The sequence below is a fragment of the Nomascus leucogenys genome, chromosome 3 (genome assembly GCF_006542625.1).
Source record: "Nomascus leucogenys isolate Asia chromosome 3, Asia_NLE_v1, whole genome shotgun sequence".
NCBI lineage: Eukaryota > Metazoa > Chordata > Mammalia > Primates > Hylobatidae > Nomascus > Nomascus leucogenys.
Window position 1 is genome coordinate 28,052,038 of NC_044383.1, and position 1,119,601 is coordinate 29,171,638.

The following is a 1,119,601-nucleotide window of genomic DNA, read 5'->3' on the forward strand; positions in this document are numbered from 1 at the left end:
GACTCTGTCTCAAAAAAAAAAAAAAAAAAAAAAAAACCCAAAAAATAAAATCAAAAACAAAAACAACAACAACAAAAAAACCCTTGATTCACACACAAAAGAAAAATAAGAAACAGGTTTTATAGTATTCTGATGAAATAAACTGTGATATTTTATACAATGAAATATTCTGCAGAACTCAGTAAAAAAAACTCAGATCTTTATTTATATATTGAGAAATATGTGTTAGTATTTTGAATAAAATATTCAGAATAGTTTTAAGAAAATATAACATATTTTGTGTAATAAAAATTTACTCAAAATATTAATATTTATTTTATCCACTCGAGTGTGTGTGTAAATTGGAGAGATAATGAAAATTTACTCAAAATATTATTATTTTATCCACTTATTGAGTGAGAGTGTGTGTGTGTGTGTGTGTGTAAATAAATAGGAGAAGGTATGGAATAATACAATATCCATTGTGATCATTTTTAGGAAGGGGTTGAGGAGAACAGAATTGGTTGAGGTAATCATAGGAGTCTTTAGGCTCACTGATAATATTAAATTTTTTTTACAAGGAACTATATATTTGTGCCTTGTTTGATTGATGAATTGTTTTTAATTGAAGAGTAAAAAATAAAACACATTTTCCATATGTGTGGGTATTGCCCTCAAATTCTCTTTGCATATTAGAGTTCTATATGGTTAACACAGCCGTAATACTTATCAATACCACTTAACAGAAAGGAGATAGTTTGGCACATATTATCCTGAATAAACTTACAGTTACTGAAATGAATGCAGTTTTCTTTTTCAAGTGCATATAAACATCTGTTTATATGTTTTAAAATTTGGCAGTAGGCTGCTAGCAAACTAATGAGGATTTCTTCCCCACGATCTGTTTTTCTGTCCCTTTAAAAATAAACATTTTTTTTTCTACTTTCAGTTATGGGGCTTCCCTTCCAAACTCAAAAACCCATCAAAAATTACCAGTTGTTTCAACATGAAAACCTTTATTAATTTTTCTCCACACCCTTGAATTAATTCTATCTGGATTTGGAGACATAAGCTCATTTACTTTGGCTGAAAAAAAAGTATTTCTCTATGCAAATCAAGATCACAATGAGATACCATCTCATGCCAGTCAGAATGGCAATTATTAAAAATGTCAAAAAATAACATGCTGGTGAGGTTGTGGAGAAAAAGGAATGCTTTACACTCTTGGTGGGAGTGTAAATTGGTTCAACCATTGTGGAAGACAGTGTGGTGATTCCTCAAAGTTCTAGAGGCAGAAATACCATTTGATCCAGCAGTCCCATTACTGGGTATATACCCAAAAGAATATAAATCATTCTGTTATAAAGATACATGCACACATATGTTTATTGCAGCACTGTGCACATTAGCAAAGACATGGAATCAACCCAAATGTTAATCAGTGATATACTGGATAAAGAAAATTTGGGCCGGGCGCGGTGGCTCACGCTTGTAATCCCAGCACTTTGGGAGGTCAAGGCGGGCGGATCACGAGGTCAGGAGATCGAGACCACGGTGAAACCCCGTCTCTACTAAAAATACAAAAAAATTAGCCAGGCATGGTGGCGGTTGCCTGTAGTCCCAGCTACTCGGAGAGGCTGAGGCAAGAGAATGGCGTGAACCCGGGAGGCACAGCTTGCAGTGAGCCAAGATTGCGCCACTGCACTCCACACTCCAGCCTGGGCGACAGAGCGAGACTCCGTCTCAAAAAAAAAAAAAAAAAAAAAAAGAAAATTTGGTACATATACACCATGGAATACTATGCAGCCATAAAAAGGAATGAGATCATGTCCTTTGCAGGGACATGGATGGAGCTGGAAGCTGTTATCCTCAGCAAACTAATGCAGGAACAGAAAACCAAACACATGTTTTCAATTGTAAGTGGGAGCTGAACAATGACAACACATAGACAAATTGAGGGGAACAACACACACTAGGGCCCATCAGGCCATGAGGAGGGAGAGCATCAGGAAGAATAGCTAATGGATGCTGGGCTTAATACCTACGTGATGGGATGATCTGTGTAGCAAACCAACATGACACACGTTTACCTATGTAACACACTTGCACATCCTGCACATGTACTCCTGAACTTAAAATAAAAGTTGAAGAAAAAATATAAATTGAAAATTTAAAAAACAAGTATTTCTCTTTCTACATTGGATTTCTGTTTCTTTCTTATAATAAGAAGCAATGCTTGTTGTAGGTTTTCCAGTTGGGGATAAAAATATCTGGAAAAGGTTAGAAAAATAAGAATATGTAGATGTGTCACTTTCTGTCACAGGTAAATATACTGCTCTGTCCCACTAGATGGGCTGTCTTTCTTTTTAGTTTGTTGCCCTGCTGTTACAGAAATCCCAGTTAATTTAGTCCTTTGCACCCTGATTCTCTCTTAGATCTGTACCCCTTTTTAGGTTCAGTCCTTTCTTCTATCTGATAGAGTTCCCATTTTTAATGGAACTCACCCAGAGTTCCCCAAGATGTGGCATTGGTTTTCTTAGCTGATTCTCTCTTTTATTCCTGATGTGGAATACTTGTGATGGATTATATGGTCAGATTTTCAGTTTTTAATCTTCTGTTCCATTTGAGCCACATCCTGTCATAACCACTAGTTACAAAATCCTCCTTTTCTGTGAACGTTTTGAAATCTGCTCTTCATTCTCCTGTTGCCCACAATAAAATCTCCACTGACATGGTCACTTTCTCCCACAGTTCTCATACCCACAGACACCAGTACATTCTTCTTTGTTGGCCATAATTATATCCGGAGGGGCGGCTACCCTCACTTCTGTTTCCACCACTGACTTTGTCAGATGCTTGGCTCTAACGCGAATGAAATTTCCAGCCGGTATAACTGGTGTTTGTAGCACTATGATGTTTGACAATGTTTGTATATTTTTCTGGCAAGAAAGTCCCTTAGAAATTATCATTAGTGGGTTTTTTGTTGTTGTTTCTATTTCCTTTAAACTTCATCCAAATACTGTACCACGTGTGGGGCCTGAGAATTTTGACAGCTACACGTAAAGATTTTTTCTCCAACTGGAAAGCAAATGGGATTAAAGAAAAAAAAAAAAACTGCTGCTGTTTTTCTGTTCTTAAGAATCATCTTTGTGCCTCTCCCAAGAGATAAGCTGCAATAAGGAAGAAAACACATGCAAAGGCTGAAAATTCCCTGTTACATGTCTCTTTTGCTTATAATTTTTTTAAATAATTCTGTAAAAAATAAGGAAAAACAGCTGTGACAGACACTGCTGTGTGTTCACTATCTGTATTCCTATTTCTTCTTCCTCTTGTGTGTGCAGGTCCATTACATTTTCCAGTTGCCCTGGCAGGTATAGGTGATTGTATTAGTCTGTTTTCACACTGCTAATAAAGACATACTCGAGACTGGGTAATTTATAAAGAAAAAGAGGTTTAATGGACTAACAGTTCCATGTGGCTGGGGAGGCCTCACAATCATGGCAGAAGGTGAAAGGCACATCTTACATGGTGGCAGACAAGAGAGAATGAGAGCCAAGTGAAAGAGGCAACCCCTTATAAAACCATCAGATTCCATGAGACTTACTCCCTACCATCAGAACGGTATGGGGAACCACACCCATGATTCAATTATCTCCCTCTGCGTCCCTCCCACAACACAGGAGAATTATGGGAGGTAAAACTCAAAATGAGATTTGGGTGGGGACACAGCCAAACCATATCAGAGGCCATGCAATTGGGTTCTGGCTGGTAGAATGTAAGTGATGGGATGAGCATAATTTCAGGGTCTCGAACCTATAAAACTTCCCACGTGGTCCTCCATGCTCTGGCTTTCCCACGGCCTCTGAATGAATCATGGGATGATGGCGCCAGATCTAGAAGACGGTGGCAGAGCCATACCATGGAGGGAGCCTATGTCCCTGCATGGCTGTATGGAGCAGAACTCTCATTCTGTCAATTAATCCACTTCAGTCTGGCGCCAGTATTCACAGCCCACCCAAACCTTATTTACTGACTTTATGGTATTAAATCCAAGTTATTTTTTTTTAATTCATGAACTCTTCCTCCCTCATTGTATTGTTCCCATTGGCCAAACCTTGCTTCACCAACATCTCTCCATCCTTGAATGCCATGGTATTACTTTTTCAAGTTTTCATGCTCCCTCTCTAAAGATTTTCTATACCTCTATGAGTTCTTCTTTCAGTGGGGATATTTGTGAAAATCTGTTATCATCTACGTTTGTTCAGCATGCTCTTTTCAGTGTTTAATTCTATTTCTATTGTTTTTAACTAACAATAGCACATTTCAAAATCTGGCCCCAAGCTGTCTCCAATTTTATATTTTTTTACAACATACTCTTCCTTCACCCTGTGTAGTGGTAATAGTGTATGTCTGACACTTCCATGGATATGCCACACTATTGTATGCCTCTCTTTTCTCATATGGGCTTCTATGCCTTTCATTATCAAACTTCTGTCTTCTCAAGGATCACCTTGAGTTTCTCTGAAGCTTTTTCTGTCACTCTCTAAGTAGAATTGGGTTCTCCTTTATGATCTAACAGTAATATCCACTCATCTATACTATTAACACTTTTTGCAATTATTTTTACATACTGTATTTATGCAGCCACCAAACCTGTGAATTCTTCAAGGGCAGGTTTTATATCGAACTCAACTCATTTTTTTTGTATCTCATTTTTCAGCATAGCACCTGCCTGCCACATTAAAGGAATCCAGTGAAGGTGAATGAAAAAATTATGAAATGAAATTATAGTTCACTAAAACTATTTTCTGTATATACCAAAATTTGAAAGGATTTAATTTCCTGGGCTAGACCCAAGCAATCTATGGATAACATACCCTGCTTTTGTCTTCTTCCAAAAATACCAGGAAAGAATTTATTTTTGTTAGTCTGGTGTAATGTGGTTTGATTGGTGGTTGTGATAGACACAGAATGGTTTTGCTTCCAGTCTATACTTCAGGCCTCTATGGAAAGTATTGGGTTTTACAAAGTGTTTGAGCATTGAGGAGTAAGGAGAGATGTATAGGAATAGGATGTCTCCTAGGGACAGAAATTATTGTGAGTACATAATTATAATTTTTATAATTCTCTGATTTCACTTGGGAATCAAAAACCAATATATTACTTAGGGAACATTGACTATAGTAACCAAAAAATTTAAAACCCAAGTAGTTATTTATATCACAGTAGAGAGAACAAGAGAGAGGACTCTATCTATAGGCTTGAGTAAAAGAAAGGAGAGATGGAAATCTGCAACTGAGTAAGGTAGATAAAGATAGAGAAATTTTATTTTACTTCCTTCACTACATCCCTCATTGTTTTAGGATAAAAATTGAGCACATTTCTACTGAGGCTTTATTTTTTTTAACTTTCATTTTAGGATCAGGGTACATGTGCAGGTTTCATATATAAGTAAATTGCATGTCACAGGGGTTTGGTATACAGATTGTTTCATCACCGAGGTACTAAGCATAGTACCCAATATGTAGTTTTTCAGTCTTCTCCCTCCTTCCACCCTCCATCCTTAAGCAAGGCTCCAGTGTCTGTTGTTCCCTTCTTGGTGTCCATGAGTACTCAGTGTTTAGTTCCCACTTGTAAGTGAGAACATGCAATGTTTGGTTTTCTGTTCCTGCATTAGTTCACTTAGGATTATGGCCTCCAGCTCCATCCTTGTTGCTGCAAAGGACATGATCTCATTCTTTTATATGACTGTGTAGTATTCCATGGTATATACATACATTTTCTTTATACAGTCAGTCATTGATGGGCATTTAGGCTGATTCCATGACTTTGCTATTGTGAATAGTGCTGCAATGGACATATGACTGTCTGTGTCTTTATTGTAGAATGATTTACATTCTTTTGGGTATATACCCAACAATGAGATTGCGAGATCGAATGGTACTTCTGTTTTATGTTCTTTGAGAAATTACCAAACTGCTTTCTACAATGACTAATTTACACTGCTACCAGCAGTGTATAAGTGTTCCCTTTTGTCCACAAACTTGCCAGCATTTGTTATTTTTTGACATTTTCAAAATAGCCATCCTGACTGGTGTTAGATGGTCTCTCATTGTGGTTTTAATGTGCATTTCTCTAATTATTAGTGATGATGAGCATTTTTTTATTTGCTTATTGGCCTCGTGTATGTTTTCTTTTGAAAAGTGTCTGTTCATATCTTTTTCCCACTTTTTAATGGGGTTGTTTTTTGCTTGTTAATTTGTTTAAGTTCCTTATATATTCCGGTTATTATACCTTTGTCAATGCATAGTTTGCAAATATGTTCTCCCATTCTGTAGACTGTTTATTGATAGTTTCTTTTGCTTTACAGAAGCTCTTTAGTTTAATTAGGGCTAATTTGTCCATTTTTGTTTTTATTACCATTGCTTAGGTGTCTTTGTCATGAAACCTTTGCTCACATCTGTGTCCAGAATGGTATTTCCTAGGTTATCTTCCAGGGATCTTATGGTTTGAGGTTTTGTATTTAAGTCTTTAATCCATTTTTAGTTGATTTTTGTATATGGTGGAAGGAAGGAGTCCAGCATCAATCTTCTGGATATGGCTAGCCAGTTATCCCAGTACAATTTATTGTACAGGGAGTCATCTCCCCACTGCTTGTTTTGGTCGACTTTGTCAAGGATGAGATGGTTGTGAGTATGCAGCACTGTTTCTGGGCTCTCTATTCTGTTGGTCTGTATGTCTGTTTTTATACCAGTACCATGCTGTTTTGGTTACTGTAGGTGATATGGTTTGGCTGTGTCCCCACCCAAATCTCATCTTGAATTGTAGCTCCCATAATTCCCATGCATCATAGGAGGGACCCTATGGGAGGTAATTGAATCATGGGGGTGCATCTTTCCCATGCTATTTTCATGACAGTGAATAACTCTCACAAGATCTGATGGTTTTATAATGGGGAGTTCCCCTGCACATGCCCTCTTTGCCTGTCACCATGTAAGACATGGCTTTGCTCCTCCTTCACTTTCCACCATGATTATGAGGCCTCCCCAGCCATGTGGAACTGTGAATCCATTAAATCTCTTTTTTCTTTATAAATTACCCAGTTTCAGGTATGTCTTTATTAGCAGCATGAGAACGGACTAATATGGTAGGCTTGTTGCATAGTTTCAAGTCAGGTAACATGATGCCTCCAGCTTTGTTCTTTTGCTTAAAATTGCCTTGGCTATTCAAGCTCTTCTTTGGTTCCATATGAATTTTTAGTTGCCTGTGCTTGTTGGGTATTGCTTAAGAAGCCTTTGTCCAGGCGAGTGTCCTGGAGATTTTCCCCAATGTTTTCTTGTAGTAGTTTCACAGCTTGAGGTCTTAGGTTTAAGTCTTTAACCCATGTTGATTTGATTTTTTCTATGGTGAGAGATAGGCGTTTAGTTTAATTCTCTTGCAAATGGATATCCAGTTTTCCCAGCACCATTTATTGAAGAGATTGTCTTTTCCCCAGTGTGTGTTATTGGCACTTTTTTCAAAAATGAGTTCACTGTAGGTGTGTGGATTTGTTTGTGTGTTCTCCATTCTGTTCCATTGGTCTATGTGTCTGTTTGTACACCAGTACCATGCTATTTTGGTTATTATATCTCTGTAGTATAATTTGAAGTTGGTAGTGTAATTCTTCCAGTTTTGTTGTTTTTGCTTAGGATAGCTTTTGCTAGCCTGGGTCTTTTGTGGTTCCATATAAATTTTAGGATTTTTTTTTCTATTTCTGTGAAGAATGCCATCTGGTATTTTGATAGTGATTGCATTGAATCTGTAGATTGCTTTGGGTAGTATGGACATTTTAACAATATTGATTCTTCCAATCCAAGAACATGGAATATCTTTCCATCTTTTGCTGTCTTCTTCAATTTCTTTTATCAGTGTTTTATAGTGTTCATTGCAGAGATCTTTCACTTCTTTGGTTAATTCCTAGGAATTTAATTTTCAGTGTGGCTATTGTAAATAGGATTACTTTCTTATTTCTTTTTTACATTACTCACTGTTGGTATATAGAATCATATAAATTTGTAAATAGCTTTTTTTCTAATTTTATGAAGAATGTCATTGGCAGTTTGAAATAAATAGCATTGAATCCATAAATTGCTTTGGACAGTATGGCAATTTTAACAATATTGATTCTTCCTATCCATGAGCATGGAATGTTTTTCCAATTGTTTGTGTCATCTCAACTGAGGCTTTCTTTATTAAGAGGAGGAACACACCAAGAATAGGTAGTTAAGGAAAATTCCAGGAAAAAAAGACAGTGATAGTATCCACATTTTATTTTATTTTTAACTTTTAAGTTCAGGGGTACAAGTGCAGGTTTATTGCATAGATAAACTCGTATCATGGGGGTTTGTTGTGCAGATTATTTCATCACCCAGGTATAAAGCCTAGTACTCATTAGTTATTTCTCCTGATCTCCCGCCTTTCATCCTCCACCCTCCAAAAGGCCTCAGTGTGTGTTGTTCGCCTCTGTGTCTCCACATTTCATATGGTAGGTTAGCTTTGGCTAGGAAGAGATGCACCACAAGATGAAATTAAAAACTTTGTATCAACCAACAGGTAATTGTTTTAAGCAATACTGATCTTGTTACTGGTGGATGGTGTCCAGATTCTTGGTGTTTTCAACAAAGAATTGGACAAAATGCACAACGTAAAGAAAGAAAGAAGCAACAAAAGCAGAGATGTATTGAAAAACAAAGTACACTCCACAGGGAGGGAGTGGGCCTGAGCATAGGGGCTTAAGAGCCCAGTTACCGAATTTTCTGGAGTTTAAATACCCTCTAGAGGTTTCCCATAAGCCACTTGGTGTACACTCCATGCAAAGGAAGCAGTGGCCCACAATCAGAGGCTGAAACAAAGTTACAAAGTTACATTCCACATCGCCTATGGGGAAAGCAATCAATCAGAGGTACTTTCAATTTTCCATCTGAAATATAGAAAATGGGGGGTAGGGGTTGCAAAGGGAGTGGCCTCCCATCCTTTTGTTACTTAGGTGTGGAAACTTGGAGTTTTCCTTTTCATTTAATTCTAGTAAGTCAGTGTGTTTAGAGTCAGCCTTTTGAAATTTCAGACACTTGTATCTGGGAAGAATGAAATTCCTTTAGCTAGTAACTGTAACCACTTGGCAATGATGAAGAGAAAGTCCTTGGTTAGATGTTGTATATGTGTCCCAGAGAAATTCAGAGAGAAAAAATAAATGATTCTTGGAAGATCTAGATTCAGTGGTCCAGGTTAAGATTCCCTACAGAGGCAACTACTGTGTTTTGCATCTTTGTACTCTCCAGTTAATTCAAACAAATGCTGAGTGGAAACGGAAAGCTGGTTTGTTATCACTGAACATGGGCGATAATGACTTTGGAATCGATACCTGCTGAATCTTTCTCCCTTTTCTCTTTAAACATACAGATGCTGCTCAATCAAAGGCAGGATTTTTACAAAATGATTGATTTCCTATTTCCCAATACATGTGGCTTGCCTTGCAGCCAATTATGTGAGATACCTTCAACCCTTTCCTGGTAGGAAGAAGGCTGTAAGTAAACAAGGGGGCTGTGTTTTTCTACCTTCATAAGAGTGGATTTCTGAGCTCCCTTCTTTCTGGAAAACTTGATGCAGTATGTTCCACTTCCAGCTCCGCACTGTAAATAACATTTTGACTTTGGGCATCTTGGTGAAATATACTTAAAAATAAATCAGACGGGGCTCTAGGCAAAGATAAATTTGGAAGTGGATACCTGCTATGACTTTATACTCGGTTGCCATAGGGCTATGCAGCCCAAACCATATTCCTCTTTAGGCCATAAAAAATAGAAATGTGTGTTTGCAAATTATTGTGTGGGAATTTTTTTGCCTATTGCTACCTCGTGCATGGGTTTCCTAGGGATGTCAATAGAATGGGTTAGCAAAGTAATGACAGATGGTAGGGAAATACTTCTGAAGTTTTTTGTTTTTATTATTATTGTAATGCAACTATTATAGACACTCAACTGCACCCATTTTTAGCAAGAGATTTTGCCATTAATTTTCTTCACTCCTTAGAGTCCATTGCAATTCCTTGCTCTCTAACAAGCGCAAGTGGTAAGCCCTTTGATACTCTTTCAGACTTTTCAAAATTTGAGAGAAATGACTGTAAGCCAGGCACTCAAAGTGCAGGAGACAAGCTAAGGTGACAAAATGTCTGGTGTGAAAATTGATTGCAAAACTAGTTTAAATTCTCTATCCTTCCCTAAACCCATGTACTTTCGGTTATGAACTTCCCTATTCCTGTCGTCAAGGGGTGGAGATTATTTTCCTATTTCTTGAATCTGGCTTTTGTGACTTGCTTTGCCCAGTAGAATTCAGTAGACAAATAGAAAGCTAGTTTTGAACTCAGAGCTCAACAGGAGTTGCAGGCTAGACTCTGCTTTCTCAGAACTCTGCCACTACCATGTAAGCAAGTCAGATCTATTTTGTGGGAGTATAAGAGATGACATGGACGATAGCTCAATTGTCCCAGCTAAGGTGATCCCAGACTAGCCTATACCAAGCCAACCTGGAAACATATGAGAAAATATGAGAAAGATCAGCTAACAGCAGCAGAGTTGCCTCTCCCAACACATACTGACAAGAGATACCTGGTTGAACCCACCATAAACTGGAAGAACTAGCCAGCTGAGCCAAACCTTGAGTGCTGAGCTAAAGAAGCATGAGCTAATTCAATGGTGATTGTTTTAAGCTATCGAGTTTTGGGGTATTTTTAATGCAGAGATAGCCAACTAAAATATATGATATAATGAAAATGGAAGCAGCTATTGAGTTAGATAGCTGATGTTCAAATCCTGGCTGTAGTATGCAAAAAGCTTGCTTTGTAAAAAATTTAACCTAATTTTCTCATTCAAAAATCAGTGATGATAATAACATTTACATTTGTGTTATTTCTAAGGAGAACAAATTATACGTGTAAAGCACTTAATCCTAAGCATATGATAGCTATTACAATTAAAGAGAAGTAATTATGGGTGAAGAAGTAGAAAGAACAAGAATGAGAGAGGTATGAGAATATCATAGGATAGAGAGAAGAGAAAATAATAGGAGAGGGAAAAGAAAGAGAGAGAGAGAGAGAGAGAGAGAGAGAAAGATTTAAATATTGAAGTAGAATAATCCAGGATATAGAAAATTGAGATTGGAAGACTGGCTTCAGCTTTTTTCTCAAACTGATCCTATGGTTGCCATTTATGTGCATACACCATATTACTAGATTAATAACAGAAAAACAAAGCTATTATTTATTGATCTCATAATATAATTTGGGAATCTTTCAGCTAAGGCCTTCAGAAATAATATTTCACTTAATCTTTCTGGTACTCCTATTAAGTAGTTATGATTGTTATCCTCATATTACCAATAGAAAACTGAGGCTTGGAAAGTTTAAGGGCCTGCCTGAGGCCACACACGTGGTGAGGAACAGGGCCAAGACCTGAGTTCTGAGTGACGATGGGCCCTTAAGCACCATAAAGTACCCCCCTGCTTTTGTAGAAAGGCTGTGTTCAGTGGGTAATCTGAGATTACCAAATCTATCATAATAGATCAAGAAAAGACTCCTCTATAATCAAGAAAGCTTTGTAAATCAGATTTCTTAAGTGCATGTGAAGCTTCATAAATTGGACACATCCTTAATTGCATTGACCAAGATGTTAGGCTCATCTTTAAAACATCAGGGAACCTGATGGGGACTTAGTTGGTTCTTGGTGGCAATTCCTTTGTCTTCATCCTTCTCTTCTCTTAATCCTAAGCATATGATAGCTATTACAATTAAGAAGAAGTAATTATGGGTGAAGAAGTAGAAAGAACCAGAATGAGAGAGGTATGAGAATATCACAGGATAGAGAGAAAAGAAAATAGGAGAGGGGAAAAAAGAGAAAAAAAGAATAAAAGAGACCTTTGCATTAGAGGCAGAACTTGGCAAGTTGGCAGGTACGTATTTTATAGCCATTAATGCAGGAACTAGAATTTTAGATGAACCAGGTAGGAAGCATTACTTTGAATCTGAACTTAGAAACCAGTTACATGATGCTATGGTTTGAATGTTTGTCCCCTTCAAAACTCATATTAAAACTTAATCCCCAGTGTGGCAGAATTGACAGGTGGGGCCTTTAAGAGGTGATTATTGGGTCATGAGGGCTCCACTCCCATAAATGGATTAATACATTCATGGATTAATGGATGAATGAGCTAAAGGATTTATGGGTTATCATGGGAATGGGACTGGTGCGTTTATAATAAGAGAAAGAGAGATCTGAGCTAGCACATGCAGCCACTTCACCCCATGATATCCTGTGCCACCTCAGGACCCTGCAGAAAGTCCCCATCAGCAAGAAGACCCTTAGTGGATGCACTCCCTACACCTTGGACATCCCAGCCTCCATAACTACAAGAAATAAATTCCTTTTCTTTATAAATTACCCAGTTTCAGATATTCTGTTATAAGCAGCATAAAATATACTAAGACACATAATATTTTAGTTAACACCACATTTGCTATTTGATATCTTTCCCCAGCTGGAAGAAAGGTAATCTGAAACAAACTCAGAAAGCCCAAGGGATTTTGCTCTCCCACATTTGAATATGGAAGTAAGAGATCAAATATGTTTTATTTCTTTTTTTTTTATTATACTTTAGGTTTCAGGGTACATGTGCACAATGCGCAGGTTTGTTACATATGTATCCATGTGCCATGTTGGTTTGCTGCACCCATTAACTCGTCATTTAGCATTATGTATATCTCCTAATGCTGTCTCTCCCTCCTCCCCCCACCCCACAACAGTCCCTGGAGTGTGATGTTCCCCTTCCTGTGTCCATGAGTTCTCATTGTTCAATTCCCACCTATGAGTGAGAACATGCGGTGTTTGGTTTTTTGTCCTTGCGATAGTTATACTGAGAATGATGTTTTCCAGTTTCATCCATGTCCCTACAAAGGACATGAACTCATCATTTTTTATGGCTCTGCATAGTATTCCATAGTGTATATGTGCCACATTTTCTTAATCCAGTCTATCGTTGTTGGACATTTGGGTTGGTTCCAAGTCTTTGCTATTGTGAGTAGTGCCGCAATAAACATACGTGTGCATGTGTCTTTATAGCAGCATGATTTATAGTCCTTTGGGTATATACCCAGTAATGGGATGGCTGGGTCAAATGGTATTTCTAGTTCTAGATCCCTGAGGAATCGCCACACTGACTTCCACAATGGTTGAACTAGTTTACAGTCCCAACAACAGTGTAAAAGTGTTCCTATTTCTCCACATCCTCTTCAGCACCTGTTATTTCCTGACTTTTTAAAGAGCGCCATTCTAACTGGTGTGAGATGGTATCTCATTGTGGTTTTGATTTGCATTTCTCTGATGGCCAGTGATGATGAGCATTTTTTCATGTGTTTTTTGGCTGCATAAATGTCTTCTTTTGAGAAGTGTCTGTTCATGTCCTTTGCCCACTTTTTGATGGGGTTGTTTGTTTTTTTCTTGTAAATTTGTTTGAGTTCATTGTAGATTCTGGATATTAGCCCTTTGTCAGATGAGAAGGTTGCAAAAATTTTCTCCCATTCTGTAGTTTGCCTGTTCACTCCAATGGTAGTTTCTTTGGCTGTGCAGAAGCTCTTTAATTAGATCCCATTTGTCAATTTTGGCTTTTGTTGCCATTGCTTTTGGTGTTTTAGACATGAAGTCCTTGCCCATGCCTATGTCCTGAATGGTATTGCCTAGGTTTTCTTCTAGGATTTTTATGGTTTTAGGTCTAACATTTAAGTCTTCAATCCATCTTGAATTAATTTTTGTATAAGGTGTAAGGAAGGGATCCAGTTTCAGCTTTCTCCATATGGCTAGCCAGTTTTCCCAGCACCATTTATTAAATAGGGAATCCTTTCCCCATTTCTTGTTTTTGTCAAGTTTGTCAAAGATCAGATAGTTGTAGATATGTGGCATTATTTGTGAGGGCTCTGTTCTGTTCCATTGATCTATGTCTCTGTTGTGGTACCAGTACCATGCTGTTTTGGTTACTGTAGCCTTGTAGTATAGTTTGAAGTCAGGTAGCATGATGCCTCCAGCTTTGTTCTTTTTGCTTAGGATTGACTTGGTGATGCGGGCTCTTTTTTGGTTCCATATGAACTTTAAAGTAGTTTTTTCCAATTCTGTGAAGAAAGTCATTGGTAGCTTGATGGGGATGGCATTGAATCTATAAATTACCTTGGGCAGTATGGCCATTTTCACGATATTGATTCTTCCAACCCATGAGCATGGAATGTTCTTCCATTTGTTTGTATCCTCTTTTATTTCATTGAGCAGTGGTTTGTAGTTCTCCTTGAAGAGGTCCTTCACATCCCTTGTAAGTTGGATTCCTAGGTATTTTATTCTCTTTGAAGCAATTGTGAATGGGATTTCACTCATGATTTGGCTGTCTGTTTGTCATGATTGGTGTACAAGAATGCTTGTGATTTTTGTACCATGATTTTGTATTCTGAGACTTTGCTGAAGTTGCTAATCAGCTTAAGGAGATTTTGGGCTGAGACAATGGGGTTTTCTAGATATACAATCATGTCATCTGCAAACAGGGACAATTTGACTTCCTCTTTTCCTAATTGAATATGCTTTATTTCCTTCTCCTGCCTGATTGCCCTGGCCAGAACTTCCAGCACTACGTTGAACAGGAGTGGTGAGAGAGGGCATCCCTGTCTTGTGCCAGTTTTCAAAAGGAATGCTTCCAGTTTTTGCCCATTCAGTATGATATTGGCTGTGGGTTTGTCATAGATAGCTCTTATTATTTTGAGATACGTCCCATCAATACCTAATTTATTGAGAGTTTTTAGCATGAAGTGTTGTTGAATTTTGTCAAAGGCCTTTTCTGCATCTATTGAGATAATCATGTGGTTTTTGTCTTTGGTTCTCTTTATATGCTGAATTACATTCATTGATTTGTGTATGTTGAACCAGCCTTGCATCCCAGGGATGAAGCCCACTTGATCATGGTGTATAAGCTTTTTGATGTGCTGCTGGATTCAGTTTGCCAGTATTTTATTGAGGATTTTTGCATCAATGTTCATGAAGGATATTGGTCTGAAATTCGCTTTTTTGGTTGTGTCTCTGCCAGGCTTTGGTATCAGGACGATGCTGGCCTCATCAAATGTGTTAGGGAGGATTCCCTCTTTTTCTATCAATTGGAATAGTTTCAAAAGGAATGATACCAGTTCCTCCTTGTACCTCTGGTAGAATTTGGCTGTGAATCCATCAGGTCCTGGACTCTTTTTGGTTGGTAAGCTATTGATTATTGCCACAATTTCAGAGCCTGTTATTGGTCTATTCAAAGATTCAACTTCTTCCTGGTTTAGTCTTGGGAGGGTATATTTGTCGAGGAATTTATCCATTTCTTCTAGATTTTCTAGTTTATTTGCATAGAGGTGTTTGTAGTATTCTCTGATGGTAGATTGTATTTCTGTGGGATCGGTGGTGATATCCCCTTTTTCATTTTTTATTGCATCTATTTGATTCTTCTCTCTTTTCTTCTTTATTAGTCTTGTTAGCGGTCTATCAATTTTGTTGATCTTTTCAAAAAACCAGCTCCTGGATTCACTAATTTTTTGAAGGGTTTTTTGTGTCTCTATTTCCTTCAGTTCTGCTCTGATTTTAGTTATTTCTAGCCTTCTGCTAGCTTTTGAATGTGTTTGCTCTTGCTTTTCTAGTTCTTTTAATTGTGATGTTAGGGAGTCAATTTTGGATCTTTCCTGCTTTCTCTTGTGGGCATTTAGTGCTATAAATTTCCCTCTACACACTGCTTTGAATGTGTCCCAGAGATACTGGTATGTTGTGTCTTTGTTCTTGTTGGTTTCAAAGAACATCTTTATTTCTGCCTTCATTTCATTATGTACCCAGTAGTCATTCAGGAGCAGGTTGTTCAGTTTCCATGTAGTTGAGCGGTTTTGAGTGAGTTTCTTAATCCTGAGTTCTAGTTTGATTGCACTGTGGTCTGAGAGACAGTTTGTTATAATTTCTGTTCTTTTACATTTGCTGAGGAGAGCTTTACTTCCAACTATGTGGTCAATTTTGGAATAGGTGTGGTGTGGTGCTGAAAAAAATGTACATTCTGTTGATTTGGGGTGGAGAGTTCTGTAGATGTCTATTAGGTCCTCTTGGTGCAGAGCTGAGTTCAATTCCTGGATATCCTTGTTAACTTTCTGTCTCATTGATCTGTCTAATGTTGACAGTGGGGTTTTAAAGTCTCCTATTATTATTGTGTGGGAGTCTAAGTCTCTTTGTAGGTCACTAAGGACTTGCTTTATGAATCTGGGTGCTCCTGTGTTGGGTGCATATATATTTAGGATAGTTAGCTCTTCTTGGTGAACTGATCCCTTTACCATTATGTAATGGCCTTCTTTGTCTCTTTTGATCTTTGTTGGTTTAAAGTCTATTTTATCAGAGACTAGGATTGCAACCCCTGCCTTTTTTTGTTTTCCATTTGCTGGGTAGATCTTCCTCCATCCCTTGATTTTGAGTCTATGTGTGTCTCTGCACTTGAGATGGGTTTCCTGAATACAGCGCACTGATGGGTGTTGACTCCTTATCCAATTTGCCAGTCTGTGTCTTTTAATTGGAACATTAGCCCATTTACATTTAAAGTTAATATTGTTATGTGTGAATTTGATCCTGTCATTATGATGTTAGCTGGTTATTTTGCTCATTAGTTGATGCAGTTTCTTCCTAGCCTCGATGGTCTTTACAATTTGGCATGTTTTTGCAGTGGCTGGTACCGGTTGTTCCTTTCCATGTTTAGTGCTTCCTTCAGGAGCTCTTGTAGGGCAGGCCTGGTGATGACAAAATCTCTCAGCATTTGCTTATCTGTAAAGTATTTTATTTCTCCTTCACTTATGAAGCTTAGTTTGGCTGGATATGAAATTCTGGGTTGAAAATTCTTTTCTTTAAGAATGTTGAATATCAGCCCCCACTCTCTTCTGGCTTGTAGAGTTTCTGCCGAGAGATCCGCTGTTAGTCTGATGGGCTTCCCTTTGTGGGTAACCTGACCTTTCTCTCTGGCCGTCCTTAACATTTTTTCCTTCATTTCAACTTTGGTGAATCTGACAATTATGTGTCTTGGAGTTGCTCTTCTCCAGGAGTATCTTTGTGGCGTTCTCTGTATTTCCTGAATCTGAATGTTGGCCTGCCTTGCTAGATTGGGGAAGTTCTCCTGGGTAATATCTTGCAGAGTGTTTTCCAACTTGGTTCCATTCTCCCCGTCACTTTCAGGTACACCAATCAGACGTAGGTTTGGTCTTTTCCCATAGTCCCATATTTCTTGGAGGCTTTGTTCGTTTCTTTTTATTCTTTTTTCTCTAAACTTCCCTTCTAGCTTCATTTCATTCATTTCATCTTCCATCACTGATACCCTTTCTTCCAGTTGATCACATCGGCTACGAAGGCTTCTGCAATCTTTGCATAGTTCTCGAAACTTGGCTTTCAGCTCCATCAGCTCCTTTAAGCCCTTCTCTTCATTGGTTATTCTAGTTATCCATTCGTCTAATTTTTTTTCAAAGTTTTTAACTTCTTTGCTATTGTTTTGAATTTCCTCCCATAGCTCGGAGTAGTTTGATCGTCTGAAGCCTTCTTCTCTCCACTTGTCAAAGTCATTCTCTGTCCAGCTTTGTTCCATTGCTGGTGAGGAACTGCGTTCCTTTGGAGGAGAAGAAGTGCTCTGCTTTTTAGAGTTTCCAGTTTTTCTGCTCTGTTTTTTCCCCGTCTTTGTGGTTTTATCTACTTTTGGTCTTTGATGATGGTGATGTACAGATGGGTTTTTGGTGTGGATGTCCTTTCTGTTTGTTAGTTTTCCTCCTACCAGACAGGACCCTCAGCTGCAGGTCTGTTGGAGTTTGCTAGAGGTCCACTCCGGACCCTGTTTGGCTGGGTGTCAGCAGTGGTGGCTGCAGAACAGCGGATTTTCGTGAGACCACAAATTCAGCTGTCTGATAGTTCCTCTGGAAGTTTTGTCTCAGAGGAGTACCTGGCCGAGTGAGATGTCAGTCTGTCCCTACTGGGGGGTGCCTCCCAGTTAGGCTGCTCGGGGTTCAGGGACCCACTTTAGAGGCAGTCTGCCCTTTCTCAGATATCCAGCTGCATGCTGGGAGAACCACTACTCTCTTCAAAGCTGTCAGACAAGGACATTTAAGTCTGCAGAGGTTCCTGCTGAATTTTTGTTTGTCTGTGCCCTGCCCCCAGAGGTGGAGCCTACAGAGGCAGGCAGGCCTCCTTGAGCTGTGGTGGGCTCCACCCAGTTCGAGCTTCCTGGCTGCTTTGTTAACCTAAGGAAGCCTGGGCAATGGCAGGCGCCCCTCCCCGAGCCTCGCTGCCACCTTGCAGTTTGATCTCAGACTGCTGTGCTAGCAATCAGCGAGACTCCGTGGGCATAGGACCCTCCGAGCCAGGTGCGGGACACAATCTCCTGGTGTGTCGTTTTCCAGGCCCATTGGAAAAGCGCAGTATTAGGGTGGGACTGACCTGATTTTCCAGGTGCCGTCTGTTACCCCTTTCTTTGACTAGGAAAGGGAACTCCCTGACCCCTTGTGCTTCCCGAGTGAGGCAATGCCTCGCCCTGCTTTGGCTCACACACAGTGCGCTGCACCAATTGTCCTGCATCCACTGTTTGGCACTCCCTAGTTAGATGAACCCGGTACCTCAAATGGAAATGCAGAAATCACCCATCTTCTGTGTCGCTCACGCTGGGAGCTGTAGACTGGAGCTGTTCCTATTCGGTCATCTTGGCTCTACCCCTCCAAATATGTTTTATTTCTAAGCCTTGACTGTTTTCCACAATTCTGAGCTGTCATTTTCTTTACTCCATTCAACACATGACTTTCCTTACCATTACACAAATCAGTGAATACATTTCTGTCCGTGAATTTGTGTTTCAACAAAATTATTTTACACATTGCTAGAACACCAGACTGGTGAGTTTTTGTAAGTAATTTAAAGAATATATAATCATACATACACACATACATATATATAAATATAAAATACATATAATATGTATCATACATGCACACACATATATATGTATGTATTTGAGCTGATTTATAACTTTAAGGTATTTATTTATTACATGGATGAACCCACATTTGAAAATTGCAGTCTTATTGCCTTCAAATAACTTGTAACTCAGAATTGTGATGAAGCACCACAATTTCCAGTAACTAAGAGAAGTCTTACACTGGCAAGGGTTTCAAGTGATCCATCTTAGACAAAATCAAATGTGCTTATAAAATTATCTCCAAAGCTCTTATGCATATCCCAGAGTGTTGTCCTCTCAGAGAAAAAAAGCTTCTAAGCACAGCAGGGTCTGAATTGATGGCAAGACCATTACACAGTTGATTGTAGCAGAACCAAAGAAAAGGGAAAGGCATCTTTCATGTTTTTCAGAATGTGAAAAATCAAATGTAAAAACTTGAGAGTGTTTTAGTCACTTTTCTTGGAAGGGTATCCCCATGACTTAACCAAAAAATATCCTCAATATTCAAAGAACCACAAATTTAAATATACAATTTTCGCCTTCCAGAATGATTTGCCCAGAACCTTCCTCTTTATGCATTATTTATTTTTAAACTCAACTTTTCAACTGACTAAGGAAAGCTTCTTAAAATGAAGACTCCCTTGAAAAGCCACAGCCAGACTTCTATCTGGTTGTTGACTTAATGGCAGCACTATTTTATAAAACCAGGTATCCTTTGAGATGCTGTGACTGCTCCCAAACCATTGCCATTTAGGACAAGGGGCATTTCTTTTTTTAATTTAATTTTATTTTTTTTAAGTTTCGGGGTATATATGCAGGATGTACAGGTTTGTTATGTAGGTAAACGTGTGCCATGGTGGTTTGCTGCACCTATCAACCCATCACCTAGGTATTAAGCCCAGCAGGCATTAGCTCTTTTCCCTGGTGCTCTCCCCCTCCTGCCTTCCCTTGATGGGCCACAGTATGTGTTGTTTGCCTCCCTGTGTCCATGTGTTCTCACTGTTCAGCTCCCATTTGTAAGTGAGAACATATAGTGTTTGGTTTTATGTTCCTGCATTAGTGTACTGAGGATAATGGCTTCCAGCTTCATCCATGTCTTTGCAAAGGACATGATCTCGTTCCTTTTTATGGCTGCGTAGTATTCCAAGGTGTGTATGTACCACATTTTCTTTATCCAGTCTATCATTGAAGGCATTTGGGTTGCTTCTATGTCTTTGCTATTATGAGTAGTGCTGCAGTGAACATATGTGTGTATGTATCTATGCTGGTGAGGCTGTGGAGAAATAGGAATGCTTTTATACTGTTGGTGGGAATGTAAATTAGTGAAAGACCATGTGGTGATTCCTCAAAGACTTAGAAATGGAAATACCATTTGACCCAGCAATCCCATTACTGGGTATATACCCAAAGATTTTCACTTAATTCTAATAACTACCCACTGCAACAGTTATTATTATCCCCCATTTTAATGCATGAGAAAATGGAAGGCAATCACTTTCTTAGGATGGGTGGTACTAAGGAAGTCCTAGCATAGAGATCCCCATCTTCGTCCATCTGGGTCCCAATTTCCTGTTCCTTCCTCCTCATCTTGTTGCCTTTCTGAGTATATATGTTACTGAATAGACTCCTTCTCCCTTGAGAACTTAAGAAGTGATATGAATGAAGTAATCGGATACTCGCTTGTTTCTCACAGTTCTACTAGGAAAAAAATGTGTTTGATCCCCCCTGTTTTCTACTTTGCTATCCTTTTGTCCTTGTTACTTTATAACCCTAATTTTAATACTGTCTGGATTTCTGTTCTACTAAAAAATGCACTTCTTCTATGCAAGTAATCTTCCCACTGCTACCAGAAGACTCAGGTTTTTCCTGTCACTCTGGAAGGCAGATAATAATCCAGTGACTATGTAAATAGCACTGGACACAAAACAGGCCTAGGAAATCAGTGAACCATGAGTACAACAAGAACAATGAAGCTCAAATATGCAGTTATTAATTCACACCATCAGGATTATTGCTTTGTGTAAAGGTATTTTTAATGAGGGGAGATAAACAAAGATTTTAAAAATGTACGCCACTGTAACTCTGGATCATTGATTTTTAATGATTTCCTGGGGGTGTAAGTATGCTCATAAAATTTTTTTGGTAGGGGTGAGATGTTTGTATTACATAAACTGATATGGGCAGAAAGGTCTTCTGCTTTCTTAGAGACAAGGGACATTTATATTATTATTCATTTTTATTTATGTAACTGTTATCATAGACTTCCCAAAGAAAACCTGAGTGCATACATGCATGAGTGTGTATTCTTTTTAACCCCTCTAAATTCCCTTACGTGGAAAGAACACTCTTTGAATTCTAATGTGTAAGACACAAGTCTCTATCAGTGTCTAGCTCTAAGTGTGTGTGTGTGCGCGCTCATGTATGTGTAAAGTGTATGCTTAAAGGCTTGCATTTTTATTTATGCAACACTCAATGTGCTTATGAGACCCAGTGAGTCCTCCAAGAGTTTATAAGAACAGCTGCCTCAGGGATGCCAGTCTTTACTCACTGTTGTGAAATGATCAGCTATACTGTAGTCCTCCTGGTTTCTTCATAATACTTTTGTTTTGAAATACTACAACTCGCTTATGAACATAGCTTGCCGGACTTGGCAAATGGTATTAGGATAACCATATGTATGTAGCTAGAAGTTTAGATAACCTGTCCCAGGTCCTACAAGACATAAGAACCATGAAGAGATCTGACAACAAATCTCATAATCTTCCTGTTGCTCTGAACTGAAGCTTGAATGAGGACAATTATGCAAGATATACAGAAAGAGTCCCTTAAAAACTTGGATCAGACTCTCTATCACTGGAGCAAAGAAAGCCCTTGGTTCAGTCTATAAAATCCAGCAGGACTAGGGCCACATCTAGCTTACTCCCTACTGAATCTCCAGCACTTAGGACAATATCTAGGACATGGTCTTGTTTTAAAATGTTGGTTGTATTATTATCCACATATGGTGAGGCTAACAGATCAGAAGACAATTGTTACTAAAAAGATAGTTTCTTTCTTTCTTTTTTTTTTTTTTTTTTTTCGAAGTTTCGCTCTTGTTGGCCAGGGTGGAGTGCAGTGGCGTGATCTCAGCTCACTGCAACCTCTGCTTCCTGGGTTCAAGTGATTCTCCTGCCTCAGCCTCCCAAGTAGCCAGGATTACAGGCACGCACCACCATGCCTGGCTCATTTTGTATTTTTAATAGAGATGGGGTTTCACTATGTTGGCCAGGCTGGTCTTGAACTTCTGCCCTCAGGTGATCCACCCCCCTTTGGCTTCCCAAAGTGCTGGGATTACAGGCGTGAGCCACTGTGCCTGGCCCTAAAAAGATAGTTTCTTACTCATGGTTCCAAGAAGAAGACAGGTCATGCTATGCTATACAGGAACACATGGGGAAGCACCAGGGTTAGTCAGGAGGCAGGAGGAGTGAGGGAAAACTGTGGGCAAAATTCTTTATTGTGATTTTTGTGGAAAGGATTAGGGGAGGCAAGGTAAGCAGGTTTGGGACTGTATAGTTTGAATAATTTCAGTGGGCTCTGGATTATAGGGGCTGTCCTGAGTTGTCTGGTGCCTGACCCCATGTTGATTAAGGCAGGGGAATATTGGCTTGGCAAGTGAGAGTTCAGTAAAGGAAGTGGTTATGGAATATGGGCAAAAAAAGATTAATGCAACCAGCAATACTTATATATTAAATGAATGAATAAATGAATGAATGAATAGCTGATTGTTGCAACTCTGGGTTATAAACTTTGTTCACATCTTCTCTGACCCCTCTGAAAATGAACAAATGATGTTAAAGAAAGCTGAGTACAGACATGTCCCAAACTTTGCCATTCCAAATGTTATTTGAATTATTCAAGTTAGAGATTGTATTCTCTCCAGAAGCAAATATGGAGTATCTAGGCATGTCTGCATCTAAAAATCAGAATCCCCCAACGCTGACTACATCTAGGTGCTGTGTGATGCTGAATGGTTAATTTTTCTACTCTGAGTCTCAGGTTCCCACCTATCAAATAAGTCAGATCCTCATATTAAGTAAATGTCAGGGGCACTGAGACAAACTGTAAGCTTTCAGAGAACTAATTTGAAGTGAATATTTTAAGAAATAAATGAAAGAAGAAGGTACTTATTTTAATTTCTGGAGGCCTTTCATGACTATATGGTACACATTGAAACCACCAAGTAGTAGCACTGCTATTGGAACTTTGTTCATATAAATAAATTTGCAAGGATAGTTTAATAACATTTGCAATTAAAATTATTCTCCAGCACTGGAAGGATGGCTTTCAATTACATGTAGATCATTGGATTCATTTAATTCATATGACTTGTAAATTTGAGAGTCTGTGCTTCTAAAAATAAAGCCATGAAATCCTTCCTGAATATACACAACTCCATTAACAACTTCCTTAATTAAAATTATCAACAGTAAATATGTCTGATTACAGTTGCTATTTATCATGCCTTATTTAATGTTCCATCTATTTTATATACTATCATATTGGAATTTCCAACTATTACCTTCATCTTCATATATTCAGGCTTAATAGAACTTTATTTAAATTTTGTTTCCTTTTTTAAATGGAAAAGTTTATGCACTGTGTTTTACTCACAAGCATTTATGTTGAATCCAGTAGAAAAAAATTAGTCAAGAAGCAAAAAATAGGCAGTTGGTCAGTCTATGTCAGTAGGTTAGCCTAGTCAAGAAGGATCGTGAAAGGACAGATGCTTAGATAGGCAAGTCCATAGTCTGAGAGGAAAGATGCAGAGAGAATGGAGATAGCAAATGGAAGTGGGCTTTTGGAAGCTCTCAGCTGAATGGGTATGATTGGGATTTGCTATATGTGTAAGAGAGAAGATTTGCAGTGAGCATCTTGTTTCTGCCAGATGCAGAAAGAAAGGTTAATCTCATAGAGAAGCTCTTACTGCCATTTTGCAGCATTGCCGAATAAGTGAAATGGCATATACCTAAGGCAGAACAGCCAAGGTTTGGTTTAAGAGTGATTCTTTGTTCATCTCCAGTGAGATTCATGTGTATTCCATTAGTCAAGTTTGTGTATTTGGCTATGGTTCTCTGGCAGAAACAGGCCTTGTGGCAAACTGGCAAAGGAGATCTGCAATTTAATGACTGGATTTATAAAAATTATTTTCAGATCAGAAAAACATCAAAGTATATTAAGCTATGTTCCTTTCAAGTAAATAATTTATTTAATATCATTAATAAGAGTGCATCTTGAGATGAATAGGAGTGGTCTTTGGATTCAGGCATAGCCAGCCATGTATGGGGCACGGTCACCAGAAGTCTGCTTACATGAGGTTGAAAAAGGTCCCTGGAAGAAACTCATCCTTGGACAAGTGACCTGCAGCTACTGTCTCGTGTTAATAACAGCAGGTGATTGAGTTCATTACAGTACTTGCCATACAAATTACCCTGTTGCCCAGCCACTAGGGAGTTTTGCTTAGGATAAAGAAGAAGAAAAAATAATGCTAAAAGAATATCTCTCTACAATGCCCATGGATCATGGAGCTCAGCCCAGTGTTAACAGGATTGGCATTTCAGCCTCAACAACATTATTGGAGGGATCTGCATTAGCACCAGAGGTTTTTGCATGCTGGTATTAGGAAGAATTAGCAAGGGTTAGAGGAAGGCCTGAGGAATGTGGTATAATAGAAGCCAACAAAAAGATTTTTCAAAGAGGAGCAGATTTTTGACTATGTACGATTACAATACTATAGATATGATACACACACCTCAGTGAGAGGTCAAGTAAGAAGTATATATATGTACAGGATTCCTATATTGAAGAGGAGGTGAAGGGACACTGTCTCTACTATAACAAAAAGGAAGAATAAAGGTAGATTTATCTGGTCACTGGAAGATTAGAATGTATAATAGCAGACATATTCCAGTTTAATTGAACATCAAGTTAGGAAATAACAAGGAAACCCTAGAGATCCTTATTTATAAAAACCTATTTTAAATTGGAGACAGTATTTTTCTTTCAGGAAAAGAAATACTAAAATAAAGAGACTTTTTTTGGGGGGAGATATTTTATTGTTCTTATGATCTTATTTTCCAACGTGCTTCTTCTGTTCTTCCTACCTGTGGTGCTGAATGTCTCAATGTACTCACTTCCTAATAGAGGCATCATTATATATTCCATAAAATCTTGTCAGGTACAATTTAATTCTGAAAACTCATCGAAGGGTTTCTAGCCTCTGGAACTTAAGGAAATCAAGGTGTATTAGGTCTATAATTTGGAAATAAATATAGCCTCAGTCATGAATCTGGAATTTGTTAAAAGAGAAAGTTCCCTGTGAACTGAGAGAAGCACAATCTCACACTTTGTAAAATACAGAACTTTTGGCCAGATTTCCCTAAAACGATATCAAGTATATCTTTCTTTGGGAAATTCCTGGACATTAAAAATTATTAAAAGCAGATCATCAAAGCATGGGAATTATATTTTTATCCTTCATTACTGAATGTAGTTTGGAGTAGTAGCAATATATTATTAGAGTTAATATTTAGAGAGTATGGTATTAGATGCTGGGGTACTAAATGGTAAATTCACATAGAACTTACTTTCAAATGGCTTATTAACTTAGTTGAGAGCAGCTTAATTAGATATTTTAAAACAGAAGTTAATTATCATCTTTACTGATAATTTTAAAGGCTTTAGTGCTTCAGGAATTACAGGGTTGCATTAGTCAGGATTCTCCAGAGAATCCTGGAGGTGTAGGTATAGATGTAAATATATAGATATAGATACACAAACTTATCATAAGGACTTGGATAACATGATTATGAAGGCTGAGACATTCCAGCCTAGGTCCAAAGGCCTGAGAAAGAGGAGAGCCAATGGTTTGTAAGTTCCAGTCTAAATCCAAGTCTGAAGTCAGGAGAAGACCAATGTCTCAGCTCAAGACTATCAGGCAGAGACAAAGAATTTTTCTTTTCTCTTATTTCTTTTCCTTTTCTTTTCTTTTCTTCTTTCTTTCTTTCTTTCTTTCTTTCTTTCTTTCTTTCTTTCTTCTTTCTTTCTTTCTTTCTTTTTCTTAGAGTGAATTCCCTCTCGTTCAGCCTTTTGTTGTATTCAGGCCTACAGCAGATTGGAAGAGGTCCGTCCACACTGGGGAGGGCAATCTGCTTTTCTCAGTCTACCAATTAAAATGTTAGTATTATTCAGGAGCACACTCACAGATACACCCAGAATAATATTTAACCAAATCTGGGAACTCTGTGACCCAGTCAAGTTGACACCTAAACCATCACAGGTGTGAACAGTCATTGAGAAATCAGATACTGAAGGAAGGCCTTACTGAGAAATATTAGCTGGCTGAGTCATGTTCCCTAACATTGTCATTCTAGGTCTAACAACATGCACCAGTATCCACACAGCAGTGAAGTTCTGTATGTGTTTCTAATGCAGTTCTGCCATTTATTACCCAGAGCAGGCACAGACTTCACAGGTTGGGGGCACAGTCCTCCATAAGACTCTCATCACTCCAGATGACAGCTATGTATTCTCAGGCCACCCACACTACAGACCAACCAGCTACAAATTTGAGGGTTCCCACTACCTTCGCAGGTTGAATAATTACCTGAAACAACTCATAGGAGTCAGGAAAGTGTTTTACTTATGATTATAGTTCAACATCCTAACCCCCAATGTAACTGGACTTGGAGATAGGACCATTAAGGAAATAATTAAGGTAAAATGAGCTCATAAAGATGGCCCCCTGATCTGCTAGAACTGGCGCCCTTTTAAGAAGAGGAAAGGACACCTGTGATCAATCTCTCTCTCTCTCTGTCTCTTCATGTGCATAGAGGAAGGGCCATATAAGAACACCGTCAGAAGATGGCTTCACCAGAAAACAACCCTAATGGCAGCTTGATCTTGAACTTCTAGCCTCCAGAGCTGTGAGAAAATAAATGTCTGTTGTTTAAGCCACCCAGCATGTGGTATCTTGCTAAGGAAGCCCAAATAAACTAATACAACATCTACTAATGTTACAAACCCAACAATTATTATTCTAATTATTACTTTACTCTCTCTTATTTCCTCAGCCCACTGCACTTTTGCTTCCATCCACCTTCTTTGTGCTGTTATGGATAAAACTTTTTCTTTGAGCACTTTGTTATTCTGCTGCCTTCTGGCTCCATTGTTTCTACTGAGAAGTAATCTTTTAATCTTATTGAGGTTCCTTCATAAATGATGAGTCATTCTTCTCTTGCTGCTTTCAAGATTTTCTCCTCATCTTTGACTTTCAGCATTTTTGCTATGTGTCTGTTGGTAGACATCTTTGTATTTATCCTAGTTGGAGTTCTTTGAGCTCCCTGGATATGTAGCTTGTTGTTTTTCAGTAAATTGGGAAGTTTATGTCAACCATGAATTCCACATCTAACAAATCTATCTTTCAAAAACAAAGAAAAGAGAAGGACTTAGATAAACACAAACTAGGAGAATTTGTTGCTAGCAGACAGTGATGGTTAATTTTATGTATCAGGTTAGAACTATAATATATGGATAGGAAATTTATGCATATTTGCCTTTCATCTCAACCTTCACTGTTCTTAAGGGCACCCTTAGGTTTGAACTTCTCCACACTCTGTTTAAATGAAATCAGTTATTTTGGGAAGAGATTAGAACCTATCTTTTTAATGGGCTTGTTCTCACCAAGGCAAAAACTTCTGAGCCAGAGATCTGGAGCTGTGGTTGGGAACAATGGCAAGCTTCTCTTTGAGGCACACTTTTGAACTTGGTGCTGAGCACTTGGTAATGAGGAGCAGCAGCAGCCTGAGATCCTCTGGGCCTGTCTCTTCTGATATGGAAGTACCTCTTCACAAACCAGGATATAAATAATCAGAGCCCTAGAATTCTCAACATTGTTGAACTTCTAGTAGAACCTCCATTCCATGAGATAGAAAGGAGGGGGCCCCAACCTCTCAATTGCACTTACTCAGGATTTAGCCTCAACTTTAGGAGGCTTGAGTCAGGATAAAAATAATATAGTCCTACTCTTCTCAGGAAGATAGCCCTACAACTGGGACTGAGAGACAGAGAGAGAGAGAGAGAAAGAGAGAAGGAGCCTTGTGTGTCTTGAGATGAGGGAAGGGGGATAGTTTTGATTCAAGTACCACAGACTCTTGCCTTTCTTACAGAATTTTCATAGTTTTTTTTTTTTAATAAATATTTCTTCTTTTGGCATTTACCTTATGGCCATTTCAAGAAGCTTTACATTTTTAAACTTTATTAGAAAGCAGGGTAGTGGAGGTGCTTTCAGTGTCATTATACCAGAGATTAATTTGTTGTGACCTTAAAATCTTTTAAATTAAATAAAGCAACAATGTGATTAATAAACATCTTGAAATAATAAACATTCCATAAATTATGATGTATAATTATTATTAGTCTATTCCTGCTGACTTTTTTTTTGCCCCAATTTCACTCTTCATATTTAACACTTGGCATTTTTTTCAAGTGCCAACTTGGATCCCTTTAGTAACAATTCTTGTTATCAAACTCAGTTATACTGCTTCAGACTGAGGTAAATACAATTTTTTGTCTCTAAACAAATGATGTCAACCTTCAGCATTCTCACTAGATTTCTCACCTTTTCTCAAAAAAAATCCCCCCAAAAACCAGATAGGCAGAAAGGGATATGTGTCTTTAGATGAGGTTAATATTTGGAGCAAGGGAGAGATGGGAACATGCGTGAGATAGTCACAGAATATGAGTCAATTATTTTAGCAGTAGATTCTTTTTGGTAGGGAGCATGTGAAGTGAAGAAGAAACTGATGGCCTTAAGTGGTACAATGAGGAGTTAAGACAATATTCTGAAAGAAACTTAGGAGCTATAGCCCAAAAGACCAATAGTAAAGGAAGTTTTTCCCAACTATCAAAATCCAACTACAGAACTAACATCTTAGGTGGACATTGTGATTGTAGGTATAATTTCAAATTTTTTATCCCACCCATTCAATAATTAGCTAAGTACAGTGAAAGGCCACAAGTTAAGGCAATCTTCCACATGTAGGCCAGGTATCACTATTAGATGCTATTACAGACATAATACACCTCTCTGTATTAGTCCATTCTCACATTGCTACAAAGAACTACCTCAGACTGGGTAATTTATGAAGAAAAGAGATTTAAGTGACTCACAATTCTGCAGGCTGTACAAGAAGCATGACTTGGAGGCCTCAGAAAACTTACAATCATGTCAGAAGGTGAAGGGGAAGCAAGTATTTCTTATCATGGCAGAGCAGGAGAGAGAGAGAGGAGAGAAGTTCTACACACTTTTAAACAACTAGATCTCGTGAAAACTCACTCACTATCGTGAGAATAGCAAGGGAGAAATGTGCCCCCATGATCCAATCACCTCCCACCAGGTCCCTTCCCCAGCACTGGGAATTAAAATTTGACGTGAGATTTGGATGGAGACACAGAGCCAAACCGTATTACTCTCATTCATGGTAGTGATCACAGCTATAACGTCACATTTACTGTATGTTTATTTATGTTTACCTTCTCACAAATATGAAATTCAGAGGGCAGGAAATGTGTAGTGTGTATTTATTTGTCATTTATATCTCCACTATCTACTTCAATGTCTGGGTAATGGTACAAGCTCAGTACTCATTCCTTGCATAGGTTAGTAGATAGATAGGTAGACAGAAGATGGATAAACTAATAAATGAGTGAGTAGATGTTTTTAAATCACCAATCATCTTAGTTTGCTGCATGTTAAATTTGAGATGTTTGAGGCCTTTTTCCTATTGTCAAACTCAGTGAAGAAAAAAACCTGTATTCCTTTAATTGCAAAAAGACCTTGTATATCTTTCCTTGGAGATGGTATAGCTATCCAGAGGTTAGTGAAGCTCACCAAATGAGAGGTGCCCCTGGAGGCAGGTAAAGGTTTATGTTATCGAATGAACTGACCATGCTGGCTAGGGCCACGTAAGATCATTCTAAGAACTCTATCTTTAAATAATCATTTTTATTCTTAATAAAATATAGATAGCTTCCCCAATGCAAAACTGCTGAGCACTGTTTTTCCAATCCATCAAAGTGTAAAGCTAGTCTATACATGAATCAATTTTGGGGGTGTGCAAAGGGTAGGAAAGGAAACTACCAAGACAAAAATATCCATTAAAAGTGCAAAGTGCAGTAATGATTAGGAGTCTATACATACTCAACCCTCACAAATGGCAGCAACCAAATTTCTCAGTAATCCTCCCTTGAGTAGGTCAAGGCAGAAAGGATTAGCTGAAGGTGAATGGACAGTAATGGAATCTGATCAATTGCTCTCAGTATGCTTTAGACATCTCAAAGTGTCAAAGCAGCTTGATCCAATTGGTTGTGTCAAGGGTTGTCTTGTCAGAAATTCAATTCACGTAAGTTGAGAAACCAAACAAACTTACATTTCTCAAGGGCAAGCTTTGTTGGAAATAGGAAGCAGATACCCTGCAGATTTCAAACAATTTGCATGGGATACATCCTAATATTAATGTTTTCCATTTACATGAAAAAAAATGGTCTCATCTAACACCATGTGCTCAAAGTCTCCTGCTATCTTTAGATCCAGTTATGGTGGGTTTTATCTCACTTAACATTGGCAATCAAGTTTTGTTTCTTTCCTATTTTTTAAGCTCATGAAACCAAGCTAAAGAAGTATTATCAGGCCAGGTGTGGTGGCTCACGCCTGTAATCCCAGCACTTTGGGAGGCCAAGGTGGGTGGATAACCTGAGATCAGGACTTCAAGACCAGCCTTGTCAACATGGTGAAACCCTGTCTCTACTAAAAATGCAAAAGTTAGCCAGGCATGGTTGCACATGCCTGTAATCCCAACTACTTGGGAGGCTGAGGCAGGAGAGTCACTTGAACCCAGGAGGAGGAGGCTACAGCGAGCCAAGATTGTACCACTGGACGCTAGCATGGGCAACAGAGTAAGACTCTGTCTGAAAAAAAAATAAGCATTATCAAATCTTGGGTGTATGCCCACCATAGCCAGATAATTTCTAGCAAGTACAGACTCAGAGATCTAGGACTTAGCAGAAGACTAAACATGCCCAGGAAAGGGGTTCACTCTGGACAGAGCAGCTCTAAATGCTGGTGTTGAAGGAAGCATCACTCTGACTGGCTAACCAGAGACAATGTTGTGGCATAAAATGAAGCAGTCCTAGCTGGGAGTGGTCTACTCTAGAAGATTAGAGTATAGCATATAAAGAGAGACCCAGCACAGAAAGACCTTCATGGATCCTGAGAAGCAGGCAATTAACATTAAAGACAGCACCTTAGCATGACTATAGTTCTAGCAAGCATTTTTATTCCTTCCTTCCTTCCTCCATTCACTGACTCAACAATATTTTTGAGTACCTATTATGTGACAACCACTAGGAATACAATGTGTTTAAAAAGGTGGTTTGTTGCAGTGCCAGTTACGTGGAAGGCTGAGGCAGGAGGATTGCTTGAACTCAGAAGTTTGAGTCCAGCTTAGAAAACATAGTAAGACTCCCATCTCTATTTTTGTTTTACTGTGATTCTTGCCCTCATACATTTTACTATCTATTGGGGGAGATGGGCGTTCTTATAAAAAGCACGCAATAGATGCATTATCATAAACAATGTTTAAGTATAAGAATCAGAATCTCATAGGACTATGAGTGTGATAATAAGAAGCCCTGAAGTAGACTTGTTTGTATGGTGAAGACTTGTTTCGCAGGAGGAGACATGTGAACTAAGATATGAAGAACAAGAAAGAAAATGGGAGCCAGGAGACAGTCTTAAAGGAGGCTTGGGGCTTTCATATGGAAGATAATTGAGCATTTGAAGAATGAAAGGAGGCCAGGGAAGGTGAATCACAGAAAACAAGAAGGAGATTGACAAACGGGCTGAGGAGGAAGCAAGCTTGTGAATCATGGAAAGGATTTTGGTCTTTATTCTAAAATAAATACAAAGATATTGAAGGTTTTAAATGAAATGATGACATGATTGGGTGTGTTTTTAAAAGATGACTCTGATTGAAACCTGGGGAAAGGCTTGTGGATCAGGAGGGTGGAAAGAGAAAGAAAAAAGTGTCCTGGGGGTGGAGGAACTTAGAAAGCTTTTTGTGTTTATTTGTTTTCTGATGAGAAATGATGGCAGTTTGGATTAGGGTGCTGCAGGAGATGATGCAGGGAGGTGGACATATTAGAGGAGGTAAGATCAACAAGAGTGGTGATGGATTGAATGGGGCGTGTGGGTGGCTAATAGAGAGGTGTCAGAATTACTCCTCCTTTATTGCAGAAGTACCTAGATAACAGTACAGTTTACCAAAATAAAGAAGACGAGGTTGGGATGGAGTAAAAGAGAGGATTGAGTGCAGTTTTAGACATCCTAAATATGAATTCCCTTGAGACAATCTAGGAGAGATGGAGAGAAAATAGTTGGACATTTGAGTCTACAGCTCAGAGTAGAGATCTGGGCTAGTCACATAACATTGGGAGTTATTTGCATACAGGTGATTGTTGATGGTGGAAGCATTTGGTGCGTGTCAGACTGCCTAGGGAGAGAGTACAGATAGAGGAAAAAAAAAGCTGTAAGAACCAAGCCTTGAAAACTACCAACACTTAGAGGTTAGGAACAAGAAAATGAACCAAAAAGATACTAGAAGTAGTGGGCAGAGTTATAGAAAAGAAGTCAGAAGTGTGCGTGATATATCACAGAAAACAAGGAAAGAGTATTTTAAGAAGGAGGGAGTGATCAACAATATTGAATACTGGTAAGAAATCAAGTACGATGAGGACTGAAAAAATGTTCATTTAATAGTGACATGGAGGTCACTGGTAACTACAAAGAGCTTTTTTAGTGGAATTTTTGTGATTGTTGATATTGTTTTCTCTCCAGATCAATGAGCCTCTTTCTCTCGCAATCAATAAACCTATTGTCTTGCTGATTAATGAATTAACAAAGAATTTCAGCATAAAGCAAGTTTGAAAGGCAGAAGGTAGGAGGCAGATGAGGGAAGGAAGGAAGAGGTGCTGTGGAGATATTCTAGGAAGTGTGTTAAAAATGCTGATAACCTGTATCCAACTTCCAAAGACTTTTACGCAATAGGTCTAGGGTGGGGTAAAGGAAGCCCTCTGTAGATAGGTCCCATGACCATGTCTCCCAGTATTCTTGCCCTCATAGGGTTCTCCATACTGGCTCTGGGGCTTGTCCATCTGATTGACTTAGGCTAGTGGGACATTAGTGTGAAGCAAGTGAAGGTGTAAGAAGTGCTTACCTGCTGGAGCCTGTCATCTGAGAATGTTCCTTCTTGGAACCCAGCCAGCAATGCTGAGAAAGTCCTGATTGCACTGTGAAGAAGCCCACTGGGGGAACTGTAACCTAGCTAAGCTGAAAGCCCCAGCTGAGCTTGCCGCAAGCAATGACTACTAACTTGTTGAGTGAGGCTATTTTGAGCCTTTCCCAGATCCCACCATCTCTGCCAACCCTACTTGATGCAGAACTACCTGTTCAGCTCACAAAATCACGAAAACATAACGGCTTGTTTTTGTTTTACAACATTAAGTTTTGGAATGCTGTGTTATGCATCAGTGGAAACTGAAAGTGTCCCCATTTTAGCAAACTCCCCAGGTGATTCTAATGATACTTTTCTGCAACATAACGTATTAGCCCATTTCACATTTGCCACCATCTTCTATCCTCTTATTCCTTCTCTCCCTTCTTCAGATTCTGCTCTTTTCAGCTCTCTGAATGGAGGCATGGAAGATGAGAGGATTGAGCAGAAATCTGAAATATTCCCTCACTAATTGACTTAAGTCCAGTAGCCCCTCTTTCCTCATTTCTAAAGTATAGATGGCATCCACTCTATCACAGGGAAAAGTGAGGTGATATGAATGTGGGATCTGACATTCCAAAAACTTAGCTCCCTTTTCCCTGTCACCTGTTTGTTTTTTCCCTTGAAGTACTCCTTAGCATATACATCCAAGCTATTTTACTAATCTTTGACAACCTCCACTTTTATTGTCTTCACAGTTATCTATGCTTATAAACAATAGGGCTTTTTATAGATTGACAAATACAGTACTAACAGGATTTCCAGAGGGATTAGTCTCTTTCCCAAAAATCATCTATACTAAAATGTCATCTTATAGTAAAGCAATCATTTGATGAAGTCAGGTGGGTAGGGGATGCAGGATGAGTGCTCTCTCTCTGCACCTGAAGGTTTCAAGCACTGTAGATTTTGCATAATAGAAAACTTCTGGCTTTAGAGACACCCAGGAGAAGCCAAAGTTCCTATTATGTTTCTAAGCTCTTCTTTTCTGCTTGAACAAGTAACAGCATCACTCACCTATACAAGCTATCAGTAGGAAATTTTGATACTTTCTCGCTCAGGACAAATCTAAAATAAATCGTCAGGAGCCTGCAATGGTACCAGGCTCTCAAACAACTGGAGTCCCCAGGCATTTCTCAGGATGGATAAGGAACCGCTGAAACTCATTGTGTTCCCCCTTCTCCTCTGAGCCCTTGGTGACCTGTTATTGTGGCGGATCGCTGGTTGTTCTGCTTCAGAGTTGCTCATGCAAGTGATTGGAGGTAGAGCACAGGCTGCAACCTAATCAAGCCAAGGGCTGCGCAGCTGGGAATTCACTTGTGTGGCTGGGCTTAGTAATATGCATCACAGTCACACTGGACAGCTCAAGGAACTTAGTGGGGAATTTGGATTACTGGGGAAGTGGGGGAAGGTTTTAGTTTTCTAAAATCACTAAAGGGGGGCTTTGTGAAATCTGCCACCAGCTTGCTAGTAAACCATTTCACACCACTCATTTGACACACAATCCTTTAACAGGTAAGAAGGTGACACGGCTGACATGAGTTAGAGAGAAAGATGGTAGGCAGGATCACTCTAGAGTCTGAATCACTTAAAAATATTTTTTCCTGAAATTTATTCTAGAGGAAAAAAAAAACAACAACAATAGTCCCTTGTTCCCAGGTAGACTAAGAGGTGCTGTAGCTGAATTGCCAGGAAATGCAGATTCCTGGTCCTCATATCCAGAAATTGTAATTCAAAGGGTCTAGGAGGGGCTTAGGAATCTTTGTTTACTAAGCCTGCTTAAGGCAGTGCTGTTGCAAGGGATTGTGGCAATATCATCTGTCTTACTCAATGTCTTTCTCTGGGATACTGAAGGAAGTTTGTTAATAGCATCATCTTCTCTTTGCCTCTACTCTTCACCCTCCAGTCACTGATAAAAAATTATTCATTCATTCATAAGTATTCACTATGTGTAGACCCTATTAGATGCTGAGGATATAGAAATGAATATGACATGGTCCCAATAAAATCATCAGACTACTAGGGAGAATGGACATGTAATCATGAAAGTTTATACAAGACAAGTGATAGCTCCAAAAGCAGAGTGATTAACTCTGCCTGAAACTGTTAAAAAAAAAATCTTTGGAAAAATGATGCTACTCGATCTGAATTCCGTAGGAGGCATGGGAATTCTCCGGGAGACAGAGGTAGAACTCACCTCGTTGCGAAAACACCCTAAGTATCATTTTTCTCCTCATAACAAGTGACACATCTGCATTCCTGGTTTGTGGCCTGGGAATGTGTAAGAATCACCAATGGGGCTAAAACCAAACCAAACAAAATTTTACTCAGGGTGTTGGACACTGTAAGGTACTGCTCATACCTGCCTTCAGGTTTCTAGCGGAGGGCCTTCCACTGTGAGTCCCTATATAGATTTCTGAGGCTAAAGACTAAGGTCTCATTTCCTTCCCTGGGGGAGCCAGCTTCCCATGACTGATCAGTGTGGAGGTTTAAATGTCCAGTTCCCTCATCCCAGATAAGAACAATTCTAAAAGGTCATCTGAGGTTCACAGTCCTGTGGATTGTCTAAGATCTCTGTTGAGATTGCTTCACGGCTCATCTCTCTCTGCCCAATCTCCTTCCCTTTCAGAGATATCACTCTCCAGAGCCCTCCTTAATAGATCCCCTGAACGCTAATCTTTTTTCCTGGGGAACCCATTCTATGACACTGGCCTCCTTCCGCAGAACCCTGTGTACAATTGTTCTGACAGCAGTAGCCAGCATAGTTTTGTAAAGCTCCACAGGTGATTCTGAGGCATATCTCTTGAAGAACCACTAAGTGGTCTTCTCAAAATGAGATCTGAAAACCTCTGGCAACTGAATCATCTTAAGCATGTTTATTAAATGAAGATTCCTGGATCCCCTCCTAGACCCTTTGAATTATAATTTCTGGATACAAAAACAGGGAATCTGCATTTTTAACAAGTTCCTGGCTTTCTTCATATGCACACTGCTGTGTGAAACCACTAAAGCTAATCTCAGGCCTTCATGAATGTATGTATTCTTTCATAGTTAAGCAAATAAAGGAATAGGATCTTCCTCCCTGACCATAAGACTCTCTGCTCCTTGTATCACATGCAGACTTGGGTAAACAAGATTCAGCAAGAGAAATGCTGGGGTTACACCTGGACCAGCTGTTATCCACCCATGCTCAGTATCTGGGTCTCGATTCAGTAAACTCTGGCCATGTGCCAGAAGAGGATGTGCCTTTTAAGGACTTTTTTTTTTTCTTTAGCATCTGAACATTTCTGTTTGGTAGCCCTAGTGCACACTAGGTCTCTGATTTTGATCATTGCATTTTTCCCCGCTGGCAAGCAGTCAACGTCGAGATAGAGGGACATTGCTCAATGTATCCTAACCCTTTCAAATGGAAGCCTCTGGATGATCAAGCATGACTCCTGGCAGCTCTTCCAGGCCCTTTCTCTGTCTTTTCCCCTAATATACATTGCTAATATGTTTTAAAATTATCCCCAGCCATGTTGCCTCAATAACCCTTCCTTGGCAGGCACTCCATTGTCTGAATGAACTGCTAACGTATTTTCCTTCTTACTTCCATCTTTGCTCACTCTTTACTCTTGAAATGAAGAAAGAAAGGAAGGAAGGAAGGAAGGAAGGAAGGAAGGAAGGAAGGAAGGAAAGAAAAAGAAAGAAAGGAAAGAAAAGAAGACAATAATGATAAAAACAAAGGCTATTGCTTCTTTATGTTATTTTCTTCTTCAAATGTTGCTCTAAAGACAGAACAGAAATAGAGACAGGGTGGTACAGTTGTTAGCTAAGCCCTTGATATCAACCTCCCAGGGTTCGAATCCTGGTTCTGTTGCTTACTAGCTGTATGATTTTGAGGAAGTTGCATAATCTCCCTGTTTCTTTGCTTTTTTGATCTGTAAGTTTGAGGTAATAGTGCCTACTGCCTGGATCTGTCATGAGGATTCAGTGAATTCTCACATATAATGAACTTTAAGCAGTACCAGGCATGGAGGAGGTGGTGTTCAATATATTCTATCATTATCATGAATGTGGGCAAATGGGAACCAAGCTACTTGCCTGTTTTTCAATTCTTGGTTCTGTTTGCATCTTTCAAAATTAATTCAAAATGAAACTCATCAAATTCATAAGAAACGGGCAGAAAAGATTTGATCAGAGTGACTTTTCACAGACACCAATAGAATCATGGAGGGCAAATGTACTTAACCCCAGTAAGAACCCAAGAACATGTCAAGATTAAGAGGTTTCAGATTTAACGCCCCTGAAGACAATTTTTTTACCCAAAGCATTAGAGATCAGTATAGGTTTGAATCCTGTGTTGCAAAGCTATCTGGGTAGTTGTGGGCAAATTATTTAACCAATCAGAACCTCAGTTTCATATTTAAATTGAAATCACTCATCTGCTCCTCATTGGATGGTAGTAAAAGGAAGTGACAGGTACATGCCAGCTCTGGCCACAGAGTTGGCATTAATTAAGCATGAGCGAAATCCAGCAAATATTAAGACAGAGGGAGTTGGAGATGCAGGAAGAAGCAGAGAACACCCACTGTGAATGCCAGAAAGGGAGGGCTTAACGCTGGCCCTGCATGAGCCATGGTGCTACAAACCCAGCACGGTCTATTTAACTCCTCTCTGTTTTGATACTCCCAGTGGTGGCTCCCTCAGGAGTAAATACTGAGGGCTAAGAAATGTATTTGACAAGTGAAAGTCAGTGACGGTCACTCTCCTACACAGCAGGCAGCCCCTGGAACAGGCAACTGTGCCACAGTCCCTGGAGGGAATCATAGCAGATCTTATTTTTAAACGGCGAATTTCTGACTGTTCACCCCTGCTTTGAATTCCACACATCATTGGGCTTTAATGAACAAAAGGAGCCGGCCCCAGGATCCCCTGCACAGGACTCATTAAATAGACCTGAATAGATGCCACAAGTTTGCTTTTTTTCCCCCTAGACAATCACCCTGATGAATTACACATATCCACAAGCTTGGGTACATGTCTCCTCCCTCTGGATTACCTTTCACCGTTATCTTCAGAGATATGTGGGCAAAGAGAGATAATTAGCACGTGTAAAAATAAAAACAATGTTTCCTAAGTATTTCCTATGTGTTAACACCTTTATGCTTTATCTTTAATTTTCACAACAGCAAAAACTTAATATAGATAGTCTAGTCCCAATTTTACAGCTGAGGATGCTGTAAATAGGTGCAGAGGTGTATAGTCATTTGTCCTAGGTCACACAGCTAGTGAGTAGTTGGCTGGAATGCAGAAGATAATTTTTTTCCTGGACTCAAGGCCCATGTTATTTCCATCACAGCATGCTGCCCTTCCTTGGAAATCATTGAGGCTGATGATGATAATAAACAGGAAAGAGAGAGAATAGAGTTTCTCTCATTTGCAAGTAGTCCAAGAGTCTCTCTGGTCATTTTAAAACTAGGTTGACTGTTTTGGCCTATAGACTCCCTAAGAATCAAATGGCAAATAAAACCATTACCTAAGGGCCATGCTTGGGATAGTCTTGCAGTGCTTCTTTGGTTATAAACTAATTGAGAGAAATCCAGTAGTGAAGAATTTGTTCTACTTGGCCTCTTGGAAAAACAGAGGTTAAGCCCTTCATTTCTGGCATCGCATGAATATATTTAGTCAAATATTTTCATCTTTGTTATCCAGACGAAAAGGATTCAAACATTAAACAAACATCTACTGAGCATCTGCTGTGTGACAGTTGCCATTCTAGCACTTGAGGTGTATCATTGAATAAAACAGATAAAGATGTCTGTCTTCAATGAGCTTATTTTGTCAAATACTCATAAATCCCAAGGATCAAGGAGTCTTAGAAGAGAGGTTGAAGCGACTAGTACTATGAAGTGAGTTCCAATTTTTGATACATGGGAATAGCAAATATGTTTTATGTTTCCACAGTTCTAGGTGTCTATGACATAGAAGCCAAGAGCTGTTGCAAATGGGTCTTTGTAACATACAAAAAGATGTTCTTTGACACTTGCAATGTGTTCAGTAAAGAAGACAAAGGTGTAAGGTGTGCTTAGAGGGATATGTCTGGTAGCAACAGCAATTCAGTGGTGTACAATGAGAACAACTCTAGGGTTATTTTACACCTAGACCTGTTAAAAAATCACTTGCCTATAGCGACCTGTGTTATGGTAAAAAGAGGAGCTGATGCAAGTCCAAATTCCAACTCTGCCACTCGTTGTGTAACCTGGGACAAGTCAATTGGCCTCTGTGAGCTTTTCTCATCATCCAAGAAAGATGAATTGTGTCTACATCATTTTGATTTCATTTTTTGTGTGTGTGTGTCTTTTTTCTTTCCAAACAAAATGAAAGATGTGCATAGGGTCATACATTTGCATAACTGTTTATAGCTTACGAAGTAATTTTTATCACTAATGATACCAGGGTAAATTTCTTGTCACCCTGCCATCTCCTTTTCTTATCATAACAATTTAGTATTTCCTTTATGTTGTTTCACAGTTTCTTTTCTTTTCCTATTGCAGTAGTGCAGGTTCCCAAAGTCTCACGCCTGGAATGCTGTAATAGCTGAGCAACTTTTTGGCTCTACTCATTGCCTCTTGCAATTCCACCTATTTTTGACAGATGAGTCTAAATTAAAATAGTTCTTTCATTGGAAACCCTATTTTTCTAATATCTCTCAATGTCCTGTGTTATACATAAAATAAAGCACGAAGTTCATATATTAGGTCATAACTTATTTTTCTAGACTAATATGTCTTTACTCGTCAGACACTAAGATTCTCTATTGCTGAATATGTCTCATAATGTCTTACATCAGAGTCTGCTCAGACCCCTCTCATTGAGCAGAATCCCACTTTCCCCATCACTGTGAGTTACTCTTGACTATGTATGTGTCTGACATCTCTGAAACATATAAGAATGTTCTTTTATTCTTATCACTGTCACTAGTGCCTGGTACCAAGTAGGAGTTCATTGAACGCTTGTCAAGTTGAAGAGAAAAGAACATATCAATGCATGTTTAATTGATGAATTGATTGATTCACTCTTCTCAGTGTAATTTCCAGGTATTCTATGAATTTATGAAATTTCTGGGTATTTTTGGAATTTTCAGTTCATTCTTTGATCACATAAAAAACTACATTTCTATGGCATTGTTAGCATCTGACAGATTATCTAATGACATCATGAAAACCACCAAGATGAATTCAATAATTCAATTCTATTATTTGTTTGGCCTATAAATCATTGTGTTTCCCATCATTCAACACCTAACTCATTAGGGACAAACAATAATACTCAACATTGCCTAATCATCTTGTTTTTTAAAACATATAATTATATAGAGTAAATACCTTATCTTATTCTTATTTCCATTTAAATCCCAGGAAAGGAGTATCATTTTATCCTTCTTTTGCAGGTAAAAATTTGAAACAATAATTTAAAAAATTATTCAAACTCATACATTTGTCAGAGGCAGAGCAAGATTTGAACCCAGATCTTTAGAAACCAGTCTGTACAATTATTCAATAAATAAGATGACATGTCTATGTATGATTATCCATTTAGGTTATACTGTCTCTTGTCTTGCTCCCTCAAACAGACATTCCATAATGCTTTCAGAAATTGTTTTCAGATAGCAAATGTTTCTCCTCCACTGGACATCCTTTAGAGGCTCTCCAAGGCCTCCTAATGTTCCAATTCATAAGGACCTTCCTGACATGGGTCCTGCCTTTCCAAACACCCCAGGACTCCTCCACAACCACTCATTCCACTAAATATACCCCATAAGATTCTGTCTTCCTTTGAGTTCTGTTGCCTTTGGGGCTTGCCCCAGGCTCATTGCCTGGACAGTTAGCTTCTCATGGATCAGAAGAATGCATAACCCTCACCCCTCCATCCAGAACGCAGGCCTAAGGGAGGCTGCCTGGAGAGTGTAGCTCACTCCGTGAGTGGAGCCCAACCCCTATTATTTGAAAAAAAAAAAATCATGGTTGAACAGAACACAACCTGACAATATCTTTGTATATGCATAAACATTTCAGTCATTGGAAAAAATATCTTGATTTTGCTTGACAGACATGCAGCATCTAACATGAAAGAAAAGCAAATGTGTGACAGGTTGTAAAATGGAAGGCAATATCGCCTCATTAGAGTTCATTTTAAGTTGGGTTTAAATGATGCTTTGTCATGCATCTAAATAACTTAAGTGGGTACCAGGAATGTGTTTATCATATTGCTTGGAATAAGTTTTTTTTCTTTCCTCCCCTAAATATATCTCTTCTCAGAATTGCAAAGGGGAGAAAGCCTGCTTCCCTACAGGAGGCTGTGAGTGTAATCAGGGCTTTAATGACATTTTCCCCTCAGAGCCTGCCCTTGTTTCCCCTCAGAGTTGCCCCAGGAGTGACTCTGAGCAAGGAAAACTAGGAAAGTCACTGTTCTGATGGTTTCCTTCTTCCTCTTTTAGGCTCGTGTCTCCCTTGGTGTTTTTATATAATTTTGTTGAAAACACTACAAAAGATGCAGTATATGGAGTGGCTGAAAGTGTGGACCCTTCGTGTCAGGCTGCTTTGGTTCTAATTCTGGCTCTGCCACTTAATAGTTATGTGACCTTGGACAAGTTACGTGTTCTTTCTGTGACCCACTTTTTTTTTAATAACAACTTTATTGAGATGTTATTCACATACCATACCATTTGAGATGTACAATTCAATTATTATTTTTAAATTTTATTTTGCAAATGTTTTTAATACACAGATTTTTTTTAAGTTCTGGGGTACATGTGCAGAATGTGCAGGTCTGTTACATAGGTATACACGTGCCATGGTGGTTTGCTGCACCCATCAACCCGTCATATACATTAGGTATTTCTCCTAGTGCTATCCCTCCCCTAACCCCCCACCCCCCGATGGGCCACAGTGTGTGATGTTCGCCTCCCTGTGTCCATGTGTTCTCATTGTTCAACTCCCACTACAAATATGGAACGCTTCACGAATTTGTGTGTCATCCTTGTGCAGGGGCCATGCTAATCTTCTCTGTATTGTTCCAATTTTAGTATATGTCCTACCTAAGTGAGCACACAATTCAATTATTTTTAGTATATTGGCAGGGCCGTATAGCCAACACCACAACCCATTTTACAACATTTTCATCACCCCTTAAGAACCCTGTACCCATTCATTAGCAGTCACTCCCCACTTCCTCTCTTCATTTCCCCCAGCCCTAGACATCCACCAATCTACCTTCTGTCTCTATGGATTTGCCCATTCTGGAGATTTCATATAAATGAAGTCGTGCAATGTGTAGTTTTTGTGACTGGCTTCTTTTACTAAGTGTAATTTTTTTCAGGATCCATCTGTGTTATAACATCTATCAGGGATAGACTTCATTTCTTTTATATCACATTTTTTGGCTTACTCATCAGTTGATGGACATTTGGCTTCTTTCCACGTTTTGGCTATTATGAATAATGCTGCTAAGAACATTCATGTGAAAGTTTTTGGGTAGACATATATTTTTATTTTGCTTGGATATATACGTAGGAATGGAATTACTGGGCCATATGGTAATTTCATGTTTAACCTCTTGAGGAACTACTGGAATGTTTTCCAAAGCAATTGCTTGATTTTAAAGTCCCATCAGCAGTGTATGTGGGTTCCAATTTATCCACATCCTTGTCAACACTCATTATTATTTGTTATTTTTTATTATAACCATTATTGTTGGTGTGAAATGGCATCTCATATGGCTTTTGTTTGCTTTATAAATCATTCTACTATAAAGATGCATGCACACGTATGTTTATTGCAGCACTACTTACAATAGCAAAGACTTGGAACCAACCCAAGTGCCCATCAATGATAGACTGGATAAAGAAAATGTGACACATATACACCATGGAATACTATGCAGCCATAAGAAAGAATGAGTTCATGTCCTTTGCAGGGACATGGATGAAACTGGAAGCCATCATTCTCAGCAAACTAACACAGGAACAGAAAATCAAACAGCACATGTTCTCACACTCGTAAGTGGGAGTTGAACAACGAGAACACATGGGCACAGGGAGGGGAACATCACATACTGGGGCCTGTTGGGGGGTGGGGGCAAGGGGAAGGAGAGCATTAGGACAAATACCTAATGCAGGCGGGGCTTAAAAACTAGATGACGGGTTGATAGGTGCAGCAAACCACCATGGCACATGTATATCTATGTAACAAACCTACACGTTCTGCCCATGTATCCCAGAACTTAAAATAAAAAAATAAAAAATTAGTAGATGTAATGTTTTAAATCAGTTTATATTTATAGAAAAAAATGAGCAGATAGTAATAGTACAGAGGGTTCCCATGTAACTCCCTGCCTTCCAACACACACAGTTTCCTCTATTATTAACAGCTTACATTTGTGTGGTATCATATGAGTTTTCTAGAGCTACTGTAAAAAATGACCACACGCTCAGTAGCTTAAAACAACAGAAATCAACCCTCTTCCAGGTCTCAGGGCTAGTAGTCTGAAAATGAGGTGCTGGTGGGGCCATGTACCCTCTGAAGGCTCCAGAAAGAATCCCTCCTAGCCTCTTCCTAGCTGCAGGTGGTTGCTGGCAATCTTTGGCATTCCTTGGCTTGTGGCTGCATCACTCCCGTTTCTGCCTCTGTCTTCGGCTGACCATCTTCCTTGTGTGTGTGCCTGTGTCTCTCATGGCCTTTTTAGAAGGATACTAGTCATTGGATTTAGGGCCCACTCTAATCCAGTATGACTTCATTTTAATTTAATTCCATCTGCAAAGACTTCATTTCTAAATAAAGTTACAGTCACAGTACCTAAGGTTAGAATTTTAACATATCTTTTTGTGGAACACAATTCAATCCTCAACAGGTATATTTGTTATAATTAATGAGCCAATATTCTTGCATTATTATTATTAGCTAAGATCCACAGTTTATTCAGATTGCCTTAAATTTTACCTAAAGTCCTTTGTCTGTTCCAGAATTCCAGTCAGGATACCACATTACATTTTGTGGTCATATTTCCTTAAGCTACTCTTGAAGATAAGTTTCTTTGTGACTTTGGTTACTTTTGATGACATTGACAGTTTTGAGTACTAGTCAGGTATGTTACAGGATGGCCCTCTATTAGAATTTGGCTGATGTTTTTCTTATGATCAGACTGGGGTTATAGATATTTGGGAAGAAGACCACAGAGTCTTTGAGAGGAAGACCACACAGTGCCATTTTCATTGCATCACATCAAGGGTACATACTATCAACATAACTTATCACTGTTGATGATAACCTTTATCACCTGGATGAAATATTGTTTTTCGGGTTTCTCCAATGTAAAGTTACAAAGACCCCCTCCTTTACTCTTTGAAAGACAGTCACTCCATGAAGCTCACGCTTGGATAGGGGATTTCTCTCACTCTCCTTGTGACCCACATTTTCATCTGTGAATTAGGGCTAAAAATAGTACCTATCAATTCAGAGAGATGAGGTACAGGTTTCTGAGTTAATTATGTAAAGTTCTAGGAACAATTACTTTCACTGGGTAATAATTAATAAACATTAATGATTATTAGCATTATTATCATCATTATGAAAGTTCTTACCACCTTTTGCCTTTTATTATTATAGGTTTGTGTGTGTGTGCCCTCTTCTTAGTACAGTAATTTCCTTGAGTTTAAGCATATATTATTTGAATATTTCCATAATATCTAGAAATGGCAGTGAGTCCTCAATAAAGTGGATGTTCAGTTTAAAAAGTATGTATATGTTATGTATCTATATCAATATATGTCTACATCTTAATAAATCCCTATCTTGTCCCCAGTATCTTTAGCTTGTTAGGTTATTCTAAGAAGAAAGCATCACTTAACTGACCTTCAGTGGATGATGATAGAAATTGAGGGATCCTTATCTGAGGACCACTGCTCCAACATATTCTTTAAACGCTCATGCACCATCATTATAATTTATCTCCTTAGTGGCCCGAATAATTTTTATCTTCCGTTTCCAAGTTCTGAGGGCAATAGGGAGACATTAAAAGATGATGAGCAACTTTATAAGTTCAAAGCGGGTTTTATTGAGGAGAGAAATCCATGGTTTTGGTGGAGAAAACATGTATTAGGTTTACTTAGCTTAAATAAATTTAAAGAAACCACACATATTGGAAATAACTTGTTGAAAAGAAGACAAGAAAAGGAAAGGGAAATTGCAAAATATTCACATTCTTATGACCTTAAGAATGAAATGAGTTGTGTGCGATGGCTCATGCCTGTAATCCCAGCTACTCAGTGGGATAAGTCAGGCCGATCACTTGAAGCCAGGAGTTCAAGACCAGCCTGGGCAACATATCAAGACCCCATCTCTACAAACGTTGTGTTTAAAAATTAGCCTGGCATGGTGGCATGCACCTCTAGTCCCAGCTGCTTGGGAGGCTGACACAGAAGGATCACTTGATCCTATGAGTTCAAGGCTACAGTAAGCCATGATCATATCACTGCACTCAAGCCTGAATAGAGCAAGACTCTATCTCTTAAGAAAATTTGTAAAAACCCACAAAATTATGCAAATGGACAAGTTGCCCAGAAGACCTAATCGTCCCAGTCTTCATATGTTTGTTGCTTTAGTAAAGATGCTTCCTACTCACATTATTATTGTAATGAAAAAACAACAAAAAAAACTCTAATGAAGTGGGAGCAATGTATAGCCCAGTTAACTCTGCCTTATAGGAAGAACTAGAGGAGTGTGGGAGGTGTTGGTGCATTAAAAGTAAATAATAAATATCCTTTGGATTTAGCTTGAAAATAAAAATGAATATACTAAACATAATCAAGAAATTCTTAGTATTACAGACCAGTTGCATTCACTGCTAACTTAATCATGGTCAGTTTTTATAAACAATGCTTCTGTGTATCCATGTGGAGATCATTTGTCCTCCTATCTGATGCCATCATGATTTAAACAGGTTGATAACATGGGGAAATCCATGAAGGAAGCAGGGCTGAGGGGTCCATAGTCAGAAAGCTTATTTTGACCATAGTATTTGGAATAGATTGGAGGAAAGGAGGACTGAAGTAAGGAAATCTAGAGAGTGTTTCAGTCAATTATAAGAGATAATAAGAGACTGAATAAAGCAATGAATTTTTAAAGTATTTTCTTTAAAATTACAGATATCCCTGGGAGAATTAATAGCTTAGGCAATTTCATAATTACGTATTCTAGCTATAGAGATGCAAATGTTAGATTTAGAAGGCATCCCTTCTGTTGAACCGCCTTGTTCATCCCTCTCCATTAAATAAGGAAAAACAGAGGCTTAGAGATGAGGGATAAAATATTTAAGTCTCTAGGAGAATTAGAGGAAGAATTGGGACCAAAACTGAAGGCTATGCCTTCCTGACCAGCCTGTTTTCCAAAATACCATATTTGCCAGTTATAAATCTAGAGGACTGGTAGCAGACTGAAGGAAAGAATGAGGAAGAAACAGGACCCAAGTGATGAAGAATGTGGAATCAGCAGCAATAATTACAATTATTAACTCTTAATATTTTTATATTAAAATAATTAAAAGGAAGAGAAGAGGTCAGAGAAAAATGAACTTTTCCAACTCACATTTTTGCCGAGAGGTAACCCATTAAGCCATCATCATAATTTCCAGCCTATGAAAAAAATGTACATAGAATTATCTTTTTAATAAAAATGGATTTGCCTTGAGACCCTATCCCTTCGTAGGCACCAAATATGGTCTAACATTTTAATTTTCTTTTTAACTTCTCCAAGCATCACTGATTTACAACCAGTCCCTTGAAGAGTGAAATGATCAGAGTTAGCATTTTCTAAACACCATATCTTAGAATGATTATCAAGATTAAAAAAAAAAACTATTCCAGGCCAATGTAACAGATATTATGTGAATAAGTATGACTAAGAGATAGATAAAGTATCTGTATCCATGATGATGACTCCTTTCTGTGTGAACTAGAGATAGTCACATGACTTGTTTCCTTATCCATAAAATGAAAATGATGATATAAACCTGCTTTAGTGGGCATTTATAAAGGCTTATGGCAACATGCTTTTAAGATTGAAAGCTCAATGTAAATCGAATTGCACTGTAAGTTGTTAATGCACTCCCAAGTTCTTTCGGTCATATATTAAAGCATCTTTAATTTAGGCTAAATTAACTCAAGCATTGTAAGAATACCAGCAGAAGGTAGGCTGAAGATTGTTTTATAATGTTTGTTTTGTTTTGCATATAAACATAATATATAGTTGGTGTAGAAATCTGCAAAATTAGAGCCAGACTAAGAGAAGCAGTGAAGCACAATGATTAAGTAACACCTGGCTCTGCCATTTATAGGCAGTTTAGCCCTGTACTTTAAGTAACATCTCTGAGCATGGGCCATTTTCACTCTTTAATAGGAGAAAGTAACAATGGCTCCTTCTTAGAGTTGTGAGAATTTAAGTTCTTGTTGTAAACTGTAAAGCTCTTTAGAATTATTTTTCATTCCAAGTAAGTACTCAGTAAATGTTAGCAACTGTTATTACTATTATTATTTTTCTTACTTTAATGGTAGATGATTTATATAAGTAAATTATGCATACAAGATAGATAACAACAAGGGTTAAGAAGTAGAAACACTTAATAGCCACTTTGAAGCCTTACTCCTCTTCCTGATTCCAAGCCTCTCTATCCCAATGTCCTGAATGTGGTGTATATTATGTCCTTGTTATATTTCTTAGACTCTTTTTAAACCACATTTATGTGTATTCCTCAGCAGTTGTATATAATAAATTTATGCAGGTGTATTCTATAACCAGACTTTTTTTCTCACAGTACTATTTTCCTGAAGTCCATTCAATTGATCCATGGAGTTATAGATCATTCTTCCTCTCTGCTGCATGGTATTCTATCATATTCCATAGAAAACATTTCAAATGAAAATTTATATTGGTTCCAGTGTTTTTGTTGCTTTATTTCTTTGGCTTATAATGTTGCTATTAATTTTCTTGCACATGTTTCCTGAGGTATCAGTACAAGGTTTTCTCTAGGTTAAATACCTAGGAGTAGAATGGTTAGGTTGTAAGGTATGCATCCAAACTTGAACATTTTTCTCTTAATAGTTTGTTAATTATGAATTATTATTTCTCATAATTAGGCTTAGACATCAGTCATAAGTTGAAACTGTTCCAGGGAAAGTGGGAGGTGTGGTCACTCAAACTCATCTAGATAATGCCACATTGCTTTCTAAAGTATTCTAATTTATACTTTTATCAGCAAAGCATTTTAAACAATTAATTAATTAATTTTAATATACAAATAATGGTTGCATACATTTATGTGGTACAATGTGATGTTGTGATCTTTGTTTTCATCATAGGTTCAATCAAGCTAATTAACATATTCACTGTCACACCATTTTATTTGTTTTTGCAGTGAGAATATTTAAAATGTATTTTAGCGTTTTGAAATATACAAAGCATTATTATTAACTTTGGTCAACATGCAGTGCAATAGGTTACTAAAACTTATTCTTCCAATCTAACTGAAATTTTGTACCCTTGATCAATACCTTTCTTTTCCTCATCTTCCCCCTTCCCTCAGCCTCTGATAACTACCTTTCTACTCTGTTTCTATGAGATTGACTTTAAAAATTTTTGCATATAAGTGAGATCAGACAGTATTTGCCTTTCTGTGCCTGGCTTATTTCACTTAACATAATATTCTCTAGTTTCATTCATGCTATTGCAAATGACAGAATTTCCTTCTTTTTTAAGGCTGTATAGTATCCCATTGTATATATATGCCACATTTTCTTCATTCATTCATTGATGGAAACTTAGTTTGCTTCCATATCATGGATATTGTGAATAATGCTGAAATGAACATGAAAATGTGTTATATATTTGATATCTCTATTGCAATTTCTTTGGATATATACCTGGAAGTGGATTGCTGGATTATATGATAATTCTATTTTTTATTTTCTAAGGGACTACTTTACTGTTTTCCAAAATGCCTGTAATAATTTACATTCTCACCAACAGTATGTAAGTGTTCCTTTTTTTTCCATATCCTTGCACAAATACTTATCATTGGTCTTTTTTTCTGAGTTGTTTTTTATTTTTATTTGGATAGAAAATTATGGAGTGCAAGTGCAATTTCTTGTTACATACATAGATTACACAGCAGTCAAGTCAGAGCTTTTAGGTCATCCATCACCTGAATAATGCACATTGTATCCATTAAGTAATTTCTCATAGTTTTTGTCTCTTTGACAATAGAAATTCTAACCGGTGTAAAGTGATATCTCACTGAGGTTTTGATTTGCATTTCTCTGATGATTAGAACCGTTGAACCTGTTTTTCATGTATCTGTTGGCCATTTCTATCTCTTCTTTTGAGAAATGTCTATTCAGATACTTTTTAAAATTTTTTTTATTTTTTTTTTGAAACTTTTATGTTCAGGGGTACCTACACGTGCAGGTTTGTTACAAAGGTAAACTTGAGCCATGGGGGTGGGTTGTACAGATGATTTCATCACTGAGGTATTAAGCCTAGTAGCCATTAATTATTTTTCCTGATCTCTCCCTCCTCCAACCCTCTGCCCTCTGGTAGGCCTCAGTGTGTATTGTTCCCCTCTACGTGTCCATGTGTCCTCGTTGTTTAGCTCCCACTTATAAGTGAGAACATGCGGTATTTTGTTGTCTGTTCATGTGTTAGTTTGCTAAGGATAATGGCCTCCAGCTCCATCTATGTCCCTGCAAAGGATATGATTTTGTTCTTTTCTATTGCTGCATAGTATTCCATGGTGTTTGCTGATTTTAAAAAATGGGTTGTTTTCTTGCCATTGAATTGTTTGAGTTCCTTATATATTCTGGATATTAGCCCTTAATGTGGATTGAAAATATTTTCTCCAATCTATGTGTTGCCTCTTCACTCTGTTAATTGTTTCTTTTTTTGTGAAGAAGGCTTTTAAAGTTTGATGAAATCCCATTTATTTATACTTGCCTTTATTGCCTGTGCTTTTGGGGTCATATCCAAGAAATCATTGCCCAGACCAGCACTGTAGAGTCTTTCTCCTTTGTTTTCTTCTAGAAGTTTTACAGCTCCACATCCTACCTTTAAGTCTTTTATCTATTTTCAGTTGATTTTTGTATAATGTGAGACAAGGGACAAATTTCATTCTTCTGCATGTTTCTTTTAGAACCAAAATAGCCAAAGCAATCTTGAACTAAAAGAACAAAGCTGGAGGCATCATACTTCCTGATTTTAGAATGCATTATAAAGCCATTGTAAGCAAAACAGCATGATAGTGGCCCAAAAACAGACATATTGACCAATGGAACAAAATAGAAAGCCCAGAAATAAATCCAAGTATTTATGGCCAACTGGTTTTTGAAAAAGATGCTACACAATAGGGAAAGGACAGTTTCTTCATAAGAGGCATTTTTATTTTTGGCTACTTTTTGAGTCAACTTTGGTTAGTTAGCAAGATATATTTTTCTAGTAATTGGCAAATTTTCTAAGTTTTCAAACTTACTGGAATAAAATGTTTAAAAAATCTTTATTTCCTTTCATTAAGTTATCAGTAAAAATCTTTGTGTTGTCATTTCTAATATTGTTTTTGTGTCCTTTACTTTTTTTAAATGCTCAGTCTTGCAAAAGTTCAATACCCTGAAAAGGCTAAAAAAAATTAACAAATATTTGTCTTTTTTTTAATCTTCTTTAATTATGGGTGTATTTTCTATTTTTAAAATTTTTGTTATTATTACTACTTTAATTTTTAGTTCATTTTTCTAACTGTATAAGTTTAGTATTTAGTTTAATTTAAATTTATGTTCTTTTCCAAAATATGGATTTAAGTCTTTCTGCCTGTAGATTTCTCTTAAGAATTAGTTTCATCTCATGATGTTTTGTAGGTAGAGTATTTTTGTTGTTGTTAGTTCTAAATTTTCTAATTTATTTTATTTTTCATTGACTTATAAAATCTTTTAAAAATCAGCAAAAATCATTTCTGATTTTTAATCAATATTATTTTTTCAATTACCATTTTATTATATCTCACAATTTTGTGAGTAAGAAATTCTGAAAGGGCTCAGCAGGCAATTTTGTGCTCGTAATGGCTTTAACAGGAGTTAGTCTGATGCTAGGCTAGGGTAGAAGATCCAAGATGACTTCATTCATGTGCCTTGGCATAATGTCTGTAAGTCTGGGTTTAGCCTCTCCCCTCTGTATTTCCATGTAGTCTCAGAGCCTCTCCACGTGCCCTCTCCTGGAAGCTTGGGCTTCTCAAAACACAGTGGTATCAGGGAAGTTGGCTTGTTATAAGGAAGCTCAGGGCTCTAAGTGTGAGTTTTCCAAGGCTCCTGGGTAGAAGATACAAGGTTTCTTATGGCTTGGCCTCAAAGGTCCAAGAACATCACTTCTGCCAGATTCTGTTGATCAAGAACATCACTCAGGCAAGCCCAGATTCAGTGTGAGGAAGATTTAATTCTACCACTCGTTATGAGGAGTAATAAAAAATCTATGGTTCTTCTAGTTCTGTCACACCAATAACCCCAGTGTATCCAACTCAAGGTTCAAGATCTCTCAGGTATGTATATTCTGCACCATCAGGTGCAGATATGGCTTCTCATTTGCTGGTGACCAATGAACTAAAAAGATAAGTCAACTGTCCCACACTCAGTATTTAGTATGCTACCTAGTCAAGATAACCCCCAAAATACTTCTCTTTGAAAGAAGTAAGAATGTGAAACACAGAACAATCACTTGTCTATAGTAGTTCCAAAATCCTAACAATGAGAGAAGTTCCTCTTTTAGACTCTGGTTCTCTGCTCTGGAAGTGGTATCTTTGCACATTTTTTTTCTTCATGGCTTCATTCAGATAGTTATTTTCTGTTTTCCATGATCCCATTTGCTATGTCTACAGGAGAGTAGGTTTAAGTTTTTGAAGTCTGCTTCTTGCTCATGAAAATATGGTAGCCTAAAGAGATTGTTTTAACTTTTGATTAGTCAAATAGCTTAGCCTAGGTTGAATTTTTTTTTTTTTCAATTACATCCTTCCAGCACTTGGCATGCTTCTCATCTGTTTCTTTCCTGTTAATTTCCTGGGCCAACAACTAAATCCAAAGACCCTCTTTTAAGTTCCCAGGTAATTTGTCTTTATCTTTCTTTGCTTCATCATCCCTTTGCTTCTGTACATAGTGACTACTCATAGTGATGGTGAGTAGCTGACACTCCCACACCCACCCTTAATCTGATATTCATGACAAGACTGGGTCTTATTACATGTTTGTTTACAGATTCTCCCAATATTATTTTCTGATCTTTGTTGTCCAGAAGCAGTAGGATTTTTCAAACCCTAGAGATTTCAAATTTATTCCCTTTCTATATTTGCTTTTATTTTTGATTGCAAATTAGCACTTTCTTTCCTGAGTATTTTGTCTTATAAGACTTTGCTAAAAGAAAATAATAGTTGCCAACGCAAACTAAAGATTTTATTCATGCCAACCTCTTACCCTGGAGCTTCCAACTCAATCAGTACATGATTGGATTCCTAGGTACCAAGCCTCAATTTTACCAAATGTTTATCACCATAGGTCATAACTCCATTATTAAAGCTTCTAATATCAGTTTCCTCCCTGCTCACTACACAATTATTAAGCTAATGTCCTACTTGAGGATCGTAACTTCTGTAATAGATAGCATAAGTAATAGTAGGTGCTAAAATAAGCAACTCCCTAAATATCCATAGCTAAACACAACCAAAGTTTATTTCTCATTTATATCACAGTCTAACAAAGTCAACAGGTGAGTAGACTCTGCTTCACTCAATCATAGAGGGATTCAGAGTCCTTCTATGCTGAGGCTCTGTCATTTTTAACATGTGCTTTCATGGTCATCCCAGTATGCTTCAGACAACAAATGTGTGTGTGATGGGGTGGGTGGGTAGAGAATTTGGAGAAGGTAAATCTATTCATAACTGGCTTGAACTGGAAGTGACACATCAATTCACATTCCATAGACAGGAAATACAGAGATCATCCTACCTAAATTCAAGAGGGCTGGAAAGTATACTTTAGCTATGTATGCAGAGAGAGGAAACAGGAAGGTGAACATCTAGCCAGTTACTACCACGAATTTTATGTGTGAGTTTTAGTTATTTTCAATAGGAAAATTGTTCAGAACACCTAGTCTGGCTCATAGCTAAAAATGAAGGTGCATTTTTATTTTCATTATTCTGGATCTAGTTCGAAATTCTAGTTTTTGACTCCCCTGTGATCTAATGGTTCCATAAGAGATTTATGTTTAATTCTCTGGGTAACAGATTTTTTTCTTTCATTTCTATTGTTAATTACTATTTTATGTCATTATGTGAAGAAAATCGGGCCTGTTTAATTTATGTTATTTGGAACCTAATGATGCCTACATTTGGCCTAATATGTGGTCATTAAAAAATAAATGTTACATGAATGATGGAAAATAAGGTAAATGAGAAAATAAGAGGCTTAATTATCAATTACTTCCCATCTCACCTAAATAAAATTCTACTTCTCATAAACTCTAAATGACCTGATCCCTGTCTATCGCCCCACACTTATCTCAATCACTTTCCTTCCACTTACCTATGAAACTCCAGTCACAATGGCCTCATTTTTCTTCCTGCCTTGGGTCTTTGCACCTGCTATTTCTACTGGAAAAGGCCTATCCCTTTTCTGTCATTTAGCTGTAGCTCAAATTTTCCCCTCTGAAAGAATTTCCTAGGCCAACCTAGTAACATGCTATTATAACACCTTATTTTATTCTTTTCACAGCATTCATCACTATCCAAAGTTAAACTGTTAACTTGTTTGTACATTATATGTATTCTCCATCTAAAATGTAATTTTGTGAAAGAGGAACTTTTGCCTTTCTCATTTACTGTTTCATTCCTAATGCTTACTAGAATACTGAGAATATAATAAACACTAAATGAATATATGTTGAATGAATGAATATATAGCTTATCTCACTTTCTTATCCATGCCTAACTCAAGATGCACTGAACCATTCAAAGGCTACTGTTGCTTCTTTCTCTCTCTCTCTCTCTCTCTCTCTCTCCATCTCTCTCCATCTCTTTCTTCTTCCCTGTCTCTCCCCTCCTTCTCTTTCCTCCATTGCCCCATCTTCTTTTCCATGTTTGGAGAAGTGTGTCTTGCTAAGGTGAGATGTGCATTGAAAAATACATTTATCAACATAAAACTTTTGACTGGGATTTGCTGAATGACATTTAAAAAAAGTTTTATTTATTGCTCTATTATCACATTTTATCTTTTTATGTATCTTTATTTCTTATTTTGGTAAAAAAAAAAACAAGAAATGTCTCAGTGACATTGAACCATTTACCATGCTTTTCCACAACTCTAACAGAGGTTTTATCTGTACCATATTCTTCAAAAATATTTTTGGAAAAAAAAAAGAACAATCTATATAAAATATCAGGAAAAAATTGGAGGTTTTCATGCAAATACACTTTTCAAATGTTATACCAGCATTCATTTACATAGACTTGACATCTTGCAATAAATCAGTCTTAATCTCTTTATGGAAGCAATGCACTCAAGCAATCCTGCCTTGGTGACACGATGTTGCAATTGCCTGTAGTATTGGGTAAAAACAATTTTATTCCCCCTAAAACTCATTTTTAAATTCAAGTTTCTATATCTTTAGTTATCTACCTACGTAATTACTTCAAACTAATAATGCTTCATTGAAAAAATAAATTAACATGATACTAGGTCCAACTCACTGTGAAGAGTACATGTCAGAGAGGAGGTAGCAGAGCCATGTGCATCTGTCATGGAGGTGGGGGGAGGATGCAAGGGCTTTTTCCAGTGAAGAAAATGAAAACTGATTCAACCTGTGAGCAGTGTTTTGTAAACATGTCTCATGGGTGAGGGTTGGTGGCCCAGGAAAATTTCCTGTTATTCAGGTCCCTTAAGAATAGTGGGGTTATTTTCAAGATAATCTGTGTGGAAGGGGCCAGGTACTGACTTCAAATTGATGTTCATTTGGAATGAAAACTGCCACAGCAGTTTATGCACATCCTGTCCGACATCCTTTCTGGTCCTGATTGGTCTGTCCAAGGTAGGGTATCTTGAATTCTGTGGAAACTGCAGAATATGAGCCTCATGTTTTACTTGTAAGAAGCATCCTAGCTAAAGGAGGAGTTGGTAGGTTGGAAATTCATATAGGATCCTTAGAGAATTGCCTTTTATTCTTTCTGGGGAGGAGCACTATTCAGTAAAAGGGTGATTTCCTCTGGCATCTATAAGGTTAAAAGTAATTAATGAAGATAACATAACAACAGAAGAATTATTGAGCATGTTTTTTGAGTACCAATGGTTAGCAGGTATATAATTAATATTTGAATGAAATAACAACTATTACGTTTAACACTGAGTGATTACTACATTCTGGACCCAGTGTTAGGCATTTTAACACTTTAACTCCTTCATTCACACCAAGGAATCCATTGGGGTAATTACTATTATTACTTCCATTTTATACAAGAGGAAACTGCAGCTTAGGAAGGTTAAGTAAATTGTCTAAGGTTGTATTGTTACTAAGTTGAGGTTCAAGATTCAGAAATCAAGCAAGGAAACTCCAAGGCTCATACCTTGGATGGATGGATGGATAATAAATGGCAATTGAATGGATGGATAAACGTATGAGTTAATTCTTAAATGGTGTTGGATAAAAGTAGGGGAATCACATGTATTTGAAAACTTGGTTTACATTGATTTTAATAACCTTTCAATTAAAAAGACACTAATTTTTCTCAAAGGTCCAGTTGCAATGCTGTCTTCTATAAAGTGTCTACACTTCATGGACACTGTCAAACAGCTTTCATCTCTCATTAGCACAGAGGAACTTGCTACACACATAGTCACCTGTCCCAGATGAAAAGAGCTGGTGGTCAGTGCTGCTCATTCATTAACACCATCTGAGTGCCAAATCAATGTTTTACATTATTTACATGCCTCTCATTAGAAGCAAGGATAGAACACCATCCAATTCTCAGAGCAAAACACCCCAGAGCTTTCTCACATACAATTGCATATCATATAATGTTAAGGTTTGTTAAAATACCACATGCTTGCAAAATTTTTCAATAATTGCCACAAATATTCACCAGCAGGAGAATGTTTATTCATTTGCTTAATTTCTAACAGTATTTTTCTGCTACAGTAATATTTTGTTAGTCTCTCTGCATTTAATTTGGCATCTGATCAATTGGATTTATGCTTTTTAGCAAACAGTACAGGCTTTGAACATTTAGTATCTCATTCATGTTATTTGTTCTTAGATTTAGTACCCATATAGCCTGTTGGCCATGTTATTTTCTAATGAGAAATTTATAAAATGCCTTGGAGGCTCATTACAGTTTGAGTGTCTTTCTTTCCATTCAAATAAGCTCCATTTTAACATATAGCAATTCTTGCCACTGAATGAATTTTGGCTCTAGAGAACACAGGCTTTTCTCCATAGAGTCCAAGTTGCTGCTGGAACTGACAATGCCAGCCACATATGTGATGTTAAAGCTCACTCTTCTAACCTAAGAAAACTTTCCTTCATTTAAAAATCTTGATATACCTTCTACCTCTCAGTAACTACTGTGAATGTTGATAGCAGGACATTTAGTACTCCTGAAGATTCAGGAATACTAAATATCTTGTAATTCTTGCATTAACTCAACTCTGAGAGTATTACCATTATTCTGTTGAAAAAACTGAGACTCAGAGACATCAGACAACTTGTCAGTTATCATCTAGCTAGAAATTCTAGGGTCTACATTCACGTACATATTCTCTAACTCAAAAATCCCATCCTCTGTTTCTATAAGCCCCCAAAGTACACTGATACCTTTAGTATTATTCTACCTCACTCCAAGATACACATTCCTTATGTGAAGAGATTTTCATAGCAAAAAATGTGTTTTAATGGCTTCAACAGTGGATTTTTATTTCTACCTGTTATTTCTCACAGAATTAACTCTCAGCTGTCTTCCATATGAACACTTTTAAGTACTAGGATATAGAATACATAGCATAATTTCTTTTTCTGCTATTCTACTAACAAAATTCTCGAATTCCTTTATCTGTAACTCTCTTTCTAGTATAGGTTACAGTTCGCCTATCTGTCATGGCCACTTTTCTTGTATCCTCGTCTGCTTCGTGTAATCTGACCTATGCAGAGGAGAACTGTACAAGCATCTTCCTATTTATTTCTGGACACTCTACTCTGGTTAATGCTACTCAATGTAGAATTGTTTTTGTTTGCTTTGTTTGGCTTGGGCACTACATGTCATGGTTAACCCATGTCATTTTTACTGTAGGCTAAGTCCCCTAAATCATTCTCACGTATGTTGCTAAAGAGGCCCTTCTCTTCTACCTTGCATTTTTACATCTAATGGAGAAAATGCTTTGAATCAGACGTTTCTTATGCATCACACTGACTACTTCCAGCCGCTGCTGCAGAGGCCAACTCTGCATGGTTCTGTCCTTCTGCACACAGGGAAAACCCAACAGCATCTCACCTCCTTCCCCTGCCACCTCTCTTGCCCCTCGCACCAGGTTTTTGACCTGCAGCAGAGGGGCACTGTGAGACTTCACGTGGACCCCCATTTGTGCAAATCAGAAATGTTGGGGGGTGGGAGTTAACAGGTTTTGCAGTGAATTTTGACCAATAGGATGCAGGTGCTGATGGATCAATCCTCACCCCAGATAAGCTGTTTGAGATGCAGTTTATGACGCTTCTCAGAAGATGGTTCCACAACATCAGACAGTCTTCCTCCATGGGGCCAGCTCGATAAATGCTCTTGTGCTGGTGCTCCCTCCTGCTCTGCTCCTCTCTCTTTTGTTCACTCCTGCTTTTCTCTGATTGTATTTGCTAATAATAAAATACTTTTATATAAACCTTGGGAAAGGTTTATATAAAAGCTCTACTTTCTGGAAATTCTAGCCTAAGATCAATTTCAGAATTGTTAACGCCTTGGAAGTTTACTCTATTTTAGATTTTAAGCATGCAAGTGTATGAAATATTTTTTTTCACTTTTTTTTTATTATTATACTTTAGGTTTTAGGGTACATGTGCACAATGTGCAGGTTTGTTACATATGTATCCATGTGCCGTGTTGGTTTGCTGCACCCATTAACCCGTCATTTAGCATTAGGTATAAAATATTTTAATTCTTTTATGTAGAATATTTATTCTTATCTTTCTTGATTAAGTGAGAATTTTCAAATATATGATAAAGCATTGAACATATTAATGCTAATTGGAACCTATGTAGTTGGACAACTTTTTAGTGTCAAGACGTCTTTCTAAGCAAAAATCCTTTCTTATGAAGTAGATAGCAGAATGAAGGAAAAGTAGTTCAGCATAGTTAGTACCTATACTGGGTAAAGGTACAGGGGAAATATCATTTTCACTACAAAGATTCCAAATTTAGGCGCATCTAGCAGGATTCAAAGACCCACATATTCTGCTATAATAGGTGCTACTTGCCATTCTTTTGCAGAAATTGTGCTTGCTAAACCATATCAACTTCCAGGATCTATTCTAATTTTAGTGAGGTAATGATATCATCAATGACCATTTTCAGTTTTAGAAAATATATCTGACTATAGACTGCTTACATATGTTAAAATTAACCTTACAGCTTATTAAACATGACCCTTTGCTTAAATAGTATAGCTGGAAAGAACCTTAAATATTTTCCAATTTTTGCTTCTCACTTACACATTTCAAAAGAGGAAACTAAGACCCAGAGAGGTAGAAAAACCTTTTCTAGGTCACCAGGAAAAATCAGCATTAGATCTTGGACCAGATTCCTAGACCCCAGGGCTTTTTCACAACACTAATTTCTGAGCTTTAAAGGAGTAAAGGCTTTTTGTCCTATTCTCAGGAATTCCTATTGGGAATAGTTCATTAAACTGTGGAAATGTGGCTGAGAAAAATACAGTTTGCAACACCTATTTTTGGTATTATAGCACTTTTAAGTCTCTCCTTAACCCTTAAATATAAGTGTCTTCTCTTATCATTATATACCACAATTCACTTAACCCCTCATCTTGACAGCTGTAGTTCAAGATCATATCCTGAATCTCAGCATCCTCACCTTCCCCACCCTTAAACTGTAGTCCAAAATATCCTCATCTCCTGAAATAGCATTTAATTAGTCTCCCTTCCTCCTCTCTTGCATCTTTCTAGAGTATTATCCACATAACAATGGGTGTGATCTTTCTAAAATGTAAATCTGACCATGTCATCCCTTTGCTCAAAATCTCTATATAGCCTCACAATTAAAATTTGAAGAAGGCCTCCAGGCTCTGTATGGTCTTGTTCCTGTCTGCCTTTTCCATCTCATTGTCTAGAACTTTCTCTTCTCTCATTTACAGAAGCCAATATGGCCATTTAGCATTGCTTTGAACTGGCCATTCTTGTCCTTACTTTAGGCCCTTTAGATAATTTGCTTCTTTTGCCCAGAACATCCCTCTCCCAGATTCATCATTTCCTCCTCCATATAATTCAGGCTGTTGCTCACAGCACTTTCAGAGTCCTTTTCTGACCTTGTAACACCTCCTTCTACTGCTCTATTATCTGATTTGCACACTTTCTTTATAGTAATTATCATTATCTGAAACCAGATTATAACAACAGTTAAATATATAAATTTTGTGTGTTGCTTACTAGAATATAAACTCCACGAGGTCAGGGAATTTGTATTGTTTATCTCAGTAAACACAGCACCTAAAGCAATGCCTCATGCCAGAATGGTGATGAATAAATGTTTATTAAATGGATGAATGCATAAAATTATAAATGTTTACTATGGAGAAGTCATTTTCTCCCAACATATGCCATTGTGATTTTACTTCCCGTTCCCCAGCAGTTATATTGTTAACTAATTAAACAATTTATCATTAATAGAGAGTCAATCAGGAAAGCAAGTCTTCATTTCAAGCTATAAGAGTGCATTGAATTACCCTCTACATTAGAATGCTTGGAACCTGAATGCCAAAGCTATTTGGCTGACGTTATTTACTGTTTTTGGACCTCAGAGATGGTTATTTTTAAATGATCTCATAATAGCAGAAGAGCTCCTGGATGGTTTATCATTAATTATATTATTACTTTATGTTCTGTGAGCAATATCTATTTAGTCCCCAAAGCATCCCTGTTTGGGAGCAGAGGGAACTGAAAATTCTTTTTGATAGACATCATCCTGAGTGGCTTCAGTGCATAAATGAGACTCTGGGTATTCAAAGAGCAAGCCTGCTTCTCTCTTTTAGACCTGCTATATCCAGCTTATAATAGTCACTGAACAAATAGTGTAGTGAATCTTCATCTATTTGTATTTCTTGCCTAATTTAAGAAGTTGGAGTTTACCTGTAAGATATTAGGAAGCAAAAGTTTTCTTAATGAACATTTAATGATGGACTGTCGGGGGAAGGGATTTCACTAGGGAGTGGAAGAAACTTAGAGGCAATATAGTATAGTGGATGATTGGATTCAGCCAGAATTAAATCCAAGTCCATGCCCTGCGCTTTCCTGCCAATACATTTGGGGGATCTTAGTGACCTTGCTTGAGACTCATTGTCTTTATCTTTAAAATTGAGATGACAGTAGAACCCATCTCACATGGTGTTGTGATGACTAGAAGGAGACAATGCATGAAAGCAATTAGTAAAAGGGCTAGCACAGTGACGGCACTCTCTATATGTTATCTATTATTACCTTTTTTTTGTATTTTCAGCATCAATCAACAGGTATTTATTGAGGGATGTACTAATTAATATAATGTAATTGGGTAACTAATATAATTAACAGTGTAACTGACTGTCTTCTAAGAGGTTATGATTACTTTGATGAAATAGGGTATGCACACCCTGAATGAAATGTAATAATAAAAACAGCAAATATGGTTAAAAAATATATATATATGATAATAAAAGTTGGATGCAAGAGATTTTTAGGCTAAGATGACCTGTTTTGTCTCACAAAGGAGGACAAAATTCAAGGAGTATTGAAAGAAATGTGAGATTTAAAAAGTTAGAAATAAATAGAAGTAAAGAGATTCTTTGGTGGAATAAATTATGCTAATTTCAAGTTCCTATTATCCGGGTTCATTGCTGTTTATCTTGTGGTTGTTCCTGTTGTATGCAAGCCCCCTTAGAGAATTCCATTCTGGAAATACTTTGTTACCTGATTCTGATAACATATTTCCAAAAATAAGAGAATTGCATTTGTTCAAGAACTTTATTTTACAACATATCTAACACCTTATTTTTGCATATCTGAAGATTCAAGTGTCCCTTACAGTTACTTTTTGTTCATTGTATTATAATGGCTAGTTGAATAGATGCAGTGAATCAAAAGTAAGTATTAGAGACATGAATAAGTAAGCTTGTTCTTCAAGGGAAAAAAAAATGACCCTACTTCTAGACCACACAAAAGAAGCAGAAAGATGAGTGGATTTGATGCTTTTTCCCCTACATTTCTCCTGAATGCATTTTTTTTTTTGCTAGTGCATTACGCTTGTTAAATATTTCAATAAAAGTGGGACTCTAGCACAAAATGACTGCTGTATACCGAAAATGGAATGTTTTACAGGGCTTTTATGGAGTGTGACCTCATTCCATTATTAATAATGCACTTTGTGAGTTTTCTTTCATCCACTGATCTTGTAGGAGCATTGCTAACCTTAACTAATTAATCCTCTTGTCATCTCCATGAAAAAGGTGAGGCATTTATTTAAAGGCTGACTCTGCTATGGTGAAACTTGTGTGAAAACTGTTTGACAGTGTTTGATGAGTGTGTGGTGCCGGGTGACAAGGAGAGCAGACTTTTAAATGAAAATGGCTGATTCAACTTTCCTGGCACAAGCCCCTCTGTCTCACAAGAAATCTGACCACTTTCTTCATATATTCTTATTGGCTCAAATCTATCCCCATCTGTTTGGAAGGCACAGTGCCCAACCAGGCATTGGTCAGATCCTTGGTACTGATCTTGGGAGATGAGCACTTTCTGGGCAGTCTGTATCTCCCTGCCACATTGCATCTGTTTTACCAGATGTCTCACCTCTGGATCCATTGGTATGCCAGCCCTATTGCTGCATGTCTATTTACAGCACATCTGCTGCTGTGTAAATGCCAAGCAACAAAGTAAATGGTAGAGTTGTGTGTGTGTGTGCGTGCGTGTGTGTGTGTGAGTGCACGCGTGCATTGGAATGGGGGTTGGCAGACAACTAGAGCACAAAATTCATGATGCACTCACATAGCATTGCCCCTAAAGGCCTTCTCTTGATGGTGTTTGCTGCAGGCTACAGCTGGGGAACATTAAGACACCTGCCTTTAGCCGTCAAAATAAATGCCTCAAAGTATATTGCTTCCGGAATCAAATAGTGTGTAAGACTTCAGCCTCACAAGTCTGGATCACAAAGTTAAAAGGATTATAACATTTCTCCTAAATGGAAGCAGTTAGTTAGAAGGCATATTGGAGCTCACCTTAATGGTTCCTTCAGGTCATCATTTATTCATTTATTTAACAGATATCTATTGAGTACCTCCAAGGTATGCAGTCCTGTAGTAGATGAATAAACAGCTATAGAGAAATGATACTTGACCTCCACCTGGGGAAACACGATACAAACATATGAAAGAGTTGAGTGATCATACAAGGTAGTCAGTGGTAGGTGTCCAAAGAAGAGTTTCTTGTGGGTTACAGGGAAAAAAGAATGATGCCTTCATGGTGAAGGTGCATTTCCATTACACTTGCCTTAGATAGAAACAGAGAAAATATTCTGGACACAGAGGAACAGCCCCAGAGATGGCATGAAGGAAGACATACATCTATGTTGTATTGTCTTCATGTATAAATAGTGAAATGTATGTGTTTGCACTGTTCAACTCTAGTCTACACTCTAGGGTCAGTTAGATAAAATCTGAAGAATTTTCATCAGAGAGGTATACTCCAAAGTACTCCAAGAGTATTTAGCTAAGAAATAGACTAGCCCAAGAAGGAATTAACACATTCAAATGTGGCTATTTAGTGCTTCATATATCTTTGTCAAAATCCACACCAGAGAGGTTTTTTTTTAATTAGCCTAGTGATATTAGAAATTAGAATTTGGTTAGAAAGATTGCTTGGGCTTTGCCAACCTTTGAGAAATTTAGGAACTCAGCAAACTTTGCAGTCCAGTAACATCAGGGCAACATATGAGTTTCAGAGCCTTCTTGGACTCACATCCTTCAACAACCCTGCCACTTTACTCAATTACAATGTTAGTGGATCCTGTCATCAGAGTTTACTGTATCTACCTTGGAAAAAGCTTTATATGAAAGGTGACTGTCAAAGTACCTAAGAGCAGAGAGTAGGAATTTTCTGACCAAGAGTACAAGTCATAATTTCATGTCAGCTTACCAATGCATGTTTGAACGCTCAGAATTTGCTCTATATCTTGCTTTTGTTGTAATGTGCAAACTGATGTGACACCTATACCTCTCCCAAGCAAACCTCTAATACTGCAGTTTAACCGTAACTGCTCAAATAATTTGATATTGGCTCAACAGAAAACTGACTTCAGTGCATTCTTTAGTGTGAAGAATGGTTAGTAGTTGAGTTTACAGCCAATAGGCAGAGGATGGGCACATGAACCATAAAATATAAAATTCCATAACTCACTGAAAATCATGGTTTACAACTATTGACACTCACACAGGATAATTAAACAACTATGACTAAATTGACAGAGCTTGCTTCCAATCCTTCTCTTATTTCCCCCATCCCACCTTGTATATGTACCTGGCATAAACTTTTAAATCATTGAGAGTCCTAAATTCACTCTTCTCCTGAGGATGGGTTATCTTTTAGCAGTCATGATGCCCTGACATTTGTAATAGCAATTGACATATTTTTGAAATAATGATGGTGCCTTCTTCCTTTTGATTCCTACCAACAGATGGTATTTTAATAGATTCAAGCTACACTGAAGTTTTCTATTCAGCTTCTCAGTTTAAATTTTAGTAATCTTTTATTCTTAGAAACTAAAAATTCAAATTCAGAAAATATGTTCTTTCAGCTTTATTGATAAGGTTTGATAAACTCTGACTGTGGATGTATCTATTCCAGCTCATCAGTCCTAGGGTGCTTTGCTTATTTGTTTGCTTCTTAGTGTTACTAATTCCTTCTGATTTTATGGGGTATTTTTAAACTCCAAGGGAATGATGCAAAGTTGGAATCCAGCTGAAATGCTTCTACCCATCAAATCTTTCAGTAATTCTCCCACTTTTATAGAGAGTTCTGTGGGAATGCTTGGTAATTTCATCTGTAGGTGGGATATTTAAATGAACAAATGCAAGAGAAACGGGTTTTCAGTCGTGTAAATCAGTTCCTTTTCTTTCTCTATGTGCCTTCCCCTTATTTTTTTAAATGTAGTTCTTTTTCCAGTACAAATCATAGTTTCTAAGGACATTAACTGTATGTATATGATCATTTTGTTCTTGAGGAGGATAGCTAGTATTAAAAATTTTGGCAATATGTTGAAAATGTCAAATTAGGTTTACTCGAGGGACAACCATGAAGACTTTGTGTGTGTGTGTGGCATACAATCCTAGAACATGTCATTTAAGGAAATCCCGAAATCACAGAGCAGACACAGATTTAACCCAGTAGTTGATTCCATTCTTGAAATGTTAATCTTGGAACAGTGGCTAATGTGGATGATAATTGTCTTTTTAAATGTGACGATTTTGACAACTATTCTGGTCTATGTTGAAATGGCAGTGGGAAGAAATACTAATAGAGCATGCACTTAAGCTCCAGAAATGATCAGAAAAAGTAGCAGGGGAAGGTGAAGGAAACATGGGATTTTGATTCGTAGACTATTATCCCACCATCATGGAGCTTTAGTCTTCTCATCTTTAAAATAGGAACCATAACAATGATTCCGTTAGGTTGATATAGACAAAAATCAGATAAAACACTCAGGGGACACTGTGGATTGGCACACTCCACATCTATTCTAAATATTTTCTAGCAAACTTACTATACCACAGAGCTGGAAAATCCAAAATCTTCATTTTAGAGACTTGCTTGCAGTTAAGCCTGCAGATGCTACCTAAATTCTGCCACATGGGTACACTTGCATAAAGTTGGGAAGGAAGAAGTGAGAAGTTGGCATTATTCAACCACACAGATGCATTCTGCTTGCAAGAATGAGGGACATAGGCATTTGGTTCTTATGGCAACTGTGGTAAAAGTTCTAGTCACCAGACCCAGAGCATCACAGACTCCAACCCACAGCCTAGTGGGCCATTGAATTTTCCCTAAAACCCTTTTTCTCCTAGTTGTTCTTGCTATCAGTGTAGCATTCACATATAATCCCCTAATCTTCCTAGAAATTGTGATAAGCTACTTAATACCATCTAACAAATCCCTTCCTGTTTAAACTTATGGAAATTAATCATGAGAACTGCAAACACATCCCTAACTGAAGCAATAGCTGAAGAATATGTCGAAAATGATAAGGACACATTAGCTATTTTTCAAAGATAGAATCATATTACAATTGTATTTATTTCAAAGTATAATAACATTATCTTAAGAAACTAACTTTCAGAATCAGATTGTTGGGAATATAACTCTTTAATATGGCTCAGCACAGGTATTTTACTAATAAGGTCTCTATTTCCTGGGTAGAAATTGGATTAAAATTCTTACCAGATATACCTAAAAGTGACTTTATAAGACATGATTTAAACTGCCTTTGCAAAATTTTGACAGAGAGAAAAATCTGGCATAGTTGACTCCATCTTGCTTCTGAACTCCAGGCTGCCCTTGGTCATTCCTGGGCATAGGCCAAGCTAACTTTGGGAAGAATTTAAATCCAACTTTGGAGCAAGGATGATAATGATAGAGACAGGAGACAGCCAAGGGTCCCCAGCGAAACCCCACCTTCAAGCCTAAAACAGCCTGAAGGCTGGAAAATTGGACTGCTGGTCCCAGATGAAGCCCATCCTCTCTCAACGGATACTCTCAGAATAATGCCCACATGAGCACCGGGGGAATGAGGTGGAGCCTCCAGAAATGGGTACCTTTTAGCAGGGCAGGAGCCTGGCCTCTTCAGTTCCGGATCATGGCCTGGGATTCAACTGGTGGGGCACAAGCTTGTTAATAAGGCTCCCTCTGGCTCCACTGAGATTTTTTCTTTTTCCTTTTCACCCAATAAATTTCATTTTTTTTCTCACCCTTATATGTGCCCATGAGCCTAATCTTTCCTAGTCATGTGACAAGAACCCAGTTTTAGCTGAACTAAGGAGAAAGTTTGCAACAATAATACGCCCTTCCTAAAACTAATCCTCTCCCTCTTCTGGAGCTGAAACCCCCTTGTAAGACTAATTAAAGGGCACAAGAATAGGAGGTTTCTGCTAAAATGTAGGTGTCGTTTCTATAATCTGTTATTGCTCAGGAGTCATGTGGCCAGAGGTCACAAGATATGCGATTTCCCCACTTGTTCCTGTAGATAACATCACTATCGTTGAGCCGAAGATTGGTTTTATTAGATGTCTTTTAGACCGATCTCACTTGGACTTGTGACTCAGGACTCAATCAGTCCTGTGGCCCCGCCCAGAAGCAGACTCACCACACAATGACCATTTCCCATACTCCAATGATTTCTTCGCCAATCAAACAGTAGCACCCATTCCCTAGCCTTCTGCCCACCACTATCCATAAAAACCCTCACCATTGAGCCTTCAGAGAGACTGATCTGAGTAATAATTCTCTCCCATGTGGTCAGCCTGGCATCAATTAAACTCTGTCTTTACTGCAATGCCTTGGTCTCAGTGAATTGATTTTTGTCTGTGTGGCAGTCAGGAAGAACCCATTAAGCAATTACATAATGACTCTCTTTTTTAGTTATACTTTATTGGCAACCCCACATCTACTCCCACCCTCACTTGCCCCAATTCACATCTGCAGGAAAGTCTGATGTTTGGAGTAAAAATAAATATATATATATATGTACAAGATACTGAAGAGCATCAATACAAAATATTTGTTTAATCATATAATACTACTGTTGGGGCTCAGAAACAATACCCCAAAGTGTGGTGCTTTGGCATGCTGAGTCCTTTGAACTAAAGGAAATTGGAAGGCCTTAGAAGCAGCCCTACAACCACGTTCTCTGACCTTCTCCTTTCCTCCTGTCTCTTGCCCTTCTTTTTCTCCTAACTCACACGGAAGGTCTCTCTGAAATTTCCTTATCTGCCTAAAGAAAAGTCCTCCAGAAACAATACAATTGTCATGAGTTCCCCCCCTGGGAATCTCATTAACCAGGGAAGATGAACTTATTAGAGAGGAGACTATTCAGGAGGCTGAGTTGGGAGGATTGCTTAAGAAAAGAAGTGTGAGGCTGCAGTAAGCTATGATTTCTCTACTGCACTTCACCCTGGGTGACAGAGTGAGACACAGTCTTTAAACATTTTTTAAATTAAAATTAAAAAAAAAAAAGAGACTAGAGGTCTATGTCTGACACAAATAAGATTTTTCCACAGACTACACCTATTCTGAGGGCTGCTTAGAGACCATTTTTATTACTCAGGAGACATTTTGGCTGCATAACAAGACAACCTTTTTTTTTTTACCGTGCATTTTCTCCCCTCACCCTTCCATTACTAATGTCACTATGCCCTACCTCCTGCCCTGGGAATCTCCAGGCCCCTGTTCCTTTCTGTAGCTCAGGATGCTTTACAAGTTTCAATCATCTGACCCTTTTTTTGAGTCTCATATACATACAAAGTAGAACTCCCATGGGTATGCATGTAATTAAAATGGCTTTTCTCCTGTTAATCTGTCTACCTGTCAGTTTATTTCATAGACTTAATTATCAAACCCTCAAAGGGTAGAGAGACAGTTTTCTCTCCTCTACACCAGCATTCAAATACAGATATTATCTATAAGAAGTTGACCATTAGCCGGGTGTGGTGGCTCACGCCTGTAATCCCAGCACTTTGGGAGGCTGAGGCAGGCAGATCATGTAAGGTCAGGAGTTCTAGACCAGCCTGACCAACATGGTGAAACCCTGTCTCTACTAAAAATACAAAGAAAATTAGCTGGGTGTGGTGGTGCACACCTATAGTGCCAGCTACTCAGGAGGCTGAGGCAGGAGAATCACTTGAACCCAGGAGGCGGAGGTTGCAGTAAGCCGAGACCATGCCACTATACTACAGCATGGGTGACAGAGTGAGACTCTGTCTCAAAAAAAAAAAAAAAAAATGTTGATGATTCAGGAGTATTGGTAATAAGACACAGGCTCAAACAAAAAATAATAGAAAAAAATGAATTTGTTGGTCTTTGCATCTGGCACAACTGAGTGTAGGAACTTGGAGCTCACCTTCACCCTATTTCTTTCTTTATCTCAATTCCAACTACTTGTGGGGAAGATTCCTTCCAGTCCACTATTAATATACTCCCAGAAACAAAATCAAAAGGTACAGTGCCTTTTCTTAAGCTCTAAATGAAAACTACTTGGGAAAATAAATACTGATTACTAAGGTAAAACTCATGCTCAACCCGGGATCAGTCCCTATGGTCTGGGCGTGGCCTGTGCTAGACTAGGGCTGGATCCTAAAGGCATCAGAGACTTTCAGAACTATGGTTGGCTGTCCCAGCAGAAGAAATTTCCCAAAGGAAGTTTGGGTACTAAATAGAAGAAAGACAAAGATCTGCTCCAAGGTATTCCTTAATTTAGAAGAACAAAACGCATTCCCAATGCTCATTCCTATTATAAAATACATCTCTAGGTGTTCCTTTATTATTGAAGATATAATTTCCATATCCCTTACCTACTTATGTCAGCATGTGAATTCCTTTTCTCCGAATGAGATAGTCAAGATATAATCACACTCACTCACTAAAATAAGGGAAATCTAAACAAAAGAACAATACATACTCTCAGATTGCATTTGAGCACCTCTCAAAATACAGGACAATACTATCTGGGAACAGCTTTAGTTTTTAACATTATATGGCCCTTTATAAGCAAAAGTGAGTATCTTATCTCCTTTAATCTTTGCAATAATTCTATTAGGTAGGTAATGATAATGATGAGTATGATGAGGATGATTTTTACCCATTTTATTACAATAACAATTGTTATTATTTCTACCTATTTACAGAGGAGAATACAAATAGAGGTAGGTAACATAGATAGTTAAATTCATAGAACCCTTAAGAGGCAAATAAAGGATTTTTATCTGGGTAATGAGATACCTAAATAACTTGTTTTTTCCACTCTACTTAAAATAGACCAGTCATGGAGGTCAATTGTGGAAGATAAATTGATTAAATCTTCCTGGTGAATTCTGAAATACCTTGAGAACTGCAGATAAAGTGGCATGACTCTTTGGGCTGCTCAATTTAAAGAGAATTACATTGAACAGAAAAACTCAGAGAGCCCACACAAGTACTATTATGTGATATATTATTGAAATGTCCAGATTTCTAACAGTCCACAGGAAAGGAAGCTCCTAGTGTGTCTCCTCCTAGGCTTTGCACATACCAGCAATCATAGGAAGCATCTCTCAAACACATCAGAATCAGGGATGCAGATCACTTCACTGATGTCCCCACAAGCAGAACCTGCCACATTATGTTGATGAGAAATGCTTATCTTGTCCTTGGGTCCCTAGAGACCTACAGATGGTCCTGGACATATGCTAGGATTAATACCAATAAACCCATCTTACACTGAAAATATCTTAAGTCAAGAATGCATTTAATACACCTAGTCTATCCAACATCATAGCTTAACCTAGCCTACTTTAAATGTGCTCACGAGACTTACATTATCCTACAGATGGCAAAAATCATCTGGCAACACAATGCACTGTAGAATATCAGCTGTTTACCCTCCTGATCATGTGGCTGGGAGCTGACTGGGAGCTGGGGCTCGCTGCCACAGTCCAGCATCACAAGAATGTAATACTGCATATTTCTAGCCTGGGAAAATATCAGAATTTAAAATTCAAAGTACAGTTTCTACTGAATGTATATCATTTTTGCATCCTCATAAAATCAAAATAATAAATCAAACTGCTGTAAGTTGGGGACCATCTGTATTTCAGCCTGTCACTCAGATTTCCTTGGAAGTGTGTGTTTAGTCCCTACAGCGTGCCAAACTCACAAAGGAAGTTGTTTTCTGTTATTATTTTTAAAATTTCTAATGTCAGCTTCTCCCCTGATAGTGCTTTCTCTCTCTAGGGATAGCTAAGTGATTTTTGATTCCCCATACACCTCTATTTTAAGTAATGTTTATCACGTAAAAGAGAGAAAAAAAAAAGTCTTGCATTTGTGTTGTATAAAACATTTTCAAACTGTCACACTTCCAGGTCCTCACAACATCCCTGTAAGATGTGCAGGACAGATATGCGTATCTTCCCAAGACTGCTGAAGAAACCCAGACCCCAGAGTAAGTGACTTACCAAACTTCTCTACTTATTTAGTACAAGTTAAGAGAAGCAGTCAAACCTCCTCCACCCCAGTCCCAGACCTAAGCTTTCTCTATAACAAGGCCGGTGGATTTCACATATATTTTTTAATAGGATCCTTCTTTTCAAATAAAATCTGACATTGATGCTCAATATATAAAACAGATGATAAGAATGTTACTTATATTGAGGTCAGAGGACCAAGAAATTCAGCCTCATGATTGCAACTCCTGAGTGTTCTTGCAAAAGGCGTATTGAAATATTGTTTGAGAACCACAGAACTAGCCCAAGTAACCATCCCCTCTGAACCAAGTAACTAGCCCAGGTTATAATCTCCTCCTGTCTCTCTATTCCAATATTGCTGAGCACAGCTGCTCAATTGGGATGCCACAAATGTTTTAAAGATGTGCTAAAATGTTGAACCCCTCAGCCACCAGGATGGTCCAAGAAGCCTAAACCCTCTGGAGTTGATCTTTACCCAGTAACAGCCCTCTCTGTTTACTCCAATGTGCTATACAAATATAATTTATATGTACAAATGGAATTTTCACTGTAGAAAATTTAGAAGCGCTCAGAACACGGAATGCTATTTTCCTCACTAGATTCAAATTAACATCAGTGATATTTCTTGTAATAAGCTCTCCCTTACCTGAATAAGATCATCTTTTCTACTTTTATTTGTTATTGATTGAATGAATCTTTACATTTGTGTAAGGCAGATGTTCTCAACAAAGAGATAGGTTTCCATAAAATTCCTACTTGGCCTTTTGTCTGATGTCCAATTAATTAATCTCTTGGCTGATATTCATTGAGGGCGATCTCAGTTACCACTATGTTTTTAGTAGTTCTTTATATTGCTTCTCTAGTTGTTTTTATCACACCAATGATGCATAATAAAATTCTTTCTTGGTTTCCCTTTAACATTAGTAACTTTTTTTCAGTTTTAGCAAGCCTTTACATAGTCTTCTATCATTATAGAAATACACCACTTCTTCATTCCCTGTTTCAGTTCCATTAAAGAGCCACTATCCTTCCTGCCACAGGGCCTTTGCACATACTATTGCTCACACTTGGATGCCATTCACCTCCTCTCTGTCAAGCCAGTTTTGCTCATCTTTGAGCCTTCAGCTCAGATGTCACTTCCTGGAGGAGCCTTCCTTAATGGTACAGGTCCGAGTGGGCCTTCCCATTATGCACCATATGCCTTTTCTTCATGGCATGTTTTATATTGTAATTTCACATTCATTTGCATATTTAATTATTCCGTGATAGTAGATAGCATGCCAAGTTTTTTTTCACCATTAATTCTCATGCTTGGTACATAGCAGACCCTTAAACAATTGCTGAGTGGATTAATAAAAGAAGTCATTAACTGATGATGGTGATGGTGACAAGAACTATGGCAGGAGGAGGAAGGAGACCAGGCAAATTGAGCCCTTATGTGTCTATTTTTTATTCAAGGCAGAGCCATACAGGAAATCTATTACAAATCTCTTCCTCTTGGGGAGATGAAGGGGATGCAGGAATTAAAGAGAAAAAATGCTACAATCCTAAATATCAACAAAAACAATAATGATGATAATAATGATTTCTAAAAAATCTTCAAGTTATTAACTCAGCTTGATATTGCCCATTTCCCCAAGAGTGAATGAACCTTCTCTGTCCATTAAATTTATAATTGCCTCCCTTTGAAGGGTTACCCCAGGCAGAATACATTTCAATTCCTTCCCTATCTTGCTGTATGTCTTTTTCAAAGCCTCTTTGACTTTCTTTGCATTATATATATTTTTTATTTGCCAAAAGGGGATGAAAAATATCTACATAACTATTTCACAGGATTACTGTTTTTTATCCCACTTTCTGGACTGCAAGTTCAGGAGATGCTGCTGACCTACCCAGGACTTGGTAAGGGAGCCTAGAAAACAGCAAGTCCTTTCTTATGCTGAGTGGCTTCAGGGGCAGAAACAGAGTCAAGTTCTGACCTAGCAGCCTGTGCCCAACACAGCTGATTGTGCAGAGGAGCTTTGGAAGAAATGAAGTGCAAAGCTAGATACCACAGGAAGATAACAAGAGAGAAAATTTCAACAGAGGATGGTGAGTCCCTAATACCAAAGTAATTCCAGAGCTGAACAGAAGGTTCAGCATTCTGTCTCTTTGGGGGGTTTTATTTTATTTCTCTGTTATAATCCTGTTTTCCACAGCCTCTGGAAGAAACATGCCAAAAGCTTTTTACGTAAAAGTCAAAGGCAAACTTTATAATGGAGAGATTAAATTGATAACATCTGAAGGTGATGCTCACCCTTAACATTATAAAAAGGAGAAACACCCAGACACTGTTCCTACCAATCTGATGAAATAGGTAGTATCCACACAACCTATGCAATAGTCTCAATGAAAAAATCAAAGTCTTTTTGTCTGACCAAGCCACTTGATTAAATTAATAATTTATAGAAAATGCAGAGGATAGACAAACTCATTAAGACCGCCACTGGAATGTAATCAGCCAAGTCTAGGATGTAGGAAATTCTGAAGGATTTTCTGAAAAAAAAAAAATCTGTAGAACTCAGGTTCTTCTACATATAATTTGCAAGAATAAAAAAGAAAAGGAAAGCGGGGAGGGGCCATGACAGAGCAACATAAATAATGAAAATTAGTATAAAAAGTCATTCACAGGATAACTGGTGAAATTTGAACAAAGTTTGGATAATAGTTGGAATCCATTCTAGTAAAGTTAGTAATAATAATGTTGTCAGCATTAACAAGTAGTGTTAATTAGATTAATAAAGTTATTTTTAGTTATGATAATGTGTCAGATTAATAGGAGTCATTATGGTCTCAGAAATACAAATAAAATTACATATCTGTATGATAAATACAATTACATAATACGTCATCTAAGGGTCAAAATCAGATTGGTTATATGTTGCTAACTGTTGAAGCTGGATGATAGGCACACAGGGATTTACTATATTATTCCCTCTACTTTTGTATGCTTTTGAAAATTTCTATACTAAAGAGTTAAGAAACAAATAAGCACAATTTTCTAAGAAAATATTAGGGACCAATGGCCAAAACAGCAATAAATCAATGAATTCACCAACAGCTTATGAAATAATTTGTAGGTTCCAAGGGGAGTCAGGGTGGAACCCAGCAAGATGATTTTTTAAAAAAGAAAATGAAGTAATAAATTACCTTTGTGACCTGAAATAAAGGTGGTAATGGCAGCAATGTGAAGAGTTTTGAGAATCAAAGGTAATCAGAGAAAGTGCCTTGAGTAACTAAAACTGCAAAACTGCAAGTACAGTCTTATAATTAACACTGAAAGTCAATTTGGAAGTTAACCATAAATTATTAAGAAGTTTTTTAAAATTCTTTTTTCAAAAGCAATTTATCTTCCATGCCTTATTAAAATTATCATCCATACCTTTTTTTCCTTTCTTTTTAGTGGTAACTTTGTTAGACAAGCCTCAAATTTTACCACTGTACCAAGAAATGAAAGCCAGGATGTGGAATTGGAGCTGGTAATGACGACGTCAGGACAGGTTCAAAGGAAGCCCATCACCTGAGTAAAAATTTATAGCCCTGCTTGTGCTGTGCTGTGAGTTTCAGTTCCGGGCCAGCAAAAGATGTATCAAAGGAAAGAAACAAGGTGTGTGGAAATAGAAGGTAAAAGTTTTAAAAGCCTTTATGAACCAGAGTAAATCTTGACTGGGTTTCATCTCTGAAAGCTGGACTTCCAGGTATAATTATAGGTTAACATTTGACACATTAAGTAGGTGGAAAAAGTGAGACACTAAGAAAGTTTATCTCTAATAAAGCTTAGAAGGCTCCAATACTAGGTTAAGGTATGCAAATGCAATGGGAACGAGACAGGTGACATTATTACCATAGCAATCAGGACCAGGCTCAGTGTCCAGGAGCAAAAATCAGTGATGGAGATGGGAAACAAGCTGGAACACATGCTCTTTCAACAAGGTGTCCCCTGCAGCTCAGTTCTAGCCAATGCTTACCATGCTCAAACACATGCCTTTTGTGCGGTTTTCCCTATTTTTAGGAGCAATCAGAAATCTAGATGGTTGTGTAAAATCTTCCAGTTTTATAATGTCAGCAAGATGTTTAGATTTATAAAATCTCCTTGTGGGCCAACTGTATGCCCATCAAACAAAGCCCACCTGTAGGCCGTGCTCTGCCTGAGAATCACATTTGCGAAACTTGTTCTAAGTCAAACCATTTTTTTTTTGTCATTTTCCTTCTATTGTTTTTTATGTTTAAGTTGGCTCAGGACAAACTGTCATATTTTCCCCTTATTAAATTTATTATCTTAAACTCTGATATCACACTTTAATCTTTCAATGGTGCTCTCAATTTTTTTAAAAAATGTTTCTGAATCCTTCATTTTTGTGTGTGTGTCAAATATTTTCCAAAGGAATATCAAAAAATAAAAATGAACTATGAGAAGAAGTTGGTGGGGAGAAACTGTTGACCAATCTATAAAATGTTTGTATATGCTTCCTTTTCTTGGGCCAATTAGATTTTGGTGCTAATAAAACCCACATGAAACTTTTCATTTTTATATTTTTATGTGAACTTTCAAAGAGTAAATGATTGATAAGATATTTCCCTTATCAGAGTTGAAGAGATTGTGAGCTGTGTATACCCAATACTCTAAACAAACAAACAAACAAACAACTAATATGACTATACCACTGGTTAGCTAATAATACTGTATTCACATTAGATAGTAACAGAATATCTCTGATCTTAACCTTTGGCATACCTAGACATGTAAATTAAAGAAACATTGGAAGTAAGTCTGGCATCACCTTGGTGATTCCTTATTGAGTCTTCAAGGCCATGATGATATAAAATGGGAAACTCACGGATGCATGGGAGAGACACGATATTATAAAGAGAATACTGGGCTGGGAATTGGAAGTTAGCTTCCAGTCCCAGCTCTGTTTCCAACATGCTATAAAACTTCTCTGCATCTCAGTTCATTATTTATTTACTATTTATACATTGCCTATTTTCCAAAACAGATTGGAGGTGGCTTTCAATAAAAACCACTAATGTATCAGAACCCTTTTACAAGGTAATAAGCCAAAATAAAAGAAAAAAGAAAGAAGGATAGTTACAGCAGCAAATCTAAGCTTGGGGAATATACTGTAGCAGCATACAAAACGCTGCTGTGTCATGGCCAGAATCAAGCAAGAAACAACTTGTACCACGATCATCACCCATGGGTCTCAGTTTTTGTATTTACAAAATGGGTGAAAAATGAAAGTTGGATGAAATCACTTTTAAGGTATTTTTCAAGTTCAGGTGTTTCTGTTAAAAACCAATATGTACATTCCTGGAAATATTTCCTCTATTTCTATATAATGAAGCACTATCACAAGCCTTAAGGAAAAATTTGGGATCAAGCAGCTCACTCATAACCTGTGTAACTTTGTAATCAGAGAAGTACATGAATAAATAATAATGATGATGAAAATACTAGCATGGCTTAAAAGGAACGTTAAATTACAAATAAATGAAGGAATACTACAGCACATAGAAGATTTTACCTATAAAAATAAAGGGGCTAGGGGATGAATATTTGTTGATAGAAGCCTGTGTAAGGAAAGGTTGAAACTTATGAGTTCAAGGACAAAGTCCACATGGATGAGGCAAAATATATAATTAAAACTTTAAGACAGAGCATGAAGCCAAATTGAGGCAAGATGAAGCACATAGAGTGAAAAGTCATAGCGTACAGTATTACAATCCTCAGCTGACTGCTGTATTCAGCTGTGCTCATGTACTTTGAATTCAATTACTGTTACTTAATGGGGCCAACTATTAAAGTGCTGGGGAAAAAATGAACCAACCTGACTTGTACATTGTTTCACATTATATCCCTTTTGCCAATCAGTATGAAATGTTTTACTTTAAGGAAACACGTTGTAACAGAACAGAATGTATAACGCTCTTTGAATCCAAATAGAGATATGCAGATAAATAGGAAGAAAAGCATCTGTGACTAGGACTTGATCGGTGTTTCTACCAAGATATCTAAGAGTTTCTATATTGGACTAGACACACTTGGAATGTTCAGGTATACATAGTATTGATTTGGCTATTACTGTGTAGAGAAAGACTAAAAGGCCAGTAAGGTGTAACAAATGATACAGAAGAGTTATGGCCACGAGGAGGCTATCATCTAAAATGACGACTGGGAGAGGGAAGGTGGGTTAATTTTGAAAACAAAACAAAACATGAAAAAGGCATTAGAAGATGGAGATGAAAATCATAAATAAATTCCGAGTGGCAATAGCAAATCAAATAAAGAAAACTTGTTTGCCCAAAAGACAGTTCATGGAAGATTCAAATATTGAACAGCTTTGAGGAAAGGAAAAGGAATTGTCCAGCCATTTCCACTTTCTGCATAAAATTCCTCTAAACAAGTGTTTCTCAACCAGGGGAAATTTTGCCTCCCCAGAATGCATTCGGCAACATCTGGAGACATTTTTGGTTGTTGCAACTGGGGAGGTGCTACTGGCATATAATAGGTAGAAGCCAGGAGTGCTGTTAAACAACCTACAATGCACAGGTGAGACCCCTAAAACAAATTATCATCTGGCCCAAAATGCCAGTAGTGCCATGGTTGAGAATCCAAAATAAAGACAAGACTGCATAGTAAGTTCATCTCTCCTAGAGGCAATTTTCTATGTACCACTCTCCTTCCCATTGCCTAAGTGGAAGTTGTAAATTTTTTGTGTGTGTGTGACGGAGTCTCGCTCTGTTGCCCAGGCTGGAGTGCAGTGGCGCAATCTCGGCTTACTGCAAGCTCCGCCTCCCAGGTTCACGCCATTCTCCTGCCTCAGCCTCCTGAGTAGCTGGGACTACAGGCGCCCGCCACCATGCCTGGCTAATTTTTTGTATTTTTAGTAGAGATGGGGTTTCACCGTGTTAGCCAGGATGGTCTCAATCTTCTGACCTCATGTTCCACCTGCCTTGGCCTCCCAAAGTGCTGGGATTACAGGCATGAGCCACCTCACCCAACCTGTAAATTTTTTTTGAATTCCTTAATGATGTGAGGCCTCTAAGATCCATCTGTTCCCACCAATGTCATCTTTGATACTTAAGCTTAAGTTTGGCTTAACTGTAATCCATACCTGATGTCTTTAAAAGTATTCCCATTTATTTCCTTCTCTTTTCTGTGATTTAGTTCTTTTGACCCCTTATGAATTAGTATTTTGACTTATGAGGCCATGACCCTTTCTCTTCTTTTAGTTGTACTCCTTCTCTGATGTCCTGAATTTTATTGCTCTCAAATGATATTCAAGATGTTTGTTCACTTAAGTGAACAAAAAAACTAATCTGAACATTTTTAGTGTGCAACTAAGTTTCTGAATATTTGAAGTCCTTTTTGTATCTCTCAAGATACTACCTTTATGGCAAATGTAGTCTTAACTATACTAAAATTATGAAAATAGTCATTAGATTTGCGAATACCTTGACTTGAAGGAGATAAAGTGAACCAGATGAAAACAAAAGGACTAGAATCAAAAGCATTGCTTCTAAAAAAGGAGAAGAAATATGTTCTTGTAATCACATGAGGAGAAAGATAGTGGGACAAACAACTGGCTTCAGGATTTTTTTTTCTTTTCTGAGATTCACACCAAATTTCTGCATGCTTCAGGTTTACTTAGCCTAAAATTTTTAGGCCTGAAATCAGTAGAAACTCAGTTGACTCTTTTGGGGGACCTTGTCTGTCGACAGTGTATTTGATTTAAATGGGACAATATTGTGGAAAAGTCTCTGCCCTTTACTAGCTGTTCCAAATGTCAATTCCATCTGAGCCTTCTTCTATAAGGAGAAATTAATGCCTTTTTCTGATATTTTTCCTCATGATTGACATTCACCAGAAATTTCTCCCCAGCTATTAGTTTCATTAACATTATTATTGCATTTGGTTGGCATTCTTTCCTCTACCTAATTCTGTAAAGATCAGATAGTATTTGTTCCAGAGATAAACTTTTCTTTCTCATACACACACTCAGTACACAAGAAGCCCACAGAATCTTACATGGACACAGCCTATGTAGATAGATACAGGCAGAGGGAGAAATTTTCAGTGACAGCCTATACTTCTCACTGATATTCCAGAACAGGGAGAAAAAGGAAATGTTTTCACCTCTGTATAGTAAGTGTTCCTTATTCTGATGACAATAGAAAGCTATTTCATGGACATTACATCTACCCTTTCTCTAGTCTACATGGAAAGCAGAATTACACAGTTAACCAAAGATATGTTGAGAAAGGTTCCTTAAAACACACTGAAAGAAAATTGTAGTAATTTATTAGCTGGTCTCTTAGTGTACATGTATATGTGTGTGACTGCATGCAAATCTGTGTGCATGCAAAAGTGAATGCAATTCACTTCTTTGCTTTTCACAGTGGATCCTGTATTTTAGGATTTGTGAGCTGTCAGAATTTCAATAAGTGAAAATGTCACCCTATTTCTAATGATATATTTGATTAAACCATGCTGATATGTAATAGAGAGTCTTCAGGCCTTTATTGAGACCAGTCAGTGCATAAAATATCTTCTCTACTGGTAACCAATATTTATTGAATGCCTCCTGTGTGTGTCAAGGGTTCTACACATGTTATTTTATTTGATTCTCCTTTGTCTTAAAATTATGAACTCAGGAAATCATTCCTTTAAAGAGAAAAATATTTTCCAGCCTCTTCAAGTTAGGTGGGACCATGGAACTAAGTATGGTCAATAAAATGTGGGCAGGAGTAACATATGCCATTTTCAGAGCTTGTCCTTGGTAACTTCCACATGCCCCTGCCTCCCACCCTTCTCAGTGGCTGGCTGGATGCAGAGAGAATCCAGGAAAGGATTCTGAGACCCGTGATGACTACTGGATGACTGGAGCCTGGATTCCATGGAGGAGAGCTACTCAGGAAAGCTGATGGTGATGATATTAATTGATGAACTTTCATGAGCAGTAAAGTTCAGTAATGCTAAGAACTTAGATGTCATTGCTATTTTGTAGCAGTGAGTATTATTAAACTCGACTAATATAGCAACTGGTAACTGGAAAAAGAGTGCTGCTAAAATGCAAAACTTAAATATGTGGTATTTGCCTTATAGGTTGGATGATAAGCAGCAAGGAAATTGATATTGAAGTCTGATAAGATAGAACTCATATTATTCAGCAGTAAACATTTTGTATAACTATCACTTGCGATTGTGTTGAAGGCAAGCCACATGCTTGTTGAGCCAGCAGCTCTAGTGGAAATAATTAATTAGAAGAATCAACAGCTAGCATGTATTGGATACTACTGGCTGCTTTGACAAGGTATTGCAATATTACAAGAAAGAGATGAACTCAGGAAAATCCTGGCTGGTTTGCAAGCAGAAATGAAAGGAAACAAAGAGAGATAGAAAGCAAGGACTTTATTGCTAGGAAAGCCATCTGCTTCTAGACACAAACAATAAGATGGAATTTTGAAAGGTTTTGAGCGTCAATGGCCAAATAAAACTCAGATTAATAAAATGGCCAAAAACAGTTACCTAATAAAGAGTGTGGCTTCCCATTCAATGTCAGCCACCATTTTCTTAAGAGAGAAAGGCGTAGGGTTGAGGAAACAAGAAAATAAGGGAGGCTTGTAAACTTAAGTAAGTTTCAGAAGGAAATATGAATGTGGGTATTGGCATATGAAACTAATTGTAATCAAAAGACAGTGTCATGGGTTGGATTGTGTGCCCCCCAAATTCATGCGCTGAAGTCCTGGTCCCCAGTATCTTAGAATGTACATTATTTGGAGATAAGGTATTACAGAGGAAATCAAATTAAGCTGTCATTAGAGTGGGTCTCAATACAATGTGACCAGTGTCCATACAGAAGAGGAAATTTGGACACAGACTGGTACAGAAGGAAGACCATGTGAAAACACAAGATGACAAAGCAAGCAAGTGAATTATCTGTGCTGCTTTCTTCAGTTTTGTAAGTGGTAGTATCACTGTGGTTATCCTGACCCTGATCTGCCATTACATATGAGGTTTTGTGGCCGGGGGGGATGGGGTGGTGGGGAAGGAAATAGCTTGTCTCTTTAATCATAGGTAGAAGACCAAGAAGAGCCACATCTAGCGAGGTGGAGAAAGTGTCTCGTTACGCAGCAGTCCTGCTGGATGCAGTGCCTGGATGGAACTTTGGGATGTCTTCCTTGGGTGCCGCTAAATACTTTTTTTTTTTTTTTTTTTTTTGAGGCAGAGTCTCGTTCTTTCGCCCAGGCCAGAATACAGTGGCACGATCTCGGCTCACTGCAAGTTCTGCCTCCCAGGTTCATGCCATTCTCCTGCCTCAGCCTCCCGAGTAGCTGGGACTTCAGGCGCCCGTCACCGCGCCCGGCTAATTTTTTGTATTTTTAGTAGAGACTGGGTTTCACCGTGTTAGCCAGGATGGTCTAGATCTCCTGACCTCGTGATCCACCCGCCTCGGCCTCGCGATCCACCCGCCTTGGCCTCGCAAAGTGCTGGGATTACAGGCGTGAGCCACCGCGCCCAGCCTGGTGCTGCTAAATACATTCTATGTATTGGTAGAGCATAACGGAGACACTACTCTTTGCCCTTTATACTTTTTCATTTCCTTTTGGGCATATAGCCTAACTACCTTTGGAAGCTGCCTTATAGATGGTGAGGCAATGTGAATCAGGTGTGGGCTAAGAAATATCAGGGGAAATGACATATGGTTTTTCCAATTATGGGCTCTAAACACCTCTCACAAAATCTCTCATACGGAATCACTGGCTCGACAGATGAAGAGAATCCTTGAAGAACTCCAAGGACTTATTACGGGAGATCACAACTTATAGAATAGACAAAAGGAGCCCAGGTCCCAGAGTCACTGCTTTAAAGGGTAGCTGCCAAGAAGAACTGTCCAATCTAGGACATTTATATTGACCTTTATGAGAGCAAGAAATAATAAAGTTTTATTCGGTCAAGCCATGAAATTTTAGCGTTTGTTACTGAAGCAGCTAGCATTAATTCTGCTGACTCATATACTTCTCAATAATCCAGCACAATAATAACAATAGCCTTTCAGAGAAGTATCTTAAAGATTGCTAAATTGCTTAAAGTTATACAATAAATTAGGCAGTATATAATGGGTTAATCAAGTCAAAATAGTTTAGTTGTAACCTCAGAATGGAGAAACTTGGATATTATGTCACGGTGTAAACACATAAAGGGATCTTTACAAAGCCATGACAGAAATACACATTTGATCTGTCAATAACACACACACACACACACACACACACACACACACATCTAAAGTTTGTATTCATTTTGTTTTTCTGAACCATGTGATGAATCACAGTGATTTATGTGAGTTAAGAATAAGGGGAAATTACCAACGTTGGAAAAATATTAGTTGACCCTTATCCCTGCCAATTTATAGCAAGTATAATGGATTATGAGCATTAAAAATGAAAAAAGTCACTGCAATGTTAAATGGTAGTTGCTATAGAATATGTTTGAATAAAAAAATTACTAATGAGGCAGCCTAGGTCTCAAGCCAGCTATCCAAATGCCAAGTACAACTGAAATAGTGCTGCAGATCAGGGAGTTAGTAGCAACACAAACACCAGTGAATAGACTTGCCATACCATAAAGAGAGCTGTGTGAGCTAAGTGTGTTACCTGGAGATGGAAGCATTAGGCTATCACAGTTCACAATATGCACTAATGTCCTAGTGAGAAATGTAATCCCAAGCTACTTGCCTAGTTATTTCCGAGGATGACTAATCATACAGGGAATTAAGAAACGAAATACATTAGAATTAGTGTCATTATAGAAATCAAACTGTACTTGTTTAAGGGGAAAAATAACAACCATAAGATTTTTTTTTAACCAAGAGTTTGCACAGATTTATTGGCTGCTTTTCTTTGAATATTGGAGTTATATTCAACCTTACTGACAATGTATTATGATCAGAGAGAATTTTGGATTTTTCTCTTCTATTCAGACATGATTAGGTCCTGACTGTAGACATGAACAATACACAACTAGAAACAAATGGCCCTAATGTCACAAGAGAGAGAAAACAGATCTAAAATGCTACTTCCCATAGGTGTTCATCAAAGCCTGATTTAGTCACTGCCGAAGGACTGTGGGTCTATGCTTGGGTTTATGTTCACTTTTACAAGATATTTCAGCCATTATCCTGATAACAAAGACAATCTTTGGGGATGTTATTAGATCCTTCCCTCCTTTTTTTCCTTCTGTTCTTTTTCCCTCCTTCTTCCCTCCTTCCCTTCCTTCTTCTTTCCCTCCATCCTCCTTTCTTAATAGATGTGAACAATGCTGTAGTTGATCTTTAAAGTACTTTAAATGTGCAGAGGCATTTCAAACACTTTTGTTCCATAAAGATAAAACATTGTTTACATACTTCTAGGACAAGAATAAGCAATATATGACACACGGAAGGACTAGAGGAAAAACAGGCTTTTTTCCTCTCTTATTTTCTTCAATATTTTCTTTTGTCACTCCCAGTCACCATCCTCCCTTTCTGTCTACTCTCCCCTAACGTGTTGTTTTTCCCCCGACTCATAGTTGTAGCGGCACATCTAGGCACTTTTCACTTCTTCCCATAAACTCTCAGTGAGTTAGCAGTAGTGAGGTAGTGAGTTTCTACCTTTGGTTTAACTCTTTTTTTTTTCCATACAGATTTCTCAAAACACCTAGATGAGGCCTTCTCTGATTTTAAATGATCCTCCAATTATGTCTTCATACAGACACAGAGAGTGTCTTCACTCCCATGCAACATTGCTCCTTCTGCCAGCCAAACACTGTGAAAGAAGTTGGTATAGTGAGATGGGCTTTGTGTTATGCTAATCTGAGGTTAAGTCCCAATTCTGCCACAAATCCACTGTTCTTAGACAAATTCCTTAATCTTTGGATCTCTGCTCCCTCATCTACAAAATGTGGATAATAACACTCACCCCATAATAGGACCTGACGTGGCAGATCTCTACATCACAGAATACAATGCATGGGAATTATCTGTGGCAGACTGTCGCCCATCCTAGACACCCAGTGATTATGAACTCCTTGGCAGCTCATTTCTTCTCAACCTTGCAATACCCAGCATCCAGGCTTTTAATTATTTTTGAAAATTTTTCATAACTTCCTACTTCATCAGCTGGGAACTGGTCTTTCTGAATTGCCTTAGTTTTAGATAAAGGCTCTTGTGGGTCCAGGATGGTGGGGAAGTACAATTTGCCTCTGTTTGCCAGCCTAACAAGGATAAATGACTCTATCTCTGTGGTTTATGTTGAATGCCTGATAATGCATCTCCAAGAGAAGCACTTAGCAAGAAAACTCATAAATATGGCCATAATGTTTATTCTAAGCACTCTATTTGCAAGGCCAAGTATACAAATGAAGGATGAAAACAGACAAAATGGGTCACTAACATTAGCCTGTGCTGTTTGTGAGGCAGGTAGTAATAATAAAGGTAGTGTTGTCTCTTAGTGCTTGTTTTTCAGGGAGTTTTAGTTACATAACAAAGATTTATTGTAAGAATAAGAAACTTACTCTCTTCCATCTTAATGGGATGTCTGCTGGTCTGGGAATGCAGGTCATAGAGATGCATTACCAAAAGTGTATGTTTTAGAAGGTTCTTTGTCTCCCAAGCCTTGATATTTGCATAATATATAAAGTCAATTTATACTCCTTAATCATACACAAATACTGCATCTCTTTCCCTTAGCATTCTAGCAATCATGTTCCCACAGGAATGGAATAGAACCTAGAAGTTATTTACCTTTAAAGAGAGACAAATAAAAGAACAGAGAATAACTGATCGTGAAAGTGAAACTCAATTTAATCCACATTGATCCAGAGCTGAATGGAGGATAAATGGTTGAGATACAAACAGGCAGATTTTTGCCTCAACAGAAGGAAAGAAAGAAGGAAGCAAACTAAAAGTGAGTACCCATTATATGTGAACAGGTGTACTTAAAAATGTTCATATTTCATCTCATCCATTTGTGAACTAAAAGTTGCAATTTTACCCTTTAAAAAAAGTAGACAAGAGCTATTTCTTACTTATTATGGTCACTCAGCTAGTGAATGGCATAGTGGTGTTTATCTCAGTTTATGACTGACTCTAAAACTTACACTTTCCATTCTACCATTATATCTCTGTAACCTCAGTTAAAGCTTCATACCTAAAGCTGCTAAAAAAATTAATCAGTGACTGAATGGGTAATAAGTTCCTCATCACCAATATAGGTGCCCAGAACCTGCAGAAACAGAATACTGAAGAAAAGCTCCTCAAAGTGTGGAGGTTGAAATTCTACAATAACTATCATTTCTGTGTTTCTGTGTTCATCTCTCTTCTTGCTACCATTGCTTGTGGTCAGATTGTTGGAAGCTGCATATGAGTAGTGTTTTAAACAGCAACTACAGCAACAGTTGCATCTGCCCTCTATCACTGGGTGCCTTGTCAAGCATTTCATAAACGTTACCACATTTAATCCTCAGTACTTAACGAAATGTTGTTTTATTGCCCCGTTTTTTCAGGTGAGAAAAATTAATTTCAGAAAGGAAAATAAAGTTGCTTGAGGTAGGATATTTCAAACCTTGGATTCTAACCTGGATCTAGGTGACTCAAACAAAGGTATATATTTTGGTCTGTATGTCAAAGATCACAAAATTCTTGGGGTAAAAATTTACAGTAGAAAAAAAGTCAACACTTTCCTTTTGAGGGATTTACTTCATTCAAAATAATATCATCTTGAACAGGTAAACAAAAAGAATGATAGAGGTGCTATGCCTGGTCTTGCTGGTTTTCCTAAATGCAATTAACCTTACACATTTTCCTACTGTTTATCTATCCACCGGGCTCTCCTTTTTATGGTTCAGCTTGTCAGTGTTTCTCTTAAATATGATAAACAGCCTTGCACCTTGCATCTGTCCATCAAGCTAAACAAATTGGTTAGAGCTGCTGGAGGAAAACACTGGTCTTGTCTATTCCTACACACATATATATCACCCTCCTAACATTTGAGAGGCTAGATGTCATTGCCACGTGCAACTGCATTTAGATTTGTTTCCTTAAATACATAAATGAATACATAAATACACAAATGAATAAATGATCAAATAAGTAAATAAATAATCAGAGCTGAGCGCAGTGGCTCACATCTGTAATCCCTGCACTTTGGGAGGCCGAGACAGGCCTATCACGAAGTCAGGAGTTCAACTCCAGCCTGGCTAGCATGATGAAACCCCGTCTCTACTAAAAATACAAAAAATTAGCTGGGCATGGTGGCACACCCCCGTAGTCCCAGCTACTAGGGAGGCTGAGGCAGAATTGCTTGAACCGAGCAGGCAGAGGTTGCAGAGGGCCAAGATTGTGCCACTGCACTCCAACCTGGGCAACAGAGTGAGACTCCATCTCAAAAAAAAAGATAATAATAATAATAACAATAATCAAAACCTCATAACAGTTCCTTCACTTTCATCCCAAAATATGCATTCCTGAAAGGAAAGCCATGGCATGAATTTCATCCATGGAAATTTCTGACTGATTCTCATAATCCCCAGGATTGCAGAGGAGTAAGCTGATGCTTCACACCTGGAGATCGATTATGATGATTTATAAGAGGACAGAAATTTTAAAAGAGACATGGTTCTTTTAAAGGCAGTCTTCAGAGTCTCTTCCAACCCTCTTGCTACCTTCATCTCCTTTCATACCAAATGTCCTGAACAGGGATATGTTAGCTTTTTATATTGCTTTGATAAAAGAAAGGAAGTTGGTTCAAATCTAGCAAAACTGGGCATTTGAAACATCTTTATCATCTTGTATTAGATTATTTTAAAATCTTATTTTCCTTCAACTTAGTCATTAACTTCCTGTAGAGCAATGAGCTAGTACCTGTATTAGGCAAACTTGCTGTAAATTAAATGCATCTTCAAGGTTACTCCTACTCTCTGATATGCCCACCTTCTTATCTCCAACTCTATGTGCATTAGCTAGTAACACAGGAAACAGAAGACACTCTCAAATCAGAATAATTCAAGAAGAATTTAATACAGAGACTATTTACAAACGTGGGCAGAGTTTAGGGAAATCATAGGAGATAGTAACACTCTGCTCTACCTCTGTCATTTCTTGGTTAAAAGGGGAGAAGGGAAGTGGTACTAAAACCAAACAGGAGAGAGTGCAGAGGGACCATAATAGAAATTGTTCTATCTGAGGATGGAAAGCTCCTAAGTGCAAGCTTACAAGAAGACAGAAGATAAATACCAACTACACACTCCTCCTCCTATCTCCTTCAGGGGCTCTTCAATGGACAAAGGCCATAAGAGGCTGGAAGGCAAAAGGACCCATTAATGTAATCCAAACATCAGTCTCCTGGAGTAAAGAGGTGAATGGAGAAGGGTGGAGAGTAGATGTGGACTAGTGAAAAAGACATCACACCACGTCTTCAAATTACATCCAGCAACTTCATATGCACTATGAAACCCTTGTTGCCACAATAGTCCCTCTTTGTTTGAACTACTACAAGGATAAAGAAATTTCTTTCTAATTTTTTGCAGAATAATTACATAGACTCTCACTTACTGCTCTTGTTTCATAGGTGGCTGATTTTCCAATTATATTAAATACTTTTGGAAGGGCTGGGACTACATCTAATTTCTGGAAAAGTCTGGTGCTGTGGAAGACCAAGACCCAGACTGTTGAGATCAGCCTAATGTAATGTGAAATAACTAAACTCTACGTGCTTCTTTACCATGAGTGTATAGATAAAATATCATTGCATTTAAGGAAATTGCTCAAAGCCTCACAGTGAATAAAGTTGAGAAAACATGTAGACTGATTGCAGATTTTATGCATTTAGGTTTTATGGCTTCATTTGCAATCAGAACTCCCCTCCCCTCCCTCCCTCCCTCCCTTCCTTCCCTTCCCTTTCCTTCTTTCTTTCCTTTCCTTCCCCTTCCCCTTCCTTCCTTCTTCTCCTCCTCCTGTTTTTCTCCTCTTTCTTCTTCCTCTTCCCTACCTTCTCTCTCTCTTAAATTTCGACATTACCTCTCAGACTTGAAATTATTTTTGGAAAGGCAGTCTTCACCTTCTACAAGAATTCATGTGGGAGAAGTTGATATTCTACATGAATGTAGCAGGAAATAATAACATCCTGCCTTTTATTTTGAGTCTCCCTACCGTCTCACTCCCTCTAAATCACCGTGTAATCAATCTGAAGCAGCAACATGCAACAGCATTAAAATTAGGGATGTTTGAAGAGGGAATCAGTCTACTCACTCATTATTCTTGATTAATAGAAAATTATCCTGCTAACATTTACCGTGCTATTCATTTGTTATTTGGAAGTGATTAGCCACAAATAGCAGTTAAGAACAAGCCAGTTCTGTGGTTTCAGCCACAGCTTTAATTACCTCCGTAGTGCCTCTTTCTTCAAACACGCCTTCCTCACTTGAAAATAGCTCACACCTTCCCTAAACACTGCCTCTTCTCCCATATCAGCTTTTCTCTTTCAACCAAATCAGTGGCCCTGCTCACTTTTACCCCATTCATGAAGACACGAGAAACCTCAGGAAAGGAATTAGTTTATGGCTTAAAGCTGGAAGAGCTCGGGGCACAGATGGTACTGTTTCCCAGATTTCCCTATTACCTAGCTTCTATCTTCAGCCCTCAACACATTTCTCATTAATTTGCTTTCCTCCAAGAAGAAACCTGAGGGTCTCAGGCCAGATACTGACCTAGCATCACTACTTGCCTCTGAAATCTCTGACCTCTTTCCTTGCTTTCTTTTTCCCTTTTAAACAACCCTACCCTGGACCTTTCTTTTCTGGTCCTCAAGATGCCCTCAGGTTGGCCAATATTCCCTTAGGCATTGCCAGATTGTCCACCTCGATTTCTCCCACCTAATTTTCCTTTTTGTGTATTTTACTCTTATGGAGAATTCGCCTCACTCGGTTGCCTCTTAAGAAAAAAAAAAAAAAAAAAACTAATTTACCCTCAGGTGTTAACAATGACTGAAAATTGGCTTGCTAAAGTGTTAATCATTCTGAGATGTTTGCATTTTGTCACCTTTAAGGCCCTAAAAGAGTGATTATTAGCTCAAACTGTTTATTATCATCATCTCAGAAGATTTTTTAAAACTACCAGTGAATGCCTGGACCTCATCCCTGTCAGAGTTTCTCATAAAACAGATAGGGTGAAACCTGTACCTAAGAAACGGCTCTTGTTAGTAATTTTAGTAATCTGTAACAAGATAATGAGGGAATATATATATATATATATATATATAAAAGGTATTATTTATATACATATTATTTATATGTAATATATATGTATTATTTATATATGTAAAATGTGTGTACACACACACACACACACACATATAGACTTTTTTGTTCAGCTGGCCAATGTAATTCCCTTACATTCATGTTTCTTTTTTTGGGTGCTCCTTCTTTCTCCTCCAAAGTTCAAAACTTCTGCCTACTGTTACCAGACCATTTTTTTAAACTCATTTCAAAGAATCATTCAGGAGGAGGGTACCTTTTCCTGTACCCTATTCCAGGACTCTGCATTAGGATGTGTAGGAATCTGCATTTTAACAAATTTTTGAGACTAACTAATGCATGCTTAAGTTTGAGAACCACTCACCGCACTAGGCAAACTCAAGAGCAGACCTACCAAGATTAGAAACTGATTGGATTTAGTGCTAATTCTTTCATTTCTCCAAGTTACCTTGCAGTGACTCATAGATCCCAGATATCAAAATATATGCTAAACTTCATCTTTGACTTATCTTAGAGAGTATATATATATATATATATTAAATATGGGATACATTTAATGAATTGTTCGATATGATATTTGCATTGCCTTATGTCCAGCTATGTTTTATTCACCTCACCATTTAATTTAACATTTATCCAGCATCATCTAGCATAAGTTACTGCCTAGCAATAAATGCAAACAGATTCACTTCCCTCGAGGAGCTTAGGGATCAGTCAGAGAGAATGATGTGAATGCAACTAACACAATGCAGAGTGTGATAAGTGCTAACATCAAGATCTGGAACAAGAATAAGCACAAGAATATTCCAAAAGACTTTATCTGAAAAGGATAGCAGTTGAGTTGGGACTTGAAGAATGGGCTATTTTACAATGGGCACCTAGAGCCCAAAGACAGACAAACTGCTGAGTACCAGGATGGGCCTTGGCTCATGCTGTTCCCTCCTCCCCAATGGCTGTTAACGCATTGGATCTTTCTGGTGAATTCTTATTTATCCTTCAAATCCTTGCTGTGGTTCTGCCTCCTCTATGAAGCCCCTTGCTTCCCTTAGGGTTCAATACATCACCCCTTCTTTGCTCTACTACTTAACTTGCAACTGCTGCTATGCTAAAAGCATCATGCTAGTTTCAGTTATATAGAATGATTTATATACATAATATACATATGTGTGTATATATATATATACACACACATATAGAACTGCCTCCACACTAGATTGTGATCAGCTTGGTAGCAGAAACCATGACTTACTCATCTTTGATTATTCAGCACTTAGCAGACCACCTGGTATGTTGAATATGGATGTAATACATGTTTGTTGATTTAAAATGTATATTGTAGTAGTTGAAAGCCAAACTGACTGGTTTGTATGCTAAGTCTACAACTTGATCGCTATGTGAAATTGGTAGTAAATAACTGAAAATAGTAAATACCACTGATATTGATATTTGACTACCTGGAAATAGTAAATACCACTAATAGTGAGATAAGGATAAAATGAGTTAATACATGTAAAGTGTACAGGAAAGTGGTTCATTGTTAGTGTTCAATAAGTATTTTCTAAGTATTAATTTGCTAATAATTTTTTGTTCTTAGTAAAACTGAATAGATCTTTCTCTATATCATTCTCCATGGAATTCATTTTACTCTACTACTTACACATTGAAGTGCTAGGACAAGTGGCTATCCACAAATGCATCTGTGACATCTTATTTTGATATAGGACTGCCATTCCCAGCACTTAGAGTCTTTTATGGATATTGTCTTGAGTCACTACACAGCATAAGGCATCTTATAGCCAGTGATATAGTGAGGTCCAAGGGATTGTCACAAGCTACCCAATGAATCAATGGAACAGCCCAAGCCAGACTCTAAACTTTTCAGGTCAATGCCACCTGCTCTACTACTAAGGACTGAGAAATTTTCAAAGTGACTCTTAACTGTCACACTACATGTTTTCCAAGCGGATACATTCATAATGTCAATTTCACCTTTCTAAATGAATAAATGGAGTTTTTCTCCACCTGCAATATAGAGCAGGTTATGTTAGCTTTCCTTTTCTATTACTGGAGGAAAGCTCTGAAGCACTGGCTGGCATAAGCTGTCTTGCAGAGGACACCATTCAGTCCACCAATTCAATCCCTAAAGCAGAAGTTCTCAACCTGGGGTAATTTAGCAATGTCTGGACACACGTTTGGTTGTCACAACTGGAGGATGCTAGTAGCATTCTAATGGGTAGAGGCTGGGGTGCTGCTAAATATTCTACATGTACAAAGCAGCACCTGACAACAAATAGTTGTGCTACCCAAAATATCAGTAGTGCCGAGGTTAAGAAAATGTGCTCTGGAGCCAAGTTGCTGCCTCACCTGAGCATGGGTTTTAAGAAATGATATACGTTTTAAACATCTTAAGTGCTAGCTCAGTTTGAGTTAGTAAAACTCATGGGAGGAAAAGATTAAACAAGGTGGGAGGTGAGGTTAATAAAGAAAGGCACAGAGGCTTGTTTTTGATAACTGCACTAACTCTATTTGGATGCTTTCAGCTTTCTACATCACAGCACCCAATTTTCTACCTTTTCCTGGTGACAGATACGCTGCACAGTCATTTGACTCTTGGTTTCAATGGTAAGGTTACACAGCAAGAACACTGAGCCTTAAGAGAAGCTTTGCGGATTCTGTGGTCTGACCCACTGCCCTTTAATAAGACCAAGTTTCCTTTGTGACTTTTAGTTGGCGAGAATTGGGATAGTGGGAGCAAAAGCCTAGTTTGATTCATTTCGTTCTCTAGTTTCCTTTACAATTGCAAACGTCACAATGGAAGGCCCGAGGTGAGAAAAGAAGCAGGCATCAAATTGGATAAAATAACAAAGCAACTGAAGTCACAACCCCTTTCCTCCCCTGCTACCTTCCTGAGATAGTCACTTAGTTTTCTGTCTACGAAGCAAAATCACCTGATGGCCCCCACACCATCTGAACTTAACATGCATGTCACATTTTAGAAATTATTGCTCATAATTCCAAAGAATCTGACGTATCTTTTTATAGAGAGATTATTTTAATCTATTAAACCCAAAGTATATGAATTAGCACTAGGTGTGGACAAATTGTGTTCATGAATTGATGCTTCAGAAGAATTTGTTAAGAAGAAAAAATATATGAAATAGTTTGTTTTTGCAGCTAAACTCTCCTCAGTACCCCAAATTTATAATATTTACTATTTACCTAGTTTACAAATTTGTTTAACCTACAATGAGACATTGCTTCTCAGAGAAATTTAAATTTATCTCTGGAATTTTGTTCTTAATGGATAATTAAAAGTGTAAGTTTTCATAAATAAATTATGATCTTTCTCTATCAGGATATATTTTTCTATTGTGATTTACCTAGTGTTCTATAATGCAGATTTGTGGATGCATGTTTGGAGATTCAATCAGCAGAAAGGTTTGCAGATGTTTAAGTGGATTTCCTTTCTACATAATCCTTTTGCTGCCAGGTTATTGGGAGCAGCCTCAGTGGAGATAACCATGAGCCCAGTGATTTCTGAAGGTTATTGCAAGTACGGTATTTCCCTGTGTTAATAAAGGTTAATTCATTTGCTCCTCAATCACTTTCATATCCCAGTACCAAATGCCTGAGCTTCTGAGTATAGTACAGAGATATAAGACAAACTACCCTGTAACATAACAATTAAAAAAAGAAAAAAATTGCTAAAGAAATGAAGGCAAGCTTTCTTTATCAATAATCTGCTTTTTGGCTCAAAAACTATATTGACAAAGTATACCCTAGTTAAGAATTTTTGATGTACTGTAAGTAGAAAAGACCAGCTCATGTTAGCCTAATCAAAGCAAATGATCACCTTTAAAATGGACCTGATTTGCTGGGATAACTGGCTAGCCATATGCAGAAGAATGAAACTGTACCCCTACTTTTCACCATATACAAAAATTAACTCAAGATGGATCAAAGATTTAAATATAAGACCTCAAAGTATACAAATTCTAGGGGTGGAGACAAGATGGCCAAATAGGAACAGCTCCGGTCTACAGCTCCCAGCCTGAGTGACACAGAAGACAGGTGATTTCTGCATTTCTGTTTGAGGTACTGGTTTCATCTCACTAGGGAGTGCCAAAGAGTGGGTGCAGGACAGTCGGTGAAGCTCACTGTGTGCGAGCCCAAGCAGGGCGAGGCATTGCCTCACTCGGGAAGCACAAGGGGTCAGGGAGTTCCCTTTCCTAGTCAAAGAAAGGGGTAACAGACGGCACCTGGAAAACTGGGTCAGTCCCATCATAATACTGCACTTTTCCAACGGGCCTGGAAAACGGCACACCAGGAGATTGTGTCCCACACCTGGCTCGGAGGGTCCTATGTCCACGGAGTCTCGCTGATTGCTAGCACAGCAGTGTGAGATCAAACTGCAAGGTGGCAGCCAGGCTGCGGGAGGGGCGCCCACCATTGCCCAGGCTTGCTTAGGTAAACAAAGCAGCAGGAAGCTCGAACTGAGTGGAGCCCACCACAGTTCAAGGAGGCCTGTCTGCCTCCATAGGCTCCACCTCTGGGGGCAGGGCACAGACAAACAAAAATTCAGCAGGAACCTCTGCAGACTTAAATGTCCCTGTCTGACTGACAGCTTTGAAGAGAGGAGTGGTTCTCCCAGCATGCAGCTGGAGATCTGAGAATGGACAGACTGCCTCCTAAAGTGGGTCCCTCACCCCTGAGCAGCCTAACTGGGAGGCACCCCCCAATAGGGACAGACTGACACCTCACTCGGCCGGGTACTCCTCTGAGACAAAACTTCCAGAGGAGCTATCAGACAGCTGAATTTGTGGTCTCACGAAAACCCACTGTTCTGCAGCCACCGCTGCTGACACCCAGCCAAACAGGGTCTGGAGTGGACCTCTAGTAAACTCCAACACACTTGCAGCTGAGGGTCCTGTCTGGTAGAAGGAAAAATAACAAACAGAAAGGACATCCACACCAAAAACCCATCTGTACATCACCATCATCAAAGACCAAAAGTAGATAAAACCACACAGGTGGGGAAAAAACAGAGCAGAAAAACTGGAAACTCTAAAAAGCAGAGCACCTCTCCTCCTCCAAAGGAACGCAGTTCCTCACCAGCAATGGAACAAAGCTGGACGGAGAATGACTTTGACGAGTTGAGAGAAGAAGGCTTCAGATGATCAAACTACTCTGAGCTACGGGAGGAAATTCAAAACAATGGCAAAGAAGTTAAAAACTTTGAAAAAAAATTAGACGAATGGATAACTAGAATAACCAATGGAGAGAAGGGCTTAAAGGAGCTGATGGAGCTGAAAGCCAAGTATCGAGAACTACGCGAAGATTGCAGAAGCCTCGGTAGCAGATGCGATCAACTGGAAGTAGGGGTATTGCTGATGGAAGATGAAATGAATGAAATGAAGCAAGAAGGGAAGTTTAGAGAAAAAAGAATAAAAAGAAATGAACAAAGCCTCCAAGAAATTTGGGACTATGTGAAAAGACCAAATCTACGTCTGATTGGTGTACCTGAAAATGACGGGGAGAATGGAACCAAGTTGGAAAACACTCTGCAAGATATTATCCAGGAGGACTTCCCCAATCTAGCAAGGCAGGCCAACATTCAGATTCAGGAAATACAGAGAACGCCACAAGGATACTCCTCGAGAAGAGCAACTCCAAGACACATAATTGTCAGTTTCACCAAAGTTGAAATGAAGGAAAAAATGTTAAGGGCAGCCAGAGAGAAAGGTCAGGTTACCCACAAAGGGAAGCCCATCAGACTAACAGCTGATCTCTCAGCAGAAACTCTACAAGCCAGAAGAGAGTGGGGGCTGATATTCAACATTCTTAAAGAAAAGAATTTTCAACCCAGAATTTCATATCCAGCCAAACTAAGCTTCATAAGTGAAGGAGAAATAAAATACTCTACAGACAAGCAAATGCTGAGTGATTTTGTCACCACCAGGCCTGCCCTACAAGAGCTCCAGAAGGAAGCACTAAACATGGAAAGGAACAACTGGTACCAGCCCCTGCAAAAACATGCCAAATTGTAAAGACCATCGAGGCTAGGAAGAAACTGCATCAACTAATGAGCAAAATAACCAACTAACATCATAATGACAGGATCAGATTCACACATAACAATATTAACTTTAAATGTAAATGGGCTAAATGCTCCAATTAAAAGACACAGACTGGCAAACTGGATAAGGAGTCAGGACCCATCAGTGTGCTGTATTCAGGAAACACATCTCACATGCAGAGACACACATAGACTCAAAATAAAGGGATGGAGAAAGATCTATCAAGCAAATGGAAAACAAAAAAAGGCAGGGGTTGCAATCCTAGTCTCTGATAAAATAGACTTTAAACCAACAAAGATCAAAAGAGACAAAGAAGGCCATTACATAATGATAAAGGGATCAATTCAACAAGAAGAGCTAACTATCCGAAATATATATTCACCCAACACAGGAGCACCCAGATTCATAAAGCAAGTCCTGAGTGACCTACAAAGGGACTTAAACTCCCACACAATAATAATGGGAGATTTTAACACCCCACTGTCAACATTAGACAGATCAACGAGACAGAAAGTTAACAAGGATATCCAGGAATTGAACTCAGCTCTGCACAAAGTGGACCTAATAGACATCTACAGAACTCTCCACCCCAAATCAACAGAATATACATTTTTTTCAGCACCACACCACACCTATTCCAAAATTGACCACATAGTTGGAAGTAAAGCACTCCTCAGCAAATGTAAAAGAACAGAAATTATAACAAACTGTCTCTCAGACCACAGTGCAATCAAACTAGAACTCAGGATTAAGAAACTCACTCAAAACCACTCAACTACATGAAATCTGAACAACCTGCTCCTGAATGACTATTGGGTACATAATGAAATGAAGGCAGAAATAAAGATGTTCTTTGAAACCAACGAGAACAAAGACACAACATACCAGAATCTCTGGGACACATTCAAAGCAGTGTGTAGAGGGAAATTTATAGCACTAAATGCCCACAAGAGAAAGCAGGAAAGATCGAAAATTGACACCCTAACATCACAATTAAAAGAACTAGAAAAGCAAGAGCAAACACATTCAAAAGCTAGCAGAAGGCTAGAAATAACTAAAATCAGAGCAGAACTGAAGGAAATAGAGACACAAAAAACCCTTCAAAAAATTAATGAATCCAGGAGATGGTTTTTTGAAAAGATCAACAAAATTGATAGACCGCTAACAAGACTAATAAAGAAGAAAAGAGAGAAGAATCAAATAGATGCAATAAAAAATGAAAAAGGGGATATCACCACTGATTCCACAGAAATACAATCTACCATCAGAGAATACTACAAATACCTCTATGCAAATAAACTAGAAAATCTAGAAGAAATGGATAAATTCCTGGACACATACACCCTCTCAAGACTAAACCAGGAAGAAGTTGAATCTCTGAATAGACCAATAACAGGCTCTGAAATTGTGGCAATAATCAATAGCTTACCAACCAAAAAGAGTCCAAGACCTGATGGATTCACAGCCGAATTCTACCAGAGGTACAAGGAGGAACTGGTACCATTCCTTCTGAAACTATTCCAATCGATAGATAAAGAGGGAATCCTCCCTAACACATTTTATGAGGCCAGCATCATCCTGATAGCAAAGCCTGGCAGAGACATAACCAAAAAAGAGAATTTCAGACCAATATCCTTCATGAACATTGATGCAAAAATCCTCAATAAAATACTGGCAAACCGAATCCAGCAGCACATCAAAAAGCTTATCCACCATGATCAAGTGGGCTTCAGCCCTGGGATGCAAGGCTGGTTCAACGTATGCGAATCAATAAATGTTATCCAGCATATAAACAGAACCAAACACAAAAACCTCATGATTATCTCAATAGATGCAGAAAAGGCCTTTGACAAAATTCAACAATGCTTCATGATAAAAACTCTCAATAAATTAGGTATTGATGGGACGTATCTCAAAATAATAAGAGCTATCTATGACAAACCCACAGCCAATATCATACTGAATGGGCAAAAACTGGAAGCATTCCCTTTGAAAACTGGCACAAGACAGGGATGCCCTCTCTCACCACTCCTATTCAACATAGTGTTGGAAGATCTGGCCAGGGCAATCAGGCAGGAGAAGGAAATAAAGGGTATTCAGTTAGGAAAAGAGGAAGTCAAATTGTCCCTGTTTGCAGATGACATGATTGTATATCTAGAAAACCCCATCCTCTCAGCCCAAAATCTCCTTAAGCTGATTAGCAACTTCAGCAAAGTCTCAGGATACAAAATCAATGCACAAAAATCACAAGCATTCTTGTACACCAATCACAAACAGCCAAATCATGAGTGAACTCCTATTCACAATTGCTTCAAAGAGAATAAAATACCTAGGAATCCAACTTACAAGGGATGTGAAGGACCTCTTCAAGGAGAACTACAAACCACTGCTCATTGAAATAAAAGAGGATACAAACAAATGGAAGAACATTCCATGCTCATGGGTTGGAAGAATCAATATCGTGAAAATGGCCATACTGCCCAAGGTAATTTATAGATTCAATGCCATCCCCATCAAGCTACCAATGACTTTCTTCACAGAATTGGAAAAAACTACTTTAAAGTTCATATGGAACCAAAAAAGAGCCCACATCGCCATGTCAAACCTATGCCAAAAGAACAAAGCTGGAGGCATCATGCTACCTGACTTCAAACTATACTACAAGGCTACAGTAACCAAAACAGCATGGTACTGGTACCACAACAGAGACATAGATCAATGGAACAGAACAGAGCCCTCAGAAATAATGCTACACATCTACAACTATCTGATCTTTGACAAACCTGACAAAAACAAGAAATGGGGAAAGGATTCCCTATTTAATAAATGGTGCTGGGAAAACTGGCTAGCCATATGGAGAAAGCTGAAACTGGATCCCTTCCTTACACCTTATACAAAAATTAACTCAAGATGGATTAAAGACTTAAATGTTAGACCTAAAACCATTAAAATCCTACAAGAAAACCTAGGCAATACCATTCAGGACATAGGCGTGGGCAAGGACTTCATGTCTAAAACACCAAAAGCAATGGCAACAAAAGCCAAAATTGACAAATGGGATCTAATTCAACTAAAGAGCTTCTGCACAGCAAAAGAAACTACCATCAGAGTGAACAGGCAACCTACAGAATGGGAGAAAATTTTTGCAACCTACTCATCTGACAAAGGGCTAATATCCAGAATCTACAATGAACTCAAACAAATTTACAAGAAAAAAACAATGCCATCAAAAAGTGGGCAAAGGACATGAACAGACACTTCTCAAAAGAAGACATTTATGCAGCCAAAAAACACATGAAAAAATGCTCATCATCACTGGCTGTCAGAGAAATGCAAATCAAAACCACAGTGAGATACCATCTCACACCAGTTAGAATGGCCATCATTAAAAAGTCAGGAAACAACAGGTGCTGGAGAGGATGTGGAGAAATAGGAACACTTTTACACTGTTGGTAGGACTGTAAACTAGTTCAACCATTGTGCATGTCAGTGTGGCGATTCCTCAGGGATCTAGAACTGGAAATACCATTTGACCCAGCCATTCTATTACTGGGTATATACCCAAAGGACTATAAATCATGCTGATATAAAGACCCATGCACATGTATGTTTATTGCAGCACTATTCACAATAGCAAAGACTTGGAACCAACCCAAATGTCCACCAACGATAGACTGGATTAAGAAAATGTGGCACATATACACCATGGAATACTATGCAGCCATAAAAAATGATGAGTTCATGTCCTTTGTAGGGACATGGATGAAACTGGAAAACATCATTCTCAGTAAACTATCACAAGGACAAAAAACCAAACACCGCATGTTCTCACTCATAGGTGGGAATTGAACAATGAGAACTCATGGACACAGGAAGGGGAACATCACACTCCGGGGACTGTTGTGGGTAGGGGGGAGGGGGGAGGGACAGCATTAGGAGATATACCTAATGCTAAATGACGAGTTAATGGGTGCAGCAAAACAACATGGCACATGGATACACATGTAACAAACCTGCACATTGTGCACATGTACCCTAAAACCTAAAGTATAATTAAAAAAAAAAAAGTATACAAATTCTAGAAGAAAACATAGGAAATACCATTTTCAACCTTGGCCCTGGCAAAGTATTTATGATTAAGTTCTCAAAAGCAATTGCAACAACAAAAAAATTAATAAGTGGGACCTAGTTAAAATAAAGAACTTCTGCATAACAAAGGAAACTATCAACATAATAAACAGACAATCTAAAGAATGGGAGAAAGTATTTGCCAACTATGCCTCTGACAAAGGTCTAATATCCAGAATTAATAAGGAATTTAACTCAACAGTCAAAAGACAAATAACCCCATTAAAAAGTGAGCAGAGGGGCCGGGCAAGGTGGCTCACGCCTGTAATCCCAGCACTTTGGGAGGCCGAGGCAGGTGGATCACAAGGTCAAGAGATCGAGACCATCCTGGCTAACATCGTGAAACCCCATCTCTACTAAAAATACACAAAATCAGCCGGGCATGGTGGTGGGCGCCTGTAGTCCCAGCTACTCAAGAGACTGAGGCAGGAGAATGGCGTGAACCCGGGAGGCAGAGCTTGCAGTGACCTGAGATCGCGCCACTGCACTCCAGCCTGGGCAACAGAGCGAGACTCCATCTCAAAAAGAAAAAAGCAGACAGAGGACATGAACAGACGTTTTTCAAAAGAAGACATACAAGTTGCCAACAAAAATATGGAAAAATGCTCAATATCATTAATCATCAGGAAAATGAAAATCAAAACCACAGTGAAATATCATCTCAGAGCAGTCAGAATGGCTATTATTATAAAGTCAAAACATAACAGATACTGGGGAGGCTGCAGAGAAAAGGGAATGTAAATTAGTTCAGACACTGTGGAAAGCAGTTTGTAGATTTCTCCAAAAACTGAAAACAGAACTGCCATTTGACCCAGCAATCCCATTGCTCGTTATAAATCTGTATTAGTCAGGCTTCTGTAGAGGGACAGAACTAATAGGATAGATATATATACATATACAGGGGAGTTTATTAAGGAGTATTGACTCACACAATCACAAGGTCCCACAACAGGCCGCCTGCAAGCTGAGGAGCAAGGAAGCCAGTCCAAGTCCCAAACCTGAAGAACTTGGGAGTCTAATGTTGGAGGGCAAGAAGCATCCAGCACAGGAGAAAGATGTAGTCTGGGAGGCTAGGCCAGTCTAGCCTTTTCACGTTCTTCTTCCTGCTTTTATTCTGGCCACACTGGCAGCTGATTAAATTTTGTCCACCCTGATTGAGGGTGGGTCTGCCTTTCCCAGTCCACTGACTCAAATGTTAATCTCCTTTGGAAACACCCTCACCGACACACCCAGGAACAATACTTTGCATCCTTCAATCCAATCAAGTTGACACTCAGTATTAGCCCTTACAATAACCAAAGGAAAATAAATCATTGCAGCACTATTCACAATAGAAAAGACATGGACTCAACCTACATGCCCATCAACACATAGGCTGGTGGATTGGATAAGGACAATGAGGTACATATATACTATGGAATAGTACACAGCCACAAAAAGAATGAGATCATTTCCTTTGCAGCAGCATGAATACAGCTAGAGGCCACTATCATAAGCAAATTCACATAAGAACAGAATACCAAATCCCACATATTCTCACCTATAAATGAGAACTAAACATTGGGTACGCATGGACATAAAGATGGGAATAATTGATACTGATGCCACTATAGATGTGAGAGAGGGATGGGGGAAAGTGCCCAAGCCTGAGCTTCATGCAATGAACCCATGTAACAAGCCTCACATGTACCCCTTGAAGCTAAAATAAAAGTTAAAATTGTTTTTTCAAATTCTCACTTCACTCAATTCCTCACTTCACTCAAATGCCATCATTTCATTCCTTTTACTTCACTCAAATATCATGTCAAGGCCTTCACTAGCCACCTATCTAAAGCTGAACCTCCACTCATGAAACTTCCCACAACATTTCTGTTTTCCTGTTACACTTAACACACCTACCATACTATTTTAATTATTTATCTTGTTTACTTTGTATTTTCAACATCTGAATATAAGCTTCATGAGGGCAAGGATCTTTTTGAATTTTTTTTCACTGCTGTAACTACAATGCTTAGATTAGTGCTTAGAACATAGTAGATGCTCAATCAATAATAACTGAATTAAAGAATCAGGACACAATTCTGCTTCATGCAACTCAAAGGCAAGTTAATCTGGGATTTACAAAAGACAAGGAAACAGTCAGAACTTTGGAAGCTTCTCTCTGTGGGTTCATAGGTTCTCCCTACATGATCTTCTCCGTGTCTGGGTCTTTTGTGCTGCCTCGTTTTCCTTGATTCATCGTGTGAAAAGTGAGTTCCTATGAACTCAGTTCCATCCAAAATCTCAACTAGATTCTCCAGACCTGCATGCTTCTAGAAGAGATCATCGGATTGACCAACACTGGGGTAAGGTGTTCTCCCCTTGTGGGCAATCAACAGTAGCTGTAGGAATGGAGTCACAGAATGCAAACAGGGATCCAAGGGAGCATACGTAAGGATGTGGGAAATGGTTTATTTCATAGATTTTGAGATATTTTCCAGACTCACATTTATACCCTTTCACCAAAATATAGAGATACTCACAGCAAATAAGACAGGTTTAGAAAGAAGATGGCTTTCTCTACTCTGGCCTTGTATAAATGAATAGAATCCTCTGACAAAGAGGGTTCTATAAGAAAAAAAATCAGATTCTGCATAGCCACACCCTGGGGGATACAGTCTGAAAGAGCCAAGTCTATTAGTGGCAACCAATTTTCAATGCCTTAGGATAGTATTTTTCAACCCTTAATTTGTGTGTGCCCCTTCTCATTTAATGTTCTAACACCTCATGGGCAGTCTTCATGATGTAGTATAATCCTACTTGTATTAGCCAATTGAATGTGCAAATAAAATACAAGGAGCTATTAAGACTTAAGTAACACATTTAAACAATTTTGCATTTTAGAAATCACAACAGTATCTATACACAGTCAAAAAATAATAGTACACCTATGTGTAAGACTTGCTTCTTTTGTTGGCAGACATTATTTTACAGCTATCTCACAGTAGTTGTGCTAGTTCAGAAGGTCTGTGGCCAATAGGTTGGGAACTACCACAAATATACTCACTGTATTCAGGCCTTCAAACAATTTGTTCACTCTTTCATTAAGTCAATATGTTCTTATATGCTTACTTTTTGCTAAGCACTATGCTAGTGGTGCGTAAGATAGATGTGGTCTCTGTCCACAGTAAAACGTACATGGTTAGCCATTATTCGTTAGTACTCTTAGGCCCTTGGATGATCATTATAATTATATAACATTTAAAAGTAAAATAATATAATAATCTCTGTTCTTCAGATAAAGAAAGTGGGGTACACAGTTGTTCAATGATTTAGCAACATTTATACAGCTCATAAGTGATATAGCCAGGACTTGGACCTCTAAGACTCACAAAGGAAGCAGTTACGTGAAGGAGTTTTTAAATACAATGCTCTAAGTTTTCTAATATAGGATTTTACAAAGTTTTACGGAAGCTCATAGAATAGAGTGACAATCTGCCAATTCCTACAATAGATAGGTGCAAGGAAAGCATGACATTTGCAGAAAGAAGAGGGTTTGCGTCTCAGTCCATCCGCAAACAATTTATTTGACCTTCGACAATTGCTCAACCTCTGAATCTTGTGTATGATTTTTTTTCTTCAGAAAAAAAAATGAAAACAACACATTGCTTTTCACACTTTGTTTTGGTCTTTGATAAATAATAAATATCAAATATTTGCCAGACATTATGTTTAAGAATTACAGGACTATATTATGGAAGTGCTGGTGTAAAGTATAGACTCAATAATTATTAATTTTATTTCTAACTTTTGTTTTCCTAGAAAACTCTGAATTTATGGAAGTAGGAACTTGGAGAAAAGCTTTGGCATCTTTTTCAGGAGTGTTCATTTCACTTTGGTGTCTCTGGGACAAAGAACAGTTTTGACTCATTTCTGTGTCCTGGCTGTCTTTAGTTCACTGATCTGTAACAGCCATAAATATTAGTTTGGCCGGGTGCCCTGCAGTCATAAGAAGTGAGGGGTAATTTTAGGTCTTGACTACTCTGTCGGCAACAAAAGCCTTAATTGGCAATCAATGTGTGTAAAGCCATTTAGGAAAGAATGAATGGGCTGCACGTGGCCACAGGCTGCTCCCACAGTGGGATCACAGGGAACTTGTGCGAGAATCTGATGTTAGAGGATGTTTTACAGCTCCTGTTCTCCCTGCTGGAAGGACAGCTACCTTTTCACAGAATAGGTAAGACATTCTGCTAACTGTTAACATTACCATCATCCCCAACTCTGACATTTCTTACTAAATGAATACCAAGGATGAAGGATAGTGGGTTAAATCTTGAAATGGTATTTAAAGGGGGCCTGGGTTCCAGGCTCAGCCCTGTGTAATTTGTATAATTTAATTAGCATCTCTGGACTCCATTTTCTCCCTTTCCAAATGGAGGAAATGTGTATTGGAGTTGTCTATGCTCGTTGAAAATGATTATGTACTACAACAACAATACATCAGGATATTCATATGTGGACTGCTTTCTGCATTTAGAAGACAGGCGGGCTCTAGGCATATGTTTATACTGGCATTTTCTTGTTAATTAATTCTTCATCCTTTTCTATTTGTGGTCAGGTAAATCTTCCTTGTAGTGCAGAGGAAGGGATAAGGTTTAAAACAAAAGGGATAGGTTTAGCATAGTATGAAAACCTTTGAAGTGTTAGAGAAAATACAAGGAGGGTAAAAAGATTTGAAGGAAACTGGGGGTTTTGCTGATTGTGTTGATGTTTTTGATTCTGTCTGCAACTAACTCAATTGGCAAACACATCAGGACTCTGGGCTAGAAGCAGTAAGGGGGAAAACAGATCTCTGTCAATTTCTCTCCTCAGGGGACTCAGATTCTAACTTGAGAAATGGAACAGATGGGGCAGAGGTGCCAAGGTAAGAAAAATAATCCCCTCCATTAGGCAGTGTATTCTTAAACCAGAAAAGTGGCATGGACATTGAGTTCAGATGTAGGAGATACGGGGTGACAAGGGAAAGAGTCTCAGTGAAGCCAGGCCTTAGAGGCAAGTAAATGTGATTCGGCTTGTCGACAGATGAGAAGGCATGTGCATTCCAAGTGAGGAGTAACCTGAGCTAAGAGGCATAGTTAGACAACCACAGCTGGATTGAAAAGTTCTTGTTATGAAATAATGGCGATTAGTGGGGGGAGCGGGGAGGGAGAGCATTAGGAGATATACCTAATGCTAAATGACGAGTTAATGGGTGCAGCAAACCAACATGGCACATGTATACATATGTAACAAACCTGCACATTGTGCACATGTACCCTAAAATTTAAAGTATAATAATAATAAAATTTAAAAAAAAGAAATAATGGCGATTAGATGAAAGGTATGTATTAGTCGCCTTGGAAGTTATTTTTAACATTGAATTTAAAGAAAGTCAGCTGAAAGTCAATGCAAATTATTGATGGCTGTGGCTAAGGTGGATCAGCCCTGAATGTGAAGTAGCCAGTGCAGTGGCCTTCATTACCAACTCTCCCCAACCCACCCTCCTTCTTTGCTCTTCACTTCCATCTTCATGAGACCAATAAACATGACCAAAATTGCCTTTAGAAGAATTTGAAAGGAGTTCCATTTGCTGTTGGCCCTTCTTCCAGGCCTACCAGGTTTGTGGTGGCCTTACACTGTCTTGCAGCATCCCCTTGGGGTAGCGTCCCATATCCCTGTCCTTTATCACCTGTTGAACTTCAACTGTATCTGTACTGAAGCTTCCACTTGTATCCCACCTCTGTTTTCTAAGACTCCAGTTGGCTAAATTGATAAAATGATTGAGCTAATGGCTCCGAATGAATTCAAAAGAGAGAGTTAGACTCCCCCCACTCCCCCCACACACTTTTTAGACACTAGATGTCAGGTTTGATTCTGGTCACTAGAAGTAGTTCTTTTGCACAAATCCAAAGAAGTAATCCTAATGGTAAGAAATACAAGCAGCACAGGGGGATGTAAGGGACCTTTCAGCTTCACCAGCAGGTGAATGCAGGAGATGCTGTGCTCAAACTGTATCCTAACTTGGAAGTCTTGCTACAAATTTCTCCCTATGAGAAACACTACTCCCTTTCAAAGGTCAACTAAAATATCGCCACCCTTGGGAAGACTTCTTCAACACCTAATAATAATTAACTGCTTGTTCTCCCTATCATCTTTAATAAAACTATTTCTCTTATTATATTTAAATTACAAATGAGAAAAACCAAAGTTTAAAGCAGTTAAGGACATGTTCAAGATCACGGAGGTAGTAAATGGTTAGAGACATGGGGTCAAAACTCTTTACAACCAGTTAATCCATTAAAATTTTATCTCTTCCTCCTCTGAGCCCCTGAAGCATTTTGCTTGTGCCTTTATTATAATAACAACTAGAACAGTCTGTTTTGGACTATATAAAGTGTATACTCCACAGTTGGCCTCAATATATTACAAACTCCTTGAATTTAAGTACCATGTCTTATTCATCATTTTATCACCCATAGTACCTATTGAGTACCTGATAAGAATAATGTGCTCAATAAGTTTCATTTGAATTATTGAAAACAAATCAAGAGAAAGCATGACAAAAATTTCCTTAAAGTTGTCATTGTTATTTTTTTCCATATTCACCTGTGGGTGTCTGTGTGTGTGTGTGTGTGTGTGTGTGTTTAAGATTCAGGGAAAACTTACCGGCCTATGTTCATGTCAGATGCCTGTGACTTTGCCTGCTGTGAATAGTATGGAGGTAGAAAACACAGCAGAAATCGGTCCATGAAGCCACTGTTATTTTACTTAGGAAATAACCCTGAAATATCTATGGGCTGTATCCATAGAACTCCCAGAGAACAAAGCCAACCGCATTTCTAATGTATGTCCCTGACAGGATTCCCTCCACATTTATTATTTAGTGTAAATTATATGATAATGGTTTTTTAGCTTTCTCCTCCTGGCTTTATCTTTTATATAAAAAGGAATTCAACCCTAACTCCAGTTGTTTTCAGTAAGGGGTAGGGATTTTAGAGGAATTTTAGCTTCCCTTTCTCTTCTGCAGTAAGCACTATGCAGATAGGTTTTTCAAGATCAAAATGCATCTTGATGCAGGTTCAAGAGCAACTTCCTTCTTCCCAGCTCAGTAAAGTAAAATACCCTTGAAAGATGTCTGTGGCCTTTCCTTGGCCTGAATTGCCAATCTAGACAGTCACTTTCTAGAATCAAACCCTGAGCCAAACATTATTTACCCACCTCTTGTTTGGATGCTAGGTTTATTCCAAAACCTCCTTCAGCTGAAAAAGTTATTTTGAATCTGTGTCTAGGAGTATAATCTCCCCACTTTCCCCAGGAGCTCTCCAACTCTTTCTCTTAAGCTAAAAAATAGATACATTCTAGCACTATGCATAGCACATTGTAGGTACTCACACCAGATATAGCCACGCTTTATTTCTCTTATGCAGATTAACAAATTCACCAAATGTAGGTCACCTTCAAGAGATAGCAAAAGGAAGGCCCAAATCAGTTTTGTTTTCATTAGTGCTACACTTTGCTTCTGTCCAATTCAGGACCCACACATCTTTAATTCATATGTATCGCAGGCTAATAAGCAACAGAGAGATGGCTTAGCGTATAGGGTCTGGTGTCAGAGAACCTGGATAAAATCCCAGCTCTGCAGCACGTTACCTCTGGAAAATCAGAAAAGTTACCCAACCTCACTGAGTCTAGGTTTGTAAAATGGACATACTGCAGTGGCTGCCTCATAAGGCTCTTGAGAGGGTTAAATAAGAGAATGACCACAAAGCACTTAGCACACTGTTCTATACAGTTGAGTTATCTCATAGTGTGTGTGTGTGTGTGTGTGTGTGTGTGTGTGTCTATTTTTCTATATTGCCCAGGCTGGTCTTGAACTCCTGGGCTTAAGTGATCTGCCCACCTAGGCCTCCTAAAGTGCTGGGATTACAAGTGTGAGCCACTGCACCTGACCTCATAGTGTTTTTATCATCATAATCAAGTTCTTCCCACGTCAAAGTGAAAAGGCAGCACGGGCTTGACTCCCTTTCTCATGTTACCTTGTATTAGATGTGTGGGCTCAGGTAAGTCCCCAAATATCTCAGAACCTGAGTCTTACCTTCTCATGTGTAAAATGGTTAATAATAATAACCACTTCATTGGGTGGTCATGAGCACTGGGTACTAATGTTTGTAAAAATCCTTAGCACATAGTCTGACTACACTAATGCACTTGATAAATATGATCATTAAAATTTATTAGCAGGTATATGAGTGTCATATCATTATTAGTAGTAATATCATAGTATTATTAGTATCATATTAATATTATTATTATTATCATCACATTATCATTAGCATGCATATGAGTATCATATTATTAGTAGTAGCAGCAGTATCATATTAGTATCATTATTATTAGTAGTATCATATTAATATTATTATTATCACATTATTACTATCAGTCAGTTGTATGCTTTTAGGAACAACAGCAGACTTCTCTAGAACATCCATCTCTGGCTTTCCTTAACTTTCCAAATGGTTTTAGATGCTGAACACCTAAAGCAGCACACCAGGTGGCATTATTTTGCCACTGGAAACACAATGCCAGTGTGTGAGCAGAGTGACCAGCCATTTGGCTAAAAATATTTCCATGGAAACCTGCAACTGAGCTTCTCAGTCCTGGGAACTGTTCTCCTCCCTCCCTCTTTCTTTCACTCTCACATATTGAGTATACAGGCATCCGCCGCTAATGAATAGCAGGAACCTTGATCCTAGGTTTAAACAATCCTCTCCTAAATTTATCTCTCTTCTGAGAGTTTTTTGGGTTCTTTTCTTTTCTCTCCCTATTTTAATTTTGTTGGGAAGACAGGTACCCTGCTCTGACTCAGTGATAGGCATCTCTTGTTTGTGACATGGTACTTTAGGGTTAGAGAGGAAAGACATTTGTACTCACTCTCTCTGCTTTCTCAGACTCTGTTTGCTTCTCAGCAAATAAATGTCTGCTTTGTAACCCTTGCTCCCCAATGTGTACACACACATAAAATTCTCTTTTTTCAAACACATGCTTCCCTAGATGACTAAAAACTTATTAGACAATAACTTTTTCTGCTTTACCTCCTGTCTCTTTGATTGTTCCTTCTCGTTAATTTTGATGAGCTCCTTTCCTCCATGCTTATGAAAGATTTCTTCCAAATTCTACCTCCTTCTTCATAAATGTACACTTCCCCCAAGATCCTTGTCTTTATGAATAGATCCACTCATTTTCTCAAGCCAGTAAGCTGGACAGAGCCCTTGAATTCTTATTCTTCTCCATCAACAAAACCACACACACACACACACATGCACACACACACACATACACACATAAGAAATCACTAAGTTCTCACTGTCTTATTTCTTGAATCCATATATATCTCCCTATTTTTATTACCCTAGTACAGGCCACCATATATCTTACCTGAATTACTGCAACAGCCTCTTAATTTGTCCCCCATTGCTAATCTTATTTCATATCCTTCAAATTCGTGTCCATAGTTTAGCTAAAATGATCTTTCTAGAATGTACGTGTGATCTGTCTAGAGCACCATTTAAGCCTCCCAATGCTTTCCTTGCCTCTCTAGCTTTTATCCGTCACCAAGCCCAAACTCCACATTCTGACCATAATGGGTGCTTTCTAAGTTGCACCATGCCATGATCTCCTGTTTCTATACATGCCGTTTGCTCTTCTTTAAACCTCTCCTACTTGTTTACTGTTATCTCCGTGTTAAAATGCTCATCATCACTGGCCATCAGAGAAATGCAAAACAAAACCACAATGAGATACCATCTCACACCAGTTAGAATGGCCATCACTAAAAAGTCAGGAAACAACAGGTGCTGGAGAGGATGTGGAGAAATAGAAACACTTTTACACTGTTGGTGGGACTGTAAACTAGTTCAACCATTGTGGAAGTCAGTGTGGCGATTCCTCAGGGATCTAGAACTAGAAATACCATTTGACCCAGCCATCCCATTACCGGGTATATACCCAAAGGACTATAAATCATGCTGCTATAAAGACACATGCACACGTATGTTTGTTGCGGCACTATTCACAATAGCAAAGACTTGGAACCAACCCAAATGTCCAAAAACAATAGACTGGATTAAGAAAATATGTCACATATACACCATGGAATACTATGCAGCCATAAAAAATGATGAGTTCATGTCCTTTGTAGGGACATGGATGAAACTGGAAATCATCATTCTCAGTAAACTATCGCAAGGTCAAAAAACCAAACACTGCATGTTCTCACTCATAGATGGGAATTGAACAATGAGAACACATGGACACAGGAAGGGGAACATCACACTCTGGGGACTGTTGTGGGGTTGGGGGAGAGGGGAGGGATAGCATTAGGAGACACACCTAATGCTAAACGACGAGTTAATGGGTGTAGCACACCAACATGGCACATGGATACATATGTAACAAACCTGCACATTGTGCACATGTATCCTAAAACTTAAAGTACAATAGTAAAAAATAAATAAATAATAAAATAAAAATAAACCATCCTCACCTTCCTCAAAGAACGTAACTTCACACACAACATAACCAGCTCCTTGTCCTGTGGGTTGCAGTGGAGAAGTTGCTTCCTCCAGGAAGCCTTCTCAATATGCCCAGGGTTTAATCTGGTAATCCTATGTGCTCACAGACTTACCCCATGAGAACATTCATCTACATTGTAATTGCCAGTCAGCTTTCTGCATTCTTCACTGTAAAATTATTCATGATGAATAAGAAGGAACTATATTATTTTTATTCATAAATATAGATATAGGGGTGTGTGTGCATGTGTGTGTGTGTGTTTGCCTCTGAGATTCCTCAGCACTGTGATTTGTTCCACCTTGGTAAAAAAAGGGAAAGATGTGAAGAAATAAAGGAAATGGTCAAAGAAACCTAATCGAACCTCACAGATAGGATGAAGAGACAGATGCTGTCACACAGGATATCACCAAAAAAAATCATTTACTAATATCTACTTGGATTTTATGCCTAGAAATTCTTGGCTGCTTGGTTTACTTTATAACTGCTAAGTTTTCATTCTTTTTCTTGCTTGTTTTTAATTACCTGACTTTTAAACAAGTACATTTGTAGTTGTATTAGTTGAAATTTCAAGCATACCTGTAAATAACATTAAATGCCATTTTGCTTGTGGAAAATATTGTGAGCCTTTTCCCCTCACATTATTTGTATTCATTGATGCTGTACTCAACACAACAGCAGTGTCCACACTTTGAACCAAATGTTCAAATGATCTTGTGCTTATATCTCCAAAAGCACGAATTCCTACCTGTTAAGTTGCAATTATATCCTATTAGCATAAGTGTTTTAATTTTGAATCACTGTTTTTTCAGTCCCTAAATACATAATTGGGGGAGGGGCACCTAACGAAAAGCTGACAACAAAATGAATCAAAATTTAGCCATCTTCCAGAAATTAAAACAGATCATCGACAATATGATAATTGGTCCAAGTTAGGTGCTTCAGTGTGCTTGGGTGATAAAGAGTTACGACTGGTGACAATTCTGATTATTAGAGCGATGACAATGATGATGATGGTGATGATGATGATGATGATGGTAGTGGTGATAACGGTGACCATAGCCAACATTTTATAAGTTCCCATAATATGCCAGGCAGGATGAGACACCTTTTTACATTGATAATTTTCTTTCATACTTATGATAAGCCAGAAAGAGAGATGCTTTCAGTATTACTATGATTTCTGTTTTACAGATGAGAAAACTGAGATTTGTAAATGTTAAGTAATTTGGCGAAGATCTTGCAGCTAGTTATAGGTTGGGAAGAAATCAAATTCAGATTATTTAATAAAAAAGACCTTGTGTAAGACATCATGCCAAGGAAATTCTACCAAAGTGAGCTTAATACTCATGGGGCCCTATCATCTTCTATTTAGATTTGTCAACTTTAGCAAGCAACACTATTTACTTCCTTTTTTTGTATTTTGCTCACCATTACAATACATTATGAGACTTCAGCTCTAGAAAGATCTGAGGAAGAAAGAAGCAGTTTCCTTCAGGGCTTTTCTTATTTCAAAAATAGAACACTTTGTTTAAAAATGCAAACACAGTACCTGACTTTTTTCAAAAGTTATTATACCAGATGCCATTTGTAACACATGATAAACAATTAAGCAAGACTCTCTGAATAGACCATTAACAGGCTCTGAAACTGTGGCAATAATCAATAACTTACCAACCAAAAAAAGTCCAAGACCAGATGGATTCACAGCCGAATTCTACCAGAGGTAGAGGAGGAGCTGGTACCATTCCTTCTGAAACTATTACAATCAATAGAAAAAGAGGGAATCCTCCCTAACTCATTTTATGAGGCCAGCATCATCCTCATACCAAAGCCTGGCAGAGACACAACAAAAAAAGAGAATTTTAGACCAATATCCTTCATGAACATTGATGCAAAAATCCTCAATAAAATACTGGCAAACTGAATCCAGCAGCACATCAAAAAGCTTATCCACCATGATCAAGTGGGCTTCATCCCTGGGATGCAAGGCTGGTTCAACATACACAAATCAATAAATGTAATCCAGCATATAAACAGAACCAAAGACAAAAACCACATGATTAGCTCAATAGATGCAGAAAAGCCCTTTGACAAAATTCAACAACCCTTCATGCTAAAAACTCTCAATAAATTAGGTATTGATGGGACGTATCTCAAAATAATAAGAGCTATCTATGACAAACCCACAGCCAATATCATACTGAATGGGCAAAAACTGGAAGCATTCCCTTTGAAAACTGGCACAAGACAGGGATGCCCTCTCTCACCACTGCTATTCAACATAGTGTTGGAAGTTCTGGCCAGGGCAATCAGGCAGGAGAAGGAAATAAAGGGTATTCAATTAGGAAAAGAGGAAGTCAAATTGTCCCTGTTTGCAGATGACATGATTGTATATCTAGAAAACCCTATCCTCTCAGCCCAAAATCTCCTTAAGCTGATAAGCAACTTCAGCAAAGTCTCAGGATACAAAACCAATGTGCAAAAATCACAAGCGTTCTTATACACCAATAAAAGACAGACAGAGAGAAAAATCATGAGTGAACTCCCATTCACAATTGCTTCAAAGAGAATAAAATACCTAGGAATTCAACTTACAAGGGACATGAAGGACCTCTTCAAAGAGAACTACAAACCACTGCTCAATGAAATAAAAGAGGATACAAACAAATGGAAGAACATTCCATGCTCATAGATAGGAAGAATCAATATCGTGAAAATAGCCATACTGCCCAAGGTAATTTATAGATTCAATGCCATCCCCATCAAGCTACCAATGACTTTCTTCACAGAATTGGAAAAAACTACTTTAAAGTTCATATGGAACCAAAAAAGAGCCCGCATTGCCAAGTCAATCCTAAGCCAAAAGAACAAAGCTGGAGGCATCACGCTACCTGACTTCAAACTATACTACAAGGCTACAGTAACCAAAACAGCATGGTACTGGTACCAAAACAGAGATATAGATCAATGGAACAGAACAGAGCCCTCAGAAATAATGCTACACATCTACAACTATCTGATCTTTGACAAACCTGACAAAAACAAGAAATGGGGAAAGGATTCCCTATTTAATAAATGGTGCTGGGAAAACTGGCTAGCCATATGTAGAAAGCTGAAACTGGATCCCTTCCTTACACCTTATACAAAAATTAATTCAAGATGGATTAAAGACTTACATGTTAGACTTAAAACCATAAAAACCCTAGAAGAAAACCTAGGCATTACCATTCAGGACATAAGCATGGGCAAGACTTCATGTCTAAAACACCGAAAGCAATGGCAACAAAAGCCAAAATTGACAAATGGGATCTAATTAAACTAAAGAGCTTCTGCACAGCAAAAGAAACTACCATCAGAGTGAATAGGCAACCTACAGAATGGGAGAAAATTTTTGCAACCTACTCATCTGACAAAGGGCTAATATCCAGAATCTACAAAGAACTCAAACAAATTTACAAGAAAAAAACAAACAACCCCATCAAAAAGTGGGCGAAGGACATGAACAGACACTTCTCAAAAGAAGACATTTATGCAGCCAAAAAACACATGAAAAAATGCTCATCATCACTGGTCATCAAAGAAATGCAAATCAAAACCACAATGAGATACCATCTCACACCAGTTAGAATGGCCATCATTAAAAAGTCAGGAAACAACAGGTGCTGGAGAGGATGTGGAGAAATAGAAACACTTTTACACTGTTGGTGGGACTGTAAACTAGTTCAACCATTGTGGAAGTCAGTGTGGCGATTCCTCAGGGATCTAGAACTAGAAATACCATTTGACCCAGCCATCCCATTACTGGGTATATACCCAAAGGACTATAAATCATGCTGCTATAAAGACACATGCACACGTATGTTTATTGCGGCACTATTCACAATAGCAAAGACTTGGAACCAACCCAAATGTCCAACAACGATAGACTGGATTAAGAAAATGTGGCACATATACACCATGGAATACTATGCAGCCATAAAAAATGATGAGTTCATGTCCTTTGTAGGGACATGGATGAAACTGGAAACCATCATTCTCAGCAAACTATCGCAAGGACAAAAAACCAAACACCGCATGTTCTCACTCATAGGTGGGAATTGAACAATGAGAACACATGGACACAGGAAGGGGAACATCATACTCCGGGGACTGTTTTCGGGTGGGGGGAGGGGGGAGGGACAGCATTAGGAGATACACCTAATGCTAAATGACGACTTAATGGGTGCAGCACACCAACATGGCACATGGATACATATGTAACAAACCTGCACATTGTGCACATGGACCCTAAAACTTAAAGTATAATAATAATAAAATAAAAATAAATAAATAAATACAAACACTTAGGTATAATTTACTTTTACATTCAAATTCTTAATTTGTATCAGTCAATTCATAATTCCTCATCAGTCTTTTCCAAATTATTTACCTTCTCTATGCCTCCAGATTCTGATTTCTATAGTTGAATAATATTATTAGCAAGCTTACTGGGTTTTCGTAAGATTTAACAGAGATAACTTAAGCAAAGCACTTAGTACCATGTCTGGGACATATAGTAGGCACTCAGTGAAGGCCAACTATTGTTATTATTAGAACTTAAACATTAGAAACTCATTTTATAATTTACCCTAAAGGCAATTAAACATTCTATAAGGTGATTTCAAAGTTAGAGAGCAGCTTGTCACCTATAACTCCTTTTGGTGGTTTGTCATATGTCTCAATAAGCCACAGCCAATTGTCCTCCTTCAAGATTTGTAAGCTTAAATAAATGGTATATCTGGCATTGCTTTCTTAGTTTCTAATTAGCTATAAAAGGCTAGTTCTCCTTCTGCCTAGCTTGCTTATGTAACCATGGAGCAGAGAACAGAAAGCTACTTGTAGAGATGTTTCTACAACAGCAGCAATAATTCTGTGACAGTTGTAAAATTTGAATTTCCGGGTCCAAATTTCTTTTTTTTTCATACCTCATATGCATTAGGGTGCACGTTTTTTTCTTAGGCTTGGTGTGTATGACATACATACACATGCGCACACACAAATACATAAGCATTTTTTTTCTGCTTTTTTGGATGCCTGTGGGAGCCCTGTGGCATAGTTTCTGTATAGCTGGGTCTGGGCTTGACTCTTTCCATCAGAAATTTTCATCAACAACTCTTGACTTTACTAGCTGCTACTTGGCTTCATTGTTAGGCTATTTCCACATCGATATGGGATGATTGTGAAAAATCAGGAGCTGTGGCAGAGATAGTAATACACACCTTCCTTTTACTTGCAGTTCAGGGCTGTGTCATTAGTTCTAGACAGTGCACTGCAGAAGGAAGTGACCCATGTCACTCTCAGGCTGATGCAGTGAAAAATTCATGCTTGAAGTCCCCCATGCCCAATATTATTTTATCTACAGCACTGACTCAGAATTGTTCTACCTGCAATATTGACAAAAGAGGCCATGTGCCCCCAATGGTACAGGTCCTTGATGATAATTTTAATCAGGCTGGACACATAAGTCACCATGTGGTGAACTTCTTAGAACTACGGTGAACTTTGTGTAAGAGAGAAATACAGAAATAAATCTTGTGATGTTAATCTCTAGTGATTTGGGGATTTTGTTATTACAACAAAAACATATTCTATCTTAACTAAAATGAAGGCTATCAACTTGATAGCTTACAAAGCCTAAAGCCAAAGGTTGTCTCTCTCCATTGTTTTGCAATGTATTTCATAGGATTCTTATAGGCCCGTTTGAGTAACACGATGATTCCTAAATCATCAATGTGACTGATATGGATGAGTAATCTGAGTGTCTAGTCCTATGTGATGATCCACACCCTACTTGGAGAAGAAAGGATCTGAATATACTCAACATCATCAGATGGACTGGAAAGGACTACTCTCGAATGATGGAGGATTAGTTATCCAAAGCATGCTATGTTTATATAGTGGAGCTCTGATAGTTTCCTGAGACCCATCTCTTCTTGGCCTGTAGTGATCTTGCTCTAATAACAATACAGTGAAGAGGAATAATATATTTGCTTTTTCTAAAGTGCTTGAGTGACAGTTTGGATTTTTACTTTTGATCAAACGCTTTACTAGAAACATGAACCACACAGTGGGGATTGGAGAATGTTGTTAAATCCCAAAAGATACACCTTATGTTTTATTTTCTTTTATCAGCTACATGCAATGCCTCACCTTCAATTCAATTCAAAAAACCCATAAAGAGAACTTGCTAACTAAAATACATTGTGTTGAATGGTGTGGCACAGTGGCTGCCAACCCTTTTGACACTAGGGACCACTTTTGTGGAAGACATTTTTTTCCATGGACTAGGGGTGGGGAGGATGGTTTGGGGATGATTCAAGTGCATTACATTTTTTGTGCACTTTATTTCTATTATCATTACATTTTATATAATGAAATAATTATACAACTCACCATAATGTAGAATCAGTGGGAGCCCTGAGCTTGTTTGCTTGCAATTAAACAGTCCCATCTGGGGGTGATGGGAAACAGTGACAGATCACCAGGCATTAGATTCTCACAAGAAGCGTGCAGCCTAGATCCCTTGTATCCACAGTTCACAATAGAGTTTGAACTCTTATGAGAATCTAATGCTGTCACTGATCTGACAGGAGGTGGAGCTCAGGCAGTAATGTGAGTGATGGAGAGTAGCCGTAAATGCAGATGAAGCTTCACTTGCTTGCCTGCCACTCACCTCCTGCTGTGTGGTCCAGATCCTAACAGGGCACGTATCAGTACCAGTCCATGGCCCAGGGGTTGGGGACCACTGGTGTGGAGGATAGGGCCAGTGGGACAAAGCCTGAGAATAGTTTGATTAAGATAAGCGGGAACACAGAATAAGGAATACTTCCGATTTTTGGAAGAAGAAAATCTGAAAGGAAAAAGAAGAACAAATGGGATGGGCCCTGAATAGTTAACATGATGTCTACAGCTAGAAAATGGATAAAATGGCTTTCCAGCCTCAGAGACCAGCATGGGAAAGAAGCATGAGTCTTTATGGTTGTTGGTGCCATGGGAGAATGGTCCCAAAGTGTACTGGATGGGCAGGAAACAAATGATAGGCTAAAAGGGTGATTGAACAGAGTCTAACAGGGACTTTTACAGGTATTGGGATGGATTTACAGAATTCAGGAAAGGCTGGTAGAATGCCCCATGACTAGCAATAGCAAAGAAATAGTTAAGTCAGATAATCTGGGACAATATTGGCACTCAGCAAGTTAAATTGGTGTTTGTAAGACAGAGTTTCTCAGGTCTTTTAATATACTGATGTAAACTCTGAATCTCATAAAAGTGGAATCTAATAATGTAGCATTTCCAAAATGCATTTGACCATGAAACTTTTAAAATACAGCATCTCTTCGTACTATATAGAGATCGGTGATGCGTATCCAGGAATGATGGCTTGGCATAAACTCATTTATTCTGTTTTGTTTGACTATGTATTATATACTTACATCATCTATTTTAAGCTATTGAGAACAAGAAGTTTCCTTCTGAATTCTTTTCTATCCCATAGCACTTTATTGCTGGTGGGTTGTAGATGGTGAGCAAAGAAGAGGCCTCTATCAGAAAGGGATCAAAGAGTCAAAGTAGGGCATGGAGACATACAGGTAAAGCTGAATTGTGGGCAGTGGTGTTATTGAAGAACAGTAATCAGAAAGGTACATGGTACTTCTGAAAAAATGAAGCCACATGGAGAAATCAAGTTAGGAGTGAAAGTTGTAAAAAGACCTTTAGGATGGTGTGGTAGCCACACACAGAAAATGTGGCTGGTTTGCCAAAGCAGTAAGCAGCTTCATGGGACAAAAAACAATAGTGTCCTTTTTTATGGCTGCATAGTATTCCATGGTATATAACGTACCACATTTTCTTTATCCAGCCTATCATTGATGGGCATTTGGGTTGAGTCCATGTCTTTGCTATTGTGAATAGTGGTGCAGTTCAGGGACATGAATGGAGCTGGAAGCTAACACAGGAACAGAAAACCAAATACCACATGTTCTCACTTATAAGAGGGAGTTGAACAATGAGAACACATGGACACAGGGAAGGGACCAACACACACTGGGGCCTGTTGGTGGCAGAGGGTTGGGAAAGGGAGAGCATCAGGATAAATAGCTAATGCATGTGAGGCTTAACACCTAGGCGATGGGTTGATAGCTACAGCAAACCACCATGGCACACATTTACCTGTGTAACAAACCTGCATGTCCTGCACATGTATCCCAGAACTTAAAATTCAATTAAAAGAAATTTAAAAATAACAATAGTGTCAATGAGGATGAATGGAATTTATCCCCCAAAAGCATGTTCCTTTTCATGTCTCAGGCTCCTTCTCCCATGGCCATTTATTTTTCATCCTAAATGCATATAAAATTGAGTGTTGTGCTTACCACTGTATTTTCTGAAAAACATTGTAACTGGTGGAAAACCAATAATCATTTGCGAATGACTGAAGAGTAATGTAATAGTTTATCAATGTATTACTCAAAGATTCAGTGAACAGAATATTTACTATTATTTGCACAGAATGGTGTTACCTACTCCCTTCTCCCATATTTTATAAATAACAAAAGTAAACTAGAGTGTGGAGGATGCCAAAAACAGTGTTTAAATGACTGAAACGGGAAATCAGAAAGGAAGGATGCCTTTTGAAATATATATAGTTAAAACAGGACAGACATTCTTTAACTAGTACGCCATATGCAGTGTATGCACAGAGTACACACAGACAGCCAATATTTTCTATTCTCTCATCTCTCTGTCTGTTCCAGATCCCTGCTCAGGAACCCACTGTGGGCCAATCAACAGCTTCCCAAAAGGAGTCAGGGAGTTCCAGAAGCTCCCATTCCAGTGCCAGCTGAGAATCCATTTGGATAATAACAGAGTAAAAACTCTGGTTTGGAGAAAGTTTCTGTAATGTTTTTCTTTTTCTTTTTTTGGTGGAAGGGAGAATAAAGGAGGATATTGCCTGGTAAGCATGCAAAGAAAAAAAGTCACGCCAATTTCACTAGAATTGCCCAGAACCTCAACTCTGGTGAACTGCAGGTGACAACACTTTACACTGTTTACATGGTTGGGGCTTCCTTGCAAACTGCGCTGACCCCGAGATGATTGAACATTTGGAGTAAAACCCTTGATGTAGTTCATAAAATTGGATTCAAATAAAAAGTTTAATGTGGAGTCATTCGAAAATAACACTAAGAGCTCTTCCCTGAATTCAAAAGAAAAAGCAAGGAAAACATGTTAGTCTTAGCAGGAGCCAAGGCTGTAGGTGGGGGAAGGTGGAGAGGACAGTGTTTGGGTTTTACTTTTCTCTTATGGAAGAATAGAAGATGGATGGCTTGATGCCTGAGGTAATTCAGTATGTTTCACCAATTTGGGGATGGTCATTTGTCCATACTTAAGTCTCAGAAATTATGTTGAAACATTATAATTTCTGTAAGCTGGGAATGTTACAATGTGGTGGTTGTCATTGCCTGAGCATGCACAAACTTGGTCGTGATTCCTGGTGGCATGATTAAACAGACAACTGCAACCCCTTGACACTTAATTCCAGAAATCATTTAAGAATCACTTGAAAAAGGAATATATTGTTGTTGTCCTTTCGATAACCGAGTGTCTTCTGAAAACCTTTCATTGTCACTTGCTGGCAATACACAAGGAACAGAACTTCCTGAGTGAGCATTAGCAGCACAGAAAAAAATCTGGGAGATAATGGTGGAGCTCTGTTAAGAAATGCTACATCATCAACATTGTTAACACATTTAATGGCAGGAAGGATTATATTAAAAGAAAATATATAGATAGTGATGACTCTGAGTCGGAGTGATTCAAAAGAATAAAATTCTGGATGTGAAGAAGTTTAGGACATCTTAAACCTATTTATTTTATTTTATTACATATACACAAGACTGATATAAGATAGCAATCAATATCTATATACGTTTAAAAGATCCATTTCAACAAGTATTAAAGTATCAATCTAAATGAAAATGATACATTGTTTTAAATTTTAATTGGCATTATTCTTTCTTAAGTGTGCATTTTTTAAAATAGCTTATCTGGCAACTGACAGTGTCTTACATTCCATAGAAAACAGTAGAACAGTAGATTTCTTTCTCCTGAATGTTGTCTTCCTGACATTAAAGATGCCAAAGGCAGTTGCAGATTAAACTGGGGTTGTGGCACAAGTTGTGACCCATCCATCCTGTTCTCCCAGAATCAGAACTGTTCCTACTTGACCTTATCCCTTCTGCTAGGAACATCTTGGCTTCAGCAAAATCACCACCCACCCTGAGAACGAGTTCCCATTAAGCCATCAATGTCCATGACCCGATATGCTACCTCAGCTATATGAATCAACTGCACTGCCTGTTTCACCACTGGCCCAATGGCAAGCAGCTGCCACCAAATTCTCCCTTTTTCCCTATCCTGCTGAAGGTTAAGTTTCCATACTTCTAGATCACTCTAATGGACTATCACAAAACTTTTCCATTAGAAATGTCTTATTGTATGAACACACTCCTTTCTACTCCAATTGCTGTTATAAAGTTGAAATTGAATTGTACGAGATTATAGAGAAGTGCACACACTCACATACACACACACACACAACCACATGCACTCACACTTCCCTTTTTTTTCTCCTTCCTTTTATCATAGGAGAAATAATTCTTAGGGCTTTCCACGTTCAACTTTCATTTTTCTCTCCTTATTACCAAAAGGCAGTAGCACTTATGCTTAAAAATAAACTAAGATTTATCCATAAATGGTGATTTTTTTTGTCTTTGAATAGTTTCCCTGCTTTGTCAGCAAATTAAGTGTTTACCTGCAGTCCTTCATTGCATTACCAAGTTTAAAAAATCACTCCTGCCATCACAGTGAAGAAAAATGATGACTACAAAGAAATAATTATTAGAAACTTGAAATGAATCATTCTTTTGTGATCCTGCACAAAGACTGCATATCTCCCTAAGGGAGATGACCAGAGAAATATTTAAGTCTGTCTCTTTCAGTTAACATTTTTATCTAGAAATTGACCTAAGGCTGAAAAAAAGACAGTATTGAGTCATGAGCTAATTTTGTTATTGTTATTTGAAAGATCTCAGGGAAAACATGCTGATATCTACAGAGGAAGAAATGTGTCTGAAGTTTATGATAGTTATTTTTTAATGATAAAAATGAAAAATTCAGCTTTTTAATGTTCTCTCTTAAAATACTGAGCTGCAGACCCCTTGAGATAAACAATTTTATGTGTTCAGTTACTTTCACTGTGATTAGGTCAATAATCTATCAATTATTGCAATTGTCTCAGGGTAATGTGAATAATTAAATTTTTTACATAATAGAAAAATAAAAACCTTTAAGTTTATAGCTGACCAGTAGCAAAGTTAATTTAAGTTATATTAACATTTCCCTACCTTAGTAAAAAATGTAAATGAAATATAATTTCACTTCTCATTGATAATAGCATTGTTATAAGCATAAATTACTATATATTCTGGGAAATTGCTCTTCCTTTCTGGTCCTCAGTTTCTTCATCTGTGAAATAAGGAGAAGGGTTAACTAGGACAATTTTAAGGTCATTTCATGCTTTGAGAATCTATACTTTTATTCTGTTGGAAACATTAACATTTTAGGCTGGGATAAAGCCATCGGTCTTCTTCTCCCTTATGTCAAAAACTCCAACTGAGAGTGTGTTTACAGGTGAAGTGGTAATAACAGCATAGCTAAGTCTGACATCTATACAATCTTTGTGAAGTCACCAATTCTGGGTCACAGTTTCCTTATCTGTAAAGAGGAGCAACTGTATGAGGGGTTCATAAAGCTCTAAACTATTATTTTTAATGACACAAGTTTAAACACACAGAAGTCAGTGGAAATTGGAGACATTTTTAGACTCTTTGGCTTACTCTTGTGGAAAGCAATTCTAAAGTGAAATCACAAGTGATATTCTAAGCAAACTTCATCTGTGGCATACAGGTAGAGAGTAAAACTTATGTTGTACTTCCTCCTGCCCTTTCAATGCTTGCCATACTAATAGAACTCAGATCTCTCCTAATGTTTGCATCAGTAAACTAGTGCATTAGCAAATACACATCAAGTGCCTATTTTATGCAAGGCATAGTTTTAGGAGTTGACATGCCTATCACAGAGGGACACAATCTGATCAATTTATTCAAACTAAGCTTAGGGACTCCTAGGAATTGTTTCAGGTTACTTTCAGCAGGGAAACAATTAGAAGCACAGATGACCCTTCTGGTAGTGGAAACTCTGCTCCCTTTGTGATTAACGGTCCAATTAACAAGGCTAGTTTAGTTGTTACCATAGAATTATTTGCAGGTGCAAGTATTTGTGAAGGTAATTATAAATTGGCTTAGATTTTCCTGGTCAGGAACAATCATATACATGTATTTTTAAGTTATGCTGGTGGGACCATTTGGGGCAGAAAAATATTACCTAAGTTCCTAGGATATTTGAAACCAACAAAAGAAAATGATTTTTTTAAAAATATAACACCAAAACTCTCTTGTATTTAGATCAAAGGAATATTTAGAAACTTCCCACTGGTTATCGTCTTGACACTTTAAATTTTTTTTCTTCTAACATATGTAAATATCTGAAGTTATATAATCCCCATAATACTGGCTTATATTATTACTTCCACTTTGAGTTTAATTGTTTAGTACTCATGTGGCACATAGGATTTGTAAATCAGTTTACAATAATTAATTTGTTGAAGAAAAACACAGATGGATATTTTGGTATTCAAATTATACTGCACCTTGGTATTTTCTTTAAATAGGTATACACATATATTACCAAATTGTTTTATAATTATGAAAATTATAGTTATTTTTTTAAACCGACTTTCTATTTCCACTAAAACTCTATCATTTTACTCTTCTAAATATGATGTATTTTGGCAAATAAATATCAACAGCTGCAACTTTATAAATTCCTCGGTATCACAGACATTTATGTAAAAGCATTTTTCCACAGCCCGTCCTTCACCAAGGGGTTATATTTTGCAGGCATTTAAGAAGATTCTCTTGAACAAATAAATGAATGAATAAACATGTTCTTTTTTCTGACACTTTGTTCCATTTTTACATTGCTTGATGTTTATGGGCTCTTTTTCACATCTCTGAACCAGGCATTCCTGATCAGTAATAATGTATGTTACCACCTGTTTCTTTACCCTTTCTCTCTTCTTTAGATACATACAGATATCATGGTATAGTAAATCCCATAAATGTTAAGTGACACTGCACATCTAATGATAAAAACAGCTTAGCTTGGAAGAAGAGAACATAAATACAAGCATACCTTAGAGATATTGCAGGCTTGGTTCCGGACTACCACAATAAAGTGAATATTGAAATAAAGTGAGTCACAATTTTTTTTGTTTCTCAGTGCATTTAAAGGTTATGTTTACACTATGGTATAGTCTATTAAGTGTGCAATAGCATCATAGCTAGAAAAGTCACATATATACCTTAATTAAAAATACTTTATTGCTTAAAAATGGTAACAATTATCTGAGCCTTCTGCAAGTTGTAATCTTTTTGCTAGTGGAAGGTCTTCCCTTGATGCTGATGGCTGCTGACTCATCAGGGAAGTGGTTGCTGTGGCAATGTCTTAAGGCAACAATGAAATTTGCTGCATCAATTGATTCTACCTTTTGTAAAAGATTTCTCTGTAACACGTGATGCTGTTTGACAGTATTTTACCAACAGGAGAACTTCTTTCAAAATTAGAGTCAATTCCATCAAATCTTGATGCTGCTTTTTCAATGACTTTTATCTAATATTCTAAATTTTTGTCATTTCAACAATGTTCACAGCATCTTCACCAAGAGTAGATTCCATTTCAAGAAAACACTACCTTTGCTCGTCCATAAGAAACAACTGCTCAATTATTCAAGTTTTATTATAAGATTGCAGCAACTTAATCACATTTTCAGGCTCTACTTCTAATTCTAGTTCTCTTACCATTTCCACCACATCTGCAGTGACTTCCTCTACTGAAGTCTTGAATCAACAAGTCATCTATAAAGGTTGGAATCAACTTATTCTAAACTTCTGTTCATGTTGATATTTTGACCTCCTCCCATGAATGTTGTTAACAGTATCTAGAATGGTGAATTCTTTCCAGAGGGTTTTCAATGTATTTTGCCCAGATCTATTAGAGGAATCACTGCCTATGGCAGCTATAACATTATGAAATGTTTTTATAAAAATAATAAGACTTGAAGGTTAAAATTACTCCTTGATTGGTAGACTTCAGAATGGCTATTATTTTAGTAGGTATGAAAATAATATTCATTTTCTTATACATCTCCATCAGGGCTCTTGGGTTGACTAGGTGCACTGCAATATGCAATAAGATTTTAAAAGAAATCTCTTTTTTTTCTGAGCAGTAGGTCTCAACAGTGGGCTTAAAATATTTTATAAATCATGCTTCATACAGATGTGCTGTCATCCAGGCTTTATTCATCCATTTACAAAAGCATAGGCAGAGCAGATTTAGCATAATTTTTAAGGGCTCTTGGATTTTTGGAATAGTATGTGTACATTGGGCCCCAACTTGAAGTCACCAGCTACAATAGACCCTAACAAGAGGCTCAGCCTGTACTTTGAAGCTTTGAAGCCAGGCTTTAACTTCTCCTCTCTAGCTATGAAGGTTCTACATGGCATCTTCATATAATATAAGGCTGTTTGGTCTACATTGAAAATGTGTTGTTTAGTGTAGCCACCTTTATCAAAGATCTTAGCTCAATCTTCTAGATAACTTGCTGCAGTTTCTCCATCAGCACTTACTGCTTCACTTGGCATTTTAATGTTATGGAGATGCCTTCTTTTCTTAAACCTCCATAAATGAGTTATTTGAGAAAATCAATACAATTCATAAACCTCTAGTCAGACTAATGAGGAACAAGAGAAAACACATATATAAATTACTATGATCAACATCAAGATGAGGGAAGATATTACTAAAAATTCTTAAGGCATTAAAAGATTAATAAAAATATTATGAGAAATGTTATGTCAATATATTCAATAACTTAGATGTAATGGACAAATTCATTGAAAGACATAAACCACCAAACTTGCTCATGAAGAAAAAGATTAACTCATAGTTCCCTATATATATATATGTGTGTGTGCGTATGTGTGTGTGTATATATATACACACACACACATATATATATATAAAGTACATTCAATGAGTAGTTAAATTCTTTTCCACAATAAAACTCCAGACATAGATGGTATCACTGGTGAATTACAGCAAGTATTTAAGGATAAACAATACTACTCTATATAAAATTTTTCCCCAAGTTGAAAAGGACAGAACACTTCTCAACTAATATAATAAAGCCATTACTCATATAATGAGGCCCATAATCAGCATTACTCAGATACCACAATGAAAGATATTACAAGAAATATATATATCAATAACCCCCATGAACTTAGACTAAACAATTCTCTTTAAAAATTTAGCAAATCAAATCCAACAATATACAAAAATGATAATACAAGACAAAGGGTCGGCAGTGTTGGGAGCAGTTATCCTGGGAAGGGAAGAACGATTTAACATTCAAAAATAAATTAATGCAATTTGCCTCTATCACAAAAATGAAAAAGAAACACCATATGACTACCTCAATAGATTTAGAAATAGTGTTTGACAAAATCCCACATTCATTTTGATAAAACTACAAGAAAAGCTAGGAATAAAAGGGATCTTCCTCAACCCTAATAAAGAGAATCTACAAATGCCTACAGCTAACATTACACTTAATATTCAAAGACTGAATACTTGCCTTCTAAGATCAGGAACAAAGCAAGAACTTAATCATAAGAGCAATGGAGTTTCAGACAAGGTTGAATTATCAGTCTTGACAAGTCTTCTTTACCAATGTTAGGGCCCTAATAGACATAGAAGATGAAGTTGAAAGTGTATTAGGTTCCTCTCAACCTGCACAGTTTGCTGAAGTGTTTCTCTTTCCTTTGTTAGAAGAGAGTAGCCCAACCCTCCTTGAAGATCATAAAGAGGCTTTATTTGAGCAGTTGCCTTACAAGCCATCACTCAGACAAGTGAAAATTATAGAGTGAATATACAACAAAATGCTTGAGAAACAACCAGCCAATGTGTTCTGTAGGAAGGTTCCAAAGATATTTCATTTGCCAACATGACAAAGAATGTGCTGATGGCAAATACATCAACATCATTGAGAATCTCAGTGGTAGCTCTCTACTCTGTAGGACAGAGGTGAGAGTGGAAAATTCTGATACAGAAATGAGTTCTCTGATAATAATGAGCATGATAAAGTCCCAAAATAATAGAGGCCAAGTGGCTATACCTAGCCATCCAAAGCAAATAGACACAACTAACACAACGATGAGCAAGACCAGAGTGGCAGTCACAGAGGCCCAAGTTAGAAAGAGCTATGGGGACATTTAATAGAGCATGATATCTCTAGAGGGAAAATAGATGAGTATTTAACATGGACATTGCTTAATTTATATGATTAAAAGAAATCAAGGATGGATGGGCTAAATGCTAGTGGTAGCTACACCAATCTAAAAAAATTATTTGACTAGTTTCAAGATTTGAGATATTTTTCATACTGAGAACACTTTGAAGAAGGACTATGAACACTGTTGCAAGGAAATTCCGAAGTAACTTTCCAAAAAGATCTGTGCTCATTTACTCAGGTGAACATCATTGGAGGAAGGGAAATATTCAGGATTATGAGCATTAGACACATGGATTGCTGGACACATGGTCTGAATTGTCATTGATGTTGCTTAGAGGGGGATATATAGGAGCCAGATAATAAGTGAAATTCTGGCCTAGGTCTTAGTTAAATCTGCTCCAGTAGGTTTACAGAAAAATTTGGTGGTCATTTTCCCAGTTCTGAGATGAATGTTTGAAATGGACATATATGTAGTTGCCAGCATTTGCTATGGTTTGAATGTCTGTTCCCTCTAAAACTCATGTTAAAATTTGTCATTCTGATGGCATTGGAAAGTGGGACTGTTAAGAGGTGTTTAGTCATGAGGGCTCTGCCTTCAGGAGTGGACTAATGCCATTAGTACAAGAGAGGATTCTCCTCCTCTTGCTCTCTCTCACTTTCTCTTGGCCTGTTCTACCTCTTACCATGTGAGCACCCAGACTTCTCCCCCTTTAAAGGATGCAGCATGCAAGGCCCAAACTTGGATGAAGAGAATAGCCTCACCAGACACCAGACCCGCTAGTGCCTTGACCTTAGACTTCCTAGACTCCAGAACTGTAAGCCAATACATTTCTGTTCTTTATAAATAACACAGTCTCAGGTATTTTACTCCAGCAACACAAAACAGACTAAGAAAGCATATCAGTAATGGTTCTTTGGCCTAGGTAAAAAACAATTATCGTAAGTTAGACTAAATGAATATCTTTAAAATCAAATCCTTCCTACCCAAAAAGATAATAAAAAATAATACTGCATCCTAGGTGAAATGAGATACATAGTGCCACGCTCAAAGATATAGAAAAGGTCCCAGCCAGAGCAATTAAGTAAGATAAAGAGATAAAAAGCATTCAAACTGGAAAGGAAGACGTTAAGTTGTCCTGTTTGCAGATGACATGATCTTATATAGAAAAAACCCTAAAGACTCCACCAAAAAATTATTAGAACTAATAAACTAGTTCAGTAAAGTTTCAGGATACAAATAAACATACAAAAATCAATAGCATTCCAATACATTGAAAACAAACTATCTGAAAAAGAAATCAACTTACAATGGCTACAAAAATATAAAATACTTGGGAATAAATTTAACCAAGGAGATGAAAGACCTGTACATTAAAAACTAGAAAATAATGGTGAAAAAATTGAATAAGACACAAATGAATAAAAAGATATCCCATGTTCATGGATTAGAAATATTGTTAAAATTAATCTGGTTAAAACTTCCATAATATCCAAAGTGATCTACTGATTAAATGCAATCCTTTTCAAAATTATAATGACTATTTTTTTTACAGAAATAGAAAAAAAATTCTAAAATTATATGGAACCACAAAAGACCTCAAACAGCCAAAGAAATTTTGAGCACAAGGAACAAAGCCAGAGGCATCACACTACCTGACTTAAAAATATACTACAAATCTATAGTAATCAAAAATAGCACGATGCTGGAATAAAAAGAGACAGAATAATGGAACAGAAGAGATAGCCCAAGAATAAATCCACCCATTTTATGGTCAGTCAATTTTGCAAAGGTACCAAGGAAACACAATGGGGAAAGTACACTTTCTTCAATAAGTGATATTGAGATAACTGGATATTCACATGCAGAAGAATGAAGTTAGACCCTTACCTTATACTATGCAAAAAAGCCAAATAAAAATGAATTCAGACTTAAATGTAAGACCTGAAACTGTAAAACTGGTAGAAGAAAACATAAAGGAAAAGCTCCATGACATTGATGTGGGCAATGATTTTTTTATATGAACCCCAAAGCACAGAAGACAAAAGCAAAAATAGACAAATGGAATTACACAAAACTAAAAAGCTTCTGCACAGCCAGTAAAATAATCGACAGGGAGAAGAGATAACCTAAAGAATGGAAGAAAATAATCTGTAAGCCATACATCTGATAATAGATTAATATTGAAAATATATAAGAAACTCACATAACTCAATAGTAAGAAAACAAATAACCCAAGCAGAAAATGGCCAAAGGATTTGAGTAGACATTTCTTAAAAGAAAATATATGTAACAAACCTGCACATTGTGCACATGTACCCTAAAACCTAAAGTATAATAATAAAAAAAAAAAAAGAAAAAAAAGAAAACATACAAATGACCAAGCTGTATATGAAAAATGCTCAACATTAATCATCAAAGATATGTAAATTCAAACCACAGTGAGATACGGTCTCATATCTGTTGGAATGGCTGATACATAAAAGACAAAAGGAAAGTGGTAGAACGGACGTGGAGAAGAGGAAACGTTTGCACATTGTTGGTAGGAATGTAAACCAGTACAGCCATTATTTAAAGCAGTATGGAGGATCTTCAAAAAATTAAAAATGGAACTGCAGTATGCCCTAGGAATCCCACTAGTGGGTATATATCCAAAGGAAATCAGTATGTCAAAGAGATTTCTGCACTCCCATGTTTATTGTAGCACTATTCACAATAACCAAAATATGGGATCAACCTAAGTGTTCATCGATAGATGAATGGGTTAAGAAATGTGATCTATATACACAATGGAATACAATTCAACCATAAAAATAATGAAATCATGTCATTTTCAGCAACATGAATGAACTTGGAGGACATTATGTTAAGTGAAATAAGCAAGGAATAGAATGACAAATATCACATGATCTCATTCATATCTGGAATTTAACAAAGTTCATCCCACAGAAGTAGAGTAGAATGGTGATTACCAGAGAAGGAGGTGGTTGAGGGGCGATGTTGGTAAAAGGATACGTAATTTCTGTTGGATAGGAGAAATAAGTTTAAGAAATCTATTGTAAAACATGATGGGTATAGTTAATAAGAAGACATTACGCTATTGAAAATTGCTAAGAGAATAGATTTTGAGTATAGTCACAAAAATGAAAAGTATGTGAGAAAATGAATGTGTCATTTCACAATGTACACAAATTTCAAAAGATGTTGCATGTGATAAATGTATATAATTTCTATGTGTCAATTAAAAACTATGTTTTTAAATTTGAAATAAAATTAACAAGAAAAGACAACGAAGGGAGTTAGCCTTTGTTATATCTTTATTGAATTTACCACTCTAGTCTCTAAGAACAATATGGATCATAGTATGTGAAAGTAGGTTACTGTAAAATTAACCAGGTAGTAGTATCAACTGCAGAGTTACATCACCTCCTGCTTGTAGGATGTGGGCGCTGAACCAATGAATGTTTATGTCTCATCACCATCAGGAAGGAGACTCAGAAGCAGGCCACATTTATGTGGTAAAGACAATATACACTTATGGTCTTTCCTAGGATTATGTTAACACTCACACCTGTAGTCATAACATGTCCAAGCATACTTGGATCATCTGCACATCCTGCAGAACATCACATTGATACACCATATCAGAGGCATTACTCTAATAAGACTGAAGGAGTGGCAAGATGTGGCAAATTGGAGGCTATAGTCAGACATACATGCTCCAAAATGGTGACATCAGTGAAGTTTTTAGGGATTTAGTAGTCTAGGACATGTGAGGTCATTCCCTTCATGGTAAGAAATAGATTATACCTCCCACCAATCAGAAACTAGCAAAATGATTGATAGGCCTCTTCATGTTCTGAAGGCAGCACATTCCACACTTGGAAATACTATTCTGACCCATTTACCTGGTACTGTGATCATTTTCCAGCTTGAATAAGGCTGACAGAGAGAAATAGCTCTACAATTGGTCTAGGCTGCTATACAAACTATCCTGTCACTTGGTCTGTATTAACAAACAGACCCTAATATATTGGGGTACAAGTTTCCATGTAGAATTTATGATAAGTCCAAATAGAAGAATCACAACATAGACTGCTAGGGCTCTGGGGCTAGTCTATGCAATCTGCAGCAGAAAACTACACACCATTTGAAAAGCACAAGATATGCTACTAGGCCCTGATAGAAAATGAGCCTTTAAGCATGAGACCTCAAGTGACCATATGACTAGAGATGCCTATGATAAGTGAGTTATTTCAGACCAACTAAGCATAAGGTCAGGTGGTCCCAGCAGCAATCTATTGTACGATTGAAGTGATACATCTGGGCTGGAGCACTAGAAGGGCCAGAGGGCATAAGTAAGCTATGAAAGCAGCATCCCAGATCCTCATATTTTCAACCACTGTTTCACTGGTGCCTCTCCATTAGCTCACACTTATGGCCATATCAGTATTCTTTATTATCAAAAGAGAAAGGAAAAATATTTGGCTGTGTTCGTGGATAAGTCAGTTTAGTGTGTCAGTGAGAGCTGAAATGTACTGCATGTGCACCATAACCCCACTCAGGAGTGGCCCTGTAAGAGAGCAGTGGAACAAATTCTTCTCAGGGCAAAGCCCTGGGTATTGCACCTGATCATCCAAGTATTGTGGAATGAGAAGTGACCTGAAATAATAATGTACATGGACATACAGGCAATGTCAAGTGACCTGGATGGTTGAGCAGAGTTCTGGAAAGAGAAAACCTGGAATAGCAAAGGCAAGGAAACTTGTAAAGAAGAATGTAGATAGATCTATGTGGGTGGACCCATGTTGTATCATATGTTGAAGCCCACCAACAGTATTCACTATATAAAAAGCACTGAACCTAGAAAAACATTTCATGCTCAGGTTTATGAAGAATCAATATTGTTAAAATGTTTATACTTCTCAAGACTATCTATAGATTCAATACAATTTCTATCAAATAACTAATGTCATGCTTCACAGAATTAGAAAAACTATTGTAAAATTAATATGTAACTAAAAAATAGCCCAAATAGCCAAAGCAATCCCAGGCAAAAAGAACAAAACCACAGGCACTCCTACATTACCTGAGTTCAAATTATACTGCAAGGCTACAGTAGCCAAAACAGCATTGTACTGGTACAAAAAAATAAACATACAGACTAATGGAACAGCATAGAGAACCTAGAAATAAAGCAGCATACACACAACCAACTGATCTTCAACAAAATTAACAAAAATTAACAATGGGGAAGGGACACCCTATTCAAAAAATGGTGCTGGCAAAACTGGCTAACCATACGCCGAAGAATGAAACTGGACCCATAACTGTCACCATATACAGAAATTAAGTCAAGATGGATTAAACACTTACACGTAAAACTTCAAACTATAAAAATCCTAGAAGAAAACAGAAGGAATACTCTTCTGGACATTGACCTAAGCAAAGAATTTATGGCTAAGTCCTCAAAAGCAAATGCAACATAAACAAAAATTGACAATTGGGACTTAATTAAACTTAAGACCTTCTGTGCATTAAAAGAAACTATAAGTAGAATAAACCAACAACCCACAGAATGGGAGAAATATTTGCAAACTATGCATCTGACAAAGATTAATATCGAGAATCTAGAAGAAACAAACACATCAATAAGAAAACAAACAAAAAAACAAAAATGGGCAAAGGACATGAACCGATACTTTTCAATAAAAGACATACAAGCAGCCAACAAACAAATGAAAAAACGTTCAACGTCACTGATCATCAGAGAAATGCAAATCAAAACCATAACGAGATACCATCTCACACCAGTCAGAATGACTATTATCAAAAAGTCAAAAGATAACAGATGCTGGATGCAGTGGCTCATGCCTGTAATCCCAGCAGTTTGAGATGCCAAAGTGGATGGATCACTTGAGGCCAGGAGTTTGAGACCAGCCTGGTTAACATGGTGTAACCCCCTCTCTACTAAAAAATTCAAACATTGTCCACTTCAGTGCTGGCACAATGGATATGTAAACAGAGCAGCATGATAGTGTGGTGGTGCATGCCTCTAATCCCAGCTACTTGGGAAGCCGAGGCAGGATAATCACTTGAACCCAGGTGGCAGAGACTCCAGTGAGCAGAGATCATGCCACTGCACTCCAGCCTGGGTAACAGAGCAAGACTCAATCTCAAAAATAATAATAATAGATAAAAATGTTGGAAAGGTTGCAGAGAAAAGGGAATGTTCATATATTGTTGGTGGGATTGGAAATTAGTTCAGCCATTGTGGAAAGCAGTATGGAAATTTCTCAAAGAACTAAAAGTAGAATTACTATTTGACCCAGCAATCCCATTACTGTGTATACACCCAAAGGAAAATAAATTGTTCTACCTGCACTCACATGTTTGTTAATAGCACTATTCACTATAGCAAAGACATGGAATCAACCTAAGTGCCCATCAATAATGGATTGGATTAAAAAATTTGGTATGTATACACCATGGAATACCATGCAGCCATAAAAAAAACAAAATCACATTCTTTGCAGCAACATGGATGTAGACGGAGGTCATTATCCTAAGTGAATTAGTGCAGAAACATTACAGCAAGTACCACATGTTCTCACTTATAAGTGGAAGCTAAACACTGGGTATGGGTGAACATAAAGACAGCAGCAATAGACACTGGGTACTCCAAAAGAGGGGAGGTGGGGAAGAGTTGAAAAACTATGTATTGAGGACTATGTTCATTATTGGGAGGATGGATTCGATTGAAGCCCAAACCTCAGCATCATGCAATATATCCATGTAACAAAGCTGTACACGTGCCCTCTGAACCTAAAATTAAAAAAAAACAAAAAACAAAAACACACTAAACAAAGTATAGATGGACGTGGCATGATAACATAAGCCAGCCTCTGTCACTGTCCACATCAATGCTGGCACAATGGATATATACACAGAGTAGCATGATAGTGGAAGTGGAGGCTATACATGAACCCAAAAGAATAGGCTGCTACTGTCCAGGACTGATCTAGCACATCTACATGGGAGTTTCAGTGTGTTTTATTCACTGATCTGGGATCCTATGTAACACTGCACTGAACCAAGGGTATCACTTTTCAGCAAAATTTATACTGCACTGGGTACATCATCATGAGAACTACTGGCCACATTACATAGTACAGAGAAAATTCTTACACTTGTGCCAAAGAAACCTATAAGAAAATATTTAGAGCATCGTTGTTTGTAATTATTTTTAAAATTGGAAATGTTGACAGGAGAGTGGATGTGTATCCCAGTCCCTACATTTTCAAATATGCACACCCAGGAATATTACAGAACTCCTAAGACAAATGAGCTACATGTGCAAATGTAAAAATGGGGAAGAAGCCATAGATCTGATAGAGTAGTGAAATGACCCTGTAAAGACACAGTTGAGTTGAAATGATAGGGATGCAACATGTATTTTAACTCAACATCCACTTCCTGGTTGTTTTCTGATAGGCAGAAAAAAATAGATCCAAGAAACAGGTATAAATAGAAGTAGCTCCACTTAGCATTGCTCTCAGTGACTGAGTTTAGGAATTTGTGCTTCTTTTCCCTGTTACTAAAGGATCTGTTGGTCTAGATGTCTGGTCCCTGGAAAGGGTACAATTCCATCAGGTGGCACAGTAAGGGTTCCACTGACTCTTAAGTTGTGACTCTTACCGTCACTTTGAGTTTCTCATGCCGAGAAATTATCAAGGACAAAAGCAGTCAGTATTCTGGTGGTGGTAATTGACCCCGGTCATCAGTAGGAGGTAGGAGCTGCTACTACATAGTAAGGACAGAGAATATGCTTGGCATTACTGGTCCTCTAGGATGTCTCTTGAGAGGCTGCAACGTGCATTTTTAATAGAAAATGTGCAATTAGAGCAGCCAAAGATTGATAAGGACATGACAGCCAAAAATTAAGACCCCCTTTAGAATGGAAGTTGTGTTCACCTCTAGGCAAGCCGTCTACACCAGCAGAGGTGCTAGCTGAGGGTGAAGGGTATATAGAATTGTTGGTGTAAGAGAAGGATGATAAAAATAAGTTTGATCTAGACATCTACTGCAGCAGGAGAGACTGTAGTTGTTCCTATGCACCTTTAGAATTCTCTTCCTGAACACATCCTTGTCCATTCATATGCCACACTCATAACCCTATAGTCACTTCTGTTTACCACACTTTAAAATATTTGGTAAGTGCTCTTCAGTAATATAGCTCTATCAGTAAACATTAGGTATATGAGACTTATCCTTTTTATATTGGCATCTCTAGCTCATTTGTCTTAGGAGTTACATAATATTTTCAAATGTACCTACACTGGAATACACATCCACTCTCAATATTTCCAATTAAAAAAAAATTACAAACAATAATGCTCTAAATTTCTTACAGGTATTCTTTAGCATAAGTGTAAGATTTTTCACTACAGAATATACTCAAAATTGGAACTTATGGATATTTCGCTACACACATCTTTAATTTTTTGGATACTACCAAAAATGTTTCCAAAGTAGTTGTACCATTTGATATTTTGATGAGCTGTGTATAATAGCTTATGTTGGTCCTCCTCATCATTTGCATTTGATATTATCAGATTTAAAATTTTTGCCAGTCCTCTGGGGGCAAAAAGTCTTATCCCCGAGGATTTAATTTGCATTTTCTGGATAACTAGGGAAATATTTTTATGTATTTATTTTGTTAAGATTTTTGTGAAATGAATATTAATATTTTCTAGTGATATGTATTAAAAACACCTTTACACAATCAGTGGCCTGTTTTTTAACTTATTTTATAATTTTTTGGTACAAATAAAATTATTTTAATGTATAAACAATATCAATCCTTTCCTTGTAATTTATGCTTTGTGTGTGTTGTGAAAACAATTTTTCATCTAAGGATATGAAGGCACAAATTGGCAATATCAGTAATAAAACAGAGGATATTTAGACCTGCAGCCATCAAGGGAATAAAGGGGATAAGAGATAATGAATGAATACTACAAACAACCCTATATAAAATTTTTCTACCTTAGACTAAATGAAACAATTCCTGGAAAAGTACAAAATACCACAACTCACCTAATATGAAATTTAAAAATTGGATAGCCCTATAACTATTATGGAAATTTAACTCAAACCTCTTGAGAAATAAATCTCCAGGCCCAGATGCTTTCACTGGATAATTGTACCAAACATTTAAAGAAGAATTAATACTTATTCATATATAATTTAGCAATATGTAATAATAATTATCTACCATGATCAATTTGGGTTTATTCTAGTGATTCAAGGCTGGCTTGGTATTTGAAAGCCATCACTGTAATCTACCATATTAAAAGGCTACAGAAAGAAAACCCTATAATTGTGTCAATGAACACAGAAAAGGCATCTGACAAAATTCAGCGTATGTTCACAATAAAAACTCTCAGAAAACTAGGAATAGAGGGGAGCTTCTTCAACTTGATAAAGGATAACTGTAAAAAGTTGACGCCTAAAGACTTTTTACCCCCAAAGATTGTGGAAAAAAAAAGGATGCCCAATATTCAACATAGTACTTGAATTTCTAGTCGGTATAATAAGGCAGGAAAAGGATAAGGATATGACAAGATTGTCTATATAGAAAATCCTCAGGAATCTACAAAAATTAAACTTCTAGTATTATAGATGGTCACAGAATATGAGATCAAGACAAGCCAATATGATCACAGGATATGAGATCAATATATACAACTCAAGTTTATTTCTATATACTAGCAATGAACAATTTATTGGTTCCTATAAACTGAAATTTAAGACACATTACCACTTACTGTTAATCAAAAATAAAATACTTGGATATAAGTCTAACAAAGACATGTAGTACTTGTATGGTAAAAACTAAAAATATTGATGAAAGAAATTTAAAAAACTAAATAAATGGAGACATATATCACGTTTATGGGATAAAAGACTCAAAAAAGTCAAAATGTATATTCTCCCCAAACCGACATGCAGGTTTAAAATAATTTATATCAAAATATAAATAATGGCCAGGCACAGTGGCTGACTCCTGTAATCTCAGCACTTTGGGAGGCCGAAGCGTGTGGATCATCTGAGGTCAGAAGTTCCAGACCAGCCTGGCCAACATGGTGAAACCCTGTCTCTACTAAAAATACAAAAATCAGACAGGTGTGGTTGCACGCACCTGTAGTCCCAGCTACTAGGGAGGCTGAGACAGGAGAATCGCTTGAACCTGGGAGGCAGAGGTTGCAGTGAGCCGAGATTGTGCCACTGCACTCCAGCCTGGGTGATAGAGTGAGACTCCATCTCAAAATAATAATACTAATACTAATAATAATAACTGTGTAGATATAACAACATTATTGTAAGTTACATATGGAAAGAGGACAAATGGAATAGAACAGCCTAAAACAATTCTGGGGGAAAATGAATAAAATGGGGGACATCCTCTACTTGATTTCAGTACTTAGTATATAGCTATAGTAATCAAGACTTCATGGAATTTGTGGAGAAATTGATACATAGATCATTAAACAAAACAGAGAACACAGAATTAGTGCCATACAAGTGTGACCACCTGATATTTGACGATGGTATACAGTAATTCATTGGAGGAAGGATAGTCTTTTCAAAAAAATAAATGGTGTTGCAGCAATTGGATATCCATAGCTAATAATAATAATAATAATAAATCTTCAACCTAAACATCACACCTTATATAAAATTAAAATGCATCATGGATTTAAATAGGAAATGTAAAAATATACAATTTTTAGAACCTCATATAGGAGAAAATCTTTGGAAACTAGATTTGCTGAAGAATTCTTAAATATAACACCAAAAGTACAATCTATAAAATAAATAAATAATTGGCAAGTTGAACTTAATTTTAAAAATTAAAAACTTTTGTTTCTCTGAAAGAGGATTAAAAGACAAGTTACAGACTAGGAGGAAATATTTGCAAATAACATAACTGACAATGAATTGATACCATAATATATAAAGTACTTTCAAAACTCAACATTAAAATGCAAACAATTCAATCATGAAGAAATATTTCACTAAAGAAGATATATGGATGATAAATAGGCACGTAATTTTTTATACCACTAGCTATGCGGTAAATGCAAATAAGAATATGATAAACTATCACCACATACCTATTAGCATAGTTCCTATAAAATGACAATACCAAATGTTGATGATGATATGGAGAAACTGGATCTTTTCTACATTGCTGGTGGGAATTTAAAATGGTACAGCTGGGGTGGAGCCAAGATGGCCAAATAGGAACAGCTCCGGTCTCCAGCTCCCAGCCTGAGTGACACAGAAGATGGGTGATTTCTGCATTTCTGTTTGAGGTACTGGTTTCATCTCACTAGGGAGAGCCAAACAGTGGATGCAGGACAGTCGGTGAGCCGCACTGTGCATGAGCCAAAGCAGGGCGAGGCATTGCCTCACTCTGGAAGCGCAAGGGGTCAGGGAGTTCCCTTTCCTAGCCAAGGAAAGGGGTAACAGACGGCACCTGTAAAACCGGGTCAGTCCCATCCTAATACTGCGCTTTTCCAATGGGCCTGGAAAATGGCACACCAGGAGATTGTGTCCCGCACCTGGCTCGGAGGGTCCTATGCGCATGGAGTCTCGCTGATTGCCAGCACAGCAGTCTGAGATCAAACTGCAAGGCGGCAGCGAGGCTGGGGGAGGGGTGCCCGCCATTGCCCAGGCTTGCTTAGGTAAACAAAGCAGCCAGGAAGCTCCAACTGGGTGGAGCCCACCACAGCTCAAGGAGGCCTGCCTGCCTCTGTAGCCTCCACCTCTGGGGGCAGGGCACAGACAAACAAAAATTCAGCAGGAACCTCTGCAGACTTAAATGTCCCTGTCTGACTGACAGCTTTGAAGAGAGTAGTGGTTCTCCCAGCACGCAGCTGGAGATCTGAGAATGGACAGACTGCCTCCTAAAGTGGGTCCCTCACCCCCAAGCAGCCTAACTGGGAGGCACCCCCCAGTAGGGACAGACTGACACCTCACTCCGCCGGGTACTCCTCTGAGACAAGACTTCCAGAGGAACTATCAGACAGCTGAATTTGTGGTCTCACAAAAACCCGCTGTTCTGCAGCCACCGCTGCTGACACCCAGCCAAACAGGGTCTGGAGTGGACCTCTAGTAAATTCCAACAGACCTGCAGCTGAGGGTCCTGTCTGGTAGAAGGAAAACTAACAAACAGGACATCCACACCAAAAACCCATCTGTACATCACCATCATCAAAGACCAAAAGTAGATAAAACCACAAAGATGGGGAAAAAACAGAGCAGAAAAACTGGAAACTCTAAAAAGCAGAGTGCCTCTCCTCCTCCAAAGGAATGCAGTTCCTCACCAGCAACGGAACAAAGCTGGATGGAGAATGATTTTGACGAGTTGAGAGAAGAAGGCTTCAGACGATCAAACTACTCTGAGCTATGGGAGGAAATTCAAAACAATAGCAAAGAAGTTAAAAACTTTGAAAAAAAATTAGACAAATGGATAACTAGAATAACCAATGCAGAGAAGGGCTTAAAGGAGCTGATGGAGCTGAAAGCCAAGTATCGAGAACTACGCGAAGATTGCAGAAGCCTCGGTAACAGATGCGATCAACTGGAAGAAAGGGTATCGCTGATGGAAGATGAAATGAATGAAATGAAGTGAGAAGGGAAGTTTAGAGAAAAAAGAATAAAAAGAAATGAACAAAGCCTCCAAGAAATTTGGGACTATGTGAAAAGACCAAACCTACGTCTGATTGGTGTACCTGAAAATGATGGGGAGAATGGAATCAAGTTGGAAAGCACTCTGCAAGATATTATCCAGGAGAACTTCCCCAATCTAGCAAGGCAGGCCAGCATTCAGATTCAGGAAATACAGAGAACACCACAAAGATACTCCTCGAGAAGAGCAACTCCAAGACACATAATTGTCAGTTTCACCAAAGTTGAAATGAAGGAAAAAATATTAAGGAAAGCCAGAGAGAAAGGTCGGGTTACCCACAAAGGGAAGCCCATCAGACTAACAGCTGATCTCTCGGCAGAAACTCTACAAGCCAGAAGAGAGTGGGGGCTGATATTCAACATTCTTAAAGAAAAGAATTTTCAACCCAGAATTTCATATCCAGCCAAACTAAGCTTTATAAGTGAAGGAGAAATAAAATACTCTACAGACAAGCAAATGCTGAGTGATTTTGTCACCACCAGGCCTGCCCTACAAGAGCTCCTGAAGGAAGCACTAAACATGGAAAGGAACAACTGGTACCAGCTCCTGCAAAAACATGCCAAATTGTAAAGACCATCGAGGCTAGGAAGAAACTGCATCAACTAATGAGCAAAATAACCAACTAACATCATAATGACAGGATCAGATTCACACATAACTATATTAACTTTAAATGTAAATGGGCTAAATGCTCCAATTAAAAGACACAGACTGGCAAACTGGATAAGGAGTCAAGACCCATCAGTGTGCTGTATTCAGGAAACCCATCTCACGTGCAGAGACACACATAGACTCAAAATCAAGGGATGGAGGAAGATCTATCAAGCAAATGGAAAACAAAAAAAGGCAGGGGTTGCAATCCTAGTCTCTGATAAAATAGACTTTAAACCAGCAAAGACCAAAAGAGACAAAGAAGGCCATTACATAATGGTAAAGGGATCAATTCAACAAGAAGAGCTAACTATCCGAAATATATATGCACCCAACACAGGAGCACCCAGATTCATAAAGCAAGTCCTGAGTGACCTACAAAGGGACTTAAACTCCCACACAATAATAATGGGAGATTTTAACACCCCACTGTCAACATTAGACAGATCAACGAGACAGAAAGTTAACAAGGATATCCAGGAATTGAACTCAGCTCTGCACAAAGTGGACCTAATAGACATCTACAGAACTCTCCACCCCAAATCAACAGAACATACATTTTTTTCAGCACCACACCACACCTATTCCAAAATTGACCACATAGTTGGAAGTAAAGCTCTCCTCAGCAAATGTAAAAAACAGAAATTATAACAAACTGTCTCTCAGACCACAGTGCAATCAAACTAGAACTCAGGATTAAGAAACTCACTCAAAACCTCTCAACTACATGGAAACTGAACAACCTGCTCCTGAATGACTATTGGGTACATAATGAAATGAAGGCAGAAATAAAGATGTTCTTTGAAACCAACGAGAACAAAGACACAACATACCAGAATCTCTGGGACACATTCAAAGCAGTATGTAGAGGGAAATTTATAGCAGTAAATGCCCACAACAGAAAGCAGGAAAGATCCAAAATTGACACCCTAACATCACAATTAAAAGAACTAGAAAAGCAAGAGCAAACACATTCAAAAGCTAGCAGAAGGCTAGAAATAACTAAAATCAGAGCAGAACTGAAGGAAATAGAGACACAAAAAACCCTTCAAAAAATTAATGAATCCAGGAGCTGGTTTTTTGAAAAGATCAACAAAATTGATAGACTGCTAGCAAGACTAATAAAGAAAAAAAGGAGAAGAATCAAATAGATGCAATAAAAAATGAAAAAGGGGATATCACCACTGATCCCACAGAAATACAATCTACCATCTGAGAATACTACAAACACCTCTATGAAAATAAACTAGAAAATCTAGAAGAAATGGCCAGGCGCGGTGGCTCACACTTGTAATCCCAGCACTTTCGGAGGCCGAGGCGGGCGGATCACAAGGTCAGAAGATCGAGACCACGGTGAAACCCCGTCTCTACTAAAAATACAAAAAAAATTAGCTGGGCATGGTGGTGGGTGCCTGTAGTCCCAGCTACTCGGAGAGGCTGAGGCAGGAGAATGGCATGAACCCAGGAGGCGGAGCTTGCAGTGAGCCAAGATTGCGCCAGTGTCCTCCAGCCTGGGCGACAGAGCGAGACTCCGTCTCAAAAAAAAAGAAAATCTAGAAGAAATGGATAAATTCCTCGACAAACACACCCTCCCAAGACTAAACCAGGAAGAAGTTGAATCTCTGAATAGACCAATAACAGGTTCTGAAATTGTGGCAATAATCAATAGCCTACCAACCAAAAAGAGTCCAGGCCCTGATGGATTCACAGCCGAATTCTACCAGAGGTAAAATGAGAAACTGGTACCATTCCTTATGAAACTATTCCAATCAATAGAAAAAGAGGGAATCCTCCCTAACACATTTTATGAAGCCAGCATTGTCCTGATACCAAAGCCTGGCAGAGACATAACGAAAAAAAGAGAATTTCAGACCAATATCCTTGATGAACATTGATGCAAAAATCCTCAATAAAATACTGGCAAACCGAATCCAGCAGCACATCAAAAAGCTTATCCACCATGATCAAGTGGGCTTCATCCCTGGGATGCAAGGCTGGTTCAACATACGCAAATCAATAAATGTAATCCAGCATATAAACAGAACCAAAGACAAAAACCACATGATTAGCTCAATAGATGCAGAAAAGGCCTTTGACAAAATTCAACAACCCTTCATGCTAAAAACTCTCAATAAATTGGGTATTGATGGGATGTATCTCAAAATAATAAGAGCTATCTATGACAAACCCACAGAAAATATCATACTGAATGGGCAAAACTGGAAGCATTCCCTTTGAAAACTGGCACAAGACAGGGATGCCCTCTCTCACCACTCCTATTCAACATAGTGCTGGAAGTTCTGGCCAGAGCAATCAGGCAGGAGAAGGAAATAAAGGGCATTCAATTAGGAAAAGAGGAAGTCAAATTGTCCCTGTTTGCAGATGACATGATTGTATATCTAGAAAACCCCATCCTCTCAGCCCAAAATCTCCTTAGGCTGATTAGCAACTTCAGCAAAGTCTCAGGATACAAAATCAATGTACAAAAATCACAAGCATTCTTGTACACCAATCACAGACAAACAGAGAGCCAAATCATGAGTTAACTCCCATTCACAATTGCTTCAAAGAGAATAAAATACCTAGGAATCCAACTTACAAGGGATGTGAAGGACCTCTTCAAGGAGAACTACAAACCACTGCTCAATGAAATAAAAGAGGATACAAACAAATGGAAGAACATTCCATGCTCATGGGTTGGAAGAATCAATATCGTGAAAATGGCCATACTGCCCAAGGTAATTTATAGATTCAATGCCATCCCCATCAAGCTACCAATGACTTTCTTCACAGAATTGGAAAAAACTACTTTAAAGCTCATATGGAACCAAAAAAGAGCCCACATTGCCAAGTCAATCCTAAGCCAAAAGAACAAAGCTGGAGGCATCATGCTACCTGACTTCAAACTATACTACAAGGCTACAGTAACCAAAACAGCATGGTGCTGGTACCACAACAGAGACATAGATCAATGGAACAGAACAGAGCCCTCAGAAATGATGCCGCATATCTACAACTATCTGATCTTCGACAAACCTGACAAAAACAAGAAATGGGGAAAGGATTCCCTATTTAATAAATGGTGCTGGGAAAACTGGCTAGCCATATGGAGAAAGCTGAAACTGGATCCCTTCCTTACACCTTATACAAAAATTAATTCAAGATGGATTAAAGACTTAAATGTTAGACCTAAAACCATTATAATCCTACAAGAAAACCTAGGCAATACCATTCAGGACATAGGCGTGGGCAAGGACTTCATGTCTAAAACACCAAAAGCAATGGCAACAAAAGCCAAAATTGACAAATGGGATCTAATTAAACTAAAGAGCTTCTGCACAGCAAAAGAAACTACCATCAGAGTGAACAGGCAACCTACAGAATGGGAGAAAATGTTTGCAACCTACTCATCTGACAAAGGGCTAATATCAAGAATCTACAAAGAACTCAAACAAATTTACAAGAAAAATACAAACAACCCCATCAAAAAGTGGGCGAAGGACATGAACAGACACTTCTCAAAAGAAGACATTTATGCAGCCAAAAAACACATGAAAAAATGCTCACCATCACTGGCCATCAGAGAAATGCAAATCAAAACCACAGTGAGATACTATCTCACACCAGTTAGAATGGCCATCATTAAAAAGTCAGGAAACAACAGGTGCTGGAGAGGATGTGGAGAAATAGGAACACTTTTACACTGTTGGTGGGAATGTAAACTAGTTCAACCATTGTGGAAGTCAGTGTGGTGATTCCTCAGGGATCTAGAACTAGAAATACCATTTGACCCAGCCATCCCATTACTGGGTATATACCCAAAGGACTATAAAGCATGCTGCTGTAAAGACACATGCACACGTATGTTTATTGCGGCACTCTTCACAATAGCAAAGACTTGGAACCAACCCAAATGTCCAACAAACGATAGACTGGATTAAGAAAATGTGGCACATATACACCATGGAATACTATGCAGCCATAAAAAATGATGAGTTCATGTCCTTTGTAGGGACATGGATGAAACTGGAAACCATCATTTTCAGTAAACTATCGCAAGGACAAAAAACCAAACACCGCATGTTCTCACTCATAGGTGGAAACTGAACAATGAGAACTCATGGAGACAGGAAGGGGAACATCACACTCCGGGGACTGTTGTGGGGTGGGGGGAGGGGGGAGGGACAGCATTAGGAGATATACCTAATGCTAAATGACGAGTTAATGGGTGCAGCAAAACAACATGGCACGTGGATACATATGTAACAAATCTGCACATTGTGCACATGTACCCTAAAACCTAAAGTATAATAATAAAAAAATAATAATAATAATAAAAAAAGAATCATTGGATAGGATTTCAACTTTCTTCTAAATAAAATAAAATAAAATAAAATGGCACAGCTACTCTGGAAAATAATTTGGCAGTTTCTTTAAAAAACATACAACTGAATGTACTCTTACCATGTGACCCAGAAATCACATTTCTGGGCATTTATTCCAGATAGATGAAGATGTATGTCCATATAAAATCTTGTACATGATTGTTGATAGTAAATTTATCTACAAAGCCCCAAACTTAAACTAATGAAAATGTCCCTGATGAGGTCGTTAAATAAACTGTGATTCGTGCAGTGTTTAACCTACATGAATAGTGTTAGCATGTAACACTACTCAACAACAAAAACGAATGAACATTTCATACGCACAACTTGTATGAATTTTAAAGGCAATATAGAGTTTTTTAAAAATCTCATCTAAAAAAGGTCACATTCTATTCCATTCCATTTACATAAGATTCCCCCAATGACAAAATTATAGAGATGGAAAACAGATTGGTGTGGTTGCCAGGATTTAGGACAACCTAACCAAAGAAGCTGGCTATAAAGAAGTAGTACGAGGGAGATCTTTGTGGTCATGGAATAATGATGCACTGACTTTCTGTGACATACACAGCAGTGAATGTAGGGCTTTGCTAAAAGGAAAATAAAGATAGAGAGGGAGAATTATTGTCTCATTAAGCAGATGATAATTGCAATTATTCACCAATAATTACAAATCACAAATGAGGATTACAAAGTCAATTGGGAAACAATTTGGCTATAAATACTCGTATTAAGCAGCCTAATAAAATCCACTTTGCTTTAGAAACTTCCACTCCTGTTTTTGTCAAGTGTTTTCTGGAAGTGCAAATTTTGATGAATTATTCATGTCAACTTGCAATTCAGAAAAAGGAAGAAAGCAATGTACTATAATAAGCATGTTGATGGCCGCAAGATCTTCTGATGGTAATAATATCACCTACGATTCAATTGCACAGTTTTCAGGTCTTCCTAACCCAAAATAATTATTTCATGCAATATTCACAATACCATGTAATATTAAGCAAGGCAAATATTAGATTACAAAATTTACAGCTAAGGAAAATATAGTATATATAAAGTTATAATGACAGCCCCAAGGTCTTACAGTTGGTCACTGGAGTAGAATCCGGGTCTGCTTATTTCCAATGATGAGACTTTTTTTTCCTCTAAATCACATTGACTCCACTGTTTATTTCATTGCTTTTAGTTTCATATTGAAAATTGAACTGAAATCACAACAGAATTTATTTGTTCCTATAAACAGTAAGTACAAATGTCGGTAGGTACGATGGTTTGATCTAGTGGTTCAGCATATCAACAAGAACTTTATTTCTTTCTACTGTTCACTTTCTACAGTGCCTTCTTTTTGTGCTAAGAACTGCTCATTCTATATCACAGCATAACTATCAATAGCTTCCAGCAGACAAAGAGAGGAAGGGAGGGAGGAAAGAAAAATGAGAAGGAGAGAGAGACTATCACAAACACAAATCCTAGACTTAGGTCTGATGAGCCACTGTAGTTTAAGTTGCATTTTCATATCCAATCACTGTGACTAAAGATATATGATGCACTGATTAGATTCAAGCAATGTTAATGACCATTTCTTTACCAATCCCCATGACAAAGCCCTAATCAATGTTGAATGCATTAGAGCCCAGTTCTGGAACTAGAGCAGAGCAAATCCTACCTAAACTCAACCAAGTAGGTGCTATACAATGATGTGGAGTGATCATTCCCCAAAGAAAAATCCCAGTGAAAATAGAAAATGAAGTATGAAATGGGGAAAAGATAGTTTCTCCAATAAACGATATTGGGAAAATTGAATGTTGAGATGTAAAAGTATGAAATGGGACACTTACCTCACATCATGTACAAAAATCAACTCAAAATAGATCAAAGGCTTAAACCTAAAACGTGAAACAATAAAACTCTTAAAGGAAAACATAGGGGAAAAGCTTCTAAACATTGGATTGGGCAAAATTTTCTTGAAGGCTATACTAAAAGCACAGGCAACAAAATGGACAACTGAAACTGTATCAGACTAAAAAGTTTCTGCACAGTGAAAAAAACATCAACAAAATGAAAAGGCAACCTATGGAATGGAAGAAAATATTGCAAACTATATATCTGATAAGAGGTTCATATCCAAAATATATAAGGAACTCCTACAACTTAATAACAAGAAACAAATAACCTGATTAATAAACAGGTAAAGGACATGAGTAGACATTTCTCAAAAAAAAAAAGACATACAATTGGCCATTAGGCATATGAAAAGATGTTCAACATCACTAATCATCAGGAAAATGCAAACCAAAACTACAATGAGATACTACCTCACACCAATTAAAATTACTATTTTCAAAAAATAAAGAAAGAAAAGCACATATTGGTAAGGAGGTACAGAAAAGGAACCCTTTTACACTATTAGTGGGAATGTAAGTTAATGCAATCACTACAAAAATAAATATGGAAGTTATTCGAAAAATAAAAAAAATTATTTGATCTAGCAATCTCACATCTGGGTATAAATCCAAAATAATTGAAATCTCAAAGAAAAAATGGTACTCCCATGTTTATTGGAGTGTTATACCCAATAGCCAAGATATGTCAACAATCTAAGTTTTCATCTACGGATGAATAAAGAAATGTGGTATTATGTACAATGGAATATTTTTCAGCCTTAAAATAAAGACATCCTGTCATTCGTGACAATGTAGATGAGTCTGGAGGACATTAGGCTAACAAGCCAGGCACAGAAAGACAAATACTGTCTGATCTCACTTACATGTGTAATTTAAAATAGTGAAACTCATAGAAGCAGGGAGTAGAATAGTGGTTGCCCAGGGGCTGGATAGAGGGGGAAATGGAGAGATGTTGGTCAAAGGGTATACAATTTCAGTATGCAAGATGCATAAATTCTGGAGATCTAATATGAGTACAGTTAATGATATTCTTTTGTGTACTTGAAATTTGCTAAGAGAGTAGATCTTAAATGTTCTCACCAAAAAAAAAAAGAGAAAGAAAATGCTATGTGTGAGGCGATAGATTTGACTGTGATGAACAATTCAGAATATAGATATAGATAGATATACATCTCAAAACACGAGGTTGTACACCTTAAATATATACAATTTTTATTTATCAATTGCACCTCAATGATGTTGGAGAAATAAAATGGAGTTCAGTAGAAACGAGTGTTGGAAAGGTCACAAATGAATGTCCATTCTACCTCCAAAAGTGTCACTCATGAAACAACAATGAGCAGAACCTAGAGGTAGCTATACATGGATCCAGAACATGAAAGTTATGGTCTACAGCTGGGAATGATAAGGTTATGAACGTACATTTGTTGTCATATAAGAGATTTGAAATGGGCTAAAGATTGGGAGTCCAGGTAAAAAGTAGTTTGAAATAAACTACTTCTTGTAGTTTGAAATAAGCTATGAGGTCAGTGAATCTTTGGTGATCTTTCATATTATACCTACACCCATCTCCTCATTATTTTGCCCCATTTTGATAGCTTTTTCCTAATATTAGGTAGTACTGGTATTTAGCCTGCTAGCTAACTATTGATCCTATCCAAATCCATCTGGCTGCAACTCTAGCTGTGTGATCTTATAAAAATTATTCGATTTCCCTGGGCTTCAATTTCCTCTTTTAAACATTTAGTGGTTTCATAAAATTAGTTATAAAACACTTCATAATCTCTCTAAAGTCCCTTCCAGTATTTGTTTATTCACTCATTCTTTTATTTTTGAGACAGAATCTCACTCTGTCACCCGGGTTTGAGTGCAGTGGCACAATGACTGCTTACTGCAGCCTCGATCTCCTGGGCTCAAGCAATCCTCCCCACCGAGCCTCCCAGGTGGTTGGGACTACAGGCACTTACCACTATGCCTGGCTTCTTTTTATTTTTTTGTGGAGACAGGGTCTCGCTATGTTGCCAGGCTGGTCTCAAATCCTGGCCTCAAGCAATCCTCCTGCCTCAGGTTCCCAAAGTGCTGGGATTTCAAATATGAGCCACTGCATCTGGCCCAGTTTTAATATTCTGATAACTTTTCTGCTCTAGAGATGCCTTTATTCCCAGATGGGAATTCTGGTTCAAATATTATATTCGATTTTGCATGTATGAGAGAGAATGGCAGGGAGACTTGGGCTAGAAACCTCTATTTCCTATTTTATCATACACCACTGTTTTGCTTGGGTAGAAGAGGAATTGAAGAACTTTTTGAAATTTGAAACTGACCCCAGTCTTCTCTTGTCCAGCTAGTAGCAGGCAAAAGATTACATATAAATAAATTTCCACTTTTTTACCCAGGACTTAGTTTAGTTTTTGCCACATTTGGTAACTTACTTAAACAGTGGCTGTTACTTTAATTGAACATGTTCACTTTCAAAAATTTTTGGTTTGACAATTTAATCACCAGCTCTGATCATGCATCTAAACTTTTGCTGTTACTAACACTTCTTCCATAAATAGCATTTATAATTTTACCCATATATCTTTAGAATCAATTTTGAAAAGTGGAATCACCAAGTCAAAGAGGAAACACATACGTTCTTTTGCTAAATATTGCCAAATTCTCAACCATAAATTCTGTACCATTAAAGTATGAGATATCTGTTTCCCCATAACTTCACAAATAGTGTATGCTGTCAAACTTTGGAATTAGAGCCAGTAGGTGAGAAATTACATTGTTTTGAAGTTTTAGTTTGCATTTCCTTTATATAAGTGAGGTTGAGCATGGTTTCATGTGATTAAGAGTCATTTCAGTTGTTGTTTTTTTTTTTTCTATAAATGGTGTTCACTTTTTAACCCATCATCCTACAGGGTAGTTGAGTTTTTTTGTTTGTTTTATTAAGTTCTTTAAATATTGACTCTTGTCTGTGACAAAAATGCAAATGTTATTATTTCCCGTATTTCATTTGTCTTTTTGCTTTTATTACAGCTTATTTCTCTTGGAGTTTTTTTTTTCATTATCATGTAATTTATATTTCTTTATTCAGAGGCCACTTAGGGTGCTGAGGTAATGGCTTTCTGGGGAGGTAACATTAAACCATTAAACCTGAGAGGCCTCAAAGTAGGGTGGCTAATCATCCAGGGTTGCTAGCACTAAGGGATTTCTCAGGAGTGGGACTTTAAGTTCTAAAACTGAGGAAGTCCGAGGTGAACTGGAATGAGCCAGTCACTCTATCTGAAAGTTGAGGTGGATTGACCATGTTTTGAGGCTCGGTAAGAGTGTTCTGAGTTGCATAAACATCAAGGACAAGCCTTAAAGCAGAAAAGAACTAAACATTTTCTAGGTAGGGCCTTAAGACCATTGTAGAAAGAATATAGCAGAGGAGGAAGGAGGTAGCTTAATTAGGTAATTAAATAGAACTTCTAGAGATGAAAACTGCAATGTTTGAAATTAAAAATACACTGGGTAGGATAAACAGTGGGTTCAACACTAATCAAAATAGGATAGTGAACTTGAAGGCATAGCAATAGAACCATCTATAATAAAACCTCTAGAGAAAAAAGACTGAAACACAAATGAACAGAGCATCGGGGACCTTCAAGCAGCCCAACATATGTGTAATTGAAGTACTGGAGTTCCTGATGAGAAGTAGGGGTTCAGAAAAATGTTTTAAACAAATAATGGCTTTAATTTTTCTAGGTTTGATGAAAGCTATAAACCTGTAGATTCAAGAAGCTCAACCAGCCCCAAGTATCAGAAGCAAGAAGAAAATTTTATTAAGGCATAATGTAACTAAATGGCTTAAAATAAAGAGAAACTCTTCAAAGCAGCCAGAGGAAAAAAACTATAAAGTTGTGCTGTCTTCCTTAGATTGTGAAATGTTCAATTCCACACACCATAGCCTTGGGAAACCATAGGAGACAGAGGTTGGGGTCCTCTGGAACTAGAGAACATTGTTTTACTTCCCAAGTTGTATTCAGAATGTAACAGAATATCAAATATGGACCATGGATTTTTTTAAATTTATTAAATATTTCTCCTTAGCAGGGCAGGAACCAGGGTAATCAACACATCAGGCAAATTTTAAGGGGTGCCAAAAAAATTGAGATAAATAATATTTTCATGTAATATTTTTAAGAACTAAAATGAATGCAAGAAAATCCATGATTATCAAAATATCAAAATTTGTATTTTCTGACCCTGAAAAAAGAAGATAATTAGATAGAAGGGCCAGATCATGCAAGTGGGAATAACTTGCATTTATTCTAAAAGCTTTCATATACTATTGACAGGCTTTAATACAAGTGTTACTATTCATTCTTGTTATTTGGAACTTGTTTCTCTGTCACTGATAGAGCATTGGCTTTTTTGAATCTTTGCACTGCAGTCTATGAGAACCTTTATCTGTTATACTGAATCTCTTCTTCTCCACTTCAACTAACCCACATGACATCTATTGCAAAGGCCTGCACAAACGGTGATGAAAAATCCTTGTTGGATAAACAAATGGCAGAAGGATTGAAAAGTGGTTCATGCTTCCTACACGTCAGTCTTTAAAGGGCCTTCTCAAGGGAAATAGCTGATAGGAAAGCTTTTAAAGGCCAGAAAACCCCTCCAATGTAATACATAGCCTTTAAATTTATAGAGCTCCATTTTTCTATGTCTCTTCTTAAGGTTCAAGGGGAAGTATTTATAGGTTTACCCTCTAATAACTAGATATTTCCCATGTTGTTGCACCTTTTTAACTTAAAGTGTAATAACAAAATGGTCTAATTATTCTGTCTTCGATCCCTGTGTACAGTCATATTCTGTCAAACCTCTTTTCAGACTCCTTAACAATATATTAGGTAAATTCTCTGGTTTTAGTTATTAGAAAAGTCACTGAGCCCAGAACGACTTAAGACTGCAGTCTCATATCACCCACCCCCAGGAAAGGCCTCACTATGGAGAACTTGCAGTGTGAATGGGATGTGGGGTTTGATTTTAGATTCTCACACTCCAACACCTTAGAGAAATATTTGGTTCTGGAATATTTCCTCTCTCCTCCCACTTCTATGTCTAGCCATCTGTGTAAGCAGGGGATAGGAGGGAGTAGAAAAGGAGGAAAGGTATGGGTGGGGGAGGTATCCTATCTTACTCTGACTCAGGTTAATTCCATCTGTTGCTGATGTTATTTACCAATGTGGTAATTGCTGCAAGTATGTGAATAGTTGTCTTGAGGTAGGAATTAAGTTTCACTCTGGCTCCTGCCATTGGTAAGCACACAAAGAAAAACTACTGTTATCTTCTTTCAACACTGAGATTTCCACAAACCCACTTCTCTCTCTCTCTCTCTCTCTCTCTCTCTCTGGGGTTTCCATCTCTTTCAGGAGCCCAGTGGGCAACCTCACAGCCCTTCTTCTTGTTCTATTCAAGAGTTTTTCACTTCACTTGAAGGCACAGGGGCCTGCTGAGATGCTGTTCTGTATCTTCCAAGGGTAGAATTCAGGCATTCTCTCTAGCATCCATTTCCTCACACATCTGTTTGCTAACATCATCCAGGTTTTCTTTGCAGAATGGCTCTTGTTTCTGCCACCACATTATTGTGCAGCACCTCTGTGGTTTGACTTTGGTTTGGATTTACTCTACTTTGGTTCTAGAGCTGGGCTTTGATTATTCAAAAGCAATCCACCTTAATTTAACTCTTTGCCATGGAAACAAAGTTGGGTTATGAGTTCCAGTCTTCTCCTTCCTATGTTTGCAATCCAATGACTCCAAATTGTTCTGTTGATCTGGGAAATTCTGTCTCCAAATTTCTCCAGGGTGAGAAGCAGTCTTTTGTCTCTTTGGAAACTCTCCCCAAACTCCAGTAAATAAATGCCAGGCTCCGCCAAGAAATTAAGATTCATTCTCTCTCCTTTCTATGCCTGCAGATTCCATATCTGAGTAATCTAGCAGAAATGGGGTGAGATGTCAGCATGTCCTTTTTGTAGACACCCAAATTTCCACTCATTTGTAGAGTTTGGGCTCCCCACTGACTTGGCTTTGGATGAAGGGAAGTACCTACACCCTCCATGGGAAGGAGGAAAGGTACTATAGATTCTCCTTTCCTCTCCTCTCCCCAGTCTGGTAGCAGGTATGGACTATAAGGAAATCAGAAGGAACAGGGAGTAAAAAGAGACGAGGGTGAAGCAAGGGACTAATAAAGGCACTGCTAGTCCATAAAGACTCTATTAATGAATTAAAGAGCAGTATTTCTGCTCTGGAAGAAGATAGCCCATGTGTACATGGCTAGGTTAACAGAGGTCAGGCTGCATTTCAGTCCTTATTACCCTCTTGGCTTTGCACATTTGGACAATAAGCAACCTGCACAAAATAACTATGGGCTGTGGTCCTGATACTGCAGTGATAATCAGAGATACTGGGGCAGGTTTGGCTACTGCTTAATAAATATGAAAGAAGAGGGTCTGGCCTCAACTATAGTTGCTGTGTTCTAACTGTGTCATTCAAGTGAGAAGCCAAAGGAAAATTTTCACACAACTTCCTTCTGAATAAATATAATTACTTACAATTGAACATTGTGTTCAGTGATTTGTGTTGCTGCTTGGAAAAAAAAGATTTTAAAATAATATCCAAGGTTAATTTGCAAAGAGAAGCTATTGCTTATAATAATTGAGAAGGAACCTGGCACTTAATAAAACAAAACTATATTTTGAGAATAAGTCACACTATCTTTACCTAACATACTCAAAATAGCAGGAACATATTTTAATTAAGAGAACCAAATTCTGGAACCAAATATAGAATGCACTAAAAAAGTCACACACACACACAATAGCTTGCCTTTAGCCTACTGAGAATTGTATATAGCCAAATCTCCTTGATTTTTTTGATGTTTTTGGTTTGTTGATTTAGAAAAATTTATTTTTTATTTTTCTTTTTAAACAATGCAGATGAAAAGTTACTCATATTCTTTAGTTCAAGACAAAATAATCATCAGTTCCTCCATGATTTACTTATTAATTATTCTCATGTTTCTTCATTCCAGATTTATTCTTCCCCCAGCAACAGGCCAATATTTTAATGAGTTTAAAATATATCTGTGAATGTTTACATATCTTTGGAAAATGCATATATTGGGGAAATATTTTACATGTTTAATTTTAATTATGTTAAAATTATTTTATATCTATATTTTTATAATTATTTTATATAAAGTTTTGAAATATTTATATATAATATTATAGAATTCTTTCTATTCATCAGTTTTGCATTTTCAGCACTGTTATTAAGATAATTCACTTCTATTGTGTATGCATGACTATGTGTATGTGTGTGTATTATCTTTACTTCCACCTGCAACAGAATACTTCATAGTTTGCATTTATCACATTATGGTTATTCTTTATTTTAATAGTGTATTGCCTCCAACTCTGCACATACTGATCTATGTCTCTTTGTGAACCTGTGTAAAGCTTGGACAGCTGTGTCATAGGATATGTGCATACTGATTGCAACTAAGTACCACCATGTTGCTCTCCAGAATGCCCACAATTTTCTACACCCTCACCCCAAAGAATTACGGACTTTCTACTTTTGCCAACAAATATCACCTTTACAATTAGCTTGCTGTGTCTGTCTTAAGGGGGCTTTCAGGAGACTAAGTCTAATCAATGCAAACGGATATGTATATTCTCAGAGATCCCTGAGAAGAAGTTGTGATGAAGACAGCTGTAAGGTGTGTAGATAGATATAGAGGGGATACGAACATTGTTAATGAGGCTGATACCAATTGAATAGGCTAAATAGATGGTGAGTTAATAATATGAAAAGAAACTAGTTGTATTACTTTCTTCTGTTTTTTTAATTAAAAAATTTTATTGTGTACATTTAACGTAAAGAACACAATGTTATGGAATGACTACTGATCTCTTACTCTCTTTCAAAATCATATTCTGATTATCACAGTTGCACACGCTTATTACAGATATTGAGAAACTAAAGAAAAGTAGGACAATAAAAAATAATGGTTTTATTCCAGGTGTAGTGGCTCCGGCCTGTAATCCCAGCATTTTGGGAGACTGAAGCAGGAGGATTGCTTGAGCCCAGAAGTTCAAGACCAAACCGGCAATACAGTGAGACCCCATCTCTACAAAAACAAGCAAACAAAAGAAAACAATTAGCCAGTCATGGTACTCTGGAGGCTCGGGTGGGAGAATTACTAGAGCCCAGGAGGTTGAGGCTGCAGTGGGCCGAGATTACACCACTGTACTCCAGCCTGGGCAACAGAGCAAGACCCTGTCTCAAAAAGAGAGAAAAAAAAAGAAAAGAAAAAGAAAAATTTGTACCATGTTTCTTATTAAGAAGCAAGTAGGCCGGGCACAGTGGCTCACATCTATAATCCCAGCACTTTGGGAGGCACAAGCTGGCGGATCATGAGGTCAGGAGTTTGAGACCAGCCTGGCCAATATGTTGAAACCCCATCTCTACTAAAAATACAAAAATTAGCCAGGTGTGGTGGCATGCGCCTGTAGTCCCAGCTACTCAGGAGACTGAGGCAGGAGAATTGCTTGAACCTGGGAGGTGGAGGTTGCAGTGAGCCAAGATCGCGCCACTGCACTCCAGCCTGGGTGACAGAGCAAGACTCTGTCTCTAAATAAATAAATAAATAAATAAATAAATAAAATAAGCGATTATTCTGTTCTATGATTTTACAATATATTCTTGAGATTTCATGACATATATTTTCTGTACTTTACCAAAAATATGTTTCATATTTGATTCTGTATAATTTAAAGCTTTTCCTCCAACATCATTTTAAAATGCTACTTCATTTGTTACATTGTATGGATAATGCCAACTTAAATCTCCATGTTGTTTTTGAACTTATAATTAGAAGTTATGGTGATGATGATAAATCCCTGCAAATCTGTAATTTATGACACTCCATGTAATAACAAACAAAGAAGACTTTTGCCTCTGATGTCACTGCTTGATCTCTCCCTTGATGCAAGAGTAGTGGCAACGTGAGTTCTTAATCAACTTGCTTTCTAACAGTCCAACTTTAAGAAAGTTTGATATCTAGATTAAGGTTTTCATTCACATTCTTTAAAGAGAATATAATTGAAAATGACGGAGCAGGAAGTCATGATGGAGTCTGAGGATGAGTCTCCTGATTTCACCTGATAGCATGGTTAGGGAATCATGCCATTAAAGGAGGTGGGAGGGAACAGTTGAAAAAACATAGGACTTGTTAAATTTCCCCTTGGCATTAGAAAGCAGACAGGGTTGTCAGCTTGTCTAAACTTCCCACTGAGAAAAACTGAACGACTTGGACAAAATTCCCTAAAAATCTTTCTGAACTCACAGGAGAGCTAACAAGGATGTGAGAATTTTTAGGGCCAACACTCCAGAAAGCAGGGAAGCCTAAAATGATGAGCCTAACAGTTGGCACTGCATTTCTCTTTGAGGCAGTTGCTGATTTTAAAACAGCAGCTGAGAGGCTACAAATCTAAGCCTAAAGTGGAAGCCGAGAGTATTGGCATTCTTACAGGTCTGGGGGTGAAAATGGAGTTCAGGAGCTGTCAAAAAGGAGGAGTCTTTGCTTACAAATAAGATTTAATTGGGGCCCAGAAGGATTGCGTTGTAAAAATAAGTATTATCCGGATACAAAGTAGGTTCTACAAGGAGTCAAATTTAGCTTTGAAACAGCTCAAATCATGATGGGATTAAAGTACTACCCATTCCAAAAGTCCTGCTTGCACTTTTATCTCTAAACTATGCAATGCAGAATGTCTAGCATTCATTAAAAAAGTAACAAAGTGTATCAGTCAGGGTCTGGTTAGGAAACAAAACCAAGCAATGTATTTCAGTAGAAATAATTTAATATAAATAATATTTCAATGAAAATTGAAGAAACGGCCAGGCACAGTGACTCACACCTGTAATCCCAGCACTTTGGGAGGCCGAGGTGGGCAGATCACGAGGTGAGGAGTTTGAGACCAGCCTGGCCAATATGGTGAAACCCTGTCTCTACTAAAAATACAAAAATTAGCCGGGCATGGTAGTGGGTGCCTGTAGTCCCAGCTACTTAAGAGGCTGAGGCAGGAGAATCACTTGAACCCAGGAGGCGGAGGTTGCAGAGAGCCGAGATTGCACCACTGCACTCCAGCCTCAGTGACAGAGCGAGACTCGGTCTCAAAAAAAAAAAAAAAAGAAAAAAGAAGAAAAGATAAAAGAAAAAAAGAAGGAAAAGAAAATAGAAGAAAGGGCAAAAAAGAAAAGAACACTGAAGCATCACAAAGTCAGCAAATGCAGAAGCAACTTCTTCACTTACAACTGGTGGAGGAAGGGAAAGAGGTTAGAAATATTAAAGCAGAGACTGGAAGAGAGGACCCTCAGAGATAAAAATGGAGACATTAAGAGGTGTTTGCCGCTTAGCTGCTGGTATCGCTGAGCTTGAAAGAGGATTCTTGAGGGGTTGAAACCCAGATTTCTCCAGGAAGTAATGCTGAGCAGCCTCAATAGGGATGATTCTGTGTCTGTCTGAAAAACTGAAAACTGGAATCCGTTGCTGCTACTTAAATGAACACCTGACCTGGAGTGAAAATAACATTGTTAAGATAATACTGATAGGAACATGAAGAAAACGAAGAGAACAACCTTTCTGCCTTCTCCAACCTTCCAGTCTCCCTCACGTGTTCTTTATTAGCAGATCCTAACATGGAGCCAGTGGCAAATTAGAAATGATTTTGCAGATTCTCACCCTCAGGGCAAAGTATAGAATTATGGGATTGAGACTGAGAAATTATAGATCAATAATTGCCCCAGCAAGCATGTAAATGAACACAATTGACCAAGTGCAAGTGAAAAACCAGACAGTAGAATAGAGTTGGAGGAGATCCAGGTATTGGAGTTGTCTAATTATTTTCAAATAACTGTGATTAATACATTCAATAAATAAAATGACAAGATACAAAGAATTTTGGTGAAGAACTGGCAATTACAAGAGCCCCTCAAAAGGAACCCAAAAAGTATAACTGAAACTAAGAATTCAAGGAAAGTTCAACTTCTGATTAAGAAGTAATATTAATCATAATTAATAACAGAAAGACATAAAAACACTCATATCCATCAAACTGTTGAGAAATCAATTAAATAAAACAAATAATGCACTATTTTCTTTAAAGACATTAAAGATCTGAGGACAAAAGGAATCTAAAAAGCTAGGCTTTGTCATGACGAACCCTTCCTAGGACGGGGTGGGGGAGGAACAGGAGAAAAGCAAGTCTATAACCAACTTTTGAAGGACGTGTATTAGCCTGGAGAATTTCAATCTGAAAGATTCCCAGATGTAAAAACAATTCTTTCTGCCTAACAATTATCTTACAAGGGAATTTTTCTGGGTTAAGGAGGTGATATTTTCCAACTTCTTTAATAAAGCAAGCATAACTCTGATAGGGAAAATCTTACAAGAAACAAAACCCTTAATAAAATATTAGCAGATCAACTCTCATAATAACAGAAAATATACTAAATCATAAAACAGTGGGTCTTACCCAAGGAATGCAAATTTATGTCAACATTCAATAATCTACCAATGTAATTCATCACAATAAGATATTAAAGGAGAAAAATCATATGAACACTTCAATATATGCAGAATAAAATATTTGACAAAATTTAACCCCCACTGATGATAAAAAAAAACTCTCAGCAAAGTAGGAATACAAGGATATTTCCTCAACCTAAAAATGTATAATATTTAAAATATGGTAATAAGGAATTAGAGATTTCTATATGTGAAATATATATACATATAAATGGTAATTCACATATATAAAAGAAATAAATTATATAGAGACTGGAAATGAAGATATACATTTCTCATTATTCATAGATATAATTGTGTATGTTAAAATTCAAATGAATCCAAAGATAAACTACTAGAAATAATAAAATAATTTGCCAATACTTTTGTCAGAATCAAGATTATTTCACAAGTATCAATTGCATTTCTATGTAATAGAAATATGATATTAGAATATGAAATCTTTAAAAACTGATACTACACACAATGGCATAAATCATCTAATTACTTAGAATAAATCTAACATAAGGAAATGAAGACCTCTAAACAGAAATCTATGAAGTATTATTGAGAGAAATTAAAGACCTAAAATCCTGGTAGCTATGTTTATGAATAAGAAGACACACTACCAGCAAATTGTTGTTTATTTCCAAATTGATCTATAGATTAAATACAAAATTGGATCAAAATTCCAAGAGAATTTCTTTGTAGAAATTTAAAACCTAATTCTCACTTTTATATGGAAATCACAAGAATTCATAATAGCCAAGAAAATCTTGAAGAGAAACAACAAAATCTTAGACTTTAAACTTCTGCAATAGATAGCAAGTTATTGGTGCAATGATACACAAATCCAAAAAGACCAATGAGAAATATACACGTCCTATTAGTTCTGTGCCTCTAGGGAACCCTGACTAATACAGATTTTGGTACCAGGAGCGGTTCTAGAGGAACACAATATTAAGGATGGAGTTATTTCATTGGTTTTGGGCTTTCTGGAGTTGGCTGCTTAATATAAGACCCCAAAATGCCAAAGACTCTACTTTTAATAGTATGGAGAACACTGATAGTCCTTGGCATAAACTGTTTAGAGAGTTATGCAAAATAAATCCATTTGACACTCCTGATACACTGCTCATGAGAAGCAAGGAGTTTAGTGACTCTATACATAATACCTTTAACCATATGTAGAGAACGAACGAACATAATGAAGCTGGTTGGTTGCTCCTAAGTTATTGGACAAATTGATGAAAGAAAATGATGAACTCAGGGATTCTGTCTCACAGCTTCAGAAGCAGACACTGAGCCTCAAATCTGCAAGATTGCCCTGAGTGAGAGTTTTATCTCCAGTAGAGAAAGAGCTGAAATTGTGGAAAAACAAACACAAGCTTTGATCATGCAAGTGGCTGACCTGCAACAAAAGGTGCTTGCACAGCCTCGCCAGGTGTCTCCTGTTAAAATGAGGGCATTGACTGGAAAAGAATGGGGCCGGGCATGGTGGCTCATGCCTGTAATCCCAGCACTTTGGGAGGCCGAAGCGGGCGGACCTGAGGTCAGGAGTTCGAGACCAGCCTGACCAACATGGAGAACTCCAGCTCTATTAAAAATACAAAATTAGCTGGGCTTGGTGACTCATGCCTCTAATCCCAGCTACTGAAGAGGCTGAGACCGGAGAATCGCGTGAATCCAGGAGGCGGAGGTTGCAGTGAGCCAAGTTTGTGCCATTGCACTCCAGACTGGGCAACAAGAACAAAACTCCATCTCAAAAAAAAAAAAAAAAAAAAAAAGAAAGGCACCCGGCAACTGGGAATGGGGATGTGGGATGATTCTGAAGAAGCTGGAGACATGGAGTTTGCAAACTCTGATAACTTTTTTGCCAGAAGAAACAGCTTCCCCATCCCCAGTAGTGGCAACATCCCCTCCCTGACCCATGCTGTCATCAGCGTTTCCACCTTTGTATGAGGAGATAAACTCTGTGCTGCCTGAGGCAACAGTGATGGCCCCTCCCCCAGGCAGTTTCCAGGCAAAATAGTGTTGATTCTCCTCAGGAGCCACCCCCAACACCCCTGTTTGCTTCTAGACCTATAACTAGACTAAAGTCCTGATGGGCCCCTAGAGGTGAGGTTGGGAGTGTGACCCATGAGGAGGTGTGCTACACTCAAAAAGAACTGCTTGAGTTCTCTAATGCATAGAAACAGAAATCTGGAGAACAGGCATGGGAATGGATGTTAAGAGTATGGGATAATGGTGGAAGGAACACAGAGTTGAATCAGGCTGAATTTATTGATTTGGGCCCACTAAGTAGGAACTTTGCAGATAATGTTGCAGCTTGGGGAGTTAAAAAAGGTTCTAATAGTTTATCTGCTTAGTTAGCTGAAATATGGATTAAAAGATGGCCCACTATGAGTGAGCTGGAAATGCCTGATCTTCCTTGGTTTAATGTAGAGGAAGGGATCCAAAGGCTTAATGAGATTGGGATGGTAGAGTGGATGAGTCACTTTAGACCTGCTCATCTCAGCTGGGAAAGTTCAGAAGATACACCCTTGACCAATGGCTTGTGAAATAGATTTGTGAGGGCAGCACCTGCATCTCTGAAGAGCCCTGTAATTGCTCTTCTCTGTATGTCAGATCTAGCAGTGGGAACAGTAGTCACTCAACTACAAAATTAAATACAATGGGAATAATTTGATCCCCAGGTGGCAGGGGCCAAGTGGCAGCACTCAACTGGCAAAGGCAAGGTGGATGTAGCTACTGTAATGAACAGCAGAGATAAAGCAGCAATCAGAATAGTCTGACACATGTAGAGCTCTGGCATTGGCTAATTAATCACAGTGTTCCTAGAAATGAAATTGATAGGAAGCCTACTGCATTCCTACTTAATTTATAAAAGGAGGAAACTTCTAGGTTGAATGGACAAAAGACTAACTTGAAGTATAAAAACAGAGAATCACAGCCCTCTCAATCAATTTCCAGGCTTGAGCCAGTTTACAGACCCAGAACCCCCTGAATGAAGGGGAGGCCAGGTCCTTTTGAGGAAGGACCCCACTACATTACTAATAATTTACATAGTGGATCTTTCTCCCATCCTTCCCAAAGGAGACTCCTGGCCTTTTACCAGGGTAACTGTGCATTGGAGAAAGGGAAATGATCAGACATTTCAGGGACTACTGTACCCTGGCTCTGAGTTGATGTTGATTCCAGGTGACCCAAAACATCATTGTGGTTTTCCAGTTAAAGTGGGGACTTATGAAGATCAGGTAGTTAATGAAGTTTTAGCTCAGGCCTGACTAAAAGTGGGTCCAGTGGGTACCTGGACACTTCCTATGGTCATCTCCCCAGTGCTAGAATGTATAATTGGCATAGACATACATAGTATCTGGCAGAACCCCCACACTGGCTCCCTGACTGGTAGACTGAGGGCTCTTATGGTGGAAAAGGCCAAATGGAAGCCATCAGAGCTGCCTCTACCTAGAAAAATAGTAAATCAAAAACATTATCGCATCCCTGGTGGGATTATGGAGATTAGTGCCACCATCAAGGACATAAAAGATGCAGGGGTGATGATTCCTACCACATCCCCATTCAACTCTCACATTTGGCCTGTTCAGAAGACAGATGGATCTTGAAGAATGACAGTGGATTATCATAAACTCAACCAAGTGGTGACTCCAATTACAGCTGCTATACCAGATGTGGTTTAATGGCTTGAGCAAGTTAACACATTTCCTGGTACCTGGTATGTAGCCATTGACTTGGCAAATGCCTTTTTCTCCATTCCTGTCCATAAGGCCCACCAGAAGCAATTTGCCTTCAGCTGGCAAGACCAGCAATGTGTCTTTACTGTCCTACCTCAGAAAAATATCAACTCTCCGGCTTTGTGTCATAATCTTATTCAGAGAGACCTTGATTGTTTTTTGCTTCCACAAGATATCAAGAAAGAGGCACAATGCCTAGTGGCTATTTGGATTTTGGAGGCAACACATTCCACATTTGGGTGTGCTACTCTGGCCCATTTATCAAGTGACCCAAAAGGCTGCCAGTTTTGAGTGGGGTCCAGAACAGGAGAAGGCTCTGCAACAGGTCCAGATGTGCAAGCTGCTCTGCTGCTTAGGTCACATGACCCAGCAGGTCCAACGGTGCTTGAGGTGTCGCTGGCAGATGGGAACGCTGATTGGAGCCTTTGGCAGGCCACTACAGGTGAATCACAGTGGAGGCCTTTAGGATTTTGGAGCAAGGCCCTGACATCTTCTGCAGATAACTACTCTCTTTTGAGATACAGCTCTTGGCCTGTTACTGGGCTTTGGTGGAAACTGAAAGTTTGACTATGGGTCATCAAGTTACCATCTGACCCGAACTGCCTATCATGAACTGGGTACTTTCTGACCCATCTAGCCATAAAGTGGGTCATGCCCAGCAGCATTCCGTCATCAAACGGAAGTGGTATATATGTGATCAGGCTTGAGCAAGTTCTGAAGACACAAGTAAGTTACATGAGAAAGTAGTTCAAATGCCCATGTCTCCACTTTTGCCGCCCTGCCTTCTCTTCCCCATCCTGTACCTATGGCCTTATGGGGAGTTCCCTATGATCAGTTGACAGAGGAAGACAAGACAAGAGCCTGGCTCACAGATGGTTCTTTAAGATATGCAGGCACCACCCGAAAGTGGACAGCTATAGCACTACAGCCCCTTCTAGGACATCCCTGAAGGACAGCGGTGAAAGGAGATCTTCCCACTGGACAGAACTTTGAGCAGTGCACCTGGTTGTGCACTTTGCATGGAAGGAGAAATGGCCAGATATGTGATTATATACTGATTCATGGGCTGTAGCCAATGGTTTGTCTGGATGTTCAGGGACTTGGAAGAAGCATGATTGGAAAATTGGTGACAAAGAAATTTGGGGAAGAGGTATGTGGATGGACCTCTCTGAGTGGTCAAAAACTGTTAAGATACTTGTATCCCATGTGAGTGCTCATCAGTGGGTGACCTCAGCACAGGAGGTTTTTAATAATCAATTGGATAGGATGACCCGTTCTGTGGACACCACTCAGCCTCTTTCCCCAGCCACCCCAGTCATTGCCCAATGGGCCAATGAACAAAGTGGCCATGGTGGCAGGGATGGAGGTTATCCGTGGGCTCAGCAACATGGACTTCCACTCACCAAGGCAGACCATGCTACGACCACTGCTGAGTGCCCAACTTGCCAGCAGCAGAGACCAACACTGAGCCCTCGATATGGCACTATTCCTCAGAGTGATCAGCCAGCTACTTGGTGGCAAGTTGATCATATTGGACCTCTTCCATCATGGAAAGGGCAGAAGTTTGTCCTCACTGGAATAGACACTTACTCTGGATATGGGTTTGCCTATTCTGCACACAATGCTTCTGCCAAGACTATCATCCATGGACTCACGGAATGCCTTATCCACCATCATGGTATTCCACACAGCATTGCCTTTGACCAAGACACTCATTTTATGGCTAAAGAAATGTGGCAGTGGGCTCATGCTCATGGAATTAACTGGTTTTACCATGTTCTCCATCATCCTGAAGTAGCTGGATTGACAGAATGGTGGAATGACCTTTTGAGTTCATAATTACAACGCCAACTAGGTGACAATACTTTGCAAGGCTGGGGCAAAGTTCTCCAGAAGGCCATGTATGCTCTGAATCAGCATCCAATATATGGTACTGTTTCTCCCATAGGCAGGATTCATGGGTCCAGGAATCAGGGGTGGAAGTGGAAGTGGCACCACTCACCATTACCCCTAGTGATCCACTAGCAAAATTTTTGCTTCCTGTACCCACGACATTCTGTTCTGCTGGCCTGGAGGTCTTAGTTCCAGAGGAAGGAATGCTGCCACCAGGAGACACAACAACGATTCCTTTAAACTGGAAGTTAAGATTGTCACCTGCACACTTTGGGCTCCTCCTACCTTTAAGTCAACAGGCTAAGAAGGGAATTACAGTGTTGGCTGGGGCGATTGACCTGGACTATCAAGATGAAATCAGTCTACTACCCCATAAGGGAGGTAAGGAAGAGTATGCATGGAATACAGGAGATCCATTGGATGTCTCTTAGTATTACCATGTCCTGTGATTAGGGTCAATGAGAAACTACATCCAGGCAGGACTACAAATGGTCCAGACCCCTCAGGAATGAAGGTTTGGGTCACTCCACCACGGAAAAAAAAAACAAAAAACAAAAAAAAAAGGACCTGCTGAGGTGCTCGCTGAAGGCAAAGCAATACAGAATGGGTAGTAGAAAAAGGTAGTCATCAATACCAGCTACGACCACGTGACCAGCTGCAGAAATGAGGACTGTAACTGTCATGAGTGTTTCCTCCTCCATTTCTTAAAAACTTGTTTGTGCATGTATACACTTGTACTAAGAAAATATCTTCATTTTATTTCCTTTTCCTTTATCATGTGACATAAGATTTATTGACTTTATATCAGCATTTAAGCATTGTTAACTTTATGTAATAGCATTTGGTTGGGGATTGGTGCATTTCCAGTTGTATAGTTGTATTTTGTTCGGCGTAATAATGACCTTATTATTGTCTTTATTTGAAGATTATGTATTATCTCAGGATATGTGTATGGGTTCAAGTTGACAAGGGCTGGACTTCTGATTGTTAATACTGAGTGTCAACTTGATTGGACTGAAAGATGCAAAGTATTGATCCTGGGTGTTTCTGTGAGGGTGTTGCCAAAGGAGATTAACATTTGAGTCAGTGGGCTGGGGAAGGCAGACCCACATTTAATCTGGCGGGCACAATCTATCAGCTGCCAGTGAATATAAAGCAGGCAGAAAAACATAAAAAAGACATGATTGGCCTAGTCTTCCAGCCTACATCTTTCTCCCACGCTGGATGCTTCTTGCCCTCAAACATCAGACTCCAAGTTCTTCAGTTTTAAGACTCAGACTGGCTCTCCTTGCTCCTCAACTTGCAGAAAGCCTATTGTGGGACCTTGTGATTGTGTAAGTTAATACTTAGTAAACTTCCCTTAATATTATTACTTAGAGAACTAATAGGATATATATATATATATATATATCCTATTAGTTCTGTCTCTCTATGGAACCCTGACTAATACATATACCATATAGGAAACAATAGTATCTGCTCTCCATGTAGTTTTCAAACTCAGTCTCACTACAAAACTACAAAACCACAACAGTAATTTCCAATGGATGCTACATTTCCATTGGATGTACATTTTTTAAAAATTTCACTTTTGAATCCAATAATTTCCATGAGCTTTCAGTAGCACATTGAGCATAAGAAGTTAATTATATTTCCACTGAGATACCCAGGATGATAATGTTCACATATATGTCCCCTAGCATTTGGTAGAACTCTGCCTCTAAAGATGATTTAAGAAAGCTAATCAGATCTGGGTGATATTAAATGGACAATATTAAATTTACTCTAATAAAAAATTATAAACAAACTTCAGAATTTACTGTTAGTAGTAAATTACTTGTTACCTATCTTCTAATTGAAGATGAAAGTCCAATTATTTGAAACATCAACACTGAAAATGATTAGTTCTCAGTGGAAAGTATGCTGTCATGAGCTTCAGAAATAAATTTTCTATATGCAAGTTCTGTATTCAATAGTTACTTATTATCTGACCCTAAATATGTAAGAAAACTCCTGTTTTACTCAATTTGTACATATGTCAAATGGAAATTAGTTAAATTTAATTCCCTCCTAGAATGAGTGTACTATGTCAATACAAGCCAACAGCTCATAACAGTTTCTAAACAATGGTAAATTTTGATTAAATACTAGATTTTATGTTATTAAAATATTAATCATAATAATTTAAAATAATTTGTATAATTTGTTAGGTACAACCAGGAAAGTGAAGTATGAAAGAAGATACTGAAAATAAAAGTTGGGAGAATTCTGAAGCACTTCATTTGCACCAACAAAGAATTATACTTTTATGTTCTAAGTAGTTTAGCAGTTAAAATATTTTCTAACCCTGGTCTCCAAACTTTTTTATTTATAGCCTCATCCCTAGCCATCCCATATTCCCTGAACTTCCAGGTAAAGTTAGCTAAACCTGATTTCACACTGCCATTGAACTTTGTTCTAATACTGATAGCTAAAACATATTCTAAGATTCATTTACAGATTTGTTTTCCCAGGAAAAGTGAGTTTTTCAATTGTAAGGATAACTGCTTAGATTTTTTCTATCCATTCCATAAGGTTATTTCTGGTTTGTTTATTACTATATGTCTAGTGTTTAGTGCAGTGCCAGAAACATAGAATGCATAAAAATTTATGAATTAATAAATAAATCTGTTTTCAATACCAAAAACATATTTGCTCCTAAAACCTTTTATGGAGTGTGTCAGTGACAGACAAAAGAGTATAAAGATAGATAGATGGCTGGATTAAGTTAAAGTTTATACTAAGGGAGAAAGTTACCTCACCCAAATCTGTACCAGAAAAGTTTAAAATGTTTGAGAGACTCCAAAAAAAGAGGATACGAAACAGCATATAACTCCAGAGTTACTTTAAATAATATTAGTCTCTGGTTTTACTTAGTTTGTTTTATGATATAGAATTAAGATTTCTACACATTACATTAAAAACATTTGGCCAGGTGCAGTGGCTCACGCCTGTAATCCCAGCACTTTGGGAGGCTGAAGAAGGCAGATCACAAGATCAGGAGTTCGAAACCATCCTGGGCAATATGGTGAAACCCCAGTCTCCACTAAAAATACAAAAATTAGCCAGGCATGGTGGTGGGCACCTGTAGTCCCAGCTACTTGGGAGGCAGAGGCAGGAGAATCGCTTGAACCCGGGAGGCAGAGGTTGCAGTGAGTCAAGATTGCACTGCTGCACTTTAGCCTGGGCTACAGAGCGAGACCCAGTCTTAAAACAAACAAACAAACAAAACCATTTACTTATTTCTCACCTACATGGAATAAAGGATTTGTCCCTACTGTTTAGTTTTGCACATGTTAAGTCAAGTAGTTTCAGAATTTCATTATATACAACTTTAGAAATAAGATTTTTTTTAAAAAAAAACCCCTAGAAACAACTAGTAAGCATTTATATTATCTATGTTTGCTATTTCTTGAGCATTACATCCGTCTTGCTGGGGTCAGGACCATATGTTCTTAATATTTTGACAGTACCTTACAGAAAATTAACAAAAATATGCTGAATAAAACCTACAGAACAGTTAAAAGCAGAGATGTTTTAATTTGTGAAAACAGAAGAGCACAGAGTTTATATTTTTGAGAATAATTCTTAGGTTTTACTTTAAAATGCCTGTATTATCCCATTAAGACATATGGGGCAATAGGACTAGGAAAATCTAAGAGTGATCATAATGGAGATTTCCACTGATCAATAGGATCTGGTAGACACAGAATGTTGAGTCCAAGATAAATAGCCAAGACAAATAAAGTCAAGTGAGTGTCCAAAAGTTTCCAGTATCCAGAAAGTCAAAGAGTTAGTAAACATTGTATACTAATAGCAATTTCATTAGTATACATTGTAAAATCTGGGTCACAGACCGAGGCATTACTTTCTTCTTTGTTCATACTCTTTGCTTAGTGAATGCAGCTTGGGTCAACAACTGTTCATCCATCCATCTAACCATACAATCATTTGCTGAGTAAGCATTGGTTGATTATCTACTAAGCTTTAAAGACTAAGCACTAGGGGCCTAGGGATTGGTAACATAGACACCTGTTTACCTTCAAGAGCTTAAAGGCTAGAAGGGAAATAAATTGATTAAATTATCAGTCATCATAAAATATGATAATGCCATGACAGGGGCTTCATATAAAAAAAAGAACAGGAGTAAATTGCCTATTCTAGAGAGGATCAAAAATGAGATTTTGTCTGAGTGGAGAACTAGAAGATATACAGGAATTGGCCAACTGAATAAGTGAGAGAATTTTTCAGATAGAAGGAACAGCAATTGAGGGTGTCAAGAAGATGGTCATCAGCCTGAGGATGAAGACTTCCTCTTATGTAGTGTAGCTCCAGAGAGTCTGAGGTCACCTCAAGACCTACACCAAATGGAAATATGGATGCAGCAGGTAGAAGGCAATTTTACTTTCTTATTCTTTATAATTATGAGGAAATCAGAGAAGTTCATTGTAGGCCAGAATACTGATAGCAGCCCTCTCAGGAAAGACAAGTGAATACCCTTGAAATGATTGACTACTACTGGCCAAATGAGAAGTCAAGAAAATTTCAAACAAATTTTGGACAGATACTTGGGTTGTTTTATATAGAAGAGTATCATGGGACAAAAGAGCCAACATTCACAAAATTCAGGCTCAGGGATAAGTGGCACTTATTTTAGATAATCTATATGATTGAGCTTCTTGATTCTCCAAAGTGTCTGAGCCAACGTACACTTGAGATATTACTGCTGGAGGTATGCACAAATGTACTGGCCACTGTATTAGTCTGTTCTCATGCTGTTAATAAAGACATATCTGAGACTGGGTAATTTACAAAGAAAAGAGGTTTAATTGACTCACAGTTCCACATGGCTGGGGAGGCCTCACAATCATGGCAGAAGTCGAGTGAGGAGCAAAGTCACATCTTACATGGTGGCAGGCAAAGAGAGCTTGTGCAGGGGAACTCCCATTTACAAAACCATCAGATCTCATGAGACTTATTCATTACCATGAGAACACTATAGCGAAAACTGCCTCCATGATTCAATTATCTCCACCTGGCCCCACCCCTGGCACATGGGGATTATTATAATTCAAGGTAAGATTTGGGTGGGGACACAGCCAAACCATATCAGACACCAACCATTCCTTGGTGCCCTGAGTTTGCTTCAAGCACATGGATCAAGGAAAACCCTTATTTCAAGACATCTTCCAATCCTATTGATCTCATATGAGAAGGACAGAACTCTGTAAAACTACACATACTTATTCCCAGAGGTTCACAGCTACTTTTAGCTGTCTTTGATAAAATGATCCAGCAACCCTGGACTATTGCCTGCCTCAGGGCTCTTCTGCTATCTCTGAAGACCTTCCTGGTAGATACAAGAATTATGTTATCATATCAGGAATCACTGTCCCAAATTAGCTCAGAGTAAGCCTATGCAACTGTATTGGGTTCTATGCTCTGCTGGTGCTGATGCTGAATTCCAGTAAAATTTTTCTCTAGAATTGACTCTAAGCCACCTTTACCTCATGATATTTATTGCCCAATTTGGATTTCAATATTTCCAGACTGAACATTTACAGCATGTAGATTTAAGAGAAATCCTCACCCAGATATATATATTGAAGAAAACAGAATGCCTATAAATTTTTTAAATAAATGTGTGCTTGAGTCTGCAATGCACACTTGGTCTTATCATTTCTTAATTTTTTTGTGCTAATCTATTTTTTTATGAAAAATAAGTATTTTTCAAGACAAAAACTGTTTTGGTGGAAAGACTGGCATTGCTTTATATTTTTATAAATTTCTTTTATGCCAGGCTTAATAGAAGACACCTGGACTCTTAAATTTGCTTTTACATTCAATCTGATATATGTTGTTTTATCTGAAGTATACAAAGAAAATAGGTCCTCATATAGACAAGTATTTTAGGAGGAGAGGACCTTATGGAATCCCTGAAAGAAGACCCCAGGGCCTTCAAAGCACACTTTAGAAATGTTGATTAACCCACAGTGGGCAATGAGTATTTACTGAATTTGGAGAAGAATGAAATAAACCCTGACATAGGAGGAAGAAGAGTCAGAGAGAAGTGATTGTAAAATTTAGGCAATGCTAACATAGAAGCAGCTTTCCTTCTTCTTCTCTTCCTCCTTTTCCTCCTCGTCCTCTTCGTTCTCCTCCTCCTCCCCCTCCTCCTCCTCTTCTTCTTCCTTCTCCTCCTCCTCCTCCTCCTTCTTTCTGTAGGTTCTTCTTTATGGTACAGTTTATCATCCAGGAGGAAATTAATGTCTCTATTTTTTCCCCCTTTATCTAATCATTTGATGGTTTTGTTACACTTACATGGGCAAAGATACTGGTGAACATACAGCATCATTCATTAGACAATAACGTACTTTTTAGGGCACAGATTCTACATTGTCCTCTCCTTAGAGAGGGGCAAGACTATTCTTTGAGTATTTAGATTTAAATGCACTTAATCTTATTTTAAAATATACATGAAACATCCTAAGTGGTTCATCTCTGTATTACATTCTTATTTGTTCATATTCGTTGAGTAGATGAAATCTGTATTTGTCATTTACCTTCTGTCACTACACCAAACAGGAAGTTAGCACGGTAGAAACTCATGAATAAGTGTAACATTCAGCAAGCATTGGTTGAATTAGAAGATTAAAGCGTTGATTTTGAAGATGAATCTCTCTACCCAGACATATCCCCATGTCTAAATTAAGCTTAAACCTTAGTGTGGGGCTTCTTTGTTACTTTTGAAAGAGCATGAATAAGGTGGTGTCACACCCTGCAGCATTGGCGGGGACTTCAGCCACTTGGCACCCAGTCCTATTCCGTGACATTCTGAAATGATAGATGTTTATTCCCTTCATTTCCAGCAGCTACAAGTTGGCTGATAAAAATGAATATAATAGTAACTCTCAAAAGACTTTGGAGCTAGAAATTTTGTACTTTGAAAACATTTGATGGGGTTTAGAAAAATAATGTGTACAGAAGACGTTATTAATAATAAAAGTGAGGAAAGAGATGAAACATTTCTAAATACCACAGCTCCTTTGATAGGGCTAGTTCAAACCCACTTCATTTAGATATATGTTTACCCTTTATTTTTAAAGTATTTAATAGCACTAAGTGCTACTCTCTTTACATGAAAGTGAAAATATTAAAACATTTTCTCTACATCCGGAGAGACAAAAGGGCACTAATCACCTACAGGCAAAACTAAATGGTATCACACTCCAAAATATGCCTAAAGAAATTTGTTTGTTTGCATGTTTTGGCAAATGTATAAATGGTTGTTAGTCTAAGATAAATACAATTTATTCTGTCTTTTAAACTTGCTTATTTTTTGAAGATCCATTTATTTCTTCCAATGCTGTATTTCACTTAGAACCATTGGATCCATCTTTTCTAAGTGTCCTTTGTTTATTGACTATTTGGACTTTTACAATAATGATGTTTTCATCTTTGAATTTCCAACCCACCAATAATGGACTAAATTATATACTGCTAAGTTTCTTCAACTACATAAAATCCTTGTAATGTTTTTATTTACCTTCAGTAATAATATTCAACCACTCCCGTGGCATCACCTTGGAGGTGGAGCCATTGGCAGCCATTTAGGTAGATAACTCACTTTTAGAGTTTTGATTTTAAAAATATGTAAGAAAAATACCTGTTCACGGCCGGGCGCGGTGGCTCACGCTTGTAATCCCAGCACTTTGGGAGGCCGAGGTGGGCGGATCACGAGGTCAGGAGATCGAGACCACGGTGAAACCCCATCTCTACTAAAAATACAAAAAAAAATTAGCTGGGCGTGGTGGCGGGCGCCTGTAGTCCCAGCTACTCGGAGAGGCTGAGGCAGAAGAATGGCGTGAACCCGGGAGGCGGAGCTTGCAGTGAGCCGAGATCGCGCCACTGCACTCCAGCCTGGGTGACAGAGCGAGACTCCGTCTCAAAAAAAAAAAAAGAAAAATACCTGTTCACCCAAACATCTCATACAGACATAAGATACAGGTAAGGACAAATTTGGTTAGGAATAGTGTTCCAGATTTGCTAGGAATCTTGAAATATCATATAGAATTTACCTATTTATTCAACCAGCAACTGTTGCTAGGTGCCTGTTGTAGGTATGATAATATATTGAAAATTGTACAAATTACAATAAATCACAAGACTTTGTCCTGGAGGGACCTATAATAACATACAGAAAAAACATTCAAACATTTTAAAAGTTAAAAAAAAAAACAAACAAAAACAAAGAGCAGCAAGACTACATTGCTTGTTTAAAGTAGAAAATTAGAAAAGGTGACACGTTCCTCTTAATTCTTATCTCCACAGTTACAAACAAACAAGTGTTACAGAAAATGCATGTTTCTGATATTTTAATTTTTCTAGTGTTGTGTTTTCTTGGTTATTGTTTCTTTCTAATCGTAACAAATTTGCTGCACGTTTCTATTGAAATGATGTATGTGAAATAGTCAAACTCACTGAAACAGAGAACAGAATAGTGGTTGCCAGGGACCGTGGGGAGAGAGCAAGGAGGAGTTGCTAATCATTGGGCCTAAAATTTCAGTAATCCAAGATAAATAAGATCTAGAGGGGTGCTATATAGCATTGTTCCTATAGTTAACAATATTATACTCTAACTTAATATTAAGTGAAAATGTAGATCCCATGTTAAGTGTTCTTGCCATATTAAAACAAAAATAAAATTTTTAAAACAATGTAGATTCAATTACCACCTATATGCTAATGATTTATATATGTCTACACATATACATACATATATATACACATACACACACATACATATATGTGCACACACACACATATATCTTTAGCCCGTATCTCAGTCTTATTACTTAGCCTTATCTCTTATCCATTAAAAATTGCCAGATATAGTGGGGCATTTGCTGAATAAATTATCTGATAAAATAAATGAAGTAACTGGCACTTCCTTCATAATTTTGACTAACAAGGAAGCACCAGCTGGTGATTCAGAGGTGAGTACGATATTCTGAGAAAGCACCATAAAAGGGCAGGAAAGAAACAAAAGAAGGAGACAGACTTGTGCTCTATATTTGGGAAAAGCAGATTTCAACATATTCAGAGAACATTATAATAGTACCCTATAGATACGGGCTATTAAAGGAAAAAGATCCCTTGTCTCATCCAGCCGTATTTACTGAGTGGCTTTTATGTACCCACTGTGCTAGGCACTGTGACAATTTCAGATAAAGAATGAGAAGCCCTAAAAAATGAATTTCTGACAATAAAACTGATCACAAGAAAGCTGATCTCAAACACCTTCCAACTCCAAGTTTATGTGATTCTCTAATCCTTCCTGTGGATAAGAGGTTCCCACAAAGTGAGGGAAAAGAAACATTGTTGATCTGCAAGAACTGGAGATTTTACAACCCATTCTCCCTTAAAAACGTATAACCTATGACAGAAGCATGCTTCAAACAGAATATTGGTGTTAGACAAGGTCAATATCACTAAATTTCATTTAAGATAAAGGTTCTCTTACTGTGAGGTTATTCATAAACATTTCTTTCTTATCTGCATGAAACTTCTCTGGGGTAAAAATATTTATTCTATAATTTTAAATCATACTTTGTTTAAAAAGAACATATAAAGATTAAAATTTGGAAAGTATAAAAATGTGTAAAGCACATGAAATAAAAAGCATAAAGCAGGTATATTGATAAGTAACCTGTAATTTCACTACCTTCCTACAAATATTTTTATATTTCATTCATTAAAAAATAAACTGGTAATATATGTTGCAGATATTTCTTTATTTTTAAGTAATAGTATTATGTTTTATACACTGGATATAGGTCTATGCTCTGAGAATGCAATTTTTATTCAGAATGTGAACCAACAACAATGGCTGAGAAATAATAATAATATATTGCAACACGAATCCAAAGAGAAATTATTTGAAGACAGTTTGTTCTTTCAGATGCTAGCACCAATAAACAAAGTTGACTCTATTTTACTGAACTGTGCAACAGTGAATACAATCTTAGCTTTCACTCACTCACTGAGCATTTATTAGGTGCCTGACATGGAATTGAGCATATCACATGTTCTGTATACTTTTCCTGAGTTCTGAAGGACCTTAAACCAAATTTAACCACTTGAAAGAGAGAGATGGGGATTGACAGAGCATGGCCTAGAGTTCCCTTGGTCTAGGTAGATAAGGTAAACTGAGAGCAACAAAGCCTTTCCATTTTAGCTGAATTATCTCAAGGGTGATTCTCACATGCCTTCAGGAATCACTCATTTCTAAGGCAAGATCAACATCAGTTGCTAAAACTAGGCAAGTTGGGCTTGTCAAAGGGAAAGCCATTGCATAAAGGATGGAGCTCTGAGTCAGGCTGAGCGATGCTCTTAGCCATGCAAACAGCTGTGTCTTTCTGTTCCTTCATTCCAAGGCCCCTTTTCTGAGACTATCACTAAACTTGCTTATTCCTTTTTAACATGCTATTCATTACTCCAGTAAAGGCAGATTTTTAAAGGAAAACATGCCAACCTGAGAGGATGGAGGTTATATTCCATTGATCATAGTAAGGAATGTACCTAGTTTGAGAACCATTTAAATTGGATGAGTTCCCCTATTCAAAGGCATAAAATATTGCAGGAATGATGAGGACGAAACATGTGTAGGGGCTATTAAATCATTCTCGTAATGGTGGGAGCAAGGATCTGTGAGGAGACAGAAGAAAACAGAGGGACAGATCTAGAGAAAGACAGTCCTGCTAGCATAGCGTAAGCAAGGCAGATCAAAGAGAACCTGCAAAAGAAATGACATTTGTGTAGCTAAGGGACATGCTCCAGAGCTGGTTACGCTGAGTTGGTAGTGCAAAGGGAAGGTCCAGGTCCTGCTGAATAGACACCACTGCCTTGGCTCATTCTCCCTCATTCTTGTGCCTCCACTTAGTTATTCATCGTTTTTCTGGAAATCTTGAGTTACTTGCTCCTCCAGTGTTCTCATATCGAAACCTGACTTTCAGTCTTAGAAATTATCAGTAGAATGCAATACTTAAGGATGTGACTCTGGACCCCAACAATCCTCAGTTCAAGTCTCAGCATTATCACTGACTGACTGTGATTTTTGGCTAAAATTGCCGTGCCTCCATTTTTTTTTACCTGTAAAATGATGTTAATGGTACTATCCAATTAGTTCATTGTGAGGACTAATGAGTTAACACATGAAAACAAGTTTAATACTACTCAATACTTAGGAAAGTATCTGATAATAGTCACTCCTCAATGGATTTTGGCCATGGTTATGACCAATTTTTGTAGTTTGTATTCTTGTTTGTATTCCCCACTATAAAGTAAGTTGCATGAAGACATGGGCTTGGGTGTTTATTATTATAGGGCTTCTCAAACCTTCATAACCCACATACTCCCTTTCAGTCCATACATACAAACCCTCTCAGGATTTTGTTAAAGACAAAGTCTATCTCAATAGAGTTGGGTTGGACTAAGTTTCTGTATGTCTAATAAGCTCCAAGGCAGTGAACTGTCCATTTAGTTAGATTAACAACACAGTAAAAATCAAAGCCACCTGACAGCTAGGAATGCAAATCCTGGAGGATTTGGCCAGCACCACACTCCTACTTCCTTCTGCTTTGGTTCCATGGAGTGAGCTTTACACTCTATTTGAAGATGGCAGGAATGCCCATGCCGCTCCTTCGTTTTGCTCCTGTAGACAGGTAAAGTCAGTGTCACTGCAAGAATAAAATCTCAAATCAGTTTCTCTGTGTGGTGAGTTTCCCAGACTCCTGTTCCAGTGTCTACTCATTTCATCAGGTGGCCAGAGACCCTGGGGGAGAGAGACTGAGTCTACTCTGTAAACTGTAGTCAAGTGGGTTTTCCCCGTTTCTTCCGGTCCAGTAAATAGATGGACTTCCGAGCAGTGGCTGAGAAGCTGGTTCTCTACCAGAAAAGCAGGCACCTCTTTTGGTTGTACATGAAGTTCTTTGTGGGTTATGAAAACCACCCAATCACCAATCTGAGGGATCAAGGAGTATCACCAGAACGTGGGTCCACATTTTTACAGATTCCTATTTGATGGCTTGTGAGTAGCTACATAGTTTTCCCACTATTAGTATTTCCTTTATGGAACTAGGCAATACTGATTATGTAAGGATGGTAATCATACATGGTGGGCAAAAGATACTGCACAGATACTCAAAAATGGTTGGTTATACATACAGGAACACAAGTGAGTGTGACTGCCTATGCAAAAGCCCTTCAGGAAGGCTCTTTTGATGATTGTAATGCCCAGTGTCTTCTTTCTCTGAAATCACACTACTAAAATAGTCTAAATAATTAAAATTTGGGGCTGGGTGTGGTGGCTCACACCTGTAATTCCAGTACTTTGGGAGGCTGAGGTGGATGGATCACCTGAGGTCAGGAGTTCAAGACCAGCCGGGCCAACATGGTGAAACCCTGTCCCTACTAAAAGTATAAAAATTAGCTGGGTGTGGTGCCACGTGCCTATAGTCCCAGCTACTCAGGAGGCTGAGCCAGGAGAATTGCATGAACCTGGGAGGCAGAGGTTGCAGTGAGCCAAGATTGTGCCACTGCACTCCAGACTGGGGGACAGAGGGAGACTCTGTCTCAAAAAAAAACAAAAATAAAATAAAATATTTAAAAAATTAAAATTAGATGTTTGAGCACCATTTTTAAAAATGTCTTATTGCAGTCTACTGTTGTTTTTCATGTTGTTAAAATCTAGTTTGCAAGACTGGACTATACTTCTTTTCAGTAAGTAAAGGATACTTTGCCTGTCTCATTCCTCTGTCAAAATGCTATCTTAGTGCTGGATGCCCAAAGTACTCAGTGAAGAACTGCTGCACTTGGGGATATAGTTACTACCTTCTTCTTGGACATTAACAGCAACTAGTTTTGAAGTGACTGAGACTGGAATCTCCAACTCTTCCCTATCGTTAAAGGAAATAAAGGCCTTCTAGGGTACACTATGTAAAAATTGAATTAGACCAAACCTGCAGAGAGCTTTTCTGTTTAAGAAAGCCCAGCTGTGTAAGGCTTCTCACCTTAGGGATTTAGGACCCTTGGCATATAGGATAAATGGTGATCGAGTAACTCTTTGTCTTTGAAAATGCCATGTGAGAATTTGATAAAACATACCAGATAAATTACATGATGTGTGTGTGTGTGTGTGTGTGTGTGTGTGTGTGTGTGTGTGTGTATGAGAGAGACAGAGAAGTGAGACACAAAAAGTAAGTGGAATAGATACATATATATATAAAATATATAATAATATATAATTGCATATATCATCACATATAATACACATATATAAAACTAAAATCACTTCTTCTGCAAGTCCAAAAGAGAGAATGTAAATATAATGTTATGATTAACAGGTTACTTGATAGAAAGATTATGTTTAAGAGTACCAGTAAAGCAGGAATACCAAATAAATGACAGAAAGTGATGAAAACAATTTTAAGCATCAAAATTTCTTGGAGAAACTCAGGTCTACATTGGCCTTTCTTCAGCTAATTTTATGACTTAGTTTTATCTCAGTTTTTGTTTTGAATTATATATGGTCCTCTTTTTAGTGATAAGTGCCAAAATTATAAGACTATGAATTTTCCTCTGAATAAGATTTTGGCTGCTTATGTTGTATTTTGAATCAACTATTTTTAAAATGTTAGTTCTAAGAGATCATATGGATCAGGATCCTCATCTGTAAGAGGAAAAAATCAGAAAATCGAAGCCAGAAAGTGACTTGACCAATATCCCAGAGTAGTTTCCAAAATATATACAATTATGCTTGGTAAAAATATAAAGCAGAAAAAAAAATCATCATTGTCTTTTGACTGTCTTTTGGAGGACATAATAATATATTAATCCCTACAATTACAATCTATTGAGCTATTGCTATTTTCAAGGAAGTTCTTTCTTAAGCAAATAAAAATGAAAAATCAAGCAAAAAGAATGGAAATAAAAAATTAAGCCAATAAAACAGCAACATCTGAGCTTCATTATTTCTAAATAGACAATTAAGGTAGATTCTAAAAACAAAGGCCAAAGTTGTTTTTAGTTACCTAGATAATTATTGCTTTTTCAGAAGTATTTTGGCAGTGTAGATCTAAGCTTCCTAGGTTATATAATTTAGGATGTATTGACAAAATTAGCTATTTAATTTCCTTCCTTCAATGTCAGTTTTAAGAAGAAACTGCTGCATGATTATACATTCATAACTAGAAATTGGTTTTGAAAAATCACAAACTACTTTATGGCAATTCATTCCTTTTTTGTTATACAATCCTAATCATTATTATTGGCATATTCAGGTTTTTCCCTTTGGAAAGCTTAAAGAAATCTCAAAGAAACTAACTTTATAGAGTTGACATGCCCTTTACAAAGTCTCATTAGGTGTCTCATTTGAAAAATATGAACCAAATGAACAAAGCACAGTTTTAATTTTGTTTCATTAGATTGTGAAGAGATCAACATTGAATTAATTAGTGTTAACTACAACATGCTTCACTAATATCCTGCCAACACAAAAATTTCCTACAGTGCCAAGATGAGAGACATGTTCAGGATGATAAGAGAGAAATGTAAGTGAGTTGATGCAATTATTACAATTATTGCTGCAAAGAGTTTTAATTGAAAGGACATTTTGCATTTTGGGGGTAATAAGTTCAATTAAGATCTTTGGCTAGATATTTAATTTACTTTTAACGGCATAATTCATGTTGAACAGATGCAAAATAATTATTAAAGCATATTTATTGTTATTATGCACACAGGCTATAACATCTTAAAATGACAAAAGAGGGACTTTTGAAGGGTAATGCAGCCACTTAGCCTCTCATTGAGTTGCAGTGATGATAAGTTGGTAAGAAGCCTTGGATAAGATAAGTTACCATTTACGTGGTGAAGAGGTTGTCCTTAGCAGAAACATCCTGTTGGTAAGGCTTTGCCTTCAGGTATATTATGTCTCTAGGCATTTTTAAATTGGGCACCTTTTCTTAGTAAAACACCTGTTGTATATGTGATGAAGTTTTTCAGCAATGGGAATGTTGTGTTCACTCTATGTGTTGCAATATAAGTCCAAACAATGTTAGCAAATTAGTGGTAACATTTTGTCCTCTGGAGTTCCTAGGGAGCAAAATATACATGCCAATAAAAAAGAGGCACAATGCAAACTGCAGAGCTAAATAATATATATTTGTGTATATGCCACATAAAAATTACACATTGCAGTGATTTCTAATGATTTTCCTGTGCCTTAGAACCACATCCAAAAAAGAACTATAATTCAGTCCTTACTCCTGTCAAATGTCCTCTGTGATACTACCAGCTGTCATTCAAAGACAGCAGTGACTTAAATGGCAGAGATGCACCCACTTTACAGACGAAACCTTTAAATATGTCTTGATTACTTAGTATTTGCAGAACACATGCCTAACATTTTGGGAAATGAGGGAAAATTCCATGACTTAGCCCATTTTCTTGAATTTTTAATGATATGTTCAGGGACTCAAACACATTATTATAAAAAAATAAGGTAGAGGGATCACCTGAGGTCAGGAGTTTGAGACCAGCCTGACCAACATGGAGAAACCCCATCTCTACTAAAAAAAAAATACAAAATTAGCCAGGTGTGGTGGTGCACGCCTATACTCCCAGCTACTCGGGAGGCTGAGGCAGGGCAATCGCTTGAACCGAGGAGGCAGAGGTTGCGGTGAGCAGAGATCGTGCCAATGCACTCCAGCCTGGGCAAAAAGAGCGAAATTTCATCTCAAAAAAAAAAAAGAAAAAGAACATAATTTGCATTTCTCTGATGATTAGTGATGTTGAACTTTTTAAAAATATATTTGTTTGCTGCTTGTGCTTCTTCTTTTGAGAAGTGTCTGTTCATGTCCTCTGCTCACTTTTGGAGTTGTTTTTTATTTGCTCAATTGTGTAACTTTCTTACAGATTCTGGATATAAGATCTTTGTTAAATGCATTGTTTGCCAATATTTCCTCTCATTCTGGAGGTTGTCTGTTTACTCGGTTGATAGTTTCTTTTCCTGTGCAGAAGTGCTTTCATTTAATTAGGTTCCACTTGTCAATTTTTGTTTTTGTTGCAATTGCTTTTGAGGACTTGGCCATAAATTCTTTGCGAAGGCCAATATCCAGAATGGTATTCCCTAGGTTTTCTTCTAGGATTCTTACAGTTTGCAGTTAATCTTTAATCCTTCTTGAGTTAATTTTTGCATATGGTGAAAGGTAGGGGTCCAGTTTCATTCTTCTGGATATGGCTAGCCAGTTGTCCCCGTACCATTTATTGAATAGGGAGTCCTTTCCCCATTGCTTATTTTTGTCGCCTTTGTTGAAGATCAGCTGGTTGTAGGTGTGTTCTTTCATTTCTGGGTTCTCTGTCCTTTTCCATTGGTCTATATGTCTGTTGTTGTACCAGTGCCATGCTGTATTGGTTACTGTAGCCTTATATCATAGTTTGAAGTCATGTGATGCCTCCAGCTTTGTTCTTTTTGCTTAGGATTGCTTTGGCTATTTGGGCTCTTTTTTGGTTCCATATGAATTTTAGAATAGTTTTTTTCTAATTCTGTGCAAAATTATAGGGGTAATAGGAATAGCACTGAATCTGTAGATTGCTTTGGGCAGTATGTCCATTTTGATAATATTGGATCTTCCAATCCATGAGCATGAAATGTTGTTTTCATTTGTTTTTGTCATTTATGATTTCTTTCAATACCAGTGTTTTGTAGTTCTCCTTGTAGAGACTTTTAATCTCCTTGGTTAACTGTATTCCTAGGTATTATACTTTATTTTTTTTGTGGCTATTGTAAATGGGACCGTGGTGTTGTTTTGGCTCTCAGCTTGAATGTTATTGGTGTGTAGAAATGCTACTGATTTTTGTACATTGATATTATATCCTGAAACTTTACTGAGGTCGTTTATCAGTTTCAGGAGAATTTTATCAAAATGTCAGAAAGATAACAGATTCTAGCGAGGCTTCAGAGAAAAGGAAAGGGACACTTATACACTGTTGGTGGGAATGTAAATTAGTTCAGCCACTGAGGAAAACATTTTGGAGATTTCTCAAAGGACTAAAAATGGACTTACCATTTAACCCAGAAATCCCATTACTGAATACTGAATATATACCCCAAAGAAGATAAGCTATTCTACAAAAAGGATACATGCCCTTGTATATTCATCACAGCACTATTCATAATAGCAAAGACATGGAATCAATCTAGGTGCCCATCAATAGTGGGTTGGATAAAGAAAATGTGGCACATATACACCATGGAATACTATACATTCATAAAAAGCATGAAATCATGTCCTTTGCAGCAACATGGATACAGCTGGAGACCATTGTCCTAAGGGAATTAATACATGAACAGAAAACCAAATACTGTGTGTTCTTACTTTCAAGTGGGGGCTCAACATTGAGTACACATGGACATAAAGATGCAAACAATAAACACTGGACTAGAAGGGGGAGGTAAGGAGTTGGGCAGGTGCTGAAAAACTACCCTTTGGGTGCTATGCTCACTACTTGGGGTAGGGACCATTTGTCCTCCAAACCTTAGTGTCACACAGTAACCCCATGTAACAAACCCACACACGTACCCCCTGAATCTAAAATAGCAGTTGGAATTATAAGCTAAAAAGAAAAGAATTTTATGCTAAGCACTTCCATGATGTGAGATGACAGTCAACCTTGACTTGGACAGTTTGGGAAGTCGTCAATGAAGGAGTAAATTGTAGGTGCAGAAATTGGATAGGCAGGGGGATGGAAGAATGTTCCAGAACAGGAAATGATAGGAGGATTGGAGGTGATTTTGACATGCTTATGAGACAGTGACTAGAAACAAATTCTCATATGGAGAAGTAATATAATATCAGATGGATAGGGTACAGGCTATGAGTTATCTTGGTGGCAGATAGGAGGAAACCAATATATGAGGAATAACAGTCACCCTGTGATATTCTTAAAAGACGGGTTCTAATTCAAAAGCATAGCTCCTGCCTCAAAGTGAAGCTTTTTAAAAGTAAGTCATTGTCAAGATAGACTTAGGCTTTGGGATTTGCTAAAGCGAAGTCTCCAAGAGTTTTCATCCACAGCTTAGGGTTGAATTTCCAAACCTGATTTCCCTGAAGAAGAATGGCATAGAGTGCTCCAAATTTCTGCAAAATAAAGACATTTTTCCGAAAATATTGTTGAAGGGATACAATGGCCCCAGGGAATTGGGACCAATATGATTTGTTTAGAAAGAATTTGAAAATATCTTGGTTGGTGTGACTCGAATAATGGTAGAGGACTTCCACCATCACACCACACCACCACTATTGCCATCACTTTAAAAGCCAAATTGAAACATCAGAGTTCTCAAAATTCTATAATTTGGAGAATGATCAACTTTATAAAATTTTTTATGCTTATGGATGCTAACAATGAAACAAGTCTTTATTTAGTAAAAAGATCCTAAAAATACTAAAAGATGAGATGGCAGCCCTATAAAAAGGGAATTTTATATCCACAGCTTCATATACTTTAGAACACATAAAGAATTTGGGAATATTTTAGTGTCTACTTTAAAATTATGAAAAAATATTTAAATATTTGTGGACTGCTCAAATTTAGAAAAAGTTAAAATATAGCTTTAATAAACAAAATATAACTATAATATGTAAATTTTTATATAACTTGCTAATTTTATATGCTAAATTTTCATTTATTTTTAAAATTATTATTTTTAGAGCAGTTTTAGATTCACAGAAAAATTGAGAGGAACTTACAAACATTTCCGATATATCCCCTAACCCCATATTAACATCTCCTGCCAGAGTGGCACATTTGTTGCATTTGATGAACCTGCATTGACACATCACAATCACCTAAAGTCCGTCAGTTCACTCTTGCTGTTGTACTTTCTTTCGGTTTGGACAAATGCATAATGACATGTATCTATTATTATAGCATCATACAGAGTATTTTCACCACCCTAAAAATCTCCTGTGGTCTATCTATTCATTTCCCCATTCCCAAACCCAACTCCTGGCAAACTGTGATCTTTCTACTGTGTTCATAGTTTTTCCTTTTCTGGAATGTGATATAGTTTGAATCATAAAGCATGTAGCCTCTTCAGATTTGCTTCTTCACTTAGTAATATACATTTCAGATTCTTCATGCCTTTATATAGTTTGAAAATTTATTTGTTTTGGATGCTAAATGTTCCATTGTCTTGATGTAGTACAGTTTGTTTATTTGTTCACCTACTAAAGGATGTGTTACTTGTTTCTATGTTTGGGCAATTATAAATAAAGCTGCTCTAAACATTTGTATGGAAGTTTTCTTGTGGACATAGTTTTAAAATCCTTAGGGTAAATATCAAGGAGTATAATTGCTGGATTGTGTGGTAAGAGTATATTTAGCTTCATAAGAATCTGCCAAACTATTTTCCAAAGTGGCTGTACCATTTTGCGTCAACCAGCAATGATGAGTTTCTGTTGTCAGGCATCCTTACCAGCATTTGGTGTTGTTAATGTTCTGTATTTTGGACATTCTAATAGGTGTTCAGTAGCATCTTATTGTATTAATTTGTATTTATTTTCCCGATGACATATGTCATCCATCTTTTCTTATGCTATGGCATTTCAGTGTTTAGAGACACAAATACTTACCATTGTGTATTGCATATAGTATTCAGCACAGTAACATGCTGTACAGGTTTGCGACCTGGGAGTAACAGGCTATACCATATAGTCTATGTGTGTAGTAGCCTGTACCATCTAGTTTTAAGTATACTCTAGATGTTTGCACAATAACAAAATCACTGAATGATGCATTTCTCTGAATATATTCTCATTATTAAGTGATGCATGACAGTACATATATATATACAGTCATGTATATATAACAAATATATATAATCAAATATGTCATTGCTATCATTATTTTGAGCAAACTGTTATCTGTTAGATCTATTAAGAATAAGAAAAATAAGTTTTTATTTTACTTTCACTTCCTCAATGCTCTTCTTTTCCTTAGATCTGAATTGCTGACCTATATTATTTTTTCTCTAACAAACTGATCCTTAAATTTTATTTTTAATTGAAAAATAATTTTATACATATATATATAATGTGATGTTTTTATATATGCTTATAATGTGGAATGAGTAAATCAAGCAAATTAACAAATCCATCACTTCATAGACTTATATTTGTGGTGAAAATATTTAAAATCTACTCTGTATTAGTCTGTTTTCATGCTGCTGGTAAAGACATTCCTGAGACTGGGAAGAAAAATAGGTTTAATGGACTTACAGTTCCATGTGGCTGGGGAGGCCTCAATCATGGTGGAAGGCAAGGAAGAGCAAGTCACATCTTACACGGATGGTAGCAGGCAAAAAGAGATAACTTGTGCAGGGGAATTCCCCCTTTTTAAACCATCAGATCTCGTGAGACTTATTCACTATCATGAGAACAGCACGGGAAAGACCTGCCCCCATGATTCAATCACCTCCCAACGGGTCCCTTCCACAACACATGGGAATTGTGGGAGTTACAATTCAAGATGAGATTTGGGTGGGGACACACCAAATCATATCATACTCTTTTAGCAATTTTGAAATATATGGTGTATTATTATTTATTATAGTCACCATTCTGCACAATCTATCACTAAAGCTTATTCCTTTTGTCCAACTGAAACTTTGTACCCTTTGACCATCTCCCCTTTTCCTTCCACTCCCTCCCTCAGGCTCTAGTGACCATGATTCTACTCTCTACTTCTATGAAGCCAGCTTTCCATATTCCACATATAAATGAGATCAGATGGTATTTTTCTTGGGCCTGGTTTACTTCACTTAGCATAATGCCCTCCAGATTCATCCATGTTGTCTCAAAATAATAGGATTATCCACCTTTTTAAAAGCTGAATGTTATTCCATTATATGTGTGTACATGTATGTGTGTATATAATATATATACATTACATATATGTTGTATTAGTCCATTATTGCATTGCTGTAAAGAATGACCTGAAACTGGATAATATATAAGGAAAAGAGGTTTAACTGACTCACAGTTCTGTAGGCTGTACAGAAGCATGGCTGGGAAGGTCTCAGGAAACTTATAATTGTGGTGGAAGGCAAACGGGAAGCAGGCATATCTTCACATGGCACAGGAGGAGAGAGAGAGAGAATGGGTAAGTGTTATACACTTTTAAACAACCAGATGTCATGAGGATTTGCTATTGTGAGAACAGCAAGGGGAAGCCTGTTCCCATGATCCAATCACCTCATACCAGGCCCCTTCTCCAACATTAAGGATTACAATTAGACATGAGATTTGGGTGGGGACACAGAGCCAAACCAAATTTTATAAATATATATATAAATATATATTATATCTATAATATATATAATATATATCTATAATTTTATAATTTTATAATTATATCTATTATATATTATATCTATATAATATATAATATGTTACATATTATATATTTTAGATATAATATATATTATATATTTTAGATATTATATATTATAGATATAATATATAATATTATATTTATATATTATATATAAAATAATATATATATTACATTTTTTGTTTGTCTAATAATAGACATCTAGGTTGCTTCCATATTTTAGCTATTGTGAATAATGCTGCAATAAACATGGGAGTGCAGGTATCTCTTCAGCATACAGATTTCAGATTTTGGGGATATATACCCAGAAGTTAGATTACAGGATCATAGGAAAATTCTATCTTTGCTTTTCTAAGGAACCTCCATACTATTTTCCATAATGGCTTTATTAATTTACATTCCTACCAACTGTGTACATGGGTTTTCTTTTCTCCATGCTCATGCCAACAGTTGCTATCTCTCATCATTTTTTTGAAAAAGTGTAACAGCCTATCAGGCATGAAGTGATATTTAATTGTGGATTTAATTTGCATTTCCCTGATGATCAGTGATAATAAATATTTTTTATGTATCTATTGGCCATTTGTATGTCTTCTTTAGAGAAGTGTCTATTTAGGTCCTTTGCCATTTTCTTATTTTTTTGTTTGTTTTCTTGTTGTTGAGTTATTTGAGTTTCTTATATATGTTAGATACTAGCCTCTTATCAGGTTGATGGTTTGCAAATATTTTCTTCAACTCTGCAAACTGTCTCTTCACTCTATTAGTTGTTTCTTCTGCTTTTTAGTTTGATGCATTTCCATTTGTTTTGTTTTTTATTTGTTTGTTTGTTTGCTTTTTATTTTGTTGCTTTGGCTTTTGGGTTCATATCTAAGAAATCTTTGGCCAGACCAATATTGTTAAGTATTTCCTGTGTGTTTTCTTCAAATAGCTTTACAGTTTTAGTTAACAATTCTTGCAAGGCAGGTTTACTGACAACAAAGTTTCTCAATATTTTTTTTGAGACAGTCTTTATTTATCCTTCTCCTTTGAAGAATAAATTTACAGGGTACAAAATTCAAAGTTGATAGCTTTATTCTCTCAACACTATGTTCACTCCACTGTCTTCTTGCTTGCATGGTTTCTGAGGAAACATTAGATGTAATTCTTACCTTTATTTCTCCGTAGATATGGTAGTTTCTCTTCTCCCCTGAGTTCCTTCAAAATTTTATCTGTATCTGCAATTTTCTGTAGTGTAAAGATGATAGGCCTAGGCAGTTTTTTGTTGTTGTTTTATTTTTTGACATTTATTTTGCTTAGTGTTCTGTGAACTTCCTGAATCTGTGATTAATTTGGAGAAACTCATTCATTATTGTTTCAATTATTTTTTCTGTTTCTTTCTCTCTTTATTGTCCTTCTGGGATTCACGTTATATAAACATTATAACTTTTGTAATTAGCTGTTCTGTTCTGTTGTTGTTGTTACTGTTGTTTTGGTATTCATTCTCTTTGTTTTTCAATTTTTGATGTTTCAATTAATATATCCTGAAACTCAGAGATTATTTTCTCAGCTGGCTAGTCCCCTAATAAGCCTATCAAAGTCATGATTTCTATTACAGTGTTTTTACTTCTAGCATTTCTACTTGATTCCTTCTTAGGATTTTCATCTCTCTGTTTAAATGTCCATCTCTTCTTGTATGCTGTCTACTTTATTAAATTTCTTAACACATTAATTATAGTTTTGTTCAAATTCCAAATTTGATCATTTCAATATACATGCCATGTCTGGTTCTGATGCTTGCACTGCCTCTTCAAATTGTCTTTTTTGCCTTTTTGTATATTCTGTAATTTCTGTGTTTTGTTTTGTTTGTTGTTTGTTTGTTTTGATAGATGGGCATATCATACCACGTAAAAGGAACTGCCATAAATAGGCCTTGAGTAATGTGGTGGTGAAGTTGTGAGGGGAAGGGAAATGTTCTGTAGTCCTATAATTAGGTCTCAGTCTTTACCAGGCCTAGAACTCTGGTCTGTGAAATTCAGAATAGTTTCTCATTTTTTTCCCCTTAAGTGGGACAGAATGGCTAAAGCAGGCTGGAGTGTTGGGCATTTCTCTTCCCCCAGGCTCGTTGGGCACTGATAATACCTGACAAATTAGGCTCCACTTAACTAGTTTCTTCTGAGGAAGAACCTTGTTAGGAAGAGTGGCATACTCTGGCACATTTCACAATGGTTCCTTTTCCTTAATGGAAAAAAAAGAGGATTTTTTGCCAATATTTACTGTGAAAACCTGACTGAGCTCCTGGTGGTATCATTCACAAAAGGATGGCTTCCCCCTATGACTGGGTCCCCCTGGAAATTTTAACTCAGATTTGTCTGTCCACACTGAGCTTTCAGCAATTCATCAATTACAGTTCAGGTTTTCCTACCCCGACAATGCTTCCCTTGGCCACTTTCCCTCCTGAGTCTCTGCTCCTTGCATTTGCCTGTCTGTCTCTCCAGTCTTGGGGACAGCAGTTTGCCCCGTGTCCTCACTCTATAATGGATCTAGAATCGTTCATTTTTCAGTCTGTTCACTTTTCAACTTGTTGCTAGGATTGAGTAGTGCAACCTTTCTACATATGGAATCAGGAACTTGATGTCAAATTTCATTTAACTTTACTTAGCTGTAGTAGCAGTTATGTTCTTTGCTGCTTTTCTTCCCCCCAGGAAAAAAGCAATATTAGTCCCGTTTTATATATTAGATTCCGTCCTACCTCTATGACTTAAAACTGACCAACTTCCACATTGTTTCTTTGTTTTGAGACCCTCTCCTTCCTCAACCCACCGCCATTTTGTATCTTCCTCTTTAACTTATATGTTAGAATACATATATTTATTATTTTTCCTTTTAAATAAATGAATGTTTATACCTCTTGCTATGTTTTTAAAACTAATGGTTGAGTGATTATTATTTTTATAATCTTAAAAAATGAATTCACTAGCTACTTACCTGTGAAACTACTCATTTGTTTTGCTCCAAAAAAGACACCCCCTCTTTAGACATTAATAGTAGAAAAGATATTTATTTCTCCTTTTCTTGTAAATAGCACTTTAACCAAAAGAAACACGGTTACAAACACACCCTCATGTACTTTGTAAGCAAGCTTCACATCCTAATTTTAAAACAGAAACTAACTTCCATACATAGAGTAGATAACTGCCTAGAACCAGGTTTTTATTATCTATCATCATCCTTATTAAAAAGGACAAAGGGTTTTCCCATCTTCTGTGTGTGCTAAGTATCATCTGACAGAGTCAGGAAATAGATCTGAATTCCCAGAACTGCCAAGTGGAGGGCAGACAGAGGACTCCATTCCCACGTCTGCTGCCATCCCCTTTCATCCTGGCTGTGGCCTTCTTTTGGCGGTTTGCCATCACAGAGGGTCAGAAACTAAAGTCAGCTTCTGAATGTAATGTCTGTGCTCTGTTTACGACATTTCACTCATCATAACAAATGGGACTTGGTCGACCTCATTGTATTCTGAAGCCATTCCTGGTGGGTTTCATCATTTAATTCTTTGACCAAAAGTACATTCCTGAATATATATCTGTCAGGATACTCCTGCTGAAATGCTGAAAATTTAATCCTAAGTTAGGTAGACGCTAGAAATGGAACTTTAAAAATAAATTAACTGCATTTTAGGGTGTTAAATTCTAATTTTTCCCCTTTCAGATGAATCATTGACTTGTCAGTCTATAAGCAGTGTATCATGCCTCTCAGATTGCTCTGGGTGTCTTCGACAATTAAATTCTCAGTCCATACACTGCTAATGTCAATATTCCTTTTTTCTTCTGTGTATCACCATCTCTCTTCCTGTATTAGAATCTATTTAAGAAAAGTATTCCATCTTAATTGACTGCCATCGCCCTTGTGTAAACCTTCTCTGTCTTTCCCCTTCCTTCACCTTATGAAATATGTCTTTTAAAAATTCATCTATTCAATATATATTAACTGGTTATCACATTTCTTTTGTTTTTCAAGTAGAGTACTTCAAGTTGTTGTTGTTGTTATTTAATAATTACCTTTTGCTCACATAACTGAAAAGTACCAAGAATAGCCTCATGTGTGGGTGTACCTAGGGTATGGGAGAGAGGTTTACAATGATCTTATCTCCTTTCTCTAGCTTCATCTCTCTCTGTCTGTCTCTCTCTTTCTATCATTTCCTGTGATTACAGGCCCTGCTTCTTTGGGAGTATTAGCCCCAGTGTCTTATTTAAAATGTTTTATTTTTCCATGCAATGGGGAGAAAATAGCCATAAGATGTTCATCTTGGGTGTCCTTAGAGCTTTGACTCTAGAATAAAAGAACATCTTTCTCCAAGCTCTCTAAAAAATAGGGCTTAGTCTTATACCCATCACTAGGTTTAAAGGGTCCAAGAACAGACACAACAGAATCACATAAAATGAGTCCTATGTGGCTCCTAAAAGAAATAATTTTAGAAAACACATTACAAATGGGCTTATAATATTAGACCCTGGCATACAGAGGTAAAAGACATATCTGTTAAGGAACGTGTATCTGTGGAGGAAGCAGACAAAAACAATTCTAATTTTCTGTGATAATTACTTAATATCCTTATGCTCAGAGTGTTCTGGGAGTGCAGATGACTGCAAACCAGAGGAGGGATCACAAAAGGATTCCTGGGGGAACTAAGTCTTGCAGAACGCTTAGGGGTTTTCCAAGCAAAGAAAGTTGATGTGGGAATTGCAAACATTTGTAAGAACATGAGAAAAATATTGCAGACAAGAGATCCTGATGTGGTCTAAGATCAGCAAGCAGTTCTGGGTTAAAGGGGAGGGAGCAGAAGAGGGAAGAGAGAGAGAGAAGGCTGAAATTGGAGAGGTAGACAAAAGCTAGATCTTCAAGACTAAAATTCACAGCCCTAAAAACAGCATGCTACAGGGAATCATTAAAACCTATAACATAATCATATTTATGTGTTCATAAAAATAAGTCTAGGAACGGTAGAAAGAATGAAACTGTGTGTAGGTAAAAGGAGGGCAGAGAGAGCTTTCAAAGGGCAGCTGTACTGATCTCTATGAGAATTTACAGGGAAAAGGAGTAGCTGTCAGGAGGGGACTTGAAGACAAAACTCGGTGACATATTGGGTAGGTTAGGACAGTACCTACACTGGTGTCTAGGTTTGGAAGGATGATAGAATAGGGGAGGGATGATAGAATGAAATCAAGATGAAAAAGGCTGCATAAGGGATAATATTGACTAATTACTTACTGTAAGTCTGCTCAACAAGCCTGCTGCCCTTTAAACTACCTTAAGCAACTACCTTAAGCAAATATCATTTGATATTCCATTTTTTCTTCCTCTGAATTTACTGAAATTCAACATCTTTTAGCCCAGAAAAACAAAAACTGAATTTTACATCATGATTTAGTCTAAAACTAAGGCCATGGCTAGGTCCAAAAATCAGTGCCACTCAAAATGGTATGATGTGTAGGCGGATGTAATCCTGGATCTGATGGAGAGCTCTGACAGAGAAATCCTGGCAAAGAAACAAGGACACAAAAGAACTGAGCATCTGGCAGAAGAGGTCATGCACTTTAAGTTAGTTATAGCCAAAGATGCAGAATGCACTGATGATTTACAAATGCAATTAGAAAAATGTGAAGCCGGCCAGCTTTAAATTGTGGATTTGCATGTCCACCTGTCTTTCTTTTATATGCATTTCATTCTTTCTCCTCAAAAGCACTTCTTTCTATTTTAAAGCTTCTCATCTCAAAGCTTCAGGTTTTGGAAGAAAGATTAAGCATGAGACAGCCGACACTAATTCAGTTCTCTTTAATAAATAGAAGTGGTTAAAATAAATAAAACCAAGAGTTATTGAACTTTTCTTTCTCTTAGTCTTTCTCTTTGTTTTTACTCCTGTCTCTCCTCTCCTGCTCTCTCCCAATTTCCCTTTCACTCTTCTTGGTCAAGATATTTGCTTTCTTTACAGAATAAACAACTAAAGTCCTCATAGACTGACTGCTTGCCTTGACATTCCACAGAAAAGGCAGGCCATTAATCATGACGTAGAGTCACCTGAACTACTCCTCAAAGATGAGCAAGAGAATAAGGAAGCATTTATAGGATGATAGATCATTGTCACTGATTCCCGCCTATGGGGACAGAGGGCCATACCGTTCACATGAAATACCATTGCAAAGAAGCAAGGATGAAATCAGCCAAATCTTCAGCTGATATTCTCCGAGCTACAGCTAAGAAACCTAAGGAAAACCAGTTTCTGAAGCCCCAGTGGTACCCCACCACCCATTAAAAAAAAAAAAAAAACAACCTCCTTCCAGCTCCTTGACTATTTGAATCCATCTCTGGCCTCTTCATTTCATTAGTCCTTAGCTCTTCTCAAGGTGTCCACATACTAGGCCCCTCTCAGTCTTCTCCCTTTTGAATATATCAACTGATCTTCTTGCCCATATCCTTTGGTCAAGGCCAGTTCAAAATGTACTTCCTCCAAACAATCTCCCCAAATTATCTTTACCTTAATAACATCTTTTCCAATTAAGAATACTTTGAGGTCGTATGTGTAAAACTACACCTTTCTATGTGTAACTGTTTGTCTACTGTTCTGCATTATTATTCTAGCTCATTCATTTGGCAGCTATGAGACGAGACACTTGTATATGAGTACAAGCTCTGTGCTAATCACTGGTGATACAGTGTGTATTAAATGAGATATGCTCCTACATCTCAAGGAATTCATAGCTTAGTGGGGATGCACTAAGTAAACTAACAACATTCATCCAGGGAGATACATTCTAACTGGAAATACCTACAAGATACTATGAGAGCTCAGAAGATGTGTGTGAATTTCAGACAGGAGAGTCAAGAGAGGCTTCCTGGAACATATGATGCCTCAGATAAGTTTAAAATGGACAAGAAGTGTTAGCTTCTGGGAGGTAAAAGTGAGGCACTGCAGAAGACTTGAAGCAAGACAAGATATTGAGGGAAATTTGAGCAGTTTGGCATGGTTGCAGCAGAAAATGCACGTAGTCAGTGGTGAAAAATAGGCCCAAGAGAATCCAATAGAAGGGCTCTAATTTTTAAATACATCAAAATTTTGAAATACATCACCTAGGGAATTTACTAAGCAATAGATGCCTGGCCAGGTCCAGGAAACTTGGTTCCGTGGGGCTCAGTATCCACATTTTTAATAAGCTGTCTTTATGAAGCATTGTTCTGGATCTTGAAAAGTATTGAATGCTAAGGCAAAGACTCTAGAAAAGGATTCTGAAAGATTTGAGGAGCCATTGAAGGGTTCTATGTAGGAGAAAGACAAGATCCATGTGTTGAACAGAAGTTGACATAGAGAGGACCCAGACTGAAGACAATTTGGAAGGCAATTTCAGCGATCCATTTGCTACATTTATACATGATAAATATTACATCTTACTGCTACTTTTTTAATCCCCCAAAGCAGTGTTTCTAAACTACATCATATCACGATGCCCTGGGATGTTGGAAAATAAAAATTCCTGGGCTTCATTTCTTACATATCAGAATCCCTGGGGGGGGTCCCATTGATCTTGCTATTTTCACAAGTTCCTTAAATGAGTCTCATGTACCACAATGTGTCTCTAGAGCATTGCAGAGTGAACTGGGTTGGTACCTTTCAAACCACCCCTTTAGGTGAACACAATGGGCTCTAATCTGAATGCTTTCCAGCATACAAGCCAGAATTCATAACTTCCGCATCATCCCTAAAGTCTTTGTGTCATAATATTGTCACCGGAATAGTATCTCCACATAGCAGGTAGTTGCTATCCCCATAGCAGTTAAAAACAAAACAAAACAAAATGCTTTTCTGCAAACTTTCTAGGCTCATGATAAAAGAACAGCAGCCTCTGAAATTTACATGGAAGTAACCACATATTAAGATGTATCTTTGAGAAAAGCTGCCAATGCTGCTGTGAAGCCTAAGAAGCTTTTCGCTAAAACGAAATCAGGTAATTCGTTTTGAATTAAGGTTAAGCACTTGGCTTAGTTCTCTTTCATTTTTCTGCTTGTAAATCTCTGACAAAATTAATTAAGTGGGTGTTTAAAACTGGCAGCCACCCTGACACAGGAGACCATGCGGCAAGCTGGGTGTCGAAGGTGAAATTAGGACAAAAGTTAGAATCTGCTGTTTGGGAAAAGCAGGCTGCTTTTCCTCTTCTCCCCTTCCTCATCCCTCAGCATGCCCACAACTGGCTGCCAAGATCTCCCTTATTGAGTGCTTCATCCCTGAGTCCCAGAGCTGACTTTTTGTTTTTTTCTGTTATAGGTAAGTAAGGTAGGACAAATGCATAAATAATAAAAAGGAAGCTCAGCCATTTCCACTCACAAGGTTAACTGCATGCACAGTTGCAGTTGATCTTACAATCAAAAGCCAGACCGAGGCAGAGTGTTCAGGCCAATGACAGCAGAGAGCCTGGCCATAGCGGCAAGAATCACAGGTGCTGAGATTCCATCAACTCCAGGCACTAGAGCAAAGACCCTTGTGCTAAAATTAATCTCTTTTCCTTGCTCCCTCCTTTTCTCTATGCTTCCTCTCACCCTTCCTTCCTTCCTTTCTTTCTTACTTCAATATTAATTAAACACCTATCATGTGCTATTTAGGCAACTGAACTGTTTAGGCAAAGTGAACTGTTTAGGCAAAAATCCCACCCCCTTAGGGAGCTTGCATTCTAGTGGAGAGAACAGATGATATACAAGTAAAACAATTAACGAGCAAAGCAATTATAGACTGGGACACATGTTACAAAGTAACAAAACAGAATGTCCTGGTGAAGGATAAGAGAGGGGGCCTTAGGGTGGAGATGGCGAGGAGTACTTTTAAACTCAGACATGTAGCATGACAAGGAGCCAAGAAAGCTTGTGGAAGAGGGTTCCTGGCAGTAGGGAGTGTGAGTGGAGGCTCCTGGCATTATGCTTCCAGGATTTGTGTGGAACTTGTTAGTCTCTTGAAAACAATCCACTTCTATTCTTTTTCATTCCTTTTCAAAAAAAAATTACATTTTCTAAGCGTTCTAAGTGGAAATTTCACAGGGATGTGTAAAGAAATCTCTGGAATGAAGAGATTGCTTTCATCCTTTTTTCTTGAACGTTTAAGACATGAGTAACTGGAGTGGGTAAGGATCAAGTCTCCTTCAAAAACACGAGTAGAAGAAGTCGGTGGCAGCAAAGCTGTTCCCTTGCCATAATTACCCTTCTAAGTCCTATACTCAGCACAATCCCTCCTAGGGTTGACTGCCAGAAAGAGGGAGGCAATCTTGTCATCTGCAGTGATAATACGGGCTCAGTTATTCGAGTCCTTGAAATTTGTTTGACCTGAGGATTAAGGCAATTTAAAGCACAATTTGTTTTTGTTCTAGGGTGAGGTTGTGGGGGTCCTGAATACTGAATTGTGGCAACTTTGAAATACCAGCTGGACCCTGATAGGACCAAGATTGGTACAACCCTTTGATGCTCTGATTTGTGCCTGTCACCTCATTGCAAGGTGATGTGAGTTGACACCAATTAGCTGGTGTGCACAAAAGTCGTCTCTTTCTTTAGTTAGCAGTAACTGTAGAGTGTCATGCACCTCTTCAAACATGACAAGTGAAATACAACTCATTGCCTTCCTTAATGCACATCAAGTCTGACAGGTGGTGATTTACAGGAAGATGCTTGAAAAGCGGAAAATATGACTGGCCACAAACACAGAATCAGGGATAATAAAACCTCTCGATGTTTGGACTAGATAAAATAACCAGGCAAAATGTAAGTGTATTACTGCCCAAAGTGTGAACTCACAAGGTGCCTGTAAACATCCTCTATATCTTAGGGGACTCATTGATGTAGGAAGAGGTACAACGCTTCCCGGATGATTCCCGGGGCTGAAGTCTTTCTTGTGCAGAGAAGATTGACACATTAACTGACTTCCAGAGAACATGTAAGTTTATAGCCTTCAAAAGCTTTCAAAAATTGAGAGCATTCTCATAAAGAAGCAACAAACAAAAACCTAAGAGTGACTTTGATGACCACCGTTTTACAATTTATAAATGTGTGTATTTGTTTGAAATCATGAACCTCAGTGCATAAAAGCAGGAACATGCATCATAACAAACACTATTTTATCATGCCTCTCATTGCCAGAGCTGAACTAAAACCCTGCTATTCCATGCTCTCTCCCAGCCTAGAAACTAATGGGATCTCCCATTTCCTTAAGATCCCAAGAGTCCTCAACCCCAAATTCTTTTCAATTCATGCCTCCCTATGCAAACTTCTCTTTATGAAATTACATCTTGTAGTTATACTGGTCCTCCTCTTATTTATAATGTGACACCTACTACAAAATTTTATGCAGTTTTAAACAGAATAAATGTATATTAGAAAGACAAAGAAAGATTTCCCCAGGAGATATTTTAAGGTAAAGAAAAACCAGGTGAAGAAAAATATATATTACATAACCCTGTTTTTTTTTAAAGACTATATATTTATATACTCATTATGTTAATGGAATATGTTAAAGCCCAATGAGGAGGAACCTTAAGCTTTTCCTTTTGTATACTTCTGAATTTAGAACATTTACAATTAGCATGTATATGCATGTATTGATTATGTAAACATATATAGATGTATTTTACTAACAAGAACTCAGGATCTGTAATGGTACCTCGGAAGACCATAAAGAACGCAGCATTTGTTTGTTCATAGTACTAGCTAAATAAAGCTATAAGAAACAAAAGGAGACAAAATGAGTCAAAGGAAAAATAAGAGTAAAAATGGACCCAACATAATGTTCATAAGACCCCCGCCAAATTCACGAGCCTCCACCAAAATCCCAGAGAACCATAACTCAAGGGAAAAGTGATTTACATATCCAACCTGAACCAGTTTGTTGAAAAGAAATAGACTAGTCAATGACACGTCCTCCTCAGTCTTTTTCAATACTTACAGGAGGAGGTTTATCCTTTATTCCAACCAGCTTGAGTAATGACATGTTTAACTGGAGTCAGAACAGAGCGACACTCCAACTCTTAAATTCAAACTCAAAAACTCAGTTGATAGAAACGATATTTATGACCCGTTGCCTGAAGGAATGACAATTCTACCACTTCCTTCAATCAGCATTCTCTAAGCATGTTTTTGGGACATAAATTTCACAGCATGTCCAATGAAGAAAGAAGTATTTGGTCACTCAAGTTTGACAAATGCTACATATTATATTTCTTCCTTCCCACTCCTGGAGATTCCGAACACACATGATGTACAAAAACCTCTGATAACTTATAAAGGAAAGAAAAAGCTTTTAATTTATTAACTTATAATTTTCCAAACCTATTTGATAAAGAGCGATTTTTATGTAAAATCTTGTGAAACATACTTGAGACACACTGTTCCAGCTATTCCCAATGTACTTCTAGTTTGTAACCCCCAAAACATCTAACTCAATCCTGTTGCTTTGCCTATTCTACCTGCTACTCTAAAGAACTGCAATTACTAAACTGAAATTCTTCCTGATGCTTTCTACCTCTTTATATCTATGAACTTTGAAACTTGTTATTTTGATCAATGGGGAATTTTGTTGTTGTTGTTGTTTTTGTTTTTTTGAGACAGAGTGTTGCTCAGTCGCCCAGGCTGGAGTGCAGTGGCATGATCTCGGCTCATTGCAAGCTCTGCCTCCTGGGTTCATGCCATTCTCCTGCCTCAGCCTCCCCAGTAGCTGGGACTACAGGTACCAGCCACCATGCTCCACTAATTTTTATGTATTTTTAGCAGAGACGGGGTTTCACCATGTTAGCCAGGATGGTCTCGATCTCCTGACCTCGTGATCCACCCGCCTCGGCCTCCCAAAGTGCTGGGATTACAGGCGTGAGCCACCGTGCCCGGCGTCAATGGGGAAAATTTTTAAATTTTAGCTAGTACTATAAATAGGCACAACGATGAATTTCTTTCATAGATTTTTTTCGAAGATAATCCTCAAAAAATCCTATAAAGTGAGAACTGTTGTTCCTAATTAGTGATGAGAAAAAGGGCCTGAAGGAGTTCAAATAACCTCACTCAAAATAACAGAGTGAATACATTACAGAGCTTGAAGTCAAACCTAAGTTCCTGGGCAAATGACTTAACCATCATTTAAGCTCTGCATCTAAGATAATCCATGAAGGACAATTCTCTACCAGAAGTAGTTTGACTTGTAAACACTTTTCTATTGTTTGGTTTTATTTTTAACATTTTGTTCACTGTGTGTTGTAAAATGGGTGTGCTTCTCTCTTCCCATTGGTGCCCAAACACCTGCAGCCCAAAGTGTGGTCTAGCGGATGTACAGGAGCTCAAGACATCTCTGTGATGGACCAATCTTACAAAGGCTCTGCCTGACATTTTTACTCTTATTTTCCTTTGCCTCATTTTGCCTCATGTATTTCTCATCAGCTTTAATTCTTTTGATTGTCATGCTATACAAATATAATGTGGCAAGGTAATAGGAGCATGGTGCATCTCTTACACTTTCTACACATCCCTTCACTGTCATAGACTTTTTCTCTCCAGCTGCATCATCATAAAGTATCATCAGGAAAATGAGCTGGAATTGAGTTCTAGTAATAAACATACTTTCTTTACTAGAGAGCTTTACCTCTAGTCAATTAGCATACAGTGTATCACATGGGAGAAAATTTGTCAAGTGCTCAGTTTGTCATCGACAGATAAGTAAAAGTACTTAATGTAAATCGCATTTCCAAAATTCATTTCACTTAGCACGGCTCAGGAAGGACCTTGAGACTGCAATCTAAAGATAGCAATGAGTGAGTAACATGGTGGCACTTTCCATTTTTATGAGCATCTTTCTCCAGAGAGCACTTTGCAGTTGTCCTATTTACTCCTCCTCGTTACACTCGTTTGGTTGCCCCAATGTGTTAGGAGAGCATTGAAACCCGAGCAAACGTTAGTAGCAGCTCCCCAGAGCACACTGCTTACACTGTGTTAAGAGCCCCGGCTCAAACCAAGCTCAAACAAGCATTATTTGCCCTGCCTAAGGAAAGGCCCGCATTTCAAAGATGGTTGCTCATGTCAGAAGCTAATCTGGTTCACCTGGGCAGCAGGATAGCACATGACCTCGTGGTCATCTGTTCTAGTTATCAGAATAACCAAACTGAAGACCAGATTTAGGGTACAAATATTCGACCGATATTTAAAATACAGATAAACACCAAAAAGAAGACATACAGCACCAAAGCAGTCTTCTGGGCCATGGCAACCTGGATGAATTATTTCCAGACTTGAATATGTACACACACACATACACACTGTATGAATGTATGTATGCATACATGTTTGTGTGTATATATGTGTGAATGTTAGCTTTACAAATCAATCCCAGGAGTGAGGATTCCACACTTCCACTCAAGTACTTGGTAGACTTGTATTACTATTTCCCCAAATATGGCCCCTTTCCCTGGAGGAAGATTTTATTTTCCTACCACCTTGAAGTCAGGCTTGGCTGTGTCACTTGCCTTGGCCAGTGAAATATGAGGAAACTGATGTGAGATACTTACATATGAAAATGTTAAGAGCCGGTGCATGATTCACCATGTTCTCTTTTTTTCCTCTCCATGACAACTGCTCTTGTTAGCCTAAGCTTTAAAATGATGACAATGATGGTGCAGTAGCAGAGCACCCAGCCAGCCCTCTGTGGACATGTATGGTGGGCAAGAAATAAACCTTTGTTGTTTAAAATCACTGAGATTTGGGGATTGTTTGTTATCAGCATTACCTAGCTGGCACTTACTGTTACACCACCTTAACATAAACCGGTTACAATCAACTCAAAATGGCCATGCCAAAGCTAAAGGAGCTGTCACTTAAGAAGGTCATACTAGAGAGCCAAAAAGAGCTATGCTAAAAATGATGATCAGCTAGTGAGGTGAGCTGAGGGTGGTTCCCATAAAAGGCCATGAGTTGAAGGTAAGATCTTGGGTTTTGCTTCTCCTGTGACATAACGTTTCGCTTAGCTTGAGATGCTAAAACAAATTTCCATAGACCACATGGTTTAAACCACAGGCATTTATTTCTCACGGTTCTGAGGCTAGAAAGTCCAAGGTCAAGGTGCCAGCAGATTTGGTGAGGCCCCTCTTCCTGCTTTGCAGTTGGCCACCTTCTCATTGTATCCTCACATGGCAAAAAGTAGAGAGAGGAAGCAACTCTTCTCAGCCTCTCATCATGAAGACTACATACTCATTGCCTCACTGAAACCTGATTACCTTCCAAAGATCCCATCTCCAAATCCCATTGCGGATTAGGGTTTTAACACGAATTTAGGAAGAACTAAAACATTCAGTCTATAGCACATACATTCTAGAAATTTAAAAGTGCTTCATTTTCATTAATACAGTGATGGCCGGGCGCGGTGGCTCACGCTTGTAATCCCAGCACTTTGGGAGGCCAAGGCGGGCGGATCACGAGGTCAGGAGATCGAGACCACGGTGAAACCCCGTCTCTACTAAAAATACAAAAAATTAGCCAGGTGTGGTGGCGGGCGCCTGTAGTCCCAGCTACTCAGAGAGGCTGAGGCAGGAGAACGGCGTGAACCTGGGAGGCGGAGCTTGCAGTGAGCCGAGATCGCACCACTGCACTCCAGCCTAGGTGACAGGGCGAGACTCTGTCTCAAAAAAAAAAAAAAAAAAAAAAAAAAAAAAAAAAAAAATATATATATATATATATAGTGATATCCTGCCATACATAAATGAGTGGTGTCCAAAAAATTCAAAGTTGTAAGATGTGGTATTGTATTCTTGCAAGGGTTATCTGGCCTCTGCCTACCTTTATTACCTATATTTACTACCTATAATTACCTGGCCTCTGCCTACCTTTCACATTCCCCTTCCTTCACTTCATAAGAGAAGAACTTTTGATGTTTTCTGCTTGGGAATGAGCTGTGCAGAAGTTACGTGCTAGTGGCCAATTGCATCTGATACTGTGTTATCATGAAGGTCATGGGATTTCTTGTTTCCTGAGATACAAACACTGAAGTTTAATCCAGAGTAGGTTGTCTTGATTTGTTTTTCAGTGTTTTCCATTTTCTACTGTTCTGCAATGTTGTTACTGGGTATTGTGTCATCTGAACAATTTAAGAGGCTGAGTATTCACTATAAAAAAAATCCCCTTAAATGGAGTTTAAAGTTTGATACATTTATAGTGGATTTAATATCTTTATTCTAATAAAATTTAAATGTAGTCCACGTTGCTACATAAATAAAAATGACCTGACACCGACTAATTATTTCCACCATCACCAGAAATCATTTTAAAATAGAAGCTGTAATAACAAAAATAATATTGATCATATAATAAAATTATTTGAATATCTTGTACTTACTCATCATTCAACACATACTGATAAACAAAACAAGACGAAGTTTTAGTAACTAACTGAAAATCACAGAGCTAGAACAAGATTGTGACCTAAAGCTGTTGTCCTGTCTTAGTCTGGCCTTCAGATATCCAGGCAAATTTAAATACTTGCAAACAAAAGAGATGCCATTTCTAAGCCTTCAGAGAGCTTATGATATCTCCTGGTATAATAGTCTCTAAGGAACACCTTTATGAGAAGGAAAAGAAAAGGGAGCATGTTTTGTTCTTTTAATCTATCCATCAGTCCACAAGTTATTAAGTCCACAAATACGTATCAAACACTGACGATGTGACAGGTGCTATGCTAGACATTGTGCATACTGTGCTTAACAACAACAGCTAATATCTCAACCCTGTAAAAAGTTAGTCTTGTGAAATAGAAACTAAATGTAAATAAATAAATGGATAACGACATAAATGAAATCAACACTGTTTGTGATAAGGGCTGTAAAGGGAGTATACCACGGGCACTTGTGGTTGCGGGAGTTGTGTGGGTGGATGGATAGGGCTGCAGTCACACTTTAGAGAGGGTAACAGGCAAATCCTCTCTGAAGAGGTGATATATCAACAAAGCATTGTAGGATAAAGAGCCAGCATTGAAGAGCAAAGTAAATCAAAACCTGCAGGAGAAACAGCAAGGCTCTGAAGTGGAAAAGGCTTTGAAAGATTGAACATAGGGGAGGGGGTGTCAGATGAGCCAGAAAGTCAACAAGGACCACTTTCATATTAAGTGAAAATTAGATGAGTGTTTCTCAACTTGGTAGAAAAACACCCAGGATTGAAAGAATATTCAAAAGAAGTGTTTGACATAGTTAGGAGGAGCTAGTTATGGCCAATAAATCCAGTTAGATTATATATGCCAGGTGCCTAGGACACAGTCCAGTGCTTAGAAGAGCTCTTTTCAGCCTTTCCCTCCCCTTCTAACGAGGCAGATCTCTTTAAATTGTTTGCAGGACATCCTCGTCTGGGGCCTGTGCTGGCTACTTCAGCCCTCTACTGCCCTTCAACTAGAGAGTCCTCAACATAATCCCAAAGACCCCAGAATGCCATCTTTGCATCATTTTGCTGTTCTAGCTTGCAAATAATTTGAGCCAAAAGCTTGCATGCATTTGGCCTATATATCAGTAATCTTTCTTACAGAATACAACTGTGTTAAATATTAAACAGTTTTACAGAAAAATATTTATAAAAATTCATGCCCCATAGCATAACCATTTATATCTCTATACACATATAATTTTACATAGTTGTAATCAGTGTTCAAATACAGTTGTGTGGCATTTTAAAAATTAACATCTCTTGTAGGTATTTTTCATGCTTCTGTAGTTTCGACAGTCATCACTTTTACAGCTGTATATGTCTAAGAGGCATGTGTTTAATAGTTAAATTAATTTTTAGTTGAGAAACATACATAAAATCCATGCATTTTCCTAGTCTAAATGAGTTCCTAGGTCCTTCTCAATATATTTTATTATTCTTCCATGTTTCTAGATCACCTGTGACCTTTTTAAATAAAAACGAAAATTAAAGAAAAATTATCCTTTAAAATTATTTTTAAAATATTCCTGACATTCAAAGAGATTTTTCTCTCTAATTAAAAAGTAATAATTTCTATGAAGTGTGTCTAACTTACTTTGTTCACTTTTTTTAGCTTTACTACTAAAAATCTCTACTGTGTCTTTGCCCTTCTCATTAATCTTGGCTCTTCCTTGGTTCCATTTTCATTAGACTGCAGACCCGGACTAGCTAATACATTGATTGTATTTCCTCACACTTTTTTAGTTTGAATCTTTTTCTTTAGGGCCTGAAGTTTCTTGGACTTCTTCCTTTTGAAAAAGAAGCATGGCTGTTTCTTCTTTTTATTTTATTTTTTCAATAGAATTAGGGTGACTTACCCTTTAAAAAATGTGGAAAATATGGGGAATTTATGGAGCTCCACCCCTTAACTACACCTAGATTTAATTTGTTGGCATAAAGTGATCCTTTTCTTTATGCATGATATGTACATAGCTGTAATCATGCTGAAATTAATTTTATATCACTTTCCCACTTAGCCTGACCTAAAAAGCATTTTCCATATTATTACAATTTTTTCATAACCAACATTTTTAATGGCTACATAATCTTTCATTGGTTGGTGACATAATGGTTTTGTTAACCATCTCCACATTCTGTGTTTTCTAAATCTGTGTGTCAGTCTTGTTAAAATTCACTTGTTTACCATAAAAGCAGAAGGCATCCTTAAAGACTCTTAAAGCAGTGTCTCCATTGTCTCCTGGGTTGACGCTGTTTTTCAGGTGTTTGCATCTTATTTATTAGAAAGCATTTTCACTTTCTCCTAGCTATTTCTTTTCTCTCCTGCCCGTTCTGCCTTCCAACACAGCTTGGAATTCCCTGTGACAAGCATTTGATTTGATTTTCCTCTTGTTACAAAGCACCTTCTAATCTGTCAGGAAAGCTCATGCCTGACATTGCTTACCCCATGAACTGAAGCCTAGCAGGCATCAATGACTGTCAAACACATCATAAGCCCTGTAAAGATGGGCCCAGAGGGCCTACACATTCAGAGTAAGGGAGAGGGAGAGTGGAGGAGGGAGACAGAGAATATAGGCACACTCCTCTGTGAGAGAGGAAAAGAGTGATGATTTTAAAAAGTCAAAGGGCAGCTTTGGTTTCTAGAAGAAACATTCTGCAGTGAGAAATGCCTAGGAATAAAATTGACTCCCATGATGGATTGTTACACGTGGATAAGGAGATCTGGAAAATGGCATTGGTTAAACACCACTATCCATTCAGTGCATTAATGAGACAGCTTTCAGAATTCACTTGTATAAAGAGGACTATCAATATTGGAAAAGTCCAGGGGTGCTGTGGCAGATTAGAGCAGGATGAATGCTTGCTGAGGGGATGGGTATTTTTCATGCTGTTCCTCATTTTCCTGCATGCCACCATCAAACTTGGCAATGCCCAGAAGCCTGAGAAATCCAACCTCATGCTTGCAATAATTGGATGATAATTTCCTTGAAGCAAATGTGAAGAGCACCAGTGGATTATGCACTCTCATCAGCTTTTGAAGCTGACATGACATGCTGGGGATACAGGTTCCATAAAGCCCTCAGAATGAAAACATTTTATTGTTCAAACAGATGTCCAAAGACCACGCTGTATTTGACCAGAATTTTTTTCTTGTTGCTGTGTTATTTTAATAAATAATAGACATTCATTTATTGTTCACTTATTCATTCATTTATACATACACTACTATGGATTTCACAAAGGATTTGAGGCAGTTGCTAGAACGTCATTAGAAAAGATTACTAGGTTGTTTTCAACAGAATGAAAAAAAAACCCAGCTTATCAGTAGTGAAATTGTTTGCACTGTGATGAGATGAATTTTATTGGTAGTCACTACAGTGTTCCCTCTACCAGCTTAAAATATATTGTTATGTGTTATATACTTAACATACATTCCGTAAGGTCAATGTGTATGTTGCCCGCTAATTATGCCACAATAGACAATTTAGATCTAAGAGCAATGTAAAGACTTTTTAAATCATGAAATTCCAATTACATATATGAATTAATCCTTGTACCCTCATGAAACTCCATTAAATTGTGAGAAAGTAAATACAAATAAATTATAAATGTATAAAGGAACAGACCAGAGACAGTATTTCAAGTTTTTAGAATACTGGAAGTGGAGGAAGGGATTAGTTTTCTTAAGAAACCTGAATCCCAAATGCTTGCACAAGTGGAAGATAATTAGGACAAAGTCAATGAGACCTCCAGAATTTAGAGGCACCAATACCACAGAAGATAATAGTGAAGCACCAGAAAAAAAAGTGGGGACACTGGTAGGAAAGTCAGTACCCTGATCCATTCTCTCTTCCACCTGGCTGGGCAACCTCACTTTCTCCACTGCAGCATGGGGTTTATCTGTAGAGATTTTAAGTCATAGAGGTTTCATTCTAGAGAACACTAGGTGCAGCACACAGTGGCAGAGAGACAGTGTGGTAGAAACAAAGAGGTTAAGATGAAGTTACTCCAGCCACCATCCACAAAGTTTTTCCAAGAATTCTGGGACTGACCTCATACCTAACAATTACTCCCCATCCAAACCCGGGCCTGACCTTGGCTGAAGATAAGTAAAGCCTTTTGTTTCATCCCTACAGAACAAGAATACATGAGAGAAAAAGACTCAGAGATATGGCTAATTGGTATTTCCGTAAGAGCAATTCCCAGGTTTCCCACAAATCACTCAACAATTTCTACCCATGTTCTAATCAGCTATGTAATGCCCAGTCTCTAATAGTAATGCCCAGTCTCTAATAGAAGTTTTCAAACACCAGGGATAAAAATAAGTTTATAAAATATTCTAGATAACAAACAAACAAGCAAACAAGGTCAAAGACAAAAGAACAGATATTAGAATAATATAGGATTTTTCAGTAGCAACACTAGAAGCTGAATGAAAATGAAGCAATGCTCTCAAAATTCTGAGGAAAAATTTAGTTTTGACCTATGATGCCATACCCGGCAAAATTCTCAGTCAAGCATGAAGATAGCAAATAACGCTTTCAGAAATGTTTCAGGTCTCAAGATTCCCTCTGATGCCTTATTCTCAGGAAATCACTTGAAAGTGTGCCTCTCCTAAATTAGGGCATAGAGCAAGAAGGGCAAAGGCACTTTGTCCAGGAAATACTGGATCAATCACAGGAGAACTGTAGAAAAATCCCAAAAGTTTAAATATACCATTCAGAATGCCACCAGTCTAGAGTAGAGGTGGAGGTTGGAAGGCACAGGATGGAGGACTGTTTCAAAGGGAAAAAGAAATACTTGCTTAGCTACTACAGATAAAAGTATTCTAAAGGGTTCTATACGTCTTTTGTCGAGTTTGCAGAAAAATGGTGATACCAGTATATTGAAAACTAAGCAAAATTTTATATAAAGGCAATTATTAACTGCAATATAAAAAAGTAATACCAGTCAGAATATGTAATCACAGTACTCTACAATTGAACAATACCATGTATCATACAAATACAGTAAATATATTTTTAATTTAACCAAAATTGGATTGCAATAATATTGTGTAAATTGAGTGAAGAAGAGAGGTGTTCAGAGAGGCAGAGTATAAGCCTGCTAAATCATTATTTATCACACAACCAAAGCCCAGATTCTTTAACAGGTTCTTTTAAATACCATCTTACTAAGACAATGCATGATTTCCCCATGGTGCCTGTCCTTTCTCTCTGCAAGTAGTAATAATCAATACTTGTTCAATCACTGGTGTGCTCCAGGTGAGCTTTGGGTGGAGCTCATTGACACTGTCGATTTCTTTTGTGCATGGAAATTTCCTAGGCTGAGTACAGAAAAGTTTCCATGTGAACAAGAGTCACTTTTCTCTGACAATAAATACAGTCTGACTGGGATGAGGAGTGCTTCAGCCCAAGCAACACACTTGCTTCTTCCATCATGTTTAGGAACTTGGGTTCTGGATTCAGATTGTCAGATATCAAATGCCCACCCCACTGCCTATTGTTTCTCTAGTTACCTAATCTCCCTACATCTTAGTTGCCTCATCCTAAAGCTTGGATTATCTTAGTCCCAGCCCCACAAGGTTGCCATGTCACTTAAAAAAGAGACGATGATCATGGGTCAAATGGTATTTCTGGTTCTAGATCCTTGAGGAATTGCCACACTGTCTTCCACAATGGTTGAACTAATTTACACTTCTCACCAACAGTGTAAAAGAGTTCCCATTTCTCCACATCCTCTCCAGCATCTGTTGTTTCCTGACTTTTTAATGATCGTCATTCTAACTGGTGTGAGATGGTATCTCATTGTGGTTTTGATTTGCATTTCTCTAATGACCAATGATGATGAGCTTTTTTTCATATGTTTCTTGGCCACATAAATGTCTTGGATCTAGAACCAGAAATACCATTTGACGCAGCAATCCCATTACTGGGTATATACCCAAAGGATTATAAATCATTCCATCATAAAGGCACATGCACATGAATGTTTATCGCAGCACTGTTCACAATAGCAAAGACTTGGAACCAATCCAAATGCTCATCAATGGTAGACTGGATAAAGAAAGTGTGGCACATATACACCATGGGATACTATGCAGCCATAAAAATGGTTGAGTTCATGTCCTTTGCAGGGACACGGATGAATCTGGAAACCATCATTCTCAGCAAACTAACACAGGAACAGAAAACCAAACACTGCATGTTCTCACTCATAAGAGGGAGTTGAACAATGAGAACACATGGACACAGAGAGGGGAACATCACACACCAGAGCCTGTCTGGGGGTGAGGGGCTAAGGGAGGGAGAGCATTAGGAGAAATACCTGATATAGATGGTGAGTTGATGGGTGCAGCAAACCACCATGGCACGTGTATACCACTGTAACCAACCTGCACTTTCTGCACATGTATCCCAGAACTTAAAGTATAATAATAATAATATAAAAAAAAGAGGTGATGATCATGAAGGATCTAGCACAGTGCTTGGTGCATTCCAGTTCTCAACAAATGTTTATTACTATTAACCTCATCCATTGCCCACAACAGCACTTTGAATGAAGGAAGTTTAAAATTACGTGTGTAGAAGAGAAGTTTATTTCATGTCTTTTGAAAGTACCTAGCACCTAGTAGGCATTCCATACATATTTTTGAATGAATGGATAAAACTTACTTTGTAATTGCTTTGCCCATGGAGTTGAGTATCAATTCTGTTTTTAAAAAGTGAAAACATACTGGGCACATTCAAAGTTGTCTTCTAGTATAATAATAGCTAATGTGAATAAACAAAATTTAGGGACATATTTTTAAACTTGGGGTTACTGTCACATGAGGGATGTATCTATGGTATTGTCAGCTACTGAATTTTTAGAGTAATTATGTGTCATCTAATGTCTTTTGCTGAAAATATATTGCTTTTGCTGAAAACTGGAAAATATTTGTCTACCCTAATGTGATGCTACAATCTCTTTTAATGGTGAAACTTCCAATAAGAATTTCTACAAGTCTTATCAATAGGTGGACTATTTTTACACATGTTCACCCACTAAAATGTCACTTGTTTCTAAATAAATTCTTTGCTTACAGTTTGAAAAAATATATCCCTCTATCATTCTTTTGAGATTTGGGAAGGAAGATGTCAAAGTCAGCAAGATACACCCTCTGGCAGCCATGATTTGGAACATATTGCAACAATCAAATATGACATAGTTAACAATCTATCTGGCTCAACCTGAATTCTGATATGCTAATAATTGATAATTTGGTGATGCAGAAGACAGTATGCAGATTCCCTAATGCTTCAAACACTCAGTGAAGCTTCCTTCTAAGCTATTTCCATTTCACTCTGTGCCCTAACTCCATCTTGGAATAATATCTTTCACAGGCTTTCAACTTTGTTTTACTCTTGTTACACAAGACAGTCGGGAGTTAAAAGGATTTAAACTGATCTATATGTCTGTGTTTGTACGTATACATGTTTACATGTTTTTCTGTCAAAATATCTCTAGTAAAATCTCACCAATGTGGGTTTTTAAAATATAATTTACACAGTGCCTTGCTTGAAATGCTACTTTTGATTTATGTGTGAAAAAAATTCAACCAAATTAATCTGCAGCAGTGGCCCTCAAACTTTTCTGTGTGTTCAAATGAACACACATCTGAGAACACACACATAAATCTGAGTTTAGAAGTTTTGATGCTGAGACTGCACCCCATTCCAATTAAATACCTGAGAGTAGAAACTAGTAATTTTATTTATTTATTTATTTTGAGATGGAGTCTCACTTTGTCACCCAGGCTGGAGGGCAGTGGTGTCATCTCAGCTCCTTGCAACCTCCACCTCCCAGGTTCAAGTGATTCTCCTGTCTCAGCCTCCAGAGGAGCTAGGACTACAGGCACGTGCCACCACATCTGGCTATTTTTTGCTTTTTAGTAGAGATGGGGTTTCACCATATTGGCTGGGCTGGTCTCAAACGCCTGACCTCAAGTGGTCCACCTGCCTCTGTCTCCCAAAGTGCTGGGATTACAGACGTCAGCCTCTGCACCTGGCCAAAACCAGTAATTTCTGTTTTCTGAAGCTTCCTGACAAGTTGATTCCAATGCATAGTCAAGTCTGAAACCAGCGATCCAAACAGACTACTCTAAGAGCAATTAATGGGTTAACAGCACTATCTGGGAGCTCACGAAAAATCAGAGTCCTAGGTTCCTTCCTAGACCCCAACCTACTGATTTAGAAGCTTATCTAGACCCGTGCTTTCCAAACTTTAATGTGCCTTCCAATGACCTAAATATTCTTGTTATAATGCAAATTCAGAGTCAGTTTTCTAGCCATGGGGCCTGAGACTGCATTTTTAACAAGCTCCCAGGGGCTACCCAAGCTGCTAGTCCAAAGACTATGTTTTGAATAACAAGGAATTAGCTACTATAGGAGGAATCATCTTCTTCAGAACAGGGGGACAGGAGGGTTATGGGAAAGACACAGTCATCACATCCTCCAATTAAACAAGGATAAAAGTAACTACAGTTTTAGGCAACGGCTACGTACCAGATGATGAGCAAAGATGATGAGATGATCAGCTAAGATAAGATTAGCTTATAGAGCTTTCTCTACAAGCTCTATGAGGAAGAACTATGGTAATTTATATTTAAAAAATAAACAGGTTCATAGAGGTGAAGGATATGGCTCAAAGCTGAGCATTTAGGCCTGTGTTTCCATAACAAATGTTTCCTCTACTATATCAAGGGATCTCAGGCTCTGTGGTGATTAGGAATCAACTGATGTGCTTATAATTTATGCTTATGCCACAAATTATAAAATCTTATTCAGTGTGGTTGAGGTGAGGGGACCCAAGAACCCATTATCACCCCAAGAGATGGTCTGAGTCCCTTCTTAAGTTTCAAATGATGACATCCAGGCAACAGGGTAGTAGTGTAAAATGTTCCTCAATGGAATGTGCCAAATTAATCCAGGAGGATCTCTATGTAGCAACACTTTATTAATGTTGGTAATATACAGTTAACTCTATATACTTAAAGTAACAAGACATACTATTGAAATGAATTTTTCAAGGGATGAGGTTCTTAATTTTTTTAATACATGGGAAGACACCGTCACTGTGATTACCACTCTGGGACATACAAAATAAGTGTAAGAAACAGCACGTCTCTAAAAGCCACTTTTACAGGAGACGGATATAAAACCATAAAGCAGTTAAATAGTAACACACGGTGGCATATGCTAGATGCCAAATGAACGATAGAGGCAGCACTCATGATGATAGCAGCTGCTACATATTGAATGCTTATTATGCGGCAGATGTTTTACGCAAAGTGCCTCATTCAATCACTACACTCTATATAAAGTTATAATTAATATTCCTATTTTACAGATAAGGAAGAGGAAGCTTAAGGAGCTTTGTGATTTTCCCACAGACTCACTGATATTAAATGCCAAACTGGTATTCTAAGTCTAGGTCTCCAAATGCAATACGATTTCTGCAATGCCTTACTGACTCTCTTACACCACACAGTCTCCTCGGTATTCTTGTAAGTCAGTCTAGAAAACATGCAGCCACAGAGAAAGCTTCATGGGGACATTTTACATGAGCTGTTTCTGTAAAGACCGTAGGGATTTAGACAAGTAGAGAAGGAACAAAAAAGGGAGCAGAGTCAGGAAGCATGGGGTATTTAAGGTGGATAAAAATAGCTTGTTTGGGGGAGGAGTAAGGGGAAAATAGATGAGCTAAGGCTGGATATGAAAGACCTTCAATATCAGTCTCAGGGATATTAGTCTAAGGTCGGTGTGGTCTCGTGGAAGTTTTTTGTGGAGGAAGAGAAATGATGACCACGGAGTTTTCATAAAATGAATGAGACTCCAATGTGATGAATGGCTTGTAGTGCAGGAAAGAAAGGGGTTTGTGACATATTCTAACCAACCACATTTGAAGATGAGAGAGTCTAATCTAAGATAGTGGAAATAGGACAGAAAAGAAAAGGATGGATATGAAGGAGATTTCAATGTAGAAATTGCAAGGACAACATCACCAGCAATATTGGGTGAATATGATACCTTTTATACATTTATTTTTTAACAGTTGAGTACCCTACATTGCCTTAGGCACTGGTCTAGGTGCTGAGGATAAACACACACTGACACACACAGACATACAACGCAAGGATATAGCTGTTAGAAACAGTTGGTTAGAGGTACAGATAACAATATGAATGGACCTTAAAAGCACTGTTAAAGAAAAAAAGTAAGATACATTTGTGATTTATAACACAATATCACATTTATATTAAAGTGCATGTAAATTTTTTAAGTATACATTTTGCAAGAATAAACACAGATGAACGTACACATTAAGTATGTCAGAGTTATTATTTACAGAGGTAAAGTGTAAAATAGAAGGGAAAATGGGCACTAATGGGGAACAGATTATTAAATAAGAGAGCACGTGTGCAGACAATTAATGATACTCTGTCATGGATTGAGGAATGTAACTAATTAGTACCACTTAGAGTCTAAGGTACACTCAAACAAAAAGGTGAATAAGATTTTTATCATATGTTCAAAGGGTCACAGTCTATTGTAGAAGATAGGATGTTCATTAATTCAATGCATATATTTAGCTGCTTTTTACATATCAAGTACTCCATTAGATGCTGGAAATTCAAAGATAGAGTTTATGGGACAAAGAAGCACACAATGGCAATGAAATGTGAGAAATAATCATATATATATATATATATATATTGCAGCATTTATGGATGCACAGAAAAAAGAGCCATCTGACCCAGACAGAAGATCAGTGAAGGCTTCCAAGAAGAGCTAAACCTGTGCATAGTTTTAAAGGATGATATATTAGTTTGCTAGGGTTTTTATAACAAGGTACCAGACTGGTTTTCCTAACAGAAACTTATTTTCTCACAATTATTGAGGTTAGAAGTCTGAGATCAAGATGTTGGCAGGGTAGATTTCTCCTGAGGCTGCTCTCCTTGGCTTCTAGACGGTCATTTTCTGCTCTCTGTGTCTTCATATGGTCTTCCCTCTGGGCATGCCTTTGTCCTTCTCTTCCTTCTCTTCTTATAATTAAGGACATCAGTCATGTTGAATTAGGGCTCATCCTAATAACCTCATTTTAACTTAATTACCTCTCTAAACACTCTTTCTCCAAATCCAGTCACATTCTGAGGAACTGGGGATTAGGACTTCAACATATGAATTTTGGGAAACAGAGTTAAGCCACATGAGTAAAAATTAAATGATCAATTCTGCTTTACCAAACATAAATCTTCCTATGGAAAGCTTGAGATATGGACATCATTAAGTCTTGGGATGTTGAGTGTTGAGCAAGGGCAGCAACAGAAAATATGAAATGAGCACTTGAAGATATACAATTGGACACCTGCAGTATGAACATTAAAAAGCAGGTGAGGAACAAGAATAAACAGGACCAGAAACAGGGAAGAGGATACATAGTTGGAGAAATTCAAGCTCAATTTAACTGCATTAGGATCTGTCATGTAGAGCAGAAACCTGGAGGCTTTACTAAAAATATTTTTGACAAAAGAAGTAAAGATGATATAAAATTACTTCTAAATTTATATTTATAATGCTGTGTCACAAATTCAAAGGGCACATGTAAATGGACATTTGAAACAAAAAGAGAGAAATTTCTGGAAAAGATTTCACATAGTAAGAACTAAATAGTGGGTCTGTAGATTGTTTAAAGATTTCACGAGTCTTAGAAACTTTTGGATATCTGCATTCCCATAAGTATCGCCAAACTTGATTTAATTAGACTGAAGTATGCAAAAGCAGAGAGGCATCCCTAAAATAGAGTTCACTTTGTGTCAGAAGAATTTGTTGTGAATTTATATTATATGTTTACAAACTCTTCTCTTTTGACCAATTATCCTTAAATTATATGGTTCAGCATGAGTTTATATAATAGGAACATTTCAGAATTTCGTGGTTTACAACTTGAATATTTTTTAACAGGAAAGGCTTTGGGAGGAGTTCTGCACTTGCTTAGGTTATGTAAGCTGCAGAGAACATTGCTCTCACCCTAAAACTAAGAAAAATGTAGATATATGCAAGCATAATTTTTGAGCCCATCAGAGTTGAATTCCAAAGGATGGCAAAATCTAAGATTTAGGACAGAAGAGCTATTTTACCTTTGGTAAAGCAGGAGAAAAAGACGTGGAAGTCATAAAAGTAAGTAAAAAAAGAAACTGTATTGATATCTGAAAGACCTAATGTGGGTGGTTGAATAATACCTTCACTTCCTCTGCTGAGTATGTCTACGTCTTAATCCCCATAGCCTGTGAATATGTTAGATTACATGGCAAAGAATTATGGTTGCAGATGCAGTTAAGGTTGTTAATCATTTTACCTGGAGGTGAGGAGATTATCTTGGATTATCTGGTAGACCCAGTATAGTCACAAGGGTCATAATTGGAAGATGGAGGCAGAAGAGTTACAGTTAAAGATGCTACCCCTCCTGGACGTGAAGAGGGAGGAAGCAGACATGAGCCAAGGAATGTGGGTAGTCCCTAGAAGCTAGAAAAGGCAAGACAATAAATTCTCCTCTAGAGTCTCCCGAAGGAATGCAGCCCTGATGACATTTTGGTTTAAGGGAATGAGACCCATTTGAGACTTCTGATCTTTAGAGCTGTACAACATTAAATTCGTGTTATTTTAAAGCACTGTGTTATGGTAATTTGTTGCAGCAGCAATAGGAAACAAGTATGCCTCCTATAGGTTAGTATGACAGGTTACAATCTTGGAACCTCACACCCAAGAAGAGTCTATACTCACTCACCATTTGTTTTACACAGACCTCTGCCACGTGTTCATGTGAAAGACTGAGGACATGGGAGACCTGAGGGAGTCTCTCTTGGTAGGATAACTGTGTAGGTTCTTACAAGATTTGTGGGTATAAGCAGTATTTTGAGAAACCCATTGCATGCTGGGACTTATATGAGTACAAGGTGATGATGGGTTGCTGCTGGGGCAGAAACAAAACATGATCTAGTCCTGACCTTCACAGATACACAGATAAGAAGCAAAACCCAGTGGGTACTGGGGGTGAAGAAAGACCTACCCCTGCTGTGTAAGTCTACTTTAAAACAAGGAAAAAGCCATTAACTAATGAGCAGGGTAGGAAATCCTTGTGTTCTCAGTCTAAGCAAATTTGGCCACTACTAGGGAAGGCATAAAAAACCTGCCCCCAACACCCTACATAGACACTAGGCATAAATTCTCAGCTGTTGTAGAGGGGAAGAAAACTCACTCATACCCAGGATCACGCACTAAGACAAAGCAGAATCTGCTACTGTCGGGGAAGACCGAGAATCTTGTCCTTCCCACTCATCTTTCCAACAATACATGGGAGAGTTTAGTTGCCATCCAGGAAAACGTAAAGAGCCCAACCTGTGCGTTAAGCCCCGAAATCAGGAGAAATTGGAGGTTTCCTGCCATCAGGGAAGGGGTAATAACATTGAAATAGCCTGAGATTTAGGCACATAGACCTGCCTGCCTAATACAGAGGTTGAAGAACCAAGGAAGGAACCAAGAAAACTTCCTGCCCAATTAGGAGCTTTTCACTGAGTAATGATGAGCTGCACTTTACCACTGGGGGATTGGCGAGAGCTCAGAAACAGAGACTCACCACAGCGTCTCTGAGAGCAGAGAGTAAAGAAAGAACACTAAGAAAAATCTAGCACTTTAGGCCTCAAAATAAGAACAAGGTAATATCAGTCCACAACTGGCGGAATTGGAAACTTGCGGAGCGCTGACAACAACTATAGCAACAGCAAAACCCAAAACAATTTAGTCACCAACTGAGTTGACTCAACCACCATACTAATAGGCTAAGAAAAGAAAAAACATTCTGAATGTAAATAAAATTTATCTCAGCCTTTTCTGTCCTTTTAGAAATAATGTTTGGCCTTCAATAAAATGTTACAAATACACACACATATACACACACACAGATACACACACCAATAAAAAAAGTCACATTGCAATAAATAAAACAATTGACAGAGAACACGAACCAAAAATAATATAGCACTTGAAACTATTAGAAAGGGACTTTAAAATTGTTATGATTAAAATTATGATAAATACGATTGCAGGATCTAGTGAAAGAGATAGACAACATGAATGAACACAAAAGGAAATTTCAGAGAAATGAAAATCATATATTTTAAAAAGGGTTCAATTCAAATTCCAAAAATAAAAATTACAATCTCTATGCCAATAAATTCAACAATTTAGGGAAAAAATAGATATATTTCTTCAAACACACAAAACAACGAAGCTAACTCTAGAAGAAACAGATAATACAAATAGTCTACAAATATGTCTAATACAAATATGATAATATGAATATGTCTAAGACATATTTAAATAAATGAGATTTATTGTGAAAATTTCTACAATAATGAAAATTTCAAGCCAAAATGGCTTCACTAGAGAAAGATAAATACTTAAGGAAGAAATTACACCAATTATACTCAAATTATTTCAAGAATTGAAAAGAAGGAAAAACTACCCAATTTGTTTTATGGGGCCAGCAAAACCCAATAGCAAAACCAGATGAAAACACCGCGCACACACCCCTATAGACCAGTGTCAGAATATAGATGTAAATGACCTCTGAAAAACTTTCAGCAAGTTGAATCTACCAACACATAGAAAGAATTAACATATCATGACCAAGTGGGGTTTATTGTAGGAATATAAGACTGCTTCAACATTTAAAATTAAACAATCTCTCTCTCTCTCTCTCTATATATATATATATACACAAACTAAAATAGAAAAGCTAAATGCTCTTTTCATTCAATATAGGAAAAGCAACTAAAAATGTAATATCCATGCAGACTGCAAAAATATTTCTGCAAAATGGGAATAAAAGTAACATCTAATACGGGACACCTACAAAAACCTAGAGGTACATTACATGTAATGCTCAATGCTTTCCCCTTAAGATTAAAACAAGACAAAGATATCCACTTTCACCATTTTGTTCAATATCGTACTAGAAGTCAAAACCATCACAATAAGGCAAGAAAAAGATATAAAAACATATAGATTTAAAAGAAAGTAGTAAACCTGTGTTTAAACCTAATTGTTTACATTAAAATTGTCAAGGAATCTATTAAAAAGATACTAGAACTAATACATGGTTAAGAAACATCAAAGAACATAAGGCATTACAAAAAACCAACTGCATTTCAATATATAAACAATGTGCAAAAGCAAATTGAAAGAAAAGAAAAATAATACCACCTAAAATAGCGTCGCAAACCAAGAAATACATAGGGACAAACTTAACAAAATATGTGTTAAACCTGTGCAATGGAAACTACAAAACATCTCTGAGAGAAATTTTTAAGATACCTAAATGAGTGTATCCAAAGACTCAATGTTTAAAAAGAAAAAAATGAAAAGATTCAATGCTGTTAAACGTTAAAATCAGCTATCCCCAAATTGTTTCTATACTAAAAGAAAACATAAGGAGAAAGCTCCATGACATTGTTTTGAGCAATGATTTTCTGGATATGCCTTTAAAAGCACAGGCAACAAAAGCAAAAATAGACAAACGGGGCTACATCAAACTAAAAAGCTTCTGCACAGCAAAGGAAACAATTAACAAAGTAAAGAGACAAGCTGCAGAATGGGACAAAACATTTGCAAACTATACATCCGTTAAGGGGTTAGTATCTAAAATATAAGGAACTCAAACGACTCAATAACAAGAAAACAAATAACCCAATTAAAAATGGGGAAAAGACCTGAATAGACATTTTTCAAAAGAAAATATAAAAATGGCCAACAAGTATACGAAAAAATGTTCAACATCACTGATTATTCAGGCAAATGCAAATCAAAATCATAATGAACTACCACCTCACGCCTATTAGAATGGCTACAACCAAAAAGACAAAAGATAACAAGTGTTGGCAAGGGCGTGAAGAAAAGGGAGCCCTTGCATACTCTTGGTGGGAATGTAAATTAACACAGCTACTATAGATAACAGTATGGAGGTTCCTCAAAAAATTCAAAATAGAACTACCATATGACTCAAAAAACCCACTGCTGAATATAGAGCCAAAGGAAATGAAATCAGTACATTGAAGAGATATCTGTACTCCCAGGTTAATTGCAGCACTATTCCCAATAGCCAAAAAAAATAAAATAAAAAAACATGGAATCAACTTAGTGTTCATTAACAAATGAATGGATAAAGAAAAAATATATATATACAATGTAGTACTGTTCAGCCATAAAAAATAAGGAAATTGTATCATTTGGGACAACTTGGATGAACATGGAGAACATTATGGTAAGTAAGCCAGGCACAGAAACAAAATACTGCATGATTCCATTTATGTGGGGAATCTAAAAAAGTTGATCAGAGAGAAGTAGAGAATAGAATAGTGGTTATCAGAGGCTGAGGCAGTTAGCAGGGTAGGGGTGAATGGGAAAATGTTGATTAAAGGAAACATATTTATAGTTAGAGATATTCAATAAGTTTAAGAGATATTGTACAGTACAGTGACTACAGTTAATAATAATATATTGTATTCTTGAGAAATGCTAACAGAGTGAAGGTTAAGTGTTCTCACCACAAAAATGATAGCTATGTGAGGTGATGCATTTGTTAATTAGCTAGGTTTAACCATCCCACAATGTTCTTCAAAGCATCACGTTGTACAATGTAAATACATTGTATATGACAATTTAACAATAAATATATTTGAAAATACATAACATTTTAGAAGTCCAATAAAAAATCCAGTGGAGGCCTGGCGCAGTGGCTCACGCCTATAATCCCAGCACTTTGGGAGGCTGAGGCAGGAGGATCACAAGGTCAAGGGATCGAGACCATCCTGGCCACCATGTTGAAACCCTGTCTCTACTAAAAATACAAAAATTAGCTGAGTGTGGTGCCGTGCACCTGTAGTCCCAGCTGCTCAGGAGGCTGAGGCAAGAGAATCACTTAAACCAGGGAGGCTGAGGTTGCAGTGAGCCAAGATTGCACCACTGCACTCCAGCCTGGTGACAGACCAAGACTCCATCTCAAAAAAAAAAAAAAAAAAAAAAAAAAAAAAAAAAAAAAAAAAAAAAGAAAGAAAGAAAATCCAGTGGACTTTTGTAAAAAAAAAAAAAAAAAAAATTAATGAACTGCTTCTACATTGTATATAAAAATGCAAAGAAAAGGTTTTTTTGAAAAAAAAAAAAAAGTTGAAGGATTTGAATACCTGATTTCAAAGTTTAATATATGTTTACAGTAATCAAGACAGTCAGGTATGAGAGTAAGGGTAGACAAATAAATGAAATAGAACAAAGAATACATAAATAAACACAAATACACACACATATAGTCAGTTGAATTTTGAAAAAGAAACCAAGATAGGCTGGGCACGGTGGCTCATGACTGTAATCCCAGCACTTTGGGAGGCCAAGGCAGGCAGATCACCTGAGGTCAGGAGTTCGAGACCAGCCAAGCCAACATGGTGAAACCCCATCTCCACTAAAAATACAAAAATTAGTTGGGAGTGGTGGTGCATGCCTGTACTCCCAGATACTCAGGAGGGTGAGGCAGGAGAATTGCTCGAACCCAGGAGGCAGAGGTTGCAGTGAGCTGAGATCGTGCCACTGTACTCCAGCCTGGGTGACAGAGTGAAACTCTGTCTCAAAAAAAGAAAAAGAAAGAAACCAAGATAATACAATGGTAAAGAATAATGCTTAAAACAAGTTGTGCTGGAAGAGATGCAAACAAATAAACTTTGACCCTTAATGTAGCATAATATGTAATAGCTAAAACTGTAAAACATCTAGAAGAAATCATAGAAGGAAATCTTTGAAACTTTGGCTTTCATAAAAACTTCTTAGATAGCTCAACCATAAAGAAAACAAATGATAAATTATACTTTATCAACATTATATTTTTCTCATTAAAAGAAAATGTTAAGAAAATAAAATGGTAGGCACAGACCAGGAATAACATACTAGAAAAAAAACACTTTGAATATTACAAAATGACATAAAATTTATGAAGAATTCTTAAAATTCAATAATAAAAAGACAAAAGTCACATAAAAATGAGCAAATGATGTTAATAGAGGCTTAATTAAATAAGATATACAGAGGACAAATAAGCCCATAGAAAGAGACTAAACATCTTTATTATTAGAAAAGTACAAATTAAAATTATGAGATTCTACTTCATGCCTACTGGAATGATTAAAGTTACAAAGACTGACAACATGAAGTGTTGACAAGGCAGTGGAGCAACTGGAACTCTCATATATTGCCCATTTTTTTTTAATGAAAATGCCTGACCCATTTTGTATTTGTAAATTACTTTGTAAGTTAAACAAATACTATATGACTTAGCAATTACATTCCTAGGTATTTATCCAAGACTGATAAAAACATATTTATATACAAAAACCTGTACAGGAATATTCATTTCAGCTATACTTATAGTAGCCAAAAATAGAAAAAACTCAAATGTCGAATCTATACAATGTAATACTACTCAGAAAAATAAAAATCAGTAATTTCCAGGGGATGTTAATGGAGGAAGAATGAAAATATTCTGTCTCAATTAGAAAGACTGTTATATACATTTGTTAAATGTATATAATTTTGACATTATATAAATTAGTATACTAATATAAATTATATACATTTGTCAAAGCACTGGACTCTTAAAATGGGTGAATTTTATTACTACATTTTTTAAAAAATGAACATACATTAGTTAGGTTGCATTTTCTGTGCTTTAAAGCAAACTATTTTCTTAGTTTTGTTGTCTAAAATGAAGAGATTCTAGAACAGATAAAGTTATGTTATCAATGGCTATTACTTATTTATTATATGCCAGTCACTTTGCTAGCATAGTAGATATAATGATGTGTGAAACACGACGCCTGATATATAAAACACATGAATGAATATGGTGGCTTATAGTTAATACAATTCAGTCAATAAGAAGTCACTCTGCAGAAGGATGATGAAGAAAAGTTCTGAAAGAAAGAGGAGAGGTTTTATATGGGAAATGGCAAGGCACAGCATTCCATAGAACTAATATGAGCTAGTTGAAAACAGAACAAGTTATTTTCTAGGAATAATGAAACTATCAAATTTTCTGGGGTAGAAGGTTTCTTTATAGAAACTGAAATATAAGGCAATAATGTCTTGATAAGTCCAAATTGTAGGGGGCTAAGGGATTTGAAATTTTCCCTAGGCAATGGAAAGCCATTATAAAGATCAGTCTAAGACAGTGAGGAAACAGAAAGGCCTCTTGGAAAACAACTGTTTTGAAATGAGGTAGTGGCAGTGGAAATGGTAATGAAGGTATACGTTATAAGGACCAAGAAGTGGAGTTAAGAAGTGACTGATTGGAACTTTGGTGTTTGTATTAGTCAGAGTTCTCTAGAGGGACAGAACTAATAGGATATATATTCATCCTAATATATATATACACACATATATATGTGTGTATATATACATGTATATATTAACTATATATATATATAAATGTATAGAGAGAAACAGTTAATTAAGGAGTATTAAATTCACATGATCACAGGGTCCCACAATAGGCCACCTGCAAGCTGAGGAGCAAGGGAGCCAGTCCAAGTCCCAAAGCTGAAGAACTTGAAGTCTGATGTTCAAGGGCAGGAAGCATACAGCATGGGAGAAAGATGTATGCTGGGAGGCTAAGCCAGTATATCCTTTTCACGTCATGTGTTTGTGTGTGTGTGTGTGTGTGTGTGTGTTTTGTTTTATTTTGTTTTGTTTTTGCCTGATTTATATTTGCTGACAGCTGACTATATGGTGCCTACTCAGATTAAAGGTGGGTCTGCCTTTCCCAGCCCACTGACCCAAATGTTAATCTCCTTTGGCAGTACCATCACAGACACACCCAGGAACCACACTTTGCATCCTTCAATCCAATCAGGTTGACACTCAGTATTAACTATCACAGTGTTCTACGATAAGTTAGAATGACCAGAAGAAGGTGTAGTCCCTGGTTATCCATTATCTGAGGTTCTACTTTACACAGCTTCAGTTGCCTGCAGTCAACCAAGGTTGAAAATATCGAAAGGAAAATTCCAAAGAGACAGTTCATAAGTTTTAAATTGCCTGCTGTTCTAAGTAGCATTAGGAAATTTTGAGCCATTCCTCTTTGTCCTGCCCAAGAAGTGAATCATCCCTTTGTCCAGCATATACATGCTGTAACTACTGCCCGTTAGTTGCTTAGTAGCCCTCTTGGTTATCAGATTGGCAGTCACAGGATCACAGTGCTTGTGTTCAAGTAACCCTTATTTTACCTAATAATGGCCTCAAAGCACAAGAATAGTGGTGCTGGCATATTGTTATAGTTGTTCCACTTTATTAGCAGTTATTATTGTTAATTTCTTACTATGCCTAATTTATTAATTAGACTTTATCACAGGTATGTATGTATGGTAAAAAACAGCACATATAGCATGTGGTACTGTCTGCAGTTTTAGGCATTCACTGGGGGATCTTGAAATGTATCTGCTGCAGATAAAGGGGGACTACTGTAATTTCTGAAAGATTGTGAGTTACTTATCTATTTGTTCATACTTAAAATCTAGACTTTTTATTTAATGCGTATAGGAAACTCAATACCAAGCAAGATGTATTTCCCTTTAAAAAATTCTGTAGCAATAATAATGGCAGTTTATGTTGGTACACTATCTTGTTTTATCTATGTTTGTCTTAGTCAAATGACTCTCACATAAATCACCTCATTAATATCTGATTTCTCTGTGAAGGAGTCAGGGTAGAAATTATTGCCTACTTTTTATATGTGAGAATGTGAGACAGAGAGGTTTAGTCATTTGTCCAAGGTCACTCAGCACGTAAGTGTCCAGGCTAGAAGTGGTCCCTTGTACTGTATTTTTGAGTCCAAGATCAGTCTTCTATAGCCAAGACAGCAAACCCAAGGCAGGAGGAGGAAGGGGTGGCTGGGGATGAGCACACAAATTTCTGTGGTAATGTGTCATTCCTTCAATCAGTCTATAAAACAGAAGACAATTCAATAAAAGTGGGTAATGACTTTGCACTTTGTCATTAGGCTTAAATTACAGAAGTACTTCTCATCAGTTTCCAGGAAAGTAAGAAAGCAGGAGGAATGAAAGTTGGAAAAAAAAGTGGGTTTTTTTCTTTTCCTTTTGAAGAAAATCTAAATGTGTGTCTAAATGTGGAATTGCTTTGTGTGAATCACTGACCTCTTAATTACTGATCTCCAGAGCTATTCATCTGCCTGATCTGAGAAAGCCCACTCCAAATGAAGGTTCTTGGGGTCAACAGCTCTCAGAAACTGATCAAGACCCATCCATAGAACCCAAGCACAGAGGTTTGTATTGCTCAACACTAGAATTTTATTTAAGGTGTCTCAGACTTCAAGGAGACCAATAGAAACCTTAAGGTTGTGTATGCCTCTGCTGGTACCTGACACTGCTTTCTTGAATTAAAAAAATCAAATTGGGAAACTCTGGAGGCCTAAATATGTTGCTCCACACTTGACCATAAATTGTATAAAAAATAAATAAAATTAAATTAAAAAGTCATTTAATTATTCTGTGCCTCAGTTTCTCACCTGCCAACTGAGAATAAAAATAATCAATTTCTAACTCTAGTCACTGATTCATTTAATGAATTAAATACCTTACTACATGCCAAGCTTAGTGCTGAGGAATAGCATGTAATAATACAGGTTCTAGCCCAAATGAATTTTAGAGACAATCTGGAGAAATTAATATTAAACAAATAATTACAAAAATAATAATATTTAATATCATTAACAGCTAAAGGTTTTAATGAGGCTTTATAAAGTGAAAGGGCTTCCAGATGTAAGATATAAAATGCTAACAATTTTAAGGGAAGGGAAGAGAGCTACATTTATTCAGCCCCTGCTCTATATTAGGTAGTGTGCTAGGATGCTTATATATATTTTCTAACTTAATCCTCCTCTCAACATACATTATTTGCTGTTATATATGTTTTCCCATAAAAGAACGATGTCTCAGATAAGTTAATTGCCTAAATTTGTCATATCGTGATACGTAAGAACCCAAATTCTGGAGTTAGGCTAGGTGGATACAGATCCCAGATCTCCATCTTATTATCTGTAATCTTGGGAAGTTACTTAAATTTCCCGTATCTTAGTTTTCTCATCCATGAAATGAGAATAATACCAACTTCATGGAGTTGTTGGGAGAATTAAATGAGCTCTTTGTGCCTGGCAAATACAGAGTGCTACATAAATATTAACTATTATATCATTCTTAATAGATAATTTTATGTGTCAACTTGGCTAGGTGATGGTGCCCAGTTGTTTGGTCAAACACCAGACTAGATATTGCTGTGAAGGTATTCGTTTTAGTTGTGATTAATGTTTATTCATTTATTTAGAAACGGAGTCTCACTCTGCTGCCCGGGCTAGAGTACAGTGTTGTGATCTTGGCTCACTGCAACCTCCACCCCCGGATTCAAATGATTCTCCTGCCTCAGCCTCCTGAGTAGCTGGGATTACAAGCACCCACCACTACACCTGGCTAACTTTTGTATTTTTAGTACCAACAGGGTTTCACCATGTTGGTTAGGCTGGTGTCGAACTCCTGACCTCAAGTAATCCGACCGCCTTGGCGTCCCAAAATGCTGGGATTACAGGTGTGAGCCACCATGCCTGTCCTATGATTAACATTTAAATTAGTAGACTTTGAGCAAAGCAGGTTATCCTCCGAAATGTGGGTAGGCCTCATCCAATCAGTTGAAGGCCTCAAGAACAAAGAATGAAGTTTTCTGAAGAACAAATCCAGCCTGTAGACTGCAATATAAAAAGCGTGCCTGAGATTCCAGCCTGCCTGCCCTGCCCTGTGGAATTCAGACTCAAAACTACCACAGGCGACTCTGACCCGAATTTTCAGCCTGCTGGCTTGCCCTGTGGATTTTGGACTCAGCAGCGTCCAAATTGGATACAGCCTATTGGTTCTGTTTCCCTGGAGACTGATTAATACAGGTGGTAAAGCCTAAATGTGAATCCAACTGATTGCCAAGGTCTGTTCTTTCCTTTCTAGTCCATGGCCTCAAAGTTTCAGTCAACTTTCCTGTAGTTCAGCTGGAAGCTGTTCCATCTGTGCTGCCCTCTTTTATGAATTGGTTTAAAAACAAACAAAAGTTTTCACTGAAAAAGCAGTAACAGTCCAGTCAAAAGAGACCTGACTACAGGTCTTTTCTCCTCCCAGTCCAGAATGTTCCTTCCCTGAGGGCTTTGTCATGGTGAATACAGACACATCTGACAAGTTATATTTCTTTCATAATAGAGAGAAAAGTTTAAAATGAGATTCTAGACTTTCATTAGTTTTTCTGCTGCCCTAATTTCTTTTGCTCCTTTGCTTTCACATCAACTGCAGACTTTAATTAAACTGTGGCCAGTCTCCTAAACTTGGCGGAATTTCCAGAAAAAAACAAGGGCATCTTCTCCCAGGGCAGATTTTTCCCGAGCCCTCCAGCTTGCATTTATTCTTCCCAACTGTCTGGATTAGTAGCCAGAAACCTTGCACGTCCTCAGATTGGGTTTCCTCTCTGCCTTTGTTCTCTTCCACTTAGGTTTCACTGAAAGTTCCCTATCCACGTATTACTGCCATGACTAATTCAAAGTAATATTTCATTTTTGGAATTATGGTAAATTACTACACTGGTTTATCATTTTTGATTCTTTTAAAACACTATTCATAGCCACAGGATAAAACCATCATATCTGTATTTATGGACTAAATTAATGTATTCCTTTATTAGAGACAGTGATAAAATGAAAGGTGAAAAGGAAGCATGATCTTATTAGGCTGTAGACAATGACAAATAAATTAGGGAACATCTCAAAATGCTCCCGAAACTCAGTGGCTGTGTGCACTGGCTCTGTTTTACGCACTCATTTTGTGATTGTCAACTGTGTAATACAAACAACTGAAACTTACAGGTAAGCACGGCACTGCTTATGTGACAAGGTTGTTTAAACAAACCAGTATCTTTCTTTACTCAAAAGACCATTTTCCTCTGCAGAGATTCTTCTGCAAGCCGCATCACTGAACCCTTTACACCTTTAAATAATATGAGACAGTTTATAGGAAAAGTGCAGAGAATGATGATGTAAAGACACTACGGACTGAATAAATAAGGAGACTCAGTGGCTGGACACTGACAGGGAAAGAAATCAAAAACAAATGCTGGGTTGGGCAAGTGGGAATATGTACATATCTTCTGCTGAAGAGTGATAACACAAGAATAGAGGAAAAGGATATTGGGAAATGATGGCTGAAGAAATGGCTTTCAACACAAAACAGGCACAATTTGAAATGTCCAGAAAACAAGCAAGAAGAGAGAGAAACCTAAGACAAGTCATCTTCTGAAACTTAAGCAGGATTTGCCTGTATTAAACAGTAATCTTTCCCAAACACTTAACCTCAACTAATTATGGACAAATATATTCTAATGCAAATTAGGCACTGAATGTAATTAATTCAATAAATCCTTATTGAGACTCTACTATGTGTCAGGCCCTCAAGGAGGCACAGGAATTTAACAGTGAACAAGACAGATAGGGAATCTGCCTGCTTGATGCTTATAGTTTAGAGAAAGACGCATTAAATAACCTGAAAATAGCTTATTATATTTAGAATTATTATAAGTTCTCTAAAGAAAGAATGTTACAGAGTATTATGAGTGCATCACAGGATAGGAGTTAACTGGTCAGAAAGCTCAAAATAAACCTCTATGAAACAGTAACATTTTCAAACCTAAAAATGACTCAGGCTTCACACAGGCTGTTCCCTCTGCCCGGAGCTCCTCCTTTCCCTTAATCTGGCCAAGGACCTCTATTGGGAAGAAGCCCATGTTCAGAGTGGCCATGCTTACAGGGCATGAGTGACAAGAGGGGAATGGGGTGAGGGCAGGGGGTGGGGGGACCAGGGAAAGGTTGCCACTGAGACTTACAGATCACGTGAAGAGTTGGAACTTCATTTTTAGTGCAAAGTAAAGCAACTTAAATATTGGAAGCAGAGGAGAAACATGATTGGATTTACATTTTAAAATGATGCCTTCTTTTGAGACTCCAACACTGGTAGAAAAGCAAGTGTAGGGGCAATTTGAAGGTAACCTCAGCAACTAGCTCAAATTGAGAGTCTGTTAGGCGGCAGCCCGTGCCCTGTAAGTATATTAACTCACTTAACCTTGGCCTCCTCACTATGTGACCTATTCAGGGCAGGACTCATGGGTGGGCATGCTACAGCTCAGTGGAAAAGTGCTGGTGCTCAGAGGGCCCCAGACGTGCGCTCTAAGGCTCTGTGGTCTCTGTCTTGAAATTCCTAATAATTTTTATCGTTGACTATCTTTCATAAGCCAAGCTGCATGGGAAAAGAGTGAGTGCTAGAGGGCTTGCGGCCTCAGCCCACACACACTTCACCTCCCCTACCCTCTCTGGATGGGTTCTTGGCTGCCTGCTCCCAGCTCCTTGGTACTGGGGCCCCACCAGGAGTCCCTCTCTCTATCACTTCCTCATGACCACTGCCAGGTTTGCCACTACTCCCTCTCCTGCAGTGACCAACTGTGTTGTGTGTTGGGGCTGGGAAAGGGCTGCATCCCACGTTCATCCTTTGTTCCCAGCAGGGGCCTCTGCAGCAGTGTGTAAGATGGAGGTCAGGCACATGGTGGCAGCCATTCCTGCCCTGGGCTGGCAGCACAATAGATAGTGTGTTTGGTGGGTGACTTGCCAGGGACAAGCCTCTCAATCCAGGTACTGAGCATATCCTGGCACAGAGGTTGAAAGCTTGGAGGATCACCTGTCAGCCATGGAGTGGGGAAGTGGATTCCTGGCACTAGAAATTGATTTCCCTGATGAGGCTGGGGCATGGTGCCTTGGTCTGGCAGCTGGATGACCTGCTGCTACCTTCTGTGGCAGGGTGGGGCTCCTGCACACTTGTGAGAGTCTGCCTGTGTACTTCCTTACCTGAGGGAGTATGACGTTAAATAGCAAAAATGAAAACCAAAAAACACTGAAAAAGTTCTATATCTTAGTACCTTTCATAGTGGTTTATCCTACTCTTTTGAACAAGAGGCCTTGCATTTGCTTTTGTAGTAGGCTCTGCAAATTATGTAGTCTACCCTGCATGCTACTGCTACCTTATTTTACAGATATGGAACCTATTTTGTGTGGCTGGCTGTGCAACATTAGGCAACTTATTTAAGTGCTCAGAGTCAGGCTCTTAACCACCATGTACAACTCCCTTTCTAGAAAGGATACAATTTTGGTTATATTTATTAAGGTGCTATTGAGGCATCTAAGTGGAAATATATAGATTAGATAGATGCATGTATATGTGTGTATATGTTTTTTTAAATTATTTCTTTCTATATGAAATTTAGCTTTGTAATTCTACCTATCTATCTACTTGTCTATCTATCTATGGGTCAGGATTTCAAAAGAGGGCATTAGAAGAAATTATAAATCTAAATTTTGTCTCATGAGGAAATTTTGGGAGCCAAGTCACATGTTCTGATGATAATCATTCATTCATACATTCATTGATTTAAGAAATATAAATTACCTTCTTTCTAGGTACCAGATCCTGTTCTACGTGTTGGAAGAATATAGTAGAGAACAAAACAGATGGGTTAATGCTCTTATGGATTTCATATCCTAGTTGAAAGGTGACATAATAAATACATAACATAGCTAATGGAGAAAAGCAAGCAGGTCAGTGCAAAGGAGCAAGGCAAGTTGCCAGTGTAACAGAGGGGTCGGGGAAAACATGGTATACATGAGCAGAAACCCCTGAAAACAGTAAAAAGCGTGAGCTTCACGAGGAAAAAAATTTCAAGGAAGCAGTTCAGCAATGCAAAGACCCCGAGACAGAAGCTTGCTTGTCAGGTGCAGGGAACAGCAAGGCAGCCGACGTGGCTGGATCAGAGTGAACAGGTGGGACAAGAAGAGAAATGTGGCCAGAGAGGTGATGGCAGGGGCAACAGGAAAATCAACTAGGGCTTTGTAGGTCAAAGTAAGGACTGTCTTGTACTGTGAGTGAGAAGGGAAACCATGAAAGGTTTTGAGAAGAGGAGTCATGTGATTTGACTTACATTTTAACAGACTCACTCTGTCTGCTGTGCTGGAAATAGACCAAACTGAGCTGGGAGGGGGGACAGGCAAATTTGGGGTATCCTGTTAAGAAATGCGGGATAGGATCTATGTAAGAAATGATGCTGGCTTGGTCCAGAATGGTGGCGTTGGACATGCTGAAAAGAGGTCAACTGTAGATATACTTTGAAGATGGAGCCAATAGGATTTGCTGACAGACGGGTCATGAGGAGTACAAGAACAAAGATGACTCCAAGATTTTTGGCCTGAGCCATCACCTGTGACCAGGATGGTTATCGGACCAGTAGGTTTGGAAATGCAATGCCAGGAGCTACGGTGCCAAATCCCTATTAACCACAATAGGGAAGGCACCAGGTTCAAGAGGCTGAAGAAGAGACCCAGAGCCAGCAAACAAGGCAAAGCATTTTACTAGGACTTACATACAAGATAGAGAGTCCAGCGGTGGTGGGCTGGACAAGAGAGGCATCTTACATGCAGTCCAGTGGCGGTGGGATGGGTAACATAACCACTCGGCCCAGTGGCAACAGGCTGAGCAGGAAACCACAGCCACCTGCAAATAGTACGCAGTTTATACAGCACTTTCACTTAACACCCTCCCACTAACGACCTCCACCTGGCAACCTTCATTTAACCCAAAACTCAGGGGCTCCATCCCTTCTATGGCCCATGTTCCATGGGACAGACATGGGGCTCAGATGCTTATGATAGATAAGGAACAAATCTCCAAGTTGGCCACTCCCAGATTCCCTAGCTAGGAACACACATTCAGGTGCACCTGCCACATAGGGTCATTCTAAGAGTATGCTGAAGTTATTGCTCTCAGGTGCATTTACCTCAGAGGAATTCATTTTTGGGCATGTTAGATTTTAGATGCATAATAGATATTGAAAAGGCAGTGAGTCAATGGGTTTTCACATAGTCTAGGTTTCAGGACAGTGGTCCTGGCTGGAGATTAAAATGTGTAGTCTTTAGCATATTGATGGTACTTAAAGCAACACTACTGGATGAGATCACTTAAGAGGAAGTGTATAGAGAAAGAACATATGAATAAAATGTGAATAGCATGCAATATATGGAAGATACTTTAAGGACTCTTTAGTCTCATATCACAGATAGGAAATAGAGGAATGATAAGTGACTTACCTAAATTTAGGTAGGAAATGACGATCAGGTCTCAAACCCAAGGCACCTGGCTTCAAAACATGCTATTTAATATTACTGCCTTGAATACTGTGCGCTCTGGGCACACAGTTTTTCCTCAGCGTTTGTTATTTTCTCCCCAGAGATTGTAAATGTTCTTAGGAATCAGCCCTCCTATGTACAAAGCACCTGGGGGAGGCTGCTGCAGGATAATGACCGTTGTTTTCACATCCTCAGCCCTCTTTATTAGTGGAATCGTCTTTACATTGAGTCTCCTGCCTTGCAAAGTATCCAGGAGGGACTCTGAGAAAGGAGGTCACTGCAGTTGAGTGATTTTGCTGCAGAACAAAAGGATCACAGGATTTTATGCACACCCTAAACCTCAATGTTCCTAAAGTTGATAGCTAATGCCAGAAGGACAGGCATGCCCTAGAGGCTGCTGTGGGCAGTGGGGTACTAGATAGGTAGGAGCATGCACCGGACTCCATGCCCCTGTGAGGCAGGGCAGTCTCCAGCCCACCCTTTCCAGAGGCAGCTGTCTCTGCTTCCTAACTTGGGGAGCCCTATGAGATTCTTGTGTTTGGTTAATTTTAACTGCCTCTCTCTCTCTCCCGAATGCACCAGCTTTTACAGTATTCACAGCTGTTAATTAATATAGACCTCTCTCCTTGAACAGCCCCTGGCATCCATAGTGAAGTTATGGATTTTCTTTCTCAATTGCTCTGGAGTCACCCCAAGGCTCTTAATTTGGGCTATTAGCCGTGGGTGATTTCAAAATCCATATTGATAATGCTGAGGCTGTGTGGGCCACCTGCTGCATGGGCTTAAGTAAACAAGTGAGAGCCTTCTCTGTTATTTCTGCTGCAGCCTGAGTTTTCGGGGCTGCTTTCCCAGAGCTAAGCTGGGTCAGCTCACTATTGTACAAATCCTGCTCAGCAGCTGACTTGCAGAACACAACTGGCTTTTATAATGATAAAAACAACAACGATAATAAGGATAATTAGTTAATATGATAAATTAACAGTCATTTTAGTACTAATTTTAGCTTGAATTAATAACGTATTAATAGTCATCAATAAAATAATTTTAATAAAGATAACTGTTTTTATTAAAATTTATTTAGTGAGTAACTACTACTTACAAGGCACTGTACTAAGCAATTGGTTTTTCATTGACTCCTCATATCTTCACTGTGAGAGCTTTTGTTAATATCACCATTTTGCAGATGAGTAACTTAAAGTTAGAAAGTTTATGCAATTTTCTCCATCACAAAGTAAGTGGCTGGGGCTCAGATCTGCAACTGAGTCCCAAGCCATACTTTTAAACTGTGTTTTCAAATATTCTACTTACAGACTGCTTCCCAACCACTTGAAGGTGTTGGTTAACGTACAGATGATCACACTCCACTCCAAACTCATTTAATCAGAACCTCTGTAACAGACCCCAATATTTATAGAAAGAACAATCTCTTCAAACAATACTGACATGTGGCCCTGTCTGGAAATCTAGTGAAACTGCTTCATCCTACACATTTTACAAGCATAGATGCTCAGACTGGACTGCTTCCGTGTGAACCTCAAATTAATATGTATATTTGATGTACATCATTGACAAAGTAATTTAATCTGATCTGTGCCTCAGTTTCCTCATTTTTAAATGAAAGATAGTGTCAAAATCTACTTTAAGGTGGACGTGGGCAAAATGAGGTGAGTTAAAACCTATCACGGTTTTTTTTTTTTTTTTTTGAGACCGAGTCTCACTCTGTCGCTAGAGTGCAGGCTGGAGTGCAGTGGCGCAATCTCAGCTCACTGCAAGCTCCGCCTCCCAGGTTCACGCCATTCTCCTGCCTCAGCCTCCAGAGTAGCTGGGACTACAGGTGGCTGCCACCGCACCCCGATAATTTTTTGTATTTTTAGTAGAGACGGGGTTTCACCGTGTTAGCCAGGATGGTCTCAATCTCCTGACCTCGATATCATGGGTTTTCTAATAGTGCCAGGCATACAGCATGTGTTATCATCCATACACTGCTCTTTGTGGGAATCAGAGCACAGCAGACTGTTGATCCAAAGCAAATGCCTTTGTATTTTTAATCCTTAAATACAGCCATAGTTTTAAATATGGGTAGAGTAGATGCTTCTCATCTTGATAACTGAGCAAGATTTGCAATTGAAAGCCTTGAGCTGGCATCTTACTGTGCCTCTTCCTATTCTGTGACTATTGTAAAGTCACATTAGCTCTTTTTAACTTAGCTGTAAAATGGGTTAATAGCAGTTACTATGTACTGCTCTGAAGAAACAACAGACATGGAAGTGCCCTTTGCAATGGTGAGAATTGTTGCACACGAATAATTGCTGACTTTGAGAAGCACTAGAAAGAACTCTGTGTATCATAAATCTGTGCCACCTCAACATGCAAGGACTTCTCTAAAGACTTTAGCATCCACCATGGAGAATTTATTATTTGGAGTCAAGGCACTATTTCAGGTTAGAATATAAATTACGAGCATGTCTTACACATGAGTGCCTTCTTATTGAATGAGCCAATAACAGGTGTGGATTGATGGATGGAACAGATATAGACATCACTCAATTTACTTATCTCACATCACAGAGGGACATCAGTGTAGACATGCAGGGCAGGGTGGTCATAACATTTTCCAATGGGAGCTGCTCAATAAATAAATGTACTTGAAGTTTTAAAAGCAGGAAGTTAAGTGTCCCACTTTTTCCTTCATTTGCTTTCCAAAATTGTCATTTGTATGTTTTTTATTTGCTCAAAAGAATCCACACTTAAAGTTTTCTTAGTTTTGTTGTTTTTGTTTTTGTTGTTAGGCCATGACTAGTGTGGGAGTTGATAAATGAGATTATGAAAAATCTAAAGGAAGGAAGTCAAAACCATTCATAAAACTCTCCACACACAGATATAGGCATGTTGATATATTTCCTTCCAAATATTTTCTGTGAAAGTTATTTTTGATCGATAATGTTGCCTTTATTTTTCACTTAATGTTGGTATCATAAGCTGTCTCTATTTTTGAAAATTATTTAAACACATAATTTTATTAACAGTGTAGATGTGGCATAATTTATTCAGCCTACTACAGTTTGACATTTCTGTAATTTTGAATTTTTACTCATTGTAAAAATGGCTGCATTCGAAATGTTAATGTGTAAATCTTCATCTTTATCATTTCTGATTATAATATTTATCTAAAAAAGTTTCCTCAACGGGCCGGGCACGGTAGCTCACGCCTGTAATCCCAGCACTTTGGGAGGCCGAGGTGGGTGGATCACAAAGTCAGGAGATCGAGACCATCTTGGCTAACACGGTGAAACCCGTCTCAACTAAAAATGTAAAAAATTAGCCAGGCGTGGTGGCGGGCGCCTGTAGTCCCAGCTACTCAGGAGGCTGAGGCAGGAGAATGGCGTGAACCCAGGAGGCAGAGCTTGCAGTGAGCTGAGATCATGCCACTGCACTCTAGCCTGGGTGACAGAGCAAGACTCCATCTCAAAAAAAAAAAAAAAAAGTTTCCTCAAAATAGCAATACGTGTTTCCACTTCTTTAAGGCTACTGATATTCCCAACCTACTTTGCAAGAAGGTAGTACCAATCTATACTCCCAACAGCAGTATATTAAAAAGCTCAATTAACCACATCCTTCAGAAAAGCTTCCTTTTACAAATAGTAAAAAGTTTGGGATAATCATACATTTTGAACAAGCAAATCTGAAATTATCTAGTTTTACTATACATTTACTTGCTGATTATTAATCTTGTACATTAACCAGTCTAATTCTAAACCCATACACAGAATTTTGTATAGAAACAAATGGCTCTGCAAATCAGACTGGAACGACCTCAAGTTCACATATTTGTAGGCTATCCAACTGAACTGATCTTTTTTTGTGATTCTCTGCCAATCCCCCTGTAATCCATTCACTTATTCCACAAATATTTAATAAACTCCTACTAGAATCACCTCTTGATTCAATAAATAATTATTGGAATCTTACCATAAGACAGGGAACTAACCAAATTCTAAGGCAACATAGAGCTAAATAAGGCAAACATGTCCTCAGGGAGCATTCATGTAATGAAACAAGAGGTATTCAATGAGTAGTTCCAAGTATGATAAATGTCATGCAAGATAAAGGCAGAATGTCCTGGGAGCATATAATGGGTATATTACATCTATCTGAAATATGAAGGATGAGTCATAGCAGGTTAGCTGAGAAGTAGATGGAAGAGCATTATATCAAGAGAGTACAGCAGATACGAAGAACGTGAAAAAGGAAGGCAGGTAACATCCTTGAGGAACTGGAAGAATGCCAATATGGTTAGAACACTGAGAAAAAGGTGAAGAAGGGGACTAGGTATGGGTGGAGAGGGTGTTCGCATAGTCGGATCTTGCAGGCCATTTACAAGTCAACATTTTGGCCCAAACACTGAAAACAATCAGATGCTTGAAGGCTTTTGAGAAAGAAATGAAATGACTATATTTGCCTTTTCAAAAGGCAACTCCAACTGCTGTTTAGAGAATAAATTGGAAAAGGGGAAGGGCTAACTGGAGGCTTGTTAGCAGATGAATGCAATCCAGGAGAGAGATGATGTGGGCTTGGACTTATGAAGTGACAGAGACAATAGAGAGAAATGGGAATCTTACTATTAATAACTGTAGTGGCAAAGCTTATGGCCATGTGAATCCCCTATATAGCAGCTAGAGAATCTTCTCATCCCTTGCTCAGTGAGGATGAAGGATTGCAGATTCCCATTAATGCTGTAAGATCTTTCTCCACATATTACTTACAGTATAAAGCTTCCCCTGGCTTTTCCTTTCCTCAGGCTAAATAATCCTATTTCCTTTTATCTTAACTCTTAGGATATACCAGTTCAAATTATTTAAATTGTTGTTACAAAATTTATTTTAGGGAGTTGGTGGAAGGAAAGCCCCAAAGCTTTAAAAGGTGAATGTATATTTGCTATTTCCCTATTAGGCAAAGGGCACTTGTGGAATATATTCAATTGGTTATTGTCGAAATGCTTCATATATGTAATAATCTATTAGAAAAGTGCTGGAATTTTATTGTCTATAAAACAATATTTTTATTCCATTTGTTTTGTTATAATTCAAAGAAAATATGACAGGACAGAAGGAAGTCTACAAATGAATTTTTTTTTTTTTGAGGCATGAATACAGGAGTCTCCTCTGTTATAGGTAAAGTTGCAAGACTCAGAATGGTCACTTTTCTGAAATTCCGTCAAGTTATTTTTGTTATAAAAGTGGGGACAGTGTTGATTCCCTAGACACTTCCACTGGCTTGATCTTCAATACTGTGCCCCATTTCTGCTATTCACCTTATTAAAAAAACAGAGAGCGAGAGAGAGAGAAAAGTAAGGATTAAGAAGATACCCTGGGTGACTTTATGCAGCTTCTCAAAATAAAAGCACTATGTATAGTCAATGCATTATGAATGTGATTGTGTCTATATTCATGATTTTTGCAAACATCAACTTAGCCCCAGAAGCTTTTTGTTTTCTAATTCTGCATTCATGGAGGAATCCAGTATTAACCCCATGGCACAATGTTTTTGTTCGATCAGGAGAAACAGGAGGCAGGAAGCCTTCATTCATTGTTTATCTTTTCAACAGCCAGTTCCTTTCTCTTTTACCAAATTGTCAAACTTTGCTTCTTTCTTTCATCTCAAACAGGCACAACTCTACCTCTAAATGGCTTCACAAAATGACTGTGACTTAGTGATTGCATTTTTCCCTCTCATGAGCTAGCTTGCATCTGTTGATTAGACGCTGACTTTGTGAATTCAGAGAGATGAATGCTATAAAAGTCAGAATGATATCTTTTCTGCCCTTTGCCTCATGAATTTGTACACTGACCCCTTATCATAGGTTTCTGTATTGTATTTGATGTTGTCCATCACATTACTTTTGATGAAAGTATGGGCTGAGGGTAACATTCTACCTAACCATGTTAGGCAAGCAGGGGTAGCAGGAGCTTGTCTCCCGTAATTTCACGAAGACACCTCAGCCCTGACCTTTAATTGATTCCCCAGTCCTCAGATGTATCTCCCATGATTTAAAACAATTATTAGATGCACTCAAGATAAAGGGATTTTGTCAGGCTGAAGGAAAGCCAAAACAAGCCTCATGTTCTTGTTTCTTTGCTGTTTGCAGTATTCATAATGCTGAGCAAGATAAAATCACAGAGAAGTTAGAAAGGGGTGTGAGGGAGGGATGGAACGGAGCTTCTCCCATTTCCCTGCCTTGAGCATTATGTATGCCTGTAATGATGAGGGTGGGTCAGAGCACTGAAAACCTGCAGCCACTTCTATCGCTTCCTGCAACCTGCACTGAAGCTTGAACTCTGCTTATTCATTCTCCTGGATTAAATTCTTGTTTATTTATTTGCTATTTATAAAACTGCACCCTTGGCCAACTGCGGGCTTTGGGGAGCAAGTACACAGTTGAAACCAGCCAGTAAGCCACCTAAATGCCAGTATGGCAATCAACTGCTACTATCCGCAGGAACTGACTTAATGACCCCACTTCCTTCCACCAATCAGGGCAGGGATATTTACAAAGATGGGACTTCCTCTGAGCCCTGAGACGAGTGAGGTCAGGTTTCCTTCTCTTAAGACTCACTAATCCTCTTAGAGCAATTCTGTGTTCTTTGTCCTCCTACTTGATTGTTGATAGCCAAGAGAGAAATTCAATTCCTAAAATGTCTGGGGAAAATCTCTTAAATTCAGCAAAACCTTATTAATATAGAGCCTTTTGTACCTAGTCCAGGGTAGTACATGGAACAGGTGAACATTATTTAACTCTTTATTGAGTCAGTGTCTTCTGTGTAAAGGATAGAAATTGCAACTCCTTCTAATCCTTGTCTCAAGGATTTTTAAAGGACAGTTGCCATGGCCTCTTTAACTGAGAAGATGCAGGAGCAGGGAACCAGCCCCAGCCAGTCAATCAACTTTGTAAATGAAGGAAAATAGCAAGCCTTTTGCCAGAATGAGGGTGGTTGGGGAATCTGTGACATTTTTGAAAATGTGGGCTTGCTGTGCTCTATATTTAAAAGACACTACACAAAAGCTGCCTGATGGTTAGTCCTCCATGTACATATTTTCCATTACAACTGTCATTAAGGCTAAAGAGTAATGGTGGATACTCCCTATTCTGGTTCAGCCTCCACCCTCACCCTCCCTACCATGAGTTACACACATACCTGTTCCCTTTCACGCTTCTCCTCACAGTAGTGGATGAGAGGATCAAGTATACATTTAGATTCTGGTACACCATGAATTCAAATCTAGACTTTCTGCCTTTTTGGCTTTGTGACTTTAGACATTTCATTGACAGGTGCAAGGAAGGGGTTTAGTGATCAACGCATGGTGGCTGGTTGATTTTGCCGCTATAATTATAGATGTTACATTCTCTGGGCCTTGGTTTCCTCCTTTATAAAAATTAGGTAAAAAATTTACCAGGCAGGTGGGGTGTGGTGGCTCATGCTTGTAATCCCAGCGCTTTGGGGAGGCCGAGGGGGGTGGGTCGCCTGAGGTCAAGAGTTCAGGATCAGCCTGACAAACAAGGTGAAACCCCATCTCTACTAAAAATACAAAAATTAGCCGGGCATGGTGGTGGGCACCTGTAATCCCCCTACTCTGGAGGCTGAGGCAGGAGAATCGCTTGAACCCAGGAGGCAGAGGTTGCAGTGAGCTGAGATTGCACTCCAGCGTGGGCAACAACAGCGAAACTCCACCTCAAAAAAAAAAAAAATTACCAGGCAGGACTCATATGAAGGTTAAGCAAAATAATGCATTTTGACTTTGACTTTCCCTGACTTCCCAACAGCTACATGGCAAGACATACTCCTCATGTACCCTCATGCACCATGTACCCCATTGGTGGCTATTTCTAGGTTTTATATTGTTATCTGCATACTTATGATCTCAACCAGGAGTCTAAGTTCCTTGAGGGAAGGGAAATTGTCTCTTTCTAGATTAGACTCTCAGAGACCAGTATAGGAATTAATAAGTACTCAGAACTATGGAATGGGTGGGTGGATGGGTGGATGGATGGATGGATGGATGGGTGGATGGATGGGTGGATGGATGGATGCATAGATTAGATGGATGGGTGCATGGATGGACAGATAGATGGAAGAAGAACGAGTTGGGTTTTCGGCCCTTAATATAATCTGAATAAAAATGTTGACATCGTTTCTTCTAATGTTGCTCCAGGACACTCCATTGATATGCCTGTGCCAGAGGTCTCAGTCAGAGCTCCATTTCTGTTCTTCTCTCTTATCCTTTCTCATAGTCATCAGATCTACTATGTTTCTTATTCTTAATATGAAGCTAATGACAGCTAGCTGTCAAGGTAGGGGGAAAAAGGCAATCTCATTGCCACATTAGCACAAAATAGCTAATGACAAACACATTTAGAGATATTTGTGTTTTCATCAATGACAGTGCCTTAACTGAGGATGGGTATATAAAAATGGCTTTTCAGGGCTCAGGGAGCATTTAGAAACTGGACCTTTCTATGGTATCCAGCAGTCACAACCACCCCGTCACCCATCTATCCCTAAGACATTTAAGTATAAAGTTAATTGTGAATAAGAATACCCATAAGAAGTCTCCTTTATTCCTCCTTTGATCAAGAAGAAACCTGTCATCAAGCTGTACCACACCCCCATCAACTTGAAATATACAATTATGAGGCATACTTGGATTTTTGCTTATCTAAGGTGAAGGCTGGAGGGAAGGCTATTCCTGGTTTATTCCTGCAGCCAAACACCTGGTCCTCCATTGACTAGGGCCAGCACACAAGCACTACTATCACTACAACCATGAACATGACCCGACCCAAGATCAGGCCTTATGCTCTGACAGTAGAAGACTTATGGGACACAGGGATGGACTTGATTAAATCCAGACTTTCCTGGAAAAGGCTGAATGTGGTATTCTCCCACACCTGTGTGTATGTAAAGAGGCTGCCTTAGTCCTAGCAGAATAGCCCCTAGAGAGACTCATCTGACTTAGCCATGTGTGACCAGTGCTATGGAGAGGCTTAGCATGCAAAGGCACCATCTCATAAGGTGATGTAACAAAGGCACATTCTTCCAACCATGTTGAATGAGAAGAAGAGAATTTTAAAATCTTCTAGTGTGGCAGCCAGTAAAGTGATTTGTCTAAGGTCATCCCTCTATCAGGGACAGAGCAGCCATGTGTTAATGCCTTTAAAATTTGCATATAGCATTTTCTTTTTAAAATGTGCTTTTGTTACATTTGATTATTTAAAAACAAAATAATGTGTCAGGGAGGGGAGAGTCATACTTCCATTACATAAATAAGGAAAATGAGGATCAGAGTGGCTTTCTTATACCAAACCGACTGATGAACCCAGGACAAGAACTGTTATCCCAGCTCACAATTGGGTGGGCTTTCTGTGTCTTTTGTATTTCCTTTGTTTGGTAGGTTATGTTTTAGTTTTAAAGTATAATGCCACACAAAACATATTATATCCTCTGTTTGAAAGAAGTAGTGCATTAGCAAGAGTCATGATGAGAGGCATCAGAAGCTTCCCTCCTCTGTCAGTATTCAGCTAGCTGACTTTGGCATTCCAGGTCATGGCTCTGGGCTTCAGGCTCTCCACCTTCAACACTGGGGTCATGGGGTGAGTACAAGGTGCTACATGGTCTCTAAGATGCTTTCCATCTCCTTTAAAGAACTGTCACAAGTTTTGTTCCTACTTTGTGCCAGGCAATGCTCAGGCAGCAGGGTCATACATGGGTCTGTCCATAGTCCTTTAGTTGTTGTGAGACCTGTTTCTTCTTTTCTGGTCTCAGTAGAGAAGATAAAAGTTGGCCACCATTACAAACCTGATCTCCCAATGCTTATTTATTTTTGCATCTTATGCTGGAAAGCATCCTTTCAAGAAGGCAGCACAAATATTATAGCCCAAACTTGCAGGTGCTTTAGCAAAATAATTAAGGCTGTGGGGTCTAAAGTGAGATAGAAACGGGAATGAGTCCATGATTCACTAAAATCTAAGAGAATGACCTTCCAAATACTAGTATTAAAGCAGTATTAGTATTAGTAATCAGAAACTGAAACCTGGGGAGGTTAACTGCACCTCACAGCTAAGATATGGCCAGGGCATATCTGCTTTGTGTAATAGGACTACAGAATACTGAACCCGAATACAGGAGTGATGGGAGGAGGGAAGGGAGGCAGCACATTCAATATAATAATTATTACGATGTTATAATTTAGTACTTAAAATACACATTTTATTTTTGTAATATACAATAGAAAAAAAATTCTTACTACAAATTCTGCCAAATTCTTATGACATCTGGGGATTCATGGCACATATCAGATTTTGCAAAGGAAAAGCATTTCTTATGTTTCTCAGATGCAGATATGGACTCGCAAAACTAAGGAGCCCAAAAGTAGCTTTGCCACTGTGGGGCCTTGCACAAGTGGCTTAACCTCTCATGGCTTCAGTTTCCTCCCATCTGAAATGAAAACTTGTACTCTGGCCTTGCAGAGCAGAGCAGAGGTGAGGAGAAAGAACATCCCAGATAACATGGCAGACAGTGGAGTCACTGTTCCCTTCCTCCTCCCAGCGCAGATTGCCCATCTGGTGATCTGTTTTGTGCCTCTCCCTGCCTTCACACCCACACATACACCCCAAGGAAGCCTCTTCGCTTCCCTCTCCTTTAGGCTGGGTGTTGCTTCTGGCTTCCCTGACAGAAGAGGTGCTGCTAATTACTGCCTATACTTCTTCTTCCCCAAAGTCAGGAGCCAGGGATGCCAGCCTCTGAGGTTTGACCTTGCTGTCTCAGCCAGAGTGTTTCCCCAGGCCTAGCCAACAGCAGCACACCTCAATTCAGAAATTTTTGACCTTTTCCCAATGTCTCTTTGTTGGTTGCCTCTGTCCTTTCTAAAAGCTTGGTATTGATGTTTGCCCCTAATAGAGAAACGTAAACAAGAGCTAGATAAAGGTTAACAATACCCAATCAATGCTGCAGAGAGAGGCGGCACAGGGAAGGATGTATTGAAAGGCCAGATGTAAGCAGAGCTCTATTGACAGTTTAATTGCATTTATTCCACCCTCCAGCCTCCTCCCTCCCAGCCCTTATATGTTGAACCAATAACAGGGCTGCCCAATAGTCTTTCATTTCAGTTATGGTGAGTTATCTCTTGTTCTTTTTACTGCACGAGAAGAAAAACTTAAATGCAAATAGATACAGTATTCCTTTCTTAATTTTTAAAAACTCACTCTTTCCCAAATATACTCACAGGTTGTCTATTTTCAGTTGTATTCTAAGTTACTCTCCTGGCCTGTGAAATATGCTCCATCTCCTCCTCACCTTCTGTTAAACTTAACCCACCAAGAAAGCCTAATTCCCCTGCTGGCCTCCCCATGAAGCATGTCTTGAGGCTCCAGCCTACACAAGAGGAATCCCTTTCTCTAATCACAGCCATTCTATCATACGTTCCTTGGATCTGTCTCTCACAGACTAAAATTCTCACCAAAACTCAAAATGTGTGCAAGGCAGGTATTATTAATATAGTTGACAGAGGAGGAAAGTAAGGCTTGAAGGCATTATATGCATTTCCTGTGGCCATACAAAATGTCACAAGTTTTGGAGTTAGAAGTTAATCTTGAGATGTAACTTCTACTTTATTTTCTATCGTTTTATGTACTTAATTTAATTTCTTTTAAAAGCAGCACAAGATTAATTAGTTGATAGCTTGTATCTTAACAAGGAAAGAAGGAAGGAAAGAAGGAAGGAAGAAAAGAAAGAAGGAAGGAAAGAAGGAAGGAAGGAAAGAAGGAAGGAAGGAAGGAAGGAAGGGAGGGAGGGGAGGGAGAGAGGGAGGGGGGAGGAGAAGGGGGAAGGGAGAGGGGAGGAAAGGAAGGAAGGGAGGGAAGGAGGAAGGGGGAAAGGAGGAAGGGAGGAAAGGAAGAAGGGAGGAAGGGAGGAAGGGAGGTAAAGAAAGAAGCCCCATCATGACAATGAATAAATCACTCACTGGCAGAAGACTATGGATAAGGATCAAATCTTTACTAATTAACACCAATATTATTTTTCCTTTATAATAATTTATTTTGTTATAATTCTTGTTTCAATACCTCTGCCTCCCTATTACCCAGCTTATAGTTTTCCAAGAGCAAAAATTATATATTATCTCCTTTAAAAGAAACTGACAGGTAAAAGGCTGAAATTGAAGAAGAAATCATGGGTGCTTGTAGAAGGAGTGTCACTTAGCGAAACAAAAACAAAATTTATGTCTAAACAATTCTTCCTTTACTCTATTTTATAAGATTAGGTTTCTCTACATTTGATTTATAAATTTCGAGGTATAAAAACACACATGTGGCAAAAAATTAGAGGCATCAGAATAAAAAACTTGTGTTCTTTCTGCCTTATCTATCAGGAAGTTTGTCCATCTCTGTACAGCTTGCAAATAGCACAATACATGTCTAGAAACCTCATACCCCATGAAATGTGTACAGAATAATGGTTTTATTTGAGGAGAGATTCTAAAAGTCAGTAACTGCATGGTTCTTTCCAAACATGGGGAGAATGATACCAAGGTTTTTGCTCCCTCCAGAGTAGAGAAGAGGGAAGAGGGTGCCAAGAACTGGGAACCCAATTCATTTTCTGTGTTCATCTCCATTTATATGCTACAAGAAGATAAACAGCAAAATAATGTTGCATTGGGGAAAATTGCATCAATTTTTAATTATGCATTTAATCATCCTCTTCCAGAAGGGCGGGCTGTCTTTCGTGACACTTTTACATATTTGAAAGCAGCACTGTGTGAACACAGAACAAGACATTTGGTTTATTAGATGTCACAGACAATTTTAACTGACACTGATGGGTTGATTCAGGGGGCAAAAGCCTTTTAAGGGGTATGAGAGCCAGACACGAAAGAGACATGCAATACACAGCCTCAGAAATTTTTCTTTCAATTATTCACTTAATTTGCTAAGGAATTTTCTATGAGGTATAATGTTCTAAATGTTAGAAATATATAGACGAAAGAGGGCACCTAGTCTGGAAAAAGTTCACAGTGTAATTATCGAAACAAGTATCCCAATAAATAAATGAAAATACACTGAGATAAGAGCAATATTAATAGACACAGAGAAAGTTGAGATTGTCTTTATCTGAGGTGAGTAACCACGAAGGTTTCTGGCTTCCCTGAAAATATTTGGAAGATTCTGAGCAGGGTTTTGAGGGATAAATATGAGCTTTGAAAGGAAGCAATATGGTATTGTGTGTATGCTTGTGTGTGCCCTTCATATGCCCGGGGCACACTTCAGAAGAGGAGGAGGTGATTTCTGGCTAGAAGAAACAATGCTTGCAAAGGCCTGTAGATATTTTTAAAAGTAATATTGTACCTCTCACAATAGAAATGACCAATGGCAGATGCAGTGTACAGATATTGAATTATGCTTTATAGTTCTGTCAACACAGAATATTTGTTTCTGTAATACAACCGAATGCAATCAAGGTAAGATATCCGGACAAAGCTGAAATTCTTGTGGTTGAATCTGCCTTGACTTCTGAAATGTACCAAAGTGCCTTTACTTCATTTTTATTGTTGTTCCTAGGCTGTATTTATTTATCTATTTTTTGATTGTGGCAAAATATACATAACATAAAATTTGCCACATTAGCCATTTTTAAATACTGTTCATTGGCATTAAGTATATTCACAATGCTGTGTTACCATCACAACCATCCATCCACAGAACTCTTTCCATCTTTAAAACTGAAATGCTATACCCATTAAACAAGCACTCCCCATGTACCATTTCCCCACATCCCTGGCAATCACTATTCCACTTTCTGTCTCTATAAATTTGACTATTCTAGGTACCTTATGAAGGTGGAATCACAATATTTTCCCTTTTATGATGGGCTTCTTTTACTTAGCTTACTGTCCTCAAGGTTCATTCAGGTTGTAACCTGTGTCAGAATTTCTCTATTTTTTAAGGCTTGATGATATTTCATTGTATGGACATAAAACATTTTGTTTATTCATTTATCCACTGATGAATACATGGGTTGATTCTACCTTTTGGCTATTGTGAATAAGGCTGCTATGAACATAGGTGTACAAATATTTCCTCAAGGCCCTTCTTTCAATTCTTCTGGGTACATACCCAGAAGTGGAATGACTGGATTGTATGCTGCTTGTTAAGAGTAATGCTTAGGATATAGCTAAGATACCTGATATGGTTTAGGGTTGTTTCCCCACCCAAAATTCATCTCAAATTATAATCCCCATGTGTTGAGGGAGGGACCTGGGGGGAAGCTATTGAATCATTGGAGCAGTTTCCCCCATGCTGTTCTATGATATTGAGTGAGTCCTCCTGAGATCTGATGGTTTAAAAGAGGTGGTTTGCCCTACACTTTCTTTCTCCTGCCACCATGTAAGACGTGCCTTGCTTCTACTTCACCTTTTGCCATGACTGTAAGTTTCCTGAGACCTCCCCAGCCATGTGGAACTGTAAGTTAAACCTCTTTCCTTTATAAATTATCCAGTCTCAGATTGTTCTTTATAGCAGTGTGAAAAGAGACTAACACAATACCCAACTCTGCTCTGTGGGGAAAAGTCTTTGCATTCAAAGTCAGAAAATAATGACTATCATCCAATTTGTATGATTACTTGCCACACAGACTTGAGTAAATCACTTTAGTACCTCATACTTAGTTTCCTCATTTGACAAAATAGTATGTTGGACTAAGTATTATCTGAATCCATTTTAGCAGTAGCATTCCACAGTTCTATGCATGTGGTAGTTGTGTCTCCTCTTGGACTGCTGAAGGAACGGGACTTGGGTTATCCATTATGATCACATTATATAGCCACATTCTGCCTTGTCCTAGGTAGGTTGAAATAGCATACAATTTGATTGCTCATGAAAGCAAGGATAGCGAGAAGTCTAGTTATAAATGCAAATGTAAACATGCAACATTTAAATCACAGCATATTACATAGTCTAATTATATAGGCTAGTACTTTGTCCTAGAGACCCTATGGCAGTGGTGGTGCAATAGATCAGAGTGCAGCTTCTGGAGGCAGACTACCTGGGTTTGAATCCTAAACCTCCACTAACTAGCTGTATGACCTTAGGCAAGTTATTTAAACACCCTATTCTTTAGTTTTCTGATTGCAAGAATAAAACATTTCCGATCTTTTAGATCAGAATGAGGTATGCCTTATTCTTTCTAACAGTTATGACGCATTCCATTGGATGGATGTAACATAGTTGACTGATCCAGTGTCCTATTGAAAGACATTTAGATTATTTTCAGTGATTGACTATAAAAAAAATCAGTTATTTGTATGTGTATTTGTATTTATTTTCTGAGAATACTACTTAGGAATAGAAACCTAGAGTAGGAATTGAGGGGTCAAATGGTGTGGATGTGTTTAAATTTTTAATTTATTATAGATATATACTAGTTGTACATGTTTATGGGTTATTCTTGGTGGTGGTGTTTTAAGGCAAAATTTGGAACAATTTGTATGCCATATTACCATTTCTGTAAAAAAAAATCATGCATATTGATGGCAAGAAATTGGCAATAGCAGTGACCTCTGGATGGTGAAACTGGGAGACTAGAGGATGGGGATGGGATGGGAGAGCAGCATGCTTTTCAAAGAAAACCTTTTTGTCGTGTTTGCGTTTTCTACCTTGTGCATGTGTTACTTTTACATCAACATAAACTGTTTTAATTAACTAAAAATTAAATGACAGAAAATAATAATATACACTTGATAGTATATTCATAGTATTGTTACGAGTGTTAAATAAATACAATAGCTATAGTGGTGCATGCCACTTGTCCATAATCTGCTTTTATGCTCCTCTGTATGTTATTTGCCCCTTCTTGATAAACTCTGCTTACTTTCCCTAGCAAAGAGTAAATGTTAGAACGTTGTAATCTGAAGTATTCTGAAGCTCTCAGATTCTGTGCCCTCACCTTTATTTTAACCTCAATTTCTCCTCATCTTGTCTTCTTATATTTCTCTTTCCTTCGATCTTTGTCCACATTCATTTATGCTATTTATCTTGATTTATTTTTTGTCTCCCCACTTCTCCACTCATTCTTCTCATTCCTCCTGTTACCTACTGGTCTTTCTCTTACTTTTCTTTGTCTTTCTTCTGGCTCCTACATTGAGATAAGCTCATCCGTACAGGTAAAGCATTTAAGATTCTGAAATAAAATGAGGTCACAGATTAGATGCTGGCTCCTATAAAAGCCCAGGATACTTAGTGGGCATTTGCTGGGATCTTGAGGAAAGGACAGGGAAAGCTTAATTCTAAAACAACCCCAACTACTTCGAAATCCTCTGAAATCCTATATCATTCAGTTTCACTTTTGTCAAATTAGTTTCTTGAGTAAAAAGTAAAAAAGAAAACAAACATCCTTCATTCAAAGCTTTCTGTTTTCAAAAAGAAAGGTATTACATAACTACAAGGCCGTTTTCAAATCTAATAGCAATAACAGTATTTTTTTAAATTGTCTAATATCTATGGTTGTCCATGATTGTCTATAAAATGTCTTTTACAAGTGATTTATTTAATTGATGTACAAGGAAAAGGTCCATCATTACCTTTGGTTGTTCTAAGTCTTTTTTAGCCACTTTTAATCTAAAGCACACCCTCACTTCTCTTTTTTCACATTTGTTATTTGTTGTATAAACTGGGTTAGTTGTCTTGTAGAAAGCTCCCCATTCTGAACTTGACTAATTATTTACTTGTGTATCATTTACTTGTCCCCCATCTCTTGTGGTTTCTACATGGACTGTAGACTGTAAATTAGATTCAGGCTATGTAATTTTGGTAAGAATGTTTCACAGGTGGTGCCGTTCAGATTGCATCCCACCAGGCAGCAGGTAGTGTCCGTCTCACTTTTAGTGATGCTAAGATTGATCTCAGTGAGTTCAGGTGGTGACAACATAGCTCTGCATTGCTCTGTGATTTGCATGCAAAGCCTAGATTGAGAGATTGAGTCATTCATTGAAGTATCATGGACAGTGCCTTTCCGCCTTCAAGGAGATTTTCAATCAATTCTAAAAGACTGGGTGGCTGGATAAACAAACACCTCCCTCCTAGAGTTGATGCACCCTTTAGAGTCCTGAGAGTTTGCAATTTGCAGGGACCGTTCAAAACACTTTACAAATCTTCTATTAAAGATTTGTAAAGTGTTTAAATGGTGCTGGGAAAACTGGCTAGCCATATGTAGAAAGCTGAAACTGGATCCCTTCCTTACACCTTATACAAAAATTAATTCAAGATGGATTAAAGACTTACATGTTAGACCTAAAACCATTAAAATCCTACAAGAAAACCTAGGCAATACCATTCAGGACACAGGCGTGGGCAAGGACTTCATGTCTAAAACACCAAAAGCAATGGCAACAAAAGCCAAAATTGACAAATGGGATCTAATTAAACTAAAGAGCTTCTGCACAGCAAAATAAACTACCATCAGAGTGAACAGGCAACCTAGAGAATGGGAGAAAATTTTTGCAACCTACTCATCTGACAAAGGGCTAATATCCAGAATCTACAATAAACTCAAACAAATTTACAAGAAAAAAACAAACAACCCCATCAAAAAGTGGGCAAAGGACATGAACAGACACTTCTCAAAAGAAGACATATATGCAGCCAAAAAACACATGAAGAAATGCTCATCATCACTGGCCATCAGAGAAATGCAAATCAAAACCACAGTGAGATACCATCTCACACCAGTTAGAATGGCCATCATTAAAAAAGCAGGAAACAACAGGTGCTGGAGAGGATGTGGAGAAATAGGAACACTTTTACACTGTTGGTGGGACTGTAAACTAGTTCAACCATTGTGGAAGTCAGTGTGGTGATTCCTCAGGGATCTAGAACTAGAAATACCATTTGACCCAGCCATCCCATTACTGGGTATATACCCAAAGGACTATAAATCATGCTGCTATAAAGACACATGCACACGTATGTTTATTGCGGCACTATTCACAATAGCAAAGAGTTGGAACCAACCCAAATGTCCAACAACGATAGACTGGATTAAGAAAATGTGGCACATATACACCATGGAATACTATGCAGCCATAAAAATGATGAGTTCGTGTCCTTTGTAGGGACATGGATGAAACTGGAAAACATCATTCTCAGTAAACTATCACAAGGACAAAAAACCAAACACCGCATGTTCTCACTCATAGGTGGGAATTGAACGATGAGAACTCATGGACACAAGAAGGGGAACATCACATTCCGGGGACTGTTGTGGGGTGGGGGGAGGGGGGAGGGACAGCATTAGGAGATATACCTAATGCTAAATGACGAGTTAATGGGTGCAGGAAATCAACATGGCACATGGATACATATGTAACAAACCTGCACATTGTGCACATGTACCCTAAAACCTAAAGTATAATAAAAAATAATAATAATAATAATAAAACACTTTACAAATCTTAATCCATTTATGCTCACAAGAGTCTTCCACATTTTGCAGGTGAGACACCTGAGGTAGTAAAATGTTACAAGTGACTTAACTTGCCAAGATCACATCACTGCCACTGAAAAGTAGCAGTCATGAAGTTCAAACTCAGGAAGTCAGATCTCAAAACCCCACTCTCAACCACTTCCCCTCCCCACCTTTTCTGCATAGGTTACCTCAAACCCAGCTTTTTCTAGGAAGCCAGCCTTGACTGCTCCAGTACTTTTCTATATCTCATGTGACATAATGTAGCACCTAAACTGTAGAATGTCCTGTATTCTGTATTCTTTGCAGAAGAGAGCATAATCTACCTGAAGACATGAGATGGGGAGCCTAGAAGGGGAAAGTTTATTTCAGGCTATTCCTTTCTAGTTTCTCTTGGGGAAATTTACCTTCTATGGGCCTGGTTTCCTGCTTTAATAATATTTCTCTCTTACAGTCTTTATGAAAATTTGATGAAAAACCATAAAAGAACTTTGTAACCTTAAAACAATGTCCCAATATTTTTCATTCATTCATTCATATTATTCTCTCTTCCCCTTTTCCTCTCTCTCTGTCATACACACCCTCTCCATAATTAGATTGTGTCATTCTCAAAGTCCAGGGACCTCCTATCTCTTCCTTTATTCTCTCCCACAACTTCCACACTGTGTTTTTGTTGTTGGTGGTGGTGGTGTTGGTTTTTTGTTTGTTTGTTTGTTTTGCTTAGGACTTTTGCTGGAACATCAGTCACTAAGACTTGCTGAACACTGAAACATTCAGGGGCTCTGTCCTTATTTATCACCAAATGTTTTATTTCCCCATGGACTCCCATGCCAAAGATAACTTAGAAACACTGCAGGTCTTCTGGAGAGTTCTGCAGGCCCTGGAGAGTTGCCATGTCTAGCACTCTTGACAGCATTACATAGAAGGCAAAGAACACCATTTATATTAAAGTCACATTGATTTACATTCTTAGTTACATCATTCACACATGGTAAATGTGCTTCTAATTCATACCCACCCTTGGGCAAGATTATAAGGTTACCTAAGCCTGTGGTGTCTAACCCTTTAACTCATCTCCCTTCCAAATCTGTGTGTGGAATTCCCTTGATTTTCTTTAGGGTAAATTAATTTTTTGATGTGTGTGTGTTACTATAAAATGGAGGCTTATGTCTTATTTATCCCTAGTGCAGATGAATGATTTAACTGAAGTCTTTGAATGACTATAATTTTACACAAGACATTAGCTCCACTAGTAGAAATTTTAAGCATGCTATTGGTGTTAGGGCCAAATAGGAAGGGATAGAATTTGAGACACATAGACATTTCAGAACTCATCAAAGTGACTAAGAAAGAGGCAAGGCTGCCCATTCTACTATCTGTAAGGCAAGTCTATTCTTGACACAAAGATTAAGAAGTTCTGAATAATTACTTCTCTTGTGAACTTTTAGGGACCGCCCATAAAATGAGCTGAGGATAGTCTGAAGTTCATTGCTGTATTACAATTCGAATAAAGCTTCTAAAGGTTATTATTTGCATCTTCACCTTATAAAATAAAACACATAATTGCTATGTGTTGACCATGGTCAATTTAATCAGACTTAGAGAGCATTTACTCAGTAGAGTAGGTCATTTAAGTCGAGAAAGATACTAATGCCTCCTTCCAGATGTTTATGCATAGGCAGAACCATGCAGAGAAATGTAAATGGATGAATGTGAATTCAAATCTTGGCACCATAACTTACTAACGAAAAAGTTACTTAACTTCTTGTACCTCAATTGCCTTCTCTGTAAAGCAGGAATAATAAGCCTAATATTCCAGATATCCTGTTTTATGAGTATTTTTAAAAAGACAATATAGGAATGTACATGGCATACCGTGGTCTTTCAACAAATATCGGTTTCTTTTCTGTCTAAATATACTACAGATTGTGATATTTGTGGCATAAGTGCAAGGCACCATAAGCCTATAGAAAACAAAACAATTTTGACCGAGCGATGTTTCGTAGTAAGACTGTATCATATGTCCTATGTGACCCTTAATTTCATACTTTCTTTTAATATCATTTAATTTTGTATTCTAATGTTCATTAATCTCTTAATTTCAAATATGTAGAGTTTGGTTTTAGAAAAATATCCTCATAGAAAAATGTTTCCAATTCAGACTCTATCATGTCCAGGAATCTTATCTTTGTCCAGTAAGTAGAGATTTCCTCACTCTGGATTCTCTATCATTCTTGGCCTTATTTCATTTCTCAGCCACATCTAGCCAGGATGATGAGATCTTTGAGCATTATTACTTAATGTTACCATGTATCTCCCACAATCAAAGCCTCTGCAACTCCATGGCCTTAGCCTTGTTTCAAACACACATACACACATGCACACACACACACACACACACACATACACAGAGAGAGAGAGAGAAACTGAGTTTCTAATAAGGAGTTAGGTTTTTCATTATTTTATTTTGAGAATAATAATCACTAAACTCCTGGGCTCTCAGTTTATGTTTACTATTTGCAAGACAATATAAATCTCATAATATTTCCTCACTGATTCCTTCTTGTGTCTTTTGTGTTTTTGTTTTTATTTTTGTCTTTTCTCCTCTCTTCTGTTTTTCCTTCTCTTTTTGGATTAAACTCTTTCTCACTGAATACTTAAGTACCCACTTTATGCTCTGCATTGTTCAAACATAACCAGACACATTCTATATTCTTCTCCTGTGTTTCAAATAAATGGTTAAATGTCTGGTTGAAGCACATGGGAGCCCAGGCATCAAAAAACAAGCTCCCACAAAGCTCATGTGGGTGCCCAGAGCCAAAGCTGCATAGCCAGAAAAGACCCTGCATTCTGTCATGCACACAGATGTTTATTTGTTCCTTATAGAAAACAAGGTGAGTAAGTGAACATTTGGGTTCCCAGCACGGGTGCAAACACTTGCTCACTAAGTCTGCATTACAGATGGTCATAAGGAGAGAGTTAATCATGTGAAATGGGCAGGCTTATGCCATTTTGAAAACGTTTTCTGGGCAAAAACGAATTTACCCTTATAGTCGTGTGTACTGAAAGATCTATCTTTGTCTGAAGTAAGGTATCTTATTTTTTTAACTGTTGTCTTCAGCTTCATTGTTTAGCTCTTAAACTATGCTTCCTTGTAATAATACATTTTCTTTTATTATATAAAATAAGAAAATAAGTATAAAACTTGATTTCTACACCTAAGATCTTGCATCAAATAATTGAAAACACAATTCTCTATATTTGCCACTTCAACTACTTGGTTATTTGATTAGTTTACAAATAGATCTGTATTACGGGATTAAAACAAATCTTCCTTTGCCATTTTGTACATTGCTTGCATCCACCTGACTCCAGCTAATAAATCCTTGAGCATGATCATCTAATCCCCTGCAAAGAAATATAAAATCCATGATTCTACATTAAGCTATACATTTGCTTACTGTACGTTGACTTTTCTCTTTGTGCTGGACCCTGCAAAGAGGCAGCTATGATGCAAGGAGAGTCTCTTAACATCCTTGAGCCACAGTTTTCTACTCCATAGAATGGGAATAATTATTTTGAGCCATTGAGGATAGAATTAGTTTTTGTGTAAGCCACAAATCACTATACAAATGTTGGATTGATGCCATTTTCTTTCCTGGCTTATTTTCACTTCTTTTTAACACACTCATATTTTTTTTGAAGGCCCAGGTCCTGAAGACTCTCAAATCCAGTGTTTATTTATGAACACCTACAACCACATGCCATAGTCTTCATGGTCTGAAAAATAAAGTGTATCATGTAATTCCTGCCTCACTTCTTTTTAGTGGCAAGCAAAGAACTGATTTCAAAGAAGTTTAAGCAAATAAAGAGGTACGTATTTGTGTTTATGTGTTTAAGATAAAGTGACTGTCTCACAAAGACCAAGGACAAGGAACTCTGCAGGGCTTGGCAAACAACTAAAACCAGAATGGAAAAGATTTCAGAAACAATTCCAAAAGCACTCCACTTCTGTTTTCTTATCTGCTTCATTCTCCTCTCTTCTTCATGCCCATGCTGAAGGATAATGCTCTATAACTCCCAAATATATATAACCACTGTTGAAGCAAGAACTCTTCCAAATTTCAAGGAGAGAAAATATAACTGGCTCATCTTGGGCCAGTTATTCACTCATGGCCCATGTACATAGCTGCCTCTGTTCATCCCTTTTGGTAGACAGAGTAATCATGGGGTGTGGTGGGACAGCTCTTCTAAAAAGATGGTTTACAGAAGTTACATAAATGCCTCAAAAGTCACCTTATATAATTACATTCTCTTCTGTTGTATTTTCTAATTATTTCAGTTCCCAGAGAGACTACAAGTTTGTATGGCGCCATGTTAAACTAAATAAGAAATATTCCGTGCTTATGTGTTCCCCACACCCACCAAAACACACAGTGGTACTTGAGAAATATTTACTGGTTTATTAAAAACCGAGCATATTAAATAGACACACTGACATGGTCTATATATTAGAAAAATAGCTATATATAATATTAAATATTATATATATTTATATAAATGTATGTTTATATTGTGTATGTATATATATAAAAAAATTTAAGCCAAGACCTGAATGAAAGTAAGCTATGAATCGTTTACTGATTAGTATGTTGGAAGGAAGCAGAAAAGTTGATGTGTCCTTTGAGCTAGATGAGAAATGTGAGGGGAAACAGTCAATGATGATCAGTCTTTCCTATGGACCGTATGTGAGACCTCTCACCTAGTATGCTTCATCACGAAAAATCTTTAGATTGGGGAGAATTTTAAGAAGACTGACAGCCCCTTATAAATATCCATGATTGCTTCTATTTAGAAAATGAGGAATTCTGAACTAAGGCAAAAGGGAAAGAAGGACTGGGGAGAGAACTGTCTTCTTTCATCATTTTTCCAAAGGGAAATTGTAAACATTTTAGTTTTGCTATCCATTTTCATTGACTTTGGAATCTCTGTCTCACGGTGGATTTATAAGACTTTAAATATTCACCACCATAATCCATGCCTTAAAGATGAATTATTATTTTTTAAACAGCATTAAAGTTCAAAAATGGAATAAAAGCTTTGCTCCATGATCAACCAGATTATCTCTCAGAAAAAAGAAATAGAAGAACAAGTCATATAACAAGATTTAGACTTCATGGGGAACACATTTTACATTGTCTCTTTTGAGGAAGAATTTCTTGTATATGTTTCCCTAATCTGAGGGTTTGGTAAAGAAAACTCTGTTCTAGGTTTTATAGTTAACTAGATTTAGCACATTTAAATTTCAGAAATGGGAAAATGATCTGTAAACAAAATGAAATTGCTAGCTAGTTGCCCTTGGATAGGATCCAGTCTGAATAGCATTGGACTTGGATGGGATCCAGTTTGCACAGTAGTAGCTATTGTCTTTAAAAATTAAAATTAATGGCCAACATTTAAAAATCTGGCATTTTCACATTAATTTTTGGAGCTCTAGCTTTATCTTAAGAGATTTACAATTCTATGCAACAACTTGCTGAGTTTAGAAGAGGTTGCCCCCTTTTAATTTTCCTATGTTCTGTTTATCATAGTCCCACGCCTCTGTTGTCTTTGGACCCTGAAGATGCATGCCAGTGATCATTTAATACAGCATTCTTTCTTTTGTTTCTCTTATGACACTGTTAAGTGGAAAGTGTTTTGGCTCTTGTCCCAGCACTCTATTCAAAGAAAGTAAACCAAAGAAAGACTGAGTGACCATATGTTTCAGGAGAAGTGAGAGAGAACATATGTCTTTCTGGAAATAAAGGACACTCTTCCATGTGTATATGTAGGCAGGGAAGTAATATAATTTAAGTCCCCACTATAAAATAAACCCAGGCTGCTTCATCCATTTTCTATTAAACACCCACGGGAACTAGGTCCTTGACTCATAGATTTATTAGACCTCCTCTAATTCTAATACTCAGTTATTCTACAGAAAATTCTAAGTGTTTGATTCACCATTTTGATAAATGTAGCAAAATAATTTCCATGTAGTGATGAAAATAAATGGTGGAAGAAAACAAATAACAGTATTCTTTAAAGAGATGAACACGAAACTAGGGATAGGAACTCAAAGCTGGAATTCAGATCCCCCAGGTCACAGCCCAGGACTATTCCTACTTACCCTGTCTTAGATGCAGTAATCAACAGTAGAAGCATTACTGAGCTTTTGGGGTTTCTAAGCCTCTTTTCACTGAAAAAAAAAAAAAAAGTACAAATCTCTTGAACTTCACAGGAATCTTCTTTTTCATGTTCTCAATGACTATGCATTTTGCAATGATAGTATATATTTTTCTTTCTTCTATAAGCACTTCCCAAATCCCTTTGGAACAGCCATCTCTCTTCTAGGCTCTCAGTGTGTTGAGTTTCTACTGTCCCTGAGACTGTGAACATTTTCTTGGTTTACCAATAGGGTAGGCTTGGTTCTCAAGACACATACTAATTGTGTTTGATGCAAAATTGCCTATTGCATTTTGACCATTAATGATCCATGGTGTTTTCTATTCCTCAAGCAAATACCAAATTGTGTACTTTCCAGGGAAGTCCAGAGCTTCTGCCTTTTCCTGCCTGAAGAAGTTACTTGGGTAGGATTCACAAGGATTCCTAGTTCATCAATTTCATAGAAAACAGAGAAGAGTGCATTTTCAGGGGCCTGTATTTCAAGAAGTCCAAGGAAAAGTCTACAGAAAACACAGAGCCAACATTCCCACTCAGGTCAGAACTAAAGCTCAGAATGAGGCTCTCGCAAGAGAAGAAAACACCAGAAAGTTTAGTGCTAAGAAGCCAGTTACCAATGCCTTACTGTGTGTTTTAAAATGGAGTCATAACACCTTATGAAACTGTATGGGAGTGTCTTTGCTGCAAGAAATACTTGTTTAAAGAAATACTGATCTATTGGCTCTAGGTGATCTCATAGGAATTACTCAAAGGTTCTCAAAAACTAAGATTTGAATTAACAAATGCAAAAAGGCCAGATTCATCTGCTAGAAGTCAACCTTCATTTGGAGAGGGCCTGCAAAATCAAAGCCCAGAATACTGAGGTTGCTAAATAACATAAAATGCACACTGTCCCTTCTATTAAAGGTCCATTAATACAAGACCCATTACTTCATTTACAACTTATGTAAACAAATTTTATTTGTCAAAATAAACATATTAAATGATATTTCAGAAGCTATGTGAAGCAAAAAAGTGGCCATAATTATTTGTAATATATTAAATAAAACTCATTAGCTAAGAATAACAATAAATGGGAAAAACCTCATTTATCATCTTGGAAATGACTATTATACCAACATGGAATAATTTAATTCTTTCAACAATAGTGTAAAAAGAAATTAATTCAAGATGGATTAAAGACTTACATGTTAGACCTAAAACCATAAAAGCGCTAGAAGAAAGCCCAGGCAATACCATTCAGGACATAGGCGTGGGCAAGGACTTCATGTCTAAAATACCAAAAGCAATGGCAACAAAAGCCAAAATTGGCAAATGGGATCTAATTAAACTAAAGAGCTTCTGCACAGCAAAAGAAACTACCATCAGAGTGAACAGGCAACCTACAGAATGGGGGAAAATTTTTGCAACCTACTCTTCTGACAAAGGGCTAATATCCAGAATCTACAATGAACTCAAACAAATTTACAAGAAAAAAACAAACAACCCCATCAAAAAGTGGGCAAAGGACATGAACAGACACTTCTCAAAAGAAGACATTTATGCAGCCAAAAAACACATGAAAAAATGCTCATCATCACTGGCCATCAGAGAAATGCAAATCAAAACCACAATGAGATACCATCTCACACCAGTTAGAATGGCCATCATTAAAAAGTCAGGAAACAACAGGTGCTGGAGAGGATGTGGAGAAATAGGAACACTTTTACACTGTTGGTGGGACTGTAAACTAGTTCAACCATTGTGGAAGACAGTGTGGCAATTCCTCAGGGATCTAGAACTAGAAATACCATTTGACCCAGCCATCCCATTACTGGGTATATACCCAAAGGACTATAAATCATGCTGCTATAAAGACACATGCACAGGTATGTTTGTTGCGGCACTATTCACAATAGCAAAGAGTTGGAGCCAACCCAAATGTCCAACAACGATAGACTGGATTAAGAAAATGTGGCACATATACACCATGGAATACTATGCAGCCATAAAAAATGATGAGTTCATGTCCTTTGTAGGGACATGGATGAAGCTGGAAAACATCATTCTCAGTAAACTATCGCAATGACAAAAAAACAAACACCGTATGTTCTCACTCATAGGTGGGAATTGAACAATGAGAACTCATGGACACAGGAAGGGGAACATTACACTTCAGGGACTGTTGTGGGTTGGGGGGAGGGGGGAGGGACAGCATTAGGAGATATACCTAATGCTAAATGAGGAGTTAATGGGTGCAGCAAACCAACACGGCACATGGATACATATGTAACAAACCTGCACATTGTGCACATGTACCCTAAAACCTAAAGTATAATAATAAAAAAATAAAAAACTTAAAAAAAGAATAAGATGATAATAAAATTGTTAGATAAAACGTTGATGGGAACAGGATATTCTCACAGTTTCTAAGTCTCACTCTAAAGATGTATTTGTTTTTTATGGCTGCATAAAAAATTAATGCAAACTTGGTGGCTTCAAATGACACATGACAAAACAAACAGGGCTTCAATCAATGTGCCAGCCATGCTTAGTTCCTATGGAAGCCAGCTGCAGTTCATTGCCAGATGAGCTTCTCAGGGCCCTTTCACAACATGGTGGCCTCCTTTTTCAAAGAGAGCAAAAGGCCAGGAAGAGGAAAAAGAGAAAAATCATTGTCCAGTAGGGATAGAGTTTCAGTTTTGCAAGATGAAAAAGTTCTAGAGATCTGTTGCATGAGAATGTGCATATAGGTAATGCTACTGAGATGTACTTTAAAACGGTTAAGATAGTAAATTTTACATTATTTGTTTTTTAACACAAGTTTAAAAAAAATTTTACATTATTTGTTTTTTAACACAAGTTTTAAAAAAACAAATAAAGGAAGAAACACAAAACACCTTTTGGTTTTAAGGACTGGTATTGTGGAAGTACATTAATACCAACCATTATTAGGACTCCTGGAAATGTTAGCTCTAACTAGTCTGTGTTGCAATCAGTGGCTCAATTCTAAAAAAAAAAAAAAAAAAAAAAAAAAAAAAAAAAAAAAAAAAAATCCTGGCACATCAGAGAAGGTAAATGCTCCTCTATTTTAAATAATCAGAGATGCCAAAAAATAGAAACGTTTTCCTGGGAGAGATTTGTTACTGACTGTGTGCAAGAATAGGTGAAGATGTCTTAGACTGGTGCTTCTCAAAATTTAACATGCGTAAGAATCACCTGGGATCTTGTTAAACTAGAGATTTGAATACTGTAAGTCCGAGATGTGGTATGAGGTTCCACAGTTCTAACACTCCCAGGTGGTGTTGTTATTGGTGGTTTAAGGCCTGCTGTTTTAGTAGTAAGAACTTAAAGAGATTCAAACAATCAGCAAAGATTGAACTAACTCTGCAGTGTTTACCAATTTCATCCAGTCATAAGAATCATCTAGTGCTCTTGTTAATAACAATATCTAGGCCCCTACCCTGGGAATTATGTCTTAGTTATTCTTCAGTGGAAGTTTAGAATCTGTGATTTTAACCTGATAATTGTTATAATCAGCCAATTTGGGGAAATACTAACTGAATGATCTTCAAGATGGTTTTCAACGTTGACTTTCCATCATTCTGCTTTATTTACTCAGAGAACTAGCTATACAGTAGGTTTTCAACAGATTCCTATCTCCAGCTTTGTTTTGGTATGTTGTTTCATCCCAGGAACATTAAAATCCCTACTAGAAAGAATAATGTCCTCTTTGTTTTTAATAACCAAGAATGAATATTCAATATGCAAACCTGCTGTTATCATCCTGTAGTTAAGTGATTCTGTGAAGCTATGTGCCAATAGCTCGTCCTTTAGACACTGGATACTGTTCACCTGTGGTACAGCCTCCTCCTGTGTGCTTATGAGGCACAGTGTCTGCACACTGTTGTCATCGTCTGCCCTTCTCTCCTTAACTTACCAAGTTTACCATGGCTTTATGTCTTCTGCTCAGGACTTTACACTCTGAGGTTTGTGCCTGCTCTCCCTAGGCCCTCCAGCCCTGAAGATCAGTCCTGATTCTCACCAGCATCAGGTTCAGAACTTCTCAGTCCAATATCTGATATTTGAGAACAACCATATTCATCTCAGTCTTCAGAAAAAGCCAAACTATGATCCAATGAGATTCTCAATTGTAGGCTCTTCAGCACAGCAGTAAAATGTATTCCTTTGAGTATTCTTCAGTCAGACCAGCTGTTCTGTACAGAGCCATGTGGCAGGGCTGGTGGAGTGGGGAAATGAGTCTTCCTTCAGGGTTTAATATTGCTTTTCACTGATTATTCTTGTGTCTCTGTGATTATCAGTACAAATTTCATGGAAATCATTTATTTATTTAACAAATACGCACTGGGCACCTACAACATGCCAGGCATGTTCTGATAGCAGGAGATACTCTACTGAGTAAAAACTAGGCAGTGATGCTGTGCTCATGCGGGTGATGGGTTTTAAGCAAATAGCCACAATAATGAAGGTAAAAGTACAAGCCATTATTAGGATCACGACAGAAATGAATCCAGTTCTTTGAGCGCTATATAACAATGGAATCTGACTTACATGGAGGGTCAGATAATAATAATAGTCAATACATATGGACCTTGTGCTTTGGTATGTATCCTGTACTGTGCTGAATTCTGAACATGAGTGTTCCCAAATGTCCTCAAAAAAGCCATGCAATAGTGACTTCATTTTATAGGTGAGAAAACTGAGGCTCAAAAAAGCTAATACCCAATCACAGAATGTGCTTCTACCAACCATCAACACTTCATGCTGACCACTTACTACATCTTGTGTGGTAGAGACCAGTCTTGCAGTTAGGGTTTTAATGCAGAAGAGACTGCTCCATTCTGCCACCAGTTTGAATTTCCTGCCAGGGTTCCAAAATGCTGATTAACCTTGAGACAAAAGGTAAAATTAAGGCACCGATACCTTACCTGGCTTGAGATATGTGTAGTGTTTACTGTAGGAGATTTAGAGACTAGTTAAGTGTGAACCAGTATATATAGAGGGGCTGGGAAAGGCAATGGGAAATGGCCTTTAACTCAGTACAGGGCAAACACAAAATAAATTCAAATGTAAATTATCACAAATGTTTAACAGCCTGATGGTCAAATCTGAAATAGAAGCACTACCACTGAACCAAATTTTACCACTCTGTTTTATAGGGGCAGCTTTGCCTTTGTTCTTTCTAAATTATCACAGGAAGATTAAAAGTAGAATCCATTTAATGATAAGTACACTTTATACCTTCTTAACCCTTTAAAAAATTAATATTCATGCAACGCATATAATAGTAATTTTGCATTTGCTTAGAACTTTAAGATTTTTCTCAATGGGTTTACTTGGGTCAAGTTTGATCCCCCAAAATCTTGTATAACTCTTCAGTGGCTAAAACCTAAAGAAGTAGAGCCAAGTTCCTAAATTCACAGAGCAAATTAGTCGTCCAGTTTGGGTTACCATTCAAGCTTTTCTATTTTTGATCCTATGTACTTCAAAGTTTTGTTTACAAAATTGCCACAATTCCAACAGACCTGCAGCTGAGGGTCCTGACTGTTAGAAGGAAAACTAACCAACAGAAAGGACATCCATACCAAAACCCCATCTGTACGTCACCATCATCAAAGACCAAAGGTAGATAAAACCACAAAGATGGGGAAAAAAACAGAGCAAAAAAAAAATGAAAATTCTAAAAATCAGAGAGCCTCTCCTCCTCCAAAGGAACGCAGCTCCTCACCAGCAACAGAACAAAGCTGGATGGAGAATGACTTCCACCAGTTGAGGGAAGGCTTCAGACGATCAAACTTCTCTGAGCTAAAGAATGAAGTTCAAACCCATGGCAAAGAAGTTAAAAACCTTGAAAAAAGATTAGACGAATGGCTAACTAGAATAGCCAATGCAGAGAAGTCCTTAAAGGACCTGATGGAGCTGAAAACCATGGCACAAAAACTACGTGAAGAATGCACAAGCTTCAGTAGCCGATTTGATCAACTGGAAGAAAGCGTATGAGTGATAGATGATCAAATGAATGAAATGAAGCAAGAAGAGAAGTTTAGAGAAAAAAGAATAAAAAGAAATGAACAAAGCCTCCAGGAAATATGGGACTATGTGAAAAGACCAAATCTACATCCGATTGGTGTAGCTGAAAGTGATGGGGAGAATGGAACCAACTTGGAAAACACTCTGCAGGATAGGAGAACTTACCCAATCTAGCAAGGCAGGCCAACATTCAAATTCAGGAAATACAGAGAACGCCACAAAGATACTCCCGGAAAAGAGCAATTCTAAGACACATAGTTGTCAGATTCACCAAAGTTGAAATGAAGGAAAAAATGTTAAGGGCAGCCAGAGAGAAAGGTCGGGTTACCCAAAAAGGGAAGCCCATCAGACTAACAGTTGATCTCTTGGCAAAAACTCTACAAGCCAGAAGAGAGTGGGGGCCAATATTCAACATTCTTAAAGAAAAGAATTTTCAACCCAGAATCTCATATCTAGCCAAACTAAGCTTTGTAAGTGAAGGAGAAATAAAATCCTTTACAGACAAGCAAATGCTGAGAGATTTTGTCACCACCAGACCTGTCCTACAAGAGCTCCTGAAGGAAGCACTAAACATGGAAAGGAACAACTGGTACCAGCCACTGCAAAAACATGCCAAATTATAAAGACCATCGAGGCTAGGAAGAAACTGCATCAACTAACAAGCAAAACAACCAGCTAACATCATAATGACAGGATCAAATTCACACATAACAATATTAACTTTAAATGTAAATGGGCTAAATGCTCCAATTAAAAGACACAGACTGGCAAATTGGATAAAGAGTCAAGACTCATCAGTGTGCTGTATTCCAGAAACCCATCTCACATGCAGAGACACACGTAGGCTCAAAACAAAGGGATGGAGGAAGATCTATCAAGCAAATGGAAAACAAAAAAAGGCAGGGGTTGCAATCCTAGTCTCCGATAAAATAGACTTTAAGCCAACAAAGATCAAAAGAGACAAAGAAGGCCATTACATCATGGTAAAGGGATCAATTCAACAAGAAGAGCTAACTATCCTAAATATATATGCACCCAATACAGGAGCACCCAGATTCATAAAGCAAGTCCTTAGAGACCTACAAAAAGCCTTAGACTCCTACACAATAATATTGGGAGTCTTTAACACCTCACTGTCAACATTAGAAAGATCAACATGACAGAAAGTTAACACGGATATCCAGGAGTTGAACTCAGCTCTGCACCAAGCAGACCTAATAGACATCTACAGAACTCTCCCACCCCAAATCAACAGAATATACGTTCTTCTCAGCACCACACCACACCTATTCCAAAATTGACCACATAGTTGGAAATAAACCACTCCTCAGCAAATGTAAAAGAACAGAAATGATAACAAACTGTCTCTCAGACCACAGTGCAATCAAACTAGAACTCAGGATTAAGAAACTCACTCAAAACTGCTCAACTACATGGAAACTGAACAACCTGCTCCTGAATGACTACTGGGTACATAACGAAATGAAGGCAGAAATAAAGATGTTCTTTGAAACCAACGAGAACAAAGACACAACATACCAGAATCTCTGGGACACATTTAAAGCAGTGTGCAGACAGAAATTTATAGCACTAAATGCCCACAAGAGAAAGCAGGAAAGATCTAAAATTGACACCCTAACATCACAATTACAAGAACTACAGAAGCAAGAGCAAACACATTCAAAAGCTAGCAGAAGGCAAGAAATAACTAAGATCAGAGCAGAACTGAAGGAGATAAAGACACAAAAAACCCTTCAAAAAATCAATGAAACCAGGCTGGATTTTTGAAGAGATCAACAAAATTGATAGACCACTAGCAAGACTAATAAAGAAGAAAAGAGAGAAGAGTGAAATAGATGCAATAAAAAATGATAAAGGGGATATCACCACCGATCCCACAGAAATACAAACTACCATCAGAGAATACTATAAACACCTCTACGCAAATAAACTAGAAAATCTAGAAGAAATGGATAAATTCCTGGACACATACACCTTCCCAGGACTAAACCAGGAAGAAGTTGAATCTCTGAATAGACCAATAACAGGTTCTGAAATTGAGGCAATAATTAATAGCTTACCAACCAAAAAAAGTCCAGGACCAGACGGATTCACAGTCAAATTCTACCAGAGGTACAAGGAGGAGCTGGTACCATTCCTTCTGAAACTATTCTAACCAATAGAAAAAGAGGGAATCCTCCCTAACTCATTTTATGAGGCCAGCGTCATCCTCATACCAAAGCCTGGCAGAGACACAACAAAAAAAGAGAATTTTAGACCAATATCCCTGATGAACATCGATGCAAAAATCCTCAATAAAATACTGGCAAACGGAATCCAGCAACACATCAAAAAGCTTATCCACCATGATCAAGTGGGCTTCCTCCCTGGGATGCAAGTCTGGTTCAACGTACACAAATCAATAAACGTAATCCAGCATATAAACAGAACCAAAGACAAAAACCACATGATTATCTCAATAGATGCAGAAAAGGCCTTTGACAAAATTCAACAGCCCTTCATGCTAAAAACTCTCAATAAATTAGGTATTGATGGGACATATCTCAAAATAATAAGAGCTATTTATGACAAACCCACAGCCAATATCATACTGAATGGGCAAAAACTGGAAGCATTCCCTTTGAAAACTGGCACAGGACAGGGATGCCCTCTCTCACCACTCCTATTCAACATAGTGCTGGAAGTTCTGGCCAGGGCAATCAGGCAGGAGAAGGAAATAAAGCGTACTCAATTAAGAAAAGAGGAAGCCAAATTGTCCCTGTTTGCAGATGACATGATTGTATATCTAGAAAACCCCATCCTCTCAGCCCAAAATCTCCTTAAGCTGATTAGCAACTTCAGCAAAGTCTCAGGATACAAAATCAATGTACAAAAATCACAAGCATTCTTGTACACCAATCACAGACAAACAGAGAGCCAAATCATGAGTGAACTCCCATTCACAATTGCTTCAAAGAGAATAAAATACCTAGGAATCCAACTTACAAGGGATGTCAAGGACCTCTTCAAGGAGAACTACAAACCACTGCTCAGTGAAATAAAAGAGGATACAAACAAATGGAAGAACGTTCCATGCTCATGGGTTGGAAGAATCAATATCGTGAAAATGGCCATACTGCCCAAGGTAATTTATAGATTCAATGCCATCCCCATCAAGCTACCAATGACTTTCTTCACAGAATTGGAAAAAACTACTTTAAAGTTCATATGAAACCATAAAAGAGCCCACATTGCCAAGTCAATCCTAAGCCAAAAGAACAAAGCTGGAGGCATCACGCTACCTGACTTCAAACTATACTGCAAGCCTGCAGTAACCAAAACAGCATGGTACTGTTACCAAAACAGAGATATAGACCAATGGAACAGAACAGAGCCCTCAGAAATAATGCCACATATCTACAACTACCTGATCTTTGACAAACCTGACAAAAACAAGAAATGGGGAAAGGATTCCCTATTTAATAAACGGTGCTGGGAAAACTGGCTAGCCATATGGAGAAAGCTGAAACTGGATCCCTTCCTTACACCTTATACAAAAATTAATTCAAGATGGATTAAAGACTTAAATGTGGCCAGGTGCGGTGGCTCACGCTTGTAATCCCAGGACTTTGGGAGGCCGAGGCGGGCGGATCACGAGGTCAGGAGATCGAGACCACAGTGAAACCCCGTCTCTACTAAAAATACAAAAAAAAAAAAAAATTAGCCGGGCATGGTGGCGGGCACCTGTAGTCCCAGCTATTCAGAGAGGCTGAGGCAAGAGAATGGCGTGAACCTGGGAGGCGGAAGTTGCAGTGAGTCGAGATTGCGCCACTGCACTCCAGCTTGGGCGACAGAGTGAGACTCCGTCTCAAAAAAAAAAAAAAAAAAAGACGTAAATGTTAGACCTAAAACCATAAAAACCTTAGAAGAAAACCTAAGCAATACCATTCAGGACATAGGCGTGGGCAAGGACTTCATGTCTAAAACACCAAAAGCAATGGCAACAAATGCCAAAATTGACAAATGGGATCTAATTAAACTAAAGAGCTTCTGCACAGCAAAAGAAACTACCATCAGAGTGAACAGGCAACCTACAGAATGGGAGAAAATTTTTGCAACCTACTCTTCTGACAAAGGGCTAATATCCAGAATCTACAAAGAACTCAAACAAATTTACAAGAAAAAAACAAACAACCCTATCAAGTGGTCAAAGGATATGAACAGACACTTCTCAAAAGAAGACATTTATGCAGCCAAAAGACACATGAAAAAATGCTCATCATCACTGGCCATCAGAGAAATGCAAATCAAAACCACAGTGAGATACCATCTCACACCAATTAGAATGGCCATCATTAAAAAGTCAGGAAACAACAGGTGCTAGAGAGGATGTGGAGAAATAGGAACACTTTTACACTGTTGGTGGGACTGTAAACTAGTTCAACCATTGTGGAAGTCAGTGTGGTGATTCCTCAGGGATCTAGAACTAGAAATACCATTTGACCCAGCCATCCTATTACTGGGTATATACCCAAAGGATTATAAATCATGCTGCTATAAAGACACATGCATACGTATGTTTATTGCAGCACTATTCACAATAGCAAAGACTTGGAGCCAACCCAAATGTCCAACAATGATAGACTGGATTAAGAAAATGTGGCACATATATACCATGGAATACTATGCAGCCATAAAAAATGATGATTTCACGTCCTTTGTAGGGACATGGATGAAGCTGGAAACCATCATTCTCAGCAAACTATCGCAAGGACAAAAAACCGAACACCACATGTTCTCACTCATAGGTGGGAATTGAACAATGAGAACACTTAGACACAGGAAGGGGAACATCACACACTGGGGCCTGTTGTGGGGTGGGGGAAGGGGGGAGGTATAGCATTAGGAGATATACCGAATGTAAATGACGAGTTCATGGGTGCAGCACACCAACATGGCACATGTATACATATATAACAAACCTGCACGTTGGGCACATGTACCCTAAAACTTAAAGTACAATAAAAAAAATTGCCACAATTTAAGTTAATGAAACTATTTTAATATCCAGACTAGCTTATAGCATAGACATACTTGAAAATGTAATAATTGTATGTAAAATTTTACATTAAAGAATGTCAACAGGCTGGGCTTGGTGGCTCATGCCTGAAATCCTAGCACTTAGGGAGGCCAAGGCAGGCAGATCACTTGAACCCAGGAGTTTGGGACCAGCCTGGGCAACATGGTGAGACCTCTTCTCTACAAAAACACAAAAAAATTAGCTGGGCCTGGTGGCACATTCCTACAGTCCCAGCTACTTGGAAGGCGAAGGTGGGAGAATGACTTGAGCCCATGAGGCAGAGGTTGCTGTGAGCACAGATTGCGCCACTGCACTCCAGCCTGGATGACAGAACCAGATGTTGTCTCAAAAAAAAAAAAAAAAAAAGAAAAGAAAAAAGAATGCCAACAAAATATTGTTTGCTGTTACATAGATTTTGATATATGACAAAGCACACCATGTTCACTGATATGAAGTAGCTGATATGCATCAATTTTGAAATAACAGAATAGCTTTTTTTCTCCCATATTCTATCAGTAGTATAAAATCATGTATATAGAATATTATCTTAAACTTATAAGTTTATGATCCATGTGCTTCCATCCCATAATTGTGCCATCTTTAAAAGAACACAGTTCATGCAAGAAAATTAATCATCATTTAATTTTCCAACTTACATTCTAGGCGATTACAAGGGTGAATCATGGTCGCTTGGACGTCTTTGAAAACTTTCCATTGCTCTCTCTTGTCTACTGCATCATTCTTCAAAAAACCAAACCACCTGCCTTTTCACCTAGTTTACCACCACAGTAATCTCAAGAATTGATCTGGCACCACAAAGTTTTCCCTCAGATTGTCAAATTCAAAAAATAAAGACAAAGCCGACCAGGCTATTCAGAAAAGTAGGGAGGCTACGATTATCATAGATTATATTTTACTTTCCCCCATCACAAGTATGAGAGTTTCACTGAGCACATGTTGGATATTATTCAAGGCTAATAGTACACACAGACTTACTAGGTACACTGACAATGAATCAATATGTTGGACAAGCTTCCCGATGGAAAATGGACACAAGCAGGTTAGCCAAGGAAATCCATTCACATGCAAGTTCAGAATCATATAGAAATAATGACATTGAAACCCTTCTCAAAATGTAGCTTTTGAGGCAACTTTTTATTTTCCTTATCCTGAGATTCTTTGTATTTCACACCCAGTCTTCTACTGGCCACTAGCCCAGTCTTTGTTCACTAGATACAATGGCACTTTGAGCCTTCTCTTGAAGAAATGTAGTGCATTTTGAATGAGAAATAATTATATCATCTGCTCCCTGTTTTGTTTTTAAGCTGCTTCTTAATTTTTGTTTCTATCCCTGTGACCACTTTTATATTATCTTATGCTCATTAGTATTCCCAGAGGCAAATGCTGATTATTACTTGGAAATGCAACTGTTTGAATTCTAAAAGAACCCAAATAAGCATCAGGCAAGAACCGGAACACAGGGCTCATGCCTAGACAGAACTCTAAATTGTCTAGGGTGACTGGTCATCCTGGTTTGCCCTGGCTTCCGAAGAGAGGAGGTTGTCTGGGGTGAGAAACTTTCCATGATAAAACCAAGACAATCCTAGGCAAACTTGTGTGGCTGGTCACCACATAACTGGCTGAAGTTTTTATGAAGGACCCTGTCCTCTTTACCGCCCCTGCACAGCATTCATATTCCTGGGAAGAGGGTGCTGCTTTTTAAAATTTTCCGGCTCTGCTTTTCCTACTCTGGCATGGTTACTGTTGACCAAAAAAAAAAAAAAAAAATCCATTTTCAAAACTGCTGGGTGTGTAATAGGGGGTCCTCACTTTTTGCTTCTTCTTTCTTGAAATGTATAAGATATATTCTCATTCTCACAGAGAGAAAGATACAGGCTAGCCAGAGTGCCAACCAGCCTAGAAAAGCATGGTTCACTCTGTGAAATACAGATTGTTACAGAGCATTTGCTGAAGCGCTAGGCCTTTGCTGGAGGTCCAGTGAGATGTGAAGTCAAAAGATCAGAGTCCTATTTGGACATGGGACTGGCTCTGTGCACTCCCTTAGGTAAATGGGTTATAGATTTAGGTCTCTAGCAACAATACAGCAGAACTGAGTTTTATTCTTGACTTTGTCTCTATAGGTATGACTTGGGGTAAATCACTTCTCTCTAAGCATATCCGTGTACTCATTTGTCAAATGAAGCTGTTGAAGTAGATAATTCTCAGCCATTTCAACTCTGGAGTTTTATGAGAGCTTATCAAGTGACTGGTATAAATCTCAGTATTTCACATGTTTTATGCCATGCAATCCTTGCAATAACTCTCAGAGGTAGATGAGCGTTTGCTTTTCTAGACCCAATTTCCATTATTCCCCATTCTGCTAGGATACTGGGGAGGATAACCTATGGAAAAGATATTTCTTCTTTCTGGATTCTGTTTTAGTTCTGACAGTGAGGAGCAGGAAACTGAAAGAAAGGATGAGAGTGAGGTTTGCGTACTTATTCTCCAGCTCCCTTGTTGTGAGTTCCCCTTTGGATGGATGCGAGTCTTAATGAAAGCCTGAAAGCCTGCAGCTTCTGCCAGCCATCACTCTCCATGCAGCTCCCCATCTTTCTATGGGTTCCAACATTCTCCCTCCTTTATCCTTTAGAATAATGGAAAGTTTTGGGTTTCAACCCAGACCCAACCCAACTTACTAGCAGTGACAGCATGGGAAAATTACTATGATTAAGCTTTTCCACATCAAAAGTCATCCAGTTTAAATTAATTTCACAAATGAAAATATTGTGTTAACAAAGCATTTCACATAGTCCCTGAGACAGAGTAGAGGTTCAGCAGATGTTAATCTTTCTTCACTTCTCCTAAACTTCTTGAATTTCTTTGTAGGTCACTAGTCATAATTTTGTCCAATTTGTGTTCTCTCTACCCTTCTCAAATGTGATTTCTATTTCCCACTGGAAAACAAAGGTTGACACATGTACTATGCACCCAGTAGTTCTCAAACACAACTTGCTGAATGAATAAAGTAAATTTTTGGCAAGGTTTCTGATCAGGATCCAGTTTCCTAAGTCTTCCCCTATTCCAGAAAGAACCTTTTTCAAACAAGGTCACTGATATATACTCCTCAACTTACTTCTCTCCTTTGGACATTCCCACTACTGACACAGCCAGAGAGAGAAACATAAAACATTACAGTTTTTTCTTTACAAAATAGTCATGTGAAATACAAACTTACTCAACTACTAATAGATATTTCTACAAATCACGATTTCATTACCAACCTGAGGCTAGGGATTGATAATAAAGAACAAAACAGATACAGATATTTTGATTCACATCTTCTAGGGTGATTGAAATCTTCCTCTCAATCCTCCTGACTAGGAAAGGCCTGTAGAAAATTACCATTTCATGGCATAACTTTCCCATCTCATCTTTGCTGCAGATGCTGCTAATCTCCAGCAAAGATGAGATGGGAAAGTTATGCCATGATATCCTCTGGATGGGTCCTTTAATTAACTATTGTCATAAGTAAGGATTAAACATTTTGTTTTCCTCCAAGATTAAATTAATTCAAGACCCATAGGTTGCTCACTTCTTATTTTTTAAATAAGTCTCAAAAATTTGGGTTGTTATAAAGGAAAATTGAAGTAAAGAAGATATCAAATTGAATACAAATGAAAAAATAATCTGTGAATCCTCAGTGCATTATTCTTCTCTCTATAGTGAATGTGGGATTTATGGATAACTAAAAGCAATAAGAAAAATATCTTCTAGTTTCCTTACAATGTGTTAGTATGTTAACTGAATTACCCTCTCAGAGCCTCAGTTTCCCTCCTTATAAAATGCAGGAGTTGTATTTGAAGGTCTATAGCATCTTCCCCACCTCCCATCTGAAGAATTTATGATTCTCCCAGATGCTGCCCGGAAGGAATTGTTAGAGTACCATAAAATAGGCACAATACAGACCCACCTACCAACTGGCTCTAAAGATTAAAGGAGCCTCAGCAGTAACTTTCCTTGAAAATGTTGCACATTTAAAATAACTACTCTTGTGAGGAGAGTTCTGTGACTAGATGACTATAGACTTGAGGAAATAAATTTGACCCCCTGCAAGCATGAAACTACTCCCTGTAGGAGAAAGCCTATACTATCTCCATGATCCCCTCTCTTAAGGCACTCTCTGAGTGCTGAGACCTGGCCAGGACATATAGAAGACCCTATCCTTGTTTGAGTTCCCACTTCCTAGCATCTCACAAGAGAGTTTCCTATGAGAGAGTTAATGTTGTTCCAAGCTGGTGTCATCTGACATCCAAAGATTCCTCTGAGGATGTATTGTCAAATCGTTTACAACCTTAGGGAGTGGTGTATAATTGTTGCTATAAAGTAAGGCACTGCAATAACCTTGGGAATTTGAAATCACTACAGGAAATTGAAGAGTAAGTTCCTCTTAATAAAGCAGTGCACAGCAAGATGCCGAGGAATGAAAAATTAACTCATGAAGCAGTTGTTGCTTAGCAGGGAAGAGAGACCACCAGCTGCAAGAACTCAACAGGGTAGGCTTGAGATACATTTTTCCACCAATAGGCCCCTGGCATGACACCAGGGTGGGAGGGTGACCCTCAGGGTCTGGCAGGAACAGATGAGGCAGGGTTCCAGGCACGGAGTCCCCAGGACTGGGGGTGCAGAGCCCCCCCAGGGGGAGAACATGGCCACTGCCCCAGAGACCCCTAAACGGGGGAGGGGTACATGCAGGGCATAAGGGGATATGGGTATATTACATAAGGGGAAGTGGGTATATTACATTCTGGATGAAGAATTTTGAAAACAAAGTGATTCCTCTGGCTTAAGCAGGGAGGCAGCAAGCTGTGGGAAATAAAGGCTCCAAGAAGCAGAGTTCACCTAGGCTTTTCCGTTATGGTTTGGTCTTTTTTGATGAGACCCAGATTGTGTCCTGTCAGCCTCAGTGTCCCCTGAAGTAAGTCTAATGTTGGAATGCATGATGACTTTTCTTTCCCCGACATCTGGAGAGAAAGATAATATCTCTTGTGCTATATGTGTGAAGTCTACAAGAGAGAAAATATGTAAAGCTTGGGCACGGAGGCACTACCTCAATACAAATTACAATGTTGATGTGACAGCCTTGCTGTTCAAAGCACTTTGTATGCGCCTTATTCATTCTTAATGATTTTTTTTTTCATTAAAAATAGAGCAGACAACCTGTCTAGGCAAAAGAAGGTGAAAACAGCACTCAAGCAGAGTGGTATTGTCCTGAAGAGACATGAATGTCTCCTCAGGACGTCCTAGATGCATTTTTCTAATTTTAATGTGTTGTGGGGAAATACCCAACCCCAGGGAAAGTTGATGTCAGTGGGCTTGGTACAGCTATTGCTTTCCAGCACAATCTTGATTATTTCACCGACTTCATCCAGCCCCTCTAGACCACTTGGGTCTCCAGTTCAGTGCATTACTAGATACTGTCAACCTTTCTCCTTGAGCAAATGCCACTTTTTTTTCCTAGCCCCAGAATCCTTTGCTCTCCCACTCTAATATTTTGGTTTCCACCTGCTCTATACTATTAGAAGCAACAGAGCTGGTTATTAGCATAGGCTCTGGAATCAACCCTGATATGAATGAGTCCCAGTTCTGCTATGTACAAGCAAGCTACTTAATTTTCCCCAGCATTAGTCTTCCCATTGTTAAAATGAGGAAAAGTATTGCTACAAATATTAAATAAGACCAGCTATGCAAAACATGTAACAGAGTTCTTTGTATAAAATAATATCAATGCATTTTTTCCTATAATTATTTTTGTTACTGGATGCCTATTTGGACTGGCTTCTGGTTTGCATTTTGAAGCCTTCCCTAAAATATGTCACCTTCTCTCCTCTCCTTCTCTCTGATTTATCCAATAAGCTCTTAACCCAGATTAAATTACTTAAACTTTCTAGATCTCTACTCTCTCGTCTGTAGAATGGGGAATAATAACAGTTATTCTCTCATAGCTTCTGCTCCTGTGCTCAGTGGTCTCATCCAAAACTCTGCACCACAACCTTTGCCTTGATCTCATATCTTCTCTCCCAGGAGAGTCAAAATGCAAAAGACAGCTTGTCAAATACCTGGAGTCTTAACTTTTCTAGACCAAACAACATAGTTTCATTTATTCATTTTATTTTTATCTGTTCCCCAGATGAAATTATTTCTAAGCTTTTCCCCATCCTACTTCTCTCCTCTAGATGTCTTGACTGCTCTATGTACAACCTTTCTATAAGGTGCTAAAATTATATACAATACTCTCTTAGTCCATTCCAGGTGGCTATAACAAAATACTTTCAACTGAATAATGTATTAAAAATATAAATATATTGTTCACAGCTCCAGAGGGTACAAATTCCAAAATCAGGGTACTAGAAGATTCAGTGTCTGTTGAGGGCCCGTTACTCACAGATAGTGCCTTCCATGTTCCCTCACATGGTGGAAGGGGCAAACAGTCTCTCTCAAGTCCCTTTTCTAAATGCACCAATCTTATTCATGAGATCAAAGCCCTCATGACTTTGTCACCTCCTAAAGCCCCTACCTCTTAATGCGATTGCATTAGAGATAGGTTTCAACATATAAATTTTCAGAGATCAAAAACATTCAGACCATGGAAAACACTTCCTCCCATAAATGACCAGCCCAAATAAAACAATACCACCTCTTACCTCCTTTGCTTTCTAAAGTTTTCCTCAGATTCTATACATCTTATAGTGAAGCACAGATATCATTAAGGTTTTCACATGTCATTTTATATGTTGCCTATCTTGAGATTTTTTTTACTGCAAAAATCCCTAAGTGAAAACGTTCAGTTTCATCTTCCCATTTCTCTATTTATGCAATTAATACCCTGAACTCAAAAAGTGAGGTTTTGCATTTGTATTAGGTTTCATATAATTAGATTCAGACCTTCATTTCAGTTGGTGGATGTTGTTGTGAATACTGATTGTTTTCAAACATAGTAACTCCTCTCAACATATTAGCTCCTCCTCTCAGCAATTTTTTTTTTTTGGCCACAAATGTGATAAACCCGTTCTTTCCATATTTTTCTCCAGGTCCACTGACAAAACATTTTAGTCAGGACGAAGGACGGAGTCCTGGATCATGCTATTTAAAAACTTTCTCCCAATTTTCATCCATCAAACAACTCCCTTCGGGTTTTTTTGGTTCAACCAGTTTCAAGTCTACCCAATTGTTTTTATGTATTACCACTATTTCTCCATCATGGCCCAACTATGACATAAAACCCTTTTGGCTTCCCAGATGCAACAACTACCATGTTTCCCTAAGGCAGTAATCCACAGTTGTTATAAACTTGAGCACTGGAGTTAGACTAGTGTTCAATTCAGTACCCACCCCTGGCTAGCTGTTGTGACCACGAACAGGTTACATAAGCCGTCTGTCCACAGTCACAAATGAAGAAGCTGAGGTTTCATGAGAGTAGCTACTTTATCAAGGTAATATTGTTTCTGTGCAGATGTAATATGATAAAGCATATCAAATGCTTACAAGCAACCACTTGTATGTAATAGTGACTTGATAAATATTCATTATTTTTCAATCCATAAACAATGTAACTTGACCAAAAAGGATAAAAGGAAAAATCAGGTTACCCTGGCCATATCTTTGCTGACTTCTGCCACAAATTTGTTGCTTTTTTCTAACATCTGTGCTCCTTCATAGCTCTCACCTCTGTTGGTAATCATATATTCACTCATGATTACTTATTTAAAATTATCTCCTTCATTTAATCAGAAGCTCCATGAAGACAGCATCCATGTCAACTTTTGCTCAGCACTGCCTCTCCAGTATCTTGCACAGTGCTGGACAGGTACTCAGTGCATACTGGTAAATAAATACATAAATTATCTCTGTTAAATTTGTATTGATAATACCTCAGACACAAGAATGGTCAATGAAAAGCACTGTTAAACGATTAAGTAAAACTTATTTCCCTACCCTACCAACCACACCACATGGCTCTGAACAGATCAGCTGGTCTGATTAAAGAATATTTAAGGAAATACATTTTAATGTTGTGCTGAAGAGACTAAAATCAAGAATCTCACTGAATCATAGTTTGGCTTTCTCTGCAGACTGAGACAGATATGGAAGACCAGAGATATTGTACAGAGCAACTCAGAACCTGATGCTGGTCAGAATCAGGGCTGATCTTTTTGTGTCTGGGGAGAGCAGGCACCAACCTCAGATTGTAAAGTCCTAAGCAGGAGATATAAAGCCATGGTAAACGGAGAACTACAATAAGGAGAGAAGAGCAGAAGATGCCAACAGTGTGCAGACACTGTGCCTCACCAGCACATAGGAGAAGGTGGTACCACAGGTGAAGAGTGTCCACTGTCTAAAGGACCAGGTATTGGACTGAGATGAGAGTCACCCTCAACTCCACAACCTCTTCTATCCTGTGTTACCTTGAGCAATGCATTTGGCTTCTATGGACCTCAGCTTTCTAGTCCACACAATGAAGGAACTAATATAAACTTCACAGAGTTGTTATACAGATAAGATTACCTCACTTCACGAAATCATTTAGCTACCAAGTGATAATAGAAGGTGTATTAGTTCGTTCTCCCACTGCTGCTATAAAGACATACCTGAGACCGGGTAATTTATTAAGAAAAGAGGTTTAATTGGCTCACTGCGGACTGCGAAGGCTTCTGCTTCTAGGAAGGCCTCAGGAAACTTACAATGATGGCAGAAGGCAAAGGGGAAGCAGGCACGGTTTTCACATGACCAGAGCAGGAGAGACAGAGAGCAAAGGTGGAAGTGCTACACAGTCAAAGAACCAGATTTCGTGAGAACTTACTCACTGTCACGAGAACAGTGAGAGGAAAACTCCCACCCATGATCCAATCACCTTCCACCAGGTCCCTCCTCCGACACTGGGGATTACAATTCAACATGAGATTTAGGTGGGGACACAGCCAAACCATATCAGCAGGTTTACATATTCAGCACTTATCTTTGTAATTAAGAAATAAAAGGGAGGATATTTCGTTATTCCTTCTGATAGCAATCTTACTGTCACAGGGACAATAAAAAGACAAAAGAAAACAGAAGAAAGTAGACAAAATGATTTTAGGGGAAAGATATATGTAATTAATAGCCAGCCATATGGGAAATACAGAAAAATAGCATCATGAAAAGATCATGATGATCTAGCTAGTGTTTCCCAAATTTACCGAATCATAAGAATGTCTTTGTTAAACACGCAAGAGTTAGACTTCCACGCCAGATGAACTAAGACCCAATCTCCAGGGAGGAACATAGAGAGCTGTATTAAGCATACCAAGTGATTCCAGCACTGTGGGAGGTCAAGGAGAGCAGATCACCGGCAGTCAGGAGTTTGAGAGCAGGTTGGCTGAATGGAGAAACCCCATCTCTACTAAAAATACAAAAAATAGCCCAGCATGGTGGTGCATGCCTGTAATCCCAGCTACTCAGAAGGCTGAGGCAGGAGAATCGCTTGAACTTGGGAGACGGAGGTTGCAGCGAGCTGAGATAATGCCACTGCACTCCAGCCTGGGCGATAGGACCAGACGCCATCTTAAAAAAGAAAAAAGAAAATCCCAGGTGATAATTATAAACCAAACAAAATTGAGAAATCCTGTTTAGTTCAATCTTTTCTAATTACCTGCAAGCCCTCAAGTGTGTTCCACGTACCAGTAGCTTCAACATCACCTGGGGACTGGTTAGAATTTCAGCCTCACAGGCTGTACCCCAGAGGCCTGCAGACTGCACTTTGAAAATTGCTGCACAACTTTGTTTCTGAGGAAATCTTTTCCCTTCCCTTAACACTTTATTTCATTTTTTCTTTAAGGAGTGAAACATTTGCCTTGCCTTGGTGCTCTGGCACCCCTCCTTTCCTCCACAATTTGACCATCGTAGGTTTTATTGAAGGTACTGATCAGTGTTAAATCATCTCAGTTATCTGTGATACCCTTTAGGAGCTCAAAAATTCATTATACTTGTAACTGCACTAAAGTAAAATTTTACCTACAGTGATTCAATAATCGAATGTGAAAGCTCTGCCAGTTACTTAAAATGAAAGACATTTCTGGATGTAATGTCTTTAATTTGTAATGTTTTATTATCTCTCTGTATCAGAGAGGGTCCTTCCAAGAAAGCAGCAGTCACTATATGTATTTAGAGTTTTAATTGAATAGAGGCAGTTCATGACAAAAGTTATGAAACATCTAAAAAGCCATATGGAAAAGTGGGGCCAACCTGATTTTAGCCACAGAAAAAAGCCATTACCATTCCAAGGGTACAAGGAAAAAAAGTAGAGAGCCAGAGCTATTCGATGCCAGGGCTGGTGTTACCCAGTGAAAACAGAAAGTGTGACAGACCTTTAAAACAATAGGAAGAGGGAGGAGATACAGTCACTGCCAGAGATACTCACTGAGACAGAGAGACTGGGGGAAACACTGTGACTTCTCCTTTCCCCTTGCTGTCTAGCTTCCCCACAATGCCTTCCACTGGCTGAACCAAGTTGAGAGACAGTTGACTCGGAAGTCTACAAAATGCAACTACAGAGAAGTGCAAGGGGATAAAGAGATCCAATAGCAATCAAGACATGGACAGGAAAGAAACTAGAAAATGAACAGAGTAAACCCAAAGAATGTATAGGGTGGCAATAAAGAAAAAACCAGTAATTAATGAAACAGAAAATCACAGCAAGAAGAAATAATCAACAAAACCAAATAAGTTCAATTCTAAAGTTAACAACCCAAAGAAGAAACTGTATCATAACCAAGATAAAATGTTCAACAGATTGAATAGATGAGAGAGAAAACAGGGCAAGGACTGGCACAGCTTAGCTTTGGTGTGATATTGCTGTAGAAGAATGCCATTTACGAATTTTTTCAGTGAATGCTTATTGAGCACCTGCTATGTGCTGGCCCCTGTTCTGAGCAATGGGAGAATAGAAATGAGAAAGAAAAGACAAGACATAGAGTTGGTGTTCAAATGAGGAAAGGCAGGCCTGCTGTGGTGGCTCATGCCTATAATCTCAGCACTCTGGGAGGTCAAGGCGGGCAGATCACCTGAGGTCAGGGGTTCAAGACCAGCCTGGCCATCATGGTAAAACCCCATCTCTACTAAAAATACAAAAATTAGCCAGGTGTGGTGGCAGGCGCCTGGAATCCCAGCTACTTGGAAGGCTGAGGAGGGATAATCTCTTGAACCCAGGAGGCGTAGGTTGCAGTGAGCTGAGATCGCCCCATTGCACTCCAGCCTGGGCAAAAAGAGCAAAACTCTGTTTCAGTAAATAAATAAATAAAAGAAATAAATAACAAATGAGGAAAGGCAGACAAATAACAAATAAACCCACAAATAAATAGTAATATTAACTGTGCAAAAATTTAAAACACGTCGATGAGACTGATTATGTGGCTCTTTTAAATTGTGAGTAGGTGGGATTGTGGGGAAGACACATATTTAACCTGAGATATTGACAAAAGAGACCATGCCTGTGATGCTCTGAATAAAGAACTTTTCAGATCTGAAAGACAGAAACAAGCTTGACATATTAGAGAAACAGAAAACAGGCCAGTGTAGTAAGAGCAGTGGGCAGAATGGAAAATGAGGGAGAGAGTTAGATGAAGTCCAGATTGTACAGAGATTTATAAGTCCAGAGACCTTTTCATTCCTGGGTTGTGAGCATTTTCCTTTACTCTAAATACAATAAAATGTCATGGAAGGATTTCAAACATGGGAATAGCATAAATGACTTCTTTTAAAAATGTATCTGGATGGCAAGTATTGAAGGTAGGTCCTAAACTGCTGCTGCATTCATCTATTTGGGAGATGATAGTGGCTTAGCCCAGGTTAGTTGTCTAGGAGATGGGAACACATGACAAGATTTAGATAATGGAGTGCAAGGAGACACTGTGGGAATTAGAAGTGGGTTCCATTTGGAGGGCAAGAAACAGGAGGAATCAAGGTAAGAGATGGATGATTTGAACATCAAGGGCATGCATTACCAATGAGGTGATATTGCCTTCAAGAAGGTGAAATATTTGTGGGGGGTGGAGGGACAAGAATATCTCACTCTTTTGTATGTATAAAGCATAGATATTCATAATACAGTAACAGGTATACAGTATATCTCTGATGTTAAAACTTCATGGGGGAGATCAATATGGAAAAAAAAACTTTAAAAACTGGGGATAGTGGTAATAATAAAAAAAATAGAAACATTGATCTAAGGGTATTGTGGTGCAATTTCCTAAGATGGGAACACATGGGCAGATGCAGGATGAGGGTTCTCTTTTGAAAACAGTGAACTTGAGAAGCCCATGAGACATCCAAGGTAGACATGCCAAGTCTACCTTGGCACATTGAGGTTTCTAGGGAAAAGAAGGAAGTAGATGTTCAAATTCGTGAGATTTGTGAACAAGTGTGACATTTAAAACTGAAATGACTTTGAAATAATCCACTTGGGAACGTGTATAATTAGAAAAAAGAAGGGAGCTCAGATGATAGCCAGGAAAGCCTCTAATGTTTAAAAGTCAAGCAGATAAGGAGAGCTAGCAACAAGCCTGAGATGACACAGCCCATGTGGTAGAAACAAAGGCATAAATCATGGAAGTCAAGAAAAGAAAGTGCTTCCAGAAGGAAGAAATTAAGTTGAATACCGCAGAGGTCAAATAAAAGTGGAGAAAGCTCACTACCTGTGTTCACATCCAGACAACTCTGATGAAAGCCATCTCTGCATGGTAGGAGCTACACTCTGATTGGTATGGCAGGACAAAATACAAGGGGAGAAGACTGAAACAGCAAATACAACATAACTCACCCTAGAGGACTTGCTTTGAATAGGAGCACAGACTGGGCTTTAGCTAGAATGAAAGTGGATTCAAAGGAAAGCCTACCCCCAACATCTAGGATGAAAGATGCTAGAACAAGTGTGTTCTGTGTTAGGAATGTTTGATTGGAGAGTGACATTGAAGATGCAGGAGAAAAAACAGGATAATTCCAGTTAAATTCCAAGTATTGGTAAAAGCAAGATATAAAAATAGGTGGCTGAAGTGGGATGAAAGAAAGATTATTGGCGGTCAAGGGGATGAGAAAAAAATCTGCTAAATGTACATTGAGATAATTGAAAATTGTCTCAGGAATAGAGGTGGAAAAGAAGACAATGAACCAGGCATTAAAAAGTTACCAGTGAATGAACGAATAATATGACTGCAGCAGGATATCTGGCAAGATCTTACAGCATGATTTTCACAGAAACTATGGTTTTGAAGGAGGGGGAGAGGGTGGTTTATAATTGGTTATCTTCATGCTCTGAAGTTCTTGAGATAAAAGAAATAATGTGTCTCATGCAGCTCTCTTTAGGGAGATGATGTGTAAGGGAACATCTAGATTTCTGTTATGGCAAGAAGGTGATAGAAAAGTTTAGATAAAGGACCATGGATATAGGGTAGTTCACAGCTAAGAGATCATGATTCCAGGGAGCGCAGTGAAAAAGTTATGTGGGAAATCAGGTGTAATTAGTAATTGTAGAGTGTAGGATGAAGGAGTCCTTGCAATTAATTTTTTAAGCGTGGTGAGGACAGAAGAGAACAGGGGTAGGGGGCATGATTGGATTAGCTTTAGGAATCTCCCCTAGGGAGATGGTAACCAGGATAAGCTGGACATCTTTCTGGATGCTCAGAGGACATGGAAAGCAAAGAATGACCCAAGGACAATTCAGGGTTGCTCTCTGAGACAGCTATCACATCCCAGAGAGCACACAATATGGCAGGCAGCACAGAGATGGAAGCAGGATCTGGTGCTGATGATCATCATAGCTCTGAAGTCCTTGCAGTTGTGGCAGCACATGTGGCACTGGTCACTGTTTATCTTTAATGAGACATGTCCATGGTGAAGGAGACACTGGAAAATAATGAGTGGGTTTCAAATATTTAGCTTGGAACACTTTATTCAAATAAAAGTTGACATAAAGGACAAACACAAAACAGTACAAACCACACCCACTTTTATCCCTCAACTCCAAGACTCGAGGGGATTGGAGAAGCATGCTTTATACACTCCTAGACAGTCTGATCTCTAAACATTTTCCAAATCTTGTATCTTATATTCGGTGTTGATATTATTCACACTGTTCCAGCTACTGTCTGCATCGATGACATATGTGGTAAAGCCTCACTAATTTTGAATAATGAGACTAATATGATTTAGTAACAAAACCAAATTACAGACGTTTTGTTAACAAAATGCAATTTTATTGCTCTCAAGTAGAAAATATATTAAACTGAGCTATAAATGGATATTGTTAAGCTAAATGGAATAACTTTATATAAAATTAATACTCACAATAGGCCTATATAACATGGTGATGTATCACAAACAGTTAATCCTTTAACAGAAGAGAAATAATTGCCGTGGTTGAGAAATTGAAGGCTGAGCAAAATTTATTGAGTCCTTGGTTTTCAAAGACACTACCTGTAGTTTAAAGTCTCCCTTCAACATAAGACCATGAAGAATCAAAGGAAAAGAAATTATTACAATATTTACTTGGTAAACAAAGAGTACAAAATTATTGAAAATCCGAAGTGAATAAGGTTGGAGGTAATAAGACCGTTAATCATGGCCTTTGCAACAACATAGATACAGCTGGAGGCCATCATCCTAAGCAAACTAATGCAGTAATGGAAAACCAAATACCATATGTGCTCACTTACAAGTGGAAGCCAAGCATTGGGTACACATGGACATAAGATGTGAACAATAGACAACAGATAATATAAGGGGGCAAGGGAGAGGGGAAAGGGTGCTAAAACTACCTGTAGGGTACTATGCTCACCTTCTACGTGACGGGTTCAATCCTACTCCAAACCCCAGCATCACTCAATATACCTTTATAACAAATCTGCACATGTACCCCCAGAATCTAAAATAAAGGTTGGAAAAGACAAAAGTAAAACATACACATATTTTAATGCCAATGAATGCTAATGAAAAAGAATCGTATATTTGGGTATGCGTCTTTGATGATAGTCTAAGACAGTGACTTAAAGAAAAATTGACAGATGCTGAATTAAGTAAGAACAGATAATTTATGTGGGTGCAGGAGTCCTAAAAATTTTAATAATCTAAAGCAGAGCAGATCAATCTTTAATGTGATTATGAATCACCTGGGGATTCTGCTAAAATGCAGCTTCTGATTCCACAGGTCTGGGATGAGACCTGTGATTTTTACATTTTTCATGTGATGCAAATGCTGTGGGTCTGGGGCCATGCTTTGAGTGAAAAAGTGCTAAAGTGCATGCAGACTTTATGTGAGAAAGTTGAATAGACATAGTGCAGCAGTTCTGATATTGCATATTTTTGTGGGAAGATGGAGGAAAATTTTAAGACTATTATATTATGAAATTTGTGCATATGACTTACCTTTACTGAGTAGGATGATTCCCTAATGTCAGCCCATTGTTTGTTTTCTCATCCACATCTCCACTAAGCACTAAATAAGGGGCATTTTGTTTTAATGTATTAGGCAAATTATGTAGACAAATTAACTAAAGTATTTCATAACCCAAATACCCTGATGTTGACATTGGCTCCTGCAATTGGCTCTTTTTACATTAAAAAAGTGTTCTTTTCGGGTGAATTTATTTTAGTTCACCAATATCTTTTGGTTAGTAAAAGATATTTTACTCGCCTAAACATACTTTCACAAAAATGAGTTGATTCATTAAAGAGTAAAGTCAGTAATTCCTCTTTAGAATCATATACTCATAAAATTTTACATTTAGCAGATTATTAAAGTGTGTGTCATCTAAAATTCTCATTTCTCAGATAAGAATATAGAGATCTCAGTGATGTCATGTGCCCAGCATCACACAGGAATGTAGAGCAAGAATTAGTATCCATATCTTCAGTTTTTCTTTGAACTTTTAAAGGAAAATATGGGCCTCAGTGCCTCTTTACCTTAAACTCAAATATTGCTTATCTTATGAAATTTCAACAAATTAAAATCCCCATAATATTCTTCATTAGCAGATTTTTTTCTTCAGTTGAAAGGAAATACATTAAAAAAGATCAACCAAAAATATTCTACCCAGGAAAGCAGTCTTTTAGAAATGAGGGAAAAATAATAACTTTCCCAGACAAATAAAAGCTGAGGGACTTTACTATCACTATATCATTAGGGCTGTCCTACAAGAAATTCTATAGGGAGTTCTTTAAACTGAAGAAAAGGTCTTCTAATTAATAACATAAAACACACAAAAGAACAAAACCCAGTTGTGTAAGTAATATTGAGCAATATTCAGCATACTCTAGTACTTGTAGTGATGGTATGCAACGTAATTTTATCCCTAGTATAAGGGTTAAAGAATAAAATTATTAATAACAACCACAGCTAAAATAAACTGTCAAGGGGTCCACATAAAAAATGTAAATTCAGACATGAAAAAACAAAATTCTGTGGTGGGGGAGTAAAAATACAGAGTTGTATGCACCGAAGTGAAGCTTTATTAGCTTGAAACTAAGTGTTATAAGTTAAGATATTCTTTGTAAGCATTATGGTAACCAAACAGCAAAAATCTGTAATAGGTGCACAAAACATAAATAAAAATTATTCAAAATATACCACTATAGCCTTGTAATACATTTTGAAATCACATCATGTGATGCATCCAGCTTTGTTCTTTTTGCTGAGGATTGTTTTGGTTATTTAGGCTCTTTTTTGGTTCCATATAATTTTAGGATTTTTGTTTCTATTTCTGTGAAAAATGACATTGGTATCTTGATAGGAATTGCATTGAATCCATAGATTACTTTGTGTAGAATGGTCATTTTATTGATGTTAATTTTTCTAATCCATGAGCAGGGGATGACTTTTTATTTTTTGCATGTCGTCTTCAATTTCTTTCATCAGTGTTTTGTAATTTTCCTTGTAGAGGTCTTTCACTTCCTAGGTTAAATTTATTTCTAGTTATTTTTTTGGTAGCTATTGTAAATGAAATTGCTGTCTTAATTTTTTTCTCAGCTAGTTCATTATTGCTATATATAAATGCTACTGATTTTTGTATGTTGATTTTGTATTCTGCAACTTTACTTAATTTATTCATCTGATCTAACATTTTTAGATGGAGTCTTTAGCTTTTTTCTAGATATAAAATCATGTCATCTGCAAAGAGGTAAAATTGACTTCCTCTTTTCCACTTTGGATACCTCTTATTTCTTTTTCTTATTAAGTTGCTTTGGATAAGACTGCCAGTACTATGTTGAATAGGAGTGGTGAATGTGGGCATTTTTATCTTCTTCCAGTTGCAGAGGAAAGGCTTTCAGTTTTTCCCCATTCAGTATGATATTAGCTGTGAGTTTGTCATATATGGCTTTTATTATGGTAAGGTAAGTTCCTTCCATTCTTAGTTTGTTTAGAGTTTCTTATCATGAAGGGATGTTGAATTGTGTCAAATGCTTTTGTTACATCTATTTAGATAATCATATGCTTTTTCCCCTTAATTTGTTGATGTCTCATATCATGTTTATTAATTTGCATATTGTTTATATTGAACCATTTTTGAATTCCTAGGATAAATCCCACTTGATCATGGTGTATTATCTTTTTCATGTATAGTTGGATTCAGTTTGCTAATATTTGGTTAAGGATTTTTGCATCTATTTTCATCAAGAATATTGTTCTATATTATTTTTTGTTGTTGTTGTTTTTCTTGTGTCCTTGTCTGCTTTTGAAGTCAGGATAATTCTAGCTTCATAGAATGAGTTAAGGACCCCATGATATGATTTGGCTCTCAGTCCCCACCCAAATCTCATCTTGCAGCTCCCATAATTCCCACATGTTATGGGAGGGACCTGGTGGCAGATGATTGACTCATGGGGGTAGGTCTTTCCGGTGCTGTTCTTGTGATAGTGAGTAGGTCTCATGAGATCTGATGGTTTTATTTTTTTTTATTTTTATTTTTTTGAGATGGAGTCTCGCTGTGTTGCCCAGGCTGGAGTGCAGTGGTGCAATCTCGGCTCACTGCAAGCTCCGCCTCCCGGGTTCACGCCATTCTCCTGCCTCAGCTACTCCAAGTAGCTGGGACTACAGGCACCCGCCACCACGCCTGGCTAATTTTTTTGTATTTTTAGTAGAAACGGGGTTTCACCGTGGTCTCGATCTCCTGACCTCATGATCCACCCGCCTCGGCCTCCCAAAGTGCTGGGATTACAAGCGTGAGCCACCACGCCCGGCCAGATCTGGTGGTTTTAAAAACAGGAGCTTCTCTGCACAAGCTCTCTCTTTACCTGCTGCCATCCAAATAAGATGTGACTTGCTCCTCCTTGCCTTCCTCCATGATTGTGAGGCCTCCCCAGCCATGTGGAACTGTAAGTCCAACAAACCTCTTTCTTTTGTAAATTGCGCAGTCTCAGGTATGTCTTTACCAGCAGCATGAAAACTGACTAATATACCCCAGGTCTTCAAATTTTTGGAATAGTTTGAGGAGAATTGTTGTTAGTTCTTTGTGTATTTTGTAGAATTCAGCAGTGAAACCATCGGGTCCTGGACTTACCTTTGTTGAATAACTTTTTATCTTTGTTAGATACATTTTTATTACTGTTTCAGTCCCATTACTTACTATTGGTCTGTTCAGGTTTTCTATTTCTTCCTGACTCAAACTTGGCAGTTCATACGTGTTCAGGAATTTATCCACTTCCTCTTAGCTTTCCATATTAGCATATAGTTTATTCATAATACCTTCTGATGATGTTTTTCTGTGCTATCAGTTTTCCTCTTTCCTTTCTGATTCTATTGATTTGTGTCCTCTCTTTTCTTCCTGATTACTCTAGCAAGAGGGTTATCAATTTTATCTTTTCAAAAAACCAACTTTGTTTCATTAAATCTTTGTATTATTTTTTAGTTTCTATTTTATTGAGTTCTAGTCTGACCAGTATTTTTTCTTTCCTTCTACTAATTTTGGGTATGGTTTATCCCTGCTTTTCTAGTTCCTTGAGGTGTACAGTTAGGTTTTCTTTTAATATCTCTACTTTTTGATGTAGGCATGTATTGCTGTAAACTTCCCTTATACCACTGCTTTGGCTGTATCTCATTGATTTTGGTATGTTGTGTTTCTATATTTATTTGCTTCAATAGTTTTTAAATTTTCTTCTTCACTCAATGATCATTAAGGACCATGTTATTTAATTTCCATGTATTTGTACAGTTTCCAAAGTTCTTCTTGTTATTGCTTTCTAATTTTATTCCATTGTGGTCTGAGAAGACACTGGATAGATTTCCATTTTTTAAAATATTGTTTTTACTTGTTTTGTGTCCTACCATATGATCTCTACTGGAAAATGTTCCATGTGCTGAAGGAAAGAATGTGTATTGTGTATCTGTTGGATAAAATGTTTAGTAAATGTCTATTAGATCCATTTGGGGCAAAGTGCAATTTAAATCCAATGTTTCTTTGTTAATTTTCTGTCTAGATTAACTGTCTACTGATGATAGTGGAATGTTGATGTCTCCAAATATTACTGTATTGGATTCTATCTCTTCTTTTAGATCTAATAAGGTTTGCTTTGTATATGCTGGTGCTCCAGTGTTAGGTACATACACGTTTAGAATTGGTATATATAGTGACTTCATTGATCCCTTTATTTATATTTAATGGCCTTCTCTGTCTCTTCTTCATGTTTTTGACTTAAAGTCTCTTTTATCTAATGTAACTATTTCTGCTCATTTTTGGTTTCCATTTGTATATAATATTTTTCTTCATCCCTTCACTTTCACTCTATATATGTCTTTACAGGTGAGATGAGTTTCTTATAGGCAGCATAGAGCTGGGTCATGTTTTCTTATCCATTCACCTAGTTTTTATCTTTTAATTGGAAAGTTTACTCCAATTAAAGATTATTATTGATATGTGAGGGCTTGTTCCTGTCATTTTATTAATTGATTTCTGGTTGTTTTGTATATCCTTTTTCTCTTCACTTCTTCCTTACCTTATTCTTTTCTCCTTTCCTTCCTTCCTTCCTCCCTTTCTCTTTCTTTCTTCTTTCTTTTGTCTCTCTCTTTTTTTCTTTCTTTCTTTTTCCTTTTTTCTTCTTTCTTTCTTTCTCTTATTGTTTATCACAGTGGCTTGGTGGTTTTCTGTAGTGGTGATATTTGAGTTCCTTTCTTCCTTACATGTGTATTTGCTCTACCAGGGAGTTTTATACTTTCCTGTGTTTTCATGATGGTAGATATTGCTCTTTTGCTTCCAGGTGTAGGACTTCTTTAAGTATTTCTTTTAGGGCTGGTCTAGTGTTGATGAATTCCCTCTGCTTTTACTTGTTTAGAAAAGTATTTCTCCTTCATATGTGAAGGATATTTTGGCTAAGTATAGTATCGTTGACTAGCAGCTTTTGTTTTTCAGCTCTTTGAATATATCATCCCATTATCTCCTGGCTTGCAAGATTTCTGTTGAAAAATTTACTGTTTGGTCTGATAGGGGATTCCTTATAAGTGACTACCTGCTTCTCTATTGCTGTTTTTAGAACTCTCTATTTGTTTTGACTTTTTACAGTTTGATTATAACATGCTGTGTAGAAAACCTTTTTGTATTGGATCTGTTTTGAGATCTCCGAGTTTCCTGTGTCTGGATATCTAATCTCTTGGTAGACTTGGGAAGTTTTCAGCTATTATTTTGTTAAATAGACTTCTCTAATACATTCTTTTTCTCTTCACCATCTGGGACATCAAAATTTGAATATTTCGTCATTTTATGGTGTCACATTTCTTACACAGGCTTTAAAACTACAAGCCACTGCTCAACAAAATAAGACACAAACAAATGGAAGAACATTCCATGCTCATAGATAGGAAGAATCAATATCGTGAAAATGGCCATACTGTCCAAGGTAATTTATAGATTCAATGTCATCCTCATCAAGCTACCAATGACTTTCTTCACAGAATTGGAAAAAAATACTTTAAAGTTCAGATGGAACCAAAAAAGAGCCTGCATTGCCAAGACAATCCTAAGTCAAAAGAACACAGCTAGAGGCATCATGCTACCTGACTTCAAACTGTACTACGAGGCTACAGTAACCAAAACAGCATGGTACTGGTACCTAAACAGACATATAGACCAATGGAACAGAACAGAGCCCTCCGAAATAGTACCACACATCTACAACCATCTGATCATTGACAAACCTGACAAAAACAAGAAATGGGGAAAGGATTCCCTATTTAATAAATGGTGCTGGGAAAACTGGCTAGCCATATGGAGAAAGCTGAAACTGGATCCCTTCCTTACACTTTATACAAAAATTAATTCAAGATGGATTAAAGATTTACATGTTAGACCTAAAACCATCAAAACCCTAGAAGAAAATCTAGGCAATACCATTCAAGACATAGGCATGGGCAAGGACTTCATGTCTAAAACACCAAAAGCAATGGCAACAAAAGCCAAAATTGACAAATGGGATCTAATTAAACTAAAGAGTTTCTGCACAGCAAAAGAAACTACCATCAGAGTGAACAGGCAACCTACAGAATGGGAGAAAATTTTTGCAATCTACTCATCTGACAAAGGGCTAATATCCAGAATCTACAAAGAACTCAAAGAAATTTACAAGAAAAAAACAAACAACCCCATCAACAAGTGGGCGAAGGATATGAACAGACACTTCTCAAAAGAAGACATTTATGCAGCCAACGGACACATGAAAAAATGCTCATCATCACTGGCCATCAGAGAAATGCAAATCAAAACCACAATGAGATACCATCTCACACCAGTTAGAATGGCCATCATTAAAAAGCCAGGAAACAACAGGTGCTAGAGAGGATGTGGAGAAATGGGAACACTTTTACACTGTTGGTGGGACTGTAAACTAGTTCAACCATTGTGGAAGACAGTGTGGCAATTCCTCAGGGATCTAGAACTAGAAATACCATTTGACCCAGCCATCTCATTACTGGGTATATACCCAAAGGATTATAAATCATGCTGCTATAAAGGCACATGCACACGTATGTTTATTGTGGCCCTATTCACAATAGCAAAGACTTGGAACCAACCCAAATGTCCATGAATGATAGGCTGGATTAAGAAAATGTGGCACATATACACCATGGAATACTATGCAGCCATAAAAAAGGATGAGTTCATGTCCTTTGTAGGTACATGGATGAAGCTGCAAACCATGATTCTCAGCAAACTATCACAAGGAGAAAAAACCGAACATCACATGTTCTCACTCATAGGTGGGAATTGAACAGTGAGAACGCTTGGACACAGGAAGGGGAACATCACACACACACTGGGGTGGGGTAGGGAAGGGAAAGCATTAGGAGCTATACATAACGTAAATGACAAGTTAATGGGTGCAGTACACCAACATGGCACATGTATACATATGTAACAAACCTGCACGTTGTGCACATGTACCCTAGAACTTAAAGTATAATTAAAAAAATAAATAAATAAAAATAAATGAAAATAAAAAATAAAAAAATAAAAATAAAAATAAACCATCTGGGAAAGAAAAAGTATGTTATTCCAGTCCACAATCTTCAATCATACTCCTTTCTCAAGAGACTTGAGTTCTGCCACCTGCTGCAATACTTAATTTTTAAATATCAGTGCAAGAGAATGTTCATTTAATCAAGCTATGTTTTTAAAAGCATATTAACAGCATTTGCAATGACCTGGATGAGATTAGAGACGATTATTCTAAGTGGAGTAACTCAGGAATAGAAATCCAAACATCATATGTTCTCACTGATATGTGGGAGCTAAGCTATGAGGACACAAAGGCATAAGAATGACAAAATAGACTTTAGGGACTTGGGAGGAAGAGTGGGAGGGGGCAAGGGATAAAAGACAACAAATATGGTGCAGCGTACACTGCTCGGGTGATGAGTGCACCAGGTTGTCACAAATCTCCACTAAAGAGCTTATTCATGTAACCAAATACCACCTGTACCCCAATAACTTATGGAAAAATAAAATTTTTCAAAAAGCAAAAATAAAAAAAGATTTTAAAAATTTTTTCTGACTGAGTTATTTCAAAAGAGCTGTTCTCAAATTATTTCTTCCTCTCGAACTAGTCTGTTGTTGAAGCTTCCAAATGTATTTTGTATATCATTCAATAAATTATTCAGTTTCAGAATTTCTGTTTGATTCTTTTTTATGATAGTTATCTCTTTGCTAAATTTCTCATTCACATTCTAAATTGTTTTTTGATTTTTTGTATTGTTTTTCCTGAGCTCTCTTGTATCTTACTAAGCTTCTTTAATATCATTATTTTGATTCTTTTTCCAGGATTTCATATATTTCTCCATTGTTATCTGTGGCTGGAGAATTATTGTATTCCTTTGGAGGTGTCATATTTCCTTGCTTTTTTATGTTTTTTGTGTCCCCATGTTTATATGTACACATCTGGTGTAATAATAACTTCTTCCAATTTTTTGGATTTGCTTTCATGGGAGAGGAGTTTTTCCTGAAGACATATCTGTAGTCCTAGTTACATAAGGAATTTTGTTTTTGATTCTGAGCACGTGCAGTAGTATAGTCTTCATATGATCTATTTGGGTCTAAACAGTATCAGTAATGTTTGTAATTTCCTCAGTGGCTTAGGGTGTGTTTGTTTGTGGAGGCTGTGATGATGTTTTGCTAGGGACAAAGACATCAGGTGAACCAGTCCTCAGGCCCCATTGGTGGCAGCTGCAGGCCAAGCATGCTTGTCTGGACCCCAGCATAGCATATGCTGGCATTGGTATTAGTGGGTACAGGCAGGGGGATTCTTGAGCCTTCATGATGTCTTGCCTGGGTGATAGCAGTGGCAGTGTTGGGCTGGGCACATGTGTGAGTCCTCAGTTCCTGGGCAAAAAGTGTGGCATAAGTGATGGCAGTAGGAGTGGTGGGACAATTCTCTCTCAGGTGGTCCACACTAGTGTTGATGATGGCTGTGATGGGCTGGGTAGGTCAGTCCCCAGGCCCACAAGTGGCATGTGGGGGTGGGTACCAGCTTTTGTGGTAGCAGCAGGTTGTGTGTGCCCATACTCTGGCCTCCTAAAGGAGTGCTCAGGTGCCAACAATAAGTAGGGCATTATACTCCCCAGACCTCCAGATGGCATGTTTGGGCACTGGTGGGTCAGAGTGGAGCCAAGTGAGGTGAGCCTATCCTCAGACCCTCTAGTGGTGCATGAAGAAGCTGGATATGGTAGGCAGGAGTGGGTTGATCTCCAAATCCCTGGTGTAACACTCGGGTTTGGGTGGCAGTGGCTGTGCTGTGGCCTTGCTGCTGGGGAGGGTGGGGTTGTTTTCATTGATAGTAGCTGTAAGCAGGTAACTGGGGAGCTTATGCTTCAGCCTCAGGTGGTGGCTATAACCAGAGTGGCCCTTCCTTAGGTGCTTTTAAATGCATGGTGACCTTGCTACTGAGGGCAGCAGGGTTGTTGCCAACGACTCGTGCTTCTGCACTGGTGGTAACAGCCTGCAGTGGTGTCTGGCTCCAGGAAGGGGATGTCAATAGGGATCCAGGGATGTAGAGATGCAGGTGCTTTTGGGCCCCAGGTGCTATTGTGACCCTGAAATTAACATAGGGTGCTACCTGGAGACCACGTGATGGCACTGCTCCAGACAGGAAGCTCATACTGGGTTCCCAAAACACCTGGAATCTAAGCAGTTACAGCAAAGCACCATCTTGAGAGCTGGGCTCTCAAAATGAGGGGCCACATGGGTAGAGGGGGCTGTACTATGGCTACGATTGCAGGAGTCCATGGTGGGAATATGGACTGCTGGGGGTCACTTACTTACCCTTTCTCCACATTGGGAGGCCTCTTCAGATTCTTAGGTAATCTCAGCCAACCAGGCTGCCTCGCTTCTCTCTCTTTCCTTGTCTTAGGTGTCTCCTGTCACTTCTGTTGAATTCCAGTGTTCTTTCTTGGGTGATCTATTAGAAGTGTGATTGTGTGATTATTTACTCACTATTTTGATTCTTCTTTGTGGAGGAAGTGAATACCAGATACCTGTATTCAGCCATCTTGAAGTCTGATTTTTTTTTGAAATGCATAGTGCATCATGCTGAATAATAATAATTGAGTACTATACATTTCAATATTGCTAAGAGAATATATTTCTAATGTTCTCACCACCAAATAAGTTAAATATTTGAAGTGATAAATATTTTAATTAGCTTAATCATTCCACATTATATTAAAAAATCCTAACAACAGTTTGTACCCCACAAATATCTACAACTACAATTTGTCAATACATAATAAACATTTTTAAATGAATTTCAATGATAGTGGGGATAAACAAATATGTTTGTGACCAATTAACTCTAAATCAAGATAGACTGTGAAAAGTGGAACAAAGTGTAAAGAGAAACAGAAGAAAAATAGATTAAATCCAAAGTTGAAGATCTGGAAAGACCTTCTGGAGGTGATGGTCACTCAATTGCATCTTCAAAGATGGCTGGAACTGTAAGCATCTGTGAGGACCACTAAGTGAACATCAGGTATCTGTACAAGTCCCCATCTCCAGCTACACCACAATCACCAGTGACAGGAGCCACATCTCATTCCTCTTTTCATTGGTCACTGTTCACAGCACAGGCCTCGGGCATAGTGTGTGCTGATGGTGTTTTAATTGGATTATTTTGACTAGGGATGTTTTTGTTGGCAATATTTCTTAGTTTCTTAAGGACAAATTGGTAATAGTTTAATTTCTAACCTGTTACTTAGAAACTCTTAAGCATATCTACTAGAATTCAATACAAACACTCCAAGGACATTAGAGACATTTCATCAAGTGCCATGTTTCCCCCAGAACAAAATGTGGAGAAATGTCATCAACAAAACAGAAAATAAAAGTCAAGTTTATATTCATCCATTACAAAAATATCCTCATATTTATAAGTATATTGTCAGTGTAGAACACATGAGTTTTATGCACCTCTTCATGACATTTTTCTTACAATTTTTTTAGACAGTAAAATATTTGTGCCTTGAAGTATGTCAGGATGAGTGGTTTTAAGGTTTAATGTCCATGTTTATGGTTTAGGTCCATATAAGCCTATGTTCTCAAATATCTTTAACCAAATAACCGTATTGTCTTAGAAAGAGATGTGTTCAGGGAAGATGTAAAGCAGGTTCAGGATGACAGCCTTCCATAGCCTCTGATTATTGTCCACACAGGGCACTGAACGTCCCCAGTAATCTGTGAAATATGCAGAAGGTAAGCTCTCCAGCTTGAGTTCCTTGCCACTTAGCCCTGGTGAGCTGGCTGGGCTCCAGTTCAGGTAATTGCATCCTGTCTGCTCAAATTTCCTTTGCAATTTCAATCAGATATGTTATCCCCCTTAGCATGGCTGCCCAAAATGATAGTTCAGGATTCACTTACAGCTGCTAAACAGCTGCTGTGTTCAACCCAAGAGGTGACTACATTTCAGTAGTGGGTAAAATGATTCCTTGTTATTTCTTTTTTCCATCACAGAAGCATTGTGAGGCTTAATTAATTAAAATGTGTACAGCTTCCAAGGTGCAATTTGTGGTAAAGATAGCAGACATTAAGTATTAAGCATTTTTAAAGAGCTGCACCTGGCTTTCTCTGAACGTGGAATCTAGACATGAGATATTCCTTACACTATGATACATCAAGTTTAATTTCAGTAAAATATTTTTGGAAATGGATATTGGTTGAATTTAGAATTATACAACATGTTATCTCTTTCGTCATTTTAAATGATATTCAGTACTAATGAATCAACCTCCCACTTAGAGTTTCACTAATAAACTTTTCATTGATGGCTCGACGTTACTAATTGTGAGTATGTTGACCTTTTTTGTCCACCATTTCCCCTAATTCTGCCGTATGACTTTCTATGCATGCACCTTACTCATGGAAATATGGAGGTTTTTTTTAAAGCTATCCCAAAATTTAACGTCTTAAAACAATCATCCTTCTATTACATTTTATGATTCCTTACATTTGTAAGGAACATGAAAATAGCTGGGAAATTCTTCTGCTCCACCTGATATTGACTGGTGTCATCTTGTTGTGTTCAGTCGGGGTGGCTGCATCGGACTGAAGGGCCTGCTAGCTTTATTTACGTGCTCAGTCCCTTGGCAGAGTTATATGGAAAGGTAGACTCAGCCAAGTCCCTCTTCATCTAGTGTCTGAGCCTCTGCAGATGGTCTCTCCAGCAACATAGTCAAACTATTACCTGGAGACTCAGGGCTTCAAAAGCCTAAGACGGAAGCTTCCAGTTCTCTTGAATACTAGAGCTAGAAAAGGCACATGTCACCATAATTCTATTTGCTTGATTAAAGTAGTCACAGGCCAGCCCGGATTCAAGGAGAGAGAACAGATAGGTTCATCTCTTATGAGAGAAATATCAGAGAATTATGGGCATCTTTAATCCACATACTGACCACATTACTAATGTTATTATTCATGGTTGTTTCAAAGAGACCAGAGCTTTCCACAAGGGACCCCTCCACAATTAAATATACAGAAATAGAGACAGAGTCAGTACCAACCTTTTGGACTTCACATTGATCTAAAATATCATTGAAACAGAGCAAAAGCAGCTACTTCTTCAGCATTATCACCTGTAAAATGTGCTAACCACAAGAATTCTTATTTCTCTTCCCTAAATGATACAATGCTACTTCTCTGAACTATCATTTTAAGTAAAATTGCAAACAGTTTTAATTCTCCAAAGTGATTTTACACCTGAATACTTAAAATGACTTTCAGTGGAGGTAAATCAGATATTATTTTTTTCCATTTTGCTGTTGACGAAGCTGAAATAGAGAGAGGTGGGAGATTTACTAGGTCTCCAAGCAATGAGTGATGAGTCACTCATTGATGGTCATTCCATTCAGGATTTTATCCACTTTACATCATATGCTTTCTGCCCACCAATATTTCATTCACAATCTAAACATTTTTGATGAGGTTCAAGCTTCTGGCTTGATTACAATGGAGATATTTTTGCAGGAGGGCAAAGCAGCTCTGAAGCTATATTTTCATGGAACGATGTCTAAGTAGGGCTTGCTGTTGCTGTTCCTACTTTATTTTTCCGTGGGCATGGAGTAGGAGAGTATGGCATGATCCAACAATGTCTGGTTTGCGCTGTTTAGACATGTCACAGCCACAGATATAAAGTTGTTCAAGTCTTCTGGATTTTCTCTTCCTAAAGCAAAATGCATTGTCTGCATTATTCTTGCTCCTTTTCTCTAATTCTTCATATACTTCTCAGTCTTGAAGGCTCACCTTAGTTCTCCCAACTTCTCTGAAAGACTTCACTCACTACCTTAGTTTGCATTTTACTCTTACCCATGAACTCATAGAATTTTACAGTCTGGAGTATGCATTATCAGAAATCAATCATTTTCATTCTTCTACCCAGCAAGATGTTTTAAGCACCATCCCTGCGTATATTTCTAGGTTATAAATCACCACGCTGATAGAAAACCAATCACATAGTGATCCTGCTCCACAGAGCTAACAGCATTTCAGGTGAAATTCACTGAGAAATCACTACACACTAGGCACTGTGGACTTCATATACTGGGACTTGACATAGTTTATCTCATTGACATCTCACAACAATCCTAGAGGGCTTTATAGATGGTGCATCTGGAGTTCTGCAAGGTCAAGTCACTTGTCCAAGCTCACATTACTCGTGAGTGGCAGAAAATGGAGTTAAGCCCAGAACTGTGTAACTTCAAAAACAAAGCACTTGGCCATTAGGCTATAGTGTCTTTGAATAATTGTATTATATATGTGCACTTTCATGTATATGTATGTGTGTTTAGTCTAGACAGAATCATCCAGATAATTGTATGGTGACATTTATATTTCAAATGTCATGTGTAGCATAAAAAAGGAACTGTCAACTATTAATAATAACAGTAACCAACATTCTTCCGACACTTTCGCTCTTTTATTGGACTTTCACATACATTATCCACTGAATTTTAAATAGACCACAGATTCCACAAGTCTCAGAATCTTAGGCTAACAAAGTAGTGAGGATATAGTTTCTAATCAAAATATTTGATTAATTTACTAATTAATCTATAAACTGGCATCTTCTCTCTGTTCTTGCAGCCATTCTCTGAGGTGCGTCTACTCATGGCTATAAAAGCAAAATAATGATCACAAATGTAATGACAATACTTTCCAACAAATACATCAGCATTAATATTCTATATGAATTAAATAATTTGATGAACTAATAATTTAATGAATTAAATAATTTAAAACACAATCATATAAGATATGTATTATAATATAATACTATTATTATTTCAGTTGATATATAAAGACATGAGACCTATGTGAGAGCACATGGACACACAGGGGAACAACACACACCAGGGTCTATCAGAGAGTGGAGGGGAGGAGGAGGGAGAGGATCAGGAAAAATAACTAATGGGCACTAGGCTTAATACTTGGGTGATTAAATAATCTGTACAACAAACCCCATGACAGAAGCTTATCTATATAACAAACCTGCACATAAACCTCTGAATCTAAAATAAAAATTAAAAAAAAATATTTTTTAATTTGGGCATGCTAATCTAAATAGGGATATTTGTCAAAGCACACCTACATTTAGGATCTAATTAAATGACTGTCTACATTCCAAATCATGACTTTAAACTTGATTGCATTCTCTTGGACTTAACATGTAGAATGGCTGGGAGGGAACTTGAAAACCAGGAGGTGGAAAAAATCCAAAATCCTCAGTCCAAAATAAGACTCAATTTTTAAATCCCTACAGGTTTTCTTCCTCCTAGCAGCTGACTGCCAAGAATGGAGTGAATTCACCACAGTCCTGCACAAGATTTAATGGGGTAATTTAAAAGTGTGCTGAGAGTTTGGCCCAGGACTTGGTTCTGCTTTTGCTCTGCAGATTTTATGTTGGTGGAAGCAGTTCAGGCAATCCATCATTTGTGCATGGCGATGCCAGTGCCACAAGTCAGTTCTTGGAATGCAGTAAGGAACAATGGTACCAAGTGAGTAGTCCAACTTTGGCAGCAACCTATAGAAGTTTTAAGGACCCTTTGGCTGTGCTTACTGTTCCTCTCAGATAACCATTAGCAGCAAGTGACAGAGGAAAATGGGACTTCCATTCCCTCAATCTGCCCAGACTTTGCTTTTTTTTTTTTCGTTTTTCGCTTACTCTTTATGCATCGATATGCAGATTGCAGATTCACTTTTATAAGAAAGCTTCACATGATATTCCTAATCTGATAAATGTGAGAAATGGTATCTTTAGAGTATTGTGAGTGTTATGGATGAGATAGATCATCTTTTCAAACACTGGTGAGAATTTTTTTTCTCCTTTTCCATGAATTGTCTGTTCATTCCATTAAGCAAAGACCAAAAAAAATCTGTAGTGAGCCAGGAAACAGATATCCACTTCTGATGATTATAGAATTATAAACTGTATAGTAATTTGTCAATAATCTGCTAAAAATTTTAAAGTGCTCATTCCTAACAATTCCATTTCTATGTATTTATCTTACAGACACATTTATATATGTGCCAAATGGCATACTTATAAGACCTTCATTGCCACACTTCAAGTAAAAAATAAGATAGAAAACAGTATTAATATTAATAGATACCTGGTTAAATCAACTATGGGAAGAATATCCACTTCCAGCCATGATGGAGTAACTGACATGAACTAGCTGTCCAATCATAAATACCTATATGACTGGATAAAATATATGAGACAGTATTTTCAGCATTGAACAACAGACAGCATAAGAATGTGATCCCTGAGAGTGGAAAAACTAAAAATATGAGACCCACAATTGCCCAGCCTTCTACGTGGGGATAATCTCCTGATCGTGGTACGAAGAGCTGAAATGAAGTAGGCCATGGCAGACATGCCAAGGTGAAGAAGCAGAAATCAGAATTTGGGGCAGCTGAAGTGGCTGGAATCTATTGCATCGAATATCAAAGACAAAAGGCGAATTATATTCAGAGGGGGCCTCCGTGAATCTACACAGAAGCTACATATGAAACTTCACTATTAAAGAACATTTGGAAATCGAAATAAAATATAGTATCATTTAGAAAAGCACCAAATAATATAAAATACATTGGGATAAAATACCAGATATGTACAATATTTTATGCTAAAACTACAAAAAATGTTGAAACAAATCATAGAACACTTAAAAAACAAAAAAGATAAATCACATTAATGGATTGGAAGTTTAATATTGTTAAGATGTTAATTCTTCTATAATTGGTACATATATTTAATGCACATCTCATCATGTAGACATGAAAATGCTAAAATTGATATGAAAGAGCAAAGGAACTAAAAGAGCACAAACAATTTTGATAAAGAAAGACAATGTTGGAAGTCTCACACTATCAGATTTCAAGATTATAATAAAGCTACAGTAATCAAGACATAGACAAAAGGAACAGAATATAGTTCAGAAACAGACCATACATATGTGGTCAATTGATTTTTAACAAAGAAGCTAAGACAATTTCAATTAAGAAATGATAATATTTTCACTGGGTTCGGTGGCCCATGACTGTAATCCTAGCACTTTGGGAGGCCCAGTGGGTGAATCCCCCGAGGTCAGGCATTAGAGACCAGCCTGGTCAACATGGTGAAATGCCGTTTCTACTAAAAATACAAAAATTAGCTGGATGTGGTGGCACATGCATATGGTCCCAGCTACTTAGGAGGCTGAGGCAGGAGAATCATTTGAACCTGAGAGATGGAGGTTGCAGTGAGCCAAGATTGCGCCACTGCACTCCAACCTGGGCAACAGAGCGAGACTCCATCAAAAAAAAAAAAAAAAAGGAAGAAAGAACATTTTCAACAATAAAGATAGTGAAACAATTTGATATCCACATATAAAAACAAAAAAGAAAAGAAACAGAGCCTATTTCTTAGGTTAGACAAAGATTTCTTAGCTGAGACACAAAACTGACACATACACAATTAATTAAATGAAAAAGCAAGCCACAGATCAGGAGAAAATGTTTGCAACTTACGTATCACGCACATGGCTTGTATCAAGACTACATAAAGAAATCTTGCAAATAAATGGTGAAAAGAGAAACAAATCAGCTTTAAACTTGGGCAGAAGATTTGAACAGGTAGTTCAAAAAAGAAGACATGCAAATGGCTAATAAAAAGATGAAAGGATGTTCAACATCATTTGTCTTTAGGATTCAAATTAAAACACAGTGAGATCTTTTTGAACACGCATTAGAAAGGCTCCAGTGTAAAAGACCAGCCATATCAAGAGCTGGAGATCATGGACAAGGGAAACTCTCGTACACTACTGGCAGGAAAGCAAAAAAGTATACTTTGGACTGATTTGTCACTTTATTAAAAATGTAAATATATAAATAGTTTGCTACCCTGCTCTTTTCTTCCTAGATATTTACCCAAGACAATCAAAAACATATATTCATAAAAGACTTGTACACCAATGTCCATGGAAGATTTCTTTGTGTGATAGCTCAAAGCAGAAAATAAAAGCCAAACGCCCATTGACAGTTGAGTGGGCTAATATATATTTTATTTGTATACCACATGATATGTATGGTATATCTATATAAAGGAATTCTTCTCAGTAATAAAAAGGAATGGACTACTGATACATACAACAAAATTATGTAATCTCAAAATTATGATGCTAAGTAAAATAAGTCATACAAAAACGCAGTATATATTGTAAGATTACACTTACATATTGTTCTATAAAATGCAAATGAATATACAAGTGACAGAAGCAGGTAAGTGGTTGCTTAGCGACAGGGTGGACAGAGAGAGATGGATTCCAAATGGGCATGAGAAAACTCATGATGAAAATACTTATTATCTTAATTGTAATGATGGTCTCACAGGTGTATACATATGTTGAAACCTATCAAATTGTACACTTTAAATATGTGCAGTTTATTGTACTTCAATTATGCTTCCCTAAAGTGTTTTAAACAATTATACGGCCCACAAAGCACATCTTCCAGCCAGAGTGGCCTGGCTGTGGCCCAACAGCTTGAATTCTCATGTGTCAGGAATATCACAAAAGCCAGAAGGACACCATGAAATAAATAGGATTCTGCCACAGAATGATCCAAGTTCGTGTGTCTATGACATGCTGATGGGGAAAGAGAACTTTCCTTCTCTGTGTTATAAGATTTGAAGAAAACCAGCCTTCCAAAGAACTGTTTCGCTGTGGCTGACTGCCTTACCCCACCTTGTCATAAGTTGTTGAGCCATAATTAGTTTGCTAGTGCCAGGCTCTGCAAAGCCAGGGGGACTTCTACGGTTCAACACACAGCTCCTAAAGATTCTAGATGACTTTATATCTGGATCCCTGCTGTTACTAACTGCTGCATTTCAGTGTGTTAGTAGTGGCCAATAGGATTGGCTATAGTCAAATCTCAAGAACTCCTTTGGTTTAAAAGATAAAGTAAATCCCCTGAGGAATGTTCTAGCCAGCCTCAGTTAGCAAGATGAGTTTATCACATCTGGAACAGGAGAAAAAATATTCTAATTACATTCTTTGAATTTTTTATTCCAGGGTCCACTTAGAGTTCTTTCTATCTGGTGTTTCTGCCTTGCAGGGCTGGCTTCCCAGCTTGGAACTCTCATGAAGCCATATCTGATGGCTGGGCAGAAATGTAGGAACTGGCAATGCAGAATAGAATTTGTCTCCTCCAGATAGAGGCACCCAAAGCACAGCAATGCACACTGGCCTCCACCCCTCCTGCAGTGTGCTTCGGCCCTGGCTTAGAGAAAAGTCAGCTGCAGAGGATTCAACACTTTCTCTACTAACAGAATCTATGCCAGTTTGGGGAACAAAGAGGATTTAGTCTCTTTTCTGTCACTGGCAGCCAGATCAACAGGTAACTCAGATATGAGGGTCCTCATATGACATCGTTTGTGGTAGCCTCATGACATCTTCCTAACAATCTTTATTCTCCAGAAAAGCATTTAATTGCATCTTGAGTAGGACAGATTATTTAACTTCTCAGCACCCTATTTTCCAGTTATTCATGCATTCATTTATTCAATGAGTAGTTAATATATAACTACCTACTATGTACAGGTCACTCATGGACTTTTGGTAGGAATTAAGATTAAAATCTATATCTACTAGAAACCAACACAATTCACTTTTCCTTCTATCTTAATAATATAAACTATCTTTTTGAGACATTATTATGCAGCAGCTGTTTTTCATACATTATTCCTTTCCTCACAATGCAAGTTAAGTATTATAATAAGCATTTGGTAGTTAACCAAACAATGGTTAAACAATTCACCCAAAGCTGCAAGCTTTATAACTGCCCAAACTAGAATTTGAACAGAAATTTAGAAATATCTCAAACCCACACACTTTCCACACTGTCAGGCACCTCAGTAGATTACCCAGCCTCTTTTAGTGGTTTGAATATGGTGATGCTTTCCTATATTTTAGCACTTCAGCAAACATGTTCACATCTATTATCCTTGGAACATTTTATTGGGCATTACAATAGTAGGAGTTGTCTGGCTGCATAGGCACTTGGTAAATTCCTATGGTGCAGTTGTGGTTCTCAGTTTTTAAGTTCAGAAATAAATTTTGTTGGGCCAGGCACGGTAGCTCATGCATGTAATCCCAGCACTTTGGGAGGCCAACGCAGGTGGATTACTTGAAGTTAAGAGTTTGAGACCAGCCTGGCCAACAAGGCAAAACCTCATGTCTATAAAAATACAAAAAAATTAGCTGGGTGTAGTGGCACAAGCCTGTTGTCCCAGCTACTCCGGAGGCTGAGGGACGAGAAACGCTTGTGCCCAGGAGGCGGACTTTGCAGTGAGCCAAGATCGCACCACTGCACTCCAGCCTGGGCAACAGAGTGAAAGTCTGCCTCAAAAAAAAAAAAAAAAGAAAAGGAAGAAAAATAAAAAAGAAATCAATTTTGTCCATCATCAACAGTGAATTTGCTAAATGCACAGGAACCTGATAAATAAATAAGTTTAATTTATTACTTAAAAGACAAAATATGCTCAGAAAACAAAGTGGAATAGTGGAATATTGGGCATAATGTTTCATCCACTGCATAAATGTGTATAGTGTTATAGTGTACCAGGCACTAGCATCATTATAGGTGCTAGGGATAAGATAGTGAATGAGAGGCTGGGTGCCGTAGCTCACATGTGTAATCCCAGCACTTTGGGAGGCCAAAGCAGGTGGATCACCTGAGGTCAGGAGTTGGAGATCAGCCTGACCAATAAGGGGAAACCCTGTCTCTACTAAAAATACAAAAATTAGCTGGGTGTGGTGGCAGGCGCCTGAAATCCCAGCTACTTGGGAAGGGAGATAGGAGAATTGCTTCGACCGGGAGGCAGAGGTTGCAATGAGCCAAGATTGCACCACTGCACACCAGCCTGGGTGATAAAGTGAGACTCCATCTCAATAAAAAAAAAAAAAACCCATAGCGAATGAGATCAGCAAGGTCCCTGCTATAAGATAGTGAATGAGATCAGCAAGGTCCCTGCTATAATGGTGATTACGCTGTTAGTGCTATGATTCAGATTGGTAAATGGGAGGAAACTAGACACACAAGTCATGGAAATCCAGCCTTGACTATGTAGTTTGAGGTATCTGTGGGTTAGCTAAGAGGACATTTCTAGGAGAGGCAGTAGTGTGCCAGAGCTGGCTTGCACCAGCTATGAGGAGCCAATTGTTAAATTTTCAAGAATTTTGTGAGCTGGTTGATGTATCAGCCATAGTCAGTATTTTTACACCACGGCAATTGGCAAACTTCAAACTAGGGCTTTTCTTTCCTCTTCCCATGACAGCTGGTTGTTCAAGATTTACCAGCACATCACTGGGTAGAGGCAGAGAGGGCTGGATATGTGGACCAGGAGAAAGATTTTAGCATCCTTGGTTTCTAAATTTTGTATTTAAGTTTAGGGATTGTTAGAAAAACAGGGAACAAAGTCTTGGGATAGAAAAGCTAGCTTTGGAGAGAGTGATAAAAGCAGAGGATTGAGAAAAGAGCAAAAGAAAGAAAAAAAAAGAAAGAAAGAAAGAAAGAAAGAAAGAAGAAAGAAAGAAAGAAAGAAAGAAAGAAAGAAAGAAAGAAAGAAAGAAAGAAAGAAAGAAAGAAACTCCAATGGTTAGTGGAGGAGAAAAATGGAGGAAAAAAGCCCTGGAAGAGATTTAAATGACTCAGGTTTGAAGTATAAGGAAGAAATTTCACAAGAAATGTGTAATAAATTTCTAGAAGAAAATGTTCCACTTTGCTATGTGAATCTTTTAAAAACGAAGTTTAAAAGGTGTCCAGGAATTTCGGTGGCTGGTGTGGGATGAATCGTTGATAAACTTGAACAAAGCATTTTCCAAGAGTGATAGGGAATGAAGTCAGATGCAGAAAGGTGAGAAGTAAATAGGATATGTATTGGAGATTACAAGGATACAAGACCAGACAGTGCATGTCTGTTGACCGGGAACCCCTTTCTTAAAAAAGTTGAATCTTCCTTTTCCAGGCCTCACCCCTTGGATTCCTATTTTTTTTCTTCATGCAGCATATGCCCTTCTGTTAGCATATTCCTTTTTCACATGGAGGATGAAGAAGGCAACAGCTTTAGCTCTGCTGAGCAACCATGCTCCCCTGAGACTGATGGCTCCCAAATCATTGAACCTGGAACTTCATCTGCTTATCGTTTAGGATAGGTTTTTCTACAGATGGCTAATTTCATTTCCCACATGCTGAATTTCTTTCTAGCTTTCTGCTCAGAGGGGAATCTAAATTTCATGCTGAGGGAGTGCCCTGCTCTTACCCCATGAACATAAGCTCCGAGAGAGAATGTTTTCTCTGCTCATTTCTAATTCATAAAATATGCAGCAAGTTTGTGGAAGAGGAGGAAAACTTGACAGTAACCATCCCATCCCAACCAAGAGGGGTGGCCTCATCTGCATGCCTATGGAGAGGGTGTGGTCAAGCTCTGTACCATGATGTTCTGTTACCCAGGTCTCAGCCAGCTGAGCTGAGGATGGACAACTATTCAACAGATGGTCATCTCAAAATCTGGAGAGGGACTTGCTGCCTTACAAAGACAAGCTGAAATAATCAGATTACCTCTCTCTTAAACTTCACTCTGGGACTTTTAGCTTGACTCCTTCCAGCATGGGCTGGAAGGGCAAATAAAAATAGAGAGTATATGGACAGGCAGAAAGAAAAAATCAGAGTAGAGGGATGACCACATGATTCCTGAGAGATACAGAGTGTTTAAGGCTACAACTGAGACTTACAAGAACTGGAACTTTGGAACTGGAAAATTGGAAACTAAGGACAATGTCAAATATAAAGATAATTTACTCAAGGTTTCAGTTTATTACAACAAAAGAGCCCTCCTTAATATTGACATGGATTTTATCCCAGACATTACATTTGCATTTACTAAACACTTACTCTGCCAGATGCATAGAGAATAAGGCCCTATCTTCTCTGTCCTCAGTTCTCTGAGTGGAAAATAGAAAAAAAAAAAATCTGTTTGCTAAGTAAGGTGTCCTTGAAAAAGGGAAAAAGGGAAAATTAGAAACAGCATCTAACATCAAAATTTGGGGGTAGAGTGTTTCTGCAATAATTGAAGGGCAGCCTGATTCTCTATCAGCAAATCGAGGAAGCTCAGTCTCAAATAGCTGGCCACAGAGTATCTGCAGCTTATCTGTGTTTAGAATCATTGGTTCGCCACTTCAGACAGCATAGATCTACTAGCCCATTTGACAGTCTGGTTGGTTTCTCTCTGCTACAAGGCCACAGTCTGAATGCTATCTCCTAGTTTTCTCAAGAGAAACATCTTGAGGTGGCATGGCTAATTCTTAAAAAATACATATTTTGTTCCCTATTAAGAGGCCCAAAACCAATAAGCAAGAATAACGCACAGACTTGAGGCACCTAGATTAGGATTTGGCAAATGGGAGCTAAGTAGGGTGCAAGAATTATCTCACATAATCCTTAAATAGTACCATAAAGTTCCTACTATTATTATTTCCTTTTTTTTGAGACAGGGTCTCACTCTGTGGCCCAGGCTGGCGTGCAGTGTTTCAATCATGGCTCATTGCAGCCTCAACCTCCTGGGCTCAAGCGACCCTCCTACTTCAGCCTCCCAAAGTGCTGGGATTATAGGTGTGAGCCACTGTGCCTGGCCCATTATTTACATTTTGTGATTAAAAAACAAACAAACAAGAAACCTAAAGGTTACTGAGGTTAAGTCAACTTGCTAAGGTCACGAGTCAGAGGTAATGGATTAGGTCCAGTTGTATTTCCACGGTCTTCATTATGACACTATCCAGGAAACATCATGCTTACGTATTCTTATCCAAACTAACTCATATCATTGGCAACAGCAAGATAATCAACAGTGTAAGTTACACTTTCACTCATCACCCTCAGAGTAGCTGTTCTCTTTGGGAAGAACAGTTGAATAGAACAACCTAGAAAATGTGGAATTTAATCAAATAAAGGATAATGCATGAGTAGATATTCAATGTCCTTATCTCATCACACATAAAAATAAAAATGTGTGTGTGTAAATATTAATATTCAGGCCTATTAAAGCAAAAAATGAAGAAAGAAGGAGGGAGGAAGGGAGGGAGGGAAGGAAGGAAGGAAAGAAGGAAGGAAGGAGAGAGAAAGAAAGAAGAAAGAAAGAAAGAAAGAGAGGAAGGGAGAAAGATAAAGAGAAAGGGAGAGAGAGAAAAAAAGAAGGAAGGATGGAAGGAAGGAAGGAGAGAAAGAAAGGAAGAGAAAAAGAAAGAGAGAGGGAGGGAGGAAGGAAGGAAAGAGAAAGAAAGGAAAAAAGAAAGAAAAAAGGAAAAAAGAAAAAAGAAAGAAAGAAAGAAAGGAGGGAGGGAGGAAGGGAGGAAGGGAGGAAGGGAGGAAGGAAGGAAGGAAGGAAGGAAGGAAGGAAGGAAGGAAGGTTTACAATACTTACAGCAATTGTAGAAAATGGTGAGCTGGTCATACTTAATTATACATAATTGAACAAGGTAATATGTCAGTGTTTTCTTTGGTAAACAAAGATGTTGGAAACTTTTAATTATCCAGAAAGTCTCACAAGCTGTGGCTTATAACCCCCCTCCAGGGTGCCAAGGGCTGCACAAAAATAGTTTGTGCAGTGATGGAAACACAGAGTTAAATAATGAAGCAGCACTCCCATCTCTGGGAGGGAAGCAGGACAGCTTTCGAAAGTATTCACTTTAGTGTTGACTGGAGGGAAGAAAGAGAAAAAAAAAATAGGCCTTCCATTCACACACCAGATGTTCCCACTAAACAACCACTTTCAAGAAAGCTAAGCTTGTGCGGATGATGATCACTGTTGAGTTTGGGAGCTCAGCAGCCATGGAAGAAAATTCCTGGAGGGGAGAGAGCTGCCCATTGCTGTGGCATGCCATGGTGTTCTGGCCTTGGCAGGGGTATCCATGTCTCTGTATCTCATGAGCTGCAAGAACCCCTGCCTATCCCTAGGCTTGCAGAGTCCTCTGCTCTGACTCGTTGCTGGAGATGTGCACTGTGAAACTCAGCTGTTCATGTTTGTGGGTGGTTGGGGGAGCTGCCTTTCTTGCTTCTTCAGATTATTACAGTGAAGAAGGGGAAGCTGTCTTACATTGTCCTGTATCTCTTCAGTCTGTAAAGACACTCTGAATCACAGGGATGATGAAGGGATCCTTGTTTTGTGGTCTGATCACTGCAGGATGGTGTCTTAGGTCAAGCTTCCTAGAAGCAGACCCTGACACAGTGATTTGGGGCATGTAGGGCACTTATTTTATTTTGAGATGGAGTTTCACTCTTGTCACCCAGGCTGGGGTGCAATGGCGTGATCTTGGTTTACTGCAACCTTCACCTCCCGGGTTCAAGCGATGATTCTCCTGTCTCAGCCTCCTGAGTAGCTGGGATTACAGGCATCCACCACCACGCCCAGCTAATTTTTGTATTTTAGTAGAGGCGGGGTTTTGCCATGTTGGCCAGGCTGGTCTCGAACTCCTGACCCCAGCCGATCCACCCACCTTGGCCTCCCAAAACACTGGGATTACAGGCATGAGCCACCGCGCCTGGCCAGGGCACTTATTAAGAGAGTGGTGTAAGGGAAAGAGAGAAGAAGGATGAAGGGGAAAAAGAGTGGAACAAGGATGTAGTCACAGGTTAAATTCAGTTTTGACTTGTCTGGCAAGGAACTCTGGAGCATGAATTATGCTGCAGACTTGCCCTGTCAAGGAGTTGGGGTTACTTCCAGGAGAGATGGGGACTATTCTGGGGCAGGAGCTGTGAAACATTAGCACCCAACACTCACAGATGCTGGTGTTGGGTGCTCCACTCTCATTAAAGGAATGTAACTATAAGTAAAGAGAGAAACCAGGGAATTGCCTTCATATTTAACTCATTGTGGCAGCTTGAGCTTGTATATTAAATTCATTACAGAACAGTGTATCTCATTTGATACATACAATGACCTTATAAGGTGGGCAGGGCAGATGTCGATTCTTTTCAGTACTGACTGCTATTTTACAAAAAAGGAAATGTGCCCAGGTTGACTGCATTACTGGCCTAAGTAAGCCAGATTATATGAGAAGAGTTGCAACTAGAACTTAGGACATCCAGCTTCAAGATCTGTGTGCTTTCTGCTATATTGCTCTGTATCTCACATGATAAAAGATGAGAAAGCTTAAATGGTGATAGCAAGCATACAGGTAGTATAGCAAACAAATACTGGAAGAAGTAAATAAGGGTGATAAGAATTGAGCTGAACTCAACAAAAAAAGGCATGCTGGGGAACCACATCTATGCTAGGTGTATTCTATGGTGGTTGAGATTTAGCTGGATAGAAAGATGAGAGCTTTCCAGGCTCAGGTAGTCCAGAGACCAGAATGACCTAGGGTCCATCTAGGCAGAGCATGTGGCCCATTCTGGAGAGGGACTAGAGTAGGATAAGCAATGGTAAACTGTGTGTCCTGCTGGGGGGAGGGCTGTCAGCCACTTCAGCCTGCCTCTCCTCTCACTTGTCTTCCACATGGTTTTCTCTCCATGTACCCAACACACACCCTTCTCTAGCTTTTAAATTTGCCTATCTTTTCTCGTTTTGTTAACTCCCGAATAACTGGTCCTGAGCAGTGGAGAGTTGCATGAAATTGCTTTCCTCCATTATATGAACATAAAGCCATTTAAATTCAATATGCATTTCCTATGAAGCAACAGTAGGGTTTTAGAGAATGAAGATGGTTTAGGAGAGGCCAAGGTACTCAAAACTGCTCCACTCTTGTCTCAAACACACCTATTCATGAGGTTCCCAAGAGTCCCAAGAGGAAAGACAAAGGAAAACAAATTGCTGCATTCCTGTTCCTAAGACCTGGACCACTAACCCTAATGCAGAATGTTTTGAGAAACCTGAGTGAAGGGTGTGACCCAGCCTGGATACTTATAAGGCCTCTTTGCCAGCCTCTCCTCTCCTGTAAGCTCCACTGAAAATCATGGGATCTAATGGCTCAGTCTATTTCATGAAAACACAGAAACCTGCAAGAGTGCATATGAAAGAAAACTCCCTTATTTCTTGAGAGATGGCCACAGCATGGCAGCAGGGTGGATCCTATAACTAGCAAAGGGAGCCCCACCTGGGTCCTAGAAACTAGAAATCAGATCATTCTCTTTTCTCCTTCAGGTAGAAGTGGGGGCAGGGCCATCAGTGGGAAATTTATTAATAATCAGTCCCTAGGCTTGTGTGATTAAAGGGCTTATATAACTGAAGGTACCTATCAATAGTAATTTACAAAACACAGACCACAAAAACAATCCTGTAACAGACAGCCCAGATTAACTCTAACCCACAGGACTGGACCCTGGCCTGGTAAGTTTCCATGGGAAAGGAGGAGCTAAGGAAAACACATGGAGCATGGAGCCTTGCATTGCGTGTTAACAGCTAAGTGTTGGGAGAGCTGCTGCAGAATCCACACAGATATGCTGCTTATCTCAACTGTTATCCTTTTGCCTGTATCTTTCTTTAACTTTTTTTCTGGGATAGGCCTGTGTAGTGGGTTAAATGGTGACCCTACACGAGATATGACCATACAGAACATGAGTATGACAGTCTTCTTGAGAAAAAAAATGGATCTTTGCATATATAATTAAGAAACTTGAGATGAGATCATCTTGGATTAATGGGATGAACCCTAAGTCCACTGACACATATGTTTATAAGAAGGAAGGGAAAATTCACTGAGAAGGTGAGGTGAAGATGCAGGTGGAGACTAGAGTGATGCATTTACAAGCTAAGGAATGCAGAGAAGCTCGAGCAGCCACCAGAATCCACGAGAGAGAAATGAAAGAGATTATCCCTCAGAGACTCTGCAAGGAACCAACCCTGCCAACTCCCTAACTTTGGACTTCTGGCCTCTAGAATTGTGAGAAAATAAATTTCTGTTGTTGTAAGTTACCCAGTTTGTGGTCATTTGTCACAGCACCATAGGAAACTAATGCAGGCTTTTAGTTGCTGTTCACTCTCAGGTAGTAACGACAGAGTGGGTGGATGAACCCCCAGGATGTCCCCAGCCCAGGTACCTCAGCTATCAGGAAACAAGGCCAGCTGTGAATCTAATCTGCACTGAAACTTGGGAGCTTCCACAGTCCATTGGGGCCCGTGATCTTACACAGAAGCTCCTGCCCTGGGCTCATCAGGCAACATCGCTGCTCAAACACATCGCATTAAACCTGACTCAAGCACATCTCAACACCGCTAGGAAATGTGCTCACATGACATCTGCTCCCTTTTTTGGCAAAGGTCTTTTATCAAACAATACAGAGAATGTTTTCAATCATTCCCACATCACAATGAAGACAAACCCTGTTAGTGTGTGTTCACTGAGAAAAGAAAAGAAAAAAAACCCAAAGGTAAAATACCACAGTTGGTACATCCAGAGACGAGCTGGGGCTTTGAGGCTCCACACATTTTAGCAGGTAGCTGACAGGATGTAATTCAATCGTTTTAACTTCATGATACATATGTATGTCAGTGACTTTAAGGTAAAGAAAAGACTTCAGTCAAAAATGAAACTTCAGATGATTAACGTGGAGAACGTTGAATAATATACAAATATTTCTTTCCCCTCAATCAGAGAGATTCTAGATTCTGCTAGTTTCAATTCCTGTCACTGCCATCCTTTTACGCAGAAAACAATTTGGGAGGAGGAAAGAAATGAAACGGTGGCACTTGGGGTAGAAAGAGGGAGGAATTTGAGGGTGTCAGGGAGACTTAAAAAAAGGGGAAGAGAAAGAAGCATGGAATAATTGAAAGATCCTAAAAGATGCAAGGAAATTGCCACATTGTTGATAATAACCATAATAACAAAGCTAATGATAGGCTTTTGGAGAGGGAGGACCTTGCATGGTGTCATATTTGTTATAAAGAAAAGGAGACGTTCAGTTGGCAGGGATGGCTGCATTTAGCAATTTGGCATTCATCCTCCAGCAGCCCACCAGCCACGTCATGGGCCAGCCACTTGTCTCCTACACTGTCCCGGCTCTAATTTTGCTTCTACAAAATTGTTGGTATTGTGGCTTTTCTCTGATGCGCGACAAAAGAACAGGTGTAAATATTAGTGGGGGTGATGGGGTTGGTTTAGGGACTATCTTTTCAAAATTTGTTTCATTGTTTCCTATAGGAGGGAGAAGAGGCACCACTGGGTTGTTGGATGGGTTGGAGTAGAGCCGTCCTGAGGGGCAAACAGGATGCCTTGGGGTCTGAACCTTGCTTTGCTTCGGCCCAAGCAAAGACTTGCCTAGAAAAGCGTGGAAGGAGGGTGGGGGTGGAGAAAATGCTTACTGATGCGGAATCTGCTATACTTCAAATGCTTTATGTTTTTATTTATATTTATTAATGTATTTTAGAGATAGGGTCTCTCTCTGTCATTCAGCTGGAGTGTAGTGGTGTGGTCACAGCTGACTGAATCCTTGATCTTTTGGGCTCATGTGACCCTTCCTACCTCAGCCTCAGGAGTAGCTGGGACTACAGGTGCTCACCACCATGCCTGGCTAATTTTAAAATTTTTTGTAGAGATAGGGTCTTGCTGTGTTCCCCAGGCTGGTCTTGAACTCCTGGCCTCAAGAGACCCTCCCAACTTGGCCTCCCAAAGTGCTGGGATTAAGGGCATGAACCACCATGCCTGGCCAGCTTTATATTTATTATTTTATTTTCTTCACAAGGACAAAAGAGAAAATTGAGGCTTAGGGAGGTCAGAGACTTACCCAAGACCATACAGCTAATAAATGCAGAAACTGGAATTGAACGCAGATCTCTAGCCCTTCAAAGGAGAAATTCTTATTATACATCATGCTCCTGTCGCCAAAGGGAGATGAAAAGCCCTTGATGAGCATAAGGTGGGGAGTGATGACATTAATTCTGAGAGCTCAGAGACAATTCATCTGAAGGAAGAAAAGTTACACCACATGTCAATAAACACTCACAAAAAGCACATACTGGAAATGGAAAAAATTTAAGAGTAGATCATTTTCCAAAGTGGATGGGGCTAGTTTGAGCCTGCTCACCTTCCATTCTATGTCCTCCAAGTCCGAGGCTTCCAGAATTCCAAACCTGAATCCCAAGCCATCACCTTGTACCAGAGCGTCAAGTAGGTACTAAAGTCGAAGGAAGAAATTTTATTGGAAAATTTCCCTTCTGTTTAAAATATTTTCTCAGCACCAGGGATGCTTTCCCCAAGCTAAGTTCTTCAGTTTATGCAGAATCTCTTGCCTTGTTTGATAACCACTTAAAACCTTAATTGGTGTTGTTTTGTTCCAACATTTGTTAACAATGGCAATTACTTATGGATGGTACATTGCCAGCAAAATTACTAAACCAAAAAAGTTTCTCTGCTTTTGTGAAAGGAAAAAGATAAAAGAGAAGCATAGAGCAACATTAGAGCCATTTTCTTTGCCAAGAATCTTGAGTAATGATTTCCTGTATCTTTAATACTTATTGTGAAGGACCGAACAAATTACAGTTTCTTTTTCCACTTATAAAGACCAATAAACCATCCTCTAGCAGATATTATACTACTATAAGTTCCCTTGAAATTATTGTCTGTCTTTGACCTATGAATGTTCCTGTTTTAACTATGCTTAATAATCAGTATTGCAGAACAATCTCATTATGTTTCTTAAAAAGTTTATTAACAGGAGTCTAAGGCAATACCTTGAAATCCACAAGACCTAGAGAACCATTATGAACATCTGATGTGACTTTTCTTTTTTAAAAAATAACTAAGAAATGAATATGTGCTTATTTTAAAAAACTTGAAATGACATAGAAAATAAATACCTTGTCATTGCAGACTAGCATCTTTCTAGCTCATTTCTGACTATCCCCCCAACCCCATTCAACCTCCAGTTCTGTCCCTTCTCCAACTTTCAGCATTCCATTATTTTTCCTGAGAGAAGAGGAAAGGACTATTCTAAATGGAATAAAAAAGTGTGAGAAAATTACACTTAAAAATAGCCAGTGTAGATGAAATTTCCTTTGAGAATTCTTCCTTAACTTTCACCACAACTTTTCCTCTGGGGAATAAAAGAGTTATTCCTTTCCTCTCTTTGTTACCTTTCCCTAAATTATTAAAGCACTTTGTCTCCCAAAAGAGTGTGTGATAGAGGATTGAAAACAACTTACAGGAATGTTCCTTAAATAGTAAGAAGTTCCACCAGACCAGGAATGAAGTTTTGTATTCATATCTGAAATTCCAACATTTAATATAGTACCAGCCACTTGGTTTCTTAGTTTATGCTCAACAAATACTCAAAGAATGGTGATTTTATTTTTATTTTTATTTTTCTCTTTAAGGATTATTTTATTTATTTATTTATTTATTTTATTTTTTTATTTTTATTATACTTTAGGGTTTTAGGGTACATGTGCACAATGTGCAGGTTTGTTACATATGTATCCATGTGCCATGTTGATTTCCTGCACCCATTAACTCGTCATTTAGCATTAGGTGTATCTCCTAATGCTGTCCCTCCCCCCTCCCCCCACCCCACAACAGTCCCCGGAGTGTGATGTTCCCCTTCCTGTGTCCATGAGTTCTCATTGTTCAATTCCCACCTATGAGAGAGAACATGCGGTGTTTGGTTTTTTGTCCTTGTGATAGTTTACTGAGAATGATGTTTTCCAGTTTCATCCATGTCCCTACAAAGGACACGAACTCATCATTTTTTATGGCTGCATAGTATTCCATGGTGTATATGTGCCACATTTTCTTAATCCAGTCTATCATTGTTGGACATTTGGGTTGGTTCCAACTCTTTGCTATTGTGAATAGTGCCGCAATAAACATACGTGTGCATGTGTCTTTATAGCAGCATGATTTATAGTCCTTTGGGTATATACCCAGTAATGGGATGGCTGGGTCAAATGGTATTTCTAGTTCGAGATCCCTGAGGAATCGCCACACTGACTTCCACAATGGTTGAACTAGTTTACAGTCCCACCAACAGTGTAAAAGTGTTCCTATTTCTCCACATCCTCTCCAGCACCTGTTGTTTCCTGATTTTTTAATGATGGCCATTCTAACTGGTGTGAGATGGTATCTCACTGTGGTTTTGATTTGCATTTCTCTGATGGCCAGTGATGATGAGCATTTCTTCATGTGTTTTCTGGCTGCATAAATGTCTTCTTTTGAGAAGTGTCTGTTCATGTCCTCTGCCCACTTTTTGATGGGGTTGTTTGTTTTTTTCTTGTAAATTTGTTTGAGTTCATTATAGATTCTGGATATTAGCCCTTTGTCAGATGAGTAGGTTGCAAAAATTTTCTCCCATTCTGTAGGTTGCCTGTGCATTCTGATGATAGTTTCTTTTGCTGTGCAGAAGCTCTTTAGTTTAATGAGATCCCATTTGTCGATTTTGGCTTTTGTTGCCATTGCTTTTGGTGTTTTAGACATGAAGTCCTTGCCCACGCCTATGTCCTGAATGGTATTGCCTAGGTTTTCTTGTAGGATTTACAAGGGATGTGAAGGACCTCTTCAAGGAGAACTACAAACCACTGCTCAATGAAATAAAAGAGGATACAAACAAATGGAAGAACATTCCATGCTCATGGGTTGGAAGAATCAATATCGTGAAAATGGCCATACTGCCCAAGGTAATTTATAGATTCAATGCCATCCCCATCAAGCTACCAATGACTTTCTTCACAGAATTGGAAAAAACTACTTTAAAGTTCATATGGAACCAAAAAAGAGCCCGCATCGCCAAGTCAATCCTAAGCCAAAAGAACAAAGCTGGAGGCATCCCGCTACCTGACTTTAAACTATACTACAAGGCTACAGTAACCAAAACAGCATGGTACTGGTACCACAACAGAGACATAGATCAATGGAACAGAACAGAGCCCTCAGAAATGATGCCGCATAGCTACAACTATCTGATCTTTGACAAACCTGACAAAAACAAGAAATGGGGAAAGGATTCCCTGTTTAATAAATGGTGCTGGGAAAACTGGCTAGCCATATGTAGAAAGCTGAAACTGGATCCCTTCCTTACACCTTATACAAAAATTAATTCAAGATGGATTAAAGACTTATATGTTAGACCTAAAACCATTAAAATCCTACAAGAATGGTGATTTTAAAAATCACTTGAGGAGTTATTGTAGCGGACATTCATTCTCTGTCCAGCATCCATTCTGCCTTCATAACCATTCACTTATTTCCTTAGGTGGGAATAGGGGAGATAACTTTTCCTATAGTATATGTTGTATAAGAGGAACAGTAACCCCAAATGCTTCTACTCCTACTTCAAAAGCCAGAACAATAGTTAGGGATTTCTTCCCTAATCGTTTTCTTCACTGTTTAGTGTGCTAGGGCTGTCATAACAGTGCTATAGACCAGCGATCCCCCACCTCCAGGGTGGCGGACCCATACCAGTCCCTGGCCTATTAGGAACCTAGATCCCTAGCATGCACAGTTCACAATAGGGTCCACACTCCTATGAGACTCTAATGCAGCCAATCATTACCACCTAAGCTCCACCTCCTGTCAGGTCAGTGGTGGCATTAGAGTCTCATAGGAGTATGAACCCTACTGTGAACTGCGCATGCAAGGGATTTAGGTTGCGCACTTATTATGGTAATCTAATTAATGCCTCATGATCTGGGGTGGAACAGTTTCGATCCCGAGACCATCTCCCCCACCCCTGCCCCCTGTCTGTGGAAAAACTGTCTTCCAAAAAAACCACCCCTGGTGCCAGAAAGGTTGGGGACCGCTGGCTTAAATAACAGAAATTTATTTCATCACAATTCTGGAAGTTAGAAGTTTTAAATTCACTCCTTGTCTTATAAGATGGCCATCTTCTCCCTGTATCTTTTTATGACCTTCCTCTGTACCTGTCTGTGTCCTAGTTTCTTCTTCTTATAAAGACACCAGTCATTGGATTAGGTCCCACCCATATGACCGCATTTTAGCATAATCACTTTATTAAAGACCTATTCTCCAAATACAATCCCATTCTGAGGCACTGGGAGTTAAGGGTTCTGACACATGAATTTTGGAGGAACACAATGCAGCCTGTAACATTCATTGCACAAACAGTGAGCATGGGAGCTAAACTTTATCAGTTGTGGGAACCTACCTGGAATTTTTAATCTTCAGTAACATAAAGGTAGAATTGATGACTGCAGTTCATTCATCCCAGAGGAGAGGTCTGATAAGATGTTGTCTGCTAGAAAAATATTCCCAATCTTCCTGATTCTCATCCCTCCAAAGCTATCTTGGCTTCTGCCTCTTTCCAAGCTAAGTATTTCAAACCTGATTCTGTGAGTTCCTGACAGCCTTGTAATAAATTCCTTTTGTTTGAACTAGCCAGGATCAGTGTCTATTTTCTGCAACTAAGAACCCTATTTGATAAAGTATTTTAAAGACTTTTTCAAAAACCATCTCGATTTGTGCTCACTGACCTCTGAGTATGTTGGGGTTCACCACCCCCATGAGAGGTCCTCAGAAGACACCAAAGCTGATGGGAGATCTCCATAAATGTAGTTTTGGGGCTTAGAGAGTTGAATTTTCACTCATAGGTCAGGATTTGAAAGGGGAAAAATGCCAGTTCAAGGGTAAATGGAACATGGACACAATCTCTGACTTTGGATAAATGGTTCCTCTGGATTTTAAGTCAGACTGACCACATTTCCTGGTTTGCTGGAGACAGCCCTGTTTCATGATACTTTTCCCAGAGTAATTATTGATAGTGTCTCATCCATCCCCAAATGTATTCCAATGTGTGTATGATAAATTATATGGCCACCCTATTTTAAGTGTGTCATGGCCACTGATGTATCCCCAGTATCCAGAACAGAGCCTGGTAGAAAGTAGGTGTTCAATAAATATTCTATTAAGGAAAGAATGGATAAATCAATGAAAGGGGCCTTGCCCCATTATCAGCTACAGATGCACATTTAAATACTTATTTTTTCTTCTACTTGATGCCTCCCGCTGGTCTATATCATTGAGCCAAGAGGTTTTGGAAGGACAGCATCTCCTTATGGAGAGCTCCTAGACACAAAGGAGACATGTGTTTGGAGACTTGCCATATTCCTGTTAGCACCCATGGACACGGTGGCTGCCTCTTTAGAAAGGATGGATTTCAAGACAAGGTGTGAAGCCCACCTGTTATTAAAAAGCCTGCCAAGATCTGAGTTCCACTGGGTTCAGTGTTCCTTCTCCCCATACCTGCCCTCCCCACGCATATTGCCTGGATGAGGCTCCAACTTGATCAGTAGGCAACCAACATGCCACTAATTAGAAGGCACAAGGCATAGTAGAGGATGATTAGCTCATAATGAGCACACGCTGCCTAGAGTTGCCTTGTTACTATTATAAATAGATTAGAAATCTGGGGAGCATCTGCATTTCCCCTCACAGAGGAGACGCTGAAATTGACAAGTTGAAATGCAAATGTGTCAAGCAGAGCTTCATAATTGACAAAGATTAACTTTATTTCTCTAGACCCATCTCTCCCTTCTTCTTCCTTTGGTACCTCCTCCCTTGACAAGTCCCATTTGCCAATGAAAGAAACCCAGCAATTCTCCAACTGAACCATACGATTTTGGAAGGACAGTGCAAGAAAACCATTCTGGCACTCCAAGGACCAGATGTGTTGTTTATGGAGACAATTATGTGCTTCCCAGGTGAGTCTACCTCAAAACCAAGAAAGACAGAATGGTGACAAGAAAAACCATCCTGTTTGCTCTCTGTTTGCTACCACAGCATCCTCCTTTCTCTCCCCATGCACTGTGGTTGGACAGACTGCTAATTGCAGCCAGTTCCTGGGATACTGACAGTAATAACCCTTTGTAAATGAGAGTAAGCAACGAAAAACCTTGCACAGTAGGAAGAATCTTCTGGGAGAGGCCCCAGGGAGGAGAAATGGGGCCTTTTTGGTGGTAAGAGTATCCCTGGAGCCCAGAAGCCATCTGCATGTAGGACACTGGGCACAGACATTTCTGCTGAAGAAGTCTCTATTCTTTGGGGAACAGACCACACATTTCCTCAGGAGCAAATCACTGAGGGCTCCACATTATCTGGTTCATTTTTAATAGCTGCAAACAGTATTGTTCCCCAGACACTAAGCTGTAATGACAGATGGCATGTGTGCCTGTCATGATCTATTTTCCTGTCTTCCCTGGCATTTTGTAAAGAATCTGGATCTTGCATGTACTCTGGAACAGCTCTCCTTGAACCACAGCTCAAGGAAGGCACTGGGAAACCGTGCCCTTAGCATCTCTGGCTATCTAAGAGGCATATTTTTACAAGTAATTGTTTATCGGATATTTTTTTCAATGTGTGTGGACAAAGGAACCCAAGTCAGTGACCCCAGGACCTGGGACTGCACACGTCCTCACGAAACAAAAGCACTATATGGTAAGGGACAGTGAGGGAGAAGCAAATTTTGTTATTAATACCTGAGCTGAAAAACATAAACAAGCGAGGCCAAAGTGGTTTTGTCCCATTAGCATGGCTACGTCCGGGGCACCCACACATGGTTAGAGTGAACATGTGTTAGAAACTGAGCGCTTTCAGTCATTGACTTTATGAGGCATTCTTGGCAACCCTGATTAGAAGAGTCCACCTCTTGCCCCTTCCATACAGTCCAAGCAACATTAGATCAGTCATATTTTTTAAAAAGCAATAAAAGAAGCAATGACTTTTGGGATCAATGTGTAAGTAGTAAATTTTAAACAAAATTATATTCCTCCTGAAGGGGAACTGACGGAGAAAGCATGTCTCTTTAGGTAAATCTGAATTTTTTTCTCTGCAGGTACAGCCCTAAGTGAGACTGCTTGGATAATTTTTACAACTCGAGGCCAGAGAGTGTTATGTGGGCAAAGATCCAGTGCAATAAAACTAGCACTTCTCAGAATCAATTTATTATTTGTGTATTTACCCAAATTATCTCATTTAATCTAGGTTCCAACCTTGGAAAGTAGATGTCGTTATTTGTAATTTATAGGTAAGGAAATTGTACCTTGATTATGTCATTTTACCCCTCTGAGTCTCAGATAATTGAAAAGTGATGGATCCAAGTTTTAGTCTCCAGTAAATTGAACTCTTAACTGAGGTTCTCCATTTTTTGCATACAATATTCCATTGGTTCATCTCTGAATGAACCTATGTCTCATCATGATACATGGTCAGAAATGCAAAGAGCCTGTTGAAGGACACTCTGCTACTGTGAAGAACATGGTGATTAAAGTTTAAGGAACATCAAGATGCATAGTGCCTTGGGAATTAATGGTTGGGTTACGTCTGGTCCCCTTTGGCAGTACTGTTGGAGCAGACGAGAGAATTTTGGCAGGATGTGGTGTAATCCAGATGAGGCATCCTTACAGCTTATGTTGTTCTCTGGCCTTCCTGCCTCTGAATAAGGCTCATCACTTTAAAAGATGAGCAGCCCAGCAGGTGGAACTGGGATGAGCAGCTGTCTGCTGAGCAGTTTCATTTCAGTCCAGTGGGAAAAGCAGGGGCGTCAGGCCATGGGCTGCTAAACAGGCAGGTCCAGAGGGCAGTGGCATGAGGAGGGCTGTGAGCCACTGAAGGATGAGTGTACTTGGGATGTGAGATTCTAAACTGTTCTGGACATTACAAAATATGGGAGCCATATGACTGGCATTACCGTCAGGCTCTCCGCTGTTGCCCAGTGATATGCAGTTCAATCTGTTTTGCATTTTGAGGGAGATGTGTGGTAGTAAGGATCCCACCTTATTATAATAAACATTGGACTCCATCTTCATCTCTGTATATTACCTTGCTTTGTGACTTTTGGAGTCACTTTCGTCTCTGTTTATTGCTCTGCAGATGGGAGTTCTCCTAATACTGCCATGCTTCTGGAATTGGCAATGTGCTTTTCACACCTCTGGAAATCAAAACAAGCCAGGAAGGCAGGCCATGAAGTGTTTTCCTTTTACGAATAAGGTACTTGGGTCCAGAATTACTTGCTGAAAGTTAGAGATCTACTAATTTCCAGCACAGTATTCTTTCCAAGGCACAATCCGTCACCACCTTAACTCATAGTGTATTTTTGTCCCAGATAGCTCGTTGAGTGACTCTCAAAGTTGCAGCTGTTGCCCAGGAAGAAATGAGCAAATTTGGAAGGTGTTCTCACTTCTGTAGATTAAGGTACCTTGTATTATGATAATAGGAGTCAAAGGAGGTGACTTTTACCCAATACTTATTCCTGAACTATTTTAGTGGCAGATAAGGCAGTTACTCTCAAATTTTCATGCACATGAGAATCCTGGAAGAATACAACCCTGGAGTGTTTCCACGGGCCTAGTTATTAGGTCTAGAATTCCCTTAAAGACAATTCTGATGCAAAGAGTGTCCTCACCACTGGTGAGAAACTCTGCATGGAAATAGCTGCAAAGCCAACCACACTCTCTGCCATCTGCCTCTGCCTCAGTCTACTACTGAGAAATCTAACAAACTCATGCTGATGGTGAATACAGTGGCTATATTCTTAGCCATGGCTTACCCAAATGACCGAACTGACTCAGACTTTCTTACTGCTTTATTTCTCTTTCATCTCTCTTAATCCAGGGAAGAAACTTCACCAACCTGGGCATAAAATTAACAAGAAAAACTCAGATCCCATTAAAAAGCAAAAACTAATGCATTTAGAAAATTCATCTTTGGCTTAGGATAGAAATAATAGACATTTTACATTATTTGAAAGCTCCAAACTGTAAAAATCCCTAAAAGAAGTATAGGCACTTAGACCAAGAAAACCCCCTGCTTCTTTTTGAGATACTTAAGTAATATTCTCAATATGTGAGGCAGGAACTTACATAAATTTTTCAAAAGGTCAGTATAACTCAAGAAAAGTTATAGTAAGAATTATACATGATTTTAAAATAAATTCCCAAATCAAAAGAAAACCACCTTTGTTTAGTTCTTTATCTTCAATTTAAGTGCAGAAAATATGATTCCAGAAGATTGAGCCAGTTTCCAAAATATGCAACTAAATTATCAACAAATGATTTCTGGTTTCTTAGATCCATGGAACATTATCACATATTTGAAACATTAAAGACATAAGAAGAAACATCCAACTTACAGCCCTTATTCTGGGTGCCCAGTTTACATTTCCTTATTTACCTGGTGAAGAAGAGCCACCAATAAGCAAAGAACGAAAAAACGACATTTGCTGTTGGTTTCATGCATCGAACAGCTGGAAGAAGGAAAAAAAACAGACACATGTTGTTTTTCTCCTTTTCATTTCTCTTGCTTAAGTCTTCATACCTGACTTGGCGTTCCATCATCTCTACCACTCATTGGGAACTGATATCAAACTCAAAGACCTCGCAACTACCAAGACTTTTGCCCAGAGGTCCCAGCCATATATACGTGAATGAAAAACTTTGACATGGGTTCAAATAGGTCATTTAGTGAAAGCGCTCCATGGGGCAGTGGAAAATGAATAGGCAGAGTAAATCAGATTATTGTTTCCAATTATAGTACTTAGTACCAGAGTAGAAAGAATCTATTTCTCTAGCTATGGAGGTTGGACTTGGCCATGTGATTTTCTTTAGTCAACAGAATGTGGATGAAGATAAATAAAGTGACCATTTTGAACCAAGGCCTTAGAGACATAGGGTTGTTCTACTGGCCTCACTTGGAATTCTACAGTCCACCATGAAAAAACATGCCCTGGCTAGCTGCTGGTCCCAGGATGATGATAATTCATGGAGCAGACTCAAACTACCTGAAGCCTCCTTCCAGATCAGACCAGCAGAGCCTGGTCAGTCCTGATATGTTCAGCCAAACCAGAGCCAACCTAAAGATTCATGAGCAAAAACCAAGTATCTGTTGTTATAAGCCATTCATTGTTTTCCACGTAGCATCACTGCAGCAATAGTTTACAGACACAGTGGATAAAGAAAACTCCCCAAAGAGAAAACTCAGCCACGTATGTAGCTTTCATGTACAAAAATACATTTATTTTCAACAATTTCAAAACCACTGTCTTTTTTTTACAGTAGAAATATTCAAGTGGAACAATAAAACCAGGAACAGTATATGTACATATACTGTATATATAGATATGAGTCATGCATTTGTATTCCAGTGTTTAGTACAAGTATTGCAATTGTCTGCCCCATTTAACCCTTGAAACAAAAAAGCAGGATCTTTAGAAATATTCCTAATACTGATCTATGCTGTAGCCAGCCAGATTTCTCTATATCACATTCTCTTTGTCTCACAAAGAAGAATGGGAAGAACATCCCACAAAAATTAACAGGTACAAAATGTGGCCTTTCCTCCTATATATATACATTGTATCGTTTTCAAAAATAAGTGTGCTCAGGCTAAGCCTGAAAATAAAAACAATGCTTACAGCATGGCTTAACGTGACCCTATTGAAAAAAATTGGTATGTGTAAATGTGTGAAGGGGCTGAGGTGCTGGAAAAGCTAACAGGCTTTGAAAGACACTCACCCCAGAGGCAAGAACTACCTTAAGGGAACTGAAGGCAGACATTTGACTTTAAGGAAGTTGTGTACATCTGACAAGCAAATAGCACAGCTTTGCTAAAATTGCCTTTGACTAATATCACTAAAGGCTAGACCCCTACTTGGCCTGGAGAGTTTTGCATGAACTCATAATTCCACAAATGCCTCCTCCCTTCCAACCTCTTTAACTCCTCCCATGCCAAGAGACATTCACTGGGCTTTACCTAGTGCCCAGGGGACTTTTCTGAGCTCAGAATAGCCTGAGAATTCACCATAAGCATTATGCATTTTCATAGAATCCAATTTAAAAACAGATTGTCATTTTAAGATCCACTGACTGCCTTCTTTAGAAAAAAATATTTTCTCAGACTGATAAATATCAAGTTTTTCCTTTTAGAGAGGAAGCTGTTTTCCCCCATCTGGGTCTCAGTATGAAGCCTCTAGTGGGCCTCTTCTTCACCTTTCATGTCATTCTTGGAACAAAAACGACTGCCATGTTCTATGATGTCACTAGAGTCCTTCCTTTATCAACTGCCCCAGAGAAGCCCCTCCCCCCACCCCCCTTTATATACATAAGTAGAAACCAGCTATGGCATGGACAAGGAGATGCAAGAGTTAAGTGTGACAGACAATAGGAGAGCATCCAAACCCAATGAATCAGCAGGCCTGGCGGGTTGGTCAGCTCTGAGGGCCAGTGCGTAAGCCAACACACGCATCTTTCTTTTTTCTGTTTTCCTTTTTACTAAACATTAAATTATTTCTTAGGAAATAAAAAGCTATTTACATTGTAATTATATACAATAAGCCATCTGTAGCCTCACTATGGACATGCACAAGGCAGGGCCTCTTTCACAAAGTTGTGCACGCTTTCTGCAGCTACATCCACCCCCACCAACCTACTTCCTGCGGATCTAACTGGGAAGTGATCTGTGTTGTATGTGTGTGTGTCCGGGGAAGGGGAGAGTGTTGGTGATTCTGCTGTGGGGATAAGAAGTTCACAAAAAGCCAACCCAACTTAAATTTTGAAAAAAGGGAGACCACAGGGAAAAAGAAAGTCTTTAAGCTACCAATGGCAGAGTAAAGTGAGGAGGCTGTGGGAAGATGCATCCTTTGCTCTTAGCACAAATACAGCCATTTATTCCCTTTGTCTCGTTTCAATCAGCTAAGAATGCCCTTTTCTCCCAAAGCTAGGCATTTGCCTGCTATTTATGAAGGGGCCCTTGGTAAACAAAAGGTAAAAAAGACATTTTTATTTTTTCATAATAATAGTAATAGTAATCATCAAAAATAAAAAGTCAGAAAGGTGGTTGACCACGTGGCTTGCTGGTATTAAACACTAGTGCAGTTGGGGATCTCCTTTGTGCTTTCGCTGTTTGCAATGGTGGCAATGCCTCCTGCAGAGAAGAGAAGACACAGGGAGAAATGGATGTGAGTTCCACAAGGGCAGGGATCTTAGTTTTATTCACTGCTAAATACCAAGCCGCCCAGAACAGGTGCTTAATAGGAATTTCTTTAAAAGGCACCTGGATATTGTTACCTATCAGCTCACTGGCTTATGTCATCCATGTTTAACATATGCTACCTCCCACACTAGCACACAGGTGGGATCAAGACATTGACTGCCATCTTATATTCTACTGATAACAACAGTACCAGCCAATGTGTATTGAAACTTACTATGTAGCAGGCACTGGGCTAATGACATAACAGCATGTCATTATCACAACAGTCTTAGAATTGTTTTTTTTAGGTACTACACAGAAATAGAAATGAATCTTAAGTACTACTACTCCCATTTCACAGATCAGGAATTTGAGGCTGAGGCACAGAGAGGTCACAGACGTAGTAGATTAGCAGAGCAAGAAAAATGGACCCAGGGCTATCTGATGCCAGATTCCACATTCATGTAATTATTAGTAAGGACATATAATACTTTTGCTTTATAGAAAAAGAAGAAAAAGCCCGACAGTAATGGATAGTTGGCTTCATCCCTAACTCACTCAGACTCCAGTATTTCCAATCCTGATTGACTTCTGAGGGAAAAAAAATCTACCAATTTCATGTGGCCAGAGGTGGCAGACAAATTTAAAACATGATTCTGTCACTGTAGGTAGTTGTTTGTCCCCACCCTCCCGTCCAGTAGTGTATGGAGGACAGATGAAGCAGGCGAGTGTTTAGAGGACACAGGACAGACGAGCTTAGTGGAGCAGGAGCATGTACCTATGACTCGCGTGTCCAGCTCTTTGTCCAGCAGCTCCTCAGGCTCCGTAAAGTCACTGAGTGTGATTTTGGGGGCGTTTTCACTTTGGCTCACTGACCCAATCATCTCCTGCTCCTTGTCGTGTTGGACTTGAGCGTAGATGTTAATCCAAGGGATTTTCCTACATGGGACAGGAGCAAAATCAGGTTAAGATCACAGGTGTGCCAAACTTGGGCAGCTGGAAATCCTGGGGGATAAGGGGAGGAAGAAGTATTAATAGGAAGGGTCCATGTCAGGGAAAGATATTGGTAACCCCAGAGACAATGAGGCTACGAGGTCAAGGAACACAAATGCAGCCAGGAACCCAGATGCCCATAGAACTCCCTGAGGAATGCACCTTTTCCTGTGGGTAAAAAACAAGAAGGTATAAACAAAAAGGCAGTTAGATCATAAAACCCTATAAATATTTACCTGGTATTAAGTTTTTAAAGGAGCTGGACTTTGAGACTCTAAGTGTGTACAGAGTGAAAAGACACCTATTTCTAAGGTTGCATCAATTTAATGAATCCACATTGGCTTTTTTTTTATAGTCAAGAAATAATAGATTCATAGCCTTTGCTACAATTTTCAGAGCATCACTTATGGGATAAGTACCTTAAATACTTGGATCGTTTCCTCATCTGTTCAAAGGGGATGACAATAGCTTCTTTTTGGATTTTGGAGATGATTAAGGATTAAGAGAAGCTAAATAGTTCCATTCAAAGACACAAAAGTAGTAGGTGGGGTTTGGAAACACAAGGCAGACTAGCTTGGGGTTGGAGAAGTGAGCGGCTTCACACTGAAATCTTCTTGAGGCATTCATCTTCTGACCCATCTTCATTATCTCCTCACACACTGTGTGCTCCAGCCTCGGGAGACTCCTTTGCATTCCTTTAATCCAGGGCTTCTCCAACATTAACAAGCTTAAGCATCACCCAGAGTCTTCCTTAAAATGTGAATTGTGGCTCGGTAAGTCTGGACCGGATGGGTTGAGATTCTGCAATTCTGCCAAGCTCCCAGGTGATGCTGATGCTGCTAATCATTTGGAGACCCAAATTTTGAGTTATGAGACTCTAATAGAAGCAGCCCTTCAACATCTTGGGGACTTAGAACCAACTGTTCCCTCTGCCTGTAACGCACTGCCCTCTGCTCTTCTCAGAGCTTGGCTTACATGTCATCTCTGAGAGGCTTCCCCTGACCATCCAACTTTCCATTATAAACATGTAACGATGGGACACTGCCTATGTAAGAAATAAATATGGTGTTGGTTTAGGGTGATGTAATAGGCAATGTTTATTGACTTGTTTTCTGTCTTTCTGTCCCACTAAACTAACAGCCCCATGTAGGCAAGGTCTATGTTTTCTATCCTCTCTGCTATCCACATGACTTAGCACAGTGTTTGGCACATGGTTAACATTTATTAAGCATTTTTTGAATCAATGAATAAATTACCTTAAATCCTGTGCTCTTTCTACTTTACTATACTATATTCATCAATAAAAAGATTGTATTTTTATCTTAGAATATCACTTCTAGAAGAGACCCCTCTTACCTCATCAAAGGATGGGGAAATTAGACTAACATTTAGACATTTCACAAAGCCAATTACTAGCATAGATATCACTGAAACTTGGGACATAGGACACCCACCCTAATCCAGGACATCCCATGCAACTCTAAAGGAAAATCACTTTGTTGTCCTTGTGCCAAGTAGTGGTATTCTCAAGCTTCTACATTCCCCTATCTGCTCCAATTCCAAATGATGCAAAATGTGGAAGCACTTAATACGGGTTTCCTGCAGCTAATTCAGAAGAAAAAATCTGAAAATAGGTTTAAAACACATAGTTGCTTGTAATTATTTTTTACATTCAGTTTTCATGTCTTTAATGTTTGCTTTCCATATATTAAAGGAGGTGTCCCCATGACCCCTACTGGTCTAAGCCAGTTTAATATAATTTACAAGAACCCAAAGTGAACAGCATCCATGTGAGGCAGCACACTGGGCTCTCTAAATGTGGTATAATTAAAAATTAATGCTGGCCTTTATATTCTTTTTTATATAAATGAAAATACAGTCTAATAACTTAGATTCCTCCCAATCATAAAAGTACATATTGCTCATGAAGGTTGGGATCAACTGTAATATTTATTAGGTCTGGGGGTGGTTAAACCATTCCTGATCACATAAGTCTGTGTACTTCACAGTTGTAACCAGAGTCAACTGCCTCCCCTTTCCTGCTTTGCTCACAATACCTATGAGGATTTGGATAAACTTGCCCTTATACAGATTATTCGCTTTATTTCAATTTCCAAATAACACATCTAAAAACTGGCATATTTTTCATCTTTTTGCAATCGATGGTTGGAAGAGAATAAATTTTGTATCTCAATTTGCAGAATTTTAAAAATTTGTCAAGTTGCTTTTCATTTGTTAACACATCCACTTGTAGGACTGTTGAGAAAATAAGTCTGAACTCCATTTCTGCATACAAGGAATGTGGGAAATGAAGAGATCAAGAGACATGTCTTGGACCAACATTCATAGAGGTTTAAATAAGAGGAATAATATGGATAGGCTCAAGTCTCCCTCTAAAAACAAAAAACAAAACCCAACTGCAGTTTGTATCTATTTATCCATCTATTATGAGTGTTAGAAGCCTGTAGGAGGAAATTTAGAGAAAGCAAAGTGGGCTTTGGACTATAAGGAAAGCCCTACTAAAAAAAGATTGGAAGGAATATAGAAGCTCAAATGTTTTCCTGGATAGAGAAAAAGCAGATCTTCAGTTATGGAAAGAAATTCTTGTTAGGCAGTCTTCAGAAAGAAAAGCCATCTCATGATGATTTTTAATTATATTACTTGAGATATCAGAAAATAGCAGTCACTATCCAAGAGCAAATAGACTGCGAGAGGCCAGGTGATATTCATTTAAAGGAAGCTTGGGACTCATAGTAATTCTATTCTCTTTTTCCATGTCAAGTGACCACTTGGGATACTGAGATCATTTCCAGTGCCTGGCACACAGGAAGTACTCAATAAATGTTTGTAGGATGAATGAATATCCTAATGTGTTAATACTGGCAATTACAGAGAGGAAGCTTTGGATCTGGAAACTCAGTATGGCCAATGATCTGGACACAGAAACAGAAATGTCTTTACACTAAACTGTGCTGCTCAACAGAGCGTTTAATGGCCAGGTGTTGCTATTTACACTTAAATTAATTAAAGTTAAATATAATTAAAATTCAGTCCCTCAGTCAGACTACTGGCTACTGTATTAGACAGTACAGATGATAGAGCATTTTAAACATTGCCAAAGTTCTATTGGATAGTAATGAAAGAAGCAAAGGAGACTCTGGGAATCCAGGGCTAGGAACCTGACCTCTGTACTTGTTGCAAGCCAGGCACACTTCATGTTGCCATTACTGGGGTTCCATGTGATGAGTGGGGGAAAGGAGACCAAAAAAATAAAAGAAAATCCAAAACAGAATTTCAACCAAAGGGCTTGAGCATTGGGAGTGAAACTTCCAGGAAAAGGAGCCAGAAAAGTAAAGGTTAACTGATGACTAGTTACTCTTAACTGCTATTGTGCAGTTTGATTGGAGTTTATTTCCTGTGGCCTCAGCTGCATGATTCACTGTCAGGGACATAGAAAAAGTGGGCTGATACCTGGGAACTACAAATGTAGAATTTTTTAGAGATGTCAGTACCTGGCATGGATTCGTTATTAAAGTGTACACATTTAGAGATGCCTACATTAATAAGTTGACCGTCTAAGGAGTTTAACAGCATTTATAAAAACAAAACAAAACAAAACAGAAGTTTTTCAAGTCACAGTATAAGTGATATTTAAGTATCCTTACTTTGAATCGACCTGACACAAAAGCCACAAAAGACTCTTTACAGGACTTCTATTGGCCCTTGTCCTCAGTAACTATGCTGCTCTGGGAGTCAGAGATGAGACATTTGGTTTAGTTGATTGTCACGCCCAGCAACCACCAGGCTTCCTCACAATCAAATTCTTGGCTGAGTGAAAAGTGAAATGTTCTTTGCATATAATTGAAGTACATCTATAAATAAATGGGTGTTGCCTTAACCAGGCTGTTTCTATATTGAACCTTTTCTCACTTTGTGACATAAAGGTTTTACCCACCCTTCAAAGGGAACGGGGTATGTGCGTTAACACATCTTAATCCAAGAGGACATGAACTCACATACTGGTCTATAAATTGAGTAGGAAGGTGAATCTCACTCTGTCCTTCTAGAGAGCATGGAGGGTGTTGATAGAATTCCTGCTGCTGAAGCTAATGCTGAGAGGTATATTGAATTAAACTGGTGTTTTTAAGAAAATGAAATAGCCACTAAAGGAGAGATAAGCAGGAAGAAGGGGGCAGGAAGAGTCAGGCACCTTTACCACTGATCTCTACCAAAACCTAAAAGCATTATCTTTAGTTCCTGGAAAGACTCCAGGACTAAAAGAGGCTTTCAAACTCATCTGACATTAATTAATGACATTTTTACTTTACCCAGGCTTCCCAGGGAGCACATTTCTAGGCCACTGATAAAATTTCTGAGGGCCTATTATGTGACAGTTTATGGCACAGAGGGCATCTTTGGCAGACATGTGCTTTGTTATTTATAATAGCATAGCTTTGTTGATTACTTAGTATGTGGCACCTACACACATTTGACATTTAAATCATACAGCAAACCTATAAAATATTATTGCTATTCTCATTTTACCAATGAAGAAATTAAGACTTGGAGAGGCAAATGCAATTGCCCAAGGTTACAAATGCTAAAAGTTAAAACTGGGTCTTATTTCAGAGTTTATACTCTTAATTAGTATACATCCTAGTAGAAGTTATAATTTGAATGTTAGTACAAAATTATTGACTTCAATTTTACGTTTCTAATAAGTATCTTGTTATACCACCCCTTCTGTGGCTTTCAAAAATAATTTCTCAAGACATGTGGAGTTTTGTTCTCCTAATCAATTTCCCTTTAGAATAAGAAAAAGAGGGAGAGGGATGGTAGTTGAATATGTTTAGCATGCAAATTTAAAGAGAGATGCTGAATAGCTGCAACAGGAGATAAAAAAAATGCATCGATGTCTGTAAATGTGTGTATCAAATTTTAGCTGCATTTTCTCTATTTAACCACCTGAATGGATGTTGATCCATATAAAAAGATCTTCTGAATATATAAGACCTTACTTTAGAAGTTTGAGGTTTGAAAACCCCTTACACTTCTCTTGAAGATAATAAATTGATTTCATTGGCCAGTCTTTATTTACCTAACTCATTATAACTATAAATCATAATAGATAGAGTTCAGAGTCTCAAATCCATTTAATCTATGACCCTCAACCATTCTTGCTTTTACCCATTGTCAAACAGAAGTTCAAGGTTAATTTAAAATCACATTCTTGCGATGAGTTTAGTAAAGTTAGTTATAGGAAGAATCATTTGCAATGACCCCAACCCCACTACTAAATTGAGTGATAATAGCACATACCTTTTAAACTTGTAGATCAAAAACACAGCCAGGCCAACAAATACCACTGATAATAGCATAAGCATGGCTGAGCTGCTGTGCCCAGCACTGGAGTCCACCAATGGAGCTGGAAAGAAGAACAGATAAGGAAAAGAACAGATATGCTCACTTGGAAGCTGTTAGCTGGAGGGAGTATTCATTGCAGGAAGGAGGCCACTGATCTCCATCCTTATGTCTAGTCTCCAATTCCCCTGCCTGATATCTGGGTGCAGAAAGTCTGGCTTCAATGATGACAATGGTACCTGAGTACAGCTTCTTAGGGAAAGTAAACTTCTCTGTTCAGCCTGGGGAAACTTGCTAGTTCTTGGTATAAATTGAACAATGTATGTCCAGCTCAGGGGAGTGGAATAAGGGCTCCAATGCTCTTTCTCTTAGATAGGCTGCATGCCTATCACCATAATTACAAGGAGACCATTTGAAATTTTGGGTTAAGTACTAATGCAGTGTTTCATTCTCTTCCTTTACACTGTTCTGATAAAAACCCACTGGATGGGCACATTTGTGACCTACACATTTGAAAAGTCTTACATTATTAAGAACCATTTAGTAAACAGGCTCTCCCAGAGAGCCCAAAGTAGATGCCCAATGGGACATGGATTTTTAGATTTTTTCATAAATAAGCCAACTAGAGTTTGTTCCTCTTTCTACTTTGACTCACACAGTGTAAATTAGAAGGGAGTTTTAAAGTTCTGTGGCCCTACCATCCAAGATTCATAAAATCAGATAATCGTATGAATGAAGAGAGCTAGAGGACTATCCAATATAATCCCAACTGTCACAGACAAAATAAAGAAATATACAAACAAACAAATGACTAAGGCTAAGACCCATGGAAATTGTAGGTTTTCTCCAAGACCATCTAGGGATTCAATGGCAAAGCTACTCCTAAGAAAGTCTTCTTGCAAGATGCCTTCAGAACAATGTGACTGATGTGACCAATCCTTCTGAACCATAACTACAAAAAGGACCCTTCTATAAAGCCACTTTCAGGCATTATGCAGCAGGGTTTCACAAGTCTCTCCTCCTTTTCTCTCTGGGATAACAGATCATCTTTCCCATTTCCCCAGTTCCCAGTGGCACTCACCTAACGTCAGCTGTGTGACATACACAATGACTTGTACCCCCGGCTTCAGCTCAAACTGGACCAAATTTTGGTTGAGAGCATTAAACAGTGTTTCTACAATCTGAAAAAAAAAAAAAGACAGGATGCATGGGGTGACATGACATGCAATGATGCTCCCTCATGGGGTAGGAAACCAAGGAGAAGGTCAATAGGTAAAAAATCACCATGGTTCAATTAGGGATAAGATAGTGGAATATATTTATCAATTTGGTTCTCGCAGCCCTTGGAGCCTTGTGAAACCAAGGAAGTACAGTTGACCCTTAAACTATACAGTTTTGAATTAAGCAGATCCACTTCTATGTGGATTTTTTCAACAAAATGTGGATGGAAAATACAGTATTCACAGGACGTGAAATCTGCATATACGGAGGCCCAACTACTTCTTCTTCTTCTTCTTCTTTTTTTTTTTTTTTAGATGGAATCTCACTCTATCGCCAGGCTCAAGTGCAGTGGCATGATCTTGACTCGCTGCAACCTCTCCCTCCTGGGTTCAAGCGATTCTCCTGCCTCAGCCTCCTGAGTAGCTGGGATTACAGGCGCGTGCCACCATGCCAAGCTAATTTTTGTATTTTTGGTAGAGACGGGGTTTCACCATGTTGCAGAGGCCCAACTTCTTACATGCAGGTTCTGCAGGGCCAACTGCAGGACTTGAAGATGCACAGATTTGGTATATCAGAAGTCCTAGAACCATACTCCTGTGTATACTGAGGGACAACTATAGATGGTAATATTTGCTTATTCTGGAAAGGAGAGTGAGAGACAGAAAGAGACATGCCTACAGTCACTGGTGAATTAGAGCTATAATAGACATAGGTGTTTCATTCAACTCCTAGTTCACTGCTCTTTTATCCATGGCTTTCTAACACTCTAAAAAGACCTGTTATGGGTTCTGATGAAAGAAGTTCAGCCCATCATTAGCTCTGTAATCTGATCAAGTCATACACACAGGGGATGTAGGTCCCTGCCAGGATTAAAGCAGGTACATATACTCCCAGCCCACTCCTCTGCGTTTTCTATCTTAGAGACAACGCAGAAGCTGCCTCCTTTTTATGGGATAATTTTTGTTCTTTACTTTTCCCTAGCAAGTCTCAGAACACATAACATCGATTTAATCACTCTGTAATTCCCACATGAAAGCTGAGGCCGACTTAGGCTGTTGTCCCTAACTCTTATCTCATTGTATGCGCCTTAATATCACAGCTGCTATTCATCACTGTAATTACCTATTTATCTAAATGGATGGATATTGTAGCTTCCAAATATAGTTCACACATGCCACTTGCTATTTCAGAATAAAGAGGTCTTGCAAAAGTGATGTATGCATTAAAAAGCTAAATTTATTTCTGGCCAACTTCAATATGCAACCCTGCAATGCAAGAAATTATTTCTCAGAGAAACTGCAATCACATCTGTACTGCTCAAGGTCTGTGGATGGCTGTAAGTAAGGATGAGGTGACGGCCAGTGAGTATCACAGGGACACGAAATATGTCTGTACAATGATTACCTCACATGAGAGGAAATGTGTGTGATTCATGCCGATTTTCTGCAGCCTCATGCTCACTTATTTCTATTTCACCTGACTTAGCATCATGAGAAAGAAAGGAATGGTGAAACAGTGCAGGCATTAAGACCTCAGGGGGATTAGAGGATGAAAAGGAGAAACGCCAGTCCTGCCATCCCCTTTACTTCCAGGACAGTGTGCAGATCACAGTATAGTTCTATATGCCCATTTGATAAGAACAGTAAATCACAATCCCTTTTGGAAATGTTGCTTCCTTAGTTAAAGCAAAGAGAGGCAATACATCCCTTTCCAAAAAATCGTGTTTGAAAGCAGTTCATTTTCTCCCCAGAAGGAGAGCCTAAAATTGGCCAGGATCTTTAGGGGCCAGTGAAATTTAAAGACAAGAGGCACACAGTCCCAGAAAAAAACAAGGAAATTCAAATTCCCCCCTTTCTTTCTCTCTCTGTTTCTCTCTCTCTCTCTCCTGCTCCCCTTCCCCTGTATCCCAGGAAGAGTCATTGGGAGGGAGACATGAGCTGGCATAGGGATGTGAGACATTGGAAGGAATAATGCCAGGGGTGCCATTCCTTCCTGAGGAGCTGAATGCTCCAGTCTATTTGCACCTGTATTTACTCTGGGTAAGGGTGACTGCTCTTCAAAACCTTAGCTGTTGGGGCAATGGAAGAGAGCCTGTCTCCCTTTCTGGCTAAAAACAGCTTTGTGCCCTCTCAGGGTGTAGGGTGCAGGCAAGGGTCCCAGCCAGATTTACTTTCACTTACTTGTTCCAGGTCCCCTTCATTGCCTTTCCTCCTCTCTGTCAGGTTCTTGGGTGGGAGAATGAAAAGCTCTGCTGAAGTGGGAAGGCCAGGAAACACGGCAATGAGGATCTGGTCCTCTGGGACACTGGTTACCTGCAAAGATGTTCAGACAAAGAGAGGCTGTGGAGGAGCCAGCCCTCCCCAAATCAATGACAAGAGCAGAGTGTGCACAGCCAGATGGCTCATATGAGTTTTTCGAATGCAACTTTTTAGGCACAGGCTCCAATATACATTCAGGCTTTCTTTCAGTTTTTCCCTTAGACCTGCTAGGTAAAATATTAGTTTCACTACCTCCTCTGCTCTTACATACATTTTTGCTGAAACTAGAATTGTATTACAAATGATTTTTAAAACATTATTTGCTGGGAACATTTGCAAAAGTTCCTCTCATATTTTCCATTTTTCTATGAGGGCTAGAGCTTCTGGCTGAAACACAGGCTGGGTGCAAATGAGGAAAAAGAAGTCATAAACAAACATGGGAAAATGCAAATTTAAAGAAAGCTGAGCAATACTTGCTTTCACTTATTAAAGCAGGATTTTTTTTAAAGTGTAATAGCTAATATTGGTAAGACTGCAGTGAAGGAAGTTCCCTCATTTGGGGCTGGCAGTGCTAGAAATTGATACATATTGCCAATTTGTTTTCTGAAAGACTTAATTTAAAGGCCATAAAAATATTCATACCCTTCAGTCAGTAACTGTAACTTGGTGAGTTTGTTCTAAAGACATGATCCAAAATATAGGAAAAGCCATATGCCGGAAAAAATATAACATTACTTATAATAGTAAATAAATGGGAAAACCTCCAGTATTCAAAAAAATAAGTAAATACTGGTATAATCACCTGATAGAATATTATGCCACCATTAAGATGATAATGAGTACTATGAGACAACATAGAAAAATACTTATGATAGCTGCATTCCAATCTATTTCCTTACATTTCTTTGGTTACAACTCTATAAAAATACAAATGTATAGAAGAAAAAAATTACAAAATACTAAACGTTGTTAAGAGGCTGAGAATATGAGTGAATTTTTCTATTCCCGAGTGTTTAGCAAAAGAATGATATTGCTTTTGTGATAAAAACTTAAAAGTAAGCTTCTGTCTGAAGGCAAATTTTTAAAGAAAACAGGATGCTGAGTTCTCCCCTGTGAAGGGTAAGCTTGTTCTTTCCTATGCGTCTCCTGAAGATCTTTTATCCAGAACATCATTCTGCCAATCCAAATATATAATTTGTGAATCAGGTGAAATACCCCCATCCTCCAAAGTGCCCCCGACTATCTCTGCCTGCAGTGATCTCCTCCACGTTAGCCTCCCGCCCCAAACACCTCCAAATGACCATGTCCACTGCATTTCAGAGATATAGCTCATGTCCACCGTGACACATGATTACATCTGTCTGGTGCAGTCTTTTCTCAGATAGATCCTGATATGGTTAGGCTTTGTGTCCCCACCTAAATCTCACCTTGAATAGTAATCCCCAGAATCCCCAGGGGTTGAAGGAGGAACCAGGTGGAGGTGATCAAATCCTGGGGGTGGTTCCCCCATCCTGTTCTCATGATAGTGAGTTCTCATGATAGTGAGTTCTCATGAGAGCTAATGGTTTTATAAGGGGCTTTTCCCCCTTCGTGCTGCCACTCTTCTCTCTCCTGTCACCCTGTGAAGAGATGCCTTCCGCCATGATTGTTAAGTCTCCTGAGGCCTCTCCAGCCATGCAGAACTGTGAGTCAGTTAAATCTTTTTTCTTTATAGATTATCCAGTTTCGGGTATAGCAGTTTGAGAACGGACTAATACAGGTTCTTAAGGTGTGATTGCCCAGATATTTCTGTCTGGGGTCTCATTGTTCCAAAGAATGCTTGACACAGAGTAAAAATTCAATAAATAGTTGCTAGACTGAACAGAAGCAGAGGGGTTGGTTGTTTTCCATTTGCTCAGCTCTGATTCCTATTTGGAATTAGGCTTATGGATTGGAGTTAACTCTCAGGGATGTGACAAAGAAAAGTGAAAGAGCCAGCCTGCAGGGAAGTAAGAAGTAGCAGTCAGAAGCCTAATGAGTCCACCAACCAGGGAGGTATCCTCTTAACACTCTGAGGTGGTTAGCTAGATGCCTCAGCATCCTTTCAAAGCATGATCCTGAGTAGCATCAAGTCCTAATGCCCAAGTCCATAAGGCTGGGGGCCTTTGCTTAACCTTAAAGCCAGTCTCAGGAGGCCAGACTAAGGGGCAAAATGCAGAGAATCACCCAGTGAAGTGAAGGGGCAGGGTGGTGAGTTTATTAGTGCCTTGACTGGTGTGACCCTTTGTCTCAGGAAAGAACAATGTCAGGGAGTGTCAGTCCATCAAGGCCCTTAGAGCGACCTTGGAGCGGTGTATACAGATTCATTTAACCCCTCCAAAGGGACATACGAGTGATTGGTCCTTGTGAGATTTGAGGCCTGAGAATCAACTGACAGGACTGATTATTATTACTGCAATTACCAAGTTATTTCCTAAAAAGCTAGTATGTTTTTAATGAATGTAACCATACATAATACAACCCAATTCTGGATGCCTTGCAACCAAAAACATATGCTATGATCTGAATGTTGTTGCACCCCCCACCCCCATTCATCTGTCAAAACTTAATATCCAGTGTGATGGTATCAGGGTGGGGCCTTGAGAGGTGATTAGGTCATAAGGGTGGAGCCCTCATGAATGGGATTAGTGCCTTTATAAAAGAGACCCCAGGCTGGGCGTGGTGGCTCACGCCTGTAATACCAGCACTTTGGGAGGCCAAGGCGGGCGGATCACGAGGTCAGGAGATCGAGACCATCCTGGCTAACACAGTGAAATCCCGTCTCTACTAAAAATACAAAAAATTAACTGGGCGTGGTGGCGGGCGCCTGTAGTCCCAGCTACTCGGGAGGCTGAGACAGGAAAACGGCGTGAACCCCCGGGGTCGGAGCCTGCAGTGAGCCAAGATCGCGCCACTGCACTCCAGCCTGGGCGACAGTGAGACTGTGTCTCAAAAAAAAAAAAAAAAAAAAAAAAAAAAAAAGAGACCGCAGAGAGCCACCTTGCCCTTTCCACCATGTGAAGACACAGCAAGAAGGTTCTGCCTATGAATAAGCAAAGAGGCTTTCACCAGACATCAAATCTGCCAGCATCTTGATCTTGAACTTCTCCACCTCCAGAATTGTGAGAAACACACTTCTGTTGTTTATAAGCCACCCAGTTTATGGAACCTTGTTATAGCAGCCCAAACAGACTAACACAGCATACATAACAGTCTCATTCTCATCTCATTTTTTCTTTGTTTTTTTTTGTTTGTTTGTTTTGGAGTCTCACTCTGTCGCCTGGAGTGTAGTGGAGCAATCTCAGTTCACTGCAACTGCCACCTCCTGGGTTCAAGCAATTATCCTGCCTCAGCCTCCTGAGTAGCTGGGACTACCGGCATGTGCCACCATGCCAGGATAAATTTTTTTAATTTATTTTTATAGAGATGGAGTTTCACTGTGTTGCCCAGGGTGGTCTCAAACTCCTGAGCTCAGGCAATCCACCTGCCTCGGCTCCCAAAGTGCTAGGATTACAGGCATGAGCCACTGCTCCCAGCCCTCATTCTCATCTCTTTCTATGAACAGTCTCTTTGTAAAAAGATTTGAAGTGTAGTTACTCTTACAGACCACTCCATACAGGAATGCTCCTATGTCATTCTCTTCTATTTATTCTTCTTCCTATCTGTCAGCTCCTTCTCCATGTCCTTCCTGGATCTTTCTCCTCCGCCTTGGGGAACCACCAGCAGTGTGTCTGCCTTGTCCCCCAGCTCCTCTTTGGAGAGCCTAACAACCTCCACAGCCTCTTCTCTTACATCTCTCCCTCCAGCATGAACCTCTGCTTCATCTTCAGATCCATATTTTCAACCTTCCTGGTCATCTTCACCCAGTTGTTTCTCACGTGCTCCAGACTTATATTAGAAGTCAAATCATTATTGTTTCCCAAGTGTGTTTCTCCTACATAGTCCCCATCTTGATTAATGTAAGGCCATCTCCTACTGGCTCTTGTCATCAGAGAATTTCTCTCTCCCTCTCACCCACACTACATTTCCTTAGTCACCAATTCTATTGTTCAACTTTTTAAGTAGCCTTTGCCTCTTTTTCTGGAGCACCTTATATTTCTGGCCTAGATAACTGCAGTGGTCTTTTAGCTGGTCACCTTTTGTGAAATGTCTCCCCAACGATGTTCCCTTCCTACCTCAGCTTATCCTCTGCATTGCCACCAGAATGAGTTACTGACATATAAACCTATTCTCTTACTGAAATAAAAAAAGAATACTTTTCATACTTCCCCGTGCCTACAGAATAGATGAAAGCTTCTGTTGGTCTCTCAAACCCTACACAGTATGACATAACCATCCTAGCTCAATTTTAGCTGCACCTGCCCTTATAACCTACAGACTGGCTACACCAAACTCTTTGCCATTTCCCAAATATGTTGTACTCTTTTTTTTGTTTGTTTGTTTTTTGAGATGGAGTCTCACTCTGTCACCAGGCTGGAGTGCAGTGGTGCAATAGCTCGGCTCATGCAACCTCCGCCTTTTGGGTTCAGGTGATTCTCCTGCCTCAGCCTCCTGAGTAGCTGGGACTACGGGCACACGCCACCACACCCAGCTAGTTTTTGTACTTTTAGTAGAGACAGGGTTTCACCATGTTGGCCAGGATGGTCTCGATCTCTTGACCTCAGGTGATCCACCCGTGTCGGCCTCCCAAAGTGTGCTGTACTCTTTATAGTCCATGACTTTGTACATGCTGCTCATTCAAACACCATCCTGCCCCTGTTAACTGACATTTATCCTTGCAAACACAGTTCAAGTATTCTCTCCAAAGACGTTCCAAGAGTTCAACAAGTATTTATTGAGTTGCAAATCTGTGCCAAGTCTTCATGTCCCTGGATAGCATGAATCATGCTGTTCTCTCTGCCCCATAGAGATGCTGGCCATGCCTCTAGCTTACAGCTGCTTACACATTAGACTTATTTCTACATTTCAATTGACCATGTTTTATTCATCAACATATTCTAGTGCCTACCTCTGAGAAAATGTTTAACAAAACCCTTTTACTTTCTCTAAGGCAAATTTGACCTGCGATTAACTCTGTAATTCTATTACCCTGCTGGAATGCTCTGTTTCCTGGCCTGTAGCCTTCTGAGTGCAATCTGTGGCCAATGGTAGTCTTGTGAGAATAAATGTTTGGTTAAGAAGACCCTCTTGGTGAACAAAGAGACAGACAAGTGCATAATATTAGCAACAACTCAGTGAGTGGTCCATCCATCAGTGCATTAAAGGGATCAAGCCCTATCTCAAACAAATTCATAATAAACATTGGGCCAGTTTCCTTCTTCAAACATTGAACTAGACTCTCTTTTATACTTCTCTTCCTCCTTCTTTAATCCTATAATTCTTTCTTCTTCTTTTTTTTTTTTTTTGACAGAGTCTTGCTCTGTCACTCAGGCTGGAGTGCAATGGCGCAATCTCAGCACACTGCAACCTCTACCTCCCCGGTTTAAGCAATTCTCATGCCTCAGCCACCTGAGTAGCTGGGATTACAGGTGTGCGCCACCACACGCAGCTAATTTTTGTGTTTTTAGTGGAGAGAGTTTTGCTATGTTGGCCAGGCTGGTCTCAAGCTCCTGGTCTCAAGTGATCTGCCTGCCTTGGCCTCCCAAAGTGCTGGGATGACAGGTGTGAGCGACTGCGCCCAGCCTCTTTTCTCTCTTTTTACAGAGAAATAATCTCTATCTAACTGTAGAATGCAGTTTCAATCCATGCCAATGTATCGTGGACCACACCATCTAGTTCTTTTCTTTATTCGCAGGAACTTAAACAAAGACAAAACCAACTTACTTTAACCAGAGCTCGCTTGATGACATTGCCAATATCTTGTCTCCACTCAGGAATGTCAGGATTGTGGTAATCCAGATTAGGAGAGAATGATAAAAGCTGGGACTGGAAATATTCTGCAGGGAGAAAGAGTGTTCAAGTGAGGCTGGGAGAGTAAGAGAGAGGTTGTGATAGGTGTGGAGCTCCACCACCACTGTGCCTTTGGTAAAAGGTCTACTCTTTCACCAGGCTTCTGCTTGAATTCCTCGTTCTCAGCTTGTTTCCTGACTTCTGAAATGAAGTAGAATTTGGTGATTAGAAGTGGATTTGTGCTCCTACCAGTTTTGTTAGTGTCTAAGATCTTAAGCCTTTCTTCCTGTATATTATCTGAAATGAAAGACAAATATGAAACTCCAGAAGGAGACGTCTGCTACTGTAGGCGGTACCATGCAGAGCCAACACAAAGCATTAACAATTTGGGCTTGGTTGGAATGGAGTCTTTTCACTTCTCCTTCCTTAATCCCTTTGCCCATTGTGCTAGAAACTGCCTCTGAGGATTAGAAAATAGGTTGAAACTTTGTATCTTGACCTGGTTGGTGAGTATACAAGTGCATTCACTTTGTGGTAATGCATAAAACTAAACTTGTGCCCTGCACGCTTCTGTATAAAATTTACAATACAATTAAAATGTTTACTTTGAAAGAAACACACAAACCTTCCATGTGCCCCTTGAAGAGCCTGAGAAGCAAGTTTGCAGAAAGGTAGGAAAAGGAATTTACCTGGTGTGAGGCTGGAGGAACATAATCTGATCAGAGGATCATAAGCCTTCACTCAACTTTCTAGAAAACCACAGTGATATTTACATTACATATGTAACCAACCTGCACGTTGTGCACATATACCCTAAACCTTAAAGTATAATAAATAAAAAAAGAAGAAATGAAGAAATGAAATGAAGAAATGTAAAACCAAAAAACCAATTACCATTAAATAAATCAAACTAGTAATGATAAATCTAAAAAAAAAAAAACCACAGTGATACTGGTTGTGTCTAGGGATCTGGGAGAGGTTGTGTGAAATGGCAGTAGAGGCACTTTCATTTATAATAAACTTAAGAGTGGTTCTCCAGGGTTGAGAACAGGATAGTAGTCCTATTCACCACCCTTCTGCCCTAGTCCTAACTTATATTCTTAGCCTTATTAACTAGTTTTGCAGCCAATGATATTCAAATCTCCAACAATCAAGAAAGCCATCTGTTGTGAATAGAGATCATCTCATCAACTGTGCAATGAGTCCTACATGGCAGCGATCATGACTCCTGACTTTTGGAAATTGCTGGTCCTCATCTCACAAAGAGTGTGTCCTGCATATATGTTGTAGATACCTCCCAGCTTGCATTTCCTTCAATTTGTGATACGTGTCTTTGTCTAATGAGAACCCCAAACAAGTTGTGAGGCAGACATAACACAGGGGACAACGAATACCTGTTTGTGGTATACGTCTCTTATAACCTCAATCTCTAGGTCGGAGGTAGGTTTGGAAGCTTCCTGTTGACCTATGTAATTTTCCCAGGGCCTGAGGAATTTCCACCACACTCAATGATTGTAGGGAGAGTGGGCAGAGGAGATTAACTGAGCAGGAAGGAGCATCACAGAACAATTTTCAGGGCTTACCATGAACTGCAATCTCTTTTGTGTCCTGGATGAGGGCATTCCCAGCAGCTACCTGGACTGTGATGGTGTTGGTTCCTTCTGCAAGGAATGTGAAGGAAATGCTGCTGTCCAAAGTGATGAGAGGCTACAAGAAGAAGTAACGATACTCAATTCAGTCTTGTGTGGAATATCAACTTGCTTCCTTTCCTGAAATTCTCAGACTGTCATCCTAACTTGGAAAAGAAAAAAAAAAAACTTTATACAGTTTCTTAAAACTGTGATTATTCTTCCAGTATCTAGGAAGAGTATTAGTATATTTGAAACACATTATAAAATGTTAAATTCTAGAAATAAGGAGAAGACTGGGCATCCTGGATTTTGCATGTCATTCTGCTCCTTCTCCTGGGGCAAAGTAGAAACAGCTTTTGTAACCTGTCCCTGTTGGCTTTGGGAATAGGAGATCATTTCCCTTCTCCTCCAATATCTGGTGTCACTTATATTTTCATCCTATATTTCACTGGATTATGAGACCTTTCTGAGAAGTGATCACAGAGTTATTTACTTCTGTATTGCCCACGCTAAGCACACTTTTTTTTCTTTTTTTTTTTTTCTGACAGAGTCTCGCTCTGTTGCCCAGGCTGGAGTGCTGTGATGCAATCTTGGTTCACTGCAACCTCCACCTCCTGGGTTCTAGCAATTCTCCTGCCTCAGCCTCCCTAGTAGCTGGGACTACAGGTGTATGCCACCACACTCAGCTAATTTTTTTGTATTTTAGTAGAGATGGGGTTTCACCGTGTTGCCCAGGCTGATCTCGAACTCCTGAGCTCAGGCAATCCACCCACCTCAGCCTCCCAAAGTGCTAGGATTACAGGTGTGAGCCACTGCGCCCGGTCGCACATTGCCTTTCATAGAGCAGAAAATATACGTAAATTAGATGCACCGTCAGATTACTGACTTTTTATATTATTATATCTGTGTTTTCCATTACAAGACATTTTTATCATTTTTAATAGGTTAGAAAATACACACATACATATTTGTAATCATTTATTAATCTTTTTCTCTTTCTGTTTTTTCCCCCAATAATCATAACAGATAGGAACTTCTCAAGGATGAAGAGAGAAATAAAATGCAGATATACCTCAGAATTCACAGAGGATTGATTCCAGGACCCCTGTGTATACAAAAATCCATGCATACTCCAATCCCATTGTAGGCCCTCCATATCTGCAGGTCTTGCATTCTGCAAATGCTGTATTTTCAATCTAAGTTTGGTTGCAGATGTGGATCCTGATGATATGGAGGGCTGACTGTATTTCTTGAAAAAAAAAAAAAAAAAACCCACATATAAGTGGACCTGTACATTTCAAACCCTTGTTGTTCAAGGGTCAGCTCTAATTATATATATTTTTTCCTGGAAAGAAGAATCTTGATTAAAAAGCAGATGCTTATTGGAGAGAAGAGAGTACAGATCTTCAGATTGATGAGTCATTATTCAGTGGGCATCTTAAAGTCAGTGCCCTCTCAAAATCTCTATTGTTTGGAAAGTAAGACGTAACAGTTGGAGGCTGATCTAGGGCAGCTGATAAAGAGATGTCACAGGGGCAGATGAGCAGACTCCCTCTCCTTTCTTTGTGTCAGGACAACAGCAGGATGCAGAGTAGTAATGTAGCCAGCTGCGGATGCACAGAGCTGCCTTTTAAGAGGGGCAGGACAGTCCTTCACAACATATCCATGTATGGCCTGGATGCATGTCTACAAAACCCTGCAGAGGCTCCCAGCTGCAGCTTTCAGATGGTGTCCCTACTGTAATACTGAAATTCCTTTCTAGCTCAGAATTTTCAACTGGCCTTTGAAACAATAATTTAATTTCTTCTGCTTTAAAATTCTATAGCTCTGTTTTATGATCAGGTTGATGGCTGGAGCTGGGCAGGATTACAGATACTGTCCTAAGCATCTGACATATTTTCTTTTCTACTTGGTAAACGAAAGAAGAAAGGGAGTATGCAAAGAGATATACTCTTTCCCTTAACTAAGGGCAAACCTCAGAGTTCAGGCATTCTTTCCCATATTTATGACTGGGTGGTGACACACACATGGGTGTGACCTTCTGAATTAGTCGATAAATGAGGTGCTAAGTAGGTTCTGACATGCATATAAAATCCAAAGGGTCAACAGTGGCTGTTTATGGTCCTGTTTGGAGAAGGGAACTGAAGTCAAGCCGGGCTGAGCATGGCAAATGTCAATCAGGGCCATGGAATAAGGGAATAACAATATGTGTGGCACAGAGTCACCATTTCTAGTATAATTAGAACAGTGACTTGAAACTCACTCTGTTACTGTTTGAATCAATATCCTTAGGCAAAGTTTGTCCCCATTCTGGCCCTTACTTCTTTATCTGTGAAATGAGTGGTTTGGGTTAGAGGATCTGTGAGGACTCAGCAATCAGAATCTGTTGCATTGACAAATGGATTTAGGCAAAATTTCTAGTTTCTACTGGTCAGCCCATCAGGTCTTATCTAACAGAAAACCTTCAATTGCTTCATTACCTTTGCTACATTCTTTAAAAAGAAAATGAGATATCTCTAAACACCCAACAGAATGGCTATATATATATAAATTATAATATCAAGTAATATTGAAGATGCAAAACAATTAGGACTCATAGAATTTTGGTGGAAATGTAAAATGGTAGAACCATTTAGGAAAATGTTAAGTTTTACAAGAAATTGCAAGAAATTTTCCCAAAGTGGTGTGACAGTGACAGGAGGCAGCCAAATGCCTAGGCAGAGAGGGGCAGGTACCAAGTGAAACCCCACCTCCAAGCCAAAGACAGTTTAAAGCCCGAAAGCCAAGTTAGAAGTTAAATCTTTGGATTGGATTGAAAACTTGTCTTCCTGTTTGGCACACTTTCTCTGATTGATTCCTATCCTTCCCCTATTTTACACATACCTACCCTTTCCTAGTTGGTTTTCTACACTGTCATGCCCATCTTCGAGTGGTGTCTTCACTTGATCCTTTTTTGCATATTCACAAACCAATCAGCACACAATCCCCATCCTGTGCCTATAAAGACCCCAGACTCAGTTGGTGGAGAAGAAGATGGCCTAACTTCTGGGAGGAGACAGCCTGACTTGAAGTCAGGGAGGAGATGACCTGCCCTTCCTGTCCCCTCTCCAGCTCCCCTCTCTGCTGAAAGCTGTTTTCATTGCTCAGTAAAATTCTCTGCCTTCGCCATCCTTCAACCATCCATGTGACCTCATTCTTCTTGGATGCCAGACAAGAGTTCAGGACCCACCAAATGTGGATACTCAGAAAGACTGTCACACTGGCCCTTTACTCACAGTGGCAGAGGGCAGCTGCCCCACATGACAAGGCAAGGGGCCAACTGAGCTGCTAACATGCCACTGTCCGCAGATGGTGGAGCTAAAGGAGCACTGTAACACCCTCTCTGGGGCTTCAGGATTGCAAGCACCCCCACCTGGGGCTGCTGTGTTCCCCCTGAGGTGACACACCTGGTCTGGCCATGGGCCCTCCATGGAGCTTGCTCCTGTGTCAGTACCCGGAGTGTCTGGCCAGATCCCGCACTCACTCGCTCACATGCTCCCTCCCACAAGGGGTTGAGAATGGTGGACAGGTGGGCCGGGTAGAGGGAGCGCCCCTGCTGCAAGTTCAGTGAAGGGGCCAAGAAAAATCCTCCATCAGTTGTACCATATGTATATTTTATGATTTGACAACTGCAACCCTAAGAATTTAGTCAAGAGAAAAGAAGACACAAGTATACAAACAAAAAAATAAATGTTCATAGTGGCTTATTCATAGCAGCCCAAAACAGGAAACGGCCCAGGAATTGTAGGAAATTTAGTAGGAAATAAATACATACTGAGATATAATATATATATATATATATATATATATATATATATATATATATAATCAGTGTTTGTATGTGTATATATGTCTGTGTATAATCAGTATGGATAAATCCCCAAACCAGCAAATCTAATTTATGATGAAAAAATAGAATAGTGGTTGGTTCTGGAGATTGGGATGGAGATTGACTGAGAAGGGGGACTGGGCTGGAAATTGACTTAGAAGGGGCATGAAAGGACTTTCAGGAAGTTTGGATTACACAGGTTAATGTCTTTTCCAAAACTCAGTAAGTACACGCTGTTGAATTTTGCATTCCATTGTTGATAGGATTTATACCCCCACAGGGGTAAAAGTGTAAAGAAATATTCAACTATAGTTAATGATTTGCAAGCTCAATCATTTAGGACAAAGAATATAGGTGTCTTAAATTTACTTTGAAATGAATAAAGCAACAAGATAGACTAATGGATGTATACAGAAGGATGGACAGATAGACATGTGATAGAAGAAGCATAGCAAATATTAATGATAGACTACAGGTGGTATGTATGTGGATGTTCACTGCACAGTCCTTTCAGCTTTCCATTTTGTTTTACTGCCTTCAGCTATTTCTCATCTTTTCCCACCTATCACCACCAGGCATTTTTCTCCGTTAATAGTTTTCTCTTTAGAGAATCTTCACTACTTCCAGCTCATCTTCTTCAGCTCTCAGTAGTATACATGGCCCTCTCTCATTTTCTGCCCTCTCTTCTTAAGATTCAGCTGGTTGGTGCCATCCTGGGCAATGGAATCTCTTTTGAGAGGAATGGAATTCCTCCTGTCCTAGCAGATTTGATCTTGTCTCCATCTGGCTGTTTCCCTAGGAGATCCAGGGCCCAGCAAGGGTGCAGGGATGCAGGGCAAAGGGAATGCCATCTGAAGTAAGAGAGTATGTGCCCTCCTGCCAGCCAGTCAGGGCACTGAGCCACAGCAAACAAACTGTGCTGAATGGGAACACTTGGTCCCCAGGTGGCAAGCCACACACTCTTGTGCTGGGGAAATGGCAGGAGCTAATTTTGTTTTCAAAATTGCTTTTGTTTCTCATCAGCTGTTACGGCAGCATGGCTGATTTCACCTTCCTTGCAAAGCTGGAACACTCAACAGGATTCTTGAGTTCTTCATCAGCCACTGATATCTGGTGCCCAATGCTAAATTAAATCAATTATTTTAAGGTTCATTTACTCAAATATATTAAGCAAGCAGACACATTTATTAAGCCAGACCTCTGTTAATCCCAGCAAATTGGCCTTTCAGAGCCCCACAAATCCAACAGGCAGCTGGTTGACTTCTCTGTCTCTGTGCTTCATCCAATCTACAGAGCCAGCCCACAATGAGGCCCCTTGGAAAAATACCTCATGTCCTGCCTAGGCTGTGAGCTACATTCCTCCCCACAGAGAATCCCTCATGTGCGACAGGTCACATATTATCCACTGAGCCCGGCAAGAAATCGACAAAGCTCTGTGTGACTATTTAGTTATGAGATTTCCACTTGACTAATGGAACTAAGCAAGCTGCAGGGAAATCTTTGGATGCAGCCTACATCAGTTTCCCAGACACAGTAAGTCAAGTTAATATCGTACACTCTAAAATCTCCGCAATTTAAAATGCATACCTTGATAACAGCTGCCAGTCCCAAATTAGACAGACTATGCAGTCACTATGCTTGCCTTATTTAAAACCTTCAGCAGATTATATAGTAATGTGTGCAAAGTGCTCATCATATGAAGTACAAAGACTGGATATATAATTGTGGATCTACCACGTTTAGAACTACATAAAATCTTAACTACAAAATCTTAACATACAAAGAAATAAAGCAAAATACTATCTATAGGTACCAGTTTTAAACTAAAACTAAACTAAACTAGTGATATAAGAACCAAATTCATGGTTCTATTCAGTTTCTATTCAGGTTCTAGTTTAGTTTAAAACTAAACTAGTAGCTATGGACGCTATTAAAGAAATAAAGCAAAGAAATAAAGCCAAATAATATAGTAAACTAGAGTTTAAAGCTAAAGTGATAGTTATAGATACTATTTGGCTTTATTCCTTTGTCTTTGTGTGTTTTTAATGGAGAAAAATGACTGGTGGTAATAGGTGGGAAAAGATGATAAATAGTTGAAGGTAGTAAATCAAAACTCCCATACTTTTATGCCTATGGGACTAATGTGAAAAGTTGCAGGTTAAAAAAGCACTTTCCCTTAAATACAGATACACAAACATACGCACTTAAATACATCCAAAAACTCTTTGACAGTATCTGTCTAAAGTATCACTGTCCATGAATCTGGTTCTATCTTATATCATGCTGCCCTAAATCAGAATTTTTGTGACAAAAGCAAAAGCATCAATTTTTATCATTCAAAGCCATCTGTCATCTATCTTCTCACCTTTCAGTGTTTTCTCCAACTTCTGCCCAAATGAATCCTTTAACTTTGGCTGAATTAGTCTATCATCCCCAAAGCCTAACCTCTACACAAAAATCCCTCTCTTTCCTCTCTGCCTCAATTCTACTGCTCCTTCCATGTCAGCTTAGGCTCAACTTTGTATATGACTCACTCCATGACCAACAATGTCTGCATATCCATCACTCCCTAGGCTGCTTGACTTAGCCAGTAATTTTACATTCCTATTGCATACCTGCTTTTATCTATTCTTGAATTTTAGCCTCATATTCTCAAATAGATTACATGTTTCTTGAAAGCAACAAATGGAATTTACACTGCTTTGCATTCCACACAACATGTAGCACAAACTACAGGCTCTTAAAAAAGATCCACAAAAGTGCTGATGGAATTTCACATTGCCCACTGATAGATTTGTAGGCACATGAGCCTACAGTTGGATTTCAGAAATTCTTGCTCTTTTCTGTTTGCTTATACAACATATTTGCTTGTCAATTATTGCATATGTGCTCATTGTGCTTTCTTATTGGGGATATAATCTCCTTGAAGGTATGGAGAATGTCATATGTGTTTTTCTATCCCTAATATCAACAAGCAAAAGTCTGATTATAAAGGCAGGATGCCAATTCACTCTTATCAGTAGGATGATTTAATTTAACTACTCACATAGTAACCTAGTCACAGAAACACAAACACATAAAAACAGCCATAAAACATCACCTTCCAAGGTTATTTCCTTAATTGTATTCTCTGTAAAATAGGATAATTTCTATTTCATCAGTGATGTTCTGATAACAATAAAATAATGTGTATGAAGAGACCAGTACACAATGAGTACCAGAAATGTATGCTCAAAATTAGTATTAGTTCCTTTTACAGGTCAGTTTGCTAGTCAAAGGGAACCAAACAGCTCTAAAATCACGGCACTCCCCATATACGCAGAGACATTTCATTCATTTGCCAGCCAAGTATAGTGCTCACTGGATCAACTACTGGGGACCATGGCCATCTTGATGTGTTTCTGGCATGGTGTTAGCAAATAGCACTGCACTGAAAATGCACCTCTTTCAAATGGACCAAGTAAACATTTTTAGAAATTGGAGTGTAATCTGTGGAACCAAGTCAGGTTTTTAACCTAAATACAAATGCTATTAATGCAAATGATGGGCACAACAGTGACTAATACTTCCAAATGCTCCGATGCATTCTAAACACTTTCTATGCCTTTCTTTACTTAATCCTTGCAGCAATACTTGATCATAGATACTACTGTTATTACTCAGACATTACAAACAATAAAACTGAGACTCAAAGAAATTAAATGGTTTGACTTCACTAAAGGCATACAGCAAAGAAGATTCAGTCTGGACTCCAGCCTAGGTTTGTCTTGTTCTGCAACCACTCTATTCTACTGCCTCTCATGTATTGTCATTCTCTTGGTTCTTTGGGAACAAAACCACTTAGTAAGACCTCTGGGACCTGGGTATTTGTGCAGTATTTCATGCTCAAGCTTTTGGATTAAAAATTCCTAACCAAGGAAATACTTCTTGTCACCATTAATTAAAAAACATAAAACTATAATGCCAATATGTAATTTAAAAATGCCCTCTCATAATATGGCATAATATATATGAGGTAGGTAGTAGATAGATAGATAGATACATTGACCGATTGATAGAAAAGTGGAGAGACAGAGAGATACACAGTAGATTTCAAATAATAACTAAGTCATGTTCATATATTACATATTATAGTATCCTTGCTTTAGAGAAATTGATACAAACTCAAGTGACTCATTCAATTTAACATAGATAATTATTATAGAAGTATAAACTAGAATCCCAAATTGCTTTGTTCATTTATTCGTTTTTAATCAAATACCTATTAGACACTGCATGGCATTTCAGGTCTTAGAAACAGCACTCAAAGAAAAAAATAGAGTTGTAGAGAAACATTTTGTCTTCCATTCCTCACAGGCCACTAAGTAAATCACTGTGTTGGTAACAGTTAAGAACTGCCCTTCTTGCACACAGAAGTTTCTTAGAAAAAATCATCAGGTAAATGAGTTAGAACAAGAAAGAATTCTCTGACTTGACAGCCAAACTCTCACATCTGCACAGGAGAAATGAACTTAAAATCCTCCTCTTTCTAACTTCTCCCTAAACAATTTTCTCTTTTTCTTTCACTATGTATATCTGCTGGTCTTTGAAGCAAAATTTTAGATTATGTAACCTCCAGGAGATAAACACCTCTAGCGGGGCAGCTAAAGCATCTGGGGCTGGGGAGAGTGCACGATAAATGGGAATTAGCAGACCCAGGTTTGAGGTCTGGTTCTGCAACTAACCAAGTGCTTGAATTTGGGGTGTTCATCTCAGACAGGGAGCTTAACTTCTCAAATGTGCCAAATACAGCTTTTATTAAATGACCTACACTTCTATTTTCCTGGTGAAGAATAATCCCAGAAATGCAAGTGCATTAGTCATCTATACTGAGAAACTAATTTGAAAATATGAGGCACAAATAATGCAAACAGAAAAGGGTTCCTTGGTCCATGAATCTTGCTCTATATTTTACCAACCCATGCTAAATATAAGTTCTAATAACATCATAAAAAGCATCCATTTATTGAGTACATAGTGTGTGCCGAGTAAATAGTATAGTTTTACTGTATATTTATGCTATACAATGGCATAGTTTTCACAACAATAAAGTTGAGATAGGCATTATTCTTTCCACTTCATGGTGAGTCAATTACATCTTAGGACAAATAACTTTATCAAGCTCTCACACAACTAAGAAGTAGCAGTTCTGGAAACTTAACCCATGAAACCCTAAACCCAAGGTCCATGTTCTCTCCACTATATCGTGCTGCCTCCCTAAAAAAGATCGGGGATAAATTATCTCCCACTTATGCAGGAGTAAGGATGGGGTGAAGTTCTCTTCAGTTGTTATCGACCAGAAACTGAAGATTTATTTCCCTTCTCTTTAGATATCCAGCATTTCCAAGTCTGATGTCGTACCTTACTTAAACTATGGTTTTAAGTTAAAGCTTTCTTTAGGATAAGCAATGCCAATCACATTATGAGTTTTCCAAAAAAAAAAAAACCCAGAGTTTTCAAAACACACACACACACACACACACACACAAACACACGTCTGAGAGTTCAAAACTCCAGGAGGATTCATAGGAAGCCCCTTGACTTTGTGAATTTTATCACCAGTAGGTGACCACATACTCCCAACAAATGTTAAAAATTGCCCATATGGTTATATCAGGGGAGAGGGAAAATAATTATTTTGAAATATACATCAGAGCACTACATTCTTTTTAACAAGGTCTGCTCTCAGAAGAAACTTACAAATCAGAGCCTAAACTGCAGGGGTTTTATAGTCCAACTAAGCTATGGGAAGTAAAATACACAACGCCAGCCCACTTTATCCTTCCATGTGGGAGAACATAGATACCTACCTACAGCCCATTATAGCTAATCTAACCAACCTGAGGGGTCAGGAGAGGGAGAACAAACAAAAACACCTGTAAATGCCTGAGACCTAATCATAGGTTGATAGAAAGCCTCCCCTCCTTCCATATCTTACCACCACATTACTAAAGACTTATTTACAGCCATTCCTTTCACCCAGTATATCATGTCCAGTGATGAAGAAAAAAATTACAAGGCATACTAAAGGGAAAAAACACAGAAGACACAGAGAAAGTATCAGAGTGTGATATAACAGGGATGTTGCAATGACCAGAGAAGAAATTTCAAACAAATTTAATTAATGTGCTAAAAGACTTAATGGATAAGGTAGACAGCATGCCAAAACAGATGAGCAATGTAGACAGAAAGTTGAAAATTCTAAGAGAAAAAAAGAAGTGCTAGAGATCAAAAACACTGTACTTGAAATTTAAAAATGCCTTTGATGTGTTTATTAGTAGACTGAACACAGCTGAGGAAGAATCTCTGCACTTGAGAACATCTCAATAGAAAATGCCAAAACTGAATAGCAAAAAGAACAAAAAGTAAAAAAAAAAAAGAAAAGAATATCCACGAATGAGGAACAACTAAAAATGGTATAAATGCATGTAACGTGAATAACAGAAAAAGAAACAGAAAAAAATCGGAAATAATAATAACTGAGAATCACAGCAAAGTAATGTCAGACACCAAACCACAGACACACAAAACTCAGAGAACACTGAGACAGATAATTGCTGAAAAATCTATACCTAGATGCATCATTTTCAAACCACAAAAAAATCAAAGATTGAGAAAAAAAAACCATGAGAGAAGCTAGAGGAAATAAACACCTTACCTATAAAGGAGAAGAGATAAGAATTATATCCAACTTCTCCCCAGAAACCATGTAAGCAAGAAGAAAGTAGAGAGGCATATTTAAAGGGTTGAGGGAAAAAAACCCCACTAATCTAGAATTCTGTACCCTGCAAAATTATCCATCAAAAGTGAAGAAGAAAAGAATGTTTTCTCAAACAAAGAAAAAATTAAGAAACTTGTCAGTAGATCTGTTTTACAAAAATCATTAAAGTTTCTTCAGACAGAAAGAAATATAGGTCAGAAACTTGAACTACATGAAGAAAGGAAGAACACTGAAGAAGAATAAATGAAGGCAAAATTTTTTGACCCAGCAATCCCATTACTGGGTATATACCCAAAGGATTATAAATCATTCTACTATGTAGACACTTGCACATGTATGTTTATTGTGGCACTGTTCACAATAGCAAAGAGTTGAAACCAACCCAAATGCCCATCAATGGTAGACTGGATAAAGAAGATGTGGCACATATACACCATGGAATACTATGCAGCCATATAAAAGGATGAGTTCACGTCCTTTGCAGGAACATGGATGAAGCTAGAAACCATCATTCTCAGCAAACTAAAACAAGAACAGAAAACCAAACACTGCATATTCTCACTCATAAGTGGGAGTTGAACAACGAGAACACATGGACACAGGGAGGGGAACATCACACACCAAGGCCTGTCAAGGAGGGGTAGGGGGCTAAGGGAGCAATAGCATTAGGAGAAATACCTAATGTAGATGACAGGTTGATGGGTGCAGCAAACCACCATGGCATGTGTATACCTATGTAACAAACCTGCATGTTCTTCACATGTATCCCAGAACTTAAAGTATAATTATAAAAAGAAAGAAAACTATTTTTCTCAATTGACTTAACAGAAAAAAATTTGTTCAACATAATAATAACAACAAGGTATTTGATTATGTATACTTATGAATACATCTTATGTATGTTTACATACAAGTGAAATGAGTGACAACAGTGAGAGAAGAGGGAAGAGATAAGAATTTATAATTATTTTTACTAAAAACCACTCTCACTACTATTGAAGTGGTATAGTGTTATTTAAAATGGGCTTGGGGCCAGGCGCTGTGGCTCACGCTTGTAATCCCAGCACTTTGGGAGGCCGAGGCGGGCGAATCACGAGGTCAGGAGATCGAGACCACGGTGAAACCCCATCTCTACTAAAAATACAAAAAATTAGCCAGGCGTGGTGGCAGGCGCCTGTAGTCCCAGCTACTCGGAGAGGCTGAGGCAAGAGAATGGCGTGAACCCGGGAGGCGGAGCTTACAGTGAGCCAAGATTGTGCCACTGCACTCCAGCCTGGGCGACAGAGCGAGACTCCGTCTCAAAAAAAATAAAAATAAAAAATAAAATAAAATGGGCTTGGATTCATTGTAAATGTATATAGCAAATTCTAGGGCAATCACTTTAAAAAGTTTTTTTAAAAGTATGAGTGATATACAAAAAAAGAAATAAAATCAATAAGGACATAGCTGATTTTAATAATGCCATCAATCAACTGGACATAACTAACATCTATAGATTACTTTATCAGACGACAGCAGAATACACATTCTTCTAAAGCCTAAATAGAACATCCACTGAACTAGACCATATCCTGGGCCATAAAACACATTTTAACAAATATGAAAGAACAGAAATCATACAATGTCTGCTCTCAGAACACAACTAAATTGAGCAATAAATAATTAACAGAAAGATAACTACAAAGTCCCAAAATACATGGAGATTAAAAAAGACACATCTAAATAACACATTAGTCAAAAAATAAATGTCAAGAGAAACTAAAAAGTATGTTCAACTGAATGAAAATTTTAAAAATCTAACATTTGTGGGATGCATCAAAAGTAGTACTTAGAAGGAACTTTATAGCATTGAGTGTATGTATTAAAAAGAAGTATCTAGAATCAGTCATCTAATGTCCCATCTCAGGAAACAAGAAAAAAAAAAAAACTCCAAGGTAAGCAGAAAAAAAGAAATAATAAAAACTAGAACAGAAATCAATGAAACTGAAAATAGGAAATCAATAGAGAAAATCAATTTAAAAAATCTGGTTCTTTGAAAATATCAATAAAGTTGATAAGCCTCTGGCCAGGCTAATTAAGAAAAAAGAGGGGACACAAATTACTAATGTCCGAAATGAAAGAGGGGACATCACTACAAATCTTACAGATATTAAAATGATGACAAAGGGGTATGATAAACACTTCTATGGCCACAACTTTGATAACCCAGATGAAATAGATCAATTTCTTGAAAGACACAATCTGTCAAAACTCACACGGGATGAGAAAGCTTATTTGAATAGAACTATATCTATTAAATAAATTGAATCAGTAATTAATAACTTTGCTAAAGAGAAAACACTAGGCCCAGATGGTTTTACTGGCGAATTCTACTAAACATTTAAGGGAGAAATTATGTGAATTTTCCACATTATTTTTCAGAAAATAGAAGAGGATAAAATATTTTCTAACTCATTTAATCAACCAAATACCAAAATCAACCATCAACCAAATACCAAATACCAAATATAACCAAATATCAAAATCAGGTAAATATGTTACAAGAAAGGAAAACTAAAGATCAATAATTCTCAGGAACAAAGATGCAAAAATCCTCAATAAAACATTAGCAAATTGAATCCAATCACGTATAAAAAAATTATACTACATGACCACTATCAGAATTTATCCCATGGCTGGTTCAACATTTACAAATCAATTAATGTAATCCATCTCATCAGCAGACTAAAGAAAAAAGAACATGATCATATTAATCTATGCAGAAAAAGCATTTAACACAATCCAACACACATTTATAACAACTCTCAGTAAACTTACAATAGAGGGGAACTTCCCCAAGATGATAAAGAATATCTACAAAAAACCTATAGCAAACATCATAGTTAATGGTGTGAAATTAGAAGCTTTCCCACTAAGATCAGAAACAAAGCAAGGACGTTCCCTCTCACCACTTCTTTTCGACATTGTACTGGAAGTCCTGGCTAACACAATAAGACAAGAAAATAAACAAAAGTTATATTGGGAAAGAAGAAAGAAAACTATTTGTTCATAGATGATATGACTGCTTATGTAGGCATCTAAGAGAATCAATAACAAGTAGCAAAAATCTCCTGGGACTAATACATAATTATAGCAAGGTTACATAGCTGCCATTACTGTGGGCTGCTGCCATGGGCTGGGAGGTGAGTGAAGTGTGGGCTGCTACAGTCAAGGCTAAGATATGAGTGAAGAACCAATTGCCAATGAGATGGCTGAAGTGCAAGTGAAATATAAGCTTCTGCCACCTAGGCTAAGACACAAGCAAAATATATATTTCCCACCCACCTGACTATGCCTGCCACTAAAAGCAACCCTGCCCACCACTAAAAGCAACCCTGCCCTCCTCAGTAGCAGGGCTGCAGCATAACCACTCCCACTCCCCAACCTAAGAATCCCACCTGGGGTTTGGAGATCACCCCACCACTGTCTACCACAGCCAGTACCTGCACACAACACCAGGGGGCCTGAGGGTAGGACTTCTTAGCCTGGCTCTGCCTCCTCTGAATCCAGAGGACTCAATCTGAGAGTCCAAGGGTCTCGGAATCACACTGCCTAGTATACCACAACCAGTACCTCAGCACTCCTCCCAGACACCTGAGGTTGGGCCCGCCACCCTGCCACTACCACCAGGTTGGGCCCACCATCCTGCCACTACCACCAGAGCTGGCACGCATCTGTATTCACTAATTGTAGATATGAAGACTAAACCACTAAGCCCATTGTAGCCACCACTAACATCAGTGGGAACTGCTCAAGACACAGAGGGTTATCCTGCCACTGCTACTACTATCACCTACACCACACCTCCTGCCCAAGGGGCACAGAACCCACTCACCCACCTGGTGCACAACTATGACTACCAGCAAGACACTTGGAGGCCCAGGAATCAGTCCAGTTGGGCCTTCTAACACCAAGGCCAACATACACCACCCTGAGGCCCCTAAATAGGCATAATCAGCCCACTGCTGCTATCCTAGGACCCCAAACCCTGGCCCACCTGGCATCCCAGTCCCCAGCAAAAAATTTCCACAGCCTCCACTAATAACTACCCCCAATTCAGCAAGGGAATCACAGCTGCCACTGATTCTATTTAAGGAAAAATAAATCATACAGACACTATACTAATGCATGCACCCAGAATCAAAGCCAAAGTGCCCTACTCAACCAACACTATAAAAACATCTTCAGGAATCCGTACAAAAGCAAATTCAAAAAATTAGAAGTGACCATTACACCAGCTGCACAGATATCAATGTAAGGACACAGAAAACATTTTTAAAAGCAAGAAAAAGTGACAACTCTGAAGGAACACAATAATTCTCCAGTAATAGATCCCAATCAAACAAAACAATTATAAAATCCAAGAAAAGGAATTCAAAATATTGATTTGAAAGAAGCTCTGTGAGATAAAAAGAGAATTCAAAAACACAAGGAAAAGAAATCAGAAGAACAATTCAGGATATGAATGAGAAATTTACCAAAGAGACACTATTAAAAAAATGCAGACAAATTCTGAACAGAAGAACCCACCAAATGAATGACAAAATACATTTGAAAACTTTAATAGACTAGATCAAGCAGAAGAAAGAACCTCAGATCCCGAAAACAGGTTTTTTGAAATAACCCACTCAGACAAAAATTTTAAAGAAATAATTTTTTAAAATGAGCAAAGCTTATGTGCTATATGAACACCATAAAATGAGCAAATATTCAAATTGCCGGTATGCCAGAAGATAAAAAGAAAATGAAAGAATTACAAAATCTATTTAACAAAATAATTGCTGAAACTTTTCCCAAGTCTAGCAAGAGATTTAGATATCCAGATTCAGGAGGCTCTGATAGTTCCAAAAAGATGTAAAGTAAAAAGATCTTCTTTATCCCACATTATAGTCAAACTCTTAAAAGTCAAAGACAAATACAGAATTCAAAAAATAGGCAAAGGAAAATGTCTAGTGACTTATAAATGAACCTCCATTCAACCAAGAGTGGATTTACCATCAGAAATCTTACAAACCAGGAGAGAATAGGATGACATATTCAAACAGCTGAAAGGAAAATACTGTCAACCAAGAATATTATACCTAGCAAAGATATTCTTCATAAATGAAGAAGAAATGAAATATTTCCCAGACAAGCAAAGCTGAGGGAATTCATCACCACTAGATTTGCCATATTAGAAATTCTTAAGAAAATCCTGTGAAAGAAAAATAAGGAAAGAAATCAAGAAAGCAAGAGGGAAAGAGAGAATGAGAGAGAGAAAGAGCAAGAGAGAAAGAGAGAAAAAGAAGGAAAGAGAGAAAGAGACAGAAAGAAAAAAGAAAAGAGAAGAAAAGAGAAAGAAAGACAGAAAGAAAAGAAAGAAAGAAAGAAAGAAAGAAAGAAAGAGAAAGAGAGAAAGAAAAAGAAAGGAGGGAGGGAGGGAGGGCAGGGAGGGAGACACATGAAAATATAAAAACCACTGGTAGAACAAACAAAAAAGGAAGATAAAAGATTCAAATGTTATCACTATGAAAAAGAAAACAAAACCACTATGATAAACAGTAAGAGAGAAAGAAAAGGGACAAAGGTATAAAAAACAACCAGAAATTAATTAATAAAATGATAGAAATAGGCCCTCACATATCAATAACCTTGAACGTGAACAAATTAACTTTCCTCAGTAAAGCTAATGAAATGGATTTAAAACACACACACACACACACACACACACACACACACACACACACACACACACACAGTGACCACAATATGCTGCCTACAAGGAACTCATCCCACCTGTCATGACATATATAGACTGAAAGTAAAAGGATGGGAAAATATATTCCATGCAAATGAAAACTGAAAGTTAACAGGAGTAGCTATATTTATATCAAAGAAACAAACTTTAAGTAAAAAACAATAAAAAACAAAAAAACAAAGAAGATCATTATATAATGATAAAGGGATCAATTCTGCAAGAAGATATCATAATTCTGAACATATATGCACCCAATACCCCAGCACCCAGATATACAAAGCAAATATTAGTAGATCTAAAGGGAGAGATAGAATCCAACACAATAATAGTTGGGAACTTCCACACTCCACTCTCAGGATTAGACAGATCATCTAGACATAAAACAAAGAAACGTTTCACTTAAACTGCACATTAGACCAAAGGGACCTAACAGAGAGCTAGAGAATACACATTCTTCTCATTAGCACATGGAACATTCTCCAAGATCAACCATATGTTAGGACACAAAACAAATTCTGTGAAGTTGAAATCATATCAAGTATCTTCTCAGACCACAATGGAATAAATCTAGAAATCAATTACAAGAGGAACTTTAGAAACTGTACAAATACATAGAAATTAAATGATATGCTTCTGAATGTTGGGTCAAGAAAGAAATCACACAGTAAATTTAAAAATTTTTGAAACAAACAAACCCAGAAACACAACTTACCACCTATGAGGTATAGCAAAAGCAGTACTGAGAGGTAAGCTTATAGCAATAATTACCTACATCAGAAAAGCAGAAGGATTTCAAATAATACAACCGGCAACTCAAGGAACTAGAAAAGCAAGAACAAATAAAACCCCAAATTAGTAGAAGATAAGCGATCATTAAAAAGTCAGGAAACAACAGGTGCTGGAGAGGATGTGGAGAAATAGGAACACTTTTACACTGTTGGTAGGACTGTAAACTAGTTCAACCATTGTGGAAGACAGTGTGGCAATTCCTCAGGGATCTAGAACTAGAAATACCATTTGACCCAGCCATTCCATTACTGGGTATATACCCAAAGGACTATAAATCATGCTGCTATAAAGACACATGCACACGTATGTTTGTTGCGGCACTATTCACAATAGCAAAGAGTTGGAACCAACCCAAATGTCCAACAACGATAGACTGGATTAAAAAAATGTGGCACATATACACCATGGAATACTATGCAGCCATAAAAAATGATGAGTTCATGTCCTTTGTGGGGACATGGATGAAACTGGGAAACATCATTCTCAGTAAACTATCGCAAGGACAAAAAACCAAACACCGCATGTTCTCACTCATAGGTGGGAATTGAACAATGAGAACTCATGGACACAGGAAGGGGAACATCACACTCCGGGGACTGTTATGGGTTGCGGGGAGGGGGGAGGGTCAGCATTAGGAGATATACCTAATGCTAAATGACTAGTTAATGGGTGCAGCAAACCAACATGGCACATGGATACATATGTAACAAACCTGCACATTGTGCACATGTACCCTAAAACCTAAAGTACAATAATAAAAAATTAAATTAAAAAAAGAAATAATAAAGATCAGAGGAGAACTAAACAAAATAGAGACTAAAAAATAATACAAAAAATCAATAAACCAAAAAGTTGGTTTTTTTGAAAACATAAACAAAATCAATAAACTACTTGCTGGACTAACCAAGAAAGAGTAAAGACTCATATAAACAAAATCAGAAATGGAAAAGGAGGCATTGCAACTGATACCACAGAAACACAAAAGATTATTAGAGACAATTATGAACCACTATATTCACTAACAAACTGAAAAACCTAGAGAAAGTAGATAAATTCCTAGACAAATACAACCTACCAAGATTGAATCAGGAAGAAATAGAAAGCCTGATTACACGCCAATAACCAATAATGAGACTTAATTAGTAACAAAAAGTCTCCCAAAAAAGAAAAGTCTATGATCAGATGGCTTCACTGCTGAATTCTATCAAACTTTCAAAGATGAACTAATGTCAACTCTTCACAAACTATTCCAAAAAATTTAAGAGGAGGGAATACTCCCTAACTCATTCTACAAGACTAGCATTACCCTGATACTCAAACCAGGCAAGAACTCAACAAAAAAAGAAAACTGTGGGCCAATAGGCTCGATGAATATAGCATTGAAAATTCTCAATGAAATACTAACAAACTGAATCCAACAGCAAGTCAGAAAAAAATATACATCAAGTTGAATTTATCCCAGGGATGCAAGTATAATTTAACATACACAAGCCAATAAATGTGATACATTGCATCAGTAGAGCGAATGACAAAAAACATACAATCATGTTAACAGATTCAGAAAAAGCATTCGATGAAATTTAACGTTGCTAATGATAAAAAGTCTCAACAAACCAGCATAGAAGGAATGTACCTTAATGTAGTAAAGGCTATATGACAAATCCATAGTTAATATCATACTGAATCAGGAAAAGTTGAAAGCCTTTCCTTTAAAGCCTAGAACAAGATAAGGATGCCCATTTTCACCACTCCTATTCAATATAGGACCGGAAGTCCTAACCAGAGTAATCAGGCAAGAGAAAAAAAATAAAAGGCAATCTAAATTAAAAAAGAAAGAGTCAAATTTTCCCTTTGCTGATGTATATTTAGAAAAACCTAGAGACTCCATGAAAAAACTCTTAAATCTGATCAATAAATTCAGTAAAGTTGCAGAATACAAAATCAACATATAAAAAACAGTAGTGTTACATATCAATTAAAAAAAACATAAGATACCCAATACCATGTACTTTAGCACCATCAAAAATGAAATACTTCTGTATAAAGTTAACAAAATGTATACAAGATCCATGTAGGAAAAACTACAAAACTCTGTTGAAAGAAATCAAATAACTAAATAAATAGATATTCCACGTTCATGGATAGGAATACTTAATATCATGAATATGCCAGTCAAAATCCTAGAAGGTTAGTTTGTAGATGTTGACAAAGTGATTTTAAAGTATATATGGCAAGGCAAATGACTCAAAATAGTCAACATAAAATTGAAGGAGAACAAAGTTGAAGAACTGACTCTACTCAACTTCAAGATCTATTATAAATCTACAGTAATCAAAACAGGTTGTATTGGTGGAAAAAAAAAAAAACAGGAAAACAGACCAATGGAACCAAATAAATAGCCCAGAAATAGGCCCACATAAGTGTAATCAACTGATTTTTGGCAAAGGAGTAAAGTTAATACAATGGAGCAAAAATGGTATTTTCAACAAATAGTACTTGAATAACTGGACATCCACACGCAAAAAAAAATGAATCTAGGCATAAACCTTATGCCTTTAAAAAATGATCTCAAAATGGATCATAGATCTAAATGTAAAACTCAAAACTATAAAACTCCTAGAAGATAACATAGGAGAAAACATTGATGATGTTGGGTATGGCGAAGTCATTTGAGATACAACACCAAAGGCATGATTCATGAAAAAAAGAACTGATAAGCTGGACTTCCTTAAAATTAAAAACTTTTGTCTACAAAAAGACACTATCAAGAAGTTGAAAAGATAAGCCACAGAGTGGAAGAAAATATTTGCAGAAGACATATCTGATAAAAGATTATCCAACAATATACAAAGAATTATTAAAACTCAATAAGTAATGGAACAATCTGATTTAAAAATAGGCCACAGACCTTAACAGACAACTCACCTAAGATGTTATATAGTTGGCAAATAAGCATATGAAGAATTTCTCTAAATAATATGTCATCTGGGAAATCCAAATTTAAACAAAAATGTGATACCATTACATGGCTATTAGAATGACCAAAATCCAAAACATAACACCACCAAATGCTAGTGAGGATGTGGAGCAACAAGAACTCCCATTCATTGCTGGTGGAAATCCAAAATGGTCCAACCAGTTTGGAAGACAGCTTGGTGGTTTATTTCAAAACCAAACATATTGCTACCATAAGATTAAGAGATCATGCTCTTTGTATTTATCCAAAGTAGTTGAAAACTTATGTCCACACAAAACTTGCCCATGAATGTTTACAGCAATTTTATTCATTATTGCCAAAACTTAGAAGCAACCAATATGCTCTTCAATGAGTGAATGGATAAACTGTGATATATTCAGACAATGGGATATTATTCACCACTGAAAAGAAATGAGCTATCAAAACATGAAAAGACATGGAGGAAACTTAAATGCATATTATTTAGTGAAGGAAGCCAATAATGAAAACAGTACATACTATATGATTCCAACTATATGACATTCTGGAAAAGGCAAAACTACAGAGACAGTAAAAATATCAGTGGTTGCCAAGGATTAAGGAGGAGGCAGGTACCAATAAGTGGAGCACAGAGCATTTTTAGGGTAGTGAAAACCTTCTTTTTGATACTGTAGTGGTAGATTCATGTCATTATACGTTAATCAAACCTATAGAATGTACAAAACCAGAAATGAATCCTAAAGTAAACTATGGACTCTGAGTGATAATGATGTATTAATGTAAGTTCATCTATTACAACAAATGTAACACTCTGGTGGAGGATGTTGATAATGGAGGAGGCCATACATGTGTTGAAGCAGGGGATATATGGAAAATCTCTGTACCACCTGTTGATTTTGCTGTGAACTTACAACTCCTCAAAAATGAAGTGTTCTTTATAAAAGAAGAATAGAGAAGAACATTATCTCTGAGGAATTCTCAGCCGAATTTCTCCCAGCTTCTGTCATACGATTGTGGTCATGCTTGACACAGGTGTTGCCATCACCATGGCTGAAGTAGGGAGTATATGGCAAGTCCAGAGTTCGGTCTCTTTTGTTCCTTTCTTTGAGATGTGGCAACCTCAGTACCTTGCCTAAAAAGAATGCTAGCATTTCTAGAACAGTTAGTAAGTATTGATAAGGATTCTTTACCTGTGTTATCTTGTTTAATTTTGACAACCCTACATTTAGATATCTAGACAGATAGGGCTACTTAATCTCAGAGATGCTAAGTAACTTCTTTGACATTATATAACCAGGCCAAGGCCAAAATTAAAGCAAAATGGAACAAATGAAATTTTAGAAATATTGATTAGACAAGCAAGAACATGCAGGTTTGTAGAGTTTCTCAAAGTACTCTTTCTTCCTTAGGATTATTTGAACCTTCCCTAATAAAGTAATGAACTTCGTGTGAAGAGGTATGTTTTATTCAATTTTGTGGGCTCATAGGTTTATTAAGCACCTCTTATTGCCTGCATTCTCAGTGCCCCCTAAAAGACACATAAAAGCTGGAACATAGGAGCATTCAGTACAGATCTAATTTGACACCAATCAGAAAGGGCCAAACCTTTGTGCTATTGCCGAACCACCAGAAATAGGTAAGGGTCCCCAGCTGACTGGGCCACACGACTGCACTGATGTTGACCTCCTTATTTCTTATGGCAACAAATGGAACTCGGAGATGAACATGCTCCACAGGACCTAAGGAAACAGAAAAAAAAAATGCCAGCATTTATATTCTGGATGTGGTCAAACTATCACACCCCTAGAATCTTTTTTTTTTTGAGACAGAGTCTCGCTGTTGCCCGGGCTGGAGTGCAATGGCGCCATCTCGGCTCACTGCAGGCTCCACCCCCCGGGGTTCACGCCATTCTCTTGCCTCATCCTCTCCGAGTAGCTGGGACTACAGGTGCCCGCTACCTCGCCCAGCTAATTTTTTGTATTTTTAGTAGAGACGGGGTTTCACTATGTTAGCCAGGATGGTCTCGATCTCCTGACCTTGTGACCTGCCCGCCTCAGCCTCCCAAAGTGCTGGGATTACAGGCGTGAGCCACTGCGCCCGGCCACCCCTAGATTCTTAATCTTAATTTCTATTAGCATCCCCTGTAATAAAGGAAGGGTCACAAAACCACACATGTTGGGAGGTGTGTATACGCACTTGAAATGAAGCACTGGATATAACAGGGAATTCAAATCAAGTCTCAGATTTTTTGAGTGGCATCTGAACTAAATTTACATCTGATAAGTCTAACCACAGATGCTTATGAACCTCTAATACAAGGACAAAGCTGATTTACTAGACACTTAGCCAATAAATGGGAAGATAAACAGCAGTCTATTTTGTTATTGATGATTAGCCTGTATTGTGATTTAGGGTCAGTGTATTGTGTGGAGGGCTCTTTCATTATTCTTGATTGTTAATGGGTTTCCATCTCCTTCAACAATTGGCCATTGTGCCTCATCATCTGCAGTACACAGTGGGTGTCATTCAGAAACTGGCAAGGCTGTTTTCCAAACAGGGAAAAGTATATCTCCCTAAATCAAAGTAGAAACAAATGCCAGGTTCCCAAATAATAAGAAATCTGCTTGCAGAAAGGTAACCAAGCTTCTCATTTTTTCCCTCAGAAAACTGATATAAGCAGCATGATATTCTAAACTAGCAAGTAGAATATACATGAACACACCCTAGGCAATAAGTGAGGATTTTACTTTCCAAACTAAAATGAGAAGAGGACAAAGCTGATGAAAAAGTGTTAATGTGGCTGGGCGCTGTGGCTCACACCTGTAATCCCAGCACTTTGGGAGTCCGAGGTGGGTGGATCACCTGAGGTAGGAGTTCAAGACCAGCCTGGCCAATATGGTGAAATCCTGTCTTTACTAAAAATACAAAAATTAGCTGGGCATGGTGGCAGGCGCTTGTAATCCCAGCTACTCGGGAGGCTGAGGCAGGAGAATCACTTGAACCCAGGGGGTGGAGGATGCAGTGAGCCAAAATCACACCATTGCACTCCAGCCTGGGGGACAAGAGCAAAACTTTATGTTAATTTAAAAAAAAAAGGTGTTAAGGTATCAGTGTTGCATCTGAGAGGTAAATAGTTTTTTAACACTGCAAGATTTTTTCTTCCTTTTTCCCTCCTTTCCTAACCCCTTCCCTTACTTTCCTATCTTTCTGTCTTCCTCCCTCCTTCTCTTCTTTAATCCTTCCTACATAACCAAATCCAACTAAAATATGTAAATCTCTTCCTATTATGTCAGAGCACATTTTCTTGTTTCCACCATCATCAATTTGATGAGAACAAGTAATTGAAGAGATTTCTATATGAAGTTCTTAAGCTACAACTGTAGCAAAGACACCTCTTCAGCCTGGAGGCCTTGAATTCTTATTGGTGGAGCATTTTTCAGGCCATCTAGCCGTCCTTATTTGCTTCCCTGGAAATTCTGGAGGCAAGTCAGTTCAAAGGGAAGAAAACAGATGAATGTTTCTCATCTCAACTCTTGCACAAATGTACCCATAGGATTTTTTCCTTTATCTTACAAGTCTTAATCCTATGCAGACTATTACCTTGTTCTAAAAATAAGGGACAACATTTGCTCTGCCTTCCTTATATTAATAAGAACATATGAAAGTGTTATGTGGTTGTTTAAAGTACCATATAATTAATGAAAGAACGTCATGATTTCTACCACTACTGCCCACCACCACCACTGCTATCACTGTTTCTGTCTGTCATTGGGTAGAAGTCCCTCTAAGGACTTCAGTGAGCATTCTCCTGAGTCTAACTGGACATATTCTGTGTCATAGGTAATTTTATATTGAAGGGGAAAGTGTTTGGACAGTGACTGCTATTTGGGTGGGGAGAAAAGCCAGGCCAGTGTATGTGCAAAGGATAAATGCTTGAGGGGGATGGATGCCCTAGTTTCTATGACATACTTATTTCACATTGCATACCTGTATCAAAACATCTCATGTACCCCATAAATATATATACCGACTATGTACCCACAAAAATTAAAAATAAAATAAAACCGAATACTTAAAAGGAAGAGTATCTACACCCTGAGAATGCTTTCTGCCTAAAGTTCTCTGCCTTGACCCCAGACATATGGCAGCTCAAGATTTCTCTTAGCAAACACTTTCAACTTTGTCAATTCAGATACACGTTTGGTTGAAGGTTGACTTATTTTAAATAAGGAATTTTTTGTTATTATTTTTGTATGATTTGTCTGTTCATGAGAGTAAAAAAGGCACAAGATATGAGAAAATAATGGATACTCTCATTGCTTTGTTTACTCATTTTTAGGAGTTTACCTAATTTATGTCTCTTTATAGTTTGTGTTTTATTGATCAATGGGGAAGAGAAAGAGGCTGTGGGGAGGGGCTCCTGGCTAGTCCACATCCAAGGAGGGAGATGAAAAACTTCTTTCTCCATGCCCAGATTCAAATCTCTCATTTTTCTCCTGATAGGAAAGGGGCCCCTTTGGGGGATGCTTTTACCTTCGAAGTCACTGCTTCTGTTCTCACTGCTATCCTCCAGAAAGCATGAAGCCCATTCCCCAACACACCTCAAGGGAACCCTGGGATCTTCCACAGTTAAGCAATGATGCAACTATGGTTCATGGCCTTGAGTTTCTTCTTGGCTTTCTGTCACTTGGGGGCCTTGGCTCTGTGAGAGCTGACAGTGTTAGTGACAGTGATACCCAAGAAGATAAAAAGAGACCCCCTTCTCCATAAACTTATGCCAAACACCAAAAGGATGTCGCACTCATGACTTGGAAGACCATCACTCATGGTTGCATTTATTCAGCTTCAGGACAAGCATGTTTGGTTAAAAATAATCCTAAGGAACACTACCATATAGCAGTTTTTAGAGCAAAATTCTGAGCCAGGACCCCTGGGCTTTGATGTGGAGACAAACCAAGGATCAATGAGAAGAGATGAGAGCTGAGCAGATTCAGGAAGGAACAGAGAAAACTCCTAAATTCCTCACTGTCAAATAGTGCCTCTTTTGATAAAAATCTAATAATCCGTGCGAGATTGGTTATTATGGGCAGCTAACAACTACTTTTGTTAGCTAATGGCCCAAGGTAAGGGCAAGAGCAGTCTCCACAATAAAACTGTCTGGAAAATGCAGCCATGATTGATTTGGAGGGAATTATGAGCACGATAAAAGTTTCAAGGAACATTTCCTCGCTCATGCACATAAGCCAGTGTAAACCTGTTCCTTGCTGTTGTGTTTTTTGCCAGTAAGATACATTGGTTGTCACACCCTGAAGGCAAGGCCCACTCTTGGCAGAATCAGAAATGTGGGTGGGCAAGTCCTTGGAATAGAGGAATGTGAAGTTCATTTTCCTTCTTTGTCTTCATTTTTAAATGCAGCAAAAATGTCAGGTATGGAGTTAATAGGAAGTACTTAGTAAATACTCTAATTTACCATGCACCAAGCTGGGTGGTAGGCAGCATTCTACATACTGCCTGGACAGTATGTAGAATGGACCTGAAATTGCTGTCCTTAGGAAGGTCTGCATGCAAGTTGGCCCCAGGCTGGTATCTGGGAACATGGCTCTGGGAGTGTTTCCAGTCAACTGTTAACTGTTAAGAGTGGTTCGCTCTGCCTAAACTGCTCTTGCAAACAGTATGGTTTATTCCCAATGCTTTCCATTGGGAATCTGGAGTTTCAGTATATGCCAGGCAGAGGGTACCTACATGACTGGCCCCCATTTAAAACTATGGGCACTGAGGCTCTAATGAGTTTCTGTTTTTGGCAGCCTTTTTATACACGTTACAACTCATTGCTGGATAAAGGAGTGTCCTGTGTGACTTTGTAGGGAGAAAACTCATGGAAGCTTCTGCCTCGTTTCCTCTAGACTTTGCCCCCTGAGGCTTTTCCCTTTGCTGATTTTGTTTGGTACCCTTTCGCTGTAATGAATCATAGTCATGAGTGAAACTTTAGCTGAGCCCTGTGGGTCTGCCTAGTGAATCACCAAACCTGGTGGTGGTCTTGGGGATACCCAACACATGCACACCAGTTTGATTCTCACAGCCCCCCTTTTAGCTAAGCATTGAAGATAAGACATATATATATATATAAGCAATGATACAGCTATGGTTCATGGCCTTGAATTTCTTCTCGGCTTTCTGTCACTTTGGGGCGTTGGATCAGTGAGAGCTGACAGTGTCAGTGACAGTGATACCCAAGAAGATAAAAGGAGAACCCCTTCTCCATAAACTTATGCCAAACACAAAAAGGATGTGGCATTCACAACTTGGAAGACCATCACTCACAGTTGCATTTATTCAGCTTCAGGACAAGCATGTTTGGTTAAAAAAAAAAAATATATATATATATATATTTTTTTTTTTTTTTTTTTTTTTTTTTTTTTTTGAGACAGAGTCTTGCTCTGTCTCCCAGGCTGGAGTGCAGTGGTGTGATTTTGACTCACTGCAACCTCCACCTCCCAGGTTCAAGCGATTCTCCTGCCTCAGCCTCCCTAGTAGCTGGGACTACAGGCTTGTGCCAAAACGCCCAGCTAATTTTGTGTATTTTTAGTAGAGACGGGTTTCACCGTGTTAGCCAGGATGGTCTTCATCTCCTGAGCCCGTGATCTGCATGCCTCGGCCTCCCAAAGTGCTGGGATTATAGGCATGAGCCACCGTGCCCGGCCAGCATTGAAGATAAGAAATTGGAGGTTTATAAAGGCTAAGAACATTGACCAATAGTAGACATTTAACAAAGGAATGTGATCATAATTCAAGCACAGATCTCCCTTGTTCTAAAGCCTGGGCTCATGAACACCGTGCACATCACCCACCGGGTTTCTGACCCGGTGCTTCTGACACAGAATGGTTGTAGTTGATGTGGTGTGGTTCTCACCACTTTGCCTATCCTATTTATGGCTCATTTGTAGCAGCACTCCACTTCCCCACCAGAACGGAAACTCTGTAAGAGGAGGGCCATATCTGCATTGTTACCTCCTAGTGCCTAGCAGAGTGCCTTGCATATTTTAAGACTTCAACAAATTTTTGTTAAATTAATTAGTGAATGATTGGGTGTTTTGTGTGTGTTTACTATTACAAAAGCCCCATGAGGCAAGGTAGCAGTCAGAATTAAGCCATTTTAAAATTGGAGTTCAGGAGATCCAGAAATGAAATTATTTATCTCATGGCCATGTAACCTAGCATTTTTAGGGACATGATTGAGCTCCATAATCCAGGTCTCCTCTCACACACATCTCTTACCACTTTTGGTCCCTTTACTGGCATTGTGACTGGAGAGCCAGGAGACTAGCTAGCTTACTGTTTGCCAGGGACCTCTTAGGTGTAGGTTGTTTATACGATAGAGTTGATGCCATCACTGAGTTGTTAATAGGAGGGTGCTCCTTGTTTTCACTTAGACTCTTTCAGAACTTATGATTTTCACCATATGTAGCATATGTAAGTAAGAACCAAGGAAGTCTTTAGACCCACGAATATCACTGATACACATGTGGGAAACCAATCCCAGCCCCATGACAACATTTCCTTGACCCGACATCCTAAAATCACAACATTAAAGTTTCAGTTAACATGCATCAAATTCTAGAATAGAAAATACACAAAATGCATCCAGCACAAATGAAATATTTTGGAACACCAACTGTTCTTTTGGTTTGTGCCAAGCAACAGCCAATAGCAATGAAATAAATCTAGCACAACAAAATATTTTTGGAGAGTTCTTAGAATTGTCAAAACAGAATGAACTTGCAGTAACCTTATATGTAAAAATTAATTTTGTGTGTGTGTTTAGTTCTACATTAAAAATATCTAAACGTGTTTCTTTAATCCTTCTCTGGCTCTTACAACACAAATAACAGTTGACTTTGATTTGTGCAGTCTTCATTCATAATAGATTGAGAATGAGCCTAAGACTATCAACCAGATGGCTTATTTCTATCTTTTTCACTTTGAGGATTCTCCAAAAGGAAGAGAGGAGACTTTTACCTGAACGTGTGTGCATGCACGCATTTATATCAGAGCACAGTGGTGCTGGAAAAGGAGGGCCCAGTTGGAAATATGTTACCCGAACTTCAAAATAATCAATCTATTTCAGTACCATAAAACTCAGAAACACAGATGAGTACATATCTACACCATTTGGTTTGGGTAATTGTAGTAGTCACACTGAACCTGGTCTCAGCTCTGAATTTTAGGAAGTCTGAACAGACCAAGTTGCCAACTGGGAAGAAAGGGAAAACGGGGCTGGTGCCTGCTACTTACAAACCACATGCAGGAAGAGGACAGCTGTGTCTGAGCCAAGGTTGTTCTCTGCATAGGCTGTCACCTGGAAGATCCCCGCACTCTTATACACGTGCTTGATGCCGTCCTCAATGGGGCTGAAGTTTGCGTAGGACACAGCAATCCCATCCCCAAAGTCAAGCTGGATGTTTGTCCTTTGGAGATCACCCTGCAAGATGGCATAGCAGATGGGTCAATTTACTTGGTCCAGCCAGACTCCTATCTGATGCTTCCTCCTGTTGCTTCAGCATCAACCTCTGATGACCCATAGTCTTTCCCAAAGGGCTGAAACACCTGCAACACAATGATCACACTCCTATCTGATCCACAGGGTACTATGGGCAGGCACTATGGACCTATTGTCCTCATTGCCCAAGCTCGGGGCAACCTAAGTTGGTATGACACTGGAAATAGTGGGCAAGGTAGACCCTCTGTAAAGTTCTGAAGGGAAGCCAAGTGTTTCACTGACTCCCTCACACACATAGTCTAATTCTCCTTCCGTGTCATAATAACTGCAATCATAGTAGCAGCTAATAGTTACTGAGGTTTCTTTATTAGTGCCAAGCAAGTAGTCTCCTCATAATTCCATATTATAGAAAGTATTTTTGTCCCCATTTGTCTGGGGACAAAAATAAGTAGTTAGACCAAAGTTTCATAGTGAGTACGGGAAGACCAGGTTCCAGACCCAGTCTGGTTTCAATAATAATGCCCTCAGTTGCCATGCTATAGTTGTAATTGCTCCTATTTTGAGTATTTGCTATGTTACCAGAATTATGCTACTCACTTAATACACATTATATAACGTCATCTGCAAAATAGCAGCAGGGATAGGATGGCAATTCCCACTCTACAGATGAATACTGCATACCACCCAAAATTATACCCTTGTTCTCTTATCCTTGAACTTCCCTAAATCTACTTAAGCCTCCTCTTCCCTGAAGCCTTTTCAGATTGTCCCAGCTCACAGATAGCTCTGTCTCTTGGAAAGCCAAGAGCTCTCTGTGTACTACCTGGTAACATGATGCCAATGATTCAGGTGAATGCATCTCACCACCCCAAGCCAACATTTAGCTTCTTAAGGGCCTATGCTGAACCTCATTCTTCTTGCTCCCCATACCCCCACCCCACCATTATATTGGGCCAACACTTTGGATCAACACAATGCACCTGACCACAAAACAAAGATCCTATATGAAGAATAGCATTGCTCTGTTCATATATGAAGATGAGTGATAGAATAAAGAGAGAAATACATCATTTTGGAATTATGAGCCAATCCTTCTGCCCAGTGAATGTGCACTGATCACAGTTTCACTTTCCATCTCTTCCCCCATGGCAGCCCAGATGTGAATGAAATATTGATAGGTGCTCTCTTGCCCCCCACACAATGTCAACTATCCTTGAGTTTATGAATATAAATTAAAGTGGAAATGAACTGGAGGCAATTCAAATGGATAAGATCATGGCTCTTCACACCCATTCAAGAGAAGGTTTTTATAGCTGTGGTCCTGGAAACTCCCTAGTGGAAATGTGATAATGACCTCCTCTGAATCTTAAAGTCCTTTAATTCAAGCACCTGCTGTGAGTGAAGGCTAAGAAATCTGTCAACCCAGGATAAGGAACCCTCACCACCCTGTCCAGTGTGCTCCTGACTTTAAAGGTTTCTGAAGTGCTCGTACTTGTGAAAAAAAGACTCCTGGCCTGTTTTGCCTTCTTTCCAAGATCTCAAGAGCACAGAGCAATTTGCATATAATTTTAAAGGGCTGTGTCAATCAAGCAAGCCTTCCTGCTCTACCACTCAGCAAAGAGTGCCTAAAATGCCCTAGTATAGGAAGCAATTCAACAGCTTATAAAAGAAGCGGACAACAGAGATATTCCCATACTGGAATCAATGTATGTAGTCTGATTTTACTGCCCAGATTTCAGAAGACACTAAAAAGGTGAAAGAATACAGCATCTAGCTGACAGAAAAGCAACTAATACAACATTCTTTATAAAGATAACTTTAAAGGATTTCAATAATCTTCCCCATCCTCATGCTCATACTTTCAAGACCTTGTGAAAGCTTTGTGGGCTTTTCTAATCAGTGGGATTAAGGGTCAGAATAAAGCAAAAGAGGCTCCTAAAAGCAACAGATAAAATTCAAATTTCCTTCCTCTGGCCAAGTTTACAGTTTATGGTCTTATGGTAATAAATATTCTCTCAGCAAAGCAGACTTTAATGGAGACCCTGAAGAATATATCCAGATCTGCATGCTCCAGAGGCAAGTGGGCTCCCACTGCAGACTGGGTCTTTATTGTGGGATAAAGGGAGGAGGGTCAGTAAATACTCCAAGCCCTCTTTCACCGTTGTCTGTCTTCTTTCCAGAAATTTCAGCTTCTCACCATTGACTTTGGTGCAAGGGTCTGTGGGAATGTAAGATCTTCTTTTTCCCTTCTGGGAATGGTCTAGCTTGGAGTTCTGACCTCAGAGACCCAGTTGAGCACCTACCTCCTCCATGAGGATGATGAAAGTTGCATTGTGCCCCTGCTCCGCCACCAGCCGCCCATCGGTTGTCACCACATGGAGGCCCCGAGGGGCTTTTCCAGGGCACATCTGGGCCTTGGCGGTGTACTTCTCCCTTAGCCCATCTGTGCAGTTGTTGGACACAATCCGCCGATACCTAAGTAGAATTGACAATTGATAGTGGTTTGTGTCGATTGTGTTGTTGTTGCTGTTGTGTGTGTGTGCATGTGTGTGTGTGTTATAAAGGGAATGTAAGAAAGCAAGAGCAAAACAGATGCTTCACACAGCGGCCCCTAGAAACCAAGTCTCAAAAAGACAGTCATTTACGGAGCTGAACAAATGCTGAGGACCTGCTATCCCTCCATCTTGGGAAGAGTAGCTCTTTAAACATTATTATTGATCCTACCTGGTGAGCCACAGATTGGATCAGTGTCTAAACCAGACAAGAAAAATCAATGTCTGACTCACACAACAAAAGAGGAGGCAGACTCATTGGACTAGGGAAATGGGAAAAGCAGGTGCTTCTACTTGTGAGGGACAGACCTGTTTCTATCTCCCAGAGGCCATCTCCAGCTTTCTTTGTACCAGAAAGCAGGTAGAACATCAGACTTTTTCTAACTCTGATTAATCACGAGGCTGCTTCCTATCTTCCCTATTCCTCCAGGGCATCATTCCTTCCACCAATGCCTAATAGCCCTTTCTGTGGAGCCACTGGGCTATTTCAGAGAACATTTTTTTCTCCTTGCTAATATTTCATTTCCCACTGAGCATAAATGCCAGATTAGAAGCACAAATTTGAAACTCCTATTCAATCTCACTATCCCACTATGTAAAATTATCTTATACAGGAGGTCAGCATAGGAAAATCACCTGACAAAGCACTGTGACCTTCTGTGACAAGGACATCATTATGTACAATGACACCATGTCATCTTCCTTGCCCACCAACCCCAGCATATGAAGTCAAGCCAAGAGCTTTCCTACAACCCTGATCTGCATGATGGGCATATTTCCAGGCACATGACCATCTATAAGGCTGCACTGAAAAAACAAATGTTCTGGTAAAAAACCACATGCAAGAAACACACCACCACTATGACCATCACCACCATCATCACCAGCAGCATTATTATCACCATCATCATCACCATTACATTTTGTTTTCTTTCACTCACTATGTCAAGAATAATTAACAAATCCATCTATGTTGCCTTCCTATGGTGGTTTCAAAAACAGAGAAATTTACAATTCTTTTTGAATGATATTAGTCTTCCATCATACCTGACATTTTCCCTGGGTCCCCCGTGCCACCCCACTGCTAAACTATACCTCCATTCAGAGATCCCAGGAGATGTTAAGCTAATGTTATATGTCATTATTGTCTCAGATCAAATTATGATATATTTTATTGCATATATACATCTTTTTTGTCAACTGAGCTTATAATGGGTCTAAGGTTATTCTGGTTAACATAGCACCACTTGCCCATATGGTAGCCAATATGGTAGCTCTCCTTGTGGCTACTGAGCACTTGAAATGTCATTAGTGTGACAGTTGAAATGATAATATTTTGGAAATTTTGGGTTAAAGAAAACATTGTTAAAATTAATATCACCTTATTTTTTACATTTTTAATGTGGCTACTAGAAAATCTGAAATTACATATATGCCTCATATTATAGTTAATTTGGTCATCACTGGTCTAGACAGTCAAGATTTGTAATCAATTTATACTTTCTCAGGATGTATAGTTACAAGACACTCAGTTTTCACTGATGATAGGTATTTCAGTGGGTACCATGTCCTAACACAAACTTGATATCATCTATTCTTCTTTTTCAACCTCAATTGGCCATTAACTCAAGCTGGCTGATGATTTGTAAACATAAGCCAACATTTACACAATCTGGAGGTATTGGTAGACATCTGTAGCATATTTGTTTTCTTTTTTTTTAAATTGCCATTCCCTTTCATTCTCCTGAATTATTTTGTTAGCTATTTGGGATTTTGGCATACCTAAGTTGCTTAAAATGTGGTCTACCTACACATGTCACATGATCCTATGAAATGCTTTAATTCAATTCTTTTATAATTCCGTTTTAACCTGCAATCACATTCAGCTTAGGCCCTGGCTGGGAATTTGGTGGCCCAGCTAATAACTTGTGTGCATAATACTCCCTTTCCTCAAACTTCCTGCACTTTGTTCTCTGACACCACAATCTCTTTAAGTTCATGCTGTTGGATCTGCAATTTGAATGCCTTAAGTCCCTAAACTAGACTCCTACAATTAAATAACAGCAAAGATCCTTGAGCCTTAGCTCAGGCTCCAGGAACAGCCCTCCCAGAACTAAACAGTTGGCATGCATTTCAGAGTATCTCAGACCAGTCGGCACTTCTTTTTCATCATATTTTTTCCTTTGTTGACATCAGTTAGGTAGATAGTACCCAACATTATGTTACAACTAGCTGTGACAAAAGCATCGAGAAGATGAATAACTTGACTGAGGTGACAGAAGATCCATTGGGAGAGTTAAGACTGGCATCCAGAACAACTCAGTCCCTTGCTACTCAAAGAGTGGTCCAGGGACCAGCAATATCAACATCGCATGGGAGCTCACAGAAAGGAAGAATTTCACCGTGACCCCAGATCTCCCAAATCAGAAGCTGCATTTTAAAAAGATCCCCAGATGAGTGATAGGCACATTAACATTTGAGAGGTGCTATCTTAGACCACCCATCCACTTGCCAAACCTGTTCTGGGTTATAGAGGCAGCAAAGGAAAGGGCAAGACAACAAATCTTCAAGAAAATGTTTTTCAAGCATCCGAAAGAGTAACTAATACATGAACAAAGAGATAAACACGCATGTAATTTGAGAATTCCTGAAAGGGGTCCTTGACATTTTTATTCCAGGAATTCCTAGAATGGAACTTTTGAGTTTTCATTTTAAGTTTTCAGTGTCAGTGTCAGAGTTTCAGTTCATCTTTCACTTGAGAGTAGTGTAATATCTGCACATCACTTGTATGAATTTAATTCACTTGAGTGTCAAGGAATAAGACTACATGACCTTCCAGAAGAGAAGGATTAACCAAAACAGTAACTATGGTCTATCATAAGTAAATATCGAAAGGTATTGAAATCTGGTAGATCAGAAATCTCTTCGGATGCTCCCCAAATAGATACTCTCAGCTAAAGAACTCCTCATTTCCCCTCAAACGCCATTTGTTATAAACAGATTCTATCTTCACTCCATTGTATTCAATAGCAATGCATTTCCTTTGGTCCTAGTTTAGAGAAACAGGAAAACAGTGAGCTGAGTTCCTGTAGGTGTTTTACTTACCCAGTGCTGTTAAGGTAGCTTTGACCAAGGCTGCAGTCCTTTGATGGGGATGCTGGATTGTACCAGAAAGCTGGGACACACTGGCTCTCCCCATGTCTCTCATACCCATAGTCACTGTCAGGAAAATGAATATTGCATGCTAGTATATATGTACAAACGCTAAAATAACCGCAGGCACACACAAACATATACACGTCCCTATTGCCATCCAGAAAGTCATAACACATTGTTTTAAATATCCCCAGTGATGGCAAATATTCATATTTTGAAAATGAACTTTTAGCTTTATAAATAATTCCATATCATTTGGAGTCCAGTCGACAGAACAAAATAGCAACTTAGCAAACAGAAATTCTAGGTTTAAAAAGGTATTGATATAAATAATGTGGCAGGTACATTGGCTGGGGAGTAAATGTAGAGGATGCTGTTAAAAGTACATTTTAAGTCACAGTAGAATTATTGAAATAAGTACATTACAACAAAGACAATGACTCACCCTCTCTGAAACAAGTATATACATGTCCATTCACATGGACACATACAGCCATTCAAACTTTTCCTGACTAGATAAAACAAAGGCCTCTATTTCCCCAAAAATAAAATTAAACTACACTGTAGCTCTTTTTGTGTGTTTCTTTAAAATCCGAGCCATAATAAAATGAAGAAAGAAAGTCTGCTACGATTTCTTTCCCCTCTTCTCCCTGATGCAAAATGGGAAAGTAACAAAGCAGTGTAGAAAAGGAGGTCCCCTCTCTGAAGTCCAAACGGTGTTTCCCTACTTCTTGGAGTTTCAAAAGACTCCTGGTTATGTAAATGTCAAAGTAGAAGAACAATAAAGTAGGGAGAAGGTATTATTGCTCTTGTAGCCAACCAGAGATCATTGAGGGTAGTGTCACTTGGCAGAATTCATGTTTCTAAGTTAAGCATCCTAGGGTTTTCTGAAACTCACTGATGGGGCAAAATAAACTGGACATATAAATATTAATCCATTAAGTGTTAATAAAACATAAAGCAGCAGAAAATAAGTTGCTTTCTCAGAACCCACAACTCCTTTCTTTTTCTGCTTCCTGCATATTCTTTGAGCCAAGATTTTGTGGAAGTCCAATGAAAACAGAGGCAAATTTTCTTTGTGTATATCTACAACAGGAATGAAGGGGAGAGGGGACTAAAAATTTAAATTTAATTCCACATCTACTTATAACTCACTATGTGCCCTGCCTTGTAAAATAATAATAATAATAATAAAAAACTTAAAAAGGTGTGACAATCCCTGTCCTCAAAGGGTTTTCAGTCTTTGGGGGAGAGAGATATAGCATACCCCAAACATGACCAAAGAACAGAATAAAACTGTATGCAGCACAGCACTAAACAGTAGAGCTAAGAAGAACCAATTGATTAATAAGATCATACACAATAGCTTCGGAGTCTGACCCCACCCCACCTTCTTACCCATCTTCCCATCAAACTCTTAACTGAACACTTCTAGCCAGCCTTTTCAACCCTCTTTATCTTTTTATATGTAATCCCTCAGGCTTGAAGCATTCCACTTTTTTCTATATTTGGTAGTTTCCTACTTATCCTTCTTTAATATCTATGTCATAGAAGGCCATCGCTGGTTCCCCAGACAAAATCTTTGAGGTCATAACCTGTTGGTAACTATAAATGGAAGCTACAAAAGAGCAGGGATAATTTTCAGTTTTTGTTTTGTTTGTTTGTTTTTGGCCAATATGAATTTAGAACAGTACCTAGGACATTTCAGGCATTAAATATTTATTGGGTAAATGAATTCCAATTACATTAGAAAGTAATTGCAGCTGGGCACAGTGATTCACACCTGTAATCCCAGCACTTTGGGAGGCTGAGATGGGTGGATCATCTGAGGTCAGGAGTTTGAGACCAGCCTGGCCAACATGGTGAAACCCCGTCTCTACTAAAAATACACAAAAATTAGCCAGGCATGGTGGCAGGAGCCTGTAATCCCAGCTACTTGGGAGGCTGAGGCAGGAGAAGTGCTCGAACCCGGGAGGTGGAGGTTGCAGTGAACCAAGACTGCACCACTGCACTCCAGCCTGGGCAACAAGAGCGAAACTCCGTTTCAAAAGAAAAAAAAAAATATCCCATTGGATTACATGATTGCATTACATCTATCTCTGCAGGAAGACTGTGAGCCCATAACTGAAGGTACAGTGTGGACTGCAGAGAGTAGCCCCCAGTGCCCAACAGATTCCTGTGGAGTTAATGTGACAAGAATCATGGATTTCTACGTAGAAAGGTGGAACTTGAGATCAGTCTTGATATTGGCATGTTTAAATGAAGCTGGAAGGAAGGAAGAAGAAAGACATTTCTGCCAAGTAAATGTTTTGGACAAGCCTCCTGATTAACTACTGGAGATCTCTCAGCCTGACAGTTCATATGGACTCAGTGTTGTGCCAGCTTGTAACAGCCCATGAGAGCTCACAGTTAACATCTCAGAAATTTTGCAAGCTAATTAATGGTTAAACAAAGCCACTATTTAAAATGAAATTGTATGAAATTTCAATTATATAAATTATATTACAAAGGTAATACTTAAAGCATACATTCTTGATTACTATATTTTATTATTATATATAATATATACTATATTACATAAAAATATTCTATCATTCTATTGTCCATGCTATTGAGGTGCTTTTACATCCATGTATCTGTATGGTGGGAATATTATATAATGTTGTGGTACTAGCTATCTCTCCCCAATTCTGCGTTCACTCATGTCAGGTTGGTAGTTTGAAATCTGCCATGATGGGAATATGTATAATGATCAGCAGATACCATTAATCAGGGAGTACTAATTTGTTTGTTCCCAGAGAGCCAGCAGTTGAATATTTACAAGCACACCGCTGGATCTCTTATTTCTCTCTTTTTTTCTCTCTCTCTCAGACAGAGTCTCACTCTGTCACCCAGGCTGGAGTGCAGTGATGCGATCTCAGCTCACTGAAACCTCCGCCTCCCAGGTTCAAGTGATTCTCCTGCCTCAGCCTCCCGAGTAGCTGGGATTACAGGCACCCACCACCATGCCCGGTTAATTTTTGTATTTTTAGTAGAGACAGGGTTTTGCCGTGTTGGCCAGGCTGGTCTCAAACTCCTGACCTCAAGTGATCTGCCCACCTCAGCCTCCCGAAGTACTGGGATTATAGGTGTGAGCCCATGTTCCTGGCCTGAATTACTTATTTCTAACCATTTTTTATCTGTGGAACTATCGGGCTGTGGTGTATCCTTACTACTTATCAAAAATTCTCCAGTTGTTTTCTGAGGTAAATCTATTGAATGTCCTACTAAACCTAGGGATTACTGGTAATCTATGAAGGAAGGGTGCTCTCTCTCAAGCAATTTTAAGAATGAAAGAAACATCTTAATGGTCTTTGCTAAATATAACCGTGTTTAGCAGTTCTGTTCAGCTCTGCTACCTGTCAGCAATGCAGTAATTTTAAAAGGTGCACCAGGCATGTTGCTTTGCCCCAAAGAGTAAAAAAATCTCATTAATATTTAACAACACTAGTGGAAGCTGGCTGCCTCCAAGCTGTGGACTTCTTCATTAATTTCTCCTAAATGTATATTAAAATATCTCATACAGCCCAACCTCCTTCCCAGCTCTGAAGTCTGCATGATTTAGACAAACAAGCAGCTCCAGCTGTTGCTCCAGCTTCCTGGGGAAAGGCATTTTTCTGTTGAATTGTGAGGTTTGGACAGAATGCACCAGAAAGTTTGATTTGCCTCGGGGAAGTCTGCTGCTGCAGATTCTGCAAACACACACACATTTTCCTTCAAGAAATAAGTCACCTCTGTGTCTTTCTCAACTATAACAGCTTTAGAAGTTCTAAAAGTTTAGGGACAACTTTTTCATTTCCGGGAACCTGTATGTCTTCCAAATCCCATTCAGGGAAAAGGCTTAGATTCTAAAGGAGGGATAGCCAGGACAGTATAGAAATAATAATAATAATAATAATAATAATAATAATAATAATAAAACTCTGCATGCCAAAATAGGAAGGGATACTTTTATTCTTGGATCCAATCTCCTAAGTTGGTAGACTGGAAAAGAAAAGCAAAAAGAGGAGAAATGACTTTGCCAAAGATTGTACACAGCTGACAGTGGCAGAGGTGATAATGGAGACTCCTGATCCCTGTTCAGCATGAGTCCAATCCCATAGGGCACCCACTGGCTCATTAAGGAGGCCCCTAGTCCCCAGGAATGACATTCTGAGACTCTTGGAGCCAACCAAGAAGTCATGGTCTCTTCCAGACAAGCTGCAGGGGCTCTCAGACCACTCACAGCCATATCACAGCCTCCCTGATTCCCATTTCTCCATCCTCCCATCTGCCAGTTGAGAGTCCAGTACTCGTGATCTACAGGCACCCTGTTCCACTTTAGCAGGCAGAATAGCATGGTAGGTTTGGGATTAGGCAGATAGAGGTTCTTGGTAGGCATGGAGTGAGCACTCAACAAACACAAGCAGGCCCAACAGCAACAAAAACAATGGATTAATCATTAACATCATCATTTAGCTAAGACATAAGCCCAAATACAGCCGTAAAGAAAAATTACAATTATATCCCAACTATTTCAGAAAATGCTTGGAAAATCCAACAATCATTCCTCAAATATTTCTCCTAATCTAATGTTTTCTTTAGGTTTATGTTTTCTTAGTCTCTTATTTATTTCTTTGAAGTACTGCCTATTTTCCTTTTCTTCCTCAGCAGGAAGTCTACATAGTTCCACCACCACCTCCTGCAGGAAGCCTTCCATGATTACTTCAGTTCACAGTGATCTTTTTGTTCTCTTTGTTTTGTGTATCTCTAGTACATACAGTCAGAACCAGTGCTGTTCAATAGAACTTTCTATGATAAGAGAAATATTTTATATTAATCTAATATGGTAGCCCCTAACTAGTGCAATGAAGGAATAACATTTTTTATTTCATTTTAATGCAGATAACCACATGTGACTATGATAGCTTTGGACCATAAAATTCAGCATTTAATTATACTCATTATTTTCTGCTATGCTTCTTTTAGTGCAATAGCTCTTTTGTATATTTTATAAATTTTGTATATTTTGTATATTTTGTAAATAACAATGTTGTTTATTGTATTGTTTATCCTCTGACTTGTCCACTGTGGAAACACATCCTTCCTTGTGCTCCATAGGCAGAGTACTCAAGCTTACTCTGGGGAATCACTATATTAATGTACTTTGGATACATCTGAATGTATGTGCTGTGACAGCCCCAAATCTCCTCCCCTGTCTTCTACATCACCACTCAATAAACTTGCTTTGTGGATGCAGTGCCATATGGGACATGGAGGTAGCCAGTAATACATACTAAGACTCAGGACCCTGAAGTCAGAATAATATTATCCTGAATGAATTACTTAACATCTCTGTGTTCCATTCCTTTATCTGTAAAATGTCTGTAATAGCAGACTCTCCTTCTGGGAGTTCATTGAGAAGATTAAGATAATTCATCTCAAAGATACGGTAAAACATCTGCTTACATAGTAGGGGCTCAGTAAAAGTTTTTGTTGAGTGAGAAGTTAGGTGAATGAGTGAAAGAAAAGAACTCCTGGGCATAATCATCTCTGGTTCAACCTGGTTTCTCACTGAACAAGTGAATTCAGGTCTCCTGGAGGGCTACTCCCTCTCACGAGCCCTTGTGTGACTTTAGAGGAGCCCCCTCTTGCACCTTTTCTGACGGCCTGCTGGTCTCTAACAACCTTTACTCTCAATAAGGATTTGTTCTTGGTCCTTCTCCAGTGCCATGATGGAGGTTGCTGCAAAGTGGCTCTCTAGGGTACACTTGAGGCTGGCGGATTTATGAGGCTCTTATGTTGAAACATCGATCTTTATGCAGAATTCATACTTATTATTGATACTCGCTCTGGAGAAAGTTGTGGAAGTGAATGTTTTGCTACAAATAAATGCTTCTGAGAATCTAGAAAACCTCCTCTTTTCTTGCAGAAGAGGGACACAGGTAGAAAATATCTTCCCTCTGTGATTCCAGGTTGCACTCCTCAATTCTTCCACCAAAGTGAAGACATTTAATTCATCCTTCCCAGCCTTTACTCTTCCCTCCCAAACTGATTGAAGTAGGTGATACCCTCTCTCTGCTGTCTCTGAGGCTTGAACTTTTCCTAGATCAATCAAATGAACCTGCCCTGATTTGGCCTAGGGAAACATCTAAATGGACTGTGCATGATAATCACTGGTACTAACTGCACTGGGCATTTCAGATGCCTTAGCTAATAATAATTCCTGCTAGAGAGGACCACTGAGAAGGGGACAAGGCTATATGCCATATGCTGATTCCTAGCATTAGCATTAAAGACCAGCAAACAGACAAACTGTATTTGATGGAAAAACTGTATCTTTTAACCAATCACTATGTTTATTGAAGTTAACTTAAAAACAAGAAGACAATTTCAAATATTCAGTCTCATTGTCCCCCCAAAAATCATTGTAAATAATTCAGAAATTTCGGTAATCAAAAACAACTTCTCCCCTACTCAGTAGTAGTAAAAAAAAAACTTTATAGGCCATGTGATTTTTTTGTTTGTTTGTGTTCTGAGATTATGACCACAAACCCAGCATCAAGCCTTGTCTACTTCTCTACTCTACTCAAGTGGCTCTCCTATATTCTTTTTAACGTGAGGTGTGATTGGCTACAGAAATGCAAACATACACCACCTTATATATCAAAAAAATTCCATAAAATATTTTTGGAGACCATACACCTATTATGATTCTAGTACCAATGGTCAAAACTACTTCATTGAAAATTGTTTTAGTGTTAAGGAAACATTCTACCTTATATTTCATCAGCAGCAGTAAAGCCAAGTCCTTTGGGGATGAGTTTTAATTTTAGAGTAACTAAACTTGGAAACTCTATTTTTTTCTGAAGCAAAATGAATCTAAAATAATAAAGACTTGTTTGATTTATTGAGAAATGGCAGGGTGTGGAGGAGAGAATGTGGAATTTAACTAGATCTGCACTTGAACCCCAGCTCATTCTCTCCCAGGGATGTAACCTTGATCAAGTAACCTATATCCAAGACATTTCTTCTCATTAAAATGGCAATAATAAAGATCCTGACATTACAGCGTCTTTGATCCACATGGTACCTCTACCAGTGCAAGTATGAGAACCACAGAAGGCCTTGTAAAGGCTCCCCCTCACCTCTCCCACCATGCTTTACTTGTAGATGGATTTCAACAGCACTCCCTAAAGAAGGGTTCAGAAATACTTTGAACAATGCCACCAGTATTGAAGTAAATGGATAAGACCCCAAGATACTACTCTGAAAACAGTGCTTATTTGGATGTATAAGCTTTGGTTTACTTGCAAAAATACCATAGGGACCACTTACCCCTAGGGTATAAGAATAACAACAGCAGCAACAGCAGCAGCAATAGGCAGCCTATGTTGTATTTCTGTTATACATCAGTAGGATAAATGCCTTATCTATATTAATGATGTATATTAATATATTAATTCATTTATTCTTCCTTAGGACCCAATGAGGTAGATGTTATGCATTTTTATTTTGCAGCTGTAGAGATGAAGTCACAAAGATTAAGAAAACTTGCCAAGGTCAAAAACTGTGACTATCAGTGCTAGAATTTTTGCCCAGACCAGTAAATGTTAATGGAATTACTGATGACAAAATATTTTACAGTTCTTAATTCTTCTCACTTGTGATGCTACCCAACAATGGGTGAGGGTCTATTATGGCACACAGAGACACAGGAGAACATGTATCACGACAAATTCAAAGACACTGTGCCTCAGTGGAGTTAGTCTGCAGAAGGACATAAGGAAGCCTGAAATTAATATTCTGAATATTCAGGTTGACATCAATATGTCACAAGCCAGAATTCTGAGTGGCCTGCTGCACTCATTGCTGTGACTATTTTTGCTTAATTGTGATTAATAATTGAAAATATTTTTCACAATGTGAAAATATGCTTTGTTGCCAAGGGCTCAAAATGGTCACAGAAAGGACTCTGCCAGTCAAATTTAAATTACATTTAGTATATCTCATTTTCATGAATTTCACTGAAGCCATGCTTTCCCAGGTATGAGTTTAAGGATAAAGAACAGATGGAGAGCAGTCAGAGTCACTCCTCTGGCTTCCAATTATATTCCTAGCAGAAAGTGAGAAACAAAGGATAGTTTCTAGTACAAATGAAGCTAAAAAACCAGCTGGATGGAATAAGGCTGGAAGGAGTGAGGCTGCCATTCAGGGGCAGCTGCTCTGTGCCCACTTGGACTTACTTTGGCTATTTGATGCCAGAGAAGCCCAAATGCAGCTCTATCATTGCCCTGCCCCTCCCAAGTTTAGAGGCCAATGCCCAAGCCCTTAGTTTTGTCTTTTAACAAAGACGAATCTGAGATGGGCTACCAAAATAATCAAATTGAACTTTAGCTTTTTATTGTGATGCAGAGGAAGAATTCATCCAGCTGGGATCGGAGTGCTATGTACCCATTCCCAGAATTGGGGAGTTTTTTGACCCTCCTAAAAGGAACAATGTTCAGAAACATGCTACAACTCTTTATTGAATGTTTACTGCAGGCCAAGCACTGTGGATGCAGAAACAAGGAAAGTCTAAAACTCCTGCATTCCCAGCACTTACATTCTACTGGAGAAAGATAGGTGATAGTAGAACAACCAAAAACATGTTCATTTTGTACGGCAATTAATACTAAGGAGATAATAAAACAGTGCTATGCTAGACTATGCCAGGTATAGGTGAGATTAGGTGGTCTCAGAAGGCATTTCTGAGAAGCTGGTATTTTTGCTGAGACATGAGTGACTCAAAGGTGCCGGCCATACTAAGATTTGGAAGAAATTCTTGCATTTTCTGCTCCCTCTGCTAGGAATGAGCCGGGATTAATAAAGGTGCAGGAGGTGGGAATGTGGTTGCAATACAGTGTACGAGGTAAGAACAGTAAGGAATTTAGACATAAAGGTAATTGCAGGGCCAAATCACCTACAATGGAGGAAACTAAGGAAAGAAGATTAGATTTTACATGAGGGGGAAGATATTGGAATATTTTAAGTGTAGTAGTGATAAGATATGGTTTGAGTTTTTAAAATACCATCTCGGTTGCTGTGAGGAGAATGAATTTTAAGTGACAAGGGTGGACGTGGAGAGAGTTTGATTCCTGGAGTGATACAGACAGCTGCGAGATGGAAAGAAGTGCTTTTAGTTAGAATGTGTTTTGGGGGTAGAAACTGCAAGGACTTGCAGATGGCCTGGATCTGACAGTGAAAGAAAAGGAGAAACTAAGCCCTTCTGGCAACTGAGTGGATAGCTGTGTGTTTTATTGAAACTGGAAAAACTGGGCAAGGGACTCCTTCCAATGAGAGGGATTCAAGAAAAGCTTTGCTTTGGTGGCCTTAAGTTTGATATCCCTGGTAATGAATCAAGAGGAGATGAATGCTGAGTAGATAGCCAGACACATATGTGTCTAACCAAGAGAAGGGGGAGGCCAGAGCTAGAGGTAAATATTTGGAAATTTGGGAGTAATTGTCTATAGGTGAGATTTGAATTTCATTAAGTGAGATTTAAGGTTGTTCTTGATTGCTGTTATTAGGGGGAGCAAAAGGAAATAAGAGAGAGGTCACGTGGAAGTGACCTCACAATGAGAGTGCATGTAGCTGGAGGCCACAGCAAGGCAGTAGATCTCTAACCTCTGTCAATGCCCAGCCCAACTTCTCCAGTAGTTTCCAATACAGCTGCTAATTGCAGATGAGAAGAAGCCCCCCGAGAGATGCTGCTGTGATAGAGCAGTGACCCTCTCTGTGAAAATGCCTCAGCCTGTCCTCCTTCCAGGGATGCAGACTTCCCATCTGGCCCAGTAACTGGGATGGTTGGGCCTACAGGCCAGCAGATACACCTCCTATCTCTGGGTCATGCTTCCTCTCCTAACTTCATCTTCCCCCACCCCACTCCACAGACAGGTGAAGACCTGGTTGGAATTGGTAATGAAATGCCAAACAACTCACCACTCGAAGTCCCAATTGGCACAGACACAGGGTTCTGAGACCACTGATCCTGAGTGGTCTCGGCCCAGGGCACACTGAGCTCCTGGCTTACGTTTCTTGAATATTTTCCTTTCTCCCATGACACAAGGCTCTCCCTTAGAGAGAAATTCCATAGTGTGAGAGACAGAAAAACATAAAAGTGGTGAAATAAACCAGTTGTCAACAAGAAGCATTAGCCTGTTCATTCTCATTTAGGTACTTTATGCAGCAGTCTCATTCTCAGTAATGATCCAGGAGTTTCAAGAATAACAGTGCTAATCTTTTACTACCACATAAAAGGAACATTATGGAAGGTGGGCCCACTTCTACCCTCCACCCACCCAAGCCAGTGATGTCTACATCATCCTGTTTCTGCTCCACCTCCATAGAGAATGTAAGGACTCCAGGCATCTTTGCAGACCACCAGGCATTTGCCCAAATGGCTTCAGTAGCAATTCTAGTGGAAAGGAGCCCATTTCTGGCACATTTTTCACATCATCTTCAGAGGGAAATTGAAGTTGACCCAAAATGTTCCCTCTCTATGATAAATGACCATGCCCAAATCTTAATTCCCAGTCAAGAACAAAGAAATGAGAAGTTGATACAAATTATACGGACCCAGTGGTTCTGAAGAATGCAGAAGCCTGCCTATTTCTCACAGCGGAAAATATCTACCATTGCTAGACCTACCCACCCTGACACCCTTTCTCAGTGGGCCTGTTTCCAGTGCTATGGGTCCCTTATTTCAGGAAAGTCTGAGAAATGCTCTCGCCCTCCACACTGGCAGATACAATGAGCAACTCTTGGAGGCCTTCTTTTAGCTGTAAAAAGCTCATTTCTCCATGGATAGAACTAAACCCCCAGGTTATCATCATCACCTTTCCCCCAGGCAGCTCAGTGACCTCAATTAGTAGATAGGATCCCAGGATGGGAGATGCTTCCTAAATATCATCTGGCCCTACTGGACCTGAGTGTGTTTCACCCTTTTCTCCAAATCCACACCCACATCCTCAGATGACCCACTACCTTCCTCCCCGAAATAGGAAGGCTCAGATAAGACCCAACAGGGCTTGCACTAGCTCCTCCTCCTCAAAGCCAGCACTCCACCTCCCTGGGGTGTACCTGATTGAGCAGGTGCCAGGTCTGATAGTCCTCCTTGGTGCAATGCCGGCTGAAGATAGATTTGTAGTCCACTTTCACCAATTGCCATTCGGAGCGGAGGCTGAAGTGGCCAAAAACTCTAAGTGTTTAGGGGAGGAGTGGGAGACACAAGTGGAGAAGGTCCCATAGTCAGTCACTAATGCACAGAAACTGGGAAGGAGATAAAGATTCACTGCAGCCTGGACTTTAGTTGTTCTTCCAAAGTGAGTTCCTTGAGGGCCATTGAGGAGAAAGCCCACTATCCATACAATTCAACCAACTGGCATGTCATTCACAGTGGGTTTTAAATCAACCATTTTTTAAATTGCAAAAGTAATATATATCTATTACAGGAAGCATTTAAAATATAGAAAGCCCAGTAAAGAAAAAAAAATTGGGACCAGTAGTCCCAAACTCACCACCCATACAAAACCCCTGTTCAGCTTTAGATACACAGCCTTCCCATTTCTCCTTAATGCAAGCACTGGCATTTTGCCTGCCCATGTCCATTAACAGGGACTCAGTTTCCTCATCTGTAAAGTGGATTGTACATATATATGTTGGAGTAGAAGGAGTGAATTTGCTAATTTAAAGTACAACTTTGCCAGCTGCAAAGTCCTAGCTGAATTTAAGTGTGTTAGTTGAAATTCCCACTGTTTAACGCACGTGAATACCTACCCTCCCTCCTCCTTCCTTAAAAAGAAAAAAAAATCACAGCAGACTCATAAAAGGAACTCATATTTATGTATAGTAAAGAAGCACACCATCTGTGACTTAGATAATCAATATTGACCTTTTCAAAGCCCAGCAGTTGATTGCCCTATAAATATGAATGATCAATCGTTTCTAGAAAAATAGAAAAAAAATAAGACTGATCATCCATACTCTACTCAGGTGGCATGTCTTGCAATTACAATGCAAGACATCTATCATAGTGATGTAAACGGGAGACTGATCATGCTGCTAACTTAAAACAACTGAAGTCTTTCAAGGAGTTGGATGGCTTCCATTTCAGCAAGACTTAATCACACTACCAGCCCTGGATTCTCCTCTGCCCAAGTTCAGATACTGTTATGGTGACAACTACAAGATTAACTCTCTTCCTGGGTCATTTTCTTATGCTCTCTAAAAGATGAGGATGCTTATGGGAAAGGTAGAGACTGACAAAACTTGTGAAATGAGGAAGAATATAGAGTTGTTTTTGTAGATCATCCAATTTACGATACATCTCAGGATCAATTTTGAATGTGCTTCAGATAAAAGTTAAATCAAACCTTTTAGAGTCTTATCTAAAAGAAAATTAAGCAGATTTTGAAAGAGAGACAGGATCTCTCCTTTAGTAAAACTACATGGGTTTTATATGGATCTAAGCTCAGCATGAGATAGGAGAAGCTCTGAGCCTAGAATACCCAACATATGCAGCTGACACTGTGGAGCAAAGCAAACCTAACTCCCTCTCCCTGGGTTCTCTCTGTTCTCTTGCATTCTTGCTAAATCCAGTGCTTTCCAAATCCAATTCATCGATGCCAGGTCATCCACTAAGGTATTTCCATTTCTTAGCTCTGAATTCATTTTACATAGAGGTCAGTCAATCCATTTTAAATCTTTAACAAAACAGCTCTCTCTTATCAAACATTTTTGCTTGTTTGAAGAGAGGACAGTTAAACTGATAAGCTCATCAAGGGAAAATGAAACAAACAAACAAACAAACAGTGGGAGGAGACCTTGACAGATATCTCTTTTTTTTCTCTATCCAGCCTTCAAAACTCTTGCATTCAGACACCACTTCCAGCAGTTAAGTCTTCCCTGATTGGAATACTCCTAGTGCAGGATGTTAATGATGCTAAACCAAATATTTCTGCTGACTCCAAATAGTTTAAATGTGCTTCCTAGATCACAAAAGATGTCATGTCAGATTAATCACATTCCTTTTTATTAAAAGGTTACTGGGCAGACAGAAGAGGAAAATGGGAAGCACATGATTTACCTGGATACCAGACATGGCATTTGAACAGGGTCTGTCATAGGAATCTTGACAAAAAGATTGAGAAAATATGAGCCAGGAGCTTGGTAAAATCATGTGGCTGAACAGTACCTAATGAAGACATTAAAATCAACCAAGAGGGAGGTGAGAGTAGTCCGCTGCAAGGTTCTGTCGTCTGCTCTTTCTTGTTCATCATTTTTATTAATGACTTGAAGACATGAAAATAATGGCCATCACTGGAAATTGAATTTTTTGATGACATAAAGCTGGAGGAAGCCCTCAATATGCTCGATGGCAGGAGCAAGACTCAACAAGGTCGTGACAGACTAAAGAGATAGGCTTAATTTAACAAGGTGTGATGTAACCTGGAGAAATGTTAGCTAGATCCTCTCCATGGTAATTACATAAGTACCAGATAAAAGAAATGGGGCTTGGTAGTTTTCAGGTTTAATAGTAATAATAATAGCAGCTTAAGAGTTTCCACACACAATGTGAACACTTCAGGGAGACATAAAATATTTAACGTGATCTTGAAATGCATTAACAGAATTATGTGTATTATCTAGAACCAAAGAGGCAATAACCTGGTTTTTTCTACATTAACCAGATCACCAGGAAAATTGTGGTTGCTTTTGGTTGCTACCATTCAAGAAGGATATAGACTGAGTGTCTCAATCTACAGTACATATTTGGGCTTTGGTAGTGGTGGTGAAGTATGAATCTGCTTAAATTTTAAACAAACAAAAATGTGCTTATTGGCACATATGTACTCATCTATAAATAAAAATCACATATATTTTATCAGATTATTCAAAGGGGTTCATAGTTCCTAAAGTTTAAGGACCACTGAAGAAGAGAGTGACTAAGATGGCACACTGCACTGAATGGTGACCTGCAATAAGATACAACTACTTCCTATTCCCTGGAACTGTGAATGTGACCTTATGTAGGAAAAGCATCTTTGCACTTGTAAATCAAGGGTCTTGAGTTGAGATCATTTTGGATTATCAGGGTGGGCTCTAAATCCAATGACAAGTATCATTATAAAAGACACAAAGATGAGTAGCATGCAGTGAGGAGAAGGCCATGTGAAGATAGAAGCCAAAATTGGAGTTATGCAGCCCAAGCCAAAGAACACCTAGAACTTCAGGAAGATGGAAGAAGCAAAGAATGAATTCTCCCCTAGCGCCCCAGGGGAGTAGAGGCCTGTTGACCTTTTGATTGTGGACTCTAAACTCCAGAACTACAAGAGAATAAATGTCTGTTCTTTTAAGCCACTAAATTTGTTACAACAGCCACAGGAAACTAATACAGGTGGCCATATGATCCAAGACCACTTTCATCTACCCAAAATGCAGTGTAAGAACTAAGGCTGGTTAACCTGGACATGACTTAGGAAAGTGCAGTGAGGGAAGAGCAGCAGGTGGATATTCTAGAGAGCTCTCTTGCATGTAAAAAATAACCAACAATAAAAGTGTGGAAGGTTATAAAGTGTGAGAGAATTTTCTTTCTTTTTTTTTTTCTTTTTGTTGAAATGGAGTTTCATTCTTTTTGCCCAGGCTGGAGTGCAATGGCACAATCTCGGCTCACCGCAACCTCCACCTCCCTGGTCCAAGCAATTCTCCTGCCTCAGCCTCCCGAGTAGCTGGGATTACAGGCATATGCCACCACACCCGGCTAATTTTGTACTTTTTTAGTAGAGACAATGTTTCTCCATGTTGGTCAGGCTGGTCTCGAACTCCTGACGTCAGGTGATCTGCCTGCCTCGGCCTCTCAAAGTGCTGGGATTACAGGCATGAGCCACAACACCCAGCCTGTGAGGGAACTTTCTAACAAAGGTTCTAACAGCAGGAGCAAGAGATGCTCAAAAGTTAGTAAGCATAGAACTTCAAGCTCAGCCTTGATCATTTCCCAGGGTAGATATGGAGCAGCACGTAAGCATCAACCATGTGTACAGCCTAACTGACCCCGAGTCTCTAAGAATGTCCACGTTGTTGGTCTTTCCAACTTTTTGAGATATCCATTACTGATTTCAGAGTGCTCATTTCAGGACAGAACACAAGAATAGGTGCTCAGTCAGGACTTAACAGACTTGTTCAGATTGTTCTGTTTTGCAGTCCTCACAGGTACACTCCTTTCATGTAATTTCTTTGGCTTCTTTGCCAGATTTCCTTATATTGTGTTTCCCAGGTCTTTCCCCATACTGTAAACTGATACACTAATATGTTCACTTAGGAGTGTGCTAGTCTCCTCTCCCGAGAGGTCACTTTTGTGTATCAGATGCAAAATTTTAATCACTTAAACATTCGTAGGATTATAAGCTTTGCTCATTTTCTCAATGGGCCCCAAATAAGATCAGTGGGGTAAAATCCCCTAGCAACTTTCAGACATTAATGTATTCCGCATCAATCCACCCATTGTCAGCTTTAGGAAGAGCAAAGTTCATTGTGGGCCCTTTCCTATGGGGCATACATGACTCAGACACATGGTCTCTTTTGTATAGACCCAGCTTCCCTAATTCTGTTCAATATCACATTAATTCATTGCTCTTCTGATTAAAGCTTATGGAAGCTGAAGAAATGACAGAAACATAGCAAAATAAGCAGGGGATGAAATTAAGAACTAATTCAAATACAAATATTTTTCTTATTTTTTCATGAATACCCAAGGAACAGATGTTAAAATTTACAACAAGATCTGTGGAAGTAAGAAACCAACAGAGAAATTGAAGTGGGCATCATCGTAAACCATGTCCATCACTTTGGAGTGATAAACACTGAGAAGGTCCTCTTGATCTTGAATTAGGAAAAGAGAAAGCCCAGACCGCTTCTAATTGATAATAATAATTTTGAAAATAATCAAGTTCCAGTAAAAGTTTCTCATCTGCCAGAAATACTCCTCTTAAGTTAAGGAAAGCCTGTTACCAGCAAAATAGGTACAGCACATTCCTCATATGTGTAGTAGTACTTTTACGGGGGGAACAAAGTGGTTCATGTATCAATAGAATATTAAAGCCCAAGAGACAGCTAGGATGAAAGAACCAAAGGCATGGAGCATCTTTAAAAGGATACTATAATTCTCAAATCGGGCAATACTTATTTCAAAATGTCCTCTGTGATTCCTCTGGCAACACTGAGCTCTTTGTTCAGAAGCTCAAATGGTCCTGCTATCTCTAGACCAGAGGTTCTCCAACATCTACATCAGAATCACCTACAGGGTTTGTTAAACATAGAATGTCTCACTCCCAGAGTTTCTTATTAGTACATTTGAGGTACCTAAGTACTTGAATTTCTAATTAAGTTCCAGGCGATGCTGATGTTGCTGGCCCCAGGAATGTATTTTGAGAACAATTTACCTAGACCATCAATCTAGAATTTCAGAAATTTCCGTATCTTTGGTGAAATAACTTTTGTCAACTAATTAAAAAGCTTAAGCCTGGGGATACTTTTAGTACTTCTTTGTATCCTACGGAACCTATCAACAGTAGTTGCTTGAAAAAGAATGGCTAATTGATCATTGAATGCCAACAGAAAAAAAAGAAGGCAATTCTAGAGCGTGAAATTTTATTCTCAGGTCTTTGGCAAAGACAAACTAATTCTTAGTGTGGCCAAACCCACTGTTATTAAATCCCACTTCCTTGCAATGACCAAGATAAACTATTTTGACATCCTTTTTCAGAAACCCATTGCTAGCCCCCTTTTGAACTCAAATCATATTTTCACCAACATAATCAAACCCCCATCATGCGAGATAATGTGGGTGAACATTTTGAAAATCACAGTAGACAACAAATGTTTATTACCATCATCATCATTTTTACTGTTGGAATCCTCATAGACTCACCCAAGGACTTTCTCATCAAGAACTTTCAATAGGCTTGGCTCAAAATCCTTTTTTCAAGGTACGTACTAACTTCATATGCTGGGACTTTCTTTTTTTATTTGACATCTTCCTAGTGAGTCTTGCAGAAAATGAACACCTTATATATAAATATAGATGACCACCTGAAAACAGGTAGCCTACCCTTTGGTTTCCTGAGGAAGTTGCTCCCAACCACAGGAACAAAATAAATGAATTCTCTATGCTATTTCTCACTATATAGATTTTCAGAAAAAAAATCAATTAAAATTTATAACTCCCATTTTTCTCTTTCCTTTTACCTTGCCACTTGGATTTTTCATGAGAGTATTTGACAACCACTCAAGATTCACCTTCTTCTTGGACTCTACAAATTTAAGAGGTCATCTCTGTCTTTTTCTAAAACTCTGATTCTAAATGCCTGCACTGCTAACATGACTCTGGTTACAGATGGTCTTCCTGTGCTCTTGAATTGTTGTTAACATATGGGTGGTCTGGGCATGGTCGCAAGAGTACTGGGCAGGGAAATAGAAGACTTGGCTTTTCCTAGACATGGTCTGCCATAAAATTAAGTAGGTGACCTTGAGCAAATCACTTTGTCTCTCAAGGATTCATCTTTTTAATAAAAGATTATTTGAAATCAGTGACACGTGTTCAAAGAATGAGTTGCAGAAATAGCCTACAGGGAATGTGGCCCTTTCAAGACCATTTCTAAGAGTTTATTTTCTTTCAATCCCCATGTCTACCTCAAAGTACACCTCAATGTCTACGTCAAAGCTATCCATCTCCTGGTAACCCTATACACAAAGGATTTATCTATTACAGTCATTCATCTTTGTCTGCACTGGCACTTCTTTCATATAACAGATGCTTAATAAATAGTTCTGGGTTGATTAATGATAGAATTAATCTAACAAAATCATTCACTTCTTCCAAAATTGAGGTAATAGCTTCATCTGCCCTTATTTCTGGGTCAAAGAATGTGGCTGAGTTGTGTATCATTTGGAATATAGAAGGACAGAAACAATCTCAGGCAAGTAACTGCAGCAAATGCTCTGTCCCTTGTCACCCTGGACTGTGCTAGGATTTCCACAAACAAATATGATTTGCTGGGACCCTAAATAACCCACCTCCTTTAATCCACCATTCAGACCTGAGTAAGCCTTTCATGAAGGGGAGTAATTAATTTGAGGGAGGGAGGCGGTTCACAAAAATAAAAGACTTCATTAGAATTCTATACACAGAGAGGGTTAGCTACTCATTAATTAAATGATTTCAAAGGGGATCTCTGTATATAATTGCTATAATTTAGGTGGAAAGAATGCCACACTAAACATAATTAGAGGACTAGATTCTGTAAAGATGTTTTCCTCTTTATAGGAGAGCAGTCCTGGGTTACCTGACTCTTGCCTGCCTAGTCATTTGATTCTTTTGTAGCCTCCCAATTATGCCAACTTTTATGCATAGTTATGAAAGCTGAGAGAAGTTTCAAGAAGAGAATGGTTGACCACAATCCTTCAAGAAAGAATCAGAATTTGTTCCTAGGAAGCCACTAAAAAACGTCGAAAAGGAAGAACAAACAGTGCTTTGGGAGTTATATTAGTGGACTTCACTGCAGGCTGACTATTGAGTGCGTCTTTGATCAAACTCAACTAAGATAATATTGTTGAGTTTTATTTGCCATTGACTCACAACTGGGACGTCCTTCTTTTCTGTCCTCAGAGACTCCAGTGCCTGCAACTCGAGTTCTTCTAACCACCAACTGTCCCATTTCCATCTGCTGGAATAACATCTTCAGAAACAGAGCAGGGCAAAGCCGACTCTGCCAGCCCCTTCCTGAGTTTCTTCTTTCTGTTACTGCCTTGACTGGACTGTCAGTCTTCAGGCTAGAAGCCTCTGCATCAAGAGACGCAGTCTTCAACCTGCTTTTCCTCTGCTTGGGATGGCTTACCCCGCACCTTGTCTTGTCCAACTCCTACTCATTCTGTAAGCCTTAGGTCAAAATATAGGTAGTAAGTTTTGATTGGAGGATAAAAGGGGCAGGAGAAAAGTTTTTCAAATCTAAATATTTTCTAGAGACCATCCTTATTTCCTCTTTAAGAAACAAAATGATTCATAAAGAACTCACGGTTTTGTTTCCATATATATGAGGTCTCTTCCTTTTTCTTTTCAAAGGCATACAAATTTATTAATGTGAGTATGGGCATGGAAGTCATATAGAATATAAAAAACTCTGAAGTTTTTTATTCTTTGTTTTCATCACCACCATTGTATTTAAAATCTCTAATTTAATTGCAAATATTTAAAGAGAATGTGGTTTCAATGATAATCAGCTCTTTGAAAGTAGTCTAGACATTGTATTTGGCTCAGTGTATGGTTAATATGTTGAAATATATTAAATGTTTAGGAACAGGGCCGCACAGCAGGAGGTGAGTGGCCAGGGAGCGAGCATTACTGCCTGAACTCCATCTCCTGTCAGGTCAGCTGTGGTATTGGATTCTCACAGGAGCGTGAACCCTACTATGAACTGCACATGCAAAGGATCTAGGTTGTGCATTCCTTATGAGAATCTAACTAATGCCTGATGATCTAAGGTGGAACAGTTTCTTCCCAAAATCAACACCCGCCACCTGCACTCTCATCCATGGAAAACTGTCTTCCATGAAACCAGTCCCTGGTGCCAAAAAGGTTGGGGACTGCTGCTTTAAATCAAGCTTTCTAATAATGTTATTCAATATTCAAAATCATATTAATCTTTGGACTACTTGGTCTATTGGTTTCTAAGTGAGGTTTATCAAAATGTTTTCCTATGATTGCGAACCTTTCATTTCTCCTTGCATGTTTTATAGTCTTTATATTATATAACCACAGAACTTTACAGGTTTTGAGATTATTCTATTTTCTTGGTAGGTCATTCCTTTTAGTTGTAATTCAAATACTACTTTCCTATTATGTCCTCTCTGATCTTCCCTCCTTGCTTCTTTTCCTTCCTCAGAAGAAAATAAAATCACTCTCCTCTGAATTTCTGTAGCATTTTATCTGTATTTTGGGTATGACCCACAGCACTTCCAAAATGTATCAAAAATCATAGCATAGGTATGTAAGTGTCTTATTCTCTTTGCTAGACTTTAACTTCTTAAAACTTTGCAACTGACATAAGTTATGCTTTATGCATCACAGGTGCTTGTCATATATTTAATTGTCTGAGCGGCTGTAGAATAAAGTGCTTAAGCACAAAAGTGTTCATATTAGATGGCCCAGATGAGAGCCCCAATCCTGGAACTACGGAGGGTTCCTTATACACTTTAAACTTACTTTCCTCATGTGCACAATGAGGATAATAGCAGTATCTAACACAATTTTGAGTTGTATTTTATAGTGATTTCTAAAAATTAACAAATTAATAATTTTAAAAAATTATTAGTATAGTTATATATTATGATTATTTGTCTTTGATGGATATCTAAGAATTTTGTGGGCAGACAGTGTGCCTTATGCTTTTATATCCCCATGATCCATACCCATAAGACTTTGCAAACAGTAGATCAGCAGCTCTCAGTCAAATAACAATAATAATTAATATTACTAGGCCAGTCACGGTAGCTCACGCCTGAAATCCCAGCACTTTGGGAGGCCAAGGTGGGCAGATCATGAGGTCAGGAGTTCAAGACTATCCTGACCAATATGGTGAAACCCCGTCTCTACCAAAAATACAAAAATTAGCTTGGCGTGGTGGCACACACCTGTAATCCCAGCCACTCAGGAGGCTGAGGCAGGAGAATTGCTTGAACCCAGGAGGCAGAGGTTGCAGTGAGCTGAGATCTGCACTCCAGCCTAGGTGACAGAGTGAGACTCTGTCTCAAAAATAATAGTAACAATTAATATTACTAATATTAGTGAGAAATTATTGAACATTGAGGGTATGCTAACCACTATGCATGGATCATCTCATGTTATTTATTATTCCCACTTAACAGATGAGGAAACTGAGGTTCAAAAAAGTTAAATAACTCATCAGACAAGGTTACACAGCAAGTAAATGATGTGTACTTTACAGCCAGGGGTCAAACTTAGGCATTTTCAGCAACCATTCTAAAACAATTCTCAGCAATGTGTGTTTTCAGCAAGGCTGTTACTCTTTTTTAAGTCCTTCATGACTCATTAGCAATCATTTAACTGTGCAGTTTGGCACTGAGGTATGGGCAATGGGATCATCTTACCTCCAGCTCCTAATAGCCTGTTTGCATAAAGGCAGAAATGCCTTGAAATATATAAAACTGAAAGTACAGTTGGAGGAAAAAAGGAGAAATCTGCAGAGATGGGGTTATCTAGAAAGTTCCAATTATGACCCTATTTGTCTCAACATCTAAAGCATCTACTGCATGAGAAATTATGTACTTGACTCTGAGATATGAGTCTTTATTGGCTTGGCCTCCAGTTGGGAATCCCTGAGGCATACAAAAGAACAAACGGAATTATGAAGTTTCAGTGCTGGAGGGGTCTTTAGGGATGAGCTTCTGACCAACCCTCTTCACATGCTAGCTGGGGAAATTAAGGCCTGCTCAAGGACACAAAGAACTGAAACCCAAGTCTCCTGACAGCCAGCTCTTTTTTGCAAGCTGACTGCTCTTCATGGGAAACTTTCAGCTTGCAGGCAGAGTCATGGTGTGCCATATGTGACCACAGCACCATGAAAACTTGAGGAATGCAGAGTAGAGAAGTGATTCACATCCAGGGCTGCAGTTAACTAGGAAAGGCTTCAGCCAAGACTTACTTTCCAGATTTCACTGGCTTTTCTCCCAGGCTCCTGCATCTAAAGGGCACTCTGCATTTTCCAAACTCCATCCTGCCACTCTGTAACTACAGATGTGTGCTACCAGTTTCTTCTAAAACAGAGGATCTTCTTTGATGTGCTAAGATGTGGCATTCCCCTGGACAGCCTTTCCCCTCACTTTATTGGATAAAATGAATCATCAGAATGACAGGGATAAAGATGAAATGAGCATACTCCTATCCAGAGACAGCTTAACTATGCTGCTCATTGAGCCATTTGCGTGGGTGAAAGTCAGAAATACTAGGGTGATAGAGTCTAAAATGGGTTTCATGGGTAGCCAGCAAGCTGAGGGCAGGCAAAGACCCTTAATTTTCAAATAAAGAACCCCTGCTACAAGTGAGGGAAGAAGAGAAATTCTCACATTGGTCCAGAGGTTTCCCTAAATTCATATGTAGATAAATGAACCATAATCAACTGCTCTCCAGTGACCCACTCTGGCTACATACAACTTCTCCCTATTGACACAATGGATTTATTTTTCATTCCTCTAAGCAAATAGTTGAACGTGCTGTGGATTCCGGTGAGTCATACACCATCTCCTCTACCACCTCCATCCAGGACTCAGAATTAGCCATTGCTAGGTAACCACAAATTCCGACTCAATCCTTTCACCCAGCTTCAACTCCTTTTACTGGCTGGATGTCATTAAGTTGAGAGCAAATTATTACAAACCTGGAAAACAGTTCTAAAATGCCTGCAGATTTATGATGAAGTCATTTCACAAAAGGTCACAGGCAACCCTGCTATAATTAAATCTTTCATTAATTTTTTAAATACACAATAACTTACAAATGCAGCATAAATTAACCAGATGACCTTGAAGAAATTATTTAGAGAACTGTTTCAGCAGAAGCCACTATTTAGCAATTTCCTGAAATTTTATTTTACAAGTAGAATTTGTCTATTTCCCATTCTTACCTCTTATTGGGTTCTAGTAATATGTTTATTTGAAATGATTTAGTATTAATTTCATCAGGGCATTGGTTAACACTGGGAAGTGATGGTACACAGTTGAGGCTCTTTCTTCCTCCAGATCACAACCTCAGAGGGAGGGTAAGAGTGACCCACATCATCATCAGGATAAACTCAAATGCAGCCCCTCCCTTTCATTATCTAAGAGATGATTTTTTTAAATGTCATTTCAAATTTACCATTTTGATAAATGATTTCCCTTTTTCTCATTATAAAAATAATGCACTCTCATCATGAAAAATTTGAAAACTAAAAAAATCTGTAGATAAGAAAATAAAAGCCTCACTGGAGGTAATGCTTTTAATATTCTGTGATGTTCCTTTGATTCATTGGCATGTTATTCTTTCTCAGGCTTGGCAAAAAGCAAAAATCAAGCCAGGGTTAGAATCTTTGGAAGTTAGAGGTACCCTGAAGCCCTTAGGCCTTAGCACTATCTATCTCCCCCAATTTTTTTTCTCTCTTTTTTTTTACTTTTTTTTTACACACCACCACCACCACCACCAGCAGCAGCACCACCACCACCATTTAAAAAGCTCAGAATTGGATTATAGAACTTATCCCATGAATGCCAGAGCTGAAATAAACCTCATTCAAAATTGATCTTTCCTCTACTGGGGATGGAAGTGGCTTTTAAAATATAAACTTCTCAACAGTGACCTTGACTATTTTGTTTATGCCCTAGCCCAGCTTCTAGAACTCTTAAAACAGTGCCTGCCTTGTAGTAAGCTATCAATACGTATTGTTGAGTAAAGAAATAATAAATGTTCTTGTAATAGCAACACTTGATTCATGTGGACTCCTGAATCCTCTTTTAAATGTTCCTGTAAGAGTTCAGTTCTCTCTGAAAGGCCTGGCTCCCTATGCCTCCTCTTGCCTCTGCCTCCAAAAGCCCTCCTCCTTTCCCTCCCTCCATGAAGGAAGCTGCTGAGGACAGATTTCAAATCAAAGCAGAAAGAGCATAGTTATGGCAAGGCCAGACATCAGCAGACAACAGCTGCTGGTCTCCAGAAATTCAGGCCACATTCTTGGCTATTGGTGTGTGTCCATACCACCTGATTGTTTTCCCATTAGGGTGTAGATGGGATTAGTGGTAAAGGAGGTCAGTGGCTACAGGGCGAATTGCACTGAGCGAAGGCCAGACATGAACTAGACCTTAATAGAAATAGGCAGGGGATCAACAGCAAGAATCCTGCAAGTGGAGCCTGTGTTAGTTACACAATACAATGATTGGCAAGGTGGTGAAAAGTGACAAAGATTAAAAGACTTGAAAATAAATATGGGGGGAGGAGGTGGATGGAAGGAAGACCGAGAAAGAGACTAAAAAGCATTGGAAGAGAAGAAGCAAAAGGAAGAAAGATGATTTCTAAAATAAATAAAAATAAATCATCCTAGTCCAAACAATTTTGATTCTTTTCTCAAAACTAACTAAATCCCTGTAATGGGCTTGAAAGTTTAAGGTCCATAACTGTAGGTGAGAAAATGTGGTCTGCGAACCTGTAGAAGATGAGTCTGGAGTTGAGAAATGACAGAGACTCTAAGAGATGGAAACAAGGGAGAAGATGGATATTTGAGGTGGGATTTAGACAGGGGGAAAGAGGGATTTTTTTTTTTTTTTTTTTTTTTTGAGACGGAGTCTCACTCTTGTTGCCCAGGCTGGAGTGCAGTGGCACGATCTCAGCTCACTGCAACCTCTGCCTCCTGGTTTCAAGCGATTCTACCACCTCAGCTTCCCAAGTAGCTGAGATTACAAGCGCCCACCACTACGCCCGGCTAATTTTTGTATTTTTTAGTAGAGACGGGGTTTCATCATGTTGGTCAGTCTGGTCTCAAACTCCTGACCTAAGGTGATCTGCCCACCTCAGCCTCCCAAAGTGCTGGGATTACAGGCGTGAGCCACCGCGCCCAGCTAAGACAGGGAAATTTAAAGAGCTATAAGAGAGGAAGGGAAAGAGGGACACTGTTTTCTTATGTCATTAAAATGTCATGACATTTCTCAGTTTCCTACTTTGTGTCAATTCCTGAACCAAAAAATAAAAAGAATCAGAAAAAGTATAAAGTTCAGTACCTGCTCTTAAATAGTTTGCCATCGAGTCCAATAGAATTACTCACCATATATTTGCTGAGCATCACCTATGCACGAGGACAATTATGTTCAGTGCTATGGGAGATAATAAATAAGACACAGTTGCAAGCCTCCTCAATCTTATAGAACAAATAAAAAGCCCTGGCATTCTATCTGCAAAGACAATCCACATGTAAAATAATCAGAAAATAGTGCAAGAATTATTACTGCATTATTGGTACATAGGAAGAGTGCATTATCTGTGATAATGCCAATTCACCATGACCCACCAATTCCACTTCTGGCTTGCAACTCAGAGAACTTCTTCCATGTATGTACCTGGAGGCATACATAAAGATGTGGTAATACTGTTTGTAAGAGCACATAGCTAGAAATAACCTAAATTTCCATTGATAAGAAAATAGATAAATAAATTGTGCATATTTATATCATGACGACATGCCATATAGCATGAAAAGTGCCTGGACCAGATGGATATGACCCCAGATAGATAATATTGAGGGAAAAAATCATGCAGAAGAATATTATTTTTATAAATTATACATTTAAAAAACATATAAAATGATACCACATATATTTCTATGAATACATAAGTGCTAAAAGTGTCAACATATGTTCTAGAAGGGTTTGTGGAAGGAGTAAGGATAATAAGTCTGAGATGGACAATAATGAAAATATCAACTCTATCTGGAATTTCCTGTATATTTTATTTAAAAATCTGAATCAAAGTGATAACAGATTAATATTTATTAATTTCAGGTGGTGGGTATACAAGCTTTGTAATATTATTCTTCGCATTATTCCGTATTTCTTAAATGTCAACAAAAACCTGTAAGACAAAAATATAGTTATGAAATTGCAGATATAGAATCCAAATTGTGAATCACAAATTGAAAATCTTACCAGAGCAGGAGGGCAACTTCAATGAACAAGGAGTGAAATGGGGCAGCCGGAGAGGACATGTGTACACCAGGTGAGGGGTGGGGCAGAAACAGCATACCATGTCCAAAGTGGGCAGTTGCCATGCAGCTTCAGGAGAATATTGGACTACAGGGTGTTGGACTTAGTGCTGCCAGATGTTTCTGATTTTGCAAATGTGGGCTCCATTGGAAAAAGTATACACCAAGCAAGATACATCTGTGAGTCACTGTGAGCCCCATGAAAGGAATTCAATATAAGGAAATGAGAAAGAACTTGGGCTTCCTAAAGAGGTGAGACTTATACGTGGGGTTTTCATAAGAAATGAGGAGTGGTTTTTTTCTGTTTTTATTTTTTTTAACAAAAGCTGAATGTACCATTTGTGACAACACTGGTGAACCAAGAGGACATTATGCTAGGTGAAAAAAGCCAATCATCAAAGGACAAATACTTCATGATTCTACTTACATAAGGTATCTAAAATAGTCAAACTCATAGAAGCAGAGAATAGAATGATAGTTGCCAGGGGCTGGAGGAGGGGAAAATGAAGAATTCTTCAATGCACATAAAGTTCCAATTATGGAAGATGAGTAAGTTCTAGAAATCTGATGTACAACATAGTGCCTGTATTTAGCAATACATTATTGTACACTTTAAAATACATCAAGAGGACAGAACTCATGTTAAATGTTCTTACCAAAAAAAACTCACAAAAGAACAAAATGTAATTTTTGGAGGTGATGGGATATGTTTAGTAACTGCGATTGTGGTGATGGTCATGGGTGTACGTATACATCCAAACTCATCAAAATGTATACATTAAATACGTGCAATTTTGTATATATCAATTATACCTCAACAAAACTTTTTTAAAGAAATAAGGAAACTTCTAAGCTATTTCATAAAAAGCATATTTTCAATACTTCATTAGGCAATGCAATTGGAGAAGCAATTTATAGATAGGGGGAGTATGTTAAAACTGTGTCAAAAATTCAAATGATTTTTTAATATATTTACAATAGATAAAACCCCATGGGCATTCTTGTTCAGGGTCAAATTACAACCCATGGGCCATGTCTGGCCAGCTCTATGTTTTGGATGGCCCACAAGCTGAGAGTTATTTTTACATTTTAAATGGTTGGAGGGGGGAAAGCAAGTGAAGAATTGTATTTTATAACATGCATGTGAAAATTATATGAAATTCAAGATTCAGTGTTCATAAAGTTTTATTGGAACACACAGATGCCCATTCATCTCCATAATGTCTATGGCTGCTTTCACCCACTAGGCTAGAAGGATTGAGTAGTTGCAACAAAAGCCCTGTGGCCAGCAAAGCCTAAAATCTTTACTGTGTGGCCCTTACAGAAGTCTGCTGACCCCTGCTCTAGTTGGCCAAAGTTTTTCCCTGCAAGTGGCCTGTTTCTTGATCATTAGATCACAGAGATTACCAGCATCTCCAATGTTCTTCAATAGAGGTTATTATTTCACTTAATCCTCACATCCACATAAAGAAATGGGAGCTCAGAGCGGAGTGAAGCAAGGCACTAAAGTCACATAGGTGGTAAACAGCAAGCTGAGCATTTTCCCTGGAAAGTGAATCTCCAAAGCCCATGCTCTCAGTCACCACAGCATCCTTCCTCCTAAGCCCACACAGCAATCCATTGATAAAAATAAGCTTTTTCCTTCCAGGCTGTTGCCAGTCCCCAGTATACCCTACCATCATCCAATACCCCCTCTGCAGGCATGGATTCTGCTTTTGTGTTCCTTGGCACAAACAAGAGTGTGCCTCCGAGTTGCTGGCAAGCCTGGTGACAATCCGAAGGTTATGATTCAAGCAGCCAGCCTGAGAGGTGATGACTTGGGAGTTCCACCGGATTTGCCGATTACTCGAACGACTTACTTTGGGCAAAGTAAAATCAGGCTCTTCCAGCAAACAACAGAGAATTGAAAAACAGATCAATGGAAGCAGCTCTGGTTCATTTTCAATGACTTTATCAGATGCAGTTACTAGAGGCTAAACAATGCATTTAAGCTCAGTGCTGAGCCTCTGTGTTGTGCTAAGGCTGTATTTAAAAGAATGATCCCTGCTAGGCATGTGGTCACAGTTTTTTAAGTGGAAAAGGCTTCATTTAAAAAAAAGAAAAAAAACCTCTGCAGCTTTGGGGTTTGCATAATTTTCTAAGCAAAATGATCTTTCTCCCCTTCACTTTGGCTGTTAGTTCTGCTGGTGGAACAATTAATCAGAGATTTATGCCAATTACAATTGGATTTGTAAGAGGAGTCAACAAGGCAATTGGCCCTAGCCAAAAGTATCTGTAGCCCTTTTCACCTCTCACTTTCCTCTACTGTCCAGGCACATTCCTACCACTCCATGTCTGCTCACACTGTTCCACCCACCAGGAATGTCCTTGCTCTCTCTTCTCTGTATAGCCATGAACCCCTTTATAGCCACTCTGTCTTCAATCACATCTTTGATATCTAATGGCAACTAAAATGTTTCCCATACTGGCCAGGCGCACTGGCACATGTGCCTATAATTGCAGCAATTTGGGAGGCTGAGGTGGGCAGATCATTTGAGTTTAGGAGTTCAAGACCAGCCTGGGCAACGTGGCAAAACCCCACCTCTATAAAAAATACAAAAATTAGCCAGGAATGGTAGCATGCACCTGTAGTCCCAGCTACTCGGGAGGCTGAGGTAGAAGGATCATTTGACCCCTGAGCCTGGGAAGTCAAGGTCACAGCGAACCATGACCGCATCACTGCACTCCAACCTGGGCAACAGAGTGAGACCCTGCCTCAAACAAACAAACAAACAAACAACAACAACAAAAAAAAAAACCACATTTATACCATACCTTACCATTTAATCATTAGCTAATTATTTCATGTATTTATCGTACTTCTTCAAATGGATTGTGAATTAACATCAAGAACTAGGTCTGCTGTGACTTGGGGTCTGGCAGCATAGCAGGCACTCATCATACTAAGTAAACAACTGGTATACTGCCACTCTTTCCCCACACACCTTGGTACTCCTTGATTATAGAGAATTATAGTACCTTCCTTTAAATTTTACCTCCAAGCCTGGAGCTTGAAACCCACATTCCTTGCTCTTATTTTGCCTCTTTATGAACATGTGAGCTGAGCCTCAGTGTCCTCATCTGCCCAATGATGCCAATCCTATCTACCTTCCAGAGTTGTCGGGAGATTTCCATAAAATCAAGTTTGAAAAAGTGCTCAATGTGATACCTGGCACAAAAAAAAAAGATGCTGAATAGTCACAAGTTGGCTGCAGGGTCTTCACTGGGTTCCTCCAAATCAGACTAAATTCTCCTTAAGCTTTTTAGACATTCACTCACGGTAAGAAGTGTCTGATCTCTTTCAGGGAAGCTTTGCTTCTCCCTTCTAAGATTTTTTTTTTCTAGGAAGCTGCTAGGTTCTCTTTGGCCCCTATAAAAGTATAGCTAAATCATAGCCAATTGGTTCAAACATTTCTTATCAGGAAAGAATTTCAAACATAGCTTTGAGGATGCAGGAAAGCAGTATTTTTCTATCTGATTCCACATCTCAGTCAAGCTAAAGAAAAGCTCTCTTTTAAGTGCTAATCAAAGGGCAAACAGCCTTTCATGAAATAGTGGACCAAAAAACCACAAGTGCTGCAACAGCCACAGGCATCTCATCATCTGGAGAGCCACTGCCTGAGACTGCAATAGGCCCTCCAGCTTGTCAATCAGCCTGTCCTCAGCCTTAAGTAATAAGAACGGTCACATTTCATTTTGAATTAGGCTAGACTAGATGGTTCCCATCACAGTTACCGGGGGATGTTTAAATAATAACATCTGAAAAGACAGTAGTAAAAAGAGCAATAAAGGTAGCCAAGTCCCAGGCCTCCACTCTGGGGACTGTCTCCCATGTAAATCCTCCTGCAAAGCTACAGTGTTAGAAGTATCCATGTTCCTGGAGCACTGGCCTCCAGGAAAAGTGGAAATTGGGCAGATTCTTGTGAAAGGTGGAGGAAATCAGAATCATTCCCAGTAAGCTCCTCATTCTCTAGCTTCCCTTTTGTGCCCACATGCCATTCCACCCCAAAGCATCATAACCTCCATATAGACACCTCTACACACACATGCAGTCTGCTCTGATTCCTATCCAACCCCAGCCCCCATGATTTGCACCTAATGCATTCTGATCATAGCATTTCAGAATCTCTAGAGATCTATAATCAATTTCCTAACATGCTAGAGCCATGGGCCAGAAAAATCACAACAATCACAACAAAGGTAAGATTTTTAGAAGTCACTTGATTCTTCCATTTAATAATTCATTTATCCAGCACCTATATACTGTTAAATCCTCCATGTTAGCACAAGCCTGGTAAATATATGGCACTGAAAGAACAAGATACACAAAGATCCTCCCTCATGGGAACTTAAAGTCACATGCAGGGATGTCTGTGCACATGTGCACATGTGTGTGCATCCACATGTCTGTCTTAAGGGTAGATGAAGATGGAGGGGAAAGATATTTAACAACTAATACCCTTTGTATTAATATTTATTATCTAAAGTGCTGTGAAGGAAAAAATAAATAAGGCCAGATAACATATAGCGTGGGAACCCATCCTGATCTGGCAGGCTATGAGAACTGATATTTAAACTGAGATCAGAAAGATACTTAGAAATTTAGGTGTTTAAGTAGGGAGGGCAGGCCCATTCTGGCAGATACAAAGAACCTGGGGGCAGGAAGGCACCAGTGCATCAGAAAAGGGTGGTCAGGTCAGGGAGGTTGGAGAAAAAGCCCCAACTAGGTGGTCAATATAGATACTTGTAGGCCATTCTATGAGTTTAGACTCTATCCTAAAGGCAATGGAAAGGCCTCCACGGGTTTTAAGAAAACTGGTGATTTGATCAGATTTTTTAATTTCAAAAATATCACTCTGGATACAGGTCAAATTCCTAAATGTGACCTAAAATCTTTCATAGTCTTACTTCCTTAACACCCAGCCACCCTCTTTCATGGTTCTTACCTTTGTTTGTGCTCTTTCCTTTGCCTTGGAATCATTCATTCATTCAACGATTACTGACTTCCTACAACGTGCCAATCCCTGCTTTCAGCACTGAGTTTATATTAGTGAATAAAACTGTTAAAAATCTGTGCTTTCTTGGAACTTAAATTTCATTCTCTATTATATGGTTTTCCACTTGTGAACTGCTATGAAAACTTCCAGACCAACTCAATTGTCACCTACTGTGTGTGTGAAGTCTTCGTTTTCCTCTGCTATCTCCTGGCTGTATAACTAGGGTACCATAGTTGATTACTTTATCCCCACTTACTCTCACCACTTTAGTCTGAGAGCTCCTTGCAGACAAAGAATTTCATTTGCCTTTGTAAAATCTCCTAAGTTCCAACAAGGTCTGATATATATTAGAAGCTCTCTAACTGTTAAATATATAAATTCTCAAAATCAATGGATAAGAGAAAGCAACAGAACCTTAGAGTGGCTGTTTTTTCTCCCTGACCACGTGGAGCTAAAGAGAGAATCAGGGAAGGATACAGTATTTGAATGACCTACTTTATTAATAAGTTTTCAATTCAACGGCAAAGTTAAGCATTCTTATCCCTAAATGGACTCCCTGTCTTCACAGTTCCTACAGAAATATATAATATTTTAAAACTCCTGTTTCAATCTTTGCCATTGCCATTCCACAACTGGGCAACCCTAGTAGGCCAGTTGGTTTCAAAACCATTTTCAAATTTAGAATAGAGACAGAAATCACCTCTTGGCAACCCTTTCAGGGCTTGTCCAGCTATCTGAAGAGTCCTGACAAAATCTGTGTTGTTTTCATAAAAAAGAAACTCTGAATTTAACAAAATGTTAAAACAGGTAACTTGAATTGTTTATACTCGTTTTGATGAATACTTCCAAGATTTATCTTAATTTCATAAAAAGATCTCCTATAAGAAAATAATTATGCTCTATTCTCTAAGTATGTTGATAAGAAAATAAAACAGGCACAGAAGCTCTGTCAAGCTCTTAGGGAGTCTTGGCCAGGAGGAAAGGAAAACAGAAGTGCTATCTCATCTTTTCAGTAAATGGTTTGGCTCTGAGGTCAATCTCCCTCATAACCATGTGACCAGCTAAACTCCATCTGAAGCTGAGAAAAAAATTATTACCATTTAAGATTAGATGAACACAGAACTTAAGCTGTGGCCTTAAACTTGCTAGGGAATACCAGGTCATGTAGAGATTGACATACACGTGATGTTGTTCAAAGTAATGCCCAAAAGAAGATGCAATGAGTTCAAATAGGCCTCATAGACGAGAATGGGGCCAAACTATAAGCTTTGATCAAAATTGCATAAATACAATTACAAAGAATTTTTTCATAACTGATCACTTATTGGCTCCTAGATTGGCCTTTCTTCCAAGTCCATCACCATTGGAAAAAGACTAATTCAAACTATAAAGAAATCTATGTGCACAAAAGTTAAATCAAGAGCAGTGTCCCTAAGAGTAGGAAGATCATACACCCTTCCACCAAACCAGCACAGATGCACGCTATGAGCCCTTCTGTGCCAACCCCACACTATAGCAAATATCCCTTAATTTTGCCCAACAAGACTCTACTCTGTCCAGTGAAGAGCTGAGGTGTAAGGTTCTCCAGCCAATTGGGAGTGGGGGAGGTGGGGGACAGTATTGGTTGGTGGAGGATTACGGTTACCCAGGTTACCCACTCACCATGTACACATGTGCACACATAAACACAGGTGATCAACTTCTAAGATTAAATCTCATTATAAAAGAGTATAGAAAAAAATTTACAGTGAAATAATCTGAAGCGAAATAACTGTGGAGACTGTGTCTGTGTTTGTGTGTGTGTGTGTGTGTGTGTGTGAGAGAGAGAGAGAGACATCTCTTACAATATTTTTCTGATTTCAATAAGTTGACTGTTTTACTCCCTCCATCCCTGCCCCTGCCCCTTATCTCCCACTAGACTGTTTCGGAAAGAGAAAAAAACCATCTAACGATATAAGTTTTCTGTTTGCTTGGGTTTCAAATAAATGGGAATTTGCTATAATTATTTAAATTCTATTAGAAACCTTGACTGTTCAATTAGGACCCTACCCTCTCTAATCCTGGCAGTAGCTTTTTGAGTTTGTAGGTATAAAAATAAGTATTTCCATTTTATAGATGAGGAAATTTTGGCCCAGAGATTGCACCACTTTGGTGTAGGGTTCCCTGGGAAAAATCCAAGGCCTCAATGAAAGTAGAACCAGTATCTCTGGTCTTCTTCCTGTCACAGCAAAAGAAGTACTCACGTCATGATGTGGGTCTCCATTCCTGCCTCCACCAGAGCCCCGTCAACAAAGAGAGGAACCGAAGTGAAACCATACTTGTCCCAAGAATGGCCCTCATCAAAACTCACCCTGTGTTGGAAACAAGTACACGAAAAAGATAGCTGAAAATAAAGCCACACTCTTCTGTAACCATTTTTCAGGTTATTAAATTTTCCTCTGTATCTTGCTTTCTGGCAGTGTGGATTATCAATAGGTTTTAATCTTCAACATCTCCCCATATTATTATGAGATTTGATCAAAACTTTATTTCCAGACTTGGGCGGATACAGCACCTAGAACTGCAGATATATTTCAACACATTAGAATCGACAAACAGCCCAAGCAGGGGGGCTTAGTGGATGGAGTGTCACGTCTCAAGTACTCAGAATGGAACCTGAGGTTCAATTTACAGCACAATCCATTCAGCCCTTGGAGGTTCTGACACAAATTGAGTAAGGCTGGTAGACCCGATGGAAAGGGAGGGGGTTTGTCTTTCAGATCAAACCTTACAAACAGCAATTTTCTATCTGTTCAAAACAGATGTTAGGATCATTTTCCCTCCCCAGTGCCACTTTAAGGGCTTTTAGGGGTGACCACTGAGCGTCTGAGATATTCTGAGCAACACTGCCCCATCTTTCATCCAAAGGTTAAGAGGAAGGTCTGGCACCTTGTAGAAACAGAACCTGCAATGCTTTAAAGAGATGTAACTAGTGGAAGAGACTTGAGCAATTCTGAGTGCTTGTTTCCTTTCCTTTCTTGATATTATCAAGGACCTGTCTGCCCCTTGATTTAACCAGGGGGCATAGCCCAAGGACCATCTCCTCTGAGAAGCTTTTCTCAGCATCCCTTCTTCCCCAAGACAGCCTTAGTTTCTTCATCCTCTACCATAGGATCCTCTATCATAGGTTCTGGCTGATTCTTAATTCTACTCTATTTCCATAATTTAGGATTAAAATTCCCTTCTGTATGTTCCTATAATACCCAGGCCTTCTCCTATCATAGTGCTGACTACTGACTCCTTAACTGATCTTGAATATCTCAACTCAAGATTATAAACTCTGGGAGTTCAGAGATCATGTATGTCTTATCACTGAATAACCCCTTAATAACAAATGTAACACAAATAGATCTCTCTTATAGTGTTGCTCACAGTCTGTGTGTGTGTGTACACACACACACACACACGCAAATTCTAATATATACATATAATATTTATATATATGATGTATATAGTGGTAAATAATATGTCTGATTCTCCCACTACACTGTGAAGGTTTTTTGTTTGTTTGTTTTTTTGAGACGGAGTCTCGCTCCGTTGCCAGGCTAGAGTGCAGTGGCACGATCTCGGCTCACTGCAACCTCTGCCTCCCGGGTTCAAGTGATTCTCCTGCCTCAGCCTCCTGAGTAGCTGGGACTACAGGCACATGCCACCAAGCATGGCTATTTTTTTGTATTTTTTGTAGAGAAAGGGTTTCACCGTGTTAGCCAGGATGGTCTTGATCTCCTGAACTCGTAATCCACCCACCTTGGCCTCCCAAAATGCTGGGATTACAGGCATGAGCCACCGTGCCCGGCCATGATTTTTGTTTTTTTAAAGAGACAAGGGTCTCACTCTGTTGCTCAGGCTGGAGTGCATCGGCATGATCATAGCTCACTGTGGCCTTGAACTCTTCAGCTCAAGTGATTATCCCGCCTCAGCCTCCCAAATAGCTAGAACTACAGGTGTGTACCACTGGACCTGGCTAATTTTTTTTAAAAAAAATTCATTTTTGTAGAGGCAGGGTCCTGCTTTATTGCCCAGGCTGGTCTCAACCTCCTGGCTGCAAGCAATCCTCCCACTCGGCCTCCCAAAGTGCTGGGATTACAGGTGTGAGCCACCATGCCCAGCCTAACCTGTGAGTATTTTTTTTTTAGGTCAAACACTGTACCATTAATTCTTCTATTCTTAGTACTTAACAGAAAACCTGGCATATAGTTGATACTATATAGATGTTAAATGAATACACGAATGAAATAATAAGGAATAATGACGGACCCTCTTTAAATCTATCCAATCATTTCTCAAGCATGAGTAATACCGGCACTCATAAGTTGGGTGTGAATTACCACCCCATTAGCAGCCAGCCTACATGGTTCACTCTCTACTCACTTACTTCTTTGTCCTTCTATCTCTCTGTCTCTCTCTGTTTTACTCTGTTTTATCCTCTCTGTCCCAATGTACAGATTAAAAACAATAATAAAGTCAATCTCTTAACCCAGCTAGAGTAACCAGTCTCTCAGAACAATTTTTGCATTCATGGTATACCTTGATCCATGCTCACGAATGAAATGCAGATAGTTTGCCATAAACATCTTTATGAGTTCCTAAATTGTCATCATCTGTCTTGAATTTTAAGGACTTGATTATTTCAGCCTTTTAAAAAAATATATTGAAGTCTAAATAATCATTTAAACTAGCCCCAAGAAAGCTGGGCATATCTAAATGGCTTTTCATAGAAACAGGTTTCTCATTTCAAAAGTGAAAACATGTATAATTGGGAATGAACTTTACTTTTCTTACCATGTATTCCATCAGTTCCTAAAATAATCATAGTTGTTTCAGAGTGTGTCATGTCCACTAATAAGTCAACTCTGGCCAATAAGTCCGGAAGGTAAGAAAGTATTAGTTGGGTTTTTTGTTTGGTTTGTTTTGGCGACTTTGGGCAAATTGGTTATTGTCTTGGCAGATGAAAGCCAAAGTGAATTTAAGGCCTCTCTCTGTCTCATTCTCAGGATTTCCTTATCAATAAAAGGCTAGCATAAGCCAGGTGCAGTGGCACATGCCTGTAATCCCAGCACTTTGGGAGGCTGAGGCAGGTGGATCACCGAAGTCAGGAGTTCGAGACCAGCCTGACTAACACGGTGAAGCCCTGTCTCTACTAAATATAAAAATTAGCCAACCGTGATGGCGCATGCCTGTAATCCCAGCTACTTGGGAGGCTGAGGCAGGGGAATTGCTTGAGTCTGGGAGGCAGAGGTTGCAGCGAGCCGAGATTGTGCCATTGCACTCCAGCCTGGGCAACAAGAATGAAACTCCATCTCAAAATAAATAAATTAATTAAAAAGGTCAGCATTAGCAGAGCAAATTGCAGTGAGTGCCATGAGCATTGCAGGGAAGGAGTCGTCTTCACATCACTGCCATAATGAGCAGGGCACAGGACAGCCATCTTTAGTTTATACAATGAAGAGAAGACCCACAGAGAGCAACACGGAGAGACCATCACAGCCTTCCAGTATTGAGATAAGACCTCCAAAGCAAAGCTAAGTCCAAATGGGGAGAGAAATTGTAGATGATCAAGGGCCTGCTACATGAAATGAGTTCACACGGAAGGAGCAAAATCCTTGCTAGAGGAAAGAGTGGATTGGCAGATACCTAAAGAAAGGATGATAAATGACAAAGTCCAGGTAGAAAAGGTAGCATAGACAATAACTGAAGCCCAAAGATGACATAAGTAAGCACAAGCAAGTGGGCAGGGCTCTAGAGCTAGGGCGATCTGAGATCAGTGATTTCTAACACTTTATTCTCACACTGAGGCAGTTATGAAGAACAAAACTCCCTAAAGAAACTCCAAAAAAAAATTAGAAAACTTAATCTCTTAGTTATCAAATATTTGGGTCTGGATAGGCTGCCATTTGTGAAACTTATTATTATTATTATTATTATTATTATTATTATTATTATTTTGATGACTAGAAGTTTTCAAATATCCTGAGGTGGCATATTGTATATTGAATTCCATATTCAATGGTATCCCCAAGGGATGTACCTTCTCCTCCTCAGGTCAATAGCTCATTAATGGCCAAGACAAAGGAACTGTGAATTCCTTAATAGCTCCACAGGTGAAATCGCAATCAGTAGGATTGCCAATACTCAGGCAGACAGAAGTAAAATTCCAATTGATCTCCAAATAGTGGCAACATAGGACTACAGAATCAAAGTCAAATAAAATGAATTTATCAAAATGTTACTGATGCCTACTACTATGTGCCTGATCTGGCACTGACCTCAGTTCTAGGGATACAGAAATGAACAGAAAAGGAAAGGTCCTAGCTTCCACGGAACTTACTTTCTAGTGTGAGGAGATGAACAATATGGAAATAAATCAATGCAAAACTATGAGTTAGAAATAAATATCATGGAAACAACTAAAATAATGTGATTTGATAGTCACCAAACAGCTACTTTGTACTAAAAATTTAAGCAAGCTCTTTCTATGTAGGTGACATTTAAACTGAAATCTAAATGATAAGTGGAAGTATCCACGTAAAGATTCAGGAGAAAACCATTACAGAGGAAAGGTCTAATACGAAAAAGCTGCCCTGTGAGAAGAACAGAAAGATGGTCAGTGGCTGTAGCTTAGTGTGAACAGGGATTAATTGAAAGAATTAGTAGAAGAAAATAAGGCAGAAGTCAAATCATGAAGGACCTTATTTTCAGTTGGAATAATATAATTTGATTTAAGCTTTAAAAGACAAGTTTCACTTCTCTGTGATAAATGGATTGTCAAGACCCAAAGTGGATTCAAGGAAATGAGTTGGGGAGGGGTGGTAATTTAAGAGACCACACCAAGATGGGGCTTGGATGAAGATTATTATAGTGGAAAAAATGGAAATATTTAGGTTATTTCTAGAGATGAAGTCAATGAATTTGGTAATAAAATATATAGAGGTTGCGTGAGCAAAAGAAAGAAATCATGGAAAATATTAATTTGGGGGAGTGTTAAACAATTGAGGGGGAAATTAGAAGAACAGGAGAAGCAGTTTTTTTTTGTTTTTGTTTGTTTTTGTTTTTGTTTTTGAGACAGAGTCTCGCTCTGTTGCCAGGCTGGAGTACAGTGACTCGATCTCGGCTCACTGCAATCTCCGCCTCTGGGGTTCAAGCGATTCTCCTGCCTCAGCCTCCTGAGAAGCTGGGACTACAGGCGCTCACCACCATGCCCAGCTAATTTTTGTTTATCATCTGTTTGTTTCTGTTTTGGTCCATGTCAGGATTGATGCTTTTTGGGCTTCCATACTGTAATATTGTTGAGAAGACCTTTGGATGGATAGATCTAGATTTCTCATCATAATTAGGGATGTAAATTTGGAAGTCATTTATAAGACAGAAACAACTTAAAGCAGAATACTTGATACAAAAAAACAAAAACACCAAGACCTACAAGTAGAGAAATGAAATTAGCTAATAAAATATACAAAGCTGAAAAGAAACTGGAGTCATTGGTCAACTACAAGTTAAATATTTTCTGGCAATGCCACTATCGTGAGAGGTAATCAGGCCACTGTGAGTGTAGGATGTGCTCACAGATATATTACAAGCATAAGAAAAGAAATCATCCTTCAACCCAATCCTAAATACTATGTTCAATTTTAATAATTGTAGAGAAACTAACAATAAGAGTAATTAAAGGTAAAAAGCAAATGGCTCTAGAAATAGGTTATATGAATTTTAGGCAGCTTAGGGAAAAGGAAGAAGAAAAACTGAATTAATTACCATTGCATCTTAATTTTTGTAAATGAGAAAGTTTCCAAATATTTTAGAGGGCTATTTATCGACTACCAAAAAGGGATAATGTCAGTGAAGGATTAGACAGAATGTAGTTAGATAGGTGGAACTATTAATTATTTAACATACAGATAGAATAAAGGAGAAAAGATTTCCATGTGACCTTCTAAAGAGAACAGCCAAATATTTGTGGATAAGAATATAAGTTCCCAAGTACACAGTACCATTCAACAGTGTATCCCAGCCCCTATTCTAATGCTAGATAAATAATATATGCTCAACAAATATGTATGCAATAAATGAACAAATGAATAAAATCTGTCTTGAGTTGCATATCATGTCATTTCCCAGAACTTAAAAAGGCTTTTCTAGCCTAAGATATTTCTAAGAAATACATTGAGGTCCTTCCCAGCTGTACTTTTCTAAAAATCATATGTAATTCTGTAGCAGGCTTATTCTGCATAGATCTGAGTGGCAGATTACAGGTCAATGCGCAGAGATTACAAGTAGATTTATTATTTCTCAGCATGAAAAACAATCTTTCTAACAACTAAAGCCATTATACAAGATGGGAACTATGTAAGATGGGTATTTGAAGGTCAATTAGCACTGTGATATTCTGGTAAAGTGAGGTAACTTTTTGGGGGTGTCACAAAAGTATCAGCTATACCAGGTATAATACTAGTTTAAATGACTTCTATAAGACCTTTTCCTACTTCAGGTGTCTATGACTATGATACTAACATGACATAAACTAAAAGGAATAGTATCTGCCAATAACAATCAGAATCCTCCTCAGAAGTCTCTAGCACAGAAATAGAGAGCTACAGTGGTCATTGAGAATCAATGTTCCTCCCTCTGGTAAGGTATATTGCTCCATTTCATTTTATCCCCAGTACACGAGGTGGTAGCATTTTAGCCACCTGGAAGTTCTTCAGAACAGCACATGCACTTTTGCTTTTCAGAGGCATGTATTGTTTGGAACTATTGTTTTCATTTGAAAGTTTCTCTGAACAAAATGCTAGCACATACAACCAAGGAAACACAAAAGGCCAGGTGATGTTTTCCTTTCTGTTTCCAAGAACATCCCATTGAGAGACACTGACAGCTTGTCAGGGCTAAGCAAACAGTCACACCCCTGTCTACCTGCCCATTAGGTGCTCTGCCGATTGTGAGTTTTCATCAGATCTCTGTATTCAGTGGGGGCCCATTGTTTATCTCACTCTAATGCTTCTCAGGTACAAAGGAGATGGAGGGTTTCCCTGAAATAGCACTTAGTTCTAATCTCCATGCATCCAAATGCACATGGTCACAAACAGATGGATTCATTTGTATGCTGTTTTGCGTTCATACCTATCTGGCTACCTATCATTTCAATTTGTAGGAAACAACATGCCTTGTTAGCCTAGCTAAAGTTTCCCCAGCTTTTCAATTATTACTCTTATTTTCTCTTAAAGGCGATGTAGCTATTATTTAAATCGGAGAGCCACTACATCCCAGTGGGTAATCTGGTGTCTTTTTCCTATTCAAATATTAATATATATACATCTGTATATAAAACAAGGTCAGTCTGAGATCTATGACAGAAAATGGCAATGAACTGATTACCTAACCTATCTTCCTCTTAAAATGAGCTATTTGTTTACCTTAAGGGTTGCCACTTAATTAGAAGCTCCTAGTGAAGAAAAAGCTGGCTTAAGTTTCAGAAGCTTGTATCTCACAAGCAGGAGACAAAGTCAACAATTTCATAAGAAAACATTGATGATAATAACAGTGCCAAGCCCTTACAAAACACTCACTTAGCCTTTGAAAGAGGAGTGCAAAGGATAATTCCCAAATGAGTTTGTTGTTGTTGCTGCTGTTTTCTAACACATATACTCAATAGCTGGCATTTAGCCCCTTCGAGGGGTTGCTTCAGAGAATGGCATTCATAGAAAGGCAAGTAAGCAAACGTTCAAGAAAACATTTGTAGCATTTATGACAAATGGCAGTATCAATATCCTATAAATGGAGATAATGCCATTTCAAAAGCTTAGTTTGAAAAATCATTCTTAATACTTTATAAGTTAGAATAGTCAAACAAATGGAGGGTGATATTATCATTGTTATTATAAGAGGAAATTCAGTGGCAGTGCAGTTCTTTTTTTTTCTGAGCTCTATAAACATTTTTACCATGAAAAGAGATATTACATTGAACAAGGGAAAACTCAAACTTAGTAGTGATGACTTTGAGAGCCATGATTGGTCCTACATAAATATCCCTAAATGAATATTGAGTAATTTTCCCAACTTGGATGGTTTCCTTCCAGGCATAATCAGACAAGTACTCCGTTTGGAAGTGAGGCAGTCTTTGGAGATAAACTTTTGTGGATCAGACTGAATGGTTAGATGTAAGGATGCTAATATTTGACAAAACCAAAACTCTCTTCCATGTACTCTTGCCATGTCAAATATGCTCTTCTCTTCTACCACCAAAAGGAAATGACAAAAATAAACTCTTTCTTTCCTCAGCACAAGGAAACTTCTGCAGAATGCTTTTAAGAATCAATGATTAAGTGCGTGCTAGGTCCCTACCATAATCAAGGAGAGTGATGGCCAAGTTTAAGGGCTGGTTGCTAGCCCCTTCTCCAGGACTTATAGGGAAGAAACCAGGCCAGCTAAATCTGTCTGTAGGACATTTATCAGCTCTCTTATGAAGATTTAGATGGAAGTTTTTAACATGATGGGAGCTAAGAAACATTGCCTTGCTTGGTTTAAAAACAAGCTTGTTTTAAGACCCAAGCTGTCTTCTCTGAGAGTGCAAGTCCTACTCAGTCCACAATAGAGATAGCTCTTTCCTCTATAGAGGCAAATGGGTTTTGATAGCAGAAAAAATTACCTACCAGACCAACTTTAATCCCTTAAACTGGCATGTAAGTTCGTCTGAGTCCTATCCACCTCTTTTTACATTTTTTATCTCAATCAAATAGTCCCCAGAACACTCCCTACATTACTTGAATTTTGGACTTCAGTCAAAGTTTCTTCTTTCCCTGGCTTGCCTCTCACCTCTCCTGTAACTCCTGGTATCCTTCTCTCAAAAGTCAGCCCTCATGTTACCTGCTGCAGGAGGTGACATGAGGGCTGACCTTTGAGAAAAGGATGCCAGGCTCCTTACATACCAGGCTTCAGTATTCCAGCAATACACACAGCTGGCATCCTTTAGCAGACATTGCTTTCACTTCTAGTCACGCACGTACTGCCTAAACACCTTATCTTGAGTATAATCTTCTGGAGAGCAGGGACTATGTCATAAGCCTAGGTGTGCTTGTTATAGTATACAGAAAATTAGGCCGGACGCGGTGGCTCACGCCTGTAATCCCAGCACTTTGGGAGGCCGAGGCAGGCGGATCATGAGGTCAGGAGATTGAGACCATCCTGGCTAACACGGTGAAACCCCGTCTCTACTAAAAATACAAAAAAAATTAGTCGGGCGCGGTAGCGGGTGCCTGTAGTCCCAGCTACTCGGGAGGCTGAGGCAGGAGAATGGCGTGAACCTGGGAGGCAGAGCTTGCAGTGAGCCAAGATAGCGTCACTGCAGTCCGGCCTGGGCGACAGAGCAAGACTCCATCTCAAAAAAAAAAAAAAAAAAATTAGCAGCCGGAACAGAAGAGCATCCATGACAGAAATCTAACTTGGTGCTGCCAGGTATACATGTCTAGCCTTGAGAAAGGTATTTAACATGTTTGCTTTTTGATGCCATTATAAGTGGGTAATAAAAAGGTACCTACATACATAGGTTGGGCAAGCATTACATGAGATAATTCATGTAAATGGTTTAGAACAGTGCCTGGAAAGTAATAATCCCTTAATAAATACTATCATTAATATCAAGCAATTCTAGTCTTTGTATACTACCAAAAAACTATATAAATCAGTAGTAAAAGGATAAGAAGCAATTACATTGGGAACTTTTACAAGCTCATCCTTGAGGTGGGAGAGCGCTCCTCTTACAAATGGCTCCATGCATCTTTTCAACATTTATATGCACAATCTCTCCATATCATAATGGTAGAACTATTTCACTATAAGCTAGGTTGAGCTTTAAGAAACTGGTAATATTTGATCATTTTTGATCTAAAAATGGTGATTTCATATGGTTTCACTTAAAATGGTCAAATTGAGAGAATCCTTCTTAAGTCCTTGCCAAAAGGACTGAAGCTTGGATTTGGCATTAGGGAATTCTAAGCCTTTCATGATTACAGTCTGATGCTTTCCAGTAAAATTCTTACTCTAAACTTGTTTATCCCCCAATATCTAAGACTTGGTAGTTAGGCTAGGGTCTACCTTCCTGCCCATGTGAATTCGACCAACTGTACTTTAGATAGGATATTCTCCACCCACAAATATTCACTCTTCCAAATATTCACTTTGCTGAATCTGAAGCCTGAAATTCTTTCCCTTCAGGGCATAAATACACACGGGACTCATCCATTCCCTGCCAAAAACACAAAACAACAACAGCAACAAGTTGTCATCATCGTTGTCGTCGTCGTCGTCATCATCATCATCATCATCATCATCATCATCTATTCTCACTCAACTCTGTCCTTGTGGAAGGTCTTGCATATACACCGTCAGCTCCATTTCACAATCTTACTCTTTGAAAGGAATAACCTATACTGACTCTATTTCATTTCATTGTTTATCATCCATTCAGTCGCTCATTCATTTATAAATCTATTATAGTCTCACTTTCATCCCCACCTGTTTCAATTCTACTCTGACAAAAATCATGAAAAATCTCCTTTATTGCTTAATCCTAGGTTGTTTTTTATTCCATAACTGACTTGATCTGATTGTAGAATTTGATGCTATTAACCACCCCTTCAGCATTCATGAAAATATTTCCCCTTAGTTTCTATATTTTGGCCATTTCTCTTTAGTCTGTCCCATAATTTCTTCCTGCTCTCTGAATATTGGTTTTCAGCAGAGTCCATAGGAGTCCCTGGTTTCTCCTTGTACCCACTCTCTTGAGGCATTGAGCCCATTACCATAGCTTTAACTACCACCTAGTGTTTAATGACTTCAAAGCTGAAGTGTCAGCCTAGACCATTCCTGAACTTCAGATGAATATATTTGACAACTCATGGCCATTTCTGCTGAAATATTCATAGAAACCACTAACTTAACTTCTCTAGAACTGAACTCAGTATCTGTTACATGTACCTAACCTTCCTCTTCCAATTACCATCTCTCCTATTTTGGATTACTGATCTTGGCTACTTGAACTGCAGGTCCTTCCTGCTGTCTTCTGCCTTATCTGACCACTCATTACCACCCACCCCATTCATTACACCTCCCCATCTGAATTATTTGGCCTACTATTGCTGCTTATGAGTTAGATGATGTAAAGGCTATTAAATGCATGGATGGATATATAAATGGATGAGGAAATGTACAAATGGGTACAAAACCATGCAGAATAACTCATCACAATCCTCTCCACTAAAAAGCTGCTCATTATCTCATTAATAGGGTAGGGAGCTCTCCTTACCACAAATGCCTGACTGGCAGAGGTGTGTGTTTCATGGCCACGAGGGCGCCACCCCAGTCTAGGAACCAGACATTGTACTCTTCATCAAAGATCTGGAACAACAACAACAACAACAACAATCATAGCAACACCTTACATTTGCATAGTGCTTAACAGTTTACAGTCTTTCATATATATTGTTTCATCTAGGTTCTGAGCCTTCCAATAGCACTACCAGATAGTTTTGCAAGTATTATCTCCATTTGATTGATGAGGAAATGGGCTCACAGAAAACAAATAACTCTCCCTAGGCCACTCAAGTTGCATTTCCAGGGCTCTTTCCACTACTAGTACTGTGAACCAGCATGCTACATGAAGGTGAAGCAACAAGGTGCATGCTCAACTAGGTAACCCAATGGAAGTATGACTTTGAAGAAACTTCCCTATTTTTCTAGCTAAGTTACTACTCAGCCTTCTCTTCTTCCTGATCTATTCAGATGTTTGCTAATTTGTCAATGGTCTGTGTTTTATAGTGTTGTTCATATATTATCTAGGAACTTAAAAGACAATTTCCTACCCACTATGGTAAAACTAATAACTGATATAGCTACCATCTCCCTGCAAGTTGGATGAAGACCCAAGTTGGGTGTCTATGAATCCCTACTCTAAGTGGTCATTGAAACACAGTACTTCCAGGGACCTAACATTATTCATTCTTTATTTCATCTATTTGTCTGTTACTTACCCATCCATTCACTCATTCATTCTCTTATTCAGTGTTACATCCAACCGTCCATCCCTCCATCTACCCGTAGGCATTTTCTAAGCACTGACTTCAATACAAGGTTCCAAGTTAAGAGAATTTCAGACCTAAGCCCACATATATCAATGCTTATACCAGATATGACTTTTATATCTCCAACCTTAAACAGGAAAACTATTTCTCCAGCACAGAACTAATCTCAACTGTAGATCTTCTAGGGGAAAGTATGCTTGGAGAATTCCTACAGCACTTAACCACTGATGGTGGTTCATGCGGCCTAGATGGAGAAGTTGGGATGGTGAGTTAAGTGAAGAGGGCTAGAAGAGGATGAGGAGATGATACAGTCAGATTTAAAGGGTGAATGTGTAAGAGGAATGGGGCCTCCTATATATATGCCCCAGGGAACCTTAGAGAGCACAGTAGTTTCTCAGTCCTAAACCTCTTTTTTTACATATTTATCTTCAAAGAAAAGAAAAATGTCCCTATTAATGATGAGCCCCAATGCACAAAGGACCTAAGGGTGATTCACTTATATTCCAGATATAAACATAGACTGAGTCTGCAATGCTAGGCTTTTCTCTCCAGAGCTTAAAGGGTGGCTCTGTGATAAGCCACATAACAGAGATGCTGGGTTGAACCCTAAGAATGAGGAACACAGGAAGAGGCACTGGGGAGGAGGGAGAAGTTATCCTTATCCTTTCCTCTTGATTTTACCATCTGGCCACTGCTCATTTTTGCCCTGTTTAGTACTGGAGTGAAAAAGTAGATTCCTTAGCTGTTTATGAAAGAAGGAAAGAAAAAGCAGTGACAACATTGGTCAGGTGAGCTACTTCTTGAGGTAGAGAGACCTCCCGAGATGGTTTGTCTATGAGGAGATTTTGTACCAGATGAGTTTCTATTCCAGCTTCCACCCTCCTTTGGCTCTCATAATAGGTTATTTTACATTTTGAAGGATATGATCTTATTTATGTATCTGTTCCCCAGCCACCTGATTATGGCCTTGTGGGTAGGAACCTTAACGTATTATTGACTGTGTGCCATGCAGTACTTGACATAGATGCTTTTGTCTCATAGGTACTTGTTAATTTTTACAACGCTGGTAGTGCTGACACTGGTGGCAATGGGGATGATGATGATGATGGTGACGACAATCTTCACTAACGGATCCAAACAGGAACTTGTCTAACAAGAGTTCATATGGTGACTCTACCTTTACCATCAAGATATTCATTGTCTTTCTCTTGTCTTCTCCACGGAGAAACTGTCTCACTTTTAAGACTTAGTAAAATGCCACCCCTCCTTGTGATGTCTTTCCTGGTTTCTCCAGCAGGATCAATTCGTCTCTTTTCTTTGTATGCTAACAATGCCACTAAAATATTATTATCACCCTGAACTATAGTTAGCTAGCTACGAACCCATTTCTTCTATTTAATTTTGAGCTTTTTAAGGAAAGGGACTCCAAAGTATTCAATTACCTCCTGGAGCCTGACACCTAGTTGACACTGTATAAGTCTATTTGTCCAATATAGTAGCCATAAGAGAGTATTTAAATTTAAATTAATTAAAATAAATAAAATTAAAAATTAAGTTCCTCTGACACAGTAGTCATATTTCAAGTGGTCCATAGCTGCACGGACAAGCACAGATACAGAACTTTTCCATCATCGCTGAACATTCTATTGGACAGCATTGCTGTAAGTGTTTGTAAAACTGAATTAACATTTCATGCAGTCATATATCTGTTTCATACTTACTCATATATAAGCATATAAGCTGTTCCATACTTACTCAAGACAGTCTACACAATACTTAAACAACCACTGACTTCCATGGCTTTGTCAGTTTTAATTCTAATCCTTGCATTTTGTAGATACAGAAACACATCCCCAAAGGTGAAGAGACCAGCTTGCCAAGAACTCTTGGCACACTAATGATAAAAACAGTTTTATCAGTTGTATCCCCAGCAACCAGCACAGTACTTAGCATCTGGACCTGTTACATACATATGGCTGAAGGAAAGAATAAGTGAACTGGGAAAATTCCAGTTCCTCCTATTCCCTGCCCAATGCCCTTCTCATTTTACCCCATTATCCCTCTAACCTGCCAGCCAATTGACCAAACTGAACAGCTGCTTCAAACGTTTTGAGACTACAAAGTCATAATGAGGCTGAGAATCTATAGGATGGAGAGAGAGATTGGTAGAACTTACTCTAAATGCCTCCTCCCTTTTTCTCAATTCACCCAGTTACCTGTCTCCATGTGTTGCCCCCATCGGAGGAGATGAACACACCAATATCAGTATATGAGAGCTCCGGGCCAATGTTGCCTGAAACATAAGCAGATCATTTGAGATTGTTAGGAGTTTACCAATTAAGTGTGCTTGGGGCTGAGGGATGGGAGAGCAGAGAGCAAAGGTTTTCTAAGTGATATTTATAGCTAATTTGTGCAGTTTCTTTTCTGGTGTCATATCAAAAGCCCAGCAGGACGAAAAACCCAATATGGGAAAAAAATCTAAATAGTATGACAGAAATGCATCATTCAATGACATGAGTCAAAGACTGAATATCGATTAGTTCAGGTCTCTTGAATTATTCACTCTGTATACCAATAATCTCTTACATTGCTCCTGACAGGTGTCCCCTGAAGGAAGCAAAGAGTGGAAGAGTAGACACATATGGAGAAACTGGGCATAGGAGCCTGAGAAAAAAACTGGTGTGTGTGTGTGTGTGTGTGTATGTGCATAACTGTGTGTCTGTGTGTGTGTTTGAAACTTGTCAGCATGTCCTTTGAGTGCCAGGCAGTTGAGTGACCCAATGGTACAGACTACGTAACCTAAATTATACAGTGCCCAGAAGAAGATGACCACACTCAGCATACCATGGCTATCAAGCATGGCAGGAAAAGAAGTCACCTGGCTTATGCCTAGACCAACCATACTTGCTGCTTCCATCCCTTCACACTCTCCTCTCTGCCCTTCTTTTTCTTCCCCTGGCACTCCATCACCTTGTGGCTACGCTTATTAAAAAGAAAGTGGTCAAGCTTTTCTAGTCCATCTATATTGATTTAGTTTTCCCAATGGGCAGCCCTCTTCTCAGAGCCTAAAAAAAGGCCCCCAACCTAATAGTGCTCAATAAATAACTGTGGAATGAATGAATGGGAAAACAAATGATTGTATCATGTTCCAATGTTGATGTGCACTTGAGGAAGTTCTGACAACCAGGAAGGAACCCTAAACATGTAAGAGTTTATCTTACTGGCTGATATTTTTTCTTTAAAAATAGCAGGAAGTCCCTCCCTCCCTCCCTCCCTCTCTCTCTCTCTCTTTCTTTCTTTCTTTCTTCTTTTCTTTTCTTCCCTCTGTGGCCCAGGCTGGAATCTAGTCGGCCCGCTACAGACTCCCTGCCTCCGGCTCCCGTGATTCTCCTGCCCCGGCCTGCGGACCGCCTGGGATTGCCGGCGCGCGCCACCACCGCTGCCTGCTTTTTCTCCTTTGGCTGGAGGCGTGGTTTCGCCGTGTTGGCCAGGCTGGTCTCCAGCTCCTGACCCCGAGTGCTCTGTCCGCCTCGGCCTCCCGAGGTGCTGCGACTGCAGACGGAGTCTCGCTCAGCTCACTCGGTGCTCGGTGTTGCCCGGGCTGGAGTGCGGTGGCGTGGTCTTGGCTCGCTGCAGCCTCCGCCTCCCAGCCGCCTGCCTTGGCCTCCCAGGGTGCTGGGATTGCAGTCCCTGCCCGGCCGCCGCCCGGTCTGGGAAGTGAGGAGCGCCTCTGCCCGGCCGCCCCGTCTGGGAAGTGAACGCCTCTGCCCGGCCGCCCCGTCTGGGAAGAAGTGAGGAGCGCCTCTGCCCGACCGCCCCGTCTGGGAGGTCTACCACGAGGCCAGAAGCAATGTGGGGGCTGGACGTAGTGGCCCACGCCTGTAGTCCCAGCACTCTGGGAGGCCGAGGCGGGTTGATCACTTCAGGCTAGGAGTTCGGGACCAGCCTGGCCAACATGGCAAAACATATGAAAAATACAACAGACAAACCAACCAACCAACCCAGTGACAACAAAACAGGTCTACCCTGGAGTCATACTCTAATTTTTTCTATTTTCCTCCCTTTCTGATCCTTTATCCCACTCTCTTTTTCTTCCTCTTCCTTCTCCTTCTTCTTTGTCAAATAGAGGATTGAGTTATTATCATTGATCCATATAAAGCCCCTTTCTCATTTATTTTCTTTAATTCCCACTCCCCATTTCTATTCCCCGTCTTCCCATGTGCAACCTTCCTAATATGTTTGATACGCATCTTTTTGTTTGTATGTATTTTTAGAAAATGTTTATTGTTTTGTGTGCAAAAAAATTAATAATAAAACTAAATTTATGAGAAAAAAATAAAAAAATAAAAATAAAAATAGCAGGAAGAGAACGTTAGCTCCCACACATCTGTAGCCTAAATAGGAGCACAACAAAAATGCAATAATGAAAATGTTAATTGAGCTCCTGACATTTAATGCTTCAAGATGAGAAATTAAAGCCAGGCTACAGCTTGTCAAGCTCCCATCAGCATCAGGGAGCACACAAATAGCCAACTTGTTTTGAGACTCAAGTTTCCAAAAATAACCCCTGGGCTCAGGGCTCAGGGCTCAGGGTTCAGGCAGTAGGTGTGGGAAGAGTAGGGAGAGGCTTGGTGAGTAGATCCATGGAGTTCTGTCTGGAATTTGGAATTCAACTCCCCAGATACAGGTTTTAGAAGACACAGGTAAGGAAAGTAAAGGGAAACGGGGAGGAGAATATCAACTCTAGTCGCTTAGTGGTTGTGCTAACCTGGAGCATTGTGTTAAGAAGGATTCTTTGGTTTCGACAGAATAGAATGTGGTGGTGATCAACAGATGTCTACCAACAGCGACAGAGAGAGAGGGAGGCAGGAGCACTGTTGCTCCAGAGCTGTGAATCTTCCATCCCTGGCATGGCTTCTAAGGATCTAGCTTATCACTCCTCACCTTCCTTAGAAGCTGGTTCTGTCAACATCTTTAGCCTCTTTCAAAGCTCGACTAGATGGATTTCGGGGGCCTTACGGTGGTAAGAACCCAAGGCTCACAGTGAACTCTATTTGTGGAAATATCTTCTGTCAATTGAAAAGACCCCTGAAAGAAAATGCTACTGATCACAGAGACCAGAAAGTTGGTTCCCAGATGAAGGGACAGCAAAGATGTACCCAGTAGGAGTTGATCTTTGAACATGTACAGTCCTTAGGTGGCTCTGTGGGTGATTTCTGATAGGAAGAGCTGGAGTTACGGTCTCAGAGGAGGAGGAGTTGAAGTGGAATTGGAGCTCAGCTAGAGTGGCTGCCAACCATGTTAGAAGAAGGGGATGCAGCTGTTGCCCACTTGAGTGGCATGATGAGAGAGGAGGGGGAGTGAGATGGAGAAGAAGAAGAACTGGAATCTTTTCTCACCAACAGCTTGGCTGGTAATGATGGAGGGCCCATTGCCTTTTTGGAAGTTTTAAACAACTTGCTTTTACCCTCATTTCCTCCCAGTGCTATCTTTCTCTGCTCCTTATATATTTTTGAAAAAAAAAAATAAAAGGGAGAGAATTTTGAAGTCCTCTGAGGGCTAGCGACGCTTCTCTCACCACCACTCATGCCAGAGGGAGTTGCTGCCCATACAGGGTGGCTACAGGCTCAGTGGGGAGGAAACTGACAGTATACAATGAACTTGCCCCTGCAGGGGCAGGGGTGGGAAGAGGGCCTCCACAGAAAGAACAACAGGAGGGTGTGAACATTCAGAGTTTACAGGAAGCCTGGCAGGGGGTCTGGTTAGCTGTGGAGCTGGCATGGAAAGGGGCTCAGAGATGGGTCTGGCTGAATGGCTACAGAACAGAGCACTAGAGGTGGAATCAGCGAGAGTGTGGGCTGGGACATGACGCCTGTTTCCACCTGCCCACAGTCTCGTCATCTCTAAATTGAGGAGTATAGTAATTGCCATTTCTACATCATCGTGCAGTTATGCAATCAAGTCAAGAAAAGCAAGCTTTGGATGCTGTAAGGCAATGCGAGGATGTGAGGTCTTTATTACTAGCTTGAAACCACAGCGTTAAGGATATTAGGAACCCTAGTGTTTCTGCTTGCAAAAGGCAATTGCCAAACTCCATACTGGAATTCCATCTGCCTTCGGAGATGTCCTCAACCAGGAGTTAAGAGATGAATCCCAGGGTATGCTTTTATCCACACAGCTTCCCTGAGACCACATCTCAGTGCCAAGTGGGAAAAGGGAGTCAGCAGTGGGAGTGGAGAGAGCCCAGGGTGGCTGACACCTGAAGGCAGGTGGAAGGCACGGATATGGGAAAGGACTCTGCAGGGGCAGGCTCCATGCAGGCCACTGAAGGCATAATTGGCTGACGTCATAGTTATCTTCCTGACAGCAAATAACCTCCCAAGGTGTCCAGGGCAAGCAGGGTAAGGAGAAGCTGGGTATGAAGAGGCACGTGCCAGTGACTTAGCCCTGGCTTTTCATCAGGATCTCATCGGCTGAGTTATATCCCTCCCAAAGATCCAGGGCATGGCAAAAACCCTCAAGAATTACAAGGGGAGATAAAAAGAAATTAGCGATTCTGATGCACATGGACGAAAAAATTCAAAAGTAAATCTTTAATGCCTGTGTGTTTGCTAATTTACAAAGTACTAATTTAGAAGCAATATGCTGGTCACAGGTAATAACAACTACCATTAATCCTACCTTATGATACTCTGTGCACTCTGCTGGGTCTTATAGACACACACTTCCATCTCTAATTTTTAAAACACCCCCACAGTTTTACAGATGAGAAAAATGAAGCTCAGAGTTTAAAAACTAAGCCAAATGCACAAACCTAATAAGTGTCAGGGCTCAGCCTGGAAAGCAGGAGGACAAGGTTCCTGAGTTTCTCTGTGTGCATAGTGCATGCATAGGATTTATGGATTTATTGAAGGAGACGAGCACATTATATTCTTCTGATGTAAGAAGAGTTTTAACTTCTATAACATTAATGATGATAAGTAACATGTACTGAGTATTCAATATGCCCCAGGCACTGTTCTAAGCATTTTACTTATTTATTTATTTATTTATTTATGTATTATTTATTGAGCCAGAGTCTCACTGTGTCACCCAGGCTGGAGTGCAGTGGCACCATCTTGGGTTACTGCAGCCTCTGCCTCCTGGGTTCAAGCAATACTACTGCCTCAGCCTCCCTAGTAGGTGGAACTACAGGCATGCACCACCACACCTGGCTAATTTTTGTATTTTTAGTAGAGACGGGGTTTCACCATGTTGGCCAGTCTGGTCTCAAACTCCTGACCTCAGGTGAGCCACCTGCCTTGGCCTCCCAACGTGCTGGAATTACAGGCATGAGCCACTGCACCTGGCTGTTGTTCTAAGCATTTTAAATTCATTGTTTCATTATATCCTGCAATTCTATTATTTTGGTACTATTATGCCCACTTTGCCAATGAAAACACTGAAGTTCAGAGTGGTCAAGCCACAAAGAACAATGCCTGGCTACACACTAAATATTCAGATAATATTAACTTTTATTATTCATCCCTACTTTTTGATGTAGCTTCCAGTTCAGCCCTGGGCCTCCTGCAGTTCTTGAGGAGAGGCATAGGGTCCAGCAGCCCTTGAGTTGGAAAAACCAGTCCACATGGATTGCAGAGTGTGAGGATCACTCCTCCAGCTAGGGGAACAGCAACAGAGCCTGCCTTCATCTCTCCTCAGCCTGGGCTCCCCGAAGCCAGTGGTATTAACCATAGTTGTTCCCAACCATCTGGGGTTGACAGGAGTTGACTGAAATGCCAGAAGGCTATGCCAGCTGTCAATCTGATGAGAGTGGTTCGTCACTGGTGGTATCTAAAAGCTCACACAGTTGGAGGTTTGGAGAAGGAAGCCATGCCTAGAGAGTAGGAACTCCAGGGACGAGAGCTTTGGATTGATGAGAGAAAAAAGAATGTACCAGTGCCAAAAGTCACTGTGAATTTATCTGCTTTCATTAGAAAAATAAGCTGACCAACACCAGAGCTCTAACTTCTAAGATTAGCAGGCTGCCTTCCTTTATGCCATCAATGCATTCCTGAGAAGGTGTATGGAAATGCAGTGCATGCTAATCAGAGCACACTCCCTGGAGACTTTAGCTTTCATCTCAAAGTTGCTTTATCTTCATTTCTGATTGATGCTCAGTGGACAGTGATTCCAACAATGCAAGCTTAAGTTTTTCTGCCCCTTGCCCTCAGGCTCTCAGCCAAGGGGTTAATCATGTGTAAACAAGCCTTTACATGCACCAGAGACCTCCTGATTAAAAACAGCTCTGGGATGGAACCCTTTGTAAAGAATCATCTGTGTAAAGAGAAAACTACCCCAACTTATATTTGGTGAGCTAGGAAGTTCATATATCATGTTTTCTTAAAGTGTGTATTCCCTATTACAAACAACCATTCTGAATGGTCAGTTTACTTTGAGAGAAACTCTGGCCTCTTGCTAAGCACAGGGGACTGCTCTGTGTCTAGGAGGAAGATGCATGAACCTAGGAATTACAAATGTCTGGAGCTCTTTGCATCTTAGGTTCTTAGATGGGTATTGGGGAACCCTGCATATTTTCTGGGGAGAGTGCTCACAGCTTTCATCTGATGCTCAAGTGAGTCCATGATCCAAAAATAGGTGACAAATTTATTCTAGACACTGTCAGTAAGGAAGACACCCAAGGAATGTTTTTCTTACCTGTAGCCACCACAAGTCCTGGGGCTGTCTCCTTGCTAGAGATTCTTCCTGAGGAATATGGATTTTCAGAGAGCTGCAGGTGCAGATGTAAGGAACAGAAGGGCTAAAATGGAGAAGGAAATAGTTTCATTCTAGAAAATTCCAGACACCTGTACCCCTACCCCACTAGAGATGGGCTTCCCGATGTTCAGCTCCCAGAAACAGCAAGGCATTGGATGGTGAGTCACACAGTTTTGGGCAGGAGATACCCGCACCTGAGATAGCTGGTATGCTCACATTAGAAGCTCCACTGAGTACCTTCCATAAGCCCCCTCTTGCCTCTGCCCCCCAACCACAGTCTCGTGCCTTTCCCTCTCTTCCTCACCCAACCTATCCAAGGTCCAGTTCATGGCTGGCTTTATGAAGCCTCCTTGACCATTCCTTCTAACAGGATGACACTAACATTCTCGCATTTCTGATCTTGACCATCAATTCTGCTTCTTGGAGTTGTAAGGGCCCTCTGGGAGGGGTGAAGAGGGGAAGCTATGTGAACTAGGCCAGGCCCTCCACCTTCTTCAGCCAGATTGTCTCTGTCTCTGTTTTATGTATTTTGTTCTTATTTATAATTTTACTTAAAATATTTGAAGCCATCATCTAAAACCTATATAAGTCTTTGTTCCCTATTTATTCATTTACTTATTCATCTATCCCCATTTGAGTGTTCTTAAAAGAGATTGGGGATTTACAGAGACATATTCTGTACAATAAATACAAATAAGAAGATGAAGAAATAGAAAGAAAGAGAAAATCAGATTAAAATAAGATGAAGCCATGGGTAAGGTTTGAGGGAAAAAAAATTCATACTGTGACCAATTCCTAGAGGTAAGCAGGCATTTATCTCTGACCCTCCTAGTACCCAAAGCAAAATTATATGGAATAAGGCTGAAAATTACAAAGCGAAAGGGCTCCATTTGCCGTATTTACCATTGTAGTCCCAATTTTTAACATAGGGTCTAGAATATGATAAGTGGTTAATAAATCTGTTTGAATAAGTGGCAAGAGGAAACTTTTTGCTCAGAAGAAACATAACAATTTCTGGGACCTTAGAATTGTTTCTTACAGCAGTCCTTATTCAGAGGGCACTGAGGATTGTGGATTTTATTGTTAATGAACCGTCTTGCCTTCTCACACAGAGCAGAAGCACCTGGAGCCAGAGATACCATCTCACACATCATGTCTTCCATGGTGCCTACCTCAGTATTCCATACAACAGGAATCCTAGAAATGCTGATAGATTAACTGTCCCATATGGACGTTCCAGCCTAAGTCCCCCTGGATTCTCAAAGCAACTTTTGCTTGCCTCAACATCTAGCAAGCATTTACCAAAACACAATGCATCATGTTAGTATCAGTTAATAGATGCATTACTACCACTGAGCTGTGCCTGGGACCCTTGAGCACAGGCTCCTTCTCTTATATATTTCTTTGCCTTACTATGAGATGGAGCACATAGTAGAACCTCAGTAAATGCCTGCATAATTCAACTGGGCCTTTCACCCAATTGGTGCTGCAGTCTGAGTCCACAGACCAATGCCCTGCAAGTTTTAGAAAATTACTGCTCTGCACCACCTGAGTTCCTAAGACCCTTTGATGAAACAAAGCCCTTGACACAGCTTCCCCAGCCTGCCCTGTGAGCTTCCCATGAGGCTGAGTGACTGACCAGCAGGCAGTGCACTGGGCTTCCTCTCAGGTCCACATCTGGAGCTTGCAGCAGGCGCCAATCCCTGCCTTTGTTGTAAGTGATGTATGTCTTCACCTGGTCGTCCACCTTCTTGTTTGCCAGAAATATACCTTTGATACCTGCTACCTAGGAAAAAAGGTGAGAGATGGAGAACGATGCTGGGCCAACATGACTTTGGTCTTGGAGAAGCCCCTAGAGAAGCCCCAGAATTTCCCACGGCATGTTGGGGTTCCAAGCAAGAAAAGAAGGAACATGATAGGAAACAGTGAATGCCATGTGGTCTCTGAAAAATGTTAGAGAAGTTCATCTCTGAACCTTATGTCACCCCTAGATGTCCCTGTCTATGCTTACCCATCTGTTTTTTCCCACTTTGCTCATCTCTGTACTTTGTTCCATAGGACTTTATCTTTAATTAACTATTAACATTCCCTCTGAGGTGGGAGTGGCTGACAAGAACTGAAGGAGTTACCCCTCGCAGCAAACATGCGTTTCTGCTCAGGAGAGGCCAGTAGATGGGTATTTCATAACAATGGAAGTTGAGGCACTGTGATTAGTAGTAATGAAGATATCCTGGGGCAGATGATCCAGCTTGGAGGCCTGGCATCTGTCTCTTTCCAGGCCACTAGCTCACTATGTGACTTTGGATAACTCCCATATCAGCTGTGGGACTCAGCCAATGGTCGCTTTGAAATTGGTGGAATAAGCCCTGTTCCTCTTCTTTTTCCCAGTTGGCTGGCAAAGGATCCGTGAGACTATGCAGAGCACTCACCAGTGTTCCCCTGTTTTGAGACTTGCATGCCTTTGATATTTTGCTGGGAAAAGAGCATCACCACAAAACAAGCAGCTAGAGGATTAAAGGAGATTTATCACCCAGAAGGGTTCTAGGGTAAGTACAAATTCTACCCAAACTTTTATTCCTTATATTCTACATGCTGGGCAAGGAAAGCAGATATTTAGAATGACAACGTCCTGCATCAAAGAAAGATTCCCTTAACTCTTTTTCCATAGAAGTATAGCATGTTTCAAAAGCAAATAGCAAATAGCACATTGCCAAAGGCAATTCAATTAGTTCAAATATATATAAACAATAGGTTCAGTGGCAGGTTTTGTGGGTGATACTCAGATACCTTAAAGTTTTAATTGTATTTATCCCCCATTCTTCCAGTATCATGGTTAACTGAGGTTTACTCACTTTGGAGAGAATGCCAGTGGGAGAAAAGGGTAAGAGTTTCACAGAAGTGAGCTTATTTTTTTGTTTTCAAATGACATAATTTAATTGACGAAATAAAAAATCTTCTTTTCTTTTTTTAAGTAACCTGATTGGCCTTGAAAGAGAATGCCAGCCCAAATAAGAATAAACAAACAAACAAACAAATGGACAGAGAATCTCAGGAGGAGAATAGAATTATCTGGAAGGACGCCACCAGGGGAATTTGACAAAGGGCCAACAATGGAATTGATTAGATTCCTACCTGGAACAGTGGGTAGGTAAGCAGAGAAACTAAGGTAGGGGAAGGGCATGATGTCTGAGCCATGCCTTCCCTAGAGACCTCCTCCCTGCCCTAATGGCTTAAAGTCAGGGCCATTTCAGGAAGTACAGCATCTCAAATGCTCATCTAGGGGCTATAAGCCCCTCAGATCACCTCAGTCTTTAAAACCAACTGCAATGGTGCATCTCCTAAACCTGACTACTCATCATTCCTCACCTCACGGAGAATGGAATCTGAGATTCTCTAGAAACTTCTACCTGATGAGGCCTTTCAGTGTTCTGTTTAGCCACAGAGCTGGTGCCTTTTCTGCTAGACCACCAGCTAATGATTCCAGAAAACTCACTCCCCTAAACCAGTTACCCTCTCCCACATGTACCCAGGGCCTTGCTATCCACTTCTTGGATGAAAATATTTGGATCAGACTCAGACACCTTGGCCCCGGTTCAGTTTTTCCTGGGGAGCGGCTGTGGCCCTCTCTGATGCCCCCAGCTCAATGCATCACAGAAAGAATTCCAGCCACTCAGCAACCTCTTGTGATCTTCCAGGTGAGCAGGTTAACAAATTAAACAATCATTACCATTACCATTACCATGTTTTCCCACTGAGCACTTCACCACTTGGACAGGCATTTTCTGTGTGTCCCACATATTCTGAGAACAAAACCAGAGAAATGGGGACTAAAAAGATGTAGAAAGGACAGACTCCCAGGGAACCCACTTGCAGCTGTGAGGGTGTTTCTCCTGCAGTTGTACATAATGCCGCAGCAATCTCCTTCCCGTCTGAAAGAAATGGAACATTTCCCACTTGTGTTTGGATAGTTCAAAGCCCTTACATTATTACTGAATCGCTTTTTGGCTTCATGTCTTGTATAAATGGACTGCGAGTTTGGAGGGTACTTGGCTTTTGTGTGTCCTAAGCCAACAGCTTTCACACTTTTTGACTGCAACCCAAGTAAGAAACACATTTATGTTGCAACCCAGTAGACCCATACTCATATATAGATGTATGTGTACACACGTATGTACACATGTATTTCTAAGACAAAAGTATTATGAAAGACTACGCACCCTCACTAAATGCAATGTAAAGGAACTGGAGAATGAGACGTGCATTTTTACTCGTCCTCATCCAAGGAGGTACATAGCATTGAATTAACTTTAAACATACTTCCTCCCACTGTTGTTTGAAATCAGATGTTTGGCTGCTGCTGATTATTTCAGCAGTCCAGGGAGAAGGGTACCAGCTTGTGATGGTGCCCACAGACGAGGACAATACAAGGTGTCTAGCCTGTGTGGCCCACTTTCCCTCTGGGAATCAATTTGAGTGCAAAGGGAAACTGACAGCAGGCCCCTTGGTGGAATGCTGAGTCCAGGTGGCACGGTCATCTGTTGGTCACCTCCCAGAGACCTCAGGACAAAGAAGCCAGGGCTCTGCTGAGAAATGCAATTACCATGTTCTGCCTTGGGCTGTCCCTAGAGTCCCACCTGTGGTGAGGGGCTGAGGAAGTTTGGTTCAGGGAAAAAAGTCCCTGTGGAGTCTCTAAGCAGCTGTCCTTCTGGCCCGATAAGGGTCTCTGAAGGTCATGATAAAGCAGAGGGAAGATGACAGGCTCTAGGGAGAGGAAAGGCAAGGAAACATCAATAAGATGGGCAAAGAGACCAGAATACTGAGGCTGGCTGGGAAGTTTCTTTTTTTTTTTTTTTTTCAGATGGAGTCTCACTCAGTCACCTGGGCTAGAGTGCAGTGGCACCATCTCAGCTCATTGCAACCTCTGCCTGCTGGGTTCAGGCAATTCTCCTGCCTCAGTTTCCTGAGTAGCCAGGATTACAGGTGACCGTCACTATGCCCAGTTATTTTTTTGTATTTTTAGTAGAGATGGGGTTTCACCATGTTGGCCAGGCTGGTCTCAAAATCCTGACCTCATGATTCGCCCGCCTCGGCCTCCCAAAGTGCTGGGATTACAGGCGTAAGGCACCGTGCCTGGCCTGGAAGTTTCATTTTATCCATCCAGGTATACTGGGTCCAGTTATTTAGTCACTGAAGAAAAGCAAATCACACCCGCGATGAGTTACCACTAAATCCCCATCAGAACAGCTACACACACACACACACACACACACACACACACTCTCTCTCTCTCTCTCTCTCTCTGTCAAACCAAGCAAGTGTTGCTGAAGATGTGAAGCAGCTGCTACTCTCATACCTTGCTGGTGGAAATGCAAAATCCCACAGCCACTTTTGGAATAATTTGGTGGCTTCTTATAAACATATACTTACACTCAACTCAGCAATCCTACTCCTAAGTATTTACCCATGAGAAATAAAAATTTATGGTCAAGAGAATGTTTATAGAAATTTTATTCATAATCACACAAAATTTTAAAAAGTAACCTAAATGGTCTTCAGCTGGTGACTGAAAAACAACCTCTGTCATATCCACACAACAGAATGCTGCTCAGAAACAGAAGGAACTGATGTATTCAACAATGTGGGTGAATCTCAAATGCATTATTCTAAGGGAAAAAAAAGTCAGACTGAAAAGGTTACCTACTGTATAATTCCATTTACTCACCCTCTAGAAAAGGCAAAACTAAGGACAAAGAGAGGTCAGGTGTGTGTTTGTCAGTGACTTTGGGGTAGAGAAGGGTGGACTACAAAAGGGCAATAAGGGAATATTTGGGAGTAATGGAACTGTTCTATGTCTTGATTGTGATTTGTGCACACATTTACACACCAGAATGCACAAATCAAAACTCACAGTACTGTATACTAAAAGGGTAAATTTTACTATACATAAATTATACCTCCATAAAAATGCAAAAAAAAAATGAATAGTGAGAAAAGCCTAAGTGGTTTGTCAAGCAGACATGGATTTCTTGAAATGCAGCACCACTAGCTGTGTGATCAGAGCCAAGCCACTAAATTCTCTGCATCTCTGTAATCTCATAGGCACAATGAAGAATGTGATATTGTGAGAGATAAATAAGAAAAAATATATATAAGTTGTTTACGACTGTGCAATCCAAAACAGTAGCCACTGGCCACATATGGCTTGAAATGTGGCTACAGGAACGAAGAAACTAATTTTTAATTTTATTTCATTTTAACCAATAGAAATTTGAATTGAAGAACTGATACCCAATTCAGTTACTGGCAAACTTTTAAGTTTGTTGAGAATAACTTGGGTATGTGGATCTTCTTTTTTTACTGTAAATTTGTGAAATGTTAAATACCGATCAAGTATTTCTGGTGAAAATTTGGCATATAAATTGAGATTCATGGGACATGTGAAATACATCCAGGATGTTGCAGACTTATGAAAATTAGTATGGAAAAATATAAAATAACTAAATAATTGTTACATTGAACGTATACTGAAATGACATTTTAGATACTTTGTTTAAATAAAAATATTATTAGAATGAATTTTGTCTGTTTTTTACTTTTTAAAATGTGGGAAGCAGAAATGTGGAAGTGTGTATGTAGCTCACCTTATGTATTTATTTGACAGTGCTTGTCTAAGGTATTGCCAGGTATGCTGTGGTTATTACTGTAAAGAGTTATAAGTTAGATGCAAAATATCCAGGAGAGCATTGAAGAAAATGTATCACACTGGCAGCTCAGAGAATGTTGCCATAGTATAACTGTGTATGTTGGAAAGAATATTTGTTTCTTGATTTATTAGGGAGGGTAATTAAAAAGAAATGTAGTTTATACCTGGGGACGTGAAGACACTGCAATAGAGCTCTATACGAAAAGAGTGTTATGAGAATAATGGTAAGCACACACAATAGGCTACATTCACTGTCAATACCAGCCTTGTTTTGAAGGAGTCAGCTTGACACCTCAAAGAAGAGATCGATTATTATTTGGCCTTCATGTGTTATTTTCTCCCATAATTATGTAATTATAGCCATGACAATATTGTACTTTGAAGCAGGAATTTGAGAAAGAACAAGCAGGAGAATCTCTCTACAGCAGGAGACAACTCCAACAGATTTGAAATGGAAATTATCTCAGCCTTGTTAGATTTTGGGGAGTTCAGTGGGGTTGATCTCCATTGGTCCAAGGATTTTTCAGTGCCAAGGCTTGCAAGACGAATTCACAAATAAGGTCTTGCTTTCTTTGTCTCCTCTCCATTACCAAGAAGAGGCTTCAGAGGTCCATGCAGAAGATAGAGTGATATACCTGTGACTTAAATGGTCAAGGTCAGCCCCAAGCCACCTGATATCTGAAAATTACCTAAAGACATCTCTGAACCTTTGAGTCAAGGGGAAACAGGGGTAATGTCCTATTCTAATATAAAGTTACAAATTAACCTGGCACAGGGGCCTACATCACACATGCAAATATTTTCTGGGTATGTAAATATGAGGGGAAAAAAGGTACAGAAATACTAGCCCATAGCATAAATGCCTGAATCTTCAGTCAAGCTTTTTACCAGCATATTTACAATCTTCATCCCCACTGCTCCACAAGGCCACTCAACATTTCATAAAATAGGATTCCTCCTCATTCGACTCTGGTTCTCTTCTTATTTCCAACAATTTGTCTATAATTAAGCCAAACTCATCTCTAAGTCTCTCCAAATTCCTCAAGTTAGAATTATCCTTTAGTGACTCCACAACCTGGTGGAATCACACCTCTAATACAAGTTAGACTGTGATAATTACCCTAATAGAGTCACTTGTATCATTCCAGTAATTATGAATCTCATGCACCAGTCCTAATATCATCAAACAAAATACACTCCATAGAAGTGTGCTAATTTAGCTGAATTGAATGTGAAAACTTAACTGGTTTTCTCAGTTGCATTATTCAAGGGCACTTAGAGTCCAGAAAAGTTGTAGTCTCTTTGCTAACTGGCCATATGGTACATAATCACAGTTTCTGTGAGAATTTCCAGTAAAGAAGGTTAAATTCTAATGACCCCTAGAGACCAATTAAATTGAGCTTTATCTCCAAACCACAGAATATATCTCCAGGTGCAAAACAGCATTACCCTCTAAAAATCTTCTGTATGGTCACAGTCTAGATAATGTCAGGTTCCAATTTATTAACTTGGTATTACATGTTTTCTAGAATCTGAAATTCAGCTACTTATCCAGCCCTCATTCTTGTCCCTGATAAGCATCTATTCCACACAATTAGCCTGGCTAGCTTACTTTCTCACAAATCAGCACCATCCATTCAGTCCTTGGCTCATTCCATTCCTATGTTTGGAATGCCTCCCTCTTCTTCACTATTTCCTCCCCAGAGCAAAAGGACTGATAGAGTGGTAACGTTGAGAAAAAGAACTGCACGTGTACAGCTCATCCCCATACCCCTGCCCCTCTTTTAAGGATCTGCCTGCAAAGATCACATCCTTTTTACATCAATGCTGTGCTGTCATAGTAACAGGCTTCTCTAAGACAGTCTTTGATTTATCATTTCTGCCTGGGACTGAATGGATGAATTCAATTCTGGGGTACAGCATTATCAATCCCAGTTCCTTATGCATAATTTTTAAAAGCAATAAAGCTGTGTTTGATATCCATTTGTCTTGCCCTTTGTTGCTGTCCTAATCGGTTCTAGCATTGGCCAGGTAAATAAGGAACTTTGTTTACTGACTCCCTCAAAACCCAACAAACTTGATTGCAAACTCTCTGAAGGTAAAAACTAAGTCATAACTCTCCCGCCTTCCTCATGGGCTTGAACACAAAGTAGGGGTGTGATCAATCCTGCTAAAATTGAATGGAAAACAAGATCAAGAAAGCTGTTTTTGTTTTTTTTTTAAAGTTGCCCTGTCTGTTACGTCTTCTCTATAGATGCAGTGACACCATGCATTTTTTTCTTCAATAAGACTGAAAACACAAGACCAACTTCAGTGGAAAGAAAAAAAATTGCATGTATCTGGGCACATTCTTCATTTTGATTCATGCCTCATTCCATATCACAGTGTCACACTGTTGTAAATGACCAAGGAGTTTCAGGCACCCCTTCTTAGAATAAGAGCACCATAGTGGCAAACTCACCCACTGTACCAAGAGGATCAGAGACACCAGAATTTCTTGACTGCAAGGTCATCTGCAGCAATGCCCACTCTCCGCTATTTGGGTCTGATCACAGGGACATGAATCATAGTCTTATCTCTATGGCTTTACTTGTACAAACAGGAACTTGGAATGGCCTCAGTCCTGGGAACATTAATCCAAACCCTCCCACAAGATGCGACTTATTGTCCAATAACAAAGTTGTATTTCTGCCTCCGTATGATTAGAGGCGTAGAAATGTAAGCTTCCCAAAGGTATTTACTCCCCTTAGTCATCTCTACTAGTCTCCACTCTTCTGTAAAACAATCTGGAACATTTCCCAAACTGGGACCTTGTTGTTTAAGGGAATTATTTCAATACTTGTCAGTTACTCTCTAAGAAATCAGGGTATTTCTATTGATTTTGTTTTCTACCCAATGACATTCACTCCTTGTTTTAAAAGGTACATTAATTTGCCCCATGCCTTTATGTTATCATCTCTCCGCCTAACAGAACAGGTGCAATCTTAAATATTTCTACCACTCTCAGTGTATTAGTCCATTCTCACACTGCTATAAAGATACTATGAGACTGGGTAATTTATGAAGAAAAGAGGTTTAATTGACTCAAAGTTCCGCATGGCTGGGAAAGTCTCAGGAAACTTACAATCACAGTGGAAGGCAAGTGGGAAGCAAGGTATGTCTCATATAGTGGCAGGAGAGAGAGAGGAAGTGAGGAAGTTCCACACTTTAAAACCATCAGCTCTTGTGAGAACTCACTCACTGTCATGAGAACAGCATGTGAAAACCACCCCTATGATCCAATCACCTCCCACTAGGTCCCTCCCTCAACACGTGAGGACTACAATTCGAGATGGGATTTGGGTAGGGACACAGAACCAAACCTTATCACTCAGTAACTGAGTAGCCATCTTAGATACCAATTTAGGGCTGCTGGGACTTTGACAAGCACTGCTCAGAGGAGACCACTGTAAAGCAGAAACCCATGCATGTAGCCACTCCCACTCCTCAACAGGAAAACTCACAAGGGAACAGCTCACCCAGCTCTGAGGCCACCACCCAGAATAGACAACATATGTCTTTCTGTGAATGATCTCAACCATCACAGTCTGTATGGGTGTGGCCACTGGTTACTGGTGATTATTGGATAATGAGACACACCTTCATTGCTCAACTCAATCCTTCATATCCAAGTGGTCAGTCAAGTTCCTTCACTGGGTCCAGGACTGTCAAAGGTCACATACTGTCACTATAAAAGGTATCACATCTTTTAGGTCACTGAAAGTAGTTTCTTTTTTTCTCTCTTTCTCTCTACAGTTACTACATGGAGTCACTTGGCTTCCTAACTAAATTATTCTTTAGTTATCACACTTTTTTAACAAGCTCAATATAAGTGACACACTTATGTCAAGGCCAGTTTTTTACCTTGCATAGATGTTGGCATCTGGTGGAATCTTAGAAAAACTCTCATTCCCACCACTGATATTTGCTTTTTATTTTCCTATAAAATTTGTTCATAAAACAGGACTTTCCAAATAATTTAAGGCATACAAATAGCACTACTCCCTCCATTCAGGGTCCACAGAAGCAACACAGAGTTTAAAAGGCTACTTAAAAAATCACCTAGGCCAAGTACCTTAATTTCTGTCTAGTAATCAATTGTTTATACATACAAGAATACTAACCTTGTTGAGTCAGCCACTACACTAGATGCAGTGTATCCATCATCTCTCATCTCACAATAATCTCCTTGGTAAATATTTTATCTCTATTTTACTAGAATTGAGGCATATAGAAGTTAAGTCCCTTGCCAAAGTCATACAATTGCTAAGTGGTACAGTTGGAATCTGAACCCAGAACTCCAGGGCTTGTGTTTATACCATTAAAACACATGAAAAAGAGAGATAGACCCAAGGGAAGGACAATTTTGGCTACATACCTCATACAATTCAATAATGATGTTCCCCATTAGACCTCTGCTGCTCTTGATGTTCTCCATGGCCAGAGTGAAGTAAATCCCACGCGTGTCTGAGATGTAGAGGTTGTACGTGTCATTCTGGTTCCATTCTTGGACCGCTGCAAATACTTGGTTCTCATCTGTACTGATAATGTGCATGTCCTGAAAGAAGATGGAAGGCTTGTAAGGCAGCAGATCTCCATATCTCTCTGCCCATTGGGATGCCAAGTAATTACTATGACTTATGAAATTGCTAAGAAAAATCTTGAGTTATAGGCAATGTTAAACAATTCCACGTTGAACCAAGGCTATAAATTATGAGTTTCATGATTTCTGTTCCTTGCTAAGTGACAGAAAAATGGGTGTTAGGGGCTTTGGTTGATATCATTTCCCATGGCTTTCAAGGGTTCACCTACTTTCATTTTTTTATTTTTATACCTAAAATTTAAGAGTTAGTGCCAACAGAGACAGACACCCTTGCTAAAGGAAGCTCACGCATGCAATGAAGAGAGAGCCTATCTTGTCATTAGATACTCATTTATGTTTTTAAATTCTGTAGTATGGTGGTTTGCACACTTTTCTTTAAAATCTTCAGTCATTAGGATTGCCAGAAATGTAGCATGGAGGTATAACCAATGAGTGGGGCTCTAGACCTGCAATCCTGTTTCAATCAGAGCAGAACCACTTGCATCTGTTGTATACAGTGGAATTCTGTGTAATATTTTAGGAGCAAAAGGTAAGGGAGGTTCTGCTGCCAATGAAATTATGTTGAAGATCACTGATATAGAGAAAAGGATACTCAACCTGGAATTTAATGTTGTGGGTCAAAATATAAGCACTGCTGTAAGTAAGCTGCATGATGCTGAATGTGTCAGTCTCTCTGAACTTCAATTTTCTCACCTAGTGAAGAGGTTGGACTACCAAGAAAAACATCTCTTTGGGGACTATTCTAAGCCATCTAAATGTATTTTTTCAATTAAAAATGAAAATAATTTTGCGACAGAGGTGATATGATTATTTCCATTTTACTGAAGAGCAAACTCAGACACACAGAAGTTTACCAATCTGTTTCAGATTATATGGCTATCAAATGGCAGAACCAGGTTTTAAACCTCTGTGGTCTGACTCCAACCTAATGGATGGTTTCCAGTCACTGGATATATCACCTCTAGATTAGAGATTTCAAACTGATGACTCCTGAAGTAAATATGAATCACAAATGTTTAGCTTGGCCACATTCTGTACCGAAAACCAGAGTCTCTGGTCTTTCAGATGGAGTCAGGACCCAAGTTAGGGTCTCAGCCCTCTATATCCATATGTTCTTATGGTCTGCCACTTACATACTGATGTTAACTTCCTGGTCCCTGACACCACTTTAGTTTTAATCTCGGACTGGATCATTTTTGTTTTTTTAATTAAAAAAAATTTAAAGACAGGGTCTTGCTCTGTCTGGATCATTTCTAAATGATCCATAGTAGTTTACAATGCCAAGTAATTTATAGAAGCCCGTTTGCCTGTGTAAGTAGGCACTGTACAAAGATTATCACAAATTTAAGCCCTTACCTAGAGAACTTACACAGTCAGGAGGACATGGATAATCATTTGCCAAAAATGGAAGTAGTTAAAAACTGCATAAACATACTGGTGTATATGCCAAAGAGTAACAGATAGCAGAAGGAAAGGCAACTTTGTTGCTGTGATGGAAAGCACTGGTAAAAGGATGATGGGGGAGTGGAGTTGACTGTAACTTAATAATCAGGCAGGGTCTAGCCTTTACTGTGTTTGACCAACCTTTCCCAGAAACCATTTCAAGTAAAAAGAAACAGCAATGTCTGTAATGTCAGCACCACAGAGAGCTCCTCCAAGATGATTTATAAAGGAGTAAACCCATTTGATTTGGACAACCTGGAGGTGAGAGAAGTAGAAAAGCAAGTTCTGGATCTTCTTATTGAAGATTCTTTGTCAAATCTCAGCCTCTGGCCTTGAACTCTCTGGGTCACCTTGACTAGGACCTCCCTTGCTCATTTGTGCTTACACACCTTGTAGAATTACAGGTTCCTGCTGAGCTGCTTGAAAACGGGAAAAAAAGCTTACTCTTAAAAACCGTGTGATGAAATCATGTTGTGCTGGTGTGGAATGAATGCCCAAGAACCCAGTAGGAGGGGAAATCACAGCTGCAGGAAATACGAATTAAATTCACTTACCCTGTTAAAAATGCAATAGAAATGCCTGGTTTTTCCCAGATGTTTTGGTCATAAAAATGAATGAGCTAAGTTATTTTAGACTAAACTAATGTAAAAGAAATGGGAAAAGAACAACTTAAAACACCAGGGCATGGTCAGGATTAGAGGCAGCCAGTTTCGCTGTGAGTGCATATTAGGTTAATGCTGTCCTGGGGCTGTGTCACCTGGTGAACAAGTGCTCCAGGCTCTGGAGTAAGACTGCTCTCTGGTATCCAGAATTCTGAGATATCTGTTTGATAATTCCTTAATTTGCCAAAGCTAATAAATGACATTACTAAGATATAAACCTACAATTTTATCTTAATTTAAACCTAATCTTAATCAAGAAGCTAACTTTTAAACACTGTATCAGTGGGGATATAACTTTGGTGGGCATCAAAATGACCTAGCAATCTTAATAGCATGCAGACTTGTGCTAAGAACATTAACCTAAAATGCACATAGAGCAAACCTGGCTGCCTCTAATCCTGACCACTGCCTGAAATTATAATTCAGTATGTCTGGAGTAGACCCTTAGATTCTTCCATCTGAACAAGCTCTCCCGATGATTCTGGTGCATCTAAGTCCAGGGAATCACTCTTTGAAACACTCTGAAATATATAACCTTTGTCTAAATAGGTCTTTATGGTTGAATGGGGTCAACCAATAATAACTAGAACATTGAGTCTTCAAGAAAAAGAAAAGCATAATTAGCTAAAATTGGTCCAATAGAGACCTGAACAATAATGAAGCTTATTTCTTGAACTGAGTTACCTCAGTTTAGCTCCATAGCATATGTCATTGCCTTACTTGTTGGTCCTGAGAACATGCAGGGAAAAATTTGGTGATAAAGAGAGAAATCCAAGGAGGAAAAATGCAATAAGAGTAAATTTAGACTGGGACTTTACTAAACTTGGAAATTGAAAAGCATCAGACATAATCACATACATATTTATATTTGGAAAGCAATTATAAATAACATTCCATGTCTGCCCTGCCAAGACAATAATTTGGGAGAGTTATGATTGCTTTTGAAAATAAAACCTGTGACTTCCTAGGTGAACAATGGTGAAAATACTTCACTGATACTGAAACATTTTCTTATAATCTAGGCCTAATGTAACTTTATTCATTATATAAATACCCATGTTATTAAGCATCTGCCATGTGTCAGACAACAGAAATAGAGGAAAAGTAAAACCTGCCCTAAAGAAGTTGTCTTCTGATGGTGGAGACATCACATACTCTAGTGGCCTTTCTCAAATTTGACTAAGTGCTATGATAGAGGTGCTAAAAATGGTGACTGGAGTACAAATGCTTACAGGTGACAATGAGGATGGAACAGTCAAGGAAATGTGTGGGAATCTGTGTCGTATAAAAGCAGTTTTCCTCTGAAGGAGGTGAGGCAGACAGTGGGTACATCATAAGGGGCGCTATGGCACACCTAACTTTTGCCCAAAGAATAGCACAAAATTATCATAAGATTTTAAGCAAGAGAAAGGCATGATTAGAATTCATATATACAGAGATTTAGTTAGAGAGGATAGGGATCCTTGCACGATCAAATTAATTGCGGAAGCATCATGAAGAGGAGACTTAAGAGGGGCAATGCTAGAGGCAGGGAGAAAGGCTTAAAAGGTCACAGCAACAGTCCAGATAATAACTCAGGAGGGCCTGAACCAAGGAAGCCGGTTCTCCATGAGGTCCCCAGGAGACAGACTGGTGAGATAGTAAGGAGGTAAAATCTACAGGGGGAGAAGGGAGTAGGACAAATATATAATGCCTCAGATACATGACTTATGAAACTCCTCTTTTCCTTTATACCACTCATTACAATTATAATTAAATAGTCTCTTACATAATTATTTGTTTGATGTCTGTCTCTTTCATTAGATTATAAGATCCCAAAGAGCATAAACCATGTTCTCTGATGTATCACTTTATCTCTAATACTCACCAGAGTATCTGGCACATGGTAGACATCCAGCAAAAGACTATTGAAAAAATAAATGGAGTATATAAGTAAACATAGGAGAAAGATGGGATATAAGCACTATAAAGTGCAGACTAGCTTAGTTTCCAACCTTGGTTAAATGGGATATATTTAACAGGATCTACATCAAATAGGCAGTTGGATATGTGGTCTAGAGTTCAATGGAGAGATATAGGCTGGGGTTGTAGATACACATATAGTCACCAATATTGAAAAAAAGGGAGGGATGAAGTCACCCAGGAGCCATGCAGAATACAAGAAGAACTTAGGAACATCAACATTTAGAGAGTGGTAAGAAGGGGATCCACTAAAACAAATCATAAAAAAATACTACCAAAGGGAAGAGTATCAACTATGGATTATTTTCATCAGTATCAAATGTTCCAGAATGGTGAAAAGCAATAAAGATGTAGAGGCATCTATTTGATTTGGCATGCAGGTGGCCACTGTAGCAATGGCTAGGGATTCTTAGTGAAATAGTGGATAGATGGATGTAAAGGCAAAGAATATACAGCAGTAGGTTGAAGAGCAAACAGGAAGTGAGAAAAGAGATTAGAATTACAGATAACTCTTTAAGATGTGTGGCCGTGACACAGCAGTGAAGGATAAATCAGTATTTGGGGAAATGTAAAAACTAAGGAAACAAAAGGTTAATATCATTGTCATTATCATTATAATGAATTTTCTAAGACATATTTCCCTTTCCTCTCTTTTATTATTCAAAACAGAATTAACCATATTCTACTGTCAAACAAAAAATGAACCCAGACTTAGGTAAGAAGAGATTTTATTTGAAAAGACTTGCAAGACCTGCAAGCATCTTGAAGTGAAGGCAGAAAAGAATGACTTTTCTGGGGAAAAGTAAAAGAAGACTAGAAATAACTGGGTGTGAAAAGTAGGGTGTGCAGGTGGCATGATCGAGCAATTGAACAGGAAATTTCCTTTGGGGTCAGCTGATTCTCAGAAGGCCTGTTAAGGGGGGCTCTTCCTGATTGCCATGCTTGCTTCAGCTCCCATTGCTTACACAAGCTCAAGAGTGGGTCAAAGTTCAGGGGCCTGAGGAAAGAGAAAAGCTGGTTTTAAGTTTGAGCAAGTCAAATTAGCAGGCATTTTGTCCAGATTGGCCAGTAGGACAACATTTTAGCAAATCATTTATGAGAAAAAGAATGGGAATCTGGTCTTATTTATAGGCAAACAAGGCAGACGTCTGAGTCATCAAGTCATATGGAGAGAGGGGGTCTGCAATAAGCCATTTCCCAAACACGAAAGGGTGCAGAATTTCTTAACCTTGGCTGTTTTCCAGGAGCACAGGGCTCAGGCAAAGATCAACATTTTTACTTCCAACCTGAATCCCATACAGAAAGAAACAAAAATATTTTCTCTTGTAGAAACAATTTATTAGAGTAGTAAGTTAAGAATAGTCCAGAATTTAAGAGACAAAAGAGGGTATATCAGGATCAGAGTGGTAATGTGAGAGTTTAAGGCAATATTGAGTCCAAGGTCAGTCTGGGATGTGATCCCATTATGAACACTGATCTCCATGTAGGACAGGTTAAGAGCCTCAGTATTATTTCCCCCCAGACCAAAACCATTCCTTAGATTTGTCAAACACTTTACACTTGACTAACAATGAGCCATTCATTAAATCCTCACAATTCTGTCAAACAATATTATCCCCATTTCACAGACGTGAAAACCTGGGCTCATGGATAAGTAAGTGGTAGAGGTGGAATGAAAGCTCAGGGTTTCTGCTCATAAGCTCACCTGTCTTTTCCCTAGGTTACCTGCTCCCTATCACCTGCCCCATGCCCTCTGCTGCTGTGTGCTTTTCATGCCTATTGGACTGACAGCACCAACCTGATGCCCAGGGACTGAGTTATGGAGGGCTCAGCACAAGGCTGTGGCTCCTAGTAATGCTCCTCATTGTTAATGGCACTCATTTCGTCCTCTGCCAAACACTCCAAAGCTATGGAGTACCCCAGGAGAGCATATTCTGAACATGTAAGCCGGGAGCAGAAGTGCAAGGGCAATGATGATAGGGAGCTTTTCATGCCTTTGTTTCTAAGCAAGCCACCTAAAAGCATCCACGGCACTGCATGGAACAGCAACACTTGCTTAAAAGGCATTTTCATTTTTAAACAATGGAAACAACCAATCTCCCTCCACACTCTCTGTCCCCACCTCTTCAGCTTTGACTAGGAAAACTTGGGCCAGCACTGGCTAATAAAGGGGATCGATAACCATCCAGCTATTTTCACAGCAGCCCTCATATTAATGAGAAGCTGCTCTGGATGAGGCTCTATAAAAGGGACTAAGTGGATGGCATTCCACCACAATAAATTGCCTCGGGGTTGCTAATAATTAACAGAGTATTCTAGGGTTGTGATCAATTCAGAGCCTCATTTGTCCCCACCTGCAGCCACACTGTCCAGGGGAGTGAATGGTTTGTTTTCCCGAGAAGGTTAAAAATACATAAAAGATGCACAAATACAGAGACAAAATAATCCCTACCTCAGGGAGATGGCTTGGAAAGTTCCCTAAACTCATTTCCTAGGCTTAGAAACATGGGAGACCTTCTGGTTACTGTAATGGGGCATTCTCCTTTAGAAAGAGCCTAACTGTGAATTTCCCCTTTCTAACCTTCTCCAAGCTGGAATACCTCTTTCCTGTTTGGGTTTAGAATATCTGATGGGTACATCCTGCAAACACAATACTATACAATGGTCCCATAAAGCTAATCGGAGAAAGGGTAGAGAAAATGAGAAATTGGTTCCCATGGCCCTTGAAGCTACTTAAAGTGGTCTCTACTGACCTTATCAGCCTCTCTGCAACCCAGTCTCTCAAGATGGCTTCTTAGTTTGTTGAATGAACGGTACTGTCTCTTAAAATTGGGCCTATGCATATATTTTCTATCAGCTTCTCCCCATCTTTGTTTGCAGAATTAACTCCTTTATTTTTCTTGTATAAATTTAAACATCACTTTTTCTAGGAAACTGCCCTCACTACCCACAGTTGACTAAAACCACCTTTTATGCCAAGATGGCCCTTGAACTTCTATAACACTCTCATACCTATCGTTGCTTATTCAGTATCTTTTTTTTCCAGAACATAACATCCATGAAGGTGGGGACCATTTGTGCCTTATTCACTACTCTATTCATTGAGTTTAGTTCACAGAGTAAAAGTTAAATGGAGAAAGAATAGTTGAACGGATGCATAAAAGAGTAAATGAATGAATACATGCATGCATAAATTAATGAATGAATAATAACAACTGGGGGTAGGAAATTATCCACTTTCTCATGCCATAATTCCTCCACCTCCGTACTCATTTAGTCTTTCATAATATGTTCCTTAGTACCAGCTTAGAAACCCAAGTCTTTGCAATATTACACTTGATGTGTCCAACCTGAAATTTTACATCTTTGCAGCCTCATTAAGTGATGCAATTATAACTTGTCCATTTTCACACTGAGGTTCTAAGGTCCATCTCCCTCCAGAAGCCAATGTTCACAAGGAATGGGGTCCCCAAAGTAAGTTTTATGATTTTTCAATAGAAGAGTTAAAATGCCAACATTTGATATTAACATTCTATTAATTTACCCCTTTTTAATTACTCATGGCGGCGGGGGGAGTAGAAACATAGGCAATACATTTCTATTTAGCCTTAAAATATAGAAAGAAGAAAGAAAACCACCAGACTTATCTGTGCACTTTTATGCACACTCATATAGCATCTGTCCTCCTGCTGAGTTTGGCCTTCTATTTGGTGATAAAGCCCTTTGCAAAAGGGAAAGCCCCTCAGAGGAGATTCCAAAGCTAGTGTTCCTTTCATTACTGCCCCTGGGAAATGACCCAAGGTTATACCAGACCTTTGAGTTACAGGAAATCAAAGCTCTTGGCTGGTTCCCAGCTGAGACAGGAATACAGAATCCAGGTTGTGCACTATTAAGGGAGGCCAAACGACTTGGTGGTGAGTGAGTCTAAATGCCAACAGTCCTTCCAAACAGATAAAACTTACTTCCCAGTAGCCCAACAAGGCAGCCTCTCCAACCCTCCCTTTGCCTAGAGGGACCCAGGACTGCTGGTGGTGCATGCAGTACCTTTGGCAACGAGTACTTAGGCAGCTTTATCTGAGCAAAGGTCTCTCTTCGATAAGACACGTAGTAGCTGGCTCTTCCACCAGTTGTTACCTAGATTGTGGGGGAAACACAAAGAGATCAGATGAGGCCACAGATCATGCACAAGTTGGAAAGTATTAGCTCTTCGATCAACAACCACAGTGGGTTTGTAATTACCTTTTAGAGAATATTCCTTGCTGGCTTTGGGTCTCTAATCCCATGGCACTCTGAGTTGCTCCCATTGTATGGTGCTTAGGTCACAGGTGGGCAATGACAACAATCTTTCCCACTGGCAGATTCTCCCTCAGAACAGAGACTGACTCTATTTGGTCACTGTGCTCTGCACGTGGTACATACCTAGTAAGTATTTTCAACTAAAAACAGAGAAGCTAACAATGTGGGCTACACCCATGATCTATTTATTCTTTTTGAATTGTTTATTAATTCATTCCAACCATAACATAATTGTCAAATGTATTTTTCCTGGATCTGAATAATTACTATTGTTCAAAGCTCTCATTATTTTGAAATGTAATCTCACTTCTGATCTAAGCACAGATTTCTTTCCTTCATATTTACAAATCCATGTATTGAGCAGATATTTATTGACTCTTTCCACGTACAAGATACTTAAAAACATCAAAAGTTAGAGGAAGAACTCCAAATTTGAAATTCAGAAATCCTGGGTTTGAGTCTCAACTCTGTTATCTCTGGCTAGAAGGCTCAGGGACAAGCCCTGTAACCTCACTTGTGAAAGGATAGATTCTTAGTGGGAGGAAAGTGGAAACCACGCCAAGAAATGGTCCTCTGGCCGGGGCCTGCTGAAAAGCCCTGCCAACGTGGCACAGCTCTGCAGATGGCTGCTCTCGGCCCAATTATCCTAACTCAGGGGAAATTAATATTCACAGGAGAAGATAACATGGCTTGTTCAGAGAAAATAGCAGGACAACAATAGCAACCAGGCTGCTGCGCTGAGGAGGCAATTACTCGAGGCACATGCTTCATTCTCACTAAGGTCCAAGCACAGGCTGGAGACAGGCCAGTCCTCCCAGTCTGATCCAAACCTGACAGCCATCCACAGGCCCTACTGGGAGCAGAAGAGCTGTAACATCTCTACTGAAGCCACCCATCTCTCCTCACTCAGGGAGGGAGATGACATCTCCCACGCTACCCCTTGCTCTGCACAGATCGGAAGCCCACAAAGCAGGCACCACATGCTGCCAGGTAGAGCATATGTCAGAGTCAGCATGAAGGCAGAGACTTGGAAAAACTTGGTGCAAAGGCTTATGCTGTGAACCAAGAAGAGGGACTGGTTTTCACCCTGATGTTCAGGGATAAACATCTACATCTAATTACCATCACTCTTGCCTTGTATTTCAGCACTTTAAAACTTTTTTTATTTTGATACAACATCTGTTCTGAATCTATATTGTTCTGTATTGGCTTAGAGGTGGGTGTTACTATATTAAGATCAATAGGTTGCTCTGAAGTCTTTTTCCTTTTCCAAATAAGTCTCAAGTGCATAAAATATCATCCTTAGATCTGAACACACAGTCACCATTAGTTCTCACGTGATTGTATATATTTGTTTAATTTGGTTTTACATTTAATTAGAAAACCAACACATGTAAACATACCTGCTAACCCAGAAACTAGGTCAATAGTTTTTAAACTTCAGCATGCATCAGAATCACCTGGAAAGCTTGTGAAAACTCAGACTACTGAGGCCCATCTGCAGAGTCTCTGATTCAATAGATCTGAGTTGGGGATCAAGAATTTTCTAATAAATTTCCAGGTGATGCCAATGCTGCTGGTCTGGGAACCACACTTTGAACACCTCAGAACTAGACTTTTAACAATTTGCATAGACTCTGTGCTCCTCACCTGCCCTGACCCCCTGCCTCTCAGATGTAGATATGTTCCTGAATTCTGTGTTTACAATGATGAGAAAGGTGGGTTTCTTTTTTAATTTGATGTGAAATTCACATACTCTAATAATTTTAAAGTATACAATTCGGTTTCTGTTAGTACATTCACAGTGTATGATCCAGCCAGACTCTCTATTTAGTTCTAAAACATTTTCGTCACCCCCAAAGGAGTCCTTATACCTGATGACAAAGCTTTTATACTCCAAAAATATATCATCTGGTCACCTATCATATGCTTAATAACCATCTCTCTACAGGTCACCCTGAACCTCACCAAACATGTTCTTGGGAAAGCAGACCAGCATCCAAGAAGGCAAGTCCCATTCCTGAATGCTGGCCAGAGATCATCAATTAAAAGGGGCTTCTCCTTGGAAGATCCAGCTGCCTCAACAGGGAACAAAATGATAGGACACTCTACCTCTTATCAGAAGTCCAGGGCAAGGCTGGGAGCATTGGGGTTTCCAAGTCACCAATGGCCAAAAGAGAATAGAGTGGTCCCTTTGACAGCATGATCAGCCCCACAGCCTTAAGAACTCATTCTCCCATGTCTATTATAGCCCTACACAAGCACAGACTCTCTTACAAGCTCACACACAACCCAGGAAAGTTTGTGCTTGAGTAAATAATGAAGACAGAAATTATACTTTAAATGTTTAAATGCATTGTCAAATGGTCCAAAACATAAAGGGGCTATATGAAGGCCACAGAGCCCTGGGGTCTCCAAGTACCTCTGATACCGTAGTATCTCCCAGAGATACCAAGCTTCCTTTGCCCTGACTGTGTCCTTCTCTGTACTTGCCAAAATCCAACTGATGCATTAAACCTCAGTGTAAATCCTATGAGTTCATGGAAGGGTTTTTGAATGCTACCAATTCATTCTAATTTCTCCTATCTCTCAATTACTGAACTTTGTTCTTTTCATTTCTATAGCACTTTCAACATTCACTCTCATGGCACACACATTCCTATAATTATTCTTCTATAGCTTATTACAAGGTTGTGACCTACTTCATTCCTAGACAATGCTGGTTCTGTGGTTTGAATGTTTGTGTCCCTTCCAAAATGAACGTTGAAAATTACTCCTCAATGCAACAGTATTAAGAGGTGGGGCCTTGAGGACATGACTGGGACATGAGGACGATGCCATCATGAAGGGATTAGTGCTTTATAAGAGGGCTAGAGAAAATTAGCTAACCCTCTTTTTTCCCTTTCATCACTTCTGTCATGTGAGGACACAGTGTTCAAGGCACCATCTTAGAAACAAAGACCAAGCCCTCATCAGACATCAAACCTGCAGGTGTCTTTGTCATGGACTTCCCAGCCTCTACAGATGTGACAAATAAACTATGTAGTCTAAATAATTTTGTTATAGTAGCAGAAATGGTCTGAGACAGAAATTGGTACTGAATTGGTATTGGCATTGCTATAACAAAAACCTAAAAATATAACAGTGGTTTCGGAACCAGGTAATGAATAGGCGTATGAACAGTTTTGAAGTGAATACTAGAAAAAATCCTATATTACATTAAACAGAGCATTAAGGGCAATTCTGGTGAGGACCCTTCTTCAGAAGAAGCGGGGAGCTGTAGAAAGAACTTAAGTATCCTTAGAAATTACTTACCTGGTCATGAACAGAATACTTGTAGAAATATAGATGGTAAAGGTAATGCTGTTGAGGTCTTAGATGGAAATGAGGAGTAAGGTATTGGAAACTAGAGAAAAGGTCATCCTTGCTATAAAGTGGCAAAAAACTTGGCTTAATTGTGCCTGTGTCTAAAGATTTGTAGAAGGCAGAAATTGTAAGCGATGTACAAGGATATCTGGAAGAACTATCGAAGCAAATGTGGAGAGCGCTGCCTGGCTTTTTTTGACCATTTATAGTAAAACGCAAGAAGAGAGACATGAATTAAAGACAGAGCTTACAACTGAAAGGGAAACAGAACTTAAAGATTTGGAAAATTCTCAGCCTGGCCATGTAAAGTTTAAAAAGGCAAGTTTGAGAGAGAACACCAAGGATGTGGCCAAGGGACCATTGATAAAATTAGTACAGATAGAAGGCAGCCAGATGCTATTCATCAGAGCAATGAAAGAATGGCCCAGAAGGCATACCAGAGATCTTCGAGGCTGCCATGCTCATCACATGCCTAGAGTGTCAGGGCCTCGAGGGGAGAACAATTTGAAGGGAGGACCCAGGCTCCCATGGGAGGTTGGGGCTGTCTGTCCAGTACCACCTCAAGTCTCTGATCACCACATTCTGGTGCAGCTCTCCTTGAGCAGCTGTGGCTCAAGCAAACCCAAGTTCAGCTCAAGTTGCTGCTCCAGAAGACACAAGCAATAAACTTTGGCAGCATCCGCACAGTGGTAACTTTGCAGGCACACAGAGTACCACAGCTGTGGAAGCAGGGCTACCTCCACTTACATTTCAAAGGATGCCCAAGAGAGCCTGGGAGCCCAGGCAAAGGACCAACATAAGGGTAGGGTCATAGCAGAGTCTTCACTAGAGTGATGCCCAGTGGAGCCATCAGGGCAGGGCCACTGTAAAGAGTCCTCACTAGGGCAATGCTTAGTGGGAGCCGCTGTGGAGGGGAAGCCCTCACCAGACCCCAGACCTGTAGGTGCAACACCAGACTGGGAGAGCTGCAGGCATGGACTCTAATCTGTCACAGCTACTACATGTGCTATACCTACCCAAAACCATGGGTGCAGGGTCTCCTAGAGCCTTGGAGACCCAATCCTCACCCCACGGTCTGGAAGGTGGGACGTGGGGTGAAAGAAAATTATTCTTAAGCCTCAAGATTTAAGGTTGTTTACCCTGTTGGGTTTTGGACTTCACTGAGACTTGTTACTCATTCCTTCCTTCCTTCCTTTTGCTTGCTTTTGAAATTGGAATGACTGTCCCATACCTGTCCCACCATTGTATTTCAGAGGCACATAACTTGTTTGATTTCACAGCCTCGCAGCTGGAGGGGAATCTGCCTCAGGATGAATCACCTTGAGTCTCACCTGCATCTTATTAAGATGATACGCAGATGAGACTTTGGACCTAGATTTTAAAGCTGATGCTGGAACAAATTAACACATTTGAAGCTATTGGGATGAAATGAATGTATTTTGTATGTGAGAAGGACATAAATTTGTGGGGCCATGGGTGGAATGCTATGTGCTGCTTGTTTCTGTCCTCTCCTAAATTCCTGTAGAAACTTAATCCCCAATGCAACAGTATTAAGAGTTGGGGCCATCCAAGAGGTGATTAGGCCATGAGGGCTTCTTCCTCAGGAAAGGAAAAGTGCCTTATAAAAGGGCTAGAGAAAACTAGCAAGGCTTCTTTTTTTTTTTTCCTTTTTGTCCCTTCTACCCTTCTGCCATGTAAGGACTCAGTATTCAAGGCATTATCTTGGAAGCAGACACCGGGCCTTCACTAGATACCTAACATGCTGGTGCCTTAATCTTGGGCTTTCCAGCCTTTAGAACTGTGAAAAATAAATCTCCATTGTTTATAAGCAGAAAGGAACTGAGAGAGCTGTTCTTCTGGCAGATGACCAGTGGATACATAATAATAAAAATAATAAGACAGTCATTAATTGAGCACATTTACCACACTCCAGAACTGCACATAGCCTTTATGAAAATTACCTAATTTAATCCTCATAACAACCCTACAGAGGTTTTGAGTGACTTGTCCAATATAAGACAGATCTGAACGTCAGAAAGTTTGGCTCTAAGCCTGTGCTCCTCCTTCTGTGACTAAGAAGAATCCTCTGTCCATCTTTCTTATTTCACTGCAATAACACAAAAGATTATCTTGATTCCAACACCTTTTGTGAAAAAGTTTAAAAAAAATCTCTGTAATTGACATGCATGTATATGGTTTTGTTTCCTTGCATTCCCGGAAAATCTGTTTTGACACTGGGTCTGTATTTTTAAATTTTATTTTGTGAGACAGGGTCTCACTCTGTCACCCAGGCTGGAGTGCAGTGGTACAATCATGGTTTACTGAAGCCTTGACCTCCCCAGCTCAAGCAATCCTCCCACCTCAGCCTCCCAAGTAGCTGGGACTACAGGCACAAACCACCATACCTGACTAATTTTATTTTTTTATGTTTTGTAGAGACTGGGTCTCTCTCTATTGCCCAGGCTGGTCTCAAAGTGACCAAAGCCACTACCGGGCTCAAACAGCCTCCTGCCTCAGCCTCCCAAAGTGCTGGAATTACAGATATGAGCCACTGCATCTAGTCTGGTGCTATAGTTTTAAAATAATATCTTCTTAGGAGAGCAGAAGTAAGGTAATAAAACCAAGAGTAATAATAACTATCATGCAAAGAATATTTCATACAGGTCAGAAAACTGAAGCTGAGAGAGAGCAACTAATTTGCCCAACATCATATAGCCTTTCATTGTTACAGCCAGAATATAAACCTGCGCTTTCTAACCCTTGCCTACATCTGAACCCTTATAAACCTGGGCTCTCCAACTCTAGTCTGCACCTGAACCCTTAACCAGGAGTGAGCACACCTCATAGAGGCAGGTACACAGCAGGGGGTCGGTATTTATTCACTTACTGAATAACAGATTGTTGGAATTAATCTGCTTAAGCAGAAAGACTTTGAGTTTGGTTTCCTCCATTGGATACTGACTAAAACACAGATGTAGTGAAGAACTCTCAACTCCTGCCTGGTTCCTGGATGGTCAAAGGAATTTATTTTCAAATACATTGCACACCCCTTCAGGGGCAGAGTCCTCACAAAAGCAAGAATTTATTTTCAAAAGATCGCACACCCCTTCAGGGGCAGAGTCCTCACAAAAGCAGGATGATGCATTTGCTGCTTCACAATGTTAGGGTAAAAGCAGGCTGATGCATGCATTTGCTGCTTCTCTGTGATCCTGTGGCTCTCTGGCACACAAGAAAGAAATAAAGTTTAGTGACTATTAATCTGTTTTGATGAACTTTTCTCTTCCTTACAAGCAAATTTGCAGGCATTGTAAATCCCAAAGATTATTACCACTTTTCCTTTCGGTGACACCTTTTATTTTATATTTGATGAATGTCATCCAATTATTTGCTCTGTGCCCATCCGTCATGCTAAACACAGAATTAGCTGGGTCTTTTCCTTACTAATGACTGGCTCGTTAATCTGATTTTCTGGATTTCCATTTTACAGGTTTAATTGGGCTCCTGGCCAGTGAAAATGATTCCTTTGGACAAATGCATTGGCCATTAAACACATCTATCTCTTCTGACTTGTTCCCGCTCTTGCTGTGACCAAGCCTAACCTGACAGATCCTTTATTTGTTCATTTATCCTTGTTTCTGGATGATGGCTTGCCCTGGAGGAAAGACAGAAATCTGTCCCCAGAAATTAGAACCAAAGGGCCTTGAATCATTTCCTAGCTCCCTTTGGGGATTTAGAAGTTGAGCTTATTTCTGTCACAGGAGAAAACTTAACTGTTTCTAGAATTTATAAGAAGACATAGGTAATCTTAGAAGAGAGTCAGAAGCAAATATTTTTGCATATCTATTCTATATTGGGTGCTTTACTTTCATGATATTATTTAATATCCACAACAATAATTATTATTACTATCATTATTGTTAATAGCATTACCAGTACCATACATGGTAAAGATATTAATAATATTTTTGAGCATTTATTATATGCCAACCATTCCTGTTTACACACTAGCCTTCCATTTTATGTACAGGTGGGGGAACAGGTGTAGGAAAATTATATAACATGCTCAAAGACACACAACAAGTAAATGGTGGAGCTGGAATTTGAACCCAAGTTTATCTGACTTCTAAAGGTTTTGCTGGTCCCTCAGGCTATGTGAAATTTCCAAACCTCTATGTGGAGGGGAATGGGTCCCATGTCACTTAATTTCCAATTCCCACAAAATATGTTCACTGATATAGTTTGGATGTGTGTCCACACCCAGATATCAGATTGAAGTATAATCCCCAATGTTGGAGGTGGGGCCTGGTGGGAGGTGATTAGATCATGGGGGCAGATGTCTCATGAATGGTTTAGCAACATTTCCCTTGGTACTGTCCATGTGATAGTGAGTTCTCGTGATATCTGGTTGTTTAAAAGTATGTAGCACCTCCCCTCTCTTCTCTTGCTTCTCCTCTGGCCATATTATGTGTCTGCTCCTCCTTTACCTTCCGCCATAATTGTAAGTTTCCTGAGGTCTCCCTAGAAGCTGAGCAGATGACAGCATCATGCTTCCCATACAGCCTGCAAAACCATGAACGAATTAAACCTCTTTTCTTTATAAATTCCCCAGTCTCAGGTATTTATAACAATGCAAGAACAGACTAATGCACCCACGGCCAAGGCAGATCTTTCTATGTGAGGGTTCCTATCAATTTCCAAGTTCTGAGAAATCAATGCTACATTGTTGCACAGAAGTGCTTAGTATTGCTATGGGAATTTGTGAACAAGAACCATAATTGGGCTTACACAAGAGCTGTTGTATTAATAAGAAATGACATGTGGAAGCTTTTCCAGTTAGAGGATTGTGCTGCATCGAATATTATGTGAATAATCTGTCTAAGCCAAGAGAAATGACCGCCTCTAAGGGTACACCTCAGTTACTTCTCACACTGCCTCTGCAGTGTTTCCTCCTCTTTAAAGAAACAAAAGGAACAGCCAAGATGTTATGATGCACAATTGACTTTTCTAATTCCTTTGCTCATTAATTCAGTTCATATTATTTATAATAAAACTTGACTTTTTGGGGCTTTTCTCTCTCCACTTACATAATTCCTTCAAAGATCATATTTATCTTAAGAACAAAATAAAACAAAACAGGCTTCCAAATATTGGACCATAGGAGTCTATAAACAGCCACAAGTTTCATCAGGAAGTTGCTATATATGTCAGTCTAGCCCTAGAGTCTTATACGTGGATGAATTAGTTGCTTCTGCCATCTTCAGCTGATTTTCCAACACTGCTTTCCTAGGGACCACACTATGAATCAGAATCAAAAGTGTGGTACAGCATTTGGAACAACACGACATCCTATCAGCATGTCATCCCCTCTGTTAGACTGTTTGACTTTGAATTTAGTGTTTGTCTAACCAGTGTTTGCTCATTTTATGTCCTTGAGGCTCTGCAATATTGATGCAGTTTTATCTGCCTAGAAAGAGTGGGTCTATTACCCAACATCACACTATGGCTGAGCCTCCTTTGAAACAGATCTGCACATAAAATCTTTTATTGGTGCCTTTAACATAATAGCCCCCAAATAGTTTCACCAGAAATAGGCATGAGATAATAAGATAGTTGACACTGAAGCCAATATTGCTCTGGGTGTGTGTGTGTGTGTGTAGGGGAGATGCTGAAAGGAAGATGCATGCTGAGGTTGTCAGCACACTCACTGGTCAATAAATACTGACAGCACAACTGCCACTTTCAGCAGCCCTGCCGAGCAACTTCTTGGACCCTTCACTGCCTTTTGTTAATGCTAGTATGGCAGAGAAATGGTGGTGGGCTAGGAAAGCACGGGACAAAGAGTTTGGGTCTAGACCACACACAAGACTGGAAGAAGAATTAGCAATGCCTGACCCTCTGACACTATTCCTTCAAATACAATAAAGGGTCTGGACTCAATCAGTTTTCAATTGCATAGTAAGTAACAGCACATTAGTTGGGATCTCAGACCTATGTTTAAATCCCGCTCATACCACTTTCTGGTTTGGTGAACTTGTACAAGTAATTTAACCTTCCTAATTGTCTCTCGTGGAAAACACAGATATTAGTACTATCAACTGACAAGTTATCATGAGGATCAAATATAATGCAATATAGAAAGAGCTTTAGCCTTGCAGCTGGCACATAGCACGTACTCAATGCATATTATCTGAGCCAGCAGAACTGGAGGCAAAAATGCCTGCACCAGTCTAACATCTTAGAGGCCTTCTGGAGACTGACTATGGTGGCAGTTTATGTATGCGACCTGGAGGCTTCAAGAGGTGCTGGGGTAGCCATGTGTGCCACCTGATCCCAGTTGATCAGGGATAAAGGATAGAAATTCTCCTTGCCCTCAGCCAAGATTAATTCCTAGAGGAAACCACAGATAGAGATCTCCAAGAGACTTGACCATTAATGGCTTCGAGACTTATCTTTGTGTCCTGGCTTTCATGATTTAGATGGAGGGGAAGAAGTTCTCAAGATGCTCACCTGAGCCTTCAAAATACAAGTTCTTTGCACTTTCTCTTTCCTATTTTGTGTGTGTATTTGAGTGGGTAAAAAAGCAAAATAAGGGCAGAAACACAAAAGGACAGATACGAACTTGAATTATCATTATCATCCTAGTGTCCAAAATTCAGGAGCATCTGAAGACTCCCAAATAACGTAATAAGAACTAATACTTTCAGTGTTATAGATAAGAACACCAGAGCTTCGGGGGAAAGAAAAGGAAGGCACTGTCCATGAAACCTCTAAAGAGAAATCTTCAAACTTGCTATCAAAACATTGCCCCCTCTCTGTGCTCAAAAATGATTCTGTTCCTTGTGGACTGTGGATTGGTAGGGTTTTGTTAAAAAAAAAGAAAAAAAGAAAAGAAAAAAAGAAAAGAAAGAAAGAAAAGAGAGAAAGAAAGAGAGAGAGAAAGAAAGAAAGAAAGAAAGAAAGAAAGAAAGAAAGAAGAAAGAAAGAAGGAAAGAAAGAAAGAAGGAAAGAAAGAAAGAAAGAAAGAAAGAAAGGAGAAAGAAAATGGAACTGAGAGGAGGTTAAAGAAGATATTGCAAGAGCTCTACCTTATATGGTTGTCCAATACTTGTATAAGTTTTTCATTCAACTTGATACATCAAATAGCCTAATTCCTTTTTATGGGTGGACATTATGAGGTCAGTTATTTAAATGAAATATACTCAAACTAGATACTAGCCTCTTTCTTTTATATAGTATCCCAGTACTTCAGAAAATAAAATCAAAATGATGAGAGAGGAGAAGGGAAAAGGTGGAAGGTCCTGTTCCTTCACATTATAACATCTGTGATTTTATTTTCAGCTCTATCATTTATTAGACATGGAATTTTAGGCATTGTAACCCATATCTTGGAGTTTGGGGGTTATTTTCAGATAAAAAAGGAACTAGTTGTAGTTATCTTTCTCTCACAGGATTCTTGTGAGTAAACAACGTAATAAAATGCTTTCATGTAACCAGAAAATGCTCTACAAACACAATGATTAGATTGTTATAATAGACCTATTAGGTATGTTCCCAGGAACCCAAGGTTTTAGAAGTGTATTCACTGACAAATTATGCTGTTGATCTATAAATTCCCATCCTAATGATTGCATGGGGCACTGAAATTTGCCGATGTAGCTTCACCTATGCACAGAAGGAAGGGCTAGAGGCAATACATAATGTGAGAAGGAGAAGCAGAAAATGGTGGGCACAGCTATAGAACAGAAACATCTTCAGCCACATGGGATGAATGGCAGGTGCATATAGCTGCTTAGAGAATAATTAATTTTATTGATATGTTCAAAATACTTTAAATATCCTGAAAGGGCAAAGCAAACAAAATCATTCATTTTCTAGAGAATTAGGGATGCTTCTTTGGGGCATGGGATTTCTGGAAGGCTTGGAGATACACGTGAGCTGCTAGATACAACAGCAAAGTTTCACCAACATGGGATTTGCATGTCTCATGAGTGAATTTCGGGAAAGCAGTAGACGGAGTTAAGCCATCTGTCAAGCTGTTTCTCAGAAAACACTGCTGCCTCCCCAAGAGAGCCACGAATATCTGTGAAATGCCAGCTGCTACTTCTTGGAGCTTCCCCATCATGCTCTCCGTGTCATGCCTCTCCTGTCCTCTGCCAGCACAAGCAACATTGTTGGAGGGCCAGGCTCTATGCTTACCATGTAATATGCACTGTCTGCTCTTGCACACAATGACCCCATAAAGGAAATACCAAGAAGCCTGCTTTACTGATAATTTAACTGACATGCATCGGGTATTCAGCTCCAAGGTGGCAGAGCCTGGATTTGAACTTGTGTCTCTAAACCCTGACAATGACCACTACATGGTGCAGCCCTGAATGAGCCTAAAGTGTCTACACCAGAGCCTTTCCGAAGAATAGCTAGTATAGGAGAAGTTATTTGAGGGACTCAGCCTGACCCAGATCAGTTCAGCACCAATGAATTTCACAGTGGCTTGTGTCAAAAGCTTTCTCCTTAATTAAGCTCCCCTAACCCCAATTTCCCAGTTGGAGTTCATCTTTTCTTCCTCTGATTCCCAGGGCTCTTTGTTTGTGGCTTTCTTGTTGCAGTTACCAGCTGTTGTTCCAAATTAGAAGGAAGCGGGTCCTTTTGGGGTCTCTTGCTGTACTGTAATATCTTTGAGGGTAGATAATGTTCTTACTCACCTATAATAGTCTCTTAGTACCTAGTACTCAGGTCATAACAACTGATATTTGTTGAGTACTCTGTGCTATTAGTTTTCATTATTGTACTGAATCTCATTTGATCCGAGCACAATCCTGCTGGTGAGGTCTAATTACACCTTCATTTTAAAATTAAGGAGCCTGAGACCTAGGCAGGCTGCTTTAGGTCATCTTGGTACTAAAAGGTAAGACTTAAAGCCAAGTTCAAAGCTTCTGACTTGCAAGCACAGGCTCTTTTCACTTTGCTAGGCTTCTAAAATCTGTGTTTCCAGAGTCAGAATAAGTAAAATACAAAGAAAAGACAATTGCATGGACTTTTACAAATGGGTAATAATTTTACATCAAATACTCCTTTGTGTGGTTGACGACACCATGCCTTGGAAAATCAGGGGCTATAAAAGAGCTTGCTTTCCTGCAGGAAACAGGGAAGCAGAGTACAAGATGTTCTTCCCCACCCACTGCTGAATCCATGTAATAATTAGGGGTCTGGCCAAATTTAGATCATTCCTTGAACGTTAATCATGTTTAAAAATCTCATTATGGATACTGGCCACCATTCCACTATGTCTTACATTTGTCAATCAGCGAGTACTTGTTCAGCACTTTTGTGACCAGATTGTATTAAGTACCATGGGTCATGGAGCTGTCACCTCATGGAGTTCACCATCTCTTTGGGAAAGCAAACTTAACATACAAGATGTACAAATGACAATATAAGGCCAGTAATAATGCCATGGTATTCAGCAGAGTGAAGATCAGATGCTACAAAAATCCTTTCCTCAGAAGCACAACAGTTTACTCAATGTGTGCTCATGCTCCTTCTACAATTACAGTAAAATCCACCCTCATCCTATCTCCATTTTGTAGATGGACAACTAAGACACAAGACAGCAAAGTCACACAGCTAGCAGAGGGCTGAACTGAAATTTAAACTCATGTTTGTCAGATTCCAGATACTGTAGGCATAAGGATTCTCTTAGATCACCCTCCACAGTGTGACATTCATACACACATGCACATATGTGTGCACATACTCACAGTGTTATATGTAATCTATAATTAAGTGTGATTTATACTCCCACTGCCTTAAGAATAGAGTAGGTTCTCAACACTGAAGGACATTTTATTTGCTGGATGTGATGATGGATTTGAGTTTGGAAGATTTGAGAAACCAGGACCTGAGTGAATTCTTCTACATAACAAATGAAGAGACAGAGAGAAAAGGTAGGGAGGGAACTTGAAGGAAGAAAAGATTACCAGTCAAACTGGAGAGGTTGCAGGGTAGAAGTGCCAAGGTGAGTTGTTGGTACCAGCAGAGGTAGTTTTGGGGAAATGGAAAGAAATAGTGAGTGTGTGTAGACTTTTGTTTGTTTGCTGTGTGTTACATGACATAAACACTCCATTTCTATTTGACATATTTAACAAAAAGTATATGACACTGCTCAATACTCTTATTATTATAATTTTATTTATTGGTTTATCTTTGCAGAGGCAGTTCATAGCAGGAATGAAGTTTTGCTTGAAGAAAATGTCCAAGAGTTATAGCTGAGTTACCAGAAATTTTATGTTTATGCATCTTTTAAGTTATTTATTTTGTCCTTCGTTGTGAAAACTAACAAGGAACCCAGGAACCAAGCCTAGACTTGGATTCCAACCCCCATCCTCACCTATTGGTTATGATGTGTCTTTGGGACAATCATTTAAGTGCTTCTGGACCTTGAAAAAGACAGCCACACTCACGATGTGAGGTCCGACATGTGCTGACACAAAGTAGGGACTCAGAAACGTCACATCGCTTGAGGTCCACAACCACTCACTTCCTTGGTCCTGGTTTCCTAAGCCGAAGGTCTTCTTCAAGCAATATCTTAAGATTCCAAGCTGCCAGTTTTGTGTGTGTGTGTGCGTGTGTGTGTATGTGTGTGTGTGTGTGTGTGTGTGTGTGGATATTCAATGATGCAACATGCATGTTTTAAGAAGCTACTTTGTGTTAAAGCTCTATGTACTTACTCATTGTCCCTTACACAGTTCCTGACCCAACTTGCCTCCAGCAAATAAGAAAGTGTAGGTTGTTCTGACTCTTTCTTCTTTAAGGAGGATAATCATGCAGTGATAGAGAAAGAAGGCTCTGGCACCAAAATGGTTACATCAAAATCTCCACTCCATTGTTTACTGGCTGTGTCATCTTGGGAAAATGGCTTAACCTTTCAGTGCCTCTTCTGTGAAACAGAAGAGTTGTACTTACCACATAAGCTGTCATAACAATTAAATTCACTAATTCATAAGCCTAGCTCATGCTGACCACTTAATTCGTGTCAGTTGTTACTACTAATGTAATTGAATCTCTAAGAATTACAGGTTATTCAATAATAAAGAAAATTAGCCAGGAGGTAAAAACCAGGGAAGAAGGTTTATGACAAATCTTTAAAAATAACTAGTGAGAATGAGAGTGTTTCTTGTATAGGATAGTTACATTCAATCAACTTCTCAAGTACTTGTGGCAGATATCTCAGAGGAAGTAAGGAAGCCAGCTCTTCCACCGCTTCCTGACCCCCTACACAAAGAACACCTAAGAAGAAACTATGTAGCACAATGAAATAATGAATACAATCATATTAAGAGCACTTTGATCATTTCTTCCTGATGAAATCTGGAAACAGCTGCTACCTGGGCAGGCAGTAAAACTGAAAGCGTTTATTCCAGAGAATCAGACAGAAGGCCTTGGGTACAGCCGACTTTCTGTTCTAATTGCATTCCGTGGAATTACCCCTGCACATTATTACAAGGTGTGTCTCTTCCGAGAACATTTTTCTCAGAAGAAACAGGAAGCAATCTTGCCTGGCCTCGAGAGGTTACAAGGCTAGAGGGAGAGGTGGGAAGTGGCTAATTTCATGTTCCCATCAAACACAAGCTGGATTATAAGAAAACAAGGGAAGAGAAGGAGGAAAGCATGGAGATTAAAGAATCAGACAATTTTAAAGTCCAAGAAATGCAGAGAGGGAAAAGCTGATCTTTTTAATGTACTTTTTTGTAACAGATGTTTGCTTGCAGTTCCAAATCTAATAGCAGTTGGTATAGTAAAGATGAAATAGTAGAAGGAAGAAAAAGAAAAGCTAAAAAGAGCGAAAGGGAGTCAGGCTGGCAAACAAGAAGCTAATTCCAGTGCCTTTCCTTCTTCCCTGCTTCACTAGGCTCTGACTGTTGGGTGCAGGCCATATGCCCTGCCACACTGCCTTCCTGACAGTTCTAGGTTCTTGTTCACAGCAGCCCCCTGTTTGTAAGCATTCCTCCCCAGGAAAGTAGGGGTAATCAGGCCTGTCCTTTAAACATCTTCATTGTATTACTTTCATAATCAACTTATAATGTTCTGTTCAATAGACACGGAGACGACCAGACCAAGTGCTTGAACAGCAGCTTGGGCTGTGGAGCTATTCTCTGTGCCGTTGATCACAAAGACAAAAATCAATCCTGGCTAAGGAGGAAGAAGTTAAAAATAAATTGCAGGGATTGATTTCTATCCAGACCTTCTGACTCCCAGTTTAGAAAGGGGGAAGGAAGAGTATGCATGGATCCGCCAGTCATGAGATCGCTTAATAGGACCCAGTCTCAAAAGCAAAATCTAGGGATATTTTATATACTCACACACATAATTGTCTTTTATGTTTTTATATTATTTTATTTTTGTTTCCTAGTAACTATAAAAGATGAAAATCCATCTAAATTGCAAGCTCCCAGGAGAAAAATACTAGTGTTTACCTTGATCTCCAAAATCTCCAAAATGAGGCCCCTTGCTTTGTGGATAGCAGTTACTCCAGAAACATTTGTTGGGAGACTGACAGAATAAGTGAATAAATGAAGTGCCCTCCCTCCTATTATTGTCTCTCACAATTATGTTTATTTCTTCATAGATTTATCATAGTGGGTAATTACCATTCTTATTTATTGGTTTGCTTATGTAGTATCTCTCCCTCTCTCGACTATAAACGCTGTTATGGCAGGAACTGTGGTTTTCTTATTTACATATTTATTTCTTATCTATAGCATAATCTCCAGGGATCATAACTTTCTTATTTACTTTTTGGATTTTTATTTCTTTTTTACTGCATTATCTCCATATTATACCCCAAGTAGATGTAAACGGAATGAAGAAAGGAAGGAAAGATTCAGCAACTTGCTTGAGGAATTAACTACATCCCAAATATCTTTTTTGTTTGATACTGACACTGGAAAAATGAATTGAGGCAATACCTCTGAACAGCAATCCCTTTCCTATGTCTGACTAAATGGAGCGACCTGTAGAGCAAGACAACTTGTGGAGTTTTAGGGTTAGAAGAGAACTTCTGGTGTCATACAGTCCGCTGCTTTCGAAACTTTCTGTGCTGTTCTAAGTTCTGCAAAGATGCCTTGGGGTGTCCCCAAAGGGATGAAGAGTCTGGGTGGGTGGTGAAGCTCATACAGCCCCTCACCCTCTTTAATGTATATCTCTTCTAACTGTATCTATTTTATATATTGGAATGTCTTCAACAATTTTGCCTGGAAGGCAGTTCTCCAAGAACAACAACAGAAGATTTGGAAGCCCTTCTTTAATGTAATCTTTTCATTTTGCCACAAGGAAACTGAGCTTCAGGGAGGGAAGGTGATGGCCCAAGATCACCCAGTGAGTTAATGATAAGGCCAGACTTAAACCCAGGAACGCCAACTCCCTTCACCTGCGCATCCATCCAACTGCACTGTCTCCTTCCAAGAGTCACTTCCCCTTGGGGCACTGACTGGTCCTCAGGTTGATCCCCTGAAGTAAATTAGCTGCTATGAGAACTACCATGATCCTTGCCTCCTCCAGGATATCTTCTTTAATTATAGATCTCCCTCACGCTGGGAAGCACTGTCCTGGAGAGTCTAGCAATTTCTTAAATGCTTTTGAGCATTGTTTATGAACAATGTCTCGCCAAACAGCTTTATCTCCTCATCAAGACAATGCAAAATGAGGACTGACACCTTCTCAGTCCTGTGACTATCACATGCCCTTCATTTAGAACAGTATCAGGAGCATATTAAGTGCTCAATACGAGATTATTAAATGAATGGATGGATGAATGAATGAATGAATCAATCAATCAATCAATCAATCAATACCTCTGTCACAGACAGAACCAGTCACAGTACTGGGTACATAGTAGATCCTCAATCACATCAAGCTGATTGGTTAACATCTGACTCTGCTGCTCTGAAACTCCAAGAAGTCCTTATTCTGGCTGACCATGAGGGGTTTCGGAATTCTTAAAGGATTCTGATTCAGATTATTAAATGCTGCTTGCAGAAATTCAAAATGATTATTTACTCCATTAGCTGGTCATAGAGTTATAGGCAGAGTGATTAAAATTTTTTAAAGCTGAAACTCTGAAATCGTAGAGATATACTCTAGTTAGAATGGTAATGGGAAGAGAACTGGACTAAATAGTCTACTTTTCAGTCAACAGCCCAACTGCCTTCATTATCAGCACTGCTGTTTTTACAGCAGTGTAATTATCTTTAATAGGAGAAGGACCCAAAAAAGGAATTCTCCAGGGAGCTGGGCTTAGCAGAGGGGGTGTGGAAGACTTGCTGGCATGTGGAAGGGAAGGACAATGGGGAGACTCAGTGAGGTCATGACTCAACAGCTCCTCTGAGTCCTGGAATGGAACCCAAAGGCAGCCCCTCCTCCCACTCCGAATGCATAATGCATGGCAAGAGGTACACGGGGAGAAGAAAAGGGCTGGAGAAGAGCAGAGCTGCAGATGTCACGATGATTCTCCACGCTGCCACCCAGTCCCCACGGGGAGCCCCAGGGATGGGTGTTTGAGTAAATCCCCCAAGTATATCTGAGGGACAGCTCTCAGAGGCTCAGGCATGATTATATTGTACTGAATCCCATTAAGCCTTTCTTTGGTTAATGATGCAGAAAGTTTCTGAAATGAAACAAAATTGAAACAGATCCTGAGAAAGAGCCACTGAATAGGGAATGGAGCAAGTCTTTCCAGCCACTAACATCTACCAAGATATGGGCAACATCTGCCTATTTCACTTTTACAGTCACCTAGAAAAGTATCTGGGAATACCAATTATTAGGTGCTAATGCAGAGAAAAATGAAATGAGAAATCAATCATTGTCCTCTTGTGTCATCCTTTATAAACCCAGACAGCCCTGAGGTCATATCCTTGACCTTGCCATTTCCTGAGCTATACAACCATGGGTGATTACCTAAATTTCACTGAAACTTGGTTTCCTCCATAGAAAAATAAAGATAATATCTGTCATATTGAGATCCTGTGAAGATTAAAGTTTTATTAAATAAAATAAAATGCACACATGCCAGACATAAATTTGATGTGAAATAATTGCAAGGTCCATTTTCCACTATAACAATTCTTTCTGTTTGTGGATTGGTGAATAAAATTGGTGGTGAAGTTAGGTAGAAAGAACACTCTAAATAACCACTGCTTTGGAGGTAGGATATTGATTTCCAAATAGTGAAAGTGATTGAGAGTGTATAGCTGATCTCACTCCTTTGAGCTGATGATAGAAACTCTTGTAGTCTCCTGGATAACACATCTGCCTTCCTGACCAGAACTCACAGGCTGTCTCCCACCATATAAGCTTTCTGAATAATTAAACACCATGAGTGCCACCCTTCTTGCAAAATGAACTGCACAGCATGCTTACCACCACCCTTACTTCTCATGCCCATGGAAACACTAATAGCAATAGAAGCTTTTCTACCAAACCACAATAACACAGCCTTCTATGGAGCTACTACCAATAACTCAGGGGTGATACACAAAATGAAAACAATTTAATACTCCTGTGCTAGACATGGCCCATTCATATTTGATTATAAAGGCAAATAGTTACCTTATGTAGCAAATTACAGAACCATTCTGTGAGATTAAAGGAAAACATTCTTTGCCAAATTGACCTAGCAAGCAACAGGTATTGTAACTTCCATGGGGCCTCATTAGATCTCTTGGGAAGAAACAAGTCTTAGTAATTTATAAGGGGCATGCACAGTAGAGTTCTGAATGGAGCAAGGATATTGCCATGCTTAAGGGATTGATGGGCATCCTATAAAGAAAGACCCATTGCTACAGCCTCCCAGTCTCTCCATTATGCTGAGAGGAGCAGGGAACATTGGGGTCATTGGCATTTGGATAGTAACTGACACTGTAAAAGTGGACGGGATGGACTTACTCAAAGAGAAAGTGTATTAGTCTGTCCTCACGCTGCTACGAGGAAATACCAAAGACTGGGTAATTAAACCTCTTAAGAAAGGAGAAAAGGGGTTTAATTGACTCACAGTTCTACATGGCTGGAAAGGCCTCAGGAAACTTACAATCACAGCAGAAGGTGAAGGGGAGGAATAGCACCTTCTTCACAGGGTGGCTGGAAGGAGAAGTGCTGAGCAAAGGAGGAAAAGCCCCTTATAAAACCATCAGATCTTGTGAAAACTCACTCTCACAAGAACAGTATGAGGGCAACCGCCCCCATGATTCAATTACCTCCCACCAGGTCTCCTCCATAACACATGGGGATTATGGAAACTATAATTCAAGATGAGATTTGGATAAAGACACAGTCAAACCACATCATTCTGCCCCTGGCCCCTCCCAAATCTCATGTCCTCACATTTCAAAACACAATGATACCTTTCCAAAAGTTCCTCAAAGTCTTAGCTCATTCCAGAATTAACCTAGAAGTCCCAGTCCAAAGTCTCATCTGAGAGAAGGCAAGTCCCTTCTGCCTATGAGCCTGTAAAATCAAAAACAAGTTAGTTACTTCCTAGATACAATGGGGGTACAGGCATTGGGTAAATACACCCATTCCAAATGGGAGAAATTGGCCAAAACAAAGGCACCACAGGCCCCATGCAAGTCCGAAATCCAATAGGGCAGCCATTAAACCTTAAAGTTACAAAATGATCTCGTTTGACTCCATGTCTCACATGCAGATCATGTTGATGCAGGAGGTGGGCTCCCATGGACTTGGGTAGCTCTGCCCCTGTGGCTTTGCAGGGTATGGCCCCCTTCCAACTGTTTTCATAGGCAGGCATTGAGTGTCTGTAGCTTTTCCAGGCACACAGTGCAAGTTGTTGGTAGATCTATCATTCTGAGGTCTGGAGGATGGTGGCCCTCTTCTCAGTGCTCCACTAGGCAGTGCCCCAGTAGGGACTCTATGTGGAGGCTCACACCCCACATTTCCCTTCCTCACTGCCCTAGCAGAGGTTCTCTATGAGGGCTTCACTCCTGCAGTAAACTCTGCCTGGACATCCAGGCATTTCCCTACATCCTCTGAAATCTAAGTGAAAATCCCCAAACCTCAATTCTTGACTTCTGCGCACCTGCAGAGCCAACATCTCATGTAAGCCACCAAGGCTTGAGACTTGCACCCTCTGAAGCAACAGCCTGAGCTGACTTTGGTCCCTTTTAGCCATGGCTGGAGAGGCTGGGATGCGGAGTACAAAGTTTCCAGGCTGCACACAGCAGGGGGGCCCTGGGCCCAGCCCACAAAAACAATTTTTCCTCCTAGGCCTCGAGACTGTGATGAGAGGGGCTTCTGTGATGACCTCTGATGTGCCCTGGAGACATTTTCCCCATTGTCTTAATGATTTACATTTGGCTCATTACCTATGCAAATTTATGCAGCTGGCTTGAATTTCTCCCCAGAAAATGAATTTTTCTTTTCTCTCACATCATCAGACTGCATATTTTCCAAATTTTTATGATCTGCTTTCTCTTGAACGTTTTGCCTCTTAGAAGTTCCTTCCACCAGATACCCTAAATCATCTCTCTCAAATTCAAAGTTCCACAGATCTCCAGGGCAAAGGCAAAAAGCCACAAGTCTCTTTGCTAAAGCATAACAAGAGTGACCTTTACTCCAGTTCCCAAGAAGCTTCTCATCTTCATCTGACACCACCTCAGGCTGGACTTCATTGTCCATATCACTATCAGCAATTTGGTCAAAGCCATTCAACAAGTCTCTAGGATGCTCAAAACTTTCCCACGTCTTCTTGTCTTCTTCTGAGCCCGCCAAACTGTTCCAACCTCTGCCTGTTACCCAGTTCCAAAATAGCTTCCACATTTTGGGGTATCTTTATAGCAGCACCCCACTCTCTGTAGTACCAATTTACTATATTAGTCTGTTCTCACACTGCTATAAAGAACTGCCCATGACTGGATAATTTATCAAGAAAAGAGGTTTAATTGACTCACAATTCCACTTTGGAAGGGCTGGGAAGGCCTCAGGAAACTTACAATCATGACCGAAGGAGAAGGGGAAGAAAGGCACCTTCTTCACAGTGGGGGCAGGAAGAAGTGCTGAGCAAAGGGGAAAAAAGCCCCTTATAAAACCATCAGATCTCGTGAGAGCTCACTCACTTTTACGAGAACAGCATGGGGATAACCGCCCCCATAATTCAATTACCTCCCACTGGGTCCCTCCCATGACACATTGGGGATTATGAGAACTATAATTCAAGATGAGATTTGGCTGGGGACACAGCCAAACCATATCAGAGAGGGTAGGAAGTAAACAAAGGAAAGGAACCTAGAAAGAACACTGAGGAAAAACGCATTTTTAAAGAGTGGGCAGAGGAAGAGGCACCTGTGTTGGAAAGTAAGATGATATTGGAAAGATCGAGAGATGAGAGGGGACCCTGAACTGTACCTTATCAAGGAAGCAATGAGAGTGCTTCAAGAAAGAAGGAGCAGTCAAGAGGTTCAAATGCTCTAGACAGTTCAACTATGTTAATTATTGAGAGGCATAGTCTAGATATACTTCAAAGATACCTTTGATGAACTTGGCAAAAGCAATTTCAATGTAGTGGCAGAGGCAGAAGTCAGTCTCAAGTGAGTTACAGAGACAGGGAAATGAGAAGATGAGATTATGAATACAGCTAGTGCTCAAGAAATTTGATTGTGAATGAAACATGGGAGACTTACAAAGGGGTGTAGTTTCAAAGAAAGTTTTACCCTACTTTGTTTTGTTATGTCAGGATGGTGGATATTTAAAAAATATTTAAATATTGATGGAAAGTCTAACATAGGGATGAGTAAGCTAAAGACAGGGGAAACAAGAGTGATCAGTAGTGCCAGGTCCCTGAGAAGAGGGATGGAAATGGATGTTTAGACTGAGAAATCTCATTTATATGGGGATAAGAACAATGCCTTCTACTTCACTTAAATAGTTCACTCTACCTACAATAACTGGATACATAGTAGGAATTCAAGAAATATTTGAGAGTCTTTCAAGATTGCCTTGCATTAAGTTACTCCCAAAAGTACAGCCTGAGTCAAGGACTTTTATGTAGTTTATCGTTTTTGTTTGTTGAGGAATGATCTGGGGACAGGAGTGGTGAAACTAGGAAGCAAGAAACAGGGAGGGAGAGAAGGCCATTCCAGGGTGCATTACTAAACGGGTTATTATTGTCAGCAATTAGGGCTCAATCCCACTAGACAGCCTATGAAAACTCATGTAGAATGAGGCTCAGACTTGCCTACCTGACATAAGAGAAGAGTACTGATCCACTAGTTTTTTGTTTTTTTTTTAACTTTTATTTTAGGTTCAGGGTACATGCACAGGTTTGTTATATAGGCATATTGTATGTCATGGGTATTTGGTGTACAGATTATTTTGTCACCCAGGTAATAAGTATCGTACCTAATAGATAGTTTTCTGCTCCTCTTCCTCCTCCCACCCTCCACCTTTAAGTAGGCCTCAGGGTCTGCCATTCCCTTCTTTGTGTCCATATGTACTCAAAGTTTAACTCCCACTTATAAGTGAGAACATGAGGTATGTGGTTTTCTATTTCCGTGTTAGTTTGCTTAGGATGGCCTCCAGCTCCACCAATGTTGCTGCAAAGGACATGATCTTGTTCTTTTTTATGGCTGCATAGTATTCTACTGTGTATATGTGCCATTTTTTTTAATCTAGTCTACCATTGATGGGCATTTAGGTTGATTCCATGTCTTTACTATTGTGAACAAAGCTGTGATGAACACATGTGTGCATGTGTCTTTATAACAGAACAATTTATTTTCCTTTGGGCATATACCCAATAATGGGATTGCTGGGTCAAATGGTAATCCTGTTTTAAGTTCTTTGAGAAATCGCCAAACTGCTTTTCACAATGACTGAACTAATTTACATTCCCACCAGCACTGATCCACCAGCTCTGGATTCCTGGTGCTAAAGTTGTCCCAGAGTCTTGGCACCTTCAAGACTTGCATGTGCACCAGAATAGCTAACGAGTCTCTTGCAAGCATCCTACTTGGGAAGAAATCAGCCCTGGAACAGGGGATCCACAGTGCAGGTGAGGCAAGGTGATAGCAGGTCACCTCTGCGCAAAGCTAGTAGCTGAGGCAAATGTAGCTGGAAGGATGTGAGATGGAGTATGCTCCATACAAAGGCCAACTAAATATCATTACTTTGCAATCAGATCACTAATTTGTGTTTATTCATGGAAGTATTTCAAATACTAACAGCAAACCACTGTAATCATTATACGTATAGGAGATGCATCCAAGCTATTTAAAGAACCTCCATTTGAGCTGGCTGTTGAAAACACTTTTACTTAAGATTCTGAAAGCACTTCAAGAATATTCACCTGAAGATGTCTTTATTGGATTTCTTTTGAAGATTGTCTTTGTAACTTTTTCATTTTGCTTTAAACTCTTGTGTTGTAAATGTGTCCCTAATGATGTAATTGCTATTTATTTAACATTCAAAATCTCTCCCATTAAGACCAAATTAACATCATTTAAAACATCTCCAAATAGCTTTTCTTTGAATAATTACACTCTATTAATTTCTGCCTCAGGGTTTTTTTTCAGAAAGATAATAATTTACTGGGGATACAGTAGCCACATCATGGAGGCTTGTCTACCTTCCATGATGGGTATACAAATCAGGATCTTAGATGAAGTATCAAAGTCCAGGTGAGCTGAGACCAAGATGCAAAAACAGTCTTGAAAGCTAATTAAATCCCAGAATAGTTACATCTCATATATATCATTAAAAGTTGGTTATCAAAGAAACCAACACCATGGAAGCTATGTTGGAAGGTTTTATCATGCACATATGTTGATACATGAATTGAATCTATGAATAATTTAAAAACGAATTTGGAGAAAAGATCTAGTAATCTTTTATGTGATCGGCTTATAAAAATCCTTAAAAGAGGATGTGCATACACTAAACAGTGAGGCTGATTTTTGCATGTGGATTAGCCTCTCAATTCTTGCATTTTGTAGGGCTTTGTAGCGTTCAAAGCATTTCAAAGCCATTATTATCTCCCTTGATCTTCACAACAACCTTCCAATTTAGAAAGGGCAAGTAGCATGATTCCATTCTACAGAGATGAGGAAATCAGTACTCTGAGAGTTTAAGTGACTTGTGTCATATTTCCTGGCTGGTAGGTGGCACATTCCTGATTACAACCCAGGTCTTTAAAGTCAGGGCTCTTTTCTCCACATCAGACCACTAGCTATTTGAATCATAAACTGATGGAGACCAGGGGCAATGCTCCATTGCACCTGGCATACTTCTAGGGCTCAGCAAGTATCTGTTAATTGGCTACCAATACTTGTTAATTGCTAGTACTTCTGGAACATCTCCCAACACTTTATAACAGTACTATTTTTCTATGTTTATACATAGAACTCTTAAAACAGCAACATGTATCCAAGCTACCAACTGGCTTCATTGTAGTACTGGTATCATCCTAGAAATAGTCTGATACATGTTATTGCTCCAACCTCAGAATTCCTTGTTACATAAGGTTTCTTTTTTCTTCACCACATCTATAGAACATTACTGAGAGTTGAAAATACCACTGGGTAGTAAATGGATCTACACAGTGTTACCTGTCCGGTTGGGATCTTTACAAAGGTTCAGGGAGTAGCTAGCTGTTCTGGGTTTGCATGAGTGGTTGTGGGTGCCACAGGTTCGGGAAGCCACTCTCTTCTCCTGGCCTGAATCTGCACAAACCCTCCCAGGCTCAAGTGGCCAACTGTATCTTTAGGGTTCCTACCCTTTCCCTGTGCTCAGTTCCTAAAAATCATGCCCTTTTCCAGAATGTTCAAGTTGCAGCACGTCATCTCACAGGGCACTACAGGCTCACTTAAAACAGTGAGGGAAAAATTTCATTCTGTGCTAAGGCAACAAAGACATTAGGGATGTGGAGAAAGACCTGGCAGAGGCAAGATGACCGTCCCTCTTTCAAATTTTCTGCTTTCTTCTTACCTCTGGAGTACTTTATTTGTATCTTAATTATGGACTTTTTTTCCTCTTGCATTTTAAATTTTCGAAGACTTGTCAGTATCATACCCCTTTTATGAATACAATTGCATGCTCAATGAAAGTTTATTCCATGAATAAATGAACTCTTACCACATTAAAGGCCACCCTCTATGCCATGAAGAGAGTATAGGGCAGGGTTTCACACAATCTACTGCAGACATAATATACACATTGCTGGTGATAGGTTACTAAGGGACTGTTCTTGTTTCTTCATCACATTCCCTAGTAGCAAGAGTAGCCAGGATATGAATCTTATTACTAAAGGAATTTTACTGCAACTGCTGCTAAAGTACAGATTCTCCAGGATAATCACTAGAAACGCTACTCCATAAGGAGAAAAGACAGGATTTTCAACCATCTTGGCTCAGAACACAGAAATCAACTTATTGCTTTCCCCTGCCCCTACAGAGGAAAGCCGATTTCTCTTTTATCCAAGTGGAACGGAGGCATTTCAGGCAGACTCTTCCCTATTAAAACAAGGGCTCTTCTGGGAAAGATTAGCGTCTTTTGATTTTGCTACAAAACCCCAGGTCCCCTACACAGAAAAGAAACTGACAGATTAACAAATTTCACAGCTTTCTGTATATCTCCAGCTCAGCTTGTCCAACAGCAGGAGATCAAACACTGGGTTCCCCCAAGCAAAACCATCAGGATGGCTACCTTTACCTCCTAGTCAATAGGAAAATAAAAGGTGAAGTAGAGACCTTCGAGGTCTCTCTAAATAGTAGGAGCTGTGTGGGTGGTTTATGGACCCTTCTACTGCACATAAGACACAGAATTAAAAATAATATGTCAAGAGAAATAAAATTATGATTGGGCATGAGGCACATTCCTTTATAGGGGCAAACAGGAGAGGGTAAAATTTTTACTATCATGGGAAGAGGCTTAATTTAATGAATGAATATCATTATAAAGAGGTTACCAAGGTTTTTCATTATTTAAACTGTACTCTCAAATGCATATACTGTACATTTGTATATAATCTCTCACTCATGTGTAAATAATTGCACATTAAATATGTGCATCACATTTATTAATATGCAGAGAAAAGACTTGGGCCTGGATCTCACCTGCATTCCACACGGTTCAGCTGTCCACACATGGAAAAGCCTCACCTTTGACCAACGCAGCCAACAGGGCTGCAAAAAGTCAGTGGTTTTCAAATATTTTTTAGCAACAGGATCCTTTTGTCAAATGAAAGAGTATTAGGAAACCTAACATACAGAGCAAACAAAAGCAGAGTTGCTCTGTTTGAGGAGGTGCTGGGAAGCCCAAAGCCCAGCCTTTCCAGGCATCCTCCTCCACTTGGCACATAAGGGTGGGAAAGGATGAAGGGAGAGGCTGGTCTCCTTTGTTTGTGAGTTTGTTTCTTCTTTCTCAGTTATATGTCTCTGTTCGCATTAAAACCAAATATAAGAAATCAATACTTTTAAAAGTTCGAAATTTAAGTAGACAAATTTCTATAGTCATGAAAAAACAAACCCACCAAAGTCTCATCCTCATCTTGCTGTTATTTAACTGCTTAAATTGTAGGAATAAAAAATAATCTGCCTCTACACAGATCCCCTTTAAAAGCCAAACCAGTAGGCATCCGTCAGTGGAACGCACAATCCTCAGTGTCCGGTTCTGCCTTGGCGCTACTCCCTGGGAATGCCACCTTGAAGGGACTCAAGCCTCGCTGCTCTGTGACTTCTTCTACCAAGGCCTTTCTTTGACAGACTGGTAGGCAGGAACAGGTAGAACACCACCTCCTCTGATGCCCTGATACTGTGTTCATATAGCATCTGTGTAGTTTCTCCAATAGAGTAGGAAAAGCTACTCTGTTGGTCTGTGGGTTTTCTGCTTTGACAAAGCCTGCTGAGGCAACTTTACTTCAATGAACAGAATGAAAAAGCTTGCCCTTTTCTAGGCCACAGAGAGATACTGACTACAATCAATACAAATATTACCTTATCCATAAAGCCCATCCTGATCCTCATTTCAATTTTCAAAACTTATACACCCACCCCAAAAAAGATTTTTAAATGACACTGATTTCAGAAAATCATTTGAGATGGTTTCTAATAATTTTTTAAAAAAATACACACACAAAAACAAACAAACAAACAAAAAGAATATAAGAAAGCAGCCAAGGAATAAAAAATGGCCAATGGCAAAGCATAAAAGGATATGAAGAATAACAAAACCATAAGCTTTATGTGAGGAAGCTGCTAAAATTCATAAAAAAATTAGTTCTGTGCTTTCTAGCAACTATAAAGAGGGGAACACAACATTATCTAGATTTAATTAAAGAAAATAGAAAATGTTCAGTTCAATTTTCCAACTTTTTCTACCACTCCACTCCCTCCCACAATTACAAGTGCCCCTTACATAAGAGGTCCTGGTACATTCTGTTCTTTTATTTCCTTAATTTTACCCAGGCCTTCTCCTCTGGGCAGAATGCTCTTTCTCCTTCACCTCCTTAACTCGTACACATAGCCTTCTTTTGAGAAAGCTTGTACTGACCCTCTTCTAGGGTCAGGTGAAAGGCTCTTTCTCCAAGAGCAACATGTGCTTTCCACTAATACAGCTCTCATCATATTACATTATATTTGCTTAGTTATGTGCATTTCCCACTGGGCTGAATGTATTTTAATACATTTAAATGAATGAATATAAAAAGGACAATGAATAATATATTGGGTAATTCCTGGACAGCAGTTTTATAAAAACGCAGAGACATTGTACATTGCATGGTCATTTCTTATGCAGTGAGCAATCGTCAATTAGGCTAAGTTGTCCTGTATTGTTAGCTGCAGAAACAAGATTCCCTTGCTTGAAAAAGATAACTAACTACACTTCCTGAGAATAGGATGGTGTCTTATCTTCTCTGTTCAGTTCAGTTCAGCAAACATTTATTGAGTACCAATAATTATGCTAAGAGCAGGAGAAGCAAGAGAAGCAATGATGAATAACACACAGTCCTATTCCTTTTGGAGACCTGGCTGGGGAAACATAATGCAAATGGGTAAGTACTGCATTGGAGCTTAGTCCAATCCCAATTGAGGATGTCAGGGAAGACTTCCTACAGGAGGTGCTGTCTGTCCTAAATTTACATAATAAATTTGTCTGGTAAAGGGACATCCCAGGCAGGAAAAAAATATATAAGAAAGGCATATAAAGTAAGAAATGGCATAGTTTGTGCATGGAGACTCAAGAGTTTTATGTTTATTGAAGGTTAAAATGAAACAAGGAAGGAATGTGAAGAGCAGTGGTGGGTAAGGAATTCATATGCGACTGATGGAGTAGGTAGGATCCAGGTCACAGAGGTCTTTGTAGACAATGGTAAGGAAATTGGATTTCACCCTACAGGTGATGAGCTGCCACTGAATGTAGAAATATTGATTTAGCCCTGTGACTGGCCGGTGGGGAAGGCTAGTGTTGATCTGGGAGAAGGAAGTCAATTAGTAAGCTCTTATAACATTTCATAAAATATATAATAAGGATTTATAAATGGTTTTAAATAGCCAAATCATAATGATGCTTCTCCCCTTTCCTATTATAAATCACCCTAGAGCAGTAAGAAAAATAAGAAAGGGAAATGCAAACTCTATCCATAATGAAAATCTAACTCTGAAACATAATATATGTGGAAAAGGAGTCATATATATTGTGTTCCACCTGGAGTGGGTCTTATGAGAAGAACCCACTCACAGAGAAAACAATCTTGAGTCATATGGAACCTCAGTGAGAACCAAGAAGGATTCTTGTTAAGCTGAAACAGAGCCCTAATCTATTGCTAAAATGAACCTCCTCAAATAGTTTTTCCAGGAAGAACTCACAGCATTAAAAAATAAGCAATAGTTAAACACATAAAGATAAAAGAAAATAGCATAAGAATGCTAAAATAATATGGGAAAATAAAGACAGAAAGGGACAGGAAAAACAAATAACAGATATGGAATAAAATATGCTTCCATAGAGCAAATAAAAATTGCAAACACACTGCTATAATTTAAAATAACCTGTATGATGAAGAGATCACCTCTATAAGAGAAGAGTTTGAAGCAGAAATACAAGCGCTCAGGGAAGGTATGTTGAGATGAGAGAAAGAGACACAATATAAACTGGCAAAGCTCAGAAAAGAAGTTAAACAAAAACAGGAAAAAGAAAAAATAAAGCAAAAAGAGCCTAGAGAATAATGTAAGATTGTTTTTAATCTCATTTTCCTCAGTTTGCTCAGGGAGTAAAAAAGGATGGGGGAAATTATGGCTCTCTTTTGTCTTTCCTGTCTAGTGTACACATCCTAGATATCCTGGAAGAAAGGAACCAAAACTATAAAACTGAAATAGAAAATATATTTCAAGATATGCCACAGAAACTCTCAAGAAATTAAAAAATAAAGAAAAAATTTCATCTATTTAACAAAAAAATTAATATTCCAGAAGAAAGAATCAGTACATTGTGGCCAACCACAATGCATACACTAACTAATAAGCAATTGGTATCAAAATATTTTTTAAAGGCTTTAAGTATTGAAGTTAAAAAACAAAAATAAAACAACAACAAGATGCCTTAAAGAAAAATCTGAGACTGGTCTGAATAGTAACAAATTATTGGAGTAAAAATTCTCATGGAAAGAGGATGACACATACATTTTATACCCTGAGAAATGATATTAAAACATAAAAAGATACAGACAAACATATTTTCAGCATTCAAGTAGCCTTTCTTGGAAGACAAATTTCAGACAAACAAGAGATAAATGGGAAAAACTGTAGGAAAAAGACTTCTGGGGACAATTGAATATTTTTACCTATAAGACTAAAATCAAAATAAATGCAGGAATTACAGTGCAGAGTAGAATGTTCATGCTCTAAAATGATGATGTCAACAGACTGGGGTTGGAAAGAGGAATCTGACAAGAGGTCATAAACACACACTTTTTTTTCTCCTTTCTTCTTCTGTAGTGCTTCATAAAATATTTAAGTCTAACAGAATTATATTTTACAGCAGTAAGACAAACACTAGGAAATAATTATTCAAAATTAGGTAGTGGAAGAATTAAAGAGAGGGAGAAAATTAGAAATTCAAGGAAATACACTGATTTTGTAATTGCTGCCAACAGGAAATCAATAGATATTGTCCAGAAATAGAAGATTCAGTATGTTATATAAATTTCTATTCATAAAGCTAAGCACTTAGAACAAAAATACAAATACTCAAAATTATAAGACACACAGGAAAGCAAACAGACCATACAATGGGAGTTTTAAAGTAATCATAATTAAACACAAAGCATATACTGTCAGAACTAAGACATATATGTCATATCTGTCAATGCAAATGGCCAAACTCACCTGTGAGAAGAAAAAGGTGGATTAAATGCTGATGATCCACTGATTTGTATTTGTACCTGCACTATATGTAGTTGTTTACCTGCAACTCATTGGCATTCTTTTACCATATTTCAATCTTAGCTAATTGATAGTTGCAAATGATACCATGTAATCTGTGTTTAGTTGATGATTAATGAAATCCAATGTTTTTCTCAAGTTTATTGGCCTTTCACATTATTTGGGGCATTGTTAATCCATTGGTTCCCACCTCATTGATAGTAAAAATAAAGCCTTCAAGGCCCAATGGGATCCAGCACCTCCACCTTTCCGGCCTTATCTCTAAATTGTCTATCTAGGTCTCATTGCAGGTTCCTGCTCATCTCATTGAACTCTGAATATTGGAGTAGGCTGAGGCTCAGTCTTTGGATGGTTTCTCTTTTCTATCAATACTTATTTCTTAGTGGTCTAAGAAATGCCATCAATATGCTGGCAACTTCACAATAGATCAACTCAGCTGCAACTGGCAATTCTGTGGTCTAAAAATGCCATCAATATACTGTAGATTTTACAATGGATACACTCAGCTGCAACTGCTCCATGATCCACCCCCACTCCTGAACCCAGCCTCAAATCTCTAACTGCCCATTCCCCATCTTCATGTGGGCTCAAGGAAGCCAAGGCCTGACAACCTGGCTCCATGCTCCTCTCTGATTGCACTATCTTCTGCCACCCTGTTCCTAGTTCACCACTCAATGAGGCCTTCCTAAGTCTCCCTAAATAAAACAGCAATACCTTTATAGCTTCAATATTCACAGTCCCTGATTTATTTTTATTCATAGCACTTATCATTATCTGATACATTTTGTAGACAGATAATAGTAAAAGATAAATAGAAAGATAGAAAGCAAATATTCATATAATACTGTTTCTAGGGCTTCGTTTTGCTGCTTTACAGATAGCGTTAATAAATATAATCCACCCAGCAATCCATGACGTAGGTACTACAATTATCTTCCTTTTATAGATAAGTCAAATGACGCACAGCTCAAGGTCACACAGCTAAGTGTGGAATGCCACAGTTTCAACAAATGCCAGGTGTTGGGCTCTAAATTATATGTTCTTAAACATTACTCTTCATAACTTTTCATATCTATGTATATATGGACGTTTACATCATACACATATTTTTTCCTATCTTCCACTAAAATTAAATACCACTAAGGCAGAAACTTTGTTGTGTCCACTATCCTAACCCCAGCACCTAGCACCTAGAACAGGGGACCTCACATATACTTGGCAATGAATAAAACTTTATTGAATAATGAAACCACATATCTTTTCAAGGAAAATAAAAATTGATGCTAATTAAAGACAAAACTTCTGTCTACTTCCAGTATAATAAAAAAGGGATGTTTCAGAATAATTTTTAAAAAAATATGTGTATCTGTCTGCAGAGTTACAGCAAACTTTATGGAATACAAGGAAAAATGAAAAAAGTCTGAACATTTTACATTCTAAGTCATGTTTCCAAGAAACAATTCTGGCATATTTAGCATTAAGGGAAGGGAAATCCGACTGGTAAATTCATAACTCACTCCTGTGCTTCCACTGTAAAAAAAAAAAAAAAAAAAAAAAAAACCTAAATGGAAAGGGATGAAGGCCTTAAATGGGGACCATAACAATGAGAATGGAATAAAAGGAAACACTAGAGAAATCACAAAGAGTGATATTAACAAAGGCTGTGGGTTCATTTAATTTGGCAACACAGACTGACTTTGACTGACCTGGTAGGGGTTGTGCCACAAACTGTGTAAGGGTTAAGGTCAAGGGTGACCTGTTGGTTCTGTTTTACTTGTGGAATGTCTATGCAGGGATCTTGAGTTGGTTATTTGATATGGAAGGCTGCAGTACATGGTAGAGGTCGCAGCTCACTGACTTGAAAGTCTTCAAACCTTGGAAACAGTCCTTAAAAACAGGGATTGCTCAGGCAGTGAGTACTAGGTAGAGAAGCAGGTCAAGGGCAGAAACTTGAGGAACCCTAGAGTAGTGACTGGTGCTACGTATTTTGCAATGTATGTGTTCAATAAACAAACACTTATGAATAAGAGAATGAGAGTGCCGTTGGCCTCCCAAAACTTAGAAATACAATCCTGAGATTCTGGATTTTCGTCAAGCTAAAAAACAGGGATTTTTGAAGCCACAGAACCTTCCTGTTTCACTCCTTCATCCAAGATGGTTTTTGAGTGGCTAGCTACTTTTCCTGTATTTTACTACGCCTCAAAAATCTTTGTAACTAAATTATAGAGAGAAGTAACTGTGATGCCTACAATCAGTTCAATATAGCAAATATTGACTGAGCACCCCTGATATGCAAAGACATCTTGTTAGGGCTAAAGGAGAGGGGTCAACTGTGTGTATAAAATATTGTCCCCATTCTCAGAGAGTGTAAAATGCAATTTGGAGAGAAGACAAATCCATTGATAGCCTGTGTGCTAGAGGAATGGTACAGACCATAGAGCTGCAAGGGTTCAGAGGATGGCGAGTCACACTGAGCTTGGAAGTTCATAGAAAGTCTCCTAGAAGAGATGGGATTGATCTGGACTGAAATACCAGGGGTCAGGTAGAGAAGGTCATTCAGTTGCTTAGGTCTGAGCCAACTCAGGGAGTTTTCAAAGTTCAACTTTCCTGTGGGAATACTTTGCAAAACAACTGAGAATAGAAGGAAGGAAAGGCAGAGTGCAGGAAATCAAGGTTGCCGTCAAATGCCATGTTTGATTTATCACATGCATCCTCTGTCAGTCATCTGGTGGAGCACTACCTTTTGTTCCCCTTACTTTTGCCCTGTTTTGTACCTCCTTGTAGTACACAGTAGAGATAACAAGACCCAAAATGTAAAAGAAGGCTTCCCTGGTCTGCCTAAATATGAGTCCCATCTAATTTTTCCTAAGACTCAGTTCTGAGAGTAAACGCTTTGGGACGTGGACATTGAGGAGGTAGTCAGCACTGGAAAGAAGGGGAAAGTTTAGTGAGTAGTAGATATTTCCAGAAAAAGAATCCTAAAGATGCTTAATTTATAGGGGATTTTCATTGCCAAGTTAAACAAGTCACTTTGGGTAGAAATAGAATGTGGCTTTGATAAATTACTTAAAGTCAAATCCCATTAGAAATTTGACTTTAAGTTACTTCAAACCCAGCCCAAGACTAGTCAATTCAGACAGCTCCTGTGCTATAAAATGGAAATCCAATGGAAGGACTCAGCGCATCACTAAAACCAGTAGAAGTCTGGGCTCTCCCCAGAGGACTGGGCCCCTGAAGCAAAGGAGGATGAGTGTCTCAGCTCCACAACTTCACAACCTTGGGAAAGCCACCCTCCTTTTCCTAGCAGGCAGCCAACTTCAATGAGGCATCCTCTGTACTTTCTGTACTCACCTGAATGAAGATATATTCATCCTGGACAACCAGGGAACTGATGTCAATGGAGCGGGCAAAAGGCCCACTTCTAGTTGTCTCGGCGCATTCCTGGATCCTGCAGGTGAGGTAGTGAGCATCTGAAATAGGAGGGCAGAGTGATGCTTAGATACAAGTGAAAATCATGTGGGAGCCCCATGGAGCACACAAAACTCTACTTCATGGGGGAATCAACAAGGTAATTTAAAATAACAGTGAGATTTCATGCTTTTGTCCACAGAATTTATAATAATTCCCAAAAAATCGTAATATCTAGTTTGGGCAGAGAAGTGGAAAAATCGTTCATCTCATATCAGACTGCTGAAAGAGTAATTTGGTATAGCTTTTTGGAAGAACAAATCTGAAATATGTATCAGAATTTTAAAGGTACATATCTTATATCAGTAATTCTAATTCAAGGAGATTCTGTTCTCTCTAATTTTCTAATTAGAGAATTCTAATTCTCTAGATGTTTTCTAGAGAAAGACTCATATTTTCACAAAGAGACAAGGGCAACGATATTCACAGTGGCATTGTTCATAGTAGTGAAAAATTAGAAAGAGGCTCAATGCCTATGAATTAATGATCACTTAAATAAACTAAGATATATGCATACGACAGAGTATATGCTGCAATTAGAAGAATTTGGTGGATACATATGCTTCAACGTGGTAATTTCTCCAAAACGCACTGTTCTGCAATCGTTTAAAAATTAGTTAGCATCATGTGTAGTATGATCCAATTAGGCTTGTGCCATACTGCATAGAACAATGTTTAAAGGATACACAGGAAAATTAGCTATGATTACTTTTAGGCAAAGAAATGGACTCAAGGAAGTAGAATTCAAGTGGGACCTTTGCTTTTTACATTAGATACATTTTTATTATTTTTACAACAAGAATGCATTCACTTCTTACATAACATTTACAAAACTTACATAATTACTTGTAAAAATCTTCTAGAGATCTCAACAGCTGAACCCTCCTCCCTCGCCTCAAGCAACCCAAAAAAGGCACGGTACCAGCTGTAGCTGAATGGGAAATCTTTGGCTCCAAAAGGCATTCTGATTATGACTAGAAGGTTATCCAAGGAAAGGCAATCCATTCGGTTTTTTGCTCTTTAATTAAGGAAAAACTACAGGTGAGTCTCTGTGAAGAATCCACCACAAAAATTTGCTTTAAAAAGATTATTATTCATTTAATGAAATTTAAAAATAAATGATCAAAATGGAAAGTAGAAATCGTTTTAAGATTAAAAGTGGAGAAATCTTATTATCTAAAACCACATGCATTATTACATATGCCTATCTAATGCAATTGTTTCCTTGTATGTGCACGTATGTGTGCAGAGGTGTCAGGGGCTACAGCGAAGGAAGTGCTAGGCAGCAGACAAATAAAAGCAAAAGGCTTACATAAGCAAAAATGTATAACAATTGAGATTAAACTATGGGTACTTTAAATGATCTCTGTTTAAGTAACTGACGGATTCAGCAAATATTTCTTATGCACACACTACATATTGGGCATTGTTTGGGTACTAGGAATAAGGCAGTGAATTAGAGATTTTCCTTTCTAAAAGAACCTTCTGTCTAGGAAGGGGTTTACTCATATATGTAGCTAGTTATTACACATATTAATTTAGAAACATGATGCTACTTTAAGAAATATTTTAATGGGAAACATGTTCATTACATGCTGTACATAACTACTTGAATGTTCGAATTTGAGCAATGCCTGTTTGCTTTGGTAACTATAATCTGACTAGGTCTAGTATTGATTCCATTCGCCCCATCAGCAGTCATCATCTGCACAGTAGCTCTAGCCTCTAAACTTTTCTTTCTTCTGCATCCCATTTGGTTCCCAATCCTTGACAATTCTGCCTCTGAAGTGTTTCCAGAGTTTCTTCTCTTCCCTCCATTACCTGTGCCATTTGCCTGGGACACTTTCTTGTCATCTGTGTTCCTTCTGCACTCATTTCACATCTAGGGTCCATGTGGATGATGAATTGGAAACTGGATGGAGTTGAAACAAGTAGCCAGAGGCATCTCTAAAACCTAAGCCTTGGCTAACACCTCCCAGCATCAAAACCACCACTATTGCTGAGTGAGTGCCTTAGGATACGGCCTGAATAACTTTGTATGACACGGCAGGCCTTTACAACTATCCTAATAAACTGAAATGCTTAAGGGGCCATGCAAATTATGTATGAGAGTAAAATTAGCGGGGGTAGATGATAAATGGTGGCTGGCACAAGGTCTCAGTGTCAGGGATCTCTGAGGAGTGGCGGAGACTACACTCAAATGGCAAACATTCGCCTGTTTTTAAGGGGGAACTGCTCCTCCACACAGAATTCATATGCAAAAATAAGACATTCTGAGTTTCTAAGAAAAGCTAAATGCCTCTATTTTTTAAATGTTAAATTTCCTTGTTTTTACAATTGAGAGCTATTGGGAGGCCGAGGTGGGTGGATCACGAGGTCAGGAGATCAGACCATCCTAGCTAACATGGTGAAATCCCATCTCTACTACAAATGCAAAAAACTAGCTGGGTGTGGTAGCGTGTGCCTGTAATCCCAGCTACTCGGGAGGCTGAGGCAGGAGAATTGCTTGAACCAGGGAGTCAGAGGTTGCGCTGAGCCGAGATCGCGCCATGGTACTCCAGCCTGGTGACAGAGCAAAACTCCGTCTCACAAAAAAAAAAAAAAAAAAAAAAGGTTGAGCGGTAATTTAAATATAAAAGATGGTACAGGCCAAACACCTTGAGGCCAACACTCCATATGAAACCCAGGAGCCACTGTTTTTTTTTTTTTTTCCTTTCCAACTTTTATTTTAGATCCAGGATGCACATGTGCATAGGCAAATTGCATGTTGTGGGGATTTGGTGTACAGATTATTTCATCACCGAGGTAATAAGCATAGCACACGATAGCTTTTCTATTTTCATCCTCCTCCCAACCTCTTCCCTCAAAAGTAGGCCCTGGTGCCTGTTGCTCCCCTTTTTGTGTCCGTACGTACTCAATGTTTAGCTCCGACATATAAATGAGAACATGTGGTATTTGTTTTTCTGTTCCAGTGTTAGTTTGCTTAGGATAATGGCCTCCAGCTCCATCCATGTTGCTGCAAAGGACATGATCTCATTCTTTTTTATGGTTGCATGATATTCCATGGTGTATATGTACTACATTTTCTTTATCCACTCCACTGTGGATGGGCATTTAGGTCGATTGCATGTCTTTGCTACTGTGAATAGTGCTGCAATGAACACACGTGTGCATGTTCAATGATTTATATTCTTTTCTGCTCTGCAATTTGGTCATGACCTTCCTTATAAGGAAAGAGACAGGCTTTCTTACCCTTATTCCCTGACCCTGTAGCAACAGCTTGTCCAACATTCTTTAAGGACAGCCTGTATGTCCCTTCCTTTTTGTCTTGGTTCACAGAGAAAGCCCAGAATGGCCTGGATTTCCACTTCTGGCTGAGAGGAGAGGGGAAGGCAGGCAGCCCAGGCTGTGCTTTGGAGCACATTGTTGCTAGCCCACCAGGAATATTCTTGGAACCATATAGTCTTAGTAATTTACTCCTAGAATAAAGCACTAAAACAATGAAAAGCTGCAGTAAAAACATGTAAAGAAACCACAGGTGTTGACATGGCAACCTGCTTCCTTCTTACCAGCCAGTGTCTCAGAAAGCCCTTTGCACTCACTGGTAATCAAAGATACACACAGGGGGACACCTTATTCCCACACACTGGCTCATTTCCCTCTGGCTATTTACTATTCACTCTCTCATTTGGACACTTTGAAAAAATTAAGCAGTGTATTCGAAGCCACCAGAAACAAAATCAAAACCTACCTAAAACTTGGCCCATAGCAGGTATAATGTTGTGCCAAGCTTGTCCTACTTCTTGGCTCGCTCTCTACTTGCCACTGCTCAGCATGGAATGAAAGGTCCAATTTAACAGGAAGACAGCACTGAAATGAGTTTTTGAAAATCACTTAAAATTTGGTGGCCTTGCCGTCTTAGCTGGACTCAAATATTGGAAGTCTCAATGCTTTTATTTTTCAAAACATAGAGACTGGATAAGTGCCGCAGTGCCCTCTGCCAGGCGAGAACCAAATTAGGGGCATGGGGAAACTAAATTGTCAGGCAGGCCTTGTGGTCAAACAGAAGTGACTGAGGGTCATGGAGGAACTGTGGCTGTCAAGGGTGAGCAGGGAATATCATTTGGTTCAAATCTCACATACGCAAAATGTCTCAAATTAGAATTCTAGACATTACTTCCAAATGAGGCTGAATACAGTTATAGAGATTCTATGATGAAATTCACAAAGGTATTATGACATAACTTAAAATCCCCAAATAGGCTTCCAACAAGTGTGGCCTTCTTATTTGTTTTTTAATAACACCAGATACCAGATAAAATGAAAGTGGTCCAGATCTCTTGAGCATACTCCAGTGGTTCTGAAAGCAAGGACTCTGAAGCTAGAAAGTGCTGAGATCAAATCTGGGACTTAACTATGTGCAAACTGGCCTTGGCCAAGTAGCAGCATGGCTTTTCAGCTGTGAGGTGCAGACAATTTAGTATGTGCCTCTGAGGACTGTCATCAGGATTAAACAAGATTATGCATGAAAAATGCTTAGCACATTGTGGATACATTTTAAAAGATCAATAAATGTTATTTTTTATTATGAAGAGAAAGGGAAAGGAATCCAACTCTCAGCATCTTTTATAGATTCAATTTATAACAAATGTCCTATTTTGTTGTGGAGAATTGAAAGACCATGATATCACAGGTTCTACAGTGAAGTCATATTCTGAATTTAAGTCATTGTTTACCTTAAGTGCAATGGATGTTTGGACAAGAAAAAAAGTATATGGGCTGGACAAATCAGGAGAACTTCAAAGAGGAGGCAGCCCTTGAGTTTAACCTGGATTTGAAATTGTGCTATGTGAAAGGAAATTCTTGAATGGGGGAGTTAAAAATGCACATGGACTTTTACGTAAGCAAAGCTCATGAAATATGTGACATACTTGCATGTTAATGAATTGACTTTGATTAATTCTTATTCTTGAACTTCTATTTTCTATCCTCTCCTTTGAAATATCCTCAAATGAAAAACTAGAAAGAACAGAGAGTAGAAAGATCTCATTTGGATATCCCTAAGTAAAAACCAGAGAGTGATTTCCTAATAGTTAATCTTCATGCTTAATATATTTCTAAATGTAAAATGTCTTCCTAATATATTTCTAAGAGCTGGTGTGGTCACTGCTTCACTTACAAAAATGAAAAGTCAAAGGCTTTGTTCCCTGCACCAGGAATAGAAGATTATTCTGCTATTTGGAAATATGCACCCCTATTTCAAACTAGTTCTACAGCTAGCAGGCCCTTTAGGGAGCATTGTAACATCACTTAAATGGAGCCAGCATCCATGTCTTCTCACCATACAGACGTGGGACCAAGGATCTCATATGGTGAGAAGGGCTGCCTCACACTGACTGATTCATTCCTTTTGTACTAGCTCAAGGTGTATAGAGAAGCTGCAGGTGTCAGACACATCCTGAGGTTCCAGGAAGCAGAGAACATAAGACGGGTTCTTGCCCTCAGAAGATTCCTATGCCAGTGATGGAGACAAGACATTCACAAATGAATATGCCTTAGGATGCTTAGAGAACTGGTGAATGTGGGAGGAGAGATGGAGACAATCTGACGCCCTTAGCATTCTTTTCTTCCTAAGAGGCTGTATTTCTGCTCAAAGTTTCACAGGACTCAGGCAGGCAGCCACAGCCTTTCTCTATTCAGCAAGGAAAGCCCCTCATCTACATCAACAAATTTCACTGTAAAGTCCAGTTCTGGTTCTGCCATACCTTTCCAAAAGGATCACCTCTTTACTAGCAGAAATAAAATCTTAGCCACTTTTCTCTTACTGGGCTGACTTTATAAAGCTTCAGTGAATGCTGGTAAAACTGAACTGAATGACATTAGAAGCCTATACATTTTGTTATGTTTAATTACATGGTGTCCCATGATTATGTTTTGCCTTTGAGAATTACTAAGCATTCAAACTTCCTGGACATCAAGCCTCTTGTCATCTCAGAGAAAAAACTTTCTGTGATTTACTCAACTTCCATTTCTTTGGGTAATAATATACTATTGTCACAAATTGAAAAAGTGAATTAAAATTGTGAACAAAAAGCAAATTCAGCTCTTCAGGCCTTCTCTTAGAGAAATACCCATGAGCTGTTTATTTTATGTAACATTAACTCTCAAATGAAAATAAGTGAAAAGAAGCAGATTCAAGGTAACGCTAAAAGGTTATTTAGCTTCCATCTGCATCCTTTTTCTTGACTGGGGAGTGCAACTAACCTATCTGTAAAGACAAGGAAGGAAGTAATATTGCTGCAAATATCTAATACAGAGCTTGAAGCATAATCGGTTCTAAAAACAAACAAAGGCAACAAACAATAAAAGGAAGCTTCCATTCCTTCTACTGAGTTCATGGATTTTGAGCTTTGGTGAAACTTCTCATCTCCCGTAGGAGAATCCTGGCATTATCTGCCTTCTTGATGGCACAGGAGGCAATCTGGCAGTTACAGATATTTAGAAACCATAGTGACAATGAATATCTCAGCAGTCCTACCATCCCATTCAGGGCTCTTTCCACTGTACCTGCTAAATAAACTGACCCTGAATAGGATGATTATATGAAGATCATGATGACGATGACAATGACGATGACAATAGTAGCGTTTTTGACTGCTCACTCTGTGTTGTTTAGTGTTCTAGGAACTATATGCATTAACTAATTTCATTCTTGCAACAACCCAGGGAGTTACAATTATTATCATTTCCCTGTTATAGCAGAAGAAACTGAGGCACGGATGATTAAGTAATTTGCCTAAGTTCCACAGCTCTAGGAAGTGACAAGAGCTAGAATTTGAACCCAGTTGATTTTACACCAGTACCTGTGATCCTAACCTTTATGTATTTTAAACATGGAAAGAAAACTGGGCTAGGTATTTGACTAGAATCTACACACTCGGTCACTCCCCGTCACTGGCCATCTATGTGACCTTGGGCAAGTTGTTATACAATTTGATGCCTTTTGGAATGTAATATAATGTGGGAATCTCTTATATGTTCTGACTTTTAGATTATGGAATCCTTCTATCAAAGACAATCTTATATATCAATCCATAAAGTGAGTTTTACTCTGCCTTCTGTGGTTGAACAGAAGGCAAGCAGTCTGCAGTCCCATTGCCTTAGCCCCCACTTTGTCCTCATTTTGGCCTCTGAAGTCTTAAAGAGCTGCTAGAGCTCTGAGTTCACACAATTCCAAAGTTATTGAATTAATCAATATTTTTAAAGAGCCAATAATATATGTATCTAGAGCCTAGAATTTAGTCTTCAAAGCTAATAGTTTCACTTGTGTGCCAAGCTCTTTTGATTACTTATGTATGCCTGGAATTTCCGTTAAGAAGTATTAGGCTTTCTCTTGTCTTAGAAGTGCAGTGATTGCTTAATGAGGGATGATGATGAGAAGAAAACAAAGGATGGTGGCATATGTTCTATGGGTTTTGATTCTGCACATTTCTAGAATGTCTAGATGCTTTGAATGTTTTGCCCATGTTCAGGTTCACTTATCACAGTGCCCCATGGGACATTGTACTTGGGAATTTCATGCAGAGGAGCTCACTACTTCACAAAGCAGCCCAGGTCAGGTTATCTTTGGGTACTCTCTGTTGTTACTGCTTTGTTCATTGAACTGAAATCTCCCTTGTTGTCAATTTTACTCTATAATAAGATCATCATTAGTAAACTGATGAAAAAATAAATTATAAAAATACTTCTTACATTTGTTAGTATTTTCAAATAGGTAAAACACCAGATGAGGGATCACAGGAAGGCTAAGAAATTTGTCCAAGGTCTAAATGACAGTTAGTTCTCCAACTTTTATGTCATCAAGTTAATACTCTCTCTATTGACACTCAATTGCCTCTTAAGTGGAGGGTGTGTGCATCCTTCTGTCTGTCGATCTGTGACTGAGTAACTGTGTCAGAGAGAAAGCATGTGCAGGGACATTCAGAGAAAGATGAATTCCAGAAGCAAATGGGAGGAAAAGCCACCTGAATCCTGAATCTCATGACAGAAATAGGATTATTCACACAGTTGTTAACCAAACTGGTTGGCTTTGCCCTGTTTAAACCTTGCCAGGGCAACAAAAATAATTTAATGCTTTCAGCTTAATTCAGGAAGTCTGACTCCTATAGAGGGAGACTACGACTAGGCCAGAGGAGAGATTCCGAGATACAAACAAGAAAAGAGACCAGCTTATGTTGGGTTAGATCCAGAGTGTTGGAGTCAGCTTCAAAGTCAAAATTGTCAATGCCACACCACACAACTGAAAAGGCCATGCTCTGTGCTGCTTCTCTGGGGCTCCTTCAGTCTAGAGCAGCACCATGCAGTATATATTAAAAAAGAAAAGCCACAAACGATCTTTTAAATTTTTCAGTAATCATGTTTTAAAAGTAAATAGAAAAGTGAAGTTCATTTATATGTTTTATTTAGCCCAAAATATTATCATTTCATCATGTCATCATTATAAAAATTATCAAGGAACAATTTTTCATTCATAGTATAATAAATACTTGAAACCTGATATGTATTTTATACTTAAAGCACACCTTGATTTGGACAGCACATTTCAAGGACTCAATAACCACTGTGACTAAATGACTACCATATTGGACAGCACAGCTCTAGCATAACTTTCCCATACCCCATTTCTATCATCCTTTTGGATGGTAGAAACTCATCCAACTCATCCCACAAGATGAGGCTTAGCTATGGCCTCTTCTGTGCAGCCTTCAGTCACTCCTCAGCCATTGCGCAACCCTTCCTTTTGGTCCCCACAGCACTTTTTCCATGATACTTACAGCAGAATCTCCGTGGCCTTTAGCATAACGTGTTGAAACAATGATCTGTGTACATATCTGCCTCTCCCATTAGCCTGTGAGCTACTTGGTGCTGATTGGTCCTTTTTATCTGTATATATCCCGCAGCTCAGTGCAGTGCAGTGTTAATCAAAGTGCAGTCCCCAGACCAGAAGCGGCAGCTGAGAGCTTGTCAGAAATGGGGAGTATATATTTTAACAAGCTCTCCAGATGGTGCACATGCATGTTAAAGTTCAACCAGCTCAGATCTAGTGCGTTGGTTCTCAATCCTACATGTCCTAAAATCAGCAGGACAACTTTATAAAAGGCCAATGCCCAGGACCTTTCCCAGGAGATACTTCATTCATTGATTTGTGGTGGCGCCCAGGTAAGGGTGTGTGTGTGCATGCTTGTTTGTGTGTGTGTGTGTGTGTATGTGTGCGTGTGTGTGTGTGTTTATTCGTGAGGTGATTATAATGCTTGGTTTGAGGACCACTTGTCTTCTATACTTGAAGAGTGTTCCATTACAGAGGAGTGGATTGTGAACCAATGAACAAACATAAGAAAAGCACAAATTTCTATATTAATATTTGCATAGATGCCAGTATCCCCATCTTACTCTGGGAACTACATAGAGCAATATTTAATTGGTGTTTCATGAGCAGATCTTGCTTCTGTTCCCTGAATGAATAAATAAATCATTAATTCTGCTTCATTTTATAATTAGGAAAAAGGAACCTAGAGAGGTTTACTTGTTTCCCTGGATCACACAGCCTCTCAGTGGAAAAACTGGAATTAGAATTTAGGTGTCTACTCTCCACGTCTGCCTGTCTGTGAATAGCTAAAAGACCGTATCTCTTTATTGCTCAAAAAGATAAACACAAATTGCAAACGTGGCTCCCATGGAGATTGAGCAGACAGAGTGGTACCTAATGGCTGCTGGTGCCCACACTTCAGCCAGGGCAGTGTAACCCTCTACCAGGGCTTGGAGAGTCATTCATTTCAACACCCTTCCCAGACCCACCTGTCTGCCTGGGCAGATAGTGCAGGCAGGCTTGGCAAGTCCAGTGTCATCAAGCAAGAAAAGACCTGGACGCAGAGCTGAGGGTACTGGGTAAGTCTGTCTGCTCAGAGTACAGTCCCTGAGAAGCAGGGTACAGGATGTTACCTGACCTCATCACTAATGCTAGTCTCTGGTCTGCTCTACCACCACCGTCACAGTCTGCTCCACCACCACTTGTCCGGGGCAACTAGACAAGCCACTTGACTTCTCCATTTCTCAGAATCATTCCTAAATTATGAGCCAAGTTAATCTAGATTGGGGACCAGGGAAACAGAGCAAAAGCTGCCTGTGCTCAAGAGATGGAGGCTGGGGTCTGAATTAGCTGAAATGAGTCCTAGCTTTTCATCTATCTCTTCCTGTATCTTAAATGTGAAACAAGCAGATAAAAGAGGCAGGTAGAAAGGAAGGTGAAGTGACCAGAGATTGACTGGTACCATCCATATGTGAGACTGCAGCTGGGGGAAATATAATTGCTTCATGAAGCTTTATCATTGTAAACAGGCAAGGATGGCCATAGATGGCTTGGTGTGCAGCATGAACTGTGGCTCAGGAAGCTACTTACCTGTTCCCTCATAGGTCCTCTTCAACCCACCTTCACCAACCTATCTCCATTCATTCTTTTCCAGATTATAACTTACAGGCTTGCACATACCACCTCTCATGATTCTAGGAACTTGCAAGTTTCTTCTCTCTATCCAGAATGCTCAGATAATTTCCTACTAATCCCTAGTACCAAATCAAACATTCTGTTTCTGAGATGGTTCCCCTAACTTGCTTAGGTCATTAGTCACAATCTCATTTATGATTCAACACAATATATTCTCAACTTCATTAAAGTCCTTGTCAAAGTGTGCTAGCAACATTCTAATACTTGTCCATCATTTGAATTGTCCATCATTCAAATACAAGTCTAGAAGCTCCTTGATGGTAAGGATGATATCACATTCACCTGTGTTTCCTCAGTGCCCAGTATATATAGATTTTAAGTAAATGTTGATTGGGTAAAAGTATAAGTAAGCGAATGAATAAATGAATGAATGAGAAAAGCAGGAATTGCTATAGAACTAGAAGTCAGGAACTATGCCTCCTAGCTTTTATTAACCAAAAATATTAATTTTAGTATTTTTAATATGAACATATTTTTCAACATACACACAGTGAGTTTTTGGCATAGAGTTCTGTAAGTTTGAATAGATATATAGACTTATGTAACCACCACCACAATCAGGTTACAGAACAATGACATCATCCTAAAAAATATTTCATGCAGCTTTTCATGTCAAATACTTTCCCCACTCTGGAAACCACCAGTAAATTCTCTATCTATATAGTTTGTCTTTCCCATAAGATCACATAAATGGAATAATACAGCATGTAACCTTTTGAGATTAGCTTATTTCACTCAACATAACACCTTTAAAATTCATGTGTTGTTTCAAATGTAATACTGAGTAGTATCCTATTTTGTAGATGTGCCACAGCTTAATACATTCACTCATTCAAAGATATTTGTTTCCAGTTTTTGGTGATTATTAATAAATCTCTACAGACATTTGTGTACAGGTTTTAATGTGAATATAAACTTTTCATTTTTCTAGGCTAAATATATAGCAGAAGTGGGATTGCTGGGTTATAAGATGTGTATAACTTTATAACAAACTACCAAAATATGTTTTCAGAGTAGCTGTACCATTTTGCATTCCCACCAGCAATGTATGAGAGTTCTATTGCTTTACTTGTGTGCCAGCACTTGATATTGTCATTTTTGTTTATTTTGGTGATAACAATAGATATATAGTGATATATCACTATGGTTTTAATTTGCATTTCCCTAATGTCTAATAATGTTGAGCACTGTTTCATGTGTTTATTTGTAATCTATATTTTCTTTGCTAAATGATCTGTTCAAACTTTTTTTTAATGAGCTGTTTTTTATTGCTATGTTTTAAGCATTCTTTATATGTTCTGGCTACAAGTCCTTTGTTGGATATTGATTTGCATGTATTTTCTCCCAGTGTTTTAACAGTATCTTTTGAATAGCAAAAGTTGTAAATTTTGATGAAGCTTAATTTATCAATTATTTATTTTATCAATTTTGCTGTTAGTGTAATTTTAAAAAACTCTGTCCATCCCAAGGTCATAAAAATTTTCCCCTATGTTTTCTTCTAAAAGTTTTATAATTCTATGTTTTATATTTAGATCTATGATCTATTTGGAGTTAAATTTTTATAAGTTGTGAATCATTGTATAAGTTGTGAATCATAGGTTGAAGTTAATTTTCCCCCAGATGACTGCCCAATTGATCCAACACCATTGATTGAAAATAATATCCTTTCTACACCGAAGGTGTTATATCCTGCAACCTTGCTCAACTCACATATTGGTTCTAGGAGATTTTCTTATGGATACCTTGGGATTTTCTACATAGGCAATCATGTCAATGAGAATAACAAGTTTTATTTTCTTCTTTGCAATCTATATGAATTGTATTTCATTTTTCTTGCTTTATTGCACTGCCTAGGACTTTCAGCATAATGTTGAATAAAAGAGTTAAGAGTAAATATTCCTGCCATTTTACTGCTCTTCGGGGAGAAAGCATTCAGTATCTCATCATCAAGATGACATTAATTTTAGGTCTTTTGTAGATGTCCTTTATCAGAAGTTTCCTTCCCACTAGTCCATTGGGAAGTTATTGTTCTAACTTGCTTTTTTGTTTGTTTGTTTATTTGTTTGTTTTTTCCTATCGCCAATTAGCTATGTGAATCTGGGCAAATTTGAGTTAAACTACCATGTCAGGAAAAACAGTAAATAAAATATTTTTGTATTGTTGATGATGCTCAAATGATGGTAGAGATGTGTGAGTGTGTGAATGCACAAGTGTGAGGCAGCACTCACTACATACCACAAAAGGCATTATGCATTTTGTTAGGGTATATAAATAAAACATGCCCAGATTAAAGCAGTTTTGCTATGTGCACTTTCTAAATAAAGTTGAGTTAGGACAATTTACTAGATTGAAAAAACATTACTTTAGCTATTAAAAATTGATTTTAAAAACCCTAGAATTCCAGTGGAGGATTTATAATGAAAAAATAAAATAAAATAAAAAACCTAGAAGATGGAACAGAACTAATATATTCTATACTTTAACCTAAGTACAGCACATGACATTTATCCCTGTTATATTTCTGCCTGCCTTTATTCAATTATTGAATTCTGGCAATAGGCCAGAAGCTGTTCTATGTGTTTTGCATTTGTAATTTCATAAAATTTCACGGAAGTCCTGCACCATAGGCCTCATCCCAATTTGGACCAGAATTTTTGAACTTTCATAAAATAAATTTTAGCTTAATGTAAGAAACTACATTTTTTTTTAAAGAAGCTGTCCAGCATCAGAAAATAATGTGTCTTAAGCCTGAGCTCACGAAGCCTGAGAATGTACTGTCAGAGGTTTGGGAGAAGGGATTCCTACACCAGGTCAGAACTCAGACCATCCTCCAACTCTGAAATACCATGACCATGACAGATCACAAGTATGGCTTAAACAGGTTGACTTAGGAGGCAAAGCCCACGCAAGAGTTGTCCTGAAAACTGGCCTGTGGGTCATTTTCTGAGACTAGGTATTTGCTGTCCTCCTCCTGTCCTTCTATGCTCCCTGAAACCCCTACATCTCATTCTTCTCCCAGTTTCTTTCTCAGCCATAAGAATCGGATAATATAATTTTGAATCCAGGCTCTACCACCCTTATGATCAGTAATTTAAGTGTGTGACAGTATCTTCTTAAATTCCCAATAGCTCTTCAGTTAAAAAATACATTAAAAAGAGTGTAGGTCATCCCTGGCTGTCTCACCGATTTACATCTATTTAAGGATCAAATGAGATGAAAAGGAAGGAAGGAGGAAAGGAGGGAGGAAGGGAAGGAAGAAGGGAAGGAAGGAGGGAGGGAGGGAGGAATGAAGGAAGGAAGGAAGCAAGGAAGGAAGGAAGGAGAGAGGGAGGGAGGGAAGGAAGGAAGCAAGGAAGGAAGGAAGGAGAGAGGGAGGGAGGGAAGGAAGGAGGGAAGGAAGGAAGGAGGGATGAAGGAAGGAGGAAGGGAAGGGAAGGGAGGGGAAGGGGTAAGGAAGGAGGGAAGGAGGGAGGGAGGGAAACAGGGAGGGAGGGCAGGAGGGAGGGAAGGAAGGAGGGAGGGAGGAGTACAGAGTGGCAGAAATATGGTAACAAATTCTGATTACCTTCTAACTCTTTTAAAAATAAAAATAAATCATATAAAACATATTCCCCATATTTCCCCTGGTATGCATCTATGGTTGGCCTCCAATAGTAGATTTCTCCTGCAGAAAGCACATGCAGTTTTACTTAACAAACTCTGAACGATATCACAATGCCAACAGCCGGGTCAAAACAGAATCACCTTCCATTTATACAACATTTTTGAGTTTCTCTAATATTCATCTTCTATTTGATTAACCTATAATCCTGGGAGGTGCTCCGGGCAAGGATGAGTATTCTCAGGTCACAGAGGAAGTTACAGCCCAGAGAGGTTAAGGAGTTTTTCCTGGTCTCAAGGCTAGAGGGTAACAGAGCCGAGGACCCCAACTCACAGGCAGGTGCTTGCTCTGCTGCACTTCTGCCTCACCACTATTAGATTATTTGGCTCTGTTCTCTCTCAATCTAAGATATGCTAATTATATTTTTATATATTTTTGTTTAAGCTGATTTTATTTTTCCTGGATGGAGAAGAGCCCTCTAAGTATAAACAACTCTGAGAAGAATAAAATGCTTAAATTGTTACAAAATGATGCTTTTTCAGTCCAATTTTGTGTAAGAAGTACACAGCTGCACAAGGTACATAGTGGGTCATGTGTTTAAAATCTTGCAATTTCACTGATAAAAGAGTCCCTTGTTTGTAGGGACAGTATAGAACTTGCTCATCACTTTCTCTCTCTCTAGGGCTTAAAATTATGTCTGACACTTAGCAGTCCATCCCTAAATATCTCGAATGGATGAATAAACAGTTTTGCAAATAATGCCCCATTACATTTTTTGGTAAGGTTGCCTATATAAAGGGTTCATACTTTGAAGCAGGCAGCCCCTGCAATTCGCCATGTGAATGTAAAATACCATGATGAGTTATGGACATTCCTCTTCAGATTACTCTGAAGATGCCAAAGAAATTACAAACAGGAGCCTCAAAATTCATCGCATTAACTCATATCCCCAGAAAATTCATTCCCAAGAGTTTGTTTCAATGAAAAGTCTCCCTTAGGAAAGGACTTCTCACCCTTACTCTGGGAAGTAAGGATGGATATGGCTGTAATGCAGCTCAGAGCTTTTCATCTTCCCAAGATATTAAAATGCAAACTGGGGGAGAACAGAGACCTGCAGGCAGATCTCCCTGGGCCTAGCCTGGCTGTAGCAGAACTCACATCCATCCGTGGTCCGCACCTCCATGTGCACCAGGTCCGCCTCCTTATCCAATCCGGACACCGACCTAAGAAAGGAAGGGAGAGACAGAAGCTCAGTGGCAACACCAATAGCAGATGGCAAAGTGGGACGCACTCAGGGCCAAATGCTACTCAGAAATCCACTTTCTCAAAGAGGACCATCCTGCAGTATGGAAACCAGCAGAATGTGGCCACTGGCAGTCCCCACAATGTGGCTGCTCCTAGGAACTGTCACCTGTAAGGGTCACAAGACGTGAGTACTGAAGGGTCAAGGAGTCAACGATTCAAAGAAAATGGAGAAGAATACAGAGTGCATAGTCATGCTGGTCTACACCTTGCTCCTGGCCTTCTCCATCTTTCACCTTCCCAGAAGTTCTCCCTTCCCCAGTGTCTTCCATCTATCTCCTCTGTTTTAACTTTCTTGACTCCTTCCACCACTTCCTCCTCCTCTGCCCTCCCACTTTACCTGCCTGTTCTACCCGATGGGGAAGACAGTATTGCCTCAGTTTGGGCTGTTTGCTTCAAGATACTCCTTCCTTCCTGAGTTTAATCCTAGGTATCCTTCCTTATTCCTGCTTTGAAAATAACAGAAGTTTGGCAATAGACATTCAAAATCTGGACTGACAAAGACAAAATTCTCCTGGTGAGCAAGGTGGAAAACCTTAAAGGTCCACCTAGAAGATGGAGGCCTGAGAATCCCTACAAATAATCCTCGTGGACCTCCAACCTACCACACATAAAGCCCAGTCAGCTGTCTCCTAAATTAGAGACCTAGGCCAGAGTAAGGCCCAGAAAGTCCACTGAAAAGAGCTGACACACACGTTAAAACTCATTTACTAAAGATCACACAATCCACTCTCTCTGGCAAGCTCTTACTTATAGTCTAATGACTCCGAGTTTATACGCTATTCTAAGATTTGTATTCTGGTTTTCCAGTCTTCAGTAGGGAAGCAGCAGCAAGTTAGAAAAGGAAAGTAGAATTGAAAATGGTGAGAACCAAGAGCTGATACTTGGATAGCAAGAGAAATGGAAAACTTATGAAAAACAGACCTAAGAACTCAAAATCCAATCTTCCATGCCACAAATCCCTACACTTCTCAATAGCCCTGGGGGCATTACTGTAACACAGCACAGTTCAGTGCTGACATCTATGTTGCAGGGCTGAAGGCACCGAAGAAAAGAAACAGGGGCTGATGGCATCCAGGATACTCTGTTTAAGAAATTAAGGCTGCAAGTGGTATGTTTTAGAAAAACTAAAATGATTTTTATTGGTTAAAATAAAATTATTACTTCTTGAAAGGTCGAAATTTAGTTATCTGAAAGTTCATTTATGTAAAATACTTCTTTCCCCAAAGAGGCTGAATAAATGAGGCTTTACTCTAATGGGTTATTTTTCCCAATGATCATTGACATTCTATCGTTTCCTTTTTCTTTACCTCATTTGATCCTAACAGCAAACCCCTAAGGTAAGGAAAGCAGGCATCATTAGTCATATTTGACTGAAGGCGAAATTCAGGCACAGAAAAAAATGGATGTCTGCCTAAGGCCACACAGGGACTAGGTCAAAATTAGAAAGACTTCCTGACTTCCAGCAGGAAGAGCTCCAACGTCCTTATCCACTCATCTCCCTGCCCCTCTCCTTCCCTGGTGAACTCTCATTCCTCTTTCCAAGCTCACTGGGCCTTGCCCCTCCAGCAGTCCTTCCTTCCCTAGTATCACTGGAGAGCCCTTTCCCTGCTCCCAAAGCATCCTTATCCCAGTGGTTCTCAGACTTTACTGCTAATGACAGCCCTGGGAGGTAACTCTGAAATATACAGACGCCTGTGTCTTCTTCACCAGACCAATGAAATAAAAACTTTTACAGATGGGACAAAGGCATCAGTATTTTTTGAAGGTCGCAGGTGATTTCCATGTGCAGCCATGTTTGAGGACCACTGCTTTGCATGGCACAATCAAATCATGTATGCAATTGCTAATTCATTTCTGTGTCTTCTCTATTTGGATATAAACTTTAAAGTAGGATCCTGTCTTATTTATTGTTGAACCATTGGGACCTATGTGTGTAGTACATATTAGGTGATACTGAAGTGTTTACTGAATTAATAAACAACCTGATCTACCTGTGATAATGCCAAAATTTCAATGTAAAACACTTGAGGACAGACACGCAGAGGACTGAGGGCACCACAAGGGACTATATGGATACTTTATTTGGTCTGAAGCCACCCTGTTTATTTATTTTTTTTTTTCAGAAGAGAAATGTCTCATTTTATTAACCCAATGTATCCCAAACATATCTGACCACTGTAATATTTTTTAAATTTTTACTTTAAGTTCTGAGATACATGTGCAGAATGTTCAGGTTTGTTACGTAGGTATACCTGACTTCAAACTATACTACAAGGCTACAGTAACCAAACAACATGCTACTGGTACCAAAACAGATATATAGACCAATGGAACAGAAAAGAGGCCTCAGAAATAACACCACACATCTACAACCATCTGATCTTCAACAAATCTGACAAAAACAAGCAATGGGGAAAGAATTCCCTATTTAATAAATGGTGCTGGGAAAACAGGCTAGCCTGTAACAAGCAGAAAACAGAAACTGAACCCCTTCCTTACACCTTATACAAAAATTAACTCAAGATGGATTAAAGACTCAAACCTAAAACCTAAAACCATAAAAACCCTAGAAGAAAGTCTAGGCAATACTATTCAGGACATAGGCATGGGCAAAGGCTTCATGACTAAAACGCCAAAAGCAATTGCAACAAAAGCCCAAATTGACAAATGGGATCTAATTAACCTAAAGAGCTTCTACGCAGCAAAAGAAACTATCATCGGAGTGAACAGGCAACCTACAGAACAGGAGAGAAATTCTGCAATCTATCCATCTGACAAAGGTCTAATATCAGGAATCCACAAGCAACTCTGTTTCTTTATGTCATGCTGGTACTCTCAGGATTAGAAGTTTCTCAGTTGTTATTCTTCCATTCTCTCCCTATGGTCACTGGCAGAGTAGCATTCAGAGAATTGGCACCATACTGACGAAGCCTGATTGTGGTCAATAAATACTATGCTCTGTTAACAAAGAAAGAAAAGTCTCTGCCTCCTGGGAGCTTAAAACAAGGCAACCAAACCAATAAAACATGCAAAGAAACTCTTCCCTTATCAGGAAGGCTTACTTCCTTCCATCTAGTTAAAATCTCACACATCTTTCAAGGTTGAAAGCAAGAATCAAGTCCTCCTGGAAGCCTTCCCTGGTCATGCCAGCTCACACTGATCTCTCTCCTTTACACTTCCAGAGAACCCAGAATGTAGATCACACATCCTCCAGCACTTGCATTAAGTTGTTCCCTTGAGTTGCTCTTGGCTCACTAGAGTGGACACCTGTGGTTTGGGTCTGCTCAGTACCCTTTCCTGTCATCCTTTATGGAGCTGTCTATCTGACCCCAGCTATGTGCTTTTGGCCAGGCTGGTCAATCACAGCAGCCCATCCCTCTGAAGCCCTGGAATGTCACATGATCCAGTAGGGTCATGAGACATCTTGGCTATGGTGATCAGGTGATCATAACTTAGAAGACATCCTCAAGATTTCTCTTACTGAAGCTGTTAGGAAAGAATTGTCTCTCAAATCTTGTCACCAGGAGAAATATTCCTTGCCTGATAGGAGTATCAGGTCTATAAAAATGATGTACATATACAAAGAGATAAAAAAATTGACAATGTGACAGAGAAATAGAGAGAGAGGTGGTAATATGAAGACAATAGCCAACAGACAGAGAGAAACAGAAACACACAGAGACAGAGAAAGAAACAGAGAGAGACAGGGACAGTTCATGCACATGTGTGCAGCTTCACATACATTCACCACCCTCCCCCCCCCCACGCCAACAAACATATATCTAGAGAATCAGAGAGTCAGAGGTTCACACAAACAGGGAAATGCACTAAGAGACAGATAGACCACTAGACACAGCTAAAGGTCCTTAAATCTGAATCCATTTCTTAGTTCCATCTCAGGTTTGCAGTTTCTTGATACTTACAAGCCCATAGGGTGACTTTGTTTGTGAAGATGTGTGTATATTTATTTGCTTAAGCTATCAATTACAAATAGAATGATTTTTATAAATATATGCAACTCACCAGACAGTAAACTTCCTAAGGCCAGAGACCCTAATTATCTTTCTTCAATATTTCTCCTGAGCTCCAGCACTGCTCAGGATTAGGCTCCCCTTTGGATGAAATGATACGGGTAAGAGATTTGTACTTCAAAACTGCTCTGTCCCTAGGTCCACAGGGGAGGAAATTAAGCTGCTCAGCTGGCCAGAGGTATAGTAAAATAACTTGGATGCTGAGGGTAAGAAGAACATTCTTCACCACAATCTGAGCTGTGGCCTGAGGCCCTCCTCCAGCCCACAGAGGGAAGCCACCACCCACCTTCTGCCATGTTGATGGCGTTAGCCTAGGGCTTTTCAGCGTTGGCACTGTTGATATTTTGAGCTGGATAATTCTCTGTTGTGGAAGATGTCCTACTCATTGCAGAATATTTAGCAGCATCCCTGGCCTCTACCAGATGCAGTAACACTCCTGCACAGTTGTGGCAACCAAAAATGTCTCTAGGGACTGCTAAATATCACCTGGTGGGGATGGGTGGCAGAATCACACCCAGTTAAGAAGCACTGCCTTGGCCGGGCACGGTGGCTCACGCCTGTAATCCCAGCCCTTTGGGAGGCCGAGGCAGGCGGATCACGAGGTCAGGAGATCGAGACCATCCTGGCTAACATGGTGAAACTCTGTCTCTATTAAAAAAATACAAAAACAGCCAGGCATGGTGGTGGGTGCCTGTAGTCCCAGCTACTCGGAAGGCTGAGGCAGGAGAATGGCGTGAACCCAGGAGGCGGAGCTTGTAGTGAGCCGAGATGGCGCCACTGCACTTTAGCCTGGGCAACAGAGCGAGACTCCGTCTCAAAAAAAAAAAAAAAGAAGAAGAAGCACTGCCTTAGCTGGACACGCTTAATTGCTGCTTGCACTCGGCACCTCCCCTGGTAACAAGGCAGCACAAATAGGCATTCAAGAACTGCACTTCCTCACCTAACACAAACTGCTGAGAAGCCCATGAACTTACTGTTATTTAGAGCCATAACAACTCACCAGGAAACTATCTGACATTCATTGGGTGTAAGCAATCAGATCCCTCGTCTTAAAGTCCCAAGTCTCCACTTCTAGAAACTCAGTGCAAGGAAAGTACACACAAATACACCAAGCAAAGAAATACATGATGCAAACATTCACAGTTTTCTTCTTTAAGGAAAACTGGAAATCATAAGGGATAAACTTGCGGAAATGTTTGGGAAAGTATATCTAATAGTGGTGATAAATGCTAATGAGTATTGAGACCATTCCTGTTTCAGGCATTGTGTTCGGTATTTACAAGCATTATCTTCATTAATCCTCAAAATGAACTTTTAAGGAAGCTATCATTTATCTAATTTTCCTCTTCAGTAAAATGAGAATATCACATAGTAACAATTCATTGATATTGAGAGTATACTATGTGTTAGCCATATTTAAAATATAAATGTTGATTTCATTTAATCCTCGCATCAACTCTATGAGTTAGGAATGATTTTTTCTCTACTTAAAAAGGCACAATTAGTCATTAAGAGCTTAAACAACTTGCCCAAAGACATGTAGCCACGAAGCAACAAAACTCAGACTCAAACCAGGCAGGTGGCTTTGAGCCATAAGCTTAACTTCTCCTGTAAGCTGCCTCTCCTAGCCGGTGAGAAGAATGGGATTTGTGCCCATCCATCTCTCCTAGAGTAAGAATCATAAACATCATGCCTCATTGCCTCCCTTTCTCCAACATGTAAGTCCCTTTAAAGCAGCATTTAGGAAATACAAATGCATTCTGTATACATTTTCAATATTGCAGAAAATTTTGGTTCTAGACTACATGAACTGGGAGTCACTCATATTGAAGATAATTGGTAAGAAGGAAAAGTTGAGAATAGATAAAGGAGATTGAGCCAATGGTAGAGGAGTAGTGACTGAAGATTTTTGCAAAGAAACCTTAAGAAGGATTAAACATGGCTGAAGAAAACTTGGGGCTTGGGCTTCACTTTTTTGAGGTCTGTGATGATAGAATGAGATGAGGCATGTGTAAGAGGGGCCGTGACATTGCCACAGGTATTAGGGAGGGTAGGAGAGTCATGCCTGCTCAGATATGCCAAGCGGGTTAATAATTGCCCCTGGCACCTCTTCCCTCTCAAGCATCCAAGTTCCTTCACATTCCTAGGACCAAATTTAGGCCAGGATAGACCAGAAGGCCATGATCAGTATTCAGTGCAGAACTAGCCTCAGGACACATAAAGCTCCCTGTGCTTAATGTCTGCAAAAGAGTAAAGATGAATTTTCAAGCATCCTATTAAAACTGCCCGAAAAAAAAAAAAAAAAAAAAACTCCTAGAAAGTTTCTAGAAAGCATCAGATAGTAAAGATAAATTGTTTCAGTATATATTATTATTGCTAATGTAAACAAGTAATCAATAATGCCTTTATTTGAGTATGCTGTATTCCTACTTTTAATTAAATGACTATAAATTTTACAGGACAAAATAAAGATGTGAAGATCAGGTATGAATTTATGAAAATCCTATGAACATTTAAAAAGTTCACAGCCTGGGCGTGGTGGCTCACGCCTGTAATCCCAGCACTTTGGGAGCACTTTGGGAGGCGGGCGGATCATGAGGTCAGGAGTTTGAGACCAGCCTGACCAACACGGTGAAACCCTGTCTCTACTAAAAATACAAAATTAGCCGGGCGTGGTGGCGTGCACATGTAATCCCAGCTACTCGGGAGGCTGAGGCAGGAGAATCACTTGAACCTGGGAGGCAGGGGTTGCAGTGAGCCAAGATCACACCATTGCACTCCAGCCTGGGTGATAGGGTGAGACTCTGTCTAAAAATAAATAAATAATTTTAAAAAATTACTCAATCATGAATTCTACCACAGGGATTTTCTGAAGACTAACATTCATGACTGGGAAAAAACTAATGTTTTCCAGTAGATTTTTCCAGTCTTCTTCAAGAAGGGAACTAGGATCAGGCCCTCTGTGTAAACTCTTCATCACATGTGTGCAAATAATGATTTTTAGTTTCCACATCTATAAAATGGAAGTTCATAATACCTACTTCCTAGAGTTAGAATAATTAAAATGAGCTAAGTAGTAATCCCTGAGAACAGTGTCTGACACATAGAATGCAGTCTTTACATTTTAGCTATGACAATATTATTTTCTATTTGAAGGACAGGATAAACTAATATACTTTCCTGCCTGTCTTCTTTCCCCAACTCCCCCACTGATACTTCTACATTTGTTAAATAACTAGTAATGGTAGTGTTTTTCAAGGCACTAGATATAAGAAGTCCCTGCTACTAAGAAGTTCAGTTTAGGCACCTTCTCCCTCTCTAGACTGAGTGTACATCGCAAATCCTCGGAGCCAACTCTTCACAAGGCTCCTGTAACAATCTGGTCTCCTCCCCAGTGCAGAAATCTTTGTACTGGGCTGCAATTACCTTTATTCCCCCCTATTAGACACAATGCTTGACCTCACAGGCTTTTACTGGATAGTGTATCAATTGATCCTATTATAGCACTTGGCACATGGTAGATCATCAGTAAATATTTGTTGAATGAATGGTTATAACACTTTCATTCTGTTAGATAAACTTCATAAGCATGGTGTTTGCATCTCAAAGACAAACCATCTTATAGCCAAAAGAGATCTCACTTTCCTGCCTGTGTCCCATGTCATGTTTATCTTGTAGATTGTTCGCCTTCCTGAGGGTATTGTCATTAATTGGATAACAATTAATGAGCTCAATAACAGCACAAGAATCATCTGAAAATCTCCATAATTGGGAGCCCTTCTAAGTTCTGACCAAAGACCAAGAAAGGACGCAGGGAACAAAAGGAAATAGGAAGCCACAGCCAAAACTCCAGGGAAGAAATGCAATCAGCTCCTAGAACCACACACTCACAGGTGCTACTAATAGAAGTGCCAGAAAAGGTCAAGTGGCTTCAAACTTATTTTTAGCAACTTAACCCTTTGTGCAAACAGTCTCCAAATCCTACCATATAAAATAGGTCAGACAGGAACTTCTTGGGAACCACAACCGCTCACCCAGCCACGACAGTCCTCAAGAGAGCTGGATGCTACAACCTTAGAAACATCACAATCCTGTCCAACCCCATTCATGCCATAGACCAGAAACCAACCCTTTGCAAAGACACAGCTAGAGCTTGTGTCAGTGGCCCTAGAATCCAACTTGGAACATTAGTACCAGCCTCTTCATAACACACTTAGCTCTTGGTCTTGGAAGGGAGTGGAAGGACCAAGATCTTTTGTGTTTTTCTTCTTTGTGAGTATTATTTCCAGGGCAAAAACTTTCCCAGGAATTAAAAACACTGAATATTGGGGTATGCATGAGGGAAACATTGAGGGTAAAATACTGATAAGGTCAAAGTATGAATGCTTTATAAACTGATTAGCTAGATTTTAAATTTAAAAATGATAATTTTATTAATATTATTTTAACTGACAGATCATAGTTGTATACATTTATGGGGTACAATGTGAAGTTTTGATATACTGTATGTATATGATGTAGAATGATTAAGTCAAGTTAATTAACATATCCATGACCTCATTTATCATTTTTTGTGGTAAATAAATTTGAAATATACTTTATAATTTTGAAATATACAATACACCATTTATTGAATAGGGAGTCCTTTTCCCATTGCTTGTTTTTGTCGACTTTGTTGAATATCAGATAGTTGTAGATGTGTGGCCTCATTTCCATGCTCTCTATTCTGTTTCATTGGTCTATGTCTGTTTTTGTACCAGTACCATGCTGTTTTGGTGCTGGGATAACTGGCTAGCCAAATGCAGAAGATTGAAACTGGAACCCTTCTTTATACCATATACAAAAATCAACTCAAGATGGATTAAAGACTTAAATGTAAAACCCAAAACTATAAAAAAAAATCCTGGAAGACAACCTAGGAAATATAATTCTGGACATAGAAACTGGAAGATTTCACAATGAAGATGCCAAAAGCAATTGCAACAAAAGCAGAAAATGACAAATGGAATCTAATTAAACTAAAGAACTTCTGCACAGCAAAAAATCTATCAATAGAATAAACAGACAACCTACAGAATGGAGAAAATATTTGCAAACTATGCATCTGACAAAAGTCCAGCATCTATAAGGAACTTAAATTTACAAGAAAAAAAAACATTAAAAAGTGGGCAAAAGACATGAACATACTTTTCAAAAGAAGATACATATGTGGCCACCAAGCATATGAAAAGCAGCTCAACATCATTGATCATTAGAGAAATGCAAATCAGAACCACTGTGAGATACCATCTCATGCCAGTCAGAATGATGATTATTAAAAAGTCAAAAAATAACGGATGCTGGTGAGACTGAGGTGAAAAGAGAATACCTATGCACTGTTGGTATGAGTGTAAATTAGTTCAACTGTTGTGGGAAGTAGTGTGGTGATTCCTCAAAGAGCTAGAAACAGAACTACCTTTTGACCCAGTAATCCAATTTGTGGGTATATACCTAAAGGAATATAAATCATTCTCTCATAAAGACACATGCACGTGAATGTTCATTGCAGCACTATTCACAATAGCAAAGATATGGAATCAACATAAATGCTCATCAATGGAATACTGGATAAAGAAAATATGGTACATATACACCATGGTACACCATGCAGCCATAAAAAAGAATAAGATCAGGTCTTTGCAAGAACATAGATGGAGCTAGAGGCCATTCTTCTTAGCAAACTAACGCAAGAACAGAAAAACAAATGCCACATGTTCTCACTTCTAAGTGGGAGCTAAATGACACAAAGAGGGGAACAACAAATACTGGGGCCTACCAGAGGGTGGAGAGTGGGAGGAAGGAGAGGAGCAGAAAATATAACTATAGGGTACTAGGCTTAGTATCTGAGTGACAAATTAATCTGTACATCAAACCCCCATGACATGAGTTTACCTATAAAACAACCCTGCACGTGTACCCCTGAACCAAACATAAAAGTTTAAAAAAATAAAGGCACACTGAGACCAATTAAAAAAGAAATATACAATACATTACTATTGACTATCATCACCCTGCCGTATCTCAAGCTATTTCTCCACTTCCCATCACAAACTTTCTCCTCCTTTATGTCTTTGTTCAAGCTGCCTTTCCACCTGAAATAGTCATTCTAGTCCACTCTACATATTCCCTGCTTATGGCCCAGCTCAATATTTAGCTTCTATGAAAGCTCATGACCCGGGCTGAATATTAGAATCACTTGAGGAACTTTCCAAAAATATTAAATACCAATGCATAGGCCCTACTTCCAGAAATTCTGGAGTAATTGGTCTGGAGCAATAGTCCTCTCATTCTGATTCTGATTGTAGCAGCTAGCGTCAGAATCTTCTGGTGGGCTTGTTGGAACACCGATGCTGGGCTCCACCCTCAGAGTTTCTGATTCTGGAGGTCTGGGTGAGGCCCAAGAATTTTAAGAAATACACAGATGACATGATGATGATGGTCAAGATTCACACTTGGAGAATCATTAACCAGGAGTCAAGTCCAAGAATCAATAGCTTTTAGATGCTCTTGGGTGATAGGAATGTGAAGTCAGAGCTGAGAATCATTTATTAGAGCCCAAGATAAAATCTCAGACTGTAACAGGTGCTCCTTTCCACAGATCACTAATGCAGCTCAGAGCATAAATTCCAGAGCCAGACCCAGGGTTAGAGTCTCGGCTCCATCACTCACTCACTGGGGGATTCTAGGCAATTTGCTTAACTATTCTATGCCTCAAATTTTTTTCATCGGCACAATGGGGAGGTAATAATGGCAACTTTGTCATTGTTTTTATGAGAACTAATTGATTAAATGTATGTAAAACATTTGGAAGAAAGGCACATGTTAACACTTAGCAGTATGTAACACTTAATATGATAGTGCTCAAAATATCCTAAGTGCAACTAATATTTATAGAACACCTTTAACGTACCAATAATTTTCTTATTAATTTAGATATATTATCTCAATCTTTAAACTTTGAGATAGTAATATAATCTTTTTTTTTCTTTTTTTTTCAGATGAGGAAATGGAGATTTTGAAATTTCCAGTTGTGTAACTATTGACGCAGAGTGAGAAAGAGAGATGGAACCTGGATTCAAGCACAGTCTATCTCACTCCACCTTCAGTGATTTGTACAACTGATTTTTATCTCCTTCTTGATTTCTTTCTTCTTAAAGACAGGCTCTAGATCTGACTAAATTGCATTTTCTTCTAGTGCCTAGCACCGTGCCTCCCTGTGCATTTCTTAAATATCTGTTAAGTAGATGAATAAATACATGAATGGGAACAATAACCCCAGCAGTATGTTTAGGATAAATGTTGAAAAGAGTCCCATAATATGGTGAAACAGATTTCATTCATTTAATTAATCTCCAGGCAATTAACTGAATAAAGTCTTCATTTTATATTATTATGCTGCTATTTTCACCATTTATCCTCAAAGCAGTATTGGAGCTGTCAAACACAGTCATCTGTGATTTGCTTGACAAATGTGATCGTCCTGTGAAAACGCTGGGGCAGCAAGAACTCAGGGATCTCATCCAGCTCAAATGAACACGGCTCCTCTCGTGGGCACTTTGGAAGCTTTCCTCCCAAATTATAAATATTCCCCCTGCCTCTGTCAACTGCTCCCTAGCCCCAGATTCACAGATTTTTAGGTGCAGACACTGACACCCACGTCTGTACTATGAGGTCCTGCCTCTTGTCAACAGCTGAGTAGATCAGGCTACACCCACACACCAAGCTGCATCAAAGAAATTCTTTTCTCAGACATTGGGACTGGTTTATGAGGCCATAACATGAGACTTGGAGCAATTAGTCTTGGATATCTTAAGCTGGTCTTCCAGATAGAAGAGAGAAGCAGAGACAAGAGACAAAAAGAGAACACTCTATGAGGTCCTAGGATAGGGTTCTTCCTAAAGTCTAACTATATGTATTTATTACTTGGATCCTAATACCACCCCCGTGTGTGTGTGTTTGTGCGTGTGTGTATGTGTGTGTGTGTATGTGTGTGTGTGTGTTTTTAATTAAGTCAGTTTCGTGCAACCAGAGAGTCATTACCGATACACCCCCTAGGAAGTTGCTCAGAATATGCACGACCTTAATGAAACCTGGATAGCAATTGCCCCTTCATCCTTCTGGTTTCCCCAGCAAATTAAAAAGTTCCCTGACTAGATTAGTGTTCTTCAAACCATAGGGTTGGGACTTAGCGGGTCATGAAATACACTTAGTGAATCACAACACAAATAATGTTTCATAAAATAGGAGAGACTGGAATAGAAAATATTAGAGTGCATCTCATCTGGTAGACTAAGTACTTTTCATGTAACTTTTGCTTAAGTTATAAAAACACATAAGTTTATATTGGGTCACAAATATGACACAATTCCTACTAGGAAAGAAGGAAGGGAGGAAAACTATATGGTCTAATTTAATCTGATATCTTTATACATTCTATATGGCTGGAACCAAATGCAGCAGCCACATGAAATATTTTCAGGGCACAGCATATGCATGTCAAGAGGCCAATCCCCATGGGTAGAGAAATTCAACTTGACTAAAGAATCTCAGTGAACTGTAGTCATCACCATGTCATATGCTGGCAGTAGCCATTTTAAATGAAGATTTGGTCCCTGGGATTTTATGACTGTGTTAAAGTAGTGAAAATCCACGAAAATTTACCTAAAGACAGCCAAACAACTGCTCTACTAGGAATAGGACCAACAGTCCCTTGGCAAATACTTACTGAATACCTACTGTGTAGAAGCACTCTGGGAACTGTTACACAGCCTACCATATGGCCCATTTGTTTACAGCATATATGTGAGTTACAGCCTAGCATAGCTCCAATGAACAGTTCCACAAAGGGTTGGGGCTTCAAAAGTGGGTATAAAAGAGAGGAACATCTACATGAGGCACAAATCATCTTGCTGGCCCACCAGTTGGCCCTGTGTCTCCTAAAGCAAGTACTTCCTGAGGGCTGCCTGTGCACCTAGCATGGAGTCCAGTGATGATGTGAAGGTCAGGAGGCCAGGGTGGATGGTGGGGTTGGTAAAGTGGAGAGTATGCAATTTGAGAGAGAAACAGGTTTATAAAGGCATAGAGACGACTTAAAGGAAAACAATTAGGAATGAACAAAAATCTCACCACCCTGCAATTCTCAATCTCAAGCTTAGGATAACAGAGTACTTGTGGAGATTTCACTTACATACTGGGCATCATTTCTAACTCACATGTATTTTTAGACAGAAGTTTGTCTCTTCTATAGTCCAGTGGTTCAGAGAGGGGCTTTGGTATCATAGGTCCTAGATTCTAATCTCAACTCTACATTTATTAATTGTGTTACCTTGGGCAAGTTATAGTTTAACCTCTCTGAACCTTCAAATTGATATAACAATCAAAAATCTTCCTGATTTGGTCTTGGAAATGATGAAACGAAATGATGCATGCACACATTAATGAACATGTACACCAGGTTCCAAGCACTTTATGGAACATACAGAGACACACAGGCACACATGTGCACACACACTCATTTCCACACTTCCTGATTACGTAGAAAGTGACTAATAAAAACTTGTGTTGGAACGTAATAGAAAAAGCACTGGACTGGGATAAAGACCTTGATACTGACCACGGTCACACTGACCAGCTGTGTAGTTTTGACTAAGTTACTGATCTCTTTGGGTACAGTCTCTTCCTCTGCAAATTGAAGAGGTTGTTGGGGCTGGGAGCTTTAAGGAGACTAGGGATCCCTTCCCTCTGTGGTCTCTGGTGTTCAGTGCCTCCACAGCTCAGGAGGAAGGGGGCATTATGATTTTCCCCTCTGCACTGACAGCTGTTACACTTTTGATTGTTAGAAAGCCTCCTGTTCCGCTCCACCCATTCTCGTCCGCTTCTTTATAGGGAAACTAATGAAGCGAGTGTATTAAAAGGAAAAGGAACTTCCTGCTGATGAGGTCCCCAAGGTGTCACTCCCCATCAGCAAGGACCACACCCATTAGGAGAGGGCTTCTGTGAACATCCCTGTGCTGCCAGAACCCCCCTGCACCTACCCCTAAGCAGGGACCAGAGGATGCAACAGGGAGGGCACGGGCAGATGAAGGAGCTGCTGGGATCAATGCATGGGAGCTCCCAGTACTTGGTATTTCACAGAGCATGTTCACATTATCTAATGTTAATAGCCTTCATCTTAGGAGGTAGACATCATTGCTCCCATTCCATAGATGAGCAAACTCAGAAAGCTGAGTCACTTAAGATCCTAAGCCAGGTGAAGGCAGAGCTGGGACTCACCCTGGGCTCTGCTGACTGAGTCAGTACTCTCCTTTCAGTAATGCCGGCTTTCCACGCTACCTCTCAGATGAGCCACCATGCCACATGTAATTAGATGCAAGATTATGTGGTACTGACTGGAAGTGCTGGAGGAATTCAGGGAGTTAATTATAAAAAGGCAAAGGGCATTAAGGAGACAGCTTGGAAGGATGGGAGGATGTTTTGTGGAAGTTCTAGAGAAGAAAGAAAAAGGAACCAGGTGTATTTATAGGCTAATAATGTGCAGAAGGGGGAAAAATGTGCTGCCTCGGGCAATTTTCATCAAGTTAATGGATGTTGCCAATTACTGTGGTAACATTTTTAATTGTATCTCAGCTCTGAAGAGAATAAAATCAGAATTTCCTAGTCTTCGCCTCGGGACTGCTAGGGGCATGCATTTTGGTACATGATATCGGCGTAGACAGATCTGACCAGAGTCTACACTGACAGCCCACTTCCTGGGAAAGCCTTACTTACAGCTATCCCAGACTCACACTGAGGTTGGAATAGATGGTAGAAAATGGGCATCTGCTTTACGGGTTCATAGTATAAGTGGGAAGACAACAGGGAAGAGGTTGTAACCATATAGGGACCCCCAGGAAGAAGACAATAACCATAGTAGCCCCAAGGGTAATGTAATGATAGCTAGAGATTTGTGCACTATCTTATGAGAGACATGTTCCTGCGATAACATAATGCTCTGTATGTGTCATCTCACTGAATTCATGATTTGAATAGTGCCTGCCTCCCCTCTAGACTACACGTTTCTTGAAGGGAGGAATCTTGGCTGTTGTGCCCACCATGATAACTTCACCTCCTAGCACAAAACTGGCACTCAATTATATTGTTGAACAAATTATCGAAACTCCGACAAGGAATGTATTATGTTTGTCTGCATTTTATCAATGAGAGACTAGAGACTCAGATGAGCTAAGGGACTTGTCTAAGTCACCGCAGCTGATAAATGACAGCTCCCAATTCAAACACAGCTCACACGGACTTGGCTCCACAGCACATCTGGTGATGCACCGTGCAGGCTTGTCTGGACAAGACATAAAGAGAGGAAAGGAAATGCCTGGCACGTATGAATGAGCTACTCTGTGGCAAGCAACTTATTTCTTTATATCATTTAATGTTAAGAAGTAACCTATAAAGTATGTATTTCACACAAGTTGAAAATGTGAAAAATGAGGTCCTTACTGAAGGAGAGTTTAAGTGATTTTCCCAAGATTCCTCTGGCAGCAGAGAAAAAGTGGGAGGATTGAAATGATTCCACAACCTAACCTCAGGAGACTTCCCTTTACGTCATGGCTTCTCGGAGAGTTACACACACACAGATCAAACTGCATCCTGAAATCACAAAACACTGAGGGAAAGAAAATAAACGTCTAGGGACCTTTATTTTCAAACAAATCCTTTAGGGACCACCTGGGAACAAACTATGACACGAGTAATTCTTTTCTGATGCCACACCCCCACCCAGTCCGAGGTACCAGCTCCCCTGGCAGAACTATTCCCTCTGATCTCTACATCCAGTGGCTCCATGCTTCTCACCCCCATGCCTCCCATGCTCATGCCTCCGCTCCCTGCCCCAGAACTGAAGATAGTTCCCCACTTAGGCCTGCCCTTGCTGCCTAACATTCTGTGCTCTAAAATCAACTACCAGTAGCCTCATGGAAAGGCCCAAGCCCACAGCCAAAAACAGCCCAAGGAAAGAAATGGAATAAATGAAAAGATCTTCAGCAACAAGCAAGGGCATCTTGGGTGGGGCTGCAGAGCACACCAGCATTAACCAGTTAGACCCTCTACGTGTATACCAGACTGAACACCCTGTGTCCAGCGTCATTCTCTAAGCAGGAGAAACATAGGTGAAATAACCCCTTTGCCTAGGCCTGGAAGGGGTCACAATCTAAGTGAACATAGGTATCCAAATCCCCCCAAGATCTCCGCACCTGGAACCTGCACATAGAGCTCATGTCACAAGCCCAATCTTCCTGGTTTAGAAAGCTAAACCTGGCTGATCTGAACAACAGCCAGCTCCAATTAATCATCACTGGTCCTTTCCTGTCTCTTCCTCAGTGTCACCTTGTTCAGTGCATTTTATTATGAGGTAGTAACACCATATAGTAGGGTAAAGTATAGGGTAATAGCCTATATTTTAAATATAGGCTTACACACAAGGCTATTTAATCTACCACCTCACCACCAAAAAAAAAAAGTCTACACAGAAAGAATTGGGTTTAAATCCTGGCCACACTACCCTATAGCTATATGACCTTGACATGCTTCCAACATCTCTGGGCCTCAGAATCCTTGTCTCTGAAGAGGGAATAACAGCAATATTTACCTCACAGGATTATGGTGAAAGTTAAACCAGATAATACTGTGACATGCTTAGCATAGGCTTAGGAGTACTCACTATGTGCCTGCCATCAGTGTTTGTGGTCTTCCCAAGGGATCATCAGTCCTTGATCCCAATTATTGTCACGTATCCTCAACCCCATTTTGCCTGCATAAACCCTGCTGTAGACACATCATCTGGCTACAGGGAGAAACAGGCAAATATTGCCAGATCCTGTTTACATACAAGGCTATTTAATCTACCTCCTCACCACCAAAAAAAAAATGAGAGAGAGAAAGAAAGAAAAGGTTTCCTCCTAAGCCCCAGCACATTCCAGTGGCAATATGTGAAAAAGTCCTGGAAAACAGGGCAAAATGAGCATGCATAGCACATGCATAGCCCTGGCACAGAGCAGTTAACATCCTGTGAGATACTGCTCACGCTCGTATCCATCAGCCTGGGAAGGGCTGCTCAGGGGAAGATCAAGAAGTCACACCCTCTGGGACAATTAAAATTAAAATGAACCTGACACTCTGGAATTCTCTCTTTGGAGTCATTCTGCCTAGTCTGGGGCTGGGGCAAGATCACTTAATAGGCCCTTTTTCATCTTTAATTTCTCTGATTCAGAAAGTTTACAAGATCAATTGCTAAAAGGGCTAATGTGAGAAGATGAGGCAGCAAGCTGCTCAGGGCCCAGAGTCAGCTAACTCCTTAGCTTCTAACTAGAGCCCACAGGGACCCACTTATATAAAGCCCGAGAACTCACCACCTCCCATCCCAAACTCTCTCTAAATAAAGAATTTGAATTGCAACCCAGCAAGAATAGCATATCAACCTCCGGCCAGCCAGCACTTCCCAGGAATCTCAGTAATATCCTGCTTAAAATGCTGATACTTCTGCCCAAAGTAGGGCTAATGAATTCAGAGGCTGCTCTTCTCAGTCTTTACACCAAGAGACCCAGGAACCTTGCATCTTCAAGAGCTATCTGAAGTGATGCAACATGAAAATAAAGCCAATGAGCTTTCAAGCTGCATTAGTTTAAATCTCATTTCTATGTCTTTCTACCTGTGTGACTTTGGAAAAATTACACAAACTTAAGCCTTGGTTTCCTCATCTATAGATGGGGATACAAGAGAGCTTTGTGGGTACAAAAAATAGTTAGAAATAATAAATAAGACCTACTATTTGATAGCACAACAGGGTGACTATGGTCAATAATAACCAATTGTAAATTTTAAAATAATGAGTATAACTGGATTGTATATAACTCAAAGGATAAATGCTTGAGGGGATGGATACCCTTTTCTCCATAATGTGCTTATTTCACATTGCATGCCTGTATCAAAACATCTCATGTGCCCCATAAACATATACACTTACTATAAGCCCACAAAAAAATAAAAATAAAAAAATTTGACAAACTAGAGCTTTGTGAGCATTTAATTGATGTCAGCAATGTGTTTAGCATGGTATCTGGACTTACTAAATGCTAGCTAACATTCACTGCCCAATATGCTTAGTCCACCTGGTGCCAGCACACTGTACTCCTCCAAGGAGCAGGTCAAGATGGACCAATACCAGGAAGCTAGTGTGTTGCATGAGGAAAACATAACTATACACAGACTTCATTTTAGCCAGGATTCTAATAGCTGTTCCATCACATGAGAGTAGTGACAGCCTTTCATTCATTTTATGCTTTTCCTTGTTGCCTTTACTCCCGGAGTAAATTAACCCTCCACTTGATTCCCTCCCCATGGGGAGGCACAGACAGGAACGATGCTGACTGATGACAGTTTCATTGTACCACATGATTCCTAGAAACAGCGTGAAAGAAGAAAAAGTTGACCACTTCCAGGAGTCCTACACTCTCCAAATGGAAACACAGCCCAGAAGGGGAATAGCTCATCCCAACTGGACTGGACAATACCTCTCCCAGGACCCTTCAATTTTCCCTAGCAGGATACTTGCTTCTCTTCTCCCATCACTGTCTGCATATTTTCCTTAATGATGGCAAATTAAACTGAACTTTTTCTGTACAACTGGCTCTGGGGGATTCTAGAAAGCCTGGGAAGGAAGTTTCAATTTGTTCACTTGCTGAGAATGAATTCTGCCTCATATAACTCCTGACAAATTGCCATTTTTAAAGGGTTTGTTAATTTCCAATGAGCAAATGGCACATCAGATATCTTGTTTATTCAACAGATGCTCCTGAGCTAAACAAATGGTTCTTGTTTAACAAACATGGAAACATCTTGTCAGCCTTGCTTAGATCATCCTATTTAACTATCAAGAGAGGGTCCTGTGATTTGTAGAGAAAATATGAACTACCTCTCTCCCATGTGGAGTTCTTAAAAGGGCTGGGACATTGATTCCATTGCAAGAGATGATGTGAGGTTCCTTCATCACAGGCTGGGAAGCTGCTCTCAAAGAAAGAACCAAGGATTTCTCCCTTTCTCTGAAGATGTCACATATTTCTGATTCAGATCTACTTGATCCAGAAACCTCCCTGGTGCTGAATCTGAAAATAGCCTTGAAGGAGACACTCATTGGAGACACCGAGGTGGTATAAAATCAGAATTAAAATCTCAGCTTTAGAGTAAGCCTGCATTGGATCCTGGTTGTACCACCTACTAATTAACTTGGACTGATAACCACTGTCAACCTTAGTTTCCTCAACTATGATATAGGTCTAGTAAGACATGAAAGGTAAAGATGCTGATGATATTGATAAATGTCCATACCTTTTTTCCTAATTACATTTGAGGGAATTTAAATGGAGCAGAACTCAGGAATGAATCTCAGGAGTGGAGAAAGAGACATTGGGAAAAGCCCAGTTCCTATGTCCTCCATTATTTAGAAGGAGTATATGTACATGTTTGATAATGTGGTAGCTCACTGACTCCAGTCAGAAGTGAAATGTGAATAGAGTAGAGCCCTTCCAAGCCTCAAAACTTCAGCCTGATATCATAATTATTTTCAGCCAGAAAGCTATGGATCTGGCTAGCCTGGGGGATAGGTTGGGATCGGGGCGGGGAGGACTTGGAAAGAAAGAAGGGAAAGAGACCAACTTGCCAGGAGTACGCAAGGACACATGGAGAGAGATGATGGCTGACCTCTGTCAAGTCTGAAAGTGTAATGATAAATCCATCTGTTGATAGGTGCAGCACAGTACAATGTATTAATTATAAGAGGGACGACATTTCAAAGGCTCCCTGCTGGAAAGTATCGCAGAGAATTACCTTGGGACAACATCGAAGTCACTGAAAATTAATTTACTTCACAGTATTAGATGCTTCAGAAAGATGCAAAGTGAAGTTGACTCCAGCTGAGCGTGGCAGAGCCAAGCACTGTCTGAAGGAGTTGCGGATATTAACAGATCTAAACTCAGAAAGAGCTGCAGAAGAACTCCCTAGGCATGCTTAATAATCTTATGAAATCTTTACAGCAACTCTATGAGGTAGATGGCATTATTATCGACACTAGGCTGATGAGGAAACTGAAGCTTAGAAAATATGACCCAAATATTAGAGCTTCCAATAGAGAAGCCAAGAGGTTTGTCCCAGAAACATACTCTTGGCCACAGTGAAAAGGTGTTAGAGAGGGTTCAGGAAGTTTCAAAAGTTTTGAGCAGAACTTTACAAGATAAGTGGATTTCCTGGATTTGCCTAGAATTGCATTCCCTGCCTTCATTGGCCTGGCAAAGGGCAGGCTTGACAAAAGACGTGAAGACATACAATCTTATGGCATGTAAGCATAACAGTGATTGGTGTGGGGTATGGGTGGAGAGATTAGGATAGTACATGACTATGAGTTTGGAAAGATGTTCCAGAAATTTGTTATGAGAAGGCATTCTGTGTCATGCTAAAGGATTTGTACTTTAATATTGAGACTAGTTTTATCTATCTTGATTTCCAAAACGATCTATGGTAGATGCTGTTCACATGTAAGAAAATCAGGTGAGCATATTCTGATTTTGAGCAAATCTTAAATAATCTTTAATGAAATCCTGCATAGCAAAAACAATGATTTACATTCAATATATCTCTTTGTGATCTATAAAGGCATCTTACTATGGTCAGTAAGAAATATTAAAGAAGCTGACACATTAGTTGTCATTCCATTGATTTCTATTCATTTAGGAATGCAAGTATGTAAGAATGACGTCATTTTACTGGTAACCTTGAATTGCCTCAAATTTTCAAAAAGAAAATGAGGGTGATAACTCATCAACATCAGTTCTTTATTACTGGCCACAAAATTTTTGTGACACGCTTCACAAGGAATCATGACTCACTAATGTGTCATTATGCTTTAATTTTTTAAAATAATTCTCTCTTGACTTCAGCAGCAGAAGTTTTTAACCAAATGATAACCTCGTTTAGCTGGTGTTTTAGGAAACAACAAGACACCATAAAGGACTGACTCAAGTTTTGGCAGTAAAACTAAAGGCAGAGAAACAGAGATAAAGCTGGTCCAGGCAAAAGAAGAGGAGGACCTGGCTGAAGGAAGTGCCAACAGGGACAAAGAAGATGCATCTAGGGAAGGAGTTTGAGGGCGTAATAAATTCAACAAGGTGGCCAAGAGGGTGTGGGCGGCTGGACCCTGCTGTTCAGAGGGACTGCTGCAGTGAATAAAGGCAGTCTGGAGTTATTTGAGATTTCTAGGTCAGACAATTAGATGGATAGCGATATTGTTAACTAAGATAATTTGAGAAATCAGGAGAACTCATTTAACCAAGTTGGGGAAAGGAGGAGAGGCAGTTCTTACACATTTGGGGAATGGCAATATGTTCTGTTATGGACAGTTGGGTTTTGAGGTACATAGTAGAGCTATCTGGCAGTATTAGAGCCATATCAGGGTAGAGATGTTGTGAGGGGCATGAAAAGTGTGTGTCTGAAATTCTGGAGAGAGTAGTGTGCGAGATAGGGTTTGGTAATATTTAGAGGGACTGGAAGCATTGATGAGAGTGGGGAAATGTGTCTCTTTGCAAGCAAATGAAACAATGAAGACAGCATCCTGGAAACACTGACATGTATAAGATCTCCAACCCAAGAGAAGCCAGCAAAGATGCAGCAGAGGATGGTCAGGAAGGTAAAAAAGAAAAACAAGAAAATCATGATCAAGGAAGGACAAAGACTCCTGAAGGAAGCAGACAACCGTGTTAACATCTGCTGAAGTCAAGTAGGATGAGAAATTAAAGGAGAGCATGGGATTTGGCCATTAGGAGGTGCCTGATGGTTGCAGTAAAGGAAGTAGTGGTGGAGAAACCAGATGGGAGTGGGTTTAAAGGTGATTTGAAGGTAAGGAAGCACATTCACTATAACTAATTTCATACAATTTAGCAATGAAGAAAAGGAGGCAAACAGGAAAGTCACCTGAGTGGAAAAGGAAAAAATTGTGGTTTATTTATTTATTTATTTATTTGAGATGGAGTCTCACTGTCGCCCAGGCAGGAGTGCAGTGGCACGCTCTCAACTCACTGCAACCTCTGCCTCCCGACTTCAAGCAATTCTCCTGTCTCAACCTCCTGAGTACCTGGGAATACTGGCGCCTGCCACCACGTCTGGCTAATTTTTGTATTTTTAGTAGACACGGGGTTTCACCATATTGGTCAGGCTGGTCTTGAACTCCTGACCTCAGGTGATCTGCCTGCCTTGGCCTCCCAAAGTGTTGGGATTACAGGCGTGAGCCACCGTGCCTGGCCTTTTTTATTCTTTTAAATTGACAGATAATGTTGAACATATTTATCATACATAATATGATGTTTTGAAATGTAGATGCACTGTGGAATGGCTTCTTTTTGTCTCTTTTTCAAGATGGAAGAGAAATAATGAGGTTTTCAGTGGAAGAGAATAAGAAATTTGAAGATAGTGAACCAAGAGAGTTAACTGATGAAGCGAAACCCCTAACAGCTGGGAAGAGACAGAATTAAAAGTGTACCTGAAAATTTAAGTTCATAAAGAAGGTACAGCTATTCTTCCAACACCTCAGAGAAATAGGGGGAAAGAGCAAGAACTCTGGAGGGCAGTTCAGGGGCAAAGGAAAGCTGGTACATTTACATCTTGTAGGCTCTACTTTTTTGGTGAGAGAGAAGGCTCAATGATTCCTGGAAGGAAGATGAAGGGAAGGACTGGAGGCCAAGGTGAGTGGTAAAGGAATGGTCATGATTTGGAGGAGCCTGACTCCTCCAAATAGGAGGAATAAGAGGGCAAGCCAGTTAGAGAACACCACCAGGTAGCTAGAGCAAAGGCTGCTTGGCTAACCAAATAAGAAGAGTGGAAGGGAGCAGTCTTGACTGGTGCTGGGCTATTATGATTCTCTTTCTTCCAGAATGACATGACATGCTGTGGGTGCCTAACACAGCAGGCAATAGTGTCAAATACAATAAGGTCTCTAGATGTAACAATCCAAATGTGAGGCAGCAAATCCAAGACCCCACACCAGCTCTGCTCCTGGCAAGGAAAAAGCAGCCTTTTGTGGCCAGTGAAGGGGGTGCCCCAGCCTGTTCCTGATTCATGTTCAGCTTTTCCAAAACCAACTCTCAACCTCTAAACCCAGATCTTTCTCACCCCGTTCATCTCTGCCTCCTCAAGTCTACTGTTTCCCAGTAAGATCACAGGTCTAGAATAGATGCTCCTGCCCTGATTGTTGAAAAAGAGAGAGCTAAGAAATTAAGGTTCACGGGGAAATATTTCAGTAGGGATGGGACAGGGGAAGGCATGCTTCTTACTGTTAATGCAGGCCGTTTGTGCAACATGGTCACAAAATGTCAACCATGCATTTTGCCACCAGATAAGCCCATGCATGAATATGAATTTTTAAAAACTCTGAGTATTAGCTTTTTATAAAGCACAGTGTTTACCCAAGGGACCATCCATAACAGCAGTTAAACAGAGATACTCCAATTCATGGTATTTCTAGGGTCTTGGGAAATAGAAATCCTTTAAGTACCTTTATTCTGCTTCATGGGAGCTACTTTTCAAAGTTTAAATTGTTTATATTTTAGACCACTCACTACCTAAATTCCATTTATAAATCAAAAGAGCTTTTGAGCAATTTGATGGGACTTAAATGGATTAGGAAAGAACAAACATCAAATATATATATTTGGTTATTTGAGTTTATTGGATTTTTCTTTCTTTTTTCTGCTTCCTCTTTTACAAATACTCCAAGTTAGGTCTGGTCTTTTAAGCTTTAGCCTGGAGAATAGGTGTATTGCCAGTAAACGACATGGTGTGGCTGTCTTCTTAGAATGACCAACTTCTGACTCTGCTGGTATTATAACTTCCGTGTTCTAGACCCAGGCTAAGAACATGTTCTTTCTAAAATCACATCATCTCACTCATAACCACTCAACTCCAGCCTCTAGAACTTACACTGAGTATTTTACAATGCTGATCTAGAAGTTTCTACCCCCATCCAATTAGAGTATAAGGCTTTTAGCACTGGAAGGTTCTCAGAGGTCGTCACGTGCAGCTGGTTTTCAAGTTACCTGGGATGAATTCATTTTCCCAGACATTTTTTTTTTGTAAATGCAATAAAATATTAAAGAATGTCAAATTGCTATATGAGTTTCCACACTCTCAATAGATATACTTATCTATGTACTTATCTCATCATAGACTAGTAGCAGTTTGTGAACCAGCACCCAGTTTCCTGACCACACACTGAGTAGGTATGATTCTGGTGCAAACTTCTCAGCCTTTAGGTAAGGAAGCTGAAGTGCACAAGGAGGAGGCAATTAACCACAAGCACATCATTTCCTAATAGGTCAGTTAGGCTGCTAACCAGGGCTACTGATGTCAGCCACAATGACTGAATCACCTCATATTCACTCACACAGATCAAGAGAGATGGATGCCCATCCCCAACAAAGACTCATTACCTGCACACTACATGATTTAGTTTTGTTAAGTATATTTATGTATCTGACTAGGTTCAGTTCTGGTTCCCTGTCATATATACACTATGATGTTTAATTTTACACGTCAACTTGATTGAACTAAGGAATACCTAGAGAACTAGTAAACTATTATTTCTGGGTATATCTGTGAGGTTGTTTCCAAGGAGATTGGCATGTAAGCCAGTGGACTGGGTGGGGAAGATCTGCCCTCACTGTGGGCAGGCATCACTCAATGGGCTGGGGGCCTGGAGAGAACAAAAAGAGGAAAGGTGAATTCTTTCTCTTTCCCTTTTTATCTCCTTCCCTACCTCCTTCTCTGTAGCTATCTCCCTCCCTTCCCCAAAGCTGAGATACCCTTCTTCTCCCACCCTTGAAAATCAGAACTCCAGAATCTCTGGAGTTTGGACTCCTGGACTTCAACCAGCAACCCCCCCAGATTCTCAAGCCTTCGGCCTCAGACTGAGATTCATACCCTCAGCTTCAATGATTCAGAGACGGACTGAGCCATGCCAGCAGCTTCCCTGGGTCTCCAGCTTACAGAAGACCTGTTGGGGTACCTTTCAACCTCTATAATTGCATGAGCCAATTCCCCTAATAAATCCCCTCTCATCCATCTATATCTATCTATCAATCATCCATCCAGCTTTGTATCTATCTATCTATCTCCTATTGGTTCTCTCTCTCTGGAGAGCCCTGACTAATTCACAGACGATTAAGGAAGGCCTTTCAGAGTTCCAGTCTACACTAGATCCCTTGGTTTTACACTCACCATGGCAACCTTTAATCATCTTAAATTGCTCTTATTGATTTCTTCCTGTTTCCTTGCTACACCATAAGTGCTAAGAGGGCAGAGACCATGTCTATTTCACCCACCATTGTTTCCAAATGCCTAGTTCAGTGCCTGGCTCCTAGTAGATGTTCAACAAATGTTCCTTGAACTAATCAATTAATGAGTGGTGAAGTCATGCTCCGGCAGCACTCTGGGGCCATCTGCAGGCACTATGGGGAACTAACAGCATGCTCAGAGCTGCTACCATAGAGAGGACTACAGGAACACCGCAGAGCTGAGCCTGGCTGCATAGGCTACTGGCTGACTTGCTCAGCTTTCTCGATCTCAGTAACTTTAGGCTAACTACTTCTCCAGGATTCTTTCAATAGCCTTTTATCAATACAGCATGTGACACATGAGGATCAGGTCTCCTGGCTGGATTCTGAGCTCTCTGAAGGAAGGGACATGGCTGATGTCTATTCAGCATCCCCACAGTGCTCCAAGTGTGAAGGTGCAAATGCTCTGGTGGAAATACCTCGGAAGGCCCAAACAATTATTTTCAGTCAACTTACTGGTTCTAACTCCACCAAAAACATGTAAAAGCAAATTCAGGGCAACAAATGCAAATAGGTGTGACCGAAAGGCATCACACCTTATCTCACAAGTGGTTATATTTGAAGTTACATACAAAAGAGTTTTCCAAGATTCAATTTGCCTTTTATTAAAGAGAGACAGTAGGGATGGCTGGGAATAACAGGACAAATAAATAACTATTAGTAACATCAGCACAACAGATACAGAGTGGCCACTTTGTCTACACAGTGATTCTGTGTAAGTCACTTTACCTCCCTGGGCCTCAGTTTCCTTATCTGTAAAATAAGAGTGTTTTTAACTCCAATTGTCCAGGTGTCTTAGAAACCAGCACATCTCTCAGGTTCCCAAGGTCGGTAGCTGTTCCAAAAATGGCTGCTGGTTTCCTGCGAACAGCAGGAAGGAAGGATTCTTAGTCATTACACAGCCTCATAAATCATCGGGAGTCCATAGGATGTTTAATATGGAATCAGTTAATTTAATAGTCATTTTGACATAAGGAATTGTTTTCTTAAAGCTAGCACAGGCTGTAAAACCTCAAGTGATATTTTATGGCTGCCATATAATAAAATCATTCAGCAATTAGTGATTAATGACATACAACAGTAACTTCTTCATGGTCACTTCCCCCAGCTGGTATTTCTTTCGTTCCACCCACTTCCCAGTTCAGCAATCATACGTGAGGTGACAAGCCTCCTTATATAACCAGAGTAGATTTCTGAGCCTAATTAGACCATCACCTCCACCAAAAGGTATCTGATGGAGCCTGGCACTGTGGTGGGGCTAAATGAAAGTGCCTCACAAGCATGATCCAGGCCATAGAGGACAGTCAAGAAACTAGGCACTTCCTTGGACAAACAATCAAGGGTGGGGTTCAGTACAAAAAGGAATGAAGTTTTGAGTCTCTAGGTTTTGCTCTTTTTATAATGGGGCTAGCCCTTGCTGGGGAGGACAGGTAAACACTGTGAGCTTGACGGTCTTCCACACCCTTCTACCTCTTACCCTTCTGTCCTTCACTGCACTTTTAACCTTGACCTTTCTCAACCGCTGAAATACTCGACACCCTCCCACTACACAGGGTCCCTATCGTGGCACCCAGCTCTGGTCTACCCTCCCACAAACACCAAAAGTTAAATTTGACAACATAGGCTTTGAACCCAGAAAGAACAATTCTCCCACTCTCTAGCTCACAAACCAGCTCCACTATTTTCTAATTCGTATAACACCACAACCCTAGGAGACAGATTGCTGTTGTTATTAGAACACCATTTCTTTTTTTTTTTTTTTTTTTTTTTTTTGAGACGGAGTCTCGCTCTGTCGCCAGGCTGGAGTGCAGTGGCACAATCTAGGCTCACTGCAAGCTCTGCCTCCCTGGTTCACGCCATTCTCCTGCCTCAGCCTCTCCGAGTAGCTGGGACTACAGGTGCCCGCCACCACGCCCGGCTAATTTTTTGTATTTTTAGTGGAGACAGGGTTTCACTGAGAACACCATTTTTTGAATGAAGAAACTGAGGCCCTGGGTGCCCAAGACACACAGCTAATAAGCAGTACAAACCTACAGTCTGCGGCCAACCCCATACACTGGGCCACTACATTATTCCACCTGCATGCTTCTTAAAAACATAAGTGCAGTAATGCATGCAGTGGACTTAGCACATTGCTTGACATCACATAAGCCCTCAATAAACAATAATATCTTATTGTTATTGCCATTCATCTATTGTTTCATTGTTATTTACCACGATTATTATCAAAATTAATTTTGCCTCTTAGGAAAATGACAAGAATTTGGAATAAATAACTCTCTCCAAAGATGGATGCCACCTGAATCCCCCTCCGTCCCAGAAATTTATCCTAAGTGTTGAGGTGTGGGTGGCTCATGGCTCTCAGCTGAGTCACTCTCTGGAAATTTTCCACAGCTAATGACCGCCACCTCATAGGGTCACACCCCTCCCCTGGTGGCAGCCCACATCTCATGGCCAGTCACTGTGGAGATATAAAGACCCAATCCTTTGGTTCAAGGCTGGACATTTCTGAAGGTCCATCCCAGCTACACAAGTGCTATAGAATCAGCTGCTGCACCTGTATCACAGGCAGCCTCTTTCTCCACCCATGCCGTAGCCCTCATTCCTCAAAGGTGGTGTTGTTCCTGAGAGCTCCTAAGCCTCCTGCACACAACTTTTTTTTTTTTTGAGATAGGGTTTCGCTCTGTCACCCACTCTCTATTTGGAGGTCTATTTTTAAAAGGGGGTCAGGCGCGGTGGCTCATGCCGGTAATCCAAGCACTTTGGGAGGCCGAGGCAGGTGGATCACGAGGTCAGGAGATCGAGACCATCCTGGCTAACATGGTGAAACCCTGTCTCTACTAAGAAATACAAAAAATTAGCCAGGTGTGGTAGCAGGCGCCTGTAGTCTCAGCTATTCGGGAGGCTGAGGCAGGAGAATGGCATGAACCTGGGAGGCAGAGCTTGTAGTGAGCCAAGATCACACCACTGCACTCCAGCCTGGGCGACAGAGCAAGACTCTACCTCAAAAAAAAAAAAAAAAAAAATGGAACACCACTTACAACATCTCTCCCACCCCAACTCAGCCCCACAAAACAAACAAAAAACTACTCAGAGAACTTTCTTCAGTGCTTTCTTACCCTGGGAGAAATGATACCTAAGTCCAGAGCACAGCTTTCCAACAAATGTGTAAATATTATGCTGAATTTGAGCCCTTATTAAAAAACTTATTTGTAAAGTCTATAAATCGGTGGCCACCATAACTTGTGAATTTGTTTCCAAGTAGAACTCTAGTTTCTAGATGTTACACATTACAGGAAACATTTTAAGATTGCAAACGAATTTGAATTTATTTTCTATACTTAAATTGCTTTTAACTTTTTTGTTTGTTTTTTGTTTTGAGATGGAGTTTCATTCTTGTTGCCCAGGCTGGAGTGCAATGGCATGATCTCAGTTCACTACAACCTCCGCCTCCCCGGTTCAAGCAATTCTCCTGTCTCAGGCTCCCGAGTAGCTGGGATTATAGGCATGCGCCACCATGCCCAGCTAATTTTGTATTTTTAATAGAGATGGTATTTCTCCATGTTGGTCAAGCTGGTCTTGAACTCCTGACCTAGGTGATCCACCCACCTCGGCATCTGAAAGTGCTGGGATTACAGGTGTGAGCCACTGCGCCCAGCCTTTTTAACTTTTTAAAATTGCAAACCACATCTTCTAGAATTCCCTGGATTTCCATATTCTCTTTCCAGGACTCACTGCCCCCAGTAATGAATAGCCTTTTAATTGGCCACCTCGTCTCCAGCTCTTCCTTGTGTAATTTGCCCTTCACCCTGCTGTAAAAATGAGCTTCCTGAAGACCAGTCCTGAGCATGCTCTGCCCCTGAGTGGAACCCTTTAAAGGTGCACTGTATTAACTGCAAGATCTTTAGCCTGGCATTTAAAGCCTCTAAGTTATCATTTTAATCTTCTTTTCTAGGCTTATCGGCCTCTCTCTCTCTCTCTCTCTCCAAGCATAGAATCCGAACTTCTTGACAGACTGACCTACTAACAATTTCCTAAACACACCTCATGCTTTTCGGTTTTGGGAACTCTCTTCATTCTCCTTCCTGTGGCTGAAATGTCTGCCATTACCCACCATGCCAGAGGATCCACAAGCATGCACATAAGCTTGCCTGTTGAAACTGAAACCATCTTTCAAACCCCCTCAAATGCCAACTCCTCCATGAACACGTTACTGATGCCACTCCTCTGACATCTCTATCACAGGCTGTACCTGTCACCTGGTACCTAACAATTCTTTGTATCAGGCATTTGTCTGTTTGTCTCAACTTGTCTTTGTCCTACTGTATCAGTTTAGCTTTTGCTGCATAATAAACTACCTCAACATTCAGCAGCTTAAACCAACAGTTACGTATTTTGCCGGTACATCTAAGGCCAGCTAGGATCAGCTTTTCTAGGTTGGGCTCAATGGGAGGCTCTGCTTCATGCTATGAATCCAGCAGAGCTTGGCATCCCATAGAGGGAAAGGCTCAGGTTGCCCTGTGGGTTCATGATGGGGCCTGGGGTGAGGGGCCACAGCTACAGTGCAATGACAGAGCTTCCGCTTGTGTCACATTTGCTAAACTCAGCCAAAGCAAGTCACATGGATGAGCCCAAGTCAAGGGATTGAGGAAGTGCACACTGCATACAGTGGAAAAACACTGAGAGTCACATGGCAACGGGCTTGCATGCATAATTTATTACCTTAGAGAGAGTCGGAAATTGGAACAACCCCTACCTACTGTCCTTCACATCCCTTTGTACGTATACACTGTTCAAAGAGTGGGGACTCAAAAGTGTCTTTTCAATGGAATTCCTAAGTACATCTAAACAGGCATAGATAAAATCAGTAACCTCATTAAAGCCATAATGTTAATAAAAACTACAGGCATTATTTTAATAAAGACTAAGAACAATATAGCATTTTACAGTTACAAAGCATTTTAAAGATTCTTTGCAGCCTGCAAAGCACACTGAAGTATATTATCTCATTTAGCAGGGAATGTATGTATTTTGAAAAGATGCCTGGAGGTGGCAATGTCTTCATTGGTTGGAACAACCCTTTCCACTGTGTATTTCAAGCACGGTGGAGAAAGGAGGGGGTTTTTGATAAGGGGAAACCAGTTTGTACTACTCAAAGGGGAACACCTGGGACTCCACTAATTTGTCTCCCTGGTTTTCAAAATGACCTCTTAACTACCTCCTCTGGTTCTCAAAATCTTGTGTACAAAGGCGTTGCCAGGAGAGCTTGTTCAGATGGAGATTCCTGAGGCCCATGTCCAGATCAGGGATTTCCAGGTAGGGCCCAAGAATCTATCTACATTTTTAAAATTTTTTTTATTTGTGCAAAGTTGTGGGGTACATAATTTTTTACATGTATATGATGCATAGTGACTGAGGATATTTAGGGCATCCCTCACCCAAGTACAATATATTTTTTAAGTATAGTTATTCTACTCTATTCTATTGAATATTGCATTTATTCCTTCTATCTAGAGTCTGCATTTTACAGATGAGGATGAAGAAAGCCAGAGAAATCCTACTAGTGCCCCAAGGCCCGGCTGCCCAGTGGCAGGAGTAGAATTAGCAACCAGAAGTCCTGTCTCCTACTCCAATGCTCTTTCCATTACACTTCAGAGTCCATGAACTGTTTTCTTCTCCCTAACTTGTTGAGTTTCTTTCAGCTCTGGAAAAATCCTAACAAATCTCATTTAAAAAAATGGATGAAGGTATGTTTCCCTCAATAATGTAACTCATGTTCTAAATCTCCCTTTCTTCAAAAGCGGAAAACAGTCATATAACCCAACTCCATTTGTTCTATTTCACTGTCACATCTTTCCATGACACTCATTAAATGAAGATAGCAATGTTAAGAAACGTTAGGAAGCAGGATGGGATCTCAGACCTCTCATTCCCAGTGTCACTTGGAGAAGCGCAAGGCCATCCCATTTTAAATCCCCCAGTGCTTTCAGCCCACTCCTTGGCAATTATTGCACACTGTGGTGCCTTTTATAGATCAGACTGTTTCCAGGGTCCGACCTTTTCAATACTTCAGTCTCCTTGCATCCATCCAAAATGCTAAGTCTGCAGAGCTGGGATCCCCCAGGGGTTCCATCTCTCTCTGCCTCCATTGTGCACAGTTCTGCCCAAATTACTTGACAGCTCTCTTCAACACACTGTTAGGGGAAAAGGTTGGAGAATGTCTGAATATGACATGGCTGTCCAGCGCAGAGATGAGAGGAGGTGGGACAAGCCCCTAATCCATCATCCAGATTGTCTTTTCAAACAGCAGAAGCAGGTGAGATGCCTAAAAGGGGAGAATGTGTCCTGATTTGGAAAGATTTCAGGATTCCTAAATGAGAATTTTGTCCCTCATTGTATTTGTAAGCAATGAGGATTGAAATGGTAGAATACGCTACATTCAGAAATACAGACATGTATAGAGGAAGAAGGCCAGTGCCTTTGACAAGCAATACACTGACAGCTGAAAAAGCCTAATTGCTTGAAGAATCTATTTTAGGCATCTCTTTGAGAACAAAACAGGCTAGGGTGGGAGTGGATGATCCTTAATGCCATTCGCCACCAAGTAAATGAAGGGGTCTATTTCTTCCAATCCAATGCATTAGCACCAAACTTGCCAAAATCATGACCATGTGAGTGTGGCCAGTTATCTTCTCACCAAATCAGGGTGAGCCCACTGACAGAGCAATGGGTCACCAGGTGGCATCCTCCTAAAACAATGGTTTGGGTAGTTTAGCAAAGACCTTAACCATTCAAGCAGTGTCTACACTATGGAATTAGACACTTCAGGGTGGTGTGGGCACTAAGGAAAGATAACCTGGAGACTGTTATACCCATATGTAGCTTGTGTGAAATGAAAAGACCATTCTAGATCAATGATTTTCTAAATATTTTCATTTGCTTCTTTAATGAATGGTCTTCTGTCATTAAAAAAAACTTATACAGAAGTCCAATATATAAAACTAATTAAGAATCTGAGTACTTCTGGCTGGAGCAAAAATGAAGAGTGTAAGAACTTGATCACTAAGCATCCCAAAGCCTTCACTATACCTAATGTAGTACCATAGGCAGTGCATCAGACTACCCATAAGGCTTCCAAGAGCACTGTTGGAGAAATCACTAGACCAGATAATCTCTCATGGTTCTTCCCACTCTAACTTTTCTATAACTCTTTAGTATAAATGAGAGTATATCAATTCAGTGGAATATTCTGCCACTACCAAAATGATCCTTTTGAATACTATGTACATATGCAGCAAACTGTTAATGTTAGGTGTAAGTTTTTTTAAAAGATGTAAAATAGTCATACAATCTAACTGAAATTTTGTGAGAAATTATTTTCATGTGTACAAAACTTAAAAGAGGGTAAGAAAGGAAGAAAGTATTGTGTTAAAATGATTATCTTCAGTTTAGTTTTTAAAAATGTTTAATGCTGTTTTCAATTAAACAAAAATGTATGGTTTCAAAAAATGTACATTTGGTACACGCATTTAAAGTGTACAACTGTATAATTTTTCACCGGAGAACGGAACTTGAGATCAGGATGCTTTAGAAGATTTGCATCTGTCATAAGTCAGTAGCCCATCTATTGACAGATAGTTGCATATAAATGCACTTAAGCATCACAAGAAAGTGCCAAATGTTAATAAATCTTCATAAAACATGAATATAATGCCATTCTCTTGCACGAAAGATGAATGTCCTCTATTACCAAGATAGACAAGTCCAAACCACTTATCTGGCATGTGAGGTGCTTCACAATCTGAATCTGGTCTATATCCCTGCTTTATTTCTCATTGCTCCTCAACGCAAACTTTTTTTTCCTAACACAGTTGCTGGGAGTGAAGGGCAAAATATTTTGTGCCTCAGAGAACATTCTGCACAACTAGAGGGGTGCAGAAGTCACTCACTGAGTAGAAACCAGAGATCTGGCCAACATCTTAGAATGCAAATGACAATTATCCAGCCCAAAATGTCAAAAACATAGAGGTTGAGAAACCCTATTCTAGCAGATCTACTAACTACTCTCCAGACATATGACCTCAGCTTTGATCCAATTGTTCTTCCTTCCAGAAGGATCTATTTCGCTTTCTTACTTGCCAATTCAAACCATTCTTCAAGATTCTTCCATCCTATCTCCTCCCGGAACCCTTTTCTGGGAACACCAGGATGACGTGAGACCTTTACCTTCTGAGCAGTCCTAATACTTCCTTCAATACTCTTTTGGTGCTTTCCATTTCTGGCCATGGTCCCTCTGAGATGTGCAAGAATTTGTCTCAACATTTGCATCACATCTGCTAAAGTACATATGATCTGATACAACACAATCTTTAGTTTGAGGACTTTTGAATTTTATTTAATTTTGTTAACATCAAGCCAGAAATATTTTTCCTCTAAAGATAGTAGTTTTAGCAAGTATCATAATAAGCCATATGCTGATTGCTGGAAAAACAGGTCAGAAATATGAACTCTGACTATGAGGCAATGGGATTTGAATGTTGAAAAAAAGTGCAGATGCTTTCTAACTTGCTTAGTTTCAAAGTGATGCTATGTGCCATTTGCTACCAAATTAACAAGGATAGTCACTTATTCCAATTATCTCCTCTTATTATAAGCTGTTTTATTATTAATTTTATAGCTGGTATTTATTAAGCACTTACTGTGCTCCAGGTTTCTAAGAAGAATGACATTCAGCCAGGAGGGAAAGGCAGGATGTAGCATCTGGTATCCTTTCGGACTCGTGGAACACTGGTCACAAAGGTTAAATGCAACTGCCAAAAGCCACATAACTATTAAGGGCAGAGCTTTTTATTTAGAGCCCAAATATCCCCACAGGTGTTTATCCTTACTCACATCACACTCTTCTAATAACTTGAAGTTTATAAAGCATATTTTCTTTGTAGTCTGAAGAATTTAAGGGTACCAACTAGCAACTATATGTGTCCTTAGGCAAATTACATATGTATCTCAAGGTTACCCTGTTCAGTCATGCCAATCTGAAGAGAGATGCTGTGTGCAACATGTCTTTACTTACAATAGCACCAAAACTGAACATTCATAGGAATAACATTAATTAAAAACATGTAGGGCTAATATGAAGAAAACTTTACTAAGGAATGCACAGAATGGAATAAAAAGACAAACTATGTGGCCAATAATCAAAACTGGATATTGAAAAGAATTCCATTATTTTCAAATGAATGTATAGCTTTGCTGCAATTCTAATCAATAGTCTAATTAGTTGCTTTATGGGGAGGAAGATATTTTGAAACATGACAAGGTGATTCTAAATTCATTTGGATGAATCAATAAGTAAAATAAGCCAAGAATATTTTGAAAAGGAAGAGCTCTATTTTTGTTTTATTTTGTTGTATTTTGCAGAGAGGAGACTTACCCAGCCAGACACTCTACTGTGTTATAAACAACAATTAAACACAATGTGTTCTGGCCACAGGGCACAGAAGACTGACCAGTCCAGTAAAACGAAAGCTGCAAAATGCCACCGACCTTGAGACCTCGAGGGCTCCTAACCTCTGACCAGAGTTTACCTTATGTAAAAAACCATCAGAGGAAACCAGTCCAAAATATGGGCACAGAATTAAGTGAAAAGATGTTCACTGCATTTCATTTTACTTTAAAAAAAAAACAGAAATCCTATAAATCTTAAAAATATCCATTGGTATGGAAAATTATTAAATTATTAAAATGATCAAATTGTTATATAGTCACTAGATGAAATAGATAACTATTAATATGAGATTTCTAAAATATATTGTTGGAAAATGCTAAATATTTTTATATCTTTTATATATATCTAATATCTAATACATATGATTGAATAAGGCAGCATTTCAAATAAAAAAATTGTATTTACATGATCACAGGCTATAGGTGTTTGATAAACATAAAGTAATAAAAAACATTATAAAGGGAAAATGAAAGATTCGATAACATAAATTTTTGTAAGTATAAAGTATGCTAAGAAGCATAATGCAATTAAAAGCCAAAGAATAAATGGTATAACATTGAAACAAAATGAGAGACAATATAAAGAACCCATAATAAAGAAGAAACAAAAACAGATGGTCACATAAAAGAAAATACAATGGTTAATAAATACACTAAAGCATGTCTAAACTCACTGGTCTGATAAGAAATGCAAATTAAAACAAGGAAAACCCATTTTTTGCATATTAAAATGGATTACTTCTTTAAATTAAATGTTTATGTGGTATAGTGAAATGGTATTTTAGTTGTAGTGGAAACAGGTGTAAACTCTTTGGATTTGGCAAGACAATATTTTGATATATATAGTTTGGTAGTCTATTCTAAAAAATAATAATAGTAATCAGACCTTGAACAAATAATTACTTAAATGTTTCTAAAACAACATTATAATACTTACTTTAATAGTAAAATTTCAGAAGATCAATATCAAATAACAAAAGAATGATTACATGTATTATATATCCATAGATTAGAATACAATTCAATACAAGCTTTAAAATGTTTAGAAAGAGTAGAGGATGGCACAGGAGAATGTTCAATTTTATTTTTAAAAGATATAAAATTTTATCAACAATATGATCTGAATGATAAAAATTTAAATATATGTTTAAAATTATACTATATTATAATAGGCAAAAAAGGCTATGAAGACATACTTGATTTTTTAAGAGGTATTTTCCAGGCAGTAACATTATAGGTAATTATTTTCTTTTTATTTTCTTGCCTTCCCTTGAATGATTACGAGATATATTGTGTTTCCAACCAGAAAAAAAAATGGCTAGTGTGTGTCTGCGTCTTTTAAACAATACATTTGTATTTCTGGCATTGCCTCTCCACTTCCCCGACAAGCCTTAGCCACTTTTGCTCCAGGACACCTCTTGGTGGAAGTGTCTCTAGAAATTTTGCATTCCTTCCCAAGTTGTTCCCTGTTTTACATCCTGCTATGGACTGAATTATATCTTTCCAAAAAAAAAAATATGTTGAAGCTGTAACCTCCAAACTAATGGTATCTGAAGATAAGGCCTTTGGGAAGCGATTAGGTTTGGATGAGGTTGGGGCTCTCATAATGTGATGAGTGTCCTTACAAGAAAGTGCACCAGAGAGCTTGCCCTCGCTCTCTCTACCATGGGATGATACACCCAGAAGGTGGCCCTCTGCAACCTGGAAGAGGGCCCTCCCCAGAAACCAACCATGCTGGCACCCTGATCGCACACTTCCAGATTCCAGAACTGCAAATTTCTGTTGCTTAAGCCTGGAACCAGTCTGCGGTATTTTGTTTCGGCAGCCAGCACTGACTAATGTGCAGCCCCAGACCAAACTGGAACAGAATAATAACAGATTTCCTCAACAGGGAAGAAAGGATGGTTTCTCCTGCATGCAACCAATCCAACCTGCATTTTAAACAGCCTCCAAGCCTTCAATTTGGTACCTTCTCCTTGGGTGCTGAGCTCAACATTGACCTCTTCTCTCTCTAGGTCTCTCCGTAGCCCTCCAATTCTCCTACTCCTGCTCATGGAAGTGAACAACTCATCACCACCAACCTATTCAACTCTCCCCATTTTTTAATGTAACATGCAAGTACTGAAGGCAATCTGAGTTCCAGGAAGATGGCAGTAGTCCAAGTCTCTTTATGTGGGGGCTTTCTGACCCACCACCCTCATAGGACAGTAAGGCCCTGAAATCTCACCCACTGTGACAAAAGTAAAGTTTGCTCCCCTCTGCAAGTTTGTTATCAGTGAGTGAAAATAAAGTTAGATTTCACTGTTTCTGAGCAAAATGAGTATTTCTCATGCCCTTTGTGTAATCATCTGGGTGGAATAAGTATTTGGAAGCCATGTGCCTCTAACTAAGGAATCACTGGCCACAAAGCCAGAGAAAGAGAAAACAATGGTGTTTCTGGTGTTTCCATGTGCACTATGGAATTTTTGCTACACTGGATTAGGTGAGTGGATGTGGCTGTCTTTGAATTCCATGTTTAATGCATACAAACCTTTTCAGATCTCCCAAGGCAGGACCAAACATGACTCCCACTTTTCATAGCAAAGAAGTCATTAGCTACATATGCCTCCTACTTCATATAACTCACACGTACTCAGCATAATCATAAAGAGTCTGCCACGTCTTGACTTCTTCCAAAGAGTTGACCATTCTGTCTTGCTCAGTGCCATGGCTAACTACCACGTGCACCTTATGAACACTGCATTTTGGTCTAAGCATTAAGACAGCTCTTCTACAGCCAAGATGCAACCACACATACAGCATGGGTAGCCCCCATCAGCAAAGTAGAAACTAATTTCTGCTTGCAAGCTGAGCTTTCACATTTCCCCTCCTGACCTTGCATGTATTATTTTGAATGTAATGTATTTTTAAATTGCTGCACCATTTTAAAAATGTAAAGGAGAGCTGAATTAAATATTATTTGTGGCATACCCTGGTTTGCAATGGCCTTAAAATCTGATCCCTTATATCAGGTCGATGCCTAAATCCCATTACTTGAGATTGCAAATGACTGTGTTTGCAAAATTGTAGATGCACATTTAGAGGCAGCTTCAAAAATTCAGCCCATAATGTTAACTTTGTTTGAAAAGATCTTGATTTTCCAGGAAGCCATCTCAAGCCATTATGTCTGTTCCTTAACTCTGGCTCTGTCATGGATAATATATTAATAGCCTAAGAATGACTTGGCAGCTGACTCTTCAAGAAACATGGTCCAGGGTTAAAAGAAGTTCCTAAATGAATAGAAGGAGCCCACTTCTGAAGCAAATTATAGGATATATTCCAGAACAGGTGAGATCTACAGAGCTCAAATTCAGGCAAGAGGTGCAAGAGTATTCACTCCAACCACATTATCTCAAGGTAACCATCCCCAATTTTCACTTCCTGCTTCTCTGCCCTTCATCCTCCACCCACAGCTGCTATTAGGCTGACATGGGTGCCTAAAATCCAGGCAATGTGATTTATATTAGTACTTCTAGTGAAGCATTAGTACTAATGAAATTAACACTTCTCTAAATGAGCATGTACATACATGACTTGTGTGTGTATATATACACACACAGATATTTACAATAAACAATATTCTTAGAAAAAGCAATCCTTCCATCAAAATATAAAATAATAAAGTATGACAAAGTCAGGCAATCCCCTGATATTAAGTAAGCCTCACTCAGGTTGAGGATAGGGCTCTGAGGTTTGTTGATCAACTGTCAAATCCCACAGAGTCTGGGCATAGGTGTCAGGAATACCAGAACATAGTGATATTTTTCTATTTCAAGGACACACCCAAACAATGGGCAAAATGAAATATCTAAGGTTGATACCAATGAAGAGAAAACAGAGGAAGTAGTCCAAGACAGAAGTAGTTGTATATAGACAGGAGGCTATGTGTAGACAAAAGTAGAACCTTATGTTCTAAAATAAACAAGCAAACAATAAGGATCAGAGAAAAGCGTATTGGTTATCTCTTAATAATTCTGTATAACAGATTACTACAAAACTTAGGAGCTAAACACAACAAATATGTATTGTCTCACTGTTTCTGTTGGTCAGGAATTCCGGCACAACTTAGCTGGGTGCCTCTGCCTGAGGAGGTCTCTTACAAGGCTTCTATCAAAGTGTTTGCCAGGGCTGAAGTCTCATATGAAGGCTTGACTGGAAAAGGATCTGCCTTTTAACTCACTCATATGACTGTGGTTAGGATTCATTTCTGCATTAGAACTAAGCTGTCAGGCCATTAGTTTCTCACTGGCTTTTGGTTGGAGATGTCCCTCCATTCCTTGCCACATGGGACTCTCAATAAGGCAGCTAACAACATGGTAGCTTGCTTTGAGCAAGTAAGCATGAGAATGCACCCAAGATGAAAACATTGTCTTTTGGTAACCTACTCCCCAAAAAACTCATTACCTCTGCCATATTCCATTCACTAGAAGCAAGTCACTAATCCAGTCTATACTCAAGAGGAGAAGACTATAGACTGGCAGGATTTCCAATCGGCAGAGATCAGTGGAGCCCACTTGGAGGCTGTCTCCCACAAGGAAGAAGTAAATATTAACTAAATAGACTGATGCTGCCATATGTTACAGGTGGGAATATACAACAGAACACAGTTTGGGTGATATTTTGAATGACAGGTTTTAAGATGTTCAAAATGTGTGTGTGTGTATGTGTACATACATACACATATACACATATATACATATATATAGTTTTTCTAGTGTTCTATTTATTTTTAATGTCAACTTTTATTTTAGAATCAATGAGTACATGTGCAGGTTTCCTACAAAGGTATATTGTGTGATGCTGAAATTTGAGAAACAACTGAACCTGTCACCCAGGTAGTAAGCATAGTACCCAATAGGTAGTTATTCAGCCCTTGGCCCCCTCGCACCCTTCTGGTAATCTCCAGTGTCTATTGTTCCCACCTTTATGTCCATATCCAAGGTTTAGCTCCTGCTTATAAGTGAGAAAATGTGGTATTTGGTCTTCTGTTCCTATGTTAATTCACTTAGAATTATGGCCTCTAGCTCCAACCATTTTGCTGCAAAGGACATGATTTCATTCTTCAAAACGTGTATATTTTGATATGATAAACTTATTCTTATAGTACTGATTAAACCAAAAATACTAAACCTTAACTAATATTAAACCCTAACTATTACCAATTCTCCCTCCTCCATGTTGTAAGGAATGTGCACCTAAGGAATATTACACTTAATTTCTGGGGTGGGTGAGGGTGATAGATGGAGGGTTAAGGAGAGAGGGTAGATTGTTTTACATAAGAAAAGCTATGATACTTGGGGAAAAGTGTGTGGGTGTAAGGGGAGTTCTGGAAGGGGGATGGACTGTGGACAATAAATCACTGTGACAGAATAGTTTTAGAGTCCATGAAAGGGAAGGAGAGGATGAGAAAGTAACTCCCATGCTGGTCAGGACAGATACGAACAGAGGAGTTTTAGGAAGACTCGTGTGTTGGTTGATGTAATGCTTCTTTGTAACCCTCTTCAAGAAAAGGTTCAGTAAAAAGCTACTTTGCTGAAATACTTTTAGTGTTGAATTGGGGTCTTATTATTGAAATGTGACACTGTTGAGACTGCAAAAAAATGCAGTCAAGTCTTTATTTAGGATACCTAAAACACTGGTCCAAGAAAATAATTATTGATATTAAAGACCTATGTATACAAATGTCACTAAAACCATTACTTATGATCATCAAAAATGTGAAAATTTTCAATGTATGATAAAAATAAAACAGCAATAAAGCATGTATCTTTGTGTAATAAAATATTGCACAAATTAAAAATGGTTATAAAGATTTTATAATGACACAAAAATTGTAAGGATAGAACATTAAGAAGAGAAAGGCAGATTATACACACTCACATGTATATATTTAGGCTACATATAAAAGAACATATGCATACAAAAAGAGGCTTGGAAAACTAAGAACATGAAAGATTGGAAAGGAAAGACTGTCATGAAAGGGTTTTTAGTCTGTCTTCTTTTTCGTTATCACCACTTTCTCTTTTTTTTATTATACTTTAAGTTTTAGGGTACATGTGCACAACGTGCAGGTTTGTTACATATGTATCCATGTGCTATGTTGGTGTGCTGCACCCATTAACTTGTCATTTAACATTAGGTATATCTCCTAAACTATCTCTCCCCCCTCCCCCCACCCCACAACAGGCCCCGGTATGTGATGTTCCCCTTCCTGTGTCCATGAGTTCTCATTGTTCAGTTCCCACCTATGAGTGAGAACATGCGGTGTTTGGTTTTTTGTCCTTGCAATAGTTTACTGGGAATGATGGTTTCCAGCTTCATCCATGTCCCTACAAAGGACATGAACTTATCACTTTTTATGGCTGCATAGTATTCCATGGTGTATATGTGCCACATTTTCTTAATCCAGTCTATCATTGTTGGACATTTGGGTTGGTTCCAAGTCTTTGCTATTGTGAATAGTGCCATGATAAACATACATGTGCATGTGTCTTTATAGCACCATGATTTATAATCCTTTGGGTATATACTCAGTAGTGGGATGGCTGGGTCAAACAGTATTTCTAGTTCTAGATCCCTGAGGAATCGCCACACTGACTTCCAGAATGGTTGAACTAGTTTACAGTCCCACCAACAGTGTAAAAGTGTTCCTATTTCTCCACATCCTCTCCAGCACCTGTTGTTTCCTGACTTTTTAATGATGGCCATTCTAACTGGTGTGAGACGGTATCTCATTGTGGTTTTGATTTGCATTTCTCTGATGGCCAGTGATGAGCATTTTTTCATGTGTCTCTTTTAAAGGGCACTTCCCTAGGACCTCATGTCTACACACACCAGGAGGGACACACTTTGTTTTTCCATTCTGCCTCCCTTCCCTCATGGCATTTCTGAAAAAGCAGATGAGAAGCTGCTGGCACAAACATCACTAGAAACCCATAGTGTGTAAGCTGGCCTTAAGCAAAGTACAATACAGACCTAGAGCCCAACATACCTACCTTTACACACCAGCCACTTTTCATCCTAAACCAGGCATCATAGCAGATACAGCAGTCTTCAAGATACACATTCCCTGCATTGCCTAACATGGCCTGATATAGAACTTCTAGTATGTCTGTTGTCTCCTTAAGGGTTTCCTAATGCTCAAGCCAGTCCATGTTGCAATCCAAATATCTCAGAAAAGGGGTAAGAATTGAAGTTCCTGATACCTTAGAGTACATTACTTTATCAGTACAATTTCCTGCAGCAATGATAAAGAAGAGGGACATAAAAGGGACTTAATTCTTTCAAGAGAGAGAATAATTAAGGAGGGGAGGAGGGAAATCAGTAAAGAGGATGCATTGGAGACATTCCTTCCCTATTTTGGGATACCATAGAAGTGAATGCCATCAGAGACCAGAGGCACTTTGAGGTCATTCTAGTTACACAGAGAATTCTGGAAGGCCTAGAACACCTATGACTTCATTGGAAAAGATCCCCAAAGAGGCTGAGCATGTTGGGAGAGTGCAGAGCCACAGCAGCAAAGCTGTGAATCACAACAAGTATTCACATTGGATGTGCAAAGGAAAAAAAAATCTTCCCACTGCAGAATATGCCTGCCTATTAAATATCTCCCAAGGGAAGAGTGGAATACTATTCATTTGTAGCTCAGTAGGATATATTTTTTTAAATATTTAAAAAAAAAAACAGAAAAGCTTTTCCCCCATGACAACAACTCTGCCACAGCAGAGCCTAGGAAGAATGAAGGGAATATGTTAAGGACACTTACTCCATTTATGTGCTCTCCATGCAAATTATAATTTCTGAAGCAGCTGAGGTTAAAAAAGTGGGGGGGGGGGCATTAGACAGCCCTGGTGATTACCTGGTGACCAGGTATCAAGTGAGTGGAAGGGTCACATAGAAACAAGGAATGTTCAAGTCAGTTGTCTTTCTTCTTGTGGCATGAGATTGATGACTGAGTCACTCCATGGTGTAAGATTCCTAGGTGACCTATCTTGATTGGATTAGAACATCCAGAATTCATAAAAATATTTCCAGATGAAGCTCTTAGTATTGATGCTAATGAATATTATATTCCATGCTCTGCCTAACCCACAAGCAGGGTGGGGCACTAATGAAGAAGCGAATAATAATGGTAACTCCTTACTACAATTTCCAATGTACTTTCACAACCACTACAACAATCATCACTGTAGATGACAGAACAGATGAGAGACATGCATGCGGTTCATTCTTTCTGTTGTGTCCTCGTCAGAAATCACTTCTGGAGCACAGTGTTCTGCACAAATCCCCCTCTAATCTGCTACTTGCCAACAACTGAGAGTAGCATGGGAGAAGAAACCGGACACTCATGAAGGATCTATCCTTTAGACACTTGCAAATGTCCAGCTTATAAATAACAATATTTCTGCATGGCCACAGGACCAAAGCTGTGAATCACAACAATCAAATATTGTTATTTGTAATATTTCTTCTGAATCCCATGTTCACTCTATGTGTCTACATACCACAAGTTAGAAGTCTTTTTAACATCATCTCTCATTTCAATGTCTTCTTTTTACCATGCCTGCTTTCTGCTCAATGTTTCCCAACCATCCTCAATACCTCTTCCCTCTACACCCTCTCTCCCAAAGAAATCATTTTCATGCATGTTATTGTTTTGTTTTAGTTGATCACTTCATAAGAATTATAAGAATTATGACCCAACAAAAAGTAGAGAACAATAATGTTCAGCTGAGATGTGGATTCTTGGCAATAAATCAGACCCATTCAGTTGTTATCACATGCCCATGGGCATCAGCCTTACCGTACATGAGATTCACATTTGTGCCCAGCAAAATGACAACTCACTTATGTGACATGTTCTTTAGGACTGGTAATAAACATAGTACTTAAATCAATGGAGAAGTGAAATTGCCCAGTGTCCACTTGATACATCTGCTCCTTTCAATAACCTTATGAAATTGACAAGAAAAATACTGTTCCCATTAGATGGATGAAGGAACCATAGTTTAAAGAGGTCCCACTTAAGCCAAGGTTTGTTCAATACCTGGAGAAACGCATATTTTGTCTTTTCTCAAGGAGATAACAAGTTAATATTTACATCTCTAACCTATACAAACCATATCTCTTCAATATAAGTGGTTTAGAGCTTTAGAAAACCTTGAATTCTGTCTTTGGATTAAAAAAAAAAAGTCTATGTAAAATAAGCTCTTTTGCCATGACTCATACGACACCTAAAAGAATAATCACGGTAATTTTTTATCAGATATGGAGAAGTGATCATTACAAAAATGGAATATTCAAAACTACCACTTGGCTAGCCAGCACAGGCATAAACTTTTATATTTCCTTTTGGGAGCATATATGAAAGAAGCACAGAGTGGAGAAGAGACAAAACACAATTATCAGGACCTAGGGACTTGTTCCTTTTTAATGCATAAAGGAAGAGGGTGGATGAGAGCAGCTGGAATCTTCTCCTCTTTCTCTTTGCAAAATATAGGAAAATGTTGCTTCTTATGCACTTAATTTCATTCAGACACAATGGCATGGCTCATCTAGCCCAGTGTGCTTTCCTCCTCTACTAACCTGACTTTCTAGTTGGCCAACTGCCTTATCATCTCAAGAGTTTGTTCCAGAAACAGCAGAGGGCTCTTTCTTTCGTTTTCTTTCTTTCTTTCTTTCTTTTTTTTTTTAAATTCTGGACTTCTGAGTGGTGGCATACTGAGAAACTGGACTACCTCAGCTCAGCAAAGGCTGTAGTTCTATAAGTGAAATAGCAGAAAAACAAATATTTCCTTTTTCTGCCTTAGTCTATTGAAAAACCTCCATAATTCCAAATACAGGCAAAATAATAGTTGCAATAACAGCTACAGATGAAATAATTGTAGGCCTCTAAGGGGCAAACATGCTGGAGATAGTCCAGGTGTTGAGTCAAGAGCAATACTGCCAACTCCCTTTTCTCTCCCAACTACTCTGAACCATGTACAAAAAACAAAACAACACAAAACAAAAAAAACAGTTGATTTTTCATAGAATGCTTAGGCAATCTTCATTTTAAAATCTAAACATAGTTTTGTGGATGCAGAGGGAATGGGTTGAAGCCATTGCTTCCACAGATGTTGGTATGAATGTGTGTATGTACAAGGTATTTGTCACCACCATCCTCAACACACACACACCACATCCCTAAGTTGTGTAAGGCACAAATGGCTATCACATGAGTTTTTAAGGGAGTGTTCATAAGATATTTAAAAGAGATATGGAATGAGTACAACTTCCAACAAAAATTTGTTTTGAGACAGAGTCTCGCTCTGTCACCCAAGCTAGAGTACAGTGGCCTAATCTCTATGATGGCAGTGGCCTAATCTCTGTCACCCAAGCTACAGTACACTGCAGCCTTGGACTCCTGAGCTCAAGTGATCCCTGCATCTCAGCCTCCTGAGTAGCTGGGACTACAAGGGCATGCCATGGTGGCCAGCTCTTTTTTTTATTTATTCGTAGAGACAGGGTATCACTATAATGACCAGGCTGGTCTTGAACTCCTGGCCTCAAGCAATCCTCCCACCTCAGCCTCTCAAAGTACTGAGATTACAGACATGAGCCACTGTGCCTAACCAAACCCTTTTTTTTTTTCATTAAGCATATAATTAAGCATTCTATATACTTTGGTGTATGCCTCTTAATCTCCCTTCCTTTAGCCATCACTTCTGCTAAAATGAAAGCAAGATAAAAGTAAGAAGCATTTTCATGTTATAGCAGGCAAGTGTAAAAGGCAAATTTGTACAAAACTTGTTACAACCAAGGTAAAAATAGTATGCATGCATAAAGGAATACTAATTAATAAAACACTTCCTGATTAGGAGGAAGGGCTTATTTTCCATTTGAAACATGTATTCATTCCCATAAAAGGTTTTTCAAAATATGCCCCACAGAGATAGTTCTCAAGGATTTATCACATGTGACATGAGAAAAGGATTCTGTAGTGAAATAAGTTTGGGAATCAGTGACTTCAAGTTTGGCAGAATTCTTCATTCAGCGCTTCTCCAGAGTCTTTAATATCCTAACATAAATCCTAGTTTCCAGGAGTATAAAATTGAATTATCATAACCTGAATTTATTTGACCACAGAAACTCTTATGAAAGAAGAAGCATTTTGTGGAACTGCTGTTCTCCAGAGTACATTTTGGGAAAATACTGCTTTTTAGAATATATACATAAAATATATGCACTTTTCCAAAAAGAGGGGGTTAGTACATAGCAAAGAGCACCTAATCATGACCCTTCTCACAGAGCTCTTTAAGCCCAGTGCCTCTCAAACTTTCATGTGCACATTAATCAGCAAAGGATCATGTTACATGCAAATCCTAGTTTCGTAAGTCTTAATAGGGCCTGAGATTCTGCATTTCTAACAAGTCCCCAGGTGATGCTGTTGCTGCTATTCTACAAACCACTCTGTGTAGCAAAGGACTGGAACACATTTGTCTGCAAGAGATGCAACTGTCCAGAGCTGTCTAGAGTGCTACACTGTTTGATAATTCTTTATCTAAGAAGTAATGAGTGTGTGGATAGGGCTTACCAATAAAACCTGTTGGGTGTGATGCGTTCATGCATGAGTTGCCACCGTCTTCCAAAGTCCATGGAGCTGTAGAGCTGCAAAACAATGAAGTGAGAATGTAAGTCTCAAGCAACCACTGCTGGGCATGAATACAGATGTTTTCCCTGCACCATCCCAACACCAGAGTGCCCAACACACCCAAGTAGGCATTTATTTTATCCAGATAAAAAGGTAGAAATATGACTGTGCCATGCTTATCATGGTACCTTCTAGCATTACGTAGGTTCTCAATATACATCCAATCAACTGACACTTTTGAGCAGAGTATAAATACACTTCTGATGGCCATCACTGTCTCCATTAGGAGTAAATAAAATGATGTCTTCTTTTTTCTTCAAATTCCATGTAGACTCTGGCTCCAATTAAAACATTTCAGCAACACTTATTTAAAAACTATTTATTATACATTTCTTACACGTAGGACACTCTGAGAGTCACGTAGACAAGAAGAGGCAGATTCTGTGCTCCCAGGAAAAATGAGACTACATATAACAATGCTCATCAGCTGATATATGAGCCAATATTACATGCAAAATATTGTGCTTTTACTTTCATTTCTTATTGCTGTATAGATCATCTAAATGAAATGGAGCTCTTCAATGTCACCAAAAAGACCAGGCTCATTCACACTCCTACGTTTTTGCAAGATGGCAAGGCTAGGCCACTCTTATTATTCCATGTTCGCTTATTTTTTGAATGTAGAGTCTGACCCCTTTATAACACCTTAAGGATAAGCCAGCATCCCTAGAAGTGACTAACTAGCAGTATTGGGTATATTTTCAATTGAATGTCTAGAAGTAAAATATCTGATTCCAACTGCCAATGGAATAATAATAATAATGATAATAATAATAATTCTACCATGTTGTTCTTTCATATACATTTGAGCCTTACAACAATCCTGAAAGGAAGGTAGGGCAGTTATTACTAACTTAAATCCCTGCTCTTCAGCATTTTGCAATCTGCCCAGGCGGAGTTAGTTACCAAGCTTCCACAGTGCCACCACTGTATTTACTGCCTGACTCTAAGAAGTTGTTCATAGTAATCCATTGCTAGTTGGCATGTCTCTCCCCTGCTGGACTATGAGTCATAAGGGGGCAGGGATCATGCCTTAGTCACCTTTGTGCATCAGTAGTTTTACAATGCCATGTGAGAACATAAACACCTCTAACAGGTGAGAACATAAACCTCCTATTTCACAATTAACAAAACTTAATCTTGGAGAAGATAAGTCTTGGTCAAAGAAACTAGGATTTAAGTTTTCTGATGCCTGGCTCAAGTCTCCTTCCATGGAATCATGACCCAAGTTTATCATGAGAATTCCACCATCCTTATGTTTTTCTCAAAAACTTTTACAGATGGGAACATTGAGGAAGCCAGAGTGGCTCTCAAGTTTATAGAAATTAGACCACATGAAGTATATTCCTGTGATCACATCCCCAATATCTGCTCTTCTATAGGGCTGTTCTTTCCAGCACACCACACTTGGATAACTTCACCATCTGGAAAGTTCTAAGTCGATAATCTTACAACTCATACAGAAATAATTTTTTGTACAAACTTCCGGTAATCTCAAAAAAGTTTTGTGGGGCTCAGAAAAGTTTTGACTCATTTCAATTTAATTCAGCAAATATTTATTGAACAATGGAGCCATAAAACTATTTTTGTCTAGTAGAGACAGTTTTATATATGTATATATACACACATATAATTAAATATGTATGTATGTAGGTTTGAGTTGCATTTGGTTATAAAACAATTTGTTGGGAAAAGTGTGGGGGAGAGGACCTCTTCCCACACACACATTGAGACAGATCCCAATTGGTCTATGATCCTGTTTGCAAGAAAGAGATTCTGTTGGTAGAGTGCCTAAAGAGAAAGGTTGGATGGCCTTCAGATTATATCAGCTTAGCTAGCATTGCTAACCAACTGTTGCAAGCTCTGAAAATAAAAGATCTTGAACCCGTTTTATATATATATATAAATATATATACATACATATATACACACATATATATTTATATATTTCTTATATATATGCTAAAATATATATATAATGAATATGCTAAATATATATTTTTATATGCTAAATATATACACAAATATATATATTTATATATGCTAAATATAGATATTTAGCATATTCATTTTATAGATGAAGGTACTGATGCTTGGTGCTGCAAAGTGACTACATCAACTATACAGAAAATATATACATGATTTGGCTGATCACAAGTTTCTACTATACCATACTGACTTTACACTAACTCATAGTATTTATCTAAACTGGGCTCTCAGTACATGAGTAAATACTAACTACAATATATGTTCAATTATGCATGCAAGAAATATCTCACCACCCTTCTAGTCACTTTCTTTATTCACCAACTTGGTGAATAAAACACTACAAAGCTCTACAACCACTAAATTACATAGTACACAAAATCCCATTCAATTGTTTAGGAAGCAAACAGAGTAGCTTCTCCCTGATCTTCACATACACTTACAGACACACCACATCAAAGGGAAAATTGGGGCAAGGGCTAAAGCTCTAGAGGTTGACAGATGGGAAAGATTAACCGGGGTAGAAATTAAACAATGAGACCTCCTGGAAAAATATGTTTTGAGCCAGGCCTTGAGACAACAGGAGCAAAGGTGCCAATATGGCCTAGTGTTCAAGGTTAGCTCTACGAGCACCTTTAAGAAAAAGAAGGGATATGATTACTGTTGTTGGCCAAAAGCGGTGGAGACTGTTTGTCTGTCTGTCCTTCCATCTCCCTGTCTCTCTTTCTATCCCTCTGCCCATCTATTTGTGGATATTTCTATATCTATCTGTATGTATATTTATATTGAGAGGTGGGGAAAAGCAGCAGGTTTTTAAGGACCAGACCATCCCATTGGGAAGAATATATCCATATATTTTATTGCAAAGACTAAGTTTTTCACGTAGGGTTTTAAAAAATGGATCACTCTCCTTCCTATGGCAGGTAGCTGACGGACAGATGCTTAGACTTAAGACATGTTTTCCAATTAAATATAAAAGAGACTTTGGATGGAACCTTCTATAATCCAAAGTTCAAAATCTGCCAGCCCTGATTCCAAACATAGCAAAGTACCAAATTCTTTCAACAAAACCCAACATGATTGTGTCTTCCTCTGCTGCAAACACTTGAAACAGGCCAGGTAAAAACCATGAGGGTCACACTGACACTGTTAGAGTCTCCATCTGCAGGGAAATCATCAGTTCCATCATGGATGACCTGGTGGTGGCAGAGCTCTTGCTGGGTCACCCTTGAGAGCAGCATGGCTCCTGTCCTCTCACGCTCTTTCTAACATAAAGAGAGTGAGAACCTGGGTGCAGTGGCTCACGCCTCTAATCCCAGCACTTTGGGAGTCTGAGGCAGGTGGATCCCAAGGTCAGGAGATCAAGACCATCCTGGCCAACGTGGTGAAACCCCATCTCTACTAAAAATACAAACATTAGCTGGGCGTGGCAGCAGGTGCTTGTAGGGGAGGCTGGGGCAGGAGAATTGCTTGAACCTGGGAGGCGGAGGCTGCAGTGAGCCAAGATCACGCCACTGCACTCCAGCCTGGGTGACAGAGCAAGACTCCATCTCAAAAAAAAAAAAAAAAAAAAAAAAAAAAAGAAGAGAGCGAGAGAGCCACTGCTGATCTCCTCACTCAGGCCTGTTTCACCTCCTGCCTCGCCTATCTCTGGTTTTGCTTTTTCAGCTCTTCAGTTTGACTGATGGAAAAAAAATTAAATTGAATTATCTGCCTGGAGGCTGATTGAGATGAACAGAAAGAGCAGGCTCCTATTCATTAAGGGCTTTGAGTTAGCTACCTTGTCTCTCAATCTGCAGTAAGTTGCTGAGTCTGAAACATATTTTATTCTACCACGAGTTGGATCTCAAAAACCTCTCCACTTACACATCTACTTCTTCATTTAATCACTTATTCATTCAGTCACTAAAAGTGTATCAAACAACTACTATGCTCTAGGAACTGAACTAAGAGCTGCGGTTACAAAGGTCAAAAATGCCACGATCAGTGGAAACAGAAATGCATGCAATTATACTGCCATGCAAAGTATGCCTTGCTATTGATACTAGTTATCTCTGCAATGGCAAGACTGTGGGCAATTAGTATGTTCTTCTTTTCGTCCTCTAGATTTCTTTAAATTATTATAAATAAATATTACTTTTGTAATTACAAAATTATAGGTCTAACATTAAAATAGAAATAAAACGCATATGTCAACATGTAATAGTAAGTATTAGAAGATTATTTAAGGATCTTAAAATTCTCATGACATTATTAATTTAAAAATATGTTATAAAACATGCATTTATTGATATCGATGTTAAAGTATTACAAAAACTTGAAACATATTAGAAGGAAATATGCCAAAATTTTAGCAGTGGTCACCTCTGAATTGTGAGATTACGGGTAATTTATATATTTTTGAAGTTTCCATCATGTTTGAACAATAAATACGTATTATATTTCAATAGTAACTTAAGCCTACATTTTATTCTATTTATATTTTTGTTACAGTAAATTTCTAATTACCATGTGTATATTTATCTCTCAAACTACCTTTTAAAAGGCCATGAATTAAAGTTCTATTTTTTTCATGAGGAAATGGAATTAGACAAAGCAATATTGAATTTTCCAAAAATAGGAAAATGTCCCAGAAATTATCATGGTTACTGTTGAATCCTTCCTTAGACAGGCAATGCATCAGCTCACAGGATGTTTATACAGTCCTGCATGGCTTCAACTCAACACATTTCATGCAACATTAAAATAAAGTGTGTTTTCCAAACAATAAACATCGTTAAAAACTTTCCTTGTTTATACAGTTACATAAATGAGGCCATGTTCTCCTCCATATCCTGCCACATGATACCCTCTATCAGCAAAGATGTCCCTCCTGGACATTACCAGAGACCAATCGAGATCCTCTCCTTTCCCTTCTTTCCACTGTATGTCATGGCCACATATCTCTTAACAAGCACAAATTCAGCAGCAACAAACACAGAGCGAGGACTAAATGAATCACTCGAACAGCTGGCAAATATGAAAGAATGTACTCTTTTCCTTATTGATTCCATTATTAGTTCCCTAATTACATTGGACTGACAGAGAAAAGCATCTGATAGCTGAAGAACTAAAGAGGCAATTTAATCAACAGAATATTCCACAGGAAGAACAAAAGACTGTACCCGGAAAGCCTGTTCAAAGAATAATATGAGATCATAGGAGAATCATAGGCATTGTTATGGGTTGAATTTGTGTCCCTCAAGAAAGATATATAAAAGTCCCAGCACCCACCATCTCAGAATGCAGCTTACACAGAAATAACTTCTTTGCAGATGTAATCAAGTTAAAATGAGGGTGTTAGGGTGGGCCCTAATCCAATATGACTGGTGTCCTCATAAAGAGAAATGTAGGCTCACAAGCAGACAGGCAGGCAGGGAATCCTATGTAAAGACACACAAGGAGAACTCCATGAGAAGATGGAGGATTAGAGTGACACATCTACAAGCCAAGGATGGCTTAAGACATGTTTTCTAAACCAGCAACCACCAGAAGCTAGAAAAAGGCAAGGAACATTTCCCCTAAATGTTTCAGAGGGAGCATAGACCCTAGCTGCCAACATCTTGATTTTGGAATTCTAGCCTCCAGAACTGTGAGATAATATATTTCTGTTGCTTCAAGTCACCAAGTTCATGGGGCTTTGTCACAGCAGCTCTAGGAAACTAACATGGGCATCTCACACCCCCTGCCAGCACTAGGCAGTCTGGAGAGACAGCAATGACAGAGATGCTACATTTCTCTGTGGCTTCCCTGTCACCACCTAGGCATTTAGTTGTAAGGCCAGATTTTTACATCTGTGGCTGGAAGTTGAACCCTCATTTGCCTACATTTCTTTGTACTGTGCATTTTCATCATGCCTCTACCCCCAGGATACTTTCTAAGAAATGTGAATTTATAATGATCACATGAGGGTGGACCAGACTTAGTCAGAAGAGGCAACAAAATGTGACTTCACGGGATCTTTCAGTGTTCAGGTCAGTTTCTCTTAAGCCAGGGTATGTCCCAGGTAGAAGTGAAAGGATGGGCTGAAATAAACTCCTCATAGGAAAGTTAAACTTAATGTATAACTGTGCTGATTCTTTACTCAAACCTTGTGGAGTTTAGGTAGCATTCTGCTGTATTGTGCTTGTGATGGTATTTTGTCTTTCAAACAAAATGAGGCTGGTTCTCTTAGAAATGAGGTCTCTGCCTCTCTTTCCCTGGAGGCACAAGTGTAGAGTAGGAAAGGTTGGCTGGGCTATACGGAGCTGCAGGGAGAATTCCTTAGTTTGTGGTGGCATTTGTAATAGACAGGAAAGAAACCAGAGTCTCACAGCAGCAGGGAGTCCTTTCCAACCTGCATCTTCAGTTCCTTCCTCAGAAAGTCTTCAACGGTCTTGATAACTGGTGGGAACATTTCTAAGCTCAGGGTACACAGACAAGAGCTTCCATCTCCAGCTGCCACCTGACCTCAGGTGATCCACCAGCCTTGGCCTCCCAAAGTGCTGGGTTTACAGGTGTGAGCCACTGCTCCCAGCCGGTTTCATATTAATTAAGCACCCAGCATGTGCAAGGCTCAGTGCCAAAGTGTGGTGATACAAAGGTGAATAGCACAAGGTTCCCTGATCTCCAGAAACTTAAAACTTAGATGGGAAGACACACACATCAACAGGTAAGTGCAGCACAGTGAGGCCGGTGCCAACAGAGGTAGAAGACCACTGAGAACTCAAAGGAAGGAGTGATCAGTTCTGCTGGGTTGGACACAGGTCCATAAGCTGAGTCATGATGGATGAGCCAGAGCTGGCCTGAAGGATATGTCCTTCCCCAAAAATTGTGGCTAAAATTCTGGTCATTAGGAAAGAGTTTGGAAACCTAACAGAAACATTATCTCATCTTCCTACAAAAGTACCATTCACTTGGCCCTGGTTCAGTGTGCATTGGTTTAACTGCCACATCTTAAAGAGAAACAGAGCAGAAGTAGAAAAGGATCCAAACAAGGTCATCTAAAGGATTCAAGTAGAAGGGAAAGAGACAACTCCATAAGAATGTGGATGTTAAGTACAAAATGAGGACTTTAAAATGAGCTGTGACAGCGAAGGCTATAAAAGCGGAACAATGTAGGTAGATGCACATTTGGTTTTCAAATTTCAACACATCTCCCCTTTAAGCCTGAAAGAGGCAATATTGTAACACCAAAAATGAAAAAGTATTTTTCAAGCAAATTCACAAAAATTACTATAAGAACTTGATGGCCGCGTGCAGTAGCTCACACCGGTAATCCCAGCACTTTGGGAGACCGAGGCAGGTGGATCACAAGGTCAGGAGTTCGAGACCAGCCTGGCCAACATGTTGAAACCCCGTCTCTACTAAAAATACAAAAATTAGCCAGGCCTGGTGGCGGGCACCAGCTGGTGTAGTCCCAGCTACTCGGGAGGCTGAGGCAGGAGAATCACTTGAACCCGGGAGGTGGAGGTTGCAGTGACCCAAGATCGCACCACTGCACTCCAGCCTGGGCGACAGAGCCAGACTCCATCTCAAAAAGGAAAAAAAAAAAAAAAACTTGGTGAGAAGGGCAGGGCATTTTATAAACAGTATCAAAACAAAACTAAATTTAAAAAGATAGTTTAAGACTCACAGCTTCCCAAAGTTTTTCATCAAAGCATCTCCAAAAGCCAAACGAATACAGCATCCCCCAGAGAATCTGGAGACTTGATCTTAAACACAAGAGCAAAGATGTTTAGTTCTCTAATAATTCTCACCTTAAAATTCCATGGGTATTTTGTAATCTGTTCTATACTGTGCCCATGCTCAGAATACATTTCTTCATAAATCTTCAGTTAAAGCAGACCCTCCAGAAAAACACTGTGTCTATCATACTCCCTTTTTACCACTGTCCCCCAGGGGTATGTTTTTGAGCTCCAGTTTGAGGAGGATAGGGCCAGTGACAACAAGATTGCTGACACGTGATTAGGAAGCAGTGGTATCCTCACGATAGGGAGCAGGTGCTAATGCTTGGGTTGACTCATTTAATTGTCTCAAGTGTGTTTTGTGCAGGGTGACTACAAGAGGGGACTAGGGTCATTCCTTAGTGCCTATGGCAATTAGAATCCTAGACTTGAATATGAAGAGATAGTGTATGGGCAGGGTTTCCATTTAAGTCTCCTTAATTATATGAACAAGGGGGAGGGAAAGAAACATGGAGTCTTGGGCAGTGTCATCCTTGCAAGAAAGCAATTCTAGCAGACTCTGTCAGTTAACATGGCAGCCTTATTTTTGCCATGGCTTTGTATGATTCTTCAGGCTTATCCTTCTGACTTTGCTCCAATTCATAGGACATTTGTATCTTTGGATGATCAAACCTTCTGTTTCCCAAGTCAGTGTCCTCCTCTCTGGAAGATGTGCTTATGCACCTCGAAATCCATTTGAGATCACAGATGAGGCTTGCCCCATATACCCCAGTGCCTACCCTAGGAAATAGAGTGATTTCCTCCAGTCAAGCATGCAGAAACTGGCTTATACTGACACTGATGTTTACCCTCTGTCAAATGGGTGACACCATGCTCATCTCCCACCTGCCTTTTCCTTCAGTATTTTCCCCTCCCTGACTTATCTTCCAAGTTCCAGCCACATCGGTTCCCATTTAGTTTCTCAAACATGCCAGGAAATCTCTAGTCTCACGGCTTTTGCACATGCTACTCCCTCTAACTAGAACACTCTTCTTCCACTTGGACTTCCTATTTCCATTTGCGTACTGAACTCCTACTCACATGTCAGGCACCATCGGAAATAACACTTCCTAAGGGAAGTCCTCTTTGGTCAATTCCCACCCCAGACAGCACCAGGTCCACTGTCATCTGCTCTCATGGCTCTCCATTCTCTTATTCCACAACATTCATCAAAGCATGAAAATACGTATTTGTATAATTTCATGATCAATGTATATCTTCCTTTCTAGATAGTGGGAATTCCTTCTTTAATAACCCCAAGTGCTTAACACCATGCCAGGTATGGGGAGAGCAGATGTTCAATGACTATTTGCTGAATGAACACATGAATATCCGTTTTCAGATCTTTTAAAGGTCTATTCTTTCTACCTGAAAAAAATCCTCCTTCCTTTTCCAAATTTGTATAAATTTTATCCTTCTCTCAAAATTAGTTCTAATTCTCTGTTTTCCATGAAGCCATCTTTGGCCAAAACAGGTAAGAGTACAATACCAAAAATTATGAACTAGTTCAAAAAAAATTATAAAACTCATAGGAAGTCGGTGAGGAAGAAACAGTATCCTATAAACACCATCTCTCTTTTTCATATTTAATGCCAGTGTCCAACTAGCTTCTAATAACAGGCTTCTCTTGTAGCTCTCTAATTGTTTCTATGTAACTCATCCAAACATCAACCTACTCATTCATTCATTTATGCATCAAAACTCCGGGCTGTCTCTTCAAGTAGATTCGAAGTTCCTAGATGAGAGGAATCCCATCTGAAATCTTAATCTCCCCACAGAAACTGCCACTGGGCTGCTTAACAACATAGGATCAGAGAATCACAAACACGGCCTTAGAGATAACCTGGACAGTTCTTTTCACACATGGAGACTCTAAAACTCAGAGAACCTAAGAGACTTGCCTAGGGTCACACAGCTAGTCAGCTGTAGAGCTGGAATTCGAACCCAGGGGCCCTGACTTCACTCAATGCTCTTTTCACTATACCATACTATCTTTTATGTTACCTACTTGCTGTTGAAAGAAAAACAAATTAATATAACCTCACAGGAAAAATGTCTCATTTGAATATGCTGTGCATGATGGTAGTGTACCTTGAATTTATCTAGCACCTTTATTTACAAATCATTTCCACAATTCCTTTTATCCTCTTTATACTGAAGAGTATTTTCTGAGCTAATAGTCACAACCTCACAATTTACACAGTATTTACTGAAGTCCGTTCTTTTGTCTCCACAGTCCAATTCCCTCAATGATTTTCCTCTGCAATCAGATTTTATTCATTTTATATGTTGCAATTCAGAAATGTCTCATATTAAGCCATACCCTTTGAACAAAAACTGATATTCCTCTATGAGATGATGGGCCCACATTCCCACCCCACCCTCTAACTATGTTTTCTCTTTCTCTAAGGGTTTTAGTTTCACATCACATCCTATTGTTAACATCCACTTTATTGCCTGCTTTCCTGGCCTCCTCACTGTGTTCAATTTGTCCTTAGTTATTTTCCAGGTTCAGATTTGTTTTTCCTTCCCAAAGGCCTGAATCTAAAAGAAGTGAGAAGAACTTAAATCTCTTAGTTTTAGGTCATTTATTTAATTTAAATTACTATCTCTAAGTATCAAAATAATAATAGCTACCTTCAACTTGGAAGAAATGAAAACCTTGCTATTCCTACCACATGAAATGCCATTTGAAACATAATTCCAGGGGGACATTTAAATATCCTCATAATTTTAGTATTAGTAGCAGCTCAGAAAATCTGAGTTCATTCAAATTCAAAATATTATAGGAAGAAAACTTGTACTTCAAAGGCTATTCTTTCAGAGGAGTTAAAAAGGAAAGAAACTCATATATATGGAAGGTTTTCCCTGACAGGCATTTCTATGTATGTTGTAGTGGTTAACTGACACAAAATACATACTGATGGTGATTTCTGTCCACACTTCCTGAAGGAGGACACTGAGGTTCCAAGGGTGTTAGGAACTTGCTCAAAATCCCAAAGTAAATTTCAGGGTATCTGATTCTAAAACCAATGCTCATCCCAAAATCCTTGGCTGCCACTGAGAAATGTTTTCTTTCTTTCTTTTTTTGAAATGGAGTTTTGCTTTTGTTGCCCAGGCTGGAGTGCAGTGGTGCAATCTTGGCTCACTGCAACCTCTGCCTTCCGGTTTCAAGCGATTCTCCTGCCTCAGCCTCCTGAGTAGCTGGGATTACAGGAGCCTGCCACCACACCTGGCTCATTTTGTATTTTTAGTAGAGATGGGGTTTCTCCATGTTGGTCAGGCTGGTCTTGAACTCCTGACCTCAAGTGATCCGCCCACCTCCGCCTCCCAAAGTGCTGGGATTACAGGTATGAGCCACTGCACCTGGCCCTGAGAAACATTTTCAAGGAAACAACCTGAATTGTTGAGAAAGCTCAAAATTATATGCCAGGGAAAAACCGTAGAAACTTGGATTAGTTGGTAGAGAAGACTGAACAATGAGGAAAGATGTTTATAACTGTTTTCAGGTGCAGGCAAAGGTTGGAAGGACAATGAGACATTCTTCCATGTAGCATTGGAGGGCAGAAGCAGAAACAAAAGGTGAAATCTAGGCAGAAGCAAATGTTGGCTTGATGTAAGAAACAATATCCTCTTGGTAAGGATTCCCTGAGGCTGGAAGGAGCTGCCTCACACAGCAGCGAGTTCTCCAGGGAGTAATGTGATGTGTTTCAGCAGAAGATGGATGAACACTTTGATTAAGGGGACATTATCAGGAAATTAAAGTATCAGCTAGGGTTTAAAACAATGAATTCTTAGGTTCCTTTAGATACATAATTTTTGATTCTTCATCCAAAAGCAATAATTCTAGAAACAGAACCCAAGGGAATGTTCACTACTGATGCTCCCTAAACATTTGTAAAACAAACATATATGGTGCGTGTGTGTGTATGTGTGTGTGTGTTGTTTGTTTTTTTGAGACTAAGTCTCACTCTTGTCGCCCAGATGGGAAGGCAATGGCATGATCTCGGCTCACTACAACCTCCAACTCCTGGGTTCAAGCAATTCTCCTGCCTCAGCCTCCAGAGTAGCTGGGATTACAGGCACCCGCCACCAACCCCGGCTAATTTTTTCATGTGTTTTTACTAGAGACAGGGGTTTACCATATTGGCCAGGCTGGTCTCAAACTCCTGACCTCAGGTGATCTGCCCACCTTGGCCTCCCAAAGAGCTGGGATTACAGGCATGAGCCACTACAAATGGCCAAACATACATGTTTTAAAGGTACTTGAATGTTGTGGAAAAGGCCCAGGACTCTGTGTAACAGTCTCTGGTAGATTCATTCAGCCTCCCTGTATCTAAGACCTTTGTAAAAAGGATCCTCAGGTCGGGTGCAGTGGCTCACACCTATAATCCCAACACTTTGGGAGGCTGAAGTGGGCAGATCACCTGAGGTCAGGAGTTCAAGACCAGCCTGACCAACATGGTGAAACCTCATCTCTACTAAAAATACAAAAATTAGCTGGGCATAGTGGCACATGCCTGTAATCCCAGCTACTTGGGAGGCTAAGGCAGGAGAATCGCTTGAACCCAGGAGGCGGAGGTTAAAGTGAGCCAAGATCCCACCATTGCACTCCAGCCTGGGCAACAAGAGCAAAGCTCTGTTTCAAAAAAAAAAAAAAAAAAAAAAAAAAAGGATCTTCAGCATCTTCTTTGGAGAGCTAGGATTTCTTTCCTCACCTCCTAAGTCTAGATTGTCCTTGTTCCTTGTTTTGGCATCAGAATTCAATGTAAATGACAGTTTCCCAGTTTTGTGCAGGAGCCTTGGACACTTCCAGTCTCTCAGAATGTTGTGACCATTAGGTGAGCACAGCCATGCTAACCTGCTGGAGGTAACAGACCATATGGAAGAGAATCCAGACATCCCAGCTGAGACCATCTCAGACCAGCATGCAGCCAACCTACCCAAATGTAAAAGAGAGCCCAGCCAAGATCAGCAGAACTGCCTACTGAACCACAGTTAACAATAAGTACAGCAGTGAATCTAGCTGAGACCAGAAACATCACCCATATATATGTGAGCAATAATGAATGTTTACTGTTTTAAAATTATTAAGTTTTGGGGGAGTTGGTTACATAGCATTAACTAGCTGATACACAGAGTCAGATCCAACTCCTAGCTTCAGCAATGAACTAACTGGGCTGTTTTGAAGAAGACTTTAAATTCCTCAATCTCAGTCTTATGTAAGTAGGGTGAAGGGCTCACTCCAGAATAGCAGCTCTCAAATTTCAAAGTTATCCAGATACCTTGTTAAAAATGTACATTCCAGTATCCCCTCCAGAAAATCCAATTCAGTAGGTCAGGAATAGAACCCAGATGTCTGCGTTTTAACAAGCTCCCAGATGATTTTAATGCAAATGGGGAAGAAGGGAGAAACTCTGTTCAGGTAATTCTTGAGGAAGCTTGGATATTTATGACTAAGTTCATCCCCCTGTCTTCAGCTAACCTCTACCCCTATATCAAATGGGGGATGACAACTAGCTGAGTATTTGAAGCTTCTTAAAGAAGGGAATGTCATAAGCTTCTTCTAGGACTCATTAAAGAAGAGTACCTTGGCCTTAAGACAGAGATCTTTTGACTTCTGGGAGCCCACTCCCAGCCCCATCAGAGAAGCCACGGCTTTGACAAAGGAGATTGGAAGACTGTTTCCACTCAAAACCATTCTAACTGCCAATGCTGGAAGACAGACAGCAAAAAGCACAGCCTCAGCTAAAATGCAGAGTAACAGCTGGACTGTATTCCCTGAAAGTACAATTCATTTATTAGAGAGATAATTAGGTTTCCCTCTAGATACAAAAGGGATATGGTCTGTGCATTAAGCAAAGAAGATTTACTGAGACTGGCCAATTCCTACCCAAAGCCCTCAAACTATGCTTGTCCTTGGAATTTAAAACGGGGTGAGAAAGAAACTTGGGTGGGGGAAGGAAGACAGCGTCTGCTTTGAGACTCTTCTACCCATGGCTTTAATGATCCAAATCAGTGGTTCTCAACTCTGCATTAGAGTTACCTGGGAGTTGTAAATCATATTGATACCTGGGCCCCATCCCAGAAAAATTAAATCAGAATCTCTGGGAATAGAATACCTGAGGTAGTTTTAAAGTTCCCCAGGTGATTCTAATGCAGAGGCAGGGTTGAGTAGCCTTGATCTAAAGCAGAGGTTGGCCAACTATGATCCACCTGTTTTTGTAAAGATAATTTGATTGGAACACAGCCACACTTTCATTACAGTTGAGTTGTTGTGGCAGAGATCTGATGGCCAATAAAGCCTAAAATATTCACTTATCCAGTCCTTTACAGAAAAAGTTTGCTGACCCCTGCTCTTAGGTACCGATCTTGTTAAGGGCTGCTGACAGTGGAACTTTATCCTGAGTGCCTCCTGGCTTGGTTTTGCATCTCTTTGACCTCTAACACCAGGGGCCCAAAGCACATAACAACAATAAGAAAATGTCTAAGAAATACTTATTATGTGTCAGGTGCTAGGTTAAGTGGTTACATCATCCCAGTTAATCCCCACAACCACCCTGTGGAGGACATTTGATTATCCTCATTTTATGGTACAAAAAAATAAAGCTTTGGAGAGGATCAAGTCCAAATACACAAACTAAGCGTGGAAGTTGGATTCAAACCAGGCTGTTTGATTTCATGGCCCATGTGCTCAAATGCCACACCCACCAAGATTCACAAGGTGGATATATGGAGGGCCTGAGCCAGACTGTCCTGTGATCTTGGGTGGGCCACTTCAAGGGGAGGGAGTGGAGAAGCTGCTAATAATACTTACTTTGCAAGGACATGGCAAGACTGGAGATCAGCATGATGCCTAATAAAGTCCCGGGAAACTGTTATTTTGTCAGAGTTTCTTTCCCTGACACATTCTTGACTATATTTCATTCATTTGTTCAACCACTTAATCATTCAGTAATTGAGTGAGCATCTTCCATGAGCCAGGCATAGTTCTAGGTGCTGAGAAAACAGCAGAGAATAAGAATCTGGGAAAACACAGGGTACTGACCCCTGACTCATGGAGTTTACATGGCAATAAGAGAAATGGGCAATAAGAAAACCTACTTATATATACATAAGTAAGCAAATACACACACACAATTGAGTCTCATTATTTGTAGTAGTTATGATCTATAAAGCCACTGCAAAAGCTGATTTAGTGAATACTGACTATTGTTCCTAGGGGAAATACAAGGTTAAATATCTATGAGTCTCTGGTCACAACATTTTTATAAAAGCAATCAATATGTGACATTGTTTTAGATGTTTTCTGTTTAAATAAATATAGTGATTCATTAACATTGAACTCATGGCCAACAGCAAGGAAGCTGCTCTACCACATGTGTTTCTCCACAAGGGACATCACAGTCTCCTTGTGCTCAGGAGCACTAGGAAGCCATTCAACACCATGTCCTGGGCCATTTTAAACAGGGAGATGAGCAACACAAAGAACAAAAGTGCAAAACATGTGGCACAAAATAGACCACAGAAAGGACACTTGTGGACAGCATCAGAGCTGGAACCAGAAGGCACAGTGTTGCTTGTTGAACCTCAGCTGAGTATGTGCCCATCGTGTGGCTCACATTTTTTGCCACTCTCGGCATGTCTGTGAATGACCATGAAAACATGGTGAGTATAGATTTTTAGGCTTACAAGTAAACTGCAGCAGGTAGGCAAAGTCGGAAATAGGGAATTGCAAATAATGAGGATCCACTCATTATTGTATAATGTCATGCAGCAGTAGCTGCTATGAAGAAAATTAAAGCAGAGAAAGCGGATAGAGCATGTCGGTGGTACTTTTTTTATTGTACATTGACAGTTTATACTTGCAAAAGTTTATGGAGTACAAAGTGATATTATGATCCGTGAATACAATGTGGAAGAATTAAATCAAGCTAATTTTCATACAGTCCAGTGGCATCGTTTTTAAACAAGCCAGAGGAGACCTCTCTGAGGAGCTACCATTTGAGCAGAAACGTGAAGGGAATGAAAGGGCAGGTGATGTGGACATCTGAAGAAGTCACCTAGGATGGAAGGATGGGAAGGATACAGACCCACAGCATCTTGAGGAACAGTATGGGCCAGTGTGGCTGGAGCAGAGTAAGCAGGAGGGACATACCAGAGGTCAGGTTAGAGAGAACGCTGGGGACAAGATCACGTCAAAGACAGGTTTTACTTGGACAGGGTCTTGCGGTTTCTGTTTGTTTAATTTCAACTTTTCTTTTAGATTCAGGAGGTACATGTGCAGATTTAAAGGGGTACACTGTGTGATGCTGAGGTTTGGGTACAATTGAAGGCATCACCCAAGCAGTGAGCATAGCACCCAATAGGTAGTTTTTCACCTCTTGGTCTCCTTTTTCCCCTCCCACCTCTTGTAGTCCCCAGTATATATTATTCCCATCTTTGTGTCCATGTGTACCCAATGTTTAGCTCCCATTTATAAGTGAGAACACGTGGTATTTGGTTTTGTGCTTCTGCCTTAATTCACTTAGGATAATGGTCTCCGGCTGTATTCCATGTTGCTGCAAAGGACATTATTAACTTCTTTTTTACAGCTGTGTCGTAGTCCATGGTGTATACGTACCACATTTTCTTTATCCAGTCCACAGCTGATGGGCATCTAGATTGATTCCATGCCTGTGATATTGTGAATTGTGCTGTCATGAACATACAAGTGCATGTGTCCTTTTGGTAGAGCAATTTATTTTCCTTTGGGTACTTACCTAATAATGGGATTGCTGGTTGAATGATGATTCTATTTTGCTTCCTTTCATGCATCAGGGAAGTCTACTGATGCATTTAAAGAGAAGACTGCCCACAGTCTGATTTAGTGACCTGTAAAGGTCACAGGCAACTCTGTGGAGCAGAAAGTGGGGAACCCACAGAGTGGAGCGGCGAGTCTAGAGAAGACTGTGGCTGTCCAAGGGAGAGGGCTGGTGGCTTGGACTAGTGTGTTAGGCATGGAGGTAGGGATGTGGAGGGACTTGCAAAATATTCTAGAGGTAACACCAATAAGATGTGTAACAGAATGACTGTGAGGTCTGAGGAAAAAAGTGGAGTCACAGATAGCTCTGAAACAGTGGGCCCCATTGACTAAGTAGTGGAGGAAAAGAGGAGAACTGATCACATCCGGGATATTTTTTGAAGGCAGAAGTGACAATTTGCTGCTGTACTGAAGTTGGGTTTGAGAGAAAGAGTGAAAGATGACTTCCAGATTTTGAGCCCGCAGAAAGGGGTGTCACTTACTGTAACTTAAATTTGGGAAAGTAAGGAGTTGTGAGGGTGTCAAGATTTGCATGCATTAACTTGTTCTTCAAGTGTGTGTGTGTGTGTGTGTGTGTGTGTGTGTGTGTGTGTGTTTGAGAAGACATAATTATAAAGCAGTACAGGCATCGGATATTCATCCAATACTTACAAATTGTCTATTGTGTGTGCTCTGCTAAGGGCTGGGGATAAGGCAGAAACAAAATACAATCACCCTGGAGGAAACTGAAGTCTATTTGGGGAAACAACCAAACAGGTGACTATTAAAAAGAAAAAGCTCTCAATACAAGTTCCGAAGCTAGAAAATGCCAGGCAATGCTCGAGGCTGCACAGAAAGAGCACTGGAGTGAGATTCAAAAATCCCAGTGTACAGAAACTCCAATTTCTCTGAAGAAAGACATGAGAAAGTATAATTTTGCTGGCCTCAAACACACAGTCAAAAATTTTCAGCTCAGGTGGTTCAGCTGATGATTAAATTGCTTCTAGAATCTCCTTGGGAAGAAAGGGTTATGAGAAACCTAACCAGGCAGGCCCATAGCCACCGTAAATGTAGTGCCATATACATGCCTTGTTGCTCAAAGGGCAGCCCACAGCTATCAGGACCTGGCTTTCCTCCCCATATTCATTCATTCTACCAGCTGATCTTGCCTCCAGATGTGCTTGTTGCTTTTAAAGTGTAACCAAGGGTCACTCTCAGGGAGAGACACCAACAGAGCTAAAAGCCCTTATGCAAGGGAATTGCCTCCACAAACAAAACACAAATTCCTCCAAGGTTTGAGCAAGGGGAAAACAGCTCTCTTGAGGAATATCTCTGTTGAAGGAAGGGTATTTTTTCCTCTGAGTTTGTTTCTACCTTTCTCTCTGGTCCCAGCACCGGCAGAGATGAAACTGAAAAATGAGACAAAATCCTTTCCCTTAGTTCCCTTGGTACAGCAGCTAGAGGCCAGCATTTTCAAAAAGAACTCACTATAGAAATTCAAGAGGGAAATAAACAAAGAAAGTATAAAATCTGTAAAATCATTGCACTTACAAAGCAGAAGTTCCTGACCTTACAATAGCTAAGAAATGTTACTTACCAGGCACACAGGCCTGTTTTGTTACACGTTCGGTCTGAAAGCTTCAAACCCAGAAAACACCTTTGTTTAATTCTTAGGCAGGCAGTTGGTGCACATGCGTACATTTATATATATAAAATAATGAGGCTTGCTTTGTTGTCTCCATTTTGGATGATGCTTGAAGTGGAAACTCCAATCCAGTGGCTATTTGCAGGGTAATGAGGGGGATTGGGGATTGGGGCTGTTGAAGCCTCCCTTGGCAAACAAAAATGCAAAACTCATATGCCTTCAAACATGTAACAGTAAAGACACGGGTTAGGCAAAGATCTGATCTCCTCTTCTCCATTTCCCCTGCCCCATTCTCTTCCTATTTCAGGGCTGTGGGTTCCCATGAAATCAATGCTGGAGTCCTTTTCTAAAGCTAATAACCCTGATAGATGGGCCTACATCCTTGTCTGCCTGCACAGTGACCCCACACCTCTCCAATGTTGGCAACATGACACCTCAAAGAACAGTGAGAGACAAAAGTCAAAGGCAGCTATTTTAATGGACATGAGAACAACAACAACAAAAAAGAGTGTGCCACCTTTTGAGGAAAACCAGCAAGGACACCCACAAAATCACAGTAGGGTCCATGGAATTTACTCTCACCCACAGTTTACTTTTGTGTTATTGAATATCACAAACAATACAGTGTGAAGCACACATAGCTACAGATGCCTCCTCCCATCACTTTGCTTTCTTATTTGACATAAACATTATTGCACAAAGAACACTGAACACTGACAGTGTTTCCATGACAAAGTCAAATTACAAAGATAAACATAATTTGGCTGGGACAGGAGAGGCTGGCTTCTCCTTGGGCCAGTGCCTTCCCATCTCCTTGCCTGCATGAGTAAGTGAATTGGAACTACTCTGCATGTGAGCTTGCCCTCCTGTTTCCAGCTGGATTTTATGGTTTGATAATTTCATACTATTTGTCTCCCCACCATCCTATCCCCATCCAGAGTTCATAATTTGCCAGGAAACTTAGAATTTATTTTCCATTTCTTCCTCACTGCATCGCTCAGCAACCACAGAGATGCCTTGGACTGATTTTGCAACACCCCCCACCATTGTCCCCAGGCGAGGAACGCAAGTTTCTATTGGACCCATCATTTGGATGTGCTCACTCTCTGCGGCATGATTTATAGAAAGGCAGCCTAAATTACAATTTCTCTTACTCTCTGCATTGACTAAAATGCTCAAAATACAGAATTGCCAAGATGGCACGGTACACAGCCTGCGACTCAAACAGCTTACTGCCGATAGCCCCAAGCAAAAAAAAAAAAAAAAAAAAAAAAAAAACACTGCTCTGCCAAGATCACTCAATCCATCAGTGCCAAAGACGGGAAGACCAGGAGATGTTTTCCTAACTCAGAAAAGAGGCTTCCCCCACAGCTCTCCACCCTCCAACCATTGGGAACTCTCTGCTCTCTTTCTTCTGGCTGGGAGCTTAGAGGCGGTCATTGTCATGGGCCAAGCAATTTCAGGAGCAGCAGCCAGCAGACAGGAATTGGGGGATTAAAAAATAAATCTGCATATGTGCTTCTATTTCCAGACCTTGTTTATACATAGTAATAAAAAAATGAAGCCCGTAACTGAATGAAAATAAATAGACCCATATATGTGTGGGCTTTGGTTTCACTTAATTCTGTTGATTTGAGAATGGTGAGAACTCCAAAATTGTGCCATCTCACCAAATAGGAGAGTCTGTGGGAACGGCTTACACTAGTGGCATATAGCCACATTCTCCTATCAGAATGTGAGCCTGAGAAGAGGCAGGTAGTGGGAAAGGTACCTTAAAGTGGGTCATTAGCTGGTAGAGGGGGGAGCATATTAAAACCAGGCCACCCTTGAAGTACCCTCTGCAGACCTCCCACTCTTATTTTTTTTTTAATCCTATTTCTTCTCAAGTCCTTTTTATTATATCACAGCCTCAGTGATCATCAAGGCACCTTAGAAAGTTCTGTTTTAAAACTCCATGTTTGGAAGAGGTGCTCAGAGGATGTAACTCATTTTGGGCTTACTGGGTGTACTTCCAAATCAAGGTGACCACGGTCACAATTACAGTGTCCTTTCCCCACACTCCCAGTGTGTCCCACAATGACATTCTGGATAAAATTTCTAAGAAGTCATCTCTTGACAATTGGGACACATTTTTATTGTCTTAATGACTTAAATTGAGAATTTCTTTTTTTAAAATTAATATTTTTGGAGACATTTTAGGCTTATAGAAAAATGAGTGGAAAGTACCTGAGGTCAGGAGTTCGAGACCAGCCTGGCCATCATAGTGAAACCCTGTCTCTACTAAAAAAAAAAAATACAAAAAATTAGCCGGGCGTGGTGGTGGGCACCTGTAATCCCAGCTACTCGGGGAGCTGAGGCAGGAGAATAGCTTCAACCTAGAAAGCAGAGGTTGCAATGAGCCGAGATTGCCCCATTGCACACCAGCCTGGGCAACAAGAATGAAATTCCGTCTTGAAAAAAAAAAAAGAAAAGAAAAATGAATGGAAAGTAAACAGTTCCCATATGCCCTGTCACCCCACACATTTGTAAAATTGATGAGCCAACATTGATACATTACTAACTAAAAGTCTATAGTTTGCATCAGGGTTTACTTTTTGTCTTGTGCATTCACACGGGTTTTGATAAAGGGATGACATGTAGCCGCCACTGTACTATGATGTGGAATTGTTTCACTGCCCCCAAAATCTTCTGTGCTCTGCCTATTTATCCCTCTTTCCCCACAATCCCTGGCAGCTACTGATCTTCTTACTGTATCCATAGGTTCACCTTTTCCAAAATGTCATAGTTGGAATCATACATTATGTAGCAGTTTCAGATTGACTTCTTTCACTTAGCCATACCCATTTTAAGTTTCCTTTGGGTCTTTCCATGGAAGAACTGCTTTTTGTTTGGCTGGTTGCTAGAATAGGAAGCTTGTAAGCACAGGGCTGGAAGTAGCAGCTTTTAAAATTATGAAATTTCTCTCTCAACTTTCTCCTCTCTTAACTGCAAGCTCTAAAGCAGAATGGAGACACCATGAGAAAATAGATGAAAGCTGGTGGCTTTCTGGTACTTGTAAGGGCAAAACCACAGAGATGGATGTTATATTATGCAGTGTGTATTTATAAATGGGTCATGTGAGTCACCCAAAATTATCCCATCTCAGGGAACATTATTACTAGTTATTCGAATTATTCATTATTAAAATTGGAATGTGTCAGAGTTCAGGTAGAGGAAAAGAGTGCTTGAATTCTAAAACAGCAAAGAAAAGATATACATTCCATTGACTGGTTAATAACATTTTAGTTTATGCTATGGTTTGAATGTGTCCCCCAGAAAACATGTCTTGGAAACTTAATCCCCAGTGCAACATTATTGGGAGGTGGGGCCTAATGGGAAGTTTGGGGCTCATAAGGGTTCCACTCTCATGAATGGATCCATATAGATCATACAAGGGCTTGAGGCTGAGAGTTTGATTTCTTGCCCTCTCTTGCCCTCTCTTTGCCCTTCTACCATGGGATGACACCACAAGAAGACCCTCTCCCGAGGCTGGCCCCTCAATCTTTTACTTTCCAGCAGCTAGAACCACGAGACAATAAATTTGTTTATAATAAAATACCCAGCCTCAGGTATGCTGTCATAGCAGCACAAAACAAACTAAGAAAGTGTAAATACATGCTGATGGCTCAAGTGCCAGTCAATGGGTGCCATCTGAGAATCTAGCAATGGCTAGGCTTTGTGCAATGCATTTGGGCATGGGGATGCCTAAGACACATACTCTGAACATTGCAGTATATGATCTCCAAGAAGAGGGTGATGCTTGCAATAATTATTACAAAGTTAGACATCATGTACTGTGGCCAAGGATATAGATGATGAGTATCATACGAACTCAGACAAGGAAGGGAAATCTTTCTGGATGGGTGACATGTGATGTGGTATCCCTCCACTAATGGCAGAAAGTCCTTCATAAACAATGGCACAGTAACAGCACAGCATAAGGTAAATGGCGGTGACAGTGAGAATCAGGTACCTTATTTGTTTATTGATTAATTGGTACAGAATTCTCAATACTGTGATCCATGGGCCAAATATAGTTTTTATTATTTGTCTGTGATAATTTTTTTGGAGAAAGGAGAGTTGTTTTGGTTTATTTTTATTTTGCTGAAGTAGTATTTTAATGAGTTTGAATATCTTTAGGAAGAAGATATGCTCTCTAATTTACCATAGTGTGAAACTATTCCTACCTATATGATCTTACTGTCCCCAGTGTTCATCTGACATAAACCTGGGGTACAGGGTTTGCACAGAGAATAAGATGACATACCTATGTCATATAGAGTGACACTTCTATGATGCAAACTGTGAATAGATGAAATTGTAAGTTTATAAGCTTATAGTTCATCCTGACAGCAAAGGAGAGCCAGAGAAGACTTGGTAACTTCATTTGGAAGAAACTATTTTATGTGGTCAGTATTTATAAGGCCCTTAATTTAAAAGACTTTCTTTCCATAAAGAACGAGTCCCATGTCTTGGATGTCCAGTGACAGGTATACGGACAGCCCTATGGATACCAGTAACAGAGCCAAAAAGCTTCCTGATGCTGCAACAAGACCATGGCCACTAGGGCTTCGAAATGAGACAGTGGATTTCCTAGAGAGTGATAACTTAGGCTCTGGTTTAGTCACTTGGTTTAAGTAAAGCCACAAAGCATTGGAGTTCTAAGGCCTTAAAATTCAATTGTAAGTAGCTGCTACTGCTGCAAAATTCATGGAATGGAAGGAAAGAGAAGTGAATGGATTTCTATGGTAATCAATGCCCTTTTAATACAGAAGAGAATCATCTACAACCTAGTCCAGAAAAATGAGCCCCTGCAACAAGCTGATCTTTAATTCAGCAATAATTACATTTTCTTTACTTATTCACTTATTCACTCACTTAACAAATGCCTATTGATGGTCTTCTATGTGCAAGGTATTGTGATGGAAGACTCACAATGATGATAAGACAAATTATCTCCAACATGATTCTTATGTGAAAATACAAAATGTGCATCATGGAACAGGGTAGAATAATTGCCTACCAAAATATTTGTGGCACATAGGAGACACTTGATAAATAGCCACGCTTAACATTGATTAGATGAAAGGAAGAGAGGAATGTTCAGCTTCAGAGGGGTGTGATCAATTTCACTGGTGACTGAAGGAAGCCTCATGGAAAAGTGGCATTTGATCATGGAAATATATTAGTAAGTGAGTTGCAGAGGTAAGAGAAGAGATGCAAAGAGGAAGGCTAGCAAATGTTTACAGAAAATAATGCAACTCAAACATGTCTAAAACATGAAGTATATGAAGAGAAGTAGAAATGCTAGGTGGGATCTAGACTGAAAGACTCTAATGCCAACCCAAAGTGTGGGCAATGGAGAACAACTGGCCATTCTCCTATGTGGAATGACATACTATACAATATAGAGTAGCACAAACTGATTTAATGACATTAAGTAATGGTCATATTCTCCCTTCAGTTTTTTCACCTGTAAAATGAACAAAGAGTAGAAATGTCTTCTGAAGAAGGGTCACATATGTAGTTTTGTAGAAATTTTAATCTGGTGTCAGTACATAAAGAAGCTTAAATGGAAGAGGCAAAGAGGGACATTTGAAGAATTAGTAAGCCACTACAGGTGTTGTCAAATAAAGATAAAAAATGAGGTGATAACAATGAAAACAAAAAGGAAGTGAAGACAGTGATAGGACAGCCAGATATAATAATTTCAACATGGAGGACAAGGAAGAGGGGGAAGTCCCAAGATAGTGACAGGAAGAATGGATGGAGCATTGATACGACTAGGGGAGATGAGAAAAAAAAATCAGATTGGAGTTTGGCAGATGATGTGGATGATTTTTAAAATATTTAATAAGTGTAATCAGTAATATAAGTTTGAGAGAGAGAGGTAATAGAAAGTGAGAGAGAGATTCACTTAGAGTATATAACTATAATTAGTCAAGGGAGAATTTGAAGGAGCAACTATATCTATGGCCTCTTCTAGCCTCTCCTGAGGGAGAAAATTCAATTCATTCTTGTTGAGCCTATTGAATTATTGATATATATTGTTTTCAAAAGTTAGGGGAGAAGAAAAACATAAGCTCATATGTAATAACCTTACAATTTAATTGAGAAAAATGTCAAATCCACGTTTCTACATGGAGCAACATAAGATATCTGTTTTATATTTGTTGTTTTCCTGCCCTATGTCAACTTCTGCATCTACCAGCAACCCCTAATTGCCCTGGGACCACTCCTCCTCCAATTAGTTCATGAGATTTGCATAAAACTCTCCCAGACCTTGAGATCTGGATTAGCATATGATCCAGGTCCAATCCAACTGTAGTGGCCTTGGCCATTAGTTTAGGGTGGGCATGCCACACAATGAGAGGCAGTCAGAGGCAATCCCAAGACTTTGTGCTAGAGGAAGGAGCCCTCTTTCCACCAGAGTTACTGAGAGACTAGGACAGAAGCATGGAGTTGATGGCAACCATCTTGCCCCTCTGAGGGGAACGCTGCCTGAGAACAAAAACACCACCAGAAAAGAGAAGCAAAGCACTGAAAGATCAAAACAAGACAGCAACACCGGCGCAACATTTGCTCTTAGACCTGGCTAAACTTGAAGCCAGTTCTTCTCTTGAACATCACAGCTAACATAGCCCATAAATTCACCTTTGGCTAATTCAGTCGAGGTGTCCTGTCACTTTCAACTACCATTCCTTACTCTACACAGCATACAACCACATGTAAAACTTAGAAACTAGGTCCAGAGAAAGAAATGCATTCCATAGGTTACATCAGCCAGAAAACACCCATGAAAGAGGCCAAGTCTTAGAGGCTGGTCCATTGTGCTTTGGCTAATACAATTCTTATTCCACTACAGGGAATATAAAAAGTGATCTCAGTGAGCTCCTCCTAATCAAGGACCTCATGATTCCAAGTGGTAAACAATTGCAAGTTTAGACCCAACAAAAATGTGAGCAAAGTTTAAGGGATAAAGAGTGGATCATAACAGACAAGGATCCACCCTTGTGAAACAAATGAAACTTAAGGAAGAGCATGGCACTTTAGAATGCAGCATTTATTGAGCAACATTTTATGTGCTAGGACTTCTCACATCTCCTATCTCCATATTCTATTTCCAATAATAATAATAATAATAATAATAATAATAATAGAAGCCATAAAGCCCATGAGTGCCTCCCCATTTTTTTAGACTGGACTGTGCCATCTAAAAGTCCATGCTTTAACCATATCCTATGCTGCTAGCAAACTCTTGCAGACTGGCTAATCCAACCAGACTTTGTGGTTAATTGATCCTGTTTCTCATCTCTGAATCAGCAGAGAAGACTCTTTATTGTCAGCACCAGCTGGAAGTGGGAAACCACCTTCCTATTCTTTCACTGCATCTTGGAGTCCTGTGAGTCACTTAAACACAACTGCCCCTCTAAGGCAGGGTCTTTCTACTGGTACCACCACCACTTCCTCTGTGGGGACCTCCATCTCCACCTCAGCTACAAACCCCAATTGTATGATCATTTCATGCAGAGACCAGCAGAAGCAGATGGTTCCCTCAAAAAAAAAATCCCCTTCATTATAACGAATAACTTTGATAATTACCCAAAGTGGCAGAAGGAAATATTACTAGCATGGGAGAATAAGTAAAACTTAATCTTTAAGTGAGATGTAATGGAGTTTCTTGTACTGCATCGAAGTCATTGTTAAAAATGCTATCCTCCAAATCAGTACACTGCTCTCTTGATTCCAAGAGTCAAATCAGTTTAAACATATCTTTCCCCCAAGGCAGTTTTCAAGATTAATAATATTGCATATGTTGTTTTAGGAAACTGTTTTTTAAACTGCAGCTCAGAATAACATTTATTTTGTGAGTTTTGAGTAGGCCAGTCCTCCATTCCCCATAGACACAATGAGTAGAGAGATAATGCAACCTCTGCCAGGACAAGAGATTGTAGTGGCAGACAGAAATAACACTGTCTACACTGGCTGTAGGGTCCACCTTCCAGCCAGCATGATAGAGCCTTCAGCAATCTTCATCTTCTATGATAATAATTCATATAAGAGGGAACACAAAAAAAGTCATCACCACTTGAAAGAAATAGATACCGGTATAAAATTGACAGCTATTTGTTGTTGCTGTTGTTGTTGTTACTGCTATTAGACTACAGACACGGTGCTGAGCCCTTTCAGCTCTACAATTTCTTCAGTGTTATGTGTCTGCTCACTAAAAATCATGTAATATTTTAGGTTTATAAAACATATATATTTATAGGGCCAGGCACGGTGGCTTACACCTGTAATCCCAGCATTTTGGGAGGCCGAGGTGGGTGGATCACGAGGACAAGAGATCCAGACCATCCTGGCCAACGTGGTGAAACCTTGTCTTTACTAAAAATACAAAGATTAGCTGAGCATGGTGGTGTGCGCCTGTAGTCCAGCTACTCAGGATGGTGAGGCAGGAGAATTGCTTTAACCCGGAAGGCGGAGGTTGCAGTGAGCCCAGATCGCGCCACTGCATTCCAGCCTGGCAACACAGCGAGACTCCATCTCAAAAAATAAAATAAAATAAAACAAAATATGTATTTATATAACATTTCTAATATGTAATACATAACATAAATTTAAGTTATGAAACAAACAATACTAACACTTGTGATCCTACCACCAAAAGCTAAGAAGTAGAACCTTACAGCTGGGTGCAGTGGCTCACTCCTGTAATCCCAGCACTTTGGGAGGCTGAGGGGGGCAGATCACGAAGTCAGGAGTTTGAGGCCAGCCTGACCAACATGGCGAAACCCCATCTCTACTAAAAACACAAAAATTAGCCAGGCATGGTGGTGGGCGCCTGTAATCCCAGCTACTCAGGAGGCTGAGGCAGGAGAATCGCTTAAACCCGGGAGGTGGAGGATGTAGTGAGCTAAGATCACACCACTGCACGCCAGCCTGTGTGACAGAGTAAGACTGTGTCTCAAAAAGAAAAAAGATAAAAAGAAGTAGAACCTTACTTCTTCCATTGAAGCTATCCCCATGATTCTTCCTGAACCCAAAAGGTAAGTATTTGCCAGAATCTGGGCTTTATTGTCCCCATCGTCTCTTTGCTTTTAAAAATAATTCTACCCCATAGGTGTGTATCTTGAAACAGGATATTGTCAGGCATTGCTTGTTTCTGAAATTTATTAAAATGGCATCATCCTGTATAAAGCCTACTTTGATGTGATTTTTTTTCCATTCAGGATTGTTTTTCTAAGATCCATCCATGTGGTTAAATGTAGACTTAGTTCATCAATTTTCATGGCCAAATAATATTCCACTTTGTCAATATAATTTATCCATTCTTCAATCTATGGGCATTTGAGTTACTTCCAGCCTTTTTGCTATAACAAGAAATTATGTGTAAACCTTCATGTATGTATCTCTTGGCAAGTGTTTCTCCAGGGTTTATATCCAGGAGTAGGTTGTTCAATTGCAGAATTTACACTTATTTGGCTTCAAATGTACTGCCAGCTTGTTTTCCAAAGTAGTTGTTCAAATTTACACTGCTACCCAGGACATACTAGGGTTCCCACTGAACCTCAACCTCACCCATACTGAAATTACAATGTTCTTAATTTTGCAAGTCTTGTGGGTAATAAATGGTCCCTTACTATAGTCTTAATTTGCATTGCATTGATTACTAATGAGGTTATGCATTTTTTCATGTTAATTTTCTGTCGTAGTCCATTTAGACTGCTGTAGCAAAATACCATAAACTGGGTAGCTTATAAACAACAGAAATTCACTTCTCACAGTTATGGAGGCTGAGTAGTCCCAGATCAAGATACCAGCAGATACGGTGTCTAGTGAGGGCCCATTTGATGGTTCATAGATGGCATCGTCTAGCTCTGTTTGCAGATGGTAAAAGAGGAGTACTTTGATCTCTTCAGCCCCTTATAGGTGTGTTAATCACATTCATGACCTAATCACTTTCCAAAGGTCCCACTTCCTAAATATCATCACCTTGGAGATTAAGTTTCAACATATAAATTTTGGGGGAATGCAAACATTCAAACCACAGCATTTTTTATTAGTGTTTCCTATAAATGGTATGGCTTTTCACACCTTTGGCAATCATTTTATTGGCTTGTCTATCTTTTGCTTATAAACTTATAATATTTCTTTATACAAAATAGATACTTATCCTTTGATAGGATTATGTGCAGCAAGAATCTTTTCCAAGCTTATGGCTTATCTTTTCACATACCATTTTTGGAATCTTTTAATGAGCTACTATTCTTCTATTATAATAAACTTTAATTAATAACATTATATACATTCATCTTATGGCTAGCATTTTTGCATCTTAATTCAGAAACCTCTACCTGTCAAAAGGTATAAAAGATAGTTTCCAAAATTTTCTTCTTAAATGTTGACATTTGTCTTACACAGTTAAGTCTTAAGTCCATCTGAAATTTTGCTTTTTACATCTGTTAACAGGTTCCAATCCAAATTTATTTCTTTCCTATGAATACCCAATTGTCCCAGAATAATAATTAAATAGCCTACTCTATAACCTTTTTTTTTTGCTATGCCAATTTTGTTATATTACGTTGTCATATATATATATAGATATATAGATATATAGATATATATATTCAGATCTGTGCTGGGGTCTCTATTCTGTACCATTTGTCAATTTTCCCATGCCTGTGTGTGTGTGTGTGTGTGTGTGTGTGTGTGTGTGTGTCTACACAAACTAAATAGCAGTACAGAATAAAACAATAACTTCTGATATCTCTTAAGTTAGCAACCCACTCCAACCACACACCCTTTATTCCTCTTCAGGTGAGTCTGGTTTGCTCTTGGACCTTTGCTATTTTCTGTGCATTAGAAAATCAGTTTGATAAGTTCCTATAAGCAGCTGTTGCAATTTTGATTAATTTGTATTGAAACAGAGAAACTTGCAGAGACTTTATGTTTTCATGCTATTGAGGATTCCAGTAAATGTATATGGTGTATTTAATTCATTCAAATTGTTTTTCCTTAGTATCTTTTAAGAGTTTTAAGATTTTTTCAATAAACACCTTGCCCAACTTTTGTTTTATCTATTCTTGTTGGATATTGAAACAAGATATACTGTGTAAATTATTTTTTAATTGTGTTTTCTAACTCATTATTGCTGGGGAATAAAAATACATTTGATTTTGCTTAAAATAACTTAAAATTATTAAGTTTAATAATTTTCCTACAGTTTCTTTTGAGTCTTAAATGTAGAGAATCATATTATATATAGATAATGACCTTTTTCCTTTTTCTTATTTTATTGTGATGAATAAGCATCCCAGTACATTGTTGATTTCAAGCTATGGTTCTGAGTATCCATGTCTTAGTCCTGATTTTAAAAGAGATTGTAATGTTTTACTATTAAAAATAATATGTTATATGTTTTTGGTGGATAATCTTTATTAGGTTAAAGAAGTACTCATCTCCTAGTTTGCTAACAATTTTTTGTTTACTCCTTTGTTTGCTTCCTTGTTTTTCTTTTGTAAATCATTAATGAGTGCTCCATTTTATTCAATAATTTTCATGAGTCAGTTGAGAGACTGATGTAGTTTTTCTCCTTTAACCTTTAGTATACTAAATTCCACTTTTAGATTTTTCTAACATTAACATCTTACATTCTAGAAATAAACCACCCTCAATCATAATGCATTCCCTTTTGTATACACTGCTGGGTTCAGTTTGTTATCTCATTCAACCTTCACATTATGAGGTAGGTGCTTCACAATCTTTTTTTTTTTTTTTTTTTTTACAGCTTGTTATTTAGTAATGATATGACCATGAATAAAGGCAAAACTTGGCCTCAGGTCTGTCTGACTTTAAAGCCCAAGATTTTAATCATCTTCCATGCTTCTCTGGATGCTTTGAAGTTAACAGCTCACAAGAATGCTTCAACATACATTTTCATAGTGTCCACTAGGCATCTATCTAGTCCATTTCTTTCGTTCTTGAGATGATAATTTACTTACGCTTGAATGGTGGACCTTAGAAGTCAACCTCATAGATATGTGTGTGGAGGGAGAAAAGGAAAGGTGGAACTCCTGGCATTAAAATGTTTAAAAACCAGAGGGTGGAGTGTGAATCAAGACTTTAGGCATGTTATTAGGGGGAATGACTAGAAGAGTCTCAAGTTACTATCTTAATAGTTAAGAAGGCCTCCTTAACTCTTTTCCATCCAGACTTTCTTGTCAGAACCCTCAACATTATCAACCATACTGAACTTCAGGACAAGAGAACATTCACCAGGAAAAAAAAATGGCAAGACCTTGACAAACCATCCAATGTCAAAAGAATCCAATCATATTTCCTCCTTACCATGATTTTCCTTCACTTTGAACATGCATTTTTTTCTTGACCTGCTCCAGTTTCCTCACATTCTTTTCTAAGAATAGTAGCCAGAATCAAACATCATAAAGAACTCAGATGAACCAGCAAGAATACCTAGCACTAGGGAGACAGAAGCTTTTGGAAACACAAGTATGGGTGCCATGATGCTTCATCCCTTCCATGCGCTTAAAAATCTGCCCACATTCAGGAGATCATGCTCTAGATGTCAATGTTATGCTGGAAACCCAGAGAACTGGCTGAAGAATGCTCTGAAACTTATGCTCTCTCTAATGTCACTGCCTTGATGAGACCTTCCCTGAACACCCTATGTAAGCTGCAGCTCTTTTATCTTAACTTCCTCTATGCTCCTTTCTTGCTTTATTTTCCTTATAACATTTATGACCAACTAACAATATATGTTGTTAGGCCAACTATAACAATAAATGCAGTAACTTTTTAAAATTTTACAGACGTAAAAAGCTTCACAATGGGAAGGGTTTCTGGTTATGTTTCATGACGTACCCAAGTGCCAAGAGCAGTGCTTGGGACATAGTCAGTGTTCAGTAAACACCGGTGGAAAGAGGAATGTAAATGCAAAAGGACGGTTGGAAAGAGGGGAGGCCATCTCTCACTATGCAACCTAGACTGGGAAATACTTCTCACCACTGTTGGCCACTAGAGTAGGCCCCACGCCCTCAAAATGTGGTGACACACTACCTCACCTCAGATACACATAGGGAGTTTCTTTGGTACTGGAATCAGCAATAGGAGCCATGTAATTAAGATAAATAACTGCGTTTACCTTAAAACATCATAAACTACTCAGCAATAAAAAGGAATGAACTGCTGATAAACACACCAACACGGAGGAATCTGAGAATCACTGCTCAGTGAAAGAAGTCAGATACACGAAAGAAATGCATATTGTATGCTCCATTTGCATACAATGCAAATAGACAAAAAGCATATTACTGTTTCTCTGGGGTCAGAGGAGGAAGGTGAGAAGGACTACAAAGGCATCAGGAATCTTTGGTGAGGGTGATAGACATGTTCCATATCATGATGGTGGTTTCACTAATGCTTATGACTCTCAAAACTCATTGAACTAGATACTTTGAGTTAATGTAGTTTATTAGATATAAATTATTTTTCAATAAAGTTGTAAGGGATAAAATATTGTAACAGGCACAGAGAAGAGCAGATGGGCTTTTTAGCCTGGTTTCCTATCTAAAGAACACCAGCAGTCTGGCTTTTCATACAAAGTCATCAGGCTGGACATCCACAAAGTGTAACATCAGCCGGGAAGTATGATGATTTTCTCTGCCCTTCCCCTTCCTCCAGCCATCACTCCTCCTCCTGAGACTAAGAAATCCTCTAACAGTAACTCATATATGCACCAGCTCCCTTCACCAGCCTCACCGTATAACCACAACAGATACCGTTTATATCACCTGTCACTATACCACTATATGAGGTTTAGCTAACACTCTGTCAGGGCCAAGGCAGGCATAACCCTGAGCGTCTCCCTGGAGAATCTCACCTTGACCCTAGCCTGCCCCTCCATACTCTTAGAAGTGTTTAAACATTAGAAAAGTACCACTGAAAGAGAGAGAGAAAAAAGAAACTGTTTCCAATGGAAAGATTTTTCATTTAAATGCACTTCATTGTGTGATGTATTCCTTTAATTAAAGTGTGTGTCTGGGTGCACTGGTTGCTATTACAGTGCAATCTCTCATGTTTATTGAATGCAAGAGTAGCTGGGGCAATGCAGTGGAAATTCACGTATTAGCTAGAGCACAACTTAAAGCTATACTTCCCTGATCTTCTAAGCTTCTAAAAGGTATATAATCTTCAGAATGATCTTGGTTAATGGCCAGTGTGATAAGATGCCTTCTGTCAATTTGAGTCGGTCTTGTCTGAGAAAAACAATTATTTCTCAAAGACCTTGTTTGACTTTGTCTTTTTGTCTAACTGAGATTCCATCCTTCATCTCTAGCAAAAGCAAAGAACCAGAAGAACACCCAGTTACTAGAGGGTTTGCAAAAGTAGTATAGGGAAGTAGAATTATCAACAATCCCTGCCATTCATATGTTACCTTACAGTTTACAAAGTACTTTCATGTTTCTTCATGAGCTCCTCTTAAGGATCTTGTGGAGTATATATCATTACCTCCCATACTGATTTGGGAACTGAGACTCACAGCACAGTGAGATAGTCAAGTTGCATGGGAAAGAGCAAAGGTGCACTTGAGCCACACCCCTGAATCTGGGTCCTGTGCTCTTTCTGCCACCCCAGAGCTGGGAGTCAGATTTCTGTTCTGATTGTGCCTCAGGGTTTGATTGACTTTGGGACAAATCTTAGATTATGTTTGGGTTTTTATCTCCTCATCTGTATAAAGAGGGAATATTTCAATAGCCTTTCAATTATTAAATTCTAAGTCTCTCTATGTTTCCACAAACTGAGAAATGGGAAGTCAGGGAGAAAGGGAGTTTTGTCCCATGATCTTCTAAAAGAATGGCAAATTTTCTTCCCAGCCAGGGCCCTGTTGTACTACAAAGAAAAGCTACGTTTTCCTTCAGTTTTTGAAAATTATTGAAAAAATGAAAAAAAGTGAAAAAAATTATTGAAAAATTTGAATTATATGAAAATTATTGAAAAAGTCATAAAAAACAGTCAAAACACAGTCAAATATTAATCAATAACTCTAACAGATTAACTGTTTTCCTTTCCCTATAGTTTCTGTCTGGCCTTGCCAACACAAAATCATATCCTCTCACTACAGTTTTTGGGAGTGTTTTTTTGTTTTTTGTTTGTTTGTTTGTTTGTTTTTTACAGGAAAGAAGATCTATCGATCTATCCTTTTATTCTTCTCTGCAGCAAAAATTGTATCTCCTAAATACCTTGTCTCCCCAACTAAATTATAAGCTTCTTGAGGGCAGAAACTCTACATAATACCCCTTTGGATGTGCCTCAGCATTTAGCATTTACACCTAGGATACAATTACATTGAAAGTATGTTTCCTCTGTTTCTTGAATTCTTCCTTCCACAATTTAAGCTCTGCACTTTTCCAGATTCTCCTAAAAAACTAGTTTCTCCTTTGGCTCTGACATGTACTAGCTCCTCCTATTAGTCTTAAATCACTGACTTCTCTATGCCCTGTTTTAAATTCTTCAACTTGGAAATAAGAAAATAAGAACCAAATTTGCCAGGTTATTATGATATAAAAAAGGATAATGCACATGGAAGCACTTAGCACATGACTGACATAGAGTAACTGCTCAATAACTATGCATTAGATCTGAGAATCTAAAACAGTATCTGTCTGTATTCATAGTTCTCCTTAGGCTAAAGGGGAAAAGAGAAAAAGAAAACATGCAGCCAAAACTCAGCTCAGGCCGGTCACAGTGGCTCATGCCTGTAATCCCAGCACTTTGAGAGGCCAAAGCAGGCAGATGGCTTGAGCTCATGAGTTCGAGACCAGCCTGGGAAACATGGTGAAACCCTGTCTCTACTAAAAATACAAAAATTAGCCAACAGTGATGGCATGTGCCTGTAATCCCATCTACTCAAGAGGCTGAGGCAGGAGAATCACTTGAACCCTGGAGGTGGAGGTTGCAGTGAGTTCAGATGGCGCCATTGCACTCTAGCCTGGGCAACAGAATGAGATGCTATCTCAGAAAAAGAAAAAACAAAAACAAAAAACCTCAGCTTGACCTTACCTTCTCAAAACTACCTTTCATTATACTTTCAGTAATATTCAGTAGAGTGGAGAGCATCCTCTAACAACATTGTGCCTATGGAGCACCTCACCATGGACTTCTCATGAGTCAATCCAACAAAAACCATAGCAGGTACCAAACGATAGCTTAAAGCCACATCAGAATGATAGATGCATTGAGAATGGTGTCACAGCCTTCAATTTCAGCCAGGTTTGAATACATTTCCTTGGTCAGAGGCTGTTAAAGTGAAGAAGGAGATCTCTTCATAGCGAGTTTTCATGAGATATCAGTGAAATGCACACCTTCATCCAAGAACAGATTATTAAGTATTTACTACAGGATGACTACTAGGGATTCCCAGAAGAAAAGACAAGGTGTCTTGTTCACTATTGCTCACAGTCTTGTGCAAAATGGAGTGGTTATAATATGAAGTAGTTAATGCTAAGATGGAGATATGTCTGCAGCAACTGTAAAGGACCTAAGGCAGCTTGGTAGAGATCAAAAAAGCTTCCTAAAGTTACTCAAGCTGAATCAGAAATGCTAAACAGAAATCACGCCATGCAATCAGAATCATGCCAGGCCAGCGATTTCTTTGTTCTTGCTTCTCCATTCCTCTCCAGCTACACATCCCCACCCCACCCCATCTTTTAGGTCCACCTTACGTCCCTTCTTTATTGTGGTAAGTCCAGTTATACAGCCCAGAGGGACTTCTTCCCAGGAAGAGGTCCCCATATTTCTGGATTTCTAGCTTATGCCCTGATTCCAAATTTCTCTCCTACCTTCTGAGCTCTTTGAAGGCAGGACCAGGCCAGGGGTTACTCATCATTTTATGTCCAGCACAAACAACCCTGCTTGGTACCTAGTAAGCACTCCTATAAATAACTAACCAATGACTACCTATTTCAAGACATGACAATAAATGTTCATTTCATGAACTGACCTTGTGGCCAGATTTTTTGGGGGGTTGGGGGAGGGGATTCAGAAAACAAGGTCTGCAATTATGGCTCTGAATGTCAGGCAGGTGGATCTGAACCCAGCTTCTGCTGTTTCCCTCACTTTCTTTCCTCTCACAAACTCACACTCACACATTCATCTTGGAAAAGTTACTTCTGCTTTCTAGGATTCTGTTTTCTTATGTTTGTTTGTCTCTCTGGGAGGAGGATGAGTGATGGGTATAGCAATGGTATCTTGTTATAAGAATTAAATGAGATTCTGAATGTAAGGGTTTGGTGCACTGCCTGGAATATAGTATTCATATTAATACCACTGCCTGGTATTAATTGTTATTGTTGTCATTGTATTTTCACCTCAACTAAACTATAAAGATCCTTGCGAGCAGAAATTATATCACATATGTTTCTGTATCTCTCATAACACTTAACACACGGCTGCACAATAAGTAGATTCCTCTTAAATATTAATTAACCAACTAGTTAAAATGCCCAAACACTAGGTAGAACTTCAGGATGAAAGGAAGTCACTAACACTAGATTAGAGTAACTTCCTTTTCTTCTTCGGGGAAGGAGCTTTCACTAGAATGTGAGCCATCACTAGAGTGAAAATCTTGTGCTGGGACTTTCTCACATTCACTTATCCAGTTGGTCAATAGGTAAGTCTAGATCACCCATCCTATGCAGCCTGGGTCAAAGGAGACCAAGTCTTTTCCTTCCTAGAGCTCTAATTCTACCAGGAGTAATAGACATGCCACAGATAAGAATTACCATGCCGAATGATGCCAAACTATTATGAAGAAAAATAAAGCAGGATAAGGGGTGCCTGTTGTAAGTTGAGAAGAAGCTAGATTTTACATAGGATGGTTGAGGAAGGCATTTCCAAAAAGATGTGATTTCAGCAGAGATCTGGAGTTAGCGAGAACTTGAACCAAGTGGATAATCATATCCCAAACAGTGCAAGACAGGACTGTGTTTGTCAACTGGAAGAAGAGCAAAGAAAATTAAGTAGTTGGGGCACAGAGAGATAAGGTCAGAGAAGTGGCAAGGGCAGAGAGAAGTGGAAATTATGTATAATCTTATGAACCATGGAAGACCTAAAGTATACTGAGTGAGATGAGAGCCACTGGAGATTTTTGAGCAAGGATGACATGATACCACTTATATTTTAGTGGATCAGTCTGGCTGCTTTATGGAGAGTAGATGGTGTGTGGATTAGGGAGGAAGAGGTTGTTACGAAAATCCACGTGAGAGAGGGACGAAGGTGACATGGACCAGAAGTGAGTAGTGGAGGAGGAAGTAAAGAGTGTTGTGATTCTGTTTGTATTTTAAAAGTAGGTCAAGACAATTTGCTTAGGGACTGATTGCACAGTATGAAATGAAGAAAAGAGCCAAGACTCCAAAGTATTTGCCCTGAGAAATTAGAAGAATTGGCCGGGCATGGTAGCTCACGCTTGTAATCCCAGCACTTTGAGAGGCCAAGGCGGGTGGATCACCTGAGGTCAGGAGTTCAAGACCAGCCTTGCCAACATGGTGAAACCCTGTCTCTACTAAAAATACAAAAATTAGCTGGGCGTGATGTCATGTGCCTGTAATCCCAGCTGTTCGGGAGGCTGAGGCAGGAGAATCGCTTGAACCCAAGGGACAGAGGTTGTAGTGAGCCGAGATGGCACCACTGCACTCAAGCCTGGATGACAGAGCAAGACTCCATCTTTAAAAAAAAAGAAAGGAAATTGAAGAATTAAACTGCAAGAGGAGGAAATTTAGTGAAAGGAAATGAATAGAAACCCAGTGCTAAATTTTAGAGGAGTGGACTATTTGGCATATTTATAAGATATCCATGTTGAGATATCAAGTAGCTAGTTAAATGAACAAGTCTGGCATTTAGGGGAGAGATCTGGGCTGATAATTAGGACAAATAAGTGGTATGTATAACTGAGAGCTGGATGAGATCATGAAGGGAGTGAGTGAGGGCAGAGATGAAGGAGGTCTGAGAACTGTGCCCAAGGACTCTTCCTTAGAGACGTTACAAAGATGAGGCAGAACCATGAAAGTCTTCTGGAAGGAATAGCCAATGAGGGAGAAGATATAAAGGAGAATGGTGTTCCATCTTGCATATAATTCTACCCCTGCTACTATTCCTCCTCCCCCTACTATACTGAACACTTCACTGGCTAGCATCTACTCAACCTCCAAGTCTCAGCCTTTGTATTTCTTCCTCAGAGAGGAATTCCCTAATCCCCAATATAAGCTTTCTTCCCTTTATCTTATATCACCTTGGTCTTTGCCTTCTTAACACTTTGGGTATGAATCTATGCATATATGTCTGTAATGAATATAATTTTACACAAAAATTTGTGTAATTCCATATTTGTTTCTATGTATATACAATTAATATCCACCTTTAACCAACCTGTTGGCTACCTGAATGCAAAAGCCCTGGCTAATTCTACTCACCCAAGGGTGCATTTGTTGAATGAATGTGAGACTAAACACCAGGTCCTGGGCTAGGTGTATTATATTCATTATTCAATTTCAACTTAATAGCAATCCTGTGGTATTCATACAATTAGCAATCCTGTGATATTCATATAATTTACAGATATAAAAACTGAGAATGAGAAAGTTTGAGTAACTGGTCAAAGGCTGCTTAGTTAATAAGGAACTATATCACAATTACAAAGAAAACTCAGATCTATCTGATTCACATTGAATGCCCTTTCCATATTCACGGTTGCCTCTCCATGGTTATAGTTCAGTAAGTATTTCATGCTGGCCTGTTTAGAGAGGAGCTGATTATGAATGGTGGAAGGGAAGGGGAGACTTGATAAGACTGAACGTTGCATTCTCGATGCACTCCTCTCGCCCCCCCACCTCCCCCCACCTCACTCTATTACCTCACATTCACACACAGCTCTCCACATCTGTCTGTGCTGATTATTCTCCATTTGCCCTCACCCCAAAGTCATTTTCTGACCTCTTCTACTCTATTCTGTACCCCCACAGGGCTCACCCACATGGCTGCATTAGCCCACCTGGCTTCCTTGCATTTCACCATCCTGTTGCATTCAGCCAAAAACAAAAACAAACAGCAGGGATCTGGTAGTTAAGAAGAGGAGAGGAGAGTTAGAGTTCATCTGCCCCACTTCCTATCCTGCCTAGTCCCCAAGTTTCTGGCAGAGGCTCCAATCCCTTTGACTTCAGCTGTTCGGCACCCCTCTACCCCTTAATTCCAGCTCTGTCCAGAAATTCAGTAACATGGTTTCCTGTCCTTGCCCCTTCAGGCACAGGTTCAAAAGCCTCCTACTGCTGCTAGTTCCTGGGTGCCTTGCCATGCCGTGTTGCTTCCTTAAACCCTGCACATCCCTTCGTAGAGAGTCCCTTCACTCATTTCTCACTGGAATTCCAGCCAAGGTCAACCTTCTGCTCCCAGGCAGAGCCTGGCTGGTACGGCATCAAAGCCCATCCCTTCTCTGTCCATCCTGCTCTAGCCCCAACCCCGCCAGGCTTCCTACATAGTCCATGCTGTCAGGCAGACAGCTGCACTGTGCCCACTCTGATTTTATAGCCATCCACTGTCCCATAAAAATCAATGGAACAAAAACTCAGAGAACTTTTATCACACCTGAGAAATTTCCCATAACTGCCCTGAAATTATCCTGGATCTTCTCTGGTTAAAAAAAAAAAAAACAGAGAGAGAGAGAGAGAGAGAAAGGAGGGGGAAAGGGATAAGAGGAAACAAGGAGGTTTGGCATCCAGGTGTAAACTAGTGGTAATTCCCATCTTTTCCCTGACTGGATGAAAAATGAAGTGCCCACAAGGAGCATAGCCTGTCTGAAGACAGAGATAACACCTTGTGTACTGCCAGTTCTAATGGCTGAACTGTTTGCATAAACATTTTCAAAGCCCCAGTTCCCAAGTGCACAGGAGGGAGCCCATGGAATAAATCAAAGCGAGGTCCAGATGAAAAGTTAGGGGGACAGGCGCCCACGTCAAGTTCCCTCCATCAACACGCTCCTGCTAGGATGCTGGGAAAGCACGATTAATGAAAAGTGGTTTGTACAGTTTATGTAAATTCTGCACATTTATCTGACACTAAGTGATTAACCAGTTGCATAAGCTAATATTTATACATAACTTTGAATTGCACAACACAAATTAGGCTCCATTTATCGTGGAATCAGAGATTTTGGAAAAAGCAAGCAGAGTTCAGGGACATTCTAGTTCAATCCCCATATTACAGATGAGGAAACTGAGGCAGAGAAGGGCAGTGACACATCTAGGGTAGGCAAGAGCAAGGCTAAGGGCTGTGTCTCCCACTAAGCTCCTTTATCTGCCATGTTTTGCTATTTTCTGCTAACAAGAGGAACAGGCTGTCCACCCCTCCTAGACTCCTGAACAGAATAAAAAGTAGAGTTTCTCTAAATTCCTTGAGGCCAGAATAATATTATAATAACTAACATTTCCTCAGCTTTCCCTCCATGCCAGGCAGATACTGCAATCTTAGTGGAGTAAATGATTTAATTCTCCCACCATCACTACAAGAGCGATGCCATTGTTAGGAATTATAACAAAGATGGAAAGCCCCGATTCAAGATCCCAGCTGTCAGGGTTTACTTCCCAGTGCCACCATGCATGAGCTGCATGAACTTTTCTGTGCCTGCATTTATATCTATGAAACAGGGATAGTAACAGCACTTACTTAGTAGGGTAGTTGTCAGTATTACATTAATTAATACAAATAAAGCCATTACAATGGTGCCTGGAACACAGCGAGTACTCTATATGATATTCCTTATTTTGCTGTTCCAATTGTGCTCCCTATTTTGTAGGTAAAGTAAGAAAAGCAGAGATATTAAGGAACGTACTCAAGTACATACAAATACACAGATGGTAAGGAACAGAGCCAGGTCCCAATCCAGGCCTTCTGACTCCAGAGCCAACACTCGCTCTCACTGACACCGTCCAGTAGAACTTTCTGCAATGATGCAAAAGTTCTACATTTGCGTTACCCAAGAGGGTAGGTACCAGTCACATGGGGCTACTGAATACTTGAAATGTGGTTAGTGCCGTTGAGAAATAGAATTGTTTTATTTATTCATAATTAATTCAATTTAATTTACAGCCACATGTGTCTACAGGTTTCTGTATTGGACAGCTCACCTCTTCACTACCTTATTCATTCTGTGGCCCTTAAACCCCGGCTCAGTGCCTGATGCAGGGTAGGCATTTCATGTTACTCTCTAGGATATAAATCCTTATTCCTACCTATCTGAGGTTACTGCCATCACAAGTCAGTCTTCAATAAAAGGTTATTCTGCGAAAATGAACCCATAAATGTTTGTAGGAAGAATGAATAATTAAATGCATGAACCTGTCACCTACAGCTAGGTTGAGAAATGGCTTCATATGAAGCAGGGTGAATCTCTTGGTCTCCCCTCCTTTGTCATGATGCAGGCACCCCTTCTCCAGCCTGCAACACTCTTTTATCTGTTCTTCAGGAGAGACCAGTGGGCCAAAATCAGAGGCTACGAAGGTCCTTAATCATCCATCACCTGGGGCCTACCTGGACACACATCTTAGTGTCTGAAAGACAATTTGAAACCTATTGATCTCTCATTTTGATTTTGGCAGTCACATTCCCCACGTGTCCAGGGAAATTTCAAGAACCACTTAAAACAGATCCCACTGTGGGACCTGAAGAATTAAGATGCTTTGCTATGAAGTCAGACATGTCTGTGAATCTCAGTTCTGTTATTTCTAGCTCTGATAATTTGAGTCACTTGGATGCTCTAAAACCCTAGTTTCCTCAACTCTAAAATGGGAACAGTTGTGTCCTTTTCCAAAGGATTGAAAGACATATTGTGCCTGAAGAGCTTAGCATACTACAAAATAACTTGTCTGTGTTCATGAAAGAATGTTCCACCTCTGCTTTCAAGGCTAGAGTTAGCAAAACTGCTTCTTTTAATTGACCTGTCACTAACTGATCCTTCCTTTCAGTGTTTTTCCCTTAAAGGGGCTCTATAGGCATCCTCCCAGAGAACAAGTATATTCAAAGGGTAAGCATGAAGCTGAACCTGACCCCACATCCTTGCATAAGTTTTGCAATGGAAAGTGCTATTTCAAGGAAATGTTTTGGATAATCAACATCACCATCAAAAAACATTTAAGTGCACGTTTTCAAGTGGTGCTGAAGGAAGCATACAGGACAACACAATCCCTGCCCTCCAGGCACACTTCAAAGAACCATTTAGACACAATCTGTTCTCTCTAGAAAATTGCCAGATCAATAATTTTCTCAGTCCTTGCCCCTCTACAGTATTTGATTCTTCTCCAAACTTTACACCATTCTCCTTCCGTGAATTCAAAGGCACTGATCACGCCTGGTTTTCTTCCTGCTTCCAGAAACATTCCTCTTCTCTCTCCATTGCTGGCTCCTGAATGTCTCTGCTCTGTCACTTACTGGCTATGTGACCCGCGAAAACTTACTTAACTATCCTGAACCTTCACAGGATTATCTGTAAAGTTGAGTTAATGATATCTGCCTTACATGGTTAGTCTGGAAATTATTTAGGAGAAATAGAAAAGCCACATTTCCAACTGGATGGAACCCCATCTCCCAACAAACATTTTGGTCTAATAGATAAAGTATAATTCAAAAATCTTAAATAATTTCTGAGCCTCGAATTAAATTCCTGAGTGTCAAAATCAAACTAAGACCTCAAAAATAAAGCAGTATCTGACTCAATAATGACCCATGGTGTTTTGGGAAAGACATCTATGTTCTGGGAACTGATGGGTGAGTGATAATACCTATATAAGGAAAAGACACTTATCTTTATGCCTTATGTGGTAAACAATGGGAAATGAGCCCAATAAACAAAGTTTGAAGTGTTATCTGATACATGATATGGTGCCTTGCAATATGTTGGCCACTATCTGAGCATGCAGCAGCAAACTGTCTTCTGATCAGTGCCTTGGATTAGGGTGCAGGGGTTGGGGGTAGCATAGGAATTGACACACAAAAGAAAATAAAACCCCAAGCTAGCTGTAGCTATGAATATGAGTTTGAACTCACAAAACCTGCACAATAGATGCGGGAATTCCTAGTAGATAAATACACATAAAACTGTCTATGTCCATTGATACTTCTACAGCTCACACAGAAGCAAAAATCAAAACAAAACAAACAAAAAAAACAAACACCACCACCACCACCACCTGTGGGGGATATTTTACAATCCAGGGCACCTTATAATAAAGCAGCATAGACAAGTCCATGTGAATATGGGCTAATATTTAAAACACACATAGCTACACACACACACACACACACACACACACGTACACCCACACAAAAATAAGTACCACGAGGCTTGGGATTAATGAACAAATAGAGGCTAGAATATTACAATTAGATAGCAGAGTAATACACTTAGCACAGTGCTTGATATAGATTAGGTACTTAATAGTTTCTATTCCCACTCTGTTTTCTTCTATACCCTAAATATTGTTTCTAGGATTCTATCCTTGTCTTTTTGTTGGCTTGGGACATTTATTTTTAATTTTGTTGTATTTTGTTCATTCATTCATTCATTCATTCAGCAGGTGAATGCATGACCAGAGCTGAGCTTTAGGAAGACTGTACTTTATGCTACCACCACACTGAATTGTTCATCATTGAAAAAAAAAAAGTTTTTGGAGGACCAGGGGCCAAGTAAAAGGCAGGTAGTCACAGAGAAAGGAAATTCATCTGCCCATCACAAGAGGGTGGCCATATGAAAACCCCTGGGATAAAATAACCACAGGAGAAGGAGCTAGTGGGATGGGGCAGAAAAACCACTTTGGAATCTGAGTCCCATTTGCGGACTAATGGGCTGGACCACGATGATCCCAGAGTAAAAGATCATAAAGCATTCTTCCAAACTCTTTGTATGTGCCTGAATGGCCAAGGGTGGCCTCCTGGGGAATAAACCCTTCTGCCTCACCCTTATATAATGGGGTGTAGATCAGAGTTTTCAGAAGTGATCCTGTGGAGCAAGCGATGCTCATCCTACATAAGACAAGGGTAAAGGAACAGGTATTAAGGACATCTATTTGAAGTTGTGCAGGCAGTGGGGAGGACTTGCTTATGGATTTCAGAGCACAGGACAATATCTGAACAAGGTAGTGAATAAGGGGAAACTATTTCCAACAGGCAGAAATTTAGATGAAGCAGATTTTATTTTAATGTCATAAACCCTTAGCTAATAACTAGAGTTTTCTAAAACTGGAATTTTCTGCTTTCTGAGGATTGAACTCCCGCAAACTGGAAGTATGTAAATCAAAACTACGTGGCAGCTGGTCAGAGCCAATATACAACGGTTTTCAGGGTTGGACCTGTCTAGCTCAAAGATTCTGTATGAACCAGTTAAGAAAAAGTAGAGGTTAAAAGCAGCAGCAAAAATGACTAAAAATAATTTACCAATGAGAGTATATAAAATAAATTTTATACCTAGAAGTATTAGTAAAAACAAAAAAGGGACGGTTTTAAAACAAATGATGTATTTTTTTCTCTCTTCTTTTCCACTTTTACAACAGAGCATGAGGGCATGCATCTACACCAGCAATACGAAGGTTTGCCACCAAGTGACATTGGCACTGCTGAGATGCTGAAAATGTCATCATTCATACATCATCATAACTTCCCCCTTTGTGTATACTTCCACGATAAAGACAAAGACCTGGATCATCTGAGTATTCCTGTCTTTAATTAGAGAACATGAGCCTTGATGAATTGCAAATGGAGTCAGAACCCCAGCTTGTGACTTAACAAGTAAAGATAAGCCAGTCACAGATATCCACACTTCATATTAATCAAGAGCCGATGACTCTCCACTGGGAAACTGTCCTCAGTGATGTACAGTCTCATTAGCCAACTATTACCCAGCAGGCCTCCTCTGCCTGAGACCTCTGGCCTTTCTAGTTCTGAATCTGAAAAACTAGGCATTAAGGAGACTGAAGGTGTCAAAGAATCTTAGCAGATGACTTCGGTCCAGAGAAAGCAACCCCTGAAGTCTTAGAAAGGTTAAAATTCAAAGTAGCAAAGAAGAAGAGATACAAAAAAAAACTGCCCTGAAGGAGAAGGAATTCTGAGTTGGGTTAACCAATTCAGAAGTCAAATCATATGAAAATTGATGTCCTCTGCTCAGCTGTGAGGCCTGGAGGAGACTTCTGCAGAGTTGGTTTATGACAAGCAGAGATGTCTCAACCAAACAGTGCTTAGCACATCTATATAATTTCTCCTGCTTGATTCTCACAGCACACCTGTCATCTTTCCATCATTATTTTCAATGTACAGAAAGTGAGGCAGGTTCAGAGAGGTTAAGCCATCCACCCCACATAACACATCTGGGAAAAAGATAATCAGGGAATTAAATCCAGGCCTTTTGAATCCAAGTCCAATTCTCTTTCCAGAGCCTTGCACTGTCTCTTTCAAGGAAGTCTACTTTCAACTGGGAATAAACTATGAGATTTCCACCAAATTATATGTTCTTCCCAACTGAACCTCTTTTTCCATAACTGACCTGTCATCAGGTATGTATTGAGCACCTAATAAACACCAGGTAGGTTCCTTTCACTGGTAAAATCCCCCTCATCCTCCAACATTCAGCCTTCTGCCTTTCCCATTCTGTACAGTCTACAAAGGCCATTTCCTGCATCATCTCAGAACTTTACTGGGTCCCTAAGGTTCCAATAGCACCATATGTGATTAACAGTTCATTACTTTTTCCATTCTACCAGATTAGACACTTCATTGATTCATCATTATATCCACACAAGCAATGTGTACGATTATTTAAATCCATCAAGTCCTCAGTAAGATTTGCTGAATGAAAAAGGAGGCTCTGGCATGAGAAAATTAGCCATGTTACAGAGCTAAGATATACACATGACAAAGACATTGAAGAAGAGGAGATCTGTAAGTGCTCGACTGTGAATCCCAGATTCTAAAGGCTGCTGAGATAATCCCCAAGGGATAGACCCCAAGAAAACAAAAAGCACACATATGCATCTTCCTCACCCTCAATCCCTGATGTATCTTCTTCTTCTCCCAAGACTGGAAGCATCTACAGTGGGCTTTTTCCTATGATTATAACAGCAGAGGTTTAGAGTCACAGTATTGCCTGATCTAGACTTGATTTCCTGGATGGGATCAGATTACTGATGGAAATGTTAAGTCTCAAAACAAAAGAAACACAATCAGAAATGTTCATATCTAAAGTTATGACACAAATTAGGGGTTCATATGAAATTGATGAAAGGCAAAACTGAAGATTTCCTTTAGGTTTTCAATGGTTAGTTCATATGAAAGAAATTACCTACTGAAACAGCCTTTGTTACTTTAATATAGACAGTTCCCAACTTCCATGTGAACTATGTTAAAAGAAATAGCTTCCTGTCTACATAATAAAGCATAAGTTTCCCAGATTAGCACCCAAATACCTCACTCTCTGACCTCAGAGTAGCTTTCTGATCACATTTCCTATTATTCTCCATCACATTCCCCTTGCTAATCTTAGCTATAGCCCCCTTTCTCCACCTTCACAAGTTTATTTGGGCCGTTTGCACTATCTAGAATATCCTCTCCATGTGCAAATCTCACACCTCTTCCAGGGATCATCGAAAAAATAAATGCCACTCTTATCATCCACACATCCTCGCTGGATCTCCGTCCACTGAACTCTTGAGATGCTAACTTTCCCTCTTCAGTGACATGTGAGGGCAGAAGTTTGTACTTGCTTGACATTTGAAGTCACATTTTGGTAGTAAAGATTTTTTTTTTCTATTATTAATTCTTAGCTCTGAAAATCCCTCTAATTGTTTCAAAATGCTTTCTCACACATTAAGTAATTTTCATATTTCTCAGAAACTAGTAAAATAGTACCATTTTCCAGATTAAAGTTACAATATTTGTACTCAGTCACAAATGACCAGAATATGGCCCATCTTGATAAATGTTCCATGGGCACTTGAGTGTGTGCTCTACTTGTGTTAGCTGAAGTGCTCTAGAGATGTCAATAAAGGTAAGTTAGTTGGTTGAATTGTTCAATTCTTTTATGTTCTTACTGATTTTTCTATTTGTTCTATGTACTGGCAACAAAAACATCAGAAATTTTTTTAAATGCCATTTAAAAAATCAAGTTTATGAAATGTTTAGGAATAAATCTGATAAAAAAAAGAAGTGCAAGATCTATAAGCTAAGAAATATAAAACATCACTGAGTCAAATTAAAAGGAAACCAAAACAAATAAAGAGATGGCTGTGTTCACAAATCAGAAGACTCAATATGTTTAAAAGGCCAATTCTCCTCAAATTAGTCTACTGGACTTTATGCAATCCCAATCAAAATTCCAAAAGCCATTTTTTTGGAGGTAGGGGGTAGAAATAAACAAATTGATTCTCAAATTCATATGAAAATGTGAAGTACCACAGTGACCAAGAAATCCAGATAATGTAGTACTGGTGTCAAGATAAGCAAATAGATCAATGGAACAGAATAGAGTCCAGACATAGAATAGAGTCCACACATATATGGCCAAGTAATTTTTGGCAAAACTGTAGAGGCTATTCAATGGAGAAAGAATAGTCTTTTCCATAAACTGTGTGTTAGAATAATTTGGTATCCATATGCAATAATCATAAACTTTGATCTATACCTTGCACCACATACAAATTTAACTCAAAATTGATTATTGGCCTAAACATAAAACTTAAAACTATAATAGCATCTAGTAAAAGGCAAAATAAAAAGATAATTGTAACACTGACTTAGGCAAATATTTCTTAGATATGACTCAAAAAATATGATCCAAAAAATTGATAAATTGTACTTCATCAAATCTATGAACCTCTCTTCATTGAGAGACACTGTCAAGAGAATTAAAAGATAAGCTATGACATGGGAGAAAGTACCGTAAATCACGCATTTGAAAAAGGACTTTTATCCAGAATACAGAAACACTCTCAATACTCAATAGTAAGAACACAAGTTGCCCATTTTAAAATGGGCAAAAACCATAGAAAACATATAGATAGAAAATAAGTGCATGAAAAGATGTTCAACATCCTTAGTCAATAAAAGAACGGAAATTACAACCACAATGAGATACCAATATACATCTACTAGAAAAGCTAAAATTGGCTGGGTGTGGTGGCTCATGCCTGTAATCCTAGTACTTTGGGAGACAGAGGCGTGCAGATCACTAAGTCAGGAGTTCGAGACCAGCCTGACCAACATGGTGAAACTCTGTCTCTTAAAAATACAAAAATTAGCTGGGTGCAGTGGCGTGCACGTATAATCCCAGCTACTCAGGAGGCTGAGGCAGGAGAATTGCTTGAACCCGGGAGGCAAAGTTTGCAGTAAGCCAAGATCATGCCGCTGTACTCCAGCCTGAACGACAGAGCAAGACTCCATTTCAAAAAAAAAAAAAAAAAGAAAGAAAGGAAGAAGAAAAAAGAAAAGCCAAAATTAAAAAGGCTGGCTACTCCAAGTGTTAGTAAGAATATAAAGCAACTGTAAATCTCATGAATTATTAGTGGAAATGAAAAATAGCACAAACACTTTAGGAAATAGTTTGACATTTTCTTAAAAATTTGAAACTACCTCTATCATACGATCCAGCCATTCCACTACTATTTGCCCAAGAGAAATGTTCATAAACACACTTATACATGAATTCTCATTGCAACTTTATTTTCCTAGGTTCAATCCAAATGCCTGTTAACATGTGGATGGATAAACTAATTGTGCTATGTCCACATAATAAAATATTATCAGTGAAACAATGAAAGAGGAAACTGTTGAAACATACAACATAGATCAATCACAAAATAATTATAAGAGAAACGGGCCATGTAAAAAAGGGTTCATACTTTATGATTCCATTTATATGAAATTCTAGAGAATGCAAACTAATCTCTAGTGATATAAAGATTATCACCAGTTGTGAATATGGTGAGGGGATGAAAAAGGATGGAATAAAAGAATTACAAAGGAGCACAAGGAAACTTTTGAAGGTGATGGATTTGCTCATATTCTTGACTGTAGTGATGATGCATGGGTGTATTCATATCAAAATTTTATCAAGTTTATATATTTTAATTTGTGTAATTACTGAGTATCAATTATACCTCAATAAAGTTGTTTAAAAAATCTGAAGGCAACTCATAGAGTGACCCTAGTTTTATGTTAAATAATGTTTATGAGCATCTAAAAAGATTTCACTCTTAGTGAACACCTTAACTCTTCAATACAGAAATCATATCAAACATTTTTGCAGATAGGTCAGACCTCCTCCCTAATATATACTCTAACCATCCATGCTTCTATTTTACAGCAATTATTGCAATTGCCATCAGTTACTTATTTGATCAGCAGTTCTCTCTGTGTGATAGCAAAGATGGTAACAAAATCCATTATTGCATCTCTAGGTCTTGGTACATGGTAAGTGCTCAATAAGTATCTGCTAAGTATCATGTACTTCACCTGGTATCTGGGTAATATACAGTAGGGTATTGATACTCTCAATGATGTGTGCCGGAAGGGAACAGATGGTTTTTGCTGTCTCTGCTTCTTTTCTTCATTTTCCTTTTCACCAGTATTCACTATGAGAAAATTTGTTTGAGATTTAAAAACGGATATTTGTTAGAATTTGTTAGACTCTGCTATTGAGTAGTAAGCTACTTTGGAGGAAAAAAGGCAAATGTTGGGGCATACTTTTCAGTATCTCTAATGATTAAGTCACGATACCTATAATGGAGATTAAATGAGCTTTTTCCCTGATTATTAAACTGGCATTTTCAGCATCAAAAAAAGGGAAAGACATTGTGCAAACCTAAGGGTAGGTAGATTATATCAAGAGTAATGATCTACTAATGAACTCTTAAAGCTCCCTTCAGGGACTGAAGCCTCTGGGCTAGAAAGTTCAAGAGACCATCTATGCCTGAGATAGACTCAAAGGAGAGTGGATTTCCCAGCCACCTTTCAGCATTTCAATTATGAAAACATTTATGCCCAATATTGACATGATCATATTTGAAGAAATAAAAGTTAACATATCTTTTTTTCCCTCATTCATTTCCCTAGCTGCCTATTAGAAAGCTTCTAGATTACAACCCTGGTATCTCTACCAAACACTTCAAATTAAAGTCTCCATTTTAAAAAGCCTGTTTCAACAACTTACTCAGACAGCTACTGGTAGATCCTGCCTCCGGCACTGAGAGCAGCCAAGGGAGGCATGAGGCAAAATGTCAGAAAAGCAACTACAGGGAAGAGCAACCACAAAGGAAGGTCATTATCCCCTCTACAGTGCACCTTGGCAACAGCGCCGACCAGACGCTCCCCTCTTCCACTAAGTGCATTTGGGAAACAGGCATCTCCTTTGTCAGGAAAGAAGTGTGCCATGAGCAGGCACAGCCCTTGGCCTTAGATATTTTTGTAGGCAATCAGACCATCAGATCTATGATGTCCTTTGATTCTTGTCATGGTCAGTGTTATCAGGCACCCTCTCCCCTGTGACTTCTAGGCAGTCACAAATTTTGATTCTATTTTCAAATCACTCGATAATTTTTCCCTTTCTTTCCAGCCCCACAATTATAACCTTTATACACGTCCTCTTTAACTCTCACTCAGCTCTTTAAATGTCCTAAACACTGAGAAAAAAAAAAAAACCTAATAAATGTAAAACCATTAAATGAAAAAGGTTTCTTTCTAGACTTTTCTTAAAAACCTAGATTTGTTAGGGTTTCATAGGTAAAGTCTGTCTAGGCAAAGCTTTCTCCAGAAAGTTTTGTTTTCTTTGAGTTTTGAAAGATGAGCAGGACTCAGGACTAGCTAGATGAAGGGGGCAAGTAAAGGACTCCTAGAAGAAAGCACGAGTGCCAGGGCACTTTGGTGTGAAATAGCAAGACACATTTCCTGTTGCATGAGTGAATGGAGTGCTTAAAAAGAGGAGGTAGAAAGTTAGGATCCATGTTAAAAGGCTTCATGTGCTGAGCTAACAAAAGTTAGGATCCACGTTAAAAGGCTTTATGTGGTCTCAAAAAAAAAAAAAAGGCTTCATGTGCTGAGCTAAAGGCTTTCACTTTATCTTCCAAGCTAAGGGGAAGCCAATGATGAACTTTAGGAAGATTTGCAACACATTCGGGTCAACCAAACTTTCTGTAACTTCTGGCACGTCTGAGATCTGTTGACATTTTCAAATACAAAGGGAGAACAAAAACAAAATGCCAAAACTGAAACAAAACACGTCTAGCTTATATAAGCAAATAGCCATGGTTCTAAAATACGAGTTTCCATCTGAGACTTCTTTTAGACTCTGATCCCTTGATGTTCTTCCAAGTGGTCTTCATGGTCTGGGCACCATCTTTTTTCTTGTGTCTTCCATGATTTCCTAACTTTGCCCAGGGTCAAGGCCAAAGACCAGCTTGGAACCTTCCTGACCAGGCTCAGGGCCTCTCACATGGATCTGGTTTCCATCTCAGGAATAAGCCCTACCCCCTGCTTCCTTCCCCACACTCTACTGCCAATTTTCCTGGTGGTTGGTTCCATTCCATATGTCTCAGGAACATCTCATGCTACACAGCAGGAAGAGACTTCTACTGTCCCCCTCACACAGGGCAGCAGGGACACAAAGGGCAATAAGACTTTCATTATTCAGCAACCTTGATATGCATATGTCCTATGGGCTGAAATGCATCCCCACAAATCCACAGGTTGAAGTCCTAACCCCCAGTACCTCAGAATGTTACTGTATTTGGAGACTGGGTTGTTAAAGAGGTAAATAAATTCAAATGAGGTTATTAGAGCAGGCCCTAATCCAATATAAGCGATGTTCACATAAGAAGAAGAAATCGGCCAGGTGCAGTGGCTCACGCCTATAATCCCAGCACTTTGGGAGGCCAAGGTGGGCAGATCACAAGGTCAGGAGTTCGAGACCAGCCTGGCCAATATAGTGAAACCTTGTCTCTACTAAAAATACAAAATTAGCCGGGTATGGTGGCATGCACCTGTAGTCCCAGCCACTTGGGAGGCTGAGGCAGAATAGTTGCTTGAACCCAGAAGGCAGAGGTTGCAGTGAGCCAAGATCACACCACTGCACTCCAGCCTGGGCAACAGAGCAAGACTCTGTCTCAGAAAAAAAAAACAAAAAACAAAACAAAACAAAACAAAACAAAAAAAACAGAAGAGGAAATCAAGACATAGAAAGACATAGAGGAAATATCAAGTAGAGGAAAGACAAACATAGAGGAAAGATCTTATGAAGATGCAGGGAGAAGCTGGCCATGCTCAAGGCAAAGACAGAGGCTTCAGAAGAAATCAACCCTGCCAACACCTTGATCTCAGAAATGTATGGCCTCCAGAACCATGAGGCCATACATTTCTATCGTTTAAGCCACTCAGTCTGTGGTACGTTGCTATAGCACCCCAAACAAACTGCTACAACATGTAAACAATATAGAGAACATTTCTTTTCCACCTCCAAGGAGAAACTCTTCTTATTTCAGGACCACAGGGATCAATGGAAACAGGAGTCAAAAGTATGTCCTGGATGCACCGTACCTGGGTCTGTAGATGCCTGGGCTTTCAAGAAGCTGGTGGAGACAAGCAGTTGATTTTGCTTGCTCTGGGACAGGAGGTCCAGTGAAGTCAAGGGAAAGGCTGGTAAGTGTATTAATTTCCTATTGCTACTGTAATAAATTTCCACTAACTTAGTGGTTAAGACAACACAGATTTATTCTAGAACAGCTCTGGAGGGGAGAAGTCCGAAATGAGGTTTATGAGGTTAAAATCAAGGTAGCCAGACGCATTCCTTCTGGAGGCTCCAGGGGAAAAACCATTTCCTTGCCTTTTCCAGCCAGTCCTCATCTTCAAAGAGCTCAGAGCAACCTCTGCTTCTGTGTAACATCTTTCTGTGACTCTAACTCTCCTGCCTCCCTCTTAAAAGGACGCTTATGACTATATTGGGTCCCTCAAGATAATCTGGGATAATCTCTCCATCTCAAGATCTTTAACTTAATCACATCTATAAAGTCCCTTTTTCCCTAGAGTAACATATTCACAGGTGTCCCAGGTGGACAGCCTGGGGAGTTGGAGGTGTTCAGGAGAGATTAGGAACATAGAAATGTCAAAGGGTATTCTTGGGTGGAAACCTAGGTTTTGTGATCCCCATCCTTGACCTCACAAATCTTCCGCTACCACCACCAAGATCACATAATATTTGGCACACCTGGTTAGAGTCTCCCCAGGAGCAGGCCCTAAGCCAAGGACTAGAGTGTAAGTAGTTTATTTGGGAGATGAAAAAATAAACCCATTGGTATTAAAGTAGAGAATTACCCAAGTAAGAGAACGCAGTCAATATGTGGTGCTACAAAGCCAGCTAACTTTGTGGGCAACTAGAGTTTCATTCCATTGGGAAATTCTAGATAAAAAGTATAAGACACATGTCTCAGAGTTACCACACATGACAGTGAGAGAGCTGAGGTATCTATACACCAAATTCTGCTATCTTTGGCTAAGGCTGCTCCTAATTCCCAGGTACTTCTATAGCTTTCTGCATAGAGGGGTGGAGTAGCCTCCAGAGGCTTCAGAGAAAGCCCTCAGGCAAAGAAATGCAAATATTGGCAGTCAGAAATCAGCAGGAGCACACTAGAATAGAAATATCTAGTGGGTATAGGCAGGACATCAACAGTGTCTGCTAACATGGGATTTCTCACAGAAATCAGTGACATGGCTGAGTTTTGCCTCCTTGTTAAAGTGGGTTGAAATAACATAAATATGAGGCAACAGCTGACATCTGCATTACACAGAGAAGAAACATCAGGGGAACCTCAGCTTCTATATTTGCCTTATACGTTATGCCTACAGAACTGCCACTATTACAAGCCCATTCTGCCTCCTCTTCCACTGGAAAATCATCCTTGAACTCCTTGCTCTCTGGCCTCAGTTCGGGACTTCTGTGGAGTCCCCATCTGCAGCATTTCCCTGGTCCGAAGCCAATTTCCTCCCCCATCCCACTCGCATCACATTCTGCTTAGACAGAATATCAATCTGCATTGCTATACATCTCTATTGCTCTTTTGAGTAGATGAAAATACACAGGATAGCATTTCTCTCCACCTACTACTTCCTCCCTTGATTAAAAATGAAATTACAAAAGAAAAATTCCAGAGTGTTATTTTCTCCTTATATTCCACTCCTAGTCCTCTGCCAGGCCCTTCCACTCCATTCCCAGCCATAAATCAGGTAGTTCTGAAATTCCTACGCCCAAATTCACAAGGACAATATGCACGTGGGTACTTTTAAGTAAGAAGTCAATGTTCTATAATTAATTTTCTCCTCTCACATTAAACCTGCCATTCTTTGCATAATCTGAGTGATAAATGCAGAGTCAGACTTCATCTTTCTGACATTAATACCCGTCAGTACTTCAAATGCAAACAATTGTGACATTCGACTTTATAAAAATTACCAAGTGCACAAACTCCGTTTAATTAAACCATTTAAAAGTTGCTTTTGTTACATTTAATGAGTGATATATTATACTGCAATGAAACATGCAGCAATACAAATACTTCACAATGCTTCCAATTAAGACTCACTTCACTTATGCCAATTGACAACACAAGTGTTCCACACTTCATTCAGTTTGTGCATTTTAAATGAACTGGTTAGTGAGAAGGGTGCTTCTTTGCTAATGAGTTTTGTAATCAAGGCATCTATTTTAATTTCAAATTGGCTAGATTGGGGGAAATTGCTAGACTAAATGACTGGTACTAATTAGGATTATAAAAATATTCATCACGCCATGGAATTAACACAGGGGTCTGATTTTCCTACATTTGCATATTGCTTGAGTTTTGGGGAAAAAATCTTGACAAATTGTCTTCTCTTTAGCAAATTGAACAAACACTATATCTGTTTTAGTCCTTCTTTTCATTTAAAGCATAATACATATTCATGATTTGTAAATGAAGTTACATGATTTCAACTCCTCTCTTCATTACCATATTAAAGATGTTGTCTCCATAAGCTTCCTTTAAAAATTTCAGATCATAGTATTACCTATTTAAATGACAAACAACTTGGTTTAATCTATATATTAACTCAAAGATTTGAATAAATTAATGGGTAAAGCAAGCAAAACTGGACAAAATCCCCTTAAAACACAACTGCCTTGTTGTTTATTTTTTGCTTGAGGCAGAATTAATTAGTCCTACGTCTTATCATGAGCAAGCAGTCTGATGGCTTCTACCCTCAAAGTCCCACTCCAGAAACTGCGATCAGCTGAGAAATATGCCATAAGAACCACTGGATTCATTTGAAGGTTTGGTTTCCACATGGCTGATTTTGTGGTCTTACTCTATTGTGCTCTCTGGAGCTGGGGTTCAGCGTAAAAGTGGCCCATATGCAGTTCTATCTTAAGGCAAGGGAAAGCCCACCTATCAACCAGGAAGAGTGGGGTGTGGTGGCTGTACCTCAGCCAAGCCTAGGATAGAGAGCAGGCCAGTCCCCTCACTGGCTGTGTGACCTTGAGCAAGTTAGAATGCCCTTCAAGAGTCATATGCTCCTCTCTATCTTGGAAATAATATCTACCTGGCAGCTACTTATGAAACTTCAACATAATCACGTATATGAGAGAATTTGTCAGTGCCACACATGGGAGGGTGGTACTTCAGGACATGTATCTCTATTTCCAAGGAGCAGCTATACATCCAACTCTGAGTAAAGTAACATGGGGCATGTAAGAGTTCCTAGGCTCAAAGCTCAATGCATTAGAATTGTCAGCACCCCTTGGCTCCAGAAGCATTTGTTTCCATTACAGCTGTCAAAGCAAATAAGCAAATACTAATTCAATTTTGGGATGGAGCCGGAAAATTCATCTGAAAAACTACCAGAATAAATCACTTCCTTAACATCTATCTATGGTGGGTGCCTTCTAAATAATAAATCCTATATTTGTTGCTGAGTTGTAAATAATATAGACTGAGGTTACATCCAACAAGAGTACACGTTTTGTTAGGAGAAAAAAAAACATTCCTAGAATTTCAGAGTTCTAAAGGGACAACAGTGAAAATAACGCTGAAGAAAAGAGAAATCTCAGGCTGCATATTTTAGTTCAGGGAAATTTTCTTCTACAACATACTCCTTCTTGAAAAGGGATTAAATAATGATTTGAAAGGGTTTTACTAAATCAGCTCAATTCACATCTAAAGCATTTTTTAAGAGCACTGCCTTATAACTAGGATAAACATAAACTATTCATGGCATATTACTTTAAAGAATTGTTAATTATGAAAGCAATGTAATGAAATAAAAAATCTGGAAAAGAAATGGTATGCAAAAAAAAAGCCCCACAAACATAGTTCCATCATCTTAACAGACCTAGCTAGTATTTGGAAATATTTCCTTGCATTCTTTAAAATAATTTTTCTCCTTCATTCCTTTTTTCTTCCTTCCTACATTCATTCCTTCCTTCTTTCGTTCCATCCTTCATTCCTTCCTTTCTTTACTTTACCTTATTTTTTGCATACTTGTATTTAAAATTATGTCTTAATATATATTATGTATGCAGTTGTATATATTTATGTATGTAATAAGTAATGCATACAGGCATACTTCATTTCATTGTGCTTCACAGATATTGGGTTTTTTACACATTTAAAGTTTGTGGCAACTACATCAAGCAAGTCTATCAGCACCATTTTTCCAAGAGTATGTGCCTACTTTGTGTTTCTACATCACATTTTTGGAATTCTCACAATATTGCAAACTTTTTCATTATTATTATATCTGTTATGATGATCTGTGATCAGTGTTCTTTAATGTTATCATTGTAATTGTTTTGGTGCACCAGAAATTACACCTATAGAAAATGGTTCACTTAATCCATAAATGTGTGTGTCCTGACTGCTCCATCTACTGACAATTCTCCTATCTCTCTCCATGTCTTCAGGCACCCCTATTCCCTAAGACACAACAACATTCAAATCAGGACAATTTGTAGCCCTACAATGGCTTCTAAGTGTTCATGTGAAAGAGTTGCATGTTTCTCACTTTAAATCAAAAGCTAGGAATGATGAAGCTCAGTAAGGAAGGCATGTTGAAAGCCAGGAGGCTGAGAGTGAAGTCTCTTGCGCCAAACAGCCACACTGTGAATGCAAAGGAAAAGTTTTTGAAGGAAATTACAAGTCCTACTCCAGTGAACACACAAATGATAAGAAAACTAAATAGCCTTATTACTGATATAAAGAAAGTTTTAGTGGTCTAGATACAAGATCAAACCACCCACAACATTCCATTAAGCTAAAGCCTAATCTGGAACAAAACCCTCTCTTCAATTCTATCAAGGCTGAGAGAGGTGAAGAAGCTACAGAAGAAAAGTTTGAAGTAGCAGAAGCTGGTTCATGAGGTTGAAGGAAATAAGCCATCTCCATAACATACAAGTGAAAGGTGAAGCAGCAAGTGCTGATGACGAAGTTGCAGCAAGTTATCCAGAAGATCTAGCTAAGATCATGGATGATGGTGGATACGCTAAACAAGGATGAGCAGCCTTCTATTGGAAGACAGTGTCATCTAGGACTTTCACAGATAGAGAGGAGAAGTCAATGCCTGGCTTCAAAGCTTCAAAGGACAGGAAGACTCACCCAGGCTAACGCTGCTGATGACTTTAAGTTGAAGTCAATGCTCACTTATGATTTGAAAAATCCTAGGGCCCTTAAAAATTATGCTAAATCTCCTCTGCCTGTGCTCTATAAATGGATCAGCAAAGCCTGCATGACAGCACATCTGTTTACAGTATGGTTTACTGAGTATTTTAAGCCCACTGTTGAGACTTACTACTAAGAAAAAAAGATCCCTCCCAAACTATTACTGCTTATTAACAAGCACCTGGTCACTCAAGAGCTCTGACGGAGATTTACAAATAGATTGTTATTTTCATGCCTATTAACACAATATCCACTGTGCAGACCGTGGATCAAATAGAAATTTCAACTTTCAAGTCTTATTATTTTAAGAAATACATTTCATAAGACTATAGCTGCCATAGACAGTGATTTCTCTGATGGATCTGGGCAAAGTAAATTGAAAACCTCCTGGAAAGCATTCATCATTTTAGATGCCTTTAAGAACATTCATGGGAGGAGATCAAAATATCAACATGAACAGGAGTTTGAAAGAAGTTGATTCCAACTCTTATAGATGACTTTGAGAGGTTCAAGACTCAGTGGGGGAAGTAACTGCAGACACAGTAGAAATAGAAATAGCAAGAATAGTAGAATTATAAGTGGAGCCTGAAGAAGTGACTAAATTGCTGCAATCTCATGATAAAACTTGAACAGATAAGGAGTTGCTACTTACAGATGAGCCAAGAAAGCGGTTTCTCGAGATGGAATCTACTCTAAGTAAAGATGCTGTAAACATTGTTGAAATGACAAGAAAGAATTTTAAATATTCCATAAACGTAGTTGATAAAGCAGGATTTATCAGGGTTGCAGGGCTGGAGAGGATTGACTCCAATTTTCAAAGAAGTTATACTGTGGGTAAAAAACTGTCAAACAGCATTGCATGTTACAGAAAAATCTTTCCTGAAACGAAGACCCGTCAATGCAGCAAACTTCACTGTTATCTCATTTTAAGAAATCGCCACAGCCACCCCAGTCTTCAGCAACCACCACCCTTAGCAGTCATCTATATCAAGGTAAGATCCTCCAGCAGCAAAAAAATTATAATTTGCTTAAGGCTCAGATGATCATTACCATTTTTTAGCAATAAGGTATTTTTAAGTTGAGATATGTACATTTTTTAGACATAATGTGATTATACACTTAATAGACTACAGTATAGTATAAAAATAACTTTTATATGCATTGGGAAACCAAAAACTTCATGTGACTTGCTTTATTGTGATATTTGCTTCATTTTAGTGGCCTGGAACTGAACCCACATTATCTCCAAGATATGCCTATATGTATTTAACAGGTATTAATATATACCTATGTCGTTACATGGATATTATGGTCACTATTTTAATGGTTGCATAACACCCCAGTAAATGTATATACCATAATTTAAAGTCCCTTAATGTTGGCAGTAAGTTTCTTCCTAGTTTTTCCCATTATAAATGACTTTGATAAGCATTGTTACGCCTAGAGCTTCCGAACTGAACCATTGGGTTAAAGTTATGAATATGTGTATGTTTTCTGATATATATTGCCAAGATATTTTCCAGGAAGGAAAATTCATTTGCACACCCATCAATAGTATTTCAAAATATAATACCCGACACTGGGTATTATGATTATCGTACAGAAAGTAATACATTTTAAAAACTGAAACCTGTTAATTTTAAATGAAAATTTTTCAAATTGTCTTTATGAATTTTCTAGATTAACTGGGATTACTGAATGTCAATAAATTCTTGTATTTGGTTTAGTCTAGTTCTCTAATATTAACATTTAAAGTATTTCTTCTTCTCTATTGTTTACCTCCCTTGCTACCTTCTCACATTTCTTTTGAGAAAACTTATTTTCTATCTGTTGCTTTCCTAGTTTAGCTGTCTGCATGAAATAAAAAATGACCTAGATGGAGAGTGGCTCCACTGAGGGTGGAAGGTAGTGGCTGAAAAAGCACACAAGTAATTCTCAGATGCCAGTGGTGTTTCTTGATCAGGTTGCTGGTTTCATGAGTGTATTCAGTTAATGAAAATTCATCAGACTCATGAGATGTACACTTTTCGGTATGTATGTTACAATCCCATTTTTAAAATTGAAAGAATGACGCTGAGTTTAAAAGGCCAGGTGCCTTCATACCAGGGTGAGTGGTCAAGATAGAGGCAGAGAATGGAGGGAGCATAAGTGGCCTGGCCTGGTCGGGCAGACAAGAGCTTAAGGTCATAGGGACTTGCAAAGGAAGGGACAAGCAGATGAATTCCTGAGTCCAACTGGAAAACCAGAAATCTAGGATCTGGATTCAAGCAAAGTAGTCAGCAGTGTTATTAACACAAAAAATCAGCACGTACATAAAGACAAGGTCAGCCCATAAAGGAAGCAGATGAAAGAACGCAGGGAAACCTAAGGCTGCATTGCTCTACCTCCTGGAGCACCTGTGGCTGGAGCCACCTATCTTAACTAAAACACTGGCATGGCTGAATTTCTACCATGGCAACATAATTGCTTTGGGAAAGGTACTGTTGCCTGCCTGAGTACCCTTCTTAAAGGATATACATGCCGTATCTTCCATTCATTATTTCAGCAAATGTGATTTTCCCTCTAAGAAATGTATCAGGTTACTAAAATGGACACCAAGAAGGTGAAGAAGAGATCAGAAAGTCTAGGACATCGTATAGAAAAAGCATGCTTGGGGCTGGGCACGGTGCATGGTTCACACCTGTAAATTCGAATATTTTGGGAGGCCAAGGAGGGCAGATCACCTGAGGTCAAGAGCTTAAGACCAGCCTGGCTAACATGGCAAAACCTCGTCTCTACATAAAAATACAAAAATTAGCCGGGTCTGGTGGCGGGTGCCTGTAATCCCAGCTACTCAGGAGGCTTGAACCCAAGAATTGCTTGAATCCAGGAGATGGAGGTTGCAGTGAGCCGAGATTGCATCACTTTACTCCAGCATGGGTAACAGAGCAAGACTCCATTTCGAAAAATTAAAAAAGAAAAGAAAAAGCACGCTTGGGGTGACATAGGCCACCAGAGCCACAGTTTTGCTAAAGGTTGTTCATTCGAACGAATGTTCTTTAAGCAACACTGACATGAATGGAGATCCTTGCTGCCCTTCTCTCACTGAATACAAGTTCATAGCTAACATTAAACCAGTTTTGTCATTCAGAACTCTGCTCAAATAGATCAGTGGTAACATTCAAGTATCACAGGGTATCTCTGATTATGGGCCACACCCATTAGGTGGTTGCTCCACCTCCTGGTGTTTCTATGGTGATGGAGATAGCACACCTCCACTGTACTAATGAGACACCTGTAAGAGCAGTGGCCACTTGCTGTAGGTGAGCAAAGCTAGAGAGGTTTCTCTTAAATAATATATAAATCATTTTTGTAAGAATGGAAAAGGACCTAATAAAAATGCAATATTTTTCTGTAAGTGAAAAGTGCCCTTTAGTCCCACTCCTATTCCTCAGAGGAAAAGCTTCAAAGCCATGGTCATCCCTAGTTAATCCCCAGCAGCTTTATCTCCACCAGGTGAGGAGACAGGAAGCCTGTTTCTGCCAATAGCTACCGAGAAAGTTATCATCGCCTACTAATCCTGGAGGATCTCAACACAATTACATTTTTAATCTGAGGGTTTTAAATAAGAATATAAATGAAAGGCACAGTTTCTTTGGATCCAGCATTCCAGAAGTCAAGTTTACATTTCCTTTTGAATTTTCAGGCCTTCCACAATCCAGACACACTCCAGCACCTGCCCCAGTTACAGTCCAATTGGCAAAGCCTGCGTGGGACAAGCACCTCCTCTGTGCTGGGTCCTGTGTTGCCAGCTACCACGCCTAACACTGCATCAGCTGCTTAACCAGTCTGTCAATCTGTCAGCTACTATTGAACTTGTCGGGTAGGAGGTGATCAACAAAAATCCTTAGCTGCATGCCCACTCCCCAACTATTAATACTATAACAGGAACCCTTCATTATGTGTGCTAGTGTTTCAGAAAGTGCTTTTTACATCAAAATTACGGGCAATTCTAGACCACTGTGGCCCATAAGTGTCTGAAAACAATGGAGTCTGAAATTCCATTGAGTTCATCTCTGATCTCCAAACCCAGCTGTATTTGTTAAAGTTTCATTTTGCCAAGAATATAAACGGTATTAGAGAGCTTTGCAATCCTACCTCTCACGCAGAAAAAAAAATAGCTATTTTCAGCTCTCCATCTCCTACAGAAGGCCCCCTGTGCCAGGATGTATGCATCTGTGAATACATGAGCATGTGCCCATTTTTTTAAAAACTGCAGTCTCTTGTCAAAATGAGGAATGTTTAAACATTCAGCTCTGTACAGCAATGAGAACAGCAGCTATATTTCTAGGATTGCACTGTCTTCAAAACCTATCTCAAAATCTTTCCAAAAGCCTCAGTTTTAATAAGATTATTGAGCCCTCCAGCTAATCTAAACACATCACAATGTAAGCTGTTTCAGTCATCAGTGAGGAAATAGCCTGATGGAAACAAAAGAGAATCCTACCGCTCAAATAACTGACAAAGACACAGCCCTCAAAAGAAGTTATAGAGCTTTGGTTCTAAGATGGAGGGAGGGGAGTAGCTTTTCTTTTGTCATTTCCAATTTGGTCAACCATAACCTATTACTTCCACTGCTTTTTTAAACTTGAAAAATTCTTATAAAATATCTTCAACGATACCCAAGAATGAATCTCTTGTATTTATTCAGTCCTTTTAAATTAAGATGCAAGATGGCAGGAGAATCTACAGGACAGAGAAGGAGCTGGCATGGGAGGTAGAGGGAGTGGGGAAGCTCATAAGATGGTCAGAATAGAAGGAATGGATCAAATGCCCAAATTAAGCTGATCAGAAAGCAGAAAGGATTTTAGTAGACTGGGGTGCATCAGGATTGCAGAGGTATGACCCTCCAGCAAGGTCAAATGGAAGGTACCTTTGCCCCCCACCCCTTTGCAGCTTTGGAGGACTCAGAAGATCTTCCCCACACCCAGGCCTTGGCCAGTATCAGGTAGACATGCTTCCCAGTTAACTCATAACCCAACACCCACATATCAATAGCAGAGTGTGATGTGCATCTCTCGATTTCTAGATGCAATTTTGTTTTATCCAGAAGGTATTTCCTTAATTCTCCAGCAGTGCCTTTACTGAGTGAGATCTACTGGCAAGTCTCCTGTAGCTTTGGGGTAGCATTTGGGAAAGTAAAGCAATTGGATACTGTCCCTTTAAAATATCATTCCATTAGGTCTTTTGTAATACATACAACATAACGAGATAGCCTTACCAACTCTAAAGAAATTGCTAGTGCATTTCATCAAAGGCACAATAATGGAAACATCGATTCACTCCTCACCACAAACATCTCCCTTTGATGCTGCAGTTACCTTAATACTAGCACTTTTCATTTTCTCTAGAAGGAAACAGCTGCCTTCATGCATGCACATCAGAGAAGGCTCTAGTCTGAAATAACACATTTGTATATCAATCTCAACTACACTTGCATTTTCATTTGCTGCTGCACAGCATCACTCTCCTTGACTCTAAACTACTAAATTACCCCCAAAATAAAGAAAAACTCTTCTGCAACCTGGATGACTGGGGCTAGGTGTTTTATGCCATCTCTGCAAGTGTTGCCAGGGGCATCATCTGCTTTCACACATCATTTATTTAAAAGAAGAATGGCCAAGCACTGGTTAGAAACTTTATGGGCCTGAAGAACATTCAGCCACTTTACGCAAAAGATGTCAACAAGAAAGAGTACCTAAGGAATAATATATCTAGAAATGTGCAGTGTGATTAGAAAAATCCATCAACACCCACTGCCACATTTTCAAATATTTTTAACAAGTGAAAGAGCAGCCACCAGGTCTGAAAGTATTTTGAATGCATTATATCCATAAGGGTACTTCATGAGCAACGCCCCAGATGTTCTCAGTGCTGTGGAGATGGAGGAAAAGGATACTCTTAGATACACAGGAGACATATTGCATTTGGTTTATCAAACTCTTGGTATGAGAAGTCTGTTGCCTCTAACCTAGCTTGCCTCTGTACAAATAAAAATAAGCTTTAAGAGGTCTGAGCTTCTTATAAATAAATTACCATCCAACCATTTAATGACATCTGAATAATTTACTTTTTTCAATACTGTTTCAAAATTTCTGGCTATACTAAGCCTCTAAAGTCACAGACTATCTGACATTTGGCTAAGTCTTTCATACAATATCCACTTGATGCCATGAAAGAAATGTATTTGCAGTGGCTTTTCCTCTGCAAATGTCATGTGGGTGTCCTTAGGGGATTGCATTAAGCACCTGGCACCCACCATGAGGCTTGGTTAACGAGACATAGAAAGGTTATGTTGAAATTATTGTTTAAAGGTGCTGACATCACATGAACGCTTGCACACACACACACACACACAAATTCACAATCATATATTCAAATATACACTGAGGAGCAACTGTTTCAGTATTTAAGAGAGCAGACTGAAGAAGGTATTTCAACCAAGGTTGTTCTGTGGATATCTCTATGTAAGACAATGCTCAGAATTATCTGTTTCCTTTCATGATTGATTCCACAACATTATTACATAATAGTTTGGCATCAAGCACTGTAGTAAGATTCTGGAGATGTCAGGAAATACAAAGAGGAAATCACCTAAAATCTCTTTTCTTAAGTATAAGTTGATCAAATATAGAGAGCTACAGAATTTAAGCATCATCCACTAATTCATTCATCTAACGGATAGACACTGAGGATTGATTACAAGATAGAGCTTGTAATCTAGTGAGGAATGCAGATGACCCCAAAAACCAACACAAAATCTCATCTGTGACAAGTGTTCTGAATGAGGGAGTACATAGTGCTATGTAAAAGAACATCAAAAGGGATTTGATTTTGTCAGGGAGTTTAGGGAAGGTGTCCTGAGGAAGTGATGCTGGATCTGAGATCTGACGATGATGAGGCTTACGTTAAAGAAGAGAATTCCAGGCACAGGGAAGGGAGCAAGGGGGACAGGTAGGGCAAGCAACTGAAAGATTCAAGCGGAAGTGATAACAGTGAGCCAGGAGAGAGAAGGAGGGACCAGACCAGGCAGGGGCTGGTAATATCTATTGGGGACTGTGGTCTTTAGTTTGTGAACAAAGAGGAAATGTGAGAGGGGTTTAAGCAAAGGCATACAATCATTATATTTGGGAAATATTTTTTCAGGTTGTAGTATTAACATACTGGAAGAGACTCTAGCAATCGTTCAGATGACAAACGAAACTTATATTTGAGTGGTGGTGGTAACAGAAAGAAGAGGATGGAATCAAAAGATATTTGAAAGTGGTAACAGAAAGAAGTGGATGGAATAAAAAGGTATTAGATCCCATGATTGATCACAGATGGTGAGTTTAGAACAAGGAAATATTAAAGATACTCCCTAGGTTTCTAATTTTGCAATTAAATGGCTAGAGATAGGGAATACTGGAAGAGAGCCAGCTATGCTGGGGAGAGATCTCCAGTTCATTTCTAGAATACATTGAGTTGAGAGGTTTTGAGGCATACAAGAGACAGACAATGCTATGTATGCAGTTGAATATACGTATTTGGAGCTCAAGAAGGAGGTCTTACTGGGGTCACTAGATGTTTAATGTATTTTTAGAAAATAACAAAATGGACTTTGTTTGAAGCTTCCCTTCTATAACTCAACTAAGAGCAATGGTATATTCCAACATCACCAAATCAAGGTGGCATAGTGTGATGGAATATGCCTAGACGTGGAATCTGATAACATGCACTTAAGCCCTGGCTCCTCAGCTTCTAGCTTGGAGGGTTTGAATAAGCACCTTAGCCTTTCTGTACCTTTGTTTACTATGTCACTATAAAATATTATATAAGTCCTACTTCTTTCACAGGGTTGTTTTGAATAAGGTCAAATGAGTAAAATGATAAAGAAAGTCATTTTAAAAAGGTGAAATACAGTGACTCACGCCTGTAATCCCCGCACTTTCGGAGGCCGAGGCAGGCGGATCACGAGGTCAAGAGATGGAGACCATCCTGGCCAACTTGGTGAAACCTCGTCTCTACTAAAAATACAAAAATTAGCTGGGTGTGGTGGTGGGCACCTGTAATCCGAGCCACTCAGGAGGCTGATGCAGGAGAATCACTTGAACCCAGGAGGCGGAGGTTGCAGTGAGCCGAGATCACGCCACTGCACTCCAGCCTGGTGACAGAGTGAGACTCTGTCTCAAAAAAAAAAAAAAAAGGGAAAGGAAATAATAGCGAAATAATAGCATTGTCAATAAGTGAAATATACCTGTCTACATATTTTGATACTTAAGAGCAGAAAGGAAAGTTAGTTGCTGCAGACAAAATCAATGATGAAATGATTTGGGTTGGAATGATGAAATGTCACTGAATTCCCTCCAAAATTTGGATTAAGCAAGCAAGTGATTTCCACATGGTGGTACCTGGATTACAAGATGTGAATGAAAATAGTATTTATTCACCTTTTGATCCAAACTGTAGGCCAGCACCCAGTCCTCTTGCTTGGGATGAAAGAGCAGGCTCTGGATATAAAAGGTGAGCCGATACTTCTGATAGGTCGCCCCTTCGTCTGAGCTGATCAATATGCTGCTCTCCATCTCAGGATCACTGAGAAGCATAATCTAAAGGACAGAGGGACAAATACAGACAGAGTTAGTAGGAAAGAATAAATATAATAACTTTAATCATAAATAAGTCATCTGTATTTGCACACCATAGTATATAAACGGGCATCTGGGCCTCTGTATAAAATACTTGTATTATCTTTTCTCCTGATTTAGTCTCTCATTGTTGAATTGAGGTGAAAATCAGGGGCAAGGCTAGGTCTGCATATAGAAGGAGGTTTCATTTTTTATGTCCATCTTTTAAGTGCTGGGAACATTTTTTGTGGTCTTCTGTCTCCTGACCTTGGGACAGTCATCTCTCTCTCTCTCTCTCTGTCTCTTTCTCTCTCTCTCCCCCATCCCATGTCATTGTTAATCACAGCATTTTTCCTATATTATTCTTTAGTCGTGAGAAGCTCCCTCCCCCACTGCCATGCTGCCATGATCCCATTGTTTGTTTTGTTCTTTCTGAATTGTTTTATGCATTTAATTAAGTGGTTTTATGATTCATTTGTTAGAGATATTTTCCAAAGCATATAGCCCCAAAGGTCCTTGGGCAAATATTGCTCCCACAGAAGGTTTATCTTCTTCCAGTCAAGTGGACAGAAATATTGTAATGAAAAGTCTTTGGCATCAGAGAGACCAGGTTCAAATCTTAACAGTTCTCTGTTAATATTGTATCACCTTGAGAAAGTTACCTAACCTCAGTTTCCTCAATAACAACCTGACTCTGATAATATCCAAACTGGCTTTGAGTATATGGCATAATGTATATTCTTTTTTGGTTGTTTTTTAGTAGAGATGGGGTTTTGCCATGTTGGTCAGGCTGGTCTCGAACTCCTGGCCTCAAGTGATCTGCCTGCCTCTGCTTCCCAACATAATGTATATTCTTAACAGTGATAGCTATGATTACTAGTAAACTGCCCCTCCAGCCAGTGCAATCTGGCTTCTACCTGTAGTACCACCATTACACTGATCTCACTAAAGATATGACTAACTTTTTAGTATTTAAACCAATAAATGCTTAGACAGACTTTTCCATTATGTAAACTCATACCAGCCTTTGATACCATAACAATTCCATCTTTTTTGAAGCATTCCCTTCCAGGGGCTTCCCTAACACCATGTTCATCTATTTGTCCTTTTCATTTCATTTGGATACCCAATTTTCTCTTATTATCCTTTAACTGTGACCACTCCTTAACCCTCCATTTTGACTTTCTTCTTTTTCACTCAATATACTATTACTCAGTGACACTTTCCATTCCTGATTCTTTTCCTTTTCCTTTTGAAAATCATCATCTCCTGGGGAAAACTCCTAAATCTCTGAGTCTCAGTCACAGATTTGGAAGCTCAGCTGCCTGGAAGATGTTTCTATTTAGATGCCCCACAAGCACCTTGAGCTCCAGATGCCCCACAGTGGTATGTGATTCCAGCCCTACTGCTTCTCCAGTATACCCTAGCTCCATGAGTGTTTCCACCAACTATCCATGTTTAGCAAAAAGCCCAAGATGCATCCTTGACTCTGCTTTCTCACCTTCTGAAAGAATAAGTCTGTGAGGCCAGTGTATTTTACTTTTCAATTAACTTTTAACACCAAATCCATTATCTCCCTACCTATTGTGATGGTCTTAGTCCAAAACATGTGAATCTCTCTCCTAGATTACTGTAAGACAACTCTAGCCAGTCTTACCATGTTAGCCTTGTCCCTTCCAATCCATGTTTCACACTGTGGCCAGAACAATCAACCTGTAATACAAATCTGATTCTGACATTCTCTCACTTAAAATCATTCAATGGCTTATTGGATCTTCCTATATTCCAAAATCCTTAAAACGCCCTAGCAAAATCTGCACCCCTGTTTATGTCTTTGGCTTCATCAGCAGCACAACACTTTTGGAATTTATTATCCAGCTCAACTCAACTTCTCTGAGTTCCTAAATAAGCAAGTGAATTTATTTCCTCTTAGAGTTTTTCCTATCTTTGCATATGTTGTCACCAATTTTCTATCATGTAGTCTAAACCATAAGGCCCAGAGTATAAAATATAGCCCCCCAAATTTCCATACCTTATAAAATGAAAGTGTTAACTAGCAGGATTTTTAAAATGTTACCCAGAGCATATATTAGTATTATAAAATAAGATTTAAAACAAATTTAGGTTTTTAAGTGCTAAGATTCATAGTCCTTTCCCTCTTTTATTCCTTTACAGCTTCTAAGACAAGCTTACTTTCTTTTCTCAAATATTTGCTTTGGCTTCATTGAAATAAGTCATCACTAGTTATCAGCAAACTTTTAAGAAATGGAGCAGTATAATAACTTCTTTTCACTCACGTGTGAATAATGCAGGGAAATACTCTTAGAGTAATCATAGACCAAATAACTTCCTCTTCCCATGGCACTATGAAGGGGTAGGGGAAACGGGTCAAAGCACTCAAACTGCCCTTGAGAAAACCTCTGAGGAAGCATCTGTGGTGCTCGCAGAGTTTGAGAGGACGAATATAATGTGTAAGGAGGATTTTTGGCTTATGCCTGTAATCCCAGCTCTTTGGGAGGCCGAGGCCGGTGAATCACTTGAGGTCAGAAGTTCAAGACCACCTTGGCCAACATTGTGAAACCCCGTCTCTACTAAAAATGCAAAAATTAGCTGTGTGTGGTGGTACACACCTGTAATCCCCACTACTCAGGAGGCTGAGGCACGAGAATCACTTGAACCCTAGAGGTGGAGGTTGCAGTGAGCCAAGATCATGCCACTGCACTCCAGCCTGGGTGGCAGACTGAGACGCTGTCTCAAAAAAAAAAAAAAAACCTTTCATAACCAGCCTCACTTGCTCCATATCATGTACCAATGGTCTACATATCTACATAACAGGCAATGAAATTATTTTTCCCCTGGTGCAGAAAAATTAAACTGCTTATTTTATGCAGGTATAAAAAAGCTTCATGCCTATGATTTTAATTAGAAGATAAGGCCAACATTATAAATGAACTTTATTTTATATACCGTGAGTTACAATATACTAAATGAGGGTTACCATTGAATATCTTGTGCAATGTATTTTCTTCCCCTAGCTCTGTTTCTTTCTGTGCACACATGCACACAGAGACACACACAAGCCCACTTGCATACCCAAATGCGCATTAATCCACACGCAACACATAGGTGTGAGCACACATACACTAACATATACAGAGATGCTGCATTTATGTGCACACACACATACAGAAATTTATATATAATAAAGCATATTGACATTGAGTGGCAGTTTTATGGAGCTTTTGTTGGTGAGAGTACATTTTTATTACTACCTTTCTCTGACATTCTCATCAGAAATTATTTGATATACTTTGATATCACTGGTAGTGTCTCTATTCAACTTTTTGAGAAGAATGAAAGGAAGGGAAATAGACACCGACATATTCTGGATTTCTAACCTATGCTGGGCATTTTACCTGGTTTTTTATTAAAATCTCATACAAATCATGTGAAGTAGGTATCATGAGTTATATTTTACAGGTAAGGAAACTGAGGCTCAGGAGAAAAGCAACTTGCCTATTACTCCTCTAATTGCCTCAAAACTCACACCTTCCATGCTCTGTACACACACACACACACACACACACACACACACAATCCTTTTTGAAAGCATCTCTGAGAAACCCGACAAAAATGCAGCTTCACTCATCTCAATCTCTGACCACAGGAGCATCAAGCATTAAAAGAGTAGGAATCTAAGAGGAAGATATAAGTTAGTTGTAGGTGCTCAAAAATAAAAAAGGAGGAGGCCATATTATTTATATAAATATAATCAGAGAGCAAATATTTTGTCAGAAGTTAAGCCTCAAGGTAAAATATGTGTATTGTACATTCATGTACTAAATCTATAAAGAAAATCATCCCATGTCCACTCAAATTTTTCTTGTTACACATGGATTTCAAATCCCAAGGCCTGTGAGGGCAAAGCAGGTAAAGTGAGCAAGTGAAGCAGACAAGGCAAGACAAGGACTGGTGAGGACTGTGTCAAATCGGAAAGTGCACGTCATTCCCTCAAAATATTTAAAATTGGGTTTTTAAAAAACATTGTGCCCAAATTAAATATATCTGTGGACTGAATTTATGGATGAGACATGTGACTCTTGCTAAAGCTGTGATAGTATGTTTCTACAAAAACAGAGACATTCACAAGCTTACCTTTCAATGTATAATTACAGGTATCTAGTGTATAATTTATGGCAACGGCTGTTTAGATATCATGAGTTCTGCATTTATGTGATTTTGCCAATACAAACAGGACAGAGATGCCACTAGAGATTTTAATTTTGTTTTGTTCATCATTCTGCTTTGATTCTTCATAAAGCAGAGGTTTGTCCTGACATGAGAGCTGCAGTGGGTATACGTGTGCTAGAAGGGGAGGAGGGGTTTTTCAAATATGGTTTCGCAGATTGTTAAGGTTATAGGCTCTTAATGCAGATGACTTTAGATCAGGCTCCTCAGACTGATACTTCATGTGTAAACAGAAAGTTACTCAAGGCCGGGCACGGTGGCTCATGCCTGTAATCCCAGCACTTTGGGAGGCCCAGGTGGGTAGATCACCTGAGGTCAGGAGTTCGAGACCAGCCTGACCAATATGATGAAACCCTGTCTCTACTAAAAATACAAAAATTAGCCGGGTGTGGTGGCACGTGCCTGTAATCCTAGCTACTGGGGAGGCTGAGACAGGAGAATTGCTTGAACCTGGGAGGTAGAGGTTGCAGTGAGCCAAGATTGCGCCACTGCACTCCAGCTTGGGCAACAAGAGTGAAACTCCGTCTCAATTATCCCAAGTCTGTTATCTCATCCAGAGAAAAAAGGAGATAGTAATTATACCTACCTCTTAGTACTATTGAAAGGATTAAATGAGATAATGACTAAAGGGGCTTAGCACAGGACCAGGCACATTAAGTACTAAATAATTGTTAACCTTTATCTTTAAATTACCCAGGATAAGGCCGGCTATGGTGGCTCACACCTGTAATCCCAGCACTTTGGGAGCCTGAGGTGGGCAGATTGTTTGAGCTCAGGAGTTCAGAACCAGCCTAGACAACTTGGTGAAACCTCAACTCTATAAAAAAAAAAATTAGTCTGGTGTGGTGGCGTGCACTTATGGCCCCAGCTACTCAGGAGGCTGAGGTGGGAGGATGGCTTGAGCCCGGGCAGTTGAGATCATACCACTACACTCCAGCCTGGGCAACAGAGCCAGACCCCATACCCCCCACCAAAAAAAAAAAATTACCTAGGATAAGAGCACAACTGAAGTCAGAAGTGATGCCAAGCAGATTGGAGACAAATAGAGGTGATTTGGGGATTATTTGCCTCCCTCTTGACTCCCATCATTCCTGAACTTTGTGGAGAAAATTGCAAGAGGTGGGCATAAAGGGGACAGGGGAGTTGCTGTTCAATGGTTATAAAATTTCAGTCACGCAAGATGAAATAATTCTAGAGATATGCTGTACAATGTGCATGTAGTCAACACTCTATTATACATGTAGAAGTGGGTTAAGAGGGTAAATCTCATGTTGTCTGTATGTGTGTGTTTGCCATAATTTAAAATACAGAAAAGTGTCAGGGGGAAAAACATCATATTTCAGTGTTTTATATTTTACATTCACTTTACATGCATTTTGCATTTCTGGTAATATTTTAAGAAAACACACCCTATTAACAAACATGAATACTGCCAAAGTAAACACCAATTGGTAGATAATTGTCAATTTGCTAAACACAATTGCTGCTTTGAATGAACACTCTCATCTCTTCATTAGATGACTATACCCCATGAGGAAACTAAACATGCTACTGCCTTAGGGTGAGAACTGCATACAATCAAGTTCCTATGATTTAGCCATTCACTGTAAATGAATTGTCTGTGTCCAAGATTAGAGATGGACAAGCTTTAGAGATTACCAACATACAACTGGTGCAATAGCTTTTGAAAAAAAAAAAACAAAAAACTTTTAATGCTTTCTGAAGGAAATTCCTGAGAATGTTGAATAATAGTGGTCCTAATTTTAGTGGTATATTGCAAATCGCAAAGGACACTCAGGGAAGTCAGGAGTCAGGCAGGGGCTATGCTTAGTCAGCTTATATTCTCAAAAGCCTGTCAGCTTATCTATGTCTAAACCAGTCAACATTAGTATTGGAGATGTCAAAATCCTCCCCAGAAATCTTTCCACAATGCACCCTTTCCTACTGCTGAGTGAGTCTTACAATATCATTGATGAATATGTCACTTTATTCAGTTGCCTATTCTGTTTCCTTTGTGCAATCTATTAAAATCAAGTGAAAGCTAAACGTTTCTCAGTCTCTCACTCTGCCAGAGACCCAGAAAGTCAAGGAAAACATTCTAGTTCAATGCTTTGGGCATGTTCTCAGAATAGGAGCAAATAGACTTTTCTCTAAATATAAAAAAAGAAAGCCTACAATTTACCATATAATTGAGTCCTAATGGTAGACTTTTAGAGGAGTTAGTGTTCAATAAGAAATAACAATAATATCAATATGAGCTCTTAGAGTATAAAACAATGACAGCATAGCTATCCCCTAAACCCACTGATATAATTGATAAGTTGTTGAATATTGACTTCCATACAAACAGAGCCTACTGTAGATATGGCTTTTACTCACAATATACCAGCATTCATTCTTCGAACAATGGTTCTCAACTGAGGGGAAAGAAGGGGTCATGCCAAGGGGACATTCTGCAATGCATGGAGATATGTTAATTATCACAGCTGGGGGCAGGGGAGAGAGTTCCAGTATCTAGTGGGCAAAGGCGAGGGATGCTGTAAAACATGTGACAAAGCACAGGACAGCAACTCACAACAAAGAATTATCCAACACAAAATGTCAATGATGCTGCGGTTGGGATTATTACATGTAAAATATGTAAACTACATACAAATGTCACGGAACACCAATATGCACGTATGCTTACACACATCCTGTCTCACCTATAGCCACAATACATGCCATTCTCTTTGCCAAGATTAGACTCCCCATCTTTCCATCCTAATCCATTATATTAAGCTTATTTATGCTTGTTCCTCAGGATTTAACATAAGCACACCAACAAAACTGCAGTCATTGAGGCTATTCAAGAAAAAAAATTAAAGTACAAAAATAACAAGAAAACAATCCTATTTAAAAAATGGGCAAAGGACTTGAATAGACATTTCTCCAAAGCTATACAAATGAACAGTGAGCAAATAAAAAGATGTTCAAAATCACTAATCATTAAAGAAATGCAAATCAAAACCACAATGAGATACAACCTCACACTCATGGCTACTGTTTAAAAATAAAAAATAGGCCGGGCGCGGTGGCTCATGCTTGTAATCCCAGCACTTTGGGAGGCCGAGGCGGGAGGATCACGAGGTCAGGAGATCAAGACCATGGTGAAACCCCGTCTCTACTAAAAATACAAAAAAAAATTGGCCGGGCGTGGTGGCGGGCGCCTGTAGTCCCAGTTACTCAGAGAGGCTGAGGCAGGAGAATGGCGTGAACCCAGGAGGCGGAGCTTGCAGTGAGCCGAGATTGCGCCACTGCACTCCAGCATGGGCGACAGAGCGAGACTCCATCTCAAAAAAAAAAAAACAAAAACAACAATAACAAAAAAATAAATAAATAAATAAAATAAAATAAAATAAAAAATCAGAAAATAACAAGTGTTGGCAGGGATGTGAAAAGTTGGAACCCTTGTGAACTGTTGGTGGGAACAAAAAATGGTGCAGCCACTACAGAAAACAGTATGGTGATTCATCAAATAATTAAAAATAGAATTATCATATGATCCAGCTATTCCACGTCTGGGTAATACCCAAAAGTGAAAGTGTCCAGCTGTGTCAATTGCAATTGATGGTCAAGAAAGATGAGTACCAAGAACTGACCATTGAATGTACCATTGTGGAGGGTATTGGTGACCATGGCCAAGAGAGTGGAGTGAAGTAGGCAGACAGTCAGTGTTGATGCAAGTATAAATTGGTGTGACTACTCTAAAATGCAATGTGGCAACATGAAACAAGCCTCTTGCAATTGAAAGCAAGGTCTCAAAGAGAGATATGTTCACCCAGTGCTCATAGCAGCATTATTTACAATAGCCAAAAGGTGAAAGCAACCCAAGTGTCTATCAATGAATGAGTGGATAAACAAAATATGGTATATACTACAATGGAATATTATTCACCCTTAGGAAGGAAGGAAATTCTGACACATGCTACATGGATGAACCCTGAAGACATTATGCAAAGTGAAATATGCCAGTCATAAAGAAAAAAATACTATATGATTGCACTTACATGGGGTACCTAAGGTAGTCAAAATCATAATGACAAAAAGTAGAATGGTAGATACTAAGGCTAGGGGGAGAGAGAAATTAGTAGTTATTGTTTAGTTGGTATAGAGTTTTAGTTTTGCAAGATGAAAAGAAATTGGCAGATTGGTTGTAAAACAATGCGTACTTAACACTACTAAACTGTACACTTAAAAATGGGGAAGATGGCAAATTGCATATTATTTGTATATCCCTACAATTTGTTAAAGTAAAAAATAAATATAAAAATAAGACACAAGACTAGAGATAAAGTAACAGGCTAATGAACACTTTAATCAAACAAACACATACACACCATTTATTCATCCAACCTATTGACTGAGGCTTTACTCCATGCCAGGATCTATTCTAAGGACCTAGATCAGAGCAGTAATCAAACCAGAATGAAAATACTTTCCCTCATAGAGCTTACATTCTGTTGAAGGAAGAATAAACAACAGACAGACAAATAAGTAAAACATGTGGCATATCAGAGGGTGATAAGGCCTTTGGAGTGAAAGAAAGCAGAAAAGGTAAGGGGAGGTGCTGAAAGAGAGGCTGTGTAATTTTAAATCATGTGGTCAGGAAAGGCCTCATTGGGAAGGTAGCATTTGCAAAAGGATGTAGGAGCCCAGTAGGCTGGAACAGAATGAACAAGGTACAGTGTTGGAAATGAGGTCAGCAAGGAAACGCAGACCCAGGCGTTGATATAAGGACTGCGGCTTTATCGCAAGTGACGTAGAAAGTATATGATACACATACAATGAGCAGGGCTGTGATAGGCTAGGGCTTGTTTTTTAATCCTCTCACTCTGGCTACCATGTCAAAGAGAGCATTGGAGGATGTGGGGAAAAAATCAAAGAGACCAGGGAGAGGTTCTGTAATAATCAGAAGGGACAGATGAATGGCCTGCACCAAGGTGGAGCACTGAGGTGCTGAGAGGTGGTCAGTTTCTGGGTGTATTTTTGGAAGAAAGGTTAAAAAGGTCTGCTTACAGATTAGATGTAGAGTGTCAGAGAAAGTGAGGTGACCCCTTAAAAGATTTTTAAACTGTACATTTGTCTCAATGTTTCTAATAATTACTAATTGGAACTAACTCAAATTATCTGATAGATTTGGGGCCTGAACAACTGGGAAAGTGGAATTCGCATTTATGAGATAGAGAAACAGGTTCAGGGCTTTAAAAATAAAGAATTTGGTTTTGAAATGCTTAATACACATCCAAACAGAGATGTTAAGTAGAAGAGGGATGTACAAGGTTTATACTCGGGGAGAAGGCTGGACTGCAGATAAGAATCTAGGAGACATCAGAGTCTGAATAACACTTAAAGACATGAATCCGGAGATAACCATGACAGCAAATACAGATAAAAGAGAGTCTGGAGAACTGAGTTCTATAGTATGTTTAGGGTCAAAAGGATAGGGACAGACCAGGAAAGGAGCCTGAGAGGGAGAAGGAAAACTCAGAGAGTGAGATACTCTTAAAATCAAGGAAAGAAAGTATATTAGGGAAGAGTGTCCAGCTCTGTCAAATGCAATTGATGGTCAGGTATAAAGAGTACCGAGAATTGGCTACTGAATGTAGCAAGAGGGAGGGTATTGGTGAACATGGCAAAGCCAGTGGAATGAGCTAGTCAGACTGTCAGTGTTGATGCAAGCATAAATTGCCATGACCACTCTGAAAACCAATGTGGCAATATGGAACAAGACTCTCATAAATATTCATAACTTTAACCCTGTAAATTCTCTTCTAGGAAACTATCTAAGGAAACCATCAGAAACCCAATAAAAGGTTTATGCACCTGTAGGTTCAATGCAATGTTTTTATAATAATACAAAATTAGAAATAACGACTATATTTGATAGGACAATGACTAAAGTGAGCTAAAGCCATTCAATGGAATATTATGCAGCCATTAAAATGAATTCAAATACTTTTATGACATATGAAAAACAACCATATATTTAAACAGTGCATAAAATGTAGGCTGGACACACATGAAGCATCATCTCAATTTTGTTAAACATTGCTTATATTTCTTGTCTGTACTTATCCATAGTAGATGACTTGAAACAAACATTCACAAGTTAACAGTGGTTATTCCTGAGTGGCAAGATTATGAGTATTTTTTATTTTCTTCTCTATACTTTTCTATTTTCCCCAAATTTTCTGCAGTGAGCACACATTTCCTTTACAATCATAAAACATTATCTGTCTACACACACACATATACACATGCATATACCTTCTTGATAAAACATGCTACGCATTGCCTGCTCTTGGAAAATTTGAAAAGCTAGTAACTATCTATCCACATGGTGAGCACAACTCGTGGTGCAGGACCCGTGTGTCATGAGGGTGGGGTAGTGAAGAAGACAGTGTAGACAGGAAAAACAGCATCTCCCAATTCAGGGAGTGGTGTTACTGACCTCCCCTCTGGAGTAAGAATCTCCTGCCCCAAACTATCCCACGCACCATACACCGAATGGATTTCCCGCAACCCAGCTTTGATCATGGAATCTCCCCTCCACAAGAAACACCAATACTCTCTACATGTCTTTAAAAACATACCCAGCATCTCAGGCATTTAGTGGGCTCCCATGCTATTTTCAGGCTTGACCTCTTCAACATAACCACTTGCTCAAGCCAAGCTGTGCCTCAGAGTTTTTTCAAATCACTGTGCTTACTGCAACATTCCTATCTTTGCCCATGCTACTCCCCTACCTAGAAAGCCCAGCATCCTCCCTGCCTTCCTTCAAGTCCCATTTTAACTCAATCCCTTCCATGAAGCCTCCTGAGTGCTCCAGCTGAATGATCTGTCTTCCAAGAACTCCATCAGCAAATTCATAATCACATTGAACTGCGGTTTTATGTTTAAATATATTGGAAATTTATAAATATATTAATATATTTTAAAATATTGGTTATTTTATGTTTTACTTGTATCTACCTCACTTTGCCACCTTGATATTATGTTCCTTAAAGGCAGGGAGTTTTGGTTAAACAACATTCTCAGGTCTTCTTTGCTGCACTGCGTGAAGCACGTGCTCAATAAATCATGTAATGCATGATTGAGTGAAGGTCACTCAAAGGTTTCCCAGTTTCCTTGACCAAATATTCAGGGCATTGTATTTGGGGCTCATCAGTGCCCTACTAGACAGAGAAGCTAGCTTCATCTCAATAAGGGCAGTCAGCAAAACCTTTAACTGAGGCACTGTCCCTCTGCCAGCCAAGGCATTACCAGTTGCATATGCCGTAATTGGCATTCAGGTCAGTATTCGTCTGCTACTTCATATTATTCTTTTGTAGAAGTTGGATATAGACAAATTTAACAAATTGGTGGCCACATTATTTTTCAACCAGATATTTATTTCCAATAATTTTAAAAAGCAAATCTAACACCAGGAGAGAAGTATAAAGAAGTTTCATAATTCAGAAAAATGCAGGATACAGGATTGGTCTTGAAGTCATTTTGCTTATTTTTGATGTTTTGATTTGGGGCTTTTCTTTGTTTTTTTTCTCCACATTAGGAGCACTAAAGCAAGATGTAAACCCAGACATGTATTTCTAAGATCAGACGGACTAAGGCGCAGGTTAAATAGGTTAAATGAAGACATGTGAATTGGCACAATGTTGTCACAGGCATAGATACATAACCAGGTGTGTTTGGTTTTCAGAAATATCTAATGAATTAAATCAAGATCATCCAAGGTGTTTGTTGCTTCAAGCCTCCAAGTTGCTACTGTGCACATCTGAGACCACAGTGGGACCCCAGAATTAAGAATCACTGTTCCAAAGCCTAAAATCACGAAGGCAATGACTATATGAAAAGATAAAGCAAAAAATGCCCACCAGCATGCCTATTATCTACCACAAAACAAACCTAATTTATAAGCATCTTGTTGAAGCTGCGTAGGAGGAAAAGCCTGAAAAAATTCAAGTGCACAAGAGATGGTAAATGGAAATTAATTGCACAGCATCCATTATGGCTAATTTAAGAATTGCAGATTGTCACTAATACTTATTATTTATTGTATTATCTTTAGTATTTCTTCCAGTGAACATAAAAAAGGGGGGCTTTCATATGTTCACCTGCTAACCCTATTTTTTCCATTGGACCTTAAATTCTTCCTATAGGAAGCCTCAAACTTAGGATATTTTCAGGGATTGCTATGGTTTAGATATTTGTCCCCTCCAAAACTCATGTTGAAACTCAATCCCCTACGTGGCATTTTTGAGAGGTGAAGCCTTTAAGAGGTGATTGGATCGTAAGGATTTTCTGTCCTTACTAATGTATCAAATCCACTCATGGATTCATGGATTAAATGGTTAATGGATTAACGGATTATTATGGACGTAGAACTGGCATCTTTATAAGAAGAGGAAGAGGGATCTGAGCATGGCACATTGGCGTGCTCAGTCCCCCTTGCCATGTGATATCCTGTGTCACTTTGAGACTCTGCTTAGGGACTCCGCCAGCAGGAAGACACTCACCAGATGTACCCCCTTGACCTTGGACTTCCCAGCTTCCAGAACTATGAGAAATAAATCCTGTTTCTTATAAATAACCCAGTTTCATATATTCTGTTACAAGCAACAGATAATGAACTAAAACAGGAACGTAAACCTAGATATCTGGGGAGGATTATTATATTTAGGAGAAGGAAGATAAGCTTTAAGTTACCGTGAGAAAAACAATCTTGGGAGTAAATATACTTAGAAATATCCTATATCCTGGTCTAGTTGAAAGAGCCTATGCAGCCAAGAGCTTCATCATTATTGGTAACGTCAGGACATCTGGGAACATTGCATTGCTCAGTAAGTACTGTATCACATGAGCATTCCTTAGAACTCAACTGCCCATCTCCAGTGACTGCCCACACGTGTGAGGGGCTGGGGCGGGCCCCCAAACATCTAAATGCTAGATGTGATCAACACAGAACAAAGGCAACTTGCTGCTGCAACAACCCTTTGAGACAATGGACCACATAAGAGACCAGGCTGTAATAACCAGTGGTGCCTTAGAGTCCGTTCACCCACGCAGGAACTGTCCTGAGGAAAGAACAAGGGGGACTGATCCCATTCTCCCAGAGGAGAGACATTTAGCTCCCAGAAAAAAAAATGGAAACAATAAGCAGTCAGGCTGTGCAAGGAGTTGGCAGATTTTCAAAGCACTTGGTTGGTCTGTGCTTTTACCCCCAGCTCAAGACACCTGTGCTGCATGCCTTCACCAACAGTCAGAGTTAATTCCTACCAAAGTCTTTGGATTGCATTGCATTTTACAGCTTGCCAAGTTCTTCCACAGCTCTTGTCTCCTTGATCCTCGCTCTACCCTGCAAGGAATGCAAAGCAGGTATTGTTACCCCTGTTTTAGTCCACTGGGGCTCCTATAAAAGAATATCATACCCTGGGTGGCTTACACATACCCAACACTTCTTTCTCACAGCTCTGGAGGCTGGGAAGTCCAAGATCAAGGCACTGGCAGATTCAGCATCTGATGAAAGCCTGCTTCCTTGTTCATAATTAGTGCTTTCTCACTGTGTCCTCATGTGATGTAATGAGGAGAGAGGTTTCTCTGAGGTCCCTTTTATAAGGATACTAATCCCATTCATGAGGGCTCTTCCCATGACATAACCACCTCCTGAATGCCCAACATCCAAATACCCTCACACTGGGGGTGGTTAAAATTTCATATGAATCCTACAATTCTTATGAATTTGGTATGTGTAGGGGTGAATAGCATTCAGTTCCATAGTATCCTCTCTATTAATTTCCTGTTGCTGCTCTTACAAATCATCCCAGACGTGGTGACTTAAACAATATAACTTTATTATCTTACCTATGTGCAAGTCAGAAGCCCAAAATGAGTCTCACTGGCTAAAATCCAGGTGTCTACAGGGCTGTTTTCCTTTCTGGAGGCTCTAGGGGAGCGATGTGGTTTGTCTCCGTGCCTCATCCAAATCTTATCTCAAATTGTAATCCCCACATGTCCATGGAGGAACCTGGTGGGAGGTGATTGGATCAAGGAGGCAGTTTCTCCCATGCTGTTCTTCATTCTCACAAGATCTGATGGTTTTAAAAGTGTGGCACTTCCTCCCTCTCTCTCCTGCCACCATGTAAGATGTGCCTTTCTTCCCCTTCACCTTCCACCATCATTGTAAGTTTCCAGAAGCCTCCTCAGCCATGTGGAACTGTGAGTCAGTTAAACATTTTTCCTTTATAAATTACTCAGTAATTTATAAATTACTGGTAGTTTTTTATAGCCGTGTGAAAACAGACTAATATTGGGAGAATCTGTTTTCTTTGCCTTTTGCAGCTTCCAAAGGCTGCTAACTTTCCTTGGCTCCTGGCCCCTTCCATCTTCAAAGCCAGAGCAGCTAGTCCAGCCTTTGTCATAGCACATCACTCTTGTTCTTCTTCCTCCCTCTTTCCCATTCTCTAGATTACAATGGCCCACCTGATAATCCAGGGTACTCGCCTTATTTTAAGATCAGCTGATTAGCATCCTTAATTCAATCTAGAACTTTAATTCCCTCTTGCCATATAACTGAACATATTTACAAATTCTGGGAGGGGAGGGGCATTTTGGGGAGGTGGTTATTCTGCCTATCACACCCATTCTACAGGAAAAGTAATGCCAGGGCTCAGTGACATGCTACTCAGTGACAAGTGGCTACTTATTGACAATTGGCTACTCAGTGACAATTGATTACTAAGTATTAAGACAGATTCAAATTCAGAATTTTCCCTCCCAAGTTGAGTGTTTTATCCTTCTTGCTGTACTCTGTACTGGTGACATAGCAAAGGAGACAGAGGGCACAGCAAGGTAATGACAAAGAATTAGTGCAAACAAAGGCAGAAAAGAACCAAATAGAAAGCAGAAAGAAAAATGAGATTTTTTTCTTTTTTTAACCTAACAGGTCTTCTCCATGGGTGTTCTCTCATCCTGCCCTACCCACTATCATCCTACTTTTATGGGGTCATCCCTTCGGCTGCAAATTTGACCCCATTATCCCAAAACAAAAGAGCTTGTGATCATAGGCATTTGGGTTTTTTAGGGTGTTTTGGTTGTTTGCTTTTGCTTCCTTTCTCAGTGTGAAGCAGAAGAGAAGGGGACCAAGGTAGCAATTTTGCCAGGCAGGTAGTCTCTGTAATGATCCATCATCCCATGCCAGGTGGTCCCCAGACAGGCAGGGAAGAGAAAAACACAATAACAGTAATAAACAGAGAAAAGGGTCTTCCAGATAACTACATAATGAGGAGCCCCAGCTGCCTCAGCCAGAGAGGGTGGGAAGAAGTAGGAGAGGAAGGACTGAAGAGGTAAGAAATGGAGAAGCCCAAATGTGATGGTTTTGTATTTTGTCCCAGTGACTGGTCTGAGAGAGAGAGAGAGAGAGGGTGTGTGTGTGTGTGTGTGTGTGTGTGTGTGTGTGTGTGTGTGTGTGTGTGTTTTCTTTCCTTATTGCAGAAAGAAAGAAAACAATACCACACAAACCCTCGCAAAGTTTTTGTTGTTGTTAAGGACAGAACAGCACATTTGTCAAAAGGTCCAACTGCCACTTCTGATTTCAAAGCTCCACAAAGGATCCACCCCCATGGTGATTTAGATTAATCGCTTCTCATTAAGAGCCAATAAACAAACCGCATTCAGAACGCTCCTTTCTGCCACAGCCCACTGTTGCCATGTATAATTGCCGAAAGGGAAAGCAGAGGAACACCAGAGAGTTGTCAAGTGTAATTTATAGGTTTTTAAGATCGAATCATTTTCTATAATATTAGATTAAATGACAGTCTATATTAAAGAGGAAATTACATTTCACCTTGCTTTCTTCACTTCCTGCACTCAGCCCATTTTGAGCTAGGGTTTTAGAAATGCTCTAATCCCAAAGCAAAGGGCAGAAAATGTCCTGAATGATGTACCTGAGAAGGATCACCCAATGAATGTCCATGCACCCAGCATTCTGTCCAGAGAAGATGGACAAGAGATAAGTGAGAATATTCTCTTAGCAGAGACAAATTATCTAGGAACCGCTCAGGGCACCCTACACTCTTCAACCACAGCCATGTCATCGGATCCCAGCCACACTCACTATAACTCCAGGGTATTCATTTTGGTGTCTATGGGGGTAACAAAATTACACAGAATAAGTCAGTGATCTTAATGGAATCTCATCACCTTTGGGTTTAGAATCAAACAGACCTTGCTTTTTCATTTGGTCATTCAGTTATGTGGTCAATCATTCCCTCACATTCATTTATTGAGGCTGTAACTATGGGCTAGATTCTACAGTAAACAGGGAACACACAGATGAGAAAGACAGAGTCAAACCCCACCTCCATCATCTATTAACTCCTTGACTTCAAGGCTTCAGTTCTACTCAACTGTAAAATTTAAAAAAAAAAATCACTTCCACCACCACCACCATGGTGGGTTGAGAGGAGATGATGAGAAGGAGAAATAACATTTGGAAAACTCTTGTCACATAATACGTTCACGAATGTTGGGGCTTTCTTTCCCTTCCATGTCCCATGGTGTTTCCGAACAGTTATTTTCAACTGAGATGAGGGCAAACATAGAGAATCAGTTTGTGTAAGGACAAGAGTCCCTCGGGTTGCACAGCTGAGATGTATGCAGTAAAAACAACAATGTAAAGGCTGATAAACACGTTTGCAGAAGGATGTGACATTCTGAAGAACAAGAAAGGAAGAGTGGGACAGTAATCCATTACTGAGACAAACTTGTCATTTGCAATGTCAGATTATAGACAGCCAACTCTTTAGCCTGGAAGTCACATAGTTCACTCACTGGTTCCAATAGAATGTTCCAGCCCCATGTCCCAGAGTGCTTATATTCCTGAAAGGAATCACCTAAATCACAGTTCCCCAAATATCCCACTTTACCATCGTGATGTCATTGCTGCAGTTATTCTTTGTCCTGGAAGGCTCTTTTTTACACTCCATACCCGTAAGTCCTATCACTCCCTCAAGGCCATATCCAAATGCCACCACCTCTAAGAAAGCTCTGTGGATTCTTCCTCAGCCCTCTGTAGTACTTTGCAGACCTTAAAATTACCTGCTTAAGTTACAGTAAAACTGTAAGCTCTTTTGTGGCAAGAACTTTTTCTCATCTTTTTATCCTTCTCAGAGCCCAATTTATTGTCTTTCAGGGAGGGCTCAAAAGATCGACTGCTCTGCTCCATGGTGCCTGCATTTATGAACCCAGCCAGAAGAAGCCCCCAGGTCATCCCTGCAGGAGTCTTGGATGAAGGAAAGGAGTGAAGGCGGAATCTTGAGATGCTTCTTATTCCATTCTGCAGTACTCATCTCCACTCTCACTGCATTCATGGGCCAAAGTAAGTTATGGAGCCAAGCCTGTTCTCATTGAGGGTGAGGTATCTAATCCTCCCAAAGGGAGAAACCCGGTAGCAGGGAATATTTTGTACAAATAATACAAATTTAACTCCTAAGTATATACCCAAAGGAATGAAAAACAGATAAACAAATACACGTGCATGCCTGTTCATAGCAGCTCTATTCACAAAATGTGGCCAAAACATGTGGAAACAATCAAATGTTCATTAATGAATGAATGGATAAACTGATTTTGGTAAACAATTAATATTTTCAGCCATATAAAGAAAGGAAGTAGTGATACATGCTACAATATGAAAAAACTTCAAAAACACTATGGCAGGTAAGAAGCAGCAGAAACAAAAGGTCACATATTGTATATCTCCATTTATATGAAATATCCAGAATAGGGAAATCTGCAGGGAGAAAATGCCGACAGGTGATTGCCAGAGACTAGGGATATGGGGGAATGGGAAGTGACTACTTAATGGTCACAGGGCTTCTTTTGGGGGTGATAAAATGCTCTGGAACTCGATAGTAGTGATTACACCACATCATGTATGTACTAAGTGCCACTAAATTGTTCACTTTAAAAATAGTTAATTTTATGTTATGTGAATTTCACTTCAAAAAAATCTATATAAATAAAAGAACTGGATCCGGGACTCATTGGTTTCAGCCTATCTCATCTACCCAGAAAAACTAGGATGATTACGTTAAGTAAAAAATAGCAGTAAGTACAAAACTAACTCCCACCTAGCTTGTTAAGTCTCCTAATGAAATCCCTCTGCTTAATGGAAAATAATAATAACAGTCAATCTAAACAGGTAGCACAGACCACCACCACCAGGTGAACAGCTACACTGACCCCACAGCCAGCAACTGGCTAGTGAAACTTGTTGCAGGTCTGCTTCCTTTCCGCGATGCCCAGTTCCAGCTCAGGCTGGGTCCTGCTGATGTACGTGACAGTTCCAAGTGGACTACTCTTCTCAGAAACAAATCCTATTGGCCGGGCATGGTGGCTCACGCCTGTAATCCCAGCACTTTGGGAGGCCGAGGCGGGTGAATCACAAGGTCAGGAAATTGAGACCATCCTGGCTAACACAGTGAAACCCTGTCTCTACTAAAAATACAAAAAATTAGCCGGGCGAGGTGGCGGGTGCCTGTAGCCCCAGCTACTTGGGAGGCTGAGGCAGGAGAATGGCGTGAACCCCGGGGAGTGGAGCCTGCAGTGAGCCGAGATCGCGCCACTGCACTCCAGCCTGGGTGACAGCGAGACTCTGTCTCAAAAAAAAAAAAAAAAAAAAAAAAAAAAAAAAAAATCCTATTCTACTTGCCACAAGCTGCTTCTTCCTATTTCTTAAAAATTAATATTATCAACAAGTTTAATTAACAAGCAGAGGCCCCCTCACGCTCAAATGCTATGCCCGAATGCTCTCATTTAAAAAGATGGTATACAGGCACTTACTATACACAGCTTTATGAAGCATGTGTTATAAAAGTATCTCACCCATTCGGCTTTTTAATACCCTTCAATTCAATCCCATAAAATCCCAGCAATATTTAAGTGCTAAAGGTGACTTTCACTATGATATTTATCATTGGATAATGAAAAACGGAACAGAGAGCCTTCAAAACTCCAGGCAACGGAGTGAACAATATCTTTTCTAAGCTTTTAATAATAGGACCACCATTTTCTTCCTAGAAATTACACAGATCTCCAGTGTTCCTTTTGAGATTCCCTCTTGGACGCATAAATTTTCTTAAAAATTTTATTTATTTGTAACCAAACTCCCTATCAGTTGAAGGAAAGTCAGTTGGTTAAATATATATATACATATCTGCCTCCTCCATTCAACTGAAACTTTTTAGGACAACCTTGAACTTCCCACGTGACTAAGAGTCCCCCAATTTTCCTGGCCTTGCCCAATACAGACAGCTATCAGCACACACTGGGAATTTACTCCATGTCACTATTTCCAATGCTGAGTCCCCACTGGGTCCTGTGTTAGGTTGCTATTTTAACAGCTAATATGCTTTTGTGCCATTTATTGCTCTGTATGTCTGTGACCGCATCAGACTATGATATCTCTGAGAACAGTAATTTGCCTGATTTATCTTTCTTATCTCTGGCATCCAGCACAATGTCTGGTACATTGTAGATGTTAATAGATATGTCTAAATGCAATAATAGTTAACCAACTCTGGGAAAACTATTACAGAGCAGAAAGGGAAGTCTAAGATCATCTTTCTCAACTATCCCAACACACAGTGGAGGACATATAACAAATGCAGTCCTCTTTCTAAAATCTCATAGGTACCAATGGTATAATTGTTAGCCAATGGTGGCACCTTGGAAAATGACATCAGCACTGTCTGAAGTCCTTGTGAAACATTGCATTTTCCTGGATCCCACCTTAGACATCTTAAATAGGAATTTCTAACTCTGAGAGCGAAGTCCTGAATCTACCTTTTAACAAGCACACCAATTATTCTAATATATACATGAGGTTGAGCATCACTGTTTTAGAATACCTACAGCAAGGACATCATGATTCTTGCTCCCAGTTCCTTGCAGAATGGAGGAAACTGCCAGTGCCTGGTAGTCCCCCATCAAGGGTATGGCCACAGAGAGCGTGGAAGACTCACAGTACACAAAACGGAATATGTAATTCAGCAGAGCCTTCATCATGATGGGTCAGTTCCTTAGACCCAATGAGAAGTTAAACACTGCAGAAGAAAACTATGTGGCATTGAGGCAGAACTAATCATTTGGGAATTGGGACATTATTTGGTTAACTATCCTCCTCTGAATAATCTTTGATTCCCCACTGCTCTGTCAGAGAGTAGGGTTTCCAATTATTCTTATTGTAACTTCACTACACAATAAGCCCCAGAAGGTGCGTGTCTTTTCCTCTGAAGAGCCTATGTTTTAGGCTTTCTAAACACTACCTGTTTGCTCATAACATGGTTGGGAAATAATTAGCATCAATTGTGGAACAATGAGCTGCTGCTTTCAGGTTCTACATATAGTTTCTGAAATAGAAAATAGCAAGAAATTAGCCATCTCTTTCCTAATTAATGGGCAACAATTCCCATTCCTGTTAATTTAAAACACATTAACACAACTCTAGCTACTTCCTTGCTGTTGTGCCTAGCTTAAGGTGACATCAAAGGGAAACAAAAGCATTTGTTGTCTGTGTGTGCAAGCATTTAGGCTGGAGGAGCAGGGATATAGAAAGGAAAAGTAGACTTATCAGAAAAGAGTAAGCACAGCTCTCAACTTGGTCACAAGGCAGAAAATGGAAGAACTTTCATTTGTTCCTGTACATGGGTGAACAAAAAACTCCAAGAATCTTAGACACTGAGACGAAGAAAAGCCAATATAAGACTAAGGAAAGAAAATACATAATTTCGAGTAGTGCTTTTCAAACTTCAATATGCTCATGAATCACCAAATATCTTACTAAAATACAAATTCTGATTCAGTAGGTATGTAGAAGAGTGTGAGATTCTACACTTCTAACACGCTTAGAAGTTAAGCCAATGCTGCTGGTCTGTGGACCAGACTTTGAGTAGCAAGGGCTCAGGGTAAGTAAGGACTATTGGGAACAGCTGATGTCATGCTGTGATTTTTTTGTTTGTTTGTTTGTTTGTTTGTTTTCCCCAAACACTCATGTGCACCAGAATCACCTGGAGAGTCTGCTTAACCACAGATTTGGGTCCCACACAGAGTGTCCAATTTAGGAAATCTAGAAGGAGCCTAAGCATGTGCATTTCTAATAAGCTCTCAGGTGATGTCAATGCTACTGGTCCAAGAACCACACTTGAAAACCACTGGTGTAGGAGACAGACACTAGATTTGGAATCAGGGGGAACGATTCAAATTGCCATGCTGGTGCTAACTTGCTTAGTGACTTTGGCAAGCCACTTCGTATCACTAGACATAAATGGGGATAATGGTATATATTGGTGGGTTCACTGGTTTTGGTAAGGGTCAAATGAGATAATGTATATGACATACATAGCACAATTTGCTAAGCCCACAAAAGTGGGCACTATTGAACTCCCTTCCTATGGTTAAGATTAGCCAGATGGAGAATGGCTGAATTATAAGAATATCCTGGGATGTGACTTCTCTATAAAAGGCTTCACATCAAAAGCCAGTTTTGTCCAGGGTTCAAAATAATCATGAACCTGCATTGGGCCTCTTGGTCTTGCCACCTCTGATCTACCTCTGACACACAGACTGTTATGTAATCCTAATAGGTTGGTTTGTATTTAACCATGGTGGCTCACAACTGTAATCCTGGTATTTTGGGAGGTTGAGGTGAGACGACTGCTTGAGGTCAGGAGTTTGAGACCAGCCTGGGCAACATAGCGAGACCCTCATCTCTAAAAAAGAAAAAAAAATTAAAAATTTACTGGGCATGGTGGCATGTGCCTGTAGTCCTAGCTACTGATCCTTTCTTAAGGATCACTTGGGCCCAGGAGCTAGAGGTTATACTGAGCTATAATCACAGCACTGTACTCCAGCCTGGGCAACAGAGCAAGACACTGACCCAAAGAAAAAAATAAAAATAAATTTTAAAAAATCAAGTCTCATACCAAGTAAGGCAGTGTTGAAGGTGTGACTGGAACTGGATATTAAGCAAGATGATTTCTGTCCTCAAGAAATTTACAGTCTAATAGAGAAGAGGAAATTCAGTCCAAAAGAACATGTATTAAAGGGCCTGTTATGTGCTAGAAACTTACAGGGAACATATAAGATAGAAAATATGGTAAGAAGCACTAGTGAAGACTAAGAAGGAAATTATCCATAAATAGTAAAAATAACCAGAAAATTAAAAATATTGCCAGTGCCTCCTATAGATGTCTAAAAGGGTCTGTATAGGAATAATTATTCCTCTATAGATGTGCAGGTCAAAAAAGTAGCCTTACTTCAAAACAACAATCGATTAAATATGCTCCTGCTAATAAAATCACTTTGCTGAAATAATTTATATTTAGAAGCCAGCCTTTTAGTTAGAGAGTACTGAGGAAATAGCCATTTGTATATAAGCTTGTGTGTTTCAATTTTCTTGTATATAGGAATCAACCGGAATCTTTGTTGAACATTCAAAATCTTGGCCACATGCTCCAGAGATGCTGATTCTGAAGTTCTGAGATTAGACTAGAAACCTACTCCTCCCGTCCTTTTTAAGACAGAATTTCCCTGGGTCTGAGGAAGGTGAAAATGTGGCTTTTCCCCAAGCCACCTGGGCTAGCCCTTCTATTCAAATGAAATTTTCCAGTAGATTTTCTCCAAAACCAACTTATAAAATATTTTTGTAACTAAACCAGTTCTATAAAAACAGCCTTAAAATTATGATCGCAATCATACTAATACTCCTTGCACTTGCTATGTACCAAGCTGTAAACTAAGAAATCTTATTTACACGCAATGCTTCCTTTAACTTTCCCATGGACCCTATGAATTAGGACTTTTTATTAACCACAATTTTCAGAGAAAAGTCCGGTGAGGTTAAGCAACATGCCCTGGATTATATGGTCACATTATATAATAGTAAGTAATGTTGCAGGAACTAGCATCCAACCTTTCTACCCCCCAAATTTACTGACCTAAACTTAGCTATTTTTTGTCCAAACAGGCAATAGGCAGTATCTCATTGGTTGTGGGTAGTGATCACACATGGCTGTACTTCGGAGGGTAACATTTTGAAAAGGATCTTGAGTGAAGTAAAGGATTAAGAGGAAAGCAGAGGCATAAAGATGGGGAAGCTCAGAAGAGGCCTGCTTGCTCTGCTTGCTGCTGTACTTTCTTCTTGCACAACCTCATCTTATCTCTTATTGTCCTGACTTCTACCTCTGCATCTCAGATCAGTGCTTCCCATGATTCACCTGACACCTTACAGGTAGACTTATGCAGCTTAAGCCAAAACTGATTACAAATTAAACTTTTTGTAAATCGAATCTTATTACTCTCTTAACTCATTACCATTTCACTTTAAATTGATATTCAATGTGCAATCTAAAGTTTCCCTTCTCTCAGTCATCTGCCAAGTGGCTAATAATCTGCAACTGAATAGTAAAATACACTAAGGAAATAAATTCACCATTTTCCCCACCTTTCTTCCTTTTCACACACAGAAACTCAAAGCATACATATTTTATACATCAAAATGTTTATGTAGTGGGTTTTCTTAAAAGGAACACTAACTTAAGCATGCACTTGGTTCTACTCAAACAGCCACAATGAACAAAGATGCAAAACCTAGTCTAAGCCAGACTGCTGCTGTAAGATTCTCCTTATTACCTATCTTGTCTTAAGAAAAATAGAATGTATTTATGAAATGCTACAAGGGATTCCAAAGAGGGCATAAGAGGGCATGAAATTTCTTAAGAAGTAGAAGAGGGAAGTTACATTTAACTTCTTTTCTTAATACTACACACTTTGAACCCCTAAGAGAATGCCTTCTCTGTTAAAGTGTTTCACTCTCTTACTGGGAAAAATAATTCAGTTCATCTATCATTCTCTTGAACAGCCAATTTAAACTGAAAGCCTGACTGCCCAGACTCAAGCTACATTCAAAACTATTTCTCTTTCCCCATGGCATATAGGCAAAAGTTCCTTCCACCACTCATGTCTCCTCACTGATGCTCAAACACAAACATAGTATCTGTGGGAAACATAGCAATTTAAAGACAAAGCAAACATAGCAATTTTAAATAAAACTAACTCTCAATTTTCTGCCTCTGGAGTAGGGTGGTGATTATGTGTGCTGATGGGACCTATTGATTTTTTTAAGCATGAAAAAAGAAATTTTGTGGTTATTGTCAAACCTTGGTCATTCATACAATGGAGAAGACCTAGATGGATGTGTGATCCCAAATGATGACTAATCAAAGCATGTTTTCTACATATTCTGGATGGTGGACTTTTCTGCAACAAATTGGCTTGAATTTGCTTGGGCTACTGTGGCACTAATTTGTATTCCTTGACAAAATAAGTAACATTTAGTGGGTAGCTGGGCGGAATGAGGGTAATGGCAAAAGGAACTGGGAGAAGAGTGACCTACAATAAAATACTTCCCATGGAGACCTCACCAGGAATAATCAATACTGGAATAAAAAAGGGCATCCTGGATATGGAGTAATCTGACCTGTTTGATAACCCCTGAGAAAAGGCAAATCAAATCTTCACTCCTTCAGATCCACAGTAATCTTCCTCTTGCAGATATTCCTTCCCTTTAAGGCACTTCTGTTCAACCCATAAGGCATGTTAGGGTCAAAGTAAAAGAAGACATGGGCAGACATCGAACCAGAAAGTTAATGCCATGAGGGAAGAGCTATATTGAGGTTTAGCTACTATCTTTCCAGGGTCTGGCATCCATAAAATGCTGTGAATCAAATTAATTCATTTGCAAACTCAGTTCCCAGCTGAACCATCTCTGTCTTGATAAATTCCTCATTCTATTCCACTTACCTCCACACTGAGAGTCCTTGCCCATTTTTCTAAAATCTGGCTTCTAAGCCCCTTTATGTTGTTTTTCCATGATGCATCAACATCTGATTTTACTGGTAATGACCCACTAATTTGGCAAAGCCCTCATTTCCATGCTTTGCACACTACCCTTCGCAACTTCTGTCTGGCACAGCATAACCCCGTGGACAGACTTATACAGGTGAGGTCAAGCATAGGTAATGCTCCCTAGGAAATAAGCAGGACTCAGGGGCACTTAAGACAGGACCAGGCAGGGACTGGTGTCCAGGGAACCTGAGTCAGGCAGAAGAGGTGGACAACATGCAGTTGGAAAAAGCATGATAGTTATCTATGTGTTATTTGCTCCTCAATCCCAAAACAACTCTTAGCCTGTTGCCAGTCAACCTATAAGGAGTACATTCTCATTAATTTTTACAATGACAAAAATAGTGCTGGTGTCCAGTCAAAAGGAGTTTTGTTTTTTGAGTACCTATGTCCAAGGTCTTTAAAAACCATAACATCTAGGCTGGGCACAGTGGCTCACACCTATAATCCCAGCATTTTGGGAGGCCGAGGCGGGAGGATCACTTGAGGTCAAGACCAGTCCAGCCAACATGGTGAAACCCTGACTCTACTAAAAATACAAAAATTAGCCTGGCATGGTGCCACGTGCCTGCAGTCCCAGCTACTTGGGAGGCTGAGGCAGGAGAATAGCTTGAACCTGGGAGGCAGAGGTTGCACTGAGCCAAGATTGCACCACTGCACTCCAGCCTCAGTGACACAGAAAGACTCCATCTCAAAACAACAACAACAAAACAAACGAACAAAAAATACAACATCCAGTGCTAGGTCATGAAGCAGGCCCTTGTAAGTACTGCCATTCTGTGAGCCTGTGCGGATGATGTATCACTGCAGCGCCGGTCAGCCTGGCAGCCCGTGAAAGGACCCCGCCTCCGTGTTCAGAAAGCCTTTGTGCTTTTGAATTTATTGTGCCTCCCACACGAGGAAAGAGAATGAAGCTCTTCTAAATCCCAACATTTCCTGAGCCTCCCTCTGCCACAGTTGGAGGATAGGTTCCTAGTGCTATCAGCCCTTCTTTCTGATACCCAGAGAGAGGCGAAATTTCCCCTCAATCCACATAAACTACAGAATGCATGAACCCTGCTGCCTTTCACTGCCATAGAAGCTTTTTTTAAAAAATGTGAATGTCTACCAACAGAGCCCTTCCTTGGCCAATCACATTCCCTCCGGGAAGGAGAAATGGAAGAGCTCTTTATATGTGAGTCAAAGAAAAAGTGATGGGGCAGTGAGGATAAGAGTAGCACATTAGACCACATATCGGTGCGGATTTGTACAAGTCATCCCCTGCTTTTCCTAGAACGTGAGCTGCCATCTACTCTCTCAGTCTTCCATGCCAGGGACCGCAAACAATCTCAAGCTACCACCTCCCAGAGGTAAGTTGAACCTCTGCACAGTTTCATCCATCCTGCTGTCCCCATTCCTGCTACATTTGCCCTCCCATATCACCACACCAAATGACCTCAGAGCTCAGAGGGAGTAAGGCCTTCTACTCCTCTAAGACTTAGAAATTCCACTAAAGAAACATAAACCTATTAATTCCATGTAAAAAGAAGCATGCTCTGATGCCTTTGCTCCCTTGGGCCACATGTGATGGGTTCTTAGGCAGAAGAAGAGGAGAAAGATAATGTTCAGTTAACTTCATACCCACAGGGAGGTGGGGAGAGGCACAGAAATGAGACTCTGAGACATGGAAATACCCTCTGCCAGTGGAAGCAGCTTCTGGTTTTGTTTGAAACCATGGAATCAGCAAGACTACCAACCTACAGGCAACTTCATGTCAAAGCAGGAGATGGGTTGTATTGTTTACAAAGAGTTTTGTGTGCTCTGTCTCCACATGAAAGCTCCTGTGATGGTCTGACTACGACAAAGTGCTTATCGAACAATTTTGTCTTCTGCTGATAACAGGAAAATAGGCTAGCTCCAGTATACCCACACACAGCATGCAGAGAGAAAGAGAGAGAGGACATGAGCCAGGCAGAAGGCAATCTGCTGGGACTCACTGACCCAACTGGGACAACAGCAGAGGAGGAGGGTGCAGAGGGGTCCCAAAGGAAATGACAGGAGACTAAGCACCAAAGCAGAAACAAGAACAGCCGTCCTGTATTTGCAACTCTTTATTCTCAACCCCCTACAGGTGTCTTAAACAGCTTTACATCCCCTCCTTATCTAGTAGTCATAGCTGCCATCACCACCACCTGTCATTTATTGTGCATACTCGATGTGCCAGACACTGCACTAAGCACTTTCATTGATTATCTCGTTTGATACTCAACAGTACCCTACCAGAGTCAGAATTAATATTATCCCCATTTTACAGATATGGAAACTGACATTTCCAGAACTCAACCAAAATAACACCATTAATAAGAGGTGGAGCCAGGACTAGAACTCAGGTCTTCCTGAAGCCAGGATGGCAGCTCTTAAAATGATATCAAATGTCTTGAAAATAACAGCCGCCTGAGTCCAAGCCCATTCCCACAGCACCTGGAAGTGTTAACTAAGCCATCTCAGCTTCTCCAGTGTGACTCAAGGCAAAGTATGTGATGGAGCAAACACAGTTAAAAAAAAAAAAAAAAGTTGGTATTGTGTATGTGTGTGCATGCTTAATTTTGTGAAAAAGTGTATCCTGGTGAACTGAGGTGCCTCCTCCTTAACATTACAAAATAGTTTAAAGTAAACCTTGCATTAAAGTCAACATACATAAGGTTCAAAAATCATAATGGTACAGCTTGATAAACTTTCAAAGATGAGTGAGTGTGCCTATGTATTCACTTCCATGATTAAAAAAAAAAAAAAGAACATTAGGCTGGGCACAGTGGTTCACATCTGTAATTCCAGCACTTTGGGAGGCTGAGGCAGGTGGATCACTGGAGGTCAGGAGTTCGAGACCAGCCTGGCCAACATGGTGAAACCTCATCTCTACTAAAAATACAAAAAAATAGCCAGGGGTGGTGGCACACTCCTATAATCCCAGCTACTGAGGAGGCTGAGGCAGGAGAATCACTTAAACACAGGAGGTGGAGGTTGCAGTGAGCCTGAGCCAAGATCATGCAACTGCACTCCAGCCTGACAGAGCGAGACTCCATCTCAAAAACAAACAAACAAACAAACAAACAAAAAAAAAAAACAGAAAATTAGCAACACCTCAGAAACCCTCCTTGTATGTCCTCTCTCCCAAAAGTAACCACAATGCTCTTCTATTTAACATTGATTAGTTCTATTTTTAAATGTTATATAAACAGGGTCATACAATATGTATTCTTTTTTATCTCAACACTCTATGATGTTTTATGGCTCAATACTCTATGAGATTAATCCATGTTGTTGCTTGCTTATAGCAGTAATTCATTCAATCTCATTACTGTATGGTATTACATTGGATGAATTATTCCACAATTATTGGTCCATTTTGCTGTTGACAAATATGTGAGTTGGTTCCAGATTGTGGCTTTTATTGCTATGACCTTTCTTGTACATGTCTTTTGGCTCACATACATATGTAGTTCTGTGTGATATTATATCTAAGAGTACAATTGCTGGGTCACAGGGTGTGTATATATTCAGCTTTAGGAGACGCTACCGGTTTTCTAAAGTGGTTATAGCAAGTTACATCCTTCTCAGTACTGTATGAAAGTTCCAGTTGCCTCACCTTCTTGCCAACACTTGATATTATCTTTTCATTTTAGCTAATATGTTGTTATAAAAAGATATCTCAAGTAGTATAATTTTGTATTTCCTGATGACAAAGGAAATTGAGCTAGTTTTCAAATGTTTATTGCTCATTAAGATACCTTCTGTGGTGAAATGTCTGTTCAAGTCTTCTGCCCATTTTTTTAAGTTGTCAGTCTTTCTCTTAATGATTTATAGGCATTATTTATGTAATCTAGATATGAGTACTCTGCCAGATACACACACTGTAACCATCTTCTCTTATTAAATGCTATGACTTTTCACTCTAATATAATGCTTTTCTTAAATAATTCTTTATTTCATTTAAGTCCAACATATCAATCTTTTCTTCTATAGTCAAAATTTTTAGAAGCCTATATAAGAAATCTTTGCCCATAAAGAAGTCATGAAGATAATATCTTATGCTTTTCTTGAAAAGTTTTATGGTTTTAAGTTTAATAGTCATATCTGCAATCCAGAAGAAATGCTTTTTGTGGGAGTAAGAGGAGTCAAGATTATTATTTTTTAATATTAGGATATTTAATAGACCTAGTTATATTTTTTAAAAGATCACATTTTCATCACTGCATTTCAGTGTTACCCTTTGTTATAAATCAAGCAACCAAAAGTAGCTGGGTGTGGTGGCATGCACTTGGGAGGCTGAGGTGGGAGGACTGCTTGATCCTGTGAGGTTGAAGTTGCAGTCAGCTATGACCACGCCACTTCACTCCAGCCTAGGCAACAGAGCAAGACCCCATCTCAAAAGAAAAGCAAAAAAATCAAGCAACTATATATATATGTACTCCTGGACTTTTATTCTGTCCTATTGGTCTATTTTTCAATCTTTGTGCTAATACCAAACTTTCTTAATTACCGCAGCTTTAAATAAGGCTTATGTCTAGTAATATCTCCAACTTTTTTTTCCAAGATTCTCTTACCTATTCTTCACCCTTTAAATTTGTTTAAAAATTTTAGAATCAACTTGTCAAATTCCACAGAAAAAGTCCATTAGAATTTCCGTTGAGATTGCTTTGAATCAATAGATGACAGTGGGGGGAAATAAGGATGTTTATAAAATTAATTCTATAAACCATAAACATGGTTTTCTCTTTACTTAGGCCACCTTGAAATGTTTTCAAGAATATTTTTTAGTCTTCTATATTGAGGCTCCACTCAGCATTCATGACTTGATTCATTGTATTACTATATTATTAACATATTTATCACATATTACTTGATGCTATTATACATAGAACTCTTTTACATATGGCCAGGCACAGTGGCTTATGCCTGTAATCATAGCACTTTGGGAGGCCGAGGCAGGTGGATTGCCTTAGCTCAGGAGTTCGAGACCTGGATAACATGGTGGAACCCCGTCTCTACTAAAATACAAAACATTAGCTGGGCATGGCAGCGTGCACCTGTACTCCCAGCTACTCAGGAGGCTGAGGCAGGAGAATTGCTTGAACTCAAGAGGCGGATGTTGCAGTGAGCCGAGAATGCACCACTGCACTCCAGCCTGGGCAACAGAGCAAAACTCCATTTCTTAAAAAAAAAAAAAAAAAAAAAAAAAAAAAAAAAAAAAAAGTATTTTATATTTATTTTCTGTTGCATTGTCTAAAAATAATACTTCTATATATTGACATTATATCCAGTGACCTTGTCATATTCACTTATTAATTCTAAGGGTTTATTTACAGATTCTTTTGAATTTTCCACAGTTATGTTATTTCTTTCCCTCCAATCCTTATACATCTTCTTTCTTGCATTTTGCACTGACTAGAACCTCCATTATAATGCTGAATAAAAGAGGTGTTAGTGGGCATACTTATCTAATCTTAGATTGCTAATCTTAGGAGGGAAACTTTCAAGATTTCACCATTTAGTTTGAGGTTTGCTGTAGGTTTTTGGCTTCTTAAAAACTATACTTTATCTCATTAAGGAAGTTCTCTGCTAGTTGGATAAGAGTTATTATCACAAATGGGTATTGAGTGTTATCAAATACTTACTCTGCATCGATTAAAATTATCACAATTTTCTCCTTTATTATGTAATTGTGGCAAATTACATTTGATTTTTGAATGTTAAAGTGACCTTGCACTCCTAAAATAAACCCAGTTTGGTTGTAATATGTTATCTTTATATTTTGTTGGATTTAATTAGCTAACGTCTTAGGGACTTTTGCGTCTATGTTCATAAAAAGGATTAATCTGTAATTCTTATTTCTTATAATGTCATTCTCAAGTTTTGTGTCAAAGTGATGCTGCCCTCACAATGAGCTGGAAAGTCTTCTTTCTTTTCCTATTGTCTAACAGAATTTCTGTAAGATCTAGTTTTCCTTAACATTTGAAATAATTCACTGGTGAGGCCATCTGGGCCTGACTTCTTGGTGGGAAGACATTTAATTACAGATTCCTTTCATCTTATAAATACTGAACTCTTCAAATTTTCAATATTCCAAAATATTTCAGCAGTTGCTCTAGGAAACGGTAATGTTTGACTCCTAGAAGTCCTGGGAAAATGTGTGAAATGTTTCACTGGTCAGATTCTATCTATGATTCTCCTTCCAGAGCACTGGCCTTTTAAAGTAAGATCTCTTTGATCCTCATACTGTCTAGGCACTACCTCTCCAGTGAATACAAGATATTTTTTATCATTTAAAAAGAGAGAATAAAGATAATCCCTGTCCTTATAGCACGGAGATTTATTGAGAATTTAACACACAGGATAATCTATTAAGATATTAAATTGTGTCTTTTTTTTCTCAATACTCCAGACTCATCAGGCTAAAACAAAAGCAAAGTCTCAATTCCCCACATAAACCCTTCCAGACATCCAGCTAGGCCTTTGTTTCCAAGGCCTGGACTCTTTCCCCTAGTGGGGAGTTGACAGCTTTTTTACTTTGCTTTGGAGCCAGAGCAAGAAGAGAAAGAGGCTTATTCCTGGAAGCCAAAGCTACAATCATTTTTGCTTCTCTATAATCTAGACCTACCCAGGGAATTAAGCCAGGTTGTCCGAGTTTTGGTGTTCTTGTTGAAAAGAGAAGAGTCTAAATCCTGAAAGTTTTAATTTGATAGTAGTAACGAGGGTGGTAGTTCTCAGCCTGATAAGCAATAGCTGAGTGGCAGAAACTCAAATGGGAGTGCCTGTATAAACTGGGAACAAAGCTGGTGGCCTTGAGAACCCTAAAGAAGATGTGCACAGCCTAACTCAACACAGAGACAGTAAAAACACGTTCAGAGTTAGCCTCCTCTGAAGAGACCACACAAACAAGGGCCAGGTGTAGTGAAGACCATTCCCAAATGAAGTGAAAGACATTTTCTATTCTTCCTTATATTATAAAATCAAGCATTTTTACATGGCCCAAGGGTATCAGAGGTGTGCAAATCACAGCAGCTCCATTTTGAATAGGGGCTGAGTAAAATGAGGCCAAGACCTGTTGAGCTGCATCCTGAGAGGTTAGGCATTCTTAGTCACAAAATGAAACAGGAGGTCACAATGATACAGGTCACAAAGTCCCACTGATAAAGCAGGATGCAATAAAGAAGCTGGTCAAAACCTGCCAAAACCAAGATGACCTTGGTTTTGTGACCTCTGGTGTACTCACTGCTCAGTATTTGAGTACTCACTACTCACTGCTCAAAAGTGACCTCTGGTGTACTCACTGCTCAATATTTGCTAATTATAATGCATTAGCATGCTAACAGACATTCTCACCAGTGCCATGGCAGTTTACAAATGCCATGGCAACACCCGGAAGTTACCCTATATGATCGAAAAGGAAGAGGATAGTTTGAAGTCAGGTAGCGTGATACCTCCAGCTTTGTTCTTTTGGCTTAGGATTGACTTGGCAATGCGGGCTCTTTTTTGGTTCCATATGAACTTTAAAGTAGTTTTTTCCAATTCTGTGAAGAAAGTCATTGATAGCTTGATGGGGATGGCACTGAATCTATAAATTACCTTGGGCAGTATGGCCATTTTCACGATATTGATTCTTCTTATCCATGAGCATGGAATGTTCTTCCATTTGTTTGTGTCCTCTTTTATTTCATTGAAAAGACACACGCACACATATGTTTACTGCGGCACTATTCACAACAGCAAAAACTTGGAACCAATCCAAATGTCCATCAATGATAGGCTGGATTAAGAAAATGTGGCACATATATACCATGGAATACTATGCAGCCATAAAAAATGATGAATTCATGTCTTTTGTAGGGACATGGATGAAGCTGGAAACCATCATTCTCAGCAAACTATCACAAGGACAAAAAAGCAAACACCGCATGTTCTCACTTATAGGTGGGAATTGAACAATGAGAACACTTGGACACAGGAAGGGGAACATCACACACCGGGGCCTGTTATAGGGTGGGGGGAGGGGAGAGAGAGAGCATTAGGAGATATACCTAATGTAAATGACGAGTTAATGGGTGCAGCACACCAACATGGCACATGGATACATATGTAACAAACCTGCATGTTGTGCACATGTACCCTAGAACTTAAAGTATAATAAAATATATATATACACATATATATGTATATATACATATATATAAGTGTGTATATATACATATATATACATATATAAGTGTGTATATATACATATATATATATATATATACACATATATGTATATATATGTGTGTGTGTATATATATATATGAAAAGGAAGAGGAACTCTCAGTTCTGGAAATTCCCTGCCCCTTTCCTGGAAAAGTCATAAATAATCCACCCCTTGTTTAGCATATGATCAAGAGATAGCCATAAAAATAGCCAACCAGCAGCCCTCGCTGCTGCTCTGCCTATGGAGTAGCCATTCTTTTGTTTTTTTTACTTCCTTAAACTTGCTTTCACTTTACTCTGTGAACTCAGCCCAAAATTATTTCTTGCATGACATCCAAGAACCCTCCCTTGGTGTCTGGATCCAGACCCCTTTCTGGTAACAAAGGCATGGGGGAGAGAGCCAAAAAGAATCAGAGATGAAATAAATCAGTAAGTCTAGTGATTAAGGGCTCGAGCTCCTGATTTCATTTTTCAATAGAAAAATTGTTTAATATGGCTTATCTTTTACCCACCTGAGTGTTGTGGAGCAAGACAAATCCACACCCAAATCCCTTCTAGTCTTGCCCTTGGGCTATTTGGACCAGAGTCAGTTTGGAGACCCATCAAGAAATTCATTTTCTGAGTAGGTTTTTGGTGAGGGCAGTTGCTTCACAGTCTCAGGGACAGTTTGGCTGGCCTTGACCTCCCTCTTCCCCAGTGGTAATTCCACCCAAAGGATAAAAAATGTCTCTCCAAGCTCCAGTGTTCAGGAGCTTCAGACCCATTGGACGTTCTCTTAAAAGGACTGTCAGAAGAGGAGCCACGGGAATACACTATGGAGTGCAGAGAGTACACCTGCTTTGACTGGACATTTTGTGGGTTATTCTGACTTCGTAATCCCTTACTGATTTCAGCTTAGTTGAAATGAATGTCAACCCAGTGCCAGGCACTGTGTTAGGTGCCAGTAAGCAGGGACAGATAATACATGGTTCTGGCCTTGGGGCATTTATGACTTAGCAGGACACACAAAGACATAAATGGCTGAGCTACAGGAAGATACATGCTAGGGAGGTAAACAAGAGTGCGATGAAAGCATCAAAAAGGGAGTAATCAATTCCACCATAAATGTCTCCTTTACTCCTCCCTCCTCATCTCCTCCAGCCAGAGGTACTAGACTCTGGATTCTGGCAGAGGGGGCTAGAGGAAGAGTATAACTATCACAGCTGGAAGCCATTAATCCTATAGCAGTGACAGGAGAGGCCAGCGGAATGCTGAACACAGAAGGTGGGTCCAGAATACAGTAGCCAAGTTCAGGTGCCATCTGGACCAGGAAAGCAGATCTGGGAAGCTGGGATAAAACCTGAAGCAAAAGGCCTCTTCGTTAGTTAGCTCTCCACAGGCCTTGTCCAGGGAAAGATTGAGAACCATTGAAAAGTGGCTGCAATCCAGCTACCCTGGAACTGCCTTCAACACCTGCATCACGGCTTCCCCCGCAAGGCAGCAAGAAAAATGTTGCACTCTGACAGCCTGCAAGACATTATGCCAGGCACTATGATGCGTACAAGAATGGGGAAAACTCAGTGCCTGCCATAATAGAACTAGCCATATTTATATAGATAGAAACATTAAAAGATAATATGTTGGTGGAAATGTGGGAGGAAACACTGGGCCAAGGTGATCAGGAAGGGACCCCTTGGAAATGACTTCTACACAGGGCCCTGAAGATGGTTAGAATTCAAGTAAGTGGAAAAAAGTTAGGGAGGATCATTTTAAGAGGATACTATGGGCATAAGCACTGGTGCTACTGGGGGAGTGTAAAGGAAACATGGGGAATCTAAATTCAAAAAAGGTCGAAGAGTACAAGTAGGATAAGGCAAGCAAAAGTATTGGGTGTACATTATGAAGGAGCTTTAACCCCATGCTGTGGAGTTTGGCCTGAATCCTACAGGCAATAAGGAGTCACTGGCAGATTTTGATCAGAGTAGGGACTGAATTCTGTCACATAACACTTCTCCCTGAAAAACAACCCTCCCTGACCAATGAAGGCCATTCACTTGGAACATGTCAAAGCCCAGCCTCATTCCAGGTTATAAATTTACCTGCTAACTACTGAGAACCACATCAGCTTGAGAAAGTTTGGGTCTCTCTGATGTATTTATTTCCCAGTCAAAAATTTAAGGCACTAACGACAGTAAAGAAAGAAGCAAGCTGAGGCTGAATGGGCTCATGATGCATAGGGAGTCCTGGAAGTGCCAAAAACACATTAAACTGCAGCAAAATCAAAGGGTAATACCAGAGTCTAAACTCTGTCAATCTGTCATCCTTCACCAGGTCAAGCGTCTACTACTTGGCTGGCTTCCACCTCCACTGGCACCTGCATCCAAACCACTGTGCACTGCTGTGCCTTGTAATTAAAGGTAAAAGCACACACATGCACTGCCAGAGGAGAGAGGCCAAACATGTGGGGAAGCATCATTTGGAAGTGCCCATTAGTGTGGCCAGGTCCATAAAGCAATGGGATTCTGCCATCACTTTGCTGAGTGACCTTCAACAAGCTCCCTTGAGGTGAGCAAGAATTGACTCACTCATTCTTTTTGTATTGACTCAGCCATGGGGAATGAGGCATCTGGCTGGACTGGGGAAGGGTTGCCCTTCCAAGACCCGAACTTACTTTGCTCTAGATTGAAGGAAAACGTATCATATGCACCATCCTTCTTGACTCAGATATTTAATGTTGTTTTGCCTCATGGTAAGTGAAAGTAATGTGAGCTTTCAGCCATGATGAAAGAGAACTTAAACTGACTTTAAAACATTTATTCTATGTTAGTTATTTTTTAAAATAAAACTTAGATTTTACAGTGAACTCTCCTAATGAATTTATATATTCAGCTTCCTGGCATTCAAATTAACATCTACATTTTCTAGAATCTGCTTAATTTCTAAAGTGAAGTCCAATTGCAATGGGAATGCATAAAAACCATTGATCCACGTGGCAAACTCTAACTTACCTTTTGAAGCAAGGGTCCTCAACCCCTATACTGGCCTGGGGCCTGTTAGGAACTGGGCTGCACAGCAGGAGGTGAGTGGAGGGCAGGCCAACATTACTGCCTGGGCTCCACCTCCTGTCAGATCATCAGGCATTAGGTTCTCATAGGAGCATGAATCCTCCTGTGAACTGCACATACAAGGGATCTAGGTTGCACACTTATGAGAATCTAACTAATGCCTGATGATCTGAGATAGAACAGTTTCATCTGGAAACCATCCCCCTGTGCCCCCATCTGTGGAAAAATTATCTTTCACAAAACTGGTCCCTGGTACCAAAAAGGTTGGGGACCACTGTTTTGAAGCCTAGTCAAATGTGACCTCTGCCACATCTTCCTCTAAAGATTCATGGTAAATTCATCAGTCCCTCCTTTGTGTTACCAAAGCACTTGATAGATTATGTTTCCTTGGACAGAGACCAAGTCTGTTCATTTGGTGATCCCTGTACCTGGCACTATGTTGATCACTGAGAAAGTTTTCAAAAACTGTTTGCTGCATTGATAGCAGTCTGGGTTTACTTGCACTTGATCCTATGTTCAACAACAAGAATCCCAAACAGCTTTTATTGTTAAATTCATCTCTGTTTGCCAAGGAGACTTATGTGTGCTCTTAAGCTCAAGACTGTTTCCTAAGATCCTGACACATAAATCCAACAGCTTAACAGCCTTTTCCCCTGGATGTCCCATAGTATCAAACTCAGCATACCCCAATCAAACTGATTATCATTCACCCACCTGTCTCTCTGTAGTCCATCTATATTTTGTTAATATGTCCAGTTCCCCAGCTCTCATTCATTTACCCAGCCACTCAAGTTGAAATCCTCAGAACCCCACCTTAAAATTTTCTTTTCTTATCCCAACATCCAAACACTAATTTGGGTTGATCCCACTTTTCTAGCATTTTCACAGCTGGCCCCTTCATACCTTCCTTCTATACTGCAGGAGTCCAGGTCCTTGTCATCTCTTCCCTATAACACCATGTTAGCCATTTTTTTTTCTTGCTCCATTTCAGACATACAGTTCTATAACCTGTCTTTTTAAACATACATATAATGAACAGCTTTCCATATCAATACACATAATCTTTAATCATTCTATCATGTTCCATCATATGAATGTATAATAGATTAATTTACTGGTAAAACTGTCATGATTAGGCCTTCAGGTGGCAAAAAATATTTTTTGCTTTTGCAAAGCAATGTCATACTGGACTCTATCAGTCTTACCTTTCCCTGAAATCCAGCCTTCGCCCTGTTTCCCAACAGACTTTCTAGGACACAGACCTGATGCAATGACTCCTCTCAAGAAACAAAATCTCAACTCCTGAGCCCTGTGCTGAGCCCAAGACCTTTGCTCACATGGTCCCTAACCACTTTCCCTCCTCCTCTAACACCACATCAGAGGTGCTTTCACTCCACCTAAACCAAGCCTGTTGCAGCTTCCTGAACACACCTTACCTGCTCACAACTCTATGCTACAGCATGTGCTATTTCCTCTGCCCAGAAAACCCTCCCCAACCCACCCCACCATTAGTCCTCAGCAAACCTCTACTGATGTGCTGACTCTGCTTCAATATAGCTTCCTTCTGAGCTTCCTAGACCTGCCGGGCAGAATCAGTGCCTCTTTCCTCTTGTGGCTTGCAACGCTTATCACTCTCCTGGGAATGCCTCCAGAAAAGCAAAGACCCGGGACACAAAAGACACTAAATAAAATTTGATGAATGAATTTTTTTCACTCCAACTAGACCCGTGGTTCTTGATACTGGAAGCACAATAGAATTACCTCAAAAGCTTTATAAATTCCCAACCCTGGACCCCACCCTAGATGTATTTAAACATCTCCTTGGCTGAGGCCTGAGCATGGGTATGTTTTAAAGCTCCTCCAGGTAATCCTAAAGAGCAGCCAGAGTTGAGATCCAATAAAATAGACTCCAAATCTGCTGAAAGCAGTGATACATGCTTTCTAGAACTCAATAGAGTTCAGTGGGTCAGAGCCTGAAATCCTGAGTCAATCGAATCTGAGTTCATAACCTAGGTCATCAGCTTCCTAGTGAGGTAAGGTTTTAACCTCTTAGCCTCAGTTGAACAGGTGCAAAATGGGGATAATTATAATATCTAACTCACAAGAGTCAAAGGACTGCTCTGAGAATTAATCATACAATGATTGGCCCTGTCTCTGGCACACAGTGAGAATGTCACAGGCTATTATTTACTATTGCTTAATAGTCCTCCTCAGTACCCAAACAAGCCAACATTCCCCATGGACATTTAGAAAATACTCATGGACCAACTGAATGTTCCGCTGCTCAGAATCTCTCTCAGCGTCCTTCAACTCCAACTGCATGTACTATAACTCACTGTTAAAATCATCACTGCTAAAGGAAAGCAGTGCAAAAAAATGCCCCTTCCCAGCCTTGACTGTTTTCACAGATAGTATTAAGTCGATTTTGACTTCGTCCACCTCTGCAATCTTAAAGGAAATCACAGTCAGACCTTTTAACTTGGTTATAATTCCAAAAGGAGGATGGAAACTCTTGACAAAAAGACCGAATCTGAGCATAAGGAGGCAGGCTGGTCTACCTCTTTGGCAAGAAGTGGTAAAAGAGTAAACCAGCAAATATTTTTTGGTTGTAAGTCTTAGAATACAAGAGGTATGGATAAAATGAGTGCACTTATGTGCACATCCAGAAAGAGTTTGAAAAAAATTTTAAATCCTCTCACTCAAAAGGTTCAGTAAAAACACAACTTTTAAAATATTGATACTGTACAAATATGCCCAAGCTGTGTGTTAAGCAACACTGAGGGACACAAAAACATACGAGATACTGTCCCTCCTCTTAAAACACCAAACTTGAAAAGTTATCTGCTATCTTTGCAGTCCACAAAGCCCAGATACTAAATTCAAAAATTATTCCAAACCTGATTATACATCATTAATGCCTAGATCTATTGTCTCATACATAGCCTTAACCCTTCCCAGACCTGTAGAATCAGAATCTCCATGGTAGATGAGGTCTGGGATTCAATATTACTCAAGTTCCTTTATGTTCTCTGATGCAATCAATCCATTGGCTGCCATAGAGCTTTGGGAATTAGGGAGAGAAGTTTCATCTGGTGTTAAAACTAGGAGTGAAATAGTGGGGTGTCTGGGAGAATTTCAAAAAGGAGGGAAGGCCGGGCACGGTGGCTCACACTTATAATCCCAGCACTTTGGGAGGCTGAGGCAGGCAGATCACCTGAGGTCAGTTTGAGACCAGCCTGGCCAACATGGTGAAACCCCATCTCTACTAAAAGTACAAAAATTAGCCAGGCATGGTAGTGCATGCCTGTAGTCCCAGCTACTCGAGAGGATGAGGCAAGAGAATCTCTTGAAAACGGGGGGTGGAGGTTTCAGTGAGCCAAGATTGCACCATTGCACTCCAGCCTGGGCAACAGAGTAAGACAAAAAAGGAGGGAAGATTTAAGCTGAACACTGAAAGAGGAATAAGATTTTGATAGGTGGAGTGGACACACATCAGTGGGAGACCCAGCATAAAGATGGGAATGATAATAAATAGCAGAGATGTTAACATTTACATGATTTACATGGCTCATGCCACTTAATTCTCAAATGAACCTTATAAGGCAGTGCAGCAGGCATTGGTGGTTGCCTATATAACTTCCATCAATGCACCTCTTTCTACCTTCCTAACAGAACTTGTATTTTATTACAATATCCCTCTCTGTGTGGGTCTGTGCTTAGAGGAGGCTAGGCTCCACTCTGTCTCCCCTGGTTTACCCTGTCCTGACATGATGCACACATGGTACTCTGCTGGGAGCTCTGAGCTTCTGGAAGCAGTTCCCTCCATCTGAAAATGTGTTGTCTCCTATTCGTCTTCTGTACATTTTAATTTCTGTCTGGGTGTGATGCCAGAACCTCTGTAACCATCTTGTCATCCATCATAAAAAAAAAAAAATAGCCAGAGGACAAAGACCAATGCTCTAGAAGGCAGAGCAGAAAGACAGAAAGGACTTTGTCCTCCATGATGTCACTGAACCAAAGAATTAACAACCTGGAGCTACCTGCCCTGAGACTCTATCATATGAACTCATATGTTTCCTATGCTTCCATTTCAGGCAGAGTTTTCTGTCTCTTGTAGAGCCAAAGCATCACTGCTGATCTAGGGAAGTATTATGATTCTTATTTTATGGAAAGTAGCCTGAGGTATGGTGCAATTAAAATTTGTCCAAGGGGGCCAGCACAGTGGCCCATGTCTGTAATCCTATCACTTTGTGAGGCCAACACAGGAGGATTACTTGAAGCCAGGAGTTCAAGACCAGCCTGGGGAACAAAGCAAGATCCTGTCTCTATTTAAAAAAGAAAGAAAGAAAGAAAAGAACAAAAGAAAAAGAAAATTAAAAAGAATAGCTGGGAGCGGTGGTCCACCTATAGTCCTAGCTACTCTCGACTCTGAGGTAGGGGGATTGCTTGAACCCAGGAGTTCAAGGCTGCAGTGAGCTATGATTGCTCTACTGCACTCTAGGCTTGACAACAAAGACAGACCTCATTTCTAAAAAATAAAAATTAAAAATTAAAATGAAACTTGTTCAAAGCATAGAACTAACACTATAGATCAGGACAAAGAAAAGGCTGAACACATAAGCTGAGAACCACACGATATAGACAGAACCACATTAACACCAGACTAATGATGTAGATGTTCTCCTGTGAACACCTGGAAGCTGCTGAAAGTTTCTGAGTAAGGATTGGCAAGATCAAAGTGGTGATTCCTGAAGATATATAGAAGTGTCACTTTTTGAGGGGATAACTGGGGTACAGCCTGCTTCCTCACCACTTCTTTCTCCCTCATTTCCAGGGGTTGATAGTGCAGGCCCATGTGCCAGCCCTGACTTCAGGGTACACTCAGCATGCATACATTCACATGCAAGCAGCTGTGAGACTAAAGAGAAACAATTTTATAGCTACTTCAGAGAAGAGAGTGGTAGGGAATGCTCCAAATCATTTACAATTTGCTTAGGGTCCAGCTGAGGCAAGGCAGGTTCTCTAGAAGCTATTAATGCAGTCTTCCAAGAAATATAACTTTTTACAACCTTGGGTCTGCAAGGGTGATCTCCTTTGAGCTACAGAATGCTGATGTTCTGTGATTTGGGATCAAGGCAGGGCAGCTGAGACCAGGAAGCCAGCAGTTCATTATTTCAAGCTGAGTTTCCAGAGCTAACCTGCACCCAAGTTTCTGCTCTGACATCAGCTCACTCCTCTCCAAAGGTCCAGAGTGGAGTCAGGAAATCTTTCATGCATATCTATGCTGCCACTGCCTCCCCGGCAGTGATTTAAGACTTGAGGTTCAGGCCAAAGACCACTTTGGATAATTGCATCCTATCTTTGTGCTACTCTTCTTTTGTGACTGTCCTTCTTGTCCGGCCTGGCCTGACTGCTTTAATCAGTCAAGTGCCTCTCCTGCTATTGTCCCTGCATAAGCAAAAGTTGCCCTATAAAAACAGGCTGTCAATAGCCTCCTAGTCTCAGTCCTGAACACTATTCTCAGGCCTGTCTTACAGTCTATCACCTAAGTTGGTTCCAGTGTTTCTGGAGCCTTTCTAGAAGTTGAGATTTCTGTTTGGAGTCTTTTCTCAGCCTTTGCGTGTCAACAGACATTCTCCAATTTGGATTTGTTCTCTTTTTATTCAACCCTGACTCAGACTCTCCTTTGATGTTGCTGCCTTTGGTTGCTCTGTGTACAACTTAGCCTTAAAGGTCTTATTTAAGACCTTATTTATGCCTTTGGGCAGTTTCCCCACCAGAGTCACATGATTTGAAAGCTTGGCCTGGCTGCTTCTGCTGCCAGTGCCCTGGAAACCCTAGGTTTACTGAACAAAGATAAGAGCACCTCAAAGCGCCCTAATGCCAGGGTCTTCTGTAGCTACCTAGCTGCCCAGCTCTGCCTGTACTGTGCAGTGTCTTTCTGTGTAATCTAATAGGAAGATACTGGGCTTGAAGCCAGAAACCTGATCTCCAAAACCATAGTTCTGCCATCAAGTGGCTGTGTAACCTTGAATAAGGGACTCCCCCAACTGAGACTCAGTTTCTTCATCGATTTAATGAAAAGCTTAAACCAGACAAACTTTCAGTCACTTGCCAGCTCCACACTTCTCCAAAGGCTCACCAGATGCCTGAATAAAGGCAATAATTGCCCAGGCTGAGTGTCCATCATAAATGGGTAGATCAAACATGGAATTATCCCCTGTTTTCAAGGGCCCATTGTCCTGAGATTACAATGACGACAAGAGTAATAATAAATAGTATTTATTTACAGGGTACCATGGGTCGGTCACTCACTAAGTATTTGCAAAGATTTCTCATTTAATCCTTCTATCAGCTAAGGAGATGGGTACTAGTATCATCCCGATTACATAGACGAGGAAAGAGAAGCTTATAAGTATTTAATGATGTGCCTAAGCCCCCAGCTAAGAGGTAGAGTGAGGATATCAACAAAGTAGCTTCTTGGCCAAGTGAAAAGAGGCCCTCAGCAACCCAGCCAGCCCATGCCCTATGGGGGCTTCCAAGTGGGAATGCCAGTGCTTGGCACTGATGCTTACTCTTATAAATTATTGAACACTAAAGCATTTTCCAAAGGCTATTTACTGCCCCCATCAACCCCAGTGTATTGTTTGTCCTATGTTTCAGAAAACTCAGCAACTCCCATGACTTCTTCTCTCAGCAGGGAATATTTTTCAGAACTTCTCAGCATGGAGCCATGGCTTTGCTGGACTAGAAGGAAACACATCCCTTTCCACATCTATATTCCTTTTCATGGATTTATAAAGAGATGTTCTAGAGGGTCATGGTACCCATCTAAGCCAGGAGAGACCAATAACACATAGTATTAATTTTTCTTTTATTTTTATTATTACTATGAAGCATATGTTTAAAAGTTGACAATCTGGTTTCAAAACCTGACTTGGCCACTGCCCAACTGGAAAGCTTTCGTCTTTTTGCCTCAGTGTGTCCTCTCTCAAATTAAGAATAACAGTATTTACCTTATACCTTTTTTTTATTAGAACAATGCACAATGTTAGCAATTACTATTTTTTCTGGTTGATTTTTTTTATTATTTCAATCTCTCTGTTAAATTTCCCATTCTGATCGTTTATAGTTTTCTTCATTTCATTAAATTATTTCTCTGCCATTTTCTGGACATTCATGGAACTTCCTTAAAGCAGCTATTTTTAATTCCTTGTCAGGCAATTCATACATGTCCATTTCTTTAGGATCACTCACTGTCCTTTATTTTGTCCCTTTAATGAGGTGATTTCATGTTTCCCTGTTTGTTCTTGATCCTTGTGGCTATGTTTTGGTGTCTGTGTAACTGAAAAAAATAGGTACTTATTCCAGTTTTCACACGCTGGCTTTGTCTGGGAAATTCCCTTAGTAGTCATGCCATCCAGAGATTCTGGGCAGACTGGTTAGCATGGTCCATGGGTGGGCTTGCTATTGGAGTCCTTAGGCTGGCAGGCCTGCAGCCTGGATCCACATGGATGGGCCTGTTGATTGAGTCTGCTGGGATAGGCTTAAAGCCTGTGTCCCCAGGGGCCAGCTTGAAGCCCAGAGACAATGGGGCTGGCCTGTTGCTGAGGGCTTCCTAGGGCTTGAAACCTTTGGGACTAACTCAGTGCTGGGATGCGCCTAAAGCCCAGGGCCACTGGGCTCTGCCTGCTACAGAGCACACAGGCAGATGGGTAAATAAAGGAAGAAACAGGAGGGATGCAGGAAAGGGTTGTTATTGTTTTCATTTTGGAAGTTGAAAGAATTTTGTCTATATATTTGCTGATATAAAGAAGTATAGATTCCTTCTCCCAGAATAGAAAGGCCAGCTACATCAATATGGAGTGCCTGGGAACTGGGAGGTGTCACTGAGCAGGGGTAAAAGCCGAAGGGGGGCTCATTTAACTGGGGAAAAGAAAGTCATACCTACTCTCTGCCAGGTACTCTATATACATTATGCTATTTAATTATTAAAGCTGTTTTGTTTCATAAAATACTATTGTGAGCCCCATTTACAGATTAAACAACTGAGGCTTAGAGAAGTTAAATAATACATTCAAGGCCACACAGCAACTCAAGCATGAGCTGCACGCTCTTTCCTGCACATCATACTACCTCGTTGGGCCCTAGGGGGAAACCAGGAATAATTAAGGAGCTCTAAAGTGACCACCACTTTTCCTACCTCTGGCTGCCCTGCCAAGGAGATAATCACATGCATTTCTCACACTTCTGTCCTCTCTGGTTCATTTCTTTCCTCTGTTTGGTCATCATAAGATGGCCCAAGCCATTTCTCAGAGTTAGATTCATGCTGTGGGATGACAGGGCTGACTGTCTGCATCTGCTCTCAGGAGGCCCTCGACATAGGGCTGCAGCACTGACCAAGGCCTTCATTTGTCACTGAGGCCAATGTCTCAGACTTCCCTGCCAGCTCAGACCCCAACATGTGGGGACAGAGACTTGCTGGCTTCAAACCCACCCCTGAGCCATCTGGCAGACCCAGGACACTTGCCCCTCATTGCCCAGACACGCTCACCAGCAGAGTGTGTACCAAGTGCTGTGGTCTGTCATTCTGACATTGGGCTGGTAATGGGGGCATGAACTGGGGGCGAGGAGCCATGTGTGCCAGTAGCAATCTCTCTGCTTGGTTGAAGAAAAAAAATTGAGTCATTTCTTTCACCAGTGGTGGTGATTGTATTTGTTACAGATATCTCTACCTCAGGGGCAGTGAGATCCATTTGCTATATGGCTGTGCATTGGAACATTAGGAAGAACACATCACCCTGCCTTCCCAAGCACTTTATTAAAATTGCTCTTGCTTGTGATGTTCAGAAAACACACGCAGAAGGTCTAGTGAGGGCAGTGCATGAGAGAAGAGAGGACAGAGTGGGATGCTTACCACAGGCATCTCATCAGTCGGAGAGGCTGGTCGCCAGCCTTCCTGAGACACAGGTCTCATGCTTTCAAGCCCCCGCTCAGAAGCCTGCTATGGCTCCCCAGGTCCTTCTGCCCTGAGTCCTAACTCCATCCCTGGGCTTTTGGGAGTCTATAATATCTAGTCGTACCCTATTCTCTCTCCCAACTTGAAACTGCTAAAACCCACATGCTTAAAACCTCTATACCGTCATTACCTTATCAGACTGCCCTTTCCTTTCCCTCCTTTTCCAAATCCCAAAACTTCTTCCAAATTCTGCCTGATTTTTGCCTCTACCTTTTACCAGCTTTGATTATGCCACAGCATGACATCTTTCTTCAAGCTTGGTGCTTCGTTCACTCTTCTAGACTTGGATACACACTGTCTTCTTTTTTTATTTATTTTTTTTTCAGACAGAGTCTTGCTCTGTTGCCCAGGCTGGAGTGCAATGGTATGATCTCGGCTCACGACAACCTCCACCTCCCGGGTTCAAGCGATTCTCCTGCCTCAGCCTCCCGAGTAGCTAGGATTACAGACACCCGCCACCACGCCTGGCTAATTTTTGTACTTTTAGTAGAGACTTGGTTTCACCATGTTGGCCAGGCTAGTCTTGAACTCCTGACCTCAGGTGATCCACCTGCCTCGGCCTCCCAAAGTGCTGGGATTACAGGTGTGAGCCACCGTACCCAGCTCGCTGTCTTCTTTTTAAAGGCTTTCAAAGTGTAAAACTCCCACGATCTCCACTGGTCCTTCAGGACTGGCTTAGAAGCCCCCATCAATGTTCACTGTGTTCTTATTTTCTCTTATCCAGCCTGACTCTCTCAAGATGCAGATCAATGACCTCTCCTTTGGTTTGCACCCTTGATTTTCCTGCTCCTATCACTGGCTCTGCGTAAACAATTACTGTGTGTCCTCGGCTGCCATTTAACCTCGAATGGAATCCCTTCTCAGAGGCTTTATTGAGCAACTGTGATGGTTAAATGAGCCAGGCAGTGAAATGGAACCAGTATTGTATGTGGCCATCCAGGAATACAAGCTTCCTTAAATCCTTGGTTCAACCCAAATCAGAGTTCACACGGAAGAGGAACAGACATTTTTTCATATTTCTTAACTCTCAAGTTTTCATAATGCTTTGTGAAAAAATGTTTTATACACACCTAGATGCACATATACACACATACAGACACATAAAAACTTCAACAATAGAAATAAAAATGTAAAAAGATATTGAGCAAACATAAGCATCTAAAAAGTACAGTAAGTGACTAATTTTTATTATTCCTCTAAAATGTCTGGATAATCTTACTGCAAATCATTATTATCTTTATTTTTTTAAAAAATTATGATATACTCAATGCAAACCCTAAAGGGCACTTTGGAGAAGAGCCAGGCTATAGGTTTATATTCTTCCCATTTTCAAATAAAATGTAAAAGAAAAAACTAGTAATCATTTTAATGAGCCTTTAAATAAATTCTTGGCCAGAGCACACTGCAGTAATTTATACAAAGAACCATATACATATATTTGCTGAGAAACGGACTTTGTGACTTAAGACTGAATTTCCAAGAACTACTCTAGATTCTTTTTCCTTTAAGTCATGAGTTTGAATGGAAGCACATTCACAGCCATTCCATTGCTGGGTCACACTTGCGAAGGCAGATGGAAACTCCTAGACCAGTGTCTGTCCCCTCATTGATTCTCCTTTCTGCTTTCTTAGCCCTAATGGGGTCTGATACTTTCCCTTTTGGGGTACAAGGGGTCTTTTCTGGTTCTTTTTCTGGATACACCAAGAAGAAACACATTTGGACGTGGAATCAGTAAATGAGGGAGGTTTGGTTCATGTTTTGTTCTTTTCCTTTTTTTTTACTTCTTCCTTTCATACATTTTCCCCTAAACCCATCTCCAAAACACTGCTCTAGCTGCTTGGTAACTATGTTAATTTATGAAGCAGGAAAAAATGAGATGGCTGTGAATTAACAAAAGTGAGACCATTTCTCTCCATCAGCAGAACAATCAGTCTTTCTCAGGCAGTCAGCAAGTCTGGTTTTAAGAGACAAGGAAGAAGATGGGGAAAGAGAAAGTGGCAGCATGCCTCCTGGATAAGGCAGGACATGAGGCTCTTTAAAAATCCAAGCCTCTGGGAGCTGCATCCTCTTCAAGGAAGCCTGAAAGCAGGCAGCTCACAGCTCAGGAGGGGACGCCCAGCAGCCACTGCGGTCAGCACTAGAGGCACAGCCAGGCAGCCAGACCCTGGATTCCAGTCTGCAATCTTGATGCCAGCTCCATCCCAGTAGTAACAATTTTTCCGTTTCTGTAGCTTATTTCTTTCAAACAAAATTACAACTCTCATTTTTTCCTAGATATGTTCTTTATTTTTTGCCATGGAAAAGCTCTCTTATTTGATTAAACAAAAATAAAATAAGCTGCATAGGAGCAATTTGAAAGTCCAAAGAGACACCAACTTTGTTTTAAGGCTATAGTAACTGATACAGCATCTCCTTGCTACCTTCTCCAGCCTTCTCTGTGGACCACAGCAATTCATTCAGAAGCCTATTAGCTAATATGTCAGTTCTGGGACACTTTTCCATTGGTTCTTCACTTGCTCATTGCCTGCCATACCTGCAGCCTTCAATAATAACATTCAAGATTTAAAAGTGAAAAACAAAAGAGGAAAAGGAAACCCAAAAGCCCCAAACAAACAAAAACCTACTTTTCCCTAAAGGTTTGGGGGAAAATATTGATTTCCCCACTTATCTGCTGAATTGATGGGATTCACACTACCAGGGCAATGCCCATTGAAAAGCGGCAAAAAGCAGTCAGCACCTCAGATGGGCTTGGAGCATGGTTTCTGCCACCAGGGGGAGTTATTCTGCTAGTGCATATTCCTTACATCATGTTTGCCTTGGACAAATAAAAATCAAGTGGTTTAACCTGGTCATTCTAACATAAGGCAACATGCCTATGTTAATTCCCCTAATTCGGCATTTACTTTTCTTAAAAAAGAAAAAAAGACTCAACTGAGTCATGTGTTCTACAGTTAAAAATTAAAGCATTTTGAGTTCATGTTCTTTGCAAGGACATGGATGAAGCTGGAAACCATCATTCTCAGCAAACTAACACAGGAACAGAAAATCAAACATCGCATGTTCTCACTCATAGTGGGAGTTAAACAATGAGAACACATGGACACAGGGAGGGGAACATCACACACCGGGGCCTGTCAGGGGAAAGGGGAGGGAGAGCATTAGGACAAATATCTAATGCATCCAGGGCTTAAAACCTATATGATGGGTTGATAGGTACAGCAAATCACCATGGCACATGTATACCTATGTAACAAACCTGCACGTTCTGCACATGTACCCCAGAACTTAAAGTAAATTCTTTTTAAAAAAAATTAAAGCATTTTGCTGGCCAGGCATGGGAGCTAGTGGACAGTATTAAGAATAATTCATAAAAAAATGCTAACAACCCTCCCACCCAAATATATCTAACATGCTAGTTATGCTTCTAAAAGGAGGGGACAGGTAAGTGATCTTTTATCCCCATTTTACAAATTGAGAAGGTGAGGATCAGAGAATTTAAATGACTTCCCAGTGCCATACAGCTAGTTAACAGAAAGGCTTAAAACAGAAATCCTGATTCTTTTCCCAGAAAGCTCATCTCCCAGGGACCCAGCCTCTTGTTTCTTTATCAAGCCATTTGGCCTTTATCATGCTGCTCAACCATTCTGGGCAGTTTTGAATGCAAGTCCTTGGTTTCCCACCCAGGTTCATTTGAAATGAGATTCCAGCTGCAATACCCTTTGGGCTTTGAGAGTGGAGTACTGAGAGGCTGTGGATATCTCTGTAAGCCGTAGAGACACCACTGACATTCAGCAGGACCGATGTGGAATGCTATTTTCCTACCACTTCATATTTGTGCTCACCTTATTCTCAGTCAAGGTTCTCTATCAAATCAGAATTCTCCAGCTGTCACCAGCCTTATGGGCTTGGCAGAGAATACTAGACTAGGAGTCAGTAAACTGCTCCAGCCCCAGCTCTGAGGCAAGTGACTCTATGACCTCAGACAAGTCCCTGAGTGTCCTCTTCTGTTCAATGAGGGTCTGCACAGTCTCTGAGAGCCCTTTAAACTCCAATATGCAGTGAGTCTAAGAATTAAATATGAATGGAAACGAGTTAAATGAGCATATTAGACCAAGGCACATGACCATCAGCAACAAATCTGAGCAAACTGCTAACATCTCAGTGCCAAATATCCATCATCTGTAAATTGCATGATGATCGTGCCAACATCATAGAGTTTCTGTTGAAGTATTAAATGAGTTAATTCATTTGAAGCATTTAGGATATTTTTCAGTACATAGAAAACTCTCAAAAAACTCTAGCTCCTTCTTGTATTATTATTTTTACTGTCATTGTCATTATTATCATAGACACGTGTTGCCTTTATGAATAGAAAAGAGACTTCTATTTCAAAGAACAGAGACTTCTTTGCTCCTTAACAGACGGGTTATTATGCACATGTTATGAAGAGAAAAAGAAAGGCTCACAGAGGAGAGATGTCTGGTTGATGTGTCATTAAGTCAGTGGCCATGAAGGAGGCAGTGTGGTACAGCAGAGCTAAGCTCCCACTCCCTATTGCAACACTTGGTGTCCTCTATTCTGGGTTACCAGAACAGGCAGCGTCTCTAACTCCCTTGCCTGCAGGAGGAGGGCTAAGCATCCCTGGGTAATGATTGTGATGCTCCCATGAAGTTGCATTGGCTCATGCTGATAGAACCCCTCAATTGTGCCAGCAAGTAGTGCTGCTGCTCTGACTTCTACCAGCAGAGCCAGTGTGTTTCAGGGACCCACCTTTTGACCAAGGAATTGTAACTTCAGAAAAGACAGCCTAGGTAACAGGGCTTGGCCAGCCAGCATGTAGTCATATAACTAAGAGCTATGAGGATTACACTTCCTAAGGACTTCCCAACAGGCTACCCAATGAGCCACAGAAATTAAATGTGGATCATCACATGGTACCGCAAAGCTCTCTGAAAAACACTGTCTAAATGGTGGCCATCCAGACAACCTGAGCTGGAAGGGGCTTCAAAAAGCATAGAACATAAACTTGCCATTATACAAATAGAGAAATGAAAGCCCTGGGAGGGAAGTGGCCTATATAAAGACACTGAGTTACTCAAGGGCAAAACCAGAATCAGAGAGCAGACATCTGCCTCCTACCCCTACTCTAGTGGTCTTACCCTACAATGACACAAAAAGTCCCTTTGCCCTGAAGGATCAACCATGTGCTTCCTCTGAGTCAAAGGGAAATCTTTGTAAGCCACACTTGACTTAGTTTATCTCTCACACAAATAGGGGTATCAGTGCAGGTCCCCAGCAAGAGAGTCTACAAAGTGTTCTCCTGTGACTCTAAAGATCACTTTGCAAATACTAACTTTTCACCTGTAGACTTAGTTACCACTCTGAATATGCCACATGCTGCCAATTGGAAACAGGGCTAACAGTAGATTGAGTCCAGCCTGTTAGCCCCCAAACCCTGAACTCCACCTCCTAAATATTTCAAAACATGATGTTTCATATTAAAATCTATATAGAAAAATCTCTTTAAAACTCAGAACATAATAGCAAGGATGTTAACAATAACTGGCTATGCTGGGCCCTCATTTTCACATGACAACAGTCATTTGGAGCCTAATGGCAAAAGGTCCTTTACAGAGGGGCTTCCAAGTCTCTACCTGGCCCACATCTTCCTTGCCATTATCTTCTGGCCCCTGCATGCATCAGAATTTGAGACCTAGGTCTATGTAGGCAGTCATTTTCTTCGGTGCATCTTGTCTGCCCAGGTAAATTGCACATTTCTGAAAGCAGGAAACTCCCTCCCTCACAACATACTTTGCTCAGAGGTAGACATTTTTAAAAGATTGTTCAACAGCCTAAAATTACCTTTCCACCTTTTTGGCCTTACTTTAGTGTAAGAGACTTTAATATTTGTGGACTGAAAATGTGTTGCCCTGCCACTTACTTTCCCTGACCCTCCAACTATCTTGGAAGTCTGGTATTTTAAAATTCTGTGCTATGTTTTGGTTAAAGGTTTTCCAGCATTTTAAAGATAGTTTAGGGTTATGTGTTGTATCCCGAGAGCGACATTGGCATAACCAGCCTCCGACCACACACGCGGTGCCTCTTGAACAGCTTGACAAAAGCAGCTTGCTCACTGTAAGAATCTCACTGGTGATTCCCACTATATTTCTGCAGGGTAGCCTGGAAGTAATTATCCTTCTCACTGGTAAATCAATTAGGAATGCAGGATGTAATACTCCCCTCCTCCTCCAAGAAACTGCTAATCCTCTAACACTAATGAACAGAAAACCCCAGGCAACAGGGTTACCACTAATAGAGTGATGACTACAACTCACCTGGTCTTTACACCTGTGGTAGTGGCACCAACCCTGTGGGAAGATAGAGGTGAACAGGAATCCCGGACCCCCTCTTATTAGCTATTTTCCAGAATTAAGTGTCTATCTGCTTGAGCCTCAGTTTCTTCGTCTGTCAAATGGGGACAAAACTACCAAGCTCAGGAGATTAATAGTAAAACTTAGAATAAAGTGCAGTAAGGAACTTAGCCCAGTGCCTAGAACTTATTAGAAGCTCAATAGACGGAACTCATTAGCCTATACTGATGTCAGACCTTATAGTTTTCATCACACATAATCACACACACACCACACACACACACACACACACACACACAGAGAGAGAGAGAGAGAGAGAGAGATGTACCTCTAACTACAGTAATTTGGTCACATTCTCTGACTGTTAGACCAGTGTGTGCTCTCTGCCATTTCCAATACACTGTCTCCAAAGTTGCAGGTGGCAGTCACTTTGGAGCCAGAGTAATTAGACAACAACATGCCTGCATTTCTCTGTCCACTCAAAGATTCATTCTCAAATAAGCTCGCCCATGGGAGTCAGGCTCCTCTCTAGTTAAGGCACAAAGCCTTCAGCCTATTTTTACAAAGCACAGCAGACTTGACCTTGGCACTTGCCATTCTGCATGGGCCTGAGGACAAGAATCAACTGACCGTAATGAGTTCTGGGAACCCAGGGATGTTTATCTCATGCAAGAGGAAACAGAAGCCGTGAGCTAGAGCTCACTAGCCCCACCATAATGGAGCCACTCCTCTGGGAGGCAAACCATACACTCTCCTGCTTCCAGAGCTAATACACTATTCCTCATCTTCAAGTACCAGATACATTCAGCAATTCTGGGCTCCCATAAGGAAGTTGGGCTCAAACCCAGGCAATGAGTTAACTGGCCAATGGCTGGAGAAAGGCAAACAACCGGGTATACAAAATTCACATCAAATAGTCACAGTGGGTCAAGGTCATTAAAATAATGCTGATGCCACCATGCCACAGAACAGCAGTCTAGGACAACTTCGACTGAAGCAGCTTCATGCATTTCATATCAATACTCTCATTTAGACAGGGAATTATAAAAACCGCTAGATGAAATGATTATACCCTGCTCACAGCCTATGAGAAAGACAGTACTCCCAGTCTAAATCTCAGCTACCTCCAGGAAGCCCAGAATTGCTGAATGACTAATTTGTCCTCAAAATAAACCCATTGGGAAAGCTGCTGTAGATCTACAATTTATAGCAATATAGTCTTGGGGCAATTTATCAAAGTCTATTTTCTTACCCTGCCTACTTTCAAAGTGGCTGGGAGGATTAGAGATCATGTGGATAAAACTCTTAAAAGGGAGTTTAGGATAGTAGCTGCTCAGTTAATGCTACCTGGGATGATTACTGGTAGAAGGAAACTATACACAGGTTAATACCTCTGCTTCCTTCCAACTTAATGGTTTATTAACTATCTGTATTTGGATAATTTTATGTTGTTCAAAAATGTTTAAAACATCAACAATTAGCTTTGGGAGCAACTATATAAATACAAGCTCAATTTACTGTTTTGCCAGGGGCAACAGATCTCATTTGATGTATTCATAGCCTCCAAGGAAAGCAGCAGCCATCTGTTAAATAAATAACTCATTAGGTGAAAAGCAAGTGCTTCTACAAGATGAACTCAAAAATCCGCCAGAGACTACTGCCATTGGCTGACTGATGAAATGGGTTGCTACAGATAATTTAGTTACTAACCAAATCCAAACCATCTTGCCTAACACAAGGTGAGATGAGTATCCATATGACCATAAGTTTAAACTTGAAGACATAAAGAAGGAAACTTAAAAACGAAGCTGCATTACAAGGTTCCAGAGCTCTAGACTAATAAAGAAACAAATAAGAGTATTTTTATTTATATCAAATTTTCATTTTGCCTAAGTGGCTGGAGAAGGGGGATTTCTACTAAGCTGAATATACTGGTTATGAGAAAGTTAGAATGTAGACTATGTGTGCACTGTCAACATCAAGAGGCTCAGATTACAATACATACCACTTAGTAAAATGAAAATGAATCCAATTTCATTTTTCTTGGATGATGAGGAAAGCACTTCAGATCATGTAGGACCCTTATGAACATTAATTTCTTTTTTTTTTTTTTTTCTTGAGACAGAGTTTCACTCTTGTTGCCCAGGCTGGAGTGCAATGGCGTGACCTCTGCTCACTGCAACCTCCGCCTCCTGGGTTCAAGTGATTCTCCTGCCTCAGCCTCCTGAGTAGCTGGGATTACGGCATGTACCACCATGCCTGGCTAATTTTGTATTTTTAGTAGAGACGGGGTTTCTCCATGTTGGTCAGGCTGGTCTCGAACTCCCGACCTCAGGTGATCCGCCCACCTCAGTCTCCCAAAGTGCTGGCATGAGCCACTGTGCCTGGCTATGAACGTTAATTTCTATTGCTATTTTCTAAAAAAATAAATCCATGCCATTGGCCTGCTGCTTATTTTTCCCCAATCTGAGTGAAGAAAATGTCTGTGTGTTTAACTTTCTGGGTGGCAGTGCCTCCTAGATGGGAGTTAACTACACTTTGGTGATGTTTCTCAGACCAGACAACAAAATAGGCCTAACTTCTATTTATTGAGCAATAGTTTCTGTGAGAAATGGCTCCTGAGAGCCCAATGCCTGAACATCACCATGAGGAAGGATAAATGGAGGTGGTATCCCCGTGCCAGTGGTAGCCAAATCCCAACTCTACATTTCTTCCAACCCACAGAATCTGCCTTAATCCATCCCTTGTCTCTATCACTTCTAAGAACTTCTTAGTTGCACTAAGGAGAGTTCAGACTGTCAGGAGTAGAAAAAAACAGCAAAAGACAAAAAGAAACATCATTATGATATTTTCTAAGAGGAAACATACATGACAGATGAATTCCAAAACAGATACAAACAGGTACAAACCTTCGCGAGCCACTTAGGAAAATCCTCACAAAAATGGCCTATCTATCATCTACCTGAAAATACGATTAATTCTGTTGTGGCCCAGATACAAGACAGAGATCAGTGCTGTAGGGCACTTTTCATGTGCCAAATATCCAGTTCTTGCTTCACCCAAAGTGCATATGCCCACTGAGATCCAATATGCTCAAGGCACTTGTGTGGGATGGGAGGAGCACTAAACTAGGAGTCATCAGACCAACTGACAATGCTGCCCCTAACCTGCTGAGTTGGCTGGGTGGGGCAGTTGTCCTCTGTGGGCCTCTGTTTCCTTCTCAAGAAGGGAGAAGGGCAGGAGAAGAACTGAAAACCATCACTGCTGGCTTGATTCAGTCAACTTTCATCACGTGCCCATCAAGGACACAGCACCAAGCTTTAATTCAAGATCATAAAGCAATTTTGAACCCCTACGCTATCACTGTATAAGAAGAAAAGGTGCAAATGATGAGCTGATGCAAATACATCTGACCTGACAATCAAGAGTCCTGGGTTCTAATCCTGGCTCCTTTTTCTATCTGGCTATGTGAGCTTTTTTGGCTTCAATTTTCTCATCTGTAAAATGAGCTTGTTGGCATGGATAAATGATTTCTAACCAAGACTCCATGGACATCTTGAGTTCATGAGCGGGATCTGAGGTGTCCACAAAGCCCTCAAAATGTATGAAAATTTTTGTGGCATGGGCATATTTCTAGAGAGGCCGCCTAGAACTTTAATCACATGTGTAAAAGACTTGCAGTTCAAAAACTGTTAGGCACACTGTTGGTGGGAATGTAAATTAGTACGGCTATTATAGAAAACAGTATGGAGTTCCTCAAAAATTAAAAATAGAGCTACCATATGAACAAGCAATTTGACTACTGGGTATATATCCAAAGAAAATGAAACCAGTATGTCCAAGAGATTTCTGCACTCTCATGTTTATTGCAGCACTACTCACAACAGCCATGATATAAGATCAACCTAAGTGTCTATCAATGGATGAATGAAGAAAATGTGGTACATAGACACAATAAAATACTATTCAGCCATAAAAAAGGAAATCTTTTCTTTTGTGACAACATGGATGAACCTGAAGACATTATGCTAAGTTACATAATCCAGACACAGACAGACAAATACCATTTGATCTCACGCATATGTGGAATCTAAAAGAGTTAGTCTCAGAATAAGATAATAGAATGGTGGTTAACAGGAGTCGAATGGTTAAACGGGAGGCATGTTTGGGAGACATTGGTCAAAAAATACATAATTACAGTTATATAGGAGGAATAAGTTCAAGATATCTATTGTAGAGCATGATGACTATAGTTAATGGCAGCATATTGTTTTCTTAAAAAATGATGAGTAGATATTAAGTATTATCACCACAAAGTAACTGTGAGTTACTGCATTTGTTAATTAGCTAGATTTAACCATTCCACAATGCATATGTACTTCAAAACAGTATGTTGTACAAGTACATACAATGTTATATGTTAATTTAAAAATAGACAAATTAAAAGAAACTATTAATAACCACTCATCTAGGTGAAATCTGTGCTTTCTTCTAGCTCTAAAATCCAATAATTTAAATAATGATACTGAAAGATGTGAAAATGGCAATGCTTTGGGACAGAGAAAAAAGAAACTACTCAAATAAAATCAGTAACAGGTGCCTAAACAGCCAGCCTGATGATCAAAGCTTTGGCACTTGGCTACTGGGCACAGTCTAGGGTCTGAGAGCCCCTAGAGCTAACTGGATCCTTTGGCTATCTATCACCAATGCTGAATCAGAAGTCAACAATTCTGCTCCCTCCCTTTGCTGGGTGTACTTAGGGGCACTGGAGGTGGAGGTGAGGAGAAAGTCTATGGATGCACATTATTCTGCTAGTGGCTCGGGTAAAAGCTGCTCTGCTCTGAGCAGCATAAACAGTCATAATTCTCAGCCACAGTTTGGACTCTATCATGTTAGAAATCAGAGACATCCGCACAATGGTTTGAAGCTCGCTCCTGAGCTTACCTTGAGGAAGAAAGCACTGGCAAAACCACGGGGGAATGCAAATCAGATTGCAACAGGAGAGCTTGGTGGTGCCATTTTTTTTTAGCCTTTTAGAAATATTAAAATGACCTTTAATGTGGTCATTTTGGTGCATGTATTTGAATCATGTCTGCCTAAGTTTCTAAACAGCCGTGCTTTCTTAGCTGGAGAAAGAGCACGTCTCCCCAAAGACAATACACGGTGCAGTATTTGTTTTCTAAAACTGCCCATTGTTCCATAGAATCCAGTCCTCCTCCTCTCAGTAGATTTCCATGGCCAAGGTCTGACCTTATATGATTTCATCCTGGCTGATAAATCAAGAGGAAAGCAGAGAAGCAGAGGTGCCAGAGGAGCCTGGTCTGCCCTCTGCCTCAGAAGCAGCTCAGGATCAAGTTGAAGAAGCCAGGAGCTGCCTTTCTTTCCTTCACGTGGGAGAAACAATCTCCCTGGGAGTAAGGGGTTCTCAAAAAATGTACCAGCAAGAGGAAGCTGTGGAAAGACTCAACTCTGAAGTTGAGCAAACCCATGCTTACATTCTAGATCTGTTACTTACCACCATCTGATTCAGGGTAGAAAGTTACTTCATCTCTCTGAGCTTCTCTTGCAAAATGGGGACCACAATAGTTTCTATCCCATAGATTCATTGTGAGGATAACTGAGATAAGACATAGGTACATAGTTTTACTGGTGGCATTACTATCACTGCTGCTGTCACTATTATTATTATTACTATCAAGCCTGTTGTTAGAATTACAAACAGCATTTATGAAGTTCCCAGCATATAAACCAGGCCTCTGTAAATGGTTTCATGACAACGGAGTTTTTTCCTTAACCTCTAGCCCTAATCAGCACAGCTACCCAGCAGGAGTGCTCAAGACCTACTGACCCAGCCTCTCACCTTCCTTTTGTTGGTTGGATTGACATAGAGGTAACTGAGGACAGTCTTCAAACCCACTTTGTCATTCAGCTTTTCATAGGTGGTGCCATAATCTGTCGACCTGCAGGGAAAAGAGAAAACAGAAAGGGAGCGATCATTTTACCAATGGGCAGCTATGTCTAAAGGGAAGCCAGGCTCTCCCTCGACCAACCAGCACCTTTCTTCCCAAATCATATGAGTGCTTAAAATTGTTCTTCAGAGATAAAAAGCCCCATTAATTTTAGAAGAGCAATTAGACTAATGCATCTGCTTACTACCTAAGCGTGCTCCCCTTTGCTCCCAGCCTTTCTCAGGACCTACTTTTTTGCCCTTTGTGAAGTTGTTTGGTGAAAGGAGCTGCTGGAGACTGCCTGACTCCCATGCTGCTCAGCCCCACGCCCCCCACCCACCCGAGCTCTGTGTGGAGCTGTGGAAGCACACAAGTTCCCGCCAGCAGACCCTCTATATGGGAGTTGTGTGTGGAGGCCATGGGAGCATGGCCAGCTGTCTCCTGAGGTTGTCACCAGGATACAACCAACTTCAACCCACTCCATTGAGCCTGAGGCAAGGGACCCTTGGAGGGGTAGGAAGTGCCCAGAAAACTTATGGGGTCCAATGGCTAAATGAGACCACACCAGGCAGAGGGTTGGATGCTTTACACAGGGACAAAGATGTGGGTGTGTCCAGGGTGAAAAGTCTATGGCACTGGGCTGCTTACAGGGGAGGGGTTCATCATTCCAATGATCCTGCTGGCTACCTGCTCCTCTTTTCCAGCACACTGACCTATGCCAAAACCAGAAGTAGAGGCTCCTTTCTTTCCATCCTGCCTTCCATGGTGGAGGAGGGAGAGAGGGTGCCAAACAGTGGGATTCAAGTAGTTGACCTCCCTGCCATACTGTTCACCAGTCCCCAAACACTGGCCCACAGAGACCTCCCTCCCTTTTTCCACCACCTGTATCATCAGTTCTCACCTCCTCTTCCCGTCATCACTATCCTTGGCTAGACTTACAAAACTTCTCCAACTCAAGCTTTAGAAGGGCACAGAGGTCAATGCATTTTCTCTGTAGTCAACTGATCTTATAGGGGCCTGAAATCCACCACAATCTCAGTTCCCAACTCTGGCTCTGAGCCTTGCTTTGAACTGGCATTTGATGCCCTAGTAACCACCACCCCCAGCCTTTGCTTTGAGCCTTTATCCACCTTCTAATGCTAATCAGTGCTTCCCTGGCCAACAGCTTAGCTTCAGAAGCTTAGTACTTAAAACTATATAAACTTTGTCTTTTTTTTAAGAGACAGGTTCTCACTCTGTTGCCTAGCCTAGATGGAGTGTAGTGGCACAATCATAGCATCACATCAGCCCAATGGCTTGTGCCTCAAATTCCTGGGCTTAAGCCATCCTCCCACCTCAGCCTCCTTCTCAATGTGACGACCCTTAACAGTCACCCCCACCCTCATCCAAGCTGGCAGATTCCTGGTCCCTGGGCCCAGTGTAAACACCCACCTGCACCTCCTCTGTAAAAGCTTCTCTAGCCCTCCTCCCAATCACCGCTCATCTCTTTTCTGCACCAGAACAGTTTTCCCCATCCTTAGGCACCCAAGGCACACTGTACATGCCTCTTCTCTAACTCTTCAATAGTGTCACGATTGATTTCTTTATGCTCTGTTTCCCCAACCACAATGTAAGCTCCTCAAAGAATTAAAGAACATCACAAAACTCCCTTCATAAGAGGAAAGAACATGAATTTTGGGTGTAGCAAAATCTCTGTTTCATCCCTACATCCATAGCTCTCTGGTTGCATGACCATGTGCAAGTTATTTGCACCACTGGAGCCTCAGGTTCCTTATCTGAGGAATGAAGATTCCGGGTGTGGTGACTCATGCCTGTAATCCGAGCACTTTGGGAGGCTGAGGTGGGTGGATCACCTGAGGTCAGGAGTTTGAGACCAGCCTGGCCAAGATTGTGAAACCCCATCTCTACTAAAAATATAAAAATTAGTTGGGCGTGGTGGCACACACCTGTAGTCCCAGCTCAGGGAGGCTAAGGCAGAAGAATTGCTTGAACCCAGGAGGCGGAGGTTGCAGTGAGCCGAGATCACGCCACTGCACTCCAGCCTGAGTGACAGAGTGAGACTCTGTCTCAAAAAAAAAAAAAAAAAAAAAAAAGAATGGGGATAATTTAGTCTCACGAGGCATTTGTGAGGTTACAAAAATATAAGACATGGGAAACCTCCTAACAGAAGGCAGGTATACTAAAATGTTAAAAAATAAACAAAAGTGAAGAGGCATTCATTCATTTCTCCTTTCTCCAAAATGTACAGGACAAAGTTTTACACATTACGCACACTCAGCACGTTTACTGAATAAACAAATATCAATATTTCAAACCCTTCCCTAGGCTACTGGCTCCACATGGTCATCAGTTATGCTAGCTTTAATCATCAGTCCCCCAAAAGCTGACTTATTCTCTGACTCTTGTCTACTGAAGGCACCGAAGCTCTGGGAATCACTCCCAATCTTTCTCCTTGCTTTTCTCTCTACAATGCAGATCACTCTTCAAGTCTTAATGATGCTATTTCCTAAAAAACTTAGACTCCTGGCATCCTTTCCATCATCACACCAATGCTGTGGCTCATACATCATCATGTTTGCAATGATCCCCCAATTTGATGCTCTTCTTCCAGTCTTCTCCCTCCCCCACTCAACCTCCATGCTGTTACCAGGCTATTTTTCTACCCCAGATCTGTCCACCTCACTCCTTGTTAGTAATTGCCCACTGCACACAGTCAAGCTGAATCTTCCAAGCTTAACTCTTGTAAAATCTGGCTTCAACGTCCCTTTCTGGACCCATTCCCAGCCACTTGCTCCTCTGGCCCTTTCTTTCCAGCCTCGCTAAACTTTCCTGAGCATGTCCTACATTCTCACTGCCCTCCGCTGCTTTACACATCATCTCCTTGTCCGAACTATCCATCCCTGTTTCCTCCACTTGGCAAATTTTCCTCCAACCCTCAACATATAACTCCAACATCACCCTCTTCCAGCTTTCCCAGGGGGGAATTAATCACAATCTCCTTTGTGGTCCCGTACTATCTTGTACGCATTTCTGTTTAAGCATTTATCCTATTGGTTTGGCTACACTGTCCTTATTCTGGGATCTCTTCCTTGGCTGTAACTCCTTGAGGACAAGAACCATTTTTTATAACAGCTCCAGTGTCTTGCACCATGCCTGGTACAAAGCAAGTGCTGAAAGTCATAGTTTTTGTATTGTTTTAATTTGTCTTTACTTGTAAGAATGAATGGATGAATGAGATTGTCCAAACCTACTCACAAGTTTTTAACCAACTACTGATGTCTAGTGGTAATTCAACACACAGCAAACAATGCCTAGAAAACACGCTTGAGGCTTTGGATGCTAGCACAATAGTGCAGAAGGTACAGTCTAGCAAGGTCTGTCCTAGGGAAGGGTCTGTAATTCACTTGTAGTAGAATTAAGGTTAAATGACAAATCACCCTGAGCAACTATCCTAGGCAGTGCAAGAGTGGAGATAGACCGTGATCTCTAGAGGCTGACATTTGCATTTTTATTAATCCAAGTAAAATATTTTATAGAGTTAATTACTTCTTAATTCTACACTTTTTAAGGCATAAAGGCAGCATGGTGTGGAGAAAGAACATTGAAGCTGGAGCCTAGAATTCGAGACCCTAGAGCTGATTTTCAAATGCACTCAATGCGTTACCCTGGACAGGCCACTTTTCGAAGGCTGTTAAAAAATTATTCTGACACTGGTTAAAATGATTAAGGACTACTGCAATATGTACAGGGACTACTGAAATATGTACAGGGACTACTGCAATGGGATTTTGCAGTAGGGGAAAGACATAGGGCTCAACTCCAAATAGAACAAGGAAAAGTGGGAATTTTTGATCAGAGGCAGAGGAGAGGTCAGTGGATGAAAAATTGCTAACGGGGGGGGTAATTCTTTGCTACTAATCTAACAAGATTCTGGCTGAATGCAGGCCAGGGTGATCAGATATTACCTAGATTATAGTGGAGGATGAGGACTTTGATTAGCAACAGAGGCTGGGAGATTCTGGCTAACCTGACTTAGAAGGATTCTTGTTAAAATTGGACTCTTGAGAACATGCCCAAGCAGGGAAGCCTAGTTAAAAAAAGAGCTCAGAGGATCCTAACTCAAGTTTGGTTAAGGAAAGCATCTTTATCAAGCTCCATTCCATCATTAACACAAGAGGTTTACTTACATAATCCTAAGGTCCCTTATGGATCTTAAATTTTATTAAACCACCAACACAATGCTAAGTTGTTTTCCAACTAGCATCTTTTCCTCACACTATCTATAGCAAAAGTCTTAGAAGAGCTAAATTCTCAGGGCTCCCTGCAGGACTGATGGAAGTCACAACAAACTTCCTTCTCGAATCCAAATAACTCTCACAAAAGATAGTACGCTGATCATCACATATGGTCTCACTTTCACAAGCTGCATGACAGATTAACACTGACTTTACTATTTTCCAAAAGTGGCTGCTGAAAAGAGGGACTTCCCAACAAAGGACACCCTCTACGTCTCAGCCTTCTCCATGCCTCTGGCAGGTTCTGCTCATTTGGTCTCAGAGGAACAAGTCCTATTTGATGAAGATACCTCAGGGAGCCTGGGAGCTTATGGAACCAACAGTGCCCTCGACTCTGTCCTTTCCAGGATGGCCACTGCACACTGCTCTGACCACAGCATTCTGTGGGCCCACTTGGCCTGGGGTGAGGGGCAAATGGTAGAGAGGTCTCAGTCCCATTGCCAGACACATTTATGCTGGCAGATCTTGCTCTTACAAGAAAGCAAACCATCCTCTCCACTTTGTGATTCCAGGCATCAGCCAGTGGGGTCATTTAGGGAAAACAGGCTCATCTCATCAATTTTAAAGTTAGCCTCCCAAATCTTGACACTAGGTTCATAAGACTGAAATGTTCAGAACACTGGAACCATGACACCAGTGCCCTGAGCCAGCCATGGGCCTGGCACTCTGCCAGTTACCATTCCGAATTGTTCAGTGCACTCAACTAACCTGGAAGGTGGCGCATGAGGTCAGTGTAGCCACAGGGCTCTGGCTCCCGTACCCTGGCTCCAGTTACCCCAACCCCACTCCACTGTCACGTGTGTGTGCACACACATGTGTGTCTCTATTCCTTGTTATTTTTTTCATATGAATTATTTCCAGCATACAGAAAAACACAATGCAATGCCCATCATTTGGCCGCTATTAGATTTAACAAGTGTTTGTGTACATAAACAACACATAACCTTTTTGAGTGTTTCTACATGTACATAAGTGTTATCACATAGGATATATGTTCCGCAGCTTGCTTATTTCACCCAATATTCAGCTTGTGAGATGTATCCGTATTACAAACCTAGTGGTCATTCATCACTTTAACTGCTATCTAGTGTTTCAGCTTCTGAATAAACCATTGTTTATCCTTTCAAACCACTGAGAAGCATTTTTTAAAATTTGCTATTATAAACAATGTTACAACGAACATTCTTATGTGTGGCTTCTTGTGTATTTGTGAGGAAAAGTTTTTCTGGGGTGACGTCTCTGTGTGGGTCACCTTGGGGCATAACTTCTACTTCACTGGCTATTGACAACATCTTCTCCAAGGAGGCTGTACCTCCAAAGAGACACTGCTCCTTGGTTTCACCGCCTGCTCAGGCACCTGCTCATCATCTGGCAGGTCCTGCCAGCTACCTGGCATTCACGCTACTCTTCAGGTACCTGATGCTGACTGGCAGACTGGACATCCTCCCTCTTCAACTTTCTAGAGGTGCTTGGGACTATTCTATGGCATCAACTCCTAGTCTGAGTCCTGAAACTTCACTGAGTTCTTGTCTCATCCAGAGGCATTCAGAAGGACTTAGTGCGGACTGGTACATTGTGGGAGGAACCCCCAGTCTGACCTGCCATACACTTGGTCATTCCCACAGGGCCACTCTCCCACTGACAATTTCAAGAGTGGAGGTGTGAGTTACCATATGCTTTTTACCTACCCAGCAAGTTCACTACTCCTCTAGTGATCTTCGGGGGGAGAGGCTGGTGGCAATAAGAATATGGGCTGCTATTTTAAAAGAAAAAAAAAAACAGAAAAGACGTCCAGTCGATGCAGCCAAGTCATCCTCTCAGTAGAGCTGAACTGCAGCTCAACCTCCCTGTCCTAATGCCCCATTCTGGCCAGAGATAGACACTCTGCCAGCTCTCACGGGGCCATCTGATGTTCTCAACCTGGGTGAGCATATGGTTTTCCTTATCCAGTCACCACTTTCTCCTGGTGTTTACCACCCTGGTCCTCAGCCCTCTCCTCATTTCCTCTCCTCTTCTTGCCCCTGAGCTCTGCAAAATTAAAGATCATTAACCCTGGTATCTTTCACCAGTCAGCAAGTCATCTCCTCAGTGGCCTGCCTTCTGAGGGATACAATCTAAAATTGGCAAACAACCACAGTTACGGTTGTTCCTTTCCTCTCGGCAACTTCTGCATTGCCATGTTTGGCTCATTCCTTTGCATACATTTATCAACCATGGCATCTGACATGGGCTAGGCACACTGTGCTTTGCTTCCCCTTTCTGGCCATTTAAAGTAGCTCTGGCTCAGGTTGGCACACTTTTTTTTCCTGTTAAACAACCAGATAGTAAATATTTTGGGTTTTGTGGACGTCCGCCACAACTACTCAACTCTGCCCTTTTGCAGCTCCAAACAAGCCAAGCACAATAGCAAAATGAAAGGGTGCTTTTGCAAAAGCAGGAGGGGTATGATTTGGTGGTGCTGCTCTAGCTGGTATCAGCTAGAGGTAGAGAATAACAGCCTCTACCTCTATCCCACCCCTGAGTCATGTTCTTACCTTGCTGTTGTCTCTAAGACAACTTCTCAAGATTCCTGCCTGGATCTCTGATACCCTAGAGCATCCTTCCCTGCCTGGCTGCCACATCAGGTCAAACATCTGCCTCTGTCTGGCATTCAAAGCCTTCGTAGTTTACCTGCTTTGCTTTACCATTGCCTTCAATGTCCAGATTGTCTCCTTTTTGACTCCCAGCTCCAGTACTCATTGTACTACAAAGATCTTTCCTATAATTCCCACCCACACCCTCCTCTGCATTTACACCAATTGCACCTAAGAGCTCCCTATTTATTCTCTGAATATACATATGTGCTTTCGATCTTTTCAGCAATTGCTAAAAGCTCCTTAAAAAAACAATCACAAATGAATTTTTTTTTTAATTTCTGAAAGTGCAGAGCACAGTTCTACATAAAGAAAACAAGAAGACTGGAGTAGTACAAAGACAACTGGACTCAGAGCCAGAACTAGCTGTGCAAGCTTTTCATGTCTCAGAACCTCAGCTCAGACAATAGGGTTGTTGTTATTCAGATTCAATGAAGAGTAATAAGATACCTAGCTTAGCATCTGCTAAAAGCCCTTGTTCCATAAATGCTTACGACTGTCATTTTTATGAATGCCCCCGATTGTATTGTCCTCAAGGGAAATCACCTTGTTTTCTTTTTCTTGATTTATACTCCTTACACTTAATAGGGGTGAGGCACATGGATACCCAATAAATCACTAAAGGATCTGTGGACACTGTTTCCAATTGTCACCATAAGTGTATGATAAGACCCAGTTGCCTGGAGAATCAAAAGATAGAACTATGCTTCCAAGTGCCAGGCCTTGGGGAGCACCCACCAGCAGCTCCTTCAGGTGTACTCCACTGAGATACACTGAGGATTGTCAACAATCAAAGACCATAGGCTATTAGGTGCTCTGGTGTGTGGTGAACCGCAGCCCATTCCAAGGTCAGGGTCAGGAGTTCCCACAGCACAGCTCCAGACCAAAGGCTGCTCAGAGAGTTGTGATGGAAAAGCATTGATGTTCCCCTCTGGCCTATTCCACTCCTCATTTTAGGGCCAGTGCCCAAAGTCACATTAATCTGTATCTTTGCAATGGCAGAAGCCCAGCCTGACCACAAATAACCATCCAGATAACTAATTTCAGACCTCAAGCCAAAAGTAAGTCATTTAAATAGCTTCATTCTCCAAGTGGGTTTTTCCCCACCCTCTGCTTCAGAAACTCCACAGGAAGGCGGATGCCAATGCAGAAGCTTACACAGCTCTGCCTGACCTCTTTTTACCCGACTCCTGGCTGCATTGTTTAGTCTCACAAAGAAAGGCACAATGATACAGGATAATTAATTCATCTCTATTTCCTCCTGCCCCCACTATTTGAATGAGAGCCATCACAGGTTCTAAATGCGGAAAATTGGAGGTTCGCTGTCTTTGGAGACCAGTCATGCAGAATTCATGGTTCAGATCAGATAAGTTGTAGACCCACCAGCAGCAGCTTCCCAGCACACGTCTCAGCTAGGACAGAGGCTGAAGTATATGGGGTTGGGCCAACATTCAGATCTTCAGTTTCTTTCTTTTCCTTTCTTTCTTTGGTGTGAACACATTAGTTCTCACTGAAGACCTTCAGTTCCGATAATAGGGTGGTGAGTTGTTATATTTAGGTTTTAAAATGCCAAAAACTCTAACCTATCAGGCAAAGGACCTATTTGTATCATGCATGTAAGGGAAGGAAAGAAGCCCTCCAGAGAAAAGAAAGTGCACAAACAGGCCCATGAGAAGGTATGACAGCCCATAATTCACTGCGTCTCTGTTGATATGAACATAACTGAATAACAAGCATCAGGGAAAGGCTAAATAGAGCATATTACACACACACACACACACACACACACAAACACACACAGACACACAGTACTATACAGCAGCATTCAAGAGTAAGACAGATATCAGAGTTATTGACCTGAAAAGTCTCTGAGACATAATACTAAATATATTACACACACACAGTATATCCAGACACAACAAGGCAATATATTTCCATTAAGTTTATAAGTGTGTAAACAAATACATATAAAATCTAGTGGAAAATATATAAAACTACTAATAGAAGTTACCACTGGGTAAGGAACTGGGGTGGGCTGGAGTCAGGTAGCTAGAAGCACTTGAATTTACTTGTAATGTTGAGATGTTTTCAAACAAAAGTGTATCCAAGTATGACTCATGTAGTTAAAAATTATAGCAATAAAGTGATTGTTACCAAACAGTCACAATGTTAGTCAACAAATTAACACATCTGTAAGAGAACCCAGTTACAGATAAGCTTCTGCATTCAAAAAGGCAACCAACAGAATCATAAGAGGATTCATTTCAGAGTCAAGGAGATTTGGATTCAAATCCAGTCTGTGGAGCCTCAGGCTAATTATATAAACTCATGTTTCATATCTGCTCAATGGGAATATAAATGTTGTCTTCGTAGGATTTTTGTGAAGCTTATATAGCCCTACTATCAGAGGGTTCACTTCACTGTCTGTTGTTGGGCGACACCACGGTAGACCAATAATATTATCACAGGAGGAGAAACTGCCTCATACATTTCTGGGCAAACAGCAGCTGTGTTATAGCTACATAACCCCCAGTGGACAGACTAACGCCATCTCATTCCCACCATATCAGCAGTAAGCTACCAAAAGACGCATGGCAGGATGGGGGACCTGCTACATGTAATCAAAGATAGCCTCCAGCATGTGGCCAACACTTACAAATTAAAGTCTAGGGAAAACGAACCCGACTTTTCCACTAAGTTGTCCTGGGAAAAAAAATAATGAGGCCTACACTAGCAGGTGCTGGACAGTTTTAGCAAGGCATCGCTGTCTAAAAAATAAATATGTTTATCATTTCTCTTTAAAATTACATAGAGCTGGTCGGGGCCCTGTGACGTGTGCACAATTATGTCTGTTGGGGCACATCCAGAAACCTCCAGGATGAAATGTGCAGCCGCCTAATGAAGGAACATGAATAAATAGAGAGCCTTCGGCCCACCTTCCTACCCTCAAGAAACTAAATTCTGTGTCCCACGCATCTTTAAATATTTTCCTTTTCCGTAATAAGCACAATGCCTGCACATGGAAGGCACTCAATGCTTTCATTAATCACTTTATCAATTAATGCAAATATCTCCCCTCCTAGAGTCTTCAGCCCAGGAGAGAAGAGAGTATCTCCTTCTGCCGCCATCCTCCCCGACGGAGCCTCTCATCTCACCTGCCTCTGCTTTCCCAATGCTCAGCATCTTTGTCACTGTCAGACAGCATCGTATCTGCTTTCTGGGACCACATCTTTTTCTCTTTTCTGCTGTTGTTTTATGCCATTATTTAACTTTGTGTGCATGACACTTCTTTCTCCAGACAGAATAAGGTCTCTGAAGTCAAGGAACTACCTTGGACGTCTCTTTTAACCCCTAAATCATGCTGAATAATGCCATGCAGGGTAAATCCTCAAACTGAGAAAATATGTCCCAGGGACTGAAATAGTCACATTCAGACACATTCCCTTCTGACTGAAACTGTTCTGCTGTGAGAAACTAATAGCAAAGCAGATGCTCCTTTGTGCTGGACCAGTTTTACCAGTTGTCCTACTGGCCATCCAGAATAGAAAGAGGGCTAAAGTCTTCTAACACATGGTGTCTTCCAACACAGGCGAGAAGAAGAGGAAATTCCCAGTTTCCAAGGAGTGCATTAGAGCTCTCCTTTTTGAGCCTCTAATACTATAGTAACTTCATCTCCTTTTGGGTCCAGAAACCTAAAACTTCATTTATCTCTTCCTTTGTAAAAATTATGGAGTGATTGCTTGCTCTCTGTGCTGTGTTAGATGCACATCATTTAAAACAATTGCCTATTGGATCCCACATTCTACACTGACTGTTCTTGACAACAGACCCGAGTAGTAGGGCATGAAAAACAATCTCAGTATTTTTTAAGCTTTCTTTTGAATGGCAAAGCAGGAAAAAGCAACTAGCTAGAAGTTGGATGTATTGTCAAGTCATAGAATATGCCTTAAACTATCACAGTGACTCTTAGAGAAGTGTCCCTTTCAAGATCTGAGGCAGCACGCGCCTGAACCCACGTGACATGGGCTGGCTCAGTAGATTGGTTTCCATAGCCTTGGATAAAAGGAATGTCACACCCTAGAGTCTTTTTAAAAAAAATACTGAAAATTTATGGTAGAAATACCCTTAAATTAAAAAAATAATAATAATGCACAAGATAGCCACATCATATAGAAAAACTCAGTTAACATTTTGGTGTATTTTTCTTTAACTCTTGTGTGTTTACAAAATTTGGGGTCATTATTTATAGAGTTTGGGTCCTGATTTTCCATTTAACATAATATTGTAAGCATTTCATATTGTTACATATTTTTCAAAAATATCATTTTATTTTAAAGCCTTACAACATTCTAGTGTATGAATGCATCATAATTTACTTTAACTATCTTCTCTGGCCAGTTGGTCAGTTTCTAGCCAAAATCTTGTATTAAATAACTTGAATGTGTGTTGTCAGACATAAATATTTGTATGTATCATTATTTGTTTCCCTAGAATAGATTAATGTAAGTGCAATTACTAGTTCAAAGGATAAAAATTATCATTAAAGCTCTTGCTATAAAGTGCCTTACAGACATACTCTGGCCAATCTGCACTTCTATTAACAATGTATAAAAGTACCAGTTTCACTGCATGCTTGCAACACTGGGCATTATCATTTTGAAATTCCTGTACATAGATGTTCTAAGATACCAAAGGACATACACATTGATGCCAAAGTGTGATAAAAATCTGAGACCTTTACTGTATCTCCATATCAGAATGTCTTTAACAGTGGTTGGTTCTCAAACTTTTATGACTCAGGACTCCTTTATACTTTTAAAAGTTACTAAGGACCCCAAGATATTTAATTCAAGTGTGTTATATCTAGCAATACATATTACAACAGAAATTACATCTGAGAAAAATTTACAATATTGACTCATTTTAAAATAACAATAACCCTGTTACATGTTAACATAAATAACATAATTTTATTTAAAAAACCATAGTTTCCAAAACAAAACAATTTCATGACAAAACTAGCATTCTTTTACTTTTCAAATTTTTCTTTCAAAGCTCTTTAATATCTGTTTTAATAGAAGATACATGGATTCTTGTATCTGTTTCTACATTCAATCTGTGATAATATCAAATATGTCAGGTAGCCTCTAGTAAACTCCACTGTACACTCATAAGAAAATAAGAGTTTAAAAAGCAGATAACATTTTATTATTATTAGAGAATAGTTTTGACTCTATCCATCCTCTGAAGAGAGTCCTGGAGGCTCCCAGGGGTCACTGGGTCATACTTTGAGAACTGCTGCTCTATGCCAAACAACTCCTGGGTCCCAAAAGGACTGTAACTTACAACATGCCTTTTTTTTATTATTATTAAATCTATGCCCACTCGCAAATCTCCTCTCACTTCAAACCTTTACAGTTCAACTCCAGGCTCCTGTGTAAAGCCCTCTCATCTACCGTGCTCTTCTGTTATCTTTCCTTTCTCTGGTTTTCTATTGTTTTCATATATCTACAGCACAATTTGCCCTGTCCCCTCTGATTTTCATAGTTTCTTGTCCTCACCACAACTATAAGCTTCTTGAGGTCAGGGATCAAGACTCTGGCAGATACTTAGACTCTGTAATTAATTTCTTGGAAGACCGTCACCCTAAATCACCGTGGCATTAAGTAACTAACATTTGCATAGTGCTTTATACAAGATACTTTCTCTTAAAACAGTTCACTGAATCCTCACTATGACCCTCTGACATAGGTATTTTATCTCTGTCTTAAAAATGAAGAAACAGACTCAGAGACATTAAGTGACTGACCAAATGACAATCCTGGAACTTGAACCCAGGTCATATGATTCCAAGTTCTATGCGCTCTACTTCAATGCCCAACCATTTATTTAAACAATGGTAATTGAGCGTCTGCTTCACAAAGTATCACATGGCAAGGGTTTCACTGATTCATCTGCTCAGGGGGTCTCCATGGGCTTTTCCTATTAGAAAGCTATACAAGTATAAACAGGAGAATGCTTGGAGTCAAAATTAGGTTAGAATTCCTGCTCTCCTACCTACTAGCAACACGACACCTAACCTTTCCAGGCCTCAGTTTCCCCATATCTAACATGGGCATAATAATTGCCATCAAGCAATGTTCTTAGGAGGATTCAATGAGAAAACCTACATAAAGCACAGGGCAAGAATCAGCTTAGTTTCTTGACAGGCTTTCATTCCTTCCTACAACTGTCTTACCACCATTCCATTCCCTATTTCTCCTCTGGAAAATAACAATGACTTCACAAGATGAAGACAGCCCCTTCCTATCATCTGAGCGATCTGACTATTGAACAGAAAAACGTATTTTATCTCAGATAACTGGTTCTGGAGTCTTTGGAACAAGAAGGTTGCAGAAGCCAAGGAAAAAAGTATAACTGGAAAGAGAAGACAGGCATTTTCATGGTCAATCCATGCGAAAGCCTGCAAGGGCCTTGGCTCAAGGACGCAGTCCCTCACAGCCCACTGCCCTCAACATATACAGACATTCCTCAAGCCCATGACCTCTCAGAGTCACTGGAATTCAGAACTTTTCCAGAGATGGGTGCTCCCCTGGGTAAAGGGAGTGCTCAACTGGGCAAGTCAAGGTGCTGACAGGAGCCAGAGTCCCAATCAGAAACAGAATGTATCTCAGCCAGTTAACAATCATCAGGACTGGCAGCAACATGGTCCTATCAGCCATCTCCAGTGGCTCACACTTAAGCATTCAGCAGCCCCCATGAGTTATGGTTGATTGGGTTTCTAGTCTTGTTGTTACAGACACTCTTTGTTTCCAACCAAAACAATGCTTCACAGTTTGATTACTCTCTTTCTCTGCAAAATGAGATGGTTGGAATCAATGATCTCAAAAGTCCCTGCCATCCCCAACATTCTATGCATCTGATCAAGCTCCAAATGGCTTCTGGCTCCTTCCAAAATGCAGATCTATGCTCCAAAGATGCAGATCTGTCACCACTGAGAGGCCACTGAGGTCCTGCAAAAACTGCCTAAGTGAGGGCAATGTCTCTGGAGTAAGCATTCAGCTGTTCAAAGGTTTGCCAGCCTCTGCATCACCTAATCTAGGCACCAATGGGAACACTGTCAGAAAGAATAATACAGTCTTAGGGAGACAAGACCATCTCTCACTAGATAACTAGAAAGCAAGGCATGAGCAAGGCCTGAAGGCCAAGGGCTGAAAAACATCATTTGAAATCTAATAACAAGACCACCAGGAAAGGCTGGGCAAGATGACATAGCACATTGGTGAAATTCAGAGATAGTCCTCTCCTGGAGAGATTGTAGGTGAGGGGAAGGTTTGAGGAGGGAGATGGTAGTTAGGAAAGGGGCTCAAGAGTGCTATTAGATAAAACTCTGAGGACAAAGACCCTACTAAGTCTCCAGTGCACACTCCCTGATACATTGCAGGAACTCGATAAGTATCTTTAATGAATGAATGAATGAATGAATGAATGAATAAATAAATAAGGGATAAATGAGTAGGAAGCAATTAAGCCAAATGGAATATATTTGCAGAGTGGTTAAGCACACAAACTTTGAAGTCACAGACATAGTTTCAATGCCTGGTTCCACCACTAGATAGCTGTGTGATCTTGACCAGGTCACTTAACCTCTTTGAACTTCAGTTTTCTCATCTATAAAATGGGCAAAACTATCTAAAAAGTTTTTCCAGGGTTGTTTGATAACTCAAGCAGGCAATGCACATGAAGCATTTATCACAATGTCATGCATATTATAGGCTCTTAATAAATGGTGGCCATTATTAATATGATGATGATGGTGACAATGTCAATGAAGAAGACAATGACATTTATTAGTGATAGAGGAGCTCAAAGTAAAGGAAGGAAGACTTCATGAAAAAAGTAGGCTTTGAAAGAGGGCTGAGTATTGGAAGGTCAACAGAAGACAAAGAGTATGCTCAAAGGCTTGGAACCTGAAAAATGCAAGTATTTTCAGAAGATAATTAAGGAGACTGGGTAGATAATAAAATGTTCTTTCCCCGCCCCCTTCCCCCCACCCCAAGACAGAGTCTTGCTCTGTCACCCACGCTGGAGTACAGTGGCACCATCTCAGCTCACTGCAACCTCCACCTCCCAGGTTTAAGCAATTCTCCTGCCTCAGGCTTCCGAGTAGCTGGGATTACAGGTGCGTGCCACCACACCTGGGTAATTAATTTTTGCATTTTTAGTAGAGACAGGGTTTCACCATGTTGGCCAGGCTAGTCTTGAACTCCTGAACTTGTGATCCGCCCACCTCGGCCTCCCAAAGTTCTGGGATTACAGGCATGAGCGTCCGCACTGGGCCATAAAATGTTCTTACATGGGCATAAGAGGGCGTAAGTTCAGATCAGTAGAATAAAATTATGTGGAGGCTCCTACATATCTGCTAAGAAGCTTGAACTTGTCTTACAAGAAATGAGATAGGAACATAAAGCCTGTCTGAATCTATAAATTACCTTGGGCAGTATGGCCATTTTCACGATATTGATTCTTCCTACCCATGAGCATGAAATGTTCTTCCATTTGTTTGTATCCTCTTTTATTTCATCGAGCAGTGGTTTGTAGTTCTCCTTGAAGAGGTCCTTCACATCCCTTGTAAGTTGGATTCCTAGGTATTTTATTCTCTTTGAAGCAATTGTGAATGGGAGTTCACTCATGATTTGGCTCTCTGTTTGTCTGTTATTGGTGTACAAGAATGCTTGTGATTTTTGTACATTCATTTTGTATCCTGAGACTTTGCTGAAGTTGCTAATCAGCTTAAGGAGATTTTGGGCTGACACAATGGGGTTTTCTAGATATACAATCATGTCATCTGCAAACAGGGACAGTTTGACTTCCTCTTTTCCTAATTGAATACCCTTTATTTCCTTCTCCTGCCTGATTGCTCTGGCCAGAACTTCCAGCACTGTGTTGAATAGGAGCGGTGAGAGAGGGCATCCCTGTCTTGTGCCAGTTTTCAGAGGGAATGCTTCCAGTTTTTGCCCATTCAGTATGATATTGGCTGTGGGTTTGTCATAGATAGCTCTTATTATTTTGAGATACGTCCCATCAATACCTAATTTATTGAGAGTTTTTAGCATGAAGGTTTGTTGAATTTTGTCAAAGGCCTTTTCTGCATCTATTGAGATAATCACGTGGTTTTTGTCTTTGGTTCTGTTTATATGCTGGATTACATTTATTGATTTGCATATGTTGAACCAACCTTGCATCCCAGGGATGAAGCCCACTTGATTATGGTGGATAAGCTTTTTGATGTGCTGCTGGATTCGGTTTGCCAGTATTTTATTGAGGATTTTTGCATCAATGTTCATCAAGGATATTGGTCTGAAATTCTCTTTTTTGGTTATGTCTCTGCAATGCCATCCCCATCAAGCTACCAATGACTTTCTTCACAGAATTGGAAAAAACTACTTTAAAGTTCATATGGAACCAAAAAAGAGCCCGCATCGCCAAGTCAATCCTAAGCCAAAAGAACAAAGCTGGAGGCATCACGCTACCTGACTTCAAACTATACTACAAGGCTACAGTAACCAAAACAGCATGGTACTGGTACCACAACAGAGATATAGATCAATGGAACAGAACAGAGCCCTCAGAAATGATGCCACATATCTACAACTATCTGATCTTTGACAAACCTGACAAAAACAAGAAATGGGGAAAGGATTCCCTATTTAATAAATGGTGCTGGGAAAACTGGCTAGCCATATGTAGAAAGCTGAAACTGGATCCCTTCCTTACACCTTATACAAAAATTAATTCAAGATGGATTAAAGACTTAAATGGTAGACCTAAAACCATTAAAATCCTACAAGAAAACCTAGGCAATACCATTCAGGACATAGGCATGGGCAAGGACTTCATGTCTAAAACACCAAAAGCAATGGCAACAAAAGCCAAAATTGACAAATGGGATCTAATTAAACTAAAGAGCTTCTGCAGAGCAAAAGAAACTACCATCAGAGTGAACAGGCAACCTACAGAATGGGAGAAAATTTTTGCAACCTACTCTTCTGACAAAGGGCTAATATCCAGAATCTACAATGAACTCAAACAAATTTACAAGAAAAAAACAAACAACCCCATCAAAAAGTGGGCAAAGGACATGAACAGACACTTCTCAAAAGAAGACATTTATGCAGCCAAAAAACACATGAAGAAATGCACATCATCACTGGCCATCAGAGAAATGCAAATCAAAACCACAGTGAGATACCATCTCACACCAGTTAGAATGGCCATCATTAAAAAAGCAGGAAACAACAGGTGCTGGAGAGGATGTGGAGAAATAGGAACACTTTTACACTGTTGGTGGGACTGTAAACTAGTTCAACCATTGTGGAAGTCAGTGTGGCGATTCCTCAAGGATCTAGAACTAGAAATACCATTTGACCCAGCCATCCCGTTACTGGGTATATACCCAAAGGACTATAAATCATGCTGCTATAAAGACACATGCACACGTATGTTTATTGCAGCACTATTCACAATAGCAAAGAGTTGGAACCAACCCAAGTGTCCAACAATGATAGACTGGATTAAGAAAATGTGGCACATATACACCATGGAATACTATGCAGCCATAAAAAATGATGAGTTCGTGTCCTTTGTAGGGACATGGATGAAACTGGAAAACATCATTCTCAGTAAACTATCGCAAGGACAAAAAAACGAACACCGCATGTTCTCACTCATAGGTGGGAATTGAACAATGAGAACTCATGGACACAGGAAGGGAAACATCACATTCCAGGGACTGTTGTGGGGTGGGGGGAGGGGGGAGGGACAGCATTAGGAGATATACCTAATGCTAAATGACAAGTTAATGGGTACAGGAAATCAACATGGCACATGGATACATATGTAACAAACCTGCACATTGTGCACATGTACCCTAAAACCTAAATTATAATAAAAAAAAATAAATAAATAAAAGAAATAAAAAATAAAAAAAGCCTGTCTGAAAGGACTAAGCTGTTAGTGATTTATATGATGGTTTGGTGAAGCATATGCTCTAGAGGTAGAAAGATTTGTCAGGAATCAATCTCACTATCCTGGATGAGTGTAGGTTGCAAGAAATAAAAGACAGGGAGAAGAAGCATAATCTGTTTACTGGATATGGTCAGAGGTGAAGAAGAAGGAACAGGTAAAGATATCTTAAAGATACCAAACCTGAGTGCCTGAGAGAATTGTGTTATCATTGACAGAAAGCAGCAGAGCCAGCATCTCTGTAGCACATTATAAACTGACTTTGAGGAAAAAGGAAAACATCCTAAGCTGGGTTCCCTAAAATCAGAGCCCAAGTCTGGGATTTGGAAGCTCAAGAACTATGGTGGGAGTGCTTTGAGGCAAAACCTAATGGGAGAAAGGGAAGCAAGACTGGAAAGAAGCAGAAGACAAACAAGGATGTGGTTTCCTGTGAAGCTTAATCGCCAGGGAGGCTCTGGGGCAGACACCTCACCACATACATGTCCCATTGTAAGGCAAGAGGGCTGGGCTTTTGTACCCCATATCAGCTAGGCATTGGCCATTCTAGATATAGGAAAATGGTAACCTCTGGAGATGGTCACAGCACTCAATGGCAGCTGATGGATGAGTAAAGGAAATGTTGACCTAATGCTTGGCACATTCAGCTCAGTAAATGCCTTCTATTATTATTATCTTGGCATTAGGATAATGGCAAGGTGTTCAAGATATCTGATTGATAAAAGAAAACAATTTTGAGCAAGTACAGTTATCTGCCTGGTATAACCCCTGTCTGGGAGAGTAATTCACTTCCCCTCCATTTCCTGACCTACTTTGTGGAAGCAACAGAAAGCTAAGTAGTTGTCATTTTCTGGGTTATCAACATTGGCCATGCAATTCATTCAAGGTGTGAAAGCATAAAAGAAAAGTTAGGTGCACCTTTCTACAAATGGGGAAAGTTAGGCTGTTTTCATATGAAGCACTGGATGTAGATGGGAAAACTTGCCATGGATGCTCCATTTCTCCAAGGTTCCTGACATTGACTGCTAGCTCATACATCCCTGGCCTGAAACCCTCTCTCCTGGATGGAGCCTACCTGTGATGTTATTCTAACACATCTAGAATTCCATACAGCTGAATTTTCCTTTTATATGGCAGGAATCTCCCTGAAAGGATGTGTGTGAGTCTGTAAGTTTTAATGTGCCAGGGAAGCTGAATTCTCTGTTTAAAAACTATATACTAAGTCCCATAGTGGAGAAGAACACTTAAATGAATATTTCCTCTGAAATATCAGGTCTGTCTAATGTAAAACATGCTTACATTTTATAGGAAGCTGCTGTTTCATTCTTTGGCCCAGAAATCAATCAACAGATGTTTACTGAGAGCCTATGGTGTGAAGAGAGCTATGCTAGATGCTAGAAAAACACAGCATTATTGGGAATAGTAAATAGGCATCCAGGCTAGAGAATAAAGTGAGTGTGGGAATGGGAGGGCTGGACATGCATCTTGGAGATTGTATGCATTGAAGCAACTAACTGCAACAGCAAACAATACCAACATTTCAGTGACTTAACACTATGTTAGTGTATTTCTCACTCATATCATAGCCCAATATGAGCGAGCAGGGTGATGGGGGGAAAATAGGGGCTCTGTTCTATGTAGTGCTTTCGAGATCCAGGCTCCTTTCATATTAGGGTTCTGCTCTCCTCTAGATCTTGGAAATCTCAATTGAATTGGTGAGTCCGAAAATGAATGAGCATGAAGAAAAATGTGGGAAGTGTTTTTGCCAGGTATGAAAGTGGCATCTATCACTTCTAGCCTCTTTGCAGGGGCCAGATTTCAGTCAATGAATAAAGGCTGACAAATGTAGTCTAGTTGCTTGCCCTGGATGAAGAGGGAACAGGTTTAGTGAATATCTAATCAGTCCCTGCCACAGGAATATAACAGTGAGGTTCCACGGTTTTGAAATCAGCATTTTATCTCACACATAAAAAAGCAGTTAATTACTTATGGCCCCCAAGGAAACTTTAAGCTAACTTGAGATACCCAGAAACATACTGTACCTACCAAAAGAAAAAGAAACACGATTTGCTGAGTCCCTATTCTTCATTCATTTTCCAAATATTCATGCAGTGCCTATAACTTGCCTGACACTATTCTAGATGCTCAGAATATCACAATGAAAGGAAACAAACAAACTGTTGTGTTAGGCACTGTATAATAAGACAGATATTTTTACTTTTATCCCAATATTTCAAATAAAGAAACTAGGCTTAGAGAGACCAAGAGATTTTCTAAAATTCCCTGATGTGGTAAGTGGCAAGTCTGAAAACAGGTCGTCCTGACTTTAGAACTCACGTTCTTCAGATACCACACTGGCTCTCAGACAACACTCCATACAGAAACTGGATGCCTTACAGAGAAGCCACCACAAACCTGCACTAAGCCATTCTGTCAAGGGTGCAAAGGAACAGATGTGCAATCATGGAGATTTAACGCTCTATTTTCCACCTCCACTAGAATGAATGAGCTGGACTAAGTGAATGTGAGAAGTCAGTATGGGCTGCAGATATCTGAACGTGGGTCCTCAAAGGCTGGCTGGCAGGCATACGTGGGACTACCCCCAGGCAACCATTCAACTCATAGTGACCAGAGCAGGACTTGCTCAAAGCATTCCATTCCCAGGACCACCCAACAATTGCTTCACTTGCAAGAAAGACTGTATTCTGCACTCACAAAGGAAAAATGAAATAAAACTTTCTCTCCAGTTTCTGTCATTGATCTCTAAAATTCCTCTACCATTCCATAGTTTACCAAACTATAAATGTATGAGAAAGTCAGGGTTGGATGTAGGGGAATCGTACCAACAAAATTAAAATCTTAGATGAACGTACAGCTTTTCAACGTGAAAGTTATCCTGCTTTTAAAGAGAAGTACATTGATAACTTCAACTATCTATAAAATTGCCTTTTGAAGCATCTTATGCATTTTAATGGAACTGCTCTTAGAGGCTGTATATACTGTGATGCAAGAAGGCTTCCATCTCGTAAATGTTCCCCAACAATCTGTCCAGTGCCCAAAAGTCTGTCTTTAAATATTCATTCCTTTGGGTTTGAGATCATTGTTAGAAAAGACAAAATTCTGGGAAAGGTATTAAATAGTCAATGACTTTGTGTGAATTATATTATCAGATAATTGTTCTGTGTGAGGACAGGGCCCTAGGATGGGGTGAAAATATGATAGGCCCACAAACTGTTACCTTTTGGACAGACTGAGAGTAAATCCCTGTCTCCCAAAGCTTAACAAAGCTGAAAGTATTATTGCTTTGACATTCTCGGGGATGAGTGTTTGCCTCAGTTTTGTACATTAAATAAACTGACCTGCCCCTAATGAGTTTCACTGTATGAGCAGCACCCAAAAGAGTGAGCCCAGCATGCTAGAGTTCAGCACCTAGTTTTAAACCCATCACCTGCCCTAAGCTTGCTCTCCATAATTCCCATCATAATTCCTGGTACTCTAGACCAGGGGACAGTAAACTTTTTCTGTACAGGGCCAGAAAGCAAATATTTTAGACTCTCTGAAGCATATGGTCTCTGTAACAGCTACTCAACTCTGCCATTATAGCACAAAAGCAGCTATAGACAATATGTAAGTAAATGAGTACAGTTGCGTGCCAGTCAAATGTTATTTCTGGACACTAAACTTTGAGTTCACCTTATTTCTAAGGTATTACAATGTAGTATTCTTTTGATTTTTTTTCAACCATTTAAAAATGTGAAAACTGTTCTTAGCTCATAAGCAGTACATAAACAAGAAGTAGGCTACATTTGGCCTGTGGGCCACCACTGGCTGACCCCTGCCCACTTGCCCCATCCCTACTGTGGTCTCTCATTACTTCTTGAATCACACAACTGCTGTCACTGACCTTGCAGCACCAACACTCCGCTTTTCCCTCAGACCAAAATCTGCACTCACATTTTAAATTATGCCTTCTTTGAGTTGCCCCTGGCCTCAACCATTCCAGTCCCAGGCCCCTATCCTGGCATTTGTCCTTGGTGGCTAGCATGCCCACTTGATTCGCTATAGCTTTAGTGGCAGGAAATCAGGTAAAATGGCTGTCAAATATTGTGATTCTTTATTAAGGCCAAGGTCTTGTGGATCCTTCCCATTCCCTTAATTCCTTTGCCATAAGACCAGTGAGGAAGTTTGTGTCCTGCAAAGAGGGGAACTGACATCTCCAGCAGCAGAAAAGATGCACCAAACCCATCTGGTCAGTGCAATCTGGCCAGGCCTATGTGGCTATTATCACATTGCCTTAGAGCAACAATTTACCTCTAGGTTGGAAAATGGCAGTAATAAAAAACAAATGGACTCTGGCCACAAAACTCCCAGGAAAAAGGGACTCTGCATAAGGAGAAATGGAAGAAAAATATTTATATATGTATATAAAGAGAGACATTATCTTCTCCTCCAACACATTTTTCTGAAGTTACAAATCTATGCTTTCTATTTATTCCCATTGGAGGAAAAAACAAAAATCCTGAGATTTATGAGCAGTGTTGTTTATTTGTAATCCAAGAACTCTCCTCATACCATATGGTTGGGAAATTTACAGAGAAACAAAGTGAGAGGAAATTGCCTGCTTAATTCAATAGCTTTGGCAAAGCTAGCAGGCAGGGAGAGCATCCGAAATTCTTCCCCCATCATACATGTAAGCGTGTACAGGCATGGAGACAGACATGCCGGGAGCAGAGGGAGCCCTTTCCTTGCCATCAAAGCCAGAACTCAGTGTAGTGGATGAGAACAGCTGATGAGACCAGCTGAGGAAGCAGGAATCATTATATTCTTGCACATCCCTGAGACACAGATGCTATGAAAAGGAAAGGAAAGGAGAGTGTGGGCTGAGGGATGCTGGAGCAGCCAGTTTCTGGACAAAGAAAGAAGATATATGGTACACGAGAGTTCTTAGGAAGGCAAAGTGCATGCAAGTCTCTACAACATTTTATTTTCTCCCTGTTGTTAGTGGGACATAAGAAGTTTCTGATTCAGTCTCTGCTGCCCAACATGCTTTCCAAAGAGAGGCTATCACTCACCATCTTTAAGGGATGGGGCACGAGTTTGCACCTGAGGGCATCTTTCCTCTGCTCTCTACCCTCTACTTTCAGATTAATCACAAATGGAGAGGAAGGAAAATATTTGGGGTTGAAGATTATAAGTGCAAATGAAAATCATGCCCAGATGTGGAAAGGGATTGAAATAGATAAAAACAAAAACGGCATGCTGGGTGAAGGCAGAGGAAAGCCTCAGCTCCAGCCCCACCTCTTTGAGGAAGTCCTCTCTGACAGCTCCTGTCATGGTACTCCACCATCTCTTGAGTGTCCACAGCCCACAGGGCCTGTTCATACCACACTGGAGCCCCACACCTGCTGCCTGCAGTGTTAACTGCTTTTTAATATGCATATGGCTGCTCCTCTGGTTCACTTCCCACTTCTATTTGGATGACTCCCAAACTTTATCCAGCTCTAGCCTCTCCCATGAGTGCCTGTCCCACATTTCCAAATGCTGTGCAATGAACCATTGCCATTTCAATTCCAGGATGCTAAAACTGAGCTCGTCACTTCTCCCATCATCATTCTACTGCACCTACCTCTCCTCCCCCATTTCCTCCCTTCTTCTCCTTTTCCATTCCCCAATTTGGTAATAGGACCAAATCCTACAACTCTTCCTGGTCCAAAACATTCGAATCATCATGACTGTTCTTCCATCCCTCACCTCTAATTGCTGCCAAGTCTTGCTAGCTCAGAAATACCTCGTGCATGGGTCCTTCTTGGTCTCTCCTTCTGTATAATCCAAATTCAACATGATCAGCTGCCTGCCAGGCTGCCTGGGATGCTCTAAGACTCCCCTAGCTTATATTGCTCCACTTCTGAACCTCCTCCTCCTCAGTCCAAGTTTCAGAGTGGTGTCAAATCTGCCTTGCTAAAGCACAGCTAAGAAGCACAAAGTCATTTTCCAGCTCAAGAGCCTTCATGATTCAATATTTGCTGTGAAATATAACTGGTATTCAACACCTTGTCTCCATTCACCATCACCACCACTGCTCATTCCAATCCAGGGTGTTGCACACAGTTGAATCTCAGCAATTGCTTGGTGATTAAATGTTGGTAGATGAAGAATACTGAAAAGAGCAATGCCTTTTTCCCTCCTCTAATGCTATTTGAGAGAAACGCTGCAGTTGAGAGGACCTGTGGGCTTATAAAACTGAACTGATTTGACAGTTACATGTGTGTAAAACAATGATAAGAAAGCAAAGGGTGGAGAGAAGAAAGGAGATTACACAAGAGTTCATGACAAATAACAGAGAGGAAGCTTGGTCAGTGAACAGCCGGAATAATTAAGAACAAGCCCCCAAAAGGTCTGTGGAAAAAAATAGAAAGGCCTGAGCAAGCCAGGAAGAAGTAATTTATTGAGAGGGAGTAGACATAGCTAAACAATGAAATGAATTTGTCGGTTAGGAGTGTTGCAGAAAGCGAGGATGGAACAGGTGCTGGAGAGAGCCATAAATTTGTCACAGGAGAAAACCCGAGGTCCTTATCAAAATGGGTGAAGGAGAGTTTCGGAAGAGCAAAAAGCTGACCAGACTACTAAGCATGGCAGTGCTTGCCTGAGAACGAAATAATTGGAAAAGCAAGGAGCTGTTCACTTTGCTGTTGAGACTGCTAGATTCTTTTCGACATGCAGAGCAGATACGGCAATGCATCTTGGGCATTTGGAAGGAAATGAGCCCTAATTCATAGAAACAGACTCTATGAAGGACCAGTTAAAGGTCTCACACCAGGGGACTGGGTGGCCAAAGTCAGTCAAGGCATAAAGGGGGACAAGCGGGACAAAAGGCTTGTCATCTGTCAGAAACATTGAAAACAGCCAGTACATGCCACTGATAGAAAATCACTCTACAAGTGAAATCAAACTGGAGTGAACTGCACCCTACCTTTCTCTGATCACCAAAGCTGACAAGGCAGACAGCGTGGGGAGTGGACAGAAGAGGCCATTGTTCTTGGTCATTCTATACTCAGAATGAGATTATGCTTTGCACATGGCGATGCCCAGGAGACCGACTACCCTTGGAGATTTAATTCCACAAGTCCCCGCTGAGTATCTACATTAGCCTTGCATTATGTTAATCTTCTATAAACACAAATCCCAACAAGTGTAAACCAAATACCTGCCCATTTTCCTTGGGACCCAAGTCAATTATAAGTAATAACGCAAACAAAGTGCTGTCTGTCAGTAAGCTCACAATCTAGAGTGGGAGGTAGACAATGAACTAGTGTGCTAATAAGTAAGTTCAAAACCTGAAACTATGATGCACAATGGAAATAAACAGGGACCATGACAGAGACTGAGAGAGGGCAGCTCCTTCCAAAAGGAGATTCCATTTAGGCTAAACCTGAAAAATTGAGTCATGCAAAGAGTTAAATAAAGAGCTTTGCAGTGAGAATGGCATGTATGAGGATCCTGGGGAAGAAAGAGATTGATCTTTTTAAGGAATTACAGAAAGGCAGTAAGGCTGAAATACAGTGAGCAAGAGAGAGAGAAGCATGCAATGAGAACACACTATGTGGTACAGCCTCCTCGTTTCACACTGGGAAGACATAAAGTGGGAGGAAAGAACTCACATGTATTAAGTACTTTGTGTCTCAAGAAATAGGAGAAAAAGAAAAAAAAAATTTTTTTTGAGGCAGAACCTCACTCTGTTGCCCAGGCTGGAGTGCAGTGGCAAGATCTCGGCTACTGCAACCTCCGCCTCCCGGGTACAAGTGATTCTCGTGTCTCAGCCTCCCAAGCAGCTGGGACTACAGGTGCACGCCACCATGCCCTGCTAATTTTTTGTATTTTTAGTAGAGATGGGGTTTCACCATGTTGGCCAGGCTGGTTTTCAACTCCTGATCTCAGGTGATCTGCCCGCCTCAGCCTCCCAAAGTGCTGGGATTACAGGTGTGATCCACTGCGCCCAGCCAGATACTATTTAATCACGGCCTCTGCCTTTACCTATAGAAACTTACAGACAAGCAACATATGTGAAACAGAATAGTCAGTCATGCGGCAGATGTTTTTATTGGTCTTGGTGTGGTAAGAACTGTGGGTAAGGTAAAAATCTCACTTCCACCCTCAGCCAAAATAATACCTAATCCCAACTAGCTTAGTGCATCTCCCTAAACACAGCACTGAGCTAGTCCATTATTATTAAGTTATTAGTACACTTACAATCTAGGTGTCCTAACAAGAGAGATGAACAGGCCCTGAATGGACATTTTAACCATCAAGTTGGAATTTTTAAGGGCCACATGTTTTTACAACTTCCAACAATATAAAGTTGTAAAACTTAAAATGAGAATCTTCACAAAATATTCATGCTGACAGTCTACATCTTCATTGAGGGGTCACAAACCTATTTAGAGAAAAATGTGTTTAACAAATAAGGATCAAAGAGGAGCAGCAACTCCATGAAGTTCATTCTCTTTGTGATTTAAATCTTGTCTTTGAAGATCCAGGAGCCAAATCATTACCTTCGGAGGTGCCAGTCACAGTGTGTGTTATGACTGAAAAAGCACCAACCTGGAAGAAAGAAATCTGGGTCCAATGCTAGCTCTGTCACTAATCTGGTTCAGCAAACCTTAGGCAACAATCACTTTTTTGGACCTCAGTTTTATCAGATATAAAATAAAGCATAGGTACTTCTGATTCTGGACAAGAGGGAGTAACAGAGAGTGAATTTACCCTCTCACATGAAACAATTTAAAAACTAATAAAACATATAAAACAATGATTTTCATGTCACTGGACACCAAGACAATGAAGGAGAAGCATCCCTAAGAGACAGTAAACAAATTCAGTAAGGCTTGCAATTGCCTCTTACCACTGCATGGACAGTTTTCAGGCTACATTAGGGAAAAGTAACTTAGGTGAAGCCCAGTGATCTCCCTGAGTTCAGCAGACAGAACAGGGAAGCCTAAGGCAAAGTAGCTAGAGTTTGCAAGAAGCAGTACTGAAAAAGGGACAGCTGCACAAGTAGAGAGAACTCTGGATATACAGAGCGGACTCCCTATCCTACTAAGTCTTCAGCTGAGTAGTGATCAGTGCATGTATGTGAAAAATACCCAATATCAGAAAAAGAACTGCCTGAAAGAATTAGAAGGAACAATTCCAGAAGTTCACACAAGGCCAATAACAGTTAGTGTTACCATAAGCCAGAGTGGCAACCCTCATAAGTCATGGGGTATCAGGTAGAATACCTCAGAAAACTTCCCGCCTCAGTAGTGCGGCAAACCACTTGTAAACCCTAAACAAAACACGTGTAAGAATTCAGCTGTTTCCAAACACATAATCATGTCCCAGAACAAAGCTCAATAAAATTTACAGAAATTTTAAAATATCCAGCACCCAATAAGATAAAAATCACAATATCTGGTATCAGCTAAAAAATTATTTGGCATGCACAGAAGCAGATATCTACAACTCACAAAAAGAAGAAAAATCAATTAATCTAAATCAGTAGTCGTCAACTGGGGGTGATTTCTCACTGTCAGCATCCTGGGAGCATTAGTCAATGTCTGGAGAAATGTTTAATTGTCGTGACTGAAGATGGGACTGGCATCTAGTAGGTGGAGGACAGGAATTCTGCTAAATATCCTATGATGCACAGGAAATCCCCTACAAAAATTATTAGCTACTCAAAAATGTCAATATTACCAATGTTGACAAAACTTACTGAAAACCAAGTCAGAAATGACACAGGTGACAGAATTAGTAAATAAGGACATTAAACCAGTTATTTTAACTTTATTCCATAAGTTCAAGAAGCAAGAGAAAAAAGTGTACATGCAAGTAGAGACATGAAAGATATAAGACACAAATCAAACTTTCAGATATGAAAATTACAATGAATGAGATGAAAAGTACACTAAAAGGGATTAATGACAGATTAGACATTACAAGGAAAAGGTAAATGAAATTGAAAACACAGCAATAGAAAGTGAACAGAACATAGAAAAAATAAGTTTTTTCTATTCATTTGCATACCAAAATGAAACATAGAAAAAAACTGAGGAAAAAATGAACAGAAAATCAGTGTGCTGCAGGACAACATCAATTGTAATCAGAGTCTCTAAAAGGAGAAGGAGGTGTGGGGGTGGGGCACAGAAAAATATTTGAAGAAATAATGGCTGAATATTTTCAAAACCTGGTGAGAACTGTAAGTCGATATCTGAGAAGCACAAAAACTTCCAACCACAAGAATCATGAATAAAACAACATCAAAGCACGTCGTAATCAATTGCTTAACATCAGTGATAGAAACATAAGAATATAGAAAAAAAGATATATGGAATGGAACAAAGCTGTGGATGATAGAAGATTATTTTATAGAAACAATGTAAATGATAAGAAAGTACATTTTTAAATACTGAAAGGAAAAATACGTCAATTAAATTACATTTCTTTGATAAACAAAAGCAAAATAAAGGTTTTCTAAAACATAGATGAAAGAATTATCATCTGTATACTGGTACTACAAGAAAATGTAAAAGAAGTCCCTTAGGCAGAATTATTAGAATGATACCAGATGGAAACATGTATCTACACAAAACAAAGAGCACCAGAAATAGTGACTACATGCATAAATATAACTCTTTCTTAATATTCAAATATCTTTCAAGAATAAACTATTTAAATAAAAAATAATAATGTATTGTGAGGTTTATAACATGCATAGAAATAAAATGTATGCCTCTAATTGTCCAAGGGCTGGAAGGAGAGTATACTGTTTTAGGGTTCTTGTGCCTTTTGTGAGATGGTAAAATGTCACTTGAATGTAGCCTGTGATAAATTAAAGATGTGTACTATAAACCCAAAAGCAACCCCTAACCTGACACAATAAATAGTTATACACAGCAAGTCAAAAAGAAGATAAAATGGGATAGCAAAAAAAAAAATACCATCCAAAAGGAGGGAAAATGGAACAAATAACAATAGGACAAATTGAAAATAAAGAGTAAGGCAACAGATTTAAACCTAAAACATCAATAATTACATTAAATATAAATGATCTAGAACTTTAATTAAAAAGCAAAGATTGTCAGATTGGATTTAAAAAAAAAAAAAAAGCCCAGGAAATCTACCACAAATATAAAATGCCTACACTCCTCACTGGAGCCTTTAAAGTCTCAACTAGATGGTGTCTAAAAGAAATGCACGTTAAATATAAAGACACAAATAAGTTAAAAGCAAAAAGATGGGGTAAAAAATATATACCAATAAAAAAAGAAAAGCATAAGTAGCTATATGAATACCAAGAAAAGTAGGTTTCAGAGCCAAAAAAAACAATTACCACAGATAAAGAGAAATATTTTATAATGATAAAGTAATCAATCTTTCCAGAAGACATAACAATCCTAATGTTTATGCATCCACTAACAACTCCAAAATATATGACATAAAGTAGGGAATAGGTAGGGCTAATATTCAACCATAATAATTTTAAAACAATTGGATTTGGTAAATGGCTGTTGCCCTCAAGGCCCCCAAATGTCTTCCAGCCAACTCAGTCACTCCCCAAGGATCTTCCCATAACTCAGAAACTGAAAGGCTAACACCTGTATAACATAGATCCTCCCAGCTAACACCTGTATAACATGGATCCTCCTGACCCTATTTGTCTTTCTCCACTCTGATTTTGTTTTTCTCTACTGTGATTGATTGTGTCCTGTCATACCAATTGTTAAGTATTTAAAATGCAACCTCTGGGCTTAGATGGAGGTAATCTACAAATTTCCTGCCATTTCCAAGGTTTTATTCTTGCCTTTATTTAAGTTGAGTCAACACAGAAAAAAAGGTGAGTACTGGAGAGGTAGTTAAAAGTAGTGAAATAAGAATGGACAACATCTTCACTTTGCATTGGTAGCACATGTAGATCACATGTTTGTAAAAACATGGAAAACAATGGACTCTTCTACTGGGCCACTTCACATTTTCCACTGAGTACATAAGATCTGATCCTTAACAGGAAAATAGAATGAAGCCCAATTTCTTGGATCAGCCAGCATTTGAGTCTCCTGGTCCAACTACTTGGCCAGTCACACTTTGCTCTGGTGGTAGCTAGGGATTTATGGATTTGATTTTAATATTTAATTTTCAGTTTTATTCTCAGAAGCAGGGGAATAAAAGAGTAAAATCGTTTAAAAGAGGTTAACTGTTACAATTGTATGAGACTCCAAAAAGTAAAAGTAAGGGGAATTATTTTTACAATGCTCACTAAAAGAAATCTATGATGTCTCAATGCTGCAAGCAAAAGGAAAAGAGGTCCTAGGGGAGAGAACAGCTTCCCAACTGCCTTCAAAAAAACATACCATAAACCCAAACTCTTAGAAGCACTCTCATTGGTTTCATGCTGTCTTCATGGGCTTGCCCCTCCCCATGTTGCTGGGAAGGTATGGAAGATAAGAGAGATAACTGGTCTTATACTAAATGTGCAAGCATCTGTACTTAGACACCTCGTGCAGATCCAGCCGCTGCCAGATCTGACAGGTGCAGTAGATCATGTATGACAGATACAGAACTTAAAACATCCACAGAAGCATAAGTAGAACAACAAAGTAATAGAGTTGAGAATAAGTGAGCACAACACTCAGAAGTGGTACCAGCTGAAAACAATCCAGTTCACATGCAATCTAAATAAAATTATGGATGAGAACTACAACCACCAACATCACCACTTGGGGATCTTGAGGCAGACAAGATCACAGAGTGAGCACCCAACAACCTGACCCGGAGTGACAATTCCATCCTTCCTATAACCGGACTAGAAGCTGCATTCTAAGTAACAAGCCACCAGAAGGAAGCCTAAACTCCTCATTGGAGCCTTTACAGCCTTCTAACATCTCCTTCTTCTTTCCTCCATATCAGTAACTATATCTTTAGTTATTCTTATGCACTCCCCCTCCATGCCAGCAATACTGAATGACTCCAGGTCTCCCCCAGATTCATATTTGTTTCCAATCCCAAGATTTTGCTCATGCCATTCCTCTTTCTAGTATGTCCTCTGTGCCTCCTCTTTGCCCAGCTCTTTCCTATCCATCCTTTCAGCCTTAGCTTAAGCTACTCCCACCCAAAAAGCCTTCCCAACCACTGCAGTCCACAATTATCATTTTTTATCCTGAAGTCCTTTAGCATTTATGAACTACAAAGTGTCTATGCCATGTGTTCACAGAAGGTTTTAATCACTGCATGTGAATCTTTTGTCTCCCCAACTAAATCATAAATCCATGTAAAAGAGACACTCTACAATGAATTATTTTCCCTACTATACTTTAGCAACATATTCACTAAATTACTTGCTGAATGAAAAAATTTGAATCACTAGGATTACCAAATACTCTCACATAAATATTACTTTTGGAACACTTTCCTGCAGCCAGCACTGCAACTAAGCTCACAGGCAGGAAAGTGAATAACCTGCATATGTTCTAATCAGAAAGCTGGGCCAAGAAGGTAGTGGGTAAATTGTGGAAAGAAAACCCTCAAGCAAACCTCAAAATTGTCCCCATCAATAAAGGAAAAAACATTTTATTTAGGAAGTCTAGGAACAAATATTTTCCCCATCTTCTTTCAAATGTTAAATTAAACATAAAAAGATGGCAAATAGATTCTGCCTTGCAAGTCATTTCCCATCAATGGCTGCTGTTTTGGGCTCCCACCTAAAGAAATATTCTAATTCTACATCTAGGTTTGGGGGGAATGTAGATAGATAGATAGATAGATAGATAGATAGATAGATAGATAGATGATAGAGTTATATATTATATACACAACTGTATATATTTTATGTAATGTATTATATATACACATATAAATAACATATGTGGTATCTGGAAATATTCTGTGTATCTGCCTATTCTGAACACACATAAACATATATGAAACTAAGCTCATAAAGTAAATGGAATAATTCACCATCATCCCTGTGATAAAGATGTTCAAATGCAATTTCCAGGAATACTGTAAAGAGAGAAACACCACTTAAATAAGAGAAATTTAGAATGGCTACTAAGAGTAAAGGAATGCAAATAGATTTGGCTGCCCACATACAGGGCTAATCAATCATTATGCATCATGTACCCCAAAATAAAAGCCTCCACCTCCATCTCATCGCATAAAACCACAAATCAAGTCAGTCTTACTAGAAAAAGTATTAAAGATGCATTTAAGGACTATGGAGCATGGAGCCAACAGAGAAATTCGAATCCTCTTGTAGCTGCTATCTATTAACAGCAGGGTGTCTGAGACTATCACCTGATATTTATGGTTCCTCAGGTTTTTCAGCTGTTAAATGGGAGGCATAGATAAAATGTATCTTCCATCTCTAGTGTTCCTGCTTGACTTTGAGGATTATTAAGTCATCAGTCACAGAAAACAGATATCACTATATTCTTCTTTTCTTTCTTGCTCTCCCCTCAAAATATTCTCATATCACTGTTTTAACTATTCAGCTTCAGATTATGAAAGCTAAGAGAAATTCTCAGAACTATTAAGGAAAAATGTAGAAATCCTTGGTAGTACTAAGGTGCACTCAGACCTTTCTAAGAATAATGGGATATTCCTCATATGTATGTTCCAGCTAGTTTGATACAGCCATCTGCTTGACATCACATATTCACATAAGTAGGATGGCATGAGAATGGGAAAGACACAGAAAGAAAAATATTGTTTCATGGTTATGCACTCTATATTTGAGGGAAAAAGTTTTTCTCCTAAGCATTAATACTCTGCAAGCATTTAAAGAGATGATGACCATTAACACTGTTCCGGTCCTAACAAAATTAAAGTACATAAAGATGTACTTTAAAAGTCCTGCTGAGTGAGTACTTAATACCGTATTGCCACAAGGGCCACCTACACAGCAGGATCTCTGAGAAGGAAAGGAATATTTTGAGCATTTTAAAAGTGCATCTTGCTCACTTGAAACACAAGTGTGTATGCTCTCTTAAATCTACTAAGTCTTCCTGGCAGCACAAACTAAAATCTGCTGTCATTGAGATCTTTGTTGATAAGATCCTGATAAGGGCATGGCTTTTGATTCCAAAATGTCCAGTAGAGAGAAACTTTTGACAGAGGCATCAGTGTTCCACCAGGCTGTGCCCATGAGAATCTACAAGAGGACCTGAGACAGTGCTCCCTGTGTGGGTGAGCAGCAGCCCAGTCTCCTTGTCATCAGCCCAGCTTCTGGACAAAGATCTGCCTGTCTACTTTATTCCCAGCTCCTGGCATGGTGCCTGCTACTTGATAGATTCTCAGGAACTCTGTTAAAATACTGAATTTAAAGTTTAGTTCACTCACACTCTCCTGACCTCCTACCGTCTTCAAAGAAGCAGAATAAACAGTGTGAGAAAAACAATCTAGAAGCAAAAAATGCAAGAGGTGCTCTGGGCAGAATAACTAGTCTAGGTCCACTAGGATTGGTAGCAAGCACCCCTGGAGGGACATAGGAGGAAAAAAAAAAGCTAGAAAAATACATGGGATCAGATTATGGAGAGCTTTGCTGATGGGTACCTGCTTTTCTACCCAAATAGCTATCTATGAGAATTCAAAACTATTTTAGAAATGTCTTTTTTTCCCTTGAACCCAAATGTTCTGTTAAGTGTGTTGAATTTTGTACCCACATTACCTCTCAAAAAGGTCACCTCCTATCTATACCCAATGGAACCTGATCCTCCCTTCTCTAAGAACAAACTTTCACACACTTCTCATACAGTACAACATGATTATTCTTCCTAAATTCCATCTCAAATACTCATCCAGTTGAAAACCTTCAATAGCTCCCCATGGTCTGCTGACTGCATCCTTTCCCTGGCACCTAAAGCTCACTATGCTGTGTTTTCTCTGAACTTTACAGTACTGTATATAACGCTAAAAGTCTCTGACATAACATACGAATTTTTTTATGTCATAGATCCTAGATGTTGGATTGCTTTATATCAGTGGTTAGATCTTACTTTTCTGTCTCCTCCAGGGTAAGCCAGCAATGAGCAGTCTCAACATGGTTGAGGAATGAATAAATGAATGAGTGAACTGAGTGACAAAAGCATACTTATATTAAATGTCTCCTCTCTCCTCTAAAGATATATATCACCTGCAGGGTTGCAACCTGGAAACTCACGGGCTAAGTCATTCTAAAAATGTTTGACTTGGCTGCCAAGAAGTATTTAGAAATTTAAACTTGAATGATTTCAGAAGGGTAAACAAATGCTTCTGTTGACCATAGGCATTGATAACCCTTCTCTATTGCCTACCCTGGTTTGTTACAGGTGGCTGTACCATCTGTTTGGTCAGTTCTCAACAGACAGGGTAGGAACCTTCCCCCGCCCCCCTATTCCACGGCAGAACAGTGGATGTAGGTAAGTTTCCTGAACCTCACTGAAGCTGTTTGCCACAGGAAAAAGAAAACCCAGGAGTCTCCACGTTTGAGTGAGCAGATTTGACAGCAAAGGCAGAAGGAGTCTATGGGAAAGAGCTTCCTAATTAATCATAAGCTCTGACAAACCTACTTCCCAGCCTCCTTAGAGGAAAAGAAGTTGAATTGGCCCAGCCTGGCTTCCTAATACCTAAGAGGCTCCAAATGAAAAGACCCCCGTCTCCTTTCAGAGCATTCAAAAGCTTAAAAGGGGAACAGAGTAGGACCAACAATAAAAAATAAGATATTCCTCATAGATACCAGCCCCAGTTAGCTGCTTTGAGCGATAACCCTAAAGACTTGACCCAAAGGAGGCATTTTTCTTAGCTCAGACTCTCCACCAAGCTTTTTATGATGCTAATAAATGAGGTAAAGTCTAAGGTTTTGCCTTTAAAAGTACATATTTCAGAGTTTTCTTTATCTTTCTTCCATTCCCGGTGAATCACTCACAGTCTTCACATAGCCTTTGCTCAAAGGCACTTAATCTTCTCATCTAATGACACCGTCTACAGAAAGAAGCCACAGTGTCTCCATTCACCAATAGCCAGATCAATCATGTATCTCTAAGAAAATGAAGTCATACCAAGATGGTTTTTAACTTTACTGAGGGGTGTTGTTAAGACCTCAGAGACTCTCACTGCCAAAAGGCTCTGATAGCTTGTGATTAATTAGGCAGCTCTTTCCTGTAGAGTCCTTCCGCCTCTGCTGTCAAATCCACTCACCCCAATGTGGAGACTCCTTAGCTTACCAGACCCTGTGGCGAACAGCTTCAGTGAAGTTCAGGAATCTTCCCCACATCCACTGCTCTGCTCTGGAATAAAAAAAAATGAAGCTCCTACTCCATCTGTTGAGAATTGACTGGCAAGTGGCACAGCCACCTGTAACCTTAAAATATGTGTCCTTCCTCCCTGTGATTCCATAATGTTGGTCTCCTGGAAAGCGGGATGATTTCTTCCACACTTCACCAAAAATCAGCAGCATTCTCTTTGAAGTGGAAGAGAGGAGTCAAGAGAGGAAATATTATGTGCCAATGAAATAATGAATTAGCATTCCTTTTTCCAGTACAAATGTTCACTAGCTTTTCTGATATCTGCAAAGATGCTATCATCCCAGTCTGTGGCCAGGAGTGGCACTGGGTGGGGAGATGGGAATAAGCAAGAGGACTGGGCTGTATCAAATTGGAAGGTTGACCAAGGAAATAAAAAATCATAGTGTATGTTATGGGTATAGGGGTGGCCATCTGGATGTATCTTCCCTAAACAGGAGTGTTGGGTCAAATCCATAAATATATTTCCCAAAGCTTTCTCTCTCTGTGGGCCTCAGGTTCTTCACTTGTAAAATGATTCTGTAGAATTCTACAGTTCTAGGAGGCCATGCTCCTTCCCCAGCACAAACAATGAGACTATATTTATCAGAATTGCCCTTCAAAACCTTAAGCATTGTAAGGATACTTGCTTCATAAGCTGATGCTCTGATAGTAATTTTTTCCTTTCTCATTCCAAACACTAAGCTCTGCTCTAAGAGTATCTGAAGCCAGGAGATTTCTTTTGACCAAAGAAATAGTCACACTTTTGATCATGCATCAAACCCAAACAAAAAAAAAAATAAGTGACTTGAGAACCACCTTTGCAATAAATCTGGGCATTTCAGAAGCAGTCAGATGTTTCATTCCAAGATGAATTAAGAACAAACCAGAGGTATTAGGTGAATCAGGTGGATCTCTACCCACAATTTGTTGTGAAAAGAAAATCCAGATATTTACTTTACTCTAGAAAACTGAGGTATTAATCAGTGGCAGATCAGTCAAAGGGTCAAAACCCTTTAAAGGAGATTCTACCTCCTAAATTTCACTGTGCATCCACTGAGCAGCTCGTCACCTCTAGCTTCATACCCTATTTGGGGATTTGCATTTTCCCAGTGGGAAATAGGGATGCTTACCAACTGCTGAAGATGCAAAGAGTTTTTAAATCCCTTTCAATCCACATGAAAACTGTGTGAATTCCTTAAGTATTGTTTTCTCCATTTGACCAGTGTGAAAAACTGAGCCCAGAGAGTAAAGTGGCTTCTCCAAAGTCATATGGCCAGTTAGGGATGGAGCTGGTGCTAGCATCACAGTCTGATGTTACAACTCATTTCATAGTCTTTCTGCTTTGCTTGGTTTTTGACGCAAGTTACTACACACTTCTTCAATCATCCGTAGATCAAAGTCTCTGCCTTTATAGCTGCCCATGTGTGTGCTTGTCTATATTTAAATAGAAGCAATTGAAAAGGGAACAATACCCGCCCTTCCATTCTTAATATAAGATTCTTTAATCTGTTACTTTTTTCTCTATTAAAAGAATTCTCTTTAATCAAGGAAAAAGGCACAGACCCTGTGCATGTTGTAGGTTCCCTCACAAGTTTGGTCTTTGCGAATGAATATTTCCATTTAAATGGTCCATCAGTTCAATCAAAATGTTAATATTCTGATTAAAAAGTATCAATTCTATGCATTACTAACAGGCTTCTTTCCCAACTTTTTCCCTCCAGCAAAGCACTGAGCTAGAGTTCACAAATAGACAGGCCATTTTGATTTAAAGAGGACAATTGCACACCATGAAGCTACAGTTATTGATCAGTAGACATATTTCAGGAGATTAAACTACAATCTATATGCACTCATCCATATTTGTATCTCTCACTGTATTGTGCACATAGCTATCAAACAGCTGCTAAGCCTCTGTGTGTTTGTAATGATCAGTGGAACCAGTAAGCTAGCATCTGTCCTTTTAAATCTACATTAAATATGGGTTTCCTGATGTTATCAGGGAATGTAATTCCTTTTTCATACTTTGCTGCATAAATGATGCTGAAGTTGGAGCAAATAAATAATCACAGTTTTGACTCCAAGGCATTATGTCTCAGATTTCAGAGATTATATGTTTTAACAAGTCAGATATGCAGAAAAATCTCAGGAAATTTGAAATATTAGTGTCTTTCTCCCCTGGATATAGAGTGACAAACACGCGGTTTTGAAGTCCCATTGTGACTCATGTTGTGACATTCCCAGTGCAAAATGGATAGCTTGTGAAGCAGGATCAGCTCAGTAACCAACATGTGCTACTTCTGTGCTTATCTGCACTGTCATATTACAGAGTAAGGCAGGGGGTCAGGCTGAGGGAAAGCAGGGTTTCTACTAGAGGGCTGGATAATGTACTTGAAATGTTCTGCAAGAATGTTTCCTTTCTGCAGCAGACGGGGGACGGCCTGCTGGAGGCATTGGCAGAAGAAGTAGCAACCTATGGGATAAGATGTTAGAGGTACCAAGGAATCCCCTGCCCCCAGAATGCTTCTCCCACCTGCTCTGACAATTCTTTTAACACAAAGCAGACTTTTAATCCTATAATTAGGCATCAAACACATGTATTCCTTAAGGGCAGACCACAGTGATAAACTCAATCATGCTTGAGCATCAATACCAACTAGCAGATTTTGAAAGAGAAAAGGAAAGGCAGGGAACATAGAACAGCCAATGGACAAAAGAAAGGTCCCATTGGGGCAAAGGATTGTTCAAGGAATGGAAAGACTGAGGAGGGAAGGGAAACTTTGCTGTCCAATACTTTTTCTCTGTATTTCTATTTTTAAAAAGATGATAACAATGGCTTTTATTGTTAAATCCTAAAGGTCTTTTACAACTCTCATTACATTTTATTTCAGTCATTGGTTCATTTATGCCACATGTGTTAAATATCTAATAATGAAGTATAATAAGGAATATAAGAGGAAGATAATATAGGCTTGCCACCCTCCAGGAAGTTATAGCCTGGTTGGACAGGTGGTACATGGTTATTTAAAATATAAATGAAAGGGTGAGGAAGTGAATCAAAGTGGATTGGGTCCTGAGAGAAAGGATTAGAGCTGTGGAATCCCCAGAAGCTCCAAGGCTTAACACCTCCACCACCCCAATCCCATCCTGAGAAAGAGGTGGGGGATTAAATTCGCCGGACTTCATCACCTCTCTTCTAGCTATCGCCACCCATTGATTCTACCCAGGGCCTCTGTATAGTTTTGTGCAGTTTAAGGCATCCCATCAAGGGGAAGTGTGGGTCTGAAACCCAGCCTGTGCTCTGTTATGCAAGCCGTGAGCCCTGGCTCAGGGCAGCATCTGTCTAGAAGAAAGAATGCCTTTTCTAAATTCAGCGGAAACCTCTTTTGCTCATCAAGTGGCCCTCCTCTCTAACTAAGGGAGGCATCTTTGTCTGGCTTGCACAAAGGCAGTCAATGGGCTCATATTGTCTAGCCCCACCATCTTTTTCATTAGCATGCTGCTGCTCAGAATAATGGCCCCTGAAGATGTCCAAGCCCTAATCTCTGGGGCCTGCCAATATGTTTTTGCAAAAGGGACTTAGCATATATAGTTGAGAGTAAAGATATTGAGATCAGGAGATTAGCCTGGGTTATCCAGGTGGGCCTAATCTAATCATATGAGTCTATACAAGAGGAGAATTTTTCCCAGCTGCAGTGGGTCAGAGAGCGGTGAGGTGAGAAGAACTTGGCCTGTCATTTTTGCCTTTGAAGATGGAGAAAGGGACCATGAGCCGAGGGATATAAGCAGCCTATAATAGCTGAAAAAAGCAAGGAAGTAGATTCTCCCCTAGATTCTCCAGAAAGGAACACAGTCTACTTCACCTTGATTTTAGCCCAGTGAGACTTGTACTGGACTTCTAACTTACAAAACTGCAAAATAATAAACTTCTGTTATTTTATGCCACTATCTGTGGGTAATTTGTTACAATAGTTTTAATAGAAAACTAACATATGTTGATCCATAATAATCTGTCCATCCTAAAGTGCTCCAAAGTTGAATCCTAACTTGTAGCAAGTCTCAGGAAAGACATGTTGCAGTCTTTTCTAACACAAATCTGACCCTGAGAACCACTGAATTTGCTGATGGAGTAGGCTGGGGCTTACCAGAGGTTCCTGGAGATTTGTGATACCTTCAGGGTGAGCCCTTCAAAAACATCCACTGTGGCACTGCTGGCTGAGGTCAATGGTCGAATCTATGCCTATGTTTCCTAGAACATCCAATACATCGTGCAAATCCCTCTAATTCTCTGTATTTAAGCCCTCCATACTTGGAATACATACAGTGCATTCAGACTGAAACATGACTGATAATGGCATAATTTTATGTACTTCCATTCCAAACCACATAATTTTTTTTCATGCTAATATTGGATTATGTTATTTTTAAAGCCCCTATAAAATATTTTAAATGGTCACATCGTATTTCATCATATAAAATACCTAACCCTTATTCTAATTGGGAAATTCTGCTTTTTATTTTACGGATATATCTTTTCATAAATAATACATACAGCTTGTGTGCACATACAATTAAAGATAATAAAAACAGAAGGCAATAGCTCAATTTTTTTTGCAGATTTTGAGTAAATCTTCTTGAACATCAAGTACCTTCTATAATAAACTGAGCCCTTTGCCCAAAATGCTTATATAATGAAATTCTCCATAGCCCCACCCCTATCACCCTCCTTTGCTCATCATAGCACCTTTTATTTCCCTCACAGAATGTATTACCAGCTCTAATTATGTTGTTTTATTAATTTATCTCATTGCTTGTTGTCTGCTTCCCTACAAGCATGTCAACTTGTCAAGGGTAGGGTCCATGAATGTCTTGTCCACATCTGTATCCCAAGGAAATGGCACTGCTCTGGAATGAAGTATGGGCTCAACAAATATTGGCCAAGTGATTGAACAAATACAGTTCTTTGTGAAAATCTCTATGGTTACATTCTTGTTCCTGAGCTAATGGTAAAAAAAAAAAAAAAAGAATTTCATAAAAAAATGCAATTGAAGAATCTGTGTATATTTCCCAAAAGTTGCATTTCACATACGCACTGAGATGATGGTCAAGATATTCAGTACAGGCCCATCTGAAATCCCTTCTGGAAAATGGTGAGGTATGTATGTATAAATAAGTAAACAGATTTTCAAAATATAAGTATTATTCCTAAAGAGACCTCATAAAAAAACTAGTTTTATAATTTAGAGAATAGAGAAGACTTTGAAAACCATCATAATGTTAAATATACAGTTTCCTATGTTTTAAAACTTAGGAAAATGCAGAAAACCATAGAGAAGAAATACTCCATGTGGTATCTGACTCCTTCTCAGGAAATCTTTTTCTTATCACCTGGTACAATTTCCCTTCCTGTCTTCTCTTAGCCTGTTTTCTGTCCTTATATGGTACTCCCTTAAATGGCCTTGCATTGAAATGATTTGTGTACATCTTTCCTTATTTAATTTGAGCCTATTGAGAATGTGACCAGCATCTATATTTTTTTTACTCCTATGACCAGTTCAGGCCCAGACACACAGGGCTTGAAGGAATAACAGACAGCAAGATACATTACTGGGGTGGGGATTATATTTATTGAAAATCTTTTATGGGTCAAATATCTGTGCACTTAATCTTCATGAGAGGCACTGTAAGTGTATCCACTTTACATAAGAGGATACAGGTTCTGAGGGGTAAATAAATTTTTTAAACAAGAAACATTGATCACTGTGGATTGGAAGGAACTGGGGCTGGGCAATGAAAGATGGAGAAAGTGAAAAGGCAAAGAAAGGGTGGAAAGAAAGACATTTAAGACGAAATAATAATGTGGATAACCAGAAGGCATGCTGGATAATGGCGACTGGACTAGGTGAAACAGGGGTTAAGAATTACTAGGAAACAGTAGGTGTTGTGATTAAAAGAGGAAGACCTGGCTGGGTGCTGTGACTCACAGTTGTAATCCCAACATTTTGAGAGGCCAAAGCGGGAGGATTACTTGAGCCCAGAAGTTCAAGACCAACCTGGGCAATATAGGGAGACCTTGTCTCCAAAAAAAAGGAAAAAATAAATATAAATCTTAGCCAGGCATGGTGACCCATACTTGTGGTCCCAGCTACTTAGGAGGCTTGGGCCTGGGAGGCTGAGGCTGCAGTGAGCTGTGATTGCTTTGCTATACTCCACCCTGAGTGACAAAGCAAGATCCTATTGAAAGAAAGAAAAGAAAAGAGAAAAAAGAAAAGCAGAGAAAGAAGAAAGAAAGAAAGAAAGAAAGAGAGAGAGAGAGAAAGAAAGAAAGAGAGAGAGAGAGAGAAAGAAAGAAAGAAAGAAAGAAAGAAAGAAAGAAAGAGAGAGAAAGGAAAACCTAGACCAGTTCATTGCATGTGCAACGTGACAGCATCTGACCATAGTGTGGAGTTTCGGGGGCATATGAAAGAGGAATACTCCTAATTCTATAGTCAACAAGGGTCAGAGCCATGAAAAACCCTATCCAGGCTTCTAACTTCCAACCCAGGCTCTCTCTTTTATAGCATCCTGAGGTATTACTATTTTCTGGAAGGATCAGAAAGCTTTTTTGGGTCTTTGACATTGTGCCTGTGGAAACAGATGTGCTTCTACAGATTAATGTGAAGAGTGCATATCTAGAAAATATTTTGGAATCTGACTTGCTTTGTTAGTAGCCACATGAAAAGGCAGAAACCCAAAGATCAGGGTGACGGCATTAAAATAAGTACCATCCTCCATCAGCCAGAAAAATCAAGGCAAGTAATTAGCATCTGATGACACGTTTATCCAACACAAACTGGCTATAACAGGAAATGATTACAATCCTTAGAATAAATCTCTTTCAGGAATGTTTATTGCCCTTAGTGACTTACAACAGTTGAAGTCACAGTCCTTTTTGTCAGCAGGCTTCACTGTTTTTCTCAAGGAATGTCAGATCTGATAACCATGTCAAGGTGAGAAATACAATTTGCTACTTTATTGGCATTTGACCTTGACGTATGGAGTAATAGTAACTAGGGAAAAAAGACTTGGTTCAGAAACTCTCAGATAAACTTTAAGAGCCTGTGGGTTTATGTTTGGCTGTATTATTTTAAAAACAGCCATTTTCCTTTTGCCGTGTGAGTCTATTTAGCTATTCTAAGGCTTTACCTTCATGTTATAGTGTCTAGAGATTCAAAACCACAAATAACTATACCCATTGTAAAGCTTTGCACTAGCCATCAGCCTAGCACTTATTCAATCAGATAGGCATGCAGGTTTTACAATTTAGAAACACTTCCAATATGCACCACTGAGCCCATGAGACCATCTATTTTTTGTAGACATGGGCAGGCCAGCGGCAATAACTAACTAGGAATTTCATTAGAGCAGCTGGGTCTCACTCACAATTTATAGACTCAAAAGTCTTCAACATTTCAACGTTGACATTTCAAAGGTTTATCTTAAGTAAACATTGATCTTAAGCTCCCAGTAATGAAATACCAACTATCTTTTAATAGTCTACTAAGTTCAGAGACTACATACACTCATCACTTTACAAACATTAACTAATTTAATTATCACAGTTACTTCACACAGTAGACCCTATCATTGTGCAGATGAGAAAGCTGAAGCTAAGACAAGTAACTTGTCCATGGTCACAGAGTTATTTAGTGGCACAGTCAGGATTTGAATTCAAGAGAGATTGCTCATATAACCCACTACTGTAAAACCAAAATGCAAATAAATGCATATGTCCCAAGATGGCATCCTTGATGCAATGCATATCCCACTTCAGAAGTCAGGGTATAATTGTTTTCTTGATTGGTCAAACAACACTCTTGACTTGGAAACATCTACCAACTGACAAACATGATTCCATGCAAAGTAATGAGTAGGTAGAAGGCTTGATTCCTTTCTTTGAAGAGCATATAATCTTTTAAGGAAGATAAGACATGTGACTTGAGGACTTGAGAGTAAGGGAGAGTTGAGAAAATGGAAGACATCATGTACTCAAATGAAAACACAAATTCAGTGAATGTAGGAATGTAAGAAAACTGGACAAATAAGAGACTGTGACCACATAGTGTAATTCAAGGATTCAAGTTATTATAGTAAGGTAGTTCCAAATGATGATGAAAACCAAGATTTGGTGGTGCTGGTAGGTGGCTGCAGAAGAGAGCTGAAGGGTATGAGGTCAGAGACCCAAAGGTGTTCTCTAATGTTGTTAGAGAAGTCATCAAGAAGGATTTCCCAGGATATGATGCAGAAGAGAACTTCAAGCCAGGGATATGGTAAAGAATATGATGAGATATACTCAAGGTTAGGTGTGGAAGTTAAAGGAGTAACAGTAGGCAGGACAATAACCTTCCTCCATTATGACACCTTCACAAAGCTGGAATATTTAGTAGCCATTCCTAATTCCACCCATCCCAATTACATATAAGGTTTACTTCCATTTGTTATTTTTAATAAAACCCTACCATTTAAGGGTTTCCAGAGGGCCCCTATAGTTTTGATGTTCTGAAATTTTGGTGAACTAGTCAGTATACAAACATCAGAAAGTGTAAGTAGTACACATTGGAAAGGCATCAGTATACACAATTCAGAGGGCAGTAAGGCCTATAAGATGTTTATTATAACAGTAAGAATAGCTCTTGGCAGCAGATATTCGTAATGTCAACCGGAATGACGATGTGTGCTAGAGACAAGATAGCAAAGGAAAAATAGAGGTAGAAGAGAAACCCAGAGGAATGGACATGTCTTCTTATTGGCAGATCCAAATGGCAGATATCTAAAACCAAACTAGAAACTATCTGAAAATGCCCAGTATTTTGTCATTTGTCAAAATTTGTCAGCATGACCAAATCATCTTAAACAAGGAAGAGGGTGTGAGAAGGAAGCAAACAAGATAAGCACACGGCATTTTCACCCTTATTAATGTGATTTCTTTGCTTGGCCATGTTCAGGATAAGCTCCCTTCACTGTGTTAGCCTTATCATGGCAGTGAATTTTTAATGGAAATCAACTGTCTAACCGTATTTGTATTACAATAATAACCTGAAAGAACTTGTTTAATATCAGAAGACTTAGTGGAGCAGATGAATAGTTCCAACATGATATCCATGGGATAGAAATTCAATTAAAAACTGCAAGTAGTGCTGGAGAGAGGTAGTTATTGTTCAACACATACCACAGGGCCCTTTGCTGAAGCTCAGCTATTAGCCGAACTGGTTGAGAAATTCTGTTTTCCTTTATGACAATCTGTTAGCTTGTACAAAGTTGAATTAATAAAAACACCAAACTGCCTCTGTGGTGGGAGAGCAGAATGAGGCCAAGGGCTAGCTGCATATTTTATAATTATGGATTAAGTGCATTATGCCAAGCAAATTAAAGATATGCCACAATTATAATAAAAATGAGAGATTGCATATCTCCAAATGGTGACTGTATGATTACTGCATCCAAAAGAGAATGCTGGTGCTCTGCCCCCAAAAGGCAATTGTTTCCGCTATAAAAAAAGGAGAAGGAAATTACTTTTCATGCACTTTCCTTCTGAACAGGTATAACAGTCCTTCTTCTAAAGGTAGTCAGCTCAAAGCTAAATAGGGCTGTTGACCGCCTGTGTTCAGTGCTCAGAACTGGCTCCCACTGCTCAACAACTGTACACATTCCAAGAGGAGCACTTTGGTCTAAGTGGAAGCTGTCAAGCCCATTTAGGAATGAATGGATTTCCAGCAAGGATGATCTGGTCAGCCACTAAGGAAGAATGAAAACCAAGGGTTTTATCCCACTGAGGAAAAATGGGTCCTGGATGAAGAAATTCAGCATTCTGCATTCCTTACTGCATTTCTGCATCAGAAACCCTTGCCATGTTTCTATTTTCTGCCAGCTTTGAAAACAAGAAACAAAAGCCCTTCTTGTGAAAATGACTGACACATTCGTGTGACCTGCTCTCTGCTGCAGAAAGGGCAAAGATTCTTCCTATCTTTCCTTGCTCTTTTCTTAACACATTTACTGTGTGGGAGCTTATTCAAATGTGTATGTTTGTCTGTGTGCTTGTGTGTATGTGTGTGTACATGACTCTAAATCATACTCTGCAAATGGCATATCAGTCCTTCCAGCCATAAGCTTTCACGCATGGCAAATGATGATGCTTTCAGCACATAACACAATTTTCCTTCTGCCAAGACTTCAGCATATTGTGCTTTTCAGAAAACAAACTTTTCAACCCATATTGTTTGTAATGGTGCGTGGGAGTGGACATGAGCGTGCACATTTGGGCAAGCACACCAGACACAGAGGAGACAGAGCTAAAGAAAGGAATCTCAGTGGAAACCCAAACATCCCCAGAGGAGATATCAATACAAGAACCTTCTCCTTCACTCGCCTTTGTTATTCACCCTCTATTTCAGAGATTCCTAAGTTGGCTCATGAACTAACTACATCAGAATTCTTGGGATGTTTGCAAAAAAAAAAAAAAAAAAAAATCAAAATGAGGATCCCTAGGTCCCGTCTCCAACTTTCTGAATGAAAAGCCCTGGAGGATGGGACCCAGAAGCTGACATGTTAGCAGGACTGTAAACCTGCTGCAGACAGGTAATCCTGATGCACACCCACACTGAGACTGAGTCCTCTATTTTCTTCCCTGGGCCAAAGGCTTCAGCATGCAAACAGATTCTCAAAAATACTCAATCAGGAGTATCAGACACAAACTCCTCATTTTCCTAACAGTGAAAAGTCCAGGAATGAAAACTGATTTGCCAAGGTCGCAGGGGAGTCCCTGCTGGAGTTCAGTCCAGGCTGAAGACAATGTCTGCCATTTATGATTTAATGTATAATTGAGAAGTACTTTCCCAATTATGATTATATGCATCCCTCACAGTACATTATAAGTTTCATGTGGCAGTTATTATAATATTTATATTACAGTTGTGGGTAGAGAGACTTGGAGTAGGATTTGATTGACAGAGTGTATGTATACTTTGTGTACTTTGTTCAGTCAGGTAGATGAGTATTGGGCTACATTTGTGAATCAATGGGTCAGTTTGAGCAGAGTAGTCTCAGGGTGTGAGAGAGCAGAAGTCACCTCCTTGCCTAAAGTATAACTGTGTTCCAATCAGTTGAGACTATCACCAGAAATGAGATGCAAAGGGGTAAAACTGAGTCCTCTCAGCAGGAATTGAGAGTACTAAGCAAGTGCATCTCACAATCCAGGATCTGCCCATCACCCCAGGAACTCCCTGCCCTCACCTCGACAGGTTTCCGGGAAGGGCAAAAACAAGATCACCTTTAAGTTGTGTCTCAGGAGCACGTGTACCTCAGGCTCAATTCACAAATATTGATAGAAAGGATTCTAGCAAAGTGGCTCAAATAAAAATGGATCAAGGATTCAAACCCAATTACCAAAGCATAATCTCACTCAGATGGGCACACTAAGAATAATTACTCTCCATAAGAAAAAATGTCTGTTGTAGACACATTGCAGAAGGCTGCATAATTAAATACAGCCACCAATTCTCATTTATCTTTCTGGCAATTTGCATTTGAGGGTCCACCTGCATTGCCAAAGGCCCAGAGCTGGTGCACACAGTGGGGCCAAAAGCCAGAGGCTCAAAATTTTCTAAAGTAGCAGAATTCTTAAAAGGACACTGCACCACTGATGAATTCTGACTCTTAAAATTGGTTTGCACTCCTAGTTTAGTTTAGGAGAGGCCTTTCTGCTTTTCTGGAAAGCTCCCTCTTTTCCCTTTGTGTAACTAAATCCTACCCATCCTTCAAGGTCTAAGTCACAACAGAAGCCTCTGTTCCCTGTACATTGGTTTCTTTGCCTGTAAAACAGATATAGTTCAAGTATTCACCTCTTGGATTACTGTGAGAATTTAAAAAGTTAACCCATGTGTAATTTTCAGACAGTGTATGACACACTGTCATCTCTCATATGACTTCATCCTGTGGTTCCTCTGGGCAGCAGGGGTTTGGTTCTTCTCCAACTACTCGTATCCTGAAGCACAGAGGGTCATCCCTGCCCCCATGAGTATGGAGGGCTGCTCTGCCCACTGTGCTTTCTGCTCACTCCTGTGCTTTGTGTGGCTCTAGTCTCTAGGATTCTGAGGGCTGGTCACCTTAAGTCCTTTGACCTCAACTATAAAAGATGTTCAAGAGAATGGTTGACAACCTAGTCAGAAGAATGCTTCAGAGGTGGGTCCATTGGAAAATTCCTCCCGAGAGGGACACTGAAGTCAGGTAGTAGGATAAGAGAATAATAGAGTGTGGGATGCCTCCTCCCATTCAAATCAGGCTGGGCATAGCCCTGCGAGGTCACACTCAACATGGGAAAATGACCGTATCACAGCCAGGCTCTCCCTCTCCAAGTGAGCCATTTCTCCTTCCCTCCACTACCCTGGTTACCCTGAGGTCTACCCTCTCAGATACCTGCCCTTTGTTCTTTGCTGTCCTCAGACCTAAAGCAACCTGATCCAGTCCTCCCTCAAAAGTCTCTCTCCAAATCTTCCCTCACACTGAGGTACCAGGGGTTGATGGCAGTTTCAGGTGTTACCTTTTTTTGAAGTAATACAATAGTTGTTAACAAGAGAAAAAAAACATTAAACAAATAATGATCTGTCATTTTCATTAAGGGGCTAGCATGGACTCTGGCACAAAGGGCTCAATAAATACCTGTTGCATAAATGCATGCATGAATGAATGAATGACTCTCCACTCATTGTCATTTACTAAAGGTGGATCAGTGTTTCTCTTTCCTAAAGATTAAGATTGGCCAAGAGGTGCAGGACCAATATATAAAACCACTAATGAAAAAAAGAAATATTAATTTAAATGTGTGCTTTTATTTACATATATTTCATCTGCATGATAAAAAATATGGTAAAATGTGCACCATCCTAAGAGAATTGTTGACACTTATAACATGCATCAATTCTGTGAGAACAGAAATAATGATAATGACAGCAATAGAGAGCATTTCTAGAGCTCTTATGCTATGCCATGCATTATTCCAACAACTTTTCACATATCTACTCATCATTTGCTCCTCAGAGCAACTCTACATTATAGATGCCATCATTATGTCCATTCTGACAATGAGGAAACCAAGGTACAATGATGGAAAATTACTTGCAGTAGCTAATAATGATGATGCTCTAGTCTCTAAGCTCTTCAGGGCTAGCAGCCTGCAGTCTTTTGGCCTCTACTATAAAAGATGTTTAAAAGAATGGTTGACAACCTAGCCAGAAGGGTATCTCAGGTAGGAAGCACTCAGGTAATCAGGACTACATAATATGTGTAGTAATTATGCATCCTGATATTCCAACAGAGTCCTGACTTCAAACATTCAACCTAGCACATTTAAACATGGTTCATGGTGTGTTCTGCTTATGGTTTCAGAAGAAATGGTTGGTGATAGTGCCTAGAGGGTCCAACCGAAAGATGCTCTGATGCTTAGTTTTATGTGTTAATTTGACTGGGCCACATGATGCTCAGATATCTGGTTAAACATTATTTCTGAGAGTGTCTGTAAGGGCATTCCCAGAAGAGATTAGCATTTGAATTGGTAAACTAAGTCAGGCACATGGCCCTCTCCAATATGAGTGAGCATCATCCAACCCATTGAAGGCCTGAATACAACAAAAAGGCAAAGGAAGGTTGAATTCTGTCTCTTCCTGACTGTTTGATCTTCAACATTAGTCTTCTCCTGTCCTTGGACTAGAACTCACCCCACTGACACTCTTGGCTTGGACACTCTGGCTTTTGGACCCAGATTGAAGTTTACACGTTGTGAAACTTTTCAGCCTCTAAAATCACATAATCCAATTTTGAATACATATAAATATACATGTAATATATATGTATATAAATATATATTTCTATATTATATTTCACACATACACACATATCCATCTTATTGGTTCTATTTCTCTAGAGAACCCTAATATAGATTTTAGTAGCAGAAATGCAGTGGTTCTAGAGAATGAGTTTTCTGAATTGGTTCTGGTGTTTCTGGAATGGGCTCTCTAATCTGATTAGATTTAAAGGTGCAAATGATGCTTTCCAGTAGTGAAGAGAGCACTGATATAGTCCATGGCATGAACTGAACTGGTAATAGAAACATGAAAAATATTTGCATTGGATATACCTAATCAACAACTTATACAAAGCAAAAAGATAGGTGACTGGGTATATGATACTTTCAAGCATTTTTAGAAAACTAACAAATATAATGAGATTGGCTAGTTGCTCCAATGTCGCTAGAAAAAATGGTGAAATAAAAAGCTGAGCTCAGGGACTCAAATTCCCAGCATCGAGCTCCATATAAATGACTTGAAGGTGTCTATGTGTGCCCTGAAGGAAGCCCTTATCTCCTATAGTCACAGGGCTGAGCCTGCTGAACACCAAACATAGAATCTCACCCTGCCACTGGCTGAGATGGCATCAGGAAAACAGAGCCAGGGGAACTATCACTGGACTAGTTGGACAAAGTCTGGCCTGGAAGCCATGAGTATGGACTAGCTTGATTAAAGGGGTCTCTATCTGAAGTGGAAGATGTAAGTGAGCATCTCTGAAAAACTACATGAAGCGTGGCAGGCGAGTAGTCCCATGAGAACACAGCTTTTCAATAGTGTGGGATTCTGTCAGGGAAGCTGTCTTACAGGCCACATTAGAAAGAGCAACATATCATGCATTGCTTAGGAGTTAGAACTTTGCTCATAGTTTTGGAACTTTGCCATGTGGTGCTTCTCAATGATGTGTTAATATTGTTGATGTGTTTTTAATTAATAGTCTATAGCTGCACATGTTATTTATAAAGAGACATTTCCCCAAGACGGCAGCCAAGACATTCTCCCTTAGTCAGAGAGCACACCCCTGAAGCATTCTGAAGTCAGACTGAAGGTGGAAATGGAACCACCTGGGCTGAACCATGAGGCTCCTCAGCAATTAAAAACAACTGTATATGAAAATATGAAGCAAGAATAGGGGCTCCTGTTTCTAGGAACCACAGGGAGTCAGATTCCTGCATGCTAATGAATACAGAGAAGCTCAGGGTTGTAAAACAAGATGAAACCACCCCTCATTAGTGCTGCATTTGATGGTGTGTAAAAGGAAGAAAATGATCCACTTAAAAAGGGTCTTTAACATTGATGGGTCAATTTTGGCAATTAAGGGATTTACACAGATATCTTTGTACCACATTGAAATGAGCCACAGCAAACACTATCTTCACTCGCTTGTTTAGCTGATGATCATGCATGCCTTTGAAGGTCTATATCCTCACTATCTTTGAGGTCTCAACTCACGTCACCTCCTAGGCAGGCCTGGGACTAGGATGAGGCAAGCAAGCAGGGCATGTAGGGTGCAAAATTTTAAAGAGGCACTTGCAGGACCCTAAGAGTGAATGCTTCCTTAAATATTGTACACTGGGCCAGGTGCAGTGGCTCACGCCTGTAATCTCAGTACTTTGGGAGGCCTAGGCAGGTGGATCACAAGGTCAGGAGATTGAGATCATCCTGGCTAACATGGTGAAACCCCGTCTCTACTAAAAATACAAAAAATTAGCCGGACGTGGTGGCGGGCGCCTGTAGTCCCAGCTACTCGGGAGGCTGAGGCAGGAGAATGGCGTGAACCTGGGAGGCGGAGCTTGCAGTGAGCCGAGATTGCGCCACTGCACTCCAGCCTGGGCAACAGAGCAAGACTTCATCTCAAAAAAAAAAAAACAAAAAACTGTATACTGGGAATCTCACTTTCCTCACCCTAATCCCAGCCTGCTTCCAGTGAGTTCTCCACGACCACTTTAAAAAAAGCACCCCCTCCTCTCCTCTCCCAAGTCCACCCAGTTCTTTCCACACCACCCGGCAGCACTAGCCACATTTAGTTATTACCTGGCTTATTGTGTACTTATCTACTGTCTGTTGTCCCCATTAGTCTGTCCACTCCATGAGAGCAGGGACATGGTCTATCTTGTCCCCACCCCAGGAATCCCTAGTTCCTCACGTGGTGTCTAGGCCACAGTAGCCTTCTAGGAATGAATCTGTTTAATGAGAATAAAACAAGGATGTGAGAGCATCTTATGAGAATGGTATTCAGTGACTCTAAACAACCCAAGAAAATCTTCCTAAACTCTAATTCTTCCTGCTCTTATTAAAAAGTATACAGAACCAGTGTGATGGGTGACTGTTCAAAATTGACATACCCCAAAAGAGATTATGGGCAAAAAATAAAAGTACCTGAGTTAGTAAAAAGTGAACCATAAAATATGAACTCCACCAGTATTAAGGCCACCTTTTCCAAACTGTTGAGAGAAAAAATGGAAATGAACAATGAATGAACGCTTTACATATGAGACACTTAAATTTCAATGAATGTCCAAATTAACCCCCTGTGGTAAACTTTGTCCCCACTTTCCAGATGGAGGACATTAATGTGAGGATGAAAGAGGTTACATAATTTGCATATGAATTATAGCTGATAACTGAGGCATCTAGTTTTCAAAATCAGATTTCTCCAAGCACCAAAATTACTCTTTCACACAGCCTAAGGAAGTATCTAGGTTTTTTTTAACTTGAAGGACTCAGAGTATAAACATAATAGTTACTGATGGTCCTGATGAATAGTTTCCAACTCTGGCTTTTCTAAAAAAAAAATTCCTAGACCCATAAATCTGATAACTCTGTTCTTTAAGGGTAGTCAACATAGGCGATTTGTTTTTCAGAAATGCATATCTTTTTACATGTCTTTTACATATCCATCCTGCTAGCTTTCCAACATAATAGTCATTAACTTCTGTTACATCAACCTCATCTCCCATGCCTTAATCTTTGTCCATTTCTTCTTGTTCAGACTTCCAACCCTCAAGTACCTGAACATGAAAACTAAGTCGAACGTCACTTCGCTTCCTCAAAAGAACCACCTCAATCATGTCCCTTCTCTCTCTGAGACCTTTTTCGTCTTTGGTTCACTTTTCAGCTCTGTCCTATGTGCATTTCTTCTCTCCTTTTATTTTCAAATTTCAAGGATAATACATCAACCACAAGCTGATAAATATGGGGAACAGCCAGAGAACTATTCTCTGACCCCTACATACCTCCTACCCATGAAGACTCATCACCAAGGACAGAGTACTGCAAACAGCCTCTGTGAGTGAAGTACTATCTCGCAAAAAAAGTCTGAGCCTCCCACCCCCAAGCCTGTTCTAAGGCACAGCCTGTGTTTTTTACTGTCAGATGCATTGTGCTCAGCTTGTAGCTTCACGTCAAGAAAAAAATCCATGTTTCTTTAAGGTCCCTCTTGGAGAATGACTTTTCAGACTCACGGGTTTCTCCTGGGTGAAAGCCCAGCATTTGACTGTCTTTCTGTCTTAACTTTCCTACTTCTCTTTGCTTCATCAATAAAAGCAAAGCATCTACTTACAACCGCTAAATACTGGACTCTTCAAGACCTTTTGAGGGTGTCTGCTTTCCTGTCTGAAAAGTGTGCTGGTTTTAGTTCTGGTCCAACCTCTTTCCCTAATAAAGGATTGTTAAACAAGTCATTTCCCTTCTTGGAATCTCACTTTCTTCATCCCTAAAATTTGTAGAGGAGACTTGATGACTTATAGCATGAAATGTCAGTGATCTAGCTGAGAAAGTTCAAAAAGGAAGAGATTGACAAGGGGTCAGGTCAAGATTTGCCATCCAAGGGAAGTGAACATCTCGTGTCCTCCTGTCTGCCCTGGCTTCTGTCTGTGGATTCTGGCCTGCCTTCCTGCTTTCCTGTCTTCCATCTTTCCCTCTTTCCTTCTTTCACACAGATCCTCCTATGTGCCAAACACAGCGCTAGGCAATGAGGAACCATGCTGTGTGAGAAAAACACAATCCCTGCTCTCAATAAATCTCTGTTTCATGGGGAAGGGGAAATAGTACTGAAATAAATAAATAACCCCTACATAAGATGTAAAATAAAATGGCTGCAAGTGGTACTATTATAACAAGTGCTCAACAAGGGACTGAGAGACTGACCAGCCTGGAAACCTCTCTTGGATAGGATGGCCAGATAACACCTCTCTGGGGAAGGGATACTTAAATTGAAGAGATAAAAGATAAAAAAGACCAGACCTGTGAAAAATGTGATTGGCTGGGAGGACCAGGAGAAGGTAGGGAGAAGAATGAGAATATTTCAGACAGGTGTGAATCCCCCAGGCAGGAAAAGCTTGGTTTGTTCCAGAGACTGAAAGAACACCAGTTTGCCTTTGGTGATTTGGGTCCTCTTGCAGTAGCTCACATTATCACCCCACTACTTGCTCTCCTGGGTCTATATAAACTTGGTATATTCACCTTAACACTCAAGCTTTAATAGTGTTAAATTGTGTTTAATAGATCCAAGCATGTCTCTGATGAAAAGACCTTGGAGCACCCAACTGGACCAGCGCTCACTGGCCGATACTGCCCATCACAGCACACCAAGAGGCCATGAAAGAGAGAGAATATCACCCAGTGAGACCCTATGGACAAGCTTTGTTAACCAGGCACCACTTCAGGTATACACTGGCAATGGCAGGGAGCTGAACCCTGAAGGGACTGAGTGTAGTTTTGGTGCCAGTGCACATAAGAAGGTCACTGAGGCTTCCTAAGATGCCTAAGGCTGGATGGGGCCCCCGAGACCATATTCATCCAGTCACCCCAGGGAGGTCATGCACATTGGAGATCCAGGGCTGTGGTTGCAATAGCACTAAGCTCTCCCCTACTCCCATGGGTTCCTAGCAGAGAAAAGTCTTTTTTAAAAAAAATTTTAAGGCTTTTATAAACATGTAACAATTTGTGACACCTCTGGGCAAGATAGCAAAGCCAGAAAACCATACTACATCCCTATGTACTCAAAATATCATATTCAGCTCATTTCATACCCCATACTTTCTAAACATCTTGCCATCAGGAGGTTTAGATCAGGGTAATATTTAAAAATACCCATTCCTGGCACACAGTAGCTATTCAATATATGCTAGCAGTTATGATAACTGCCCCTGAACACATATTGCCCTCACTTGTCCTCAGATCTCCTGGAAATGTCCCTTTTGACAACCCTGATAGGCAATCTGGCAACTGCCTCAAAACAGCCAGTGAGTTTTGACAACTGTGGCATTCTATGTATGCCATTCTCAGTCATCTGCTGTCTGGACTCCAGCACATGCCATCACTCCAAAATATCCATCTCTCCATCCTATATCATCTAGCTGTGATGTAAGATATGCTACAGAGCAGAAAACACCACCACTGCAAAGCTAGGGATAGGAGCAGATAGGGTACCAACAACCAAGTGTCCATATGAAGCTACCTGATGCTTGGAAGACCCATAGCTGCTAGACCTAGGCAGGCTTTCAACAGACTCCTAACCTCAAGATCAAGGAGACTTAAATGGATCCTGCTCCTCCGTCTACCCAACAGACACTTACTGAGCACATACAACACAGCCAGGTGCTATGGGTAACCTCAAGAAGCCATGCACGCTAAGACCAGGTAGCAGATGAGTGGGTAGAAAAGCAGATTTTAAGGGACTCAAAAGGAAGAAGTGAGAGGGTGCTGGGCTAGGATGCTCAAGAACAGCTATGGGAGAAAACAGAACACATCCTAGGTCCTAAAAACACGTAAGAGGAGAGAAGAAGAAATTCCAGAACAAGACATGGCATCAATAAAGGCAGGGATGTTTGAAAGTGAGGCAGTAGCCTGGCTAGAACAGCTCCATAGAGGTATGTGTTCTGCTAGGGATATCCCTAGTTTCCCTCTGAGAACTGGGTTCCAAACTCTGAAGTGAGAGGGTGGAAATCACCCAAGAACCCACTCAAAGCTTCCAGCTGAGAAACCCCTTGATTATGAACAGGGCCTGCCCATTTGTGTTTATCATCCAAATCCACCTGTATGTCTCTCAGCAGATTTTACCCATTTTATTAAAGCCTCAGATTCCCCCTCTGCAAAAAGGAAGAGTATAACAGTACCTACTTGGGGAGGATTTGATGAGATAATTGAGCACAAAACAAGCAGATGTTTCCCCAAATGAATGTCACAGCTTCCTCGACAATTTTTAGCACACATTTCCCATCTCGAGGATGAATTTGCTGCAGTGTAAGAGTAGATTTAAAAGGTGGGAACTCTTAAATTTTAAAAAATAAATCTAAGAAGGAATGTAACTTTTACAAATTAAGATTTTTGCAGATTTGATTTACAAAATATAAATAATACTTCCTGATTCCTTACTTTATGAAAAACAAAACTATAATAACACGGAAAAAACGGAATGAGGGGAATATTGGCATCTGATTCAACAATGCATTATATTTAAAAACACATACAATTCAGTTTATGCATTATGTTTAAAAACACATACAAATGATAAAACAAGTCCCCAACAGATAAACTACAAAATATATGAAAAGTGCATATGAAGAAATACAAGTGGAGAACAAACTGGAGGAAAAAAGTTTTATTCTCAAAAAAAATAAGGAATAAAGTAAAAATTTTATAATAAACTTGTGAAACCTTCATTAAATGTCACTTATCTGCTTAAAATGCTTTCCCATTGTGCCCAAAGTAAAACCTAAACTGCTAAAAATTGCTGACAAGACTCCACAGGGCTTGTCCTCTGCCACCTCCCACACTCTGGACCACTCTTGACTTACTCTGGCTCCTTGAAAAGCCACACTAATGGTAGTGTGGACCATTGAGATTCCAGTCAGACCTGTGCAAAGATCCTGTGGTCCATGTACCATTATGGACTCTCTTTTCCCCACATCTTGAGCTCTTGGTTAACTCTTCCTCATCCTTCAGCCTCAGCTCTGGGCACTTCCCTAATGTTACGAATTAGGGTAACGAATTAGTTATTGAATTGTGTCCACCCCCTCAAAATTCACCTGTTGAATAACTCACCCTGGGACCTCAGAATGTGACCTTATTTGGAAAGAAAGTTGTTGCAGATGTATTAGTTATGATGAGGGCATACTGCAGTAGGATGGGCTCCTCATCCAACAGGATTGGTACTCTCATAAAGTGGAAATTTGGACACAGGCACACATGAGGAGACAAAGGCAGAGGTAAGGTGATGATTCTATAAGCCAAGGTGCTCCAAACATTGCCAGCAAACAACCAGGAGCTAGGGGAGATGCATGCTCAGAGGGAACCAACTGTGCCGACACCTCGATCTCGGACTCAGCCTCCAGGACGGTGGGACATTTCTGTTGTTGAAGAACCCAGTGTTACCGTGTTATGGTGGCCCTAGTAGGCTGACACCCCTGGGAACGTCCTCCCTGATCCTCCCACTGGGTGACATCCTGCCATTTCACTCTCCATGCTTTCCCTTTGACACTTCAGGGAGAACTTGATCAGAGCCTGCCTCCACACCGGGGCAAGCACCAAAGGAGTAGGCTCAGGGGAGGCGTGTGTCGAGGGTGTGGGGAAACACGAGAATGAGTGCCCGAAGTCATGAGACCTTACTGGAGTCCTGAGGGATTAGGGCAAAAGGCAGAGCAATCCTGACAGAAACTGAAGCAAGCTCTCATAGGCAGAACATGTGCTTAAGGGAGTCATCACTGTTCCAACACTTTACCATTATTAACTCAGGACGTCCACTCAGCTGCCCAGCTGTTTTCACTTGTACTTTAGACATGAGAAAGTGAGGCCCAGAGGAGTGACTGCCTAAAGTGCACAGCTAGAAAGTGGCATAACTGGGATTCAAACCCAGGTGGTATGGGCCAGAGAGCATGCTTTTCACCTCTCTGTACAGAGACTCGCAAGGGTGTGCACATTAAGCAGGTACAGGTAACAGGTACGACAGGTACAGAACAGGTAAGCTTCTGTTTGACAAGTCCCTCAGTAGTTATTAAGGGAACTGAACTGAGGGGGAGTTGAGACCTGTTCCAAATCTTTACAGGAAGGAAAGAGACTGGAACCTTCCACACACCTCTCCTTGATGAAACCATAACAGGCAGTGCATTTGGAAGAGTCTTGGTTCTCACCCAGGAGGAAGTGCATCCTACTCTTCATCCTTCACATAAGGCATTGCACCTCGGTCTTCCACTAAGGGGACTGTAGATTTGAGGCTGTTGGGAACCCCAGTGACAACCTCCAACTGAGGCCAGGTCTTATTCAGGGACTATCTTGCAGAGGGTCAAGCATACAGGCTCTAAAATCAGAGGGCTTAGATCCAAATCACAGCTCAAACACCTAGTAAGCACGCCAGGAAAGTTACTGAAGCTCTCTGCCCCTCAGGTTTTCAGCTGTAAAATGGGGATAACAGTGCTTACCTGTTTTTACCTGGTTTATTATAGCAATGAGTTAAACATATGTAAAGCACTTCAATCATTGTCCGGCACATGGTACTTGGTAAGTGTAAGCAAGTATTATTGATGCTGCTGTTGTTATTTTCATTTTATCAGATCAGATGGGCCTGGATATTTTCAGTCAGCAGGAGAGACACATGCTTCTTTGAGTCTGGAGATGCATGATTTCCAGAGATTTCATTATCCAAGTCTTATTCTCATAATTTTACAATAAATTTAGGCATACTAATACCCTAAAGCATGTAAATGCATGTATGCAACATACACACACCACACACACACACATACAGGCTGCAACTAAGTGAATATTTCTCGTTTAATTTCAGAGTTTGGATTTTCCAGCATAAGAGTCTAAGAAATGTACACTTTTTTTGTTGTTGTTGTTGTTTTAATATATAAATGTACACTTCTCAGGCCAGGCGTGGTGGCTCACGCCTGTAATCCCAACACTTTGGGAGGCTAAGGTGGGTGGATCACGAGGTCAGGAGATCAAGACCATCCTGGCTAACACGGAGAAACCCCATCTCTACTAAAAATACAAAAAATAGCCAGGCATGGTGGCGGGTACCTGTAGTCCCAGCTACTCGGGAGGCTGAGGCAGGAGAATGGCGTGAACCCGGGAGGCAGAGCTTGCAGTGAGCCAAAATCACACCACTGCACTCCAGCCTGGGCGAGAGAGGGAGACTCCGTCTCAAAAAAAAAAAAAAAAGTACACTTCTCATAACAAATCTGACAATGTATGCTAAGAGTCTTAAAATTAATCCCCTGGAAGTCTATCTTAAGGAAAAAACTCTAAAATGCATGTAAAAACAAAGATTGAAGTATCTAGATATTAGAACATTTTTTAAGTAGTGAAAAACTGTAAAACAATCTAAATCTCCAAAACAGATGAATACTTGAGTAAATTATGGAACAATACACTATCATGCAAACATTAAAATTATTTTTGCCAAATATTTTGATAACATACAAACTTTTAGTCAAACGTTATATAAAAATAGTAAGAAAACTGTTTATACAAGAGGATCTGAATTACATAAAGATATATAGGTAAAAATACATATATGTATTAAGTATGCATATGCCAAAACATAACAATGATTTTGAACGGAATTTAGATGATTGGTATATTTTAACAGTACTCTTGTTTTTCAAGCTTCGGACAAATATTTTTTATTAGTAAAATTATTACACAAGAATTTAAATATTAACAAAAGAGAAAAATTTAGAGCTCTGGAAACTCATTGTCTCATTTCACAGATGAACTCTTTAAAGCATCTCAATTTTCATGGCTTAGAGCACACAGGCAGACGTGTTTGAAGAGGATGCCAATATGAAGCATCAAAGTTTCAAAGTAAATCAGAATTAGGTCCAGTTCCAAATTCTTCCATTTGCATTGTTACAGTCCTCCCCCACCCACCGCCCAGATCCTCACTGAGGAATGAAATGGGATAAGTTTAAGAAGTCAGGTCACTTCTTTTATCCTCTGCCCCACCATTACAAGAGGCCCGGTTTCCCTATGGAGACTCTACATTTTCAGAATGTCTGACCTTTCTCTGGGTACAGTAAGCCAGTAAAGCCTGGTACTTCATAGCCCCTCACCAGGTAAGACTCAATGACACCAGTCAGCACGTCTAACCCCAATGTTGTAGAATCCATGTTTATATAATTGAAAGCCAGAGATTCTGGGGGGAAAAGTTTTTGTTTCCCCTCAAACAAGGAAGCTCTGAACTTAGACTTCCTGCCTTCCTAATTTTGGATGCATTGAACATCAGATCATTGGACATTCTACAGGGGCTGGCAGATGAATAAGCACACAAGTAAATGCATACATAAACACATTAATTAAGGAATAAATGAATGGGAAAAAGCAGTAAGAACGTCATAACATTGTGCAAACTGTTCCTCCCTGCTTACAATTTCTCCCCATACTAAATCACCCTCGCTAAACACATCTTTCTAAAACACAGCAATTATTCTATGATATCTGTTTACAACCTTTACTCCTTTCTCTCTACTCCACAGAAAAGATTCCAAACTGCTCACTCTGGCACCAAAGTCTTCCACTATATGGCTTTCACTGTCTGGCCAGCTTCCTCCTTGGGTCATCTTCCCTGAACTGCATTCACAATTTCACTCCACTGCCTCCTAACCATTTGCCAGATTTTCCCTGAACATTCTCTCCTCCTGAATTTAATCTGACTATACTCCTTATCTAGCATGCCCATCCCCTCACACCACTCATCAAAGTTCTTCTCTCCCTCCAAAGGCTAGCTCATATTCTGCTCCTGGCATAAGCATCCTCTGATCCTGCAAAGCTAGAATTAATATCTCTCTCTCTCTCACACCTTTGCTTAAAAATTCTGTTATTATTTCTTACAGAATATCATATAACAGTGGTCTCTCTCTCCCTTTCTATCACTCTCTTCCTTTATCTTTCTCTCTATATATACCTCTAATTTATTTATATATATTATTTATATATATTAATATATTATATATTTATATAATTAATATTTATATATCCTAATATATATTTGTATATTATATATTATATATCTAATTAGAGATATATGTATAGAGATAAAGGAAAAGAGAAAGCAATAGAAAGGGAGAGACCACTATTATATGATATTCTGCAAGAAATAATTTATATATCTGCCTCTAATTGTTTATATTTATAAATATACATATAAATACATTGATATGTATATATTTATATATACATATAAATATAATCAGAGGCATATATATTAGTTATTACAGAATAGCATATAATCATATAACATAATATCATAATATCATATAACAGTGGGCTCTCTCTCCCTTTCTATAGCTGTCTCTCTTCCTTTATCTCTCTCTTTATATAAATCATATATATGTAAAGAGAGAGAGAGAGAGAGAGAGACCAACCAATTAGGGGCACCTGGAAGGGAAAATCTTTTCTACATTCTCATATGGCCCACAGTGCCTAGCAAAGATATTGTACACAGCAGGTCTCATTAAATGAATTATACTAACACAGGGTCTGAGTAGAGCCAAATAGACTTACATACCTCATTAGAGAACTTCACTCTGTTTCCTGATGCATTCAGAAAACGCCTAGCACTGTGCTGAGTTCACAGTAAACATTCAAAAGCATGGCTGGGCATGGTGGCTCATGCCTGTAATTCCAGCACTTGTTAAGAGGCCAAGGCAGGAGGATCACTTGAGCCTAGGAGTACGAGACCAGCCTGGACAACATGGCAAGGCTCCATCTCTACAAAAAAATTAGAAATCAGCCAGGCACAGTGGCACATGCCTGTGGTCCTAGCTACTCAGGAGGCTGAGGAAGGAGGACCACTTGAGCCTAGGAGTTCAAGGCTGCAGTGAGCCATGTTCACATCACTGCACTCCAGCTTAGCTGATAGAGTAAGACCCTGTCTCAAAACACACACACACACACACACACACACTCAAAAGCAAATACCAAATAAGTTGAGCAAGGTCTTGGGGAAATAAGGTCAACACACAAAAGACAATCCCATTTCATTTTCTAGTCAACTGCAATAAATATGTGAAAACTGAAATTAAACAATATCTTTACAATCACTCCAAAGAAAGTGAAATACTTAAATAAGTGTACACTTAACAAAATATATACAGATTTTATATGGTGAAAACTATAAAATGCTGATGAAAGAAATCGTAGACCTAAGAGATGTACCACCATGTTCATGGATTCAAAGGCTCAATATACTAAAGATGTCAGTAGTCCAGAAATTCACCTATAGGTTTAACAAAACTCCTATCAAAACCCCACCAGGGTTTTGATTTTGGCAAACAGAGACAAGCTTCTTCCAAAATATATACAGAAAAGCACAGGCCCTAGAACAGCTAAAACAAAGAAGAATAAAGTGAGAGTAATCATTCTGCCTGACATTAAGGCTTACCATATCACTACAATATGAAGAGGATGGTACTGGCAGAGGAATGGACACATCCCAATGCAACAGAATGGAAAGCAAAAAATGTCCCATATAAATATGTACAACTGATTTTTGACAAAGGGGCAAAAGCAATTCTAGGAGGGTAGGATAAACTGCACTCATATGTATTTATCCCAGAAAAATGAAAACATGTTTGCATGAAAACCTGTATTCAAATGTTCAGAACAGCATTATTTTCCATAGCCAAAAACCAGAAACAACCCAAATGCCCTTCAACAGGTAAATAGTTAAACAAATTGACGTATGTCCATACCCTAGACTACTGCTTGTCAATAAAAGGGAAGTATTGATACACAAAAAAGTGCATGAATCTCCAGGGAATTATGCTAAATGAAGAAAAGTGAGAAAAGCATCAAAAGGTTATATACTGTGTGACCCTATAACATTTCTGAAATAATAGAATTTTAGAAATGGAGAACAGATTAGTGGTTGCCAGGGTTTAGCGATTAGGGGTTTTGGGTGAGGGAGGTAGGTGTGATTATAAAATGGCAAGATGAGAGATTCCTGTGGTGACGGAACAGTTCAGCATCATAACTATGAGGGCAGATAGACAAATCTACCTTCCCCACACCTCCACACAAACTCACACAAAAAAATGGGTACAACTAAACCTTAGAGTATCTGTATAATGTTGGTGGATTATATCAATGTCAATATCCTAGAGTGATATTATATTATAGTTTTGCAAAATATCGAGGGGGACTGAGGAAAGTGTACACAGTATCTCTCTGTATTATTTCTTGGAACTGCCTGTGAATATTCAGTTATATCAATAAAATTTGCATTAAAAATGTGTGAACACAAATGGCACACTCATCCCAGACAATTTTCTATAATCACCAACCACCTTTCCTAAGAAGAATGGAGAATTTGTGAATGATTAAGAGCATTCTACTTGCATCTCTTAGTGTGGGGATGGGTTGGGAGGGAGGCATTACAAGAAATAAAAATTGCAGAGATATCATCTGACCAATCATATCACCTTCATTTATGAAGACCCTACTGTTAAAACTTTGGTACATTGTCTAAGGTTCAGGAGAACAGATGTGGAAATGAGTGTCCAGGGCTGAGACAATGTTCACGAACTAAACTGGGAGTTAAAAGTTATTTGGGGAGACAGCAAGGGGCAAGTGAGACAAGCATGGATTTTGGCATTTTACAGACCTGAGGTCAAACTTCATCTCTTTTGCCCACTGTCAGCAAGAATCTCAGGTTCATCATCCACCAATATGGGGTAAAACCCTTGCAAGGTTTTTATAAGTGGTATTTTTATGGTTAAAGCTCCTAGCACATTATCTGACACATAATAACTGATAGCCTCTTAAATAAATATTATAATTGGAGGGATGTTCTTTAAAATTGTAGATATTTAAGTTATCTGTACACTAGAATCCATCAGGAAGTATATGGTATCTATGATGTCTGGTATTCCCAGAACCCTGTCCCGCCCTGCTGCTGATCATCCCAGTCTCTCTATGCATAGAGATGAACAACAGGGCCAGCTGGGCCAGGAAACTCTTACCTACTGAACACAGTTAAAGTTTTGACTTCTTGACCCAAGGGGTCTCTTCCATTTTCTCTTCCAGGAATTTAAATCTCAAAGGAGGCAGTTGTCATCTGATAGCAGCTCACCAGAGTGTAAATCCATGACATCCAGCTGCTATGGTTGCTGGAGATTCCTAGAATTTTGTCACTGCTGGGGTTTTTTTGCTCATCTCTTCTTCCAAATGTTGAGCAATTCCAGTATCCTTCCAACAAATCCTATATCTTGCTTAAGTTAGCAATGGTTTGTTACTTGCAACCAAAAACCTTTATGAATATAAAGCCTTCAAAAGGCACCTGGAAACTATTCCCCAGTTTTTGTTTTGTTTTGTTTTGTTTTGTTTTGTTTTGTTTTGTTTGAGACACAGTCTCATTCTGTCACCCAGGCTGGAGTGCAGTGGTGCAATCTTGGCTCACTGCAACCTCCACCTCCCAGGTCCAAGCAACTCTCCTGCCTCAGCCTCCTGAGTAGCTGGGACTACAGGTGCCCACCACCAGGCCCGCCTAACTTTTTGTATTTTTAGTAGAGACGAGGTTTCACCATGTTGGTCAGGCTGTCTCGAACTCCTGACTTTGTGATCCACCCGCCTCGGCCTCCCAAAGTGCTGGGATTACAGGCGTGAGCCACCGCGCCCAGCCTATTCCCCAGTTTTTGTGTTCTCTGATCCCTGCCAGAACCTAGATTCCTGATGGCCAACAGACCCTCATAAGGCTTATCTCAAGCACAACTCCAGGGGAGCAGCACCTCATGACCACTCTCTTGTGGAACCACTCTCTAAGATCAATGTTAATTGCCCAATTAAACAGCCCTGATGCTGACAGATTGTAAGCTCATTAGTAAGTGCCAGAGCACATTCCAACTATTAACCTTTATGGTTGTCATTATAAAGAGGAGGGAGCAACTATGGATTTCTGCATGAATGATTACGCTCATCACTCTGCTCCAGAAGAAGAAAGACGGGTAGAGGGAAAGGTGGTATGCTGTGGGTGAGTTACCCAAAACAACTTTAGAGGCAAATGACATTTTAGAAGCAAAGATGGCCATAAAGTGCCTTGGATCAGCGGCACATCAGAATCAAGAGGGGAGTTCTTTAAAACTATAAGTTCATAGATCCTGACCCCAGAAATTGATTCAGTGGGATTAGAATAAGGCCCAGGAAACTGACTTTTCTTAAATTTCCCAGGTGATTCTCATAATCCACCTGAATTGAAAATCACTTAGGCAAATATCCAAGGAAACTACTAGTCCCTCGGCCATAGATCTCACATGAAACATGAATGATTGCCAAATTTGTAAGGCCAGGAAAGCATGCTTACCAACATGACAGCAAGAACAAGGGGCTACTGAGAACTGGAAGATCCAGATTGGGGTCCCAGATCTGAAATCACTGACTACCAACCCACTAGGGACTCCAGATCTGTCTGCAAAATGGGATGTTCAATTACACAGGCCTCACATTCCTCCCAGAAATATGAGAACTGTCCCGTATTCATGTGGACAATGACTAAAAATAGTATACAAGTTGAAGACAATAATAGCAGTGAAGGGGGGGAGTCTTTTACAAGATAAACCTTATGTATCAGAAGACAGCTCAGCTTTAGCTTTAACTTGGGCACAAAACATTTGGAAGCAACATTAAGATATAAAAAACTTCCTAAGTTCAGTGATTCTTATAAAGAAATCTCACAGACCTGTAACAGGGAGGAGAGGTGTTTTACCAGTTTACATATTTTCACCCAAATAATGTCTAGGGCAGTGATCTTAGAAGGGAATTTGCCAGAAACCTCCTAATGACATTTATAGACTATGTCCAATAAAGTAATTGGCCACCAAACGATGAGAAAGTAACTATGAAAGTTTGACTACCTAATCTTTATAGTCATTATATATATAAGCAGGAATGGGGTATGTCAAATCACTCTCCTATAAACTTGAAAATAGATAGGCTCTGTGTGAGTTGAATTTTTTTCTTTTTTTTTGGCTTCAAACCACATTCCAAGGGCCCACCTATCATAGTTTTACACACATGGACATCTGGCAGGGAAATAAATTAAGGCCTACCTTAGAGAGCAAGGAAATGCATCCACCTATAAATGTTATTTTAGAAGGGACTGTCTGATCCTGTTCACTTATTAACTTCATTAGAAGGCTAATGAATTGACTGCTGAGAAAATGAGAGAGAGCTCAGGCTGTGGATAGGGATGGGCAGAATTTCACACCCTTTATCCAAACGGCAGGGTTATTTATGATTGTGATAAAATGGTATGGCATTTGGAGGAAAGGGAAAACAACATAAAATAACAATCCACAGACACAATCCATAGAATAGTGTTACATTCTCTCAGCCACTGGACAAAAATCAAGATTTATGCATGCTGTGGTCCTGCCTAGTAGAAGAAAAAAGAGGCATAAAAAGAAGCCCTCTTTGCCATAATAAATAGGAAAACATTAAATCTGTAATCCAGATCTGCCTCTCCAGTGTTCTCATTTCTCAATTCTCTAGCAAAGTAAGATGTCTAAGGGCCCAATATTTAGGGCAAACTCATTTCTCATTCTATTTTTTTTTTTCAGAACAAAGACTTTCATAGATTGTATGATGCTCCCTATGTTTAATGAATTCAAACTAAGTAGTTTAGACAGGTGTTCTGGCTAATGTCTGCCAACTGGATAATATTAAACAGTGAACAGCAAGTTAGCAGAGTATGTTATTTTATTGACACTTGGATTGCAACTTCACCAGCAGATTTTATAAAAGAAGGTGGCTGTGCTCAGAAGCAGTGCTGTTAGCTCAGGAAAGGTATCTTTTGGGTATCATAAATCCTGTGTGTGCTTCCTGTTTGACTTCCCAGTATGGCAGAGACTGTGGACTCAGAGTTGAAAGGGTTTCGAAAGATCATTTCGTCTAATACCTTTATTTGTGAAGAAACAGAAGGATGGCATGAGTAATCTGATTAATTAGTAACAGAGGTGGGCCTAGAACCCAAGCTTCCTTGGGTGAGTTCAGTGGTTGAAAGAGTTTCGAGAGATCATTTCGTCTAATACCTTTATTTGTGAAGAAACAGAAGGATGGCATGAGTAATCCGATTAATTAGTAACAGAGGTAGGCCTAGAACCCAAGCTTTCTTGGGGGAGTTCAGTGATTTCCAATCCTACGTAGGATCAGAATCAACCAAAGAGCTTTTATTTTCTTTTTGAGGCAGGGTCTCACTTTGTCACCCAGGCTGGAGTGCAGTGGCTGATCTCAGCTCACTGTAGCCTCGACCTCCTGAGGTTCAAGAGATCCTCCCGCCTCAGTCCCTCAGTAGCTGGGACTACAGGCACGTGCCACCATGCCTGGCTAATTTTTTAACATTTTTTGTAGAAACGGGATTTCACCATGTTTCCCCAGCTGGTCTCGAACTCATGAGCTCAAGCCATCTGCCTGCCTCAGCCTCCCAAAATGCGAGGATTATAGGTGTGAGTCACCGCACCTGGCTGAAGCTTTTGAAATAATAAATTCCTGAGTAATGACCAGCCTTACTAAATTGAAATCTCTTGGGTAGGGCCCATAAATTTAGATGTTTAACACATTCTACAAGTAATTCTGAGGATGCAACAAGTTTGAGAAATATGCGTGGCCCCACCCTGCCTCCATGTTAATTACTTGGGAGATAGCAAAGCTCTTCAATGGGCTTAGATCCTCCAAAAGTTATATGAAAAGGAAACCAATAAAGACCGAGTTAACACTGTGTTGAAGAAATTGAAAATCAGATTGTACTTTGCATCCTGTACCCCAAATCAGCAGCAGCAGCAGCATCTGGTGTATGAAAACCAAGAAATACGTTAACTTTCACCTTTTGCCAAACACAGATGAGAACATAAAGGGGAAGACAGGAATATTCTCTGTCAAGTAGAAATGCATAATTTCCAGGCATGATGTGCCTAGGAGTCTAGATTTGTTCTGTACCCCATCCTCCTAAAGGTATTAGCATAGTTGTCATCAGGAGCCTGGCTGAGGCTGCTGAGCTAACAGGGTATGAACAAACCATAATTATTATATTAAATACTGACTACATTGACAACTTTTGCATTCCATGCATTATTTCACTGAATTTCCACAAAACCTATATGAGAGAGACTTTATTATCATTCTATTTTTATGGAGAAATAAACTGAGGCTCAAAGAGATGAAAACATTGCTCAAAGTGGTATAGCTAGTAAGCAATAGAGCTCGGGTTCACATCCAGGCTGTTTGAATCCAAGATCTACCCCCTTTAAACACTATATATGCCATCCCACTGTCACCAGGTGTTTCTAGGAACCACGGGAACTACCAATACCTGGAATAGTCTTTCCGTTTTTTTTTTTTTTTTGAGATGGAGTCTCGCTCTGTTGCCTAGGCTGGCATGCAGTGGCATCATCTCAGCTCACTACAACCTCCGCCTCCCGGGTTCAAGTGATTCTCCTGCCTCAGCCTCCCGAGTAGCTGGAATTACAGGCACCCACCACTACGCCTGGCTAATTTTTGTATTTTTTAGTAGAGACAGGGTTTCACCATGTTGCCCAGGCTGGTCGTGAACCCCTGACCTCAGGTAATCTGCCGGCCTCAGCCTCCCAAAGTGCTGGGATTTCAGGCATGAGCCACCAGGCCCAGCTGTCTTTCTTTTTAAGAAGCTCACACATCCCAATGGAAAAATAGGATATAATATATTAAATAGCAAAACAAAATATATTTGCCATATTGCTCTCTTCTCCGATTCATTTCTAGAATTGTATTTTTTATGGAATGAAGTGGGGTGGTAATAATAAACATATAAGTATTTCTAGAGCACAGCCAGTCATTGCAAAATGCACTGTATTTTGTGGATATGTATATATTCTTGCATATGCCTGCTGTTGTTTCCCATGTACATTCATCTTATCTTCCAACCAAATGAAACATTCCTTGAGGATAGCAATCATGACATACTTTGTATCTCCCAGCAATGAGCACAGGGCTGCTTACATAATGGGTGCTCAATTAATATAGGTTCAATTGAAAGTTCTGTGACCCATTCACGAGTTTCCACCAGATTGATTACCACAGCAAGCAAATAGAAGACCGTCCCAATTTTAGATGGAGGATTTCACAGCTTATATCAGCCCAGCCTTTGGGACCTCACATATAAAGAGCCTAGCGAATGGGGTGGAAGACTTTTAATTAACAGCCTAGTAAAAAATGTCATTCCAATCTGCAGTTTTGTTTCCACTAATTCACTCAGATTCAGCAGGAATTCCACCAAGGAATTGGGGTGAGCAGCTGTAGAGGGAGGGAAGCGCATAAATAAATCATGAGTGTCATTAAAATTTGTAAACTAATAACTTCTGGGAAGTCTTAGCAATTATTATCAGGGTTTTCTTGGCAAACAAAAAATTAATAAATTCAAAAGGTCTCCATTTTCTATTTTAAAAAAGCAGCATCCCCGAGAAAGGTCACTGACAGAACAATTAAGGAGGAAATAAGTGGTCCAGACAACAGCTTGTGAACCAGATGAAAAGTCACAAAATCCCCAAGTGGCAGGAGTATGAGACACCTCAATACATGGAAAGGGACACGGCAAGGCGGGGCTGGTGCTAGGATTGGTTTGGGGCTATTGAAAACTTTTGTCAGGTCTCCAAATCCTTATTTAGTACAGTTGAAATGCTAAGCATTGTCAATGATCCAGAAACAACTAAGGCACGCGGTCCCTGCCCTTGAGAAGTTCACAGGCTAGGAACAAATCACCAGTGTGGTGTAAGGATATAAAGCTACTGATAAGCAGAAGAGGAGCCTCCCAACCAGAAAGGAGGGTCTTGGAAGGTCTCCAGCAGGAAGTGCCTGGGAATCTGTACTCTCCATATATATCATAATCAATTATGGTGCACCCTGAAGCCAGGCATACAGGAAGAATGGCTGTGCAGTCTGGTTGCTTTTCTAATAGTAGAATGGCTCCCATACTACTAGGGTGGGTGCAATAAAGCAAAGCTAAGGGTGGGTGCAATAAAGCAAGAGAGGAGAGAGGTGAAGAACCAAGGTCTACCAATTGAAGGGATCATTCTTTGCAAATGATTCCTGTTTCCTCTCATGCCTAGACAACTGCAAATTCATTTAGCTCTGTGAAGACCCTAGTCCAGCAGCCAGAGGAGAGCTCCTGCGCAGACCTCACACCTGTGGACACCTTGCACCTGTGGGGACCGCATACCTGTGGCAACCTCACACCTGAAGTTCCTTTACCATGTATATTTTGTTCTGAAGCTGATCAGTCAGGGACCCTTGATGAACAGTCATGCTTAGGATGGACAGGCAAAAGCTGGAGAATTGCTTGCTAACTCATTTCCCTCCAGAATGGGGTAACTTAAACTTCTTTAAAGTTTTTGTTTATTAGTCCAAGTGCTTATGTCCAACACATACAGGAATGAGTCCAAGAAGCGATCTGCCAATCAGAAACATAAATCCTCACCAGGACATATGTTCAAAAGTAAAGATTTAATAACCTCAAGCAGTGGATTAATTGGCACTATCAGAGTTTCCACTTCCAGAGAAAAGTGACATCCTTCCTCCCTAATTGAGGACCATGAATGCCACCAAGTGAGGCAGAGATGCACGTGCATCCACGAGTGCAGAGGGCATAAATATGGCACCAAGGCATGCACCATATGCAGTTCTCATAGAAATGAGAAAGATGTGGTCCTCCCTTTGAGTCCATAGCACCACCCTACCACATGACAATGGCCTACATTTGTTAGGAATGGAAGAGACATAAATAGGAGGGTTATGTCTGTCCAGCTGCAGAGTTTCCATTTTTGAAGATGGGTATATGACACTGTGGAAGGAGGCTCAGATCAAGAACCAGGGAGTGCTCCTAATCTCAGCCTTATGACCCAGGTAACTCAGGGAAAGCCCTGGGTCCTTTAAACAAGTCAGTCCCCAACCTCATTAATTCTCTAAACATGATATCTTATAGATGAAGTGTTTTTTGACTAAGGGATACCAACAGATGGTTGTGCTAAACAACAAATTTACATAACCACTCTGGTGGTGGTGAAGAAAGAACCTTGGCCACCACCAGTAGAAGAGCACCAAGGTATTCCGGAAAAGAATGTCACAAGGGCACAAGATACTGCTACACAAATTAATGCTTTTAAACAGTCTTTTGTCTATTTAGAAGTAGATGGCCTCTGAATTGTTAATCCAGTGAGGCAAATAATTATATCACATTGCAACCTGACAGGGGGTGTCATCTTGTCATGACAGCTGCTGTTCCAGGCTTCTTGATTGTACAGAACACTGAAGAAGAATCACTGAATTCAATTTCAACTTGGTTAAGCATGTTAGGCCGAATCACGAAGCTGAAAGGGTGCATGTTTAATTTAGTTTCTTTTGTCTGCACACTGTATTAGGAAGGGAGATCATACTGCTCTAGGCTCTAACTATACAATACATCATTATCAGTACAGGAAAAGAGAATGGGAGATACAGATCTTTAGAAGATGCGTGAGAAAGACAGCAAAAAGTTAGAAGACTCCCGACGAGGTCCCAGCAAACTGGGAAACCCCCAGAAAGTTTAGGAGCAGTCCCTTTCCTCAGTCATACTCTATCCAGGGGTTCCTAAGCTGGGGCTTTATCAGGTCCATGAACCTCCTGAAACCTAACACAAAAATATACTCATATATGATATTGATCAACATGGAAAGCCCATAATATTCACCAGCTTTCCAAATCTCCATAAGGTCACACCATACGGAATCTGTGATATGTAAATTTGCTCTGAGTAACTCCCTTTGCTTGGGCCCCTTCTGTGAACCTGGTCAATCTCCACACCCTCCAGACCTGGTCCAGCACTCAGCCGCTCCCTGTGCCTCCTCTCTGGCTCTGTTCTCTCCCACAGACCAGCCTCACCTGGACTTTGCCCTGTGGTAGGGACATTTCTCCACTTGCCAAACTGCATCCCTCCCTTCATGCCACCACCCAGCATGGAGAATCTTTTCTATAAAAGAATATATTTGACTAGATAGAAATTGGTATTTCAATTCTTCCCAACTAGCACAAGGGACAACATTCTAAATCACTCTTCTCCCCTCCCTAACCCCCGACCTTCAACCTCAAAGATCTCTGCTAATTCCTAGAGAATACAGACTATACCCCCTTGGTGTCTTATAAATTCCCTCACATGCACCTCTGCAGCAAGGAATCCTTAAAAACAAAATCAACAACGGAATGAAAACTCTATCCAAACACAGGGCTATGACAATCATTAATAATTACAATTAAGTAAGCACTTCCTACATGTGAGTTACTAGACTAAATGTTTTTATATTTGTTTCGCTTAATCCTTAGAACAGCCCATTCATTAATTTATTCACTAAGTAAACATTTATTAAGCACCTCTTGTGTGCCAAATAATCTTCTAGATGCTGAGAATACAGCACTGAATTAAAGTGAAAAAAATTCCCTCTCTCTACAAGCTTAGATGTGAGTGGGTGTGGGAAGACAATAAACCAACAAGTAAACACTTAGCATATGCCAGCTGGTGATAAGGACCAAGAAAAAAAAAAATGTAGCCAAGTGATGGAATTTGGAATCCTGGGGAAGGACCTCATGATTAGGTGACCTGTGACCAGAGAGGGGAAGGAAGTAAGGTGTCTGCCCTGTCACCTGGGAGCAGTAGGCAGAGGGAAAATCTGAGTGAAAAGGCTCTCAGGAAAAGCATGGTTGGTATGTTGGAAGAATAGCAAGAAAAATGAGGCTAGAGCAGAGACACGTTCTGTGCTATCCCCAATTTATATTCAGGGAAACAGACTTAGTGAAGTGGATTAAATGATAAACTCCCTTAAAAGATATGTCCCCGTCCTAACCCCCAGAATCTATAATGGAACCTTATTTGAAAAAAGAGTCTTTGCAGATGTCATTAAGTTAAGGATCTCAAGATGAGGTCATCCTGGTTTATCCAAGAGAACCCTAGATCCTTCAGAAGGAACATGGCCCCGACGACACCTTGATTTCAGACTTCTGGACTCCAGAACTGTGAGAGAAGACATTTCTGTTGCTTTAAGCCACTCAGTTTGTAGTAACTGTTGTGGCAGCCCTGGGGAACTAATAGAGAGAGATTAAGTAAAATGCCCAAAATAACACAGCTTGGTGGTGGACAAACTGGGACTTCAATCCTGGCAATTGAACACCAGGGTACCCTTACAGACACCAAGCTATATAGTGTCTCTTGGTACATGCTGATGAATACACTGGCTCTTGAAATTGTGAGAAACATCCTTCATAACTTGAAGGCCTCTAGCATTAGGCAAATGGCCTAGGTTCCTATACTTGCCTGGCCTGCTCCTAGAAATAGCCAAACCTTTTCTGCAACATGGAGTAGCAGGAATAGCTGTTTTTCAATATAAAGATAGAATTTTCTGGCTTGTTTCATGATTTGACCAAGCAGACACCACAGGAATGAGGCTTAAAGTATCACACAGCATCATTGTGCTTGGGCTTGAAGGGAGGTTTCTGAGGCTCTAATTCACTGGAAAGTACCGTGTGAGTGGAAATAGTCATGCTTTCATTTGTTAGAGGCATGCTGGTTACTTATACCTCTGCCAATTTTCACTGAGCAGCAAAATTAGGTTTTAGACATCCTGTGAAAATGGAGGCAGGCCTCAGTCGATATGAGCAATTAATCCCTAAATATTTAATAGATGCTGTGGCTGCTCCCTCTTCCCTGGAGAGAAGCTGCCTAGTTCTCTGCAAACAAACAGGTCAGATGAAGAAGCATTTCACACCCCAGTCCCCTCTGCTCCAAAACCCCAGGAAACACTCAGGGCAGGACTTAGTAGGGATGATGATGCAGCCAGATGCATGGCTTTTTGTGACAGCTTCCTGCCCGGTATTGACACATCACAAGGTAAACGGGAGAAAACGCACAACACCTCAAGTCTCATGGACCTAGCAGAGAGGGTGAAGCACCAAGTCCCAGTGACTGATAAGACCCGCTGTCGACCAGTGTGACTGCATGTCAGTGTGGTCATATGGGTGTGCGTATGCACGTGAGGAGGTATAGGCGTGTGTGTAACACACGGGCATTCCCTGTCCTAAGAAACTCCTGGTTTCAGGGCTTTATTAAGGTTCTCTCTGACTTCACTTACCCACATCCCTCTTCTCCCTCATCCTGTGGGCACAATCATTGCTAACAGGGCAAACTTCTCCACTAGGCACAAGAGGTACAGCAGCTAGGCTCACAATAGTCTTAGAGGCCCCAAAAGTGTTTTATTTTAAAATCAAAAGAATAAACTGGGCTGAAACAAGTGTTTTAACACATGATATTAATGTAGTTGTCTTTATACCAATGCAGTGGTAAAACAGACCTTTTAATATTATTTTATGGGGCAAGGGGCCCCTGAAGGCAAAAGTGCCTGAGGATCAGAACATCATCATGCGGACTTGTATCTGTATCTCTTCCCATGTATATCTGTCCCCATGATACTGCCTTCTCAAGAACCACAGCATCTAACAGATGCAAAGGGCTGGAGACAGTCTTTTGGCCAAGACTCACATCCAGGACAAGAATCTCTCCTACAGCAGGCTTCCTAATCAAGAACCTCTACTCGTGCATGTTTATCTGATCTCTCTAGCCAGGCCCCACCTTCTTCAAGTAGAATGAGACACTCCAAAAGCACAGAAGCAATGAGCGGGCCAAGGTGTATTTGCAACAGGTCCCAAAAGAGATAAGCAGAGCAGGAAAGGAATTCACAGGTGGGGGCCATCACTTCCACCTGGAACATTAACCTGAGCTTCCAGGAAGAGAACTATTTTCTGCTCCTCCCAGTCCACACTTCCCAACTGCTTAGCTTGCGTTTCTCATGTGAGCCAAGCCAGGGTGGCTCCTTAAGAATCTCTAATCCGCTTACCTCCAAAGTGAACTCTCAGTCACGCTGCCCAGGTTGAAGTCATATAGCTTCGTCAGGATAAGTATGACCTGCAAGGGGATGGGGATAAGGGCAGAGGAGAGGAACAAAGGGAGGGAAAAAAGGAAGCTTACTTTAGTTTGTGTAACAATATACAATGCATCTCCTATCACCCAGAGGAGGGCTTAGTATTTATCCAGTGAGTTGCAGGGTATTATAGGATCAAGCAAGGGGGAAAAAGTTATTAATTTAATGCATCCCTGTAACTGGTAGCATTTATTCTAATCCTGACAGTGCTTTGCATTTGAAATAAAACATGCCAACAGGAATTAATTGGCTATTGACAGTTGTTTCTCCACATCTGTTCTCCTTCAAGGTCAGACACAGGCCAGCTGGCTTTGTTCACCACCAAGGCCACCCAGAGATCAGATGATAGGCTTGCTTTTGATCCAGAGACGACTCTGATTTACATAATTGGACCTAAAAGGGTAAAAGGGAAGTGGTCCTGATTCTGTCTATAAAAGGGATTCAAAGAGATTTTGTGTTTCCATCAATAGGGCCTTGGCAGGCATAAATACCTGGATGCAGACAGGCCTACTTCCCCAACATCCCCTGATACCATCTGCCTTCGACCATGTATCACCTGCCCCCACTACTATGGAGTAAGAAGATCATTGAACCCCACTGGACTCCACGACCACTTTCTTGATATCAGTTGATGTTAAGTAACCCAAAAGGAAGCTGGATGTATCAGAGAGCTGAGGCTGCCAGTAATCCAGTTTGTGGTTTTCTTAACCAATCTTGGGCTGACCAGTCTGTTCCCATGCGCTTTCTCTAGCTGGGGACTTGGCTGTCAGATGTTGCCCTACCTGCCTCTCATGCATCTGGGCAGTGGCTTACGCACAGTTCCACATCTAAAAGGATGCTAAGCGCGTGCACCTGAATCGATTTTAATCAAAACGCAGGTGCATAGTACACATTGCCTGCCTGCACGCATGATAATCCAGTTACACGTAATTGTGTTTATCTAAATTTAACGCACAACTCATTTCATTTTTTTCAGCTCCTTCCCATTCCACAATTTAACTTCCTCCAGTTCATTTTCACAGCAACCATTAAATTCTTTCTGAGATAATGAATTTCTGCTACCGAGATGGGACTTTACCATTCTAGGTATCCATTTAAGATTAAAGAAAAATAATCAGCCATTATATTGAACATTTTATGTCACTTAACTAACAACAAAATGCTCACTTTGAGATTTATTCTCATCCAGCACTCTACGGGGTCAATCAGCCCCATTTCCATTTCCTCTATATAAACTAAGAAAAAAATTAAAGGCAAGGGATATGATCCATTATGTGCCAAAGGTGACTGGGACATTCGATTTCTCTGTGATGAGGAATGGCAGGTTGGCAACAAACATCATCAATGGCATGGCCATTTGTAGAATAATAGAATTTACCAAGCTACCTGTCCTATTACCACAGCACAAATCAAAGAGTATGTATTAATAGCCCACACCAGTGGCATGGCTATTTGTAGAATAGTAGACTCTACCAAGCTACCTGTCTTATTACCACAGCACAACAGCAAGGAGTGAGGAACCCATGCAAAGAATTGTGCTCTACAGTCACTTAGAGGTCTTCGCCCCTCGCATTCATAACTAGTTTCCTCATTTATTAAAGCCAGAGACTAATAAAGAAATAAACTTATCCATAGCCTCACCAAGTGTCCAGCAAGTTGGACAGATAATTTCTATTTGTTGAATCAGTGTATATGATATACACACACACACACACACACACGCACACACACACACACACCCCAAAGTTCTTCTGCTCTTCATTTGACCTTATTTCATGTACCAAGTCATTCTTAAAGTCATGGTGTAAAAGTATGGGAGGCTATGTGCAGGCCATGCCAAATTCTGGAAAAAGTTAAAAAGCTCAGAACTGATCTACTAGGAATGAGTCAGAATGACCACCTCAGACTCTGCAGGAGCAAGTCAGACCATTTCATTTTTTCCCCAACATCAAGCCTTAACTTACTAACAACAAGATGTTAGTAAGTTAGTTAGTAAGTCCCTTCAGGGGACATGCCTCTAAAAAGTGCAAAATCTACGTAGAATGAAGAAAGAGATGCTGAGGGTAAGAGTTTCACCTAATTAGCAGAGCTTCTAACCACTAGATCTGGAAAACCCTTCTCCTTACTCAAAAGCTTGGACCACCCCGCTTTTTCCCTCCCTCCTTCCATCATTTCCTTTCTTCCTCTATTAAACGACTATGATATTCTGGCCACTGGGCTATACATGGGGGATACAGAAATAAAAGATCCAGATTCTTCCTTCTAGTAGCTCACAGTCTAGTCTAGCAGGGGAGAAACCTAAGAAATGAGCGGGCAATTCCTATACAGACTGATAGGTGCTGTGGTGGGGAATGCAGAGAAAACCGGGGAATGTTGAAGCACCAAATACAGAAACTAGATAAAGAGGTCAGGGAAGGATTCCTAAGGGTGAAACCCAAACTAATACCTAGAAAGAGTAGAAACTAACTAGCTAAAGGGAATGCTGAAGTGTTTCTACACGGAAGAAGCATCGTGAGCAAAGACGCAGGCGTTCTGTAGATCAACCAACCAAGAGAATATTATTCGACTCTCCTTAGTTTCTCCTTCCCCTCAGTAGCTGCCATGAGAACATGCCTCTCAGATCTCCACCTGCAGGAAGGATAATTGACTAAGCACTCCAGCTGTTGTGCTCTGAAATCCATTGCTACCTCTTGCCAAGCCCACACCCCACAAGAGCTGCTCCTGGCCAATGGTTACAAGCAACAGTAATACTAGGTAGACATATTCCTGGGTGATAGGACTCCTCTGATGGGTGACATTGATGCTAAGATCCCCTAACAGCCTTGCTGAACTTTCCACAGAACCTCACTACAGTCTGAGATGCTCCCAGCCAGCCTACCTACCTGCCTGCCTGCCTGCCTTACCCATCTCCTTCACTGGGGGGTCAGATCTCCATCTTCGCCCAGCAGTTGTCCCAGTCTGCCCTGGCTCCTTTCCCATTTTCTCTCACGGGCGTTTTTCCTAATAAGTTTCTCGGACATCTCATTTCATCTTCACGTCTGCTTCTTGGAGAATCCAGACTAATATATCCTTCCACACTTCTATGAATATTACTTCTGCCTTCATGGTAGATGGTTTCAATTTTACCTCTTAATTCTGCACTTTCTTGATCAGAAACTTTTACTGGCTTCCTCTGCCAACGGATGAAATCCATACTCCTTAGACTGGCACACTTAGACTCCACAGTCTGGCCCATGCATACTCTTCTGACCATTTTTTGCAGTTTGCAAAAACCTGTCCTCTGTTTTAAACAATCTAAGTTTTTCAAGGTACCTCAGGTAAGACAAACACATCCTCACATCTCTGCTTTCTTTCATGCTCTATCGTTATATCACTGCCTGTGCCCCATCCTTTCATTATCCCCTGTAATTGCCTACTTGCCTGCCTGATGTTGGAGAAACAGTCGAAAGGAGTATCCCAGACATCAAAAATGTTCTCTCCTGTGAAGTCCTATTTTGCTTAAAATGGAGTCATGCAATTTATCACAAACACTATCTTGATAGTTTCTGAATGTTACATGAGTGGCCTTCTCAACTAAAGTCTAAACAGCTTAAAGCAGGGATTGTGTTTAGTACTTCTGTCTCCTTCACAGGCTCAGCATATTAAAGGTTCTTATACAATAATTGCTTTTGAGTAAATGAGAGATATTGATATTGTGTTGGTAAATCACAGACTTCAGCAAGAGATGCTATTAAGCCAGTCTATTGCTCTCATTTTATAGATGAAAAAATGGAGCCCCAGAAAGGGGAACATGACTCAAGGTCAAGCCTCAGCAATGTCTGACCTTGACCAAGTACCCCCAAGGTAGTGCTCCTCCCATTCCATGAATAAAGCCAGAGCCTAAGAGCCAGTGGGGAGCCTGTTAAATGCTGATTCCATGGCCCACCCCCAGTAAGTCTGACTCGATGGACCCTGAGTAGGATTCAAAAATCTTCTGTGGCAACCAGAGGACCACATTTCCAGAAAGGCTCCAGCACATCGTGGTTCCTTTCCCACCTCTATGCTATAGTGACACTACCCACTCCACCATGGTGAGATACTAATCTAGCAAAACACTGCTTCCTTTACATTGAATTTAACCTTACAAATAAAGCAGGGAGTGGGACACGTGTGAGGAGGACACCTCAGCGAGGTTACACCAGCATTCCCCAGAGGAAAAGTCAAAACACTGAGAATTATAGGATGGAAACTCCTTTTCCCCTGGAGTCCAGCGCAGAAGGATATTAATAGAGCCATGAAGAGATGATAATCTAACCCTCAGGCTTAAGACATTCTATGCCAAGCAAACAAAACCAAGAGCAAGAGAAAGCCTGCCCACCCCAACCTCTCCCACCACTCACAGCCTTCCAAAGGCCACTGGGGAGGAGTGAATTTCCAGGGAAGAACGTTGAAAGTAGATGCAATAAACCCACCTAACAAGCCTGGGGCTGTTAGGCAAGTACTCGGACCAGAAAGAGATGAGAGTGTGGCTCCGGAAACCCAGTCAGCGGATATGGCAGGCAGGATGGTGGAGGGGGTAGTTCTGGATCTACAGCAAAACCTGACTTGAATCCCCTCCAGCTGATGGCCCCAGCATGAGAATGGGACTCAAACTCAAGGAAGAAAAAGCAGGAGCTAACATTAACTGCACTCCTACTATGTGCTAAGTACTACACTGGGCAATTCCCAATCCTCACAAAAAAACCTTTGAAACTGAGCAGGTATTATATAATATCTCCCATTTTACAGATAAACAGAGTCCCAAGGGTTAAGCAAATTGCCCCCACAGCACTCAACCAGCAAGATACAAAACCAGCATCTCTGCCCATGACTGTCTGACTCAACCATGCTTGTTCTGCTCTAACGTGATGCTCCTCTACTCAGTAAGTGTTTATGTGGGCTTCTGTGCAAGACAATGAACAGGAATGCAGAAAAGAGAAAAATGCACCCTTGCCCTCAAGGAGTTTGTCATTCATTCATGAATTCCACAAATATTTACTGAGTACCTCTTATGTGAACTAGAAAGACACCTGCTAAACTCTGCAAATCAGGGAGAGAGATCTAGAGCTCAAGGCCCAGGGGTAAAGATAACTTGTTTTCTTTGTTCTTGGAGAGAAAAATAGGAAACAGAGATGTGTAATGAGAAGAACTAGGCAAACTGTTGGGAGACCCAGGTTTACCAAATAAGCTTTGTCAAATAAGTACGTTTTTGACCTAACTGGCTATAATCCTGGGGGGATTTTAGACAGCAGGAGAAATGAAAATAAATTGGAATAATTCATGAGTAATAGCACTTCTCTCTTCTTACAAGTTATATACAGACATACACACAGAGAGAATAGCAGAGAAGTCTCTCTCTATATGTGTGTGTGTACAGCTGGAAAATTACATTTATGGAAGTACATATAGGTACATATAACTATTTTAAATTGGCATCTCACATCTTATTTGAAATAACACTGCTCATACATCTCTTATAGCTTCTGTCATACTGGGATAATATGATTTCTCTGTATGTCTGTCTTCCCTGTTAGACTGTGACCTCCTTGAGGTCAGAAATCAGGTCTCATTTAGCTCTGTATTCCCACCATCAAGCACAATGGCTGACACATGGCAGGTACTATACAAGGTCTTTTGGATGAATTATAAATACATGGCAGTAAAAGAAGGGATGAGATGATAAATGTAGGAGAGAGGTATGGATAATGTGCTATAAGATTTGAGAAGAGGAAGCAATTAAGTCCAGAAAATGTGATTAACAAAGTCTTCATGAAGGAGGGGTTATATGAGCTGGGTCTTAAAGCATGGTAAGAATTTCTATATACTGAAATGGAGCTTGTCTGCTTTATTTCTTTTTTTTTTTCTTTTTAAATTGGACAGGGGTAGATAGAAAAGAGCAGGGGGTAGGGGCAGCACTCAAGTTATGAGAAAAGCAGCATGGAGATGGAGCAGTATGGGCTGTGTTGAGTGCACCATGATACACGCAGGATCCCCTCAGAGACACGGCAAGGCTGTGCCAAGATGGGAAACAAGGCACAAAGGACAAGGGAAGGGCACAAGAAGGAGAGTGGAATTGCACTTGGTGTAGTCAGTAATGATTTGATTAAAAGCTCCACAAGAGTGAAGAGGGTGGCCAGGTGCGGTGGCTCACGCCTGTAATCCCAGCACTTTGGGAGGCCGAGGCGGGCGGATCACGAGGTCAGGAGATCGAGACCATCCTGGCTAACATGGTGAAACCCCGTCTCTACTAAAAATACAAAAAAATTAGCCAGGCCAGGTAGCGGGCGCCTGTAGTCCCAGCTACTCGGGAGGCTGAGGCAGGAGAATGGCGTGAACCCCGGGGGGCAGAGCCTGCAGTGAGCTGAGATCGCGCCACTGCTCTCCAGCCTGGGTGAAAGAGCGAGACTCCTTCTCAACAACAACAAAAAAAAAAAAAAAAAAAAGAGTGAAGAGGGTGGTGACAATAGGAGATTATATTCTAATAATTTATGTCACCATAAATAAGGTGACAATAAGGGACATAGCTGACCTCTTACAAAATCAGTTGTGCTGTCTTTGTTGAGTATCCACCTCCAATTTTCTTGTCCCTAAGCACCTAGTATCTTCTGCTGTCCCCAAATGCTCAAGCCAGCTTCAGACACACGCAACACCAGCAACTAAGGCCTTTATTCCTCACTTCTTTCATTCACCTATTCCTGCCCAATGCCAAGCACAGTATAAGAATCTTGGTAGTAAAGTGATTTTTTTAATGGTTGCTGTGGTCTTAAATGTGTAGCCCTACTTAACCTGCTGTCTTCCAATATTATCTGTATTTGAACTAACAAGTCCAAGTCCCTGACAGGGTTGCGGAGAGTGATATTTGGTGTGACTCTACACATCCCATTTTCTATGTGAGAGGAAGTGCCCACACTCTGAAGTTTCAGTCCCTATTCCGCCCAAGAATCCTAAATATCTCCTGGTCTAGATTCACTCGCCGAGTTGGATCCAGCCCTCTGCCTCCTGGATGGAGCTTGCAAGGCCACATGGAAAGAATGCAGCACCTGAAACCAGAGGGCTGAACTCAAGACCCAGCCTTGACGCACACTCCTGCAGGCGCCCGAACAACTCATGTATGTTTTCAGAATTGGCTGTGTTTTACTAAAATGGGGTAATGGTACACTTTCCCTGCCACACTCACAGAGTTGCTGATTCAAATCAAATAAGGGATGCCAGCTTGCTTTATAAGCTGTACTGTGCAAACATGAGTTGTAAGTGTGACAATTATTCTTCAGGAGACAAGGGCTTCTAGTTACTCATATTTGGTGGAAATGTTTCAGATTCTAGAGTTGCTGAGCTCCTTCTAAAAAACTGCCCATCCATTCTAGACCCTAACTGCAATACAGGAGGCCGCAAATCAGAGCCAGTGTTCTCTCACCTGGCACCTCCACTCAGCTTTGGAAGGCAGGCAGAAAGCCCCAGGGGATTCCTGTCCTCCGAAAGGATAATGCATAATCTGCAAATTCATAAATCACTAGGACGCTCTGGCCCGTGAGCACATTCAGTGCAGTGAGGACCTTTAATGCCTGTAAAATTTTACTCTGAAGGAAAATTATTTTAGTTCATTAAACCTTCCTAAAATCTTGGTGCCTTTAAATCCATGGGGCTCTCTGCACATCCACCTCTAGGTCCCCTCACTCTTATGACCTCGCTCCTGCCCAGACCTGATAATTCTTTGCTTTCAGCCAAGTGGAATAGGACCCATTGACTTTCTTTACCAGGAATGGTAGACAATTGTAACATAAGAAAGTTGCTAAAACATACACTTCGGGGATTGCCTGCAGGAGTATATTTTAAGTTTCAGCATAGTCTTGTGAGTCTTGGCATCTTCCTCCCACCTAGAGGAGCCTCCCCTGCAGGGAGTAGAAATTAAACATCTATAGTCCAGAACCCAACTGACCCACAGTATGAGAATGTCTGGACACCAACTGGGTGTCCAGAATAAGATAAACAGTGCCCATTGCACACCATGAGTTTACAACCTAGTTGGGAAGACAAGGAATTATTAATAGTACAAGAGATACCAACTTGTCAAGTGTCTGATGCAAGAAATTTGACAAAACTGTTAACCCCTTTCTCTTTTTTTAAGGGAGTATTACCAACTCTGTGACTCAGCATGATTCCTTTCTCATCTTGCCCATAGCAAGCAAACACCGAGTCTCCTGAAATGTGTCGGGGTGTACTACATTGACCAATTTCAGGTCCTCATAATTTTTCCATTCATTTACCAAACTAATATGTATAGCATGCTTCCTTTTTGCCAAGTGCTGAATCAGCAGTAAAGAAAACAAACCAGCCTCTTTGCCCTCACTAAGTTTATATCCTAGCAGAGGAAAAAATAAAAAAATAAAAAAAATAAAATAGGTAACCAATGCAGTAGTCAAATGGCAGTGAGTGCTATGGGGAAAAAATAAGCAGGAAATAAGAAATAAGAGAAATACATTAAAAAGTGCAAACACACAGGGGTGGTTCCAGGGTGGGCTGTGGGGAGTGGCAGGTGGGGAATGAAGGTTCCAGAAGTAAATAAGGAGCTCAGAAGAGGCCTCTATGAGAAACTGACACTTAAAATCCTGAATGAGGTGAAGGAAGAAGTCACATGGTTCTCTTGGTAAAAAACATGTCAAGCAGAAGCAGCAGCAGATGCAAAGATCCAAAGGCAGGAGTGTGCCCAGCGTATCCAAGGAACAACAAGTTAATGAAGCTGAAGGGGAGGTGAGAGAGATATTGAGAGGCTGAGATCTCACTGGGCCTTGAGAAGCACTGTAAGAATCTTGGTTCTTACTCCGAGTGAGATGGGAAACCACCAGAGGATTTACATGGAGAACTTAGGTTTTAACAAGATCACTGTGGTTGCTGTGTTTAGAAAGGCAGTGAGGGGACGAGAGTGGATGAGGAGCCTACTGTAATCATCCAGGGGAAATGCAGTGTGGACTGGACCAGAGTAACAGCAGTGGACTGGGGAGACAGGTGAAGAGGGGCAGGATCTAAATATATTTTAAAGATAGAGCCAAGGAGATTTGCTGACAAATTAGATATGAGGTGTGAACAAAAGAGAATAGTCAAGGACGACCCTCAGCATTTGAGCCTAAGTGACTGGAAGCATGAAATTGCTGTCTCATGAGATGAGGACCGTGAGAGAAGAAGGTTTGGAGGAAAGATTAAAAGTTGAGCTTTAGACATTAATTTCGAAATGCCTAAGAGACATTCAAATGGAGAAGTCAAACATTGAGCTGGATAAATGAGTCTGGGGTTCAGAGAAGAGAGTTTAGGCTACAAATATCAATTTGGGAGCTGTCAGTGATTGGATGGACTTGTAAGGCATGAGTCTAGGTTCAGTCACTAAGAGACCAAGTGTGGATTGACTAAAGCTATAAGGATTGACAGCTGGGGCATGTCAGCATTTAGAGATCAATGAAATGAGGCAGAAAAACCAGTCTGTTTGGACCTCTCGAAATTGGCACAGGGGATATTTGTGTCCTGTGTGAATGCTTACCACATGGTGTTCACTACAGAGACTTTCAAGCATCAGATGGACAGGATGGTGTCTTCTGTTGAGATCACTGAGCCTCTTCCCTCAGTTACCCCTGTGTCTGCTCTGTGGGCTCCTGTATACAGTGGCCATTGTGGCGGAGATTGAGGCTTTCCCTAGGCTCACCATGGAATCTCCCTCACCAAGGCTGATGTGGAAATAATCACTGCTGAGTTCCCAATCTACCAACATAAGAAACCAATGCTGAGTCCCAACATTGTGCATGGTGGCAGGTTGATTGCACAGCACCCCTCTCATCTCAGAGAGGGCAATTTCTTCACACTGGAATTGCTTTCCCTGCCTGTAGTGATTATGCTAGAATCAAATATTTCCATTTCAGATTGCATTATTCACTGTCATGGTGTCCCATACAACATTACTTCTAACAAAAGAACTCATTTCACAGCAAATGAAATACGGTCATGGGCATGTCCGTGGAATTCACAGGTCTTACCATAAACATGATCACCCAGAGCACTTGGACTGATACAATGCTTGAGTAGACTTTTGAAAACTCAATGACCACCATCTGGGAGCTGACACCCATGTGAGGCTGTGGTGCTTATCCTCTAGGATGTGGGACCCACCAAAATATGGTCCAAATACCAAGGTCTGAACATCAACAATGAAAAGTGTGAGTGATGTCTCTCCTTATCATATCCAGGAGGACACCACAGAATATTTAAATCATGTCCCCACAACTTGGGGCTCTGTTAGTAGAGAAGTATTGCTTCCCAAGGAGGGAATTGTCACCAAGAGGCAAAACACCTGTTCGTTCATTCGTTTATTTATTTATTTATTTATTTATTTATTTGAGATGGAGTTTCACTCTTGTTGCCCAGGCTGGAGGGTAATGGCCCAGTCTTGGCTCACTGCAACCTCTGACTTCTGGGTTCAAACGATTCTCCTGCCTCAGCCTCCTGAGCAGCTGGAATTACAGGCACTTGTCACCATGCCTGGCTAATTTTTGTATTTTTAGTAGAGACGGGGTTTCACCGTATTGGCAAGGCTGATCTCAAACTCCTAACCACAGGCGGTCTGCCCACCTTGGCCTCCCAAAGTGCTGGGATTACAGGTGTGAGCCACTGTGCCCGGTCACACCTGTTCTATTGAACTGGAAGCTGAAAGGAATATCCATCTGTTTTGAGCTTCTCATGCTACCACTGAACAAACAGGTAATGAAGGGGTTACTTACCAGCTGGGATGATTTGTTCCTATTGTCAAGGAGAAACAGAGATGATGTTTTATAATGAGGACAAAGAGAATGATGTCTGAAACCTATTATTATTATTATGCTTCTTATTAATTTCAAGTGCCCCTATTGTCTTCAAGTCCTGAAATACAAGTTAACAGAAGACTACAGTGGTAAAGGCAGAACTATTAAGCACTAAGATTCTTCAGAAATGATGGTTTGAATTATTCTATCACACTATGAGGTAGAAATCCTTAACCCTCTGAGGTATTTGCTAAGGGCAAGGAAATACAAAATGGGTAGCTGAAAAAGACACGGCCTATCAACTATGCCTCAGGACTAGTAACAGAAATGAATATAATAGCAATTATGCATATTTCTCCTTGCCTGCTTTATGTGCACATGCACAGAGATGAGAGAAGGCTCAGATTGCGTGTGCATGGAGACTAGTGAGAATGCAGGATTCCCCATTCCACCCCCCATCACCTACTTGCTTTCTGTGTTCTGAATGAAAAATCAGAGTGCTTGACTGTTCTGTGACCCAGCCAGCTGCAGGTTTTCCCCAGCAGGCTTGAACCCACACTGGTCTCTTGAACATTCCCAGGAACTGTTAAAGGTATCTAGGTTGTTGCCCAAAACACTGAAAGAAAGGGGTCCTGGCCCTGAGCTAAATGCCTTAAACCATCTCATAAACTGCTTTCCTGACCACGTTGCTTGGACAGATCTAGGTAGATCACTCCTTTTCTCTTGCTGTCTGTCATGAGGATTGCTGCAGCACTATACTAAGTTCCCCTAATAAAATGCTTTGCACTGATCACCCTGGCGTTTAGTGCTTCTTTCTTTGGAATCCCAACTGGCCAGGTCTTGGTACTGTTTGGGGCACTCCCTTGTGGGAACTTCCCTTCCATTGCTTTTGGGGTAATTCCAGCCACAGGTTCAGCAGAGCAAAACAGATAAATAGATGGTGCCCATAAGTTACTCTCTTTTCTCCTACTCTCTGTCTCTGTTTCTTTTCTTTTATACAAAGAACGTTAGTGTTGGTTAGCTTCACAACTACTTTGGGTTATAAGATATCCACAAAGGATTATAATAGGTCTACAAAACAATTAACATCACCCAGAGAAGGTTTAGCAACTAATGGAACTTGATGAATCTCTTTCTTGATAGAGACTGACAGTATCCTCATGGTATAAGTTGTTGTGGCTTGGTGCAGTGGCTCATGCCTATAATCTATAATCCCACCACTTTAGGAGGCCGAGGTGAGAGTATCATTTGAGCCTAGGAGTTCAAGACCAGCCTGGGCAACATGGCAAGACCTCGCCTCTACCAAAAAAAATAATAATAATTTAAAAAAAATTAGCTAGGCATGGTGGCACACACCTGTGGTCCCAGCTACTCGGGAGGCTGAGGCAGGAGGAACACTTGAGCCCAAGAGGCCAAGGCTGTAGTGAGATGCATTCGCACCACTGCACTCCAGCCTGGATGACAGAGAAAGACCTTGCCTCAAAAGAAAAAAAAAGAAGTCATTGCATCATATTAGGCAGAATCACAAGGTTAAATACAAACAGGAGGGTGGAAAAGAACACTCGCAACAGCCAAAGAAGTAGGCTGTGCTGTTTACTCTCACCCCACAATCCTGCCTATGTATGGCAGGTAACCAGGGCCCTGCAAATTACATTTCTAAAACTCTCCTGTGAGCTCTCATCAAGATTAGTTCAGCCAATGGAAGGCATGAGTGGGGACTGGTGGAGGAGGGAGAAGCAGCCCTCTCCACGTATCTGGCTTCTGATGTGACAACACATCAGCAGCAACAGAGGTGGTGGAAGCAATGGGGATGGGTCTCAGTAACCAGCAGCACAGGCTCCTGGGTTTTTCTGATGCACCTCAGCACACACAGGAGGAACCTAGGTGGGAGAGACCCTTGGCCTCTAGTACTGCTTCCTCTCCTCCTGGGCAGTCATGTGATGGTTCCTGCAGTGACCGATCTTTGAGCAGCCTTGCCTTTCCTCTTTCTTGCTCTTCCAGTCTTTCCAGCACTCTTGTAATCAATTCCTGCATTCAACCTCTTCTTTTAGAAATACTATGCAGCCATAAAAAAGAATGAGATCATGTCCTTTGCAGGGACATGGATGAAGCCGGAAGCCATCATCCTCAGCAAAATAACACAGGAAGAGAAAACCAAACACTGCATGTTCCCATTCATAAGTGGGAGTTGAACAATAAGAACACATGGACACAAGTAGAGGAACAAAACACACCATGGCCTGTTGGGGATTGGGGGGCTAGGGGAAGGAGAACATTAGGACCAATACCTAATACATGTGGGGCTTAAAACCTAGATGATGGGTTGACAGGTGCAGCAAACCACCATGGCACATGTATACCTATATAACAAGTCTTCATGTTCTGCACATGTAACCCAGAACTTAAAATAAAATTAAAACTAAAAGATATCTCAAGTTAGAGGCCCTGGCTGACACAGAACAGGCTGGGAGACACAAGGATATCAAGGAGAGCATGGGTTCTGGAAACCGAGTGAGGAAAGCATTTCAAGGAAGAGGGTGACCAGCTCCCTGTAAAGTGAAATACTGCTGACAGTTTATTTACAAGAAAGATCAAAAATCGACCACTGGATTTGGCTACTAGATGGCCTCAAAGGCCTTCGAACTAACTCATTTACTTAATTTCTTACAAAAATTCTCTGGTGGCTTCTCACTGCCTTTAGAATCAATCCAAATTCCTCATAGCACAAAAGGTCTTTCTCAACCTGGCCCCAAATGGCAGCTTAAACCTCTCCTAGAGCCACTTTCCCAAATGACCACTGAATTTTAGCCACACTAGAATACCCCTTCTCCCATTCAATTTTCTCATACCTTTCCATATGCTCTTCTCCCTCCTCTGAAAGCCCTTCTCCTGTTATCTACCTGATGCTCTCCTTCCTTCTCATGCTTCCAGATCCAGCTCAAATATCAACACTGTGATATCTCAGCTGTTCTCAAAGACAGAACTGATTTTCCCTTAATCTATGTTCCCCTAACTTGTTGTACATACCTCCAATTTTGCTACTCACCAGACTATAATTTTCTATTGGCACATGCATCTCTGACACTAGGTTATATGTTCCCTCAGGACAGGAACCCTGATTTTCTCATCATTGTACTATGAAAGTATTATTAAATGTTTCTTTGATATGGCATCTATTAATCAACAGAGATATAACACATTTCTTGAGTTTAAAGTATTACCAGAGGTGTTCAAGGGAGGAGAAGATGAATCTGAGCTGAGGTGGTCAGGACATCTTCACAGTGGATGAGAGGCTTTGATGAGATCATAAGAGATGGAAAAGTTTAAACTCTCAGCCCTCTCCTTTCTGGGAGCAACGTTTTTCAAGGATTTCTTTTCCTTAGATAAGCTAGTCTGCCAAGCCTTTCCAGAAGGGAGAGCTCAAGGTGGCTTTGAAATAACTTTGAGAATGTCCACAAGAGGGTAAGGAGAAAGGGACACAGGAGCAGGGTGGGAAGATAATGAAAGCAATCTCCCGAAATCAGACCATATTAAGTTTTAAAGAGTTATCATTCTCTAAGGGCCACTAGAGAAGACAAAGATACCTCGTTTTACTCTGTTTCATTTGATTGTACTTCACAGATACTGTGGTTTTCTTTTTAATTTTTCCAAATGGAAGGCTTGTGGCAACCCCATGTAGAGCAAGCCTGTTGGTGCAATGTTTCCAACAGAATATGCCCACCTTGTGTCTCTGCATCACATTTTGGAAATTCTCACAACATTTCAAGCTTTTTTGTTATTATTATGTCTGTTATGATGACCTGTGATGAGTGATCTTTGATGTTACTTTGTAATTGTTTTTTGGGCACCATGAACCGTGCCCATATAAAACAGTGAACTTAATTGACAAATGTGCAAGTTTTGACTGCTCCACTGAACGGTTGTTCCCCATCTCTCTCCTTCTCCTCAGCCCACACACCCCCATTCTCTGAGACACAACAATACTGAATTTAGGCCAAATATCAACCCTACAATGGCCTCTAAGTGTTTGAGTAAAAGGAAAAGTCACACATCTCACACTTTAAATCAAAAGTAAAAATGGTTAAGCTTAGCAAAGAAGACCCATTAAAAGCCAAAATAGACTGAAAGCTAGGTCTGTTGTGCCAGAGTTTGCCAAGCTCTGAATGCAAAGGAAAAGTCCTTGAAGGACATTTTAAACGCTATTCCAGTGAACATACACGTGAAAAGAAAAACAGCCTTATTGCTGATAGGGAAAAAGGTTTAGTGACAGAAGATCAAACCAGCCACAACATTCATTTAAGCCAAAGCCTAATCCAGAGAAAGGCCCTAACGCTCTTCAGTTCCATGAAGGCTAAGAGAGGTAAGCTTCAGAAGAAAAGTTTGAAGCTAGCAGAGGTTAGTTCATGAAGTTTAAGAAAAGAAGGGATGTCCATAACATACAAGTACAAAGTGAAGCAGCAAGTTCTGATGGAGAAGCTGCAGCAAGTTATCAGAAGATCTACCTTGTATCATTAATGAAGGTGGCTACACTATATAATCGATTTTCAATGTAAACCAGCAGCCTTCTATTGGAAGAAGATGCCATCTGGGACTTTCATAGTTAAAAAGGAGAAGTCAATGCCTGACTTCAAAGCTTCAAAAGACAGGATAACTCACCTAGGCTAAAGCCAGTGTTCACTTACCATTCAAAAAATCCTAGGGCCCCTAAGAATTATGCTCAATCTCCTCTGCTTGTGTTCTATAAATGGAATAACAGAGCTTAGATGACAGCACATCTTTTTACAGCACAGTTTACCGAAAATTTTGAGCCCACTGTTGAGACCTACTGCCCCAATAAAAATATTTCTTTCAAAATATTACTGCTTACTGACAATGCACCTGGTCTCCCAAGATCTATGATGGAGATGTACAAAGATATTAATGTTGTTTTTATGCCTGCTATCAAAACATCCATCATGTACCCATGAGTCAAGGAGTAATTTCACTTTCAAGACTTATTTTTTTAAAAAATACATTTCCATTTAAAAAATACATTTCATAAAACTATGTTGCCATAAACAGTGATTTCTCTGATGAATCTCAGCAAAGTAAATTGAAAACCACCTGGAAAGGATTCACCATTCTAGATGCCATGAAGAACATTTATGATTCATGGGAGGAGATCAAAATATCAACATGAATAGGAGTCTGGAATAGATTGATTTCAACTTTCATAGATAAGTTTGAGGAGTTTAAGACTTCAGTGGACAAAGTAACTGCAGATATGGTCGAAATAGCAAGAGAACTAGAATTACAAGTGGACCCTGAAGATGTGTCTGAATTTCTGCAATTTCATGATAAAACTTAAATGGATGAGGAAAGAAAGTAGTTTCTTGAGATGGAATCTATTCCTGGTGAAAATGCTGCAAACATTATTGAAATGACGACAGAAGATTTAGATTATTCCATAAACTTAGTGGATAAAACAGTGGCAGGGCTTGAGAAGATTGACTTCAATTCTGAAAGAAGTTTACTGTGGGTAAAATGCTATCAGACAGCATCACATTCTACAGAGAAATCTTTCATGAAAGAAGAGTTGATCAATGCAGCAAACTTCATTGTTGTCCCATTTTCTGAAATTGCCACAGCCATCCCAGTCTTCACCAACCACAATCCTGATCAGTAAGCAGCCATTGACATTGAGGTAAGACCCACTACCAACAAAAGAGATGATTTCTCACTAAAGGCTCAGGTAATCATTAGCATTTTTAGCAATAAAATATTTTTACTTGAAGTACATATATTTTTTTAGACATGATGCTGCTTAACACTTAATAGATGACAGTATAATGTAGTCATAACATTTATGTGCATGGGGCAACCAAAAAACTTGTGTGACTTGCTTTATTGTAATATTCACCTTATTGTGGTGGACTGTAGCACACAATATCTCTGAGGTATATGTGCATATACTCCTGTACCTAATGGGGTGTAGATGAAAGAAAACACTAAATTTCCAGACAAAATCACCACTTAATTAAACTACAGTAGTTTATACAAGACAGGAATAAATACAGGAAGGGCCAAGGTGGGTATGCTAACATTTTCTGAGGACCTACTAAGTGCCAACCACTGTACTTGATGCTTGATGTGTATTACACAGATAATGAGCATAACCACGACAAAAGGGAGATAGCATTATCCCCATTGCCTAGATAAGGAAACTGTCCAGCTCATGCAAGTAGGAAGAGGCAGGAGTCAGCACCCAAACACAGGTTTATCTATTCCAACGTGATCCAAGGGAGAGATAAGATATATAGAAATTAACAAGCATTAGTTATCCTGACTTAAAAATGGGCCATTGTTAAGAAAGTACTTTGCAGAATTTGGTAACTGAATAAGGCAAGTGACAAATCAAGGAAATGAAAATGCAATGTTGTTGAAACAAGGAGACTGTGAAAAATGGCTGTTGAATAGTGGGGGGTTGTTCTGGTTTTGTGTAGTGAGCCATTAAAAATGAATTAAAAATCCATTCACTCTCATTCCCTAAGGGACTTTGAAAATGAGATGGCCATTCTTGGAAATGATTTAGGTAGCATGCAGCGCAGCAACAGGGGTGGGGCTAAATGACCACACAATTCCTTGCCAATTTCTGTATTCCATGATAACATCTCATCAGAACACGGCTTAATTCTCTCCAAAGGTGTACCATTAGGTAGGAATCTGAGCTCATACCTTTCTGCCTGTTCATTACTCCATCCATCCAACCACCACCAAAACCACCCTGAGAAGGCAGCCAAAGGCAGAAACGGATGTGAGCTGATGGGAGAGGAAACTGGCTGCAATGCCACTAATGTGAAACCTCCAGAGATGATCATTAACACAAAGGAAAATATTAATATAAGTGATCTGTTTCTTTGAGAAAAAGTGAAAGCATTAAACCAGAAAGTTTTGGTGTAGAATCCAGGCTCTGCCACTTATTTTGTGTGACCTTAGGCAAGGGGCTTACCCTATTGAGCCTCAGTGTCCTCATACTAAAGTGAGCCAAGATCACTCCTTTCATTCGGTTGTTGTGAGGATCAGCTAAAGGGTATTGTACTGCCAGGCACACAGCAAGCTGTCAGCATGCATTAGGTTCCTTCCTTTTTCCCTGTCTTTGAGCAAACCAGGTCATTTGCCATTTGAGTGGGGAAATGCCATGTCCTCAAGAAGGGGCATGTCACTTTAGTGGTGACAACTTGAAGCTCACAAAATAAAGAGCAACCTCATCAGTCCTCTCACTGATGCAGAGATAAAAGCCTGGAATTCCCTGCATGCCAATGCTTGCTTTGTGTGGACACGCATTGACAGCCTCCATGATGGGACGATCACAGGTCCATCCAAGTCCATTTTGCCTGGTGTGTGATCCAACCCACTTGTCTCTTTTCATTTCAGGGGCTGTCTCTGCTGGTCCTGCCTGGAGGCACACACACTTCCCTTTCTTCTGCAGCTTCTGTCAGGGGCAGTCTTCCCTCTTGGGTCTCAGGAGCTAAAAGTGCTCCCAGCCAAACAATTTCAGCTGCTGACTCCAGTGAATTTCCTGGGGATCAGCATCTCTCCAGACTGGAAGCAGCCACTAGCCTGAGCTGCTTCGGATGAGGGCAAAGGCAGGAGCTTGGCTAGACTATAAGATGCTTCAGTATCAATACATCTGTTTCATTTGCAGTTCTATCTCCAGCACCTGGGACAGCGCTCAGCACCTCCAGCACCTGGGACAGCGTTCAGCACCACTGCTGTAAATAGTGAATATCCTATCACCAATTCACGATTGGGCATTCATCACAACTCACATCCTACTCAATCCTACAAATTACAACAGAGTCTCTCTTACAGTCAACACATCATGCTTGGTACTAAGGGGATGTAGGGATGAGAGACACAAAGTTCCTGACCTAAGGCACTTTCAGTGCAAGAGGGGAGATACATGTTTATACAACTTCCTGCAAAAAAATTTTGAAACTGGTCTGACTTACACTAGGTTGGAGACACTCTACCCATTGTCTTCTGAGGCTAGAGCTTCACATACATAGAGAAGAAGATGGAGATACCTACTGGGGCTAAATAACAGTGGTTTTAAGTACCAGGTGTGTAAATTTTCTATTGCTGTTGTAACAGATTACCACGAATTTAAAATAACACAAATGTATCATTTCACAGTTCTGGGGGCCAGAAGTCCAAAATGGGTTTTACTGGCTATAATCAAGGTGTTGGTAGGGTTGTGTTCTACATTCCTTGTGGGGGCTCTAGGGAAGAATCTGTTGTTTTTCTTTTCCCAGCTTCTACAGGCTTCCCCCATTCCTTGACTCATGGTCCCCTTCAGTCTTCAAAGCCAACGATGGCTTGTCAGGTCTTTCTCATATGGCATCACTCTGAAAACTGACTTTTCTTCCTCCCTCTTCCCCATTTAAGGACCCTCATGATTACACTGTACCCAGCCAAATAATCCAAGACAATCGCTTTATCTTAAACTCAGCTGACTGCTACATTATTTCCACCTACTGTCTTAATTTCCCTTTGTCATGTGACCTAACACATCCACAGGTTCTAGAGATCAGGACATGGGTATCTTTGGGAGGCCACTATTCTGCCAACTACACCAAGTTAAAGAGTTTTGACTTGACTCATTAAATACCATGAAGATGTCTAATGAGCTTGAATAAGTGAGTGACCTTTTAGGACCTGCACTTTGGAAATGAAATGGCCAGGGGTATGAAGGGTGGATCAGTGAAGATGAAAAGCAGAAAGCCTAGTGAGAAGGATACTGCAATGGTCCAAACATAAGAGGCAGGAAATCCGAACTGAGGCAATGGCAGTGGGAAAGGAGAGAAGGGAGGTGGGAGGGAATCCCTTATGAAAAAGTTGTCACTAAAAACTGCAAATAGAACAGAATAGGAAAAAAAAAAGGTGTCTCAGAGATATCCAAGAAGTTAGCGTAATTCATTTTAATCACAAGTCTGGGTTTGGGATCCAGTTCCAATCCAACACATAGGAGAGGACCATCTAAGTGTCCCATGGCCTAAACCTCATTTCATGCTCCAGGTTGGTTGCGGTGGTTTCCAACATTTCCCCAAACTTGTGCATCCTCCCTGTCTTGGAAACCTGCTCATGGCCTAGGTTCTCCCTGTGCCCTATTTTGTCCTTACTCATCTGCCTATTGGTCCTGTAGGCATGTTTGTTACTGCCTGTCCAGTGCCTTCGGCGAGGCTCCTTTCCTAGATTACTATCTCCTAGCCTCACCCCCAAGTCTCGTCACCTCTTTAGCTCCTTTCACAAGCTGCTTACCTGGATCTCACTTTGCCCAGAATACATGTACTTCCTGAGTTGGCCTTGGTCTAGGTCCTAGCCCAGAACAGCAGATAACAGGGCCATGGCAGCCACATCCCAAGATATAAGAGATAAAGAGCCACCTCATTTATATGGTGGGAAGTTGGGGTAGGTGTAGATTTTAATCTGTCCAAGCTCTTAGTCACATACTTGATTAAAATCCCCAGAGGTTGGTCCCATGTATCACAGCAGAATGACCATTCATTCAAGCAGGAAAGTGCTGATAAATCCCAGGGACATTAGAGGTAGAAAAACTTAGAGAGTATTGAGGGCCATGCCAGACTCTGAGAAGAATTGCTCTCCTCCAGTCTTTTGCAGAGGGTAGCATTCCTCTAGCAGCCTCACCAATATTCCCACCAGAAAGTGATCTGGGTTGCCTAAAATAACATATGCCTGGGTTTGTCTCCACATAACTCCTGAGAAAGGAGCAGAACCTCCAGCGGCTGATGGTGGATGATTAAGAGCCCTCTCTCGTGTAGCCTAGGACATAATAACAAAGAACACATAATTTATTTGTATTGATTCACCAGCACACATTTGATCATATCTCCTTGTCCTTCCTTTTGCTAAGAATCCATGGCCACAGTCCTGAGAAATTTATCTTTGGCAAAATATCTCTGTAAAAGCAAGTTCCTCACATGTCTTAGTTACAGCAAGAGTTCATGCCAGGAAAACTTGCCAAGGAAAAGGGTAAAGGGACACAGCAGTCCTTCTTGTGTGTTGACTCTGGTCTAAACAATCTCCCTCCACGGTAAGAAACAGACAACGTGTGCTTGGGAATTAAGGCCTCAGTTCTGAGACCTGACTGTCAGATACAAATACAGAAACTGAGGACAGATCAGATTCCTGATCTAGAGAAATAAGAATCACAGAGGAGCTGGTCACACTCCAGGACTAAGAGAAGGAATAAAAAATAAGGGGTGGAAACAAATGTGGACCTTGCAGTAGGCTGAAATGGTATGAAAGTGCCCAGGTGTGTTGAACGCTGCTGTCATTCAACCTTGAAGTTTCATTCAAGGTTATTTCATTCCAATAACCTTGTACACAGCACCTACTATGTACCTGGCTCTGCTTCAGATGCTGGAATGTGTTAGACACAGTTTCTTCCCTCTCAAGACTCTCAACATAATGGGGGACAGACAGGCAAGCAAGCACATAACTGATTTAATGTGATTTCTGTGCTAACAAGGGCACTTATTGTGCCAACTCAAGGACATTGGTGAATCTTCCAATCCCATGGTATAGAGGCTCCTCCTACCCCAGAATAGAACAGAAAACAAAGGGAGAAGTCAGGAGAAATGGCTTTGCATTTTATCAAGCCTGATCAACTTAGTGGGCACAGGGGACTTTAAACCTGAGGTTGAATATGTAGGAGGACACCAAAAAGGAGCCATGTGCTTTGAAATTGCTGAATGCTTTGGTGTTCTACAGATAGATGGTAGCAACAGACTCCATTTTTAGCCTATTTAGTTGCTCTGGGCAGTGAGGAGGCATCTAGAAGACTCAAAAAGGAACACAAACCCTCACCAGTGTCCCCAGGAATGTGCACATGCTCTCTTCCTGCCCTTCTCTGCCTGCCAGCTTCCAGCTATCCACTCTTTAAGCATCAGTTCAAGCCCTGTCCCCAGCAGGGAATTATCCCTCATGACCACAGTCCACACTCATCTCTCCATCTGTGGCCCATTACATTTTCTGGTATCTCCCATTCCACATGCTTACCTTACAATTTGACCCAGATGCACCCTCTATTGAGAAGTGGGGTCTATGTTCCTCCCTTCAAAATGTTGTGACTGCTTCAACCAACAGAGTATAAAGAATGCCTGAAGTTGCTGAAGGTACACAGTGTGGAACCTGAAGATGCAGCCAAGAATGCACAAGCCGGAGTAGAAATACTAAGAAAATCTAAGTATTTGATGACATCATCATTTGAGCTGTTGGATCAAGCCTGCCATGAAGCCATAAACATCTAGACCTTTCTGTTCAATCAGTCAATCTTTCTTCTGTTTCAACCCATCTGTGTTCCTGTTGTGCTTAAAATACTTCTCCCACCATTTAAGCCTCAGATCAAAATCACTTCTACAAGGCCTACCATGACTTCTTGAGACAGATTCTGTTGCTCCTTCTTTTATATGACTGTTGATGCATCCTAACATTACAGCAACTTCTTATTGTAATACTAATATTTTATCTTCTCTCACTACATTGTGAGATATTTAAGAGCAAGTGTTGAGCCTCTTGATTTTAGGAGGAGTCAAAAATAGTTCACATTTAATTTTGATTCAAATATTCTAAATAAAATATTGACAAACTCAATCCTTTACAATTAAAAGAGTAATTAGGCATGACCAAACAGAACACAGGGTTGCAGAAAAGCAGAGCATTTTGTTCACAGTAGGTGCTTCAAACACTTAATCCACAGTAAGTGTTCAAAAAGTATCTTCAGAATGAATGACCTACTGTTTTTTCTTGCCTCTTGATCTTTGTTATGAATTGGTAAACCTATAAATAAATATAACCCTACTTGATACATATTAGATGTTTATAAACTTCTGTTAATAAGTAAATATTTATAGGATGTTAGCCAGTTGATAAATTCCAGTTGATGACAGTAATGGAAGTAGTACCAGAAGTCAACATTTACATCTATTTTCTCATTTAACCCTTGCAACAATCTTATGATTACTATTATTCCCATTTTATTCAAGGATGAAATAGAGACTTAGATTAGGTAACCAAGCAAAATCCCATGACATGTAAATGGCAGCACCTAATATATTCTTACTCTAAAAAATCTGTTCCCTCCTAATGTTTCAAATTCCACCTCCTTACTGATTAGAAAGTGTCAATTAAGGCAGCAATTTTGGCACCCCTGAAGTTACCATGACAGCTTGGTGCATATGAGAGCCTCCACTAGAATCTCCATAAGACTAAGTTTAAAGTAAACCCAACATCCTCAAGATAGGATCAGAGACTCAACCTCAAGCCAACTTTCCATTCTAAACCCAGTAGTTAAGGAAAACACAATAAACTGCAGGTCTGATTTCATAGCTGCATGAGCAATCTTGGCTCTGGAAGTGAAGGCCACGTCACTGCCTTCTGCATTTCCCTCCTGCCTCTCCACCCTCCTAAAACCTGAGTTCCACATCCCAGCTGGTGAGCTACTCTCCAGCCCTCAACTTCTCTTCCTCCAGGCCATGCATCTGGCAAGGCTTAGATGTCAGGCCCTAGTTTTCTTCTAAAATTAGAATTTTGACTCAAATGAGTAGGTTGCATGTGAGTAGGAGGTAGATCTGGGGAAAGGGAAAGGGCGCACCTGCCTCCCACTGCCCAGCACACGGAAGGGTCCAAGTGGATGTATTGGGTGTGGCCCTGCTCCAAGGAAAAGTTCATCCTAGAATAACAGCTGAGGAATAATAGAACCAGCAAGCATTTACCTGGCACTTGAAATGTGCCAAGGATTTATCGGGTATTGTGGGCATATGAGAGGAGATGTGAGGAGCTTACTGAAAGAGTGGATAGGTGTGTGGGTGGGAGAGTGAGAGAGAGAAAGAGATGAAGATACATGGGAACCTATAGACAGACATACAGATACAGATCAACATAATATGCAATAAGTAAGAATCTGTCAAAGAGTGATCCACAGACCCCTTGAGCCAGACTCATCTGAGAAACTTACTTAAAAACACAGACCCTGGTCCCTATCTTTCATACATTACATACACTCTAGGAGCAGGGCCTGGAAATCTGCATTTTACAGGCTATCCAGGTGAATCTTGTACACACTGACGTGCACCCCCTCAGAGTTCTCAAGTGACATTGTGTGAGACTCCTGCAAATCCACAAAACCTCAAATACAAAAAAGTCTGTCACCCCCCTGGCCTTTTCTCCAAATACATTTCCATCAAGAATCATGACCTAGTTATTAACCTTTTCCATCTTCACTCATTTTATCTCCAGCTTGGATGGATATTTCTACACAGACATTAAGTTTAATTTGGTCTTGTTTCATTTCATTTTGTTTTTATCATATGGCAAAAAGCTACCATGTAAAAAAGTATCAGAAAAAAACAAAAAGTCCCACAAGGACATGAATGCTGTACTTAGCTAGGCCCACTGAGAAGTGTACTCATCCCTACACACCAGCTTAGAAGCAGGCGTGGTTCAAGTTCACACCTCTGCAAATTTCCCAATTGGAACCCATGATTACTCTTCAGGTAGGTTGACAATAATCAGAAAAATCCACATTCAGCTGGCAGAACCCAGGGCATCAGGGGTTAGAATCTTTCTGAAAACAAGTAAGAGGCCCTGTGGAACTGAGGTAAGCTCAAAGTACAGAGAGGCACAGAAAAGCAGGGGATCCTGTAGCAGCCAAGAACAGGGCTGCAGCTGTGACTCAGGAAAGGACTAATGCAGGACTGGGAGCCTACAGGACCCTCTTCACATCTCTTCTTTTGAAGGAAGGCTCCATCCACCTCTCCCCGAGTCTACCTGGCATCCCTTGGGCCCTCCCCACCTCTTAAGATTCACATGCTAGAGGACCAGCCCCCCCAAAAAAAAAGAGAGAAGGAAGGAAGGAAGGAAGGAAGGAAGGAAGGAAGGAAGGAAGGAAGGAAGGGGGCGGGGGGCGGGCGGGCAGGCAGGCAGGCAGGCAGGAGAAGAAAGAAAGAGAAAAAAAACTGTGCTCTCTCTTCTTCCTAACCTCCAATTCCTAGGAAGGGATTCCAATTGGCTTAACCTAGGTCAGACACACACTCTTGGAGACATGCACTTTTGTCAAGAGGTTGGGTCACATTTACAAACAACTGCCACCAGCTCGGCACATGAATTACAGAAAGAAGTGAGGGGAGGTGAGCCAGTAGGAAAGTTTCCTGGAGCAGAACACACAGCAGTGTCCTGACTAACCAAGTGTGCACAGGTGTGTGTGTATACAGACCTATGTAGGTAGGGCAACCTGCAGGCCAAACATGTTTAATCATTCAAGGCATTAAATGAGAAGTGTTCAGTTGGTGACATGATTGGTAAATCTCAAAGAGAGATGGAGGCGAAGGAAGGTAATGTGTGGTAGAAAGCTCAGGGAAAGCTTCTAAGAGGTGGTAAGGGATAATCTCAGGGCCAGCATGCTTGGCAGAAAGAACGTGGACTTTGAGTTCAGACAGATTTCGGTTCAAATCTTAGCTCTGTACTTCCTATTGTGTGACCATGAGCAAAACACTGATCCCCCCTGACTCGTTTCTTCATCTGCCCACCCCCTTACTCACTTGCCTGCCATCAAAAAAGAGGAAGAGGAGGAGGGGAGGTAAAATAAGAGGGACAAAAGGGAAAAGAAAGGGCAAGAGGAGGAAGGTGGAGGGGAGAGAAGGAGGAGGGGGAGGGGACAAAAGGAGGGAGAGGAGGAAGAGGGGAAGGGGAGAGGAGGAGGGGAGGGGGGAGGGGGTGAAGGTGGAAGGGAGAGGAGGGAGGAGGGGGAAAGGAGAGGAGGAGGGGGGAGGGGAGAGGGAGAGGGGAAGGGAGGGGGGGAAGAAGAGGGGGAAGGGGGAGGGGGTGAAGGTGGAAGGGAGAGGAGGGAGGAGGGAGGAGGGGGAAAGGAGAGGAGGAGGGGGAGGGGAGGGGGACAGGGGAAGGGAGAGGAGGGGGGAGGGGGAAAGAAGAGGGGAGGGGGAAGGGAGGGGAAGGGGAAGGGAGAAGGGAGAGGAGGAAGAAAGAGAAGGAGAGGGGGAAGAATGAGAAGGGGGAAGAAGAAGAGGAGGAGGAGGGGGAAGGGGGAGGAGGAGGGGAGGGGGAGGAGGGGAGGAGGGGGGGAGGGGAGGGGGGGAGGAGGGGGAGGGGGAGAAGGGGGGAAGAGAGGGGAGGAGGGAGGCAGGGAAGGGAGGAGAAAAGGAAAAAAACAATGACTCCTATGATTGCCAATTGAAAATTGAGATAACGTGTCAGCAGCCCTTATTAGGTACTAAATAAAGGGTAGTTTCCCTTCATTTCCTGGAAAGGAAATCCATGGGCCATATCTTCCTCCTTGGCCAGGTCTCTCATGAAGTGTGCTCATAAGTAGTGTGGGCCCCTTCAAGATGACTGTAGATCCACCACTTCCAAGTCGGTGAAAGTACTGAGGCTGTCTGGGTGTTGGAAATAACAAACTTCCTTTGGGCTTGAGGGGAACAGACACTGTGCTGCCCCGGAAGCCAGGAAGCTGGGTCCACGAAGGTGGATACAGGGTCTGGGTATGGTGAAATCTTGGGTGCCTGGGCTGAAGCCTTGGCCTCCCTCCAAACTCTAGCAGCTGTGTTCCCTGTGGGTCTTAAAGAGAGAGGAGAAAAGGATGGAACAAGTAGAAGGAAGTGAAAGTAAGGAGAGACCACTCTAAGCATCACCAACTTATGTTCCAAATGATTCTGCAAGCTAGGTTTTGTTTCCAACGATTCAGCTGAGGAAGCTCAGGCTCAAAGAGGCTAAGGAACCTCCCCAGGTCACACAGCAGCAGAGCTGGGACCTCCAAGCCCTTCCTCTTTCCTCACCACAAAGTGGTTTTTAAAAGTCTGATGAGTCTGGAAGGTGCGCTGAACAGATGCCAGCCCCTGACTGGCTCCATGGGAATAGCTACTAACCCACTAAAACCACAAAATTCCTGCACTTGGGTGTACCTGTGATAGGTGTAATTTGTGTAATGTGAAAATATGCTGCAAGACAAAGAAAAATAATTAGCAAAGTGATAAGGCACATTCTATTTTTCCTTATATTGCAAAGCATAACCATTTGTTAGTGTAAGACCCACCAAAGCAGGATGATCTCTGAAATACAGGGACAGATAGTTTACACATGAAGAAAAGTAGAGAGTGAACCAATGCTGAAAAAAGGCCTGGCATCTTGCTTTCAGCAGATTAAAGAAAAGCAAATTAACTCATTTCTGAAATGCCAAAATGCCATTTGAAATAGTGAAAATTCATTTCAAAGTTATGAAATTTAAGGATATTATAAAGAAACAGATACTCCCATATCCTCCTGGGAATACTATATGCTGGCCCAGGCCTGCCAGGGAGCATTCTGGTAGAATGACAAAGCTATTTATGCCCATTAACCTGCTAATTCCACTTTAGGTAATATACTCTTATATTCCATGGAAGTAATTCAAAAGCGAAAAAGAAAAAAAGCTATTTGTATGGAAATATTTATAACAGTGCTATCCCTCACGGGGAGAAAAAGCAATTAAGCAACCTAAATACCCAATAGCAGGGACGTATTCAAGCAATTAATAGCATATTCTATGATAGATTCTACATCATTACTACGAATTGGAAACTAGAACTACATGGTCTATATTATTATGGGGAAAAATGTATGAATATACATAAGTTATTAATTACAGCAAAAAGTATGCTCATTCTTATTATAGCTATATAGAAATAATACATATGTGTCCACTGATAATCTGGCACTTGGTATTAATGAGATTATATCTCATAAAGTTAAATGCATCATGAAAAATTGTTTTTGTTTTATGTATTGATTTTGCCTGAAGCCTACCTTAAAGAAAAGTGTGTCTATTTAGTATGTCATTGTGGAAATGCAAGTATATAAGTGACAATCAAGATAGAATAGTATTTTTGAATAATTAGGGGTGTGGTGAATTTGATTCTCAATGTCAAATCTTTATTTATATTTAAATATGCCTGATAATGTTATGCTCCAAGATACCCTGTGGGTGACTTTTTTCTTTTCTTTTTTTTTTTTTGAGACAGGGTCTGGCTCTGTCACCTAGCCTGGAGTTCAGTGGCGTGATCTCGGCTCACTGCCACCTTCATCTCCTGGGCTCAAGTGATCCCACCTCCTCAGCCTTCCTAGTAGCTGGAACTACAGGCGTGTGCCACCACTTTTGTATTTTCAGTAGAGACAGGGTTTCACCATGTTGCCCAGGCTGGTCTGAAACTTCCGGGCTCAAGGGATCCACTGGCCTTGGTCTCCTGAAGTACTGGGATTAGAGGCATCAGCCACCGCACCTGTCCCTGACTTTCACATTGTTCTTTACAGTGGTGATAACTGACTGTTAATCTCTGGGGTTTCACTGACAGAACAGCCGTAATCAGGCACAGGTGTCCTCCTTCTGTCAGTGCTGTTCGTCTTTTCTCCTCCTTCAGACTGCAAGCTTCTTGAGAACAGGGATTGTGTCTTCCCTCTTCCTCCACTTCTATCCACAAAGAGCATCTTTGAGGCTCTCATTCACACACTGGGGCCCAGTTAGGACTTGACAATAAAGATAAACAGAAAGGAAGGATCCTAACTACCAATTATATTTGTAATATATAATAATGTGGGAAGACTTAAAAATGGGAGCTGAAGGACAAATAACTAGCTTGCTGTGTTTTATTTTGGCATAGGTCTTGAAGCAAATAAAATGCTCTCCACATCCATTAATTAATAAGTGGTATCTACTATGTCCTAATGATGCAAATGATAAATTTGACCCAGTCCTCCCCAACCCCCAGAGTATTTCACATTTAGTCAAGTTAGTTGTGTAAACGTATTATGACAATATAATGAGAGTGTCTCTGATAGACTGGGAAAGCGTGAGGTACTGTCAGTGAACAAAATTTGACAATCAGGGCAGGCTTCCAGGAGGAGAAAGTGATGTCCAAGTTGAGTTCTAGAGGATGAATAGGGGTCTGACACATAGAGACAGGCATTGGCGGGAGATAGGAATGGAGCAAAATTCCAGGGAAAGGGGACAACGTCTATGAAGGCACAGAGGCATGCTGATCAGGAATGACAGAGACAATTGAAACATGGAGTCTTAGTTCAGGGTTGCTGAGGGTGAGTCAGTGTAAAAGCTGGGCTTTGGAGGAGGGTCTAGTTCAAATATTTTGCATGGCATGTGCCTTTGGAGTGGGAAAGAAGAGCAGGAAGATTGGAGGGAAAGAATATAGACAAGGCTAGTAATGCTACTCACTGCAGGTAGGAAGAGAGGGAGGAAACAGAAGGCAGGTCACTGAACCCCATTTTCCACAAAAAGGAAAGCTGATTTAACTCCCCCCATGTGCCTTGAGACTCCAAACACTGCCCATTCCACTGCTGTGAGTGACTAGCCCCTTAGAAGCTATTCAGGTAAGAGATAATCTAGAAGAGTCTGTGCATGATTAAGAGATGAGAGAACATATACAAATTTCTACTTAAGTTGCAAAGTGACTATGGAATAAGGGGAAAAAAACATGAGTCTTCCTAAACTATTCTTAAAGACCACACCCCCTGGCAAAAAAAAAAAAGAAAAAAAAACTCCCTTAAATATACTTCGTCAGTTAGATAAATTTTTTTCTTTGCCCAGAGAAACAGATTTTAGAATTTCCAAAATGATCACGACAATGGTGGAAGAAATTTTTTTTTCTCAAACCCATGAAAACATTATCATCCTCATTACTATTTTCATTTCATGGCAGAGATAGATTATTTTTCTTTAAAGTGATTCTTGCCAGCCCCTGGAGCATCTTCAGTGGGATCTTCTCATTTGGCGCCATCAGCTCCAACCAACCCGTGAAGAGAGGCTGAGGGGTGTGTGATAGGCCATTAGACCCAACCCTGTAGAGCAGAGAGCCACCCTGTACTGTCCTATACACACACCCAGCACACTGGAAATGAGTTGCTAAGGCTACAGTAAGGAAATGACCCAGGTTCAATCCTTCCACAAATGTTACTGAAGCCCCTTTTGTGATCCCATCACTGAACTGAGTATGTAGATTAGTATATTACTACATAAAGTAGGCCAGCCGTAAATTCATGCAGCATAAAATCTAGTCGTAGGGGTGAGTGAGTCTTATAAACTAAACAAAGAAATAAATATATAATCTCTAATTGCAATGAAGTTTCCTAAATTAGAGAATAATAAAGTGAGTATATCTTTCACAATGTGAAGTCACAAATACCCTTAGCAGATGGTGAACGGGTCGTGGGAACTGTCTGGTCACTTGAAGAAGAGCAGAAGGAAAGGCACTGTGCTCACAGGGAATAGCAGCGGTGAAGGCCCTGAAGCTGAAAATACTTTGGCACATTTAAGAGACCAAAGGAAAGTCAGGGAGGCTAGAGGTGTTGGATAAATCTGAGATGAAGTTGAAAAAATAGTGAAGCAGGCCAGGGCCCAGTAGGCCATGGAGTAAGAAAACTATCCTAAGATGATTTTGGAACTAAAGACCAAGGCCCTGTGTTTTGAAGTTAGAGCTGGGGGCAAATTGCAGTGCCACAGAAAAGAAATAGGTGGGCTCTATGTTCTGATTCTTAAGGACTTAAAATCCATATACCCATGATCCACCCACAGCATCCCCATCAAGAAGGACATGAGGATGAAACCAGTGCATATTCCCTCCAAATACTGCTCTGGTTACCCGTTGGGAGCTTTTGAGCTCTACTGGCTCTGGATGTTTACCTTTCCACGCTAGACTCCACAGCACTGCCTTGCTGTCTACTCATCCAGCCCCTGCTTATAGCCCACACTTAGGGCCCAAGCTCCACCAGGGCCCTTAAGAGCAAAACCTGGTTCCGATGGGAAAGGCCCGTCAGGGGCTGGAGTTTTCAAGCCAAAGTCTCCCCCATCCCTGTGTGTGACTACCAATGTATGACTCACTGGAATATTCCAACATTGTGCATTGTTATTATTTGAGGAAACAAAGCTTTTTATTTTTGGAATCGCCAGCTGGAAGTAGAGGTAGAAAAGGCAAAGGAAATAATATTTGAGTAGAAGAGGTTTCGTTTATTTGCTTTAACTGAAATAATACAACAAAAGCTAGGTCTGAGTTTGTCTACTATTTTGACAGGATTCATAAAGGAAACAAAATCTTGGAAATAACTAAGGATGGACCTAACTAGCAAGGAAGTGATCACTGAGCTAAGGTGTACTGCGTCCTTACTCTGACATTTTAGATACGCAACTGCTGGAATAAGGAAACAAAATCTTGGGAATAACTAAGGATGGGGACTAATTAGTGGAGAAGTGATCACTGGACTAAGGTGTACTGCATCCTTACTCTGACATTTTAGATATGCAACTGCTGGAATAAGGAAACAAAATCTTGGGAATAACTAAGGATGGGGCCTAGTTAGTGGGGAAGTGATCACTGGACTAACATGCACTGTGTCCTTACTCTAACATTCTAGGTATGCTACCACTGAACAGGAGAGTTCTCCAATAGAGATGGAAATCTCCGTCTACCCTTCATCTGGATCCTTTCAGGGTGCTACTACCAAGTTACTTTTTTTCTCTTTGGCATTTCCATGTATTCATTTCTCTTTGTTTTTTCTAGGTTGTCAATTCCTTTTATTTTTGTTTATATAAATGTATGGGTCACAGGTATAATTTCATTAGATGCATAGATTGCATAATAGTCAAGTAGGGCTTTCAGGGTATCCATCATCCAAATAACATATATTGAGACCAGATTGATGTTTTCTGATGCACATCTCTTGGCAGGCCATTCCTTTGTTCTCAAAACATCAATCATTTCCCTGCCTGCAAAAGTCCATAGCCTTCAGCCGAGAGTGTAAGGCTGTCTGTTATCTGGCTGCCACCATCATCTACCCTGTACCGCTCCGCTAAATGAGCCTCTGGTCTCTGACCTGACTCCCTGCGTATGAACCTCTCCCCATGAGATGCTGCTCTTGGGTTACTCCAGAGCTACTTCCTCCCCATCCTGCAATGCTTATCCTAAATTCCAGTCCCTCTCTAGGGATCTAGTGACAAGGACAGAAAGCACATATCTAGGCAAAATCTGTGGCTCTGCCGCTTTTCAGCTGTATGACCTTTGGCCAGACACTTCACTTAAGCTCTATAGCTTCCATTTCCTCTTGTGTAAAACAAGTGTGAAAGCTCTGCCTCACCAGCCAACCGTAAGGAGTAAATGAGGCAAAGCACTGTGTTCCTTCATGTCTCCTGTCAAGTTCCCTCTCTTCTCAGAAACCAGCCTCAATTCCCTCAGGCAGGTTCTGTTCTCTTGCATGTGCAACTTAAAGTAATTATCACGGTGGTGGTTGATTGTTCGAAGGTCCCACTCCCGTGAAGCTGGGACCTCTTTGAGAACAGGCACTCAGGTTTTTCATCTTTGTATTCCCAGGAAATGAACAAATGAATGAATGTGTAAAACATCTGGTCCAGTTCCTGGCACACAAAATGTACCAGTAAATATTTTCCCTTCCTATATAGTCCTTTAGTATGTTGTTTTGTGTTGTAATTATTATGTACATGTCTTATCTCTTTCCCTGGATTTTAAGTTCCTTGACGCTATGGGCTTTTCTTAATCATTTTTAGAATTTTATTTTTTAAATTTACATACAGTACAATTCACTCTTTGTGGTGTACATCTCTACGAGTTTTGACAAATGCATAATATTGTGTAACCATCTGTCTTAGACATTTTTATTTCTCCCTAGGTACTATCGCTCTATAAATGTTTACCAAATAAATGAATAACTGAATGAAGGAAACAATAAATAAACAAATATTTGCTAGGAAAGTTTCCACAATAGCCACCCAGATAGTTCTCAAGGCAAAGAAAATCAGATGATAAGTATGTAACTGCTATACCACCTTTCAGCAAAGTAAATTCCCAATATCTATCAGAAATCTTTTAAAAACACTTACACCCTCTGGCCCAGTATTTCCACTTCCAAGACTATGTACAGCAGAAATAATCAGACGCCCACATGATTTAGGTTTCAGGAAGGTCATAAAGCATTATTTGTAATAGCACATTATCAGAAACAACATAAATAGCCAAATAATCAGGTAATTAAACTGTACTACTTAATATGATGAGACTGAAATTATATTTCTACATTTTACTTTACAATATTGAAATGTCTACTTGTATAATGTTAAGTGTAAAATGCAATCTATAAAACAGTACATATACCATTAACAAGTGTTTAAAAAAATATATACACACTATATAATGACAATGTTAAACATAAATCTTTATATAAAATGTTCATCTAATTTTACAAAATAAATGTACACGTATGTTAACATAATCACCAGTGCGTGACAGGCCATTTCTGTTTCCTTCACTATATGTTTTCAGATTTTCTAATTTCTTACAACAGATACTCCTATTTCTTTTATATTCAGAAGAAAAGTATTATAAAAATAGAGGTGAAAATCCTTTATTTCTGCTTTTAAAATCTCATAACCTTTATTTCATCTCTAGATGACTCAGTGGTGGCTAAATTTCAACATTCAAGATGCGGCATATGGCTCTGCTTAAACAAGAACGTGCTTTCTGTCGGAAGCATGTTCAGAAATAGTCCATCTCACTGGTGGGTGACACATTTCATGCAAAGCTCCAGGAAGTAGCCCCTATCCCAGGGGGCTGAGGCTTCAACATGGTTACATCAGGAGAACGTCAAATAAAGGACACTGTGTACAGTCTGTGGCTTGAAGAGCAACTTCACTTTCATCACTAACAGGCTACATGACCATCCTTAATCTCATATGCTGGAAGTACGTTTTATTCATTTCTATATCCCCAAGCAACTAGTAGAGTAGCTATCCCACACAACAGACAACCAAATAATGCTCATTAAATGAGGGTGGAGATGTCATGAGTAAGAGCTGGAAGGTGGTACAAGATGTGCTCTAAACTATAAAGCAGTCCCACTTGCTTGGAGAACAGGTGTGGCCAACTGCAGCAGTGGCCATGATGTCACACATTCCTGCAACTACACTCACTTCCAGTTGTGACTTGAGCTTCTTCCATCAAGAGTCAATCATCCCAGGCTTTAAATATAGGTTGGCATTTTACTTGTTTTGCCCAAAACAATATGACAGAAACAATGGCATTACAGTTTTGAGCCCAGGTCTCCAGAGACATTGCATGTTTCTACTTGCTCTTTTAGAACCATGCCTAGTCACAAGGAGAACAAGCCTGGGCTAGCCTGTTGGAGGATGAGACACATGTCCAGCTTCCCTAGCACCCCAGCTGACAGCCAGCCAACCCCCAGGAGCAGGGCATGGGCATGACTACAAATGTATGAGGAATCCCAACCAAGACCAGAACAACTGACCAGCTGAGCCCAGCCAAAATTGCCAACTCACAGAACTCTTATGCAATTAATGAAGACACTAAGTCTCAGGAGATGAATGACAAATAGGCTACTATTTCAGCTTTTAAATCCTATTTGTATATCCTAAAGGTATCTAAAACTCAAGACATTTGAAACTGAACCCATGTTCTACCTCCCAAAACCTCTACTGTTCTGTGAATGGCAAGACTATGCTTCCCACTGTATATGACAAAAAATGAAAAATCATTCTTAAATCTTTCCTTGCTTTCTCCCTCATTTTACTATAGCCAACGCAATCAGTGGGTTGATTTTGCCATTGAAATATTTCTCAAATCCATTTACTTCTATCTCTATCACCAGCACGCCTTCAAGTTACCATCAGTCCATTTCTGCTGTGTGACTTTTGACAGGTTACTTCATTCTCTGTTCTCTGAGCCTCCACTTCCTTAATTGTAAAATGGGATAATTCTAGTATCTGCTTCATAGGATTGTGTACATCAAAGTATTCAATAGAATAACTGACGTAAATACTCAGTAGATGTTAGTTAATCTACCTTCATAAGATGGCTGACAGAGCTTCTTTATGATGGGCTCCAGTCTCCTTATCTACTGACAGTTTCCACCACCTCATTTACATGGAAACAACTACAAACTGCCTTTACTCAATGCCTCATTCTCTTTTTTGATTCCAGGCCTTCATACATGTTTTTCCCTCCATCTGAATGTCCTTCCCATCATCCATTACAGGTGAATGCCTATTCTTCAAAACCCAAATCATACATTTACCTCCATATTTTCATTGTTCCCTGTTGCCCCCATTTAGAGTCAGCCATTCCTTTTCATGCTATCTCTGTGCTCTATGCATGCTTCTCCTGTATTACACATTATCCTAATTTATTTATTTCTATCCACTATTTTCTTGTTTACTATTTGAAGCAAAAGCCATGTCTTTACATCCTTAGCCCCTAGTGTCCAGAATATAGTACTTGCTAAATAAATCCTTGGTAAATGGATAAATGAAGATCCACTCTGATGTCCTTCACCAACTCACAAAAGCAGAACGTATCCTGCTTCTTCTGCTTCAGAAGTCCTAGTTCTGTTGGTGCCAAAGTAACTGGCAACCATTTGGAAAATATTTGCTCTCACTCCCCCCACCCAGATTCCAAATTCCAGTTCAAAGCCAAGTGCCTGTCTTCTCGCCAGGGCAGCCCACAGCTTTACTGCAAATGTTTCCCTCAGCTCTCCCCTGTGCATAACCTTAGCTATATTATTTACGACTGTGAACACCATAATATACATTTAAATATGCTGTAAAGGTCAGACAACTGAGCCATACCCCTTCCTGGGAATCCATTTCATATCATGGCAGAGGCAGGTCTTCCAGCCCTCACTCAAACCCAGATTTGAAAGTAAATTATGAAGCCTTTTTTTCTGGTGTGAGGACAACTCCCTCATGCATCACATTCTATGGAATCATCGCTATAAATCCATCTGTTACAAGCTGGGAGAGAAGCAAGTGTTGGAAGCCACAGAATGATTTTTAGCTTTTGAGCTGTCACCCTCATATTCAAGAAGTTCAACTACAAAAATCAGCCTCATGTTTCAAAAAGTAAAGAGAAAAGAGGTGAAGAAAGCACTTGGAGAATGGATGCTGCTCCACCCTCCCCCACAACCTGAGATGCTCTAAACCTAGGATTCTTAGACTTCTAGAAAGCCACTCATCTCTTTTCTTCTTCCAATGTCCTCCAGTTTAGTAACCTCTATTTTTTACCTTGCCCTGATAGTTCATGTTTAATTGTCTTAAATTTAGAGGCTTTAAGAACTCATAAAGGAAATGATTAAATGGCAGATACTCTCCCCAAAGAAATATATAACGTATTCACATTAAAATTTCGACTTCATATCCGGGTGTTCATGAATTCCTCAAGACCTCTCCATGGGCCAAGGAATCCCCAAACAGAATGTACCATATTGTCACTCAGCTGAAAATGGAATAAAAAGTGGTATGTTTTTGTACAAAATGCATGTGCATGCACACGCATGCATGCACACGCATGCACGCACACACACACACACACACATGCACGCACACACACACGCACACGCGCACACACACATACACAGAGCAAGGAGCTTAGTGAAGAGATTATAAAGAGCAGACCATTTCTTAAAAGCAACAGTCCACAAGGGTCTGAAAATGCTTCCTGGGAATCCACATCCTAGGAGATTTTCCCAGAGGCATTCTGAATGCAACAAGAAAACATTTGGGCTACATTAGGATGTACTCTAAAGAATCTGGCTCTTCCCAAAAATTCCCCAAGGTCCAGAAAGTTTTCCAGAACGTGTCATCATCCAAAATGGAAAGGGAGATCTCAACAGCTCAGAGTAAACCCTAAAATGGCAAACACCCCTTAGTTCTTTTCCATGTGTTTCATTATGAAAACCACAAAATATCCAAGATAATTTGTAGGAGAAAGAAAAGGTCACCCATAATCACACTAGCCTCTTACAACTGTTCCTATCTTTATGATTTCTTTGTAGTTGGACAAAATGTAGACCTTTGTACAGAGTTAGGATCAAGTACATATACCATTTTAAACTACTTTTTTGCTGACAACTAACCTATTAATATATTCTCATTTTTCCACAAAGCCTTCAAAATGGTCATTATTGTTATTATGAAACAAAACTTATGTTATTTCCCTTTTAATGCATTTAACATTTTATGCATTTAGCATATTTTCAGTTTTGAACAAGTCCCTAGGATAAATTCCAAGGTGTAATATTACTTAGTCAAAGGTAATAAACAATGTTGTGGCTTTGGGTACATCTTGCAATGTTGGCTTCCAAAGCAATTGTTTTGATTTACAATGCCATTACCATGATTACTCTCATGTCACCCCAACTGAAGAGGGTTCTAGAACTTACAGCATCATAATTCACATTCAGAGACATTATGCTGCTGTTTTTTGAAGCCATATCTATAATCCTATTGTATCACCTGTAACTGATCTTCAAACTTCTCTATGCCTAAACTTACCCTCTGGGCACAAAGGAAGGACACTCAGAGGAGACAGCTAGAATGTTGGAAAGACGTAGTATAGGTGTTTAGTCAGGAATATCCTGTTTAGATTCCTGGCTTTCTAAATTACTAGCCATGTGGTCTTAGGAAGGACACTTGGCCTCTCTGTGCTTCTGCTTTCTCATCTGGAAGTTAAGGATAACTTGGCTTACTTTACAAAAAGTAAAAAAGTGGCCAAAAAATTAACCCCCAAATATTCCAAACTTATCTCCCAACACTTGCTCCATTCCATGGGCCTCATAATGCAGACCAGGGTGATCCGTAGGAAGAGAAGCAGGATATCTGACATAGGGGTTTACAAAATACTAAGACTTACACATGCAAGAGAGAAAAAGAAAGAAAGGAATAAGTAAAGAGGGGAAAGTAAGAACAGGAAGAAGAGAGTTTGTGCAAGGGTAGAGAGTGTGAAGTATGGAGAGAGGAAACCTGGAACCACAAACTGAAGCATGAAGAACATGAGAAGGCTGGGAAATGACAGGAATTGAAGGCCAGGGAAATGTGAGAATGGGTGCTGTGGCTTTTACTTGCATCAGGTCCCTCCCCTACTCTGGATGTCCCCAGATCCCACCATCAAGAAGAGTAGTTACAACTGGTATCCATCCTCAAGCCTTGTCAAATTCTATCACCCACCACTTGGAAACTGACATTTCTCCCTACTACCTCCCATGGTAAGTCCTGACTCCTCAGGGTGACTCTTTGGCCCCACCTCCAATTTCACGAAATTGACTCCAACCCACCTTTTTAAAAAAATGTCTTCCACACTTTTCTAGCCAAAACCACTTTCAAACAACATGTGAAAATTTGAGATTTCCTGACTATTCCTTGCATTTTTCCATTTCTGAGCCTTTGCTCATGTTCCTTCTTAAGGCTTGGATGACTTTCGGTCACCCTCTCAAAATTAGTCAAGCTATTTCATGTGGCTCCTCCTCCATGAAAGCTTCCCAGGCCCTTCAACCGGAATTACTCTCATCCTCTGTGTTCTCAGGACAATTTGCATCTGCATCTCTCCTATAACCCCAATAACATTCTCATTGTATTAGTTATTTATGTACATGTCTCCTTCCTTCTACTCAAGGGTAAGCAATTGAAGTGCAGGGTCCATGGCTTATGGCCCCTTGATGACTCACTGAGTGACAGATGGGTGTTCATTAGGTGTGAGTGAGGTGTATTAGAAAGCTGAGTCAGTTCTATGCAATATCTGAGAATCAACTAAGGGTGACACTCATGGTTTGTGTTCTCTCATGGATCTACTTATCTAAACTCCACTTATTTGAGTGACTAGATAACATCAATGCACAAGTGAATGAATGAAACCTCAGAGTACCTAGAGTCCACCCTTTCCTAAGGCACACAGGAGGCTCACACCAACCAGCCAGTCCATCACTAGTCTTTCCAGTTGAAATCAAGTAAGTTTGCCCAACTCATACCAGATAATTTGGCATCTATTCTGGTTTCCTAAATGGTATCAAATCTCCAAATCTTATTCTATCTCTGCCAGGAGTTTTGCTGACTTCTGAAGATTGAACATCAACTTTCAAAATAAATGCATTAAGATCCTACTTCCATGATGTAGCTCAGCTCATGGAACAGGACTGCACTATGCCCTGGTTGATGGGTTTTACTGCTAACTGTGTGACGGGGTAGAGTCACTTCCTCTATCGTGGCCTCTGTATCTTTACCTGTACAATGCAGATAACCACAGCCACCCTGTCTACTCCCAGGACTATTGTGAAGAATATATGAAATCATGCAAGTGAGGGCACCTTACCAAAGTATCTGGTAGAATAAGGAAGGAAGAAAACTAACATTTGCTTTGGGCCCCTCCTATGAAGCAAAAATCATGAAACTTTCAACAACCTGTTTCATGCCCTCTACAATTCATATAGTCAAGAGTTTCTGAACATGAAATGTAAGGCTGGAAGAACGAAATTCAAATCCTAATTCGGCCACTTAGTGGTCATATGGCCTTGGGCCAAGTTCCTTCATCTTTGCAAAGCACCTGCCTCCTCATCTTCAAAATTCGCATTCTAGAGGTGCTCATCTTCTGGACACTTGTCAGAATCAAGTGAGACGATCCATGTGAAAAAGCTGTGGAAACTGAAAAGCCCTAAGAAATTTCAAGGTATTATTAAAATAATAGAACCGTTTATGCCAACAAGGTAATTAGAGGAGGCGAAGGATGGTATAGCTCCACAGTCTCAGTCTCGTGTGGTAAAAGAGGATGGGGCTGGTCTTTCTCTGGAGCTTGAAATGGCCTTTAGTGGGGAGCTGGAAATCCCTGTGACAGCAGTAAGTTTAGTCAAGAAAGGAAACCTTGGGCCCTGGAGGAGGCAGAGGACTCTCCAGGGAAGAGCTGGAGGAGGAAATGATCAGAAAAATAATACTGCCTTTCATGAGAACCCAGAAGTAAAAAATGGGGTCACTCACCTGCAGTGAGAGCTTGAGTGAGTAAATCAGCCTGGGGACTCACATAGAAACATTAAACGCATTCCCTATAAACAGCAACCCAGAGACAGCCAGAAAGGGAGAGTGCCAATAAGGGAGAAGGGAAAAAGTGCCAGTGATGGGCAACACACAGGATTATAGAAAGTGCTTACAGAAGTGGTTTTCAAAAATATTTCAGCCCAGGAAAACCTTCTTTAAGGGAAAGTTATGTGAAAACCCAATGCATAATACAGGTAAAATCAAGGTGAGCTAGTTGAGGAGAGGTTTGGAATCCCAATGCTCAGTTGCTCAGCCCACAGCCTCTCCATTCCCCTACAGGCAGCTCCTGAGAGAAATCTGAGGAACCCTAAGGGACCTCACAGAGAATCAGAAAGCCACTGACTTAACAGAGTCTTGGGATCTGTAACAGAGAATACCAACTCTCCTCCCTCACCCATCCCCTCTCTTTCTTTTAGAAACAGAACCACTTCTACCAAATTTCAGTCTCCATACAGCTAGACTTCTCAACTTTCCTTGTAACTAGAAGTGACCACGAGTCTAAGTTTTTGTTTGTTTTGCTTTTCACCCAGTGAAATGTGAGTGAAAGTGACACATGCAATTTCTGAGTCACTTCATTAAAAGAAATTTCTGTCACTCTATCAGCATGGATGTGACAATGGGTAGCTTCAACCATGTGAAAAGGACAAACTTAGAGGGTGGTAGAGCAACAAGGTGGATGAAACCTGGGTCTCTGGATGACCTTGTGGAGCAGAACTACCTCCCCTCTCTGGATCACCCATCTACACCTGGACATTGGAGAGAAAGAAATCTCCACATTCTTCAAGCTTCAGCATTCTGGGTTTCATGATAGCAGACGCCTCGCCTATGCTCCAAACTAATCAGGGCCATAGGAGGGAAAGAGAAAGAGTGAAAAAACTCAATTTGGTGTCTCCCACTCTCTACCCTCTCTCTCCAAGATCTCTGAGCACATGACTCCATGGCCCCACGACCAGAATGGTGACCTCTTTGATGTCTGCAAGTTGTCCATAGCATTTAATATCAACAAATTCTGTTTATGCTTCATTTTTCAGGGAACCAGATTCTGTAGATGCTCAATAGGTCTTAATTGGACTCTTGAACCACACAGTGGTGAAACTGAGTATCTTTCCTCTCTTTGTTTTTGCTCCATCCAATCAGGAAGCCAGATTTCATGGTCCTACACACTCCCCACTTTCCCAGCTTTGCTGCTTCCTGGCTATTCCCAGGATAAGTCAATGACTTTTTGGGGGAAATCATAGCCTAGCACCTCTTTCTGTAAATTCCAAAGAGATCCATCAATTCAGGCTTAAAAGTATTATCTCAATTCCAAAAACTATTACAAGATTTTGAAAAATCAACTTTGTATAAACCCTATAAAATCTCATTTTTGTTGTGGCTGCTTTTCAACTTTTCTTTCTTGCTATTTTCTCATCTTGATTGCCTAATAAAAGCAGAATATGGAGATTTTAGGCCCTCCCTTCCTATCACCTGACAGTCTCCCCATCTCTTGGCTTCAGAGAGCCAGAATCTTTGCAAAGCCATTGTTAAATTCTAGGTCATTACCGAAAATAATGTTGAGGTGTATAAAATAAACTTAATGCCTTAGAATATAAAAGCTATTCTAATCACTACAACTAATTACCAAGAAGAATGACTCACCAAAATATTTTAAATGTCTTAAAATATAATAAAGTAAAAAGAGAAAATGTGAGCAATTGCTTAGTGAGCTGGCAATGGGAAGTAGGTCTCAGAGAATACAATTCCCATTTTAACATCAAAGAAGCCAGGATCTTTCAGAATCATTGTAAGTTCTATTTTATCAGTGCTTAAACTTAAGACCTTCAAAAGTGGTAGAAATTTCCAATTTTTTAACAGATCTGAAGCTTGCCCTTGCTGTGTACTACAATGACACTGTGAGTGTTTACATATCTGTAAATTCATGTAAGATTTTGGTGTAAGAATTAAATGCATCCCTCAATGCTTCAGTTCCTTCTTTCAGGCCCTGCTTCAAAACATACATCCCTAGATGAAAGTCCTAAGATGTAAAAATCACGTCAGCAACAGATTCATATCCTACCTTCAAAGATCCCATCTACGCCAAATCGCAATACATCATTCATTCCCACACTCATTCAGTCCTCACTATGTTCACAGTAGCATGAGTGACAGGCACAAAAGGGATATTCACGTCAACTGAGCATTCATCTGTGGCTGGTGGGGAGCTGGCCCTTTAACAGGGGTGATATTTTTACATTCCTCAAAATTACACTGATAAGTAGGCATTCTTACTCCCATTTTACAAGTGAGGAAATTATAGTTTGAAAAGGTTAAATAATTTTTCCGAGGTTGTAATCAAAGATCTGTTGGGCTGCAGAGCCTGCCCACTCCCCTACGCTGCCTTCCTCTAAGAGAAAAGAGAAAGCAGAAAACTGATAGAAGCGACTGTGCCCTAACTTAGTAGCCCAAACTTCCATATGCAATAGGCCCTCTTGATTCCCCCATTTTCACAGATGAGGGAGTCTGGGCACAGAGAGATTAAGTGACATTCCCTAAGTCACACCAACAATGAGTGGCAGAAATGGGATTTGATCCCAGGCCATCTGACTGTGCCCCTTACCATTTACAATAAAGCTGCCTGTCTATACTAGAAAAAGTGAACATACACGCATGGAAAAAGAGCAATAAAATAGTGACTGATTTCTACAAATTTAGGAGAAGGAAGACTCAGTGCTGACTAGCTAAATAATAAAACACTTCACAGAAGCAGCAGTTTTTAAAACCAGTGATATAAAGAGAGGATCAGCCCAACCATCAGGGAAATCAGAAGTGGAGAAGGTGGGATGGGAAGGAAATGTGTTTGCTCAATGATCTGCCAGTGACTGAATCTTCTAACCCAACAGTTGTTAGCCATCCATGTGTTTAGGAATCCTGGGGAGCTATTGTTTCAGATGCAGGCTCCTGTCACCCTTTTCTCACTCCACCCCTATTTGGATTCACTAGGACTAGGGCTAAACTATGGAGGCTGAATTTTTATTACTATTTTCAGATAAATTGTATTTTCAGCACAGTTTTAGGTTCACAGCAAAATTGAAAGGATGGTACAGAGATATCCCATCTACCCCCTACCCGCCTCCCCAACACACACACACCCTCCCTCACTTTCAGTATCTCAGCAGCACCAGGGTGGCACGTTTGTGACAATCAATGAACCTACACAGACACATCATTATACCCAAAGTCCACAGTTTACATTAGGGGTCACCCTTAGAGGTGTGCATTCTTTTGGTTTTGACAAAAGTATAATGACACTTATCATTGTAGAATCGTACAGAATAGTTTCATTGCCTTAAAAATACTCTGTGCTCTGCCCATTCATTCCCCTCTCCTCGCTAACTACTGTTAATCATAGATCTTTTTACTGTCTCCAAAGTTTTGCCTTTTCCAGAATGTTTTACATATATATATATGAATGAAATCATATGGTATGTAGCCTCCTCAGATTGGCTTTTTCATTTAGTAATATCTATTTAAAGTTTCTACATATATTTTCACGGCCTAATAGTGCATTTCTTAAGGCTTCCATCGTCTGGATGTATCACAGTTTATCCATTCACCTACTGACGGGAATCTCGGTTGCTTCCAAGTTTTGGCAATTATGTACAAAGTTGTTATTAACATCCATGTACATTTTTTTGTGTAGACATACATTTTCTTTTTTTATTATTATACTTTAAGTTCTGGGCCAGGCACGGTGGCTCATGCCTGTAATCCTAGCACTTTGGGAGGCTGAGGCGGGCCGATCACGAGGTCAGGAGATCGAGACCATCCTGGCTAACATGGTGGAACCCCGCCTCTACTAAAAATACAAAAAAATTAGGCGGGCGTGGTGGCGGGCACCTGTAGTCCCAGCTACTCGGGAGGCTGAGGCAGGAGAACAGCGTGAACCCGGGAGGCAGAGCTTGCAGTGAGCGGAGATCACGCCACTGCACTCCAGCCTGGGCGACAGAGCGAGACTCCATCTCAAAAAAAAAAAAAAAAGTTCTGGGTTACATGTGCAGAACGTGCAGTTTTGTTACATAGGTATACACGTGCCCTGGTGGTTTGTTGCAGCCATCAACTCATCACCTACATTAGGTATTTCTCCTGATGTTATCCCTCCCCTAGCCCCCCAACCCCCAACCGGCCCTGGTGTGTGATGTTCCCCTCCCTGTGTCCATGTGTTTTCTTTCACTGTTCAACTCCCACTTATGAGTGAGAACATGTGGTGTTTGCTTTTCTGATCTTGTGATAGCTTGCTGAGACTGATGGTTTCCAGCTTCATCCATGTCCCTGCAAAGGACATGAACTCATCCTTTTTATGGCTGCATAGTATTCCATGGTGTATATATGCCACATTTTCTTAATCCAGTCTATCATTGATGGACATTTGGGTTGGTTCCCAGTCTTTGCTATTGTGAATAGTGCCACAATAAACATACATGTGCATGTCTTTATTGTAGAATGATTTATAATCCTTTGGGCATATGCCCAGTAATGGGATTGCTGGGTCAAATGGTATTTCTCGTTCTAGATCCTTGAGGAATCACCACACTGTCTTCCACAATGGTTGAACTAATTTACACTCCCACCAACAGTGTAAAAGTGTTCCTATTTCTCCACAACCTCTCTAGCATCTGTTGTTTCCTGACTTTTTAATGATTGCCATTCTAACTGACCGTGAGATGGTATCTCACTGTGGTTTTTATTTCTCTAATGACCAGTGATGATGAGCATTTTTTCATATGTCTGTTGGCTGCATAAATGTCTTCTTTTGAGAAGTGTCTATTCATATCCTTTGTCCATTTTTTAATGGAGTTGTTTTTTCTTGTAAATTTGTTCAAGTTCTTTGTAGAGTCTGGATATTAGCCCTTTGTCAGATGGATAGATTGCAAAAATGTTCTCCCATTCTGTAGGTTGCCTGTTCACTCTAATGATAGTTTCTTTTGCTGTGCAGAAGCTCTTTAGTTTAATTAGATCCCATTTTCAATGTGTTTGGGTAAATACCAAGGAGCATGAGGGCTAGATTATATGGTGAGCGTATACTTAGTTTTGTAAGAAACTACCAAACTGTTTTCCAAGGTGGCTATGCCATTTTGCATTCCCACCAGCAACAAATAAGAGGTCCTGTTGCTCCATATCTTCATCAGCATTTAGTGCTGTCATTCTTTTGGATTGTCACAATTCTAATAAGTATGGTGTGCTATCAAATTTGCATTTTTAAAAAGAGCTTCTCTGTGATTGTTATGCAGACGACTTGAGGCTTTGAGAAATATGGGGTCTATAGAAGAAAAAAAACCCTTCACACCAGCTTGCAGTTTCTTACATGCATGTTACCAGGACTGATAGTCAACCGGTACTCACTTACACAGCCACGTGAGTTAAGATATTGACATGCTCCAAGGCTCATTAGTAACAAGCCATTGCTCCAAGTTCTGCACGTATCCTACCACCACCCAGGCACCCCAGACCTGCACCTTAGAGCTCCCAGCTTTCCTAATATCCTGTACCAAAGGAGCTAAGGCTTGGCACTGAGAGAGTCTCAGGACCTGCTCCAGCTACAGCCAGAGCCCTTTCTAATTGATGACTGCCTGAGTCCTTACTGGTTATTGAATATATTGAAAATCACCCCTGAAATTACCTTATGGGATTATGCACCATCTCCCAACCTTCCCTGATGACTATCAACACTTCTGGGCTTGTTAGACTTATGATGAGACCTCACTCTCAAAAATGCTAATTCAGTAGCTCTGAGCTGGGACCCAGAAAACTGCATGTGAGTATGTGTTTTTCTTTATTTTGTTTTGTTTTCAGCACCCAAGATATTTTTTTTCTCCAATCTCCCAAGATTCTTATCTTTGGAAGTGTCTTGCAATTAAAAGGGAGGGGGACAATATTTCAACTCAGGCTGGATGGATTTTTCAAGAAAAAGGTAGCCAAGCATGAACTTTTGATATATAGAGATCAGTCTTGAGATGTGAAATTCAAAGCCTGGTCCCACCTTACCTACTGTGTGACTTTAGGCAGTTTACTTAACTTCTCCAAAGCTACCTTAGACATTGCTCTAAAGATTAGATGAAATAAATGTGTGAGGCACATAGTAGTCAAACCATTACAAACAACATTGTAAGTATCAAGCACATTTATGAACTGTCTCTTTAAAAAAAAAAAATCAGCCTTGATTCAGACTCAAGGATTTGCTACTCTCCAAGCAGCAAAACTGGCCGAGGTTGGCTGAGCAAACAGCTTGGCTTCATCAAACCAATGGCAAATGTGGCTCCTATTTATTTATTTGGTGGGCATCCAATCCATATCAAGACTTGTTGTAAAAACCATATTTGGAAAAAATACTCCATTTTGATTCAGAAAACATTTACCTCAAGTACTATCATTAGTCACTAAAGGTTTCATTTTACAGACCTTTTACCTAGGCTAATTATTCTTTTCTGTCAATTTTTAAAACTGCAAATATTCTTAGCCCCGAGTCTTGCATTGTTCTAAACTAAGGAGGAAAAAAATGGGAAATGTCATCTTTCAAGGAATTTCACCCTTCTTAAAAGCAGAATGATTCTTGAGAATCCTGGCCCATCCCATGTCATTAGGGATGAATGCCACCTTGTTGTAAGTGCTAGGCTGCAAAGAGTAGAGAAATGGGTAGATAATGAAATTACTGAACACTCAAAGTGTCAGAGTGACAGGCAAGGGCCATCCATCACCGATTATATGAGACATTTACATGCCGCTTTCCTATCCAGGGACAAAGACTTCAACAAGAATAGTAAATAGTCTGGAGTGTGTCTGTGCAAAAAACTAATAATTTAATGAACTGACAAGCAGCCAATACCCTGAAAGTGTGGTCTGCCTCTGCCCAGAACTTGTTTTACACCCAGGAACCTGCCTCTTGAATGATACAAAATGGCAATGCTTCCAAAACTTAAATTATTCATGCACCACCTTCTTCACAAGCTACATTTATGTAACATGTATACTAAATTTGATGTACTTATTTAAATTGGCCATTCTTTTTTAAATATAATTAATTGACTTTAAAAGAAAACTGCATATTTCCAACAAAATGGAAAAACCGTATCACCTGCCATAAATGCAGAATAATCATAAAAATAATTGTGAAGCAGGGAAATGAAGCCATTAAGGCCTAGTCAATACTGCTCCCTGCTATGGACTCTGAGCCTGAAGTCTGCTCTTTTCTTTCTGAAAAAAAAAAAAAAAAAAAGGAGATTATCAACTTAGGAATGTGTTAAAGACACTCTACCCTAAACTCAAATTTTCTCCTTGATATCCTAAAGGGATTAAAAGCAAACTGAAAAAAAGATGAATTTGCTCATCAAATGAGCCAGTGCTATTTATTATCATATCCGTGTTCTAGATGAACAATTCTTACACTCTGGAAAATACCACTTAGAGCTTTGGCTACAGAAGGTAAAGCATGGACAGGCTTTCACAAATCCAGAACAAACTATGGAACTCCCAGGCCCTACCTATTAAACCCAAATGTGAAAACACAACTGTGCTCCACTCGTCTGGGAGACAACTCACGCAATCTCTCTTTGAGGACTTTCATATGAAATTACTTAGAAGTCATGATCCTTTTCTCCTTTTGATCCCAATAAGAAGGTGCAGCCAAAGCCACATGACAGTTCAGGAAGATTCTTGGGTCCAAAGCAGGGCAAAGCGCTCTGCTAGGGGGGCGTATGACTCACAGTATGGAGAAGGCTAAAGTTGGTAACTAGAGTCTTAGATCAGAAAGCCCAGATCAAAGAATCTTGGTTGCATGTGGAACATGGAATTGGTCAAGTCAGTAGGAATCAAATTAGAGTGTACCAAAGTCTAACCAGCACCAGGATAGCTCCCTGATAGGGTACCAAGAATTGATCATAGAGGATAACTGCAGCTCTTCAGCTCCCAGCATCTCTGGTCTCTTCTGGCCACCACCAACTCCAACTTAGTGGTTATCAACAAGGAAGCTACTGCCCCTTAGGGAGCATGTGAAAAATTTGACGGGGTGTTGAAATACCAGATTTAGTGACAAGGCAGGAATGCCAATCATTCTACACCATGTTGTACCATGAAAAATTGTCTGACATTCCACACAGCTTGAAAATATCCCACAACACATTCTTGTAGGGAAGAACCTGTTTGTCATGAACCAAGCCTATGACCTAAATTCATTTTACATATAAGCAAAAAAATATTTTTGTATAGTGTTAATGGACTGAATTTTCTAGGAATACAAATACTATGTAGATTGAAGGAAGATTGACTTATGAAGAACTTTACAAAAAACTATTCACCATTTTTTATAATTACATAATAAATGTAAATGCCATTCATAGTGTTTGAACTGCCAATAGCACACATCTGATCAGTCTGCCTTTATAGCTCTTATTCATGGTGACTCTATATATAGGAGGAACCATCTGATGACTTCGTTATATCTTCAAGTGTAGTCATACCCGAGTATTTATTGAAATGTATACTATTTTGTTATAAATTACTCCCCTTTTATTTCTGCTTCATATTATAGTTAGGGCATTATGCTGATTTTAATTGTGTGTGTAGGAAAGTTACATTGTCTTCAAATGACATTTCAGTACTGTCAAGTGAGTGTTTCAAAATATTTGTTAAAAAAACGGGAAACTGGGTCTGATATACCTAAGAATAGAGTGCTAAAGAGACCAGCTCCCATTGTGCTGGTTCTTACTCATCTCCATTTACCACACTGAGACCATCTATGGCTTTTCTTAGGGTAGAGGAAAGCAGGCTACTCCTCCTCTCCAAGCTTTAAGTGAGTGTTGGGCTATGGTATCCTGAGGGAAAGGTTGTTTACGCCAAGGAATTTGTTTCTGATGTGCTTCCTCCTGAATCTTCTTGCTACCACAGAAGTCTCTTTGCTGTGGCAGCAAAACCTGTGAGAAGGCATATGCTATATGTTTCCACTGAAGTAACCTCCTAAATCTCTTCCTTTTCTACTATGCTAGATATTTCTCTCTCTCTCTCTCTCTCTCTTTCTCTCTCCCTCCCTCTCTCTCTCTCTCTTTCTCTCTCTCCCTCCCTCCCTCTCTCTCTCTCTCTCTTTCTCTCTCCCTCCCTCCCTCTCTCTCTCTCTTTCTCTCTCCCTCCCTCCCTCTCTCTCTCTCTCTCTCTCTCTCTCACACACACACACCCCCTATCTACCTTGATATCCCTCCTTGATTGTCTGTTTAAATCTTTCTGATGGAGGCTCTGCTGGTCCATTGCCCCTGGATTACTGTAGCTCTTCTTCCTCTGGGATCCTGAAACACTCTCTACTCCATTCCACAGGCATCTGCTCTGGGCCCCAGCACTCCCTGTATTGCTGTTTGTCTTTCCCATCCACAGTGGCCACTTGGCTCTTCATCACTTTGGCTTCATAATAGCAAAAGCCCCAGCCATCAACTCTTGAAGGAAAACAGGCTCAGTGGGGAGTATCTCATTCTTTATTCCAGAGAGCTGAAGAGTGATACACATGCCATATTTTCCAGACCAAAAACCTGGACACGAGGCCTGACAAAAATATGGGTATAGAGTCTGACAATAGTATAAAGTATTTGGAATCATGACTGCTCCAGAAATTCAAAGATGAATGACCCTGTTGGGGAAATCTTAGAAACTCTTCAGAGGAAGCCACCAAAGACAACAGCAGCCGCCTGCTACTTTTCTCTGCCACGAAAACTGAGATGAGAGAAAGGCCAGTTCTTATTCTCCTAAAAATCTGCTGGCCTCTTCTCAGCTTTGCCATCACTGACCTACCACACTCTGCCCCTTAAATTTTGGTCATTCTCGAAATTCTGTTTTAGCCTCCCACCCCATTCCATTCCTGAGAAATTTTGTTGACTCTGACAGTTTCATTGCCACCTAAATGCTAGTAGATCCACAATTTCCACCTGCCATCCAGATGTCCTTCTTCACCTTCAGACCTATAAATCCATTCACCTCCTGGAAGACATCAACCTTTTGAACTACAGGTATACTTCAATCATATGTCAAAATCATACTCATTCTCCTTCCTTTTAGCTTGCTAAGTAATACACTTGCTGCTCTGTCTGTGTCACTGTCTTGGTTCATGGTGTCACTGCACTTCCCAGCATGTAGAGAAAAATACTAAAAGCCATATTACTGACCTCATTGTTCACAAACTCATTCAATCATTGCTAAGTCCTAACAATCCCATCCCCTGTATTCCTACAACTTCAGTCCAGATTTTCCTAATCTTCTTCCTGGAATATTGTAACGCCATGGACCTCAACTTATTCTTTCCTTCTCACAGCTCCCACCCTCCCCAACATCCTACCAATGTCACCCTATTAAGACACATATTGTCAAATTTCATTTTAGCTCCCCAACAAGCTTTCAATGGTCACCCATGATGCATAATCTAAATTCTATTATTTTCTTTCAACCATAAAAAACTAGAAGTATTTTAATCCAGCAGACCTGGGATTGAATTATAGGTTCACGGGTTACTAGCTGTATGACCTTGGGCAAAAGGAAGAATATAGACTCATTATTTTAATTACCCTAATTGTAGAGTCTGTGTATTGTACAGAGTTCAACTTCTTATTCTGCTACTCTAGGTGAAAAAAAATAATCACCCGTGAGATGGGGTTATGTTATCTGGCATTCAAAATGACTCAATTTTAAAGTGACAAGAATCTCTTTTTCTCAAAAATTGAGATAACAATACTTCTCCCAGGTTTGTTGTGATGATGAAAATGGGAATCATACTTGCCTGATTCACATTCCAAGGCTCCTTCTTTGCCCAACCATAATATTGGTGCAGTGAGACCACTTACCAAGGGATAAACTTGGGAAACCCATGACCCCAAAATAACTTAATCCTAAAGTAAGAACACAGACATTGTGTGAGACTCAAGGAGCCCACAGTCTTCCTGGGGAGGAAGAATGTGAAAAAAAAAAAAGTAAGTCTGATATACAACCTACAAAAATATAGGAAGTTAGAGAAGGTAAACCCATGTAAATCCAAGTCATAAGTTTTATGAAAGAGGCTTCTTTCAAAAAATCTTTCAAAGAAAATAATGATAGTAAAGTAGAAGAATTTTAGCCATCTTGATACCAAGAATACTTAAAATTTTACTTCCCAAAGCAGGAAATGTTCCAAAGACCATAAGGATAAATGTTCATTGCATTTCTTCTAACTGCCAAAAATAGTGCAAGCGCTATGAGCAATTCAAGGGGAATAAAACACTCATTGCCTTGAAGGACTGAATGGTCTTATAAAGTCATTAGCATGCTTAACTAGTGAAGCAAAGCAGAATGGAATACAGCCTCAAAGAGGGACCAACAATGTAGTTCTGGAGGATGAGACTGTAAATTGCCTCAAAGCTGCACTGGACAAATAGGCAGCAGTGAGCCAGGTTAGTGTGGAAGCCCTACCACAGATTTTCCAACATCTCCCCACCAAGCCCTACTGCCCAGAGACATCTACCAGGATAGAGATGCATGGCATTGTAGGAGTTTGTCAGATAACTGTCTTTCCCAGGCCCTGAGTTTTGAATTCAGACCAGAACCACCCCAAAAACATGAGTTTCTCTTTGCAAAGAAGGTAGACACTGGCCCAGGCTTCCCTTCATACTTATGCCTCCAATCTAACCCCTTCTTTTCTTTCTGATTTGTTTCCAAAATAGAAATATAACAACTCTGATCTTTTAACTACTGACTTTGTTAGGGGAAAAAAAGAGGTGCATAAAACATAAATATCAGCTCTGACCACCCTACCTAAAGATTCCCAATTAAAATGAGCTCCCATTTTCCCAGAGTTGCAGAGAACCCTAGATGATCCTTAGGGGTCAACAGAAGAACTAATTTTTCTGTTGAGAATGAACTCTCTTCATTCATAACTATTCTGCTTATGAATGGAGAAGGACTGAGGAGACAGGCCCCATGATTCTGTGTGCCTGTGGCTGCTCCAGCTCTAGACCATCTCAGAGAAGCACAGGTACCTTAAGTCATCCTCAGTCATCCACACTGCAGCCAAAGTGAAAAGGTGTCAGATACCAGCACTCCCATGCTCCAAACTGAGTGCTAAAGGCATCCTTAATCCCTGCAGAGCCTGAGTTTCACTTGAACACATAGCCTGATTCTGCTGAAATTTAATCAGAAAGCATGTTCACAATGGTTTATAAGTTTACACTCCACTAATCACCACTGGGCTGCCATCAACTAGAGAGCTCTCCTGAGTGGTCTTAGATCCTTGAACCTCACCGAGCCTCTTTTAACTTATCTGTTAAACAGAGGCAATATCTTACTTGCATAAAGGCTGAACCAGATGGCTTCCTAAGTTATCTTCCAGCTCTAACCAACCTGCATAGCAACCAGGAAATGGGAAGGCTGTTTGTCGAGTTTGACAAAGGACTGACTTAAGCTAAGTTTCAAATGACATGTTTGTTTACAGGGCTCTGACTCCATAACACCTCCAGGAGCCTACAAACTCCTGCAAAATGACCAGTGAAAGAGGAAACTGCCTGTGACACTGACTTCTCCAGCCATCTGAGCCCAGGGTCAGCCTGCCCCAAAATCTAGCCTCCCATTCCACCACAGGCCCCCTCCTCGGCTCATGAAATCCTTTTCTAGCCTTTCTCAGACATACACACCCCCACTGGCCTTGCTTTGATCATTCTTTCACATTCTTTCTTTAGCTCTCAGTGAACCCCGGAAGCTGTATTCCTAACTATGGGATTAAGGCTACCTCCAGGTTCTCCCAGCCCCACTTACTCATCTGTGAAACAACTGGCCAAGGGAATGATGCTGCTTGTACACTATAAAATAGAGAGAGAAAAAAAGTGTTGCCGGTTTTAGTCCTTATGCAAAGTAGGAGTATCATCTTATAAAATTCAAGTAGTCATGGACCTCAATTTCTTCATCCTTAAAACAAAGAAGAGAGGGTTGAGCCAGCTTCATTCAATAGAGATTGCTCATATACTACGCAAAGAACTGTACTCAATTCTGCTAAAGGTAAATGTCATTAGCATTGAGACCATGTTTTGCTCATTTATGTCCCTGTAGCACTGAGCTTGGCATATACTAAGCAGCAGAATACCTGCTGAATTGTCAATCACCAACTCACAATCTCTGCCTTCAGAGAGCTTATACGTTTTTAGGGGAAAAAAAAAACATGGACACAAATAATCATCGTTAGAATAGAAAGTCAGCACCAAGAGAGACAAACAATGCAACAGAATAAATCTTGGAGAGAGATTTGTTTTCATCTGGAGCATTGGAGAAGGCTTCAGGGAAAAGGTGGTATTTGAGCCACTAGATGAGAAAACTGCTAAACTGCAGAGATGGGACCTCGCAATGGTAATCAATCCACCTCGGAGTTCCAACTCAGGACCAGAAGTTTTTCTGCCACCATCTGGAAAAGGATCTCTACACTTTTTCTTCCTTTTCTCTAACCACCTTTCCAATATAGCTAACTTTTTGTTTCCCCTCTTCTCTTAATTCTCCATCTACTAAAAACTCCTACCGGGAAGTGGTTTGTTAATGTTCTTCCTTTCTTTTTGTCTGCCCTAAGTTAATGCGCTTCTAGATAAATACTTGAATTTATGCACCTTACATTATCTTTTCAGCACGTTTTCAGTAATTTATAGGAACCAGGGTCTGCTGCATCATGTTATTCAGTACTGTGGTGGCTTTTAGATATGGTCTGCACCTTGGTGCTTCTGCAGCGGGAGAGAAGCAGTTATAGATCCTGGACAGGCGCTCCTGCTCTTGTCCTGGGGAAGACACCCCTGTACAGGTTAGTTATTGAGAAGAGTTATGGAGGCATTGGCACAGAATCCCGAGTCATTCCACACCATTAAGAAAAGACAGGCTGAGGAAGAGAAAGTCCTGAATTATCCAACAAAGTTGCACCCTGGGACAGCCAACATCCCAGCCAGCCAGAAAAACCAGGCGGGGGAAACAGTGCCCCTAGGATCACACAGCCAGAGGTTCTTTATGTGCGGGTGGGTGGTGGCAGAGGGTTTGGAAGTAGGACAGAGCCCATCCCCACATACAGCTACACTTTCAAAGAACAACAATTTTTCACTGAATGCATATCAAGTTTTTTTTCTGACTAGGCATTGTGCATCCATTGCATCCATTCATTTATTTTTGAATGCATCCATTCATTTATTTTTCTTAGCAATTGTAGTTTTTACATTTCCTGTCAGAGAACTATGTCCTGAGAAGAGGGTCTCCCAGTTGTAATGTTAGAACCCAGTAACACCCTGCCTGACTTGGGTTTTCTAAGAAAAGCTCAGGGCAAAATGTGTTAACCTCTGCCCTGAGTGGAGAGATGAATAAATCCCTGCCCTCCAGGAATCTGATGTCCAGAATAGGAAATAAGATGCCTTTTAAGGACCTTGAGGCTAAATGCACTCAGATGCAAAGAGCTGAGCTGCCTCTGGCTATCCGGTCAATTTTCCTCCCACAGACTCCCAGCACCAATGCCCAGGAGAGTGCTTTCTGACTCACAAGGCACCTACCAGATGCCCAAGGCTGGGCATTACAGAAGGAGGACACGACCTCTTGGAAATGTTCAAGAAAGGCATTTAGAAGCCTGGACCTTGAACAAGGTATGAACTGCAAGTATTTTTTTAAGCTGAATTTGACTGTTTTCAAAAGGGACACACCACATTAGTCATCAAAGGCCTCACCACTTCTCACTTGCTCCCACTTGGCCATTCCACACACAGAGATTATCTCTTTGACTCCTGCCCCCCTCACCCTGCTGAAGAATAACCAGCCACCGGAAGAGGAAGCTGGGAGCCCAGGTGGGGGAAGACAAAGATGTCATTAGGAGGGAAGTTCCAGCTTCTAACAGATGGCACATAACAAATCGGTGTGGTGTAAATGCAATTTATGTGGCCCATAATGTACTCAATTCATCCCCATAAATGAAAGTAAAACCGTACCTCAGCCGACAGGTTCTAGTTCTTACTTATCACTAGCAGTGATAAATCCCACATAATAATGAGAGTTCCTGGAGACACTTTTCATTTCTGGGTAGCTTCAGTTACTCACATTCAAACCACAATTTGCTCATCTTTCCAAAAGCAAGCCTTGCTAGCCACTAATAGATCTGAAATTCATTTTTAACATTAAGTGATTTGAGAAAGTAATACAAACACATAATAGAAAACAAAACACAAATCCAGAAGCACTAAAGGGTTTTCTACGAAAAGCTTTTCTGGCTCCCCTTTCCCTCAACAACAGCTTCCTTAGTGGCAAACAGGATTACAGGTTTCTTACGAACTCTCCCAGAGATCACCCTTGTAGATGCAAAGTATGTATTTACACATCACTTTTATGCAAGTGGATTCATACTATATATACTGCACTGTATTTTTTTTCCTTATTTTACATTAAGGACTGATGGAGATCAGTCCTGATCAGGGGAAATAAATCTTTTGCATTCCTCTTCACAGCTGCATAGTATTCCATTCTATAAATGGACCATAACTGATTTAACCAGTTTCCCACTGACAGACATTACAGTTATCTTTCTACCCTCAGAACCCACAATGCAACAATAAATGGCCTTTTGGCTCCATTTTAGTTTTCTTTCAACTCAACCACTGCCTGATTCAATTACTCCACCTTCCTCACCTAGATTCAGAAACCGACCTCAGGAGAGAGAACATGTATCTCTGCAGAGCTGTAGTTCTCAGCAAAATAAAATTAAATAAAAGCCTCCCTCTCTAGGCCAATCTGAAAGAAGTGGCTCCAAGTAGAGTCTATAAGAATAATAAATCTCTCCTGACACAGGAGCTGGAAGGAGGCTGCCCAGGCCACAGTGATGGGCTTCTCAATTTGAGATGCCGACAGGCTATGTTGAAAGCAGAAAATGGAGTCATATAAATCTGCAATTGTAAGCCCTGTTTTCACAGGTAGAGAGCTGTCTGCTTGTAGCTGGCTCTCATTACCTGGTTAAAAATTGTAATTTCTGTGCATTCTTTTTCCCTGCACTGAAGTTCACTGGGGATTCAGGGCCAGAGTAGCGGGCTGGGTATTCTTTAAGAGGGAATGAAAAAGGTACCAATTATGGAAAAGTGATTTCTTCTTTTGAATCCAACTGCTATGGATGTCATTGTCCCTCTTCATGGGAGAACATCACGATGTTGTACAGGCAAAAATTCTTTCTGGAAAAAAAAAAATTCCACTTGCCCACCCTGCTCCACCAAGAGCATCAGATGGTTAGGCTGGACTTGCAGCTAAGTTCAAAGTATTCACCAGCACAAACTAACAGACCAGCTCATGCTCTCCCCAGGTTGCCTAAAATATGTGTCCTAACTAGAAAGGAGATATCTAGTTGTTTCAGTGGATTCATAATGATTCCTTATGGAGCTCAACAATGCAGACCTAACAGAGGTAACTGTGGCATTAACATGTTTCATTGCAAAGGTCTTTGTCATTCTCCCAAATTATTATTATGCCCTCAACAGAGACTCCAGCATCAGTGAGCACCCATCAATAAGAATACTGGGATCAGAAAAGTCAATCTTACCCCCTACCAGGTATAGCCATGAGCCAAGAACATGATTATCCTCCTCAATCCCACCCCCAGCTGTCTCACATCCTCCTCCTTTGGTGAAACAGATCACAACTGATGAGTCAAATCCTAAAATCCCAAGGTGAGGACTCTGTGTGCTCCTGCTCCTTGCATATAACATCTATGGGATGTCACCAAAGTGGCCACCATTCTTGGTGACTGTCCATGACTGTGCTGCTCTGTCGGTTTGCACTGGTGAGTACTTTGAGCCTAGCTACAAGTCTAGCTTAGCCATCTGATGCTTTTGGTGGGGCAGGATGGGCAGGTGGAATTTCCATAGCATTCTGCAGAGGGCACTGAAAAGCAGGAGTGGGCAGTGCTGCCTTGGGGTGGTGGAAGGTTCTTAATGGTTTCCTACAATGTTCTTAAAATGCTTCTTAAGCCAAGCTTCAGTCCAGAACCAAGTGCCAGGCACCAAAGGAAACTCTGCCTGATCCTGCACAATTCTTCAATTCCAGGAGGTGGGTCACAGACCGAGGGAGTCAGTACCCACAGAGTCAAGGACCTGGTCTCGAATGGCTTGTTCTCACCAGGCACATGCTCTGCACCTGAACCTGAAGCCATTCCTCTCAGCTTCTGCCTTCAGGATTCAATTTTCTTTTTTTTTTTCTTTTCTTTCTTCTTTTCTTTTATTATTATTTTTGGGTTTTTTTTTTTTTAGATGGAGTTTCGTAATTGTAGCCCAAGCTGGAGTGCAATGGTGCCATCTTGGCTCACTGCAACCTCCACCTCCCAGGTCCAAGTGATTCTCCTCCCTCAGCATCCTGAGTAGTTGGGATTACAGGCACACGCCACCACACCCGGCTAATTTTTTGTATTTTTAGTAGAAACAGGGTTTTGTTAGCCAGGCTGGTCTCGAACTCCTGACCTCAGGTGATCTGCCCACCTTGGCCTCCCAAAGTGCTAAGATTACAGGCACGAGCCACCGCACCTTTTTTGTTTTTTTGGCTTCCAATTCCTATATAGATTATCATCGAGATCAAGGAAGACTGTCTACCTTTGACTCCCCAGTGGTTAAAACAGAACTTGACATATAGAAACTAAATAAGCGCTAAATAATGAACGAATGAATGAGCCAAAACCCAAGAAAGTAGTAATTCATTGTGTTGTGAATCTCCAAGAATAGCAGTGATCAGAGATCAGGGACTAAAGAGGATCCTCCCCTCATGCACCCTAATGTTGATATTCAGTATAGATTCACAAAAGCAACTACAGCCTCCAAGAAGTGTCCTGTAAACTCGTCATGTAAAACTCTGAGATTACTAACACCACAGGTCCATGCGCTACCTCTCTTATGTAAAATCGTGTGCATGCATCAGTATGCATTTTTCTGCAAGAAGATTAACCACTTTTACCAGATTCTCAAAGGGATCCATGCCCCCAAGGAACTTCACGTTCACTAACTTAGAAAATCAGAACACCCGAGAACTAGAACAATCCCCACTGCCCTCCCTGAGATGGAATGGGATTGAATGGAGAAGACTGCAGGTGTGAGTTCTGGTGACTAACAAACATCATTGCTCTGCTTTATGGAAACAGAAATCACCAAGACTTAAAGAATCCCTATCCCAGAAACACTCTTGTGCTTGACAGCAAGCACATTCTTTTTTTTCACCAAGTCAACATCATCTCCAGAATGAGCTGCAAAGCCCTGTCAGCCCAAGAAAAAAAAAAGAGGCTTGAAGCAAGATTAAAGAAAGAAATAAGGCCCAATCTACAAGCTAGGAAAACAGGTTCCTCCTATAATGGTGCTAAACCACTTGATTCCAGGAAAGGAGGACAAGAACAAGGTGATAAGCTATGTCAGCCTTGATTCCAGATGCTCTGCAATGAGAAGGAGCCTTTCATCCCAGCCCACATCATGCAGAGTCAGGGAGCTGACTGCTGCCTCTGCACTTGAAGGAGAACTCAGTTCTGAATTTGTCATGGTTATGTTCAGGGAATTACTGTCTGGGTGTATCTCCTTCATCATTGTCCAGAAAACACTCCTGGTCACAAAAGAATTGGCTTCAAAGCTTGATTTTGAAGGGCTGTTACAAACGGGTCAAAGGCTGTTTGAAAACACACCTTGTACCTGCCTATTTCTAGAACAGTTTCTCAATCTTGGCACTATTGACATTTGAGACCAGATAATTCTTGGTTGGAGGTGACTGCCCTGGGTACTGCAGGGTGAATAGCAGCCTTCCTGGCCTCTACTCACTAGATACCAGGAGCACCCTCCCACCCCATCATCAAGTTGTGACCACCAAAAATGTCTCCAGACTTTGTCAAAAGTCCCCTGGGGGACAAAATCACCCGAGGTGAGAACCACTGCTCTAGAGTTTCCCAACTATGCTCTGGGGAACACCAGTTCTGGGAGTCTTTTCTAGTTATTACCTAGAGAAAAACAAGATACTGTGGTCAAATAGTTTGTGAAACCTGGAATTAAACAAAGATAAACAGGACTCTTCCCTGATGGATTTCTCAGATCCTGAAACAGATCAAGGTGCATTGTGAATCTCCAAGAGGAAAACATAATACACAGTATTTTCCCAAAGGCATCTGGCCACAGAATCCTTTTATCTCAGAGCATTTAGGATTAGTATTCCAAAGGATTAACTTTTGGAAACACTTCTGTAAGGCAAAATTACAAATACACCTCTAGGGCAAACACATCCTGAGGAAGGGATGAGGAAGAATCAGCTGAAGGGTGTAAGACAACAGCCCATACACAACTCATCTTTGAGCCCCCAACTTCATCATCCTAGATCTTTTTTTCTCTCTCTCTCTTTTTTGAGACGGAGTCTCACACTGTTGCCCAGGATGGAGTGCAATGGCGCAATCTTGGCTCACTGCAACCTCCACCTCCTGGGTTCAAGCAATTCTTCCACCTCAGCCTCCTGAGTAGCTGGGATTACAGGAACCTGCCATCATGCCTGGCTAATTTTTTAATTTTTGTAGAGACGGGGCTTCATCATGTTGGCCAGGCTGAACTACTGACTTCAGGTGATCCGCCCGCCTCGGCCTCCCAATGTGCTGGGATTACAAGTGTAAGCCACCATGCCCAGCCCCAAGATTCATTTTTTGAGAAGAGGTTTAGACTTTCAGGCTTCAGAAGTCCCAAATATTTTGGAAGATATTAAAACTCTAAATCACCATCAGCAAACACTTATTCCAGGGTAAGGTGATCAGACAATTTCTCCTGTGAGAGCTGGCCAGGTCCAATAGTCTATTGAGAACAGGAAACAACAAGAACACTTGGAGTAGAAAAGAGAGTAATACAGGAGAGGAAGTAAGGAAAGAGGACACCAAAACAGACCTGTCTTAATATTCACATCACAATCCGCACATACGGACATTAGGATGGTCGAGGATATTAGGAAGGCTGTCTTATAAGAGGAATTAGAATCATCCCATGTAAAGTGAATTTAAAATAGTATTATTCTATAATACTAAGTAGATTGTTGTAATTTCTACAGATTTCAAAGATTATAAAATATGAGACCTGGAAAGAATCTTGAAGGATCTAGTCTTGTTTTTTAAACTTGTTTAGCTACGAAAATCATTGACTCAAAACTGCATATGTAAAACACAAAGTCATAATAATTCTCATTCAGTATGGCTGGATTCATGCCCAACACTTGACCATCACCTTAATCTTCTTTGCAAAACCTGAGGAATCTTCCAGAAACCCCAAGCATCTCAGAGCTGTATTTGAAACCCAATTTATCCATTTCACAGTCAGAAGAAACTGGGGCTCAGAAAGATAATGTGATTTGCCCGAGATCCCATAGTTTATCAGTAAGGGAGTCAGGAGAAGAATGAGCTCATGCCTGACTCTTGGCCCAGTGCACTTCCTATCTCAGCACATGTTGGCCAAACATAAGAAGAGTGTTCTAACCCTACAACAGAATGAGTTCCCTTGGAATAGGAGTGATCTCCTCATTCTGTAGGTATCCAAGAATAGGCTGATGACCTTTGTAAGGTGTAGTTACTGCACTGATAAGAAAGATGAACTAGACATCTTTGCAATTTCTTATTGCACATCTTGCTAGCACTACTGTGTCATCCTCCCAGGTTCCAGTGACAGGATACTCAGGGAAGCCTGCTCTAGGAAGCAACACAGCCTCAACAAAGGGCAGACCACTCTCCATTCCACCTGGTTCCCAAGCTCCCTGCCTTCTCTTGGTGGAAGCAGGTCCGCTGAAATGAACAGCAGGCTCAGCGTCGGTGAGCAATGCTAGACAACCGGGAGATACATCCTAAGCCACGTCAACAACTCCAGGCTCAGGAGTATCAGGTAGATTTATGACAGTGCCTGTCAGTCACTGGAAATATCATAAGGGAGGTTTAAAATAATAATGCTGCCTTAGAACCGGTAATACAAATGATCCATGCACACAATGGCATGATCCTGCTCCAAGTTATTAGGTGTGGAGGACAAGTTCAGCCCAAGCACATTTGTGAGTGTGTCTATGGGTACACATGCACACCAAAACACACACACATGCACCCTGTTCTATAAGTAGATACAAAAACCAGCAGTGTATAAAGCTGCAAAGCTCCGTAACTCTATCTTAATTCCATCTCCATTCTTTTATCTAAAGGAGAACACAGTGAGCAAATGATGGCAGAAGAATAGGGCAGACCAAGAGGTGTCCAGAGCAGAAGAGCAGGAAGACTCACCCTGATACCAAAAGGCCAGGACAACCATAAATACCCAAATCAGGCCTGATGAGCAGCAGCAGGATATGGGGGCACCTGCCCATCTTATCCTGTTACATTATGGAATCCAGGAAAGGATAACTGTTATCTGGTAATTAGCAAGGCACAATGATACAGTAAATATACTTAATATACTTTACACTTGCAGCTTTCTATTATCATTTTTCGTTTGTTCTGTGTGGTTTTGTTTCTTGAAAAGTGTGTGTATGTACACATATTTGTGTGTGTTTTCTCCAGGAGTCAACACGCTCTCCTAACACATCAGCTAGCAGATAGTTCAAGGCTACATCCTCCACAAATCCATTACTCCTGAAATGCCCAGAATAAACCTGACCCTACCTCATGCACTCAACCTCTGTGAGAATCAAAGGAGGTGACTGATGTGAAAAGACTTTGAAACCATAGAGCACTGTGACACACATACCACATACGAATACATAACATTCTGTGATGTTGGCAGCTGTGGTGGGGTGGGACAAGTCCTGGCCATGGCATCACAAGGGGTTCCAATCCCAGCCCTTCCACCTACCAGCTATATGACATAAACAAGCTCCTTAACTTCTCTGGCTTCAGATGACTTGCTGTCAACTGTTGTAAAGATCAAATGAGATGCAAAGGTGAGATCTGAGCTATAAAGCGTTCTGCAGAGGTTAGATATCAGCATTACTACTACACCTGCCTACAGAGTTGTCTATCATCTAATCGCCAGTGATACTCATTTTCTGTGCAAACCACATCCATACTGGTATGACAGTACTTTCCATCTATTACTACCAGTAGCCAATAAAGCAATATAATGCATCTTATAAAAATATGACTCTCTGATATTACAGAATATTATTCCTAGCTGTGCTGGAAATAGTAATAATAACAATATTCTACAGCTAGTACCTGTGTGTTATTAGTCTTTCCCTAAGAAGATGGTAAGCTCCTCAGGAGAGATCTTCTCTGACACTTCCATGTCCCCTGAAAAAAGAGGATCATCTGGCAGACACTAAACAAATGTTTGATGATTGTCAGAAGACACAGGCAATTCCCAGTTGTGAACAACTCTAGGGCTGGTCTCCCTCTAAAGGTAATTGGTTTCAGAGCCATAATTCAGCATATTCTAGCAGAAATGGTCCTTATCTCCCATCCCACCCAGAGATCTGGTTTCACACCTCAGTAGCTCACAAAGAGAGCATGTGCTTTTGGAGCCGAGGCCCCTGCAGACCCAAACAGGGGCAAGAACCGGAACTGACCTGTTCATCTAACAAAGCAGCCCATTTGGAAGAGTGAAGAGCTACCAAGGGGTCATGATGCCAGACCAGGTGGGCTCATATGTCACCAAAGTCTGGGCCAGGGGGCCAAGTATGCGTGGTTCAGTGTAGGAGAGGGGTAAGGGAAAGCTGACGGCTGTGTCTAAGGTTTATTAATAGCTTCTCTTTCCACCTCCCTTCCTCTTCACTTTCTCATCTCAGGGTGACCTCCACAAGTCACATCACAAGAGAACATTTATTATTATTATAATTACAGTGATCATATTGGTATGTATGCTCACAGATGCTGCCGAACGTGTGGCATGCTAGTTCTCCTGCATTTCCAATTCACAGTGTCTTGAAGCCAAAAATACTCTGCCATCAAATTACTCTGTTGTGGCTTAAAAAAAAAACTGCCTCCTTTCTCAGGGCAATTCTTCCCAATCCTTCACAAGTGCAGCCAATTCGATTATTTGTACCACCCATCATCCCCTACTCCTGCCCCGCTGCCCCACCTTCCACCTCCCTTCCCCTCCCCATAAGCAAAATAGCAATGTGCATGGCTAATTCACACGTCAAGCCTCCCTCAGATGAATGACAGGTTAATAATGTGCACATCTCCTTAAATAATTCATACTTCTAATAACCACGTTACTCAGCACTGACATACACCACCCTCATCAATCGACATGGGGTAGCATGCGGGGTGAGGCAGGGCAGAGTAGAGACTTGTGTGGTTGGTGGAGATGGGGAATGAAGAGGGCCTCACCTGCCATCCTCATAGTCACCGGGAGGTACAGGCAGCTCTGGGAATATGTTGATCAGCAGAAGCCACTGCACCACATGGGAAAGGAGAGGGCAGGAGACCAGGTGCAGGATCAACATCTAAGGGGCCAATGGATCACTGGGCAGGAGAGAAGTCATTGTTTCCAGGGTGCCAAGCTGTCTTTACAAGGCATCATCTGCATATTTCAGGGGCCAGCAGCCTTCACACTTCCTCCATGGAGTCCCCCTGGATGTCCACACTGGAAGTCCCAGTGTGGAAGATCTTCTTACTCTCAACATTTTCTCTCGTATATTCTCATTTGTTCCTTGCTGCAAATTCCTTGGCCTTTTTCAGTTGTGTGTATGTGTCCTCTCATCAGTCAGGCAGTAGGTGTCCAACTTCCTTATGCCACTCTGCAATGCCTGGCACAGAGCTCAGCATCTCTGGATATGAGGCCAGAGGAAGAATGTTCATTTCCTATGGCTGCTACAACAAAAGACCACAGCATGGAGCTTAAAGACAATGCAACCTTATTTTCTTCCAGTTCCGGAAGTCAAAAGGCCAGAATGGGCCTTGCAGAGAACTAACATCGAGATGTGAGCAAGGCTGGCTCTGTCTGGAGGCTCCAGGGAAGCATCCCTTTCTTTGCCTACCCTCAATTCTGGAGGCTGGTGGCATTCCTTGGCTCATGATTCCTTCCTTGTGTCACCCAATGACTGGCTTCCATTGTTAAATCTTCTGCCTCCTCTCATCACTTGCCTCCCTCTTATAAGGACCCCTGTGATTAGATCAAGGCCCACCCAGATAATCCAAAATGATGCCCGTCTCAAGATCCTTGACTTAAACATGTATATGCAAAGTCCCTTTTGCCATATGGGGTAACATCCACAGGTTCCGGGAATGGAGATGTGGACCTCTCGCAGGGGTGCCTGGAGATGTGCATTACTCAGCCTACCACAGGCCAAGTACCTACAATATGCCCCAGCTATAAAACAGGGTTGCTATGAAGCTAAGGAGAAAAGATATTATAAAAGCATTTAACACACTGCCTGGGATATTAGTGGTTGATGACCGTTGGGTCTCATTATTATTGATAACTTAACACCTGACCAGACTCATCTGACAGTAATGAACACCTACGCCAACCAGGAACTGAGCTGGTGCTTTGATGCATGTTATCTCATTGTATGCTCACTGCAAACCATGAAGTGGATGTGATCATTCCTCTTTGAGAATGAGACAACGCAGGCTGGAAGAATAAGTGACTTGCCCAAGGTCACACAGTTGATAAATGACAGAGCTGACGTTAAAATCCAGATTTATCTGAATAGGCAAATGACAAATGTTCAACCAACACTGCGCCTGAATCCATTATTTCCCCAAATAGGTCCAATGTCAGAAGCACCTTTGAAGCAGAGTAACAATACCAATTCCCAGGCCCACCCCTGGAGATTCATATATGGAACCGGGCCTAGAATTTGTTAATTGGTATACACTGGTTGTACAAACTTTGCGGGTACACATGACATCTTGATACATGTATACAATGATCAAATCAGGGTAATTGGGATATCCATCGTCTAAGACATTTGTCCTTTTGTGTTGGGAACACTCCAATTCTTCTCTTCTAGCTACTTTGAAATATACCATATATTATTGTTAACTATAATTTCCCTGCTGTACTATCAAATGCTAGATCTTATTCCTTCTATCTAACGGTATTTTTATACTCACTAATGAGCTTACCTTCATCCCTCCCTCCCCTAGCCCTTCCCAGTCTCTGGTAACCACCATTTCACTCTTTACCTCTATGAGATATAATCTCACCCCAGTAAAAATCGGTATTTTTTTTTTAACAAGCTATCTGTATAACTCAAATGCGTGGGCAAGTTTGTAAAATAGGAACCTAATCCATCACCCTTAAAATGATATCAGTACCCTCACTGCAGTCACACTGAGCCTTAATCTCTTTCAAATACACTACACCCTGACACACTCACACACAAAATCAGGCAGAGTTTTGCAATAGCAGCATTACTGGCATTTAGGGGCTGCTAACTTTGTTGTGGGGGTTGTCCTGTGCATTGCAGAATGTGCAGCAGCATCCCTGGCCTCTAACCACTAGATGCCACTAGCACTCTCCCCCTAGTTGTGACAAATGTCTTCAGACATTTCTGAATATCCCCTGCAAGGCAAAATTGCCCCTGGTGAAAAACCACCAAGATGGGAGGTAGGAAAGAATAGGTTGCAAGGGCAAAGGCATTGCCTGCTACAGTCCCAGTCTTTGCTCTGCTCACACCCCTCACTGAGCTACAGCAGGTTGGAATGGGGCAGCAGGAAGTGCACAGCCTGGGAATTAAGCATGTTGGGGTCTCATCCCCCTTGCCTGCAGCTCAGTGTGTAACTGGGCAGCTACTCCCAGAGGACAGCCAGGTTCTCAAGGTTCTCATTCACTCATGCACTTGTCAGTAAACTGTGAGCAGGGCCTGAATTTCCCTTGTCTGGGTCTTAGTTTCCTTATTTGCAAAATGATGACATTAAACAGGAATATATCCAGAGTCACCTCAAGTTCCAAGTTCACCATTTCCAGCCAACTCTCCCAACTATGAGAAGGTGAGGCCAAAGGGATGCTTAATTCTGGGATCCCAGAAGGAGGGAATAGCCACAGATATCTGCAATGCAAGATGTACCACTGTGACCTGGGCATGTAGGACACCCCCAAAGCCTCCACCCCCACCACCCCCACCTCCCTCACACTAGAAGCAACTCTACCTCCCCCTTATGTACCTTTTTTGTTCTCTCTGCCTGTCTGCCTGTCATCATATAACAAAGTAAAACTATGCGGGGCTTTGTGAGGTTTTATTTATTTTTTTCCCCTGCTGCTGAATAAGCTTGGGTACTTTTATTTTTATTAAAGCTGATACCGTTAGTGAAGATAATACAGAAAAGTTCTCTCAGTATTACAATTTTTCCTGACCCAGGTTCTTGGAGAAGGATGAGCTGATACAGCGATCTTGGGTAAAAGACTAAAGAAAAGGCTGTGGGTGGCTCTCAGAGGGGGCCATGCAGTATGTTGGGATTCTGGACTGCCCTTTAAGAAAAGATAAAAAGACAATCTTCCTTGCAAACTATATATTTGATGTAATTATTTGGCAAGGGTGCTCTACACAGAACAGACATTTAATTCCATTTGAAATTAATGGTATTTCACTAGCAGAGTGTGACCTGAAAAAGAAATGTTTTAAGCCAACAATAAAAATACCCAAATATTAAGCATAAATGTCTTGTCCCATTTTCCAAAGGCAAATGTAACTGACTTTTAGATGAGGGCTTCCCGCCAGCCCCAACTACCCTTGCAATATCTGGCAACATTTGAGCTGGCCTAGCAGAAAGAACTCAAAATATACATGAGAATTCCCCAACCTTGGGGAGTGTTAGGGAATAGCTCTGTGACCTGAAGGGAGATGTCAGTAAATAGCTCAGAGCTTGCTTCTTCCAGAAAACCTCCCCAGACCACCATGGACCCACAGAAACCCTTTCTGTAGATACCTTCATACAACCACATGTTCCTCACCTCCAGGTGGAATCTTAGTACCTTGCACCTCCCTCCCCCTGCCCAGTGTACGCTCTCCCAGTGTCCTTAGCACCTATAATACTTGGCTGAGTATACTTGCCTACATGTCTCTCTCCCCAGTCACACTGGAATCTTCCAGAGGCAAGTACCAGGTTCATTCACTTCTAGACCCTTAGTGCTCCACACCAACAAGTGTTCAATTTCTGCTTCTTTAATAAAGAAGAGGAAAGAAATACCAGTAGGAGGGAAAAGTTCACATCATCAAGCACTTGCCAGGGTTAAGATGTAGTTATGCCTCTCTGCTTCTACCTTCTTGCTATTCAAGTAAGCATGCTTTGTCTTCCAGAAAAGCAAGAAACCCCTGGCTTTCAAGGGCTGTTTCTTCTAAGCTTTAGAATCCAACCCCCATGGTGTGAGTCCAGCTCTAGAGACATAAATGCCAATGATGTTCTGTCTGCAGAATTTCAACTATGGTGCTGCCAAGAGGGACTGTCTAAATGCCATCCCCAAACTCAAAGCCGTGCTGGAGTCTGTCACTCTGTCTTTACAGAAAGTCCCCAGCTGCACTGTATTTTTCTGTCCTGATTGTCTACAGGAGCACACTGGCCATTGGCTTTCTAGTTCAGTACTCTGTGAGCTGAACATCTCATCTCTTATGCACCAAATCATCATTTTCTTACTGCCAGTGCTGATCATCATCACTGGGTGTCTGTGTGCCTAAAGTCAACAGATGTCTTGCAAGCAGGAAGCCCCTGACTTACATACATCTTTGCATCCCTAACACCTAACAAAGACTTGGCATGGAGTATAGAAAAAGAAATAACACTTACTGAGCACTTACTTGCTTCAAACACTGTGCTGTGTGCTCTGTAAACATTCTCTCATTTATTCCTCAGTGAAGAGGCTCTTTCTGTGCCTTCACCTATAAAATACAGGTGAAGAAACTAACACTCAGAGAACCTAAATCGCTGTGTGCCCAAGGCCAAAGCTAACTAACAGCAAATCTCAGACTGAAACTCAGGTTTCCAACTGCAAATCCCATGTTGCATACCATATTTCATCCCAAGAGTGAACACTCAATAAATGCTTGAGTTAAACTGAATTCCCAGAACACTCCAAAACTGAACACACACACATCCCAGGCTCCTCATAGCTTACAGATGCTTGTTAAAATTATTCTTGACTAACAAGAAATAATTAGAGTCTCTGGAGTACAGTCCATGAGAAATATGTCCTCGGGAATTAGAACATAAAACAAGCCTAAATAGGAATGTCTCAGCTCGTTGGTGAAGTTCATAAAATCACAGAATCTCAGTGCTGAGAGGGACTCTGGAAATCATCTAGTTCAAGCCCATCCTTTTACAGAGAGGTAAACTAAGGTGCAGATGGAAAATGACTTGGTCAAGTTTGCACGTCGAGTTTTAGCAATGACAGGGCCAGATTCCACACTGATCACTCCATGACCCCTTTTTGTTTTCAGATTCCAGTTCTAAATGTCCTGGGTGTTATTTCTCACTACCTGCAGCTCTCAGAAACAAGGCTCGAAGAGGGACTCTTGGTCAAATCTATCTTTCTTGTCAGGTAATTCAGACTCATGGCCACAGACAGAAGCTGCCGCATCATTTCAACAATTAATCACCCGCGAAAGCCATTTCCCACCTCGTTTTCTCCACTGCCAGAAATATTATCCTTAAGTAATCAACACATGGCAGACACCCTGCAAGGGACAACACTGCTTCCTCTTTCCCCAGGGAAATGGCAGCAATGACACAGGTTGCAAAGAAAGAAGGGGCTGTGGCACAGCTGAATACCTCTGAGGCATGGGGGTTAACAACATGGCCTTGCAAAGTTAAGTCATGAATCTCAGAGAGCCTCTAGAAGGAGGAAAGCCCTCTTCCTGCTGTCCCAGGGAAGGGCTGGGACAGAACATTCAGGCAAAAGTAAAGACTGATGTCCCACTGACAGCTGTGAGATTTGGGGTAGGAAGTCAGGGGTGATGACTGCAAGTAAACAGGATATTCACAGTTTATGCTTTATAGGAAGGCATATATCCCATCTTCATCCAGAAAGGATGGGAGATGGCTTGTGAAATTAAACACAACAGAGAACATTACACTATTTAAGGAAAAATGTAAAACGATACTCGAAAACAATCCAGAAGGAACAGAGGATAGGTGCAGAATCCCCTGGAATGGTGCTAAATGCAAATTCTGATTCAGTAGATAGGAATAGGGTGGGAGAGTCTACCTTTCTAACAAGCTCCCAGGTGATGCTGACACTGCTGGGTTTTGGACCACACATTGAGCAACAAACATCTCAGAGACCTGCACTGTCCAGTTCTTGAGGACACTTGAGTTAACAGAGGTGGAGGAAACCAGCCTGGACTGATTCTGCTGACCTAAGCTGGGGCTTCTAGTTTGAGCAGTTCTTGTCACTTCTTTCTCATATACATCCTTTCACACATATCTCAATGTCTCAGCTGGTAAATGAGGAAACTGAAGCTCAGAGAAGTTGACTAACTTTCCCAACAACACACAGCAGTGTCTGCCTCCCTATTCTGAGTTCCTCCTCCTCCACCCTGCTGCCTTCTGCTCTGTATGCTCAGCCCTGCGTCAGCTGGCAGTGGTGTGCTGGTAAATGTTTAAACACCAGCTCACTGAAAGGAAAAATAAAAGAGCCCAGATTTATAGCATTTACCAATTTCCATAGTGTAAATATTCTCATCATGGCCAATTTCTAGCAACTGATGTGCATTAAACAGCTCATAGAATTTCTGACAATTTATCAATCAGCTCTAAAAGTCACTAGGCAACAGCATACCACTGCAGCTGGGAATGAATCTGAGAGTTTCCAAGGGCTCTTGGTGCGTCCCTTGCCTACAAGGAACTCACAGCCTAACTAGAAGGACTAGGAAAGATTAACACACATGCTAGCATGCTGCAAGGAAAGGCCATGCCTCTATGGTGTCAGATACTCATGCACCTGTCCCTGCTGCATGACTGTCACCTCTCCAGCCTCAATGACCTCCTCAGGACTCACATGTGTGCTGCTCCCCTGCTTTAGATACCCACTCCTTCAATGCTCATGTTAAATGCTGCTTCTTCAGGGAAGCCTTGCCTCATACTGTATCTCCCCATGAGATACCCCCACAGTACCCAGCATGCCTTCTTCCAGCCCATTCACACTTGCAATTAATTTACTAATCATTGGTAATGGTTTACTGAACATGTCTTCCTCCCTAAACCATAAGGCAGAGGTCAGGTCTAGTTCATCTCTGTGTCCTTGGCATCTCCCTTGACTCATGTGCCAATATGTGGTTTTTGATGAATTGACTGACCATACATGCAACAGAAGTCTGGTATAAAAAGAGATTGGCAAGGCCAGGAATGATCAGAAAAGACTTCCAGGAAAAGGTGAGAATCTTAGTCTTCAAGGACAAGCAGGATTTAGAGAAATGGAGGAAAGAGGTCTTTCCTGGCAGAGAACAAAGGCACAGTGACGGCAAAGATCATGGCATCTTTTGAAGACTAGGAGAGGCTGGATCAGAGAAGAACAGATGGTGAATGCAAGGGAAAGCGGGGGAATAATATCATGTGAGACAATAAATGATTCCAAGAGGGAAAAAAGGCTTGATCTGGGCTGATGAATGAACCCTCACAGCACCCAAAGTACCCAGCAGACGTTGTTAAGAGTGGCAAGAAAATGACAGAGATTTGGGCTTCAGCCAACCTGGTGGAATTGCTCAGGCTCCTTTCCTGAACTTAATCAGAGACACCAGAGAAGCAAGGAAGCTGACCCCTAGGATCAATGCCAAAACTGTGAGACACAGGGTTCCTGTTGTGGGAGAGCAAGCAGCTGGGAGTATGAGAAGGGCCAGGGCAGTGGACAGGTGAGGTCCAGGGAGACCTGCAGGTGCAGATCCTTGTCCACCCACCCCTGCTGCACAATCCCCTGCCACCACCCCACCAGTCCCCTAGAAGCAGAGTTTCTAAGAGGCTCTCTGAGAAACAATGATAGAAGATTCTGGAAAGGAGGTGGAGATGACAGGCAGGGAGTGCTCCTGTCCAGGTTGCAACACCCAAGATGCCCATCCTGGAGTCATCCCCACACCCAAGCCCCACCTATCGAAACACAAGTCTTAGCCTAAGCATTGGCCCCTCCCTGCACCCAGATACACATTCCTAACTCAGAGAATGAATCTGAGCATCCCAAAAAAACCTTTCAAGGAGGCCAATTGGAAAAAGACAACGGTCAGAACACATGACCCAAGAGGAAGCCAAGGCCAGGGCTCTCAGAGGAGAAAGAGTCAGCCTTGGTCAACTCACTTTCCCTCCCCCATCGTCCTTCTCATTGTATCTAGTGTGATGCAGGTTGCTCGAAGGGGTCAACCAGCACCAGTGGCATGCATGAGAAACTGTCTAAAATCCCTGTTGTGGTCATGGACTACTCCTTATCCTTTCAGTGCATTGGCACTTGCACCAAACTCTGCCCCCTCTATCTGAGAAGTAGTCAGGATATTTTACCTTCACGGCATAGTGAGCAAGGAGAGGCCATGCCCGTGCAAACATCATCTCATGCTCAAGGTCCTCCTGCTGCTTGGTTAGGCTGTCTCAGTGATAGCCTGCCACCCCAAAAGGTCAGCACACTGAGGTCCCGGGGATGAACCCTGGCCAAGATTCAAATTAGAATTCCTTACACTGTGATGTGCACATCTTCTGCCCAGGGATCCCAGGGCCCTTTTAGAGGGTCAGGCTCCAAGCAGAGATTCCATGAGCCACCTCTACTCTTGCACACAGGGGCCCATCTTTCTCACATCAGCACTACTTATTAGCTAACAACATCCACACAGAATTCAAGGAACAGAAAATCTTGATACTGGAAAACAGAGCATCTAACACAGCACTTCTCAGTTTCATGTGCAGAATCCCCCGGAATGGTGCTAAATGCAAATTCTGACTCAGTAGATAGGAGTAGGGCCTGAGAGTCTACCTTTCTAACAAGCTCCCAGGTGATGCTGACACTGCTGGGTTTTGGACCACACATTGAGCAAAAAGCATCTCATAGACCTGCACTGTCCAACATGGCAACCATCAGCCCACGTGGCTATCAAGCATTTGGATTGTGGCCAGTCTGAACTGAGATGAACTGCAAGTGCAAAATACGCACCAGTTTAGAAGGCATACTGGGAAAAAAATGTTAAAGATGACAATAATTTTATATTGATTATACATTAAAATAGTATTTTGGATATACTAGGTTAAGTAAATTATTAAAAATAATTTCAACTGTTTTCATTTTTTCTTTGTTTTGTTTTTTTGAGATGGGGCTTCTTCCTGTCACCCAGACTGCAGTGCAGAGGCTGGATCACAGCTCACTGCAGTCTCAACCTCCCGGGCTCAAACCATCCACCGGCCTCAGCTTCATGAGTAGCTGGGACTATAGGTGTGTGCCACCACACCCAGCTTATATATATATTTTATATATATTTTTATATATTTTTATATATATTTTATATATATTTTATATATATTTTATATATATTTTATATTTTTTTTATATATTTATATATTTTTTTTTTGTAGAGATGGGGTTTTTCTATGTTGCCAAAGCTGGTCTTGAACTCCTGGGCTCAAGCAATCTGCCCACTATGGCCTCCCAAGTGCTGGGATTCCAGGTGTGAACCCCTATGCCCAGTGTTCTTTTCACTTTTTTAATGTGATGACTAGAAAGCTTTACATTTCATATGTGACTCACTGTACTTCTATCAAGCAGTGCTGCCACAGATCCTCCCATGAAATACAGTAAAACCCACAAAACTGGCATCCCCACAGATACCATGGTACTGCTTCTGCGGCCTCGAAATAGGAATCCCCTTTTCCACTTATACACAAAAGTCCCACACTCAATTCTGGAAACACTGAGCTAATCAAAAGCAAACAGATTCCATCTCTATGAGGTTTCCCAAAACCTTTATCTAGCTCCTGCACTTTGTGAACCTGCACTGAGGGGTACAGTGGACAGGGCTCCCAATCTTACATGTCCTCTCTACAGCAGCACATTGATACAGATTTGTTCCTCACGTAAATTCCCAGGTCCCATCCCGAGCCTGCCAAATTGGAGTCCTTGCGAGTAGGTTGCAGCCCAGGAATCTAACTGTTTAATAGTTGGATATTCCTGATGAAATTGTCTTGAAATCACTCATAAGTGCTCTTTGATGACTGCATGAATACCCCTAGTGACAAGGGGCTCATGACCTCATAGGGAGCCTGTTTCACTCTCGGGCAGCCAACACTGCCATAACAGTCATCATTATCATTATCCCAAAGGGCCCCCAAAAGAAAAGTCATCTGACAAAAGTGTATAATTTATAAGACTAAGCCAAGACTTAGGGCTCAGCATGCCTAAACCCTTCATTTTGCAGATAAGGAGCTGAGACATAGAGGGAAAGTCCTATTCAGGTCGCACACACAGACAGAGGACACTTAAGCCTCAGAGTCAGTGCTCACTCCTGACAGCATCACCCTAGACACCAGCAGCTAAATGTCCCTGGCTCCAAGCAGATGTCTCAGACTTCCTGGAGGCTGGGCATCAATTCTTGGTGGATCTCCCCTGGCTCTAACAAGATTTGAAAACTCTTCCCTCCCTTTAGGTACCAGAACAGGATGCAGGTAATGCTTGCCAACTTCTTCCATCAGATGCTGAATCTTACACCTGGGTCCCAAGCTCCTCAGCAGGCATCTCCCCAAACCTAGCCACATTCCCCACAGCAAGGACCATGGCTAGTCTCCATTCAAGGAGTAGGAATGTTCACTGTGGTCCTCCAGATATCTCCTCAGATACTTAGGTTCTGAAACTGTTTCCAGAAACAGAAACAGCCCACAACACCCCCGTGGGCACAGCACCTGGGATGGCCTCCAGAGCCAGCCCTGTGAATTGGCCTCACCCTGGCTTTTCCTCTGGCTGTGGGCTGGTAGGGACCTAACATGCAGCAGTCTAGAGCCCCTGGAGGGAGTGTCATTTCTCCTGAATCTCTGCTCTTCCCTATGCAATTGTGAAGAGCCCACACAGGCAGGTGACTCCCTCAGCCCTGGTGGGGACACATTTCTCACACTACATGATGGCTCCACTTTCTTAAATGCAAGTAAGTTGGCAGTTCTTTGACCCTCTCTTCTGCCACTCATGAAAACAGGAGGGGTGGAAGGTTTGGAAGATAGAGTGGTGGGAGAGGGGAGACACAGAAGCAAGGAAGAAACAAAGTGAAGTCTGTGTCAATATTCTGCAGAGAGGGTGCTGGAAAGTGGAGCTACTCTCTAAGGCCATTTGGATTCGGTCTGCATAGCCAGCTCCACACTCCGCCCCTGCCCACTGTACCTCCCTCTGGGCCCAGGTCTTTACACACTTACCCACACTCTCTGTGTGCTCTCATTTTGCCTCCATGACAGGTCACTCCAGTGTCATTCAGGAGGAGGAGTGTCTCTAATTAGGCAGAGAAAGTAGATGCTTCTTGCATAGAAAATTGGGTTGGAGGGAGCAACTGACTTGTGAAGCTTCTGACCTCTGACTTGTGAAGCTTCTGAAGAGAAAATTCTCCATCAGCAGAAGCTGAACAAACACTGAATGACTAATAAGCACTGCAAGAGAATGAAGCTTCACCAGTTTCTTCAAGAGCCCTGGTGACTTATTACAGGTGCTCTGTTTGATGGTAATGGATACCACACCACTGAAGAAAACAATAGACAGAAAAAAATATTTTTGCTTATCTAATTTTTTGTTTCCTTTCTCCCTGGCCCTGTCTCAACCACAATTTCTCCTTAAATATACTTTGTGTTATAAAATACAATTTAGAAAAAAAAAGTAGGACATAGTTTTTTAATTATAACAAACTCTCAGATTTCTCAAAAACTATCTGTTGTTCACCTCCTTAATACTGAATTCCAATCCAATGTGCCCACTTATCTCCCTCTGAAGAAGGAAAAGTGACTGCTCTAAATGATTCTCAAACTTTAGTGCATTTAAGAGTCACCTGGGGAGCTCCCAGAACAGTGCAGATTCATGGTGCCTTCCCTATGGAGTTAGATTCTGTGCATTTACTTTGGAGCTCAGGAAGTTGTACTTTAAACAAGTAAGACAGGTAATTGTAATTCTAAGGCAGTTCTCCTGTGAACCACACCTTTAGAAGCTCTGCTCTACAGTTCTGACCCAGGTCAAGGAGAATATATTTAGAGGTTTATTTTCAGAAAACGTTTGACTCAAGTGCCAATTCTGCTTATTCTGTTAAACATCTGGGTTCTAGATCCCTTAGTATGCACTGTACTGGAGTACAATGAGCAATGCCTATAGTAAAACTATTCAAAGAGTGGCACCTATTGGCCATCTTTTATACTATCAGCAAGCTCTAATAGACTTATAAATTTACCAAAAACCAAGAGTAGGAGGAGGGGGAGGAGAGGGGGGAAGAAGGGAAGGAGGGGGAGGGTAAGGGAGAAGGGAAAAGGGAGGGAAGGGAAAGGGGAAAGGGAAGGGGAAGGGGAAAGGGAGGGAGGAGAGGAAAGGGGAGGGGAGGGGGAGGGGGAAGGGAAGGGAAGTAGGAGGGGAAGGGGGTGGAGAAGGGGAAGGGGAAGGGGAAGAGGGAGGGGAAGGAGGAGGGGGAGGGAAGAAGGGGAGGGGAAGAGGGAGGGGGAGGAATAAAAACAAGGAGCAGGAAAGGGAGAGGGAGGGAAAGGGGGAAGGGGGAGAGGCCTACGATTTCCAAAAAGATGTACTGATACCTAACTTACCCAAGCTTGCCACAGTCAAGTCCTCTGGAATCAGCATTACAAAATATGTTGTTACTGCAGGCCTGGGAGGTAAGGCTTAGCCTGTATCTTAAGGTGGAACTTTATTGAGCAGGTAGGCTAGCAGTCCCAAGGCTCCTCGGGGCTTTTCATTTACTCAGTGATTTGCAAAGCAGGCCTTGCCACCCTCTTGAGAAGGTCATTTTTTCCATTGCTGCAGCACAGATTAAGTGGACAAACACTGCCCATTACTCAAGTATTTACTGATCATTTTCTCTATGTAAATCCTGAGCTGTGTCAGCACAAGTCACAGAATCAGCTCTCAGAGGGCTTACACTTAAGCTGGGAAGACAAGATGTTGAGAGTCAGAACCACATTTAATCAGAGGGCAACGAGGACTTGGGGATGTGAGGCTAGTCACCAGAAGTATTGAAGGAATGTGAATCTGAGAACAACCACTTTTCCCATCCTTCCTCTAACCCCTGAAACATTAGAAACCTGAAAGATCATTACCCAGGGATTAATGAACCTTGCCTATAATACTGGAATGCAGATAATATTTATGTTAAATCAAACCACATAGTTGGGGGGAGAAAATAATGGGAGAATATGTCACAGAAGGCCAATATGCACCCTTTGGGTGGACACAGAAAGGAAGTTGCCATTTTCTCAAAACCAATTCAAGTTACAATGGAGAATTATACTCCACTGTACACAGCACATCCAGATGTACCGTGGCCCCACATCTTCTTGGACCCAGTGTGTGCTCTCTGCTTTTCCTTCCATCTACCACTTTTCCAAATCCTATCTCCAACATGGCCCATACAGTGGCAGCAAGAGAAAGTCAGTGTGAATGCTCGACTGGCACTGTGAAGGAGGACAGTACCCTCCAACAGTCAGCAGTATGGAGGGCCTTTTCTTGAATGAGTCATTCATTCATGATTTATTTGCTGCTCTGTGCTAGGCACTGTGCCAGTGCCTGGGATACAAGAGTAAACCCAAAGACACAGCCCCTCCTCTTCCCACAAAGCTCACATGAGACACAGACAAGCAAACAAGCACGGTGAATGCAATGTGCCTGGACAGCGGTAAGTACAGATGCCACTATTTGCTCCATGCAAAGGTTCCTCTCACATCCCCACACATGGGAGTGAGGGTGAAGTCTTCAGTACTGACCAAAGAGACAAATACAGATGTGGTGACTGCCTCCGTTCCACCAAAACTCTCCTGAATCACTTTCTCAGCTCTGCTCATGAATACCACAGCAGTCGGACCATGGCCTCACACTCGCAGTTCATTCTGGTCTGATTTAACAGATTCACTGGGTCTGTCCCAGACTTAGTCCCAACTCCCCTCTCTCCCATGCTGACATTTTCCCTGGATCATTTGGGGAACCCTGCTGAATGCAGCAGAATAATGCCAGAGTCAAGAAGAAGTATTGTTTCCAGAAAGTCCAGAAGATAAGGAATCCTCCAAGAAACAAAGCAAATCCCTAACCTCTCTAGCCCCAAAGGGCAAGTTAGTAGCTGTGGATACCAAGATGTTCCCCACACAGGCCTAGATGTGGCAACATAGTAAGGCGGCTAAAAACACAGACTCTGGAGCCAGACTCACTGGGTGGGAATCCCAGGTCTGATACTTATTAGCTGAGTGACCTTGGGAACTGCACTTAATTTCTCATTGGCTCAGTTTCCTCATCTGTGAAATAGCACCCAATTTATAGTTATTACAAAAATTAAATGAACTAATATGTACAATGCACTTTGAACTATTCCTGGCATAGTGCAAGAGCTTTGAGAGTTTTTATTAAATAAAAATAATTGTTATTTCTCCCCATCCAACGGCATGTAGGAAGGTCATCTAGATTCTATGCCAAGAAAGCTATCTAGTCACAACCTCCACTCTACGTCAGCCCTGCTGACAAAGTGCACAGGGGGCTGGCTGGAAGAAGGAACCAACAGTGACTGAATACCTGCCGTGTACCAGCCACTGGGTGTTTTCATATACATTATATAGCACTTAATCTCTCAACAACCCTGAGAGGTCAAAATAATTACCTTCTGTTTTACAGATAAGGAGAAAGGGACTCAGAAATTCCCCTAACCTACTTAAGAGTTGGAGACTAGCTCCATGACCATACAGCTTTGTAAGGCTCCATAAACCTCCTCATTTCCTCATGTTGGTATTTGTTTGTTTCTACAAAAGATTGGGAGTCAGGCCCGTAAGGGCAAGGGGCTTATGAGGAAAAGGAGAGTTGAGGAAACTGTCTTCCTCTCTCATTACACTCAAGGAGAGAGAAATTACAGGGGACAGAGGAAGTATGGTTAAGGTAGAGAGAAAAGACTAGGTTCCACGGGGTCCGAAGGAAAGAAAGGTAAATACAGGGCGCTCCCACAGACCTAAAAAGAGGTCTCAGAGCTTAATAATAGGAGTCTCTGGCTGTTGGTAGAGATTCAAACCTAAGTTACTCCAGCTCTAGGGACCAGCCCACCACCTTCCCTGACCTCTGTGATGGCAGACATCACTGATCCATCACAGCACTCATGCCTTCAGGCCCAAATAGTCTCAGCATTTAGACTCCATAAATCCTGGACAATCCATCAGAGTTGACTACCAGATAAAACCTATTTGTCATTTCTTCACCACGTTGCCAAAGGGAGTTTAAGAAACTCCCTGTCTCTGAAAACTGGAATAATCTACTTAGGGAACTGATTCATATGACACAGGAAACAGGTGAAAAATATATTCCTAGAGCCTGCTGGGTGAATCATAGTTAAGCATTCTGAAAAAACATTACCCCACTTCTATGGACCAGGCAATGCAGTGCAATTAACCATGCTTTGAGAAGCTAATACTTCATTACCTTCTTGGCTCAAATATCTAGAATACTTTATGATTTACAAATTACTATCACTTGACCCTACAACTACCTCACCAGGCAGCTGGGCACCTCAGAATGTGTAAAGCATAAAATTCTTATTAGTTTTAATGGTTTGTAAATCTTTTCTGTAGGCAATCATTTTTGCAAATAATTTCCTTTACAGTTCTCATACCCCTTCTTCCTTTTCCTTATTTTATTGCATCAGCTAGAATCTCAAAGCCTTGCTATTCAGTATGTGGTCTATGAGCCAGCAGCATTGGCATCACCTGGAAGCTGGCTAGAAATACATAATCTGAAGCCCCACCTCAGACCGCTTCATCAGAGTCTACAGTTCAACAGGATCCCCAGGGGTTCACATGCACATTAAAGTTTGAGAAACACAGCACTGCTACTGTTGAAAAGCAGTAGTAAAGGTATCAGGTTTTTTTGCTCTGAATGTAATAAGAATGTATCACTATTTTCATCACTATTTATGAAGTTTATTATAAGTTTTTTAGATATCCTGCATCAGGCCAAAACAGAAAACTATGTAAAATTCATGTATTAGTCCATTTTCATTTTAATGAATTACCAGTACCTTCCACTGGTAATTCATTAAAAAAAAAAGGTTTAATTGACTCATAGTTCTGCATGGCTGGGGAGGCCTCAGGAAACTTACAATCATGGTAGAAGGCACCTTCCTCACGTGGTGGAAGGCACCTTCCTCAAGAGGTGGCAGGAGAGAGAATGAATGCAGGAGGAACTACCAACCACTTATAAAACCATCAGATTTCATGAGAACTCACTATTAGGAGAACAGCATGGGGGGACCCACCCCCATGACTCAATGACATTCCTTGACATGTGAAGATTATGGGGATTAAAATTCAAAATGAGATTTTGGGTGGAGACACAGCCAAACAATATCAATTAATAACTCTGAAAAAATACGGTCTAAAGAAACGTTGGCCACAAGATCATCTGGCTTGTAAGTAACAAGTGGAGCACAGAAGTCCATGCCTGTTCTGCCCTGATGCAGAGTGGCCATCATAAGGGAAAATGGACTAATAACAAATTATTCCCAGCTATCAATACATATTTGTTGAATGAATAAATAAATTTTACTCTACTTTGTTTAATATAATAGGTGTGTTTCCACATAGCTGAATGAACAGTAAATCCTAGATCCTTGAATATTTGTAAGCTACATGATTCAATGTGCAAAAAGAAATCTCTATTTTAAGGTACTCTGTACTAAATCTTCCCACAAAGAGGAAAAAATAGCTTGCTTCATGAAAATGTACTCCCTGATAGATTTTAATCAACAAGTGTTGATTGGGCACAGCTGTGTGCCTATAACTGTCTTTAGTTTTCATAAGTATTCAGAAGATAGAAGACAGTGGTTCTCAAATCTTGCATGCATAAGAATCACCTGGAGGGCTTATTAAACCACAGAATACTCGTCTAATCTCCCACCCTGAGTTTCTCATTCAGCAGGTTTGGGGTATGAACCAAAAATTAGCATTTCTACCACGTGCCAGGGACCACACTTTGAGAAACACTGAAAAAAATATCCTCCCTGCATTTAAGGCAGCAGTTCTCACTTCTGGCTGTATATCACACTCAACTGGAAAGCTGCTTAAAAATACTTACGCCTGGGTCCCTACCACAACCAATGAATCAGAAACTCTGGGGATGGAGTCTGAGCACTAGTATTTGTCACAGATTCCCAGGTGCATTTGTCTATTTTCACATTGCTATGAAGATACTACCTGAGACTGGGCAATTTATAAAGAAAGTAGGTTTCATTGACTCATAGTTCTGCATGGCTAGAGAAGCCTCAGGAAATTTATGATCATGGTGGAAGGTACAGGAGAAGCAAGGATGTCTTACATGGCACCAGGAGAGAGAGAGAGCAAGTGAAGGGGAAGTGCCACACTTTTAAAACCATCGCATCTCTCGAAAACTCACTATCATGAGAATAGCATGGGGGAAACTGCCCCCATAATCTGATCACCTCCCACCAGGTCCTTCCCTCGACACATGAGGATTACAATTTGAGATGAGATTTGGGCAGGGACACAGAGCCAAACCATATCACCAAGCGTTTCTAATGTAAAGTCAGAGTTAAGCAACACTGAGGCTTACGTTTTGGTTGAAGAGATAAGAAAGACATGCAAAGACAGTTCCAGGGCCCTCCACGCAGTAGTATGCTGCAGCCAGCTGGCATTGTTGGAGAAAAGCAAATGTGTTTCCTGCTTCCTAGCTCTGCATTCACTAACACCACATTGTTAGCTTGAAATAACCCATGGCAGAAGTATTTACACTACAGAAATTGGTAAATGCTACAAATCAGGACTCTCCCCCTCCACCTAGAGAACATTGACCAGCACACCACAAATGGTCAGGCAACATGTGCCGCAAAGATGAGGACATGAAATCCCACTAAACTGAGGTGGACAGGGAGGACTTACTGGAGGAGATGGGGCCAGAGATGGACCAAAAGAATGAATAGGATCTGTGGAGAATGAAAGCTATCCACCTGGGTGAAAACAAGAGTTCATGTTCAGAGGTAGGAACAGTGAAGGGACTGCACATGCTTAAGAGAAGGATTCTTGTGGTAGAGGAGTGTTTCCATGAAATTTGGTTTCAGAAGTTTAGAATTTCACATAATGAGTCTCCATAGAAAAGCACACACAAGCAGTGTAGGCCCATGTAGTGGCCAAGCTTATATTTAAGAATCATTAACAGGCAAAAGCAGGCAATGCTGCAACTGCAGCTTGCTGATAAGATACCACCCCAACCCTAAAAGTGCTTCCTAGAGATCTCCTGACTTTGTATCACGTCAACACCTTGCAGGCAGTACCTAAGAGGTACCCCAGACCAGTCCATCCAGCCCCCATTTTCTCACTTCAATGACACTAATCTGTTTGATCCCATTCACCCTCTCCCAGAAGCCTTTAGTGGGGAAATTTGCATCTTCAAAATCCTCCTCTAATTCCCAAGGGGAGATTAGACTGTCAACACCCATTCGGGATCCTGGATACTCTGCAAGAAGCAGAGGGATCTCAGCTTACTGGAAAAACAAGATTTCAGGAAAATAAAAAATAAGGTTTGGGGTGGGGGATGGAAGAGCCTTGTCTAGCCCCTCCCACGAAAGGTCAAAGATAGGCCTGCAGGAGCCATTTCTGCATGCTTCCTGTACTCAGAACACTTGGCCTGTATCTATTTTCTTGCCTCTTCTCTCTCCAGGTATGGCATGTATCTTCTCTCTCCAGATACACTTCATTCCTGTATCTGGAGCGAGAAGAGGCAAGAAAATAGAAAAATACCCATGAATATTTCATGCAGTGCCTCTGCTGACTTTTTAGTTCCCTGAACACCCATTAAAATGCCACTGTAATAATGTCATTGTTTGCTCGTCATTTTCTACCTTGCTCTTAGGAAGGAAAAAAAACCGAAATAATAATTCCTTGGTCTGATTGGGAGGTCACAGGAAATCATCTACCACTTGTACTAAGGCTTTTGAAGATCAAAGGGCTAAACAATCACATTTTCATTTATTTGGCATCATTCAAGGAGGTAGGATTTCCATAGAAGTACATTTTCCAGATAAATGAAGCTTATCCTTAAGCACCAGATTTGTTTTTGAATTTTAACCATTTCAAATGGAAATTATTCCAGAATGGTCTCCACTTCCCTGTTTTCTTCGATAAAACAAATGGAGAAAAAAAAAACATAATCTGTTCTGCAGTACTTCAGCATCCTCATTGTAAAGAGCGTGTATTTTTACCATGCTATCATACATGTCTCAGGCTTACTGTGATATTTAAGACTGCTTGTCTCTGAATCAAGAGCCTCTTACTGATGAGCTTTCTGAAGTCCTAGCTGTTTCCTTCCTATCTACAGTCTGTCTGTCATCACATCATACTCCCATCACAGTGTCTGCCTCTCATGTCAATTTTCCAATCCCAACTTCCTTCCGAATGACAACTTCTTGCTCTAAATTTGCTAGGAACTGAGAAAATTAACACTCAAAGTTTTATTACAAAAAGAAAGTACTATAATAATATATAAAGAAATAGTTACTGGGCTCTGAACAAGGACCAAAGTCAGTATTCTCTGAGAAAAATGTTCAACTTGGAGCACATAAAACTCTTGACATCTTGACTTGGTGTCTCTGAATTGTGTTTGTTTTTTTGTTGCTTCTTGATGCACCCTGGCTAGCAGAGGTTGCCTAAGAAGCAATTCTTAGATAAACGAGGTGTTGTCTAATAATGTTTGATTAACAGGTATACATACAAGTGTTTATGGTTATTCATACGTATATTAAGCACTGACTGTGTGCCAGGTGCTGTAGTGACAAAAGTTACAAAATCCTTTCCATGCTAAGTTCACAGTCTAGCCCTGAGACAAGGCACACAAGACCCCACTCCTGCTAATCTCTTCCACCTCACCACTGACTCTCCTGCTCAGCTGCCATTCTCCAAGCACTCCATCCTGAACACACCAGGACAGGTCCCTCCTCTGGGCCTTTGCACTTTGCTCTTCCCCCACCTGGGATTTTCTTCTGCAGATCTTTGCATGATCAACTACTGTTCTGTCAGATCTCAGCTCACCTATTGCCCCCCTGGGCCCTGTATCTCTAGCTGTCCCTTGCATACCCCCAGTACATTACTTTGTTTTGTTTTTTCTCTAGAACCTTCCAGAATGTGAAAATATTCTGTCCACTAGCATGTTTACCATCCATTCACCCCAGTTCTGTACAAGCTCTCCAAGCACAGGGACCTCTTCTGTGTCAGCCACTGACCCAGAACCCCCAGGACATCTCCAGGCCATGACAGATCCTTGACAGAACACCTGGTGAATCAGCAAATCAGCATAAATAGAACACAATGAGGCAAGTTATGGCAAAGGAGAGCAGAAAACACCCACCTGAGCCTGGGTGTAGAAAAAGATATCTCAAAGAGGTGAGGACTGAGCCAGATCTGAAACAGTGACTTGAGAAAAATAAAACTTGGGCAAAAAAAGTCAGAGGGCATTCCAGATAAAAGATCACATATAATCAATATGCTGAAACTATATACTAAAGTAACCTTCACACGATCTCAGCAGAATATTATCCAAGAATCCCCTGCTCTGTTGGAATGGCAGTGAGAAAAGAGACAAGTCCCTCTTCAGTCATCTCCCCTCCCCAGGGGATTATTTGGCCCTCTGAAGATTCCAGAAAACACTCTCAAATCCTCCGCGTATGAGTTTGCTAAGACTACTGTAACAAAGTACCACCCAGTTTGGGTGGCCTAAACAACAGATATTTATCTTATCACAGTTCTGGAGGATGAGGTCCAAGATTAAAGTGTGGACAGAGTTGCTTCCTTTTAAGGGCTTTAATGAATTATCTTTTCCAGCCTCTGGCCAGCTTCTGGTTGTTTGATGGCAATCTCTGGCATCTAGCTGCATCACCTTGATCTCTGCCTTAATATTCACATGGCATCCTCCCTATATGTGTCTGTGTCCAAATTTCCCCCTTTTATAAGGACATCAGTCCTACTGGATCAGGGCCCACCCTACTCCAGCATGACATTCTCTTAACTAATCCCATCTGCAACAACCCTATTCCCAAATACAATCACATTCTCAGGTGCCAGGGATTAGGATTTCAACACGTAAATTCTAGGGAGACACAATTCAAGCCATACAAGACCTCATGTTTGAAACCAGTTTCCCTAACAGGATCTACTTCTTCAGAGTGAAGACATGTCTGGGTCAACTTAGAACTGTGGAGGCATATCAGCCCTGTCTGGCCACTAAAAAGGGAGCACAGAAAGAATGAACCCTGGGGCTGGAGAAGCTGCTTGGGAGAAGGACTAAAAGAGAGACGTGAGCCCATTCCTACTCGGTGAGGAGACGCAATATCCTAAAGTACCAGCTAGATCATCTAATCACCTCAATGACCCTGCAAGGTCTCAGCTGTCATTTTAAAGTGATGAAGTATAGGGCATCCAGGAGAGGAGACATCCCAAAGCCAGAATGTTCAAAGGCCCGGGATCTTGGAGAGACACTAAACAGATGAGAAAAATGGAGACAAAGTTTCCTCCTCTGCAAAATGAGAAGTTAGACAATGGCCCCTACAGACTCTCCCTACCACCTTAATCTATGGTTCAAGGCTGTGCCATAGTTTATACTGGGTGGCCACTTGATAAACATGTATCAAATAGTTGAAGAAAGGAATAAATGAGCGAGATTATAGCCATAAAGACAAAATGCAGTAACCCTCATTATGGTTACACTCCACCCACCCCTGCAAAAATAAAGTCCAGGAATGAATCTGAGTTAAAGATCACTGCCCTCTGGAAGTACTTAAAATGGAATAATATCATACTCACCGCAACAAAGCAGTCCAAACACACCGAGGGCCTAATTGGGCCTCAATATATATGCAAACGGGTCCTGCCAGAATTTTCCTTGCCTCGAAACACAGATCTCAGACCCTTTCTCCTCATCCAAGTCCTATTCATTGCTGGGGCTTAGTCAAACTTCATTCCTCAGTGTGAAGGCTCCCAAAGGATCTACTCCAAAAAGCAATTATTTTCAGGGCTGAAAATTCTCCTGGTTTTTATGTCCCAGCCTGATGTGAGTTCCTCCTGCAAAGGGCTGAGAAGCTACAGCCAAGAATACAATCAAAGAGAAGGACAACCTGTAATCTTAACTTTCCCTTTGTACTTTAGACAGCCACTATCAGCATCAAGGCGGAGGGGAGGGGGGACCGCAGTGGGGAACTGCAAGTAGAGAATCAAGCACACACCTGTGCTGTGAAACTTCTCCCAGAGAAAATGAAAACACCTCCATTTAATGCTAGGATTTAAGAACAGAAATCTCTTCAGAAATGAGAACTCGAAAGAAAGAAAAGGAGAAAGAAATGAAGAGAAAGTTCACACCCCCAAACTGAATTTCAAGCCACCACCACAAGGCAATATCCAGCTAAGAAAAAGCAAAGGAAAATCCCCCCAACCCAACAATAAAGCAGCAGCCCTCTAAATACACAGGCACACAAGGCATCGGCTCTGTGGCAGAAGCGCAAAATTCACAGTAACACTTCGAAATGCAAAAGCAGCTGGAAACTGTGGCACACAGGGAGCCTGCTCTGCTGTTGTACCTGCCTAGCGTCTGAAGGACAAGTATCCCCTGCCCTGCATTGGAGAGCTTTGCAAATGAGATGAAAATCCACCTGCAGTGAGACTCAGGATGCACTGAGGACAAGAGCTAATGGCAATTATTTAGTTTTAATAACTGGGTAATTGCTGACCGGACCAGCAGAAGCCAAAAGGCCAATGCCTTTGCTTTGCCAAGAAAGCCAAGGGTTAGATGTTAACTGCATACAATTAAATGGACGGCTGCCCTGGTCACCTCTAATTGGGTTGTGCTCCCACATGATGTGAGGACAGAACATTTGGGTCAGGGGGCCTCTGGCAGACCCACCTGGACAGAGCAAGCACAAACTTTTGTGAGCTATAATTGGCTAAAAAAAAAAAACTTTAACTTGGACAACAGCAGCTGTTCAATGCTGGAGTGAGTTAGAGGTCCAAGGGGATAATGGTTGTTGATCTTGTACATGGATATAGATCTTCCAGCTTCAGTAGAAGCCAAGGGACTATCTCCAGGGGTCCTAAAATCAGGTGGAACTGATAGAAGGTCAAGTCCTTAATATTCAGTCACAGAAATCACTAATCCAAATATCAGAATGTTCCCCATACACTAGCACAGAGCATGAACATTCAGGATCCCAGCCAATGCACTGCCAGCAACTTCTAAAGAGAGGTACTTAAGCTCATAAGGGAGCTGTCTTGAAAGTGTCACCCTGACCACTGTCTGAGGATCGGTGCCATCTGAGGCCTGCCTGGATGCCACAAGCAGCCTCCATTCTGCATGCTCTTCCAGGCTCTGCCCCTTGCTGTGGCTTTCTCCACACTTGGGATGCTTTCTCCACTCCCGTTCAAACCCCAGCTGATAGATTCCCAGCTCCACCTTTCACCCACCCTTACCCTGCCTACAAACTCTGTTTATGAAGAAGGTGCTGAATAAGCATTGCCTGCCCTTCCTAGTTATTTACCCCTGCTGAACTCTTTGAGCTCTCCGTCAGTTTCAAACTCAAAGGATCCTTATAGATTATCCAGTCCAACTTTACAGATAAAAATAAACCAAGACCCAGGCAGGTTCCATGGACTACTCAGACATTCTTTTATTTCTATTGCATGTAGAGGAACCTCATCAGTCCAGTATGCTGTATGCTTCTGAAGGACAGTGCTCTTATGTGATCCTATATGCACTTTTTATATGCCCCCATAGTATTTAAGATAGGTGTGGAGAGAAGTAAATCCTTTGTAAACAGCTGTCCATTAGTTCACCACCATGTGTCCTCTTATTCATAGTTCACTGATGGCCTAACTCTAATAATAGTGTTGCGAGGCTCAGAGTGACCTCGACTTCCTCTAACCACATGGACAGGGAGCCACATAATAACTTAATGATTTTATAAAAGAGAAAACCACTTTGGCTGATGTTCAACATGTAACAGGCAGCAAGAAAGGGAAGTAGGGACTGGCTCCCGACTGCCTCATTCCAGACATGTCCCTAGTCAGTCCCCACTCAATAACTGGGTGCACAGCTTTGTGTTGTAAGGGTACTTAAAAGCCCCCACAAAAAAATACTCAGTCCTTGATCTTAAGGACTTTCAGTGTAATGGGGAAAACAGAGAGGAACATTGATCATTATGATTCTGTGTGACAACTGTGATGAGAAAAGGCAAAAATAATATTATTCTACATCATTAAATGAAATTCATATTGCTCTCCTGCCTCACAAACATGTTCCCTGTGATCAAAACTTGGCTGGCCTGAATGTCGATGCCCCCAGCACACCTCTGCTTCTAGGTTTTTGCTCACACCATTCTCCCCACCTGGAATGTCCTCACTCCCATGTAAATCTATCCCATCTTAGAAACTCAAGTATCAAACTGAATCCTAAATTCTTCATGATTATTCTTTTCATGTAGGTTTTCCGTAACTAGTCTGCCACTTTCATTCTGCAATACTTATTTGTCTCTTATGATATTTCCTGTTCAATTCTTATGTCCTTATTCAACTCTCGTGCAATCTTATTATTGATCTAAATTGTAAATTCCTTATTGGTTAAGTCCCAAGTTCTCTTCTCAAGAAAATTCACATATGGATAAGTCCCAGCTACATAGTGAGTGCTCAGTTATATCTTCCTGCAAAATGGATGTATGAATGAGTGACTGAATATGTTTTTGCGGAATGAATGTATGAATGATTGAATGAATGAATATCTCCTTGCAGAACAGCTGTATGAATCAGCGAATGAATGAATGAATGTACCAAATCATTGGTCAGGTTTCAACTGTTGGTCAATAATTCCAGACAAAATCTATCCTCTGCCTGCCTCCTCTCCTTCCTATTACAAACTAACACACATATATTTATATACTATTAATACTATTTTCAGTCAACCAGAAGGAATTCACCGGTAATGCATTAGCCACAGAGCTCTGCTAAGATTAGCTGGGTTATTTCAATTGCACCTATTCTAATTTAATTTCTTCTTTGGCATCCCCCTCCAACCCACCCTGACTCCATCTGGATTATTTTTGTGCTTGGTGAAAAGGAGAAAACACATAAATGAGCTGGCAGGAATAGGGTGTAATTCTAGGGTTCAAATTGCCATCCTCTAATGACTGGAATAAATCTTTATCGATGCAAATAAACAAGATGTCAATATATGGGCACAGAGGTCAGGGCGTAGCCTAGCAGGGCCCCAGCAGAGACTGATTTCTATAATCAGCTTTCATTTATGGATGAATATCCCAAGTTACAAACAAGCTTGATGAGAATCATTTCCTAAGTAAATTTCCATGTCCCAGAACAGGAAGCAAGGCCCCAAGCCCAAACACTGTTCTCAACTCCAAGTCTCAGGGAAGCTTATTTGTCTTTCTATGTATGTCTCTCTCGACTTCTCCCTTAATAGCACCTAAAACCAAAAATGCCAAGGGGGTAAAGCTTTTCTCCCACTATTCTGGACTTTGCCTCTAACATCTGCCATATCTATAGGTATGCAGCAAAAGTCTTGCCCTTTAAAGTTTACAGTATAAGAGCAAGCAATTATGCACAAAGGTGCCCATGATTCCCAAACCTGGCCCTACAATCCAATCACCTGGAGAGCTGGCTAGCTACAGCTGGAGAGATTCTGATTCAGGAGGCCCTGCGTGGGGTCTGACAATCTGATGTTTAACAGGGGCCCCGGATGATTTTGATGTAGCAGACCCATACCACAAACTGGTAGAGAGCAGAGAAACTCAGCGTGATGGAAACAGCATGTGCTTTCGAGACAGGCAGGCCTGGGATGAAATCCCAGCCCTGTCACTTACTACAAACGAGTAAGCTGCTTAACCTCGATTTAAGCACCAAACATTCACAAAATTAGTAGCGCAGTGCCTAGCACATAGCAGAATTTTAGTAAGTAGAACCAGCCCAAATACGGCCCCTGAACTCTACCTCTCAGACTGCCTGGCCCAGGGCAAATTTCACTAAATTATATTAGGTCTACTAAATTAAGACTCTTTACAGGATGTAATTATGATTTAAACCTTTCAGATACATACATTCTCAACTAGGAAAATAAATAGTACATTTGAGGCTTCTGAAAATATGGTCAGCATAATGATAGCCGAAAATTCTGTAGCTATAGGTCAGCCTTGGACTTTTTGGTCATTGATCTCTGAAGAATGTCACAATAATGCTGCCTCATTCATAACATGGTGCCATAACATAAACCCCAAGGACAATGTCACACTAGTAAATAAGATTGAGGATAAGGAAGTCCTTTGGAAAAGCCTACTATAAGGTAATGAAAGTTAGTGTATTTTAAAACTACACTTAGAGAGGAGGGAAAAACCATCAACAAAGTCACATATTAGGATCCTTACACTTCTGTTATCAAAGTTAATCATTCGTATAGTATTAGGAAACGAGCTCCCGCTTAAAAGCTAATTGTTGCTAGCAGCAAATACTTACACTCTTCCTGTTCTTCCTTTATTCAAACATTTTATATTCAGTGCATCTTTCAAAATCCAGCCTTAAGGGAAACTTTCATTCAGGTCTTCAGTGCATTCATTCTCCTCTTGACATAACCTGGCCCAATCATTCTACATGAATGTAGATCACTTTTCCTTTTATATTTCTTGACAAGAAAATTTAAGAAAATGTGCTGGTAAATATCATTTAACCTTTCTCAAACAGTGAAGGTGGCCCTGGTTCCACCCATCAAATGGATTCCTCACTCATAATTTAACAAATTAGAAGGTGCCCTAAACCTTTTTCTGTGGGGAAGACCCAAGTAAATCTCATTTGGATAGATTACCCATGGTTGTCCAAAGTCAATGCCAAATTCTTAAAATATAGCTAGCCAGGTACAACATTTAATTAAAAGGTCAGTCAGTAGAGTGAACATACTCCTACTTCAGTGATAAATTACTAGAAGAGTTTAACAAATTACTTTTGAAGCCAAAGTCCCAGTTTCCATGAAAGTTTGTTTGTTCATCCATTCATTTGTTTGCTTGGTTGGTTGGTTGGTTTGGTTTGGTTTTTGTTCAAAAGCCCCATGAATTCCAACAAACCCTTTCCAAGGTTGTTGAATAACCAATGATAAAAATCTGTCTACAGGCATTTAGGATATATAGAAAATACTTAAACTCTCTATTTTAAGTTCATAGTAACTATCAGAACCTCAACAGTAACTTCATTATTATATACTTCCTCAGACTGCTCTATGATCTTTTGTTTTTAACATAAAATGTTCAGATGAGAGTAATGAATCCCCTTTAAAGGAATCAAGTGCTGATGAAAGGAAGTTATATTTTAATCACTGCACAGATATAACAACAATCACAATGGGACACACCTAACATCCCTAAGATCTTCTTCTCAAATAAATGGAAGAGGGAGGCTAAATATATCTGTGGTCCAGCCTCAGAGCTGGCCCAGCCCACAGCAAAACTGTGAAGTGACTTAAATTTGTCCTTGAAGTCCTCCCACTCTTTTACAAGCAAAGCTTACCCTCAGTGGTGATTCCCCTCCCTTACCAAGTTTGTCAACTGTAGCACCTTACTTGGCTTTGCAATCCAAGCAGTGTCCCATGCTCCAAAATGATCTCTCTCTTTTCCTTATTACACAAAAAAAATGTTTTAGCCAGGTGCGGTGGCTCATGCCTATAATCTTAGCACTTTGGGAGGCTGAGGCAGACGGATCACTTGAGGCCAGGAGTTCAAGACCAGCCTAGCCAATGTGGTGAAACCCCATCTCTACTAAAAATACAAAAAAAATAGCCAAGCTTGGTGGCAGGCACCTGTAATCTCAGCTACTGGGGAGGCTGAGGCAGGAGAATCACTTAAACCCGGGAAGCGGAGGTTACAGTGAGCTGAGATCGCACCAGTGCACCCCAGCCTGGGTGACAAAGCAAGACTCTGCCTCAAAAAAAAAAATGTTTTAAGACTGTGCTTAACTAGAGCTTTTAAAGGAAACTAATCAGAAAACCTCATTCCTGCTGCTAAACTATTACATATATATGTATATATATATATATGTGTGTGTGTGTGTGTGTGTATATATATATATATATATATATATCCTTCCCATTAGCATTTACATTTTTTAAGTGAGAATATAAGAACTTAATTCAATTGAATAAAAACCACAGTGACAAAATCCCAGCCACAGTACAAGGTCATTGTGGGAGAGTATCTCTGGGTAGGAGCGACCTCCATTTCCCTCCTCATATCAGACTACTTAAGTGAGCAGACACAGAGCTATAAATGCACCTTCCCTGCGATGGGATTATTATAGCTTGTTTTCATCACAGAATGTCATGAATGAAAGGGATCCTGATTTTAGCCTCTCATTTCACAGCTGAGGGAATACAGACCCCAGACATTAAATGATTGCCCCAGATGCACAGCAAGATTTAGCTATCTCTCATTCACTCACTGTGCCTTGCAATGGTTTTGGAGCAATGGACCTATCCTAAACTCTCCAGTGTCTACTTAACCCTTACCTCCAATCAAGTTTTGTTTCATCTGGATGAGAGCAATTGCCTCCTAACTAGTCTCCCTGACTTCAGGCTGGCCCATCTCTTGCAGGATGGTCAGAATCCTGTCACTCATCTGCTCAAAATGTTTAGAGTATCCCCATTGCAGGACACACCTATAATCTATAGTAATGCCATTTGAGACCAATCCTACATGATATTCCAGCCTAGGATTTTTAATCTCCCATAAGAGAGAGTCCAGTACCTCCCAAGAAAACTTATAAGCAGGCATTCCTATTAGAAATATATTCCTTATTTTGACCCCGAATCTATCTCTCTGTGGCTGCTACAGATTAGCACCAATTCCATAATCTGATATTGCATTAAACAATATTAATATCTCTTGTACTTGACACCCCTTCCCGCATCTAAAGGCTGCTATCATGTCTCTTCTTTGCCCTCTCTTTCTTGCTGTGGGCTTCTCCCTCTCTTGTATGTCTTCCAATTTGTCCATATCTCACTATGTACCCACCAAGGCAGAAAAATTATTCTAAGTTAAAATATTACAGACACAATATTCCAAACTAAGAAATACATAGTTCCAAGAAATTATCCCCATTCTCATTCTAGAATACAGGTCTATTAAAATAGATTAAGGCTTTGTGAGTTTTTTTGCTTATTGTGTCACAGAATTGACTCATAGTGAACCTTGAGCTTACTGGTTCCCAAGCTATTTAATATTTTACTCATGCTACTAATTCTCTGAAACATCTACCTCATCCTATTTTGTGCAGTTTAATTTTGGGATTTGTAGAACTTTACATTTATCCCTGCTACATTTTGTTCTGTTAGACTTGGCCCAGATCTCTAGTCTATAAATATCATTTTATATCCTGTTTTTGTCTTAGTATTCACTGTCCCATCCTGTCTTCATATTATTTGTACACTGGGTGAATTTGCCATCAATATCTTCACCAACCTGAGGAAAGCGAAGCCTGCATCTCTTAGGTAGACTGGAGGGCAGGACCAAGGACAGGGCCCTAAAGTTGGCTACTTGGAACACTATCCTCAGGTTAACTTTCAGCCGCTGGTCAGTATCCTTTGAGTATAATCATTTGACCAATTATTAATCCATCAGTTTTCCTTAAATACAAATACATTCCATATTTGCCACAAAGATACCATAAGGAAGTTGTTCAGATATGTTACCGAGGTCCATTCTGCTTATTTTTTTTTCTCACCTAATAAGGTCTGTGACCCTTACAAAAGCAGTAAGATTTATGCTACCATGAATTGCTTGCATCAAGCCCTCATTGCATCCCAGTGATCACCACCTCCTCTTCATTATCTTAGTAGCCCCTTCTATAATCTTTCCCTGGGTGATTTTCAAGCCCACCATTCCAGGATCATGGCAAACATCATAGTATGTCATGTAAGTTAGTACTACCCACTAACTGATACTGCACACACCTTGTCTTTGCACGTTTTCAAACATATTGCTTTTAAAATGTGTCTGATGCTGATCAAAAAATTATATAGCCATTTAATAATTTAATTTTTATCATTTGTTGATTTTCAAAGAACAATGCTCATTTTCATTGTTTTTGCAAGGAATCTATTATATAATTAAATAGTACAGACTCAGGAAACACCATTGAGATCATGGCTTTAAAAAATAAAAATCTTTCCATGAGGAAATCAAAGAAATAAAATGAAAAATATTAAATGTATGCAAAATATGAAAAATAATTTACTAAACACCATGAAAAGTGACATGACTGGCCCTGTCCATTGCACTGGCTTTGGAGTCAGCAAAGTTGAATTCAGAAGCTTTTGTTCAGTTCATACTAGTTGTGTAACCTTGAGGAAGTTACCGCCTCTTTTCAAGGCCCATCTTCCTCCTTTGTGAGATATGGATTATCCTAGTACCTCTGCTGAGGGGGCTGAGAATATTCAATGAGAAAATAATGAATTTGTACAGTTATTGACATACAATAAGAACACACTAAACTTGATAGTATTTTACATGCTTCCATTTAAAAGCCACCCTTTATGTTGAACACTTGAGCCAAAGATGCCCCAGTTTTTAAGAAGCATGAAATATGAAGAAGACATAAATATTTAAGGAGAAAAGGAACTAGGAAAACAGCTGATACAGAAGTCACAATCATGTTCAAAGTGATAAAGCATTCCTTGGTGTGGTTCTGGCCTTGCACTTCTAAAGACAAGATCCTTGAAATTGCTTCATTGTAACCATTACACACACACACACACACACACCCTATACCTTCCACAGAACAAGGTACATGGTAACTGCTCAATGACCACACTTGATTAATCCTCAGAGTTGGAAAACAAGAAGTAGAATCACAACTCTCCAGGCTACACAAAAATTAACTGCAGTAGATATGAAGCAGGTTACCCAAAAGCCACTTCCCTGGGAACTGCCTGCTCCCCTGTGGAGTGTTGACCTTCTCACAACCATGCTCCTGCTTCAGGACTCTGCCCATTGGCCTCAGTACATTGGCTTTATGGTGGACACCTGACCACAGCTGGGAAAACTGGATTCCCTCTTCTGGGAATCTGCTGGAAACCTAGTTACACTATTGGTAGAGACCTGGAAGGAGAGTCTAAAGAATCCTTTTTTTTTTTTTATAGACAGAGTCTTGCTCCCTTACCCAGGCTGGTGCACAATGGCGCAACCTCGGCTCACTGCAACCTCTGCCTCACGGGTTCAAGCAATTCTCCTGCCTCAGCTTCCCAAGTAGCTGGGATTACAGGCACCCGCCACCACACCCAGCAAATTTTTGTATTTTTAGTACAGACGGGGTTTCACCAAGTTGGCCAGGCTGGTCTCGAACTCCTGACCTCAGATGATCCACGTTCCCCAGCCTCCCAAAGTGCTGGGATTACCGGCGTGAGCCACTGCACCCAGCAGGAGTCTAGAGAATCCTATCCCTGAAGCCTGGATTTTTCCTGTTCCCTAACATTTTGAGGCTCAGTTTTTTTCCTGAAATACATACAGTATCTTTCCATTAAATTTTCTTTCCTTCCTTAAGTGGATTCCAGACGGTTTCCATTGCTTTTAATTTTAAAAGAAAGGAAAATAAACTGAATTAATATACTGATAATAATGGAAAAAAAATAATACTGATTTTATCGGGCTGGCCCTGTCCATTGCTACACCTGCTGTGGCTGATACAAATAACCAAAATAGGATCTAATCGTTTTATTATTTGCTAGAACAAACTGAACGGGACTCAATAAAGTTCTCTAAGAGATTATAGAATCATGCCATCAAAATATCTCATCCAGATCTATAAAAAGAGAACGGATTTTAGATTCAGACCACATGACATCAGAGGAAAGCCAGAATTTGCCAAAACAGAGACTTTTCTGAGAAGATTCATTGAGACCTCATGACAAACTTAAGAGCCAATATTGGTTATGTGCTTACTACATGCTAGCTACTGCTCTAAGGGCATTTACGTGCATTAACTCATTTAATCCTCACAACAACCATGTCATGTTGGGCTGCTATTATTCCCACTTAAAGATGAAGAAACTTAGGGAATAAGGGAAGAACTTTCTCAAGGTTTCATGGCTAGCAAGGGGGCAGATCCAGGCTTTAAACCCAGTGCTGTTCAAGGTGCACAGCTGGTCTCCTGTCCCAGCTGACATGCTCAGTGTGGAAGTGCTAAGGCAGAGGCAGGAGACTGCCTTCCAGGAGTTATTATGTATTTTCTACTGATGCCTCCTACATGCCAGGAACTGTGCTAGCTGCTGAGAATGGTCTGAGCAGTGTCTCTCTTAAAGAACATGACTCCCCAGAGTTATAGGATAATGCACAGAGCATAGCACAGTATCAAGCAGGCATTCGATAATCAAAATTCAACCTATACACCTCATATGGGAAGAATTTCTTGCCTTCTTGCAATCTACAGTTTAGGTTAGCCTCTCAATAACTCTCCAGGAACTCCATACATCTGTCATAGATTTCTCAGAGTATTGGAAGTATCGGTATGTCTATGCACTCCCCTCTGATTATAAGAATTCATGTGGGTGACTGTACTGTTCATCTACCTCACTAGAGCTGAGAAGCATTCTCAACATGGGTAGACCCTCATTCTACCCATGTTGTTGAGCATTCCCAACATGCTCAACAAATGTTTGTTGAATGGACTCCTTAATGTGACTGATTACTTCCCTAGAAGCCCATCCTCTAAAAACAGAAATCATGGTAGGACAAACACTTTGAGCAGCTGGTTCATCAGCAGAGGTGGGTTTATGCTAAACCAACCATGTTATTTTCCATCCATCCTGGAGGTGACCAGCCAGATGGGGGAGGTGCAGACTGACCACAGAACAATGGACCAACGTTCCCTGGAATTGGCATCATTAGTTTGGGCATTCAGCCACTTGAAGGAAGTGAGCCACCCTTAGTAGAGCAAGCATGAACTTGAATTCACACAGACTTGGAGTTGAATCCCTGCCCTCAACCCAGTAGTTGTGTAACTGAGCAAATAAACCTCTCTGAGCCTCAGTCTTCTCATTTTAATACTTGCTTCTCATAGTCATTCTGAAGATTAAATGAAGATCACATAAATTAGATGTCAGGACATAGTCAATGTCAATACATATGAATATCCTACCCCTGGCTAATGCAGCATATGTCTTTTAAAAGTATATACTGATCCTTGACCTGAAGGACATTATGTTAAGTGAAATAAGCCAGGCACAGAAAGACAAATATCACATTATCTCACTTTTACATGGAATCTAAAAAAATTGAGCTCATAGAAACAGAGAGTAGAATGAGGGTTCAGAGCCTGGGGGAGCGGGTGGATGAGGAAAGGAGAGATGGTGATCAAAGGGTACAAAGTTTCAGCTAGACTGGAGGAATAAGCCTTAGTGATTTTTATACAGAATGGTGACTAGAATAAATAATAATGCATTGTATATTTCAAAATTGATAAAATAGATTTCAAATGCTTTTACCACAAAAAATGGTAAGTATGTGAGATGATGGATTTGTTCATTAGCCTTATTTAATCACTTCACATTGAAAACATTTATCGCCGGGCGCACTGGCTCACGCCTGTAATCCCAGCACTTCGGGAGGCCAAGGCAGGCGGATCACGAGGTCAGGAGATTGAGACCATCCTGGCTAACACGGTGAAACCCCATCTCTACTAAAAACACAAAAAATTAGTTGGGCGTAGTGGCGGGCGCCTGTAGTCCCAGCTACTCGGGAGGTCGAGGCAGGAGAATGGCATGAACCCGGGAGGCGGAGCTTGCAGTGAACCGAGATCGTGCCACTGCACTCCAGCCTGGACAACAGAGCAAGACTCCGTCTCAAAAAAAAAAAAAAAGAAAAGAAAAGAAAACATTTATCAAAACAACACAGCATACCCCATAAATATATACAATTATTATTTGTCAATTAAAACACCACCTTCAAAATAAATTGGGTCATAATTTCTTCCCCCAAATAAGTATGTACTTATCTTTTTGATATGGATGCAATCTAAGTGTCCATCCGTAGCTGAATGGATAAAGAAAATGTGGTATATGCATCCAATGGAGTATTATTCAGCCCTAAAAAAGAGGAAACTCTGCCATTTGTGACAACATACAAGAACCTGGAGGACATTATGCTGAGCGAAATAAGCAAGACACAGAAGGACAAATACTACCTGATCTCATTTATATATGAACCTAAAATAGTCAAACTTATAAAAGCAGAGAGTGAAATGCTGGTTTCTGGGGGCTGGGATGAGGGGGCAAGTGGGAGGTATCAGTCAAAGGATACAACGTTTCAGTGATACAAGATGAATAAATCCTAGAGATGGACAGTGCAGCATAGCGCCTGTGGTCAATGATTCTCTATTATATACTTAAACATCTGCTAAGAGGGTAGATCTTGTGTTAAGAATTCTCGTTACAAAATACTAATAATTAATAAAAAGGGTAGGAGGAAACTTTTGGAGGTGCTGGATAGGTTTATAGCATAGATTATGGTGATGGTTTCAAGAGTGTATACTATTTCCTAACTTGTCATTAAATATTTCACATACTTAAAATATGTACAGCTTTTTGTATGTCAACAATAACTTGTTAGTTTCTTCAAAAATATACTTATATATAAGTATATACTAATAGATCCTTTTAGATGTTTTGGTCTACTTTTCTATCCCCTCTGTTCATCTTTCTCAGTTGGTAGGCTTTTTGATGTAGATGTGACAGTAGAGAACAGCTGTAAGACACAAATGATTAAGAAAGGAAAACCACAGCATTAACTGAGGATGATAGCCGCATTAACTCAGGTTTTTTGGTAAAACCTTGAGTGGGAAACCCCCTTCAAACCTCCAAACTCGCAAAGACCCAAGGCTTGTAGCCACGTTCACCATGCAAATGGAACATCGCTCCTCAAACCTCAACTAATTTTATGTTTAACTTTTTTAAACAAACCGTAACAAATACTAAGTGCAGCTAATCATTCCTTGATTCCTTTGGTATTCTTTGTAATAGCACTAATTACGATAAACACATTTGGAATTAATGTGCATGTCTTATGCATATATCAATTGCATTCTAATTTGCCATTGATTAACGCCTGTGAAGTGAACAACGTGTCTTCACTTTTAATACACCACTCACATCTTACACAGCACAGACTTAAAATGGGTCCCAGGCATGCAACACCCAACCAGCAATCTGCAGAGAAGCAAAGGCAAGAGGGAAACTGCAGGGAGAAGATTCAGCATGTCCTTTACTTCTTAGTGTTCGTGACACATTCTGGGTGTGGAGGAGGAGTCCAGATTCTGCAAACCTAGCAACAGTGTGAGAGGAAATTAGGTTTTGGGGTTAAAAGCATGGGCTTTCGAAACAGACAGACCTAATTTCAAACTCTGGTTCTGCCCCTTATTAACTATTTTGTTTTAAGCAAGTTTCAAAAGTCTATAACATTTAGATCCTTCATTGTAACAGTGGAGACAATAACAGGTTCTCCATAGGATTGTTGTGAGGATTATACAAGAAAAATCAAATGCTTTTCTATTGCTGACATATGGCCTGTGCTTTAATAAAAATAGCATTATAATTAATAATAATCACCATTATTATAATAGAAAAATTACTATTACAACCTGGAAATCTCATTCAACAGATTCACTGGTATAAATCAAGGAGGCCCAGCATGCCAAAAGTTCCCAGAGCACCATAGGGGAGGGAAGGCAGAACAAAGGTGTCTTCTGACAGTCTATTCATTTTCAGTTCTTTGTTTTTTGTTATTGTTTTTTAAGCGGCTGTTTTAGAGGACTGGGTTCAAAGGGAAGATGACGACAGAGGCAAAGAGAATGAGATGGCTGCTCCATCATTCTCCTGCCAGCCACCATGGGCAAGCCCACCAAGGTTTTAAGGGTTGATTTCTTCATCTGCAATACGGACATGATAACGTCCATCTCACAGTGTTGTGAAGATCAAATGAGGTGATGAACTGGGAAAATGCAAAAAGGCCATTATCAGAGTTTAGTATTATTATTGTTGTTAGAATAATGATCATAATCATTATTAACGAATGAAGATTTAGGGAGGCCCATTCTGAAATCTTTTTATTGTAGCTTTATCCTTTAAGCGGATGCCTGAATAAAAGGATGCTTTTAATTTCCTGTTCCTAACCTCGCTTCCAAGTCCTCATATCCACATCTGAACAGACAAGGCAGATTCCTTTGTTTCCAACTCCAGCCTAGTATCTCACAGCAGCACGTTCAGGTTCACAGGGGGCTTAGGGGAGAATATGGAGACAAGAACTCAGTCCACAGGCTGTCCTGAGAGTGAGTCAGTAACACCCACTAATAAAAGGGAACTTCTTGGGCATGGTTAAAAGGGACCCAGAAGTTCACCTCCTTTACCCCCAAGATTATCCATCTGGTCCAGGAACCCTAGCAGAAGGTGAATGCCTCCTAAGGCACATCTCCCCCACTGCCTTCTACTACATCAAGAATGCATTAAACGCGGCCTCCCTGCACTGGACCATGAGACCATTGAGCGGAGAAACCATGTGGACAAAGAAGACTTTTGCATTCCCAACATCAGATATTAGCATACAGTGAATGCTTAATAAATGTTTCCTGAATGATTGTTAGCAGCTTGTAGGAGCATCAGTGAATTTTCTGAGACATGTAAAACCAGGTGCAACTTCGCCCCGCTATGTCAGAGACAGTCCTCTAGGTCATGGTTGCTCTAGTCTACAGATGCAAAGACTTGAGTTATGCAAACACCTGGCACTTACTGGAAGCTGCAGAGACTGACACTCACCATATCCCTCTACAGCCCTAGACTTTAGAGTCTGAAGACCCAAGTTCCCTAACTCAATTGTACAGTGCATTTTCATCTGTTTGAGCTCCAGATTTTTCCTCAGGAAATGGAATAACAATACATGTTCTATCCACCCCACAGGATTATTATGAAATTTTTTAAAGGTAATGCATATAAAATGCTTTCCACTCTGATTTCAAGAATTATTAATGCTTATTTATATCTAAGCTTTTTACACACAGGGCATTCCTAGAATGTGAACTAAGTAATAAACAATAATAATAATAAGTGCTCCTGGTCTCTTTGTGGCCAGTCTTATGGAGTCTCAGCCCTAAGTCAATCATGGCAGTGCAGTTCCATCCAATGGAACATGGAGCCCTGTTCCATCCAATAGATTTAGTACCACCGACTGCTCTGAGTCTCCCTGCGCTTACTGCGCTACACTTACTCTTTGGCTGGTTCAGTTGTCAAGATGTTTGCCCTTATTTTTAGTGTCCAGATGTCTGCTGGATGGGGCCCAGCCCTGGCTCTGATGTTAATACCTCTTGAGGCCCCAGGCCCTGCTGTCCAAGGTCTGCAGCCCAATGTTGTTGACCGAGGCCCAAATTTGGGCATGCATCAAACTGAGTCAAATTCCTGGAGTCATGTTACCACTACCCACTGGACAATGAGTATGGCCACTACCTACTGGTATCCTCCTTTACTCAAGCTCCTTAAAGGTCACTGCCAGGACAAACAGGACCTTAATTTTCCATAGATCCTTAAACACTGTGATTCAGGAGGCTGGTCACACTTCTCAGAGACCCCCTTCTATGCTGCCCCTCTGGCTTCCACGCAGCACACTACTAAAGTTATGACTTGTCACCCAGCACCAAATGGATTACAAATGCAAAAATGTGCACATCTTTTCTGCTAAGGAGACGAGCAAAACCAGTTTTCTGGGAAACTTCAAGAGATGATGGTTTCAGCCTTTCTGCATGTGCCACTGTCCAGCAGTAACAAGGAACCTCTTAGGGTGTCAATCTAAACTAACTTCCACCCTCACCTGGCAGTAACAAGGTAGCACCTCCCCTCCCCTGTCCCCCAACACTATCATGATATAAGAGAAAGCCTGCTAAAACAGAAGGTCAAAATAAGATCCAGAGTCATATAGTACCCAAATGTCCAGGATACAATTTTTTAAAAAAACACTGATACCAAGAACAAGGAAAATCCCAACTTGAATGAGAAAAGACAATATGTGCCAACACTGAGAGGACACAGATGTTGGAATTTTCTGATAAGGAGTTTAAAGTAGCCGTCATAAAAATGTCTCAATGAGCAATTATGCATACGCTTGAAACACATGAAAAAATAGAAACTCTTAGCAAAGAAACGGGAGATATAAAAAAAGAACCATCTGGCAATTTTAGAACTGAAAAATAAAATAACCAAAATTAAAAACTCAAAGGCTAGGCAAAAAAAAAAAAAAAACAGAATGGAAAGAGGAAAGAAACAATAAACTTGAAGACAGAAATATAGAAATTATTTTTCTGAGCAACAAAGAGAAAATGGACTGAAAAAAAACAGAGCATCAGGGAACTACACAAAGCTCTAACAGTTACGTCCTAGGATTTCCAGGAGAAAAAGAAAGTAGAGCGAAGAAACAATAACTAATATTTCCCCAAATTTAACAAAAGACACAAACCTAAAGATTCAAGCAGCTTGACAAACCTCCATACAGGATAAACTCAAGAAATGCACATCAGTTCTTGGAGGCCTCTGCTCCGAGTAACTGTGAATATCTAATGAGACAGATACACCTGCCAGGACCACAATGGCCAAGTGTGCTGTTATGATGGTTGGGCACCGAATGTCAGCATTGCCTTCTGGTGATTAAAAAGAAAAGGTCTGATTGTGCCTGGTGGCTTGTGCCTGTAATCCCAGTACTCTGGGAGGCTGAGGCAGGAGGATTAAGGCCAAGAGTTTGAGAAGAGCCTGGGCAACATAGCAAGACCCTATCTCTAAAAAAAAAAAAATTAAATTATCCAGGTGTAGTGGAATGCGTCTGTAGTACCACCTACCTGGGAGGCTGATGCGGGAGAATCCCTTGAGCCCAAGAGTTCAAGGTTACAGTGAGCTATAGATCGCACCATTGCACTCTAGCCTGGGTGACAGAGGGTGACCCTGTCTCCAAAATAATAATAATAATAATAATAAAGAGGAGGGGAAAGGCCTTAATTTACTCTTTGAAACTGAGATTTCCAAGATGAGAAGCTACAATTATTGTTAATGGAAAGATTAACTTTATGTTAACCTAATAAGGCCAACTAATCGACAAGATCTTAGAAGAAAATTAAGCCCTCAAATCCCCAGAATCTCACCCCTTCTACATTATTATTTCTCCATACATACATACAAACCACTTTCCTTGTCTTGCCACACAGAAGCAAGGAAACAAACAAAAAAATAATAATAAGTGTCTTTTATAAAACCTCTGTGCAATGAATGTTAATCCATTAACCTTTCACTGAGCAATGCATTAGGTACCACCCTGAAGCTGTAATCCCTTCCTGAGAAGTTCATGCCATTATGGAAGTTATCTGGAAGAGAGGCACTAAGAAAGCACCAATTTAATATGTGCTGTGAAGGACAAAGCCAGACTATGAGAACATAAACAAGGGGATCCTTAACCTGGAAGATCAGATAAGACTTCCCAGAGGAGGTGTGTCGAAACAGTACACAGAAGGAGGAGTAAGTGAGACAACAGCAGAGACTCACACGTATTCTACATATTTCGATCACAATCTGATCCAGATAATTTCCTACTTTTGAGAAGCCTTCATTTTATCAAGGGATACAAAACTGCAAATTAATTATTTAACTCAGTAGTACATGAGTGAGGAGAAAGGGAGCCACAAATTTCTAGGACTACACAGTACAGGCAGATTTTTTGAAGGAATTTGTCATAAATAATTAATTTTGACTGCTTCAGTTTTATGTAATAAAAATATCGCTGAGTTTGCCTTTGTTAGTACGCACTGCAAAATTGTAAATGCATACCTTTTTGCATGTTTTAATCATGCCAAGAAATACATTCTATCAACAAAATAAAGAAAATTCTTCCCATTTGTAAAAGGAAAGACTAGCTAATTATTTTGTGGTCCAGGTCTTTCCTGCTCACCATTAAACATACCATATCGCTTTACATACTTACTACACAAAAAAGGTACCAAGTACAATTTTGTTTGGTGGTTGAATACACACAGAACCTGAAAATTAGTACCCAGAAATCCTCCCATCCTACAAAGGTGGGTGAATTCCTTGTCTTATTTTGCTTGGCTTTCTAATGGAAATCCAATCAAATGACTGAGTAGGTGAAATGGGTTTGAGGATGTGGGGACATGTGTGATTTCACTTGCCCCAGTAAAAGCACAGCAGTGACTCCAGATCCTTCAGACCCACTGGGGATCTTCAGAGCCAGAAGCCTGAGGAGAGGATCTCAATTTAAGAGCATCTGAGACTGAACTCCAGAAAGCCCTGTTGACCTCCCCCTGTTGCAGGGACTACTCTGAAGAGCCCTACTCTATGAGATGTAGACATGGCCTCTGTCTAAAGTGCCTTGACTCGTTGGTGATGAAAATGGATAACAGGGTTATCACCTCTCCCGAGCGCTTTCAGTACTCCTGGGAGAAACAGATTCAGGAAAACCCGGCACTGGGCAATATGGTCAGCCTTATCGGAGAGCTGGAGCAGTCATGAACACAGGCCTGAATTTGCCCCGAGGTGGTGAACTTCTATGTGACAATAGCAGAAAAAAACTCAGAAAGAAATTGACCCATTTGCCTGACCTATTTTGAAGATCCCTATTTACTATTCTGCAAATACAACTTCTGTTTCTCTTGTCTCAGGCATTTGGAGAGAGTGAACCAAGATGGTCTTTTCATTTGTCTCCAGTGTCTTGACATCACTCAGACACAGACAGTCCAGATCAGCATGGCCCTGAGGCAGCTGGCAGCAGAGATGAACGTGATGATGCCTGTGCTGGGAAGGCGCTGCTGGAGGCTGAGGTTTGTGTATGCTTGAGTCTGGATCCAGCCATAGTGGCTTCCTTGTGTTTTCTAATGACTTGCAGAGCATCAGATGCGTGAATGCCTCAAAGAGACCACCAGAGAAAACCTTGAAACATTCATCTCTGCAGCTCATGTCCTGGGTTCCTCTGGCTTTCCTTCCAGCTGCCACAATTGGGAGGAGGTAGGATTAAGAGAGTCAGCTGACTCGCCTGTGGGTATTGACAGGGAATTTGTGTATTGTCAAGGAACTTCTCCTATATCTTCAGACCTTGGGTACTGGGAAGCCCTTGCATCTCAAGGGAAAATATTAAGTTGCTATCAGTTCTCAACAATGAATTGTTCTCCATGTGAACCCAACTTTGTCTGTGACCTGAAAGCCATTTCATTTCCCAAGGCCTGTTGGTTTCCTTCTATATACAGTCACACGTGTCTGCCTCAAAGCCCGTGTGTCCGTTCTTCTGCCTTGAGATCCCAGGAGAGAACACAGAACCCATAAAGATCTGTCCCAAAGCAGCTACAGATACTGCAATTCTGCCACAGTCCCCTAAAGATGATATGCAAACTACAAAGAAAGAAAGGGCAAATGGGAGAAGACCACTGGTTCATTTACTTCCAGGATCTTCTAATATTACCAGGTATTTCTAAGAGGCTACATCCATGAACTGCTCCTTCAAGATGAATCAAAAACCTGTTTCTGGAAAGTGCCTCGGCTGGATCAATATAAAATGTCATGGATATGTGGGTGAGTTGTGAACAAAGAAAAAATCATCACATTTAAAATCTGAACTATCAAGTAAGAAAGAAGACAAATAACTAAATCAAGTTTCCCATTGAAAAAGTCAAAGAAAGACTCTGAGATTGAAGTATTTTGAAAAGAAAAGAAAAAGTTCACTTGCTGAGAATATAAAGGAAACAGATTTCAGAAGGACTCACTTCCCAAACAGACAACAGAACAACCATTCAGTATAATATACTGCAAAAAAATTACTGTAATGCCATAGATGTTGGGGGATGCTGACAATAATATCCAAAACCATGACTGTTAAATTCATTGCTGTCAATTTAAAATATACTTCTAAATCTTGACAGAATGAAGTGTCACTTACACTCGAAAACCCAGCCCTCATGTGCAACAAAACACATGTGTCCGTGTTCTTTCCACTTGAGTGTTAATTTCTCTCACGAAGACAATGGAACACTAAGTAGAAAACTTTGCCTTCCACCTAAATAAGAAATCTCTGTTTATAACAAGCTCAGTCCTGCCCCCCTCACCCCACCGTGGCCTCCTGAGTGCCATCTAATCAGTTCACAAGAGGGTCTCACGGAGGGCAAACAACTGGCCAAGTTCAGGAACGACACTCAAGCCTGAGGCCCAGGAACTCAAGTGCTCAAGAATTAGGATGACAAATTTAGTCCAGTCACAGGAGGACAATTAAGAAGGCTGGCTGGTTTGTTTCATAACTGGATTCCTGGGCAGCCCTTGTATGACAACTGTTTAACACCAGCCCAAGGGGGATGAGCCGAGATGAAAGAGAAAATGAGTTCAACTGAGCCTTATTCTGCTACTAAAAAGAAGAAGAAAAAGAAAAGAGGGAGAGATTCAGACGTTTGGCGTCACCTTGGGCTACCACTGTATTGTGTTTAGAGGGCTGCATTTCTTTTCTTGGGGGAGGCGGTGGTCAGATTAGAGGGAAATAGGTTATATTTTGAAAGAAAAGCAGACTGTTGTTAGTGAGCAAATCAGAACCTGTTCCAAGAAACCTGAGTCCTGGCTGGAGCCCATGCTACAGGTAATAACCGTATCCCAAACAAAAATCCTTATCGGAATGCTCATCCCCAAAGCTGACTTCAATTGCTGCCTTTTCATCTCAGCAGCCACCAACAGGCCAGGGGCTCAGCAGCCGCTTTCATTAATTTCCGCTATCACTGCTGATCTTGAAGCTTTTGCCAGGAAGGGCGCCAAGGGCTCTGTCTTTTTCATAGGTAATTTACAATTACAAGGGCCAGTTTCCTTGAACCCTATGGTGAGGCAGAGGGGATTGGGGAGCAAGCTTCTTTCTCTCCTAAAGAAACAAAGGGATTGATAAAAAAAAAAAAAAAAAAAAAAAAAAAAAAAAAAAACAGACGGTGAGAGCTCATGAATACCCCAGCTCTGGCTCCAGCCAGAAATAAACATGAAAAATAATGAAAGTCCTGAAAGTGAACAGCTGAGGACGCATCTCCGGCTGCATTTAGGGGCAGCTCTCAAAAGCCACCTGGAGTTTCCTGAATCCCAAGTAATAACTTTCAAACTATTTTCTAAGCCAATTTTTTGAGAGCCCTGAATGGCTGGCATAAGTGCCAAGAACAATGCAGCAGCACAGCTTCCCTGGGAGCAGCCCGGCCCCCTGCCCAGCCGACAGTCACCAGGCAGGAGAGCCACGTGAAAGGCAAGCGGCAGGGAACAGCCCCCTCTGGGAGCCCTTCTCTTTCTTGATGTGCTTTACCGACTCTTGAATTTACACTCTACCCATTCTGTTCTGGGGAAATAATTTCTAAACCAAATACATTAAAGGGTAGATTTTTTTTAATTAACTGCAAAAAAAATTGTTTTTTTAAAAAGGAGATACCTAACTTGTTAGATGTATTAGTAGTAAGTTAATAACAGGCCCTGCACATACTTCATCTCATTTAATACTCCCATCACATGTAGGAGGTCAGTGTTAATTTTATCTCTGGTGATCAGAGAGATTAAATCTTTCAGTCAAGATCACAAAGCTATAAAGTTCCTTAGCTAGGATCAAACCCAGGTCTGGCTAGCTCCACCCAGAGCCTGCAGATGTATTTTCATTGCAAAACATGGTCTCTCCCATTAAAAGAGAACACTATCAGTGCAAGTTATGGAGAGGGATTTCAGGGCTAAACCCTTCTGTCCAAGTGTGGATCCCTCATGACTCATTCTCACTATGATGATTGATAAAGCCATCATGCCTGCACGAGGCTAGGACCCACAGCCTGAGTAACAATAGCATGCAAAGTCCTGTGCACAGGCACGGTGTTGTCTGTGCTCTTGGTACTTGGTAATTAGTTCTCAGGGAGAAATAGATACTTGGTCTCTGAAGCTCTTTCAATCTACTTGAGAAGACAGGACCAAGGTCCTCTCTCAGCCAAATTACAAAAGCAGCAGTTTGCCTTTGCTGCCAGAGCTTTGCTGTTGCTTTCTCTGCCCTTTGCTCTCTTCTAGGGCTCCAGGCCCTCTCACTACTGTAATTTCTTCTAGAGCTAAAAGGAAAGACCACTGACTAATTCATTCTAACATGTGCAGGACTACAGATATTCACCCTTACAATAAAGAAGTGCATTTCTAATGGTAAAAATTAGAGCACACTGAGCTAGGTAATGGGATATATTTCTAGGGATGAGATCTTCCTGGCATCCCTAAAAACAAACCACAAAAGTAGACAAATTTTGTTTACATTTTAGATTAAGCCAACCTAACACACATCTACTCACACACACAGAGACACAAATAACTTAAAATAGCAATATCTCAACCACCTCAATCCAATTATTGTCTGCTGAATGCTTCCTATTGCATGAGGGCAGATTGCTAAAACAAACAGGACATCAGGACCCTTATGAAGCTTATGATCTGTCCAGGCACCAACATGCATCTAAAGGCATCACTGGGAAACATCATAACCCCAATCTTTTGGTTCCAAGGGGAGGCTGAAAAAAGAACAGCCTTATATAAATTGGGTTAGGTTTGCAGGTTTGCTCAACAAGAGGGCTCCTGGCCTCCTCCCCCACCACAAAACAGGGGATTGAGAAAAAAGAAAATGAAATCTTTGGGCTTCACAGCAAAGCACCAAACCCGGAGCTTCCCAGAGGAAAGCTGAGGGAAAAACACTCCAAAGCTGCTTTATTTAAACACATAAACTATAGGGATCACTTTGAAGGCAAGTCTCTGATCTCTGTATTTCTTAAACCTAACTCAATGCTTGGCACCAAAAATAATGGCTCAAAGCATTTGGTCAACATAGCGAGACCTTATTTCTACAAAAAAAAAAAAAATTAATCATCAGGGCATGGTGGTGTGCATCTGTAGTCCCAGCTACTTGGGATGCTGTGGCAGGAAGACCACTTCAACCTAGGAGTTCAAGGCTGCAGTGAGCTCTGATCTCGCCACTGTACTCTAGTCTGGGCAAGAACAAGACCCTGTCTCTAAAAAATAAAACAATTTCTCAAAGATTTGATGAATGAGTGAATGCACAAATGAAGAAATCACAGAAATTACTATGGACATCAGGTCCAGCTATTTGAGAACTAGCTTGGTGGCCTTGTGCAGGTCCCTTGACCCTCTGCACCTCTGCTAAGGGAGAGTAGTACCTGCCTTCCCCACTTCTCGGGGCTCCTGGGGGCATCAGAGGAGCTCATGGGCCCCAGAGCATTTTCAGCAGCATAAAGCATTCTGTAAGTTCAAGGGTTGTTATTATTTTTTTGCTTATGCCCATGACAATCTACATCAGTTCTTGCATGGAAATCAAATCCATCACTGATTTATCAGCTTATGTACTGCAAGCTGATTGCCCCGACTCTGCCTCTGGGCTCCCACCTCCACTGTTTGCTCAGCCCCTTGACCTTCAGATACCAGAGCCCATGAATGGGGCCTGAAAGAGGCCTTCCTTCTCCCCTGAAGACTGGGCCTACATCGGTCCAGCTATCCCCATCCCTAGGCTGACCCTCATTCTAGATACACCAGGCTATATCCAGCACACCTACACAAGGTTCCCAGCTAAATAGGTCATCTAGATGTTAAAGCACTGCTGTGGCAGACCCCCTTCCCATCCCTGCCTGTTAGCATGGTGATTTTTTTCAGCAAAGTGGAGAGATATCTCTGCCCACAATATGCACATTTTAGCCCAAGATAAAGGCTTTTAAACAACAGCAGCAGCATGCACGCATGCAGGAGCAGAAGCTCATCCCATTTAAGGAGACTGACATGGGAGTTCATCTTTCTAGTAAATTTCATACTGCCCCCACCCACCCCCTTGGGGACACAGCAAAGGCACTGGCACTTGGCATTTTTAACTTCCTGCAGCAGAGCCTGGTTCTGAGTGTTCTTCTCTTGCCAGCATCTATTATAATCTTTAAAAGCAGTGTCGTCCTAGAGTGATCTGCCTTTCAAATGCAAGCACCATGGTTTAGGAACATCGTGTTCAAAGACAACAGAGAACACTGATGTAACAATGGCCCTGACCTCATGCTTCTGTTTCTCATTTTGTACACAAAATGTCTGCTATTAAGCCTCCAAGCTAGCACAATCCTGTTTTATAATAAATGTGACAGCTCCCTTGCCTAAGCCCTTTCTTGCTTACTTTGCACATGTTGGAGCTCTTATCCAACAAGCACTCAAGATGGACTTAACTAAGGGCCAATTAAACACCAAACCAGCAGCAGTAATATAAGATGATGTTCTGTCCTCCAGATATTTACATGAGAGCTAACGCATATTTCTGGAATGTTTGTTGTGATCAGTAAGAGTATTGTGTCCATAATCTCATTTATTCCTTCTAACCCTATGAGATATTCCCCAGTGTTAAAGAAACCAAGGTTTAGAGAATTTACCAAATGTTCCCAAGTTACTGAAAGGGCTGAGATTTGAAACCAGGCCTCTGACTTCTGAGCCCATAGCTGGAAGGTGGGATCAATAAGTCACCACCATGAAACAACCAGAGATGAATGAAGGGCTAAATGGTACCAATTGATGTTCCTCCCTTCATTTGTCCTCACTCATGCTTTGAACAGTGTCTGCTGAGCATCAGGCAAATTCTAGATACAGGGATGAGTGTTCCTGTCCTTAAGTTATTCACAGCTCGGTAAATCTACACAGGCTCACTAACCTGGGCAGCTCCATGGAGCAGGGTTGATTTGTAAACTGGAAAAGCATGTAAGTTCCAGATGTACAGAGGACATAGAGACACATCACAGTGGGCAAGGCAGTGTGATCCAAAGCCTAGAGTCTGGAAGGTGGACTAAAGGTGACAGGGAAACTGAGGCTCCCAAGCAAGTTGAAGGGGAATGTCAGAGTGGGGACAGTCAGGGATTAGGTAGCCTCTTTCGGAAGTGTCCCCGGCAGTGACTTCTGGGATAGAGATGATTTAGAGTTAAATCACAAGCCCTGCTCTTTCTCCCAGAAGGAACATGACTCAGTAAATGAAGATGCAGATTAAGAAGATACATCAATTTGCATCTCTGCCTCGGGCTGGGATCTAAGAAAAACCTTTGAAAAGATAGCCACGATATCCCCAAAGATCATTTATTTTACCCCATGCCAGAGAAGTAGCCGTCTGGAGCACACGTGAATGAATGGAGGGTGACAGTGTTTCTCAAAAGCTCCCTCCAGGGTCCTCACAAGAAGATCATGTCAGCAGAAACTAGGCAAGGGAATGTGGGCTCAGCAGGGACACCAGACAACCAGACAGATTCTGGCTCTCTTTGGGAATGCATTCACTCACACAATTAAACCCTACTCAGTCCCTGCCCTTCCAACCATGATAAATACACTCTGCATCCAATTCAACCTTGGCCCCCTGGCCCCAGACCATAGGGTGATCCACAGGGTAGAACAGAAAGCCTAAACTCAGCATTTGGCTCTGTGTCCCCACCCAAACCTCACCTTGAATTGTAATAATCCCCATGTGTCAAGGGTAGCACCAGGTGGAGATAATGGAATCATGGGGTCGGTTTCCCCCAAACTGTTCTGGCGATAGTGAGTTCTCAAGAGATCTGAGGGTTTTATAAGGGGATTCCCCCTTCACTTGGCTCTCATTATCTCTCCTGCCTGCCCTGTGAAGAGGTGCCTTCTGCCATGATTATAAGTTTCCTGAGGCCTCCCCAGCCATGTGGAACTGTGAGTCAATTAAACCTCTTTTCTGTATAAATTACTCAGTCTTGGGTATTTCTTCATAGCAGCGTGAGAAAAGACTAATATAGCAGTTGTTCACGAAAATGCCCTAAGGGCCCAGCTGAGGAAAACATGGAGAGAAAAGTGGGAGGTAGAAGCAGGGAATGAAAAGAGATATCCCATCTGGTCAGTGGCTGGTATAGGACTTACACTGACAGCTCCTAGGAACCAACCCAGATGGAGCCCTCCATTCACCACAAACACCTCCTCTAACACTTGCCAATTTTCAATATTCTTCTAGAATGCAAGAGATGCAGCATAGTAGTAGAGACGGGGAGGCAGAAGATCAGGTTCTGGTCCCAGCTGTGTCCGTGATTAGCTGTGGTGCCTTTTTCTAAACACATATTCCCTGAGCCTCAGTTTCCTAATCTGTAAAATGCCAATACAAACCGTATATACTTCACTGGACTATTCAGAAAGGTAAATGAGAGAATCATATAAATTGTTCAGAACAATGTCTGGCAGAGTATATGCATACATCTCACATGCTCTGACATCCACTCTTCTCCAGACTGCAAATCTTCACTTAAAATGAATTTTGACTCTTCTTAGAATCTTGTTCATTCCCAATAGCAGGGACAACCAAAAGAAATTCAAGATTTGCTGAGCACCAAGTCTGAGCAAGGTGATTTTCTAAGCAATGCTCATAAATTACATAATTCTCAGAAAACTTGATAAGGTCAAGTTCTCTTGGCCCATTTTACTGATAAGAAAACTGAGGCTCAGAGAGATTAAGTACACTCACTCCGCAAGCTACACATAGTCTGTTGGCAGATTTGGAAGTTGTCATGTGCTTTCCCCTATAGCACACTGTCTGCCTTTTGTTTTATCTCCAAGTTCTGGGCCCAAAACGAGTCACCTCCTTGCAGGTGTGGTAGAAGCAGTGCCAGGGCAGGACTCTCTATCATGACAGGTTCTGTAGTTCCACTCGTGCAGCCTGACACATACGGCACTTGACACTTAATACCTTCTGAAATATGGATACGCCAAACCTCCCTATCACACATTTGTGCAGTTGTTTTACTTTTTTAATGCAAGGATAAAACCTGGCATATGACCCTATTAACCATCATTTTGATAAATTAAGTTCATTTCTTCAAGCCTGAACTAATCATTTTGGATCTGAAGTCTTTCATCCAACATATCCATTGTCTCTCCCATCTTCATGTCACCTACATATTTCTTTCTTTGTCGTTGATTAAATGAAATGTTAACAATGCAGGATCAAGAATAGAACTTTACAACTCTGGAAACCTGTATCTGGCTTAAGAATGCTTCATTAAAAATGTACTCTGGGCATATCATTCCATGAATAACTGATCCAGCCCAGAGGTCTCAGTCTTGAGCCTGGGGTAATCTAGAGAGACTTTTCAAATGCCTTGCTGAAAGTAGGATTCACACATGTACCACAAAACAGAAAATGAGGTTAGCTGAACAACATGTGCTTCTTGTTTATCCCATGATGATTCCTAGTGACTACTATTTGCTTTTCCAAAGTTACACATACCATTTTTTAAATAATCTATTATAGAATCTTTTGCCCAGGATTTTAAACTAGCTCATGAATCTGAGTTCATAAAACTATTTTGAAAATAGGAATAATTGCTTGTCTCCAGTCTTCCAGAACATTCCCATTCTGCAATGATTTCCTCAAATATTACTAGCAATATTATATTACATTATAGTGTGATATCTGGCCTGGGATGTAATTGTTGAGATTAAGAGACTTAAGGCAGATGGAGTCCTCTTATAACTGGGTCACCAGAACTGGTCATTTGTACTTATTATTCCTAATCTACCCCAGGTTTGTGACTTATAGGACTAGTCTCTCAGTGAGCCTGGACTTCCACCATCATTTGCTGAGATCAGAAAATCTAGAGCTAAAAAAGATCGGCCAGATACTAGGATTTTTCCAGGGGTTATATAGAGATGCTCTTTGGGTCTGCAGGCCCTAGGAGAGCCCCATCACAGAAATTAGCCTTTGATTTCTGGTAGGTCAAGGGTAAAAGGCCTTGAGCCTGAGGCAGGATTTATCCCAGCTTCAAGGTCCTCATATTTAGTGCAGTATATCCCCAGGTCTTTGTCCTGACATCACCTAATCTTTCTACTCTCACTTCCCTAACCTGGTTCCCAACCATTTTCTTGGCTTCAATCAACTTCCTATTATCATCCCTGACAAACACAAACTCCCAGAATCCAGATCAACCATAAACCAAGTTAATTCTCAGTCTTGCCTAGGTTTTCTCAGCCCTGCAGTAGAACTAAGTCTCCTCAAACCTCCACTGCCAGTCTTAGAACAGCACTAGAATTGCAAGATCACAGGTTAAGCTGACTTGCAAACTACAAGCAGCGCTGTGACTCTTAAAAATCACTCAGAAGCCTTTAATCTTAGAAGCAGAAATTCTACTTCTAAGAATTTATCTTAAGGAAATAATGAGGGATGGAACAAAGAGCCATAAGAGCAAAATTTCTGAAACAAACTTAAATGTTCAACAATGGAAGATTGGTTAAAAAAAAGAAAAAAACCTGATGGTATGGACAAAAATGGAACAAAATAGATGACAGATAGATTAAATAGATGGTAGATAGATAGATAGATAGATAGATAGATAGATAGATAGACAGACAGACAGACAGACAGATATAACTGTTATATATATAAAGCAGTGGTCCCCAACCTTTTTGGCACCAGGGACCAGTTTTGTGGAAGACAATTTTTCCATCGATGGGGAGGTGGGGTAGGGGACGGTTTCAGGATGAAACTATTCCATCTCAGATCATTAGGCATTAGATTCTCATAAGAAGGATGCAAGCTAGATCCCTTGCCTGCACAGTTCACAATAAGGTTCATGCTCCTATAATAATCTAATGCCACTGCTGATCTGACTGGAGGCAGAGCTCAGGCAGTAATGTTCTCTTGCACACTGCTCACCTACCTCCTGCTATCTGGCCCAGTTCCTAACAGGCCACGGACCGATACTGGTCTACAGCCCAGGGGTTGGGGACCCCTAAAAAGGAGATACACACACACACACACACACACACACACACACACACACACACACGTATATTCTTAGAAGGGATATATGTGTATATGTATATCTATACATAAGTATATGCATATATAGGTAAGTGTGTGTGCATCATATATATATACACACACACACACACACATATCCCTTCTAAGAATATACAAAACTATACGTACTATAAGATCCAAGTACTTTTTTAAAGACATGGAAATATGCAGATGATGACTGGACAGACAGATGGATAGGAAGGAGGGAAGATTTTGGAGGGATGCACACAAAGATATTAATAGTAGTTATGTATTTCTGGATAGTGGGTTTACAAAAGATATATGTATGCTTTTCTATTTTTCCCAAACTTTCCACAAAAGTACAATGAATGTTTATTCTTTTGTAATCAATAAAACAATAAAAATCCATCAACATAGTTACAATACATTCTCTCATTACAACTACATAATTTATTCAATGGTAATTTATTCACCATTCCTTCATGCAGCAAATAATACCTCAACATCTACCACATGAAAGGCCTGTGCTAGGTGCTTAAAAGGATCCACAGAATATGACGTGATCCTCATCCTCAAATTAATTACAATTCAGATTGGGAGATAATAAGTGAACACAAATACTTAAGGCAAAAGGCAATGCCTGCACCATATGGATGGACAGACAATCAGAGCTAAAGCTCAGAGGCCCAACAGGGAATTCAGCAATACCCTAAAAACAGGCAAATGTCAATAACTAGAGATGGTATTGGAGCAGGGAACATACCAGATTGAACAATGGAAGTCTTGCAACCCAAGCAGCCCTAGTCCCAGGTCAACTGGGACTGCTGGTCATGTTCTGGGGGAGAAGCTCTGGAGGAAAATGGGCAGAGGAATGGAGATGGGGCAGGCAAGGCTCATTAAGTGGGAAGAGGGCAGTTTTTTACCCAAAGGATGTATAAATAGGATCCAGATTGCAGATGCCTCTGAAGTCCCAGTGACAACAGAGAGCTATTGAAGATTTCAGAGGAGGAGCAACTTTGGAACAGCAACTGAGCAAACTAGATGGGGAGAAAAGGAATAAAGGGGTGTCCAAGGGAGAGCCCCCTGGGGGCCGTGATATGGTGGGATGGCACAAATGCCTTCCACATGGAACATGCATGAGACAGGAGAAGCTTGGGTTGGTCCTGAGATTTAGGTCATACTTCCCCACTCTCATGGCACACACAGGCTCTACCCAAACCTTATTACCCACCATGTCAGCCTACAGCATGAATCCAGGTAAATTAGCACGAGTTTGGTTCCAAGCAAAAACTGATTGCTTAATAAAGTGTAAAGCCATTTACAAACAAGTGGCCTCATAGTCAGGAAGAAAGGCCAAGCATGAACACTCAGGAGAAGACAAGACCAGATGTTCCTCTAAGGCTCCCAGAGGGGAAGGCATCCGTTCTCCTGGGTACACGTTAGTAACACAATGCCGTGAGCTCTTGGAATTCAGAGCCACTGAAAACTTGGATAAGAGGAATTTGCCTCTGATGGCTCTAGCTGCCAGACTTGTTTACTTTAAAGACCTATGAGCAGAGGGGGTTGGAGCCAAGATGGCCAAATAGGAACAGCTCCACTCTACAGCACCCAGCATGAGCGACGCAGAAGATGGGTGATTTCTGCATTTCCAACTGAGGTACCGGGTTCATCTCACTGGGGAGTGTCGGAAAGTGGGTGCAGGACAGTGGGTGCAGCACACTGAGTGTGAGCCAAAGCAGGGCGAGGCATCGCCTCACCCGGGAAGCACAAGGGGTCAGGGAATTCCCTTTCCTAGTCAAAGAGAGGGGTGACAGACAGCACCTGGAAAACCGGGTCACTTCCACCCTAATACTGCGCTTTTCCAATGGTCTTAGCAAACAGCACACCAGGAGATTATATCCCAGGTCTGATTTGGAGGGTCCTACGCCCATGGAGCCTCACTCATTGCTAGCACAGCAGTCTGAGATCAAACTGCAAGGCAGCAGCAAGGCTGGGGGAGGGATGCCCACCATTGCTGAGGCTTGAGTAGGTAAACAAAGCAGCCAGGAAGCTCGAACTGGATGAAGCCCACTGCAGCTCAAGGAGGCTTGCCTGCCTCTGTAGACTCCACCTCTGGGGGCAGGGCATAGCCAAACAAAAGCCAGCAGAAACCTCCACAGACTTAAATGTCCCTGTCTGACAGCTTTGAAGAGAGTAGTGGTTCTCCCAGCACGCAGCTGGATATCTGAGAACGGACAGACTGCCTCTTCAAGTGGGTCCCCGGCCCCCGAGTAGCCTAACTGGGAGGCACCCCCCAGTAGGGGCAGACTGACACCTCACATGGCTGGATACTCCTCCGAGACAAAACTTCCAGAGGAATGATCAGGCAGCAACATTTGCTGTTCACCAATATCCGCTGTTCTGCAGCCTCTGCTACTGATACCCAGGAAAACAGGGTCTGGAGTGGACCTCTAGCAAACTCCAACAGACCTGCAGCTGAGGGTCCTGACTCTTAGAAGGAAAACTAACAAACAGAAAGGACATCCACACCAAAACACCACCTGCACATCACCATCATCAAAGACCAAAGGTAGATAAAACCACAAAGATGGGGAAAAAACAGAGCAGAAAAACTGGAAACTCTCAAAATCAGAGTGCCTTTCCTCCTCCAAAGGAACACAACTCCTCACCAGCAACAGAGCAAAGCTGGATGGAGAATGACTTTGATGAGTTGAGAGAAGAAGGCTTCAGACAATCAAACTACTCCTAGCTAAAGGAGGAAGTTCGAACCCATGGCAAATAAGTTAAAAACCTTGAAAAAAAATTAGGCAAATGGCTAACTAGAACAACCAATGCAGAGAAGTCCTTAAAGGACCTGATGGAGCTGAAAACCAAGGCACAACAACTACATGACAAATGCACAAGCCTCAGTAGCCGATTCGATCAACTGGAAGAAAGGGTATCAGTGATGGAAGATCAAATGAATGAAATGAAGCGAGAAGAGAAGTTTAGAGAAAAAAGAATAAAAAGAAACAAACAAAGCCTCCAAGAAATATGGGACTATGTGAAAAGACCAAAACTACATCTCATTGGTGTACCTGAAAGTGATGGGGAGAATGGAACCAAGTTGGAAAACACTCTGCAGGATATTATCCAGGAGAACTTCCCCAATCTAGCAAGGCAGGCCAAAATTCAAATTCAGGAAATACAGAGAATGCCACAAAGATACTCCTCGAGAAGAGCAACTCCAAGACACATAATTGTCAGATTCACCAAAGTTGTAACAAAGGAAAAAGTGTTAAGGGCAGCCAGAGAGAAAGGTCAGGTGACCCACAAAGGGAAGCCCGTCAGACTAACAGCTGATCTCTCGGCAGAAACTCTACAAGCCAGAAGACAGTGGGGGCCGATATTCAACATTCTTAAAGAAAAGAATTTTCAACCCAGAATTTCATATCCAGCCCAACTAAGCTTCATAAGTGAAGGAGAAATAAAATCCTTTACATACAAGCAAATGCTGAGAGATTTTGTCACCACCAGGCCTGCCCTAAAAGAGCTCCTGAAGGAAGCACTAAACATGGAAAGGAAAAACCAGTAACAGCCACTGCAAAAACAGGCCAAATTGTAAAGACCATCAAGGCTAGGAAGAAACTGCATCAACTAACCAGCAAAATAACCAGCTAACATCATAATGACAGGATCAAATTCACACATAACAATATTAACCTTAAATGTAAATGGGCTAAATGCTCCAATTAAAAGACAGACTGGCAAATTGGATAAAGAGTCAAGACCCATCAGTGTGCTGTATTCAGGAAACCCATCTCATGTGCAGAGACACACATAGGCTCAAAATAAAGGGATGGAGGAAGATCTACCAAGCAAATGGAAAACAAAAAAAGGCAGGGGTTGCAATCCTAGTCTCTGATAAAATAGACTTTAAACTAACAAAGATCAAAAGAGACAAAGAAGGCCATTACATCATGGTAAAGGGATCAATTCAACAAGAAGAGCTAACTATCCTAAATATATATGCACCCAATACAGGAGCATCCAGATTCATAAAGCAAGTCCTTACAGAACTACAAAGAGACTTAGACTCCCACACAATAATTATGGGAGACTTTAACACCCCACTATCAACATTAGACAGATCAATGAGACAGAAAGTTAACAAGGATATCCAGGAATTGAACTCAGCTCTGCACCAAGCGGACCTAATAGACATCTACAGAACTCTCCACCAAAATCAACAGAATATACATTCTTTTCAGCACCACACCACACCTATTCCAAAATTGACCACATAGTTGGAAGTAAAGCACTCCTCAGCAAATGAAGAACCGAAATTATAACGAACTGTCTCTCAGACCACAATGTAATCAAACTAGAACTCAGGATTAAGAAACTCACTCAAAACAGCTCAACTACATGGAAACTGAACAACCTGCTCCTGAATGACTTCTGGGTACATAACGATACGAAGGCAGAAATAAAGATGTTCTTTGAAACCAACAAGAACACAGACATGACATACCAGAATCTCTGGGACACATTCAAAGCAGTGTGTAGAGGGAAATCTATAGCACTAAATGCCCACAAGAGAAAGCAGGAAAGATCTAAAATTGACACCTTAACATCACAATTAAAAGAACTAGAGAGGCAAGAACAAACACATTCAAAAGCTAGCAGAAGGTAAGAAATAACTAAGATCAGAGCAGAGCTGAAGGAAATAGAGACACAAAAAACTCTTCAAAAAATCAATGAATCCAGGAGCTGGTTTTTTGAAAAGATCAACAAAATTGATAGACTGCTAGCAAGACTAATACAGAAGAAAAGAGAGAAGAATCAAAGAGACGCAATAAAATATGATAAAGGGGATATCACCACCAATCCCACAGAAATACAAACTACCATGAGAAAATACTATAAACACCTCTATGCAAATAAACCAGAAAATCTAGAAGAAATGGATAAATTCCTGGACAAACACACCCTCCGAAGACTAAACCAGGAAGAAGTTGAATCTCTGAATAGACCAATAACAGGCTCTGAAATTGAGGCAATAACTAATAGCTTACCAACCAAAAAAAGTCCAGGACGAGATGGAGTCACAGCCGAATTCTACCAGAGGTACAAGGAGGAACTGGTACCATTCCTTCTGAAACTATTCCAATCAATAGAAAAAGAGGGAATCCCCCCTAACTCATTTTATGAGGCCACCATCATCCTCATACCAAAGCCTGGCAGAGACACAACAAAAAAAGAGAATTTTAGACCAATATCCCTGATGAACATCGATGCAAAAATCCTCAATAAAATACTGGCAAATTGAATCCAGCAGCACATCAAAAAGCTTATCCACCATGATCAAGTGGGCTCCATCCCTGGGATGCAAGGCTGGTTCAACATATGAAAATCAATAAATGTAATCCAGCATATAAACAGAAACAACGACAAAAACCACATGATTATCTCAATAGATGCAGAAAAGGCCTTTGACAAAATTCAACAGCCCTTCATGCTAAAAACTCTCAATAAATTAGGTATTGATGGGATACATTCCCAAAATAATAAGAGCTATCTATGACAAACCCACAGCCAATATCATACTGAATGGGCAAAAACTGGAAGCATTCCCTTTGAAAACTGGCACAAGACAAGGATGCCCTCTCTCACCACTCCTATTAAACATAGTTTTGGAAGTTCTGGCCAGGGCAATCAGGCAGGAGAAGGAAATAAAGGGTATTCAATTAGGAAAAGAGGAAGTCAAATTGTTCCTGTTTGCAGATGACATGACTGTATATCTAGAAAACCCCATTGTCTCAGCCCAAAATCTCCTTAAGCTGATAGGCAACTTCAGCAAAGTCTCAGGATACAAAATCAATGTACAAAAATCACAAGCATTCTTGTACACCAATAACAGACAAACAGAGAGCCAAATCATGAGTGAACTCCCATTCACAATTGCTTCAAAGAGAATAAAATACCTAGGAATCCAACTTACAAGGGATGTGAAGGACCTCTTCAAGGAGAACTACAAACTACTGCTCAATAAAATAAAAGAGGATACAAACAAATGGAAGAACATTCCATGCTCATGGGTAGGAACAATCAATATCGTGAAAATGGCCATACTACCCAAGGTAATTTATAGATTCAATCCATCCCCATCAAGCTGCCAATGACTTTCTTCACAGAATTGGAAAAAACTACTTTGAAGTTCATATGGAATCAAAAAGAGCCCGCATCGCCAAGTCAATCCTAAGGCAAAAGAACAAAGCTGGAGGCATCATGCTACCTGACTTCAAACTATACTATAAGGCTACAGTAACCAAAACAGCATGGTACTATTGCCAAAACAGAGATATAGACCAATGGAACAGAACAGAGCCCTCAGAAATAATGCCGCATATCTACAACTATATGATCGTTGACAAACCTGACAAAAACAAGCAATGGGGAAATGATTGCCTATTTAATGAATGGTGCTGGGAAAACTGGCTAGCCATATGGAGAAAGCTGAAACTGGATCCCTTCCTTACACCTTATACAAAAATTAATTCAAGCTGGATTAAAGACTTACATGGTAGACCTAAAACCATCAAAACCCTAGAAGAAAACCTAGGCAATACCATTCAGGACATAAGCATGGGCAAGGATTTTCTAAAACACCAAAAGCAATGCCAACAAAAGCCAAAATTGACAAATGGGATCTAATTAAACTAAAGAGCTTCTGCACAGCAAAAGAAACTACCATCAGAGTGAACAGGCAACCTACAGAATGGGAGAAAATTTTTGCAATCTACTCATCTGACAAAGGGCTAATATCCAGAATCTACCATAAACTCAAATAAATTTACAAGAAAAAAACAACCCCATCAAAAAGTGGGCAAAGGATATGAACAGACACTTCTCAAAAGAAGACATTTATGCAGCCAACAGACACATGAAAAAATGCTCATCATCACTGGCCATCAGAGAAATGCGAAATCAAAACCAAAATGAGATACCATCTCACACCAGTTAGAATGGCAATCATTAAAAAGTCAGGAAACAACAGGTGCTGGAGAGGATGTGGAGAAATAGGAAAACTTTTACACTGTTGGTGGGACTGTAAACTAGTTCAACCATTGTGGAAGTCAGTGTGGCGATTCCTCAGGGATCTAGAACTAGAAATACCATTTGACCCAGCCATCCCATTACTGGCTATATACTCAAAGGAATATAAACCATGCTGCTATAAAGACATATGCACAAGTACGTTTATTGCAGCACTATTCACAATAGCACAGACTTGGAACCAAGCCAAATGTCCATCACTGATAGACTGGATTAAGAAAATGTGGCACATATACACCATGGAATACTATGCAGCCATAAAAAATGATGAGTTCATGTCCTTTGTAGGGATATAGATGAAGCTGAAAACCATAATTCTTGGCAAACTATCGCAAGGACAAAAAACCAAACACTGCATGTTCTCAATCATAGGTGGGAATTGAACATAAGAACACATGGACACAGGAAGGGGAACATCACACACTGGGGCCTGTTGTGGGGTGGGGGGAGGGGGGAGGGATAGCATTAGGAGATATACCTAATGTTAAATGACGAGTTAATGGGTGCAGCACACCAACATGGCACACGTATACATATGTAACAAACCTGCACGTTGTGCACATGTACCCTAAAACTTAAAGTATAATAATAAAAAAAAAACCTATGAGCAGAAAGTTCACCTGGCTTTCTAATTAGCTTCCTAACATGGACTTACACACAAAGTGGGGAAATCTTTCATCAGACAACTTTCAGATCCATATCCATTTGTTCTCCCTCACCCCAACACATATATAAACACACCCTTCCAATCGCGACAAGAGCATAATTCTCATTCACATAATTCTCATGGTTTCCTGCTGGCAAAGAAATTACTATCACATGAAGAGCGAGAGACAAACCAGCTGATTTCAATGATCTTAAAGTAATAAATACACCCTCATATACATGCATGGTGTTTTTCCAAGTGTCTTTTATATTCAGTGTTCCTTTAGCCTCAAAACAATCCTGGAGGCAGGTATAAATGATCCCATCATTCCCATTTAACGGAGAAGGAGAGGAGCAGAGAAGCAAAGCAATTTAGTCTAAGATCAGATATAGATACAGAATAATGTCTTTCCCTGGGCATCCACCATCCATTCTCCACAATGTTTCCATTCTTTCAGAGGAATACAGAAGTTGAGGAATTATTTCAGAGTCAAGGAATATGGAAGTAAAAAGACATAGCTCCATTCTCGAATTACTTATATTCAATCACATTGACAAACCTATACCCCTAAAACCATTAACCAAAGCCACGTGCAGCACGCACAGGCTAGACACTGAAGTGTGAAGGACAAGCAAAACCAAGGTATGCTTATAATGAGGAAGGAATAAAATAATCAGGATTTTAGAAAAGAAAAAAGGACCTTCTAGACCCATGCTGTCCAATACGGCAGCCATTAGCTACGTGTAATTATGAAGCACTTGGAAGATGGCTAGTCAGAATTGAGATGGGCTTAGGTGTCAAATACAGGATTTCAAATACTTAGCATGGAAAATATATATATTATTAATATTTTTATAGTCATTACCCATTCAAATAAGATTTGGATATATTGAATAAATTAAAATATAGCATTCAAATTAATTTCACTTGTTTCTTTTTCCTTTTTTAACTTGGCTATGAGAAAATTTAAATTGCAGATGTGGTTCATGTTATATTTCAATTGTACAGCACTGTCTTAGACAGTTTCCTTCTTTATTTTTATGAAACAAAACCAGAATTTTTCTTTTTTCCAACATTCTTAATAACTGTAGATAAATAGTCATTTCCATAATGGCATATTCCTGACATTTCTCCCACTTTCCTGGACTTCCCCCAGTTCCTCGGGCCTACTTTGTTCATCACATTGACCTCAGAACTGAGTTTCCTTCTGTTATGGTCTTTACTGAAATTCTCACACTCAACACACCTAATTCCTCAAAGCAGGGGCCCATTGCTGAAGTCTATTCCTCCTTGGATAGGCTCCAGATTTATTTCCTGCAGTAGATGCCATAGGGAAGGGTCAGGGTAGGATCAGATTTCTCAGACTCTAATTATACTTCAGAGGCACCCCCCTACACAAACCTTTCTTCTACAGTGCTGCAGTTCGAACGTGTCTCCCAAAGCACATGTGTTGGAAACTTAACCCCCAATGCAACAGTGTTGAGAGGTGCTTGTCTTTAAGAGGTGATTATGTCACGAAGGTCAGAGCCCTCATGAATGGATGAATGTTGTTATGGAGGGAACGGGTTCATCACTGTAAGGGTGAGTTTGTTATAAAGGCAACTTTCACCCTCTCTTGCTCTCTCATGCTATCTTGCCTTTCCACCTTCAGCCATGGGATGACATAGCAAAAAGGCCCACACCAGGTGGGGGCCCTTTGATCTTGAGCTTTTCAGCCTCCAAAACTTGAGCCAAATACACTTCTTTCTCTTTTTTATTTATTTTTTTATTTTTTATTTATTTATTTTTATTTATTTTTTTTTTTTTTTGAGGACGGAGTCTCACTCTGTCGCCCAGGCTGGAATGCAGTGGTGCAATCTCAGCTCACCACAACCTCCGCCTCCCAGGTTCAAGCAATTCTCCTGCCTCAGTCTCCTGAGTAGCTGGGATTACAGGCACCTGCCACCATGCCTGGCTAATTTTATTTTTGTATTTTTAGTAGAGATGGGGTTTCACCATGTTGGACAGGTTGGTCTCGAACTCCTGACCTCAGATGATCCACCTGCCTCGGCCTCTCAAAGCGCTGGGATTACAGGCGTGAGCCACCATGCCCAGCCCAAGTACACTTTTTTTTGCTTATTTATAAATTACTCAGTCTGTGGTATACTGTTATAGCAGCCCAAATGGACTAAGACTTATGATTAACACAATTCAATATCCTGAGGCTTTTTAAATCTTAAATTTCATCAAACTGCCCAGCTCTGACCTTCTGTTTTCTGCTGTAATTGTTTTCCTTGGATGGTGTGACAATCTCACAAGCACAATATGCAGGTGGTGCCCTCAGAGGTCTCCTACTTGTCACTGCCCCAGGGTTTTGTATGTGATCATCAGGTAGAAGACACTCATAAACAAAGGTAGCAACTGAAAGGGAAAAAGAGAAGGACCCACAAAGAGCCCAGTGCAGAGGACCAGCTCACACAGACAGCTGGCAACAATGCTGGGCGCTTTGTGGGTGAGCTCTAGGTGTCCAGGACTGGAAAGGAAGAAATAATGCTCTGAGTAGGACTAGGAACTGGAGAACAAGGAAACCTGAAGGAGGTCAAAACAGAACATCTCTTTCTTTTTGTTTTACTGCATGCTGACATTTTCTTTTTCTTTTTTTTTTTTTTTTTTACATTTTCTTTTCTTAGAGATAGTCTCCCCTCTGTCACCCAGGCTGGAGTGCAGTGGTACAAACGTAATTCACTGCAGCCTCAAACTCCTAGGCTCAAGTGATACTCCCATCTCAGCCTTCCAAGAAACTGGGATTACAAGTGTGAGCCACCATGCCTGACTAATTTGTTTTTTATAGAGAAGAGACCTTGCTATGCTGCCCGGGCTGGTCCTGAAATCCTGGTCTCAAGAAATTCTTCTGCCTTGGCCTTCCAAAGGTGGGAAGTATAGGCATGAGCCACTGTGCCTGGCCCATGCTGCCATTTTCAAGGCTAGAAGATACTTCTTTTTTGGTGGAGAAGACAATTAGAAAGATGACTTCTTCCTCAGTGGTAGGGAAGCTCTTCAAGTGCTTTCTCTCTTCCAGTCAGAACTGCAGTGCCAGCTGACATCTAACTCACTAAGTGAAACCCTACAAATTGAGATGACAATGGTCCACCATGGAGGGAGATCTCTCCACTGACCTGAGACTCAACTTCAGGGAACTTGGGGGAGATAAAGAAACTCTCCCCCAACCCCAAAACATTCCACAGACAACCAGATCTTAAAAGTCCTGGAGAAATTAAGATGATTTCTTGTCCCAAAAGGACTGCCTGCTGACTAAATGTGGGTCCTGTTTGGTCTCCTTGGTCCTAATGATTTCTTTTAAGTTCAATGCTTATTCTCATTCATATTCTCATCCTCATTCTTCTCTCTCCCCCTCTCCCTGTCTCCCTGTCTCTCTCTCTCTCTCTCGCCCCCCCCACCCCCATGGCATCTTGGGCTAGTGTGAGCTTTGGCATCAGGAAGCCCTGAATTTGAAACTCAGCTCTCCCTCTTTCTAGCAGCAGCATGAACTCAGCCTTACTTCTCTGAGGCTATCTAATGTTTTCATTATGCACCCCATCACTCAACAAAGTTTAACATCTCCTGCAATATTTATTCTTTCATATAGTCAGCAAATGTTCACTGAGGACCTTCCGTGTAGATATCAGACTCCAGAAATGCAGCAGTACCAAAACAAAAACCTTGTCCTTGTGTACCTTATATTCTAGTTTGGGAAAGATAATCCATACATAAAATAAATAAGTAAATTACATGTCCAACAGTGAAAATGTTATGAGAAAAAAATAATGCAGGAAGGGGGACTGGGAAATGCAGCAGGGTACAAATTTAAAAGACTTGAAGAAATTGAGGAAGCAAGTTGAATAGATTTGGGGAAAGAGGATTCAGGCAGAGGGAACTCCACTGCAAGAGCTCTGAGGTGGAAGCAGCAAGGAGACTCCTGTAAATGGGTGGTCAGGAGAGAGATGACAGCAGCACAGGAGAAGATAATCAGTAAGAACTTTGGCTCTACTTGGCATACACCAGAAAGCCAGAGAAGAGGGTGGCATGGCCTGACCTGTGTGTAAGAGAATCACCTGGTGTGATCACACTGCAAGAAGGCTGAAATCGGGGAGAATAGATCTAAGGCTACTGCAATAATCCTAGTGAGAGATCAAGGTGACTACACCAGGGTTTTACCAGTGGAGGTGATAAGAACTAGTCCTTATCTGCTTTATAGTTTTCTACTACTATGTTCTATACATTTTAAAATACACCTAGAAACAGAAATAGTAAAAAGATGAGATTCAAAAACGAAAACAGAAGATCTAGTATTTCACCTACCCCTTCGATGTACTGTACTGTATTAGAGTTCTCCAGACAAACAGAAACAATAGGATATACAGAGATATATAAGAAGAGATTTATTATGAGAATTGGCTCACGCAATTATGGAGGCTGAGAAGTCCCGTGATCTGCCGTCTGCAAGATGAAGAACCAGGAAAGCCAATAGGTAATTCAGTCCAAGTCTGATGGCCTGATAACCAGGGGAGCTGATGGTGTAACTCCTGGAATCCAAAGGCACAAGAACCAGAAACTCCAACGTACAAAGACAAGAGAAGATAGATGTCCCAGCTTAAGAAGAGAGAGTGAATTCTCCCTTCCTCCTCCTTTTTGTCCTATTTGGGCCTGCAACAGATTGGATGATGCCTACCCACCATGGTGAGGGTGGATCTTCCTTACTCAGTCTACTGATTCAATGCTGGTTCCTTCCAGAAACACCCTCACAGACACACCCAGAAATAATGTTTTCCCAGCTATCTGGGCATCCCTTAACCCAGTCAAGTTGACACACAAAATTAGCCATCCCACCTACTTTGGAGAGTACTAAGGTAGCTTACACAAAATAATTGGTGTGGAGTACCAAGCACAGGTGGTAATACAACACGAGCTTAAAGTATACTCATTCCTCCCAACCCCACATATAATTTAGCCTATGACCCATCACCCAGCTCCTCCCTGTCCTCTTGACTCTGGTCTTCCTAATAATGCCTGTGACTTGGTTGCTTGTCTGATTGAAAGTTACCCTCATTTAACTTTCAGCCATGTTGGGAGCTTCCCTACTGGGAAGGCAGCATTGTATGGGCTCAGAGAGAAAGGCAGGGAAGTCTGTGGTCTTGATCTGAATCTAAAACTGGCATGAAACTCCAAAATCCACCATCTAACAACAGCAGAACATGTGTTTCTTCTCAAGCTGGCATGGAATGTTTACCAAGATAGACCACATTTTGAGCAATAAAATACATCTTAACAAGTTTAAAAGAATAGAAATCCTAAAGTATGTCCTCAGACCACAATGGAATTAGACTAGAAACCAATAACCAAAAAAAGATAGTTGTAAAAATTCCCAAATATTTGGAAATTACACAGCACATTTCTAAATAACTTTGGGTCAAAAATGAAGACAAGTTTTTAAATATTTCTAACAAAATTAAAATTAAAATACAACTTATCAAAATATGTCAGATGCAGAAAAAGTAGTGCCTAACAGGAAAAGTATAGCATTAAATGCATATGTTAGAAAATAAGAAAGCTATAAAATCAATAAACCTAAGATTACACCTTAGGGAACTAGAGGAAAAATAGTAATTTACGCTTAAAGCAGGTGAGAAAAAAAGAAAGAAGAAAAATTTGAGCAAAATTCAGTGAACTTGAAAACAGAAAAACAATAGAGAAACTTAATTAAACCTAACACTGGTTCTTTGAAAAGATCAATAAAAATGACAAATATCTCATGAAGATGACCAGGAAAAAAAAGAAAAAAGACACAAATTACCAATATCAGAAATAAAAGACTAGTCATCATTATGGATTCTGCTGACATTAAAAGGATGATAAATTACTACTACAGATAACTATGCTTATAAATTTGATACGTCATATAAAATGGACCAATTCATTGAAAGACACAAACTAGCATACATAACTCACACAAGGAGAAATAAATAACTTGAATATCCCTGTTTCTGTTAAAGAAATTGAGTCAATAATAAACCTTCCAAAAAAGAAATCACCAGGCCTGATGCTTTCACCTATGAATTCTACCAATCACTGAAGAAAGAAATGATTCCAATTTTCTACAGTCTCTTCTAGAAAACAGAAGCATTCTGTAATACCCCCAAACCAGATAACAGCATTGTAAGACAGGAAAACTACAGACGAATTATCTCTCATGAACACACATGTAAAAATCCTCAACCAATATTAGTAAATCAAACCCAACAATATATAAAAAGAATTATATAATGCAACCAAATGGGATTTATCCCAGATATGCAAGGTTGGTTCAATATGAAAATCAACCAATGTAAGCCGCTACATCAACAGACTACAGAAGAAAAATCCCGTGATCACATTAATCAATGTGGGAAAAGGACTTGACAAAATCCAACATCTACCATGATAAAAACTCTCAGCAAACTAGAAACAGCGGGGAACTTCCTCAGTTTGGTAAAGAATATCTACCCAAAAAATGTACAGCTAGCATGATGACATGAGCTAAGCAAAAGAGAAACATCTCACAGAAAAGGACAAGGTGAAAGCTAACTTTTCCCTCAGGTTTACAGGAGGCTGCTGAGGCTGAGAAGTGTTGGGACTTCCTGTTACCACCACCCACATGCAACAAAGATGACAACCTTGTGTTGGGAAGAGCACAGATGAGGAAAGGTGACATAGCACCTTCCTGGGGTAAAAGCTTTCTTGTCACTTTGAAGTTTCATTTTATATGCCTGCATGCACACACACTACACACACACACACTTGAGAAAGACTGGTATATTGCACTGCCTGGCCCTGTGCAAATTTTGGTGTTTGGGGTTTTTTAATAAACTGAATGCATATCTTGAAAATAAATAAAACCTGCCCAGTTACTTTAAATCTTGTTTATCTGAAATCCCACCCATAGCACATCCCATACCCTGTTTTATTTTTCTCCATAGCATTTTCTAACATACTGAATAATTTATTTTGTTTACTATCACCCACTGGAAAGCAAACCCCTTAAGACCATGGGTTATAAATTGCTATATTCCCATCACACAGTAGGTGCTTGTTAATTTTCCTTGACTGAATTATCCAGTTTGTCCTCATCTGGGTTACTTAGGGGCCAAGACCACTTGGAAAGAAGGTTCCTATGTTGGAAGCAGTAGGTCCACAGCTATCCTTCAGCTGTGAGCATTTTCTCAGCAAGAGGGACACTTACTATTACAAGATGGAGGCCTCCTCTGTCTCTTCCTTCCCTAGACATACTGGCTCTTCAAGGAACATGCTGCCAGACTCTGGGAATTCTAACTAGCTCACCTATGACAAGAAAGGAATCCTATCCCTCCTCAGCCTCTACAGCTCTCCCTCAACCTGGATTGGCTTCCTGAGCCAAGAGACCCATATGTGAAGATGGCCTAGAAAATAGCATCATGCAAATGTTTTCATTCAGCAGTAAAATCATTTGATTTCACTCAAGCTTGTCTTTGCAAGGGCAACTGAAGCCAGCTTGACAGAGAATCGTTAAATAGACTAATTAGGAAATTATCTGGAGAGGCTGCGTGGCAGAGAGGGGAAGAGTTAAGCAACTAGAATTGGGCTCTGGCAGTTACTTAGTAGCTGTGTGGCAACAGGCAGGTCAAGGAACCTTTCTGAATCCCCATTTCCTCATACTGGTACAGGTCCGAAATAATGATATTTCACAAGGTTGTTAACTGGATTCAAGGAGATGATGCATACATAAAGTACTTTGTAAAGGGGGAAAAATGAGCCAAATTGTTTGTTGCTACTTTTGATTGTTGTTATTATCTGGAAGAATCACGAGAGTTGGAAAGGGGAGAAACTTATGTGTTGAGGATGCAGTACAATAAGAACAGAAACCTAAAAACTAATGGCAACTTGGTTATTGGAAGGGTGCCATAGAAACATCATGGGAGATATGGAAAAGCAGGGCAGGAGTGGTAATTAACTTGGCCTAAACTAGTTCCATCCTCCTTCACTTCCCTTCCCTTCCCATGTCCTCCAGGCACAGAACTCACAGGACAACGCCCTTAGCTCAAATATCCCCAACTCTGAACTCTCCTCAAGGTATCCCAGAGCCACAATACCCTGGACTCAGTAGCCTGTGATGCTTCCAAAAGTCCTTCCAGCACAACTTCACCATCATCCCCAGAGGCCAGTTCTCACCTTGAATCTGTCTCTACAGAAATGCAAGGCAGAGGAGGGGCCACAACTTGGTGCTGGGAAATTGCCCAAGGCAGGAGCTAGCTCTGGTCCTCCCTGCACTCCCAGTAAGTGAGTGTGGCCTGAGCTGGACTGCTAGGAAGGGTAGCTTAACAGAGCCCTTAACACACAGCCTTCTGGCGAGAAAGATTAGATTTTATGTTAGATTCTGGATTCTGCAGCTGCCCAACTATGTGGCCTCTAGTAAGACGCTTGACCTTTCCAGCCTCAGTTTTCTCATGTAAAGATAAAGAGCACTAAGCTGACAGCTCTCACCACTTAAAAGCACTAAGCTGACGGCTCTCACCACAGTGCATGGCCCACAGTAAATTACAGATGTTCATTCCCAGACTATCCAAGTTTAAAACCTGGATCAGATGTCAATGTGCAGCCCTGGGCAATTATCAACCTCTCTGTGCTTCCTTTTTCTCAATCACAAAACATGGACAATAAAAGAACCTAGGCTTGTTGTGAGGATTAAATTAGTTAATTCATGTAAAGTGGTTAGAACAGTACCTGGCATGTTGTAAGTGCTCAAGAATAATGATAGCTAAGATTTGTTCAATAAAAATAAATAACAACAGTAAATTATTGATGAAGGGACTTGCATACCAAAGAGGTTCCACCCCATCTCACAGGCTCTAGCACATAATAAAAAATTGATAAACATTTTGCAATGGATGATCCTGGAAACTTCCATCTAATCTCCCAACATTTTGTTCCATCTACACACAAATGCCGCTGCTTGGCCAACAGAGGCAGAAATCGCAAATCCATGTTACTGTCCCCTCCTCCTCATGCTTCACATGTTGCCTTTTTAGGGTGATGCTGTCTACTTTTCCCTAAACTTCTTAATGAGAGAGGAACGCAGATGCAATAAGCATTTTCCAAAGGAGTTGGTCTGGAAGAAGCTCCTATGAGCCACAGGAATGGACAATTACAGAATATTCAGTTCAGGACAATTCATTGCTCTGGATGGGGTCGGGGTGGGGGTTTAATCTGAAGATGAGCATAAACCTCATGGATGTGCTGTTCCCTCTGGCTGAAATGTTCTTCCTCACTTCATTCTGGCTTTTCTCAAATATCACCTCCCCAGAGAAGCCTTCTCAAACAGCAACCCCAACATTCTGTATGTATTATGTTGCTTTGCTCTTCTTCATAGGATTGTACATTGCATTTGTTCATTAGTTTATCCTCTGTCTCCTCCGAGAGAACAGCAAAGAGACTTGCCCGTTTTTTTCACTACTGAGCCAGAACAGTGCCTGGTACATACATAGTAGACACCTAAGAAATATGTGATACATGAATAAACGAAGTAAAGGTCCTTCCCCAGCACAGGTGACTGTCAGCACTTTGGCTGGATTGCAAGTTTGACAGCCTCAGCCAAGTGACTTTCTCAAGCTCAGGAGGATGAGCTGGGTTGGGCTATAGGGCAAAGGAAAATGCAGACTCAGGTCTCAGCTCTGTTTTTTCTGAAAGATGGGAAGATGTTGGCTGTCTTTTATCTGTAAAATACACTCAGTGACATTCCATCATTCAATTAGAATGTTAAAGAGTTGCAACAAAATTAATTTGCTTATCACCAGGGAAATTAAAATGTTTGCAAATAAATTCTACCCCTGCAGCCCAATTTCAGGTGGTTGATATATCTGATGTGTTGGCAGCAATAAGAACCAAGAGAGTACTGGGAAAACTAGTTTCTAGCTAGAAGGGAAATTCAGCACAGGTTAAAAAAATTTTTTTTAATTAAAAAAAACAACCAACACTGCTTGCCTGAGTTTGTGTTTTTAATGCCTTCACCAAATTAGACACATTATTTAAGGAACCAAAATGCAGGCTATACAGATAACATCTCACTCTCAAGCAAAGAACAATTCAGACATTAATTGTATCCCAAAATGACTTGAGTCCTGCAATTTAGCACAGAGTTTCAGAGTATGGGCTTTGCAATTAGTTAAGCCTAGCTGTGGACTCCAACTTTGCCACATACTAGCTGTTGTGACCTTGTAATGTTTCCTAAACTTCTCTGAATCTGAGTTCCTCAGCTGTCAAATGGACATCATAAGATTAATCTCATGGGCTGCTGAAAAGATATATAATTGTACATAAAGCAGAGTAGGTGCTCAGTACGGGAAATGTACTTTTATTATTACATGAATGATGTTAAATATTAACAATGTAAAAAAATACTAATAATAAACATAAAAGATAATGTATCCCATGCCTCTAAAGGGATGGTACATATCAAAAAAACAGGGGAGAATTGGCACAAAATCCCACCCAGACTTCAACTTCTTCGGGAGCTTTCCTTGGAGACCTCTGTTCAATGCCCAAGATGACATTCCTGCTATGCAGGGACACAGTGAGGTGGCCTGGAAAGATCTCCAGGAGATGAATGAATTCCATGTGACGCATTCCCAGATCCAAACACCCAACCCAAATCTCCCCGTCTACCTCACTATTTCCAACTCCCTCTCTACCCGCCTCCTCCCAAACACACAGAAGGTGGATGCAATAAAAAAGGAAAGAAGTAACCTGGGAAAGCTTCCAAGGAGTGTGAGGCTGGAGAATGAGTGTGAGAGACTGGAGGGCTAGACAGAATTGCTCTCTAACCAAAAGCAAAAGCGAGGAGATGGGCCAGGTGGCCAAGGCAGAGGAGGAAAAGAAGTGGCTCCACTGCACGCTAATGAGCCTCCATCATAATGGCATAATAGCAGGCGCAGCCCTCTTGCCACTTTCCCTTTTGCAATAGTACTCTGTTTTCCTGAAGTCTCTAGCAATTAAAAAACAAAACCTATATGCCTCAAAAGGGCTTTGTGATTGCCTGAGGAACAGGAGCAAAGCATGAGCTGGCAAAGGCACCCAATGCAGCCTGAGGCCTGGAAGAAATATTATCCAAAGGAAAGAGAGATTAAAATATGGCTGCTAAAAGGAATCCCAAGTTAATGCCGGAGGCCAAAAAACTGATGATGGGGAGAAAAAATGTGGCTAGCCCAGAGCTAGCAAGTTTTGGGAGATTTACAGAAAAACAGGATTTATGACCCAACTCCCCAGCCCAGATCCAAACATGAATTTTTGCTGGCTATATGCACCAAACAAGTTATCAGAAGCAATTTAGCAATCAGCTAAGCGAAGATACATGGACTTTCTCTTCTTTACCAACTTCTTTGGCCTAACATCTCTCATTGTACAATGACAGCTGGAAGAACAGGGAACCTCACTTACCTTGCTAGTCTGGGTCTCGGGAGAAAGGAGGGCCAGGACTAGGGCTGGTAAAATTCTGCGCTTAATTGCAAGACTGTGGTGGCATGCAGTGCTATCAGGAAGGCTGCACCAGGTGACACTCATGCAGCCCATATTCATTCACAGCTGTGGGTGGGCTGATCCGGGGCACCAATTATCTAATTGCTGCTAATGTTCCGTATATTTACTCAGCTGCAAATTTGCAAGATGGGGCCTGACTCACAAGAAGGGGATAATAATGGGAGAGATATTTCCATTTGAAAATTCATGAATAAACAGCAAGAGCCCTGTTTATTAAAATTCAGATGCAGATAAACAATGAGTGTAGTTCCAGGAATAATTGCAGGGTTTCCACAGTTACAGAAAACCAGCCCCTTTGTCAACACTCCATTGTTCTATTTATACCTTGAGAGATATTGCACTGAGTTTCTATAAATACAGTGGAAACTCATTCATCTCAACCCCTCTCACGTGTCAAGTCCAACCTTCTCTGCAATAAAAGATCTGCATCCCAAGTGTATCTGACATCAGGTCTCAAGACTGTCATGAGCAAATCCTTCCTAATATAAGGGATAAAGTAGAACAGGCTTGGAGTGGGCTGGTGATGGGGGAAGGGAAGCAACAGGCATTCTATTCTGATTTCCGAAATAGGCAGCAGGCAGATACATTTTAACTAGCTCTCGGCCTTTGAGTGTTAATCTCAGTGATTAAAGGCAGGTGAAACAAACTGCCCAGGGTATCTCAACCCCTGCATGGGATAGGATCTCATGGTTGATATTCATTTATATATTTTCCTCGAATGTGACTCAGGTCCTCCTCCATGGATGTTGGCCACCTCTCTCCTATTATATGCAAACCTGCATTGTGGTGGTCCTGAAACTACTTCGTTGATTCCCCCTTGCCCCAAAGTACCTAGAAATACACTTTACTACACAGTGTTAATCAGAGAGTCTGGTTCAGTGAAGGTCTTTTGATCTCAATTAGTGCCAAAAAGTCCCCCGATGGCAGGTTCCTGTGCTGTCCCCAGATACTATTAATATTTATAAGAATATCACATTTTTAAGTGTCTTACTGAATGGCTGGCACTGTGTATATTACTTTAAATATAAAATCTAATTATCATACCAGCTCTGTGAAGGAAGTCCTATTATTCTCTTTCTTATGGACTAAAGCATGAAGCACTAAGGTAAGGTGCCTAGATATACAGCTAGTAAGTAGCAGAGCCAGATTTTGTACCCAGAACTATTTGAAACTAGGAAATGTGCTCTTAGCCACTACATCAGTATGTTTTTCTGACTCTTGGACTCAATTCATACTGCTCCTTCTTGTGGATAAGCCTGACTGCCCTGTCTCTATGCGATGCCTCAGATAGCTCATACTTCTCTCCATTAACTTATTAATTTAAGCAACCCCCACTCCAATACCACACACACATGAAAAACTTTAGTCTGTCTCTCTCCACAGTCCCTAGATTGCAAGAGCTGACCTTGCAACCACAGCAATCTTCCATATGCCCACACGTTTAAAAGAAAAAATCATTTTTCTTCTCACGTTTAGAAGAAGTCATTATAGACCTATAGCTTATAGATGTACATGTATACATTATGTATGTGTGCATATACATGTTTATGTAGGTATAAATAAAACACAAATGTACATATGTATATGTGTGTGTGTATGAGCTTCTTATGAGTGCCTCCCTATAGGTAAGGTAAAATTATCCACAGGGAAGTGGGACTATACCAGGAGAGGGACACTGATGCATGCACTGCACCCCTTACCCTCTGACTTCCCATATGCTACGATGGAACCAGGTTCATTAAAGTAGTTTACACATACTGAATTTTAATACAGATAGCTTCTTTCAGTAGTATATCTCTCAAGAAACTCTAGTCTCTGGCCCGGGCACAGTGGCTCACGCCTGTAATCCCAGCACTTTGGGAGGCTGAGGTGGGCAGATCACGAGGTCAAGAGATGGAGACCATCCTGCCCAACATGGTGAAAGGCCGTCTCTACTAAAAATACAAAAATTACCTGGGTGTGGTGGTGCACGCCTGTAGTCCCAGCTACTCTGGAGGCTGAGACAGGAGAATCGCTTGAACCTGGGAGGCAGAGGTTGCAGTGAGCTGAGATGGTGCCACTGCACTCCAGCCTGGCCACAGAGCAAGACTCCTTCTCAAAAAAAAAAAAAAGAAGAAGAAGAAGAAAAGAAACAAACAAACAAAAGAAACTCTAGTCTCCAAACATTTCACAGGTTTCAGAGCCAAAGAAGAGGAGCTTAAACAAGGAATGGCAAAGAGGTCATCCAGGGAAAAAGGAGGGAGACTTTCATACTCACTCGTCAGCAACAGCTGGCAGCCTCGGCAAGAAATCTGCACCCTGTTATTGGAGAGAGATTTCTCTTCACAGTCTCATTTTGCAGATGGTGGTTAAGTTCTAGTCTTTTGACTCGGGCCCAGTACCCCTCTAGGTAGAGGAGATGGCCAATTTTGAGTTCAAATCAAGTGGTCCTGAAGCTCATATCCCCAAAAGTTCTCAACTTCCTGGATCGTTCTCACATTTATTTAACAAATTATTGAACATCCACTCTAACAGGCACTGGGCTAGCTCAATCTATGTTGCTCCCTTAACTTGTGCTCCACTGAGCTGCTGGATTAACTTGGATTCTCCACTGCTTCTGATGCCTACTTCATGCTACTCCTACCAGTCGGGTCACCTGTTATTCCATTCTTGTATACACAAGCAGTGCTTCTCCCACAGCTGAGGTATGTGTTTACAGGAGCCAACCGTGCCCATTCTCAAAACCATTTATCATCGTCATTACATGTCATTATAATTACATTGTTTAATTAAGTAATATGTAAATCAACAGAAGATGACTACCAAAAAAATGTTTCTGTCAAAGTTTAGTTAAATGTTTTGCAAAGACCTGATTAAGGTAAGTCACTTAAAAATGTAGTTGAACCTAATTCGGTATGAGTGGGAAGAGTATAAAATACTGGGAGTAGGGAGAATCTAGAGTCTTTAAATTGCCTTCCCAGTTGGTTTCTACTCCATGAAAAAAAAATCGGGCACTGGAAATCATAGATGATGTATTACGGATGTGAGTTAAACAAGAAAGATAATCCAGAACTCTAATCAGCAGACCAATATGAAAAAAAGTAAACAACAACAAAAAAAAAACAACCTAGGGCCTGCCCATATCAAAAGATGAGCAAATAAATACACATCTCTAAACTTTAAGTTAAAATAATATGTCCAGGGCATTATGCATTTTTTAATGATTCCCCTAAAGTTCAGACAAATTTTTCAATTACCAAGAATTGGTCTCCATCATAAAATACAAACGACTACAATTTATTGAGACATGGGCTATAATAGACATATCTGACGTTGGGAAATGAGGGAAGAGGGGGTTAAGGTAGAGCATTTGAACCAGACTTCTGGTGGAGGAGGAGGAGAGAAGAAAACTTCCAGAAAGGAAAGGGCACCTGTGTACACTCTTAAAGAGGATGCAAGAGCTAGCAAGGCAAAGTAGAGGGGGAGAGTAGGCCAAGCACCAAAACAGCATCTATAAAGGCACATAGTGCATTTGGGGATCTGCAAATGAGTTGGTATGGCTGGAACGCTGAACATATGATGGCAAAGGTGATCCTTTCCACAGTTACTTGCATGTTTGCTATTTTACAGGCACCATGCAAGGATCTGCATGGATGGAACACACATTCCCTAGAGCACTAGGGAAAAACTGGTCCATTACACTTTACAAAACCTTTTCACATTCATTCTGCAGAAAGTCTATCTTCAGAAGGCTCTAAGCAGGTCTGCCTCTGATTTGTTGACCCCTTTACCCATCCCCACCCCATTCCCAGTTTCCCTCCTCACCCAGGACCCAAAGATCTCCCTCTGTAAATACTGTAGTTGAACCTGTAGAAGTCAGCTGGGGCATGGTGACTCATTCCTGTAATCCCAGCTTTTTGGGAGGCTGAAGCCAGAGGATTGCTTGATCCCAGGAGTTTGAGACTAGCCTGGGCAACATAGGGAGCTATCGTCCCTACAAAAATTAAAACAAACAAACAAAAATAGCTGGGCATGGTGGTGCATACCTGTGGTCCCAGCAACTCAGTAAGCTGAGGTGGGAGGATCACTTGAGTCTAGGAAGTCAAGGCTGCACTGAGCCATGATCGCACCACTGCACTCTAGCCTGGGCGACAGCGAGAGACCCTGTCTAAAAAAATAGAAAAAGTCATAGAAGGAAACCGGGATGAGCTATCAGGTCTGGCTGACAACAAATCCAAAACTGGCCAAAAAGCCTCAGAGTTTTAAATAACCACGTTATTCTCCTTCCTGCTCAGTGATATTTACTTCTAAACTGAAATGCTTATCCAACCACCCAAAGGCCACTGAAGTAGGTGACAGATTAGATTACCTGATACACTTCCACACCCTCCAAGAAATTTCCTAGTAATCACAGTCGCTGCTATTTTTTTCCAGCTGGTTGCTGACAATGTTTCAAAATGAATCCTCCTACACTCTAATTTTTACCCTTGACTAGCTGACTTTAATGGTAATCTCCTCAGGTGTGGAACCCTGATGGAGTCGAAAACCTCTCTGATTTCTTTCAGAAGTGAACTTTAGTAGAAAGCAGCTCTATAAGGCCACTTTTTTTCTTTATTTCTTCTTAAAAAAAAAAAAAAAGGATACATGTGCAGAATGTGCAGGTTTGTTACATAGGTATACGTGTGCCATGGTGGTTTGATGCACCTATTTACCCATCCTCTAAGTTCTCTCCCCTCACCACCCACCCTCCAGCAGGCCCCAGTGTATTGTTCCCCTCTCTGTGTCCATATGTTTTCAATGTTCAACTCCTACTTATGAGTGAGAACATGCGGTGTTTGGTTTTCTGTTCCTGTGTTAGTTTGCTGAGGATGATGGCACTGATCATCAGAGAAATGCAAATCAAAACCACAATGAGATACCATCTCACACCAGTCAGAATGGCGATTATTAAAAATTCAGGAAACAATAGATGCTGGCAAGGCTGTGTAGAAATAGGAATGCTTGTACACTGTTGTTGGGAATGTAAATTAGTTCAACCATTGTGGAAGACAGTATGGCGATTCCTCGAGGATCTGGAACCAGAAATACCATTGACCTATCAGGCCACTTTTAAACTTGGTTTTCATTCTTTCACTGCCCTGGCCCTCAACCCTAACCATTTTATCTAAACTGCCATCCAACTGGCTTTCTTGAGAATTCAACTTCTTAATAAAATGACCAAAATTTCCCTTGGACTTTGGGATGCTATTTGTTTAAAATGGTCAGGAAAATCTAACCTCTTGTATAATCAATCGATTTGAAGTGTTCTCTCCCTTACATCAATAAATTTGATCACTTGAAAGTAAGCTCTATAAGGGTAGGCCTTTCCCTGTTTTGTTTGCCATTATTTCTCCAATGCCTAGCAAAAGCTAGGGCAGGAAGTAGGTGCTCACTAAAGAGAAACTGAATGAATGAATGATCCTCACGACAACCCTGTGGAATGAGCAAGCTAGATATTCTTACAGTTGAGTCCAGACTCAGTGAGATTAAGTGGTTTGCTCAGGGTCACCCAGTCTAGCACTCTATTATCTAGTTTGTCTAGTGCCATTTCACTAGACCATGTACCTGAACCCCAGCACCAGAACAGGAAGATTTTTACAGTCTTTGCTTCTGAAGAATTAAAATCAGGCCCCTGAGTACAGTCCAAGGTCCATAGCTCTTAAGATGAAAATGCAAACATTGGAAATGGAGCTCTTGGAAACACCACTTAAAAACTGTATCCTGCCAGGCACGGTGGCTCACGCCTGTAATTCCAACACTTTGGAAGGCCAAGGCAGGCAGATCACTTGAGGTCAGGAGTTTATGACCAGCCTGGCCAACATGGTGAAACCCCGTCTCTACTAAAAATATAAAAATTTGCCGGGCATGGTAGTGGGCAGGTACCTGTATTCCCAGCTACTCAGGAGGCTGAGGCAGCAGAATCACTTTAACTTGGAAGGCAGAGGTTGCAGTGAGCTGAAATCATGCCACTGAACTCCAGCCTGGGCGACAGAGAGACTAGGTCTCAAAAAGTAATAGTGATATTAATTGTATCCTGTAACACAGCTCTGAAGGGAAAAGGAAGGGAACTGGATGGCAGCTACAGAAACCATACGAAAACACAGTGTGTTTCCATTGTGCTCAAACAGAGCAGTCTGTATAGACAGAATCCAATAGACTGTATACACCAGCAGTCTGCACACTACTGCCCATGAGCCAAGTCTGACCCTCCATCTGTTTCAGTAAAGAAAGCTTTATTGGAACACAGGCCCACCCATTCATGTATGCATTGTGTATGGTTGCTTTCACACAATAGCAGAGTCCAGTAGCTCACCCAGTGGCCCACAAAACCAAAATATTTACAATATGCCCTTTTACAAAAGAAATTTACCAGCTCCTCGCACAAACTCACATAATAAAAACATGAGCATCAACAATAGCAGCCGAAATTAAATAAAATATTACTGATGTTCAGAAAGCTGGAAAGGATAATTTTTCTACCCAATATCGAAAAAAAATCACAAAACAAATTTATTCAATACTTGATACCTGCTTAGAAGCCTCTTGTCAATAATATCTACTCTTGCCTGAACTCTTGAATCAGACAGCTATTCCCTTCATTACCATTGCACTTAGGATTAGCAATCAGTGAGAAAGCTACAGAAAACAAAGTTTTTTCACTCTATTTTGAAAGAAAAATCAGAGAAATGCACATTGAATGCAGTGCTACAATAAATGGAAACTCAGCATGCCTTGTAAAATGGTCTAGATCTCATTAAATGATTTCTTGGCTACAATCCATTGGGCTCACCAATGGATTTGAATGGGCTCTCCAGTGAAAGTGACTGTTGAAGGTGCTACCCTTTTGAAAGGAAATAACATACTGGAATCAGAAAAGACAAAGACCGATTGTTAAGAAAACTGATTTGTAATTAAGAGTGCCATTTTCTGTCTTTCAGTTTTGCCATTAATATTCCTTTCAAAATCTCTTAACCCTCCTATGTACTACTTTCTGTATGGACCAAATGGAGAAAATTGGATCCATCTCCTACCCCTCGTCCTCTTTCTTCAAACCTCTTTCCATGATTTGGAAAGGATGTATTAACCGTACTTGCTATGAGATTTTTATAAGACCCTAACAAGTAAATGCTAAACATTGCTTATGTATATTTTCTCCAAGTTCAGATTGTTTTCCAGAGAGGTGGAACTCACAGTAAATAGGAACAAAAGCCAGGGATTTTATCTCCTACAAGAGCCTTAGTCCAAGTACAGGAAATGCAAGATGGAAAACTTTCCACGAATTAAATTCTGGTAACTTCTAAGGGAAGAACTTCAACCTCCTCTTCTTCTGAAGGCTAAGCAATAATAGTCTTCTATCAGTATGAATAACTTCAACTGGAATTCGGAATAAAAATTCAAAGAGGTAAGTCACTTTCTACAGACTTGAAAAGCTTGGGTTGTGGTTGGCTGTGAGATCCAATAGGTCCCTGTCTCTGATATTCACATCCTTTTTTGTACTCCAGGCTAAGGCTGAGCCCCTGCCTTTTATTCTAGGCATGAGGCTGGCTGTGTGGACCGGAGAGCACCTAAAGCCAAAAGACCATAAAGCCCCACCCCATGACAGTCAGCATCAGTTGGTATCACTTTGATCTCTCCCTCCCTACCCACCCTCACTTTAGTCTGGCCCATGTCCCTTCCTTCGGAAACTGCTCTCCCGACTCCATTTTATTCTGATGAGGCTGTCAATTAGAGAGTTCTGCCTCCTCAAGCTGACCAGTAATTGACCCAGAGGTAGGATAGACACATGATCCAAGTGGGGTCAACAATTTCAGGGATAAAAGGAAGAAAGGAAGAGAAAGAGAAGAGATACCTACTCTCCTTTGGTCAATGCAAGCTCTAAATTGCCAGAATACACGTTTCCCATCACATGGAGTCTGCTGGAACATGAATCTAACAATGAGGAAAGCAGCATTGGAAACAGAGAGAGAAAAAGCCAGACTCATAACCACACTGAGCCTCTGGCTCCAGCCATGACTGAAGCTACTTCCATGCTGGATTTTTAGTTAAGTTTTTCATCTGGTTAAGGTTTGAGTTTCATTTCTTTCACTTGTCACTCAAAGCTTCCTGACCAGTACAGGGAATGCACACCTCAGGCCACCTTATTTTCCTGCACAAAGTGATCAGGAAGCAGCATGCTGATGGCTCAGGGCAAACCACTCACTCTTAAAATCACAGCTCAGCATCCAAGCAACCACTTGTGACTCTGAAGCCCAACCTTAGGCATGCTTTGACTTAATTCTGGTCTGTGGCATATTATGTTTGCAATTTGTCAACAGCCCCTTGGATGGGTATTTATTACATTTTTATTCAAGACTAGGTGAGAAAATAATCTGTAAGTATCTCATAATGAATTGCTACTAGAATAAAGCTCATATTGCATCCAGATGCAGTTACCATAACGGGTAACAGCAAATCATCCGTCTTTTAAAATCATTCATATTTTAAAAAATCTATTAGCTCCTATGATTTTCCAACAATCTAGAATTTCCTGATTACCTTTGTGGTTTTTTAATACTTTGTATCTAAATTCTTAGAGGTTTCAAACTGACATTAAAGACCCCATATCATAGCCCCTTTCTCCTCCTTTTACCTAATATAACACAAGGACCCAGCTCTTCAGAAAAGCTGGTCTACTCTTTCCCAAACATGCCATCATATTCTTACTTCCACACATCTCCAAAGGTGGTTTTCTAAGGTCTTTTCAAAGATCTGCAATGGTCTTGCCATTCATCTTCTACTCATTCATCTAACATGCTGAGCCCACATACTTGTCAAGAGTCAGTTGGGTCCCATCTCATCTTTGAAACCATCCTAGATATCTTAGCCCAAAGTTAACTCTTCCCTCTGAACTCATACTTGTTTGCTGTTTGGCAATTACTTGGTAAAATACTGATTCATATTTAGGATCAGTTTTATATTCTTAAGGAGACTCCAGGGAAACAAGTTTTCTAATACCACCAGAACCTACCCCTTCAAGAGCTCTGCAAACATGTCACATGGAGATAATGATGATGGTGATGACATAGCAATGACAACTAGGAAATCTGGGACACCCACAGCTAACGTCCAAAGTATTGAGTCTGCAAGATATTTTGGTGGTCCAGGCTTTTATCCTTTTATACCTAAACCCTTGGGACTTTTCTTTGCAAAACGTCCCAGGAATCAGTGATTTGGGAACTCTGTAAGTTCCTCTGGAAACTAACAAATATAATCAGAAGATGATGGATCCCTTCTCTTTACAGCTATCTGATGTTTCCTCTCTGAACCCCAAATTTTTGGAGCTTATAGTGTAATAGAATCATCTTCCTTTTCCCATTCCCTTCATCCAAATTCCACCTAGCACCTAAGATCCTTTGTTATGAGAACTTAAGGACCCATGCTGCTTCCTTGACTCCATCCCGCAGTGACCCTACTTTCCCCAAAATCCTAGGGAAATAAAGGTTTTCATAGCTCATGATGGGCAACTGATTACACACTTCCCTGTATTATCTAATTGCATCTTCTCATCTCCCCAACTATAATGCCAGCTTCTCAGGGTAGGGATAATTCTTTTGCAAAGTTCTGTCCTTCTCTATGTCCAGCCTAGAGTTACACAGGATAGCCATTTATTCAATAATGGGTCTAATTATGAATGACATCACCCCTCTTTCTTCCAAAATAACTTTTATTTAATTTGTGGGAGCGCTGTGATCATCCATAAATGCATATTTGTGTGTGTGTGTGTGCCTCTGTTAAAGAGAGTGGTCAGCAACAGGTGGAAACATGGGTGTGGCAATAAAGAGGGGCTGTTGAGTATCAAATCAAAACTAAATCCTAACAGCTCTTACTCAGGAATTTGCACATATTAAACTCATTGTGTGCTCAGTGTGCTATATGTAAGTGTACTCAGTCTGTGTGTACACCACTTCGACATGTCCATTGAGTCGTTATTTGCAAAAAAAGAGTGCAATGACCACGAAACAGGAAATCTGGTCTTGGGTCTCAGGCCTTGGGTCTCAGGGCCCATGTGACTCCGTACAAGCCACTAAACTCTGACTCTCAGGTTCCACATCTGTAAAATGGGGCTGGGAATGCCTGCCTTCCTTACTTCACAAGAATGTTATACAAAAGAAATGAGAGAGTGCTTTGAAAAAAATAAGAATGCGACAAAATGAACTCACGTGGTCCATGACTTCCTAGAAAGAGTTACTCCAATTATTTCATGGCCCTCATGAAAACTTCCTTCTCTGAATATAGTACAAAAAACTTAAAAGTCACTCTTTGATAAAGCACAACAAGTGCAGGCAGCATCCATGGTGCTGGGCTTGCTTGGATTCCTAAGCGAAGAATTAAATCAGAGGCAGGACCATGAATATGCTGAATAGCATCATTAAACCAGACCCCTCACTTAGATGCATTAATGGGTCTGTGGATCAACTACTATGTCATAGAGTATGTTCTGGATGCAACATAAAATTAACTATTCATAAGTGATCATATTCAATGCTTATTTACATGTTGGAGGCTCAGCACCAGCCAACTGTTATCTTTGAATACGCCCCCTTGTCATGTAAAGCCAGAAGCACCTGTGAACATTTTAACAGGCTTGGGTGACAGCCCTGGGATCATCCATAAATGCACTCAGATCAAAGCCCATGCCCCAAAACTACAAAGGAAGAAAACACCAACTCTCCTAGCGTCAGTGCACAGGCTAACTCTGATGTAAAGAAAAGGTTTTCTGTGACATGAAGAATGAAAAGAAGACCCAGTAAGTACACCATCAGACCTAAGCAATTTCTCACCCAGGAGAACTTCAGCGCACCAGGCCCTTTCCTTGTTCAAATCTACATGATAGTCAATCTCTCCTGAAAAATCAGCCTCTAGTGGTGTGCTAAGCAGAGCTATGCCCCTTTGGTTTCTCAGCAAGCTGTGTGCACATAGCCTTCAATTCAATTTAACAATTATTGACTCCACACCTACTGTGCATCCAACCCTATGCAAGTCATGGTCATATGTTTAAATGGTATCATGGGCGTGTGAACAATAATATTCACTTGCAGCATTGCTTACTATATCAAACAGCTGCAAACAACATGGATATCTATCAGGGATAGTCTATTTATTTATTCATTTATTTATTTTAAGATACTTGTCAAAGAAAAATTGAATATTTTCAAGGTGTTCCATGTGATGATTACCAAAATCAAATTAATACATCCGTCACCACCCATGCTGGATATTAGATCCCCAGAACTGGTTCAGCTTATAACTGAAATTTTGTATACTTTGTGCAATGTATCTCCATATCCTCCACCCGCCAGCCCCTGGTACTCCCTGCTTCTATGAGTTCAACTTTTTTAGATTCCACATGTAAGTGAGATTATACAGTATTTGTCTTTCTGTGTCTGGCTTATTTCACTTGGCATAATGTCCTCCAGGTTATCCATGTTGTCAAAAATAGCAGGATTTCCTTCCATTTTATGGCTGAATAATATTCCATCATATATATATATATTTTTTATATATATATATAATATATACATCACAATTTCTTTATCCATTCAGCCACCATTGGACACTTAAGCTGTTTCAATATTTTGACTATTGTGAATTAATGCAATGGTTGTCATTTTGAATAAATTTTAGTGCAGCTATTTAATGGAGTATTATGCACAAATATTAAAAAGGATGAAGTCGATCTATATATACGGATCTAGAAAAATATCCAATACAGTGGGTGAAAAAAAGCAAATTACACAGTAGAATGCATGATGGAACCCATTTATTTTCAAAAAGATATATATGTACATACCCATATTACAAATTGCATGCATATGATCACACATGTAGAGAGGAAAGCTGAGGGAGATAAGCACTAAACTTGTGAGGGTGGTTACCTCTGAGGAATGGAACTCATGTTGGGAGGCAGGGATAAAGAATGGCCTTTCATTTTTTATCTTATCCATTTCCATAATATGTGCATTTCTTCCCATTTCTTTTCTACTTCTTTTATAACCACTTATAAGAAATGTTCTTTTTAAATGGTATACTAGATCCTCTTCCCTCCATGGAGCCTCCAATATCCTGACCACTCCCACTGGTAACCATCAACTAAGTTTCCTAACCCCCCAGCAAATAACAAACCACCAATACATCCTTAGGGACACACACACACCCCTCCCCGCTACTGGATTTACAACACTTCTTCTCCCCATTAATTCCTCACTAAAAGATTGAGTTTGCTTAATCTCTCCCTATAAGTGAAAATATCTCTGGAAAGATTCTCCTTCAGAGAGTATATGATTTCTTGTAAAAGAGACAAAAATCATCACGATAAAATTCCATTACACAAAGCTGATCTGAATGTCCCAAACCACTTTTGATAATGAAGTTTGACATGAATCGACAGGAGGCCTTCCTTCATAGCTCCAAAGGATTCTTATTTTCGCTGAAATTTATCGAGCCCTGATCATGACTGCATACTCAACACTTTCCCAAAATACAGAAAAGCTGTTTGGTCTAAGAGTTTCTATGAAATTTTAAAACTAATAAAATACAAGCTACATTTTCAGAGGAACTACTGTTTTCCAAGACCTACAGCAGGCACTTATATCAATAATCTCATATAATCATCACAAAACCCTGTAAGTGAGGTGTCTTCAGTTGCATATGCAGGACTCTGAGACAGAAATGTGCATGTAGGAGGTAAATTAGTGTGGGAGTATCTGAAGGACAAACTCCTGTGTGGGAATGGAGGCTAGGCAGAAGGAGTTAAGCTATGACGTAGCCATAACAGAAGCACATGCCCACCTATGGGGAGCTCTGCATCCGTCCTGCCTTGAGACAAGATGGCCAGGCCTTTTCACCCTTGACATGGACACAGGCTGCCCCCAGGGAGTGGGATAACTTTGGGCTATGCAACCTTTTATACCTGAGTGCAATTCCTAGGGAGAAGCTTAGCTGCCAATACTTAAAGCAGCTGGGGAATGAAGGCTCGTCCTGAGGAAGGGATCCTGGGGATGTACCTCAGCATCTGCTACCTTCAAAACCCTAATATCCATGTTCTAGGAATTAGGACACAGCAACTGAGAGAAATAAAGTAACTGGCCCAAGGTAAGCTGGAGAGGTAGGATTTGAACCATCTGCTTCCAAAGCTCCTTCCCTAATACCCTGTCACTTCTCCAAACCAACAACAGCTCACTCAGGGGCCTGTCTCAGAGAAGGGCAGTTTCTGGCTCTGCATCTCACCTTTAAAACTTGGGCTAAATTTTATGTTGTTAAGCATGTCCCTCTGCCCACCAAGAAGAAAGGGAGAAAAGAATTCTTGAATTTAACGTGAAAAGGAATCTATCAAGCAGAAGACATCTGTCACAATCACAGGAGAGGGGATTTGCTAATAACCACACAAATCAAGGCTCTGTTGTTCTGTAATGATTTCAGCTATCAAGTGTCCTGCATAGAAACCTGTACTCATCCTATGTGTCTTGCTGAAGATCGGTTTGGTTTCAAATGGATGCTTTAAAAAAATCTATTTTCTATTACATGTCCACTCCCCACGTCCTATAATAAACTACCAAAAATAGAAGCTATATAGGATAAATTGGATGAGAGAGGAATGCACATTTTGGCACATGGGGGAAGAGAACAAGAGAGAGAGAAGGGAGGTAAACAAAAGAATCTCCTCCTTGGATAATATTTCCAACCTAGGGACTGACAGCAAATCTTGGATCCATCAATTACCAGCTATAGATCCCTGGACATGTTATTCTTGAAGCCTCAGTTTCCTCAATTGTTAAATGGAGAGTGGTGGTACACCGACGTCACAGGGTCATTGTGAAGATTAGATGAGACAAGGAGTATTCAGGGCTTAGCACTGTGTCCGTATGGAGTCAGCTCTTGGTTATTACTGTCAGGGTTGCTGTCATAATCCTCAACACCCACCCAAAAGCCAAAATGCAGCAGGAAAAGTCAGAGTGAAAGAAAGTGCAGTATATTGGTTGGGTTTTTCTGAATTCTCTGCAAAGTATGTTGGCTTATAAATAGTTTTGCTTTCCTGTCTTTAAAGACATCCCCTAACATGGCAAGTCATCTCTCGGATACTCTCTATCCTCTGGTGCATTTCACAGCTCCCATGGTGTGGCTTGCTGAAATGCCAGCTCACCCTCATCACCTGTGTGTAAACCTCACACATCCGTGAGGGCATCCTCACTTTCCATTCCATACACTGGAGCTCAGCCAATCTGCCTCCTGGCTGCACAAGTGAAGGATAACGAAAGACTAGATTGATGCTTTCTCGTCTGCTGGGGAAAGCAAGGTTCCTGGATCTGCCAGCCCCACAGAGGCTACCTTACTGCTATTAAAACTATTTGTGAATCCCCTAAGAATTGCAATCCCTGAAGCTTATGTGGCTCAAAGAGGCTTCACTGTGTGAGGAATGCCCCTGGGGTAGACTAGTGTTTCTAAGTGTGTAGTCCCCAAGGGACTCCCATCAAAAGTATATGGGTAGCTTGTTAAAAATGCAGATTCCCAGGACTGCTGAATCAGATCTTTGGGCCAGCCCTCAGCCACTGCAGATTTAAACAGATTTCCAGATGATTCTGATTCAACTGAAGTTTGAGGCCCCCAGATACAGAGTTTTCTCACTGGGCTGCAATGAAAGCCCTGCTTAGAGAAGAGAGACATGCTTTTTCTTTATAACCTAGACCACCAGCCTTGGCTATCATGAATCGTTTCTGAACTTCTCCAACCCCAAGCCCTACTGCCAAATATTTACTCAATGGTCAACAAATTCTTATTTAACACTTGAAAATGTGTAGTCTATTAATGTCTCTGAAGTTTGGTGACCCATGGAGAAACGTTTCATTTTCCCAGTTAGAGTGTAAGCTGGACAAAGACAAGAATGATGACTCATTCAACAAATATGGAGCACCTACTGTATGCCCATTCCAGTGCAGGCACCATGGAGGACAGAGAAGTATTAGGTTGGTGCAAGAGTAATTGCAGTTTTTGCCATTGAAAGTAATATAAGCCATGGTCCAACTTTGTAGGAACTGATTGTGTACATACAGAAAACTCAGTCCATCTTGTGCCCCAAAGCCTCAGAGACATTCTGCATCTAAAGCTGCCCTTGACCACTGAGGCACTGTGGCACAGACACATGATGAGAAGGCTGACAGTCAGTTTCTTTCCTCTGTTGCTGCAGGCACAGATCTCCCTCATCCATTCTTCCCTCTGTTATTTCTCCCCAAGGCCTCCCACACTCTGTATCCCCCCTCCCCTTCCCCAACTGAGAAGGGAGGAGGAAAAAGGCTCAATCCCTTCCCCAGATCCTTGTTGAGATGATCCCATCTCAGAAAGGCTGCCAGGTTGCTGACAGACACCAGCCACAAGAGCCTATAGACAATTACCTAACCCCAAATCAAGTCCTGATCAGCTCATGAATATCTGTATGTGTCCACACTGCAGGATAAAAAAAACAAACCCTTGTCTGGGGTGGAAGGTAAAGTATAAAAGGAAATCAAGCTTGGACAACATAGCAAGATCTCATCTCAATAACAAAAAATTAGCCAGGTGTGGTGGTCCACACCTATAGTCCTAGCTACTCAGGAGGCTGAGGTGGGAGGATCACTTGAGCCCAGGAGTTTGAAGTTATGGTGAGCTACGATCACACCACTGCACTCCAGCCTGGGTGGCAGAGCAAGACCCTGTCTCAAAAAAGAAAAAGAAAAAAAGGAAATCAAACACACATTCTATAGTTCATTTAATTAACCAAAATTAACACATAAAAAATTACATGCCACACAATAAGAATATAGATGGTGAGGGAGGGACAGAGCAGCCAATTATTATTTTAGCATCTGCTCCATGTCTAGAGTTAGCAAAAGGAATAGAGAAAAACAAAGGAGGAGAACCGGAAGTGAATGTTGTCCCCAGAGCCAGGCTCAAATGGTCCTGACCAGACAGGGAAGATGAAAACTAAATGGCCCACAGTGGGAGAATGAAAACACTTCCCAGAAGAGGTGATTTAAAGCTTGGCCTGATTTTTTTTCTCTTTAGTTGGTGCTAATCCAGCAAAGATTTTTCTATTTCTGTCTCTTTTAATGATTTTGTTTTTTAGTTTTCTAAACCCACACAAACAACTTCTTCCAATCCTCCCACTGTAGTGTTTTTCATTTTCCTTCCACCTTCACCCCCATCATAGGGGGCCCAGCCTGGTTGCTAATGCAGTGGGCTGGTCTGAGTCTGATAGGTCCAGGGGTCTCCTTGTCACCATGTGGATGGAATTCCTCCATTTGGTTGCTATGACACCATGGTGCTAGAGCTCTTCAGCCTTGTTACCATGGAATCCTTCCTTCCCCATCTTTTATTGCATGTCAGGAGGGCAACAGCACTGCAGGACAAGCTGCCCACGGGTGCTGGCAAAGCCCATCCCCCTGGACACTGTCCTAAAGTATGCAATGGTCTGAGCCTGAGCCAGCTGTAATCATACACCTGAACTAAGCCAAGCTGCAGAAGAGTTTTCCAGTGGACCCTTCAAAAGGTCAAACACATAGAAACAGCTTTGTAAAATCTGTATCCAAACACAAAGTGCTATGAATACACATGGGGGCTCTCTTCCATAAAGGAAGCATTGAGTTATTGCTATTAGGGTCTCGCCTGGTCCCTCAATGCACAGTCAGGGGTCAGCAGACCTTCTTTGGATCATGAATCCATAGGAGAATGCCTGTTGTCCACTACCCTGAAACCCAAGACCTTGTCCTCAACAACTCAGTGTTCTCATGATGATGAACAAGGAGGGAAAAGGAGGAAATGAAAAAAAGAGGGTTTCTGTTTGTACAGTGAACATAAATATAAAGGTTCCTGCAGTACAAAAGCCCACACCTCTGAATCTACATTCTGGATTACATGAAGGTCTGCCTATGCCTGAGGGTGAAGCACTCCAGGTGAAGTGGTAGGAAACCTGGGTTCCAGTCTTGCCTCAACCCTGTGACTTTGGGCAAAGCATTTCTTCTCCATGAGCCTTGGTTTCCTCATCTGTAAAGTATAGGGCTCTGAGAAGATCATCTCTCCAGGCTGTTTCCAAACTGACATTCTTCACCGCTCAGTGGGAGACTCTAGGGATGGGGACTTCTGAGTCATCACTCCTGAGAGGAGCACAGCAGCAGAATGTGGGTTACTGAGGACTGAACCCTCAGATCCACATCCCACTCCCCCACCTTGAGGAGTCCCAGGGTCCAGAGAAGTGCTTCAACCCCAAGAATTATGCCTTTGCAGGTACTGCCATGCAGGCCAGATCTATGCATAAGGGAGTCTCCCAGCTTCCCAGCTACAGGCAAGGGATAAAGGAAACTTCAATTCCTTGGTGAGCCAGACCCAGAGCCGACCCAGGCACTGCAGCCGCTCTCCCTTAAACATCCCTCATGCTTCCAGAAAATGACCCCTCCTGTTCGTTGGACAGCAACCAAACTGAAGAATTTCAAATATAAACATACATTAAGATTAAAGCATGCCAAAAGAGAGGCTGATGATGCTACACAATGGAAGTACCTGCTCTGGAATTAACCAGTTAGCCACAGACAAGATGGGACGGTACAGTTTACAGAGAAATTAGTCTGCTAGTTCAGAAAATCCCGAGCTGGAATTCCTTTTCTCCAGGCCTTCGGTGTTTCTGTTCTCCATGCCTCACTGTCCAGCCCATCAGCAAATGGCACTGGGCCAGGTATTGGGTATATGATGGTGAAGCAGCTGATAAGCCACCTGCCCTGCAAGATGTTATCATCCAGTGGTGAAGACTGACAAAATGAAAAAAATGTCAAGTTGTAATAAACCACTGAGAGATAAAACAGGTGCTAATATAAATAAAGTAGTTTTCCAGTGTAAGGGGAGTCAGGGAGGGCTACCCTGAAAAGGTGAAATTTAAGCTGAGATCTTGTGAACAGTGAGAAGATGAAAGTGTCCCATGTAGAACCAACAGCTTGTGCAAAGGCCCTGAGGCATGAATGATTAAAAGATATAATTCATGGAACTTCCAGTCTACATGAAGAGACAGAAATGCAAACAAACAACCACAAGTCCACACATTGTGGAATGTGGATGGCAACATGGACAAAGTAAGCAGAACTTAAGAGAAAGAGTCCTGATGGCCAAGTTGGCCAGTGGCTGTCAGGAGGGCTTCCTGGAGGAAGAGGTATCTGCGCTGAACACTGAAGGATGAGTGGATCTTGCTGAGTCAGGAGAGACACAGAAGGTACACAGTCCTGGAGGTGTGAAGGGCACAGAGCTTTCTTGGAACTACAAGCAGTTTTATCTACCTGGAGCTCCAGGGGGGAGGAGAGGAGTGATGGAAAGTGAAGCAAGAATGCCTAAAGAGGGCAAGTCATGCAGGGCCTCATATGCCAAGACAAGAAGAACAGGGGCCAAAGTGTGAGTGCCCTAAGTAGGGGGAGCAGCAGGGTGTTAACTGAGTAAGAGGCCACTCTGAGCTATACTCTACCTCGGGCACTTCTGGGTGGCACATTCTCACTTCCTTGGCATGCGTGCCCATCTGAAGGGGCCAGGGCTCATCTCCCACGGGTCACACAGAACCTGCCCTGGGCATCTCCTTGTCAGTGAGGACTCAAGGACTTGCTGCCAATAACTGGCCACAGTGGGCAGGTTCCTGTCAGCACGTGGAGGGAATGGAGCCTGTGGGTATGGAACAGCAGGTAACTAAGGATGCGTCAGAATCCCACCCACACAGGCACTTCCTGAATGGCTGGTGTGGAGGAAATCTGAGAGAGAGGGTGAAAAGAGAGAAGAGAAGAGAAGAAAATGATAGGGGAGGAAGAAAAGAGGAAAGAGAGTAGACAAAAAGAGCAAGAAAGGGAGAAAACTGGAAGTGAGGCTGAACAATCCACCCATTAGGGGTGAGAACGCTCAGAGCTCCGCAGGCTGCTTCTTTCAAGAAGAAAACAGAGGCGGTCCCCACCGCTACGCTCCTGCACGTATCCACACACGCTGCTACTCTCTCTGCCCACGGCTGGCTGGCAGGCGCTGGAGTCAACGTGCTCTGATTCACAACGCCCTCTGCGTCCACCAAGCTCAAAGCTTCTGCGCCACGGCTGGGACCCCCCCTCCAACTGCCCCCACACACACGCAGCCTCTGCCTGGGCAGCTCCCTTCACCCGAATCGTCCTTCCTTCAGAGCTTTCAGCCTCCAGGCTGCTGGGCGAGTGGCCGGCCAGGGTGCAGGGCTTCCTTGCCCCCACAACCCTGCTTCCTTGGAGACCTCCCTGACCCTGCAACTGTTCTAGTTTGGGACCAAGACGGAGGAGGCAATCCAGACCCGCTTCTGGGAGACTCGATAGGGTTGCCATACTAAGTGTAGGAGACCCAGTTAAATTTGAATTTCAGACAAACAACACATAAATGTATTTGTATTTTCATTTGCTAAATCTGACAATGCTATGATTTATGGTCAAAGTATGAAAATCCCTCTTCGTTTTGCTCCAAATCCTTCTCCCAAAGCTAGAGATGTGGATGATGATGATCATTAAATTCTTGGGCTGTTATGTGCAGGCACTGTGAAAGCAAAGCACAGGCTTTATTTGAGAAAATCCTCATGAAAACCCTATGTTTTCAGTACTATTATTGTCCCCCCTTTACAGATGAAGAAGTTGAGGCTTAGAACTTGTCTTAGGGCACACAGCTAGGAAGCAGGGACTGAGATTGGAACCACCAGAGGCAGACTCCAGAGCCTGTGCCTTCCAGCCCTCCACTCCCCACCACCCTCTCAAGACAGGCAGTGGATCCAGACATACCAGTGCAACAGAGTTCTCATGCTCAAATTACTGCCCTTCAGCTTGAAACCTGAGGGCTTCTTCTCTTCTGCCCTGCCCCTGCACGGTAGAGAGCCCACACTTCAGGCTTTCTCCTATCCCCTACCCCCAGTGCACAAACACACTCAGGGAAGAAATTCACATAGATCATTTACACCTTAGTGTGCATTTATGTTTGGGGTGGCCTCTCCCAGGCATTTGAATGTGGGTTGTCTCATTTTAGAGAATAAAGACGTTCCTCATCATTAAAGGAAGCTCAGCCACTGGTATTTGGTATCAGGAAAGGGTTTTTCCATTCATCCAGTTACCCTCTGCATGGAGGCAGCTGCAATAGGTAAGGAGCTCAGAAAGCATCAAAGTATATTAGGCAGCACCCCATTCTCCAAGCCAGATTGGTTGGATGATTTTTTAAAAATCTGAGTCAAGAGTCCTGATCTAAGGAGCTTCCTGTCCAGCTGGAAAGACAGGGCCACCTTGGTGGACAGAGGATGTAAGGCAGGGCTGGAATGAATGGATGCATGGATTAATGCACATATGTATGGACGGGTGGATAAATGGATGGAAAGATAAATGCATGGATGCATGGATGGATGACTGGATGGATGCATAGATGGATGGATGAATTCATGCATGGATGCATGGATGGATGAATAGATAGATGGAAGGATGGGTACATGGGTGGATGGACAGATGAATGGAAAGATGAATGCATGGATACATGGATGGATGGATGGATGGATGGATGGATGGATGGATGGATGGATGGAAAGACGGATGCATGGATGGATGCATGGGTGGACTGACAGATGGATGCATGGATGAGTACATGGATGAATGAATGGATACACGGACAAACAGATGTATGAGGATCCTGAGAAGGGGTGGGTTTGTGGTTCTAAGAGGGACCACCAACTACACAGGGCTCCTCCCAGGATCCTGGATCTTTTCCATCATGTGCAGTGAGAGGTTTTGATGACAAGGAGGGAATAGGGAAGGATGGGTACCGGACAGATAGGAATGGGTAAGGAGAAAGAGCAAAGGAGGAAAAGATGGGGGAGAGGGAAGAGTTGTGTGGCCTTCTGAATCCAAATGGCTCTCCCCCAGGGTTCCTGAGTCTTCCTGGCTATTACCTCAGAGTAGAAATGGTCTCAAAGCGACCCTGGCTTTTCATCTCTGCAATTTACCAACCGTGGGTGTCGAGAGCTCACGACGATTGGTTATTTGTTACTTTATTTATCCAGGAGGCTGGTGCAGGGGTGAGTCAGGAGGCTGAAGTCACTCCAGTCTGAGCCTGCAGCAGTTGGTGATTCCCTTCCACCACTCCCTGTGCTCCCACCCCCATGCCCCGGCTGGTCACCACTGCTCCTGTTGTCCCATTCCCCCACAAAAATTACCACCCTCCCAAAACCAAGACCAGAGAACATACCTATAGAGCCCCTGGTTGCCTCAAGGAAAGCCAGGCCCCTGCTCAGAGCCTCACTTCCAAAGAACAGGCCATACCCTCCAACCTGACCTTCTCCCACCGCAGAGATACTGATGGTGGCCTGCAAGAGAAATTAGAGTAGATGTCCCTAAAGAGATGCCTTTGCTACCTACTTTCATTCCACTTCATTTACTTCCCCCACCACACCATTCCTCCCATGAGCTCCCTCTCTCCTACTGCAGGGCTGCAGGATCTCACTGCCAGTAAGGGGCAGACAAATGGGTCAGGCAAGAGGGAGCCAGGCAATCCCAAAGTGGAAGGAATATCAGCAAAGAAACTCAGAAGAGAAGCAAAAGCTTATCCTATCTCAGCTCTACTGGGTCTCACTAGAGGACATTCCACTCCCTAGAAAACATTTTTGGGGACAAAGGGAAGAGGAAACCAATGACATGTAAAGGGTAGAACTAGGGATGCTAAGTCCTACAATGCACATGATAGTCCTGCACCACAAAGAATGTTCTACCTTCCCAAAACACTAATCGTTGCTCCTACTGGAAATCACTATACAGAACTGGGCCTTATTTCCAAGCATATGTAAGTTTTTTTAAGGGCTTAAAGATGGGGAAGGTGGGCCAGGGCTTGGGCCAGAAAACTAATGCAATTCAATAAACTGGGAGAGGCACTGCTTGGCTGAGGGGTTTAGCAACTGTTCAAACAGACAGGAGGGATGTGATCTGGGTCAGGATATGCTAGGGCACCTCATGCAGGCAACCTTTGCAGCTGCTGCCTTTTCCTCCTGGGTGGGCAGGGAGAGCTGATCCCAGCTTCATGGCCCCATGATCTCACTCCAGAAAAACACTGGTAGATGGTCCTAGAAGCTTCTGCCCACTGTAGGATTCCAGTGGAGCAAGGGAGTAGCAGCCTGGGTGTTAGAAGCAATCCAGGGTGACCAATGAGCTCATCCTTGGACACAGAGCAGCATCCTTTCTCTCTGCCTTGTAGGCAGGGTCTGTGCTTCCTCTGTGCTCCTACAATGCTTAGTTCAGTCTTCTTTCAGGGCTTTTTACATTGCATGTCTGCTATCTATGTATTTGTCTATATTCCAACTATTCATCAACATCAATATCTATTGAGTACTTTCAGGCCAGGCTTGGTGGTATACACCTGTAATCCCAGCACTTTTGGAGGCCAAGGCAGGTGGATCACTTGAGGCCAGGAGTTCGAGACCAGCCTTGCCAACATGACAAAACCCTGTCTCTACTAAAAATACAAAAATTAGCCAGGTGTGGTGATAGCCACCTGTAGTTCCAGCTACTCAGGAGGCTGAGGCAGGAAAATTGCTGAAACCTGGGAGGCAGAGGTTGCAGTGAGCTGAGATCATGCCACTGCACTCCAGCCTGGGTGACAGAGTGAGACGGTCTCACAAAAAAAAAAAAAAAAAAAAAACTGAGGACTTTCCAACCAATGCCTGACATTGTGTTCTTCATATTTAGTAGCTCATTTAATCCCCTCAACTATATCATAAAATTGATATTATCATTATCCTCATTCTTCAGTTGAGACACCTGAAAAACAGAAGCAGTGAAAAAAAAAAACTGCCCACAGATCCCACGAGTGGCCAGTGCTGGAACAGGCCTGAGCAGCAGCAGGGTCCAGTGAGGAGCCACAAACACACCACAGCCCCTGCCAATGTTCAAAGGCAAGGAGTCAGCCTTACATACATCTGTGTCCCAGGGGTGGCTCCCGTGCCAGGCACACAGTGGGGGCTCAAAATATGTTGAACAATTGCAGGAATTAACTGAATGAATGAATGGGCTTCCCCTATTCTGTGTGTCACTATTCCAGAGAATGCAACCAAATCACCAACTAAAGATAGGAACAAGAAATGAAGCAAATCACCACAGTGCTTAGAGAATGGTAACAGCTCCATTCCCTGCCACATGCCAGGCATGCTTTATGAATGGCACCTCCTTTAATCCTCGCAGCCACCCTATAAGGTGGTACCATGCTTCCTGGGTTACAGCTGAGGAAGCTGAGACTCACAGCCCTTTACCAGTCCAGGGTCACATCCCTGGAGAGTGTCAAGACCAGAGGTGCCTCGTGCCAGAGCCATCCCTGAGCCACAGCAGAATTACCACCTTGATTCCTGGAACCTTCAAGATACAGTTCCTGTGTCACTTCTGTGAACTCTCCTGGTGGAGGTGATAGCATGTAAATGTAGACAACATTCTCTGTTACTATAGAACTTTCTATAGACCCCTATTAGAGAGCTTTGCAGGCTTTCTAAGGCTTTCCTCTGAGATGGTTACAACTCAATAAGAGGGCCTTGGTCTTACTATCTTGTATCCCCAGCATAGAGCCCTGAGCCCAGCATATAGAAGGTGCTCACCAAACACATGCAGCAGGAATAAGCAAACTGTTTGGCTGGCTGGACAATAAGACTTTTCATGGATGTGGAGGGACCCATTCCAGGCCTTGCCAGCCACTGGTGCTGCCAGTGAGCCAACTGGCGAGCCTGTCACTTCTAAGTCCTAGGGCCAATCCCTCCCATACCTAGCTTCCCCTCTCCAAGCTGCTGTTTGGCTGGGACAAAAATCAGGTGACAAATACCACTTGGCACTAAAAATTACCCATAGCATCTATACAATGAGCCATCATGATAGCATCAAGGCAAAAGGGTAAAAATACCTTTCTCTCCTGCTCACTCTTCTCTTACTCAAGGCTTCATGCTGAGGGCAAAAATCATCCTGGAAGATACACTGACTCACCAGATAGGTCTTAGCTGGCCACTTCTTTTATCTTCCCCATAAAGAGCAGTTGTGAGGAACAGAAGTGGGCAGGCAGTGAGGATTCATTTCCAAGCATCTACTTTCTCTGAATCCAAAGTACTCGGATTCTTGGGCGCTCTAGCCCTGAGAAGTGTATCCTGTCTCTAAGACCAAGGGGCAAACACAGACTTGTACTCAAACTTCCTATTTGAGTACTGTGCCCCAAATTTAAAAAGGCTTTTTCCTTCTCAAAGTCTTCTTTCATTCCCTGGACTCTTCATGACCCAGGTCCAATGTTACCTTGACTTGAATGGTCCACTGTAAAGTTGGCTGGGGATGCACCAGGTTGAGGACAAGTGTCCCTACTCCTAGGACATTTAAGGCCTGCTTCTGAGGTCTGTGAGGCCCTGAGACAAAGCATGCTTAGATGTCAAGGGTAGGTAGAGGTCCCAGAGTACTGGCTAAAAGCCAGTGGCCCCCACAATGGCCATGATGCCAGGGAAGAGCTGAACAACTAGATAAAATCCTGGACCAGGACTGAGCAAGACTCAGGAGCAGGAAGCAGAGAGCTACAGGGGCTGCTGCATCTGCCCTCAAGAGCAGTTCATGGTTTGCTTCAGGAGCCAGGGCCAGAACCCTCCATCCCAACCTTCCTCCTGGTACCAGACCCACAGCCTCCAAGTTTCCTAACGCAGGTGTCATTTTGGAATACTTTTCTGCCTAGATGTGTTTCTTCAATGATTTTAGCAAAACAAATATGCTAGAGAAAGCTGCATCTCCTGCAATTTGACCAGCAGCCCCCAAACTCTTCCAGAGCAGCCTGGGAGGCAGGATGCATTAACCATCCTATTGCCTACAGAAGTCATTCCTTAAGGACTTGACCCAAGTTCCATAGGAGGCACCCCTCTGCCTGGAATTAGAATGTTAGAGCTGAAAGTACTTTTAAAAATAAAAGCTAACCTGCTGAGGACTTATAAGGCTCAGGCCTTAATTCAGATTCACACAGACTCCTCCAGCAACCTTACAAGGTAGTTACATCATTAACCCCTTTCTACAGGAAAGGGAGCCAAAGTCAGAGAGGCTAAGAAACTGGCCCAGCTTCACAAAGGTGATACGTGCAAGAGTCCAGGCCATGCAGCCCCAGGACCTGGCCTCATATTCATTCATTCACCAACTATTAGACACCTACTTTGGGCCAGGTGTGCCAGGTGAGATGCTCATGAACTAGCATGAAGATTTTTTCCAAGTAAACAAACTGCTTTCTGGAAAGGCCACTAAATTTCACAGCTCTGGAAATAAAAGAGAGCCAGAAAGCACGCAATCGCAAAATGTTCCTACCACCTTGCCTTGCTAAGTTTCCCCACCTCTATAATACTCCCCCCACCAGCCCCTTCACAGTATCACATGGCAGCCTGGAAACAAAACAGACAAAATCTGTCTTCATGGAGACTGCATTCCCACCAGAGGACAGGCAATCAATAGATAAATCATTAAAATATACAATATGCAGGACATTTACCAGAGGAAAACTAAGGCAGGGAAAAAAGGGAAGTATGTGGAGGAGAACACAATATTAGACTGGGTGGCCAGGACAGGACTGAGAAGACACATTTAAGTAAAGACCAGAAGAGGACAGAATGAACCATGCAGCTATCAGGCGACAGAGCATTCCGAGAAAGGGAGCCGTCCATGCAAAGGCCCTGGGGCAGGAGTTTTACTGGGGTATTGGAGAACAGAGAGACTAGTGTAGATGGACCCAGGAAGCTAGAGGAGCAGACAGGAATGGGGTGAGGGTGCAACTGGCCATGGGAAAGACTCTGGCTTCAACTCTGATCAATCCCCTAGTGATGGAGAAAGAACCTAGGCTCGGAGAGGGCTGATGATTCCCTAAAAGCCACACAGGGCTAGAGTGCAAACCAAGGCCCCTAAGCAAAATCAACCTGAACTGTTCATCCCACCAAGCAGTGCCCCAGAGCCTCCTCCTCAGCCCACAGCCCCTGGCAGCCCATTTTGGACTTCAAACAGCTACGGGATGAATTGACGCAAAAAGACGAGCCTGGTGGTGTTCCGTGGGAGGGCTGGGGCCTGGGTTCGCTCAGCAGCCCCCATACTGCAGGCAGGGGAGGGGGAGGATGACGGAGTCGGCCCGGGAAGGGACTCCAGGGTGCCAGGAACCCTGCGGTGCTGCTGCGCTCTCCGGCTCTCCCTCATCTTCAGGCTGGAAAAAGCAACCGCCTCTCCAGAAAGTGGGTTTGTTTACTTGGAGAAAATCCCCATGCTGATTCATGAGCGTCTCCCCATGCCTGCGCTGCAAATAAATAACGTACATTTCCCGTTTTAAAATGGGAAAGCAGGGAGACCGGCATGTGTTACGCCCATGCGCATGCGCAAGCTAGTCTTCTTCCCGGGAGAGAAGGGAACCCAGGCGGAGCTCTGCGGAAGGTGGGGTCTTAGGGAGTTTGCTCTCTGCCCTGGCGCCTGTCCCTCCTGCTCTCTGTTCCCCACAGGGCCTGCCTGGCCTCCTGCTCCTTCTGACGGCTGGTGGTCTGGGAGGTATTTGCTAAGGCTTTTCGTTGCCTCCTTCTTGCTGGTGCTTGAGAGAAGCTCTCAGGAGCGATTCAGAACTCTCCACAAGGGCGCACCTGCAGCTTGTCTGCTTCCTACAGAGCAAAACCTCACAAGAGCCCTCCAGAGAACCCGGTAGTCATGGGCCAAGGCCTCGGCACAAATAATAATAACGCGTGTCAGCATTTTGGCACTTTGAGTGTGCCAGACACTGGTCTGTGCCCCTCACGAGCAGTTACTAGTTTAGCCCTCACAACAATCCTGTACACTAGGTTCTATGAATTATCCCCATTTTACAGATAAGGAAACTAAGGCATGGGGAGGTTAAATGACTCACCCAAGGTTATGCAGTTGGGAAGTGGCAGAGCTGGGATTTGAACCCATGCAGCCTGACTTCAGGGTCCACGGGGGACAGCCTCTCCAAGGGAAGAGGAGAAGGTCGGTGGTCTGCTTCTGGCCAGAGATGAGACTCACTAGGTTGAGAAAAGATGCACTGAAGGCAGGACTAATAAAGTATTAAGTCCTGATGGGGACCACCACCTCTACAACACCACATCTACCACCCTAGGCAGCTGCTCACTGCCCCCGTGTGAATGCTGTTTTATGTGCTTACTTGTATTTACTATGCAACTCTGGCATGGCTGATTCACGCAGCTGTCTCATCTAGGACTCAACAGGGAGCTCCTTGGGGTCCCTGTTCTAGTCTATTTGTATCCCTCTGAGAGGCACTAGGAAAACTCATGGTAGCAATCAGTAAATGTGTGCTGAGTGAATTAACGAATAAATGTGTGAATGAATGAATGAATCCAGCTGGTCCAGATGTTTTAGAGGTCTCCTTTACATACTTTAGGACAGAATACTGCAGCACCCAGGTCAAGGTTTCCTATCTGCCTCCCATGCAGTCTCACAGCAGGACTGAAATAGATAACAATATATGCTCTCTCTTTTTTTCGTTTTATTGCATTTAATCCCATGTTTCAGTTTAATTAAAAAAACACAATAGCTTAAAGTGTTGGATCTTGATACGCTGTGCTTTTCATGAATATTTATCACTGTGGGCTATATAAAATTGAATAATTATTAGCAATTAAAAGAAGGTCAACAGAAGGCTCTCTGAAACCCTCCACCAAGGCAGAGGGAAAGAAATGGAATGCTGCAATCAAGACCCCTCGGCAAGGATTCTGCAGGAAAGAGAAGAAGGTCTTGACTGACAAGGCAAAATCCAGTGCTTAGAAGGCCATCCAAGTCCCTGAAGAAAGTTCCAGAACAGTTTGAGGCAGGGATGTTCTATCCACAAGTCATTTATTTAGATGAATAAAAAGTGGATTTGGTGTAAAGGGGATCCAATTGACAACACAGTGTTCCAGGAGAGGATTAAGACAGGAAAAGTGAGCCCTGGACTGGTTACTCTACCTCTGTGAGTATGTTTCCTTCAATACTACCCTCCCAGTGTTATGAGACAAGTAACTCTATTTAAAGAAAGCATCTGGTAATATTCCTGATTCATAGTAACTGGTGGGTCCCTTCATTTCTCTTTCAAGGTGGACAACGTTCTCAGAAGCCCTAATTGGTCTACCTGGGCCACTACAACAGCTTTTACTTCCCTCCCCACAAGAAAGAGACCCCATTTCTCATCTTATTTAATTTCTACTTTATAAGAAATTCTGAAGGTAGATTCCAAAGTCCTGCACACGCATTAATCACTCAGCAGGTACCCAAACAGATCCCAGGACTCTGCCAACCACTTCTCTCCATGACATAGTTCCTCTTTATGGTGCAAGAAAGTCTACCTCCTTGCAACTTCTCATCCACATTCTAACTTTTGTCCTCTGAGGCTACAGAGAACAATTCTTATCCTTCTTCTGTATAAAAGCCCTTCAAATGTTTAGAACTTTCATTCCCAAAGTCTTCTCTCCTCCAGAGTAAATGAACCTATATTTGTAATGGTTTATTTTATAATAGGGTGCTAGTGTCCTTCCCTGTCCTGCTCTCCCTCAGTTAATGATTCTCTTGTTTGGCTTGGGTTCCAAGACCTGAACATAACACTGGGAGGGGAGGAAACAGAGCAAGGCTTTGTAATGGGCATGTTCCTATTATGTCTATAAGCCTCCATAGTGTCAACTTTGAGGGATACCACAGATGTTGCTGACTCATTTTGATAATATCATTCAATTATTGCAACAATATATTTTGAGCATATCATACTCTACTGGCTAGGAACTACTGAGGTCCCTGCCCTCAGGAGGCTAACAGTAGGGGCAGCAAGTCCTGAGCACATGCCCCATTAGGTTAGGCCCAAAAGAATCATCAAAGAGGCAGGTAAAACATTTACAAACATATGGACACATCCAGTCTAACTCACTTTCCAGCACTGGCCAGTGTCTTTCATCCTAAATGAAAGAAACTCTGACCCTAGGGATTTGGTTACCAGACTCAGATGGTTTTTAATCTTTACTTCTTTTTCATCAATAATAGTCATATTTACTAATATTGACAGAACACTTACTATATGCCAGGGATGTGTACGTGCTTACACATAGGAACATGCTTAATAGCTGCTTTCTCAGGTCTGAACTCTCTAGAAGTCACTTGTGTGAACTGGGTCTAGTTCACCCAACCAGTCAATCCCAAATAACGAGAACCTCCTTGATTAAACAGCGCTTGTTATTACTAAAGCCTAAAGATGTTTTCCATGTGTATTCTTAAAGTACACTCTCTTTATTGTTGATTCAGTGGGTCTATGCCCAGGTAAGAAATTTAGTTTTGGCATCCTCACAATTGTTTAATTGTTTGAAGGCCAGACCATGCACACATGTGTCTAACATTGACATGGATTCTGTCATTACTAGAATGCAAGCTCCTGGGAAGTGGGTGTGCCTCCTGCTTTAAACAAATGTCTGGTCATCATCCTTCATACTTTAAAACACTGCAAAAGAGAGGAAACAAATATTTTAAATGTAATAATGAGATTGGTCCTCTTTGCTAAGCATATGCAGTCAGTCTCTCTCTCTCTCTCTCCCCACCCCCTAATGTATCCAGGAATGAAAATGGATGATCTTGATTTATCCACACTTTCTCCAGAAAGTCACACTCAGAAACAACTGGCTACTGGGGTGGGATATAGGGATATCTTACCGAACAACAGGATAATGGTAGATAATGGCCTCATTCCTGCCACATTTCATCCTCTGAGCCAACTGCTCTGATAGCAAGCCCTGGGGACCAAAGGGTGTTTAATGTTTCAATAATGAAGATGATGGTTCAGGAGGCCTCAGGCAACTTCTCAGCCCAAACCTCAGCCCAACCTTCAGCAACCTTTTCTGCCACACAACAAATGCACCAGGTTCCTGGGCAGGCTGCGACAGGCTGGCTAACGTTAAAGGAACATCCCGAATACATTAAAACACTGCAAAACACACTTGCGTTCAACCTCTCTTTATTCTGTTTCTTCTTCAGTCCTTTTTTAAGGTTGTGTTATATTGTTTTCACTTTAAATGGAACCATCCTAATTCAGTCAAGACTAGAAAACCAAATAATAGCCTCAGGACAGACTTTGCAAAAGAGAAAGCAAACCCGACGGGGGAGCTTGCCCAGCTGCCAAAAGCTCAGGCAACAGGGGAGCAGCCTCTCTCCCAAACATGCCCAGATTGGGTTCGAAATGGAGTCCACAGCCACAGGAGATAAACATGACTTGTCACCACAAAAGGTTGGACTTCTCGGGGTAGTTACAGCCTTCACTGCAGCCTGAACCTTGCTCAACCCGCTTATTCTGTGTGTCCCAGTGACCACTGGATAACCATGATTTGCAGAGTGCTGACAATGACACCAAAGAGGATCCAGACATGACCATTAATCTCATGCCCCAGCCATTGTGATCTGAGTGACCAGGGTCAACTGGCATTATGTAATGGGTGTCTCAAAAGCTGAATTAAAATAAGAGACATCTCAGAGCACAAGAACCTCATATGATCTGGATGGAAGTGGAGAGAAGGCACACACTACCATTTGGCCACTGGAGAGAGAATGAAATCAAGTTAAAATTCAAGATCAAGGTCAAGACCTAGAAATGCACATGACTGAGAAAGAAACAGAAGAAAAAGAGATGAAAGAGACAGAAAAAAGACACAATGCCCTAGGCTTATAGGAGGATTTGGGAGTAACTGTTCTCTTCCTTACAAATCTTCCCCTTTGTTTACTCTCCCTCTGAGTGCAGTAGAAAGAATAAGCCCTGATTCTCAGAAGATCTGGGTTCTCCTCCAGCCTCCAGTCCTCACTAGCCCTGTGCCCTATCACAAGTTAACTTGGCTGTCAGAGCACCTGGAACATAGGAGGCACCCAAGAAATTCCTCTTTTATTCTTGTATTTTACATACTCCTTTACCTCATTTTCTCTCTTGCTTCTCTTGTTCTTACCCATGTTATCATCATTATTCCTTCTATATATTAGCTTTTCCTTTTTTCTATACAATTAGAGGATGTCATCAAAAGTCAGACTTGAAAAAGAGGCTTTTATCCATAACCTAGTAAAAAGTATCCATAACCGCCTATAGCAAACACGATGATTCATAGAGAAATATTGAATGTTTTCCCCTGAACTCAGGAACAAGAGAATTATGTCTACCACCACTTCTATTCAACGCTGTGGGTAGGTCATAACCTGTGCAATAAGGCAAGAAAATGAAATAAAAGGTATTAAATAAAAGATATGAAGACACAAAACACCTCTGTTCACAGATGACATAATGAAAATCCAATTTAAAGATTATACTAGGAACAAAAATTAGAAAATGAAAAATTTTAAATTCCCACTTAAGGTATCACAAAGCATCAGATCCCTGGGAATAAATCTATTGAAAGATGTACAAGACCTTTCAACTGAAAAGTATGAAACACTGCTGAGAGAAATTAAGGAAAATTTAAAAAGGTTCATCTTCCCCAAGCTTACTGACTGATATAATCCTACCCTAAAATCCTAGCAGGATTTTTTTGTGGAAATTGGCAAGTGATTCTAAAATGTTTATGAAAACACAAACAGTCAAAAAGAGCCAAGACAATCATGAAGGAAAAAAAGATAAGATTGGCAAACTTAGATTACCGAATAATAAGATTGATTATAAAGCTACAGTATTAATACAGTGTGATGTTGGTATTAGGATAGGAAAATAGACCAATGGAACCAAATAGAAAGTTCACAAATGGACACACAAGTAAGACGCCGGATTTGCAACAAAGACATCTTTCCAGTAAATGGTGCTGGGCCATTTGGAGTTCTATATGAGAAAAGAAAATGAAATTGGCCCCCTTCGTCACATCAGACACTCAACACATAAAACAAATTCTGGAAGAATCACGGGCCTAAATGTGAACATTAAAACAATAAAACTTCTAGAATAAAACATAGGAGACTATCTCCCTGACCTTGGAATAGACAAAGATTTTATAACCTTAAAAGAAAAAAATACTCAATTGTATTTCATTAAAATTAAGAACAGACTGTAAGAAGATATCTACAATAAATATATCTGACAAAGAAGTTAAGTCCAGAAAATAAGGAACTTACAAATCTAACTTAAAAATAGACAATGCAATATAAAATGGACAAAATACTTGAACAGGCATTCTACTAAAGAATATATCCAAATGGCCATTAGGCATACGAAAAATGCTCAACATCTCAGTAATTGAATTAAAAACCACAATGGGATTTATCACCATACCCAACAGAATGACTAAAATGAAAAACATTTAAAAAAAATTAGGCATTGGCAAGGAAGTGAAATGATTAGAAATCTCATCCATTGCTGGAGGGAGTAGAATCGGTACAACCACTCTGGAAAATTACTTGGTGGTATCTACTAAAATCTACTTTATGACCCAGCTAGTCTACCCTTGGGTATATACGCCAAAGAAATGAGTACATATGTCCAAAAAATGCACAGGAATGTTCATATAGCCAAAAATTGGAAACAAGTCAGATGTCCATGAATTACAGAATAGATAATTTGGATATATTCCTATACTATGGAGAAATAAAAAGAACAAACTAAAGTTATATATATCCACAGGGTTAAATCTCACAGACATAATGTTAACTGAAAAAAAACCTTAACAAAAAAGAGAATACAAGGATTATACATATTAGCTATCTATTGCTGTGTAACAAGTTATTCCAAAACTGAACAGTTTAAAACAACAGATATTTACTGTCTTACAATTTTTGTGGGTCAGGAATGCAGGTACATCTTACCTGGGTCTTCCAGCTCACAATTTTTCACAAGGCATTACGAAAGATGTCAGCCAGGCTACAGTAATCTCAAGGCTCAACTGAGGGAAGATTTGCTTCCCTCACTCACTATGGATGTAGGGCCAAGGGCCTTAATTCTTCATTGGTTGTTGCCAATAAGGCAGCTAAAAACACAAAGGCTTTTCATCAGAGCAAATGAGGAGAGCCAGAGACCACAAAATCAAAATGAAAGCCAAAGTCTTTTGTAACCTAATCTTAGAAGTGATATCCCATTACTTTTACTGAATACTGTTCATTACAAGCAAGTTATTGAGTCCAGTCCACACCCCAGGGGAGGAGACTATACAAGGGTATGAATATTAGAAGGCAAAGGCTGTTAGAACCACATTAGAGCTACATATAGTGGCCATCTACCATGCTATGTTATTCCATTTACATAATTTTCAAGAACAGGTAAAACTTAATAGAAATAAGAACATTGATTATTCCCGGGGGAGAGACTACTGGTCTACAGCAAACATAAAGGAGCCTTCTGGAGTGCTACAAATGTTCTATGTCTTGATCTTGTTTGGCTGCTGAGTAACATCTGTGTAATCATGCGTTGAAACTTCACTGAAATGGACACTGAAACTGTGTGCTAGCTAGCTAATGTATTTCAAATAATTATTAATGTACATTTTTGGGCACACAATGTATAAAGATGTAATTATGCCATCACCAACCAAAAGGGGTGAAGATAGAGCTGTTAAAGAAGCAGAGTTTTTTATGTTATTGAAGTTAGGCTGGTATAAATTTAAGTTAGTTGTTATAACTTTAAGATGTTAAATATAATCCCTATGGTAACCACAAAGAAAATAGCTATAGAATATGTACAAAAGGAGACTGGGTGCAGTGGCTCATGCCAGTAGTCTCAACACTATAGGAGGCCAAGGCAGGAGGACTGCTTGAGCCCAGGAATTTGAGATCAGCCTGGGCAACATAGCAAGATCCTGTCTCTACCAAAAAAATTTAAAAATTAGCTGGGCATGGTGGCATGCACCTAGGAGGTTGAGGCATGAGGATCACTTGTCCCCAGGAATTCAAGGCTGCAGTGAGCTATGATCACACCACTGCACTCCAGCCTGGGCAACAGAGTGAGACTCTGCCTCAAAAACAAATGAACAAACAACAACATCAAAAAATACACACACACACACACACACACACAAAAGGAAATAAGAAATAAACTTACATTTTTTTACTACAAAAAATATCAACTAAACACACACAAAAGAAAATAGTAATGCAGGAAATGGGGGGCAAAAAAGCTGTAAGGCATATGTAGAAAACAAATATCAACATGTCAGAAGTAAGTACCTCCTTATCAGTAATTAACTATAAATGTAAATGGACTAAATTCTCCAATCAAAAGCAGAGGTTGGAAGAATGGATTGTTAAAAGACATGATCCAATTATATGCTGTCTATAAGAGACTCAGTTTAGATCCAAACATGCAAACATATTGAAAGTGAAAAGATAAGAAAAAAATTCCATGCAAACATTAACCAAAAGAGAACAAAGGTGACTATACTAATATCTAACAAAATCGACTTTAAATCAAAAAAAAGTTGCAAACAAGAGGCAAAGAAGGACAATATACATTAATAAAAGGTTCAAAACAGCAGGAAAATGCAACAGTTATGAATACTTAATGACAGACCATGAAAATATATCAAGTAAAAACATTACAAAATTGCAGGGAGAAATAGCTTCATAATAACAGTTGAAGATTTTAATACTTTACCCTCAAAAAATGGATAAAACAACTAGACCAAATATAAGGAAATGAAAGAATTAATACAATAAGCCACTTAGATATAAACATATACAGAACATTCTATTCAGCAACAATGAAAATTAAACAACACACTCTTAAACAAACAATGCAGCAAAGAAAAAATCAAAACAGAAATTAGAAAATACTTAGAGATGAATGAAAACAAAAACACAAAATACCAAATCTTATGGGATGCAGCAAAAGCAGTCCTAAGGAGGAAATTTATAGCTATAAACACTTACAATTAAAAAACAGGAAAGATCTCAAATCAATAACCTAACTTAAGAATATAGAAAAAGAAAACTAAACCCAAAGCTAGCAGACAGGAAAAAAAAAAGGTCAGAGCAGAGATCAGAGAATAGAAAAACACTAGAGAAAATCAATGAAATCAAAAGTTGGTTATTTGAAAAGATCAATGAGACTGACAAACATTTACCTCACTAGACTAAGAAAAAAAGAGAGAAGATTCAAATCACTAAAATAAAATATGAAACTGGAAACATTACTATTGATTCTACAGAAATAAAAAGGACTACAAATGAGTACTATGAACAATTGTATGCCAACAAATTGGAAAACTTAGATAAAGTAGACAAATTCCTAGAAACACAAAACCTACCAACACTAAATGATGAAGAAGTAGATAATCAGAATAGACCTATAACAGTAAGGAAATTAAGTAGCCGAAAATCTTCCAAAAAATAAAAACTCTGGACCTCATGGTTTCACCAGTGAATTCTACCAAATATTTAAAGAACTATCACCAATCCTTCTTAAACTTTTCCAAAAAACTGAAGAGGAGGGGAAGCTCTTTAACTCATTTTATGAAGCCAGCATTAATTTCCCTGATACCAAAGCCAGTCAAAGACACTATAAGAAAAGAAAACTATAGACCAGTATCCCTTATTGACACAGCTGGAAAAATCCTCAACAAAATACTAGGAAACCAAATTTGGCAGCATCTTAGCAGGATTATATGCCATGACAAGTGGTATTTATTCCTGGATTACAAGGATGGTTCAACATATGAAAATTGACCAGTATACCACATTAACAGAATGAAATGCAAAAAAACACATGATCACCTTAGTTGATGCAGAAAAAGGATTTGACAAAATCCACCACCCCTTTCATGATAAAAACACTCAACAAACTAGGAATAGAAGGAAACTACCTTAGCCAGGCATGGTGGCTCACACCTGTGATCCCAGCACTTTGAGAGCCTGAGGCAGAAAAAATGAGCCCAGGAGTTCAAGATCCTGGGCAATATAGTAAGACCTCATCTCTACACACACACACACACACACACACACACACACAAAATATTTAAGTTAGCCAAGCATGGTGGCACACACCTGTAGTCCCAGATACTTGGGAGGCTGAGGTAGGAGGATTGCTTGAACCTGGAAGGCGGAGGTTGCAATGAGCTGAGATTGTGCCACTGTACTCCAGCCTGGGCAACAGAACGAGACTGTGTTGCAAAAAAATAAATAAATAAATAAAATAAAATAAAATAAAAGTAAAAGAATGAAACTACCTTAACATAATAGGAACCATATTAAAAAAAAAAAACCCACAGTTAACATCATACTCAATCATAAAAGACTGAAAACTTTTCCTCTAGGATCAGGAACAAGTCAAGGAAGCTGGCCTTTACCAATACTGTTCAACACAGTACTGAAAGTTCTAACCAGAGCAATTAGGCAAGAAAAAAAAAAAGCATACAAATTGGAAAGAAAGAAGTAAAATTATCTCTGTTTACAGATGATATGATGTAGTATGTAGAACACTCTAAAGTTTAAAAAAGATTGGAACTAATAAATTCAGCAAAGTAGCAGGATACAGACAATAATCAGTTGCATATCATTACATTAACAAGAAACAATCAGAAAAGAAAATTATGAAAACAATTTCGTTTATAATAGCAGTAAAAATAATAAAATACTTAGGAGTTATCAAAGGACAGAAAAGAGTCATCAATGAAAATTATAAAATACTGCTGAAAGAAATTAAAGACATAAATAAATGGAAACACCCTATGTTCATGAACGAGAGACTTAATATTGTCAAAATGTTAATACTATCCAAAGCAATCTACAGATTCAATGCAATCTCTATCAAAATCCCAATGATGTTTTTTGCAGAAATAGAAAGGCCCATCCTAAAATTCATATGGAATCTCAAGGGAGCCTGAATAGCTAAAACGGTCCTGAAAAAGCAAAACAAATCTAGAAGACTTTATACTTTCTGAATAAAATCTTACTACAAAGCTGCAGTAATCAAAACAGTGTGGCACTAGCATAAAGACAGATACATAAACCAATAGAATACAGCCCAGAAATAAACCTTCATATAAATGGTCAAATGATTTTGACAAAGGTGCCAAGACCATTCAATGAGGAAAGGACAGTCTTTTCAATAAATGGTGCTGAGGAAACTTGATAGAAAACAATTAAATACCTAACACCATATATAAAAATTAACTCAAAACGAATAAAAGACCTAAATGTAAGACCTAAAACCATAATGCTCTTAGAAGAAAATTTATGGGAAAAGTTTCACTACATTGGATTTCTTAGATGCCACACCAAAGGCATAGCCAACAAAAGAGAAAAATTGGAGTTCATTAAAATTTAAAAATTTTATATATCAAAAGATGCCATCAGCAGAGTAAAAAGGCAACCTGCAGAATGGAAGAAAATATTTGCAAATCATACATCTGATAAGGAGTTGGCATGCAGAATATATAGAGAACTCCAAAAACTCAACAACAAAACAAGCAACTCAATTTCAAAAATGGGCAAAGGACTTGAATAGACATTTCTCCAAAGGAGATATACATATGACTAATAAGCACATGAAAAGATGTTCAATATCACTAATCATTAAAGAAATAAAAATAAAAACTACAATGAGCTACTACTTCTTCCATTCAGATGACTACTATAAAAAAAAAACAGAAAGTGTTGGTGAGGACGTGGAGAAATTGGAAGACTTGTGTTCTATTGGTACAGCTACTATTGAAAACAGTGTGATGGTTCCTGGAAAAACTAAACGTAGAATTACAATATAATATAGCAACTCCACTTATGGGCATTTCCCCAAAAGAAGTGAAAGCAGGATCTCAAAGAGATACAGGTATACTGTATACCCATGTTCATAGCAACATTATTCCCAATAGCTGAAATATGAAAGCAACCCAAGTGTTCATCAACAGACAAATGGACAAACAAAACGTGGTAAATACATACAATGGAATATTATTCAGCTTTAAAAAGGGAGGACATTCTGACGCATATTACAACATGGATGAACCTTGAGGACATCATGCTAAGTGAAATATTCCAAAGGCAAATGCTATATGATTCCACTTATTAAGGTAGCTAGATAGAGACACAAAGTAGAATGATGGTTATCAGGGCTGGAAGTAGGGTAGAATGGGGAGGAATTATTTAATGGGTACGGAGTTTGTTTTGCAAGATGAAAAGTGTTCTGGAGATGAATGGCAGTGACGCTGGTACAACATTCACTTAATACTACTGAATTATACACTTTAAAATGGTTAAGATGGTAAACTTTTATGTTATGTGTATTTTGCCACAATAAAAATAATAAGTGTTTTAAACCTGTGCACTCTAGTACATGTATATTATACATCAATAAACATGCTGGAGGGAAAAAGCATATAGTAGCTACTACCCTTTCCCCTTCTATACTGAAGATTTGGAGGCCCAGAAAGATGAACTGACTTCCTAAAGTCACAGAGCCACTTTTGAGTGGCAGTGCTCGTTCTTAACACCTCTCTCTGAAGTGTATGTGCACATCAACACAGACACATGTCCAACTGAACTTCCCCGCTGGAAGATAACTCTTTGCTCTCAGAGGGAGGGGACTGCACCTGTTTAATTTGCTTTAACAGTCCTAATGTCAGAATCACACTTGGGGAAAATATCTCTAATATCTGATAAAGCTCTCAGGAATTAGTTCCAACTAAGAGTTGTTATTCCTAGACTCCCTTCACCTACGGTGCCTGTAAATGGTGAACAATTAAAATGCCAATTATTCTGACCCTTCTAATTCAAACTTGAGAAAGTCTAGGTATGATCTGTACTATAGTTCAAGTTTTATGCTGAGTTCAAAAAGTGTTTGCATAATTTTGGGGGAAAATATGCAAATGGTACATTTGGCCCACTTAATCATAGTTAACTTTGATGAGACAGACATCATGGTAAGACAATACAAGTGTATCTCACTGAATCTGAATATCAACATTATGAAGTAGGTACTAATATATATTCATGCCTATTTTGTAAATAAAGACATTTAAATGTAGGGAATATAAGTAACTTGCTCAAGACCATATAGCTAGTAAGAGGATAAACCAGGATCAAACTCTTGTCTCCCTCACTCCAAACCCTGTGATCTTAATTAATTCACTATTCACTCCCCATGTAACACTTAACAAAGAAAAAGAGGAAAAAAAGGCACTTAGTAGTTCTAGATGTGCCCATCATAAATGGTTCTGATAGAATCAATAAAGCAGGTCCAGAAGGGCCCCCTTAGAAGTCAGATCAAGTTACTGTAGGCCCTGGAAAGAACAAGGTTGGATAGTAAAGGCACTTAATACGGTTTACTAATGTGCGTGCGCGCACACACATACACACACACACGCGCGCGCGCGGCTGTTGCAATGAAGTCTAATTGCAGACCTCCAACCAGTAAGGTGCTCATCTGAGTCGGGCAGCCCAGACACTGGAGACCAAATTGAGACCAACCTGCCCACTTTAAATCCTAGGAGTGCCATGAAGGCGCCTTGAACTCAAGTGACAAACACTCCTGAAACTCAGATGAATCAAGGAAAGCTCAGCAAGGTGACACAAATGGAAAGTATGAGGCTTCCTTTTGTCCATCTATTGCCAGATAGGGCACCAGGACAGCAGCTCCCAGAGGAGGTCCACGGCAAAGTGCCCCCAGCTCTTAGAACCCTGTGAAGCACTAAGCTGACACCATCCTACAGACTCGGACCAGTTGTATTAAGAGAAAAGGTGGCTAAATCACATGAATACAACTTGAAATCACAATCAGAATGAACCTATGCAAACAACAATGGCAAACAAGCTGTAGAACAACACAGGATTGGCCATTTACTCTGAGGTTTTGTTCCCTTTTAATGCTCACTTGTTACTTGTCCATTCATTTATCAGCCAGCGTTTGTTAAGAAAAGTCTACTAGACAATATTTTTTAACTGTGAAAAATGTAGCCATTTTTTTTTCTTTAAAAAGGGACATTGCTCATTTATTTCTTGCAGACCATAGAAGCAGACCTAGATCAGGCTGGAGCCTGATCCTTGGGTAAACCAAGATATAAAACAGGGGAACAATTTTCTCTCTCTTGAGGAGTTTATAGTCTAGAGAAAGAGAAGATCAGAGATCAGTAGGAAGAAACAGGATCAAGAGAGGAGAGCAGGCAGGACGATCTCAGGAGAAGGGAGAAGACAAATGGAGAAGGAGGATGATGGGGCATAGGCAGAGAAAAGCAGCTGAGGAGAAGGGTATTGGTTGTGGGGCCCAGCAGGTGAGCTCAGGAAAGTCAGTACATATGTGAGCACAGTGCCTTGCATGTCTAAGTCCATATAAACTAGGTTCAGAGCCTTGTCCCAAATTTAATAACATACAAACATAAGTAGCTCCTATGCACACTCCAGTATCTCCTCACTGAAAGCATCGTCTGTTCTCTTCATGACACCTACCACAATTTTAACTATGTATATGTTATTAACTTGATAATTGTCTCCAACGTACTGTCTCTCTTCTCTCCTCTCTCTCTCTCTCTCCCAATGCCAAGCTGCATGAGAACACAGTTTATATCTTATGCCCCTAATAATTTTCAGCTCTGCCATTTTCTAGCCATGTTACCTTAGGCAGGTTATTTAACCTCTCTGATCCAATAGTCCAAAGAGACTTTGTGAGGATCAAATAAGAAATGCATATAAAATACAGGATAGACCAGCCTGAGAAACACAGTGAGACCCCATCTCTATAAAAAATTAAAAAAATAGTTGGGTATGGAGGCATGCACCTATAGTCCCAGCTACTTGGGAAACTGAGGCAGGAGGATCACTTGAGCCCAGGAGTTTGAGGTTACAGTGAGCTATGATCACATCACTGAACTCCAGTCTGGGCAACAGAGCAAGACCCTGTCTCTAAAATAAAACAAAATACAGGATAGCTCTCATTAAAATTATTCCATTTCCCTGAAGAAATACTGCACAGGAACAAAAGGTCCCAGGTCTACATTCCACAAAAGCTCTTCCTCCTTATGCTAGATGAGGTTTATTCCTGCGGCCCATGGTTAGATTCTCCATTCAAGGATCCAGACAGAAAAATCCTATTTCTGTGACTGCATCCTATTTTATTGGCATTTCATCCCTCCAGGCAGTTTCAATCCTCTCCCCTTTCCTCTTCTCCTCCTCCTGCCTGATGCTATGATGCCACAATCCAGTCTCTGTGACTCGGAGGAAACGTTTCCATGGTGATGAGCAGTGATGTCATAAAGGGGGGATTGTTACAGGGTTGAATAAAATCTGGCACTAGATGCACCCGGCCTCCTTATATAAGAGGGGGCGGGAGACAAGCCCTATCAGCACATCCCAGAAAATGGGAAACCAAATCACCCAGGGGATGGCAAGGAATGACCAGAGGGAAAGTTCCAGTTCTGTCCACCATGCACTACCAGCCCCATTTTGGAAAAGAACAGATTTAATAGATCTCACCAAGACAAGAATTGTTTTTGGTCAAAGGAAATCAAAGGAACAAACAAGAGGCAGTGACCACCGGAGACTTCACCTTTTGGTCTAGGAAAACCCAAGCAGACAGTGTCTACATCCATCAAAGCCCAATGTATCAAATATTTATTGAATAAGAACCCACGGACTCTTCCTTACCAGAGCCTTAGATTGCCATGTGCGTCTGATTGCTCCAAAGACAGGCTATTGTGATTTCGGCCCCGTATGCATTTTAGAGTAACAAGTCTTACCAGAAAAATAACAGCCAGCCCCAGCTTAATTCCTAGAGAAACTAAAACCACCTTGTTAAGAACATTCCTGGAGGAGAGTTTATACTAAGGAGCACTGCACAATGCTGTTTGCCATCTCTGGGCCCTCTAAAAGCAAGCCCAACCTTGGAAAAGGAATGTCTGCCACCAGGGAAACGTGGCTGCACTGCTGGAGGAAGAACTTGATCAGGATGGGCAATGCTTGGAAGTAAAGCATCTGCTGCCTTGGAAAGGCTTGGTCAGGGCAATCATTGTCACAGGCCACTTTTTTTCTCTGACTATCTCTTGGAATTTCAGAGTGACTAAGTGATTGCTACCATTGTGAGTGCCATGGAATAGACCCTGTTCCATAAAAGGTCTCCCTTGGTCCTACAGGAGGCTCTGGGAGCCCGTGCTTTAGCGACTGTATAGTCCCTCATTTTTTCTCTGGGCAGCTGGTTTTCCTGAAGGTTCTGCTCCCAGTGAGCACAGTCCACAGCAGTAGCTAAATGTGTGCAGTGCATGTGTACTTTAATGCCCTTCATCATTATTTATGAACTAACTTCAAAGGGAAGTCATTTCCATCCAGGAAACCTGACATGCTTTTTCATACTGCAACATGCATAGAGATAACTGTGCTTTCTTATTATTCCAGAGAGCAAGAGGCAGTGTCTTCCAGAAGTCGGTGTGGGTAGCACCAAATCATCCACCATGTATGAGAGAAAAGCCAGACAGCTGGAAGGCTCTATTCCCAGGCCACTCTCCAGTCCCCAAATATGTCACCATCTCCCATGCCTCCTTACTGGGCCCATGCTGTCCCCTTGACCAGGAATGTCCTCCACCCCCATCCCATCCCCATAGCCCCCTTCATTGTAAGATCTGGGCCCAGCAAATTGCCCAGCTCCTCTTCTCTGAATGCTTCTTTAATGTCTCTAAGAAGGAATTCCTTCCTCCTTTACTGTCCATCTCTTCCACCACATGAGGGGTTTGGGGGAGCTCTTTGAAGACAAGGAACCCTTCCTCATTCGTATTTGAATACTAGACCCAAGCACGTGCCCCTAGCATCTGCAATACACAGATGTCAAGGTGAATGGGGAGATAGATGCCAAGATCCTTGAGCGCTGCAAATCTTCACTGCCAACTTCAACTACTCCAAACTAAAGTCAAAATTTTAAAAGTAAGCTTTGATGGCTCAAGTGACTAATTTTATGGACAAGGACCCCTTTATGAAATCTAAGAGGAGGAATGTGGTGACATAAGCAGGACAGGGCTGTGAGACACTGATCAAACAGTTTATCCTCCCTGAGCTTCAATTTTCTCATCTGTAAAAACGAAGAATGGTGGAAGTTTGAGCTCAAAGTCCATCTCTAACATTCTAACTCAGTGAAGCAGCCTGTGGCATTTTCACATCCTTAAAGGGAAATGTGTTACACTTCAAGGATAATTCCTCAAGGCACTTTGCTGCCCTCCTGGGTTGATATTTTTCCTTTCATTTTCACCTTAAGCCCCGCTCCTGTTTATTGCTCACAATGCACTCCAGACTGGGGAGGGCTAACAATTTCCCCATGAAGGACACACTGTAAAGACAGATGGAACTGCTGCCTAGTCAAGCTGCACTTACTGCAACGTCACCCCAAGACAGACTGCACCCTCTTCCCCAACGTGTCTGAGCCTACCCTTAGCCAGCCCTCACCCCGCCTCCCCCAACAACCAGCAAAGCTCTTCCCAAGTCATGCCTGAGCCCAGATAATTTCATTATTTTACAAAGGCATCTCTGTGTGCCCATATATCCTGTCATTCTCCTTGTCCATGACAAATGCTTGGCATAAAAGTTACCTTTGGAAATGTGTTAAGGCAGGCAGCATGCACATTCAGAGAGGCCGGGGGTAGGGGGGAAGGCGAGAAGGATGGGGGATGATGGAGATGTTCTCCTTTACTGTGCATCAGAAAAATAAAAGAAGAAAGAGTGGGGGGCTGCCAGGGTGAAGGAAAAAGCTCCTGGTTCATTCAGCAGCAGCATGCATGTGTTCAAAGCCTGTCCTAGTTGCTCAGCAACCCAGAAAAAGCATTTCAGAGAGCAAGAGGCTAATTGGATAAATGAATTAATTAGACATTTCTGAAGTCATTGCCGTAAATACAACAGGCTTGTGTGGCCACTATTTTGCTAGTGAAAATGTCTTCCCATCCCTCCTGAGCTTTGATCCAGAAAATGTGGGGAGCTGGGGAGCGAGGGAGCCACCACGTAACAACATATCAGAGATGCTATGTGGAGAGAGGAAAGCAATGGAGGAAGCCCTGCCTTGGAGGAGAAGTTGAACTAAATGGCCTTCGAAGTGTCTTTCAACTTTTAATATTTGATCAGTTTTGCACTGCAGGGTAGGGAGGACAAGAAAAGGAGTAAATCCCCATTCTGCCAGCCTGAAGGCAACTTAATAACCTGCTTTCCCACACCATCCTATGGGGTTTCCCTCTGCTGTATTTAAAGCAAGCAAGTGCCCATGAAAGGCGATAGACAGCAGTTGTTAGGGAGTTTGTGTGGTGTTGGTGGCTGCTTTTTTCCCTTGCTCTGCTTTGCTTCTCCCTGTTGGCTTCCTTTAATTACAACAGAACCCCACTGGCTGCTCTAATGATGGAGAAGACTCCACTGTGCCAGGAGGGAGCAGGCAAGAGGTGGGAAGGGAACAGGCAGAGTGAAAGGAAGGAAGCCGGCAGCTCCCAGAGCTGGAAGGAGAGACAGTGTGGGCTTCTGCTGCTCCTTCCACTAACAAGTTGCTGAGTGACTCCAGGCAAAAACTCAGCCTCTCTGAGCCTTTCTTTTTCCTCCCATGAAGTAGGGAGAATGGATTTTGTGGTGTTTGGAGGACAATTGATGCCATTGCTAATTACATGTTTCCCTTGCTCAAAATTACTAAGGGTTCCCAGTGCCTATAAAAATAACATGCAAGTTTGCCAGTGGGCTATGCAATGCCTTTGTGATCTGGACCCATCTCTTCCTGCCTCTCCTAGTTCCCAAAAACACTCTATTACTTCTCACCTCCAAGCCTTTACTCATCTTGCTCTTTGCCTGGAAACATCAGAGCTTAAGTAGAAATATTCAATGAAGGCTTCTAGAAAAGAACGTGCCAGCCTAATTGAAAAAAGGCCCAGGAGTTGAAAACCCATCTTAGCCCTCATGGGGTCAGCAGTTCAACCTTGTATTGCTGAGGTCTTGCTTCCCTTGCTGGTATGAATTGGAGAAGTGGGCTCTGTAACTCATCAAGTGAGGAGCTCTCAAGTCAGATGGTCCACTTGGGACTTGCAGCTCTGTCACTCACCAGCTTTGTGACCTGGGTCAGGTATTGAGCCCCACCATGCTTTTATTTACTCATCTTTACAATGTGGCTCATAATAGTAGAAACTTCATCGAGTCACCATGAAGATTAAATGAGATGCTCAATGCAAAGGTTACAGCTCAGTGTTTGGCACACAGTAAGAGTATCCTAATTGTTGTCTATTATTTTTGCAAAATTATGTCATTTTAAAATGAAATAAAAACTGATGTCTTCACCTTCTCCCACCCTTTTGCTCTGATTCTCTCAGCCTATCTGCACTCACAAACTCTGTAATATCTTGATTTCAACATCAATAATACAGTAGACTTAACTACCTTACATCTGGATTTTCCTCTATTTCATTACCCACTCTGAAGCTTATTAGCCATGTGAGCTTGATAATCCAACCTCTTCATCACGGTTTTCTGTTAAAGAGAGATAATAATAACCTCCAACTCATAAAGTGATGAGGGGAAAATGAAATGACACAAATAAAGCACCCAAGACTGGCACCCAGCACACAGCAGACCTTCAGTAAATGCTGGATCCCATCCCCAGAGGCTTCACTTTTGATTCCAATATTGATTTGGATTTCCATCCTTCCACCTACACATACTTCTCTTAGATTTTAAGTTCCCAGAAGGCTGAGATCAAATCTGAACTGTTTCTTGTTCATCATCAATCACAGTACTTAAGTGCAATTAGGAATTTGTTCAAGATATTTTAAAAACTATTTATTGCAGGATGATATGTATCTATCTATCTATCCATCTATCTATCTATATTCCCAAATCATACTACCTTAAATAACAATGATATTAATAAATATATAGGCAATAACAACTCAACTATGAAGTGTGTTTGATCTCAGCTATGAACAAGCAAGTCTCCTCTTAAAAAGGCTTAGCCAAGACTAAGTCACAATGTCAAGACTGCACTGGACAAGGGCAGCTTGCCTGTTGAGGTATGTCACTGATTGCTGGGATGCCCATGATGGTCAAAGAGCAGATAATTTGGCATTACCTATCCCTGCTTCAGGAGAACAAGTTAGGGTGGTGGAGCAAGACACATATCTTTCTCTGGGTGACAGCAGGTATGATTATCTTTATAAATAAATAACATAGCTGTCAAGGGGGAGATGAAAAATACTCCCCTATTTCTTATCCCTGAATATTACAAGACTCGTCCTCATTCCCAACTCCATGGGCCCCTGTTCTGGGAAGAAAGAAAAGAAAATGGTTAGAGATGGGACATGAGAAGGCAGAAGAGAGGAATAAACTAGAAATCCCCAGATTTGCTCAGATGCTGAAGAAGAGAATTTAATTGTGTGAAGAACAGAGCAAGAGGAAGTTGTTGTTTAAGTGGTTCCAGAGTTTCTGTTTGGACAATGAAAAGGTTTTAGAACTATAGTGGTGATAGTTGCATAACAATGTGAATGTAATTAATGCACTGAGTTGTAGCAGTAAAAATGATTCAAATGGCAAATTTTATGTCATATGTATTTTAAATAAATAAATAAAATTTAAAGAGGAAAAAAAGATACAGAGCAAAGCTCTCCCCAATTGCCCCTCTGCTTAAACCAAGAAAAATCCATCATTGTAAGTACTTGACCAACACAGAGAGAAGAGCCAGTCTTTGGCCAGAGCCCATGGCTCTCCTCTCATGGGAGCTTTTTGAGGCTCAGGCATGAGTCAGACAGGAAATAGGAGTCTCTGGACCAGAAAGATGTCTGGACTGGCTTACCTCTCCCTGATGCCAGCCCTAAAAATTGGAAAAATTAGGCAAATAGCACAGGCTCTGATTTCAAGAGTCACCATCCCTAAAACACCTTCCCATACCATCCCCAACTCATTCACCATTAGGATATCAGATTTAAAATGTGAAGGGCTCAGAAAAAAAAAGCGAAGACATAAAGGACCAGTATTAGACCATTTTCCCTAGGTCAGAAAGACCTAGGAAAGTGGAGGGTGCTGGGTAGAGGGGAGGGTGAGGGCCACAGGAGCTCACTTCCCTGCATCCCTTGCTCTTGTTTTATTTCAGGTAAAGGCTGACCCAGCCCCCATACCTGAGAAGGGACTCAGACTCTGGGGTGTTTCCTATTTTCTTCTGTCCCTGGAAGTTCCTCCTCTATCTAAATGTTAACCCATAGGTGGCCATGCTTTACTTGCTGTAAGTTCACTAGAAACAATAGGTCCTACCCAGCTCACAGATAGGCAGGATGGACAGTTAGAAGCAGAATAATAAACTCTCAGTTAAAAAACTGAAACCCACTTTTCAGGAAGCCACCTTAGTAACTTAAAATAAGAAGCAGAGCCACCTAAGACACAGCAATGTGCAGCTATAGATGCAGGTGCTTTGATTTGTCTCATTTTTAGAGTCACCTGCCATTCTTTGAAGATGCACATCTCCACCCTCCTATCATCCTCAGCTCCTTTAAAGGAAATTTAAATCGGGCTGGAGCTGCTGCCGTCTGAGAAAAAAGATATAGGAAGGGCTATTGCTAAGTCCCAGCTCATCCTCTGGCCAGTGCAGGAGTGTCCCCCACTGTGCAGGCATCTCTGCATGGGCCTTTCACAAAGTCCTCCCTCCCCCATCCTGGGGAAGGGAACCAGCAATGTTGGAGGGTGCAGCTTCCTCTCCTCTTAAAAAGCACACACCCTCGCAGGGGGGTGAAAGAATGGCTGGCAGAAGGCAGACCAACTGTGAGGGAGATCAAGCTAATCTCCAGACCTCTTATCTAACAATAACCATTTCCTGCTCATTTTAGAGTATCTTCTACCACAGGGCAGGCACCTTGGCAAGCACTTTAAACTCACTAAATCCTCACAAAGACCAGGCAAAATGGGATTATATCCTGATTTTATAAAGGAGAGAAGTAGGTCTCAGAAAAGTAATTTGCCCAGGTCACAGCTACCTAGTCAGGGGTGGAGCTAAGATTCAAGATCAGGTCCTTCCGACCCAAGCACTACTCTTCTACCTGAAGGGATCCCAAACCTGATGTCTTCCCACTAGTCATCTATTTATTTATTCTTCCCAAGGCTACATTCTGGGGGGAAATTATCTGGACTAAAAACTTAATGGAATACTAATGGGCATCAGAGTGTTACAGAAAGAGCACTGGACTAAAAGTCAGAGAACTGGACATTAATGCAGGCGTTTCTACTATCTGGATGAATTTGGACACTAGACAATCTCTCTTGCCCACATTTTCTATGTCAGAAAAAAGATGTAGTTAGGTCATTATGTGTTCTCTCCAGCTCTAAATATTGTCTCTGAATTATTTATATTTTAAGAGGACCTTAGAGGGAACAATGTTCAACATGAAGAATGGTCCTCTAATTGTGAAGATTCTGGAAAGGAAAAAATAAAATCAAGCAAAAAAGTCCTCCTTGCTCCCCTTCAAAATCACAACATGAGTATGAGCAACTCCTTCTACAATTTAATTACAATATTTCCTTAAGAATATCTGTACATTTATAGTTTATAATGCCCTTTCAAATACATGATTTCATTTTGATCCTTGCAACTATTAAACAGATGAGGAAACTTGAGTCTCAGATGTTGATTGACTTACACCATTTCATAAAGCTGGCAGATATTCATGTGAAGGCTAGTCCTCTAATTTCAGTTTAGCCACAACCAACCAAACAAAAAAACAAAAACAAAAACAAAAAAAACATGCTTATGTATAACCCTGCACTCCATCCAGAGTCCTATTGCAGCATGAGCCCACTCAGGTAACAACTGTAAGCTATCATCATCATCGTCATCATCCACAATAATCTCATTTGAGCACATAATAGACACTAAGTAATCACTGTCAAGGCAATTAAGAAAGGGGACTTGAGGTCAGGCGCTGTGGCTCACACCTGTAATCCCATCACTTTGGGAGGCCAAGGTGGGTGGATCACCTGAAGTCAGGAGTTCGAGACCACCACGGCCAACATGATGAAATGTTGTCTATACTAAAAATACAAATACAAACAGAGCCAAGTCAGCCAAGATCATGCCATTGCATACTCCAGCCTGAGCAACAAGAGCAAACTCCACCTCAAAATAAAAAAGGAGACTTGTGCTGTTTCATCACATATGCCTAAACGCCTACCAATTTCATCTACAGGTTGGACCAGCTCTGCTTAGAAGCATGCAGACATAATACTCATCTGCATACATGTGACCTCTCTGCTATTTTTCTCTCCTCATCTCAGCTCCTGAAAAAAACACACGGATGAGCCCTTTCTCCCCAGACATGATTCTTTCAGCATCCCTCAATCTGCCACTGCAAACAGGTTTGGAAGAAGCATATATTCAGTTAGCATGTGACAACAGTGTTTCATACAATATAATTAACACTGCCCTACCCCATTTCTTTAAAAATTAGTAAGTGCACAAGAAAGAAAACACAAAACAAAACCAGAAGGGAGAAAGGCAATTTTAAAATGAATTTGACTGCAGAAGCTTATGTTCCTGTAGGCATAGTAGATATTAATAATTCAACAAAATATTACAGTAATTACTATACTTTGCAAAATCACAACAGTGCACTTTAGCACAACTCCTACCAATCTCCCTGCAACTTCCATTAACAAATAAAATACAATTCCCTATATTAAATTTGTTGTTTAAAAGCTAAATATTTTATTAGAACTAATATATTTTAAGTAATCAGTCAAAACCAAGAAAATCCCTGGCCCTGTATTTCTCACCCCTTCAAGTGAAATTCCATCTTCACAGTTAGAGCTAAAACTGATTTCAACTCCAACAAGAATACACCAAATGTTAGGGTCTGAAGGCCCCTATTGAGGGAACTGAGGATTACTCAGCTCTCAGGCTCTGCTGGAATCTGATTAGCCTGCCAGAAGGAGAGTGAGAAGGAAAAAGAGTAGACAATTAATTCTTTTGGACTATAAATCTGGCCTACCACATTCAGCTCCAGAAAAAGAAACCATGAATTGTAAAGAGAGGCAAGCGGCAGGCAACCACCAAAAAAAAAAAACACTCCTAAGTCCATCCCTGAGCATGTATATAGCAGGTTAATGACCTCGAAATACAGGTGAACCTCACTTTATACTGTAATTATGTTCCCACAAATTTGCTACATCCAATCTCTCAAGTTCTATTGATTTTGCCTGCTGCAAAAATGCTGCAAAATAAACCACCTAAATCTCAATCACTTATTCTCACAACAATCAATCACTTTATTCTCAGAAATATTCAGAGCAGCTCGGGGTTGGCTGATCATAACTGGGCTCAGCTAGGTGGTTCTAGCTGGGCTGGGCTGATCTAGCGTGGGCTTGGCTGGAAATGGCTATGTACTAGTTGTCTCTCATCCTCCTCCTGAGACCAATAGGTCATGTTTTTCTCATGGCCACCCCAAAGGCACAAGAAAACAGGTAGAAACACACATTCTTCTTGATAACTAAGCTTAGAACTGGCACACTATCACTTTGAACTCTCTATTGGCCAAAGCAAGTCACAAGGCCAAACAAAAAGTTAGAAGATGGGGAAGAAGGTCCCATTCAGAGAGAGGGCACTGCAAAGGTCCCACACAAAGGGAGTTATAAAGAGAAGCGAAGAATTGGAGCTAACGACACAATCAACTACATCTGCCAAATCTTTCTTCAGTGGACTCCTTCTTATCTACCCCCACTGCCACCATCCAAGCCATCATCCTCTTCAGCTACATCCTCTTAGCATTCATCCTTTTTTCCCTCTAACCCACAGGGTGATCAGAGTGATTTTTTAATGTACGTTTAATTTTATCATTTTATCACTCTCCTACTATAAACCTTTTCATGGCTCACCTCTTTACTTTTTTCTTCTTCTTCTTTTTTTTTTTTTTTTTTTTTTTTGACAAGGTCTCACTCTGTCATCCAGGTTAGAGTGCAGTGGCGTGATCGCAGCTCACTGCAGCCTCAACCTCCTGGGCTCAAGTGATCCTCCCACCTCAGCCTCAGCCACCTGAGTAGCTGGGACCACAGGTGCATGCCACCATGCCCAGCTAATTTTGTTTGTGTGTGTATTTTTTGTAGAGACAGAGTTTCTCCATGTTGCCTCTCAAACTCCTGGGCTCAGGGGATCTGCCTTCCTCAGCCTCCCAAAGTGTTAGAATTGCACGCATAAGCCACCATGCCAGGCCATCCCTTTGCTGTTGGGATAAAGAACTAAACCCTTGCTTAGTCCTGCCCATGCCTGCCTGTCTAGCTTCATCTCATCTCTCACCATCCCCCAGCCCCTCTGCTCCAGCCACAATGTCCTTCCTTTCCCCTTCAAATACCTTGCTCCTCCCTGCCACAGAAGCCATATGCCCAGAACACTATGCCCTCTCCTCTGAACCTAATCTACCCCGCACATCTTTGCAATCTCCACTCATCTGCATCTCCCTCTCTGCCCTTCCTAAGTTAAATGTCCCTAGTGTTGTCATGTACCTCTCCATCAGAGCGCTGCTCACCATTACAGACTCAGAATCCAGCAGCACCTGGCACATAGAGGGGACTCCACAAATATGCATTGAATATTGATGTGTTAGTCCATTCTCACACTGCTATAAAGAAATATCTAGGACTGTGTATTTTATATTTAATAAAAGAAGTTTAATTGGCTCATGGTTCTGCAGGCTGTACAGGAAACACATTGGCTTCTGCTTCTGGGGAGACCTCAGGAAACTTCCAATCATGGCAGAAGGCAAAGGGGGAGCAGATGTCTTACACGGCAGGAGCAGGAGCAAGGCGGGAGGCACTGAACACTTTTAACCAACCAGATCTTATGAGAACTCACTCACTGTCACAAGGACAGTACCAAGAGGATGGTGCTAAACCATTCATGAGAAATTTGTCTCCATGATCCAATCACCTCCCACCATGCCCCACCTCTAACAATGAGGATTACAATTTAACATGAGATTTGGGCAAGAACACAGTTCCAAACCATATTAATTGGCTATTGCTGTGGTTTTTAAAAATGATTTTAAATTTTTTTAAATAAAAAGAAACCAAATACCACATGTCCTCACTTACAAGTGGGAGCTAAATGATGAGAACTCACGAACACAAAGGAAGGAACAACAGACACTGGGGGCTATTTGAGAGTGGAGGATGGCAGGAGCAGAAAAAATAACTATTCAGTACTAGGCTTAAATACCTGGATGACAAAATAATCTGTACAACAAGTCCCCATGAAATGAGTGTACCTACATAACAAACCTTCACATGTACCCCCGAAGCTAAAATTAAATAAATAAAACTACTACTTTTTTTTTTTTTGCGACGGAGCTCTGTTACCCAAGCTGGAGTGCAGTGATGTGATCTCTGCTCACTGCAACCTCTGCCTCCCCGGTTCAAGTGATTCTCCTGCCTCAGCCTCCCAAGTAGCTGGAACTACAGGTGTATGCCACCACACCTGGCTAATTTTTGAATTTTTACTAGAGACAAGGTTTCACCATGTTGGCCAGGCTGGTCTCAAACTCCCGACCTCAGGTAATCTGCCTGCCTCGGTCTCCCAAAGTGCTGGGATTACAGGCATGAGCCACCGCACCCTGCCTAAAACTACTTCTTTTGGTTGAGTTTTACACTGAAGGTATTTGGATAACGAGTGTCAATAGCAAATGGCTCTGCAGAGTGTTTAATCTCCCACCTTATACTACTGATTTTGTGTAAATCCAGTTTTAATGCATCAGGCTTCCTCAAGGGTTGCACATCAATAATTTGAACAAAGTCACAGGTATCTTATGTTATGTACCTCCTTTTCCCACCATCATCAGTCCATGAGTAAAAGGGGAGACACATATAATGCCAAATAGCACATGATATAAAATCATCAAGTAACCTAAGTACTTCCCAAATCCAAGAAAAACTTTTTTTGACCCTAGATTTCTATGTCCAGAGGAACCACCAAGCCAATGTGAGAGCAAAACAAAATTTTAGACATGCCAAGAATCTTTTTTAAAAGTAGATCTCCTGATCATCAGAGAAATGCAAATCAAAACCACAATAACATATCATCTCACCCCAGTTAAAATGGCTTATAGCGAAAAGACAGGCAATAACAAATGCTGGTGAGGACATGGAGAAAAGGGAACCCTTGTACACTGTTGGTGGGAATGTAAATTAGTGCAACTACTGTGGAGAACAGTTTGGAGGTTTCTCAAAAAACTAAAAATAGAGCTATCATACAATCCAGCAATCTCACTGCTGGGTATATACTCAAAAGAAAGGAAATCAATATATCAAAGAGATATCTGCACTCCCATGTTTGCTGCAGCACTATTCACAATAGCCAAGATTTGCAAGCAACCTGTCCATCAACAGACGAATGGATAAAGAAAATGTGGTACATATACACAATGGAGTACTATTCAGTCATAAAATGAATGAGATTCAGTCATTTGCAAAAACATGGATGGAAGTAGAGGTCATTATGTTAAGTGAAATAAGCCAGGCACCAAAAGACACACATGGCATGTTCTCACTTCTTTGTGGGGTCTAAAAATGAAAACAACTGAGCCCATGGACACAGAGTAGAAGAATGATTACCAGAGGCAGGAAGGGTAGTGGGGGAGAGGGGTAGGTGGGGATTATCAATGGGTACAAAAAATAAAATGAATGAATAAGGCCTAGTATTTGATAGCACAAAAGGGTGACTAGAGTCAATAATAATTTAATTGTACATTTTAAAATAACTAAAAGAGTATAATCTGGATTATTGGTAACACAAATGATAAGTGCTTGAATGGATAGAGATCCTATCTTCCATGATGTGATTATTATGCAATGCATATCTGTACCAAAACATCTCACGTACCCCATAAATATATATGCCTACTATGTACCCACAAAAAATTTTTTAAATTAAAAATTTTTAAAGGATTAATATCTCCCAAGCACTGGGTGACCATATGATTCATCATCTAAGCCTGGATCTTTTGAGAGTCAAAATACATCCATTCATATTCTATCAGGACAAAAGGTATAAACCAAGACATTCCCATGCATTCTCTGAAAAAAGACTACTTGAGGATATGCCATAGAAAAATGAAAGGCAGCCCACAACAGAGGAATGGGATCCAAAAAACAGAGGCACTCATCCAAGAGTAAAATAAATAGAAATCTCAAGATGACAGAAGGGAAACAGGCCTAGAAAGAAAGAAATCAGTACAAATTAGAATATCTAATAATAATACAACTAAAAAGTTGGAATATCATAGTACTATGATGAAATAGCATATTCTTTATCTTCCTATAAAGAAAATAAAACAAGTAGAAACACACGGTAAAACAGAGTTCTCCATAAGAAATTTATACACCACACTGACATGGCAGAATTCTGAACAATTGTCAGAACAACAGGTAATCTATTTGACCTCAAAGCTCAGGACACTCCTTGTCAAGTGACCCAGGTTTGGTGATAGAGTACGACATCTATTTCTTATTGTGCTAGTAGATTTTGTTGCAGATAATAAAAACAACCAGAATTTTTTAACAATTTCATTAACTTTCATTCACTGTGGTCTTGATTATGTTCAAGTTATTTACTAAGCATGCTCCAATTAGCACATGTCTTATGCTATCTCACACTGTTCTCTGCAATATCTGTCCAACATATGTTTACCACACACAAAATTGTAAGTTTTCTTCGGTGTCCAGTCTGCACCACATAGATTTTTTGCACATGCTGCCTCACTAGGCATATAGTAGGTGCTCTCTAAACACTTCACATGATCTGAAAAGAGTAAGGCAGAGCAATCAATACAGGTCACGACCTGGGGCAAATGTTTTGTTAAAACATCCAAATTACACTCCCATCTGAGAATTTTATTATACCAGATGTGACTTGAAATAAATTGTACATCAGTTTATTCTTATTCCATGTCTGGAATAAGAATCTTGGGGTTCTCACTACCATGGTATGCATGTTAATGGAAGTGTTCGTTTGTACTGAGAAGGCAGAAGAAGGCAAGAGCTGCATCTGGTCTCAAATCTGTTGTCAAAGGGACTCTAGCTCCTTAAGGAATGAAGGAGAGGTGAGGTAAACTAACAACTTGAGTTCATATCACCCCCTATTCTTTTCAAAATGCTTCCATGTGCACCATCTCATTTTTTTAACTATGACATAAAGGGAGCAAATAGGAATTGTCCCCATTTCACCAATCAAGAAATGACTGACCTAATATCACATCTACTTTGTGGTAAGATGAGCTGCACCAATTTTTGCAACTTTTTCATTTTATAGGTGAGGAAACTGAATCCCAGAAAATTCAAATAACTGGCATCATACTAAGCAAACAAATTATTGAATGAATGAGTGAAAGAATGAATGAAAATACATCTTCTTGAAGTAAGACCAAATCTAGGCATGCTTGAAAGAAGCATTTTCCATTTTTTAAAATCACACTTGCAGGCTCTCTCCTTACTAATAATGCACCCATTTAAAACACACACAAACACATTTAAAACATATTTAAAACTGGGGTTTAATCCCAGGGGAAGCTCTGGGAGACCATGAAAGAAACATGTCTCAGAGTTAGCCAACCCCAGTGGTCAAGGGGGCTGGATATTTATCCATCAACTCCCACCAGTCATTGGTAATGGCTGCTCCCTGCTCCCTCACAGGCATTAATTCCTTGACTCTTCCAGCCTGTACCTTGTGTGATCAAAGCAAGCTATAGTGGCCAGGGAAAGCTGGTCCCTGGTGCTGGTGGTTGGAAATCAGGCCAGCATGCAGAGCAAAGGAACACCCCGGGAATACAGGTAGAGTACCAACAGATCTCCAAATGAGAATTAACATTCTTTTTTTTTTTTTGAGACGGAGTCTCACTCTGTCACCCAGGCTGGGGAATGCAGTGGCACCATCTTGGCTCACTGCAACCCCTACCTCCTGAGTTCAAGAGATTCTCCAGCCTGAGCCTCCCATGTATCTGGGATTAAAGGCATGTGCCACCATGCCCAGCTAATTTTTGTATTTGTTTTTTGTTTTTTGTTTTTTTTTAGTAGAGCCCGGAGGTTTCACTATGTTGGCCAGGCTAGTCTCAAACTCCTGACCTCAAGTGATCTGCCCACCTCAGCCTCCCAAAGTACTGGAATTACAAAAATTAACATTCTTATGTTAAAATAGCCTATTATGCTAGGCCCTTTATAGGAATCATCTCTAAGATTCACAACAATCCTGCAAGTCCAGGATTATCATCATTTTACAGCCAGTGAAACTACAGCTTAGAGACTTGTTCAAGGTTGCTCTGGCTTAGGGACCTTCTTATGATAGAAAAGACGCTTTAGAGTTTTGAGAAATCTTTCAAACAAGAGTTTGCTTTCAAGCATGAATAACACTGAAAGCAACACAGTGAGATAAGCAACTCTTTCACCACTAAGGATACCCTCCTCTTCCACTACCACTCTGGAAAAGAAGTTTCTCTGTGTCACCAGCTTCATTGTCTCAGAACTCTTAATGTAGACAAGTTCCCCCACTATGTGTAATCACATTCAGATATGGCAGCTTGAGCTATTTTTCTAGTCTTGAAAATGTTCAACTCAGTAATTGTTCTTCATCTCCCACTGAGAACAGATTTTTAAAAGAAAAAGTTTATTTCTTATGCAGCAGTGTAATCTTTAACCTGATTCTAACCATCTGAATGAGAAACTGCCTACCTGACCATAGATGTCAAAAAGGCTTTTGGGAGAATGTCAGGCATGTGGGACCTGAGAGCCTGTGAGAGACAGCCACAATGTCCCAGGGTGCAGACCCCAGGCCAGCAATAGCAGGCCAGACACTACTCCATCCCTAAGACACTTGTTCTTTACCCAGGCACTTTTAAGTATTTAAGCAAGTATTTATTCTGTTCAACTCAATAAGCACCTATTGACTAACCACCAGATACAAGAGAGCAAGGAAGCAAAAAGGAAGGAAACACAGAAGAGATGGGAGAATCCAGCCTAAGCATCACTTCCAGCGGAATCTATTTGTAGAGTGTTAGTTCAGTCATTAATGGTCTGAGTATCTAACTGCTGAATGAACATGTTTGCATCTACTCCCCTTTCTTCTGTAGGAAGAGGCTGAATGATCAGCCCTCCAGTATTGAAAACTGCCCTGCTGCCAAATGATTATTCATCTATGGATCATCATACAACCCCTACACAATTCACTTACAGGCTACTTTTCATCTTCCCTCCTTCGGAACAATTCCTGGTGCAGCATTGTCTTGTTATTTCATCCTATTTATTTTCACTTCTTTCCCAGGGCAACACTCCCTCTAGTGTCTACGCAGGGCTCTCAGGTTCCACTCTTGGTACACAGGGTGAAGGCAAAAAGGGAACTCAAGCCTACAACTCTATGGGTATAGATCACCACAAAGTAGTGGATTGTACCAGTGTGATAATTCTGGGGAAGAGGCTGCAGATATTCTACAGATAGCTCCAATCCATGTGATATGCCCATTTCACGACAGGCACAAATACAGAAGAGGAGAGGAAAAATGTAACAGTGAGGTCTAGCCCATGACTTTGGCATAGATGAGTCTTTGGCACAAGACTGGGTTGCTTGCCAACCAGCCCCAGCAACCCAGTGTTCTCCAATGTTCTAGAAGCTACACACTTTACTCACTTCCCTCAAGAAGTCTCCCTTGATTAGCTGTGAGTTGTATCATGGATGCCCAATCTGAGAGAAGTTACTCTTCATCTTTCTGGATCCCTTAACTCTCCATGCAATAAAAGCCCTGTAATAATGTTACACTTATTCATAGCTTATTAGTGTAATCATCTAATGAATATGATTCTGTTTCTATTACAAATTCTGAGTATGAATTTCAAGAATACAGGTCCCCACTCATTCACGTCTAGATCCTTTTCAATGTCTACTTTAGCATGACATAAAAGATAGACATGGCAAAGACTCATTGACCGGAAGCATGAACTATAGGAGGTGGTTGAAATGAGCATCTTGATGAGAACTGGGTTCTAGCCAAGGCCTTGCCATCAGCTCACTGGGAAACTTTGAGCAAGTGCCTCCTCCCTCTGCTTCAACATTTCAATCTGAAAATTAAGGGAAGGCCCCTTCCAGATATAAAAATAACAACTAAACTAAAGTATCTTGAGTACTTGCTACAAATGGGTCAGGCACTACTTTTAAGCACTCTGCCCTGTATAGTCTCGCTTAATTCTTACAACAGCCCAAGGTAGAGATACTATATCATCACCCCCTTTTTTCAGATGAAGAAACAGCAGAGAGGGTAACAACTTGCCCAATGTCACACAGCTATTAAGAAACAGAGACAGGACTTGAACCCAGGCACTGGCTGCAAAATCCATTACCTTATTTAGTATGTGGCCTGTTTCAGGTTCCCAGTCTATCTGTTCTCAACAAATCCAGAAAAGGATTGCATTCATGATGAAATCTCTCCACAAATATGAATTCACACAAGTTGTACCATATACCCATACTAAATAATCCCACAACCCAATAGAATCCTTGATTATCCTACATAGCTTTATTTCCAGTTTTTCCCCTAAAGAAGGTTTCTTCTCTTTCCAATGCATGCCAAGTAACAGTCCCCTACTTAGCCAAGGGCACAGTTTTACTGACCAAGAACCCTGCTGGTCCCACTCTGCTGCAGGACCCTCTCATCTCAACCAAGCAGGGATGGCTTCCTCTGATTCCCTGCATGCACTCAATAGCAGAAGACAACCTGTGCAATCCTGAGGTTCTTAGACTCCATAATTTTTTCCAAATTTACTATAGAACATTTATTAGTGTACTATAAACAACAGTAGTTCCATAAATAATTAAATCCAAACTACACTGATCAAAATAAATGAGCAAAATATTCCTGGTTGTGATGTAACTAGGCTTGATTCACTCACTAACTCAAATAACGAGGTGACTCACAAGAGGCCCCCATTAACAATGGTTAGTAAGATACAGCTTGTCCAACATTAACTAGCTTGTTATTCATTGTCTGCAGCCACTGTGGTGGGTGGGCAGGGTGACTATAGAGCATGGCCCAGAACAGAAGGAAAGAATCTATTCCTAAATGTCTCTGACTAGCCTCATATGATACCCATCCTGGGGCCTCAGTCTACCCTACCTATAAAATGGGCACCTCACCAGAGTGAAAACACACAAATCCTCTTAGAAGGAAAATGCTCTGTTAATCTGAGAAGAAAGGAGAAAAATGGGTGGGAAGAGGGGATGGCTTTTCCAAGAGAAAAAAAAATAAGCAGGGTCCAAGGTCGGCTGCCATGTTTCTGTCTAAGCCTCATATCCTCATCTCTATCATGAGTGATTTGATGAAGACAATTCCCAAGTACACTTCCAGCCTTGACATTCTGCAAGTCTCAAATTCCTGTAGTATGTCCCACAGGGATCCTCTCTTCTGCAAGCTCATAGCCTGAAACGATCACTTGACAATTAACCACATATCACCCTATGGCATCTGTCTTGTTGTCATGTGTTATTTAACTTTACAGAAGAGCAGTCTCACATCCAAAGCATGTCAGCAGGACCATGAGGCAAATGCTGTCTCATCCTTCTTTGTCTCCTCTCTATCACACTTCTACCAACCCCACAGTTTCTAGGACAATGCCACATACACAGGAAACACTCAGAAAATGGATGAATGCCTTATGGGGGTGTCCATATGATCTCTGAAGTGCATGAGAAGCCAAGATTGTTAACTAGTCCTTATTTCTATCCTCTTACTAAGTAGCATAGAGTCCCTCTGAATCTTATGTTAACATTCATATATGAAATAACACACCAGTTTTCTACACTCAGTGTTATTAAGAGACAGTGTTAACCTGTTAATTATCTTAGGCCAAAATGATCTTTCCTCTCCTCTTACCCTGCAGCTAAAGTACGGTCCAACTCCCCAGGTGGGTTCAGTATTACTGAGCTATGTACTACCCTACGGCACATGCTGCCAGGCATGGATGAGAAGAACAGAACTCACACTTGATGGTGATTGGAGGGAGGGGTTGCTGTTTTAATTATTTCAGCTCTTACCCTCAAAACACTCACCAAATAATATAAGACTAAAGTAAGTACTAAACTAAATATGACCAAATGTGTGGTGCATTCTGCAAATTCTATAAACAAGTAGAGGAAAAGAGAAATAAATGCTTCTAAGGAAAGTTTCATAGAACCACTGAGTCTGAATGTTGAACTGAGCTATGAATAATAGGTGCCCTTTCATCAAGAAAGAAGGGTACCCCAAGTGGAAGAGACCTCAAGGTGCTTGGGACAATGAAGACGCTGCCCTCGCCAGAATGCAGGAGTCAATCAGGGAAGAGTCAAATCCAAAGTTGGAGAAGTAGACTCGGAACATACATAGCCTTGAATGCCAGGCTAATGGACTCTGGATTTGAATTTAAGAAACCGAAGTTCCTCAAGCCAGAATGTAGACAAAATGGATGAAACACTCCTGGCTATAGTAGCTGTCAAGTTCTGAAATCATTGCTATCCCAAGCAACAACAATTTCTAATTCATTTATAGCCTCTGCTTGATGAGACTTGAGACTGTCTTTCATTCACTCAGTCAAACATTATCAAGTGCCAACCATGTGTAAGGCAAAGCTCCCTCATCTCCACTGACTACCGACAAAGTCAGAGCCCTATCCAGAGCCTTTCCTCAGTTACCCACAACACCAGGAGAATAAACTTGGTTAGCCATATTCGATCCATCCCACAGAGCCAGTTTTGCTTACCAGAACTGCCTAGTGACCCACTAGGCACTCACATTCTGTATTTCCCACCTCCTCCTCCACAAGGCCTCTTTTCTCCTTCAGACTTACTGCAGAATCATCCTTTGACATTTTCTCCCTATAAGGGAAGTGTCTCAAACCAGCCGAGGCCAAAAGAAGGCAGAAAGCGGGAAATCAACAGGTAGGTCAAGCCACAGGCCTTAAGTGACTTAGCCAATCTGTACCTAGCCTTGGATAAACCACTAGTCTCCAGCCAAATCTTTCTATCACAGAGTGTCTGCTTTGTCGCACCTCTCTGTTCCCTATGAGATGATTCAGGGCCCACAGATCGACCAGTTCCAGGATTCCTTCACTGACAATAGATTTACACAGCCCAAGGAAAAAGCAATTTTCCCTTCTGTCCACTGAGCCTTCCTGCCACCGAAGTCACCAACTCCCCTTCCCTTAAATCCAACACCACTGGAGAAGCCACTTCCCGGCATTCCTTCTTTGCCAGCTACAAAGCAAGTTCCAGCCACTGCATTTCTGTAATCATTAAATCAGGCCTCCCAATTAAGGAGTCTGCAACTTCTGCTCACCTTGGAAATCACTGAAGGATCTGAGAAGGAAATCACACCCTGTAATCCAGCCATCAGAGAAATCACAGAGCAGATAAATAGCCTGTTCCCAGCTCCTCCTCTCCCCACGGCCCCTCAGACCAACAATGACCAGGAGCAATTAGTGCCGTTATGTCCCCATGCATTTCCCAGCTACATCTCAACTGAGATGGTTTCCCCTTGTAATACTAATTGAAAACAATTTTTTTTGGCAAAACCCTGAAGAATGGCTTCTGTGGCAGGCTTCTTTATTAAGCCTCCAAAAAGGCAGAATGTATTAAGATATTGTGACACAGGAACTGTGAGCAGGGACGATGAAGACAAGGCAATCCAGCCAAAAGCTATTTGAAAAATCTGTTTGGGAGCCACAATCAGATGATCCAGTGAGTGAAATACAATTAATCTGATCAAATCTGTCACTATTTTGCACATTAGGAGTAAATATTTTAGAACACAGTCCAGCTGAATTAGTTAAGGGTAGGAAATCCTGCCTGGGAGAATCTGTGTGTTACACCTACTAGTATGCTCAGGGCAGGGCGATCTGGGAGGGCCTAGAAATATCAGCATCTCCCCATTTCTCTTCACCAAGATGCAGTGTTGGGCACATTAATTGAGAACTACCTGGCAAGTATTCCAAGCAGATACACTGCAGGGGCAGCAACCTGCAAATTGCTGCCACTTCGAGTGCGCTGCTGGAAGGAAATGAGGACCAATGTCAGGGCAGATGCAGTGTTTTCACCTCGGCACCAGGAATGGGGGGCCCCATGAAGGGTTAATCCAAGGAGGAGGGGGTGTGGAGAAGTGGACTGTGCCTTCACAACTTTCCACTCTCCAGAGCCATTTGCCAACTCACTGAGCAAGCAGGGAGGCTTCTTCTTTCATTTGAAGGAAAAGGACAGAATAATGTGTTTTTCTGTTTCCCTATAAGCCACGGGAACTGGGCTCCCTCTGGGTGTTTGTGAAACACTCTCTAACCCATTAATCACCAGGATTCCAGCTGGAGGCAACTGGAGAGAAAAAATAGCAAATCGCTCCTCTAGAGTAAAGGCTCCAAGGCCAAGTCCACTCACTTTCCAGCCAGAGCACCTGGCAGGCAACATGGTCAGAGGTGGTGCCCAGACCCCATGCCCTCCTGATTCCTTTGCCCAAAGCCCATTGCACTCCTTCTCCTTTGCCCCCAAAGCCATCTCTTCTCAGTCCTGGGACCAAGGCAAATACCCACCCCAAGCCTTGGTCAAAGGTCTCCTCCTGTACCCTCAACCACCTGGGGCACACACTGGACCAATGGGGTGGGCTGAAGGCCCTTCTCCTGCATGTACCACCCTGCATCCCTGACTGTAAACTCAGTCAGAATGGAGTTCAATTTTCAATTTCATAGGGTTACTGAAAACGCTCCCGAAAAGGGAACTCATATCAAGTAATCAGGTGCATCAGAGACACTTGGAAGAAGAGCAAGGAAACCCTCGTTGTGTTAAAAATTAAACTGGTGGCCTCCTGAAGAAGGACATGTCTAATACTCCAGAAGCCAGAAGAAAAGATAAAATTCTCTTTCCATGTCAGAAGAGCCTGGAGCTAAGCCCCATGTTCTCTGTTTTATGGACATCTCCCTCTCCTTTGAAACCAATGATGAAGGAATTTTCCCAAAGTGTCCTTATCCCCATCACTCTTCACCCTGGCTTTTATTTACAACACCTTCTTTTCCTGCCATCAGGAAAGGGCGACGGGAGAAAAATCAACTGGGTAAATGTTGCTGAAACTGGTTTCCCAGTGACTCTCCAGGAGATTTCCTTAAAGTCTCAAAGACAGGGCCATGTGAGTATGCTTCTCCATCTTCTTTACAGAGGCTCACAGACCTCATAATCAAGGATGTCTCTCTCGTATTGCCTATAAAATGTGGTCAGAAGAGACAGGTCCAGCCTAGGGGCTAAAGAGGCAGTTCTTCCCTAGATTGGAGAGAGAGGATAGTGCATGGCCCTACATCCACCTGTGGTGCTCTTGCATGAGCTGTAAGGCTGGCCAAGAGCACAACCAATAAGTCCTGGGGGCTGTTCATACATTGTCCAATCTCACTGCTGTCACCAAGGACTCCAAGCCCAACTGCTCCAGTTCCCAAACCCCTTTGGCCGTCATTTGACTGAAGAGTCATTTCCCCAGGAAGCACGGGCCAGACCTGCCCCTCACCTCTTCTGCTGCACAACTGCTTTGAAGATGAGCAAAGAAGGCCATGCACAGTTAATTGCTATTTGCAGGAAGCATTTTCTCTAAAGTTCCATCTTCAGAGGCTTTGTAAATACTCAAAAATAATCCTTAAAATAAAAGCAGAGACACAGAAAAACTCTTCAGGGAGGGTGAATTTATACTGTCCTAACGTGGCAGTAGTAAAGCCACAGATGTGAAGACATTACATCCTCCTTTTCCTAGGATATATTTACTTCCACACATCCTATCCAAACATCACCAAGTAAGAACCCCAACACACAGACACACACACACACACACACACACACACACACATACACACCCTAATTATCAAACTAAAATGAAGTTGGGATTCACAACCCCTGCTGTCAGAGAATCAACCCTGAGGTCAGAGAATCTCCCCCCAGCACACACATATCCGAGTCCTCTTGGAAGGGACTTGGAAGTCTTCAAACACGAGCCCTGCAAAGGCACACATTGTCCACCCCTCTAGCCAGAGCTGTCAGCCCGAGGCTACGGGGGTCTTCATCCAAGGCAGATGAAGCCCGCCACCGCGCCGCTGCGAAGCTGGACTCCACTTGTCCTTCAAGCCCAGCATGGGCTACCCAGGCTGGGCTGCCCGCGCTGTGCATCATTAGAAACCAAGAAATCTGCACTTTGGTACTGCTTATGTGCTACCTTCTGCGGACCCCTCATTTTCCACTTATTAGATACCCAATCCTGGACATCCCAGGCTCTGTTAAAATAAGGCAAAAATTTCCCAGAGAAATCTTATCAAACACCGGTAATGAAGAGAAATACAAAACGGCAGGGAGTTGCGGGGTGAGTTCCTATCAAATCAATTCCCCAAGGCTGCTTGTACAGACACCCGTCATCCTCCGCCTGGAGCGTGCACCCTCCCCAACGCCAGGTTCTGATCTGAACCATGGAGCCAGAGAAGAGGAAAGGATTTTCCAAATCTGGCTGAAGTAGGGACCGCGGGAGGGAGGGAAGTGGGGGAGATGGTGGGAACCTGTCCCCCGCCTTTTCTTTGCTTGGCTGTACAGCTCTGGGTGCCGGCGAGGTAGGGGGAGCCCCTCCGGGCACGCGCTGCGGGCCCCTGCAGCTGCCAGGCAGGCGCGATGCTCAGTCGGGCGCCCAGTCCGGAACGCCGGAGTCGGCCAGACCGGGTTCAACGACGCCACCTCTCGGTACATCCTTATCCAGGAGAACCCGGTGGCGGGGAAAAGCGGGTAGAGAGGTGTGCAGGAAGCTCAGGGACCCAACTCCGCTCAGGGAGCCGTTTGTGGCGCAGGACGCAATGGTGAAGGCGAGAGTTTTCTGCTCAGCGACTTCCATGTGTCTGTGCGTGCGTGAGGGCGAGCGGTGTGGCATGGGCGCTGGATGGATGCGGAATTTCGCCTCACGCTTTAAACTTTTTTTTACCGCCTCTGCTACGGCTTTCCAGGGCCGCTCCCTGGACTTTGAAGGAGGAAGCGGGGTTACCTGAAGGCCAAGGCTTGGGGCCGACTTGGCCGAGCCTCCCTCCTGGGCTGGAGGACTGCGCGCCTGGAGCGGAAAGCAGCGACCCCGAGGCGAGCAGGAGGCTGGGAGTCCGAATGGCCTCCCGGGTTCCCTTTCGCGTGACGGGAGCGGGGGGGTGGGGGTAAGGGGAGCCCGGGCAGTCGCAGGAATCGGTCTGATCAGCGGCTCCCGCCCCAAGTCAGCCCTTTTTCTCATCCAAGAATTCAAGCACCCCGCAAAGGGGAAAACTGACCCTCCAAGCCAAGTATGGGAGAAAGTGAGCACAGATCCCTCCCCCACTCAAGAGGCCCCTTCCTCCACTCCCCTCCCCGCGGCCTGAAGCCTAGGGTCTCCAGTAAACAAACGCACACAGCGTCTAACAACAAACTCCATTAACCTGTTGGGGGCGTGGGGGGAATCGGACAAACCTGTTATCTCGAAAAGTCGAGGCGTCCCCTGCCTAGACCCCCCAGGAACTATCTGTCCCTCGCTCCTGCCCCCCCATTCCCCTTCGGTGTCAGGAAACAGGCGGACCCGCCGCCGGGTGGGTACTCACGCTGCTGTTGTGTCCCGACCAGTGCACCATGGCTTGGTTGTGGGCCGAGTCCCCGGTCAGCGCGAAGGAGGTGCTGGGCAGCCGGAGGTCTTCAGCCGCCGACCCCACAGCCCGCGGCGCCTTCACCTCCTCCCGGGAACCCTTAGACAGGGGACGGCTTCCTCTGGAACCATCGGCCGGAGCAGTGGCCCAGGCGTCCCCGCGTTCCTGGGTGCTTGGGGGCTGCGCCCGGCGACTCCTCCTCGCGCCGCCAACCTTGGCAGGAGCTGGGATGCCCCGGCCCCGCCGCTCGCCTGCGGGCGACGTCCCTCTGGCTTCCACCTGCATCTCACCGCCTCTGCCGCCGCCCTGCTGGGGCAGCAGCTCTGGTCCGGCCCGGCGCCCCAGCACGGCGGCTCTCCGCGCCGTCTCCAGCTCCTCCGGCCACTGGCTGGCCACTGCCCGCGGCGAGAGTGGAGACAACGCCGGTGGCCGCGAAGCCGGGGCCGCTGGGCGTCCGGGACCGCCTGTCGCGTCCCAAGTGATCTCGGCGCCGGCCAGGACCCACGTAGACAAGAGTAGGAGCCCCGTCCGGACAAGCGGCGCCCCCGGCCAGCCTGCTGGGCGCTCCGTGCGCGCCGCCTCCATCCCGCTGCGGCTACCGCGGCTCGGGCTGCTGAGTGTGTGGCGCCCGCCGAGGTGCGGGTCCGGCGCGGGGGGTGTGCGCGCGCCGGCGAGCGAGCGAGCTAGTGTGTGTAGGGGGAATGGGGAGGGGGCGGCCGGGAAGGAGGTGGCTCCGGCTGGCGCGCCTCGCCGGTCCTCTCCACTCTTCCCTCCTAGCTCCCGCTCGCCCGTTCTCTCGTCCAGATTCCAAACCCGAGGAAAAATAATAATTGCCCCTTCGGTGCTTTCTTTCTTAAAATCAGATTCCCCCCAATCTTCCCCACTGAGCTCCTCCAGAAATTTGGTAAAAAGGAGTAAAAAAAGGTAATAAGAAAATCTTCTTAAAATATGAAACTCAAGCCGGATCCAGGAGGGGCCGACAATAGACCCCAATCCCGAGTCTCTCCGAAATCCAGCCTCCAACGTGCTCCCGGCGAAGAGTTGGGAGCCGCTTCTGGACGCGTTTGGGGGTTTACTCTTCGGGCCTGTTATGAGGGGCGGGAGATGGCGCGCGGGGAGGGTACTGGGGTCTCGGGGGAGAGGGAGGAGGAGTTGTGTGCTCAACGCCAACTGTTCGCGTTCTAGAGCCGAGGGGGAGCCAGGTGCCTCCGCGCCGGGAGGCTGCGCACGGAAGCCAAGCCCGGGATGCACCCGGGACTCTGCTCGCTGCTCCCTGGCCCGGCCGGCTCCCGGCCAAACCCCGCCACACGAGGCCTGCGCCCCCGCGCGGGGGCGCGGGGAATGCGTGCGTGCGCGTGCGTGCGCGCAGGCAGGCAGGCGTGAGGCGAGAGGTTCGCAGGGGGCTGGCGGGCAGACCCGGCGCTGCCGCGTGGGGGCACCTGGCTGAGCCGGGCCCTGAGCGCGGTTGGGTGTGAGGGGGCGCGCGGTTCCGTGCGTGCGCGTTTGCACGAGCATGTGTGCGTGTTAGTGTGAGCGATGGCAAGTGGGACGGGGGCGGGAGGTGTGCGCTTGGCTTTTGGTCGCGCGCGGATCACGCACGGGCTGTGTTTGCATTTCCAGGAGCCTGAGAGTGGTCAAAGAGGCAATGCTGAGAACTAGGCAGGCCGCTCTCGGCAGCCCCCTCCTCTTGGCGCCCCGAACACCCACGGCCCCCACTACTAGCGGTTAGAACCTGATAAAGCCTCCTAGGGGATGAGGGAAGAGGGGCGGAAGGCCCCGGCGGGATCGGGGACTTGCCAGATATTCTCGGTTGAGGGACTCTCCTTGCCCGGACCTCCCGGCCAGAGGTGGGGCGAGAGAGTAGTCGAGATGTCTGCTCTTCCAGGGAGGATCCAGACCTCATTTTGCTGCCTAGGATTTTGAGGTCGTGCCCTCACTCTCACCAGTCCGTTTCTGAACGGACTCAATTGTTTCAAAGGGTCGGCCGCCAGTTAAGAGGGTACTCGGGCAGGAGCCGCGTGGGCTTATCTGGTTCCCAATCCGCCACTGCAGGAATGTAGCTGCGCGCTTGGTGCAGCTGAGACCCTTCGTGACCGTAGGAAGACGGAGACTTTAGGTGGGCTGAAGGGAAGTGAGCTAAACCCAAAGACGACCTCCAGCTGCGGTTTACAGGCCCCAGGACATGTGGTGTAGCCCGCCGCCTCCGAGAAGCCCCTGGGATTTCTAGGGGTTGAAAAGTCTGAGACTAGAGGAGCTACAGGAGGAGCTATTAAGAAAGGAGCAGGCAGGAGGGAGGAGGCTTAGGGAGAGAGAGACAGCCTCCAGCCCTGCTCTTCCCCTTCGGGAGTAGAGTTCCTCCTCTCTAGAAGATGGTTAAAGTGGAGCGAGAGGGAGGGGAATGCGCGGAGAGGGAAGAAAGGTGAGAGGAAGGAATGAAGGAGAAAATAGAGGGAAAAGGGGAGAGGGAGAAGAGAGCAAAGACAAGATGAAGGAGAAAAGGGGCGAGAGAATGGTGCAAAAGGAAGAGAGAGAGAGAGGAGAGGAGGCAAAAGGGCGCCAGGTAAGAGCCAAGAGGGATGGAGGAGGCAGAAGAGGCGCCTGAGAATCTAAGCTGCCCAAGGAAAAAGACATCCAGCGATTCCCGAGAGCCCCCGCCCTCTTGAACTTGCTTTTCCACCAGGTGCCAAAATGGCAATTAGCAACGGGGGAGGCTGGGCCGAAGAACCAAGCCAACGACAACGTCCCGCCCAGAATGGGGCGGGTCCTGGCATCTGTGGGTTTCCAAAGACAGGGCGTAGCGGGTAGTTCCAAGAAAAGTTCCAGCGCCGCAGGCCCAGGTGGGCGCGGGACCGGGCGCTGGACGAGAGCCGGCCATCCGCGAGTTCCCAGCGCCCCTGCCGGAGGAGGCCCGGCGCTGCAGCCTGAGCCGAAGCTCGGGGTTCGGGAGGGACGCGGTGCTGCTCTTCTCTTCAGGCTCTGGGCGGAGGTGCCACAGTATAAGAGATCCGGGCGGACCCGAGGCTCATACAGCCCGGAGGAGTGTAGTCTCCCAAGTCCTATGCGCACTGGGGAGGTGCACCATCCTGTCCCCGCAGCTTCCCGCGGCCTTTGAGCAGGAGCAGTCGGGTGCAAAAGAGGCAGACGCTCTGAGAGGGGCCTCCTTCTCTTTCTTCTGTCTGAAGAAGGCCCTACCCAGATGGAACCCGGGCAGAGTTGGATCCTTTGGATGGGCTTGAGGAGATGTAGCTTAAAAGCTTTTGTTTGAAAACAGACAAAAAAGGAAAGACTCCCGCAAGTGTGACATTTTCACATGCCTCCTGCACCAGTTCGTTTTCTTGGCCTTGCTCCCATCCATTATAGTCCTCTTCCACCTGCACCCTCTCCCTCCTTCACCCTTTGCCTGAAAATCCTTGCCCTCAGCCCTGAGCTGCCCCTGCCCCCACCCCCAGCCCCCTGCCTCCAACCCCCTGCTTCCGAGTCCCCATTAGCCTTCTCTAGTGCCCAAACTTCTCCCAGTAGTTCTCACCTGTACCCACAGTATCCTCTTCCTCACTCCTAGACTTTTTTGCAATTTGACATCTGCTTTTAGGCGACTCAGTCAAAGGCCTACCCCAACACGCCTGACAGCCTCACTCAACAACCTCTTCTTCCTGCATGTGTAAACTTGTCCCATCTGAAAAGGTCTCCTTTGGTCTACATGTACCAGGATCTTCTGGGTCCTCCCTGGCCAGCCTCAGTCAAGCTTGTCTTCTTTTATCCACATCTTAAATTCTGAGTCCCAACCTCCATCATTTCCCCCAATTCTCCGTGCTTGGCTCTCATTCTGTTTTCCCTTTCTCCTTGTCTGAATGAGCCCAGTGATCAGGTGCATTTCTGTCCTACTACCACCTCCTGGTATTGACTCCTGGATCTACAACTTCACCACATCCCCTCTTGAGCTTCACACCTGACTTCCTCATTGCTTCATACGTGTATGTGTTCACCTTGAAACCCATATGCAGCAAAACCTAAAACCATCACCCCCTCATCTTCTTAGTCACCTAGACTAGACACTTGACTTGCAAGCTTGACTCCCTCTTTTGGATCCCCACACCTATAAAAACTCTAGTCCTATTTTAAAAAGTTGTTTTTTTTTTTTTTTTTTTACCACTCCTCTCCCATTCATTCCTAGAGTCACTGCCTTAGATCTGACCCTCAACATCTCTTGCCTAAGGTTTTGCAATAGTTTCCTCTCTTCTCCTGGCCTTCGGTTCTTTCCTTCTCCTAGCCAGCCTCCACACTGGCACCTTCAAATAGAAATGTAAGCCACATAGGAAATTTTAAAATTTCTAGTAGCTTTATTGAAATAAAAAAGAACCAATGAAATTTTTAATTTTTATTGAACTGAAGATACCAAAAATAGTTTCAATTTGTAATCAACATAAAAATTATTGATGTATTTTTACATATTTTTGTACCAAGTCTTCAAAATCCAGTGTGTATTTTATACTTAACAGCACATTTCCGTTCAGACCACCCACATTTTTTCACTACCACATTTCATAACCACATATGACTAGTGGCTACTGTTTTAAACAACACAGCTCCACACTGTTGACAGAAATAGCCTCTTAAAACATAAGGAAGATTATATCATGAATTGCCCTCCTCAAAATTTTTCAACGACCTACCATTTTTATAAAATCCAAACTTCTTAGAATGGTATCCAAAGCTCCATGTACTTGCCCCACCTCCATGAACTTTCTTACTGTATCCCTTAAGCCTGGAATGTGTCCTCTGCCACAGTTTTCAACATGGAAGGGGCTTCATGGGAAGAACCTTTCTTCAGGGAAGAATCCTCTTCCATGGAGCTTGCCTCCACAGCCTCATAGTACTTGTTATCATTATTATCACCATCATCATGTCAACATCATCAAATTCTTTGTCTTCCTATAAGATAGGAGCTGTCCCATATAAATTTGGAATTTAAAAGAGAGGACAAAGGTTAAAGGGGGCTTCCATTTCCCTTGCTGACATAATACCTACTTCAGCTGGGAAAGGCAGGTTGAGAGTGAGGATTAGCCCTCACACAGTCCCCATAGGGTCGGCAACAAATGCCCACTGGGAATGCACTTTCTCACCAGGGCTTCTGTCCCTGTTAAAAACAACTGGAGAAAGCAAACTGTATACTGTAAGTTATCCATGAGATTACGCTAAATGTCACCCAAATAAGTCTTCTTTCAGGTTTTTTTTTTCTTTTTTTTACCATCACAGTGAAATAACACTTTGGGAAACTGTGCTTCTTCTCCCTGACATCACAAATACACACAGACACATACAGAGACACACACACACACACACACACCCCCTTCCAGCCCCTCAATAATCTAATAGATATTTTGCCATCAGCACTCACAGCAGGCACAGATAGAGAGGCATTCAAATGATTCCTATTTCCTTTTTTTTTTTTTTTTTTTGAGATGGAGTCTAGCTCTGTCGCCCAGGCTGGAGTGCAGCGGTGTGATCTCGGCTCACTGCAACTTCCACCTCCCAGGTTCAATCGATTCTCCTGCCTCAGCCTCCTGAGTAGCTGGGATTACAGGTGCACACCACCACGCCCAGCTAATTTTTGTATTTTTTTTTTAAGTAAAGGTGGGATTTCCCCATATTGGCCAGGCTGGTCTCAAACTCCTGATCTCAGATGATCCGACCCCCCTCGGCCTCCCAAAGTGTTGGGATTACAGGCGTGAGCCACCACGCCCAGCCCTATTTCCATATTATATAAAATGTTCAGCACCTCTTACATGAGGACCTAAAAGCAAATTTCTCTTAAAACTTGGATTTCTCTTGTGAAACTGACATCCTTTCTTAAAGGCTCTTTTAACTGTCTCTGTCTTCTCACTTTGTCTTCCTCTTGTCTAAATAGTCACACTGAGTACCGAGTTAACTTGTTCTAATGGTCTTCAGTCAAGATTTTTATCCTCTGCTCCCTTTTTACTAAATGCTGTTTTTATTGTTTGATACTCTTTGATCTTACTATATCTGTGTATTTTTGATAAGCCACTTCACATTCTCTTTAGAACTAAATAGGAAATTAATTAATTGATTAACATCAAACAACAGTCTACATTGTAACTCTCTGAATTTCTAAGGAGGCAAATGATTATGAAACAAAACCTGAAATGCAGACAAAACCAGCCAGATGATCACTGCAATTAGGACTTCCTATCACCGTAGGTCCATGAAGTATCTGTTTTGCTCAATCCTATATCCTTAGCACCTGGCCCAATGCCTGGCACAGCGATGACCCTCAATAAATGTGCAATAAAAAACAAAACAGGTGAATTTAAATAGTAATACCTCCGCTGCAGCTACTAACCACCTGTTCTTTTTAGCATGTCAACTTTCTAAAGAGGCAAAAGCTCTAGGACTTGATTGATACTGCTTTCCACAACACCGTATTGCATGGTATCAATGTTCCTGTTGTAAGCCACAGAAAACAATTCTCCAATACAAATTTGGAGAAAATTATCTTATGAAAAGCAGCCGGGCATGATGGCTCATGCCTGTAATCCCAGCACTTTGGGAGGTCAAGGCAGGCAGATCACTTGAGGTCAGGAGTTCCAGACCAGCCTGGCCAACATGGCAAAATCCAGTCTCTACTAAAAATACAAAAAATTAGCCAGATGTTGTGTTGAGCGCCTGTAATCCCAGCTACTCAGAAGGCTGCGGCAGGAGAATTGCTTGAACCCAGGAGGCAGAGGCTGCAGTGGGCCAAGATCACACTACTGCACTACAGCCTGGGTGACAGAGTGAGACTCTGTGTCAAAAAAAAAAAAAAGAAAAAGAAAAGGAAAAAAAGAAAATTATCTTATGAAAATGATATTGAGTAACTCCCAAAATTGCTGGGGGAGCTGGAAAGCTAGGCTCAGGGGTTCTGCAGGCAGAATGACACCTGAAATCACACCACAGAATTGGTCCTATAAGGACCCTATTACCAGCATCACTAAGCCTAGATGCTACAGCTTTAACAAGCACCATAAGAGTTGAATGCTGAATGTTGCTGCCACCTCCATTGTCACCAGCTAGCCTTCTGCTTACTTTTTTGTATCACTAGCATTGATTGGCCAAACCTAGATCACTAGCCCCTACCCTAGAGATGCAATGAGGAGGCAGATCTGCCTCCTGAGATGGGAAAGTCTCCCACACACATGGAAGGGAGTTCAGATGTTGGGCAGCCACAGGATGAAGCAAGATAAATGTCCACTGCACCCATCACCAAAAAAAATATTTCTTTGAGAAAGAAAGGGACCCTGTTTGCCTTCATCTTGAACTTCTTGTAGAAAACTACACTAAAGCAAAATTCTGACGAGGTAACATTTCACACAACACCTATGTGGAATTGAATGCTTAACCAGGGAAACACTTCTCCCATGGAGAAGGGGAGAATAGGGGAGGGGTGACCATCTGCCCAGTGGTTGTAGGTATAGGAAGTAACATTAAGAATCCTGTCCACAAGGCACCAAATACTTTATGATGAAGGAAAAGTAGAAGAAAAAAAGGCAGCAGAAAGAAGAGGAGAGCAGAAAATAGCTACCTGGAAAACTGGCATTTAATAAGGACATCCTTTAAGTCAGGCAATATGTCTTCTATGGCCATTGCTTCATTTAATCCAGACGAAGTCATTTCTTGGTTCCAATCAGTAGATTAAGAAACAAATATATACAGTTGAAGCAGTGATGCTGGGGGAGATAATGTAGAAGATAATGATGAATGATAATTTATGCAGTGCACTAACTCTTGACTAGAAATATGGTAAGGACCCACCAGCATTCTATTGGAGTGACTGAGAGTCCATACTTTAGAGAAAAATTACCTATGTTTCAATTCCAACCCTACCAACTACCAGTTGTGTGACCTTCGATAAATCACACAATCTCTCTATACTTCAATTCCTCATCTGTAAATTGAGATGTGATAATACTTAATATAGGGGGTCACAATTAAGATTAAATGAATCAATGGCATAAAGCACTTGGAACAAGGTCTAGCGAAGATTAAGTCCTAGATAAATTTAGCTATAAATGTTCTTATTCTCCTGAACAGTCCTGTGGAGGCTACTACTTTGTCCCCATTTTACAGATGAGGAAACTTTGAGTGAGAGAGATTGGATTGCATAGCTTGTGAGTGACCAAACTGAAGGATCTGTCTGATCCAGACAGACAGCTCTCACACAGTGGTCTACACTGTCTTTCTGACCTACGTCCCACAGCATGCCCCAGGTAATATTTACATTTTGGTCTATTTTGGCTCTGAAGTCAGAGTTCTTCCTGCTGCATCCTCTGTCTTGCCACCCAGGAACATATCACCAGGACTAATACTGATGGCTGGTCCTCACTGGGCACATGGCTTCCACAACATGCCTTACAATTTGGGAAGAGGTTGGCGATTTAGTTGGTGACATCCTTCTCTTTAGATGCCATTTACCTCCTAAAGAAAATAAAATTATGGTCGGTGAATTCCAGGCCTGTGTTCAAGTAGCAAGGTTGGGCTGAAGAAGTAAAGTCAGCAATGGAAGCTTAACAAGCTCTGGGAAAGAACATACTCATTAAGCTGCCGAAAGTCATCAGCAACTTAGTGGACATTTTCCCTCTAGTCACATCTCCAAAATAAAGGAAGGCATCAATCTAATGAGGTGGACATAGTTGGAAAAGAAGTTTTGCAGGAAAATAGGTTTTCATTTTATTCTTCTCCCTAATGATTCACAATGCAAAGCTGCATTTCTTAGAGAAAAGTTTGTCTTTTACAGGATGGCTCTTAAATTATCATGGATTCCCAGGAAGTTCTAAGAAAGTTTGGCAAAGCTAATGGGAAGTTCTCGAGTCAAAGTCATTTACTATCCAAGGAGTCCCCTTCTGAGTCAAAGTCACTATCGGAAAAGTCACCTGTCCTCCAGGAATGGGCCTTCCTGGTATCCCTGGTACACTCCATTGCTAGCTATGGAAAGCATGGCCTTGATACTAATGGTGATGGTCTTCAGAGGTTCACAGTGGGAGACATGGGTCAGTCAGGCAGAGAGAGATACATTATTCCATTTTCCCATTCTAAAAGAAAGTATTTTAACATCTTCCCCATAATGTGGTTTTTGAGAAGTAAATTAAAGAATATATGCAAAAGCTAAACCTAATGACAGATCCTCAATAAGTGCTTTTCAACTGAATGAAAGAGTAATGGAAAGAATGAACTTGTACAGAAGACAGAAAGAAGATTTGGGCAATTTAGTTAGAATATCCTTAATAAAAAGCAGGAGGTTATCTAGAATAGGTGAATATGAAGATAGGGAAGTCTAGTCCTTGCTTCACCGGTGTTACTTGAGAGGTTCTAACAAGTCTTATTGTGGTAACAGGGTTATAACTGGGCTTGAGGATTAAAGGAGGCAGTTTACAAGGAAACGCTAAGCAAACTTTAAAGAGCTACGTAAAAGAAGGCATGGGTGTGTTGTTTTAGTTGCCATCAATATAGTTACACATTTCATCTCCTTCGATTTGGCATCTTCCTGACCCAAGCAAGCTACAGTTCTGATTTCTAGAAGCCAGTATATGCTGAAAGTGAGTCTGTTGCACGTAATCTCCCTTTCCTGTTCACACTCTTTATTCTGTGCTTCCCCATCAAAGTTCATAGACAAGGAAGCATCTAATTCATACCTGAATGGTGATGCCTTAATGTACCCTTCCCCAGGAGTATACTATTTGCATTTAAAAAGGCATCACCAACTTGCTACACCAAGTTTAACAAAGAGATTAGACAACCATGGGAAGCTCCAGGCAGCAATGACAGTGAGATCCAAGCAGAATTGACCTCTTCCCCCCAGGTGCCAGTGGCAGGTTAAGGCCTGCATAACAGAGAAGAAAATATAACTGGAGGGGAAAGTGGTTAAAGCAAAAGGAAGAAGAGGGAGGGATGAGAGAAGGAGAAAGAGTAGAGGTGCCTAGGTGGTGGTTATAGTTGTGTTGGGGAGAAGAGAGAAAGTGCAGACAGATGTGTTTTCAGGGAGTAGAAGTGAGACATGATCTCCAGGGAGACTGCAGAGCCTAGTGGTCAAACACAAAGATTCTGGATTCAGAAAGAGTGGCGTTCAAATCCTAGTTCTGCCTTACCAGCTATATTACCTGGTGTCTAACCCGTCTGAGCATCAGTTTCCCCACCTGTAAAATGAAGATATCGGTCGTCCCTCTCTCAAAGAGTTTTTTGAGGATCCAATTACAGAATGTTTGAATAGTGTCTGGTACATAATAAGGACTTAATAATTATTAGACCCCCTTTTACTGTCCATCCCTAACTCCACCACTCCCCCAAAAGAAGTATCTTCCTCTGCCCAATGATGCAGGATTTCCTTCATGAGAGAGCAAACCTTTTAATTTCCCCAGGTGAGATTAGACTTCAAGAGCAAATAACTTCATAGAAATCGCCTTGATGTCTGACTTCAATGCTATGGCTCTGAACAAGAGGTGAATATGTGTCCATCTCCCCCATTTAATCTTCCCAGAGTCCTGGAGAAGCCCAGCGCCCGGGCCAGTATCTCTATTCTACAGGCTGAGACTCTGATGCTCAGAGAGTTAAACCCACCGTCCAGGGCGAATGATGGGGCAGGGGCCGTTCCTAAGAGCAAGAAAGAGGACCCGGGGGGTAGAGAAACCAAGAGGAAGGAGGAGCTCCCCAGAGGAGCAGGAACAGCCAAGTAAAGATGGGGCTGCAGCTCAGAAGAAGCGTGGGACTGGGCAAAGGAACAGGAAAAAACCTTCAGGAATGGCCCGAGGCCACTTCAGCAGCTGCAGGATGGAGAGGGAGATGCACCATGGACGCGTCTGTGACCACCCACGCACGCAGGTTCCGCGACCCGGACCCGTTTGCCCGAAGGAGTCAGAATCCAGAGCACCACGGCGGACCTAAGAGAGATGGCATCCTTGGCAAGTTGTTCAAGTGTGGCAGAGAGAGCAAAGAGGAAACTAAATATAGCCTCAAAACAAACACGCGGTCTACGACGGAACACCCCCCAGTCAGGGCAGCAGAAGGCAGAGTGCGGCCAGGTCACAGGAATCAGAGCCAGATCCCGGATGAGGGCTTTCCTGCTGGAAACCACGCAGCGGCTTCTCGGCCCTGGGAGTCGGGCAGAATCCATCAGCAGTTCCAACTCCAAACTCCTCTTTCCACAGGCCCGGGCGCCCCTCTGGCATGGGACTTTTGCTCTTACTGCTCTTCTCCACCACCTTGCCTGATTCACTGTTATCTTTCTTTTGGTCCTCAGTCTATCTTCACCTCCTTCAGGGAGCCTCCCTTGGCCCCATTGAATGAGTCAGGACGCATCCTTCTCCCCTATTATTAAGGTGACTGCATGTCCCAGTTTAGGTTCATTTTCCCAGTGTAATTACTAATGGCATCCCCTTTCACTCTCGACAGTATCCCATTTTGAGCACTAAATCATGTGATTACCCCATCTATTATATGTCCTCCTGGTACTATACACCTCTTCTTGAAAGCATTCTTATAGTTGAATTTCTAAATATGTTTGCCTAGAGGTTTAATTAATGCCTCTCTCCTCCAGTCTATTATAAGTTTCATCAGCAAAGAGGTCATACCTATTTTAATTAAACTTCTTATTTTGAAATAATTGTTGATTCACATGCAGTTATAAGAAATACAAAAAGGCCAGGCATGGTGGCTCACACCTGTAATCTCAGCCCTTTGGGAGTCCGAGACAGGAGGATCGCTTGAGTCCAGGAGTTGGAGATCAGCCTGGACAACCTAGCAAGTCCCCATCTCTACAAAAAATAAAATTAAAAAATTAGCCAGACGTGCTGATGCATGCCTGTAGGTCCTAGCTACTCGGAGACTAGGTGGGAGTATGGCTTGAGCTCAGGAGTTCAAGGTTGCAATGAGCTATGATGGTCTGCTCTCCAGCCTCAGCAACAGAGCAAGACCATGTCTCTTAAAGGGAAAGAAGAAAAAGAAAGAAAAGAAAGAAGAAAGAAAGAAAGAAAGAAAGAAAGAAAGAAAGAAAGAAAGAAAGAAAGAAAGAAAGAAGAAAGAAAGAGGGAGGGAAGGAAGGAAGGAAGGAGAGAGAACAGAAAGGAAAGGAAAGGAAAGGAAAGGAAAGGAAAGGAAAGGAAAGGAAAGGAAAGGAAAAGAAACAAAGAGATCAGATGTACCATTTATCATTTCCTCCAGTGGTAACATCTTGCAGAAATACAGTGCAATATCACAACCAGAATATTGACAAAGCTACAGAGCCCTCCCATCATTTCAAGAATCCCTCATATTACCCTTTTATAGCCATGCCCACATCCCACCTATCCCCATCTCCTTAATCTCTGGCAACCACTAATCTGTTCTCCATTTCTGTAATTTTGCCATTTCAAGAATGTTATATAAAAAGAATCATACAGTTTATAACCTTTTGGGGTTGGCTTTTCTCACTCAGCATAATTCTCTGGAGATTCATCTAGGTTGCGTGTATCATTAATCTGTTCTATGCTATTACTGAGTTGGATTTTATGGTATGCATGTTTACCTGTTGAGGGACAACTGAGATGTTTCCAATTTTTAACTGTTATGAACAAAGTTGCCATTAACATTTACAGACAGGTGTTTCCATGAATATGTTTTTATTTCTCTAGCATAAATGTACAAGACTGTAATTGCTAGGTGATATGGTAGTTCCCTGTTTAGTTTTTTTAACAAACTGCCAAACTATTTTTTTCAGAGTGGCTGTACCATTTTGTATTCCCATCAGCAAAGTATGAGTGGTCAAGTTTCTCTGAATCTTCTTCAGAATTTAGTGTTATTACTTTTCTTCAATTTTAGCCATTCTGGTAGGTGTGTAGTGAAATTTCATTGTGGCTTTAATTTGCATTGTCCCATTGGCTAATGAAGTTGAATGTCTTTTCATGTCTTATTTGCCATCCATATATCCTCTTAGAGTAAAATGCCTCTTCATATATTTGACCCATGTTCTGATTGGGTTGTTTTTTTCTGTTGAGTTTGGGAGTGCTTTATATATTCTAAATAATAGTCCTTGTTGGGTTTTTGGTTTGAAAATATTTTCTCCAGGTGATAACTTGTTTCTTCTTCCTCTTAATGGGGTTTCTCACAGAGCAGAATTTTTTAATTGTGATGAAGTCCAATTTATAAATTTTACCTTTTATAGATCAATGTTTGGGTGTCATTAAGAACATTTTGCAGCCTGGCACAGTGGCTCACACCTGTAATCCCAGCACTTTGGGAGGCTGAGGCAGGCAAATCACGAGGTCAGGAGATCAAGACCACCCTGGCTAACACAGTGAAACCCCATCTTTACTAAAAATAAAAAATAAAAAAATTAGCTGGGCATAGTGGCAGACGCCTGTAGTCCCAGCTACTAGGGAGGCTGAGGCGGGAGAATGGCATGAACCCAGGAGGCGGAGCTTGCACTGAGCCAAGATCATGCCACTACACTCCAGCCTGGGCAACAGAGCAAGACTCCGTCTCAAAAACAAAACAAAACAAAACAAACAAAACAAAAAAAATCATTTTGCCTAGCTCTAAATCTCGACAATTTTCACCTATGATTTTTTTCTATAAGTTTTAGAGTTTACATTTTACATTTAAGCCCATAAACCATTTTGACTTAATTTTTATATTAGGTGTAAGTCAGTTCAAGGTTTATTTTCTTGGCCTATAGATTTCCAATTACTCCAGTACCATTTGTTGAACAAGCTATCTTTTCTCCGTTGAATTGCATTTGTACCTTCATCAATAATCAGTTGGACATATTTGTGATTTTGTGAGTTTATGCCTGAGTTCCCCTTTCTGTTGCCTTGATCTATAGTTCTGCCCCTCTACCAATACAACACAGATTTCATTATAGTAGCTATATATTAAATCTTGAAATTGAGTAGACTAGTTCCTTCCACTTTGTTTCTCTTTTCAAAATTGTTTTGGCTATCTTAATTCTTTTGAAATAAATGTTTTGTCTTTTGATATACATTTTAGAGTAAACTTGTCGATACCTATAAAGAAAATCTTGTTGTGGTTTTGATAAGAGTTGTGTTGAACCTGTACATCAATTTGGAGAGAACTGACTTATTTACTATGATGAATCTACCATTCCATGAACAAAATATGTCTCTTAAATATTTATATCTCCGTTGTGTTTTTTATCAGTGTGGTGTGATTTTTAACATGCAAATACTATACATGTTTTGTTAGATTTACACCTAAGCATTTCATTTTTTGAGTGATTGTAAATGGTATTAAAGTTTTTAATTTTTGTGCCCATGAGTTCATCACTAGCATATAGAAATACAATTGAGTTTTATATATTTATCTTTTATATCTTGTATCCTGTGACCTTGCCGAACTCACTTATTCCAGGATTATTTTTGTATAACATTTTGGGATTTTCTATGTAACAGTCATGCCCTCTGCAAATAGGGACAGTTTTATCTCTTCCCTTTCAAACTGTACCTGTATTATTTACCTTACTTTCTAAATTGCACTGGCAAAAAATTCCAAAATATGTTGAATAAAAGTAGTGAGTGGATATCTTTTCATTGTTCCTGATCTTAGGGGGAAAGCACTCAGTTTTTCACCATTAAGTATCATGTAAATTGTTGCTTTTTTGTAGGTACTCTTTACTAAGTAATAAAGATCTCCTCTATTCCTATTTTTCTGATTTTTTTTTTACCATAAATTGGTGTTAAATTTTGTCAAATTATTTTTCTGTATCAATTGACATATCAGTTGATTGTTATTCTTTAACTTATTGATATGGATTGGCTTTCTAATATTACACCAGCCTTGCATTCCTGCAATAAACCCCACTTAGTCATGGTATATAAAATCCTTTTCATATATTGCTGAATTCTATTTGCTAATATTTTGTTAAAGATTTTTGTGTCTATATTCATGAATAATATTGGCCTGTGGTTTCCTTCCTGCCTGCCTGCCATCTTTCCTTGCTTTCCTTCTTTCTCTCTTTCTTTTCTTTTCTTTCCTCTCTATCCAGTTTTACTATTATGATAATCCAAACATCATAAAATTAATTGGGCTATATTATATTCCCTCCTCTTATTCTGTCTGCAAGAGATTGTACAGAATTTTTGTTTGTTTGTTTTGAGACGGAGTCTCACTCTGTCTCCAGGCTGGAGTGCAGTGGCGCAATTGTCTCCAGGCTGGAGTGCAGTGGCGCGATCCTGGCTCACTGCAAACTCCGACTCTTGGGTTCAAGTGATTCTCCTGCCTCAGCCTCCCAAGTAGCTGGGATTACAGGCACGTGCCACCATGCTCAGCTAATTTTTGTATTTTTTTTTAGTAGAAACAGGGTTTCATCATGTTGGCCAGGATGGTCTCGATCTCCTGACCTTGTGATCTGCCCACCTCAGCCTCCCAAAAGAATTGGTCTTAATTCATTAAGTATTTTATAAAATTCTCCAGTGAAACCATTTGGGCCTGGAAATTTGCTTTGTGGGTTTTTTCAGTTATCAATTTAATTTTTTTTATAATTATACTACTATTCAAATTATCCATTTCATATTGGGTAAGTTGAAGTCACTGGTGTTTTTTTAAAAGAAAATTGGTCTGTCTTGTCTATGTTGTCAAATCTGTGGTGTAAAATGCCCTAATTATCCTTTTGATGTCTGCAGGATATGCAGTGATATCCTCCATTCCAAATACTGCTATCTTCTTTTTACTTTGTCAGTCATGCTAGAAGTTTGTCAACCTTATTTCTCATTTCAAAGAACCAGCTCTTCATTTCAATGATTTTCTCATTTGTTTTTCTGTTTTCAGTTTCATTGATTTCAGCTGTTTTCATTTTTTTCCTTCCTCCTGCTTGCTTTAGGTTTATTTTGCTATTCTTTTTCTAGATTCTGAAGGTAGGAGCTTAAATTATTGACTTGAGACCTTTCCTCTTTTGTAATATATGCATTTTGTGCTATAAATTGCCCTCTCAGCATTACTTTAGCTGTATCCCACAAATTTTGATACGTTGTTTTCACTTTCATTCAGCTGAAACTTTTTAATGAGCCTCCCTCTTTGAACCATGAATTATTTTGGAGTATGTCTTTTTGCTGCAAGTGTTTAGAGATTTTCCTATTGTCTTTCTGTTACTGATTTCTAGTGTGATTCCATTGCTATAGGAGAATACATTTTGTATGCTTTCAATTTTTTTAATGTGTTGAGGTTTGTTGTGTAGCTGAGGATATGGTCTATCTTGCATATGTTCTGTGAGCATTTGGAAACAAAATATATTCTACTATTGTTGGTTCGGATATTCTGTAAGTATTGACTAGATCCTGTTGGTTGATGATGGTGTTGAGTTCTTCTATATTCTTGCTAATTTTCTGTCTAGTTGTTCTATTATTTGTCAAGAGAGGGGTTGATGTATCTAACTATACTTGTGGACTTTTAAAAATTTCTCCCTTTAATTGTATCAGTTTTTGCTTCACATGCTTTGCAGCTTTTTTGTTTGATGCATACACATTTAAAATTGCTATTCTTAATAGACTGACCCTTTTGTCATTATGTAATATCTCTATCTCTGGTAAATGTCTTTGTTCTGAAGTATACTTTATCTACCATTAATATAGTTACTCTTATTTTCTTTTGATTAATATTTGCATAATATATCCTTTATCATACATTTATAATTCTATTTGAAGTGAGTTTCCTTCAGATAGAATATAGTCATGTTTGTTAAAGAACCCTGCTGATCTCTTTTATTTTGTATATCTAGACCATTTATAGTTAATATAATTAATCATGTGTTAGAGCTTAATTCTGCCATTTTCTTTTTTGTTTTCTATTTATCCTCTTTGCTTTCCATTTTTCTGTTTGGTTTTTCTTACCTCCCTGTGGCTTTCTTGAACATTTTTTAAATTTCATTTTTATTTTTCCATAGCATTTGAATGTATCTCTTTGCATAGTTTTTTTTTTTTTAGTGATTGCTCTAGGTATCGCATTAAATACATGTAATTTATCACAGCCTGCCAGTTTTTCATTTACCAGTTTGAGTAAAGTACAGAAACCTTATTTTCCTTTATGTTCTTTTACCCTCCCCCACCTATGATATAATTATCTTGAGTATTTCCTGTACATACGTTTAGAACCACATCAGAGAGTGTTAACAATTTTTGTTTCAACCATCAAAGATAATATAGAAAACTAAAGAAGATAAGAAAATTTTATTTTATTTACCCATATTTTTGTTTACTGGTGTTCTTCCTTCTTTCTTGATGTTACAAAGTTTCTTCTTTTATCATTTCCTTTACTTTTATAGTATTTCCTGTAGCCATTTATTTAGAGTAAGTCTGCTAACAAATCCTGTTTCTCTTCATCTGAAAATGCCTCCATGTCCTCTTCATTCTGTTTTTAATTGAATATTGACAAATTATAATTGTATATATTTATGAAGTACAAAGTGATGCTATGATGTTTGTATACAATACGGTATGATTGAGTTAAGCTAATTAATATATTCATCACCTCAAATACTTATTATTTATTCCTCCTAACTGAACCATTTTATGTTTTAACCAACATCTTCCCATATTCCCAAACCCCAGACTCTGGTAACTATCATTTTGCTCTCTATTCCTATTGTCTTAATTGTTTTAGATTCCACATATAAGTGAGAGTATGCAGTAGTTGTATTTCTTTGCCTGGCTTATCCCCTTCGTTCTTGAAGGATACTTTTATTGATGACGGAATTCTAGCTTGGCATTTCTTTATATTCAGTACTTGAAATACATCGTGCTGGTTTCTTGTGCGTAGACAATGAGAAATCAGTTGTCATTTGAATCATTTTCTTCCTATAGGTAATGCATCATTTCCTTCTTCCTGCTTTAAAGATATTTCTGGCCATGTGTGGTGGCTCACGGCTATAATCCCAGCACTTTGGGAGGCCAAGTTGGGAAGGCTGCTTGCATCCAGGAGTTCAAGACCAGCAGTGAGATCCTGTCTCTGCAAAAAAAAAAAAAAAAAAAATCAGCTGGGTGTGGTTGTGTGTGCCTGTGGTCTTTGCTACTCAGGAGGCTGGGGCAGGAGGATGGCTTGAGCCCAAGAGTTTGAGGTTGCGGTGAGCTATGATCACATCACTGTAGTCCAACCTGGGCAACAGAGTGAGACTCTGTCTCTTCAAAACAAAAACAAACAAGAAAAAGGAGATCTTCTGTGTTAAGTTTTCAGAAGTTTGCTTGTAACATGCCTTGCTATAATTTTTGGAGAGATTATTCTATTTTGGAGATTTTTAGATTTTTGGGGGAGATGATTTCTATTATTCACTCAACTTCTTGAATATGTAAGTATGTCTTTTTTAAACTAATTTTTCAAATTGAAATATGATTTCTGTTATTCACTCAGCTTCTTGAATATGTAAGTATGTCTTTTTTAAACTAATTTTTCAAATTGAAGTATATTTGACAAAGACTGTATACATTTAAGGTGTATAATGTGATGATTTAACATATATGTGTGTATATATATAAATTCACCCTAAACTAATTAACATATTCTTCACTTCAGATAGTTACCCCTGTCTTTCTTTTTTGTAGGTATGTGGTTTGCCAAATTTGGGAAGGTTTCAGCCATTATTTTTCCAAGTACTTTTCCATTCCTGTCCTTTCTCTTCTCTTCTGGGACTCCTAGAACATTTATGCTAGATCGTTTGTTACAATCCCACAAGCACCTGAGACTGTTATCTTTATTGTTTTCAGTCTACTTTCTCTCTGTTGTTCAAATTGGGTAATTTCTACTTTACAACCTGCAAGTTCAATTAATCTTTCCTCTGTCCCTCTGTTTTGCTGTTGAATATACCCTTTGAGATTTTTATTTTCAGTGATTACGTTTTTCATGTCTTAAACTTCCATTTGGCTCTTCTTTATATCTTCAATTTTCTTGCTTGAACTTTCTATATTTTCATTTGTTTCAAACACATTTGTAATTACTCTTTGAAGTATTTTTACAATAATTGCTTAAAACTCTTCATTAGGTATTTCTAACATCTCTGTCTTCTCGGGGTTGGTATCTATTAATTTTCTTTTTGCATTCAGTTAGGTATCTTCCTGGCTCTTGGTAGGTCAAATGGGTTCTGGTTAAAACCTGGATATATTTAGTATGTAAGATGCTGGATCTTATTTGAGCCTTCTGTTTCAGCTGACTTCTGTTCAGCTCTGGCAGGGGAATGGGAGGGTGTCACCTTGTTACCACCAGGTGGGGGTATATGTCCACATTGCCTCCTGGGCCTCCATTGGCACCTAGATAGGTGGGGCTGGACTGAGGTGAGAGTCCTCTGTCCCCACCAAACCTCCATTCATACCTTTCTGGCTGGGAGGGGTAGGAAGGTGCTCATTACTGCTTCCCAATTGGCCTCCACTGACACAAATGGGTAGAAAGTGGGGGCTTGGGGGGGCACTGACACAAATGGGTAGAAAGTGGTGGGGGGCATTGGTTTCATTACCACTGGGCAGGTGTGAAAGTCCTGACTCTCCACCAGGCCTCCTCTGACACCACCCCAGCAGGGATGCACAGGGTGGCTTCATTATTGCTGGGTGGGAGTACAGGTGCTTTCTACTGACACTGCAGGCAGGGATGCCTCATCACCACCTGGAGCAGATGAAAGTCTCAGCTTTCTACCTGGTCCTCTCTGACACCATTTCTGCAGGGGAGTGCAGCACCTCCTTACAGCCTCAAGAGGGTGAAGGTCTAGCCTCCCACGTAGCCATTGCAAGTATGGGGGTTGGGGGTAGCCACAGTTTTTTCTGTGGTGTTTGGCTGGAGTAGAGCCATTAGTGTCTGAAAGTCCCCTGTCTTGTTAGGCTGCCTCTTTCCTGGTCCTTTGGCTACAGACAGCAGGAATTGTATTGTCTGCACCCACTGGCATTTCTTGGTCACTTGTTTCTTCATCTCTAAGAAAACCCAGGGAACTCACCACTGTGTCATTTCCTTGGGTCTTAAGGTCCCTAGAAAATCTTCCTTCTTTCCATTTTTCAGAGTCCTTTTATGTTTGTTTTATAGACAATGTCCAGGGGTTTTATTGTACATAGCAGAAGGAGTAAAGTACATCTATTCCATCTTCCCAGAACTGATCATATCTATTTTTACCATTATATCTTCAACAGCAAACCAAGTTTCTGGTACACAGTAGAAGACCCTGTGTAAATAGTTGTTAGATTCATTAGAATCGATGAACACAACTAAATCCAAATTAAGTCTCTTCCACATGTAAGCTCTTTGGTGGATCTAGGCTCTCTCCTAGTCTATAAAGGGGCTCCTTTAAGAATTAAGTGACCTTCATTTTCTGTAGCAGGTGCATCCCTGAAGATTTGTGTATCTGTCAAGTTGAGGTAATCATAGAACCAACATTATAGGTTGTGGTAAGGATTAAATAAGGAATCCACATAAGCACTTAGAAATACCTCTGTCAAGTTGTAAGCTCTCAATAAATACCATTATTGTACAAAAAGCTGAATTTTTGTCAGTTGGATTCCATTTCTTACTGATTTGCCTTATCATTCTAGAGGCGATGTCACTTCATTTCTGACTCATTTTCAACTTAGCATGGTCCCCAATGTTTAGTTTCTCAGCCTTCCTCACGGCCTCTGTGACAAGCCATCAGTAATCAACAAATGGACTGGCAGTTGGTGCAGCTAAGGGTCTTTAGAATTCATTGAATTCTGCTGTTCCTTCTTTTGTTCAGCACTTACATCACCCCCTAATTTTTCCGTTTTATAAACTCACATATTTGTTTCTTGAATTCTGCATGTTTGGAATTGAGCATAATTAGCTCTTACATCTACATGCTACATGTTTTATACAAGCTTTCCATTGGATCATTGTAGGTGGCACAGGTATAATAATATCCCTTTTCTCTGCTGATAATTATCATCATAATAATAACAAAAGTGTCTGTTTGTGGAGCATTTATTATATATCGGCCCTTTTTTCAAAGCTTTACCAGCATTTTCTCAATTAATCCTTATGGAAGAGCTGACATACAGGCCCTCTCACTATTCCCATTTTTCTAATGAGAAAATTAAGGTTTAGAGAATTCCATAACTTGATTAAGGTTATAAGGCTACACTGTGTTGGAGCCAGCATTCCAACCAAGGCCTGTTGGAGGCCCAGACCAGGGCTCTTGGCTGGGGAGTGGGATCACCTTCTTCAGCAACAACCACTACCACACAAATCAATAAGATTTCCCCAGAGACACCCTCTTTCTAGAGGTAAAGCAGTTTAAATCCTGAGGAAATCTGGCTCATGGAAATAAAAAATTCAAAAGGCTAACAGGAGGAGGTCTGAGTTCTGCTTAATTGACCTGGTGTAATTATTTCCATTGAATTGCTCTACATCTGGGAATAGATATTTACTAAGCAGACTGGCCCAGTAGTTCCCTTCAGCACCTGCTTTAGTCTGGAGGAAGTTAATTGCATGGAAAGTTTTCATCTAAATCACTGAGTTTCTTATCCCCAACAATGCCAGGAAAACACACACACACACACACACACACACACACACACACACACAAAATGTCTTATGCCAATAAGAGCTTTGCCAGAAGGACTTTCCCTTAGCTCATGGCTGCTCCTGAATGAAAAGACTCAACCCATTTGGGTCTCAGTACCACAGTTATTCCAAATAGCCAGAACAGGCCTCTCTGCACTATAGAAAGCACAGTGCAACAAGCAGTGTGATCTCTGGACCACCCAGACCAAAGAAAGACGCCCCATCTCCACCACCAAAAGAAACAAACTAGGAATAAGAGTCAGGGAAAACATGCTCGGCCAAAGTTGCCTTTTCCTGTTTGTGAACACAAGGAGAAGATAAATTATAGCTTCTGTTAGTAACATAATTACTTTAATTAAAATTTAGGGGGTTGGAAATGTTAGTTCTGAATGTCAGATTTCCAGTGATGTGTGTGAAGCCTGGGAGAATAGAAATACAGCCCTGTAAATAACTAGCATATTATAACTGGAGCAGTGTGTGCTCTTGTATTCACTTAGAGTTAGAACAGCAATTAAATGATAACCAGGATTCCATTCTCTGCTCTCCCTTGTCTCTGCCCTCATTTCACACCCAGGTAACAATTGTATGCACAAGACTATGTGGTGGCTTTCCCCATTCCCCATAAAGCAATAGTCATCCTCCAAAGCTCTTCTCAAATAATTCTTTGAATCCTTTCCTGAAGACTCTGTCCCACAGAAATCCTCCCATCCTAATCAGCCACTGTACAGTACTTGTTTTCTGCACCAAGTGTTTTCTCTCTTAATTGGACTGATTTCAGCTTTGTGCTCCAGCCTGTCATATACAACCTTCTAATTGTGTTGTGTCTCCCTAACAAGATTATAAGCTCTCAGGAGGCACTGAACATGTCATATGAAAGCACAGGCATTTAGAGCTGGAGGGATCTCAGAGCCTATACTGCAGGTGAGAAAACAGGTTACACAGCTATTCAGGGGGCTAAGCTGGCACTAGTGCTCAAGAATTCTAACTCTTAGTTCATTGTGGGTTCCAACCCTGCCCCAGGTCTGTGGAATTGTTGTTGTTGTTGTTCATTTTGTTTTTTTTACTTTTGTAGAGACAGGGTGTTGTTTTGTTGCCCAGTCTGGAGGTGCAATCCTGGCTCACTGCAGTCTCAAATTCCTGGGCTTGAGCAATCCTCTTGCCACAGCCCCTCAAGTAGTTAGGACTACAGGTGCAGGCCACCATGCCTGGCTTTTTATTTTTATTTTTAGGTAGAGACAGGGTCTCACTATGTTTCCCAGGCTGGTTTTGAACTCCTAGCCTGGAGTGATCCTCCTGCACTGGTCTCCCAAAACACTAGGATTACAGATGTGAGCTTCTGCATCTGGTCTGGGAGACCTTTAAATGAGTTCTATCAAGTATCATTTTAGTCAGGCATGAGTGAGAGAGTGTTAGGAGGAGTAAGTTGTGGGGGACTTATCCTCAGACCACCGCCCTCCTTTAAGTAGCTTGGGTCCAATCTCCATTCCAGGGAGCCAGTACCATTAACAGGGTGGAAGGCAAGTGTGTCCATAGAAGGAACCATAGAAGGAAGGTTAGACTGAAAATTGAGGAGAGACTCCTCAATTGAGGCTGACAGGTGACTGGCCAGCTGCTGTTATCAGAAGCGGGTCTACTCTCTGAAGCACAATGAGAATGGCCAGGCTGGCTCGACTTCCCTGTAGCCCCCTGATCTGGCACAGGACCTGGCCTGTACTGAATAAGTTTCTCCAGCACCTCCCTCCTCTCTTTTCCCATCCTTGGTGTCTTAGCTCAGGCTCCTCAGAAGCAGGCTCTAAGTGGCTTATCAAAGATGGTGCAACCAGAGAAACCCATAAGGGAGGCAAGGAATCGGGGAAGGAGGGGGAGGAAGCCAATCAAAGGTGCAGTTTCATGAAAAGTCCCACAGAGGGGAACTTCACCCAGTTCCACAGGAATGCTCTGGAGGGTGTCACCCACAGAGTTGTCCCAACCAGAGGACAGGCAGCTGAACCCTCACACTCCCACACCCTCATGCACTGGCTAAGGACCAGCCAGGGAGGCCTAAGTGCCCAGGCTCCTTATCTTCTTGTGCGGTTGGGCAGAGTGGACTCAAACATAGGCAAAAAGGAGCCACAGGTGCTGCCTCTTAGAAGCTCATGAACACTGAAGAGGTGGGGGCATACAATGGTGACAAGGGATCCAGGGACACCTGGGCAAAGCATCAACAGACAGTCCGAGTGTCAGTCTCACTAGGACACTTTTATGGAGTAAAAAAGCAGTTTAGACATTTAATAAACAAGTAGCTTTGTCCTTTGCTTTCTGGTTTTGTAAATTGGTGGCTCGTGTCTCATTATCTGGACCAGAGGAGGTGGGAAGCAGGCAGGGTTTCCATGAGGGAAAGACCCTCAGGGCACAAGTAAAGGAATATGATGGTTTAAGGAGGAAGGCATGCTGGTTAATACTTTGAAATATTCTCCCACCACACCTACTATGTATGGTAATGTGGGAGTCACTAGGAAGACTGGCTGACAGGCTTCCAGTAACTTCCCAGGGTGGCATTTACCTTGGTGTGTCAGGAGGCAGTGGAGTGTACTGTTTAAGAATGTACATTGATTTTGAAACCCAACCTTAACAACTAGAGGACTGCAAGTCCCTGGACAAATGACTTAACCTCCCTGAGCCTCAGTTTCACTGTCTGTAAAAATGTGGAATGAGAAGAATTATCTCATTGATTTGTTGTGAGGAATTAATAAGGTGTGTGTGTGTGTGTGTGAGAGAGAGATTTAGTAAAGGCATTGCATATAAGCAGTGCTTGCAGCAGGTTGTATTTCCAAACTCCAAAACATTATCTCCCATCCCATATGTTCTTTAAAACCTTGGCATTTTCTTGCCAAGAGGTGAAGTCTATTTCCCTTCCCTTTGAATCTGAGGATAAACCAGAAAAGTTGATAGATCTTACAACTGGTTCACTTGGAATCTTGCTTTTGGAGTCTTAGGGCCACCATATTTGGAGGAAGCCCTAACCAGCTCACATGGAGGGAACATATGGAGGCCTCAAGTCTACAATGGAGAGAGAGATGCCAGTAGCCCTCAGTTGCTCCAGTCATTGTCTGACTGCAACCCAAGCCAGAAGCGCTCAGCCAAAGCCTTTCTAAAGCTCCGGATCCACAGAAACAGTGGGAAACAATAAAATGATTGTTTCTGATTTAGGCCACTAAGTGGTAATTTGCGATCCAGCAACAGATAACCAAAGCAATGCTTTATGAATGCTAGTTATTGCCATTATTATTATTCACCACAGTAATAGGATATCATTCACAGCCTCACAGGTTGTGAAATATGATTTTGTTTTATTCCACTAAGAATGAATAAGGATCTGGCCAGGCGCGGTGGCTCACGCTTGTAATCCTAGCACTTTGGGAGGCCGAGGCGGGCGGATCACGAGGTCAGGAGATTGAGACCATGGTGAAACCTCGTCTCTACTAAAAATACAAAAAATTAGCCGGGCGTGGTGGCGGGCGCCTGTAGTCCCAGCTACTCGGAGAGGCTGAGGCAGGAGAATGGCGTGAACCCAGGAGGCGGAGCTTGCAGTGAGCTGAGATCGCGCCACTGCACTCCAACCTGGGTGACAGAGCGAGACTCCGTCTCAAAAAAAAAAAAAAGAATGAATAAGGATCTCAGGGATGGAGTCTCACTAATCAAGGTCACAGGGGACTGATGTACAGGCCAGAATGCCAATTTATTACCATACTAGAACTGCAAGGGGTTTAAACATCCCATCCTGAGACCAGATCATTTCCTTCATGTAAGAAATTTACTTCCAAAACTAAAGTATAATCAGGTTGTCTAGCAAGCATGAAATGAGAACGAGGAAAGTTACTTATCCTACTAAAGTGATTTGATGGTATCAGGTCAAGGAATGTCTCTGGAAGGAATCTACCTGCTGGCAGGACCTAACAGCCCAGACCTCTGGCCAGGACATCTTTAAATGGCCCTTTGACGGACTCTGACAGCATTGGCTCTTCTGATTTTCTTTTTTCCAGCTTCAATACAGACCAATTCCTTTTCTGATTAGTAGAGAATTTCTTTAGTCCAGTACATATTGACAATGTCCTATGAAAAAAATAAAAGTTTCATAGTGTTCTATGAAAAATAAAAGAATGTCATAAATTCAAGAAATATTAGATTCAACAAAGTGAAAAGGGCTCATTATTACAGCACTTCTCAGAGCCTTGAATATGCTAACTCATCATGCAAACCACCAAAGGGAAGATATGATAGGATAATGAACTCTTCCATACAAACACACTCCCTCACATCTAGATTACAGGGTGATGAATGCTGCATTAAAAACAGCTTCAATCAAGTTGCACTCTGAACCAAAAATTATTCTACTTAAGTGGTCTTTGTATATGACTTTTCTGTCCTATTGAGTTGATTTGATAATTTAACACTGAGAAGATTCACCTCATTTTCCTCTTGTCCAAATTCTCTTGAAGGGGATGGCTCTGTGGCCCTTGAGAAGTATTGGTTCTAGTTGGGGAAGTGGAGCATGCACATAGTAATTCGGGGAAGGTGCTAGGATAGAGATCCAAAGTACTGCAATACCTACTGGAAATGCCAGCGATGGCTTTAGAGACAAGCAGCATTCAAGGTGGGCTTTGATGTCAAAATTGGAGTTTGGCAGGAGTTCAACAAGCAGAATGGAAAAAAAAGGAACTCGGGCTGGAGGAGCAGGGTAAACAGAGACCTGGAAAGAAGCAGGGAACAGAATATTTGGGAAATTGGGCAGAGCACATGGTGATGGAGAGATGAAGCTGGCAATGCAGGAAGAGTCTAGAATGCCAGAATGTCCTGTCAAAGAGGCCAGGCTCCAGGGGAAGGCATGGGGACCTGGAGATAAACTGTAAATGAGTGAAGCATGATTAGGCCTAGGATCTGGGAAAATAACTCTGAAGGTAGTGCATGGGCTGGGCTACCCAGATAAAATAAAGGCAGCCTTAGGAGTTACTGCAGCATTCCCCAGGAAGGTCAGCAGAAATTTGGAAATATATGGTGGCTCCATCACTTGCTTTGTACTTTCCCATGCAATAAGAGACAGGCTATTAGAGCATGTGCTCTTAACAAACAAAACAACCACAACAACAACAAAAAGCAGCTCTGAACTGAAGGCTTTTTGAAAAATCATCATCAGATCATTTCAGACATGCAGCTTCACACAATGACAAAACAAAGAGAAACTGTTCCTTGGTGACAGCACATAAGCAAACACATGCAGCCACCCCTGCAGATAGGAGGATGGGATTCATCCCAGCTCTCGCTATAGGTAGGCATGAGGAGTGATGGTTAATTTCATATGTCAACTTGACTGGACCACAGGGAGCCCAAGATATGTGGTGAGGCATTATTCTGGGTGTGTCTGTGAGAGTGTTTCTGGATGAGATTAACATTTAAATCAGTAGACTGAGTAAAGCAGTTTCCTCCCCAAAGTAGGTGGGCCTCATTCAATTTATTGAAGGCCTGAATATAACAAAAGGCTGAGTAAGAAAGAATTCGCTCTCTATGCCTGATGGTCTTTGAGATAGGACATGGGTCTTCTGCTTTTGGCTGTAGACTCTAGCTCCAACTCAGACTCAGACAGTAGTTATTCATTGGCTCTCCCAGGTCTCCAGCATCTCTCTAGACAGAAAGATTGGATGGATGGATAGATAGACAGACAGACAGACAGACAGACAGACAGACAGACATAGATACCTAGATAGATTGACTGATTCTGTTGGTTCTGTTTCCCAGAAAAACTGTGACTAATACCTGAAGGCACAGCCAAACATCTTTACAGCTATTACATAACTCTGTCTATATATTAATATTACGTCTCTTAATACTTTTCTCTGAACTCTCTCCTACATTGCTGGAGGGATATTCAGTTCTATAGTCCTATAAGCCTGCCTTCTAATGGTGTTCAAAAGCACTAGGGTTCTTGCACACCCTAAATTTTTAAAGAGAAATCCCTGTGTCTTCTGTCTTCATTTATTACAGCTGAGTGATCCTGGTCTAAGCTAGTCTGGTCCTTTGAGGGAGACGATCCAGGCTTGAGCCCAGAGATCTTCTATCACAACAACCAAGAGCACAGTATCTGGTCTCCCAGTCATCCACAAGTCACCTCACAGAAGTCCCAAAGTGGGGAGTTGGACTCTACCCCTCACAGGGCCCACAAAAATCAGTGGCTTGGAGAATGTGAACTATTTTCTCCCTAGCTGCGTCTAGCCTGAGTCAGGAACTTAAATACCTAAGAGGCCCAGCAGGTGGTGCCAATGAGCGGCACCTGCCCACTGGACAACATGATTAAATGGCAACTGACTCTCAAGTGTGGGTCAGGAAGACAAGAGGGAGTGGTAAAGACTGTGGCTAACCAGAAAGGCACGCTTTTTTTTTTTTTTTGAGTCTTGCTCTGTTGTCCAGGCTGAGTGCATGGCGCAATCTCAGCTCACTGCAACCTCTGCCTCCTGGGTTCAAGTGGTTCTCCTGCCTCAGCCTCCCAAGTAGCTGGGACTACAGGTGCACACCACCATGCCCGGCTAATTTTTGTATTTTTAGTAGAGATGGGGTTTCACCATATTGGTCAGGCTGGTCTTGAACTCCTGACCTCGTGATCTGCCGGTCTCAGCCTCCCAAAGTGTTGGAATTACAGGCGTGAGCCACCACACCTGGCCAAATGCATGCTTTCTAAAGGGGACAACACCATTGCTGGCACTGGAATGTGGAACCAGTATTGACTGAGCATTCAATCTTCTGGTAAAACCCTGAAATCTGGGTTTATTTGTAGAATGTCTTCATTTTTAAATGTTAGCAAAATTTAGACTTAAACTCTATACTGATTAATACTGTTCAGACCAAACCAGACACATCTCTTTTCTGCTTTCAGCCCTGGGCTGCTTGTGTGAGGCACCTCTAACATCCCCCTTTCAGAGAGCCTGAGCTTTCCAATACAAGAGTCTGCTTTATTTTGGCAGCACAAAAGTTCCTGAGGCAAAGGAACTCAAAGAGTTGGCTATGTGTTCTTGAAAGAGGTTTTTGGATGCTCTGTGGTAAGATATAACTACAACATGAAGCACAAATTGAACTCTCAGTAAAGAATCCCAACACAAGTGATTTCACAGAGCAGCCTTGGATCTGGTAGAATGTCTGTGGGTCGCCAAAATGTCTGAAGAATTCCTGGAGAAGGAGGATTATGAGCAGAGCTGACATGCAATTAAAACATACCAGTTTGGTGATGCCAGCTGTTGAAATGTTGAATTACAGGATTCTTTCACTGTTCAGACTCTTGCTATCCCACACTCAAAAATCAAAAAGATAATTCTGTTACCCCTCATTACCTGAACCCACTATATAACTCACACTATTCACCCTCAGGAACCAAGTCAAGACTTGCACTTCTCTTTTGGAAGATAAAATGCCCCTTCTCTGAGCACCCCAAGTAGACCTCCATCACCACAGCTGGCTTGGCCTTTCCTTCAGGACCCCCCAGACCCTTCCATGCTCTAAGAAACAAAACAGTCACTCCTGGACCACTGGTAGTGTTGCAGGACTTTTCCTTAGTTCAGCTAAAGACGGAGTTCTTTGTCCCACAGCCATGAAAATTCAGGCTCTCAGACAATTTGAATGGTGAGTGAGACAGGGTTTTACTGGGTGAAAAGGAAGAAAGGGGGAAACATGGACTCTCACTAGGCCAGAGACTCTGCTAGAGCACTTCCCACCAGCCTTTTGAATCCCAGGTTCCACATAGGAAGAGGAGGGGCTATGCTCCTTCCCACTGCAAACAGCACAAACTTCGTGAAGCTCCACCCCAGTGCTCAGGCTGGCTGGAGTTTCTCTGGGGACCCCCTCCCACCTGGCCGTCTCATTACTCACCCTAAATAAGTACATCTAACTGCTGTTAGATTAAGGATAAGGATGAAGTCCAATCTTAACTGCTTCCTGCTGATAGGGGGCTCTGTTTTGGGGAAACGGCAGTCACAGCTTCCCTAGAGGCCTATCTAAGGGTTCCCAGCAGAAGGGGCCATCGTCAGAGGCTCCGGTTGCATGACTGCTCAGAGTTTGATGGCCTGAAGGCAAGGACAGACAAACCAGGTTATTAGAACACATGTATCAAAATGAAACAAGGAGCAGGGTAAAGACAGCTCAAAAATTCTGAGGCCTTTTACCAGTTTGCACAGGGAGTGGGCAGCCAAAAGCCCGACTGTCAAAAAAAACTTTACCCTTTTGCTGGAATGCTGGGCTTCTGGATTCCCTTCCTCTGAGCCAAATCCTAAGCCACTCAGTTTAAGGTTTGGAAAATTAACTCTTTCCAATTTGGAGGATGCATCTGAGGGGAGTGTCCCCTAGTATAGAGACACAATTACCTATCTGTGAAGAGAGGACAGAGGAAGAGAGAGGGAAAAAAGGGTATTTTTTCAAAGGAGCCCCAGGGGTTCAGGATGCATTCTAAAGGGGTACAGACTGAAGATGAATGGCTACCTATCTAGAAAGAAGGGAGCAGGCGTCCCTGGTTTCCTTCTCTTCCTAGCAGATACTCCTAGCAGATACCCAGGGTACATGAGGGAGAGAGGAAAGAGCGTCCTCTTTCACTCTTCCATCCTTGCATCCCTGAGTCCCGGTGACCATGGCTGGTCCCATCGTGAGTGCTAAAGTGGCTTGCACTCACGAAGCAGGGAGGGCCTTGAGAATAGGAATTATTGGCTCTCACCTGTGCCTCTATCCGCCTACTGTCAGTAGCCTTGGAGTTCCCTAGACCTCATTTATGCCATGGATATTAACATGGCCTTTAGCCATGAAGCAGGAAGCTTGGGCTTGGCTTAATCGGCAGCAATCAGCCACACTCACCTGCACTATGCCTTTTAACCTCTGTTGTCATCTGCCTCTGGATCCCTTAGATCAGTTATCCTTCCTAGGGTTTTGACCTGAAGCTTGGAATTAAGTTTGGGACAAAAATGTGCCTCTAAGGGGGTTGCATGTACTCCTTGTCATAAGCCAAATGCTAAGGTGAAACTGTGGAAGTGAGTCCTCCTCCAACAAGCAAGAGGAAAGGATGCCTTGTGGTATACCCAGATAACTGGTGGCTATAGTTATGCTTGCTAAGATTTGGGTGCATGGTGCTTGGCTTTGATTAGCTCCCTTGGTCTTACTTTCCCAAAAAGGAAACTTCCGAGTGATGGGTATCCTATTTATTTCCATCACCTGGCAGGATTTGCATGATAATTGCTCAGAACTAGAATATTGATCCAGATTTTTGCATTACCCATCCCTTTTGTTATTTCTGAGCTGCAGCCAGGGATTGCTGGTTGGTTCACAGGACAAGCAGGGTTAGTCTAAAATGTAGGTGAAAACTTACAAACAACTAATTAGTTTAGGATTTAATGACAAATGTATGGTAAGTTTTGGAACATAATTTCTCTCTCTACAGTCCTCATGTTTGTTAAAAACACAAATCATCATAGAACTGAGTGGTTTGAAAAATAGACATTAGTCTTATACTTGGCCTGATTATTTGAATAAAGTGCAGCAAGAACAATTATTTCTACATAGGCCTTTTGGATTGGCTTTAATGGAAATTTGTTCCACAAGGAATCTCAGATAAGATCTTTTAAAGCTGATCCTAACTATGGGTTTGCATCCTCAAACACCTATGAGTTGGGTGTTTCTCTTCTCTTAAGGTCCCAAGATAAAATTGGAGCTCCTAGACCTGTTAGAAAGTGACATTCTTTACAGACCACAGGTCAGGAACCCTGTACAGGGACTCTGTAGGCAAGGGTATGAGGCCAGTCTCCCCACAGGGCTTTTATCAGCTCCGAAAGTCGAGCTTGACTCCTTAAAGGGAAGCATACCCTTCCAGTCAAAGCCTTGGCAAAATAACTACTTTCTCCAACTGTGTTCTGTTGCAAAAGAAAAACGGATTCTTATTGCACTGAGGCAAACAACTACATTACCATAAGAATACTCACAAATAGTTTCCAAATTCTAGAGAAACCAGGAAAAGAGAAACAAAGATGCTCCAAATTTTAATTACAGGAGTGTATATACATTACTTATTAAAGGCCGTAAATAGTTCAAAATAGGTTTCTTTGACTCTGAAAAAGAAAACAAGGATCAGCAATATTCTAAGCAAAAGTCAAAAAGATTTGCTTCAGCTTCCTGAGTTCAGTCCATTTAGTTAAATCTTGTTTTGCTTGATATTTGTGAACATTTCAGCTCTTTATGAGTCCTGTACATTTTCCTTTATTCCAATGTTACCATCTCTAAAGTTATCAGAAGCCTGTACTTGAGAGCACCTGTTAAAGTTCTATATCTCATTATAAACCATCTTCAAAAACGATTAAAACAAGACAACAATTGTATATGAATAGCAAAATGTCCAGGGTAGTTACAGTTAGAAACATGATTGACAAAGAAGTTTGGTTATCTCCATGGTTTACAATAACTTAACAACCTTAATTATGATTGACAGCATATACTTTGGACATTAGAATTTTTTAAAATCCCATAAAATTTTGGAACATATATTAGCCTTACTCACAAAAATACAGCCTAAAGAAGATTGAGCATCATTTTGGCAATCCCATGTACCTAAACATGTCAAATAATCCTGTTTACCTCTTTTTTTCTGAATGTTTCAGGGGCCCTCTGAAACATCCAAAAAGCCAGACATCAGGAAAGACAATTTTGAAACTGAAGTTTGATTTGGGGAAGCCTGTTAAATATCCTTGAAGTTTAAAACACTTCATATTATGAAATAGAATTACAGATTACCATAAGTTATTTATTTTGCCAAAATGATGACTCAGAAATTTTAAAGAAGAAAAAACCTTTTATAACCCTTTACAAATTTTGCCAAAGAGCAGGTTAGCACCTTAAGAAAACCTTATTATACTTTTATTTTAATGCTCAATTAACAGAAATACCATATAATACCCCTTTTTGAATTTAGTCAACGTCTTCACACAGAGAACCTCTTCTGTAAGATTAATTTCCACAATTCTTCCACCACCTCTTTGAACCTTCAGCTTTTTCCTAATTTAACTCAAAACAATCCTTTAACCTTAGGCAATAGTTTACATTTCCATGCCTTCTTATAACTGTTTACTAAAAAACACATTTTACTGTTCTTACACACCTTGCATGTAAATCTATTTCTAGTAGTTTTAATTAAATCCTAGCAATTTTTAACTTTAAGGTAAAACTTGGTAAGTTGCTTTAATTGTGTGCTAACTGCAGCCAAGGTTTGCCTTCTTAGTTAAGGGCATGGTTAATTCCATATGTCCCCAGGCCTTACCAACTGTGAAGCCCACAAGTCAAATAGTTCTCAAAACCCAAAAAGCAGTTTGTAACCTCAAAACCTTGCATCTGACCTGCGTTTCACCAATAGTCTTTAGCACTACTTTTATTTCTCAAAATTTAAAGTCACATGAACTGAAAGGTACAACAGATTTTATATTCCCTTTAAAAAATATTAGATCCAAGCACTTGTTTTCCTTTAGGCCAAATTATTAAAGCTCTTTTCACAGACATCACACACAGTACATACACAGGCAGGCAGAAGAAAACCCAGTTCACTGTGTGGGGTCCTTTAAGAGACAGAGCTAGGAACACAGGCAGATATTGAACCAGAAAGAAACCTATTCCCTAAGGCAGAATTGCTAAACAAAGCCTCACCACAGGAGTTACAAGCCACGCCCTCAGGATGTAAAAGAAGATGGAGGCTTGATTTCACAACCAAAACTTTGCAGAGACTACACACAAGGATAGTTGATGAGGGCTGGCCAGCAAAACATCTCCTAAAAAAAAAAAAAAAAAAAAAAAAATCTAAAAGTTAACTGATGACAGGGTGGAAAAGAGGAAAGAAAAGAAACACTTTAAAAATGCCTGGGGAAGAACCTCTTATACTTATGCAACATGTTCCTCCACCAGGGAGAAAAGTTTAAGCTTAATTACTGTCTGATGGAGTAAAACCTGTTGGCTGGGGAAGGGGTAGGCTCTGGCAGCTTGTGGCTGGGAACCAGCCGGCCAACAGTGTGGGACCCTTGGGCCACGTGTCCCTGCACTGGCAGGGAATGGGAAGTGGCGGGGAGCTGCTGCTTGCCAGTTAGCTCCTGAAAAAGGAAGGAAAAGGCCATGAAAAGACCCAGGAGTGACAGGAGGTGGGGGCATGGTTCCCCCACATTCAGAAGTCCAAGGATGAAAAGGTTTAGAAGCAACAGTGAGAGGTTTTGAGTCCCCATTTCACTCACTGCTTCTCGAGTCCCACGTTGGGTGCCAAAAATGTTGCAGGACTTTTCCTTAGTTCAGCTAAAAATAGGATTCTTTGTCTCACAGCCATGAAAATTCAGGCTCACAGACAATTTGAATGGTGAGTAAGACAGGGCTTTATTGAGTGAAAAGGAAGGGGGAAACAAGGACTCTCACTAGTTCAGAGTCCCTGCTAGAGTACTTCCTGCCAGCTGTTCTAATCCCAGGTTCCACGCAGGAAGAGGAGCAGCCAGGCTCCTTCCTGCTGCAAACTGTGAACTTCCTGAGGCTCCACCCCAGTGTGCAAGCTGGCTGGAGTTTCTCTGGGGACCCCTCCCACCTGGCTGTCTCAGTAGCCTCTAGGACCTATGGCCAAAATCTGAAAAACTGAGCCTCCATTTCCTCAATAGCAGAAATGCTTCAAATTCTTCTACTATTGCAAAGAAAAGAATCAAGATGAAGCTGTTAATTTTCCAAGGGAAAGCAATCTCAATCTTTATTTCTTGCTACAAGGAGGGTGTCATTCATTTGCCTCCTTGGTGTCAGATACATTCCTCTCTTTTGTCCTGAAAATGACATTTTCCAGACTTCTGGCCAGCTGCCTTCTGGACTAGCCAATGAGAGGCAATATTGGGAGATTGGAGGACTAAGAGAGAGCAGTCAGGGCATTTCTCCCCTTATTTCTGCTTTGATTGGCATCTCCTCCATGGTCCTGGTTCACAGTAGGCAGTTTCTGTTGTCCACCCAGCTCCTCTTTGTTGTTCATCCAGCTCACTCACTGTTCTTTATTGTAGAGTTCATTGTAGCCCAAGCACTATGGTAGGCAAGTGACCAAGGTCAGGCCAATCAGAGAGTAATAAGCTCGGGGTCATGGTGATTGGCTCAGGAATGGCCACATGACATAATTCAAGCCAACGGAGTCAAATAGAGCTGACCCTGGGACTTGTGCTTGGGGAACCAAGTAAGAATAATTTTGTTTTTCCCAGGGCTTGGCACTGTGAAGATGTAATTCTGGAGCTCCTATGTGGAGGGAGACTTTCTCCAAGTGAAATCAGAGGGAGATGCACTTTAGAGAGATGGAGAGAGAGAATCCAAGTCCTGATGGTATTATTTGCATCCCTACAGCTAGCTGGATTGAAAGCTTGTCTGATATTGAATCAAGTTGCTGTATACTTCTGTTTCTAAAAGGTTTTCTGGTTTCAGCAAGTTTGAGTTGGATTTCTGTCCTTTGCAACGAAAAGAGTTCTAATACACCTATAACAAGTAAGGCATGATGTTAGTCACTCTGGAGAATCTCAAGATGTGTGAGCTCTCAGGTAGTTTAGAGAGGAAAAAAAATGGATCCATTACTTGAAGCAGAGGGTGTAATGGGAACAGGAGATAGAGAGGAAACACAACTACTCTACTTCAACTTCTATTTTGCCTTGACCCTTTCAGGGAAAATAATCTTCATACAAAGAGGGTAGGACAAATGTTTTTGCAGGGTCCAGAAATCTGAGATAAATAAGATAGAAGAAAGTTCATCACTGCTTTGAGTGAGTCCAAATCGCTTGTCCCAACTGAGCCACATTGAAGTGAACTTAAAGGACTTAAGGATGAGAATGTCAAGCCACAGGGGGTACACTCTGAAGGATTGTGGGTAATTGGAAATGCATCTGGATTTTTAAAAATAGGTTTTGTTATCTATAGTCCAAGGATATATACTTAATCGTTGAAAAATTAAACTGTTGGTTTTTAAACACAATAGAAAAGACAAGAGCATGGATCCAAAAAGAAGTGAGGCCAAACCACTCCAATCTCTTTTCTCTAATAAAATTATGAGATGGACATAAAAGGGAATGTGACAGATAGAATGTATTCAAATGGCAAAATGGTTGGCAGTCTTTTCTCCTAGTGTTGAAAATTCTCATTTTCAAATGGAGAAACAAGTCACATGATAGTACTACTCAGATGATTAATTGATCAGAGCCAAAGAGTGTTTGATCAATAGAGTAATGAAACTTGGAGGGTGGTCTCCAGGGAAACGCTAGGAGGCTCTATCCTATTTTTAATTATATAGCAGTGATTATAATACTTACTGATTTTTAAATTACATAAATCTAGGAAAGTGTTGTTGACAAAATCAGGACTTAAAAGTTTATAACCAGCTGTAATAATTTACCTTGAAAGCAACAATATAATTTTTAACAAAAAAAAGGTAAAGTCATACATTTAGGTTAATTTTTAAACCTTCACAAGTACAGAATGAAGACAATCTGGATTAACTGCATTTCAACCAAAAAAGATGTAAGTGTTTCGCTTGACCGCAAAATATGATATGATGCCGCCACTACAGAGGACAATGTAGATTTACTCATGAGGGGAAAATGCCCATACTCTTTTGTTAAGTGGATAACAACCAGGGCACAGAATACACACACTTATTCACAGATATTAATAGGAAAAAAGGCCAGAAAGGTAGCAGTGGTTAATTCTCAGTCGTGAGAATACAGATGATCTTATTTTTCTTTGTGTTGTTTCATATTTTACACGTTTGCTTCAATTACTTTTTATAATTAAAATGTCATTTTAGCTTGATATGGATCAAAAGTATAACATGGCTAATAAAAACAAAAGAAATGGAAACTTAAGCTGCATATGTAGAATTATATTTTCCAGAAAACAGATGTTGATCAGTTCATTCCTCTGTACTGGAACAACTACATCAGGGATAATGAATCAAGACCTGAAAACCATGTTTTACAAGGGAATTTGACAATTTGGAACGCATATGGGAGCTGGCAAGGATGTGAAGGATCTGAAGGTTAAAGGAACTGGGGAGTATGGCCTGTAAAGAAAAAATACAATGATCCACATTTGCTTTCTTCATATACATTAAAGGCTCTCATATAAAAGGGGGCAATAGATTTGTGACAGATTGATGATGGCCACAAACTCTTTGACACTCACTCCCTTAAAAGGTGAGAATGTACATCCCCTCCCTTTGAATGTGGATGGTCTCTGATCAACAGACTGTGACACAAGTGACCTTATGCCAGTTTCCAGGCCCAGGCCTTAAGAGACTGGCAGCTTCCACATTCCATATTCACTGGCAACACCAATTCTGATGCAGCCAGTGGCCATATTAGAAGCCTGCCTACACTATGACCACCACGTTATGAGGATGCCTATGCTAGCCACATAGAGGTGCTGCATAAAGTAACTGATGTCTGACCAGCCCCAGATGATCCAGCCATCCTAGTCCAGGCACCAGGCATGTGAGTGAAGAAGCTTTCAGATGACAGCTTCTGGGTGGACCCATATGAAGGATTACAAACAAGAACCACCCAGCTGAGCCCATCAATTCCAGAATCATGAGATATAATAATAAGTCATTATTTTAAGTTATTGAGTTTTAGGATAGTTTGTTACAGAGCAGTAGAAAATTGAAACTCTTGTTATATCTAGCTTGATCTTAGTATAACAAGTTATAGGAGACCCTTGATGGGGTTTTATGTGAGAGAATAACCGTTGATCTTGTGTGATAAGGACTCTGACGATACAACGTGGGATTTATGAGGGGTTTGTGGCACCTGAGTCAGCTCAGGGATGACATCTCAAAGTTTTGTAACAAGCTGCTAGAAACTACCACCTGCAAAATAAGACCAAACCACAAAGATAATGGAAGTTGGCTCCATGCTTAGGGATTCCCACATGGAAAGAGAATCATGAGCAGAAACAGGAAACGTAGGGAAATGGTGGGTGAGTCTTCACTAGCGAGTTGAGACTAGTCACTGGGCTAGTGTACCCGCTGAGGAAAGTGATGGAGCACTTCTTCCTTCTTTGTCAGTAGCGTGCTATCCTACTTTTCTACTTCTATTGATATTTCTTCTCCTGGATATTGAGTCTAAGAGGCATCAGATCCCAAGTTTAGGGGACTTATCTACCCAATGCATGAAAATGAGTTTCACTACAAGAATTCGGAGTTAGTGTCTAGGAGGAGGGAGAAGAACTCCATGCTTCCACAGCATCCTGGCCATAGCAATCCAAAAAAGAGGAGTACCAGAATGTTTTTTAGCATTTTCCCAGGAATGCATTAACTGTATACATATTACATATCTTCAAGACAAATTCTCTCAGAAAATTCACCACAAGAGTATGGTATATTTTACTGCTATATCTACTAGCATATTGTTGAAGAAGCAGCACCTGTTTCAACTGTGGGTTGGCCAAACACGTGGGCGTTATGCCTGACCTTTTTTTTCATCCACAACACTAAGTTTTGGAGTTGAGTCATCATCAAGAATTCTCTAAGTTTTTCCTCCATAATTTTCTTTTGCAATGCCCCTGCTTTTTTCATTCTAAGCATTTATTGCAATGCATAAAATGTACATATCTTTTCTTGTTCTTTCATTGGCTTTCGCCCCACTAGCCTGTAAGTTTGTGAGGACAAAGACTATGTCCTTGTTCACTGCTATATTCTCAGCACATTGGGCTATACCTAAGACAGTTAAGACATTCAGTAACTATTTGTTAAATTAATAACCAGACTTTTTTTTCTTGCTCTGCCTGTTTTTGAGTCCAAGATTCATTTACTGGACACGTATTTCAGAAACTTTCCACACACATCAAACTCAGAGAGAAGGGAGAAATAATGAAACTGCAAGAAACCAATTATCAAATTTTCAAAGTTTGGGCTTGATACATATTCACAAATAACCAAGGGACAGCCACAGTGTGGTAGATTAATAATAAATCACTTTCACTGTGATTAATGTTGCTATTTTACCAAACATTGTCATTTAGTCTCTTTTGACGGGACATCACCAAATAGAGGAGAACAATATGACCACTGTGTAGTTGGACAAACTGTAACAAGGTTACAATCTTTTGAGTGCTGGATATTTCTGTTCTAGGAATTCATATTTAAATCAGATTTTGAACAGATGAAAGGAATGTACAATTAAAGTTAGCTTGAAGAGAGAGACAGGCAATTTTGCTCCCATGGAAAACAACTGGGCCTTTGGCAGATGCCAGTATTTTGGGAAAGGGGGGCTAAAATTGGGAGGGAAGAGCTGTCAGTCTTTGTACCACTTGCAGATCACCAGTAAGTGCGATTCTGTGGGCTTATTACAGCCCAGAGGATCCATGTAGCTTAAGATGAAGATTTCCATATGGTGATGCAAATTAAAACCCTTCTGCAGAGGTGTCTGAAAAGAGCCAATCACTTGGAGAAATGCTCGGAAATTGTTTGAAGAAAGGAAAGTTCGGTGACAGGAAGGAGGCAAAATGTCTTTGGCTAAAATGAACTTGCTACTGTTGTTGCTGAAGACGTTTTAACAGCATTGGGTTCTGAGCCTTGGTCACAGAGAACAAAGCGCTGGGTCTGTTGCTTTTATCACTTAGCACATTTAGCACTAAAAGAGAAATCTTCCCTTCTTCCACTCTGTCTGGTTTTAAGATCCCACCTGATTTTCCTTTGCATCTCTACTATTTTATCTCCTCACTGCAAGGGTGTGGGTCTGTCTTCTGCACCTCAAATGCAAGGTGAGTTTCTTCCTGTTTCCCCTCTAGTTCTTGAATCTAATTTACAAACGACAGCTTGTATGGTGCTTTATAGTTTGCTAAACATACCCACATACCTTGTCTCACTGAGCCTTCATGATAATCTTTTAGGAAACTCAATGAGGAAAGAGAAAAAACATGAATAACTCCTAAGGGTACAGTCATTGGACCTAGAAAGAGCTGCGTTTGATTCCCTGCTCCCTTGCTTCTTAGCTGTGTGACTTCAGCAAGTTACCTAACCTTTCTGTGTCTCAATCTCCCTATCCCAGGCTTTTACTCTAGAAAGTGATACGGAATTTGGCTAAAAAGAATTAGACTCTAGCACCTGACTTCTTGGGCAGAATCTCTACCATTGGCCAGACATTGATCTTGGGCAAGTTATTAATAGTCAACATTTCTGTGCCACAGTATCCATATCTGGAAACTGGAGATAATGATAGTATCTTTTAACTACAAGCTGGTTATTAGGATTAAAGAAGCTAATATGTAGAAAGAATTTAAAAAAAAAAAAACCTGGCATGCGATAATCACTGTGTAAGTTTTACTGTGACAGTCATTATTTCTAAAAATATATTTTTTGACCTGCTAATAAAAGTAACACATCAGCATTGTAGAAATCCTGGGAAATCTCTATCTTTCCCTTTTTAGTTAATTGTTTTTTTAATGAGTTATAGTGAACACAGCTCTAAAATATTCAACCAATGCCTCCTCTCAATAGTACCATACTCTCTCCCACCAGGCTGTCATAAAGTTGTACAAGTTAGAACACAGGGACAGTTACACACTTCTCCATCAACAACAACACACAACCAACAGAGAACAGAATTGAAATTAAGGTGAGAGTTTCTTCTGTGGCACTGGTTGGTTGTTTGTTTACTGGGGCGGCGGGTGGGGTGGCGGGGGGTGGTTGTTGTTGTTTTAATTTGGCCTCTCTGTGCTGCTCTCTCTCAGTAAATAGCCACTCACTTTCAGACTCTTCAAAGATGACAAAGTTTCTATAAAGTGTGATGACCTGGAAAAAGACAGGAAGAAATAAACACCTATAACTTTAACAGGAGAAGGAAGGAGATGTTTTCTCCCTGACCTCCCCTGTGTGACACCCCCTGACAACACCAGAGAGGCCCCCTTGCCCTCTCAATCCACAAGGTGCCAGGCACCCTTCCCAAATGCCAGACATAGCCAAATGGCACACGCAGCCACATTCCTTTGAGCTAGAGGGGAGTGTTTGTCTTAAGGAAATCAAGTATCAGGAACCATATAATTTAACATCTAGCCCAGGACAGTTTTGAGGTGAAAGGGGGGCACAGTTAAGAGTATTTCCAGATGGCATTCAAAGACTGGGATGGGTGGCTACCCCAGAGGTGCTTGTGGGCACTTGTCCATCAGCTGCAGTCCCAGGTCCTGGGTATGCAAATGCTTTGTTGCTGGGGCTTCTTCATGAGCGTGGTGACTCCTGGAACCAAATCCCTGTAGGGGATCCCCCACCCCTTACCCTCCTCCAGATTTTTGTACAATATTACAATGCTTTTGACTATGATAGAGGAAGTAAATGTTCCTCCCAAACAGAAAAGAGGTGCACATTTCCTCATTAAAGAAGGAAGAAATTTTATTCCGGGATCAAGCCTACACTCGGCACAGGCTTCAGAAATATTTGATGAATGAATAGTGTTCTCAAGATCATAAAATAGATAACATCGATGAAGTGCTTTCTCTGTGATGGACACCATGCTAAGTGCTTTGCACATATTGTCTCATTTGATCCTCACAGTAACCCCAGGAAGTAAGAGACATCCTCAAATAACAGATGAGGAAATAGAGGCTTTAAAAAGTTGAGAAACTGTCCAAGGTCACAAAGTTAGTGGTAAGTGGCAACGCCAAGACTCAAACCAAAGTCTACACTTTTAACCACTAAGAACAATAATAAGTAAATGGTAATGACAATAATAACAACAACAACAAACACTGTGCACCAGGCACAGTTCCAAGCATTTTATATATATTCTACAGACTTATATTGTCCCTGGGGCATTAGTGTTACCATTCTACCCCCTTTACAGGTGAAGAGACCACAGCTCAGAGAGGCTAAATGACGTGTCCAAGGTCACACAGCTCTTAAATACCTGAGTGAGATACCAACCCAAGCAGTTGGGTTTGGAGACTCATCCTATGCCACCCTTCTGCTGTCTCTCAACCTTGCTGCTCTGTTACTTATGATGAACCAAGACAACATTGTTTGGCTGGGAATTCTGTGGCAGGACTCTGATGAAATTAACATTCAAGCAGACACTGTCTTTCATTCAATGTAATAAACTCTTATTATACTATTACTTACTTGGTCCATGGAATTGTCAGGGACATAGCAGGAGACAGATACCTTAGCCTTCTAGAATCTTAAAGTCCATTCGGGGCTGAGATTCTGTAAGTGCTATGTGTCTACTGAATACCAGCTAGACCCTGGTAACTATGCAGGGTCCTTCCACATTCCCTGCTTCCTTTGATCTGCACATTTATCCTGAGATGTAGTATTATTTTCCCCTATATTCAAATAAAGAAACAGTGACTTTCAGCAGAGAAAGAGATCCCTCAGCCATTGGCCCTAGTTCTACCTGACCAAAAATTCTCTCCAGGCCACAAATATGGGTTAACCAGCTTCACACATCACAGAAGCACTCACCTTTAATTTTTTTCTTAATATTCTGTATGCGCACACATGCACGTGCACGCGTGCACACAGACACACAGCCTAGCTATTAAGAACTAAATATAGAACTGATTGCTGGGTTCAGTGTTTATTCTAATTCGTGCAGGTTCATAAAGTCCACTTTAGACAAAAATAAGGCTGACTCACATATGTAAAAGAAAATCAGTTCATATTTACAAGCTCCATAAAGCCTGCTGGAAATACTTAGGCAAAAAGATACAGCAAATGCATTTACAGCTTTACCCAAATGTCTCACTAGCAGTGATCTGGAGGAGGTTCAGAGACGGCTGAAAACCAGGAGCTCAAATAATCTATGAGGATAATATATTCTAACTACCAAATGAACAGGGCAATCTGAGAATATTGGATTCAAATGGGTTTTCCTGTGTTTGCAAAACTGCGGCAGAACACACCACAAATGTGGCTTATGACATATTTAAAGGACCAGCCTTCCTGCTTCCAATATTCTGGCAATTCTTGAAATTTCTGGGGGCAGACACTCTCCTTGCACCCAGCGCGGTGCTACTCAGGCACATTATTCATTAAACCAACAAATACTATGCCTCCAGCATTACTTGTGTGTTCAGGGGAAGATAAGAACAGAAATGTGGTTCCACTCTCAAAAAACTTACCATGTGACCCCAATGGATTTAAAACAGAAGTTAGTTGGAGCCTATTTATTGACAGGCACCAAGGCCCACCCAAATTGATTCAAGGAGAAAGAAGATTTGTTGTCAGGAAGGGAAGAATCTTAAGGAACTTAGGTGTAGGGAGCACAGCCAGGCTTTTATCCACTTTTCCCTCTCTCTGGGAGCACCCTCATCTCCATTCTCAAGGCTTCTCTCACCACTTCTTTCTCCCTCCACCTGCCTCCTCTGCATCAATACAACCAGTTGGGCATAAAGGGAGCAGCTGCTCTTGCTCTGACAACAAAACCTTCTGCAAAGGAATCAAGAGACTGCCCAAATGCTAAGAAACACTGAAAATCACTCAAAATCATGGTTTCCCTGGGAAGGAAGGAGATGCAGCACTGGGGGCTCTTGCCCCGTTGACTGTGCCCACAGGGATGGAGCAGACTGGCTCATTTTGCATGGGCTTTGAAGTTGGTTCCCTGAATCTTATTCCCTCTTGGGAGAAGGGCCTTCTGCAAAGAGGCTACTTTCCAAAGAGGGATCATCATTTATAGAAATGTCGGGCCAGGTGCGGTGGCTCATGCCTGTAATCCCAGCACTTTGGGAGGCTGAGGCAGGCGGATCACAAGGTCAGGAATTTGAGACCAGCCTGGCCAACATGAAGAACCCTGTCTCTACTAAAAATACACAAATTAGCTGGGCATGCTGGTGTGTGCCTGTAATCCCAGCTACTCAGGAGGCTGAGGCAGGAGAATCGGCTGAACCTGGGAGGCAGAGGTTGCAGTGAGCAGAGATCACGCCACTGCACTCCAGCGACAAAGTGAGACTCTGTCTCAAAAAAAAAAAAAGTCCACCTGTATGGAGGTCAGAGCTACAGTCACTATGCCTCCCAGGACACAGAAGAAAAAAGGCCTCTGAGGACCTGTACCCTTGAGCCTGCAAGAGAGTACATGGCAATTACACACCTGCCTCAGACCAGAACTTAATGACTTACAATATTATCTACTCTACAAACACTAATGGAGAGCCTGCAGCAAGCCTATGCCTGGCACAGGGGGATCCCGATTTAGGAAACATAGTCACCAATCTAAGGATTCTGGATCCTACTGAAGAGCACAAACACGCCTGGAACCAACCACTATGTAAGGCAGAAGGTGGAGCATGCCTCTAAACAAAGAGAGGAAATTAGCATTTGTTAAAAGACAGCTCTATGCAGGCATTTAAGCCTCCCACTCTCCCTGAAAGACACATGTTAGCGCAGAGAGTTAACTCAGGCTCAGAGAGGCAAAGGACTTTGTCCACAGACACACTGTTAGTAACAGGATTTGGGCCCTGCTCTTTGCAAAACAGTAGGTGGCTTCCTCCTAGAACAATGCATTGTCCACAAGGGATACAGAAGGCCCAGAGAACGCAGAAGAGAAAGTGGCTCCTCAGGGGGAGCGGGCAAGACTGCATTGGCAAGATTTCTAGCGAGTTGGAAGAAGTGTTACATAAAATTAAATACTAATGTACTTTCAACAGTGTGTGGGGAAGCAGATGTTGGAAGATTTGTTTGAAGCAGGCACAGTAGGTGACTGATGATGATAAAGACAGCCTAGGAAGTACCAAGAGCAGACCCCAAAATAGCACTAAATGAGGCCACTTAGTGTAGAAGCAAATAGATCTATATCCTCACCCAGCCCCATATTACAGTGTTATATGGTTAGTGTTTCTAATGATACTTCTGGATTATCAAGAAATTGATGAATTGCACTGACATGTTGTCTAAGGTAACTAGAATGTGCTGTCAGGACTCTCTTTCTTGGCTCTGAATGGATCTTGGGCTAGCTGTGTGGTCTTGCACAAGTCAGTTAATTCCTCTGGACTTCGATCACCTCACTGAAAAAATAAGAGCTGTGACAACTCTAAAAGTCTTTCATTGGAAACAGAGTGATCCTGGAGGGAGAAATCATTCCTGCCCATCCCACCACAGCAGTGCCGACAGCCCTTGTGGGAGGTTGCCACATTCTTCCTTCTGGACCACCCAATCCATATATGGTTGTTCGCTCCAAAGGCAATATCTTACTGCTTCCTCTGTCTGCTCCATTTCCCTAAAGGCCCTTCTTCTTTGCAATAGCTCTCGTTTGCCCAGGTTGTCACTCTTGGTATCATGACCATACATGTTTCAAAATCAGGGGTACTTTGCCAGTTACTAAAAAGGAAAAATATATATTACTATGACAATTTTTTTTTTTTTAGATAGAGTTTCACTCTTGTTGCCCAGGCTGTTGTGCAATGGTGCAATCTCAGCTCACTGCAACCTCCACCTCCCAGGTTCAAGCAATTCCCCTGCCTCAGCCCCCCAAGTAGCTGGGATCACAGGCATGCACCACCACACTTGGCTAATTTTTTTGTATTTTAAATAGAGACGGAGTTTCGCCGTGATTGGCCAGGCTGGTCTCAAACTCCTGACTTCAGGTGATCCACCCACCTCGGCCTACCAAAATACTGGGATTACAGGAGGAGCCATGGCACCTGGCTGGCAAATTATTTTTACTTAATATTTTTAAGGGCACAAGTCATGCTGTTTTTATACTAAGCTAGTTTTGTCATCTAAGGCAATGCGATTTCTACAAAAATGAAAACATGTAGCAGAGAAACCATTGATGCCCCTGGCTTCTACACTGCAGAATGTCAAGACTGAATGCAGGCCTGAACAAGCCATCCCTGTTGTGCTAGAAGCCTTGGCAATGGGGGGAGGGTCTTAGGGTTCATTTTAGTGTCTGTCCCCATTGATTGCCCTATCTCATGTGCAAAGGTCAGGGCCAATCCAGATCAGGAACTGTGATTTGAAGCCTCAGCCCCTGGTTCTGTCCAAAGAGGGTACTTGAAGTTACAGCAGTAGAAGTCCAGTTCCTGGAGCCCTGGAAGTTCTTTAACCTTCAGAGCACACTGTTTATAACCAAATATCCCTAAGGGAGATAAGACCTTAATCCGGGGGTGATAAATAGGTTTCATCTAAAGTGCCAACTTTGATCAATTCAGTAATGTCTGCCTGGAGCCTTGTACTGAGAAAGATTCTTAAACTGTTCCCCAGAGTGATATTCAAAACAGTTAACAATCCACCAATCAGCACAAATGGCCAGCTGCAGTGCTGGCCAACCCTGCCCTGCCCAACCCTCACCCTCACCCCAACCCTTCTGGGATCGTCCAGGCGCCCTGCTGTTTTCGGTGTTAACTCTTTAGTTGCTGGGTCAGCGTAGGGAGGTCCAAAAGGAGCCCTCCAGGCCACAGCTGTTTACCAACTGATGCAGAAATGGTTCGATGTTTGAACCATCTGATTCTAAGCTCAATATCAGCTACAGCTGTCTCCCAATCCATGGGAAGTGCCAGCGGTGAATTAGTAGTGTCAGCCTTTGAGGGGGGAGGGGAAGAGAGTGCGGCATCATGTTGAATATGTATTTTACCTTTTAAAGAATCCATGTTTTTCTCAGTGGATCATGGGACTAGAAACTATTGTATTGTTGGCATTGCGAATTTTGACTGGACACAAATAGAGAGTTGAGAGGGTGAACCTCAAACATATTCATTATCATTATCATTAAAACTTACTAAAGAATCATATGTCTGAAAAAATTTAAATTTATGAAATCAAGCCTAAGGAAATTGAACTTAAAAATGTCATTATGGGGAAAAAAAAAAAAACCCTGAGTGATGACTGAATTATACCAAAAATTTGAAGAACTAATCCTTCTCAAACTCTTCCAAAAAAAACTGGCTATACAGAATAGAATTTCTCATAATGAAAATGGAAATGAAAACCAAAATGATTGAATTTTTTTTAAGAGACAGGGTCTTGTTCTGTCACCCAAGCTGGAGTGCAGTAGCACAATCATAGCTCACTGTAGCCTCCAACTTCTGGGCTCAAGCAATCCTCCTGCCTCAGCCTTCTGAGTAGCTGGGACTACAGGCTCATGCCACTATACCCAGCTAATTTTTACAAATTTTGTAGTCATGGGGTCTCACTATGTTGCCCAGACTGGTCTCAAACTCCTGGCCTCAAGAGATTCTCCCACTCAGCCCCCCAAAGTGCTGAGATTGCAGGCATGAGCCACCAGGTCCAGCTTCAGCTGGAAATTTGTAGGTGCATCAGATAATAAATGATCAAAGAATTAAATTTACTTATTAGAATTTGCTCTATAAAATCATCTTAACAAAAAAATTAATGTTTTTATTATTCTAATACAAATAATTTTATTTACAAACCTGAAATCAAAATGTACTTGGGGGTCAAAATAGCAAGGAACAAGCTTTCAATAAGTCAAACTGGGCTGGGATTTGTCAATGTTTCCTATCATTTTGAGCAGTACCCTGGGTCCTCTCTCACAATTAGGATTTGTGTCACAGTCATGACATAAACCATGTGGCAATTGCTGGGGTGCAGGCATAGGGCATGCCCCCCACATTCCTCCAGCAACAATATGCTGTCACACCTTCCAGGGGAACCCTAATTGAGAATCACCATTGAATTGATACACTGTTCTTGCGAGTGCATGATCTTCCCAATAGAGCAGGAAAAAATGTTTAAGAAACTTTCTTTAAATAGTGAGCCCTTCCCTTATCCCCTTGTGTGCCTCTCCCCCACCCTCTCTACCCTGAGTGATTAAACACCTGTGCCCTGTTCCCTATCTGCTCCCTCACTAGTCTGCTCCATCACAGTCTCTCATTGGACCACTCTGCAATAACATCCTCACCAGGCCTCCTGTTTCCACTCACCCTCTTTACAATCATTCTTCATTCTGTAGCTGGAGAGATCCCTCAAAAACCTAAGTCAAATCATGTTATTCCTCTTCTTAAAGCCATTCAACGGTTCCCTATTGCACGTAGAATTAAGCATAAAATATAAAATCCTTATTCTGGTTTATGAAACGTTTTACAATCTTACCCCTGCCTACTGTACAAGATATATCTTGTACCCTCTCCTGCCTTTCTCCCCTCTTCTCCTGCCTTTCTTTCATTCCTGTAAATTCCCACCATAGATCCTCAGCACTGGCAGTTTCCTCTACCTGAAGCATTCTTTCCCTGATCGTGCCCTGTTTGGCTTCTTCTTGACTTTCAGGTCACAGCTTCTCAGTCTTCTGAGAGATCTTTTCTGACCATCACCCCCAAACCAAAGAAACCACAGTTACTGTTTCATCCTGCTTTAATTCTCTTCATAGCATTACATCACTTTTTTTAATCTGTTTAATATTCGTCATATCCTTCATTACAATGTTAAGCTCTCTAAGAGTAGGGTCCAATTTGATCTTGTTCACCATATGTAAGCACCCAATATATATTCATGAATAGATAGATAATGAATGAGTGAATGAGCAAATGAACATTGGTAGTACCTTAAAGACTGCTGAAATTTTAGGAGCCAGTGCTGGGACTATCAAAGAGAAAAGAAGATAAGCTGACTCTTCCTTCTCTCAACCTAAGATGCTGCTCAAATTTGCCCTTTCCCTCAGGAAGCTTACGCTATCCACAGAGGCTTCACTTCACTGCTTCTATAGCAGTAATATACATTTGCAGTTAACCCTTTTCTCCACGGTGATATCACTGATGCCACTGTACTGTATTATCTTCCACGTTGTATTGCTCTGCCTCTTCATCTGGTTTGAATCTTCCCAACAAGAGTAATCTCGTTGCAGGCTTGAACTATATCTTTTGTGACCTTCAGTTCCTAGTAGGCACCCAGTAAGTGTTTTATAAGCCATACAAGTTCAGGCTTGGGGGTAATCTTAGAGATCACTTTCTCGCAATTCCCATTGTAGTGATAAAAGAGAGCAGAGACCTAAAGACTGAAGTGACTTTCCCAAGATTATGTGGCCAGCTAGAAATAGGACTGGTCCTCAGACTTGGGTTTCCTGTTCCCAGGCCAGTGTCCTTTCTACTGTGTCAGTGGAGACCTTGTTACAAATGCAGATTTCTAGGCACTCCTCTCAGATCTTCCTTAGGGACCTGGAATCAGGTGCCCAAAGTAACTGTGGTGATTGTGACTCCAGGGACCCAAAGATGAGATTGCTTCTGTGCAGGTTGAATTGTATGAAACACCTGACAGTTTTTGACCTCCAAAACCACAATTTCATATTCGATGTAATAATATTCTCTTGGGTATAAAGCACTAAGTATGAATGAGGAAGAGACCCAGGGAAGAGATGATGGCTCTCCAAAAAAATGAAAATGAAAATCTGAGCAGAAGGATAATCAATGGATGCCCAAGTGGAAATTTCATGAAGACAGAGAGCTTCCTTTTCTGGACCAAAGCTGCCCTGAGGTGCCAGGGAAGTTATGGGGTATAACCAGCCATAGCTTTGTCCTCAGCCCTGAAAAGGTTACAGCAATCATAATCGTGTTTAAAGTTGGTATTTTTTTGAGAGGTTGCGCTTTCCAAAGACCACTTTAGGCACAGGTATTAACTCGTCCTTAGAGCAATCCTACTATCATTGTTCTCACTTTACAGTTGAGGGAACTGAGACAGGGAGAGGCTAAGGAACTAACCCAGGGTTAGGGTTAGGAAGTGGTGGGATTATTTCTGCACCCACTACACTATTTTGAAGATGTTCCAGGGAAAATTGGATGACATTTGGCAAGCACTTTGGAAAGTCATCTCCTGCACGAAGTGAACAGTTGAATAAAAGACCTCCAAAGAAACTTCCAAGCCTGGTGTTTTAGGAGTCTAGGATTCTGAGAGAGGGGCTCCGGTAGAAGAATGCTTCACCACAGTGTCTTTTTACCCAAGCACTCTCCTCCCTGCCTTCCTCCTACCTGCCTTTTGTTCAGGCACACAGTGTTCTTGGGTGGAGTTACAGGGGTTGATCCAGGAATGAGGGGTTATGAATTCCCATTTATTCTACAGCTAATACTGTGCTAGGCGCTATTGTACCCACATAAGGCATCATGTGTATATACTCCTCCTAACACCTCTGAAGTAGGTACGTGCCCTCATTTTACAGACAAGGAGACTAAGACATGAGAGAGGGCCCTGGCCTTAGCTCATCAGTGACAGAGCCAGGATGGGGAACATGGGTCTGTTTCCAGAAGCCTTTGCTCTTTCAGCAAAACCACGGAATGCCTAGGAAGGTGGCTGCAGAAAAGAGCTGTCTCTTCCCTGTTCTTCTCCAGTGGGGCCTGAGAGCCCAGTGGAGCTAAAGGCAAGGAATGGAGTTTTTAAATTCTTTGTCCAGGCTGCTGCAAAAGGCAGGTACCTTCCGCACCCTCAGCCCCTACATCAGCTAAGCCCACAATCAGATAAGCTTATCCCTGGATGTTTCAGCATACTATGCCCTATCAGAAGGCATGCAGTGGGAGAAACCATGTGTCTTCCCCGACTTTAATTGATCGACAAACCTGGAAAATCATAAGAGTCTGTCCAGACAGTCCAACAACAAATAAAAGGAAGATCAAGTTGTGCATTAAACATTTAAAATCGGGACCTAGCCCAGCCCTCCCGAACTGTTCTTCTCTTCAGGTGGGATTAATAGAGCATTTGCTGAGCCGTCAGCTCCCCTTGCCACTGAGTGAGAACCACTTCCCTGCAAGGCCCAGGGAGCAGGCACCTCTCCAGCATCCTAGCTCTGGTTCCTGCCACAGCAGGGACAGATGCTGTTTCCTTTACTTCCCTTATAATGATATCATTTACCTTGCGGGTTCCTTTGGCTGGTTTTTGTTTTATATGCTACAGGAGTTCTCAATTAGCCTATCTCCTCTACCATCTGCTGATGAGAATGACGGCATTTGTGAAAAGCAGCTGCAGAGCCTCTTATCCCTCTTTACTTAAAACCAATGAGAAGTAGGTGTGGGACCTGGGCTTCAGACCAGACTCTCTGCTTCTCCACCATGGGGGACCAGGGCTAACTAGCATCTGGGGTTTTAGTATTAGATAAGATACCACAGTTCTGAGGCCAACTCCACTCACTGGCTCCAGCTCCTGAGTCCCCTCTCCGGCTGAGCTCAGTCTGACAAGGCCATGGCCACCCCATTCCCCCTTTCAAATGTCTGCAGAGCAAGGGGCCTGGCACCATAAGCTTGGCATTTGCCCAAGGACTGTGAGGGTGGCAGCCTGGATGGTGTTGACAGGCCCAATATTTTAGCCATGTTTTCCAAATTGTGTTTTTCAGAATATTCATTAACAGATGTTCAGTTTAAGTGTCCCTTGATCAAATAAAATTAAACAATTCCACTCATAGTTGTTTACCCAAGGGAAATGAAAATACACAGCCACACAAGCACTTGTACACAAATATTCATAGTGGTTTTATTCTTGATCACCTAAAACTGGAAACCACTCAAACTTGGGGAGTGGATTCACAGTGACACATCCGTGCAGTGAAATACTACTGGACAATAAAAAGGAAGAAACTACTGATAAACACAACACAGCTCAACCTCAGAAAACATCATGCTAAGGAAAGAAACCAGAGACACAAAAGACAACTTACTGGATGACTCCAATTGTGAAATTCTAGAAAAGGCTCAACTCTAGTTATAGGACACAGATCAGTGGCTGCCAGGGGTTGCACGCTGGGGAAGAGAATTGACTATGAAGGGTCATGAGGGAGTTTTTGAGCTGATAGAAATGTCCTAGACCTCAATTGTCATGTTAGTTACCTGAGTGCGTACATCAAAACTAATTAGACTGCGCCATTAAAATGAGCAAGTTCTATTGTATGTAAACCATACCTCAGTAAGACTTATTTTTTTTAAATCCAACAGGTTAAAACTCACAGGACCTCCTAGAGCCTTTAATATGACATTATGAATTTTATTTAATTATTCATTTATATTTATTTTGAGACACAGTCTCACTCTATTGCCCAGGCTGGAGTGCAGTGGCATGAGATTGGCTCACTGCAACCTCCACCTCCCAGTTTCAAGCGATTCTCGTGCTTCAGCCTCCCAAGTAGGTGGGACTACAGGCACCTACCACGTCCAGCTAATTTTTGTATTTTTAGTAGAGACAGGGTTTCTCCATGTTGGCCAGGATTGTCTCGAACTCCTGACTTCAAGTGATCTGCCTGCTTCAGCCTCCCAAAGTGCTGGGATTATGGGCGTGAGCCACCATGCTTGGCCAACATTGTGCATTTTAAATCTCTGAGGAGGAGCTATAACATCCAAGATTTCCCAAATTCACTTGACAAAGAATTTAATAAAGAATTTTACAAAACACCTGTTACAATCTTGGGGAAACAGGTAAAAACATGCATTAGAGAATTGCCAATTTGGATAAAGCATTGCCCTCTTCATTGTTTCCTTTAAAATTCAAGTATCCTTAACACAGGAGCACATTCAGCCTGACACCTTCGTAGGAACTTGTTTAGGAGGCAATTTCTTGCAGATCGGAGGGCCAGGTGTTAGCGGGAGCACACTGGGTGAGGAAGACGGTACTGGGAAAGGAAGGGGGAGCCAGAACCTGATTGGGCTCCCTGCAAGCTGCGGTTACCCATCCTGAGAGGCAGTCCACCAGATGCCAGGGAAATGAGTCAGAGATGAGTATTGTCCCTGCCCTCCAGGAGCTCAAAGCCTCGCTTACTCTTGTCAGGAGCCGTTCGGTCCCAGGATCCCATTGCCCATGCTGTTGTCCATGATTTTTCTCTCTGGCTTCTCATTGCCTCTTCCTAGGAGAAGGGAATGATTCTCTGGCTCTTGGGTCCTGTACACTCCTGCATACCTCCAGCCAAAGTGGTGACCAGCTCTAATTGGCAGGCTGTCCCTAGGCTCACTGATCACCAGAAGGGATCCAGCACTGGCCTGGGGAGTTGTGGTGGGTGGCAGCAAAGGGAGAGAGTCTTCTACCTCATTTCATCTCAAACCATGTCCAAATCCAAATTCTCCCTACCGCGGGAGGGGCCTGCCCTGTGGCTCATGAGAAAACCAGACAAAAGCGAGCATCACAGGGACAGCTGCAAGGAACACGCCTGCTTTATCAAGTGGACAAAGCTGTGTCCAGCCAGCTCTGCTCCTGCTGCCGCCTGTCTCCCTCCTTCCTCTCTCATGTCTCCCTGACATGGCCCGCTGGCCCCTGTCCAGAAACAGCTGTCTCCAGGGAAGCAGAATGCACCTCCAAGATTGGGACCCCTAAACTGTCTGATTCCAGAAACTGAGCTCTTAATTGCTGCACTGTACTCTTAAGTTCCATCCTCCGCCTCACTGAGGAAGGAGGCAGACCCGGGAGTATAACAGACTCTCCTTGCCTTTTTCTATATTCCATGCACCTTGCCATCATACAGCCACATAAGATCCCTAAGCTTCCGAGGCTTAGAAACAAAAGTACACAGCAGACTGAGCCAGAAGCAGTAACACCGACTGCCCTACATCTCTAGCTCCCCTGATTTCTCAAGGGCTGTGGTTAGAGAGGGCAAACAGAGCCCCAGGACATTCTCTGAAACACACCAGATTCAAGGGAATTTTGTCAGGCTGCCCATCACTTTCTACACCTGGCTCTGAGTGAGAGATTGGGCCCACCTCCCTCTATAGGAGCCCACATAGTCACACTGACTTCCCTCGGCTCTGTGGCTGCCAGGACTTGGACCATGACCTAGGCCCACAGTGAGATGTATCCATCCCAGACCTCACACATGAGCCAGGAACAAAAAGAATGAGGAATGGCAGAGGGTTTGGCGGCAGGAGCAGCCTCTAGTTTCCGGGGTGGCGGTGCCTCCAGGGTTAGCGAGGAGAAACTGTGGTGTCCTGTGCTCAGCAGTGCACAATGGTGTCCTCACCAGCCTGGTTCTGTGACATTGGCAGCAACTGACCTCCTAGTTTTCCTAGATCCTGGTAGCTTTGTGAGGCTGATTCTAAAGCCTCCTTACAATTCTTTCTCTAATATGCTTTAAATCAATCTCATTGCTACTGAGAATGCTGACTCCCATCACGTGCAATAAATTGCCTCTAAATTAGCAGCTGTCAAACTTTTTGGTCTCAAGACCCCTTTACACTCTTGTTTTTTTGAGACATAATCTGGCTCTGTCGCCCAGGCTGGAGTGCAGTGGCACAATCTCACTGCAACCTCCACCTCCTGGTTTCAAGCGATCCTCCTGCCTCAGCCTCCTGAGTAGCTGGGATTACAGGCACCCACCACCACACCTGGCTAATTTTTGTTTTTTTAATAGAGACGGTGTTTCACCATGTTGGCCAGGCTAGTCTCAAACTCCTGACCTCAGGTGATCCACCTGCCTTGGCTTCCCAAAGTGCTGGGATCACAGCCATGAGCTATTGTGCCCAGCCCCCTTTACACTCTTAAAAATTAAGAACCTCAAAGAATTTTGTGTGGATTATATCTATTGATATTTACCATATTTGAAATTAAAACTGAAGCATTTTAAAAAGACATTAATTCATTAAAAACAATAAACTTATTGTACCTTAACATAAACGTGTAACATGTTAATATAAATTAGGTGTTTTTTAAAAAAATAACTATATTTTCAAAAATTTAAAAAACTAGTGAATTGAGTAGCGTTGTTTTGTTATTTGCAAATCTCTTTATTGGCTGGCTAAATAGAAGTCAATTGGAGTCATATGTCTGCTTCTCCATTCAATCTGTTTTGATTTCACACATCATGTAGCCTTTGGATAACTCCACTGTTCACTCATGACAGAGATTTTAAAAAGACAAGTGTTTTAGCGTTATGATAAAAAATAACCCATATGAGTTTCCAGAACACACTTTAAGAATCACTACTTGAAACCTTCCAAACTAATTTAAAGGCCTGACAAGCCTGCTAAAGATCAGGGCTGAGCTTGTTGAGGAGTCAAACGGCCACGGCACTTTACTGCTGATGAGAAAGTGGGAATACTGGCATCAAGCAGAAGCAATCACACCCCATCCCCACCAATTAGTTCCAGGAGGACAGTGCACCAATTCTGTTTTGTTCACTGCTCTATCTGCAGAGCCTGGAACCCCTGGTGGGCACTCAATAAGCATGTGTTGAACAAATGGTTGAAATAAATGCATGAATGTATATGTGTGTGTGTGTATATATGTATGAATATATAAAGATTATATCAAAAAAAAATTTAATAGAAAGATAAAAGGGCAGTACAGAGACCTTGAGTGAAAAACCACATCCTGGAACACCCAGCCTCCGGAATAGCAGCCAGACAGGCGGCACCTTCACAGCCATCGCTGTACCTCGCTCATCTGTTACCCTTGTGCCCCTCAGCTGCTCCCCTTTGTTGGGTAAATGATCATAGAGTGAAGAAATGGCTTCTTCTTCAAGCACCGCTCCTGTCACTTGTGACTATCAAGTGGTTGTAATCCTCAAAGCTATAGAATTTGTGAAGAGGCCAAGAAATTATCTAGTTATTTCCAATTTCTTTCTTCACCACAAACCATTATTTCAAATGGAACCCTTACACCACCCAATGCAGGAGAAAGCGAGGTCTTGCCCCAGATGAGGCAGGAAGGGAAGACCAGAGCTGGATGGAATCTGCCTCTGCCTCATCTTCCCCCTCTCCCCACTAGGCCCAGCCCCATCCCAGGAGCCACTAGCAGCCACAGCCCACCCCAAACACACCCAGGAGGCACACATCCACGGCAGCCCCTGCTTCCAGGTGGGCTAAGGCTCGACCTCATTCCCATCCCCAGACTCTGTAAGATACCCCTTGTGTCCTTAAACATTTCCTATTTGTTGCTTAAGCCAATTTGAGAAGAGTTTTGTCACTTGCAGCCAAAGTGGCCTTAATCTAGTTACTGGGCTCTCCCAGGTCCCCTAAGCTCAGCACTCACCCAAATGAGCCCTGCTGGGAGCCTGTGAGCTGAGGATGGAGGAAAAGACAGCAATAACAACCCATGACCTCTAGCTGACCAGCATGTTCCAGCCTATAGGGCAGGGGTCTTTCATGCTAGATGAAATCAAAGTTAACCCCTTTAACTTTCTTCCAGCAAATGAAAAGATGGAGAGAATTTACAAAAAGAACACTCATTTTTGGCAAGATCTAAATGTAATTATATCTCAGTAGATCCATGAGAAAATTAACAAGAGCCAACCCTTTGCACAAGGCATGCTCTGATTTCATGCCGTCAAATTATTTTTTAAAGGGCATTAATATCGCAAGCTGATGACTTTTAGCCCTGAGCAAATGATGCATTTTAATGTTTCTTTACACATAGCTCTCAGCCCAAGTGAAGCTGTCTTCGGCAAAGCATTAGCAAACATTTACATTTCAAAACTCAACAGAAGGGTTGTTGTATTTCTTTTCATTTTTTTCATATATGCCCTGACAGATAAATCATATTTCACATGTTAAGTGGTGTGTAGCATTCCGTTTCTAACCCCTGGCAGATCATTAGAAGATAGTGGCACCTACTTTTCAGGCCTAAAATCTAAAGATTGATTTTGAAAGGAAGGAAGAAATACAATGGCATCATCGAACACCGTTACTTTCATGGCAGGCAGGTTCTTTTTGAAATGATAGCGTGTTTTCAGGTTTCTTTATTCCTCTGCGCGAGGGAGGGCGCCAGACATTTGGTGCCTCGTGCTATGTGCGGGTCACAGCAGGATCATCAGAGCAAACAAAGCCCAGTGGTTAATGTTTTGTTTTCCAGGTGGAGCCTAAGCCAAAATGAGCGAAACTAGGGATGAGTGAGGATTAGGATCAATAGCGAGTAGGGGCTCATTTTTCATTTTATAAACTCAAATGGATTCAGAGTTGCAGAAATCAAGGTCTTGAGCATGCAGTCAGGAGCTGTTGCATTGTAAGTCATCTTACAGTACAGTCTAGACTCTGGAGCAAAGTTGTCAAACGTAACCTAGTGTAATGGTTTGAGCATGCAAATTCTGCAGCTGGAAAGGTATGGGTTCAGTGAGACCTTGTAGAAGCTACTGCGCCTCTGTAAACTTCCACTTTTCCATCTGTAAAATGGGAATAAGATGTTTACCTGTCACTTTGGCTTACTGTTAAAATCCAAGGTGATAATCCATGTGATGGGGGTTGGCATGGCCCCTGGCTCATTTTACCAACACAATAAGAACTGCAGGCTCTTGTCATCCTTCCTTTGTAAAAGAAGCTTCCCATCCAGGCCACTCCACTATCTTCATTGCTTGTGTTTACTTCTCTCCTCAGATCGACTATGCACCCTCCTGCAAACCTTGCAAGCCCTTCCAAGAAGAATTTGAGCTAATCCTTTGGAGAAGAGAAACAATAATAACAACAGTTCTGAAATAGGATTGGAGTCATGGGTTGTATAATTCTATACCTTTACTAAAACTCGCTGAATCATACATGCATAGTGGAGGAATTTTATGGGTATGTGAAGTATACCTCACTAAAAATAAAAGAATAACCGAAAAGGGAAAGTTGCAAAGATTCGAAGAGATTAGTTGATAAAAATTAACAAATAGGTTGAAATCCCCCATTCTTGACTGCTCCTCTCATATCTTTTTTTTTTTTTTTTTTGGAGATGGAGTCTCGCTCTGTCGCCCAGGCTGGAATGCAGTGGCACGATCTCAGCTCACTGCAAGCTCCACTTCCCTGGCTAATTTTTTTTTTTTTTTTTTTTTTTTAGTAGAGACGGGGTTTCACAGTGTTAGCCAGTATGGTCTCGATCTCCTGACCTCGTGATCCACCCACCTCGGCTCCCAAACTGCTGGGATTACAGGGGTGAGCCACCGCACCCAGCCCATATCTTTTATACAAAGGCCACCTGACATGTCTGCTTATCTCCCTTAACCCTTCTGCTCTGTGTCCCTTAGATGGGACAGCCCATTGAGACTCGTAAAGCAGGAGACCCACCTCGTCTCCCTCAACAGAGGAAATCTGCTATCCTGTTCTGGCTCACCTTTCCCTCCCCAGGTGACATTGATGAGAAGGAAGTCAGTGGACATGGATGAGCTGGGGAGTTCCATGAAACTCAGACTTGGGTCTTGTTACTGAGTTGGAGGAGAACCGTGAGGAACACAAGGTCCATTTTACCCAATGTTTGTGTGAGCTGCCCACTTATCTCCCACACACTCATTTCTCCCAAATATTTATCCATCTTGCTTCTTCTTTGGGTGCACAATGGGCCCCAGTTAGCAGTAATGGAGATGACATTCTCTTGAAAAAAATGCCATTTGCTGTGATGTTTGCTGCTCCCATTCTTTTGAGAGCAGCAGACATCTGGATGTGGCTGCAAGATGGCTCTTTGACATCCCCAAGTCATCTTTCAGGTGCAGAGTGTCTCTGCTCCCTCTTCAGTCTCCATCACTGACCCACTGAGGTGGGCGCAAACCAGCTTATATCAAGGTGACCATAAATGGAAAGAGAAGACAGCCCTCCTAGGTATTTGCAGAGGACACACCAACCTTCTCACCTTTCTAGAAGCTGCCCATGGCTCTGCTCTCTACTCTGGAACCCCACTACAGGTCCTCTCCCTTGCATTCACATTGCACCCTGGACTCCAACTCCCACTTCCCACAGCTTTGCTCCTTGCTTGTGTCCTACTGAGTGTTCTCAGGATAAACAAGGTAGTTTCTTGCTGGGGTTTTTTTAACGGCCCCATCAGCGAATTTAACACAAGGCAAAGGAAAATCACCAAACCAACATTGCAAATAGAAAGAGCCTAAGAAACTTCTCCCAGATTCTGTCTGTCTAAAGTTTCCTTCCCTGTGTGACTTCTTGATGAATGGACACCTATCTCCTATAGACCTCTGTCTGATTATCCTCTTCTCCCTCCAGCCAGGGCTCTCTTCCCAACAAATCCCCTCTCCTAATTGTTAGCTCATAATGAGATTAAGTGTCTAAGGAGTTTCTGGCCTCTGTGCCCTCTAACTAGGTCTTTTCTGCCTTTGTTGATACCTCCAGCTCCATGTCTGCATCCCCATTACCCAGAACCCTCTGACTGGAAGGCATGGCAGCCATCTCTGGAATCCCAGGGGCCAGTCCTGCACCCCTGCTGTATCAGTCCATTTTCATGCTGCTGATAAAGACATGCCTGAGACTGGGTATTTATAAAGAAAAACAGGTTTAATGGACTCACAGTTCCACATGGCTAGGGAGGCCTGACAATCACAGCAGAGAGGGAAAGGAATGTTTTACACAGTGTGAGGCAAGCAGAGAATGAGAACCAAGGGAAAGGGGTTTCCCCTCATAAAACTATCAGATCTCGTGAGATTTATTCACCACCACGAGAACAGTATGGGGGAACTGCCCCCATGATGCAATTATCTCTCACTAGGTCCCTCCCACAACACAAGGGAATTATGGGAGCTACAATTCAAGATGAGATTTGGGTGGGGACACAGTCAAACCATATCACCTGCTTTCTCCAAACTGATGACAGCCCCATCTGATGTTCAGGTGTCCAAAACAGCTCCTACCCTTGTTGAGAGTGTGCCCATTACCCCATCACCCAGGTGCCACCAAGGAGTACCTGTCTGGGTTCTCAGCAGGCTGGAGGAGGCTCTCCAGTCACACACCCCTGAGGGGTCAGTTCCAGATTCCAGGAGACAAGCAGTGAGCAGTTTTCCTTCAGCCTCTCATCATCTCAGCTCTCCTCCAGAACAGCTTAGGTACAAAGCCCAGGGTGATCTGAGCATGCCCTACCAGTCTTCCTCATGCCTTCCACTTCCAGCCAGCCGTGGACCAGCTCACTCATAGCCCTCTGCCTCCCTCTTGGGTCTCCCCTTCTGAGGAGCTGCTGTCTGTTCCTGCAGCTGCCTCGGCAACTCCTGGAGAGTGGTTTGTAGCCAGCACCTGCAATCGCTCAAGACGGGTCTGCCCTGAAGGCCCATCCCCACAGCAGGTGCAGGGGAGGCTGACTCACCCATAACTCCCGCTAATTGAGCCTCTGCACTCCCCTGGTTTCATTGGGTTCTGAGTAATTATGAAAGGAAGACCTCAAGCCCTTGCTGTGGAGTCTCCATTGGCTGGTGAGTTGTGAATGGGGAGGGTCTTATTGATTGGGTTCTTATTGGAGCCCTGATTTCTCCTTTGACTGAAGGATCTGTCTCAGGAATGGCAAATATAGGATTCAGAGGCTGCCTCTCACCCCTTCAGTGCCTGAAACAGACATCACTAATGGATCTCAGCACATTCTCCTAGCTCAGTATTCTTTCCTGCACTGCACTCCTAGCAGCAGCTATGACGGTGGCTGCACTCAGTGGGTGACCTCACTGGCCTCCCTGCCTGGGTGTGAGGTCCTCTACCATATGCTGCCTGGGATGTGCACATACGAAGGCATGATTTTTTTTCTGCCCTCAGAGAATCTATTATTTAGTTGGGAAAAAAAAAACAAGATCTATTGGGTTAAAATGATTTTTTTAAAGAACTAGACATTTGGGTTGACTAATGCTTTTTTTTTTTTTTCTTAATGGAAGGAAGGCTAAAGTATAGTGGGGTAACCAGGGATGACCAATACTTAATGAATGCCTGTATGAGGCAGGATAAGACCTAGATTTTTCCCTAATGGTAATCAGTTAAGAATGTGGGAGACACCTTGGAAACAGCGACTGAATCACACAGACCCAGTTTAAATTTCAGCTCTACTACTTTCGAGCCACGTTACCTCCTCTTTCCTAAGTCTCAGTTTCCCTGTCTATGAAATGGGAGTAACAATATCTGAAACATAGGGCTGATGTATTAAATGAAAAAAAAAAGTGCCAAATTCCTACCTGTAGCCCTGGCCTCTCCCCTGAGCTCTGACTTGTAAATCCAGCTGCCCGCCGGGCCTCCCCAGGTGGGAGCCTGCAGCATCACACACTTGCCATGGCCAAAAGAGATGCCAGTTCCCTCCTGAGCCTGGTCCTCCCACAACCCTTCTCCTCTCATTCAGTCTCACCACCATCCACACCCCAAACCTGAGGGTCCCTTGATTCCCCCCTTTCTCACCCACATTGCCGGTATCAGTCCACTAGTAGCCCTGCCAGTCCCAACTCCAATGATGTCCTAAGTCCATTTGCTTCCTTCCATCTCCACCAAGGCCACTCCAGGCTCTCTGGACTTTGCAATGGCCCCTCCCTCTACTGCACCCACACCTGTGATCCATGGCCTGTTCCTCACACAGCATCCCAAGGTAAGACAGGTCACACTACCCGCTGGCTTGGACTCCTCATATGGCACTTGGAATAAAACCCAGACCCCCTTCCGTGACCTCCACAGTCCTACCGAGGTCCTACTAAGCCTCAGCCTACCTTCCAGACTTGATGTCCTGCCACACACTCCGTGAAGGACTGATTAAACAAATGCCTGCGTAATATGCATTAATCTCCATCTTCCTTTGCTTTCTCGAAGAAAAATGAAAACATTCATATGGCACCTCAGGGTTGTCCTGATAGGGATCTGAAGTTTACCCCACCCTGCGACCTCCCTGATCAATGGAAAAATTAGGGTCATCGTCACCACTGCTAGTCACAGTTTTCTACCTGGGGCTTAAGCTTTGTCTTCCAACATCGTCCGTTCTTCTAAGTTCACACTGTTTTCTTTTCATTGTGCACCTATGTGCCACCACACCGCAGAAAAAGCAGGCAAAGCAAGACCTGCGGAAGTAATGAAAACTCTTTGGTGCCCCCTTGTGGTCATGTCTAGTTAGCCGGCGCAGACGGGACTGTAGGCTGCTCTGGGGTCTCTGCAGAGCGGAGCCTGAAGCTGGAAAAAGAAGTCCTTCCAGGTGCCAATCTTAGAGATGTACATCCTCCACCCCCAGGAAGAGGCATCCAGGTAGAAATGCTTGACAGTCAACTTATTCCTGATTGTTAACATAAGTATAATGATTCCTGCCCAACCACCCGAGGAAGGGTATTGTGAAGCTATACCATGAGATCTGTACTTTTTCTGTTGCTTTAAAAAAAAAAAAGTGTATTCCAGTACTCAATCTTCACAAATTCTACAATGTTTCTCCTGCCTCTGCACCCTTGTCTGTTCCTACGAACTTTCTGTAATCCCCAAATGAGTCAGGCAGGATGGGAGTGAAGACGTGCTTGAGATAATGTTTCTGACAAAGAGGTGCCATATGCTGCTCGGCGTCATACGAAAATGTACCGGAGAAAATGTCAGCGGCAAGACTCGGCAAGTGGTGAGGCAGAAAGTGGGGGTGCTGCCATCTCCTCCCCCCTCACACCGCGCCGGGAAGCTCGACAGCAGACACTGGCTTCTGGCATTGACAAAGGAATGGGAGACCGGGTGAAAAGTCAAGTATCTGTGATTATGAAAATTAACCCTAAACTCCTGAGTTTCCAACTCTTTTAGAATTCCTATCTGGAAGACATTCACCTTTGCACCCAAGCCTACCGAAGTGTTTGTACCAAAGAGGTGCTTAATAAAGAGGCAATGTATGAATGAGTGAGTTAATAAATGAGTGCATAAACCTGATTTCAAGGAAAGGTTGGCGATGTCTACAGCCTCCCACTCTGAAGCTGCTTGCTTGCTTGCTTTCTATTTCTTTTTCTTTTTCTTTTTTTCTTTTTTTTTTTTTTTTTTTTTTTGGAGTCTCTGTCACCCAGTCTGGAGTGCAGTGGCATGATCTCAGCTCACTGCAACTTCCGGCTCCAGGGTTCAAGCAATTCTCCTGCCTCAACCTCCCAAGAAGCTGGGATTACAGGCACTTGCCACCACACCTGGCTAATTTTTGTATTTTTAATAGATACTGGGTTTCACCATGTTGGCCAGGCTGGCCTCAAACTCCTGACCTGAAGTGATCTGCCTGCCTTGGCCTCCCAAAGTTCTGGGATTACAGGTGTGAGCTACTGCACCTGGCCCTGAAGCTGCTTACTTTCTAGCCCTACCCAAGCCCAAGGACACTGTATCTGTCTCCTGTAAGGCTCAGCTTTTTCTACATGTCTTATTTTGAGTACAGTAAAAAAAAGGATCATGGCTGATTTTGTCATAAATGCCTGGAGCCTTTAAATCCCTCTCTCTGCACAGCTAATTTTGCATTGTCTGCCTATCACATGGTTTTAATCTGATTAAAGAAAATCTGCCTAACAGTAACAGTGAAAATGGACAACTTTTTCTTCCAAATAAATAGTTCTTAACTCTGGCTGACGATTACAATGGGCTGGAAAGCTTGTACACACATAAACACACACACACATACACACACACACACACACACACACACACCAACTGCCAGGCCCCATCCCAGACCTATTAAATTAAAATCTCTATGGCTCAGGACCTGGGCATCGGCATTTTTGAAATCTCCTTAGCTTATTCTAATGTGCATCCAGGGCTAAAAACCCCTTCCAAGAATGCGCTGGCCTTTGCCCAGAGAGCACAGACTCACCAATTATAAATGAAACAAAAGCAAGGTTTTATGTTGCCTCCTAGGCACCCTCAGGCCCAAGCAAAGAAAAAAAGGAAGATTCTCAAGCCCAGGAGTGATAAAGAGTTCGGTGTTCACTCCTTCTTGGATATCTTGCTTGTTAATGGCCAAGAAGGGGAGAGGACCCCAAAAAGCTGGATCTGCCTTGACCAGGTTGAACAGAGACAGCAATTTGGGAGGAGGTTCCAGCAGATGTGATGGCGTCGGCATAGGCTTCAGTGTGGTCGTGACAGTGCAGTCTGGCTTGCGTCATGGCAATGGGGAAGGGAGGGTGGGTTTGGGGGCACTAACTGGGTGGAAACTGGGCTTTCAATGCAAATAGCCAGACATTCAGGGGATGCTGCCCGTGCATAAGGAACCCACTGTTCATTTACAATTATGATTTCAAAAGCCACTCATATATTTCACACACGGCACATAAACCTAAATTCAATCTGCTACATTGTAATTTCTTGCTTTTAATTTAGGGCCTCGGGGATTTAGCTAATTTAAGGGACAATCTGGTGATGAAGAGGAGACCATCTTTTTACAAAAACATCATTAGCATAAGGCACTGCTCCCCAAATTTAGAGCCCAGTGGTGACTTTCCAAATCTTACCTGTACTTGAAGAGCCTTCTAAGCTCTGCACCTGAATCACATAAAATAAAGTCCATCTACCAGGTAGCAAATCATGGCAATGTCCATCTCTTATTTTCCACCAAACCGTTTGTTCATTTAAAGTCTCTGTGCTCTTAAACATTAGATGGCAGCCTTTGAAATTGCAGAAAAAACATGAGCACGATTCATCCCTTTACTGTGCTCAAACAGTGATCTGAGCGGCGTCCTGGTGGTGCTCCGAAAGAACAGCCGTCCTCGCTTCATCAACAAGCCCCAAGCTGAGATCAGAAGTCCCACCCCAGGCTCGGGTACCAATTGCTTGTCACTGACAGACAGGAGTATCGACAGACCGGTCCTTTGTGTCTGATGGAAACATGAGGGAGACAGGCTCAGGGAAGTGGAGGCACTGGCTCAAAGGGAGAGAACGCTGACTGGAGTTTCTCGTGATTGCATCAGCCAGATCCAAGCAAGTGCTCTGAGCCTGAGCGTCCTACACAGGGCAAGGCCTTCAGACGAACTTTTGACCATAGCGAAGAGTAAGTTACAGTCACCAACACTGATTTTCTGAGAGCTTGTCACTGGCATCTACTGCAAAATAGCCTGGGCTTTCAAAAAGCATCACTTCCCTTTGTCTCACCCTCAACTCCGCATCCTCACCTACTTCCCCCTCTGTCCTTCATAAGTGCCTGCCACATAGAGGACACTCAATAAACATTTGTAGGAAAGTTCCCAAATCGCAAATAAGCAACCCTCCATTAGAAAGCTAACCCAGGCGGGGCGTGGTGGCTCACACCTGTAATCCCAGCACTTTGGGAGGCCAAGGAGGGCAGATTGCTTGAAACCAGGAGTTCAGGACAAGCCTGGACAACATGTCAAGACTCTGTCTCTTCAAAAAATACAAAAATTAGCCAGGCGTGGTGGTGCACACCGACTACTCAGTAGACTGAGGTGGGAGGATCATTTGAGCCCAGGAGGTCAAAGCCACAGTGAGCTGTGATGGTGCCACTGCACTCCAGCCTGGGAGACAGAGACCCTGTTTTAAAATAAAAAAAGAAAAGACATCTAACCCATAAAACAAGAGAGAAAGAAATCCAGCATACATTCTCTTCTTTTATGGGAAGATTTTTTGTCCAGAACGCTTTTACCCACTGTAAGCACTCACTCTTAAACAATCATAAACTCCCTAAAGAGTGAAGAAAACAGGCGTTGCTGAAGCACTGTCTGCACATGGCTGAATGGCCCTGAGGCCCCAGAGTGGGGAGCAGGAGTCTTGGCACCGCCCTTGTGATTAAACAGTTCAGTGAGTGAAAGCCTCCTATGTGTAAATCCTGGTAATTCTTCCACTTCCTTCTTCTACCAAAGAGTGGGATTTAGTGAAGAAATCTCAAAGACAGGAAGACAAAGATGAACAGGAGGTAGTCTCTACTTTGGAAGAACTAATGTGGAGATGGAAAAGATGGGTGTTTGTTTATTTGCTCAATAAAGCACCTGCTGAATATCTGCTGTGTGCCAGGCACAAAACAGACACGGTCTCTACCACATCAAATTTAGAATTTATGGAAACACAAAGGAATCCACTCATCTCTCACAGACAACTGTGAAACTGCTTCCGAGGCAAATGTGAAAAGGGAGATGTACCCAGTTAGAAGCGCCCATGACAGGGAGATGGAGCCAGCTAAGAAGTATCCATGGCACGGAGATGGGGCCCAGTGAGAGGTGCCCATGACACGGACATGGAGCCTGGTCAGGCACTCAGCAGAACCCAGGCAAAGGACACTTGAACAAAGGTCTAAAGGATGAAATGGAGATAATGTGGTGAGAGGGGTTGAGACGGTGTTCCAGGCAGTGGGAACCATCTACACCGGAGCTTGGGGCACTATGCAGAGGGGCCGCCAGTGAGGCAAGGAAAGCTGGTGAGACCAGGACCCTGAAGGCCCTCACAAGTCTTGTAAAAGTAGTTGGGGATTCTCTCCTAAGGGAATAACATTAGAATTTTATTGGGGGAAAGGTGCCGAAGTGGGGATTGGAGGTAACCTAATCAGAACTGTTTTTAGAAAAGATGACTCTGCTGCTTGGAGAGTGGATGGGAAGAGGCCACAAAGATGTGGGCCAGCCAGGACAGGGGTTCCATTTATGTAACCATTAAGTGGAGTTGGGAGCTGGCCTTCTAGGTAATCACTGAAGATGAAAATCACACGTAATTAACATTATCCTCAAAAATTCCTTAGCCATTAAAAATCAGTAAAGTGACATCTCCAGTAGGCCCAGCCCAGCCAGCATTGGAATCGATCACCAATTCCTTGATGCAGCCCCCGATTAAGGTAGCTGTGTTTGGGGTCGAGGTTGTAAGATATAGATTAGATAAGCTAGCTAGCTAATGGTTGAACACTTGGTTGAACGCTTGGAGAGATGATCCCCCGCCTGGAAGGCTGTGGGAACCAAGCCTGAGCAAGGAACAGCAGATTCACACCTTTGATTTCACATTCACTGCAGGGTACATTCTCTGTGAGTGCATTAATCGGCTTGGGCTGTCATCACAAAATGCCAGGACTGGGTGGCTTACACAACAGAAATCTCTTCTCTCACCATTCTGGAAGCCTAAGACAAAGATGTTAGCAGGGTTTGTTTCTCCTGAGGCCTCTCTCCTTGGCTTGCAGATGGCTGCCCTCTCACTGTGTGCTTACCTGGTCTTTTGTCTGTCACCATGTGCATGTGCATCTCATCTGTCCACATGCATCCCTGGTATCTCTTTGTGTGTCCAAATATCCTCTTCTTATAAGGGCACCTGTCACCGTGGATTAGAGCTCACCCTAAGGACCTCATTTTAACTGAATTGCCTCTTTAAAGGCCCTGCCTCCAAATAGAGTCACATTCTAAGATACTGGGGTTAGGGTTTCAACTTACAAATTTTGGGGAGATAGGCAAAAATCTCTCTCTCCCCCTTGACCCGTCCCTCTTCCTCTTCTCTCTCTCCAGAAGGTAGCATTGCATTGCTGAAAGGTCAATGCACACACCAAAAATATGGGCTATTTCAAGGCACAAGGCCCATGCCGACTAGATGGCAGGTATGGTAAATGGCTCACATTCAGAGGACAGTGAGTATACAGAGAGCCAAGAAGGCCGACTGGTAGGCACAACAGCAAGTGTGACTTCTGAGGGCACATACGAGAAAGCTGTAGACCTCCTACCAGAGTGGACAGTGCATAGAGAAGCAGAAATTATTGAGTGCCTGGGATGTGCCCAGGTGTGTGTATGCTCAGAAGCTAGAGCTACTGATAGCAGCAGAGCGTTCACACAGTGGAAGCAGGAGACAGATTGGCTGGAGGCAAAGTTGGACTGGGTCAGTACTTAAAAGGCCTCCAATGCTAGAGCAGGGAGCATGGGCTTCACCAAGTAGATATTGTAAATACATGCAGAACTTTACAGTCTAGGGATGGCACAGTGAGGGAGGAGAAGGGGACTGCTTAATACAAGCAGTCAATCAGAGATATCAGAAGCTTGCAAATAGCTGGAGACTTCAGGGTGACATAAGACTTCCCGCAATGTTCTGCTCAAAGTCAAGGTCAGAAATAGCTATTATGATCTCAGTCTGAATACCCTGCCCCAAAACACCAGCACTGTCACATGACTCACCACCAGCTTCAAGCCACTAATCAAAGTACAAAAAAAAACCTCATGCTGACAAAAATCAATTTCTGTTTTGCCCTTTGCTTTTTACAAACGATCTAGATTTTTCAAGTGCAGTAGAAGAAATAAGGTAACTTTTCCAATAAGATCATTTCATGCAAGAAACAGTCTCCTTTCCAATAAATAGTTTTAAACCATTCTTCCTGGTTTCTGAATCACACTACTCTCTGAAGATATATAAATATCAGGTAGCAGTTTTATTTCCTGGGAGTGGGGAGTTTTGGTTTAATAAGGAGGAGAGAGGCAGGGTGATAGACTTCTAGAGATGAAGCAAGATCTATTAGATCATCTTGGCCATTTCACTGGGCCTGCCTGAGATTGCTCCCAGCTGCATTGGCATATTCACTGCTGCTCAGGCTAGTCCAGTTTTAAATGATTTAAGGGTAATATATTAAGGACTCATGACTGGGTATAAAGAGATGCTTCTTCCTGAGACACTAGCAAGGGTTTCACTGTAATTGTAGATGGATTCTCATCCTACCAGAGGTCGGAAGGCACCTTGCTGTCCTTCAGGCCATACCACATCAGGGCCACAGAAGTCATGACCATCTGGACAGTAGTCAGTATCCAAGGAAAAGTACAATGCCATGTGCATTTATCAAAACCTGAAAGCAACCATGGGCTGTGCTGCTGAATAAAGACCTGCTTTCTTATTGTAACAGCACTCACTACATATATTGTCATTCTGTTTCCTTTTAAGCCTAATTTGTATACTAGGTGGGATGCAGACCTCAAGCAGCTAGGCCTGGTGTTAGGGTAGCAGGGTGGAGTAGGACAGACATAGTCACCTTCTCCTCTTCCCTATCAAGCATGCATATTGCCCCCTGTGAGTCCTGGGAGTGACCCATCACAGGCCTGGGTTCTCCAGAACTAGGAATATCCCAAGTTTCACACACCCCCTACTCCACCTTGGGCCACAGGATCAAAATGCGGTGAGTACATTTTAACCATTTGAAAGCCTTGATGGTATGACCCAGGGTTAGAAATAGAACAGGCAAAAAGAAACAGGGTTACTCAACTAAGGAACTAGAGGCCATCAATAGTCTCTATACAAACCTTGGAATTATAATAATCACTAGATTTAGCAACCACTTATTACACACGAGACACATATACAATCTCTCCTTTATTGGTAGTATCGTAAGGTAATTGCTTTTATTCTTATTTTACAGATAGAAAAACTGAGGTTTAGGGCAGTTAAATCATCCACCCTTATTTTCATAGCCCTATCCCTGACCCACTCAAACAGCAGTGCTTCAGCCACTCATAGACTTGCTGTCACTACTCTTCATTTGGATCACTGTGGCAGTGGCATCCCATGATATACGCAGACAGGAAGACCTGGACTCTGCTGTGGGATTTATCTGCTACAGGAGAAGTTAAAAGTCACATCTCCCACTAACTTCAATAAGGCCTTCTTTATAGTAAGAACAGGAGAAATTCTTTCCAGCCTCAGTACCTAATATAGCTGCATGTCTATTGAGCAATTAGTTTCTTTTTTATCTTCAGAATTATAAAAACCTAAAACTGATGAGATTTTCCTTTTTGCATTAGCAGCTAGGAAACTTAGGGATAAATTTCTATCCCACTTCTAGCAAAGTGTGCAAGACATTCTGCCATGTAATTGCCATGTAACAAAAATAGAAAACTGGTTTTTCTTTCTACTTTTATTACTTCCCTCCTCCTACCCCTACTTTCCTCACTTAAAATATTTTTTCTCTTATTGGCATGATATGCATTTTTGTAAGTCACAACAAGTAATTTTTGAAATGAGATGAGATACAAATGTTTTAAAAAATAAAAATATTTAGAGAGTGGTCACAAAGGTGTGTATGCCTTATGAAATGCAGAAATTCATACAGCTACACACTTAAGAATTATATGCCTTTATGAATGCATGTTATACTTCAATTTAAACATTTATTAAAAAAGCAAAACTGATGGAGTAGGTATCTCTAAGAGCTCATCCCTCTACAGAAATATCCAAAAAATCAAGGTAAAACCATCAGAGTTAATTTGTTAGAAAGTTGAAAAGCAATCCAAACTTTATAGCAACCAGGTAAATGTGGAATAAAGAGAAAGGCAATTTTAAAGTGGCAGAAAGGCTTTGTGATTTTTTTTTTTTTTTTTGAGATGGAGCCTCACTCTGTTGCCCAGGCTGGAGGGTTCAAGTGATTCTCCTGCCTCAGCCTCCCGAGTAGTGGGAATACAGGCAGGTGCCACCACACCTGGCTAATTTTTGTATTTTTAGTAGAGACGGGGTTTTGCCATGTTGGTCATACTGGTCTCAAGCTCCTGACCTCAGGTGATGTGCCTGCCTCAGCCTCCCAAAGTGCTAGGATTACAGGCATGAACCACCACATCCATCCGGCTTTGTGATTTTTTACTTGTGCTTGCTCCACCCTCTCCGTAGCTTGGCAGCGATCTTGAAGACATTAGTTCTGTGTTCCCGGTATGGGGCCCTAGTCCCTGGTTCTGAGGGAGGAGAGCAGACCTTACTCACAAAGAACCGTGTTTGTCTCTTCTATCCTGTCTCGGAGCTACAGGAAGGACTGAAGCAAGGTGCTTGTCTTTGTTTAGCCTGACTTGGAACTCACTCAGGGTGGAAAAGACAGTGGTCATTTATTGGAAATATTGTAAGACAAATGAAGAAACTGCAGCCACCTGGGGCAAAAGATTTCAGTTGATGCATACGACAGAGTTCCTAAATCCTGGAAAGAAAAGCTGCGGAGAGCATTTCTCTGGGAAATTAGGACATTCAAAAGCTCCATGCATATTGGGTATTTAAGAAAACCACACACATGCCCAGAGTAAAACTCATGCTCAGAAAAGAGCTGAGAACACTCTAAGTTTTTACTTCTAGCCAATCTCTTAAGATCAGTATAGGCAAGTATTTAAGGCTAATGTAAAATTTTAAATGGCCTGACTAAGCATTGAAGGAATGTCCTAGTACAGAAACAATCTGCAAAGAATAGGAGAGATATTTTTTATTTTTTGTTTCTTTGCTTTACTCTTCTCTCCCGCTCCTTGTCTCTCCCCCATGCCCTTTCTCCCCTTCTCTCTTGCCCCTCTCTTCACGCCTTTTGGCTCCTGGCATTCAAGGAAATCTTTATCAAAACACTAGCTCAACCCAGGCAAGGAACAAAGACTTCAGAGACCATGCATGACAAAGAATAGAAACTTTACAAAAATAGTTTAGAAAAATCACTGAAAAAATAGCTGAAGCCTACAGCAAGCAATAAAAACAAATTCTGAGGAGAAGTAAGATTGTGATTTCCAGAATTACCAGATTACAGTATTCAAATTGTCCAGTTTTAACTAAAAATTATGAGACATTTAAGGAAACAAGTATGGCCCACTTACAAAAGAAATGAACAGCAACTTTCCCTGAGGCAAAGACATTGAACTTATTAGACAAAGACTTTAAAGCAACTGTTTTAAATATGCTCAAAGAGCTAAAGGAATTAATAGACAAAGAGCTAAAGGAAACTAGGAGAACAATGTATGAAAGAGAAATCAATAGAGACAGAAATTATAAAAAGGAACCAAAAAGAAATTCTGGAGCTGAAAAGTACAATAATTAAAACAAAAAACATACTAGAGGGTTTCAATAGCAGGTTTCAGCAAGCAAAAGGAAGAATTAGCAAGCTTGAAGATAGATCATTTGAAATTATCTAGTTTAAAAAGCAAGAAAAAAATTGGAAAAAAAATTAACAGAGCCTAAGAGGAACATTCAAGTGCAATAATATACACAAAATATAAATTCCAGGAGAAAAGAGAAAAAAAGGCAGCTGAAAGTATACTTAAGGAAATAACATCCCAAAACATTCCAAAATTGGTAAAAAGACAAAAATCTACATGTTTAAGAAGCTCAGTGAATCTAAGAAGGATAAATGCAAAGAGATTCCCACTAAGATACACTATAATCAAATTGCCAAAGACAAAGACAAAGAGAGAATCTTAAAAGCAGAAAGAGAGCCTTGCTGTCACCAACATGGAGACTTTGTACCATGTCATGTTCTTAGTGCTCGAATGTCCCAACCTGAAGGTGAAGAAGCCACCCTGGTTACACATGCCGTCGGCCATGACTGTTTATGCTCTGGTGGTGGTGTCTTACTTCCTCATCACCGGAGGAATAATTTATGATGTTATTGTTGAACCTCCAAGTGTCGGCTCTATGACTGATGAACATGGGCATCAGAGGCCAGTAGCTTCCTTGGCCTACAGAGTAAATGGACAGTATATTATGGAAGGACTTGCTTCCAGCTTCCTATTTACAATGGGAGGTTTAGGTTTCGTAATCCTGGACCGATCAAATGCACCAAATATCCCAAAACTCAATAGATTTCTTCTTCTGTTCATTGGATTCGTCTGTGTCCTATTGAGTTTTTTCATGGCTAGAGTATTCATGAGAATGAAACTGCCGGGCTATCTGATGGGTTAGAGTGCCTTTGAGAAGAAATCAGTGGATACTGGATTTGCTCCTGTCAATGAAGTTTTAAAGGCTGTACCAATCCTCTAATATGAAAAGTGGAGAAGAATGAAGAGCAGCAGTAAAAGAAAGATCTAGTGAAAAAACAGGAAGCATATTGAAGCTTGGACTAGAATTTCTTCTTGGTATAAAAGAGACAAGTTTATCACAGTGTTTTTTTTCCTGCTGACCTATTGCTATACCAATGATGTTGAGTGGCATTTTCTTTTTAGTTTTTCATTTCTTAAAATATACTCCATATCTACAACTATAATATCAAATAAAGTGATTATTTTTTACAACTCCCTTAACATTTTTTGGAGATGACATTTCTGATTTTCAGAAATTAACATAAAATCCAGAAGCAAGATTCGATAAGCTGAGAACTCTGGACAGCTGATCAGCTTTACCTATGGTGCTTTGCCTTTAACTAGAGTGTGTGATGGTAGATTATTTCAGATATGTATGTAAAACTGTTTCCTGAACAATAAGATGTATGAATGGAGCAGAAATAAATATTTTTTCTAATTTAAAAAAAAAAAGCAGAAAGAGAAAAGTGACTCATCGTGTACAAAAATTAACAGGTAATTTCTTATTAGAAGCTAGAGAAATCAGAAGGGAATGAAATAACATTTTTTTAACGCTGAAAGGAAAATCCCCTATCAACCAAGAATTCTATATCCAGCGAAGAAAATTTAAGGCATTCTCTGATAACCAAAATCTGAGAGGGTTTGTTGCTAGCAGAGTTGCCCGTTAAGAAATGATGAAGGTAGATCTTGAGGCTTAAATGAAAGGGCATGAGACAGTAACTCAAAGCCATATGAAAAGCTATGGAACTCCAGAAAAGTTAACTAGAAAGTAAATAAAAAAGCCAATATACTGGATTTTGGGTTATAACTCATCTTTTTATTTCCTACATAATTTAAAAGACAAATGCATAAAATAATAATTATAAATCTACATTATTGAACACACCAAATGAATGTAATGAATAAAAAATGTATTTAGTGACAACAGCAACATAAGGTGGGGACAGAGATGTTTAGAAGCAGAGATTTTGTATTCTATTGAAGCTAAGTTGATATCAATTTTAACTATACTGTTACTACATTTTTATAAATGTATAATGTTAATCATAATTGTCTGGTAATCACTAAGAAAATATCTTTTTAAAAATACACAAAAAGAAATGTGAAGGGGATCAAAATGTTACAGTGTAAAGAATCAATTAAACACAAAAGAAGACAGTAATAAAGAAAATGAGGAACCACAAAGACATAAGACATACAGAAAAATAGCAAATTGGCAGAAGTAGGTCCTCCCTTGTAATTAATTGGTTTAAATATAAATGGTTTAAATTCTATAATCAAAAGGCAGAGATTGACCAAATAGATTTTTTTTAAAAATCCAACTATATGCTGTCTACAAGTGACTCACTTTAGATTCAAAGACACAAATAGCTTGAAAGTGAAAGGATGGAAAAATAATATTTTAAGCAAATAGTAACCAAAAGAAAGTTAAGGAGGTTATACTAATATCTGACAAAATAGGCTTTAAGTCAAAAACTATTACAAGAGACAAAGAAGGACATTATATATTCATAAAAGAGTCAATGCATCAAGAATACGTAGCAATTATGAACATATACACACCAAACAACAGAGCTCCAAAATACATGACCAGGCATCGACAGAATGAGAAGAAGAAATAGACAACCCTACAATAATAGTAGGAGACATCAATATACCATTTCAGTAGTGAATGGAACAGCTAGACATAAAATCAATAAGAAAATAGGGGGCTTAACTAAAACTACAAAGAGCTCGACTGAATAGATGCAGATAGAACACTTCCCTCAAGAACAGCAAAATGTATCATCTTCTCAAGTGCACATAGAAAATTCTCAAGTATAGACCACATGTTAGGCCACAAAACAAGTCTCAATAAATTTATAAGGATTGAAATCATACGAAATATTGTTTCTAACCACAATGAAATGATGCTAGAAATTAATAACAGAAAGCTGGAAAATTTACAAATACGTGGAAAACAACATACCCTTAAACAGCCAATAGGTCAAAGAAGAAATAACAAGATAAATTAGAAAACACTTACAGTTAAATTAAAATGGAAAGACAACTTACCCAAACTTATAGGATATAGTTAAGCAGTGCTCAACAGGAAATTTGTAGCTGTAAGTGTTTACATTAAAAAAAGAGACATCTCAAATCAATAACCTAAATTTACATCTTAAGTAACTAGAAAAAGAACAGCACACTAAACCGCAAACCAGAAAGAAGTAAATAAAGATTAAAGTTAAGACAAATAACATAGACAATAGTAAAATAAGAGAGAATCAGCAAAACCAAAAAATGGTTTTTGAAAAGATCAACAAAATTGACAATCTTTCAGCTAGACCAACTAAAAAGAAAGAAGAGAAGACCCAAATAACTGAAAATGGAAAGTAAAGACATTACCACAGACATTATGGAAATAAAAAAAGTACTATGAACAATTTGATACCAACAAATTAGATAAACTTGACATAAAGGACAAATTCTTAGAAACACACAAAATGCCAAACCTGACTCCAGAAGAAATAGAATCTAATCAGACCTATAAAAAGTAAAAATTGAATCAGTAATTTTAAAGGAATAAATAAAACAAAACTGCCAAGAAGAAAAATTCAGGACCAGACGGGCTTTGCTTATCAATTCAATCAAACATTTAAAAAAGAATTAACAGCAATCTTTCTCAAACATCTATAGAAAATACAAGAGGAGAGACCACTTTCTAACTCATTCTATGAGGCTAGCATTGCCCTTATACCAAAGTCAGAAAGACACCACAAGAAAATTATAGACTAATAACTCTTATGAACATAGATGCAAAAATCTTTAAGATACTATCAAACTGAATCAAATAGCATATTTAAATAATTATAAAAATTCCATGACCAAATGGGATTTATCCCAGGAATGCAAAGGTGATTCAACATAAGAAAATCAATCAATGTAATGCACATTAATAGAACAACAACAAAAAAACTGAACCACTTAGTCATCCTAACTGATGCAGAAAAAGTATTTGACAAAATCTAACATTTTATGATTTTTTAAGAAAATACAGAAAAGTAGGAATAGAAAGAACTTCCTCAACAAAATAAAGGGCATTTATGAGAAAACCACAGCTAACATCATACTCAGAGATGAAAAACTGAAATCTTTACTCCTAAGATCAAGAACAATACAAAGACTCCTAATTTTACTATTTTACTACTGTCATTCAATATTGTACTGGAAGTTCTATACAAAGCAATTATAAAAGAAATAAAGCATAACCATCAATAGCATTTCTATACACTAACAATGAACTTTCCAAGAAATAAATCAAGAGGGCAATCCCCTTTATAATAGTTACAAAATAAAATATAATACCTAAGAAAAAATTCAACCAAAGAAGTGAATTACTCACTGAAAACTATAAAACACTGATGAAAGAAATTGAAGAAGGCACAAATAAATGGAAAGATATCCTATGTCCATGGATTGGAAGAATTAATATTGTTAAAATGTTCATACTGTAATACGCAAAGCAATCTACAGATTCAGTGCAGTTCCTATCAAAATACCAATGACATTCTTCATGGAAATAGAAAAAAAAATCCTAAAATGTATATGGAACCACAAAAGAGCCTGAATAAGCAAAGTAATATTAAGCACAATAAACAAAGCTGGAGGCATCACACTACCTGACTTCAAAATATACTACAAAGCTATAGTAGTCAAAACAGCATAGTACTAGTGTAAAAACCGACAAATGGATAACTGAAGCAGAATTAGATAATCCAGAAATAAATCCACATATGTATGGTCAATTAATTTTTGACAAAGGTGCCAAGAACACACAGTGGGGAAACGATGGCCTTTCAATAAGTGGTGTTGTCACAAGAGGATGGCCACATGCAGAAGAATGAAATTAGATCCTATCTTATACCATGCATAAAACTAACTCAAAATGGATTAAGACTTAATCATAAGACTTGAAACTGTAAGACTACTAGATGAAAACATAGGGGTAGAATTTCATGACATCAGCATGGGCAATTATATTTTACATATGACCCTAAAAGCACAGGCAACAAAAGCAAAAACAGACAGGATTACATCAAACTAAAAAGTTTCTGCACAGCTAAGGAAACAATCAACAGAGTGATGAGACAACCCATGAAATGGAAGAATGTATTTGCAAACCATAACCTGATAAGGAATTGATATCCCAAATATATAAAAAACTCAAACAACTCTATAGGAAGAGAACCAATGACTGATTTTAAAGTGAGCCAAAGGACCTAAATAGACATTTCTCAAAATAAGACATATGAATGGTCAACAAGTATATGAAAAAATTTTCAACATCAGTAATCATTAGATGTCTTAGTCTGTTCCTACTGCTGTAACAGAATACCTCAGACTGAATAATTTATAAACAACAGAAATGTATGGCTCACAGTTCATAAGACTGGAAAGTCCAAAATCCTGGTGCCAGCAAATTCAGTGTCTGATGAAGACTTGTTCTCTGCTTCAGAAATGGCACCTTTTCTTGCTATGTGCTCACATGAAGAAAGGGGTAAGGGAGGTCCTTTGATTCTCTTTTATGAGGTCACCAATCCCATTCATGAGGGTGAAGCCCTCATGACTTACTCATTTCCCAAAAACCCCACTGCTTAATACTATCACAGTGGGTTTTAAATTCTAACATATAAAGGTTGGGGCACACATGAACATTCAGACCATAGCATCAGCAAAATACAAATTAAAACCACAATGAGGTATCACTTCACACCTGTTAGAATGATTATGTCAAAAAGATAAAAGATAACAAGTGCTGGCAAGGATGCAGAGAAAAGAAAACCTCGTATACTACTGGTAAGAATGTACATTAGTACAGACATTATGGAAAATAGCATGGAGGTTCCTCAAAAAAGTAAAAATAGAATTACTCTATAATCCAACCACTCCACTGCCAGGTTTATATCCAAAGGAAATAAAATCAGTATGTTGAAGAGATATCTGTACTCCTATATTCATTGCAGCATTATTCACAAACGCCAAGATACAGAATTAACTTACATGTTCATCAAGGGGTAAATAAAATGTGGTATATATATATACATGATGGAATAATATTCAGCCTTTAAAAGGAAAAAAATCCTGTCATTTGTGATGACATGAATGAATCTGGAGGATATCATGTTAAGTGAAATAAGCCAGGCACAGAAAGACAAATATGGCATAATGTTACTTACATGTAGAATCTAAAAAAGTTAAAATCATAGAAGCAAAGAGTAGAATGGTAGCTACCAGGTGCTGTGGGGTCGGGATTGAGGAGATGTTGGTCAAAACATACAAAATGTCAGTTAGATGGGAGAAATAAGTTCAAGAGATTTATTGTACAACATGGTGACCATAATGAATAACAATGTACCCTTGAAACTTCCCAAGAGAGTAAATTTTAAGTGTTCTTACCACAAAAAATAAGTTTGTGTAGTACTACATACACTAATTAGCTCAATTGAGCCATTCCACCATGTATACATATTTTTACATGTCATGTTGTACACAATACATATAATTTTTATTTGTCAAATATAAATAGATAAATTTGAATCTTTAAAAAAAAGTATCCAAATTGGAAAAGAAGAAGTAAACCTAGTTCTATTCACAGGTGACATTATCTTACATATAAGAAATCTCAGAGAATCCACAAAATAAACTAGTAGAGCTAATAAACCAACTCAACAATTTCAAAGTATAAGATACGAAAATCAGTTGTGCTTTGATACACCAGCAATAAACAATCTGAAAAGTGAATTAAGAAAAACAATTTCATTTACAATAGCATGAAAAGAATAAAATACCTGCAAATAAGTTTAACCAGGAAGACGAATAACTTGTATGCTGAAAACCACAAAACATTGTTGAAAGACCTAAATCACTGTTAAGATACCTCATGTTCATGAGCTGGAAGACTTAATATTGTTAAGATGGGAATACTACTCGAAGTGATCTACAAATGCAATCCTTATTGAAATTCTAACAGCGTTTTTACAGAAATGAAAATGCTGGCCAGGCACAGTAGCTTATTGTATGATTCCATTTATATGAAATATCTAGAATAGGTAAATCCATAGAAACAGAAAGCACACTGGTGGTTGCCAAGGGCTGGGGGAGGGAGGAATAGGGAGTAACTACTTTCTTTACTTTCATAGGGGATGAGGCAAATGTTTTAGAACTAGGTAGAGGTAGGCGGTGTTTACACAACATTGTGAATGTACTAAATGCCAGTGAATTGTTCACTTTAAAATGGTTAATTTTATGTCGTGTGAATTTCATCTCAATTAAAAAGAAAGAATAAACCAGAAAAGCCACTTAAAAAAAGAAAAGAAGAAGTTTGTTAAAAAACAAAGTTACCTAGAAATAGAAATCAAATCTCAATCATCCTTATACACCCTCGCTCCCATGACCTTTAGCACAGGATGACACATAAAGACAGAAAATGAATAGGGTTTGCCTGGATGGATGAATAACCTACCCAAAGTGATCTACAAATGCAATCCTTATCAAAATTCTAACAGCCTTTTTTACAGAAATGAAAATGTCAGCTGGGTGTGGTGGCTCATGCCTGTAATCCTAACACTTTGGGAGGCCAAGGCAAGCAGATTGCCTGAGTTCAGGAATTTGAGAACAGCCTGGGCAACATGGTGAAACCCTGTCTCTACTAAAAATACAAAAAAAAAAAAAAAAAAAAATAGCTGGGCCTGGTGGCACGCCCGTAGTCCCAGCTACTCAGGAGGCTGAGGCATGAGAATTGCTTGAAACTGGGAGGCAGAGGTTGCAGTGAGCTGAGATCATGACACCACACTCCAGCAGCCTGGGCGACAGAGTGAGACTCTGTCTCAAAGAGAAGAAAAAGCCAATCCTCAAACTCATATGAAATTTTCCAGGGTCCTTGAATAGCCAAAACGATATTGAAAAACAAGAGCAAAGTTGGTGTACTCACATTTTCCAATTTCAAAACCTGCTACAAAAGTACAGTCATCAAAATAGTATGGAACTTGTATAAGGAAAGACATACTTGCCAGTGGAATAGAATTGAGAATCCAGAAATAAACTCATACATCTAAAGAAAAGCTACATATAAATTTCAGGGATTTAGAAATCCTAGAAGATCTTCCTCATCTTTCATTCACCCCTATTGTTTCTTTAAATGCTTCCTTAGATTTTCTTCTTCCAACTAGAAAAGCAATACTCACTACTTCCTACAAGCCAGTAGCAGACAAGTAGACAAAGAATTCCCACCAACTGCCCATTCCACTCCCAACGCCACACCGCTGCACTCTCACGACTGAGATTCCGATATTAACAGATTAACAGTCTAGTGTGTATCTTTTCCCTCTTTTCTTCATACTTATTCAAATATCCTCCAAATGATGTGTGCAATCCACCTCGTGGTTACTATCCCACAATTAGTATTCCTAAGGTGAATTACTCCCATGTGTTTTTACTCTTTCATATTCTCCCCTGAGATGCTGGGGGCCAGAGGGAATGATTAAGAGCCATTTTCCCAGGTCAAAGGAATGACATTTAAACTGCTATATGCATTGTCTAATTACAAAGAGTAGGAGTTTGATTTGAAACTTAAAATGAGAAAGCTTAAGTGGGTGAGACATTTGGCAACACCCATACTCCCACCCCTAATGTATGCTATGTGTTATTTTGTAACCATCCCCATTCATCAGCAGAGACCATCTGCCTCCCAGCAGGGATTTTATCAGAAAGCATTTCAACTTTTACCAGTTCAAAGATGGAATTTCATCACCTTCAAATATTTACTTAATTTATGTACTTATTTTGTTTACTGTCTGCCTCCTTCACTAACATATTACCTCTAAGGGCCATCGATTTTAGTCTATTCCTTCACTCACAGGTGCCCAACCCTCGAATGTGCCTGGTACACAGTGGGTGGTCAAAAATACTTGTTGCATGAAATTCTACAAGATCTTTTCTTTTAGGCTTTTAGAAAAGGCTGGGGTAGAAATCTGGAACATTTTTTCTCTCTCCTCTCCTTCCTGGTTTCTCATGAAGATGACAGCTAATTAAGAGGGATGGGGAGTTGATTGACCAACAAGGCTCCGGCTTGCCTGGGTCTCCCAGCTTCTCATCTTGTTGAATGGCTGGTAGAGTTGAGAGATAAGACCCTCCATGAGCATCACCCCTTGAGAATCACTAAGCCCCTCCACACAGCATCACCGGGTCCTTAGGCCACCCTTTGGGAGAGATAAGAAAGGGTCATTCCATTTTACGGGAAGGCATTGGGGAGCCCTCTGTGTGACATGAGGGAGCTGAGATCAGAATTCACATCTTCAGCTGCTTGCTCAAGACTGTCTCCATGGCCAGAGAGAAGCACCATTTTTCCCTCATGAGGTTGCATTTTGAAACCCTAATTTTCTACCTCAGCAGGCAGTTTTCCCCAAGCTATTTTAGGAACAATAGAATACAAAAGCAGAGGCTCGAGTTTTCTTCAAAAAATGTTGGTTGATCAGCTGTTTTGTTGAATGTCCCTCTATTTGGGTTTGTCTGATGTTTTCTCATGACTGAACTGAAGTTATGCATTTTTGGGGGAAAAAATACCACAGCTGTGAAGTTGTATTCTCAGTGCAATAATCTTTAAAAGTATCATGGTCATAAAAGACAAGAAAAGACTAAGGAATTGTTAGAGACTGCAGAAGATGGAGAAATAACAACTAAATATAAGATGAGATCCTGGATAGGGTGCTGGAACCGAGAAAGAATATTAATACTGTTAGTGGGAATGTAAATTAGTTCAGCCACTATGAAGAGAAGTTTGCAGATTTCTCAAAGAACTAAGAGCAAGACTGCCATTTGACCCAGCAATGTCAATACTGGGTATGTACCCAAAGGAAAATAAATAGTCCTACTAAAAAGTCACTTGCACCCATATCTTCATCACAGCACTATTCACAATAGCTAAGACATGGAATTGACCCAGGTGCCTTTATCCAACAGTGGGTTGGGTAAAGAAAATGTGGGACATATATACCATGGAATACTACACAACTATAAGAAAGCATGAAATTATGTCTTTTGCACGAACATGGATGCAGCTAGAGGTCATCATGCTAAGCGAACCACCTCTATTTACCTGGAAAGGGAGAGAGGAAAAGACACAGAATCTTTCTAGCTCCTTTAGAGTTACAAAGATAGAAGCAACCAACCCTAAAGCAAGGTGGATCCGGACAGCTCCAAGTAGCTTTAGGGGCTCAGAGCCAGATGACTAGCAGAGACTGAGCTCTTCTTGGAATTCCAAGATGCTCCATCTTGAATAGTTGGCTGAAACTCATGTTCCCATGGATTTAGTTGTATCCTGATATAGGAACATGGACGGTTGGTCTCATTGGTCAAACTCTCCATGCACATGGGGAGCCCTTGCTCTCCTGTCTGTCTGCATAGCCAATCACTCATCCTCTCTGTATGCAGGGGCCCTACTAGGCACACAATTCTTAGTGTTTCAGAAGACTTATTCCTCCTTCCCCTCCCAACCCTAACACTGCTGAACTTAAGCTTGACATTTTCTGCCATCATCCCAGATGGCAGTGGTGTACTCTGTGTACCACATGTGTGTGTGTGCACACGTGTGTGCATGCATGCACCAATACAAGTAATTTTCTACTTAGACTGTTTAATTTTTATATCAACAAGCCATATTCAAGCTAATGTTTTGGTGATATTTGTTAAGTTAAAATCAAGTTAATTGTGGGTAGCAAAAAGCAAGGGACTTCCAACAAACTCCTATCTCCCACATCTCATTCATTCAATAAATACGTATTGAGAACTTCTGTGTGTCAGGCAATGTGGAGCAATGCAAATGATTTATTTCCAATCCTGCCTTCTATGACACAGAGTAAGTGAACCCTCTTTGATGCCATTCCATGACCCATTAAGGCATCTAGTTTTACTCTCAACCCACAGGATTACTGTGCACCCACAGATACATGGAGAGCAAAGGTTAGGATCGATGTCAGAGAGATTTTAAAGGAATGAACAAAAACATGTGGTTATTAATTGGATATTCCAGATAAGGTGTCTGGAAGGAGAATAGGGAAGAATCATGGAGTCCATCCTCTGGTCCTGCTTTTAAATACCTGAGTTCAGATTCCAGCAGGAACTCCAGATTTGACACCAAGGAGGCCTTTTCACCACCAAACTCAGTTCCTGTTTCTTCCTGTAATAGATTAAATCTTGTACCTGTCCATAGGTAGAGATTAAAAATAGCAATGATTTGGGTCCAACCTGACATGTAACTTTTTTTTATTTCTGTAAGGGAGAAGAATGAGGAACACATCAGCTTAGAGACAGACCCATGGACACAGAGAAAGCTGTCAGATCTCACCCCACTTTTGTGATATAACCATGGTGCTTCAGAGGCCATGGACCACTTCTTCATCCCCACTCCTCCACTGTCCCCCAGACCGTTTGGCCATTTGGGTTGCAGAGATGGGACAGTGATGATCCACAGCACTCAAAACCACTTTCCCTGGGAGCCAAGACGAGCTATTTTTCATTTAGTCCCTTAAATGTCTCTCTGTGTGAGTGAGACACAGCCAGCTACCTTGTTGCCCAACACGTCAGAGAAGTGGGACTGTCCCACATTTGCTCTGCTCATATTTTTAATTGCTTAATAATAGTGAGTGGGCTTCCCTCCTCCCCTCCAGCATAGCAGCGTGGGGGACTTTGACATTCAGGGCTTGATGTGTGGGCAGCAAACACAGATGAGGCTGGGAAAATGTCAGCCTCCTACAGCTTCTCTCCCAGTGAATCACCATACCATATGACAGGGCATACCTCGTATCAGGAGCACCAGGCTGGCAGTCCAGGGAGCTCAGTTTCAGCCCCAGCTCCACTACTAAATTAACTGTGTGACATAGAGCAAATGGCCCACCCTTTGGGAGCCTCAAGCTCCTACTGCTTTGAAACATTAAAATGGCAATGAGAACTGGCAAAGAGGATATTTATGGAATAGAGATCATGGGCACAGGCTCAGGATCCAGACCTCCTGGAGCCACTCCTGAATCCACTGCTTGTCAGTAGCAGAAACGCAGGAGAGTTACTTAATCTGTCTATGCCATGATACTCTCAATTGCAAAGCAAGCGTAATAGTACCTACACAACACAGTTGTTGGAAGGACTTAGAACTGTGCATAGCATGTTGTATGCATTCAATACATGTTTGTTGTTATTATTATTCCAATTCTAGCCAACTAATTGACTATATTTAAAATTCCTAGGGAAGTATTTTCAAAGAGGAATAAAACATGAAAATTTCCCCCAGATACAGACTTATGGGGAAGATGAAAACATGCATAAAATATTGGGGAGAGGAAAGTGGGAGCTGCCTGTGATGCACTGTGTAACAGAAGTGAGTAATGATACCATGTGTTCAGCATGTGCCAGAGGATGTGCAAAGGGCTCTGCCTGCGTTCCCCATGGAATGATTACAGCCACCCGTGGGGCTGATCCCACTTTATAAAGTGGGAAGCAGTCTCAGAGAATCTGCCTTCAATCTCACAGCTTCTAAGTGGCAGAGACAGGATTCAAACCTGGGACTTAAGTTGTTGCTCTTAACTCCGTGTCATTGAAGGATTAGGTGGGATTTGAAAATATGTCACAAAGGAAATGGCAGCCTAAGCCTCCTTGTTTTTTTCTTATTAGTCTGAAAAGGCAGGATTTCTAGGGCAGCTCCCATCAATGCTTATTTCTTAGCAATATAGGTAAGTTATTGAACCTCTCTGAGGCCGGTTGTCTTCATTTCTGAATAACAAGAGTGACCACCAACAGAGCTGATGGGAGTAGATGAGCTTGTAGATGTAAACTCTTTTTGTTTGTTTGTTTCTGAGATGGAGTCTCACTCTGTCGCCCAGGCTGGAGTGCAGTGGCGCGATCTCAGCTCACAGCAAGCTCCACCTCATGAATTCGCGCCATTCTCCTGCCTCAGCCTCCCGAGTAGCTGGGACTACAGACGCCCGCCACCACGCCGGGCTAATTTTTTGTATTTTTAGTTGAGACGGGGTTTCGCCGTGTTAGCCAGGATGGTCTCAATCTCCTGACCTCATGATCCACCCGCCTTGGCCTCCCAAAGTGCTGGGATTACAGGCGTGAGCCACTGCGCCCATGTAAACTCTTAATGTCATGCCTGGTGTTTGGCAAGCACTTGTAAGATGTTAGCTTGTATCACCATCTCGTCATCGTCATTGCTGTCACTGTTTCTTCATCATCATCATCATCCTCATCATCATCTATACACAGTTTCCTTTCAGCTGATGGTCAGGACCACCTATCAATAAATGGGTGATGGAACTTCCATTTTCAAAAGGGCTGTCAAGACCCCTTCCAAACCACTTCCTAGTAGGTGCTTGAAATGTGACAATCAAACATTTATTCCTTAGGTTAAGCATTTGTCTTATGCCTGGGGTTTCCTTGTAAATATAACAGCCACCAGGAGGAATGAAGAACACATGATGCAATACTCAACCACATTCATTTAGTTATTTGAGAGAGGCCATACCCTAGGCAAGGAATTAAGAAGATGACGCAGAGGCAGAGGAAGATAGCAGAAATGCCACTCCAAATGAGGACTGGAGAGTAGGGAGGAGATAGAGCTGAGCACGGTCTCCTTCATAGTTCCTCCAAGGACTACTCTGTCTCTGTCTGCTGAGAGGCTGGGCCCCAGCTTTTGGGCAGGGGTTGTATATGAGCTGGGATCTCATTAGCATGGGCCACCAGAGTGCAGAGAGGTGAGTGATGGCTCCCCTAGAACGGAGGCGTGTTTGATGTAGGTTTGTCAACCCCACCATCCTTCACCAGCACCTGCAGCCAAGATTCATATCCTCTGTCAGAGGCTCATCCAACACCCGAAGCTGGCCTCCACCAGGGTCTCATTTTTATACCCTCTCTCTGAGAATGGCAAGCAATCTTTCAGGTCCTGGAAATGGGAAGACACACTGTAATGCTCCATTTTTCCTGGGAATTTCTTAGAGGTTGGAGGCAGGATAAACTAAGAAGAGGGAAACGGAGAGGAGGATTTAGAAGGAATGCATTAACTACAGTCTTTGACCTATTTTCTACCATTCTTGCTCATGCCATCACTCCCCCCAGCCCCATGCCAGGTTTCCAGGCAATATCACCTTGAATAATGGTATATTATTTAGTATCAGTTCAGGGTACAACTCTGTCACAAGAGAAAATGCTCACCAAGAGAAAATGATGCCATGACATGCAAGATGAGATTCATATGAGGAATAAAATTCTCACATCGAGATGAAACTATTTGAATGGTTTAGTAGGAAGGTCTGTATTGCTCTCCTTCATTTTGTGTCACCTGTGTTGCCATGTTTATATTCAATTTGTTAAGTCCTGGTTACATGCTAGGCAGATTGCTGAGGGCTGGGAGACACTCAATGCAGAGTATGGCTGAGTTCCTTCTCTAGGAGCTCATAGTCTTGAGCCTGTGACTATAAGCCTACCAAGGATAGGAACTAGGTCATGGGTTCCACAGTGGCTGGTATACAGCTTCTCAAGAACTGTCTTTTCAGTGCTAAATTTCAGAAGCATCTTTCATACAAAAATAATGTGGAAACCAACAGGAGTGAAGTTTTTTAATTCTTTTCCCTCATCTAATCCATTCTGAAGGGAAAGGTGTTTTCTTCAGTTTTCATTAAGCTTGGACAACAGTAAAGATCAATAGAAATTGGCACCATGCCCTTAGTCAGTATCACCATTCATGGTGGAACTAGCAAGAAGGATTCTGGGCCAGAGGCTACAAGTTCATGCTGGCTCTCTCCTAGGTCGCTGTGTGATTTTGAGGCCCCTGGGCCTCTCTGATCCTGGTGCCATGTAAAGCTGGCTCCTCTACCTGACAGATCAGGACCCGAGAGGCAGCAAGAGCTCCATGAGGCTTTAAAATCAGGGTTCTGAGCTGGGGTCTGTGGGTTCAGTTCTCAAAGCCTACAACCGAGGAAACAAAATGATGGCCCCCAGACATGGGTTTTGGCCCACATAGGGTTTTAAAGAAAATTGAATTCATTCCAACTTTAAAAAATTAGGATACTACATACATTTTAAAATCTAGATGTCCAGCTCCCTTTGAAAACTATCAGAAAATCTGACAATGCTGGATCAGAAGCTGAACATGGAAACAGTCTTTGCCATTGAAGATTGGCTGCATCCTTTAGACTGGGCCTGTGCTCTCTGGTCACCACCGTTCCCACCATAACCAGCTTTCCTCATTTAGGCCACCTCTCTGAAGCCTGTAGGCATATGGCTGGTTAATAAACCTGACCAGGTTAACTAGTGGTCCAAGGCAGCGTGTGCCCAACACTGCCGTGAGATTTATAGCTATAGGCACAAGATGGAACCCAAGAATCCAGAGGAAAGAGAGCTCCAGGGCATTGGGAAGGAAGCTGTTAAAGAAGTGAGTGAGAAATGTGTGTAGTCCTACCGTGGGCCCATGAGTAAACCTTTCTGGCTGGAGTGGGAGTTTGTGCATGTGAACTGGTGGGGACAAGGCTGAGAATGGTAAGTTGAGCTCAAACTGTAGGAAGAAGGGCCCTCAATGCCAGGTAATATTGTTCCCTTCTTTCATGCCAGAAACTCCAGATGTAATGTGGGGTTTAGGGACTAAGGTTGCCAAGCTCATTCCTGCACACACTTCCACCCTCACCTTCATAACAGCAGTTGGAGTGAAGATCTAGGCCTCAGGAAATACAAGGCTAAGTACAAAGTTCTGAAAGCCACCCTCAGCCTTCACAAAGTCCTCATCATGCAGGTTTCCTAAAGCAGCCAGAGGCATCCTACAAAGACCCAGTGGCAGCAGGGGACAAACACCCAGGGTGAATTCTCTCAAGGAAAAGAGTGGGAGAAAGAAGGGAAAAACCTTCCTTTTGGCTTCATTAGAGCTCTTGCTTAACTGAGCTAAAAATAAAGCTAATTGCTTTTGCTATTCTAATGTGAAAAATCAGTTTTTAAAGGATCAAGATTCTCTCTCTGGCTGGAGAAATTATTGAATCTGTAATAGCCTGACTGCCAATGAATTATGAATGTCATAATCAAGCCTTCTTGGAAGGCCAAAGTCTTGGTTACAAATGGGCACTATAATTAGAAATATACTGAAGCTGCCTAAAGCAGACCCCTCTCCCTACCCTTTGTCTTTTTTTTTAGGAGGGAATAGACATAGACTGCTCTTCATCAGGTATCTGGCTTGTTCTTGAACAATGCCCTATTCTCACCGTTTGAGGAGACATTACAAGTGAGCATAGGAATAGCCATCCCTTCCCCACTTCTCCCTTTAAAAAGCCCCACCAAACTCCCCCAGCTGTGATCAAGAGAATGGTTCAATTCTCTTCATCTATTACCTGGAATTCTATACACTAAAGATATACTTGGACAACAAGCAGCCTCTTTTTAAATCCAAGAGGACTAGGGTAGGGGCAGGTGTCAGTTGTCCACACCTTAATGGGAATCAGTTTGATCCAACCTTTTTGTCTGAACTAGCTGAGCTCTGCAGAACTGGAAGCTGGAGGGCAGGGGGTATGCATTTCAAAAAAGCCAATGAGAGGAGAAGGGCCATATTGAAGATCGAGAATCAAGGGAACATAAACGTGAACAGGGCTGCTGCCCTGCTTCAAGCCCTCAACCAGGAAGGAGAGGAGATACCCGCCCCCCAACTCAAAATCTAGACAAGTGAAAAAACCAATCTAGATTGACAGAGCCAATAACATCCCTCCAAGAAATTATCATGCTCAAAAAGAGGTTGCCTTACTGGTTTTTTTTTTTTTTTGAAGGTGAAGCCGTTTCGAGCAAAAATTGGCTGGGGGTTGCTGTCCTTCCTCAAACCTTCTACCTTTAACTTGGGCCCTAGAGATAGAATTAGTTCTAGCCAGAAAACTTTCAGCAGGAGCTACTTCCAAGTGCTTATCTTATCTCGGCCATGGAAGTGGCCAGTTAGGGGAAGGGAGTCAGGGCTCTGCTTCTCTCTGAGCCCTGTGAATTGAAAAATGAAGCAAGCACCTCAGTGCCTCACCACTTGCTAAGTGTGTCTGGATGGGCCTAATGACTGGTTCTCATCCCCAATTGCACATTAGATTCACCTGGGAGATTTTTAAATGTTAATGCCTGGTCATTCCCCAGCCCAATTGAATGTAATATCTAGGGGTGGCTTCAAGCATTACTATTCATTAAAACTTTCTAGTAATTCTAAAGCGCAGACATGGTTGAGAGCCACTGAGCTAATCACTCCCTTCCAGCGCCTGTTCTCAATCTTCCTGCCTCTCCTCTCATTTCCCATACCTAGACCAAGGGGCTTTTCCAGCATGAGAGGTTCTGAAGGCACCCTTCATCTCTCAGGGAAGGTGCCAGGTTTTGGGGCATCTCTATACAGTGCCAAGGATGGCTCCCCACCAACCCCCCAATTATTCCATTAGAAAAGAGCTTAAGGTATATTTTGTCCAGAGTAACAAATAGGATTCATCCTCCAAGCCAGTTCTGTTGGGCCAGAAGTGGGTCCTCAGGGTACTGTATTGAGAAATCCTTCTCAACAGGTCATGTCCAAGCTCAGTGGGAAAAAATACCATGCTCAATTATTTGTCAATCCTAAAAAAAAATTTCCTCATCTGGACTATGAGAAAAAAAGACCCAGAGAAAGGACATGATGTGCCCATTAACAAGTTCAATAAATCCACAAGTTAGCTTAGAAGATTTGATTTGTGTTTAATACTACAGAACCTTGCCACTCAAAGTGAGGTCCACAGACCAACAGGGTCAGCGTCTGCTGGAATATTGTTAGAAATTCAGAACCTCAGACTCCACACAAGACTTATTGAATCCAAGTCTGCATTTTAACAAGTTCCCCAGGTGATTCGTTTTTACAATGACTTTGAAAAGCGCTGCTAGAAAGTAGACAGAAGATGGGAATAGCAGTAAGCTCTGCCACAATCCAAATGAGGAATACATGGGGGGAAATCAAGCAAAGAACAATGCTAAGGCATGTAAGAGACAGAAACGTCTGCCGCCAGAAAGTAGAGGATCCACATACGTGCAAAAGCACAGAAGGCTTTGGAAATCAGGAGGCCTATGGGTCAGATCCTAGCAGACTGGTAGAATGGGCAGAAAGGCACCTGCCACTCTCCAGCAGCTTTCTCTCACCCCAAGAGCCTGCTGTCTCTCACTCTCTGCCCTGACAGAGCTCTGGACATCAATCCATTGCTTCTGCTGTGAGTCCTCTCTCCCCAACAGGCCTGTAAGCTCTTTGAGGCCAGAAATGGCATCTTCTCCCTGTCCTGATTCCTGTACCTATCCACACAGGATGAGGCTTGTAAGGACCACTCAAAACATTTTTGAATACATGAGTGATTGATGTGATGAATGATTTCAGCAAGGAATGACTGAAGCTAGGGCAGTAAGAACACAGAGGCCAGCTCCCATTCCACCTCTCTCCATCAAGTTGCCACTCCAACTTGACCCAGTGGAATTTAGGCTGGTACCAAAATGATCAGACTATGACTTTTTTAAAATGAACACTTAACCTAAAATCCCAAACCTCCCTCAGCTCTGGCTTGGCTGCTAATCGGCTGGGGTCCCTTTATCCTGGAAAGAAACTCTCTGGGCTCTGGCCCACATGCATAGCTGAACCCCAGAGGGAGAGAAATGGATGATGAGGCTTGGGGAAAGGGTGTGGAGGCTGCCTAAAATGCTATGGGACGGGGTAACACTCCCTCTGGAGGGTCAGCTCTCTTTTAGTGAAGATGTTCCTTCTGATAGTACAGAATTCAAAGGCCCAAAGGATTCAAAGGGTCCAGCAAGTTCTGTAGACTCTACCCACTCCCAACCCATCCCACAAAGTCAGTGTATGTGGAAATACTTTAAAGAGATGTGCAATGCAAAGTATCATCATTACTGTATGAAGGAAAGCCTCAAATAGAGTATTATAGTCATAGGTATTTTCCATACATTCATTTATTCACACAGTCTTGCATTTGGGAACTTTGCAGAAAAAGTGCAGGCTCTGGGGTGACAGTGCCTGTGTTTGAATCCTGACCCTGGCACTTTTTAGTTGTATGACCTTAAGCAAGTTATTTAATTTCTCCATGCCTCACGACATTCATTAATAAAACGGAGACAATAGTAGTACCACTTCTTTCACAGAAGTGCTCTGGGAATTAAATAAGCGCATGTATATATGTGTGTGTGGTTTAGCTCCTAGACACATTACATATTCAATAAATGTCAGCAATTACTCACCTTACCTTCATGGCCCATTCACTGCACATCTCTTCCCCATGCCCACACAATTAATGTTGCCACTAGTTGCCCAGATTCTCCATGAATACCACCAGGCCTGGTACAGAGCAGCATTTCATGCTGCAAAGAAATTGGTGCCCTCTGACATTTGACTCTTTACAATTACTATTCTCTTGGGGCACATTCTCAGCAAACCGGAAAAAAGTACTTGATGATCTAATTTATGTGGAAGTGTTATAGACTTATAAATGTCTATATTCCTTTTGAGGTACAGAATATTTGGTCTTTAAAAAGGAACCTAAAGCTAGCAATGCCTCAACAAAAAGAGATTAAGGCACCAGCAATGGAATTTCAGGAACGGTTATAGATCAGGCAGTTAGGTGTTTTTAAATTGAATGAGGAGAGAATCCTGAGTGCCCAACTCCGTGGACAATCCTCTTTCAAATTCAATACAAGAAGGCAAGAAGATTCTAGAAAGAATTTCAAGGTAGGTGGATGATCTAGTTGGTTCACTGTTCCTGAAATTGGAGTCATTCTTTCTAAGGTAAGAGTATACAGGTACATCTGTATCTCTGTCATCCCCATCCTACAACTGAAGACTGCAGGAGCTCCCTCTGCCCTGAACATCAAGGTCCCCATTGGACTAAGGAATCTCGAGCTCATCCTTCCTGAGCACTCTTCAGGCACAAACCTGCAGAAATCTCCACCATTTTCTCACCTCTATCCAGGGAAAACATCCTCCAACCAGGTGCAGCAAAACGTGGTGCTAACAGCAGGAAGGCTTAACAGAGTTGTGCCTCCTTCGATCATGTATGTACAGGAAACCTAAGAGGCCAGAGAAAATGGTACAGGAATGGTTGCAGGTCTATCCCTACCTCTAAGCAGCATCTCAGGCCCCATGCAAGGGTATTTCAGGCATCCAGAGAGAAGAGCTGGAACTTTTTTTTCTAGCTCTTCCTACTCACTTGGCTTCCAGAAGCTTTGGTATAACTTTCCTACCTTCATCATGTCGTATAACTTCACATGCATGCAACACACACAACCAAGACAATCATAGTAGACACAAAAAATGCACAGCATGGGGCAGCAGCAGAAGTTCTCGCCCCTGAATGGTGTAGATTTCACCTTTGCAGTAAAAAGGTATGAGCAAGTTGAGTGTGGTGGTGCATGCCTATAGTCCCAGCTACTCAGGAGGCTGAGGCAAAAGGATCACTTGAGCCCATGAGTCCGAGGCTGCAGTGAGCTATGATCATGCCACTGCCCTCCAGCCTGAGCAACAGAGCAAGACCCTGTCTCCCAAAACAAAAAAAAAAAAAAAGATCAAAAAAGGACCAGCTGGCCAACTCCCTCTTTTTGCAGAGAACTACACTGAGTTTTAGCAAAAGGGCATTTCTTGCCCTAGGTCAGAGAGAGAGGCTGTTAACTGAGTCAGGACTAGAACTCAATTCCTTTTTACTACCTTCTGCTAAGAGCTCCCCTCTACTGGGTGACTTCACACAGGTAACTTCTGGTAGTGGTTGACAGCAGATATCCAAAATAGAGATAAAACTACAGTTGGAGGGTTCTTCCCATCTTGACTTTATCCTGAGCCTCTGGAACAATGAAGTCTTGGTTATGTGCAGGATCCCAGCCTGCTTTGGTACTGCTACCAATATGATTCCTGCTATAGTGCAACCTCTGCTCCCTCCTCTGACAATGGGGCTGGCCCTCTTGGCTGTATCTTCTCCCCAAAATCAAAGACTTGTTGGCCATTTAGAGATGTTGCCTCCCATTTGAGGAGCCTTTATCCCAATATCAATAATGCTACTAGAAACCTCTGGCCAGAACAGGGCTGGCAGTTCAAACTTCACTGATGTAGTGTTGTATCTACCAGCAGAGAAGTAGAGATGCACATAACAGGGGCAACTACATCTCTAGGCCCTCAGCCAAGAAACATCCTCAATAGCAGCCAGAAGCCTCTAGGTCTCCCCAAGCTTAAACATTTATCCCTCTACATGTTCTACAAAAATGCAAGACTGATCAGTGAAAAAATCAGAAATATAGAAAGAAAAAGAATGGATTCTCATATTAAAACATTGTCTGACTGATATCTTTTATCAGTATCATCTCCATTCTTGATGAATGTGTCACTTCTGTGTACTGCTCATTTTCTTTTCTATCAAACAGGAGTGTCTCATTCTCAGGCAGGTGGGGCCAAGAGGATAAACTAGAAGAAATTGTTACTATTCAATCTTTAAACACTACCTACGAAACAAAATGAGAGATTCTTTTTAGAATTCAGGGATATGAGATATAAGAACTAAGCTGGGCACAATGGCTCACACCTGTAATCCTAGCACTGGGAGGCTGAGGTGGGTGGGTTTCTTGAGCCTAGGAGTTCAAGAACCACCCTTGGCAACATGGTAAAACCCTGTCTCTACAAAAAATACAAAAATTAGCTGGCCTTAGTGGCACATGCTTGTGATCCCAGCTACTCCGGAGGCTGAGGCAGGAGGATCACTTGAACCTGGGAGGCTGAGGCTGCAGAGATCCAAAATCATGCCACTGCATTCCAGCCTGGGTGGCAGAATGAGACCTTGTCCCAAAAAAAAAAAAGATACAATAACCTATCATTTACGAAAGCTGGAATTTCACGTGGTAGTTGGCCATCAAGGAAGGAGACAGAATGACATGAAAAAGCTAAGAGTAATGATGAAAGAAATTTTAAAATCAGAAAGACCTAGGTTTGGATTCTAGTTCCTCCACTTACTTGCTGTGTATTCTTGGAGTAAGTTTTTTAACTGTATGGTACTTAGTCTTTCCATTTAAAATAGATTCATAACATGTGACTCATAGGAATGTTCTTAAGATTAAATGAGCCACCGAGTGTCAAGTGCCTGGAATACAGTAGACATGCAGTAAATGGAAACCAATTATAAAATGACTTTCCAGGTTTTTTTAAGGTTTTCAATTTCCCCAAACCAAGAGTTAGCATGTTTTGCTGCAGTGACTTTCATATCTTTTTAACGAGCAAAATCAAATCTTTTCTTCAAAATAAACCAAACATAAAATTGGAACTTTTATGGTCCCATCATCCTCTTTCCTCTTGAAGGGTCCTCTGAGACACAGCCCCTGTACCAGAGGAAATTACTGGTAGAAGATGAGCCAGTTCCATGGAAATTTGAAGATATGGATTCTAATATCTGTTATGCCATGAACTCCCAGAGACAAGACACTTCCCTTCCCTGAGTCTCAGCTCTCTCCTTGTTAAAATGAAGTTTTGGGCATGTAGTCACTAATGATGCTCTGACTTTTAGAACTCAAGGAATACTCTGGTTACTGGGTGTGATTAATGGTTTTAGTGTCTTTGACCCATCCCTACTGCAAACTATTATGCTGAATAAATATGTATTGGTACTCTATGAGATAGCTATATCTCCATCACTAGGGTACACCTACCTCTATTAAGTGAAGCAATATAATCACATGTTGCCTTATTCCACACCTGAGCACTTGCATGTGCCAGAATATAACATGCAACCATCATACTGAGAGTAAGCCACGGGTTCTGGGAATGAGGCTATGGCTTTGGTCTTAGCGGGTGGGCAAGAAGCAAAAAGTGACATATCCACCTTCATCTAAGACCTTAAAATATCTCCCAAAATGGGAAGTCAGAGGCTGGAGTTTTTTGATTTTTAAGACCACATTATTTCTCTTCAAAAGGGAATACCCTTAATCTCAGGGCCACCTATTGTGAAAGAAGATGAATACTTTTCTATTACTTTGGGGCTTTAGTTAGTGCCCAGAGAGGGTATTGTCTAAGGAACAAGTTGTCTTATGTTGAGTGACTGTCAGGAATTTGGGCAGGAGGCTTGCAAAGGCAAATTCTTGGGGAGGTGAACAAATGGGGCAAGATGGTGGTAAAGGGTCTAGGCCCAGGCAGGCCTTACAGAGTCCAAAGAGTCAAGTGTAGATCTGGGCAAGATGGCTACCCAAATGAAGCCAAAGATCTTGTCATTCCAGCAAAAGCTATCTGGCAGTATCTGAAGGAAGGGCAGAATGAGGCTTAATGAGAGATTGAAATCAAAGCTGTAATTATGAAAATACAGCCAAGGCAGGCAGGGCTGCATGGGATGCAAGAGTCCTGAACTTCTTCTGGCTCCTACTTTCTCATAAATGATAGCAGAACACAAGTGAAAACACATTTTAGAGGCCCTTGGAAACAATTAAATGCCTAATGAACATAAGACGCTACTTACTAAGGTGTTAGAATCAGAGAATCCAGGCCTGAGGTCAGCACCAAGGACAGCTGCCAGCTGGGCTAATGGTTTTCCAGATCTCAAGCTCTTAAGAGTCTTCCAGGATAGGGCTTATCCCTAAAATAACTCTTAGGATTTAAAGGACCCTAATTCATCAGGGTAGGTCCAGATTGCCTGTAAAGGATACCCAACAGGTATGTCATGTGGCAGCACAATGTTTTCCCAGGAAATGAGTAGCTCAACTGTGGAGCTTACCTAGTGGAATTCGGGGAGTTAATTCCTCAGTGTCTTCTTGGAGCTGAGGAAGGACCTTGAAACACATCAACAGAAGAAGATCTAGAGTAAGAGGTCAGCAAAATATTTCTGTAAAGGCCAGATAGTAAGTATTTTAGGCTTTGCAGGTCATACAGTGTCTGTTGCAAATACTCAACTCTGTCATTATAACACAGAAGCATCCATAGCCAATGCTTTAAAATAGGTGTTGCTGTGGTCCAATAAAGTATTTTTAAAAAACAACAAAAAATGGTGGGATGAATATGACCTGCAGGCTGTAGCTTACTGACCCCTCATCTAGAGGGTCCATTGCAGATCATCTAAGGCAGAACTGCTAAATACCTAATACATGACCCAATTTTGTTGTACAATAAGGGGTGTTTAAGAAGTGTGAACCATCCTGAACCTCAGTTTTGGCCTTCATTAGAGATATCCTTTTGGGAAATCTCAGGTAGTCCCAGCAAACAAGTGGCAAATGTGGAATTTGCCTGAACCTCAATTTTGGCCTTCATTAGAGATATCCTTTTGGGAAATCTCAGGTAGTCCCAGCAAACAAGTGGCAAATGTGGAAAAAAATCCAAAAAAGGCCAAAAAAATGTTAAACAGTTATAAAAGTTTAATGGGAAAGAGGATCATGGACACATGGGGTTTTTAGAGTTGGCTTTGTAGAAGACATAGTGCTTCAACTGGTAGAAGCATTTTCATAATAATTAATAAGAGTAGACCACTGAGAACTGGATAAAAAAGAAAAACCATGATGCTACAGAGGCAACTTAAATCAGATACAAAAAGGATAGCCTCCACATCAATTAGGCACTTCCTGCTAGGACCAGAACAGGGAGATTTGCCTATGTTCTTGCATTAATCCTCACCACTCCCCTCCAGTGGAATATTACTTCTATTCAAACATGAGGGAGCTGAGGACCACAGGGACAAAGTCTCTTGCCCAGGATCATGTAGCTAATGATCTGGGAAATCAAGATAAAATGGAAAAGAATTTAATATCAGAGCCCAGGCTCCTCTCACCCACACTCTCCAATTGTCTTCAGACCCACAGTCCCGAGCCACTTATTCCTAAGAGACTCAAGTCCAGAGAGCTTCAGGCACCTCTCTCCTCCAACACGTCTGCATTTCAACTGAGGCTACTTTGGCCACTCTGTCTAGTGTCTTCTCCCTGCAGCTACTCAGATTGGGAACCACTAGGAGCCACTCTCCTACCTTGAGGACTCTTTCTCTTCCTTACATGCAAGAGGCTCATGACCCTCGTAGAGTGCACTGAACAAGGCAAGGCCCAGCAAAAGTGAGATCTCTAAGGGCAGTGAGCTTGGTGCAGAGGAGGGTATCTGAGGACCTGAGGGCTCCCAGAGTTATTCCCCCCTACCCCCACTTTCCCTGCTCGACTCAAAGAAGGCTTGAATGGCAGCTGCACACTGCATATGAAATCCATTCCTCAGCACTGCCAAGGCGGGGGGGGTGTTGTTTTAAAGTAAAGCTATAATATGCCTGCAATAAAAGTTTATCAGCTTTTATATAGGTTCCCAATAATGACAGGAGATATTTCAGCAGCTCAGATAGTGCCATGACAGGAAACGCAATTTCTGGCACCACCTCTTTAAGGTGAGAATCTGCCTCTCCCACATAGTTCATAACTGGGAGTTTTTCCCATTTAAAGAGGACTGCATCAAATCGTGTGTCCCTTTCATTCTTTAACATGATTTTAATGATTCCTGGAGTCTTCTAAATGTAAAGCATTTAGAAAGTTAACTTTATATTGAGGTGGGTGGTGAATTTTTATGTCCCCAAACCTTGGAAAAGTCAAGAGTTACAGCAACAGAGAAGCAAAGAGGTAGCAAATTTTGGAACACTAGAGTTCAGGGCTGGGGGCCAGAGGATGAAAAGGTGTGTCTTCCAGTTGTACATCTTGGGAAATAAGTTGAGGCTGGATCATAGTGCTGCCACTTTAGACAAGGACTTCAAGGGGTCATGTCCCCAAAAGGTGGTCAGAAACTGAAGAAAAAGTATGGAGAAGAATCTCCCAGGGTGACAGGGAAGGAGGTACAACTGAGGAGACATAGAGGGAGTGATTGACCACCTGGAAGCAGAGGGAATACCCTCATGGATGCTGGTGAGGGACAAGGAGAGGATGGAGGCCAAGGAAATGGGACAGTGTGTGGGAAGCCAGAACAAAGGAAGATGAACCCACCGTTGGACCAGAAGGAGAGAAGCCTGCCATCCCAAACACCCAGATATTGAGGACTCTTTCTCCTACACAGAGGCTGATTGCAGCCTGTGCTGAGATGCCCTTGTGATCTGATACAGACCCGTGGGGCCCTATGATATTCACTGTCTAATGGGCATCGTGTCAAAGCTTGTTAACAGAAATATGCCTGATTTCAAACTTGTAATCATTTGGACATAGACAAGACTCAAGTTGACATATGAGCTTTCACTGAAAATAGAGTTTGTTACACAAATCAAGAGTGTGAAAGAATTAGGGGCAAGAGGCATAATTAACCTACTTGGGGAAAACCAACTGACTTCAAGAACTTTGAATGACATTAGCTCCTCTCTATTTAAATACAGACTGTGTCACTTACAATTGATTGCTGTCTAAGCTTGGCATACGTCCATCAGACCCTCTGCCTCATAACACTTCATTAGTCACTAATTGGTGTTGCTGCACATGCCTAAAATGTCAGTAGTAACTCTCCCTTTCTTTCAAGGTCCACCTGAAATCATACTTCTTCCATAAGGCTGTCTAGGACTTCTCAGCCCACATAACGTTCCCTAAAATATCCATTGTGTAGGCCATTTATGTGCCACTTATGGGCTACCTTGAACAATGAGCCCTCTTGTCCCATGCCCACGTCTTATAGCCCTAACTGGCCTAACTGTACTTGGAAACCAAAAGTGGCTCTTATTTAAGGTAGTTTATACCTGTTCCATCACCAAGAACTCTGTGTTGGCTCAATGAAAGAGACATGTGATTTTCTAGCAAACTCTTTACATATGAATACTATGAAATTGCAGGAAGCAATTGAGAAGAGTGAACTGGAGCTATATATATATTGATTGATTGACCTAGAAAGAGATCCATTTCACTTTTAGTGAAAAAAAAAGTTGATTGTTATGCACATTATGTGGTTCTGCTTTTGAAGAAAAAATACTTTCTGAATATTTTATAGACACTTAATAATATGTTTGGCTAAGCAGAGAAAAGGGAAGAAGGATATATATACCAAACTGTTCATGCCTGTTTTCTTGGATTGGGGGAATGGGGTTGCGGATGCAGAAAGGAGCTAGTGTTTCCTTTGTATGTCTGTTTGCTGTTTGGCTTGTTAAATGAAAGTGCATCACTGTTTACTTTTAGGAGAAGTCAGTAAGCCTTAGAAATAGTGCAAAGTCAAGCTCTGTCAACCTTTGCAGTAACCCAAAAGCACTGCCTCTTCCCCATGAGGCTGAAGGCCAAGCTTAGGGTGGGGAGGGTGATATGGTTTGAATGTGTGTCCCTTCCAAATCTCATGTTGAATTGTGATCCCCAGTGTCCATGGTGGGACCTGGTGGGAGGTGTTTGGGTAATGGGGGCAGATCCTTCATGAATGGTTTGGTGCTCTCCCTACTGTAATGAGTGAGTTGTGGTTCTAGTAGTTTGCATGAGATCTGATTGTTAGAGTCTGGGACCTCCTTCCTCCCTGTCTTGCTCTCTCTCTTGCTATGTGACACATGAGTTAAAACTTTGCCTTCCACCATGAGTAAAAGCTTCCTGAGGCCTCACCAGACGTGAGCAGATGCTGGTGCCATGCTTCTTGTACAGCCTACAGAATCATAAGCCAAATAAACCTTTTTTCTTTATAAATTACCCAGCTTCAGGCATTCTTCTATAGCAGCATGAAATAGACTGTCACAGAGGAGGCTTGTCATTCATCTGTTCCTCCTTCCACCCCAAGTAGCATCCACACAGTCTCCCTGGAGCGTTGAAAGGGGTCTGCATAAATCCACACCCATCTACATTCCCACCGATATGGTTTGGATCTGTGTCCACATTCAAATCTCTTGCTGAATTGTAATCACTAGTGTCGGAGTTGGGGCCTGGTGGGAGGTGATTAAATCATGGGGGAGGATTTCCCCTTTGATGCTGCTCTCATGATAGTACGTGAGTGCTTACGAGATCTGCTTGTTTAAAAGTGTATGGCACCTCCCCGTTCTCTCTTCCTCCTGCTCTGGCCATGTAAGATGTACCTGCTTCCTCTTCACCTTCCATCATGATTGTAAGTTTCCTGAGGTCTCCCCAGAAGCAGAAGCCACCATGATCCTCCACAGCCTGCAGAACCGTGAGCCAATTAAACATCTTTTCTTCATAAATTACTCAGTCTCAGGTATTTATTTATAACAATGCAAGAACGGACTAATACACCTACCTTTCAGGTTCCAGTCCCATCACTTGTTTTTCCTTGAAGTAACCACAAGTGACTCTCTGTTTCCTACATCCCAGACAGCCCTCTCTGAAACAGGGAGATAGCACTAGAGAGCTGGTTACTATCTGTTTTTCCTTCTAAATCCACTCTTCATCCTCTTCCACCCTGCTTGATATGCTCAGAGGGCTGGCATCCATGGACTGCATCAATAAGACTCCCTCGCCAGGTAAGGTTCAGCCAACAGGAGGATCCAACAGATAAAAGGCTTGGAAGAGAGAAAGGTCAAGGTCTTCCTCCCCCTAGTTTTCTCCCAGCCCAGCCACAGGTTGGCAATAGCTGTGTTACTCTACTGCAACGCACAGCTGGTGCTGGGAAGCTCTTCTGAGCTTGAGCTTTCTTATGGTGTGGTGAGTGCTTCATGTCTTGGTGCAGAGCATATGAAATAAGAGTTTCCTTCTGTTACTAATCTGGAGGTGCCTCACCATCCCTTGCTTGTTCCCTTATATTTCCCTATATGCTGGTGAACTGTTCTCTTATTAAACTCTCCTCCCTTTTGAGTGTGCCACCTGCTTCCTACCTGGCCCCTGGGCAGCTTCCCCATTCTCTGTAGCCAGCAAAGGGCCCTGGGCCCTCCAACAGAGAGCAAGAGCTGTCTTCTAACACTACCTCTGCTGCCAGGAGCCTCTCCCTGCCAGAGACCTGCATACCTGGAAACACCTCTCTCTGGCAAGCTTTCCAGCTTTAACCCAAGGAGACTTTTAACAGGCACAGCAATGCTTCTTGCTTCTCTCATCCACTAGCCATGGAGAGGTGGTAAACAAGCCCAGCTTACCCCCTTGCAGTTCATTTGAACAATGGAATCAAGGCGAGCTGAAGGAGATGGAAATCTCCATGCCCCCTCATGGGCTAGAAACAATCAGAGGGATGCTGTGAAGCCAGCGACTGTAGCCAAATATCTCCCATAGCAAAGCTCTGCTCCGGTGCCTCTCTCCCAGCAGGTGTCAATCAGACAAGGAACAGGGAAGGAACAGATGCAAACAAGCCAACTAAAAATACATCCGTTGCAGACTTCATTAATGTGCAGGAACATTCTCAGTCCCTGGGGCAATGATGGGACCTCAAGATCTCAAGGGGCAGAAGAGGAATGGCAACTAAAGTAAGACCCAATATAAAAAACAACATCAATAATGACAAAAATACATATCCAATAAGAAAAAACCGTTCATGCTCAAATCCTAGAGAATATTGACACCTAATTATTAATCAACCTGAGCAAGAACGAACTATGGCCTCAGAATCAGCTTCCTTCCACCATCGAGAGCCCATCATTAAATCTATGTATGTCATTAATCCCATAAACTCCTGGAGTTGTGGAAAAGGGGCCTCATCTCAGGCCTGCTCCTAGAAGTAGCAGGAGGTTCCAGCCAAGTGGGGCCTGAAGCATAGACATAGGTGGTAACAGACAAATTAATCACCACCCCACTATACCCCAGGCAGCAAGAAAGTGAGGGTGCTATAGACCCAGGTTTAGAGCATCTCAGAGGGCAAAGGATCAGTTTTCACCTCCATGAATGCATGTGTGTTACCTTCGTATTGGTGAGAACACTGGTTGTATATTGCAGAAGTCCAGCTTAAACTGGCTTAAGCAGAGAAGGGAACTGATGAGCTCATTTAACTGAAAATTTCAGAGGTAGTTCAGCCTTGGCTGGATCTAGCTACTCAGTGATGTCACCAGGAATCTCCAGCCCTCTGCCTCTGAGATCTGCTTTCCTTGGTGGTGACTTGATTCTTCCCATTCACGGGTGGCCCCCAGTGGCCTCTGCTGACACCTACTATTAAACAACTCCAAAGGAAAGTGCATGCAGCTTTCCAGAGTCCCCACCCAAGTCTCAGATTTGAGTTTCAATGGCATGCCTTGTGTTTGCCACCATCTGTAATGCATTTCTGTGGCCAGGAGAATGAAATGCTCTGCTTGGCCAGGTTGGGGTCATATGCTCATCCCTGTGTCTTGGAGCTAGAGTAGTCTGACACATAGAAGGAACTCACTAAATGTATGTTGAATGAATGAATGAAAGGCCTGGAGGTGTGAAAGTTCACAGCACATTGGGGACAGAGAGTTGGCTACCGTGGGTGAAAGAATGGGGTTGGAAAGCCAAGAAAGAATATACGGTGTCTGACGTGGTGGCCACAGGCAAGGCACTTTGAAGGCTGCAAGGCACTTTGAAGGCTACAAGGCACTTTGCCAGGATACCAAGCTACGAGACATGCAGAGGACACTGGTATGGGTTATCTGCCTTCTGGAGTTAATAGGAGTCATGAGACAATCGTGTAAATGTTACGTCACAAAGAAAACGTGATGAGCCTTACAGGGGCAGAGAGGATGTCATCCCACTCTGGAAGGGAGTAGCGGGTCAGAGGCCTTTTATTGGAGGTGTCGGTGAATCTATTTGGAGTTGGTGGGCAGGAATAGTTTGGAAAGGTGAAAAGGAAGATGAACTCTTTAAGCAGAAGGAGTGCCCAAGGAGATGGGGCAGGCAGAAAATAGAGGTCCAGGGAGGACAGGCCCATAATGGGGGCCATAGGAAGTAGGGGTACAAGTGGGGTCGCGAACCTCCTAAAGGAAGGCTGAGGCTTCTGAGCCAAGGATTCAGACCCTTATTCTGTTGGCTGTGGGGTGTTGCTGTCTTATTTATTTATTTATTTATTTATTTATTTATTTATTTATTGAGATGGGGTCTCACTCTGTTGCCCAGGCTGGAGTGCAGTGGCACACTTTTGGCTCACTGCAACCTCTGCCTCTCAGGTTCAAGCAATTCTCCTACCTTAGCCTCCTGAGTAGCTAGGATTACAGGTGCTCGCCCCTATGCCCAGCTAATTTTTTGTATTTTTGGTAGAGACAGGATTTCACCATGTTGGCCAGGCTGGTCTCGAACTCCTGACCTCAAGTCATCTGCCCACCTCAGCCTCCCAAAGTGCTGGGATTACAGGCGCCCCACCTGCTGTCTCTTCTTGAGCAGTACATCTCAGTCACTATCCTATAAACAGTGCTCACTTTTTCTTGGGCATATCAATTCAAATTCACATTTTTCAGAAATCAACAAGGTCTCTCCTTCCGACAGGCTGCCTTCCAGTCTGTTGTCCTAGGAGTGGTGATTCCTCTGTGAAGGGTGACATCTTCAGGCTGTAAATCTCCCTCCCTGACTTTCAGCCATTTCCAGCAACAACAGCATAGCTAATCTTAAGGAGCCAGGTTTCTCAGCATGCATATAAACTCAACTTCAAACTGATTATTGAAACCTACAAGCTGTTAATCCAGTGGCTGCCAGCAAAGCCTCATTCTTTCTACTATTTAATCTTCTCTGACAATGACACAATTTGTATGTTCTCTCAGCTGCTCTCAGGAACCTCCCATGCCTTTCCGAGACCTCTCCTACAGTCACTCCACACTACAAATATGTTCACATACTCCATACCCCCTTCATCTTGCTCTTTTTTCTACCTCTATCTCAAACTGAGGCTTAACTGAAAATATCTGAAATTACTGGTCAAAGCTAGTAAGGAAATCACTTGACTGGGGTAAATTCTGTGCAAGGGAAATGTGTGGATCTTCAAGGATTTTTATCAGGGTTTGCCCACCTTCTGGGGGAGTGGCCCCATAGGCCAGGAAAGCTGCTTGGTTTGATGAGTGACTGTGTCTGCCTGTCTCGGTCGGGCCCCTCATCAGGGATGAGCCTTGTCAAGGGCTTCTTTGGGGTAGCCTAGGAGCATCCCGTCAAGCTGGTGTTGCCCCATCTCCCTCAATAAGCAGCTTCACTGCTGGCCTGCGGCTTACCGATGCTAGGGCTGAGCACTCCCCTGGCCGAGTCAGAGCTGCATCCCTGTCCCCTTGCCAGACGAACCACCAGCACAGACCAGGGCAGACCAGGGCTCCATGTCACTGTAGTCATTGTCTTTCTATCTGCCTCTTATTCATAGTCAACCATGAGGCTGAAATGGCATCTGAGATCTCACCCAGGCTGGTCCCATTCACCTCTCCAGGCTTCTCTGCCTTCCATCTTTTCACATACCCTTGCATCTAGCCAAATTGAACTGCCCCCTATTCCCCTAAATATCCCCTACCCTTTCTTTGCCCCCTCTGACACTCCCATCAAACCACTCACCCTCCCGAGCTCACGTAAGAATTATTTCTCTGAACTCCTGGGGCACTGTTTGTACATTTGTAAACACTCAACCTGTTCTATTTTGTATTACAAGAGCAAAGCATAGAGTCGAGAGCTTTGCTGTGTGACCCTGGGAAGTGACTTAACCTCTCTGTGCCTTGATTTCTTAATTCATAAAGTAGGAATAATATTCCTTCCTCAAAGAGTTGTTGAGGAAAATAAACAGGCCAATATCTTAAAGCGTGCATGGCAAGATCTGGCGAATAGGGGCTGTTCAAAAATTACCGTTGGTATTATAACTGTTAGGGTGGTTGTTACTGCAATTACATTTTCCTCCTACTATGCTGTGAGTTCCTTCAGGACAGGACAATGTCTTGTTCATATGTGAATCCCTCTCATTGCCCAATACATTGTGGCATATGGCATATGCTTATCAGTTGATAAATGAATGAACGATCAAGGAAAAGAACAAACTGCATAGTTCTGTACTCTTGTATTAATTAATATTTTAATTGCTTTTCCTATTGGCCCCTTCTTAAACACACACACACACACACACACACACACACACACACACACAGAGGCTGGGCACATCAGACACATTAGTTACAGAGAGGGGGCAGGAATAAGCCTTCTTGGAGGCTGGGAAAGGCTGCTTTCCTGGGTATCATGTACCCTCGCTGCACAGAGCACTAAAGCAGGTTCTTCTCATTGATGCATTTATTTCACTCATTTTTCAGTCAACAAACCTTTGCTTAGCAATTATTCTGTGCCAGGCCCTGGGCTAAGTGACAAGCCAAGGTAGGCATAGTTCTGCCCCTGTAGACCTTGAATCTTGTAGAGAAGACAGGTTTTCATGACTATTAACTCAATTGACCGTAAAATTAAAACAGTGATATAGGCCATGAGGATTGCATTTAATAGGAAGGGCTGTGAAGACAGAGCTCTTGCATGATTTTCCAGAGCCCGGACTCTAGACAGGGCTGAAGACTCCCCCATGCCTATCCTTCTGGGTTAAGGCATTGCCCTGCACAAGCCTCTGGAAGGAAAAGACATTAAGTAACCACTGACACCAGTGTTACTAATATCTGGGCACCTTTTTCACCTTCTTCCTGGTTAGAAAGGGTTGAGGGGAAGGGGAAGAAGGTCCAGGGAACCTAGAAATAAAGTTATCACATGGAATAGAATGGGGAAAACTGGCCAAGAAATGGGAGCTGAACCCAGAGGTAAGTCTCCTTCTGGGAGTGGGGTAGGTGTGGGCCCCTTGTTTCTTCCTTTGTCAAATTTGATCCTTATTATTTCCTCAACACTGGGGCTGTCTTCACTCAGACAGTGCCCAGAATGAATTCTTAGCCAATTTCAAAACATTATGAGGTGACATCTGCTTACACCGCTTAATCAAGCCATGGCCTATGGATCATTGCAGACTGATGATATCCAGAGCCCTGTGCCTGACCCTGGGTAAGAAGGAGGGGCATGACATGGAAGAGGTATTCTTGACTTAAGAGAGCCTCTACCTCATGGGAGAGACAGAATTAATGCCCACGAACCTCCCAGATGACAAATTACAGCCAAGTGCATGTGCCAGTTGTCTTAAGAAAGTTTCCCAGAAACTGACACATGAACCTCTGCTTACATCTCATCTTCCAGATATAAATGCATCCACTTGGATTGGGTCAGCTGGGCTAGTGCAGGCAGTGGGTGAGAACGGTCCCAGAAGTCTTCATAAAACTCCTAGATTGGGCACACACGTATATGTGTGTGCATGCGTGAGGGTGTGTGCATGTCTGTAGACTGGCCTTTGGCAAGTGCCAAGTGGCACATTTGTCCCTGCTTCCTTTTGAGGGCCCTCTCCCCACCTTTCCTCAGCACCACCTTCTCCTCACCTCGCTTCCTCTGCTACCCACCCACAACACACATAAGAACCTGTGGCACCTCCTGCCCCAGAGAGAGCCAGCTCATTTATGTTATTTTTTTAACTGACAAAAATCATATCTATGCATTCTGTACAAGATGATGTTTTGAAATAGGTCCACACTGTGAAAGGGCTAAATCAAGTTAATAAACATATGCATGACTCCACATACTGATCTTTTTTTGTGGTGAGAATATTTAAAATCTACTGTTTTAGTAGTTTTCAAGCGTACATTACATTGTTATTAGCTGCAGTCACCACGATGTACAATAGGTCTCTTGAACATATTCTTCTTCCTGTCTCACTGAAATTTTGTGTCCTTTGACCATTATCTCCCTAATCCTCCCATCCCAGCCTTACTGCATGATCTTCCTTATGTGTAGGATCTAAAAAAGTCAAATTCATGGAAACAGAGAGATAGCCAAGTTTCGATGATAAAAGGCAGGACCCCTTAGCAGGAGCATTTGCCTCTGCATTTTGAAAAGGGGCAATACTTAATCCCCAGGACTCGGTCTCCAAGGGGGAGTGAGGGGGTGCGAGGACAGGTTTTCTAACAGCTTTTAAAAGTCTCCTCTAAGTCATGCACAGTGCTGGGCAAATCACGTGCATTATCTCAGTCAATCTTCATAACAATTCTACAAAAGACACATTTCCCAGCCCCATTTATCAGAAAAGGAAACTGAGGCATAGAGACAGGAATAGGCCTTACCAAAGGTAACCCAGGGCTTGCCCAAGGTAACTCACTCCAGTGGTGGAGTAGGGTCTGCCATTTTTTTACTACCCTATACCTCAATGAGGACAAAATGTTAGGGTTGGGACAGTAGGGGGAGACATGCTCCTTGGAGACTCTCCAGATACAGTACTCAGAACCTACTCCTCCAGCCAGGCTGATCCCACATCTGACTCCTACAGCTGGACTGACCTCACATCTGTCAGCCTTCTAGAGCCCAACTCCTTCTAGAGCCCTCCCCGGACCCCCTCCTGCCCACCACCTATTCTCTTTTCTCTCCCTGGTTCTGGATCCTCCCTCCCTCCCTCTCTCCTCTCCTCTTTCACTTTGGGAAGTAATTAGCACGGCGGGATTATTCTGCCCTTGCAGTCACACCTCCCAAAACGAGGCACCGGTTTTGGGCCATCCCTGGGAAGTTTTTAAGAAGCAATCTAACATAAATAGAATGTACTTCCCCCACCTCAGATTTCAGCAATGGAGTCATTTCTCCGGGAAATAATGGTAATGAAAAATGGCCTCCAATTATTCAAAGATTGTTTCTATGAATAATTCAGGAGCAACAGAGCTGAAGCTCCATACCTGCTTGTCACAGCACCCCACACCCCTCCATCTCACTCTTTCCTTTGCTCCTGGGGTGCTTCCTAACTCCCCAGAAATGACTGTAACTCCCTGGCACTAAGTCATCTATAAACTCTATCACTTGGAAATGCCAGTTAAGATAAGCACCAATGTCTGTAGACCCATGCCGTGTGCCCAAAACTGGGCTAAACAGGCTGTGTGCATTCCCTTGCTTAATTCCACCATACTCTTGTGAACTAGGATGTGGTGTCATCCCCATTTTACAGATGAAAATGCAGAGGTTGACAGACGGTAAGAAATTTGCCCAAGGTCATATGCCTAGAAGTGATAGGGCAAGGATTCAAACTCGGGAGATGCCAGCCAACGTCCATGTACACAGAGGGGAGGGGGTCACTTCCTGGGCTGCAATGCCAATAAGCCCTCTTCTTGCCCCCACTCACAACTGTGAAACAGGATAGCTCTTTTGGTTCACTCAGAGCTTTAGGGCTTGCACAAAATCATTTCTCTTCCTGGGATGTTACTGCCCCCAGTTTATAGCATTGGCCTCTTGCAAGACCTGTTGGTGGATGGAAACCTGGGAAAACTTCTTGAGTTTTTCAAGCTCTCTGGTATCTGGCACAAGCCTTGCTTCATCTCAAGTCCAGCTCCTCAGAGGAAACTTTTACAAAGCTTTGTGTGTAGGTTTAAGCAGCCTCAGCACTCACAATCCACTCCTTCATTTTCCTATCTCCAAAACAACCTGCATCCCATGGTAACTTATAGGAGAGATGGGAGGAGGCTCTTAGAAGAGGACTTTGCATTTCCTGACCTAAGATGTTGGTGTTGGGTCTGCCCTGATTCTTCACCTTTTCCATGTGAGATGGGTACCTTGGTGCCCTTCTCTACACTCAGCATAGGGAAGGGGCCCAACTCAGCCAAGCCCCCTCGTAAAGGACCAAAGCCTGAACACCAAACTGGGATAAGAAAGATGGCACAATTGACTCTGTCTCTGCCAATCATGAAGAGGCTTTAATCAGCTCCAAGGCAGAGACTGACAGTGGACTCCTGGCATTCATCGCCTGCTTCTTCCTCAGAAATAGAACCCTGAGGCCGAGCGCAATGGCTCATGCCTATAATCTCAACACTTTGGGAAGCCAAGGTGGGTAGATCACCTGAGGTCAGGAGTTCGAGACCATCCTGGCCAACATGATGAAACCCCATCTCCACTAAAAATACAAAAATTAGCTGGGCATGGTGGTGCATGCCTGTAATCCCAGCTACTCTGAAGGCTGAGGCAGGAGAATTGCTTGAATCCAGGAAGCAGAGGTTGCAGTGAGCCAAGATCACGCCATTGCACTCCAGCCTGGGCAACAAGAGCGAAATTCCAAAATAATTCCAAAATTCCAAAATTCCGAAATTCCGAAAGAAGGATGGAAGGAAGGAAGGAAAGAAGGAAGGAAGGAAGGAAGGAAGGAAGGAAGGAAGGAAGGAAGGAAGGAAAGAAAGAGAGGGAGGGAAGGAAGGAAAGAAAGAGAGGGAGGGAAGGAAGGGAAGGAAGGAAGGAATGAAGGAAGGAAGGAGAGAGAGAGAAAGAAAGAGAAAGAAAGGAGAGAAAGACAAGAGAAAGAAAGGAGAGAAAGACAAGAGAAAGAAAGAAAGAGAAAGAAGAAGAAAGAAAGAAAGAAAGAAAGAAAGAAAGAAAGAAAGAAAGAAAGAAACCCCTGAGCTTTCTTCTGACATGCTCTCTCCAGGAATAAAGACTACGATGTTTCCTGGCCTCCCTAGGAAACTGGGTTCCAACCACAGGAAATGTAAGCAGAGGAACTTCCACTAAGTCCTCTATTAAAAAGGTAGGGGGGAGGAGGTTCTCCTTTTCCTTCCCTTCTTCCCATCTGCAGCCAGGTGTTCAGACGTGACCACAGTAGAGGACCAGAGCCCCTGCCAAGCCTGCAGGAAGATGCTCCCTGACCTCACTTGCCCCTTGCCCTCCTAGCACCTGCCAGCCCCTCCCATTGGACATACTCACCTGGAAGACAGAAGACAAGGGCGCTGAGTGGTCCTCAGAGGTTAGCCACTGGGTGCTCAGAGCAGGGCAGAGAGGAAAGAGGATGGATATGGAGGGATAAGTGGAGAATAACCAGCATAGCCACTAATTTATAAATATCTGAAACTCACAGGTGAAGGCAATTCCTGATGCAGACCTGCAGCACAAATAGCATGTCAATGCTTCCTGTCCTCCTTCTCCATGGATAAAAAAATGAAGATGCTGCTCCAGCAATGACGCCGAGCCTGGGGGCTCAGATAGGGGACCTCCAACCAAGGCATGCGTGACTCCAGAAGACCCCTCACCACTTCCTCCTTAGGCAGAATCCAAATAGCTCATAACATTTCTGCTGGTCCTCCCCTCTCTCACCTCAGCACTCCCAACCAAAGACATTTGACCTGGGAGCCAATTTGCCTACAGATCATTATATGCACTCATTGATTTTTTTTTGCGGTTGCTGTTGTTACTGTCATCTTCAATACTTTTACTGAGGTAAAATATATATAACGCAAATTTTGCCATTTTATCCATTACTAAGTGTGCAGTTCATGACATTAAGTATACTCACATTGTTGTGCAACCATTATTACTATTCATCTCCAGAATGTTTTCATTATCCCAAACTGAAACTCTGTACCCATTAAACAATCACTCCCCATTCCCTCCTCCCTCACTCCTGCCAGCCACCATTCTCCTTTCTGTCTCTATGAGTCTGACTACTCTAGGTACCTCATATAAGTGGAATCATACAGTCTGTGTCTAGCTTATTTCACTTAGCATAATGTCTTCGAGGTCCACCCATCATAGCATGCGTCAGATCTTTTGTAAAGATGACTAATATTTCATGTCTGTATGTACCACATGTTTTTTATCCATTCATCCATGGTCAGGCCTTGCTGGCTGCCATGTTGATGAGTTCAGCTTTATTGGGGCAGAAATGGGGAGGCACTGAAAGTTTTTGAGCAGGGGATGTCATAGTCAGAGCTTTGTTTTAAGATAATGAAAGTGACAACAGTGCAAAGGATGGATGCGAAGGGAAGAGATTAGAGGAAGGAAGACAAGCTGAAGAGCCACTGTGCTTTTGACATGCACCATGTTATGTACCTTAAAACCAATGCTGAGGATAGAGTGGGGCTGTGTTTGGGAATCTGATGGGAGACCACTCTGCAGGGTGCTCTGTAACATGGGCTCATCCTGTCAAAGCTGGAGGAGCCCAACGTACGCCACCTTCCCTAGCCTCTCTCAGTTTACAAGGGGTATAGACACTAAGTCACGTATCAGTTGGCCTTCTGCAGGGCTGCACCATGGCAGGGGTGAAATGACCCCACCTCAAAGGCTGGGAATAGGTCAGCTGGGCCAGGCCTAGACAGGGGCATGGTAGAAACACAGCATGCCTTGGTAGGAAGAGCTTAAGGGAGGCCAAGTCAGGATCTCTCCTGGACTCCAGTCTGGGAGCTGCTCTGCCTCTGCCCTCTTCTTCAAGTGCCAGCAAAGGAGCAGAGACTGGATGGGCAGATGATCTAACTGGGAGCTATGCAGATCTGGGAACTCCTGCACCTTAATGCTTTAAAAGAGGCCCCCACCCTTCCCGACAACAGTTTGGGTGGGGCAGAAATAAGAGAAACTGAGCAATAGCCCAGATTAGACCACATAAAGTATATGCTTTCACTCATCAGAGCACCAGGTCTATTATAGCTTAAAGGGCAAAACTTACATGTTCTGTACAAGAGAAGAAAATGCTCATATATTTTTTTTCTTCTTGAGAGGGGTCTCACTCTGTCCCCCAGGCTGGAGTCCAGTGGCACAATCTTGGCTCACTGCAACCTCCGCCTCCAGGGTTCAAGCGATTCCCCTGCCTCAGCCTCCCAATTAGCTGTGACTACAGGCATGTGCCACCATGTCCAGCTGATTTTCTTGTATTTTTAGTAGAGACAGGGTTTCACCATGTTAGCCAGATTGGTCTCAAACTCCTGACCTCAGGTGATCCGCCCACCTCAGCCTCCCCAAATGCTGGGATTACGTGCATGAGCCACCACTCCCAGCCTTGTATATTATTTTTTATCTCCTGCAACTTGGAATAGGACTCCACTTTCAGTGCCTAACACGTGCAGCTCAGCAACACTGGCCACGCAACTCAGGGAGGCAGGTCCAGACCCTTGTCTCAAAGCTGTGAGAAAATGGCTGAGAATCAAGGAGGAACGAAGTGACATGGGGCTGAGGAACAGGGCCACTGGGTATGCTCCTGCAGGTCACTGCGGGCATGAGAAGGCCTGGCAGACTGGGTGCCTGGCAGAATGGGTGCACAAAGACTCCATACGGAGTAGCTATGACCTTGGTAAGACAAAGGCTTTGAGTGGCAAGATGAGGCATCAGAAACCATCTTCCTGCCTTGCTGTCCCAAAGCAAGTGGCTCTCTTATTTGCTCTTAGAGTCCTGTGGAGCACCTGTCACAGTTACAAATTTACATTAATTTGTGTGACTACTTATCAATATCCATCTTCCCCCAGAGGCATAATCTCCTTGAGAGCAGAGGACGAGGGGGCTGCTTTTGTGTCTGGCAGAGCCTGGCACATAGTAGATGCTAAGTAAATCTGCCATCCCAGCTGTGGCCACCACAAGGCCCCACAGGATGACTTTTAGGCCCCAGCACTGGGCTCCAGTTCCTTGGGAACTGCTGCGGATTAGAAGTGGGCGAGAAGTTTGGCTTGAAGAAGGACCATGCACCCTCTTGCCTGGCCACTATCATGCTCTGGCAACTCCAGGTCTTGAAGAGAGTGCACTGTGTGAAAACTCTCATGCCACAGGCGAGGGTGGAAGCCCAATTAGGCTCCCTCACCTCTTGTGTCCCATCCCTTATGCCAGTGGTAATCCAGTGAGCTGGCCAGGGAACCCCATGACAGAATGACGGAAAGGGCCAATTTTCCAAAAGGCATCTAAGTCAGACTCTTTGTCTGAAATCCATACACCCTCGCATGCACACACAGACATTGTTTTAGGCTGCAGAGTTACTCACAGAAGTCAGCAATGGGAAAACAACAACAACAACAACAACAACAAAAACACCATTTGTAACTATAGGGGGAAAAGTGCTGCTTTTCAAAGAAACCCCATTTCATTCTTTCCCTCACAAAAGTCATCATCCTTCAGGTTTTAGCAGCAACAAGCTTGGCTTATAGGAAAGATTTGGGGGAAAATTTTTTTTTCTTTCCTTCAGTCTTCCATTCGAGGAATAACCACTTCTTCAAGTCACTGATTGTTTCATTCTTTCTAAAATGTCCACCTCAACCCTTAAAGACAATGAATATCACGAGGTCTCCTAGGTTTTTCAGCCTACATTTTAGGTTAACAATTGTATTAAGCAACAGTTGCTGCATTAACAAACAAACAACCTCCAAATCTCAGTGACATCTAGTAATATGCATTTATTTGTCACTCACAGGCTTGAGGATTGGCTGGGGCAGGTCTGGTCCATGTGCTTCTCATCCTCCTCCTTAGGTCAGGAGACTTAACAGCACAGAGGGCAAGTCAAGTTCACACACGTGTTCTAAGCCTCCACTTGCATCGTGTCTGTGAGCATCCCATTGGCCAAAGCACGTCCAATGGCCAAACTCAAAGTCAAAGGGCATAGGTAGAGAAAGAAAAATCTATCCTCTGCAGCAAGTGAACTATCCTATTCACCAAGTCCCACGCTTGCTGTGTTTTCACTATATGCAAGGAACCATGGGATACCATGTTGAATTAGATCCAGTCTCCACCCTCAAGGAATTTACAATCCAATAAAGAAAACAAATGGATCCATAAAATGGTGACATTTGAATGTAAAGCAAAGATCGTGGGAAGAGGGAAGGGAGTGATATATTTTGTCTATGATAGTCAAGGAATACTTTGCAGGGAAGGGACAGCTTATGTACAAGAATGATTTTGATAGGTAAAAAAAGAAAGGAATCCTTAGGCCACCAGCCAAGAGCAAGCTATCCAAGATCAGTGACGATGGCTGATGATGGGTTCTTTTATATTGTAATCTGCTTTAATAAAACTGGATAATAACAGTCCAGAGGATGCTGGCTTCTGTGCATGAAAGTGCTGAAGAGGATTTGAGAGGTCACCTAATCCAACCCTATATCAGGATCCCCAAACACTGTGAAGGCCTGGACACACAAAAATGAATGAGACATAGTTCTCTGCGTTCAGACTGGGCAGTCCTTAAAGCACTCAGAATAAATGAGAAATGCTTGCATGTGTGGTGGGGTACATGGCTTGTAATTGTCAGAAATCCACAGGACAGGTAGTAACAGCAAAACCACACAAAGCTAAGACAGTGTTAATGTAGCAGCCTCAAGGACAACAGAAAAGCTGAGAGGTGGCTCAAAGCCAGGATCCATGCTCTGCCCCTTTCCCTGGAGGAGAATCTGAATTCTCTGTCAGTTCAAGTGCCTGGAGTTGAGTTTCTCTTGAAGCTCCCAGGCTCCAAAGGATTCAAAAGAAAACCCTGTTTGTCTTCCCAGAACTTGGAAATTAGGGGCAAGATCACCTCTTCAGATCCATTTGTTCTCACTCTCATTGGGGAAACCATGGCAGCATAGTAGACACTTTCCCCAAGGACATCTAGAAGTTAATGTGGCACGGAAATTCTCAATATGAATTCTAGGGATGGTCATCAGTGTCTGTAAACATCCTGAAATGACACATAAAATGTGTTTTCATAAGTATAATTTTGGAATAAGAAGTCATAGTTTTCATTATATTTATATTCTCAATATGATTATGACCCCCTCCCAAGACATTTAAAAATTTGGTCCACTCATCTCTTCATTTGTTTATTCAGTTTATTCAACAAACACTTCTTAATGCTGACGATTTGGAGACTGGGGAGATAAGACACCCCCCTCTCCTCCACAGTCTTCAGGTAGGACAATCTGTACATCATCTTGCTCTTCCAAGGGGCCTGTTAGACAGGTCAGTAGAACATTAAACCCTTTCAAAATGTGGGCTCATCTGGCCACTCACATTTACTCTGTGTGATTCCAAATCCTCTCCCCTCCACACCACTCCCTCCCTGCTTTTCTCCCTTCCTGCTTTCAACTAATACTTAAGGAGCACCTGCTTTGTGCCTGGTCCTGGGCTACATCTTGCTTAAGTGCTGGAGCCACACTCTGGACTGAGCCAATTCTGACGCAGTTTGTCTTTACGGCAAAAAAAAAAAAAAAAAAAAAAAAAAAAAGCCTAAAGTCTTCCTTCTTCCCTTCTCCTCCCCTCTCCCCCCACCACCCTGCCTTGCCCCATTCAGGGAAAGCTTTGTTTTCTCCTTGAAGGAGCTGTAATGAAGTCTTCCCCTATATTTATGGTTTATGAAAGAACATTAGAGAATTGCCATGGTTACAGGCCCTGTTCTGCCTCCATCTGAGGACCAGAGGGAGCTGGAGAAAAGCACCAAGTGACGGCTCCTCGTGCCACTCAGCCCAGAATCATCATTTAAAAAAAAAAAATGTTTCCATCATAGAAGTTGCTTCTCAAATAGCAAAGGGAAAACCCCAGGTTTGATGAGATTGTTACACAGATTCTTGGCTGCGTTGTTTCTTCCTCGCCCCTCTTCTCCCTGCTCCATTATTATTTAAGATTGTATTAAATCAGGCAAAGGGAGCAGACGACAAAATGCAACTTCGTGTTGGCAGCTCTGGCAAGATGCCCAGGCTCAGAGCTGGCCTCACATCCCGTCCTCTTCAATCTTCAGCAGCAGCAGTGGTGGCAGTGATGGCTGCCACGATCAGAGTCTCCTGGTCTCATGGCAGATCCTGCTTTTGACCAAGCCCTGAATTGAGAAGCTCGACCTGTTCCAGCTCCAGTCCCTGGGGATTGATGGGCTAGTGCGGGGAGCAGGGGGACCATTCTGATTCTGAAACAGAACAGACCCAGCTAGGACCTGGTGACCAGGGTCTTAACCCAGCCTGCTCCTCACTAGCTGTGTGTCCTTAGGCAGGTCTCTTTGCCTCTCTGAACTGTGATGTCCTTTTCTTTAAAACAAGGGCATAGGTAACCATCATGAAGGCAAAGAGGTGGAATGCTGTCACTAGGGTCAGGCTGCCTGGGTTCAAATTGTGACTCTACTGTTTGCTAGCTGTGTAACCCTGGGCAAGTTGCTTCACCTCTTCATGCCTCAGTTTGCTCACCTGAAAAACAGGAACGATGACAGAACTCACAGCATGGAGTTGCTAGTGAGGATACTGACAGTCACTCAGAAGTGGACGTGGTCTTGGCAGATGCTCAGTAAATGAGGGCGGTCATCCTTTGGCTACAACATGGTATGAGTGTCTCTGTTCTTTCAGAAAGCCCAGAAATTGGCCAGGCGCGGTGGCTCACACCTATAATTCCAGCACTTTGGGAGGCTGAGGTGGGCAGATCACTTGAAGTCAGGAGCTTGAGCCCAGCCTGGCCAACAACATGGTGAAACCCCATCTGTTCTAGAAATGCAAAAATTAGCCATGTGTGGTGGTGGGTGCCTATAATCTCAGCTATTTGGGAGGCTAAGGCAGGAGAATCGTTTGAACCCTGGAGGCAGAGGTTGCAGGAGAATCGCTTGAACCCTGGAGGTGGAGGTTGCAGTAAGACAAGATTGTGCCACTGCACTCCAGCATGGGTGACAGAGTGAGACTCCAACTCAAAAATGAAAAAGAAAGTCTGGAAATTAATGCTTTTCTTTGATAAGGAGTGTGGTTTTGGCTCCCAGAGGGCAGAAGAGGTTGTTGGTATTATCACAGAAGGATTTTGAACCCTGTTTCTTCCCCCAGTGCCCCCCTCAATGAACGCATGGATCAGGGATCACTGCGCACCAGCGGGAAGCCTCAGTTGCTTCACTTCAAGAGCCTAGAAGCAGAGATGCCTTTGGGGTTCTTTCTTGGAGAGATGAACCAGGAGCTAAGAGAGGGGTCTCTGGGGGGAAAACCCCCACTGAAAGTGGATGAGCCAGATCCTGTGTGTTCGTAGCCATGGATGAGTCCACCACTGCAGTCTCCCTCTGTGCCAGGTGGCGCTAAGCACCATGCCCACCGCATCTCATTGCAATCCCTCGCTGGCCATCTGAGGCACACACGATGACTCTCCCATTTTTGCACATGAAGAAATGACAGTGCCACCTTTTGCCCGAGCCCATACAGCATCCACACATCTCAGCCCAACTTGACCCCAGGACAGTTTGGGCCTCTCTGCCCAGTTGCCAAACACAACACAACGCTGACTGGGAAAAAGTCTGTGGTCATGGTACAAAGTGCTGGGGGCCCTGGACCCAGATGGCCAGCCCCAATCCCTCTGCTCTTATCACTGCTCCATCCTCTGTGGTCTCACTGCTGTGTCTGAGAACTTAGTAAGGCCTTGGAAATCCACCCTTGCCTGGACTGCACAGAAACCAGAAGGAGAATTTGCAGGTTTTGTTTTTTGTTTTGTTGTATAATTTTTGTTTTTTTATTTTTTGTGACTACATAGTGAGTGTATATATTTGTGGGGTACATGTGATGTTTTGATACAGGAATGCAATGCACTATAATCCCATCATGGAAAGTGGGGTGTCCATCCCCTCAAGCATTTATTCTTTGTGTTACAAACAATTCAATTATACTCTTTCGGTTATTTTTAAATGTACAATTAAGTTACTATTGACTGTAGACTGTAGTCACCCTGTTATGCTATCAAATTGTAGGTCTTTTATTCATTCAATCTGTTTTTACACCCATTAACCAAGCCCACCTACCCCCCAACCCCCTACTACCCTTCCAAGCCTCTGGTAACCATCCTTCTACTCTACCTCCATGGGTTCAATTGTTTTGACTTCTAGATCCCACAAATAAGCGAAGTGAGAACATGCAATGTTGGTCTTTCTGTGCCTGGCTTATTTTACTTAATGTAAGGGCTGCAGTTCCATCCAGGTTGTTGCAAATGACGGGATGGCATTCTTTTTGATGACTGAATAGTACTCCATTGTGTATAGGTACCACATTTGCTTTATGCATTCATCTGCTGATGGACACTGAGGTTGCTTCCAAATCTTGGCTTCTGTGAACAGGGCTGCAACACACATGGGAGTGCAGGTATCTTTCATGAAGGGGAATCTGGAAACAAAAAGCAGCTGCCTGTGAAGCCCACTGGCCCTGCCCCACATGGAGACGCTTCACCTGCAGGTGGTCTTGAAAGAACCAAGCCTTAGCTCTTCTGAGAGGGGAGATTCCTTTGCACAGGCCTGGGGGCATTGAGTCGGTTGAACTAATTGGTTTCACCAGCAAGGCGCAAGGCCCGATGGCAGACAGGAGGCACCTGCTGACATTTCTTCTCCAGCCTCCCACTCTGGGCCAGCTGCTGTGTGAGGTACTTTCCAGCATCATGGCCCTTCATCCTCACAGCCCGCCATGAGATGGAGACTAGCTGCTCCCATTGTATCGATGGAAAAGGAGGCTTGGAGAGGTCTGCACCCTCCTCAAGTTCCCAAAGCAGGAAGTGACAGAGTCAGGATTTAAATCCAGGACGTGTCCAAAGCTGGAATCTAAGGCCCTTTCTCTGTTTCCACAGGATCCCTCCGCAAGGCAGACCATGAGAAGAGCTGTCATGAAAGCACCAGTGCAGGTCTTTCTGACCCCCCCACCCCCAAGCCCTTGATGTTGGCCATTAGAATCAGTCCCTCTCCTCAAGGAAGTCAGACCCAGCTGAGGAGATAGGGCAGCTGAAAAAACCAAGGAAGCAGCACCCGAGAGGGTCCACAGGTGAGGAGAAAGGAGGAGTGGGAGAAGCTTACAGAGAAGATAGCCCTGGTGGCTGCTGGGAGGGAGGGAGAGGAGAAGAGGAGGGACCAGCCCAGCAAAGGCAGAGAGATGGGGACGTGTCTGGAAGGTGCAGAGGGAAGAGGGGAGAGTCCGGGGAGAGGGAGGCCGCTGTGTGACAAATTAGAGGAAGCCCCTCCCAGAGCAGCGAGGAGGGGCAGGAGGTCTCCGAGGCAGGTATGTGATGGACTTCAAGGTCAAGAGGGGCTGTAGACACCGGGCACTGAAGTCCCCGCTTGTCCCACAGAAGGAAACTGAACCACACATCTCAGACCAGAAAGCGTAGCCCTGGCGCCCCCACCCACCCTCAAGTGGTGGTGGAGGAAGGAAAAGTAATTTTCCATATTAATGTATCTGAGTCCCAAACTTGCTGACCTGTGAAAAAAACCCTTCCTAGTGATTTATTTGTCTCCTCTTGCTAAGACAACTGCCTCATTATTTTCAGTTATGCACACAGCAGTGGCACGCGCTCCCTTCTGAGGTCAGACTGGGCTTGCCATGGGGGCCAGAGAAAGCAAGGAAAGGTTCCCAGGGGTCCCTGGCCCCAGGAAAGCATTGCTTGGCAAGGTTGTTTTATACCACTTTGGTCCAGAGACCATGAGAAACTCCTTACAGCCCCCAGTTCTCCTGAGATTTGGCCGGGAGAGGCCAGACCAAAAGAAAACCTGGGCTCATGGCAGTAGCCAGTAAAATAACCTCTGGAAAGTTTGGTTTAACTGCCTGTGAAACTGGTATGCCAGCAGACATCCTGGGAGAACTTTCATGGAGTCCACATTGGACTCAGCTGTGATCAGAAACAATCTTATACTTTAAAAGATCTTGCTTATTCTCAGATAGCAATAAAAATGATAAATAACCCTACCCCCATTTTCTCCTCCAATGGAAAATGATGCGTGTTAGGGAATGGGTATTCGAGACTGGTCGAATCAAAAACAACTCAGAAATGAAAAGTCATTTCATAGTGGAACAAACGTTTATCCAGCACCTGGTGCACGGCAGCCAAGCTTCCCAGTGAGCATCGGAAGGGATTTGCACAGGGTAGTGGCAATGCCCTCTCAGCCACCCTCAGCCAGAGAGGCAGAGGAGTAGAAAGAGCATGAGTTTTGGAGTCTGAGAGTATATGGGCTGAAAGCCAGCTCTGCCCCTGCAGTGTGGCATTAGGCATGTCATGGGACCTCTCAGGGTGCCTCTGTCTCCTCATCTGCAAAATGGGAATCCTAGCCATCATAGCAGATACTCAACTCAGATAATTTCTCTCCCTTTTTATGTCTCATTCATTTCACTTTGTGAAGCGCTTTGAAAGCTCACCTCTCTCTTTAAGTATTAGCTGACCACCCCTCTACCCGCTGTGGCCTCCTAGTACTTCTTAGTGTCTACAGACATTTAAGTGTGCCTTCGAATATTTTCATATACTGTATCGTACTGCTTTCAGAGTGGATGTGCTGTCTCCTCAACTAAATGTGCAGTTTCTTGAGGACCAGGCTGTCTTTATACTTATTGTTGATCCCCTCTAAGATCTGGCACAGGGCTGGCATGAGGGGACAACAGGGGGAACTTAAGCAAGAGTGCTTCACCTGATCATGGAGGCAGAAGGGGCCTGAGGGCTAGAGAACTTGGTCTGCTTGACAGGCCAGGTAAGGACTGGCTCACTGTGCACTGAAGATGTGGCCTGCCCCTTGCCCTATGCAAACAGCTAATGGATGGATGGATGGATGGATAGATGGATGGATGGATGGATGCATGGGTGCATGGGTGCACAGATAGATGGATAGAATGACCTTGTCCTGAAGAGATTTCTCTGGCCCCTTATTTCCTACACATTTACTCTGAATTTTTACCTTCTTTTCTCCTCCACAGGCTCAGTGATTCCAGCCAGGCTGCACCCAAGGGCTCCAGGGCCAGGCTGATTAGTTTTCTCACTTGCTTATGAGGTGTAAGTAAATAATATAAAAACAACTCAGTGTCATGTCTCAAACATTTCAGCTAATGCTGTCAGCCTCCTAATTAATGCCACTGCCTGGGAGGCTCTCAGCAGCCTGTCCGCCTGAGCTCCCTCCGAACCCCCAGCAGGTCATGCCAGGCCTGGTGCAGCCTGCATCAAACCCCAACCAGTGACTTCCTCCCAGAGATACAAACATTTCAGACAAGTTCAGTCAGAGGCAATTCAATACCATCACATTCCCAGGGACACATTACCAGGCCCATGTAAGAAAACAGGCTCTGAGTCAGGTGCGGTGGCTCACGCCTGTAATCCCAACACTTTGGGAGGCTGAGGCGGGAAGATCACTTGAGGTCAGGAGTTTGAGACCAGCCTGGCCAACATGGTGAAACCCATCTCTACTAAAAATACAAAAAAATTAGCCAGGTCTGATGGTGGGCACCTGTAGTCCCAGCTACTTGGGAGGCTGAGGCAGGAGAATCATTTGAACCCAGGAGGCGGAGGATGCAGTGAGCCAAGATCGTGCCACTGCACTCTAGCCTGGGTGACAGAGCGAGACTCCATCTCAAAAAGAAAAAGAGAAAACAGGCTCTGTCTCTGAGAAAATGCCAGGACAGTCTCACTAGGGCTTCCTCCCACTTCCACAGCCTCAAGCCAACCCAGACCAAGTCCCATCCTCTGGGAAGCCTTCCCTAATTTCTCAGCTTTTGTTGATCAGTTTCTTCCTCTGGCATCTACAACCTTCTGTCCACTCCATGGAGAAGATGGAACTGTCTCTTTCCTTCACTCTACAGCATCCTTTCTAAGAGGTCTATTCCATCAACACCACTGACACCTCCTAGAAGGGCAGAGCTCTGAACTGGGCATACTTGGTGTTGGGGTGGGGAGGCAACTGTTGGAGGAGGGGGAAGACTAGGAAGCATAGGTAGATGAGATATGGTTTTTGCCTTCTGTAACTTTGTGCTAGGGAAACAATAGAGGCCCACATTTTAAACACACACACACACAAACACACACACACACGGCCAGTCCTCATCTCTGCCCTGCTCTATCACAGGAAAGGACCTCGGAGGCAGCCTTTCCCAGGCTCCTATGTCAGCTGACTTCTGGCTGGAGTGGACCAATGCAAGGCATTAGTAAGAGATTGGAAGGCAGGAGAAACCAAGGTGTTTGTCCTCCTCCTCCTTCCCTGTCTGAGGCAGTGTCTATGGCAACAGATGCTTCTCCTAATTGGCTCCAGCTCCCAACAGAAACACCTGCCCCATGGTTCCAGGTGACACCTCAGCCCCTCCACCCCTGTGCTCTGGTAACACTATCTCTTCCCTTTGACTCTCCAGCCTAGCCAGGGGTGACAACTACTTCCTGCTGTTGCTAATCACTGGGTTGCCTCATTGTCCCTTTCAGATTGAAGCTTTTCCGTCATATTGCTTTAAATATGCCCTACTGTCAAAACTTACAGTGCTGTATGTTTTCCTGGTTGGATCCTGTCTTCTGATACCAGCTCTCCTGGTTATGTCAGAATCTCATGCCTGGAAGGCAAATCACCTTTGGTCCATTACTCTTCATGCAGCTCTTCAAAAGGCCTGTGCTCCAGATTAGTAATCCTCAGACCCCAAGCAACTAAGAAAAAGGCTCAAATATCTCTTCATCCCAGGGATTTGAGCTGCCAGCCCTAGAGCTTCCCGCCTATGACTCAGGCTCTCCACCTCTGTGGGACCTACCCCTCCCTCCAGATGTGTCTGGGCACCCAGTGGCCACATGGGCTGAGAGTGGGGTGGGGGGTTGGAAATGGGGTTTAGAGCAGCTTGGGGGAGCTTCAGAGAAGCCGACCAGCCCTCCCCACTTCCCCGATGGAGACACAGAAACCCTTCCCAGGTGTCCAGGGATTCTGCAGAGCAGCATTTGGGAGTCATTTCCTTCTACCCAGGAGTGATCTTGTTCATAGACTTTCATTGTCCACAACTACGGCCATTAGCCAGCCACATTTGACTTCTTAAATTTTACATTTAAATGCACTGAAATTAAATAAAATTTAAAATTCAGTCCTTCAGTTGGACAAGCCATATTTCAAGTACCCAACTTGTGGCTAGTGGCTGCCGTGTTGGATAGGCAGATACAGAACATTTCTGTCATCACAGAAAGTCCTACCGAGCAGCTCTGTTCATGGACAAAGCTGTCTTTGTCCACAGAGAAAGAAATGAAACCTGCAAATACAGATTAACCAATTACATTTTAACAACCAAACATTCTCCCTGCAATGCGTGTGACCAAAGGATGATTTGGTTTTTATGCAGAAATAGCTTTTAGCTTGACCAGATTGGGGGTGGGGTTGGGGGGGGGGTAGTTCAGGCAGAGTGAAATAAGCAGAGAGATTATTTTCTAATGTCTCTTCCAAAGATGCACGAGTAGAAAGTTGATGGGATTAATGTAAGTATGAAAACCCACTGAAGCGAGGAGCTTTTTAAAAATGAAAGAAAGAGATTTACTTAAATGGAAAAGAGAAAAAACAACAGGTTTATTCCTCACTTGGCTTTCTAAAAGAAAAGAATCAAAAGAGTGTCAGCTAAAGTGTCTTTAACTACAGCACAAGCTTAGCAGGCCAGGACTCTGAAGGCAGTGCTAGCAGTGGGCGAATGAGATATTTCACCCGTCTGCTATGACAAGAAAATTAAAGACAATGGAGCAGGGCATTAAACTTGTAGAAACAGAGATGGTCCCTTTGCATTAAACCTTCTCCCTCTGTAGCCCCTAGCTAGAAAGAAAAAGCTCTATTTCCAGGTTATTCAAAATCTACATACTAATGTGGGGGTCCAGGGTTGGGGAGGGGAGTGGCGAGGAAGGGACAGAAGGGTATAGGGAAAGTCATTTGCTAACCTTTAAAAAGTTGACACTTTTATTACACACCAAAAAGATGAGAAGGATACAGAGATGTGGTCCTGAACTGGAGAGAGATGGCCTCATCCCCCTAGAAGTGTTTCTCACTAGTCGTTTGCTGGGCTTCACCTCCTGACTTAGTAGATCTAGGGTAGGGTCCACAAATTGACATTTTAGTAAGTTCTTAGGTGATGCTGCTGCAGGTAGGACCCACACTGAGAACCACTTCTCTAAAAGAGCACCTCCAGATGGGGCAGCCCAAGCGAGGGTCGCATTCGCTACTGTCCATCCACTCAGGGCTGGGTCTAAATGAGCAGGAAGGAGGGAATGAGATGCATTGGTTTTGATTTTGGTGCCTCCCGAGGTGATTGCCTCACTCTCCTCACCTACTCCAGCCCTGGCTGCAAGATTGGCCTAATAATCCCTATTTTCTTCCCTCTGAGGCTCAGAGATGTGGAGCGACTTGACCAAGATCACAGTAGATGCACAGCCATGACTCAAACTCAGGAGTTTTAGCTCTCGAAAGTCAAGGACTTTCCACCAAACCCCTGTGTCCCATATGAATGCCCTCTGGGCCAATTGTGACTGGTCTGCCTGTTTTCCTGCTGCTCATAGGACTCCTTTCAGCAGGTTGACAGAGGCTGCTCAACCATCAGCGTCCTCTCAGTCCACAGCATAGAGCCCTTTTCCACTGCTTAGAGGCATCTGGCTGGAAATTGACAATCTGCCTATTGAATCACAACAAACAATGCCAGGAATCCGTGCAAATTTATCATTAACAATAACTTAACATTTACCACGTATTACCTATATCATCTCGTTTGAGCTTTATATCAAACCTAGGGAAGCAGGCACAGCTTGCCCTTCCACTTTTATGTGAGGTTCAAAAGGGCATTTTCTTTAAATTCACAAAGCCAGCAAGAGGAAGGTTGAGGATTCCAGCCTCGATGGCCAGCTTCAAGAGGCTCTACCCGCCGGCCACCCCCACACCACACCAGAGAAGAAAGGTGCCCACAGTGTCTGTATCAATCACACATTCCATGTAAGATGTTTCCAATTTATTCTTCCAGCCAAAGATGGATTGCACACCTACTATGTGTGGGCAATGAGTATGATTTAAAGAGTCTTAGGTCATAGTTCCAGCCCTCCAGGATTTTACATATTTACATCTTCCAGGCTTTCAGAGAAGTTGGTCCTTCATAGTGATAATGCCCAGATCATTTTTCTTTCAAAAGAAACAGAGAGAAAAATAATGACACATTTTCAGCAAGAAAGAAGATGCCAGAAGGTAATTGCTTTGCAAATTACTGTAAGTTATAAACGGATCAATGATTTTCTCCAAAGTTGGAATCAACTGTAATTAGCAATATGCAAATCGCACCCTGAGCCCTTGGTGGCTCACAGTGAAGTGGGAGGCACTCTCAGCAGCCATTTATATTAGTTCAGAGGAAGCTGGGTGGACGCTCACCAAACGGGCTTGGCGGGCTGCAAACTGAAGGAAAGCAGAGAGGGACAGAATAAACACATGCCCTACCTGAAGCTTGAGGCCAGGCCTGAAGACACTTCAGAGACCTCTTAGCAAAATCTTGGCCATGTCCCCAGCTCAGGCCCAAGTCGGGGTAGCAAAGGAGGATGTCAGAGGTCTGGATAGGATATGACTTTCCTTTCACACTGTACAGTGAGGTTGGGAGAAGAGCAGGAAAACTGTCAGGATTTAAGTTCTAAATGAAACTGACTTCCAGTCACCTGAACGAGGATGCTGGCCTGACCGAGAGAAATGGGCACTGGACAAGGAGTCCAGAAGTAGCCTAGATACTAGTCATAGCTCTGCACTGTCATCCGTGTGGCCTTGAGCTGGTCACTTTGCCACATTCCTAAACAAGGGGATCTACAAGATGTTCCTTGGTGTTCCTTCTATTAATTTATTCATTTGCACCAGGGACAGAAACCCAAATACAACGTATTACCATTGTCAGCAGCTCTCATTGCTGAGCAACAGATGTGTAACAATGTATGCTAAATCCTCCAGTACATACGTGAACAGTCAGGAAGGCTTCTTGGAGGAGGTGACATTTGAACTGGGTCCCAACGGATGATTTCACACTTCATTTCTAAACATAACTTCATTTCCAAATATAACTCCATCTGGGGTCACAGAAGGTTTAAGGATCTTTCAGGAGCGCATGGATCATTTGAAGACCACAGTTACAGTGTTCATTCCTGGGGCTTGTGTCCTACAGACTCTGATTAATCTATCAGAGACTGGGCCTGGGATTCTGCATTTTACCACGCTTCTGGGTGATTTTGAGACATTTGGTCAATGAGCCATATTCTAAGAAAGAAGTGGTTCAAGCCTTCTTGATTCTATCTGTATTATTACCAACAAACACATAGCCCCAAGGGCTGCTTTCAGAAGCTTTACATTTGAGAACAATTTCAGAACCTTCTGCATAGTTACCTCTCTCAAGAAGCAAAGCAGGCCAGGAGTTCAAGACTAGCCTGGGCAATACAGTTACACCCCATCTCTACAAATAATGATGATAATAATAATAATAATTAACTGGGCATGGTGGCATGCTCCTGTAGTCCCATCTACTTGGGAGGCGGAGGCAGAAGGATCACTTGAGCCCAGGAGGTTGAGGCTGCAGTGAGCTATGATCATCCCACTGCCTCCAGCCTGGGTCACAGAGTAAAACTGTGTCTCTAAAAAATTTTTTTTTAATTTTTTTTTAAAAAACAGCAAAATAACAACAGTGGTGCCACCCAGAAGATCTTCTTTAGAGTTGAAGCCCCAAGTTACACTCATTACCTGCAAAGGGCCAGTGGCTGGGCATCTTGCTATTTTTCAGAGGTGCTCATGAAGCAGTCTGGGGAAATGTCCCAGGCCGTTCTTTCAATCCTGGTTCTCCTGGTCCCTCTGTTGACTAATGACTGACTACTTCTGGTTTTCCTCCTTCCATTTTCCTCCTTCTGTTTTTCTCACTCCTGTCAAATAGGGAGCCTTCATCTAGCTTCCTCTAGGAAGCAGAAGGTAAGGAGGGCATCGTAGTAGAGAAAGTCACACTGTCCCAACCTAGATTGCCCACACTCCCCTCCCCATCCCCTCATCATCACCTATCTGGCTCTGCACTGCCGGTCAAGCCTCAGCAAACCTTCCTCAAGCAGCCCGCCCCATTAGTCTAACTATCCTAAATACCATATCTAGAATAGTGTTTTAATTGGTGGCCTCCAATACACGATATCTCCAGTATTCATACCATACGTAGTCCTGTCCCCTTAAATCTGAGCTGGTCCGGTGACTTGTGTTAACCATAAAATGTACCAGAGGTGATGCTGTACATTAAGAAGGCCTAGTAGCTTCCATGTCTGTGCTCGTGGAAGCCTAGAGGCCCAGTGCAGGAAGTCCAGCGAAAGAGTCCTCACCTAAAGAGACTTCGTGAACACACCCCATAGAAGAGAGACTTGCCACTACATAGAGAGAGAGAGAGGCCCCGCTGATCTCAGATGACCCCAGACAACACCTGCTGACCTGCCAGCAGAATGCAGCCACATGGGTGACCATCAGCAAGACTAGTAAGAACAGCCCTGCTGAGCCCAGCCCTGATTGTAGAATTGTGGACAAATTGAATAGTTATTATTTAAGCCACTGAGTTTTAGAGTGGTTTATTATTCAGCAATAGATACCTGATACCATATCATTCTATTTCATTTTCTTCATACCATCTATCACAAATAACCGAAAAAAAGAAAAAATCTGTCCTCTACCTCTAGAAGGGAAGCTCCGTGAAGGCAGTGGCAGTCTGCTCATTGCTGTATCCCCTACACCTAGATCCTTGCCTGGCACAGAGCAAGAGCTCCCTAATATTAGTTGAATGAATTCACCACCAGCTGTACCAAACCTCAGGCAGGACCAGGCGAAAGATGTAAGACAATAATCGAATGTCCAGAAGCTTCTTGGCCAGAACTAGAGTCATAAAGGCACAGTGATTTTCCATTAACAAACTTTACACTGATCAAAGCAAACTTTAAAGGATCAAAAAAACAGCTAGTGAGGGATTTTATCCTTGTTCAGAGGCATCATAAACAGCTGGCTTACAAGCAGCAAACGCTGCATTTCCCTGAGGTCACAGGATGCAACAGCTGAGACCAAATGGCATTGGTGCCAGTTCTTTCTCAGTCCCAGAACCAACATCTGGCCTTCTGCGCTCCTGTTCACCCCACCACGCACGAAGCACTCCCACCCTGACTAATGACACTTCCCAAAAGGAGCCTTGGCTGCCACCTCCTGCTGAGCACAGCCAGCTGCTGATGCTGAAGGAGGCCCTCTGGGGGTGGGCAAGCTGGCTGTATGTGGGACAGAGGGAAGCAGTGCAGAAATATGCCACCCAGCTGCCTTTTCATCAAACACCTAATGCCAAACCATGGGTTACGCTCTCTTTAATGCTCTCTGGGCCATACCCATTTACATGCTCTTCTGGGCCTCTTTCTCCTTTCTCCTATTCTTCTTGTCTGTGTTTGCAAAGGCCTGGAGGAGCCTTTCTTTATAGGTGGCAACTGGCTGCTAGAAAGAGGGGGAAATGTGAGAGAGTGCTACCTGCCAGCCAGGCCCAGGGACCCCACATCGGTCCAGGCTGGGACTTTAGAGAAGACCTAGGCAACCCTTCTCTTTAGCCTTTCTGGATTTCTTTATCTTCTCCTTAATGAGAGTTTTCTCAGCGCTTTTGTGAGGGTTAAATTAGACACTGTATTTAAAGCGGCAGTTCACAAACACAAACATGCCTCAGAATCACCCAAAGTGCTTGGTAAACCATAGATTGCGGGGTCCCACCCTCTGAGTTTCCATGGGCCAGGCATGAGGACAAGAATTTGTATTTCTAACAAGTTTCCAGATGATACTAATGCTGCTGGCCCAGGGACCACACTTTGAGAACCACTGATGTAACACAGTAGAAATGTAAATATGAACATCTATATAGACCGACACGCGTGCACACAGAAAGCCCAAATTTTCTGGAACTGTCCCAGTTCTTAGTCAATGGAAATATATAAATCATTTCAAACAGCCTCTACTACAGCCCTCAAGGGGCTGTCAAAGAAAAACAGCCTTGCAGCAGAGTGATTGTAAAGGATGCAGAGAGGAGGGGATAAATATTTCACAGGCTCAGAAATTGGTGTTCCTCATGTGTTTGGAAATGAGTCAGAGAGTTGAGGGAGAAGGGAGAGGAATCACACATCTTCTGAATCCTTTGGCCAGGGAACACGAATCACTACTCATCAGTAAGGAGGACTTTTAGGTAGAGATGGGCTTGTGGGGCTGGCAGACTGTTTGGTGTACTCGGATAGAGTGAACTTCTTCCTGTAAGGTTCCTGAACCACCTGCATCAGAATCACAGAAACAGGCTCCCAGACCTCACTCCAGACCTGTGGAATCAGAATATCTAAAGAGGAGAGCTAGGAATCCTTCTTTAAACATGATCCCCAGGTAAGACTTATACACGCATGAGGAGTTTTTTCCTAGAGTGTCCCATTAGGGATACAAGGGGCTGGGGAAGGGGGAAAGGGGGAGTTCATGTTTAATGGGTACACAGTTTACACTTGGAAAGATTAATAAGTTCTGGAGATGGGTGGTGGTGATAGTTGCAGAACAATGTGAATGTACTTATTGCCACTGAACTGTCCACATGGAAATGGTTAAAATGGTAAAATTTTATGATATATAGACATGTATATAAATGCAATATATAATATATATTATATATATAACTGCAATAAAAAATGAATTCCCATTAAACAGGTAAAAGTGTATTGACCAGATAAGTTGTATCTGATTGACTGTATGTTATCTTGATAAAGTTGTCATAATACATTGGATATTGTGTGGAGTATAGAAAGACAAAAGCCATGGAGAAACAATGTTTTGAGTATCTCCTGTACAGTTGAATGGTTGGTCTGATTCTAATAATAAACACTTCTGAATGAGACAAAGGTATCTTCAGGGTAAGTAGGAGGCAATATTCCTTGTGAATATCCAAACTTTTTTGCTCCTCTTCTGCGCTCCTCAGGCAAAATTCTGATTCAGGATGGGACCCTTCTCAAGCACCCTTCCTGACCACACCCCCAGGAGGCAGTGCTCCTCCTCTGCAGGTGCATGTGGCTGGTCCCTAACTTCCTGCTGGAGAAGCCTTCTGTTGTAAATGTCCACGCCAGTTACGTACCTCATTCCCCTGGGAGCAGAGTCCTGTTTAGCCACAACGAATCCATTCCCTAGAACCACAGTGCCTGGCCAATTGAAAAAAACTGAAGTTCTAAACCTGCAAAGCTGCGGATGCAATGGCCCCCTAGGGGAGCACAAATTCCAGAAAGTCCAGCCTGGGAAGTGAACTGCCAACTGCATCCACCACCACCTTCCTTATACCACCACTCTCCACACACACACCTGTTTACAATGAAGGCATCAGCCAAACATGCGAAATGCTCTCATTTTGCCCAGCAATGGAAGAAACATTATCTGCTTCTGTTTTCCAAGCTCATCACAGGGATCTGTCAAGTCCCACTTTAATCTCTTCTCCTCAGCAAAATCTTGGCTGAATTCTCCAAACTCCACGGATCTCCCCACTGTCTCAGCTAAGTGCCTACAGAATCGGAACCAAGGATTTGCCATTTAATTATGCATGGCCTGGTGTCTCTTCCCGGCATAAATACCTTGATGGGGTGGAAAAGGCATGGGTTCTGTAGCCAGAGAGATTTAGGCTCTGCCACCCCTTGGTTGTGTGACCTTTTGACTCTGAGGTGGATCTGCACCTGTGCTTATGGAGTGTGAGAAACTTGGTCAAGGTAATAGAACTAGAAAGCTGAGCTAACAGCCACAAGAGTGCCCAGCACTGTGCAGATGCACAGCTGGTACTCTCTGCATACACTTCCAAATTTCCAGAGGCTGAGGAACTCTTGCCCTGGAGTTGTTTTCCACCCTGCATATTAGACTCTGGCAGATAGCTTCTGATGCCCAGGGATCCTGGGATGAGGCTTGAGGATCTATTCCTTGAAAGCTCCCCCAGCCATTTCCCTAGAGCTCACAGCACATTACTGGGTTCAACAAATGTTCAAGAAGGATTTCATAAGTTGATTGAGATGTTCTGTGATCAATATGATTGACAAGGAAGGGCAATTCCTTTTGGGCATCATTATGAGGTTCCACTTTAATACTGAGAAAACCTATAAGAACATTAGGCGATTCCAGACGAGCATTAACTGAGCTTTCAAACACTTGGTCTTAAGGCCAAGCATCCCAACAATGTTTCTGCTAATTATTTACAACAGCAGGGTGCCTTCACATACCGAGAGTCCTTTTAGGGGAAATAACCATCTTCTCCAAGACATACTTCGTTTGCTGCAGCGGTGAGAAATAACAGGGTCATGGAAGAACCTCAGGAGGAAGAGCTGAGAAGCCCAGTGGTGTATAAATAGATAGCTGGATGGTTACTAAATTTGACCCCAGAGTCATGTAATTAGAGAACTGGGAGGGGGAACCTCATTAACTACAAAAATCATTATCGGGGAAAGAAGGAAAAGGAGGGCTGAAGGCAAAGGTGTTGAGCTGTGAGGGAAGGCTGCTCTGGAGGAGGTCGGGACTGCAGCAGGAGTGAGCATTGTGGGTCAGGGCAGGAGTTCCAGAGATGCGAGGGAGGATGAGGAGCTGGTCAGCAGCGACACCCACCCTGGGGCTCCCATATGGAAAAGGCAAAGGGTTGGAAATGTTTAAGGCATTTAAATGACCACAGCCTCTGCTTCCGATGCCCAAGCCCAGGGGTTGTATGGAAACACTCCCTGCAGACACAGACATCTGCAGAAGTTCCCTGACTCCTTCTATTGTGTGCATGGATCTGAGGAGTACTCTGTGATCTGGAGAGTAGCCAAGGCAGAACTCAGAATGAGGCCAAGGACCAGGTAAGCCTGGTCCCCAGATAGCCCTACCGGATGCTTTCACCCCAAATCACAGCTCCCTCTTCTACTCCCCAAGCCAGGGTCCTGCCTGTACCCAAACAAAGTGAGTGCTCCTGGCACGTCCCATGACCTAAGGAGGAATTTGTTCCCTTTGACATGATTCATTCAGCTAATGCATGCTGTGCTCCTGCTCTGTGTCAATGGGCAGGAAAGTACAGCCAGAGATGATGTATCTGATGAATGAATGAATGAATGAATGATAAATAATAGTAACAACAATAACAACAACTAGCATGTATTGAACATATGCTAGGGGCTGTGTTAAGCATCTTATGTTATGATCGTATCTTTAAACAACTTCGGAAGAGGTGTTATCATTATTCCAGTTTTACAAACCAGAAAACTGACATTCTAAGAATTTAAACAGCCAGTCCGTACAGCCAGAAATTGGTGGAGCTGAAACTTAAGTCCACATCTGCCTACCCCACCATTTGAAGAATTCAAAGCTTAATTGAACAATGAGGGAACCATGCAGGATAAAATGGTGAAAGAAGCAGGAGAATACCGCAGACACCCACCACTAGGGGAGAAGAGGAGGGAGAGATCTGGGCAGAAGGGGCCAGGGGCACCCTGCAACGGGGCAAAGGGGAGTCTAAAAGCCTGGTGGTTTGCTGCTTAGAAAAACCCAAAAATGCTTGGCCAGCAGTTTTTTGAGGATTGGTTTAGACTGGGTTTTTGGATGTGGAATGTGTACTATTCCCTAATGTCTTACCACAGCCTGAAACACACATGGGTCATCTGCCCAACTCCTGTAATCATTCAATTTGGGGACTCTGGGAAAAGACTGTGGGCGTCTAGCAAAAATCAATTTCTCTCTGACAAATGGTGAAGTTACATTACAATACTCTCTCTGCTTTTTTTGTTGTTGTTTGTTTGTTTGTTTGTTTGTGAGACAGAGTCTGGCTCTGTTGCCCAGGCTGGAGTGCAGTGGCGCAATCTTGGCTCACTGCAAGCTCCGCCTCCCGGGTTCATGCCATTCTCCTGCCTCAGCCTCCCGAGTAGCTGGGACTACAGGCACCTGCCACTACGCCCGTCTAATTTTTTGTATTTTTGGTAGAGACGGGGTTTCACCGTGTTAGCTAGGATGGTCTCGATCTCCTGACCTCATGATCCTCCCGCCTCAGCCTCCCAAAATGTTGGGATTACAGGCGTGAGCCACTGTGCCCGGCCTCTGCTTTGTTTTAAAAAACATAAAGAAACTATCTTTTCTTAGCCTATTTAAAGGGGTGTGTGTGCGTGTGTGTGTGTGTGTGTGTGTGTAAGTAAATATGCCTGAACAGTGAGACCCCAAGCATGGGATATGGGATGTGCATAAGTTCTCTATTCTCCCTCAAAGCAGATATGCATGTAACTTATACGATGCAGTAGTAGCCTTGGCCTACCTTGTTTAAGAACAATGGTCATAATTCCTTAGTATCCTCTGGATCCTTTACAAAGGACAAATTCATCACATGGCCATTGCCAGAGATTTCAAATCCTTTATAGGCTTTTCCCAAGGATCCTTCATAGGGCCTACCCACACGCTTCCTTCAGTAGGAGATAAGACACAGAATTACAGGTGGTATCAAAGGAACTGCGTATACAACGAGAGAGTGTCAAGCATCCATACATCATTGCTCGGGTGTGGAAAAGTGGCTAGAACTGTATTTTAGAAGAAATGATCCCTTATCTGGAGCCTTCTGCCATTCTACCACCCTGCAAACTATCAGCCTCTGCATGTAGAACAGCTCCAGGGTTTCAGGCAAGGGTGGTGTGAGTATAAGATGTAGGAAGATATTCAAAAGAGAGTTTATACTCCTGACACTCTAGTGCTACTGAACACTTCAACGTTCCGGGTATCCCCAGAAGACACCCAAATTCCACACCTGAAACCAAGTCCTATTATGTCTGGGTTCACTGTTAACCTGAGCCAGCTTCCTCCAATAACATAGCAGGGTCATTTAAATGGTAGAAAGTTCTGCTTACTCCAAGGAGCTGAAGGATGGAAGGAAATGAAATGTGGGTCCATTGCCAACAAAACTGGAGCCAATAATGAGTCTTTGGGGATTCTTGGTTTCAGGGAGCATCAGTATATTCATAGTGACTTTCACAAATTGCTCAGGAAAACCTCTCTCCTCCAACATGGGCAACATCATCCCTTTGTTATCCAACTCAGCCTTCCAAGACAAGAGGCAAGTCCAAGTTTCCTGATGCCCCATTCGGATACACTTTTTTGAGTGTGGGAAATGGAATCCTTCATCTGCATCCTCTAATAGAGCCCATTATATGTCGCTGTTCATGGGGGTCATTTTAAGTAAATATCAAAGAACTTAGTAGTTGTCATTATACACATACACATACAAAGACACAGACACACACACATATGTAAAAAAAAATGCTATTATGCTTAGACGCATGGATGGACAAAGAGATAGAGTCAAATGAATAGGGAACAAGAGGGAGCAGTTCCCATGTTCAGCCTAAGCTGTATCAGCTCTGGGACTCAGATATGTCTGAAGAATTGGTGGCTCCTTTAGGAGATTATTATAAGGCCTGAAGGGCTTCCTGGCAGTGAAATTCCTAAGAGAAGAAGGAGATACATAAGGGAAAACTTGACCCAATATCAAGTCCTCAGGGTGAGAGGGGAGGTGCAATTCTGCTGAGAGCGTGGAATCTGTCACTTGTCCCTGTCTGTCCCCAGCCTCTGTGCTGTATCATTGGACTCTATTAGCTAATTAATATCAGCCAACATTACAGGGCATTTATTTACCAAGTACACCGAGTTTCGTATGCATCAGCTCATTTTGCCTCCATGAAACCCTGAGTTAGGTACTACTGTTTTAGTACTGTTTCACAAATCAAGGTTTTGAAGAACTTTCCCTAGCACAGATGCTACCGATTGGGAGATTCGGGCTTCAAATGCAAGTCAGTTTGAACTCATTACTCAGATCTAACCTCACACTACCCTGATCCCCCAGGGAGAGAGGACCTAAAGTGGAAGCTGAAAGAGCTCTACGCCTGAATACTACTTTGGGCAGCAGCTGCAGCCAGTACTACTTTGGGGAAGCACACACTGGAGACAGCCATTCCTCTCCAACATTGCCCCAGACCACCATGCCTGTCACCTGGAAAGTTTGTGGGCATTCATGATGCCTCAGTGGGAGGGCTGGCATTGGTGGAGGGAGTTCTTGGTGTTCTGTGGGAGATGGCAGTGGAGTATGGGGAAGGAGCAGTGCCCTGCAGATGTGATATCCAGCAGAGGCAGAAATACACAGATGGCCCAGTGGCAGGCCAGGGCAGCAGTGCCTGGCAGAAACCTGCAGCAGCCAACCAGGCTTGCTTGTAAGCTCACACGGCATACTCTCTGGGTATGTCCAAGAACACTTGATGGGCTTTGGGCAAGGATTGCAGCCCTGCAGTAGCAGGAGGGGTTGAGAGATAAGGAAACATAGGAGATTACTGATGGCATGACCCGTCTTTAACCTCACACTGCCACAGCTTGAAGAAACTTATGTTAAATGCATGTGACAGAGACAGAAAGAACAATCTTCTGCCCAGCCTGACCTTTTAAAAAGTTATCCTGATTCTTTCAAACCAAAAGGCCAACTTAGACATTAAAACTTATTTTTTTGCGTGAGAATCAGGGCAATAGTTTCAGTTCCCCAGCCACATCCCCTAAATTGTATTCAATATTGATAAGAATCTTTGGCTTCAGTCTTTCCAAGTATCCTGACCAGCTCTGACTACCCGGGGAAAGAGCTGCTAACTCCATGAACAGAGCTCACGGCCCACATCCCACAAGCTCACACAGGTGTGTACTCTACATGTGAACCCAAACACACCCGCGCAACAGGGACCCACCCACAGACCACAGAGCTGACAAGGATAGGGTTAAAGACCCAGCCCTGCTTGTCTCAGCAGATGCCATGTGGAAGAGTGCTGACCTGGTAGTGCCCTGTGGCTTCAGCAATCCGGCAGGCAAGGCTAATCAGTCAGTCTGAGATCCATGGGGGAAATGCTGACAAACTCAATAAGCAACAAGTGCTTGGTCCCTCAGGGGGAGCTGGAACCACATAAAGGCAGAAGGGCAGCAGGTCCGGGGGCAGGGAAAGGCAAACAGGTGTCCTCCAAAGAAGCCTTTGTCCTGTGACCTCTTCAGCCTTTATTCCAGAGATTATTTTGGATCAGGATTAAGTGAGTCTTACCAAGCACCAGGCACTGTGCTGACACTTTCTCAGACACCCATGCTTCAGGGACTGGGTGGTGGTGACAGGTAGCTGATGCCAAGGGCTCCAGGGCATCACAGGGTGCACACAATACACAGGCATCCTGGAATGTCAGTTCTCTAGCCAAAGAGGTAAGAGGCAGAGAGCACTATTTACATGGAAACAAGAATGGGCATATATTATAGAATAAAATGCAAATGGCAGGAATGTTTAAAATAGAGCGGAAAGCTTTAGGGTTAGGGTTATGCTCCAAGACCTGCTTTGGGCATATGGTCAGTGTTGTCTTAAGTTTGGGATATGCCATTTGGAAAGCAAAATACATCTTTACTCTTCATTCTCATCTAGCAACTCTAAGGATTAGATTTCAGAATCTCAGAAAAGAAAAGAAAAGAAAAGATAGCTTAATGACTTGCTCACCCAGCTCACGACTGAGCAGGAAGTATAAACTAAGTATGTCTGAATCCAACACCCCATTTGAGAGGGCAGCTGGCAGAACTTAAAATCCCTGTTGATATGATCCAGGACACCCACTGCTAGGCATACAGCCAAGGGAAATGAAATCAATATGTCAAAGGGATGTCTGTGCTCCCATGTTCACCAGAGCACCAGAGCACTATTCGCCAAGATATGGAATCAACCTAAGCATCCACCAATGGATAAAGAGAAAAAAGAAAATGTGGTATCTGTACACAATGGAATAATATTCAGCCCTAAAAAAAAATCCTGTCATTTGCAAGAACATGTATGAACATGGAAGATATCATGTTAAATGAAACAAGCCAGACACAGAAAGACAAACCACATAGTCTCACATGTGAAATTTTAAAAAGTGTAATGATAGTTACTAGGGGCTGAGGCATAGGGTGGAGTAGGGGAGATGTTGACCAAGGGATCGAATATTTTAGTTGTATGGGAAGAATAAGTTCAAGAGATCTACTGTATAGCATGGTAACTACAGTTAATAACAATATAGCCTATACTTGAAAATCACAAAGTAGATTTTTAGTGTTCTCACCACAAAAAAAGAGAAGTATGGGAGGTAATACATATTTTAATTAGCTTGATTTAGCCATTCCATAATGCATACACATGTCGATACTTCATGCTGTACACCATAAATATATATGATTTTTGTCAATTAACAAGCTTTAAAAAACAAATTTTAAAAATCTAGAAGGAGGGTATCCAGGCTTCTCAATTATTGCCCAGATTTTCTGAAAGCACTGAGGGCACCCTCGCAGGTGAAGAGAGATCACTGTCCAGAAAAAGACCCTGGACAGGCCCAGAGAGGATCTGGTCACCCTCAATGTCCCAAGAGCCACATACCAGGAAGGGTGTAAGCTGACCCCACCAACTGCTCATCAGGAAACCCTGAAAAAATAAACAAAAATCGTCCTGTCCCTCAGGTGTAGTTATGGGTTTCACTGGGCTATGCAGAGAATAAAATGTTTCTTAATTTTTCATTTCTTGTAATACACTTTCCCTTTGATGTCTTGTGACTCAGGATATCACAGAAGCCCACCAGGTGTGAAAAACTGATTTAAATTTAATAAATACATTTGCACACTTTCTGGACTTTGGTGGAAACATTGAATTATAGTGGTTTCCAAGTATTTCTGAAGATTAAAATATATAAACTTGGGTGAGTTTTTATTTCATTAGCATCTCTTTATTTCACTGATTTTCTTACATATCTTCCAAATTGAAAGATCTACGGGAGGCAGTGAAAGTTAGGGCTTCAGGCTGCCCAGTGAGGAGACTCTCCCAGGGGTATGGGGGCAGGCACTGGCAATAGACCTCCCTGGAGAACCCAGAGTCTTCTAGCCCAGGCAGCCCTGCCTGAAGGTTACATCCACACAGAGGAGCAAAAAAGTAGACTGTTTTGGAATTCACCCATTCAACAGGGAACAAAACAGTCAAAAGGTTGCACTTCCAAGAGTCAGAGAACTGATGCAGTTTTTTGTTTTGTTTTGTTTTGCTTTGTTTTGAGACAGGATCTTGCTCTGTCACCCAGCCTGGAGTGCAGTGGCTGGATCTCGGCTAACTGTAATCTCCACCTCCCAGATCCAAGAAATTCTCGGGCCTCAGCCTCCCAAGTAGCTGGGATTACAGACACACACCACCACGCCCAGCTGATTTTTGTATTTTTAGTAGAGACAGAGTTTTGCCATCTCGGCCAGCTGGTCTCGAACTCCTCACCTCAAGTGATCCGCGCACCTTGGCCTCCCCAAGTGCTGGGATTACAGGCCTGAGCCACCACGCCCAGCCTGATGCCTAACTTGATATGACTCTAATAATAACAGTAGCAGCCCCAGCAGCGGCAGGAGATGGAGCTTACCCTGCTGCTTAATTTACTTCACCTTAACTCTGTTTCCCCTTCTTGAGCCTAACTTACTTTCCTAGACTATAAATGAAGATGGGAGTAATTAGCCATTATTATGAAGGTTATGACAACTAACTAGCTTAAAATATGTAAAGGAGGAAACACAGCATAGCACTGTGATAACGACATGCACTTGGGATCAGAGACCTGAGTTTGAGGATGTGGCCTCCAAGTTAGCTATCCTTTGAATTGCAGATGATGTAAGAACAGGTGAGAATAAAAAGGTACTTAAAAAAATGCCTGGCAAATGTAAGCACTCCATAAATATTAGCTTTTATTATAAACAATAATAAAAACAAGAAGATGTAGAACTCACTATTCACTGAATGGCGTCTAATAAATATTCAATATATAAGCCTCTGTTACCTTCCTCTTACATCTTTTCCCTGTTCCCACCTGGGTGCCAGAGGAGGTTGGGAGCATACTGAGTGGTAGTGAATATGTGCATCCAATCTCTGGTTTCACTCTAAACCAGAGAAAAAGAAATTATTTTGAGCTTCTCTCGGTTTTTGCCTCACTTGCACCCAGGGAGAGCTGAGTGGTGCTTGCATCTGCATTACTCTGGGCTGAGTTACCCAGGCACATGAGGTCAAATGTAGGGCTTCCATTAAAATTTTATTTTATTTATCCACCTTGATAATCCAGATCATAGCCTTATTTCTCTAGTGGATGGGGCAGTAGAGGTAGCTCACATGACATGACTTAAAAAAAAAAAATCAGTGTAGGGGGGTGGGGTAGGAATGCTGCAAATTCTGTCAATTACATGAAAAGAAAATCAGGTCTGCAAGCTATTCCCAAATAGAAATGGGGCTGGTTCCACTAAATGTAGGTATTAAGTAGAATGCACAGCCCTGGGGTGCACACACAGAAGGGAGGAGGAAAACATTGCTTCTTGGGCAGTTCCTCCTAACTGCCTTCTGCTCCCCTTCATCTCTCTCACCCCCACCCAACTACTGGCCTTTAGCTGGGAGGAGGGGGCCCCATTCTTAACAAGCAGCAACACAAAGGAGCCAAGCAAGGATCTGAGGGGAACAGATGTCTTGATTTCTTCCCTGGGCTTCTTAATGCTGCTTTCAGCTTAATTAGCCAACTGTGCTCCTCACATCTGGATGGGATCATGGGGGCTGAGCAAATACCCACTGGGCCCCTCAGGGATGCCTCTGTACCTTCTCGCCCTCCAGCTCTGTCTGAGCTGAAGGAAACCAGTTAGCAGCCATGCCTCTCTCCTGGGATTCTGAGCCATAGCCAGGAAGGACTGCAGGGACAGGATCTACAGGAAAGCAGGCTCCCAGGAAAGACCTGTTCTTCCCAAATGCCACCTTGGAAGCCAGCCAGGCTGTGGTCCTTTAGAGGGGGAGGGCAGGATGGTGTTGGTAGGATATTAAAGGAGTTCAAGTAACAGAAAACACCTGGCACAGTGCCTAAGCCTATTGGGGACTCAGTGTATAAGTGATGGTTCCCCAACCATCCACCTTGCCTAGTATTTTAGAGCCATTCAAAAACCTCACAGCCCATCTACCCCATTCCTGGCCAGACACGAGACCTTTTTTCTTTTCTTTTCTTTTCTTTTATTTTTTTTTTTTTTAGATAGGGTCTCACTCTAGGGTCTCACTCTGTCCAAGCTGGAGTGCAGTGGTACAATCATAGCTTCCTGCAGCCTCAACATCATGGGCATAAGTGATCCTCCCACCTCAGCCTCCCAAGTAGCTGGGACTACAGGCATGGGCCATGACATGGCTAATTTTTTTAAATTATTATCTACAAATGCAGTGTCTCGCTATGTTGTTCAGGCTGGTCTTGAACCCTGGGCTCAAGTGATCCTCCCACCTCAGCCACTCATAGTGCTAGGATTACAGGTGTGAGCCACCTTGCCCAGCCAGGAAAAACATTTAATCACTCTGGGCCTCATTTCTCTTGTTTGTAAAAAGAGGAAATTTTTTACTTCCTATGTCATGTATAGGATCATGATAAAAATTATGTAACATAATACTTATAAGATGATTCATGAAGTGCTGCCCCAAAGTGGGGGTACCCAGCGAATTAGTATTTCCATTACTATCATTAATATGCAGATTTTTATACATGCTGAAGTTCCTAACCTCTAAGTCAATTTTCACAAACCTCCTACTTCTTTGTTCATTGATTAAGAAAAACACTTAACAACCCATAGCTACTCTGGATGAAATAAATCTTTTTAATAGATTTGTATTCTTAAAAGCCTGGGCATGGTGGCTCATGCCTGTAATCCCAGCACTTTGGGAGGCAGAAGTGGGATGATCACTTGAGCCCAGGAGTCCGAGACCAGCCTGGGCAACATAGGGAGACCTCATCTCTATTTATGTTTCAAAATAAAAACTAAATTTGTGTTCTCAAATCTAAATAAATCAAAGTCTAAATAATATCTAAAAATTTAAATGATCTAATAATCTAAATAAGTTAAATCTAATAATCTAAATATTCAAATCTAAATACATCAGGCCCTGAAAGAAATCAAATTATTATACCCTAAAATATATTTCCTGGATGTATTTTGAAATGGCCCTGCAACACTGTCTTGTGGGGGAGGAAATTTACATTCTGTAGAGAATCCCCTTACCTTTCCAGGTCTTTTTCTGATCCTGAAGAGATTAGCTGAGAGTCTATCACCTTTTAAAGATCTGAATAGGAAACATTCGCTATCTATTGCCTGTAAAGTGACAGTCACCTATGAGACTTCATCTATGTAATAAGAACCTTGGTCTCCACAACTCCTTATCTTAACCCAGACATTCCTTTCTATTGATTTTAGGTCTTTAGATAATAAACTAACTCTTTTAACAAATTGCCAGTCAGAAAATCTTTTAATCCACCTATGACTGGGAAGCTGCACCAACCCTCAACTTCCCCCCAATCCCCCTTCAAGAGAGCTCATCTTTTGGGACCAAACCAATGTATACTTCACATATATTGGTTGATGTCTTACGTCTCCCTAAAACTTACAAAATCAACCTGTAACCCAACCACCTCAGGCATATGTTCTCAGGACCTCCTGAGGCTGTGTCATGGGTCATGATCCTAAATGTTGGCAAAATAAATTTCTCAATTGATTTAGACCTGTCTCAGATACTTTTTGGCTTACAGTAAAAAGGCTATTCTGCACTTTTTGGGGCTTTTCTTAAGCTCTGAACTTAGAGACACATTGAGGTTTTTCAAACTCACCATCATCATTTATTTTGCATTTAAAATGACTCCCAAAACAGCCCCCCACCTCCCTCTTCTTCTCACATGAGCCAGATTGGTGGAGTGATCTAAGCCAATGTTGCAAGTCCTACTTAGCCACATTAGCGTCCATTTCCTCATCTATAAATAATTCTCATCCGTATAATAGGACTCACTTCAAGGCTTGTTGCAAGGACTGAGTAGTCACAGACACTGGATCCTTGGTGCAGCTGGGGCCATGGCACATGTTCAATAAGTGATGTTCTTCTATCATTCATCACTCTTTCTCCCATCTCCCTCAGAAGCTAGGAACTGTTGTGGGTGGTGACTGGCTGGGGCTAGCAACAAGGGTGGTAACAGAATTTACCAAAATAGTAGTGAGTTAAAGAAAGCAAGTTTATTAGAGGGAAAGTGCATTGCAAGGAAGCAATGGGCAGCACAGCAGAGAAGGGGCTGTTGGCCCCTTCTCTCACACATCACCCCCAGTGTAATAATAGTAATTAGTCTACAATGGCGTCTCTAGTGTCTTCTAAAAGCTGCCAAGTTCATTTCTCTCCAGCTCTTTTTCTTTCCATCCAGGCTGCCTCTCTTTTTTTCACCAAGTCCCTCCCATGCAATGCATTTTCTGCTCTCAGTGGGCCGTGACGCAACATCAGCCATTCAGTTAACAACCTTATTTTGCACTTAGGTCTAGGTATATGGTGATCCCTGCCTTCAGGAGTTAACATCACAATCAATATTATCACTAACTGAGCTTCTATTACGTGCCAGTCACTGTCCCGGGTGTTCTCATCTACTTCATTTCAGGGTGTTACTATTCCAGATTTAGAGGTTTGCTACAAAGATGTCTTGCATTCTATATCTCTGTCATCAATTTTGCCAAAATGAATTAGGACAGTCCAGTGTCTGAGTTGAGATTTAGACCCTGATGTCTCCTATCCTTAACAGGTTAGAAACCTGACGCTCTCCCCTCTGATTTCTTCCCAGGTTCTTTTCTGTTGTTATTTTGTCCCAAGGAGAGGGTATCATTTGGCATCAGAACAAGCAAGTATATATTGTGATAACAAATTAAATTTAAAAAATTTAAAGTTTTTAAAAATTTAGAGCAGAGACATTTGGGTCCAAGCACTAGAAAAAGAAACTTCAAAGATATTCAAGTTTTATCAGGAAAAAAAAAATGCCTGATGTTTCTGGGTGCCTTCACTCATTCTGGGCATTCTGATCTACTCTTAGCTGTAGGAATAACATTGCAGTAAAATGATAAGGAGCACCAAACATTTTGGGGGCCCCTGTCCATAGCTAATCCAATCAATCAGTGATGGCCATCTGGCCCAATGTGATGGCCTTTGATGTGCCTCTCCCAGGAATTTGAGATGGAATCTTTGAGATTCAGCTGCAGATGGGAACAGAGCAGATAAAACATTAACATGTAGAGTTTAGCTGTGGAGTTAATGGCAAAGCTCCAATGCCAAGGTCAGGAACCCTGCCGCTACTGCTGTCCTAGGAGTAGCCTGATCCCCATCGTTCCTGTAGCTTAAATGGCCAGATTTTATTTAGATTCCAGCAGGTCCATAACCTTAGAATACTCTTCCTTACCTAAGCTAACTCTGGGCAACTTCTGTTCCCAGCAAATACATGATTTCTAAGATAAATTGATTTTGCTTAAAAAAAAAGTACCTCCTTTGCAAAAATATGACAGACATTCTCTCTTGAACTCCAGATCATATACAGAGGCTTGCAGCTGAGGCTGAAGAAGGGACAGAGCAGGCCTATCCCATTTTATCAGTGGGGGAAGGGAAAGGAATAAGAGCAGAAGGCCTGGCCTAGGCTCAAAGGAAAGGGCAGAAATGAAGAGATGACTTATCTGGGTGCGGTGGCTCATGCCTGTAATCCCAGCACTTTGGGAGGCTCAAATGGGAGAATTGCTTGAGCCGATGAGTTCAACACCATGCTGGGCAACATAATGAGACCCCCATCTGTACCAAAAAAATAAATAAAAACTAGCTGGGTATGATGGTGCACAGCTGTGGTCTCAGCTACATGGAAGGGTGAGGTGGAAGGATTGCTTGAGCCAGGGAGGTTGAGGCTGCAGTAACCTGAGATCGCGCCACTGCAATCCAGCCTGGGTGACAGAGCAAAACCCAAGAAAGAAAAGAAAGAAAGGAAGAAATAAGGAAAGAAAGAAAGAGGGGGGGGGAAATAAAGAGAAAGAAAGAAGGAAAGAAAGAAGAAAGAAAGGAAAGAAAGAAAGAAAGAAAGAAGAAAGAAAAAGAAACAAAGAAAGAGAAAGAAAAAGAAAGAAAGAAGGAAAGAAAGAGAAAGAAAAGAAAGAAAAAGAAAGAAAGAAAGAGAAAGAAAGAAAGAAAGGAAGAAAGAAAAAGAAGAAAGAACGAAAGAAGAAAGAAAAAGAAAGAGAAAGAGAGAGAAAGAAAAGAAAGAAAGAAAGAAGGAAGGAAGGAAGGAAGGAAGAAAGAAAGAAAGGAAGGAAAAGAAAGAAAGAAAGAGAGAGAGAAAGAAAAGACAAGACTTTTGTACTTTTGTTCCCTGTTCACTCCTCACTTGCTGCCAGCTTTCTGGCTGCCACAAAGACAGGCTGGGTTGTTTCCCAGTCTGAGCACTTCTTCTCTGGGAGCTGAGACAGGAATAAAGCCACAACCAAACTGGCAGATACCTTTGCCAAGCCAGTAAATTGCAGTTCATGGGAAAGGTGAGCTCATCCAAGACGGTAATCACTAATGAAAAATTGTGCAAGACATGAAAATAGCTTTTTTATAGGAGGCCTGGAAACCAAAATAGCATAGCTTTTGAGAGTTTTATGTGTCTGTATGTAGAGTGTGTGTGGTTTGTGTGTGCCTGCACATCTGCCACTTACTGTGTGTCCTTGAACAAGTTATTTAACTTCTTTGAGGCTTAATTTCTCTACCCATTTTTTTAAAAAAAATAATAATAAGGCTGGGCGTGGTGCCTCATGCTTGTAATCCCAACACTTTGGGAAGCCGAAGTGGGCCGATCACGAGGTCAGGAGATCAAGACCATACTGGCTAACATGGTGAAACCCCATCTCTACTAAAAATATAAAAAATTAGCTGGGCGTGGTGGTGGGCACCTGTAGTCTCAGCTACTTGGGAGGCTGAGGCAGGAGAATGGCGTGAACCCAGGAGGCAGAGCTTGTAGTGAGCCAAGATAGTGCCACTGCACTCCAGCCTGGGTGACAGAGTGAGACTCCATCTCAAAAAAATAAAAATAAAAAGAATAATAAAATATATGCCACGCCGGCACCATGGCTCATACCTGTAATCCCGGCACCTTGGGAGGCTAAGGCAGGTGGATTGCTTGAGCTCAGAAGATCGAGACTGCCTGGGCAACCTGGTGAAACCCTATCTTTACAAAAAAAAAAAAAATACGGGTGTCATGCACCTGTAGTCCCAGCTACTTGGGAGGCTGAGACAAGAGAATCACTTGAGCCTGGGAAGTTGAGGCTGCAGTGAGCCATGATCGAGCCACTGTACTCCAGCGTGAGTGACAGAGTGAGACCCTGTATTAGTCCATTTTCATACTTTATAAAGAACTGCCTGAGACTGGGTAATTTATAAAGGGAAGAGGTTTAATTGACTCACAGTTCAGCATGCCTGGGGAGGCCTCAGGAAACTTACAATCACGGTGGAAGGTGAGGGGGAAGCAAGGCATCTTCTTCACAAGGCAGCAGTAAGGAGAAGTGCCCAGCAAAGGGAGAAGAGCCCCTTATAAAACCATCAGATCTCATGAGAACTCACTATCATGAAAACACATGGGAGAAACTGCCCCCATGATTCAATTACCTTCACCTGGTCTCTCTCTTGATACATGGGGATTATAATTCAAGATGAGATTTGGGTGGGGACACAAAGCCTAACCATATCAGACCCTGTCTCAAAAAAGAAAAAAAATCTATACCATATGGTCATTGCCAGGGTTAAATGACCTAATATATAATGCCTGGCATATAGTAAGCACTCAATAAGCAGTAACTACTTTTCTCATATTGCTTTTGTCTTTTTCTTTTTTCTATGTTTTTAATTTTTAAAAACTAGATTTAGGCAATACAAGTGCACTTGTATTAGGTGGATATATTGCATAGTGGTGAACTCTGGGATTTCAGGGTACCTGTCACCCAAATAGTGCACATTGTATGCAATAGGTAGCATTTCATCCCTCACCATTCCCACCACCTTCCCACCTTTTGGAGTCTCTAGTGTCTAGTATTCTACTCTATATGTCCATGTATATCTATTGTTTAGCTCCCACTTATAAATGAGAACACTTACGATCATGGCCTCTAGTTCCATTCAAGTTGCTACAAAAGACATGATTTCATTCTTTCTTATGGCTGTATAGCATTCTATGGTGTACATATACCATATTTTAAATCCAGTCCTCCATTGATGAACAGAGGTTGATTCTATGACTTTGCTATTGTGAATTGTGCTGTGTTAAACATATGAATGCAGGTATGTTTTTGATATAATGATTTCTTTTCCCTTAGGTAGATACCCAGTAGTGGGACTGCTGGATCTCATGGCAGTTCTATTGTTAGTTCTTTGAGAAATCTCCATACTATTTTCCATAAGAGTTGAACTAATTTACCTTCCCACCAATAGTGTATAAGCATTCCCTTTTCTCCATATTCTTACCAACATCTGGTTTGTTTGGGTTTGTTTTGACTTTTTAATAATAGACTTTCTGACTGGTGTGAGATAGTATCTCATTGTGGTTTTGATTTGCATTTCTGTGATGATTAGTGATATTGAGCATTTTTTTCATATGTTTGTTGGCCACTTATAGGTATTCTTTTGAAAAATGTCTCTCAATCCTTTGCCCACTTTTTAGTGGGGTTGCTTGTTTGTTTTTTCTGGTTGTATGAGTAACTTTTTTAAATTAAGCTGGACATAGAGACCTGTGTCTGGTCCTACATCATGATGCCTCCTAGCCCTTTGCTAGCTGAGTAGGATGGATTTAATTCCACCAGCATTAAACGTACCCCTCTACTCTGAAAACAGAAACCCCACAGCATTCTTCCGGTATAATTTTCTTTTCCTTTACGGGAAAGTTATTGAAGGGGTGAGGTAGAAGAGGAAGCACCAGGGAATGAGCTGAGTGCATGTCAGCACTTGGCATCCTTCGCCCCTTATCCCTGTCCAGATTCGTCCAGGTGTCCAGAGCAGAAACTGCATTGAGTTCTAGAACAGCCTGAGTGCAAGTCACACAAGAAATTGGGTCTGACCAACTCAAGGTTTCATATTTTAATAAGGCCAATATTTTTTAAATCAGATTTTATATTTTAAGAAGTCCAGACTTCTGGCCCCTCCTGAAAAGTCAGAAATCAGGCTACCCCGGGCCCTCCTTCCTCTGTGTCAACAACAGATAGGCTGGCGCTCAGTAGTGCATGCCTCTTTTAGTTGGGGCAGGCAGTGTTCAGTTTGCCACAGTGCCCACCATTCCCCATTGCTATCCCTCGTGTACATGGCTTGCCTGGCCCCATGGACATCTGCAACATTTTGTCTAGAGCCACATACTTAGCTACTTTCCCAGCCAAACGCTTACTCTCTCCATGGGTCCATTATTTTGTAAGAAGACAATCAGAACGAGTCCTGCAGGGACCCATAGGGTGCCCTGAAGTCCTTAGAATGACGTCACAAGAAGAGGTCAAGATGATTATGCCCTCTGGGCTCCTTTCTTCATCAAGAGAGATGGCATCATATCCCCACAGCTGGTGCCTTAGATGAATGGCCCTGATGAGAAGTTCTCAGCCGTGTTCTTGCTGGCCTATGAGTGACATGTGGGGAGATTTATGTGTTTTTTCCAGCTATGAAGGCCTTGGTCTTTTTGGAAATCATGCTAGGGCTCCACTCACCCTGAGACTGGAAATTGCATAATTCCCTGGCAATCAGACACCAGGGAGATCTGAAAAAAAAAAAGGAGCACTGGACTGGGAATCTGGCACCCAGAGTGTGTGAATTCATCTCCTCCATGTCATTTCTCTGAACTTTGGCCTCTCCTGTGAATTGGGAAGATTTAAGGAGAGGGACTCAGAGGCTCAGTTTGGTGCTAACTTACATAAGGCAGAGTCAGTAACTCTGGCTCTGTTGGGAATAGAACCGCACGATAACTACAGGGGCCTCAGTTGTTCAGAGCTGGTCATGCCCTTGATTTCCTATTAGAGACAGGCCGAGCTGAAAACTCCCAGGCCTCTGAGCCCCAGCCTTAAGAGGGAGATTAGCTAGAAACCTTTGTTTCTTGCTGCTAGATGGTTCATTTACAACCCAAAGATGCATGGTAGGCGGGTGTCAGAGAAAATGGAATCTCAGGCTGGGGTTAGGAAAGCAGTAAAAACATGAAGAAAAGATAAAAACATTAAGAGCAGGAAGGATGGGGGCAGAAAAAGGAGGGGAAAAGAGACAGGCTCCTTGTTAAAGAGCTACAAAATTTTGGACTAAAAAAAAAAAAATTAAATCTTGGGGAATAAAAGCACTAAAAAGAGGCATCAATTTGTGTGACTCATCCTGGTGCCACCCAAGCTCCTGGGGACATTCAGAGGCTCGGCCTCACCCTCCCTACCCCGTGCTCTGTCAGAGTGCACTCTGCTCAACTTGCTCCCTCTGGGCCGTTTGTCTCTCCCCACTCCAAGCCCTGGCTGCTTCCAAAGGAGTCCTCGGTGCTATAAGCCGTTTTCTTAGATTGCATCTAATGTAAAATGTTCCACTAGAATAACTCTGTTTTCATTTCACCAAGCAAGAGAAAAGAACTGAGATGCTTTGAAAAAGCAGCTAAGCCCAGGCACTTTTAATAGGCTAGCGGGTGGGGTAATAAGAGTGCTTTAACATAGACTCAAGGTAAAAGCTCCAGAAAGAGAGACAGAGAGGCAGGGGAGAGAGATGGGGAGGGCGGAGAGAGACAGAGGGTGGGGGAGGGGGAGAGAGAGAAAGAGAACGAACAACCTCTCAGGGTAGGTTTTTTGAACAGCGTCTCAAACTTAACTGAAATCTAAGAAGCCTCTAGGAAAATGAGTACCCACTGCCATGTCCTGGCCCACCAGCAATATCAATAAGGCAGCCCTGGGATGGCATCAGATCCCTACAGCTGGTGCCTTTGAGGGACAGCCATATGCTAGCTGGCCTATGGGTGACATTTTGGTGAGACCTATGTGTGTTTTTTCCAGAACTGGTATAAAGGCCCTGGTCCCCTGGGAAATCGTGCCAGGGCTCTACTCACCCTGAGACTATGCCCTGTCACATAGTCCCCTGGCAAAGAGATACCAGGGAGATCTAAACCCAGCCAACTCATGGCTGGAGAGTGGTCCTCTTCTAACCCTGACTTCTGGAACTTTCCTTGGGAGGGTGGAGTGGAAGGGAATAAGTCTCTCTACTGGTAATGAAAGACTTTTTTTTTATCATTAGAAATCACCTGCAAGCTCGACCCCTCCAATCCACCCTCCTCACTGCAGCCAGAGTTGCCAGGGAAACCTGAATCTGATTCTGTTGGGGGAGAATCTCATCTGCTAAAAAACCCTGTAGCCACTTCCCATTTTCCAGAAGAACTAAATCTTTAATGTGACCTAGGAAGGTGGCCATACATTCTGTCATCCAAACCAAGACACTATTCCTAGTTTGCTAGGGAAACAAGAGTAAACCAGGGCTGTCCTTGGCAAACTGAGATGTATGGTCCCCCACCATTCAGGCTCTGCATGGTCTGGCCCCAGCCTCCCTCTCCAGCTCTGCCTGCTTTCCTGCTTTGCTCCACTTTCTAGCCATCCTGACCTTCTTTTACTCCCCAGAATTCTTTGTGCTCTTTCCTACCACAGGACCTTTGCACATGCTTGTCCCCCAACCTGGAAACAACGCTTTGGCCATCTTTAACCAGGTAACACCAACCCATCACTCCTATCTCAGCTTAACTTGGAAGAGAGGCTTTCCCTGACCTCTTCTCCCCAACCCACAGCAAGCCCAGGTAAGATTCCTTTGTTATGTGTTCCCAAAGAACTATGTTTATTTCCATTCCATCCTTTATTGCCCTTTGTGGTTACTTACTCATTTGTATAATGATCTGACTGCTGTCTGTTTCCCTCAGAAGACTGTGAACTCCATGAGAAGAGGGATTGACTATGCTCTGCTTTTAACACACTTAGCAACCAGCTTAGTGCCTGGAATACAGTGGGTGATCGATCGCTCCATGACAAATTAATGATGACAGGCTCAAGCCTCTTCTAGAACTCAAAGAGAAACTTTATTTGTGCCCAATCCACGAGCTGTGGACCCACCTTATATCTGGTCCTCGTGCTGCCCCTGCCTGCCCCAGAGCATTCACCCTTCCCCCTGTCCTTCCATCCACCCTGGTCTCTCCCTACCCAGAGTCACATATAATCTGGGCCACCAAAGGTAGCACTGGATTGTATCCTACTTTGGAACATTCTTGAATGATTTCTTGGGTAGCTGTCATGTCTCCCCAGCTAATTAAACTCAAGAACATGAGCCTCAGAGGTGGAGGGAATCACCAAGTTCACCCAACTCTCCACTCAAGTGGTTCTCAATTTTTTTCTGCCCCAACCCACCTGAGACACACACTCTCTCAGCAGACTTTAGCTCAGTGACTAAGAACACACATTGGAAGACAAACTGCTTGGGCCCAAATCCTGGTTCCACCACGCATTAGCTGGGAGACTTTGGGCAAGTTTCTTTACCTCTCTGTGTCCTCATCTGTAAAATGGGGATGATAATTACATCACCCTTATAGGGTGGTTAAGAGGGTAAGATGAGTTTCATGTGTGTAAAGCATGAGAACAGAGCCTGACACATACTAGGTGTACAATGAACAATGTGTACCATTTTATCAGGAACACACTAGCAGTGATTCTGGGCCAATGGGGAATGGGTAGATTTAAAATCTCAAAGTGATTCCTAAGTCATTTAAACATGCATTCCCTAGGAGATGTCTCTCCCCATTGTCCCTCACACACTGTCATGGAAACCACTACCCTAGTGGCTAGAGTCTGTCAATGCAGAGACACCTCTGATATCTTCCCTGACTTCATTTCAGGGTCAGAGAAATCACAGCCTCCTGAAATAGGCCAATCACATCAGACACAGCTTCTGTCCTTTATTCATTCAACAAACATTCTGTGAGGCACTGAAGATTAAGGAAACCCCTCAAATTGCAGAGATCATGTCTCTTTTCTCCACTAATTTACTCCCTGTGCCAGGCATAGTCTTGGCACATAGTGGGTTCCCAATAAACATTTTTGACCCATTAACCACTTTATGCCAAGCACTGATCTAGCACAAGGAGATCCAACGGTGAGTAAAAAAGACACAGCCTCTGCCCCAGGGAGTTCACAGTCTAGCTGGAGAGATAAAGACCTTCCTTAAGAGGCCATTACATTACAGTATGCTAAGTGCGGGCCCGGAGGACTGGGGCAGAGAAGTACAGAGTGCTATGAAAGTATGTAGGAGGAGCACCTAACCCAGACTTGGGGAGCCAGGGAAGACTGCCTGGAGGGAGGGAGGTTTACGATTTACCACTTAGACATAAAGGATGAAAAAGAGTCAGCCAGAAGTTTTGGTGGAGGAAGGGTGCTACAAGCAGATGGAACAGCATGTGTGAAGGCTATGTGGAAAGAGGGAATGGGGTAGCCAAGGAACTGAAAAAATGTGGGGCAATAGAATTGTTGGAGATAAAGGAAGAATGTCTGGGGAGAACTTAGTGAGGGGGCCAGGCCACTTTACGCAGGGCCTAGGAAGCCACGCTAAAGCATACGGACTTTATCCTAAAGCAGTGGGAAACATCAGATGGATATTTATAAAGCAATGGCTATGTGTTAAGACTGGGCTGAGTGTTGTGGATAGGAAGGAAAACAGACACAATCCTTGCCCTCATAACTTTATATTCTAGTGCAGTAGAATCCAGTAATGCGAAACAAATACATCTGTAATCGTGAATCCAGTAATGCGAAACAAATACATCTGTAATCATAAAAAGAGAGGAACAATCCAGACAGCCCTGCTCGGACCTTTCTGTGGTGATGGGAATATTCTATGTCTGCGCTGTCCAACATGGTATAGCCACACGTGGCTGGCGGGCACTTAGAATGGATTTAAGATGATGGAAGAACCAAATGTTTACTTAATGTTTTCAGCTTAAATTCTAATTTAAATAGCCAGTAACTACCCTTATTGCACAACACAGAAATAAACAAACTCAGTTCTCAAAGCCAGTTATTTTGAGCTTTTAAATCTACTCCCCCTCAACCCTGAGACTCACTGCTTGGGTGTTCCTGACAATAATAGCCATTGTCTATTGTGCACCCACTATGTGTCAGAGAGCACATAACAAGGAAGCTGGTCTCAAGAAAGGGATCAGGGCAAGTGTTCCTGGGGGGAGTGACACAGTTAGGACCTCAATTCTGAGATAGTAGATTATGTTGATTGGTTTATCTCAATACCCCTAATAAGCAATGGAAAGAACACTAACCTAGAATACACAAGATTTGGGTTCTGGCCCCAGCTCGGTATCTTACAAGCCAGGCAACACATTATTCAAATCCCTAATTTGCTCTGAACCTCAATTTCCTCATCTGTAAAATCAGAATAACTGTCCTACCCAATTCACAGAACTGTTATGAGGATCAAATGAAAGTCTATATATTAAAAATCTTGAAAATTATAAATACCATATGAATGAAAGATATGATTTTAATATCCTTTTTTTCTCATTACAAAAGAAATACATGCCCACTGTAGAAAATTTGGAAAATGTAGAAAGTGTCAAAGATGAAAATCTAAAAATATATATTTCTCTCTTTTCAGTTATTTTTTTTCTTTACATACGTGAGTGTATAAATAATTTTTTAAACAAAAACTGGGAGCATCCTTGCATGCTGTTTTGTAGCCACTTTTTTCCCTTAGCAATATATCATGAATCTTCTCCCAAGTCATTAGTTTTTCTACAACATGGTTTTCAATAGCTACAGAGTGTTCTGTAAAATGTTGTCATTTTACCTTCAGAGCCCATTACTTCCTTCATTAGCAGGTTGAGAGTGACTTAAGAGAAGTCCCCAACCACTTTTTCTCCCACCACAAAGCTGGCACTGGGCCCAAGGACACTGCCGGCATATTCAAACTCCAAAGTGCCAGGTTCCCAGAATCCATTGCCTTGATGCCAGTGAGGAAACCAAAGAGGTCTCCCAGGGAATTCACCTGATCCCGCCTATATCTGTGCAATGCCATCCCCAGGCCCTAGAATCAAGTCAGGCCAAGACGGCAGTTTTGCCTGATTCGAGCACCCAGTGCTGTGTGGGTGGAATTTCTCAGGGGGTGACCCTCAAGCTACCCTCACCAAACCACTGCTATGCCAATCATTTGAGGAATAGCTTCCTTTCTTTGTCACCTGTAAGCTTCACTAGACTGTAATATTTTCAAAGTTCAGGTGGGCCTGGACGCTCCAAGCAGCACTCCTGCTGAATTGGTTTTCAGACTGTGCCACTTTAAACATGATTCAAGAAAAATTACTGGAGCCTCCACTCCATCTATCTCTGGAAATGGTCTTTGTGCTCAGATCATTTGCCAGCGACACTCCATCTCCACAATTACCTCAGCTATTTTATCTTTATCTGTCTGCAACACTGAAGGGGAAGCAGCAGATAATGCTGTCATTTAAGTGACTTGTTCAGCTTAAATACTTTTGCAGCTCTGGAGCATAAAATACCCCCCACTGCAGCCCTGGTCTTCCCTGGAGGACCAGCCCCTATGCTGTCTTAGAGTTTAAGTATGATCGAGGGGCAGGGGTGGTGGGGGAAGCTGCCAGCAAAATGGTTGGTGCGTAACAGGGCTGCATCCCTTAGGAATGCAGGGATGAGACTGACTCCCTGGCCATAGTTGGAACTTCATGTGCCTCCTGACCCCCCAGGTGGCCTCACACCACAGGTGGGTATTTTAACAACTCTCTAGCACTAGCATGGCTTCTCTGAAACTGGAATTATTCTGCAATGGACCAAGTTTTGGCATGCCTGAAAGGTCAAGAGGGAGGAGCAAGGACCAGACAGCTGGGATGTTAACCTGCCTGATATTTCTCTACTGATGTATCTTTTTTATGCACTTGCTATATGAACATACTGTAGACATCGAGAGAAAGAAAGATGCTACCTTGTGCCTCCTGCCTGCAGGGAGATAAACTATTGCAAGATAATGAACAAAACAAGGTAGTGCATGCCAGGTTAATAACAGCTAGCGTTTATGGTGCTATTACCACGTGCCAGGCATTCTGTTAAGCACTTCATCACATTTTCTTATTTATTCCTCGTAACTATGCTATGAGGTGCTACATGATGAGCCTCATTTTTCAGATGAGGGCACTGAGCTATAGTGAGATTAAACAACTTGCCCAACATCGCACAAGCTGTCATTGCAGCCTGAGCTTTCCTCTCCATAAGGAAGACACCACTGCATCCATAGGGAACAGTTATGAGATGAAGAGGGAGCCCCGCCCCACTTCCTACTAAATCCAGTCCATTGGCCATTTCTAGTAGCAGGATCAGAGATCGAGAAAAAGCATGCACAGCAGCCCCAGCAAGTGGAGAACCTAGCTCACCAGTCCCAGTATCCTCCAGAAAAACAGCCCTATATATTCTGCCTAAGATGTGGCCCTTTCCATATTCTCTTCGCCTCAAGAAGAAAACTTTTTTTTCTTTCTATTCATGTCTCCCTTAAAAATGAGATTCCATTCCTTCCATGCAAGGGCTGGACCCAAATCAGCAAGAATTCCAGCCACATGGGCCAGGGGAGGGTCCCGGGAGTCCAACCAGGTCATTTCCTGGAGGAGCCTGAATCAGACATGACCCAAGAAGTCATACAAATCCAAGGTAAAGAAGGGAGCCAAAAAGAGCCCATGACAGTGCAAGACAAGCCACATTGGGCCTAGACCCCAGGTGGGACACTCAGGGCAGAACCAGGAAACAAGGTGTGAGGTCTGGCTCAACTTGTGGCCCCAGAAGCAGGCTCTGAGATAAGGTTTGGGGGTGGGTGCTTCCTTTGGGAGGTGATTCTGCAAGGCAGCAGTAGGAGATGGGAAACTAAGACAAGGAAAGGAAGGAGGCAAATACAGGGTGTATGATAAGAAGTTCACCATTTGGGACAACTGAGACTCCATCACACTGGGAAACTCTGGGAGACCACGTAGAACATATTTCAGGGTTGTCCCACCAGAGGAGTCAGGGAGCTGGGGTAGTTACTCCTACCTCCTTCCCATTAATAGCTGAGGGATGCTCCACATGTGATAACTCCAGGCGTTTCAGCCTGCCCCACAAGCTCAGGCAAAACTGGTTCCCCCTGCAGCCAGAGGAAGCCCACAGGCAGGCAGTCTTGGGTGCTTGCAGAAAAACCCCTCGTTGGCTGAGCCCAGGAACTGCTGAGGTCAGAACAGAGCAAACAGAAACTGGGAGGGAAAGAGTGTAAGAAAACGGTTAAAATCCTCAAGGTGACAAAGGGGACAGAAGGACTGTGAGCTCACCAGTGTACCTGGCTGACGACCACATGACACAGAGGAGGTGGGGCTGGGGTTTCCAGGGTCAGGGCTGGGCTAAAGAGGAAGCAGCTCCCATGGGCACATTTCCTGGGCTCAGTGCCCCTCACAGACCTGCTCTGTGTTCCCTTCCCTGTCCTAGGGATGAGCTGGACAACCAACCTGGGCATCAGACTCCAGGAAATGGCAGGGTCCTTAGTCCTCCTGTCATCTTCTGGCTTCTCTCTCTTCCCCCATTCTGCCCTGCCTGAAACCCCATGCACCTCCTCCCTAGGTGAGGGCAGCGTGACATTGCTAAGATGATATCTCCTCTCTCTCCAGCCCAGACCCACAGCCTGACCCTGTGACAATGGGCCCCAGAGCCATCACTCTGCAAATAACTGTGGCTGGGTGAGAGGTACCGAAGCCAACGTGAGGATCTGAGAGAGACACCTGTAATTTCACATTCGGAAAAACCGAGACCTTCAAACAGAAGTGCTATTTCAATTTTCTCACTCCCATTCTTCTTTAACCTCAGACTAAGAGGGGAATAAACCCTCTTTGATTTGTAGACTGAATTCTTTAAAGAGACAGCTTATTCTTTTTCAAATTTATTTTTTCCTTTTGCTTGGGGCAAACACCAGGGGCCCAAAATGGGAATTTGGTACCTTAGTTAGATGGCTCAAAATGCCAAAAGTCACTATAGAGAATATTGCACTACCAATCCATCTTTCCTGCTAATTCAAAAGTCAAATAAGTCCATGGAGGGCTTTTTTTTCCTCTAGAATTTCAGGCTCCCTGAGGGCTAATTTCTCGGAAAGCTGCATTAAACTAATAGCACCATAAAAGGCCCATTGTGAGATGTAATTGGTTTGCAGGACTTTCCTATAAAAATAATAAAAAGACTGCCAGAGGCAGTTTCCAAAGGTCAATTATCTTTGTGTTGCTTGAGTTGAATGGAGGTCAGTCCCAGAATTCCACTTTATAGGCATATTAATCAAAACTGGGCCTGCCCACCCATCTGACCCCATCAGCTGTGAGGGAAGTCACAGGTCCCACCCTTAAGCTGGTTGCCAAAGGGTGTTTTGGGCTCTTCTTTTCCCAAGAAGAGACTGGCCCATTGTCGCCAATGCAGAGCTGGAAGCTGAAATTGTTAAGGCAGAATGAAAGGGAGAAAAGCACATCCTGAGCACCAAGGAGAAGATAACTCGGTGAGTCACGCAGGCCATGGGGCAGGCAGTGTGCTCAAAGACCAGGCCAGACAGGGCCCTATTCCCAAGGAGCTAGAGAAGTGGTTGAGCCAGGACTCTTGGTTATATTTGGCATAAACCAACTTAAAATAGATTAAGCGAAAGTGAAGTTTAGTTGGTAACATAACTGGGAATCTTAAGGATGGATGGATCCAAGGGCTCAAACAATGCCAACTGTTCTCTCTCTCTCTCTCTCTCTCTCTCTCTCTCTCCCCCTGTCTATCTCTGCCCTGCTGGGCCTTTCTCTCAGGCAAGCTCTCTGCCACGTGGCAGTCAAGCAGACATCAGGCTTCTTGCCTGTCTTCCCCATTGAGCTATCTCAGCACAAAGAGGGACTTTTTCTCCTACTATTGATCAATTCCAGGAAAAAACTTGCTAGTCCTGTGTGGTTCACATGCCTACTCCAGACCAATCATTGTATCCAAGGGGTTGTAATTATCTGATTTGCTGAGACTGGGTCACATGTCCACCCCTGCCCACCCACTCCTGGTTTTACAGGAACAGGGTTTTTTGCTTTCTGCTCAAAATAAAATCTGAATAACAATTGCTCTTGCAAGGCCCTAAATTCCTAAAATAATGAATTTTTCTCAAGCCCTAGAGTATGCAAGTCTCAATAAGGATGCATGGAAAAGTATGGAAGGATGTGCCAAAATATTAACAATGCTTATGCCTACATGCTAGGTGTGACTTCTTTTTACCCTTACTGTGTATCATGTTTTCTAATCTTTCTGCAACGAAAATGTATTGCTTGTATAATTTTTTTTTTTTTTTTTTGAGACGGAGTCTCGCTCTGTAGCCCAGGCTGGAGTGCGGTGGCACTATCTGGGCTCACTGCAAGCTCCGCCTCCCAAGTTCAGGCCATTCTCCTGCCTCAGCCTCCCGAGTAGCTGGGACTGCAGGTGCCCGCCACCACGCCCAGCTAATTTTTTGTATTTTTAGTGGAGATGGGGTTTCACCGTGTTAGCCAGGATGGTCTTGATCTCCTGACCTCGTGATCTGCCCACCTCGGCCTCCCAAAGTGCTGGGATTACAGACGTGAGCCACCGCGCCCGGCCTGCTTGTATAATTTTTAAAAGGAAAAAACAATGCTCAAAACTTATTTATCTAATTATTCTGATTCTATATGCACCAAGCAGCCCTTTGAGGACCTAAATTGGTTTCCAAAGTCAACTTTGCTACTAAAGAGAGATGGGCTGACCATCCAGAACACTCAGTGGCCATGTCTTTTAATAATGATACTCAACCATGCTAGAGTATCAAGTCTTGAATATATATATCTCCTGCTCACAAAGTGCCAGCTCAACAGCCAGCCTCTTCTTGGCCCAATCTGATGGCAGCATCATGAGGTCCTGAAGGATAAAAGTGTGTGCCTTCTCACAATAGCCCTGCTGTGGCTGGCCACATTCGTGGCTGACCACAGAGCAATTACTCATTAGCAGCTGAGTAAAAGCCAGTGCATTTTCTATCATCTACATGAAGGGGTGGTCTCTTGATATAATCAGTGACAGTTCACACTGAGTATGAAAGGGATGTGCGATTCCTGGGAGCAGCAGCAGAAATGTTCCACCTAGGGTCAGGAGTTCCATAAAGAGTCATTTCTGTGTCGGGAATAAAGGTGGAAATTATCAGACCTTTGAAATAGCTGAAACTTAGATCTTAATATTTGAATAGGATCAAAGCGCCTTGGCATAATACAGTACTTTTTATGGACTCCTTTGTCACACAGGTATGGAGATACACATGTATTCAGTCAAAAGTATTTTTAAATTTTTATATCTGGGCTCATCTTGGAAGAAAGAGGATTACTGGCCAAATAAGGAATAAAATTATTAAAGCCCGGTGATGCATCTTAGATGTGAAACTAAGTGACTAAATACCAAGCTACATTTATAATATTCACATGGACCCTAAACCTGGTATTTTTCCCAAGAAAAATAGCTATTATTCATAACTAAACTAACGTTTACCATTCATCTCCTATGATTTATCCCTATTATTTTAAGTGGTCTCTTACAACAACCCTAAGAATTTTTCAAGATGGGAAGTTAATGAATAATACTAGTGATTGGAAGAACGAGAATTTAACCCAAGTCTGACTCTGTCTCATCCTTCCAAGATGCCTACATACCCTTCTCAGCAACACCCCAACTATACCTGCATATAGTATGCCCATCTGTAGACATCTCAGATGTGATTAACTCATGTAGTATTTGCAGGCCACATTTTCTGCACCTTCCACATATTAATATGGGGCCAATGGAAAGGGATGCCAAGTTAAAAAAAAAAAAAAAACTCAATTGAAAAAAAACAGAAGGTAGAGTTAACTCTGCAAGAGCTAATTCAATTTAACTCAAAGAGTCCATCTTACACTACATAGAAAGTACCAGCTGAACAGTGGGCTCTGAACCAGCTTGGCCCTTTCTGGCTTAAATACAACCTCATTGGAGGAAATTTCCTGAAGTGTCAGGTGGGCATAATTCTAAACATAATGCTAAACATCAGCAGGGAAATAAGCCCTGTGGTTATAAATCCCATATGAAATAGTAAAAATGTCTCTGACTAGATAACAGCGTGACACAACAATGTTCCAGAAAGACAAACATAAATGTAAGTTGCTGCCTACTTTAAAGAAGAAGAAGTAGTGACAAACTCCCTGCAGCCACTTTGCCAAGTCCTTCATATTAGTGCTTGGAAAGTTACAGGGCTCCAGGGTCTGTTCTCAGACAACGCTTTCTAGGAGGGGTGCCGGCCAAACTGGGTTTATTTCTTCTAATGCTCAGGCTGGGGAATGTACAAATCTTTCTTCAGAGGTTTATAGAAAACAAGACTGGCTTATTGAGAGTATGGCTTTTTGTTGTTGTTCTTTACAATAACAAGAGGATTTGGATACACACTTGGGTTTACAAAGTATAAATCCTGCTTAAATCTATAGAAGTTAAAAAGACGTGATGGTTCTTTGGAGAAGAAAGCGGCACCTGAGTCAAATTGCACTGAGCAATGTTCTTTGTTGTTGTGAGATATTGATAAATCTCCAGGTCTTCAACAAGGGGAGTCGAGAGTAGGAAACTCATTTCAAATCATATCTCAGGTAGGCGTCTGAACCGAAATAAGATGAAAGTCATTAATTTTTTTTCTATTAAGCCACCTAGTACAAGTGGAATCATTCTCTCCTTTTCTTATTTTGACCTGAAATCTGTTAAGAGCCAAGATTCCTATTCCAAATCTTCAGAGAACTGCACAAAACTGTTCATTTCTTTTTTCCTTAATGAAAACAAGATGTGAACAAAACTGTCACTTAATATGTTAATTAATACAGGGAGATATAATTAGCTGCTACAAGCATTCCTTTCTCATCTCAACCATCACTGACACCAAGGAGGTTAACATCTCTATTGCTGTTAGGGTAATAAGCCACCTGATGGATAGGTGTGTTCTACTTGTCTTAATTTGGTCACATAACATCTCAAACTAATTTCAGAATAATCTCCCAGATCCTTTTCACAGATAAAAACAGAGACAGAGACAAAATGCTTCCTCGGTCAAATTTTCAGATCTGTAAACATAAACAGCCTTATACCAAATCACTTAACTTTCCGTAAAAACATAAATATGGGTCACGACAGTAAGACTGCCCAAACTTTGCAACTCAGGGCAAAGCTAGAACAATCTCTCCAGTAACAAACTGAAAAGTGCTCAAGTATTTAACCACCTAAACTAAAAACCATACTATCACCAGTTTACATAACACCCCAGAACAAAAAGATTAAAACACCATCTTCACTAGGCTGTGTTTAGTTGAGGTCGTGCACTGTTTATACTATATTTGGCTTTCCTTTTATTTCAAGAAAATCAAGGCCATTCGACCACAAGATAAAATCCAGGCATGCAGTTTGCCTAATGGTGAGCATGCTGCCCCTTTAACTGCATCATTCCCTCACCCCCTCTCCACCCTCTCCATCTGAAACAAAACACGAGCTGCTTGTCTTCCCATTACCTTCTCCTGTGACCAATTTTCTCCCCACATCTCTGGTCATTTCTCACCATTGCCTGTAGCTTTACATCTTCAGTCAGTTCACTGTAGTCTTTGCATATTTTTTTAAATTGGATGCTTTAAGGCAGTTGTCTCAGTATAATCAGTTATTAGGTATAATTACCTCTTTATGGGTAGAATTACCATTCCATTAAGTTTATTAATTCTTCAGGAAAGTGGGGTTGCATAATATCTGAGTTGGAAGCACTTCTTCCAATGTCTTTGCTCCAAGCTTCTGCAATACACAAATACTGTCTTTGATAGCCCCGATTCATGTCTTCTCTGCTTAAACACTCCAGGTGACAAGAAGGTTACCATATTTGAGGCAGCCTGTTGGGTTGCCTGACTGCGAAAATCTATATAACATTCTGCCTTAGGTTGCTGGAGACTGTCTCCTACAACTTGAGTCTTTGATACTGGTTTCACTTTCAGGAGCTCTAAGAATATGCCAACTGTCGCTTCTGAGTTGGTGACCCCTCAACCAAGAAAGGACGGTGATCTCATTCCTCTCAGCAGGAGTGTGGAGCTCAGACAACTATGAAAACCAAAAATCATCCCAGGTAGGTTGAGGGATTGAAGAGAACCAGAGAGTGGCTCACTCATAAGAAGCAGCTGTGATTTGGCACCATGTGAGCGTTGTCAGAGATAAATGAAGATCCAACACTGCCAGAGCTTTCAAATCTCCAAGAGAAGCATTCAACCTGAATTGGTATGTGAAATGTCTCAGTTTTTAAAAGTTGACAAGCAAATCAGAAAATAATTTTAAACACCATGTAGGCCCAATGAAACACATCTCCAAGCCAGATCCAAATCACAGAATTCCAATCACAAGTTGAAATCCACTTCTCTAAAATCTTTTCGTCTCTGACCGGGCATGGTGGCACACACCTGTAGTCCCAGCTACTCAGGAGGCCAAGGTAGGAGAATTGCTTGTGCCCTGGAGTTCGACGCTAGCCTGGGCAACACAGCAAGACTCAGTCTCTAAAAGTAAAAATAAAATATTTTCTCCAAACTAGAGGTGTGGTGGTTTCTACAACAATGGCAAATGTTTGGGATCTCTTTCGATTTTTATTTTCCTATACACTGGCCTGCAGAAATGGTTAAGTGTCTTGATGAGAGCATGTATTTGTATTTACCTGAAGGTTTTCTTTTTTAAAGCATTTTAATCAAGCTTATCCCCCATGCAAGGTTGCCTGTATGAATACAAGTTAGATCATTATAAGTTATTTAGGTAATAAGCCAACATCTAACATCTCTGAACTGGGGTTCAGAGAGATTATTTAACATCTCTGAACCCTCATTTCCTCATCTTAAAACAGAATTAAAAAAATATCTTCCTTGGTGGAACTTAATCACTACCAATCCTTTCCGGGCTGAGGTTGCTCCAGAGTTAGTGACTTGCTCCCAAAGAACAAAGTCAAGAAAGAGAGAAACAGTGATTTTACAGTGGGAAACCTGACAACACTACCTTAACCAAATGCTGAAAGTGAACATCATCAGTGAAGTTGTGTGGCTATCACATACCTCCTGATATGAGGGACTTTGCCTCTGTGGTATACTTCCCAGAAGGCCATAACCCAATCTAATCATTTAAAAAAAAACAAATAATTTTATTTCAGGGGATATTCTACAGAACAGTGTTTCAAGAAGGAGAAAGTAGTCAGTTGGAGCAAATGTAGTTGAGAGATTGTATAGGATTAGGACAGGAAAATTTCTGCTGGATTTAAATGTTTCCAGAAGTATGTTGGAGATCAAAGCTAAATTCTAGAGAATTAAAAAGTGAGAAGGATACAAGGAGCGACAATGGGTTCAAGAAGATTTTCTAGAAGAGAAAGACTTGGGGCGAGCTGAGAGGATATGAAATCAAGAAAGACTGTTGTTTTCTTAATGGGTCATGCTAGTACAAATATCTGCAAGATAGTGGTAATGAGCTTGTAGAGGAAAAACCGATAATGCAGGAGACAGGTGATAAAGCTTGCTAAAATAGCCAGCCCTTGAGAAAGTGAGGAGATAAGTTCCAGAGCACAGGAAGAGTTTGGCTTTTGATAGAAGTAGGGGCATAGGCCAGGCACATTGGCTTACACCTGTAATCCTAGCCCTGTGGGAGGCTGAGGCAGGAGGGTCGCTTGAGCACAGGAGTTTGAGACTGGCCTGGGCAATATAGTGAGAACCTGCCTCTAAAAAAGTTTCAAAAACAAAATTTAAAAAAAATTTTAAAAATAAAAAAAAGAAGTAAGGGCATGTCATACTTCTTAATGATAGGGAAGTAGAGAAGACAGGCACCACTGAAAGTAGATTTGTAGGTTTATTGGTGGTGAAAGGAGTTAGCCAGCTTGCTTTAGGCAAACAGTAAGGCAAGGAAAGTTCCCTGGAGAGCCTCCAACCCACCCTGCAGGTGCTTGCACCAGATGTTTTGTGCAGATAAGGGAACTTGCACAAGGTGCTTGCCTAAATATGCCCACAGCAGACTAAGGGCCTGTATATGCACTAGGGGAATAGCGTGGAGCCACTAAGAATTTGTGCCTTATACAAATAGTGAACCCAGACCCATCAGCTTATGTATAAAAGCCCTGGTATTCCACTGTGAAGGAGGCAACTGGGAACCTGCTTTCAAGACCCCTCTCTTTGCTGAGAGCTTTCCTTTTGCTTAATAAATTCTACTCTACTTACTCTTCAAGTGTCCACATGCCTAATTTTTCCTGGTCGTGAGACAAGAAACTGGACCTAGCTGAGCCAAGGGAAAAAAATCCTGCATCAGTGGGAAGATTATGACTTCAGCATTCTCAAAGTATGAAGCAAGCCATGAGTTAAAAGTCAGAAAGCAGGTACCCAGGGTGGTATAAAGAAGGCAGTGGAAGCACACTCACACTAGGAGAGTTGCCAGTCCATTCCAGCAGAGATGGAGGGTCAAGGGAGTTGCAAGTGTTTTCATGGAAACAATAACAATTGTGAGCCACAAAATCTAAGCTGTATAAGAAGGGAAGGGAAAAATGAGATAAATAGTAACAAAGTAGGGGAGCTGATATTTTGAAGGGCTCAACAAAGTTGGAGAACAGTTGTATTGGTTATTCTAGACCATATTATCTGGAAGATTAGGAAGCCACTGTCAGACAACACAATATTTAAAACCAAGACTTCAAATCACTTAACTTTCCGTAAAAACATAAATATGGGTCACAACAGTAAGACTGCCCAAACTTTGCAACTCAGAGCAAAGCTAGAACAATCTCTCCAGTAACAAACTAAAGAGTGCTCAAGTATTTAACCACCTAAACTAAAAACCATACTATCACCAGTTTACATAACACCCCAGAACAAAAAGATTAAAACACCATCTTCACTAGGCTGTGTTTAGATGAGGTCGTGCACTGTTTATGCTATACTTGGCTTTCCTTTTATTTCAAGAAAATCAAGGCCATTCGACCACAAGATAAAAATTCTCAAAGTATGAAGCAAGCCATGAGTTAAAAGTCAGAAATAATTGGATGGTGACATGAGGTAGGAGGGAGAAAAAGTTGTTGGAACTGAGGAACTCAAGTAACTGAGAGCCCTGGGGCATTGCGTGAGTCATCCACATAGTCGCTGAAATCACCAGAAGCAATAAGAGATTTAGGGATGGAAAAGCAAACACCAAGCCAAAGGGTAAGGTCCTTGGGGTGAGAGGAACATGGCCAGGAGGTGGGTAGGTAGATGAATGCAATCGGAAGGATTGGTGGATGGTAGAGCCAGGTGGTCCAAATTCAAATACATTGACATTCAGAAGAAAAAAATAATAAGAATAAATGTAGTAATGCAGAGCAGGGATGACACCTACTCCATATTCTCAACCTGAAGAGCATGGTGTATGTGAGATTTAACAAGAAAAAGGTCTACATATAAAAGGGCTACAAGGGTAGCAGGGGTAAGCTGGCTCTCCTTTAGGGCAAGAAAAGAAAGGGGAACTTCCATTCAGAGAAAAGGTTGAGGACATAGGGAAATTTGCCAACCACAGGTAAGAGTTCAGAGGGCACAATAAGGTAGAGGAGGGATGGGGGATTGGGTAAATCCAATTAGATTAGAGATTGAGGTAAACCATGATGTGGGGCATGATAGGATTAATCAAAGGGGCTTATCAGTTCAAGTCTTGCCTCCAGAAATCAAGTTCCACAATCCAGGAGATTGCTTCCTCTCCCTGGTGAAGCTGTGTGTGTATGAAGGGGACTTCTCTCATGGAGGAGATACTGTACATAAAGCAGCTATTCTCAAGCCCAGCTGAGCATCAAAATCACCTGGGAGCTTTAGAAAATCCTGATGCTTATATCACACCAAGGACAGTGAAATCAGAATCTCTGGAGAGGGACACAGACATCAATATTACTAAAAGTTCCCCAGGTAATTCCCATGTACAACCAGGTTTGAGAATGCAGGGTCCTCTTCCAAAGATTCTGCAGTGAAGCCAGACATCAGGGTTTTTTAAAGCCTTTGTGACGGAGGCTATTCCTGTTTTTGTTATGCTTATTAAATTCCTGGCTGGGCATGGTGGCTCACGCCTATAATCCCAGCACTTTGGGAGGCAGAGGCAGGAGAACTGCTTGAACCTGGGAGGTGGAGGTTGCAGTGAGCTGAGATTGCACCGCTGCACTCCAGCCCAGGCAGCAGTGTGAGACTCTGTCTCCAACAACAAAAACAACAATAACAACAACAACAAAAAAAATTCCCTTGCACTGTCACAGTGGGAAGGAGAAAAAGGAACTGTCACAGAAGTAAAGTGTTATTTTGGAACTCGAGGAAAGAGTTCCTGGCATTCTGTCTCGGATGAAGTGTAAAAAAGATTAATCACTTATGTGAAAGAGACAGAATTGATACAATATACTTTAATGGCCATTCAACTTCCTAATATCTATTTAAAGAGCATAATATAAGGCCTCATAATCCATTGAAGATCCTTGACCATATCCACTCAGACAACAGTTAAGCAATTTCCATGTTTATTATCCTTCAACTGACCACTTAGAACAATATTTTAAAACTTTCCAGGCTATTATTAGGAGCAAAGAGATGATTTTAGGTAAGTGCTGACAATTATTGGCACTTACTATGTGCCAGACACTATGCACGTATCACATGTAATCTCCTATAATCCTCATAGGAATTCAGTGAGATGGGTGCTATTATTACTCTCATTTTACTAATGAATATCCAAAAGCTGGAGAGGTTACTTAACATGCCTGAGATCAAACAGCTATAAGAGGAAAAGTGTGCATTCAAATTTAAGAGACATCTGCACTCCCATGTTCAGTGCTGCATTATTCACAATAGCCAAGATATGAAACCAACCAAAGTATCAGGCAATGAATGAATGGATAGAGAAAATGTGGTATATACACACAATGGAATAATACTCAGCCTTGATAAGAAGAAAATTCTGTCACTTGCAACAACATGGATGAACCTGGAGGACATTACACTAAGTGAAATAAGCCTGGCACAGAAAGACAAATACCACATGATCTCACTTATATGTGGAACCTAAAAAAGCTAAACTTATAAAAGTAGAGAGTAGAATGGTGATTACCAGAGGCTTGGAGGATGGGGAAAGGGTATGGGAAGATGTTGATCAAAAAGTAAAAAGTTACAGTTAGGAGGAATAAGTTTTTGAAATCTATTAATTACAACATGGTGACTATAGTCAATAAAAGTGTATTGTATATTTCAAAATTTAAAATAAAAATTTTAAAAATGAACCTCTAACCTCACATCCTACATAAAATTAACTCTAAATAGGTCATAAATATGAACATAAAAGCTAAAACTATAATCAAACTTCTACAGAAAAATGCAGGCAAAATTCCTTACTATCTGAGTAGGCAAAAATTACCTAGACAAAACAAGAAAAGTACAAACCACATCAGAAAAAGAAGAACAAGTTGGGCATTATTAAAATTCAAAATGTCTGCTCTTCAAAATACACTGTTAAGAAAATGAAAAGGTAAGCCACAGACTGAACAAAAATATTTTTAAATGTGTGAGATGCATTTAAAGCAGAGCTTAGAGGGAAATATATAGTTTTAAAGGCTAAAGTTTTTTTAAAAAAAGAAAGGGCTAAAATCATTTGCCTCAAGAAGCCATAAGAAGATTAAATTACACTCAAGTAAAAAAAAAAAAAAAAAAACACACACACACTAAGTATTAGGGCAGAAATCAATGAAATAAAAAAAAACACTGACAAGAAAAATCAAAGAAAGAAAAAGCTGGTTCTTTAGAAATATCAATAAAATTGTATTGAAAAATTCCTAGCTAAATTCATCAAGAAAAAAAGCAGAGAAGATTCAAATTACCAATATCCAGAACAAAATAATCACTTGTTCAGATCCTACTAATGTTAAGGGTAGTAAAATAAGTATTTTTTAAAACTTTATGTCAATAAAGTCAACAATTTATATAAAATAGATAAATTCATTGAAAGACACAAACTATCAAAAGTGACACAAGAGGAAATAGAAAATCTGAAAAGCCCTATACCTATTTAAAATCTTTCTATAAGAAAAAATGTAAATTCAGATTGCTTTACTGGCAAATTATATCAAACATTTAAGGAAGAAATACTACCAATCTTAATCAAAGTAGCTCAGGAAATAGTAGAGGAGGAGCATTTCTTAATAAGCCAGCTAAACCTTAATACTGAAACCAGACACAATCATTATGAGAAACGTACAGACAACATCCCTCAGGAACATAGTTGTATAAGTCCTTAACAGCATATCAAATCTAATCTGATTTAAATCGAATCCAATACTATGTAAAAATGATATTATGACCAAATGTTGTTTACCCAAAGAGTGCAAAGTTGGTTTAACATTTAAAAATCAAAGTAATTCAGCATGTCAATAAAAGAAAAAAAAATTAGCCTAACACATGCAGAATAAGTACTGATGGAATTCAATATCCATGTCTGATTAAAACTCAGCAAACAAGAAATAGAAGGGAACTTCCTCAGCTTAATAAAAGGCATCTATAAAAATCCTGCAGCTAACATTGTATTCATGATGAAATACGCAGTATTTTTCCTTCTAACATTAAGAAGGCAGAGATGTTGCTCTCACCATTTTAATTTAGCATTGTACTGGAAATCCTGGCTAGTGCAATGTGATGGTTAATACTGAGTGTCAACTTGATTGGGTTGAAGGATACAAAGTGTTGATCCTGAGTGTGTCTGTGAGGGTGTTGCCAAAGGAGATTAACATTTGAGTCAGTGGGCTGGGGAAGACAGATCCACCCTTAATCAGCTGCCAGCAAATATAAAGCAGACAGAAAAACGTGAAAAGGAGAGAGACTGGCCTAGCTTCCTAGCCTACATCTTTCTTCCAGGCTGGATGTTTCCTGCCCTTGAATACCGGACTCCAAGTTCTTCAGTTTTGGAACTTGGACTGGCTCTTCTTGCTCCTCAGCTTGCAGATGGCATATTGAGGGACCTTGTGATTGTGCAAGTTAATACTTAATAAACTCCCATATATATATGGGAATACACACACACAAACACACACACACAGACACACACACTCCCCTTTATATACATACTCCCCTTTATATACTTTTTTTTTTTTGAGTTGAAGTCTTGCTCTGTCACCAGGCTGGAGTGCAGTGGTGTGATCTTGGCTCACTACAGTCTCCACCTCCCAGGTTCAAGTGATTCCCCTGTCTCAGCCTCCCAAGTTTCTGGGACTACAGGTGCATGCCACCATGCCTGGCTAATTTTTTTGTATTTTAGCAGAGATGAGGTTTCACCATGTCGGCCAGGATGGTCTCAATCTCCTGACCTTGTGATCCACCCACCTTAGCCTTCCAAAGTGCTGGGATTAAAGGCGTAAGCCACAGCACCCCGCCATATATATTTATATGTATATAAAGGGGAATATATATATAGATATAGATATACACACACACACACACACACACACACACACACCTTGTTAATTCTGTCCCTCTAGAGAACCCTAATACAGATTTTGATACTAGGAGTGGTTCTAGAAGAACAGAATATTAAGGATGGAATTCTTTCATTGGTTTTGGGGTTTCTGGAGTTGGCTGCTTAATATGATTAGACCCCAAAATGCTAAGGACTCTATTTCTAATAGTATGGAGAACACTGATAGTCCTTGGTGGGAACTGTTATGAACCAGAAATGCACCAATCCCCAACCCAAATACTATTACATAAAATTAACAATACTTAAATGCTGATATGAAAAGGAAATAAAATGAAGATATTTTCTTAGTACAAGTGTATACATGCACAAACATGTTTTTAACAAAAGGAGGAGGAAATACTCAAGACAATTACAGTCCTCATTTCTGCAGATGGTCATGTGGTCCTAGCTGGTATTGATGACTACCTTCTTCTACTACCCATTCTACTACCCTCTCTACTACCCTTTGCCTTCAGCAAGCACCTCAGCAGGTCATGGATTTTTTTTTCTGCTGGAGTACCCAAACCTTCAATCCTGAAGGGTCTGGGCCATTTGTAGTCCTGCCTGGATTGCGCTGTTGTAGTTTCCCATTGACCTTAATCACAGGGCATGGAAATACTAAGAGACGCCCTAAAGGATCTCCTGTATTCCATGCATACTCTTCTTTACCTCTGTTGCAGAGCAGTAGACTGGGTCAATCACCCCAGCCAACACTGTAACTCTCTTCTTAGCCTGTTGACTTAAAGGTAGGAGAAGCCAAAAGTGTCCAGGTGACAATCTTAACATCCAGTTTAATGGAATCATTGTTAGGTCTTCTGGCAGCAGTGTTCCTCCCTCTGGAACTAAGACCTCTAGGCCAGCAGAACATAATGTCGCGAAACAGGAAACAAAATTTTGCTAGTGGATCACTAGGGGTGATGGTGAGTGGTGCCACTTCCACTTCCACCTCTGATTCCTGGACCCTTGAATCCTAGCTATGGGAGAAACAGTACCATATATTGGATGCTGATTCAGAGCATACATGGCCTTCTGGAGAACTTTGCCCCAGGCCTGCAAAGTATTGTCACCTAGTTGGCATTGTAATTGTGACTTCAAAAGGCCATTCCGCCATTCTACCAATCCAGCTGCTTCAGGATGATGGGGAACACAATGAGACCAGTGAATTCCATGAGCATGAGCCCACTGCCACACTTCCTTAGCCATAAAGTGAGTGCCTTCGTCAGAGGCAATGCTGTGTGGAACACCTTGATGGTGGATAAGGCATTCTGTGAGTCCACAGATGGTAGCCTTGGCAGAAGTACTGCATGCAGGATAGGCAAACCCATATCCAGCGTAAGTGTCTATTCCAGTGAGGACAAACCTCTGCCCTTTCCATGATGGAAGAGGTCCAATATAATTAACCTGTCACCAGGTAGCTGGCTGATCACCCCGAAGAATGGTGCCATATCTAGGGCTCAGTGTTGGTCCCTGCTGCTGGCAAACTGGGCACTCAGCAGTGGCCATAGCCAGGTCAGCCTTGGTGAGTGGAAGCCCATGTTGCTAAGCCCATGAGTTGCCTCTATCCTTGCCACCATGGCCACTTTGTTCATGGGCCCACTGGGCAATGACAGGAGTGGCTGGAGAAAGAGGCTGAGTGGTGTCCAAAGAATGGGTCAACCTATCCACTTGATTATTAAAATCCTCCTCTGTTAAGGTCACTCATTGGTGAGCACTCACATGGGATACAAATATTTTCAGATTATTTGACCACTCAGAGAGGTCCATCCACATACCTCTTCCCCAAATTTCTTTGTCACCACTTTTCCAATTATGCCTGTTCCGAGCCCCTGACCATCCAGCCAAACCATTGGCTACAGCCCATGAATCAGTATATAATCGCACATCTGGCCATTTCTCCTTCCATGCAAAGGGCACAACCAGGTGCACTGCTTGAAGTTCTGCCCACTGGGAAGATTTCCCTTCACTGCTGTCCTTCAGGTATGTCCTAGCAAGGGGCTATAGTGCTGCAGCTGTCCACTTTTGGGTGGTGCCTGCATATCATGCAGAGCCATCTCTGAACCAGGCGTTAGTCTTCTCTTCCTCTGTCAACTGATCATAGGGAACTCCCCATGAGGCCATCGGTGCAGGCTGGAGAAGAGAAAGCAGGGTGGCAGGAGTGGAAACCATGGGCATTTGAGCCACTTCCTCATGTAACTTGTGCCTTCAAGACCTGCTTGGACCCGATCACATATATACCACTTCGATTTGATAATAAAATGTTGCTGTGCATGACCCACTTTATGCCTAGATGGGTCAGAAAGCACCCAGTTCATGATAGGCAGTTCAGGTCACATGGTGACTTGGTAACCCATAGTCAAATGTTCAGTTTCCACCAAAGCCCAGTAACAGGCCAAGAGCTGTCTCTCAAAAGGAGAGTAGTTATCTGCAGAAGATGGCAGAGCCTTGCCCCAAAATCCTAGAGGCCTGTGCTATGATTCATCTATGAGGGCCTGCCAAAGGCTCCAAATAGCATCCCTATCTGCCATTGACACTTCAAGCACCATTGGATCTTCTGGGTCACATGGCCCAAGTGGCAGAGCAGCTTGTACAGCAGCCTGGACCTGTTGCAGAGCCTTCTCCTGTTCTGGACCCCACTCAAAACTGGCAGCCTTTTGGGTCACTCAATAAATGGGCCAGAGTAACACCCCTAAATGAGGAATGTATTGCCCCCAAAATCCAAATAGGCCCACTAGGCATTGTGCCTCTTTCTTGGTTGTAGGAGGGGCCAAATGCAGCAACTTATCCCTCACCTTAGAAGGAATATCTCAATAGACCCCATACCACTGGACCTCTAGAAATTTTGCTGAAGTACAAGGTCCCTGAATTTTAGTCTCATTTATTTCACATCCTCTGGCATGCAAATGTCTCACCAATAAGCACAGTGTGTTTGCTTCCTCTTGCTTACTGGATCGAATCAGCATAATGTCATCAATGTAATGGACCAGTGTGATATCTTGAGGAAGTGCGGTGATCAAGGTCTCTCTGAATAAGATTATGACACAAAGCCAGAGAGTTGATATACCCCTGAGGTAGGACAGTAAAGGTATATTGCTGGCCTTGCCAGCTGAAGGCAAATTGCTTCTGGTGGGCCTTATGGACAGGAATGGAGAAAAAGGCATTTGACAAGTCAATAGCTGCATACCAGGTACCAGGAGATGTGTTAATTTTCTCAAGCAATGAAATTACATCTGGTACAGCAGCTGCAATTGGAATCACCACTTGGTTAAGCTTATGACAATCCACTGTCATTCTCCAAGATCCATTTGTCTTCTGCACAGGCCAGATGGAAGAGTTAAATGTGGATGTGGTGAGAATCACCACCCCTGTGTCCTTCAAGTCCTTGATGATGGCACTAATCTCTGCAATCTCCCCAGGGATGTGATATTATTTTTGATTTACTATTTTTCTAGGTAGAGGCAGCTCTAATGGCTTCCATTTGGCCTTTCCCACCATAATAGTCTTCACCCTACCAGTCAGGGAGCCAATGTGGGGGTATTACCAGCTGCTAAGTATGCCTATGCAAATTATGCATTCTTGCACTGGGGAAATGACCACAGGATGAGTCCGGGGTCCCACTGGACCCACTGTAAGTCAAACCTGAGCTAAAACTCCATTAATTACCTGACCTCCATAAGCCCCTATTTTAACTGGGGGACCACAATGATCTTTTGAAATCAGCGTCACCTGAGAGCCAGTGTCCAGTAGTCCTCAAAATGTCTGATCATTTCCCTTTCCCCAGTGCACAGTTACCCTGGTAAAAGGCCGGAGGTCTCCTTGGGGGAGGATGGGAGAAAGACTAACAGCATAAATTGTCATGAGTGTATTGGGGTCCTTCCTCAAAGGGACCTGGCATTTCCTTCGTTGAAGGGGTTCTGGGTCTGCAAACTGGCTGAAGTCTGGAAATTGATTGCGGGGCCATGATTCTCTGTTTTTATAATTCAAATTAGTCTTTTGTCCATTCAACCTAGAAGTTTTCTGCTCATATAAATTAAGTAGAAATGCAGTAGGCTTCCTATCAATTTCACTTCTAGGAACACCATAATTAATTAGCCAATACCAGAGCTATACATAAGTCAGACTATACTGATTGCCACTTTGCCTCTACTGTCCATTACTGTAACTATGCCCACCTTGCCTTTGACGGTTGAGTGCCGCCACTTGGCCCCTGCCACCTCAGGATCCAATCATTCCCATTGTATTTAAATTTTGTAGCTGAGTGACTGCTGTTCCCACTGTTAGCTCTGACATACACAGAAGAGCAATTACAGGGCTCTTCAAAGATGCAGGTGCTGCCCTCACAAATCTATTTCACAAGGCATTGGTCAAGGGTAAATCTTCTGGACCCTCCCAGCTAGGATGAGTAGATCTGAAATGACTAATCCACTCCACCATCCCAATCTTCCTAAGCCTTTGGATCCCTTCCTCTACATTAAACCAAGGGAGATCAGGCATTTCCAGCTCACTCACAGTGGGCAATCTTTTAATCCATATTTCAGCTAACCAAGCAAATAAACTATTAGAACCTTTTTTAACTCCCCGAGCTGCAACATTAAATGCAGAGTCTCTACTTGGTGGGCCCAAATCAATACATTCAGCCTGATCCAACTCTCTGTTCCTTCCACCATTATCCCATACCCTTAACATCCATTCCTATGCCTGTTCTCCAGATTGCTGTTTATATAAATTAGAGAACTGAAACAGTTCTTTTCAGGTGTAGCACACCTCCTCATGGGTCACATTCTCAACCTCACCTCCAGGGGCCCACTGGAACTTTAGTCTAGTTATAGGTCTAGAAGCAAACAGGGGTGTTGGGGGTGGCTCCTGAGGAGAATCAATATTATTTTGCCCGGCAACTGCCTCGGGGGAGGCCATCACTGTTGCCTCAAGCAGCACAGGGTTTATCTCCTCAGACAAAGATGGAAAGGCTGATGGCAGCATGGGTCAGGGAGGGGAAGTGGCCACTACTGGGTATGCGGGAAGCTGTTCCTTCTGACAAAAAGGGTTCAGAAGACTTTACAAACTCAGTGTCCCCAGCTTCATCAGCGTCCTTCCACATGTCCCCATTCCAAGTTTCAGGGTCCCATTCTTTTCCAATCAATGCCCTCATTTTAACAGTAGACATCTGGTGAAGCTGTACATGTACTTTTCATTGCAGTTCAGCCACTTGCATGATAAGAGCTTGTGTTTATTTTTCCACAATTTCAGCTCTTTCTCTACAGGAGATAAGAGTCTCACTCAGGGTAATCATAGCAGAGTTGAGGTTCAATATCTGATTCCTATTTTAACTCCCTATTCTAACTCAGGGAGTTGGAATCCTTGAGTTCATCATTTTCTTTTATCACTTTGTCCACTGAACTTAGGAGCAATCAACCAGCTTCATTATGTTCCTTGGTTCTCCACATATGGTCAAAGGTATTATGTATAGAGTCACTAAACACCTTGCCTCTCACAAGTAGTGAATCAGGAGTGTCAAATGCATGTATTTTGCATAACTTTCTAAACAGTACATGCCAAGGACAATCAGTGTTCTCCATACTATTAGAAGTAGAGTCCTTAGCATTTTGGGTTCTAATTGTATTAAGCAGCCAACTCCAGAAACCCCAAAACCAACAAAAGAAGTCCATCCTTAATATTCTGTTCCTCTAGAACCACTCCTATTGTCAAAATCTGTATTAGTCAGGGTTCTCTAGAAAGACAGAATAGGACAGATAGATATATAAAGGGGAGTTTATTAAGTATTAACTCACATGATCCCAAGGTCCCACAACAGGCCATCTGCAAGCTGAGGAGCAAGGAGAGCCAGTCCAAGTCCCAAAACTGAAGAATTTGGAGTCTGATGTTCAAGGGCAGGAAGCATCCAGCATAGGAGAAAGATGTAGGCTGGAAGGCTAGGCTGGTCCAGTCTTTTCACGTTTTTCTGCCTGCTTTATATTCTAGTCGTGTTGACAGCTGATTAGATGGTGCCCACTCAGATTAAGGGTGGGTCTGCCTTCAGCTCACTGACTCAAATGTTAATCTCCTTTGGCAGCACCCTCACAGACACAGCCAGGATCAATACTTTGCATCCTTCAATCCAATCAAGTTGACACTCACTATTAACCATCACACCCTCCCAAGACTAAACTAGGAAGAAGTTGAATCCCTGAATAGACCAATAACAAGTTCTGAAGTTAAGGCAGTAATAAATAGCCTACAATCAAAAAAAGCCTAGGACCAGATGGATTTACAGCTGAATTCTACCAGAAATACAAAGAGGAGCTGATACCATTTCTTCTGAAATTATGCCAAACAATTGAAAAGTAGGGACTCCTCTCTAACTCATTCTATGAGGCCAGCATCATCCTGATACCAAAACCTGGCAGAGATACAACAAAAAAGGAAAACTTCCCTGATGAACATCAATGCAAAAATTCTCAATAAAATACTGGCAAACCAAATACAGAAGCACATCAAAAAGCTTATCCACCACGATCAAGCTGGCTTCATTCCTGGGATGCAAGGCTGTTTCAACATATGCAAATCAATAAACATAATTCATCACATAAACAGATCTAAAGACAAAAACCACATGATTATCTCAATAGATGGCATAAAAGGCCTTTGATAAAATTCAACATGCCTTCGTGTTAAAAACTCTTAATAAACTAGGTATTGAAGGAATATACCTCAAAATAATAAGAGTCATTTATGACAAACCTACAGCCAATATCATACTGAATGGGCAAAAGCTGGAAGTATTCCTCTTGAAAACTGGCACAAGACAAGGATGCTTTCTCTCACCACTCCTATTCAACACAGTATTGGAAGTTCTGGCCAGGGCAATCAGGCAAGAGAAAGTAATAAAGTGTATTCAAATAGGAAGAGGGGAAGTCAAATTGTCTTTGTTTGCAGATGACATGATCCTATATCTAGAAAACCCCATTATCTCAGCCCCAAACTCCTTAAGCTGATAAGCAACTTCAGCAAAGTCTCAGTATACAAAATCAATGTGCAGAAGTCACAAGCATTCCTATACACCAACAATAGGCAAGCAGAAAGCCAAATCACGAGTGAACTCACATTCACAATTGCTACGAAGAGAATAAAATACCTAGGAATACAGCTAGCAAGGGAAGTTAAGGACTTCTTCAAGGAGAACTACAAACCACTGCTCAAGGAAACCAAAGAGGACATAAACAAATGGAAAAATGTTTCATGCTTATGGATAGGAAAAAATCAATATTGTGAAAATGGCCATACCACCCAAAGTAATTTATAGATTCAATGCTATTCCCATTAAACTACCATTGACATTCATCACAGAATTAGAAAAAAAATTTTTAAATTCATATGGAACCATATGGAAATTCATATGGAAAAAAGAACTCGCATAGCTAAGACAATCCAAAGCAAAAAGAACAAAGCTGGAGGCATTATGCTACTTGGACTTCAAACTGTACTGTAAGACTACAATAACCAAAATAGCATGGTACTTATACAAAAACAGACACATAGACCAATGGAACAGAATAGAGAACTCAGAAATAAGACCACACATCTACAACCATCTGATCTTCAACAATCCTAATAAAAACAAGCAATGGGGAAAGGATTCCCTATTTAATAAATGGTGCTGGGAAAACTGGCTATCCATATGCAGAAAATTGAAACTAGATCCCTTCCTCACATCTTATACAAAAATTCACTCAAGATGGATTAAAGGCTTAAATGTAAAACCCCAAACTATAAAAACCCTAGAAGAAAATCTAGGCAATACCATTTAGGACACAGGCATGGGCAAAGATTTCATGATGAAATGGCCAAAAGCAATTGCAACAAAAGCAAAAATTTACAAATGGGATCTAATTAAACTAAAGAGCTTCTGCACAGCAAAAGAAACTATTATCAGAATGAACAGGCAACCTACAGAGCAGGAGAAAATTTTTGTAATGTATCCATCCGACAAAGGTCTAATATCCAGAATCTACAAGGAACTCAAACAAATTTACAAAACTAAAACAAATAACATCATTTAAAATTAGGCAAAAGACATGACCAGACACTTCTCAAAATAAGACATTCATGCAGCCAACAAACATATGAAAAAAAGCTCAACATCACTAATCATTAGAGAAATGCAAATCAGAACCACAATGAGATACCATCTCACAGCAGTGAGGATGGAGATTAAAACATCAAGAAACAACAGTTGCTGGTGAGGTTGCAGAGAAATAGGAACGCTTTTACACTGTTGGTGGGAACGTAAATTAATTAGTTCAACCATTGTGTAAGACAGTGTGGCGATTCCTCAAATATCTAAAACCAGAAATGCCATTTGGTCCAGCAATCCTATTACTGAGTACACACCAAAAGGAATATAAATCATTCTATTACAAAGATACATGCAGGCATATGTTCATTGCAGCACTATTCACAATAGCAACAACATGGAATCAACCCAAATGCCCATCAATGATAGACTAGAAAATGTGCCACATATACACCATGGAATACTATGCAGCCATAAAAAGGAATGAGATCATGTCCTTTGCAGGGACATAGATGAAGCTGGAAGCCATTATCCTCAGCAAACTAACACAGAACAGAAAACCAAAAAACCAAACACCACATGTTCTCACTTACAAGTGGGAGCTGAACAATGAGAACACATGGACATAGGAAAGAGAACAACACCACTGGAGCCTGTCGGGGGTGGGGTGGGGGAAGGGAGAACATTAGGAAAAATAGCTAATGCATGCTTAGCCTAATACCTAGGTGATGGGTTGATAGGCACAGCAAACCACCATGGCACATATTTAACTATGTAACAAACCTGCACATCCTGCACATGTATCCCTGAACTCAAAATAATAATTAAAAGAAAATGAAAAGGTAAGCCACAGACTGAACAAAAATATTTGCAATACATGTATCTGACGAAGGTTTTGTATCCAGACTACACAAATAACTTTTACAACCTAATAAGATGATTTTAAAATGGGCTAAATATTTGAAGACACTTCACAAAATAAGATTTACTGATGGCCAAAGCTACATGAAAAGATCCTCAACATTGTTAGTCATCAGGAAATACAAATATAAACCATAATGAAGTATCACTATATATCCAAAACAATGGCTTAAAAAAGTACTGGCAATACCAATATTGACAAGGATGTGGAGCAACTAGAGACCACACTCATTGTTAGTAGGAATGTAAAAATGGTACAACCAGGCAAACAGTTTGGCAGTTGCTTATCAAGTTAAATATATAATTATCCTTTGATCCAGCAATTCCATTCCTTGGTATTTACCCAAGAGAAATGATAATGTATGTCCACATAGAGATCTGTATGTAAATGTTCATAGCAACTTTATTCAGAATAGCTAAACACTAGAAATAACTTGAATTCCCATCAACAGGTAAAATAAACCAATTGTATTTTTGCATACAATGGAATATTGCTCCACAATAGAAATCAAGCAATTATTGATCACACAACAACATGGATGGACCTCAAAAAACATTGTACTACATGTAAATAAAAGCCAGGCCCAAAACTGTACATAGTGTATAATTCTATTTATATAAAATTCTAAGAAAGATAAAACTAATCTATAACAATAAAAAACAGACCCATGGTTGCTTGGGCTGGTTGAAGGCTGGGGATATTGACTTGCCAAGTGGCATAAGGGCATTTTGGAGGGGTGGTGATTATGGCAGTGGTTACTTGAATATATGCATTTGTCAAACCTTACCAAACTATACACTTAAAATAAGTAACTTTTATATGTAGGTTATATATTGATAAAGCTGATTTTTAAAAAGAAAATCTATCTATATATATACATATATATATGCATATATATTTATGCAGTATACACTTAAAGGTCCAGAAAGATACATTCAAAAGTATAGAACAGTAATATTTCAAAGTGATATTAAAAATATTTAATGATGGGAAGCACAAGCATTGACCAATCAGAATAAATGGTAGGTTTGAACAATTGACACAGCCAACTCATGTGAATGAGATGAGTGTTAGCCCAGAAAAACAATAGTTATCAATGAATGGTAGGATTATAGATGTCCTTTTTCTTCCTTTTGCTTATCTGCATTTGTTAATATTCTGTAACAATCACGTATTTTAAAATAAGAACAAAATCTATTTTAATTATAAAGAAGAAAAATGGTATCCTGTTGATAATCACATTTTATACTGTTATAAAATTCTAATGAATCTAAAAACCCTAATGGAACTTTTAAATAATAGATATGAGAAATGGTATACTAAAACAGCATTGAATTAGAAGGTAAAAATGGATAATGCTATAAAAATATTTTCTGTCTACTACAAAGAAGTGAGGCATATTTTTAAATTATTTTACCATTTTAATATTTTAAAATGCCCTCCCTTTGCTCCTGTCCCAACAAGATGTCCATATAATTATGTTTTAAAAGAGAGATCATTTCCTCAAATTGTCTAGGCTCTGAAATGCCATACTGCTCAAAATGCATTACACAGTATGTTCCTATGGGTGTCTTGGTCTAGGTCAAACTTCAGAATCTATCTGAGCAAGTCAGGAAATCAAATGATAATTATCAGCCCTGGATAAATTTTTATAGCAAAATTATAGCCCATGACAAGCAGAGTTGTTGCTATCTCTTCCTAGCAAGACTACTACCGTCTGTATGGCTCATCACAGCAACAAACCTTTGCCCTGAGCAATTCTTCAGAGGTAAGCACAATAAAAACCTAGCTATAAGAATAGTCACTGAAAAGCTATGATCAGCAAATAATGACCAGGGAGTCCCCTTCATCATGTCTCTCTCTATTAACAGAGAAACTGCACCAGCTCCCCATCAGCCCAGCTGGGAGTCAACGGATGGTTTCAGGAGTCAACGGATGGTTTAGCAACTGGACTCCTTTCTGAAACTCTGAAAACCCCAGGGTAAAATTATGCTACTATACAGTCTCCTAATGTTGCTTTACAATGCAGCTCAAATTTGTGATTTTAAAAGCACCTCAGCCCACTGTGAGTTCACAGTTATCTTTAATGATTTGCAAATCTCAGTGTTTTTTAACAGCTCATTTTTGTGCTGCGGCTACTGTAGTAACACCTGCGCCTAAATAGTTATTGCTTATAATACCCTGGGCTGTCAGGACGTGCAGTAAATGAGAGGCAGTACAGTACCTTTCACCTTTTCTAGCCTAATTTACTCCTCCATCTGAACACAAGCATACTGAGTCTGATGGAGCTGCTATGTCAGCTCCCAAGGCCCTCTTCCCCCTTGGCTCATGGGACGTCTGTCATCAGCAGCTGCTGATCACCCTGCTCTGTTACATGGAGAGACACAGGAAGGAGAAGGCAGCCAGAAACCACCAGGGTCTTTCCCTCCTGTGAACAGAGGAAGGCTGAAAGCTCTCACTTTGAAGATGGAGGATCAACTTGTTCCCAGATGGCAACTATAAAAAAAAATACAGAAGTTTTCATGAGGCACGCAATGTGGCATTTCTACAAGATATTCTATTTATATCACATTACTAAATTCAGCTTCATTTTAGTGTCATTCACCCTTTAAATGAGGATTAGAGTCACCTTTACAGTTGACGAGTATTATGTAACAACTTTTCTTCTCTGATTCTAAAATATTTGGTATCTCTTATGTAAGAGTAATAATGGCAGATGTTTACTGAACAATACCATGTGCCTGACATTGTCCTAAGCCTACATGCATTAACTCATTTAATCCTCAAAACAACCTGTTGTTATCATGAGCCAGGATTTGAACCCAGAATCTGTCTACAGAGTCTTTGCCGTACTGGGATAGATCAAAGATCAGACTCCATTCCCCTATAGAAGTGAACCTCTCATGAAGCCACCCAAGGACTCAGAATAAAGTGGGCTATGACTATGCTTCGAAATGCCTCAGGATAGATGGGAAAATCTCCAGGGTTGTATATGTGTCATAATTGCCTTACCTTACCTGCAAAAGTCTTTTGTCTAACCAAAGTATAGTTGGCTCTGAGGAAAGATATCATCAGTGATTTTCAAAAACAGAAATGGCCCCATTGTGCTTTCTTTAGGTTTAAAATGCTCTTGGTAAATTCTCTAGGGTACAGTCCCATCCTCTATATCCCTGTATGGTGCCCAAAGAGCTGATGATCACCCTTTTCAAAACATTATCAGCTACACTGGAGGTTGCTTTCCATCTGTAAGTGTTCTCTCACTGGGCCCATTTGGGAGAAGAAGAGGATGACACTGCCCAACTCATTTCCCCCTGAGCCCTTAACCACCTTCACCTTGAAGAGTCAGCACCTGTGGTCTCTGTCTGAGGGCTGCCCACCAAGCTGCCAAAGCCTGCTTTGCCTACAGGCAGAGAACCAGAGGGGTCACCCCAGAGCAGTCTATGGCCAATGACAGACAGCATAGGAGATATATTCCAGCCCCTCACTCCTCCTGGAGACAACTCTGAGATGTGATTACATTGTCTCCAGAGCTCTCCTGCAAGATGGAGCCAAAGTCTCCCATCATGGAACTGGACATAATATTGCACCCTTCTCGGCCTCCTTCCCTTCCCTGTCTTACTTCACCATCCTCTTACTGGTTTTCCTCGGATCACTTCATAATACATCACTTTCATTGACACCAATGTTTTTGTTTTGCTTCTGGAGAACCTCATTTAAGAGTGGAGACTGGCATGTAGTGAACTGAAGGTGACGCAGGACATCCAGGAGGTCCCTCTGAAGTCCCACTTCTGTGTGTGGTCTAAACAAACATCTCAGGTCATTAACACTCCTGCTCTGCACAAGGGAAATCTTGGTCCCTTGGCACAAAAGGAATGTTATGATCCATTAACACTGTGCTTGTTCATCCCTGAGCTACTCCTCAAAAATTTTTTAATTTTAGGCGTGGGCAAGGACTTCATGTCTAAAACACCAAAGCAATGGCAACGAAAGCCAAAATTGACAAATGGGATCTAATTAAACTAAAGAGCTTCTGCACAGCAAAAGAAACTACCATCAGAGTGAACAGGCAACCTACAGAATGGGAGAAAATTTTTGCAACCTACTCTTCTGACAAAGGGCTAATATCCAGAATCTACAATGAACTCAAACAAATTTACAAGAAAAAAACAAACAACCCCATCAAAAAGTGGGCAAAGGACATGAACAGACACTTCTCAAAAGAAGACATTTATGCAGCCAAAAAACACATGAAGAAATGCTCATCATCACTGGCCATCAGAGAAATGCAAATCAAAACCACAGTGAGATACCATCTCACACCAGTTGGAATGGCCATCATTAAAAAATCAGGAAACAACAGGTGCTGGAGAGGATGTGGAGAAATAGGAACACTTTTACACTGTTGGTGGGACTGTAAACTAGTTCAACCATTGTGGAAGTCAGTGTGGCGATTCCTCAGGGATCTAGAACTAGAAATACCATTTGACCCAGCCATCCCATTACTGGGTATATACCCAAAGGACTATAAATCATGCTGCTATAAAGACACATGCACACGTATGTTTATTGCAGCACTATTCACAATAGCAAAGAGTTGGAACCAACCCAAATGTCCAACAACGATAGACTGGATTAAGAAAATGTGGCACATGTACACCATGGAATACTATGCAGCCATAAAAAATGATGAGTTCATGTCCTTTGTAGGGACATGGATGAAACTGGAAAACATCATTCTCAGTAAACTATCGCAAGGACAAAAAACCAAACACCGCATGTTCTCACTCATAGGTGGGAATTGAACAATAAGAACTCATGGACACAGGAAGGGGAACATCACACTCCGGGGACTGTTGTGGGGTTGGGGGAGGGGGGAGGGACAGCATTAGGAGATATACCTAATGCTAAATGACGAGTTAATGGGTGCAGGAAATCAACATGGCACATGGATACATATGTAACAAACCTGCACATTGTGCACATGTACCCTAAAACCTAAAGTATAATAATAAAAATAAATAAATAAGTAAAATACATTAAATTTCAAAATAAAAAAAAAT

At 40.6% G+C, this 1,119,601-nt stretch overlaps 1 protein-coding gene, 2 long non-coding RNA genes, 1 other non-coding gene and 1 pseudogene across 4 annotated transcripts; 3 read left to right on the forward strand and 2 right to left on the reverse strand.

The window, feature by feature from the left end:
- Nucleotides 1-42,376: 42,376 nt before the first annotated feature.
- On the reverse strand, nucleotides 42,377-42,483 carry LOC115834487. The gene has a single exon (XR_004029437.1). It is a non-coding gene; the product is annotated as a U6 spliceosomal RNA (small nuclear RNA).
- Nucleotides 42,484-319,202: 276,719 nt separating this feature from the next.
- SORCS3 (sortilin related VPS10 domain containing receptor 3) lies at nucleotides 319,203-939,820 on the reverse strand. Its single transcript, XM_003255445.3, has 27 exons — nucleotides 938,980-939,820; nucleotides 740,311-740,378; nucleotides 666,224-666,323; nucleotides 608,285-608,443; nucleotides 542,721-542,794; nucleotides 495,964-496,028; nucleotides 480,527-480,645; nucleotides 446,115-446,204; nucleotides 437,779-437,958; nucleotides 428,298-428,444; nucleotides 426,599-426,701; nucleotides 420,118-420,194; nucleotides 417,127-417,218; nucleotides 406,034-406,141; nucleotides 384,047-384,164; nucleotides 382,907-383,040; nucleotides 372,857-372,970; nucleotides 369,503-369,674; nucleotides 366,995-367,181; nucleotides 360,308-360,441; nucleotides 338,506-338,629; nucleotides 336,857-336,969; nucleotides 330,938-331,069; nucleotides 328,618-328,717; nucleotides 327,495-327,600; nucleotides 321,961-322,121; nucleotides 319,203-321,134 (listed from the first exon to the last, which is right to left on the reverse strand). Exons 1-27 carry the CDS (start codon nucleotides 939,604-939,606, stop codon nucleotides 321,070-321,072), a joined length of 3,669 nt encoding a protein of 1,222 aa, XP_003255493.1. The 5' UTR covers nucleotides 939,607-939,820; the 3' UTR covers nucleotides 319,203-321,069.
- Nucleotides 914,577-916,309, forward strand: LOC105739493. The gene is made up of 2 exons (XR_001115411.2): nucleotides 914,577-915,470; nucleotides 915,784-916,309. It is a non-coding gene; the product is annotated as an uncharacterized LOC105739493 (long non-coding RNA).
- A 70,385-nt stretch (nucleotides 939,821-1,010,205) lies between the features above and the next one.
- LOC100601998 lies at nucleotides 1,010,206-1,010,823 on the forward strand (annotated as a pseudogene).
- An 82,571-nt stretch (nucleotides 1,010,824-1,093,394) lies between these two features.
- LOC105739507 lies at nucleotides 1,093,395-1,098,618 on the forward strand. The gene is made up of 3 exons (XR_001115429.2): nucleotides 1,093,395-1,093,537; nucleotides 1,096,509-1,096,664; nucleotides 1,097,906-1,098,618. It is a non-coding gene; the product is annotated as an uncharacterized LOC105739507 (long non-coding RNA).
- Nucleotides 1,098,619-1,119,601: the final 20,983 nt, after the last annotated feature.

Coding starts and splice junctions, on each gene's coding strand:
- SORCS3 (XM_003255445.3), bottom strand. CDS start 939,606: ATGGAGGCGGCGCGCACGGAGCGCCCAGCAGGCTGGCCGGGGGCGCCG. Junction 542,795..608,284: donor CCTACAGTTTGGATCAAAAG/GTGAATAAATAC, acceptor ATTGTTTTGCAG/CTCTACAGCTCCATGGACTT. Junction 420,195..426,598: donor AGGACTTGTGGTGGCTACAG/GTAAGAAAAACA, acceptor CTTATGTTTCAG/GCAACATTGGCCCGGAGCTC.